We start from the raw sequence: 1,153,433 nt of genomic DNA on the forward strand, positions 1-1,153,433 counted from the left end.
ATGGAAACTGGCCCTGTTTCTCTGCTTTGTTGTACTCTCCCCTGTGCAGCCTCTCATGTACCTGCTGTGCCACCTACCATGGACACTGGCCCTGTTGCTCTACTGTGTTGGACTCTCCCCTGTGCCATGGACACTGGCCCTGTTGCTCTGCTGTGTTGGACTCTCCCCTGTGAATGGACACTGCCACTGTTGCTCTGCTGTATTGTACTCTCCCATGTGCAGCATCTCATGTACTTGCTGTGTCACCTGCCATGGATACTGGCCCTGTTGCTCTGCTGTGTTGGACTCTCCCCTGTGCCATGGAAACTGGCCCTGTTTCTCTGCTGTGTTGGACTCTCCCCAGTGCCTTGGACACTGGCCCTGTTGCTCGGCTGTGTTGGAGTCCCCCCTGTGTAGCCTCTCATGTACTTGCTGTGCCACCTGCCATGGCCACTGGCCTTGTTGCTCTGCTGTCTTGTACTCTCCCTGTGCAGCCCTCATGTACTTGCTGAGCCACCTGCCATGGGCACTGGCCCTGTTTCTCTGCTGTGTTGTACTCTCCCCTGTGCAGCCCTCATGTACTTGCTGTGCCACCTGCCATGGACCCTGGCCCTGTTGCTCTGCTGTGTTGTACTCTCCCCTGTGCAGCCTCTCATGTACTTGCTATGCCATCTGCCATCGGCACTTGCCCTGCTGCTCTTCTGTGTTGGACTCTCCCCTGTGCCATGGACACAGGCCCTGTTGCTCTGCTGTGTTGGACTCTCGCCTGTGCCATGGACACTGGCCCTGTTGCTCTGCTGTGTTGTACTCTCCCTGTGCAGCCTCTCATATACTTGCTGTGCCACCTGTCATGGACACTGGCCCTGTTGCTCTGCTGTGTTGGACTCTCCCCCGTGCCATGGACACAGGCCCTGTTGCTCTGCTGTGTTGGACTCTCGCCTGTGCCATGGACACTGGCCCTGTTGCTCTGCTGTGTTGTACTCTCGCCTGTGCAGCCTCTCATTTACTTGCTGTGCCACCTGCCATGGACACTGGCCCTGTTGCTCTTCTGTGTTGGACTCTCCCCTTTGCCATGGACACGGGCCCTATTGTTCTGCTGTGTTGGACTGTCCCCTGTGTCATGGACACTGGCCCTGTTGCTCTGCTATGTTGGAGTTCCCCCTGTGCAGCCTCTCATGTACTTGCTGTGCCACCTGCCATGGACACTGGCCCTATTTCTATGCTGCGTTGTAATTTCCCCTGTGTGGCCCTCATTTACTTGCTGTGCCACCTGACATGGACACTGGCCCTGTTTCTCTGCTGTGTTGCACTTTCTCTGTGCAGCCCTCGTGTACTTGCTGTGCCACCTGCCATGGACACTGGCCCTGTTGCTCTGCTGTGTTGTACTCTCCCCTGTGCAGCCTCTCATGTACTTGCTGTGCCACCTGCCATTGGTACTTGCCCTGTTGCTCTTCTGTGTTGGACTCTCCCCTGTGCCATGGACACAGGCCCTGTTGCTCTGCTGTTTTGGACCCTTGCCTGTGCCATGGACACTGTCCCTGTTATTCTGCTGTGTTGGACTCTCCCCTGTGCCAGGGACACTGGCCCTGTTGCTCTGTTGTGTTGGAGTCCCCCCTGTGTAGCCTCTCATGTACTTGCTGTGCCACTTGCCGTGGACACTGGCCCTGTGAGCTCTGCTCTGTTTCGTACTCTCCCCTGTGCAGCCCTCATGCACTTGCTGTGCCACCTGCCATGGACACTGGCCCTTTTGCTCTGCTGTGTTGCACTTTCCCCTGTATAGCCCTCATGCACTTGCTGTGCCACCTGCCATGGACAGTGGCCCTGTTGCTCTGCTGTGTTGTACTCTCCCCTCTGCAGCCTCTCATGTACTTGCTGTGCCACCTGCCATGGACACTGGCCCTGTTGCTCTGCTTGTTGGACTCTCCCATGTGCCATGGACACTGACCCTGTTGCTCTGCTGTGTTGGACTCTCCCCTGTGCCATGTACACTGGCCCTGTTGCTCTGTTGTGTTGGAGTCCCCCCTGTGTAGCCTCCCATGTACTTGATGTGTCACTTGCCATGGACACTGGCCCTGTGCGCTCTGCTGTGTTTCGTACTCTCCCCTGTGCAGCCCTCATGCACTTGCTGTGCCACCTGCCATGGACACTGGCCCTGTTGCTCTGCTGTGTTGCACTTTCCCCTGTATAGCCCTCATGCACTTGCTGTGCCACCTGCCATGGACAGTGGCCCTGTTGCTCTGCTGTGTTGTACTCTCCCCTCTGCAGCCTCTCATGTACTTGCTGTGCCACCTGCCATGGACACTGGCCCTGTTGCTCAGCTGTGTTGGACTCTACCATGTGCCATGGACACTGACCCTGTTGCTCTGCTGTGTTGGACTCTCCCCTGTGCCATGGACACTGACCCTGTTGCTCTGCTGTGTTGGAGTCTCCCCTGTGCAGCCTCTCATGTACTTGCTGTGCCACCTGCCATGGACACTGGCCCTGTTGCTCTACTGTGTTGTACTCTCCCCTGTGCAGCCCTCATGCACTTGCTGTGCCACCTGCCATGGACACTGGCCCTGTTGCTCTGCTGTGTTGCACTTTCCCCTGTATAGCCCTCATGCACTTGCTGTGCCACCTGCCATGGACACTGGCCCTGTTGCTCTGCTGTGTTGTACTCTCCCCTGTGCAGCCTCTCATGTACTTGATGTGCCACCTGCCATGGACACTGGCCCTGTTGCTCTGCTGTGTTGGACTCTCCCCTGTGCCATGGACACTGACCCTGTTGCTCTGCTGTGTTGGACTCTCCCCTGTGCCATGGATACTGACCCTGTTGCTCTGCTGTGTTGGAGTCCCCCCTGTGCAGCCTCTCATGTACTTGCTGTGCCACCTGCCATGGACACTGGCCCTGTTGCTCTGCTGTGTTGTACTCTCCCCTATTGCTCTGCTGTATTGGCCTCTCCCCTGTGCCATGGACACTGGCCTTCCTGTTTGAAGTTTGCCTGTGCAGATTATCTTGCAAATGATCAGCATTTTGTGCCTTGCTCTTGTCTACTGTTGTTCAAATGTCACATATGTGCAACATGTGAATAAATACAGTTACTCTTGTTGTGTGTTTTGTTAGTGTCCTTGCTGATTAAAGTTCTTTTGTGTGTGAATTTGGTTACCTGTGCCCCATGCTCTAAGTGTCACTTCAACATTTCCAGGCTCTTTGCCTGCATCACATTTTTAGACAGTTGTGACTGTGTCTTCAGTCCATTCAGACACTGATACTAGGGTTATCTGTGATTACTCTTTTACCTGTCATGCAGTTCTCTTTTTAGTGGTTTGCTATTGTTGGCTACATTGTTGCCATGTCAGGTTGGGGGACACTGCCAGCACAGGGTGTGATGCTGTGCACAGGTTTGCATGCAGGCTGGACAATGTCATGATGTATGTGTGTTATTGCCCAGCTATTTATGTGTATTGTCATTTTGTGTTGTCCCTTAGTCCTGGTCCCCTGGCCTACAACAGATGTGTGCTCTTGGGAGGTCAAGAGGTGTGCAGTGTGAAGGGTGTGACTTTGTAGTGGGTGTGGATGTGTGTGTGCCCCTGCATTGTGATAGACACACATGTGTCAGCCAGGAGTTGTGTGCCTGTTGTTTGGATTTTCCTGCCCTGTGTAAATGATTGTATGCACTTGTGTGAGTTGTCTGTTGTGCACTGTGCAGTGTGTTGGTGTGTCCATGCAGTTCTGTCTGACTCCTCCTTGTTGTTCTGGTCACCTATGGGTGTGCAAAGTGTGTGACTTGCACATCAGTGTTCTGTTTGAGTGATCATCAATGTGTCTTGAGTGTGGTTGTGTAGACTGTGTGGCCCTGCGGCTCCTTACTGGCATTGTGTTTGTGTTTGTCATGCATTGCAGGCACATGGTGCCTTTCTCCTCGTGTATGGCATGGTGTGTGTGGCATGGTGTGTGCGGTGTAATGCCATCCCCTATGTGTCCCACTTGTGCCTGGCCATTGTGGGTCTGCACTCCCTCTATTTGTGTATGGTACACCCCTACATGTCTACTACTGACATGCAAGGCAGTTAACTTTGAAGTCAGCTGTCCCCTTGGTTTACTTGAGACACATGATTCGGTTATACACATTCATAACCGACTAACTGCAAGGTTACATCTCTCTGCGTGACACACGTCATACCGATACAGAACACCGACTCGAAGCCACTACCGCATAACGATCATACACAATACCGGCACTTAAGCGTTAAATGCACTACGTTTCCCGGCATACCTTGTTGTGGAAGAGTGACGTCATTTCCAACCAATCGTGCTACGAGCACCAACAAACTAATAACGTCAACATACGCAGCCCCGGCACCTCCCCAGACAGCCCAGACGGCTGCAGAGTGTACCAACGGGCAGGTAAGCCCACGCTACCCCGTAAAATTAGGTAAATGAATGCATGTACCATGTGAATGAGTAGCGTACTAAGAGTGCGAACGATCAAATCACCCGTAGTATAGTGTGTGATAGAACAAGAGTAAACGAATAACTGTAATAACGAACTTAGAGCATGAACGATAAGAATGGTCACCCGTTGAGGGTGATACAAATTGGATACACGGAGACATAAGGCACACTGCGCTGTCTCCTGTTTTGTAAGAACCAGAGCACTAATGGATTTGGCTGCGGTAGAAGGGTCGATGGTTAAACACTTAGGCTTTGACCTTTTTACCAACATTTGAGCTGGAATAGGAGTATATTCACCCGAATCACAACACAGGGGTATGATAAAACACTAGCAAGTGAACAACAGCTAAGAGAGATATGGAGGTATATAGTGAAAAGGGATACAATTTACACAAGGTGAAAACATGGACAATGGTATCTCATACAGACGTTACGGAGCGCTTTCATGCCTGGCACTCGCGTTGTTTTTAATTGACTTTACATATCACTTTTTCTACATCATAGAGCGGTGCACTATCTTCCTGAGCTGTGGCCAGGCGAGGAGTGAGCTATAGGTGAGCGAGAGGACTTAAGTGACCTAGTGATTGATAGCTGGTCATGTAAAATTGCCATATAATTAGTTGACCCTATGAGATGACTTACACTAACCATGGTAATGTCGTTTTTATCTTTGTATGTGTCTTTTATCTATGTTGTCTGTGTCTTGATGACGTCTTTCCTGGGACATCCCCTGCACAATTAGGAGGACTACGAAGTTTGAACAGGTGATATCTGTATCAGAAATCCTTTTTATATCGCACCCTTGAGCAGTAGCAAATGTTATAGGTCCTGAAGAAGCGGGAGATACTAAGTGATCTTTAAATTACCGCAGAAACATGTCGACCATCACATTGGGCCAGTGACTATTAGGGTTAATCACTGGCAACTTTGCACTGAATTGTTTTTAATTTTGGAAATGAACGGCACCAGAATAAAGTCTCTTTGCGTTCATTATTCAATTTTATAGAGCACATTCTTCCCTTTTTGGTTTTCACAACTCATTTCTGCACTGCTCCTCAGTTACTATACAGCACTTCCCCTAGCGCCCAACCGCATAACAACAGCCGTTCCCTGATAAGGTGGCCACAACCAAGACTCTCCACTTTGGGAAGTGGTTCAAATGATGAAAGGGCGGCAACGGACGAGTAACTGATGGATATCTTTCCATATAGTGCGATATCTTGTTGGGTGCTTTTCTAACACCCCTTAAGCACACACTCAGTCATCCAGACACATCTCACTTGACACACTTTTTTGACCCACAGTTACTTTGTTTTGTATTTGTATATTTAGATACGGGGCTGTAACTGCGTGGTCGTTAAACATTCCCTGGGACCCTCCGTCTATTTTTTCGTTATAATTTTGACATGTGTATGTGCCTCCCCATCACTTCATTTGTGATACTGTGCCTTGTGGTGCAGTTCTTGGGCCAAGAGTGTTGTTCCACTCTGGACAATGCCCCAATAGTTTATGTGTGATGTTCTTGTGCTATTTATCAGTGAGGATTGTTCATGTGCACTTCAGCTGTGTGTGCTTCCCAGTGCTCTGGTGAAGATGGTTCTGCTCTTGTATCCCAGAGTGGTGCATCCTGTTGTTGTTGTGTTGGATGTATGTGTGTTGGCTGTGGTATTGTTTCACTTCCTGGATGTGTTGTTGTATTTGTGCTGTGCTGATTTGTGGTGTGTGCATTGAGGTTGTGTCAGTCATGTCTGTGTGTGGCTGTTGTGCTTGGTGTGCACACACTGCTTGTTGTGCATGCAGTGCCGTGTGTATGTGGCCTTGGCATTGCATAATGTGCATCCCCTGACCTCCTGTGGTTTTTGTTGATTTTTAATTTCATGTGCATCTGTGGTTGGTTTGATGTGGCAGTGTAGTTCTGTGCAGGTGCACTTCTTGTGTGATTTGTGGTATGTTGTGTGTGTTTTTCGTTCCTGAGTGATGATGTTGTGCACTGATGTTGTGTTTGTGCTCCCATTGCCTTTCCACATTTTGGCTGACAGGGTATATCTGTTTCTGTTGGGGTTCTGTGTGTGTTCCTATGGTGTTTGTGTGTTGTTTTTGGGAAGGCATTTGTTCAGGCTTCCCTGTGTGTGTGTTATGTTTGTAGCTACACCCAGGGTGTGTGTTTGTTTGTGTGTGTATGTGCTGGGAAGGATTGTCAGCCTTCAGTGTGTGTGGCACTGGTGTTGTGTGGTCCTTGTCAGCCACTCCTGCAGTGGCTGTCTCCCTGGTTGTTTGTTGTGTGGTGCAGGCTGTGGATTGTGATTTCTTGTTGCTGTGCTTGTTGCTTGTTGCTGTGCATGGGGGTGCACAGGATGGGCACCTGCCCTGTGACCTGATGGGGTGTGTTGATGTGTGATTGGGGGTGGTGTGTCCCTGTGGTCTTTGTGCCCTGCCCATGCCTTGGAGTACTGTCAAGGAAAACAATGGTCCAAACCAAAATTTATCATATATTCAATGAATAATATACTCACAGTTATTCTTTTTTTCTATTTGAATGAGTATCTGAATTAATCTACTCAAAAGAGTCAAGCAATAATGATTGTTTAAAAAGAAAAGCAACAACCTGAAAAGAACTGAATTAATTCCAAAAAGGGGAGTTTTCAAAATTACTCCATCGTAATACAATTAATATATACATTTGTACATCTTCAAAAAAACGAACGGTAAAGAAAGGGGGAGCAATCTGCTTCTAACAAGAGGGTGCCGGAAAAGAAGAAAGAGTGATTGAGAGATAAAGGGGTGTAAGCCTCAATTGGAAAGTGACATAGGATTTAAGATGAATAGAAAAACAAAGCTATAAAAAATCTAGCTGGTGGTGCAATTAGGCCACTGATGTTTTTTTCTATTTTTCACATTTATACAGTCTGGACTGGCATGTATAATGAAAATTTGGATGGTCCTATTTGCTTATTAAAAATGCGTCGACGTTTCGACCCGTCTTGTGGTACATGGGTGACTAGGAGCCTCGACCTGCGGGTCTTCTTCAGGACGTATATGACACAGGCCCTTTTATCGTCGATATTCAATATAAACCCAGGAGTTTCTTTGTTTATTTTATCATATGAGGGATGATCGCAGTCCTCCTGTACTTGATGGTCTAGTTGTATGACCGTGGTAACACACCAGATTAGTGGTCGTGTATGTAACCAGAATGGTTGACAGAGTTGACAATTGGGGGCAGCAGACACAGCTCACAACAGGTAACCGTCAGTCACTTGGAATTTTCCTTAAGCCGCCATCACTTGCATAATTACATAGGGGTTGCACTACCCACAACAGGACGTCGGTGCAAACTTATAGGTTCTTATGTGGCCATCCCACGCTGGGTAGATAGTTCAAAAATTAGCCGACACAGGTGGCGCTCACCAGGTTCTCCGTATTGCTCCGGGAAACAATCCGTGTAGCCATGCCTTGGAGTAGCCCTGCCTTCTGCATTGTGCGCATGTGTTGACCGCTGCGTTGACGTGACCAGGACTGGGACATTGCTGCTAGTTAGGGGTCAATGTGTGTCCAGGATGCAGTGGGGTGATTTGGTGGCAGGTGGGCCATGTGTGGGTGCCCTTGTGGATGTGTTGTTGCCCCCAGCAGGGTGTCTGTGGTGGAATTGCACCCTGTGTCAGCCTGTGTATTGTGTGTTGCATTTGTGTAGTTGTGTACCTGTGGCGTCGTCCGTGGGGGCCCATTTCATAATAGTACTGTAGCAGGTACAGCAACGGAAACACATGTAGAGCTGGATCCATGGCGGTAGTGACTGGGTGGTGTGGACCGGGTCTCTGCTATGGCGCTCTGATGGCGAGTTTCTGCCGTCTCTGCTTGGGTGGTCTCTCCGCTGCGGTGCGTCTGCCTGTTTGGGCCATCCTAATTTGTGGAGCTGGGCGGAGATCATTCCGCACGGCGGAAAGTCTCCATTGGCAATTACCTATGTTTTGCTTTCCTAATATGTTGGACGTGATTCCCGCTGCTCGCAGGGCGGAAAAATGCCTATTTCCGCCCCGCCAGCACCGCGGTGGTGCCACCGCCCGACATCCTAATGGACCCCATAGTCTTCAACTCGTACTATTTACTGTGCCAAAGGTCTCTGTAGAGATGAAGGTTAGTTTCATGTTAATATCTGGAGAAAATATTGTTACTGATATATACAAAATTATTAACCACAAAAATATGCTTGTTAAGTGGTGGCTGGGGCACTGGAATTTGCATGCTTGGACAGCCTGTCATCTGGGTCACTGTCCTTTGTTTGAGCTTAGGTGATTTTCCTAAGATTTAAGGTGATTTCTGACTTGCATTAGGCCTGTGATCTCAAGAGTCCCATTAGCTTCCAGTCTCCACAACTTTTTTGGGCCAATTGCTTGATACGCTTCCTGAAACATCTGTGGGCATGGCATTCATATACCTCCCCTTATTTTATTTGCAGAGCCATCTCTTAGGTCTGGACGAGATCCTACCTTTGAATGGAAAAGGAGCTTTTCACCTCTCAGAACACAGCAAAAGGGCAGTCTTTTCAAGTTATGCAACTCTGACTCACCCTTTCACTGTGGCAGAGCAAGACTAAAAGACCAGTAGACCCACTCTTAAAAGAACAGACTTCTCCGGGTTTTGATTAGGGGTGGGCGTAGTTCGCGAAGTAGCGTTACCCGTAGCTAGGCAAAGTGAACTTCGCAGTACGTGAGCTACGCGTAGCACTACCCGAACTGCATAGTAGCATGTTCGCACTGTGCAAAATGTCATTTTCAATGATTGCACAGTGCGGACAAGCATCCGGTACTGTGCAATCATGGAAAACAGCATCTTGCACAGTGCGAGCTGTTCTTTTCTGCCGCTCGAGTAGATTTTTACTCGAGCTGCTGCTTTCTCAACGCGGACTGGTAGTTTCTCATCGCGAACGGTCGCGAGCATGCGTGACCACTCACAATAAGAAACCTGACCTCCCCACGTTGAGAATCTTGCCGGGAGGTTTATTTTCCAAGCTCGCGATCGGCAACTTGATGTTGCTGATCGCTAACAAGGAAAAAGTCTCGCGAGGATATAATTTTGCTTGCTCGCGGTCGCCAACTTGACGTTGAGGACCGTGAGCAAGCAAAAAATGACAGCTGCACTACTCTACGCTATGCATGTTTGCACTGTGCTACGTGCAGTACACGTAGTGCAAAGTTGCGCAAACTTCGCAAACTACGAGAGCGTAGCGTAGTGCTTTGCCCAGGGTTAGTTTTGATTCAGAGAAGTTAATGTAGGCATAAAGCTGAGGAGCAAAATAATCCCAGGGTCTTTGTCATCACTGTTGCAATTTTTAATTGTTTGCATCCAGAACCAGATTTTGGAGACGTAACTGTCATTCGGATAATGGTGCTCAGAAGCTGAGTCTGGCCCTTTGCTTTATGAGATACCATTTCACAGTCCACATTAAGTGGTTTCTTTTTCCATGAGAAGGAAGCTATTGCACTGGGCATGGCACAAATTGTTTTGCAGCCAGTTGGTGTCACATGTTTGCATGTAGTTGCTGCATCTGAGCATTGGAACAGATTTAGCAGTGTCTGTAGCAGTCACGCAGCCACACATGACTACACATCCTTCAATGAGGAGGCTAAGAAATTGAATTGAAATAGTGTTCTCTCCCTGTTTGGCCACAAACCTGGTGTTAATCGACATATTGAACATTCGAAAGGACGAAAGGTTCCATAATTCCTCCACCAATAACAGTGTTTGCACAAAATATTAAATGAAAAATACTATGATACAAAAATATTGTGTCTAGAATATCAGGATTCCAAAAATATAGACGGCTGGAAAATCAAAAGTAAGAATATTGTTTTAAGTATTGTTGTAAAAAATATTGATTTAGAAAATATTGTTCTATACAATATTATTTGTAAGTGTTATTTTGTCTGTATTTCATTGTAGTATGTTTCTTTTATATTTTATAATTTATTTGTGAGTTTAGGAAGATCATTTATAAATTATGATATGTTGTATTTTTGCTGTCTTAATATGTAATAATGTATATATAATCTTTTTTAGTAGCTGGATTTGGGGTTTTTGAGGGATAAGGGTGGGAAGATTTTTAAAAAGTGAATATCTGATTAAAATGTAATGTTAAATAGTTTAATGTAATGCAAATTTATATCATAAAATGTATAAATTGATTTTGTTACATTTCTAATGTTTCAAAATAATAGTTTATAATAAGTTTGAATGTATATGAAATTCATATTTGAAGAAAAAATATTTTGTTTTAAATATCAAAATAATTATTTAAAAGATAGAAAATGTGGTAAATGTAAACTATATAAAAAAGAAATGTAATGTAAACTATTCATAAAATTATTATCTATAAAACATATTTTTTTCAAAATTTTTAAATAATTGAAACAATTAATTTAAATGTGGGTAATTCTAATGTCACAGTAAATGAACTGACATTTGAATTCTTTAAATATTTATTTTTAAAAGTGTTTGGAATGTACTCTAAACTATGAATATAGACTAAATATGTATTATTTGTGATATATAAATGTATATTGTGTTGTACATTTATATGTTATTGGTTTATGTATGACAAACCTATTAAACACAATTTGAATAATAACATATTTACTATGTTTATTATTGGAATACATTCTGTTGGGAATATATTCTAAAATGTATTGATTTTAATATAAAAAGAATCAATATAATTTGTACATTAATTTCATATTTGTTTCTTAACTTTTATGATTTTCATTTTGGACTATGTATTATGTTTCAAAGCTGAGGAATATGACTCAATATCAGTAAAATATGTTAATTATTAATAGTGATAGCATATTTCTATATGTTAACATTTAAATATAAATGTATAGAGTTTTAATTTGGGATTTTGTTTTTTTAAGCATTTATTTATTATCTAGTGTATGAGTATGGAGTATTAATTGTGTATATACATTTTTAACACCTTGCATACACATTTTTACATTTTTGTCGAAATAGTAAATGTCACCATTGTCCAACACCTTCCCCAAATTGGTAAAGTTTGTGGTGAGATAACAAAGGCAAATGATAAAAAAGCCTTAAAAGATTTTCATAAGGAGATAAAAACAGCCAGAGGACACCACATTGCGTTATGTATTCGAAATGGCGGCAGAAGTAACCTCATCCCCAGCCCTGTGCGATAAGATTGCAACCTATTTTGACAATAAAATCTCAAAGGTCTATGAGTCATTCCGGGCCACAGAGGCCACTGCGAAAGGGGATAAATCTCCACTTGCAGTGGAGATACCTAGATTTAGCGAGTTCACACCAATTCTGCCGCAGGTTGCCCTAATTGAAATTCAGAAATGCCATTCAGATGATCCATGCCCTACCAAATTATGGAAGATGTTATCCTCCTCCCTGGTGGATGGGTTATTACACATTTGGAACTGCTTTCTGGAAACAGGCATCTTCCCAGATAAATGGAAACATCCAACACTTCTCCCGTTGAAAAAAAAAACAGAATGGAGACCCGGGGTTCTCAAAAATTTGCGACCTATCTCCCTATTACCCACTCCAGGAAAAATGTTGGAAAAATTGGTTCAACGTCGACTGACCAGCTTTATTGAGCAGAATAGGGCCCTGCATGATACTCAATCAGGCTTTCGGGCAGGATTCAGTATGGAGACGGCTCTCCTTGAGGTAGCAGAGTCGATAAGGTGGTCTTTGGCTTCAGGAGCACCCACACTGCTGGTGCTCCTGGATCTTTCTGCGGCATTCAAAACTGTTGACCACACTATCTTGGTCCAGCGGCTAAAACAAGTGGTCTTTGAGGGGAAAGTACTCACATGGCTGACTTCCTATTTGAGGGGACATACTCAGAGAGTCGCCCTTACGTCATATGAATCTCAACCAAAACAGCTCTAGTGTGGTGTGCCCAGGGCTCAGTGCTGAGTCCTTTATTCTTTAACCTCTGCCTAGCTCCTTTATTTTTTCTCTGATTGCCAACTGGGGAGTGAAAGCAATCTCCTACGCCAACGACACCCAGTTGGTTTTCCCATTCAAAGAGCAGACGGTGGATGGTGCCATGAACACTTAGTTCTTCACTTGGATCTTCCCTTTATGGTCACTTTAGGTTGGTATGTATAACCAAGAAATGTTTATTGACATAGAAATCGTGTTTGCATCTAGCAATGCTTGTTGGTTTCCAGTAAATCTCACAGTTGTATGTGACAATGTTTGTTTCTTAACTTATGGCTCACGAATCATGCATATTCATTAAGCCTACACGTGGAACATGTGCGCTAACGGCAGACAGACAACACGTGGAACATTGACAGCGCATGCAAATGAGTAGCTATAAAAGCCGTTTCGTCAAACAGAGAGATGCTTCGCTTCCGCCTAACAGCGTCACTGCAAGAGTTCCAGGACTTCGTCTCCACGATCCTTCAACCCATCCTCATCTCCCGTTCCCGCTCCTCCTTACCTCTTCCAGAAGCTGAAGCTGCAGCAAGATCTTCGTGATCGGCGGTCTGGTGAGTCTTCGTTTCTCCGGCTTCCCGTCGGAATACTGACTTCCGGTTTTACGGAGCATTTATTGATCGGACTCGTCCGCCCTCAAACTGGTTCCCCGTTATCCTGCTTCCGGTCCACCTGAAAGGAAACAGTAAGACTATTTACCTAGTAAACATATCAAACCTTGGCAAAATCAACGCAATATCGGACATAGTGTGAAATATTTGTTAAAACTGTGCCTGAAACAATAATCGGACCTCGAGAGTGACATTAACAAGAGGCACATTCATAGATTGTTTAAAGGACAAGTGTTCAGGACAATTTGTTAATTGACAAGTTCCCTTTGAAATAGCAAGAAGCAGTGAATTCAACTGGTACTCTGAATGAAGCTATTGTTTAATGCAAGCCACTAAGCATTTTGGGGTTTTAGGTGCTGTCTGCCTTGTATTCTCTTGTCTCTTTTTAATTGCAGAACCCCAACTCAAAGCAAGAATCATTACGAACGTAAGGTAGGAAATACATTTAGTTGCATCACTGTTAAACAAGTTAAACTAACAAGTTCTCTGATTGGGTGTACTGTTTGGCACTGTTAATAATACATGATATTGTGTTCATATCTTACAGTGAATATCTCCTTACAACTAAGAAGTATTGGAATGGACTTTTCTTAACATTGGTATGTATTCTGATTGATCTGAGAATATGTATAAATAGAAGACAATTTAGTATTGGTATCACTCTCATGTTAAATTCATTCTGTCACAGCATTTAAGAAATACACTACGGCATTGAAGGAAAGTCCAGAATACTTCCAGAGAAACTGTGACAACAATCTCCGAAGAGCTCCTGTGTTTGTTTGTTTCTCTATCCACTTCCCCTTCCCTTTAGGAGCTAATTGGTTGAGTCAAGAGTTAAAAATCCTTGTCACGCTAGTTAGTTCTTGGAGGAATTGGGATTAGTCATCTTCAAGACGGAAAAATCTGGAACCTTGTGGTTGCACGCTTAACAGATGGTTTTAGGAATTTCAAGGGATGCCTACACGATATAGCTATCTGGATGAATTCTAATAAATTAAAGCTAAACACAGAAAAGACAGAGGTTCTGTTCGTTGGACAGGGGACTATGCCAGACTCAGCACTATGGTGGCCATCAGAAATGGGTGCCCCACCATCCCCGGCCACATCTATTCGCAACTTGGGAGTGAAATGGGAGGTGAATCTCGCCTTCTCAGCTCAAATACAACAAGTCTCTGCGACCTGCTTTAGTAAATTAAAAAATCTCCGGAAGTCTTGCATTTCTTACCGGAAGATTGCCGCAAAACAGTAATGCATGCCATAGTAACATCTAGGCTAGACTATGCCAATGCTCTGTACCTTGGCCTCCCTAAATATGCAATCCACCTCCTTCAGATGATTCAAAATGCGGCTGCGAGACTGGTTTGCCGTATACAATTCAACACCATGTCTCTCCGCATTTACATAAACTCCATTGGCTCCCAGTGGAGAAAATAATCATATTTAAGGCTATGACAATGGCCTATCGGGCTCTGAATGGAAACTGCCGAGCTATCTGAAGGAAAGATTATGCCCCTACAAGCAAAATCGGGTGTTGCGCTCAAACTCTCACAATTTGCTACATACCCCACGTTTTGAGAAATCCCGTCTAGGTGGGATAGCATTCACGGTCAGAACGGCCACTTTGTGGAATGCCCTACCAGTTTCCTTACGAATTGCCAACTCAGAATTTTGCTTTAAAAAATCCCTGAAGACGTGGCTTTCCAGGGGAGCTGCAATGATGTATCGATAAGTTTACTACCCCTTTTGTCGCATTCTCACCTGATGTTTCTAGCGCCAGGACACCCCTGTGTTGGGGTAGCTGTCACCCTTAATAAATCTCAGTATTATAGTGTGCAACACTATCCCCAAATTGGTTTCGAAGCTCATTCTTATTGGTGCGTTTTGATGCATTTCCGACTACCTGAACCAAGCTGAATTTTTGTTTTACCCCATCTTTGGATATTGTGTGTCCCAAATATTCTAGTTATCCTATACCTGGCATTTTTCTTACTTTATGGTGAGACTAGCTTTACTTTACTCTGTGTGGTATAATGTTCTCTTACATCAGCATCATACACAAGTATATCATCCTGGAAGTACAAGGTGTTTTGGGAATCTTTTAATATTCCTTGCGTAATCTTCTGAAATACACATGGTGCAAAACTCAGATCAAACGGCATTGTGCAGAATCTGTCTATACATAATGGGATATTGAATGAAGTCAAAGATCTTGAGTCTGGGTGAAGTTTCACCTGATAAGCCATAGACAAATCTATTGCGCTAAAATAAATGGCATCGCCTGTAGTGCTTACTAGGCAGTTTATTCTTGGTAGGGATGCCTTTCAACTCAATGTTTCCATTTAGGTCCCACAAATCCAGACATGCACACAAATGTCTTTCCCATCTGGCTTCTTGAGCACCACTATACGTGCCAACCACTCTGAGAAGTCACTTAGGTATATTATCCCTTGAGCCGTTAGTCTATTAAAATAATTATACTGGGGTTCTCTCCTCAAACTTGGAATGGGTGTGGTTTATTGGACCACTGGTATGGCCTTATTATTGAGTTTAAATTTATATTGAAATTCTTGACGTACCCTTAATTTTTCAGAAAATAAATCCAGACAGTCCTTACAGATTTGATCCCCACTTATTGCTTTTCCACAAGCTGGACTCGATTAATTTTATTGTGGTCTAACTTTATTCCCAAGTCATTTTGACATCTCCACCCTAGAACATTTGCGCCATGTTTAACAATGTAATCTTTATCTGCATTTGGCTTAACCTTGAATTAAATTTGCATTTGACCAAGCGTAACAATGGATTTGGATATTTGTTGTATCCCCCACCGCCCAGGTGAATATCTGCAGGTTTGAGATTATGACTCTTATGCCCAAAGACATCATTGATCACAGAATGATCCATAATAGTAAAAGAAGAACAGAAATCCACAAAAGCTTGTTCCTTATCCCAGGTATTAACACATTTAGGGTAGTTACATTCTTTTGCAACATACTTATTTTTCAATATATATTTTTAGAAATATTATGTTTTCTAATTCATGTTCTACACTTTTTATTTTATGATTTTGTTTGGTATCTTTTTAATGACATTTTCAACATCTGTAGCACTTTGGTTTAAAACTGTTGTATGAATTTGTTACAGACACATTTACTTGTTGAACATTCTGGCGTTCTGAACTTCTTGTACTCTACTACTCACTGACCCATCAAATGCTTGTTCTGCATGTAGTTTTATTTCACTTACGTATTCTTCTGTGAGTTCTATTCTTTTTGCTATGTCAACTGCATCTTTTAAACATGCTTTCCTTGATAATACCTTCTCTTGGTTTCGGGAGTTGTGCATCTGGCCAATTGATTACTTATTAGGGAGTCACATAATATACAAAAATCACATAAATTTGGGAGACTTCACAATACAATGAAGTAATTTTTCTCCAAAATGATCTTCAATCATCTTAAACATGCGCTGATATACATCAAATTGTACTGCACCATCATTATCATCATCTTACATGGTGTTTGGTATATATTTTAAAAAGCTTTCCTCCTGTGAATATCCAAATTATGCAATAAAATGTATTATTATTATTATTTACTTACAGCAGAGAACTTTTTTTCCCTCTTATTGCAATTAGATAATGTCGGTTTACCAATTTCATAAGACAAGGTGTGGTTGTGACATACTAGCTGCCACCATAATAACTGTGACCAATCTAAAGCAAGGATGAAGCCGCAGACAAGGTAAAAGGGGAGAATATGTCATAAGACTACAATTAGTTTAGTGAAGTGAGAGAAGTATAAATCATGAACATAATAAGTATCTATGAATTAAAATCGCATAAAACCTGACAAATTTAATGTAGGTATTGTTGTTTGAAGATGTGTAAAACAGAATGATGGTGGAAATTTGGTGTGCTGACATCATTGTAACATACCAATAAATACTTTATCTTTCACTTTTGAAAGCTGTGCATTTCACCCTGCTTCAAAATAAATTTGTAAAGTTATATTTTAGTGCACATGACTAAGCTAGGCAGGTTTCTCTAAACACGGTCTTGAAGTACCCATGTGGTAAGCTGTTAACTTTTAATATTCAAACGCAAGCACCCTGTGGCAGGGACTGCTAGACATCGTGGGTGCAGTCCTCTTCGGGGACGGAGCATACACGCACTCTGGTTATGCTCCTACGTGCCCTAGAAGGAACACTAGTTGTGGACGGGAAGGAGAAGACGGTGTCGGAATATGGAAAAGGAAGCGCAAGAGCAATGACAAGGCATTCTGGTTGAGAGGCATCGGAGGACGTGGGAAGTCAGACAGAGACAGATGTTGAGAAGTAAACAAGAGTGAAAAGCAGAGGACAGAACAGGAGGGTCCCGAAGGCCCGGACCTAGAGAGGGAAGGGAAGAGATACAATTTATTGATCGCACCTTGCAATCTATGGTACGTGAAGCGAAACAGTAGGGTTTGATTACTAATATACGTAAGTTCTTGTGGTGTTTTGAATATGCCATTACTGGATAAGTCCCCCATAGTATCTATGCCCACCTGTTGCAACAGACCAATGCCTACCTCTTCCCGTGTGACTGATAATTCTGGGTGGTGATGCAGTGGTAGGGCAGAGGCATACAAAGGCAGTTTATGTGACAACCTACCCATTTTGCCCCAGGCAGCATTTGTTGTGTCTATAGTGTTTATATCTTTGTTATAGAGAGGAGGCTGGCAATGTGTTACCACGGCGGACAAAGGGATTGGGAAAGCATCCCCTTCCTTTATAGCCACATGGGTAAGGTAGGGGACTTGGTGATACCAATAATGTGCATATTGCTCTTGTGCACACAAATAGTAAAGCAGGAGATCCGGGACCTTAAAGCCACCCCTGGAATAGGGTAATGTCAAAGCACGCAATTCAATGCGGGCTTGCTTGCCCGCCCATATTAGACGAGTCACTAGGGAAGTTAGTCTACGAAATACTTCAGCCGGGGGAGTAATGGTCATATTGTTAAAAAGATATAAAAATGTTGGTAATATTACCATCTTAACAATGACTATTTGGTCCGCTAGTGATAATGGTAATTGAATCCAGCGCCCTATTTTGTCTTCCATCACACTGATCACCGTGCCATAATTTGCACGAATTACAACTTCTGGGTCACGGTGATACCATACACCAAGGTATTTTACGGGGTCTGACTGCCACTCCAAGGTAAATTCCGTGGGATGAGACTGTGTGGTGTTAGTGAGCGGCATTATAAGAGATTTAGACCAGTTAATCTGGAGTCCAGACTGCCGTCCAAATTTAATATATTCTCGTAATATAGGGGCTAGGTGCTGTACTGGGTCCTGTACATACAACATCATATTGTTGGAGGATAGCGATATATGCAACGGACGTTGTGGAAATTGGAGAGCCTAGTAATTATGTCCCTGTCTAATTTTACAAGCCAGTGGTTCAAGGGCAATCCTAAAAAGTAGAGGGGACAGTGAACATCCCTGCCTTGTCCCCTGTGCAATCAACACCTTATCAGATATGTAGTTGTTGACTTTTATACGTGCAGTTGGCTCAGTGTACAGCAACTGCACCCACTGCAGAAAGACCGGAGGAAACCCCATACGCTGTAAAACTGTAGTTAGATACGGCTGTTCTATAGAGTCAAATGCTTTAGCTGCATCTAACATAACCGCGGCTGCCTTACTGCTTGGAATCAAATAGTGTGAAAGTGCAAAGAGAGTTCTAGTGTTGTGTGCAGTTGACCTTGTGGGTATAAACCCAGACTGATCAGGTAATATTAAGTTTGTCATTAAGGGCAGCAATCTGGTCGCCAGAATTTTAGCTAATATTTTTGTGTCTACGTTTAGTAGTGACGGAGGCCTATATGAGTCAAAGAATTCTGGATCTTGTCTGGTTTAAGGAGGGCAACCAACATGGCTTCCCTTAGTGTAGGGGGCAACATCATCTTGTCCTGGGCATCACCATACATCGCGACCAAATGGGGCGCTAATTGGTCTACAAAGGATTTATAAAATTTGCATGTGAACCCGTCAGGGCCTGGTGCTTTACCATTGGGGAGTGACTTAATGACTTCAGTAACCTCCTCTACCGTGATCGGTAATGATACGTATTCCCTTTGTGTGTCCAAAAGCAATGAAACGGCAATATCTTCTCGGTATTCCATAATTTCAGAGGGTGAGGCTGTGGGCTGGGATGTATACAGGGCCCCATAGGTTTCTATAAATTCTTGCATTGTCCCCTGTGCATCATTATGTGTGGCACTAGTTTCTTCCCGGATAGTTAGGACAGTCTGTGGTGCACGTCCGGCACAGATCGTAGATGCTAACAGTTTACCTGGTCTACCTCCCTCACCATAGGACCTCGCCAGAGTGCGTTTGGTTATATACTTAAGTTTGTCTTCTGCATATGACTGGTATTCCGACATCACGTTCCTAATGTCCCCCAATATTTTGGTATGTTGTGTACTTTCATATTCACGTTCTAATTGTTTCCATTTAGCCTCCCGTATACTAAGCTGTCTACGCATATCCTTTAGAATTCTAGAATTAGTGCTTATACAGATACCCCTAATTGTGGCTTTAAAAGCTTCCCACAGCAGGCTAGGGTCTTCCGCAGTGGGCTCATTTAAGTCAAAGTAGTCAGTAATAGCCTTGCTGATTGTATCAGTGTATACTGAGTCCAATAGCGCTTTCGCATTAAATCTCCAACTGAACGGGGTGGTGTGTAATACGGTATACATATGGACTGTAATACTGGATTATGGTCGGACAATGTTCTAGGTAAATGCGTTATAGCTCTGGTCCATAGCACAGTGTCTCTAGTTCCCACCAAATAGTCTAAACAAGACCAGCTGTAATGCGCGGCTGATGTGTGCGTGGCTTCCATACGTCCCGGGTTCTTGATTCTCCAGATATCAGTAAGGTGCATCTCAGACATAATATCTTTCAATTTACTCATTGCCTTACAATGTGGTTCCGTAGTTGTACCTGATCTGTCAAGGTGTTCGTCCAAAGCAAGATTAAAATCCCCTCCCCCCCAAAATAATGTCCTATCCGTTAGTTCGTACAGTTTTTGCCAGATCGTATGATAAAAATCAGGGTTATCAGTATTTGGGCCATAAGTGTTGATGATCGCTATCTTCTGTCCTCTAAGCTGCCCCGTGACAATAATGTATCTCCCTTGGTCATCTACAGTAGTAGACTCTACAGTGAAGTGCGTCTCCCTTTTGATTTGGATTAGAACCCCTCTGGAGTATGAGGAGTACATTGAGTTATGTATTGATTCCGCCCATCTACGTCCGATGTGACTGTCAGAGTGAGGGGCAATATGTGTTTACTGTAAAAGGGTAACATCCATCTGCAACCTGTGAAAATATGCAAATATTTGTCGCATTTTCTTAGGATTATTAAGTACTCTGACGTTCCAGGTAATCAAGTTAAGTGGAGCTGGTCGCAAGTTTTCAGCAGTCATCACCTAGGCCTAACAGCATAGTGCAGAGTAGTGTAACTGTCATAACTATGTACCTCCCAAGGTCATGTGACAGTGTGGACAGGTAGTGACAACAACACATTTCTGAAAGAATAATCTGGATATCCGTGATGTATCTCAAGTACCATAGTCTGCATAACAGTTTCCAACTTACCACCCCCCACCCACTTCAGCATCCCAACTATGCCAAAGACAGACCCTGGGTCCAAAACCCAACATAACAAAGTATTTTGTGGGGATCACCCGCTTGTGGGTCCACTAAGTGCACACAACTCCATCCAACATAGTGGTGTGGTCAGGTCAATATCATTAATGCAGTTTGAACATTTACTGTAACACAAAAACGATTCCACCCAATTATCATGCTAGACAGGACATCAGCCAATGCTCAGAACCGTTACATATCCTGCACGATAACCAAGTGATACACTTGAGCTGATCAGTCCGCAGGACAGACGGGGAGCACTTTTACTTACTATGCCTAAATACAATGAATTGCCATATCGCAAACGTGGTGTCGACTCTCATACCACCCCCCCAACTTTCGGATATTAACTATCATTGTGCATGAAAATCCATTTAGTTCACATACCATCTCGATGCAACAATTGGATGGCCCATCACCCAAGAGGCGCAATAGCAGTTAACAGAAATTCGCGCCTAGCCTGACTGCAACTCTAATCCCCATTGTCATAGAGAGTCATAAGGACATGTTTTACTTTACCACCATCAGCAAGTTATACATGTACTAGCTGCCCTGTGTTCGGTCCGTTCCATTGTGATCCGATACAGACCACGCCATATGCTCTCCCAGTATAACACACTTATATCCATTCCTACCTAGACCGGGTCCAGCAATCCATCGTTATGGCTCACATAAAGGCACCTTTGTATACAGATCCTATTCTGAATCTTGATTCTGTTCCTTTCGTTTCTGCTCTTTACCGTTGGTTGACAGATTTCTTAATGAAGTCCTGAGCTGCCTTTGGGGTTTGGAGAACTGTGGAGCGCCCTTCCCAGGTAACCTTCAATCGGGCAGGGTAGAGCATCACGTACTCTATCCCTGTTGTGCAGTTTCTATTTTGCGGTGGTTGAATTCTTTTCTCACTAGTTGGACTGCCATCGTGAAGTCAGGGTAAAATGCCAGATTGTCTCCCTGATAAGACACTTGCTGCTTTTCTTGGGTCATCCACAGAACCGCATCTTTATCTCTGTAGTTAAGGATACGGGCAACAATGGATCTTGAGGGGTGCACCTGGTGGTGGCCACGGAGCCAGCGATCTATGTGCCCACTCCACTATAAAGACTGGCGAGAAGTGTTCTGCACCAAACACTGAGCGAAGCCATTTCTCCACATACGTCTTCATCCGTCCTGTGTTAGTGGACTCTGGAATACCTGCAATTCGTATATTATTGCAACGAGATCTCGCTTCTAAGCCTTCTGCTTTGCTTTTTATAACTTCCAACACTTTCTCCATACCTGTGCACTTACTGGTCGAGGCGTGCGTTTCATCCTCCACCGCAGTGATACGATTTTCGGCTTCATCCAGGCGCTCGCCTTGCCTATCCAGCTTCGCTGATATATTATCGACCCACTGGGTGAGGGTATCCAGTTTTCCGTTTATGTCCTGTAGACTTTTCTGGATGTCCTGAAGGACTTTCTCCATTGCATTACTGGTGGCAGACTCAGTTTCAAGCTCAGTGTCAGAGTGAGTGATAGTTCCCTTTGTTTGCCTTTTCGCTTCAAAAGATGGTTTGGTTTGCTGTCTTTCCGGCTTACCCATGATGTTGCCAGTCGTCCGGTATGGGTGTGACAAGGGTCGTCGCAGTGTACCACTGGTCAGCGTTAGTATTGTATGATGTTGTCACCTGTCAGGGTTATGCACTTTTGGCCTGCAGTTGCTGTCCGTCCCCAACGATCATTAACACCGTCACTTAGCGCATAGCCTATTGGTAGCAGTAGCAGGATATGTGCATCAGCACAGTTGCATCCTTTATTAACCCGTTATGTGTGAACTCCAGGACTCCAGATGCATATTGCAGACAGTTTTCGCCAGCCGCTTTATTCCAGTGATCTAGACAGTGCACATAACACACAACTAAGGAATAATAGTAACAGCCAGGACATCTGTGCACTCATCTCCTTGCCTGTACAAGTGAAGCCATATAGTACTGTTCATCTCTATACATGGCACCAAATCAGGCACGTTCCAAATCTGTAGTGAGAACTGACCTTAGGATCCACAGCTAGTATCCTGACCGCCTTTGTGCTGCATTTCGCACCAACAGTAGATAGCACATAGCCGGTTGCACTCCTCTCCAGGCACAGTGTAGGTTAATTGTCAGTACAGGAAAATAATGACAGCCGGCCACAACCACCACATTTATTACCAAGTTAGGGGTTTGCATCCGTTAGAACACCATTTCCTTTCCAGCCGCCATTTTATAACGGAAGCCGTTATCGTGCCGCCATGATCTAGCGCTCTGTTACTCCCATCAGGATCACATCTGCTGAGCACTCCTCTTTGCTGAGGAGGTTAGCCAATATTCCTGCCTTTGCCTATGCAGACACTTGCATACCGCGTCCCGGACACTCCGGTGCAGGAAGAATTCAGTGCGCCGCCATTGTCCGAGTCGCTGCTTAGCCTCACCCCCAGCGCTTGCTTGCAATTGCACTGTGCAATACCTTACTTCTAAGGGCTATGGAATGTCCGCTGCACAGCGTATCAACTGAAGGCTGCCATCACAACCCTCGCGTCCGTCCGATTTCAGCTCCGCTAGCAATTCCGCACGGCTGAAACCTAGGGGGAGTGGAGTGGAGAAGTGTGGCTCACTGGTTGGAGCAGGCAGACCCTGAAGCAGAGGTCAGACCCGGGACCAGGGTTCAATTTCTGACGCGGCAGGGTCTTGAGCTCAAATGTCCATGGACTCGATAATTCTCACTTCGGTGCCTGACCTAATCATGGGTTCACACTCTGCAACTCTGGGCATTAAGCTTGCTTAATCTCCACAACGGCCCCCGCGGCGGGATGCCTGGCTTTCACCTTGGGGATGCCCTGTAGGGGCTATCTCACAGGGAAAAACCAGGACGGGTTCCCAAGGCAAGCGTGGAGATACCCCTTTGCACGACTCCGCCTCATTGCTTCTCCAGTACTCTCTCCCGATGGAGCCTCGTCCTCAGCAGTCTGCGATACTTCCTTCTCGCACAATGTGGGTCCCAAATAGTGTCCGCTGTGCCCTTTGTCTAATTGTCTCTGGAGTTGAAGCTACCACGCCGCTACAGGGGTTCATTGACCTTCCGTGTCTCGAGCCACCACCATGCTGCGCTGCCTAGTTCCTGTCTCGTCCGTAAGGCCACACACAATTTCACCGCCTTATCAATCCATTCAGGTCTCCTATGCTGCGCAGGTTAGTGGCGAGTTGTTCCGATGTCCATTTCTGCCGATTACACTCAGATTAGCAGCCGCAAACCCAAGGTTACCGTCGATATATGCGCCTGACCGGCGGAGCTGTCTCAACAGGCAGCCATTGCACAGTGTGCCCTCTAGCGCCTCTGGTGATCGTCTTTCTTGACCTGTAACAAGTGGTGTCAGAAGTGAGACAGGACAAGAAGATGACTCAAACCCAAAACCCTGAATGACATGATCAAACAGCTAGCCGAGGGACAACAACATCTACAACTAGAGGTTGAGGGACAGGCAACAACGGCACACAAAGACAGAGAAAACCTACAAGATGCACTTCAGGCCCAGGCATGGGTAATAGCCAATGAATAAGTTGTACAAGACACAGCCATTCAAAGACTAACAGACACAATAGCCAATATACCGGTTCAACCTCATGTACCAGACTCTTTGTTGCAGATGTTTCAACCCAGGGAAGATCCGGAATTCTTCTTCACCATCTTAGAACGAGTAGCTAGCACTGCCTCTTGGTTGCCTGAATGATGGGTACAGTACATTGCACCATTACTGTCTGGGAAGCAGCAGATGGCCTACCAAGCCGCAAATCCAGCAGGTGTAACCCCTTACCAGGAGATTAAAAGGATCATTTTAGAGAGTCTAGGATATTATAGCAAGTATTATCGAACTAAGTTTCGTAAAGAGAAGTGGAATACCCATGATGGGAGCTGTTCTATAGAGTCCAGGATCTAGGCAATCACTGGTTACAACCCTCCGTAGCCACCACAGAGGAGATCCTACATAAAACATAACTGGAATAGGACATAAACGCTCTTCTGAATCCTAGCAGAGTCTAGATCAAAAAACATCTGAATATAACTGCTAGCTCTGTGATTGACCTAGTGTGTGACTATCATAGGGCTACTGATTTCAGACACACACAAGTGGTAAATATCCCCACCAACTCCTCCTACTGAACTAGGAGGTTCAAGGGTGTAGAACACCGGGCTATAGTATTACACAGAACTGGCCCTTACTGCAGAATCATGGAAATAAATACAAAAGTGCACAGAGGTGTCTGGTGGAGGTCCACTAGTTTTTGTAAGGCGGCTACTAATTGCCTTGTTTTTTATGTTTCCCTGAGGGTGTCCATAAGGAGATTAAAGGACGGAGGATACAAGAAAAAGGCAGGTATCCATTTACAGCCATTGAAGAAGTGATATTAACTCTTCATTAACATTGTCTTTGATTGTATCAGTTAAAGCGGATTCACTTTATACACAGAAATAAGCCCCCACAGTGACAACATACCTGGTTCTGGTCATCGTCTTGACCTGTCACATGTGTTGTCAGAAGTGAGATCCCCATACCCAACCCATAACTCTGAATGACGTGATCAAACAGCTAGCTGAGGGACAACAACATCTACAACTGGTGGTTGAGGGACAGGCTACAATGGCACAGAAAGACCGAGAACAGTACTTAGATGCTCTTCCGAATCCTACCAGAGCTGGGATCAAACAACATCCGAATATTACTGTTAGCTACACAATTGATCTAGTGTGTGCCTATCATAGGGCTACTGATTTCAGACCAACACAAGTGGTAAATATCCCTTCCAACTGCTCCTACTGAACTAAACACACCCCATGTGATTTCACAGTTGAAATTCTCTAAGTGTAAATGTTTTCCTGTGTTTGTGTTGTGAGTTTTGTCTTTAGAATTGAAACATAAAATATTAAGGTGTGCATATCACTATTTTATACACACAGAAACAATTTTTATGTTTGGCTCGTCTTTCAAAAATAGTCTCTCATACTTTTTATATATAGTAAATGCTGCTAACACAATGTAGCCCAGATGTACAAAGCCATTTAGCATTTCGAGCCGAAACGCTATTTTGCCCTGTTAAGAAATGATAAATGTTTTACTACTTTATTAGATAGATATTTATCATAAAAGTACAAACATACATACAAAGTACATAAAAACAATCTACCCAAAAGTACTACATTTTCAGCAGGATAGCTCAGACAATTTAAAAGGAAGAGTTTTAAAAAAAAGGAAAGTTAAAACTATACAGACGTTTCAGATAAGTTTTTATACATTGCCCAACAACCTAGATCGAATTATCCATGCACCCGCAAGATATTTTGCAACCCCACAGACGATATACATTGAGGCAGTGTTGGTTAACATAATACGCAGGGCTGATCTATGATCTTTCACACCCAGAACCCTGCACACTGGTTTCAGCCATTTAATCCTAACATGTTTATAAGCTGTGCATGTGAATAAGAAGTGACCCAGGGTTTCCTCCGGGCAACTACAACCTGGGCAATTTAAGTCATGCCCCCCATGCCTTTCCATCCTTCCATGAATTTCTTAAGGGGCAAAGTACCATATCTCAATTTCAAAAACAAGGTCCTGTCTCTGGGTAGCTGGATAAAGTCCACAAAGGGTTCCAGCTTACACGTTGGTTTGTGTTCAAGGAATTTGCTCGTCAGGGATCCCAATTTGGGGTTGACATGGACCTTGGTCTCTACCCAATCCCAATATAGCTTTTTGACAAATTGTTTAGGAGGTGGACATTGCGAGACCCAAGACTCTCCCAAACCTATAGAAGTTACCAACAGCTTAAGGTTGTTGAGCCACTTTATCTTATTGTTGACATTAAGGGAGATTAATTCGTCCAACACTCGGGCATATTCAATTAATTCTTGAGTCCTTCTGAGGCGCACCCAGAATAACAACGGCCAGAGATGGACTTTATCAGCAATTGATTTCTTGCCCATGTCAAAAAATAATGGTAACAAAGGGGTTGACACTGGAAGTGATACCAAATCTCTAATAAACTTATTCTCTGCAAACGCCAGGGCCTTGATGTTTTCAGTACCCCATAGTTCAGAACCGTAGACTGCCGAGGCTACAGCCTTTGCCTCATAGACTGCCAGGGCTGGAGCAACCGGTCTGCTAATGGAGAGGCGCTGGTTTTTTAGTATCGCTCCAGACACCCTTTTAAAATTAAGTACCATTTTGGATATGTGAGAGCCCCAGGACATATTATTGGATAACCTAACCCCCAGATAATCAAATTCATTTACCACCTCCAGAGGTGACCCGAAAAGTGAGATATGTACCTTTATAACCTTTCTTTTTGCAGATAAAACCATTAACTTTGTTTTCGCGGTGTTTATTGATAGACCACGCTCTTTACAAAAGAGAGAGAAACGATCAAGCAATTTTTGCAGGCCCTTCGGGGTCTTGGACATCAGGAGGGTATCATCCGCAAAGAGGAGTGTGGAGGTCTTCTCTCCGGCAAGTACGGGCGTGTCCGCAGGGTCCTCTCTTAAATGGTCCACCACCCCATTTATAAAAAGGGAGAACAACGTTGGGGCCATCACGCATCCCTGCCGCACCCCTCTATTGACTGGTACCCTCCTTGTCAGTTGCCCCTGACTCCCCCACCGTATCCTTGCAAAATTGTCTTCATGGAGCTTGATGACAAGTTGCAGCAAATAGCTAGAAAGCCCCATGGCCAATAATACCTCCCATAGTTTAGCACGTGGATTAACATCAAATGCGGTTTTGAGATCTATGAAAGCCAGATAAAGGCTGCCCTTATTAATAGATAAATGGCCTTTTCAAATGTACAAAGGCCCCAAAACGGTTGCAATTTACGATTTCTACACTGTAGAAATCAAAAATTGCAACAGCGATTTAGGAATTGCAAATAGGAATTACCTAGTTGTATTTCCTAAAGCACATGTAAAAAAATGTAATTAAAAATGCATTTTTTCTTGTGACATGAAGCCCACATATTCCCCTAGGGCATATTTGCTCTTATGTGTGCACTAGGAAGTTCGGGTAGCCTCCACGGGTCCCTTGAGCCCAGAGGCACCCTTGGCTTTGAATTTCTTGAATTGCAATTTTCTATTAGGGAATAGCAATTTAGGAAATACAAACGATTTCCTATTTCGTCTGTAGGCGGGAAGGCAATGGCGTTTCCTATTTGGAATTCCCCAGTAGCGATTCCTAATCTGTAGAAATCGCTATAGGGAAGCGCAAATTTTGTACATATCCTTTTACATTTCTTAAATAGCGGGGAACATTAGTACATCTGGCCCTGTATTTTGCAATATTTTAAGCTGAATAGGTGTGTGTATAACGGCTGTGAAACACTGTGTTGATCAATATTTTGTTTATGCTTGGAATATCAACCCTAATTAAAAATTCGAATAGTTAGTCAAAGTGGGAACAACATCACAAAATGGTGTCTCCAGGGCCGGGCTGGTCGTAGCGGGCACCGGGCATTTTCCCGGTGGGCTGGAAGGGTTGAGACCTGTTTTTTGACCCATGGGGGCCGGTTTTGGTACTGGGGGCCGGTTTTGCAGCAGTGGTTTCTGTTCACAGTCAGGCCGTCGTTGTCTTCAGTTTTCCCGTCAGATTAATCAAGTGCATGATTGGGAGGAAAATGATGGGTACACGCCCCAACTTGAAGCAAGTCTGCATGGTAAAAATATCAGAAGTCGAATTAACAAGCATCTCTTTCAGTTGTGCCGAAGTCACCATCTGCCTGCGACAGCACTTTTAAAAACAATGTCCCTACATTAGCGCACCAAACAAAGGTATCCTCGGTTAGGGGCCCATTACAATGGTGGAGGGCCCACCACCACCAACCGGTTGGTGGCAAGCTCTCCGCCATCATGCCGCTGTTTCCCCCGCCATATTATGATGGTGGGGGAATGGTTGGTAAAGCGTGGCAGATGTAAAGAACGCCTGCGACTGTTCCTGACCGGCGGTCCTTTTCCGACTACCTGTGGAAACCAAAATGTTCGCTGACATTGCTGACGTAGGGATTATGATATCCCCTCCCTATGTTAGTTTTGTGGCGGACAGTCCGACGCAAAATGAATGGCGGAAATGGATTTGGGGGCCTGTAGCGGGCCCCCCTCAATCCCAGGTACAGGGGCATGTACCCTGGGAGCACCTATAGTGCCCCCCATCATATCCCTGCCCCATGTTGCAGGCACCACAGTGTGCCTTCCACGTATTGCAGGGATGTGTCTGCACCCTCTATTTTGCATTGTGGCCGTATCCCCACCACAATGCAAAATATAGGTGATACGACCACTGTGGTGGTGGTCACATCGTGATTAGGATTGTGGGGTGCCTCATAGGCGGCCGGTCCCAAATCCGTATCGATGGTGGATGGACTAAAATCCATCCGCCATTGTAATGAGGCCCTTAGGGGGTGATTACAATGGTGGACGGACTTATGTCCGTCTGTAATTAATGTGGGGACTGGGACCACCCGCCTGTTAGGCGGCAGTCCCACACATCCAATTACGATGCGAACGCCACAGTGGCTGCCGCATTGTGCATTTTTAACATTGCGGCGAGTGCTGCTGACTGCAGCACCCGCCGAAATGCTAAAAATGTATATTGTGCCTTTCTCTGCACTATGTAGCAAGCAATACGCGGTGCCTGCCACCTGGTGCAGGGAAATGTACCCCTCCAGTGCCCCCAACAGGCTCCCAAATGCAATCCCCGCCAGCTTTTCCATGGCAGTTTCATTGCCATGGAAAGACTGGCAGGGATCCAGCATCCGAATCTGGCGGATGGTGCTTGCTAGGCACCGCCACATTCTACAGATGCGTGGTGGGTCCGCCAGTAACAATTAGCTGTGGCGGACTCATGGTGGGCTGATTTTGCGTCTGCCAGCACATCGCCCGCCATCATAATATGGCGAGCGGAGAAGTGGTTTGCGATGGCGGTGAAACCACCACCGGCAGGCTGCCGGTGGCGGTTTCACCACCATCGTAATCAGCCCCTTAGTACTGTGTAATTGTAATGATACCCTGACAATCTTGCTTACCATCTAAGCAATGCCAAGTACATTTTTATTTTGTTTTGTTGTATAAAAACGTCTTTCTCCTCAGCGCATGTACTCTCTCATTCATGACTTTTTAACAGCCTTTTTAAATGGAGGAGTGGATTCATTTTCAGTTCAGAGATTGAAAAATATGAGGACAATATACGTTTGTTTAGCATCAGTAATGAAAATTATGCAGTTGGTGGCCAACTTCTTAGAGGCTGATTACGATTCCGGTTGGAAAGGGCTCCGAACCATGTTCGGAGCCCTTCCGACCGAATCGGTCAGTGCCGGCCGGATTCCATTCCGACTGAGCCATTCCAATGGGCTCGGTCGGAATGGAATCCGACTCGGAATTCCGGATGGCCTACGATGGGTTCGGAGAGCCCGTCTGCCATTTGGAAATCCTTCAGTATTCCCCCGGTCACCTCTTTACGCCCGAGGGAGTACGATGGCACTTTTCCACTCCCTTTTTGTGCCAGTCTGTCCAGCATGAAAAGGCAGTCAGAAACTGTCTTTGGTGGCCCCCAGCAGGGCCCCCATGGGTGTAAGGCTGCAGAATGGCAGCCTGGGGGCACCTATGGTACCTCTCTGTGGATCCCTGCACCCAGTGGCAGGTACCTTGGGGTTCCGGCCACAGGGTGCAGGGATGAACTGCACCCCTGCTTTTCTCATTGCAGGCATGCATTCCGCTCGGAATGCATGTCTGCATTGTGAAGCATACGACCTGTTTGGTCGCATCGTATTAGCAGGGCCGTAACCGACCACAGCAGGTCTGTCGGTTACTGCTCCTGACTGATGTCGGACGGACCTGAGTCTGTCCGACATCGGAATAGACCCCATAGTGATGTATCGTCACAAGTATTGAAGCTGTTTTCACTCCCCTCAAAGATTGTACAAATATGTATGCTTTTCATGTAGCACTAATACATGAGGAGAGATCTTATCCAGGGGTGAAGATATATCCAGGGCCGGACCGGCCATACCAGGCACAAGGTGTTTTCCCTGTGGGCCGGCATGATGGGGTCTGGTTTTATTACTGGGAACCGGTTTTGCAGCAGTGCTGTAATATCGTCCCCCTGTAACAAAAGCGTCAGTGGTACTTGACACTAGTACCCCCCTCACCGCCTGGACTGTAGCTTATCATTGGCACCCCACTCCGCCGCAGGGGCTGGTCAAGCGGAATTACCAGGACTGGTTTCTGTTTCTAGTCCGGGATGAGCCATTGCAGAATTTATTTACATACAGTGGTGACAGTGTGAAAAAAATAATAAAATAACAGATGGCCTGCTTTGCCTATTTTGAGTTGGAGCAATATCCGATTTACCTGTGTCCTTCCACTGCTCACTTTAAGGGAACTACTTTTTTCCTTTGTCTTAAGCATACCACAAGAGTGCATGTGCTTTAAAGCTGTCTAACTATTATGCTTGCCCCCTGCCCTCTGTATTTCTCTTCCTCTCACCCGTGTGCTAATCACTGCCCCCTCCACAATGTGCTCACTGTTGAGTGCTTCTCCTCTTGTTGCTTTCTCGACAGTGTGCTTCTCTCTAGCTCTGTGTTGCTCTCTCTCATCTGTTTGCTTTTCCCCATGCCTCACATTGCTCTCTGTCTTGTCTGTTTACATTTCTCTGTCCTAACCCCCTGTGCTGCTTCCTCTACCTTAGCCCTGTGTTGCATTCCCACAGCACCCTCTGTGTTACTTCCCCCCACCCTTGCATTCTGTGTTGCTTCCATCCCTCCATGCCTTCCATTTTGCTTCCACCCTTGTGCCCTCTGTGTTAGCCCCTACACCCGCTTATCCTGTGTGCTTCCTCCACCGATGTCCTCTGCTGCTTCTCTCCCACCAGCGCACTCACTGTTGCTTCCTCATCCGTTCCCCCATGTAGCTGCTTTGTGCCCCATGTAGCTGCTTTGCGCCCCCATGCAGCTACTTTGCTCCTCAATGCAGCTGCTTTGCGTCTACATGTAGCTGCTTCACCCACCCACGGATCTGGTTAGCGACCTGTGTTGCTGCTTTGCACCCCCATGTTGCTGCTTTGTTGCCCCCGTGAGGCTGCTATGTACACGTGTGTTATTGCTTTGAACCCCGTGTTGCTGCTTTGTGCACTCCATTCAGTTAAAAAAAACATGTTGCATGTCTGTTTTCTTTTATTTACTGATCCAACTTGAATCAGTGAATAAAAAAAACTAACATCATTTTCCAAGCGCATGCAAACATGGTGCATGCACCTACAAAATGAGCTGGGTGACTGTGCAATTGTCTTTTTCTTTTTTTCCTTGAAACAGTTTCTAACTGTGTGCAGAGAATTTACAGTCTTCCTGTAGGTAGTAACTTGTTGTTGATTGTTATTTGGCCGCCTTACTGACAGGTTGTTCAGTTCCACACAATGGAAGTGTAGATCTAATTTTGTTACTTGTAAATTGCACATATATAACTTAATTTGTAGGAATGTGGCTGACTCCTGCAAATAGTGGGTGAGTTGATGGGTATGCAACACAAATGCTTCATAAAAGAGAAGGCCCCACTGGTTAAACAACAACATGGTGCTGAAGGATGACCCATGTGGGGGTCGCTCCATGATTTCTAGAACCAGGCCCCATGACGTTCCTCGGTATATGGCTGGTCCAGCTGTAATAGGTTGTAGTATACGTTTTATATATTGGTGTTTTATGTGTAAAATGAATAAGAAGTGGTAGGCCTTTGGGACAACCCTAGTTGTCTGTCTAAGAACTTGGCTCTGTACCTGAGAAATGTAAAGAAAATAAGTGCATTTTATGGTACATGCGGCCAGTAATATAAATTAACATACAATAAGCTTTGAAGACACATATGGAGTGGTGCTAGACCATTGACTTGTCCCAAATGTGGCAGATATTTCCAATTTCACTTCAAAATTGTTATGCATCAGCTTGAGTGCATCCTCTTCTTTTTTCACAGATAGCACTGAGCACTAAGGCTGCTCCAAGAACATACAGATGTTTTTTCATCAGGGCCCATTGAATGGTGAAGCCCCATTTACTACAGAGGCTGGTGCAGCCATGCAGATGTTAGTTGTTTGGCCTGAATGGTCCGATCCACCTCCTCCGTGTCCAGATCTTAATGCAAGGGAGAATTATGTTTTGTAATGTTTAGTTTAACTGTTCCATAAAACCTTTTACTGCTCTTCTGATATATTATTACATAATAAAATTGAAAGAAGAAGAAACCCCGGCAGTAGATCTTATCATTCACAAACTAGTCTATTGCCCCAAGACTAGCAGATTTGGAGAAGAACCACAGCAACTGTGTACTCAAAGATACCTAAGAAACCAGTTTTCAGGTGCTTGCTGAGTATTACCTTAAAAGGGTATACAGTCAAAATATCGAGTTTTTATTATCGATTTGCATTAATATCGATAAAAAAATATAGAATGGACACAAAATCGACTGGACAGAATGTAGACTACAAAAATATCGAATAGGATAGCATTAATATCGAATTAAAAAATATAGAATGGACATAATATCGAATGGACAGAATATAGACTACAAAAATATAGAATGGACAGAATATAGACAAAAATATCGAATTTGAGGTAAGTTAATATCAATTTTTAAAGTAATTTTTATGTTAGTATATGTTTGAAAAGTGTATATTTATGTTATTATTTATATTAATTAATTATGTTTATGGTATTTAATTTTTGCGTAATATAATTCTGTAGCGGGTTGTGGGTTTATAGGGGAATAGGGTGGGAAGTAATTTAATTTTAATAATTGAATATGTTAATTTATTTATTGGTATTCATTTTGAATTAATTGTTAATTATTAAATGGTAATTAATTAAAATATAATTGGTAATTATTTTTAATTAATTGATTAATTGATAATTATGTTAATTTTAGTAATTTATTTTCTGTAGCGGGTTGTGGGTTTATATGGGGAATAGGGTGGGAAGTAATTTAATTATAATTAATTAAATATGTTAATTTATTTATTGGTATTTATTATTAATTATTAATAATTGGTAATTAATTAAAATATAATTGGTAATTAATTTAAATTAATAGATTAATTGATAAATATGTTAATTTTAGTAATTTATTTTCAGTAGCGGGTTGTGGGTTTATAGGGGAATAGGGTGGGAAGTTATTTAATTTTTTTTGCATTTTTAATAGATTAATTAATATTTTATATAAAAGTGTTAAGAATTTTAATATTGTGAAATAATTGTTAATTAATTATTAATTGGTAATTAATTAAAATATATTGGGTAATTAATTGTAATTATTTATTAACTGATAGTTATGTTAATTTTATTAATTTAGTTTCTGTAGAGGGTTGTGGGTTTATAGGGGAATAGGGTGGGGAGTAATTTAATTGTAAGTAATTTTATTTTTAAATTATTTTTTTATTTAATCACATTTTTAATTATTTTCTAATTGTTAATTAATGTATTGTTAATTGGTAAATATTTTGTATTAGTAGGTAATTATTTTTATTAATTAATTTTTCTTTGCATTTTTTATGATTAATTAATATATTATATAAAAGTGGTTGTAATTGGTATTATTATTTATTTTATTTTTATTTATATATAAAGTATTTACTTTCCCTACTGTTGCACTCACTGGAGTGGGAATAGTAATTTTTACCTTCCTGCTATCCAATGCTTTCTCTACTGTTGCACTCACTGGAGTGGGAATAGTAATTTTTACCCCTACGCTATCCAACGCTTTCCCTACTGTTGCACTCTCTGGAGTGGGAATAGTAATGTTTATCCCTACGCTATCCAACGCTTTCCCTACTGTTGCACTCTCTGGAGTGGGAATAGTAATTTTTACCCCTACGCTATCCAACGCTTTCCCTACTGTTGCACTCTCTGGAGTGGGAATAGTAATTTTTACCCCTACGCTATCCAACGCTTTCCCTACTGTTGCACTCTCTGGTGTGGGAATAGTAATTTTTACCCCTACGCTATACAACGCTTTCCCTACTGTTGCACTCTCTGAGTGGGATTAGAAATTTTTACCCCTACGCTATCCAACGATTTCCCTACTGTTGCACTCTGTGGAGTGGGAATATTAACTTTTTACCCCTACGCTATCCAGCGCTTTCCCTACTGTTGCACTCTCTGGAGTTGGAATAGTAATTTTTACACCTACGCTATCCAACGCTTTCCCTACCGTTGTACTCACTGGAGTGGTAATAGTACATTTTATCCTTTCCGCTATCCTACGTTAAAAATATTGTAATTTTGTAATTAATATTACGTATATATATATATATATTCACTAAAAAAAACATAGGTTTTAGGCCTTATATAGTTAGGAATTAACATATAAAAAACCATTGAAATTCCTCCTATATAGTTAGCTGGACATTTTATTGACATAAAACCCAATGAAATTCCATATATAGTTAGTTGCAATAACTATATATCGCGCACCCGCAATCCACTGCTGATGATGTCACATATTACATCATTCATGACATGGTCAGTGACATCACTGATGACATCACTGATGACATCATCCAGTGACTGTGTGTTTCTGTAAAGTTTAAATATGTTTTACATATTGAAGAATGAGTGGATGTATAAGTGTCTGGATGAGGGATTTAGTAGGTGCGTGACTGACTGAGCGAGTGAATGAATGTGTCTTACTGAATGCATGGGTTAATAACTAAACTGTCTGAAAGTGTGCATCAATATGTCTGTTGTTGTGCAAGCTGCTGCATGTGTTGATCAGTAGCTATATGAGTGGCTATATAGCTTATTGATTGGTTGCCCAAGTATTTGTATGGAAGACTGAGTGTGTGTGTAACTGGCTGGGAGGCGAGTGACTCTGTGCAGATCAATGTGTACTTGTATCAGTAATTGTATAAGATAGTAAGTATGTGTTAGTATATGTTTGAAAAAGTAAGGTGTTCTGTGTTTAACTGTATAGATGAGGAAATCGAAGTGTGATTGATTCTTTACAGGACTGACTAGGTGTGTGAGTAACTCCATGGATGAGTGGCAGTGTGTGAGTGTCTGCATAGGTGTGTGAGTGCATATGACAGTGTTGTAATAATGAGTGACTGTATGTACGAGTGATTGTATGGGTGAATGAGTGAATGTGTGCGTAGACGTAGGAATCAGTGAGTGCGTATGTAGTAACTGCTATTGGTGTGTCATGATGTCATCAGTGATGTCATTTGAGATGTCATCAGTTATGTCATCAGTGATGTCATTTGAGATGTCATCAGTGATGTCATCAGTGATGTCACTGACCATGTCATGAATGATGTAATATGTGACATCATCAGCAGTGGATTGCGGGTGCGCGATATATAGTTATTGCAACTAACTATATATGGAATTTCATTGGGTTTTATGTCAATAAAATGTCCAGCTAACTATATAGGAGGAATTTCAATGGTTTTTTATATGTTAATTCCTAACTATATAAGGCCTAAAACCTATGGCTTTTTTAGTGAATTTCATTGGTTTTTTAAAGGCTAATTCCTAACTATATATAGTGTATAACCTATGGTTTTTTCAGTGAATTTCATTGGTTTTTTAAAAGCTAATATATATATAAATACTAACATCAAGCACCATTTGGGCCTCGGCACTGGTTTTTTGATGAAAAATCGTGGTATACCAGGGAAAGGTATAATATATATATATATATAAGGCCAGAAACCTATGGTTTTTTCAGTGAATTTGCAAGGTTTTGAAAATGCTAATTCTATTAGCAGATAACGTTTAAATATGTTAATATCCTTGTGGGACCACCTGAGCAGCCCTAGGGATCCGATTTTTGATGCATGAACGATGGTTGGATGCATGATGGATGAATGATTGTTGGGTGGATGCATGGATGGATGCATGCATGATAGATGGGTGAATGGATGCATGAATGATGGATGGATGCAGGATGTATGGATGGGTGGGTGGATGGATGGGGTGCATGAATGGTGGGTGGGAGGGTAGCTGGGTGTTGGATGGATGCATGATTGTTGGCTGGAACATGGATGGATGGCTGGTGGATGCATGATGGATGAATGATTGTTGGGTGGATGCATGATGGGTGAATGCATGATGGGTGGGTGGATGAATGAATGCTGGGTGGATGCATGATGGTTGGATGCAGGGTGGATGGATGCATGGGTGGATGCATGTTGGGTGGATAGCTGGATGAATGGGTGGATGCATGCATGCATGAATGAATGAATAATGGATGGATGTATGATGGCTGGATGGGTGGCTGGATGGATGGTGGATGGATGGGTGGCTGGATGGTGGACTGTGTGAGTGGTGGGTGAGCAGTATCAGACTGCCTGCACAATGTCAGGGTGACTGTGCGTAGTAAATGGTGGGTGAGTTTGCAGGGTGAGCAGTGTTTGAGGATAGGTGAAAGGTATGCAAGTAATTTGTAGCAGAATACATTGAATAAAAATAGGTGGATCCATAGGTGAACGGTTGTGTGGATGGATGATACTACAACAGATCAATGGAGGAAGAGGGCTGACAGGCTCTTATCAGACATAGTGAGCGAGAGAGAGAGAGAGAGAGAGAGATTTTATTATAATCAAAAGGACTCGTTTAACACCAGACCTAAAGCTATAAAGTGCTTGTAGCTACATAGCATCAAGCAGGATTCAATCCGGCACCCACCACAGGTTTGTAGCAGGTACATTGATGAATCTACTCAGCTGTCACTGTGCATCACAGTCAAAGCCACTAAAAGCTGTCTTCAGGGATGGGCATAAGTATTCCAACTCAAAACGACAGCCTGCGCTTTTAATTCACTCAGCGCATCCCCAACCTGTCACCCTCGGGTTATGCACCGCAGAGATAAAGAGGCGCAGCAGAGAAAGGGAGGCGGCAGCCTGTTTGCATTCTTGCACTAATGTTATTACTGGAGAAGTATTCACGCATCACTCGCCAAGGCTCTGCTGATGGAATCATATTACCCCTGTTTATGATCTGCGACACGCGCAGTTGCCATTCTGGGCCTGGTTCCGCCTGCATCTCAGCACAGTGATCAAACATGGAATGGGCTGAAAATCACAACCTACGCTTGTATCAGCTGCCACGGGGTATCAGGAGGAACGTGTAGGCTTCTTACTTTTCTCTCAATAATTTAGATAATGAGAAGTTACAACTGCTGTGGGAGTGGTCATAAGAGCTGCACAGCGCACTAGAACAATAAAAACTAATCCCCGCAGGTCTGTTTTTTTTCTTAGCAAATTTAGACAAACCGATGTAACCACCGATATGCCAGAGCGCACTGTCACTCTATCCTAGTGGATGTTACCTCCCTCCACCAGGCTCCTCCTTTCCTCATTCCCTATATCTTGTCCTCTCCCCTGGTCCCTCTTTTCCATACCCTTCTTTGTCCCATCTTTGTACCAACCGAATTTAGACTCAATGCATCAAAGTTCAACATGTGCATTTTAAAGAAAACTAAACGTAACAGTGTAAGTGTGCAAAAAGTGAAAAAGCATATCTGTGTGCGATGGTGCATTATAGAAGCTAAAAACACAAGTCAACCCAAATGATAATTTTTAAGATTTGTAAACTCTGAACCAAGGCTCGCATGCTTTGTAATTAGATTTTAATAAAGTCTCTCTGTTGTTTCTCTTAAAGCACGTCAACAACATCACACTGACAAACCAAAGAAACGATAATTCTGTGATAAGTTTGTGATTACCGAATGCTTTTCCTGAAAAAGTTACGTTCCTTGGAATCACCGATAAGTGCAGTAAAACAGAGGTATTCATCAGTGGAAATTTGCATCTTTAGAACTTTTGCTTTTACCTTGAATTTGGGCGAGTCACGGTATATAACATGTATTACACACCTACCATTTTCAGGTCTCTGACGCTGATAACATGTGTTAATCATTACCCAATGACCATCGTTTGTATCGAAACAGGAAGGGCAAAAGGCTAGGATTTAAACCTGCAATCGACAGACAGGTCACACAGTGATCTGATGCGACAATAGGTGCATCAGTCCACTGAGCTATCCTACATGGATCAGCGCTAAAATAACGGGGCAGACTGTTGCAGTCGACCGATCCTGCCCCGGCTTATGAGACTGACAGGGTCCCTCATTCATAATCCAAGCCAGCAGCCGCCGCAAGCACCGTGATCACATCTGGCCAGCAGCAGCACATGTGGCTGGTTCTACGGTGTCCGCGCAGGGCCAAGATCACAGCGTTTCCTTTACCGTTTGCCGGGTTTCAAAATGCAGAGACGTGGCTGTGTTTTTTAAGGGACTCCTCTACGGTCCCCTTAAAAATAAACACACAGCCTCATTTTACGATAGTGTCGCGATCAAACGGCACACGCTGTTATTCATTTAACTTCCGAATAGCGCCTGGAGCGATTTATGTTTTAATCTACATGCTTTCCGTTTGGGCAGCAAAGGTGGGGGGGGGGGGCGGGGAGGGGAGGCACATGGAAATTAAATATGTTCGGGATCACACAATTTGTGTCAAATGGGGAAGCAAGGATTGAGAGCCTCGGTAGTAAACAATGTAGGCGCTAGGTCACACCTTTCCTTCTCCCCTGTCACTATAGCGTGCACTCTCCCTTCACACATATTCCCAGCAACTTTTTCCCCAGCACCAGGAACGAGGAGGGGGCATGTGTAAGGGCAGTGTGCCTCGAAGGAGCAGAGTAGCAGGATGCGTCCGTCTTTCCTGAGCAGTGGTGAAACCCGTGTAATCCAGTGTGCATCCAGCTGTGCGCGGTTCACTGCTCCCCCATGCCGCCGCTGCCTGCTCCGGACCGGCGCTCCCAGGCTGCCTCGCTTCCTCCTCTGCCGGCCGGGAGGCAGGCGGGCTCTCTCTCCCCACCGGCGGGCAGCAGCAGCCCCTTCCCTCCTGTGTGTGCAGCCGAGCCCGGTCTGTGGCGCACAGGAGCACCCCACGCTGTGGAGCACCCCACTCTGTAAAATGCAGCCCGGCTGTCTCTCACAGACCCCTCCCCTCCGAGCCGGCCCTCGGTGCATACGAGCCAGCCCGGCTCTGTGGCTCACAGATCAACTCCGTGGGTCTTTGGCGCACACACACTTCCTGCTTTGGGCAGCCAATCATGGCGAGCCTCCCAGGCCCCGCCCACAACCAGGCGGCGGCCATCTTGAGGCGGCTCGGGCCGCGGCGGTGATCTCGGGGGTAAAACGAGGGGTGGGCACCCTCGAAATTAAATGAAATACATTAAAATAAAAGAGAGAAGCCCCCCAAGCCCCCCTCCAAGCCCCCCCCCCCAAAAAAATCGCGAAAAATCGCGGGGTGCGCGCACGCGTTCGCGCTTATAGATATATAATTGATTTCTCTTCTAATTTTCTCAGGAACCACTGGAGGGATTTACACTATTTTACCAAAAGCGTGATCTGCATACCAGACACTACCATTTTGACAAGTTTGGTGTAATTCCCTTCAGCGGTTCAAGCTGTAGCTGAGTCTAAAGGTCCTATGGAAATTAACATGGGGAAAACACGTTTTGGGACCCCCCTTTTTTCTCAGCCCCCACTTGATGAATCCCCCCCAAACTTTCAGGGAAAGAGCGGAGCGGAGTGAGCCATCTTCTTTGAGAAATTTGCGAAGATTCATCAACCAGGGCCAAAGTTATTTCCAATAGAATGTTGGGGATTTCCTATGGGAAACCGTCCTAACTATATATACCTACTGGCTATCGCCAGTAGGTAATATATATATATATATATATATATATATATATATATATATATATATATATATATATATATATATATATATATATATATATATATATATATATATATATATATTAACACATCACATTGTACGTTTTTACATTCATTATTTATTAATCTTAAGGTTATTTAAGTATTTTAAGTATGTTTAAGTTAATTATATTTATTATTTAATTAATTTTTTATTGATTTATAGCATTTAAAACAATTTGATATTTTGACAAACTATATTTTTACCATCAATATTTTTGATTCAATATTTTTGTACTTACCTGTTTGGAGATAGGAGGTCGATATTTTGGCATTCTATATTTTTAATTCGATATTTTGGTAGGTCGATATTTTGGCATTCTATATTATGTCAGTGATCCCCTGAAAAGAGATGGAGATGTTCACTTTTTGGTTACATGTCCCCAGAATATCAAAGAGCAAGCTAATACATCTCATGCTTTAAGCCATTAACCTGGTCCTCACAGTAAGCCATTTTTAGCTACATTACTTTCATATGCCACTGTAAGAGGAAGATGGAGAAAGTCAAGCTTCTTCTTTCCTGGGACATATTAGTTTTTTACATATTTTCTTCTTTTAACAAGCTATACACAGTTGTTAATTGAAGTGTATTAGTGTATTGTTTTTGTCTATGTGACCTTTCTATTCTTATGATAAACTGAGGTTGTAAATGAATGGACTTGTAGAATACCAATCCAGACTATTCGAGCCCCAAAGCTAAAAGAATGGCTTGGCATTAGTGACGTATAATATATAAAGGACTAGTGTTGTGTTCATCTCGGAAGCAGACAAACAATGCCACCATGTAGCAGACTGTCAGAAGTGCCTTGTGGATATACAAGTGCTGGTATTGAGCACTGGAAGCCACCACTTAAATTAGGCACTGCCTATGGTGTGTCAGATCAATCCTTGTGATTCCTGAGCTGAAACCCAACTGCAGAGTATAATTCCACTCTCATCTGCATTGGCAGTCACGCTTAGATGTAATTTTTACATTTTCTAGAGGTGCATGTATACAATTAAAGGGATGTGCAGGCATGAAACTTATGTTATCAGTGCAGTGTCTTGCATGTTTTATGACTGAACCCTTTTGGCTCTGAACGAACTCTGTAAAACTGTGACATAAGTGTCAGAGCAGAACACAATGAAAGCTTGTTTTAGAAGGTTGAGTTTGCAGTTACATGCACCGGAATAATGATGTGTAATACTAAGCTCTGTGTGTAGAATAGTCATTGGCAGGCACCCAGGCTGGAGGGGAGCCTATAGCTGGCAATGAGAAGGGGAATAAGTAACCTGAAGAATACTGTGCTCTCCCAAAGAGTTTGCCCTGGCCCAATCAAACTACTCATGCATGCCATGTGTGTCGGTTTCAAAGTGTGGTCTCAATGTGCAACTCTAGCCGCTGTAAAGAAGTTGAAGACAGTGAAAGTATTGCAAACAATCTGCACATCGTTGGGTGAAAACCTATTGGCCAGCCATATGTAAAGGTACCGCGCTGCCATGCAAGATAAAGTTGTACACTATACGGAATGTTAACAATGATGGCGGAGGCTGATAAACATAAATTGCAATATTGCTGCAAACAGAAGACGGATATCAATCTGGTGCCAGAAAATGCAAATTTATATTTAAATGAGTTACCGAATCCATTAAAGAGAGTCATTGCACCAGAGCTCATTCAGAGAAGTGTCTCAGGCTGAAGTGCCCAGCAGTTGTGCCTATCGAGCCATACATACCTGAAGTGGCCAGCCACCAAAACTACTGAGTGGGGTTCAGAATAATTTCACGGGTCTTCGAAGAATAAAGTGGCAAGAGTGAGTATTGGAATAGGGAAATTTCAGATGGTAGCAAAGGAAGTCACGTTTCCATCTATCATTAAAGATGAGTCAGAGGCCAACACGTCGCAATGCTTCACAGAAAAGTTGCCTAAACCAAGTCACAGTGATCCACCAGCGGTGTCTTTAGTTTCCACTCTGGTCTACAACACTGCTGTGTTCCTGAAACCACCACCACCTTTCGATAAAGCCAAAAATCTAAATATTGGCAATAGACGGACTACATGAATAGAGACATTTGATGATTTCATTGAAGCTCTCGAAGATACTGATAACAAAAAGATTATCAAACATCTCAATAATCTTGCTGGTGATTGTGTGAAAGAAGGCATTAAGAAAATTATGTAAACTGATGACGTAATCACATACCGTCAAATTAGAGAAATGTTAAATCTAAATTTCAATCCAGTGCCAAACATTTATTACAAAAGATACATTTTCAGTCAAGAACACATAAAAGTTGGTGAAACCATTAATGAATTTGTGGGGAGAGTCGATACGCTCATCAAACACTGTAAGTTCAATTAATTTAATGATGAAGAAGCCATACTTCTTAGAGTTATTCATGGATACTTGTCGGATTCATACAGACGATGTATGCTAAGAGAAACTCTTAGTCTGGAGCGAGTGTTGATGGCTGCCAGAGCTGAGGAGAGTGTTCAAAGACAAGCTGCTGACATTGAGGCCAGAGGTGCCCAGAGTGAATCAGTCATGAGTATAAAAAGTAATCCAAAGCAGAAGACTAAATGACACAAAGTGAGTCTACACATAAAAAGAAGTTATGGATTTTCATTTCTATGCACAGGTAAATGCCCCACTATTGGACAGATATATAAAGGCTGTGGAAAAGAGAACCATTTTTTCACATTTGTAAAGTGAAGGAAAAAGTAAGTGTGTCATGGAATGAAGGCAAAAACATTCCAGAAGATACGTTCGAAGAACACCCACAAGACCAACTGTCAACATCAATTTAGGTAAATTGACACTGAATGAAGTTGATCGCCATCTAAATCGTCAAACAGTTCTTCTACCTCAATATGAAGAGAAAGTGAGGAAAATGGGTGTGCCATGCTGATGTTTACCTCAGAGAAATGTGCCCATGTCAGACTGGCTGCATGTGAGGAAAAATGTCAGTTAAAGAAAAGATGTAGTGCTATATATTCAAAGTCTCTGGAGGGAAATGCCAGAAGCCAAATCATATGAGTCAATAACTTTTTATATGTAAAGAACAATATCATGTTTGTATGTCTCTAACTGAGAATGACACTTCCAAAAATATAACAAAGTGGGTTCACTCAAGTAATGTGACATGCTTCATCATAGGCCACCTCGTCCCACCCTGGTAGGAAAATACCTACTAGTGTGGAAGCATGATAAAGCTCTCACACAAGCATGTTGTTTACTTAATGGTGCTGGTTTGACTTTGAATGCAGCCAAGTGTGAGTTCCACAAGGCAAAGTTAAAGCTCTTTGACGTTTCAGATGAGGGTATGACCCCTGCTCCTGAAAAAGTTCACACACTGTCTCCTGCTGATCCCACAAAAGATATTTCTTAGATATGTTCATTTATTGGCATGGTCAGTTAATGTTCAAGATACATTTGATACTTTGCTGCTATAAGTGCTCCATTACAAGAGTTAAGGAAGACAAATGGTTAGTTTATGTGGTCAGAAGAGTGTGACAAAAGTTGGAAGAAAATCAAACAAGCCATTGAAAATTCTCTGAAATGGCCAGCTTCAATCCAAAGCTTCATACAGAGGTTGTTGATGCTAGCCCAGTCGGGTTAGGTGCTGATTTTGCACAGCATAGTGCACACCCAAATGCTTGATGGCATTCTGTGGCATTTGAATTGATTGAAAGACACACTAAGCAAGGTTTACGTTGACAAACATTGGTTGAACTGTGAAGGAAATAAACTGTTTGCCAGAATGGCGTTATGCAGCTGTGCGGCCGGTTTGGAGCGAAATGTTGCCCCTTCTATTCATATTGTGATTTACTCAGGTGCCATTCGAGTATGGCACTGCACCGACGAGCACGCAAATCAGGAGTATTATGTCCAAAGAATGAAACTTTTAAGAAAAGAACGCAAAACAAAAGGTGTGCACCCCACAACCTTCATTTGATTATTATGTTAATTACCCACAGTGGGGTAGCACCCGTTATATCACAGAAGAGGAATGAAACAAAATGGCTGAAAAAAACTCCACACGAACGGAGCAACAACTGGGTTTAAACAAGAAGCAGAGATGATATGTGTAGTGACAAACTGGAAAACTCAGATTTATTAGGCAATAATTAGCAGTACAAAGGACAATTGCATTCCATGTAGAAGAGGAGTAAAATATTTAGGTTCAACAGATTAGCGAACTGCGTTATGGATAATGCAGTTTGTAATTAACCTGCAGGCAAGAAAATGTTTTAGTCTTCATCGTGGGAAAATAGCAATTAGCATTCTAATTAGGAGGGGTGGTCTGGAGACGGACGAATTTAAATAAGGGTGGTAACAAAGAGAGTACACTCAGTGATATGAACATGGTTGACGGATAGGCGTCAACATCTGAAACAGGTATGTGGACGCATTCGATTTAAACAGGGAGATGCCCGTCAGCCGAGCGTGTGGTTTGGAAAATGATCAGCAAGCATGAGGAAGAGAGCAGCGTTTTGTTTTGAGAGAAAGAGGAGCGTATGTGTTAAAGGAGGTTGAGGGTTTTTTGCTTTAAGTGCGGGTGTGGAAATATTCAGGGGGTGTGCAAGGGCGAAGTGAGTGAATGGTGAAGAGACTGGAAAAAAGTGAATGTGAGGAGGCTATTGAGGAAGTATGTAGTTGTATGATTAGTGAGGAATGAGATATCAGCAGGATGAAAGTAGAGGAGTGCAAGGATATGTGAGGGAAAAGGTGGGGTGCTGACAGGGAGTGGGATTGTATGACGCATTGGGTAGAAACCTTTGAAACACACTAGGAGATGAGCAATGACAATGGTTAAAGCGAAGACTCCATTTACAAGAAGGGTTAACGTTTATTAGTGGGCAACTCGTCAGGAATATAAATTAGCTTGCCATGAAGCCAGGATGATCACCGAACACGTTTTTTAACATGCAGATTTACCTCTGTATCCACCATGCCACAATAGTATTAGCCTGTTGAACACGCGATGTTTTCCTGTACTTATTGGGCAGGCGATAATCGCGAGACTTCGTTTATAGACGCCAGCCTTTAAACCGGCTTTACTTATGTTAACTGCCTCCTAGTACATACATATCTTTTATGCGGGACGGTAGGGGCGTGTCTGTCAGTATTTAAAATTAACTTGTTTTTGGTGTAAATGATAAGACAGGATTATTCCCAATGCAATCTAGACATCAGGAAAGTAGTCTTCATCGCCAAATGTAATATAGGCTTCATACCTTCGAGTAGGAGAGTGGAAGGTATCTAGTCATACTAATATTCTGTTTGGATTTAGCCTTTTTACCTCATATAAGTCACTTGTAACAACTTATTCAGTGCAACTCGGGTAGAGATATAGGAACAGTTAATGCAAATGATCTTTCTATGTATTCTACAGGAACTATGAATTAATTCTCATACCGGTTCCAGATGCCATAATGAATTTCGTCAGTGGTATAAGAGGAGGATATTAGGAACCATACATGAAATATTAAACAGAAGGTTAGTTTGGGTCTATATTACTCAGGACCTTATATTAGCTACAGATGTTTTAAATTACAAATGCTTACTAGCCTACATCTATTTTTTAGAACTTAACAATATAAAGCTCTACCTGCCCGCAATGATGAAACCTGTTCAAGAAACCTCAGAATAGATTCAAATAATTGAGGTAAGGATGAACCCTTGGTCTCTTTTTCTTCGATTGTAGTTTTCCTAGAGCTACCCTCTGAGAGACATTTCTTTATACCCCTAGGACAGCAGCTGAATAAAATACTTGTTTGGATGACCACATTGTTCTAAATTCAACAACTTAAGTCTACACTTGGACTTATTAAATATATCTCTTTAGCTTGTAAGTAAATAAGGATATATTTGAAGAAATAATTTTACTCAACTTCTTTTCTTTTTTCTTGGTATCAGTAGAAGCTTCACCTTCAAGTTTTCTGGTTTCCTTGACTTTTGGTGATGGTTAACTACTTTGGGACTGTATGAGTGGCTATAGGATGACTCTTTTTTAGTATGGTTTTTGTAAAACTCACTAGAGATTGTTTTTCTAGGAGCTATAAATTGAACATAAAATTAGGTTGATGTTCCCATGTTAGTGGAGTAGTATGTGTGTCCATCAGCCCCAACTAAATCAATGTTATAAATAAGAAAAAGTGTTTCAATGTACAATGTATTGCCCTTCGTTTGTAGCAATTTGGGATATGTGCAATACATTTTATTTGTAATTTCAGATGCCCTGGTTCATACAAAAGAAGAGTGTATATCTGTTAAGGTCCTGAGGAAGGTGATAACAACCCACCGAAGCGCGCGTCGACCTGGCGTGGAAACCCATTTAACATTCTGTGGTTCTCATTTAGGCAGAGGCTTTCTCTGCTTGATAGATACCTTGTTATATACAGATAGGATTGGAAGTGATTGGTGTGAAAGTGTATGTATTTGTGTGAGAGTAGTATGTTGGTGTGATTAGTGTTGTGTAACCAGGGTATTGGATTTTCCTTTCCTCTGTGGTTGTTTTGAAAAGTTGATACCATTTGTATTATATAAAAAGTGCAGTACTGTATAAAATGGTGATAATTTATATATTTAAATGATGGATTTTTTATATGTCATATTTGCTAAAAATGATAAAAAGAATAGAATGAGTTCAAAAAAGAAAAAAAATGAAAAGTATTGTCAAAAAAGAAATAAATAATCATAAATACAACCAAAAAAATCTTTATTGCTATGTTTTGGAGGTCTTAGAAAATGAAATGAACTATGTTTCAATGTATAAAGTATGTAGGCCATGAGGGAATATATCAGTATTGTGTCTACATTTTTCCTTCTTCTCCCTGGCTTTAAGTATTCTGAGAGGGGGCCCCCTTGTTCTTGTTATTGCCAGGATGATCACCTACAGTGTTTTTCTTAAAGGGTTTTATGAAGGTATTAAATATGGGGAAGGTAATTAATATAACATTGGGTATTGTTATATTATGATGATGTCAGTTGCTAAGTATAGCGATGATGGTAATGAATATGTTTTTCATTGTTGTTTCCAGCGTATCCTGATGAAGAGCACTTGATGCTCGAAATGCATTGGTTTTTACAATAAATGCTGTTTTGGATGAACCCCATCACTTGTCGTGTTTAAGCAAGAGGTTCGGATGGGCACAGCATTTACACTAGAAACTTGAAAATGGCACTATATCCCGAGTGTGGATTGAAGAAAAGGTTAAATTGGTTGAAAGACACACTAAACAAGGTTTACGTTGACAAACATTGGTTGAACTGTGAAGGAAATAAACTGTTTGCCAGAGTGGCGTTATGCAGCTGTGTGGCCGGTTTGAAGCAAAATGTTGCCCCTTCTATTCACTCTGTGGCGTGTGCCAGTTAAAGTTTGTCCCAGTCAGAACATACTTACTCACAACCTGAGAATGAAAGTTAAGCCATGGTATAGGCTTGTGAACATTTCTATGTATTGCTGTATGGAAAGACATTTACACACAAATAACTGATCATCAAGCTTTACTGTCTATCTTTGGAAATCCAAAAGCCAAGATGGCTCCTCGTATTGAACAGTGAGGACTACAATTACAAGAGTACAATTTTTTTGTTGTGCACCATCCAGGAACGGATCAAAACCATTCTGACTGCTTTTCCAGGGTGCCTACACAAGGTCAGGGTACTGCATCAAAGACAGCTGAAGCCTACATTACTTTCATTGTAAAATCAAATATGCCAGCTGCTATATCGTTAGCCCAGATCATCACTGCCACGAGCCATGATAGCGACCTGCTGAAGTTGATTGATATAATTACAGATCCATCATGGAACTGACACATTTAACATCTCCCCAGTGGTGGTTAATATCAAAAATACAAAAATGTTAAAAATGAACAGGTAGGAGTTATACTGCGAGGGTAGAAAATCCTGAATCAGGAGAGTCTGCAACAGAAAATGATTGAAGCAGTGCATAGCTCAGGTAACTATAATTGCTTAATTTCAGTGGTTTTGTATGAGTGAAATCTGAGCCTAACTATAGTGTCCATTTAAACTTTGTTTTTTTTCAGTGAATTTCAAAGGATTTCTTTTATTTATTTCCTAACTGTAACCTTTGAGTGTGTTTGAATGAGTGTGTGAGTGTCTCAGTGGGTGTGTGAGTGAGTGCATGTGTGACTGTCTGAGTGAGTGCCTGAGTGTGTCTGTGTGAGGGATCGTGAGTGTCTGGGTTTGCGAGTGCCCCAATGAGTGTGTCAATCAGTCTGTGTGTAAGTGCATGAGTAGCTGTGTAGGTCTGTGAGTCTCTGAGTGGGACTGTGAGTCAGTGGATGAGACTCTAAGTAGGCCTGTGAGTGGGTGAGAGAGAGTGTGAGTGATTCTGTAATTGGGTGCATGAGTCTCTGACTGGGTCTGTGAGTGGGTGTATATGTTTGAGTTCATCTGTGAGTGGGTGCATGAGTGTCTGAATGGGTCTGTGCTCAGATGTGAGTGTGTCTGAGTTGTTCTGTGACTGGGTGCATGAATGCCAGACTTGGTTCTGCACATTTTCTGGTCGATTGTGACTTTTTCTCTTCACTTCTGTCCTTAATTTTGCCTTTTTCTGCTAATTTCTGGCCTCTATTTTGCTTCTTCTGCATGTTTCAGACCTTTATTTTGCCTCTTTCTGATTGTTCATCTCCTTTTTATTGCTTCTTTCTGCTTGCTGCTGATCTTTATTCTGCCTCTGTCTGTTGGTTTCTGACCTCTATTTGACCTCTTTCTCCTTGTTCCCATCTGATCGCAGGGGGAGCCTCAAGACCCCCAGGTCCCAGCCAGCTGTCTGCCTCCTGCGGGAGCTGGCATTGCTGCTGCATGGAAGGCACTGCTGGAAAGGCAGCTCCCTCCATGCAGGAGCAATTGTTTCAACTCTTTCCCTGCCCGCTTGTCTGCAGGCAAGGAAAGAGATTAAACATCTGCTTCCAGCAGGCAGGAGCACTTTGACAGCTTCTGCCCACTAGACTGGAGTGTTTGCTCTCACTTCGCGGAAGTGAAAGCAAACAGCAATGTCCCTGAGGTAGCCACCCCAGGACATAGCCGGGGGGATGGAGGTCCCTAGGGCCAGGTATGGTTCCAGGGTGGGGCTGCGCTTCCCCTCCTTCTTTATTTAAAAAAAATCCCCAGGCAGGTCAACATCCCCAGGTTTTAAAGAAGTCCAGGAGGGGGGTCAACACGGCCCCCTCCATTATTTCAAAAAAGCCCCAGGGATGAGGTGGTCCTCGGGGCTCAAAGAGCCTCAGGAGGGGGACCCATGCACCCTCCTCCTTTTTCATGAAATGCCCCCAGGACCTGGCTCACCCAGGGGCTGTTTTGATAACAAGTGGGGCGCATTTTATTTTTTAAACATTTTGTTAGCCGTGCTTGAGTCCCTCTGGGACCCCAAGAGAAAGGCTTTTAGGTCAGGGTATTCCTAGCTCTACATTTTTTTAATGTCTTTTTTTGAGGGGACTGGGCTGAGGCCAAGTGCCTAGATGGCTACCAACACTTTTTTGGTTGAAGTGTTGGCAGCCAATCAGAGCTCTGCATTTCTCTGCACAAGCTCATTATTATTTGCAAAGTCATCGTGATTGCAGGTATCTGCATTTGGATTTCCTTAAATATCTCAACAATTACTGAACAGATTTACACCAGATACCAACAAACACAATCTGTGTGCCAAAAGCTGCAGTTGTGTCTGTGTCTAAAGCTCCTACGGAAATTAAAATGGGAAATGCTCTTTTTGTGACCCCCTCCATTTTTTCAGCCAACGCTTGATAGAGAAGCCTGAAACTTTCCATGCACACACAACAAGACTCACTATGACACTTTTTCGGGAAAATGGTTTGAAGATTCGTGAAACAACTGCAAAGATATAGGCAAGTCAAAAACACTTTTTATATAGAAGTATGATCCTAACTATAACTACCTACTGGCGACTGTCAGTAGGTAATATATGGTATGGATATATATATATATATATATATATGAATAGTGTGTATGTGTGTGTATATATATATATATATATATATATATATTACCTACTGGCGGTCGCCAGTAGGTAGTTATAGTTAGGATTTTTTTCAATGCAAAATCTCAAAATTCTATTTGGAATAACTTTGGCGCCGGTTGACGAATCTGCCTGAAAATTTCCTCAAATTTGCCTCGTCGAGTTCCGGTCCTTCCCTGAAAATTTGGGGGGGGGATTTGTCAAGCGGGGTCCGAGATAAAAGGGGGGTCCCAATACGTGTTTTCCCCATGTTAATTTCCATAGGGCGGTCGAACTCACTTTTAGCCCGAATGGCTGAATGGATTTCCACCAAACTTGGCAAAATTGTAGGGACTGGTAGCCCGATGTGCCTTTGCTATATCTCAAGATATGTGCTCCAGTGGATTTTGAGTAATTTAGGTTAAAAAAATATATATATCTGTAAGCGTGCCCGGTACGCGCACCGGGGCACGTACCAGCGTGCTACACGAGTTCGCGAGCGGAAAGCTGATTGGCTCTCGGGTGTCTGTAAACATTCCAAACAGTCCGGAGCGGCCGCCATCTTGTGTCTCGGTAGGATCGAGACACAAGAGGTGGCCAAAACAAAGGGGGAAATGACCATAAGGGGGCAGGGTGGACCCCCCCTGACCCCCTAGGTTTGATGTGGGGGCTATAAAAGGGCCCCGCGGGGCAAAACATTTTTTTTTCCGTTTTGCGCAGGGGGAGCACCCGGTACGCTCACCGGGGAGCGCACCAGGGAGCGTACCATGGGGAAAAAAGAATGACAGACTTTTCAAAAATTGTATGTTTATTGTTCTTTTTGTTGTTTTTTTTTATTTAAGTACCAACATGTAGGTACCAATGCAGAGCCTAAAATTTAATATACACCATCTCCTTTGTAGATATCTTGCATGTTGTTACAGAAGTTATTGTGGTATATGGAATTCATACCATAGTCTGTCAGGAAAGCAGAAACAACATGGAGGCAGGAGATGCTAAAGAGATGTTAATTACACATTGGAGATAATATAGTGGGAGAAAGGAAGTAACTATGAGCAAATTTACTATGTAACACAAAAAAGTTGCACAGTATACTATAAGTCTCACTTTATATTATAAACATTTTGGAACTACTTGATGAATTACATATAAAAATGAATAATGTCTCGAACAATTTTTGATTATTAAATATAAATGTATTCTTCTGATTCTTTTTCATAATTTAATAAAACTTCGAACAATATATTGTCTGGAATGTCCTCATTTTCATTCTGTGATTCTATTGATTCCACACACTGAACTAATTCATGGTCCAGAGACTCATCCATAAAATCAAAGCTATCATTCTCAGCAATATTTTCTTCAGGGTTGTTGTCCAAAACAATTTCAAAAGAAATATTCTGTTCTCCTTCCATTTTGTTGCTGTAAATTGCATAAAAAATAAATATATCAGTAGAGATAGGGCACTGTTGGGTTTCAGTTCAGACAGGTAGTTTTGATTTTTTAACAGTGAAGTTATCTTTGGCCAGTGTATGGTATCAGGCTGGAATTAGAAATATAAAAAAGTGTATGTGATAAAGCCTAAGTAAATTTATAATTATACAAGAGAAGTCTAACTCAATCCATAACTATAACAGAAAAGCCTATCTCAATCTATAACTATTACAGAGGGATAATATATAACTATCAGAATATTTATTCTCAAATTAACTTAAAGTGCACAACATACTTCACTTTCCAAAATAACAATTTACCTTTGAGAAAGCAGTTGAAGTTCTCAGTGTAATTCCTTTTCAAATGTACTTCAGGAAGTAGTAGTCAAAATGGCTGTGTTTCCCTCTCTTTTTTTATATATATTCATGTACATAACCAATCAAATGTCAGGAAATAATCGTAGAAAATGAAAGTAACTTTTTAATTGGTTGTAAATTTTAACACTTCATATGTGTTTTGGTCATGTAATTTACCTTCAGGATATTTAGACAGGCCTACAGCCTAAATGTCTCAATGGAATTCCACCAAATTTGGGAAAATGGTAGGGACTGCTATGTAGTAGGACCTATTCTATATTTGGTGAAAGTGTCTGCAGTGGTTTTTCTGTAAATTACTTTGCCACCTTTTTTTAGGGAGCGCTTACCGGTGCGCGCCCCGGTACGCGCACCGGTAGCGTTACGGGAGTCCTCCATTTTGTGTTTTGGTACAATCGAGACACAAGATGGAGGACAAACAACGCTGGGATTGGGTAGAAAGGGGCACGGTAGCGTACCGGGGAGCGTAATATGGTGAAAAATAGTGAAAAAAGTTAGAAAAAGAAAATCATTATGAGTGATCAGAGGTAGGGTAGCCCTGAAAAGAGCTTTTGGGTTCTGTGGCTGATTTAAGTACCTACAAGTAGGTTCCAATGCACAGTCTTAAATTCAGGAGGAATATTCTATTCCCCTCATCTGAGAAGTGCACACCATCTCCTCTGTAGATGTCTTGCATGTTGTAACGCAAGTTATTGTTGTATATTGAACCCATTCTATAGTCTCTCATGTAAGCAGAAACAGATTTATTCACATGTTTCCGTGCTTTCTCAAATTGTGGACAAAATTGGTTGGACCAGTTCCATTTCTGTCTTTGGCATATATTACAATATACCAAGGCAGTTTGTGGAAAAAGTGTCATCAATTGATCAAAGGTGTCCTTTAAAAGCATTTCCAGACCAACCCCAGTCATAGTGCCCAAGTCATTTCCACCACAGTGCAGTATTAAGAGGTCAGGGTTTGGCAGATGCAAAAAGGTTTTCACCAATGGTATCAATTGGTGACATCTCAATCCTCTCTGGCCAATCCATTTGATTTCCACATTCGATAAATCAAGGTTGTGAAAAATTGTGCTAGCTGCATACCTTTGAGCCCAGTGGATGTAGCTATGTCCAATAATCCACACAGAATACATGATGAGAGAAGGTTCTGGTGCAGTCAGATGAAGTGTGGGAATGAAATGGCAGTTGGAACAGTAGGAGTTTACAAAAAAATAATTGTGGAGTTTCTCTGCTCTTGAATCACAAGCAATGATTGGTGGATTCAGATAGTTGAAAACTGAAAGTTAGGGTGCATGGTTGTGTTGTGTGAAAGAAGCAATTTGAATGGTTAAGAAAAAGTTACTAAAAGCAATAATGCCCTGGATAAGCTGGTGTATTGAGAGGTCAAACATCCTTGCTGACTTAATTTGCAACATTGTAGAATAAACATTTGAACCTAAGAGTTCAGTTAGGAGGGAGTTGCTATGGTAACAGACAGAAAGGTCTGAGAGGGGGAAGGGTGTTGGTTTGAAAAAAGTGAGGGAAGAGTTTTGATTGGTTGAAATGAGGCATATGTGTGTAGAATTCGAGGTTTTCTCTGCCAGTCTTGGTTTCAGTGTATTGAGTGCACACCTTTTGCTCTGCTAAAGAAAAATTGGTGTGTGTGTCTGACACTGTTCTTAATCTCCCAAAGCATTTGTAAAGGTAAGTAATGATCCATTTAATTTAGATAGAGACTTATTTGCTCTTTGGAGAAGATTTGGAAGCAGATAGTGAAGTTTCAGTAGTAAAATTGAATGCTTGTACATAGGGCTTGTGCTGTGTTTGTAAAAAGTTATTTAAAAAACGATTTTGGGGTATAAGAATGGCTTTTATTTTTTTGAGAAGCAATTAATAGTGTCTGCCTCTGTAAAGAAATATATTTGAATGTTTTAGAATTATGTCACCTGCGGTACCTCAAATTAGGAAGCAGATTGAGATTTTTTCTTGTTTGTTTGTGTTATGTTTTTTGGAAATGCTTGATATTAAAATATGCAAGATAGAGGAATTGTCTTTTGTGAAACAGTGAGGTTTCAGTAGTGAAATGAAAGGCTTGTACATAGGACCTGCGCTGTGTTTGTAAAATGTTATTCAAAAAACGATTTTTGGGGCAAATCAATGGTATTTACATTTGGGTGTTATTTATGATTGCCTTGTGGCGCCGGTGCGTCACTTTTAACATGGGAAAAAAGTGACGCACCGGTGGTGCAAGGCCTTCATAAATAAGGCCCTGAGTTTCTTTGCTGTTGGTTTGTGCCTTGCTTTTTGATAATGCTTGCTATGAACATTTGTAAGATAGGGGATTTGTATTTTGTGAAACAGTGAGGTTTCAGTAGTGAAATTGAATGCTTGTACATAGGTCCTGCGCTGTGTTTTTTAAATGTTATTCCAAAAACGATTTTGGTGGCAAATCAATGGTATTTACATTTGGGCCTTATTTATGATTGCGTTGTGGCGCTGGAGCGTCACTTTTAACATGGGGAAAAAGTGATGCACCGGTGGTGGAAGGCCTTCATAAATAAGGTCCTGAGTTTCTTTGCTGTTGATTTCTATCTTGCTTTTTGATAATGCTTGCTATGAACATTTGCAAGATAGAGGATTTGTATTTTGTGAAACAGTGAGGTTTCAGTAGTGAAATTGAATGCTTGTACATAGGTCCTGCGCTGTGTTTCTAAAATGCTATTCAAAAAACGATTTTGGAGGCAAATCAGGCCTTATTTATGATTGCCTTGTGGCGCCAGTGCGTCACTTTTAACATGGGAAAAAAGTGACGCACCGGTGGTGCAAGGCCTTCATAAATAAGGCCCTGAGTTTCTTTGCTGTTGGTTTGTGTCTTGCTTTTTGATAATGCTTGCTATGAACATTTGTAAGATAGGGGATTTGTATTTTGTGAAACAGTGAGGTTTCAGTAGTGAAATTGAATGCTTGTACATAGATCCTGCGCTGTGTTTTTTAAATGTTATTCCAAAAACGATTATGGTGGCAAATCAATGGTATTTACCTTTGGGCCTTATTTATGATTGCATTGTGGCGCTGGACCGTCACTTTTAACATGGGAAAAAAGTGATGCACCGGTGGTGGAAGGCCTTCATAAATAAGGTCCTGAGTTTCTTTGCTGTTGATTTCTGTCTTGCTTTTTGATAATGCTTGCTATGAACATTTGCAAGATAGAGGATTTGTATTTTGTGAAACAGTGAGGTTTCAGTAGTGAAATTGAATGCTTGTACATAGATCCTGCGCTGTGTTTCTAAAATGTTATTCAAAAAACGATTTTGGGGGCAAATCAATGGTATTTACATTTGGGCCTTATTTATGATTGCCTTGTGGCGCCAGTGCGTCACTTTTAACATGGGAAAAAAGTGACGCACCGGTGGTGCAAGGCCTTCATAAATAAGGCCCTGGGTTTCTTTGCTGTTGGTTTCTGTCTTGCTTTTTGATAATGCTTGCTATCAAGATTTGCAAGATAGAGGATTTTTTCAAACACAGCACAGGTGTTTCAGATGTCCATAGATCTTTTTTCATAGGAAGTCGATGAAATGGAAGTTATAGAGAACAGCAGACTTTTTTTCCACCAAAAGGACCTTCACTATCTACTATTTGGCCTCAAGGAAAAGTAAGTGAATCAAAGATTAGTGTACATATATGATTTGTAAGTTTTTATGTTTTTTTTTTAAACACAATCTTTTAGATTGTGTTTTTTTCCCGCTGTTATATGATGAAGAGTTTGAACTCACTAATTTAAGTGAAATTCAATATATTCTGAGAACAGCAAAAATAAACAATGTAACCAATTGTATAAGTCATTCTATAGTTTGCATTGTGTAATTTATATTGTATTCCCATTGTCTCACACTCATTTTTGTTTTTCCACCCTTATTTAGCTCTCTTTACTCACTTACACTGCCTTTCTTTCACTTTCTTTCATCGCTGTTCCTTTACTCCACTTCTTTCACAACTCCTCAATCTAATTTCAACTGTCTGCATTTCTTCTCTCCCTTGCACCACTTTTCAGCTTTCTCACATTCTCTCAGTACCACTGCTTTAGTTCTCTTCCCCTCTCTTTCCTTCTTTTGCACCTTTACTCTTTTTCCTTTCTTCACTCATTGTACTGCAGTTCACTCAGTCCTTCCCTTTGTCTTTCTGTGTACTTACTTTCTCACTCCTTTTTCCTCTATCGTTCTATATTAACCTCATTCCTTTCATCCCTTCACTCTGTGACTCCCCTTCACTCACTCTCAGTCATCTTCCATTCCTCTTTCTTATTAATGGATCCTCATTTAGACACCTTTCCATTTCACTCATTTTCCTTTTACTTTCTTCTCTTTCTTGATTTCGTTTTGGTATCTCACATTCTTTTAGTATCTTACTTATCTTCAGTAATTTGTTCTCCTTCTATTTATTTTTCCCTCTTTTTTGTCTTTCTACATTACTTTATTTCTGTTTTTGTATCCTTCACTCTTGCTTTATTTCTTAGTACACTTTTTTGATTTTTTACCTCTTGACCTGTTTCTTCTATTTTAAAATATATATTTTACTAATTATAACTTGTTTTTTCTTTTGTCTTTCACAGATACAAAGTGTAGTTTAAACATGCAAGTACGTTTTCATTAATTATATGGTAAGTGTGACTGCAAAATGTAGTTTGTTATCACCCTTTGCTTTAACCTCACTACTTTTCTCTCACCCTACCTCACCCCTGTTTCCTTACTCTGCTTCCCTCACTTATTCTTAACCTCCATGTTTACTTCTCTTTTCCTTACTTTCCTACCACATTCAACTTCTTTCAATGCCCCTGCTCATCCACACTCCCTCACTTACCTTTTTTTCTGGTTCACTTAGTCCCTTTCTGACACTCCTTCCTTTGCTCTCTCTGTTCTTTCTCTCTGTCACTCCCCATGTCTTACCCTTATTCACTTTTATCCACCCTCTTTCACTCCTCTTTACTTACACTCACTGCTATTTTCTTTCCCTCCGTCACACTGTTTTTGTTCTCTGGTTCCGTCACTACCTGTCATTCCGGATCCTTTACTCTCCTTCCTTTTACTTTCATCACCCATTCACATTCTTCCAGAAACTCTGCTTTAGTCTTCTTCCTCTTTCTTCTCTTCTTTTGCTCCCTTATTCATTTTCCTTTTCTCAGTTACTTCCTCTTATACCTTGTCTCTGTTTTACTATTACACAGTCCTTCTGTGTTTCTCCCTCTAGCTCTCTTTCTCTTTACAGCACTCTCTTTGTCCACATTCCTCATGCTCACTCCTTCATTATTTTTTTTTCTATTTTTTTTGTGCGCTGACGGGACGCGCCCCGGTACGCGCACCGGGGCGCTCACCGGTACGCGCACCGGGAGCGCTCCAGAGTGAAATATAAAAAAAAATGAATATACTTTTTAAAAAATATATTATATTAATATACAATATAGGATTCATAAAAACATACCTTTCTAAGCTATAGATATTTGAAAAAAATAACCTTAGAAATTCACTAAAAAACACATAGGTATGAGGCCCTATAAAAAGTTAGGAATTAGCAGTTAAAAAACCTATGAAATTTGCAGAAAAAACCATAGGTTTCACACCAGTTATAGTTAGGAATTAGCATTTAAAAAACCTATGAAATTCACTGAAAAAACCATAGGTTTCACACCAGTTATAGTTAGGAATTAGCATTTAAAAAACCTATTAAATTCACTGAAAAAACCATAGGTTTCACACCAGTTATAGTTAGCTGAAAATTTTACTGACATAAAACCATTGAAATTCCCACGTTATAGTTAGTTGGACTCACTATAACTTGCGCGTGTAATGCACTGCTAATGACGTCACATATTACATCACTCATGACATGGTCAGTGACATCACTCATGACATCACTGATGACACCATCCTTGTGACAGACCTCCTTTCACTGTAACCCTTGAAACACATATTCAAAAATAGAAACTAAAATTTTCAAAAAAAAGGAGCTACCCATACCAGTTACAACAACCAATTCAGTAATTCCACCATTTATATACACATCCACTAATTCACCAACAGTTCTATGTAGTCACTCATACATATACTCACTCATCATATGTAGTGATACACCTACACATCCTGTAACACATCAACAGTCTTCCAAAAGTTGCTCACACACATACTCACACATGCAAATAAACTATTGAACATCCATTTGTTTGCATATACAGCTAAATACACACTACCACCTTACTTCTAAGGAAACTTACACATACTTACTCTCTAAAACAATCACTTATAGAAACACATACTTATTTAAACAGGAACTCTTACAATCTCTCACTCTCACATATACTCACTTATATACATCAATACTCACATATACTAAATTAAAACATATGTAGTTACTGATAAAGACACTAGTGAGACAGTCATTCACTCACTAACACACACATATACACACTCATCCATCCATACAGTCCTACACATATGCCGTCTTCCAAACACATACAAACAGTGAGTCAGTCATTGATGCATCTATGTGCTAAGTAGTACCTCCACCAAACCATACAGACACTCATACTGATACTAAAAAAACATCTAATAACCCATATACACACACATGTAGCTACTCACCAACCCATGCAGCCACTTATACACAAAGTGAAACACTGATACAAACATTTAAATATTTAAACAATATTCGCTAATAAATGTATTCACTATGATACACTTAATAAGCCAGTTAACCAATCATTTTTTTTTTTAAAACATCCATTAAGACACTTATTTAAACATTTATTCTTCCATTGACCTTTACATATACATATATAAAACATATTTATTTTTCTGAAAGGCACACATTCACTGGATGGTGTCATCAGTGATGTCATGAGTGATGTCATTGACCATGTCATAAGTGATGTAATATGTGATGTCATCAGCAGTGCATTACACGCGCAAGTTATAGTGAGTCCAACTAACTATAACGTGGGAATTTCAATGGTTTTATGCCAGTAAATTTTCCAGGTAACTATAACTGGTGTGAAACCTATGGTTTATATATATATATCGGTTCGGGTTTATCCCTGTCAGCTACAGCCATCGTGCAGAACCGACTTCATAAGCGTAACAGGAATAATCTCATACAACAGCGTGTGTTTTTGGCATATTTCTTCTTACCTGTGTCTACGACGGACGTGATGCCACCCAGGAAGATGTGCTGGCCTTCGATGTATGGAGGAGGGAAGGATCGCATCGGCGGCAGGGTAGTCAACGATGGTTGGATGCCACCTCTGAAGCGGTGCTGACCTTTGATGCGCTGTGGATGGCCTAATTGCTCTAGGAATGTCTATTGGAGAAGCCCACAATGCAGATTCTCGCAAGACCTCCCCGCAGCAGCTAAAGACGGACCCCCGATGATACTACTCAACATGGAGCAGTAAGCCCTGAGCCCCCGACTTAACGCTGTGAGTTCTCCCCACAGTCCCCCGGAGACCCTCAACTCTGTCACCAATGGACGAGACCAGAGATTGCAGGGGTCAAGGCCAGCTGCTCAGGAGACTCTCCGGGTGAGCATGGACATACCGCATTGCTTCAATACCTATGTACTTTGGAGGCTTTCTGCTGGCTCTCCGCAGGAAGCTTCAGATCGGCGAATTGTTCCTTTGCCCTGGGGACTGCCGGACGGGTTCTCGGGAAGGACACAGATTGTGGCGGCGGGATCTCAGCCCTGGCCCAGGTGGCGAGTGCCCGAGGGCCACAGAGCAAAGGGCATGATTGTGTTGCCGGCGCAGTAGCCCCTAAGCAGAGTTCGGCCAGGCTGCTGTGATGCACTGCACTGGTGGCACACAGAGCCAAGCAGAGGCTCTCCCCGACACTCCCTAGAACGAGGATTTCCTGACTCAACACTCTTTACAAAACAACGCCGATAGCGCGGTTAAGGGTTATGCTTTCCTGTTAGGCTTAATAAGAAAAGAAAACTCGCTTTCATGGCCACGACCATATGGAACTATACCCCTCTTTGAACATAAGGGGCTTGAGGTGATTAGATGAGCAATCTGAGTATGCCTAACAATTTCAACCTCAACTCAGACTGCCTGGCAAGGTCACCTGTGTGACATTTATCCTTTACTCTTACCTCATTTTATGTATTTCCATGTTATTTTAATATATACTTTTAAATGGCATCGACCAGGGGCTCTACTTGCTTAAAATGACCGAGGTCATAAATAACACTGTCAATGGGCCTACCCCTAACAACGGTCACTTCCATTGTCGTTTAAATTCATCTCTCCTTACTACACCTCGCCACAACTGAAATAGGACTAGCACCTCTCCACAGTTCCATGAACAAAGAAACATGACTACTCTGGATGCCTTACAGATCCCCCACAGTCCGAATGAATGGTGAAATAGGACTACACCGATGCTCCCACATTCCATGGAAACAGACAAGGGACTACATATTTGGTCAGTAAGCTCTCTCCCAATGAGTTGGTCATCTTAGACTGTCTCGGCCTTAGATCTTTGTGCAGTCCGACCTCTTGTTCTCACCGCATCTCAGAAGCTCTTCAATTTGATTTAATTGCCTCACACCTCATATCATAAGCTCTCTAATTTTAATTTTTAATATTACGTCATCTCGTGACATTGTCCCTGCTACTCTTTGCATTAGACTTGTCTTTTTTTTGTGCCTTCCCCTTCTCCTTCCCTTCCCCTCTTGACCTCCACATCCCACGCTTCACTTCCAAGATACTGGAGATTCCACCCCTTTCCCATTCAGCCCAGGATTACCTAACCCATCCCCTTGACTGTCTCCTCACCTCTCCTCCCCTCCCCCCCATAGCACACCTCGACACACCATGGAGCACGTAGGTACACACTCCTACAACATCACTTACCCCCAACCTCACAGAAAATCAGCTATTTCTCACCACACAACGGGATTACAACCACTGATCTAATTTTCCACATGAACTGTAGAGCCCAATGGAGAAAAGAGTTCCTAGCCTCACTCTCGACCTCCTCCACGAGGAAAACCGCACATGGTTTAGTTATGTGCATTTCCCCCTCTCAGATCTTCCATGCGACAGCTACTATCACCATATACAATGACGGAACTACCCTCAACCAAGCCACAGACCGTAACTTAAATCTCTTGGATAACATTTTCCCCACCATTAAAAATCTAGTATCTAAACCCCATTTGACTACCCAATCTTCTCTCATCGCTAACACACCACCGGCAACTTCAACCACCCCGTCGGACAGCCCCACCCTGCTACGATCTAGGCCACTTCCGGCATCAGTCTCCTACGATACCATTCAGCTTACACCTCCCCCCATCACGCCTCTCATCACCTCACCCAATCCTCCTGGCACCCCTGACGTCTTTGTCCACCCCGGCCACCTCCAGCATCGGTCCTTCACAGTACTCTCATCCAGACAATCACTCCCATCAACACACTACAATACACCTCAGCCTAACCCTTATACTCTAACCTCCCAGCAAGGCCGAGACAGCTTACACCCCTTCCACTGATTCTGAACCCCCTCAACATATGCACATAGCTTCCCTCCCCCTAATAATATACCCCCATAACCACCAGCTCTACCATTACAGCACCCTTTTCCCATAGTACCACTCCATACAGGTGCCCCCCCTTATCAACCACTCCCCCCCTCGTCAGTTGCTGGCACAGACTATGACTCCACATTACCTCTCTGAAAACACACTACCCTCAGTGCACATCCTGCTCCCAATTACCACCCCCACACAACAGCCAGCCACACTCACGACGATGCCATCTACACCCACAACTCATCCACCCACACGCACAACACTGCCCCATCAGTAGTCTCCCCTGCACCCGAGCACACACCCAACCTGACCACGGCACATATACCCACATGCATACCACAGATACCTACCTCACTCTTTACCGACCCACACACAAGACTGGATGAAATTATGACCGCACTTCACCAAATCAATATGGAACTCCACTTGCTGAAGGAGGTGATATCAAGCCAATCATGGTGCACCATTCCCTCAAGAACCTCGAATTCTATAGAGCGCCCTCACCACATAACATTCACCTCCAAACCTTCTCTGCACAGGTGGAAAACAGTTCCCTCCCACAATGCATTAACTTGCCCACTGCCCACTGCGAAGCATCAACTCGTTCCCAGAGAGCGATCTTCTCTCTCTGCTTCATTCTTATGAACCCTCCAGCACTACCCCCTTTACGCCCTTTCAGATGACCATCCCTACTATCCCCCTCAACCCATTCAGGTCCTCTACACATAACAATAGAGGAGTCATGGATAACAACCTAAGGAGAATCCCTCTCACTCAGGACCCCTCCTCCTCCCTCAGCACCCCCGTCTTAAATGCTCACTCCTAACGTGTGGATCTGCCCCTAGACATGCTGTGGATATAGTTGACATCATAAATTCACAGGAGCTGGACCTGATAATACTAACCGAAACCTGGCTAACTAAATCCTACTCCCCAAAACCAAAGATCTGGAAAAGAGACTTGAAAAAACCCAACCCCTACACATTGCCTTACTCCTGCCTCTACCTGCTTCGGCCCACAGTAGACATCTCCGACGTCCAGGATCTCACCAACCACTACCTCAACTCCATGTCCTCGATAGTTAATGAGGGTAAGTAGGCATAATATCGACTCCATAATATCGATAGGAGAAAATATCGTATCAAAAATATCGATAGTAATAAAATATCGAGAAAAAAAATATCGTTGGACAAAATATCGAAAGAAATAATGATAAAAAAATATCGTTTAAAAAAATATTGAGTCAAAAATATCGACTACACAAAATATCGTTATATAGTAAATGGACAAAATATCGAAAATATCGAGAAAAAATGGATAAATAAAAAAAAAAAAAAGAAATAATCCAAAAAAAATATATAAATGAATGTTAATTATTCGGAGCGGGATGTTGGGTTAATAGGGGATAAGGGTGGGGAGTAATTTAAAAAATAAAGTAATACATTTTAATATATGGTACAATTTATAAATAAGTCACAAAAATACTAAATAATTTAAAAAAAATATTTATTTTAATATAAAAAATAAATTGTAAATTTTTAGGAGCGGGATGTAGGGTTAATAGGGGATAAGGGTGGGGAGTAATTTAAAATAATTGTTGTAAAAAATTATGAAATTGTACAAATATTGCCAAAATATAAAAATTGTAAAAGGGATCAAAATATAAATAGCAAAAAAATAATTGTAAAATAAAAATTTGCAAATAATTGTGCAAAATAAAATATTTACCACTAGTCTGCAAATAATTTATAAATTCTAGTAGTAATTTAGTTTGGTGTAAGGAATAAAAAGAGTATTAAATATTAATTATTAAAAAAATTCTAATAATATTTATAAAATTGTAAAATTTGAGAGAACATTTAAAATAAGAATTGCATTAAAAGAAATAGATATGAAATATTATTATTAATGTGATTATAATAATATAAACATTTTACAAACTAAAATAATGATCATAAAATAAGATCTATCAAACCAAAATTAGTATTTATGTAATTTATAAATGTTATTTCATGTCAAAATAATTGTTTATAAAAACCATTATAGAGAATAAATAATTAATACATAATTATATAATATAATAGATTGTATTAAAATAGCAAAATTAGAAGAGATATCAATTATTAACATTATGTAATAACATAGGTATACTTTAATATTACATTTACTGGTGTAGGATTAGTAACTTTGGATAGGTTAGTGTACAGGACATATTTCAATCATTGGTACACTGGATTAGGAATACAAATTTGTAATTGGATAGTGTCCTGCACCTTCCCTGATATTAGCTAGACTGGAGTAGGAATAGTAAATTATACTTTGTCAGTCACCTGCACTTTCCCTGATATCAGCATGCCTGGAGTTAGAATAGTAATTAGTAATTGGTCAGTGTCCAGCACCTTCTCTGAAATTAGCTTGACTGGAGTTGGAATAGTAAATTATACTTGGTCAGTGTCCAGCATTTTCCCTGATATTAGCAAGACTGGAGTAGGAATAGTAAATTATACTTGGTCAGAGTCCAGCACTTTCCCTGATATTAGCATGACTGGAGTTAGAATAGTAATTAGTAATTGGTCAGTGTCCAGCACCTTCTCTGAAATTAGCTTGACTGGAGTTGGAATGGTAAATTATACTTGGTCAGTGTCCAGCACTTTCCCTGATATTAGCAAGACTGGAGTAGGAATAGTAAATTATACTTGGTCAGTGTCCAGCACTTTCCCTGATATTAGCATGACTGGAGTTAGAATAGTAAATTATACTTGGTCAGTGTCCAGCACTTTCCCTGATATTAGCATGACTGGAGTTAGAATAGTAATTTGTAATTGGTCAGTGTCCAGCACCTTCTCTGATATTAGCTTGACTGGAGTTGGAATAGTTATTTATTATTGGTATGTGTCCAGCACCTTCCCTGATATTAGCTAGACTGGAGTAGGAATGGTAAATTATACTTGGTCAGTGTCCAGCACTTTCCCTGATATTAGCATGACTGGAGTTAGAATAGTAAATTGTTATAGGTCAGTGTCCAGCACCTTCTCTGATATTAGCTTGACTGGAGTTGGAATAGTAAATTATACTTGGTCAGTGTCCAGCACTTTCCCTGATATTAGCAAGACTGGAGTAGGAATAGTAAATTTTACTTGGTCAGTGTCCAGCACTTTTCCTGATATTAGCATGACTGGAGTTAGAATAGTAATTTGTAATTGGTCAGTGTCCAGCACCTTCTCTGATATTAGCTTGACTGGAGTTGGAATAGAAAATTATACTTGGTCAGTGTCCAGCACTTTCCCTGATATTAGCTTGACTGGAGTTGGAATAGTAAATTATACTTGGCCAGTGTCCAGCACTTTCCCTGATATTAGCATGACTGGAGTTAGAATAGTAATTTGTAATTGGTCAGTGTCCAGCACCTTCTCTGATATTAGCTTGACTGGAGTTGGAATAGTAAATTATACTTGGTCAGTGTCCAGCACTTTCCCTGATATTAGCAAGACTGGAGTAGGAATAGTAAATTATACTTGGTCAGTGTCCAGCACTTTCACTGATATTAGCATGACTGGAGTTAGAATAGTAATTTGTAATTGGTCAGTGTCCAGCACCTTCTCTGATCTTTGTTTCACTGGAGTTGGAATAGTAAATTATAATTGCTCATTGTCCTGCACCTTCATTTATATTAGCTATACTGCAGTAGGGATAGTACATTGTAATTGGTCAGTGTCCTGCACATTTGCATACAATTTTACATTACTGTGTTATTATCTTAGAAAATAATGCAACATGGATGTTTACACAAAAGTTTATTCAGAAACTTTATTTTTATTTATGTACAGTACAATACAATGAAAATCAAAATTAGAATAAAAGTAGTTTGCAAAGTAGTATTAGCAGAATAACACTTTATCATTTATGTACATGTTGTAAATTGTCACAAAGAAATATTTCACAATATTTAATCAGAAAATATAAAAATTTTAGTTTTTAGTTTGGGAAACAAGTCATTATATTTCATAAAATTAATATACAATTCTTTTACAGCTTGGTAACTTTATATTTAATAATGTTAATATTTTATATATTAATATTATTAAATATATATTTAGAATATATACATTTTTATAAAGTAACAACAACTGTATTATATTTGTTCAATATATGAAAATACAAACTAAGACATTAATTTTGTACATATTAAATACAATGTTCATATTAAATAATACATATACATATATTATATTGTTAAGTTTGTAACAGTTTAGGGAAATAAGATACCTAATAATAATATGTGCTATTGGCAAATAATGACTTTGGTAATTAGCTTAATTTATAATACTTAGTAATTAATAAAAGAAATGTTATAATTAATAATAATAATTACTAATATATATGTATTATTATTATTAATTAATAAACATAATTATTTATAAATTATTTTCTCAAACACATACATTCTGCAAATACAATAAACTTTTTATTTAGGTCATTGTTTATATTTCAAATGTATATATAGAATTTATATTAATAAAAATAAATAATATATATTATTTATTATTATTAATAATCTGCATAAACAATCATAATGTATAGTCAATTAAATAAAGGAAAAAGTGATTGCAATAAATGTACATGATTATTAAATATTAACATATATTATTTCCCTTTTTTAATAAATTTTTAATATTAATAATATATTATATTTATTATATATTATTTAATATTAACAAATATATATATATTTAAACACATCAAATTATCATGAGTCTAGCCTAATATTTTTATATAATAAGTATGGGTATGTATTATATTTTTTATTACAACATTGTATTTAGTATGATTCGTTTTCTAATATGGTTAAAGGGGACTACTTTTTTCCCGCGTAAGGTTATTGAGCTTCATTCAGGACTGGAGAAGCTCGCGGTTGGGAGTTGCTTCGCGTACAGAGAGGTAAGGTTATTTTTCAATATAATTTTAAATACATTGGTATTGTTTGAGGGTATATTCTAACTGTGTAGTGTTTTTGTGTGTATGTAGTACTTGTTTAGGTATCTTTTAGGTGAAATGTCGTAGTTATGGATGCGTCGTGTATGTTTCAGTTCTAGTGTTCTTTTAAGGGTTAGGAAATGTCTTCTTACATGTTGAATGTTAATTGTGAGTGTATTTACAAATGTTATGGGTTATTTGTGGGTGGGTTACTTTATGTATGCTTTTTTACAGGTTCCGGTTCCTCGCATGAGAAGTACATGGAAGGAAGCGTCTTTTTGGGGGAGAAAGTACTGTATAACTTATTATAGTTATATTTTAACATCTATCTCCTATTTTTCGTGATTGCCTGGAGCGGTTTTTAAATTTTTTTCCTATTTTTCGGGTTTTTGGAGGGGCTCGTATTGGATTGAGAAAGTAATATGCGTTACCGTGTTTTTTAAAGGTGTGTGTATATCACTTTAAATACTAAAGTGTCCACACTTGTGTTTTCGGGATTTCCTGGAGCGTTTATTTTACTTTTACATAACTTTTGGGTTTTTGAGGGTTTCCGATACTGGATTACTTCTGGATTGTAATGGATTGTATGGATTATATTTGCCTGGATTACGTCTTTCTCCGCTACATAAATTGTAAGTATTTTAACGTTATTTTATTTGGGTGGGAAATGTCGATTTTTATGTAATGTGTATGTCTGATGTTATTATAAATATTGCATATTTGTTCATACAAAATGTACCAAAATGTTCTTCATATGTAAAACAAATATGTATTATTTATAATTATTAGTAAATGTTTATGTTATTTATTTTTTGCATTATTGTAAGAAGACATTTCAATTTAAGGGTTAATTATTTATAGTAGGCTTTTAGCAATTAGTGACAGGTATTCTAGTCCTCTGGTTGTAGGATATAGTGTGACTTGACTTTGAAGGAGTCTGAACATTTGTTTAGTTTGTTTAGTTAGTTTCGGACCAATTTGGGTCACAGATTGTTCGATTCTTAGTTCTTGGTAGATTTGTTCTTTTTTTAAAGCTTCTAGTAGGTTTTGGAATGTGGGTTTGGCTCGGCTAGTGGTAGCTTGGAATGCATTGTGCCACCCTTCTACACTGTTGTTAGTTTTTGCCTCTTGGTTTAATGTACTTAGATATACATTCCACCAAGGTATGTGGAATTTGGGTTGGCGTCGGTGCCCAGATCTGTGTAACCTTCCCACCCAAGTATCTTCGAAATAGTCCAGTAATGGGGCCAGTTTATCTTCATTCTTTTTGTAATATGTGCTGTCAATTAGTAATTTATAGTGTTCCGCTACATCTGTAACAGGAACATAGGCTAGTGCTATCAATTTTTTAATTTGATATGCAAAGGTGCTATCTGTTGAGTATAGAATACTTAAGGTGGATTTTTGGAGATGTCTCCATATACTCTGATTGAAATGATAATAGCAACCCTGTATTGCTGTGTGGGGAAATGTTTTCAAAATGCTATTAATCATAGCTAGCTCGAAATCAATAATTATTTTTTGTGGAAAATAATTATTTATTTCGTTTTTGATAACATTTAATATTTCTGTATATGTATTTTGCTGTTTGTTAGGTAACAAACAGTAAATGAAAGGGATGTTATAGTGATGGTATAAACCATGTATGGAATATAGTTGATAAAAAGGTTTTGGACATGGTTTAAAAGTTCCATCCATCATCCATTGGTCACATTGTTGGATTTTTCTTAAATTACTTGCAGTTGCAAACATTATTATTCGGTTTGTACTGCTTTCATTGTCAAAAAGGATAAATTTATCATGAATGTGTGTTACACTCATTTATGGGGAAATGGTAATTTCCTCAAAAGTAGTAGGGTTAGGTTGTGTTGTGGTAGTTAGTTTTTTAGTGCGTGCTATTGTGCGTTTAAGGGAGTCAATAGAGGGTAGTTGACCTAAAGCATGGGCTGGAATTTTTAACAGTTCTTCTTTAAGGATTTGTGTTGTTGGTTTATCACTTTGTGTGCTAGCAGTTTTTATACTTTCCAATGCATCTCTTATTTCTATTTCTGTGACATTGGGGGGGGTGATTGTGTTCCCTGGTATATAACACATTTGTTTCTTCAGTAGTAGCCCTCCCATAGCATTTGTTTGAGTAATATTTTGTACATTTCCAGAATACTTTTCTTCCACTTTGTCTTTCCTGATTATAAACATACCCCATATAACATAACAGTAATTTATTTTTCTGTGACATTACAAATTCTGCACCTTTTATCATTTTTTGTTCTAGGAAAGAGTAGAAAGAAAAAAATTTAAAAGAGAGATATTTATGTTTGTGGTGCATACATAATTATTGTGGCATTTATACTTACAGTTACAAAAAGTTGTTTCAGAAAATGCAGAACTGTGTTTTCTAATATAATCTTGTATGTTCTTCTTTAATTGCTGTTGGTATGAAAACATATAAATGATAAGTAAATGTTTACACATGATATACGATTTTCCTAGGATAAAGCAGTTTTATATTTAGCTTAGTAGTATATTTGATCTAAACATTAGACATACTTACTTGTTTAAACAGTAGAGTTTTTGTATTTTGTGGAGTAGATCAAGGTTGTACAGTTGAGATCTGTAGAGAAGATAGAATAAATATTGGAAAATTATTAGTAAAAATATTAATAATGGTTGACAAAATTCGAAAATAATATAAATACTTACTTGTAAAAAAGTCGTTTTGTTTGCTGTAGGTAGAGTAGATGTATGATGTATTCAGATTATCTGTAGAGGACATATAAAATATATAACATGGTGTTTAGAACATAGCTTTAGTATTTTTCTGGACTTTTAGAAGATATACAAGTATACTTACATTATTTACAAGGGTAGTCTTGTCTTTTGGTATAGTCGATGTAGGATGTTTTTACAGGATCTGTAGGGAAGATGTAATATGCAAGATATGGTGTTAAGAAAATAGTATAAGTATTTGTCGGTTTTTATTAACAAATACATATATACTTACATGTTTTATTTGTGTAGTTTTAGACATTTGTGGAGTCAATTTTGGAATTTATCAGATTATCTGTTAAGAACATAGAGAAAATACAGTATGGATCTTGTAAAATAGTGTTTATGAACTGCATTTTGTGTATAACAGAGTATTAACATATACTTACACTCATAAATTCCTGGTGAACAAATAGGAGCAGGTATATAGAAATATTTAGGAGTAGTCTCTATGAGAAATGTAGGAGGAGATGAAAAAAAAATGAGTGAAAGAGTTAGTGGATATAGGGAAAATAGTACACTACAAAATCAGATTTCTAAATAATGAAGTGTAACTTACTTGAGTATTGTAGTAATAAGCTGGATTCTTTAAGATGTTTGTTCAGGAACAAAATCCACAGAGTGTTGGCTTCTTCTTTCTATAGAGGTAGCAGCAACAAATGGTAGTATGCATGTATTCCTTTTATAGTATTTGTATTTTGTGTCCTTTGATTTGATTGGGTGTAGGAAGAAAAGAAGCATTCTATAGGTTAGTTTGAATTTTTTTCAAGTTAATTGGTGTGTTTGTTGATGTGGGAATGGTGATATGTGCTGATTTCTGCATTAAAGCAGGTGAGTAGTTTATAAAATTAGATGTATAAGTGAAAATAAATAAAAATAATCTTAGTTACATGTAATAAATATTTATTAAATAATTGCATGCATGTCATATAATGTATGGTAAATGTAGATAAATAGGGATGTGAAAAAATTAACTAGTATTATATGTAATATGAAATTACTATAGTGGCATGCATTTTTTAGATTATAAATATAGTATTTTAGACATGAAAGGGTAATAAATCAAAGTCGATATATTTCATTACACGATATATTTGTACTCTATATTTTTGTAGTCGATATTTTTGTAGAGTTAGATGTAATCTGAAGAAAAACGATATATTTGTAGTCGATATATATTAGGTCTATATTTATGTACTCGATATTTTAAAGACTCGATAAATTTTACTCGATATTTTTGTAGTTTGTTAAATAAGTATAGAAAGTCGATATTTTTGTCGTCGATAATTTTTCAACTATATTTTTGCAAGTCGATATTTTGACCGTCGATAATATTTCAGTGATCCGTTAATGAGATAGCCCCCCTTCAACTAAAGAGAATCTCCACTAAAGACTCTAAGCCTTGGTACAACGGGCTATTGAACGAGGATAGACGGTCTCTCAGAACACTTAAACGCAACTGGATATCAGTCCCATCTGCTTTTCACCTCAAGTTATTAAGGAAAAAGAGAAATGCTTATTACAAAAAGATTAAGCGCACTAAAGCAGACTTCTTCAGCCACCAACTAGACCAAACTAGAAACCGCCCCAAAAACTTTTCGAGTTAATCAAATCTCAATCTAAGGAAGCACCTCAACGGCTACAAGACATAGCCCGTCCGAAACCCAATTGCTAGGAATTTTCTACCTTTTTAACCAGAAGTCGGACAACATCAAGAAGGATCTCCTAAATGATCTATTATTGCCCACCGCTCCTCATACAAAAAACTCCACCTCACCATCATCCTCGCCAAACCAAATACCCTCAAAATTTGACCTAAAAAACTATGCTGCCTGGTCATCCTTTGATTACTACTCTGAAGAGGGTATTGGCAAGACTCTCAATGCCCTGAAGCCTGCCAAACACCTCTCTGACCCTCTCCCCGCAAATGCGGTCAAAGACTTAACCCCATGGCTTCTGCCTCTCTGGACCAAAATCATTAACAGCTCACTTCAGCAAGGCTGCATCCCGGACTCCCTCAAAGTCGGACAAGTTTCACCCATCTTAAAGAAACCAACAGCTGACCCTATTGATCTGAATAACTATCGTCCTATATCCAATATCCCCACCTTGGCCAAACTTCTTGAAACATGTTTTCACCACCAATTGACTAAGCATATTGATCACGTCGAACTTTTGAACAAACAACAATCTGGCTTCAGAGCAGGGCACAGCACAGAATCAGCCATGACACACATTATTAATTTAAGGAACAAGGGGGACCCAGCGGTTAGCTATGGACCATGGGTGCCAATTAAGTTTTTGGAGATAAAGGTCCTTAGCAATGGTAAAATAATAAGCAATTGTTATATAGACCACAATAGGCTGCTATATATTTATGTTCCTTGCCCAGCCGGACAGGGAATTTATTAATCAAAAAATATAATAGATTCTTAGTCAAAACACATTTCTACAACAACAGTTCATTGCAGTAAAGCACACTCCTGTGCCGTACCGGGAGAAATAAGAAAATAGAAATAGAAGAGAGTGAAAGGGGTGTTTCAGGCAAAGGAAAAGAGCAGGCAGGGTACTGTTTCAAGTCAGAAATTAACAGTATCGCCTGGAGCAGTACATACAAATTCAGATAAATATTGCTTTAATGTATGCCCACTCATAGGAGTCGACGTTTCGATCCCACACTCAATTAATAAAGGGGATCATCTTCAGGACTTAAATAATAGTTTTGCCTGGATTATAACGGCCTCTTGTTGGAGGTGTGGAATTTAGGTTTCCGTAGGTAATGCCAACGTCGCGGGGGCTTTCCTTGACAATGCAAGTAAGGGCTTAGTGCCTGTAGCTTGGGCTCGGTGGTGGAGAGCCTGTAAGGCCCTTGACGCGGATTCGCGTAAGAAAATTCCTTCCGGCGTAACTGGTAGCCGTGTGTGGGACCAGTGGTCGGTGTAATCGTGATCCTTTGGGTTGCGTGATTCCAGTCTGAGTTCGATATAAGACTAGGGGGGGCGGCTTGATGGCCGTCGCCAGGATGCGGTCAGATCAGTAAACGATCCGCATGTATTAGGATGATGCCGTGGATACTGCCGGTAGCCGTGATTCTTCTGTTGGCGCGCTCAAATTATTATTATTGACAATGCCCTACAAATCCTTGAACATAACAGATCATGCCTTCTCATCCTACTCGACCTATCCTCAGCTTCTGATACGGTCAAACATGAGAATCTCATTGAGCTACTGAAGCATAGAATGGGTCTATCAGGACCAGTCTTAAATTGGTTCACCTCCTTCCTTCAAAACCGAACACAAAAATTTAAGATCAACATTACTCTTTCCAAACCCCTACCTGTAACGCTGGGAGTCCCACAAGGGTCCTCACTTTCCCCGACACTGTTTAACCTGTTCATGGAACCACTCACTGAAATTCTTTAAGCATCTAAGGTGCAATATCATATGTACGCAGACAATACACAACTTTATCTTATGATCAATACCCTAGAAGACATTAAATTGCTTAACTCTACACTCAGGAACACCCAGACCTGGCTAGCAGAAAACCATCTCAAATTGAACGCCCTTAAAACTGAATTCCTCCCCATAGCTTCACCCGCCTAAGTCCACATTTTGCAAGACTGGATCAAACATCTCACTGCGCTCAACGTTCAACCAACCATTGTTTACTCTGCGAAATCTCTACGAATAACTATGGACAGTAACCTCAATATGCGCAAACATATTAGCAACGCTACAAAAGGAGCAAACTTTCAGTTAAACACACTGAGGAAGTTGAAACCCTTCCTTCCAGACAATGACTTCAAGCTGGCAGTACAGGATCTAGTCATCCCTAGGGTAGAGAACGGATGTGATTCTCTATGCGGCCTTCCAAAAGCTACAACAGCTCCCCTAAGAGCATCAATAAACGCAGCAGCAAGACGCATCACTGGCTCGAAAAGAAGCGCCCTTATATCTCCCCAGCTTTAAAATCCTTGAATTGGCTACCGTTTGAAGCCAGAATTCATCTAAAAATTGGGTGCATGACGTACAGGGCCATTCATCATAATTCACCCAGCTACCTCGCACAGAAGCTGACTATCTTGGGTGGGGTAAGAACATCAAGGAGTGCAAAAAACCTACTACTGAAACCCCAAAGGTTCAACAAGAGGAAAACCTATAAACGCTCCTTCTCAGGAATGGCGCCTAGGATTTGGAATACACTTCCCCCAGAAACCAGACTGAATGCTTGTTCCGCATCTTTTAAAAAGGAAGTCAAAGCATTTCTTTTGGAAAAATACACCTGATCACAGACTAATTCTATTATGAGATCAACAGTTTCCAAAGACCGAACTAAAGTATCCTGACTTCAATCATAGTGCTTGTCTCCTGTTATGTACCATACTGCTTTTGCACGACATGCTATGTGCTATGCTATGTATACGTGATTTTTCTGTCCTACATTTATTTGTTTAGTATATCTAATAGTGCTCCATGTAAAGCGCTCTGATATCCGCAAGGATCTGGTTCGCGCTCAATAAAAATTTCAAAATAAAATAAATAAATAAAATAAAATGTATACATATATAATGTGTATGTATGTGTGTGTTTGTGTGTGAGTGTGTATATATATGCCTTCCACATTGAGTGTTCAAGTGGCAGTCGGGAGGGCTTATAGGGCACTTTGGGGGATTGCTGTGGAGGCTCAGTATGTTCTACACCTTCTTAAAAGCTTTATCTTTTTCGCCTTCTGGCCAGATCTAACTTCTTTTATGGTATCTCCTCCTTGACTTAAGTATCCTTCAAAGCACCTATTTATACAAATATTGTTGCTAAAGATGGAATTCCCTGTGTCAATAACCTCAACAAGGTGCCTGGGGTCTTAAGGAAAAATAATGAGCTCAGAACCTTTTATATACTCCATATTGGAAGTTTTCCGCCCTGTTCGTGTCAAGAGATATCCTGCACCTTCTGGGTATGGACAAATCAGTATGCCTTTATCTAGACAGGATGCCTCCTTTTTAGATGCTCTTAGAACTAAGCATGGGCGAATTTTGCGAATTTTGCGAATTTTGCGGATTTGCGCGGGTTTCTGCCAGTTCGCGAGGGTTTTGTACACTTTCGCAAATTGCGAACTTACCTGTCGGGTCGCAAGTTTCGCGAACTTGTTGTTTCTACGTGTCCAGCCTGTTTGGGACACTCTTCTTCATCACTGCCACTCTCTGTCACCACTGCCACTCTCTGACTACTCATGCCACCCTCTGGCCCACCCATGCCACCCTCTGTTTCATGACAGCACCCTCTGGTTGTCCAGTCAGTGTACATTATTGTGGCAACGCAAGCACACCTTCCCTGCCTCAAGTGACCTGAATTAATTTGGGGCTGATTAATGTGTCACAGAATATTTTTTTAGCTGGCACCTGCTTCCTTAGTGCTTCCTGATTAGTGATCTTTTGCACTTGCTAAGTGCTTTCATTGTTGCAAAATTAGTTACAACACCTGCCCTGCCCCAACTGACAATAATGAATTAGGGGCTGATTAATGGATTTGAACTTCCAGCCTGGCTCCTGCTTGTCTCCCTTAGCTGTAATTCAGGACCTTTGTGGCATATGTGTAACTATTCTGAGGTTCAGAGCAGGGTCACATAATAGTTGCAACTGGCAACTGAACTCTGGAGGGGCCCCTCAGGAAGCACTACAGGAAATGGCTACTAATGATGAGCCTGAACTTTTGAACCTGGTAAGTAGTTTCAGTTTTGCTAAGATCGTATTTCTGCAATTTTGCACTTATTCGCGGGGCGCGAAGTTGTACTGGGAAGCCGCGAACTCACGCGAACAGTGCGAGCAAAATCCGCTGCTCGCGTATTTGCGGATTTTGCGGGAGATTCGCGAATCTCGCGGATTGCGAATTTACCGAAAATCCGCAAAATCCGCGAGCGAAACGGATTTTCCGCCCATGCTTACTTAGAACGTATTGGTTGTCTTTTGTGCTGGCCATAAGGATGTTCAACCATTTATGGTAACTCAGAAGTGTTAGAGTTTAGCAGACTATCGTTATCGCTAATGTAGTACAATATGTTCCCCTGTCATACATTATTCCATGCAAATCAACAAAAGTTAATGCTACCTCATGGGCCGAAATAGGGGTGACTCTTGCTCCGAGATCTGTAAAGCAACGACTTGGGCTGACACTCATCCTTTTCTACATTTTTTTGGTGATAAATAAGAAGTATGTCAATGACAGTTTGGATTGACTGCTTGCAACTTCATTATGTATTATTGGTTGAGACAGTGAAGAGGTGTGGTAGGGGAACTGGGAACCAGTTTAGAGTCTCAGCATCGACTCTACATCTTATGATTCTAGGCAAATCAATTTCAGGCTGATGTACTAACATTAGGAATACCCATTTCCTAATCGCGATTCTACCTGAATCGCAATTAAGGAACACCCATTTCCTAATCGCGATTCTACCTGAATCGCAATTAAGGAACACCCATTTCCTAATCGCTATTCTACCTGAATCGCAATTAAGGAACACCCATTTCCAAATCGCGATTGTACCCGAATCGCAATTAGGACATCAGTATTTCTAATGCATGAAACTCTTTTGAGTTTTATTAATGACTCCCAGAGGGTCGCAAATAGTCTCATCTCATTCATATTAATGAAGTAGTTTGGAATTAGTGACCCGTTAGGAATTGCAGTTATCACAGCACAGGGATGATGGCCTGCTGAGGTCATCAGACCACCATGTCTGTGATTGCTTTTAAAAAAGCAATCTTCCTTTTTCTTTATTTTTAAAATGCATCCCATTTCTCTTAAAGGAAAATGGGAAGAATTTAAAAAGAAAAAAGAAACCTTTACAATTTCATTTTTTTTAAAAAGTGTAAGCAGTGGCCCGTGGGAATGAGAATGGGTTACCACCAGTTTTAAACTGCTGGTAACATATTATTGTTATGTTACCGAAAAACACTAATACATACCATTCTGATTCGGTATTTGGAAAGGATGCCCTTTCCAAATACCGAATTAGTATTTGTTAGCAAACACAAATTGCGATTCGTTAACAAGTTACTCAATCACGATTTGCCTTTTGTATATTCTTAAAAGCATTTTTGAAGTTGTAAACCACCCGATTCAGGAAACCGGGCTTTTGGCAAATGTAATAAAGCTTTGTGCATCTGTCCCTTAATCTCCCCTTGCCTAAGAAACAAATGTGATCTTATATAATGTAACTGTTACTCCCATAAAGCGCTCCAATACCTTTGGGTCGAGTACACTCTATATAAAACTATAAAAAAAGGGTGTTGACTCGATTACGTAATGATCATTATCTCTTCCATACTCCAGTACCCAGCCCTGACCTTTCCCTTCTGTGATGTCTGTCCGACTATGACTGTTTTTCAACTGCTTGGGTAGACCTGACAATAAACCATGTGAGAAGGGTGTAATACCTGATACCTTTCCTCAGGGTAGAATTCAGCTAATGGAAGGTGGTTGTTACAACTGCAGTATATTTCGAGACAGTCTCTCTAACCTCACGAGTTAAGGGGCTAAAAAGATGACGTCCTCACTAGGTGTGAAGCACATTACTACAGCTAAATCGTAGAACACACATTCTTCTCTCATGGGGTTAGTTCTGGGGTCATATGTCACATGAAAATAATATAATTAGGGGAAGCAGGTGGCAGTGTAAGGTCTGGCACATATAATCGAGTGAGTTCTTTCATCTGATTTGGCATTTGAAAAGCACCCGGCGTGACAAGTACACAATGCTAGTTTACTTTTCTACTGTTTGTAGCAACCAATAGCCAGCATTCCTCTGGCGCGAGCTTTGCCCTGCTTGATAGGACTCATTGCCGGGCATTCCACCAATAGCAATTTAAGTGCATTGTACGTAATTTTCTTCCATTTAGTTTGCGGGCGGCCGCTGATCCACAATCCTGGGCCCAGTTTGTTGTAACGGGAGCTTCAAAGGCTACTATTTTGCACCCGAGACAAAAATCACTATCAAACTAGAACTTCCTGAAGACCAATATATAATGAATGCATTTAAATGTAATGGCTGACTTCAAAATAGAATAACAGTCATTAATACCCTTGGTTAAACCGATTTTCTGTGGAGTTTATAATGTAGCATGCCGAGGTTTGATTTTTAACAACTACCTTGTAGATCTATAAACAATCGTTGAGCTGTCAAAGCTAGAGCAAGACGTCATTCGCCATTGCAAGGAAACAAATGGCATTCTATTTTATTTCTATGAAAAAACAAGCCGGTCCCAACTTAGGTTTTGAAGGTCTTCAAAACAAATACATTTACATCCTTTGTCTGTTTGCCTGTCAGCCCACAGTTAGATCTACATTGTACAATGCATTTTTGACTCACAACAGGGGGGTTTTAAAAACATATATTCCTGTACTTGTCATCCTGGGCCTAGGCAAATAAGGTTGCTGCATTTTGTTGCTGATGATGGAAGTCATTCTATCAGGGAGGAAATTTGAGAAACTCCGTAAGTGGAGATCAGTGTCATTAATTGCTACCCATATGTTGCTGCTTGTGCTCCCACGTGCTGCTCTTTAAACCCTCTCCTAGAATCAAAATATCCAGTGATCTTTTCAAAGCGAATCCATCTTTGGCTTTCGACATGTTTAGTAAATGGTTGTCATTTATGATCTTGCAACAAAAAAAGTTTCTTGTATGGTGACAGACATGCACCACTGTCCTGAATGCCCCAGCTGCAACACTGTCTGGAACTGTGGTGCTGATTTTTGTTGAAATGGGTAAACACGGATCATGCATGTGTGCCATGACATACTCTTGTCGCACGGACTGCGGTCTTGTTGGACTAGGAGCGGCGCTCAAAGCGCTACCCTCATAGTGGTGAAAGGCTACTGCCTTTGTCAGGTGTTAAGTAGCACAAGCACGATCATGGCAGCATACAGTGTAGTGATCATTAGGAGTGAACAGGCCTTGTTACCTCTGTCACTATACTGAAGCCTAACAGATCACTCATTTTAAGTTCCGCTGCTGTGCGCTTAGCTCACCCTTGGCCTACATCCAAGTTAGTATGTAGTGCTGTGCAGCGAGCATGTGGGTGCATGTGTGTGCTGTGTGTATGTGTGCCTGTGAATGGAGAAATACATGGAAGACTCTGGGTTCCATTGTGAAAGTTTCAGGGATGACTGGAGGAGCATATGGAGGTAGCAGAATTCCATACCAGACACATTTGTGGATTTCTGAGGTCTTAAGAGCTGAGCGAAACACACACTGGGGGAAGAAGAGCCATATTCTTCAGTAAACTTCAAAGGGTGCTCTTTGATTCAGGAGAGGTCTTTGGAATAGAGCCTGGGCACATCCCAGGGAGGAGAGGGAGCTCATAGGGGAATCATAAATAGTGGAGCTGAGTCCTTGGTGTAGTCTTTTGATGCGCAGATCCCTGTGGCTGATATCTATGTGTGAGTCTGTGTTCTGGGGCTATCAGACTTGAAGTTGCTCCTGCTGTGACAGACTGCTTTCTGGAGAGAGGGCAGGACAGAGGAGTAGGCACTTCAAAAGGAAGTAGCCCCCAATCACAAACGTCAAAGGCTCAGACCCTAAACCCCATTTGATGTCTAGAAAGGATCTACAAGCAGGGGAACTCGAGTTCCCCAAAACTGTCAACTGCAAGCAGCCAGTCGGGTATATGTTGAAGTAAAAAAGTTCTGCAAGAATTCTTCCTGTGACAACGAGTGGGGTGGGCTAAGGCCTACTAGTCTCAAAGACCACTTGCCCTTGGACCCTGGAGCACCAGTGCCTGCCGGCTTGCCAAGACCAGTGTGCCATCTGACGAAGACAAGAGCACTTGAAGGGAGCTAGGGCATGCGGAGGTATCGTGGCTAGTGGATCCCCATAAAGAGGTGTGAGGAGATCGTTGCTCCACTGATCGGATCGTTGCCCATGTGCATATTGAAGTCGGCGACCCGGTATGCCAGAAAGGGCCAGCGTGCAAGACTGCCATGCCGATCAGGCTGTGGTCAGTGTGCAGAGTGAGGTTGGCGGCCATGTATGCCAGAGGGGGCTGCTGTGATGAAGAAGTTACTGCCTTGCCAATCGGGCCATCAACCATGTGTGGAGTGAGGTTGTGCATCGTATGCTGGGAGGAGGAGATGGGCATCACGAAGAACAAGGAACTTTGCTTGGTCCTGCCTTTGCTCCTGCAGGGCGGCAAGTGCTACTCACCGTCAGAAGCCAGTGCAGCCCTCTGCGACGTCTGAGAGTGAAATGCTTCTAGAGACTCCAGTATATCACTCCTGCAGGAGCGGATAAGACTGATCATAGGGCAAAACATGGCGACTCAGATTCCTGCGCATGCAACAAAATGCTTTTCGCTAGATTTGACTGCCATTTTTATGTTACTTATTGCTGTATTTGGGTGTTAAATTGTAACTAATAAAGTGCACCCTATTCCCAGACACTATTGCTAGGTGTACAAATATTGAAGTAAAACTATGATAAAATGTGCCGAATTATGCTGCATAATTTGCCTTTTCTTGCAGCATAATTTGTGCAACCCTGCCACATAATTTGGTCCTCTCCCTTCACACAACTGCAGTAGCCCTGGATAAGGTGTAAAGCCAATGGTAGGTGCAGTAGGCTTCATAGGTTCACCGAAAAAGTCATGCCAGGTTTCATAAGTTTAAAATACATAAATTAAATAAATAAACAAACAATGAGGGTGACTAAAAATATGTGCACTGGCTGCAGAATTGGATGAGTTGGGCAAGAACAGCCACAATCCAATGTAATGGAGCGCTTCAACAGACAATATTTAATTTTGCTGTTGAACCATACATTTTTACACTAATGTACACCAGTGAACTGTAACATAAGCAGAAGCCAGAAGGACAATGTCAGGCTCTCCATTTACGAAGTGGACCAGAGGAACCAACATATTTTTATTGTTTTTATTTATTACAACTTTTTGATATGCTGAACAGCAGCCACACTTTTCTTCAACATAACTTTAACACATTGGCATTGCCAATAGCTCTTGCTAAACACTTAAAAGGTCCCAAAGGCAAGATCTATTGGCTATGCCAATGCTTGTTCATAAGAGCTGTAATGGTTGCCAGAAGTATCTCTAATGCTAATTGGCCACTAGCCCACATCCGGTGTTGGGGCAAGCTGCACCAGCAAAGTATGGGTAGTAAGTGCTGGCTGAAATGTTTTTGTACCAGATAGTACGGTGCATCAGTGCGCCTTATGATGACTCATCAGTAATATACACCCATAGACACTCATGCTATCACATTGTTGCATTGTTTTGCATGATCTTGTTTCCCCGGGACTCAGTTTTACATCTCCTAAGCTTCAGAGGGTTGTATCTTTCCACAGGACATCAAATCCCAGCAGTCCGGGGTAGTGGCCATCTTGTGCGTGGTTTGTGCATAAAAGAGGCCCCGCCCTGCGACACTTACTCGTTATTCTGGAAACTACAGGGATCCTGGTCCTCTCTGAAACTTTTCTGGCGATCTCTTACCTTCATAGAAGACTGGTTGAATCAGAAGGCTCTTGGCAATATCATGATCGGCCCAATCTCAGTGGTCCACGGCAAGTGCGCAGTAGCGCGACTTATTGTAAAACTACAAAAGACAAGATCTTGGGACAAATTAGATCCAGTTAATGCCGCAGATTAATAGGAACCACCAAATAGAATTCTCAAGACTTTTTGTCATTTAAGGGTAAAAGAGTCAGACAAATACCTGCTTAAAGAGTTTTTGTTCAAGAAAATACTTTTGGAAATGTTTGCATATAGATGTATGAGTAAACACGAAAAGTTGTTGTGGCATATCACCATAGAGACTCAAAAGGTAACATGGTCATATTAACCTCTGTTCCGGAACTGGGCACTTGATTAAACACCTTAAGCAAGGATGATCTTTGGTATTTATTAATTTGAGAATTCACTATTTATTAGATATTAGCACTGATGGTGTGTTTGTTGATGAGAGAAATGGAATCTTGTTTTTGTCTTCATACCCTGAAGCTCAACACCACCATTCCTGAACATAAAATCAATCTGGACATTTCATCAAAATCTTCACTTTAGGAGATTCATATATACTGTTAAGATTATGGGCGGGGTTGGGGATGACAGCATCAAATAGGAATTCTTTTCTGCTTTCTTTTTCAGATCTCCTTCCCTGCTGTTGCCTTCCCCAAACCCCTTTCTCTCGCCTGGCCACTCCAATAATCTGTGCAATAACGGCAAGCAGGTTTGGTGGTGCCTGGAGGTGGACTTTTGCATCATCGTGTGAGCCCTGATGAACTCCCCAAGAAGTGTGACAAAAGGAAGTACATTGATTGCTACTATTGAACGTGTTTCGAATTGTGAGCCAGAGCCACCCCATCGCAATGTTAGAGGGTTAAGGCTTCATCAGTTCACTGTGAAAAGCATGACATCAGTGATGTCATTTGAGATGTCATGAGTGATGTCATGAGTGAGGTCACTGACCATGTCATGAGTGATGTAGTATGCGAAGTCATCAGCAGTGCATTGCGGGCGCTCAAGTTATAGTTAGCTGAACTAACTATAAAATGGGAAATTTCTATGGTTTTGTATGAGTGAAATGTCCAGCTAAATATAACATCTGTGAAACGTTTTTTTAAATGCTAATTCCTAACTATAACGTGGCTGAAACCTATGGTTTTTTCAGTGAATTTCTAAGGTTTTTTAAATGCTAATTCCTAACTATAAGGTGGCTGAAACCTATGTTTTTTTCAGTGAATTTGAAAGGTTTTGTAAATGATAATTTTAAAATGTGTTAATTATTATATTTCTTTCTTTTTATAGTAATTTCCTACATTTTTATTATAAATACTTATATTTATTTTATTTTTGAAGTTACATTTCATATTTTTTATGTAAAATAATAACAAAAGTAAATTCAAAAAGAATGCACTGCTAGTGAAACTGCCTGGGTGAATTTGTAGGTGTTTGTTAGGGGCAGATTTACAACCCCCTTGTGCCTCTTTCACACCGCCGTTGCATCACTTTTCTGATGCAGCGGTGGTGTAAAAGATGCGCCATGGTGTGTGGTCTTTAGAATGTGACGTATCTGGGAGGTGCGTCACATTGTAAATCCCTGTGCCAGAAGGAGACATTCCTACAGGGGGGGAGGGGGGTGGGGCGTTCCAGCACAGGAACAGCTCCTAAAAGTGGCTGAGTGAAATCTACAAGATTTCACTTTGTCACTTTTGGGCTCATGCTGTGTCAAAGCCCTGCACTAGCTTGAAGCAGGTGTAAGGATTGGCACAGCATTCTAGGGCCCCCAGAGCATTGCTGGAGATTTGTTGCACTTGCAACATAACTCAAACAATGCACCACCTTTACAGCACAGATAAATCACATTTCTGTGCCGTTCTTGTCCTATGCTGCACCGCATTGTAAATACGGCGCATCCATGGTGGTGGTGTCACGGTGCACAATAACAGGCATATTCCTGGGGATATGCCAGTTATTGTATATGTGCCCATTAGTGTTTTAATGTAGTGAATGGATTACTACATACCGATGAATGAGTCCCTACAAAACTAAAACAGCAGTGACAGAGTGTTTGCTGGAAGTGTAAGGATACAAACTGGGGAATTGAAGGTATAAAAGACAATTCTGCAAGTACATAGAAGACTGCATGCACAGTCTATAGGGGTTTGAAGCAGTCTATGGCCTAAGGCCTATTTTAATGCACGAGTACTTAGGTAGTGAGTGGATGATTAGAGTTCTGCAAGGAAACAGCCTGATTGAATTTATAACAGCCTCAGTTTTACCACTGTATATAGATGAACCCATACTTCTGAATGGCTCACTACAATATTGAAACAGTAGTGTGAGAGTGTTTGGTGAAAGTGTAACGATACAGACTGGGGAATTGAAGGTATAAAAGACAAGGGTGCCTGTGCATAAAACACTGCATGCATAGTCTATAGGTGTTTGAAGCAGCCCATGTCCTAAGGCACACTTTCCACCATGAGTACTTGGGTACTGGCTGAATGATTACAATTCTGCAAGGAGAGTGTGTGGCTGAATGTATAGCAGCTTTACTTTTACAACAGTATATACTGCTGTATGGTTCACTAAAATACTGAAACAATAGTGTAAGAGTGTTTGGTGAAAGTGTAATGATACACACTGGGTAATTGAAGATATAAAAGGCAAATTTGCTACTGTATACAACAGTGAATGCATAGTCTATAATGATTTGAAGTAGGGGAATGGAGGGGTGTTCCGGTGCAGGACACCTCCTAGAAGTGGCTGAGTGAAATATACAAGATTTCACTTTGTCACTTTTGAACTCATGCTGCGTCAAAACCCTGCACTTGCTAGAAGCAGGTGAAAGGATTGACTCAGCATTGTGAGCATAGAGCCCCCTAGCATTGCTAGAAGTGTGTTGCACTTGCAACGCAACTTAAGCAATGCGCGGCCTTCACGGTACAGATCTGTACCTTTTTTGCCCCATAGTGCACCACATTCTAAATACGGCACATCCATAATTATGATGTCACAGTGCACAATAACTAGCATACTCCTGGGGATATGGCAGTTATTGTACATCTACGCATTAGTGTTTTAATACTGTGAATGGATTAGTACACACTGATCTATGAGTCACTACAAAACTATAACAGGAGTGACAGAGTGTTTGCTGGAAGTGTAAGGATAGAGACTGGGGAATTGAACATATAAAAGGCAAGTTTGCAGGTGCACAGGTGCATAGAAGACTGCAAGAATAGTCTATAAGAGTTTAAAACAGTCCATGGCCTAATGCCTACTTTGCTCCTGACTACTTAGATACTGACTGGATGATTATAGTTGTCCAAGGAGAGTGTTGAGCTGAATGTATAACTGCTTCACATTTAAAACAGTGTATAGATAAACACATACTGCTGTATGGCTCTCTACAATACTAAAATAGCAGTAGCAGAATGTTTGGAGGAAGTGTAAAGATACAGACTGGGCAATTGAAAGTTTAAAAGCCAAGTTTGCAGGTGCATAGAAAAATTAATGTATTATTTATTAATCTTCCCAACGCCCAAAGCGCCAGCACACCTCTCCAAGGGTATATTTATGATTTACAAATGCTAGCATTTTTTAAATTAAGAAGCTTAATAACAACAAATATTAATCTTTTTTTTTTCTTCTAATGATAACAATATTTTTTTTATGTGTTCTATTTAGATGTTTTTAATCATGAAAATGCAAAGAACAAATTTTACCGAGTAACACTTTTTAAACTCTCCAACGTATGTAGATAATAATACCTTATACGTGTTACGATTGAAATCAAAACCTTTACAGCTTCACAGTTTGTAACTTTTCCAAACACGTGCAGAAGAAAAAAAGTTAAAACGTGAGCACGTGTAAACTGAAAAACGTGCCATCTAAATAGACAGACCCACAGCTTCCTTCAGTAGACTACTACATAACCAAAAACTATATAAACCACACCTACTGTGCAATTAGTTTCGTTTTCGCAAGTTATTACTGAGTCGCCAATCCGTGTTGCAGGTTCCGTTTTCTAACATCGGATTCTCTTTTTGCGTCAACAAACATATTCCGGAGTTGTAAGTTGTTTCAATATGGCATAGGCATAGTACTTAGTTATAATTTGTGGCTATTTATCAATATTTAAATTTATATGTAGAAAAAAATGTTATTGCATGTTTTTTGCTTTTTCTCTGTATCGTCAGCAGCTTGTTTTTAGAAACAGATAGATTATAACAAACATTGCTCCTTTTCTGGCTCCTTTCACCTTATATCTAGTGAGTTTTGATATTATAATATTGACACTGTACTTAGCTTGAGAGGTGTTGGTGACCCGTCAACGCAAACCCTAAACAATTACAATCAACGTCACCATCTTCCACTTGCTATTGTGTTTTCCCCTAGAGATCACATACTGTTAGTATGTATATTATACCATTAACAGTCTTGGTGATCTTAGTGGACTTCACGATCCATTGTCACAAAGAGTAACGATAAGTAAGCAACGATACCGGCTTGCGGTTTTCAGTCTATTTTCCCCTTGTGATCATGTGCTGTGAGAATATATACATATTATTATTCTCACCGTCATGATCTCAGAGGAGTTTATGACCCGTCACCACGAAGATGAAACTTTTTCACCTCCCGGGGAAAAGAAGTTCAGTAAATAATTACCGCTCGAAAGTATTTCATTATGGATGTTCTGTTAAATACATAACGTTATTTTCCTTTTCTTTTTACTGTAACAACGGTATCAATCGTTATCTTATAATTGATTGTCCTTTTGCTACAGCAGAGGAATGGGAGATTTTTCAGCTTATATAACTTTCAAATATTAAAAAGTACTTGATCAGATATTTTTTTCAAGAAACATATTTTATGAAACAGCAGAACAAAAAATATAGCTATCATGCATACTTTGTTACTTTAAATATTTAATAAACCCTACTTTTTGTACAGAATACAAATTTGAAAAATAATAATGCATGCATTTCTATGTAATATGAAATCATTTGTATTTAACTGTTTTTTACTTGTTCTATTGATCTGAGGTAATGTAGTGCGGGAGTGTTTTTGTTGTAGCACTTCTATTCTACTTTATCTAAAAGTAACTGATGCCCTCTTACATCATCAAGAATGTGGGGCAACACTTTTACAAACTGTAGCACAAAAAAGAAGTATATAGCCACGCTTAACTGATATTTTATGAAATTCCATTTTTAATTGTCACCCCTTTCATATATACAGTGACAGTTTCTGAAGAAAGTTTATTTGTATTCGCTTAATAAAAACTGTTTCAAACCTAGACTGATTTTTTTGCTGCACAACCACATGCTGGGATGAAGACATAATCACAGACACATGGAACACATGTCTGGTAGGGAGGTGTCATACCACTGACTTACCTTACTTTTGCACTTCTTCATTTGAACTAACCAAGGTCTTACATTTCACCTTTGGTTTTGGATTTTCTGCAGTAGCACAGTTTACTTCACTAGGTCCTGAAGAAGGCAGAGCAAACAAGCAAAACGGCCGAAACATGTTGACCCCACTTCTAGCCAACAGATAGTTACTAATCTTTCCATTACTATCAGGCGGTTTTTATTATATGACAGTAGGGCAATTCCTAATAAACATATTTTTTGCCTTTCTAGTCATTTTTATCTCACGCACAATCATCACTCGCACTGCACTTCATCAGTCCTTGCATACCCTGAACAAATTAAGTGGCTGAGATTTTCCAGAGAGTTGAGGGTTCTCTACCTTGAACATCAGCCTTGGTATCTTCTGGGCTGGAAGTCACCCCGCTCTCTTGGCTTTCCAGATGACGAAGTTCCGCCAAATGGGTGGGCTGATGGAAACCATACTTAGGCCCGGGATTGCACAGGTTATGCAATATTGATGAACTGCGTTTGTTCCCACATAGGTTGTTTCTCTGGTACATTAGATTAGACCATCTTACTCCCCATAGTTAGTCAAGTGCTCAACCACACCTCCCCATCAGGAAAGTAAACACCACATTATAAGTAAATAGTACTCCTAAGAAGTTTGTCACCTACAAACTTGATTGAAAAAAAACAGCGCAAGACGCTGTCATTTTTCCGCCATGATTTATACACCACACAGAAATTATATAAATGGCCCTTGAAACATATAAAAAAATGGTTTCCCTCATAATCCCTTCTCCACCACCTTATGGGCACTGTACAGAGTTAATAGTGTTCCTAACCTGCCCTCTACTACTTTCTTTCCCCATACTCCTTTCGAAAATGCATCACAATATCACTGACAACAGTGAACCGTTCCCACCCAATAAGGAGCAAACTTGTGCTCGGAACACTTTAGCCAATACAATGTCCATGTTGTTCCACAGACGAGCAAGGAATGACTGCCAAAACTTCTACTTTTAATACTTCAAAGCCAATGAACATTAAGCTTCGTAAAGTCCCGCTTGGAGCACGTTACCCTAATACTCCCGAACAGGAAGGAATCGCTTACAAAACTTTTCCACTGACTTCTTCTACGAGTAACGGTTCCTATGAAAAAAATAAATATAAATCTCCAGGACAGTAACTATTTCAATTAACAACATATTGTGGTGAACTTCTAACCTCTGTACTCACGCAAGTGATCCATGAACTGTTACTATGGTAACAGGCAGAAAGGTACTGGCTGTACAGAAAACTGTTATATTTACCCTGGATCCTCTACAAGACAGAAAGGAAAGCAAAATACCACATTTACAACCCCCTTGTACAGTTTTTTTTAAATAAAAAGAGGCCCGGGGGGGAGGCGGTCCCCGGAACTCCGGGGGGCCATGAGCCCCACTGCATACATATAGTTAAAGACCTGGGGGTAGCCATCCCCGCGCAGGGGGGACCCTCTGGGCCCTCCAATATGAAAAAAAATTGCCCCCAGGATTTGGCCCCCCCGGAGGCTAACTAACAATAAAGCGGGCTTTGCCTTTTTTTTTCTTTTTCGCCCAAAACGCGTACCCCGCATTTAAAATTTTTGTAAAAAAAAAATCTGCGTGATGTCATGTACGGCACCCCGTACGCGCGAAAGTCTCTAATTGTCTAAAAACATATATTTAAGTATTTAATGTACATATTAAGGGAAGACATTATCTTGGTTAATCATGAAAATTGTTTTTTAAAACTTTAAAGAAGCGTATATTACTTTTAAAAGCAATTACGAAAATCGCGACTGTACGTCGTAAGAGCAAAGATGGTTTGAAGAGTTATACATTTTATAAAACAATATAGTACTGCACGCTAAAGGAGAAAAGTCAGCACAATTATTGACCCCTATCCCAACATTTAAAAGCCCATAGGGGAGGTGGTAAATTAATCGAGACTGAATACGTTAGTACAGCCTACTGTGCTTACGCTACCAGGAAAACACAACAACAGTACAAGGCCCAGATTTCCTTTGTAGTGATTTCTTAGTTGCAGGTCTAGTTATCAAATCGACACACACACTCCCTCATGGCTGGTATACAACCACACCACACCCATCCAACGCATTTGTCACTACACACGTGACCCTCTGTATAAAAAAGATGGAGCGCAAGTGTTGTACGCCATTTTAGAGTTGTTTCCAAAGTACCGAACAAGGGGCCTACTACTACATGCGTGGCCTCTTTGGTCACTGAGTTAGTGGTGCCCAAAGCACTGAGCGGGTGAAGAACCTGCGATGATGATCATGGGAGCAGGAGTATGTCGTTAGCCATAGAGATATCAAGACTCAGCACCATATATGAGACTTCTTTGTTGGAGATCAGAACTACATCATGAAGAAGGTGTCTTTTCCACGAAAAGGTGAGCAGTGAGGCTTGAGTACGCATCGGAAGGAGTCAAAGTGTTGTAGCAGACTAGATACAAAAACGCGACTTAGTATTTCAGACGAACGTACTTCTATATAGCGCATTAATTTACATATATACATTGTTTTCCCAATAGCAGGAACGTTTTAATAATTGCTGAAATGTCCCGAATATTACAAACAGTTCGTAGAAATGTGAGAAGGAACGTGTATAAAAGCGCGATGTTATCTATCTCCAAATTAATATAGTAACAATTACCAATCATAACATCTTCCTCTTAATACCTTTTAGATGTAGACCTTCAGGATGGATTATGTTACAAGGACGACGGCAATGGCACAAGGTAAGCAAAGAAGCTTGTTTCCGAAAGAACGACAAGTTATCTGTGAAAGGAGAAAATGTGAAGTATGCAGCAGGCGCGCAAAACACACATTGGGCTAACGGGACTTCAGCTAGGATGAGATAGTTTCCTGGACCCACACACAGTCGCACCAGAGTACTTCACAGGTCTTTTAAGGACATATTGCATGTTAATGAGGCTTTGATGTCCCCCCCGCTTACAGCCCCTGCAGCTCCACTCTTCTTTTTGCTTGAAGTTAAGCCCCCCCCCCGAAATTTTGTTCTAGCCCCCCCCATATTTTTGACTGTGGTTGAGGCTCTGGCTTCAGGCAACCCCCCCCCCCCCCTGTCGTATGTGTCTCTCCCATGTTTTAATGTCCTTTTTTCTCTCTTTCTCTTTCTTACTCTCTCACATCGTTTCTCTTTCTTTTTTTAAATTTTTGATGCTGCTATCCCCAGTCTGCTGTATAAAACCTTATCTGAGTTGAAGTGGTGAACTCTCTTGGTTACACTGAAGGCTTCTTCGACATGTAGAACACCCTCTTTCAATCACGCCTATGGCACTAGGTGAGCAAAGAATTTTGTTTCCGAAACAACAACAAAAAATTTGTGAAAGGAGAGAGTGGGTAGTGTGCAGCAGCTTGACTGTGTGGAAATGTATAATTACCTCCGAGCAGTGACAACAGATAGGTTACAACAGTCTGAGAAACAGATCTACAAGCTTATTGCGCCACTTTTGTGTCACTTTCAACATGGTAAAAGTGGGGCAAGGAACTTGTAAATCTGCGTCTGACTTTCCAAGAAAAAGTCTCAAATCCAGACTCTGCAAGACAGTTTTAATGTTGTTTTCTCTCTCTTTCTCTCTCTCACTCTCTGTGACATCATTTCTCTTTCTCTTTTAAACTTATAGACACTGCTGTCTACTTTGACATGTAGAAGCAGAGTTGAATTGAAGTTGTGAACTCCGGTGGCCGCAGTGTTTATACAAGGTAAGCACAGTGGCCTAGATATACAATGCCTCCATTGCAATGCATTGGAAATAAATCGGCGTATTTACAATCCTGTTGAGTCACTTTTGTGTCAGTAACGCAGTAGGCACTTCCATATAGACACCACTTGAACGCTGGACTATAACAGAAGTGAAATGTACTAGGCACACTACACACGTAAAATCGTAGTGTTACCTTCACTTGTAATGCTTCACCTTATTTAGTCACATCTACATAACTTTAAACTCTTTTTTCTTTTTTGTTTTGCAGATTACCTACCCAACGTCTTTTGGAGTCCACATCACAATTTGTTTATAATACTGTTTTATTAAAGTTATCTTTCTTGTTGTTTATTATGTTACCTTTAAGTTACGTTATTGTTGTTTTAAAAGAAGTTAATAAAAAAACGATATATTTGTTTTTTTTGGGGGGGGAACGGTCCGCAACAAAAATAATATTTATAATTTGAAGTACTATAGTAAGATGTTTGACAGTAGAGTTGAAAAGTACTGGCTGTACAATAAATTATATTTTCTCTGGATGTACTACAATATAGAAAGGAAATCAAAGTAAAACAAAACAATGTGTACCACATTTACAAACCTCTTGTGACATTTTCGCTTACAAACCTACCCCCTACAAAATTAACTGTGTGGGCCTCAATGACGCCCCTCAAACCACTAAAACGACCAGCCCCCAGAGATTTTTATATTGTGTGAGGGAGGCTGCGTGGCCCACCGCCTGATACCCTGGAGTCCGCCAAGCCCAGACCCGGTTCCTGCAATGTCCTGGGGGAAACAGCCATTACACTGCGGTCATAACCACGCGTGACCGTCACCACAAATTCATTAGCATGCATATGGCTTTACCACACATGCTTTTAGAACTACTATACATTTACCACGCATGATAAAGAAATAAGCACGGTAATGGCTTTGTGGTGACGGTGATCCAGCGCTCCTAATGAAAAACTGCCTCACAAATGCTACCTATCTCCACAATACTCACCATTAATCATTAATCACTACCAAGGCCCATAAACTAACGAGACCATTTTTTGAGCAACTGAATCATGTGACCTAATTAATCAGGTATATTCACAATCTACTTACATTATTATATACAACTGCAGTTTATCCTCTCTTACCATGGTTTTATATCTTATGTCATTTAATTAAGTCACATAAGGTGAATGGATCTAATAATGATAACTAGACCATGAATAAACAAGACCAGCTTGTCACTTCAAAAATCCAATTTATTAGCTTTAATATTTCAAAGAAAGAGCATCTTTAATTAAAATCATTATGTTATTGGCAGGAAATCATCATTTGAGGAAAGGCTTATTTGACTGACATTTTGATAAGTAAATCAATTAGCATGAATTTTAAGCGAATAAAGTTCCCATTCCCTTAATCTATTTCCCTGTCTAACTAAGCATCACCTGTAAAGGAAAATAACAGTATAAATCAGCTATCCTTACGTGCGTCAATAGTCCAACAGCACGTCAATCTGGAATCAGGAAGCAGGAGCGAGCGAGCGAGCCCCCTCCTGCCCGTGGGGCCAGGCTTTATAACTTTCTAACTAGCTAATCTTCTCAAAATGTTCATATTCTTTTGCCATCCAGAGTTCCCATTGGCTGACAGATGTCAGACCATCCTTATGTCATTCTTTCCTGACCAAGTCCGGGGCACATCATAAGCCCTTATTGTTCTTAGATTCCATCCTTCTAGCTTCCTCAGAAAAGAAACATTTGACCGAACACAAAACTTTTACTTCCTAATCTTGGCAGGCAATTCAGGCTTTTTGTCCTTGGTGCTCTCTTCAAGAACACGTACAACTCGACCAAAAACAGTTCTGCTTATTATTCCATTGTTTAGCAAAAAGCTCTTTTTTCTGCATGTGAGTGAAGGCTTCACTCTGGTCAAGTTTCGCATTTTCCAGCACTGCCAGCCAGCCATTTTCTTAGGTCTACTCGAAAACTAGTATTTAAACAAACACAAGACAATAATTAATTAGAGAATTGAGACCCATTCTGTTACCCACCCCTTGCTAATTATTAACTCATTAATTTATGTTACCTAGTTGAAGCAACACAAAGCAACATTATATTTTACCAAACTTCACAGAACTGCAGAGTCTCCAAGAGCTTTTGTCACAGAAAAGACATGTCATACAATAGCACACAAATATAAGCACATGCCATTAAATAAACAGCCGCATTTAATACTGACAAAAACAATAGACAAGGTTAGTTTATTATTTTTCACACACTTGCAAGTGCAACATAAAAGTATATTAATCCCGTGTGTAGTGTCTGCAGTTTTAAACTAAGTTGGTTAGTTATTTCAACACATGCTATTAGTACTATTATTTTGATTATGGAAGTTTAACTTTGCGAGTATGAACAACATTTTATCCAACATCTCGCTCCATCAACTCCCTCATCTGGTGATTTCAAAATCACCAAACAACACCCAAAAATTTTCAGCAAAAATTGTAATCTTATGAATATGTTTTGAACTTTCACTGTATTCGTTTTTTCTAAAGCTTTGATTCAGCAGTTTGTCTACTACTCTCATACTGAACTCTTCGAAAGTCTTCTAATTCTATTTCCTTCTCCTGTTCTTTTCTAAGCATATAAATTCTTTACTTTCCCCTCACAAATTTCTTTCTCTTGTGTATCATGCAACTAATTTTTAACAAAAGTATCACTATGGCTATAACTATTACAGGATAAAGTATTTTCCCAATGATTGAACTACCAATCTCTTGGAACCAGCTTTTAATTGTTGCGAATCTTTTAGCCAAGCGCTCTGTAAAACTCTCATCTTCAACAGGTAGAATCTCAGCATGTAATTCTGTTAAATTCTTTATGTACATCTCTATATCTCTACTCTTATCAGATATGTAGGTGCAGCAGTGTTGGACCTGTAATATCCCACAAACTCCTCCCTCCTTTCCTAGCAGAATGTCTAATGCAAGACGGTTCTGCATTACCATGGATTTCATGGCAACAAGTTCAGTGTCAACTAATTGAAAACCACTCGCAGTGTCTGTTCACAATCTGTCAACAATTGTAGATACTTTTCTGATTTTATTTGCATTCAGGCTAATTCCCACCATAGGAATTATAGCACCAAATATATCTCCTATAATTTCTGAAAAGCTTTCTCTTCTAAATCTACTCAAGTGATTACAAAAATTCGAATGAACCTTTTGCATTTCTATCTACATGGAATATTTTTGGAAAGACTAAACCAACATAACAGGTTCCGTACCAGTGGTTGGGAAGGCTGTAATAAGCCTTATTCCCACAAATGTAATAAATTCCAGGGACAATTGGATCTTTGCCCCCTTTAAATCCCCAACCCCCTATAATACGATAGGTATCTTCACATTGACTTGCCCCCACAAAATAATTATCATAAAGTGTATTATCTCTCCTTATGCACAGTTTTGCACTAACAGGTTTATCTATGTTAATAGCAACATTTACATTTCTACCATTAAGCTTTTCATCCTCAACTTGCCAAAACTTAGACTTAGCATGTTTCGACAACGCATTTCTTTTGTAAATTGCCCTTCTCTCTTCCACCATGTCTAATAATGACTTCTCCTCTGATCTCAGCTTGCATGTTAGATTATTTTTAAAAGTGTACTCATATGTGAGTTCACTAGTCACTAAGAAAAATTCCCTCAACTGCTTAGCAGGTCTCACTTTGTTCAAGCTATTTACAACTTTTAGATTTGCAAAAATCTCATCATAGTCAGAATAATAATATTCCAACCGACCAGTCTCATAAAACAAACTAGCTAATACACTACAGGTTATGCCATAAGTAAGAGGTAACATATTGTAAGTCATCCCCTCTGACACCGAAGACGGCAATTTCATGCAAACATAACAATCTTTAGCATTCATCACCTTAACATATTCAGTTAAGAGTCTAGAAAAAGTATTATTATCTATCTTGGTGGATCTCTGGTTTGTGCTCAATGACTCTATTAGTCTTACCTACTTCATCATGATTAACTTGTTTAGATTCAACTTTACTAGTCATATTAGCTTTATACATTTCTTTGTCAATTCCAAAAGGGAAAATGACAGCTAAAATGAACCAAACCAAAATTATTAAGATCACAGAAATAGAAGACATTTTGCAACATCTTCTAAAAATAGAGCATCTCGAATTATTATTAGAACTAGGCATTTTTTACTTGAAACAAGAGCCTTAACAAAACAAAAAACAAAAATTTAAAACAAAAATTTAAAAATCACTAAATATACTACACCCCCTTAATATATATATATATTTTTAAAAGAAACCACTAACAGCTTTTCTTTGACCTTAAGTCTTACAAATGTGTTTTTCCAGCTAACACAATTTCTTCGACCTTATGTCACCTACAACTTTTAGCCTTAAATGAAAACAAAATCAGTCATTGTCATTTGTGTCATCAATATCTTCTTGGCTACTACTGCTCACTTCCACCACTGGTGGTATGATAATATAAGTCCATTCAGGTGACTTATATTTCTGATTAGGCCTTAACACTCTCTTTGCTCTACTACTAATCACTTCTATACTTTCAGGGAGGTGGGAGCGCACCAGACACGGCCCAACAAAATTACCTTTATCATGATGGTTCATGTAGTTCATTACTTCTCGCTCAGTTCAATTCAAAGTGTTCATAGCCAGTGCTGTATTATTAGTTTCAATTCGTATCCCGAGACACGTGTTTCATGATTCCTCAATCGTCAGTAGGGAAAAAAAGCAAAGTTCATAGGTTGCAGGGCATGCTGCCCTATCTCTCAGGACCAGTTCCACTCACAGCATGAAGGTGCAGGCTCCCGAGCTCGTCAGCTCACAGGAATTTGATACTTTCAGGGAGGTGGGAGCGCACCAGACACGCCCCAACGAAATTACCTTTAGCATGATGGTTCATGTAGTTCATTACTTCTCGCTCAGTTCAATTCAAAGTGTTTATAGCCAGTGCTGTATTATTAGTTTCAATTCGTATCCTTAGACACGTGTTTCATGATTCGTCAATCGTCAGTAGGGAAAAAAAGCAAAGTTCATAGGTTGCAGGGCATGCTGCCTTATCTCTCAGGACCAGTTCCACTCACAGCATGAAGGTGCAGGCTCCCGAGCTCGTCAGCTCACAGGAATTTGATACTTCCAGGGAGGTGGGTGCGCACCAGACACGCCCCAACGAAATTACCTTTAGCATGATGGTTCATGTAGTTCATTACTTCTCGCTCAGTTCAATTCAAAGTGTTCATAGCCAGTGCTGCATTATTAGTTTCAGTTCGTATCCCTAGACACGTGTTTCATGATACCTCAATCCTCAGTAGGGAAAAAAAGGCAAGTTCATAGGTTGCAGGGCATGCTGCCTTATCTCTCAGGACCAGTTCCACTCACAGCATGAAGGTGCAGGCTCCCGAGCTCGTCAGCTCACAGGAGTTTGATACTTTCAGGGAGGTGGGAGCGCACCAGACATATCAGCAATCATGCAGTTTGGCATTACTGGTCTGTCATCTTTGTAAACCAAAACCTCATCCTCTTCTCGCTGTCTGCAACCTTCTTTAAGCCATGTGTCTTTTTCCTCATCATCTGCCTCATCTTGTAAGTCTTTTACTCCTTGCCATGTCTCTACTACAGATGTTAGCATAAGTGAGTTCAAAACATGTTCATTATTTTTCTCCCGATTAATGAGCATATTGTTTTTCACGCAAAATTTCGCGATTTTATCAGCATATGCATTTCCCTTAGTCATGTAATCATTCTCCTTTTTGTGTGCTGTACATTTTAATACAGCAATTTTCTCTGGCAGCTGAATGCCATCGATCAACCTCTTGATCAATTTTGCATTTCTGATAGGAGTTCCCGCAGAAGTTAAATAACCTCTTTGAGACCAGAGCTGGCCATAGTCATGGACTACGCCATATCCATACTGACTATCAGTCACTATGGTAATTTTCAATCCTGTCGCTCTTTCACATGCACGAATCAAAGCAATCAATTCTGCTATTTGAGCTGAACGAATTCCTTTGAGACAAGAGGCTTCAACCACATCTGCAACTGTACAGACAGAGTATGCTGCACTCAGAACGCCTTCATCCGTCCTCAAGCATGATCCATCAACAAAGTAAACAAAGTCTGATTCTGACAGCGGAACATCTTTAATGTCCTGCCTAGGTTTGGTACAATATTCTAAAACATCCAGGCATTCATGATCAATGTCACTTTCATTTTTAATTTCTGTTACAGTACCATCAGGCAACAATGTAGAGGGATTTAAATTCACACATCTTGCAATCGAAACGTTATCTGATCCCAGAATAACTTTTTCATATTTTGTCAATCTATTGCTAGTCAAATGTTGAGTTTTGCTTCTGGTGAGAAGAATCTCAACCGAATGGGGCACATATACTTTTACAGGAAACCCCATAATTATCCCTTCACTTTGTTCCAGACTCACACTTGTCGCGGCCACTGCTTTTAAGCAACCTGGCAATGCTTTTGCAACCGGGTCAAGAACTGCTGAGAAATAAGCAATTGGCTTTCTCAGCTTCCCATGTCTCTGAATCAAAACAGACAATGCACATCCTTCCCTTTCACTGCAATACAGCTCAAATTCCTTCTCATAATCCGGCATTCCCAATGCTGGAGCTTCACACAAACTCTTTTTTAACTGCTCAAAAGCCTCTAATTCAGTTTCTGTTAGGGTAATCCGGTCTTTTATGTCTGCTTTTGTCAGTCTCTGCAATGGTTTTGCAATTACTGAAAATCCACTAATCCATTGACGACAATAACCAACCATGCCTAGAAACATTCTGACCCGTCTCTGTGTTTTTGGAGGTTGCATTGCTTGGATCATTTTTATTCTTTCAATTGTCACTTGTCTAATTCCTTTTGCAATCCTGTGACCAAGATATTTTACTTCTTGTTTGCAAAACTGTAATTTTGCAGGAGACACTTTATGCCCTTCATCTGCCAAATGGTTCAAAAGAGTAATGGTATCTGTCACACAGTTATCTCGTGTTTTTGCTGCCACAATGAGATCATCAATGTATTGCGCCAATGTCGATTTTCCAGGCAAATCTAGATTTTCCAAGGATTTCTTTAACAACTGATTAAAAATAGATGGAGTTTTTGTAAACCCTTGAGGGATACAACACCATGCTAAGATACACTCTTGGAATCTGAACGCAAAAATTAGTTGGCTTTCTGGATGCAATGAAGCAGTAAAAAATGCGTTACAAAGGTATATAACTGTATACCATTCTGCATCATGCGGAATCTGATATAAAATTACCGCTGGGTTTGGTACAACTGGGCAACATGGAACAACTATTTGATTAACCTTTCTCAGGTCCTGAACAATCCTGAAAGTTCCGTTTGGCTTTTTAATTCCCATAATCGGTGAATTACATGGACTGCTCTCAATTTCTTTTAAAACACCTTGTTTTATACATTTTTCAATTACAGGAATTACACCCTCAATTGTCTCTGCCTTCATTTTATACTGAGGAATGTTTGGATAATCTGCTCCTTGTTTTACCGTAATTTGTACTGGGTCTACATGCTTCATTAAACCCATTTCATCTCCAGTTAAATCCCAAATTTTAGTATTGACTTTTTCTTTTAGTTCATCAGGTAAATAATTTTTGTCAAAAGCAGGAAATAATTTACTTTCTTCTGCTTCAACCATTAACATTGTTAGTTTATAAAAGCCATCCTCTTCTAGTGTTTGCAGCTCAATACCATCCGGTGAGCAATATATTTTGCAATTCATTTTGCAAAGGATGTCCCTTCCTAAAAAGTTTACTCTACTGCTATCACAGACTACAAATCTATGTTTGTCTTTAAATTTACCAATTTCAACTTTAACTGGTTCTGTCAAATCTGTTTTAATCTGTTGATTAGCTACTCCAACTACTTGGATGGTGTCCCCAGAGAGAGGTAGGTTTTCTATTTCCACTGATCTAACAGTAGAACGGGTAGCACCTGTGTCCACTAGAAAAGTGATTTCTACATCATTCACTTTACCATTAACAAATGGACCAGACTGATCTACCTCAAGAGTGGCTCCAAGCACACACTCTTCCTCCTCTCTCAGGCACCGTCATAAGTAATCCTCAGATTTGCTTCCATCATTTTCTTTCAACCAATATTGTTGAGAAACATTCAACACATTCACTCTTGGCGATCTGTTTACCTGTTCACCTCCGCAGAATCCTGTTTCTGAATTGTATCTCTGTACATTAACACAATTTGGAAGTGGTGGCTGTGGAATCTGACTCTGCTGATTCACTACCTGTCGCTGTTGCTGCTGAATATACTCATTTAACTGTTGCTGTAGCTGTTGCTGCTGATTTATCTCATTCAGCATCTGTGGTTTTAATGATTGTTTTTTAAAATTTCTGGGCGGATTCTTACACTCGCGCTTCCAGTGTCCAATTTCGCCGCAATTAAAACAAGGCAATTTCTGTTTTAATTCTTCAATATTACCCATTAATTTTGGCTTGTTAAAATTACCCTTAAATTTTCCTTGATTCTGTTGAACATTTTTGTTTTCTAAAGTTGCAATTTGTTGTTGAGCCACCTTTACCTGTGCCCACATAGCTTTTTCTTTCAGCTTCTTTTGCTTAGCGTCTATCTCATCACTGCAGTATTTTGCCTTTCTCAGAATGTCATCAACTGTGAGTGACTGCCAACCAACTATTCCTGATCTAATCATCTCACCAATTTCAGGTCTCAAGCCATAAATAAATCTGTATATAAAATGGCTCATATCCTTCTCACTCAGCTTTTCATAACCACTGTATTGTTTAAATACCAGCAGTAATCTTTCATAGAATGAATGTACTGATTCTTTTGGCTCCTGATTTGTTCTGTCTATTTTAACCCAATCTACTTCTTTTGGAGTAATCTTGTTTTTCAGCCACACAATTACTTTATCATACAGTTTTATAACATCAGATGAAGGTGCATCTGTTACTTTATCTCGAATAGGTTCTTCTTTGGGCCAATCTATAGAGATTTTACATTCTGTCTTAAGATCTGAAGGAACAACAATGTCAAAGAATCCATCAAGATCAATCCACAGAACTTTTGAGACCTTAACACATCTGTCTACCTGACGATACCATTACACTGGTTTTTCTCTCAGACATGGAAAATCATTTGTAAACAATACAATATCCTGTCTTGTCCATGGAACATGAACATACCCTCCGCCAGCTATTTCTCTCATAGGAAACTCACTTGCTATTTCTCCTCTTTCTCTCTTGTCTTCCTCTCTTTTCTTTGTCCATTTAACTCTCCATTTGCTAAAATCACCTAATCTTTTAAGAAACACTATTAATTCTTTTATATGAATTATCCTTCCTGTGGTATTCATGCTTTCGATACCTTTTTCAGAGAAATCCACTCTGTAATGTTTCTGCAAATTTTTCTGTCTATTCAAATCTATTTCTAATTCAGCAGCCATTTCTTCTAGCTGATCATATTTGGTTTTCGTTTTCCATTGTATACTTTTACAAATAAACAATAATTCATCATCCTGATATAGCTTTAAACTGTCAGGTCCAATTGTGCCAATAATCAATTCCTCCAAATCCACTTTCAACTTTGCAACAACAAGTAATTTAAATTCTGGGGGCTGTGGTGTCTGTGCTAAGTCAGATTTATTTATACTCTTTTCTGGAGTTCCAGAATCAGATCCTGCAACAGATGGAGTCTGACCATTTGAAAAACTTTGATTAAAAGTTAAATCTGGCATATTTTTCTCTCGGGGAATTTCTGTTAAATCTGAATAAAAATTTTCAGCTACTTTCTGAATTTCTGCATTTAATGGAATAGTCAGAGCTGAATGTCTAATTTCGTTTTGATCAAAAACTGGAAGAACAGGTCCAATTGTTACTGGTACCGTTACCGCTTCCATGCCTTTAGTTAACTGCTGTATTAATTCTTCTTTTGATCGGATGTATTCTACATTTGGTATATCCCCACATCCGTCAGTTCTCATTACATTTCTTGGGATTTCATTTCTCTGAACTGGAGTTTGAGCTGGAGTTTCAGCATAATTTCTACTTTCTCCAGATGTACTAGAATTAGTTCTTGTTTCTACTCTCTCAGGAAATTTTGCAGTATTCTGAATTTGACCTAAATTAAGTTTCATCATTTTCCCTAGGAGGAGCACTAGGAGAAGTTCCTTGAGGAATTCTTGGGGTAGACCATGAACAAACTGGTTGATAGGGTGGCGGTTTTCGTTTTGTTAAATACATTTCTTCTAAAACTGAATCTTCTAATTCACTATCTTCACCAACATTAGTTTTCTTAGTAGAACTCTTTTGACCTGATTCTTCGCTAAATCTTGCTGGATACAAACCATGAAACTTATCCATACGTTTCCAACAACGCATTCTGTCCTCATGAGTTTCTCTATTAATGCCCAATCTAGTACCTCTTATTACACCTCTGTTTTCTCATTCTAATTCAATCATCTCATCTTCCCATTCAACTAAAGCCTCAAATTGGGTAGGTCTAGGTTTTGGTACAAGAGCCATCATTTATTCTCTCAAGTTTTTCAACACCTTAATGTTAAATGACCCATCTTCCGGCCATGCCAATAAACCATCATCTTTGGTATATTCCATCCAATTTTTCATCCAAAGACAAGTATGATAACCAAATTCACCCAACATATAAGCTGCAGGTGTTTTGTACTTATGAATTAATCTTCCAACTCACGTTTCAATTTTCTTGTCATTTTTAAAAATATTTTTCATTTTCTGAAACCATGAAGGCTTCTTTTCCTCTTTCCTGTGATAATAATTCATGTTTTAAATCAATTCTGCTTAGTTCAAAAAGATTGTAAATATTTTCTTGTTGTTCCGCTACTCTAGCCAATCTGTGCGCGAAATCACCAACAGGGCCAATCAGGTTAAGCCACGTCACTATTCTGCTCGACCAACAGAATGACTGTATTTCTGGATGAGCCAATCAGCTATGAGCCTGCCTAGTCACATGAACCAATTGGTGCGCGAATACTGTGACGTATGTTAGCCAATCACAGCACGAACCATGTGACGTATACTGCCGCTGCAGCTTCTGTGTGTCTCACTCCAAAAGCTGACCCCTCCTTTACAAAATATTTTCAAGGCGCCATTTTATAAAACTTTTAATTGGAATTCAGTTAGTAACTTCACAAAAACAAACCATTTGTCTGTTTCGCTAAAATAAAGTGATAGTTTTTCAATCATTCAAGTTTTCTTTCACGTGAAATAGACAACGCTATTTTCAGAAAATATTTCACGCGCAATCATGCAAAAGAATCCCTAACCATTCATACGTCAAATTTTTGGTAGGACTTTAACCCGCCAATAAAAATCCTCACTTTCCAGTAAGAATAGACGACGCTTCCTTACCCTCCCCTCAAGCTCGGATAAATTCTACTACTCTTTTCACAGTGAGTTTTAAAACAGGACAGTTGTCCCTATACTCAAAAGCTACGATTTCATAGACAATCCTCACTATCCATTTTACCTAACATATCTAAGATCCCTAAACTTGTGCTGTACGTCCACAACACTAGTGATATATGACAATACCACTATTTTGAAACAGAACAAATGAACTGTGTAACTTTACCTGTCACACTACTCTGGCCAGAACAACTAGGAATTTTCACACTGCTGGAAAAGACCTTTCGACTACATGTAACAACTAAACAAACTTAACAAGTTTTAGACATGTATCCTATGTAATTATCATGTAACATGTCAGTTACCATAGTAACTGTAACTCTGCTACCAAGTAATTGATCCAGCGCTCCTAATGAAAAACTGCCTCACAAACGCTACCAATCTCCACAATACTCACCATTAATCATGAATCACAACCAAGGCCCATAAACTAACGAGACAATTTTTTAAGCAACTGAATCCTGTGACCTAATTAATCAGAACTATTCACAATCTATTTACATTATTATATACAACTGCAGTTTATCCTCTCTTACCATGGTTTTATATCTTATGTCATTTAATTAAGTCACATAAGGTGAATGGATCTAATAATGATAACTAGACCATGAATAAACAAGACCAGCTTGTCACTTCAAAAATCCAATTTATTAGCTTTAATATTTCAAAGAAAGAGCATCTTTAATTTAAATAATTATTTTATTAGCAGGAAAGCATTATTTGAGGAAAGGCTTATTTGACTGACATTTTAATAAGTAAATTAATTAGCATGAATTTTAAGCGGATAAAGTTCCCATTCCCTTAATCTATTTCCCTGTCTAACTAAGCATCACCTGTAAAGGAAAATAACAGTATAAATCAGCTATCCTTACGTGCGTCTATAGTCCAATAGTCCGTGGGGCCAGGTTTTATACCTTTCTAACTGGCTAATCTTCTCAAAATGTTCATATTCTTTTGCCATCCAGAGTTCCCATTGGCTGACAGATGTCAGACCATCCTTATGTCATTCTTTCCTGACCAAGTCCGGGGCACATCATAAGCCCTTATTGTTCTTAGATTCCATCCTTCTAGCTTCCTCAGAAAATAAACATTTGACCGAACGCAAAACTTTTACTTCCTAATCTTGGCGGGCGATTCAGGCTTTTTGTCCTTGGTGCTCTCTCCAAGAACACGTACAACTCAAACAAAAACAGTTCCGCTTATTATTCCATTGTTTAGCAAAAAGCTCTTTTTTCTGCATGTGAGTGAAAGCTTCACTCTGGTCAAGTTTCGCATTTTCCAGCACTGCCAGCCAGCCATTTTCTTAGGTCCACTCGAAAACTAGTATTTAAACAAACACAAGACAATCATTAATTAGAGAATTGAGACCCATTCTGATAGCAACACAAAGCAGCATTATATTTTACCAAACTTCACAGAACTGCAGAGTCTCCATGAGCTTTTGTCACAGAAAAGACATGTCATACAATAGCACACAAATATAAGCACATGCCATTAAATAAACAGCCGCTTTTAATACTGACAAAAACAATAGACAAGGTTAGTTTATTATTTTTCTCACACTTGCAAGTGCAAAATAAAAGTATATTAATCCCGCGTGTAGTGTCTGCAGTGAAACTAAGTTGGTTAGTTATTTCAACACATGCTATTAGTACTATTATTTGGATTATGGAAGTTTAACTTTGCGAGTATGAACAAAATGTTATCCAACATCTCGCTCCATCAACGGTCACGCTTTGTAATGGCTGTGCCTTACGTGCTTCAAATTAGTTTTTAGGTATGCATGTGACCAAGTCTGATAAGATCGGAGGCCAAGGACAAACACTGTGGTGTCTGTGGCAGGAAATCTCATGGATCACAGAGAAGATAGGAGGGGGTAAATTGAAAGTAGCATATATAATAAAAATAACGGAGGAAAACTACTAAAATGGCAAAGGACGGAGTATGTAATTAACGTTTGGCGCCTCAGCAATACGTTTCAAATAAATGTAGATAGAATATGATTAATAATATATTACAAAAGTATAGCAGCGAATGAGGCACACGACCCGGCAGAAGAAAGCGGAAAATTTAATACCTTAAATGAGGAGAGGTTTGCTTGGCGAACTTGAAGAAAAACAAAGAAGCGTGGGCTTGGAAACGAGGCTGCACATGCGTAGAGAGTACAACTGGTACAGAAAAATAAACAAACCACTGTAAACTACACAATAATTAGCATGAATCTTGTGCACTTAGTTGATCATTTCTGCATTAAAACGCGGCCAGAGAGTGACCATTTTCCTCAAGAAACAGTATTACATCTAAACTTGCTGCAAAAAGAGAGCACAGCATCCCTGGCCGTACAGCCAGAAGTATATAATCTAAGGAAACTTAAATGGAGAGGAACAATTATTAAAGAAATAATGGACACAGTAAACAATCATGTAGAGAATACTGAGTCACTTGAGGCCCACCAATTGGTACAAGATTGGGAGAATTTGCGTACGTCTTTGTTAGATAAATTTCCAACAAAATCAGTAGGCAAAGGGACGTATGGAGTCAAAAAGGAACCATGGTACAACATACAGCTGAGAGATCAAAAAAGAAACATCTCAAAGGAGGCAAGAGCAAATGTTGTAACAGCCAGAATGGGAAAAGAAAGAGACAATATTAAGATCATAAAAATTAGAAAAGAATACAAGGAAAAGTGCAGAGATGCAAAAAGGACAAATACAGAAAATCTTTGGAAGGAACTGCTGTGGGCAAGCAAATTACCGAACAGCAGGGAATTTTGGGGTCTAATAAACAAACTAACATAGGGAACAGGAACCCAACAGAAGGTAGGAATAAGCGAATCAGCTTGGTTGCAAGATATTGACAAACTGTATAATATTCAAACAGGTATGCATATGTGGGAAGAAGTAACCACAGATAAAGCAGAAGACATAAAACTGAAATTACATGCAATCACTCTCGAAAAAGAGGAACTGGAAGGAGACCAAACAACTCCGGAATCGGACGACCTAATGTCATTGACAACAGTAAAACATAAAATTATTGATAAAAAAATTGAAATCCGAAGGCACCGGAGGGCGAAAGGGACTTCCAAATGCCCTTTTTAAGCAAGACCCTGAATTCTGGGCCAATTATCTCACACCACTTTTTAATCAATTGTTTTGTGAAAATAAGATGCCACAGTCTTGGAGAGGAAATCTTTTCCACCCAATTTACAAAAACGGTAGCCGAACAGAACCCAGGAACTACAGGCTCATTGCCCTCATTGATGTAGAGGGAAAACATTTTGCTTCTTGCATTTTACGATATCTACAGGAGTGGACGGAGGAAAATAGAATAATTCCGAAATTTCAAACAGGCTTCAGGCAATGCATGGGTACCATCAAAAACCTCTTAGCATTGACGATTTTGATTGAAAAAGCAGAAAGAAAAAAAGCAGGATTACTGGCATGTTACATTGATTTGAAATCTGCTTTCGACAGAGTGCCGCGCGATCGTCTTTGGCAGAAATTGGAAGCATGGGGATTACCCCAAAAATTAATAGACACAATAACATCTTTATATAGCTAAACTTGGGCCACAGTAAAGCTTGGAGACGGAATGGAAAGGGGCGACCACTCGGTCCCCCCGAACGTATGGCAGAGTACCACGATCCCCCCGGGAAGCCATCTTGGGCGGGAGGCGAGTCTCGGCTGGTATGCCCGAAGCGGCGTAGCCGGGGCGCGCCTTTTCCCGCCCTAGAGTGGGTTGGCCTAGACACTGACGTGGCTGGCCACGCCCAAGGGGCAGGCAGGGGCGGGTTTACGCCCGCCCTGAAGACGGATAAAAGGAGAAGCAAGATCCGAAGGCATCCTCTTGTTCCTGTGCTCTGAAGCTGCACCTCCTCGCTGCACGTGAGCTCGAGACGGAACGAAGAGCCAATTTTGAGCGTTGTAATCGTTCTTGTTTGTTTTGCAGATACTCTGTTGGAGAATGCCGAAGAAGGCGGGAAAGCGCATGACTACCGAACAGATGCTGCGTGTTCTCATGAAGGAGATGACCGAACTAAAGAAGCGAGTGGATAAGAATGAGGAAGGGGGACCAAAACGTCCTTTGGCGGGAGCAGCCCCGGGAGGGAAAAACAAGAGGCCCAGGAGGGGAGCAGCGGGAGAAGACATCCCGGGTCCCAGTGCCCCGCTCGAGGCACCAACTCCCGTGCCGCAGGAAGGGAATCCGATTCCCGTTGTGGTCACCCCCGTGTCCGAAGAAGATATGCCGCCCAAGCTGGCAGCACAATTGGCAGCGTGGTTGGGTAAAGGTAAAGAGGGCGCCACGGCTGTCGACGCGCAGGAGCTAATGAAGCAACTGCGTGAGTCACGGGAAGCAGCGAAGGTGTCCACGCCGGCTGCAGCAGTAGAGAGGCCGCAGGGGACGGGTTCAGTAGCAGAGACGATGTCCGGTGCAGGTAAGCGGCCATTGCCGATTGCGAGGGATGAGTCGGCACCCTCTCGTAGGGAAAAATTGGGTCAGCATGTTCCTTTGGCTATTAAGGAAAAGATATGGGCAGGGGAGTATGTAAACATATTCTCGTTGCTTACTGATCACTATGAGATGGAGCATGTCAAGGGCCAGAAGGAACTCATGCATCCGAGTGTTTGGCGCGCAAAAATGGCCGCCTTTAAGGTAAATGAAAACATTGGCAATTGGGGCCAAGCTTGGGGGGTTTTTACATCGATCTTGGGAGAGCGAAGGCCCGATCTGTTACCCGAATTGCCGATTTATCAATCACGAATCATGGGGTACTCGGTATCACACGAGGGTAATCATTGGTTCTGTTATGATAACCTGTTTAGAAAGGCTAAAGAACACGATAAAAACTTAACATGGGATTGTTATGATTCTGTGTCATGGTCCAAAATGAAGGAGACTGGTATGTTGAAATTGCCATTAGTGGGGAGTATCGTTGGCGAATCTTCCCGCCAGTATGCGGGGACGCCCTTTCGGTCAGGTACGGGTACAGACAATTACTCGAAGCCTGCCGGTAACACAGGAAAAAGGGGGGTTTGTTGGAACTTCAACAGGGGAAAATGTACTAGGCCCCAGGGATCATGCAAATTTAGACATGAATGTAGTGGGTGTGGGCAATCATCCCATCCTGAGTCCACGTGCAGAGCCAAAACGGGTGATAACGGGGGTAGAGGAGGCGCCAAACAGGTCTAACATAGTCCGAGGGGCGCCTTTACCTACCCCGATTGATACCTTGGCAATGATTCCTTGGCTCAGTGAATACCCGGATCGTGCTTCTGCTGGGGTGTTGCGGAACGGGTTTTCTTATGGTTTCCGCATCCCAGTGGGGGACTTTCAGGGTGCATCGAAATGTAAAAATCAGCTATCGGTCTTTCAACATACGACCGTGGTACAGAATAAGATCATGAAGGAGGTTGCTCGAGGTCGAGTCGCCGGTCCGTTTAGTGTACCACCGGTTCCTAATTTTGTTTGTTCCCCGTTAGGTGTGGTCCCAAAGAAGGACCCGGGTGAGTTTCGGCTGATACATAATTTATCAGCCCCACGTGGTCTCTCCGTCAATGAAGCGATAGACCCGGAAGTGTGTTCGGTGCGGTACGCATCATTCGATGAGGCCGTAGCCATTTTGAATCGCCTGGGGCCCGGGGCGCTGATGGCTAAATCTGATATCGAGGCAGCGTTCCGGTTGCTCCCGGTACATCCAGACGATCAGCGTCTCTTAGGTTTCATGTTTCAGGGTCATTATTACATGGATAGGTGTATGCCGATGGGGTGCTCTATATCTTGTGCCTATTTCGAAAAATTCAGTAGTTTTCTACAATGGGTCTTCACAAGGAAGACAGGTTTCCGAAATGTGATGCATTACCTGGATGATTTTTTGTTCCTGGGGGCAGCCGGGGACCCGGAATGTGGGCAGGCTTTAGCACAGTTTTGTGACTTGATGAATCAGTTTGGCGTGCCATTGGCACCAGGTAAGACTGTGGGGCCTTCCACGTGCCTCGAGTTTCTGGGGATCGAGTTAGACTCCGCAGAAGGTTGTTTTCGTTTACCAGCTGACAAAGTGTCAAAATTCAGGACATCCCTGCAGATGTGTATAAGGGGACCTAAGGTTAGGCTGCATCAATTACAGCAGTTGGTTGGCCAGTTGAATTTTGCCCTGAGGATTATACCAATGGCCCGCCCCTTTTCCCGTTCGATCGCTCAAGCCATGGTGGGCCTGAAGGAGTGCCATCATCGCACAAGGCTCTCGGCAGAGGTCCGCCAGGACATGCGCATTTGGTTGGCATTTCTGGCGGATTTCAATGGTCGAGTAGTCTGGAACAAACCAGCCGTGTCCTCTGAGGAGCTGGGGCTGTGGACAGATTCGGCGGGGAGCATAGGTTTTGGTGCCATATTCGGCACGAGATGGTCTGCACAAAAGTGGCCGACATGGTGGCATGACAGTGGATTGACAAGCAACATTGCTTTCCTGGAACTTTTCCCCATTTTAGTGGCCCTGAGAACTTGGCCCGAAGGGTTCAGAGATCACTCGGTGGTATTTTGGTCTGACAATATGACCGTGGTCGAGTGTATCAATAGTCAGGCAGCACGATGCAAGTGGATTTTGAGACTGCTCAAAGAAATTGTTTTACTTTGTATGCAATTGAATGTGCTGTTCAGAGCAAGACATGTCCCAGGGGTAATGAACCAGGCGGCTGACGCACTGTCTCGTTTTCGTATACAGGCTTTCTGGGGTTTCCTTCCCACAGCGGACCCGGAGCCGGCACCCTTTCCCGAAGCTCTCTGGTCTCTCGGTGCCCCGAACTTCGTAACCTCGTGGGAGAGAGTTTAGCACCCAGGACGAGGAAGGCATATGAAGGGGCGTTCCGGTCCTATTTGGCCTTTTTGGGTACTGATAGGGAGGAGCTTTGGGGCCAGGAAGAGTGGGTGGTGGATTTTCTGATGTCCTTACATCGGGCCGGGAAATCGGTTGCCACGGCTCAGAGACATCGGGCTGCCATTTCCTTTGTTGCCAGGGCTCACGGGATCCAGGATCCGACAGCGTCTTTCGTTGTACAGAAAGCGCTACGGGGGTGGCAACGCCTTGAGGGTCGCAGGGTAGATGAGAGGCGCCCGATAGGTTTGGATAGGCTGGCCCAGTTATTATCCAGTCTCCCTGCTACGTGTTCATCTCAGTTTGAGACGGTGTTATTCCGAGCCGCTTTTACGCTGGCATTCCATGGGGCTATGCGGGTAAGCGAGTTAGTGGCGAGGAACAAGCAGGATGTGACAGGAGGATTGTGCCAGGAGCACGTCCAGATCAGAGGGGAGACGATGACGGTCTCATTTGTCAGGTCTAAGACCGATCAAAGTGGGATGGGTGACTGCGTAATCATACGCAGGATTCCCGGGTCCTCCATGTGCCCGGTAAGGTGTCTAGAAGATTATTTAGCACGAAGGGTGGCATCATGGGGGGGACCTTGTTGAGACACGCTGACGCCACCCCACTGACAAAGTTTCAGTTTCAGCGGGTGCTTGCGATGTCGATTGCCGCTGCGGGCTTGAACCCGGGCGAGTTTGGGACCCATTCCTTTCGGATAGGGGCTGCTACAGAAGCAACAGCCAGGGGTCTGGATGTTGAACAAATTAAACGGGTGGGGCGTTGGTCCTCCAATTGTTATAAGAGGTAGGTGCGGTTGCACATGTTGTGAAGCTGTAGCAATGTACTCACGCTTCTTGTTTTTGTTTGGTTTTCAGTTGCGCAAGCCTACGAGGCGGGGCGGACTTCGCAGTCGACCCTACACCGGGCCAGCGGTCAGACATCACCGGCTGTGAAAAAGGAGGTGTGGGTTGTGGGCCACTCATACGTGAGGCGTGCCGCAGACGTATTCAAAGCAGGTGATATGATTCACGTAGCTGGGGAATACGGGTACAGTGTGTCCTTCTACGGAAGAGGCGGGCTCTGTATTGACCAGTTTCAATCATTTTTTGAGGGTTTGCTAGGGCGGACGAGGTCACCGCCGTCTGTAGTGATAGTACATCTTGGGGGTAATGATTTGGTCACCACTGGTAGACGACTTCTTCTTGAGGCGATGCTTTCCACTGTAAGTTGGTTAGCGAGGAGAGTTCCAGGGTGCACAATTGCATGGTCCCATATAATCCCACGAAAAGTGTGGCGGGGGGCTATTTCGGTTCCTGCTCTAAATCATTCTGTTAGGAAGCTTAATAACAAAGTGAGTAGGTTGTTCCGTTCCAAGACACTGCATGCCATTTCCCATGGGTGTATTAATGATGACAGTATGTATTTGGGGGATGGAGTGCATTTGTCTCGGGTGGGGAATGAGTTACTCATAGGAGACTTCTTAGCATGGCTAAAAACGTTACACCATGACCTTTAGGTAGGAGTGTTGTGGGGGGTCCGGATAGCCGGTCAACTATCCGGCCTGTGGCGGTAAGGTCATGATCGGTGAGCACTAATTGGAAGATCCCTATGAGTGGGCGTCACCCAGCACGGATGGGAGCGCTCGGGGGAGGTGGCCATTGGCCCCTCAACGGGGAGGCGGTCCCTTCTAAGGATGGGTCGCCGAAAGAAGAGGAAAGGCGGTCAAGGCCCCTTCCTGGGTAGGAGGGGTTACAGCCCCCTCCTGGGGAATTTCCCGGGGCCAGGACGTCTGCGACGGCAGATATGGTAAGTTGTGTGGGGTTTGGGGGGAGGTCTACGCTACCTTCTAGATACCTCACACGAGTCCTCGTACGACCTCTAAGTGGCGACGAGTTTTATTGGGGCCCCCGTCAAGTCAAGGGAAATTGGTAATTGCACTTGAGGTACGCCTCTGGGCCGCCCCTCACAAGTGAGGGCGATATTTCTGGGTTAGGGATCTTGACACCGGTTACGACCTTGCCGTTGGCCCTTAAACGTTAGGATGTACAATTTCAAAATTTCAAGTAAATGTTTTGCAGGATGTTAGTTCGGCTAGGAGAACCTTTGTATTAGAGACTATGTTAAGGTTAGCCAAACATCGCAATGTGGGAATGAAATTGTACATAATATGAAACTGTTTATTTAATGTTTTAATTTTGTTTCATATTTTAATAAATACGGCCGGGGGGGTTACTCCCTCCCGTCTTCCAAAGACTTCAGAACTGTTTCCGGTGTCCCATCCTTGGGGATTGTGTTGAGAGGGGGTGGCGGGTATCTCAGCCATATGGAAAGGGGCGACCACTCGGTCCCCCCGAACGTATGGCAGAGTACCACGATCCCCCCGGGAAGCCATCTTGGGCGGGAGGCGAGTCTCGGCTGGTATGCCCGAAGCGGCGTAGCCGGGGCGCGCCTTTTCCCGCCCTAGAGTGGGTCGGCCTAGACACTGACGCGGCTGGCCACGCCCAAGGGGCAGGCAGGGGCGGGTTTACGCCCGCCCTGAAGACGGATAAAAGGAGAAGCAAGATCCGAAGGCATCCTCTTGTTCCTGTGCTCTGAAGCTGCACCTCCTCGCTGCACGTGAGCTCGAGACGGAACGAAGAGCCAATTTTGACCCACCCACCAGCCCCTGATGACAGCAAGTGGTTTTGATTAAAGTTGATGGACGACTCTGATTTTCATTTACAGGTCGTGGTATTATCGTGATGATTTTGAGTATGTAATAAAGAATGTCGATTTGTGTTTTGCAAATAAAGAAATTCTGCTTTAGTGTTCATTGGTAAGCATGCTTTTAATAAAAGTATAGTTGCTACTGTATTTTAGTTTAATCATTTAGTTAGCATTGTCGTATTTATTTTGGTCGGGCGGTAAGGTCATGATCGGTGAGCACTAATTGGAAGATCCCTATGAGTGGGCGTCACCCAGCACGGATGGGAGCGCTCGGGGGAGGTGGCCATTGGCCCCTCAACGGGGAGGCGGTCCCTTCTAAGGATGGGTCGCCGAAAGAAGAGGAAAGGCGGTCAAGGCCCCTTCCTGGGTAGGAGGGGTTACAGCCCCCTCCTGGGGAATTTCCCGGGGCCAGGACGTCTGCGACGGCAGATATGGTAAGTTGTGTGGGGTTTGGGGGGAGGTCTACGCTACCTTCTAGATACCTCACACGAGTCCTCGTACGACCTCTAAGTGGCGACGAGTTTTATTGGGGCCCCCGTCAAGTCAAGGGAAATTGGTAATTGCACTTGAGGTACGCCTCTGGACCGCCCCTCACAAGTGAGGGCGATATTTCTGGGTTAGGGATCTTGACACCGGTTACGACCTTGCCGTTGGCCCTTAAACGTTAGGATGTACAATTTCAAAATTTCAAGTAAATGTTTTGCAGGATGTTAGTTCGGCTAGGAGAACCTTTGTATTAGAGACTATGTTAAGGTTAGCCAAACATCACAATGTGGGAATGAAATTGTACATAATATGAAACTGTTTATTTAATGTTTTAATTTTGTTTCATATTTTAATAAATACGGCCGGGGGGGTTACTCCCTCCCGTCTTCCAAAGACTTCAGAACTGTTTCCGGTGTCCCATCCTTGGGGATTGTGTTGAGAGGGGGTGGCGGGTATCTCAGCCATAGAAGAATATCCTCCAAGATAAACATAACCGATGGATTAAAACAAGGCTGTGTCCTCTCACCATGTTTATTTAATTTATACTTAGCAGACTTAAACAGCTACTTGCTAACAACAAATGGTCATCCGCCGAAACTGGCAAACAAGCCAATCCAGCTCCTGCAATATGCGGATGATATTGTGGTGGTGAGCCAAACACCAATAGGACTGCAAAGAGTCATAAACAAACTGACTGACTACTTCGATCTTTTAGGCCTGGAACTAAATAAAACGAAAACCAAGGTGGTGAGATTAGCAGGACCCAGGCCAGGAAAAAATAAATGGTACGCAAAGAACTCACAAATTGAGGAAACTAGCTCATATAAATATCTGGGCATTAAATTGGGCAGAAATGTGTCCTTTATGGATCAAAAAAGGGATATAAAAGCAAAAGCCCAATCATTAACTTTTGCCTACAAACAGCTTTTATAAGAAACTGGAATGTCCTTCCCATGGGCACCTTTTGAAAATAATGGCAGAACACTTTGCTCCCAACTCTGTCCTATGGCCTGGAAATATAGCATTGCCAAGAAATTACTATTTTAAATGAACTGCAGACGGAAGTGTATAAAGCAGTTTTTAACCTCTTTAAAAGATCATCTCCAGCACAGATACGCTTGGAATTCTGTCTTAAGAACCAAGAATATCAAAGAAAAGCAATGTTTGCAAAACTGTGCTGGAAATTTAGAGCATCGGAACCGGGATCGTTGAACAACTTATGTTGCATGGAAATAAAATTATACATAACAACAAGGGCACACAATCGAGTCAGCACAGGACCTTAGGGAACATATTAATGAAGACAACAGTGGTCCCATGCACAAAAGAATTTAGAGCGCAGAATGAATATAGACACATTGGAAACTATATTAAGTACTGACTTGTCCAGCCGGACAGAGGTCCAATTTTTACTTTAGACAACAAATGTTTTGAAAAGATACCTTAAACAATTCTATAGAGAAGGGCATAAGCCTGTACCCAAACATGTACAAATTGTCATAGTGAGCAAGGTGGACAGAAAATAGAGCAGAGTTTGTAGGCAAAAGCTGTTGTTTTCTGTAGATATTACAGTAACAGAAATTCCATTAACACCATTACTAGCCTTATAATAATTTGTACATTTCACAGTATATGGTGTTTAAATGTCGACGGCATTTCGATCCCATTTAAAGAATCACAGGGATAATCATCAGGACTGAATAATGCCTAAATATTGCAAGCCATGATAGCCTAAAGGGAAAGGAAAAATAGAAGGATCATACAAGGAAGGACGAGTGTTAAGAATACCTTAAAAAATACACTGTAATAGTGACTTGTTTATACCATCAAGAAATAGTGACAAGACTTGTTGCCTTAAGGGCCTATACATACAATGCTGGGCGTGGCGGATCAGATAACTTGAGCCCCTAATGAGTAGAGACAGAAGTACATATTATACAGTCAGAGGCGCTCTAGAAATGAAAGTGTGGAGACTGTGAGAATAATCACTACTTGGATGTGAGCGAGGTTGTGACTAAACCGATAATAGTGCAAAAATGACGACAAACGTCGCAATGGTCGTGAGTACGGTTGTGGTTTAACCGATTGGTGTGTCAAAAGTGTGAAAACGACGATAAACGGCGAGATTCGATTTAAGTGGGGCCAGAGTGAGCAGTGAAGGCATGCCGCAAAAGATACGTGCTTACCATGAGGAACAGCCTGAGCACATTTGGTGCCGGCCAGGTACAGAACGGCGAGTTTAGGATCTAGGGGGAAACGAGAGACGTTCGTTAGTGATGAAGATCAATTTGATTTGTGGATTTACATAATTATACAATTGATTACGCTTACCACTTTCGGAACAGCAGATGTTACATTCCGATTTGTTATGGGGAAACAATTTCCGATTTGGACGGGGATCAATCTCCTAAATAAAAAGGAGTAAGGAGTTGGCGAGGCTGTGAAGCTACATGCATTGTGTGTGGAAAATACGGAAGGATTCAGGCTTACCCCGTGTTCGGCAGATATTACCAAGGACGCGCCAGCAGTATGCTTGGTCGTGTCAGGAAGGAGCCTAAAACATAACAAAGGGATTTAGGATCGGAATTCTTTTAGAACCGGATTCTCAAGGGTAGCTGCGGTTACAATCGAGGACACAAAACATAGACAATTACAAAACTGAATTGTTATGCAAATCCAGGACTTTTTAGTCCAGAAAATGAAAATCAATGAAGTTTGTCATTCTGACATTTTAAACTGTTTGTATTCTGATCGGACCAAATCACTTATTAGTGAAAGCTATAGACACTTAATTCAGGAGAAAGAGGATGACGGTTGTAAATATGGCCGGGATGCCCGCCACCCCCTCCCAACACCAATTCCCCAAGGGGGGGAGACAGACACTGGTTTGAGCTTTTGGAAGGCGGGGGGGAGTTACCCCCCCGGCCGTATTTATTAAAATATGAAACAAAATTTAAAACATTAAATTAAAACGTTTCATGAATTATGTACAATTTTACTTTTGTTACATTTTGATGAAGACATGTTCTTTGGCTAACCTTAACAGCTCTCTAGTACAAAGGTTTCCTAGCCGAGTCTAGCATCCTGAAAATGTATACATTCTAAATTAAAATTGTACATCCTAGCATTAAGGGCCAACGGCAAGGTCTTAACCGGTGTCAGATCCCTACTACCAAACTCCTGCCCTCACGGTGTGAGTGGCGCATGCGCAGAGGACTTTACCCTCGTTGCCAACTGTAACTTCCCTTGTCGTGGGGGCCCCCTCTCACTCGACGCCATCTTAAAGGTCGTCCGAGTCCCCGTGTGAGGTATCTGTAAGAAGGACAGCGTGGACTCCCCCCCTTCCCCACACTCTCTTCCGCCGTCGCGGATATCCGGCCCCCGGGAAATTCGTAGGAGGGGCATCTAGCCGTCTCCCCCCTGGGAGGGGCCTATGGCCGTCTCCCCCTAGGCGACCCATCCGTAGTGGGTGCCGCCTACCCGTGGGAGGGGCCAATGGCCGCCTCCCCCCGGGCACTCCCATCCATTCTGGGTGGCGCCCCCCCTAGGGACCTTGAAATTACTGCTCACCGATCATGACCTTACCGCCCGACCAAAAATAAATACGACAGTTGTTTTACCTACTAAGGGAAGAAAATTCACCTAACGTGAAACAGCTTGATGATTCATCAACTTTTCATTTCTACAAAGGGAAAAAGGTCCTAAAGCACAAGACAATTACATTACTTGATACATTCCTTTACTTTTCTACAAAGGAAGAAAGGCTTATACACATTTATTCAATGCTGAAACAACTTGACTGCATCTCTTTAATACAATCTGCTATCATCAACAAATCACTTTATTCAAAAACATTGCAATAGGGGCTGGTGGGTGGGTCAAAATTGCAGCTTGTTCCGTCGAGGGCTCACGAGCAACGAGTGGTGCAGCCTTCAGAGCACTGGAACAAGAGGACGCTTCTTTGGATTCCCGCTCTTTTATCCGTCTGCGGGAGGGCGGGGACCCTCCTCAGGTACGCCCACGGGGCGCGGTCTTCCGAGTGGGTGTCTAGGACAACCCCTTCTGGGCGGGAAGGGCGTGCTCCAGCTACGCCGCTTTGGGCATACCAGACGAACCACACCCCCGCCCAAAATGGTTTCCCGGGGGGATCGGGTCACCCATCCATAAGTTCGGGGGGACCGAGTGGTCTTCCCTTTCCATATGGCCGGGATGCCCGCCACCCCCTCCCAACACCAATTCCCCAAGGGGAGGAGACAGACACTGGTTTGAGCTTTTGGAAGACGGGGGGGAGTTACCCCCCGGCCGTATTTATTAAAATATGAAACAAAATTTAAAACATTAAATTAAAACGTTTCATGAATTATGTACAATTTTACTTTCGTTACATTTTGATGAAGACATGTTCTTTGGCTAACCTTAACAGCTCTCTAGTACAAAGGTTTCCTAGCCGAGTCTAGCATCCTGAAAATGTATACATTCTAAATTAAAATTGTACATCCTAGCATCAAGGGCCAACGGCAAGGTCTGAGTGGCGCATGCGCAGAGGACTTTACCCTCGTTGCCAACTGTAACTTCCCTTGTCGTGGGGGCCCCCTCTCACTCGACGCCATCTTAAAGGTAGTCTGAGTCCCCGTGTGAGGTATCTGTAAGAAGGACAGCGTGGACTCCCCCCCTTCCCCACACTCTCTTCCGCCGCCGCGGATATCCGGCCCCCGGGAAATTCGTAGGAGGGGCATCTAGCCGTCTCCCCCCTGGGAGGGGCCTATGGCCGTCTCCCCCTAGGCGACCCATCCGTAGTGGGTGCCGCCTACCCGTGGGAGGGGCCAATGGCCGCCTCCCCCCAGGCGCTCCCATCCATTCTGGGTGGCGCCCCCCTAGGGACCTTGAAATTACTGCTCACCGATCATGACCTTACCGCCACAGGCCGGATAGTTGACCGACTATCCGGCCCCCCACACCTCCTAAAGGTCATGCCTCCTCAAACCCCTTAGCCATGCTATGAAGTCTCCTATTAGTAAATCATTCCCTGCCCTGGACAGGTGAACCCCATCATTCAGATAATAGTGATCCCCCGAATACACCCATGGGGAATGCTATGCAGATGCGCGGAGCGAAACAGTTTCCCAATTTTATTGTTGACCCTCTTAACCGAGTGGTTCAACGCTGACACAGAGAAACCCCCCCGCCAAACTTTCCTGGGAATCATGTGGGACCAGGCAATTGTACACCCCGGGAGCCTCTTAGCCAACCAGCTGACTGCCAACAAAATGTGTTCCACTAACACTCGTCTTCCCAGTCTTACCAAGTCATTGCCCCCCAAGTGCACTATGATTATAGTTGGCGGTGACCTTTTCCGCCCTAAAAGACCCTCCATAAACGATTGAAATTGGTCAAAACAGATGCCTCCCTTCCCATGGAAGGTCACTCCGAACCCGTATTCCCCAGATGCGTGAGTCGCGTCACCTGCCATGAATACTTCTCCGGTGCGCCTCACGTATGAGTGGCCCACAACCCATACCACTTGCTCTCCAGTAGGTGATCCTCGACCGCTGGTCCTCCGGTGATGGGTTGATCCCAGATTCCGCCCGCGTCACAGGCTCGCGAAACTGTAATTCAAGCAAAAGACAACAAGCGTGAGTGCATTTCATCAGTCTTTTACAACATGTGCAGCCGCACATACCTTTTGAAACAGTTCGAGGACCAACGGCCTAGCTGTTTTACCTCTTCTGCACCCAGACCCCGAGCCGTAGCCTCAGTAGCGGCCCCTATTCTGAAGGAGTGGGTCCCAAAATCGCACGGGTCCATGCCCGCCTCGGCGATTGTCAGTGCTAGCACCCTCTGAAACAGAAATCTCGTCAGAGGGGTGCCATCTTTGTGCCTAAGCAGGCTCCCTCCCCATGTCGCCGGCCTCTGTGCCAAGTATTCCTCTAAACACTTTATCGGACAAGTGGGGCACCCTCGAGCGCGCTGCACAACCACACTATCTCCCACAGCATCCTGGTCTGTCTTGGACCTAGCTATCGAGATTAGCATCGAATCACCCCGTATTTGCACGTGATCCCTGCAAAGGCCTCCCTCCCTATCCTTCTTGTTCCTCGCCACGAGTTTGCTTACCCGCATGGCCCCATGAAACGCCAAGGCGAAAGCTGCCCGGAACAGAACTGTTTCAGAAGGGGAGGAGCATGTCTCATCCAGCTTTGCTAAAAGCCGAGACAATCTCTCTAAACCAATCGGGTGCCTCGTATCTCTTTTGCGACCCTGCAGGCGTTGCCAGCCGCGAAGGGCCTTTCTGACTAAAAAGGAACCCGTTGGATCCCTTATACCGTGGAGCTGTGCCATGAAGGATATGGCCGCCCTATGCCTGTTGGCAGTTGCTGCTGATCGGCCTTCTCTGTGCAGTGCTACTAGGAACCCCAGGAAGGATTCCTCCTGCCCCCAGCTATGTCTCCCTGCCGGGCCTAAAAAGGCGCAGTAAGAACGAAACGCTCCCTCATAAGCCTTCCTCGTCCTGGGCGCTAAGCTGGCTGCCACGAGGTCTTGTAATTCAGGGCACCGATCCGCCATAGTGCTTCGGGGAATGGTGCCGCCACTAGGTCCGCTGTGGGTAGATAGCCCCTGAAAGCCTGCATGTGTGAACGAGAGAGTGCGTCAGCTGCATTATTCAGTACACCCGGCACATGTTTTGCCCTGAACTGTACATTCAATCTCATACAATGCAACACAATCTCTTTCAACAGTCTCAAGATCCACTTGCAGTGGGCCGCTTGCTGATTGATGCACTCCACCACAGACATATTGTCCGACCAAAACACTACTGATCGGTCCCTGAAATCGTCTGGCCATGCCAACAGAGCCACCCAAACGGGGAACAGCTCCAAGAACCCAATGTTACCTGTTAGGCCACTGGCGTGCCACCACGTCGGCCATACTTGTGTCGACCATCGGTTACCAAAGATGGCGCCAAATCCCACGCTCCCGGCTGAATCGGTCCACAAACCCAGTTCATTTGACGAAGCTGGGGGTTTGTTCCACACTACTCGACCGTTGAAGTCTGCCAGAAATGCCAACCAAATGCGCATATCCTGGCGAACCTCTGCCGACAGTCTCGTGCGGTGGTGTCCCTCCTTGAGGCCGACAATAGCTCGTGCAATGGAGCGGGAGAATGGGCGAGCCATCGGTATTACTCTCAAGGCAAAGTTAAGCTGACCCACTGTTTGTTGTAACTGGTGCAGGGTCACTTTCTCTTTGCCCAGGCATTGCGTCAAGGATGCCCTGAACTTGGCCACCTTCTCCGCTGGCAAACGGAAGCATCCCTCCACCGAGTCGAGCTCAATTCCCAGAAACTCGAGTGAAGTAGATGGCCCCACCGTCTTACCTGGTGCCAATAGGACGCCAAACTCCTGCATGAGAATGCAGAAATCCCGCAGTGCCTGTGCGCAGTTCGCATTGCCTGCCAGCCCCAAGAACAGGAAGTCATCTAAATAGTGCATCACTTCTCTATGTCCTGTAGCCTTAGTGAAAGCCCATTCCAAAAAACAGCCGAACGTCTCAAAATAAGCACAAGAAATTGAGCAACCCATGGGCATGCATTTATCCATGTAATACTTCCCCTGGAACGTGAATCCTAGCAAGCACTGGTCCCGTGGGTGTACCGGGAGCAACCTGAATGCCGATTCGATGTCTAATTTCGCCATCAGAGCCCCAGGGCCCAAGCGATTCAGCAGGGTCACAGCATTGTCGAACGAGGCGTACCGAACTGAACAGATATCTGGATCAATGGCTTCATTCACCGAAGCGCCCTTCGGGGCCGACAGGTTGTGAATGAGTCTATACTCCCCTGGGTCTTTCTTCGGGACCACTCCCAGAGGTGAACACACGAAATCTGCCACCGGCGGGCATGGAAAGGGTCCTGCTACCCGCCCCAGGCCGACTTCTTTGTTAATTTTTCTGGCTGCCACTGCAGGGTTGTGTTGGACCGATAGCTGATTTTTACAAAAGGGGGTCCCATGAAAATTCTCCGCCGGGATGTTGAAGCCATATAGGAAACCATTCCTCAACACCCCGGCGGATATATGATATGGGTATTTATTCAACCAGGGAGTCAAAGCCATGATGTCAACGGGTGAAGGGGATTTTTTACCCAGCATCACCTCACTCTTGCTTGGACCCCCCCTTTCCTCCCGTACCACTGTTCTTGGATCTACAGCTACTCTCCGGGTGTGAGGAGTTCCCACAGCCCGCGCAAGCATGCCGGAACCTACACGTTCCCTGGGGTCTGTTACAGTTTCCTCTGTTGAAGCCCCAACAGACCCCGCGCTTGCCCCCGTTCCCCCCGGTCTTGGGCTGTGTCTCCCCACCGGCACTTGCTCGAAAGGGCTGCGCTGGCTTTTGCTGAACTGTCCCAAGCCCGCTCCCGCCCGGCGAGGACGTACCTGCCGATCCAGGCAAGAGCTGCTTGTGCCATGATACCGTGTCGAGGCAGTCCCATGTCAAAGTTACATCAAACTCTTTAGCCTTTCGGAATTGCATGTCATATCCTTTCCACTCATTCCCCCCGTACATGGTATAAAAATCCATGATCCTATTCTGGTAACAGGATAGCTCGGTCAACACTTCAGGCTTACGCTCCCCCATTACTGCCGTAAATATCGAGAAGGCCTTCACCCAGTTCGCTACGGTCTCATCAACCCTAAATTCTGCCATCTTGGCCCGCCACACGCTGGGGTGCCATAGATCCTTCTGGGTCTTTGCATATTCCATCTCGCGATGGTCGGTCAATAAAGAAAACATGTTCACATACTTGTCCCCCCATATCATTTCCTTAGTGGCTGCTGGTATGTGCTGGGCCACCCTCTCACGCCGCGAAGGCACTGAACTTTCCCCAACCATTGGCAATGGATTCTTACCAGGTTCAACCGCCGTGTCCGTTGTCTTTTCGCGGCCAACCGTGCTTGCTCCTGGCGCTACCTGTGAGGAAATAGAAGGAACATTCGCCGTCCCGGCTTCTCTCGATTGCCGCAACTGCTCAATTATCAATCTTGCCTCCTCGGCCGGATCCCCCGCCGCCACTGCCCCCCGCTTTCTTTTTGAGCCAGGGTAATACTGCCGCTAACTGAAGAGCCAGTTCTGGGGGCATTGCGGCTTGTTCCGTCGAGGGCTCACGAGCAACGAGTGGTGCAGCCTTCAGAGCACTGGAACAAGAGGACGCTTCTTTGGATTCCCGCTCTTTTATCCGTCTGCGGGAGGGCGGGGACCCTCCTCAGGTACGCCCACGGGGCGCGGTCTTCCGAGTGGGTGTCTAGGACAACCCCTTCTGGGCGGGAAGGGCGTGCTACGGCTACGCCGCTTTGGGCATACCAGCCGAACCACGCCCCCCGCCCAAAATGGTTTCCCGGGGGGAACAGGGCACCCATCCATACGTTCGGGGGGACCGAGTGGTCTTTCCTTTCCATTAGAGGCTAAATGGACTACTAGAATAGGTTTAAATATAACATCAAACCAGATATCCGCTTCTCTCTGTCAAATCAACCAGGTGGTTCAGTCGTCTAGTTTAAGACTTCAATTATACATGAACCATTTGTCAATTATATTATACTCCTCAAAGAATCTCCAGTTGGTCACCAAATAACTTATTGAATGATCGCACTAAATGCCCTAAATGTGATCTGGTGGCTGCTGATTTGGAGCGTATGCTCTTCTCTTCTCCGGCTCTGTTTGAGTTCTGGAAAGGAATAGAAGGTGTCCTTATCAAGAAGCAAATCATATTCCCACCTTTTTCAGTTCATTTGATCTTATTAGACTGAAAGGATGTAAATAGCCCACATAAAAATTTGAATACTATCTTATTTGCCTGTGCAAGATTGACAATAGCTAGGGCTTGGATCTCTCCGAAACCTCCGCATGTTATGGAGTGGTGGACTCTAGTCAATGAAATTTATACGATGGAACTAGCATTAGTAAAGATAAGGGGGCCACACTCATTGAGAAAACGGGAGAAAATTTGGGGAATGTTCATTTGAATTTTTTACTTTAGAATGCTGTTAAGACTACTATAATATGTATTTATGATATATGATTTATTCTTCCATGAAAATTATGTTATAATGGATACCTCTGTATTAACAACTTACATTGATACTCTTAATATTATGTTTGTATCAAATTTTTTTTTCTCTCTCTCTCTTGCAATGATAATAAAAACATATAAAAAAAAAAAAAATAAAGGGAGCAACACAAAGGATGGTACCAGGCATTAATAGGGGAGAGGATGTAGCCTTACGGCTAGAGCAGTCAACGTCAGATCTGGGGAACTGGGTTTGAGTCTCAGCAACGACGCTCAATATCCTGTGATTCTGGGCAAATCACTTAATCTCCCCGTGCCTAACAAAAATAAATGTGTCCATCTGTAATGAAACTGGTGCTTATGTAAAGCTCTCTGATACCCAATAACTTCAGGTCAAGTTTGTGCTGTAAAATATATATATATATATATATTGGACCTCTTTGGAATACTCCAGAACCTGTGGACGGTACAGAAGACAGACTGGCCATTTTTGACAGGGGCTTACCTGCTGCTTGAAGCACTCCCTTTTTGTCTAATAAGGAAGGCTGGGCCTGCGTACCTTCATCCAAGACTAATCAGAGTGACTCAAAGGGTTAGTTGACTAACCGATGTGAGCTACAGACACACACCAAGCTTGAGAGGTCTCCTTGGAACTGCCCAGCTGACATGCTGCAACTACACCTGACTGAGTCCTGCAGGCCTCTCCTCAGAGTAGGTCTTTGAATTCTAAGAAGGGTCAGGTTTGTGTGCAATAAGAGATCCTTTGGAACTATGAGAGCGTATCTTTACAAATTTGAAAATGAGCCGTGGTATCAGGAACTCACGCGCCAGCCGTGATTACAGTTTTGTGCTATTTCATAATTTGAAGAAGATTGCCCGGCGGAGGCCTGGTTAAATAGTTCCGCATGACCACCTTTAGTGATTATTATTGTGCCGGTTCAGAATTGCCATCTGTTTTGAGATATGTGAACAATTTACAGCACAAAGTGATAAAAACTGAAGTTGCATTTTAAACTTACCTGTGGCTAGCATCTTCTTCCTGTTTGTGGTGTCTTTTGCAGTGTTATCTGGCATGAACAGCTCTGTGCGATATCACGTCATGCACATTGTGCTTTTGTTCAGCTGTAGGAGAGCCCATTTTGAAATATGAACACACAAGCATATCACAGCACAACAGAAATCTAATAATAGAGCTACATGTAAATTGTATATTTCTGTGGCCAGTCCATCAGTTTTGGGGCAGAGAAATTAGAGAGACTTGGGTATAACTCTAATTTCTAATACCCCAGAACCAGTTTTATCCCTGCAGCCTGAGTATGAATTTGGCCGGAGCGCATTACTACGTATTTTCAGGTAAAATTGGGAAGCACAATGGATTCTAAAATAAAATAATTCTTAAGACAGGTGCCATTTCTTGTGTTGATAAAGTAACAAGTATACTTTGGTCTTGAGAGAAGAGGTGGCTAAGGAACTTGACAAGTAATCTGCAGTGGATATTATAGAGCCTGTAGAATCATCTAAATGGATTTCACCTTTGATATTTGCATGCAAGGCTAACGGAAAACCTAGGTTAAACATTGACTTGAGGGATCTAAACAAGAATATCTTGGTGGATCGATTTCCATTGCCCAATATTAATGGAATGCTGTCATTGACTAATGGCATTAAATGGTTCACTACCCTGGAGCTTATCGCAGTGTACCTTCAAGTTCAGCTACATCCTGAGAGTATGATTCTCCCCACATTTGTCAGTCCTTTCGGGTGTCATAGCTTCAAAAGAGCACCGTTCGGTTTAGCCTCTGTGGCTGTAATGTTCCAAAAGCTAATGTATGAATTATTTAAGGGTACTGCAAATGTTCTACTTCCCCTGGATGACATTCTCATCATAGGCAGAATGAGAGCTGGACATTGGTAATGGACATCTTAGGACAAATAGTACTGACAGCAGATTAGAGTAAGTGCAAATTTGGAAGGAAAAGTGCTACTTTCCTGGGTAATGAGGTCTCTGGTACAGGTGTTAAATGCAAGAAGGAATTGGTGGAGGCTGTAAAAGGTTCCCCAGTGCCCAAAAAACAAAGACAATGTGAGATCATTCCTCAGCCTGGCAGAATTGTATTAAAAAATTGTTCAGAATATTTCATGTAAAATGTACCACAATTGTCAAATTTTAAACATCAGGAATCAGTTTAATTGGTACATAGCATGTCAGAATGCATTCGATGAAATTAAGTCTGATATATGCAATGCACTTACTTTACGAGGTTATGATCATGATTTAATGACAGTGATTACTACTGATGCAAGTGATAGAGTGATTGGTCTGTTTTTGATAGACAAGTTAGGAAAGTACTGTGTGGTTGCCTATTCTTCATGTTCATTGACCCCCACTAAAGAGAGGTATTCAGTTATTGAAAGTGAAGTGTTAGCATGTGTGTGGGGGTTGGAACACTTCAGGCAATTTGCGTGGGGTATAGGCAGTGTTCACAAACCATTAACAAAAGCGCTAACCACTAATAGTCTATACAATGTGATTAGCACACATGTCTGTTTAATTATTAGACTACAACGAGGAAGTACAGTACGCACCCAGAGTGAAAAGAGAGTAGCTAGTTTCCTAAGTCAGTTGCCCATACCACTGAATGAAACACCTGATGATGATGTGGACAAAACTATGCTTTGCTAGAGATGGTTGAGATGGAGAGTATCTCATGTGAAGAATGGACAGAATCTCATGTTACTGATTTGATTTTTGTTGAGGTTTGTAGGAAAACTGTTGATGAATTGCAAGGGTGTTTTCAGACTCTAGTTTTTTTTATTATGTCCACTAAAGCAGTCATGCTTTCCTGTAAAAATCAAAGAATGCAGTAGACTGTACTTTTTTCAAATCCCTATCAATATGTGATCAAAGATCCTCACATTTCTAGCCTTCGGCATCATCACTCAGCAAAAGTTCTGTAAACGGTTGCCACATAGATAATATAGCATTCATTGCCTCTAGGACTGAGAGCCACCAGCTAAGTGACACAGTTGTGAGGACTCTTTCTTTGATGCCACACAAAGCACAAAATGAGAAATAATTGTGTTTTAGTTTCCGTGCATTACAAAACAGTTCACCAGAGTGGGCTAAAAAGTCAATAGCATTCTTCATTAACTCTGAAGATTGTAAAGATGCTTTCAGCATACCATCTAACGAGTGGCAAGGATCTCTTACAGGGAAGCGCGTTAGCTCAGGTATCGATTGTGACAGGTTATCACACAACTTTTTCATATACTTTGCTGAATCACTGCAATTACAAACAAAATAACTCCAATCTTTGTTAAACTTGGAAAGAACTTTTTGCAGCAGCATTCTAAGAGACTTTATTTTCACATATACCTGTCACTATCTCTTGCATTGAATGTTTAAAGCCTGGGGTATTTGGCAATTCACCTACTATCAATTAAGTATGGGCTGACAATCCGTTCCGCTTGTGGAATTTGCGGATTTTCGGCAATTCCGCGATCCTTGAATCTTGCGAAATTGCTGAAAAATCCTCAAATCTGCTCGCGGGCGGATTTTTGCACATGCCCGAGTTGAAGCTCAAATTCAGTAACGTTTTAATCAGCCCAAAAGATTGGTGAGCACGGTCGAGGTTGGGCAAGTGTGCTTTATCCCCATATCTGCTGTCTAAAATTAGCTGTAATACTTAAGGGAGGTCTTTGCATCCATGAGTTTCTCGAGCGCAACCCCCGTGTAGTTCCTGTGACCAGGAGGCTGCTTTCTCCTCATCTGCTGGCCTGCTCACTCTCTGACTCTTTATGCACAAGAGGCAAGTGAACATGCATAGAAGTCCAGCCCGGTTGGCCCCGCCCACCACACACTAGTGGTTAATGAAACGTCTTCCCGCCCTTTCCCAACTATGATGGACAGCTCACTCAGTGGACCTCTGCGCCTTTTGGTGCTGTGGCAAAGTTACAGGCACACATGGTCACTGGAGACAAATCTTCTGGCCCTTTACGCAGCTGCAGTGTAGGAAAAGCACTATACATTTACCCAACGAGGTAGCACTTACTGATTAGCCAGTAGAAAGTAGAAAAAAGAATCTTATGAAACCTACATTTTTTCCATCAGTGAAAGACACAAACGTAGCAAACAAATCAAATACGATTTTGATATTTCTTGATTCTTTACTGTTTATAAAATAAATAAATAACACCTAAAACATACCTCTAACCTCTGTATCTTTAGACCAAAGACCACAAACCTGAAAAAAGGGAGAAGAAACTATATTTTAGTGACGTCCCTAAACAACAAAACTCAAGCAGAATAGTGTTAGCCCAGTCTTTCTTACTGCTACCTTATATAACAAAATTACATTGTATTGGCCCCTTCAGGAAGAAATAAAATGACTCTTTCAATCTCCTTTCCCTTTCTTTGAATGGCATGTAGTTTGAGGTTTTGCAGGTTTTTTTTCCAGTGTTTATATGTTTACACTGGTGAGGGCTATTTCCCTTCTGGTGGGGTTTTATCAGTTAATATAGGTTTAAACCTAAAACCAGACAGCCTAGTTATAGTTATGCCATGTTTCTCTGTAAAAAAGCGTTTTTAGACAAAATGGATGCCATCTCTGTCACGCCCTCTCCCTGCGTATGTCCTCTCCACACAGGCTGCACAGCATGTAATAAAACGGAGGTCATATTAACCCCTTGCATGCCTCGGACGCGCTGGAGCCGTCCGAAGCATAAGTCAGACCCTCCAGCATATCGCAATTTCGCGAGTCACAAAAAAATCACAAATTTGGCAGATTAGCACGATGGCCATGATATTTGCTGATTTGGCCGCTTAAAAGGGTCTCCCTGAAGAAAGGAAATAATAAAGGATTCTTATTGGTTGCACGTGGCCCACATGTCACTACGTGTTGCCGTGCATCTGTAAAATAGCTGCCTGCTTCCTAATTAGCTGAAGTTCATTACTAACTTTTACAAATCTTCTGTCTTCAAGGAAATGGTAAGGGTTGTGTGGCTGAAGGGGTACAGTTTCTCGGGGGAGTGTGTGCCATCTGAGCATAGTTGGACTAGCATAATCTGTATGTTATTAGTCCTTATTGACTGATTTCTCTTCTTTAACCCCGAGCTGGGGAGTTGGGGGATGTATTTATTTATTTATTTATACATCTTGTAAAGCGCTTGGTTACACTAGCAAGTGTGTCCCTGCGCTGGGTACTTTGAAGCTGCTTCATTGATGTCGAGGCATGACTCGGGGGGTTGTCTTTGACCGTGCGCTATACTTTGGGGAACAGGAGTGTTTTAAGCTCTCGCCGGAAGATGAGTTCAGATGTTTCCAGTCGCATCCTCTTTGGCAGCTTGTTCCATTGTGTGGCGATCAGGACTCTAAAAGATCTTCCACCCATTCTTACTCTTTTAAACTTTGGGACCTGAACCTGCCCAGTGCCACAAGATCTTAGCTGGCCGGTAGGCTCGTACCAATTAAGGAGGCTGTGCAGGTACCTGGGGCCTTTTCCATGGAGGATACTGTGCCCTACACATAGGGCCTTAAAAGTCACCCGCTCCCTAGTCGGGAGCCAGTGTAGGGTCCTCAATGCTTTTTTTGCTGACGCTCTTCTGGGTAGTTGTAGGATCAGATGGGCAGCTGCATTTTGTATGCGTTGTAATCTCTGGAAGCATTCTTTGCTGGCAACCTAGATATAGTACATTTCCATAGTCCAATCTGGACGTTATCAGGGCATGGACCAGGGTTTGTCGTACCAGCACGGGTATAAGGTCCAATGTTTTCCTTAGGACCCGTAACATGCCAAAACAAGTGCCCGCCACCTGTTTGGTCTGGTGATCGAAGGATATGCTATTATCTAGACATATTCCTAAATTCTTTACTGGATTGCTGGGTGTGGCAAGTACGCCCAGCTCGTCCGGCCACCAGGCCGAGGTCCACACAGATGGCGATTTGCCTACAATCAGCACCTCCGTCTTGTTTCCATTTAGTCGGAGGCAGTTGTCCGCCATCCACTTGGCGAGCTCCTGCAAACAGATCGAAAAGTTGGCAGCACATTGCTCCTCTGGTTGCGTCAAGGTCACAATCAGTTGCATGTCGTCTGCGTACGACACTATCTCAACCCCAAATCTGTCCGTGATCTCTCCAACTGGAGCCACATACAGATTGAATAAGGTGGGGCTGAGACTGGAGCCCTGTGGCACTCCCTGTTTAAGTTGTATTTCTTTGAACCTAAAATGACCCTGTGCGACCTGGAAGCTGCGGCCTGTTAGAAATGACTCCAACCACTTCCATGCTTTGCCTCTCACTCCTCCCTTTTTGAGACACTGTAGCAGTGTGTGAGTAGCTACAGTGTCGAAAGCGGTACTGAGGTCGAGAAGAATCAATGCCGCTGTCTGACCTTTGTCTGCACATCCTCGTAAGGCTTCAGTCGAGGATAGCAGGGCAGACTCTGTCGAGTGTAGCGCGCGGAACCCCGATTGTGAGGGGTGAAGCAGTCTACTGGTCTCAGCAAATGCAGAGAGTTGTTTATTGACTGCTTTCTCCGCGATCTTGGCAAAGTAAGGGAGAAGGGAGATGGGCCGTAGATTTTCTAGTTTCTCTATACTAATGTTGGACTTCTTTCTCAGAGGAAGGACTATTGCTTTCTTCCATGTTCTAGGTACCTGTCCTGATTCGAAGGAGAGTGCAAGTAGGTGTCTAATATAGAGCTCCAGAATATTTATGCTGCCATGAAGTCTTTTTGGGGGTGCCGGATCACTAGGTGAGCCTAATTTAATACTTCCTGCTATGTGGCATATTATTTCCCGTGAAGGTACCAGAAATGCCGAGAGGCAGTTGCTATCCTGTGTAGTCGTGGGGATTTCCGCTCTCCCATTGCCTACTCTAGCTGCCTCCGGAAAGGCAGAGTAGATTTTGTCTACTTTACTGGCAAAGAACTCTGCTACCTGATTGCAGGAATTGACTGTTCCATTTATAGGGGCTACTAGTGGGTCGAGATCTGACAATTCCCTATATACTAGAAACCTTTCCTTCATGGAGTTGTCCGCATCCTTGATTCTAGTACAGTAATAGGTTTTCCGAATTTTCCGGATAAGGGCGTGATACTCCTTCAAACCCTTCTTATATTCAACTCTCTCTGTCTCAGAGAAGCATCTCCTCCATTTCCTCTCTAGGCGTTTACATTCAGCTTTTTTTCTCGCAGTTCATTATTGAACCAAGGGGCAGATTTAGATTTCCTCACTGGAGCATTCTGAGTCCATGGCGCCGTGTGGTCTAGCGCCTTTTGGATTCGCAAAGCTAATGCTTCACAGGCAGATTCTATTCCCCACCCTTGGGAGGGCCTCCCAGTATTATTATTTTATTAAATGCCTCTGTGGAAAACTTCGCCCATTTCCTGCGTTTATTTAAGGTGCTAGTTCCATTCTGAGAACCATTGTCGGGAACCGCTGCCCTAAAGGAGACTAAAAAGTGGTCTGACCAAATCACAGGGGTAGGAGGCGCTACAGTCAGAGTGTCCCAATTGGCACAAATAGGATCCAGAAGATTGCCTTGGCAATGAGTAGGCATTTCTGATTTTAACATCATCTGTATGCTTGCCAGTTCCTGTCTAATTTCCTGAGCTTCAGCATTCAAAGGGTCATCAAAATAATAGTTTAAGTCCCCTAGGAGAAGGAGTCTCTCATGTTCTAGCGCAGATAGTGTGAGATTCTCCATCAGTTGGGTGGAAAAACTGACTCCAGGCCCAGGGGGACGATATATTAAAAAACCCTTGAGGCTGTAGCCATGGGAAACTGTGATAGAGAAAAACCCAGTCTCACTGCCCGCCATATCCACCTCTCCTAGGGTACAGGCCAGATCATGCTTGTGAATTATAGCAATCCCTCCCCTTTCCCCTTCTTCCTGTCTATTCTCTTTATGTCGTATCCAGGTGTACTGCATTGACTTCATCCCAGGAGGGCCTTGATTTATTCAGCCGTGTTTTGTTTCTCTACTGGAAATGTTCTGAGGTGAAATCATTAATTATATCCTTTTCTGTGCGAATTTCATCAGCAGTAGCAGATCATATCAAGGGAACTCTTTAGTACTCAGCACAGCAGGAGATTTCAGTAGCAAGCCGCCTGCCTTCAGGAGTCTGTATGTTGCACTGAAAACCTATAGAGGGCCAATTTTAGTTCTGCCACGCAAAGCGAAAAACCAATGTCGGGATACAGAAATCTGTCAATTAATGCAGGAAGGATTTTTAGTATTTTAATTCCACAGAGCTACCTGCTTTTAAAACCAAATCAATTGTGCTACTAATTTAGGCATCATCATTTTGGCATCATCATTTCAGCATCATCAGGCAAGCTAAGGCCCTCGACTGTGAAATGAAAATGTCTGCAAACTAAGATCAGACAAAGGTTCAACTTTACAGTTCCCAATGGGTCCTGAAGATAAGACTTTCAATTTAAATACAGATTTTTGAAAGCAGTAAGGAAGACTCAAATTGGAAAAAAAAAGAAAAAAATGTACATGCCAACTTGCAGCTTTTTCTTCGGGAAATTAGCTTCTGGTGTACAACCCTTGTAAAAGTCTATTCCTCCGCTCTAGATACATGTCCTCATTCTAAGTTATAAGTGTCTGTAGGAGTGTATTTTATTATGATTGTCAGGTATATTTTTGGTTGGCTACTCAGTACTTATAAAACGTGGGTCACCTAAGGTTCCTTAACTCATTTTAACCAGACTGTGAACAAGACTGTTTTATATCTCAATGCCCCCCTAAGGACCTTCAGTCAGATCTATAAATAAGTCATCAACGCAATGGGATTTTCTGTTTTGCTCTCCCATTTTAAGTATGGGTGTACATGTTTCAGCGTGCAGAGGGGTGTAGGTAATAACAAAAAACACAGGGCTTGCTAAACGTGAAACTGGTGCCAGCAGGTTGGCAACAGCTCTGTTCATCCCCTAATAAATGCACAGAAATAATTTAAAGAGACGGAGATCAAACAGAAATAGCCTTTTATGTCTAACCATGTGTTTATTGGAATGGCTTCAATAAGTCTATGCACTTCAAATTAACAGAGAAAAATAAAACACTAACTTGGCGAAATAACCAGTAAGCAGGAGGTGACCTCCCTATGCAGTCTGTCTCACTAATTTGGATCAGCCACTATGATCCTGCGCCCTAGGGTGCCTGAGGAAGAGGTGTCGTGCCTCACAGATCTGGGAGACCGGGGTGCCAAGGCAGGGTGCATACATGGGCATTAGAACATCCCAGGGAGAAATCCAGCTCCCTCCCACGAGGTTAGGACTGGAACTGTGCTTGCATAGAGCTGCAGACACTTTAAACATGCCTATAGCAAAGTTGAATATTCTGCTGAAACAGTTTCCATTGATTTCAGACTAAAAATGGTATACACCTGTTACAACGCATTTGTTACAACGCACTACCATTACAACGCAACTTTTACAACGCATACCATTACAACGCATTGCGCTGGGGGGCGCTCTAGGATAGGGAATAAGTATAATTTACTATCCAACACCTTGCCTAGGGTCCACGGGGACTGGAGTTAGAATAGTAAATTATACTTACCACTATCCAGCACCTCAAAGCGCTATGCGTTGTAATGGTATGCGTTGTAATGGTCGCGTTGTAATAGTAGGTAGTTGTAACGGTATGCGTTGTAACATGGTACATCCACTAAAAATGAATGATTATAAGTAAAATAAAGTGCTGCACAAATGGCGCTAAATTTCCATATTTGTGCCGCTAAATTTGCTAATCCATGCCGCAATAACCTATGGGGTCTGATAAGTGCTCATGTGAGTCAGATGGCTCCTGCGTGTCCGATGCCATGGCACAGGAAATCCCTCTGGTACAGACACTAGAGGGATTTCTTTTTCTCCCCCAAAGCCTCGGGAGGAGGGAAAGAGCTTCCTCAGCTTCTGAGGCCCCTGTGGCTCCTAGAAAATGGTGATCAACGCGTAGGGCACTCTGAAGTAATTTCATAGAAACCAAACCTGAAATGAGTCTTTAGGCCCCACCCAAAAATAAGTGGAAAGTATGTTTTTTTCAACTGAATTTGAGGTTTGCAGGGGATTCTCTGTAGGGAAGCGTTGGGGGATCCATGCAAGCCATACTTCATTGGACTCCCCAGGGTGTCTAGTTTTCAGAAATGTGTGGTTTTGGAAGGTTTCCCTAGATGGTGGCGAGCCCGGGTCCAAAAAACCAGGTGACCCCCCCCAAATCCAGGTCGTTTTGTTATAGTTGATTTTGAAGTCTCCAGAGTAAGATTTGGGCCATTTCCTGTTGCAGCCACTATGCCTACCCACACATGTAAGGTGCCATTTTTATTGGGAGACCTGGTGGAACGCTGGGTAGTAGGAAATGTGTGTACTCCATGTGATCCTACAACTTTCTCACACAGAAATGTGAGAGAAAATTGATTTTTTCAGCACAATTGACGTGTGCAGGGCATTCTGGGTAGGGAAATGTTGGGGGACCCACGCAAGCCATACCTTGCTGGTCCCTCCCGGATGTCTAGTTTTCTGAAATTTTTGTGTTTGGCCTGTTTCCCTAGATGGCCGCCGAGCCTGGGGCCAAAAACTCATGGGACCCCCATGCAAAACCAGGTTGTTTTGTGATAGGTAATTTTGATGTCGCCTCAATAGGTTTTGGAGCCTTGCCTGTTGCGGGTACTTTACCCACCCACGCGAGTGAGGGACCATTTTTATCGGACGTCCTGGGGGAACGCTGGGTGGTAGGAAATTTATGGATCCACATAGATTTCAGAACTTTCCCACACAGAAATTTGAGAAAAAGGTGTTTTTTCAGCTAAATTTGAGGTTTGCACGGGATTCTGGGAAGGGAAATGTTGGAGGACCCACGCAAGCCATACCTTGTTGGACTCCCACAGGTGTCTTGTTTTCAGAAATGTGTGGGTGTGGTAGGTTTTCCTAGATGGCCGCCTAGCCTGTGGCCAAAAACTCATGGGACCCCCCTTGCAAAACCAGGTTGTTTTGTGATAGGTAAATGTGATGTCGCCTCAATAGGTTTTGGGCAATTACCTGTTGCTGATACTTGACCCACCCACACAAGTGAGGTACAATTTTTCTTGGAAGACATTGGGAAATGCGGGGCGCGTGGAAATTTGTGGATCCACACACATTCCAGAACTTTCCGCCACAGAAATGTGAAGACATTTCTTTTTTTTTTTTTACACATTTTGAGGTTTTCAAGGGATTCTGGGTAACAGAACATGGTGATAGCCAGACAAGCCACCCCATCCTGGATTCCCTGGGTGTCTAGTTTTGAAAAATTTATAGGTTTGATAGGTTTCCCTATGTGCCGGCAAAGCTAGGGTTCAAAATCTACAGCTAGGTGCAAAAAAAGGGTCAGTTTTCACTGTGAAAATGTGGTGTGTCCACGTTGCATTTTGGGCCGTTTCCTGTTGCGGGCACCAGAGCTACCCACACAAGTGAGGTACAATTGTTTTGGGAACACTTTGGGAAATGTGGGGTGGGTGGAATTTTGTGGATCCACACAGATTCCAGAACTTTCCACCAAAGAAATGTGAGGAAAATGTGTTTTGTTTTACAAATTTTGAGGTTTGCAAAGGATTCTGGGTAACAGAACCTGGTTAGAGCCACACAAGTCACACCATCCTTGATTCCCCTGGGTGTCTAGTTTTCAAAAATGTATGGGTTTGCTAGATTTACCTAGGTGCCTGCAGAGCTTGGGTTCAAAATCTACAGCTAGGCTCTTTGCAAAGAAAGGGTCTGTTTCACTGTGAAAATGTGTGTGTGTCCACATTGCATTTTGAGCCGTTTTCTGTTGCGGGCACTAGACCTACCCACACAAATGAGGTTCCATTATTCTTAGAAGACTTTGGGGAATGAGGGGTGGGTGGAATTTTGTGGATTCACATAGATTCCGGAACTTTCCACCACAGAAATGTGAGGAATGTTCTTTTTTTTTTTTTACAAATTCTAAGGTTTGCAGGGGATTTTAGGTAATATAACCTGGTGAGAGCCAGACAAGTCACCCCATCCTGGATTCCCCTTGGTGTTTATTTTTCAAAAATGTATAGGTGTGCTAGGTTTCCCTAGGTGCCGGCAGAGCTAGGGTTCAAAATCTACAGCTAGGCACTTTGCAAAAAAGGGTCCGTATTCACTGTGAAAATGTGGTGTGTCCATGCTGTGTTTTGGGCCGTTTACTGTTGCGGCACTAGGCCTACCCACACAAGTGAAGTATAATTTTTGTTGGGAGACTTAGGGTAATACAGAATTGTAGAGCAACTGTTATTACCTATCAACTTTCGATGCATTTCTGCCTTCCAAATGAAACACAATGTGTAAAAAAGAAGTACATTTGAAAAATGACCTATAATTCTCATGCTAGTCTGGGTACTCACAATTTCCCAAATGTGCAAATATGTACTGTTCCCAAACAGTATATTTTGTTCCAATTTTAGAAATACATAGGTGTCTTTCATACCGATTTTTCCATGTATATCTTTCCCCAAATTAATTGCTATTTACCCGGTACATAATAAAAAACATTACAAGACACTGCTCAGTTATTGGCTCTGGGTTCGTAGGGTTCTTGGCGAACTTACAATTCCTATATGTCCCCACAACAAGAAAGGTCCAGCGGATGTAACAGTGTATTGCTTTCAAACAGCTATCATAATTAGAAGTTGTTACAGGTGAAAACGTTGACACAAATGGCTGTCTTTTTTTTGGGGGAATGGCTGCGGTGTTCCACGCCTCCGCTTAGCCTCCCGTGACCCGGGGACTGTGACCCCGCCCCTCGATGGTGGGATGCAAGATTGCTGCTTGAAACGCCGCGGCCACGATGGGGGGATGCTGCTGCTGTGGCGTCTTTTGTATTAGCTGAAAAAAAAATTACAGCTTATCGTTTGGCGATGTGAAACGTCTGCTTCAAGCCGCCGGGAGAGCTGCGGTATATTTTTTCTTTTTGCAAGTCGCCGCTCGATGCTCAACGCTCCCCTGGGTCCTGGATCCCGGCACTGCAGCCGGCATTTGCTGCCTCCCTCAGCTTGCTCCAAACTGCCTGCCTGCCTGTCTCGGACACTGCCTCCTTCCAACCGTTGCTCATCTGCTCGAGGTTGTTTGCTCGAGGCTGACGGCTCACGGCGCACGGCTCCAGGTATTTCCAGGTATTTCTAGCTTCAAGCCAGTAGAATCCAGGGGAGAGATTTCTTTAAATTTCATCGGGGGTTCTTTCTATAGACTGTTGCCTGCCGAGTAATGTATTGAAACACTGATCTGCGCTGCCCTGCTGATTGAAAGTCGGGTCTGCAGCTACAGCTATTAGGTCAATGCTGGGTCAATGCTGGCAGCATCCCTGAATCTATCGTTGTGAGCCTTTCGAGCCTTTTAAGGGAAGTAAGAAGAGAAGAAAAGACACCCCCCGGGTGAGAAAAAAAAAAAAGGGAAAAAAGGATTCTAAAGAAATACTTATCCTCTAGCTCTGGCTTGTTAGTGGCAGGTTAGAGAATCGAACCCGCAGCACCAGGAGCAGAAACGGGTCTGGTGGGGAAAGAAGTCTGCACAGGGTTTTTGTTTTTTTTGGACAAGAAAATTGACGGGAAAAAAATATATATATATATAATAAATATAATATATATATATATCCGTGAAAATGGGCAAACCTCAAAGGGAAGGCGAGGAGGTTGTGAAAACCAGCAAAGCCGAATTGGCTGCCCGTCAGAAAGCGAGAACACGCCTAGCCCAAGCTAAAAAGTCCTCTCGCAAGGCAGCTAAGGGGAATGATCGAGGCAAAGGTAAAGCTGAAGGGGAAAGCACAGCCGGGGAAACGCTACCGGAATCTTCAGAGGATGAATTGCCTACTCCTCCTAACCCCAAAGAGATCAAAAAGGCTAGGATAGACTCGCAAGAGAGCAATGACTTAGCGGTACAGTCAGATCAAGAACTTGAGCCAGAGCCAGCGCCAGAGCTAGAGCTGGAAGTGGAATTACTGGCCGGCACTGCAGAATCAGCTCCGGAAATGTCGCCTCAAGTAAGAGAGGTAAAAAACATAAATGGAAAAGGAGGAAAGGAGGTTAAAGACTATCCACTTTTTGCGAAAAAAACCACTCCAAAGTCTCTTTCTGCGCAGTCCTCCGTAGCTCCAGCCACTTCATCAACCACAATACCTTTATCAGTTTCACCAGACAACATAGCACGATCTAATGAACTATCTAATGTCTCGTCCAAAGCAATTTGTCATGACAAGATGTCTGTGCCTCTTCTTTTAAGTGCTTTACAACCTTCTAGAAATACAGTAGAGTCTCTGAATGGGGCGGGCCACACGCAAATCTGTTCCTCGTCTTCAGCTAAACAAAGCGAGGTACTGGGAGCCCCAAATACAGAGGGGAAGAAAGTACAGTTGTGTTCTGGCGAGAATAATTCAGGTGCTACAATAAATTCTATAGTAGGTGAAGATAACTTTGTGGGTTTGGAAGAGAGTTCTGAGGCAAGATATCAGCTGGGCATCCGCGAAATGATGAACTTGATTCTAGATGAAATTCGAGAAATCAAACATAACCAGCAAGTGGAGATAGCTGCCCTTCAACTAAGAATGGATAAATTTGAGGAATCCATGCTGGGAATCCCAAAAAGACTGCAGGAGGCAGAGACAAGGATCTCCACACTCGAAGATCAAATGAACCTGGCTGCGGGAGAGGCAAAGGAAGCAACGAAGACGAAGAATGCCCTTGAAAACAAGCTAGAGGAGCTCGAAAATCATTCTAGAAGGTCTAACCTAAGGATCGTAGGGGTTCCCGAAGGAACAGAGGGCTCCGATCCCGTTCAGTGGGTTGATTCTTTTATTCACCAGAAAGTCCTACCTGAATTCGAGGGAGATCTGACAATAACAAGAGCCCATCGGGTCCCGGCCCAGCGCTTCCCTAATTCTCCATTTCCAAGAACTATTCTTTTGAACTTTGCGGACTATAGGATCAAGGAGAAGATCCTATCAAAAGCTTTCCAACATCGTCAATTTGCAGTATCAGAAACTGTAAAATGCAGGATCTTCTCTGACATGACTGCAGCAGCAGCAAAAAGAAGAAAAGAATTTGTGAAAATCTTACACTTATTCAAGGCAAATGGCGCTCAAGCCTCAATCGCGCAGCAGTCAAAATTGAAGGTCCTGGTTAAAGGAAAATTCTATTTGTTTACGGACATAGATGAAGCTCACTCTTTTCTGGAAGAGATTTCTTCAGGAGCGAGGTCGGAAAAGGGGAAAAATTAACTTGGGCCTAATTTTAATGTTGCGGTTTTTTTTTCCATTTTTTTTTTCACTTGCATGAATAATGTATAATATCTGCATGGGGCGGTAACGGATCCCTGGGTTACTTAGGGTGTAACAAAAGGACACCCAGATCAGAAGGAGTGGGAGGAATGTGGCCAGCGTGGAAGGGAGGGGGTCTTCCACATTCCTGGGGAGGGTGGGGGGGGGGGGGGTAAATGCAGTAAAAAAGAATATGAGCAATGGTTACTTCTCTAATCTTAGTTTTTCTAATAGGTACGCAGCTGTGATAAAATATTCTTTCAGGTGAAAAGTAACACTTGTAATATCCTGTCAATCAATGTAAATGGTATGTTAAACAAACAGAAGTATGGGGCGTTACTGAAATGGATAATTTTTATTAGACCGCGGGTGGTCTTCTTTCAGGAGACTCATTTGAAGTCTAATAGTCCGAAGTTGTTTATTCCTAATTACTTTTCTAAAGTATTTTTTTCATCAGCAGGGGTGGCTCAGAGAGGGGTTGCTATCTACTTCTCAAGGGATCTTGCCTGGGAAATTCTCCAGGTCCATAGAGACGTTAAGGGCAGGTGGATCTGGGTGGCTGCCAAACTGCAAAATAAAATTATAAATTTTGTCAACTATTATGGCCCCATCCACGACGATATTTCCGGTCTGTCAGAAATTTATGAATCTTTGAGGGGCGTTCCAGGACAGATAATTCTAGGAGGAGATTTTAATTTTATCCAAGACCTGTCAAGAGATACTTCTAATAAGAAAAAGAAACAGCTATAACCCAAAACAAAATGTTTTTTTGAAGCACTCTTACGTGAATATCAATTAAGGGATCCGTGGCGTTATAGAAATACTGAAATTGAATCTTTCACATGCTATTCCAACCGGTTCCGCACCGCATCCAGAATAGATTTTTTTTTAATATCTAGATCTTTTTTGATCTTAAGAGCTGTGATTGGATGCAATCCATTTTCAGACCACACTAGAATTGAATTAGAATTAGAATTGGGAGGAATGGATGAGACGTGCCCCAGGTGGCAGCTGGACCGCAACCTCTTACAGAACCAGGACTGGGTTTCACAATTCAGAGATTGGATTATACAATACTTTGTAATAAATGATAATACAGCTGAACCCTTTTCTGTTTGGGGCGAATTCAAAGCTTCAGCACGCGCCTAGATTATTGCATATACTAGCGCTAAGGCAAACGAAAGAAAGTTAAAAATAGCCATGCTTCAAGCAGATGTAGAGAGGGAATATGCATTGCAGCTTCAACATCATTCAAGCAAGCTAGAACAAGCTAAAACTCTTCTTCGGGATTATTTTGTCGCGGAAGAGATTAACAGCTCGAAAGCCTTTCAACAAAAGGTCTATGAAGACAGCCAGTTGGTAGGGAAACTATTAGCTAACTCTACCAGAAAAAAGCAGGAGTCTTCACTGATAGGGAAAATTCTTGATCCCCAGAGTGGGCTGGAGGAGGAGGATAGAGACAAGATCTCAAAAATCTTCCTGGATCATTTTGAAAAAATTTACTCTACGGAATACCAGGTAGAGGATGTAATGATTCAGGACTATTTTGTAGATATACAAATCCCCAAAATCTCCGAAAGTCGGATTAATCAAATTAATCTGGAAATAAATACCACTGAAATTCAAAATTGTATAAAGGCAACCTCAGGGGGAAAATCTTCCGGCCAGGACGGATTTCCAATAGAATTTTATAAGGTTTTTTTTGGAGAGTTAGCAACTCCCTTGAAAAAGTTATATAATTATATTAGGCTAGGCGGGTACGTCCCTGCCGAGTTTAAGGAATCTACAATTATATGCTTTCTTAAAAAAGATAAAAATCAGTATGATGTTAATTCATACAGACCGATTAGCCTACTAAATTCGGATTACAAAATTCTTATGAAGATATGGGCTGAGAGATTTGTTTTTGCTGCTCAGGAGGTCATTCATCAGGACCAGTCTGGGTTTATTGCAGGTCGCTATATGGCAGCAAACACCGAGTTCCTAATACAGGCATTGGACTACTTTAATATTAATTCGACCCCAGCCTGTATATTGATGATGGACGCGGAAAAAGCGTTTGACTTAGTGAATTGGGCTGCATTATTCTATTCTCTCGGTCAATTTGGTTTTCCAGCCTCAATTATTAAGATGCTTTATAACATCTACAAGGGAGCATCGGCCCAAGCAATAATCAATATGAAACAGGCTGGTAAGATCAAGGTAAATAGGGGCACAAGGCAGGGCTGCCCGTTGTCCCCGTTGCTTTTTACTTTCTTTATCGAACCTTTAGTGATTAGGATTAGGGACAACGCGGCTATTCAGCTCCCATTAGTTGGCATGTCCAAATTAAAGTTGTTTGCTGACGATATTATTTTATATCTATCGCCCATAAAAGAAAATATTGAAAATTTGATGAGAGAGTTCAATAATTATGAAAAGATAGGGGGGTATAAAGTAAATCCAAAAAAAACAGAGGTTCTTGCATTGAATACTGATCCTCTTTTTCTCCTTGATGATCTGCAGGCCCAAGCTGTAAGAAATGACCCAATTAGATATCTGGGCATATATGTCACCACCGAATATGATATGCTCTATTCTATGAATTATATCAGGACGAAGAACAAAATTCAGAGCCTTTTAGATCACTGGCTTCTTCTCCCACTATCAATTATAGGTAGGGTCTCTTTGATTAAGATGTCGGTGTTGCCTTTACTTATCTTTTTGTTCAGTAACGTGCCCATTAAAATTAATTTAACATTTTTTAAAGAACTCAAAACAATGCTGAGAGGCTTTATATGGGGAAAGAAAACTTCAAGAGTTAAACTTCCAGTATTACAACTTCCAGCTGAACAAGGAGGCTTAGCTCTACCCCATTTAAGGACCTACTATGAAGCTGCATTTCTTGATATATTGGCAGGATTATTGAAGAATAATCAAACAAGAGATAATTTTTTTCTTACAAGAATGCTACAAGAGGTAGACTCTCAAATTCCAGTTTTTTTAAAAATCGCAAGGCTCCCAAAGAGGTCCAGATACAAAACTTTAAGAGAATATGCCTCAAGAATGTCGCTCCTTTTCAGAAAACATGGCATTAATAGCTCTCATTATCTAAGCTTGAAAGAATGTACTCAAATAGGCCTCCCACTAAGCCTGAATCGTATTAAATCTTGGGAACTTTCTGGCTTCCGAGAGCTAAGGCATTTTGTAATCCAAAATAGGGTAATTAGTTGGCAGGAGGTAACCGCGAGAATTAATGGTTCATTACATCCGACTTTTTTTTAATATATCCAGATTGTTAATTTTATTAGAAAAGAGATAAGTGGCCTGTTTAATCCCCCTAATAGCATACCAACAGCCCTGTATGATAGAATGAGTGTAGGTATCGGATACTGGTATAAGATGCTTCATTGCTCAAATCAAAATGTTTTAGTAGACAGTCATCTTGAGAAAATAAATCTAGCTACACAATGTAACTTTTCCATAAAGGATTGGGAGGTCATTTGTGAGTTGGGGAATAGATCATTGCGAGCTGCCAACTATAAAAGGATGTGCTTTCTGTCTCGCTGGTTAGCATATTATACACCCGAAGCTTTGGAAAGGATGTTTCCTGGAGCTGAGAATAAATGCTTCAGATGTATGGCTAGTAGCCAGGGAGGATGGCATCATACTTTTTTTTCTTGCCACCATTTAGAAACTTTCTGGAAGGGAATATTTGCTGATATCGAACAGGCTATTGGGAAAACTCTTTTACCAACAGCAGAGGTAGCCTTGTTCGGTATATGCAAAGATAGGAGTAGGTTTAATAAAGCAGAAGAGGTATTTATATTTATTTCCTGCGCAGTTGCTCGCTCCTTAATTCTTCAAAACTGGAAGTCCTGCGAGATTCCGTTACACTTAAAATGGTTCAACAAAATGAGGAGAACATGTTATTTTGAAAAGGCTTATGCGGGTAGAGTGGGAGCTGTTGGGAGATTTGAGAGGAACTGGAAATATTTTGAGGCTCTAGAAGCAATAAAGGGAGGTTGATTCGTGAAGAGAATTGTGAGGGGATGTTTCCTCATTTACAGCCTTCTTTCTGACTTCCAGGACATTTATATTTACTAGCACCTTTTTCCATATAAGATTGCACTTTGCACTTTTAAAGATAGTACTCTTTTGTACTTTCGGCACTTTTGCATTTGCACTTTATTGCAGCTTTGCACGTTTTTGCTGATGCACTTTATAAATTGCATATTTTGCACTTAATGTCCTGGGGGGGGGGGAATTTTTAACTCTGTAATAGGCTGACTTTTTTTTATCTCGTTGAACCCTCCTTTTATCTCCGCATATTGCTTCCAACTTTTTAACTTTTTTATCTCTTGTTTGTTATCTGAGAAATTTATTGGAAATTTGTGATTTTTGAATTCTAAAATTTGCCATGTTATGTACCTTTGGCTTACCATTTGCTCTATTCAATAAAAAGAATAAGAAAAAAAAAACAAATGGCTGTTTTTTTCAACAAATTTTCAATTTTCCTATATTCAACTGTAGGTTTCTATCAAGAAACATTGAAGTATCTACACAAATGACCCCTGCTGAATTTAGAATTTTGTCTACTGTTCTGAAATGTATAGCTTTCCAGGATCCATTATTGCTTTCACACCCATTTCTACCAATAACTGGAAGGAGGTTGAAGGCACAAAAATAGCAAAAATATGCTATGTCCCAGAAAAATGCCAGAACTGTGTAAAAAATGTTGTTTTTCTAACAAAAGTTTGCTTGTCCCAGAAAGCTGGGAAAATAGTGATTTCAGCACCACTACCCGTTTGTTGATAAGGACCATCCCAGAATGGTTTCCGTGCAGGTCATAGCACGGAGACGGCCTTGTTGGCGATGGTGGAGCATCTGCGGAGGATGATGGACTCAGGACAGACGCGGGCACTGATCCTCTTGGATCTCAGTGCCGCTTTCGACACTGTCTCCCACTCCATCCTTCTTCAACGGTTGCGAGAGGCCGGTGGGGAGAATACAGCATTTGAATGGTTTCGCTCCTTTTTATCAGGACGCACCTTCAAAGTATCCACCCCTCCTTTTGAATCTGCCCCACGCAACATTTCCCAAGGGGTCCCGCAAGGTTCGGCACTCAGCCCGACCCTTTTTAATCTGTACGTGCAGCCGCTAGCCACTGTCGCTAAGAGATGGGGTCTAACTATGGTGTCGTACGCCGATGACACCCAGCTAGCGGTTGCACTAAATGGGGACCCTGCGGTTCATGCCCCCAATTTCCAGACCGCTCTGAAGGAGGTGGGTTGTTGGATGACGGAGAACTGTCCCCAACTTAATGCAGTGAAGACAGAGGTCTTAGTCCTGGGCAAACAGGCTCATTTCTGGGGAGACCGCTGGTGGCCACCGGAGCTAGGTCAAGCCCCTATCCCTGTGACAGAAGCAAAGAACCTCGGGGTCTGGCTCGATTCCAACTTGACCTTCATCCCCCACACTAAAAAAGTGGCCGGCACCTGTTTTGGTGTCCTTCAGAGCCTTAGACCCATTTTTAAATTTTTTGATGCCCCTACAAGGCAACTCATCATCCAAGCTACAGTGCTCTCTAGATTGGACTACGCCAACTCACTTTTTTTGGGCGTTAACCAAGCTGAACTGACACGCCTCCAGCGCGTGCAAAACGCGGCTGCCAGAATGTTGGTAGGCTTGCCTAAATTCTGTTCTGCCATAACGTACCATCTATGACCTACATTGGCTGCCCGTCGGACAGAGGATTAAGTTCAAAGCCCTGTGCCTGGCTTTTAAGATCTTAAAGGCTTCTTCCCCCCCCCCATTCTCGCACAGGCAATCTCCTACTATACTCCTTCCAGAGTTCTACGTTCAACGGGTCAATTCCTGGCCTGTGTCCCCGCTTCAGGAAAACCAGAATTGGTGGACGCTCCTTCGGTGTCCTGGCAGCATGACTCGGGGGGTTGTCTTTGACCGTGCGCTATACTTTGTGGAACAGGAGTGTTTTAAGCTCTCGCCGGAAGATGAGTTCAGATGTTTCCAGTCGGATCCTCTTTGGCAGCTTGTTCCATTGTGTGGCGATCAGGACTCTAAAAGATCTTCCACCCATTCTTACTCTTTTAAACTTTGGGACCTGAACCTGCCCAGTGCCACAAGATCTTAGCTGGCCAGTAGGCTCGTACCAATTAAGGAGGCTGTGCAGGTACCTGGGGCCTTTTCCATGGAGGATACTGTGCCCTACACATAGGGCCTTAAAAGTCACCCGCTCCCTAGTCGGGAGCCAGTGTAGGGTCCTCAATGCTTTTTTTGCTGACGCTCTTCTGGGTAGTTGTAGGATCAGATGGGCAGCTGCATTTTGTATGCGTTGTAATCTCTGGAAGCATTCTTTGCTGGCAACCTAGATATAGTACATTTCCATAGTCCAATCTGGACGTTATCAGGGCATGGACCAGGGTTTGTCGTACCAGCACGGGTATAAGGTCCAATGTTTTCCTTAGGACCCGTAACATGCCAAAACAAGTGCCCGCCACCTGTTTGGTCTGGTGATCGAAGGATATGCTATTATCTAGACATATTCCTAAATTCTTTACTGGATTGCTGGGTGTGGGCAGTACGCCCAGCTCGTCCGGCCACCAGGCCGAGGTCCACACAGATGGCGATTTGCCTACAATCAGCACCTCCGTCTTGTTTCCATTTAGTCGGAGGCAGTTGTCCGCCATCCACTTGGCGAGCTCCTGCAAACAGATCGAAAAGTTGGCAGCACATTGCTCCTCTGGTTGCGTCAAGGTCACAATCAGTTGCATGTCGTCTGCGTACGACACTATCTCAACCCCAAATCTGTCCGTGATCTCTCCAACTGGAGCCACATACAGATTGAATAAGGTGGGGCTGAGACTGGAGCCCTGTGGCACTCCCTGTTTAAGTTGTATTTCTTTGAACCTAAAATGACCCTGTGCGACCTGGAAGCTGCGGCCTGTTAGAAATGACTCCAACCACTTCCATGCTTTGCCTCTCACTCCTCCCTTTTTGAGACACTGTAGCAGTGTGTGAGTAGCTACAGTGTCGAAAGCGGTACTGAGGTCGAGAAGAATCAATGCCGCTGTCTGACCTTTGTCTGCACATCCTCGTAAGGCTTCAGTCGAGGATAGCAGGGCAGACTCTGTCGAGTGTAGCGCGCGGGACCCCGATTGTGAGGGGTGAAGCAGTCTACTGGTCTCAGCAAATGCAGAGAGTTGTTTATTGACTGCTTTCTCCGCGATCTTGGCAAAGTAAGGGAGAAGGGAGATGGGCCGTAGATTTTCTAGTTTCTCTATACTAATGTTGGACTTCTTTCTCAGAGGAAGGACTATTGCTTTCTTCCATGTTCTAGGTACCTGTCCTGATTCGAAGGAGAGTGCAAGTAGGTGTCTAATATAGAGCTCCAGAATATTTATGCTGCCATGAAGTCTTTTTGGGGGTGCCGGATCACTAGGTGAGCCTAATTTAATACTTCCTGCTATGTGGCATATTATTTCCCGTGAAGGTACCAGAAATGCCGAGAGGCAGTTGCTATCCTGTGTAGTCGTGGGGATTTCCGCTCTCCCATTGCCTACTCTAGCTGCCTCCGGAAAGGCAGAGTAGATTTTGTCTACTTTACTGGCAAAGAACTCTGCTACCTGATTGCAGGAATTGACTGTTCCATTTATAGGGGCTACTAGTGGGTCGAGATCTGACAATTCCCTATATACTAGAAACCTTTCCTTCATGGAGTTGTCCGCATCCTTGATTCTAGTACAGTAATAGGTTTTCCGAATTTTCCGGATAAGGGCGTGATACTCCTTCAAACCCTTCTTATATTCAACTCTCTCTGTCTCAGAGAAGCATCTCCTCCATTTCCTCTCTAGGCGTTTACATTCAGCTTTTTTTCTCGCAGTTCATTATTGAACCAAGGGGCAGATTTAGATTTCCTCACTGGAGCATTCTGAGTCCATGGCGCCGTGTGGTCTAGCGCCTTTTGGATTCGCAAAGCTAATGCTTCACAGGCAGATTCTATTCCCCACCCTTGGGAGGGCCTCCCAGTATTATTATTTTATTAAATGCCTCTGTGGAAAACTTCGCCCATTTCCTGCGTTTATTTAAGGTGCTAGTTCTATTCTGAGAACCATTGTCGGGAACCGCTGCCCTAAAGGAGACTAAAAAGTGGTCTGACCAAATCACAGGGGTAGGAGGCGCTACAGTCAGAGTGTCCCAATTGGCACAAATAGGATCCAGAAGATTGCCTTGGCAATGAGTAGGCATTTCTGATTTTAACATCATCTGTATGCTTGCCAGTTCCTGTCTAATTTCCTGAGCTTCAGCATTCAAAGGGTCATCAAAATAATAGTTTAAGTCCCCTAGGAGAAGGAGTCTCTCATGTTCTAGCGCAGATAGTGTGAGATTCTCCATCAGTTGGGTGGAAAAACTGACTCCAGGCCCAGGGGGACGATATATTAAAAAACCCTTGAGGCTGTAGCCATGGGAAACTGTGATAGAGAAAAACCCAGTCTCACTGCCCGCCATATCCACCTCTCCTAGGGTACAGGCCAGATCATGCTTGTGAATTATAGCAATCCCTCCCCTTTATGTCGTATCCAGGTGTACTGCATTGACTTCATCCCAGGAGGGCCTTGATTTATTCAGCCGTGTTTTGTTTCTCTACTGGAAATGTTCTGAGGTGAAATCATTAATTATATCCTTTTCTGTGCGAATTTCATCAGCAGTAACAGATCATATCAAGGGAACTCTTTAGTACTCAGCACAGCAGGAGATTTCAGTAGCAAGCCGCCTGCCTTCAGGAGTCTGTATGTTGCACTGAAAACCTATAGAGGGCCAATTTTAGTTCTGCCACGCAAAGCGAAAAACCAATGTCGGGATACAGAAATCTGTCAATTAATGCAGGAAGGATTTTTAGTATTTTAATTCCACAGAGCTACCTGCTTTTAAAACCAAATCAATTGTGCTACTAATTTAGGCATCATCATTTTGGCATCATCATTTCAGCATCATCAGGCAAGCTAAGGCCCTCGACTGTGAAATGAAAATGTCTGCAAACTAAGATCAGACAAAGGTTCAACTTTACAGTTCCCAATGGGTCCTGAAGATAAGACTTTCAATTTGAATACAGATTTTTGAAAGCAGTAAGGAAGACTCAAATTGGAAAAAAAAAGAAAAAAATGTACATGCCAACTTGCAGCTTTTTCTTCGGGAAATTAGCTTCTGGTGTACAACCCTTGTAAAAGTCTATTCCTCCGCTCTAGATACATGTCCTCATTCTAAGTTATAAGTGTCTGTAGGAGTGTATTTTATTATGATTGTCAGGTATATTTTTGGTTGGCTACTCAGTACTTATAAAACGTGGGTCACCTAAGGTTCCTTAACTCATTTTAACCAGACTGTGAAGAAGACTGTTTTATATCTCAATGCCCCCCTAAGGACCTTCAGTCAGATCTATAAATAAGTCATAAACGCAATGGGATTTTCTGTTTTGCTCTCCCATTTTAAGTATGGGTGTACATGTTTCAGCGTGCAGAGGGGTGTAGGTAATAACAAAAAACACAGGGCTTGCTAAACGTGAAACTGGTGCTAGCAGGTTGGCAACAGCTCTGTTCATCCCCTAATAAATGCACAGAAATAATTTAAAGAGACGGAGATCAAACAGAAATAGCCTTTTATGTCTAACCATGTGTTTATTGGAATGGCTTCAATAAGTCTATGCACTTCAAATTAACAGAGAAAAATAAAACACTAACTTGGCGAAATAACCAGTAAGCAGGAGGTGACCTCCCTATGCAGTCTGTCTCACTAATTTGGATCAGCCACTATGATCCTGCGCCCTAGGGTGCCTGAGGAAGAGGTGTCGTGCCTCACAGATCTGGGAGACCGGGGTGCCAAGGCAGGGTGCATACATGGGCATTAGAACATCCCAGGGAGAAATCCAGCTCCCTCCCACGAGGTTAGGACTGGAACTGTGCTTGCATAGAGCTGCAGACACTTTAAACATGCCTATAGCAAAGTTGAATATTCTGCTGAAACAGTTTCCATTGATTTCAGACTAAATTGTAACATGGTACATCCAAAAATGGTATACACCTGTTACAACGCATTTGTTACAACGCACTACCATTACAACGCGACTTTTACAACGCATACCATTACAACGCATTGCGCTGGGGGGCGCTCTAGGATAGGGAATAAGTATAATTTACTATCCAACACCTTCCCTAGGGTCCACGGGGACTGGAGTTAGAATAGTAAATTATACTTACCACTATCCAGCGCCTCAAAGCGCTATGCGTTGTAATGGTATGCGTTGTAATGGTCGCGTTGTAATAGTAGGTAGTTGTAACGGTATGCGTTGTAACATGGTACATCCACTAAAAATGAATGATTATAAGTAAAATAAAGTGCTGCACAAATGGCGCTAAATTTCCATATTTGTGCCGCTAAATTTGCTAATCCATGCCGCAATAACCTATGGGGTCTGATAAGTGCTCATGTGAGTCAGATGGCTCCTGCGTGTCCGATGCCATGGCACAGGAAATCCCTCTGGTACAGACACTAGAGGGATTTCTTTTTCTCCCCCAAAGCCTCGGGAGGAGGGAAAGAGCTTCCTCAGCTTCTGAGGCCCCTGTGGCTCCTAGATAATGGTGATCAACGCGTAGGGCACTCTGAAGTAATTTCATAGAAACCAAACCTGAAATGAGTCTTTAGGCCCCACCCAAAAATAAGTGGAAAGTATGTTTTTTTCAACTGAATTTGAGGTTTGCAGGGGATTCTCTGTAGGGAAACGTTGGGGGATCCATGCAAGCCATACTTCATTGGACTCCCCAGGGTGTCTAGTTTTCAGAAATGTGTGGTTTTGGAAGGTTTCCCTAGATGGTGGCGAGCCCGGGTCCAAAAAACCAGGTGACCCCCCCCCAAATCCAGGTCGTTTTGTTATAGTTGATTTTGAAGTCTCCAGAGTAAGATTTGGGCCATTTCCTGTTACAGCCACTATGCCTACCCACACATGTAAGGTGCCATTTTTATTGGGAGACCTGGTGGAACGCTGGGTAGTAGGAAATGTGTGTACTCCATGTGATCCTACAACTTTCTCACACAGAAATGTGAGAGAAAATTGATTTTTTCAGCACAATTGACATGTGCAGGGCATTCTGGGTAGGGAAATGTTGGGGGACCCACGCAAGCCATACCTTGCTGGTCCCTCCCGGATGTCTAGTTTTCTGAAATTTTTGTGTTTGGCCTGTTTCCCTAGATGGCCGCCGAGCCTGGGGCCAAAAACTCATGGGACCCCCATGCAAAACCAGGTTGTTTTGTGATAGGTAATTTTGATGTCGCCTCAATAGGTTTTGGAGCCTTGCCTGTTGCGGGTACTTTACCCACCCACGCGAGTGAGGGACCATTTTTATCGGACGTCCTGGGGGAACGCTGGGTGGTAGGAAATTTATGGATCCACGTAGATTTCAGAACTTTCCCACACAGAAATTTGAGAAAAAGGTGTTTTTTTCAGCTAAATTTGAGGTTTGCACGGGATTCTGGGAAGGGAAATGTTGGAGGACCCACGCAAGCCATACCTTGTTGGACTCCCACAGGTGTCTTGTTTTCAGAAATGTGTGGGTGTGGTAGGTTTTCATAGATGGCCGCCTAGCCTGTGGCCAAAAACTCATGGGACCCCCCTTGCAAAACCAGGTTGTTTTGTGATAGGTAAATGTGATGTCGCCTCAATAGGTTTTGGGCCATTACCTGTTGCTGATACTTGACCCACCCACACAAGTGAGGTACAATTTTTCTTGGAAGACATTAAAATGCAGGGCGCGTGGAATTTTGTGGATCCACACACATTCCAGAACTTTCCGCCACAGAAATGTGAAGACATTTCTTTTTTTTTTTTTACACATTTTGAGGTTTTCAAGGGATTCTGGGTAACAGAACATGGTGATAGCCAGACAAGTCACCCCATCCTGGATTCCCTGGGTGTCTAGTTTTGAAAAATTTATAGGTTTGATAGGTTTCCCTATGTGCCGGCAAAGCTAGGGTTCAAAATCTACAGCTAGGTGCAAAAAAAGGGTCAGTTTTCACTGTGAAAATGTGGTGTGTCCACGTTGCATTTTGGGCCGTTTCCTGTTGCGGGCACCAGAGCTACCCACACAAGTGAGGTACAATTGTTTTGGGAACACTTTGGGAAATGTGGGGTGGGTGGAATTTTGTGGATCCACACAGATTCCAGAACTTTCCACCAAAGAAATGTGAGGAAATTGTGTTTTGTTTTACAAATTTTGAGGTTTGCAAAGGATTCTGGGTAACAGAACCTGGTTAGAGCCACACAAGTCACACCATCCTTGATTCCCCTGGGTGTCTAGTTTTCAAAAATGTATGGGTTTGCTAGATTTACCTAGGTGCCTGCAGAGCTTGGGTTCAAAATCTACAGCTAGGCTCTTTGCAAAGAAAGGGTCTGTTTCACTGTGAAAATGTGTGTGTGTCCACATTGCATTTTGAGCCGTTTTCTGTTGCGGGCACTAGACCTACCCACACAAATGAGGTTCCATTATTCTTAGAAGACTTTGGGGAATGAGGGGTGGGTGGAATTTTGTGGATTCACATAGATTCCGGAACTTTCCACCACAGAAATGTGAGGAATTTTCTTTTTTTTTTTTTTTTACAAATTCTAAGGTTTGCAGGGGATTTTAGGTAATATAACCTGGTGAGAGCCAGACAAGTCACCCCATCCTGGATTCCCCTTGGTGTTTATTTTTCAAAAATGTATAGGTGTGCTAGGTTTCCCTAGGTGCCGGCAGAGCTAGGGTTCAAAATCTACAGCTAGGCACTTTGCAAAAAAAGGGTCCGTATTCACTGTGAAAATGTGGTGTGTCCATGCTGTGTTTTGGGCCGTTTACTGTTGCGGCACTAGGCCTACCCACACAAGTGAAGTATAATTTTTGTTGGGAGACTTAGGGTAACACAGAATTGTAGAGCAACTGTTATTACTTATCAACTTTCGATGCATTTCTGCCTTCCAAATGAAACACAATGTGTAAAAAAGAAGTACATTTGAAAAATGACCTATAATTCTCATGCTAGTCTGGGTACTCACAATTTCCCAAATGTGCAAATATGTACTGTTCACAAACAGTATATTTTGTTCCAATTTTAGAAATACATAGGTGTCTTTCATACCGATTTTTCCATGTATATCTTTCCCCAAATTAATTGCTATTTACCCGGTACATAATAAAAAACATTACAAGACACTGCTCAGTTATTGGCTCTGGGTTCGTAGGGTTCTTGGCGAACTTACAATTCCTATATGTCCCCACAACAAGAAAGGTCCAGCGGATGTAACAGTGTATTGCTTTCAAACAGCTATCATAATTAGAAGTTGTTACAGGTGAAAACGTTGACACAAATGGCTGTCTTTTTTTAGGGGGAATGGCTGCGGTGTTCCACGCCTCCGCTTAGCCTCCCGTGACCCGGGGACTGTGACCCCGCCCCTCGATGGTGGGATGCAAGATTGCTGCTTGAAACGCCGCGGCCACGACGGGGGGATGCTGCTGCTGTGGCGTCTTTTGTATTAGCTGAAAAAAAAGATTACAGCTTATCGTTTGGCGATGTGAAACGTCTGCTTCAAGCCGCCGGGAGAGCTGCGGTATATTTTTTCTTTTTGCAAGTCGCCGCTCGATGCTCAACGCTCCCCTGGGTCCTGGATCCCGGCACTGCAGCCGGCATTTGCTGCCTCCCTCAGCTTGCTCCAAACTGCCTGCCTGCCTGTCTCGGACACTGCCTCCTTCCAACCGTTGCTCATCTGCTCGAGGTTGTTTGCTCGAGGCTGACGGCTCACGGCGCACGGCTCCAGGTATTTCCAGGTATTTCTAGCTTCAAGCCAGTAGAATCCAGGGGAGAGATTTCTTTAAATTTCATCGGGGGTTCTTTCTATAGACTGTTGCCTGCCGAGTAATGTATTGAAACACTGATCTGCGCTGCCCTGCTGATTGAAAGTCGGGTCTGCAGCTACAGCTATTAGGTCAATGCTGGGTCAATGCTGGCAGCATCCCTGAATCTATCGTTGTGAGCCTTTCGAGCCTTTTAAGGGAAGTAAGAAGAGAAGAAAAGACACCCCCCGGGTGAGAAAAAAAAAAAAAGGGAAAAAAGGATTCTAAAGAAATACTTTTCCTCTAGCTCTGGCTTGTTAGTGGCAGGTTAGAGAATCGAACTCGCAGCACCAGGAGCAGAAACGGGTCTGGTGGGGAAAGAAGTCTGCACAGGGTTTTTTTTTTTTTTTGGACAAGAAAATTGACGGGAAAAAAAATATATATATATAATAAATATAATATATATATATATCCGTGAAAATGGGCAAACCTCAAAGGGAAGGCGAGGAGGTTGTGAAAACCAGCAAAGCCGAATTGGCTGCCCGTCAGAAAGCGAGAACACGCCTAGCCCAAGCTAAAAAGTCCTCTCGCAAGGCAGCTAAGGGGAATGATCGAGGCAAAGGTAAAGCTGAAGGGGAAAGCACGGCCGGGGAAACGCTACCGGAATCTTCAGAGGATGAATTGCCTACTCCTCCTAACCCCAAAGAGATCAAAAAGGCTAGGATAGACTCGCAAGAGAGCAATGACTTAGCGGTACAGTCAGATCAAGAACTTGAGCCAGAGCCAGAGCCAGCGCCAGAGCTAGAGCTGGAAGTGGAATTACTGGCCGGCACTGCAGAATCAGCTCCGGAAATGTCGCCTCAAGTAAGAGAGGTAAAAAACATAAATGGAAAAGGAGGAAAGGAGGTTAAAGACTATCCACTTTTTGCGAAAAAAAACCACTCCAAAGTCTCTTTCTGCGCAGTCCTCCGTAGCTCCAGCCACTTCATCAACCACAATACCTTTATCAGTTTCACCAGACAACATAGCACGATCTAATGAACTATCTAATGTCTCGTCCAAAGCAATTTGTCATGACAAAATGTCTGTGCCTCTTCTTTTAAGTGCTTTACAACCTTCTAGAAATACAGTAGAGTCTCTGAATGGGGCGGGCCACACGCAAATCTGTTCCTCGTCTTCAGCTAAACAAAGCGAGGTACTGGGAGCCCCAAATACAGAGGGGAAGAAAGTACAGTTGTGTTCTGGCGAGAATAATTCAGGTGCTACAATAAATTCTATAGTAGGTGAAGATAACTTTGTGGGTTTGGAAGAGAGTTCTGAGGCAAGATATCAGCTGGGCATCCGCGAAATGATGAACTTGATTCTAGATGAAAGTCGAGAAATCAAACATAACCAGCAAGTGGAGATAGCTGCCCTTCAACTAAGAATGGATAAATTTGAGGAATCCATGCTGGGAATCCCAAAAAGACTGCAGGAGGCAGAGACAAGGATCTCCACACTCGAAGATCAAATGAACCTGGCTGCCGGAGAGGCAAAGGAAGCAACGAAGACGAAGAATTCCCTTGAAAACAAGCTAGAGGAGCTCGAAAATCATTCTAGAAGGTCTAACCTAAGGATCGTAGGGGTTCCGGAAGGAACAGAGGGCTCCGATCCCGTTCAGTGGGTTGATTCTTTTATTCACCAGAAAGTCCTACCTGAATTCGAGGGAGATCTGACAATAACAAGAGCCCATCGGGTCCCGGCCCAGCGCTTCCTTAATTCTCCATTTCCAAGAACTATTCTTTTGAACTTTGCGGACTATAGGATCAAGGAGAAGATCCTATCAAAAGCTTTCCAACATCGTCAATTTGCAGTATCAGAAACTGTAAAATGCAGGATCTTCTCTGACATGACTGCAGCAGCAGCAAAAAGAAGAAAAGAATTTGTGAAACACTTATTCAAGGCAAATGGCGCTCAAGCCTCAATCGCGCAGCAGTCAAAATTGAAGGTCCTGGTTAAAGGAAAATTCTATTTGTTTACGGACATAGATGAAGCTCACTCTTTTCTGGAAGAGATTTCTTCAGGAGCGAGGCCGGAAAAGGGGAAAAATTAACTTGGGCCTAATTTTAATGTTGCGTTTTTTTTTTTCATTTTTTTTTCACTTGCATGAATAATGTATAATATCTGCATGGGGTGGTAACGGATCCCTGGGTTACTTAGGGTGTAACAAAAGGACACCCAGATCAGAAGGAGTGGGAGGAATGTGGCCAGCGTGGAAGGGAGGGGGTCTTCCACATTCCTGGGGAGGGTGGGGGTGGGGGGGGGTAAATGCAGTAAAAAAGAATATGAGCAATGGTTACTTCTCTAATCTTAGTTTTTCTAATAGGTACGCAGCTGTGATAAAATATTCTTTCAGGTGAAAAGTAACACTTGTAATATCCTGTCAATCAATGTAAATGGTATGTTAAACAAACTGAAGTATGGGGCGTTACTGAAATGGATAATTTTTATTAGACCGTGGGTGGTCTTCTTTCAGGAGACTCATTTGAAGTCTAATAGTCCGAAGTTGTTTATTCCTAATTACTTTTCTAAAGTATTTTTTTCATCAGCAGGGGTGGCTCAGAGAGGGGTTGCTATCTACTTCTCAAGGGATCTTGCCTGGGAAATTCTCCAGGTCCATAGAGACGTTAAGGGCAGGTGGATCTGGGTGGCTGCCAAACTGCAAAATAAAATTATAAATTTTGTCAACTATTATGGCCCCATCCACGACGATATTTCCGGTCTGTCAGAAATTCATGAATCTTTGAGGGGCGTTCCAGGACAGATAATTCTAGGAGGAGATTTTAATTTTATCCAAGACCTGTCAAGAGATACTTCTAATAGGAAAAAGAAACAGCTAAAACCCAAAACAAAATGTTTTTTTGAAGCACTCTTACGTGAATATCAATTAAGGGATCCGTGGCGTTATAGAAATACTGAAATTGAATCTTTCACATGCTATTCCAACCGGTTCCGCACCGCATCCAGAATAGATTTTTTTTTAATATCTAGATCTTTTTTGATCTTAAGAGCTGTGATTGGATGCAATCCATTTTCAGACCACACTAGAATTGAATTAGAATTAGAATTGGGAGGAGTGGATGAGACGTGCCCCAGGTGGCAGCTGGACCGCAACCTCTTACAGAACCAGGACTGGGTTTCACAATTCAGAGATTGGATTATACAATACTTTGTAATAAATGATAATACAGCTGAACCCTTTTCTGTTTGGGGCGAATTCAAAGCTTCAGCACGCGCCTAGATTATTGCATATACTAGCGCTAAGGCAAACGAAAGAAAGTTAAAAATAGCCATGCTTCAAGCAGATGTAGAGAGGGAATATGCATTGCAGCTTCAACATCATTCAAGCAAGCTAGAACAAGCTAAAACTCTTCTTCGGGATTATTTTGTCGCGGAAGAGATTAACAGCTCGAAAGCCTTTCAACAAAAGGTCTATGAAGACAGCCAGTTGGTAGGGAAACTATTAGCTAACTCTACCAGAAAAAAGCAGGAGTCTTCACTGATAGGGAAAATTCTTGATCCCCAGAGTGGGCTGGAGGAGGAGGATAGAGACAAGATCTCAAAAATCTTCCTGGATCATTTTGAAAAAATTTACTCTACGGAATACCAGGTAGAGGATGTAATGATTCAGGACTATTTTGTAGATATACAAATCCCCAAAATCTCCGAAAGTCGGATTAATCAAATTAATCTGGAAATAAATACCACTGAAATTCAAAATTGTATAAAGGCAACCTCAGGGGGAAAATCTTCCGGCCAGGATGGATTTCCAATAGAATTTTATAAGGTTTTTTTTGGAGAGTTAGCAACTCCCTTGAAAAAGTTATATAATTATATTAGGCTAGGCGGGTACGTCCCTGCCGAGTTTAAGGAATCTACAATTATATGCTTTCTTAAAAAAGATAAAAATCAGTATGATGTTAATTCATACAGACCGATTAGCCTACTAAATTCGGATTACAAAATTCTTATGAAGATATGGGCTGAGAGATTTGTTTTTGCTGCTCAGGAGGTCATTCATCAGGACCAGTCTGGGTTTATTGCAGGTCGCTATATGGCAGCAAACACCGAGTTCCTAATACAGGCATTGGACTACTTTAATATTAATTCGACCCCAGCCTGTATATTGATGATGGACGCGGAAAGAGCGTTTGACTTAGTGAATTGGGCTGCATTATTCTATTCTCTCGGTCAATTTGGTTTTCCAGCCTCAATTATTAAGATGCTTTATAACATCTACAAGGGAGCATCGGCCCAAGTAATAATCAATATGAAACAGGCTGGTAAGATCAAGGTAAATAGGGGCACAAGGCAGGGCTGCCCGTTGTCCCCGTTGCTTTTTACTTTCTTTATCGAACCTTTAGTGATTAGGATTAGGGACAACGCGGCTATTCAGCCCCCATTAGTTGGCATGTCCAAATTAAAGTTGTTTGCTGACGATATTATTTTATATCTATCGCCCATAAAAGAAAATATTGAAAATTTGATGAGAGAGTTCAATAATTATGAAAAGATAGGGGGGTATAAAGTAAATCCAAAAAAAAAAGAGGTTCTTGCATTGAATACTGATCCTCTTTTTCTCCCTGATGATCTGCAGGCCCAAGCTGTAAGAAATGACCCAATTAGATATCTGGGCATATATGTCACCACCGAATATGATATGCTCTATTCTATGAATTATATCAGGACGAAGAACAAAATTCAGAGCCTTTTAGATCACTGGCTTCTTCTCCCACTATCAATTATAGGTAGGGTCTCTTTGATTAAGATGTCGGTGTTGCCTTTACTTATCTTTTTGTTCAGTAACGTGCCCATTAAAATTAATTTAACATTTTTTAAAGAACTCGAAACAATGCTGAGAGGCTTTATATGGGGAAAGAAAACTTCAAGAGTTAAACTTCCAGTATTACAACTTCCAGCTGAACAAGGAGGCTTAGCTCTACCCCATTTAAGGACCTACTATGAAGCTGCATTTCTTGATGTATTGGCAGGATTATTGAAGAATAATCAAACAAGAGATAATTTTTTTCTTACAAGAATGCTACAAGAGGTAGACTCTCAAATTCCAGTTTTTTTAAAAATCGCAAGGCTCCCAAAGAGGTCCAGATACAAAACTTTAAGAGAATATGCCTCAAGAATGTCGCTCCTTTTCAGAAAACATGGCATTAATAGCTCTCATTATCTAAGCTTGAAAGAATGTACTCAAATAGGCCTCCCACTAAGCCTGATTTGTATTAAATCTTGGAAACTTTCTGGCTTCCGAGAGCTAAGGCATTTTGTAATCCAAAATAGGGTAATTAGTTGGCAGGAGGTAACCGCGAGAATTAATGGTTCATTACATCCGACTTTTTTTTAATATATCCAGATTGTTAATTTTATTAGAAAAGAGATAAGTGGCCTGTTTAATCCCCCTAATAGCATACCAACAGCCCTGTATGATAGAATGAGTGTAGGTATCGGATACTGGTATAAGATGCTTCATTGCTCAAATCAAAATGTTTTAGTAGACAGTCATCTTGAGAAAATAAATCTAGCTACACAATGTAACTTTTCCATAAAGGATTGGGAGGTCATTTGTGAGTTGGGGAATAGATCATTGCGAGCTGCCAACTATAAAAGGATGTGCTTTCTGTCTCGCTGGTTAGCATATTATACACCCGAAGCTTTGGAAAGGATGTTTCCTGGAGCTGAGAATAAATGCTTCAGATGTATGGCTAGTAGCCAGGGAGGATGGCATCATACTTTTTTTTCTTGCCACCATTTAGAAACTTTCTGGAAGGGAATATTTGCTGATATCGAACAGGCTATTGGGAAAACTCTTTTACCAACAGCAGAGGTAGCCTTGTTCGGTATATGCAAAGATAGGAGTAGGTTTAATAAAGCAGAAGAGGTATTTATATTTATTTCCTGCGCAGTTGCTCGCTCCTTAATTCTTCAAAACTGGAAGTCCTGCGAGATTCCGTTACACTTAAAATGGTTCAACAAAATGAGGAGAACATGTTATTTTGAAAAGGCTTATGCGGGTAGAGTGGGAGCTGTTGGGAGATTTGAGAGGAACTGGAAATATTTTGAGGCTCTAGAAGCAATAAAGGGAGGTTGATTCGTGAAGAGAATTGTGAGGGGATGTTTCCTCATATACAGCCTTCTTTCTGACTTCCAGGACATTTATATTTACTAGCACCTTTTTCCATATAAGATTGCACTTTGCACTTTTAAAGATAGTACTCTTTTGTACTTTCGGCACTTTTGCATTTGCACTTTATTGCAGCTTTGCACGTTTTTGCTGATGCACTTTATAAATTGCATATTTTGCACTTAATGTCCTGGGGGGGGGGGGGGGGGAATTTTTAACTCTGTAATAGGCTGACTTTTTTTATCTCGTTGAACCCTCCTTTTATCTCCGCATATTGCTTCCAACTTTTTAACTTTTTTATCTCTTGTTTGTTATCTGAGAAATTTATTGGAAATTTGTGATTTTTGAATTCTAAAATTTGCCATGTTATGTACCTTTGGCTTACCATTTGCTCTATTCAATAAAAAGAATAAGAAAAAAAAAACAAATGGCTGTTTTTTTCAACAAATTTTCAATTTTCCTATATTCAACTGTAGGTTTCTATCAAGAAACATTGAAGTATCTACACAAATGACCCCTGCTGAATTTAGAATTTTGTCTACTGTTCTGAAATGTATAGCTTTCCAGGATCCATTATTGCTTTCACACCCATTTCTACCAATAACTGGAAGGAGGTTGAAGGCACAAAAATAGCAAAAATATGCTATGTCCCAGAAAAATGCCAGAACTGTGTAAAAAATGTTGTTTTTCTAACAAAAGTTTGCTTGTCCCAGAAAGCTGGGAAAATAGTGATTTCAGCACCACTACCCGTTTGTTGATAAGGACCATCCCAGAATGGTTTCCGTGCAGGTCATAGCACGGAGACGGCCTTGTTGGCGATGGTGGAGCATCTGCGGAGGATGATGGACTCAGGACAGACGGCGGCACTGATCCTCTTGGATCTCAGTGCCGCTTTCGACACTGTCTCCCACTCCATCATTCTTCAACGGTTGCGAGAGGCCGGTGGGGAGAATACAGCATTTGAATGGTTTCGCTCCTTTTTATCAGGACGCACCTTCAAAGTATCCACCCCTCCTTTTGAATCTGCCCCACGCAACATTTCCCAAGGGGTCCCGCAAGGTTCGGCACTCAGCCCGACCCTTTTTAATCTGTACGTGCAGCCGCTAGCCACTGTCGCTAAGAGATGGGGTCTAACTATGGTGTCGTACGCCGATGACACCCAGCTAGCGGTTGCACTAAATGGGGACCCTGCGGTTCATGCCCCCAATTTCCAGACCGCCCTCAAGGAGGTGGCAAGTTGGATGACGGAGAACTGTCCCCAACTTAATGCAGTGAAGACAGAGGTCTTAGTCCTGGGCAAACAGGCTCATCTCTGGGGAGACCGCTGGTGGCCACCGGAGCTAGGTCAAGCCCCTATCCCTGTGACAGAAGCAAAGAACCTCGGGGTCTGGCTCGATTCCAACTTGACCTTCATCCCCCACACTAAAAAAGTGGCCCGCACCTGTTTTGGTGTCCTTCAGAGCCTTAGACCCATTTTTAAATTTTTTGATGCCCCTACAAGGCAACTCATCATCCAAGCTACAGTGCTCTCTAGATTGGACTACGCCAGCTCACTTTTTTTGGGCGTTAACCAAGCTGAACTGACACGCCTCCAGCGCGTGCAAAACGCGGCTGCCAGAATGTTGGTAGGCTTGCCTAAATTCTGTTCTGCCATAACGTACCATCTATGACCTACATTGGCTGCCCGTCGGACAGAGGATTAAGTTCAAAGCCCTGTGCCTGGCTTTTAAGATCTTAAAGGCTTCTTCCCCCCCCCCCATTCTCGCACAGGCAATCTCCTACTACACTCCTTCCAGAGTTCTACGTTCAACGGGTCAATTCCTGGCCTGTGTCCCCGCTTCAGGAAAACCAGAATTGGTGGACGCTCCTTCGGTGTCCTGGCAGCGAGTCTCTGGAACACTCTGCCCGTTGACATTCGTGCCCTACCGGATCTATTGTCTTTTAGAAGAGCCATCAAGACCTTTTTGTTCCCATCACTCTAATTCTGTCCCCTCGCTTATCTGGTCTTTCTATCTGGTTGTGTTATTTTCCAACATAGCGCCGGGACGCCACTTTGCTGTGGCAGCTGAGCGCTCTACAAAATTTATAACATAACATAACATTTGCAGAGAAAAGAACAGATACTTTCATCTGCCGCCCTTTTTTAAAAATGTTCCCCCCAAAAACACATTTTGCTATATTTTGGCTAATTTCTGGGTCCCCTCCAGCAGAAGCCACAAACCCTGGGTACCTTTAGAATCCCCATGATGTTGGAAGAAAAAGACGCAAATTTAGCAAGGATACCTTATGTGGTCAAAAAGTTACAGGGGCCTAAGCACGAACTACCCCAAATAGCCAAAAACAAGGCTTAGCATGGGGGAGGGGGGTAATGCCTAGCAGCGAAGGGGCTAATTTATTTTCAGTGTTCTATTGTTTTGTTCAGGATCAATTTTCTATGGTGCGGATGTAAGATTGCAACAAGTATCTTGCTCCTTCATGTCTTCACTGGGTTTATTGCGCAATATAAAGGGGACCCCCTCTGAAAGAGCAAAAAAAGGTCAGGGAGAAGAGGGGCAGAACAGAAACATCAAAAAAAAATCTCCCTCACGACCTAAAGGTATATTGCACTATCATTATTTCAAATCCAAGTGTGGGACATCCAAAAACTATTCAGAGACACAAACAGTTCACAAAAATATCCTTTTAGTTAATTTCTTTTTTCAAAAATACTTTTATCATCTCATTCTCTTTTTTATATAAAATGTTTCTTTTTTTCACAATTATAAGACACTGATATACAGATTATTCAAAATCAAAATACACATATACAAAAGACAATATCAAAAAGCCTTTTATACACAGCAACTAGCAACCCTGAGAAGAGAGACACTCACCAAGTTCACACAACAACTTTCATACCACACTCTCACTAACCCGAAAACACATCAAATAAATCTTGGAAGATCTGCTACAGAATGTTATAGTAATTTTTGTAGACCATGTCCAGCAACTGCAAAAAGCAAGGTCTTCACCAGGCTATGGTCGACACGTTTCGGTGGCTAGAACAGGGATGACATGCCACCTTCTTCAGGACTAGCCAGATATAAAGAGGGGCGTCTACTCAACCAGGGGAAAGAACAACTAAAAAGTCCTCTGATATTTGGGAGGGTATCTTCAATATTCAATTAATTAGATGCAGAGTGAGTCAAAAAAAAAGGACACCTTCCCTCATGTATGTAGTGTCATTTTTAGGATCCTCTATCACTTATCCTATTATGTAGGTCTTTCTGCCACGGTGTCTCGTATTGTATCTGTAATCGTATTTCCAGCGTATTGACTCTTTCAACCAATTTTTCACTTGACATATAAATACACCTTGAAGGGCAAAAAATTGCTGATCCTGGCTAATGCCCAACTGTCTCTATGTTCACGATTTCTTCCTAGAACCACAAGTCCCAATAACCTTATGGGTAGTTCATTCCTCACGTACGTCAGGGCTGTTTTTCATATACACGCACCCAGTCGGTCACTTCTTTTCGAGCCCTTATCGTGGTTTCGAGATCTCTTCAAACTCAACGCGGCATGATTCACGGAGAGACCGAGCACCTGGGTTTATTCCCTGAGAGAAAGACTTAATTTTTCATATTTGTTCGAACATCTCCAGATGACATTGGCAGAGAGGGATTTTGAATGAATTTTTTTAGAATTGGGATTATGTGTTAAAGCAATGAAGTCTATTACTTTTGTGTTCTGATTTGCTAAAGAAATGATACTTTTGCTCACACCATGATGATTTTGCCGAATTACTAATTCCCTAAGCAAGAATTGTGTGTAAGAACCCCTTAATTTTAGGGTCAGCCAGACTACTTTACCATTCTACTAGGGACGCTGCCTAAATTATTTCTGATTTTACTGCTCATTTGGGAATATTTTCAGATTTTACATACTCTTTATAACTTTGCATCCAAGAGCCTTCATGGCATTGACTCTGTACCACTTATTTATCATTTTTGTAATAAAACCCTTTTAACTTTTCATTGAATGAACCCCGTTACTTAAGGAGCTTTAATCTGCTAATTCATGCTTGAAGAGGTGCCTTAACATGGGAACACATCAAATCATGAAATTGAGTTTTAACACCATCTCTGATCCAGTAAACTATGGGAGAATCGAATGAAGTAAGGAGGGACGCAGGTGGCTGTTTAATATGTTGCACACATAAGTGGGTTCTTCCATTTGGCACATGGAACAGCACTCTGCTTGATAAGTACTCCATAGATGTTTACTTTTCTACTGTTTGTAACAACCAACAGCCAGCATTCCTCTGGCGCGAGCTATGCTCTGCTTGATAGGAGACATTTTCACAAAGTGGCAGTATTTGTATTTATCATTTAAAGCTTTGTATGCCTTGATTCCTTCCGTACCCTGTTGAGTGGAATTAATATCAGTTGTCCTCTGTAGCGTTCGTTAGCAGAGGGTGGGACCAGGTGCCTTTTCATTGATGGTTAGACATCACGGGGGTAGCAGGTGTTGTAGCAGAGCCATTGCCAGGCATTCAACCAATAGCTATTCAAGTACATTGTGCATAGTGTTCTGCCATTTAGTTTGCGGGCGGTCTCTGATCCACAATCCTGGGCCCAGTTGTTTGTTGTTCGAGAGCTTCCAAGGCAATAGAAAGGGCTACTGTTTTTCACCCGAGGCAAAAATCATTACCAAACCACTTTCCTCAAAGACCAATATTTGATTAAGATATCCACCTGTTGAAATGTAATTTCTGACTTAAAGATTGAATAATAATCCTTATTCCCCTTGGTTCAACCGATTTTCGAAAGAGTTTATACTGTAGCATGTCGAGGTTTTATTTTTAACAACGACATCTTAGATCTATAAACAATCACTGTGCCATCAAAACCCCATCATGCCCTCACTCGCTATTGTGAAGCAACAAGACGTCTGTTTTATTGCTATGAAAAAAACAAGCCTAGGTCCCATCTTAAATTCTGCAAGTCCTTAATAACAAATACATTTACATTCTTCCTGCTTGGCTGTCTGCCTTCAGTTAGATGTGCATTGTGCAATGTATTTTGACTCACAACAGAAAGATTTCGAAAACATATTCTATCTCTTTACACTTGCCATCCTGGACTTAAACAAATAAGGTTGCTGATGATGCAAGTCATTCTGCCCAGGGACTAAATATGAGAAATTCTGTATATACTCATTGGCATCATTAACTGCTACCCATACGTTGCTGCTTGCGCCCCCATGTGCTGCTTTTAAACCCTCTAATAGAATCAAAGTGACCAATTATCTTTTAAAGTAAATACATCTTGAATTTTTGATTTAGGTTTAGTAGATGGCTGCCAGTCACGTGTTTTTAAACAGCTGCAGCCTTACATTTTCAAAAAACAACGCTTTGAAATTGTACTGTGACCCCTCCCTAAACTTATAGGTCATGTGATGTCACTTTCTGTGACGTGATTAATATGTTTAAGAATGCCAAGGGTGTGTGATGTCACTCCCGCTGTCTCTATGATTTTGGTGAAATTATGTCACTGCAAATCGCGTTTTAGATTTGGCATTAAGGCAGCGTTAATTTATTTTCCCAAAAAATATACAAAAATGCATAAATATGGTCTATGGCCAGTCAAGCTGGCCGAGTGGACCTGAGCCATGAAGGCCCCGCTAGTTACGAACGAAAAGTTAAGGCGATTCACATGTCCTGAGTCCTGACCTGTATTCTGCCCTGACGGCTGCCGAATAGTGCAGGCAGTACTGGGTATGCACCAGTAAGACCCGATGGCCTGCTAACTGAAGAGTACCGATGGATTCGACACAAGTTGCCTGGGCCAAGATGGCGACGTGGCGAGGTGACCGATAGACCTGAGGCCTTCTCTGATGTATTGACTTTGTGGTGCTACCATCACCCATATAGAATGGTGCGTTGATCTCCCACAGCACAGCTGAGCTGGTAAGGGAGCACAGGAGAGAACACTGACCCGTGCATGGGCGTAGGAAGTGTGGGGAACGCGGGGGACATATCCCCCCCCCCAGATTTTAGAGTGGGGGGACACGGGGGACATGGGTGGGGGGAACCAGGGGACAAAATAATTTCCCCTCTCAATTCTGTTATTCACAGGGCCATTAGCGCGCGGAAGCGCTACCTAATGGCCCTGCACTTGACCTGCCTGGAGTCAAAGAGGACACCTGCCCTTTGCCCTTTGTTATGGTGTAGGAAGGCTCTGTGTTCTGGGAAGGGAAGAGAAGGAAAAAAAACTGTCTCTTTTCCTTCATACCCAGAAAAGGCAAGGACAGGGTCCACTTCTCCTGATCTGCCTGCCCTCCTTCCCACCCCCTCTCTCTCTTTATTCCTCCATCTCTTCCTGTCCCTGTCTTGCTCCTCCTTAGGTGCTGATTTCAAGAGACAGCTCTTATGTACTCTCTCTTGCCTCTCCCTGTATTTATGTGTTCCCATGTGAAATGGATCCAAAAAAGAGCGGAACACTTTGGCTGGAAATGTCCTCATTTTCTGATCGTTTTCCATTCCAAGGAACAACCTCGGGACGGAGAGAAAAAAATAATTAAATTCCTAAATAAAGCAATACAGAGTAGTTAGCAGACAGGGCAGATTGTTATTGACACCCACACACATTAGCGCCACTTTACATAGTTTACCAGTGAATGTGCTACTTTCTTGATATCTTCTTTCTTTGAACAACATTGTTTTCCCCGTGTAGGGAAGTGCACCATTCCTAAAGGGACGGCAATACAGGGTTGATGGGTGGAGTGAAAACGTTTAATATAATCATTTTCAACTGCTTTAATTATTTTAGCTTCTAAAATGTGTACCATGGCTTTGTGTTTGGGATGTGGTCTTTTTTAAACCAAACTGCTTACATTTAGTAAGGATATAACCAATAGACATTGAAACAGGTCCCTTCCTGGTCCTGTAGTCATGTCCTAACTTTTCAGGCAAAAGCACTAATTGATTTCTGAATAATGAGTTTAAATGTTGTTCCTGATTACATTTCACATGCCTAGCTTATTCTTGCATTCCCTATGAGTGTTTTCTTTTTCCAGGGTGTTATTAATATTTTTCAGGCAGCATTTTACTGTTGTCTAGTGCATAATTTAAGTGTAGTTGCAGCACAATTGAGTTGTAGCTGAAGGCAGTGTCAGTTTCTCTCAGTGGAGCAGTATGGTGTTCAGTGTGGGAGAGGATGTGGCACTCTGGCCAAAGCTGCTGAATTTGGAACTGGAGAACCAGGTTCAGCCTTTATGACAAGTCCACCAGACCACAGTCCTGACAGAGCTTATTCCCATGCTTGACCTTAGAAGGCCCAATAGACCTTAGAAGCCCTAGTGTCTTAGCACCTGCAGGTGGACCCTAACAGTGGCAAGTGAAGGTTAACCATGAAGGCCTGTCAACCACAATTCATACTGAAGTTCACCTCCAGTCTTGAGCAGTGCTTAATTTGTAAACAAGTAAGTGCTGGGGACTTCATGATGGGGCCACCACAGTTTGCACCAGACATTTTCCCTGCCAGCGCTGCCAATAACAGAACTTACACAACTACTAACCATCACACTGCTACAAGTGTGAGAATTCAGACTCCCAAGCTTTAAAAATGGTTTAGGTGGCTGGTATTGTTTTCAACATGTATTGAATTAATAAATAACTGTTTTCCTGCTCATCTTTAATGAGCAGCTGTTCCAAGTTTAGCACTGGTCTTGGGGGCAGGCATACAAAGAAGCACATCCTATATCGACAGTGACTCTGTCACTAAGGACACAAGACCCTTGAGGCCAGTCCAGCTCACCCATTTTTACCTCCATTGGCCTTTTTCAGCAGTAGTAGTGCAACTTACCAGGGGTTGACAATGCAGGATTTGCATGCACACCAAACTTAGGGGGTGATTATAATGGCGGTGGGACCGCCACGTCGCCCCGTCAGTGGCAGTCCCACTGCCATCGGTAACTGCATCACCGCCCGACATATTACAATGGTAGGCGGTTCCCTGGCGGTCGGAAAGACCACCGCCACACACCTAACGTGCTCCTTGAGCTCTCCAGTGCTTCGGAAGGGCTTGTGGTTCCTACAATGCTGGTGGTGCCTACAAGCCACCGCTGTAGGAATTACGATGTCCCTTACCCGCCATGGAAAAGCTGGCAGAAAGGGACATTTAGGGGCTGTAGCAGTCCCCTTTCCCCCCAGCCCCCAGACATGGGACCTGGGGGGCATCTATGATGCCCCCTACATATCACTGCACCATGTGGCAGGCACTGCATTATGCCTGCCACGTAGTGCAGGGATATATTTATTTTACATTGCAGCAGATGATGCAGCCAGCAGCACCTGCTGCAATGTAAAAGATAGGCACTGCGAACGCCAGAGTGGCTGTTGCATTGTAATGCCTATCGTGGGGCCGCCGCCTTGAAGGCCAGCGGTCCAATTCCCCGATTCGATGGTGGACAGACTGAAATCTGCCTGCCATCGTAATCAGCCCCTAAGTTTGCAAACTTCATGATCTCTGCTTCATGCACAAACACTTTTAAAATGTGCAGCCTGCTTTCGGGCCACTGGAGTAATGAAGCAATGGTGGCCAAAATTATATTGCAGTGTTGACTAAATTATGCAACAATAAAAAGGCAGCAGCGTAATGCAGTACATTTTATGATACCTTATTATTTTGACATAGTTATACATACTAACAGCCTCTGCAAAGCTTTTGCCTCATTAGTACCTGTGTAACATACAAATGCAGCAGTGGGAAAGGTGACAGTCAACCTTTGGAATGGGGCCCTACACTTCACAGCAACATAAGTCACATTTCATTAGTAATTTTTGATTCATTTGAGCTACAAAATTGTTTTGGGTGAAATCGTTAGATTATGCAGCAGATGATTTATTCTGTGGCAAATATGATACAGGCATACTTAAGTGGAAAACATTATTCCACTTAACTTAATTTTGCCCCAACATTGTAGTTGATTGATTTGTAAGTTCACTAAACCCAAAAGTCGAGTTTGAGCACAATTTGCATTTTAAAATCAGTTCTACAATACAGGGCTACTTTTAAACTGATCACAGGCTTCAGCAGTGCACACATGCAAGTGCAGAAAGGGCTGCTGGCCTCTAAACTGCCTTGCCCTATTATATTCTAGGGACTTAAAGATAGTTCTAATCCCCCTGGCCTATTATGTACTAGGGTCTTATAGGAGAGGTCATGCCAATCATAGGGGTACCCTAAACCATAGTGCACCCTAGTGTATGTAGGTGATTTCACTGTATTTTTAAGTGTCTCTTTCAGCATAGCACTGGGCCTGGTTAGGCAGAGGCCAGGGCCAGTCAGGTACTACCAGCATCAGTCAGTAAAAAGTTGGGGAGCGCCAAGGGCACAGAATGGCTTTGCAACACAAGAGAAGCACAAACTCAAAATTTAAAACATAACCCCATGGTTGGGGGTTCTCTTTAATAATCAGATTTGATTTCTATCCTAATGAACCCATTTTACAACATTAGGATAAGGAAAGATGGGGAAAAATGATAACTTTCTAATCTATACCTTGAAGTTTTCATGCAGCTCTTTGATGACGGTTAATAGCTCACTGTTCTATGTTAGGATTTTAACTTATAAACTGCAAATACCAAAATAATCTCTCAGACAAAAGCAGTAACTCACTGACCTATTTACATGATATGCATTCTGTGATCTGCGTGGTACACGTTCTTTGCAGCAGGCATATTTCCCCACTGTGGCTACCTTACCATGAGTCAAAACTTCCATTGGACAAACCTTCGATCTCTCTCAAAAAAGAACATTAATCACCAAAGTTATCTTCACATTTTTATTGTTGCCTAAAAATAGCTGGAGACCAGGAATGCAGCAGCAGGTACTTTTCAAACCATAATGCACTTGCAAACACGACACCCCCACCCTAAGTCAGCGACCTTTGTTTGCTTGGTGCATGAAGATACAAGATTCATATACATGTGTGTTGGACCCGGAATCGTGGCGTAGTCCCACTCCTCGCGCCTGGCAGGCCCTGGACGGCGTTGACCCCTGACCTTCCCCCCGAGACTACCCCCTCCAACCTTCAACGAGAGCCGCCACCCCTGAAGATCCCCCGGCTCTCCCCCCCTCAGGAACACGGCGATCCCTACTCGCCCCTCGGCAGGTCCGGCCCCTACCCCGGGCTGCCATCTCAGGCCCCGACCCCATCGTGGGCCCTCCACGTCCGGACCACGTAGCCTCGGTCCGACCTCGGCCGCGGCCCCAGCGAAGCGCAGACAACGAGGCACCCAGCTCCGACCAGGTGGTAAAGCGGCCACTTGACGGATCAATGAGGAGGGGAGTTTCGATGGCCCTCCAGCCATCCCCCGAACGCCTGGTTTCGATCGCCTCCGGCCTTCCTGGGTGCTGGCTCCACCCCCCTGCTGGGTGTCTGGACACTCTCCCCCCGGCCCCTCTGACCCCCAGGCGCGAGGGTCCGGACATCAAAGGTCTCCAGGCCTATATCTGGGGCAGCTCTGGAATGGGTCGGGAGTTGTATCCTGGAGTCGAGAGCCCTGCTGATTGAATCGCGACTGACCCTGAGAAGAACTCTCTACTTTGAACCGGGAACCTCGGAGCCCTGCTGACGCTGTCGCACCCGACCTCGCGGAACCACCCTCGGAGCCCTGCTGACGCTGTCGCGGCCCGACCTCGCTGAACCACCCTCGGAGCCCTGCTGACGCTGTCGCGGCCCGACCTCGCTGAACCATTCTCGGAGCCCTGCTGACGCTGTCGCGGCCCGACCTCGCTGAACCATCCTCGGAGCCCTGCTGACGCTGTCGCGGCCCGACCTCGCTGAACCATCTCGGAGCTTTGCTGACACTGTCGCGGCCCGACCTCGCCGGACCATTCCCCCCAGCTCGAGGATTGTGAGCTGTGCGTAGGGAATCCCTGTGCCAGGCTGATGTTAAGACTGTCCCGCTACCCCCTTCCCACAGTTACCGAGACATTAAGGATCCCGCGATCGACTTGTACATATTGCCGATAGAACCTACTTTTATTGCTGATAAAGACTCTGAGAATCCCCCTCTTGTGTGGTGTCCCTTTGTAGTGGTGTGTTTGCTCGGCTGTTACGATTCTAGGAGGGGAGCCTCGCCAGGAGGCCTCTCGACGGTGCTCGGCCAGAAGGAGAGGTGGGTTTTGGGGTGGTCAGTCAGACAGCGTCTGCCCCCCCCCCCCCTGGGATCGCCTTTCTAACATTGGTGGCAGGCGGTGCGATCCGAGCTGATGCAAATAGTACAGAGAGTAACTCACCCACTACTGACAGAAACACACCACAACCATGAGTACCAAAGAAACCAGACCGACCGCGGAGTTCCAGAAGGAACGGTTGGAAGATTATACCCACAAAGAATTGAAACAATTCTGCAAGGACCTAGGCATCGCTACCACTGGACTAAGCACCAAGGACGATTTCCAGCAGGTCCTACAAACATGGGTGGAAACAGGAGCGACGCCACCCCAGACCGAAGGTGACACAGTCCCAGACGTACACCCGGAAACCCTCGCAACCCCAGAGGAGGAAAGAAATACCAACGTAGACACGGGCCTCTCCCACGAACACGCCCGAGAGCGACAAAGGAGCCGGCTCCACGAATTAGAGCTCGCCCGACTCCGTCTGGATGGAGAACTACAGCTGGCCGAGAAAAAGATAGCCCTTGAGCAACTACGACTACAGGGAGACCTGGAGGAGAAACGAAGACAGAGGGACTTAGAGGAGAAGAAGCTCAAGTTCCAGCACGAGCGTGGCTTAAAAGAACTTGAGATCAAAGCCAAACAAGGGGAGGCCAGCACCTCCGGAGACAGAAGCCCACCTCCTCCTGCGGACACGAAGGTCCACATCCCCAAAGATGTCATCAAAGAATACTATAAAAATGACGACATCCAACAATGGTTTAAGGCCTACGAGGTAGCCATGGCCTCTCATCGAATACCCCAAAAAGACTGGGGTGCCGGCTTGTGGGGGAAGTTCGTCAGCGAGGGGAGAGACACCCTGCTAGAGCTCCCAGACCCGAGATGACCTCTTACGAACATATGAAAGACATCCTACCTACTCGCTATGGACTCACCCCCGAGATTTTCAGGCAGCGATTCCGAGACTGTAAGAAAATCCCTGGTACTACATGGGTGGAGTGCGTAAACTTCTTTAGCAAAGCCCTAGAGGGGTGGATCAAAGGCAGCCAGGTCACCACCTATGAGCAGCTGTTCAACCTCATTGTGTGGGAGCACCTCTCCAACAACTGTTTTATCGAACTCAGACAACATCTCCTCGACAGCAAGCTGACCGAGCCACGTAAACTCGCCCTCGAGGCCGATCGATGGGCGAGCACCCGGGTCCCCCGGAACTCGATGGGAGATTATGGCCGAAACTCCCAGGGGCCCCCCCGCCAGCGAGGCAGCGGAGGAGGCCAGAACAGGAACCGAGACTCCCCCGCGGTGCTGCCCCGGAGTCCACCCCGGGGGCCGCCCCCGACCCACACTTCACCATCCCTGACCAGAAGAGGGCCCCCCCAGCACAGCCGGGGCCACGCTCTAACGCTACCTGCTACAAATGCCAGCGGCCCGGTCACTATGCCAGTGACCCCCACTGCCCGATGAACCAACGACCCTGCACCACCGGTCCCCCAAACCGCCAGATCGCCGCCGCCGCCCTGGGAGAAGAAAGGGGCGAAGAAGAGAACTATGACGAAGACCAGACTGAGTGGGAGGCCGCCGCCATGTCCCTGGTATGTCTAGGCGAAAGAGACATGATCCCCGGGCCCGATCCCGGGCAACACTCAGAAGTACCGCCAGTGGGTCACCATTAATGGGCACCGACCCGAAGCCCTTCGCGACACCAGAGCCAGCGTGACGGCCGTCCGTTGCCACTTGGTAACCCCTGACCAGATCCTGCTCAATGTGCTGTGCCCAGTGCGGTCGGCGGACAATTCCGAGAGCCTGTGCCAGATGGCCCAAATCCCCTTCGAGTGGGGGGGAGTGTCGGGCATGCTGAAAGTGACCGTCCGGGATGACGCCCCCGTGGACTGCCTCCTCGGGAACGACCTACAAAGTTCCCCCTGGGCCCACGTTGAGTGGAGAGAGCATCTGGGGATGCTAGGCCTGCCCGAGTGGGTCTGTGCGACCACCCGGTCCATGGCCGCCCGGGCCACCGCCCCGACTGAATCCACCCCGACCGAAGAGCCGGAGAGGCCCGTGCCTCCGCCGCCCTCCGTCCCCGAAGTTGCCGACCCTGAGCCCGGCCCACTGGGGCCCACCCGTGAAGAAATTGCCGAGCTCGGTGACCTCCCGGAACTAGCCCAATGGCGCCAAGAAGGTGGCCCCACTCGAGAGCAATTCGGTCAAGAACAGAAAGCGTGTCCCTCCCTTGAGGGGACCCGACAGCAAACTGCTGGAGACCCCTCGGGGTCCCACTGGGTCTATTGGGACAACAATCTCCTCTACAGTGAACAGAAAATTGCCGAACTGGGGGCCAGCCGAGTGCTAGTAGTCCCCCTCCGATTCAGAAACTTCCTCCTGAACCTGGCACACAATGTGCCCCTCGCCGGGCACCTGGGGCAGGATAAAACCTACAGCCGCCTGATGACCCATTTCTACTGGCCAAAAATGAGGAATGATGTGAACAATCATTGCCGGACTTGCCCAACCTGCCAAGCCAGTGGGAAGAGCGGAGGGAAGCACAAGGCCCCCCTTCAACCCTTCCCAGTGGTCAACACCCCATTCGAGCGGGTGGGGATAGACATTGTGGGGCCTCTGGAGCCCCGAACCTCCCAAGGGCACAGGTTTATTCTCGTTCTATTGGACCATGCCACCCGCTATCCCAAAGCCATCCCTCTCCGGACCGTGACGGCCCCCGTGGTGGGCCGGGCGCTGATGGGGATCTTCTCCCGGGTGGGCTTCCCCCGAGAGGTCGTCAGTGACCGGGGTCCGAACTTCATTTCCCGATACATGAAGTCCCTGTGGCAACAGTGCGGGGTCGAGTACAAGTTTACGACCCCCTACCACCCCCAAGGGAATGGACTGGTGGAACGTTTCAATCGAACCCTCAAGGGGATGATCATGGGCCTGGAAGAGCCCTTGCGATGCCAATGGGACGTGTTGCTGCCCTGCCTCCTCTTCGCCTATCGGGAGGTTCCTCAGAAGTCACTGGGGTTCAGCCCCTTCGAACTATTGTATGGACACCCCGTCCGGGGTCCCCTCAGCCTGGTCAAGGAAGGCTGGGAGGTTGCAGTTGGAGATGCTTCCCCCGACGTCTACCGGTACCTCCTGACCCTCCGAAACCAGACGCGGAAGTTCCGGGAACTCGCCGAGGCCAACCTCGAGGCCAGCCAAGAGGAGATGAAATGCTGGTATGACCAGAACGCCTCCTCCATTGAATTCGAGCCGGGCCAACAGGTCTGGGTCATGTCCCCGGTCGAACCCTGTGCCCTCCAGGACAAGTTGACTGGGCCCTTCAGAGTGGTGGAGCGCAAGAGCCCTGTCACCTACCTGGTGGACATGGAGTCCCCCAGGAACCCCCTCCGGGTCCTCGACACCAACAGGCTCAAGCCTCCCTTTGTCCGAACGGAACTTATCCTGCTGATGGCTACTGATGGCGGGGCCGAAGACGACTCCGAGCCCCTACCGGACCTCCTGAGCACCTCCGAGAAAGACGGCTCCGTAGATGGGGTCACCCTCTCCTCCACCCTGACCCCAGATCAGCGCCAGGACTGCCAATAGCTGTTGGGTCAATTCACAGACTTGTTTTCTCTCACCCCCGGAGTCACCCGGTGGTGCGTCCACGATGTCGACACCGGGGACAGTCCACCTGTGTGACACCGGGCCTACCGAGTACCCGACCATGTTCGGACCTGCATTCAATCGGAGGTCTCCAAGATGCTGGCCCTGGGGGTGGTCGAACCGTCTGACAGTCCATGGGCCAGTCCCGTTGTCCTGGTCCTAGAGTCGTGCCCCTGACGCCACTCCCGAACTGCGATTTTGTGTAGACTACCGGGGACTGAACGCCGTCACCCGGACCGATGCCCACCCCATCACCCAGGCCGACGAACTGATCGACCGCCTGGGGGTGGCCCGCTACCTGAGCACATTCAACCTAACCTCCGGCTACTGGCAGATCGGACTCACCCGGGTGCCCAAGAGCGCTCCGCTTTCTCAACCCCCGATGGCCACTACCACTTCAGGGTGATGCCCTTCGGGATGAAAAACACCTCCGCAACCTTCCAGAGGCTGGTGAATAAGGTACTGGCAGGGCTAGAAGAGTTCAGCGCTGCCTATCTGGACGATATCGCAGTGTACAGCCTCCACTAGGCCGAGCACCTCAAGCACCTCTGGGAGGTCCTGACGGCCCTCAGATGGGCCGGACTGACCATAAAAGCAAGCAAGTGCCAGATAGGCCAAGGGTCCGTGACCTATCTGGGACACCAAGTGGGGGGCGGCCATGTGGCTCCCCTTCAACCCAAGATCAACGCCATCATGGCCTGGGAGCCCCTGGTCACCCAGACAGCAGTCAGAGCCTTCCTAGGACTCACGGGGTATTACCGGCGCTTGGTGAAGAATTATGGGAGCATTGTGGGCCACCTCACCGAACTCACTTCCAAGAAGCAGCCCCAGAAGGTGCACTGGACCCCCGAGTGTCAGGCCGCCTTTGAGACTCTGAAGACAGCGATGTGTACCGCCCCCGTGCTCCAAGCCCCCGACTACAGCCGGGAATTTGTAGTCCAGACGATGCCTCGGAACACGGTGTCGGGGCGGTCCTTTCCCAAGTCAACCCCAAAGAAGTTGATCAACCTGTGGCCTTCATCAGCCGCCGTCTGCTGGCCCGAGAGCAACGCTGGAGCACCATTGAACGAGAGGCCTTCGCCGTGGTGTGGGCCCTCAAGAAACTCTGACCCTATCTCTTCGGCACCCACTTCCGGGTGCAAACTGGCCACCGGCCTTTACGGGGGTTGATGCAGATGAGAGGAGAGAACCCCGCCCCGGCAGCGACCACGCCAACGCTGACGGCCTGTCCCGCTTCTTCTGCCTCGGTGAGGAGAACCCCCAAGAAGATGGGTGACTCTCCCTGCCTTCAGCTGGGGGGGACGTGTGTTGGACCCGGCCTCGTGGCGTGGTCCCACTCCTCCCGCCTGGCGGGCCCTGACCTTCCCCCCGAGACTACCCCCTCCAACCTTCAACGAGAGCTGCCGCCCCTGACGACTCCCGGCTCTCCCCCCCCTCAGGAACACGGCGATCCCTACTCGCCCCTCGGCTGGTCCGGCCCCTACCCCGGGCCTCCATCTCAGGCCCCGACCCCATCGTGGGCCCTCCACGTCCGGACCACGTAGCCTTGGCCCGACCTCGGCTGCGGCCCCAGCGAAGCCCAGACATCGAGGCACCCAGGTCTGACCAGGTGGTAAAGCGGCCACTTGACGGATCAATGAGGAGGGGAGTTTCGATGGCCCTCCAGCCGTCCCCCGAACTCCTGGTTTCAATCGCCTCCGGCCTCCCTGGGCGCTGGCTCCACCCCCCTGCTGGGTGTCTGGACACTCTCCTCCCGGCCCCTCTGACCCCCAGGCGCGAGGGTAAGGACATCAAAGGACTCCAAGCCTATATCTGGGGCAGCTCTGGAATGGGTCGGGAGTTGTATCCTGGAGTCGAGCGCCCTGCTGATTGAATCGCGGCTGACCCTGAGAAGAACTCTCTACTTTGAACCGGGAACCTCGGAGCCCTGCTGACGCTGTCACGGCCCGACCTCTTGGAACCACCCTCGGAGCCCTGCTGACGCTGTCGCCGCCCGACCTCGCTGAACCATCCTCGGAGCCCTGCTGACGCTGTCGCAGCCCGATCTCGCTGAACCATCCTCAGAGCCCTGCTGACGCTGTTGCGGCCTGACCTCGCTGAACCATCCTCAGAGCCCTGCTGACGCTGTCGCGGCCCGACCTTGCTGAACCATCCTCGGAACCCTGCTGATGTTGTTGCGGCCCGACCTCGCTGAACTATCCTCGGAGCCCTGCTGACACTGTCGTGGCCCGACCTCGCCGGACCATTCCCCCCAGCTCGAGCATTGTGAGCTGTGCGTAGGGAATCCCCATGCCAGGCTGATACTAAGACTGTCCCGCTACCCCCTTCCCACAGTTACCGAGACATTAAGGATCCCGCGATCCACTTGTACATATTGCCGATAGAACCTACCTTTATTGCTGATAAAGACTCTGAGAATCCCCCTCTTGTGTGGTGTCCCTTTGTAGTGGTGTGATTGCTCGGCTGTTACGATTCTAGGAGGGGAGCCTCGCCAGGAGGCCTGTCGACGGTGCTCGGCCAATGCCAGAAGGAGAGGTGGGTTTCGGGGTGGTCAGTCAGACAGCGTCGGCCCCCCCCCCCCCCCCCCCGGGATCGCCTTTCTAACAATGTGTTTTTTAACATTTGGTCTGATTACGATGTGAATGTAAATAACAATAAAGCATACATGTAAACTGTGACTACATGCCTGCTTTTCTCAATATTTCACTTCAAAAGTATGCGATTGTATTTGTTTAACGGGCGGTGATCTGTATAGGGTCACTGGAAAGTCCACAAGGTTGTCCCTGTCAAGTCAAGTCAAGAGATTTATATAGCGCGCTACATACCGATAGGGTCTCAAGGCGCTTGAAGAAGGGTGGGGAGTTACTTGTCGAATATCCAAGTTTTAAGTTGCTTTCTGAATGCTAGGTGGTTCTGAGTAAGGCGAAGGTGAGTGGGAAGTGAGTTCCAGGTTTTAGCTGCCAGGAAGGAGAAGGATCTACCTCCCATGGTGGTTTTGTTGATGCGAGGTACAGTGGCAAGGGCTTGGTTGGAGGATCGTAGCTGGCGGGAGGGGGTGTAGAAGGACAGTCGTGTGTTGAGGCATTCAGGTCCAAGTTCGTAAAGTGCTTTGTGTGCGTGAGTTAGGAGGCGGAAAGTAATCCTCTTATTTACGGGGAGCCAGTGGAGGTTTTTCAGGTGACCGGAGATGTGTTCTTTACGCGGGATGTCTAGTATGAGCCTGGCTGAAGTGTTCTGGATGCGTTGGAGTTTTTTCTGGAGTTTTGCGGTGGTACCGGCGTATAGGGTGTTTCCGTAATCCAGGCGGCTCGTGACCAGTGCGTGGGTGACCGTTTTTCTGGTTTCGGTGGGGATCCAGCGAAATGTTTTTTTGAGCATGCGAAGAATGTTGAAGCAAGATGATGAAACGGCGTTGACTTGTCTGGTCATCGAGAGTGAGGAGTCCAGGATGACGCCCAGGTTCTGTGCGTGGTCCGTCGGGATGGGTGCTTTTCCAAGGGCCTCTGGCCACCAAGAGTCATCCCAGGCGGAGGAGGAGGTGCCTAAGATGAGGACTTCTTTGTCTGAGTTCAGTTTCAGACGGCTGTGCTTCATCCACTCGGCTACTTCTTTCATTCCTTCGTGTAAGTTGGTTTTGGCGGTGTTAGGGTCTTTGGTGAGTGAGAGGATCAGTTGAGAGTCATCAGCGTAGGAGATGATGTTGAGGTTGTGTTGGTGAGCGATGGCCGCAAGGGGGCTCATGTATACGTTGAAGAGGGTGGGGCTGAGTGACGATCCTTGTGGCACGCCGCAAATGACTTCAGTGGCCTCTGACTTGAATGGTGGGAGGCGAACTCTCTGAGTTCTTCCGGTGAGGAACGAGGTGATCCATTCCAGTGCTTTTCCTTGGATTCCGACGTTTCTGAGGCGCTGTAAAAGGGTGCTATGACAGACTGTGTCGAAGGCAGCGGAGAGGTCGAGGAGGATGAGGGCGACTGTGTCTCCATTGTCCAGTAGAGTTCGAATGTCGTCTGTTGCTGCGATGAGTGCTGTCTCAGTGCTGTGTTTGGCTCGGAAGCCGTTCTGTGATGAGTCGAGGGATTTGTTCGATTCGAGGAAGGCGGCGAGCTGGTTGTTGACAGCTTTCTCGATGACTTTGGCAATGAATGGAAGGAGAGAGATGGGGCGGTAGTTTTTGAGTTCTGTGGGGTCCGCTGTGGGTTTTTTCAGAAGGGCGCTGAGTTCGGCGTGTTTCCAGCTTTCCGGGAAGGTGGCGGAGTTGAGGGAGCAGTTGATGACGTCTCGGAGGTGTGGTGCTATGATGGAGTCTGCTTTGTTGAAAATGTGGTGAGGGCATGGGTCTGTGGAGGATCCTGAGTGGACGGAGTTCATCAGGCGGATGGTGTCCTCAGTGGAGATTGGGTTCCAGTCATTAAGGATGTTCAAGGGGGGTGAAGGTCCTGCAGAAGGTTGGGTGGGTTGGTCTCCGGGTCGGTTGTCGAAGCTGTTGTGGATGTCCGCAATTTTGTTGTGGAAGAATGAAGCTAGGGAGTCGCAGAGGGCGTGAGAGGGGGTGATGTTGTTGGAGTTGGCTGATGGGTTGGTAAATTCTTTGACGATGTTGAATAATTCCTTGCTGTTGTGGGCGTTGTTATCTAGTCGGTCTTTGAATGCGGCTTTCTTGGCAGATCGGATTAGTTGGTGGTGTATGCGGGTGGCGTTTTTGAAGGCGTCCCTGGTGCTGGTGTTTGTGAATTTTTTCCAGGCCTTTTCGAGGGAGCGACAGAGTTTCTTGGATTTCTTAAGATCATCGTTGAAGCAGGAGGCGTTTTTGCTGCCTAGTTTGATTTGGCGTTTTTTCAACGGTGCTAGGATGTCGGCGCTGTTGGATAGCCATTGGGTGAGGTTAATGGCTGCTTGGTCGGGGTTTGAGGAGTGGGCGGGGGGGTTTTGAAGAAGCGATGAGGAGATCTGGTCGATGGTGATTTTGTTCCAGTTTCTTCGCAGAGTAGGTTGAGGATGGTTGTGGGATGTGGTCTTATTGTAGATAAAGTGAACGCAGCTGTGGTCCGTCCAATGGAGAGCTGTGGTGTGACTGAAGGAGACATGTTTGCTGGAGGTGAAGATAGGGTCGAGTGTGTGACCTGAAATGTGGGTGGGGGTAGTGACAAGTTGTTTGAGTCCGAGGTTGGCGAGATTGTCCAGAAGGGTGGTGGCGTTGCTGTCATTGTTCTTTTCCAGGTGAAAGTTGAGGTCTCCCAATATAATGTATTCCTCGGAGGGAAGGGCTTGTGGGGTGATAAAGTCAGTGATCTCATCACTGAATTGAGCACGGGGTCCTGGTGGCTTGTAGAGGAGGGTGCCTCTAAGTGTGGTCTTGGGGTCGGTGTGGATCTGGAAGTGAAGGTGTTCGGCGCTAGCGAGGTTGACATCTGAGCTGGTTGAGATGCGGATGGAATTCTTATGGACGATAGCGATGCCTCCTCCTGTTTGGTCGGTGCGGTCTTTACGGATGATCTTGTGTCTTCCGGGATGGCAATGGTGATGTCTGGGGCAGAGGATGCATTCATCCATGTTTCTGTTAGGAAGGCGACGTCTGGAGAGATGGTGTCTTGTAGGTTCCAGAGGTCGATGGCGTGTCTGTGGACTGAGCGGGTGTTGAGTAGGATGCAATTAAAGTGGTTGGTGTCAGATCTCTGTTGTGTGTTCGTAGATGAGGAGTTGTTCTTTGAGCCGTCGAACTTGCAGGAGTTGCAAGAGAAGGGTCCATGGGTGTGTCCAGGAGCGGCTTGGACGCAGGTGGGGGGACGGCCGGGGTTGAGGGCTAGGAGGGTGGTGGCATCGTATGTAATGCGTGTGGGGTGGGAGGTACGGGGGCCAGGGGGTCTGGCGCTAGGCGCGGTCCAGGCGCGGACGGGCGTAGACGGGCTTACCTTTGGCGCAACTTCGGCGCGCTCGCTGCGCGTGAACGCTGCGCGTAGGGACATGTGGCATAAAAGGAGAGTGGAGGGGGCGGAGCGTGGGAGGGTCAGCTGGGAGGCGGGGAGCGGGGAGGAGACACGGGCAGAAGTAAATAAACACAAAGATGGCCGCCCGGTAGCTAAAACGAAACTGGGGCACAGCCGGAGTCGTAATGTTCCTCAAACAAAGTATACTGTGATGTCTATTGTGCAAATGCAGTAAGTCGCTCTACAACAGTATCAATGCACAAAGACAATGCCAGATAGAGACGATGCCAAGCGCGAGCAAAGTTGCTAGTACAGCAATTAAAGTGCGATATGAATATACGATACCAAGCGATGTAAAGTGATCAACAGTGCGCTAGGTCAGGGCAGGCAGGCAGGCAGCAGAACTCAGTGCAGGCAGGCAGCGGGGAGCAGAGCGTCCGATGTGCGAGCAGAGTGCTGGGTGAGCGACCACCAAGGAGGGAATCCAGATGGTCACAGAGTCGGAGAGGATGGGGCGAGAGTAATGTATTCGTGTGTGGGAGGGTCAGCTGGGAGGCGGGGAGCGGGGAGGAGACACGGGCAGAAGTAAATAAACACAAAGATGGCCGCCCGGTAGCTAAAACAAAACTGGGGCACAGCCGGAGTTGTAATGTTCCTCAAACAAAGTATACTGTGATGCCTATCGTGCAAATGCAGTAAGTCGCTCTACAATAGTATCAATGCACAAAGACAATGCCAGATAGAGACGATGCCAAGCGCGAGCAAAGTAGCTAGTACAGCAATTAAAGTGCGATATGAATATACGATACCAAGCGCTGTAAAGTGATCAACAATGCGCTATGTCAGGGCAGGCAGCAGAACTCAGTGCAGGCAGGCAGCGGGGAGCAGAGCGTCCGATGTGCGAGCAGAGTGCTGGGTGAGCGACCACCAAGGAGGGAATCCAGATGCCCCCGCCCAGAATTTTACTGTCTCCTACCTCCCTGGTCCCGTGAGTGCATCCCCCTGACCCATGAGCCAGGAGGGCAACTAGAGCCAAATTTCGGGGGTGGGCTAAAAAATATTTTGGGGGGGGCTAATTCTTCCAAGCATAGACAGAGTGACAAAGAAGGGGTGAAAACACAACAAACGTGCCCATGATCCTGCTCGGCAGCCCTCACCCCTCTCAGGAGACTCTTCTCCCATCATAACAGACCTCAGCCTGTGGGAGGGGAGGAGGCATGGAGGCTGAGTCATACCCCCTTGAGGTACCGGAAATCCTTGCTTCATCCTATCATGGAGGCGCAGGGCAAGGAATGTACAGTTAGAGGACTAAAGGGGGTCACCTGCCATTGGAGACAATACTGCCAAGCTCTAAGATGCCCCAGCCCAGCGCTGGCTCTGACCCATGGGCCACAAATCCCCACTGCTCTCCCGGACTACAGAGCTCACTGCCTGGTCCCATTATGGCGGATCCCTTGAGCCCTGAGCATTCTGCACGCTAGAAAGATCGATGTTGCCCATGGTTTCCTGTAAGGTTATGCTGTACATCCAACAGCGCGGGGGGACAAGCATGGCTACAGCTAACTCTGGCATCCACTCACGTATCACCAAGTGCACGAATACTGACAATCTTCCAAACAGAGCAAAGGCTATTGCTTATCTTTCCATGAACCCCACCCGAGCAGTCATTGCTCTACCAGTGACCAGACAAGGCCCATGGTGCAATCTTTACTGCTCGATCCATAGGTGCTTCTCCATAGATAGTGCGAATAATGATGTGGGGCTAGAGTGGTGAGGCTATGACTGGGGCAGTTACATCCCCACCATGGTGACTTTCAAGAACACTACCCACGAACCTTCAAGTGGCTAGAGATGTCCCTTTCACCGCACTAGTATCCACACTACAGGAGCGTGCACTGAACGACCCTTCAATCAGCTGACATTCCTGACAGGGACCGTACAACATAGACAACAAGGAACAGCCTGCTTCTCTATCCCACCTTTACAGAGTCTCCCCAAGCTGATCCTGCTGCATACATACCCCCAAAGAAGCAACAACTCAACAGGGTCTCTAGCTACTTTACCCTGGCAGAGTCACAGTACTCAACATTGGAGTCACCTGCTGCTGATGACATGCCCCACAAGAAGGAAGACCTACTTGTGTCCTTGCAAGACTTCAAGAAAGAGCTTGGAGGGGAATTTAAAGCAGATTTGAACTCCTTCTTGGAGGCACTGCAAACCGACCTGCATGGCAAACCCACAGTGCTCCAACAGGATGTTGACTCGCCACTCGTGTCTTGGACCTCAAAATCAAAACAGACCGCTTGGAGCACTGCTCTGGACAGCTGAAAGATTCAACCAATATGCTCCAATCACAGCTACAAACAACCCTCCTAAAGTATGAACATCTTAAAAATAGACTGCGCTGTGACAATATATGGATCAGAGACCTGGAGGAGGGGATACAGGGTCCAGACCTAGAGACCTTTGTGACAGGCCTCTTCTCGGATCTCCTGGGTGGCTTGATGCTTAAGGTGAAGATTGACATGGCCATCGGGTCGGCCGACAGACGTCAAGTGAGAGAAAATGTCCATGGGACGTCCTGGCAAAGTTACATTCCTTTAAGACCAAATAAGCCATTCTCAAGGCAGCCCAGCAGGTTGAGACTATCAGATTGCATGGGGCCACTGGCTCTCTTTTTTAAGATATTGCCCTGCCACATTACTGAGGCGCCAACATTTCTGACCAGTGACTGATTAATTGAGGATAGATCGCATCTGGTAGCGTTGGACATACCCTTTCGGACATGCCTTGTAACTCCACAACAAAACACACCATGTCACAGATCTTGCTGTGGCAGTGTCCCTTTTGGACATCTCAAACCCTGATGCTCAACCATCTGAGGAGAATCCAGGCACCTCCAATGGCTACATTCGCAGCTCCCAAAACACAGGCCAGGGAAGGACACCATGGCGGCTGCCCAACACCAGGCCAACTCCTTAAGACACTACCTTCTCATGGTGGTGGGTAGATTAGGCCGAAGGGGACCCATCAGGGATAGTTTGCACTATGGCCTCCTTATTACAGGTCGACTTATTTAGGTTTTGGTACATGCCTTAACTGAATATGCTTAGATAAGCAGCTGATAGCTGTTTCAGACTGATTCACCTGTCATGATCAACTTCAATATCCAAGATGTACATTTTGGGAGACCAAATGTTTTATTGGCTACATGTTCAATGTTTTTTCCTTATTTGTTTTCAGTAAATGAATGGTATTCAAGGGGGGGGGGGGGGGGGTGGAAATGGGAGGGGCACCGGGTCGGACTGAGGGGGGTGTGAAGGATTGGCCAAGAAAACCTAAAAAAAGGATTAGACGAAGTGCTGAAACTCTATTAAAACCATGGTGATCTTACTTGTAATGTTAAAGGCCTCAAAGCTCCAGCCAAATACCACAAATTCCGACATTAGTTTTTGTCCAATGCCATGATGTAGTGGCGCTGCAAGAGACAGTAGGTCCGTAGATTGAAGTAGAAAACCTACCCTATCTACCCTGCCACTCTCTCTATTAAAACGCGGCCAAGCGTTGGAACTCCCTCCCACCCCAACTATGTAGGGAATCTAACCATCTTTCCTTCCAGAAACATTTAAAAACCTGCCTGTTCCAAGCTCACATCCAGTAAAGTCGCCCCCCTTGTCCGCGGTCCGCAGATAGCATTGGCATGCCTTAGGGTAACAATGCGCTCTATAAATGCTTATTCTATTCTACTCTATTCTAAAAGTCCTTGGTCTCCTCTAAGCATAATGGGATAGTGACTTATTCCACTCCTGAATGCAATTTAAACCTGCATGCTATAAAACGGATAAAGAGGGTAGGATTATAATTAGGGCTCCCGGTTTTCTGTTTAAACTGATTTTTACATATAAATACAGACGGAAAACAATTTTTCCTTTGTCTGTATTTATGTGTAAAAACAGTAAAATACTAGTAAATTTGGCCAGGCAGCCGTGCTTCAGCCCAGAGTAGCCACGTACCTGTTCCTTTTTTGCTGCCCCAGCCCTTGTTTTGAATTTGGCATGTATGTCTGTGGCCTCAGGTGATAGATTAATGGCGCGCAAATCCCATGGGATCAAAGAGCTTCAGACACCCATGCCCGCCCCTGTGTGTGTCAGCTCGGCAGAGACAGCTTCACGGGCACACACACACAGCGGCACCAGAGTACTTCACAGGTCTTTAAAAGATCATTTATTTGCTAACGAGGCTTTGCTGTGTGTTCTCACCCCTTCTTAGTGTCCCTGCAGCTCCGCTCTGCTATTTGAATCTTTGGTTTAACTAGTCCAAGTCTTTTATCATGACTTGCAGACCTCGCAGTACGAAATCAAAAACCTTTTTTACTGGGAAATCAGCTTTGGAGACAGTGAATGATTTTAACTATTTAGGGCTCCTCTTCCGTTCTTCTCTTGCATGGAACTCACTTTTAACCGCCAGAGCACAACAATTTAATAGGAACATTGAGGCAATCTTCAGATTTTCCCAAAGGCTCGGACAGAAATCAATGAAAGAATTGCTTAACTTGTACAAAACCAATTGTATTTCCGCAGGGTCATATGGAGCAGGTCTATGCGGGTATGCACACACAAAAATTCTCCAGCGGGTAGAAAATCGCTTTTTACTAAAATTACCCATGGTTTGCTCAGGCCACTACTCTGGAACAAGGCAGTAACTATTTGGAGGATCAAAAGGGTCTTGCACCCCTCTTATCGTGGGTTAAAACCTGGGCAAACCTAGAGGCTGTTCTGGTCAGATCTTGCATCACTGACTGTTTATCTCTAAATGAGGTTGCGCCGATCCCGTGGGTTGCATATTTGAAAAAACCTTCAAACTGATAGGCACAAATGAGTTTGACAATACTCTCATGATCACTCCTAAATGTAAAGAGGAAGTCAGACTGCATTTCCTTAACTATTGTTCGGATCTAAGGCTTCAGAAGGCACAGCCTATGGTGTCAGTTGCAAGATATGTAATGATTTCTACCACAGCCATCTTAGAAAACATATCTTGTCTGGATTTATAAGTCCTATCTATCGCTGTTACCTCACCCGTTTAAGATTTTCCATGATACTTTTCAAGGTTACCTTCCCCCTTCAATGTGTATGGTCACAGATTTAGTCACATGCCAGAGCGACCATGAGGCAAAACTATATGCAGTACCTAGACGCTCCTTTTTAATGCCCTTTTTATGGAAATCCAAATTGAGAACCCATAGGGAAGGCCTAGTTTTTCTACAGAACATTTCTACAAAAGAAACATGCTATGGGGTGCTACATTTTATGAGAAGGGCATTAGTTATTAGAAAAAGGTATGAGGTCATCCTTCTATGATCATTGCATTAACCCTGCTCCAAACTAGCTGTTGCATAGATATTTTATAATTTTAGCTTCTTATAATTCATAAACTTTTACTTATCGAATGTTATAGGGGTCTTATTACTATGCTGTCTCTAACCCACATAAGTTCTACAATGTTCACTATAACGTTATTTTAACAATTTTACTTTTTAGCTGGAAAAGCATTATTTATTTATTTTATGCATTATATGTGCTCTTTTTATTGTCTTTCATGGTTTACTCCGAATAAAGATTTGATTCAGTCAGACTCAGGGACCACATTCCAGCTGCTGATGAGCCACTACCAGTATTTGACTTGAGTTAATTTAAACCTATGGGCTTTGAAATGTTTTTCTTAAAGTTCCTAGAAGAGTCTGTTGTGAGGGAAAAGAAGAAAGCCAAGCGGTATAGCACAGGATTTAAGACAATTTGCATTTGAATCTACTTAAATCTAGTCAGGAGGCTGCCAGCGAGGAGGACGGTAGTGGAGAGTCTGCTAGTGAGGAGGAAGGCAGCGAGGTTTGTTGTTCCCTCAGCTCTTGTGTCCGTGTACAAGCAGTTGCACATGTGTTTTTGGGGACTGAAATAAATGTGGAAAAATACTAGCTGTAGCATAGTCTTTTGCTTGTGGCAAAAATAAATGCGGATAAATACAGACAAAATGCCCCAAAAATAAATATGGATAAATACAGACGGAAATGGCAAAACAATAAATACCATAAAACCGGGAGCCCTAATTATAATTGGAGAGAGGCAGATTATGTACCTTTGCTGCCATTTATGCTCCCAATACCAATCCGGTCCCATTGCTGAACACACTGTTGACCTTGGTGGGTGGATTTGCGGAGGGAGACATCATCATGGTGGGTGACTTCAACCTTACTTGGCACTTAAGTTCAGTTAGCACCCACCTCCATAGATTGCCCAAAGGCAACTTCCCCCAAACTCATAAACAGGCATTCCAAGCACAGTGTCTCTTGGATGCTTGGAAACAATCCACTGTGACTCACAAGATTTTACATCTTTCTCCCACACACATCAAACATACTCAAGACTAGACTACACTTTCCTTAGCCAAGTACATAGACAAGATTTCCGATACACTTCAAATCTCCCCATCAAAATATTAGGCCATGCATCAGCCTCAGTGACATTTGATTCGGGTATCCCACCACCACGTTTTTGCTGTTGGTTCTTTGCCAACTCGCTGTCAAGAGATTGCCTTCTCCGTGACAAATTACAGGAAGCTACTTGAGAGTTTTTCGAACCAAATATTACTCAGTATACCACTCCCTCTAACAATTGGAAAGTAGTTAAGGTGTGTAAAAGGGGAGAATGTTTAGATCTAATCTCTGCCCTCTATAAACAATGAGCCTCTGAGCGAGTGGCACTTGAAATGGAACTACAGCAACTTAAAAATACTCATAAAACAACACCAACACTAGCCCTTCAGTGGATCACTTCTGTGATGGTGGACGCTCAATGCTATTTATAATAATGAAGCAGAATTGGCGCTTTTGCGTCTGAAACACACATCTTACACACAAGGTAAAATAGTAGGTGCACATCTAGCATGCCAACTTTGGACAAAGCGAGAAAAGGAATATATAGGTGACATCCATCATGACTCAGGTCTCCTGGTGACCTCAGACTCAGAGAAAGCTTGCATTTTTGGCAATTTTTACAGTAAGCTTTATACAGCAGACTGGGATGAAGCTCTGTTCAAACTCAATTATCTGTCAGGAATGGAACTTCCTCAGATGACAGAGGGCTAAAATAAAATATTGGGTGACCATTTAATGAAGAAGTGGTCAACAAAGCTATCTAAATCTCTAAAACTCCACAAATAACCATGGCCATATTGCCTCACTGCACAATTCTATAAGACACTTAGTTCTACCCTGGTCCCACATCTGATCTCTCTTTAACTACATGGCAAAGAAGGGCGGTTTACACTCTCTGTGTAAGGCCGTGGTATCGGTCATTCTGAACCCGGGGGAAGATCGTTGTGCCTCTTAAAGACCCATTTCTTTGCTAAACCTGGATGGCAAGCTATATTCCAAAATATTGGACTCTCGACTTGATGGCATGATGTCAGACCTGATCCATCCGGATCAATCCAACTTCATTAAGGGCAGGCAGATTCATGACAATCTGAGACGAGTCTTCCACCTAATTGGGAAAGCCATAAACCAGCTGAGACCAGCGTTGCTATTGGGCCATTATGCCAAGAAGATAATTGACAGGGTTGATTGTTCCTTCCTATTTTTGACACTCAAGCACTTTGTTTTCTGTGATTCCTTTATAGCAATGATAAGAGCAAACTATGCATCCCCTAGGTCAAGGGTCTTCATCAATGGAGTAAGCTCTGATCCAACCTAGCTTGAGAGAGGGATAAGACAGGGTTGTCCCCTAATAACTGCTTCTATCTGCTCTTAGCATTGAACCATTGGCAGCCAAAATCCATTCCTCCTCATCTATCCAGGGTCTCATGTTTGGTGCGGTAGACATAAAATATCTTCATTCGCAGACAATGTGCTTTGGACACTCGCCTCACCTACCTCCACACTAAGGGCCCTACAGGAAGAATTGAGAGTGTTTGAAGAAGTCATGGGCTTCCATATTAACTTGACTAAATCTTTTCTTCTCTATCTGACAATACTCAACACTGACATGGAGATTCTGAATCCTCAACTCCACTCCAATGGGCGAAAAAAGGCATGACTTATCAAGGTATAAAAATCACAGCCAAATTATCAAACCTTTATTGCGCTAATTATCCTCTGCTCCTTCATCTGAAGACTGATCTCAGGTGGTGGGTCCTCATGTACACCTCATGGCTGGGTCGCATTCAATGCTATTAAGATGACAGTTCGGATTTGATTTGAAGATTTATAAAGCGCGCGAATGCCCATGGGCGTCTTGGCGCTGGGTGAAGTAAGGGACCAGAAGCTGCAAAACATTTAGGCCTAGATGTAGGTAATAGCAATTTACCGAATGGTAAATACCGAATTTTACAGATTCGGTATTCCCTATTCGGTAATTGCTATGTAGGTAAAATAATCGGTAAAAATACCGAATCTGTATGATTCGGTAATTACCGATTCTGTAATTACAGAATCGGTATTTGCCATTGATTCCTATGGGCCTTGAAGCCCATAGGAATCAATGGCAAATACCGATTCTGTAATTACAGAATCGGTAAAATTACCGATTTTGCAAGGGTGACAGGGTGTCACTTTGACACCCTGTTGCACCCCTGTTTCTGGCTTGTGTGCCATTTGACACACAGACATGCCCTTAGGGCATGTCTGTGTGCCACATGGCACAGGTGTACATGCACAGATGTGCATGTACACTGGAATTCGTTATTTACCATGGAATAGTATTCCATGGTAAATAACGATTCGGTAAGGGCCTGTGCCACTGATTACAGTGCCACCTACAGCTTGATTTACAGAATCGGTAAATTTACCGATTCGGTATTTTACCGATTCTGTATATTTACCGAATCGGTAAATATACCGATTCTGTAAATAAAATGCCCCCTACATCTCAAAAGCCAAATACCGGTTGGAAACGGCCGAAATTGGCCGTTTCCGACCGGTATTAAGGCTCCTACATCTGGCCCTTAGTGTACTAACCAGAAGTAAACAGCCATGTTTTTATCTCTATCCGAAAAGAGAGCAGCGAGGGGCTATTTTTAATTGCCATTGAGAGCAGATTCCATGCCTTTGCTGCATACAACAGAAGCTTCTCCCCCCCACCTGACCTGTTTATATCTTGGGACCTGGATCAGTTTTAAAACGGCTAGATCTCAAGGTCCTGGTTGGCTCGTAACTTTTCAGGTGGGTTTTCAGGAACTGCGAACCCACCCCATGGAGGGCTTTATAGGCCAGCCACAAGGATTTAAATTGTATTCTTTTTCTGATTGGGAGCCTGTGTAGAGAGCTCAATTTGTGTGCTATTGGCTCATACCTGGGGATGTCCAGCACCAGCCGTGCAGCTGCATTTTGTAGTTCTGCCTAAAGTCCTTCATTTTTTCCAGGGCTTTCCTTCTGAACTAGTTAGAGACTTTCTTCGAACCTTGCGTATTTTAATTACTTGTTTTGGATGGCAAAATCCTAAAGCCCGGTTGCCTTTTAGAATGCTCAGGTCACTGAAAGACGCAGAGGTCTAGCTCTCTCCAACTTCCACCTCTATTATAAAATGGCCCAACTATGGGTTATAATGTAGTGGTCGCTTTGGGAATCAGACAAACACTGGTTACATATGGGCAGAGCTATAGTGGGGTAAGTTATCTCAGATATATTATGGAAACCTAGACCGGAACGACCACTCAACACTTGACTTGAGTACTCCCACAAAAAATGACATTGACCATTTGGGTAAAGGTAAATAGGAATATGAAATGGACTATTTTGACCTCACCATACACACCAATCCACTATAATCCAGATTTCCCACCTGCTTTAGAACATGGACCCTTTGAAAAATGTAGAAAGGGAGATTGCATCAAACTTTTAGATCTTTTCCATAACTGGGATATTTTGACCTTTGAACACTGCCAGCTCAACTTCCACATAGATGTTTCAGAATGTTATCGCTATACCCAACTGAAACACAGGGCCTTATGCCCTGATGTTATAGAAGTAGCCAGTAGGGAACTCACTCCAATTGAGCAATTTGTTAAGAGAGAGCTGGGTTGGTCAAGGGGACCATATCCTTTCTTTTCACCTTATTACTAGACACGCTCCACACACCACAGCCTCAACGTAATATGTTCTGATCGCACAAACAAAGAGGAAGATCTTATGGAGGGAAATCCCAAAATGTAACCACTCAGTATGCATGAGGAGAGACACACAAGAAGGTCATAAATAACTGGTATCCATACCCAACTAACCTAAAAAATATATTTCCAGATACATACAATTTATGCTGGAGAGGATGTGGTTTACTGGGCAACTTTTGCCCACGTTTGGTGGGATTGCCCGACAATTAGTCCATTTTTGGCAGAGATTCTTGCTCAAATCAAAGTCCAATTGGGCTACCTGCTCCCTAAGACCCCAAGTTTCACTGCACTGGGCCTGAGGGATGACATGGGGCCCTAAGAGAAACCAAAGGGGATTAAGCTATTATGGGGCTCTGTCTAGGCATGGCTAAATTACCAATAGCAGTAGCGTGGAAGAAAAAGGAGGCCCCAACACTGACACAATGGCATGCTCGCTTATGTTAGACCCCTATAAAGGAAAGGATGGTGGATATCTTTCGATATCACTTTAAGAATTTCAAATATATCTGGGGTTCCTTGGTCACTCCTCTCCACAGGTTTGCCAGTGGTAGCATGCCCCACTCGAACAAGGGCACTTCACCTCTTTCAGTTTTGAGACTAAGTAGTGCATGCCCCCATGGCCATGGATTGAGACAGCCCTAATTCCTACTGCTTCCCCCTTTCCACTCACATTCCACTCATATCCCGCAACAGACGCAGCATGGGCTCCTACATTCATTTAACGTCCGTAAGTTTTCCTTTTATTTTCTTTTTCCATCTGTTAGCCCTTCTTTTGTTCTTAATTGTCTCTAGCCTCATTGATAGCTCATAGGGATTCAGAGACTTGGGGTGGGAGGGGGGAGTGTTCTTTTCCTTTGCTGGGGGAGAAAGTTTATTATGTGAATAATTTCTGATGTAGTAGCTGTGTCATTCCATGGCTAACATGCCTTTGACTTGTTACTGTTTCCGTGGGACACTGTTCTCTATTATGGCTACTCGATGCCAGTGCGTAATTTGAGCCAGCGAATGCCAGTAGGGACCAATTGCACTCTTTTTTAAGACTGCACATATTTTTCCTCATCATACATTTCTCTAGTGCAAATGAGTGAAAATATATGAATAGGGAAAAGGAGGAAGAGAAAGGCGAAACAACTGCTGCAAAGTGAGAAAGCAGAGACATGCAGGAGTGAGATAATGCTGCAGAGAGTGTCTGTCATTGTGTTAAACAGGCTTGCAGTGGATTCAGGACTATGCAGCCTTGGGACCTGGTGTGCTGACATTTAATATCACCGGCCATGGCTTCTGAGCAGCACTGTGGGCAATGGTACTTGTTATTTTCCAAATTAAGCAGTGCTCTGAGCAAAAAAAAAAGACGGACCAGCCCACTTCAACTATTGGATGCTTTCCTTTGAGTGACTGCATTTTTCCCTTGCACATGTATATATACACTCAAAAAATGATTTTCCCAAAGCAATACTTTTTAAACATTCGTACTTCCCAGTGACTGCTAATCCCTCTGTAAAGTAGGGTGTACCCAACTAGTTTCATAGACACTCAAGACATTTATTGTACTTTGCAATGCTGTCTCATAGCTATAAAGCAGCATTTTAGTTTTTTCTACAGCAAATACACACAAGCCATTAGAGTAGCAAACATGTATATGCAAATGTGTAGGTTGAAGCCACATCAATCAATCAATCAGGGTTGGTAAAGGCAAATTACTCACCCGTGAGGGTCTCAAGGCACTGTGGTGGAGGAGAGTGGCTCAGTTGAGTGCTGGGGTTATCCAAAAATCCAGGTCTTGAGGTCTTTCCTGAACTGGGGTAGTGTGGGAGCTTGCTGGGGGTGGAGGGGAGGTTGTTCCAGGCCTTGGCTGTGAGGTAGGAGTAGGACATTCCTCCCATTCTGGTCTTGTAGATGCGTGGGACGGTGGCCAGCAAGAGGTCAGCTGATCAGAGGTATCTTTTGGTTGTGTGGAAGGAGAAGCTGTTCTTCAGGTAACTCATTCCGGTGTCGTGAAGGGCCTGGTGAGGAGTTTGAAGGTTATTTTTCTTTCAACTGGGATCCAGTGGAGATCGCGGAGGTGTTGGGTGATGTTACTGTGACAGGGACGTCAAGGATCAGTCTGGCTGTGGCGTTCTGGATGGTCTGGCATTTGTAAAGGAGTTTCTTGTTGATTCGGGCATAGGGAGCTTTGCTGTAGTCCAGTTTGCTGCTGATGAGAGCAAGCATGACAGTTTTCAGCAGACATTTCAAGCACTTGCATCTGACTTGAGAGTGACTTCTAGTAACAACCTGAAGAACTACAGCTTTGTGAATATGTGTGTGTAATTTTACTTTTGTGCATAAATAACAGACGTTTTCATAAAGTATCTCTATCTATTGTGTTACTTCAATGACACTGACATTTTGATTCTTTCTACCACAACATACAGCATAGGGCAATGGGTTTCAAAATAAGTGATTGGGATTATTGGCATGTGTGTGTACTGCCACTCAAAAGCTAGTTTGCTGCCAAAACCTTTCAAAGCAATTAACCTGTTTGTACCTATATATATTAGGTTGTCTTCACAAGTGATCTCTAGTAATCAAGACATTTAATGAAAATTACAGTACTGATTCATTGTCTTATATATTGGTACTTGTTCTATAAAAAAACAAGCACAATTCATTAGAGTAACGAAAGTGCATCTGCACATTTTTATGTTGAAGCCACAACCCTTTAACTTTGTGAAGGACATTTGAAGCATCCGCACATGACTAAAGAAGGACTTTTAGTAATAACTTGTTTAATTGCAGATTTGTCAGCTTTGCAGTGGGATGTCAATTAGGAATACATTGAAAAGAGGAGATTTTCTCTCATTTTAGCAAATGCTGTTTCAGTACCCCTAAAACAGCAGAATTCTATCTGATGGTCTTGAGCAGCTGGTTCAGTTTCAGTTAGTCTTGAAGATGTCTTGTCAACCTCCTCTCTGGGAGACTGCTGATAAATGAATGGGTAGTTGAAAATAGGTTAATAGTTGGCCATACATTTTAGGGTCAGAAGATGGCTTTTTCCAGACAAGGCTGATGATGGCATTTTCTCTGGGTTAGGGACTGAGTCATATAGCAGGGAGATCTTGATTAGGTAGTAATTAAATGGAGCATGCAGTTTTTCAAAGTGTGAGCAAAGGTGGCAGCCATATTGAAAGGTCCAAATAAATAATAAATAGCGACTGATAGTCTTTATAAAAGTAATGCTGGGGAGAATATAACGTATTGTTTAGGCAAATGCATTGTAAGTGTACTCCCATAAACAGTTGGTACTATTTTACTGATTAAAGATGAGGTCATATTTCAATCATGCCTGTAGCCTTATATAAAGTGGGGTGCTGGGACCCCACTAAGAAAAGTATGTTTCAAAGAAAAAACTGTACCTAATAGTCGACGTGTTGTTTCTTATGTCTGTAGTTAATTTATAGCATGCTTGGGATTAGCCACAAAAGGAAAGGAGAAAAGGTGGTTGTGTTGTTGGAAGGTTTAAAATCTAGGGCAGTGACCAATGGTGGAAAGGTATATTATTCTCAAATCTGAAATCTGTTTTTCCTGGGCAGGGGTCCCCATAAATTTGATTTATGTGGTTTAGCATAGTCACAGGTCTCTATGTTTGCATGAATATTACATTAGTTGAAAAACATTGCATATTGAGGTAACACTCCTAACCAGAGCTATGTTGTGTAACTGAACACAGAGGTAACATGTGTACGATTGTGTACTGCAAAGTTTGTAAAAAAAAAGTCAGGATGGGAAGTAGTGGGAAAGTAATCCTTCGACATTTCTCCTCTGAAGTAGAAAAAATAAAAAGGTTAGCAAAGTTGTGAAGGATTATTAAAATAGGTGAATATGTGGAGGCAGTATAGTCTAATACAAATTACCATCTGAAATCTGGAGCATTGTGAATTGACACCGAATAACACAGCCATAGTTCAAACATAAGCATAGACCTAGCGGTGGATGCATGGATTTAGGAGAACACCGTCAAACATAATTTCATTAACAAATTCTGATCATGTTGTCATGGTTACATATTTGAAGCCAGAGGTGCAATTCTTAAATCTTATTGAGATCATTCTTTAATGAGTTATGTTGTATTATTCATAAGTATTTACATTGACATAATGTGATTTCATTATTTCCTCCATGTGGGACTCTGGATATATGGTCAATCCCCAAAAACTTGAATGTCTTGACCGGTTCATGGCTGCGTATGAGGGTTTCAGCCAATGGTAGTTTGGTATCATCCTTATGATTATTACAGTAATATTACGGAATCCAATTTTAAGGGCTCTTGTAGCCGTCTGAATATAAATGTTGTTGCACGGCATATAATGAAATAAATAGCAAAATTTGTAGTGCAGGTAATCCAGTGTTGTATTTCAAAAGTTCTCATTTCTCCTGTCCCAAACATTTTTTGGGTGCATACTAGGTCTACAGATGGAGCAACATTGGCATTTTGAGCAAAACATTTATCCCGAAAGTATCATAGCCAGAAAATAGACTTGCAATTTCTTTCTTTCTTAAATTACATTTTTGGACAGTCTGTCATCCCATCCAGAAGTATTGGATTGTTAGTGACTAAGTATCAGTTCTTCTTTAAACAGTTGCATAATGGGCTTCTTGAAATGAGGTAATAATCCTAATAGGTTGTGTGAGTTGCTTGTTTTTTCTTCCAAAATAAGCCTTATTCGTTCATAGTGACTAACCTCATTGATGGCTTTATTGACAGTTCTAGAATCATATCTTCTATCTTTGAATCATTGTCTGATTTCTTGTACATTTTTTCATAAACGTCTGGTTCATTACAGTTTCTCTTGACTAGACTTCCTTTGCATACTTGACACTTCAAGGATAGAATTATTAAGCAGTCAAAGCTTACTCTTGGGGGTAGTGGTAAATTTGACACTTGGATACAGTATGACCCAACGTTCACACAATAAACTCAGTGATCAGCCGCAATCCACCAACCAAGGAGAGGCAGAATTACATCTCTGATAGAAAGATATGGCCAGAAAAAAATTGACCCATAGTTTCAGGGCACTGAGATGTCCGGTATACCAGCAATTATGGGATCTAAAGATATAAAAAGGGGCCACCTGACCATTTCTGAGGGCCAGTACAGACTTCAAACTACACTAGAGTCCGGGTCCCTAAGGGCCTCTGAAAAGTGGAGGAAACCTCAGGATAACCCTGCAAAAATATCAAAATCTCTAGTGAACTAAATGCTGGCTACTTCAGACCATGGTCATAATTGTCTGGTGATGGTCACACTCACTAATTCTGAGGCATTTAATAACGGGATGACAACCATTGGGAATAAGGTGGTACCATGATAAAGGTTTCGAAAGTCACTGATCGTGATCAGCCATGATGGCTAAAGAAGCATACATCATAGTGTAATGGCCCCAATAGTACTAAGTTTAGTGTGGCCCATTTTAGCATATAAAACACAGTTTCAGGATGAAAAAAGTAAAATTCTTATATGGCACCTGTCTTCTATATTTAGCCCCCATAAAATAAAGGGCAAATTGTATAACCTTCCATAGGCCATTTTTACTGTACCACAAATGGCTCCCTGTCCCAGATGCTCACTACTAGACTGTGGATGAGATTACAAGGGGAGAGGATGATGGGACAGCGTCGACTCATCAATGGTATGATCTTTCACTCGTGGCATTTTCACGTCTAGCTTTTCTTATTTGGTTCAGGTCATTTTAGGCTGCAGCTCATATTAGTTTCCTGTATATGCTCTCTCCTTTAGTCACTCTCCGTGGATGCCCGAATAAGCTGGTACTTATACTTGGCCTTTAGAACAGGGAAGCCTATCATCTCTCCAGGCAGTTCAGGAACTTGTCTTCAGGGTATGTGACAGCAGCACAGAGTATGTTTGCTAATGACTTTGCCTTTGCCTTAGGGATCAAGACAACAATTGATGACATTGCCTAGGTACTCCTTCTCTCCATTACTATTATAGATCTTCTTGTTGAAATAAATATCAGGTGCTGAGGTATTTGACTATTTCTGACAACTGAACCTGTTATGGGAAGCAAACGTTTAGGGTACTATAAATCTACGTGATTCATTGCTGACCTTACTTGAATGCTCATGAATCACCCATTTGCTTAGCTTACTTATGATGGTCATTATTGTACCGAGAAAGCAAGTGGAGTAAGAGAGGACCTGGCCCTCACACTCCACGAAAAGTTTGAAAATTATGTGGCCAAATGGAAAATTCTAAGGACAGTCTTTGAAGAGATTTTATAATAGCCATTGGTTTTACACAAGCCATGAAAGTGCACGTGGTAAATATTGCAATTGTTCATAACTCACAGGATGAGAGTGACTATCTCAAAATCTTCGACTTTAACATTTTTTGGGGAGAAAATAGGATAAAATGGGGCATTGCACAGCACAATGTAGATGGTAAATCTGCTCAAAGGCTAAAGATTTTACACCCTCCTTTATATCAGATGTGGGCGTAGTACGCAGATTCTGCTACCTGGAATTACACTGAGTAAAAAAAAACTGCTGTGCTACGCAGAGTTCTGCTTGCGGGCGGAGTTTGCTGGTGTGCCCGCTTGCATTGCATTGGGAATGCAGAGTGCGTCGTCAAGCTCCAACGTACACGTTAATGCCACGATGCGTCCTCAAGTGTGTTCTCACGTTCCAAATCATGAGTGAACGGCACCACGCGGTCCGCGTAGGCGCAGCCATCTTGTTTTTCTGCTCTCTGTTATGTTGCGGGCCTAAATCTTATCTCCCTTTAATCTCTCTAACCCTCCTCCTTTTTTACTTATCTACCCCTAATTTTTATTTTCTACAATAGTGTGTGTCTTTGTGTTTGTTTATTGTACTTTTTTGGGAAATCATTTTTGTGTCTTTTTGACTTTATTTCCTCTTACATCCTTATTTCTTTCTCCTTTCCATCCCCTTCAGTTTCCTTCTTTTTTCTACCCCACCCAGCGCCATTGCAGAGGGATGACTTCCTTGCACGTGGTGCCCCTGCCCAGATGTGCAGCCCTGGGCAATCTTTGGAGAGTAGAGGTGGCAGCACTAGTTTTGTTTGTGCAGCTCCACCTCCCCTTTATGCTGGCAGAGGGCATCCCCCTGCGGGAGCATCTGCGGCACAGGGGGAGGGTGTGTCAGTGCGCACAGCACACCAGCCAGGTTCAGCGCACGGCCAAGCAGCTGGCACACCACTCGGCTGACATTATGGAACTCAAACAGGACCTGCTCTACCTGCTAGGTGTTCAGATTCTGAGGCTCATGAGTAAATACATTATTTGAGGTTTTTGTGTTCTACAATGCTAAAAGTTTTTTGTCCCTTTAGCATGCTGCTCACTCTCAGAGGTAAGTTACGTTTAGTTTATGCTGGTATATTATTGTGTGATCCAGTCTCTAGTTTCTGATAGGTAGGTACTCAGTGCTACCTAATTGTTCTCTTCATTGGCGCTCGCTTTCGCTGATTAATTAAAACGCCATTTCAGACTGTTCTCCTGTCACTATAGTGAATCAGTGAGTAGCACATTCTCTGTGTGACTTTGTTTATGTAGCTCGTACAGTTTCAAGTTATTTATTTCACAACGATGTGTAGTGTGGATCTATGCACTGCAAAAAAGGGAGACTGGTCCATCAAGGGCTTTCGAGAAATGGGAATAGAATCAAAGCTTATTCACAGCAATGCATTAGTTTTAAATGTAGTTTTTGTTAAAGAAATTTGGAATAGAGATTTATGGGCAACTCAACGACAGTCGATAGACTTGGGTCAAAACTAGTAGTACTACAGGCAATCTGTTTTAAAGAAGTACAATGTGATGGCATTTGCTTGTCATAAACAAATTTGTGGGGATTAATAACGCAATCACAATTTACTTTTTTAATCTTATTAGTTTCTGTCATCAGCATCCAAGGTAGGGAAGAGGGACATATCCGAGGGTCCGGGAGGAGCTGGTCAGCCAGTGCCGACCACCAGCGCTGCTTCTGTGGGCTCTGCTGATCACAGTAAGTACTCTTATGATTGTTGTGGACTTCTGTGGGTAGAATCTTGGGGTGTGTTGGTGTGGTCTATTGTGAAGATTCGGATAGCCGGCCCAAGTAAACTAGTATTATAAATATAATTCACCATGTATGTTTGTTGAGAAGGCTTTCCTTTTCCTGCTCATGCTTATCTCTGACACAGTTGAGTTCACAAGAGAGTGGTCATGGTCAACATGGATACCCTCAACCCCCTAATGTAGTGTGCTGCTGCCTAGTTCATTTATAGCTACACTACACTAATAGTTTTCCATGACAGTGCAGCATGGCTGGATAAAAAGTATGAGTTCCTACTCCCATTGCATTTGCCAACCATGTGTGTTTCATTGACCATTATTCCAACCCTGGCTAGTCTAACATTGCGAACCAATGAATCAATTGCCCATAGTGATATTTGGAAGATACTGCAGTGCTAACTGAACTGTAGTGCTGTATTGCAGTTGTAGGGGTAGAAGTGGCATCAGGAACGGGGACTGGTAAGTCACATAATTACTTGCAATTACTATGCTCACAAGCTATTGCCATGGCGTTGTCATCTACATATGATCATGAAGTGAAATACCCCCCAGCTTTACCAGCCACAGCGGTGGTGGAGTTATTATTATGGCCTCTTCCATCTGCAACTCAGCAAATGCTAACATAATGAGTGTTGATAACTTGTGGGAAACATGAAAGAATGGAAGGTTAAAAGAAAGCAAATGGTATATGAGTGATAGGGTTGAGGTGTGAAAGAGTGTCTGGGTGGATAAAGGGATGGATGGGTGAAAGGATAGTTTGAAGAAAGGGTGGCTATTGAATGGATGGAAAATGGACTGGAAATGTTGGTGCAAGACTAAGGAGTAAAACTTAATCACGGTGGCAATAGGTGAATTCAAATAAAAGGATGAATGAATATTTGGATTGTTTGGCTAAATAAGCAAGGCAGCTCTTCTCATGAGGAGCATGCTGCTCACCTACTTTGTTTTCTTGTTTTATGTAGGATTATCATTCAACACTATAGTTCTAGAGGGCAAGATGGCGGCTGCTGCAGTGGCCGTTTGAGGGACCTGTGCGTTAGCTCCTCAGCGTCTCCTGCCAGCAGTAACTCACGCGCCAAAACGACTTGAAACCGCACCGCCTGTGATGTACTGTCGGAGTCTTCTGGACATCATCCCGGGTGGATTATTGTAAATTTCGGTGCCTATTGAAGTCGTGGCACCCGCGGTCAAGGTACGGCATGGAACCGAGGTCCGGTCTGGTTCGGGGTTAGTGTGGAGTCAGTGCGGAGTCTGGGGTTGGCGTTCTCGGCGTCCTCGGTTGCTGCCGCTGTGAGGGGGAGTGCAGCTCAGTCGGCACTCACGCTGTGAGATACATAACAGCTGCAGCAAGCAAGAGGATTTGTTACTCTCTATGGCGCTGAAGGGGAGAGGAGCCAGAACCTGAGGTGCTGCTGCCTCCACCGCAAGCTCAAACAATGTAGCAGCCACAGGAGTAACCGCGACAGACACGACAGAGGTCGACATTGACTGAGCGGCACTCGGCACAGCAGAGCCAGAATCGGACAACATCCCATTAGCTCAGCGAGGCAGAGGGAATGCGAATGGTGGTACCAAACGCCACCAAGTCGAACGGGTAGTGAACTCTCCGGTTCCAGCTTCAGGTGAGCAAGTGAATGCACTGCCTGATGTCTCTGCTAAAAATCGAACGGTGCCTGCAATCTTCTTTTAAAAACCTACCCTTGAAGCTAAAACTGTTATGGAGGCGGGAGTGGGTATACAAAACCCCTCTCTTTCAAACCTGCACGTCGTGAGCAATACAACAGCAGCCACTGTAGGGGATAAAAGTATTGTGACAAATTCTGGTGCAGATATCCTCGCTGATAACTTGATGGCAGTTAGCAGGTCCTCAGCTACCACGGCTGTGGTTACATCCGTCTGCATACATAATGAGGGGATCTGCTCTGCCGTGGATAAGATAAATGAGGACTGGTCCATCAAGGGCTTTTGAGAAATGGGAATAGAATCAAAGCTTATTCACACCAATGCATTAGTTCTAAATGTAGTTTTTGTTAAGGAAATTTGGAATAGAGATTTATGGGCAACTCAACGACAGTCGATAGACTTGGGTCAAAACTAGAAGTACTATAGGCAATCTGTTTTAAAGAAGTACAATGTGATGGCATTTGCTTGTCATAGACAAATTTGTGGGGATTATTAACGCAATCACAATTAACTTTTTTAATCTTCTTAGTTTCTGTCATCAGCACCCAAGGTAGGGAAGAGGGACATATCCGAGGGTCCGGGAGGAGCTGGTCAGCTGGCGCCGACCACCAGCGCTGCTTCTGTGGGCTCTGCTGATCACAGTAAGTACTCTTATGATTGTTGTGGACTTCTGTGGGTAGAATCTTGGGGTGTGTTGGTGTGGTCTATTGTGAAGATTCGGATAGCCGGCCCAAGTAAACTAGTATTATAATTATAATTCACCATGTATGTTTGTTGAGAAGGCTTTCCTTTTCCTGCTCATGCTTACCTCTGACACAGTTGAGTTCACAAGAGAGTGGTCATGGTCAACATGGATACCCTCAACCACCTAATGTAGTGTGCTGCTGCCTAGTTCATTTATAGTTACACTACACTAATAGTTTACCATGGCAGTGCAGCATGGCTGGAAAAAAAGTATGAGGTCCTACTCCCAATGCATTTGCCAACCAACACTATGTGTGTTTCATTGACCATTATTCCAACCCTGGCTAGTCTAACATTGCGAACCAACAAATCAATTGCCCATAGTGATATTTGGAAGATACTGCAGTGCTAACTGAACTGTAGTGCTGTATTGCAGGTGTATTTTGGTTGGCTATCTGCCATCTAAATTATGTGTGATATTTTATTCTAGCCACACAGCACATCACTGTTGCTGGCTGAAGTGTCTCTGCAGGAGCAGACAGGTCAGTTGGAGGGGTAGAAGTGGCATCAGGAACGGGGACTGGTAAGTCACATAATTACTTGCAATTACTATGCTCACAAGCTATTGCCATGGCGTCGTCATCAACATATGATTATGAAGTGAAATACCCCCCAGCTTTACCAGCCACAGCGGTGGTGGAGTTATTATAATGGCCTCTTCTATCTGCAACTCAGCAAAAGCTCAGATAATGAGTGTTGAAAGGTTGGAAGGTTAAAAGAAAGCAAATGGTAAATGAGTGATAGGGTTGAGGTGTGAAAGAGTGTCTGGGTGGATAAAGGGATGTATGGGTGAAAGGATAGTTTGAAGAAAGGGTGGCTATTGAATGGATGGAAAATGGACTGGAAATGTTGGTGCAAGACTAGATGAGAGAAAGTAAAAAATCACGGTGGCTATAGGTGAATTCAAATAAAAGGATGAATGAATATTTGGATTGTTTGGCTAAATAAGCAAGGCAGCTCTTCTCATGAGGAGCATTCTGCACACCTACTTTGTTTTTTTGGTTTATGTATGGATATCATTCAAAATTATAGTTCTAGAGGGCTAGATGGCGGCCGCTGCAGTGGCCGTTTGAGTGACCTGTGCGTTACCTCCTCAGCGGCTCCTGCCAGCAGTAACTCACCCGCCAAAACGACTTGAAACCGCACCGCCTGTGATGTACTGTCGGAGTCTTCTGGACATCATCCCGGGTGGATTATTGTACATTTCGGTGCCTATTGAAGTCGTGGCACCCGCGGTCAAGGTACGGCTTGGAACCGAGGTCTGGTCCGGTTCGGGGTCAGTGCGGAGTCAGTGCGGATTCTGGGGTTGGTGTTCTCGGCGTCCTCGGTTGCTGCCGCTGGCAGGCGGAGTGCAGCTCAGTCGTCACTCACCCTGTGAGATACATAACAGCTGCTGCAAGCAAGCAGATTTGTTACACTCTATGGCGCCGAAGGGGAGAGGAGCCAGAACCCGAGGTGCCGCTGCCTTCACCGCAAGCTCAAACGATGTAGCAGCCGCAGGAGTAACCACTACAGACATGACAGAGGTTGGCATTGACGGAGCGGCACTCGGCAGAGCAGAGCCAGAATCGGACAACGTCCCATTAGCTCCGCGAGGCAGAGCAAATGCGAATGGTGGTACCAAACGCCACCAAGCCGAACGGGTATGTAACTCTCCGGTTCCAGCTTCAGGTGAGCAAGTGAATGCACTGCCTGATGTCTCTGCTAAAAATGTAACAGTGCCTTCAATCTTCTTTAAAAAACCTACCCTTAAAGCTAAAACTGTTATGGAGGCGGGAGCGGGTATACAAAACCCCTCTCTTTCAAACCTGCACCTCATGAGCAATTCAACAGCAGCCACTGTAGGGGATAAAAGTATTGTGACAAATTCTGGTGCAGATATCCTCGCTGATAACTTGATGGCAGTTAGCAGGTCCTCAGTTACCACGGCTGTGGTTACATCCATCAGCATACATAATGAGGGGATCTGCTCTGCCGTGGATAAGATAAATGAGGAAGGAAATGATGCAGAGTCTGCCATTTCTGAGGGCAAGTTTTACTCAATGTCGGACTTATCAATTGCTTCAGGAGACGATAATGTAGTACACTTGGTGACTGGGGGGGATGAAGGTGAGATGGAGGATGATGATTTAGGGCAGTCTCTAGATCAAGACACTGTCAGAAGAGTGCAAGAACTTGACAAGACCTCCCCTCTTATGTCACTCCTTTTACAACCCAGATGGGAGGGCACATCTCCGGACGTGTGTGGTCAGGAATCGGTACACTCCTCGAGTAATACCGAGGAAGATGATGTGGTTACCCTGAACATTATCTACAAGAGCATAATGGCCCACCGCGCGGAGACTAAGGCAGAGAGTATTCGTACAGAAGGAGCAGTGCGGAAGCTGCAAAATACGGTACGCCGGATGGCGAAATCATATGCAGAGATAACCACGAGAGTAGTTGAAGCAGAAGAGCGCATTGCTGGTGCAGAGGGCTCTTGTGGGAGCTCAGGTCGGATAAACAAGCGTGGAGGCTGAAGATAGGTGCGAACAGGTTGTTTATCGATAATTGGTTTATGTTCAAGGGAAGCAAAGGTCCATTCGTCACTGTGTTCTTCTTCCGGCGTTTCTTCCTCTTGAAGTAGGGCTGTTAGGGCTGTTGTTCCAGGAGGCTCATAAAAGAGGCAAAAAGAAAGGGGCCGTCAGAACACTAGTTCCTATGTGTCTTAAGGGTTCTACACCGTCACCACACCACAGTGTCTGTTTCTGGGTATTTTCCTGGTCAAGAGAATTAATAAAGAGGAAATTATATTAAAGAACATAGAATGTCGGACACTAAAGGACTTTGGTCAACACATCCTATTTGGATGAGTAACCACATTACTAAAGGGGAATGGTATTAAAGAACATAGGATGTTGGACACGGACTTTGGTCAGCACATCGTATTTGGATGAGTAACAGAATATTATAACCCAATCATCAAACATATATCAGGCAGAAACAAATAAGGTGCATCAAAGTCAGGATGTGAATTACGGTCAAGAAGTATAAAGTAGGTTTGAGCTTTTCACCCTCCTATACCCCTTATGTTATCACCTCCCTCCGAGTCTCGTAACTCCCCACTCACCGGCCCTGCCGTAACTCTCCTGAGTTACGGCCACTCTCCAGCATCCTCCGGGGGACTCCACCAGTCCTCACACCACAGCTCGTCCGGGTCCTCTTCCCTGCCGTCTTCTTTCTGGGGATCCTTCTTGTTGGTCCGGTCATGCTGAGAGTTCTCCACTTCTCCTTCTGGCGTCCTCTCATCTGGCCTCGTTCTCATGAACAGCCCGCCCTTCTCTTCACATCCTCTGCTTTTCATTGGAGGGTCAAAGTCACTTCCTGGGTGAATCCTAACCCCTTCCTGGTCTTGACTGCAGAGACACGGAAAAACGGCATGGAGATTCAAAGTCAGGATCGGGACTCCTGATGTCGACCTGACACCCTTGATCCTTCGGTGTACAACGGGAAGAGTCTGCCCATGGGGCTACCTCAGTGAGTCCTTCCTCACAACCCTCTAATTAAGCAACAATCGGCTATAGAGACATTACAGAAGAAAAAAGCAGACGTCGAGTGGAAGCTCACAGACCTGGAAAATCGTGCAAGGCGCAATAATCTACGTGTCCTGGGTATACCTGAGGCTAAGGAAGGCCAGGATGTGTGAAAATGTATTGTTGAAATCTTCAAGGAGGCCTTTCCTGAATTAAAAGACTGGCAGTGGGAAACGGAGGTCATTAGGGCTCATAGATTCCCTTTTGTACAACGCAGGCACAATGGTGATTCCAGGGGAGGGGCGAACGTACAGCCCAGAGTAATCTTAATATGTCTCAACAATTATCTACTCCGCGAGGCAATTTATGATTTGGCGCGTCCTGACAGACGCCACTCGGGTAATGGATGTGAGTGATTTTTGTCCTGCCACTGTCACAAAGGTGGCAGCTGAGGCAGTTAATTTTGTTGTTTCAAGCGAAGGGTGGACAGGCATTTCTTTTAAAAGTGATTTATAAAGAACGAACCCGGTATTTCACATCTGAGATTCTGGCACAAGACTTCTTAAAGACACTTGGCAGCTAATAATTTATTGTATCTGCTTTTCTTTCTGCAGCAGTCAATATGATGTCTGTTGTTTTGGTCTGATTTTTTCAGTTTTTTTCTTCTATTTTCTCTTATTATCTCAACTGCGCTTTGCTTCTGGAGTGTATGGTTAATGATTTAATTAGCCTTGCTGGTTTTTGATCAAGATTGTAATAATCAGTGTGCGTAACTGATTATATATGCTATGTTTCTCTATTTATCTCCGGAAGAAGTTTTCAATGTTAAGCTGAAGCGATGACGGAAGTCGGGTGATGGTCTGGTTGGGGGCCCTGGGGGAGGGTGGCGCACATTCACTCTCATCACTGAGGACATGGTCCTTAAGCCCTGGTGTTGGTGGTGGGGAAGGTTGGGTTGGGCGGGTGGGCGGGCGATTGAGGGTAGGGGGCGGTGGGGGTGAGGGGTTAAACATAAAACTAATACTTGAGTACATTTTTTTTCATTTGAAACCTAGGTTTGTCAGGCACAGGCTTTGTATGGATGTCGTCAAGATAGAGATTGATGGCGGTCAAAGGTATCAGATTGGGTACATTGAACATTAGGGGTTTGAATTTTGTTAATAAAAGACAGCGGGTTGCAAGGGAGCTTCAGATGCTCTGCTGTGATATTATTTGTCTCCAGGAGACGCATGTAGTTTGGGCCAAGCGGAAACTCCTAACTGAGCTGGGTTATAATGTTGTAGCATGCACTAAACAAGCCTGTGTAACCCGCGGCGTTGCAATTCTGCTTAAAAAGCATATTGGGGTTACAGGCCGGACATTTGAGGACGGACTCGGTAGATGGGTAATAGCTGAATGTGCTACAGGATCGTTAAAATTTACACTGTGCTCTATATATGGCTCTAATTTGGATGAGCCCGCAATCTTACATTTTCTTAATGTGGAGCTAGCGGCTTGGCCCACTCCTGTAATCATATGTGGTGATTTAAATATAAATCTGCAACCAAATTCATTGGGCAATGTAAATTACAAGTACACGGGCTGGAAACCAAAAGTGTTTAAATCATTGCAATCACTAATAGCAGCACACGGGCTGATAGACTCATGGTCTTTTCTCAGGGGCAGTGATCCGGGATACACCTTTTTCTCTGCGCCTCACCAGAAGTTGGTGAGGTTAAACTATTTTTTTGTCCCACAACATTTTTTGACTGATGCATGTATTCAGGCCTACCCAAGGGTCACATCTGACCATGGTCCTTTTGTCCTGACTATAGCCGACATCGGTGTAGCTAGCAAGCTTAGGGGGTTTTCCTTCTATCGTAAATTGCTGTTGGACTAAAAATTCCATGACTATATGAAGGGCTGGATTACAGAATTCTTTATGAACAATAGGAAGAGCACTGAAATGGGTTATGTTTGGGACACATTCAAAGCTGCTTTCAGGGGGGAGGTTTTTTGTTTTGGTTTGTATACACAAAAACAATTGTGGTTAAAATTACAGGAACTGTATCTAGGACTGGCTGAGGAGATTTTAGTGCAGGATATACATGCAGGTAGTGACATTCAAGACTCAACAGCGGAAGTGGCCCGCTGTAAGGCAAAAATAAATCTCCAATGGAGCCAAGAGGCGGCTAAAACATATACTATCAAGCGACAGCTGAACTACGAGTATGGGGAGGCAAGTGGCAGGTGCCTGGCCCAAAAAATTAGATCGAAGGAAGTTGCCCAAATAATTAATTCTCTTGTTGACTTCAGTGGGCGATCGGTAGAGAGTGAGACTGAAATATTGGATGTATTTAAACAGTTTTATGAAACTCTATATGAAAGTGAATATTATGACAGTCAGAAAGCTGCAACACTATTACAGCAGTATTGTAAGCGAGACCTGGGGGAGGAGGCAGCAGCAAAATTAGAGGTTCCTGTTACGCTCTCTGAACTTGAGCAGGTTATTATTGGGTTACCCGCAGGTAAGCCGCAGGACCTGATAAACTCCCGCTGGAGATTTATAAAAGCTTCTTTCATGTCCTAAAGGATGACATGTTAGTTATTTTCAGGAGGGCTCAGACTGGTGCTTATCCTAAGTCATGGGATGAGGCCAGCATTGTGTCCTTTAGAAAAAAGGAAAAACCAGTGGATCGGGCAGCATCATACCGCCCTACATCTCTGTTAAACACGGATGGTAACATGTATTCAAAAATTCTGGCGACAAGGCCAGCAGCAGTGATCTCCCCATTGGTGTCCATACGGCAGCATTGTTTTATTCCCAATCGTGGAACAACAGACCATGTAAATCGGGTAATAACTTTAATTGATCATGCTATTGGCACTGGTGAGGCCCTTAGCCTCATATTATTAGATGCCGAGAAGGCTTTTGATCAAGTTTCCTTGGGTTTTTTTATGGGCTGTGATGAGAAGTCGTGGGTTTGGGCCACAGTTCATCACAGCCTTACAGACGCTATATCATCAACCAATAGCCAGGATTTTCACTATGGGTCTCCAATCAGCGGTAGTGTCTATACGGCGGGGAACTAGACAAGGTTGTCCCTGTTCCCCACTCCTATTTTCACTATACATCGACCCATTTTTAAAGATGATTGAGAATAAGTCCCTCCTACAGCCAGTAATAATACAGCAACGAGTCTTCGCATATGCTGACGACGTAGCTGTAGTCTCCCCTAAACCAGCAGCAGCAATGCTGGAAATTGAGCATTTGGCAGCTGAATACAGGGCAGTTTCAGGCTATAAATTAAATACCGCTAAAACTCAAATTTTATGTGTCAATATTGGTTCTTACACAGACCCTAGGGTTTTACAGGAGGTAGCGTTTCTGGGGGTATGGATACGGGCTTCAGCTTCTGCTTTGGTAGAATCCAATTGGGGGAAGTTGATGATGGGGATTTGAAATCAACTAGAGAAATGTGAATGTCTGCATTTATCGCTGGTAGGTAGATGCAATATTAAAAAAATTATGATCCCTCCAAAAATTCTATATTTTTTTAGATGTGTACCCTTAGAAATACCTCATGCTAATCTCACACAACTTCAGTCTCTCTGTTTGAGATTCATATGGGCACCTGGGAAAGCTCGGAGGGCAAACTGGTACATGGTTTTGCCCAGGGCCGTAGGTGGGTGGGCTGTTCCTGATTTTATTTAGTATTACTATGCTTGCATGCTCCAACACATGAATATATTGCTTACTGGGGTAGGGCCGGTACACCCAGCTGAATTACCTTCTATATATAGCATGCTGTTAGGTACTGAAGTAAAAAAACTTTTGTTTTTGAATATGGACTGAAGCTATTATTAGCGTACAAGATTTAAGGTTCTAATACCCGCATATAAAGTATGGAAAGCCATCAAAAAAATATACATGGTAGAAAAAGTATCCTGGTATACTCATACTCCACTGATAGCTCCTATCTTCTTTCCCAGTGTATTTTGGGATCAAGTTGTTCATAATTGGCGGGCTAAAGGCTTTAGTTGTGTTGGCGATTTATACACATAAGATGGGCTAAAATCGTTCGACCAGCTCAAGGAGCAATATCAGCTTCCACGATCGGATTTTTTTAAATCTCTGCAAATTCGGGACTATTTGCTGAAAGCCCGCTTGAATATACAACCTAATCCTCTTATTGAAGCAAATAAGAAAGCGGCACGGATAGGCAAACTCTATAACATCATGCTTGATGCAATGCCTAATGATTTAGAAATACACACTAATAAATGGGAGAATAGATTAGGATGCCAAGGTATTTCACTTGAGACCTCAATTGAATTAACTGGACGACTATTCATGTCAGCAAACTTAGCCACACAGCATTATAAGACTATTTTTTATCTGTACCATACGCCTGACAAAATTTCAAAATGGGGTGGGGAACAGGACAGAAAATGTTTTCATTGTGGCGCTCTAGCTGTGGATGTGGTACATATTTTTTGCACATGTGCGGAGTTGAGGAGCCTATTTGAGCAAGTGGGCAAGTTTTTAGCCGTGATTTTGGGAGTACCCGTTCAGCTGTCACCTATGCAGATTCTATTGGGGGTAGGGATGGGTGCATGTGCGGGTTCTGTGCCCAGTAATACTGTGTATTTGGTTTTTGTAGCCACAGCCGTGCTCAGGCTCTGCATAGCCTCCTGTTGGCTGTAAAAGGATGTTCCATCAATTGATGCCTGGCGGGCGAGGTTCTTTATCATGTTCAATATTGAGCAGTGTTTATATTCTTTGAAAGGCAGTCGGAAAAGAAGATTAGGGGAGCAAATTTGGGGTGCAGTGTTGTCCCATTTGGATGTGGATGTGTAAATTCCTCTGACTTCATATGTATCCATGTGCTTATTTTATGAATTGTACCCTGATAATCTACATTACATCTGGTACTGTTAATTTATGATTTATTTCTGCTTCATATTATTTTATTTGCCTTGCCGTGTGCTGTTTGTATTCTCCTTTGTACTCAAGTATTTTCAATAAAAAAAAACTAAAAAAAACTATAGTTCAACGTGGGGATATTTTCTATACTTTGTTCTTCTCCCTTGACTTGCTGTGTTTGTTAAGTGAGCCAGATGTATCGCACCCATCATCCATCATCCCCCTCCCTGCCCATTGCATTTTTGAAACTATGGCCAAAGTGCAGTACGGGTCAATTTGGGACTGCAGTGTTGGCTGTGTAATGTGCATCTGCCTCAGTTAATGTGGCATGTAAATTGTTTTCTTTGCATTGCCAACTGAACACACAAAGTGTGTTGTTTCCCTTGGCCCACTCAGGCACCTCTTAGTACTTCACTCCTTTATTTTTTCCTAAGTTCTTCCCTCCCAGCTGGCTAAATTCAAAAATCCATACTAGGGATGTGCCACATTTAATTCTATAACCATGTCAAGTGAAGTGATTCCAGATCATATTTCATGGTTTACCATAGCAGTTTTATTTTACACTTGTTCAGATTTTTCCTTTGTGAATTTCTTATATATCAAAAACTCTCTACCCTACCTGTCTAATCCCTGTACCCTAAAGCCTGCATTAGAGTAAATAAAGTTTCTCTTTCTTGCTTACTGTCCAGCAAATGAATTTGTTGGGAATATGTGGTGGTGGGCGATGCCCAAAGTAAAGTAGGAATAAGTGCTTGATTTGATACCAAATTTGGCACATGGGATACACAGAATGAATGTGCCAAAATAAATCTACATTCCTCATTCCTTTCCCTGTAGAGCAGTCCATTAGATTCATTTTCCGCAACGTCTATTTACGGCAGACAGGATAATATATTAATATCGGCATTTCATACGTGAGGTGTGTGAAGTAGTGTCATATCATTCATCTGCGTCTTTGGAGACAGGGTAGAAAGAGAAATACATTTGGCAAAGAGAAGGGCCATTGGAATTATAAATGGATAATTGTCAACCACAGCTGCAGACAGCAGCAAACTAGCCGACGCACTGGCTAGCAATGAGCATGGCTTCATTATTTTAGGGCACAATTCAACTTTTACACCATATAGTGCATAACACCATACTGTTTATAGTTACTTGAAAAGCTTTTAGAAGAAAAAAATATTCAAATCACAGTTTCTTTTAATCCAGTGTTCTTATTCTGCCTGTTAATACGTTTCTTTCACAGAGTCATTGCTTTTTATGTTTGGCATGTGTGGGTAAAACATAAAACTGGCCTTGTGACTCTCCGAATCATAGCCACATCAAATACATTCCCATGACCCTAGTTAACCAGCAATGTACTGCTACTGTGCCATCCAGTAATTTAAAACAATTCTTTGCACAGAGCATTATTTACAATTTGTCTTTTTTGATTTTCTCAATGTAGCTGCTCCTGCTGGTCCAGCCAAACTGCCCAGCAGGCAGGAGATAGTGGCCCATTTGTGGCAGCAGAGGCTGGAGTGTCTCCAGCATGCTGACCTCGGCTGGTGGTCCTGGAAGAGGAATAGGAGAAAATTAAACCCCAACAGCTGGGCCCCAGTGCAGCAGGTCCCCCTCAGCCTCCAGGCTCTTGGCTATCCCATCGCCAGTGCCAGCCAACTGCTGCCACCACCTTCCACACTGAGAACTCTGTGCTGCATCCTGCAGAGGCTGAACACCATTGAGGCCTGGCACACCACGATGGGGCAGAGCCTGGACCTGCTTTGGACCGATAACCATAATGCTCTCTTCTAGCCCTTTTTTTAACATTTTGTTTTGGTGGGAGGGAATTGCTGTTTGTTTGGACTGGGTCGAGAGGGTCGGAAAGGAGTTGGGACAAGAGATACTTTTCACTTGGACATTTTGAGTTTTGGGGCTTGGGTCAGTTTTGTTTGGGGAGAGGGATGGGCATCTTGTTTGGATGGAGAAGGTAGGCTTCTTTTTAAATAAATAAAGGGGAAAACTATTTTATAAAATCTAGATAAACAACAGTAGCAGTTAGTTACTTACTTACTAACTAAAATGTCATCCATACTAGTTGTCTTACCTGAATATAGATGCAGCAGAAATGGGGAGGCATCGGAACTGAGATCCCACTTTCATTTCCACCCAGGTGAGCACCAACTGTAGGATTAATCTTGATGATCTAGTGATTAACCTTCGCAGGCAACTAAATGGAAGTAGAAAGACTGAGTTAGTGGGTTACATATTTATCAAAGATTTACAAAGAATTGACACTACCTGTGTACTGCACGATGACACAACTAGATTGCCTGATTGTGATAAAATACAAAAAATAGCAATGCTAGTAAGTTTTGGCTAACATGGAGCTAGTGGTATTATTTGTGAAAGCCTCAAGTTATAAAAAATGGACTCAAAGTCTGGAGTGGACAAGCTTAGAATAGGCGTTTAAGGTTACGCAGCACAAAGCCTGAATGATGATGCTGATGGCTGATGTTCTTTATTGTATATCTAAATTATGGATTATTTTTAATGCACCGGTTTGTAATGGGCTGGAGTGGGCTATTGCTTAGAAACTTCTACAGTAAGTTGGTTTTGCTTTCAACACATCCGCCACACCAAGGGGTCATTAGCGACCCCTGAGTAGGAGGGAACGTCCGCATGGGCTGCGGCGTTCCCTCTGTGCAGATTAGGATGTGACCGCCAGGGTGGCGGTCACATGCTCTATTTTTAACATTGCGATGGGTGGAGCTTCAAGCTGCACCCGCAGCAATGTTAAAAATGCATGCATTGCATTTGAATGTAGAAAGTGGCAGGCACCGAGCGGTGCCTGCTGCTTACTGCATACAAATGCAGGGGGTACCTTAGGTACCCCCATGTGCACCCCCCACCCCCCTTCACCTAGGGGGCCCGCAACGGGCCTCCGCAGTGAAGTTACACATGCTTTTCCATGGCGGAAAAGCCGCAGCGGAAAAGCATGTTTCCAAGCACATCCTAATCTGGCTGACGGTGTCTGAGAGACACCGTCACCATATTATTGCTTTTCCGCCGCAGTTGTAAGCCAACCGCGGAGGAAAAGCTGCGGACGGAAACCAGGACCCACCAGCCATCCTAATGTGGCGGTGGGTCTTGGTGGGTCCGCAGAGGATTTTCCGCATCCTCCAGGCCGGCGGTGGCTTCCGCCGGCCCGGAGGATGCGGAAAATCCTCCATCCTAATCAGCCCCTAAGCGTGTGATCCATTGATGGTGTAAATTAAGCCACACATCAATAAATCACACATTCCGGGGGAAGAGGGTTAGGGGTTTAATGAATGGATGGGAAAGGGGATTTGGGAAAAGTTTCGACAAAGACAAACACTACAAAACAAGGGCAACATTAATCTGGGCAATAAGCAGCAGCACATAATTTGCCATCCATCTGTTGTTAGACGGAAACAAAGGAATTAGTAGGATAGAGTACAGATACATGCATTGCAAACAGCCCTACTGCCCCCAAGACCCAAGTTATCAGATATATAAATGCTCTGACTTCTACGTTGAAGAGTGAAACCCTACTTTTCTAAACATGATTGTTAAAAGAAAAACAAGCATTTACAATGCGATCAGGCTCTCCTTTGGGATCGTATAAGTGTTTAGACATGTATTATATTATCCTATATTACTACAATGGACTATGTGACAGTGATTATGAGTGTTGCTGTATATTTGGCACTTGTTGGCTTTAACTGCTAACAGGGTTAATTACCTTAAATCTCACAATAACAAATGTGAGAATGTTTTGTATTAAGGGTACTATCCCGTGAAACGGCTGGATGGAGAGGCCCCCGATTCGGTGAATAGCAAACTGCAAACTGCTGCATCTATTATGAATAGTCATGCTTTGTGGCGACAATGAACAATGGGCTTATTAACTGTGGTGCTGTGGGTGGGCAACGCAGGAGGCTGACAGGGTGTAAAGCACACATAAGGTAAACTGTGAGGTGGTGAACAGGATCTTTAGGACTGCAAATCTTGAACTATGCCTTGAGAAGCGCCTGTGATGGTGTGTCACGCCAATGTAAAGATGGGACGTATACACCAGCCCCTTATAGCTGAGCTCTACATGAAGCGCCAAGATAGAGACTTTCTGTCCATGAATATAATTGAAGCTATTAAATCCCACCCTGTATATATGTGAATCGTGGCACTTTTTTCCCAGGCACACCTGCTTCCCTGTGGTTTCCATGACAACAATCTTAGATGTGCCTTCGAGAGAATTTTTTATGATGGTAAACTCTGCCTTTTTTTTCCTTGTTTATGCCTTTGAAATTTCTCAGAAACTAGAAAAGCCTTCCAGAGCAGACTGTCCCCGATCAGACATACCTGATGTTTTCTATTCTTCCTTCGTTTTTGAGTTATTTGGTTATTAAGGTCAATAACAGCATTTTCCACCAATGTTCCCAGCTCGTCCTAATGTATCTATATTCTTAGACATGTAAATAGCGTGCACCCATACACAGGGGCAATTATAAGTATTCAGACTATTAAATATGGGCATATCTGCATGCGCACCCGCCTGGCGTACCCTGGTGGCATTTCACACCACGCATAAGCAAATGTACTCTATAACATATGCAGACTATCTTTAACTAGGGAGTCAATAGCTATGGAGAATTCCCTCATGTGTGCTGATGAACAATTATTTGTGTTATTTGTTGATACCGAAAAGTACTCCATTTCTAAAATAATGCAAAATATTCACACATATGTTTTAGCATTTTTTAGCACAATTCAGCCCCTGCCTGCTTCTAAAAATCCACTGTAGCCTTCCTTCTTTGGACCCTAGGGATTTGGCGTCTTATCCTACATGGCGCTTTGGAGTGTTCAAACGGTTGAGTGGGTGTTGTACAGAATCAACATTGTAACAACATACAAATAACTCACAATACAGATATTTTAATTGCTATGTGCCGTTAAGTTTGACAAATCGCAGTTTCAATCCAATTCTATACCATTTTTTAAGTCAGGCTCCCATCACATTGGGGTGGGGGTTATCGGAAAGTGTTTTCAGACGTTCGCAAGTGGGTGGTACATTGTTCACTGGCACCATAGGAACGTTTGCTTACAAGGAGTTTTGCCCATTATCAACCTGGAAATGTGGAAAATGGGATTGCTTCTAATGGGCAAGGTACACTGCGCATCATTATGAGCATTGGGATCATGTCACCATGGCGGCAGCTGAACGCCCTAGGTGCCGAAGGGACAGTGTCTTTAAGAGTAGCCGCCTCCTCACCTCTTTGCCCATCCTAGCTTTCCACTGGGTACCTGGACAACTCACTTCTTGGACTGGCACCTTTGTCTGCCCCTCCTCCCATGACTTAAATGGAAAACAACAAGCATTATAGCTCACATTATAAAAGAGCAACCAAGTGTTCTTTTCTGGTGCACCCCAGAGATGTCTGTTCCGGTAGACTACGGCTTTCTGGGGCGTGCCTGTAAATGACCGCGCACTGCTTAAAACAAGCTCACATTTACGCAAGACGTATTGCATTAAAAATGTGAGTTTGTGCATCTAAGAAGGCACGAACGGGAGCGGGGAGGTGAGGGGTTGGCAAAAAATCACTGCGTGAGGGGGAGGGGGGTGGAGTTCTGGACTTTTTGGTTCCGTCCAGAGGTGTCAGGGAACAACACCCGAAGACCCCGGAGTTCCACATGTCTTGGTGCACAAATAAACAGAAACACGGGCTTCTCGATGGTGGCGTCAAAGACCAAAGGTTTATTACTGCAGGGACACAGAAGTCACAGAAACTACGCATGGGCAGTGTCTAGGAGCCTGTTCGATTTGTACAAAGAGGGTTGCTCCTTATATACTAAAAATTGGGCTTCAGGCAAATTCTTCACATGTTAGTACATTCCCAAACCTTTGTGTCCTAAACAATAAATATTTGGCGTTGCACAGGAATCGTCGACAATATCTGATGTCAAAACATTACGAACGAGGGGTTCCCACTTTTCCATCATAATCTCATGTCAACTTTTCATTCAAGACCCGGACCGCCTCATCGTAAATTTCGTTACCTCCCCCTAATAAAGGCCCAGAAGGAAAGGAGCAGAGCCAGGTGCAGAAGATAGAAAAGCAGGATAAGGGATGTTTGTGGGTTGTAAATGGGCAAGGCTACCGGCTTCGGCCGCCTAATCATGATCAGGCCAACGACCACAAGAACCAGTATAGCAGGACTGGCCCCGGGCAGAGGAGGCAGCCTTTGTCGAGTCATGCAGCTACAGCGTGTTCTGTTCCAAGGTGCACGTGTCACTAAAGAGGTGAATCGCCGGCTAAGGCTGCGTGTCCTTAATCGAAATGAAGTGATCAGAGGTTATTGCGTATGTGAGGGCAAGAAACACAAAATGGCTGCCATGATCTAAGATGGATGCCATGGGTAGATCGGAAATGTGTTTGTTACAGGAGTACTCTTGCTCGTAGCATAGCGAAAACACCAGGATATGCTAAATGGATCATTTGCGGTTCGCTGATACCAATATTATGTATTTCCGACAATATTGAAAACACGGGTTCAAATTGTCACGGAACCTCAGACCCTCCTTTTGCCCTTACATAGGCAATTACTCAGTCTATGTCAGAGTCTAATTCTATGCTCATCAGGTCAGTGACATGTTGTTGTATCATCATCCTTTCTCGTGCCTTTTCTCCAAATGCAGGTGGTTTCCTAAAACAGGTTGCAGCACAAAGACTACACAGAGCAGGACCACACTGGATAATCAGGCAGCATGAGAATAGGAATACTAAGATGACACCAACGACCATCAGAACCTTCCATCCCCACGCTGATATCAGAGTCCAAAACCACTCCATGAAGGACCAGTTTCCCTTGTCTACGTGTATAGAGTCGGAAATCTTGTGTAGTTTAGAGATCGCCTCATAGACTGTTGGAGCATTATTGGGAATAAAGACACAGCAGCTCGATTGGATCATTCTGCATACCCCACCTCGATCTGCAAGTATTACGTCTAGAACCATACGGTTCTGCAACGTCATGAGTCTATCCGCCTGAAGCTCAGCTGTCAAATTGCTAAGGGCACCAGCAGTTTCGGTGATAGTAGATTCAACTACCCGTGTTAGCTGACGTATGTTTCTACTATTGGCCATAGGCCCCCAGAACGGAAGGAAACCTTTGAAGAAGTCTCCAGCTTCCTGACCAGCGGTGTCTTCCTTGCTGAAAACACCTCTTGCTACTCTGGTTTTGTGGTAGTCAGAAGAAGCAGTGTATGTTGGAGGCAACAGTCGAGCAATATAACATAAACCTGAAAAGTCAGCAGGCAACCATGTATACGCTCTGTCTTGACAGATGAAGTAGGTATCCCTATCAGTAAGAAAAGCAGGGGAAGAGTTAGACGGAAACACGTAAGTCTCTACGCACTCACTCCTCCCTAGCTGAGCTCTCGGATTTCTCCCATTTCCTTGCAAACAAACCTGACCTCGGTGAGGTACGACCCAGATTTGTATTTGTATTTTGTATTTGTGAGTATTTATTAAGCACAGCCTATCGCTCCGGAAGGAGCATCTTGGCGCTGAGAAATTGTGTGTGGATGGGATTGGATGATGGAAGCTCTAGATAGCGGCCATAACATAAGCATCAGATTGCTGATAGACCCAGGTCTTCAGTTGTTTCCTGAAAAGACTCTCAGTCTCAACCAGTCTGAGATTTAAAGGCAAGTTGTTCCAGGCCCTTGCTGCTAGGACTGTGAAAGTTTTTCCGCCCCTTGTTTTATATTTATACCTCGGAATCTTGGTAAGGTTACCACCGGAGGATCTCAAACTTCGTACGGGGTCATAGTGAACAAAGCGGTTGACAAGGTATTTCGGACCGATTTTTTTTAGTGCTTTGAAAACTGTTAGTAGAAGTTTGAAGAGGATCCTCTTGTGCAGGGGCAACCAGTGAAGACGATTTAATGCTGCTGAGGCTGAGGATTTCCTGGGAAGTTTTAACACTAATCTTGCAGCTGCGTGCTGTACACTTTGCAACTTCTTCAGTGTGGACAGATTGGAGTTGAGCTTTTACGCTTGCTTTCTCCCAAACTAAGACGATACTCTGAAGAATTCCAACTCAAATATACTCGCAATTAGTCTCTAGGGTAAGATGGAGTATTATTGACGTCCTTGATCATGTCAATAATTCCCTGGACTAAAGCTTTGTTGGCAGAGTTATATTTAGTGGAACGTGGTGGACGCGGAGGATAGGTTTCAAGGGCATAAGCAAAGATGGTTTGAAAGGCCTGAAATGATCCATTATAGCTAAAAGGCAAAACCAGATAGGGAATGCCTTTATCCATAGTGTGGGGTATCAAGCCACACACCCAGCAGTCTGTAGTGTTAACTACCAGTTGGTGTTGGTGCAAGAGCTGTACAAAAGTGTTATTGATAAATTCTGAGCGTCGAGCTTGCTCATGTTCAGGAAACGAGTGAAAAGAGTGTATAGAAGAAACAGTAGAAGTAGCAGGATCAAGGGGAGGTACTGTAGTTACTGGCACAAATATTAAATTTATACCAAAAACGATTCCACCCACCAACGTTATCAAAACAATTAAAAATGTAATAGCACATTGCATCAGAAAACATTTACTATGAAGTATTCTGTAAAGTCTGTTTCTGCGAACATAAATCACATTCCCTCGTTGCAGCGCAGGAAGCTCCATCTTCTACAATCCGCTCGCGACCACTGATGATGTGTACGTAGATGAAAATGCCTCTATCAGCCCTGGGAGTTCCCAGAACCAACAGAAAGATCGACCTTGTGTCTGACCCCCGCAGATTCAACTAGGCACACAGCCACGACCCTACGGCTACCCAGACGGCAAGGCAATTTTTAAAAACAATAAAACAATAGCAAACTTCCTGGCTGAAGGCAAAAGTTCAAAATTTCAAATATCACAATAGGCAGTTTCCTGCTTTATTTGTCCATATTATGAGATCGTAAGTTGTATCTTAGTTTTGCAGGAATCGTTTGATCAGGAAACAGTGTGTTGTCAGTAGAGTTTGCAATGTTCAAGTTCGCAGATGGCAAAGTTTCTTCTGATGCAGAGGGCAAGTGTTCAGGAGTCAAAGAAGTAGTTTCAGGAGGAGAGTCAGAGTTCGGAGTGTCAGTTATCAATTCGGCATCGCTGAATGGGATAAACTTGGGTGTTTGCTCGAATTCAGAGGCACCAATTCCCTTCTTCACCCAGTTGTCGTAAGGAAGTGGCAGGGGCACACGCTTGACATGAGTTGCATGTATCCAGTGCTTGCGACCAGCCACACGAACAGCAGTTCTCGTTGCTAACAACACCTGGAAGGGGCCAACAAATCTGGGCTGAAGGTTCTTCGTCCTCGTAAAATTTCGTACCACAACGTGGTCGCCGGGTTTCAGCTGATGACCTGGACTCTCCGGAGGCTTTGGCAATGCATCGAAAACCTGTTGGTGAATAAGACTCAATTTAGCAGTCAAGTCGTAAAGGTAATCGATCAACATAGGATATTCCAGAGAACAAAACTCCTTTGGCCTTGGCACTCCCCAAACATTCGCAGGACGGCCAAAAACAATTTCGTATGGACTAAGCCCTACTCTAGAATGCACAGTTGCTCTTGTGGATAACAAAGCCAAGGGTAGTGCGTCTGGCCAGGATAAACCCGTGGATGCCTGTATTTTAGCAAGTTTTAGTTTGAGGGTGCCATTGTAACCCTCAACTAAACCAGCAGACTGGGGATGGTTTGCACTGTGACATTTTTGCTTAATACCTAAACCGGCACACACACTCTGCATAACTTTCCCTATAAACTCACTTCCGTTATCTGACCATACAATCCGTGGCATTCCAAACCTAGGGAAATATTCTTTGAGAAGAATTTTGGCAGTAGATAGGGCAGTATTGTCCTTTAGTGGATATGCTTCGATCCATCTGGAGAAAGCACAAACTACCACCAGGACGTATTTCAAGTTATTGCACCGATCCATGTGAATGAAGTCTAACTGAATCACTTCAAAGGGGCAAGAAGGTGGAGCGAAGTGACCAGCAGGAGTAGGAGTTCCCTTGCCAGGATTATGCATCAGGCATACCATACAATTTTTCACCACTCTCTCTGCACATTTACTAATCCCATCATTCTTCCAGACTGGGGCCAACATTTTACAGATTCCTTTAGAACTTATGTGCGCTACTCCATGTGCCATTGTCACCACTGCAAGCACATACGCATCAGGCAACATCCAACTTTGTTGCTCCGACAAGTCAATCCAACACCCACTCGAATCCAACTTGCCCGTACTTTCTCTCCATGCACGTTTCTCCTCCTCAGTTGCCTCTTTCTGAATTTCTTTCACACTTTCCACTGTATCCTCACACATTCCAGACTCGGAAATCCATCTTGCAGATGTTGCAACATACATTCTACTCATCATATTTCTAGCTGTCTGTTTAGCAGTCTCATCAGCAAAAGCATTCCCACGACCAACATCATCCGTGATTGCTTTATGCGCACTGCATTTCACAATCGCCACTTCAGTCGGCAAGGTTAGAGATTCTAACAAGTCATTAACTAACTGACCATGTTGAATCTTAGTCCCATGGGACGTAATAAAACCTCTTTCTTTCCACAAACGGCCAAAATTATGGGCCACGCCAAACGCGTACTGACTATCTGTGAACACATTCACTCTCTTTCCCTTAGCTAAAACACACGCTCTTGTTAGGGCGATTAATTCTGCAGCTTGGCCAGAATTCTGACTCACTCTTGCAGTCTCCACAATCGTCCTCAAAGTCGTTACTGCATAGGCAGCAGTCACATCACCATTCTCCAATTTAAAACATGACCCATCAACATACAACGTGCCGTCTGGATCTGACAATGGGGTGTCTTTTAAATCAATTCGTCCTTTTGTCTCTTCCTCGGTTCTGAAACAACAATCATGAGGTTCGGAATCACTCGACTCTTGATTAGCCGGCAACAGTGTTGCTGGATTCAATATATTGCATCTTTTGATCTGAATATGACTCGCTAGCAATGTCAGCTCGTAGCCAGATAATCTCGCACTGGTAAGGTGTTGTGTCTTGGTTCGGTTCATGAGTGTATCCACAGCATGAGGAACGATGACCACTAGCATGTTGTTCATCACCAAACCAGCAGATTGTCGAATGGAAGCCGCAGCTGCTGCTGTAGCTCTCAAACAACTAGGTAACGCTCTAGCTACCGGATCTAATGTTGATGAAAAATACGCACAAGGGCGTTGTTTGTCACCGAATTTCTGTGTCAGAACACTCAACGCGCAACCTTCTCTTTCGTGAACGTAGAGCGTGAATGGCTTGCTGTAATCGGGTGTACCCAATACAGGAGCTGAACATAGTACATTTCGTAACTCAGAAAAACTCTCCTGACATTCAGCAGACCATGGCACCGGACTCGGAACATTTTTCCCAGTCAAAGCTACCAACGGTTTTGCTAAAAGAGAAAAATTTGGGATCCACTGCCTACAGTAAGAGGTAATACCTAAAAAGGCACGTACTTCTCTCTGTGTGCGAGGAACACTCATCTGCGTAATTGCTTTTATTCTCTCTGGGGTCAACTTCCTTCCCTCCTTTGACAAGAGATGACCTAGGTAGGTCACTTCTTGGCAACAGTATTGCATTTTCGAAGGTGACACCTTGTGATTCAAATTAGACAAATGATGCAATAACGAAATTGTAGCTGTTTTGCAAGTTTCCTTGTCATCGGCAGCCACTAGAAGGTCATCTACATACTGCACTAAAGCAGAACCTGGAGGAAGTACAAAGGAATCTAACTGACTTTTTAATGCCTGACTGTAAATGGATGGGCTCTCACAATAGCCTTGTGGAGCGCGTTTAAATCTGAAACTTCGACCTCCTAGATAGAAGCCGAAAATATCTCTGCTTTCCTCGGCTATCGGAATGCTGAAAAAGGCATTTTTCAAGTCGATGACTGAAAACCATGTGGCTGTAGCAGGAATTAATGTTAACAATGCAGTAATGTCTGGAACCACAGGAAACTGCGGAACCACAATCTTATTAACCTCTCTGAGATCAATAACAAACCTATATACTGGAGGCTTTGTAGGATCAGTTCGTTTCAAAATCGGTAATACAGGACTGTTACAGACATTTCCTCTAGTTTCTTCAACTACACCTTTCTTAATCAAATCTTGCACAATCAATAAAAGTGCACGTTCACCTTCAGTAGAGATCTTGTATTGAGGAATTCGTGGAAATTTCACATTTGCTTTCAAAGTGACTACATATGGTGGTATTTCTAAAAGGCCTACATCGTTAGGACCAGTTGCCCAAAGAGTATCAGGGAGTGAACGCAGCTCTGGCGGGAGTGCATCCATAGACAAGTACATCGGAGAGGTGATTCTTTTACCCAACGTAAGCTGTACTCCTTCCGGAGAACAGTACAATGCCGCATATAGGCGTTTTAACAAGTCTAAACCAAGCAGATTTTCATTACAACCTGTCGTCAAAATCAGGGGTGCTTTCAATTGACACGGTCCAACAGAAATAGACAAAGGACCAGATACGGGGTTGTAAACAGGGGCGCCTGAAAAACCTACAGAAACATTTGTTAAGCCGGACAAAGGTGCGCCAGGGAGTTTCGCATGAATGATCGAACTTTTTGCGGCACTAGTATCCAACAGAAACGGTTCGACTACACCTGATGTTGCTACTGCGACATAAGGCCCACTCTGATCCACTGGAACTGATACTACTCCCTCTCTCTGTCCATGGCTGTCCTAGTACTCATTTTGTTGAAATCCCTCATCATTTTCACAATAGTCTTCAACATGATACTGTTGAGATCTATTTTGTTGGGCAGACTGTCCATTCCGTTGATCAAAGTGATTGGAGGGGCGATCATTTGTTTGTGGAGGCATAGCACCTCGTCCTCGACCTCTAGAATTCTGCACAAAACCACCACGACCTCTCTGAGCTGCTGCTGCGTTATTTTGCGCTAAGACTGGACACTCATTTTTATAATGACCCTCTTTCTTACAATACGCACACTGATTCCACTGATATTGTGGCCTAGGTGAACTATAATCTGTCCTTTGATACGATCCTTGCTGTGTATTATTCTGATTCATGCGAGGCGGATATGCCTGTTGCAAAAGGACTTTAGTCTTTAAGTCTTTCGTCTTCTTATCTGATTTCTCTTTTTCTTCTTTATCCCTATTTTCATAATACTGTGCAGTTGCAAGTATTTGCGCAGTTGTAGAGACAGCCCACGCACTCTCGGAATCTTTTAATTTATTGCATAGCTCAGGTAACAAATTGTGTACGAATTTATCGACAAACAAACTCTGTCCTCCTTCTGTGCTCATATCCTGACCACTGTGATCTACAAAAGTCTCTTCGAACCTTGTGAAAAAGTCGGAGACACTTTCGTCTTTCTTTTGCCTGCATGCGGACAACTTGTCCCAATTAACACGCAATGCGGGCATCAGAGTCTTCATTAAGTCGATTATTCTACCTGGAAGATTAGCAATTAGAGGTTCGGGTTTGGAACCACCTATTTGCTGACCATCCGCTGCAATGATAGCTGCCCAATCACCACCTAGGGCAACTGGATGATTCTCTTTACGGATTTTAGCCCAAATTGGTTGCGGTACTACATTGCCAAATAACATGTCAATGTCCGCCAGATTCATTACACAAGCCTCAACTGTTTGCGCTAATTCCTTATAGTACCCAGCAGGATTCTTACGCGGGTCTGGCAAGGCCTGTTTCACTGCTAACACTTCGGCTCGCTTCCACGGAATGTGTATCCACACTCTCTGGAATTGCGCCGGAGCGGCTGCAATACCACGGACTGCATCAGCTTGCACATCATCGCGCCAAATCGGAGGAACCTCTCTCATTGGATATTGGCGATTCTGCTTCGTACTACTTTTCTCTAAGTCTCTCGGTGAACGAAGTGATGGATCATTCCTATAACTTAAAATCAGTTCCATCGCTTCTTTTATATTTTGACCTACTATCATTCCTGCAGCAAACTCTTTCTGAACCTTAATTAAGTCTTCTAAATTCAATTCAGAGTCATCGTCTTCTAGTTCCTCACGTAAAAGAGAGCACATTTCGTCAAAGACATATCGTTGTGTTGGTTCATTTCACTGCATAAATGTATCTAGTACATCTCTCGTACTATATCTCCTACTTTTCGAAATCCATCTGAGAGCCGTGGAATCTAATATTCCCCGTTCCTCAGTACTTGGGAGCTGACTACGTCTTTGTACAGAGTCAGAAGTAGGAGTCTTAATTAAAGAATTATAGAAAGGAGACAGAATGTTAGAGACAGAATTAGTGATTCTTCGACGAACAGAAAGCGGAGTCAACATACTGGCAGATGCAGAGAACACAGTAGCAGTTGGAACAGATAGCGGGACAGTAGGAGTATAGAGTAAGATAGCTTGTGAGACAGTAGGTGTAAGTGATACGGGTATAGGTAGAGAAGTCGGCAACCCAGGAAGAGGAGGTGCCGTAGGAACATTTACATTAACCATAGGAGGTACAGGAACTTGATTCTGAGGAGCAGGAGCAGGAATACCAGGTTGTCCAGCAACCGGTAATTGAACATTTGGTACAGGTGGAGCCGTAATACCCTGCGCATACGGTGGTGGTGACCGTAACAAGTAAGACAACAGAGGATCATTTTCAGGATCCTCGACTATCTTAGTCATACTTGATGGCAAGGCAGGATAGCACTTATATATCGCTAAGTTACGCTCTCTAGTAGCTATCTCCATTGCTTTCTCGGACTCGTTATCTTGCAGCTGTTTAGCCGCTTGTTCTAAAGTTAACTCTTGCTCTTTCTGTTCTTTTTTCAACCTTTTAATCTCTCTCTGTTTAGATTCTTTTTGCCAGTAACGGAAAGAATCAAACATTGCCGGCCGGGCTTTCTTCTTAAACAATTTCACTTCTAAATTGTCAAGGATTTCGGGTTCAAAACTACCATGCAGTGGCCAACTAAGGACACCATCCTTCTCAGTGTATCGGACCCACACCTCATTATAAGATATAGGACCCACACCATGCTTACAGTAAAGATCATATAAAGGAGTCCCAATCGGAGGAACCAGGCATGAGTCCTCCAATCGTGAATCACTGTTGCAACCAAAACCCGACAACATACAATTTCTCCGACTTACCATTTTGTAATCCGGAACACAGAACAAACAACACAAACAGGAATGTGCACTCGAACCAAGAACTTAGGCCTACCAAAAAGTGAACAAATGTATCGATACCCAAACCAAACCAAATAGATTATCGTAACCAGAACAACCAGTGATAATCTCACGAAACAAAACCAAACTAAGAACCAAAAAGGATTTTAACAACCCTCACGAAGTAACCAGCTAGCAACCACTAAATACTTAACTGAGGCACTGAAGACGTCACCAAGGAGAAACCCGTCACGTTTCGCCGTACTAAGGACTGCACCTCGGGTCCAACACAGGGCGACGGTCAAGGCAACGGCCCACTGCAGCCGTCCTGAACGGGAATCCTCGTGGAAGAGAACGTCGGGCCACTTTTGCGATATGCCGGGATCGATGAAGTGGGGCGCCTCCCTCAGGAATCTTCACACGAAGCTTCTCGAACTCTTCAGGCTTTTGGACCGGTACCGAATGACGTCGCCCACGTTGGGCGCCAATTGGAGTTCTGGACTTTTTGGTTCCGTCCAGAGGTGTCAGGGAACAACACCCGAAGACCCCGGAGTTCCACCTGTCTTGGTGCACAAATAAAAAGAAACACGGGCTTCTCGATGGTGGCGTCAAAGACCAAAGGTTTATTACTGCAGGGACACAGAAGTCACAGAAACTACGCATGGGCAGTGTCTAGGAGCCTGTTCGATTTGTACAAAGAGGGTTGCTCCTTATATACTAAAAATTGGGCTTCAGGCAAATTCTTCACATGTTAGTACATTCCCAAACCTTTGTGTCCTAAACAATAAATATTTGGCGTTGCACAGGAATCGTCGACAATATCTGATGTCAAAACATTACGAACGAGGGGTTCCCACTTTTCCATCATAATCTCATGTCAACTTTTCATTCAAGACCCGGACCACCTCATCGTAAATTTCGTTACCTCCCCCTAATAAAGGCCCAGAAGGAAAGGAGCAGAGCCAGGTGCAGAAGATAGAAAAGCAGGATAAGGGATGTTTGTGGGTTGTAAATGGGCAAGGCTACCGGCTTCGGCCGCCTAATCATGATCAGGCCAACGACCACAAGAACCAGTATAGCAGGACTGGCCCCGGGCAGAGGAGGCAGCCTTTGTCGAGTCATGCAGCTACAGCGTGTTCTGTTCCAAGGTGCACGTGTCACTAAAGAGGTGAATCGCCGGCTAAGGCTACGTGTCCTTAATCGAAATGAAGTGATCAGAGGTTATTGCGTATGTGAGGGCAAGAAACACAAAATGGCTGCCATGATCTAAGATGGATGCCATGGGTAGATCGGAAATGTGTTTGTTACAGGAGTACTCTTGCTCGTAGCATAGCGAAAACACCAGGATATGCTAAATGGATCATTTGCGGTTCGCTGATACCAATATTATGTATTTCCGACAATATTGAAAACACGGGTTCAAATTGTCACGGAACCTCAGGGGACTCATGAAAAAAATTGTGTTGAATAAAGGGGCCAATATTCTCAGAAGCGTACAAATTACGCCATGACCGTCAGGAGGAGGGACTAAACACATGAAAACCAATGAGGACGCTGCATTTTAGGATGTAAACTAAACAAAAAGATGGGGGGAGAGTGGCCGAAGCTTACTCGAAGCTTCCCCGCTATAGTATATAAATCATGCCTCGTAAAGCGAACAGCACATGTGCGATGCAACGCTAGGCGAGACCTAATGATACTGTATTGCAAAATTAGGTGGTGCATCTGAAGTTCACTCTTTGGTGCCTGTCTCGACTGGTCCGGTAGGAAAGCAGGAATGTTGTTGAGCTCAGCTAGTTTTCACCTTTCATTCATGCAGGACACTAGAAGAAGGCTTGCGGATCGTAAAAGAGCAACTGTTTTTTAGAGTCAAAGAAAAGGACTGAAGGAAGGTAAGCTTCATGAGGAGTGTATCAAGAATACTCAGAGGCATAGCAAAAAAGCAAAGAGGGGGACTCAGTGTTTGACTTTTGCCACAAGTTCAACACACTCACACAGAGCAGCATTTCACAAATGCGCCTCTCTCTATTCCACATAGCTGAGTCCTAGGCCTTAGACTCTTGGTTTACCTTTGAACTGAAGTTGATACTTAATAACCTCTTGCTTCTAGCTGTTGATGAGGTAGTCTGTCAGCTCCGGCCCTGAGTTTCCATGATCTTCCTCCTGAGTCCAAGTAACTCCATCCCAGACCTGTCATCATCATGATGTCCCTAGCTAGATGGATGTGGAGTGCACTGCTGTTGAAGAACAAGTAGAGAAACAGAGTTGCAGTATTTTGCATAGGTTTTTGTTTGTTAACTAAAGTGATTGTTCTTGTCTCTGAAGAACCAGAAAAAAGGAGAGCACCCTGCAATTAAATCTGGCTAAGTGTTAAGTACTGATCACCTCCAGGGCCCAAACATTACAAATGTATATTCATCTCAGGAAATTTCCCGTATTACAGTTCAACACACCCTCCCTCACTGTCAGCCTCCACATCAATCTTCACTCAAAGTCACTCAATAATCTGATCGCTTATTGCTGCTATGGTTAACTGTTCCACTCCAGGCCCGCCCTCCTTTTTTTGTAAGGTTCAACCGCATGCAGGATTGTTGGAGTTACCTCTTCTAATCCAAGCATGGGAAGTTTCGGTATTAGGTGTTCAATCATCTTTGATGCATGCAATACATTGGAATTTGGTATTGGCAGACAGTCTTGTAGATAATAAATGGTTTTATGGGGCAGACCTTCTAGATCTAAGTGATGCAAAAACGGATAGGCATAGGGGGGCAGGCATTGCCATCAATATCATGAAGGAATTGGGGAGACTTCCTCAATGCACAATGGTTCAACTTCAATCGAGCAATATATCTGACCAATAAAAAAGGTGGGGCAGCATAAATCTGACAAACGTTTTTGTTAAATTTTTTAGGTGCAGGCAGTGATCCCTGGGACCACTGCCTACCCGTATAAAATAATTTTGCATGCATTTGCATACAGGAAGGGGTCAAAAACGGGAAGGGGTCCCTTGGGGACGCCTTCCTGTTTGCAAATGCATTACCACCTACTTGAAGTAGGTGGTATTTGCGAGTGTTTTGGACCCGTAATTGCTGTTGCAAAACATTAGTACATTCTTTTGAGACTCCCTATTTGGAAGGGAACGCCCCTTCCATATAGCAGTCGCGAAACCTATTTAGCAAGTTGCAAAAAATGTAACTCGCTAAATAGGCTAAGCAAATTTCCCAATATGTAATACACGCACAAACGGGTTCGTAAACCCGTTTGCGCATTCAAAAATGGGTTGCACATCTGGCCCTAAGTCTTTTGAAAACTTTTCCTTCCCTTGCCTCAACTGATGTCTCCTGATCTCCAGTGGGGTCCACTCCATGTCCCTATCATCATCAGAAGTGGTGCTTGGAGAAAATGGTGCAGTAATATGCTTTTTTCCTTGCTGGAAATCTGGGAGCAAATGATTCTATAGAGGAGGTTCAACTTCTTGCTCGGAAGGAAGCTCAACCTCCTGTTTGGCTCCAACATCAGGCAAATGTACTATTGCTGCCTATGGCTGCTGACCACTTTGCTCTGTTTCGAGAAACGATTGTGTACTACTCAGCAAAAAGGAGAAATCCAATTCAATATCACTACTCATCTGCTTCAGCATGATTGCACTGGCTGCCTTACTGACAGACATGGTCCTGGGCTTAGGTTAAGTCGTAGTACAAACAAACAATATCTTTCAATGTGGTTACTGAAGTTATTTTAAATAATTAGCAATACAGCCTAACTATCTGTTCGTAAAACTACACCAATATACATTTTCAGTGTGTGCAGTACACTCAGGAAGGATCAGAAAGAGCAACAACAACATACAGATGTAACTTTTTGCTTTATGTGGGATGTGGCACTCAGGGAGGTGCATTTAACAATGGAATAATCCTTAGACAATAAATGCTGCTGTGCAGTGCACCTATAGCAGTCTTGGGGTTGATGCCAGATGTTAGAAAAATGGGGGAACAAATTAAATTAAACAAAATTAAAAAAATGAATATATATATATATATATATATATATATATATATATATATATATATATATATATATATATATATATATATATATATATATATATATATATATATATATATATATATATATATATATATATATATATATATATATTACCTACTGGCTATCGCCAGTAGGTATATATAGTTAGGATTTATTCCCTATGGGATTTTTGAAAATTCTATGTCTAATAACTTTGGCGTTTGTGGACGGAATCGGCTGAAATTTTCAGGAAAATGGCACATTTTGTTTCTTAGCAGCCCTTGAAAATTTGGGGGGGTTTTGTCGAGGGGGGCCTAGAAAAAAGGGGGGTCCCAAAATGCGTTTTTCCCATGTTAATTTCCATAGGGCGGTTGGACTCACTTTTAGCTCGAACGGCTGAATGGATTTGCACGAAACTTGGCAAAATTGTAGGGACTGTTAGCCCGATGTGCCTTTGCTAGGTCTCAATATATGTGTTCCAGTAGTTTTTGAGAAATTAACGTTTAAAACAAGATATATATCTGTAACAGCGCTCCAGGCTGCGCTCCGGTTCGCTTACTTTTCGCGAAACGGAACTTTGAGCGCAGAAAGCTGATTGGCTCTCCGGTGTCTGTCAACATTCTAAACAGTCCGGAGCGGCCGCCATCTTATCTCTCGGTAGGATCGAGAGAGAAGAAGAGGTGAAAAACGAAGGGGGAATTTAATGAAAGGGGGCAAGGTATACCCCTCTTGACCCCCTAGGAATGTTGTTGGGGTTATTAAAGGGTCCCGTGGGGAAAATAAAAAAAAATGATTTTTCACGGTAGAAGCGCTTCACGGGCCGCGAACTGGGCCGCAAACTGGTAGCGAAACGGGAATTCGCCATTTTGTGCTTCGTTTTAATTAAATTACTAGGTATAAGGGGGTGCGGGAGACGTACCCTGATCCCTTATGTTTCATGAGGGTGGCTGAGGAGGCTCATATATGTTGATACATATCTTCCAGCGGCTGTGCGTGAGCTTTTTATTTTTTTTGCTGCGTGACGTCTGTTAACGTTCGATTCGATGGAAATCAGGAAGTGTTGACCGCCAATTTGTCACTGCGATAAAATATTTTGTTATAAATGAATCCTTATTGATAAACATTGTCTGCGCCATCTTGCCTTTTTTCCAATGCCACAATTTTGTCGTGCACGGCAGCCATTTTAGATGCCAGGCTGGTCCCAGGCTATCACCTACCCCTGCGGATGTAGTTTATGGCCCCAGCTGTAGAGAATCCAGACATGCCAACCCTCCCGATTCAGGCGTGAGACTACTGATTTCAGTGCTAGTCTCCCGCCTCCCGATTTCTGCAAGCAAAAACCCGGGGGCATATTACCAACAACTAGCGATAATTTTTGTCTCTAACTTGTTTAGAGACAAAAATTATCGCCGCACATCGGCGATTTTTATCGCAGATAAACCTTGCTATTAGCAAGGTTTATCGCAAATGCGATAAAAAACGGCCGCAATGCATGAATATCGCAGAAAAGTCAGCGATATTCATGTATTATCGAGCAAATGCTCTTAGCCATGTTATCCACCTCCCATTGGATAACATGGCTAAGAACTGCTCAGGGCACTATCACTGACATGCAAAGCGGGGCCCACGATTGTCGCTATCTCCTTTTAGCTGTCACTAACTGGTGTTAGCGACAGCTTGGTAATAGGGAGATAATTTTATCTCCGCTTTCTTGGCTTTTAAAGCCAAAAAAGCGGAGATAAACCCCCTTGATAATATGCCCCATGATTCCTCGGGGGTTTCAGCTGACAGGGCTTGGTATTGTGTTACGTGGTAATTCTTCCAGGAAACGTCAGAGGGTCGATGCAGGGGTTCTAGAAGGGGTGATAAACCATTTAAGCCTCATAAACAAGCGCATGGTCTTTTAAAGATCTGTGAAGTACTCGGGGCGGCGGTGTGTGTGTGTCCTCTTTCAGGAGCGGGTGGGGGGGGGGAATGCCAGCAACTTCCAGGCTAGGCAGTGTTCAACACTTGCATCACCCTTTCTCTGCCTGCTATTGCGCTCCATGCTTCGGAAAGGTAAGAAAAAGAACGTGCATTTGAGTTTGAAATGTCCGATCCTGTAGCAGTACACTTGCAAAGCCCACACATGACAATAACCCGATTCAAGGCCCCATTCACCCGTTTAAAAAAAAATATATAACACTCCAACAAAGTAAGATTATAAAACTTTATTAACTTTTAAATATAATGAACGGAACAAAAACTGTAAAAACATTTAAACATTTTTCACCAAAAAAAGCAACAATTGTCAGAAGCTGTCTTGTGTGTGAATAGTCCCAAGGCAGCACAACGTGCTGAGTTCTGGACGGCACCCAGGTGATGTCGCCTGGGTGCCGCACTGGTTTTTGGGATCCTACAATGCTGCTCCGAAAATTGGCGTGGGGCGTCCCGGGTGGTGCGGGGGGAGGCCTCGTCAGTAGCGGTCTGTTGTGCGAATAGTCCCAAGGCAGCAGAACGCGCTGAGATGTTGATGGCACCCAGGTGATGTCCAGTAAACTGCCGCACTGGTTTTGGTATCCTACAATGCTGCTCCGAAAATTGGCGTGGGGCGGCCCGGGGGGGGGGGGCGTGGGGGAGGCGGCGTGAACGGGCCTCCCCAGGTGGCGGCCATCCAGCTGAGTTGCGCCCGCTCTTGCGGCTACAGCGTCTCGCTCACCATGTTGTTGAGTTGCTCCCACTATTGCAGTGCAGCGATAGGCGGCTGCCACATGACTCTTAAAATGGCAGACGGCTCTTCGGTTTTGGGCCTGGTCCACTAAAATGGCCCTGGGGCACCTTGGAACTCGGACGCTTGCCTGCTAGGGCTTGGGCTCCATTCTCGAAAAGCGTCCCCTCAGCCGTGAAGATTCTACAAAAGTCTTGGGGGCCCTCGACTCCCGCAGGCTTCCGGTGGGGAGCGGCTGCCATGATTGCTCGTGGAATGACCACGACGGACCTACGAGATGGTAGTGCTCTCATGCTGACGCCAGCTTTAGTCTGAAACATCCAGAAACAAGGTGGGGCTTTCATCGTTTGGGAAAAAAAAATGTTCTAAACCAATGAAAAGTGTTATTTTTAGGTCATATGACCAAGCCTTCCATCTTTAGGAAACCAAAAGTAAAATGAACCAATGAAAAGTTTTATAAACAAGTCACATGACCTGTTATGCGGCATAGGGCTACAAAAAGCGTAGAAAATCCGTTGGCACGTGAGGCGGCGTCAGTAGCGGACCGATGTGCTAATAGGCCGAAGGCAGCACAACGCGCTGAGATCCGGATGGCAACGAGGTGGTGTCCAGCAAATTGCCGCACTGGTGTGGCCATCCTACAATGCTGCGCCGAAAGTCGGCGTGGGGCGCCCCGTTGGCCTGTGAGGTCGCGTCAGTCAGTGGGGGCTGTGCGTCTCCCCCAAGATGGAGGCTCCTCGGCTGCAGTGCGGCGCCCCTTAGCGTTTCACTCGCCGTCCAACTGAGTTGCGTCCGCACTTGCGGCTACAGTAGGCCGAAGGCAGCACAACGCACCGAGATCCGGATGGCACCGAGGTGGTGTCCAGCAAATTGCCGCACTGGTGTGGCCATCCTACAATGCTGCGCCGAAAGACGGCGTGTCCAGCTGAGTTGCGGTCACTCTTGCGGTACAGTGACTCGAACGCGCCGAGATCCGGATGGCACCGAGGTGGTGTCCAGCAAGTTGCCGCACTGGTGTGGCCATCCTACAATGCTGCGCCGAAAGTCGGCGTGGGGTGCCCCGTTGTCTTATGAGGTGATGTCAGTAGTGGACCGATGTGTGAATAGGTCGGAACCAGCACAAGGCGCCAAGATCCGAATGGCAAGTCCTGGATGTTGAGTGCCATAGTTGAGAGTTCTGAGCAGTGCTTGTAAGACTGTCTGAAGCTTATTTGCACCTGCTGCAGCTTCAATATTGCCCTGGTGTGGCCAAAGGTCGCACATGACATAGGCGGCCGGCTCCCGAGGTCCGGCGGAACTTTTTTCCTTTTCTTTTCTGCTTCTTGTCCTACAATCCGTTTCACCTGAAAACACGACCAGGTCCCTGAATGTGTGCAGGGGGACGCTATTGATTGAATCAAAATGGCGGCTTGACACAAAGCTGACTCAAGCGTTGCTGTTGATGCTATACAGACAAAAATTGGTTTTCAGTTTGTACATTCTTCAGGATTTTTTTTTTCCATCCAAGGCTGATTGAGAGTTTGTAGAAAAATGGCTTCAGATTTTCCACATACTACTCTTCAACATTCTTCCTAAATGTAACAATGTGAAACTCACTAGGAGAACGGCTGTTTATGTTTCCTTTCAAAATGCTGCCAATAATATTTTCTGAACGGAAGACACCATCTTGTAGCATAAAGGGCCGAAAGGGGTTCTGGTCTGGCCGATGGTTGGTGGAGACATTTTGACTATATCTTGGACCTGCCCGGCCTCGCCCAAAATGGCGCCGGTATAAATGGGACTCGTAACTCATTGTTGTGTACTAGTTGAACAACCTTGATATCACGAGATATGAATGCAGTTTTGATGCTCATGGCGGGCGGGGACGAGAATTGATTGAATATTTCGACATCCCTATTGATATTAAGTTCTGATGTGTTATTGATTACTGTACTATTGAAAGTTCGAATTAACGTCACCCATGGTACTTGCACGCAAATGTATATCTAGATAACTTTTTTGTAAGTGGCCCTGTCGTATTTTAATTACAAAATGTACGTCCACCGATTCCGCAACTGTTAGACACCTTAGTTCTTGCAACCTAATGGCTCGTTCGTTACGTTCCTCCATAATGTAAATGTCTCCTCATCATATACGATTCCAGTTTGCTCCGTGGCCGGCCCATGTGGTTATAGGCCCGTATTTGTATACTGACATTTTCACAATAAAGGTTTTTAAAACAAAACATGGTAGTAGTATTTACATTGGTAAAGTTTTTACTTTTAGTCACTGTTTTCGAATCAGTAAAAGGCAAGTGAAATAAAGTAGTCCAATTACATGACGGATAAAAGGTATAATATGTAGGAACGCAGTAAAGATAAATGGTCAAGGGCAGTTGTGTTTTTCATTTCTGCAACATAAAGTGATCGATAAGAATCTGATAATCAGGCGCATCGGCGACTAAGACAGCAGGCCGAGTCTCTTTTACTCAACGGCTCCGTCATGGAACGAAGAAACGCCCTTTTTCTCGAAAAAGGAATATATTTTACTTGCAGGACAGTTGTAAATTTTCCGGGAAAGTACATTAGCCTGGAATATTATAACATATGTTTAAGAAAAAATAATGTTCGAAAACAATAAAAAGCGTAATTTTTAGGTCATATGACCAAGCTTTTCATCATTAAAATAACAAAAGTAAAATGAACCAATGAAAAGTTTTATTAACAAGTCACATGACCTGTTATGCTTACGTTACGCGCTGCGCGCCGCGCCTCGGATCACTTCCGGGTGCGCTAACGCGGCGTGTCATATAACGCATTACGCGACAACGTAGGTCAAGAATATAGTCAAAATGTCTCCACCAACCAGCGTTCGGAACACAACCCCTTTCAGCAGTCCAAAAAGTTCTGTTAAATGACAACAGAGGGGACAGGCAACAAGAACCATCAGTCAAAGAGGGGAGGGCAAGTTCTTCTCTTCCGGGTCATGTTGGGGCGCTACCCGAACTGATCGAATTGGTAGTCTACAGTGTTTCTGGATGTTTCAGACTAAAGCTGGCGTCAGCATGAGAGCACTACCATCTCGTAGCTCCGTCGTGGCCATTCCACGAGCAGACATGGCAGCCGCTCCCCACCAGAAGTCTGCGGGAGTCGGGGGCCCCCAAGACTTTTGTAGAATCTTCACGGCTGAGGGGACGCTTTCGAGAATGGGACCCAAGCCCTATCAGGGAAGCGTCCGAGTTCAAAGGTGTCCCAGGGCCATTTTAGTGGACCAGGCCCAAAACCGAAGAGCCGGCCGCCATTTTGAGAGTCCTGTGGCAGCCGCCTATCGCTGCACCGCAAGAGCAGGAGCAACTCAACTACATGGTGAGCGAGACGCTGTAGTCGCAAGAGCGGGCGGTAAACAGCTGAATGGCGGAAGAGGCACAGTGTAGCAAAAGCGGGCGGAATGGCAACTGAAACGGTAAAGGGGCGCTCCACTACAGCGTGTCTTCAGGTCAAACGGATTGTGGGACAAGGTCCAGAATAGAAGAGTCATCAAAAGGCAAAAAGTTCCGCCGGACCCCGGGAGCCGGCCGCCTATGTCGGGGGCGATCTCAGGCTACACCAGTGCTATAAGACTTGGGGAGGGGGTCGGAGCCAAGTGCCTTCTCCGAGTCCATGGCCATCACACCGCCCCTCGGGGGCCTCCGTCAAGCTGTTTAGGAAGGTAACATATCACATTGTTTTCAAATGCAGTCAGGTCCACAAACGACACTCACTTACTTTGAGAATAGTGAAGCTGCAGTAGGTGGAAATAAGCTTCAGACAGTGTTACAAGCGCTGCTCAGAACTCTGAACTATGGCACCCAACATCCAGAACTTATGCCATTTGAGAATGGCAGTGACATTGAAGCAACTCAGGGACCAAAACCATTAACGTACTTTCACGTATGAAAATCTTACTTGGGGATGGGGCAGGAGCGAAGCGCCCCCTCCCAGTCCGCGCCACCACACCGTATGTTGAAAATCTGAAGCCATCGTTCTACAAAGTCAACCAACCTTGGATTGAAAAATCTAGAAAAATGTACAAACTGAAAACCAGTTTTGGTCTGCATAGCATCAGTAGCAACGCTTGCTATCAGAGTGCATGAGTTTCATGCTCGATCGATTGAGCTAGCCGGATCGGGCAATAAAAAGTATAAAATAGTTATGTAAATAGTTATTTAATGAAATGTTTTACCCTGTTTCTTTGCTGGTGTGTTGTCTATATTTTTAATATTTGCATAGGGTTTGTCTTTATTTTGGGCGGGGTGGGTGACGGAGTCGAGCTGTCTTGCAGCCCTCATGGTGTGGAGCTCAGTTCATCTCACTATTTTCGTATTTCTCATGAAGGGTTGTTCCTAATATTTCTATTTTAGCGAGGTCAAAAAGAGATCCAATTAGTGGCCTACTGATTTTGCTCGATTACTTTTATTTTTTTACACGATTTTTCACTATCTGCAAAGACTAAACAGAGTATTGCGACTTTGTGCTTGTTTGTAAATAGAGAATGATCCAAAGAGAACCAATTCTAAAACAGTAAATGCTTGGATAACAATCAATCAAATGGAGAGACAAGCAGGCACGACGGATTACAACGGGGGCAAAGGCCTGCGTTAACTACCGTTCACTATCTGCAAAGAGAGAGTACTACTAAGAGAAAAGAGGGGAGGGGGGGGTGCAGCGTTCAAAGCACATCAGCGTGCATAAATACGAAAATGTTTTTATCTATCACGTACTTGACATTTTAAAGCTTTTCATATTTGCTATTAAAAAAACATTGAAATTCACTGAAAAAACCATAGGTTATAGTCGATATATAGTTAGGAATTTGCATTTACAAAACCTTGAAAATTCAATGAAAAAACCATTGGTTTTAGGCCATATATAGTTAGGGATTTGCATTTACAAAACCTTATTTTACTCGCATAAAACCATTGAAATTCCATATATAGTTAGATGCGCTAACTATATATCGCGCACACGCAATCCACTGCTGATGATGTCACATATTACATCATTCATGACATGGTCAGTGACATCACTGATGACATCACTGATGACAACTCAAATGACATCACTGATGACATTTCAAATGACATCACTGACGACATCACTGATGACAACTCAAATTACATCACTGACAACATCACAGATGACATCATTCATGTGTTAATACGATGAACCTCTACAGACTCTGATATATCCTTAGATACACTCAGTGAAAACAGACACTCACAGACTGTCACTCATCCATGGAGTTACTCATACACCTAGACAGTCATGCAAAGAATCAAACTCACCTCCAATTCCTCAACTATACAGTTATACACACCTTACTTATTGAAACATATTCTAACACATATTTACTCTCTTATACAATCCTTGATACATGTTCACAATGATCCATACAGCCACTCACACATTCACTGGCTCTTATGCACAGTTATTTATATATGTTAACTCTCACATGTACTGTGTTTTACATATGTACTTACTTTGACATGTAGCACTGAGATATCCATTCACTCACCAATACACTCATGCACACAGTCAACCGCCCATATAGCTGTTTCCACGTGCACTTTTGAACTCATACACCTAGTGAATCAACTGCTTACACATCTATGCACAGAGTCACACACCTCCCAGCCACCCACACACATACTCAGTCTCCCATACAAATACTTGAGCAACCAATCAATAACCCATATAGTTATTCATATAGCTACTGATCAACACATGCAGCAGTTTACAGAACAACAGATATAATGATGCACAAATTAATACAGTTCAATCACTAACCCATGCACTCAGTGAGACACATTTAATCACTCCCTCATACAATCAGCCATGCACCTACTAAATCCTTCATCCAGACATTTATACATCCACTCATTCTTCGATATGTAAGACATATTTTAACTTTACAGAAACATACAGTCACTGGATGTTGTCATCAGTGATGTCATCAATGATGTCACTGACCATGTCATGAATGATGTAATATGTGACATCATCAGCAGTGGATTGCGGGTGCGCAATATATAGTTAGCGCATCTAACTATATATGGAATTTCAATGGTTTTTTGCGAGTAAAATAAGGTTTTGTAAAAGCAAATCCCTAACTATATATGGCCTAAAACCAATGGTTTTTTCATTGAATTTTCAAGGTTTTGTAAATGCAAATTCCTAACTATATATCGACTATAACCTATGGTTTTTTCAGTGAATATATATATATATATATATTCACAGAAAAAACCATAGGTTTTACACACGTTATAGTTGGGAAGTAGCATTTAAAAAACCTATGAAATTCACTGAAAAAACCATAGGTTTGACACATGTTATAGTTAGCTGGAAATTTTACTGATATAAAACCAATGAAATTCCACGTTATAGTTAGTTGGACTCACTATAACTTGCGCGTGCAATGCACTGCTGATGACGTCACATATTACATCACTCATGACATGGTCAGTGACATCACTCATGACATCACTGATGACACCATCCTTGTGACATAGTGACAGACCTCCTTTCACTGTAATGTAACCCTTGAAACACATATTCAAAAATAGAAACTGAAATGTTAAAAAAAATGGAGATACCCATATCAGTTACAACAAGTAATTCAGTAATTCCACCATCTATATACACATCCACTCATTCACCAACAGTTCTATATAGTCACTCATACATATACTCACTCATCATATGAAGCGATACACCTATACATCCTGTTACACACCGACAGTCATCCAAAAGTTACTCACACACATACTCAGACGTGCAAATAAACTATTGAACATCCATTTATTTGAATGTAGAGTTATACACACACTTCCACCTTACTTCTATTGAAAATTACACATATTTATTCTCTTAAACAATCACTTATAGAAACACATACTTATTTAAACAGGAACTCTTACAATCTCTTACTCTCACATATACTCACTTATATACATCAATATTCACATATACTAGATTAAAACATATGTCGTTACTGATAAAGACACTAGTGAGACAGTCATTCACTCACTAACAAACACATATACACACTCATCCACCCATACAGTCCTGCACATATGCTGTCTTCAAAACACATACAAACAGAGAGTCAGTCACTCATGCATCTATGTGCTAAGTAATACCCCCACCAAACCATATAGACACTCATACTGATACTAAGAGAAACATCTAATAACCCAATTACATACGCATGTAGCTACTTACCAACACATGTAGCCACTTATACACAAAGTGAAACACTAATATATATATTTAAATATTTAAACATTACTCACTAATATTTATTTTTCAGAAAGACACATATTCACTGGATGGTGTCATCAGTGATGTCATGAGTGATGTCACTGACCATGTCATGAGTGATGTAATATGTGACGTCATCAGCAGTGCATTGCACGCGCAAGTTATAGTGAGTCCAACTAACTATAACGTGGAATTTCATTGGTTTTATATCAGTAAAATTTCCAGCTAACTATAACATGTGTCAAACCTATGTTTTTTTCAGTGAATTTCATAGGTTTTTTAAATGCTACTTCCTAACTATAACGTGTGTAAAACCTATGGTTTTTTCTGTGAATTTCATTGGTTTTTAAAATGCTAATTCAGAAAAATGTCGTGTATGCAACCTATACTTTTGTCAATAAAGTTCTGGCAATATTTTTTTCGAAAACAAGCCGTTTTCTTCACTGTTCAAGTTGCATAGAGACTCCTTGTAAAGCAATACAGAATTCGAAAGTCTGTACCTTGCCTTTTTTTAAACACATTAAAATTTGTCTGTAAATAAAAATAGCCTTACTAAACTTTCGTGCGCGACCCGGTGTGCGCACTCTCGGCAACAGTTGTCAATAAAATGGATATCGCATTTCCAGGCTTTCGTGCGCGACCGAGTGCGCGCACCTGCCTATATATTTCGTGAAAACTTTGCAATTTGAACTTATTGAATTTCTTCATACACCCCTCAAAGAACTTATAGTACGTCAAAGAGACTGTACCTAGACTTCTTTTTTATTCTTATGAAACTTTTCAGTAAATGGAGCCGAATGTCTTTTCAAACTTTTGTGCGTTACCGGATGTACACACCTTGGTATTTTTTTTAGAAATATAAAACGTTTCATACTTTAACAATTGTGTGCTTAAATCCAGCTCAGAAGATATACAAAATCAGGATGGTAGTTGGTTCAACCCGGACCGTTTATTAGAGGTAGATCGTCCGACTCCACCGGAGGACACCCCTAATAAAAAGGACATATATATAAAATGCGGACTAGCCGCTGTATCGTGCTAGCAAACTATAACATATAAATCGTTAGAAAAAACAAAAGGAATCGAGCAAAATCAGTAGGCCACTGATGAGATCTTTTTTTGACCTCGCTAAAATAGAAAAATTAGGAACAACCCCTCATGAGAAATATGAAACTAGTGAGAGGAACCGAGCTCGAAGCCATGATGGCTGCAAGACAGCTCGGCTCCGCCGCCCACCCCACCCAAAATAACGACAAATATTATAAAGATATACAACACACCAGCAAAGTAACAGGGTAAAACGTTTTATTAAATAACTATTTACATGGCAGCCTGCTGCAACATGAAAACAACACTTTCAATTGGTTCTTAATAGTTTCAATTCTGGAATTTACACGCAGCACTCCACCCACTTCCCTCACTATCTTTTCTACTCTCAAGAGAGAACAACGTCCTACATCTTTCGGAAGACTTTGGTGAAATGGCTACCGTATCTCATTCATCTTCCGAATCTGACCAAAATGATCGACTACCTTTAATAAGAAAAAATAAATCTTTCATCTGGCAATTTTTCACTTATCCTGAAGATCAAAAGAAAGTGAATGCACCAAAAGTAACCTGCACGATATGTGACTTGGTTCTCTCAAGAAGAAATCCAGCAAAAAAATATTCCTTTTCCATACATACCATGGTGCGGCATGTCAAACAAGTGCACCCTCTGCAATTTGCAGAGGCAACGACAAGAGCCCTGGCCACGCTATTACCATTAGAGGTGGCCAGCACATCTTCTGATCGACGACCTGTATCTCCATCGAGTGCAGAGATGGACTTCAGATATTTAACTATATATGGTCTATAACCTATAGTTTTTTCAGTGATTTTCTTTGGTTTTTTAATAGCAAATATCAAAAGCTTTTTTGTGGAAAATGACTAAAATTAGGTATACATAAGCGGCGTTCATTTATGTTCACCACAGCCATTGTTAAAAGTAAAGTGAAAGTCGCGAAACAGTGGCCACGCCATCTAGTCCCTTTTAGGCCCCATCATGCACGTAAGTAACAGCCATTTTCTGTGTCATGGCCTCTCTGCCCACTGACAATAGCCTATGATTGTTCGAAATTGGTTCTCTTTGGGTCATTCTCTGTTCACAAATAAGCACAAAGTCGCAATACTCTGTTTAGTTTTTGCAGATAGTGAAGGATAGGTAGTGCACACTTTTGTCCCCTTTGTAACCCGTCATGCCTATCTCTGCCCCGTTTGTTGGTAGTTGGTTCAACCCGGACCGTTTATTACAGGTAGATCGTCCGACTCCACCGGAGGACCCCCCTAATAAAAAGGACATATATATAAAATGCGGACTATCCGCTGTATCGTGCTAGCAAACTATAACATATAAATCGTTAGAAAAAACATGAAACTAGAGAGAGGAACCGAGCTCGACGCCATGATGGCTGCAAGACAGCTCCGCTCCGCCGCCCACCCCGCCCAAAATAACGACAAACACTATGCAAATATTATAAATATATACAACACACCAGCAAAGTAACAGGATAAAACGTTTTATTAAATAACTATTTACATGGCAGGCTGCTGCAACATGAAAACAACACTTCTAATTGCTTCTTAGTAGTTTCAATTCTGAAATTGAACACCCAGTACATCCAGAGGTGATGTCGACAAGTTGTGTGGGGGGATGCCTTGCTAATGCCGCCACCCCCACCACCTTCTGTAGGAAGGACTCTGGATATGCTTGGTCCCTGAGAGGCTTCGATGTCCCTGCCTTGCACAAATGTCATAAGTTCTGGATGTTGAGTGCCATACTTCAGGGTCCGACAAGTTGTGTGGGGGGATGCCTTGCTAATGCCGCCACCCCCACCACCTTCTGTAGGAAGGACTCTGGATATGCTTGGTCCCTGAGAGGCTTCGATGTCCCTGCCTTGCACAAATGTCATAAGTTCTGGATGTTGAGTGCCATACTTCAGGGTCCAAGAAACGCGGACTCGGAGGGGGCGCTTGGCTCCTGCCCCCTCCCCAAGTCTTGTTCCCCTGGTATGGCCTGAGATCGCCCCCGACATAGGCGGCCGGCTCCCGGGGTCAGGCGGAACTTCTTGCCTTTTGATGCCTCTTCCATTCTGGACCTTGTCCCACAATCCATTTGACCTGAAGACACGTCCTGCGGTGCCCTGGTCCGACCATCACATATACCTGCGCCAGGAGACGGCTTGGGGTGGACTGGAAGGGAGAGGCGGCGTGAACGAGCCTCTCCCACCTCACCAGGTGGAGGTTTCTTAGCTACACCCCAGCGCTTCACTCGGCCAGCTGAGTTGCGCCTGCTCCTGCGGCACAGTGCCTCGCTCGGCCAGCTGAATTTGTGCCTGCTCTTGCTATTACACCGTCTCACCCGCCATCCGGCTGAATTGCACCCACTCTTCCGATACAGCGACAGGCGGCTGCCACGGAGCTCAGGAAATGGCGGTCGGCCCCACAGACTTGGGCCTGGCCTGCAAGGATGGCTCTGGGCAACCCTGGAACTCGGACCCTTGACTGCTAGGGCATGAGCCCCATTCCCAAAAGCGTCCCCTCAGCCTTGAAGATTCTACAAGAGTCACCGAGGCCCCTGACTCCTGCAGACTTCCGGTGGGGAGCGACTGCCATGATTGCTCGCGGAATGGCCACGACGTAGCCACGGGGTGCTCTCATGCTGACGCCAGCTTCAGTCTGAAACATCCAGAAACACTGTAGACTACCAATTCGATCAGTTCCGGTGGAGCCCCAACGACGTATCGCGTTGTTGCGTAATCCGTCATATGACGCGCCGCGTTAGCGCACCCGGAAGTGCTCCGGTGCGCGAGGCGCGAAGCGCAGCTTCCCGGAAGCAATCCGGGGCGCGGCGCGGAGCGCGTAACGTAAGCATTTACATTTCAGTTGGTTCTCCCTCACAATATTTTCAATGTCACATAAAAGTCACCCATCACCCACTGCCATCTCTGGCTGTTTCCATGGTAACACCTCATTCTGCACCTGGCTGAAGGCACAGGTCAAAAGTTCATATCTCAACGTTCTACAGCAAAGTAACAACACTGTTTTCCCTCCAGAAACACCTGCCAATCCACCGCTCTGTTACATGTCTTTTTTTTTCACACCCAATAGTACTTTTCGTTTAACATAAACATTAACATGCAACGTACTGTTCAATCTCCACTTCTTACAATCAACCAATCATTTTTATTTTTTAAACCACACCCAGCCTCTTCCTTTTTCTTTATTTAGAATTTCAACTTCTAACTACCATTCCACTTCCAGAACCGATCGGAGGACGACTACAAATCCCTTGAAAATGAAGGTCTGGCTAATAGGACACAGTTATATTCACTGGAGTGAAAAATATGCAGTAAGCAGACGAATTTGCAACCTCGGCTTACCAAATGTACACATAACACGGATTGCCAAAAGAGGATTGAAATGTCACCAATTGATTCCATTGGTGAAAACTTTTATGCATCTCCCAGAACCAGACCTTATAATTGTGCACTGTGGTGGGAACGATCTAGGCACAATCACTGGGGTAGGTCTGGAAATGCTTCTAAAAGACACCTTTCGACAATTGATGACACTTTTTCCTCGATCTGCCTTGGTATATTCCAATATATGCCAAAGACAGAAATGGAATTGGTCCAATCAACATTGTGCACAATTTGAGAAAGCAAGGAGACATGTAAATAAATCTGTTTCTGCTTTCCTCAGAGATTATAGCATGGGTTCTATTTACCACAACAACTTGCGATACCACATGCAAGACGTCTATAGGAGAGACGGTGTTCATTTCACGAATGAGGGAAACAGAATCTTCCTCTGCAACATCAGGCTCTGCATCGGTACTTACTTATAAATGCAGAAAACACTCAATTAACACAATGGCACTTTTCAGAGCCACCTTATATCTAAGCGCTCAAACTTCTGATTTATCTCCATTTTCACACTCTTGTAAAAAGGTGTGCGTGACCGAGTGCGCGCACCACGCAACTTTAAAAAATATATATATATATATATTTTCGCCATTAAGGGCCTTACTGCACACCCTGAGAAAACCTACGCAGCAAAACAATCTCTACCTTCTCCCCTTTCCATGTTCCAACGCTTTGAAATCAACAATATATTTACTAGCAATGACAAATGGCGGTCAACACTTCCTGATTTCCTTCGAATCGAACGTTAACAGACGTCACGCAGCAAAATTCCGCTCGCGCGCACAGCCGCTTGAGTGCGCGCACCCGTGCGCGCGTATAGATATATAATTGACTTTAACTTTAATTTCCTCAGCAACTACTGAACGGATTTACACCATTCCAAAAAAAGCGTAATCTGCGAGCCGGACTGTACAGTTTTGCCAAATTTCTTATAAATCCATTCACCCGTTCGACCTGTAGACGAGTCTAAAGGTCCTATGGAAAATAACATGGAGAAAACACGTTTTGGGACCCCCCTTTTATCTCAGCCCCCACTTGGCCAATCCCCCCCAAACTTTTAGGGAAGGAGCGCAGCGGACCGAGCCATCTTCTTTGAGAAATTCGCTAAGATTCTTCAACCAGGGCCAAAGTTATTCCAAATAGAATGTTGAGGATTTCCTATGGAAACTAGGTCCTAACTATAACTACCTACTGGCGACCGCCAGTAGGTAATATATATTTATATATATATATATATATATATATATATATATATATATATATACATCAAACATCAAAGAGAGTTGTCCCCTCGAGGAATCCACACACAGGTAGGTTTAAACTTCGCATTTAATGGCACAGGCTACAGCAAGGTTGTCAAGGCTCCTCACCATGGAAAATAAAGGCCGACGCGTTTCGTGCTACTTCTAAGCACTTCTTCACAGGCTGAACCTCATTCTGCAAACGCCCAACTTATCAAAGCACCTGATGTCACTTCTGGAGGCCCGCCCTTTTGGGCGTGGCAGGCACACTGCCTGTTGGTCTTTGTAGTGCGTTGTTTTTAAACCTCGAGTGAGTAGTTGGTGCGCTGCATAATGTGAGTTGAATCAACACCCCAGTGGGTTGGCAAGTGTCCTGCATATTCCTTGCTGCACATATTAACCTGCGCGATGCTCCTCCTGTCCTCTTAACCTCCAGTTGGGGTCAAGTTCGGGCCACTACCTTTGCGGCGGGGATCCCTCACGGCAGGACTGGCCGTAAATATCAAACATCAAAGAGAGTTGTCCCCTCGAGGAATCCACACACAGGTAGGTTTAAACTTCGCATTTAATGGCACAGGCTACAGCAAGGTTGTCAAGGCTCCTCACCATGGAAAATAAAGGCCGACGCGTTCCGTGCTACTTCTAAGCACTTCTTCACAGGCTGAACCTCATTCTGCAAACGCCCAACTTATCAAAGAACCTGATGTCACTTCTGGAGGCCCGCCCTTTTGGGCGTGGCAGGCACACTGCCTGTTGGTCTTTGTAATGCGTTGTTTTTAAACCTCGAGTGAGTAGTTGGTGCGCTGCATAATGTGAGTTGAATCAACACCCCAGTGGGTTGGCAAGTGTCCTGCATATTCCTTGCTGCACATATTAACCTGCGCGATGCTCCTCCTGTCCACTTAACCTCCGGTTGGGGTCAAGTTCGGGCCGCTACCTTTGCGGCGGGGATCCCTCACGGCAGGACTGGCCGTGAATATCAAACATCAAAGAGAGTTGTCCCCTCGAGGAATCCACACACAGGTAGGTTAAAACTTCGCATTTAATGGCACAGGCTACAGCAAGGTTGTCAAGGCTCCTCACCATGGAAAATAAAGGCCGACGCGTTTCGTGCTACTTCTAAGCACTTCTTCACAGGCTGAACCTCATTCTGCAAACGCCCAACTTATCAAAGCACCTGATGTCACTTCTGGAGGCCCGCCCTTTTGGGCGTGGCAGGCACACTGCCTGTTGGTCTTTGTAGTGCGTTGTTATATATATATATATATTACCTACTGGCGGTCGCCAGTAGGTAGTTATAGTTAGGATTATTTTCAATGTAAAATCTCAACATTCTATTGTGAATAACGTTTGCGCTGGTTGGGGAATCTGCCTGAAAATTTCCTCAAATTTGCCTCGCGGCGCCCCGGTCCTTCCCTGAAAGTTTGGGGGGGATTTATCAAGTGGGGGCCGAGATAAAAGGGGGGTCCCAATACGTGTTTTCCCCATGTTAATTTCCATAGGGCGGTCGACCTCACTTTTAGCCTGAACGGCTGAGTGGATTTCCACCAAACTTGGCAAAATTGAAGGGATTGGTAGCCCGATGTGCCTTTGCTATGTCTCAAGATATGTGCTCCAGTGAATTTTGAGTAATTTAAGTTCAAAAAAATGTATATATCTATAAGCGCGCCCCGGTACGCGCACCGGGAGCGCTACGCGAGTTCGCGCCCGGAAAGCTGATTGGCTCTCGGGTGTTTGTAAACATTCCAAACAGTCCGGAGCGGCCGCCATCTTGTGTCTCGGTAGGATCGAGACACAAGAGGTGGCAAAAACAAAGGGGGAAAAGACCATAAGGGGGCAGAGTAGACCCCCCCTGACCCCCTAGGTTGGATGTGGGGGCTATAAAAGGGCCCCGCGGGGCAAATTTTTTTAAAAAAAAATTCGATTTGCACGGGGAAGCGCCCGGTACGCGCACCGGGGAGCGTACCGGGGAGCGTACCATGGGGAAAAAGAATGACAGATTTTTTTTTAAATGTAGCCTTTTTTTATAAATTTGAGGTAGTTCTAAAAAGAACTGTTTTTTTTCTTCTTTTTGTTGTTTTACATTTTTTTATTGTTTTTATGAACATTTTTTACTTTTTTTGTCTTTTTTGAACAGTTTTATATTTTTTTTGTATTTTCTTTGGGGAGAAACAAAAAACAGGGAATTGAAAATGGCTCAACTGGAGCACAAAAAAAATCAGGAAAAATTATGGTTTCCACGGGCATTTGTGGTTATTAATAGCAACATTAATTAGTGTGATGCTTTGTTGACCGTAACTAATTGTTTTGTTGCAATGTTTTGTTGCAATATATACAAACAATTTTGTAATCCTTTAACTTTGTTTGTATATTTGGGACTGTCTCCCTTGCCTCTGGACCCGATGGAGTGGGTTCTTTTGATGTTGAGGCTCTGGATGTTGATTGGGGTAGCTTACTGCAGAGGTCCCTTAGCTCTGCTGAAGAATAGTTATTAGGGTGCAAACGCATCATGTGCCGAATCATAGTATGATTCCCAAAGGAATATTTTTTGTTCGGGTTCCCCCTGGACAGCTCCGCTTTACAGATCAGACAAGTCACCTTCGCAGCGTTGACTTTTTTGAATCCCCTTGGGATTTTGAAAAACTCCCATATGAAGTGCTCTTTTCGTTTGTATGGAGGATTATCTTCAGGCAGGTACTCCCTTGTCTGTTGCTCCTCTTCATCATCCTCCTGCTCTTCTTCTTGACCACCAATGTGATCTTCTGGTGGTCTTTTCGATGGTGGTGGTGGTGGTGGTGGGGCAGATGCTCCAGCTGCTGATATGACTGTAGCCATCTCTGTAAGGAAAAAGCAGGTCTTCCTCACTCAAATAACAAAGTGAGAATGAGGAAAAAAGGTGGGGGCTTTGATCATTTGGAAAACAAAACTGTTCTGAACCAATGAAAAGTGTTATTTTCAAGTCACATGATCCGGGCTTTCATCATTTGGAAACCAAAACTGATCTGAACCAATAAAAAGTGTTATTTTCGGATCACATGACCCGACGTGCTTACGCTATGCGCCCCGGGGCGCGCCCGTAGTCGCGCCCCGGGGCGTGCTCGGCGGCGCTTACCTTGCGCGATCGTATGCGCTCGGGTGCTTCCGAGTGCGGTTACGCCGTGCGTCATATGACACATCACGCGGCTACGCGATACGTCACGATGTTGTTTTCGTTCGCGGCAATAGCGCTAACGGGACGCTCCCCGGTACGCGCCCCGGGTCGCGCTGTAACATTGCGCTCACCGGTGAGCGCATCGGTAAGCGCACCAGGAGCGCTCCTGGGTGAAAAAAAAAAATATATGAATATACTTTAAAAAAAAAGGATTTATTTTTTAAAAAATTACCTTTTTTAGCTATATACATTTGCTATTAAATAACCTTAGAAATACACTAAAAAATACATAGGTTTGAGGCCCTATATCTAGTTAGGAATTAGCATTTAAAAAACCTATGAAATTCACTGAAAAAACCATAGGTTTTACACCAGTTATAGTTAGGAATTAGCATTTAAAAAACCTATTAAAGTCACTGAAAAAACCATAGGTTTCACACTAGTTATAGTTAGCTGGAAATTTTTCTGACATAAAACCATTAAAATTCCCACGTTATAGTTAGTTGGACTCACTATAACTTGCGCGTGCAATGCACTGCTGATGACGTCACATATTACATCACTCATGACATGACATTTTTTCAGTGAATATATATATATATATATATATATTTTGTTATTACAAGTAAAATACATACATTTAAAAAATCAAACTAAAGAAATGTGTAAAATAAAAAATAAAAAATTCAAAAAAATAAAAATAAAATATTAAAGATAAGTGAAATTATGCGTAAACATATTCATTTATTAAACTGCTATCATTCACAACCATCAAAGCAAGCCTATGGCAAGGGGCCACACTGGCTGGACAGTTTAGACACACAAAATGGCATCAAGCTAGTGCCACATGATCATCAACTACTACTCATACCGAACAAGGAGGCATGGCCACAACCAAAGAAGATATACAGGCCTATGGTAAAGGCACACTGGCTGGCTACACAAAATGGCTGTCAGCCACTTGACCACAACAACAAGCAGGAAGCCTGAAAAACAAAGAACACCTGCAGGTCTATGGAAACTGACTATATAAAATGGCCCCAGGCCACATGGCATTGGGAACAAAGACAAATAGTGGCCTATGGTGCACACAGTCACACACTGCCCAGACAAAGGCGGCATGGTAACACAGAGAACACAGCATTAATTCTGCAATGTCAAAACGAAAGTTTTCGGGGTTTAACATGTTTACAACAACACACATCCTCCAAAGGCATTACCCAACCTTTATACTGTTTGCAGGAAAAATACATGTGAAATACAACAAGAAAAATATTTATAATTTTTATTCAATGCCATTCATGGCTTAAATGAGTTTTAAATTCAACAGACACCACAGAAACTGTTGTTCCATGAACCCATGACTAGTACAGGGCCTACTGACTGGAAGGTCCGTTGGCAGACTAGCCCACATAGTGAATTAAATCAATACTGCAGATTTATTAAAACACACAAAGAAAATGAAGTAAACTGTGCAACATTTTTACTTTACAAAAGAAGATAAATGTAATGCAAAATAATAACTAGGCCCCCTTCTGAAACTGAAGGCCACCCACCACATACATTTTAAAAATCAAATAAAACAAAGAAATCCAGATACTTGCCCCAAACAAAAAACAACACCCTTATACATCAGTTTTTCAACTTATTTGTGACATCTCAAATACAAAGTCCCTAAATCAAATGGTATATATGCTGTTTACAAAAGAAGTGATCCTTCCAGCTCCAAATCCCAATGAAAAGTGACCAGGAGAGAGACAAAACACTGGGAGGAGCCTGCTGGACAGGAACAGGAAGTTGGAGTCTCTGGGGCACTTCCTTCCTGTTTGAAAAAAAAGTTTACAAAAATGGCTTCTTGCACACAAAAAACTCCAATGGCCAATTCGAGAAGAAACCCCCTCCACATGTCTCTCTGCTGCATTCCAGCAGAAAAGCTGTCCACCACTCTGTTTATGATGGTGATTGGCACTAAGAATACTAGTTTGGCTCCGTTCCAGCTGGAATCCGTGTGAGTAAGTGCAAAGACTTGCAGGAGTTTGAAAGCAGTGCCAGAAGTCTTGCACATGCTCGCAAGTGGCCGAGACTCTTATAGCTCGCGGTTGGGAGCCAAGAGAAAACTCTAGCATGTGATTGGAAAAAAACCTCCTGTTCACACCCGAATTCTGGAATTCAGGAACTCAGCACTCCTCCACAGAGTGCAGAGTGCCTGCATTCCACAAACTCCATGAGCGGGGTGGAGTTTACCACCTAGGCCTACTTTATACTTCATGCAAAATGCAGAACCCATCTTCTTTTACTTCTACTATTCATTTCCATTCATAATATTTTTCATTCTGTCTATTCTAACTAGATTTCCCATTCACTTTCCTAGTCTGAAAAACTACTGGGGAGAAGTAAGATTCTGAAATTGAAGAAGGCACAGCTCTGACAATCTCAGACTTTAGCCAGCCCAATTAACCTTCATTCAAGACCCTTTCCCAGGCCTAGTTAACAGTGGCAGCCTTAAGTTTCTTTAGAAATTTCCATTTTTTTCTGATAGTGAACTTAATGTTCCACTAAATATGGACTTGTCATATTAATTACACAAACTAATATTGATCAATCATCCCTCACATACATGATCAGTAGTGAGTCAATTGTGCCTATTCAGAATCAATATTGTCGCCTCGCTCTGTTTTTATGGCGAGCACAGCATTAATTCTGCAATGTCAAAACGAATATTTACAGGGTTTAACATGTTTACAACAACACACAACGACAAATGCACACCTCAAAACATTGACACATACGTCAATGAATCTCTACTTAACTCTGCTTAGGATGTGCTCGGGTTCAGGGAGTACCTTGCCTGGCAGTTCAGTCTGGACTATTCCCATGAGAAGCAGGGTCAAGACTAATTTCCTTATGGCTGGGTCCAAACTGAGGAGACATGTTGGGCGAAAAATGATGAATTGGGATGATGCCTGAGCAATTGCCAGTGGCTGAGATTCATTTCAGTATTCCATTCATCACCTTGCTGTTGTTGCAGTCGACACCCCAAGTTCGATGGGCAACCCCAGACGTGGGTCCCGTGCTCAATGACCCACTGGAATCAAGCTATACCTGGCTGAAGAGCCCATAGTAAAGGCAAAACTGGTCCTAGGTTGCTTGTATTCCGGTTCAGGGAGGACATGGCTTGGCTGTTCAGGCTAGACTGTTTCCATTGGAACTGGGTCAGGACTATCGCGGGCCTCGTCTCTCCCTGGCAGCATGGCTTTATTCCTGGAAGGGGTACCACCGACCATAGTAAAAGAGCCATAACTCTGTTTGATATGCATGCTGGGGGGGGGGGGGGATCGCGATGATCCTCCTCGACGCAGAGAAGGCGTTCGACCGGGTTAGGTGGAGCTTTCTCTGGAAAGTGATGGCTGGCAAAGGATTAGGCCCCCGATTTCTGCAGGCAATCAAGGCCATGCATTACAATCCAATAGCTAGCATTCAGTTAATGGGTGAGGGCTCCAACCTGATCCATATTTCAAGAGGGACGAGACAAGGGTGCCCGTGTTCACCTATCCTATTTGCACTGTATATCGACCCCCTGATTTGCCACATTAAGAGCAATATCAACATAAAACCAATTATCACCAATGGACTTGAAACCAAAATCCTCGCATACGCGGATGACATAGCTATCACCACTGTTGGTCCCGCTAGTGCTATGAGGGAAATAATTAACATCACTTCTGATTTTGGGAGTGCTTCTGGATATAGACTTAATGTGGCAAAAACACAGGTATTATGTTCAAGTAAAACAGTCAAACTGGATGATAGATATGTGGATTCAGTAGTCTATTTGGGAATCACAATCAATGCCCAGACACAGGAAATTATTAAAGATAATTTCTCACCATTACTGATGAAAATGAAACAGGATCTAAAAAGAATTGATATTCTCCATTTATCAATTATACGCAGGGCCAATGTCATTAAAATGACAATGTTTCCAAAAATCTTATATAAGTTTAGGTCCATCCCCTTTAAAATAGATGATATTTTGATTAGGGAAATGGAGGCAATTTTTATGAACTTTGTTTGGCAATATGGTAAGGTGAGGAGATCAATTAAATTTATGTCTCTACCCCAGGAACAGGGTGGATTGGGTATACCTAATCTAAAATTATACCACTGGTCTTGTCTCCTCTCAGATATGGCTATACTTTTCTTCCCTGCTGACATGATACATTGCCAATGCGGTATTCCATCCATATACCAGTTAGTATTAGGGAATGAAGCATATGGTGTATTGCTAAGGAATTATGATAAACGTTTCTTCAAGTCCTCAGGTTATAAAATATTGGAAGATATCCGGGCGGTATGGTTGGCAATACAGAAGAACCAGAGCATTCCGAAGTTTAACAAACATACTCCACTTTGGAATTCAGGGCTATTCCCGCACTTAAGCAGAGATGGTTCCTGGAGACATTGGGAAAGACAGGGAATCACCACACTGGGCCAAGTGATGGTAAAGGATGCTTTGAGGCCCCTTGATCTTCTGAAGTCACGATATGCACTTCAAGGCTCCCAAGAGTTTAAATATATACAATTGACCAACACAATTAAATCCAAAAGACCCATCATAGATATATCAAAAGAATGCACACTCTTAGATTATATGAAGGGAGGTGGCCGTCGCATAAGGAAAATATATGCATTATTCCTGGGAACGTTGCCAGATGATATGCTTAAGACAGAGGCTACCTGGGTTGGGAAACTGAGTGACCCCGACATCGATTTAGACAGAGCCATTCTTATCGATAAAAGGTTCCTACGATCCTCAAACCTAAGAGCACAGCATTTTAAAACCCTATTTAACTTATATCACACACCAGCAAAATTGTTTGATTTGGGAAAGAGAGCGGATAACAACTGCCCTAGATGCGGTAAGGGCCCTGCTGATCTGCTTCACATGTTTTGTAGCTGTGAGAAACTAGGGCCAATTAAAAACGAAATTGTAAAGTTTTTAGAGGGGCTGCTAGCTGTCAGGATTGACCTATCCCCTACACTTTTAATAATTGGGTATGACGCCAAATTGGGTTCAAGCATAGAGTCTGAGGCACTTGTTTTTATAGCAACAGCTGTCTTTAGAATATTAATTGCTGCTGCATGGAAGGACATCGGGGCTCCAACCTTTCAGAAGTGGATCTGTAGGCTACTTGGGATCCATAACATCGAGTCGGAGCTGTATGCACTGAAGGGAGCGAAATCCAGGGGCATGGGACTAAGGATTTGGTCACCCGTGGCATCATGGAGGCGGTCAAAAACCCTGGGCCTATAGCTTTTTAACACCCATGTAGATATTCCCTCTTGTTCTTAACACATTTATTGTATCTTCTCCCACACTAATGGTTTTAATTTGTTTTAACATCCCTACTACAAGTTGAAACTCTATTATGCATATTTAACTTCCTGTATGTATATTTATATGGTATTGCTATGTTAACGTGTGTCTCCTCTTATGTATTTGATATGCTTTTGTCATGAACTTTCAATTAAAAAAAAAAAAAAAAAAGGAACTGGGTCAGGACTGATTTGCATATGGCTGTGTCCAAACTGAGGTGGCATGGTGGGAGAAAAATTATGGATTGGAATGCAGCCCATGCAATTGCCAGTGGCTAGGGTTAATTAAGCATTCCATCCATCGACTTGTTGTTGTTGTCTGTGGATATTAAACTAGGCAAGGGTTCACAACTGCGAGCCACCATGACGTCATGATTTTACAGGTATTACCCTGCAAGCAAAAGGTGCAGAAGGAGACAGGAAGTCAGCACTAAGCAATATGTTCCTGGTTGAAGTGGGCATCTGAATGGATATCAGAAAAGGAGGTTATGGTTGCACACGAAGAGCCCAGCATATCACTTGTGTGTTGGTGGGTGGTGAGTAAAGTGAGCAATACAGACTTTATCTAGGGTACTTTCAAAATAAACTTTAAATACCAACTATACTGTTTTTTGGTCTATCTGCCTACCCAAACATGGCTGTCCCTCTTGTCCAGGACTATGTCTTACTACCCCCTGAGACTGTCCTATGTACTAATAGCAATCAAAAATAGCTGACTAATTATACCTTATACAATATCGGTGAGTGGCAGAATGTGCAGTTGTGGGCGATACTCTGATGTGCTTTGTACAATATTATTGATTTCTGGTTATGTTTTATGCAGTTTCAACTTGTCTGGTGGCATCGCTATGAGGTGTACTTTGTTTTTCCGAAGTTCTGTGAATATTAAGTGAGCACACTGGGGGCCTGTCCTGTTGTACTAATTCACATACTAGTAAATGTAGTTCACATATAAATAATGAAATAAACCAAGCAATTCTGGTAAAGACATAATGGTAAATTGTCAATAATTGTAATTCAGCAATGGCCATGGGTAAATATAGCCTACTACCACAATATTTCTCAAAACACATACATGTAAATCATTCTTTAAAATTCATTTTTCTAAAATCATTTTAGCTTTATGTATTTTCAGGATGTCTAGTTTTACAACTAGAAATATTAACAGGTGTGAGTCATAGCGTCTAGAATTTGCACCACATTTTTGCCATGATGCATTAACAATGAAAGGCAATAGAAATGCTAAGTCACATTATTAGAATGCCATTATTGTATCCGTAAAGGCATTTACATCATTATCTCTCTTAAGTAATATGTTATTACACTCTGTTAATAAGCATCAAAATCATTTGCAACAATTTTTCTCTTTTTGTACGTATTTTAGGCATGGTTTTATCGTGCTGTTTCTCATTTCTGTGTCATTTTTCTCAACGTGCGCAAAGTGCACATTTAGGTTTCTGTGTCGAAATCAGTAAACATGTCATGTATTGATTCCTTTCATTTATCACTACCTTCTCCAATACTTTGGATACTTATCATATCACGTAGGCTCAACTTGTAAACTAGGAAAGAGAACTGCAAAGGGTGTTTATGGAGTCTTGCACTCAAGGAGGTGGTTGTGTCTTAGAGTTTCTTATAGCCAGGACAACATAAGCAGGGTAAAGGATCCATGCCAATCTCTAGGTTTGACAAGCATGGACTTAATTCCCGCAGACATACAAGGTTACAGGTTGATGAGCTACATCACTGCAGGTGAGCAGGACTCTGGAAGCAAGTTCAACATTAGAGTAAGAAAATATTGCTTCATTGATTGCAGGAAGGGACTCATCACACCATGAACACACTGCTGTTATCAATTTCACGAGTCAGTCCGTAATCAGTGTCAGCAAGTTGGAAAGCGCAGGGCAGGGGGGAATCTTTTGGTCATGTAAGTGCAGGTGCTTATCTGTTAATGGAATAATAGTGTGACAATTGCAAAAATAACAGTTGATGGACAGAATGCAGAACAATGTCATACATTCACCCCAGTACAGAGACCATGTCACATTCAGGCAGTATATGCACGTGTACCTACCTTTTTATTGCATTTTCTTTATTTATGATAATGAGGACAATGCCCTCCCCCACCCCAGTACAGTCAGAGGGCAGGTGGGCAAAGGTCCAGCATAAAGCAATATTTGTTCTGTTTGCATGGCTCCGAAAAGTTGAGGAGTTATATGTTGGTGATGATGGACGGCTCAGAGTAGGTGATTTGCTCAACCCTGCCACCTATTGCTTCCAGGAACAGCGCACAATAAGTCAACCACATAGGCTGAAGAGTCTGACCCCACCAGGATCACAGGCTGTAGCTGTGAACAGCAGGTGTCTTTGCATCCTTATGATGTTGCTGCAGTACAACAGCAGGATTGAGGGGAACTGTGGATTACAGAGGCAAAAAAAGATGGTTGATAGGAGCAGAGAAAGGAGTGTACCGGTTTCCAGATGATAGGTTGCTTCGGGTTTGAAGGCCACATCATGGTGAGGTTTCAATCTCTTGTTTGATGGAGAGCTTGCATTGTGATGTATGGATCCAGGCAGGGATGGTTGCTCCGCTATGGTGGAGGAGTATCACCCCGTGCTTTTAAGCAGTGGGAAGCAGAAACCTAAAATGATAATGACTTTGCGTTATTATCATTTTAGTTCTGCTTCCTGCTGCTTTTCAGGTGCGTGGGCAGGGCTGCTCTGCTCTTTGAGCAGGCCAGGGGCAGAGTTGTTTGCCCACTCAAGTGCGCAATGACTGTTTAGTCGGACCTCTTAGACCGCCCAAACCAGTCATGCGCACTTTCCCTTTCTCAATGAGAACTAGCCCAGGCCCCCATTCACTGGTTAAGTGTCAAATGCTCAAAACTAACCACAACGCTGCCGCACCGTTGTGATTGGTCAGGGGAGCCTGGGTGCTCACCAATCACAATGCTGCACTGAAGCATTGTGGTTGGTTAGTGGGGCCTGCTTCCTGTTCCTCGATGTGTTTGAGAAGAGCAGGAGCAGAGACGCAGGACCGGGCCGGCGGCAAGTGAATTTTTTTTATATAATGTATCCCCCTGTGACCTCCTCTCCCCGTTATCCCCTCACGACACCAACCAGTGCGATCCACCTGCGAGCCATGCCAGCCACCACTGTAGTCAGGCGGGCAATCAAAGACCCTTCACAGCTTTGTGTTTAGCAAGAACCAATCCTTTTCAAACAATGAACAGTATAGAACAGAGTGTCTCTAGAACGGTGATGGATTAAACCCAGATCTTTTGACTGGGTGTGAGTGTTTGATTGATTCAGATGCTCCGTCCATCACCACCCCCTTTTGTACCGCTTTTGGCCACCATAAGTGTGGCAGGGTATGCTCAGACGTGAGTCCCTTGCTCACTTTGCCACTGGATTCAAGCAAGCCGGGCTGAAGACGGCTGGAATGCCGGAAACCGGTCCTCGGAGGCTTGTTTCCGGTCCAGGGTAGACATGGCTTGGCAGTTCGGCTGGACTGTTCCCATGAGGCACAGGGTCAGACTGATTTGCATATGGCCATGTCTGAACTGGGGTGGCAGAGTGGGCTAAAGAACGGTGATGGATTAAACCCAGATCTTTTGACTGAGTGTGAGTGTTTGATTCATTCAGATGCTCCGTCCATCACCACCCCCTTTTGTACCGCTTTTGGCCGCCATAAGTGTGGCAGGGTATGCTCAGACGTGAGTCCCTTGCTCACTTTGCCACTGGATTCAAGCAAGCCGGGCTGAAGACGGCTGGAATGCCAGAAACTGGTCCTCGGAGGCTTGTTTCCGGTCCAGGGAAGACATGGCTTGGCAGTTCGGGCTGGACTGTTCCCATGAGGCACAGGGTCAGACTGATTTGCATATGGCCATGTCTGAACTGGGGTGGCAGAGTGGGCTAAAGAACGGTGATGGATTAAACCCAGATCTTTTGACTGGGTGTGAGTGTTTGATTGATTCAGATGCTCCGTCCGTCACCACCCCCTTTTGTACCACTTTTGGCCGCCATAAGTGTGGCAGGTTATGCTCAGACGTGAGTCCCTTGCTCACTTTGCCACTGGATTCAAGCAAGCCGGGCTGAAGACGGCTGGAATGCCAGAAACCGGTCCTCGGAGGCTTGTTTCCGGTCCAGGGAAGACATGGCTTGGCAGTTCGGGCTGGACTGTTCCCATGAGGCACAGGCTCAGACTGATTTGCATATGGCCATGTCTGAACTGAGGTGGCAGAGTGGGCTAAAGAACGGTGATGGATTAAACCCAGATCTTTTGACTTGGTGTGAGTGCTTGATTGATTCAGATGCTCGGTCCATCACCACCCCCTTTTGTACCGCTTTTGGCCGCCATAAGTGTGGCAGGGTATGCTCAGACGTGAGTCCCTTGCTCACTTTGCCACTGGATTCAAGCAAGCCGGGCTGAAGACAGCTGGAATGCCAGAAACTTATCCTCGGAGGCTTGTTTCCGGTCCAGGGAAGACATGGCTTGGCAGGTTGGCTGGACTGTTCACATGAGGCACAGGGTCAGACCGATTTGCATATGGCCATGTCTGAACTGGGGTGGCAGAGTGGGCTAAAGAACGGTGATGGATTAAACCCAGATCTTTTGACTGGGTGTGAGTTTTTGATTGATTCAGATGCTCCGTCCATCACCACCCCCTTTTGTACCGCACCCCTGTATGCAGGCGGGCAATCAAAGACCCTTCACAGCTTTGTGTTTAGAAAGAACCAGTCCTTTTCAAATGATGAACAGTATAGAACAGAGTGTCTCTAGCCTCCAATGTGTGAACAGGTCGGGCATCAGACACATGAACCCAGTTTTTGCACAAATCTTACACTGTTTGCTTTTCTTTTTTTTATTATTCTTTTTTTTTATTCTTTTTATTAGCAACTTAAAACAAGTGGCGGTCAACACAGGGTTTAAACACATTAATTACTTTGTACCACAGAAAACACAGAGCTCACAACACTTGGTCAATTTTAGAGTGTTCATAGCATCACTTCAGAAAGCGGGTCAAATATCAGCCGTCCCGTCAGTGGGTAAGATTTGGTGGGGTTCACATATGTTACCTCTGTATTCATTCCAGTTTGACCACACCGCCACCCATTTCTTGGCCATGTACACTGTTTTCTCCTGGAGCATGCACCAGTCCATATCCTGTTTCCAGGAATTAAGTGTCGGAGGCGCTACTGCCCCCCACAGCCTAGCAATATTGCGCTTTGCCACAGCTTGTCCCAGCGTCACCCATAGCCTCCCCTTCGCTGGCAGATCTGGGGGCTCCCAGATGTTTAGAAGGCACCTCTTAGCCTCAGCACACAGCTCCACCCCCACACTTCTTGCATACATCGGAGTACTTCTTTCCAGTAGATCTGTAACACCTGGCACTCCCATATCATGTGGATGAAGGTTCCCACCTCTCCGCACCCCCTCCTACAGAGTCCATCCTCACTACGACCCATCAGCTTCAACCTAGTGCCAGAGATATACACCCAGTGTAGCACCTTGAGCTAGATAAGCCTAAGCCTGGCGGATATGGCCACTTCCTTAGGGGAAGCAAGCGCAGTTTTACACTCTTCGTCATCTATTTCTAGACCGTCTGCCTTCCACTTCCTTTTGAGGGTTAGTAACGGGTCCGGGGAATTGTTCATTATTTTTTTGTATGTGAGGGAGATTGCGCGTTCTGAGAGGTGGTCGTCCAATAATCTGTCCTCCAAGGGGGAAGATCTCGGGGGTTGGGTCCCTGGGATGATATTGTTCAGAAGGGAGTGACTGACCTGCAGGTATCGGAAGTATTCTGTCTGTGCAAGTTTGTACGTTCGTTGGAGTTAGGCGAATGGAACAACCCCATCCTGGGCCCACAGGTCTTTAACGTGGGAAATGCCAATTAGATCCCAGTTGCAGAACCCTTCGGTGCTGCCTAACTTGTCTGAGACCCATAGTGGGGTAGCCTGTGTAAGTGTGTTAGCCCACCCCATTTTACGCTGAACGATAAGCCATAGTTGGACCGAGTGTTGTGTGGGCCCCGTGAGTGAGTATCTACCAGGTTTTGAGTAAAGTTCCCCCCCGGAACGAGCCATCAGTCCATTCCGTATCACGAGTCGGACCCGTCGCAGTAAGGGCCTTGGTTGATGGCTGAAAGGTGTGCGGCCCGGTAATACTTATGGATGTCTGGGAGCGCAATGCCCCCATCAAACCATCCCAATTTCAATTTCTGTAGGGATATTCTTGGCGTCCCAGACCACAGGAGATCTCTTTGCGCGGCCTCGACTGATGCAAAATACTACTGCGGGACCAAGTCGGGCTGTTTTGTAAGGCGTATAGAAATCTTGGCAGCGCCATCATTTTAAAAAGTGCTGCCCTGCCCAGCAGGGACAGCGGGAGCTTCTGTCAGGTCGCGGAGTCGTGCCTGAGCCGCTGTAGTGGCGGCAGGAGGTTTCTCTCGTACATAATGGCTTTATCTTTAGAAATGAAGATTCCCCAGTACTTAAATCCATTGGTGGCCACCTTAACCGGGGAGTCTTGTGGGATTACCGGGGGGATGCCACGAAGGACATATAGTAGGGATTTATTCCAGTTGATACTGTATCCTTAGTTCTTCCCAAAATTGGTGAAGATGTCTAGGGCCACCGTGAGGGATCTTCGAGGTCTTGAGAGATAGAGGAGGATGTCATCAGCATATAGCGAAATCCTGTCCTCTCATCCGTCAGCCCACCAAAGCCTTCAGAGCAACATCCTGTCTAATCCAGGCAGCGAGTGGCTCAAGCGAGAGGGCAAACAGCAGAGGTGAGAGGGGACATCCCTGTTGCGTCCCTCTTTCTACTGCGAAGGCCTCAGAGGTTTTGTTATTCACCGTAACCTGGGCCAAAGGCTCTGAATAAAGGAGACGCACCCATCCGATAAAGCTAGGGCCAAAGCCCAGTTTCTGAAGGACTGTCATCATGTAGGGCCACTCAAGCGTGTCGAATGCCATCGTGGCGTCAAGAGACACCACAACCGGATCTTCTTGGATAGTGTGATATCTCCCCATAACTCCATTAAGACGTTGGAGGTTAAGCGCGGTGTTGCAGTGTGGCATAAAGCCCGATTGGTCCGGGTGGACCAATGTTTGTAAAACTGGCTTGAGCCTGTTGTCAAGGACCTTTGCCAGTACCTTGGGCTCCACATTTAGTAGAGATATGGGCCTGTAGGAGGCATAGGAGTCTCTTGGTTTCCCTTCTTTTGGGATGGCCACAATTGCGGCTAGTGGTTATGATGGGTTTTTGGACCCACCTAATCGTGCACTGTTCAATTGGTGCTCTGCACCTTAAACTTTTTGCATACTAATGACACTCTTGATATTGTGCAAATATTGTTGCTTTTATTTTTTGTTATTGCATCTTTTTATATCAAGAAACCCTCTTGTTTGTTATTTACATTATTCATAACAAAAACATTTGTTTCATTTTCATTTGTGCGAACATTGTTACATTTTTACATTTTCAATTCTTTGGCAATTCAATAATCATGTATTTACAAGTGAGCCCAATGCATTTCGGCACTTCTATGGTGCCTTCATCAGGGGCGACTCTGTAATAAAAAACATATATTATGTGTGAGAATAATTTCTGAAGTGGTACATGGGGGTGTATTACTGGACTATGTTATTGTCATACCTGTTGTCTATGATGGACGTTGTGTATGTTCGCCTCAATCAATCTTACTCAGTATGGATCACTGAAAAAATGATGGTAAATAACCTGTATTGATACTATGCCAAAGCTTGATTGTCAACTCTAATATAGCTATACAATCTGTAGGGACATACCTGATGTGCTTAATCTGAGCTCTCTGAAACGAAAAGATGACACCTGTAAGAACTACACTGATCACGCAAAAAACGAGTGAAAACTATGTAGCTTAAACGGTAAATCTGAATGCCCTTACCTTATCTTCACCAATGTTGTTAATCTGTATGGTGAAAATAAAAAGTTTTTTACTATTTTGTTGTTTGAGTGCTTGTTAGTCAGGAAAATTGCGTACCTGGTATGCCAAAAATTCACTCCGTGTCGACAAAAACCGCAGCCCTTTGCTCGCCGTGTTTACCCGATTACCGGGTGGTCGCCATTAAGACTCCGCGAACTCCGCATGATTGTGGAGTTATGATAATTGACGACGGACTATGTGTTACAACTCTCTGCAGTTTGCCTTTCAGCATGGGCGCCATGTTGGTATAGGTATATTTCATTTAATCCCAACCTTACTCGGAACGTTTTTGCCAAGATCATATTGCTCGCGATGCAATAGAATGATTTTTACTTACATATCAACTATCGCCAAACTAGGAAGGATTTTATTATCGGTTACCGTTCACAAAATGAGCGCGAACGCCGTGTGGTTGCAAATGACATTCTTAGCTAAAGTAACCTGCAATTCTCATAATAACTCTATGATATAGAGTTGTATTGCGCTACAACCTTCTATACTAATGCGGCGATAACTTCGATTGCTCTATTTCATGCTAAGTTGAACTCAATGGTTTCCTGATGTTATTCGTGTTTATGGGTAGTTCAGTATTCATATATGTATACTAATGTGCTATTGTGTAAAACAATCATTTGACAAACATATACAAGATGATGATCAATTGTTTTGACAATAGTTAATCTTCAGTACATATATTCGTGCTACGATTTAACTTTCTGGTGTACATTAAACATGATAAACATTTAGGATTTTCATTGATAAATCATAAGAAATATATGTCCTTATACTTTTATAGCCCCTGGTGATATCCCTCGGGTCATGAACCTTGTGGCATCTATTTGCGAGCTGGTATTTCTGACTAGTAACCCCCTACTCCAATGCTGATGTTTAAAGAGTTATATGGGAGTTTATTATTGACCATGAGTTAATGTCGCTTTGTTGAAACTCAATGTTATTTACAGATAACATGTAAGATCATATTTATCATTGAGCCCTGTTGGAGCTAAGGTTTTGAGGTATTTAATCCAGAATAATTCACGTTGCATTAATCTTTGGTGGTTATCTATCCCTTCTTTTATTTGTACTTTTTCGATGATGAAGAATCTCAATTGCGAAATGGTATGTTTTTCGTCCCTCCAGTGGAGCACCAATGGTGAGGTCAGATTCTGATTACGGATTCTGCTCTTGTGTTCCGTTATACGTATTTTCACTTTTCGTTCTGTTTTGCCAATGTACATTTTGCCGCATGGGCACTTAATTGCAAATACTACATTGTTTGTATTGCAGTCGCTGGTATGTTTCAACTGTATGAGTTTTCCAGTGGTTGGATGTGTGCATGTGCTTCCTGTGATCACATTGTTACAATTGGTGCAATTTGAACATCGTGTAGTGCCCTTATATGCTGCCGGACTTATGGAAAGTTGTTTGTGTTTATGCCTTGCTCTCAAGTTTGGTCCTCTTGTATACACGTGTACTGGAAGTTCTTTAAAAATGCCTTGAAAATCTGGTTCTGCAGATAATAGTTCCCATCTTTTGTTGATTATTTCTTTGAGCATATGCGTTTTATCCTGATGAATTGGGGCATACGCAAACACCTTTATGGCTCAATATGAGGCTAACAATCTGATGTCATTGAGAGAATGGGTATGAATAATGTAAATAACAAACAAGAGGGTTTCTTGATATAAAAAGATGCAATAACAAAAAATAAAAGCAACAATATTTGCACAATATCAAGAGTGTCATTAGTATGCAAAAAGTTTAAGGTGCGGAGCACCAAGTGAACAGTGCACGATTAGGTGGGTCCAAAAACCCATCATAACCACTTCATATTTCACAGGAGTGACTATCCTGATTAATCGTAGCACCATTTGAGTAGCAGAATAATTTGATCAAAAATAACGGAGTGCTCCTCACGAACCCTATTTTCCTACACAATTGCGGCTATACATTGATCTTGCTCCCATCTCCTTACTTTCCTCAAACATACGTTTGAGGTAAGGGCCAAGGCTATCAGGTTTGTGCTTGTACAGCTTGATCGGGAGGCCATTGGACCCAAGGGCTTTACCTGAGCGAAGATCCCTAATAGCCCACCCCAGTTCCTCTATTGTGAGAGGCGCCTCCAAAGTGTGTCTCCACTGTTTGCTTTTCAAAGTCAAAGTTATATTGCTTAGACCTTCCCTGAGAACTCTGGATGGTAAGCACAATGGAAGTGTGGATTAATCCCTAAATTATTACACAGTTATTGAACTACAGAGGATGCAAGTAGAGTTCCCTTTTCTCCTTTCTGGTTTGGAGGAAGCTTCCAAACCATGTGATAATATCTGGTAGAAGTTTATTTGCTTCAGTGATAGCATCAGTCAAGACATATCGGTAGGCTGCAATGGATCCAGTGAAAATGCCCACTGGAACTAGAAATTAAATGTTAGACCTGTCAGCCTTAGGGTGGTCTTCCCCCACACATCGCCTTAGTTCTCCATTTTTGCTGATTTTTTTTGTTGGCCTTAAGACTCTGTCCACTTTTCCTCTACTAACCAGTTCTAAAGTGTGTGCTCACTCCCTCAAACACAATACCATTGGCTTACTCCCCATTGGCACATGAAATTTTCTTGTAAGTCCCTAGTAAAGTGATAATACATGGACCCAGGGCCTGTAAATTACTTTCTACTGATAGGCCTGCCACACTAATTGTGCCATTCACTCATGTAACCTTTTAAACATGTATCAGGTCTGTACTCCAACAGCGACGGTCCTTAACACCCAACAAGATCTTCATGCTACAGCAACGACATTCCATGACACTCTCTCTACCCCTCGCAAAATGGTAGCAGCGTTTGCTAGAAGAAAACTTGGCAGTACATTATTGATTACCGAATCCTTAGACAAAATTGCCCCTCTGAGGAAATCAAGAGATAGGCGTAAACCCGCCATGCCATGGTACACTAAAGAGCTCCTTCAGCTGAAGCTGAGATGCAAGCAGGCAGAAAGAGCCTGGAGGAAGCAGTATTTAGGGACGAAAAAGCTCTCTTTAAACAGGCCCTCTTGGACTATAAAATGCAAATCAAGTGGGCTAAAGTCAAGTTTCTGGAAGAGACGCTAATACATGCTGTGAACAAATCTCAGACTCTTTTTAAGATTGTTAAAGATCTTTCGCATCCTGCTTGTGCTACTAATAATATTCCGGCCTCCCAGTCCTTATGTGACTCTCTGGCGGCGGCCTTTGAGGATAAGACCGTTACCATCCTTAGCGGTTTATCTAACCGGATTACCACCGGTCAGTCTCCATCCACTTCCGTATTGCCACCTATTGCCGAGATTGAGGCGGAAGTGGCAGGGCTGGTACAGTTAGATAGTTTTCCCTCCCCTTCTTTTGATGAGTTCTGTATCCTGGCTAAAAGTGTGTCTTCAGGATCGCCCATGGACCCGCTCCCCAATAGATTTTGGAAGGTGTTTCAGGAGGAACTCTTTCCTCCTCTTCCTGCCATGTGCTGCCAATCGCTTAGCACTGCTACAGTTCCCGCGTGTTGGAAACTGGCGGTGGCCTCCCCTCTTTTGAAGAAGGCTACTCTGGATCCGACATGTGTGGCAAACTACCGGCCAATATCGCTGCTTTCATACCCCATTAAGATCCTTGAAAAACTGGTCACAAAACATCTGTCCAGGTTTTTGGAATTCAATCACTACCTGGATGTGGCTCAGTTTGGTTTCTGGCCAGCTCATGGCACCGAGTCTGCTTTGGTGGTAGTGCTGGATGACCTTTGTTCGCGTGTCGACTCTGGTCGGACAGCCTTTTTAGTGCTGCTCGACATGTCGGCCGCGTTCGATACGGTCAGCCATGGGATACTCATCAGCAGACTAGAGGAAGCCGGGTTGACAGACCTGGCCCGGGATTGGTTGGTCTCCTATTTGCGTTAGAGGCACCAGGTAGTGGCTTTGCCACCTTTTAGGTCTGCCTCCAGGATAGTGGGGCAAGGGGTGCCCCAAGGGTCGACTATAAGCCCTATTCTTTTTAATTTATATCTTCGCCCTTTGGTCAGGCTGATAAAATCATTTGGTATCTCAGTTGTGAATTATGCTGACGATACCCAGCTTATCTTTTCCTTTGAAGGCAGGGATGCTGTGTCACAGGAGACCTTTCATCGGTGTATGACAGCCACGGCGAACTGGCTGCGCCTAAATTCCCTCCAGTTTAATAGCGCTAAAACAGAGGTACTACACTGCTCCTTGGACCGCACCCCTCGTCCTCTGCCAGCGGATTTCTGGCCACTTTCTTCCCAGGGCACCGTGGCGGCGGCAGACTCCCCACGCAATTTGGGCGTCCTGTTTGGACCCAATCTCCAGCTGGATGCCTCTGTCAATAAAACTGTTGCCACCTGTATGATGCTACTGCGTTCTTTGCGTAAAATTCTTCCCCTGCTTCCAACCTTAGTCAGACCAGAGATAGTGCGCAGCATCATCCTTAGTAAATTAGACTACTGTAATGCGTTGTTGCTTGGTGCCCCTGGCTGTTTGATTGGCAAGCTGCAACGCATTTAGAATATGGCAGTTAAGCTGGCCCTTTTCCGATTGCGCTTGGCATCCTCCTCTCTAGCGCTGAAGGATCTGCACTGGTTGCCCATCCTTCAGCGTATTGATTTTAAAGCATCTTGCATTGTCTTCAAGGCCCTTCATGGTCAGGGGCCTGTACGGGTACAAGAGCTTTTTTCCTGGGACACCCCAGCCAGATCTTTACGGTCCTCATCAGCCTATCTAGTGGCTGTGCCTAGAATGCAAAGGGTGCGAATGGGTGGCCGTTCCTTTGGTCACACTGCAGCCAAACTTTGGAATTCTCTCCCGCTAACATTAAGGAGCATTGACAATCTTGCTTCATTTAAGAAAGGCTTGAAATCCCATCTTTTTTCTAGGGATGTGAAATTCCTTCTGTTGTGTGGGCTAGGTCAGTATAAGTCAAAGCGCCAGGATACCCTCTGGGTGATTGTTGCGCTATAAAAGTATGCTTGCTACTACTACTACTAATGCAACAGCATTTATGATCCTACATCTTGCAAAAAGTGATAGGAATATTTACAAGATTCTTAACTGGCAAAATAAAAGTATTACAAATGCCTATGCAAATGCTCTTGTTTCAGTGGAGCAACAATGACTGAGTGGATCGTTGCTTTTGCCATCCGCATACCAGGTACTGCGGTATGAGAGAAAGCTTTTTAATAGGAATATTGCTCATTTTAATAGGTGCAGCATTTAAAACAACAAAATGTTAAAGAAATTTGGTCAAGCACATCAGACATTGATTGAATCGAAGCCTTCACGCAATCCTCAGCTTCACATGAATTGTTATTTTTGCACAGAACCACCAAAATGTCATCCTCATTTTCAATTAAAACATTCAAATGAACGCTATTCCTTGAATAAAATGAAGCACCATTGAGTTTTCATAAATATCCCACCTCAGGTGATTAGCATGAGAGGTAGTGCTCAAGAGAAAGGTATGTTGGTACGTAATTGAACCCAAAGAGGTAGACCCAGGATCACTAAGATAGTGAGCAACATGTGTGTTACAAATGGCAACTGCATCGATGGCTTCACCTGAAAGATGTAGTGGGGGAAATTACAAGGTTTTCAGGGCAGATGCTAGTACTAGCATCAATAAGGCATAAGGTGGCCTTTCTATGGATGCCACATCATACATATATCCCTTTCTGATCTATAAGGGTGAAAACATTCATAGAGCAGTCTGCTACCCTCGAGCTGTACTTGGGGGTTAAGTATTGATTTTGTGGGAGCGTTCTGATTTCAGATTGTTGAGGCTGCTCTTTAAAGTTATGTTTATTTTGAAGGTTTTATATAGCGCTAACAAGACTCTCGCGAGTATCAGAGCACTTTACAAGCCAAGCAGAGGGTAGGAAGTACCACGAGCAATGTGGGTACGCTATACATAGTTCCAGATCGAGAGAAGACAGTGCTAAACTTGCGCAAACAAAATAAACAGAAGGATGAATATGAGCACAAGAAACAGCAAAAAATACATTACATTGAATAGACATAGAGTTCACATAAATTTAGCCATGAGGATAGCTTTCACTTCTCTTTTGAAGGAGGCAGATGAAGGGTTTATTCTTGTTTCGTTGGGCAGAGCGTTCCATATCCTTGGAGCCATACCAGAAAAGGACTGGTGATAGGTTTGTTTCTTGGCAAATCGTTGAGGTTGAAGGAGAAGCGTCTTGGCACTCCTGGAAGCTCTGTTGCTCGCTGAGAGCACCAGTTTCTGAGCTAGGTAGTGTGGGACGCTGTGGTAGAGGGCCTTGTGCGTCATACAAGCAATTTTGAAATTAATTCTGGCTTCAAACGGTAGCAGTTGAGGGTTCTCAGGTCAGGGTATATGTGAGTGTTTCTCTTAGAACCTGTGATGAGTCTTGCAGTAGAGTTGATCGTGGCTCTAAGCGGGGGTGTCGATAACCTTGGGAGGCCGAATAAGGTTACTGCTCCATATTCCACGCAGGGGATAACTAGGGTTTGAACTACTTGTTTGAAATCGTAGGCGGGCTGATAGTGTTTCTGTTTTCGCAGGGTCTTTAGGTGGAAGTTGGCTCCTTTTGTTGAGGTGCTGATGTGTCTGCATATTTAGGTTGCTATACAGCGTTACCCCAAGAGAGTTCGCTGAGTCGACTATCAGCGGTTGACCATTGAGAGCTGCTAGGTGCGTCACCCAGTCTAGGATAGTGTGAGGTTTGTTAGGGGGAGCGATTAAAATGAATTCTGTTTTGAGGGAGTTACGTTTAAGATGGTTTTCGGCTAGCCAAGTTTGGGTTTTTTGAAATGCAGTGTTGAGTGATTTGGGGCCATATGTGTCAACACATTTACCCACAGACACAGAATGGGCAAACTCCTTTGATACATCTGGCCCTTGATGTCCTCTAGTGAGTGGATCTTGATGTATATTTGGGTGTTGTCAGCATACATATGGAAGTGAATGTTGGAGAGGCTGAGAAGATCAGTAAGAGGTTCCATGAAAAGGTTGAACAGGGTGGAAGAGAGGGAGGAGCCTTGTGGAACTCCCAGTGTGACGGGCGAGGGGGTGGACAGGGATTGGTTGACCTTGAATCTTTGGGATCTATTTTGGAGGAAAGAGGCGAACCAGCTAAATACATTTCCCGACATACCCATTCTGTGTTTCAGGAGATCCAGCAGGTTGTTGTGTTTGATGGTGTCAAAGGCTGATGACAGGTCGAGTAGGATTAGCAGACTGGCTTCATTTTTGTCTAGGATTTTTAGAGCGTTGTCTAATCCATGTGTCATGACTGATTCTGTGCTGTGACCTGCTCTGAAGCCAGATTGAAATTGGTTCAGCAGGTTGAATCGATCAATGTGATTGTTCAGTTGTATGTTAGCGCAATAGTTATTTGGGTCCGAGAGGTCCGCTGTAGTTTTCTTTAGGATAGGCAAGACCTGCCCCGTTTTCAGGACGTCTGGAATGGATGCTTGAAGAAGGGATGTATTAATGATCTTGGTCCAGAGGAGTTGTAAGAGAGGAATGAAGTCTTTTATGTAGTTCGCCGGGAGCGGGTCTGTATATACCCTTAATGGCTAGTGAAAATTATGAAATATAAAAATGATATCTACTCGGAGATTTAAGTTTAAACATATATTTTAATGCAAACAATCAAATAAATATCATATGAAAATTAAAGAACAACAAGTGAAACTTAAAATATTAAATAGTAAAATAGGTTCATGTAGAGACTTTTGTTATAATGAAGGAGCGAAAAACATGGGTAAGGGAAACAATAGAATTGTACTTTAATAAATGCAAATAAAGATAAAAAAGCATTATATACTATAAATGATGTCAGACAATAAAGGGAAACAATTGTTGTATATCGAAGTATAATAACAGTTAAAGCAGAAGACAAAATATTAATATATAACTACAAATATCAATCAAACATATATCATTATAAACAGTTGATGGAGGTTTTGGAACTTCTTCCAATGAAGGGTGATGCTGGGTAGATCTTTGTGCAGAGGTGTCCAAGAAAATAGTCAGCGTAGACCATATAAGTTCTCTTTTCAAAAGTAGACACATAAGGGAAACATAGGCACAATCTTGTTGATGATTATAACATACACTGTACCACCAAGATTGGAAGGAGAGTTGTGTGGACTGTTTCCAATTTTTTGATATTTGCTGGAAAGCAATTGCAAGCAATAAGTCCATAATGTCCATGTTGTAGGAAAGGGATTGCCAATGATCCGATAGTGTGCCTAGAAATATAGTTTCAGGGGAGAAAGGGAAACAAGTATGGCAGATGATGTTAATCTGAGACCATACTTTCAACCAAAATTGATGTGTGAAGGGACAAGAGAAAAGCATGTGAAATAAATTTGTATGAGGGGCTTTGCAAGACCAGCAATCTGAAGAGAGTGTGGGTTGAAATTTATGTATGAATAGTGGAGTGAACAAAAGTTGATTGTTTATAAAGATAAGTGTTTGAGTCGGCTTGCTTATCTTGAAGTTTTGATGAGTTTCAACCATAATTTATCCCAAAGTGTAGTAGGCCATGAGGAGTGAAATTCCGACTCCCATTGGAGTTCAGTGTTGGTTTTAGGTCTATGTTCATCGGGTGCATTGAGGAATTTATAAATGGAGGGGGCACTAGATTGGGCACGTAAAATGGGAAGAATATTACATTGAGGTAATGAGGTGGGTGGTGTAGTGGACATGAGAAGTAGAGCCAGTTATGCTTTTGATCAATAAATTCAATTTGGTGGAGAAAGATTTTGGTAGTTGATAGAGTGACTGTGCATCAGAGAAAGTAAGAAAAGAGTCATTGGAATATAACTGATGAATCCAAAGTAGACCTCTGTCTCGCCAACTCTTCCAAAAAAATGGATTTGTTAATAATTTTAGGAAATTTATTGTGCCATATAGAAGAATTAAGAAAGCGATCTTTCAATGAGAGATGTGAGAGCATAAAAGAGTGAAATAACTTATAAGAAGTGTTATGTATAGGAGAGGATAGGAAGCATGATTTGTTGGTAAAAGTGAGGGATTCATCAATGGAGAAGGGGGATAAAAGGAATGTTCTAGATCTTTCCATAACGGAGGAGGATTAGGGGTAGAGCCATGTAATGATTTAGAAAGTTGTTTAAGAAGGAAGGCATTATGGTAAAGTTGAAAATCAGGAAAATTAACTCCACCTTGTGATTTACGGCACTTTAGTTTAGCTAAAGACAAGCAAGGTTTTTTCTTGTTCCTTAAAAAGATTGATAGTGTGGAATTCATTTTTTTGTTGAAAAAGTATGCAGGAAGCCTAAGAGGGATAGCCGAGATCATGTAAAATATGATGGGCGCGAGCATCATTTTAATGGTGTCAAGTCTGCCCCTCCAGGACAAGTATAAAGGGTGCTATTTAGAAGTAGAAGTAGATAAAGTAGATAAGAGACGAGTCATATTTATGGAGAGTGTTTGTTTAATGGAGGGATCAAACAGAAGACCTAGATATTTGATGTGGTGGGGTTTCCATGAAAATTAGTAGAAATAAAATCTTGTTTAAAACATAAGTAAACAGAGGTAGAATTTCACATTTATCATGGTTTAATTTGTAACCACAATGTAAAGAGAAAGCATTAACTTCTATTAAGAAGGCTGGAATGAAGAGCTCTGGTTTAGATAATAATAAAAGAATGTCATCAGCGTAGACATTCATTTTAACATGTAGCTTATCCTGTTGGAAACCATGTATTTCGGAGTTTTGTTTGATTTTAGCTAGGAATGGTTCTAGAGCTAAAGTAAAAAGAAGAGGGAAGAGGGGACAGCCTTGAAGAACGCCCCTCTGTAACATAAAGGGATCAGAAAAGGAATTATTAGTAAAAATGGTAGCTCTGGGTGAGGTGTATAGTAAAGAAATATAAGAAATGAATTTGGGACTGAAATCTAACCAGGACAAAGTATAAAAAATAAAAAAACAATCCATACAGTCAAAAGCTTTCTATACATCTAAAGAGATAGCTGCAAGATAAAGGGGATATTTGTTAACTTTATGTAATGCATTAAAAAAGTTCCAGGTATTATCTGAGGTATTCCCCCCTTTAATAAAGGCAGATAGTTCTTTACAAATAATAGACTGTAGAAAAGTTTCTACTTGGAGAGCAAGAATTTTTGCAAATATTTCATAATCAGAATTGACCAATAATATCGCCCTATAATTTTTACAAAGATGAAGATCTTTTCCTTCTTTGGGAATTAGGCTAATGAGAGCATCCTGAAAAGTACCAGAGGAAGCATTAGAAGAGAAAAAGTTGGGAAACAATGTGAGGAGATAAGGAAGAAGTGGTTTTGAGAAGTGGGAATAGAATTCCACAGGAAATCCATCTAGGCAGGGTGCTTTACCTGTGTTTAGAAGTTTTAGGGCTGAGAAATATCGCTTATGGTGATATCTTGTTCTAATGAGGAAAAGTCAACATCTGTGGGAAATTGTTTTTGTATGGACGCAAGATAATTATGTATGAGTATAGAATCAGGAGAAGATTCAGGGGTATAGAGGGAGGTATAATATTTTTTGAATTCATCTAGAATCTCAGTTTGCTTGGTGACTGGGATAGAGGCAGAATTTAGTACATAATCAATGATAGAGTGGTCCTTTTTAATTTTGAGGTAGGAAGCAAGAAGCTTGCCCACTTTATTTTGACCGCCATAATACTGAGCACTACCTCTACGAAGGTAGGCAGAAGCAAATTCTGTAGATAATTTATTGTATTAAAATTTTTCTTTGATTATATTGTCAAGATCAGCTGCAGAATTTGTTAATGTATAAAGGGATTCTAGTAAAATGGATTTGACAAGTTCATTAGCATTATGGGAATTATGACGTTTCTTTTTGGCAAGATAGGAAATGATAATGCCTCTGGCTGAGGCCTTAAATTAGTCACAAATGATAGAAAAGGACGAAACAGGAGATAAATTATGTTTAAAAAATGCTGTAATTAAATCTTCAAAAGAAGAAGTTAAAGATTGATCAGCTAATAAGGAAGTATTAAAGCACCATCTTTTACTTGAATTAGTGACGGGAAGTAGCTCTTCGTCTAATATTACAGGAGCTTGATCAGAGATTAAAATGGATTCAATGTCTGCATGTAAGATAGATTGTGTTAAAGCCTCTGATACAAATAAATAATCTCTGCATGATTGTAAGAAATGAGTGGGGGAGAAGAAAGTATATTCACGAAGTTGCAGATGACAGAGTCTCCAGGAGTCAACAATGGATCTATGGGAAATGAGATTGGTAAAATGTTGGTGCTTCGGTGAAGAAACAAGAGATGTTTTAGATGTACGGTCAATATAAGGGTCAACAATTAAATTACAGTCTCCACCGAAAATAACATATGGCGTATCAAAAGACAGCACCAGGGAGGAAATGTGATACCAAAAAGCATTGTCAGGTTTAGTAGGTGCGTAGATGTTAAACAAAGTAATAGGTATATCATTAATTTTGATGTGAATAATTAACCATCATCCATCGATATCAGAATCTTGAGAAATAAGAGAGACTTAAAGTTTTTTATGAATAAGAATTACTGTACAATTACTTGTACTAGTGCTTGGAGAAGGAAAAACATCCCTACCCATTGTCTCTTTAGCTAAAAAACATCTGTATATATTAAATGAGATTCTTGTTGAAACATAATATCTGATATAAGATTAGATAAATGGGAGAGTACCCTTTGTCTTTCGATAGGAGTACCCAAACATTTAACGTCCCAAATGATTACACGTAAAGTCATTGATCAACTATATAAGTTAAAACTCTTACAACAATACAGCAAAAGGGAAATGCAGTAAACAATCTGTAATAAAAATAGAGTAAAGAATAGAAACCAGCTCTTGAATTGGAGTAGATTAGAAGAAAAAAGAGTGATGATGAATTAAAATGATACGTATGTCCAAGGCTTCTCACTATAATAACCAGATCCTAGAAGCTGAAAACTCCCCGAAGGAGCTCTTCCAGATTTACAAGGAAATCTCAATAATTGACTCCAACTCCTTCTCCCATAATGACTCTGTGGAAACATGCAATAAAATTGCTAAGTATTTCTCAGGTAAAATCACAAACATATATGCGAACTTCTCTAGCAACATAAAACCTGGTACTGAATTTACAGAAAAGGAAGACCACATACGGAAATAATCCTGTCTATGTGCCTTCTCCGTTCCTCCTACTGAAATACTGGAAAAAATTTGCAACAGCATCAAATCTGGTTCTCCACGAGACCCTGCGCCACCTAAAATCTTAGCTGCCAGCATCTCGGTCCCAGGACCCCACTTCAGACACATGCTCCAAATATCTTTTTCCACGGCCTGTTTACCCGCAGAATGGAAAAAAGCCATAGTGCTCCCCATCAAAAAAAACCTAACATGAGTCAGGACATATTGGAGAATCTACGCCCTATCTCCTTGCTGCCCTATCTAGCAAAACTAGCAGAAAAAGTAGCCAATGTCCAACTTATGGCCCATCTTGAAGCCCAGAACGCCTTTCACACTTCGCAGTCGGGTTTCAGATCGAGCTTCTCCACGGAGACAGCTCTCTTGAGAGCGACTGAAACTCTGCGGGTAGGAGCTGACGAGGGCAAGACCATGGCTCTTGTCATGCTGGACCTCAGTGCCGCGTTTGACACTGTAGCACATTCCATCTTGCTACAGTGTCTAAACAGAGCGGGGGTCACCAAAGAGGCCCTGGGATAGCTGAAAGCCTTCCTTACCAACAGAAGTTTCCAGGTCCAAAGAGGGACCTTTCTCTCGGACAGCATGACACTAGAACAGGGGGTACCTCAGGGTTCTGCCCTGAGTCCCACCCTGTTCAACCTGTACATGGCACTGCTGGCAGAGGTGGTCCAATCGTTCGGCGTAGAGCTTGTCTCTTACGCCGACGATACTCAACTACTGATCTCCCTGTCTCATGCTCCCTCCTCCGAGGCCGATAATTTCAAATCCTGCATGTGCAAGCTTGCTACCTGGATGACCGAACACTGCCTCAAATTGAATGGCTCAAAGACTGAGGTAATCATAATAGGAGGAAAAGACACTAAGTGGACTAAAGACTGGTGGCCTACCTGCCTGGGACCCTTACCAACTCCCAGCCAGGAAGCTAAGAACTTGGGTGTCTGGATAGACAACAAGCTCTCTTTTGACAGCCATTTCATAAAAACAGTAGGTAAGTGCTTTGGAGTCATGAAAACACTTAACCGCACCCTGGACTTGCTACCGCTGAACTCCAGGCGAACCATGACCCAGGCACTTATTACCTCCCGAATAGATTATGGAAACGTGCTGCTACTGGGCACCTCCGAAAAAAACATCAGGAGACTACAAGTCTTGCAAAACTCTGCAGCTAGCCTAGTGCTAAGACTTCCCCGTAGAGCTCCTTCCAGACCCTCCCTGGCCTCCCTCCACTGGCTACCTATCAATAAGAGGGTACTATTCAAAGCACTCCTCTGGTGCCACAGGATTATTCACCAAAAAGCCCCCTCCTACCTGGCCGATTTGGCCATACTATATGAGCCCAACAGATCCCTTCGATCCCAGGGAATGGGTCTGCTTAAAACATCGCTCCCTAAAAAAGCCAGAATGGGAGGAAGGTCCTTCCGCACTCTTGCAGCTAAGAAGTGGAATACCCTCCCCATGAACATCAGACAAGACAAAAATGAGACATCTTTCAGAAAACTGCTGAAAACCTATCTATTTACTCTCTAGTTGCCTGTCTCTCTGTCTTCACCCTCCTAAGACTCTCTCTCCACAGCGCGGGGACACGCCGGGAGGTGTCACCAGGCGCTTTACAAACCCCTTTAATAATAATAATAAAGATAAGCAAAGAGAAGAAGAAAAGGGGGAAAAAGGAAAAAAGAAAAGAAGGAATTAAAGGAAGAAACACAGAAGAAAAATAGAAAACGAACATCGAAACATACCAGGGACTCAAACATGAGTGGAGGGGGTTGAGATCACAGGGCGAGAAGACGAACTAGTACAACATTCCCTGGAGAGATCACGAGGAAGTAAGACTTCTAGATGATATTAAACAATGGAGGATAGGAATGAAAGGGAGACGACCCATGAGTGAAGAAACATGGGGAGAAAAAAAATAGTTCATGTGACATGAACAAGAAAGATAAGAATTAAATACATAACTACACATTTACAACAGAAAAACATAATTTAGCTGTCAAGAAGAAGATGATCCTGTGAAATCCATAGAGTCCTCCCTACAACTTTCAAGAAAACGTTGGAGTAAAGCTAGGTCCTCATATGTGGATGTTTTATTTTTGTAAGTTACTTTGAAATGGCAAGGATGTATCAAGCCTAACCTGGCATTTAAATCTTGTAGTGCTGGTCGCATAGCAAGAAAGCTTTTCCTTTTCTCTGCAGTGGCTTTGACATAATCTTGTGAGAAAAATAGCTGTGAACCTTGCCAGGAAATGTGACGTTTGAATGTAACTGTCTGTAAGACTTTTAAAAAGCTGGTATATTCTAAAAAGTAGAGAATCACATCTCTTGGTTTAAGTTGAGAAGAAGTTGAGAAGAAGAAGCAGATGGAGGAGGACCCAATCTGTGAGCTCTTTGTATGTTCAAATGGGAGATTCAGGAATGTCAAGCAATTGTTGAGGAAAAGACTGAATAAAGGCTAATGGGTTGGATCCCTCGGGTAAACCATAAATACGTAGATGAAAGCATCTCCAGCGATTTTCCAGGTTTTCAACTTGTTCCTGAAGTTGTAAGATTTCAGCTTTCATAGGGGAGATTTGACGTGAAGAGACTTGCAAAGATTCAACTTGACTTTCCATAGAAGTAATTTTATTCTAAGTGAGTGTTATCCTCTAAACTTTGGAGATGGGTATTTGTTTCTTCTATGTATGCTTTAAGAGCCCGTATTTGGAGGGGAGGGTCTTTTTTGACATGTTTGATGGAGGAAAGCGATGATGAAGCATTTGTTTTAGGTGGGTGTTGAGGATTGAGTAGAGATGAAGGAGTACCAAAGGTGGATACAGGAGGAGACATAGGAGGAGACATGGTGGTCGAAGATTCAGCAGGGTGAAGAAGATTGGTTTGTGAGGAGATTTCCATATCGTCTTGTAAGACAGAAAAGGGGTTAGAAGTAGGCAGTATGGGAACTTTTGAACGTGAAACAGGTAAATTGGAAAAAAACTGCCTTTTCCCTCTTTGGTTCCCCCCATAGACATGAGAAAAAAAACTACAAACAAGGTATTGCAGAAAAGAATGTTGAGAATTCACAATGAATGAAAATGCAAATATTCCAACAAGGACACGGTATAAAAAGAAGCACAATAAAAGAAAAAGTATTTTCTATCACATGTAACAGTTCTTGTTGATCGCCAGGTAAGAGGAGTGAGGCAGAATCAAAGTTGGTATTGAGTGACCGACAATTTGGAGAGAAAAACTTCTTCCAGGATATTAAACAAAAAGTAATTTCATGCAGTATTTTCCTGAAGAGAAATTGCAGCATGACGTAAGCAGTAAGAAGAAAAGTGTGGGATGGGTATGTTCAGACGTGAGTCCCATGCTCTCCACACCACTGGAGTCAAGCTATCCTGGATGAAGACGTCTGATAGCCAGAAACCGGTCCTAGGATGCCTGATTCCGGTCCAGGAAAGACATGGCTTGGCAGTTCGGGCTGGACTGTTCCCATGAGGCACAGGGTAAAGGCTGATTTGCATATGGCCATGTCTGAACTGGGGTGGTGTGGAGTGCAAAAAAACCTATGGATTTAGGCCCAGATCTCTGCACTGTGGTGATTGTATGACATTTTTCTGCATTCTGTCCATCAACTGTTATTTTTGCATTTGTCACCCCGAGTGGGATGGGTATGCTCAGACGTGAGTCCAATGCTCTCTACACCACTGGAGTCAAGCTATCCTGGCTGAAGACGGCTGATAGCCAGAAAACGGTTCTAATATGCTTGATTCCGGTCCAGGAAAGACATGGCTTGGCAGTTCGTGCTGGACTGTTCCCATGAGGCACAGGGTCAAGGCTGATTTGCATATGGCCATGTCTGAACTGGGGTGGTATGGAGTGCAAAAAAACCGATGGATTTAGGCCCAGATCTCTGTACTTGGGTGAATGTATGACATTGTTCTGCATTCTGTCCATCAACTCTTATTTTTGCGTAAGCAGTAAGAAGGCCATAAGAGAAAAGATATATATCAGTCATAGAGTTTAGCGTACATTGCAAGCATATTTTAGAAGACACAGAGGATTTCTGTTTCAAAATTGAAAGGTGGCTTGCAATGTAATATACGTTCCTTGCAGGGCTGTATTCTTGTGAAGAAAAAAACCCGCTATTCAATAGAAAAATGCTGGAGATAGCACCAAATGGCGGACACAGTCCATTTAAGGAGCATGCCGCATATCAACGTCGATTTTACAATGAATGTAGGTATGCCAGTGAAAAATAAAGAGAGTTTGTCACTGCCGAACAGTTACTATGCAAAAGCGGTATATTTTATAAAATAATACTCGCTGAATGAGGCAAAACTCCGTGAGGTGCACAAAATGGCAGCAGTGGTTTAGTCAGAAAGCGCGCTGCAATTCCGAAGTGGATTCCAAGTAAATGCGGGCTTACCACAATGTAGCAGTGGTGTCCTCAGAGGCAGCACACATTCCGCTAGCAGAATCTACATTCAAATATTCAGCAAAGCCACTCCTTTGGCGGACCGCTATCGGCTTCCTCGCACTCGGTCTGGAGCGTCATCAACCGGCTGCCATACTCGCCGGCGCTCAATCCACCCTTCCTCTACTTGGAGATTTAGAGAAGTAATTATTGGAAAGCTATGGATGCAGATATTTCCTCTAACTATGAAAACTATGAATTTCAAAACTGCCTTGCCTGAGTTCTATCAGACCTTCTCTTTCAATATAAAGCACCACTTTGAAGATTGTATCCCAGCAGACCTAGTCATTGGCAGTACCATTGCTGTGCCAATGTTCACTACTTACCCAAGGATGTAAACCTCAATAACAATACCAGCTTCAACACTTTTTGCCAAAATGTAAGGCACCATGTCTGTGCCTGCATCCACAACTGTTCCACTATCTACAGCACTACAACTCCGGCAAAACCAATATGTGCCCCCCTCAATTGACCAAAGCCATTACAGTATCTGCATGGCCACCTAGAATGGAGCGTGCCATTGCTACGCCAATGACTACAATTGCCTATGGTATGTAATGCACCATACCCACTTAACTTAATTGATTGTGAAGCACCTTTGTTATGATAGTATCTGACATTGTGCTCAGCATGCAAAGCACCATAGCTATAACAGTATCTAAAATTGTCCTTTGAATATACAGCACCATAGGCTTGCTTGAACCCTCAATAGCGCCCTGGATCTGAAGAACCATAGCTAGGCCTATGTTCTTAATTTCTCCTTTTTCCTTCTCATGGAAAGTAATTGCTATGCTGTGGGTGAAATAGTTTTCACTGGTAACCCTGCATATGAAGATCCTTTACGTTCTCCCAGATGAAGCATGGTGGTTGCGGAGAGAATATGTGGAAAATCCTCAATTGATCTTGCAAACTCCCTCTAACCAGGTGAGTTAAGACATATTTTGTACTAGGGATGGGCGTAATTGCGAAAATTTGGGTAGTGTAAGTATGCAGAATTGCCGAAGAATTGTGTGAGATGCAACTCGCTTACAAAAATCACCATTCACCTAAAAATTCTGCTCAAAAGTTTAATTTTGGGTTTATTTCTGATTGCTGCCATTTGACTTTGTAGTTTTTGACTTACAAATTACTCAATGCTCCTCTCGGTTAAAAAATATTCCTGAAATATATGGAACTCCTGGTTGTGTCCAAAACACTGCTTTTTGCATTCAGAGCTGTAATTTGGTGCTAAACAATTAGCTAAATGATCGCCCAAGGTAGAAAATCTACCTGAAATACTGCTCACTTTAAAAAATTACCCAAACAGCACATCACGTGTTAAAATGTTTCCCCAAAATGACGAGATGTGGTGTCGTTTCAATCCATTTTGTTACGCGGAATTATGCTAAATACTCCGGTATAATAAAAAATTCGCCCAGGCCTAATTTTCACATGATGAGAAAGTACCAGCTAGTTACTTTATTTCTTGCTTGATAGATAGAGAGAGGAGAAGAGATCAAGCAGGTGGCAGAAATGCTGCATGTCATCATGACTGGCAGAAACAAGTGGAAGTCAGAATATACATTCTAGTGAAGCTTCATTCATAAATCACACTACGGGTGAAATATGTTATCTACAATAAAAACTCTTGGGCCATGTGTGCCAACGTGGAGATTTTGTGGCCGGCTACTGTGATCTGCTTACTTTGTACCCTTCAATGGGTGGACGGCAGTTAACAGCTATTTATCTAGTATTTTGCATATTCTAACATTACTTAGACCCCAAATGCTGAGTTCGTATGCAGCATCTTTCTCGCATGAAGGGGCGCTCTTTTGCTTATGTGGGCCCTTCACTGTGGAACTCTGTCCCCCGTCTCTTCGCATTGAAACTGCCTATGTGAAATTTCGCAAACCGGTAAAGACATGCAGGCACATGCATCAAGATACGAGTTTGCAATTCCTTATTTGCAATTTTTAAGGAATCGCAAATAAGGAATTGCAAAACGCGATGCATCATGAATTCTGCGACTAAATAAGGAATCAGTAAAAGTCACAGAATATATTGCGATTTCTTGCATTTGCGAAATCGCAAATTGCGATTTCGCAATTTGCGATTTCAAAATTTCCGGAGTCGCACATTGATGTATGTTTATGACATCAGAACCAGGAAGTCTGCACTCCAAGCCTCATTTTCAGTGCAGAGGCTCAGGGAGAGGAGGGAGCTGGCTCTGGGAGTCGAAGAGGAGTTGGAGAGAGAGATTTAGAACACCTGCAAACAACAGAAAAATGGAATCTGCACAAACAGCAGAGGACAGCCAAAGTGGCAGGAAAAGAAAAGTGGAATTTTCTGAAAAAGAAATTGAAACACTGATTGAGGGAGTAGTGCACAGCCACGATAAGCTGTTTGGCAAAGCTTCTTTGAAGGTACCAGAGCAGGAGAAAAGGAAAATATGGATCCGGATCCAGAACAGAGTTAATGCAATTGGGGTGACACACCACACCAATGAAGAGCTAAAAAAGAGATGGTACGATCTGCTCAGTCGGGCTAAGGTGCGTATTGCAGACCGGTTGAAGGAGGCACATAAAACAGGAGGGGGAACACCAACAGACAATGGAAACACTCCCATGGAGGACTTGCTGGAGTCAACAATCCAGTCTGAAGCTGTTGTTGGTGTGACGCAGCTGGAAACCTCAGGAGCTGCACACACATCTGAAGGTAAGAGGAATGCATGTTGCCATTGTCCCAATTACTTAAGTCAGAACGTGAGCTCAGCACAGCGTAAGTGCACACTGTAAAGCATTTATTACAATTTTTATTGCAAAGGGAAGTGCATCGTGGGAGATGTAAGCAGGGCAAGCAGTTACAATGACAAACACACACATATGTAAAAAACGATTACAAATAGTGTAGCAGATGTTCAAATGAAATGAAAATGTAATATTTGTCAACTGTGACATGACCTCACAAGCATACATTAATGCGGTTTTGCACTGTTTAACCTCACAGATGCAGAACGTGGTGAGGCCGGGAATAGTGAGGTCCTGGAAATGCAGCACACCAGTGCATCTGAACATGGGGACACACCAGCTCTGCCAACTACACAGTCATGTGCACCACATTCCCGTAGGTCACCTGTCCCAACCCTGGTTCCCATGGCGTCAGATGATGAGGGCAATGCAGCACCTGAGGTCAGCCTTCGGCAAAGTACTAGCACCACAACTACACCAACACAGATCCGTAGAGGCAATCGCAGAGTGCAACGGAGAAGACGCAGAGCACGCAGACCACAGCAGGTGGAGCAGACAAATCAGGTCTGGGGTGGCCTGGAGGGACAGATGCTTCGTACACATCGCCTGCAGAGCAAGAACAATCGATTAGTCAAGGTGGACTTTGCAAAGATGGCAGACAATATAGCAGTACTGTCCAGTAGTGTGCAGGAACTGACAAAGGTCATGCAGGAGGGGCATGCATAGCACAATAGACAGCATTGACAACTCATGCAGCAGCTCAAACTGCATGTAAAGTCAAACAATAGGCTGGCCACTGCAACTGGACTGCTGGCACGTAGGATGGTGACCATGCAGACCCAAATGTGTCATTGGAGTGGAGATGTTGCCAAAGCACTAGACCAAGTAAAAAATGCTGTTGAGATGATGAATGCATCCACTAGTGGAGGCAACATGTCTGGACAGGAAGATAGTAGTGAGTGTGCCTCAAGCATGGGCAGTACAACAATGCCAGTTGCCACTGCAGTGAGACGCAATACACGCAGCGGCACCCCCTCCACTCCCAACGTAAGGCAAGAAGATGCTGCCACTGACAGGCGTCAGGGTGTTCATGGGAGAAAGCGCTATGCTCCCATGTACAATGTTTTTCCGAGGTGATGACATAACCATTGTTACAATGTGATCTTATTACTGACTTTCAAGTAATTGTTCCTTTTAATCTTTACATGTTTCTTTGCAAGACTCTTGTGCCACTACTCACTTTGGAAGTGTGCTTCAAGACCCTGGTCATAATTTGTTTACATAAAGCTTACTTTTATTTTCATATACTGTGTTGGTGCCATCATTACTCACCTTAGAAGTATTTTTGTGTGATCTCCAATCTGCGCCTGCGCCCTTCTGCTGCGCCTGATCCTTGTAGGGCACGGTGGTGTTGCACTTGCTGGTTCCCATCCTCCGAGTCACTGTCAGACAGCTCAATTTCCAATCCTCCCTTTGTCGCAATGTTGTGCAGCATGGCACATGCTGCCACTATCTTGCAGCATTGTTCAGGGTTGCATTTCATTGCTCCACCGGTCTTATGAAGGCATCTAAATCAGCTCTTCAGCAGCCCAAATGTGTGCTCTATGACGTTCCTTGTTGAGATATGTGCTGCATTGTATCTCCTTTGTGTGACAGTTGTAGGAATGAGGTGTCATCAGGTAATTCCGCAAGGCGTATGCGCTGTCACCTACATGTGAGGGAGCAAAGGCTGTCAGTGGTTGTTTGACATTGACATACGTACAATGAATGTATTACTGTATTGCACATATTTACCTAGCAAATGTCCCTCTCCAAATTCTCCCCTTGCAAGACGGGTGTGAATGCCACTTTGCCTGAAGATATATGAATCATGTGCGCTGCCGGGAAATTGCACCACAATGTCCGTTATGATGTTTTTGGCATTACACACAACCTGAATATTTATAGAATGATAACATTTCCTATTCCTATACAAATATTCCTGTGCTGCAGGGGGACATATTGCGACATGGGTGCAATCAATACAACCTAGAACTTGTGGGAAGCCTGCTATTTGGTAAAACTCCTGCTTAGTCTTAGCAATGTCATGGGCTGCGGTAGGGAAACTTATATGTGAGTGTATCCGGACAATCATGGCATCAAGGAACGCTTTGAATATTATTGACAATGCGCTTTGCGACACACCTCCTGCTACTGCAATAACACCCTGAAAGCTGTCTGACGCCAGTCGATGTAGGCAACATAAAATCTGTACATGCTTTGGGATTGCATTGGTCCTATGATTCTGTCGTTGCAGGATGGGGTTCAATTCATTGATGAGATCATGTATCATTTCTGCATTCAGCCTATACTTATCATATATCTCGTCTTCCTGCTGTCCTTGCAAAGTTATGCGGACTCTGAAGATGCGCTCAATGATTCGCCTCCCTCTCTGTCGAGCAGCCTGCAGCCTCATCCTCCTCGCCATCAGGTACAGCCCTGCCATTTTGCATTGTGGTGGGTCATTGTGGGTGTGTTTAAATCAGTTTCTGTTGATTTGCAGCTGTTTCAGATTTTCACTCATGATTACCACCTGGTTGTGTCCCTTCTTAATTTGCTATAGCGATTTTGCGATTTCTATGAAAATTTCTATTTGCGATTTTTTATGCATTTCAATTGCGATTCTTTATTTGCGATTCTGTATTTGAGAATCGCAAATAAAGACTCGCAAATGTTTTCTCAGATTAAGTTTGCAATTCCATATTTTTGCGAAAAAATACAGATTCTCGCAAAAATAAGGTTACTGCATTGCAACACAGTTATTTGCGATCGCAAATACATTTTTTTTGCAATTCGCACATTTCGTGATTTCTTAATCGCTTGATGCATGTGCCTGATGGTTATTTGATCAATAATTGTATCTGCTTCCTGATCCAAAATTTGAATACTCTACATTTTTCTAGCTCTGTCCTCCTCAGGCTGGCGCTAAGAAACCCTTTGGGTAGCTGTTGCGCCTTACAAATTCAAAATAACATAACATAACACCTCAAAATCATCTACCTGAGAAGTATGGCCAGTCTTTGCTTTCGGTTGTCTTGTGAGCTCAATCTTTGTTTTGAATACTAAACGTGTCCCTCAATATGTTACTCAGTTGATATACTCGTTGACATCATTAATTTTGCATCTTGAATGATCATCGATACAATGATCCCATATCCTCTTAGCCAAGCGAGATTGAACCACCTTTGAACAGTTTGTAAAACCAAAGCTCATTTGCATCTAGGGGCATTAGCGAGGCTGCATGGAGACCTACTTCCCTTAGAAACGTTTCTAACTTCCCCTCAAAAATAATGCCAAGCTTGCCTCATGCCATGCACTTTCATGCACGTGAGACATAAAGCAAACACACTTCACATTTAACTAGGTAGGGAAAGCAGGCTCACAAACCCAGACTCCCTGGTTCTCTGGCCATGTGGAAGGGACTTTAGGAGAGCTGCAGAAAACCGCTTAAAGAGGAAGAGAGGATTGTCCCGGGCAAGGAATCCGGCAGAAGAACTAGTACTGGAGTCTGAAGGCCAGAGGCAGCAAGGGCAATGACAGAAACCGGAAGAAAAGGACAGTTTTTTTTTTAATTCAGGTAATTTCATGGATGACAGATGCCATGGAAGACAAAGGTCATGGATGACAGATATCACGGATGACAAAGGTCACGTCTTCTGCTAATGCATAGAATGAAGTGTGTAGACCATACTCTAGCCGAAGGTGTCAGTGCTATGCATGCTTCATCCACGCATGATGTAAAGCGCTTCATGTACCCCGCTGCACACAGGCTGCTTGGCTTTCCTCCAAGTGCAGACATAGGGGCATATTACCAACAACTAGCGATAATTTTTGTCTCTAACTTGTTTAGAGACAAAAATTATCGCCGCACATCGGCGATTTTTATCGCAGATAAACCTTGCTATTAACAAGGTTTATCGCAAATGCGATAAAAAACGGCCGAAATGCATGAATATCGCTGAAAAGTCAGCGATATTCATGCATTATCGAGCAAATGCTCTTAGCCATGTTATCCACCTCCCATTGGATAACATGGCTAAGAACTGCTCAGGGCAGGTGTTAGCTTTTGGAGATATTCCCGCTTAGCGCGAATATCTCCAAAAGTTGGTAATAGGAGATAGCGATGTTAGCGACTGTTTTCAGTCTCTAACATCTTGGCAGGCCCACTTTGCATGTCATTAGTGATAAATATCACTGACATGCAAAGTGGGGCCCAAGATGGTCGCTATCTCATACTAGCTGTCGCTAACTGGTGTTAGCGACAGCTTGGTAATAGGGAGATAATTTTATCTCCGCTTTCTTGGCTTTTAAAGCCAAAAAAGCAGAGATAAACCCCCTTGATAATATGCCCCATAGTTCGCTGTTCCAGTGGCTGTCCAAGGAAGCATAGGTATTATTTGAAATATAAGTTTTACTTAAGAAAGTGCTTTCTCTGGCACTAGCTCTCTCTTGACGGAATCCAAAGAAGGTCGATGTATGTATATTCTTATTTTCAGGTTGAAATATAATATTCCACTGAATGATAATAACGAATGAGAGGACATAAGGCGCACGCCTCGACTGTACTGAATAAAGCACGGCCCGGCACGCCATGAAGGCAAAACCTCTCATATCAGAATGCTGCATTGTTTGTGTTTGTGCACTGAATAACGCAACCCCAAACTGTATTTTGTAATAAAACGTCTCCGATGAATTCCGAGCAATATAAAACGATGGGCACAGAAGGGAGGGAGAGTTCTTTGTAAAGGGACACTATTTTATGAAAAGACTGTTGTCTCTGAATGTTTCGTAGTGAGGTACGACATAATATAAAATAGCTAAGGAGCAATTGTATTCTACCTTTCAATTGCTATGTGGGTGGCTTTTAGGATTCTGTTCCGTTGTTTAGGAAAAGTGACTCCTAGGGCAAGTTGGTCCCCGGCTATTTTACCTCAGGGTAGATGATGCCTTGCACGTCTTTATATTTTCTATTTATCTTATGCTATGTGGAATTTTTATTGCACATTACTATCAGTAAGTCTGCAAGGGCTCACCACAGGAGAGCAGGACACCCACCAGCAAGTATTTTTTTTTTTTTTGTAGAGCACTTATTGCACAGGTTCTGGCGTTGAATGTAATACAACTACTAAAATAGGAAAATTGTGCAAGAAATGACATAGCTAACACGGGAAACTAGGAAGAATGATAATTATAGATTTAAAGCAACAGGATTTCAGTAACTTGCTGAAGCTCCTCAATTTATTTAAGTGTGAAGAATGAACATGACAGTATTTTGCTGAAGTTATGGGATTGGATCTAATACCGAACGTCACTGATTTAGCTTTGGTGGGCCATTAAGAAAGGCTTGGTTAGATGAGGGCAACAATGAGTTTGGAGGCGTAGCCCCCCCAATTTTCAACATTTAGAAACAGACCTTTGTAATAAATATAGGAAGCCATCACATGTTCCCATTATAGGAGCGTAGATCAGCCAGCCAGTGGCAATTTATTAAAAATCTCTGCAATCTAGTCTGGAGTGAATCAGAGCTAGATGACAAGAATGTGTGGCTGTAACTCCATCAAAGAGAGTTTGCTTTTAAACTGGGTGTCCAAGGCCAGCCTGGAAAATATATATAAGTATATATGACTAGCTGGCAAACTACCTAGGCAGAATGAGATGGTTAGTCCATTACCGGTAGCCAAACAATAACTCTCCCACAGGAAACGACTGAGGTGATAAATAGAAGCTCCGGGTTATTGGAGTTGAGATGAAATGGACGAAATCTGCTACTGGGTAATAGACAAGCAAGAGGCCTGAGCCACAAGGGCCTGATTGATATTCCCTCTGGATGATCAAGTAAAGTGGTAGGTCAAATATTAGCTGAAGACTTCCGCAAGTATGTAAAACTCGGGCCCTGCCTGATGTAGTGGTTCATGTGTAATCAGGAAAGAGGAGAAGATTCACCTCGCCTTTGGAAAAACTGCACATATATTTCAGTGGTTTTGTAGTTTTGTACAAGTAAAACCGGAGCCTAACTATAATGTCCCTGTAACTTTTGTTTTTTTTCCAGTGAATATATATATATATAAATATATATATATATATATATATATATATATATATATATATATATATATATATATATATATATATATATATAATATATATATATATATATATCTCAAAAGACCACTCTTCACCCCGCTTTCCTAACGGCGCCCAAGTTTCCAAGGGTAAAGAGAGACGGACACCAATTGTTCTTTTTACCGCAGCCGCAGGTAAAATTTATTCAGCATTTTTTCTCAAATGTGCATGTTCCGAACAGGAAATCCAAACGCGTTTCGGCGTTCTCAGACGCCTTGCTCGCTGGTGATCAGTGCAGATATCCCCACCCCTTCTTTAAGTTGAGGCTAACCCCGTGATTGGTGACCAGTGCATAATAAACATGGAAAACATACTGGTATTTTGTCAACAAACAGTTGTGAGTCTAGATTGATGAAAGCATTTTTTAGATACAGTCGCTTTGCTACATTATCTAAATCCTGTGTGTTGTTCCCCGTATTTAGAATTAATCATTTTACAGTCATATTTATACGTTTTCTGACAGTTTTTGCACTCGAGAAAATGTTGATTTCATATGCCTGTTATTTAAGGTCATTATCATTTGCAGTAAACATTTCACAAATGTTGACAACTACAATTCATAACATACTATGATTTCATGCGTCGTCTGTATCATGATCAAACTTGGTAATTTTCCATTCGTTTTAAACAAAGCACCTTTCTGGTCACAACACCCCTAGTAGTGAAAGTGGATTAAAAATTAATTAAACAGTGCAATTGGTTTAATGGAGCCTCTCAGCCGAGAGTTAAGCTGCAGAAAACCGCTTGCTTGATAGTAGGTTGGGATAAGGGTATGAGGGATAGAAGCGTGCGACTAATTCTTATTCATGGTGGAACGATTTCTAACTGTACAAATACCTGGGCAGTGTTGAACTTTGGCTTATAGGATGGCATATCTGATCAAGCGCACTACTCTTTCTAGAATAGTGGGTATTATAAGTCCTGAATGGTGTATCTTTAGATTTTTATTTTATGAGGTTGACAGTTCATTGTGTAATGTGTGGTCATGTATTAAAAAGAAATGGCCTTTATTAGTGACGGCTCTTGTGATCCTCTGAAATTTCAAAATTCGTGATGGATCGCACAAATATCTTGTTATCTATAATTATTACATGAAGACTATATATATATATATATATATATATATATATATATATATATATATATATATATATATATATATATATATATATATATACAACTTCTGTTTTTTTTAGTGACTATATCTATATGAAAAAACCCAAAAGCTACAGGGACAATATAGTTAGGCTCAGGTTTTACTTGTACAAAACTATAAAACCACTGAAATTCAGCTGTTATAGTTAGCTGAGCTAATTATAGAAACGTTCTATGTGGGTGTGAGTAGGTGTGAATGATTTTGTGGATGATGTCATCAGTGATGTCATTTGAGATGTCATCAGTGATGTGATCAGTGATGTAATATGTGCGGTCATAAGCAGTACATTACGGGATCTCAGCTAACTATGCTTGCTAAATGTCACAGGTTTTGCATGAGTGAAACCTAAGCCGAACCAAAACATCACTGCAACCTTTGTTTTTTTCAGTGAATATCTACGTTTTTTAAAGTAATAATGACATTTGTAGAGTGGTGGAGAAAGGGGATGGGACCTTTCACCAGGTCTCAGGAATCCTGCTGTGTAGGACTTACAGAAAGTGCCAGGAGGGCTTCATGGCCCCCAAGGTCCCTCAGCATCCAAGAGGACTTAAGTCCCCAACCAGTAGTGCACCAGGAGATGTGTTTATAAACTGGTGGAGAAAGGAGCATGGCCTCCGAAGACCTCTTAAAAATCTCACTGTGTGGGTCATACTGGAGGTAAGAGGAGGAGATGCTCTCTCCGAAGGACCCTCAGCAGCCAAGGGCACTTCATCCCCAACTAGTACTGTGCCAGGAGGTGTGTTTGCACAGTGGTGGAGAAAGGGGGTGGGCCACAAAGACCTCTCATCAGTCCTGCAGTGTGGTACTTACTGAAGGTAAGGACATCCTTGGGGGCCATCAACTCCTCCTGTTACCTCCAGTAAGTCTCACACAGTGCGATTGCCTATAGGTCTTCAGAGGCCACACAACCTTTCTCCTCCAGTCCGCAAAAAAACATCTTGGCGCACTGATGGTTGGGGGTTGAAGTACCCTTGGCTCTAGTGGTTCCTTGAGGGCCAACAAGCCCTCCTGTTACCTCCAGTACGGCCCACACAGCGGGATTGCTGAGCGGTCTTCGGAGGCCATTCCCCCTTTCTCCACCACTTTGCAAACACGGCCCCTGATGCACTTCTGGCTGGAGGAGCAGTTGACTCTAACCAGTGTGTATCAGCTGATTCAACCTTGCTGATGGTTCGGGCTGTATGGATTACAACAGCTTCACCCGGTTACAATCCCTGTAACTGCAAGGATTGCAGTGCCTTTCGCCTAGTCACATAGCGACCCGACAAGGGGAACCGCTTCACTTTATTTGCCTGGAACATATCTTGACCTGATCCCCCTACCATTTGGAGGTTACTCCATTGAATACCTGTTGAGACTTCTGATTTGTTACCCCTTTAGGAAGTATTCAACTCAAGCCCCGTTTATGGGAGGAAGCCATTGCAACCAATTGATGATGCTTTCACAAGTTCATATAGTTTACACTCCATCCAGGATTTGAGGAGTCCACTTCATTATGACTCAGCTGTCACTATTCCTTTTGTCCTGAAGAAGACCCTATGTAATGTCCCTATAATACAGACATTTGGATCAAAACGTCGACGTGCTGTTCTCTCATGTCCACAAACAGTGTAACCATAAAAAATTGAAGTTTCGGGTTATCACTGGAAATATATACTTGGACAGAGATTTAAATATATTATTTTTCATTCTTTGTTATTTATGTAGTTTTGTTTCTTCACTTTTTCACGTCATGTAACAACAGTCACTTATTAATTACTGATACTTTTATTGTAAGACATTCCTTCCTTAGAAAGAAATCTAGTAAAAAAATATACTTGCTTTTTCTATAAAATTGTAGTGCGTGTTTGTTCTAAAAGTAATGTACCAAGATTGAATGTTTAAAGATATTAGGCTCTACCCGATGGAACCATTTTGTAGACTATAACGTCAATAATCAGGTTCTGAGGGACACTGGGTCACCCTGTTGACTTTGATTAAATGGCTGGAGGATGAAGTCCTCTTAAATGCAGATTTTAACTATTTTCTATATATTAAGTTCTCATAATTTTTTCTTTCACACATGTATATGCACCCAATGTGAGGGGTGAGTAGCCAGCCAAGCACTGCACCTAATATTGTATAGAACACCAAGGCAGGGATTTCACCCTGTTATTCAGAGTGAAAGCCCACATGGGCAGGACTTATGAAGGGTTGCACCACATGTGCAAGAGACAGTAGCCCACTTGGGCTATTTTTCTAGTATGTAAGAAGGTGGATACTGCATGTGCTTGTATTTATATTCTTCATTATTTGTATAGTGATGTAAAGTACTGGATAACACAATCTTTTCCATCTCTCTAGGGGCTGCAAATACTATATTTCAGATCATTTGCATTTAGGTTACAATACTCCTGTAGACCCTTTTCCCAGCATTACCCTCCTCAGAGATCACATTTTACTCGGTACTGCCTCCCGCCTGTGGAAATCTCTTGCTATTTTAATCTATCGTTTTTTGCCAAGTATAGCCTGTTTAGGCATAACAGGCGGGAAGCTTTCCGTGATCAGGAAATCAGTTCATGGGCTTCACATCCACGCTGGTGGTTTTCTTGCATTTATGACATAAAACTCAATTTCCCACAATCCATTAAGGGGAACTGCTTCATCTCACTCTCTATCTTTTGATACTCACTGAGACCTGGAACCATATATCTGTACAAATCGCTGTAGTTCGCTAGATTATAAAACCCTGGTTTCACAACACCATGCAAAAATGTATTTACATGTATTTCTGAAAAGGTTATATTTGGTTTCTACAGCAACTTCAGGGTACTCTTTTTTGGTGTTTTGTATAAATAACTGCACAATTTTATGATGTATTCTGGAAATGATATACACATTGGTGTCTCATTTATTTACAACCATGGTCAAGCAAGTAGTGTGTAATCATGGCTGCTACTTTGATGTTGTTTGTATTTATCACTTATATGTGTCTGTTATTTGTATCACTGATGCATTGCATGTATTGACTACGTCAGTTTTTTTTTTTTACAGAGTTTTATATAGCTCGAACTTGACCCGGTATTGGGTATCAGAGCGCTTTACATAGCACCAGTTGCATTACATGAGGACAGTTCTTCTTCTCCTATCGTGATCAAGGCTACGACTGATACATGTTGGTGAAGAATTTCTATGTGATTAAAACACATTGAAATTTCAAGAGTGTTTGCAACATCCCTCACATGTATATATATGTATATAGATATATATATGTATATATATATATATTTTTGGAAGAAAGAGTTGCCCCTAGGTCTCCAGGGCCCGAAACGCGTCATGGCGGACGAGAGGTTGCACGAAGAGTAAATAAAAATACGCGCTAAAAATACCTGGTTGGGTCCGGTTCGTTTCTTTTGCTTCCAGTTCCTGGTGTAAGCAACGAAGTTCTTGGCATATATATATATATATGTATATATATATATTTTTTTTTGGAAGAAAGAGTTGCCCCTAGGTGGGAATGCACTTACAGGTAGGAATTAATGCCAAAGCAAGGGCGCAAGCCGCGAACAAAGTCCTTTTCCTGCCACACGTGTTTCGGGCCAACGCCCTCTTCAGTGGCAGACCATGTGACATGACGCGAAGCTGGGAGAGAAGCATGCCCCCATTGCCACTCCACAAAGCTTTTGGTAAACTTCTTTGTTAAACAAGAAATAGTTGTTCATTAGACATATATATATATCTTCACTGAAAAGAAAACAAAGGTTACAGGGACATTATCCCGGAAAAAAGGTTGGGAAGACATTGCATACCACTAATGTCTATGGGGCGGGCCAAAAGGGCGGGGCTTCTAGGCAATTTTCATACTTCTAGTTTTTATAAGTTTAGAACTCTAGCTCTGGTCTCAGCAAGTTGACATGAAAGAACCCCCTCATCAGAGTCACTGTATGAGATTTTGCGCTCCTTAAAAGCAAGGATGCAAACACCTCCATCTAGGATTATGAATAAAACAGAAAACACACTTGATTTGCCTTCGCCATACCCGCGAAGTTAGGAGTATTAGTACTTTACAGAAGTGAAGCTTCAACTCCGGAACCTGCTTTGTTTATATCTGTAATGCTTCCCTTTGAGGTTTTATTTCTGTGAAATGAGCATCATGCCTGAAGGAATCCTGCCATTCGTATTTATCCAAAATGTGTCCAGTGTTTTGTGCAACACGTCTACCCAACAGGAGTACTTTCTACTGTTAATTAGTAAGTGCTACATCGTTGGGTAAATGTATAGTGCATCTCCTGCACTACAACTGCGTAAAGGACGCCAAGAAAATGTCTCCAGTGACCTTGCGTATCCGTATCTTTGCCAATGTGATTGTTCCTTTAGCGTCTTAACCAGATAATTTTACAAAGTGGTACTGCAGAGATAACACACTTGGATGATTTGTTCTTTGCAGAAGTAAGTGCTTCTTTGTTTGGTAGAGATGCAATAGCATTCCTAGGCATGAGGAGCGCATCTCTGAAATTGTCAGAAACAAGCTGGTAGTGCCTTAAATAAGCTGTCCATCCTGGGAAAAGGACGGGAAAACATTGTCTACCACTAATGTATATGGGGCTGGACCAAATGGGTAAAGGTTCTAGCCAATTTACATGCTTCTAGTTTTTAAAAGCTTACAACACAATATCTGGTCTCAGCAGGAGATGACAAAAAAGAACACCCTCAGGTAGGGTGGCCGCGCGGCCCCTCCCCCAGCCAAATTCGGCACCAGCGACCCAATCCCCTCGGCCTGGTCTTATACCAATGGGGGAGAAGGGATGCACGGCCCCACTCCCCTGGCCGATTTCGGCCCTGTGGACCCCATCCCCCGGGACTCAACTTTTAATGATTTTTTCCATATAGGAAAGGGGTGCTTCACGGGCCCCCTTCCGGGATGATTTCAGCCCAGAAGACCCCAACCCCTGGGGTCTGGTCATGTTTCTTTTGTATGGGACCACGGGAGGAGCCTGAAGGCCCCCACAATCTCTGCCGGCTCTCTACCTCCTGTGGGAGCCAGCTTTGCTTTCAGACATAGGGAGCTGCTAAACATGCAGTTCCCTGAGTCTGAAAACAATCGTTTGTTTCCCTCCTTGCTTGACAGCGGGTAGAGAAACAGACAAATCCTCCACTTCTTGCAAGCAAGAACATTTTGGTAGCTCTAGCTTGCTGGAAGCAGGGTGTTTGCTGGGACTTAGCGAGAGCGGAAAAGTATGAAGTGCAGGTGCTCAAATGTTTGTCGGAGGCCACACCTACATTTTTCCAACTCCACCCACATCCTCCACTGGCTCCACACACTTACTCTATTAGCTCCACCCACATCCTCAACTGGCACTGCTCAAAGTCAGATGTAATAATACACCATACCCAATCTGAATTTCAGCAAGGGAGCCTTCCTTTTAGTAAGGTTTTGACAGGAGGTTCCCCTGCCCTGTGAACATTTTGAAAAAGATTACACCAAAAGTACATTCAAAGCACAATTTTGGAATAAATTAGCTAGAATCACTAATGCATTGAAAATGTACTATTCCAGGGCTCTATGTGCTGATTTGGGTAAAGGACAATACTGGGGTATGCCATTTTTAATAGAGTTTATGAGTTCAAAGATAAAACGTTTACATAACTTATGTGACAAGATAAACCAAAATGCTGGAAAACACGCTAAACAGATAAACTGAATAAAATCATGCTATACAGTTGAATGAGTAACTTATCACTTCCAGTGGCCTGAGGGGTTTGGAGTTCATAAAGGTATTACTTCAAAAGCAGGGTGACATTGGTGGCAGTGTGCAGTTATTTTCACACTGTCAGTCACAAAAATTATTAATTAATCGACTGGTAACCCAAAGCAGCCCTCACAAGTTTTGTTAGACCAGCCCCCATACAGTGCGTAATGATCTGACATAAGCACCCAGGCCAGAAAGCATGGAAATGTCACAGATAAGCACCTAGGCCAAAACGCATGGAAATCTCACACTGTACTCAGACCAGGAAGCATGGAAATGTCAAACAAAGGCAGCCAGGCCAAAAAGCATGGTCCCATCACACAAAGGCACCCAGGCCGGAAAGCCTGGAAACATCAAACAAAGGCACCCAGCCAGGCCAGAAAGCATGAAAATGTCAAACAAAGGCACCCAACCCAAGCCAGTAGCGCCGGAACAATTTTCACAGTGTTGGTGTTGCACCTGCCCTAAATGTTACATCACTGAAGAAGGAAGAAGTAATAAGATTGTGAAAAATCCAAACATCACAAAAAGGACAAACAAAGCAAAGGAGCCTTGCTCATTCTGGCGGAGGTGGTGAGGGTGTGGTGGTTAGGTATGTTGCAGTGGAGCATTTTGAATCTTTTCAAAGAAATCTGCATTTCCTAAGCTTTTTATGTACGAAACACATCAATACCCTGCTATGCTAGGAATGATGCACCTCCCTCTAGCGTAGCCTAACCAAAGGCCTTGAGGCAGCACAGAATGACAGTCTTAGATTGTCTGCCTGCATGGAAGCAATGGAGTAGCAAGGATGCAATGGCTAGCTCCACTAAAACAATTTCAAGTTCCTAGAAGTTCATTGCGCTGGCAGTCACATTTTAAAACTTAATTTTGAGTTGGCCTGTGATTTCCTTGTCAGGGGACTATCACAACTTTGACAGGTTGAGACCAATGGCCCGAAAATTCTGATGGCTATAGTGTGTTTATGATTCAAAAGAATGACACATCTAGTGCACAAGTAAAAACTGCACTGAAACAAAACCATTACTGCCTAGACCCCTGCTTCACATTTACTGAACTTTGGTTATCACAGATCACACCCCACCCCACACTTTCTATGTGTCAGTGTATTCAAGTAATCTTTCGATAGGGCTAGGTCCCCTTTAAAGGGTGCTGGGTAATAAAATACAAGCCGTGGAGAATGGGGCCCACCTTTGCTCTGGCAGAATGGTTTAGGCTCAGCTGATGAGTTCACATCAGTAGACAGATGCACATTTTATTAGAACTTACTTTATTGTACATTACTAGCGCACAGTACTTTTCAGGAGCCCTCAGCCGTGCAACATAGTTGAAGTCGCACTTAACTCGCCGGTGACGGTGGGGTGACTTGGGTCAGTGGTGACGGAGATAGTGTCATTCATAGTTGTTGAAATGTCACTCATAATTACACTGAAATTCTGCAAATGTCACACTTAGCAATCTGAAACCTTGGCAGCTATGGAAGGAACTCTAGCCCAAGAACCAGTATTTCTCCGTCCAGCAAGTAGGGCCGGGAAAAAGGCACCCATAGGCAGAAGATACCCTCCCTACGGGTATTTCAGAGGCGAATGTCCAACGCATGACTGTCTGCTCCAGACCCAGCAGCCTTTCAGAGTCACAAGCCTTAAATCTCAGTAACACAACAGAAACCAAACTTTTGGGTACACTTCCTGGCAGCCAATCTGGTTACCTCTGTCCCATGCTGTCAGCACTGGCCTGAACATGTCATATTGCACGCCTGCCCACCCTTCTGTAGGGTGGCCTCTGATTGTACAATGCACCTGATTTTAGTTTCCCCAACTTTACTGATTACAAATTACTTGAGTGAGATGAGGAGGGGCTCTTGGGAGACTGACAAAATGAAAGGCGTGCAGTGAAATGTTCTCAGCTCGAGCCTAACACAAGTGCGCTGAGCAGACCCCACACCCAATTGCAGTTTAATCTACCTCATCCGCAGCAGTCCTGTGCCCACCCTAACTAATAGGCTTAAGCCTGCAGGTCATTGATAAACAAATCTCCCCCACCCTGCCTCGAGCTCGCCTTTCCTCTAGATAAGGGGGTGGTCTCAACAGCCCATTTGTCCGCTACAAGGACAGCCAGTGGGGCGCTAATGGGACAGCTAATGGCTCAAGCACTCTGCCCAGGCTGAGGCCATGCCCAAGGTGACCCCCGCAGACGCACTGCTCCTCAGTTGTGGGCAAGTTCAGAGGAGGCAGGGCAGGAAGAACAGGTCCTTGGTGCAGGCGAGGACTTGGTTCTTCACACCGTCCTGGGAACCCCAGCTCGGCCAGGTAAGGCCTGTGTGAAAATAGCTACTTTCTAGGGATCTCCTGTGAATAATGAAAGAAGATAATAAATGTAAGTTAAATGTTGGGGGAAGCAAGCACAGTAGTAGGACAGGCCGGGGGTGAACATAGTGCTCAGGCTCCGGGGGCGGTAGTGACGACTGACTTTTGATTCCTCGGTTCCTGGGGAGAGGGGTGTCATGTGAGCGGTGTTGTGACCTATCTCAGAGACCTGAACAATTACGGACACGTTCTTTAGCGATAGATTGGGCGTAGGGAGAAGGCTGAGGTGGAGCATCAATTTTTCTGGGGCTCTTTTGTCCACTAATTGTCTGAAACTCAATGCGGGCAAGGAGGTCAGGGACCGGGGACTCATGCAGAATACCGGGCAGGGTCCAGTTACAGACTAGATGCACAGGGGATGCCTGTTCACCCACCCCCTGCATCCCAAAGTCGGCTCAACTCACCTGTTAGTGCACCCTTGCTGCCTAAACCTTGCATTATGGGGCCTGTCTCGTTGCTTCAAGTCTCAGAGACTGGTTGCTCGCTCCCCTTGGAGATGCGGCCGTACAAGTATGCTGGGGTGTGGTGGCAAAGCAGCAAATGTGCGCGCATTAAAATCTCAAAAAATATCTGCGCACAGCACCGCATGCTGCCTGATGCCACGCACATCCCCAACCCCGACAGAAGGCTGTCATCCCAAAAGCCCTGCCCTACTCAGTGCCCCACCCACTGGGCCGGTAACACTGAGGTGCAGACGTTGCAATCATTCAAGAAGTCAGAAGACATTCATTATTACTGACTGAAAAATACAAAGAGTAAGTGAGAAGATGTTTAACTGGTGACACTCCTGTGGGGTGAATGAGTCGTGAAGCAGTACGTAAAGAACGTAACACTACAGTAACAGCAGCGCAGCACTTATGGCGTAGAGCAGCAGTCTGTGTCATGTAATTACTATAAAAATCAATTACGTGCACTAAACACGTGTAGACCCGGCCCTGATAATTAAGTGGCGGTGCTAAGCACCGGCAAGCCCCAGCACAAATTAAGCACTGGTTCCAGGGGTGGGCTCCCCAGGACATACCAGGAGCTGGCCATGAGGGGTGGCAGTCAGCATTGCCATCTATGGCTCTGCGAGGAGAGGTGCATGCCCCTTCTCCCTTGTTGCTAAAGGCCTGACCCGGAGAGAGGTGGTGGTCCTCAAGGCTGTGAACGGCTTATCAGGGCATGGCCTCTCTCCCATTTAAAAAAATAAAATTTTGCTCCGGGGCCTAGGGGAGTCTGTGAGGCCCTTCGTAACAAATTTAAAAAGCTCTGGGGAGGTGGCAGTCCCCTGGGCATGGAGGAGTCCACAAGGCCTCAGCGATTTAAATGATAATAGCTTCAAGGAGGTGGCTGTCCCTGGGGCATGAGGGGTCAGTGAGAGTCCACATTTGGTAAAAATTTTAATAGCTGCATGCCCCCGGGACCTGGCCCACCTGGGAGCTTAATAATAGGGAAGAGCAGGAGCCCACGCTTCTCTTTATTTTGGCAGTTGCTATGTTTACATCACGACTCCGGACTAATTTTTTTTTTTAACTTCTTTTTGCTCTAGCGGGGCCCTTCGGGGACCACCCCAAGAGGCCTAGGGGGTCAGGATATTCCTACCTGGTCCCCTTCTCTATTTCATGAAGATTTCTTGTGGGACTTGGCTCAAGCCGAGTACCAAGATGGCTGCCGACACTTCCATGTTTGAAGTGTTGGCCGCCAATCAGATTTGAGCCTGGGGAATGTTGGAGGATGCGTGTCCCTATATATACAAATTGGGATTTTTCTTAATATTTGCCATACTACTGCATGGATTTATGCCAATTTACAAAAAGATACCTTCTGGACAAGTAGGTAGCTTTCTGCTAAATTTGGTGTAATTCCGTTCAGCAGTTCGGGATGTAGTCGTGTCTAAAATTCCTCTGGGAATTAACTTGGGAAACACATGTTTTCTGACACCTCCTCCCTCGTTTATCTGGGCACTCCAAAACTTTCCATGCCCAACAAGAATAACCAGGGCACTTCTTTCAGAATTTTTTTTTAAGGTTCGTCAACTGGCACCAAAGATATAGGCAAGTCAAAAACACTTTTCATATGGACGTGAGTTATAGTTACCTTAGGGCACAAGTTATGGTTACTTGCGATAACTAAAATTATAACTGCTGAATTTCAATGGTTTTATGTGTGAAGAATCTGAACCAAACTACAACAACCTTGTAACCTTTGTGTTTTCAGTAAGTTTCTATGAGATTTTTAAAATGTTATTTCTTAACTATAACTTCCCTGTAACCTTTGTTTTTTTCAGTGAATTTCTATGGTTTTTCAATGGTATTTCCTAATTATAATGTCCCTGTAACCTGGGTGTGTGAGTGGGTGTGTGAGTGGTTGTGTGAGTGGTGTGTGAGTGTGTGTGTGAGTGTGTGTGTGACTAGCTGTATGGGTGTGTGAGTGGTTGTGTGGATGTGAGAGAGGTTGTGTCAGTGTGTGAGTAAGTGTGTTAGTAGATGTGTGAGTCTGTAATTGGGTGTATGTGCTTTCTTAATTGGGGTCTGGAAACACAGATCCACCTGAATCTGTGATGTGGTTGTGTGAGTATGAGAGTGCTGTGTGGATCTCCAGTTGGGTGTGTGAGTGGTTTTGTGGGTCTCTCAGCGGGTGTGAGAGTGCTTGTATGGATGTGTGAGAGGTTGTGTCAGTGTGTGAGTAAGTGTGTTAGTAGATGTGTGAGTCTGTGATTGGGAGTATGTGCTTTTTTGATTGGGGTCTGGATACACAGATCCACCTGAATCTGTGAGGAATCACTGTTGCTCCCGAATGTACCAGAATCCATTAGGATCCAGCAGGATCTGGGTGGCTCTGTGGATCCTCGCACACTAAAAAAATCTTTGACAATTTCTTTCCCATAAGGGGTCCCTCACAGACCACTCCACTAGTCTCATGCAGTCAGGGTACCACTACCCCGACCCCTTCTATCACTTTTAAATTTCATTGTTCCTGCTGGGAACTGAGTCCTGGTTAACAAAATAGCAAATTTCCGCTCTGGTTGCAGCCAGCCAATCACGGCATTGCTGTTGGTACCTGGTTTCACAAATCCAACAGGATCCGCACAGCATCTGAGGCAGATTCTTGTCTCTAGATATACAGAAACCTTTTTACTTTAGTAACTTCAAAACTACTGAACAGATTTACACCAAAATACAAAAAGCATTCTTTCTGAACCAAGATCTTGCTTTCTGTCAAATTTGGTGTAAATGTATTCTGTGGTTCGGGCTGTAGTTTTGTCTGAAATCCCTAGATGAAATTGTATGGGGCAAATGAGTTTTGGGGCCCCACTTTTTCTAGACCCGTGCTTGATGGATCACCTGAAACTTTCAATACAGTAGCTGAAGTGACAGGCAAATTAGTTTTGAAAATTTCATGAAGATTCATGAAAGGTCATCAAAGTTATTAGCAAAATTTAAAAAACTGTTCCTATGGAAACTAGGTTATAACTATAACTACCTATTGGGGACCACCAGTAGTTAAGATATATTTGCTGCGGAAAAAAGCAAAGGTTAAGGTGATGTTATAGCAAGGTAAAAATGTCAGTAAAATAATTGACATTTTAAACTCTAAAAACTGCAGAAATCCACTAGTTATAGTTACCTGAAATAACATAACACATGCCCGCATGATGCATCAGTGATTGAATTTCAGATGTCAGAAGTGATGTCATCAATGTCATAGAACATATTATGAGCCAAAATATAAATGGCAGGCTTATTGCCTTTATCAGGCGATAAGCACATCAACATATATAAAGCAGACTACTGGCCTTGTCAAAAATCCACACAACAATTTATCAATAACCATAATCCAATGTTTTCTTTATAAATGCACACATGGTAATGCTTAATAATAATTATTGTGATACATATATTTTTAAAAAAACATTTTTAATAAAATGCACCATAAACAAGTGTTTGATTCTTTCTTTATCACTTTTCAGGTCTCAAAATGCATCCATAGGCCCAACCACATATGGTCCCCCTACTCCAGCTGAAGAGCTTACAGCTGCAGTTCAGGGTGCTTTAAACATATGGTAATCTTTCCTGAGGTCATGTATTCAATTCCATTACTGGAAAAAAAAATGTAAATGTTCCTAAAGGAACTGCTGAGCTCACTGCAATTCCCACAAATAAAAAATAAATTGTGTTGGTGTACTTGCCCCTTTTAGGTAAACAATGAGTACCAAAAAATGGAGTAGCAGTGAATTTGAAATGGGTAGCTGCTTCACTCTTCATATTCTTGCTAGTTTATTTATTTATTCTTTTTTCTTGTTTGGGTGCCGGTCCCATCCGAGCACCTGACAACTTTATCCAACATTGAGTGGTACAGGGGAGAAGCCCAGGATCCCGCTGACCCGGCCGGCTCCACAGCCAGCACCCATCCTTGGTGCTGGCCGCCTGTAACATATTTTTAAAATGTTCCTAAAGGGACTGCTGAGCTCACTGCAATTCCCACATATAAAAAATAAATTGTGTTGGTGTACTGCCCCTTTTAGGTAAACAATGAGTACCAAAAAATGGAGTAGCAGTGAATTTGAAATGGGTAGCTGCTTCACTCTTCATATTCTTGCTAGTTTATTTATTTATTCTTTTTTCTTGTTTGGGTGCCGGTCCCATCCGAGCACCTGACAACTATATCCAACATTGAGTGGTACAGGGGAGGAGCCCAGGATCCCGCTGGCCCGGCCGGCTCCACAGCCAGCACCCATCCTTGGTGCTGGCCGCCACTGACAATCCTTTTTCCGCATAAGTACCTTGGTCCTACCAGGGGCAACTAAGAACTTTAAGACGGAACCCCAGCAAACACCCAATTTGGGTGCCAGTTGGAGCTGGCTTTTCCCTACGCCGCCCTCCCCATATCACATAAATATGCATTTGGTTCCTGGGGAATGGTGTCCATGGGGTTCTTTGTTGACATTATGATGGTCAGGAAGGGGGGCACAGGTATGCCCCTCTCCCTTTTTTAAAAACAATCAACAATGTCCTGATCCCCAGGCCCTGATCATTTCTGTGAGGATTTTTATTGGAAATGATGGGCCCTTTTTTATTGTTTACCGTCGTTCTGCAGTACCAACAATGAGTTCTTTCCATTTTGGCCCGGGTATCAGGGCTTCCACAACTGTTTCCAATTGTTCCTGAGCAATGTTGTCCGGGTCCTGCGCAGCTCCAGCCTGCTGACCCCGGGGTTTGCCTATGGCGCTAATCTACCTCCCACTGTAGGGCCACACCCAAAAGGGGAGTCAAGCAAGCAGCCAGTGCTGCAAACCCACACCACGCACCAGAGGCCAGGCACAGCCCCCACAGGGGGATTCCAACACACCCCTCTGCATCTTCAGCTTTCCGTTTCAGGACACCCACCCTGTCTGAGAGGGCTCCCACCTGCTGCTCCAGTGCCTTTTGTGCAGGGGCCATCTCCGAAATGCTGACTTCAGCTCCCTTCACCCTCTCAGAAAGCTTCTTATGCCTCTCTCGTAGGGGACCCAGCCCTACCGCTACTGTGCTGATGTCTTGGTGGAGGGTGGTTTTAGTGTCCACTCGGGCCTCCAATATCTTGCCCAACTGCTACTGTATCAGGGCTTCCACAACTGTTTACAATTGTTCCTGAGCAATGTCGTCCGGGTCCTGCGCAGCTCCAGCCTGCTGACCCCGGGGTTTGCCCATGACGCTAATCTACCTCCCACTGGTGCTGCAAACCCACACCACGCACCAGAGGCCAGGGACAGCCCCCACAGGGGGATTCCAACACTGCCACCCAATCCAATTATCCGCTGCAGGTCTTGGCAAAATGTACCACTCCGTGTTCACCAGCCAGCCATGACTCCGTTCAGGTCTAGTCCTGCACCCTCACTCTGGGCTTAGTCCAAACACCCCCAGGTGATGAGCATCCCACGCCGCTCCCTGACCAATTCAGGGCACCCATAATCATGCCAGGAAGTGGCTCCGTCACCCCCGGGCGATGACTAGCGAGCTGTGCTAGCAGTGGGGTCCACATCCCTCGGGTGAGTGCGCGAGTTGGGCAGCCCTGGATAGGCTCCACAGCTAAGGGTCATCAGCGAGGCTCCCAGGGTCCCAGGCTTTCATCCAGAGTGGATCCCCGGGCCGTACTCACTGGGAGAATCCACCTCTGATCACAGGAACCAGTGTGGGCTCCAACACAAGCCACTCGGGCGCAACCAAGTCAGGGCATCAGGTGGCACCACCACAAAGGGAGAGGCCAGAGGCAGTACCTGTACAGCAGCCCTTGAGCCAATATAGTCCCTGAATAAAAGTGCCAGGTCTCCGCTGCCTCTCCAAGTAGGCCCAGCACTCAGGGCTAGCGGTCGCTGCCCCTCCGTTACACCATCTGCAGCACTAGACCAGGCCTCGGCAAACCACGGGCTCATATGGAGGAGCCCTGGCCTCCACAGTGACTAATACTTTTGCTCCACAGGACCTAGCTAATGTCCATGCTACACTGCAGTTGCACAGTGGAGAGGTACCTCCTATGACAAGAGCACTGTGGGCGCCCTCCGTTACCAGGGCCAGTGGCGTAATAAAGCCCGCTGTCCGCTCAAGCCCCCACCGGGCCCAGGACTCAGCTCAACTCCACCAGAGTGGGTGCATCCCACCACAGCATTGCTGGTGTCTCCACTGGGGGCTGCCAACATACCACTGTCCCATGCTGCCAGAACCCCAGCTGCAGCTGCATACCTGCTCAAAGCGCAAGCCGCAAAGAGGAGCTGCTCCTCCCCCCAATCAATAGCAGGCACTCACTGGCCTTCATCTTGTCTGCCACTTCCCAGGGCTGGCAGGGAGGTGCCCAGGTGCCAAATCGAGCCCCCAATGTCTCTGCACTCTTAGGCATCGGCTGTAAGCGCCTCCCGGTCTCCAGCTGCAAAGAACTCATACCAGGTGCACGAACCCCGACCAGGCTCCGCACGCAGTGTAGCCACAGTGCACACATCCAACTTCAATTGTGCTGGTACCCATGCCGGGGCCACCGATACATCACTGGACCACACCATCAGTAGCAAAGCAGGTTTTTCAGGTGCATATGCATAGTGACGACCGCATTCAGAAGCAGACTCCGTTCTCCTCTGCCCGCCAGTCACTTGCGGGCCGCCATCTTGCCTGCCTCTCCCCAGAGCCGGCGATCAAGGTTCCAATCTTCCACCTCAAATCAGGGAATCGCAGCAGCACCAGAGCGAGCTCCGGGCGTCTCCGCACCTCTGGGCACCATTTGTAGGTGTTCCCCGGTCTCCAGCAGCAATTTGTGTGCAGATAAGTACCAGGATGACGTGGAGCTCCGAGCTCACATGTCTGCCATGTTGGCCATTCTCCCCATTTGAATTCCCACATAATAAAACAATAAGGTAAAAAAGCATGCTACAGTTTCTACATTGGTCAGCTGGGAAATTCTCATTTAAGGCAGCACAAGGTCGAATTCATTTGAGTTGAGCAAAAATCGATTTCAATCATATAAAAACAGTGTGATCAGCTAAAAAAAAAAGAAGTCATGCTAAAGTTACCACATTGGTCACCCACATGGGGATGTCGCATAGTTAATCCACATTTAAAGCAGCATAATTTATTTTTTAGATAAAGTTCAGGTGTATTAAAACAATGGGCAGAGGTTACCACATTGGTCAGCTAAATAAGAAAGAAGCAGGATATTCCTCATTTAAATCCACACAAAAAATTAAATAAAGTGCTGGTACATTCAAACAGGCATTTTTGAAGAAAAAGAAAGTGACGGATTAGGATCAACAAGCAAATTAGCTAGCTGAGAACATCTGCTAAATGTGCTATATTGGAAACAACACAAGAGTTAAATATAGTTCCAATATTTTGGATATGTCCCATCTAGTTAGCTTGCGCCAGAATAGCAACATGATGTTCCTTATTACCAAATGGAGCCAAATTCTTTTAAACTTGAAATACAAAAAAAACCAGCCTTAAAAGCGGCATGTAACCATCCTTACAGAGAGACTTCTCAGCAGAGAGACCAGTCCTTCTTCACACCCTACTACACACACCCGACATTGCGCGATTAATGGCACATCATAAAAGAATTGCCAATGACATGTCTTGATATCAGAGTTACAATAACTGAGCAACTATACAATTTCTATAGAACAATGATTTTGCAAACTGCGAATCATATCCTGTTTTGGTACAATACATTTTTTTATTATTTTACTTAAATAATGTCAGAACACAATATATAATATAAAGTCACTCTACCATAAATACACTTACAATAATTAATTAATTGTGAACATTAACATTTTGAACTAAAAATTCACCATTTAAACTTAGCAGTGCTAACTATAACTTGCGCCCCCTACATGCACTGCTAATTACTTCACTCATGACATCACTCTTGACATGTTATATGACATCATTTATGACATCACTGATGATATCTCAAATGACATCACTGATGTCATCACTGATGACATCCAAGCATCGTTTTCCTGCACATTGCTGAATAAATTGCTATGGGCAAATTGCTATGGCTTTAAACGTGAGTCCCTTGCTCACTCTGACACTGGATTCAAGCAAGCCTGGCTGAAGACGGCTGGAATGCCAGAAACCGGTCCTAGGAAGCTTGTTTCCGGTCCAGGGAAGGCATGGCTTGGCAGTTCGGGCTGGACTGTTCCCATGAGGCACAGGGTCAGACTGATTTGCATATGGCCATGTCTGAACTGGGGTGGCAGAGTGGGATAAAGAACGGTGATGGATTAAACCCAGATCTGTTGACTGGGTGTGAGTGTTTGATTGGTTCAGATGCTCCGTCCATCACCACCCCCTTTTGTATCGCTTTGTTCGCCATAAGTTGGCAGGGTATGCTCAGAAGTGAGTCCCTTGCTCACTTTGCCACTGGATTCAAGCAAGCCTGGCTGAAGATGGCTGGAATGCCAGAAACCGGTTCTGGGAAGCTTGTTTCCAGTCCAGGGAAATCATGGCTTGGCAGTTCGGGCTGGACTGTTCCCATGAGGCACAGGGTCAGACTAGTTTGCATATGGCCATGATATACCATAATTCCCTTGGAGAGAAGGAGAGAAGGAGGAGCTACGTTACGAGCCGTGAGCAGCGAGGAGTCTGGACGACGCGCTGGGAGGGTGCTGAGAGGGTACGCTGGAAGCTGAGCCGCGCCGTGCTGTGTTTGACGGTTATCGGACTTAGGCGACCGGTACCTATTGGACCCCTCGGCCCTCCTGTGCTGCCAGCTGCTGTGTCTGCCGTGTCTGCCGTTTTGGACGATTCGGACGGCGGACAGCGGAAGGCGGCGGTCCGGCTGACCGCGGATTAAACCTCCCTCCCCGCAGCGCTGCATTGCTGGTTCACCTGGGCTGTGCTGTGCGGAGCTTGGCTGGAAAGTTATGAGTAGAGTCTGAGCAGGGGGGGGAGAGAGGTGACGCCACAGAGGAGGTCGAAGAAATGACTGACGCCGTTGTTGCTGCAATGCGCTAGCGCGGTCTGCCTCAAGTGCTCCAATTAAGCTATGTGAGCCAGGACCAGGCTCACCAACGCCCACCATTCACCATTCTCCAACTCGACAGGGATTATACCATTGCAGGGCACTTTTGGATGCCGTATAGTTTAACACTGTAACGGAAGTGGTGAGGAGTTGTTTTAAAGTGCAGCTCAGGGGGGCAGAATCCGCAAGTCACCTTACACTGTGGCAGGAGGTCTAAGCTGCCACGCAGTGCCCCTCAGTTCAGTTCACTTCAGAGCTGACTCCAGCAAGCCCTGCACACCGCAGGAGCACCGCAGGAGCACCGCAGGACCATCAGTACTGGCAGAGAGGGCTGGAGAGCAGCGAGAAAGGCGAGAGCGTTAGAACACCACTCTGCCGGGACGACGATTAAAGACTATTACAGAGGCTGCATCACAGAGGGTTTACCTGCAGCCAACTCTGAAAAACATTACAAACAATCGGACTGTGACAGTCAATGTGAGGGACTTCCAGGTTGTGACTTGTGACTTGTGGTTGTGGTTGTGGCTGCAGTATTGAACAGTGTTACCGAGCACGGGCTGAGGCTTTGGCCCAGAGTTCCTAACTACCTGCCTCATGTGAATTGCCTCTGCGCCATAGCTCCACCCCTGCGAGAGTAGAGGCACAAGGAGGATAAGTACCGAGTACAGAAGCGGCGGCACCGGGCGATGAACTGGAAGGGTAAGCCCTCTAAATATATTACTACGATAAAGCTAACATTAAAACCCAACAAAAAAAAACGTAACCTGCACATTCTGGAACACTCCTGAATAGTCACAGATAAATAAAATCGCACTTACTACCAATCGCCACTCATCGCCATCGCCACGCAAACTTTGTCACGTCTTCTTCCTGATGGCAGCTGCACTAGTCTCGATGTGTGTTGTATTCCTGTAGGGAGTGGTACTACACGACAGAGAAGGAGGGAGCAGACAGGCTTGGGAGGGCGTGCGGACTGCGAGGATTGTGCCACCGGCCGACGAGGGTGAATTCTAGTGTTGACTCAGATTGAATGTGACAGTCCCAAGGATAATCACAAACTAAACAAGCATTTGCAATACAATAGGTCTCGCATTAGGAAAGTTTGAGCTATTGGTATTGTAAATGACAAATATTTTATTTATGTGTTGGTTTTAAAAATAGCTAAATTGATAGCTTTGGCACTTACAATGCCAATAGTTTTAATTTTCGCAAATGTGACACCTATAGCATTTGTAATGCAATATGTGTTGTATTAGGGCAGGCAGAGCGAACATCAAGTGATGTAAGATTATTGTACAAGGTTAGAGGTGAGTAAGTTGATTGCCAAACCATATCACTAGCTATACACAGGAAGCTCATAAAACATTTTACATGTGTAAAAGTTATTTTAATACAGAAAGCATAATTCTTTAATTCCTTTAAAAATAGAGGAAACTGACTTCACACTGCTTGCTGCTTACGAACTAAATATGGAACAAACTTGGCAGTCCCTCAAATTGAGAATCATCTTTCATATCTGAAAAATTTACAACATGTATTATCTGTCTTTCCAATCATGTACAAACAACAAAAAAGGAAAGCATTATTTTGGTCTATGTTTGCCCTAGTTCAACTCTCCACCTTACATTTGCCGAAGAAAAGGTTAAAATGAATTTGCCTTTTTGCTGCAGCAGTGCATTTTCTTTTCTAATGTGGATGTAAGAGCACTTCCGGGTACCCAACTCCATGAAGAGCTTAAGTGCCGCATCATCAAGGATAGTACATGTTTGCAGTATAATAACCCTGCTAGACAAACAATTATTTTCCTTTCAGTAACGTGATAATGTTGTTGCTTTGCTGAATTCTGGGTTTTCCAAAGAGACGAGCCGACTCTGATTATGAGGCCTCATTATCTAATTATTTACGCGACCCGTTTTTAGGTCGTTTGCGAGTGCCCACTTGCATATATAATTATATTTTAATTCGAGGGTGCCTACCCCTCTTGCCCCCGAAAGAAATCACCGCGGCAGCCCTGCTCCGTGAAAACCAGAAGTCAGGCACTTTTGGCCGAGACGGGGGCGGGGCCTGCAATCCAGCAGGAAGTCCCGCCCGCCGCCGCTGAGGAAGAAGTGAAGCCGGCCGACTGATGGCCTCTCCGCAGCCCGGGGCTCCCATGAGTTGAGGAGAGTCCCGGGGCTGCCAATAGCAAAACAGCCAGAGTGTTGCGGGGCAGAGTGTTGCGGGGCTCCCAGGTGCTGGAGGGAGCCCCGGAAGTGAAGTCCTGCCCCCTGGTGCCACGACAAGACGAGACTGCTGCAGAGAGGAGCCCAATCCCCAGCAACAGCCCGGTGAGTGCCCGACCAGCACTGCAGAGGAGACACGGAACACGCCGAAAGAGCCCGGTGAGTGGGAGGGGAGGGGGGTGTACGTGCGTGTGTCTGTGTGTGTTCGAATGTGTCTGTGTGTGTGCGCGCATGGGTCTGCGTGTGTGTATGCAGTGTGTGTTTGTGGCTGTGTATGGCTGTGTATGTGCGCATGCGTGAGTGTGGAGTGTGTTTGCGCATGGGAATGAGGCACGAGAGGGGCACGGCGCTGTGCGCGCCCACGAGGTGAAATCTGCGCTCTGTGCTCGTGCACCCTCTCGTGTCCACATTCCCAAATACGGGTAACATTAGTTGTCTTGCTGACAGCATTCAATGCTTTCGCATTGAATGCTAGGTCAGCTCGACCTAAAAACCAGTGATATAATAGTTAACAATATGAGATCAGGGAACGAAAGGACTGTAGGTACAGCAACAAAACGTACAAAAAGAATACAGCAATCTTCAGTATCAAAAAAAGTAAAAACCAATGCACCGGGGCTAACCCAGTCTCTTATATCTCCGATTACGCGGATGTTTGAGAAGGCTGGCAAAATTCCAGACAAGTTCCAATTTGCGAAGGATCCAACAGGAGCTTTTTTGTCAATGAAATTGGAAGTAATAAAAGACAACCTACAGTCACCCATGAAACCTATGTGCAATAAAACACATAACATGGTACAAGCCAGTAACCAAGTGGAACAACCAGAGCAATTTTGTAATAAAAACCACCTTGCAAAATCAGACACACTAATTGGAGACCACTTCCAATGGACAACACAGCAAGAACCCTCAACAGAGTTACAAAACTGAAATATAAAGTCAGAGCCTGAAAGAACGGAAAATGTAAATCTAAACAAAACTCAACTACAAGTGCTGGAAACTAACCAATACGGTTATGAACATGGAACAGACCAAAAGGCACAAAGTTGCCCGATTGAAGTCAATGTTAAAATCAACAAACGTTCGTGTGTGCCCTTCGAACAAGGGGAAACGCACCTAAGTCAAAATGGGGTAGACCTTGAATGTACTAACAGGCATAATGAGCAAACTGAAATATCACTAAAAGAATTCAAAACTTTGGGGGAACACTTTGAAGGACTGCTGGAAAACATTGATCTGGCCTCATTTACTACTCCAATTCATACTGATAAAAAAATAGCAGAACAAATCAAATCTGGGGATAATAAACAAACTAAATCGGAAATGGCTCACACTCCAGTAATTGGAAAAAAACATCAAGAAGCGGCAATAACCTGGGATATCTTTTACCAAACATCGTCCCTTACCCTTGAGGCACTTCAGTACCAATCAAACAAAATGGACATTCAAATTGATCTTCTAAAAATGATGGCAAATAATGTAGAGGGAATCAACAACAAACTTGCCCAACTAAATGACTTTATAATCAGAGCTCAAAAAGAAAATGAAAAAACGACCACCGATTGTATCTATGTACCTATTATGGATAAACTAGCAGTACTACCGGCAGTTTTAACCAGCATAATTGAAGATACTAAAAGAAAAATCAAAGTCAAACAGCTGGAAGTTATGACGAATATTACCCCTACGAAGCAAGAGGAATCAAACAAAACTGGGAATGGTTTTTATATCCCTAAAGGGACAGAATCAAAAGAATCATTAAAAATTCCAGATAAAAGAATTAGTTCACCGGTCCATCAAATCATGGAGCTATCGGAGAACGAAGTTACATCTGTAGTTAACCATGAGGATCTAAGCCATAAGCAAACTGATTCAGATGGATTCACAACCATGACAAAACGACAAAAGAAAAAACTTCGTAAAGCAAGGAAAAAAGATAAACTGAAACGAAATCCTACATTCAAGACAGACACCAATCAGATACCACCAACCATTGAAGATACACTGAAAGGTAGAAATAACTACTTTCCAATCTTTGAAAACAAATCAACAAAGGACCCAATACATCCAGTATGCCAGCTAGTAAATGAAACACAAATGCTTAAGAGAAACGTCAACGGAGTAACAGAAGGACAAATGGGGAAAGATTCACTAGATAAACCGTGTCAGATAATAAAACCAGATACAATTCTAAAAAAAGAAGAAAGAGTGCCAAGTAATTGTAATCCAGACAAAACTTACAGAAGCAGTCCTTCAAATACATTTCAAATAATAACTTCTCACCAAATACATGGCACTGATGTGGAAAAAAAAGAGAAGGATTGGGCCCTTACACTGTCGAAGGCAGCAAATGGTCCCACAAATACATTGGAATGGGACCATCTACAAATTAAAAGTAGGAAAGGAAAAAAGTCAATTATCTATATACCCATGCAACCTGAGAAAAAAAATGTCCCTACTGTACAAAGCCCAATAAATAGTGAAAAAATTATATTCACACCTCAATTCCAATCTAGAGGTGGGCAAGATATACTTAACAGGGGGAATTTACTTAGACTTTTCAAATCAATACCGGCACTGACCAATATCGACAGTGACGATATCATCTCTGTCAAATTTTCGGAGGGGAAACATAATAATCAAACCGCAACGCTAATAACATTAAGGTCGCCAATAACTGCTGACCAGATTATAAACGAGGAAACAACATTTAAATCCTGGGGCATATTACTCACCAAAAAACTACCAGAGGTTTACCCCACTCCATTCATTGGAGAGGAAACAACACCAAAACACAAAAAGGTAGACACACCGACTATTTCAGTTCTAAAAATGCTCTTGGTAGGTCCCAGACAAAAAATATAAGTACCATACCACAAAACACCATAAATAGAAACTTGGAAATAAATGAGAAATGGGTAACTATGGCCCTCCACAGTAACCAGAAACAATGATATGGTACCTTATCACAAATAGGAGACAAAAGTAATGACAGTGAAAAAATAAGAGTATGCTCATGGAATATAAATGGACTGAGAGCTAAGATCTTAAATGCTCAGATAGACTCCATAGCGGGAACCCCCCACATTATAGTATTACAAGAAACCTGGGAAACAATCCCATTTATGCTACATGGATATGCTGGCTATTATGAGCACGCAAAAGAAGAGAGAAGGTTCGGACGAGTCAGTGGTGGACAGGCAATATTTATTTCTAATACACTACAAGTACAGCATGAACAAGTGACAGTAGACAGCAATAATATCTTGATAGTCAAATTAATCTACAAAAAATCTACCCAAAACCCTAAAACATTATATCTGATTACAGTATATATTTTGCCTACAAATCAGAGCAGGGATGAAACTTGTAGAACCCTGAACAATGCCATTATCAATATAATGATAGAGGATCCCCTAGCAGATTTCATGATTACCGGGGACTTTAATTTAAATCTTATGTCATCCCACACAAGAGACAACATAATACAATCCCAAAACCATCAATGGCTAATTCCTGAGCAAGATCTAGGGATCCACAATAATGCAGATGACAATAGAAAGGGAAAGAAACTATTAATGGACATGAAAGCAATGGGACTTCGAATACTTAATGGTAGAATAAAAACAGACATTCCACCATTAAACAGTTACTTTGGGCATAACGGATGTTCAAGGATCGATTACACCATGACCTCGTTGCATATGTTCCACAATATTATCTCGTATCAACTAAAGAAAGTTAACGAAAGTGATCATGCTCAACAAATAATCATAATGAACATCGGACTAAATAGAAATAAGGAGTACCTATCCGTCCATGGGCATATTGGCACAACAAACTACAAAAAACTGTTTTGGAATGTGGAAAATAAAGAAATAATGAATGACGAAGTGGAAAGGATTTTGAAAGTATGCTTTAAGGATACAGGAGCAAAAACAGTGATAGAGCAATGGGAATACTTCACGGGGAAGCTGTCCACACCACAAACTAAAATAAATACTAAGAAGAACCAAAAATATAGAGAGCCACCCAGGGAAAATGAAAACCACTTAAATCTGCCTTACACAATAAGGACATTGAAGAAAGAACGAAACAGGATTGTCAGGCTATTAAAGAAACCAGGGACAAAAGCGGAAACTCTGGTAAAACTAAAGACATTGAATCAAAATCTGAAGAAACTAATATGGAGTGAGAAAAACCAAGCAAATCAAGCAACCTGGGCAAAAGTTTTCCACGCTAGCAAGCAAAAGAATTCTAGAGACTTCTGGAAGATTATCAATAACCTTGCCAGACCTAACAAGCAGGTAATCTCATCACCACTAACTGAGCAGGAATGGGAGATCTTTCTTAGGAGACACTTAAATCAGGACATTTCACAGTTAAGACCCCTAGATAGGGACATGGGTGCAAAAAAGATAAAGCTCCTTTTAAGGATACGCCAATAGTTATAGAAATTGAAGAGATAATCAAACTTATTTAAAAAACTGAAAAACGGCGCTCCTGGACCAAATGGGATACCGTTTGCTCTCTTTAAAGAAAAACCAGAACTATGGGCAACCATATTAGAGAAACTATACACAGAAGTCATTAGAACTGGAACTATACCTAAATCATGGCGAGGATCTCTAATAACTCCAATTTTTAAAAAGGGAGACTGGGCTCTTGCAGAAAACTACAGACTGATTACTCTTCAAGACACGATGCCAAGCTATTTGCAAGAATTTTGTTAACAAAACTATCGAAAAAGGGTGAGGGAAACAAAGAAATTGCCCTTAAACCAAACAGGCTTTATACAAGGCCTAGGAACAACAACAAACATAATGGTTCTTGCATTACTAATGGATAAATCAATCAGACTTAAACAACCCCTGTACCTATGTTTTATAGACTTTAAATCAGCATTTGATTGTGTCAAAAGAGACCTTCTGTGGAATAAACTGGAAAAAATGAATATCCCACGCCCCCTCCTCAAGCTGATTTGCCTTTTATATACAGAGACATGGGTAAGCGTGAGAATGGGGATGGACGAACGCTATCAAAGGAGATTCCAGCAAAGGGCGGCCTGAAACAAGGCTGTGTTTTAGCCCCCCTACTTTTTAATTTGTTTCTTGCGGACCTAACGGGAATATTGAATGACGAGAATGCGCATCCCCCGAAACTAGCTGATAATGTATGCGGATGACGTCATACTATTGAGCCACACTAAAGTGGGACTGCAGCGTCTAATCAGGAGGACTCAAACATACTCGAAAGAGAATGGGATGGTCATAAACGAGACAAAAACAAAGATTATGGTAGTGACCAAAAACAACAAGAGAAGATATAAAAGTAAATGGATTATGGATACAAAGGAGCTGGAGCAAGTAGAAGTATATAAATACCTGGGTGTGCTATTTGTTCCGAAGTGTAGCTATCAACTGCAAAAAAGTGAGACTCAAATAAAAGCAAACTCACTAATTCCAACATTTAGAATTGTGCAAAAGTACTTCCCAGCCTAACATATGGTCCTCTGCTTAATGTGATTGCCGCAAAACTCCTACCGACCGTAACATATGGCAGTGAGGTGATAATGGGCAAAGATATTGAAACCCTGAACAAGATCATAACCAGAGCCTATCGAGCCGTATTCCATTTACCAGCAAATGCGTCCCCCACCCAAGTAAGGCTGGAGTTTGGACTGACCAACCAGCAACATGCAAGGCAAGGCCACTTTATAAAAGTATGGAACCAAATAAAAAATGACCATCAAAACGAAATATCGCAACTCTTATGGAGAGAAATAAATAAGGACACAAAATCTACAGCGTGGATCTACCTAAGGGAGGCAATAAAGGAATTTGCGATCATGCCAATATGGGAAAACAATATAATCAAGTCATCATTCAAGAAAATAATTAATAAAACTGCAAACCAACTATCCATCTTAAACGATAAAGCTATCCTCAGCAAAAGAAAACACGCATGGACGATAATTAATGGATATAAAAAGAAGGAAATCCAACAATACCTGGTAACACCATGGACAGAAAAAAAAAAAGGTCCTCCTCAAAGCCAGATTTGGAACTATGCCAGGCCTCTGTCACCTTCCCCCGTGGGAGAGACCGACAACCCAAAATAAATGCAGACTGTGTAACAACGGTGAGGAAGATATGCTTCATCTTCTCTGTATCTGCCCTACGCTTTTACAGGAGAGGAAATCATTACTAAAGTTTCCCTTCAAAGTACGTGGCAGAAGGACATGTAGACAGGCCTTGATCAATTGCATGAACTCGAACAACATTATTTTAAACGCTATCTTTGTGAAGTTTTTAATGATAGTCAAAAGCAAATTAGATGTAATGCCTATTGTAGATATTTAATTACTTACAAAATGAAATTTTTAGTGTTTTTATCCGAGAACACAGTTTTTAGTCTTTGTCTGAGATGTGTAATATTGTAAGATTTTAAATAATCATCACAATAAACGATTCATATATATATTCATATGGCCATGTCTGAACTGGGGTGGCAGAGTGGGCTAAAGAATGGTGATGGATTAAACGGAGATCTGTTGACTGGGTGTGAGTGTTTGATTGGTTCAGACGCTCCGTCCATCACCACCCCCTTTTGTACTGCTATGGCTTTAAACGTAGCATAGTTCACGTTATCAATAAACCACTAATAGGAACCTTCATTGAGTACCAGTGAACGCTTTTTGGTTTCCCATTTATAACCCTTCTGTCCTCCCAGTTCAAATTTCTGTTTAGCGCCGGGAAGCCCTTTTTGGGTATCTGTCGTGCTCTATAAACTAAACAAATAAATAAAAAATAAAAAAGATGGTGTAATAGTGAATGCCAATTCCAAAACAACCCCTGGCACACGCCAAACTTACATTAAGAAACAAAGTTGATATCTGTAGAGGACTGAGTACTGTAAATAATGCAAACTCTATAGAGAGAGTTTACTTTATACCACACTGTTTGAAACCACTGAAACCCTCAGAAGACACACTGCAGACTAGCAATAAATATCTATTAAGAACAGCGCACATTGAGCAATAGCTGTCAAAAATTTCACAATTCCCTAAAAATAACCAAGATCTGAAGGTGTTAAACATTCTACTACCTGCACTGTTCATACTATGGTGAAAACGTTACAAGTAGCCCTATTCTGAAGCAAAACAGGCACGTACATCAGTTAGTACCTAGCACACGCAGTCTTCTCTGTTAAGTTGAAATTGTCATGCTGAGACGATTCTCTTGAAGAACTCAAGCCTGCTTACAACATTTATTATGTAGAATCTTTGCCCTGCTGGAACCTTTTTCTGCAGTAGCAACATACTTACTGGAACATAATGAACACAAGCCTACTGTCACCTGTACAAAAGAGTGCTCTTGAATACAAAGATGTATAACTTGTTCAATACCTCTACACAGCGATGGTGCATTATGAGGACACGTATTTTCTAAATACTTACACCCATTAGATGAACCCAAACTATACAAAATTAAATTGAAAAGTAAATTGATAGTTACTTGCCAAAATCTAAACTATAAAACAAATTAGCATACTCACTGGATGATGTCATGAGTGATTTCATTTGAGATATCATCAGTGATGTTTGAGAACATGTCATGAATGATGTCTTTTGTGAGGTCATAAACAGTGCATAGTGGGGGGTGCAAGTTATAGTTAGCACTGCTAACTATAACTGGTGAACTTCTGTGTCTTTTTTGTTCAAAACGTTGATGCTCACACTGACAAATTCACCTAAATTTAACATTACTTTAACCTTTTAAAAATAATTTTCAGTGAATATATATATACGTTAAAAGCGATGGGGGAGTGTTCATCATGGTATTGCCTCTGAAGAAGTGAATAAACGAAACGCGTCAGGCAAAAAAGTGATTTGCATTTATTTTCTGCTTGCAGGCGGATGCTGCCCGTACCAGTGATTCAAGGAACAGGTTGAGCCTTACGCAGCTGCTCGTGTGCCTTCCAAACTGCGTGTGTCAACCAGGAGCTTGATATATATATATATATATATATATATCAATCAAGCTCCTGGTTGACACACGCAGTTTGGAAGGCACACGAGCAGCTGCGTAAGGCTCAACCTGTTCCTTGAATCTTTCCACAGAAGGGGAGAAAAAACTTGTTTCATATATATATATATATATATATATATATATATATATATATATATACATATATATATATATATATATATATATATATATATATACACATATGTGTAAATTCACACTATGTTTCTCAGCCATATGAGAATGAAGTTTGACTTTCCCAGTAAAACTTGTACTTTTAACAGGAGCAGTGTGTCAGTTGATTCCCTTGTGTTCTACTGCAGGCTCCCAGAGTGTTCCAAAGAACAACTAGATAGCTAACAGTCTTACTCATGGAAAAAAGTATGGTACACCTAAAGCCATCTTGATTGCATCAAACTGATAAAATGTACACATTTAATTTAGAAGGAAATACGATGAGGGGTTTATTTATTTATCAATGAAAAAAATATGGTTAGAAAGAAATATTAGGACACGCTTTAAGTGAGATTTCCAATATCTTCCTGTTGTACTTCAACACATACTAACTATTCAGGAATGGAGTGACAAAATAAACAAATTTAAATATATGTTTTTATACACTGCCTTCCCCACTATCAGAGAGTGCCAAGTTGAAAATGCTGCCTTTTATGTTTGCTTTGTGTGAGAGTGGAGTGCTATTCTTATGCTTATGCTTAGTTTCTACAATTCCTGGCAGTATTGTATCTATCAGATAAGATCACAAAATATTATTTGATCAACAAACTCAATTTTCAGGTATGTGAATTACATTTAATTTGGAGAAAAAAATCATTGAAAAGGTATATGTGTATGTTAGAATGTTATAGAAGAGTGTCAAATATTATAAAGAAAATATTGGAACTGTATGAGGTAATGCATGAGTGGTTTTGTGAGTGGTTTTGTATGTTTATTAACAGGTGAGTAAGACACTTCATGAGTGTATGAGAATGTGACAGTCTGATTTGCAGACTAGGTGTGGGAGTAGTAAAGTTAGGACTCCTAACTTTAGGACCGCTAAATGCCTTCTGTGAATACCAAAAGTCTTAAAGTTAGGATTTTTCTCAGTTTAGGAGTCCTAAAGTTAGGAGTCCTTGTGAAGAGTTGCCCATGTGGGGTGCCAGGAGTCCCCCCTGGCCCCCGGCGAAGATCAAGTCAGGGAGCTCTGTCGCGCTCCCCATGAAGATGTGTGGGGGAGGGGCCCGGGGTCCCTACTCCGGGCCCGCGATCACGCAACCCGTGAAAATATGCCCAAGGGGCCCCATCCCTGGGCCCAAAGAGGAAGAACGGAACTTTAAGCCGGGGGCGCCATCTAGCCCCCTCGTGAAGGTGGCCTAGGGGTCTGGGACCCCATCCCGGGCCCTTGGAGAGAATGAGGAGGCCAGGGGAGTGCCGCCGCACTCCTGCGATGTCAGGACGGACCCGTCAGAAGCACTGTGACTGCCCGCCAGAGCGGGCAGACCAGAAAAGAAGTGCCAGCTCCTGCGGCAGCACGCGAGGGTGCGGGCCGGGCAATGAGCCGATGGGGGCAGGTGGGGGTGGGCTCCCCGGGCTGCCTTCCAACGTGAGGGCGTGCGGGGGTCCCGAGTTGGACTGGGACCCTGAGAGAACACTGCAGGGAGGCCAGGTAGGACCGGGCTCCAGAAGAAGAACGAGAGAGGCGAAAGGGGCCCAGGTAGGACCGGGCCCTCGAAATTGCCAAGATCGGCTGGGGATGGGCTCCCTGAGCCGTAAGACTCACCTGGGGATCCAGGTGGGACCGGGCCCTCCAACGGCAGGAAGAGTGGCGTGAGGCCCTAAAGTTGGCATTGCGGCTCTCTCTGAAGAAGCGGTGGAGCCAGTAATATAATATGCACTGTCAGAAGAGAGGAAGCGTCCCATAATGCCTTGCAGGCCCGTACCAGCCTGCAAGGCGAAAAAAGCATTTTCCTCGGTCTGTGGTGGCAGCCAAATGCCTGAACAGATGCAGGGGGATCTGCAGGAGCAACGCAGTCTCCCCCAACACCACAAGAACGAAGTACTCCAAGTCTCCTGGGGAACTGGAAGAAATAACCCCTCAAGGGCTCAGCCAGCATTTTAACTCTTCCTAGGCTGTAACTTTTGTTCTACAGCTGGAGGAGGGTTGAGAAGAGCACCACGGGATGAAGGACTGAGCTCATGATGTCTGGAGAAGGGCATCCCCTGGAGGTGAAGAGGTGTAATTGCACCAGAAATGCATTTACGAACGTTGTTTCGTTTAGAGGGACTGAAGGTCACATGTGTAATGTGAAGTCCCCGTGTAAGGTGATGTCATAAGCAAAGTGTGGTTATGTTGCCAGACATTCCTGCTAGGGTGTCTGGCTGTATATGCTTAACCCTGTGATTTCATCTGTGATGCCTTTAGGGTCTGTAATTGCAACACATTCTAATGTCCAACAAATGTGATGAGTTCTATCATTCTAAAGTGATGCTTAAGCATGTGTTCTTGCTGCTGCCCTTAGGTGAAGAACCCAGACTTGTAGCCCTTAAGATGTAGAGGTGTATACTTCATAGTCAGTAGGAAATGCTCCGTCAGGGTTGTGTGTCACCAGGCCAGGTGTACCTATTTTAAATGCTTGTTGAGGTAACAGGGTGAGTTGCAGCTGGGATGATACCAGTGCACAGGGCCCTTGCTCCAGGTTATGTTCAACTAACCACATTTGGGGACAAGATGATGTGCATACATGGGAGTGATGGTACTAGACCCCACCCCCCTGCAGGAGGGGTGGAGATGTTATGCAATGCCACAAAGTAATTCCAACAGCTTATGTATATTTGTAAATTGGTGCATAGTAGTGAGTAGTGTGTGTGTTTAATAAATGCACTCTTACTTTTATAAGGCAAAGTACAGACTGTACAATCGATGATTGCTGCACACCTGTAATAGCGGTTACTAGCCCACACCACCTCCCATGAGTAAGCCTCAGACTGCTCTACAAGGCTGCCCTCTGAGAGTCAGGCGCTACAGTTGGGTGCTTGGTTCCCAGTGAAGGACAAATGTAGTCATGTTATTTGTGCAGGTCTCACAGATACTGCCACGTTTTCCAACATTAGTGTCTAGCAGCGGGAAACACAGTATCCCATTCTGAGGTGCATTTATAGCAGTTGATAAGTCCAGTTTTGCCACACATTACTTAAGCAGTAATGAGCAAATGGAAGAGCGCAAGGCGCTGAGAAGGGTTCAAAGTTTTGGTTATGGGAACTAGAAGTATGGGAAAGGAAAGTCCCATGCACATTAATGTCATGTGAAGATATAATAGTTAAATGTAAACTGTATTGATATGACTGAGTAAGTTGATTATCATGTGCTAGCGGGATGGTGCTTTCCAGGAAATTATTGCATACAAATGTTCTAATCCATATTGTACACCTTTGAACCCTAACACTACATGCACTATACCTGCATGAGGAGGGTGTCTCCTCAAGAGATAGGGACAGCAACTGATACCTACATCACAGGTGGGGGAGTAGGGGTAGATTTACCTTTAGGGGGACAGGAGAGGTAGGGGTCCTGGGAGATTCCTGCTCTTTTTAAGGGCAGGGAAGGTGTCCAAAGAAGGGACCCCAGATATCCTTCCCCCGCTGAAAGTTTCTTGCTATTGGTGCAGGCCAAAACCACTGGAAGGGTGGGGCAGGAGGTTTCTTTACCCCAGGTAGTAACACCCCAGGACTTCCCATGGTGGGGGACCCCAAGAAATATTTCCCATGGTGGGAGGAGGGTGTGGTACAGTTATGTGTCCTGCAGGCCCCCCAGGTTAACTGGTGGGGAAGGTGAGCAACCCAGGGGTGAACAATGGTAGTGGGTGGCCCCAAAGGAGGGTAGTTCTTGAGCTAGGGTGTGAAGTGGTATCCCCTAGGTACACTAAGTGGGCTAGGTAACTGACCCAATGGAGATCTAAGTGGGAGTCTTGTGCTCCCTAGATTCCAGGTGAAGGGTTAATGGCTGACCCTGATGTGTCAGGGCCATGTAGGCAGTTACCCAAGGAAGCAACAGGATGTCATTCTGGAGCTGGTGTTGTGAACCACGGTGGCCTGGGCGATGCCTAGCCGGTGATCAGTCAGGTAGGTCCTGTGGGACTTGGACCCAAGGACCAGGAGCATGGAGGTGTTCCCGTCGCTCAATGCAGGAGATGGACTTCAGCAAGGTAGTACCACCCTGAACACAGGTGGGGCCCATCTTAAGTGAAGGGACTCTGTGTTTTTCAAAATGGGTGTTGTAGGCCTAGCGGGGATCTTTAGTGTCCCTGGCTGAGTGTGGTAGTACTACCCGGAAAGCAGGGTGGGCCTATCTATAGTGAAGGGACCCTGCTCTACAGAAGGGATGGTGCAGGCCATCCAGGGATCATATGGGTCCCTGGACGGTCTCCCAAGGCGTTGCAGGTTAACTGGGAGAAGCCATGAGGGGTGGGCCTGGGTGTAGCTAACTCGGGTCCACAGGCTCTCAAAGGGTGCTCCGGGAGGAGAGAACGCCTCTCGAAGGGAAGGGTGCATAGACCCTGTTCTAGCAGCGGAGAACAAGGAAGGGGTTTAGGTTCCCGGGGCAGTTTCTGTGTGGGGCTACTTGCGGGGGGAATGAGCTGTAGGATGTCTGATGAGGCACCCTCAGTGTTTCTCCCTTACACTGCCAGTGTGGTAGTGAGGCCGTCTAGGATACTATTAGGGAGCCAGGCCAGTGGCCAAAGGTGCTTTTCTGTGTGAGGAAAGCACGAATGGCTGTGCTTTCTTTAGGGAAGCCAGTCATCCCGAAAGGGTGGTGGCAGATGAATGACCCCAGTGGCAGGCTGAGGGTGAGGGTCCAAAGAGGTTGCATCTTTGGGGTGCAAGGACCAAACTGAGAGAGGGTACTGGTTGGAACAAACTCCGGAAGGGAGACCAGCTAGAGACCATGGGGATGGGATGTAGACCTATCCCAGAAGACTGCATCACAGCTGAGGCATTACACCCCCAGAGAAGTGGTAGGCATAGCGTTGCATGCCCAAGTGCAAAGGTGGGCCTAGTTAGGCTGAGTTCATGTAGACCATGAGTGACCTAGCGGTATCTAACCTAGAGCCCGGGGGGTTCTTAGGGTAGTCTGGAATCCATATCATGGGTGGGGATTTCATCGATGGGTGGAGTAGGTGGTCTAAGCGAATAACTGGTGAGTAAGGGGGGTCTGGTCAGAACCCCTTATAACTAGTTATCGCTGACTACGGGAAGAATACCCATGTAGAGAGGCTATTTCTTCCCTGTAGGAATCAGCTAGGAGCGGCGTGTGTTAGAAGGTGGTTATGACACTCTGGGCCACCCAGATTTTTCGCTTTTTGAGCACCTATTTTTTGAGCTTTTACTGTGGAAGAGCCTCATAAGTTGCGACTCACCCACAGTGAACTCATGATGGAAGAGACTGCATGCAACTTTTACTGGTGTCCCCCTAGCTTGACTATGCCACTGCGCAGCAGATGGAGTTTGGGGCACTGGGCTGGTTACATGCAGACACATGTGTATATGCGTGTGCACACGTGTAGGGGCTGCGCAGGGGAGATTCCTGGAGTGTGCAGCCTAGGAGCAGATACAAAGTGAATGGTGCAGCAAGACTTATGCAGAATTGGGTGGTGACATGGAATAGGCTTTATACACTGAGAAGAAACATGCCAGGGAAAATCAGTGTGTTTTACTGTTTTCACTTCATTATTCTCCTATGGGGATGTGGAGCCCAGGGGCTAGTGACACTTTCCTAGGGCCTATAAATTCCAGACACGCACCAAAGTCCACTGTAACCTATGTGAGAAGAAGTATTCTGCAGAGTCGAAAGTCATATTTGTACTGCTTTTGGGTCATCCAGAAATGTTGTATTTCTCTGAGTCAGCTCATAACCAGGGCCTGGCTGAGGGCTGACCCCAGCAGCCTGGATTGATGACCTTCCCTCCAGGGAGAGAAAATCGGTGGAGCTACAGGCTAATCCGTCAGCAGCTGTCAATGTGTGCCAGGCACCAACCTGCAAAGAGGAGAAGGCAGTTCTGGGGGAAGGGGCTCTCAGAGACCATGTGGCTGGGAGACCCTGATGCCACCATTTTGAACAAACCCAGAGGCCTGGTCAGGAAGGAGGGAGCAGGGGCAGTGAAGTGATGTGTTGCTGTTTGATAGGACAAAGAGAGACTTCCTGCCAGCCCCCTCACCAAACTTTGAAAAGTGTTTGCACAGGAAGAGACGCTCTCGCTGGGTGTGGTCTGCGGAGGCAGAGGGTGCTGGAGCCTGGCGCAATGGGCAGTTGGAAGGAGAAATCCCCTGACTGTCCCAGGTCCCTGAACAGTGCCAGGAGAGGGGTCCAGGACCAGTGCGCAGCAGCAGGGGCCTCTGGGCAGGGAAATGAGAGGCCCAGGATGAGAGCCAGACAAAAGGCTGGCGCAGGGAGACAGTTAAGACAGCTCCCTGCTGAATCCACCCTTCATGTGACCAGGAGGGCAAAGGAAAGTGCTCCCAGTGGCTGGGGTGTGTCACCAGGAGCAAGAAGAGGCCAAGATCACCAAAATCGGCTGCCTGCGGGCCGAGATACGCCTCCCAGAAGGTAGGCAACCTTTGACCTCTGGAAGTACTAACAACGAATCGCGTGGGGCTCCGCCGCCGGTCCATGATGTGCCCCCAGGGTGGGTCATGTCCAGGGGGCTGTCCCCAACAGAAGTTAAGGCGGGGAGCGCCATCACACTCCCCGTGAAGAGGGTGAAAAGGGGGCTCAGGATCCCACCTCCGCTGAAGGTAGGGGGGCTTTCGTGCTCCCCGCGAAGATGTAAGTCAGGGAGCGCCATCGTGCTCCCCGTGAAGAGTTGCCCCCGTGGGGTGCCAGGAGCCCACCATGGCCCCCGTCAAAGATCAAGTTGGGAAGCGCTGTCACGCTCCCCATGAAGATGTGTGGGGGGAGGAGCCCGGGATCCCAACTCCGGGCCCTCCCAAAGTTGCGGTGTGCCGTCGCGCACCCCGTGAAAATATGTCCAAGGGGCCCGGTACCCTATCCCCGGGCCCCAAAGAGGAAGAACGGAACTCAAGCTGGGAGGTGCCGTCACACACCCGTGAAAGTGGCCGAGGGGCCCGGGACCCCATCCACCGGAAAAATGAGGAGGCCAGGGGAGTGCAGCCGCACTCCTTTAAAGTTTGGACGGACCCGCTGGAAGCTCTGTGTCTGACCGCCGGAGCGGGCAGGTCAGAAAAGGAGTGCCGGCTCCCACGGCAGCATGCAGGGGTGCTGACCAGGCAGCGAGCCAGGGAGGGCAGCCGGGGGTAGTCTCCCCGGGCTGCCCTCCAACGTAAAGGCATGCGAGGGTCCTGAGTGGAACTGGGACTCCAGGAGGACACTGTGGGGAGTCCCGGTGGGACTGGGCTCCAGAGGAAGAGCAAGAGAGGTGAAAGGGGCCCGGGTAGAACCGGGCCACTGAAAATGCCCAGATCGGCTGGGGGTGGGCTCCCCGAGCCGTGAGACTCACCATGGGGTCCGGGTGGGACCAGACCCTCCAACAGCAGGAGGAGCAGTGTGAGGCTGCTGAAGTTGGCATTAAGGCTCTCCTCGAAGCAGCAGGGGAGCCGCCACTATAACATGCACCGGCAGAGGAGAGGAAGCACCCCATAATACCAGCCTGCAAGGCGAAAACAGCATTTTTTCTTGGTCTGTGATGGTCCAAGGAGGATGGGGTCACTGCTAAATGCCTGAACAGGTGCAGGGGGTGCTGCAGGAGCAACACAGTCTCCCCCAGCACCACAAGAACGAAGTCCCCCCTTAAGTCTCTTGGTGAACTGGAAGAAATAACCCCTCAAGGGCTCAGCCAACATTTTACCTATTCCTGAATACACAGACACATACCAGCACATTTTCCTAAATGTCTCATTGCACTGCTGCAGGTGTACTTCTTCAATGTCCCAGATATGTTGACAAGTACTAACACAACCTTCACATCCATCTAGAAATATACTCTTTCAAACATGGATGATGCTTGGTAGTACAGTTTCTGTGTGTGCACTTTCACTTGTAGCTTTCATCAAGTCTTAAATCCAAGTTTCAGTATGCATAAGTCACATGTGAGAGATGCTGTAGGTGGGCTATAAAGCATGCTGGTTTGGGTTTAAAAGAGGAAAGATGTTCTTAAGTACACTAAGTTGCTTGTGCACTTGCATGGCCCTATGCCAAGTACTACATAGAGTATGCCATCCCTCAAACAACTCACATACATGTTCAGAAAAACATAACGCCTCTGTTTCAGCTATTGAGACAGCTACAGATGCATGCATAGATTCAGTTACTCACCAGAGACTATGAATACAAGCAGCAGACTGAAAGGTATTTGCAGTCACACCTACTTAGGCCTGTATTGCCTAAAACAGGCACTGAAATATTTCTGCAGCCACTTGCATAAACATTTAGACAGCCATAGAGGTATTATATCAGGAAGTTAATACTAGCATATTTACTTAAACATCTCATGGCACTGATTGAGGTGCATTTCTACACTCTCTCAGATATGCAGGCAAGTACTCACACAATCTTCTCAACCATGCAAATACATTGTATTTCAAAATGGATGATGGCTGCTAATGCAGGCCATGTCTGAGCACTGTCAATGCAACCTTCACTTGTCATGTTATAGGTGTTTCTGAAGTGTCACACCCATGTTTTAGTGCACATAACACACTTATAAGATAATGCTGTAGGTATGCCATAAAGGATGCTATTTTGTGCATAAGACACTGGCTGATGTTATTTTGAGTTGAATAAGTTACTTAAGCACTTGTAGGTCCCTATGCAAAGTACACATAGAGTAAGCACTCCTAAAGCAACTGAAATACATGTTCACAAAAGCATAGACCCACTCTGCAACCTAATCAGACAGCTACAGAAGCAAATACACATTCAGTCGCTTACTAGAAATTACTTATACCTGCAGCAGACACAAAGGTTGTTGCAGTCACACTTTCATAGCTTTCTATTCCCTTGCAGAGGCACTGAAGTATTGGTGCAGCCACTTACATTCACATTTAGAAAACCTTGGAGCTAGTGAAACACCCAGTCACATACCAGGACATTTACTTAAACATCTTATGGCACTCACACAGGTGTACACCTTCACTCAATTACATATGTAAGAAAGTACTGACACGACCTTCTGAACCATGCTGAGAAATAGTTTTTGAATCATGGGTGAAGGCTACTAGTACAGACCCTGTCTGTGGATTCTTACTTCAAGCTTCGGTTGGCATGTTGTAGGTCTTTCTTAAATGTCAGAAGCATGTTTTAGTGTGCATAACACAATTCTGATATGCTCCAGGTATACCATAAAGGATGCTGTTTTGTTCTTAAGACATTGACAGATGTACTTTTTGAGTTGAATAAGTTGCTTGTGCGCCTGCAGGCCTCGATGCCAAGTACTACATCGAGTATGCCATCACCAAAAGACTTAACATAGATGTTCACAACAGCATAGAACCTGTCTTCCAGTTACAGGGACAGCTACAGAAGCACTTATACATTCAATCACTCACCAGTACCTATCTATGCATGCAGCAAACTCAAAGGTAGTTGCAGTGACATCTACATAGCTCTCTATTGCCTAAAACAGGCACTGAGGTGTTTGTGCAGCTACTTACATACACATTTAGGCAGCCATAGAGGCATTATAGAATATCAGCACATTTACTTAAACATCTCATGGCACTAATAGAGGTGTACTCCTACACTCTCTGAGATATGTAGGCAAGTACTGACACAACCTTCCCATTCATGTACAGATATAGTCCTTCAAACATGCGTGATGGCTACTAGTGCTCTCTCACTGGAAGCTTTTCTTGGCATGGTATAGGTCTTTCTCAAGAGTGAAATCCACTCAAAAACTCATGCACCAAGTAACTGACCAACTCAGTTACTAAATAAACAGTGTCCTGGTGTGCAGCGGACCGATCTCTCAATGATATCTGCAACAATGTTTGTGACTTCTACCCAGTAGGCAGTGAGCAATAGGCAACTCCAGAACATGTGTAGGAACTCTGATCCCACCTCCCTGCATCGCAGACATGCTATTCCCACTGTATAAAAATACCAAGTTATTCTCCTGGGGGTGAAGCATGGACTGCATAAAACATAGAAATTAAATAACTTAAAACTGGCATTTCTCAATACTTTGGGAACTTGTTCGAATAGAGTCGCCCTCTGGTATGGTGATGGCCAGATTGTCCTCCCATTCGGCCCAGAGGGTGGTTAGGGGCAGCATCATGTCCTTTCTGACTGTCCTATATAAGCAGGTGGCAAACGTGAAGGTGCCTGAGGATGTGACTATATATTCACTGCTCTGTGGTGTAATGGTTCTGATAGGCTCATATTCCAGTGTGTGTGGACCACGGCCGCCACTGCCTTGTGGAGTAGAAAGTGGCCCGGGCGTAGATTATGTTCCAAACGGAACTCTTCAAACAAGAGTTCTTCAGCCCAGAACAAATCACCTATCATTGATGCTCTGCAGTTATCCAATCCGTGAGACTCTGCCAGTCTCACACATGAGGTAGTACCTCCAGCGAGCGCATGGGTATGTCAGGTGGATAAGGAACGCTCACTCGTGTATTTTGCTGACATAGGGTCCAACAAGAGCACATTCTAGCTATATCAATACCTTAAGCAGCTGGTGGAGATCGGGCACAGAAAGACCCAGCTCCTCGTCTGGCGTCAGTCTGCCTGCCACCCACTGTGTAAGCCACTGGAGCTGTGCCACAAGGTAGTAAGACTCGAATTCAGGGACTGTAAGTTCTCTCTCTCCCATGGGTCTTTGCAAAAATCAGCACTTGTTCTAAGAGCCAGAATCACCTTCTCGACATTCACTTCTAACAAATCTGTTTGGGCATGGCATATTTTCACGCCCAAGTACTGCAAGCATCGGGGCTCCCACTTCATTCCCTCTATTCCCTCTGAGGAGCCTCAATTTGCAAGCGTTGGGAATAATCGCGACTTCTGCCAGTTGACCCTTGGTCCAGACTGCCCTTACATATTTCTCATGACATGTTAAATAACCGGCCCAGCGCTTTGGAACTGACAGTGCAGGAGAGATGTATCTAGTGTACAACTAAACATTAAATCATTCACAATCTTAAAGGCAGATTTGCACAAATTGCCTCTTGCTTTTGAAGCAATTTTGATGGGAGATTTCCACCACTGTCCATTAAATATTTTTGATGAGAGGTCGCTATTGTTTTCTGATGAAGACTCATGCGAAAGCATTTTATTGAGTTTCAAAACGTTGTCGTACATATATTTTGACTGAAATCCATGTACAATCTGCTTGCTAAACCTGAACTTAAATTTGAATCTGTGGTTTATCAATCAAATTACTACTTGAGAGAGCGCAATTTGAAGAAAAGAGGGAATGTTGTAACTAGTTCTGTGTAAAGGACTTATTCAAATTGCATTTAGTGATGACTCCCAGAAGTCATCAAAGGGGGGAACTGAGAGAGCGCAATTTGAATAAAACATATATGCGAGCCATATTTACAAGCACATTGTATAACGTAGGAATGAAATGTATATCGTAATGGGAAGTTGACACTTATAGCATAAAGCTAACCGAGATAATCAAAAGTAATGTAGGAAATGTAACTGTATTCACGTTAAAACATGTATTAGATTTAGAAGGCCCGTATACGTAGTGGGCTAATGTCGAAATGTGTAGAAATGCTTACGAAATGTAGAACGTGCAAGGTAGAATTCATGTATGTGTGTAACTTTAAATGGAGAAACGGCGTGAATTGTAACGTGGAGAAATGTGCAGAGAGCATACACGGCGATGTAACCAATGAGAATATAAAAGTTATACTCTACGTAGTTTATATTCTATGTACAATATATTCACTTATACGTAAAGGATTTGCTAAATGCGATTGTATATAAATGTGTGTTAAAGGTTATACTGTGTAGAAGGCTTCTTCTAAGAATGTTAGAAGGGTTTAGGTCATTTGTGATTTTAACCTGACTGACCAAGGGTTCGCAGGAGGGTAGTCCGCTGTTTGTAATTTAGTGGGCTCACAGGAGTCGTGAATAGCCTTGATGTGAACGTGAGAGCCAAGGAGTCTAGTTCTTGTTAGATTTAAGGTGGCAATGCCGGACGGAGTTTATGGCCTAAACGTGAGAGGAGACGCTTGGAATTTGAGTCTTGTTTTGAAATGACCATTCACAGGACCAAGAAAGGTTATATACATAGCCATAAAGATTAAAGTTCTACTAAGGTTATAAACTTTTGATCTGAAATGTCAAATGAAGTCACCAACAAGAAGACGAAGATGGCGTCTAAAGAAGAAAGGTCAACTTAACGGACGACGCGAAAGAGACGAAGCAAGGAAAAAGCTAGAAGATGACCTCACGGGGAAAGTCCGTGGTGGGCGTCGAAGGGGCGTTCCACCCACACTGTGATTGTGTATTTTAGGGACAGCACCCCGGGGAGAAGATAGCGATTAGCGAAAGGAACAGCGAAGATAGCGAATTGCTCAGAGCGAGAACAGAGCGAAGGGCGAAGGGTAGATGACTTGAGCAGATGCGCTGAGAGAGATCAGAGCGCAAGAGAGCAGTAGGCCGAGGACCCTTAGAGAGCGGATGGGTAGGCAGAAAGGGTACTGCTTCTTAAACTTAAGTTACCTTTAGAGGCAAAGAGAGTTTGAACTTCTTTGGGAGTCAAACTGCTGACACCTTTTTAGGTTAGGAACTTGCGAAGTAGGGATGTCACTTAGTATAGAGTAGGGACAGATTTAACTTGATTATTTTTCTCTTTCTGTAGATGACGCAAAGGAACCACTTCATATCGAAGCTTTTAATTTGCTGATTCTTGAATTGATATTAATTGTATTCTTTGTACATTGATTAAGATTTACCCCGAGAGGATTGTATATGCATTTTAACTCTGATTTTATATAAAATTTTTAAACTTTATCAGTTGTAAGTGGTTCTTCAGAGTGGCGTCAGTTTATGGGGTTTATCTAACCTATGCGGGGTTTGTCTTTTACTCAATGACAGATAAAAATCGATCCAAAAATTATGAATGAGATAAGTTATTAAATTGATCATAAATTTATATTAAAATCTCATTCCCCGCAGTTGGTAGCAGAGGATGGTTTTCTTCTTGAGGAAGACAACCTAGGTCAGGTTTAGTGTACCCCAAGGTCCCTAGTCATCGACGACCAGAAGAAGAATCCCTGCCGAAGACGGTGCTGACGGTGCGTCGAGAGAAAAGCAGCAGAGTCGGTCGAGAGTGAGTATAAGGGTCATGCGTTGTAAGATTGCGGTGCTTTATGTTGTTCCTGTGTTGTAATGTCAAGCGGAGTTGAATGCCTGTAGTGTGATTGAGGGAAGGTTGTGAGCGCGCGCAACCGGATGAAATCTTAAGCTCCAGGGAAGGACTTAAGTGGTTCGGGTGTATCGAACACCCAGAGTAATTTGTCTACCATTGAAAGGGGGTCATGAGGTACCATTGATCGCCCGACAGACCGATGATAGGGGGAGCGTAAGAGTGAGTGAATGAGTAACGGACGCTGGTCGTACGTTACTGTGTGTAAGTAACCTATCAGTTGAGGCGATTGTCTGACCGTAAGAGGGAAGACGTTTTTGCCAGTTGAGGTGACAATTACAGTTAGACTGTGGCCGTACAGTCAGAGAAAAGTGATCGCTTGGACGGAAGTAGTCATTTTTCGGTGTATGAATGAAAACGCATGCGAGATCGTGAGACGAGTTGAGAAAGAAGGAGAACTGCTGCAGAGGGAACGAGTGACGTCAGCATAGAACCGCGCTGAGATTGGTTAGTTTGTCATACGTCAGCGAAGAGCCGCGCTGAGATTGGTCGGTCAGCGTAGAGTCGCACTGGGATAGGCCGATTTAGCGAGAGCCGCGTAGGGATTGGTTGGTTTATCATTGGGACATAAACAAGGAAGAGAAAGAGGAAAATAGTAGAGTAGCGAAAATGAAGTGTTTTAAGAGTTTAAGAGCAATCTTTAGGAGGAATAGAAGAAACTTATATGCCGGAGAAGAAGCTCCACCAGAAGGCACACCAGCTTATCATATGGCAGTAAATGTAGGCTTACACTCGATACTATGGATCTCCGAGTGGAATAAGCTAACTGAAGGGAATAAGGAACTGACGTTTCCGAGATTCGGAACGTTTAAGCTAGACGTGTTGAACGAACTGAAAGCGGTAATGCTTGCAACGAGACCTCTACCGAGGCCAACACAGTTTGAAGCCCTTAGTGCATGGTTTAGAGCAGCACACGAAAAGAGCGTAAAGAGGCGCCAAGAAAGAGTGAGACGATCAGTAAAGGCAGTGCAGGATGCTAAATGGGATGAGGAAGCCAAAAAGTGGAGGGTACAAAAGATAGAAGCAGACAAACTGTACCCGATGCTAGAAGTTACGGGAGAAAAGAAACCTCTAGAGGAAGATGAGGAAAGCGAGACGGAGGAGGATCTGATAGAGAGGCTATTAACAGATAGACCACCTCCGTACAGCGGAGGGGCCGCAAGTCCCATATTACAACAGGAAGACGGAGCTAGATGGGGGGAATATAAATCGATCCCAGTAACAGAGTGGGATACCAAGAAAGATGAGGAAGTACCTCAATCTAGTTCCGAACAGAGAGTAGTGGGAAGACTAGTGGTCCAGAAGGTGCCAGAAACGCAACATGCAAGGTCCTACCAAATGCCAGACGCTTTACAGGTACCTGTTACCATAGGCCCTATTGTGTCAATCTACAACCCAGAAGGGGTCCAGCAGGAGGAACAGGCACGATGGGACAGGGAAAGGGCAGAGATGGAGAATAGGAATACCATGATAAATCCTCAGAGGCAGATACTAGCACCGATGAGTCGGAGTACCCCATTAGATGCCGCAACAGGTCCCTGGGTAGAACAGGGGGGTCAAAGAAGGCCAATGGACTTAAGGGGACCAAAACCGAAATCCCACAAGGAATTAAGGGAATACCTGAAAGAATGGGATACTGCCGAAGAGATTCGGAATAAAAGTTTAGAAACAGGAGCAGAGTGGAGAGACCAGGATAACAGGATCCTCTCTCATTGTGGAGCTGGCGAAAGCAGCCCGGAGTGGGAGAGAGGGAGCCAGGAAAGCAGAGGAAATAATTGTTCTACTATCAGCGGCAATAGGCAAATGTGCGATGACAGGAGTGCAGGGTGTGGCGAAGTGCCTCGCGTCACCTTTAGTGAGGGGGAACGAAGGACGCAGGAGTACCGAAATACTTTCAGATGCACTCACCATACCCCGAGTGAAACGGTGCAACATTGGAATCACGGGAACATGGAGAGTCGTGAAGGGTCTCGCCATGCATCCGGTGACCGCGAGCGAAGTCATGAGAATATAGGGAGTCGCGAAACGTCTCGCCATACTTCTGGTGATCAGGATCGAGATCGCGGGAGCATGGAGAGCCATGAAGGACCTTATCGTTTATTGAGCGACACCAGACAGCAAGCGAGTTACAGTGGTTCTGAACAGAACGGTGGATCCTATCTCGTATCTGGAGAAACCGAGCCGAAAAGGCGGAATGGAGGGATGGGGGATGGAGCATTGTTCCACCACACCCCACGGGAAGATAGAAAGGCTTGGGATCTAGAGAGGTGGGAACAAAGAGATGGAAGGAAAACTCCTCATAACTCACCCGTGTTTAGGCGTAGGGCGCATAGTGGAGGTGAGAGGGGTATGAGCGAACCACCTAGGACTGACATACTGAGAGCTGAAATAAAAGCAAGACGGATTGATGTAATGAGCTTAAAATCAGACTTGGATGAAATAATTGACGGCACAGTGGCAATAGAGAGGTTGGAACTGTACGCACCAGATGAAATATTGTTCTTATCCAAAGATGTTACTCGGAAAGCAAGGGCAGCTCATGAAAAACTATCTGAATTAGCGGAAAAGTATATGATAGACATGTCACGAACTAAAGCTTTACAGCCCAATCATAGGCTAAATTGCACAGATCAAGATCTAGATGAACGTAGAACAATTGGACTAAGAGTACACATAAGGGAACTAGTCATGTGTATTAGAATATGGAGAGATCTGGATAGATGGGAGGAAAGGTGGTCTAAGAGGGGATCTGTCAGAAGAAGTACAATTGTGAAGTCCCAGGATACAGACCTAATGCGAATGGAAGCTTTCCCTTTGCGAGAAATCGCGAACGGAAACTACGTTCATGTACCTTGGAGTAGGGGGGATTTAGCGGCATTCACTAACTCTTTCCCCAAGTTAAGAGAAAACCCTGTAGAGTGGTACAAGCAGGTAGAGAGGTTCGTGAAGATCTCTAAGGTGCTGTGGATCGATTTGAACACATTGTTCGATATCGTAGTACCCAGAGATTTGTGGATGGCATGCAAACTTAGTATTGAATGGCCCACTTGTGAGCCTCCGAGAGATACCCAGACGAATGGTCCATCAGTTAGAGTCATGGAAAAATACGAAAGAGTAATAACATGGCTAAAAGAGAAAGTGCCAGTGCAAGACATAGACTGGGTTAAGATAGATCGAACAACTCAGGAGCCTAAAGAAACGGTTCACGAGTTCTATGAGAGGCTACTGAAAGCATTTAAACAATACAGTGGGTTGGATGTAATGGATCCCAAGGACATAGGACAGTTTGTGTCGAAGTTCGTTCTAGGATTAAGACCAGACATAAGCCTGATGATACAACAGCATTTGATCTGTTGGCAGAACAAACCTTTAGATGAGATTCTGAGGTATGCAAGGTACTGTAGCGATGAAATAGATTCAAAGGCAAAGAAACTCAAGGAAAAGCTAATGCTGGTACAAATGCAAGCAGCTGGAAAGGGTGGACAGCGGCAACAGGGAACAGGAACGCAAGCAAAGAAACAGAATAATCAGAGCAGAGATGAGGAGGAAAGACCAAGACCGAGAATGGATATTGCGACACTGAAAAAGGACAACGAGGTGCCATCAGTGTAATGAGGTGGGACATTGGAGGCGCGAGTGTCCTTACAATGTTGAAACAGGGGAATTAGAACAAGAGGAGGAAGAGGTACAGAACAACGTGGTTAAGGGAGCCGCAGTCCCGAAGGGAAAGTTTATCAAAGGGGGGACTCAGACTCCTCGAGCCCCGTTTCCTCAACCACCTCGCATCACAAACGGAGGGAAAACCTATAGACAAATGCCATTGTTTGTAGGAGGAGAAGAATGCTACTACGTTGATCCTCTTACAGGGCAACGAGTGAATAGGGAGGAAGACTGTACTCTAGGAGCAGCCCTGGAAGTAGATCAGAGAGGACCATACGTAGAGGCTGAAGTAGCTGGATGTCCTACAACCTTTTTGGTGGATACGGGGGCCACTCAATCCACGCTGAGATCAGCAGTAGTCCCAGGTCTGCCAATATCGGGAGAGACGATTCAGGTGGTAGGAGTCGCAAACAAGAGGATGACGAATCCTCTGACCGAACCAGTGTCAGTAAAGATAGGGAATTACAGTGACGAACATCAGTTTGTGATCTGTGATTCTAGCCCTGTGTGTTTGCTAGGAAGAGATCTGTTGTGCAAACTGAATTGCACAATACATTGCACACCTGAAGGAGTAGAAGTGCAGACCAATGATGAGGATGCCGATTTTGAGGTTGTAAACTCGCAGGAGTGCGTGGAACTATATCCTACCTTAACAGTGGAGGAGCTTCCACAGGATTTGAGGGAGAAAGTGTCAGCTGAGGTGTGGGATTTTACTGGAGAGGAAATAGGATTGATTAAAGGAGTAGAACCAGTAAAGATCTTGGTAAGACTCAATGCCGAATATCCAAGAACACCACAATACAAGTTGACACCAGAGACGATTGCAGGAATAAAGCCTGTGATCGAATCCATGATTAAACAGGGAATACTGAAAGAGATCGTGGGTAGTCCATGTAACTCCCCGATTATGGGTTTGCAGAAGCCTAGTGGAAAATACAGAATAGTGCAGGATCTTCGAAAGATTAATAATATTGTTGTCTCATGTTGTCCAGTGGTACCGAATCCATCAGTGATATTATTTCAGATACCGTTCCAAGCTGAATGGTTTACCGTGATAGATTTGTGCCAGGCTTTCTTTTCGATTCCTTTAGATGAAGAGAGTCAGTATCTTTTCGCTTTTAAGCTGGAAGATCGCGTTTTAACATGGTGTCGTATCCCTCAGGGGTATACAGAAAGCCCATCGATCTTTAACCAGCTATTAAAAAGAAATCTTGAAAGTCTAGTACTGCCCAAGAATTCGGTTCTGGTCCAGTACATAGACGACCTCCTAGTTGCGTCAGAAACTGAGGAAGCTTGCAGAGTAGACACCATAACCTTACTGAATCACTTGGCCGAGAATGGACACAAGGTGTCTCCAAGTAAATTGCAGTATTGTAAGACTGAAGTGCAATACTTGGGCCATAGGATTGAAAAGGGAAAGCGGAAGGTGTCTCCAGACAGAATAGAGGCGATCATGAAAATGAACGCGCCTAAAACCCAAAGAGAAGTCAGGATGTTTCTAGGCATGGTCGGTTATTGTCGGCAGTGGATAGCTAACTTCTCACTGAAGGCAAAACCTTTATTACAACTGACGCACAAAGGAGTAAGTGATCCGGTACCATGGGACAAAGATTGTTTGATGGCGTTTTTGCAGCTGAGGGAGGACTTATGTCGCGCCCCGGCTTTAGGAATGCCTGATTACACAAAACCATTTTTGCTTTACTGCTGCGAAAGAGAGGGATGCGCGTTAGCAGTTTTGGCCCAGATACATGGAGATGCGCGTAGGCCAGTTGCGTATTTTTCGGCTACATTAGATCCAGTAGCCGCAGCGTTGCCCGGATGTCTCAAATCCGTAGCTGCAACGGGTGTCAGCATTGAACGTTCTGAAAGCGTGGTAATGGGACATCAGTTAGTGGTGTACGTACCACATTCTGTAGAATTGTTAATGACCAGGACTAAGACTCAGCATCTGACAAATAGCAGGCTCACACGCTACGAGCAAGTCATACTGGCTGCCGAGAATGTGACCCTAAAAAGATGCTCCGTCTTGAATCCTGCAACTTTGATGCCACTTCCAAATGAGATCGATGATGAAATTTGTACAGATCATGATTGCCTTGATGTGACTGAACTATGCACCAAACCGAGACCCGATATCGTAGATGAGCCATTGACTGACCCAGATGAAATTTTCTTTGTTGATGGTTCATGTGTAAGAGACGATATCGGTCAGCTGAGAGCAGCTTATGCAGTTTGCACAATTACGAGAGTAATAGAAGCCGCTTGCCTGGAAGGAGTACATTCCGCTCAGGTAGCTGAAATTGTTGCTTTGACGCGTGCTTGTCTAGCAGGCGACAAACTTCGAGTCACCATATACACCGATAGCCAGTATGGTTTCGGGGTAGTTCATGATTACGGGCAGTTATGGTCTCAAAGAGGTTACATGACCTCCTCGGGTTCTCCCATTAGGAATGGAGAATTCGTGAGACTATTGTTAGAGGCATTGCAAGGTCCGACAGCCATTGCAGTTGTCAAATGTGCTGCGCATACGAAAAATTTAGATTTTGTGTCACAAGGTAACCGCTATGCGGATGAAGTAGCGCGTTACTGCGCAGAGCAGGGATATTCTCACACTGATGTAAAAGTGGGGGGAATCCAAGAAAGAACTGAATTGACAATGTTGTTGGATACTGTAGATACGTGGGATGAGCTAAAGAGTGTTCAGGAAAATGCACCAGATGATGAGAAAAAGAGTTGGGAAACAGCGGGTTGTACTAGAAGTGAGATGAACTTTTGGATCTCTGCCGATGGGAGGGCAGTTTTACCAAATGAACTTGTTAGTCCAATGGCAAGGAAATTGCATGGATCAGCACACATAGGTAGAGATGCTATGGTGAGAGTATTCAGACAAACATGGTTCAACCCAAAGTTTAGAGTAGCGGCAGAAGCAGTGTGTCAGCGATGTGCGATCTGTCAGCAACTAAACGTGGGAAAGAGAACACCAGTCACATTGAGTCACATTGGGAGGTCTGGGGGGCCTTTCAATAGAATGCAGCTTGACTTCATAGAAATGCCTAAATGCAATAGACTCAGATACGTTTTAGTGATTGTTTGCATATTTTCTAGATGGGTTGAGGCTTACCCTACACGTAGGTGCGATACACTTACAGTAGCAAAATTGTTACTTAGAGAGTTAATACCGAGGTTTGGGGTGCCATCCTCTTTGGAATCGGACAGAGGAACTCATTTTAACAGCGAAATAGTGAAGATGCTATGTTCAGCTTTGGGTATCGATCAGAAACTACATTGCAGCTATCGACCAGAAGCTTCAGGGATTGTAGAGCAAATCAACAGTACAATCAAGTCCAGACTTGCCAAAGTTTGTTCATCAACATCCCTGAGTTGGCCAGACGCACTTCCAGTGGTTCTTATGAGCATACGTAGCACACCAGATAGGAAAACAGGTCTCTCTCCTCATGAAGTGCTAATGGGGAGAGCCATGAGATTGCCATCGGTTCCGACTGCAGCCCTAGTGAACATCACAGACGATTTGATCTTGGACTACTGTAAGGGACTATCTGATGCCGTTAATTCTGTGTCCCTCCAGGTCCAGGCTGCAGAGGTTCCATCAGCACAAGATTTGTGCCATGACCTGAGTCCGGGGGACTGGGTTTTGGTGAAAAAACACGTCAGGAAGAACTGCTTAGACGTGCGCTGGAGAGGACCGTTTCAAGTCATACTTGTGACGAATACTGCAGTAAAGTGTGGAGGCCTGCCAAACTGGATACATGCCTCACACACCCGAAGAGTGCCAACACCTCTAGAAGAAACAGCTCCTCTCTCGGATGAGAATCCAGCGGAAAGCGGAGAGGCCATAGAGGGGGAAAGCCAAGCTGTGGAGGTGATCGAAGAGGCTGAGATTGAGACGGAACAGGTCGACGAAGGTCAGGACACCAGTGGGACCGAAGTCGCCTCAGGAGAAGAGAGTAATTGGGAGATCGAATCAGATACTGAACAAGCAGAGAGTGACCAAGAGACAAGTCCAAGAACAAGGAGCGGGAGGACAAGGAGTGATGAAGCTAGTTGGCCGGAGAGAAGGAGAAGGCCAAGCTTAAAAGCAGATCAAGAAAGAGCTCTTGTCCCGATCGCTGAAGAATCGGATCAGGAAGAGGAAACTACAGACTCGGGAACTGAGAGTCCAAGAAGATCGAGAAGGGTACGTGTGCCCTGCAGAAGGTACGCTACCCCAGAGTGGACTTATCTAGCAGATGTCTTGGGGACAGAAATCTGGGAGAGTGAAGAAAGTGAAAGTAATCGATCACGATCCATTTGTGGCAGTGGAGATATGGATGTTGACGCCTGGACTCGAGACTGAGGGGTTACTGACTTTCACACTTCCCATACCCCCATATTTGAGTCAAATTCAAGATCTAGTGCTAAATAGATTACAGTTTCCGACTTTTGGCCATCAAATTCCAGAGGAAGAAGAAAAAGTCATTCGTTTTGAATTATTGGAAATTGTTGTGAAAGCTGCAGGTACGAGAATAATTGTTGATGCGTAAAAGACTTTTGTATATAAGCTATAAAGAAGAAGATAACCTAGCGCCGAGTGGAAAGAAGAATAAAATTAGGGATTACATTTAGAGGACGGAGAAGGGTTAGGGTTGTCTGTTGCTAAAGAGAGAAAGACATTGGTTGCGAAAAAGAGACTTTGTTGATAAAGAACACTTTACAGACTGAGAAAGCAAATAAAGCGAACAAATAAGGACTGGAAAAGAAAAACTTTTTCGCAAAAGAAGGAGCTAAGTTGTTTGATAACATGGAGAACGGCAACCCAAACCGAAAAGCTAGATGCATAGTAGGTACACTAATAGCAGTAGTAATTTTTCTCATAATTACAGTAGTGACAATATCATACATAATAGGACATGAAAGCGATAAAGAAACAGCAGATGTAAAGCCTGTAACGACTTTGAGACCTGCTCTTGTGGGGAAGAGAGAGGAGAGCAATGTAATACGTGAAAAGGCGTTACTGGCAGATGAAGCTCGTAGGTTACACATAGACGAGTCACAGGGAAACTTTAGGTCAAACGCATATGCTAAACTATTGTACGAGTATATCGATGCCATGGAGGCCAAAGATTGCTATGTTTGTATGCAATTGCCGGCTTCTGTAGATGAAGGCATTAGATATCATCATCTCCCACTGACTTATGGGATAACATGTAGTTTACTGCTTAGTATATTTTATGGTAGGGAAGGATTTGAGTACTACTTTTCAAATTATGATTCGGTACTGCCTGAAGTTCCGAATTATAAGCAAATGAATAAGTGGGACTATTACAAAAAGGAGGATAGATTAGCCAAATTCTTTCTTCCTTGGGATACATTAGATACTTCATATGCACGCAGAAATAATCTAACTTGCAAAGTGTCAGAGGTTGAGAAAAAGTTCATAGGACAAGTAGATGACCGATACAGAAGGCAGAAGATTCTAAAAATGTCAGGACAATGGAAAACAGATTGGACCGAAGAAGAGAAGGCACATAAAAAGAAAGGTAGCAATGGTCCAATAGCATTGGATAGAACGCAGAAAGGGAAGTTATGTTTAACTCGAAGCAAGACGTATTATGAGAGTGTATTTGTAGGTGAAGTAAATTGCGAACATGCTTTTAGATTAGAATACTATACGAAAGATTTCATGAAAGGGATGCAAGCTATTCCGAATGTGTATTTTGTATCGGGAAGAAATGCCTATGTAAAACTACCTGACAATTGGTATGGTTCGTGTTACTTGGCAATTGTCTTCCCCAAAATATATCATGCAAAGGATTTAGCGATCATAGAAGGAAAGGTTTCGACGAGAGCGAAAAGGGAAGTAGGAGATGCAGAAGTTGTTGGAGACATATTTGGAGCGATGTTTCCTATGTTAGGTTTGATGCTTAACGATGTTAAGATCAGGAGACTAGCTACAGTCGTAGATAGATTATCTGCAAGTACTGCAAGGTCATTAATGCTAGTAGAAGGCGAGATGCAGTCGATTAGAGCAATGGTTCTTCAGAACCGACTTGCTTTAGATGTACTGTTAGCAAAAGAGGGCGGAGTTTGTAAGGCTTTGAAGGTTCAGGAATGTTGTACTTATATTCCTGATAATTCAAAACCACTGGAGAAAGTCATAAGCAACATTACACAGATTCATCAAGAAATCGAAGATTTATCAAAAGTAAATGTTTGGGAAAAAGTAGGTCATGGAGTAGGAAAGGTTGGGAGTTGGTTTGCCAACCTTGGTAAAAGCATAGTATGGTATATATTAAAACCTGTATTGATAGTATTAATTTGTATAATAACATTATTAGGATTAGTAAAATTGTATAAATGGTATAGGTCGAACCGGTTACAAAGATCAATGAGAGAACAAGAAAGGAGATTGGCTGCGTTACAAGATCAACAGTACAAAAGCTTAAGAGCTCTCGAAACGATGAAAAGAGGGAATGTTGTAACTAGTTCTGTGTAAAGGACTTATTCAAATTGCATTTAGTGATGACTCCCAGAAGTCATCAAAGGGGGGAACTGAGAGAGCGCAAATTGAATAAAACATATATGCGAGCCATATTTACAAGCACATTGTATAACGTAGGAATGAAATGTATATCGTAATGGGAAGTTGACACTTATAGCATAAAGCTAACCGAGATAATCAAAAGTAATGTAGGAAATGTAACTGTATTCACGTTAAAACATGTATTAGATTTAGAAGGCCCGTATACGTAGTGGGCTAATGTCGAAATGTGTAGAAATGCTTACGAAATGTAGAACGTGCAAGGTAGAATTCATGTACGTGTGTAACTTTAAATGGAGAAACGGCGTGAATTGTAACGTGGAGAAATGTGCAGAGAGCATACACGGCGATGTAACCAATGAGAATATAAAAGTTATACTCTACGTAGTTTATATTCTATGTACAATATATTCACTTATACGTAAAGGATTTGCTAAATGCGATTGTATATAAATGTGTGTTAAAGGTTATACTGTGTAGAAGGCTTCTTCTAAGAATGTTAGAAGGGTTTAGGTCATTTGTGATTTTAACCTGACTGACCAAGAGTTCGCAGGAGGGTAGTCCGCTGTTTGTAATTTAGTGGGCTCACAGGAGTCGTGAATAGCCTTGATGTGAACGTGAGAGCCAAGGAGTCTAGTTCTTGTTAGATTTAAGGTGACAATGCCGGACGGAGTTTATGGCCTAAACGTGAGAGGAGACGCTTGGAATTTGAGTCTTGTTTTGAAATGACCATTCACAGGACCAAGAAAGGTTATATACATAGCCATAAAGATTAAAGTTCTACTAAGGTTATAAACTTTTGATCTGAAATGTCAAATGAAGTCACCAACAAGAAGACGAAGATGGCGTCTAAAGAAGAAAGGTCAACTTAACGGACGACGCGAAAGAGACGAAGCAAGGAAAAAGCTAGAAGATGACCTCACGGGGAAAGTCCGTGGTGGGCGTCGAAGGGGCGTTCCACCCACACTGTGATTGTGTATTTTAGGGACAGCACCCCGGGGAGAAGATAGCGATTAGCGAAAGGAACAGCGAAGATAGCGAATTGCTCAGAGCGAGAACAGAGCGAAGGGCGAAGGGTAGATGACTTGAGCAGATGCGCTGAGAGAGATCAGAGCGCAAGAGAGCAGTAGGCCGAGGACCCTTAGAGAGCGGATGGGTAGGCAGAAAGGGTACTGCTTCTTAAACTTAAGTTACCTTTAGAGGCTAAGAGAGTTTGAACTTCTTTGGGTGTCAAACTGCTGACACCTTTTTAGGTTAGGAACTTGCGAAGTAGGGATGTCACTTAGTATAGAGTAGGGACAGATTTAACTTGATTATTTTTCTCTTTCTGTAGATGACGCAAAGGAACCACTTCATATCGAAGCTTTTAATTTGCTGATTCTTGAATTGATATTAATTGTATTCTTTGTACATTGATTAAGATTTACCCCGAGAGGATTGTATATGCATTTTAACTCTGATTTTATATAAAATTTTTAAACTTTATCAGTTGTAAGTGGTTCTTCAGAGTGGCGTCAGTTTATGGGGTTTATCTAACCTATGCGGGGTTTGTCTTTTACTCAATGACAGATAAAAATCGATCCAAAAATTATGAATGAGATAAGTTATTAAATTGATCATAAATTTATATTAAAATCTCATTCCCCGCATACTCATTCAATATTGTGTTTTTTTTAAACACTAGCCCTGTTTTGTTCACTCTTGTCACAAATCACTGTCACTGCACTGTTTTGTGAAGCATCTATTTCTTAGATTTTTGGGGGATTTGTATATATGACTACCAATTCAATTGTTATTCATTCTGTTTAAAAGATTGTTCTGTTTCTTGTCAGGGGAGCATAGGCTTAAAACTTCCTTCGAGGAAACTACAGTTCTTTTGTCTTTATGAGATCCTCTACACTTTATTCATTCTACTTGTGTATGACACTGAAGGCTGCAGCAGCATCACATCGCCAAACTTTCTGGATGTAGATATTACATAAATGCAATAACAACTACACTCATTATTCAGTATTGAGGAAGCTGTTTTTTTATGGCAGATTAATTATATTACATTACAGAGAGACACCATTTCTAGCGATAGAAATGCAAAACTCACAGTTCCTCACAGCTGTCACATGTGGTGGAACAGTGGCCCACCTGCCACTCAAGCCTGCCAAGCATGCAGGCTGCACCAAGAATGATAGTCACTCACTGCCATAAGGGCACTTCAATATCCACAATCTCTCCTCTGTGATTGATGTGTTGGAAGATGAGCCTTCCTGCTCTAAAAATCTGCTAGGCCCTTGGCCAGCACTGAAAGGGTGTTGGTCCAGGGATAAGAGGTCAGCACCATGGAATCCTTTCTACCTTTTAACACAATAGAGTCAAGCAGAAAGACTTAATACATTGGATGATAGACTTGGGAAGATAGAGCATGAACTGGGAATCAAGATAGCAATTAATAAAGTATTGCCTAATCCCACTATACAAATTCCAACTTTACCTACCTCATCAGGTATTCCAGCTATAACTACTATACCTACCCCTGTCCAGACTACCATCTTGCCTCAATCCTTACATATTGTGAGTGAAAGTACATCAGGGGGTAACTCTGTTATATCTAAGAGTAAATCCACTTTGCCCCCGGCTGTAACGATTAATGGACCGACGAATAATCCAGGTCAAGTTCTAGGGAATAATAAGAGAGAAAGGGGAAACGAGCGATCTGCTCGAGGTAACTATAACAAGGGCCCCCTTCCAGAACTTCCACCAGAAGCTGTACCCTTTGTGGTAGTTCTTACTGGGGTACCTGAGTTGGAGAAGAACAAACGGGAGGGCTTTGCCCAGTTAAAAAACAAAATATCGCATTGGTTAAGCCTATATAGACCCATTGCAAATAATATCAATGGAGAAATTGTCCATGTTCGCCGTCTCCCCTGGCTGGGAGGAAGACCCAAAGATATTGAGGGAGACATAGTGGTCATAAATTTTAGAAACCAGAATGCCGTTCATTTTATACTTAACTGGTCCTCTGATCATGGAAGTAAATCTATTACCCCCCGCCCTCTTACATATTTTTATCCTCGTTCAGTGGTGTTCCCACCCAATCATCAATCTCAGCGAGCCCCTCCCCCCCATTATTGAGGCAAATGTTCTCAAATCCATACCGCCCACCCATCTACAATAACGGCCCTACATTTAATGGTAATCATTCATCTATATCAGTAGACCCGTATGGGTGGAATATTGTAGCCCCAAGGTATAATTCCCTAACACATAGGAGAATGGATCATCTTAAACCCTTTACGCCCCTAGAGACCACCAATAGGTTTGACGTGTTTAGTGGCCTGGAAGACTGTGACTGATGCCAACAAGCCACAGGGGAGGTGGGTGAGGGATTTTGTGGAGACACAGGGAGAGATATGGGTGTATGCACGGGGGTAAAAGGCCCCATTGAAGTTAACTCACCCAAAGGGTATAATGTTACTTGTAACTCTGGTTGTGATATACGTAATATTGGCCAGCTTCAATGCAACCCAGACTCTCCTACCCTGGCCAATGGAAGTATAACACCCACTCGACTATCTGAAGACCCCGTGCTTGGGGAAGTAACCTACATCCATACGCCCCCACTATCCATTGAGGCCGTTAGTTTAACAGAAAGGGGCTATAAGATGGCGAGTTGGAATATTGCAGGGTGGAATAATAAGATAGATCGTCTAGGATGGTTAGAATTTATAACCCAATTTGACATCTTGTGTCTCCAGGAGACCTGGGTGGCCGAAGATGTCTATCTTGATGGGTATGCTGCCTATAATTGTCATGCACAGCCATCCAACATGGGGAGAGCCAGTGGCGGGATGGCGATACTGCTCTCTGTGAGGTTACCGGTTCAAGTGAAAATCCACCGGACTGTTGGTCTGCACTCTCAGTTGTTATGGTTACAACATAGGAATGGGCGAAATGTCCTAGTAATAAATCACTATAACAATGTCTTTAACCACTCTAAAACAGTTATGGTTGATGAACTTGATGCGGAGGTGGAAAGGCTATGCGGTTGCAGTGGTGTGTCCTTTGATATTTTGTGGGGTGGAGATTTCAACATTCACATGTGCCCCTTCGTTGGCAAAAGGGTGTGTGGGTATGGAGGGGAGGTTGGGGAAGATCAGACCCACTTTTTACATTCGGCTTATGGGGAATCTCTAAACACTTTTATGCTTAAAATGGATTTATGCATCATGTTACCTGGCGTAGACAGTGAGGGAAATTCGGTACCGACCTTTATTGGTAGGAACTGTGCCACGGTTATCGATTACCTCATCGCCTCCTCCAGCATTATGGCTTTGTGTACCTCACCTGTAATAGTCGACCCAGCCCTTAGTGACCACATCTGTTTAACAATGTATCTTTCTTTGTGGGGGGATAAGGTAAAGGCGTTGCATGGTGTAGTGACAGATGTAGTCCCACATAGATCCAATGGCCCAAGAATTAAATGGGGTAGGCAAAATGAGGAACGTTTACTATGTACCATAGTGTCAGCCTGTATAGATGAGGTGGAATGCTGTCTTGAACCCGATAAGGATAATGTCGATATTTTAGCTAGCTTTGATATTATTAATAAAAACATTGCACAAATCTTAACTGGTATAAAACCGAAAGGCCCTAGGAACACCGGGGGATGGTTTAACAAGGAATGTACAAAATCCTTACAAAGACTTAAAGCCGCTCTTAAGTGTAAACCCAGGGATAAGGAAGCAGTTAGGGCCCTGAGAAGGGAATACACAATTCATCTGAAGGACAGGAAACAGGAACTAAGGGAAGAGGCCTGGAACAACCTGACCATGGCAGTGGATCTTAAGGATGCTAAGCTTTTTTGGTCCACTGTCAACAGTCCCTTTCTTCAAAATGATGAAGCCCCGGTAATGTCTGCTCAGGTGACTGAGGAACAATGGGTGGCTCATTTTTCTAGTATTTTTAACCCTGAAGGACTAGTTGTAGGGGGTGATAGGGAGACTGTAGCTACCACCCCCCTACCTCTTAACATCACAGTCTCCGAGGTGGTTGCTGCCATCCGGGTCAGTAAGGGGGGAAAGGCACCGGGCCCTGATGGGGTACCCGTTGATCTTTATAAAGCCGAGGTTTCCATCTGGAGCCCATTGTTAACCAAGGTTTTTAATGCAGCTGCAATGACTGCGGCCCCACAGACCTGGGGGAATCAATCATTATCCCGGTTTACAAAAAAGGGGCGAGGGGTGAGGCAAAAAACTATCGCCCGATTTCTCTCCTCACTGCTTCCCTAAAAATTATGAGTAGGGTATTACTGAGTCGTCTGGAGGAATGGGTTGAAGGTAAAGGGGTCCTTGCGGACTCCCAGTTTGGATTCCGTAAGGGGTTAGGCACTATAGAACAGTGCATAAATTTGGACCTCATTATAGGCAAATATACACGGGCTAAACAAGGCTCGCTGTTTCTTTGCTTTGCTGACTTGACCAGCGCCTTCGACCTGGTTGACCATGGTCTTCTGTGGTCAACCTTATTGGATATGGGCGCTCCAAAGGATATTATTTATTTCTTGGCCCAATTATACAGGAATTTGACGGCTAAGATACGTTATGGGCAATCGGGGGAGTGTACACCTAGTATTAAGGTAGGCTCTGGAATTAGGCAGGGATGTGTCCTTGCTCCTCTTCTTTTCTCCCTTTTTATTAATGCAATTAAGTCTGAACTACGGACCGTCAATGCAGATGCACCGACCGCTGACGGCCTTTCCATCCCAATATTGCTTTATGCGGATGACGCGGTTCTGCTCTCACAAACTGCCCTTGGACTGCAAAAACTTATGAACAAATTTGCAGATTTTATTAATGGGAGAAAATTAAAAATCAATAATTCAAAAACTTTTATAATGCCCTGCGGTAAGAAAATCAAAGATTTAAGGCCCTTTACAGTTATGGACCAAACTATACAAGTGGTTGACAAATTCTGTTATTTGGGTATCACTTTTAACAGTGGGGGGATGTGGGCGCCAGAAATGATTAATGTAAGAGCTAATATGGCCAAGTGTTCTTTTGGCGTATTTAAGTTTGCATCCAAGTTAGACTCTAGGCGGATACCTGACATGCTGTACTTATACCGCCATAAATGTGTTGCTCTGGCCCTTTATGGCTCAGGTGTGTGGGGCCATTGTAATAACAATATGCTCCAGGTGGAGGAAAACAAATTTGTCAAAAAACTCTTGTGTTTACCATCTTCTGCTTCAACAAAACTGATCCATCAGGAGGTTGGCCTGGAACATCTTTCTGACTTGATCAGATTAAGACCTCTGTTAGTATGGAGATCTATATGGACTAAGGAGCAGACGGGTTTCACAAGAAAGATTATTTTAGACTGTCTCCACATGGATAAATGTTCCCGTATCCCCTGGCTTAACTATATTATTCAAGCATTTAAAGATGTCTTTAATCTTACTGTGCGTGATAACCCTTTTTGTGCTTTAGATATCCCGAAGACTGAGATTAAACATGAATTTTTGAGGGTTAGTATGGTGAAGCGAAATGTAGCTACTGCTCAGTTTTCCACACATGTTTTTTACGATAGGTACAAAAAGGTAGAAATGGAATTCTCAGGATACCTTAAAATGGTTACTATCCGATCCCACCAATATGTATTGACAAGATTACGGATGGGGATTGTTCATTTGCTTGTCGCGTATCCTGATATGAAGACCTATACTACTGCCCCCTGTCCATGTGACGGGACCACAAAGCAAAGCACAGAGCACTTTTTATTGTTATGCCCTTTTTATCTTCACCTTCGAAAAATATATTTGAAACCGTTTTTTAAAAAATATAATGTATCCACTATTGTATCGGCCATGGGGCTTTTATTTGGACTTGATTCGCAGGACATCTGTTTTTTTACTGCTGTATTCATTTTAAAGGCGATACGCTTGAGGAATAACATGCTCCTTGATATGTGATTATTCTTAAATTTGCTGTATCCTCATGTTTTTATTACTTATGTATGTATGTACTTTTATGATTATTAACTAATGATCGAATAAAGTTTTTGAATTGAATTGAGTCAAGCAGTTCCTTTATACCTACATTACTATTCTAAGGGTTGTCTCAAAAATTTATGGACGCTCTTATAATTATTTTAAATAAAAAATGTGATGTGGTTGTGTAGGAAGGTACCTCCTGACTATGGTTGCCCCCAACTTTTTGCCCTGTGTTTTAGCTGGTTTTTGACATAGTCGACCTGGGACCCTGCCAATCAGGACCCCAGGCCTACTGCTCTCTCTGTAAAATGGATTCCATGTACCCTAGGTACATTTCCAATTGGTACTGGGCCACCTTATCAGACCCTGTAACTCAGGGCATAGGTGTACCCAGGGCCTACCAGGGGCTGAAGCATGTATTATGCCACCCCTGGCTGGCCTCCTAAATTTGACACAACTGGCTGCATGACAGCTGGGGCAAAGTCGTGTAATCACCCTTTGCTGTAGATATAGTATACCTATATCTAACCCTAAAATGGACACACAGATTCCTATCAGTCACTCCTATGGCAGGCCTTGACAATCCTGAAGGCAGAGTGCTTGGAATCGTGTGAGATGGTGCTCTGGCATGAGCTGAGCCTGTCTGCAGCTTGCGGAACCAAGTCCTAATAGCTGTTCCATGATATCGCATACCATATACTCTTAAGTGCATTATAATCCTCGTGGTTAAATGCTATCTTTGGTATTGCTTTATCAAAACATGTCGAGTAAGGTGTCATACGAATTGGAATACTAACCCCTCGCCAATTCTGGCGACGGGGTTAGCATTCCACCCTTCTAGAGGGACACGACATGTATGTAACTGTGAACCCCGGTTAAAGTTAAACGAAGCCTCAGCTCCACAAAATGGATGCTGCCACCACAGACACGAGTCTGACCCCCTGCAGCTGGGAGTCCTTCCAGCGAGGGGAGCCTGGACAAAGGGTTTCCTGTCAGGGGCGGTGCTAGCACCGTCCCAGACATGGTTTTGTGTATCCTGGGTAGGCAGGGCTTTACAGGAAGGTGACTGTTGAGTGGCACCCCGGTGCTCACTACGCATAGGCCGGTCAGAACCAGTTCCAGGGGCACACCAGCCCCTGGCCTGGGGAAAGTCCGGCATGGCAGAGGGGTGTAACCACCCCCCTCCTAGTCCCACCCATAGGCAGGACCTAGTCACCGGGTCAGCCCCCTTTTTTTTAGTATAAAGATAGGAGCGGGCCCCCTGTTCAAATTAGATCATCTTTGGAATCAAGACACGACTTTCTGCGAAAGACATCAAGATTTCCTTCTTCAAGATTCTCCCTTGTGGCTAAGGAGTAGTCACCCTGCATCAAGCGGGCACCATCCTAAGAACACTGCGGCCTGCTGCAAGTCCTTCCTCCGGAATCCGACTGCCCAGCTCGACGAGACCCGGCTTCCCTGGCACCTCTGACCTCTACTCACCTCTACAGCAAAGCTGAGAACCGTGAGTGCGACGAGACCTCGAGGGACCGACGATCGCCAAGACTGCACGACTTCCTTGCAACAAGCCCACCGTGTGCTCCACTGGTGAGTGCTTTGGGGTCCGAGAAGCCCCAACCCTGAGCAGCTCCAGCACCGAAGATCAGCCCTCCAGCATCTCCACGATCTGCGTGGGGCCCTTCTGCTTTTGCCTGCTCACCGCGCTGTGTGGCTACTAGCCGGCTGGCTTGTGGCCTTCTTCACGACGCCCGACGGCATCACTGCTGCTGGTCTGGTTGCTCCAGACTGGCCCTTGCTTCCTTGCAACAGAGAAGCACCCCGGACCCTCCTGGTCCACTCCAGACGCCATTTTGAGTCTACCGCGTGGGCTTGAATTTGCCAAGGCTTTGTTGCCCAATCCTGGGTCCAGCGACGCCGACAGCTTCATCCATCGTGGGACAGCTCGCTCCTCCATCCTGGTCGCCGACAACGCCTCCTGGTCCGTGAGATCTGCGAGCACAGCGTCACCCACTCACCTAGTCGAGGTGACTACCATCCGGTGCCCTCCTGGTGCCACCTGACTACTGGCTAGTAGTCTCGAACTTGGTCCCCTCTGCTTTCAGGTGTCATCTTCCTTCGATCCAGGCTTGGATCCATCGAACTTTCTTCACTGGTCGCCTGCCAGCAACTTCTTTCTTCCAGGCTCCTGGTCCGTCTACGAGGATTCCCGACGTCTTTTGAGACATATGCAGCTGCAGCCCCTGGGCTAGGTAACTTCGGCATTTCGGTGCCCCAGCATAGCCTCACTATCCAAGGGTCAGGATCCACTTTCGTTTTCCTCCTACCAGGTCGGGTTCGCCCGAGAACACTAACTTTGTCATTACTAGCTATCATAGACTTTGTCCCGCATCACGCGTGAGAGTGCACACTCTGCACCCGAGTCCCCTAGGCCTCCTAGAAGTAATCTGAAGATTCTATAGTCAAGTCCTAGCGATTCCTAAGCCTATTAGTACTGTACTTACCTGCTAGTAATTTCGCATTCCACTTCCAGAGTATATGGTTTTCCGTGCCCCTCGGGCATTTGTATATACTGTGCTAACTTAAGTATTTTCGTAAGAGTTTTGTTTTGTGCTTAGTACCCTGTCCTCATAAAGAGTACAGGGCTGTTGTGATTCTTAATAAATATCTTGTTTATTTTCATAACACTTGTGTGGTGTCCTTTCACTGGGTATTCAAGGGGTATATGTTCATTATTTTTATTATTATTATTATTATTATTATTAATCGGGTTTTGTAGAGCGCAAACAACCCGGAGGCCTCGTAGCGCTAAGTACCGTCATACTAAAAGGGAAAAAAAGTTAAATGAACAGGTAGGTTTTCAGATCCTTCCGAAATTTTAAAAGGCTAGGTTCACTGCGAAGGGAGGTGGGCAGAGAGTTCCATTCCTTTGCGGCATTCCAGGAGAAGGAACGTCCGCCCCATCTGGTACGTCTAATTTTGTTGACAGTAGCCAGGAAGGCAGTGCTGGATCTTAGGGATCTGTGAGGAAGATAGTATTTTGCCAGGGAGCAAATCATAGTGGGGGCATTCTTCCACATGGCTTTGTGCATGAAACAAAGACATTTAAACAACACTCTGGCCTTCACAGGAAGCCAGTGCAGTCTCCTCAGGGCCATGGTAGCTGATTCTCGTTTGTTGAGGCCTAACAAGAGGCGAGCTGCGGCGTTTTGAGTCACCTGTAGCTTTTCGATTGTAAATGCGGGAGCGCCTAAGTATAAAGAGTTCCTGTAGTCCAGGCGGGACAAAATAATGGCTTGAACCATTATTCTGCGAGCTTCAAAAGGGAGAAGAGGAAGCACCTTTCTCAGCATACGCATTAGCCCAAAGCATGTGGCAGAGAGAGCGGTAGCTTGCTGCATGAAGCTGAGGTTGGAGTCCAACCAAATGCCTAAGCTCTTTATATGGGACTTTGGTTGGGGCGTGGGGCCCATACACGGTGGCCAGTCTGACAAAGGACTGGGAATGGTTGAATTGCCCAACACCATAAGCTCAGTTTTCTCGCCATTTAATTTTAAATGCGAGGTAGCCATCCACTGAGCCACCGCTACCAGACAGTTACTAAGATTGGAAGGGGGAGAGTCTGCCTGATTCATAGATACGACTAATTGCGTATCATCGGCGTAGGTTATTATATCAAGGCCGAAAGAGTGCACTATATCAGCTAACGGCTGCATATAAATATTAAAAAGAGTAGGGCTCAATGAAGAGCCCTGGGGAACACCTTGATCCAAGGGCCTGACTTTAGAGTAGGTAGTGCCCTCAACAACCCTAAAGGAGCGATTCTCCAGGAATGACTGGAGCCAGTGCATGGCCTTCCCAGAAATTCCCATCTGGTGGAGGCGGTGAAGGAGAATGCTGGTGTTAACGGTATCGAAGGCGGCACTAAGGTCGAGCAACATGATTGCTGTAGTGCCGCCTTGATCCATTTGCTTCCTGGCCAACTCAGTTACCGCCAGTAGGGCCGCCTCCGTTCCCAATTTGGGACGAAAACCAGCTTGGGAATCGTGGAGGAGATGATGATTCTCTAAAAATTGAGTGATAGACGAGTTGACATGTTTTTCTAGGAGTTTGCTGATCCACGGAAGGAGGGAAATAGGCCGATAATTGGCCATATTTTCCGGGTCCAAAGTGGGTTTCTTCAGCAAAGCCTTAACCTGTGCACATTTCCACGCGGTGGGTACTGAGCCTGTGGTAATAGAAGTGTTTAATATGTTGAGAATAACAGGTTTAACAGTGTTCTCAATTTTTACTATCTGGCAGGGAGGAGCAGGGTCTGTAGGAGATCCTGATTTTATTTTCATCATGATAGCCCCAAGTGAGTTCTCATCCAACAGTGGAAACTCATCTAATTTTGGAGCCATGACGTTAGGTGAGATGGTTCCCATATCCTGGGATAGATTAGGTGATTTAAAAGCAGAGGCAATTTTTTGTATTTTGCTATGAAAGTACTCAGCTTGACTCTCACAGCGAGCCTGAGCTTTACTCGGATCAGAAGGAACCAGGGGGATGTCAATCAGGAATTTTGCTATCTGAAAGATTTCTCTGGAAGAGTTGGAGGCGGTTAAAAAATTTTCCTCGAAGTATAGGGTTTTGGTTCGTCTAATTTCTATTTTATATTTTTTGATGGCTTCAAGATGAGTAGTTTTATCTATCTTACTACGAGAAATCCTCCAATTTCTTTCAAGTCTTCTGCACACCCTTTTTAGTTCTTTAAGTTGGGGAGTGTACCAGGGTGAGTCCTTGGATTTAATTTTTTCTTTGAGGGCTTTAATAGGTGCAATGGAGTCCAAGGCTGTGCATAGCCATTTGATGTAATTCTCGTATTGCAGTGCTGGGTCTGTCACCTTTTGGGGGGGGCAGCAGAAAGCAAATTGGCCCATTGGTCTGGGGAGACTTTGGACCAGTCTCTCCCAAATAGGGTAGTGCGAGGGAGGGGCTGTGGTGGCATGGCTGGAGTCCACTGAATAGGTATTAAATAGTGGTCTGTCCAGGTAAGAGTCATTGGGGTCCCTGCTTCCAGTCTATTGTCATTACTGAAAACCCCATCAAGAAGATGGCCCTTTTCATGCGTAGGCTCAAAGCCTTTCTGTATGATCTGGAGAGCTGCCATACTATCCAAAAATGCCTTAGCCGTAGAGTTGTTGGGGTACTCTAAGTGGATATTTATATCTCCTAGTATTGAGAAATAGTATCTACTAACCACTAAGTCAGCTATTTTAAATTGGAGTGACTCAATGAAATCTCCTATTTGATTGGGGGGGCGGTAGATAAGTACACCAGAAAATGAGTCTGTAGGTGAGAATTCAAGAGTAAATAGCATACTCTCACAGTTAGAGATAGCAGCCGATGAGGTTCTACATAGGTAGTGATTTTTAAGAAGGATGCCTAGGCCGCCTCCTCTACCTTCTAATCTATCTAATCTCTGCAAAGTATAACCCATTTGCAGGATGGAGGTAATATCCGAGTCAGAAGCGTCTTTTAACCACGTCTCTGTCAGGAATATTACATCTGGCTCATTTTCCTCCAACAAGAGAGACATTTGCATAGCATGTTTAGTCAATGACCGACAATTTAAAAGAAACATTTTGTGGGTTTTGACAGAGTGTGACTTATCTTGATGGCTGGTCAGTGAGAAATTACAGTGATAGCAGATCCCAGAGGGAGAGTCAGGATGGATAGAATGCCGACAGGTGTGAATAGTCGGAGGCATTAGGTTTTTTAGAGTGGTGGAGTCATACCTCATTGATCTGCTACAATCTGGTCCGCCTTGCACAGGGGGTATGGCTCCTGGTCCCGTCTGGTCGCGGACGGGCGCAGACGGGCTTGCCTTTGGCGCGCCTTCGGCGCGCCGCCGGCGCGCCCGCTGCGCCCGCCCGCTGCGCGGACGGGGAATTCTAATGTTTATATCCACTGTAGGGGGCGTGAGGAGGGTGGGATCGTCGATCATCTAGACCGCGATCCTACCCCTACCCAAGATGGCGCCCAAAGTGAGTTCAGCGCCGAGCGCCCGAAACTAGCGTCGCTTGTCAGCTGAGGAGGGGGTAAGAGGCCGCCCTGGGCAACGTTGTTCTTGCACCAAGGTAGGGCCAACTGGTTATTAAAATCTGTCCGGTTAAAATATATACAGCTTTTAAAATATCAACTTATTAGAACTCGATAATCTCCAGTTAGCGTTTTAGCAAAGTCCAAAAAAGAGCAAGAGTGCTGAAGGGCCCCCGGCTTCCGCCTCAGGGGTGAAGAGGAGTATGACAAATACATCGAAAATGCTAAGAAGGACTCCTTTTGTATCCTGGGAGGGCGGGATCGTCGATCATCTAGACCGCGATCCTACCCCTACCCAAGGTGGCGCCCAAAGTGAGTTCAGCGCCGAGCGCCCGAAACTAGCGTCGCTTGTCAGCTGAGGAGGGGGTAAGAGGCCGCCCTGGGCAACGTTGTTCTTGCACCAAGGTAGGGCCAACTGGTTATTAAAATCTGTCCGGTTAAAATATATACAGCTTTTAAAATATCAACTTTTTAGAACTCGATAATCTCCAGTTAGCGTTTTAGCAAAGTCCAAAAAAGAGCAAGAGTGCTGAAGGGCCCCCGGCTTCCGCCTCAGGGGTGAAAAGGAGTATGACAAATACCTCAAAAATGCTAAGAAGGACTCCTTTTGTATCCTGGGAGGGCGGGATCGTCGATCATCTAGACCGCGATCCTACCCCTACCCAAGATGGCGCCCAAAGTGAGTTCAGCGCCGAGCGCCCGAAACTAGCGTCGCTTGTCAGCTGAGGAGGGGGTAAGAGGCCGCCCTGGGCAACGTTGTTCTTGCACCAAGGTAGGGCCAACTGGTTATTAAAATCTGTCCGGTTAAAATATATACAGCTTTTAAAATATCAACTTATTAGAACTCGATAATCTCCAGTTAGCGTTTTAGCAAAGTCCAAAAAAGAGCAAGAGTGCTGAAGGGCCCCCGGCTTCCGCCTCAGGGGTGAAGAGGAGTATGACAAATACCTCGAAAATGCTAAGAAGGACTCCTTTTGTATCCTGGGAGGGCGGGATCGTCGATCATCTAGACCGCGATCCTACCCCTACCCAAGGTGGCGCCCAAAGTGAGTTCAGCGCCGAGCGCCCGAAACTAGCGTCGCTTGTCAGCTGAGGAGGGGGTAAGAGGCCGCCCTGGGCAACGTTGTTCTTGCACCAAGGTAGGGCCAACTGGTTATTAAAATCTGTCCGGTTAAAATATATACAGCTTTTAAAATATCAACTTTTTAGAACTCGATAATCTCTAGTTAGCGTTTTAGCAAAGTCCAAAAAAGAGCAAGAGTGCTGAAGGGCCCCCGGCTTCCGCCTCAGGGGTGAAAAGGAGTATGACAAATACCTCAAAAATGCTAAGAAGGACTCCTTTTGTATCCTGGGAGGGCGGGATCGTCGATCATCTAGACCGCGATCCTACCCCTACCCAAGATGGCGCCCAAAGTGAGTTCAGCGCCGAGCGCCCGAAACTAGCGTCGCTTGTCAGCTGAGGAGGGGGTAAGAGGCCGCCCTGGGCAACGTTGTTCTTGCACCAAGGTAGGGCCAACTGGTTATTAAAATCTGTCCGGTTAAAATATATACAGCTTTTAAAATATCAACTTATTAGAACTCGATAATCTCCAGTTAGCGTTTTAGCAAAGTCCAAAAAAGAGCAAGAGTGCTGAAGGGCCCCCGGCTTCCGCCTCAGGGGTGAAGAGGAGTATGACAAATACCTCGAAAATGCTAAGAAGGACTCCTTTTGTATCCTGGGAGGGCGGGATCGTCGATCATCTAGACCGCGATCCTACCCCTACCCAAGATGGCGCCCAAAGTGAGTTCAGCGCCGAGCGCCCGAAACTAGCGTCGCTTGTCAGCTGAGGAGGGGGTAAGAGGCCGCCCTGGGCAACGTTGTTCTTGCACCAAGGTAGGGCCAACTGGTTATTAAAATCTGTCCGATTAAAATATATACAGCTTTTAAAATATCAACTTATTAGAACTCGATAATCTCCAGTTAGCGTTTTAGCAAAGTCCAAAAAAGAGCAAGAGTGCTGAAGGGCCCCCGGCTTCCGCCTCAGGGGTGAAGAGGAGTATGACAAATACCTCGAAAATGCTAAGAAGGACTCCTTTTGTATCCTGGGAGGGCGGGATCGTCGATCATCTAGACCGCGATCCTACCCCTACCCAAGATGGCGCCCAAAGTGAGTTCAGCGCCGAGCGCCCGAAACTAGCGTCGCTTGTCAGCTGAGGAGGGGGTAAGAGGCCGCCCTGGGCAACGTTGTTCTTGCACCAAGGTAGGGCCAACTGGTTATTAAAATCTGTCTGGTTAAAATATATACAGCTTTTAAAATATCAACTTATATGTGTGGTAAACAGCTGGCTTAACACGCCCTCTCGAGTCTTTAACCTTAGACTGCTCGTATCCATGCTACTAGGATAGCTGGTCTATAAGGTTGACTTACAACCAATCATCAATAAGGGTTGCTGGACTGATACATAGTGTTCACTAGAATAGTGAGCACTGCATATCAGGCCACCTTCTCACATTGGTGAGCAGCGGTTGGGATTTGAGCTTGCTGTTGTTTTACCACACGTATCCTAAGAATATCTTGTTGAAAGATCACATAAGTACTTTTAGGTACATATAACTTAGCTTAGAATACTCTGAGTTCTACTGAACCAGCTGTTGCAGCTCCTCAAGGCTTAGCACACCTTGGCTGCAACTCTTAGCAAGGGATCAGTAGGCAAACACATAGTGTAGGTAGGTGCATCACTTACACCACACTAGAATCAGCATGTCAGACAAAGGAGGAAACTCTGAGTCTCCCCTTGTGTCAGTGGACCCTCCACAGGTCACTACTTCCAGATATGCTGCTCTTAGCTTCCAGGAGATGAGACAAGTGTGTACCTCCAGGAAACTAAAACAGGGGTCTAACCCCACAATTCCCTTTCTGATTGGTCTCTTAGAGACTTATGATGCCAAGAGGGCTGGTAACCCAGATCCTTCTAATCCAGATGGGAGTATGCCCTCCTTACAGGGTACCTTTGATAACCATGACCATCCCCTCCAGGAGGCAGATGATGCTGAGGAGGAGGATGAGTTGTCAGGGGATGAGGCAGACAATGGACAGGTAGAAGTCAGCAGACTAACCAGGTCCAACTTAAGCAGGAATGAGAATGGTACTAGGGGAACCCTGGGGCCCCTCTCAGGCCAGCTTAACATTGGGAATGGACGAGTTAGGTCTCTATCAAGAGGCTCTAGCAGATCCCTTCAAACCAATGGCTCTCAGGACTCTGCTCTGAGGAGGATGACCTCCCCTCAGAGGAGAGTGTATGAAGCTAAAGAAAGGGCAGCCAATCTGAGGATTGAAAGGGAAGAACTTGCCCTGGCCAAAGAGAGGCTTGCCTTTGCTAGAGAGCAACAGTTAAGTGGGGTAGTCCCCACTGGTGGCAGCAATATACCTAGCAATAGGGAAAGGAGTTTTGATACAAAACACCTGAATAAGATAGTGCCCCCCTTTAAACAAGGGGATGACATCCACAAATGGATTACTGCTTTGGAGAGGGCCTGCACTGTGCAGGGTGTTCCCCAAAGTCAGTGGGCAGCTATCTTGTGGCTCTCCTTTGAAGGTAAAGGTAGAGATAAGCTCCTCACTACTAGAGTGGAGGATGCTAACAATTACCAAATCTTGAAAAATACACTGGTTGATGGGTTTGGTTTAACCACTGAGCAGTACAGGATGCTGTTCAGAGACACCCAGAAAACTCAGTCTCAGGATTGGACTGACTTTGTTGATTGTGCCACTAAGGCTTTTGAAGGCTGGCTACTGGGTAGTAAGGTTACTGATTTTAAAGGATTGTACAATCTAATTATGAGGGAGCAAATCTTAAGTAATTGTCAGAACCAGTTATTACACCAGCACCTGGTAGACTCTGATCTGACCTCTCCACAGGAATTGGGTAAGAGGGCAGACAAATGGGTCAGAACCAGGGTCAGGCCTAAGAACCAGGGTGGTGACCAAAAGAAGGAATCAACCAAGCCTCAAGAGAAGGGTGGGGATAAATCCACAGAGAAGACTTCCCAAGGGCCCCAAAACTCCAACAAGGGTGGTGGGTCCCAGAACACTCCTTCAGAACAGAAGAAACCTTATTGCCATACCTATAAACAGGTGGGCCATTACAAAAGTGATGCCAAGTGCCCTAAAAATAGCAATAAGGAAAACATACCCCCAAGTAACACTCCCAGACCTCCTGTCACCACTAGTGGTAATCCCCCAGGTGGTGGGAGTGTCCCCAAGAATGTGGTGGGCATTACTTTGGGAAACCAGGAGGACTATGGCCTAGCCAGGTCCCCTAACAACACTCTTGTCTGTGAGACTGGCTTGGGGTTTGCCAACTTCACTACTGGTTCCCACATTTTGGGAAAGTATAGACAAGAGCCCTTTATCAATGGTCAGAAAGTTGAGGCATACAGAGACACAGGGGCCAGTATCACCATGGTGATTGACCATCTGGTCCCCTCTGCTCAACTGACCCCTGGTTTCCTTTACCAGGTGACAGACGTTCATGGAGTGAAGAGAAGGCATCCCATGGCAGTAGTCGAGCTCAGTTGGGGTAATGTCACAGGGCCCATGAGAGTGGCAGTGACAGACACCCTACCTGTAGATTGCTTACTGGGGAATGACCTGGAAATCTCAGCATGGGCTGAGGTGGAGCAAGAAACTCACTCCAGAATGATAGGCCTACCCAGAAAGGTTAGTGGGGCAGTAATAGCTACCGCCCCAGTCCAAGCACCATTCCTCCCTGAAAAGGTTGGAAGAGCAGTGGTAGCCACTGCCCAGGCCCAGACAGACTTTCCTGAACAGGATAGGAGGGCTGTGACAGTCACAGCCCAAACACAAACTGAGTGCCCTCCTGAAAAGGTTGGCAAGGCTGTAATGGTCTCAGCCTCTACTCAAACAGATAGTGTTGTGAAGCCTGAAACAATGGATCACTCCACTCAGACAGAGAGTATTGAGGAGGAAGAGAAATCTCCCTCCCACCAGACTTTAGGAAAGGATCAGCCTCCTCAGGGAGCTGATCTGACCCCTTGTGAAGGAACTGCCCCAGAGGTAGTCAGGCCTACCCTGGCAGAGCCCCTGATGTCAGTGGACCCTTCCAAGGTGGGACCCAGGCTGGAGCAGGTAACCTGCCCCTCTCTACCCTGCCTCAGTCAGCCCAGGGCTGAAGAGGTCAGGGAGGCCAGTGGTGGACCCCAAAGGGCCCCCTGTCCAAAAGAACTCCTTAATCAGCAGATTAGGATCACTGAAGCTGGTAAACCTAGCCAAGTGAAAATAAATCAGACTCCTGAGGGATCCCCCTTAAAAGTAGTTAGGGACCTCCCACAGCTGGACACTGTTGGGCACAGCCAAACATGGGGCCTAAAAACCCCAGACCTGACCTGTCCCTCCAGTAAGCCAAACAGAGGGACTCAGCCTCCAGCTTTAGGTAGCCAGAGGCTGACCCTGAGAGCTCAGTGCATCTCAGCTAAAGAAAGAAAGGCACACATGATGAATGGTGATTGGAGGAAGTTGAGCCCAAAGGTAGAGGAGCCTCACTTCAGCACTCCATCCCAGCATCAGCCTCTTTCTTTCCCAAGACACACCAGAGACAGAGATTCCCTATGGTGGAGACCCTCAGACACCCTTAGGGTGAGGGGTTGCCTAGTGGACCATGACACAGGGGGACACCAAGCCAGAGCTGGTCCTTCTTTATATGGCCACTTAGGTAATAGAGGCTTACCTGGACAAGGATAGCCTTATCTCCTTTCGTTTGGGGGGGGGGGGTTGTGTAGGAAGGTACCTCCTGACTATGGTTGCCCCCAACTTTTTGCCCTGTGTTTTAGCTGGTTTTTGACATAGTCGACCTGGGACCCTGCCAATCAGGACCCCAGGCCTACTGCTCTCTCTGTAAAATGGATTCCATGTACCCTAGGTACATTTCCAATTGGTACTGGGCCACCTTATCAGACCCTGTAACTCAGGGCATAGGTGTACCCAGGGCCTACCAGGGGCTGAAGCATGTATTATGCCACCCCTGGCTGGCCTCCTAAATTTGACACAACTGGCTGCATGACAGCTGGGGCAAAGTCGGGTAATCACCCTTTGCTGTAGATATAGTATACCTATATCTAACCCTAAAATGGACACACAGATTCCTATCAGTCACTCCTATGGCAGGCCTTGACAATCCTGAAGGCAGAGTGCTTAGAATCATGTGAGATGGTGCTCTGGCATGAGCTGAGCCTGTCTGTAGCTTGCGGAACCAAGTCCTAATAGCTGTTCCATGATATCGCATACCAAATACTCTTAAGTGCATTATAATCCTCACGGTTAAATGCTATCTTTGGTATTGCTTTATCAAAACATGTCGAGTAAGGTGTCATACGAATTGGAATACTAACCCCTCGCCAATTCTGGCGACGGGGTTAGCATTCCACCCTTCTAGAGGGACACGACATGTATGTAACTGTGAACCCCGGTTAAAGTTAAACGAAGCCTCAGCTCCACAAAATGGATGCTGCCACCACAGACACGAGTCTGACCCCCTGCAGCTGGGAGTCCTTCCAGCGAGGGGAGCCTGGACAAAGGGTTTCCTGTCAGGGGCGGTGCTAGCACCGTCCCAGACATGGTTTTGTGTATCCTGGGTAGGCAGGGCTTTACAGGAAGGTGACTGTTGAGTGGCACCCCGGTGCTCACTACGCATAGGCCGGTCAGAACCAGTTCCAGGGGCACACCAGCCCCTGGCCTGGGGAAAGTCCGGCATGGCAGAGGGGTGTAACCACCCCCCTCCTAGTCCCACCCATAGGCAGGACCTAGTCACCGGGTCAGCCCCCTTTTTTTTAGTATAAAGATAGGAGCGGGCCCCCTGTTCAAATTAGATCATCTTTGGAATCAAGACACGACTTTCTGCGAAAGACATCAAGATTTCCTTCTTCAAGATTCTCCCTTGTGGCTAAGGAGTAGTCACCCTGCATCAAGCGGGCACCATCCTAAGAACACTGCGGCCTGCTGCAAGTCCTTCCTCCGGAATCCGACTGCCCAGCTCGACGAGACCCGGCTTCCCTGGCACCTCTGACCTCTACTCACCTCTACAGCAAAGCTGAGAACCGTGAGTGCGACGAGACCTCGAGGGACCGACGATCGCCAAGACTGCACGACTTCCTTGCAACAAGCCCACCGTGTGCTCCACTGGTGAGTGCTTTGGGGTCCGAGAAGCCCCAACCCTGAGCAGCTCCAGCACCGAAGATCAGCCCTCCAGCATCTCCACGATCTGCGTGGGGCCCTTCTGCTTTAGCCTGCTCACCGCGCTGTGTGGCTACTAGCCGGCTGGCTTGTGGCCTTCTTCACGACGCCCGACGGCATCACTGCTGCTGGTCTGGTTGCTCCAGACTGACCCTTGCTTCCTTGCAACAGAGAAGCACCCCGGACCCTCCTGGTCCACTCCAGGCGCCATTTTGAGTCTACCGCGTGGGCTTGAATTTGCCAAGGCTTTGTTGCCCAATCCTGGGTCCAGCGACGCCGACAGCTTCATCCATCGTGGGACAGCTCGCTCCTCCATCCTGGTCGCCGACAACGCCTCCTGGTCCGTGAGATCTGCGAGCACAGCGTCACCCACTCACCTAGTCGAGGTGACTACCATCCGGTGCCCTCCTGGTGCCACCTGACTACTGGCTAGTAGTCTCGAACTTGGTCCCCTCTGCTTTCAGGTGTCATCTTCCTTCGATCCAGGCTTGGATCCATCGAACTTTCTTCACTGGTCGCCTGCCAGCAACTTCTTTCTTCCAGGCTCCTGGTCCGTCTACGAGGATTCCCGACGTCTTTTGAGACATATGCAGCTGCAGCCCCTGGGCTAGGTAACTTCGGCATTTCGGTGCCCTAGCATAGCCTCACTATCCAAGGGTCAGGATCCACTTTCGTTTTCCTCCTACCAGGTCGGGTTCGCCCGAGAACACTAACTTTGTCATTACTAGCTATCATAGACTTTGTCCCGCATCACGCGTGAGAGTGCACACTCTGCACCCGAGTCCCCTAGGCCTCCTAGAAGTAATCTGAAGATTCTATAGTCAAGTCCTAGCGATTCCTAAGCCTATTAGTACTGTACTTACCTGCTAGTAATTTCGCATTCCACTTCCAGAGTATATGGTTTTCCGTGCCCCTCGGGCATTTGTATATACTGTGCTAACTTAAGTATTTTCGTAAGAGTTTTGTTTTGTGCTTAGTACCCTGTCCTCATAAAGAGTACAGGGCTGTTGTGATTCTTAATAAATATCTTGTTTATTTTCATAACACTTGTGTGGTGTCCTTTCACTGGGTATTCAAGGGGTATATGTGTGGTAAACAGCTGGCTTAACACGCCCTCTCGAGTCTTTAGCCTTAGACTGCTCGTATCCATGCTACTAGGATAGCTGGTCTATAAGGTTGACTTACAACCAATCATCAATAAGGGTTGCTGGACTGATACATAGTGTTCACTAGAATAGTGAGCACTGCATATCAGGCCACCTTCTTACAGGTTGAATTTCAACTTTCAGTTGCAAAGGGAACATAGTTTACAACTCATGGATCTGAGAAACTTGTACAGGACCTAATGGTGGTGAAAAATACCAACTTTAGTTGCCCTAGGCACTTGCATCTTTTTTGTAGATATATAAGTTCAGATATCTCTAAATGCACTGCATCTAATTTCTCCTCATAAGAGTTTCTAGAAAAAGTTGACCCACTGTTAACCGCAGAATTTATCTGAATGATAATTGTTCCAATACATGTGCCAATTCTTTCTTCTCTGTAGCAAAAAGGAATTTATAGTTGACTGGATTTATAAAGCCTTGGTAGTGGTGGTGTGGTAAGTGTGCTGGTAGTGCGCTAGCAGCAGTGGTAGTTGTGGTGATAGAAATGGTAAAAATTGTTATTTTGGTGGTAATAACAATGGTAGCGATATTGTAATGGCAATTTAGTGGTGGATGATGGTTTATGCCAGCCTAGCATAGGGATGGTGGTGAAGAACGCTGTGTTTATTCAGGAGTTGAATGATGGGGCAGAGCCAGTCAAGGAACAGGAGTGCCTAGCAGTAGAGGAGGTGCCTGACGTATGTAGGAGAAAGCTGATAAGTGTTGTGAGTTGTATATAAGTGCCTGTTTGGAGCACATTACACTGCACATACTTTCTTCATGTCCGTAGCTCCCCTATTGCTATTGTATTGTGCTCCTACTGGGCACTTTGATTTGTAAACAAGCCCCCTGTGGGAGCACAATATAGCACACGGGTACTCGCAAACATTTCACCAGGGGACGCAAATTACTGTTTGTGGCATGCACATGGCTGCACTGATGACAGCAATGCGAGGCTCAGAGTGATGAAAGGTGGGCGTAGGAGGATGCAAAGCAGGTGCATGGTATGGACAACGAACCGAGCCTTCCCGTAACTTCTGTCTGCCCCAACGCTATTCCCATGCACCAACTATTAAAGTCAAAGCATTAACTTTTAACGTTAAATGTGAGATAGAAAGATATACTCATCTGTTGGATGAATTGCAAAACGTGAAACCAGCAAACCTGGTATCAGTCCTGACTTCCACACTTGATGAAATTGTGTGATCCTCGACAATTGGTTAATTTCACTTTGCCTCCTATTTCTTAATTATCACATATGAGAGCCCCTTAAAGTATACGAGTTCAGGATCTGTGCTGTACAAAATCTTCTCTTATGTTTTTATTTAATAAACTATCATGTGGTTCCAATTATAAAACCACTAAAGACTACACACAAGGTGCGCCTAACAAATGACTTGCCTCTTTGGTTCACTAATGGTATTGTTTTCAGAATGGGGGCAGCATTAATGTTTCCATGAACATGTCTGAAAAGTATCACTGCTAATAAACTCCTCTCATTGAGTGATATAATCTGATCTACTTAGGTAAAACACTCTTGCATGTTAAAAAAAATTCACTTTTTGTAGTTTACAGAGAGTTTATAATGTTTTTGCATGTTTAGTGCAAGTTGTATTTAAAACTAAACATGTTCCTAAAGACAAATTGTCTAGGACACCTCTTCTTCTTTATAGTTATTTTAGTTAACTAAAGTATGCCCATCTATTTCACAGTTTTCTGAATGTCTCCGCTCTGTCTGTTCACCAAGGGACCGCAATTAAAGGTCAGGAGGGTCACATGGGGCCCCTGGGCCGTACTTTGAGTAACCCTGATATAGCAGCATCATGGGAGCAGGCATACATGATGAAAGTGTATGCAGTGGACTGACATCAGTAGGAGCATGATCACTGTAAGAACAAGGAGGGCACAACTGGGCAGGAGCCATTAGTGCGAGATGGGACGGCCATGTTTAAGTCAAGTTCATAATGAAGATCCAATGTGAGGATGAAAGATTAATTTGTCAGGCATGTTATAGCCAGGCTTGTGGGTAAGTTCTAACTAAAAACAATAAAAAGATTGTAGTGCAGTAAACATAGGATTGATTGTATGATATAGTATTGAATGTGTGATAACAGTGTATTTTCAAATGTAAAATAGTCCCTCATGTATTGAAATGGAAGCACTCCATAGAATGCAGAATTATCCTCCAAATAGTCAATTACATATTGTAAGAAAATAATACTTCTCTGAGTCCATTGCATTTATATGTTTAAGAATGACCAAAAATGGGTGATAGACAAAAGCTGTTCTAAAAAGGTGATTGGATCCCCATTTATATGTAGTCCAATATTCCTTTTATATACTGTTGTACTTGGCTCTTTTTGCAGGGTCATCCCAGAACGTTTTGCCTTCCTCATGTATTTTTTGTGACCTGTTGTTGGTGGTTTTTTGACTCTGGGCACTTTATCACTGCTGATCAGCGCTAAAGTGCATGTGCTCTCTCTTGTAAATTTGGAAAGATTGGTCTACACCTGTTTGGCATATTTAATTTACCTATTAGTCCCTTGTACAGTGGTATACCATATACCCAGGGCCAGTAAATAAAATGCTACTGGTGCAGTGCTGCTTGTGCCAACCACCTAACTAGCCTTTCAAACCTTTCTCAGGCCTCTGCCACTGCAGGGTCTGCACTCGCAGTTTATTGCTGCTGTGACGTGACATATAAAGTGGTTGCCATGTCTGCAACTCCCCTTTTACTACATATCAGTCACCCCTAAGTTAGGCCCTAGCTAGCTCTATGGGCAGGGTGCAATGTAGGTAAAAGGTAGGACATGTGTCCTAACTGTGTGGAATGTCCTGGTAGTGACAGACAGCTTATTTGGTTTCTCACTTCTATGTGGCTGCCCTCTCATAGGGTTGCATTTTGGCTTCCCTGACTTGTGCTTCAGTAGTAATTTCTGACATAAGAGGGTTAGCATGACCATGTTTGGTATGTTTGGAATAGTAGTGATAAATCCTGATTATTGATAAAGGCAGATTTATTATTAGTACTTTAGGAATGCCACTTTTATAAGTGGGCATTTTTGTGTGCTGATGTGTCTTTGTGCCCTGGCTGGATGTGTATTGACCGTCTGGTTCTGACTGACAGGGAAGAAGAGATGTGCATTCACTACAGCAAGTCCCTTTGGGGGATGAGGTGTGTCCTGCCCTGCCTGGGTGACACAGCGCTAACCTGAATAGGCCTGGTCTGCATTTGGAGTGGTGGGATGAGTTGCACCTGCACCTGAATAGGGCTGGGCCTGCCTTCCACAATGCTGGCTCCGCCCCCCTGTGGTGCGTCTGGGGCTAAGACTTGCACTGTGAATGGGGGGTGTTGTGCACTTGTAAATGTATTTTAAAGTGCCCCCAGAACAAAGACATTTGGCATATAAGTAAAGGGGTTGTGACCCCACGTAAAGAGGATAAGACACTGCGTAGGACTTGTAGTCAGATACAGCTGGTTCTGTATACCAAAGGGCTGCTGGATTGCATGGGGAACCACTTGGGGACTTTCTTCCTCTGGGGTGCTGACCTGCTGCCTGTTAGGCTGAAAGGAGGACTGCAGCTCTGTTCTGAGGACCCGTGTGCTGGCCTGTCAACCTGCACATTGCTGGTGTGCACAAGTGCTCCCCCAGGGGTGAGGGTATGCCCCTTCTTCTGATACTAGAGAACTCGGTGAGCACTGTATCTCTCTTCCACTGTGGCGCCAACAAGCGCACGTTTAGCACTATAACTAGTTCTCTTGTAGGAGAGGAGGTGAAGGGCTGCTCTCTGCCTTCTCTTAGACCCAGTGCTAAAAAGGAGGGGGCACATCTTGACCTGCAAGACTGGCTTCGCTTGGTCCCGCTGAGGCGCCGATTGATCTTCCCGGGCTGTAGAAGCCAGCACAGTCACACTTACCCGTTTTGCGGAGGGTTTACTCTAAAGTGCCCCGGGCCCCAGCAGGGACCTACTAGAGTGCTTCCATATTGACGTGCACAAAGTGATGTATGAAAGGTGCCACTTATATGCATTTCTTCATGTTCCTACATGTGTTATGACTATTGCCCTATGGCCAAGTAATTTATGAGTCTGTGTGATGTTGTGACAAGTGCCTAGTGGTACAGTGATATACGTCTAATGTGTTTCTATGAATAGTACAAAGGATGTTTCTTTATAACCATGTGTGGAGTTTCTTTTGTGTTGTGCCTAGAGTGTCACTGGTGTTTGTGTGTGTGTTGCACAAATGCTTTACACATTGCCTCTGGGATAAGCCTGAGTGCTCTGCCAAGCTACCAAGGGGGTGAGTAGGGTTTATCTTCGGTGTGTAACTCAGTTACCCTGACTTAAGAGGTGGATTCCGCCTGGCTTAGGTGCATACCCTAGCCAACCAGAACCCCTATTTCTAACACATACTTATGCAAAACTTTATAGGAAGCTAAGTTTATTTTGGACTAGGACTCTGAGGTGATAAATTAAAAACAAACACATATTTACTGATTTACCATATGGTTTTACAGAGCTCATGGGAACAGTTGAACAATACTGAATTTGTATTTGATTGTCAAATCACATATTTGGAAATACGTAGTTTTTTTAGCATTTATGATGGACATAAAATTGACCTGTACAGATGAAAAATCTACCTTGCTTCATTTTTAGTGTGTATTCACATGGTTTACTGTTCAACAGTCTATTATAGTGCAGAAAAAGTAGTAAAATCTCTCTTCTCCACCTGCAGTGTCAGTTAGAGCTGCATTTTGGCCCATAATAGTTTTAATATGTATATATTTATTTACTGGACTTGAGAAAATGTGCTCTGATGCCACAAAGATTGATAAATATTTGCTATTGAAATGGATATATTTATTCTAGTCAATTACTAAGTTTCTGAAATGGGGGTGGACTGACGGAAAGCAAGATGGCTACTGTGTGAGGCGGTTGTGATGCAACTCTCTGTCTAGCCTCTCGGGCTGCAAGCATGGCATAGGCACTGTTCCCGAGAGTATGCTTCCCAGTGCCGTTGTCGGCATTTGACGTGCCATCTAGTGTGAAGTGCATGGCACCAGGAAGCGTGATTGCACATTGTTAGAAGAAGCTTCTTTTTGCATGAGAGAGTCTGATTGCAGCAGCTGTGGTGATTTGCAGCTGCCGCAGTCAAGACAGAATCAGAATGGCAGGGCGAAAGGGGCCCAAGGTGGCTGGTGCAGGCAACCCAAAAGGCAGGGGAGCCTCAGCCCAATCAACTCAGTCGAGCATGGCAATGAGAGAGATTTCTGGCAGCAGCAAGACTCGCCAGAGGTGTCGATGCTCCCTTCCAGGAGAAAAAACAGATGTGGTGGAGAAAAGAGGGGAAGGAGGTCCCTCCCCCCATCTTCGGACCTTGGGAACTACGAATATTGAGCTACTGTGCAACCCAGTGGGGACCTCTCAGCATTCAGCTGGATCTGAGGCCCAGATTAGAGGACACAGCTTCAGTGTTCCAAGGGGAACCAGTGCAGCAGGCAGTGAAGGACCCAATTGGAGGAAGAAGGAAGGAGGTGGCTTGGCTGAGGCAGGCTACCCTCATGCGACCGCAGGCACAAGAATTAAAGGTAAGCCACACCACTGCTTCCCACCTCTTGAAGTGACTGGGTGTAATTCCTATGTGGCCTTCCAGATAATCGCAGACTCTTTGTCAGGCTCTAATGCTGGCGCTAAGGTGAAGGTGGAAGAGGTGCTAGTTAGTGGAGATGGTGGCCCCCGGCTGGGGGATGTGGGTCATATAAGACTAGAACATAACAAGGAAGAGCCCCCTAAATGGTTTCTCTATCATAAGCTCATCAGGCATGATAAAAGCTCACAACTCAGGGAGAGGAAAGCTGACTCTGAATGGATATTAGTGCGGGGTATTTCCTGTCGGTTGGACGGAGTGGTCTGTGAAGGACAAGATGTTGAGTGAATCCATGGATAGTGCTCCTGATGAGCTTAGTGATGGTATCACCTCCTCAAAAGAGTGGGTTGCAGGCTCCCACAAGGGGGAGCCTAAAAGGGGATTACTCACTGATGGCACCATTGGTCAGAGGCATAGCTTAGGACCTCCAAGAGGTACTCAACTCGAATTCCCCCACTTTGGCGTCTATATAACAGTGTATTGTGTCACACTGGGAGGTACCCCTTTTGGACAGCCTCAGGTACCAAGCTGCGACTCGTGAGCTATAAGGAGTTGTTCGCAAATAGGCTAAGTCATGTTCCACCACAGTAGATTGATTTTCTGATCTGGAAACCAGTCCCTCGGCCCTCGAATCAGATGTTGTCGGTGCTCAAGGGCAGATTGAGGCATTCGAGGCCTGGCTGGTCGATATTCAGTGGAAACTGGAGGATCAGGGAAAGCGCCAGAGGCAGAATAACTTTCTGGTTTTAGGAGTAGAAGAAAGTAAAGATGGATCTGATGCACAACTATTTGTGGTAGACCTATTCTGTCAGGCCCTTCCTGAACTGGGGGGCTGGAACTGGGCCCAGGAGATCCTGCGAGCTCATATAATACCGCTGGTCCAGAAGCAACTCAAGATGGGAGTTGGGAAACCAGGGGCAATCCTGGTTTATATCTGAAATTTTCTGCTGAGACAAGCAATTTATGAGAAAGTAAGGCCTGAAACCAAACGTAGTGTGGGGAATTTTCCTTCTTTGTGAAGCCTTAATTTTTTCACATAACTGTCGAGAGACACTGGAGGCTGAATCAGCATGTCAAACCCTTCTAGGAAAAGGAGGCTCAGGTATTCTTGCTAAATTCCGCACGATTTAAGGTGGTCTGGAATAATAAAACGCAGATGCTTATGTGTCAAATTAAAGCAAAGGAATTTTTGGAGGACATGAATGTTTAAAATCAGTGGGTTTGGTTGGGGCATGAGGAAGCTTAATGTAGGGTGTATACTGTTTTGTAATGCCTATGCTGTGATTATGACTATGCACTTATACAGTGGAATTTTCACATGGGGAATGTGTGCTTGCTCTGGTGGCTGCAAAGAGACGGTGCTCACATCCCAACAGACCAATGCTTGGTTTATTCGCTTCTCGTGGGTGGGGGGAAGGGGTTGGGGTTAGGGGCGGAGGGGTTGCATCCTGGGGGTTAGGGTGCAGCATAAAAATACAAAAAGTGAGCAAGAGTAAAACCAGAGAGCAAGACAAGGAAACTGTGGTGCGAAAAGTGATCCAGCTGACTTGTTCATTCTGTGTAATGTGGGGCTGGAGAGGTTTTGTATTGGTAAGTAGCTGGTCTTAATATGATGCAACCATTAATGAAAATGGGGCAACCCAAAACGGTACGGACCTGGGTATAGTGCATTAAGAAAAAACAATGGTCCAAGACCTAATTCTTTACAGCCTGATTCAATCAGTGTATATTCTTACAGTAAGAAAATTCATGGGCGTTCCAACTAGATCCACTCCAAAACAATTATTACACATAGTCAGACAATTATATATATACAACACTACAACAGCAATGCAGAGTCCAGTATTTAATTTATTGTCTCTACACAAATGAATAATAATATACAGAAATATTTTAACTCTTTGAAGTAAGAAGGTTGCCCAGAAAAAAGGGGGCGTGCACAAAGAAGTGATCAAAAGAGTGTGCGGTGAACAAAGGAAAGAAAAGAATTCAAAATAAGAAGTTTAAAAGAAATCACATTTGATTTTTTACAATCACGGTCTCGTAGTTTGCCGTGTCAGGACCTGGTCCACTAAATAATGCTAAATGCCAAATGATGTCAGAATAAGCTAAACACAGACATTCAAGTCAGATTTTAGTGCACATTTTTGGCAAGTGTGGATCCTAGGCTGGAAAATTATTGTCGACGTTTCGACTCTACTTATGGTCAACCGGTAAGTTAGACCTGGACCGTGCGAGTCTTCCTCAGGACAAAGGGTGGGGCAACCAAGGGTAAGTGATGACCCTATAAAAAATATAAAATATAAGGGTGAAGAATTTACCCTGTTGCAGTGATATAGACTAAATGATAACTCCCCTACGGGCAGTATGCTTACTCTATGGAGTAGGGCGAAGCCAGTGTATCCTCGGATCACCCTGGTAGGAGTAAATCCTGCAATACATAATAATGCACACTAAGGACTACTAATGCTCTTGACCATAATATGCAATTTAAGTCATATTGGTATGTCCATTAAGATTACCTTATTTAAGTGTGGGAATCAGTCATCCATCAACATGTCATGTAATCTTGTGTAGTAGAAATAAATTCCAATCAGATGTACTAAGGGACCTCAGTCACTACTCCCCAATAGTTGTGGAACTGTTTAAAAGACACAAAGGGGGGGCGGGGGGGATTGATTAATTTCCCACAAAACAATGTTTGGCAAGAGTTAATTACACAACATAGGTTAAATTACCTTGAGATCTTTCCTCCACTCGAGAAAAAGCTCCTGTCACGTACCGATCAGGAAGCTGTATAACAGAGAGGAGGGGGGAAGGGTTTTAGCCGATTACAAAAGAGGTTAAAAAGCGGCAGGGACGACTAATATTTCAACCCCTAACGTCAGCACACATAAAGGAATGGGTTCCTTACCCTATTTGCGCGGTTTACGATTTCTGTTGTGTGGATCCACAAACTTGTCCGCATCAAGCGGTGCCTCAATCTCTCTGGATTTAAATAGTGGAAATGGACGACAGACTACGTGTCCAAGTATCCATTTAGCGAGTAAATTCTAATTATAGATCCGGGAGGCGAGGGGCAAAAATCGGGTCTCCTATTTTTTAACTTGTTATCTGACCACCCCAAAACGGGAGCCACACAATTATAGAGACTATAGTGAGTTACATCGCTAGAAGCTTAGGCGCCATTTTGGATTGGGAAGCTCTGGCCCTGTAACAACTATGTATTGGGTCCCGATATTTTGTGGAGTACAACCATAACAAAAACAGTAGATCAATTCCATACAGTAAAAGCATTAACACAATGTGATATACAGTAAACCATTAATGCTGCATCTGGGACCAGATCAACAATGAACAGTATATACCAATCTATATAGTGGACACTTCGCATGTTTTCATGAGAACTAAACACCACAATATTGCATAGCGATTATGGGAATAATTTAACTGAAACCACTTTTACACATGGTTATCTTGGACAGTAATGATCACCTTACATATGTCTTCATAGAGACTTGACATACCAAAATTGAGCCATGGTTAATAATCCGATGACAATTGTGTGGTTGGTTATACTCAAACTACTCTGCACACATGTCTATCAGCCAACACACTATGTACACGTGTTACTCAACCAAAATATAGACTGGGCTCATAGATTGTAATGGCAATATAACTAGATGTTCAAACCCCCAGGAGTGATATTTGTCTGTTAATTTCCTCCGATTCATTTAGGCCCGTATTCACTGTATCCAAGGCATATATCCATTTACACTCCCTTCTGTTAAGGGTATTGTGGAAGTCTCCACCTCGTGGGTTAGCCGAAACTTTTTCCACAATCCACCATTTCAGGCTATTCTCAGTGTGTTCAAACCTGGTAAAATGTTCAACCAGGGGAGCACCGACGGTACCACAGCATATGCGACTCATATGCTGTAGTACCCGGCACTTAACTTTCTGAATGGTCTGTCCTATGTACAGATACCCACAGGGACACCGGATGGCATATATTGCCCCTGAGGTATTGCAGTTGCTGTGGCCCTTCAGATTGTAAGTGTGGTCATTATGGGTAAACGAAGCCCCTTCAATTGTCAGAGGACAAGCCTTACAATTGCCACATTTCGTGTGGCCCACTATAGCAGGCAGGCCCCACAGGGTGGTTTGATTTTCTGGCTGTCTCACAGTTAACAGGGATTTTACCACATGCTCCCTGATGTTCCTTGCTTTCCGGAAAGCATGTAGTGGGGGTTCAATTCCCCCTAGTTCTTTGCTGATTAGGTGCCAGTGTAATATTTGTGTATATTATTATTCATTTGTGTAGAGACAATAAATTAAATACTGGACTCTGCATTGCTGTTGTAGTGTTGTATATATATAATTGTCTGACTATGTGTAATAATTGTTTTGGAGCGGATCTAGTTGGAACGCCCAGGAATTTTCTTACTGTATGAATATACACTGATTGAATCAGGCTGTAAAGAATAAGGTCTTGGACCATTGTTTTTTCTTAATATGATGCAGGCAGGTAAACTCACCATCTGCTCAGTGAATGTAGGTGGTCTAAAGCATTGCTTTAAGCAGCAACGGGTGGCGAATATACTCAGATCCCTGGAGCCCTGATATCATTTGGTAAGAGGAAACACATTTTCCTTGGTGGAAGAGGGAGCTCCTGTCGGTGAGGGGGTACAACCTTCTTGTCTGCACTACTCAGAGCACCACAATCAGGGGTGTGGCTATATTGGCTTAAGGGCATGTCAAGCCAGATAAGCCTAAATTAGAGGATAAACTGGGTAGATGGGCAATTATTAGGAGTTAGGCCGCAGGTGCCAGATTTACCATTTGCTCCAGCTATGGCTCCAATCGGGATGAGACAACTATTTTGGAGGATTTGGAGGTGGAGCTAGCGACTTGGCCTACCCTGCAGATTGGCTGTGGGGATCTAAATTGGCATCTTGATGGGGGCAGGAAACTTGGGGTCAGGTATTGGGGGAGAATACTGCAGGTGTATAGAGCTCGGAGGCATTTAATTGGCAGCAGTGCGCTGGTGGATGTGTGGGGTGGTATAAAAGCTCCTGACCCCTGGTATACCTATTTTTAATACCCCCACAGAGAGTATTTCCGGTTGGATATTTTTTTTATATTCACCAGCCTACTCAGCAGGGTTTCAGGAGGCTTCCAATGCTCTTCTCTGACTATAATCCATTAGTCTTGGAATTATCTGGGTTGGAGTAGTCAGGACCCAGGGTAATGGACGTTTGATAAGCAGTTGTTGTTAAATATTCAGTATGTTTTCCACATGAGAAACTGGATAAGGGAATCTCTGGAAATTATTAGATTTAGCACCGCAAGAGGGGTAGCTTGGTATGCATTAAAGGCTGTTTTGAGAGGCAAGACCATCAACTGTGTTGCACATGCCTGAACAACAAGCTGAGAACATTAATGGGTTGTATGAGCAGTTAACTGCCCTGCAATTGCATCATATCGAGGGGATAGCCTCAGGTCATGATCTATAAGAGAGCCAACAGAAAATAGAAATGGTGAAAGCCATAATTAACAGCTTCTATGCCAGGAAGCCAGCAGAAAGGTTCCAGGTGTACAAAGCCGAAATCTATGAATACACAGAGGCAGTGGGCAGACTATTGGGCCTTCATACTTGGCAAAGGGAGGTTGGTAGGAACATCGAAAGTGTGGTCCCTTAGCCACACATCAGGCTGATATTGTCAAAGGGTTCAAAGACTATTACCGGACTCTATATCGGAGTAATGTACATCAACACTATCCCAGATGGAAGACTTACTAGAAGAAAAGGGGAGGGGCCTGATAGACGTGGAGGTGATTAGGATCTTGGAGGGAGATATGATATTAGAGGATGCCTATAGTGTTTTCCATTCCCTGGCCTCCGGCAAAGAAGCAGGTCCTGACAAGATATCCTTAGAGTTTTATAATAAGTTCTATACAGAGCTGGTGATGGTCTTCATGGAGGTCCAGCGGGAGGGAGGTCTGCCATCTTCTTGGCAAGGTACTGATATAGTGATCTTTAGTAGAAATAATAAGCCATAGGACAATCTGGGCTCCTGTAGTCAGATCTCCCTGATTAACTCCAGCATCAAATTATGCTCCAAAATACTTGCTGTGTGCATTGGGAGGGGCATAGTTCAGATGATTTAACCCTGGCAGCATGGGTTTATATCTGGCAGAAGGGCAACTAAACATGTCAGGCATGCCATAATGTTATTTGATGTCACTGAGGTGAAGGAAGCCCTGTGCCTATGATCTTCCATGATGCAGAAAAAGCATTTGACAGAGTGTCTTGGAGTTATATTTAGGTAGCCTTGGGGCATAATGGATTTGGTCCAGGGCTGATTAAGATGATAAGGGCTTTGTATGATTCTTAATTTGCTCAGCTTCAAATTATGGGCCTAGAGTCCGGAAGGACAGCTACCCTAATCTCTTCGCCCTGTATATTGAGCCAATATTAGAAGCAATATCAAGAAATCACATTATCCAGCTGGTGAGGGTAAATAAGTATGACACAAAAGTATTAGAATACACTGATGATATTGTGATAATCACACAAAAAATCCCATAAGTTCTGTGTCTGAGGCAAAGAAACTTGCAGAGAAATTTGGGGCAATCTCTTGATACCAATCCCAACAGGGAAAGAAACGCAGATTGTATGCACTGATCATATAGTTATGCCAGATAGCTGTAGGGTCAAGACTGATACGTAACTTGGGATCAGGATATCACCTGAGGTTGGTTCCAATTATGAGATCAATTTTAAGGTGTTACTGAGTAAGATCAGCACAGATCTAAGACATATCAATGTCCTGCATCATACCGAAGAGGAAGGTGCAATGTGTTAAAAGTGATTGTGCTGCCAAAAGTGCTTTATCTGTTTAGAACTATACAACTTGAGTTAGAAGGGTCAATGCTCAGGACATTGGATGCCATCTGTGGCTTCCAACTATTTATGAGTTAGTCCTAGGGGGTAGGGGTCAGCATGAGGATGTCTCCTGAGACAAATGGAGCACAGTTACTATGAAAAGGTGTGATTTAAGACTGTGGTGCCACAAAGGGGAGTTTTGAGTAGGGTCAAGAAGCAGCTATGCATTAAAAGATATAACTGGTATACCCCTTGTGGCAATCCCAATTGTTCCTGCCAACATTCTCTAATGGAATTTGTAAGCAGTTGGAGAAAGCTGGGTTGTTTAGGGTTGGGTGCCTTTCCTCAGCTGATCAGCTGTGCCCGTTTGCCTACCTACAGCAGGATTTTGGGCTGGGAGTTAGGGCGTTTTTAAAATACTAACAGGTCAGGAAGTTTCTGAATAAGATAAAGGAGGGAATGGTTTTGGTCAACAAAATCCCCCTTCTAGATTTAGTCTGGCTGCTGGGAAGTAAGATCGGCCAGATCTACAAAATCCTAATTGATGTGGAACTGGATGATTAAGAAACGCAAGAGGCAAGATGGGCAGCAAAACTGGGAGAGGGGGATATAGATCTTCAGGCCTCAATCAGGATTGGGAAGGTACTTCTTTCATCGCGCTTAGGAACTTAACATTATAAAACTATGTGTATCCTTTGATACACACCCACCAAGCTGTTCAGTTGGGGCAAGAGGGATGATGACAGGTGCCTGCGCTGTGGAGAGGGTCCGGCCGACATGGTTGATATGTACCTTGGCTGTGTAAGGTTACAGTCATTTAAGAAGGCTTTGATCAGGGCTTGATAAAGATCAGGGTAAGCTGTATTCTGTCTTTATCTCCATGGCAATAGCATGCCTCTTAATAGCAACAGCATGGAAAAGTGCTGAACTTCCTTCTATACATTTATGGTTTGGGCATTTGTTAAGCATGTATAATTTAGAGAAGTCGTTGTACAGCTGTAAGGGTAGGAGGGCTAGGAGGCGAGGATGAAAGATTTGGCCCCCTTTGCTGACAATTTGGTTCTTGATGTTTGGCTAGTGGACGACCCGGTCGCTGTGAGGGAGTAGAGTGTGGATATACTAGCCCGTGCTGTGTTTAGGTCGAGCAGACCTACCCTCAATGCGTGAGCATTGAAGGTGTCTGCTTCAGACCTATTGTGGCCCGTTAGTGAGAATGCTGGGAATGAGGACACCAATCTGTTACGAGCTCGCAGTTTTCACCGCGGGAGCGCGCGTCTGACCCGCGCTTGCGCAGATCAACTCACAGCCCCTGCTCGCACACTGCCAGCCCCCACCCCTCTGCATGCACGCATACACAGGCGCGCGTGCGCGCACACACACACACACACAGGCGCGCGCATGCACACGCAGGCATACGACACACATACAGGCTCAATCACACACAGTCACGCATGCGCACACACAGTCACGCACGCGCGCACACACACACTCCCCCCCTCCCCTCCCAGGCATACACACAGGCACGCACGCACTTCACTTCAGCCCTGGGCCCCACTCACCGACTGCGCTCTTCCGGCGGGCTCCTCACGGCGCGGCGCGGCTCGTCTCCTCTTCTCAATCGGGCTCGCGGACCTCGGGAGGCGGGACTTCCGGTCGGCCGCGACCTGATTCGCCGGCCGGCCAAGAGCTTCCGGGTCGCCGCGGGCAGCGCGGCGGCACTCCGATGCGCAGTCCCTTTTCTTCAGATGCAGGGGTGTCCGTGCTTACAGAATTTTATCGTGATTCACTGTCTTTCAGCACTGGTAGTTCAGTGCTCTCAGTCACGTTATACTGCTTAATAGTGTCAGATGATTCCATTTAGTTTTAGATGCTCTTGAATGAGTGAAGTTGATCAGTAAAGTTGCACTCTTGAAGGTTTAGGAACTCTGGTGCACTGGACATTAGACATAACGCAATAAAAAAGCAGTGCCCGACCAGATCTGTATTTTGTTGAAAAAAGAGATCTTTATTAACATGATCTGTAAGCCAAATAGTAAAAATAACAGATGCCAAAGAAAACCTGAACGTACTTTTATCTTCAGGGGCCAATAGACGGCCCTAAATGTAATTCGAGGGTTTGCATGTGGAGGCACAATGACAGAGTAACGTTGAATCGTCCAGCCTATGCTAAGTGTGCAGAAAGGCTGATCAATTAATAGTCTCTGCAGAGTTCTTGCAGTCCCTGGCTGTTTACAAAAAAACATTTCATAACCTCATTCGTTCTTGTGGGACTAAGGCTATAGTGTCACTGTTTTTTTTTTTTCAAGGCACATGCGTCATTGAATGTATCCCTATTACCATTGAGATTCTACATCATGTTCTGTAAGGAGCACAGATCAGAAGGGAATTGTGACATTAGATACAGACAAGTTCCTACATAGAATAGGATGTTTCCCACCCAATTAGAAAGAGTGAATGCTTAAGAGGGGATGTTGCATCCACTGGGCATTGTCTAGCACACCACAGAGACACAGACTGAGTCGTCCAAGTATCTGACCATAGGAGGCAGCTGTAGATGCAAACAGAATTTATTGGCAAAAGTGAGCTCACCAAACAGACGTTATCCTCTTGGCGTCCATTGGAGGCCTCCAGCCGGCTGCCCGTGCTTTCGAGTTAGTGTTGCACTAGAGCTAGATTAGGTAGTCTCAGAAAAAAGGATGTGCCCTTAGCACAAGTAAGCAGACCTGACAAGTAAGCAGATCTTGGTCACTAACCGATCAGAAAGTGTAGTTACTGTCTGCCTTGGGCTACTGAGGCACTTATGGTGACTACCATTTCAGGCTGGGTGGGTGGGGATGACCGAGATGTGCGTCGGAGTGTGTCAGCCAGGGGCAGTTAAGCTCCATGGTGCTGGGAACATGATAGCAGGCAGGGCGCGATGCTAGATGGAGAAAAGCTGGTGCGGTCTTCACTCTCTTCACCTGGATTTCACTTCTGTTCTTGGATTTTCGTCACGATAAAATACACTGAACATAATCTTCACAAAAGTTATTTACAAAAGTTTAAGTTATTGCCATTATAAATTACAATAACTTTTATTTAAGTATTATTTAAAAAAAACAAAAGCAATTGTTATTTGTAATATCAATACATCTAAGTCACGTAAATACAACACATATTGCATTACAAAGGCTATAGGTGTCACATTTGCGAAATGTAAACTATTGGCATTGTAAATGACAAAGCTATTAATTTCGCTATTTTCAAAACCAACACATAAATAAAAAATTTGACATTTACAATACCAATAACTCAAACTTTCCTAATGCGAGACCTATTGCATTGCAAATGCTTGTTTTTTAATGTACATGATTGTGGGTTACTGTACATGGCTGCTTTTAAGCCTGTTGGAGTAACTAGGAATCTGGGTGGTGATGATGCGTGATACCAGATTTTACCATGCATGACACATTACTTATTTAAGACATGAAAACCTGAAAGCATATTTGCACACGTTGTGCAAACATAACACGGAAACTGAAAGACAGCAGTGTGAAAGCATGCTTGAAACTGTAGTAATAGTCATCATAGCAAACAGATGAAAACTGGATATTAATAACACATGATAACAAAGATTTATTATGAGAATACTGATTTTTGAGTGCTCATATTTTTAAAAGTCCATTAATTAATAAAGTGGCGTAGCGTTTTCTAGAGCTTTTATTGTCCTGCATCAAAAAATGCGGTGCAAATACATGATATTAGTAGATATGAAGCTGAAGCTTTATAGTTAAGATTTTAAGCTTTCTAAAAATAAAAAATGATTTTAGTAAAATGATCTTTAAAAATAACTTACATGTATGGAATTTGGAAAAGTTGTAATAGTAGGCCATAGTTAACATTAGTTGTTTTGATGTGATAATATATTAATGAAGCTTAACTATTATCTCTCATTATGAATTGATCGATCTAAATGCATCGTATTCGGTTCTTAGTAGATTGACATGTTTCTTTGGAAATTTACATATGCATTTTAAGCTTTAAACGTGCTTTTTTACTGTTGCTGCATTTTTCCCTTACCTCAGTACAATAGACCTTTGCGTTTTATGACTATTTATTCATTTGTACTAAACATGCAACATATTTTAATGAAAGGACATTCATTTAGAGATTTCTGTTGAATAGTCTGGAGAGAAGTTGTGTGGTACTGAAAATTCTGGACCCGTGTTATAAACATCGTCGTATCATGACGATTTTGGTATCAGCAGACCGAGAATGATTAGAATACTATGCACAAGCATTTTCGTCATATTCGGGTGACGAAATCACCCTGAAATCAGAATTTCCGTCCTGAACCCTCGGGTTCCATTTTGTGAACGGCAGCCATTTTGTGATTGCCCTCACATAGGCCAAATGACTAAGGCCAAAAACGAGTCTGAAGGACACGTACACCTTTGCTGACTCCTCTGTGACCTGGGCAAGCTGACTCCACTGCCTGAAGCCAAACCTGTTCGGCCAGTTCGTTTCCCAGTGGCCGAATGAGATTAGTATCAAGGCACAACATATCATAAACCTTTCATTGCACACAAACCATGCCTAATCTTACACACACCTGTCCCTGTTTCTTTCTTTATGACTTGCTTTACGAGGAGAAGGTGCCCGTTTGTATTGTGGGTCCGTCGATATCTGATGAAAATACTGGGCCTTGCCGGGTAATTGATTGTGGGCTGAACAAACTGAAATATGGGCTTGTCATCATGACTCTGCTTTTTCTTTGTAGTGAAACTATGTGAATGGTCAACTGTAAAATAAGGAATGTTTGCCTAAAGCATAATATTTTGTATAAAAAGAGAAGGCTGGCTTTGTAAGATTGAGCAGTCTCCTGAGAATATACACCGTGTTGTACTTCTAGGATACCTGTTACTGGCTGCAGCCAATAAATACAATCTTTGACTTCACCAAGAAGACTCTGTGTTTCTGTAGTCTGAAACAGGAAGAACTCGAAGTCTTAGGGTGTGTTCCCTGGCACCGCTGGGTTCTTAAAAACCCAGAACTTCCTTGGCACCCAAAGTGGGGTGATTTCAGCGTTACCGGTCCAAGCCAGAGGTTCATGAGGAGCTTCGTGTGAAAATTCTGGAGGAAGGCCGCCACTTCATCGACCCCTGTATGTCGACGTGGTCCGAAAGTATTTGCTTCAAGGTTCCCCGCTTCCCGACGGCTACGAAGGACTGCTGCTCTGACTATCCCCTGTTTTAGACCCTTGATGATTGGCAGAGCGAAACGTTAGACGAGTCTTCTGGTGACGTCATCGATACCTCAGTTAAGTATGAGTGGAGCGTCTCCCAGTCCTTAGTTTGGTTCTTAGTTTTTGGGTATCCCCTTGGGATCGCTTTAATTTGGAACTTGCAAGTACCAAAGCCGAGGGACTCGTGTATTCACGAGACTATCGTATTCGATAATCCTTTGAAGTTTGAAGCTAGACTAGAGAGCAAAATCTGTTTTGTCTTGGTTGTAATAGGGATTCCCGATTGGAGGACTTGTGTCCGGTTCCTCCGATTGGAACTCCAACCTATGAACTTTATGTGAAACATGGCGTAGGCCCCATCGCATATAATGAAGTATGGATCCGATACACCAGGAAAGATGGTGTTTTAAAATGGCCCCAATATGGTAGTTTTGACACAGAGATTTTGGATAATCTGGAGGTTAAACTTTTTAAGAAGAAAGCCCGGCCGGCAATGTTTGACTCTTTTCGCATATGGCGCAAAGAAGCCAAACAGAGAGAAATGAAATTAGCAAAGAAAAATAAACGAGAACGAGGTATGTCAATGGTACATGCTGCTGTTGCGTTTAGGGATAATCAGGAAGAGCAAGAAAGCAAACAAATGCTTAGGGTGAAGAAGTTAGCGGTAGATAGATGCTACCCAGTTTTGCCGCGTAAAGAACAGGAAGAAAAGAAAGATCTTGAGAAAGATCCTTTAATGTCCTCGGTCCGACTCGGCAATCAGTGCCGTTGAGCGGAGGGCGGACAGGCAGAGCCAGGCAGGCAGCACTTCCGGTTGTGCCGGAGTTGAGGTTAGCGCTCTAGTGGCTACCTCACTCCAGGCTATTTAGCCACGCCCTTCCTGTAAGCGCGCAGCGGTTGCGCACAGGGGGCGCCTTCGAGCGCGCCTAAGAAGCGCCGAAGAAAAGCCCGTCTGCGCCCGTCCGCGACAGGACGGGGCGAGGGGCTATGGACTATGACATATCGCAAACTGCCTCTACTGGTAAGGGTTCGCGGTTAATTACGTATTCTCGCCAAACGCTACTGACCCTTAGACCACCTATGCTATGTAGCACCAAAATACCATGGCACCGTGTAGAGGGAGCCTTCTCCTGTCTACAATGTCGGCGTCTTTCAAAAAATGCCACACCTCCCTCAGACCCTAAATCCCCCTTACTGGGCCTTAGGAGCTTTCTTCTAAATGTGCGATCTTTACCCAAACACCAACATGAGGTTTGGGATCTAATTCATACTATGCAGCCAGATATCTGTTTTCTTGTTGAAACTTGGATAAAACCCGACACAGTTACTGCCATCGCTATGGGGATTCCCTCTGGGTATAAAATCAAACATTTAGATAGAGACATTAAAACTGGAGGTGGTCTTGCTATTATACATAAAGATTGCTTAAAAGTGACTATTAGTGAACAACATATGCACCCACAGCTAGAAATAATGATTTTTAAACTTACTCTTACTAACCACATTACCTGGAAAGGTGCTTTGGTCTATCGACCCCCAGGACTCAACCCTAAATTCGCACTTACTCTCCAGGAAATCCTAGCCCCTCACATTAAATCCAAAGAAGACTTCCTTCTTTTGGGTGATTTTAATATACATGTAGATCTACCTACACTCTCCGAATCCACTGCCCTGATTACTGACCTCTCTAACTTAGGTCTAGAATTACAAAATCAAGATCCCACTCATAGAGGAGGACATATGCTGGACTTACTTTTCTCTAATTGTGCCAAAGTCATCTGCTCCCCAGTAAAAGAAATGTCATGGACAGACCACTCCATGTTAGAATTCTTATTAGTAACTCCATTAAGTACTTTAAAGAGTGTCTCTTTTCCCCCCAACTGGCGACGACAATGGCACAAAGTCACTGTCAACAAAATCCAGGAATTCTGGAAAGACCCGGAAATTTTGGCAACAGACACAGCTGATACGGTTTTAGCTAAACTTAACATTTCTATTAAGCAAGCCATTGACATTGTAGCCCCTTTAAAAAAGCATAAACAGTATCCTGTGTCCAAACAAGATAGCTGGTATACTTATGAATTGAGAGCAGAAAAGCAAAACTGTAGGCGAGCTGAGAAAGCTTGGAGAAAAAGGAAAACTGAGAGTAGCAGAGCAGTTTTCTTAGATGCCCAATCAAAGTATTACAAGAATATTAAACTTGCCAGAAAACAGCACATAACGCAACAGATATCACAAGCAGGCAATTGCTCTAAGGAGCTTTTTAATATCCTGCAGAATTTTATTAAACCGACTGCATGTGAGAGCTCAGAGGACTTCTCACAAGACCTATGTGATGAAGTTTCGACATTTTTTGAGGATAAAATAAACAACATCTATGAAAAAATAGTAGCAGCCAACAGCGCTATAAATAAAACTAACAACGGTCATCCTCTGACCCCGGCAACAAACAACAATAAAATACTTCTAACATCCTTTCCTCCAATCACCAATACAGAGCTCCTCTCCCTTTGTAGTCAAATTAAATCAGGGTCGCTAAGTGACCTTATTCCCGCTAAGATGGTTGGCCCCATGATTTCCCTCCTGGGACCTCCCATATTAGATATGATCAACATCTCACTAACAAAAGGCCAGGTTCCAGCAGACTGGAAAAAGGCGGTGGTGAACTCGATTAGAAAAAAAGCATCTTCCCCATGGACAGACCTCTCCAATTTACGACCTATCTCCCTCCTACCCTACCTGGGCAAGGTTACGGAGAGGCACGTGAACACCTATCTTTCTCAACATCTTGAAGCGACGGACGGCCTGGACTATTCGCAATCTGGGTTCAGGCCAAACCACAGCACAGAATCAGCCCTTCAGACGGTGACCAATAACATCAAAATGGCACTGGATGATGGCAGCTCAATGATTCTGGTGCTGTTGGACCTTTCCGCCGCTTTTGATACGGTGTCTCACACGGTGCTCCTCAACCGCCTAGGCGAGGTGGGTGTAGAGGGAGAGGCTCTGGCATGGATGAAGAGCTTTCTGACTGGTCGTTACCAAGAAGTTAGGCTGGGCTCCCATAAATCCACTCTTAGGGAGCTCAATAAGGGAGTGCCACAAGGCTCGTGCCTGAGTCCTACACTCTTTAATGTGTATGTGGCCCCCTTAGCCAACTTAGCAAGATCTTTTGGCTTCACCCCGGTGTCGTATGCTGACGACACCCAACTCCTTTTTCCCTTCAAAAACCTTACACCTGCAATAAAAAGATCTTTTGCAGATGGCATGAGAGCCATTGCAGAATGGATGTCATCAAACTGTCTGCAGTGTAATGTGGGGAAAACGGAGGTCATGTGTTTTGGGCAAGCGGCGACACACTGGGCATCCGACTGGTGGCCTTGGAGCTGGGCCCCGTCCCTATTCCCAAGAGTACAGTCAGGAATTTGGGAGTGCTTTTTGATCAGCAACTTACTTTCAAAGGCCACGTAAATCAGGTTGCTGGAACCTGCTTTCGGGCTATTGGTATGTTAAGACGTGTCTTCCCCTACATACCGGACCATCACAGAAAGACGCTTGTACAGGCTCTTGTCATCAGCAGGGTTGATTACTGCAACGGTTTGCTCCTTTGAGCTAATGAGGAGCAACTTAGTAAACTACAGGTAATCCAAAACACAGCAGCAAGGATTATCCTGAATGCTCCTCCAAGGACACCCTCATGTCCCCTGCTGATGAGACTCCACTGGCTTCCAGTGAGGAAACGAGTCCAGTTTAAAACTCTATGTACAATCCATAAGAGTATGATAGGGGAGGGCCCAAAATACATGACCAATATCTTCCAGCCCTACACTCCAGGGCGCCTTTTGCGCTCTAGTCATCAGCAGCTACTGCAGGTTCCCAGAGTAAAAAAGACCAGACAAGCCTCCGTGCACTAGCCTATGCCGGACCAATACTCTGGAATTCTCTGCACCCAGAACTAAGATCTCTCTCTAGTCACCTGACTTTCCGGAAAATTTTTAAAACCTATCTGTATCCTATTAAATAATGCCCTGTAGCTTTTTATCTTCTGTTTGGACACACAATCAAAATCAGAACACTCTTTGTTGCAGCAATAGCGCGGAGATACCCCTTCGGGGGTCTAGTCTGGCGCTTTATAAGAATATAAAATAAATAAATAAATAAAATAAATGTCGCATCCCTTGAGTTCGCCACCCCCTTATGCACAAAATGCTACGGCACCACCGCCACCAGCTGTGGTTGCACAACCCCCAGTTGTTGTGCCACCTGTGATTCCACCACAGCCAGCTCCCTTTCCGTTGGCTACTATTCCTTTGGCGCAGCCTCCTCAGGGGCCGCCACCTTTGCCTCCTTCTTCTTCTGCTACTCCTACGCCTGTTCTTAATGCTCCCTCCATTCCGACTTTGAATTCTTCTGCTATTGTTCCATCTTCTCATATTCTGTCACCTTCTCCTTCTGCTAGACAACGAATGACTACTGCAGTTACTGGCTTCTTTTCTCCTTTGTTGGGACAATTGGGTATGTCCCCTGTTACTGAGCGTAGACAGTCACGTAGTCAGTTGCCGAATATGGATGAGCGTACGATTTTGGGCCACATGGCGCGTAAATGGATTATGTACGATACACAGTATGATCTTGAGGGTGTTATGCATGTTTTCCTTCAATGGGAAGCACCGAAGCAACGGTACGTTTTCGATACGATGTGTGCTTTTCTTGTTGAAAAATGGGATGAGGAAGTGGGGCAAGCTCCTGACAAGTTGTATAGCATACGTTCCGAATTTGCGAAAGGAACTATTGTAAGTCCATCTGATGTTGGGAAAGCGGTTGCGATGTTGTTGTCATTTAGGAGTGAGTCTCCTTCTCGACAATTGTTCGGGCCTGATTCTTCAGTTGGGAGAAGGGCACGACAATATCCAATGAGAGAGGTTCCTCCGGTGTGGAAGGAAGCAGTGGTTGCTGGTGCAGGTAATAATCCGCCAACTGTAACGGCTCATTTTCAGCGTGGCTGGGTGCATGTTCCATGGAAACGTGCTGAAGTTTTAGCTACTAAGCAGTCTTTGCCTGATCCACGCAAAAATCCAGGAGGGTACTATAAAGAGTTGACTCAGACTGTGGGTTCATGAATTATGAATTTGGCGGACATTGACATGTTGTTTGGCAATGTTGTCCCACAACCTATTTGGAGTAAGATTCGTCATACGGATCATGCGGTTGAATTGGGTGATACATGGGGTAATCTTAGAGATGCCGACAATAGGCAAGTAGGCGGTGCTAAGCCTGAGGATTTGATTACTGAACTTCCTGATAAGATTATTACGTATATGAAGACTTTAATGCCCAAATTGCGTGTCAATTGGGACAAGTTGTCTGCATGTAAGCAGAAGAAAGACGAAACGGTGTCTGATTTTTTCACGAGGTTCGAAGAGACCTTCGTCGACCATAGTGGTCAGGATATGGCTACAGAGGGCGGTAAGAGATTGTTTGTTGACAAATTTGTACATAATTTGCTTCCTGAATTGTGCAATAAGTTGAAGGATTCTGAAAGTGCTTGGGCTGTTTCCACGTCAGCACAAATTTTGGCTACTGCCCAGTACTATGAAAATAGGCACAAAGATGAGTTAGAGAAAAGCGGATAAGAAGACTAAGGAATTGAAAACTAAAGTTCTTCTACAGCAAGCTTATCCACCCCGTACTAATAATCAACGTGATTATCAGCAGAATCAGCAGTATTCGAGAAACTCACAAAGAAACAAGTCTTCTCAACAACGATTTCCGTATGGTCCTAATCAGTGTGCGTATTGCAAAGAAGAGGGTCATTACAAAAATAGTTGTCCGGTTTTGTTGCAGTGTACGAATGGTGTTTCTGGTGTAAGAGGTAGAGGTTCTCAACAAGCGCCTAGAGGTAGAGGTCGTGGACAGAATGTACTTTCTTTGCCTCCACAGAACTCAATGAATAGTTTTGATCAACAGCGAGGTTCATCTGGTAAGACCGCTCAGTACTATACGGACGATTACTATAATGAAGATGAGGAAATGAATGGTAATGATTGTTAGGACAGCCATGGACAAAGAGAGGGAGTTGTTTCAGTTGCAGTAGATCAGAGTGGACCTTATGTTGAGGTGATTACATCAGGTGTGTCAGAGCCTTTTCTGTTGGATACTGGTGCTACAAAGAGTTCTATTATGCACTCAAAACTCCCTGGCGCGGGGGGCGGAGCCAGACCGGCGGCCAAGATGGTCCCCCGGGCTCCCGGCTCCGCCGGCCTTCCTCCCCCACCGCCTGATCCCATCGACTATCCTGCACAGCTCAGGTGCTCCCGTACGTCGGAAGGGGTGATATGTAGCTGTGTCTGACTCCAAGGGATTTTCGTGTCCCGAAGACGGAGATATGGACCCTCGTGATTTATGGCCTGCACGAGACCCGAAGCCGGGACCCCGAGTGATGCCGCCGCCGCCCGGGAGTTCGACAACAACGGCCGCGCAGACCCGGAAGGTGCCGGTCGACCGCCAAGGAGGCCAGCCCGCCCCCGAGAGTTTGCCTCCAGCGCTCGTCCCATGGGAACTGGAGGACGAGCAGTATGTCATCCCTCTATGCGGATCGTGCTTCCCCCCCCCTGACTGCTGACGGATAAACGGGGCAACTTAAAAGCTGCTATTTGTTTCCCTGTTGGAACTCTGTTTGGCCCGCAATACGCTGCTTACACTCCGCACTTCAATTGATCGGAGCCGGATGCGACGTAACGCCATTGCGACACTTTTTGGATTGTGGGGGCCCGTGTGTGATCATTGGCCGGGAAATGGGGATGACACTCAGACTGCTCGCAAACGTGAAGGAATTGATGGCATCGTGCCTTTCCCCGAATCTAGGGCTGGCGGCTCTGGTACTTGACTGAGCGGCGTTCGTGCTGGGAGTCTCTCTTGGGAGTGGCGCTTTCATAAGACATATCTGACTATGGCGTTGGCAATGTGCACTGTAGATCGAGGGGAGGAGATTGGATACCCCTGTGCGCTGGAAGGGCAGAGTTTGATATGGCTTGTTACAGGGGAGACTCCGGTGCTCGTGGAAAGAGAGCACGACGGCGGTATCTTCTTTGAGAGTCTTTGTTTATGTGACCCCTGCTACACCTTGCCGTGCAGACGCTGCGGTGGGGAAATGAGATGACTATATCGATGGCGAGAGACAGAAGTTTGCATGTGGGGTACTCCCTGTTTGTTCTGAGTGGATTGCTATATGGATATCTGGCCTCATGGGTACCTGGTCTGTTTGGAGAGACCACCAGATGTGCTTTACCATTCTCCCTCTCGCGCCTCTTCCCCGGTGACGTGTCTCGCTATGTGACCCAGAAACTGCGACAAGACTATTCTTTTTGCGTTACACATTGTTCTCCGGACCGTGGAAGACCAACATGGCGGCGCATTGCTACTGAGGCACTGCAAGGTTTCCGACTTCTCTCCGGACTGGCTGCTTGTTCACTATGGTACTCTGATTGCCTGATTCCGCATCGCAGTGACTGGGACATGTTTCTGAGTAGGGCTACGTGGGTCTACGTGAATCAATGGTACTTGGTTTTCTTTGTAGCAACACGGGGGGACTTTCATCTTACCCGGGTGACCGGAGGAGCTGAGCTGTAACTGTTATCCTGATTATGTTGGTGTCTTTGATGCTTTATTGTCCACTCGGGTATCATTAAAATGACATGAGGCGGTGGGGGGGGAGGGGGGGCCTGTACTGGGGACCCTCCATGCTTTCTTTTCTCCCCTATCGTGGGGTTCTGGTTAACTTCTCTCTTTCTCCCTTTCTTCTACTTTCGTGTGGGTTAATGTCTCTTTCTCCCTCTTTATTTCTCTTCCTTCTATATTTCGGGTTTTAGACACTGGGCGACAGGCACGCTGCTAGGGGGGTAGGCCGTAGCCGTATGCAGGGGTGCAGGGTGGAGGGATGGGGGAGGGGTATTTTTGTTTTTGCCTTTTCTGTTTCTATGGCCTTTCTTTTTTCTTTGTCATATTTGGCTTCTCCTTCACTTTCTTCTTTTTCTTCTCCTCTTTGCGGGACATGATTGGAAGTAACTCTCCGTGCGTTTTACTAGCTCAATAATAAGGGTGGATGTTTTTTCAATGCTTTACGGTACAGCGGGTAGACACTGTTTCGGTGGGGAAATATAATGTTTATCGTATATCCTGATTATATGTACTGGCGCCAATATCCTGCCTACGGTGGTCCTGACTGTGAATATCCTGTTATTCGTGTCACCCTTGATTTGTTATGGTTTAATTGTGCGGCATCAGATCCTGCTCTTTCTTTAATTTAAAAAAAAAAGAAACCTTCTTTAATCCTATCGCCAAGGCGGTAATATGCTTTCCTGAGTTACAACATAGATTTTGGGAGGTGAACTCTTGCACTGTTCCTGGTTTACATTGTCTGATTCGACCACCTCTGTCCTTATGGCCGACCGTGATGGTTGGTAGACTTGTGAATGTAACTGATTTACGTACCAATAAAGGTTTACCCGGTTAGGAACCCGATTTCTAGTCCTATGTCTCTTACTGTTGGACCTTATGAATTTAAAGAACCCCTTATTCTGACGACAGGTTGTGGGGAGAACCTTTTAGGATTGGATCTGTTGAAAAGACTATATGCGACATTGTATTGTTCTCCTTCGGGAGTACAACTTACACTGGGCAAGAGAGTGGTGTCCCCGATGTATTTGTCCAAGGATACACTTCCGACAGAATTGTCTTCTCTTCCGGATGCTCTTAGGGCTACTGGTCCTAACGACGTGGGTCTTTTGGAAATACCGCCATATTTTGTAACATTGAAAGCCAATGTTAGAATGCCGCGCATTCCCCAATACAAGATCTCTAGCGAAGGTGAAAAGGCGTTGTTAGCAATCATTTATGATCTGATCGGAAAAGATGTAATTGAAGAGACAAAAGGCAACGTTTGTAATAGTCCTGTTCTGCCTGTTTTGAAGCGTACCGACCCTTCCCAGCCACTTGTTTACAGGTTTGTGATTGATCTTATGCCCAGATGCATCAACCTTTTTAGGAAGTGCAAACGGTGCGATTCGCATAAATCGGCCTTTTGCACTTCCTAAATTGGTTACTGGGATGCATCAAGCATTTTTTGGAAATCGCTTTTTTTTGCGAGTTCCAAAAAATGCGATTGCTGTTAAGGAATCGCAAATTTGCGATTCCTTAACAGCAATGCATCATCCTCAAAACATTTGCGATTTTAAAAATTGCAAATGCAAATTACCACGAAGTTGAACTTCGTGGTAATTTGCAAAAATGTTTAAAAACGCATAAAAATGCATTTTTTAAACGTGTACGTTACAGGCACACATGTCCTTAGGACATGTGTGTATGTAACTCACATGTAAAAGTGCATTTCATGGGTGCAGGGGGGGGTCCTTTAGACCCCCCTCTCCACCCTTGAAAGGCTTTGATGCATTCCGATTTGAAATTGCGAATTCGCAATTCCCATTCATTCCTATGGGCATTTCAGCCCATAGGAATGGATGGGAATATCGGATTCGCTATTTGGAACTCGCAATTTTATTGGAATTCGGTAAAAATTGCGATTTTTACCGAATTTCAATAAAATAGCGAAATTAATGATGCATTGCCATTTGCGAATCCTTAATTGCGATTCCTTATTTTTCGCAATTAAGGAATCGCAAATGACAACGTTGATGCATCTAGGGGTTAGAGAGGTAAATAAAATAGTTGTGCCACAGTTTCCCGTTGTCCCTGATATCACTGCCCTATTGACTATGATTCCAGCTTCAGCCACTTGGTTCTCGGTGGTTGACTTGAAGAATGCTTTCTTCAGCATCCCGATTGCCGAGGAGAGCAGGGATATTTTTGGCTTCAGTTTAGGAGGCCGAAGCTTCCGCTTCAAACGCGCTCCTCAAGGCTACTGTGAAAGTCCATCGATATACAGTCAGGCTTTAAAAACACAGCTTGATACGATTGTTTTTCCTGATGGCGCTACCCTTATTCAGTACGTCGACGATTTGTAGTCGCTGCAGATACTGAGGAGATTTGTAAACAAGCCACCTTGTCGTTGTTGCGTCATTTGTATGATTTGCATCACAAAGTGTCTCTTTCAAAACTGCAATATTGTCGACAAGAAGTAACCTACTTAGGTCACCTCTTATCGAAGGAGGGAAGGAAACTGACCCCAGAAAGAATTCAGGCAATTGCAAAATTGAGTGTGCCAAGGACACAGAGAGAAGTACGTGCTTTCTTGGGCATTACATCATATTGCAGACAATGGATACCAAATTTTTCTTTGTTGGCCAAACCTTTGGTGGCATTAATTTGTAAAGATACACCGAATCCCATTCCGTGGTCTGAATATTGTCAGAAAAGTTTTTCCGAATTGCGTGATGCATTGTGTTCTGCTCCTGTGTTGGGTACCCCCGACTACAGTAAGCCTTTTACACTGTATGTCCATGAGAAAGAAGGTTGTGCATTGTCAGTGTTGACACAGTCTTTCGGAGACAAACAGCGTCCATGCGCGTATTTTTCATCGATTTTGGATCCGGTAGCTAAGGCGTTGCCAAGTTGCTTGAGAGCCACAGCGGCAGCAGCTGTTTCTATTCGACAGTCTGCTGGATTAGTGATGAATAATATGTTGATTGTGATGGTTCCACATGCGGTGGACACTTTGTTAAACAGGACCAAGACACAGCACTTAACTAGTGCTCGTTTGTCAGGTTACGAGTTGACACTGTTAGCGAGTCATGTGCACATAAAGAGGTGCAATACATTGAATCCAGCCACGTTATTGCCGATTTCAGTAGAGACAGATGATGTTAAACAGCATGATTGTTTTCTCAGGACAGACGAAGAAACGAAAGGGAGAGTAGATCTAAAAGATACTCCTCTTGTGAAGTGTGACCGAACCTTATGGGTGGGTGGTTCATGCTTCAAGCTTCTGAATGGTGATACGACTGCGGCATATGCTGTCACGACCTTGCATACGATTGTTGAAAATGCGCGTATCCCACATAATTCAGCTCAAGCAGCAGAATTGATTGCACTTACAAGAGCGTGCGTGTTGTCGAAAGGAATGAGAGTGACCATATATACTGACAGCCAGTATGCCTTTGGTGTGGCTCATAGTTTTGGACGATTGTGGAAAGAACGTGGGTTCCTGACTTCGCATGGAGCTAAGATACAACATGGTCAGTTGGTGAATGAGCTTCTTGAGTCACTGACCTTGCCGTTACAAATTGCGATTGTGAAATGCAGTGCACACAAAAAGGTTACTGATGATGTTGGTCGTGGAAATGCATTTCCTATCGAAATCGCAAAAGAAACAGCAAAAGATGTAATGAATCGAATGTATGTTGCAGGCCCTGCAAGATGGGTTGGTGACGTTGGAATGTGTGAAGATACGATAGAGAGTGTGAAGTGTATTCAAGCTGAAGCTTAAGAGAAAGAGTTAAGTGTGTGGAGAGAGAGTACGGGTAAATTGGATGCAAATGGTTGTTGGGTCGAATTGTCAGAACATCAGCGATGGTTGTTACCCGATGCATATGTGCTTGCAGTGGTGACAATGGCCCATGGAATGGCTCATATCAGTGTGAAAGGGATTTGTAAGTTGTTAGCTCCAGTATGGCAGAATGCTGGAATTCCTAAATGTGCAGAGAATGTGATCAAGAATTGCATGGTGTGTCTGAAATACAATCCTGGTAGGGGAACCCCAACTACAGCTGGTCATTTTGCGCCTCCAACGTATCCGTTCGAGGTTTTGCAGCTAGATTTCATCCACATGGAAAGGTGCAACAATTTGAAATACGTACTCGTTGTTGTTTGTGCCTTTTCGAGATGGGTAGAAGCATATCCCTTAAAAGACAACACTGCCATATCCACAGCTAAAGCCCTTGTTAAAGAATTCTTCCCTAGGTTTGGAATGCCGAGAATGGTCTGGAGTGATAATGGGAGTGAATTTGTGGGTCGAGTGATGAAGAAAGTATGTGAAGGGCTAGGTATCCAACAAAACTTCCATGCTGCAAATCACCCCCAATCAGCTGGACTAGTAGAGTGCTATAATGGCACACTAAAACTGAAATTGGCCAAGATGCAAGCGAGTTCTGGTCTTAAATGGCCTGACGCTCTGCCTTTAGCACTCCTATCAACGAGAATGACTGTGCATTCACGAGTGGGACTTAGTCCCTATGAAATTGTGTTCCGCCGCCCGGCCAACATATGGGGAGTGCCAAGGCCGACAAAATTCAGTGAGATCGAACACCCTGTACTGCTTGATTATTTGTATGAATTGACGGCTAAATTGCGTGTTTTACACCAACAGGTTCACAATACTCTGCCTCAGGTCTCTGAAGCTCCAGGACATCATATCGATCCTGGATCATGGGTGCTGGTCAAGAACTTCCAGCGGACAAAGAATGACCAGCCCCGTTGGACCGGCCCTCACCGCGTCCTTTTCTCAACAAGATCAGCTGTTGGAGTGGAAGGGAAAAAGAACTGGGTCCGCGGCGTACACTGCAAGAGGGTCCCTTTTCCTCTACCGTACGACTGGAGGGTCCAGGAGGGGATCGCTGACTCTGAGACTGAGACTGTGCCTCGTTTTCTGCCTTTTAGCGATGCACGTGTAAAAGGAACAATTTCTGAACGAGAAAGTGACTATCTTTTGCAAGAAGCTGTGCCACCATCAATTCGATTGAACTCTTGTTCCAGAACCAGACAGTACCTGGAAAAAGCCGTTATAATTTGAGGCCGAGAACTATGGACAAATAAAAAATTCTTTTTTTCTATTTTTGAAAGTGCAGCTCTCTCATCTGAGAAACGTTCTTATTTTTGTTTTTTGAACCGCCATCCGGGTTCAGCTGCTAGGGTCGTGGTTGCCCAAGTCTTTGGGGTGCAGCTGAAGACCTTAGGTCAACAGTTCTGGTCGGTCTAAGGGAGTTGCCCTGGACTGACAGAAGCATTCCTTAGCATAGAACACCCTACGGGCAGCAATTAGAGAGGATGGAGTTTTTCGAGATGGAGAGACCTGCCAAACAGATGGACTTTAAAGCCAGAATGTGTATATTGATGACAAAGAAACGATTTTTTGACATTATGTATTTTCATGTTGCTTAGTGTGGTTAGTTTTGCTTAGTTTTGGGGACCTATGGTTAACAGCAGGAACATAAGGCAATTGACAAGGGTGGTTGAATCCACTGTAGTTGAAACCGCCAGTGCCCTTAGTAATCTGACGGCTGAGCTCCAGTCGGATCGCCTTATGACTCTTCAGAACAGGGTCGCATTAGACGTCATACTTGCAGACCGAGGTGGGGTATGTAAAGTGATCCAAACAAGTTGCTGTGTTTTCATCCCAGATAACGCTCCGACAGTCTACCAGACCATTTCCAAACTGCATAAGATCTCTGAATCTATTCACATGGATAAAGGAGATTGGTCATTGACTGGGGTGGTTCTGGGAACTGATATCCGCCTGGGGATGGAAGATTCTGATAGTCATTGGGATGATCTTAGCCATTCTTTTCCTGTTCTGTCTGTGTGTACGTGTGCTCCTGCAAAATGTGGCCTTTGAGCTACATCGTGTGTAAGGAAACCTGTATCAAGAAACAAGCTAAGTAATAGGATGATGCTACAGCAACATCTCAATGACTTTGTGAATATAGACCTGGACTCAGATTAGCGTGAGTATAGGTTATTGCCTATGTAAGGGCAAAACGAGGGTCTGTTGTACTGTAAATTCTGGACCCGTGTTATAAACATCGTCGTATCATGACGATTTTGGTATCAGCAGACCGAGAATGATTAGAATACTATGCACAAGCATTTTCGTCATATTCGGGTGACGAAATCACCCTGAAATCAGAAGTTCCGTCCTGAACCCTCGGGTTTCATTTTGTGAACTGCAGCCATTTTGTGATTGCCCTCACATAGGCCAAATGACTAAGGCCAAAAACGAGTCTGAAGGATACGTACACCTTTGCTGACTCCTCTGTGACCTGGGCAAGCTGACTCCACTGCCTGAAGCCAAACCTGTTCGGCCAGTTCCTTTCCCAGTGGCCGAATGAGATTAGTATCAAGGCACAACATATCTTAAATCTTTCGTCGCACACAAACCATGCCTAATATTACACACACCTGTCCCTGTTTCTTTCTTTATGACTTGCTTTACGAGGAGGAGGTGCCCGTTTTTATGGGGGTCGATATCTGATGAAAATACTGGGCCTTGCCGGGTAATTGATTGTGGGCTGAACAAACTGAAATATGGGCTTGTCATCATGACTCTGCTTTTTCTTTGTAGGGAAAATATGTGAATGGTCTACTGTAAATAAGGAATGTTTGCCTAAAGCATAATATTTTGTATAAAAAGAGAAGGCTGGCTTTGTAAGATTGAGCAGTCTCCTGAGAATATACACCGTGTTGTACTTCTAGGATACCTGTTACTGGCTGCAGGTAATAAATACGATCTTTGACTTCACCAAGAAGACTCTGTGTTTCTGTAGTCTGAAACAGGAAGGACTCGAAGTCTTAGGGTGTGTTCCCTGGCACCACTGGGTTCTTAAAAACCCAGTACTTCAGTTGCCCTACAACATGAAGACATGGACTGCTACTTTGTAATTTCTTACTGGTGGCAAACCTGTGAGGCCCGTAAAGCCAGTTCTTTCTCGTGAACAGCATGGGAAAGTACGAAGAAGTAACTAAATTTATGTTGTGAAATTCATACGTAAACTAACCATATGATGAACTGACCACCATACAGTGATATTACATCACCTACAGCATCATAAAGACTATAAAAGAAGAATCCCCTAGGTAGGGCATTGCCATACTTTTTCTTTTCTTTGCTGCTAAAGACACTAATCATCAACTGCCTCTAAATGGTAATTGAAATCTGTAACCTTTGAACCATCCTCTTCTGGATTTGAAATCCTGACTAAATATGTAGTTTTGTACTACATTTTGTAATATTACTGACTGCAATGCTTAAAAGAATGCTTATTTGTATGGATTTTGGATCAACTATATTTTATGTAGGCCTGAATGTGTTGTAGATAGAACCAGAGAATCTTTTCAAATGATCAATTTCTGCTTCTTTTATTCTGTATAGCAGTGTGCGTAATTCTGGTTAGAAATGACTTCTTTAGTAGGTTGGGTCTCCCTATTGCAATATTTTATTTCTACAGTTTCGTCCTGAGAGTGGTGTATTTGAACATTATCTCGAATTTGTGAGTTAGTCACCAATTAATGGCCCTCATTGGGTGACAAACTATGTGGCATATTACCCAGCAATAGCGATAATTATCGTTATTGCTTGGTTAGAGACAAAAATTTACCGCTGAGCTGCGGCGCTTTTTACCGCAAATAAACCTTGGTATTACCAAGGTTTATCGCAAATGCGATAAAAATCGCCGCAATGCATGAATATCGCTGAAAAGTCAGCGATATTCATGCATTACCGAGCTAATGCTCTTAGCCATGTTATCCACCTCCCATTGGATAACATGGCTAAGAACTGCTCAGGGCAGGTGTTAGCTTTTGGAGATATTCGCGCTTAGCGCAAATATCTCCAAAAGTTGGTAATAGGAGATAGCGATGTTAGCGACTGTTTTCAGTCGCTAACATCTTGGCACACCCACTTTGCATGTCATTAGTGATAAATATCACTGACATGCAAAGTGGGGCCCAAGATGGTCGCTATCTCCTACTAGCTGTCGCTAACTGGTGTTAGCCACAGCTAGGTAAAAGGGAGATAATTTTATCTCCGCTTTCTTGGCTTTTGAAGCCAAAAAATCGGAGATAAACCCTCTTGATAATATACCCCTATGTCCCCCAAATGGATGGCGAGCTAATCGCCCCCGCCATGCTGGCCTAGAGGGGGCCATTCGCCCCCCATCCTAGCAGGAATACCGCCCACCATATTAGTCTGGCTGGGGGGTCCGCAGCGGACGGAAACACCGTCCGCCGCTTTTCCGCCCCGCAAAAGGGTTTATATGGTGGCCGTGTCTATCAGACACCGTCAGCCATATCACAATGGGCTTTTTCAGATGCCTTTCTCAGGCGGCAATGCTGCCACGTAAAGGCAGGCAGAGTCTGCTTTGGGGGCCCGATGCGGGCCCCCATGGACTCCGGGGGGGTGGAGGGTGCACATGGGCGGTACCTATGGTACCCCCCAGCAGTTCCATGAACAGCATGGCAGGCATCACGCGGTGCCTGCCATGCTGTGCATGGAAGTCAGACCCTCCTAGATATTACGGCATGGATTAGCAAATTTAGCGGCACAAAAATGGAAATTTAGCGGCACAAATATGGTAAGTTAGCGGCAATTTAGCGGCATTTTATTTGGCGGTTTTTCCTACAACAAACAGAGATATCTGTCTGTGTTTGTACCTGGTGTGTCTGTGGTCTGTGTGTGTTAGTCCCTGGTGTGTTTGTGGTCTGTGTGTGTTGTTCCCAGTGTGTTGGTCTGTAGTGCGTTGACGCCTGTGCCGCCGGGCACTGATGTTTTCCTATTGTCCTTGAATTATCTGAAGCTGCTGCTGTCTGCGGACACTGAAGTCCCCCTATGGCCCTCAGGGGCCCGGGCAGTGCACGTCTCCAGACAAGGGCCCGTCCGGGAGCCAGGAGAGTGAAGGAAGCCCCCAGAAGAGCTGGGGCAGAGTCAGGCTTCCGGCAGGGACGGATCCCCTGGTCTGGGCAGCTGCATTAAATGTTCCAGTAATTACAGACACAGCTTTCTTTGAAAGACCCATCATTGTCAGAACCATTCTGGATGGCATTTCTTCAGATTCCAAATGCAGATCCAAAAACCGTAACGCTGCCTACTGTGGAAACTTCACCCTCAACAAAAATGCTTATTTTATGTCTGAAATTTGGAATATGGGGAGCTTTGTTTTCTTAGTCCAGTAGGGAAAGCAACAAAGTATGGCATTTACTGTGCCACAGATTCGCGAAGGAACCAAAGTCATGTGACATTCAGGGTTGAGCAAGAGGTGAGTGTAGATTGGCCATTGGCCATTGCTTATGAGAAGTCTTTCTTTTTTACTTGAGCGTGCCAACACCTCTACTGTACTGCACTTTCCAGGTTTCCTGCACTTTGAACCAGTATGGACATTTACTTACTGTCACCATTACATTCATTATCATTTCCTCGTGAGTTTGAATATTCAAATGGTTAACCTATCAACATTAATGTATTTGTAGATATGTTAAGGGTCATTGACTGGTTTGGTTCAGTGCACTAGCCATTGATAGTAGTAGTATAAGCATTTCGCATTGAGGTTCTGCGAATTACGAATTTGTTCGTGCTCAGCCTCCATTTTGAGATTGCCGCTTTTTTGTGTTGCCCTCACTCAGGCAACTCGGCGAATGCAATGTTTTTGTCATTTCTGCTTTGCGTGTCCGGTGGCTTCCTCGCCTATTTTTATTAAACAGTGTCAGGGTCTGGCCGAGTACACTAATTCCTGTCTGAGCTGATTAATCCCCGTCCAGACTACATGTCATTTCACACCATTGTTTCCTTTAAGCTATCTTATCTGCTGTCCTTCACTACATGTCTCATGCATTCTCCTGTTTCTCGACTGTCCTTCTACAACACGCAGCTGTGTTTTCTCTGCTTGTAAATCGAATTGTAGGGATTCACTTGTGATTTACTTAAGGGGTCCAATGACAAACAGAACCGGGAACTTGAGTTGCTTTGGTCTTAAAACATTGTCTATAACATTTGCCTATAGCTCATGCTTGTGTGTGATTGCATTTTTGCATTGCATTGTATTGTATATAAACCTGTGCGCCACAGAGTTAAGTGGCAGTCTCTTTTGAACCTCGTTGTACTGACGACTTCTAAGACCACTGTACTAGCTGCAGCTAATAAATATCATCTTCTACGCCAGACGAAGAGTCCGTGTCTCTGTTTTGACAAGGCAGGTGAATCCCGGGGATTTAGGCGTACCCTGCGCCACCGGGCCTTAAGGCTGCGGTTCTCCAACTGGGGCTAAACGTAGGGCGACTTCAGCGGTAGCGGTTGAGCCCGAGGGTCGTGAGGAGCCCCGCAAGAAAACTCCGGAGGAAGCGCACCACGTGATCGACCCCTGTATCTCGGAAGTGGACCGAAGGTCTTTGACGGCGCGGCTACTCCTCTCCAACGGCTGCTGACGACTGCTGACCTGACTGTCGCCCTGCCTTGGACCCTTCTGAAGTTTGATAGAGCGAGACGATAAATGGACCTTCTCTGGTGCAGAACGATTCTTAGTTAAGTATTTGGTAGGTCGCTCCCACAGACCTTTGTTTTGTTTTGTTTTTAGTCTCTGTTCAGATATTGCAATAGCTGAAGCCAAGGGGTAAGTATGATTGTACTGTCTCACTGATCTATACCCCTTGTTGTTTGTGATCAGTCTAGAGAAGTGACAATGCCTGGGCTGAGTAAGTTCAAAAGATTTTGTTGTTTGGGTTGTACGAGGGATTTCCAGTTGGAAGAATCATGTCCGATCCCTCCTGTTGGAACTCCCACTTATGAGCTCTATTCGAAACATGGAATTGGTCCCATTACCTTTAACGAGACATGGGTCCGATATACGAAAAATAGTGGAGTTTTTGGTGGCCTCACAATGGTAGCTTTGACCTTGCTATATTAGATAATTTGGAAACAATTCTGTTTAGAAGAAAAGCCCAGCCGGCTATGTTTGACTCCTTTCGCCTTCGGCGTAAAGAAGCCAAACAAAAAGAAATCAAACAAGCGAAAAAGGATAAGAAAGCACAAGACATGTCAGTCCTACAGGCTGCCCAGCAGTTTAAGGACAATGAAGCAGATGATGCGAAGGAGGTATCGGAGAGACAACATTGTATGCCGATAGATAGATGCTATCCGATGTTGCCTACTTCCTCTTCAGATAAAAGTAAGGAATTAGAAGAAGATTCCCTAATGTCATGTTTATTGAATTCACCTCCGCCCTACGTTCAGAATACAAATGCACCTCTGTTACCCCCTCTCGTTCCTCAACAAGTGGTTGCTCAATTACCAATTGTCCAGCAACCGGCTCTGCCCATTAATGCTCCCTTGCCTGCTTCTGCTCCGCCCTCGCAGCTCGTACTTCAGCCCCCACCTTCTCCAGCTCCCACTCTTCAGTCTGCTACGTTTCAGTCTCCGTTGCCTTCTACATCTGTAATACCTCCTATCCTTTAGAGGGTTTCTCCCATTTCACAGAGGAGGATAGCAGATGCTGTTTCAAGTTTCTTTTCTCCTTTTGTCAGGTCTATAAAAATGTCTCCAGCTTTCCCTACATGACAATCTTGTGGTCAACTTCCTCTTGCAGATGAGAAAGTAGTTCTGGGTTCTCTTGCTCGTAAATGGATTGAGCATGGACCAGAATATAGTACTGATGATATTATGAGTTGTTTTCATCAATGGGGGGAGCCTACGCAGAGATATGTTTTCAACATTATGTGTCAAACTCTTATTAGAGGTTGGGAAGATATGGAGCTAGATACAGTTCCTTCGGACCTCCTGAAATTACAAGCTGATTTTGATAAAGGTTTTATTGTAGGACACCGAGTTGAAGAGGCAGTGAATAAACTCATTGCGTTTTGAACAATGTTTTTGTCCCTGTCCTTTTCCGAGACTGATCCCGCCAATAGAACAGGTAGCAAGAATTATCTGATGTGTGAAGTTCCTCCCGTATGGAGAGAAGAGGTGATTGGTCCACCTCAAGTCCCTGCTCATTTCCAGCATATATGGGTTCACGAACCCTGGAAGAGGTCTGAAGTATTGGCGCTTAAGCAAACTCTTCCCGACCCCCGTAAAAATCCTGCTGGATATTACAAAGAATTGTCCCAAACAGTTGACACCTGTATTATGAATTTAGCCGACATTAATATGTTATTTGGAAATGCTGTTCCGCAAGGTATATGGGCACGGATTCGTAGGGAAAATCATTTGGCTGAATTGGGTGGTGATTGGGCTGCTATTAGAGCTGCGGATGGGAATCAGGTGGGTGGTGCAAAACCCGAAGATTAGATTATGGCTCTTCCAGGTAGAATAATTGAATTAATGAAGACAATGATGCCTGCAGTGCAAGTAAATTGGGATAAGCGGGCCGCATGCAGCAGAAGAAAGATGAAAGTGTTTCGGATTTCTTCACACACTTCGAAGAAACATTTATAGACCACAGTGGTCAGGATTTGAGTATAGAGGGAGGTCAGCGGTTGTTTGTGGACAAGTTTGTATATAATTTGCTTCCTGAATTATCGAATAAATTAAAGAGTTCTGAAAGTGCATGGGCTGTCTCTTCTCCTGCTAAAATATTGGCCACTGCCTAGTATTAAGAGAATAGGGATAAGGAGGAGAAAGAGAAGCAAGAGAAGAAAAATAAAGACTTGAAAACTAAAGTTCTTTTACAGCAGGCGTATCCGCCTCGCTCGAATCAGCATCAGCAAAACTCTCAGTTTCAGCAGCCTCCGCAGTTCCAGAGACTGTTACAGAAGCCTGAATATTTCAAGCCGCGACCTTCATTAGGTCCTAATCAATGTGCATATTGTAGGGAAGAAGGACATTTCAAGAATAGTTGTCCGGTCTTATTACAGCGTAATAATGGGATGTCTGCTCCCGAGGTCGTGGTAATTTTCAGACAGGATCTAGAGGTAGAGGACGAGGTGCTTCCTCTCAGGAGCAGCGCTCTTTGTCCCATCTACTTTGAATTCCTTTGACCAACAGACGGTCCCGTCTACGCAGTATTACAATGATGATTATTACGTTGAAGAGAGGGCTGACAATTTTCAGACTGAATAGGATAGCCATGGATGAAGTGAGGGAGTTGTGTCGATTCCAGTTGATCAAAATGGGCCGTATGTCACTGTCAACGCAATGGGTGTTTCAGAACCGTTTCTTTTGGATTCTGGTGCAATGAGAAGTTCTATAATTTATTCTAAACTCCCTGGGGCACCTTTGTCTGGCTTAATAAATACATCTGTGGGATTTTCTGGCGCTCCAGTCCGTAATCCGGTTTCTTGCCCTCTACCTGTTTCGATTGGTCCTTAGGATCTGGAAGCTCCACTTATCTTGATGACTGGTTGTGGTGAGAATTTATTGGGTTTGGATGTGTTAAAAAGACTGCATGCGACATTATACTGTTCCCCTTCTGGTGTGCATTTTACGTTGGGAAAAAGATTGATGTTCCCCATGTATTTATCTCAGGACCAGTTTCCACCTGACTTACTTTCTCTGAGGTTCCGTGACGATTTGAACCCGTGTTTTCAACATTGTCGTAAACTCATAATTTTGGTACCAGTGAACCGCAAATGATCCATTTAGTATATCCTGGTGTTTTCGCTATGCTACGAGCAAGAGCACTCTTGTTATAACCATATTACTGATTCACCCATGGCATCCATTTTAGATTATGGCATCCATCTTGTATTCTTGCCCTCACATAGTCAATGGACACACAGTGACCTCTGATCAATTCATTTCACTTAAGGACACGTAGGCTTTAGCCGGCGATTCACCTTGCTAGTGACACGTGCACCTTAGGACAGAAACGCTGTGGCCGCATGACTCGGCAAAAGATGCCTCCCCTGCCTGAGGCCAGTCCTGCTATACTGGTTCTCGTGTTCGTTGGCCTGATCATGATTAGGCGGCCGAAGCTGGTAGCCTTGCCCATTTACGACCCACAAACATCTCTTATCCTGTTTTTCTATCTTCTGCACCTGGCTCTGTTCCTTTCCTTCTGGGCCTTTATTAGGGGGAGGTAACGAAATTTATGATGAGGCGGTCCGGCTCGTGAATGAAAAGATGACATGGGATTATGATGGAACAGTGGGAACCTCTCGTTCGTAATGTTTTGACATCAGATATTGTTGACGATTCCTGTGTAACGCCAAATATTTATTGTTTAGAACATAAAGGTTAAGAAACGCACTAGTATGTGGAGAATGTTGCCCCCAGCTAAAAAAAACTGTATTTAAGGAGCAACCCACTTTGTGCAAATCGAACAGGCTCCTAGAATCTGTCCGTGTGTAGTTTCTGTGACTTCTGTGTCCCTGCAGTAATAAACCTTTGGTCTTTGACGCCACCATCGAGAAGCCCGTGTTTCTGTTTATTTGTGCACCAAGACAGGTAGAACTCAGGGGTCTTCGGGTGTTGTCCCTGACACCTCTGGACCTTAATAAAAGTCAAGAACTCCAATTGGCGCCCACGTGGGGCGACGTCATTCGGTACCGGTCCAAAAGCCTGAAGAGTTCGAGAAGCTTCGTGTGAAGATTCCAGAGGGAGGTGCCCCACTTCATCGATCCCGGCATATCGCAAAACTGGCCCGACGTTCTCTTCCACGAGGGTTCCCGTTCGGACGGCTGCAGTGGTCCGCTGCCTTGACTGTCGCCCTGTCTTGGACCCGAGGTGCAGACCTTAGTACGGCGAGACGAGACGGGTTTCTCCTTGGTGACGTCTTCAGTGCCTCAGTTAAGTATTAAGTGGTTGCGAGTTGTTTGGTTACTTTGTAAGGGTTTGCTCCTGTTTGGATAATCCTTTTTAGTTCCTTGGTTTGGTGTGGTTTCGTAATATTATCACTGGTTGTTCTAGTTACGATAATCTTTTGGTTTAGTTTGGGTATCGATACATTTGTTCACTTTGGTAGGCCTAAGTTCTTAGTTCGAGTGCGCACCTTTGTTTGTGTTTGTTCTGTGTTCCGGTTTATAAAATGGTAAGTCGGAAAAACTGTATGTTGTCATGTTTTGGTTGCAGCAGGGATTCCCGGTTGGAGGACTCGTGTCTGGTTCCTCCGATTGGAACTCCTCTTTATGATCTTTACTGCAAGCACGGTGTGGGTCCTATATCTTATAATGAGGTATGGATCCGTTACACGGAGAAAGATGGTGTCCTTAGTTGGCCACTACATGGTAGTTTTGAACCCGAAATTCTTGATAATTTAGAAATGAAATTGTTTAAGAAGAAAGCCCGGCCGGCAATGTTTGATTCTTTCCGTTATTGGCGAAAAGAATCCAAACAGAGAGAGACTAAAAAGTTGAAGAAAGAGCAAAAAGAGCAAGAGTTGACTTTAGAACAGTCTGCCAAGCAGCTGCAACTCAATGAATCTGAGAAAGCGATAGAGGTAGCCAATAGAGAGCGTAATTTAGCGATAGACAAGTGCTACCCTGCCTTGCCATCGAGTACAACTAAGATAGTAGAGGACCCTGAAAAGGATCCCCTGTTGTCTTACTTGTTGAGGTCACCTCCACCATATGCACAGGGTGCTACGGCTCCACCCTTGCCGAATGTTTTGTTACCGGTTGCTGGACAGCCTGGTATACCTGCCCCTGCTCCCCTGAATCAAGCTCCTGCACTTCCCGTGGTTAACAATATTCCTCCGGCACCCCCTCTTCCAGGGTTGCCAGCTCCTCTGCCTGTGCCTGTACCACTAACACCTGTTGTTTCACAAGCTACTTTGTCTGCTACCCCTACTATTGCTGTTTCCTCTGTTCCGACTACTACTCTACTTCAAACTTCTGCAAGCTATGTGACTCCGCTTTCTGTTCGTCGGAGAATCACTGATTCTGTCTCTAATATTCTATCTCCCTTTTACAAAACTCTGATTAGGAGTCCTGCCTCTGAATCTGTTCAGAGACGTAGTCAGCTTCCTAGTAGTGAAGAACGAGGAATATTAGATTCTACTGCCCTTAGGTGGATTTCGAAAGTTGGAAGGTATAATGTACGAGATGTATTAGATGCATTTATGCAATGGAATGAACCGACACAGCGCTATGTGTTTGATGTCATGTGTTCCCTTTTACGTGAAGAGTGGGAGGAGAGCGAATCTGAACAAGTACCGGATGAATTAATTCATGTTCAACAAAAATTTGCTGCAGGTATGATAGTAGATTTTAGATTTGATCCTTCCCTTCGTTCACCAAGAGATTTAGAGAAACGTAGCACGAAACAAGGTCGTCAATATCCCATGAGAGAAGTTCCGCCAATATGGGGCGAAGCTATACAAGCTGATGCGGCCCATGGTATTGCAGCCGCTCCGGCCCAATTCCAGAGAGTGTGGATACACATTCCGTGGAAACGAGCCGAAGTGTTCGCAGTAAAACAGGCCTTGCCAGATCCGCGTAAAAATCCCGCTGGATATTACAAAGAGCTGGCCCAGACGGTTGAAGCTTGCGTAATGAATTTAGCGGACATTGACATGTTATTTGGCAATGTAGTACCGCAACCAATTTGGGCTAAAATTCATAAAGAAAATCATCCAGTTGCCCTAGGTGGTGATTGGGCAGCTATAATAGCGGCAGATGGTCAACAAATTGGTGGTTCTAAACTAAGGGTGGGCGGCCAGCTACGCTCCGTGCACGGAGTTTGCGTAGTGCCGCCTACTCCGCATTTTGCGGAGCGGGCGTAGCCAGGCGGCACTACGCACGCTCCGCAGATGGAGCGTAGCTGGCCGCCACCCGCCTCCCTCCCGCCCTCCCTAAATACTTTCAATTAAAGGAGTCAAATAATGAAAACGCACTTACCTTGCCCGCCGCTGCCCGTCGCGTCCCCGGGGCTCGCTATCTTCCGTCTTCTGTCTTCTTTACTAATGCGCATGCGCGGGCGGGCGCGCATGCGCATTTTCTCGTGAGAAATGCGCATGCGCGGCCGCCCGCGCATGCGCATTAGTAAAGAAGACGGAAGACGGAAGGAAGATAGCGAGCCCCGGGGACGCGGCGGGCAGCGGCGGGCAAGGTAAGTGCGTTTTAATTATTTGACTCCTTTAATTGAAAGTATTTAGGGAGGGCGGGTGGTGGGGCTGGCGGCCAGTGGTGTTTGCGTAGTGGGGCTAAGCGGAGTGCGGAGGTGGGCGTAGTTTCTCGCCCACTTCGCGTAGCTCCGCGAAGCCCCACTCCGCCAACTCCGCCCAGGGTTATTCTAAACCTGAACCTCTAATTGCTAATTTGCCCGGTAGAATAATCGATTTAATGAAAACTCTGATGCCAGCATTGCGCGTTAACTGGGACAAGTTGTCCGCATGCAGGCAGAAGAAGGACGAAAGCGTCTCCGACTTTTTCACCAGATTTGAAGAAACTTTCGTAGATCACAGTGGTCAGGATATGAGCACAGAAGGAGGCCAGAGATTATTTGTTGATAGATTTGTGCACAATCTGTTACCAGAGCTCAGCAATAAATTAAAAGATTCTGAAAGTGCATGGGCTGTCTCTACGACTGCGCAAATACTTGCAACTGCCCAGTACTATGAAAATAGGGATAAAGAGGAGAAAGAAAAGTCAGATAAGAAAACAAAAGATTTAAAAACTAAAGTCCTTTTGCAGCAGGCATATCCGCCTCGCATGAATCAGACAAACACACAGCAAGGGCCATACCAAAGGACCGACTATGGTTCTCAGAGACCGCAATACCAATGGAATCAGTGTGCTTACTGCAAAAAGGAAGGTCATTACAAGAATGAGTGTCCAGTATTAGCACAAAATAATGCTGCTGCAGCTCAGAGAGGTTGTGGTGGTTCTACGCAAAATTCTAGAGGTCGAGGACGAGGTGCTATGCCTCCACAAACGAATGATCGCCCTTCTAATTATTTTGATCAGCGAAATGGACAATCTGTACAACCAACTAGATCTCAACAGTATCACGTTGAGGATTACTGTGAAGTTAGTGAGGAATTTCAGCAAAATGAGTACTAGGACAGCCATGGACAAAGAGAGGGAGTAGTATCAGTTCCAGTAGATCAGAGTGGGCCTTATGTCGCAGTAGCCACATCAGGTGTAGTCGAACCGTTTCTGTTGGATACTGGTGCAGCAAAAAGTTCTATCATACATGCGAAACTCCCTGGCGCACCTTTGTCTGGCTTAACAAATGTTTCAGTAGGTTTTTCAGGCGCCCCTGTTCACAACCCCGTATCTGGTCCCTTGTCTATTTCTGTTGGGCCTCGTCAATTGAAAGCACCCCTGATTTTGACGACTGGTTGTAATGAAAATGTGCTTGGTTTAGACTTGTTAAAACGCCTGTATGCGACTTTGTACTGTTCTCCGTCAGGAGTACAGCTTACAATGGGTAAGAGAATCATCTCCCCGATGTACTTATCAATGGATGCGCTCCCACTGGAGAGGTGTGGCTCAATGGTTAGAGGCGGCAGACCCGAGTGCAGAGAACGGCCCGGGACCAGGGTTCGATCCCCGACGCGGCAGGGTCTTGGACCAGGATCAGCGGACTGATAATTCTCGCATCGGTGCCTACTCCGACCAGGGAGCACACTCGGCAACTCTGGGCATTAGCTTGCCTCATCTCCACAACGGCCCCACACAAACGCCGGGGATGCCTGGTTTCACCTTGGAGACCCCCAGGAGGGACTATCTCACAGGGAAAGCCAGGACGGGTTCCCCAGCGGTCTATAGCGCTACGAGGCCTCCGGGTAGCAGTGCGCTTTACAAGACACAACAATTTACAATTTACAATTTACAATTCACTGGAGCTGCGTTCTCTCCCTGATACTCTTTGGGCGACTGGTCCTAACGACGTAGGTCTTTTGGAAATTCCACCATATGTAGTAACTTTGAAAGCAAATGTCAAATTTCCACGAATCCCACAATACAAGATCTCTAGTGAAGGTGAACGTGCGCTCTTATTGATAGTGCAAGATTTGATCAAGAAAGATGTAATAGAGGAAACTAGAGGAAATGTCTGTAACAGCCCTGTACTGCCAATTCTAAAACGCACTGATCCTTCAAAGCCTCCAGTCTATAGATTTGTAATCAACCTTAGAGAGGTTAACAAAATTGTGATCCCACAGTTTCCTGTGGTTCCAGACATTACTGCATTGTTAACGTTGATTCCTGCTACAGCCACATGGTTCTCAGTTATCGACTTGAAGAATGCCTTTTTCAGCATTTCGATAGCCGAGGAAAGCAGAGATATTTTCGGCTTCTCTCTAGGAGGCCGAAGCTTCAGGTTTAAACGTGCTCCACAAGGCTATTGTGAAAGCCCATCCATCTACAGCCAGGCATTAAAAAGTCAGTTAGATTCTTTTGTACTTCCTCCTGGTTCTGCTTTAGTGCAATATGTTGATGATCTTCTAGTGGCTGCCGATGACAAGGAAACTTGCAAAGCAGCTACAATTTCCTTATTGCATCATTTGTCTGAATTAAATCACAAGGTGTCACCTTCCAAAATGCAATATTGTTGTCAAGAAGTGACCTACCTAGGTCATCTCTTGTCAAAGGAGGGAAGAAGGTTGACCCCAGAGAGAATAAAAGCAATTACGCAGATGAATGTTCCTAGCACACAGAGAGAAGTGCGTGCCTTTTTAGGTATTACCTCATACTGCAGGCAATGGATCCCAAATTTTTCTCTTTTGGCAAAACCATTGGTGGCCTTGACTGGAAAAGGTGTTCCGAGTCCGGTGCCATGGTCTGCCGAATGTCAGCAAAGTTTCTCTGAGTTACGAAATGCACTGTGTTCAGCTCCGGTGTTGGGAACACCCGACTACAGTAAACCATTTACACTCTATGTGCACGAGAGAGAAGGTTGCGCGTTGAGTGTTTTGACGCAACGATTTGGTGATAAACAACGCCCTTGTGCGTATTTTTCATCAACATTAGACCCGGTAGCCAGAGCGTTGCCTAGTTGCTTGAGAGCTACAGCAGCAGCTGCAGCGTCCATTCTACAATCTGCTGGTTTGGTCATGAACAACATGCTAGTGGTCATGGTTCCACATGCTGTGGATACGCTCATGAACCGAACCAAGACACATCACCTTACCAGTGCTAGATTATCAGGCTATGAGCTGACACTGCTAGCAAGTCATATTCAGATTAAAAGATGCAATGTATTGAATCCAGCAACATTGTTGCCGACTAGTCAGGAGTCGAGTGATTCTGAACCACATGACTGTTGTTTCAGAACCGAGGAGGAGACAAAAGGACGGATTGATCTTAAAGACACTCCATTATCAGATCCAGATGGCACGTTGTATGTTGACGGGTCTTGTTTTAAATTGGAGAATGGTGATGTAACAGCTGCCTATGCAGTAACGACTTTGAGTACGATTGTGGAGACTGCAAGAGTGAGTCAGAATTCTGCCCAAGCTGCAGAATTAATTGCATTGACTAGAGCATGTGTTTTAGCTAAGGGAAAGAGAGTGAATGTGTTCACAGATAGTCAGTACGCGTTCGGTGTAGCGCATAGTTTTGGTCGATTGTGGAAGGAAAGAGGTTTTATTACGTCCCATGGGACTAAGATCCAGCATGGTCAGCTAGTCAATGACTTGTTGGAATCTCTAACCTTACCAATGGAAGTTGCGATTGCGAAGTGTAGTGCTCATCGAGCAATCACGGATGATGTTGGTCGTGGAAATGCTTTTGCTGATGAGACAGCTAAACAGACAGCTAGGAATACGATGAGTGGGATGTATGTTGCAACGTCTGCAAGATGGATTACTGAATCAGGAATGTGTGAGGACACAGTGGAAAGTGTGAAAGCAATTCAGGAAGAAGCGACTGAAGAGGAAAAGCTTGCATGGAAAGAGAATACGGGTAAATTGGATGCGAGTGGATGTTGGATTGATTTGTCAGAACAGCAGCGTTGGATGTTGCCTGATGCGTATGTGCTTGCGGTGGTAACGATGGCGCACGGAGCAGCGCACATCAGTTCTAAAGGGATTTGTAAGATGTTGGCTCCAGTCTGGAAGAATGATGGAATTAGTAAGTGTGCAAAAAGAGTGGTGAAAAATTGCATGATATGCCTGATGCATAATCCTGGCAAGGGAATCCCCACACCCGCTGGTCACTTCGCTCCTCCTTCTTGCCCCTTCGAAGTGAATTAGTTGGATTTCATTGATATGGATCAATGTAACAACCTTAAATACGTCCTAGTGGTAGTCTGTGCCTTTTCTAGGTGGATCGAAGCATATCCACTCAAAGATAATACTGCCTTGTCCACTGCCAAAATCCTCCTAAAAGAATACTTCCCCAGGTATGGTATGCCACGGATTGTATGGTCAGATAACGGGAGTGAATTCGTAGGGAAAGTTATGCAGAGTGTGTGTGCAGGCTTGAGTATTAAGCAAAAGTTTCACAGTGCGAATCACCCCCAGTCAGCAGGTTTAGTTGAAGGCTACAATGGCACCCTCAAGCTGAAACTGGCCAAGATACAAGCCTCCACAGGCTTGTCCTGGCCAGACGCATTACCTTTGGCCCTGTTATCCACAAGAGCGACTGTGCATTCTCGAGTAGGGCTTAGCCCCTATGAGATTGTGTTCGGTCGCCCTGCTAATGTTTGGGGGGTACCTAGACCTAGGGAGTTCAAACAACTGGAATACCCAATGCTAATTGATTACCTTTTTGACTTGACTGCTAAATTGAGTCTCATTCACCAACAGGTTTTCGATGCATTGCCAAAGCCTCCGGAAAGTCCAGGTCATCAGCTGAAACCCGGCGACTACGTTGTCATCAGGAATTTTGGACGTACCAGAAATCTTCAACCCAAGTTCGTCGGCCCGTTCCAAGTACTGTTGGCAACAAGGACTGCTGTACGTGTGGCTGGAAGAAAAAACTGGGTCCACGCGACACATACTAAGCGTGTACCCCTTCCACTCCCTTATGATAATTGGGTGAGAAAAGGAATTGGTGCCTCTGAAACCGAACCGGTTCCTAGATATGTTCCTTTCAGTGATGCAGAACTGATAACTGATTCACCGAACTCTGACTCCCCTTCTGAAGCTGCTCCTTTGATCACTGAACAGAACACTGCATCAAACGAACATTTGTCCTCTGCGAACCCGAACACTGTTACTCCTGCTGAAAATAGACTATTTCCGGATCAAACCACTCCAGGAAAACTGAGATACAACCTACGTTCTCATTCTAAGGACTAATAAAGCAGGAAACTGCCTATATTTCATATTTTGATCTGATACATTGCCTCCAGCCAGGAAGTTTGCTAATATTTTGTATTTCTCTATGTATATTTTGTTGTTCTAATTACCTTGCCGTCTGGGTAGCCGTAGGGTCGTGGCTTTGTGCCTAGTTGAATCTGCGGGGGTCAGACACAAGGTCGGTCTTTCTGTTAGTTCTGGGAACTCCCAGGGCTGATAGAGGCATTTTCAACTACGTACATATCATCAGTGGTCGCGAGAGGTTGTAGAAGATGGAGCTAGTTGGGCTGCACCAAGAGAATGTAATCTATGTTCGCAGAAATAGACTGTACAAGATTCTTCATAACAAATGTTTTCTGATGCAATGTGCAATTACGTTTTTGATTGTTTTAATAACGTTGGTGGGTGGAATCGTCTTTGGTATTCATTTAATTTTTGCACCGATAACAACTACAGTACCTCCCCTTGATCTTGTTTCTTCTACTGTTGCTTCTTTTCATTCCTTTCATCCATTCCCTGAACATGAGCAAGCTCGACGCTCAGAATTTATAAATAACACTTTTGTACAGCTCTTGCATCAACACCAACTGGTAGTTAACACAACAGACTGCTGGGTATGTGGTTTGATACCACACACTATGGATAAAGGCATTCCCTATCTGGTCTTGCCTTTTAGCTATAATCGATCATGTCGGGCCTTCCAAACTGTATTTGTCTATGCTCTCGAGACCTATCCCCCGCGTCCTCCACGTTCCGCTAAGTATAACTCCGTTAATAATGCCTTGATAAAGGGAATAACTGACATGATTAAAGACGTCAATAACTCCCCATCTGTTCCTAGAGATGAACTACGAGTTTATCTGAGTTGGAATTCTACGGAGTATAGCATTAGTTTGGGTGAAAGCAAGCGTAAGAGCTCCACTCCAGTCTGGGTCGTACCTCACCGAGGTCAATTCAGCTTGCAAGGTAATGGGAGAAATCCAAGAGCTCGGCAAGGGAACAGTGACTGTGTTGAGACTTAGGTGTATCCGTCAAACTCTTCCCCTGCCTTCCTAACTGCTAAGGGTACCTACTTCATCTGTCAGGATAGGGCATATACATGCCTGCCTGCTGACTTTTCAGGTTCATGCTATATTGCTCGACTGTTGCCTCTGACATAAACTGCTTCCCCAGATTATCACAAGACCAGGGTAGCAAGAGGTGTTTTCAGCAAAGAAGATACCGCTGGTCAGGAAGCCGGAGACTTTTTCAAAGGTTTCCTTCCGTTCTGGGGGCCTATGGCCAATAGTAGAAATCTACGTCAGCTAACACGGGTAGTTGAATCTACTATTACAGAAACTGCTGGTGCCCTTAGTAATTTAACAGCTGAGCTCCAGGCGGATCGTCTCATGACGTTACAGAACCGTATGGTTCTTGACGTAATACTTGCAGATCGAGGTGGGGTATGCAGAACGATCCAATCGAGCTGCTGTGTTTTTATCCCCAATAATGCTCCGACCGTATACGAAGCGATCTCTAAGCTACACAAGATTTCCGACTCTATTCACGTAGACAAGGGAAATTGGTCCTTAATGGAATGGCTTTGGACCCTACTATCAGCGTGGGGATGGAAGGTTCTGAGGGTCGTTGGTATTATCCTAGTATTCCTATTCTCGTGCTGCCTTATTATCCAATGTGGTCCCGCTTTGTGTAGCCTCTGTGCTGCAACCTGTTTCAGAAAACCGCCTGTGTTTGGAGACAAGGTACGAGAAAGGATGATGCTGCAACAACATATCACTGACCTAATGAACATCGAGATAGACTCTGACATAGACTGAGTAATTGCCTATGTAAGGGCAAAAGGAGGGTCTGAGGTTCCGTGATGATTTGAACCCGTGTTTTCAACATTGTCGTAAACTCATAATTTTGGTACCAGTGAACCGCAAATGATCCATTTAGTATATCCTGGTGTTTTCGCTATGCTACGAGCAAGAGCACTCTTGTTGTAACCATATTACTGATTCACCCATGGCATCCATTTTAGATTATGGCATCCATCTTGTATTCTTGCCCTCACATAGTCAATGGACACACAGTGACCTCTGATCAATTCATTTCACTTAAGGACACGTAGGCTTTAGCCGGCGATTCACCTTGCTAGTGACACGTGCACCTTAGGACAGAAACGCTGTGGCCGCATGACTCGGCAAAAGCTGCCTCCCCTGCCTGAGGCCAGTCCTGCTATACTGGTTCTCGTGTTCGTTGGCCTGATCATGATTAGGCGGCCGAAGCTGGTAGCCTTGCCCATTTACGACCCACAAACATCTCTTATCCTGTTTTTCTATCTTCTGCACCTGGCTCTGCTCCTTTCCTTCTGGGCCTTTATTAGGGGGAGGTAACGAAATTTACGATGAGGCGGTCCGGCTCGTGAATGAAAAGATGACATGGGATTATGATGGAACAGTGGGAACCTCTCGTTCGTAATGTTTTGACATCAGATATTGTTGACGATTCCTGTGTAACGCCAAATATTTATTGTTTAGAACATAAAGGTTAAGAAACGCACTAGAATGTGGAGAATGTTGCCCCCAGCTAAAAAAACTGTATTTAAGGAGCAACCCACTTTGTGCAAATCGAACAGGCTCCTAGAATCTGCCCGTGTGTAGTTTCTGTGACTTCTGTGTCCCTGCAGTAATAAACCTTTGGTCTTTGACGCCACCATCGAGAAGCCCGTGTTTCTGTTTATTTGTGCACCGAGACAGGTAGAACTCAGGGGTCTTCGGGTGTTGTCCCTGACACCTCTGGACCTTAATAAAAGTCCAGAACTCCATCTCTCCCAGAAAGTCTTTGGGCCACATGCCCGAATGACGTGGGTCGTCTTGCGATTCCACCGTATGTTGTCACAATCAAAGATAATGTTAGAATGCCATGCATTCCCCAATATCGTATCTCTAATGATCGGGAAAGAGCATTGTTGGCTATTGTTGATGATTTCATTCAGAAAGGTGTGGTCGAAGAGACCAGAGGCAATGTTTGTAACAGTCCTGTTCTTCCGATCCTTAAGAGGACGGATCCTTCACAGCCTCCCGTCTATAGATTTGTTATCGACCTAAGGGAAGTCAATAAAATACTGGTAAAAACAGTTTCCTGTTGTTCCGGACATTACAGCATTACTGACCATGATTCCTGCTTCAGCGGCTTGGTTCTCGTGATAGACCTTAAGAACGCTTTCTTTAGCATTCCCATTGCTTAAGAAAGTAGGGATATCTTTGGTTTCTCTTTGGGTGGCCGAAGTTTTCGATTTAAGAGAGCTCCTCAAGGCTATTGTGAAAGTCCCTCTATTTATAGCAAAGCTCTTAAATGTCAACTAGATACTTTCTTTTTGCCTCCAGGTGCTACGCTTGTTCGGTATGTGGATGATTTGCTGGTGGCTGCTGATATGGAAGATGTGTGTAGGAATCAGGCATGGACGAATTTTGCGAATCTGGCGTTCGCGAATTTTGCGAACTCGCAATCCGCAAAATCCGCGAATTCTCGCGAATTTGCAGATTTTTTTTTGTGTTCGCAAGGATTTTTGCCAGTTCGCGAGGGTTTTGTACCAGTTCGCAATTGCGAACTTACATGTCGGCTCGCAACAGTCGCGATGATGTTGTTTCTACGTCTGGTTCATCATCACAGGTTCCCAGCACCCTCTGTTTCACCCCTGCCACCCTCTGTTTCACCCATGCCACCCTCTGGTACATCAATGCCACCCTCTGGTTCATCATCACTGTAGATTATGGGGGGAAAAAGCAAGCACACCTGCCCTGCTTCAACTGACATGAATTAATTTGGGGTTGATTTATTAATGTGTCACTGTTTTAAAATTCCAGTCTGGCACCTGCTTCCTTATCTGTAATTTGCTTTCTGTTGCAGTGCAAATTTTTTTTCCAGGACCTTTGTGGCCTACTTGTAGCTATTCTATGAGCCTGCTGTGAGGGTCAGAGCAGGGTCATACAATTGTTGCAACTAGCAACTGAACTCTGGAGGGGCCCCAGTCAGGAAGCACTACAGGGAATGGTTACTAATGATGAGTTTGAACTTTTGCACCTGCTGAATGCTTTCACTTTTGTAAAACTCGTTTCTCTGCAGAACAGCATTACAGCAACTGTAATGCCCCAAACAAGCTTACTTGTGAAAGTTGATTTCTAATCCAAAAGTGATCCAAAGAAAGTCAAAAGGCCTCAAATCCAAAAAAGTGCAGGCAAATGTCAACCTGAGGAGTTATTCTGATAAAAATCATCATTTTCAGAAGGTCTATGCTGCTTGCTAGTGGATTTCTTGTGCAGAATTGCAATTTTTGTAATTTCGCAAGTGCGAGATTGTTGCTGCCCGCCGCACCTACATGTTCACAATTGCGAACTTACACCGCACGCCGCAAAATTGTATCACCAAGAAAAAAAAATCCGCTGCGTGCGAATTTGCGGATTTTCGGTAAATTCGCGAGCGTTCGCGGATTGCGAATTTACCGAAAATCCGCAAAATCCGCGAGCGTAACGGATTTTCCGCCCATGCTTAGTAAGAATGTGACTGTTGCGTTGTTGCATCATCTGGCTGTATTGAATCATAAAGTATCGCCCTCCAAGTTACAGTATGTTCAACAAGAAGTGACCTATTTAGGTCATCTCTTGTCGAAAGAGGGAAGGCGATTGACTCCAGAGCTTATGCATGCTATTTCACAAATATCTGTACCCACCACACAGAGAGAAGTGCGTGCCTTTTTGGGTATTACTTCCTATTGTAGACAATAGATTCCCAATTTTTCACTTTTGCCGAAACCATTGGTGGCATTAACGCTGAAAGATACACCCCATCCACTCCCTTGGACGGATGAATGTCAGAACAGTTTTGTTGATTTACGTACTGCCCTGTGTTCCGCTCCAGTGTTGGGTACCTCAGATTATAGTAAGACCGTTACATTGTACGTTCACGAGAGAGAAGGTTGCACGTTGTCAGTCTTGACACAGCAATTCGGAGATAAGCAAAGGCCATGTGCCTATTTATCCACTACATTAGATCCAGTAGGTAAAGCTTTTCCCAGTTGTCTAAGAGCTACAGCAGCTGCCTCAATTTCTATTAGACAGTCTGCTTGATTAGTGTTGGATAACACACTCATTGTTATGGTTCCACACGCATTGGATACTTTGTTAAATAGAACCAAGACGCAACATCTCACGAGGGCTCGTTTGTCTGGTTACGAGCTGACACTTTTAGCGAGTCATATACATATCAAAAGATGTAACACGTTAAATCCAGCTACACTGTTTCCACTCCCAGATGAGAAAGAAGATCAGGAAAAGCATGATTGTTTTCTTCGAACAGAAGAAGAAACGAAAGGGAGGATTGATTTAAAGGACACTCCGCTCAAGGACCCGGACGGGATCCTATGTGTGGACGGATCTTGTTTTAAGCTTCCAAATGGAGAAACCACTTCTGCCTATGCTGTTACCACCTTATGCACAATTGTTGAGACAGCACGTATCGGACATAATTCAGCCCAAGCAGCTGAATTGATAGCTTTGACTAGAGCGTGTGTGCTATCGAAGGGAAAGAGAGTGAATGTGTATACGGATAGTCAGTACGCCTTCGGTGTTGCGCATAGTTTTGGAAAGCTGTGGAAGGATAGAGGATTCTTTACCTCCCACGGGACAAAGATTCAGCATGGTCAGTTAGTGACTGATCTTCTTGAGTCCCTTACTTTACCAGCACAGATAGCAATCATAAAGAGTAGCGCGCACAAGAAAATTACAGATGATGTTGGTCGTGGAAATGTGTTTGCAGATGAGCTAGCGAAAACTACAGCTAGAAACACTACTAGTCAAATGTATGTGGCAGGTCCAGCAAAGTGGGTGAGGTAAATTGGAATGTGTGAAGATACGATTGAGAGTGTGAAAACGATTCAGGGAGAAGCAACAGAAAAAGAATTGAGTACGTGGAAAGAAAGGACTGGAATGTTAGATTTGAGGGGTTGTTGGACAGAGTTTGTCGGAACATCAGCGATGGTTGTTAGCGGACGCTTATGTGTTGCCGGTCGTGACTATGGCTCATGGCCCAGCTCACATAAGTGCAAAAGGCATATGTAAGCTCTTGGCTCCGGTATGGCAGAATGAAGGAATTCTGAAATATGCAGGAAATGTGATTAAACATTGCATTGTTTGTTTAATGCATAACCCAGGAAAGGGCACTCCAACCCCAGCAGGTCATTTTGCTCCCCCGTCATATACCTTTGAGGTGTTGCAGATCGATTACATTCACATGGATGGGTGCAACAACCTCAAGTATGTTCTGGTGGTGGTATGTGCCTTTTCTCGTTGGATAGAGGCCTACCCCTTGAAAGATAACACTGCTCTGTTGACTGCTAAAGTATTAATTAAGGAATTCTTTCCTAGATTTGGTTTGCCGCGCATTGTCTGGAGTGACAATGGAAGTGAATTTGTGAGCCAGATTATGCAGAAAGTATGTTCTGGTCTGGGAATTAAACAAAAATTCCATGCGGCAAACTATCCACAGCGATCACTGCCAGAACCCCATCCGTCCTGCCATCTAGCAAGACCTCTCACACATCCCATGTGGAAGCCCTGCAGCGCCGCGCTCCCGACCTAGGAACCTACATTACCGATTCCCGGTAGTTTTCCCGAGCTTGCCGACCCTAAATGCAATATAATTGTCTCGCGGCCCTTTGACTGAAATACTGCTATCTTGCTCAGCCCAACCAGTGGTTATGTGACAATGTAAATTATTTCAAGACAAACATGACTTAATGGTTTTGTCCTGAAGATGATGCATGTATCTCTGAATTGCATCGAAACGTCGACGACTTTAGAAGCACCATATGTTGCTATGAAATCAAAGAAATGTCTTTAACAATGGGTTGCTTAAAGTGAATCTTAGTCTGTTATACTGAATAATAGTACAGACCGCCTTGTGCGCTTTTTACATAAATTCTTGTCACGTGTTTTGTCTTGTCTCCTGTGGGTCACAGGTTGTGCCCACTTTTGTATAAATGTTGAAATACCTGAACTACTATAAAAAATGTAAACAATAAATTCCTGTCCGGCTGGACAGAGGTTATATACTATTCAGTATATGTCTATCATTTACATGATCCTAAATAACTAGGGTCTTCTGTCTTGTATAATAGATTACTGCCCAAGGACCCTAGTGCTACTCCTTTTGGGTTTTCCCTTGTCCTATAAAAATAAAACTATCACAGTCAGCGGGTTTGGTTGAGTGTTACAATGGTACTCTCAAGCTTAAGCTGGCAAAGATTCAAGCCAGTACGGGTCTTGCTTGGCCTGACGCCTTGCCCCTAGCTCTTTTGTCAACCAGAACTACTGTGCACTCTCGTATGGGACTCAGCCCATATGAAGTAGTATTTGGATGCCCAGCTAATGTTTGGGGCGTCCCCCGTCCCAAAAGATACTCAGACATACCATATCCTTTGTTGATTGACCATTTACATGATTTGACTACTAAATCAAGTGTCATTCGTCAACAGGTACAAAGTGTTCTGCCGGAGGCCTCCACAGACCCAGGTCACACCATCTTGCCCGGTGACTGGGTCTGCGTGAAAAACGTTCAACGGACTAAGAATTTGGAGCCTCGTTGGTCTACGCCTCCTCAAGTTTCGCTCGTTACTCACACGGCTGTCAAGCTGGTGGGCAAACGAAATTGGGTGCATGGAGTGCACTGTAAAAAGGTGCCACTTCCATTACCCTTTGATCAGTGAATCCGCAGTGGTGTAAAAGAGTCGGAAACTGCAGCAGTTCCTTGTTTTGTTCCATTCAGTGACGCTCAGATTTATGGGACTCAGTCTGAAAAGGCAGATGACGACATTCTTCAAGCTGCTGTGCCTGTGAATCGTCGAATAGACACTACGAATCCAGAAACATTGTTTAAAGATCAGACCATGCCGAGCAAAACACGCTACAACCTGAGACCAAGACCCAACGAACTGAACTAAATATTTTTCTTGAACATTTCTTTTATTAATTAAAGACACTCCTTTTGATCTTTTTTTTACCCTTTTTGTGATATTAGTATTAGATGTGCCATCTGTCTCCGTCGCAGGGTCACGGTAGGAGACTCAGACTGTAACCTGATTTTGCTCTTTTAGTAAGTGGCTAGTTCATCAGGATACAGAAGTAAATAGCTGAGTGATTAAGGAAGAGTGCCGTGAGCGACATTTTTTTTTAGATAAAGATGGATGGTACAATAATTGTAGGTAGGGAAAATAGGAAGCAACAAATGAGATCAAAATATTGTAAATTATTGCGCAGTCGATTTGGCGTAACTTTCTTTATTCTTATGTTTTTGTGTATTTTATTAGCCTGCACAGGATGGATTGTATATACTGTGCAATCAAGAAATGTTGCTAATTCTACGACTTCTTTGCCATCTCGTCTTTCTGTCTTTTCACACAAAATGCATACTTTACCCCCTCATGAACAGATAAGGAGAGCCGAGTATATGAATAATATGTTTATTCAGTTGTTGCACCAACATCAATTGGCCGTTAATATGACTGATTGTTGGGTGTGCAGACTCATGCCACACAATACACAAAAGGGAATGCCATATTTGGTTCTTCCTTTCTCATACGAAGGTTCAGCTTGGGCCTATTTGACAATGTTTTCAGCCGCATACCACAACAGACTTAGAAGCCCTGTGAGAACTTCTGGGAATGGACTAGATTTTAGCCACAGCTCCTTGATCAAAAGTATTGTGGTAATGGCCAAGATTGTAGAGAAGAGTAAGATTCCATTGGATGAAAAGAAAGCTTATGATGGATGGAATGTTACTCACTATGTCTCCATTCTCAGTGACAAAACTAGAAAAGGCGAGTCTTCCCCAGTGTGGACTGTGCCCCATAAAGGTAATCTTTGTCTCCAAATCAACAGCAAGAAAATTGATGACCACCAGAAATGTACATACACATATGTTTTCACATCTTTTGATTTCCCTCCATTAGTTCCGTCTCAAGGAACATATTCTGTTTGTAACTATCGAGCTTATACTTGGTTACCTTCCAACTTTTCTGGAACCTGTTACAAAGCTTTCCTCCTTCCCCCTACATATACGGCTTCGCCAGACCATCATAGAGTTAGACATAGCTGAGGCGTATTCGATGCCAAAGACACGGCAGAACAAGAGGGAGGAGATTTCCTAAAAGGATTGCTTCCCTTTTGGGGTCCGTTGGTCAACAGTAGACACATCAGGCAACTGGTTCGAGTGGTTGAGACCATTATTAATGTTACTGCAGGTGCGGTAGGTAACATTAAAGCAGAACTTCAAGCTGACCGTCTTATGACGCTGCAAAATCGAATTGTGTTAGACATGATCCTAGCAGACCGAGGGGGTGTCTGTAAATTGATCAGATCTAGTTGCTGCATTTATATTCCAGATGAGGCTACAGCAGTATACCAAGACATTTCCAAATTGCACACTGTCTCCGAGTCGATTCATCAGGATGAAGGAGATTGGTCTTTTATGGGATGGTTTTGGGGATATTGTCAACTTGGGGATGGAAGATCTTAACGTTCCTTGGAGCAATTTTAGCCGTCATATTCTCTTGTTGCTTATGTGTTCAGTGTGGTCCTGCAGTTTGTGGCCTGTTGGCTACTTTATGTGATCCACGCTCTGCCGCTCAGAAGACAGAGAATATTCGAATGATGGTGCAGCAACAGCTTGAAGATCTCATGAACATCAGTGTTGATTCTGACTCAGATTAGCATGAGTTAGTTTGTCTTTGCCTGAGTAATGGCAAAAGGAGGGTCTGAGGTTCTGTAAATTATGAATTCCTTCGTGCTCAGCCTCCATTTTGACATGGCCGCCATTTTGTGTCGCCCTCACTCAGGCAGCTCGGCGAACGCGATGTTTTTGTCGTTTCTGCTTTGCCTGTCAGGTGGCTTCCTTGCCTATGTTTACTAACGAGTGTCAGGGTCTGGCCGAGTACACTAATTCCTGTCTGAGCTGATTAATCCCCGTCCGGACTACATGTCATTTCACACCATTGTTTTCTTTAAGGTATCTTATCTGCTGTCCTTCTCTACACGTCTCATGCATTCTCCTGTTTCTCGACGGTCCTTCTACAACACGCAGCTGTGTTTTCTCTGCTTGTAAATCGAATTGTGTGGATTCACTTATGATTTACTTAAGGGGTCGAATGACAAACAGAACCGGGAACTTGAGTTGCTTTGGTCTTAAAACATTGTCTATAACATTTGCCTATAGCTCATGCTCGTGTGTGATTGCATTTTTGCATTGTATTGTATGTAAACCTGTGCGCCACGGAGTTAAGTGGCAGTCTCTTTTGAACCTCGTTGTACTGACGACTTCTAAGACCACTGTACTAGCTGCAGCTAATAAATATCATCTTCTACGCCAGATGAAGAGTCCATGACTCTGTTTTGACAAGGCAGGTGAATCCCGGGGATTTAGGCGTACCCTGCGCCACCGGGCCTTAAGGCTGCGGTTCTCCAGTATATGATTTCATATAATTTAACATTAACATACGTAACAGTACTGTTAAGAAAAACATTTTATTGCAACATTAACAAAATCAATATTTTAAAAAATCAGAGAGCGTAATTAAATACCCAAACTAAAAAATATGATAATCACAGCTTCCTAAATTCATATTCATGGTATATAACAGTGTCAAACCTGCTCTCTACAGATGATGCATATTTTTTATGCATTTGTCCCCACAGACTGGTAGCAATTCTGAAAATAGGGAAGTAATAGAAAAATGCATTGAATCAAAAGCTCGGCAAATTCAGTCAGGCACTTCATTCAAGCCGCCAGATGTGGCATTTTATGTGCTGAAAGAAAGGCACCTCTTTAGCGGTGGTATTATTGCATTAACTATATTGTCCTGACACGTATACCTGGTGCTACACTTAAGTGCTGCTCGCTATTCTGCCAGTAATTTTCGGCTTTCATCCATATGGTCCAAATGAGGCTTCGAATTCATCTGCTGTTGCCGTTTCAGTTTCGCTTTCGAACGTTTGTTTCTGTACAGAACTCAGATGACAGACAAAGAATATTTCAATATTGATCGATGTTGTACTTCCATATCCCCCCCAGCATATCCAGGCAAGAATAAACCATTGGACTGACAGGCCTATTGTTCGGAGCATGGATAAATCCCTTAAAATATACTTTTCTGATAGGTACAAATTAAATGAGGGTCGCCCTACACATCTTGGCAGGCCAGACATTATTATAAGATGCCATCTGAAGCATTCCTGTTTTCCAATTAGGCTCTCACTGCCAGTGTCTAGTAAACTTCGACTCGGACGATAATTCGGTTCGGTGTTGTCTGAGAGTAAGCTCTGCAGTCCACCCCCCCCCCCCCCCCATCGGGTACTCGTTACTTTGATATGGAGTCATACAAAGGAGACAGTATAGCAAACTATTTGAGAAGGGATGAGAGCTACCCTTTTATTTTTTTATTATGAAATAGATAGGGAAACAGTCCTAGTAGCGTTTACAAGCAATGTGGTACTGGAGAAAGGTAATGTGCCATTTCATTGTGACTGATACAGTGCCCAGTTCATTCCCGAAGGCTCTTTCCACCCCCCCCCACACACCCCCAGGCCCCCACCCCTCCGCAGCCCCCTTGAAAGGGGTCTGGATGTCTAGATATTGCGGGCACTTTTGTAAAAATCCCGCCATTTTTACAAAAGTGCCGATTTCGCTGGCACTTTTGTAAAAATCGCTGCATTTTCACAAAAGTGCCGATTTCACGGCAAACCGCGAAATCGCGATATCCAGGAGGGTCTGGGAAGTGCACAGCATGCCTTCCTGCCCTTGTGTCGGGTGGTGCTGAGTGCACCGCCCGCCACAATGGTAGGAATACAGAATGCGCCCGCCACTGTGGCGGAAGCATCCTAATGCTAGCCACGGGAACCCCGCCCTTATGGCGGGTGGTCCCTCTAACCGGTAGGATGACGGGGAGACAAAGTCCGCCCATCATCCTAATGACCCCCTTTGTGTTTTGGACATCCTATTTCCCACCCCCCCTGTCAGCGGAGAAAGATCCATCATAGGACCATTTGCCTCTGTGGTAAGTGTGATTCTGTGATTCCTTCGACAGTAAATGGCCCGGTACGGTAAGAGGCATAAATGAGTGAAATAGTGGGAAATTTTAAATTAATAAAACGCCTCTGCTGGATCAGTTGTAATCCTGAATCTCAAGGTATTAACACAAGGAAGTGTTACATAGGTATGGTTCGATTTTATTGAATTTGCTAATTAGTTGATTTTTGATCTGTCTGGATATGCAAACGTTTTTCTGTTGATTTTTCCTTGCCTTATGTATAGAATTTATTTTAATAATAATGACCTGGATTTTCTATGTATGGTTTATACTGCTCCTTTTTGGAAGATAAAACTATACATTTAAAAAAGAAAAACAGTTTCTGAAACCAAAACAGTCATCCACGTACAAAGGTGTTTGTGCTTGGGTGACTGTTCCTGTTTCAGAAACTTTGAAAGATATTCAACAGTCAGCAACTGACTAGATTGAATATATCCGTATCAATAGGAAGAGACGTAGTAGTCAACGTGGGAAAGTCTACATGCAATTCAGACTGATGACACATTTTTTAGTTTTTCATGTTCTTATAGGGATTGTTCTGAATTAATTGTGCTCAAAGGCTATGAGACCAAAACAATACATATTTCAAGATATGTATTTTTGGGGAATATTAATTATTGCCTTATGTGACCAAGGAATGCTCTAAAGCACAGAGAGGAGAAGACGAGAAGGGAACCGAGTCTAACTACCTCAAGCAGGCAGAAAAGTTAGACAAAAGAGATCTGGGGCAATTTTGTGATCAGGAGCGCTGGCTCAGTGCAGAGCCTAGAGTCTGTCTTTTTTTGCAGCTGGGTAATCTAAAGTTCATACATGTAACACAGAATTTCTCAGAGTGTATGCATAAACTTTAGACAGAACAAGTCTAAAGTTTATACAAATGGTGAGCAGAGATTGCCTCTCTCTTTTTCGGACTTGTTCTGTCTAACCTTTCACAGTTCAGGAAACCATGTTATTATGTCCCAAGAGTCTCTTCTTATTCATCTACGTGTAGTTCTATCTTCCTAGTCCAGGGATATTCTGTGACTGGATCTCGGAAAGTTGACACACACTTCAAATCTTTTAATTCTGCATGTCTTACGTTGCCTCTTCCCCATGCTGTTTTACTTTGTGGTGTGGAATCCTAAATGCAACTTCAAGATTAATATCAGAAATTATACCACAATGCAGGTCACACATGGATCATGGTCACAGATCAGACGCAGCAGTGCATTCTCTGACTCCCTTCCTATGTCTCTAAATACCTTTCTTCTCAGCCAAAGAATGATTTTTGTCTGATTGGAAAAGATCTAATCTGGCATTCAGGGAATGAGGAGCTAGGCGCATATCTAAAAATGTCTTTCTCAGGTCTGCTGTGGATTTGGAAACGTCTTTTGCAAAAAACGAATTAGATCCAGACGATGAAATGTGCCCTTTTATTTTCGCTGTTTGGATGACCTTAAGCAGATCAAGATATTCCAGGAAATAGGTGATCACTCCTCTAGGTTTCTGTGAAGATGATGCTATGCGAGAAAAACAGCCAAGTCTGTGTGCCCTTTGTATATTTAAAGGCGGTGAAGCAGGAAGGTCCACAACCTTTGGAAGAAATGACTGGAAAAAAGAAATGGCATCCGACCCTTTCACTCCCTCAACAAGACCATAAATGCATAAATTATTTCTTCTGCTATGGTTCTAAAAATCTTTCACATGCCTTTGTACATTTTTAACTTCAGATTGTAATAACTTGACAGATTGTATAGAGTCCGCAAGGATCTCTCCTCTCTGTTCCACCTGACAAGATCTGTTCTCTACATGAGACCATTTATCGTCCAATAGTTGGAGCTGTTTGTTAGTATCTTCCAGGTAAGGCTTAAGCACCCTAAATAATTCAAGAAGCAGCTCCATTGAGATTGCATTCGTTTTTTTATAGTTTAATTAATTATGGACGCATTAGATGATGAAGGTAGTTTGGAGGGTTTTTTCATGGCAGAGGAGTACGAAACCCCAGATAAGTTAGAAGAAGATGCAGAGAAATCCCTGTTAGTGCATACATATTTTCAAGTACAGTGAAAGAGTAGGAGGCACGACTCGGGTAGTGGACCTGACAGATGGTGTTGAAAAGGCATGCAATTTAAGGTTCGTGGCCCTTCCCATTAGAGAGTTCACAGCATAAATCACCAAATTAGGCACTGCAAGTACACTTTTGGGCAGTATCCAAAAATATATGAAACCTAGCAATCTATGTGGTCAATCAGTTGTTACTAACAGCCAACAAATTGACAAGAATCAGCAAAAAGAAGATGGTTGCACTATACTCATGTGAATATTCCTGTCAAAAATGACCTCATATGACCATAAAACATATTGCTGAGGACAATGCAGACTATTATATATCTTTTCCATGACAGTCATTGAAGCGGATAAATTAAATTAGGCAACGGGGCACCTGGAAAAAAGTACACGTAGTCAGAAAGTGATTTTGAAGTAAAAAGAGAAACAGAATGTCAGGCGCAATACTCCATGTAGCACGCCTGCTGCTCTTATTCAACAATAGTAATTAAAGAAACAAGGTAACGACCTTGTAGACACACCTTTAGGATCAGCAGAGGTTCCATGATGAGAGACAGCAAAAACTACAACAAAACGCAGTCATGTGCTTTTAACAGTCCTCCATTTCCCTTGAACCACGCCAAAGCCTCACACAGATGTTGCCATCCTACTATAGCGTCAAGCCACGCCCGTACGTAATACTATTGTACATGAGCCGAATTATGCTGCTTAATATGCCTTTTGTGGTGCATAACTTACTCATCCCTGCTGAGTAACCTAAATCCTCGCCTGCCCCATAATTGCAGTGACCCTGCTGATTGCTCTGCTGCTCTCTTTATGGCAAGATAGGGAGGATTCTGATTCAATGTAAAAACTGCTAGTCACTGAGATTTTTCAAAATGTACTGAATATTGCCAGAGAGAAGTGAGGCGCCCAGTCATATGTAATACTGACGTAAATGAACATGGGAAATATATAGCCTTTGAACCAAGTAGCAGTGTGCTGTAGTCCTGGTTCTACTAATTTAACAAATTGTTTGATCCTGGGCAAATAAATACTCTCCCTGAAACACGTCTGCTGATCTGACAACACAGCAGCAATTTGAATTAGGCTTATTGTGAGAAATAGACACCAAAGGCATACTCTCTGGCTCTGGTTCAGCTCGAGGTCCAGTTTGAACCATAAGTTTATAAAGAGCAGAGCTTTCATGTGGCTTCTGCCTGCCACCCTCTGTCTAACCAGGATGTTGAATACAGCTAGAGCTCCCTACTTTGTAACTGAGGAACCAGGTTCTAGTCTTGGCGATAGCTCCAGATCTTGTGATTGTGGGCAAATCATTTAATCTCCTTCTGCTTAAATAAGAATGTATCCTTGTGCAATATAGCCGGTTCTCATGTAAAGCACTCTAATACCTTTGGGTTAAGTTTGCGCTATACAAAACTGCAAAAAATGTGTTTCATTCCTTTTTCAAGGCTAGTTTGCCTCTAGGGTTGCCACCTGACAGGTTTTCTATCCCATTGTGTTCTGTGTCATGTCCCAGCCGATAAAGTAATACACAAATCACCTAAAGCCGTTATTTTTAGCCATTATCTGTACATAATCAAAATAGCAATTATTAAAAGAAAGCACATTTAAATGTGTTCTAGAGCTGCGTTTGATCACTGATTAATAATTTAGGTAAACAAAGACAGTACCTCTTGTTACAAATAAATCAATGTCATTTTCTTTAAAGCGCTATTTAGTATTGTGTTCCAGACTTTTAAAACAGCAACAATTGACCTAGATTTTTCTCTTGGAAAGGTGGTAATCCTATTTGCATCTGAACAGTTGAAGGTGATTTTAAACCTGTATGGCGTAGAACCCCTCCTGTGCGTAGCAACGCCCCCTCAGACACTGACCAGTAACTCTGTCACAGCTCATCAAGGGCTGAAAGAACGAGAATTGCTTGTTGCTCTGAAGTGAAACAGCCTTTAACACTTGGGCTGAGCCATGCGTGCGTTTACCTGCAAGCGTAATCACGCTTGCCTGAACCACGCATCTGCATTAACCACACATAGGCGTGGTCTGATGTTCAGATGGGTGGGGAGAAGAAAGGGAATCATCGAAACAAGAAGCTCCAGATGCAGACAGGTAAGTAGGGCCGGGTTTTGGGGGGGGCGGGAGTAGTTTTTAAGGGTGGGGGTTGGTTTTAGGGCTCAGGATAGGGGGTTGTGTTGTTATTGGTAGGGGCAAGGTTTTAGGGCTCAGGACGTGGTAGTTTTAATGGCTGGGGCAGGGCTTGGCGGGAGTTTTTAGGGGTGGGGGTCGGTTTTAGGGCTCAGCGCAGGGGTCAGAGATTTTTACAAGCTGGGTTTAGGAGCAGTTTTTTGAGGTGGGGGTCGGTTTTAGGGCTCAGGGCAGGGGGTGGTCGGGGTAGTTTATTTAATGAGGGAGCAGGGTTTTAGGCGTAAGGCCAGGGAAAGAGGTAAAAGTCGTTTTAAGGACAGCGCTGGGTATGTTTTAGGGCAAGGGGGCTGGGGTCAGGCTAGTTTTTGGTAGAGGATAGGGTTTTAGGCCTCAGGACAGGTGGAGAGCGAGGGATGGTTTTAACGGCAGGGTGGGGTAGGTTTTAGGTCTCAGGACGGAGGGACAAGGGAGGGGGATAGGATTGTATGGCTTGGGGAGGGAGGGGGGGCTGGGTAGTGGTAATCTTCACCACGCATATCCCTTTACCAATCATGCCTTTACCACGAAATTGTGTATAGGCATGGCGAAGGAATGCGTAGTTTAGATGCATTTGTGGTTAAGATGGCATGCCTTTGTCATACAACCCGGTCCGAGGGGCCTTTCCCTATTCCTGGCAGTGCTATTCGTGCCTGCGAGGCCCAGGAGAGACGTGCCCCTCCCTTGCGCCTTGCAGTGCTGGGACATAGATGTGAGGCCCAGGGTCAGGAGGGACACTAGTGCGAGGCTCCATGTTGGTGGGCTGAGCGTGGGCCCCGGGCATGTACCCATGCGTAGCACCGACCCTGCCAGTAAGTATGCCTGCAATAGAAGCACAACATATATGAAGTGTATGTCGTGCATGTTATGCACTTTTGAAATTATCTCAGCATGACCAACTCATGCAAAGTGAGTACTAGACACAGGGGGCCTCATTTATGAGGTTGTGCGTCACTATTACGCCACTGGTGCGTCACTTTTTGTGACGCACCAGTGGCGTAAAAAATGCGCCTTGTTGCGCCATATTTACAAAGTGACGCATCTAGGTAGATGCGTCACTTTGCAAACCCTTGCGCCACATTATACCTGCGCCAGGTATAATGTATGCAAGGGGGGCGTATTGACTCAAGGAAGGGTCGTAGAAGTGACGCAGTGAAATCTATGAGATTTCACTGCGTCACTTTTAGGAGGCCGTTGCGTCACAATCTTGCGCCTGCCTCACAGCAGGCGTAAGACTGACGCAGGCCCTTTCACATGGGGCGTGCCCCATGTGAAAGGACGCATTGCTGGAGTTGCGTCACTTTTGTGACACACTCCAGCAATGCATCACTTTTACGCTTACAGGTACGTCAGAAATACTGACGAATCTGTAACTCCTTGCGACATGATGCGTCATACATTAAATATGACGCATCAGGAATGTCGCAAGAAGTGCGCACTGAGAAGTGACGCATCGCTGCTTTCACGCAGCGATGCATCATTTCTCATAAATGAGGCCCAGGATATGGGAGACGGGTATCTACATAGCATGGTTTTCACCCTTGCACTGCGCCAATTTGGCGTGGAGAAGTGTGGCTCAATGGTTAGAGCGGCAGACCCTGATGCGGAGGTCAAGCCCGGGACCAGGGTTCAATTCCCAGCCTCGGCGGGTCTTGGGCTCAAAAATTCCACGGACCTGATAATTCTCGTCTCGGTGCCTATTCCAATCATGGAGTCCCACTCTGCAACTCTGGGCAATAGCTTGCTTAATCTCCACAACGGCCCCCACAACGCTAAGGATGCCTGGCCTCCACCTTGGGGGTGCCCAGGAGTGGACGCCTCACAGGGAAAGCCAGGATGGGTTCCACAGCGGTATTCGTACAAGCGCCTTGAGACTCTTGTGGGTGAGTAGTGCGCTATACAAGTATCAATTTACATTTACATTTACATTACCAATTTGCCATGGTGCATGACAGAGCGCATCTGCTATTTTGGAGAGGTCAGAAACACCTCAAATTACTGGACTTGGGGAAATACCATGCAAACATATGCGCTTTTACTCCAACTGCCTCATAGTTTAAGTCTCCGCTTGAAATAGATATAATCCTGATCAGGCCCGGCTCCAGGAATTTTTACTTGGGTGGGCCAAGGGTGCCTTTGGATGGGCCTCTGCGGGCTCGATTTGTGGCATATATGTCTGGGAAGGCTTGCTTCAGGGCCCTCCTTTATCTTTTCTTAGTCTTACAAGGCCCAGTAAAGTGCACTCTTTTCCAAATCTCTTTCTAAATATTATCACTCTCAAAAAGTGTTTTTTCCATGTAATGTTCCTTTGATGGGAAGAGGAGGTTTCTGAGGTGGGAGTATCAGGCAAGTGATACTTCTCGGGCTCCCTCTGCGAGCCTTCAGGGAGAATTCCTCTTCATTACTTCATCCACCTGACCCCAGACTCTGCAACACACTCACTCCCTTACAGACTTGATTATCCACTACTCCTCTCCAGTCATGACAGGCACCATCGGGCTCCACTTTCATTTTTCCCGGTAAAAATATTAGTAAAATCACCTTCAAACTTAAAACATTGAATATGTAGCAGTAAATATAATCAGCACACACTTTAAAGTATGATCCACAGTAGCTCTTATGACCGAACTGTTAATTAAATAAACAAAAAAACAGAAATTCCATGACAGGGCCGGCTTCAGCGCTGATGCAAAAGTCTTTTTTTGGTGCCGCACCAATAACCTCTTTCTCCGTAAATACCTTTACTACCACCTTCCAACAGTGCCCCTCATCCCTCAATGGCCCCCCCTATTGACCTCCTCCTCGGATTCCCTCACTGCCACACGCCACAAGTGCCCCTCATCTCCCGATAGCCCCTCCCCTTATGGCCCTTATGGCCTCTTCTTCGAATTCCCTCCCTGCCACCCTCCACCAGTGCCCTTCATCTCTCTCTAGCCCCTCCCCCTCATGACCTCCTCCTCAGCCTCCCTCACTGCCAACCTCCACCAGTGCTCCTCATCTCTCCCTAGCTCCCCCCTCCACCCATGGCCTCTTCCTCGGATTCCCTCACTTCCTCCCTCCAACAGTGCCCCTCATCTTTAAGTAGCCCCTCTCTCATATGCATTTCATGTGTTGTATAGCGCTACTCATATCAGCGTAGTGTGCGTCATCACACACACATTATACAGAGACAATGAATCATACAAGTATATAAATCAGCCTATAGGGAATGTCACATTAGCCAATGAGGATTACAAGGTGTATAAATCACATGTCATCCATACTGGTGGGCAGGATATTTTAAGAGGGTTTGGTCTGGGGAAACACAACCTTAGGATTTAAAGAGTATTCCATGGGGGTCAGCTTTACTGCTAAAAATGTATATCTACCCAAACATACTCATTTTAGCAACATTAGAATAATGAAAGACTGGGGCAGTTATAACTATATCACAAAACAAAAAAAGCGAAGTTCTAACTATACCATTCATGTTTGTATGCAGCTCTTTGATGACAGTTAATTTGTCACTGTCCTATGTTAGGATTGTAACTTCTGAACTCCAAGTAACACAAGGTTCTCTGTGACAAAGGCAGGAACCACTGAGCTATCCACATAAAACACAGTTCATCTGCATTTAAAAACGACTAACATACCAATGATTGCTCTCCAGCAGGATCATTAATCACCAGCGTTAACTGGACATTTTGTATTGTCTTATTGTTGTCCTGCATCGGCCATTGATAATGATAACAAGAATTGGCCTAGCCAATAGGTCTCGCCTTTGGGACCTTATAAGTGCTTAGTTATCCAGCACAATATCCTTGGTGCAACAACATCAACTATTGCATGGCTAAACACTTATAAGGTCCCAAAGGCAAGACCTATTGGCTATGCCAATGCTTGTTTCTTCTGCTTTGTTTTTCTAGATGAACAGTAATATGCAGAAGGATGATATTATGGCAACGTGTTTATTTTTTGTGCACTTTATGTAATTAAAGAGCGTTATTTTAAAAATGACTTATGTTAAACTGATATAAATATATTTTGCAACAAATATCTAACTGCTTTTTAGTGTGTTTAATTTTACAATACAAATTCTACTTTTATTCTCCACACCTGCACCCATCCTATCTATTTCATATGAAAAAGCAAAATACCAAGGCTATTTGAGAATAGTGGGAAGGCAAGCGTGTGACCATGTATTATAAAGTATAAAGTACCCCCTAGCATACATTAATGCGATATTGCAAGTTACCGCCACAACCTTATGAAGGAACTTTGCCTTCAGCCTCATTCTTCTATATAGTCATGGAACTTGTCTGTAACTTGCTAAATCCTTAATATGTACAGTAGGGTTATTTAAGCCATATGTAATATACCTACATGTAGGTTTGGGCGTTATGATGAGCTAAAAAGGTAGTGCCTTCCTTCTTGGGTGCTTTTACCGTTTTAGCACAATTCTGTTCATCAGACCCTGTGAAAGTGTTTTAGGCCAATCTGCTTTCGTCGCCTCTGAAAACCAGCATTTCATTTTTCTTCTATTTCTTTTGAGCAGTTGTATATAGCGCAAACTGGGCCTGAAGGTATTGGAGCTCTTTTCATGAGCACTTGTAACATTAACACAAGGCCCCAGTCATTTTTAAGCACAGAGCGTATAGGTGATTTTCCCAAAGTCACAGGACGTTAAGCGACACCGAGACTTGAACCAGGTTACCAAGGTCCAAAGTCAGCACTTCTGGTCATAACGCCTCATCCTCCCACCATATTCTGTTAAAACTTTTTTTTTTAAACGCCAAGATGGGTCTTTTAGACAGAGCTGCTAAAGGCAGTGTGTTCCTGTTGGTGTTTTTAGGGTTGCAACACAATGCTGCTTTTCATTGCTTGTGAAGACCAGCAAGCTGGCTCAACTTTAAAAATACACCAACACAGGCGCATAGTCCATCGGTAAAAGATGGCACTAGGCAATGTGTCAGTTGGTGTTGGTGTTTCTTGCCTCAAGAATGGTCTGGGCTCGGATCGTGTTAGGCTCAAGGGTCTATGAGGACCCCGAGTCAGAGCCAGGCATCGGTCTCGAACCAATCTCGAGCTTTAAGGGGTCGTCCACCAGTATGAAAATACTGGCGTGATGGGCGCCTGATAACCAAAATTCACTTTGACTTGTTTTGTTCACTAATGAACAGACACCTACGTCCGTTTATAACAATTACTGCTCCAGCACACACATCACCACCCTGATATACTCTAAATAAAAAGCTGTGCATTCATTGATTCCATGTGACCACGTGAGGAGTGAGATCGTAGCATTGAACAGACCTTGGGTTTGATGCACTTTACTGTAATGTACAGTGCATTCTGAAAGTGCTTCAGTGCAGGCACAGCGCACACATAAGGTGCTGTAATAGGCCCTTTGGTTCCCAGCTCATCTAGGAGTAACCAGATTGTTAGCATCAAAATCAGGGACGTTCCACAACAAAGCAAGAGAACACCTGTGCTTCGTTCAAGGGGCACAGAGTGCAGCTGGCAACCCCCATAACCACGGAAAGCACACACAACGAAGCACCGGGCAATGACATTTAACTTTCACACAGCAGCATCTCTTAACTGAACTGCTTTCTGATCAGGGCTTCCACCTGATCCTCCCCAGGAACTTATGAAAACTTGCCGCCCTCGCTATTGTGTCGACCTTCTCCAAAAAAAAATGACGTGTTACATTTACTGAAATTTACTGAGACAAAATGGTGAAAAACAGTGGTGAAAACGGGGAGTGTCCTTCTACACTGGAGACTCCTGGTTTACCTTTGTTCCACCTCTAAGTGGAAACGAAGCCTCATTAACATGTAAATGGTCCTTAAAGACCTGTGAATGACTCGGGTGCGGCTGCGATCATTTCTAAAACTGTCTCTGTGTGTGTGCTCCACGGAAGCTGTTTCGGCCTGGCCTGATGCACACGACGGGGGAGGGTTTAAGCACTTTGATCCCAAACGCGTTGCGCTCAGCCTGCCTTCAAGCCCTCGCTGCGAGGGCCAACGATCCTGTTTGGGTGGGCCAGGCTCATGTTTGGGTGGGCCTGGCCCACCCGGCCCACCCGCTAGAACCGGGCCTGATCCTGATGTGCTGGTCCTGCCCTTAATGGCTGCATCAGGATTACCAACGCGCTCCCTCCAAATGAAGGCCCGAGCGAGGTCTCTTGACATTTGTTGACGCTTTCATCGCTCTTCACGGTTTATGTTTTTGCTGTTTCGTTTCCGTCTCTTGTCACAATAAAAGAGGAGTGACGAGAGCCGCGACATTAACAGCAGGAGCAGAAGCGTGAAACGGAGGGCCAGGCACCCGGGAAGTGCCTGGCGTCTATTCAACAGCGAGGCGTTTCGCACTGGCAAAGCGCAACAATTCAGAAAAAAACAGACACAAGCTGCACTTTTGTTCCCTCAGGGGACGAATACATTCTTAGTGTTCTCTTTCAGAGTTTGGAATATTATATTTGGTAAATCTGAGAAGAAAGAGCTCGTTATCCCCAGGAGCCTGTGCTGTGTTTCTCTGAAAGCTGCTCCCCTTCGCGTCTCGTTGGGACCTGGGAGACAACAACAGCTCTAAGGCAAAGATAACACGCTCTAGATGCTAATGTAATTAGGGAGGCATCATAACATTCTTTTTTTCAATAAATAAACTACTGTAGGTTTCTAGTATAATCTCTTTCTGATGTGTGCTGCATAAGCGGCGCGCTTTGTTTCGTGCTAGCGGCTTTATTAAATCACCCGTGCCACTGTACGCCCCCCTGGCTGCTGCGGCTTCTGGCTGCCGGGCATACATTTCTTAAATAACGATAATTGTTTATCTGGATTGTGCCAGCCCTCGCTGCAGCAGGGAACAATACAAAATGACATCAAAACAGGGAGAATAAACAGAATGCGACATTACCAATAGAAATGGGGAGGCAAATGAAATAATGATTGAATACAGGGATAGCGTGGTGTTGATGGCGCCTGCGAGCAGAGTGAATGCTGTCCATGAGGCAGCGGCTTGCCAGGCACGTGGCAGCTTGGCACTGTTTGTAGCAGGGCGAGGCTTGCTCGGATAATAGAAGTTGTGGGAAATGAAGATTCCTGCTTCGCAGAGGTGGGCGAGCCAACAAATTAGCAGCGGGAGCTGAGCCAGGCCAAGGGTCTGGCTTAGCTCTAAGAGCTCAGTCCATGAAAATGGAAATGTTTGTCATCGAAATCGTGCGACAAGTGTACTGTAAAAGTATGACAAATTATCTTCAAAATTCAAAATACTGTATGTGTTTATCATGCGAAAGTATTCTACCTGGTTGTATCAGATTGTGCCACTAGGTTAAAATGCATTTATGAAATTGGTAGCTTTTCAGTTCTTAAGTGCACCCCATATGTGGCCTAAATTCTTATATTACGTGGAACAAACAACATTATAATCTATTAAATCGACATAAGAGATATACTTTTCAGTGATTACGCAATTTGATCAAGCAGGTCAGCTGGGTTCTCATGTCTTGTGGTTTCATTCTGTACAATCAACCCCTAAGTGGCTGGTTCTTTCTCGTGCCCGGCTCTAGGACTCTCGATCTGGAAGGCCCTTGAAGAAGCATGGGTGGGCCATGAAGAAGCATGGAGCTGCCTTGTGTGTCCCGGGTGTCTGAGAGCTGGGTCTGGGTATGCTGGATGGCGGTGCAGGGGGATAAACTTACCCATCCGCTTACTGAGGGGGCCATCCTTACTAGTTTTCACTCTATTTCTAGAGGTTTGTACCCCTGTTCTTTAGGTCTTGTGCTCTCTCTGCCTCGCTCTCCCTTCTCTCCACTTCACGCTCCTCTCTTGATGCCTTCCCCCTTTCTCTCCACTTCACTCTGCTCTTCTTACCCTCGGCATCCTCCTGCCTCATCCTCGTCTCAACTCACCTTACTCTTTCTCTGTCTCACCCCTCTTTTGATATTTCATTCTCCTCTCTCACTACCAAATCATCCTTTCGCTTTCTCCCTGCCTCACCCTACTGTCCCCCTCACTTCACTCAGTTCACTGTCCTATCTTTGTGCCTCACTTTCCTCTCTTACCCTCATATCCTCTCACTATACCTCCATTGCTACCTCAACCTTCTGTCCTTCCCTCATTGTTCTCTCTTTGCTCCTCCTTCTCTCTTTGCTATGCCTTTCTGTCACTCTCTTCCTCTTCTGCCTCCTCTTCTTTCCACCTCTGACTTCCTCACTCTCCTCCCTCTATTTGTCTCACCCTCCTATTTTTCCCTCGCACCTATCTCCTACCCTCTAGCTGATTTACCATCCCCTTGTTCTACCACCACCTCTCTCTACACCTCAATCTTGACTCTCTCCACCTCACCCTCTTCTTGCAACCTTACCTTCACTGCTGCTACTGCCTATGGGCTGATGATTTTGAGTCTGTAAATCAAAATTGAACCGCTTCTGTACAAGATGTGGTGCTTGTGTTAGTGTGTGGGTGTGCATAACTGGACCTTGCAGCTCTGCTGTCCTGTACCTGCTCTTCACTGGCAGCTCTCTACATTGTCAACTGTGGCAGCACCAAGCCTGGATTACACAGAGTGTGCTCCTCTGTATCCACAAGATCCACAAAGACTTGGGTGACGTGCGTATTTTAAAGCGATATTAAGGAGCTGTGTATATTTTAAAACGTTGTTGATTTTGCTGTTCATAAACTTCAAGTAAGTGAAATAACAACTGGAAGAGCAATCAAAACTGGCAACCAGCTGCACATCAAATTTGAATCTGTTTCTTCACTTAGCTGTCCACTGTATCAAGAGTACAGCTTCTGAAGACGACTAGACTTATAATCTAGTGTCTAGTTTTTCAACCAGTATTCGACTGCCAGCCCTTTAAGTAGAATGTATTTTAAAGGGAAAAAGTGGAAATATGTAGCTCATGTGAGTTCTTCAATGCTTACTGTCTCTTCTAAACTGTCTCTTCTTTGTCAAACACTATTGCCATGCATTCTCTACTTTAGGACACAAATCACTCTCCTACTCCTCTCTAATCAGCACCTCCGTCATACTTCTTCTTTTTACTTTTACTCACTACTTTACTCTTATTTTGTCAGTCTCTTTGTTAGATTTGTAGGTCTCTAGTTGGCAGAGGTAGGTACCTTTGACAAATAAGGACCATTGTGTCTAGTCAGGGTACGGGGGCCCCCTCCTAAAATAACCCCTACTCACCACCTTGGTAGCTTGGCACGAGCAGATAGGCTTATCTCAAAGGCAGTCTGTAAAGCATTCGTGGACACATACAGTAACCCAGTGACAACACTACAGATGGACACCACACAAGCTGTAGTATAAAAATAGGTATTTTTATATTGACTTAACACAAGACCACAAACAACAAAAATCCACAATACTGTACTTTAAAAATGGTAGAAATAGCTTATTTCTCTTTAGATGTAAAATGCGACACTTTGAGTTCAATGTACCTTAGGATGCGTAATGCTACACAACAAAAGTGTTGCATTGAAGGTGATGCGTCGGTTCCTTACGCCCAAAAATGGTGATGCGTCAGGTCCCTACTGATGCATAGGGATGCGTCGGTTCTTCACGACGAGGGAAGGTGATGCGTCGGTTTCTTACTGCGCTTCCGGGGTAATGCGGCCGCAATGCCATGATGCGATGATGAACCGGTGCAATGAAACAAAGATGGCGTCTTCTCTTGGATGCGACACAATGCGTGCATGCCTGACCGCCATGCGGCAACTCAGCGATTCTTCTGAGCCGGGACAGGCCCTGCGACACGCTTCCAGGTGATGCAGCGGCATCTGATGCTACGTCGATCCTCTTCTCCGGCGATGCAAAGCGCTTCGGCAATCATGTGACAGCTTGCAGCAGCGACATGCTTTCCCAGCGATGCGATGACAGCGGCTGTGCCGGCAAAACGCTTCTCCGATGATGCGGCGGCACCTGGTGCAATGTCGATCCTCTTCTCTGGCGAATGCGAGGCGCTTTCGCATTGTGAAGCGACTGTGGCAGTTCGGCAACATGTTTCTCCTCCGTGAGTCGTGCTTCCAGCTCCTTGCTACATGCAGTCCCTCAGAAAGCCCAAAACAACTGCAGGCACTTCCAAAGAACTCTTGGGGAGCTGGTGGGTAAAGTCTGGTATCCCTGAGACTTCAGCAGGAGGTAAGCTCTTTCTCAAGCCCTTGGAGATCCTTCACAAAATTCCTCACTCCTTTCTTTGGCAGTCAGGCAACCACTGCAGACCAATCCCCCAAGCAGCACTTCAGCTTAGGGATAGTCTCTTCTCAGTCTCTCTGGCTCCTCTCCTCAGCAAAGGTTTCTTCTTGTTTCCCAAAAGTGATCTAAAGTTCTGAGGTTGGGGTCCCCCTTTTTATACACAGTTTCCCTTTGTTCTCCGAAGGCAGAGAGGCCTTTGTCTAGTCCAAACCAGTTCTAGTCAGTCCTGGAGCACTCTGTTTACAAGACTCCTTCTTTCCTTTCACAGTGCAGGGACATCAGACGCACCGCAGGAGGTGGAGCCAGCATTGCGGAGGGAAAGCACAGCCCTATTCAGGTCCCAGGTGCAACTCCTCCCACCCATCTGCATGCTGATCTCTCTATTCAGCCCTGTGCTGACTCACCCCGTTTGCTGGAATTCCCCAGCCTGTCTCCTGCAATCCCCCAGCCCCTGTCACTCAAACTCCAGACAAGGAATACACAACTTAGCAGAGGCAGGCTTGGATGGTTAGACAAGAAATACCTACTTTTTATAAGAGGTATTTTCAAACACAGCATGTTAAAACCAACGTCACTAAAATATGTATTTTATCATTCTGAGTTCAGGCATACTAAACTCAAATTTTTTACCTAGTTCCCTGAGTCAGTTAAGATTATAAGTTGTAATAATCAAACTACCCATTCTGGCCTATGGGGAACAGGTAGCCTTGAATGGTGAAAAACTAACATGGTTGTATTTCACTATTAGGACATGCCACACACATCAGGGCCTGTCCTACCTTTTACCTACAATGCACCCTGCCCTTGGGCCTTCCATATGGGTGTCTGAGATGAAGGAAAGGGAAGGTTTAGGGACGGGCAAGTGGGTGAAGTTGCCCAGTCAGCATGGCAGTTTCAGACTGCACACAGGCTCCCCAATGGCAGACCTGAGACACACTTTACAGGCTGCTTCTGTGGTTGGCACAACCAGCGCTGCAAGCACACCAGCATAAAGGTAAAACAATATCCCAAAAGGTATGAATGAAAAGGCAATTTATATTGCATGCACAAGGCATTACATAAATCAGAAAAAGGAGACACCTATTCAAATGATTTAAAGTCAAAATTATTTTTTTTATTTTGGTATTCAAACAAGGAAGGAAAAATTCATATAGGAATAGTTATGTACAGCACACAATTAGACAATTCAAATGACAACCGAGAAGACTTGGTGCTCAATATGTACAAGTGATGTGTGGCAACGCAAGTGAGAAACTGAACAGCGATGGACGGCGCACGGTGAGCAAAGTGAGATATTTACAGTGAGTAGCTCAACATGTTACACAGAATCAGTGACTTTATATTGCACAATTCACAATTTCAATGGAGTCACAACGAGATGCGCCTATAGTTTGCGCTGTGGAGTCGACGACGTTTCGGTCCTTAACCAATGTGGACCATCTTCAGGACGAGGTTGTCTCGTTTCGGGTGCTGTGGGGTGAAAGGGGAAAGGTTAGGGTCCCAGAAAAAGGAAGGATGGCACAGGGGTGGAGGGAGGGAAGGGGTGCGGTGGAGGGAAAGGAGAGCGGGGGAGGGAAGGAAGAGAAGTGTGGCATGGGACGGGACGGGAATGAATGGGGCGGGAAGGGTATGATTGGGTGGCGGGGAGGGGAGCGTCAAGTAGGTCAACCAAAATGTGAGCCCAAATAGCCTGGATGATAAAGTCCAAAGGGGCGGAGTAAGATGGATTCCCTTCAGCTAGTGGGCTTTTGCACAAACAGATGCGAGGTCATAGCCACACTGGAAGTTAAGGTTAATTAGAAAAGGGGTACCATCATAGGTGAACGGGAGGGGGGTAGAATAACCCTCGTCTGTGGGCCCCGGCGTGGGATATCAACATCAGGGAGCAGGGGCACGGGAACGTGATGGGAGATATTCGGGGAAGACCAGAGCTTGGTCTTACCTGTGAGCGGGTAAAGTCTCAGCCCTGATCCGAAGGATCCGGCAAGGATCGTCTGACCGCCCAGGAACTGGAATGAGAAGGGAAGGAATATTTAATACGTCAAGCCCCGCTAGGGTCGAGACGAGCACAGCAGCAGCGCATGAAAAATACCTGAGTCTTCTGGAGGGCTGGGGGAGGCGTCACAAAATGATCACAGCAATTTAGAATTCCGGCAGCCAGGGACCTACAAGAGAGAGGAGCCGTAAGATCCAGTACTGTGCATCAAGTCGGGGAACCAAGTAAGGCAGGGCGGGGTCTCGGTTACCTGGAGAATTACAGGATCTGGGATCGAAGTAAATCCGAGTAGGCGTACCAGCCAAGGGTCAGGGAGCCTGCGGTTAGCATGTAGATCACTCACGGAGCCAAACGCCGAAAGCAAAGGGAAAATTACTGGGGGGTGTGGCGTGGTGACGGAGTGGGGTGGGGTCAAGAGCGGGTGGGCGTGATCGGGCAATGCAATGTATCGAAGGAAAGGTTGTATCATAACGGACCTTCAGTTAATACTGGTACCAGCTAGACAATACATTGAAGAACCGGATATTTAGGCAGAAGTATAATACTCGCATATATATCTTAAAAATACATGTACCAAAACTCGCAGTTTATACATTACGTACAGTGGTATACACAGAGTCTACAATGATGTTCGTGGGAGAACATGAGCTGGTCAGTTTTAGAGTTTTAAATGAAACAGTGGGATACCCATCGATAACCCTGGGGATAATAAGTATTCTCCGCATGAAGTGCGGTCTGTAAAGGGTCCCTAGAGGCTCAGTGGCGGGACATTATTGAAGACCAGAGGGGAGAAACCTATGTAGTGGGAATAACTAGATGATGACAGTGTTGTTCCACTCATCAAGGGTGTTCGAACCGGAGGTGATAGAATTGCATAAGGCCATCCACTTGCATTCGGCTTTATTTAAGAGGATCTTGATGTCTCCTCCCCGAGCAGGGAGAGAGGGTTTGTCGATCACTTGCCACCTGATATCCGTGTAGGTGACCCAGGTCCAGGAAGTGCGAAACCAAGGGGGCAGTAAGCACTTTACAATTGATCCTGCTTTTATGCTGGATGATCCTTTGTTTTATCATTTGGGTTGTCTGCCCTATGTAGATGAGATCACAGGGACAAGTGATGGCGTAAATGACGTTCTGCGTCCTGCAATTAGTGTGACTTTTCAGTTTGTAGGTATGATCTTTGTTAATGAAAACCTTGGTGTCTTGTGTCAGTTCACAGACACTGCAGTTTTGACATTTATAGCGTCCTATCACTGGAGCCAATCCCCAAGCAGCTGTGATAGTGTGTCTTTCACTAGTTGGTTGTGGCCATGTGATGGCATGTACCAGGTGGCTGGCGATGTTTCGGCCACGTTGATAGGAAAACAGGGGTAATTCCATGAATGGTTCATGCGCTCGGAGTATTGGCCAGTTTTTCTTAATGATTTTACTGACTTCATTGCTGTGCGGGCTGAACTTGCACACGAAAGGAATCCTGTTCATAGTCTTTTTGGGTTGTGGTGAAAGGAGCGTATCTCTATGGCAGTACCATGCCCTTTTTCTAGCTTGGAAAACCAAGCAACGTGGGTAGCCTCTGTGGATAAGCTTCCTTGTAAGGACATCAGCCTCCTTGAAATAGTCCTTACACCATTTGCAGTTACGCCGAATGCGTAAAAATTGTCCATAGGGTAATCCATCACGTAAACCTCTGGGATGGTAACTTGAATACTCCAAAAGGGTGTTTTTCTCCGTGGGTTTTCAAAACAGGGTTTTTCAAGGCACTTTAACTTCACATTTTATCCCATCTTTTCCTAAGACTTAGGGCCTGATTAGGATGGCCACATCTGTCCGGTAAGCCTCATTATGATACGACTGCCTCCAAGGCGGTCACACTGCCTACCTCCTGTATTCCGGTGGAAGCTATGTGCTGCATCACACACCACAGCACAAGCAAAAGACAGGGAACATATCCCTTCACTACCTAGCAGGCACTATGCATTGCTTGCTACATGGTGCGGGGATGTATGGGGAAACCATAGGTGCCCACTACACCCAATATCAATGGCCAGGGAGGAAGGAGGTGTCAGGGACTGTCCGGGACTATGTCAGGAACACAGTGAGGGACTTAGGCAAGGACTGGGAACTGGGTAAAAATTGAGGCAAAAAAGGAGTACAGTTCTGTCAAGGATCATACAGGAAGCCAGAGGAGAAAAGGGATCCAAAGAGAATCCTGTACAAAGGAACAAGATGGCTAAGACTCAGAAAGGACAGGCACTAATGAGGCGGTTCAGCATTCAGAATCACTACACCGAGAACGGATGTGCAATACACATATATAAAACAACATTAACAATAAGTGGAATGTAGGGTAAAGCACTCGGGAGCTCCACACGATAAGATTGAAGCTCAGTAAGTTACTCACCCACAATTGCTGTTACAGATACTGACTGAAAATACCCACATATAGGATATACATGCAAAGGCATGGGCTGTGGAGCTGATACCATCTGTTTAACATTGTTTGGAAGGGTAAAGGTGGGATTCGGTGGAAAGAATTGCTTAGCGCAAATATCTCCAAAAGTTGGTAATAGGAGATAGCGATGTTAGCGACTGTTTCCAGTCGCTAACATCTTGGCACGCCCACTTTGCATGTCATTAGTGATAAATATCACTGACATGCAAAGCGGGCCCAAGATGGTCGCTATCTCCTACTAGCTGTTGCTAACTGGTGTTAGCGACAGCTAGGTAATAGGGAGATCATTTTATCTCCGCTTTCTTGGCTTTTAAAGCCAAAAAAGCGGAGATAAACCCCCTTGATAATATGCCCCTTGGTGCCGCGCTGTGGAGGGGTGCTTTGAGTCCAACAGGGCTCGGAGGAAGGTGAATTCTGAAATTGCCGGCATCTTGGTTTCGGAAGAGGTACACATAAGGAGCAAGGTTTGAAGCAGTTAAGTTTTTCAGAGATGACAGGTTACGTCTATCTCGGCTTGGCATGGACCTCTATTTATTGGAGATTAGGGAGGTGTTGGCAAGATGTTTGAAAGTTCAGGCGCATTCTGAGTAGAAGGACAGCAGCTAGCCTTGTTGGTGGGGCAGAAAGGGGGGTAGTTTCACTCCCCCCCCGCTTTCTGGGTGGCGGGGGTAATTTGAAGTTGCCAGGGTTGACAGAAGTTTTGGTTATTGTTGGAGTTGAGTTATTGACATGGAAAGGGTAGGCAAGTTAAGTTATAGTTAGGTTACGCATGTTCTGGGTTTGACGGTGGTAAAGAAGCAGGCGGGGGAAGTTGTTTAACGGATGGGTTGAAGTTAAGGGGTTATATTGTGTTGCATTGTTGTGTATTTTTGTAATGTTGTAATGTATGGGTGGGAGTGAGGTTTAGTTTTGTAGGGCGTTTGCCGAGGATTCTTTTATGTTATGCGCACCTGTTTCAATAAAGCAGCCTTTTACACACAGTACTGAATTTGTGGTCTGCTCCCTCCCCCCACTCCTCCCTCCCTAAGGCAAGTCACTCCACTGCATCAAGTTCAAGTTATATAGCCCACTGACATAACACGATCAACATTGTGACTACTGGAATAAGACAGAAAATAAAACCCATTCTGTAAACGTTCGCTCGCCTGACAAACTCATTACATTGGCATGTTTTATAGGTTTAATTTATATAGAAGGATATGGAACACCACCTTCTTAAGAGCTGGCTACAATAGATATAAATACCTCTACAGACATTCAGCATCCCATGCGCTTGCTGATGAGGAAAATGTCTCTACCGTCACGACCTAGAAGAGGAAACCCTGTGTCCGACTATCACCAGCTTTGAAAATAAGTTCATAAAATTAGTAATATCGTGGTGTAATAAATGTACAGCAGTGATAGGAAAATGAGTCCCAAACAATTAAAGGAGTGCCTGTGCTGTTGCTGCTAGAGAGGCACCAATCCACAAGTGCCACGAAATCAAGGGTAACATTAAGGCATGCCGCCCATGCTTCCATAGAAGCACACAAAAATGAGAAGCAAGCTGATTCCCTTGAGTGCAGTCCCATTTTTAAACACATCTGGCCTCCTACCTGACTGTACAGAGTGAAAGTTCAGTTGGAAAGGAAAGTTTGGTATTTTTGGGAAAATATATTTACATGGTCTGTCACCATCATGAACATAAATAATAATTGCAAATATGTAAATTATTGAACATTTATCAAACTACTAGCAACAGAATGCAAGGCATGACATTATTCTAAGAGAGAATGTGGTTCGATCACACACAAAGGAAAAGCAAGCTGGTTTGACTGACTGCTGCCTCTCACCATTTATAAACATATATGATCGTTGTCTATGGCTGTGCTTGTCAGCACAGGTACTTCTTTTTAAAGATAACTCTGGTGCCTGCCTTTGAAATGATGAGACTGGAAACAAGTCAGCTATTTTACCGCAATATTGCTTTCTAGCAGGGGTCTTCAAACTGGAGAGCAGGTACTCCTAGGGGTGCTTCAAGTGGTCCTGTGGGCCTCACCAGGCTCTGGCCAAAAGAAGCATTATCCTGATAACAGTGCTTTGTTTTTAGTGGAAACTAATGAGTGGCAGTAAGTCGCTCTTTATTGAGACATCGCTAACATCTTTTGTCATTTATATACTGGCCGGGAGAAGGTGTCAAAAGGGAAGGGACTCCAACTTTTCTTCAAAACCCGCACCCCCATTTCTAATTATCACACTGTGGATACTTCTACATGTTAGTAAGGTCTGCCTGACCAGAATAGTATGACAATCATGTATTTGGTTGTGTTTGAAAGACTGTATTTATAACCACTGAATGCAACAAATTAGTTAGACAATGAGAATAAAAAACAAGTGCTATGAATTCCATGTTTAACTAGCTTTAGTCTTTAATATTTAAGGGAAAGGTGGAAAAAAAGGGGGGAGAGAAAATCACATTTTGATTCAACTATACATATAATATAATAATATCAAAAAACAAGAAATATCCTCAGCAATTAGTTATAAAAAGTAGTAACAATTAGACTTAATAATAATTGAAGTAGATAAATGTAGGATAAGAGTAACAGAGAGAAAATGTATTCAAGGAGCTGGAACATTTTCAGAATTTATGCAACTAGTAGATGAAACACAATGATCAACCTGATTTAAAATCGTAGTCAAAGGTAACCATAACAATTTAACATTGTGAGTAGGTAAATATTGAGCAGTATAGATAGTATGTAACTTATGATGCAAGCAAACACAATCCCACCAAATCTCATATGCTAGTTTAGATGACGTTTTCCAATTAAATGCAATTTGCTGAAAAGCTATTGCTAATATTATATCTAGTAATTTAGGGGCAGATTACGATAGCTGTGAGACCGCCACTGAGAGGCAATCGGTAGCGGTCTCACTGCCATTTGAACCATTTTTACCACCCACCACATTAGGATGGCAGTCCGTGTGTGATGGATGTCGGAAATACTGACTGTGACGCATCCGACGGGCTCCTTCAGTGTGCCAGAGTGGCCAAGTGCCGGGCAATCCCTGCAATGGTGGCGGTGCTTACCAGAGATTGCCGTAGGGATTACGATGTCCCTCCCCGCCAGCTGTTTCATGGCTGTTCCCCCGCCACGTAAAGGCTGGCTGAAAGAGACATTGGGGGACCGTAGCAGGCCCCGTCATGATTTGCTCCCTGCCACCAGGGGGGCGCTTAGTAGGACTTCCCAGTGTTATATTAAGCTCCCAACCCTCCCCTGCATGCATATCCTGACTTCAAGCCATTTCAACACTATTTGGGAAATAACATCCATTCCCAATCCATGTCAGGTTTTGTGAAAGCCAGCCTGCTCATACTTGAAGCCAGCCTGCTCATGTTTGGAACTCCACTGCCTAGAATTTCCTGCTCACTGCTCCATCTCCACCCCTGCAGGCCAAGGATGGGTGGAGGAATACAGTTCACCTGCGGCTGGCTGGTGCTAGTCTGCTCACACCTGATGCATGTGATTACTGTGAGCTCTTTTAAGCCCCAGCTACCTTCAGGCCAAGTTTGGTCATTGCAGCTGTATACCGGTGAGACCGATCCCTGTTCCAGTGTTTCCTGAGCTTTTGATATACTTGTTTCCAGTGATTCCTGATCTTTAGTTATTCCTAGTTCCTGAGCTGCTTCTGTATTCCTTGTTCCTGAATTAGCACTTCCTGCAGTGCTACCTTGACTCCTGAGCTTTTGCTCAATTCTATTCCTGCTCCAGCACTGCCTTCCATGCTACTTTGGTTTCCTGATTCCTGAACTAGCACTATTCTTGTATACCCTTGTAGCCTCCCCTTCTGTATATCCTTTTCCAATCCCTGCCTTTCTTTCCATTGACTTGGTTCCAGATCCTAGTTTGCTGTCTTTCTATTCTGCCAGAGCCCAATGACCCCACATCTCGTGAAAGAAACAGACCCGGCCCGCACGCTTCACATACTGCTTTCCCATCACATATAAATGGCAATGAGGGAAAACGCTGCTTGCCGCCCGCCCTCCCCCAGCTTTCCCCTCACCGCGGGGGTACACCCGCGCACTACCCGGCCTGCCTCTCCAGACATTTCCCCCTTCCCCCGACTACAAAACTGAACACGGGGCTGCCTTTTTAGCTCGCAGGCGGCCCCTCTCACTTACCGGTGAAGTCGGGGGCATTTTGGCGACTTGCAGCCACTTCCGCCGCCACGCTGGCCGAGGCCTGTCGCGCGGACTTGCCAGTCCTGCTACCTTGCCTATAAGAAGGTCCATCTGGCCCGCCTCACTTAGGAGCCGGAGGGCCTCCAGGACGCTGTAGTCCTACTGCGACATGACTGCTGCAACACCGACTACAACCGCCTACAGCACGAAAGGAAAACCTCTGACCTACCACAACCAAAAAAAAACAAAACCCCTAAGCTCCCAGCCACTAGTCACCAAACGCAAAATGGTGGCTGGGAGCAGGAGCCCAACCAATTTATTGTTGGGCTTCCTTTGGGCTACAAAATTATAGAGCCCAAAAAGAAAATGGCCGTTTTGATGCCTGCCTCCCCCCTCTCCCCCTGCCCCTCCAAAACCACCCGCGGGGGGGGGAGTGACCTCCCTGCGGTCGGCCACTCCCCCCAAGCCCTTCTTGTAAGCTGGTGCCCATGATGAAAGCCTGGCTGCTTTCTGCATGCATTTCCTTCTGGTGTTCTGGTGTCTGGTGTCTGGTGTCAGCTTCATCATCTTGCTGAGCATGTGAGGGCTCATGATTCCACTCCGCACCAGTAGTAGTCTGAAAGAGTGATAACCTACCCCTTCTTGGGGCAATATGAAGATGCATCAGTGGGATGAATTGTCCTTTTCCCTTTTTACATGAAGGATTGTGGTGCTTTGGCAGATCTTTACTGGAGTAGAATGGCATGCTGCGGGTAAGGATTGGGGTATTGTGGCAGACATAGTAGGTCTCCATAATGGAATATCATGTTTAATGGCAGAATTGAGATGTATTGTGAGACTCACACTCAGTACTTGTGTATTAGTGGTGCTGCAGGTCAGAATTGGTATGTGCTAAAGTACACCCAATTGAAATTGTGTTTTAATTTCTTTCAATTGGCTGTGTCCTGGTATTGGGCAGAAAGTTTGTTTCCCTATGCTTGTTTCGGGGCTTTTGGAATTATCTTTCTGTAGGTGAGTCATTTACCTCTGATGGCAATCATTTTGGGCTAAGCATCACCCTTACCTGCTACTCCTGAAAGTTTTCATTGGACCAGAGGGAGGGTTATACAGTGTGTTTATGCTGTGCTAAGTGTCCTTGATAAAGAATAGTCCTCTGTGTTGGTGGCTGTACAGACTGTTCAAACCAACCTGTTTTCTTTCTGGTGTGTTTACTTTTAAACAGGCATCTAAAATGAAAGAGCAGTTGGCCTAGAGTTCGAGTCAGCATCCAGCAAGTGGATGATAGTGGGGTACATTCCTGTGTGTCTTCTGTTTGGCCATAGTTTTGCTTGCTCTAGGGCTGCAGCGTTTAACACTTCCGGACACTTTTCACTGGTCATTCCAGACACAAGTGCTAGGGCATGTGCTACCCACATTCACACCACCACTGCCCACAGTTTTGAGAACCCTCCTGCTTTTATTTGTATGTGCCTAAAACACTTCATTCCCCATTGGTCTTGCCCTAAGACAGCAAGAGTGTGTGATCCTCACCCAACACAATACGAACACACTAAAGTCAACAGCTGGAATAAAGAGAGGAGACAGAAATACAGAAGCATAGGCACCCTAGAACATACTTAAAAAGAGGAGGTGCTATAGTCCCCTATTCTGTTTGTGGTGTGGTGATGGCGGAGTCTTGAATAATGGAACAGTACCAGGTTATATCCTCGCGTTCCTAATCATGTAATTTTACTCCCTTACTCCTATTTTTTTTTTTTATTTCAAGAAAATTTTATTGATAAAAATAATTATAAGAATAGTAAGAACAAAATACAATACAAGTGATACAATTGAATCAAGAGAAATATACAAATAAGGGCTAAAATTGAGAAGTAAACAAAGTAATTGTATATAAAAGTAAAATTAGCCTATTATAGGTAGAGAATCCGATCAAGTAAAGGCCTCTATCAAAGCAATAAACAAACGTATCACTATCAAATTCGGAGATGGGGACAGGGGAGGAAACAGAATACAAGAAGAGAGGAAAGAAGAGAGAGAGCAATAGAAAAGATGAACAGGAATAGAGGACAGGAAAGAGAAAAGAGAAAAAGAAAAAAGAAGAAAAATAATAAGAAGAAGGATTCTCACAGGACTAACCCAACCTAGAAAAATAGCAGACAACAATTAGACAGACAGATCAAAAGGAAACTGAGGAACCAACCCTTTTGAAGACAACTCCATATAATCATCCAAAGCTTTCCAAACCCCAATAGAAATAGATGGAGAGAGGTGAGCTTGATCAACCGAAGTGTGAGCACTGCGTAAAAAGGAGACCCAAGCCCACCACGTATGATAGGAAACCGACGAAAAGGATTTCCACTCCATAAGAATGATTTTCACCGCAACAGTCAGGAGAAGATCCAGCAACTGTAATTCCAATGGATCTAAAGGGAGAGGAGTAGGGGCAGCCAGAGGGCCTAATAAAATTAAAGGGAAGGAAAGTTGGAGCTCAATACCAAAGATAAGAGAGAGATGCTTCTGGATGAGGTTCCAAAAAGGTTGAAGCAAGGAGCAATGAAAAAACATATGAGGAAAATCGCCTGCCACCAAACCACAGCTCCAGCATAAGCTGTCACCTTTAAGGTTTAGCGAATGAAGACGCACAGGCGTCCAATGGAGGAGATTGATAGAGAAAAACTTAGACTGCATTAAAGAAGGTGCGATTTTATTACGAAGAGAGAGTTTACCAATTGATTGCCAAGTATCAGAGGAAATATGATCTGTAATGGCATGATCAAAATGGTGTAACCATTTTTGTTGAGCAACCGTCTGTGCGGGTAGTGAAGCAGAGGACAAAAATTTATACATTTTGGAGGCGACATGACCAGATTTAATCCATATATGAAAAAGTGAGATGGTAGAAGAAGTAGGATGAAGACGAACTTTAGCAATGGCCACTTTAATTTTAAGAAAAGTATAAAAATCAAGATTTGTTAAAGAATGCTTTTGAGCCAAGGTAGAAAAAGGTAATGGTTCGTCAGAAACACCATAGAGATGTTTAACAAGAGAGATCCCTTTATCTGCCCAATAGGACATGAGGGTGGGAGTAATGGTAAGCTTGATTTTGGAATTCCGCTAGATAGATGACCACCTAGTTTTATGTAAAGGAATTGCCACCTTCTTGTCTATTTTCCTGACCGCAGCAATTGTATCCAGAATGATAGAACGGGAAAACAGGATATGCAAAGTAGATGCAGTGCAAAAAGAGGCAGTAGGCAAAGGGGATGCTAATTAGGCATGGGCGGAAAATCCGTTCCGCTCGCGGATTTTGCGGATTTTCGGGAAATCCGCAATCCGCGAGATTTGCGAATCTCCCGCAAAATCCGCAAATCCGCGAGCAGCGGATTTTGCTCGCACTGTTCGCGTGAGTTCGCGCCCCGCGAATAAGTGCAAAATTGCAGAAATACGATTTTAGCAAAACTGAAAGTAACTACTTACCAGGTTCAAAAGTTCAGGCTCATCATTAGTAGCCATTTCCTGTAGTGCTTCCTGAGGGGCCCCTCCAGAGTTCAGTTGCCAGTTGAAACTATTATGTGACCCTGCTCTGAACCTCAGAATAGTTACACATATGCCACAAAGGTCCTGAATTACAGCTAAGGGAGACAAGCAGGAGCCAGGCTGGAAGTTAAAATCCATTAATCAGCCCCTAATTCATTATTGTCAGTTGGGGCAGGGCAGGTGTTGTAACTAATTTTGCAACAATGAAAGCACTTAGCAAGTGCAAAAGATCACTAATCAGGGCGCACTAAGGAAGCAGGTGCCAGCTAAAAAAATATTCTGTGACACATTAATCAGCCCCAAATTAATTCAGGTCACTTGAGGCAGGGAAGGTGTGCTTTGCTTTGCCGAAAATAATGTACACTGGACAACCAGAGGGTGTGGTGATGAAACAGAGGGTGGCATGGGTGGGCCAGAGGGTGGCATGAGTAGTCAGAGAGTGGCAGTGGTGACAGAGAGTGGCAGTGATGAAGAAGAGTGTCCCAAACAGGCTGGACACGTAGAAACAACAAGTTCGCGAAACTTGCGACCCGACAGGTAAGTTCGCAATTTGCGAAAGTGTACAAAACCCTCGCGAACTGGCAGAAACACGGGCGAACACAAAAAAAAAAATCCGCAAATTCGCGGGAATTCGCGGATTTTGCGGATTGCGAATCCGCAAATCCGCAAAATTCGCGAACGCGAGATCCGCAAAATTCGCTCATGCTTAATGCTAATTCCTGTTCTATGAGCAACCAAGAGGGAACATGAAGAGATGGCGGAGAGAACCATAAAGCACCTTGAGAGGCCAAAAAGGCAGTTTGGTATTTTTCCCTATCAGGAAAATTACAACCTCCCATATCACAAGGACGACGCAAAAATTTGTATGCAAGTCGAGCACGTTTGTCATTCCATAAAAATTTAGAAGTCAGAACATCGATTTCGCGAAAAAAGGAATCTGATATTTTAATCAAAAGCATGGATGAGACAAAATTAATAATCGGCGTGATCATCATTTTGAGAGTCTGGAGGCGACCCCACCATGAAATATGTTTCGGAGACCATGTATCCAAAAGACGACGCACTTTAAGGAGAGTCTGGGATTCATTATAGGCAGCGGTGGCATAAAGAGTAGAACAAAAATAAATTCCTAAGTATTTCAGGTGTGTAGACTGCCACTTAAAGCCCGCTGAGCCCATATGAGAAGGGAAACAATAAGCATTTAAAGGGAACATTTCCGTCTTATCTTTATTTAGGGTATAACCTGAAACCGATGAGAATAGGGAAATGGTGTTAGAAATAGCAGGGATTGCCAAAGCGATATCATCTGAAAAAATAAGAACATCATCTGCGTATGCAGCAGTTTTAATACAGTGAGGCCCAAAAGAAAAACCTTTAATATCAGGGTGTAACTCAATCAAACGAAGAAAAGGATCAATAGATAATAAAAATAAAAGTGGGGATAAAGGACATCCCTGTCTAGTGCCCTGACTAAGATTGAAAAACGACGACGTAGCGCCATTAACTCTAATGTGATCTTTAGGTTGAGAATATAAGGACATTACCATATTAATGAAAGAGTCGCCAAGGTTATGCGCGCACAAAACAGCACGAAGAAATGGCCAAGAGACCTTGTCGAAGGGCTTTTCCGCATCAAGGGCCAAGGCCGCGGCAGGAAGTTGAGACCGTTTAGCAGCACCGAGAATATGACAGAAAGTGCGTATATTGTCTCGCGCAAGACGGCCTTTCACAAAACCAGTTTGGGAAGGATGAACAAGATGAGGGATAAAGGATTCTAATCTTTTGGCCAGGATTTTAGCAAAAATCTTTGCTTCCATGTTAAGGAGAGAAATAGGTCGGAAGTTTTTGGGATCCGAATGGTCTTTCCCCTCTTTCGGGATCACTACTATAGTAGCTTCAGCAGCCGTACCAGAAACAGACCCATCCTTAACAAAAGAATCAAAGACAGATTTTAATTTGGGGACAAGCGTAGGGAGAAAAGTTTTATAAAATAAAATTGGATAACCATCAGGGCCTGGAGCCTTGCCAGAACGAGTAGCTTTAATCGCAGACACGATTTCGTCGGGGGAAATAGGTTTATTTAAAAAAGAGCGATCATCATCAGAGACCGACTGAATCGGAACCGATTTAAAAAAATCTTGACATTGGTCATAAGAGGATTGATTAGAAGGAGTATACAATTTATTATAAAAGTCACGAAAAACTTCAAGTATTTCCCCTGTTTGGAATTTTTTAGAGCTGGTGTGGTCAGTAATAGAAGAGATTTGCGATGATTTAAAAGAGAAATCCTGAAATTTTAATGTTGCAGCCAAAATTTTCCCAGCCCGATTCTTTAACAGCAACTTCTTGGATTTTTGTGCTTGTACACCAATATGGGCTCTTTTAGTAACAATGGTATTATATATGTATTTTAGTAGTTTTATTTGCTGTAAACAAATTGGATCCTTAGATTGCCTAAAGGAAGCTTCCAGAGTGTTTATTTCAGATGACAAATCTGTAAGTTCCTTTTTAATATCAGAATTTCGTTTGGACATACATTTAATGACTTGACCACGGAAAGTGCATTTGAAGGAGTCCCATAGAACAATTGGGGAGGAAATAGAGCCTTCGTTCTCATGGAAAAAGGTATCTATAGTTTTAGAAAATTCATCAACCTGAGAAGGATCATGCAAAACTTCGGTATTCAATCTCCACGAACGAGCGCGTGATTTAGGGGCAAAGGATGACAGCGTAAAAGTGACCGCAGCGTGATCAGAAATCAAAATAGGATGTATAAGCGGAGAAGAAGAAGATGAAACAAGAGAAGAATGAACCAGGAGATAGTCAATACGAGAGAAGGAAAAGTGAGGCGAAGAGAAGAAAGAAAAATCACTACCAGTGGGATTATGAAGACGCCAAATATCTTGAAGATGAGTAATGGAACACATGTTAAGCATTTGTTTGTGGGATTTAGGAGGGCGAAACTGAAATGCAGAATTCCTGTCTAAAAGAGGGTCCATCGGTAAGTTAAAATCTCCACCAACAATAAGATTGCCAGAGTGCGGGGTGTCATTTAATTTTTTGGTAACCGATTTCCAAAAGGACGGATCATCAACGTTAGGAGCATATATATTCATCACATACAGATCATGCTGTCCATCCGACAATTTAGACAACAGCCAACGACCCTCAGAATCCTGATCAGAAGAAAGTATCGATAAACCAGAATTCTTTGAAACCAGTGTAATAACTCCATTTTGTTTACCAAAGGCATCAGAGCAGCAAACATCCGAAATCCATTCCTTCTTCAAAAACAACGCTTCTCTGTTAGTGACCTTGGTCTCTTGAAAAAGAACCAGGTCAGAAGACAGAGATTTACAGTAATCTAAGATCTTCGACCTCTTCACCGGATGATTCAAACCCTTAACATTAAGGGATAATACATTTAAACCCGGCATGGGAAAACATAAAAATAGAAAAAAGACGACATGGATGACAGAGAAAGAACCAACGTCACAAATACTAAGAACCAACCATCAAACAAAAGAAACACTGAGGGAGCGTCCATGTGGTGAATCCAAGAAAAAGAGAAAGAAAGAAGAGAAGAAAAGAGAAAAGAAAGGAGGGAGAGAAGAAGCAGGAGGGGAGGCCTAAAAAAGACCAGCATCATACTAGGGAGAACGTGGAAAGGCGAGTAAGGGACCCGTACTAGGCGAAAAAGTAATCGATAACAATAGCCCCAAAAAATATAATAACCTGATACCAGGAAAAGAGGAACTGGTAACAATCAAAAATAGCACCGCAAAGCAGCTTAATAATGTAAATAGTCATACTATAACTAAGAAATTTGTACAAGTACATTTAGTTAGCAGTCTAATGGCGAGAGACATAACTATAGTACTGAATAGTATTAGAACAAGTGATAAGAAAAATAAAAGCATGAGGCAAATCATGAACAGTAGATTAATGCATGACGATCAATATGTATATCCTAAAAAATAACTACATAGTTAATGAACAAACTATAACTGTATATAATAACACTATGAATCTGAAGTGGAAAAAGCAGGAATATACGAACATGTGAGAAAAGAAAGGTAGGAAAATATCAGAATAGGAAGAAAAAAGAAAGATAGAAAATGACTCATAACAGAAAAAGCAATGTAACTATTTAAGAGATAAGCAGCAAGAAAAGAGAAAAGTAACTTGAAGGAAAAAATGACAGAAAATAAAGACAAGAAGAGCTGAAGACAAGTTAAAGAATCAAAATAAAAGGCATGATTAAAAGAGGAAGAATAAAGAAAGGAGAAAAGACAAGAAGCGGAGTAAAATAGAAGAACAAGAAAACAATAGAGAGATAATAAGAAGTACTATTAGGAAGAGAACTATAGAAAGAACGAACAAGTATAAATCCCAGAAAGAAGGATAGAACAGAAATGAGTGTGGACACAAGAAGAACAGAAAAATACCATTAACAGCCTTGGAAGTTAAGACCGACATATAAGCTCAACAGGAGAGAGGAGAGAACCAGGCATACAGAAAAATACATCCAGAAAAAAGAAGGAGACAGTTCAAGTGCCCGAGGCACCAGGAGTCTGCGAAGTCGCTTTTTGAATCTCCATCTCTATCTCCAGCTGGTTGTCCAGGAAGGTAGTTAGATCGGCCGGCTCATCGAAAATTCTAGAGCGTCCTTTATAAGTAATGCAGAACTTCGATGGACCAGAAAACGAAAAGGGAATACCCATCTCAGAAAGACGTTTCCGAAGATTCAGGAAGCCCTTTCTCCTTATAACCGTATCTCTGGCAAAGTCCTGAGAAATTGAGATTCAATGACCGTCCCAGATGACTTGTTTAGCTTTCCGCATATGAGAGAGAATCAGTTCAGTATGCTGATGCCGCAATTCTTAAAAATTATTGCTCTTGGCTGGGTTGCCGCTTTAGACCGAAACGTTGGAACACGGTGTGCTCTTTCTATCTCAAACTCTCTGTGGAATGAGATTTGTAAGGTGTCCGGAATCCAATGAGATAAGAACTCTATCATAGATGAAGATGATTTCTCTGAATCTTCCGGCAGACCAAAAATGCGTAGGTTAGATCTATGATTACGGTCCTCCTGCTCAGTGAGGTCTCTGCGCAATGCCGCCATTGAGCGCTCCAAGTGGTTGAGGGATCTGGATTGTTTTTGCATACCATCCTCTGCACAATTGATTTGTGATTCTGTAGCAGATACACGAAGAGAGAGGGCTTTAAAGTCATTTCTGATAGCAGACACCTCCACTTGCAATAAATCCATCTTAGTTTTCGTTGACTGCGCAATATCATGCACTTCATTGAGGCGCGTTAATATTGTGTCCAGCGTGGAAGTGGTGTCTGACTGAGGAGACTCAGGCGTAGGAAACACTGACTTAAGTCTTTTCAGCGACGTGCCAACATCTTTTGAGTCCTTGTTGGTCGAGGAACGACCCATATTTGCAGCCATGAAGGAACAGCCTCCAAGAGAAAATATACAACCACTTGAGGGAAAGAGGAGAGGAAAAACTGCGCAGTCTGTATAAAAAAAAAAAGTTATAGTACACTGAGCTCAATGGGCGCTAAGTTAATAATAGCGATGGACTTATAGGCAGGGCAGGCAGGTAGCAAAATAATAATATAGCTACAATAGAGCAGGGGAGCATAGTAATGAGGTCGTAGGAAAAAGATCTACACCTATATGAGATAACTGCACTGAAAGAAACAGCGCGTGGGCAACTTAATTTCCAGCCAAGCAGCAAGAAAATAACAGAAAAGAGGAAATTTTTTTACCAATTGTAGGCATCATAGAAGAAACGACCTGGACAGCCATACAAACTGTAATATTGTATCCAAAGCGGGGCTTCTGAGGAGAAAATGCAGCAGCGCCAAGAGCGGGAAAATGGCGGCCGCCCGTGAGGAAAACGAGCGCCTCTGGAGTGTGAGACAGAAGTCATGCAGCCGGTGACCAAAACATCAGGAAAACACCGTCAAACAGCTCCCTGCATGTTCCGCTGCTGAAGGTTGCCTTTTCCGCCTATAGGGGCAGCAAGAAACAGAGAAATTAGTACGACGGGACAAACTCGCCTCGGAGCTCAAGCGCAACACGCCATGCTGAAGCGGCGCGCAAGCCACGCCCCCCTTACTCCTAATTTTTGAAGTGTTGTGACTTTGTTTGACTATTTTTTTTTCTCCTGCGTTAACTTTCCACAATTTATTTTACAGACCATTGTCTAAGGAATTTTATGGGACTTGATATTCCTGATGAGGTGAGTGCAGCTGCACCATCCCCTTTATAGGGTTCATGGGGCACATTTTTGGACCAAACTTCTCATCGGCTTCAGCCTGTCTTGGTAACTAACACTTTCATTTACCAACGTGGAATCCTGCCGATTGGGCTAAAATTTGATTGGAGAGTGATCTGTTTGTAGGTAGTTTTTGCCTCAAAGCATTCTGACAAAGATAATTTAAAATACTGAGAAAAAGCGACGCACACTCTATTCCACACCTCTTTAGGCCTGTGGCAGAGTTTTCCAATCAGGGCTCAAAGAGTTGTTGAATTTGGGTGCTAATTAGGAGCTGATTTAACGCAGCAGGAGACTTATCTCATGTGCACAATGTTTGCTTCTAAAGACCCACTAGTTTGCAAGATACCCACTCTAGGAGGATGTTAAGCCACTATGCTCGTTCTGCCACTAGTCTCTTGAGTGACACTTTTTGAAGATGATATTAAATGGTATGGTGGTTGTTAAAATGTTGGTGTCCTCACTGTAAATTGACATATTGGTTTCAGAGCTTTCTTTTACTGTTTCGGTTGCTCATCTGATTTCCTGTCTACCTTCACAGGAACATGGCACTGGATGGCGGATTGCTACTACTCCTAGCAGAATCTAAGTTGGAAGGGAAGTGAGTTTTTCTGGCTTCCCCACCACGAATGATATCTCACCCCGAAAGTATATGCAGTGCCTTTACTGTAAGTGCCCTGCTTCCCTAGCATGCTTTCCTGCCTCCTGGGGGTTGGGTTTGGGGTGCAAGGACAGTGTGGGTAACTTGATGTCTGCGTGTTAACCGCAGACTTCTCTGTTTGGTGGTTTTAAAACAATATAACGGTTATTTGTAAAGAGCACGTACACCCAGAAGGGCATCTTAGCGCTGAATAACAGATGATTATTGTTACCTAACTCAATGGTACTCATTATATCGACCTTAGAAGGATGAAAGGCTGAATGGACCCCCACGTATTTGAACCTGTAACCATGAGATCGATCACAGCCCCCTACAGTGGATGCATTAGTCCACTAAGCAACCAGACCTGGTTTTAGAAATTTGCAGTGCGAAGAGATTGGCTCTGAGTGGAGGACAGCAAGAAATGGCGTTCTAGCATGTGCAATTCTAGGTCAGGTTGATAAATACAAAAGTGTAGCAGTGCAAACAGTTCAGGTGAACAACCCCAAACAAAACAGCCCCTGTATAGGTAAGGGTACAGGTCCCCTACCCCAACAATAGAAACATCCTTAGAACCTATCACTCTAAACGTGTGCACTGGACCTATGTTTCCCGGGTTTTAGAAATTTCACTGTGGGAATCCTCTATCTATGGGGGGTGACAAACGTGTCAGTGCTTGATAGAAGTCAATGAAAATGTTTTCCTGAGTGGCAAGCAACAATCAAATGTTTTTAATTGGGGCTGGACTATGGTTCAGCTTCCTATTATAATAGTGGTCTTGCAGCTGTCCAGCCTGAATCTAAAGTCACCCTGGGGAGGGCTAAGCTCCCAACGTTCATCAGAAATCTCCTCTGCATGCCTTAGAATTGGCCTGTTTCTAATGGACGACCCTAACAAAGCACCTCAGCCTTGCCATCTCCATTCACCAGACTACACGCTTCCAGCGTTTTCAGCACCGGAGGCGGCTCTGCAACTATCCATGGTACAGAATTAGTCATTGATAGTTAAAGCAGGGGTCTCCAACCTTTTATGTAATAAGAGCTACTCATATATTCAATGAAAATCCTTCTGATCTGTTAATATTATTCGGAATGTAGTAGTAACCACGTCAGACAACATTACATTAGTGGGCACCATATGCAGGATTACTATAAGCGACCAAGTCCCTCCTCAGGCTTAGTTGCCAGCAGTAATGTAATAAATGCTTGCCAATTTTTAATGTTTCTTCATGGGTGGTATATAACAGCCATAGCTGTAGTGTCCCACCATCAAGTTAGTAATATTATTAATAATTTCCTCAACGCCTATTGATATTTATCACTCAAGTATCAGCTTTAAATATATTTTGGAAGTTCAGGTTTTTCTGCAAACATCAGCTTATAAAATCTGAAAATGCACACATTTTGGTGGCAAATACACAATTTTTAATTTTGGTATTCACCTATTAATTCACCCAAGCAAAGGCTTTTCATTTAGTTCACTGGGTTGCACACAGGAGAGCTACTTACAGGTAGCTAGAGAGCTACCACTAGCTCATGAGGAAAAACCTGAGTTAAAGTCTGTAGATCCCGAAGCAGAAAAGGACCTTATGAACTATCTCATGTAACTCTCTCAGGCTTTGCAAAGAAGCACACCAGAAGTGAGACGAGTTCTAGGTTTCCAAATTCTAATATTAGTTTCAAGAACGTTTTTGATTTGTTTGGCTGAATTGTTTTTGTTAAAGAATTCTGCTTTTGTGAGTGCTTCATCGTAATTAACTGTTTTATTAGTCTTAAATGTGTATTGAAATGTATTCTTTTCAAAGCAATATGTCTGACTGTCCATGCATCTTCAACTGTGTGAACCCCGGGTTCTATTGTATCCCTGTACCAACCTTCACCCATCTCCTAGGCCTGGACTGCTAGGCCAGAGCTACTACTGGAAAGCCAAGACCGCTACAGTGAGCCATGTGATGGTTGCAGTTTTGTCAGGCATTCTTGGTCAGTATCGAGAGCAAGGAGTCTTGCCTATGAAGCTGCCCGGTATTTTTATAACCAGCAGCATTTAGAGAAGAAGTCCATGTATTGTATGAAAATAGTGAACCAACTCTTTCCAGGAGAACTCTTAAATTCTGAGTTCAGGCTGAAGCTTTTACATCCACAAGTCCACTTTGCATACTTTTGTATAAAGAAGACATCTGTGTTGGTTGTGTGGCAGTGGCACAAAACACCTTATTATCCCCTTATTGATCTAATGAAGTTACCCTTTCTGTTTGTTGTGGTCCCCCTGCTGCCATTCCAACTGATCTTTCTTTTCTTCATGGCCCACCTCTCTCAGGATTTCTCAACAGGCCTTTTCGCACCTTACCAGATGCCTCACTAGCCATTTTTCCTTTATTAGTGCCAAAGGTGTGGGAAACAATTTTTAGTACTGTAATTGCTTTTCCATCCATTGGCATGCTATCAGAGCATGTTACTTGCTTATCCCTTCCCTCTGCCTCTCCTGCTTTTTAAAGGGGTCTGCACCATTTTGTTTGTGTTGTTTCTGTCAAAAATCTTTTTAACCCCTTCCACGTGGGGCTAGTTCCCCTGCGGTGCGTGGGGGAAGAGGTGCGCACGCTGCGCCGTGGTGCTTGTGACGAGCTCAACTCGTCACGCTGCACAGTGGTGCTGTGCTCATGATGAGCTGAGCTCGTCACGACTCTGCCCACTCAATGGAACGCCCCGCACAGGAGGGAAATTATCCTCGCGTGGGCGTTCCGCGGCTTGTATGACGAGCTCAGCTCGTCCTGAGCGCAGCTCCACTGTGCCTCATGACGAGCTGAGGTCGTCATGAGCGAAAACAGGTTAAAAAGTCCAAGTTCATTTGTGATCAACTATAGCAGCTCACAGCCTAGACCATATCCTGAAAACCGCTCTTACCTCAAATGCATCTCAATCTTGGTGCCCAAGTGTGTGTCTGGTTTAAATGTCTGAATACCAATTCAAATCACTACCCGGTAAAAGATGTGCAATAATTATCAATAAGGGCAGGATCCTAGCTAGATTTTCATGATAACCCCTAGCCACGTAAATGCATTCAATCTAGATTATTTTTTTATAGTAAATGTATCCTTAAAACCTAGCATGGATCCTCCTCTACAGGACAACAGACTCATTATCTTAAAGATAGCAATCAAGTTCATTGTCATGTATAAATATTTCATTCGCTGGGCGTATTTACTACACACTTGTTTGTGAAGTATACTAAACCCATTTTTAGGTCTCACCTAGGCAGCGCTTGCGCTTTCTCTTCAACACATTTTGTATTCTGAATATGGGCTTTAAGCTCTGCCCATTTTAAAGGACTCCCCGTAACATGTGTTGTAACTCAGTTTGTGAACAATATTTCTTTCTTTAAGCTGGAGCATTCGAAACCAGTGCTCGTGGTTTACAGAGCTCTGTTGTAGACAGGGCTGTGAATCTTGATCTTATCTTGCCACATTTGCTGTGCACTCAAAGAGAGAGGCCTGTTTTTTTCCCCATGTTTTGTGTTGGCAGGAATGCTATGAACTATATCAACCACATACAGAAACAGACTTTACCAAACTCATTTTCATGAGTAATTCAAATGGAATTTTTATTGTCCTTAGATATGTCCCTGTCTTGCACCTTTCACATTTTTTTAAAAATTGCAAAGAAAAGCAAAATATCATACAAAAAGTGCCCACAGTACTTGCCAGGAGCCACACCTGTGCAATGGCGTTTAAGTGCATCCCCCAAATCTAAAATACATACTCTATTAAAAGCAGCATGCACTCTTCGTTGCAGCCCTTTTCCCTTGTTTATTTACTTTGGGTACCGTGTTAATAAGGGTTTGTGTTTTGTTTATGTGACACTTACAATAACCAGCAGGACAACTTTGGTAGGAGGAATAAAGATAGTATTTATTTTCACAAGTAGAGTAGAAGCAAAGCAACCCCAGCCACAGCTGCCTCCTGCGCTCCTCAAGCTGTTCTCTCCCTGGGCGCTCACCTTGGAACCTTCACTGCTGCGACATTCTAAGTGATGGCGGTGCGTTCCAAGGTGAATGAGGGGGGGAGGGTGAACCGGTGTGGCAGGGCTTCCACCTGGGGCAGAAGGTACCACACATCCCCCTTCTCTACACAATGCAAGAACATAACAGGTATAATAAACAGATGAAGGGTTACTGCAAAACTACTTGGTAAAATACTGCTCTAGGTATTTTGGGTGATTAACCACCCTGTGGCTACCCCTGCGAAGAGAGTAGGATTCCCTAGAATGCTCTCTCTCAGGCAGGTCGCCCCTCATCTGGGTATCGCCAACTCTCTCCATCCCATTGTCCTTGTCCTCTGGAGGGGTATGATAACTTATAACTCTTCCCAAGTTCCAGATCTTCCCCTCCTGTGTTTTAACAGCATTTTTAAACAATTTCACAATTTTGGTGAGCCTAGTGAATTTGGACCAGTTCTCCCTGCCTGTAGGCGCTTTGATTTTAACCACATCTCTTACCTTGAACCCTGACTCTTTCACGGAGTGTAACTTGTCAAACCTGATCTTCCTGTCCAACATAGATTTGCGTTCCCTGTCCTGCCTTAGTGTCTCTCTAGAGTGTCCCGTCCACCCTTTGTGCCACCCCATCCATCCCGGTGCTAACTAGGGGCCGATTATGATGGCGGACGGACCTGAGTCCGTCCACCACCATAGAGTAGGAGGGAACCTCCGCATGGCCTGCGGAGTTCCCTCCTGTGCAATTAGGATGTGACCGCCACCCTGGCGGTCACATCCTCTATTTTTACCATTGCAGCGGGTGCAGCTTCAAGCTGCATCCGCCGCAATGGTAAAAATGCATACATTGCATTTGTATGCAGAAAGTGGCAGGCACCGTGCGGTGCCTGCCAATTTCTGCATACAAATGCAGGGGGGTACCCCCCATTTGCACCCCCCACACCCCCTTCACCCAGGGGGCCCACAACGGGCCCCCGCAGTGAAGTTACACATGCTTTTCCACGGCAGAAAAGCCGCTGCGGAAAAGCATGTTTCACAGCCCATCCTAATCTGGCTGACGGTGTTTGAGAGACACCGTCACCATATTAGAGCTTTTCCGCTGCGGTTGTAAGCCAACCGCGGCGGAAAAGCTGCGGACGGAAACCAGGACTCACCAGCCATCCTAATGTGGCGGTGGGTCTTTGGTGGGTCCGCAGAGAATTTTCCGCATCCTCCGGGCCAGCGGTGGCTTCCGCCGGCCCGGAGCATGCGGAAAATCCTCCATCGTAATAGGCCCCTTAGTGTTGGGTCTTCTCGCCCGAAGTAGTTCAAAGGGCATGACACCTGTTGTCTGATGGGGGGTCAGCCGGTAGGCCTCCAAGCGTTTCCCTACCTCTTCCTTCCAGTTTAACCCACTGGCCTTTGCTAACTGTATGCCCTCCTTGAGGGCTTTGTTGAACCGCTCAACCATCCCATTGGTCTCAGGGTGGTACAGTATGCAGCGATTGTGTTTGATCCCGTTTTCCTCAAGGAATTCTTTCATCTCTTTTGAGCAGAGCTGCACTCCATTGTCAGTCAACAGTCTGGTAGGTAGTCCCTCCCTGAGAAATAGTTCTTGCAGAAATTCAATGACCACCTTAGTAGTGATCTCAGACACCATCTTCACTTCCGGCCACCTCCAATAGAGATCCATGAGCACTGGGGTGAGGCCACAATTGTTCTTATCCCCAAACCAGGGAAGGATGTTTCGGACTATGGGTCCTACAGGCCAATATCGTTGCTGAACAGCGACTATAAGATCTTTGCCGCCATAATGTCAGCAAGATTGGGAAGAGTAATAGGCACCATTGTCCACCAAGACCAAAAAGGTTTTATCAAAGGGCGCCATCTCTCGGACCTTAAACACGACTTGGCAGGGGCAATAGATATTGCCTCGGCTTTTTCCCTTCCACTGGCTACCCTCACTCTTGATGCGGCAAAGGCCTTTGATAGGGTCAATTGGCCCTATCTGAACAACGTACTAAAAAATTTTAACTTTGGGAAGGGCTTTTGCAGAACCATTGCCTTGCTTTATGGGGCCCCTTCGGCTAGGTTGCTGATTAATGGGGTCTTGAACCCTTTAAGATCACTAGAGGTACGAGGCAGGGCTGTCCGCTCTCTCCTCTCCTTTTCAATTTATATATTGAGCCGTTTGCCCAGGTTTTGCGGGCAGACGAAAATATTCCATGGTTCAAATTTAAGGAGTGGGAAAGGCGGACAGCTCTATATGCTGATGATATTTTAATCTTTACCTTGGACCCGGTACTGTCCTTCCCTGCTGTGATCCAAAGGGCAGAAGAGTTTGGTAATGTCTCCGGCTACAGTATCAACTCAAACAAGACCGAGGTTATGGTGAGGAATATTCCAGATCTACGGTTAGGTATAAATACCACCACATCTATGCCCTATCTCGGGACCCGAATTACCCAAGACATCAGTACCATTGCACAAGCTAACTTAGCCCGAATCTCCAGGGAATATAAGGGCCTACTGAAATCTTGGACTCACCTGCCACTCTCTATAATGGGTAGGGTGAACCTAATGAAAATGTATACTCTTCCTAAGTTCACATTCATTTTTGGTGCCATTCCTTTGGGGTTTGATGTCAAGATAATTGATAAGTGTCAGCGAGAGATTAATTCCTTTATCTGGAATTACAAATCTACTAGAATTGCATGGAAGAAGTTGAGGAGGAGGAGGGAAAAGGGAGGTCTTGCCCTACTGTACTTAGTATACTACGCATGGGCCTTTCAGTTATCTTATTCTAGGATGCTTTTAAAAACACCATCTAATCTTCCTGGGGGGATGATGTATAAAGCCATGTTAACCGGATCAAATCTACCAGCTGATGGATTTCTGTTTAAGTTTGGGAGCCAGAAATTCTTTAAGAAAATAAGGCTAAAAATGTTATCGTCATGGGCTAAGGTAGGGTTAGCAATTAGAAAAAGACTGGGGCTGTCCTACTATTCTAATTTCGCTCCCATATGGGACTCCCGGGTCTACCGGAGTGCCTAAGGGACAGCTTATCCTCTTCATTAGAGGAGGCCGGGATCACTAGATAAGGAGAGCTAATGGTGGAAGGATCAGTAATAGCTTGGCATGAATTATACGATCGTATAGGTCCAGCGCTTTCCAGATTTAAATTCATTCAGCTGGAAAGCTGGGGGAGGGCTCAGGGGTGTAAAGACGTACACTTTGGGAAGTCAAGCTACCTAGAGCAGTTGCTAGTGGAAATACCTAGGGGAGGCATGGAGGTGGCCTTTTGGTATTGGCAGCTGCAGGAGGAAATCGATGGGGATTTTACCCTCCCAGATGAGCTGTGGGGAGAGGTAACTGGCTTTCAGTGTGAGGAGGTATGGTTAAGATCTTTTGCGCTCCTTTATAAAGTTGTGAAGCCATCATGGTTAAGACGCAACCACCTGTTCACAGCCCATCGGGCATTTATAACACCGTTGAGACTTTCCAAATTTCTCCCAGACAAGAAATGAAATAAATGCAATTTATTGGAAGCATCGGACATTCATATGTTCATGGAGTACCCTGACATCGGCCGGTTCTGGGAGGAAGTGATGTCTACTCTGAGCTCTGTCCTGAGTACATCATTAGTAATCGCATTGCCACTTATCATGATTGGCTTGGAGGATAGCATCACCGGCAAGGCTAGATCTTTTTTGTTCTATGCCATTTTGTTGGCCTGAAGGCAGATTTGTATACAGTGGGTTGAGAAAATTGCTCCATCAAATTCAGGTTGGCTCACGTCCCTATATGAAATATCAAAGGTGGACATGGCTAGATCTTGCAATAAACATAACCTGGCCTTTTGGGATCTGTTGACACAATGGAGATAGTATTCAGTTTTTTTGTTGTTTTTTTTGTTTTTTTTCCCCGGGTCCTATGATTATGCCATCATTACTCCTTGGACCGGGTCTGGCCTCGTTACGTTTTTTGGTCCTATATGTTGAAATATACCTAGATGGAGTCAGCCCAAGATCTTAAAACGCCTCTTTTTCCTGGGACCTCTCTGCCACTAGGAAAATATTCTCGGGTTCTGGCGCCAGAGATGGGCAAGATTATCTTTGCTCCTACCTTGAACCCTGACTGTTTGACGGAGTGTAACTTGTCAAACCTGATCTTCCTGTCCAACATAGCTTTGCGTTCCCTGTCCTGCCTTAGGGTCTCTCTAGAGTGTCACGTTCACCCTTTGTGCCACCCCATCCACCCCAGTGCTAACTTAGTGTTGGGTCTTCTCGCCCGAAGTAGTTCAAAGGGCATGACACCTGTTATCTGATGGGAGGTCAGCCGGTAGGCCTCCAAGCGTTTCCCTACCTCTTCCTTCCAGTTTAACCCACTGGCCTTTGCTAACTGGATGCCCTCCTTGAGGGCTTTGTTGAACCGCTCGACCATCCCATTGGTCTCAGGGTGGTACAGTACGCAGCGATTGTGTTTGATCCCGTTTTCCTCAAGCAATTCATCCATCTCTTTTGAGCAGAGTTGCACTCCATTGTCAGTCAACAGGCTGGTAGGTAGACCCTCCCTGAGAAATAGTTCTTGCAGAAATTCAATGACCACCTTAGTAGTGATCTCAGACACCATCTTCACTTCCGCCACCTCGAATAGAGATCCATGAGCACTAAGATGTACGGGGTGCGAAGCTCACCCGACAGGGGGCCTACAATGTCCAGTGCCACCTCTACCCAAGGACCCACTGGGGGTAGCCTACACTGCATGGGGGGCGTGTGGTGCTTCAGTACTTTATCGCTGGTTGAACATGGTATGAAGTCCCTCATTTTCCTCTCGATTTCTTTGCCCATGTTGGGCCACCAGTAGTCTGCCCTCATCCTCTGTTTAGTCTTGGTGATCCCCAGGTGTCCTTCGTGGGCTAAATCGACCAGACACTCCCTCAGTGACTCTGGTGGAATTAATCTTGTGCCCCAGAACAGACACTCGTCTGTGATAGACATTTTGTTCCTGACCATCCAGAATGGACGTAGCATTTCACTCTTTTTGTCTTTGTCTATCGAAGTTTCTTTGACACTTTCACACACCTCTTTCAAAAGCTCATCAGCTCTTAGGGCCTCCTTCCAGCTTTCCTCTCCAATGGCTCCCTAGGTGATTACACATACCTTCTCCGCTTGCATTTCGTCGTTGTCCTCATCATTCTCCTTGCCTACATCCATTTGCTCTATCGTTTCTCCTACGAGGCTTGAGAGACAATCTGCCACAAGATTTCTAGTTCCTGGCACATATTCTACGTCAAAGGTGTACTCCTGCAGGTTTACGATCCAACGCCTGATTCTACTTGAAATCGCGTCGAGCGCTTTCCTGTTGAACACTTCGACCAACGGCTTGTGGTCTGTTCTCAGATTGAATTTTGTTCCCCAGACAAAGTCTCGGAATTTGTTCATTGCCCAGTGTACAGCTAGGGCTTCCTTCTCTATCACCGAGTAGTTGACCTCAGCCTTTCGAAGGGATCTTGATGTGAAGGCTATAGTTTCTTCTCCACTCTCTCCAACCTGTCTGAGAACTGCTCCCAGGCCTTTTGAACTCGCGTCCGTGGTCAACACCGTCTTCCTCTTGGGTATGAATGATTTGAGGCTCGGAGCTTCAAGTAGCGCTCTTTTCACGTCTTCAAATTCTTCCTGGCATTCTTCGCTCCAACTGAACGCCACACCTTTTTTAATCAAAAGACATATTGCATAAGTTCTGCCAGCAAAATTCTGTACAAACTTGCTGTAGATCAAGCAAGCCGGGCCGAAGAAGGCTGAAATGCCAGAAACCGGTCCCCGGTAGCTTGTCTCCTTTCTGGTGAAGAATTGGCTTGGTAGTTTAGTCTGCCCTGTTCCCATGATGCACTGGGCCAGGGACAGACTGATTTGCATATAGCCAGGTTCTGAGCTGGGATGGGGCAGTGAGATAAATAACGGTGATGGATCAAGCCCTGATCTTTGGACTGGGTAAGAGTGGTCTGTTTAACTCAGACACTCTGTTCATCACCACCCCCTTTTTGTAAATCGTTTTTTGCCACTATAGGTGTGGCAGGGTATACTCAGACATGAGTCCCTTTCTCACTGCTCCATCAGGATTCAAGCAAGCCGGGCCGAAGAAGGCTGAAATGCCAGAAACCGGTCCCCGGTAGCTTGTCTCCTTTCTGGTGAAGAATTGGCTTGGTAGTTTAGTCTGCCCTGTTCCCATGATGCACTGGGCCAGGGACAGACTGATTTGCATATAGCCAGGTTCTGAGCTGGGATGGGGCAGTGAGATAAATAACGGTGATGGATCAAGCCCTGATCTTTGGACTGGGTAAGAGTGGTCTGTTTAACTCAGACACTCTGTTCATCACCACCCCCTTTTTGTAAATCGTTTTTGGCCACTATAGGTGTGGCAGGGTATACTCAGACATGAGTCCCTTTCTCACTGCTCCATCAGGATTCAAGCAAGCCGGGCCGAAGAAGGCTGAAATGCCAGAAACCGGTCCCCGGTAGCTTGTCTCCTTTCTGGTGAAGAATTGGCTTGGTAGTTTAGTCTGCCCTGTTCCCATGATGCACTGGGCCAGGGACAGACTGATTTGCATATAGCCAGGTTCTGAGCTGGGATGGGGCAGTGAGATAAATAACGGTGATGGATCAAGCCCTGATCTTTGGACTGGGTAAGAGTGGTCTGTTTAACTCAGACACTCTGTTCATCACCACCCCCTTTTTGTAAATCGTTTTTGGCCACTATAGGTGTGGCAGGGTATACTCAGACATGAGTCCCTTTCTCACTGCTCCATCAGGATTCAAGCAAGCCGGGCCGAAGAAGGCTGAAATGCCAGAAACCGGTCCCCGGTAGCTTGTCTCCTTTCTGGTGAAGAATTGGCTTGGTAGTTTAGTCTGCCCTGTTCCCATGATGCACTGGGCCAGGGACAGACTGATTTGCATATAGCCAGGTTCTGAGCTGGGATGGGGCAGTGAGATAAATAACGGTGATGGATCAAGCCCTGATCTTTGGACTGGGTAAGAGTGGTCTGTTTAACTCAGACACTCTGTTCATCACCACCCCCTTTTTGTAAATCGTTTTTGGCCACTATAGGTGTGGCAGGGTATACTCAGACATGAGTCCCTTTCTCACTGCTCCATCAGGATTCAAGCAAGCCGGGCCGAAGAAGGCTGAAATGCCAGAAACCGGTCCCCGGTAGCTTGTCTCCTTTCTGGTGAAGAATTGGCTTGGTAGTTTAGTCTGCCCTGTTCCCATGATGCACTGGGCCAGGGACAGACTGATTTGCATATAGCCAGGTTCTGAGCTGGGATGGGGCAGTGAGATAAATAACGGTGATGGATCAAGCCCTGATCTTTGGACTGGGTAAGAGTGGTCTGTTTAACTCAGACACTCTGTTCATCACCACCCCCTTTTTGTAAATCGTTTTTGGCCACTATAGGTGTGGCAGGGTATACTCAGACATGAGTCCCTTTCTCACTGCTCCATCAGGATTCAAGCAAGCCGGGCCGAAGAAGGCTGAAATGCCAGAAACCGGTCCCCGGTAGCTTGTCTCCTTTCTGGTGAAGAATTGGCTTGGTAGTTTAGTCTGCCCTGTTCCCATGATGCACTGGGCCAGGGACATACTGATTTGCATATAGCCAGGTTCTGAGCTGGGATGGGGCAGTGAGATAAATAACGGTGATGGATCAAGCCCTGATCTTTGGACTGGGTAAGAGTGGTCTGTTTAACTCAGACACTCTGTTCATCACCACCCCCTTTTTGTAAATCGTTTTTGGCCACTATAGGTGTGGCAGGGTATACTCAGACATGAGTCCCTTTCTCACTGCTCCATCAGGATTCAAGCAAGCCGGGCCGAAGAAGGCTGAAATGCCAGAAACCGGTCCCCGGTAGCTTGTCTCCTTTCTGGTGAAGAATTGGCTTGGTAGTTTATTCTGCCCTGTTCCCATGATGCACTGGGCCAGGGACAGACTGATTTGCATATAGCCAGGTTCTGAGCTGGGATGGGGCAGTGAGATAAATAACGGTGATGGATCAAGCCCTGATCTTTGGACTGGGTAAGAGTGGTCTGTTTAACTCAGACACTCTGTTCATCACCACCCCCTTTTTGTAAATCGTTTTTGGCCACTATAGGTGTGGCAGGGTATACTCAGACATGAGTCCCTTTCTCACTGCTCCATCAGGATTCAAGCAAGCCGGGCCGAAGAAGGCTGAAATGCCAGAAACCGGTCCCCGGTAGCTTGTCTCCTTTCTGGTGAAGAATTGGCTTGGTAGTTTAGTCTGCCCTGTTCCCATGATGCACTGGGCCAGGGACAGACTGATTTGCATATAGCCAGGTTCTGAGCTGGGATGGGGCAGTGAGATAAATAACGGTGATGGATCAAGCCCTGATCTTTGGACTGGGTAAGAGTGGTCTGTTTAACTCAGACACTCTGTTCATCACCACCCCCTTTTTGTAAATCGTTTTTGGCCACTATAGGTGTGGCAGGGTATACTCAGACATGAGTCCCTTTCTCACTGCTCCATCAGGATTCAAGCAAGCCGGGCCGAAGAAGGCTGAAATGCCAGAAACCGGTCCCCGGTAGCTTGTCTCCTTTCTGGTGAAGAATTGGCTTGGTAGTTTAGTCTGCCCTGTTCCCATGATGCACTGGGCCAGGGACAGACTGATTTGCATATAGCCAGGTTCTGAGCTGGGATGGGGCAGTGAGATAAATAACGGTGATGGATCAAGCCCTGATCTTTGGACTGGGTAAGAGTGGTCTGTTTAACTCAGACACTCTGTTCATCACCACCCCCTTTTTGTAAATCGTTTTTGGCCACTATAGGTGTGGCAGGGTATACTCAGACATGAGTCCCTTTCTCACTGCTCCATCAGGATTCAAGCAAGCCGGGCCGAAGAAGGCTGAAATGCCAGAAACCGGTCCCCGGTAGCTTGTCTCCTTTCTGGTGAAGAATTGGCTTGGTAGTTTAGTCTGCCCTGTTCCCATGATGCACTGGGCCAGGGACAGACTGATTTGCATATAGCCAGGTTCTGAGCTGGGATGGGGCAGTGAGATAAATAACGGTGATGGATCAAGCCCTGATCTTTGGACTGGGTAAGAGTGGTCTGTTTAACTCAGACACTCTGTTCATCACCACCCCCTTTTTGTAAATCGTTTTTGGCCACTATAGGTGCGGCAGGGTATACTCAGACATGAGTCCCTTTCTCACTGCTCCATCAGGATTCAAGCAAGCCGGGCCGAAGAAGGCTGAAATGCCAGAAACCGGTCCCCGGTAGCTTGTCTCCTTTCTGGTGAAGAATTGGCTTGGTAGTTTAGTCTGCCCTGTTCCCATGATGCACTGGGCCAGGGACAGACTGATTTGCATATAGCCAGGTTCTGAGCTGGGATGGGGCAGTGAGATAAATAACGGTGATGGATCAAGCCCTGATCTTTGGACTGGGTAAGAGTGGTCTGTTTAACTCAGACACTCTGTTCATCACCACCCCCTTTTTGTAAATCGTTTTTGGCCACTATAGGTGTGGCAGGGTATACTCAGACATGAGTCCCTTTCTCACTGCTCCATCAGGATTCAAGCAAGCCGGGCCGAAGAAGGCTGAAATGCCAGAAACCGGTCCCCGGTAGCTTGTCTCCTTTCTGGTGAAGAATTGGCTTGGTAGTTTAGTCTGCCCTGTTCCCATGATGCACTGGGCCAGGGACAGACTGATTTGCATATAGCCAGGTTCTGAGCTGGGATGGGGCAGTGAGATAAATAACGGTGATGGATCAAGCCCTGATCTTTGGACTGGGTAAGAGTGGTCTGTTTAACTCAGACACTCTGTTCATCACCACCCCCTTTTTGTAAATCGTTTTTGGCCACTATAGGTGTGGCAGGGTATACTCAGACATGAGTCCCTTTCTCACTGCTCCATCAGGATTCAAGCAAGCCGGGCCGAAGAAGGCTGAAATGCCAGAAACCGGTCCCCGGTAGCTTGTCTCCTTTCTGGTGAAGAATTGGCTTGGTAGTTTAGTCTGCCCTGTTCCCATGATGCACTGGGCCAGGGACAGACTGATTTGCATATAGCCAGGTTCTGAGCTGGGATGGGGCAGTGAGATAAATAACGGTGATGGATCAAGCCCTGATCTTTGGACTGGGTAAGAGTGGTCTGTTTAACTCAGACACTCTGTTCATCACCACCCCCTTTTTGTAAATCGTTTTTGGCCACTATAGGTGTGGCAGGGTATACTCAGACATGAGTCCCTTTCTCACTGCTCCATCAGGATTCAAGCAAGCCGGGCCGAAGAAGGCTGAAATGCCAGAAACCGGTCCCCGGTAGCTTGTCTCCTTTCTGGTGAAGAATTGGCTTGGTAGTTTAGTCTGCCCTGTTCCCATGATGCACTGGGCCAGGGACAGACTGATTTGCATATAGCCAGGTTCTGAGCTGGGATGGGGCAGTGAGATAAATAACGGTGATGGATCAAGCCCTGATCTTTGGACTGGGTAAGAGTGGTCTGTTTAACTCAGACACTCTGTTCATCACCACCCCCTTTTTGTAAATCGTTTTTGGCCACTATAGGTGTGGCAGGGTATACTCAGACATGAGTCCCTTTCTCACTGCTCCATCAGGATTCAAGCAAGCCGGGCCGAAGAAGGCTGAAATGCCAGAAACCGGTCCCCGGTAGCTTGTCTCCTTTCTGGTGAAGAATTGGCTTGGTAGTTTAGTCTGCCCTGTTCCCATGATGCACTGGGCCAGGGACATACTGATTTGCATATAGCCAGGTTCTGAGCTGGGATGGGGCAGTGAGATAAATAACGGTGATGGATCAAGCCCTGATCTTTGGACTGGGTAAGAGTGGTCTGTTTAACTCAGACACTCTGTTCATCACCACCCCCTTTTTGTAAATCGTTTTTGGCCACTATAGGTGTGGCAGGGTATACTCAGACATGAGTCCCTTTCTCACTGCTCCATCAGGATTCAAGCAAGCCGGGCCGAAGAAGGCTGAAATGCCAGAAACCGGTCCCCGGTAGCTTGTCTCCTTTCTGGTGAAGAATTGGCTTGGTAGTTTATTCTGCCCTGTTCCCATGATGCACTGGGCCAGGGACAGACTGATTTGCATATAGCCAGGTTCTGAGCTGGGATGGGGCAGTGAGATAAATAACGGTGATGGATCAAGCCCTGATCTTTGGACTGGGTAAGAGTGGTCTGTTTAACTCAGACACTCTGTTCATCACCACCCCCTTTTTGTAAATCGTTTTTGGCCACTATAGGTGTGGCAGGGTATACTCAGACATGAGTCCCTTTCTCACTGCTCCATCAGGATTCAAGCAAGCCGGGCCGAAGAAGGCTGAAATGCCAGAAACCGGTCCCCGGTAGCTTGTCTCCTTTCTGGTGAAGAATTGGCTTGGTAGTTTAGTCTGCCCTGTTCCCATGATGCACTGGGCCAGGGACAGACTGATTTGCATATAGCCAGGTTCTGAGCTGGGATGGGGCAGTGAGATAAATAACGGTGATGGATCAAGCCCTGATCTTTGGACTGGGTAAGAGTGGTCTGTTTAACTCAGACACTCTGTTCATCACCACCCCCTTTTTGTAAATCGTTTTTGGCCACTATAGGTGTGGCAGGGTATACTCAGACATGAGTCCCTTTCTCACTGCTCCATCAGGATTCAAGCAAGCCGGGCCGAAGAAGGCTGAAATGCCAGAAACCGGTCCCCGGTAGCTTGTCTCCTTTCTGGTGAAGAATTGGCTTGGTAGTTTAGTCTGCCCTGTTCCCATGATGCACTGGGCCAGGGACAGACTGATTTGCATATAGCCAGGTTCTGAGCTGGGATGGGGCAGTGAGATAAATAACGGTGATGGATCAAGCCCTGATCTTTGGACTGGGTAAGAGTGGTCTGTTTAACTCAGACACTCTGTTCATCACCACCCCCTTTTTGTAAATCGTTTTTGGCCACTATAGGTGTGGCAGGGTATACTCAGACATGAGTCCCTTTCTCACTGCTCCATCAGGATTCAAGCAAGCCGGGCCGAAGAAGGCTGAAATGCCAGAAACCGGTCCCCGGTAGCTTGTCTCCTTTCTGGTGAAGAATTGGCTTGGTAGTTTAGTCTGCCCTGTTCCCATGATGCACTGGGCCAGGGACAGACTGATTTGCATATAGCCAGGTTCTGAGCTGGGATGGGGCAGTGAGATAAATAACGGTGATGGATCAAGCCCTGATCTTTGGACTGGGTAAGAGTGGTCTGTTTAACTCAGACACTCTGTTCATCACCACCCCCTTTTTGTAAATCGTTTTTGGCCACTATAGGTGTGGCAGGGTATACTCAGACATGAGTCCCTTTCTCACTGCTCCATCAGGATTCAAGCAAGCCGGGCCGAAGAAGGCTGAAATGCCAGAAACCGGTCCCCGGTAGCTTGTCTCCTTTCTGGTGAAGAATTGGCTTGGTAGTTTAGTCTGCCCTGTTCCCATGATGCACTGGGCCAGGGACAGACTGATTTGCATATAGCCAGGTTCTGAGCTGGGATGGGGCAGTGAGATAAATAACGGTGATGGATCAAGCCCTGATCTTTGGACTGGGTAAGAGTGGTCTGTTTAACTCCGACACTCTGTTCATCACCACCCCCTTTTTGTAAATCGTTTTTGGCCACTATAGGTGTGGCAGGGTATACTCAGACATGAGTCCCTTTCTCACTGCTCCATCAGGATTCAAGCAAGCCGGGCCGAAGAAGGCTGAAATGCCAGAAACCGGTCCCCGGTAGCTTGTCTCCTTTCTGGTGAAGAATTGGCTTGGTAGTTTAGTCTGCCCTGTTCCCATGATGCACTGGGCCAGGGACAGACTGATTTGCATATAGCCAGGTTCTGAGCTGGGATGGGGCAGTGAGATAAATAACGGTGATGGATCAAGCCCTGATCTTTGGACTGGGTAAGAGTGGTCTGTTTAACTCAGACACTCTGTTCATCACCACCCCCTTTTTGTAAATCGTTTTTGGCCACTATAGGTGTGGCAGGGTATACTCAGACATGAGTCCCTTTCTCACTGCTCCATCAGGATTCAAGCAAGGCGGGCCGAAGAAGGCTGAAATGCCAGAAACCGGTCCCCGGTAGCTTGTCTCCTTTCTGGTGAAGAATTGGCTTGGTAGTTTAGTCTGCCCTGTTCCCATGATGCACTGGGCCAGGGACAGACTGATTTGCATATAGCCAGGTTCTGAGCTGGGATGGGGCAGTGAGATAAATAACGGTGATGGATCAAGCCCTGATCTTTGGACTGGGTAAGAGTGGTCTGTTTAACTCAGACACTCTGTTCATCACCACCCCCTTTTTGTAAATCGTTTTTGGCCACTATAGGTGTGGCAGGGTATACTCAGACATGAGTCCCTTTCTCACTGCTCCATCAGGATTCAAGCAAGCCGGGCCGAAGAAGGCTGAAATGCCAGAAACCGGTCCCCGGTAGCTTGTCTCCTTTCTGGTGAAGAATTGGCTTGGTAGTTTAGTCTGCCCTGTTCCCATGATGCACTGGGCCAGGGACAGACTGATTTGCATATAGCCAGGTTCTGAGCTGGGATGGGGCAGTGAGATAAATAACGGTGATGGATCAAGCCCTGATCTTTGGACTGGGTAAGAGTGGTCTGTTTAACTCAGACACTCTGTTCATCACCACCCCCTTTTTGTAAATCGTTTTTGGCCACTATAGGTGTGGCAGGGTATACTCAGACATGAGTCCCTTTCTCACTGCTCCATCAGGATTCAAGCAAGCCGGGCCGAAGAAGGCTGAAATGCCAGAAACCGGTCCCCGGTAGCTTGTCTCCTTTCTGGTGAAGAATTGGCTTGGTAGTTTAGTCTGCCCTGTTCCCATGATGCACTGGGCCAGGGACAGACTGATTTGCATATAGCCAGGTTCTGAGCTGGGATGGGGCAGTGAGATAAATAACGGTGATGGTTCAAGCCCTGATCTTTGGACTGGGTAAGAGTGGTCTGTTTAACTCAGACACTCTGTTCATCACCACCCCCTTTTTGTAAATCGTTTTTGGCCACTATAGGTGTGGCAGGGTATACTCAGACATGAGTCCCTTTCTCACTGCTCCATCAGGATTCAAGCAAGCCGGGCCGAAGAAGGCTGAAATGCCAGAAACCGGTCCCCGGTAGCTTGTCTCCTTTCTGGTGAAGAATTGGCTTGGTAGTTTAGTCTGCCCTGTTCCCATGATGCACTGGGCCAGGGACAGACTGATTTGCATATAGCCAGGTTCTGAGCTGGGATGGGGCAGTGAGATAAATAACGGTGATGGATCAAGCCCTGATCTTTGGACTGGGTAAGAGTGGTCTGTTTAACTCAGACACTCTGTTCATCACCACCCCCTTTTTGTAAATCGTTTTTGGCCACTATAGGTGTGGCAGGGTATACTCAGACATGAGTCCCTTTCTCACTGCTCCATCAGGATTCAAGCAAGCCGGGCCGAAGAAGGCTGAAATGCCAGAAACCGGTCCCCGGTAGCTTGTCTCCTTTCTGGTGAAGAATTGGCTTGGTAGTTTAGTCTGCCCTGTTCCCATGATGCACTGGGCCAGGGACAGACTGATTTGCATATAGCCAGGTTCTGAGCTGGGATGGGGCAGTGAGATAAATAACGGTGATGGATCAAGCCCTGATCTTTGGACTGGGTAAGAGTGGTCTGTTTAACTCAGACACTCTGTTCATCACCACCCCCTTTTTGTAAATCGTTTTTGGCCACTATAGGTGTGGCAGGGTATACTCAGACATGAGTCCCTTTCTCACTGCTCCATCAGGATTCAAGCAAGCCGGGCCGAAGAAGGCTGAAATGCCAGAAACCGGTCCCCGGTAGCTTGTCTCCTTTCTGGTGAAGAATTGGCTTGGTAGTTTAGTCTGCCCTGTTCCCATGATGCACTGGGCCAGGGACAGACTGATTTGCATATAGCCAGGTTCTGAGCTGGGATGGGGCAGTGAGATAAATAACGGTGATGGATCAAGCCCTGATCTTTGGACTGGGTAAGAGTGGTCTGTTTAACTCAGACACTCTGTTCATCACCACCCCCTTTTTGTAAATCGTTTTTGGCCACTATAGGTGTGGCAGGGTATACTCAGACATGAGTCCCTTTCTCACTGCTCCATCAGGATTCAAGCAAGCCGGGCCGAAGAAGGCTGAAATGCCAGAAACTGGTCCCCGGTAGCTTGTCTCCTTTCTGGTGAAGAATTGGCTTGGTAGTTTAGTCTGCCCTGTTCCCATGATGCACTGGGCCAGGGACAGACTGATTTGCATATAGCCAGGTTCTGAGCTGGGATGGGGCAGTGAGATAAATAACGGTGATGGATCAAGCCCTGATCTTTGGACTGGGTAAGAGTGGTCTGTTTAACTCAGACACTCTGTTCATCACCACCCCCTTTTTGTAAATCGTTTTTGGCCACTATAGGTGTGGCAGGGTATACTCAGACATGAGTCCCTTTCTGACTGCTCCATCAGGATTCAAGCAAGCCGGGCCGAAGAAGGCTGAAATGCCAGAAACCGGTCCCCGGTAGCTTGTCTCCTTTCTGGTGAAGAATTGGCTTGGTAGTTTAGTCTGCCCTGTTCCCATGATGCACTGGGCCAGGGACAGACTGATTTGCATATAGCCAGGTTCTGAGCTGGGATGGGGCAGTGAGATAAATAACGGTGATGGATCAAGCCCTGATCTTTGGACTGGGTAAGAGTGGTCTGTTTAACTCAGACACTCTGTTCATCACCACCCCCTTTTTGTAAATCGTTTTTGGCCACTATAGGTGTGGCAGGGTATACTCAGACATGAGTCCCTTTCTCACTGCTCCATCAGGATTCAAGCAAGCCGGGCCGAAGAAGGCTGAAATGCCAGAAACCGGTCCCCGGTAGCTTGTCTCCTTTCTGGTGAAGAATTGGCTTGGTAGTTTAGTCTGCCCTGTTCCCATGATGCACTGGGCCAGGAACAGACTGATTTGCATATAGCCAGGTTCTGAGCTGGGATGGGGCAGTGAGATAAATAACGGTGATGGATCAAGCCCTGATCTTTGGACTGGGTAAGAGTGGTCTGTTTAACTCAGACACTCTGTTCATCACCACCCCCTTTTTGTAAATCGTTTTTGGCCACTATAGGTGTGGCAGGGTATACTCAGACATGAGTCCCTTTCTCACTGCTCCATCAGGATTCAAGCAAGCCGGGCCGAAGAAGGCTGAGATGCCTGAAACCGGTCCCCGGTAGCTTGTCTCCTTTCTGGTGAAGAATTGGCTTGGTAGTTTAGTCTGCCCTGTTCCCATGATGCACTGGGCCAGGGACAGACTGATTTGCATATAGCCAGGTTCTGAGCTGGGATGGGGCAGTGAGATAAATAACGGTGATGGATCAAGCCCTGATCTTTGGACTGGGTAAGAGTGGTCTGTTTAACTCAGACACTCTGTTCATCACCACCCCCTTTTTGTAAATCGTTTTTGGCCACTATAGGTGTGGCAGGGTATACTCAGACATGAGTCCCTTTCTCACTGCTCCATCAGGATTCAAGCAAGCCGGGCCGAAGAAGGCTGAAATGCCAGAAACCGGTCCCCGGTAGCTTGTCTCCTTTCTGGTGAAGAATTGGCTTGGTAGTTTAGTCTGCCCTGTTCCCATGATGCACTGGGCCAGGGACAGACTGATTTGCATATAGCCAGGTTCTGAGCTGGGATGGGGCAGTGAGATAAATAACGGTGATGGATCAAGCCCTGATCTTTGGACTGGGTAAGAGTGGTCTGTTTAACTCAGACACTCTGTTCATCACCACCCCCTTTTTGTAAATCGTTTTTGGCCACTATAGGTGTGGCAGGGTATACTCAGACATGAGTCCCTTTCTCACTGCTCCATCAGGATTCAAGCAAGCCGGGCCGAAGAAGGCTGAAATGCCAGAAACCGGTCCCCGGTAGCTTGTCTCCTTTCTGGTGAAGAATTGGCTTGGTAGTTTAGTCTGCCCTGTTCCCATGATGCACTGGGCCAGGGACAGACTGATTTGCATATAGCCAGGTTCTGAGCTGGGATGGGGCAGTGAGATAAATAACGGTGATGGATCAAGCCCTGATCTTTGGACTGGGTAAGAGTGGTCTGTTTAACTCAGACACTCTGTTCATCACCACCCCCTTTTTGTAAATCGTTTTTGGCCACTATAGGTGTGGCAGGGTATACTCAGACATGAGTCCCTTTCTCACTGCTCCATCAGGATTCAAGCAAGCCGGGCCGAAGAAGGCTGAAATGCCAGAAACCGGTCCCCGGTAGCTTGTCTCCTTTCTGGTGAAGAATTGGCTTGGTAGTTTAGTCTGCCCTGTTCCCATGATGCACTGGGCCAGGGACAGACTGATTTGCATATAGCCAGGTTCTGAGCTGGGATGGGGCAGTGAGATAAATAACGGTGATGGATCAAGCCCTGATCTTTGGACTGGGTAAGAGTGGTCTGTTTAACTCAGACACTCTGTTCATCACCACCCCCTTTTTGTAAATCGTTTTTGGCCACTATAGGTGTGGCAGGGTATACTCAGACATGAGTCCCTTTCTCACTGCTCCATCAGGATTCAAGCAAGCCGGGCCGAAGAAGGCTGAAATGCCAGAAACCGGTCCCCGGTAGCTTGTCTCCTTTCTGGTGAAGAATTGGCTTGGTAGTTTAGTCTGCCCTGTTCCCATGATGCACTGGGCCAGGGACAGACTGATTTGCATATAGCCAGGTTCTGAGCTGGGATGGGGCAGTGAGATAAATAACGGTGATGGATCAAGCCCTGATCTTTGGACTGGGTAAGAGTGGTCTGTTTAACTCAGACACTCTGTTCATCATCACCCCCTTTTTGTAAATCGTTTTTGGCCACTATAGGTGTGGCAGGGTATACTCAGACATGAGTCCCTTTCTCACTGCTCCATCAGGATTCAAGCAAGCCGGGCCGAAGAAGGCTGAAATGCCAGAAACCGGTCCCCGGTAGCTTGTCTCCTTTCTGGTGAAGAATTGGCTTGGTAGTTTAGTCTGCCCTGTTCCCATGATGCACTGGGCCAGGGACAGACTGATTTGCATATAGCCAGGTTCTGAGCTGGGATGGGGCAGTGAGATAAATAACGGTGATGGATCAAGCCCTGATCTTTGGACTGGGTAAGAGTGGTCTGTTTAACTCAGACACTCTGTTCATCACCACCCCCTTTTTGTAAATCGTAGATCTCCAGCATTCCCATAAATGACTTTATCTCTTCTTTGTTCTTGGGAGGAACCAAGCTAGTTATCGTGTTCTGGAGTTCAGCCTTGGGGCGAATTCCCTCTGCTGGTACCTTGTGCCCTCAGAAGTCTATCTCTTCACAGCCAATCCTGCACTTCTCTCTCTTGATTATGAGACCCTGCTCTCTGAATCTCTCCAACACTTGCCTCAGTCTGGTTTCATGTTGTCTGTTGTTTTCGCCAAAGATCAGCACGTCGTCCTGATAGCACAAGACCCCTGGAATGCCTCTAAGGATGCTGCTCATTATTCTCTGGAATACCGCTGCAACCGAGACTAGGCCGAACGGCATTCGTTTGAACTTGTAGGCTCCCATCTGTGTGACAAACCCCGTTAGTTCTTGCGAGTCCTCATGAAGCTTGACCTGAAAGTAGGCTGAGGTCAAGTTCAACGTTGAAAATACTTTAGCTCCCTCCAACATACTCATCATTTGTGAGATATTAGGGAGTGGGAATTTGTCAACAATGACCTCTTTGTTTAGAGCCCTGAGATCAATGCATAGTCGGACTGATCCATCTTTCTTTCTTGCTGCGACGATCGGCGCCAACCACTCTGTAGCCTCCACCGGTTCGATGACACCTAGATTGCATAGTTTCACCAATTCTTCGCTCACGGCCTCTTGAATAGCTATAGGAAGGTTTATGACTCTTGCTACCACTGGCACTGCATTTTCCTTCAACTTTATCCTATGGGAATAATTTTTCAGGCATCCTATTTCTCCGCTGAACACTTCCTTGAAGTCGTCTTCTTTCTTCTCCAACGTTTCACCCACTTCCTGCACTAAAATCTGCGGAGTTTTGTTAGGGTCGAGATATATTCAAAATTCCCAGTATGTTGTCCCCCTCTTTGGATACGTAAACTTTTGCGACCATCAGTCTGTCCTTGTAACCTATAGTGCTCCAAAAGTATCCTTTCATGTTAATAGGTTGTCCCCCATAGCCTCCCGGCCTTACACCCATTTTCTTTAATGTCATCTTCCCTTTCGCCACCTTCTCAAATTCTTTTGCGTTATTTATCGTTATCTTGGAACATGAGTCAAACATTGCCTCTATTCCTGTTTCTTCCACCTTTATTGTGTCTAATCCTGCAGTATTGCCTGAAATGTCCTTTCTTGCTGCACTTGTTACATGTAAATTTCAAAGCAGGACAATCTTTGTCGCTCGCCATATGCCCCTGCTTACCACACCTGTAGCTGTTGCCTTTGAAACTCCATCCCCTTTCGACTCCATCTGTTCTTTCTTCTGATCCTTTACTGCCAACACACAGTCATTTACCGCTGTCACTTCACTCACTTTGACCTTACTTTCGCTTGATTTCACTAATACATTGCATCATGTGCTCTATTTGTTTAGCCACAATAAGTACCTCTCCCAGTGGCGGGTCATCTTTTAGCCACAACTCTTCTCGCACCCGCTCAATTCTGCACGTCAAAACAAATTGGTCCCTGATCCTCTCTTCACATGCACTTCCACTGTTCTCTCCCTGGGCGCTCACCTTGGAACCTTCACTGCTGTGACTTTCTAAGTGATGTCACTGGTGGTGCGTTCCAAGGAGAATGAGGGGGCGAGGATGAACTGGGGTGGCAGGGCTTCCCCCCCGGGACGGAAGATACCACAGTTTACTGAGCCTTCCATTACAGCCATGTGGTCACACTGCTTTTCCTACAAATAATATAAATTATAATTAAGGCTCCTTGTTTTCCATTTTTAAAGCTTTTTACAGACGAATACATACAGAAAACCATTTATTTTCTTGTCTACATTTATTTTTAAATGTGGATAAAAATTGAAATTGGGTAGTTTTTTGAGTGATTGTAAATACTCTCTGCCACCACAGCAAGGCCAATAGCTGTGTGGATTCATAGGTAAGGGAGCAAAAAAAATGAATTTTAGTACAGAAGGTTAAACAGCAGTAGATATGCAATAGATTGATACAAAAATGTTTGTAATTTCATATAAGTGCAAAGATTGATCTTCCCTGGGTGTTCATATCACTGCAACCTGGCAGGCATTGAAGCATGAGTGCATATTTATTGGTTAAATAAGTGGAAATATACTAGTTTCAGCTTAATTTTTCTTACAAAACCCAAAATAAATATGGATACATACAGATAAAATAAGGCAAAAATAAATATCGATAAATAGAAACAAAAATGTCAAAAAAATAAATACCTTAAAAACTGGAGTCCAGGAGCATAGTCAGACATGTTGGGGGCGGGTTGAAACAGCACTAAACATATTTACTGGTACTGCATGGGCCTCAGGATGGCACAAGAAAACAACATAAATGCTTCCATCCCCCAACACAACATCACACTCCAAGTTACAGTGTGTGCATGGGACAAACGCCACATTGTGTGTTTTAGCGACATAATAAGTTTATTGTAAAATCAAAACTGGTTTTAAGTCTCTGCTTGTTTTTTTAAATTTTGGCCAATCACTTTCCAAACGAGCATTTTGGCAGTCAGTCCTCTACTGCCCTCTCTCTCTCCTTCCTTGTCTTGACCCCCACTGTCTGCTGTTGCTGCAAACCCCCTCTTGTGTTGAATACCTTTGAACCTTCATGTAATCAAATGACGACATGGGCCGTTTAAATACCAGGGAACGCTAACAAATTACTTTGCTTCCACTGTGTCGCAGATGATCAGGTCCTCAGTGCTGTTTTATTGCCAATAACTTACACATAAGTACAAGACAATGCCATTTACAATGCCAATATCTCTAACTCAAGCTAATGCAAGACCTATTGCATTTCCAATGCTTGTTTTTTAGCTGTCTTCAACCTGCTGGCATTTGCCATGTTAAATTAATGTAATGCAGCGTATCTCTAAGTAGATTCAACACATCAGAACAGATTTGTCGGGAAGTAGTGCAGGACTACGAAAATGCTCAAATGCTCAAAGTAAAAGTCTCACCTAACCTACTACACTGGCATAGGTGCATGGTAATGGTGGCTCTGCCAACAAATAATACAAACATTGGCAGAGCAAGTAGGTATCACCTATGAAGGAGTTTTTGGCTTGGCCAATGCATTTTAGTCATTTTGTACAACAGAGTGGCTGCCGTTCAGCATGGATTAAAAGTTAGTGGTGTAGAAGAGTGTGGAGTGTCTTAGAGTGGAGGGGAAAGAAGAGTGGAGTGTCATGGAGTAAAATGTCATGGAGTGGAGTAGAGCGTTGTAGAGTTGAGGGGTGTGGAGTGGAGTGGCGAAGAGTGGAGTGGCTTAGAGTGAAGTGTTGTAGAGTGGTACGAAGTGGAGTATAGTCATAGAGTGGAGTAGCATAGAGTGGAGTAGAGTGGCCTAGAGTGAAGTGGTATTAAAGTGTCATAGAGTAGAGTGTCATAGAACGGAGTAGGGTTGAGTGGCATAGATAGAGTAGAGTATTGTAGAGTTGAGCAAAGTTGTATGAATGGTGTAGACTGGAGAAAAGAGGCATGGAGTGGCGTAGAGTTTCATAAAGTAGAGCTGAATGGCATGGAGTGTTGTAGAATGGCCTAGAGTGAAGTGGGGTAGACTGGAGTCGAATAGAGTGTCATGGAGTGGAGTGTTGTTGAGTAAAGTACTGTGTCGTACAGTGGAGTTTCGTAGAGTGGAATGGCATAGAGTGAAATGACTTAGAGTGAAGTATGCATGGTGCGTTAGTGGACTGGTATTACAGACAAAACATTTTCAATTGAAATGATCATTACATTTGCACGTACAATTTTACTGACACAACAATACAGTGCACACATGTTAATATGTGGAAATGGCATCACCTAGTGTATGGAGTTGTTTTGATCATATTAAAAAAATTCCACCACACTGCAGTATTACAAAAATGTGCTTCATTTTTTTTCTCCAAAATCTGATATATTCAGAAATATTTATACAGTTAATTTCCAGACATTTAAATTTTGCTGTATGCTAGGAAAACAACTTTTCTTTCACAGTAACTAGGAAGATTGTCACATAAAGAAAAGTAAACAACAAACTCCCTTGGAAGATAGAGCCTATTTTTAAACACGTCTTTCACTTCTTGATTTGGTCATTTTTAATTTATATGTTGGACTTGTGTAGTGCTCACACCACCAATGATGGGTGCAGTACAAAATAAATAAGTTGTTTATGTATGAGTGAGAGGGCTGGGGCAGTGCAGTCTTTCCTTGTGATTTGAACTAGATATCAGGCCCTTCTCTAAGAGGAAGATGGCATTCCTTAGTAAAGAACAGTAGGCCTCAGTTAGAAGTCGTACAAATGTATCAAATTCTAGTGTATCCACAGGATATCACACTTAAAAATTAACTGGAATAAATCAGAGGAAGGAAAGAGAACACACAGATGAAATTAATTATATTCAAAGGACGTTTGTATTTAGTGAGAAACAGCATCAAATGCTAGTCTGGGGAGATATATACACAACAATAAATTCAAGCAAAAACGATCATGTGTTGGTGACAACGCTTCTGGAGATGATGGTCTTTGTTAATATCTATGATATGTCAATGTGATCTATATCTCAAGTGGTGGATTGGCTTTCCATTATTTGACATTTAAAATAAGAATTACAAAGCAAAGATCATAATTAATTTTTGTAATGAATGTCTTTACTAAGCACTACCAGGAAGGGGCTATGTGCTTAGTGAAAAATTAGCGCCCGACACACGGTTTTTTAACCTTTTTAGGAATATTCATTCTATGTTGGTTTAGTGATTTTTAATAATATGTACTTATAGTAATATGGATTTATTGTTTTGACATAGGGGGGTTTTCTCCAGCAACAAATTGTTCTGTCCTGATGATGGTCTACATGACGACTGCACACGAGACCGAAACGTCGACACTTCCATCATCTCCAGAAGCGTTGCGTTGTCACCAACACACGACCATTGTTGATTGATTAATTTGGTTGTTTGTTAAAAATTTAGGAGTTGAGGTTCAGTTGTGAACTGATGAGTAGATTTTACATATACCTTCGTTCATGACCGTTTTTGCTTGAATTTATTGTTGTGTATATATCTCCCCAGACTAGCATTTGATGCTGTTTCTCACTAAATACAAACGTCCTTTGAATACAATTAATTTCTTCTGTGTGTTCTCTTTCCTTCCTCTGATTTATTCCAGTTAATTTTTAAGTGTGATATCCTGTGCATACACTAGAATTTGATACATTTGTACGACTTCTAACTGAGGCCTACTGTTTTTTTAATCAAATCCCTTGTAACTTACATTGACTTTAAATACCCAGTGCCCAAGCCTACAAGGGTTTATTGGGTTTCCCCTGCCTTTATCACATTTCTTAGTAAAGGCACTGGAAGCGGGGGTTTGGGAAGTCAGGAAGCACTGCCAAAATAATCATGCTGGAGTTCAGATGGTGAATAAGCAATAAATATGCCTTTAATTTTATCTTGTGGTAGAGGTAAAATGTCATGCTCTGTCTTCTGACAAATTGCTGCTTATGGAGATTGGTGTTAACTTTCCTTTCTATGACTATAACGTGAGATAATTTTGTAATGTGAACTATGTGACAATTTTGCTGAGAACGAAAGGAAAGCCTGCAGGATGTAAATTTGTTTTCTAACACATAACAAAACTTAAACTTTAAAAATATTTCAAAATATATCAGAAGTTACTAAAACACAAATGTAATACGTTATTTTGTAATTCTTTAGTATGATGGAAACCAATATTTTAATAGACACTTTACGTGGTGATGCACATATGATAAGTATTCACTGAAACCCGATTTCCACACATTATCATTTATGCACTGCATAGTGATATCAATAAAACCATACGTCTCCACAAATTTAGTGCCCATTTCACTGGAAAATGTACTGTCTGTAAATGGAAGTACACCATCATTTAGTATTATATTTGTGATAGTGTGCTCCAAAATTCATGTGGCTTATTTGCTGCACTTGTTCTTTCTGTGATGCTTGGATCTTTCACAATCAATATGACTTAAGCAACACTGATGGCAGCACCCACAGTGAAAACTGTGCAGCACCCATGTCCCTTAGAGGGCATTCCCAGAACCCTACTCTGTTCTGTGTCTTCCTGCAGCACTTGGACACTGTGTGACACTAGACAATGTTTGTGCCAGAAGATGAGCTCAGTGCGCTGCAGGGACTTTCAGTCAATTGAGTTACAGGGCAGCAGCATATTGACTGCCGGGATCTCATTACATTAGAGAAAGTCTTGGAACCCTCTCCTCCTTATCAGACATAGACGCTGTTGACATTGGAAGACTGGAATCAAAAGATCAAGTGATAAGGAGTCAGTTACACAGCGCGTGTAGCCATCAATGTCAATGCCAGATTTCTTTTTTGTGAACAAGAGGGAACAAGGGAGCAATGAAATACTTTACAGAGAAAACCTGCTTTGCAGCAGTAGCATCTCAAATGTCAGGCTAGTAAATAGAGTGGTGTAGTATGTGGGATCAGGTTCAAGCCACATTACAGTCACCATGTGCCATTTTGCCAAGTGCCACAGGGGCAAAGAAGCCACCAGGAGCCGCACTAATGGTGCATCACATAGAAGATGTTGCAGACTAGTCCTTGCTTACCGTGACAGTGCAACTGAACAGGTGAAACAGCCTTTAAAATGAAGGCTGAACAACAAGATGCCTTTACAACAAAGGCATTACAACACCGTCTTAACAATTTTTGCCTTTACAATGAATGTTTTTACAATGAGCATGCCTTTGCAACAGTTGCCTTTACTACACATTTTGTTGTTAAAGCATGAATTGTAAAAGCATAGTAAAAAAATAAGGTAGGGTAAGAATTAAATGTAAGTATTAAGTGAAAATAACAAAGGTTACAGGTATGTTATAGTTAGGTTCACATTTCACTCATACAAAACCAGAGAAATTCGGCAGTTATAGTTACCTGAGGTAAGTATAACATATGCCCCTTCAATCCACTGCTTATGACACCACATATTTCATCACTCATGACATTGTCAGTGACATTACTGATGACATCTTACATATCATAATTGTTGACATCACTAATTATATCATCAACACAACTACTCACACATCCATTCACACCCCTATACAACCTCTCATATCATGCACACACTCACACAACCACTCACATACCTATTTATAGGCCAATACAAGCACTCACACAACAATTCTCTCAACCATGGAGCCACTCACACACCCACTCACTCACTTATACAGGCACTCACACACCCACTCACAAAGCTACTCACAGAACCCCTCACTCAACCACAGTGTCGAAAGGGTCGATATAGAAACACGATAAAATAAAGGTGGTAGATATACATTCCACCCAATCTTATATATCCTTATCATGGAGACCGAACTGGCTTTCGATGAGAGCACATATGAAGACATTTTGAGAACCCCTTCCATCCTGGCAGAAACAGTTGTTTCACAGATCATAAAAAACTCAGATGAGTGGGAAGAAATATCGGCCAAAAAGAAGGAACAGATTTGCACTGCCCTTCACGGGGCATTTATGACAGAGTACCTGAGGAAGAATACGGCACCACAAGGACTTGTGGTCACAAATGAACCCAGGCTGTTCTTGAACAATAAAAAGTTCAGGATAAATTGGTCCAGAATAGCCTGGAAATGCACCAAGGACTGGTTGGTGCTCATCATCAGCACAGCCAGACAGCTAGTGGATGCTCTGCTTATCGAGGTACAACAAAGCGAGAGTAAACTCAAGACATCAGTCCATGTGACTGTCTACAAGAAAAAAACTGGAGGAGATAAACAATGATCAATCGGCATATAGGAAATACCTTACACAATCAAAGATAACAAAATTACAAAAAGATGTGCAAAAATTTAAACGTGAAACAGTGTACCCCTACATGACCAATTAGTACTATGACAAACCTCAACCACAACCAGCACCCAGATGCCAACCACGCTTCAGACCCACAACCCAGAACTGGACCCACAGTTTAGTAGAAGAAAGAAATGACAGCAGCAGCGATAAGAGTACAGGTGGACAACAGACGAGACGATACCCAAACCCCAATCCACCTATGTTTGTACCACCAATGCACCCGTTTGGATTTTGGCCACAACAATTCTACCAACCTGGCTTTGGGCCCCAACAAGGACAGAAGCCTTTTTTATTCTGAGGCCAAGGCAGAGGAGGAGGCAGGCAGAAACCAAAAAGAACAACCAGGGTCCAGTGGGACAACGAGCCATCGACCAGCGGGGCAGTAACACGGAGCAGGGGCAGAGGCACCCAGCTACCAATGAACAAGAAATGACGAACGTCGTTAACCTGAGTAATCATACTCTCATCGAGATGGAGGGAGCAGTTCTGGCCAAGGGCTTGGGTTTTGTCCCTACCCCTAACAATGATCCTTTTCTCCTGAACATGGAGTTAACTCAATTATTTAGAAAGATTAAACTAAAAGACTTCTTTGGAGAGGCCGATGATTCCAACCACAATCCGACCAACACTGGTCTACGAAAAATATCCACATTCTCCCCGCAACCCAGAACATCTCTTGCAACGTTCTGGCCTTTGAACAAGCAGTCCTCACTGAAATGGAAAAAATCGACTTCAACAACACCAGGAGTTTTCAGAATATGACCCGAGAGGACAGGACAGCCCTTGAACAATTGAAGAACAACCGCGAGTGGGACAAGGGGGGAGCCAATGTCCTGATGGACTACACCATGTACAAAGAGGAATGCTTACACCTCTTGGCAGATGCCACGAGCTACGAGATACACCGAGTGGAACCGACTCCACAGATCATGAACAAGATTAAAACAATGGTCACCGAAACAGAGACCCATGACTGGATAACCAAACATGAGGCTGATTTCCTGGTAAATACAGACCCAAGGGCACCCGGAATCTACACACTCCCCAAAATTCACAAAAACAGAATACCACCACCAGGGAAAATGATATTTTCGGTGATAGGATCGGCATTGGAACCCCTCTTTCAGTTTTGCGACTGGTTCTTGAAACCAATTGTACAAAGATCACAGTCATACCTGAGAGATACTAAAGACGTGCTGTGTCACCTCAGAGACATGGAAACAAACATCAATACAGACATGTTCATAACCATGGACATGGAAGCGCTCTACACGAACATCCCTCTAAGACGCACCCTGGAGGTAGTGGAACATATTCTACAAGAACCGGATTGGGCATATATTACACCCATCCGCTTCATTATGGAGTGCGCTGAAATAGTCCTTACAGAGAACTTCTTTGAGTTTGAGGACACTTTATACCATCAAGTGAGGGGTACATCCATGGGCAGCACTTTTGCACCGATCATGGCATGCCTTTATGTTCATCAATTTGAGGAAGATTACATCTTCAACCCCTCTAACCCCTTCATGCCTCAGATGAAGACCTGGAAAAAATACATAGATGACATTCTCGTGGTCTGGGAGGGGAGTGAGGAGGATGCAACACGATTTGTGGAATGGGTCAACAGCAAAGACCCCCACCTATCAAGATCACCTATTAACAGAACGGCCCTCCACCAAAGTCCATGTTAAACCAACAGACAGGAACAGCCTCCTCCTGTTCGAGAGCTACCATCCGAGGTCTATTCCAGAAAACCTACCTGTGGGACAATTACTTAGAATTTGAAGGAATTGTTCTGAGCTCGCCACCTTCCAAGTACAGGCGGAACAAATGGAGAATAAACTCCTTGAGAGACATTACCCCAAGAAGATGGTCAGAAGAGTGAAAAAGAGGGCAAGAAACAACAACAGGGTTGCGCTCCTTGAAACAACACCGAAAGAATAGAGTGACCGCATTGTGTGTGTGACAAAATACACACCCGAGTCTAACAAAATCCAAAACATCATCCAGAAAAAATGGTCAATCCTTAATAGCGGAAGCCAGAAGTGGGAACCCTCCCTTTTCGCATACAAACGTAGCAGGAATCTTAGGGACAACTTGGTTCGCTCTAAAGTTAATCAAAAACCTACTGAAAGTCAAATGACCCTGTGGAGCAAACCTAAACCAGTGGGTCACTTCCCATGTGGGAATTGTGTGTGCGTCCCACTTACCACTACCACAAAGGAAGTCAATATTGGCACGGGCAACCCCTGGAAATTAAAAAACTTCAGCAACTGCAACACAGAGTGCGTGGTGTATCTACTGACATGCCCGTGCAACTTACAATATGTCAGCATGACCACCAGGAAAGTGAAGGTGCGCGTGAGTGAACAAGGCAGAACAATACGGTGCAGGAAGACAAACACAAGGCTCACAACACATTTTACTGACAAAGGTCAGAATGACAAGAACCTTAAATGGGTTGTACTGGAGGTGATGAACAGACAGAGGACCGACACCGCCAGACAGTTACACCTCCGAGAACAACGGTCGGTGTACAGACTTCGCAGCTGGGAGAAGGGCCTGAACGACGAGATCCCTTGGCTGCAAATGGCTACCTGAACAGCATAACATCATACCAAGGAGTGCTAATTTGCCCATATACCCCTAATACCTGACCAATTTTGAAAGGAAGACACATACTTGCACAACCCCCCCCAAACCGAGCTGGGCCCCTAAGAATGACATGAATTAATGGGACATTTTGACCTGTCCACACTTAACTCCTCATCGCGTAATACCACAATGTACAACATGGTATTATATTCCATCAAACCTAGCTAATTACTTGGGTGTTCAAACATATATGATACTTTGTCATAACATCTCTAATACCTAGAGGTTTTTCTCCATCTGAAAAAAATTAAATTAATTTGTTGAATCAGAGTGCTTCCTCGCTCAGTTTTACAGTGTGATAGGCCAAGTCTGCCAGTTTTCACACAGTGCGCCTGCACAAACATCCTGCCACGCTACCGAACCCCGCACACATCAGCGCGCATGCACAAAGCTACCACACTTCTTGCTCGCTCATGAGCTGATGTCCCATATAGTTCAGAGCGATTGCGAGCACAATAACTGCACTGAATGTACTTTGGCCCGCACCAGAAGATAAGGACAGTGTGTTTCCCATACTTCTGAACTCTTTTAAAAGACGGAGAAGTTTCGGTCGATCATAAAACAGACTGCGCATGCACGGAACAGAGCCTGTACCCCTCTTTTGCACACAAACCAATGAAAACGCAGCCATCAGGATAGGCCCTCCCCCAGGAGGCCAGGCACCTTCTAGGAGGACACAGGAAACACACCTGTGCTCTCCAATTACCTGAGCCAATTAACCAATTGGGCTCAGTATATATAACCCAAGCCTTCCCATCAGTTTCCATTGACGGAGAGTCTGAGAGGACGCCTAAGGGAAAGCTGCTGGAAGCACTAAAGATAGACAGTAAGAGTATGCATGATGATGTATGTGCCATATGGGTGTAAGAGTCCTTTACTCTGCTGGGAGGCCACAATATTTGTAGTTCTACTTTGTGAGTCCTTTTTTGACATACCAACAGGTTTTAAATCAGGATGTTGGAATCTTTACCACACATGATTGTGTTTTAACATCCTGTTTTCAGAAAGTCTCAGTAGGTCCTTCCACCTCTGCCCTCCCATGGTGCAAGTAGGCTAGATTATAGGGTAAGTTATTTTCTTTGGTTTGCAAGGATACACGTGTACATGTCACTTGTCTCATATAGACCGAACCACGTGCGCAATAGGTATGGCGCTGCATGGATGGTACAGTGTACTTGTTGTATTCATACTCACACTTTGGTGTGTATGCTTCTTTTCTTTTTTGTTTCCTTTTTCTACAGAGTCACTCATTAGGTTATTACACCAAGAGGGGTACTTGTTATTCACAGCCCCTTCACACATTAGTAGAAAGTTCATTTTTCTGACACTAGGTGTGGGGAAGTGGACCTCTAAGTAATAACCTCCCCTTTGGTGCTGAAGGTCCTGAAGAATGCTGCGTTCCTTTTCGGGACACTTCAGCAGAAACATGTCGACCATTTATAATACGGGGTTGGGAGATTAATGTCCCATATCACTTACCACTTTTTTTAACTACCATACCTTTGATACCTGAATAAACATAGGATATGGACAAGGGTATGGTTTTTAATACACACTTTCACTCCCCCTACAGCCTTCACTTAGATTTAGAAGTGCATCCCTGTCTCCAGGTGTATGCCCGCCCTCTAACAAACCAAGTTTTTAGAGGGCGAGGACAGCCGATGATGAAGCATGACACCAGGCGGTGTGTGAGGCCAGTCCATAACTTTTTATGAGTTGCCCCTATTGGCACTGCATCTCCCCCTAACTCTGTAGATACCCTTAGGAACACAATCTAGGGGAAGTCTTCTTTTGTGGATTCTTAACCAGGACATAGCCACAACTGCTTGGCCAAAGCAAAGATTGACTGTTCAGAGCCGTCCACTTGGAGAAACCTACTTAACCCAAGCAGAATATTTTTTTTTCAAAATACACAAGGGCTCATAAAAAAAACCTGGACGACACAATTCAATAAAAAACTTCTTAACACATAGAATCTGGTCTACTTTGTCTAATGACAGGCAATATTGTAAAAATGTGTCGGTTTTAATTTAGATCCTCCTTATACTAGACAGAGCACCACAAAAAGAGTGGACGAAGATGAATAAAATCAGAAATAAAAAGACATACCCAGTGCATTATGAAGTATTTATGCAGTCATACCTTGTCCCATAGCCGGAACATTTCTCATGGACATATTTTCAAACATCTGAAGGAAATCAATGTATGTATACCCCCAACTCTCGCAGCCAAAGGTAGTCATTGGTATACACTTGGCTTTATATATCTATTTATCTAACATAGGCTTAGCAGGCTTATGCCCATACGTCTAGCAAAATCATATTACCCAGCAAAGGCCATTTTCAATGTTCCTTTTATAAAAAGAACAATTGATGGACAGCATGTGGATCAATGTCAAACATTCTCAGTACAGCGATCTGGACATAAATCTATCTTTTTTTGCAATTTAAACCTAGCCATTTGCAAATCAGTCTTGACCCTGTTCCCCATGGGAACAGTGCAGCCCCAACTGCCAGACCAGATCCTCCCTGAACCAGAAAAAAAGCATCCTGGGATTGGTTTTGGTGCGTCACCCCTCATCAGCCAGGCTAGCTTGCCTCCAGTGGCATGGAGAGCACAGGACCCAAGTCTGGGCATGCCCCCCCAATCTAAGTGCAAGTACAAAAAGAACAATTGATGGACAGAGTGCTGATCAATGAGATCTGGGCCTATATCCATAGTTTTTTTTGCTACCCATGCCATTCCATTTTAACCTAGCCATATGCAAATCAGTCTTGACCCTGTTCCCCATGGGAACAGTCCAGTTTGAACTGCTAAGACAGGTCCTTCCTGGACCGGAAATAGGTATCCTGGGATCTGTTTCGGGGCATCACCCATCATCATCCAGGCTATCATAACTCCAGTGGCATGGAGAGCACTGGACCCTGATCTGGGCATACCCGTCTTACTTGGGTTGACAATTGCAAAAAGAAAAATTGATGGATAGAATACTGATCAATGTCAAACATTCACCCCAGTACAGAGATCTGGGCCTAAATCCATTGTTTTTAGGCTTCCCGTGCCATTCCATTTTAAACCTAGCCATATGCAAACCATTCTTGACCCTGTTCCCTATGGGAACAGTCCAGTCCGACCTGCCAGGACAGGTCCTCCCTGGAACGATAACAAGCATCCTGGGACTGGTTGTGGGGCATCACCCCTCACCAGCCAGGCTATCATGACTGCAGTGGCATGGAGAGCACTGGGCCCTGATCTGGGCATACCCTTCCGACTTGGGGTGACAATTGCAAAAAAAACAATCGATGGACAGAATTCTGATCAATGTCAAACATTCACTCCAGGACAGAGATCTGTGCCTAAATCGATTATTGTTATGCTCCCCATTCCATTTCAGTTTAAATCCAGCCATATGCAAATCAGTCTTGACCCTGTTCCTCAAGGGAACAGTCCATCCCACACTGCCAGGCCAGGTCCTCCCTGGACCATGAACAAGCATCCTGTAACCTGTTTTGGGGTATCACCCCTCATCAGCCAGGTTAGCGTGACTTAAGTGGCATGGAGAGCAGTAGACTCATGTGTGGGCATGCCAGTACCAATCGGGCTAACAATTGCAGAAGAACAACTGATGGACTGAATGCTGATCAATGTCAGGCATTCACCCCAGTACAGAGATCTGGGCCCAAACTCATAGGTTTTTTTTCCCCATGCCAATTCAAGGTAAACCCAGTCATGTGCAAAACAGTCTTGACCCTGTTCCCCATGGGAACAATCCAGCCTGAAATGCCAGGCCAGGTCCTCCCTGGACCAAAAGCAAGCATCCTTTTACTTTTCCACTGTAACTCCATTCATCTTCATTAATATTTCCCAACTAAGACCAGCATTCAGTAATAGTCCCAAGAATAGAACGTTCTCCATCTTTATTAAAGCTTCACCCTGTGCAGAAACACTGCAAGATTTTGCTTTCTTAGGACCTGCCACCATAAAAACAACTTTTTAAAATTAGTAGAAAGATTCAAACTATCATAAAATTGATAAAAGAATTTAAAAGACATTGCAAACTCCTTGTTGAGTAGGCAAATAAAAAGGCGTTGTCGGCATAAAGAAGGGCTTGTACCGTTCTTCTGCCAAGCGTAGGAAAATCAGTGCCAGAATCTATTCAAATGACCTCTAGCACTTTATATACATAATAGGAAGAGACAGGACCAGTATGCACCCTTTTCCAAATCCCATTTTCCAATCAAGTGGCACAGAGCACTGTCCCTATGCCCGTATCTGACTACCCCCGTAAGGCCATTATGAAGGTCTCTCATGAATCCTACCTGGACTCCTGCTCAGCCCAAAGCTTACCTTTGTTAACATTATCAAAGGCTGAGCTGAGGCCCTTGTGCACCTTGAGATCAAAAGTTGAAGATTTAAAATGTTCTCCACCCTGGCCTAAACCTGTACTGCACTTCAGAAATAATTTTTCTTTCATCTACTCATGTGGTGAGCTTTTCCAAGATTACCTTCTCTGTGATCTGTACCTCCACATCTACCAATCAGATAGACCTGTAACAGCCAGGATCCGCTCTATCTCCTTTTTTGAAAACAGGGACTATGACAAAATGCATCCAAGTATCGGGGAGCGAGCCTCTAATGGCTACATCAATATGTGAAGTAATAACAGGAGTCCACAAGTCTACCAGAGACTTCAAAAGGTCACTTTGGATCTTGTTTGCCCCTGGGGCATTAGCAGGAGGCAGAGAGAGGATAACATCTCTTACCTACTCCTACAGTACAGAAAACATATCAGCTTATGGGATACAACTAGTGCTGGTTTCAAACTGCTGACACTCACACAAAGCTGAAAAATAGCTCACCCAGGCCTCGACAGGGACAGTAATTGCTTGATCTGCCATCTGGTTATCTTTAAAAAAGGGTGGTTTATTACCCCCGAACTTGGTACTGTCCTTCAGTTCACTGGTCATTTCTAAATCGCTCCACTGGTTATTCTTGAATTGGAGCTTATGGTTAGGCTGCTTTAAAAGCCAGTCTTGTCCAGGTAATCACGTACCTATCACGTGGTACACTTTTTAACATTCACACCAGATCCTTCTAGGTCCTAACACAGTGTGTATCAAACAATCTGCATGGTTTAGAGGATCCAACTGCACCTTGTTTGGTCAGGGCATGGTTCATATATTCGCAAATGTGACCAAAAGCACTGAGAATCTGGATATCTTTGGACTCCAAATGAAGACATGTCCTAAAATCATCCTAGCAAATCTGAACCGTGCGGGAATTTAAATCCTCTGGAATAATCTTCCCCATTTAGTCCTACAACCCTAATCCATGGACACAGTTAGTGCTTTATAAAGATGAGTAGTGCCCAATTGCTTTTTCTCCCAAGAGAATGTGGCAACCAAGGGGTTATGGTCACTGTAGGAATTCTACACTGGCAAAAAACTCAAGAGGAAAAAAAAGAAACCGTTAGAATCTAAAACGTAACCAATAATGAAGCCTAGGCCAGGTCCTTGAATGTAGTTGTTAGAAATGGGGATCTCTAATTGGCAATGGTATGCACACTATCCATGTAGGGACCCCTCCTTCTAATCAGGATAAGGGAGTTACACATCTAGATAACCCCTGCTCACCCCCTTAGCAGCTTGGCACGAGAAGACAGGGTTAACTCAGAGGCAATGTGTAAATTATTTGTACAAAACACACACAGTAACACAGTGAAAACCCTACAAAAGCACCACATCAGTTTACATAAATAATCTTTATCTAAATCAAACAAGACCAAAATGACAAAACTCCAACATCCACAACTCAAAATATGACCTTTAAAATATTTTAAGCAATTCTGTTCATAGGAAACTAATGATCAATGTTTTAACGCATAGTACCAGGGCCAAGGGGAGCACCATTTATATGACCTCTATGGACCTCAGCTCAGCCTTTAATAATGTTTATAAAGATAAGCTTTGGGCTGAGCAGCGGTCCATTGGGGTGGACCAGCTACTGGTTTGATTCATGATAGACCTTCATAATGGCACTACAGGGGTGGTCAGATACATTTGATTCAGTTGCATTGATCGGTGTACCACCACTTACCTTTTGTGCCTAGGCGTGTTCTACTACTCCACCACCAAAAGTTTGGCTGTGTGGAGGGAACGAGCGCCATAACCGGAAGGTTCCCCCCTCCACTTCCGGTGTGCCACCACCAGCAAGGTCAGCTCTCTAGCTTTCCGCATTCCCCACCGCTACATAAGAGCTGGATGGCGCCGATTACAGGTAGATTGAATCTTGCACACACGAGCGCAGCAGCGTGCTCATATCCACGACCCTGAGATTACTTCAGGCTACGTGGCTTTTAAATTAGCAGTCCCGCTCCTGTTCATCCACGACCCTGAGATCAATTCAGCCTGGGTGGCTTTTAAATCAGCAGTCCCGCTCCTGTTCGCTTGTTCGCCGATGGTAGCAGATCATTTAGCCTGCTCCTAGCCTGCTCCTAGCGACAGCAGTGTAGCGCACTGTAACTTTTATGACATTGTTTATTTGTTTTATTTACTGCACTATGTAAATCGTTATTATGCTGTTGCATTGATCGGTGTACCACCACCTACCTTTTGTGCCTAGGCGTGTTCTACTACTCCACCACCAAAAGTTTGGCTGTGTGGAGGGAAAGAGCGCCATAACCGGAAGGTTCCCCCCTCCACTTCCGGTGTGCCACCACCAGCAAGGTCAGCTCTCTAGCTTTCTGCATTCCCCACCGCTACATAAGACGATGCACTAAGTCAAGCGCAGCGGACGTGCGCAGCGGGCGCGCCGTCAGCGCGCCGGAGTCGCGCCAGAGTCATGCCCGTCTGCGCCCATCCGCGCCGAGACCGGGCCGCAGGCCAGTCCCCTTGAGCAACCTGTTCAATTCTTGACATATAGCGGTACGCAACTACTGGCCCTCAGACCTTCCATGCACTATTCACACATCCCACCCCATTTCATTCTTTCAGAGTCATTTTGTGGCCCTTTAATTTGTAAATTTTGTACACGTCTCCCACCTAATAAAGATCGGCATAGCTCACTGCAGGCGGCACTTATAAATGCTCGCTCTCTTCCAAAACACAAATTAGATATCCTTGAACTTATTACTGCACACTCCATTGATCTACTTTTTATCACAGAAACATGGGGAGACGCAGCAGCAGATCCGGATTTTACAGCTGCCCTGCCACCTGGTTTCTGTGTAAATCGACTAGACAGACCGATAAAAAGAGGAGGTGATCTGGCTATTATCTATAGAGATCATCTCAGCATTAATACAATCCCTCTTCTTAATATGAGTTGTGAGGCACTCTCTTTTACGATTACTCTTACTGCCAATCAATCATTCTCAGGGAATCTAGTATATCGTCCCCCAGGACCACGCACCAAATTCCTTGCTTACATTAATAGCCTTCTAGAAAGTGTAGCAGGAACTCCTCATTTTACCATTCTTGGGGATTTTAATTTTCATTTAGAGGCTGATACTGATAACGACACTGTATCACTCCTCGAAGATATGACATCAGCAGGACTTAACCAACTTGTCTCGGCACCCACTCATATCGCAGGGCACACCCTGGATGGGATATTTACAAACAATCTAGATATTTCCTATTCCTCACAATTGCCTCTCACCTGGACAGATCATTCAGCGGTATTTTTTGCCATTAGGCTCAACAATCCCACAGCTCCTCCAACGAAATCTGCGTTTCCAGTTACGTCCAGGAACTGGAAAAACATCAATATCCCTCATTTATCAGCCATTCTGGCCTCATCATTAGATACAACCGAAACAGACCCAGTTATAGCTTCTAATAACTATCTTTCACAACTTAATAATGCTCTAGATGTCTTTGCCAAAAGTTATGTTTCTAAATCGTACTTTGCCCTCAGCCCCGTGGTTTTCTGAAAACCTGCGTTTACAGACACAATTTTGTAGGAACTTAGAGAGAAACTGGCGGAGACATTATAACCTCACAGATAAACTCATATATAAAAGTGCCCTCTATAAATATAAGCAGCAGCTAGTCACAGAAAAAAGTAGCTATTATGTCACCCAGATTGAGTCAGCACTCAGCAGATAATTCCACCAAAAAGCTCTTTTATGTAGTCAACCACTTGACTAATCCTCCTATTCCACCAGAGAAAACTTCCCAACGGCTGTGCAATTCACTGGCGGACTACTTTACTGACAAAGTAACCTCCATATTCTCTGCTTTCTCTCCTCAAGCTATGTCTGCAGCTAAATCCCCAGTCCCCAATTCTTTTCCTAATACTCCATCTTTTTCTTTTTTTCATTCAGTCACACCTGAACAAATTTCACATCTTGTCATCACCATTAAATCAGGCTCACCATTAGACCCTTGTCTTCCTTCTATTCTCAACCTCATTCTTGAGGCTATCTCACCTGCAATAGCCACCATTTGCAATAATATGTTCCAGGAAGGTACATACCCGTTGGTATGGAAAAAAGCGATCATCAGACCCCTTTTAAAAAAAACCTCCTTTGATCCTACAGACCCTGCTAGTTTCAGACCAATTGCATGTTTACCCTTTCCATCCAAAATTTTTGCAAGCCTTGTGAATCAACAACTTTCTGATTTTATTGATACTCACAACCTATTGGATGACACCCAATTCGGCTTCAGGAGTGCACATGGAACCGAAACAGCGCTTATCAAAGCAGCAGATGAAATTAGGTACACACTAGACAAGGGAGGAGTGGCAGTCCTGATATTGCTGGACTTGTAAGCGGCTTTCACAACATCTTGATCGACCGTGTCGCAACCATAGGGGTGAAAGACAAAGCCAAGGCCTTGATTGCATCCTTTCTACATAACCGGTCTCAAACTGTTAAACTGGGTTCTTTTTATTCATCTCCTCTTTCCCTTCCCTGCGGTGTTCCACAGGGCTCCTCGCTAAGTCTGACTCTTTTTAACATCTATGTGTCGGGCTTGGCGAGGGTGATAAAGGAACATGACATCAGCCTTACCACCTATGCTGATGATACCCAGTTAGTCCTTTCAATACACCGGGATGGAGACAGGGTGGCCGCCAATTTCCGGGCAGCAATGTTGTCCATCAGCTCATGGATGGCGGCCAACTGTTTCAAACTGAATTCCAGCAAGACCGAGATTATGTTGTTTGGCAAGTTAGAACCCTGCTGGTCCCCTCAGTGGTGGCCAAGTGAACTAGGCCCCCTGCCTATACCTGTCAAAAAACCTTGGAGTCATCTTCGATGATCGGCTTCTTTTTAACCACCATGTAAATAATGTTGTTTCCTCATCCTTTTTCACTTTGAGGAAAATTTAAAAAATTCTACCCTACATACCCATTTCGGCGGCAAAAACCCTTATCACCTCCCTGGTATTTTGACAAACTGATTACTGTAATGCCCTTCTCCTTAATGCTCAGTCTAAAGTGCTTAATAAGCTGCAGTTGGTGCAGAACGCTGCGGCCAGGGTACTGCTCAATATTCCACCTCAGTTCCTCAAATCAGCATTTAAAGCTCCAGAGGCACCAAGAACTCTCCGTTCATCTTCAGCCCATCTTTTGAACGTCCCACCCACAAGAAAGGTCAGCTGGGGTGACAGACGCTTCATAGTGGCTACTGCCAGACTGTGGAACTCACTCCCTCTGTGTATTAAGATCTGCCCCACACTATTTAGCTTTAGGAAACAACTTAAGACCTGGTTGTTCACACAATAGATGCTTTAGTTTGAGCAGTTTCTGATCGTTACAGCGCTGAGACACCTCCGGGTATTTGCGCGCTAAACAAATTGCAAAAATAAATAAAATAAATAAATACGGGCCGAGGGTGAGTGCTCTGGGCCATTTGATTTGAAGAATGGGATTTGGAAAATAGGTGCATCCTGACCTCATTTCTATTTATTATGTATCCAACAGCTCTGTCCTCCCTGGTCCAGTTTCACTAGAGAAAGTGGAGACAGCATTGTACTAAGCAACCATAGACTTTTCTGGTGTCAGTGACAACTCCTCCCACCACTCCAGCCCAGGATGGCCCACCAGCATATGCAGGGCATAGCTCAGCTCCTTGTTTGTGAGTGTCTGGAGTGAATGCACAAACAACCCCTGTCAGTCTAAAACCAGATGCTTAATCTGCAAGCCGACAGCAGAGGCACACTGGATGGTTAAGCAAGAAAATTCCCACTTTTTAAAAAGTGGCATTTTCAAACACACAATTTAAAAAACACCGTTACTAAAAGGTGTGTAATTAAATTCTCTGTTCAGAGAGCAGAAACTCCAAATCTCTAGCTGTTCCAAATTGAAATTACACTTGTAAAATGTTACAAGGCAGCTCCAATGATAGCCTATGGGAGAGCTAATATATGCAATAGTGACAAACACCAGTACATGTCCATGGAGGTACGTTGAGCCTACCTTAGGGGTGACTTACTTCTAACTAAAGGGAAGGTTAGGATCCTGGCAAGTGGGTGCACTTTTCAGGTCTACATGGCAGTTAAAAACTGCACACTTCGACACTGCAGTGGCAGGTCTGATAAACATTTGAAAGGCTACTTGTATGGGTGGCACAATGGGTGCAGCAGGCTCTCTAGTAGCATTTGATTTACTGGTCTTTGGCACACACAATGCATTTTACTAGGGACTTACCAGTAATCCAGATATGCCAATCATGGATATCCAATCATAATCACAATTTACACAGAGAGAATATGCACTTTAGTACTGATCAGCAATGGTAAAGTGCTCCTAGTCCTAAAGCCAACAAAAACAGGTCAGAAAAAATAGGAGAAAGGAACCAAAATGTTTGGGGATAACCCTGCAAAAAGGGCCAATTCCAACACTAGGTGTACCAGCAACCTGGTTCAGAACATTTTATGGAGCAAATTCAATAGATTAAATCTATCAACTAAATAATTTAGTAGATCCCCCTGAGCAGTGTGCTTCACTTGAGCCTGATCCTCAAAAAGGTCATCTGAGTCACTAGACTGATAAAGATAACACTCCTTGCAAGGATATAAGTTGAAATCCCCCATTAAAATCAACACCACATACTGAGCAGAATGGGAATGATAGAACAGATCAAGAAACTTTCCTACTTCAGAAAAAACATCCACGTTTTCTTTCCCAAGAATGTATGTTAATGGAGAGGATGGATAAGTGTTGATCAAGGGGCGGAATGACAGCAGGGAAAAAGGGGGGAAGTCTTGGGGATCCCTTTGTGGTTAGAGACCAAATCTAATTTAACGAAGGTGACTAAACCTCCTTTACCTCGTCCGCTTTGAGAGAAAGTAGCCTTTATACTGAATGATAGATAGCCCTCTAGATGTAATTACCCTTTGTATCCCATATTTCCTGCAAATTAATAATATCCTAACATTTAAGAAAGGAAATTAAATCAATCTCCCTCAATTAGCCCTGTACACCCGCAATAGTCTAACTCAGGAATTATAGTGTCCCCAGGGTCATAGTTTCATGACCTGAGAAGACATTGGCACTTCCAGAGGTGAGTCAATCTTGCACATTTAACTGACTCACTGCCTCAAAATGATTACACAGAGAAATAGGGTGGTACTGCAGTCAAGTTGGACTAGTTATGGTCAACATGCTTTGAACAGAAGGAGTCGCTCTCTAGGTAATGCCACCCCTTCACAGATTTATAGGAAAATCCAAGAGGAAGTACAGAAATAGCAGAGGGAGTTGGAAGAAAAAACCTTGATTCCGTCAGGATATCACCCACCCTGTGGGGGTTAGCAAAGTTAACAACCATACAATCCCTTCAAAAGACTTCGGTGAGTTCCCAATCCAGCCAGATCTTCTGATCATAATAATTTTGTCATATAAACTCTGAGTCATCATATCAGGGCACTTTCTTGCTATGCAGTGAACCACCATATTTTTTGCTAGAATAAATATTTCTTACTCCTCTTGTTTTAGACGGGGTACATTAGTAATAACTACCACATATGGTGTGTAAGCTGGTGGAAGCTGAATAATAACATTATTTAGCTTAAAATTCAAGACAGACCCAGCCAATGAATAGGCCTTTTTGTTCTGATTATCTGATGTTGATGTGATACCTATTCACGATACAGTGGCCCTCAGCTCCTTCCTTATTGTTCTTGAAGCTGGAGCAGGAATCAGGGGGAAAGATAGATGCGGGAGGGAATTCGCCCCAATACTGCTATTCTTCTGGCCACTGACCTCCACCCCAGTGTCAGTAGAGGATGAAGGAAAACCTGTAGGTCTAAGTTCAGATATGGTGGCAGCACTAACAGTAGTTACCCATGGTGAACCCTCCTGATAAGAAGTGTTGCAAGGATCCTGCTCCTACACAGAACTGTGCACAGAGACCCAGGACATCAGTGAATTGTGGTGTACCAGAAACTTACCTCAGTACCTAGAAAACCCAACCAGCTTGCATCAGTGTCACATTAGCTCTTCGTCCTATAGCAAAGTAACCAATGATTAGACAACCTAGAACATGCGACTTAGGACCAAACCAGGAATGGTGGGGAGATGGAAGAACACTCTTTCGTCATACTCTCATACCAGTCCACAACATGAGAAAATAAGAGACACGGGTACGGTTAAAATATTCATTTTAACGACGTGCTCTCAGGTGCAGTATCTTTGCCAACATAAGCAGACATATGATTTGAAATATTATGATCAGCATTGTTACAATTCCATAAAATACAAAGGGAGAAATCATATTACAATGATGGTGAAAACAGGTCTTATAGTGCCTAGTTATAACACCCTCCCTATCTAGGAACTATGTATTTTTAACTAAAGAAGTTCTCTTAGGCATGTACGGGGACCCCAGTACTTCTCTGCTCAGCAAGAGTGAATCACATCAGGATCAGCAAAAGCTCTCTGCATCCCTGGAAACTAAAAATCTTCCAAATGTGTGAAATCCTGGCAACTGTGTAATAATAAAGGTGCCAGAATCTCAGTTGGCTCGAAGCTGCCATTTGTTGTGTCTAAAAAAGTGTTAGCCGATCAATCCGAACAGTAGCTACTATGTTATGATAACCCTGATGGCTTCAGCACTCACTGTGCAGACTAGGGTCACAATGTAAGTCTAGGGATGTCGAAAACAAGCCTTTCTCATGTCAAGACATTTGCGCAGCCTAACTTACAAAAACAGCTATATGCAGTGTTGTGTGCAAAAGCGGCAAAAGGTAAAACTGTGTTTAAACTTCTAATAAGCCATGCTAACATAACATGTGTGCAAACCAGGCCTAAGCCATACTACAGAAGGAGCCACCTTTGCAGATAATGCCCAAATCTCTTCACCTAGGGAACTAGCCCTGACTTCTCAATCAACAATTCTCAAGGTAAGGACATCCAGTGTTCCCATGATCTTACTTTCCATTAGATTGAATGCGTCTATTAAGTTTACACCATTAATAGATAAGTTCCCCCCTTTTCTGCCACCTATTCTTTGGTGCAAATGTCTTTGTTCTTAAGTGTATGTGACCCTTATGCTCTTGGACTTTACTCATTTCACCTTTATCCCCTCCCCTGTGGGTATGGCTGTACTAACAATAGTACTAACAGACTGCACATTTTCAGGAGGAGGGTTGGACTGGTTCCTTAGATCAGAACCAGAAACATGATTGACCTTCAACTGAGATTGTGCCAGCAGGGGAACTATTACCTCATTGGGGACGTGTACGCTCAAAAAGTGGAGGAGCGCAAGGCCTGTTGAGATTGCTCCTCCACGTTGGGGATTGCCTCCGTTAAGTTGATCACGGTATTGGATACAAATGATAGATTTGTAGTATTTGTCCTGGGATGCTTGTTCTTAGTGTTAGTTGACTCTCCCTTCCTCATTCCCATGTTTACTGGCCCTGGGATCTAAGAGGTAAAGCCAGGCAATACGAGGAACGCACAGGAAATATAAATAGAAGCAATCTCCACAAAAGGGCAGGTAACAGAAAAAGAAAACAGCCAAGTAGTATTCACAGCAACTGGGAGAATTATCTTCGAAAAAAGGGTGGACTGGACCAATTAAATAACGTTGACCCATTGTTTCAATAATTTCCACATTCCCCGATTTAAAAAATACAACACAACCAAAATTAAAAACGACAGTTAAAAACAAGAATTGAATGGCGCAGGCCTCTATGAATATGTAGCACACAGTCCTGATCATCCAGTTCTCAAGGATTCCACCAGATGATGTTGCTCCAGCAAAAAGTCATAAACAGGCTCAAGAGAGCCCAGTCCCACTCACCAACTTCTTACTGAAAAGCCCAGAGGGATAGCCCAGGCTTCTCCAGTCGCTGATGGGCACGCCCTGTTCTTGTTCCGCCTGGCACGGTATGGAAGTGTGCTACATTGTGCCCAGGGCACCAATCCGGTGCAGGTGTAGGAAAGGTAGTGGACGCCGCCTGGGGCCAATTGTTCCTTAGTCATTGTAAAAGCACACTCTTCTAAAAGTATTGTGTGCCATGTTTTTTTATACATTAGTCACTCAGCTCAGCATAGATGTACAACAAGAGAGACCAAAATGTCGACATCTTAATGCAATTTTCCTTTTAGTTTTTGTTTTGACTCAACTGGGGAGATCTTGAACCTAAGTATAGGACAGACTTCATACTTGTCATTTTGTGAAATAGGTTATGTTTCATTGATGACCAGTGAAATCTAACTTAGAAGGATTTTATGTTCTGTTTCAATGTGTTTAAGTACTTTCTGGTTTTCAACCCTGAATGAAATAGGCATTTTTCTTGAAATATAATGAATAAGAGATACACACATTCTTGCAAATTGATTTCTTATCTTGAATAACAAAGTAGAGCGCAAAATATATCCCTTGTAGGCACTATTACCTGATATTTACTACCCAAGCCAACAAGAGTTTATTGTGTTGCCCCCTTTTTTAGACAAACTTACTAAAAGTGTCATTTTCAAAATTGCATAAAATAATTCGACTTCACCTTAAGACAGGATTTCAAATGGGTACTGGTTACCTGTTCACATTTGGAAGTTACATCTTGTTAAATATAATATCGTAACTCCAATGCTTTTCTATTGGAGAGGTAGGCCTTACAGTAGTGAAAAACAAATGTAACAGTTTCACTATCAGAGTATGTAAACCTTAAAAGTACATGTCCAATTGTTTCAAAATACACTGCACCCTACACTCAGGGCTGCTCAGGGCCTACACTAGGGGTGACTTATATGCATTAAAATGAAAGGATTGAGCCTGGCAAATGGTTTAATATGCAGTGGCAGACATGAGTCATGTTTAAAGTGTTACTTAAGTGGGTGGCAGAATCAGGGCTGCAGGCCCACTAGTAGCATTTAAATTGCAGGACCTGCACACAGGTAGTGCCACTGTACTAGGGAATTAAAATTAAATTAAATATGACAATTATGTATAGGTAAATTCTACCATATTTTATGGAGAGAGCATTAGCACTTTATCGCTGGTTAGCAGTGGTAAAATGTACAGAGTCCTAAGCCCAACAAAAATAGCTGCATCAAGATGTATTGTTGAAGAAATCTACACTTGTTACATAGACTGTATCATATGGATTCCTGGCTGTACTAAAAATGTGGACTGAATCCTGATCCTGAATTGGTGTCTATGGATTAAAAGTGGACTAAGATAACACTTCTGATCGTGAGATCATTACTGACATTTCAATACTCTCTGTGTGCTCGGAAAGGATTTCTGCCCAGCAAAAGAGTCGTCAGGAAAAAAGGATGGCTGACGACCAAAGCTTTCTAAACTACACCAAGGATATCAGGTCTAACAATCGCTTACTCTCTGCAGATGGATTTTGAACAACAGTGTATAAAAGTGAATTATCCTAATATATAAAAAGGATGATAAGGGTAATCTCAAAATCTACAGACCGATATCCTTAATTGACAGCACTGTTAAACTGATGGGTCGCCGTTTGTTAAACAGGATAGAGCATAGGCTTGAGGATAGAAGAGGATTGACTAGTGTACAGTATGGAGTCAGGAAAGACAGAGGGACAATAGATTAATGCCTCAATTTGAGCCTGGTTTTGGCCAAATATGAGAAAGCAAAACAGGGTCACTTATTCATGGTGTTTTTGAGCCTATCAGCCACTTTTGATTGTGTGGTCCATAGTAAATTGTGGGACATCATGACGGCCATGGGCGTAGGATTGCTGGTAATAATTCTATAAGACTGCTCTGTGCAGCACAGCCTCTGTTAGATATGGTAAGGAGGGGTAATATACAAAACCTTTTGCTATAGAGTGAGGAGTAGGGAAGGTTGTGTTCTTGCACTATTCCTGTTCTCCCTCTATACCAATGAGGTGGAAGAGGCTCTAAAGGAGTGCACAAGAGAGGTCCCATATATTGAGGCATCACCTCTCAAGTCAAGTCAAGTCAAGAGATTTATATAGCTCGCTACATACCCATAGGGTCTCAAGGCGCTTGAGGCAGGGTGGGGAATTACTTGTCGAATATCCAAGTTTTAAGTTGCTTTCTGAATGCTAGGTGGTTCTGAGTAAGGCGAAGGTGAGTGGGAAGTGAGTTCCAGGTTTTAGCTGCCAGGTAGGAGAAGGATCTACCTCCCATGGTGGTTTTGTTGATGCGAGGTACAGTGGCAAGGGCTTGGTTGGAGGATCGTAGCTGACGGGAGGGGGTGTAGAAGGACAGTCGTGTGTTGAGGCATTCGGGTCCAAGTTCGTAAAGTGCTTTGTGTGCGTGGGTTAGGAGGCGGAAAGTGATCCTCTTATTTACGGGGAGCCAGTGGAGGTTTTTCAGGTGACCAGAGATGTGGTCTTTACGCGGGATGTCTAGTATGAGCCTGGCTGAAGCGTTCTGGATGCGTTGGAGTTTTTTCTGGAGTTTTGCGGTGGTACCGGCGTATAGGGTGTTTCCGTAGTCCAGGCGGCTCGTGACCAGTGCGTGGGTGACAGTTTTTCTAGTTTCGGTGGGGATCCAGCGAAATGTTTTTTTGAGCATGCGAAGGATAGTGTAGCAAGACGATGAAACGGCGTTGACCTGTCTGGTCATCGAGAGTGAGGAGTCCAGGATGACGCCCAGGTTCCGTGCGTGGTCCGTTGGGATGGGTACTTTTCCAAGGGCCTCTGGCCACCAAGAGTCATCCCAGGCGGAGGGATAGGTGCCTAAGATGAGGACTTCTGTTTTGTCTGAGTTCAGTTTCAGACGGCTGTGCTTCATCCACTCGGCTACTTCTTTCATTCCTTCGTGTAAGTTGGTTTTGGCGGTGTTGGGGTCTTTAGTGAGTGAGAGGATCAGTTGAGTGTCGTCAGCGTAGGAGATGATGTTGAGATTGTGTTGGCGAGCGATGGCCGCAAGGGGGCTCATATATACGTTGAAGAGGGTGGGGCTGAGTGACGATCCTTGTGGCACGCCGCAGATGACTTCAGAGGCCTCTGACTTGAATGGTGGGAGGCGGACTCTCTGGGTTCTTCCGGTGAGGAACGAGGTGATCCATTCCAGTGCTTTTCCTTGAATTCCGACGTTTCTGAGGCGTTGTAGAAGGGTGCTATGACAGACTGTGTCGAACGCAGCGGAGAGGTCAAGGAGGATGAGGGCGACTGTGTCTCCATTGTCCAGTAGAGTTCGAATGTCGTCTGTTGCTGCGATAAGTGCGGTCTCGGTGCTGTGTTTGGCTCGGAAGCCGGACTGTGAGGAGTCGAGGGATTTGTTGGCTTCGAGGAAGGTGGCGAGCTGGTTGTTGACAGCTTTCTCGATGACTTTGGCAGGGAATGGAAGGAGCGAGATGGGGCGGTAGTTTTTGAGTTCGGTGGGGTCAGCTGTGGGTTTTTTCAGAAGGGCGCTGAGTTCTGCGTGTTTTCAGCTTTCCGGGAAGGTGGCGGAGTTGAGGGAGTAGTTGATGACATCTCGGAGGTGTGGTGCTATGATGGAGTCTGCTTTGTTGAAGATGTGGTGAGGGCATGGGTCAGTTGGGGATCCTGAGTGGATGGAGTTCATCAGGCGGATGGTGTCCTCAGTGGAGATTGGGTTCCAGTCATTGAGGATGTTCAAGGGGGGTGAAGGTCCTGCAGAAGGTTGGGTGGGTTGGTCTCCGGGTCGGTTGTCGAAGCTGTTGTGGATGTCTGCGATTTTGTTGTGGGAGAAGGAAGCTAGGGAGTCGCAGAGGGCTTGGGAGGGGGTGATGTCGTTGGAGTTGGCTGATGGGTTGGTAAATTCTTTGACGATGTTGAATAATTCCTTACTGTTGTGGGCGTTGTTATCTAGTCGGTCTTTGAATGCGGCTTTCTTGGCAGACCGGATTAGTTGGTGGTGTATGCGGGTGGCGTTTTTGAAGGCGTCCCTGGTGCTGGTGTTTGGGTCTTTTTTCCAGGCTTTCTCAAGGGAGCGACAGAGTTTCTTCGATTTCTTAAGATCATCGTTGAACCAGGAGGCGTTTTTGCTGCCTAGTTTGATTTGACGTTTTTTCAACGGTGATAGGATGTCGGCGCTGTTAGATAGCCATTGGGTGAGGTCAATGGCTGCTTGGTCAGGGTTTTGGGAGTGGGCAGGGTGGTTTTGAAGAAGCGATGAGGAGATCTGGTCGATGGTGATTTTGTTCCAGTTTCTTCGCATAGTAGGTTGAGGATGGTTGTGGGTTGTGGTTTTCTTGTAGATAAAGTGAACGCAGCTGTGGTCCGTCCAATGGAGAGCTGTGGTGTGGCTGAAGGAGACATGTTTGCTGGAGGTGAAGATAGGGTCGAGTGTGTGACCTGCAGTGTGGGTGGGGGTAGTGACAAGTTGTTTGAGTCCGAGGTTGGCGAGATTGTCCAGAAGGGTGGTGGTGCTGCAGTCATTGCTCTTTTCCAGGTGAAAATTGAGGTCTCCCAATAGAATGTAGTCCTCAGAGGGGAGGGCGTGTGGGGTGATAAAGTCAGTGATGTCGTCCCTGAATTGTGCACGGGGTCCTGGAGGCCGGTAGAGGAGGGTGCCTCTGATTGTGGTCTTGGGGTCGGTGTGGATCTGGAAGTGGAGGTGTTCAGCGCTGGCAAGGTTGGCGTCAGAGCTGGTTGAGATGCGGATGGAATTCTTATGGACGATAGCGATGCCTCCTCCTGTATGCTTGATGCGGTCCTTACGGATGATCTTGTATCCTTCCGGGATGGCAATGGTGATGTCTGGGGCTGAAGAGGCATTCATCCATGTTTCTGTTAGGAAGGCGACGTCTGGTGAGATGGTGTCTAGTAGATTCCAGAGGTCGATGGCGTGTCTGTGGACCGAGCGGGTGTTGAGCAGGATGCATTTCAGGTGGTTGGTGTCAGGTCTCTGTATGGTGGTGGTGGATGTGGAGTTGGTTTTGGTGCCGTCGAACTTGCAGGAGTTGCAAGAGAAGGGTCCATGGGTGTGTCCAGGAGCGGCTAGGGCGCAGGTGGGGGATCGGCCGGGGTTAAGGGCTAGGAGGGTGGTGGCATCGTAGGTGATGCGAGTGGGCTGGGCATTGCGGGAACCAGGGGGTCTGGCGCTGGGCGCGGTCCAGGCGCGGACGGGCGTAGACAGGCTTACCTTTGGCGCACCTTAGGCACGCGATCGCTGCGCGTGAACGCTGCGCGCAAATGCATCTGTCATATGTGGATGGGAAGGGGGGAGGGGCACGGGAGGGTCAGCAGGGAGGCGGGAGCGGGGAGGAGCCACGGGCTGGGAGTGGAGGCAACAACAACAACAAAAATGGCCTCTTAATGAAGAAACGAAACGGGGCACAGCCGAGATCGGCAAGCACAGTTAAATACTTAAACAGTTCAAAAGAGCAGTCTCATGCACAGAGCAGCGCTAACGGCACCAAAAACGAGCAGCTTCTACACCAATTAAGCAATTTCTAAGTGTCTGGCAAAGAGAAGTGAAAGTTAATTTATCGTAGGTAGGGCACTGAAAAGCGCTAGCTCAAACGATACCAGGCGCAGAGGGGGAGCACTCGCAACACGGGTCCAGCAGGGTATCAGGCAGCACTGAGGTAGGCAAGCTGGCAGCAGGCGTGGGAGCGTGTGTGAGCGGCCGCTTCGGGACAAGCCCAGGTGGTCACAGCGCTAGGAAGGGAGGAGGGACGCTCTTAGTCTGTCTGTGGACGGGAGGGTCAGCAGGGAGGCGGGAGCGGAGAGGAGCCACGGGCTGGGAGTGGAGGCAACAACAACAACAAAAATGGCCTCTTAATGAAGAAACGAAACGGGGCACAGCCGAGATCGGCAAGCACAGTTAAATACTTAAACAGTTCAAAAGAGCAGTCTCATGCACAGAGCAGCGCTAACGGCACCAAAAACGAGCAGCTTCTACACCAATTAAGCAATTTCTAAGTGTCTGGCAAAGAGAAGTGAAAGTTAATTTATCATAGGTAGGGCACTGAAAAGCGCTAGCTCAAACGATACCAGGCGCAGAGGGGGAGCACTCGCAACACGGGTCCAGCAGGGTATCAGGCAGCACTGAGGTAGGGAAGCTGGCAGCAGGCGTGGGAGCGTGTGTGAGCGACCGCTTCGGGACAAGCCCAGGTGGTCACAGCGCTAGGAAGGGAGGAGGGACGCTCTTAGTCTGTCTGTGGACGGGAGGGTCAGCAGGGAGGCGGGAGCGGGGAGGAGCCACGGGCTGGGAGTGGAGGCAACAACAACAACAAAAATGGCCTCTTAATGAAGAAACGAAACGGGGCACAGCCGAGATCGGCAAGCACAGTTAAATACTTAAACAGTTCAAAAGAGCAGTCTCATGCACAGAGCAGCGCTAACGGCACCAAAAACGAGCAGCTTCTACACCAATTAAGCAATTTCTAAGTGTCTGGCAAAGAGAAGTGAAAGTTAATTTATCGTAGGTAGGGCACTGAAAAGCGCTAGCTCAAACGATACCAGGCGCAGAGGGGGAGGACTCGCAACACGGGTGCAGCAGGGTATCAGGCAGCACTGAGGTAGGCAAGCTGGCAGCAGGCGTGGGAGCGTGTGTGAGCGACCGCTTCGGGACAAGCCCAGGTGGTCATGATTCTATACGATGCAGTGCTCTTGGCGAGAACTCCAAGAGTGCTGCAGAGACTCATAGAGGAGTATACTAGTTAAATGGCCTAGTTGGGTCTACACATTAACAAGTCCAAATCAAATGTTGTGATTGCTGGTCCATTGCTGAAGAAATGACTGGGTTTTTATTATTCACAGTGGCGGGCTGAGGTGGTGGATTCGTTTTTAAATCTGGGCTTTTTATTTGATGGTAAACACCTCTGGAAATATATTGTCCAAAATAGAGAACTTCATGTGGAAAGAAGTATTGCAGCCTTATTTAACCTTCCCAAGAAAGTGGGGAATATACCCATACCAGAAATTATACGTATCTCTAAGTCAAAGGCAAAAGCCTTAGCCACATATGGGGCAGCAGTATGGGGCATGGCAGCTGTAGAGCCATTGCAACGTATTGAGGACGCATTTCTTAAGCAACTATTTTCCCTCCCTGAAAAGATGTTGTATGATATATGTCATGCTAAAACAGGATTCCGTAGATTGGCAATGAGTTATGGTTGGTGCCACTGTTATTGTGGCATTCCAAATGGAGAAGGCAGTCACTGTCATTGAATCAAGGTATATAACAGGACTGCCTTAGATTGGATCGAGTGAGAGTGATTTCATGGAAAAAATATGTGTGACATATGCTGGACAAACTGGGTCTAAGTGTTTTATTTGAGCTCCATAAAATTTCACAACTTTTTCCAATGCAAAGTTAAAACAGTCATTCATGGATGAAAAAAAAGAGAGAAAAGAAGTGTCATTTTATATTACTCTATCCCCCCAGCGGTACAAGGTATACAATCTTATATACAGCATCGTTTTATTTTGACTATAAAAATTTACCTTCGTGAGTTTGTGATGGAGTATCTGGTCAGTCCACTAAGCACGTTGGGCCCGATTCACAAAGGTAAAGTTAGACAAATTCTAACTTTATGACGTTTGGTATTCACAAAGGGTATTTACTAGTCGTAAATGTCCTTTGAGAATAACTAAATTCTAACTAACTATACAACTTTCAGTGTTTACATAGATATTTACGAGTAGTAAATACCCTTTGAGAATACCTAAAGTCTTAAAGTTAGACTTTCGTCCAACTTTACCTTTGTGAATAGGGCCCATAGGGTTTTTCTGCCCAATGTATAGCCAACAAAGGCAAAAAATATTAGCTCCCTATTTGCGCAGTGTGAAGGTAATGGATCGCCAGGAATAGTTTCAATGTCTTCAAAGCCTTGAAAAGCCCCTAGTATGTTGTGTTATAGCCATTTTTTGGGGAAACATCCTTTACAACGCAACTTTTACCACGCAGTGCTGTTACAACACAGGTTTTACTACGCATACCATTACAACGCATTACACTGGGGGGCGCTCTAGGATAGGGAATAAGTTTAATTTACTAACCAACACCTTCCCTAGTGTCCACGGGGACTGGAGTTGGAATAGCAAATTAAACTATTTACTATCCAGCACCCCCAAGTGTAATGCGTTGTAATGGTATACGTAGTAAAACCTGCGTTGTAACAGCATGCGTGGTAAAAGCATGCGTTGTAACATCATACATCCCATTTTTTTATGGGCAGTTTGGAAACAAAGGAAATAACTTAATTATATGGAAGAGGATAGGGGTTCACAACACAAAGCTCTTTTTCTATATTTATCCCTAGGTCACCAGATAGTCAGATGGTTTCAAACAACATAATATAGAATTATCCATTGCCCTCTCTGGACCCTGAGTGTTTTAGGAGTTGCAATATTTGAATGGATGTTATATCAAATTTGAATGGAATGTAAAAGAGAATTGTGGGTATTTAAAATTTCTAGTATGTTTTTAACTAGTGCGTTTTCAAATGTTTTAAAAATGTGGGGATCGTATTTCTTTGCACTGTGGTTATATAAGCTTTTCCTAAATGAAGATGACATATGTACTTTTATGCTACGGATATGTTGAGAATATATTTTAGTTTAATTGATTGACATTGAAAGGTCCCTAGTCCCAAAGAATAATACATAAACTTGTAACCACTAACTTGAAGAGGGGAAAAAAGATGTAAAAAGCGATTAATTTTAAATAAACCCTTGCACAATAACTGAGCGGTCTCAGCATTATGCCTGAGAGTTCAAAAACTCTCTGTCTATAAAAACATACAGAAAGAAAGATGGCAGCCATTGTGTTGGATGGTGATGGCTTCCATGAAGTCACTGAGAATCACAGATGCGGCTTTGCTTAGTCTGGAAATCATGGCAAGTGATTGACCATCAGTCTAAAAACGACTACGAATGTGCAGATACCAATATATACATAGAACAAACTAGAGATGTTGAACTTATCCTTTTTTTGAGAGTGCATTGCAGTGTGCCAAACGCTAGAATATTTCTAATTGAAAGTGGTAAAGAATATCAAGGCTCCAAGCTAGCAAAGTGCTAGGAAGATGATTGTTGAAAATGAGACTTTTCAACACCAGAAATCACAGTTTGTTGTGAATATATTTCTCATGAGCAGATGTATTTACAAGATTGTAATTTGTCATGAGTTTTCTTTCTTATTGTTCCCCCTTTAGGCAGTCTGGGCCATCTGCTTTCTGCACTCGAGATGGTAAGTGAAAGAAGAAAAAGCAATTTAGAATTCATTGCACATTCTGCTTCTAAGAGGGCCAAGGAGGCTCCCCGATCAGGTTATTTCTACCTGCCTCAAGATGTTATCTAAATTGTTTCTCTTGCGATCTACTTGTTTTATGGACCATTGAATTAATAATTTAACAATGTGTGCCAAGGAATACGTTTCATTCTGTGATAAGGTGCCAAAACTACACTAAACTGCCTCCTGACTTTAAACATATTTCACTTTTAAGAACATGCCATATCGTGTATCTTTACTGCCACTATGAAGCCATTATATTTTATGTTGTACATGTGTAGATGGTTTCCATTCTGTCACTGATGTTTATAAGTTGCAGTAAGTAGAAAGCAATGTGGGGATATATAAGGTGTTCATGTTAACAATTAGCTGTGACAAACGTTTGTTGGGTGTGACTGGAGGTCTAGTCTAGGACTTGGGAACAGGGCATTCCCAAACGTGGGGAAAGTGTGCTGGAAGTGGTTTCTCCAAGAGGAAACATGATTTCCCTGTGGAGGAAAAAACAAAAAGAAAGAAATAGCATTTGTATATTTGACTGCCTTTCCCAAATGAGTTCGTCCCTGGGCAGAACTCCATATTGTGGATATAGCAGATGTCAAATGACACTGATAGAGTGCAAAATGCATTTTTCTTGTAGGGTGCATTATAATCATGCTTCAAATGCATAGACCGCACCAGCATATAATCCTTTGTTGTATTAATGTAAGGTGTTAGAATTGTGAATCGTGCTAACATGAAAACGTGATGTATTTTTGGCCATTGAAAAGTAGAACGGGGAACCAATGTAAAAAAGTGAATGTAACTAGCAGTAAACATTAACGTGAAGAACTCGTAGAGTGCAACTGACAATAATTCATAAACTAAATGTGTTTATTAGTTGTGTTGTTTCACATGTAGGTAAAAATTTATTGAGGAAATAACACAGTTGTCCCGTGGAAAACACCCTCTGGAACATACTCAGAGCTACTTGCGTGACTCACTCTGGATTCTGGGAATTTTACCTACAAATAATTTGTTGTTGGGTGTAGGGAAAGTTCCCTAATAAAAATTATTGTTTGAAAAGAAAAAAATTAAATTACCCAGTTATAGTTTACTGAGCTAACTATAATTTACACTCTTGCCATGCACAGTTTTTTACATCACACAAGCCATCTTAACTTATATCACTTATGACATCACTGATTACATCTCAAATGACATAATTGATAATATCAGTGATACCTCCATAGTCCTATACAGCGAGATACACACATATATAGCTATATATATATATATATATATATATATATATATATATATATATATATATATATATATATATATATATATATATATATATATATATATATATATATATATATATATATATATATATATATATATATATATATATATATATATATATATATACGCACAAGTAGTCAAACTGTAGCCCCGCTTCCAGGAACCAGAACAGATGACCAAACGAATCCAAGATAAGTCAAATTAGAATTTTATTGAGGCAAACTGAGCAGAAAAAACTGACGCGTTTCGGGCGGATGCCCTTGTTCACAGTCAAAGGTTTACCCACAATGCCTGTATTTTTAAAATGCTAGTGCACACCATGTGATACAATTAGCCATAGAAGAAATACTACTATTGCGTATGTATGGCATTAAAGAGCAGAGAGGAGGTCAAATGACCAATAATCATATTCAGTCCATATGAAATCACAAATATAACGGAATAAATTCATTTTGTAAATCAGGAAAGTTTCTGCATAAATGCACAAACACTGTCAAAACAGTATAATAATGTCAAAGCATGTAGTGTTCAAATTATCGCAATATGTAAACATTACTCTATTTATAAATAAGACAGTTCTAGTTTAAAAGCATATTTTAAATACTTAAAAACATTTTAAATACAAAAATGAATTGTTATTCTAAAAACTGTTCCATTAGTAATGTGCAATTTCGCGCAATGTAAACACACACTCTGTGCAAAAATTGTTAATAAATATTATGCTGTTGAGACCTTGTGTCTAATTTACAATCCTGCGGGACATCTGGAATGGATGGCAACCCTTCTTTTACTGATCATAATATATTGGGGACATCGACTGATGATGGCAGCCCCTCTATTCTCAAATGTAATGCCCATGTCCAGTTAGTATCTACTTCTATCTATTAGTGCCCCTAACACCTCAAATAGTGAATACCAAACTAATATTGTAGAGAGGTTCAAATACATTTATATCTACATTTTCAACAGGTCAAAGAAAAATAAGGGTGAAATGACAAAACAACATATATTTGTTTCTATTATTTTCTTTTTCCAAAATATATTTGATATATGTTAGAAGGAACAGCAAAAGGGAATAACTTAAAGTAAATTAATCTGTGTGAGGCAGCTAACTCAGTTGAATGAAATATAACTTTTGAAATAGGGGTGTAAATCATCATTGATACGATGGATTGGGTCTGCCCTATAGAAAATGGTACAAATCCTCTGTGGTGTTAAGTCCATTGGGCACCTTGGTATCCAGTTCTAGTATCATTTTTAATTCTAGTTGGCGTAACATCTTGTCTCTGTCCCCTCCCCTACGAGGTTGGGGCACAGACGTTAGAACAAAATAACTGAGACACTCCAAATTGTTGTTGTGCATACTTTTGAAGTGCCTCGCCACTGGATACGCGTTATCATTATTAACAATCGCCCGAAGATGCTGCAATATCCTGGTGTGTACCTCCAGCCGAGTACTCCCAACGTACCTCAGGCCGCATGTACAAGTCAGGACATAAACAGCATATTCTGTCCTACAACTGTAATTGCCTTTGATCTTTAAAGGTGTACGGCTGAATGGGGTCATGTAGGTGCTGGTGTTGACACCAAATTTGCACGCCCGACAACTTGAGCAGGGGAAGCCAAGATTTAATCTTCAGTAATTCAGGAAAAGAGTTGAAAACGTGACTACGCAAGGAGGGTCCCCTCCTAAACGTGATTTTAGGATTATCAGGTAGGTCTGGAGCCAGGACACCATCAGTTTGGACGATAGGCCAACTTTTAGTCAAGATGGACTTCATCTTCTTGTTCTGGCAGCTGAAAGATGTAATAAACCTGATAGCAGAGTTTTCAGGATCATCACTAGTGGCCGGGGTCTCGGTATTTTGATTTAAAAGTGATTCCCTGCTTTGTGATTTTATCTTATTGACAGCCCTAGTGAGAGTTTGATCATTATACCCTTTCGCTTTGAATCTTGTAAGGGCCTCTGCTATGCATTTTTCCAACTCTTCTGCAGAGCTGCAGATTCTTTTTAAACGGAGCAGTTCCCCATAGGGGATATTCTCAATTGTGTACCGTGGGTGGGCACTGCTCGCGTGCAGAGTGGAATTGCCCGCGGTGTCCTTTCTATGGAGGGTAGTTGCCAACTTGTCAGATTTTACACATACTTTAACATCAAGAAAGTCTACTACATTTTTGCTTATATGGTGTGTATGGTGTGTAAACTTAAGATTGTAATCATTGATGTTAAGTCTTTCAATAAATTTTAAGGCACTAGCTTCATCTCCTCTCCAAATTAAAAAAACAACATCTATAAAACGAACCCACATGTACACATGTTCTGAGAAAGTTTCTTGGTGTTCACCCATGAGGACCTGCCTCTCCCAATAGCCTACGTGCAAGCACACATAGCTAGGGGAGAAACAGGCCCCCATGGCCACACCCCTCTTTTGTAGATAGACATCTCTACCAAACATAAAGTAGTTGTTGTGTAGGCTCCATGACACTAGCTCCACCAGCATCTTATTGTGATTGTAACAATCTGCTGATTTTGTACTTAAGAAATATTCAAGAGCCTTGAGACCAGTATGATGTTCTATACTTGTGTAACAAAGAGTCCTCAGTCCATGTTACATCTTGAATTTTGTCCAAGAAATGCCTTTCCTTACAGTCGGGTCATTCTAAGACCGAGCCCTTCTCCAGGTGGTGCATGATGCTGATTATTCCAAAAACCAGCAGTTTCAAAAAATCCAATTCCTTCAAAGCAAATGCACACTCGGAATCACAGGTCTGCACAGTAGCTGTTTATTATTTGCTCGAGCAAATAATAAACAGCTACTGGGCAGACGGCTGTGCATAGCCGTAATTTATCCCAACTCAGCCGTCGAGGAAAGCCCACTGCTGTGTTTTGCAGGTCCTTTCTGACTCCATCTCGAGCTAGAATTACTGGGAGGAAGAGGTGCAGAGCTCCAGTACAGGGCTGCAGCCTGCACACTTCGTGTCAACTTCTGTAAAGCACAGCAGCCACAGCGCCAAGACATTTGCATCAACCCACATGGGTTGTATTTTAATATGAAAAGGAAAGGAACGGAAACGCATCCACTGGGGATAATTTAGACGGACTACAAACACCATGTGGCAGTGGGAGCGCCACGCCGACAAGGGCAGGTGTTTGGAATGTATAACTGTGCGTCTGCAGCGCAACCCTTCATCTTTCTATTCTGCCACTGAAGAAAGGATTTCAACTCCTGAAACTTGTCTGGCTAAAGATATTGGATGCCTGCTCCTGGTGAGGTGAATGTTGGCAAGTTGTTGACATTAAAGATTACGAATTTCAAATGTGTTTCCTGAGGCTTTTCTCTTTTGGTGCAACCTGAAGTTGGGATAAATTACGGCTATGCACAGCCGTCGAGGAAATCCCACTGCCGTGTTTTGCAGGTCCTTTCTGACTCCATTTGCAGCTAGAATCACTGGGAGGAGGAGGTGCAGAGCTCCAGTACAGGGCTGCAGCCTGCACAGTTCGTGTCAACTTCTGTAAAGCAAGGCAGACACAACGCCAAGACATTTGCATCAACCCACATGGGATGTATTTTAATTTGAAAATGAAAGGAATCGAAACGCACCCACTAGGGATAATTTAGATGGACTACAAACACCATGAGGCAGTGGGAGCGCTGTAGTAAATGAATCCACACAGGAACAAGTAAGATAGCAGATGTGTAGAGTTTAATGGAGCAAGGAACAGCAGTCTCCCTAACGCTTGCTGGCCAGGCATCCAACTGACTCATACAGAACCCTAAGAGTCAGAGCCATCTGAAATGACTTGGAGTACAGTGGTTCAAGTAGAAAAAGTAGTTTATTCAGTACAACAACCCCATAGGTATTCAAGGACCAACCTCCTCAGTAACCGTGCATCTCTGGACTGCTCCCTGGATTCCACACTCTGGAATCCAGTGAGCACAGTGACCAAAGAACATGACATCATTACTAAGATACAACATATCTCCCTTTCTATAAAAACAAAACAAACTACAAAATATTAAACTAAAGAAAAACTAAAAGAGCAACAAGTATAGAATGTTACAACCCAAATCATGGACAGATATAATCCTTCATCCACACTGGTTTACACTTAGGCCTTGTAGAAAAAGGTACATCATCTCTTTTCTCAATAGATGTTTTTGGAGAATTGTCAGAAATGGGTACATTATCTCCCTTCTCAACAGATGTTTTTGGAGAATTGTCAACCAAACCACTCATTTGTTTGCATTCCAGATCATTACATCTTGTAATGCTTCTTACATTCCATTGTTTACCATCATCTAATTTCACAATATTACCAGACACTTGAATAATTTGTTTTGGTTTGGACCATTTAGAGGAACCAGGTTTCCGATTTCCCATTAAATGTGAGCGTACCCAATCACCAACCTTAAATGCTTTGCTACTGCGATTGATCTTAGAATTGTGATTTTGAACATATTTATTTTGATATTGTCGAACTTTAATAGCTAGGTTTTTACCGTCAGTTACTTTTGGAATTTTACTAGACATCCATGTAGGTTTGACTTTGGATCCAGCCACACGTCCCTTTAACAAGAAGAACGGAGATATTCCCGTAGCTGTATGGGGAGTATTTCTATAACACCATAACATCTCCTTAACAGCATCTTTACAGTCATCATTATTATTGCTGGCAAGTTGAATGCATTCCTTCAACACTCGGTTGAATCTTTCTATCAAACCATTTTCTCTTGGATTATATACAGAAGTAGTAATGTGTTTTACACCAACTTTGTAAAGGTAAGCGGAAAAATCCTCTGCTATAAATTGTGGACCATTGTCTGATAGAATGGCACTTGGATATCCCTCTCTACGAAAAATTCCTTCGCAAAATTCAATAATATTGGAGGCTTTGATATCTCTTACAAAAGCCACTTCAGGCCATTTAGAATGAAAATCCATCAAGACAATTGCAAACTTATTTTCAATACCCTTAACATGAAATGGACCACAAATATCAATGGCAACTTTGTCCCAAGGCTTCTCAGGAAAAGGAGTTGCAGAAATAGTAGTTTCTTGGGATTTATGAGATTTATCACTAGACATACATGCTAGGCAATTTCTAACACACCTGTCTATGTCTTTGTCCATACCAACCCACCAGAAATCATTCCTAGCTCTCCTTTTCATGCTAGTCATTCCACTGTGTCCTTCATGTAACAAATTCAATATTTTGTCACGCAAAACTGCAGGTACAACTAATCTGTCACCCCTCCTAAGAATGCCATCATAAAAAGATAATTCCGGCCAAACCATCTTATAATCGGCCAAAATAGATTTGTCCAGATATGACAGATCTACACCAACATGTAAGTTACTGATAATCTGTTGTAGCAAGGTGTCATCGGTTACAGCTTGAACCCATTCTTGTTCACTAAATGCATTATTACAGGATTCTTCGATACTGGCAATTAACCACTCATCATTATCCTCAGTTGTATCATCCTTGACATAAGGCAAAGGAAGACGAGATAAACAGTCTGTATTTATATTTTTATGACCAGGAACATAGTTTATTTGAAAATTATAACCCTGCAGTCTATATAACCACTTTGCTATTCTAGGTGTGGCTCTTGAAGCACCTTTAGTGGTAAAAATATCAATGAGAGGTCGATGATCAGTTCTTAATTCAAATGAAGTTCCCCAATAAAAGTCTTGAAATGGTCTACACCCCACCAACATGCTAACGCTTCCTTTTCAATTACGGAATATGAAGGTTCAGCACCCTTAAGTGTGCGAGACGCAAATGCTATAATTCGTTCGGCCCCATTGTGCCTTTGCATAAGAACAGCACCTAAACCATAAGCACTAGAGTCCACGACAATTATAGAAGGATGATCAGGATCATACGGTTTTAGAGCTACAGCTTTTGTGATATCATTTTTGATGTTCTCAAAAGCTTGTTGACACAAGGTTGACCATACAAAAGAAGTACCCTTTTTCATTAGTAATCTTAAATTATACACTTTGTCAGCAAAGTTTGGGACAAATTTAGAGTAGTATTCTGCAAGTCCCAAAAATGATCGTAACTGATCTTTATTAATGGGATGAGGTGCTTTTTCAATGGCTTCCAATAATTTCATCTTAGGTTTAACACCTTCATTGGAAATGGTATGACCAAGATAGTCAATTTCTTTCACCCCAAACATGCATTTTTCACCACATACAGTCAAACCAGCATCTTGTAATTTCTGTAACACACTATGTACTGCATGGTCATGAGAAAGTAGATCTTTTCCCCAAATAAGAACATCATCTTGAAATATTCTCACATTCAACTTGTTCTTCAAAATGCTGCACATGACTCTCTGAAAAACTGAGGATGCAGATGCCAATCCAAATGGCATTCTGAGATACTGAAAAGCACCCTCAGGTGTAATGAAAGATGTTAGATGCCTAGAGTCAGAATGTAATTTGATTTGGTGGTATGCATTTGACAAATCAATAGATGAGAAATACATGGCATCTTTAATACTTGAAATCATTTCATTGATATGTGGCAGAGGATATCTATCAACCCAAATATTTTTATTTAGATCCCTCAGGTCCACACACATCCTAATTTTTCCATTGGGTTTGCGTGCCAAAACGATGGGACTAAGCCAATCTGAAGCTTCAATAGGTTCTATTACCTTGGCATCACACAATCTATTTAATTCTTCCTTTAAAGGATTTCGTAGGGCAAATGGTACATTCCTCACCCTATGAACAGATGGAATATTATCTGCTTTTAAAATGATTTTATGTTCAAATTTGATTAAACATCCTAGATCTTTGCTAAATAATTTGGGAAAAACAGATTCCCATCTTGAAGATGAATCTTCATTAGTTAATAATACGTGTTCAAGATAATCCTTAGCCAAAACCACTTGATCAGGATGATTAGGATTTAATACTAACCCCATCTTTTTAAGATCTTTCCAACTTAATAAAGCACGTCCTTGTTCTACAACATAAACTTTAGTTGAACAAGACCTACCCTTGAAAGTTACCTTAGCATCAAAATAACCCAAAACAGGTAACTTAACGCCACAATAACCTTTAGGTCGTGCATCTGAAGTTATTAAGGTGTAGTTGTTTTATCAATGATAGTGTATGTCGAACATGAATCCGCCCAAAGCATCATGTACACTTCATTTATTAGCACTTCACATTTAGGCGGACAATAATCTTCAGAAATATCATTAACAAAATCATCCTGCAGCATCATTACTTCAATATCATTATCATTGCCATCAACTTCCTCATCATCACTGTCAACATGAGATTCCACAAGATTTACAGAGCGTTTCCAATTACTGTAATCACCAGTTCTACACCATTTGGCAAGATGACCAATTTTTTTGCATTTAATGCACGTAACTTTGCTAGCAGGACATTTATTAAAGTCCGCAGTGCGTTTTTGAATACCACACCTATAACATACTCTTTTGGTAAAACTAGACTTATTTTTAGAAAAATTAGGTTTAACCTCCTTGCTGTCACTTTTATATTCAAATTTTTTATAACCTGTAGTTAAAGCATTAACATTACTAGATTCATCTTTAGAACCTAACTCTTTAACATAATGGGAAGTATTCTCCATTTTTCTAGCAGTATCAAGTGTTTTCTGTAAAGATGGATTCTTGAGCTCAAGTAAACGTTCTTGAATTTTGATGTTTTTAATTCTATTTATAAATTGATCTCTTATTATTTCTTCGTGTAAATCTTTGAACTTACATGTGATGGCCAAGGTTCTTAAACATGCTACATATTGTTGCACATTTTCACCAGCCAATTGTGCTCTAGAGAAAAATGTGTGCCTTTCAACTACAATGCTCGTTTTCTTCCCATAATTTTCTTCTAAAGCTTTTAAAGCATGAGAATACACATCAATAGATGTATCATTTGAGCTGGTTTCACTGGTTTCACTAGTTTCATCATTATCAACAACTGTTGAAACAACACGATTTACTATAGGTAGAGTTTTTAAAACTTTTCTACCTTCTACACCCAAATTGTGCTAAGTAATGCTAGTTTTCTTGAAGGTAAGAATACATCACCGCCTATCGCCTCTAAATAGGTCTCAAAAGATTCTGACCAATCCTCCCAATTCATAGAAGGAGGACCTGGAGATTGTAAAAACTTGTGTGGAGCAACTACTGAAGATGAAACATCCATATTAATTAAATAGATATGTAAATATTAGAACACCACCTTGTGAATGAAATAATAAAATAATTAACTAAAACAAATAATGTAGTCACCGTTGTCGATATAGATTATAAATAAATGAACTAAAATAAATAATATAGTCACCGTCGTCAATAGCTGGTGTTTGCTTGTAAAATTGTTGCCAGAAGTTTATTTCATAAAGTATACACCTGTTGTTGAAAGTTTATCTCATGCTCAAAGTTCATCTCATGGTAATAATGTGTATACATAGAATGAATGAATAATCTTGTTTACTGATGCACGTTAAATTTTACCATGTGAAAATTCCAGTAATAACCAATTGTAAACTTGCTGAAATGTAAACTTGCCGAGTTAATGAAGAAATCACATCCGACGAGTGAAACAGCGTTGTTTGCTCTCTTCCGACGAGTGAAATAGCATTGGTTGCTATGGATATTTAAGTTTGCTCTCTTCCGACGAGTGAAATAGCATTGGTTGCTATGGATATTTAAGATGGCCGCTTCAGTACGTGTTTAACGTGGGAGCGTCAAACGTGATGATGCAGGTAATCAACGTTAGAGCGTTAGACGTGCTGATGCAGAACGCAGTGATGCAGTAACCAGGAAGGAAACTGAAGTGCACGCAAAGGCGGCAGCGATCAACACAGGAGCATTTTTCAAAAGCAACAATGATGTAAGTCCACTGTAATCTTTAACATGGTGGCATTTTTCAAAAATAAATAACGCTGTAAGTCTGTTATAATCCGCAAAATGACTCAGGGGAAAACGAATTTTCGCTAATGAGTTAGCATTGAAATCACGATGTAACACGCTAAATTGAAATGCCAGGGTAGTTTTAAAATTAGATTAAGACGATTTTCTCAAGAAAATTCAATTTAAGCACAAAAATAAGAGTTTTTTGGCTTTAAAAAGAAAAACGTTTAGAATAAATATTCATTAGGTACCTTGAAACTTCATGAAACATCCATATTAATTAAATAGATATGTAAATATTATAGAAAGTCTTCAGATTGTAGAAAATCTTCAGTCCAAGTCAATTTTTCTTCAATGATTTCTTTAAATGGATCCCATCCTCGTGGCCACTGAAATGACTTGGAGTACAGTGGTTCAAGTAGAAAAAGTAGTTTATTCAGTACAACAACCCCATAGGTATTCAAGGACCAACCTCCTCAGTAACCGTGCATCTCTGGACTGCTCCCTGGATTCCACACTCTGGAATCCAGTGAGCACAGTGACCAAAGAACATGACATCATTACTAAGATACAACACCATCTAAATCTAAAACATAGAACAGGAGCATAGAAGATCAACCATAGAGAACAAGCAAGTAATATAAATAAACCATAGAGAACAAGTAAATAATATACAACACATTTCCCTTCTTTACAATGCAAAACAAAGCAAATGAATTTGAGGAAAACAGGAAACAAAAGATAATTAATCACAATAAAAGTCATCAAGGTACAAAGGTGGTCTACGGTACCTTGAACACCTGACATTTGTAGAGTTGGACGCAATGCTAGGGATAGTGCAAAAAGTGGTGTCACTGCTAGGCACTGATTTCGTAGCATCACCACCACCATCAACCTGTCTGGGATGAGGCAAAGGAGAAGGATTGGAAAAAACAGAAGAATCATCAGAAGAAGAGAACATGTACCCACTATTCCCTTCATTATTTACATTTTCATGAAAACTGCAGTCCTTACCCTTCTGATAAAGAGCTACTCTTCGTAAGTTCAATCTTTCCCCATTAGAAAGAGAAACATATTGGGGAAAAACATTCTTAACCACAAAAGGACCCCGGAACTTAGACAAGCCACCAGTGACCCGCCCAGGCTTTACCTTAACACGATCTCCTTTGCTAATTTTCGAAGAAATAGGAGGACTATCAACAGTAGATTGAACATGAACATCACAAATCAACTTTTTGAGCCATGATGGTGTTAATTTAGTACTAGGAACCCTTCCGCGCATGATTTCAAAAGGTGATTTAATACTCAAACCATGACAAGTGGTACGATAAGCATAAACCATGTCTTGGATTAGATCATTAACATTCACCCTCTGAGTGAGAGCCATTTGGATAGTGCCTTTAACCAGTCTGTTTAGGCGCTCACACAAGCCATTGCCCTGCGGATTGTAAAAGGAAGTCCTATGATGTGTGATCCCAGAGGCTTTCAAAAATGAACACATAGCATGAGATACAAACTGTGTACCATTGTCTGTAATTAAAATGTTAGGAAACCCTTCCTGTTGAAATACAGACTTCAAATGCTGAATAGTAGTTTCAGTAGTAATGTCCTTTAGAAACTCTACAGAAAGCCACTTGCTAAAAAGATCAATAAACACGATGGCAAACCTCTGTGAAGGAGGTAGCTCGCCCATCGGACCTATAAAATCAATACATAGAGTGTGCCAAGGAAGATTAGGATTAGATATCTTTCCAAGCTTAAAACCATCAGTAATTTTGAGTCTTTTCTCACTTTCTTTACAGAAAGAGCAAGACTCAATCCAAGAAGAGACTTGAGAGTCTAATCCTGTCCACCAGAAATTTGTTTTTAACCGTTGTTGAGTTAATGTTTGACCCAGGTGACCCTCGTGGGCAAGACCAATCAATTTAGATCTCAAGGCAGAAGGGGGAACAAATCTTTCCCCACGCAGCAAGATAAAATCGCCACACAAGAGATAATTCATCAATAATCTTTAGAAACGGTCTGGCATTAACACCCACACAACTTTCTCTTCTTGAACCAACTTTCATTAATTGGATAACTTCTCTTAGAGTGGAATAACTAGACATGGCACTAATCCACTCTTCTTTTGAGAATGATCCCTCGCCCAAATGAATAATGTCATCAATCCAAGCAACATTAGAATCAGTGTTGTCAAGACTAAAACCCACACGAGTGGAAGTAACAGGAACGAATATGTCTTTAAATTCCGCATAAAAAAATCCCGCATACCATCACTCCGCATTTTTAAGTCCGCAAAAACCATTACTCCTCAAGCCATGATTCCGCAAATTTTCACAACGCATATGACTTCACTCCGCATGCAATTATAACGCAAATGCATGTGTGGTGAAGTCATATACTTTGTAAAAGTACATTATCTTTAAAGATATATATATATATATATATATATATATATATATATATATATATATATATATATATATAAAAAAAACTATAAAAACTAATTTCACCCTAGTCCCTTTAAATACCCCAGCATCCTTAAACACTAACCCATCCTGACCCTAAAAATACCCCTGTACCCCAAAACCCAAACATACCCCTGAACCCTAAAAATACCCCTGTACCCCAAAACACAAAACAACCCCTGAACCCTAAAAATACCCCTGTACCCCAAAACAACCCCTTAACCCCAAAAATACCCCTGTACCCCAAAACCCAAAACAATCCCTGAACCCTAAAAATACCCCTGTACCCCAAAACCAAAACCTACCCCTGAACCCTAAAAATACCCCTGTACCCCAAAACCCAAATCAACCCCTGAACCCTAAAAATACCCCTGTACCCCAAAACCCAAAACAACCCCTAAACCCTAAAAATACCCCTGTACCCCAAAACCCAAAACAACCCCTGAACTCTAAAAATACCCCTGTACCCCAAAACCCAAACCTACCCCTGAACCCTAAAAATACCCCTGTACCCCAAAACCCAAAACAACCCCTGAACCCTAAAAATACCCCTGTACCCCAAAACCCAAAACAACCTCTGAACCCTAAAAATACCCCTGTACCCCAAAACCCAAAACAACCCCTGAACTCTAAAAATACCCCTGTACCCCAAAACCCAAAACAACCCCTGAACCCTAAAAATACCCCTGTACCCCAAAACCCAAAACAACCTCTGAACCCTAAAAATACCCCTGTACTCCAAAACGTAAAAACAACCCCTGAACCCTAAAAATACACCTGTACCCCAAAACCCAAAACAACCCCATAACCCTAAAAATACCCCTGTACCCCAAAACCCAAAACAACCCCTGAACCCTAAAAATACCCCTGTACCCCAAAACCCAAAACAACCCCTGAACCCTAAAAATACCCCTGTACCCCAAAACGCAAACCTACCCCTGAACCCTAAAAATACCCCTGTACCCCAAAACACAAAACAACCCCTGAACCCTAAAAATACCCCTGTACCCCAAAACGGAAACCTACCCCTGAACCCTAAAAATACCCCTGTACCCCAAAACGCAAACCTACCCCTGAACCCTAAAAATACCCCTGTACCCCAAAACGCAAACCTACCCCTGAACCCTAAAAATACCCCTGTACCCCTTAACCCTTAAATACCCCTGCACCCCATAACCCAAACCCACCCTTAAAATACCCCTGAACCCAAAAAACCCCATATACTTACCTTACAACTTACCTTAAAACATATACTTTTACCAATCATGCTTTTAAAATGATTTTCGTCATAAAAGCATGCGAGATAAAAGCATATAATATATGAAGGCATGCGGTATGAAAAAATGCGGAGTAAAGGTACCTGCGTACTAATGGTATGAGGAGTGAAAGTATGCGGAGTAAAAAATGCGCAGTGATGGTACTTTACCAACAGGAACAGAAAGTCTTGACAAGCAATCTGCTTGAAAGTTTCTCCATCCCTGCAAATGAGAAATTTCAAATTGATATTCCTGTAACTTGGCAGCAAGTCTAGCAAGTCTAGGAGACCCAGAACTGCATCCACCAGGTGAAAAGATGCGAACTAGAGGCTTATGATCAGTTTTTAAACAAAACTTGGTACCCCACAAGTAATTGCGAAAATAATGTGTGCCCCAAGCCGCAGCCAAAGCTTCCTTCTCGATAACAGAATAGTTTTTTTCTGAAATAGAGAGAGAACGTGAAGCAAACGCTATGGGCCGAACACCACCCTTGTGCTTTTGCAACAAGACAGCCCCAATACCAGATGCACTAGCATCAACCATGAGGATAGATGTTTTCTTAGTATCAAAGGATGCAAGAATACCAGCATTGCAAATCTCTTCCCTAATACTCTGAAAACAAATTTCTTTTTCATCACACCATGCAAATTTACACCCTTTTTTTAGTAATTCTCTTAAAGCTATGGTTTTCTCAGAGAAATTTTCCACAAACTTTGAATAATATTCGATCAACCCCATGAAGGAGCGCAACTGATCTTTGTCCACAGGACTGGGAGCAAGACGTATTGCTTCTAGGAGATCTTTTTTTGGTCTTACACGCTCAGCCGATATCTCATGCCCTAGGTACTCAATATTTTGAACAAGAAAAGAACATTTTTCCTTACGTAAAGTGAGACCAGTGTCACATACCCTACGCAAGACATCTTTGAGTACTCTATTATGGTTCGTTTCAGTATCTCCAAAAAGCAATATGTCATCTTGGAAAAAGACAACATTGCGTAAGCCCCTAAAAATTTCACTCACCATCCTTTGGAATACACTGGCTGCTGAAATTAAGCCGAAAGGAAGCCGTGTAAACTGAAAAATTCCCTCAGACGTTATAAAAGCAGTGAGTGGTCTTGAAGAAGTATGCAAGTTAACGTGATGGTATGCACTCTTCAGGTCAAGCTTAGAGAAAAACTTAGCACCCTGAAGAGTGGACACCATTTCATTTATATTAGGTAAGGGAAAGGTGTCAGAAATTACACACTTATTCAAAGACCTGAGGTCGACACAGAACCTCAATTTTCCATCAGGTTTTCGCGAAACGACCACTGGAGAAACCCATGGAGAGGCTTCCACAGGTTCAATCACACCACTTTGTAACATATCATTAATTAAAGACTTGACTTCTTCTCTAATGGACAGAGGTACTCTCCTTAGCTTATGCTGTACAGGAACACTGTTCTTCTTTAATTTAATGAAGTGAGAATACCCTTTCAATTCTCCTAAATCTTCATTAAATACAGCTTTACATTCTTGTAAAATGGTTTCAATATTCTCATCTTCAACCACCATTACTTGGTCTTTGGCCCTTGGATTTATGACGATATATAAATCGTATTGATGTACCCAACCCAAAATGGGTGGGCCATCAATCGAAACATAAACTTTACCAAATATAGATCTATTTTTGAAAACAATAACAGCATCAAAATAACCCAAAATGTCAATCTTTTGTCCTTGAAAGCTAGTAGGAGATATATCACCAGGCAAAAGATGTTTCTCTTTCCATATACTCTTGAATAAACTTTGGGGTATGATGGTGTACCTAGAACCAGTGTCTACCATCAAGGACACTTCTTGGTCACCTATGTAGAATAGAGCCCTCAGTCTGTTGAGTCTCCTCTCATCACCAACAACATCCACATCATTGACTACTAGTAGTTTGTCTCTTTCTCTTATGTCTTCACATAAGTAGTCATCCACAACAGCAACTCTTTGCTTGTTTTTTAGTTTACACATTTTTGAGAAGTGACCCATCCGACCACAATTCAGACATTCTTTGTTTGCTGCAAAGCAATATCTAGCTTCAGAAGAGTGACTGAAGCTCCCACATCTTGAGCATTGTCTATTGTTGGGTGTACTCCTTTTAAAAACAAATTTGTTTTTGTTTTTTACCACTGCAACAGCCCCATCATCACAATGCTCACATGGTGGATTTGTTTTTTTCTCAGAGACTTCTGAAATATCTTGTTGCAAATTACTCTTTTTATGAGAATCAATGACTTTCATACAATCTTCAGATTGTTCAATTACTTTAGCAAGATCAATAGCTGCTTTCAACGTGGGATTTTTTGCAGCCCAAAGTCGTTCCTGGATCTTTTTATTTTTACATTGTACCATTAATTGATCCCTTATGAGTTCATCATTCATGGCTCCGAATTTGCATTTGATGGAAAGTTCTCTTAGGCGTGCTACAAATTCGTCAATGGATTCAGATTCTTTCTGATGTTGGGTGTAGAATTTATATCGGCTCATTACTAGATTTTCTTCTTTTGCGAACCTTACTTCTAATCTAGTAATGGCTTCTTTATACTCATCAGGTAAAGGTTGTCCATTGGCTTGCAAAGCTATGGGTAAAAATCTAAAGACTCTTTGGCCTTCTTTTCCCAGAGTGCTGAGCAGTATAGCTTTTTTCCTTTTTGCAGAGAATTCTTGTCCATCTAAAGCTTCTAGGTAATTGTCAAAAATTATAAACCAATCCTCCCATGGAATTTGAGGATTTCCTACTTCACTGAGAAAGGGAGGTGGTAATGTTATATTGACTGAAACACTAGCTTGTTGAGCCATTATGACAAACACTATAAATGTGCTTTGAATTAGTTTGAAACAAAACGCTTTCAGTTACCAACCAAGAGTTGTTTCATAATATTCAGAACGCTTTCAGTTATGTTATCTATATCAAATACACACAGCGTGATCCACTTATAATACGATTAATTATAATTGCTAAAGAAACATACCCTTCGGCCGGTGAATTGCACACACGGTGAGAGAAAGCGTTAAACAAACGACTTAAGAGTCAATTAAATATGGCCGCTATCCAAAACGAGGCTTGAAGCGCAGCTTGACACGCAACTTGAGGTCGAGTGTGTACACGTCATAGACTGTAGACGTGATGTATAAACATAGAGCTGCGCGCGCATTGAGAATGTTGATCCAATTCAAATAGCGCGAGCTACTCACTGTTCGTTGCGACCAATTTGCTGAATATACCAAGACTCTTTTAAAGTAGATTTCTCAAATTTCCCTGAAATAGGAAACTTCTGCCGAAGGTGCTCTGCACAACGCAGATCCGATTATGAGCGCAGGAACTGCTGCTGATCCACAGGACCTCCTGGAAAGGGCATCCGACTCCACACTTCTACATGCATCGGCAATCTTCTGGCCAGCAACAGGTAAACGATCGTCGCCAAAAATTGTAGTAAATGAATCCACACAGGAACAAGTAAGATAGCAGATGTGTAGAGTTTAATGGAGCAAGGAACAGCAGTCTCCCTAACGCTTGCTGGCCAGGCATCCAACTGACTCATACAGAACCCTAAGAGTCAGAGCCATCTAAATCTAGAACATAGAACAGGAGCATAGAAGATAAACCATAGAGAACAAGCAAGTAATATAAATAAACCATAGAGAACAAGTAAATATTATACAACAAGCGCCACGCCCACAAGAGCAGGTGTTTGGAATTTATAACTGTGTGTCTGCAGCGCGACTCTTCATCTTTCTATTCTGCCACTGAAGATAGGATTTCAACTCCTGAAACGCGTCTGGCTAATGATATTGGATGCCTGCTCCTGGTGAGGTGAATGTTGGCAAGTTGTTGACATTAAAGATTACGAACTTCAAATGTGCTTCCTGAGGCTTTTCTCTTTTGGTGCAACCTGAAGTTGGGATAAATTACGGCTATGCACAGCCGTCAAGGAAAGCCCACTGCTGTGTTTTGCAGGTCTGTTCTGACTCCATCTGGAGCTAGAATCACTGGGAGGAAGAGGTGCAGAGCTCCAGTACAGGGCTGCAGCCTGCACAGTTTGTGTCAACGTCTGTAAAGCACGGCAGCCACAGCGCCAAGACATTTGCATCAACCCACATGGGATGTATTTTAATTTGAAAATGAAAGAAATGGAAACGCACCGACTAGGGATAATTTAGACGGACTACAAACACCATGATGCAGTGGGAGCGCCACGCCCACAAGGGCAGGTGTTTGGAATTTATAACTGTGTGTCTGCAGTGCGACTCTTCATCTTTCTATTCTGCCACTGAAGAAAGGATTTCAACTCCTGAAACGCGTCTGGCTAAAGATATTGGATGCCTGCTCCTAGCGAGGTGAATGTTGGAAAGTTGTTGACATTAAAGATTACGAACTTCAAATGTGCTTCCTGAGGCTTTTCTCTTTTGGTGCAACCTGAAGTTTGGATAAATTACGGCTATGCACAGCCGTCAAGGAAAGCCCACTGCTGTGTTTTGCAGGTCTGTTCTGACTCCATCTGGAGCTAGAATCACTGGGAGGAAGAGGTGCAGAGCTCCAGTACAGGGCTGCAGCCTGCACAGTTTGTGTCAACGTCTGTAAAGCACGGCAGCCACAGCGCCAAGACATTTGCATCAACCCACATGGGATGTATTTTAATTTGAAAATGAAAGGAATGGAAACGCACCCACTAGGGATAATTTAGACGGACTACAAACACCATGATGCAGTGGGAGCGCAACGCCCACAAGGGCAGGTGTTTAGAATGTATAACTGTGCGTCTGCAGAGCAACCCTTCATCTTTCTATTCTGCCACTGAAGAAAGGATTTCAACTCCTGAAACGTGTCTGGCTAAAGATATATATATATATATTACCTACTGGCGGTCGCCAGTAGGTATATATAGTTAGGATTTTTTCTCTATGGAACTTTTGAAAATTCTATGTCTAATAACTTTGGCGTTTGTGGACGGAATCGGCTGAAATTTTCAGGAAAATAGCACATTTTGTTTCTGAGCAGCCCCCGAAAATTTGGGGGGGGGTTCCGTCAAGGGGGGGCCGAGAAAAAAGGGGGGTCCCAAAACGCGTTTTTCCCATTCATTTTTCCATAGGGCGTTTGGCCTCACTTTTAGCTCGAACGGCTGAATGGATTTGCACGAAACTTGTCAAAATTGTAGGGACTGTTAGCCCGATGTGCCTTTGCTGGGTCTCAATATATGTGCTCCAGTGGATTTTGAGAAATTAACGTTTAAAAAAACAGATATATCTGTGACAGCGTACCCGATAGCGCACCAGTTTGCGTACTTTTCGCGTAACGGAGCTTTGCGAAGCGAAGCTGATTGGCTCTCCGGTGTCTGTCAACATTCTAAACAGTCCCGACCAGCCGCCATCTTGTCTCTCGGTAGGATCGAGAGACAAGAGGAGGCCAAAACGAAGGGGGAAATGAAGGAAAGGGGGCAAGGTAGACCTCTTCTGACCCCCTAGGATTGATGAGGGGGATATTAAAGTGGCCCGCGGGGCAAAAAAAAAAAAACATTGCGATTTTTCGCCGTAGAGGCGCGTCCAGGTACGCGAACCGGGCAGCTAACTGGGCAGCTAACCGGCAGCGTAACGGGAGTCTGAGGAGAAGCTGATTGGCTGTCAACATTGTAAACAGTCCGGAGCGGCCGCCATCTTGTCTCTCGGTAGGATCGAGAGACAAGAGGTGGTGAAAAACGAAGGGGGAAATGAAGAAAAGGGGGCAAGGTAGACCCCTCCTGATCCCCTAGAATTGATGAGGGGGATATTAAAGTGCCCCGCGGGGCAAAAGAAAAAAAAAGAAAATTGCTATTTTTCGCGGTAGAGGCGCTTCCCGGTACGCCAACCGGGCAGCTAACCGGCAGCGTAACGGGAGTCCAACATCTTGTGTTTTTGGAGCGTCCGGTTTGCGTACCGGGTAGCGTTATGGTAAGCGTAACAAGGGGAAAACCAAGAGAAACAGTAAAAAAAAATTGAAAGGAATAGATTTTCACCAAACTTGGCAAAATTGTAGGGACTGTTTGTTTGTTGTGCCTTTGCAAGGCCTCAAGATATGTGCACATGTGGATTTTGTCTAATTAAGGTTAAAAAAATAGATATATATCTGTAAGCATGCTCTGGCGTGCTTACGTTACGGGTTTTGTTTGCGCTGCAGAGACGATACGTCACGTTTATGCGACGCGTCATGAGGCGTCTCACGTGGCTACGTGATACGTCACGTAATAAAGAATATATGTTACAGCTATAGATATTAGCTTTTAAAAAACCAATGAAATTTACTGAAAAAACCATAGGTTATAGACCATATATAGTTAGGAATTTGCATTTACAAAACCATGAAAATTCACTGAAAAAACCATTGGTTTGAGACCATATATAGTTAGGGATTAGCATTTACAAAACCTTAATTTACTCGCACAAAACCATAGAAATTCGCATATATAGTTAGTTGCAATAACTATATATCACGCACCCGCAATCCACTGCTGATGATGTCACATATTACATCATTCATGACATGGTCAGTGACATCACTGATGACATCTCAAATGACATCACTGATGACATCTCAAATGACATCACTGATGACATCACTGATGACATCTCAAATGACATCACTGATGAAATCACTGATAACATCTCATTTGACATTACTGATCACATCACTGATGATATCATTCATGTGATAATACGATGAACCTCTTCAGACTCTAATATAACCTTAGATACAATCAGTGTAAACAGACACTCACAGACTGTCACTCATCCATGGAGTTACTCAAACACCTAGTCAGTCATGCAAAGAATCAATCACACCTCCATTTCCTCAACTATACAGTTATACACACCTTACTTAATCAAACATATACTAACACATATTTACTCTCTTATACAATCACTGATACAAGTTCACAATGATCCATAGAGCCACTCACACATTCACTGGCTCTTATGCACAGTTATTTATATATGTCAACTCTTACATGTACTGTGTTTTACATATGTACTTACTTTGACATGTAGCACTGAGAAATCCAATCACTCACCAATACACTCATGCAGATAGTCAACCGCCCATACAGCTGTTTCCACATGCACTTTTGAACCCATACATCTACTGAATCAACTGCTCACACATCTATGCACAGAGTCACATACCTCCCAGCCACCCCCACACACACACTCACTCTCCCATACAAATATTTGGGCAACCAATCAATAACCCATATAGTTACTCATATAGCTACTGATCAACACATGCAGCAGTTTACAGAACTACAGAAATAATGATGCACAAATTAAGACAGTTTAGTCACTAACCCATGCACTCAGTGAGACACATTTAATCATTCTCTCATACAGTCAGTCATGCACCTACTAAATCCTTCATCCAAACACTTATACATCCACTCATTCTTCAATATGTAAGACATATTTTAACTTTACAGAAACATACAGTCACTGGATGTTGTCATCAGTGATGTCATCAGTGATGTCACTGACCATGTCATGAATGATGTAATATGTGACATCATCAGCAGTGGATTGCGGGTGTGCGATATATAGTTATTGCAACTAACTATATATGCGAATTTCTATGGTTTTGTGCGAGTAAATTAAGGTTTTGTAAATGCTAATCCCTAACTATATATGGTCTATAACCAATGATTTTTTCAGTGAATATATATGTGTGTATATATATATATATATATATATATGTGTATATATATATACATATATATATATATATATATATATATCCATACTCCTCTTCTTTCAAAAAGGCAGAGACCCACAAGAGGATTTGTTTGGAAGGCTTTACTGCTGGCATTACAGGAGAATATAACACAAATGTTTTTCCGGCGTATGCATTTCGGCTCCTGGCTCTTCAGCGCCTTTTGTGTTCATAGGGGAGGGCTGTCTATGACGGATTTTAATATCCCGCCTCCTCCTCTGCATCTCGAGCTGCTCCGCCCCAGGTGGTGATGATGGCCACCTGTATTCCTCCTGGCGCGCCTTTTACCAATGGCGCCTCCAAGTCCCAGGATGCATTGTTCTTACTGCATCCCGGGTGCATGGTCGGAGTCGCGTGCTCAAAGTGCATCTTCCTGCTTTAAGCCCTCATTCAGCCTTCCAAATCCTCAGCACACCAACCTTCAGAACATATGGGGATTCTGTCCGCGGGGGCCCAAGCGCAGTGCTTTACCCATCAGGCAGATTAATCTGCCATATCGCCTCCGCGGTAGATTTGGGGGTCTCTAGTTGGCACAGGTAGGTACTTGTGACAAATAGGGACCCTTGCCTCTAGTCAGGATAAGGGGATTACACTCCTAAAATAACCCCTGCTCACTCCCTTGGTAGCTTGGCACGATCAGAGGTAGAGTGTTAACCATTTGTGACCACATACAGTAACCAAGTGACAACACTACAAATGGACACCACACAGGTTTTATATCAAAAATAAGTATACTTTATATAGAGTTACCACAGGACCATAAACAACAAAAATACACAATTCTGTTACTTTAAGATGGTAGATTTTGCTTAGTTCAGTTCAGTTCTTAAGATGCAACACTTTGCGTCAATGTACCTTACACTGCGTTGCGCTTCCACAACAAGCAATGTTGCAGCGATGTAAATGTGGTGAAGTTCAGGTGCAAAGAAATAAAGATGACGCTCATTCCTTGGTGCGACACCCTTCCCGGTGAAACAGCGGCGTCTGCGGTGGCATCGGTCCTCTTCTCCGGCGATGCAAGATACTTTACAAGATGCGATCTGTGACTGGCCCTGTGACAAGCTTCCCAGCAATGCGGCGGCATCTCTGGTGACGTCAATCCTCTCTACTGGCGATGTGAGTTGCTTCCACAACGATGCGAGCTGCGACAGGCCCAGCGACACTGTTCCCGCTGATGCAGCGGCGTCTGTGATGACGTCGATCCTCTTCTTCGGCGATGAGCCGCGACAGGCCCTGCAACACGCTTCTCAGAGATGCGGCGGCATCTGCGGCAACGTCGGTCTTTCTCTCTTGCGACACGCTGCCAGGCGATGCATCGGCATCTGCGGCGACGTCGATTCTCTTCTCTGGTGATGCAGGGCGCTTCGGGTTGTAAAGCGGCGGTTCTGCGACACGCTTCTCGATCTTTAGACACGCATATCGCCCACAAAGTCTGGCACAGCTGCAGGCACTACAGGATGACTTTTTAGGAGCTGGTGGTGGGTGAAGTTTGTTGTCCCCGAGACTTCAGCAGGAGGCAAGCCCTTTTCAAACCCTTGGAGATTGTTCACAAGTTGAAAGTAAAGCACACAAAGTTCCTTCTCCTTTCTTTGGCAGTCAGGCAACCACTGCAGGCCAATCCCCCAATCAGTACTTCAGCTTAGGGATAGTCTCTCCTCAGTTTCTCCAGGTTCCTCTCCTCAGCAAAGGTTTCTGCTTGTAGTCCAAAGTGATCTAATTTCATGGTATCAGGGTCCCAATATTTATAACCTAAAATCCTTGTTCTCTGAGGGGAGAGACGCCTTTGCCCAGTCCAAACCAATTCTGAAACACTCTGTTTACCAGACTTCTCCTTTCCTTTCGCAGTGCAGGGCAGGCACATCAGATGGAGCCAGCATTGTGGAAGGCTAGTACAGTTCTGGAGCACTTTGTTTACAGGACTCCTTCTCTTCTTTCAGTGTGCAGGGCAGAGACATCAGCCGCTCCCCAGGGGGTGGAGCCAGCATTTTTGGAAGGCAGGCACAGCCCTATTCAAGGTCAGCTCCTCCCACCCAGTTAGATGCAGATCTCTCTATTCGCCACTGGGCTGACTAATTTTGTCTCTTGGAATCCCCCAGCCCTGTCGCTCACAAAACCAGACAAAGGAATACACAACCTAGCAGAGGCAGGCGTGAAAGGTTGGGTAAGCAAATACCTACTTTCTAAAAGTGGTATTTGCAAACACAGAATGTTAAAACCAACTTCACTAAAATATGTATTTCATTCTTCTGAGTTCAGGCATACTAAAGTCAAATTTGTACTATGTTCTCTGAGACAGTTAGGATTATAAACATGTAATAATCTAACAGCCCATTCTGGACGATGGAGAACAGGTAGCCTTGCAATAGTGAAAAATGAAAAGAAATTGGCTATAAATCACTATTAGGTCATGCCACAAACACCAGGGCTTGTCCTACCTTATACTTACAATGCACCCTTCCCTTGGGCCTACCATAGGGGTGACAGATATGAAGAAAAGGGAAGGTTTAGGGACTGGCAAGTGGTGCACTTGCCCAGTTAGCATGACAGTACCAGACTGCACGCAGGCTCTGCAATGGCAGACCTTGGACACATTTTACAAGGCTGCTTCTGTGGATGGCACAACCAGTGCTGCAGGCCCCCTAGCAGCATTTGAATTTACACGCCCTGGGCACACTCAGTGCACTAGACTAGGGTCTGACAAGTAAACTAAATAGCCAAACATGGAACCACTGATTAATACATCAATTTACAATAGGGAACACTTGCACTGTGGCACTGAATAGCAGTTGTACAGTGCCCAAAGCATCTAACACTAGCAAAAACACATGAGGCAACAGCAAAAAAATGGATGAGAGACCCACACCAATGGTGCCAGGTCTAACAATATATATATTCTTTGAAAAACCATAGGTTTCATACATGTTATAGTTAGCTGGACATTTCACTCATACAAAACCATTGAAATTCCCCCGTTATAGTTAGTTCAGCTAACTATAACTAGCGCGCCCGCAATGCACTGCTGATGACGTCACATATTACATCACTCAAGACATGGTCAGGACATCACTCATGACATCACTGATGACATCTCAAATGACATCACTGATGACATCACTGATGACACCATCCAGTGAATGTGTGCCTTTCTGAAAAATAAATATGTTTTATATATGTATATCTAAATGTCGATGGAAGAATAAATGGGTAAATAAGTGTCTAAATGGATGGGTTTTTTTGAAAAATTGATTGGTTAACTGACTTATTAAGTGTATCTTAGTGAATACATATATTAGCGAGTAATGTTTAAATATATAAATATATGTATCAGTGTCTCACTTTGTGTATAAGTGGCTGCATGGGTTGGTGAGTAGCTACATGAGTGTGTATATGGTTTATTATTTGTTTTTTTGAGTATCAGTATGAGTGTCTGTATGGTTTGGTGGGGGTATTACTTAGCGCATAGATGCATGAATAACTGACTCACTGTTTGTATGTGTTTTGAAGACAGCATGTGTGCAGGACTGTATGGGTGGATGAGTGTGTGTATGGGTGTGTTACTGAGTAAATGACTGTCTCAATAGTATCTTTATGAGTAACTACATATGTTTTAATCTAGTATATGTGAGTATTGATGTATATAAGTGAGTATATGTGAGAGTGAGAAATTGGGAGAGTTCCTGTTTAAATAAGTATGTGTTTCTATAAGTGATTGTTTAAGAGAGTAAGTATGTGTAAGTTTCCGTAGAATGTAATGTCGATGTAGGTGTATAAGTATATTTAATAGTGTTCTATTGATCATTGACAGCATGTATGAGTGAATCTATAAGTAAGTGTTTAGATGTGTGTGTGTAGATGTAGGAATCACTTAGTGGGTTTTTAGAAACTGGTATTGGTGTGTCAATAGTTTCAAATATGGTACTCTGTATTTTACAGTGAGTGATCGAAGGTTATACTTCTGTATGATGAGGTGTATCAGATTTTCACGTGGATGATATCATCAGTGATGTCATTTGAAATGTCATCAGCGATGTCACTGACCATGTCATGAATGACGCAATATGTGACATCATCAGCAGTGCATTGCGGGGGCACAAGTTATAGTTAGTAGAACTAACTATAACAGAGGAATTTCTATGGTTTTGTATGAGTGAAATGGCCAACTAACTATAACACCCGTGAAACCTATGTTTTTTTCTGTGACTTTTTAAGGTTTTTTAAATGCTAATTTCTAACTATAACGTCTCTGAAACACATGGTTTTTTCAGCGAATTTCAAAGGTTTTTTAAATGCTTATTTTTAAGTGTGATAGTAGTTATACCTATTTTTTTGTACTGATTTTCTACAGTTTTTTAGCTGTTTATTTATAAATATTTTATTCATTAAATACCATTATGTATTTTTCTGAAAATTGCTAAAAAATATTTAAAAAAATTCAAACTGAAATATTGATGAATTTTTTTGTTTTCATTTTTTATATTAATATATTTATATTATTTTCGTAAAAAAAAAGTTCGCGCACTCAAAGCATACACATCACGGTGGGTGTGTGGATTCTAGATGCCATTTTAGAAAAGTCATGAAGGATCCACGTACGGTGTGCGAAGGCTGCATGTTTTTCAGTTACATCATATACATTTAATATTACGTGATGTGCGCGATTGGTATGCGACCAGCCGCGACTCCTGCTCCCGCGCATTCGCGACACATGCGCATTATGGTACGAGACGCTTGCACGGTGGCGGGTCCGCATGACGTCATATACGTACTGGGGCACGCTGGGTGCGCAACTCCTGCAAAAAAAAATTATGTTCCAAAATTATATGTATGTGTCTTTAATATACATATTAGGGCAAGAGATTATCTAAGATATTCATAAAAAATAATATATTTGTACTTAAAATAAAATATTATTTTTAAATATATTTTCGAGAAGTCGGGTGCGTGCATCGTGAACGCAGAGAACCAGATCAGCAGAGCTGCTGTAGAGCCAGACCAGGTCAGCAGAGCCGCTGTAGAGCCAGAGAACCAGGTCAGCAGAGCTGCTCTAGAGCCTAAGAAGCAGGTCAGCAGAGCTGCTCTAGAATCAGAGACCCAGGTCATCAGAGCTGCTCTAGAGCCAGAGACCCAGGTCAGCAGAGCTGCTCTAGAGGCCGACAACCAGGTCAGAAGAGCTGCTGTAGAGCCAGAGAAACCAGCTCAGCAGAGTTGCTTAAGAGGGAAAGAACCAGGTCAGCAGAACTGCTTTAGAGCCAGAGAACCAGGTCAGCAGAGCTTCTCTAGAGCCAGAGAACCAGGTCAGCAGAGCTGCTTTAGAGCCATAGAACCAGGTCAGCAGAGCTTCTCTAGAGGCAGAGAACTAGGTCAGCAGAACTGCTTTAGAGCCAGAGAACCAGGTCAGCAGAGCTATTTAGAGGGCGAGAACCAGGTCAGCAGAGCTGCTTTAGACCCAGAGAACCAGGTCAGCAGAGCTGCTCTGGAGCCAGAGAACCAGGTCAGCAGAGCTGATTTAGAGCCATAAAACCAGGTCAGAAGAGATGCTTTAGAGCCAGAGAGCAGGGTCAGCAGAGCTGCTCTAGAGGCAGAGAACCAGGTCAATAGAGCTGCTTTAGGGGGAGGGAACCAGCTCAGTAGAGCTGCTTTAGATCCAGAGAAACCAGGTCAGCAGAGCTGCTTTAGAGGGAGAGAAAAGGTCAGCAGAGCTGCTTTAGAGCCTGAAAACCAGATCAGCAGAGCTGCTCTAGAGCCAGATTACCGGGTCAGCAGAGCTACTTAGAGGCATAGACCAAGGTCAGCAGAGTTTCTCTAGAGCCAGAGAATCAGATCAGCAGAGCTGCTCTAGAGCCATAGAACCAGGTCAGCAGAGCTGCTTTTGAGCCAGAGAACCAGATCAGCAGAGCTGCTCTAGAGACTAAGAACTAGGTCAGCAGAGCTGCTCTAGAGCCAGAGAACACGGTCAGCAGAGCTGCTGTATAGCCAGAGAAACCAGATCAGCAGAGCTGATTTCGAAGGAGAGAACCAGATCAGCAGAGCTGCTTTAGAGCCAATGAACCTGGCCAGCAGAGCTGCTTTAAAGCCAGAGAACCTGGTCAGCAGAGCTGCTATAGAGCCAGAGAACCAAGTCAGCAGAGCTGCTTTAGAGACAGAGAATCAGGTCAGCAGAGCTGATTTAGAGCCAGAGAACCAGGTCAGCAGAGCTGCTTTAGTACCAGAGAACCAGGTCAGCAGAGCTGCTCTAGAGCCTAAGAACCAGGCCAGCAGTGCTGCTCTAGAACCAGAGAACTAGGTCAGCAGAGCTGCTGTAGAGCCAGAGAAACCAGGTCAGTAGAGCTGCTTCAGAGGGAGAGAACCAGGTCAGCAGAGCTGCTCTAGAGGGCGAGAACCAGGCCAGCAGAGTTGCTCTAGAGCCAGAGAACCATGTCAGCAGAACTGCTTTAGAGCCATAGAACCGGGTCAGCAGCGCTGCTTTAGAGCCAGAGAACCAGATCAGCAGATCTGCTCTGTAGCCTAAGAACTGGATCTGCTGAGCTGCTCTAGAGCCAGAGAACCAGGTCAGCAGACCTGCTGTAGAGCCAGGGAAACTAGGTCAGCAGAGCTGCTTTAGAGGGAAAGAACCAGGTCAGCAGAGCTGCTTTAGAGCCAGAGAACCAGGTCAGCAGAGCTGCTTTAGAGCCAGAGAACCAGGTCAGCAGAGCTGCTCTAGCTGACACTGACTGACTGACTGACAATGACTGATTGACCCTGACTGACACTGAATGACTGACACTGACACCGACTGACACTGACTGACACTGATTGACTGACACTGACTGACTGACACTGATTTACTGACACTGACTGACTGACACTGACTGACTGACACTGATTGACTGACACTGACTGAATGACACTTACTGACTGACTAACACTGACACTGACTGACTACTCTATACTACTCTACTACTCACTCTCTACTACTCTCTACTACTCACATTCTACTACTTACTCTCTACCACTAACTCTCTACTACTCTACTAATCTCTACTACTCACTCTCTACTACTCACTCTTTACTACTTTATCCTACTCACTCTCTACTACTCACTCTCTACTACTCACTCTCTACTACTCTCTCTATTACTCTCTACTATTCACTCTCTACTACTCACTCTCTACTACTCTCTTGTACTCTCTCTCTCTACTACTCACTCTCTACTACTCTACTACTCACTCTCTACTACTCTATCACTCTCTACTACTCACTCTCTATTACTCTCTACTACTCACTCTCTACTACTCACTCTCTACTATTCACTCTACTACTCACTCTTTACTACTCTCTCCTACTCACTCGCTACTACTCTCTACTACTCACTCTCTACTACTCTCTACTACTACTCTCTACTTCTCACTCTATACTACTCACTACTACTCTCTAATACTCTCTACTACTCTCTACAACACCCCCTCTACTACTGTACTACTCACTCTCTACTACTCTCTCTCTACTACTCACTCTCTACTACTCTCTTTACCACTCTCTACTACTCACTCTCTACTATTCACTCTTTACTACTCACTCTCTACTACTCTCTATTACTCACTCTCCACTACTCAATCTCTACTATTCGCTATCTACAGCTCATTCTTAACTACTCTACTGCTCTCTACTACTCTCTCTACTACTCGCTCTCTACTACTAGCTCTCTACTATTCACTCTCTACTACTCTCTCTCTACTACTCACTCTACTACTCTCTACTACTCATTTTCTACTACTCTCTCTCTCTGCTACTCACTCTCTACTACTCACTCTCTACTACTCACTCTCTACTACTCTCTACTACTCACTCTCCACTACTTACTCTCTACTACTCACTCTCTACTACTCTCTACTACTCAGTCTCTACCACTCTCTCTACTTCTCTCTCTCTCTACTACTCTCTACTACTCAATTTCTCTACACACTCTACTTGCTCTGTACTACTCACTCAACTACTCACTCTCTACTACTCACTCTCAACTACTCAGCTACTCATTCTCTAATACTCTACTACTCTCTCTACTACTCACTCTCTACTACTCTCTACTACTCACTCGCTACTACTCTCTCTCTCTACTACTCTCTACTACTCACTCTCTACTACTCACTCTACTATTCATTCTACTACTCACTCTCTACTACTCACTCTCTACTACTCTCTTCTACTACTCTCTACTACTCACTCTAATACTCACTCTCTACTACTTTACTACTCACTCTCTCCTACTCACTCTATTATTCTCTACTACTCACTCTCTACTTGTTGTGTTTCTATCTAGGACACTAATTCGATATTCCTGATTCATGCCCTTATGTGGTTATAATCAATAATATCCTGATAAAGGCATAGGAATCATATCCATATTCAGTAATAGCCCAAGCAGTCCAAAGCACAGCACGGCTACTCCCATCGACTCCTAGAAAGCACAACGCATTCTTTCAACAAACCAAGCCTCCAGCAGCCCGGAAAATCCCCTCTGCTTTTGTTTTGATTTGAACAAGAACTCCAGGAGTCCAGAAAGAACTGTTAGCTCTTAGTGACGTCTTATGTCCAACCTTACGTCAAACTCGGCACCTTTCAGGTATAAATATACCAACAGTTGCCTTAAGCAAACACACAGTGGTTTGGAGCAGAGCGGCCATCTGCTTGCCTGAGAGCCCAGCTGATGCGAGAGCCCACGGAAGCCGCCCCTCCCATTTGATGCACTGAGAGAGACGCTGTCTTTTTCTCCAGCCGAGAAAATCCAGCTCCGGTGTTTCCAGCCTACCCTTGCGGGTTGCTGGGAGATCGAGTCCTGAGGAAAGAGATACCAGACCTCCCACATTCTATTACCAAGGTACGGAGCTGACTAAACCCTTAAGAGAATTCTTGATGCAGATTCTTTGCAAAACAATCTTAACCAACTTAACTTAAACAGCTACTTACTTACTCCTTCCCAAGTATTAGGCTTAGGTCAGGTACACCAGGGTAGGCGTAGTTAGAAGCACCAGTTGAGTACGTTAGTCAAATTGTTTTTATGTATGTATATATTTTATCCATTTTATAGTATCATATGGCTAAGAAACCATATCAATGCTTTTACAGTAATATTTCATAATACTACTTTTACTGTACAAACTTTACTTTATGATAAGTATTGCAATTGTGGCAATTCATTTCTCTTGCATGAGAAAGAAGACTGCTCAATAAATAACACCTTTTATTGAACACGCCTGTCTTTCTATTTCTCTGCACTCTGATGAAACTAAGTATGCACGGTTGACTGAGTGAAATAGCTGCCTATTGTTTTCACACGACTCTAGAGATACACTCTTATTCTGAGGGAGCAAAGTTGTCATGTTTATGCGGTTGTCAGAAACTGAATCCCTTCTTGTCTGAGTCAGGGAAGTTCATCCCACCCTATTCATTCAAGAAAGTTTCTAGTGACCTCCGAGCTAGCTGGTGCAAACCTAAATTAAGTTTAACATAGTCAGTAGAGACCTAGATGACCTCAGTCCTACGTCTACACTGCTGTTTATGTTATTCCAATGCGCAGAGCCTACTGGGAAAATAGGAACTACACTACATGGCACCCAACGTTTGGTAAGGCGATAATCTAATGCAAGACACTAGAGTAACTCAGTCGTGCTTTTTCACACAGATCCCTTTTCCCATAAAAACTCCAAAAGACGTCTGGAGTGGGTGAAAGGTTAATATCCGCCGGAACTTAGTAGGATGAGAATCCTATGTATTAGTTTTTGGCTTGATCAACGTTGAAGGATACATTGTCCCAAAATATTGTGCATCTAATCTTTATTTTCCAGAAAACTTTCAGTCAGTAAAATGTCGGAAAGTGACGAAGAGAGAGAAAGAGAAGCCTTAGCAGCTCGACTCTTAGAGGAAGACACAACCCCCTAAGAAAATGACCCGGTGTTATAATCATTCCGGTCAATATAAGAAGAACTATAACTCTTAAACTTATAGAAAACGGACTGACACCACGAGGTGGTACAGTCATATTCGTGGTAGGGGCACATGAATATCGGCAGACAGAGGTATTCTATTCATGGATAAATTTTCCAGCAGGACACGCTGTGACAAAATACTTTCACTATTACAAAATAGATGAACCTCCGGGAGAATACACTCCTTTCGAGGAGATCGAAATCCCACTAAATTTACCAAGAGCACCTGCTCTGGTTTAATGGCACCCTAAAACATAATAATCACATCACCAGGCTCGGTCCACTAGGTAGACAAGGAGCAACGTGGCCGGTCCTCTGCAACTAAGCAACACACCCAGACATCGAAACAATGTCAAGCGAAGAACTCCTAGTTAAACTAAAAGAATTAACAAAGGCATATAGAGAATTAGTTCAATTGGCAAGGAATGATATAAAGTACCTCCAGAAATTGAAGGAAACAGATATAGCAGACCAACCATTTGAACTCGCCAGAATCATAGAAAAATCCTATGAAGAACTAAGAAGAGATAGTTTGGGTGGGAAACCGGTAAAACCCCAACTAACTGAAAATCCTGAAAAATCATGTATTAAAAATAATTTAAAAACTCCAAAAAAGAGTTGGGATGGTAATAAACAATCCACTCCGAGGGAAAAACATTTCCAGTCCAGAGGAAGGTCTCCTCAGCGGAGAGAGAGATCTCCAGGCCGAGAAGACAAGTCTCCCCAGCCCTCTGAAAGAAGATATAACCTTAGAGATAGGGATAAAACAAGAAAACCTGACAGATATCAAGATATTGATACACGTTCCTCTCGATCCTTCTCACTCAATCTTTCTCGCTCTTCCTCACAGAAATCGGAAAGAAGAGGACGGTCAGAACACAGAGAAGAGCACGTCAAGTCCAAAGACAAGAAACCTGCTCATCAAAGTAAAAAATTATAATTTCCCAGAAAGAAGGCAGCAAGTATTAAAATTAAACATGCCGAGAATTCTGAGGACACAACTGAAAAACGGAAAGTGGGCACAGACAATGCTAGACAGCGCAGCAGAAGTGACAATAGCTCGCAAGATCCTGATGAATCTTGTGGAGACAGTGGACACGAATTAATACATTCAGGTGGAAACTGCAAACACACGAGTTAGTGTGCCCCATAAACTATATGAAATAACATTACGTATAGAGGGAGATAAAACTAGGAAAAGAAAAGGTCTCTTTTAGGAAAAACTTTCTAAAGGCTATGACATCCTGTTAGCTGAGAAAGACTGGCCACCAGTTTGTCAGGGAGTGCCCTCATGGCGAAGAAATGATTATGCCTGTCTTCTCAAATCATATTCCGATTTATAAAAAATACACATTGGCAAGAAAATGGGCAGTGGCCCAAAGCTCCTGCTTTATGCAAAAATCATGTAGGATGGGATGAGGATTCTCCTCACCACAAAATCCAGTTAAAAATCAGCCCACTGCACAAAGGCAGTACCCAGTTAAACAAGAAGCTAAAAAAAACAAGTCAGGGAGATCTTAGATCAACTTGAATATCAAGGGGTGATCGAAACATGCACGTCTCAAATGAACAATCCTTTGTTTCCTGTCTTCAAGGCAGACAATTCATATCGTCTAGTTTTTGGACTACAGACACCTTAACTCCTGTAGTAAAACATTTGCAGTACAAAACTCACATAGTGCAGCACTAAGAAATAACATTGTGCGCAAAAAATATAAAACGACATTAGATATCTCTAATGGATTCTTCTGTCAAAACATTGCACCTGAAAGCCGGTATTTGACCGCTTTCTCAATAATGGGATCGCATAAACAATTTTGCCGACTCCCACAGGGATTCAAGAATAGCCCAGGACTATTCTCAGCAAGGGTAACAGAGTTACTACAAATATATGATGATGAGGCATTATCCTATGTCGATGACATCTATCTCACAGATGATGCCCTTGAGACTCAGTTAAAAGAGTGAACACCATAATACTTGGGTTCGCATCAGAGGGTTACAAATTCAACTTTAAAAAGACACGAATTGCCCATCTAACTGTCCTATTTTTAGGATATGAATTATCAAGTGAAGGCAAAAGCCTGGCCGACAATTTCTTGGAGAAATGTGCTGAACTCCAAGCACCAAAAACGCTGAAGAATTTACAATCAATACTAGGTTTCCTGAATTTTGGAAGAACATACATTCTAAATTATGCAGAGAGGGTTAAACCTCTCTATGAATTGATAAGACCAGATTTCAAACAAAACAATTGGACTCAGAAACACACAGAGATTTTGAGATCATTGCAAACAGACATGTTAGCTAAAACAAAATTACAAACTCGCGAAAACATACGCAATCTTGTAATCCGAGTCATCCCAGGAAGATGCGGATTCACATACCTGATCTCTAATGAGGGAGAAACAGTACCTATAGCTTACAAATCTCATTTGTACACTCAAGCTGAAATGAAATTCAGCTCTACAGAAAGAATTCTGACAGCGGTTCAAACTGCTGTAGCAAAAGAAAGAACCCTACCACAAGGGAAACAAATAATAATCGTTACACAGGTACCTGCCTTAGAAGCAGTAACAAAAGCAAGCATTCCAAATGCTAAAGCATTACATCCGAGATGGATACAATGGGTTAATTCTCTTGCTGCAACAAACGTAATATACAAATTTGATCCTAATTTAAAAACAATTTCTCCAATATGAATATGAATGTCCTCTGCCGACTGAAATCCTGCCTCTGGAACATTACGGTTGTATAATATATACAGACGGATCAGCACAACCCGCAGTTGGGGGTAAAAAAGCATATAGTGCTGCATGCGCGATCGTTAAAGGACGTTGGCATGAAGGGAAATTTAGACCAATGGTCACTAAAACTCAATCTCTAGGAGATTGTACAGCTCAGCGAGCTGAACTATTAGGATTTAAGATGGCACTTGAAAATACCGATCGCGAGTTCCTCACACTAATAGTGTGTGATTCATATTACTGCGTTCAGTCTTATAATGAATTCTTGCAGAACTGGGTTCAAAATGGCTTTAAAGATGCAAAAGGTGGCACAATCAAGCATAAAACGCTTTGGGAACAAGTAGTTCTTTTACAGAAAGAACTACAAAAGACTCATGTGATACATACACTGAGTCATCAACGTGATGGCGTTCACGTTGCAGGGAATTCATTGGCTGATGAAGCTGCGAAGGCAGCTGTGCAAACGGCTTCCGTAGCTGCTATCACCCGGTCAAAAACAAAAATAGAGAGCGATATACTACAAGCTGTCAGTGCTTCAGTAAAAGATGACAGAAAAACACTCCCGAAAGGTTCTCCAGTAAAGTACTCATACATAACTGATGCGAACAATTTTCCATTTGCTCGAATCCCTGGAGTGGGGGATAGAGCAATTCCAAACATGGAACACAGATTAGGACTCATTTCAGTGGCACACGAAGGGCTAGCTTCTGCATATGCTGGTATTTCCGCCACAACATCATTATTAAAACAGAGATATTGGTGGCCGGGCATGAGAAAGCAAACTAAGAACTATGTTCTAGAATGCGAAATATGCCAAAGAATGAAAGTATCAACAATAAAACGACCAGCACAGACGCCCCTTCTAATCTCAGATAAACCATTAGCATGTGTTTACCTGGACCACTGTGGTCCCTTACAAAGGGATGGCAACTATAAATATATCATGGTCGCCGTGGATTCCTGTACAAGAATCATTTGGATGTGGCCCCAGCACTCGGCTGACGCCAGAACTGTTATAAAAGATTTGCGAGTCTTTATCGGCACATACGCTCTTGGCATGCTACATTCTGATCAGGGTCCTGCGTTTAGCTCTCGAGCTTACAAAGAGGCCATGAATAGCATGGGCATTGCATTGTGGTACTCTTCTCCCTTCCATCCTGAGGGAAATGCGGTAGTGGAAAGAAAAAACCGGGACATAAAGCAATCTATAACAGTGAGGGTATTAGGTTCAGGTGATGGGTGGGTCAAACATTTAACAAGTGTCCAAAGAAGTCTTAATAATCTGCCAAGAAATTCTCTAACAGGTCTCACTCCATACGAACTATTGTTTGGCACTAGAATGCTCATTTAGGATCTTGATTGTCACACTTCAGTGGTAGAAGAAAAATCCTTTGATATCAAAGACCGTTTGGTTGTTTTACAGGATTTAAATGAAACAAAAAAAAAACCTAACATAAAGTTGAAACAACAGCCGACAGCCACTGAAGAAAAACCACCTGTCCCAGCAAGACCTGTCTGGATTCCAAAGATTGGGGATCTGGTCAGAGAGAAGATTGCGGGGAAGAAGGAATTTGGGCCTTCTTACAGAAAAGCAGTACCTGTCTTAGCTATCATTGGAACAAGATCAGTTGTGCTACCGCCCCTTGCTGGTAAAATGGAGAACAGAGTTGTATCCATCGACCTGGTAAAACCACAGTCATGTGGCCAATAACAAGTAGTAGGCCAAGTGGACTCCCAAGAAATAGCAGAATACCGAAATTTGCTACAATCCAAGAGGCTCATACTGAGAGACTAATCACATTTGATAAACCTGCAGTGAATAACAAAGGACTATGCAATAATGCAATGGAACTAGTGCCTCTTGAAACCCAAATTACAACAGTTCGTCAAGAAACACCAGTCAACAATGATGTAGCCTCTGACTATGCTAATGAAACAAAGAAAAATGCAAAAGCAAATGAAAATCCGGAAGAAATTCCAACAATTGACAGAACTACATCTGGCTACTTCATCAACTTCGATGGCTTCTCTGAAGATCCAAGCGAGCATGAAGAGACGCCTCCAACAAAAACTTTCAAAGACAAAGTTATTTAACTTTTTCACCAACTAAAAGAAACATATCTGATTTCACCATGGATTGAATTTTGGATTGTGTTAGGTGTACTTACTCTCCTGCTTTGGCTCATCATGGTTCTATGTTTGGGAAAATTCATTGATGGAAAATATAGTACAATGGACACAGCAAGTCAGAACATCAACTTGGTCCTAAAGCCTCACCATCCTCCCACATCGAGAAAAGAGAACTGTCATCAGTAAACATCTCAGCCAATCTAATACCCGGTGGGGTAGCATGGGACAGAACTGATTATGACATTTTTGGCCCGGTTGAGGTCTTGAAATATCCACACCAGTTTAAGGTTTCATTAAGTGACTTTGTGACACTAAGTATCTTCTCTGATGATTGGGACTTTGAAAACATTAATAATATGATGTCAGATTTAGTAATGTCAGCCAAATTTACAGAACATGATTACTTACAGGGTTCAACGAATTATGAAGAGTTATACTGTTACAATCATTATGGTGATCACTATTTGCATAAAACTGCTCAGCCTAGAAATGTTTTATCTTATAACCAATGGGAACTCTGTCCAACTCCACCAAAAGGCAGTTCAAAAACATTTTATGAGAAATTCCAATACTTCTCAGGGTTTAATAACAGTGACCCAGAAACGTTTTATTTTAAAATGTTATTTAAGACAGGAATGAAAACAATGTTGACAAATACTAAATTGATTTATTCTGAAAAGTTTTATGACAAAATGTCCACATTTGGTTTCGAATTTTGGAAAAACACCATTGAAACAAAAACGATCTGGGGTACCAAAGATTGGCAAGTACAAGGCTTAGAAGCATTATTTAGGGCTTGCATGATCCCAGAACAAAGGATATTCTTGAATGAAACAATTCAACAAACTACTTGTCTTGGCCTAGCTAAGATAAAAGACTTAAATACACCGTCTATTCCATAACCCATAACTGATAGTGAAAGCACTACAGATGTGGAGATAGACGTATCCCATATTTTACACCAAAAAAGAACACATCCTGATTGGAAAAAATGGCTGATTTGGCCAACAGACACGAACGAATAACTGTCAAGATAGATTCCTGAACAAAACACAGAGGTCCAGACAAAACACAGGCCAGACCCAAGATACTCCCAGAGACAACATCCAGGGATAGTTACAACATACAGTGTAGGGAAACTATGCCTTGAGTGGATAGAAAAATCCACACTGGCTGAAATTAAGCAACACTTGACTTTACTTAAAGACGGTGCTGACTTGCGTGATTTCATAATGGGACCACGCAAACAGCGTCAAAAATGTTTCATAGCGGCCGGTATATACGCTGCGTATAACGAAGCTTGGAAAGTAATGCAAATTGAGACAGCAGAAAAAATACGAGAAATTGATTGTATAAATTTGGAAAAATCACTTTCTGTAGTGGACAATGGGTTAACGACTCTGTCCTCCAGAATATATTCACTGGACAGCATTGTATCATCTGCTTTTGATATAATAGAGCAGGACTTACTAATGTTACAACATGGTCAGTCTCAATTACGTTCTATTGTACAGCTGGGTTGGACGCTGCAAAATCTGCGTTCAGGCTACGTACCATGGCGTTTAATCAACACAACATCATTATTCGGTATCTTTAACCTTACTGATAAACAAATCAGTTTGGCACAAAAAGGAGCAGACCATACGATTCTGAGCATTGAAAAACTTGAGAGATTACCATTGACAATGTCAGAGAGACCTGTCATTGAATGAATAATACACGGAACAATTACAATTCCGATCACAACTTTCTAGTTTAAATACTGCCAAAAGTATATACCTATGGGCCAGTATGAAAGGTTGGGTAAGGAATACATCAAATCAACCTGGGATTTACCTTATGCACACAAATGTTATAGAGAAGGGAACAAGGAGGTATTCCTTAGTGGCAAAAATTGTAAATAAACTCTAAGTGGTACACTCTGTGTCAAGGTATTAACTTGCATGGAGCCTGCGAAGGGCCTACGAATAACCTTTCATGTCATCTGTATGGCACGCCTGCAAACAGATAGAGCCATTTTTTAGACCACTTTCTAACGGCAGTTACGTTTTAATAATTGACCACAGCTGTTGTGGCATGCTGCCAGGAAATCCATAACTTCCAGGGCCGTTTGCTGTATGCAAGTATTGTATCCACACAGCAATCCAGATATGGGGGCTGAGTTATGGCCTTTGTTGAATATCTCTTCTATTCGAATCTATACTTTAAGCAGAATGAAGTCTATTCTTTTACAGACAACTATGCCTTTAACGTCATCCAAAGAAATGTATGATCTGCAAGTGGCAAGGACATCGGCAGAGATACATTCCCTTTTATCGACAAATTGCCCGAGAGTTTAGTAAAAATGTTAAGCCAAATCTTAAACATGTCTGATACCAGGGGCATCGCACATGTATTTAAGACAGTTTTTTCGGGACTGTTAGCACCCTTTGAAACAGTTCTGGGCATCTTCCCGAACTTTGTCAATTCTGTCTTTGGCGGCCTACCCTTAATCTTGGGACTCGTGGCAGGAATTTTATTTTTGCTCCTTCTGCACCGATATGGCAAGCCAATCCACAGACAAGACTCTAGCAACGATGGAAGAAACTATCCTAGCAATACGATACCGAGACCGTATCACGAAGGTCCTCGGATTGGCTAAGAGATCTGAGTACAACCTGGTTTCTTTCATTCAGACCGATCTGGCGAGATTGCATCTTACCTGTGCTTCGATGTCTGCTATGCAGAGAAGAATGCGTGTTGGATGTCTGTCTTACACTACGATCAGCAGTACCAATGGATATCGATACTTCGATACTTTGCTAGGTCCTGTAACGACTCATGCATTGTGTTGTCCCCAGCGGCTACCGATTCTGATGATGGCATTCGTTGAGACTTCACCACTACGAGTAGGTGGCGGTGAGGTACGAGAGGAAAGCAGCACCAAACAGGTACAAGCTTCTGTGAGCATTGCTGATCCAAACATCGATGATAGCAATCACGCAGAGATCTGCACAGTTGCAGTATTTCGAACATGGTCGAACTTTCACCTGATGTTGTAGACCAATTTTTTGCTGGTCTGTCTGAAATAATATTCTCTCCAGTCAACGAGAATAACTCTTAAAAAAAGAACAATGAGCACACAGCATTCCCTGATCTCTGAATTCGGCCTTCAGTTTTGATAAACAAAGCTACAGAAAATATTTGGAACTATTTTTCCCCCTTAAAGCGAAATTATTTTTGTCAATGTTCCATAATATTTACATTTTTTGGCACATGGTACTCTGCTTAAAGTAGAACTATTCTTAGAGAACAGAGCTTCTATTTTTGGGATACTAGAGACAATATTTTACCTCAGTCTCTACCACATATACAGCATTTTGTATTAACATGTGATGGAATGGTCTCGACCTTCTTTTCTGTATTCAGAGCCATTTCATGTGTAATTTTCGCAATTCATTCAGCTGATATATATATGCATTTATTTGAATGATGACACTACTTGAAAAACGTACAGTACCAATACTCATTTTCGTGTGTTTCCCATATACCATTTCAAATGCGAAATATGTATTTTGGGGTGGGTTGGAAAAAACACATGCATTGTTAAATATTTACTATTGCTTAGTTTTTTAGAAATGATAGACATTAATCCGTGGAGTGGGTGTTGTGTTTCTATCTAGGACCGTAATTCGATATTCCCGATTCATGCCCTTATGTAGTTATAATCAATAATATCCTGATAAAAGCATAAGAATCATATCCATATTCAGTAATAGCCCATGCAGTCCAAAGCACAGCACGGCTACTCCCATTGACTCCTAGAAAGCACAACGCGTTCTTTAAACAAACCAAGCCTCCAGCAGCCTGGGAAATCCCCCGTGCTTTTGTTTTGATTTGAAAAGGAACTCCTGGAGTCCAGAAAGAACTGTTAGTTCTTAGTGACGTCTTATGTCCAACCTTACGCCAAACTCTGCACCTTTCAGGTATAAATATACCAACAGTTGCCTTAAGCAAACACACAGTGGTTTGGAGCAGAGCGGCCATCTACTTGCCCGAGAGCCCAGCTGATGCGAGAGCCACGGAAGCCGCCCCTCCCGTTGGACGCACTGAGAGAGACGCTGTCTTTTTCTCCAGCCGAGAAAATCCAGCTCCGGTGTTTCCAGCCTACCCTTGCGGGTTGCTGGGAGAACGAGTCCTGAGGAAAGAGATACCAGACCTCCCACATTCTATTACCAAGGTACGGAGCTGACTAAACCCTTAAGAGAATTCTTGATGCAGATTCTTGGCAAAACAATCTTAACCAACTTAACTTAAACTGCTACTTACTTACTCCTTCCCAAGTATTAGGCTTAGGTCAGGTACACCGGGGTAGGCGTAGTTAGAAGCACCAGTTGAGTACGTTAGTCAAATTTTGTTATGTATGTATATATTTTATCCATTTTAAAGTATCATATGGCTAAGAAACCATATCAATGCTTTTACAGTATTGTTTCATAATACTACTTTTACTGTACGCACTTTACTTTATGATAAGTATTGTAATTGTGGCAATTCATTTCTATTGCATGAGAAAGAAGACTGCTCAATAAATAACACCTTTTATTGAAAACGCCCGTCTCTCTATTTCTCTGCACTCTGGTGAAACTAAGTATGCACGGTTAACTGAGTGAAATAGCTGCCTATTGTTTTCACACGACTCTAGAGATACACTCTTATTCTGAGGGAGCAAAGTTGTCATGTTTATGCAGTTGTCAGAAACTGAATCCCTTCTTGTCTGAGTCAGGGAAGTTCATCCCTCCCTATTCATTCAAGAAAGTTTCTAGTGACCTCTGAGCTAGCTGGCGCAAACCTAAATTAAGTTTAACATAGTCAGTAGAGACCTAGATGACCTCAGTCCTACATCTACGCTGCTGTTAATGTTATTCCAATGCGCAGAGCCTATTGGGAAAATAGGAACTACACTACATACTCTCTAATACTCACTCTCTACTCTCTACCTCTCTCTACCTCTACCTCTCTACCTCTACACCTCTACCTCTACACCTCTACCTCTACCTCTCTACCTCTCTCTACACGCACACATATGCACATATATATATGCATATGCATTTATATATCTATATGTGTGTATATATATATACCTACATATATAAGCATATATATAAAACGTATATCTATATAAATACAAATATAAATGCAAGCATACATATACATATACGCATAAAATTGCATGTTATGTACATGAAAGTTTGAAAATCACTAATACAAGCAAAGCTAAAAAGCCACCTAATTACAAACAGAATTGCTTTAACTTAAATGAGGGCGAAACCTATTACATTTTCAATGCTTGCTTACTTTGGTACCATCAAGAAGGCATTCAGATGTGTCACACATTTGCCATAAATTCAGAATGTTAGCACTCTAGTTGCTCAATAGATCACTGTAGTAAAGATACTGCTCACCAGGGAAGTCAGCTGCTGGTATTCAAAGTGCATGTTTCAGTCTGCATGTCAGAATTTTTTAATGAAAGAGGATTTGAGAAGTCAAAATGTGCCCTAATTTTTCTTTCTGCAGCACTAATCCTAATTTCTGTGGCAAAATGAACCCCCTCATTTTGTTCCTTTGCAAATTAAATGTTTTATGTGTTACCACTTTATTCCAATCAAGATGGCTTCAGGTGTGCCATACTTTTGTCATAAGTAAGACTGTTAGTGTTCTAGTTGTTCTTTAGAACACTCTGGGATATTCTGTTATTGGGCTATATTTGGGCTACATCTGGGTGATATTTGTGCTACATTTGGGCTCTTTTGTCTCTGGTGGCCATCTTGGGAGACGTATTTGTTATAAAGTTTCCTAATTTCCTCATTTACTACAGTCTCCTCAGTAGGAAATACTTTCAGTTTTTTACTTTGATTCCATCAAGGAGACATTCAGATGTGTCACACATTTGCCATACATGCAGAATGTTAGCACTCTAGTTGCTTATTAGATCACTGTAGTAAAGCTACTGCTCACCAGGGAAGTCTGCTGCTGGTATTGAAAGTGCATGTTTCAGTCTGCATGCCAGAATTTCTTCATGAAATAGAAGAGGATTTGAGAAGTCACTCAAAATGTGCCCTCATTTTTCTTTCTGCAGCACTAATCATACTTTCCATGGCAAAATGAACCCCCTCATGGTGTTCCTTTTTAAATTAAATGTTTTAAGAGTTACCACTTTATTCCAATCAAGATGGCTTCAGGTGTGCCATACGTTTGTCATAAGTAGGACTGTTAGCGCTCTAGTTATTCATTAGAACACTCTGGGAAGCTGCAGTAGAACAGAAAGGGATCAACTGACAGTCTCTGCTCTTGTTGGCTGTACATGTTTTACTGAGAACAGGGCCGGACTGGGAGCTGAAAGCAGCCCTGGCAAATTTTTTCAGAGCAGCCCCCATCTGGCATGTAGCGAGCGAGCCTGACCACTCTTAATTCCAAGAAAATTTGGGAAAAAGACAGACCAAAATGGTGCATTTTACAGCACATTTTCCATTACATATTTAAATGTATTAACTTTTAAAGCACAGTAAATAGTAGATGATGACCTTAAAAAGCACCAGGTTATCCAGTCATATGTACGTATAGACATTCTTACAGAGAGCACCAAAAATAGAGGTTTCAGGTTGCCATGTGTAGTATTTTCATAATTTCAACATAACTGTGAGTGACATTTTAAATAAGTGACTCAGCAGAGTACAGAAAATGGAGGTCTTCGGTTGATGGAAAATCCTCAGCTTACTGACCAGCGAGTCTTGGGCTTCAGATTCTTAAGGAAGCCCTGACATCTCAGGTGGCCTGTCAGAGACAGGTGATCAGTCTGTAGCATATAAAGGGGCCGTAAGTCTGCCTTTAAAAGCTGATCCTTGCAGGCACCTCGCTGGATTGCGCTGTTCTGAGCAGTCAAGGAAACTGGCAACAGGCTGAGGCAATGATAAAACGCTGAAATTATAAAAATGCCACACATCATGGCAACCAGAAACTTTGGGTGCAGGTAGTGCTCTCCAATTACAGTGGGGTAGGAGGAAGCTCTTTTGAATTACTCTGATGAAGTACTGCTGTGAAAAAAACAAAATAATTCCTACGGAGCTTCAGACCATGATAGGACTCAAGATACGTCGTAACCTCAAACACAAGACACTGCTGGCTGAAATGGAGGGATATATAACCAATAGTATTTAGATGATTGGTGGAATACACAGGGCTTTCATTGGTTCTTTTTTCTCTTTACCCAGTGGTGAAGGTAGTTTATAGTGACTGGCTGCTTGTTAATTAAAGCAAGAAAATAAACATAATATGGGCCATGACGTATGATAATTTCAAAACGTTCTTTTAATAATGCTAGGAAATTTATTATTTCTAGCTTCTTGAGCACTAAATCCAGTTGTCTTTTACTAAATTACTTACTTACCTTATGTAAAGTTGCCAGTTTCGTGTCACGCATAGCTGCCAAGGTTTTAGATTGTTGTGTGTGACATTTTCATAATTTTGGAGTAATTATGTGTGACATTTCAACGGCTATGAGTAACACTTCCTTGCGAGCAAAATCAAGCAATGAAGACGAGGAAGACATAAAAATATTAGAAATTACACCCATTTGAGCAACGAGAAACTCTAAGATCTTACAACTGCAGAAAAGCACCAGAAAATAAAGGGCTCTAAATTAGTGCTCTTGTAAACTGATCTTACTGTTAAACACATGTATAATCATGATACAGACTGGCAGACAGTGACTGCAATTAATGCAGACAAGCTGTAACTTTACTTATAGTAGAGGCTAATTGATGACACGCTTCCAAAACAAAACATAAAAGCAATGAAAACAAAGTTATTCATTCATAAAAGGATTACACACACAATTGTATATCATATCATAACCCTTACTCGGATGTGTGCCTTTTATTTTGCAATCCAATAAATGTACAATAAGTGGAGAATGCTTGCCTGATATATTTCGCTGAAGGTGACTATTATAAAAAAGTATACATGATAATGTGTCCAAATAAAAACCGATTACTGCTAAATAAATTGGTGCTATTCTCATCTTTGTTGCTCTGCTCTCTGGCTGTTTCCTGGCCCTTTTCATCTTGCACAGTGTGTCTTTTTTCAGTTGTCAGCGTTTTGCTTACCATGTGTCTACTTCTCCTCATTTGTCCCATATATTTAACTGCCTGTTTCTCCCCTGCCCCATGTCTCATCCTCATTGCTGCACAGCACCTCCTTTCCCTTGCTCTATCTTCTCTCTCAAGTCTCACCATTTTCCCTCTCATCTTCCCCCTTTTTATCTCCGATACCTCTGCAACCGTCCTTGCACTCCCTTGCCTTATCATTCAATGTTCCTATTCCTTTCTTGACTAGTCTCTCTTTGTCTTAGTGCCAGTGTCACAACCTCATGAAAAATGAGGTAGGGGCATTCATTACCTCACCCATCTGGCTGTGCTTTGTGACATGAAACTCTCTGGTTGCAATGCTTTTGCATTCAGGCATTGAAACTCTCAGCATTGGAATATTAGGGTGTGATGTCCCCAGAGACCTATGACTCCCTAGCATGTCATGGCCGTTTACACGCATCGAGAAGGGTCAGAGCAGACAGCATGTGAGTATGTGTCTGTCATGTCTAGGGCCCTTCTCAGGAGGCCACTGCAGATTGCACCACACACTGCACCTTCCAGCGCTCCCAATGATAATAATACACAACTACTTACCATACCACTCCGACAAGTGTGACAATTTGCACTATTACAGGCCCCCAAAGCTATAGGAATGGCTTGGTAATAGTAATTAAAATAAATATTGATGGAATAACTAATTGTTGTTGTGGTTATCTCTAAATTAGCCAGAAAGCACCAGCTTGTGGCAGACTGTCCCAAGCAGCATCGACTGACAATTAAGTTCCAGTGCCGAGTACTGGAAACCACTGGCTCAAATGAAGCAAGCACTGCGCCTAACCATTAAATGTATATGTGAAGGACTTGGTGTGTTTGCTTTTCTGGCAGCGCATAAATTAACTCTGATTATCTCTGTATTGGTGAATGAGTTGTATAATACATAAAGTGGAGAGAGTCACGTGCATCTCAGAAACCATGACAGGCTGTGCTGGTTTAGTGCAGTGCTGAGCACCAGTTTATTTGCGTCTGAGGTGTGTAAAGTTTCTAAATGTAACTCAGAATTTCTCTGAGTTAGTACGTGAACTGTATGCAGCATTACATGGAAAAGAATCTGCAGCTCGGCCCGGCCCACAGTGCCATGATAATTGCAATTTGCAAAAATGCAAACGACTGGACTGAAAAGTCTTGTGGGTAATAATATAAAGGAGAAATGCATCTCCAAGGTCGATGACCTTACGTTTTTACCAATAAATTAGATACTACTATCACCGAAAGAAATTGGGAGGGTGATTTAGGCTTCTTCTCTCGACAGAAGAGAGAGGGAAGGCAGTTTTTAAAAATAAGTGGGAAACCTCTCCATAACCCAATTAAATAGAAATTACACTCTATATATAATTCACAAGCTGTACACTGCAGGCAGCTGTTTAAAGCAAAGTACATTGAGCAGGGACACCCCCGCGCCATCATGTTCACTGCCTATAGTATGCTGAGTTAATACAATCCAATCTCGCTTAGAATAATAAAGAATATCTTGCATACTCATTGCTGCTATTTGAATGAACACTCGGATTTCTAATGGTTCTGTTCGGTGACTCAGGGTGACATGTACAGTCACCATTTTTTTTAATCACAAGCCTGCGAATAAGTGGGGCTTCATGCTCTGAAAAAAATTAGAAACCTCATTGGTTCTTGGGGACCGGCAAGTTCAAGTTGGCATCAACTGGTGAAACAGTGGGACGCTTCACATTGTAATATAAAATTGAGAACCCAGGGGTAAGAGTTGATACATTACATACATGTAACACATTACATTTCATATAGACCAAGCCCACAACATAGAGTTTACAAAAACTGTCTCCAGCCAATCACAATCAGACACAGGCACACGCAGGCCGCCCTGGGCTGTACACACTCTGACTCAGTGACTCACCTGCAGGCGGCCGCAGACTGCAGCAGGGGCGGACAGAAATAAGTAAATTATGGGGTGCCTCTCTCTCACTCTGTCGTGACGTCTCAGTCTCTCTGGCTTCTGGAATGCTCCTCGGCCTGGCCTCAACGGTCACCCACACTTCCGAGGCCCCAATGCGCATGATCACCACCACCACTCCCAGCCCCCACCCTAAGGTGATTGAATTAAAGAGACTGTGCGTGGAGGCGGAGACATCTGCACGCTACGCGTGACCCTTTTAAATGGTACCACTGCTCCAAAACAAAAACAAAACAATGCATTTAATAATGCAGACTGAGAGAGATTAGACAGTTGTGCTTCCCTCCCCCCCCCCCCCTCATGGAGAGCAGACACGTCGCAGCGCAGAGTAGTGAGTGACTAGAGCTGTGAGTAAACTGAAGTTAATTATTTACTGACTAACGACGGTCACAGACAGTCCGGACCAAAAAACGGCCCCCTGTCAAAAAAACGGCCCCTACCCCCTTCAGCCTACCGGGGGATTGCCCGGTGCCCGGCATTACCAGTCCGGGCCTGACTGAGAATGTCAAACTTCATTCTCACATGACTGAGACAGATAATGAGAATTTACAGAAAATATGCTCTCAGTTTAGCTTATAGATCACCTTCCAAACCTCTGTGGGAAAAGCAGGAGAAAATAGTTTTCTCTACAACATAATTCATGATATCCCAGCAGAAGGCTTTTTCACATGGTAAAATCACCTTAGAACACACCACAATTACTAAAATTAGTATGGTACTATCAACAAATGATTTATAATGTAACTAAAGTCTTAAAACCTTCTATTAACTGCAATGCTTTTTAATGAGGTGGTATCATGTATATTGGTCCCAAGATGGCTGCCAACAATTTCTGGTGTGGAGTGTTGACAGACAGTTGACAGCCAATCAGCATGCAGCTCATGCTCCGAATGCTAGATATATATATTTTTGTACTTTTGATTTTCTCAGGAACTACTGGAGGGATTTACACAATTTAAGCAAAAGTCTGCTAATCAGACTCTACCATTTTGCCAAATTTCTTGTAATTCCGTTCAGCAGTTCGGCTGTAGCCGTGTCTAATCATCCTATGGAAAATAACATGGGGAAAATACGTTTTGGGACCCCCCTTTTTTCAAAGCCACCGCTTGACAAATCCCCTAAAAATTTCAAAGAAGGAGCGGAGGGGAGCGGAGCGGAGCGGAGCGGGCCATCTTCTTTGAGAAATTCATGAAGATTCAACAACCGGTGTAAAAGTTTTATCCAATAGAATGTTGCGGATATCCTATGGAAAGTAGGTCCTAACTATAACTACCTACTGGCGACCAGTAAAAAAAAAAAAATAATAATATATATATATATATATATATATATATATATATATATATATATATATATATATATATATATATATATATATATATATATATATATATATATATATATAGAGAGAGAGAGAGAGAGAGAGAATTGATGCGTGTACATGTTTAGGCCCATGGAACGGAAACAGTGTAAGCCCTGGTAACAATCATGATTGTGCATGTTCAAAGTTAAGTGGTGCCCCAATTTATATGTCACTACATTTTGAGGTTCAAGTATTACTCCCTCTTAAACTAACTAAAGACTGAGCCCATCTAATGTCAGTGACAGAGATATGTCTGAAACTAGATTGAGGTGTAAAGCTGAAGGCTACAAAGAACTTATGAGCAATAGATTGTCCATCAGTGGATATCTGGTTTCTTTACAGTAGCAAATGTATTCCTGTCAATCCCTTGACTTACATTGTGGGTCTTGCGAAGTATTTAAGTCGGTATTCTTAATAGGATTAATAGAAAATTAGCCAAATCTTTAGCATGTTAAATTAGTTCAAGGCCACAATCCCTGTAGGACAGTGTCCCACCCATTGAGTTTATAACTTCGTCAGTAATATCATTAATGATGTCATTTTAGATGTCATCAGTGATGTCATCAATGATGTAATTTAACATGTTGTGCGTAATATAATATTTGAGATCATAAGCAGTGCATGATGGGGGTACAAGTTATAGTGTGCTCCGTAAACTATAACTGGTGAATATTGTGTTCATTTTTCTTTTAAGTCAATAGTTTTATATTATTATAAGGCCTAACTATAATTTTATCTTTTGTTTTTTACAGGGGTTTGTTTTTAGTGAATTTCTGAGTTTTCATATCATATTCACCCAACTCCTTCACTAAGCATTGCTTTCGCCATGCACAGCAGAGGGTTGGATACTGTGGATACTGTGGCCAAACCGTCCAGACCTTTCTGTATTTTGAAGCTTAATTTTTTTAAAATAGCTGAACAGATTTACACTGAATAAATGAATACTTTCTGCTAAAAGTGTTCTAGTTTTTTACAGCTGTTTTTCTGTATAGCTTTCTATGATATCTATGGGAAAGTGCATGAAAAAAAAGTTGGGGACCCCTGCTCCTAATCCCTCACTTGACAGATCACCCAAATACGTTCAGGGAAGAAGCTGAGGTTTATTAACATTTTTTTAGGAAGGATCAAAACGAAAAATGCCCTGACCTGATTATAACTACTAACCTGAGGTAAAGGTACCCAGTTAATTTTTTATTATGTGGGGTTGTTAAAGCCCAAAATATATATTTATATTTGCTGCAGGATCAGATTTGGCATCATGTTTAGGCAGAACCATGTGCTCAGTGGTGTGCTGCATCCAAACACAAGACCCTGGTTGTAAAAGCAGGTTTATTTCTCCAAATGCAGTAGCAATATGCTTCCACTTTTACAGTTCCTAACTCCACTTAAAAACGAGGCCTACAACAACATTCTATTCTGTTCGCATCATTACATGCTCATGGAACAATCCACTCACCAACTTCACAGACTACAATAACATACTAACTATATGTGAAGATAGATGGGGTTATAACACCCCAATTTTGTTTTCATGTTTGAAGATGGGGATACTATTAAAATATGCATACATCCATCACTACTCAATTTTATTCTCATCTGCTTTTCATAATTAAAAATCAAGCAGGACAGTACCTCTCAAGAGATAGCTCATCTAGGAATGGAACAGAGGAATATGTCCTATGTTGGAATTGTGTGTGTCCAAGATGAGGAGAAACCATGTAATGAAGCATATCCTTGAGTGAGTGAAGGTTAATATCCTTTGTTAATTACATAGCAACTAGATATCTTTTCTAAGCAGCTTACAATGGATATCGTCCTTTTATTCCCTATGTCAAAAGAATCTTTAAGTTTACATTAACATTAATAAAACAAAAACTTTTGCGCTTCATGATTATTGCTGAAATTACCAGTTTCTAACTTGATCGATGATAGTTATTATAGAATTTTTTTACTGCATTTTAATCAACAAATCTACAACATTTATTAAATTAAAGGTGCCAATCTCAAGCTGTGTGCTATTGCCAGGACAAAAGCATCTACAGCTAAATGAGAACTTGTGAAGAAGATATTCAGTTCCAGAATCAGAGATAAAAATTCATATTGGTTTACAATGGTGGACAGTTTTTCACTTATTTATTTTTTAAGTGTTTTAGGGTGTTAAACAAGTACATTGTTTAATAACACAGTGCAAGGATTCAGGAGGTAATGTGAAGTGAAAACTTAAAGCAACAACCAAAAGCCAACTCCCTATTAATTTGAATGGGTACAAAGAACTTATGAGCAATAGATTGTCCATCAGTGGATATCTGGTACCTTTACAGTAGCAAATGTTTTCCTGCCAATCCCTTGACTTACATTGCGGGTCTTATTATGATATTGGCAGTCGGTGAACTGCCGTACCAGCGGTAACAGTCCAACCATAGTGACCATGGTGTATGAGATGGGCGGATTGCTATTGAAAAAACTGCGGCTGAACCACTGACACGGACCACACACTGCAGACCTCCGGGGTCATGGTAAAGCAGCTGACATCAGCTCCACCACCGTCTGTATTACGAGTTGGCTTTCCGAAGAGCCGACCATGGTGGTCGGACTGCCAGCTATAAGTCAGCCGAATTGACGTTTTTTTGGTGTGCACTTACCCCTTTCCTGTTCTTTTCATCAGAGTTTGAAGTGGATCCTTTTCTTCATGTATCCGCTATGCAGCAGTATCTTCCACCTGAGGATTATGACCGTGTTAGTGGCAATATACAGGTGAGTCCTTTTTGTACCACATACCCATTGCCTGGACGGCCCACATACGGGCCAGACTCCGGCAATGAGTAGGTGGTGTTTTTCCACATGTATCATGTATATGTGTGCATCTGACATCTATACAGTCGAAATGTTCACACAGGCATCGATACATATGTTAAACTAATCACCACCATCATAAGATCTCCACAGTCACACCGCCAGTACCGTGGCAAACTCGTAATTTGGTGGTCCGAAGACAGCCAGTGCTGTGGTCTTCTGGCAGCTGCAGAGGCGGCGTTCAGGCGGTCGGATCACCAAACTCGTAATCAGGGCCTTAATTTAAAAAAAAATCAGTTCTTAGGTCAGGCTTATCCTCTGGGCATGAGTGTAAAGTACTGGCACATCACCCCCTCGCAATACATTGCATACACTACAAAATGACTCTACACACTATGTATAAAACACTTGTCTTTGTAGTACACACACACACACACACAGAAATCAAAATGAGATGCACATTGTATATACACTCTACAGTTATACACTATGGTCACACTTCTCTATTGAAAACAAAATGAAACACACATTGTATCTACACTTTACAGTTATATGTAATTGCTGACTTTCCTATTCCATGAAGGTCAAACAGCATCCAGTCTCTGACGATGCCTCGTGACCCAGCTCCTCAGTCCCTCAACTCCATACAAGATACACGTTGCCCAATCTGGCGCCCTGTGGTAAATAATTGATTACCCTGTCATAATTTCTATACATTAATAAGGAACATGCATATAATGAGAGGCTGAGTCCGTGGTGTCCGATTCAGAAGGGCTTTAATACAATGACTCGAGTCACTGGAGAATCGGGTTCCATCACCACTAAGGTTCAGGAAGGATCGTCATCTGGATCTTTATTCACACAGTACATTATATATAGTTAAAACATACATTGAATTAAGTAGAGAAGGCGGAGCGCTCCAGGCGGAGCAAGTGAAAGAGAGAGATAAGAGCACATGGGCGTGAAAGAGGGCGTACACATGGGTGTGCACTCGATGAGTCATAGGTGTGTCATAGGTGGGTGGATGCATAGAGGGGGTCTGCATGGTCAGCAGGAACCTTTACCCTACTTGTGCACGCAAAACTGGTCATGACGTGGAATTGACGTGTAACTGGGGAGAGCTGGGGGGAGCTGACTTTTGTGCTAGTAGAAGAGTCTGGGATGTCAGAGCGACCTGCACCTTTGGCATTATCTGATATCTAGTGTTTGGAGGATGTATTGTCTGAAGTAAAGGTCGCTCGAGCAAAGGCTGCTCATCACTAAATGCTAGTGTGTGCATATATTTCTTCGAGCATTGCGTGGGGCCATGGGCCTTCTATGGAACGGGTTCAGTAAATCACTTGGATGGAGACAGAAAGGCTAGGCCCTATCTTCTGCAGGCGGAATATGTTTACCCCTTTCACTAGACTGGAATGTGTTTCTGTGGAGCTGAGCAGATAACTGTAGGCAAAATACTGTCTTGGCAGACCAGGCTGGACACCTCTCGGCTGAGCAGGAAGTAAGTGAGAGGTCAGGGATACATAACTAAACTACAGCTTTTCAGAATATCAGGAGGCTCGGAGCCTGAATTCGGGTCCTGGCTCGGCTGTGCCACAAAAACGTGTTCATCTCGACTTTTAAACGCGTACCATGTAAATGCATTGGCAACATAGGCCTCAGTGCAGAATTAACGTTCCATTCATGGAGGGCCTAATAACTGACATGCTAACATTGGACGGAAATGCAGAGGCATTATTATTACAAGCATGAGAAGGGAATTACATGAGGACATGGACATACATGGGGCATAGGTACATAGATAGGGTGCGTGTAGGGGACACACTGGCAACGTAAAATTTCTATTTCCTCATTCCCTCCTTGTCCCCTACTGTGCCCTTCAGGACACATCTATATTCATGATACCATCTATCTGTTCATACAGCATCATTTGCTTGTCTTTTTTCATTTGTGCACGTGAACGTGGACGGGGAATACAGGCAGTGGCACACAAGCCGCAAATCGCTGGGCCACATTGCAGACTGAGACAGCAACTAAATACAACTAGTAGTATTATTCCTAGGAACGACAGTACTTTCCATCCCCAAGCTGATATCACACTCCAGAGCCAACCGGACCAAGTCCAGGTGCCTGGGTTTTGGTGTATCTCGTGAGCTATCTTATGGAGCCTTGTTATTGCTGCATACACGGATGGAGCGTTATTTGGAATAAACACGCAACAACTGGAGCCGATCACTCTACAAGCCCCGCCCCTATCTGCCAGGATGACGTCAAGAACAAGGCGGTTCTGAAGAACAACAAGTCTCATAGCAGACTGCTCCTCAGTCAAGTTTCCTAAAGCAGAAGTAGTCTCATTCACTACTGCTTCCAAAGTTCTTGTTAATCTGCGTATTAATTTACTGTTTTGGACGGGACCTATGAAGAAAAAGAATCCTTTATTGAAATCTGTATATTGCTCCAAAGTTGTCTCAGTCTGATCGAGAAGTGTGGCTCACTGGTTAGAGCAGGCAGACCCTGAAGCAGAGGTCAGACCCGGGACCAGGGTTCAATTCCCGACGCGGCAGGGTCTTAAGCTCAAATGTCCATGGACTCGATAATTCTCGCTTCGGTGCCTGACCTAATCATGGGTTCACACTCTGCAACTCTGGGCATTAAGCTTGCTTGGCTCCATACTGACGAGACGCTCTTTAATTCCACTTCGCCGTAATATTAGGCGGTGCAGGACTGATGACTGCTCGTGGCTTTACCTAATCCAACCAGAACTGATCTTAATTGTTCCATATTGTTACCGGTGATTGACAAGATCCTACTCTATTCACACCGGATGTTCTCTGCCTTGCAAAGTACCTGAGCTCTATAAGTGAAAATTCAACTTCACGTCCAGCTTTGATTATCATATGAAGTCAGTTGTCTTACAACTAATAGGTTTTAAAGACACTGCGATCCACAAACGAATCCTCTATGTGATGCAGTAACAGTACTTTGCAAACAGATTACAATATCTCTATACAGATCTCAATTGATAACAGTCCTGAGGATGGTTTCAGCAATTAACTCCTAAGAAACCGAAACGTCGACAGCACATCTTATCCCCTTCTTTGTTTTATTCAATGTATTTTGGGATAGGTGTTTTTTAGGTTCTGTTGAGTCACTTAGTAATTTACTTATGTGTGTACCCACAGTCCTAATCCTTATTTGTTTACTTATCTGTATATGAAGTTGTTTTCTTTTAATGAACTACTTGATAAAAACATTCTTTCATATACACCTTGTGTCTTTGTTTATATGTTATATGTTGACAATATGTTTTTTGGTTAAGATATTAGATTTTTGATTAATTCACTTCGAGGACGACCGATTGGTCCTTTTTTGTAATAACTTGAATTAACAAAACATAGACTAAATAAAGTCCCTTGAAGGCAACTTTACCCTTTTAATCTCCACAATGGCCCCCCTGCGGCGGGATGCCTGGCTTTCACCTTGGGGATGCCCTGTAGGGGCTATCTCACAGGGAAAAGCCAGGACGGGTACCCAAGGCAAGCGCGGAGATACCCCTTTGGGGGTCGATTCAGGCGCTATATAAGAAACATAATAATAATAACTGGGGAATCGGTCTCACTCTTGTGTCTAACATGTACTAGTCGTGAATCTCGATGATAATGGGATGGGGCTAGAAAAACAGGTGGCAGTAGGAACGCTATATAACACGTCCCACCACAGTCTAAGGGCAGACGTACATAGGCTGTCTGACCACAAATAAAATAAGAATGGCGGGAGGCTTTGAAAGTAGACTTTCCTTTATCATTGAATTCGACCACAGTATTACAATCACTGTGTCCTAAATGTACTGAACCTTTCTTTCTAACGCATAATTCACCTTTTACTGGTAAGACTGTTATGAATGGTGAACCTATATTTGTCTCGGACTGGACATTCAGAATCATAAGGTTAAGGGAAACATTTCCCAGTTCATACACTTCATTTTCTAGATCTGTTCCTTTCCTTTGGGGAAAACCATCCTTGTCTGGGAAACATGCTTATTCATTACTATATTCAAATCTCCCCAAATCCATTCACTCTGGGAATCTGTGAACTGTCTGTCTTGTGATGATGACATTAAAGCAAACCATGCTCCGCACGAACCATTGTGCGAGAACAGGTAGGGAAAGAGGGGCAGAACTCCCTTCGTTTTCTGATAAGGTGGGAGTCGGCCACATACCCAACAATTCGTTACATTGCTGGTCTGGTGAGAATGGTGTAACATGCGAATAAAAGTATTGTTGCGCAGTGCTAGTCGATATGACAATTCATGGGGTGGCAGATCACTGAATGTGTGCTCTACAGTGTCATTGAAGGAAAAATGTATATGAGAACCAAGAGGAGGAAAGAAAACATATAGTGTCAAGCTTATACATATAATCGATATACTTAGGAAAAACATAATGATCAGAGTTACTATGCATCTACTGCGTAAGGTCTTGCAGTATTTCTCTTTCTTATCTCTCTGCCTATCTCTCTGTCTATTCGGGTCTACGATCGTATACATGTCAGGAACCTGTCTAACCGATTCACCACAGGGTGGACTTAAACTATGTGTGGCTGGAATAATGTCAGTTCATATCCTGAACTGACTTGTCTTGGGCTGTGGAAGATTTGCAATTAACTGAATGCGGTCTGGTGTCAGCTGTCTACCCCTCTTGGACAGCAAGTGTCCAAGGTAGCTGCAACCTGTGAACGACATCAAGGAAGCCAAGTAATCTGTCAGCATATTACTGTCAACATCGGTAATTCTAAAACTGGTGCTTGACATAGAGCTTTTTTCAATTCATCAAATGCAAGTGTATGTTCTTGTGTCCAAGGGAGGACAGTCGAAGACGCTGCCTCCTGTGTTGTCAGCTGTATGAGTGGTTTGGCTAGATATGCGTACTGGGGAATCCATTGTCTGCAGTAAGAAGTGAGGCCAATGAAGGCCCGTACCTCCTTTTGTGTCTTGGGCTGTGGAAGATTTGCAATTAACTGAATGCGGTCTGGTGTCAGCTGTCTACCCCTCTTGGACAGCAAGTGTCCAAGGTACACCACTTGCTGTGCACAGAATTGCAACTTTGAAGGGGACACTTTGTGCCCCTTGTCTGCCAAAAAGTATAAGACTGTCAGTGATGCACGTTTGCAGTCTCGTTCTGTTTGTGCTGTAATCAAGAGATCGTCCACGTATTGGAGCAGTGCGGTGTCGGTAGGCATGTGAATGCTGTCTAGTTGTCTTTTCAATGCTTGACTGTAAATACTAGGACTTTCTGTGAGTCCTTGAGGAGCCCTCGTAAATTTAAAACTGCGTCCATTTAAACAGAATCCGAAAAGGTACTGGCTCTCTGGATGTATTGGGACACTGAAGAAGGCGTTCTTGAGATCGATTACAGTAAAGAACGTCGCTTCGGAATCAATTGCAGTCAGCAATGAAGAAATGTCTGGGACCACTGGGTACTGGGGTATTATGCACTTGTTCAGTTCTCGGAGGTCAATCACTAGTCTGTAAACTGGTGGTGCATTAGGGTCAGTTCGTTTAAGAATGGGGATGACAGGAGAATTACATATATTGGAGTCAGTTTCTACAACCACTCCCTGTGCAATGAGTTCATCAACAATTTTCAGTAATGCTACTACGGCATCAGGTGGTAACTTGTATTGTCGGATTTGTGGTAGTACAACTCCTGGTTTGAGAGTGACACGGTGTGGCGTAATGTGCATGTAACCTACATCAGTCGGACCTCGCGCCCATAAATGCTGTGGTACATTCTGGAGTCTGGGATCAAAATCTCTCAATACATAATGTCCTTTAACCCCTTCCATGCTGGTGACGAACCCCAGTCGTCATGCACTACGGTGCTCGTGTGCTGATGACGGCTGGGGTTCGTCATGGCCCGCCCGTGTTCTGCCGGCGGCCGCACACGGGAAAAAAAGCGGCCGCATCGAAGGGGTTAAAATCACGTAAAAACAATCTCACTCCTTCCGGAGAACAACAAATCACTGCTCCTAGTTCTTTCAATGTCTTTATACCAAGCACATTTTCTGGACATGACTTAGTAAGTAACAAGTCTGTAGTACGGGACAACGGACCGACTCCTAGGGAAACTGGCTTTGACACATCGTTAACAATAGGCTTTCCTGAAAATCCCAGGGAAACATTCTGTGAGCCTGAGAGGGGTGCCCCTGGAACCTCGTCATGACTGATGGTAGTTCTGCTCGCCCCTGTGTCAATCAGAAATTTTCTGTCTTTCCCCAATGCACGACTATGTACATAGGGACCCTCTTGATCTACAGGAACCTCAATAAGGGGCAATCCAACCTCCCTCTCTAGGCTATGTCATGAGTACTGTTGATATTCTGGATAGTCTGACTGTGCGTACTGATACATTTGTTGCGTGACATGTTGTTTGGCAGCTATGGGTTGCGGTACAGCTACTGTCTGTTGCGAGTTCTGTGGCGTTTGCGTGTTCTGTGGGGTGTTATCCTGTCTAGGAGGATGCGGTCTTTCTTTTGTCTTGCCTGTAGCTATATTGTGTTTCAGGACAGCACATTCATTCACATAGTGACCTGGTTGCTTGCAATAATTACAGTTCCCCTTAACAGGTGCCGTGCCCTTTTTATGTCCATCGGCTGGTACTGATTGTGCGACTAGTACTTTCATTTTCGTATCTTTCATGCGTCTCTTTTCATGTTCCTGTTCCTCTCTAATTCGGTTCTGGTGGTATTGTAACATTTGCAACATTTGGGACGGGCTATTTGCTTGCCAGGTACTCTCAACCTTCAGTACTCTATTTTTGATCGGGGGTAAGGAATTCTCTACTAATTTGCTCACAAAAAGATGTGGGTACGATTCACTATTTGTCTTAAGGCCACTATTAATAGTAAAACATTTTTCGAATCTAGAATAAAAGTCACTGGTGTCTTCATCTGGTTTCTGTTTACAGGCCGAAATAGCATCCCAATCTTCCTTTTTAGTAACTAATAATCTCGGCAGGACCTGTATTAAAAGTTCCGGTAGTGCTTTGGCTTTATCCCCGAGGCCAACACCAGGGCCCCGCGTTTTATCCTCATCTTCCAATTCTGTCCAACTTATCTTTTTCTCTCCCACTTCCAAATCTTTTTCTTTTAACTTTTCATAAATGCCTGCAGGTAACAGTACTTTTAACAATTTAATGATGTCAGCGTATGTAAAATCCCCTATGCGGAGAATGTCTTTTAATTCACAGTGGAACCCCCCCCCGGGTCTTTATCATGACAGGGCAGTAGTTTTGTCATTTCCAGTATTTCTATTTTCGTCAAGGGTGTGTAAACGTATACTCGTTGAAGCTCATTCGCTGCATTTATAACGGGATGTACCTCTCGTAGGGGGTTCTGTCTGTCTATGTGGAAAATCTTTCTGTCGTGGTGTGGGGCAGGAATCAAGCGCGTGGTCAGAAAAGTCAAGTACTTATGTCGTTGGTCTAGAAGGACATTAATTAATTCGGTACCTAGGCCTCTCCATCTCTCTAGTAGTAGATCGTCCAATAATTTATACAAGGGACCTGGATCAGAATGTTGGCTCTCGTACAATGTGATCAGATGTTGAACCATGTAAATACCAGCTAAACGCTGTTCTTCCAGAGGAAGACTTAAAAATGTTTGTGCCACTACGTCATCATTATATACATTAGAATTACAAGCCCATTGAACTGCTGACCGGGCTAGTTCCTGTTATGCATAGTGTGAAGTTCATCGCCCCCTACTCGTCTTTTCAGTGCATTCTCAGTAGCTTGGAACAGGTGTTCGAGAGAATATCTTTCTGGTATGGGAGGACCATGTTTACTGTAATCTAGGCCTTTTGGTCTGTCAAACTGTCTTGCTCTACCTACGTAATTCGTTTTATTCACTTCCTCTGTTTCGGGCTCACTCTCATCTGATGGTAAGTCGTCCTCCTTCTCGTCTGACTCTTTCCTGTGTGTGTCTGACTCATTCCTGTGTAAGTTCAGAATTTCTTTACTAATTTTCCTGTACATGCATTCTATCTTTGACATTGTATCATGTTTACAAGCACCTATATTATCGCTCCACTCCATCATACCTCTAGTTACTCCTTTATTTGGCTGGTCTTGTTCCCTAATCAGACAATTAATCAAAAAACGTAAAATCATGCATTGGACCTCCACCTTTCTTTGTTCCATGGCCTCATGGATACTCTCGGGTCCCTCCCCTGTCCTAATAAAATGGTATATTCTGTCTAAATAGTCCTTCATTCCTGGTAATGTGATCAAATAGTCTGCAACGCGTCTTAATCGTACTGAGAATATGAGCATTTGGCCCACACCTGGCACGGGATCATATATACAATGTGAAATCATTACATTTTGTTTAAGTGGTGAAGCTGTCGTTTTTGGCGTTCGTTGTAATGCTAATTCATGCAGTGCTCGTAATGGAGGTGGTGTTCGCGGTATGTCTGTAGTGGGCCCCCCTCCCACTGCCCCTTGACTTGAGTCGACTTTTACTGTCATTGTCACTGCTGGTGTGAGTTGATCCTGTGATGCGGGCGGAGGGAGAAAAGGATTGTTAGGATTGTTGCCAGGAGGAGGAGGAGGTGGAGGAAAGCTTGCATTAACATACTCCGGAGCGGCTTCTTCTAGATAGGAGGAAAGAAAAATGTCCGCTGCTGTCTGTTTATGACTACGGACTTTGGTCGGAGTCAGTGGTGGCGGCAAAGGACTAGGCACTTCCGGGGTCATTTTAACTAGTCCTTCAGCGAGGACGGGATACATGCCTTTAATAAGAGCATTTCTTTGTCTATCTGCTTGTTCTGCCTTAACCCGTTCACCTTCTTCCTTTAGCTCTTTTTCTCTTGCTTTTTCTGCTGCTTCTTTACTTCTCTCTGCTTTATGGAATTCTTTCTCTGTTCTCCTATGCGCTTCTTTACGCCATAACTCAATGGCATCTTTCTGGGACTGTCTAGCTTTCTTTTTCCATAGTGCTACCTCTACTCTCATAATGCAATCAGCATCCCATGTCCCTGAGACAGGCCATCTATATTTCTCGTCCAGATCCTTCGTGTAATCTACCCATAAGTCTAAAAACAGTATGGCATCTAACCCGTGCTTTTGGTACATGAAATGGCCAGGAGTGTCCCTAGGTGGGACGGGGACTGCTTCCTCGAGTATCCCTTTCCTGGTCCCTATCTGACGTAATTTCGAAAACAGTGGCATGTTGGAACTAACTCGAACGAAAACACAATATACACAAGAATAGACTGAAAACAACCATTCATACTACGACATTAAAACATTAAAAACAGATACATCCTAACTAGTGCGTAGAAAAAACACAATCCTGGAAAACTGTTCCCTTTATGCACTGCAAAACAGTACAACCATACCGGTCTCGTAAAGAGACACGTCTTTACCGCATCCACCTAAATGGACACGTCTTTACCGTACCTGTGTACCCAGATACGTCTTTACCGGGCTCAAATAAATGAACCCGTCTCTATGCGTTCCCAATAACGGTACTCACCGGGAAGCAAAACTGAAGGCCTCGGAAACTCGATACTGGACTGGACTGCTGCTACTGCTTCTGCTGCGCATGCGCCTCGGAACAGGTGGGCCTCGGGATACCTCGGACCTTGCTCTCTCAGCTTGGGCTCTGGTCGGGATGGTCCGCGATCCTCACTGCCTCGTGTGGATGCCTGGTCGCAGTCTCCGTCTCCTCCGTGGGCCTGAGGGAGTAGGCAGGAAGTCCCGCTGTCGTATACACTTGAAGTCCGTCACAGCTGTAGAAGGGGTAGGGGGCTGGACCTACATCACCGGCGCGTGGGGAAGGGGACTTGTTCCTGTTCGGGCGCCAGATTAATGTGGTAAATAATTGATTACCCTGTCATAATTTCTATACATTAATAAGGAACATGCATATAATGAGAGGCAGAGTCCGTGGTGTCCGATTCAGAAGGGCTTTAATACAATGACTCGAGTCACTGGAGAATCGGGTTCCATCACCACTAAGGTTCAGGAAGGATCGTCATCTGGATCTTTATTCACACAGTACATTATATATAGTTAAAACATACATTGAATTAGGTAGAGAAGGCGGAGCGCTCCAGGCGGATCAAGTGAAAGAGAGAGATAAGAGCACATGGGTGTGAAAGAGGGCGTACACATGGGTGTGCACTCGATGAGTCATAGGTGTGTCATAGGTGGGTGGATGCATAGAGGGGGTCTGCATGGTCAGCAGGAACCTTTACCCTACTTGTGCGCGCAAAACTGGTCATGACGTGGAATTGACGTGTAACTGGGGAGAGCTGGGGGGAGCTGACTTTAGTGCTAGTAGAAGAGTCTGGGATGTCAGAGCGACCTGCACCTTTGGCATTATCTGATATCTAGTGTTTGGAGGATGTATTGTCTGAAGTAAAGGTCGCTCGAGCAAAGGCTGCTCATCACTAAATGCTAGTGTGTGCATATATTTCTTCGTGCATTTCGTGGGGCCATGGGCCTTCTATGGAACGGGTTCAGTAAATCACTTGGATGGAGACAGAAAGGCTAGGCCCTATCTTCTGCAGGCGGAATATGTTTACCCCTTTCACTAGACTGGAATGTGTTTCTGTGGAGATGAGCAGATAACTGTAAGCAAAATACTGTCTTGGCAGACCAGGCTGGGCACCTCTCGGCTGAGCAGGAAGTAAGTGAGAGGTCAGGGATACATAACTAAACTACAGCTTTTCAGAATATCAGGAGGCTCGGAGCCTGAATTCGGGTCCTGGCTCGGCTGTGCCACAAAAACGTGTTCATCTCGACTTTTAAACTCGTAACATGTAAATGCGTTGGCAACATAGGCCTCAGTGCAGAATTAACGTTCCATTCATGGAGGGCCTAATAACTGACATGCTAACATTGGACGGAAATGCAGAGGCATTATTATTACAAGCATGAGAAGGGAATTACATGAGGACATGGACATACATGGGGCATAGGTACATAGATAGGGTGCGTGTAGGGGACACACTGGCCACGTAAAATTTCTATTTCCTCAGCCCTGTAATCTAGGCAGTTGGAACCACCTAACATGGAAAGAAACAGTTACTTTATTTTATCCATCCAGATTAGACCTATGACACAGCATGAATGTGGGATCACTATGCCCTATTGGCAAGGGGTTGTGACCCAGGAAGCTGGCATGCGTCCAAGTCTGTAGAAATGTTTTCCCCTCAAGCGGTGAGGTGTGACCTGCAATAGAACCCGACAGTCAGTTGTAGATGCCCAAAAGGCACACAAAACCCCTCAGGTCTCGTCAGAGTGTTTTCCACAACAAAGCACCCTGTGTTGCGGGTTCAGGGAGAGAGAACCAAAGACCTCAGACATAGGCTGCGATGTCAGGCACTGTAGGCCTCCTGCTCGGGAGGCCAAAGACCGTCTCAGCTCCTAGCTCAGGTTCCCCCAACACCCTTTGGACACCACACGTTCTGGAGCACAAGGTAACACAGGTCCCCTGGTTGTAAACAGTGTGTAAAATTATGCATTAAAAAGACAATAAATGAATTTCACGGGCCTCCTTCTGTCTAGTTTGGTAAGGTTAAGTGAAACATTATTAGAAACATTCTTATCTAAGTTAAAACTGGAAAAGTTTAATTCATGAGATAACAGTAAAAGCAAATGCAATTTTACCCCTACCCTCTGGTAAATCCGCCGCAGTACTACATAATCAGGTGATGCACAGGGGACACAACTTACAAGGCCACTTGTAATGAGTACCATAATATCAGACAGCAAGAATTAGCATTATATCTACGTCAATCAGTTATCTTTTTGAAATACCTCATCCAGATTGTATTATTTGCTATTTCTCTTCACCTCAAATGTTTACCACAATGGTTAAAATCCCAGTTTTCTACTGTGTTTCAGTGTACATTTTTTAATTTCGTCAATGCCTCTTGATGGCATGATATTTAGAAAAGAGGGAGATCTTCTTTAGGAACTTGGAAGAAGACTCGTAAGAGGCAGCTACGTAGTGCCATATGTCTAAAGAAAGGAAGTCAGTGTGTCTTTGGTCCTCATGGTTAGCACACAATAGGTATGTTGTTCTGCTCAGTCAGCAACAGCCTATCTCCAGACGTCTGGAAGATTCTGTGCAAAGGGCAGTGCACAGGGATGCATAATCAGCTGGCGAAGTACAGGAGCATGTAGTTAAAGAAGGATGTCAAACAGAAAGATCTGCTTTCTACACCTGTTGTATTGTGGAAATACCACTTTCCTCAAGAAATAAGCATTACTTGCCTTAAGTCCATTCCTAACCAAGATTGTCATTTCCCATCATTTGCTGTCAGAGTTACCCGGTCCCAAATTGTGCCAACCACTTTTCTTGTGACTTTTTTTGTCTGAACCATTTATTAGGAGGATTTTAAATGACAAGAATTTGTCAAAACATTTAGTTTAATATTTTTTGTCACATTCTTCACCCCTTTTTATATGCTTTGTGTCCAATAATGTTGGTTCTTTTTTCTGCTGCACTTCTCTTTATTTGATCCCTTCACCTGAAAGACTATGCTGGGCTCTTTCTCAAACCCTGACTAAGGGTAGTCATGGTACTCATCCATTCCTGTATCATTCGTCACCTGCAATCAAGAATTCCAATATTGCCAGTAGGTTTTCTCCCTCCATTTATTTTGTGCTCTTAACTGGGGGTCCACTTGACATACTACCATGAGGAGTTTCCCTTTCCATGGGCAATTAAGAAGGAGACTATATAGACCTTCACAGCATCCAGTTCTTGTCAGTCGGTGGTACCCATGACTCTATAGATCTGCCATGGAGACTTCTAAGGACCTGTCTCAAGAATTTCAACAACAATTTCTCCCTTCTGGTGCTCCATGTTCTTCTAGGGATCCATTAAAACGTACGGAATTTTTTGAATCCCTAATAGGAAATTTTAAGAACAATTGAGCGATGAATGAATATCTAATCAGCCGTTTTATGGGATCTGCCTTGACTTGGCTCTGGCCATCCTCCCCTTCTAGTTCCTTGCCTGGATAATTTTGCTACCTTCCACATTGTTTTCAGCAGATGTTTGAATGCCCTGGTTTGGAGTGCTTCGCTTTCAAAGTTCTTTGTGACATCCAGCAAGGCAGTATGGATGATTCAACATATGTGACTCATTCTTGACATTTAGCAATCCAAGGATCCTCGAGTTTCAGAGGAAAGAACTTACATTATTTCACTGTGGATGAAAAGAAGAGTTAAAGAATGCATTGTTGATTTTTCATCATCCTATTTTATATTTGAACTCATTGATATAGCTTTGCTAATTGAATACACTTATAGAGAGGCATAATAAAAGAAGGAATTTCTTTTTGGGGTTTTCTAGTTTTACCAGAATGTACCCAATTGCAGATCAGAATAAAACATGGAGTCTGTGTCTAAAGAGAAACCCATGTAAATGGGGGCAGCCAGAGATCCTTTGACAGAAGTTGGATGAGAATGCCAGTAAAGGTCTGTACTATGCTTTAGTGTGGTGAATTTGGCCATATGATTCATATCTGCTCTACAAGTCCTCCTTTAAATAAACACCTGCCATCTGAGAAAGTGAAGAATTTGGGTGTTTTATTGCTCTCGAATGCCAGATCTTCCATGAGTTGTTATGACAGCTAATTGTTCCTGCTACCAATTGCCTTGGGTACTAAAAAAGACTATCCCTAAAAAAGCTAAAAGGATGCTGTGGTAGTCCAAACTATTGATGGTACACTATTGGGCTCAGGACCAGTAATTGAGTTTTCACTACTATTACTATTCTTCACACAAAAGTGGTATATTTTCATCTAGCAGCCTCTCCTAATTATACTATGATTTTTGGAATTCCTTGGATAGGGCGGCACAATCTGTATGTCAATTAGGCTGATCAAATCTTATCATTATCCTCACAATTTTGTCATGACCATTGTTGGAATATGGGTTTCTGTTTGGCTATGGTATGCACCTAAGCCAGGCAGAACCCACCACTCCAGTCAGGGCAAGTATGTTACACACCAAAGATATTCTGTGCTCACCCACTTGGTACCTTGGCAAGAGCAGTCAGGCTTATCCCAGAGGCATTGTGTAAAGTGTTTGCGCAACACACTCACACTAGTAATGAATGAATACACCACAAAAGAGACTCCACACAATATTATATAATAGACTGTATTGTATATAAAACATAGACCAGCCCAATATAAATCAATAATTACTTTGTCAAACAGGCAATAGTCAAGACTCACATTGAGTGCAATATGTGAACAAAAAGCTGATACTTTGCAAGCATCAAGAAATACATTACTTTGTATACTATGCAGACACATGATCTAGTACCTGTTATCCTGCCCAGTACAAGGCATAAATAACATCCTTAGATCAGTACATACTGTGGTCACAATATGCATCCAGTTGTAGAGACAAGGTACATAAAGCATCACCTTAGTGTAAGCACAATATCTTAGTGTTAAACACACATCATACCAGGCAAGCACAGACCCCCTTGGGCCAGTAGGAAAAAGAATAGTACCCAGTATCTCAAAATACATGCACTTGAGGTTGTGCGATGCTTTGACTTTCAAATCTGACCACAAATGCACCAAACAAAGTGCCTTTAAAGGCATTGGCGTGCACGTAGCACTTCGTGGCAACTTGGAACCATTATCTCGATCACCCAACAATGGAGCTGCTTGGACAAAACTCTTGGTAAGGCCAACAGAGCTGCCCACAAGAGAGTGGGAATGCTTCATCCCACTTCTAGACCCAACCTGCTCCACAGAACGTCTTTGGGCGCCAGATCCGTGTACTCGGGCAATACATTGTTGGGCAGTGTCATTGGGCCTCTCACTCAGGCACGCTTTGATGGGACATGGCCGGCAGAAAAAGGTGAGGGCTGCCATGAATGAGGATGGCCGCTCTAGTCTTCAAGGTATGTCTCCCCTTCTACATGCCAGCTTCCCTGTTGGAGGGTCAAATAGGGAGATTTCAAATGGCCAGCAATGAGATCCCCAGGCAGGGAGACAATGCCACTAGAAGGGACTTCTCCCTCAGACAGTGTACGTTGCAGCTGTCCCCTTTCCAAAGGGTGACAGTGTTCAAAATAATGCTCCAGCTGCTCTGGGGATTATGGACCAGAGTGGACGGTTCGGTCTGACAATAAGCGCTCACTACGTGTTTCACATTTGGGTCCCACAAAGCGTTTCCTATGTATTGGTCTGACAAAGCTCTCAACACACACTGGTCATCAGTAGGGGATTACACTTGCTGATTTCTGTCCCAATGCATCATTGTCCTGAACTCCTTAGAGATCCCAACTGAAAAGGAGAGCACTGGGGGTACAAGGACAGAGAGACAGGCCAGCAAGTTAGGGTCCTTGTAGCAAAGTTGTATTCCTTCTCGCAGTCCGGCAGACCACAGGTCAGGACAACAAGCAAGTACGTCAAATGGTGGTTGTTTCTGGCAGTACAGCAATTCCTTCTGGCAATGTGCAGTCTGTAGAGTCAGCAGCCTCGGGCTACAGGTCCACACAGTGTCTAAAACATGGGGTCAGAGCCCCTGTACATATACCTGAAATGCCTTTGATCTAGGGGGAGCTTCAAAAGAACCTTTAGAATTACACAACACCCGCTTTCAACTCAGCCCTGGCTACAGACGTACAGCAGGGGGCAAATCAGCCCTTTCTGTAAGGGCAAGACACAGCCAATACAAATGAAAGTGTGCCCCACCTCCCTCCCTCCCAACCCATTAATACCATCAGTATGTAGGTGAATGCAGATTCAACTCTGTAACACCCAACCCTGCCTGTGTCATAGCTATCTGGCTAGTATGCACTAAGTGTAGCTGTTAACCAGGCCAGAAGTGAATTGGAGTCAGGCTGTAAAGCACAAAGATTCATAATTACAGAGAAATGCCCACCTTCTAAAAATGCAGTTTCTAAAATAGTAATGTAAAATCCACCTACACCAGTAACCAGGATTTGTCACCACTATACCAAACATACCAAACATGGCAAAGCTACTCCTTTCAGGTCAGGAATTACCACTTAAGTACCTATGAAGGAATTCCCAATGTTAGCCTGCAGGAGGAGTAGGCCTAGCAGCAGTGAAAAACCAAATAGACTTTTACCTACACAGCATCCTGCCCATAGGAATACCTAGGGCTTACCTTTGGGTGACCAATATGCAGTAAAAGGGGAGTTAAAGGCTTGGCAAGTACGTTTGAATGGCAAGTCAATGTGGGAGTAAACTACACATGCAGGGCCTGCAGTGGGAGCACTGAGACAGGTTTGAAAGGCTACTTATGTGTGTAGGGAAACAGCGCTGCGGACCCACCAGTAGCATTTCATTTACAAGCCCTGGGTATGTGGGATACCACTGTACAAGGGACTTAAAGTAAATTAAATATGCTAAACCATACCATGCTTAATGACAAAGCACATGCACTTTAGCACTCATTAGAAGTGGTAAAGTGCCCAGAGTCCTATAGCTGACAAAAAGAAGGCAATCATAATAGGAGGAAGATGGCAAAACGTTTTGGGCTAACCCTGCAAGAAGGGCTAGGTTCAACAACTATTGCAATGCTTCGGGAAGTTTTTGGTCACCTATTAAGTGAACAAAGGGTTCCACTACTTCCTCAAACCTAGTCCTGGCTAATCTTGCTTGATTTACACCTCGGTCCAGTGCATATTCCACACTGTTTACTAAGCTAGAGGTCTGCTTGCTTCCCCTTCGCAGACAATATGATTGTGCCATACCATCTTAATCTGGGCTGTTGTACTATTTGGGCACATTTACTCCCTGTCAGAGATTTAGAAAAAGGTTCCTAAGGCCTATTTATACATGAATGTCCAAAATAAATTGGCTGTATGTTCTTTATCTCTAGTTTAGTAACATTTGTTTTTTTCTGAAGACTGATTGAGATTCCAGACCCTGAACTGACTACAGAGGGATAAATCAAATTATAAAATCAAGGATCGACCTTTGAGCTTATTAAAGACATTCTGAAATTAATACATGGAGCACAAATATTTACCAATATGGATTTGGAAGGTGCTCAACATCTCCTACATATAAAGGAGAATGAAACTTGAATACTGTTTTCCAAACCCCATTTGGGCACTGTAATGCAATTTGAGTTGTGCAGTTCCCCTGCCATCTTTCTACATTTCATCAATTATGTTTTTTGTCATGTCTTGAATTATTTTTATTGAATTATCAGAACAATTATTATAATAATTTTTTTATACTAAACCCCTTGCTGAACATTGAGAGCATGTGATCTGAGTATTGTCTAAGCTCCTGCAACATCAATAGACCTGCACGCTGACATATGTGGATTTGAAGGAAAGTTTATGGAGTGTCTTGGGTTCAGGTTCATTGCAGGTAGATTGCCTATGAACCAAAAGAAAGTTTCATCCGTTGTTTAATTGTCTCCCATTAATCTCAAAGGAACTTAAAGGGGCATATTACCAACAAAGTGGTGAAAAGAGGTGTTAGCCGCCTCGGCTTAACGCCTCTCTTCGCCACTTCGGAAACGCTAGGCTGCACCATATTACCAAGGATATGGTGCAGCCTAGCGTTTTCCCCTGCAATGGTGATAAGTTTTACAACGTAACGCCAGCGCAGGCAGAGAAGGTTTGTTTATGTACAGGAAGGTGCTCCTTCCTGCACATAAACAAAGCTAAATGCCATTTTGTAACTTACATGTGTGCTGCTTCATGCAGCACACATGTAAGTTACAAACTGGCATTTTTAAAAAGAGGTTTGTTCATGTACAGGAAGGGACACCTTCCTATACATAAACAAACCTTGGCATTTTGCTTTTTCCATCAATCAATCATGACATTTGTATAGCGCGCTACTCACCCGGATGGGTCTCAAGGCGCTGGGGGAAGAGGGGTCTGTTACTGCTCGAAAAGCCCGGTCTTGAGTTGCTTCCTGAAGGAGAGATGGTCTGGGTTAGACGAAGGTGGATGGGGAGGGAGTTCCACATCGTGGCTGCTAGGTAGGAGAAGGATCTTCCTCCAGCGGTGGCTCTGCGGATGCGTGGAACGGCGGCGAGGGCGAGGCTGATCGACCGTTGCTGGCGGGTGGGCGTGTAGAGGGACAGGCGGTTGTTGAGGTACTTGGGGCCCAGGTCGGGGAGAGCCTTGTGTGCGTGGGTGAGGAGTCTGAACGTGATCCTCTTGCTGACGGGGAGCCAGTGCAGGTCTCTCAGGTGGCCGGAGATGTGGCTTTGTCGGGGGATGTCCAGGACGAGTCGTGCGGAGGCGTTCGGGATGCGTTGGAGTCTTTTCTGAAATTTGGCTGTGGTTCCGGCGTAGAGGGTGTTTCCGTAGTTCAGTTGTCTGGTGACGAGTACCTGGGTGACCGTCTTCCTGGTTTCGGTGGGGATCCATCGGAAGTTCTTTCGGAGCATAGGGAGGGTATTGAAGCATGATGATGAGACGGCGGTGACTCGTCTGGTCATCGAGAGGGAGGAGTCCATGATGAAGCCCAGGTTTCGTGCGTGGTCCGTTGGCTTGGGAGTGGTGCCCAGGGCAGGGGGCCACCGGGAGTCGTCCCAGGCAGAGGGTTATGACCCCAGGATGAGGACTTCTGTCTTGTCTGAGTTCAGTTTCAGGCGGCTGTTCTTCCTCCACTCGGCGACGTCTTTCATCTTTTCGTGTAGGCTGGTTCTGGCGGTGGCTGGGTCGTTGGTGAGAGAGAGGATCAGCTGGGTGTCGTCAGCGTAGGAGATGATGTTGAGGTTGTGTTGGCGTGCGATGGCTGCGAGGGGGCTCATGTAGACGTTGGAGAGGGTGGGGCTGAGAGATGATCCCTGTGGTACGCCGCAGATGACTTCGGTGGCCTCGGATCTGAACGGGGGGAGGCGGACTCTCTGGGTTCTTCCGGCGAGGAACGAGATGATCCTCTCCAGTGCCTTCTCTTGGATTCCGATGTTGCTGAGGCGCTGCACTAGGGTGCGGTGGCAGACAGTGTTGAACGCTGCGGAGAGGTCCAGGAGGATAAGGGCCGCTTTTTCCCCGTTTTCGAGCAGGGGTCTTGAAGGACTGGGCTATTTAAGGCCCAGCGGTGCCAGGGGACAACACCTGAAACCTTTGTGGGTTACCTGTTCTGGCATACAAATCACAGAGACACGGGACACTTCCTTCAACGTCAAAGATCAGCGTTTATTTACTGCAGGGATACAGAAATCGCTAGAAGTACAACCGAGTGTATGTTCAGAGAGTCTGCTTCGAATTGCAAAAGTGGATTGCTCCTTTTATACACATATTCGCCATTGCACAACATACGAATAAAAGGTTACAACTCAGTTCCCACAGTAAACTTCAAAAGGGTCGCATTCATGTTTTCAGAAGCCCGGAACATAATTACAGTAGCATTGCCGGTTCCCAACTGTAAAAGCACGCTATCCCACCATTAGGCACATTCCATTCTGCTGTAAACGAGCAAAGAGAAGGGACAGAAACAGGTACAAGGAAAACAAAGACAGACAACAGATTGAAAAGAGTGTGGGGGCAATATCAGAAGCATGATCACAGGATCAAAGGATTCAAGCCTAGCGCATGCAAGGCTGAAACAATAGACTGGCACGGCAAGATGAGCCTCGAGCGGAGCCATCTGCCTTTGCCGTGTCATTCCCCTAGTCATAAAGACACACTGAAAGGGATATGCATCTTCCGCAAGAGCTTGGGAGTCCCAGGGTCATCAGGCGGGCATTGTTCGTTCGCCTGCTACGTGAGGGCAAGATACAAAATCGATGCCGTATCTAAAATGGAACCCGAGGGTTCGGATGAAGAAACCCGTAAATAAGACGAACCCTTCTGAGTAGTGTAGCGAAAACACGTACACCTACTAAACTCGTCATTTGCGGTTCGTCGATACCAAACTCATCCATATTCAATCAAGCCCAAAACGTCATTACGATTCTCACGGAACCTCAGATGGTCCTTTTGCCCTCATGTAGGCAAGCACTAGTCGATATCAGAATCAAGATCGATATTCATCAGATCGTTTAGATGTTGCTGGAACATTATCTTATCCATCAATGTCTCTCTGGTAACAGATGGCCTTCTTATACACGTTGTAGCACAGAGGCCACATAAGGCAGGACCACACTGTACGCAAAGACAACACGTGAACAGAAACGTCACAACAACCCCTACAATCATCAGAATCTTCCAACCCCAAGTCGACATCAGACCCCAAAACCATCCTAGAAGCGTCCAATCACCTTCGTCCACGTGTATGGACTCGGAGATATTATGCAACTTTGAGATGGCTTGATAAACAGTTGGAGCGTTATCAGGTATGAAAATACAGCAGCTCGAATGGATCACCTTGCACACACCACCTCTATCTGCAAGTACAACATCTAGAACCATACGGTTCTGTAACGTCATAAGTCTATCCGCTTGAAGCTCTGCTGTCAGGTTACCAAGAGCACTTGCAGTTATGTTAGCAGTCGATTCTACCACTTGAGTCAAAAGTCTCAGGTTCCTACTATTAACCATAGGTCCCCAAAATGGCAGGAAACCCTTAAAGAAGTCTCCTGCTTCTTGACCGGAAGTATCCTCTTTGCTAATAACGCCTCTCACAACTCTGGTCTTGTGATAGTCTGAGGCAACTGTAAAAGTCGGTGGTAAAAGATTCGCGATATAACAGGTGCCCGAGAAGTCACGAGGCAACCACATATAAGCGCGATCATAACACACAAAATAGGTACCCTTGGCAGTCAGGAAGACAGGGGAAGAGAGCATCGGTAAAACGTATGTCTCAGTACAAGCACTCTTCCCAAGCTGAGCTCTCGGATTTCGACCAAGACCTTGCAGAAGATCGGAGACGAGCTCTTAAGCTGTCTATCACCCACTGACATACTATACTCAGCCTCACTCAGATCCTTGTATGCTCGCACCTCTTCCTCTGGAATAAGCGATGCATCGAAAATATCTCTATCTAGATCAGCAATCGCTATCGCCAAAGACTTGTGGTACGGGCCGGAACCAAGGTCTGTGGAGCGTGGATCTCGACGGGGGTAGAAATCTAGTGCACTACGGAACATGGTTTGGAATGCCCGAGCTGACCCCTGGGAGCTGTAGGGAAGAACCAAATACGGAATACCCTTATCCATGGTATGTGGCATTAACCCACACACCCAACAGTTAGTAGTGTTCATCACCAACTGATGCTGATGCAGAAGTTGGACAAAGGAATTGTTCATAAATTCCGCACGTCTAACCTGTTCATGTTGGGGCAGAAGATGAAAGGAATGTTGAGAAATAGTGGGAACAGAATTCAGATCATGAGAAGGAGGGGTAGGTGAAGTGGAAGGCAATAACGACTGAATCCTAAAATACACTCCACCCACCAGTAGCATAGAAACAGTTAGGAACAACATGAAAACCTGAAACAAAAAACATTTTGTTCGCAAAATCTTATGCAGTTTGGATCTTTGCGCCAACATCCTCTCCATTTCCGACAGCTTAGAGAACTCCATCCTCTAAATACCGTCCGTAACGTTCTTGACGCACCTCGTTCTGAGTAGCGATTATCAATTCCCAGGAGTTCCCAGAAACCGACAAAAGTAACCGACCTAGTGTCAGAAACCTGCTAAACAGAAGTAGGTACCCGCACGGCCCTACGGCCAACCCAGATGGTAGGTTTTAATCAATTGAACATTCAATTTAATATAAGTCTCCTAGCTGCACGGAAGAGAAACACACGTGATATATAAAAAGAACTCAAAAATCAGGAAAAAATGCAAATGTCCACAATGTTCATAGCAACAGTGAGGGGGTAATGTACATTCAAAAAATAGAAGGGAAATTTTATTTGTCCATATCACGTGATCGAAGGAAATATCGACATTTTCCAGGTCGAGTTTGCTCTTCAAACAACGGTTCAGATGGCAAAACAGTGTTCGATTGTTCAGATGACAGTTCAGAACTTGAATTCTCCAATGCTGGGGACAAAGGCACAGTTTCAGATGATTCAACAGGTGTATCTGATTGAGCTGAATCGTTCTCTACAAGTTGAGCATCACTAAATGGCACGTAGATTGGAATAACGTCAGTCTCAGTCGGGGCAACTCCTTTCTTTATCCAGTTATCTGCTGGCAAAGGAAGCGGGACTTTCTTTGTATGGGTGGCATGCACCCAATGCTTCCAGCCGTCCAGCCGAACTGCAGTCCTTGTTGCCAACAGAACTTGGTAGGGTCCCACAAACCTTGGCTCGAGATTACGTTTTCTCCCAAAGTTGCGGGTTACCACCCAGTCGCCAGGTTGGAGCCGATGACCAGGTCCTTCTGTTTGTGCCGGTAGAGCCTCAAAAACCTGTTGATGAATCAAACTCAATTTAGCAGTCAGATCATAAAGATAGTCAATCAACATTGGATATTCAAGACTGTCAAACTCCTTAGGCCTTGGAACTCCCCAAATGTTCGCAGGACGGCCGAACACAATCTCATATGGGCTAAGCCCTACTCGAGAGTGCACAGTCACCCTGGTCGATAAGAGAGCTAAAGGCAATGCATCAGGCCATGATAAACCAGTCGTTGCTTGAATTTTAGCAAGAGCACCATTGTACCCTTCCACTAAACCCGCCGACTGGGGATGATTAGCACTATGACATTTTTGGCGAATTCCCAGGGCCTTACACACACTCTTCATCACACTTCCCACAAACTCACTTCCATTATCCGACCATACGATCCGTGGCATGCCGTACCTGGGGAAATATTCCTTGAGCAGAACTTTTGTTGTGGACAGGGCAGTATTATCCTTAAGAGGGTAGGCCTCAATCCATCTGGAGAATGCGCAAACCACAAACAACACATATTTTAGATTATTGCATCTCTCCATGAAGTCCAATTGGATAACTTCAAAGGGGCATGTAGGAGGAGCAAAATGACCAGGTGGAGTGGGGGTGCCCTTGCCAGGATTATGCATCAAACATACCATACAGTTCTTAACCACTCTCTCAGCACACTTAGCAATCCCATCATTCTTCCATACAGGAAACAACAAGTTACATATACCTTTCGCGCTAATATGTGACATGCCGTGGGCCATAGTAACAACAGCAAGCACATACGCATCCGGTAACATCCATCTCTGATATTCTGACAAATCAACCCAACATCCATTCGTGTCTAACTTCCCCGTGCTTTCTTTCCACTTAGTCTTTTTAGTTTCGGTAGCCTCATTCTGAATCGCTTTCACACTCTCAACTGTGTCCTCACACATACCAGTCTCCGCCGGCCATCTCACTGAACTCGTAACATACATTCGACTCATCAAATTCTTGGCCGTTTCCTTAGCAATCTCATCCGCAAACGCGTTACCATGACCCACATCATCTGTAACTTTTTGATGCGCGCTGCATTTAATGATTGCCACCTGCTTAGGCAATGTAAGTGCATCCAAAAGATCGTTCACGAGCTGTCCGTGTTAGATCTTTGTGCCATGCGACGTCATAAATCCTCTTTCTCTCCACAATCGACCAAAGCTATGCGCTACGCCAAATGCATACTGACTGTCGGTAAACACATTCACTCGCTTCCCTTTAGACAAAACACACACTCTCGTTAACGCAATCAACTCTGCCGCTTGCGCCGAATTCTGACTCAATCTCGCAGTTTCCACAACCGTACTCAACGTCACTACAGCATACGCAGTCGTCACATCACCATTTGACAACTTGAAGCATGAACCATCAACATACAAAGTACCATCGGGATCTACTAATGGAGTGTTTTTCAGGTCAATACGACCCTTCGTCTCTTCTTCAGTTCTTAAGTAACAATCATGTGGCGCTACATCACCTGATTCCATATTGATCGGCAACAATGTTGCTGGGTTCAACACATTACAACGTTTTATCTGTATATGACTTGCCAAAAGTGTCAACTCATAACCGGACAACCTTGCGCTCGTCAGATGTTGAGTCTTTGTTTGATTCAAGAGAGTGTCAACTGCATGCGGAACCATCACTGTAAGCATATTATCCATGACCAGACCTGCGGACTGTCGAATGGACACCGCAGCTGCCGCTGTCGCTCTTAGAAAACTCGGCAACGCTCTAGCTACTGGGTCTAAGGTCGAAGAAAAATATGCACATGGACGCTGTTTGCCACCAAATTGTTGTGTCAAGACACTCAACGCACAACCTTCTCTCTCGTGAACGTATAGTGTAAACGGCTTACTGTAATCAGGAGTACCTAAAACAGGAGCCGAACACAACGCGTCACGCAATTCAGAAAAACTTTTCTGACAATCTTCAGTCCATGGCAAAGGAGTCGGAACATCCTTGCACGTGAGAGCTAACAATGGCTTCGCTAACAATGAAAAGTTTGGAATCCATTGCCTGCAGTATGACGTGATACCTAGAAAGGCACGTACATCTCTCTGAGTTGTTGGCACAGTCATTCGAGCAATCGCTGCAATTCTTTCTGGGGTCAACCTTCTTCCCTCCTTTGACAATAAGTGACCTAAATAGGTTACTTCTTGACAACAATACTGTAGCTTAGAAGGTGACACCTTGTGATGTAAGTCACATAAATGCCGTAACAACGATACTGTAGCAGTTTTGCAAATTTGCTCAGTGTCGGCAGCAACTAACAGGTCATCAACGTATTGAATCAAGGCCGCACCAGTCGGTAACACAAATGAATCAAGTTGACTCTTAAGGGCCTGACTGTAGATCGATGGACTCTCACAGTAGCCCTGTGGTGCGCGTTTAAACCGAAAACTGCGACCACCTAATGAGAAGCCGAATAAATCTCTGCTTTCCTCAGCAATCGGAATGCTAAAGAAAGCATTCTTTAGGTCGATCACCGAGAACCAGGAGGCAGAAGCTGGAATCAGGGTCAGCAAAGCTGTAATGTCAGGCACCACTGGAAACTGTGGGATCACAATTTTATTCACTTCTCTCAAATCAATTACAAAACGGTACACAGGAGGCTTGGATGGATCAGTACGTTTCAAAATGGGTAACACAGGACTATTACACACATTTCCCCGAGTTTCTTCCATAACATCCTTTTCGATCAAGTCATAAAAGATCGCTAATAGCGCTCACTCGCCATCAAGAGAGATACGATACTGGGGAATACGTGGTAATCTCACATGTGATTTCAATTGGACTACATAAGGTGGTATGTCCAGTAGGCCCACATCATTGGGACCTGCTGCCCATAAAGACTCAGGGAGGGAACTCAATTCTGGCGGGAACTTATCAGTTGACAAGTACATAGGAGAGATCACTCTCTTACCTAATGTAAGCTCCACTCCCGTAGGAGAGCAATACAAAGTCGCATATAACCGCTTTAAAAAATCCAGACCCAATAGATTCTCACCACAACCAGTAGTTAAAATCAAAGGAGCCTCTAACTCACGTGGGCCGATCGTAAGGGACAAAGGGCTAGAAACTGGATTGCTAACCGGGGCCCCAGAGAATCCAACGGAAACATTCGTTAAGCCAGACAAAGGTGCGCCAGGGAGTTTCGTATGCATGATGGAACTTTTTGCTGCACCAGTGTCCAACAGAGAAGGCTCAACTACGCCTGATGTAGCAACTGCGACGTAAGGCCCTCTCTGATCAACCGGAACTGATACTACTCCCTCTCTTTGTCTATGGCTGGCCTAGTAATTGTCGTCTGCACCAATCTCATGCTCAACATAATAGTCATCCACATGATACTGGGCAGATCTACCAGACGATGTATTTTGCTGATCAAAACAATTGTTCGCGTCCGATGAAGGAGTAGAACGCTCATTTTGATTTTGAGAGGTGCCACGACCTCTACCTCGAGATGCCTGCTGAGGACCACTACGACCTCCTCGGGCCGAAACACCATTATTTCGGTCACGTAAAACGGAACAATTAAACTTTAAATGGCCCTCACCCCTACAATATGCACACTGATTATACCCAAGCATAGATCTGGATGCAGAGGAGTCAGAGCGCGACTGCATCCTAGAAGACTGCGCTTGTGGTCGATATTGCTGTTGCGAGTCATTTTGATTTGAGCGTGGAGGATACGCTTGCTGCAACAAGACCTTAGTTTAAAGCTCCTTCGTTTTCTTGTCTGCACGATCATTCTCTTCTTTTTCCCTATTCTCATAATACTGAGCCGTCGCTAATATTTGAGCAGTGGTTGAAACAGCCCATGCACTTTGTGAATTTTTCAATTTGTTGCATAGCTCAGGTAACAGATTTAACACAACCTTATCAACGAACAACCGCTGACCTCCCTCAGTGCTCATATCCTGACCACTATGATCGATAAATGCCTCCTCAAATCTAGTAAAGAAATCGGATACCCTCTCGTCTTTCTTTTGCTTGCAAGCCGACAATTTATCCCAGTTCACCCTCATCGCTGGCATGAGTGTTTTCATGAGCGTAATGATTCTTTGGGGCAGATCCGTAATTAACTGTTCAGGCTTAGCCCCACCAACCTGTCATCCATCAGCCGCCATAAGAGCAACCCAGTCACCACCTAACTCAGCTACATGATTCTCTTGACGAATTTTCGCCCAAACCGGTTGCGGTACGACATAACCAAATAACATGTCGATGTCAGCAAGGTTCATAATAGAAGCATCCACTAATTGGGATAACTCCTTGTAATAACCTGCGGGATTCTTTCGTGGATCAGGCAAAGATTGCTTCACCTGCAAAACCTCTGATCGCTTCCATGGGAGGTGTATCCAAACTCTCTGGAAGTGTGGCAAAATTGGAGGAACGGCAGCAGCATTACCTGGCATCCACACTGGGGGAACCTCTCGCATAGGATACTGACCAGATTTTGCTTTCGGGTCATCGGAGTCGTCATCAAACGACATTCGAGAAGGCACTGCGGACCTAAAATCTAACAATCGCTCTAATGCACGCCGTACATCTCCACCTACGATCATACCGTTCGAAAACTGACCCTGAAGTTCAGTCAAGTCGGGCGGTACGATATCTAACTCATCATTATCCCACTCTTCTCTCAATGATTTGCACATTTCCTCGAACACGAATCTCTGTGTGGGCTCATTAAACTGAGAGAATGTATCGAAAACTATGCGCGAAGTGTACTTAGCAGGGTGTCTAATCCACCTACGTGCCATAGTTACTAATGTCGCACTCTCCCTTCCACCAGGGATTTGACTACGTCTCTGGGGAGTTTCAGAGACATCCGATTCATCCGAGAAGCGGAGAATAGAGAGTAGCAACAGAAGTAGAAATACGATTACGAACAGAAGGAGAAGAAGAAAGAAGAACAGGGGCAACAAGATTAAGAGTAAACGTAGGAGCAGTAGGAAGAGGAGGTGGTAAAGGAGCAGGGCCCACTTGAGGAACAAGGGGATTCGGAGGAACAAGACCACCTACGGGCTGACCAGCAGCCGCCGGAACAACAGGCAGAAGAACAGGAGGAACTATAGGAACTATAGTACCCTGTACATAAGGGGGTGGTGATTTTAGTAAATAAGATAACAAAGGATCCTCTTTCGATGCTTCTTCCTTCTTTTCAGAATTTGACGGTAAAACCGGATAACATTTATCCACCGCCATGTTATGCAGTCTGGTAGAAACTTCCTTTTCCTTCTCTGCTTTATCTCGCTGATACTGTTCTGCACCTTGCATCATCGTAATGATACCCTCTCTCTTATTTTTCTTATTCTGCTTGATTTCTTTCTGTTTGGCCTCTTTGCGCCATAACCGAAAGGAATTAAACATTGCTGGCCTAGCTTTCCTTTTAAACAATTTTGCTTCGAGATTATCTAAAATCTCAGTTTCAAAACTACCATGGGGTGGCCAACTAAGGACACCATAGTTTTTCGTATAACGGATCCATCATTCATTATATACAATAGGGCCCACTCCGTGCCGACTATAGAGCTCATAAATCGGAGTTCCAACTGGAGGTATCAGACACGAGTCCTCCAACCGGGAATCCGTGTTGCAACACTTAAGGAAACCAAACAAAATACTACGGCCAGGCATCGTGCACACTAACCGAGTTTCAAACTTCAAGGGTTATCGAATTATGATATCCTCGCAAAAATACGAGACCCTCGGTTTTTGGCAATTGCAATCGTCAAAGAAAAAAAAACCCCAACAACTAAGAATCAACAACTAAGAACCACAAATGCAATTGAACCATGCAACCAACCAAGTTTCAACAACAACAACCAAGTTTCAAAGTACAAAGCAAATGTTCCAAAAAGGAACCAAAGAATTAACCTAAGGACTGGGAGCGACCCACAAATACTTAACTGAAAGAACAATGGCGTCACCAGGAAGGCCCGTCTATCGTCTCGCCGTACAAAGGACTACGCCAGGCGCCAAAACAGGTCGACAGTCAGGGCATCAGTCCATCGCAGCCGTCTGGAAGCGGGAATCTTCACGGGAAAAATCTTCGGACCACTTATTTCGACAACAGGATCGATGAAGCGGGGTGCCCCTTCCCTCGGAGATTTCACACGAAGTTCCTCACGATTGTCAGGCTTTGGACCTGTACCACATGATGTCGCCCCACATTGGGCGCGAACTGAAGGACTGGGCTATTTAAGGCCCAGCGGTACCAGGGGACAACACCTGAAACCTTCGTGGGTTACCTGTTCTGGCGTACAAATCACAGAGACACAGGACACTTCCTTCGACGTCAAAGATCAGCGTTTATTTACTGCAGGGATACAGAAATCGCTAGAAGTACAACCGAGTGTATGTTCAGAGAGTCTGCTTCCAATTGCAAAAGTGGATCGCTCCTTTTATACACATATCGCCATTGCACAACATACGAACAAAAGGTTACAACTCAGTTCCCACAGTAAACTTCAAAAGGGTCGCATTCATGTTTTCAGAAGCCCGGAACATAATTACAGTAGCATTGCCGGTTCCCAACTGTAAAAGCACGCTATCCCACCATTAGGCACATTCCATTCTGCTGTAAACGAGCGAAGAGAAGGGACAGAAACAGGTGCAAGGAAAACAAAGACAGACAACAGATTGAAAAGAGTGTGGGGGCAATATCGGAAGCATGATCACAGGATCAAAGGATTCAAGCCTAGCGCATGCAAGGCTGAAACACGGCAAGATGAGCCTCGAGCGGAGCCATCTGCCTTTGCCGTGTCATTCCCCTAGTCATAAAGACACACTCAAAGGGATATGCATCTTCCGCAAGAGCTTGGGAGTCCCAGGGTCATCAGGCGGGCATTGTTCGTTCGCCGGCTACGTGAGGGCAAGAAACAAAATGGATGCCGTATCTAAAATGGAACCCGAGGGTTCAGATGAAGAAGCCCGTAAATAAGACGAACCCTTCTGAGTAGTGTAGCGAAAACACGTACACCTACTAAACTTGTCATTTGCGGTTCGTCGATACCAAACTCATCCATATTCAATCAAGCCCAAAACGTCATTACGATTCTCATGGAACCTCAGTCTGATGTCGTCAGTGGCTGCGATGAGGGCGGTCTCGATGCCGTGGTTGGCTCGGAAGCTGGACTGCGAGTGGTCGAGGGATTCGTTCGTCTCGAGGAAGGCGGCAAGCTGTCTGTTGACAGTCTTCTCGATGACTTTGGCAGGAAAAGGATTGGAGCGAGATGGGGCGGAAGTTCTTGAGGTCGCTGGGGTCCGCTGTTGGCTTCTTCAGGAGGGCGCTGAGCCCGGCGTGCTTCCAGCTTTCCGGGAAGGTGGCAAAGTTGATGGAGGCGTTGATGATGTCCCAGAGTTGGGGTGCGATGTTGGAGTCGGCCTTGTTGAAGACGTGGTGGGGGCAGGGGTCGGTTGGGGATCCGGAGTGGATGGTGTTCATCGTGCGGGTGGTGTCTTCGGTGCTGACCGGGGTCCAGGCACAGAGGGTGGTGGTAGGGGGTGTTTGTTCGGTGGTTGGGTGCGTGGTTGGTGCGCCGAAGCTGAAAACGAGGCGAGTGAGTCGCAGAGGTCTTGCAAGTGAGTGATGTTGTTGTTTCCAGCGCTGGAGTTGGAGAGCTCTTTGACGATGCCGAAGAGTTCCTTGCTGTTGTAGGCGTTGTTGTCCAGACGTTCTTTGAATGCTGTCTTCTTGGTGGTGCGGATCAGCTGGTGGTGTTTGCGAGTGGCGTGCTTGAGGGCGGTCATGTTGTCTGTGGTCTGGTCGTTGCGCCAGGCAGCACACATGGAAAAAGCAAAAACGAGGTGAAATGAAGCATTTCTCCTCGTTTCGCCTCCTTAAGAACAGGTCTTTCCTGTTCCTAAATTTGGGGCTGCCACCTATTATCGTCTCTCTTGATAATAGGTGGCGGCGTCGAAGTGAATGGGTGTTGCTGTGGAACGCCCACCGCAAAACACCCTCTGCACGCCCCCTTTCACGATGAGTTGATCGTCAAAGGGGTCCTATTACCAAGGCAGTTTTAATTCAATTAACGTTGCTTTAAGCTTTGATAGATAATAGGGCAATGCAAATATCGCTGTGTTAACTGCAGAGAAGTGCCAATGACGCGGCGATAAGCGGCTTGATAATATGCCCCTTTAAGTTTCCTTGGATTTTCGTATATTTAGCTCCAATTTAGTATGCATTTTGCTATCTTTTCTGGTAACATTGTCCTTGTCTTAAAAAGGTTTTCTCTTGTATTTTTAAACTGAAAGAGCGTTTACTATGCTATGTCGTCCTGACACCTTTAAAAAGTTTAGAATCGAAGCTAATGATTCTAAAAGAGCTCTGAGGGCTGTCTTATTACAACTGCAAGGAAGTGATTATTAAGAATACCCTATTTTCTTTCTGTCTCATGTTCTGTCACAAACTGAATGAAACTATTCAGTCCTAATGAGTTACTAGTCATAAAAATGACATGTACAGAATGGAGATATCCTTTGATGGGCATAAAGAAACCCTTGGAAATTTGGATGGATCATAGGATCTTACAATGCCTAAAGCCTTCAATGTAAGAACAGTTGTGAGGCCAGAAGGGACATCTTCTTTGCACAGTATGATTTTACTATAACAATATTTTCGTTGTTGGATAATTATCACCGTCTATACTGCGTTTTTTGTCTGTATTCACGTGGTTTAAGACGGACCGGCTATGGTGGAGTCCCGGCGGTATCTTAAACATAAGATACCGCCGGGACTCCACCATAGCCGGTCCGTGAAACAGACAAAAAACGCCGTATAGACGCTGAGAATTATCGCAGCAGGTCGCCTACACCGAAAGGCATAATAGATGTGTGACCACGTTTTCTGTAACTCCTATCGGACTCATATCTAGATGGCACCAAAAAATAACTAAAACAGAGGACATTTTTAAACGCGCGATCTAAATATTTTGGCTTGATTATCACACCCTCGTGCCTCCAGTCAAGCGGCCCATGGATGTTAGCGATTCTAGGTGATCATCAATTCTACATATAACGAAGTCTGAACACAAAGTCATTCTGAACTTTTTTAAAAGTTGGCACGATGGTACAGTCCTGAGGAAGGCACACATGAGTGTCGAAACGCGTAGACAGGAAACCATCCAACAGTTTTTATAGTTATTAATTATTTGTATGAATGAAACTATGCATATGCTATAATGCTACAATCTTTTTATCATTTGTGTATAACTGAGTATCGATTTTACCAAATATCATGTTTTTGTAAGAAGAATTAAAATTGTATTCCAATGTGTAAAAACAGTAGTGGATTATCATTTCTTTATGTGGCCTAAGCCACTCTTCATGTGCTAGTTGGTATTAGAAATTTGCCTGGGTATTTTACTCACATATGTTATTTGCCCTGACCCAGGAAGTTGATCCGTATCAGGGGGTCCTTGTTGTCTCGCATATTCTTATCTAGAATGCTTACATGGCTATTTAAATTATGCCTGAATAATTTGATTAATTACAAGAATTTTGAGTTGCACTTCTTTTACAAATTTCCAGAAATTTTGCCACTGAGAGATTTCACACAATTATGCACCATTCACAGTAAAAATGTACTGTGAAGACACTAGAACAACAGAACACGAGTTGCTGTTGTTCTTGGTGCTTTCATATTTTTGCACCTATATATGCCCTTGCGTCAATAATTAGTGCAATGATGTATTTCACGTAAAAATATCATATTAGCATTTTGCGTAATTTTGCCAAAGTTTCATGCAATCATGCGAAAGCAAATTACGTGAATTTTGAACAACCCTAGCTCTGACCTACCGGTTATCCTTTCTCAAAATACAGTTGGAATTGTTAAGTCCTTCTTAAAGTGTCAAAGAGGCTCAAGAGCAATTGAATAGTAATGTGCTAGAGGCTTTTCATCTTAAAGCTCCATAAAACATGTCATAACTTTTTAGATTTTATTCAACGTGCTATTTGTATTTAGACCCAAGAACTAAAGCTTGATGTGAAACATAGGAGCATTCATTCTACCATTTCAGGCCTTATAGGAGTTACAAAAACTTTCGATGTTGTCCTACATTTATTTTGGTGCCTACAATACATTCTGAATTAGTCCCGTCTGGTCTTTAGATGAATCACTATATTTCTAGGCTTTTGGATGTTTTCAGTCTTCACCCATGGCACCTGAACCTCGGACATACAACCTCTACTGACTTCATTACAGGTATTCCACCTTTGCATGTTTATGTTTTTGCGATATGAAATATCACTTAGTGATGGCATGTGAGAAAAATACAGATTCAATGCATTGTTTTTTTCAATGAATAAGACATTTGTGATTTGCAAGGGCAATCACGATTCTCAACCAATAGTATCTACCAATGTCAACATCCTAAGAGTGTTGCTGATTTTATTTTTTCAGTACATGCTAACACAATATCCATGATGCAGTAGAACAGTTGGTAACTCTAAGAAATTGGGTTATGGGTTGTGGGGGGGCGTGTTTGGGGTGAAACTCTACTCTTGCAGCAACCACAATTGTCAGGGTGAAGAAAAAAGCAAACCCTAAATCAACCTGTGATCATCCCTCTGATAGCCTGTACAGAGCAATTAGGTTTAACTTAGAGGCAATGTGTAAAGAGTTTATGCAGTACTTCAAACAGCAATAAAGTGAAATTTGACATTAGGAAAATTCCACTCCAATGTAGAAAAAGAGAGTAATTTTTAATAAATCATTTAAAACAAAAATTACAAAAACCCAATCAGTAGAAACAGAGATATTTAATTTTACAGATTTGAATGTGAACATAGTGTCAAAAAGCACCAAGCTCCAATTGTGGGCATCTGCTTGTGTGGACCAGGACAAAGTCACAAGTTCAAGCTGACCATGATGGAGCACGGGCGGCCCACAGGGATCGAGTTAGGCCCGCTGAAGAAAGTAACTTAAATTCTGGTTGTGGAGAAATGTGGAGTCCTGCGTAGAGGAGACGTAGAAGGTGGTGCAAGGTCATGGTGGAGAGTTGGGTCATCATTTTGAAGATGTCTTAAATGACGGGGCTTGCAATACAAAGGCTTGCATCAAGTATGAGCCGCGCAGCTGTGATTCCAATGAGTTGGGTAGCTGCAGTGTGAATTCTGGCATCAAGGATGTGTTGCCCAGCTGTTCCGATGCAAAGTTTTACGAGACGATGCTAAATGCTGTCCCAGCTTTGCTGGGACCACAACTGGGCTGACAGAACACTTTCAAGGCCATTTTCAAGGGTCCAGCATTAGGGTGCCACCACCTAGGATGTCAGGACACACTACTGACAGAGTCCACGTACCAGGTGTAAGGTTGTTGGAGCCTGCTCTGTCCCTCAGGCTCTGATCAGGAGGCCAGCCAGAGAGCCCTTGGAGTCCCTCTGGTGGCCCTGGTTCAAGATGGAGGTCCAGTTCTTCTCACTCAGGAAGAAGGGGAGCAGGGCAGCCCAAGAAGGCAGCAGAATGTCAGTCCTCCTTGCAGCAAAGCAGCACAACAGTCCTTCTTCTGAGTCTTCCACTGGTTCCAATGTGTACTGAAGAGTTGGGTCCGAGGGTCCATTATTTATACCTGGTGCCCACTTTGAAGTAGGTGAATGTTCTGGAGGTTTTTTCCCTACCCCATGAGATGTCAGGTATCCCCTTCCTCCCTGCCCTGGCCCCAGCAGCTTGTCTAGGGCTGCAAAAGACAAACTCTCTGTAAATGTGTTCAGGCAGGGCCTTTGTGATGTGCAAGTGTGGTAGGTAACAGACCTGTCCCCTCATTAAATCAAAATGTCCCATCCTACCAAAACCTATCTTCCCTTAGTCTAACTGTCCGGGAGAAATACACACAGACCAACTTCCAGTTATACCTAATCATGTTACACAGGGACAGGCTGCAGGCACCAAATGGTTAGGAAAAGAAAATGCCAACTTTATAACGGTGCCATTTTCACAATCGTGACTTAAATGTCGACATAACAATTAAAGATGGCTCTTGATTATAATTCTTTAGACACCAAACTCTAACTATCAACCTGCTCCTAATTGACAAATATCATTCATTAAATAGAAAAAGGAAACCCAATGCGATACATTGGGACAGGCACGCATTGCAGTAGTGAAAAATGAATTGAAGAGTTTTTCACTACTATGATTTTAAAGAAAATATTCACATTTTTAACTAAACTGCACCCTGCCCACTGGACTCTTCAATGCCAACTCCTAGCTTGATTTATTTGTGTTAAATGGAAGGTTTCGGCCTGGCAAACTGATTATTTTGCCACGTCGAAAGGACAGATTAAAACCGCACACACAGGCTGCAATGGCAGGACTGGGACATGTTTTACAGGGCTACTTAAATGGGTGTCAGATCAGTGCTGTAGGCCCAGTAGTAGGATTTAATATACAGGTCCAGGGTACATAGGGTACCACTTTACTAGTGACTTACAAATAATGTAAATGTGCCAATGAGTACAAGCCAATTCTACAATGTTTAGCGGAGAGAGCACTAGCATTTTAGCACAGGTTTGTAGTGATAAAGTGCGCAGAGTCCTAAGGCCAATACACACGATATCAGCAAAGATAGGAGAGGTTTAGGCAAAAGATTTTGGGAAGACCACCCTAAGGCTGTCAGGTCGACCAGTAACACTTTTTTCTTTTTCCGCTTTGATTTCTTTAGGTGACAAAGTTGTCATTGGCCCAACTGTCCTGAAGAATGCTTAGTGACCAGTCAAATTTTGCAGAAACATGTTGATTATCTTTGGTGAGAAAAATGGTCAAACCCTCTTACTTGTTTTAAATGTTGCAAAATAGGCTGTTTGTTAGAAATGTTTAATCCCACCATCACACCATTGTATTCTCCATGGCCCATCATAATCAGCACCTGAAAGAACAGTATCACTCCAGACACAGCTCATCTAGGTTGGGTATTGAAGAGCCTGAAGAAGGTCCATCTTTAACTTGCATCCAAAATTTTAACCATCTTACCTGGACATCTGGAGTCTTTACCTTACAATATTTGGTGACGATCCTGTGCTTCGACCACCCCGTCTTGAAAAGAGTCCTGGTCCGACTTCCTGAATCTTCAGTTGCTCCCGGCAGATCCTTCCGGCACTTCGCAAATCCTCCACAGTTCCTTTATTTGGCATATTCTTCTACTCGCTGTGGCAACAGATACCGTTTGGGTATTTTTGGATGTTTTGACAAGATTTACTTCTCTGAAGATGTTACCTCCACGCGCTGCCCCACGAGACACACTGCTTCCACGCGCTGCCCCGCGAGACACTCTGCATCCTCTACGCGCAGGCAGCAATGCGTTGTTCATCGCATCATCATGTTTTGACGCTCAGCGGCTATTTTGACATTTTGCCAACCACAGTTTGCCAACCACGCAGCGTTTCACACGGATCTATTGTGTTTTATGCACTGCGTGTGATTTTATACTGGTTTACTTCTGCCAATTAACTTTTTGCCAATCATACTTTTGGAAACATGGAACTAACGTGTTTTGTTTAATTCATTCCTACTTATTTCGCCAACCTTGCAATTTTAAGTGCCTGTTTCTTGCATTGTGCTTTTTTTTTCATTTTACCTTCGGCCATTATAAGCATTTATATTTATTCTTTCATCTCCTGCCTCAGCTTAATTCCGCATACAATAATTTCTCATTTTTATTATAATGGCTACTACAGCTAATTCTACAATTGCACTGCCACCTCCATTTTTAATTGATGGTGATACGCCTGCCATTGAATGGGAAGAATGGCTAGGTATTTTTGAAATTACTTGGAAGCCATCGAGGAGCTTAGATTCCCTCTGTCACGGAAAAATTCAATTTTAATAAATTCTCTTGGTAAAGAGACCAACATGCTTTTAAATTTCTACCGGAATTACTTGGTGCGGATGGACAACCTGTGGATAATCCGTATAATGAAGCTAAAATGAGACTTGAAAAATACTTTGGCAAACAAGTAAACATTGTCATGCAAAGACACAAATTTTATACTGTGCTGCAAAAAGAAAAAGAGACTGTTGATCAAATGGTCACTCGCTCAAGGGAACTTTCGTTGAAATGAGACTTTGGTGCCATGACTGACCAGATGATTAGAGATCAGTTGATCGTTTAATGCGAGAACAAGAGAATGCAACAAAAACTTTGGGCGGCCAATAATCCAAGTTTGATGGAAGCTATTGCTTTTGCCAAAGTGGTGGAAGAGTCCGATAAGTGTATGGAAGAAATGCACATTCTGGAATTAAAAAAAGAAGATTCAATTAATGTTGTGAACACAGTGGATAAAAACTTTGATTCTACTGATGTTAGGCCTAAAGGTTTTGTTCCTGCAGGGAAAAATAAATTTGTGGGTTGCTTTCACTGTGGGAGCATGTCTCATGCAGCAGATTTTGTAGGTTGTTTTGCTCAAGATAAAACGTGCATGAAATGTGGGAAAAGTGGTCACATCAGTAAGGCCTGTAGAAACCCTTCAGTTAACAGCGTTGCGTATGTTGAAGATGACATTATTCCGAATGAAATGTCTTTGTGCATAGAAGAATGTTCTTGTATACAGAATTCTTCTTGTGTTGGTCTTCAAAGACCTAAAGCTGTCTTTATTGTGAATGGAGTTGCTGTAACACTCTTAGTTGACCCTGGATCTATGTTCAGTATTATCCCTTCTCGTTTATTTAATGAACGCTGGCCCCATTTATCCCTATACAAAAGTGATATCACTCAAAAAAGGCTATGGAGGCCAAATTATCAATATTAAGGGCTTTATGGATGCTTAGTTTGAATTCAAGGGCAGATTTTTGTCTGGGAAAGTATACATTTCTGATGATGGTCCGGCCATTCTGGGCTGGATACAGCAATATGACTTGTACATCATTTTAGATCCGAGGTCTGTGGACAAGGTTCTGGTTATTGATGATTTTCCAAATGTTGATGCCCTTCTTGCTAAGTACATTGATGTTTTTCGTTCAAGTTTAGGCAAAATAGAAGGTTATATGCATGAGATTAAACTTAAGAAAAATTCTTCTCCTGTGAGACACACTCTTAGGAGAATTCTTATAGCTATTCGGAATGAAGTCAAAGAAATGCTGGATTACATGCAGAAACAAGATATAATAGAGCCTGCTGAAGCCTCAGAATGGCTTTCCCCTATCGTGGTGACCCAAAAAAAAGATGGCAAACTTCGTTTTTGTGTGGACCTTAGGTCCCTCAACCAGAATATTATCATAGATAAGTTTCCTCTCCCAAACATTTCCGAAATGGTACTTTTGATGGACAAGGCAAAGTTCTTTAGTAAGCTCGACCTTAGATCTGCCTACCATCAAGTTGTTTTACATCCTAATTCCAGGGAGCTTACTGCTTTTGTAACTGTTGAGGGAGTCTTTCAATTTAAAAGGTTACCGTTTGGGCTGGCCTCAGCGGCCAGCGTGTTCCAACGCATGATGCATTCTTTGCTAAAAGACATAAAGCATGTTCATTTTTTCAAGATGATGTATTAATTACTGGTATTGATTAATCAGAGCATAATGCCAACTTAGCTAAAGTATTACATGTTTTTCCAATGTAGGCATTACTCTTAGAAAGGATAAGTGTCAATTTCTGTTAACTGAGATAGATTATTTGGGGTACACCATTTCCCAATCTGATGTGAAGCCAAAAGAAGATCTGTTGAAAGCCATTACGTGTGCTCCTGTTCCCTCAAATAAGGATCATTTGAAATCCTTTTTAGGGTTAGTAGAGTATTACTCTAAGTTCGTTTCAAATGTTGCTCATAAGACCGAGGCTTTGAGATTATTACTTAGAAAAGGGGTACAATTTGATTGGGGTTCTCAGCAATCTGATGCCTTTGAAAAAATTAAATTTGAAATTGTTTGTGCTGGTATTCTTACCACTTTTGAACCGGGTAAAGACACTTTTGTGACTTTTGATGCCAGTGCCCATGGTATGGTGCTATTTTGTCACAAAAGAAAAATGGATTAGAGAAAACAGTTGCCTTCGCTTCACGAACTCTTAGTGCTTCCGAACGCAATTATGCAGTGATTGAGCGTGAAGCGTTGGCTGCTGTTTGGGGAGTTTCTGATTTTCGCACATATCTTTGGGGATTTTGTCACCTGGAGGAGTCAATAACGTTCTCCTCGTCTAATGAGATTTGCTGCCAAATTGCAGGAATATACTTATACTATCTCCGGCTGGAAAAATGTACAAGCGGATTGTGTGTCCTGTCTACCTATTCAATCTGAAAAGTGTGTTGATTTCAATGATGAGAATGTGTGTTTGGTTGCTGACTTTGATGATGTTTGTTCTGGTGGTTTCAGTTAAATTTCTAAAGATGAGTGGCATCAAGCTGTTGTTGAAGACCTTGATTTTGGTGAAATAATTAGTGCCATACGCCTTGGTTGGAAACGGGAGGGTGATGTGAAGCCTTCCCTACGTAATATTGTAAAGGTACAAGAAGAACTTAGTTTGGGTAGTTCTGATGACTTGGTGATGAGAGTTGAAGGATTCATACATCCTAATTCTCTCAAAAAAAACTTTTTATTCTGGCACATGAAGGTCATCTTAGTCAGAGTATGACTATCAAACGGTTAATTTCTGGTGGCCTGGAATGGATGAGGACGTTATAAGATGGGTTGAGGAATGTTCTTTATGCAGAGAGAGTGAGAAGAGGTTAAAAATTGATTCACGTGTTCAAGGTTCCATTGCATGTGATAAAGAGTTGCCTTGGAGCAAGGTCTGGTTGGATTATATTGGACCAATGGACTATTTATCTGGAGATTGTTGTTTTGCCATGGTTTTGGTGGATGTGTGTTTTCGTTGGGTGTGTGTTAAGTTCATGAAAAATATTACTACCGAAAGTGTTATTAGGCAACTAAAATCAATTTTCTTAAAAGAAAGTTTTCCTTGTATTTTACTAACAGATAATGGTACTCAATTGACCTCATCTTCTATGCGTTTGTTTTTGTCTAATCATGGAATCAAACATATGTGTACTTCTTTGTACAACCGCAAGGCAACGGTATTTTTGAAAAGGATGGTCAAGGGTACCATTCAATTGGCTGTGCAAGGTCAACGCGATGTTCGCAGTGCTGTAGAGGAGGTAGTTTGGTCATATAATACCACTGTTCATAGTGTCACCAATACCATTCTTTTTTGAGTGTATGCGTGGTAGGGTTCCAAAGATCAAGATGGTTCCACAGTGGTTATTTGAGGAGAAATTTTGTGATGGTAGCAATTTTAGTGGTAAGTCTTCCAGTTGTTCCAGGGGTAAGGTAGGAAGAGTTGATGTTGGCGATTTTGTCAAAATTAAGTTGGGTAGGAAGGAATTTGGTGTAAACAAGTTTTCAGAACCTTTTAAGGTCAAAGAAGTGCCTAAGTGGCATGTTGTATTGGAAAATGGGCAAAGTTGGAACTTTAGAAGAATTGCTATGTATTCGAAAGGAGGTAGTGGTAGTGATTCTGGTTCTGTTGCTCTTAAGGAAGACATTCCTAATAAAACTGTTTCAAGTTCTGTTGGTTCTAAGGATGATCTTCGTAGTAAAACTGTCCAGGAGAGCATACGTTCTGCACGGCAGCGCTGTGTACCCAGGAAATATGATGATTTTATGATGTATTAGTTTTCATTTCAAGAAAATTTATATTCTAGGATATATTTCTAGGTGTTTAGTATGCACAACATTTCTCGCATAGAAAGCATGTTTATTTAGAATGAACTATTGTTTTTGATTGTAGAATGGTGATTATATTTTTGCATATTCTACTTGTTATATTATCATATGCTTTAACTGATATTTCTTTGTTATGCTGTAATGAGCTTTTCTTGTTTTTTCTTTTTTGTTTCTTTTCTGTAAGAAAAGAAGATATGTTATTTTTCCTTTTGCTTCTGTCATTTGCGGGGATGTATTGGAACCTGGAATCACGTGTTAGAATCAATGTGGTTCCAGATTCTAGGCATTCCAGCGAGGGCGGTTGCTGAGGCAGAAACATCAGTACTTGCTCTTAATCTAATAAACCTAATTTAAACCATCTTACCTGGACATCTGGAGTCTTTACCTTACAATACAAACCTATGATGAAGCATGTCACATTGCGAGAGAGAGAGGGTGCATGGGCGTTTTTTAAGTAGTAAAAGAAAAACAGAAGTATAACCCATAGACCAGGTTGAGATCTGGGTAAGTAAGCAACTCTCTCACTTGACAATTGCGCTGTCACCTTTGTGTGTCATGAGCACATTAGTGCGCCAAGTTCATTTTGGCTTGCTCTGCAATTTTTGCACACCGTGCTGATATAACTGTTCTATATAATTTGTTACTTCAAATATATGATGCCAAGAGCACTTTCTAAAACATACCAGGAGTCTCCCTTTTTCCTTCTTGTAATGTCTTGTACATGCATATATAATTTCCTTCCGCAATGATATCGGTTGAAACATTGTTCTTAATTTTTGGGTGTTTTTTTTAAGACACATAAAAGTAAGAGGGTGTATACAGTTACATATAAGATCACTAACTAGTAAAGGGAGGATAACCTTTCACACTCTCATAAACATACTTTCCTCTCTGCCATTCCCTATGATTGTTGTATTACTAGTGTATTGTGTGCACCAATAATTTCCTAGAAGTTGTATTATAGCCAAAGTTTGACTGTTTACAATTCATTAAGTAGTTACGTATCAGCACAAAAATGATTATTTTCATAGTAAAGTGTGTTGTGACTTGTCTTGGTTACTATGCATCATCGCCAGAGTCCTAAGTCCTTGCTGCTCATCCAGTGAGTGAGGTCATTGGATGGTTGGAATGTTGAGAGTCTTAGTGTTTGGATGAGTGGACAGTTGGAGTGAAAGTGGCTGAGCAGCAGGATGCTGCTCCTGGTTGGACTTTACCTTATTTACTTGTAAACTTATCTGAACCTAATAAACCTACATCTTTTATAACCCACAAGACTCATTTTTGATTGTAATACAGCTGACAGTTGGAGATAAGAGCGCATCTGTCGAAGCATATTGAAGAGAAATTAAAAGTAAAAGAAACACTTAAAACTAAAAGTAAAAAAAGTGGAAGCCTGAAGTGGAGAGGAGCGTCCTGGTAGCCCCACTAGTGTTTGTTACATAAGACAGTCTGCAGTCACTCTGGGTGAAGGGTGTCTGCCCTACTTAAAATCCGATGTATGCTTTTTTATAGTTTTTGAGGATTGTGTAACTTGTACAGCTACAGCATGCAGAGATTAGTGCTCTGGTGTATGCTGATGGAATACAACCGGCCACATGTGAAAGCATTCGTCATTGACTAGCTATAAAGTTTGGAATAGAATTACACCATAAGGAACACCTTTGAACTCTTGGGAATGAACGAAGCAGTATCTGAGTGTGTTTGCACTGTTGCGTTTGTATTGTTGACATACAAATTAACTCAACGCAATGGCTCAACTTGAGCGACGGGACTATATGGTAACCGTGTATCTAAGAGTCAGAGCTTGTTATGGAGCGTTGAGTCCTGACATCGGCTTGAGCTAAGGCTTACAGAGGTGGTCAAGTGATCAGGCTGGTTTCCAGGCAACACTGTGTAGAGTGCGGCGGTGACAGCCAGAGCATCGGCTCGAGGAGTGATTTCCAGGCCCGGGCGAGTGAGCAAGCTATACATCATGCATGCGCTGACCTTTATGCAACCCCATTGTCATTGCGCCAAACATAAGGGGGCCACTTTGGAATAGGGAACAGAACTTTGACAGCGCGTATTACTACATATAAGAGAAACAGGACTCTGGTAGTCAAGCTTGAGGTTAAGTCAGAGTCAGCAGAGGTTTTGAACTAGTGTATTTGGTTTCTGGCTGAATACGATCCCCGAGTTTAGTGTATCTGTTGAGGGGGTATCCAGTAATAATGATATTAGTGGTTAGAAAGCAATCAAACTGTCTGTGTTGGGAGAAGCACTGGTGTGGAGCAAACCGGTGGTAAGGAGCATCTGACTTGCTCAATGTTCATCGTGTAGCAAGTACCTGCTGTAAACCTTTGAGTTAAGACACTCAAAATGGAAATTTTAAGTATATGCCTGTTGCTACTGGGTTTAATGTCGTATTAAATTGAGAAATACTATGCTTATGCTGACAAGTTTAATGTTGGATTGGATTGAGAAATGCTATTCTAATGCTAACAAGTTTAATGCTGTTTTTTGTATTGATGTTTGGAAAATCAATACAACCACAGCAATATACCTTGTGGGTGGGAATATGTAAGTACCCATTGTAAAGATGCCCCGTATGTGGCAATGTGGGATGAGACACCACTGTGAGGTTTTCCTGTGGGTGGGACTGTGCAAGTGTTAGAAGATACCTATTGCGAAGATGCCTGAGTGTGTGGCAGTATGGGTTGATAGACACCCATTTTTTTCAGAGTAACTGTGTTTTGAGTAATTACTCCTGGTTCTGTTTGGACGCAGAAGGGTAGTAAAGTGAGATATTACCACTGGTTGTTTGGATGCAGAAGGATAATGAAGTGAGATGTTACCATATTCCTATTTGGATGCAGTGTGGGAGGGGTGTTTGGTCCTGATGTGAGACTTTGAGTGGAAGGGAAACTATGTTGAATATACCTAGTCTTGAGTTGAGACATGTTTCAGACGGGTCCTTATGTGAGACTGTGTTTTGAGTATCAAACTGTGTGTGTTCTGATGAAGAATGTCAGCTTAGGGAAATGTGTAATAGGTTTTTCTGATGTATGAGCAGTAGAGGGGTTGGAATCCCTGGTCCTGTCACGAGTTGAGTTGATGCAGTAGAGGGTATGAATATCCTGGCCCTGCTGGGTGTTGTGTAAGTGCAGTAGAGGGTATGAAGTCCCTGGTCCTGTCATGATATGTATAAGTGCAATAGAGGTTTGTAGTCCCTGGTCTTGCAGTGAGAGTGGATGCATTAGAGTGTGCTGTAAATGTTTAGAGACACTGATTGTTACAGGAGCATGTGTGCTGCACCTTGATGTTGTGAGGTGAATGACTTAGGAGTGTTATTAGTTTCCGAAGTTCTGATGAAGATTGCATGATGTGATTATCTATGTATTTTAATGTTCATAGTACTGTTTCATTATATTGTATCATCTTGTGTCCTTTGATTTGATGTTCATCTAGTAGGGATATTATTGGGACTCTTGATTGTTTTATTTGAATTTTATATTTATTTATTTAACAGAAGGAGATGTGTTGTGACTTGCCTTAGATACTACACATCCTCCCCAGAGTTCCATATCCCTGCTGCTCACCTGGTAAGTGAGGTCATTGGATGGTTGGAATGTTGAGAGTGTTTGTGAGTGAACAGTTAGAACGAGAAGGGCTGAGCAGCAGGATGCTTCTACTGGTGGGGCTTTCCCTGATTTACTTGTAACCTGTTCTGAACCTAATAAACCTACACCTTTTAGAACCCACAAGACTACATCTTTGATTGTAACAAAGTGCAACTACTTTTAAGAATTTAACAGCAAAGTTGTTGGGTTTGGAACTGTTAGAAGCTGAACTGGCTTAGAGACAGCCATTTTGATGGTGGCTCTCACATGACTGCTATCAGCATAGATTGAAATCAACTGCTTACTCCTAGACGTCTGGGTGACAGTGTAGACATCACTTGGTCTAGGTAGAGAGGACAAGCACCATTCCATGTTTCCCACACATCTGCCTGGGTTAAGCAAAGGAGCATCAAGCCTACATTCTACTGCCACATTTGTACATCAGGTGACCCATGGAAAAGTCAGCATCAGTGTCCACTGAGTACCACCTCCGTAATGTATTTCATTTTAAGCGTTTGTGTTACTCCAGTGAATAACTGAGACTTAAATCTAGTATTGCTACTACTACAGCATCTTTCTTCCTTTCTGAAATCATTAGCATATTTGCTGGAATGTTGCAAAGAAAGACTCCATTGATGATCCAGTTCAAATCCTACAGGGCGCTGTTGATTATATTCTAAATGGGTTCAATCCAGGATTCAGTGTGTATGCTTATAACCCCTCAAACCTAATTAGGTTTCAGTGGAGAAGTGGGGCTTGCCAGGCATTTGTGACCTACCTGACACCTATGACGTAAAAGGTAACATGGCTTAACTAGTTTTCCAGAAATGACAGTGGAACTGGTCAAGAAATGCAGCGTATCTTCCAAATACTGCAGCTTTGAGTACATATCCTTCTAAATGTGTATCAGTTGTATAGCCATTATTTAACTCCCTGAAGACTAGTGCTACACAATCCAGTACATAGGCACCTTAAAGCCTCTATGACCTGACATTTCCTTCCCTGAACCTAAAATTCAGATTATCCCGGAAATGAAGTGATATAAATTCATAACAAAGTAACTGATCATTCACTATTTCTCTGATTCACATGGTTGCTAATCAAGCTAAGGCATCTATGATGAATATCTCCTTGATTTTAATGGAAATATAATCTTCCCATGCTTTAGAATGGGAAACTTTCCCCCACATGCATCAAACTCCCGTTTTGCGTTTCCAAATTTGCGATTTTTACCGAATCGCAAATATGGATTCGCAAAACGGGATGCATCACAGAAAGTGCATAATTTTTGCGATGCGGTAAAAATCGCAATTTTTACCGAATCGCAAAAATTATGCGAATTCAAAATTGCGAATTCGCAATTTTGAATTCGCATAATGTTGATGCATTCCATGGGTGCAGGGGGGGGTCCAAAGGACCCCCCCTGCACCCCTGAAATGTTTTTTTAAATGGATGTTTCACACACACATGTCCCAAAGACATGTGTGTCTGTAACATGACATTGTTTAAAATGTGAATTTGACAATTTTAAACATTTTTCGCAATTTACCGCGAGGTTCAACCTCGTGGTAAATTGCACTTGCAATCTTCAAGATCGCAATTTTTTAAAGAATGATGCATTGCATTTAAGGAATCGCAAAATTGCGATTCCTTAAATGCAATCGCATTTCAGAAAATCACAAAATTAGCGATTTTAAAGAAAAAGCAATGATGCATCCCAAAAAGCATTTTTGGAATCGCAAACGGCCGATTTTAAGGAATCGCACCGTTTGCGATTCCAAAAATGCTTGATGCATGTGGGCACTAGGTGCATATTACCAACAACTAGCGATAATTATCGCTATGTTGGCTTAGCGGCAATATTTTTATCGCCGTGCTGCGGCAATTTTTATCGCTTAGGAACCTTGCTATTATCAAGGTTTATCTCCTAAGCAATAAAAATCGGCCGAAATGCATGAATATCGCTGAAAAGTCAGCGATATTCATGCATTACCGAGCTAATGCTCTTAGACATGTTATCCACCTACCATTGGATAACATGGCTAAGAACTCCTATGGGGCAGGTGTTATCTTTTGGAGATATTCGCGCTTAGCACGAATATCTCCAAAAGTTGGTAATAGGAGATAGCGATGTTAGCGACTGTTTCAAGTCACTAACATCTTGGCACGCCCACTTTGCATGTCATTAGTGATAAATTTCACTGACATGCCCAAGATGGTCGCTATCTCCTACTAGCTGTCGCTAACTGGTGTTAGCGACAGCTAGGTAATAGGGAGATAATTTTATCTCCGCTTTCTTGGCTTTTAAAGCCAAAAAAGCGGAGATAAACCCCCTTGATAATATGCCCCTATATGTTGACGCTTTCAGCACTTTCCACTAAACATCAATCAATTTCATCATAATATGTGTATACTGAATTGGTTAAAAGCAGGGATGTTATCAAAATGTGTTCATCTGACTGTTCAGTATTTTAATCTCATTTTCTAAACTGATCTACATGCATTCAATCTTTTTTCAAAGTGCTGAATATTATCATTTTCAGTACAAGGAGAATTGCAGATACACATTATGAAAATTACCTTTTTATGAAACAATTGCCATTTTTATTTGTAAATATGTAAACCACATTAAATAACCTCAAATGTCACAACAGAGAGCAACGTATGCCTCTCGGAGTGCTCGATCGGTTTCCTTTTAAATTAAGCAGTAGCAATACTATAGCTCTCAAACCTAGGGACAGATGCTCGGTTCTCTCAACCTTCTGACAATGGAAGAAGATGCACAGTTTGTGATGAAGGCAGTGCAGAAGCATTTGGACATATATCGGGGGTCAAACAGTTCAGAATTCAATTGCATCATATATGGCTCATGTTAGCATATATGACTTTTAATTCTTCATACAGCAACTACATTAATTTATTTGTAAAGCATTTTGGTGCGTGCTACATCGTTTCAGACAAGTTATATTGTTTGAATGCACTATGGGGCATATTACCAAGGGCCATTATCGCCGCATTAGCAGGACTTTTTCCCTCTAATGCAGCGATAATTTTAACGCCCTATTACCAAGCTGTCGCTAACACCAGTTAGCGACGGCTTGTAGGTGATAGCGGGCATTTAGGGGCCCACTTTGCATGCCAGCGATAATTATCGCTAATGACATGCAAAGTGGGCGTGCAAAGATGTTAGCGACTGGAAACAGTCGCTAACATCGCTATCTCCGATTACCAACTTTCGGAAATATTCGCGCTAAGCGCGAATATCTCCAAAAGCTAACACCTGCCCTGAGCAGTTCTTAGCCATGTTATCCAATGGTAGGTGGATAACTTGGCTAAGAGCATTAGCTCGGTAATGCATGAATATCGCTGACTTTTCAGCGATATTCATGCATTTCGGCCGATTTTTATCACTTAGGAGATAAACCTTGATAATAGCAAGGCTCCTAAGCAATAAAAATAGGCGAAGCACGGCGATAAAATTATTGCCGCTAACCAAGCATAGCGATAATTATCGCTTATGCTTGGTAATATGCCCCTATATTCCTTTGCCTAATGTAATCTTGATTTGAGTACCAATATGTTAATTATAGCATAGGTAAGCGGAAAGCTATAAGTAATTCTATGAAGCACATTGTGTTAAAAGGAAAGAATATGGTTTAAGGTATGGTTTTAAACACAACATATCAGGAGATGCAGAGTTTAGTATCACTATCCAGCAGCCACTTTCTGTTAGAGCTCCTTCAGTCCCGCCATTAACCTACCTTATTGTTGTCCATGGAGGGAGCCATGGGCTGCTGATGGTCGAGGGTAGCCCTTGCACCAATGACGGGAAGGCATGGAAAATGTGTGGCTGCATACTCTGGCATGCCTCAAGCTGCTTGTGCAGTGCCTTTACAGAGGCCAAGAGAAGTAGATCGGCCATGTGTTGGGTTCCCAATGACTAATCCTTGACTGCAGGGGCCACTATCTGTGCCTTGGTCAAACTCATGCCCCATGATTCAGTCACTCAGTAAATAACTCAGTCTAAAATATCAATTGCGCTGATTTGTGTGAAGGAGTAGTGGGGTGTCTGCCTCTCTACTGTTGTCTGCCACTGTTAATTCTTGATAGGACCAGTGAGGAGGGTCACACATTTCGGATCTTGGTCACTGGGAATAGGTTCGATTCTGCAAAGTATACAACTCTGGTGGTTGGCATTGCTGGCTAAGTAGGAAATTGGTTTCTGAAGGTTCAATCATAAGGCAATGAAGAAGCACAGAGATTTGACACTGTAAGTAGTTGACAATATACAGCTAAATATGTTGGCCACTTCTTGAGAAGGATGGGACAAGGTACAGTAGAGTTGAGGAGGAGTTCTATCTTGTTGGGATTAAGTTTGAGATGAGGGTGACTCATCGAAGTACGAAGGTTCCTAAGTGTATTTGGGAACAGGGTGATGTGCTTGAGATTGGTGACTTTCAGGTACAGCTGTGTATCATCTATGTGCTGGTGGAATGATACGAAAACCCTTCTGCGTCTCTGATAATGTTGTCCAGTGGTTCAATATCAATGGTGAATTGGGCAGGAAATAAGGCTGATCCTTGAGATGCAACCTGGAGCACAGTGGCAGGAATTGAAAAGGAACAGCTTTTTTTGATAACTGGGGATATTTGATTAGGTATGAGATAAAACAGTTGAGAATGTTGTGGTCAAAATCCTTATGAAACTTTGATGACTAAATAAGAATTTCCTAATTCACAATGTCAAAGGCAACAGAGAGGCCCAGTGGAATCGACAGGCAACAGTCTCTTTTATGTAAAGTGCATAGGCCTTCATTATTAAGTCGGAGATGGCACTTTCTGTAACATGCCTAACCAAAAGTCAGATTGCTATTCATCTAGGAAGTTACTGTCCTTAAAAAACTCTTTTAGTTGGTTATCTACATAGATTTCGAGTATGTTTGCCAGGAACTGCAAGCCTGAGATGAGAGAGAAGGTGTTAAGGTTGTCAAAGATAGTAGAAGTTTTTTGTAGAAACAAGAATTGGTCAAGTTTGAGAAAGTCATGGAAAACTCTTTTGGTGTGAGGTAAAGATGGTCAGTTCAGTTCGGCTCAATGCGTACAAAGGCGCTGTGCATTTGTTTGGTTAAATTGGCCAGAGATGCGAATAGATGGTTTGATAAAGCCGTGCTAATTGGTTTTGAAATAATTTCAAAGCAGGATGACATTTTCATCGATTTTTCTGTTCATGGCTTAGCTGTGATGTGATGAAAATAATGCTTCAATAGCTCTGACTCTAACATTGCAGAAATAAATTTGTCACATATCTTTGCACATTCAGCAAAGTGTTTTTGAAAGGTGAGGTGTTAATTAACACCCCGAAGATCTTTTTCTGTTTGTTCTTGGCAGAATTATTTGGGATCGGATTAATGAGAGTTTCAATTCAAGGATATGTTTTTATGTCTTATTCTGGCTACCTATAAATAACTGTATTGTCCGTGGAGGGTGTGAGGCATCATAATCATTCAGACAGACTGATAAGTTGTTTCTCATTGTTGAGTTGTTTTGGCTTACCTAGGTGCTGCACACTTGTTCTTAATTGTCTCTTTTCTGAGCAGACCAACATTGTAAATGACCCCAGATAAGACATCACTGAATAAGTTGTTGGTGGCATTAACATAAATTTCATCAGGTATGATAGGAAGATTTTGGGCACCTTTGAGGTTTTTAACTCAGTAGGCTTAACATCTCCTTAAATCTTGGGCCCAACGTTTACGATTCTTACTTTCTCCAACAGTGGTAGTTTTGGTGGAGGTCATATAGAAAGGAATGTGGTAGTTTACTGGCCAGTCATCAATGGTCAGGTCTCTGACTGAGATGGAATCATCCGTGGCAAATAATGACATATAACATGGCCCCTCTATGTGGTTGGGTTTTAGAGAGTAAAACAGTTTTTCTTCAAGGGTGCAAGGAAGGAGGATACACTATCATTCAACTTTCCAATTGTAACTGGAATTCTCTGTTGAAGGTATGATTGTAGCTGTAAAGATGAGTTGGAAGGTGATGTGTTGCATGCTTTGATCAAATAGTGCATACTTGTCTCCAGGGAGGGGAGTGGTGTTGGACTATTCTAGCTGGTTTAGGGGCAAAGAACGTAAATTCGACTGAGTGACAAAGAAAGGTGAGCAGAGAGTAAGAGGATATAAAGCAGCAAGGGTGGCGTTTCCATAAACAATTGCAACTCCACAGCCAATTTGTAGCACTTTGACTTGGTATAAAATGAAGTAGTTGGGTGGCAGGATTAGATCTGCGATATGCTGTGGTACTTCAGGGAGCTAAATCTCTGTTAGGCTGTGATCCAAAATAGATTCAGCAATCTTGATGGAGTATTTGGCTGAGGAGTGGCAATTGTGTAGTATACAGCAAAGCATCAGGGATGAAGTAAGTTCATCTGGAGATTAATCCAGAGCGATTTTGTTGTTAGTGGAGTTGGTCCTTCTCTGGTGCTGATGAATATGGTGGAGGATCGTGTCAGTAGAGGGATGTTGTGGATGTTATCTAATGATTGAACTTTGGGGGCTCAGTGGGTATGGGTTGGGACAGTACTTGTGGTGTTAGTTTGCTTTCCCTGCAGTTGTAGTCCTCCAGTAAGGCCATGATGTCCCCATGGATGATTGGGTGAACAGTTCTGCATGGAATTGTAACTGATAAGGTCTTTGGGTATTGAGAATGTTGCCATCTAGGCCGTCTTTCCCATGTATAGCCTTGAAACTTGGTAAGTATATAGATACAATGTGGTGCAATTCCTCAAGGTGGTGCACAGTGTACTTTATGGTAGGAAAGACATTTCTGACTTACTAAGAAACTTCTGTACAATATGACTTGCTGTTTTGCAGTCACAAAGCATGTGCATTTGCAAGTTCTATCACTAGGACTGACACTAGGGGTAGGAAAACTGCCTAATAGCAGAGGGAATTGCTCATGGATGAGGCCTCATGCCTCTGAGCTGCCTTCTTCTACAGCAAAGCTTCAGGCCATAGACATGATGCTATTTATTTGAATTATTTCTAAATCGTAACAGTCATTTCCAAAGAGATATCACATCACTAGATCACTTTAAACCCTGTCGCCAGTTTGCAAGCATTTTATAAGGAAAATAGCCAGGATTTTAACTTCTTCCTGAACCACGCATGGCCCGAAGTCAGACAGAAATCAGCAGGTAGCAAGTTCCAATGAGCGGATGCCAGATATGTGAAAGAGCGACCACACATTGTGGGTTTGAATAATATATTTGGCCTTGACAAGCACTAAAATGGCTGAGCGCAGATCTCGTGCGGGCCTGTAGAATTGTGAACGGCCACTACAACGTGGCCGTTTCAACGCATAACATTAACCACGCATACATTACAACGCATGCGTGGTTAACACAATTAGCCTTTACCACGCATACCTTTACTACGAGATACGTAGTAAAGGCATGTGTGGTAAAGGCTATTCGTGAAAAAGGGGGCATGGGGGTCTCCCCTCGAAAAAAAAAGCAGGCAAAAAGAAAAATGCACCTGATAAAGTCAAACAATGTTGTTAGAGGAAACAGAAAGTCTCACTTTCGTTTCCTCTTAACGACGTGCAACGTGAAAAAAAAAAGAACATGAAGAACAGATGACAGACGAGACAAAGTGGAGAGGTAAGGGAAATTTTAGAATAAAAAAAGAAGGGGTCCGAATTTAGGGTAAAGGGCAGGGGAGGGGTATCTGTAAGAAGGGTTTAGGGGTAGGGGAATAACATTGAACAAGAGTATGCCCTTACCATGCATACAATTACATGAAAAAGGTTGTAAAAATATGCGTGGTAAATGAATATTCGTGCTAAAGGTTATGCGTGGGTAAGGCATTCGTGTTGTAACACATGCGTGGTAAAGGCAGGCATTACAACGGAATGCATTGTAAGATCATACAACCATAGAATTCTACTCTGCTACATAAGGTGGCTGGGAATGTGCTAGGCAGAGGAGCAGCACACCGTGGACCATATCCCATCTCAAAGCATTTCACTCATTGAACACAGGGCTCAGAATGTGGCACGCAGGGTGAATGTAGGGTCAATCACAATGCACTTCACATAGGTGATCATATTGATGGAGCAAGGATTCGCACGAAAAGCGACTTGCTTGTATCATGAACCTCGAATAATCCTAACTATATAATCAACATGTTTGTCTTACTAATTCTCCTTCTTTTCCCTTTGACATTGGGTATCCGAGTGAAGCTTGCTTATGTGTTTTCTAAAGCTAATACGCTTGCATCTAAAATGGCTGCTGCTACGCGGGAATTTCTACTGCGCATGCGTCTTTCATATTCACGTGACATGACGTACTCGCAGTTTTGGAGGGAAGTCTGTTGCATCTGCGCACTCGCGTTAATATGGCTGCTTTGTGTTCTCACATGCGAGAGGCTTGCACTGCTGCTTTTGCCAAACTGTTTGTTCCGCCTAATCCTAATGCTATAGTTTATTATAAATAGGGCTCCCAGTTTTATGGTATTTATTTTTTTAACATTTCCGTCTGTATTTATCCATATCTATTTTTTTGTCATTTTATCTATATATATCCGCATATTTTTTTGTCGCAAGCCAAAAAAGATGCTGCAACTAGTATTTTTCCACATTTATTTAAATACGCAGAGCACACAGTTGTTATAGGTTTAGCTATATGTATATATGCTCCAAATTAAGTAAACACAATACAACATGTGAGAATCTATTGTAGACATTTGGAAGACCAATGTTGTGTATGTTTCATACAACTTCCACAAAAAAACTTTACTGTTAGAACAAAACAGCACCTCGCATATTTAAAATGGGAGGGTGTCACAGAGATTACTTGCAGTAATATTAGTGTCAGCTGCTGCTGTGTTACAATATTGAAAACACTCTCACCGGCCATAATAAACACATTTAGAATTTAGATGAGTTCACATGTGCACTTTCAGTGACCTGGCCAAAGATTGCATGAAATTGCTGTCTATGTTCTTCATATATTACAGATATTGAATGCATCATTCTCCTTATTGTCAGTTCCATGTTTCTCTCTGTGGTGCACGCTGACTATCCACAGCTGAGAGAGTAAACTACCTCCTCTAGTATGAAGCAGGGAGCTCTCATTACAGAAATAAATTTCAATTGAAGGCCTGAAAGTATCCCAAAGCGAATGCGGCTTAATTTCCCTAATGTGTTTATGCCACCGGAGTTTCTGACCTTTTTGTGTCACACTCATTTCTGCCAGTCCAACATTTGCGCAAAGTACTCGCACCATCCCCTGCCTTCTCAAAGTTAAACTGCCTTAGAGGTGCAAACCGTGAAATACATATTCACCTCCACCCCCACCTTTTCACTTCACAGTGACTGAAAACAGACTGCTGTGCTGGCGCAGCCCTCACTACAAAGCCAGAGCTCCGGCGATGATGAATGATCTACTGATTAGCTAAAAAGATGTAACAGCCACGTCATCTGGGCTATAGTGGGCAGGTCAGAGGCAAGAGCTGCTAGGAAATGTTTTCCCGCGCCTACCAAAGATTAATGGCCAAGCAGGTGTTAAAGTGGGCAGGCATACAGGGCAATGAGGGCAGGCATACAGGGCAATCAGGATGAGGGGCGTGGGGAGGCAACCCTGGGCTGGAGCGCGATCGAGCAATTCTCAGACTCCAATTTGGTCTTATTATTCAGTTTCTATATATGAATAAAGACGGAAGAAAAATATTTTTCCGTCTGTATTTATATGTAAAAATCCGTTTAAACAGAAAACCGGGAGCCCTAATTATAAAGCAATGGGTATAGTGTAGACATTCATGGTATACAGTGTAATCATTTATTCTGTGTTCTAAAACTGTTTCTTTTCCATTTCATGTTACACTTTGAAAACTGGCCTGTCTTGTACCGATTTACTCCATCTTGGTTGAAACTGAGGCTGCTCGAGATTCTCCAGTCTCAAGAGCAAGTGACCTTTGGACCATTGCCAAGGAGCTGACTGACTTGGAGATGCTCCTGGGAAGCTGACCTAACAAACTCTAAATTAAATACAATTTAATCGTCAATAGAACATCCTTTGTTAGGAATAAGAAATCGGCATGAGAACCTGAATTTGATGGGCGTGAACATAAATTTGAATAAGGAGGCGGAGAAAGTCTAAAACTTAGGTCCAACTTGACCGAATAGCTGACCTGTTACTGACCCAACGTACTCAATAGGTGACCAAGAGCAAAGGGCTGCGGAGCACTCTGTTGGGAGGTTTGAGGACCCAATCGGGGTTTTGGGAAGTTGAAGTGCTGGCGAAGCACTTTGCTGGTGAAAGCTGTAACCCAATCGGGGTTTTGGCTGATTCCTTGCAGAGAGGGAGTAGTGCAGGCGTTGCAACCGAAACTGCGGGTGCTGGTCTTAACCTTTGGTGGTCCGGTCCTGATCCAAATTCTGGGGTTATCCTGTCTTGATTTTCCTGATCTGCACCTGCTCGCCTACTGGCACTGAAGTCTTTGGGGTTTTCTCCTGTCCTTTTCTACTGACCCGTGGCCAGGGTTGGTCTTCAAGCCATTCTAGGTAAATATAAGTCTGTGTGGGTAATTGTCAATATAATTTGCGTCCTTTTCTTCACCTTCCCTGAAATTTGCAAAGTTTTTGATTGCATAGGTTCTATTTCTTTCCCTTCCCTTGGTAAATGACAAATTCATATTTGTACTGTTTATTAGTGTGTTCCACTTTTCGACCCACTTTTAGTAAATGCTAAATGTTTTCATGATAGTATATGTTCCTTTTCTTTACCCTCCCTTTAAGGAGTTAAGCTTGGTTATCTGAATCTAAAGTGCTTTCCAACTCTTACGTTTGCTATGGTTATGTGCTGAATGTGAGTCTCGATTTTGCGTATTTTCTAAACTGTCAATAATTGCGAAATTTCGTGGGTTTAGTATGTTCCCTTTCTTTACCATCCTTTAGTTAAGTTGTGAAAGTCTGTTTCTCGAAATAGCATGTTCCTTGTTCTTACCTTCCCTTTATTTCGAGTTTGCTAAATGGTTGGCATAATCTATCTTTTACATAGCTATACACTGTTTCTGATCTTTTTGTCTGGAATCCCCGGGGGCAGAATAGCGGGTGGTAAATAGAAGCCACATCCCGGCGAGGTAATTTACCTGCAGGAAGTTAGTGCATGGTTGGGCAGAACTGGAAGCACTATTTAGGGTTTCTGTATAAATGTATGAATAAGTGATAGCAAAGAGTTCGCTGGCAAAACTTCTATTGTGATATTTTATTTATTTTATTTATTTATTTATTTATTTGATTTGTATAGCGCGTTATAGCCACCGGGGCCTCTAAGCGCTGGTTGTCCAAATTAACTAGTAGGGCTGAGCATCTTACTTGATCTTAGAGTGCGCTTAGTGACTGCTCCATGCTTGTTTGAATAACACAGTTTTTAGCTTTTTCCTAAAAGTCAACAAATTGCGTTCCTTCCTAAGATCTGGGGTCAATTTATTCCACAGAGCCGGGAGTGTTTTAGAGAAAGCACGTCCCCCTACCGTGGCCAGTTTAAATCGGGGTTGGGATAGGAGAGTAGCATCCGAAGAGCGTAAAGTCCTGCTCGGCGTATAGAGAGAAATTCTGGACTTAAGGTATGTTGGTGCATTCCCGTACAGCGTCTTATGCACTATACACAGTCCCTTGAAAACTACTCGCTGCCGAATTGGGAGCCAATGAAGCTCCTGCATCAGCGGGGATGAGTGGGTCATCCTAGGTTTCTTGTAGATCAACCTGGCCGCATCGTTCATAACCCCCTGTAGCTTATCCAGCAGCCGCTGGGGTAACCCTATGTACAGGGAGTTTCCATAATCCAGTCTGGCCAAGATTGTAGCTGAGACCACCTGTTTCAGGGTGGAGAACGATAGCAGTGCCGATATTTTTCTCAGTTGCCGCATTAAACCAATGCAGGTTCCTACTACAGTCGTGACCTGTTTTTCCATGGATAGTTTCCCATCCAGGTACAGACCCAAACTTTTGACTGCTACCGCTGGTTTCGGTGGTGCACCCAGCTCTACCGGCCAGAAACTCTCGTTCCAGGGGTTGCCCGTGATGGAAATGGGCAACACTTCCGTCTTATCCGGGTTAATTTTTAGGGAGTTTTTAGACATCCAATTAACCGTGGCTTTAAGTATGTCCTGTAGCCTGGTAGACGCTCCTGGACCTTCCTCTAGCCGGATGATAATCTGGGTGTCATCAGCGTAGTTATAGACTAGGCAGTCCATCCTGTTCAGGAGTGCAATCAAAGGCTGCAAATAGATGTTAAAGAGTAGGGGCGACAAAGCAGAACCCTGTGGGACCCCGCAGGTAATGGGCGCGGAGGTGGAAAGCAGGTCCCCCAGTTGGACTCTTTGTGTCCTGCCCTGCAGGAATGATGCAAGCCATGCCAGGGCTGTACCTCTGATACCAAAGGACCTCAACCGGGACAAAAGTTGTTCATGACACACGGTGTCAAACGCCGCGGAGAGATCTAATAGTACCAGGGCACTAGGTGTTTTAGTATCTGCCCGGCTCCTCAATTCATCCAGAATTGATAGCATGACTAGTTCCGTGCTATGGTTAGCACGGAACCCTGCCTGATTGGCCTCTAACAGGTTGTTACTGTCAAGATGTTTTGAGAGCGATACCAGCACATGCTGCTCAATTACCTTAGCCAGGAAAGGCAACTGGGAGATGGGACGAAAGTTCTTTAGACACTTAGTGTCCGAGCCAGGTTTTTTCAACAAAGGGATCAATCGAGCCTCCTTAAATGCTAAAGGGACCTGTCCTGTGTGGAGAGAAGTATTCAGTAAGTGCAAGACTTCTTCTTCCAAGGCCGGAAGGGCTAGCTTGAATACTTCCGGCGGACATGGATCCACCAATGAACCGGATTTAACTCGGTCCGTGATCTTGGTCAGTTCCTGCTGTACAATGAAAGGGAACTCAGCTAACGGAGTGAGAACTGGCGGAACAATATAACCAGGTGGGCAAGGACAGTCGAGGGTTATAGTTGCAGCGATTTCTCCCCGAATGTCGGAGATCTTACTCACAAAGAAGTCCTGGAACTTCTGGCTATCTTGTTGGGTGAACTCAGTGCTTTGCTCCTTGTTTGTCCTGAGTTCTGACAGAACCCGAAAGATTTCCTTCTGTGGATTCCTAGCTGCCACTATTCTCTCCTCGAAAAAGGCCGCCTTTCTGGTTTGAATGGCTGATTTGTAGGACGCCAGGGAAGACGTGTAGTCTTTCCTAGCAATGGCGTCATATTTCTTCCGCCACGCACGTTCTTTCCTCCTCACCCCACGTTTCATGTCACGTAGGGAGTCATTATACCAAGGGGCCCCAACTCCTCTGTCCACCTTCTTCACCCTACGAAGGGGTGCCACCAGCTCAATGGCTCTCCCCAATTTGTGGTGGAGGTGTCCGCAAAGGGCATCGACATTAGCGCCCTGCTCCTTTAGCGGCGGAGACTGTTGTAGGAAAGTCTTCATTCTCTCTCCATCAAGATTTCTCCATTTTCGGGCCATTTTCCAACCTTCACCCAGCTTGGGCGGATGGCCGTTCAGAGGGATTTTACATTTTATTAACGAGTGATCAGACCAAACGCATGGCAGAATCTCTGTGGCGTCCTGGGCTGGCATAGTAGTCCAGATTAAGTCTAGCATGTGTCCCTTCTCATGGGTCGGTCCATTCACCTGCTGAATAAAATCTAAGGAGGAGGTTGCCTCCTCAATTAATAGTGCTTGACCTTCTTTAGGGGATTTCTCCCAGTGGTAGTTAAAATCTCAGACGACAATCAGTTTATCGTATCTCGACCGCAAATCCTGCAGCAGTCTAATAAACAGCACAGGGAAGTCCGGCGAAGCCCCAGGCGGGCGGTAGACCACCAGAAACACCACACACGCCGCCCCCTGTCTAAGTTTGACTCCTAGGATCTCTGCGCCCCCCATGGTTTCTGATAGAAATCTTTCAGCGCGGAGACGAGCTTGATGGAGGAGAGCTACTCCCCCTCCTTTTTTGGCTCCCTCCCTATTGAAGTGGAGTGCCAAATAGTTGTCTGGTAGCGCCGCCACTAAATCCGGCACAGAGCAATCTTCCAGCCACGTTTCCGTAAGTGCAAGGGCATCCAGCTCTCCGTCTTCCAGTAATGAGAAGACCTCCAGCTTATGTCCCTGCAACGAACGCGTGTTCAGAAGGCCGAACTTTAACGCCTGGGCTTTTGCGTGGCGCGCCCGCGCTGTGGTAGTCCTAGGAGAACGCAGCAAGCCCTCTCGAGCCAACGCATGCATATAGCCCTGGGCAGGTTGGAACTTACCGCAGTTAAGCTCCATTAGATCGCCTCTGGTGTACGACAGAATTGGACCAGGGGTTCCTAGTAACCTAGTAAGGGTCACACGGAAGGAGCAGCAGGTTTGTCTGAGTGTGATTGATAGCAAAGGGGTTCGCTGGTGAAACTTTGGTCTTAGTATATATCTCAGAGTGGATAAAGTCTGAAGGAGTAGCAGGTTCTCTAATGCTTGTGTGAAGGGTAGGCGGAAGGGTTCTACTCGTAATGTGTATGAAAAGTAAACAGAAGGGATTTACTTGCAGTGAAATATTTCTTTCCTATCTAGTCACTCGGGTACAGTGGGGAATGTGTTTCCGTTGAAAAATAATAAAATCTGCCCTTTAAAATCGAAGGAATTTAGTTTTCGCAGTACCTTGTAAAGGAGGGAGTCAGTTGCGGAGCTGAGCTGATGTCACTCTGAACCGCGCTGGTATTGGTCAAGACAGCGGGCGTGTAGTTGAGATAGCATTGTGAAGGAGGGGTGAGCGCAGGAGCGTGGGAACTCATCTCACGAAAACGGCAGCGCACTCATTGGTTAAAATTATTTGAAACCATAGTGTTGATTGGGTGAAGAAAAACAAAAGACGCGCTAGTATTAGAAACATTTAGTAAACATAAATAAGCATTTTTTGCACTATTTGAATTTTTGCAAAGTATATGTGGTATCCAATCATCCAGAAAATCGACCTTATCCAAGATACTTAGGGTTTTCTAAGGATCAGATGTTAAGAGGCAGACCTAACAAAATGTTTGGAAGTAAGAGAAAATTGTCACTTGTAGACAAAGCTAAGATTTACTTAAAAAAGACAAGCCCATAAAACTCGAGAAGGAGTTGTTATTCCACCACCGAATACTCCTGCATCATTCATGATATTTGACATTTCCACAGCGGATCCCACCATTCGAAGGACTGCTACCCTTAATCTGGGACTAACTTGCATTGTGCAACCCTACAGAATCGACCCTGGTATACATTGGCAACACCCTCCGCCCTGCTCACCTTCACTTCCGTGTACAATCCTTGACACCATGGTTTTTCCCACAGCTAAACCGCAACAATCACGGAAGTTGGTTTTCATACCAATACGCTGAGCACAAAACGAGCCTTGACCTACACTGGACTCACAAAATCCAATTAATTGAGGTAAATGATCCACCCTTCACCTTATCACGGTCCGTCCATTCCTTTTGCACACTCCCTCACTCACTTTCTTCTTGACGCAAAGTTTTTTTCCCACAGAAAAAACTGAGCCATTCACGTTAGTTGGTTACCACACCAACAATTCGAGCCCGAAACGAGCCTTGACCTACAACAGACTCAACAACCCGCACCATTGAGGTAAATGTTCAACTCCTCACCTTATCACGATCCGATTCACAGCGTTCTCTCACTCCTTCATTCATCCGCTAAACCCCCACCTGATAATTATCACAACCACTCGTCTATGGCGCTCACTGCCCACAATCTCGTCACCGACTTCCCGGTTATTCCCTCCGTCACGCCGTTCATCTCAGTTTTCGGCTGTCATCCACTGCAATTCCGAGGAAAATGACAAGTACTAGTGAAATGTGCGCACGCTGATGTCTATTGCTTTTTTTCAAATACTAAAAAACCTGAAAACTTTTTCTTTCTCCCTGTTCCTCTTTCATACAGGCCCATCATTGTTTTAACCAGGCATAGCAATTTTGTACAGTCCTGATGATGATCCCAATGTGATTCTGAGCGCGGGATCGAAACGTCGACCTTTTTAAGTAGCCATACAGTGAAACCAATTTGTATTAAGTTTTGTATGTACTACTCTGACAAACACATGTAACACTGATTTAAAAAGTGTCCAGCTTGCTCACTTCTCCTTTGCCTGCGAAATCTCCTCCTTTCTCTTACAAAACTATCCTCTATCTTTTCACTGTGTTCTCTGTTCTGAGTAAAGCACAGGATTGTGCCCTTTATTTCTGAAATGTTGCTCATGCACTGAGATCTTACATATTCATTGATCATCATAAAAATAAACTCCTTGTCCGGCTGGACTTGGACAAATATATAGCAGCCTATTATGGTCTGTTTTTCATCGCCTCATATCTTTGAAACTGCTTTGGACCGTTGTTTTTCTTAATTTTTCTTAAATTATAGGAGCAAAGCACAACAGAGTGTAGACACCTCGAATTGGGAAGGAAGGGAAAAGAGAGATGCATCAACATCACAATTTCTTTTGAATGACACATTCTTTTGTGAAGAACCTTACTGATGGTGCCTGAGGGGGGAGGACGAGGAGTGCGTGCTTGGCGCCTCCTTGCCGGTAGACAAGTCACGTCCATACATAGAAGGAAAGGTTAATGGAAATGATGTCACCTTTCTGTTGGACACTGGTGCTACCCGTTCTACTGTGAGAACAGCAGACGTTCCAAACCTACCCCTCGCGGGAGAAGCGATCCAAGTAGTGGGCGTTTCTTATAAACAAATTAGTACCCCAGTTACAGAACCAATGGAAGTGAGAATAGGGAACTTTAAAGAAATGGATCTATGACGTTACAACGCGTTATTTTACAGCGCAGACCGTTACAACACAGTTTTTACAACGCAGGTACCATTACAATGCATGCCATTACAACACATGTCATTACATAGCAGATACTTTTACAACGCATGCCATTACATCATAAGTATAGGTAAGTATATCTTTTTTTTAAAAATGTAATAAAGTTAATTTAATTAATTTAAATTAATAAATATAATTTAAACATTTTAAATACATTAATTAATTTAATTTAATTTAATTATAGTAATTTAATTAATATTAAAATTGTAATTAATTTAATATATGTAATATAATATAATTAATGAAATATAATAAATTTATAAATAGTAAATAATATAATGTAATTTATTAGAATTAAAATAATTTAAATAAAATTAAAATAATACTTAATATAATTTAATTTAATATAATTAAAGAAATTTAATTAATTTAAAAATTGTAAATAATATTATTTATTTATAATAAATAAAATAAATTAAAAAAGTAATTAATTTAATTTAAGTAATGTAATTCAATTAATTTTTTTATTGTAAATATTGTAATTAATTTAATTAAATTTAATTACATTAATTTAATTAACTTAATTTATTTTAAGTCGTAATACCCCTGTACCCCAAAAACCAAACCTAGCCCTAAAACCTAAAAATACCCCTGTACCCCAAAAACCAAACCCAGCCCTAAAACCTAAAAATACCCCTGTACCCCAAAATCCAAACCCAGCCCTAAAACCTAAAAATACCCCTGTACCCCAAAAGCCAAACCCAGCCCTAAAACCTAAAAGTACCCCTGTACCCCAAAAACCAAACCGAGCCCTAAAACCTAAAAATACCCCTGTACCCCAAAAACCAAACCTAGTCCTAAAACCTAATAATACCCCTGTACCCCAAAAACCAAACCCAGCCCTAAAACTTAAAAATACCCCTGTACCCCAAAAACCAAACCCAGCCTTAAAACCTAAAAATACCCCTGTACCCCAAAATCCAAACCCAGCCCTAAAACCTAAAAATACCCCTGTACCCCAAAAACCAAACCCAGCCCTAAAACCTAAAAATACCCCTGTACCCCAAAAACCAAACCTAGCCCTAAAACCTAAAAATACCCCTGTACCCCAAAAACCAAACCCAGCCCTAAAACCTAAAAATACCCCTGTACCCCAAAAACCAAACCCAGCCCTAAAACCTAAAAATACCCCTGTACCCCAAAAACCAAACCCAGCCCTAAAACCTAAAAATACCCCTGTACCCCAAAAACCAAACCCAGCCCTAAAACCTAAAAATACCCCTGTACCCCAAAAACCAAACCCAGCCCTAAAACCTAAAAATACCCCAAAATTACTTAAATTAATATATTAATATATATATATATTTTTTAATATTAATTAAATTATTAAAATAATGTAAAATAAAATTAGATAAAAATAATATACTTACCTATACTTACGATGTAATGGCATGCGTTGTAATAGTATCTGCTATGTAATGACATGCGTTGTAATGGCATGCATTGTAATGGTATTTGCGTTGTAAAAGTTGCGATGTAATGGTAGTGCGTTGTAAAAGTTGCGTTGTAACGGTGCAATACCTAAAGAAATGCATAGATTTGTTGTCTGTGCTTCCGCAGGCTCCTAAAAACGTGGTTATTTAACCAGTAAAAGGATGACTGACCCCAGTAGCTCCACAGCGCTGAGACACCCCAGGATATTTGTTGCGCTATAAAAATTACGTAAATAAATAAATAAATAAATAAATAAGCCCTGTAAATCTGCTAGGACGAGATTTGTTGAGCAAAATGAATTGCACCATCTTTTGCACTCCAAATGGTGTTGAAATTCAGACTCCATATGAAGATGGAATTTACAAACTAATGTTAGCGAGACCAGAGACAGAAATTACACGAATGACAATAAAGGACTTACCAGAAGAACTGCAACAGACGGTAAAGCCGAAGGTATGGGACTTTACTGGAAAAGATGTATGGCTAATGGCAAATTTTGACCCAATAAAAGTGACCATAAAAGAAGATGCAGTTTACCCAAATACTCGACAGTACAAGATGAGTGCAGAAATAAAGGCAGGTGTTGCAGTAGAAATAAAGTGGTTGGTGGAAGCAGGCATTTTGCAAGAAGTAATGAGCAGTCCATGTAATTCTCCCATAATTGGTATAAAGAAACCGAGTGGTAAGTACAGGGTTGTACAAGACCTTAGAAAGATTAATAAGATTGTTGTTCCTTGCTGTCCAGTTGTGCCAAATCCTGCAGTGATTCTGTATCAGATACCGTCGGAAGCTGGATGGCTTACTGTCATCGACCTATGTCATGCATTTTTCTTGATTCCATTGCATCCAGATAGCAAATTTCTTTTCTCATTGGAATTCGACAGTCATGGCTATGTTTGGAATCGTGTTCCTCACGGGTACACAGAAAACCCCTCGATTTTTAATCAAATCCTGAAAAAGTGCCTTGAGTCACTAGTACTACCTGGACAATCAGTCTTTGTTCACTATATAGACGACCTTTTGGTGGCATCTAAAACACGAAAAGACTGTGTTGTTGATACCATTGCTTTATTGAATCATCTGGGTGAAGAGGACATAAAGTGTCCCCAGAGAAATTGCAATTCTGTTCTACCTCAGTGAAATATCTGGGGCATCAGATAGAGAGTGGTGTCAGGAAAGTTACCTCGGAAAGAATCAGGATAATTAGAAATATGAATTTGCCACAAACACAAAAAGAGATCAGAATGTTCCTTGGAGTTGTAGGATATTGCAGGCAATGGATTGTGGGATTCGCAGTCCTTGCAAAGCCTCTGATACAAATGACGAAGAAAAGAGCAAAGGATACAGTAGAGTGGGATGATGAAAGCATGAATGCTTTTGTAAATTTACGAGACTGCCTGTGTACAGCTCCAGCTTTAGGAATGCCTGACAATTCAAAAGATTGTGCACTTTTTTGTGATACACAAGATAATTGTGCACTTTCAGTCTTGACTCAGATTCATGGACTAGTGAGACGTCCTGTGGCATATTTTTCTTCCACATTAGACCCAGTGGCAGCTGCATTGCCCGGATGTCTGAAAGCAGTAGCTGCAACTGGCATGAGCCTTGAGCAGAGTGAAACCATTGTTATGGGACATCCTGTAACTTGTATGTTCCACATGCAGTTGTAATTTTGCTGACCAGGACTAAGACTCAGTATCTCACACCTAGTCGACTGACTAAGTACAAGAGAATTCTTGTAGGTGCAGGAAATGTAACCATTGCTAGATGTAATATTTTGAACCCAGCAACCCTGTTACCAAATTCACAAATTGCAGAATTAAAAGAAGAAGTTGAGCATGTCTGCATTGATCTGACTAAATACAGCACAAAACCTCGCCCAGATATAAGAGAAGAGCCTCTAATTGATTCAGATTTTGAACTGTTTGTAGACGGCTCATGCATGAGACATGAGGAATGAGGTCTAAGCGCTGCTTATGCAGTGTGTACCTTGGGAGGTCCAGTGGAAGCATCCCATTTACCTGGAGTCAAGTCTGCACAAGTAAACAAATTGGTTGCCCAGGCAAAGGCCTGTAAATTTGGGAAAAATTGGAAAGTAACCATATACACTGACAGCCAATATGGTTATGGAGTTGTGCATGACTATGGCCAATTATGGATGCAAAGGGAGTTTCTGACTTCTTCAGGTACTCTCATCAGAAATGGCCATTATGTGAAAGATTTACTGGAAGCAATCCAGTTGCCAAAAGAAGGGACTGTGGTCAAGTGTGCTGCTCACAAATCTGGCAATGACAAAGTGACAGCTGGTAATCGATATGCTGACCAGTTAGCCCAACATTGTGCAAAATACAAAATGGCTGTTAATAAAAAGGTTGAGGTGGGCGGAAACAGCTGCCAGCTTATGTTACTGGCTGGTTTGGATGCATGGGAAGAAGTGAAAGATTTGCAGAATGCAGCAGAGCCTAAAGAAAAGGAACAATGGATGAAATTAGGGAGTCAAAGAAGGGCTGCAGATGGTGTCATTGTTTAACTTGATGAAACAGCAGTGTTACCAGACTGTCTGCTTGCTCCTATGGCTAGGTTGATTCATGGAAACTCACATTTGGGAAGAGATGCTATGATACGTCTGTTCAGACGAACATGGTTTAATGCGAAATTCAGGGACATAGCAGAGGCACTCTGCCAGAGGTGTTTAATTTGTCTGAAAATGAACCCAGGGAAGAAAAAAGTGGTATTACCAGGAAAGAATGGAAAGGCAGAAGGTCCTTTTATTCGATTACAGATTGATTTCATTCAGTTGCCCCCTTGTTGAGGACTAAAATATTTACTTGTCATTGTCTGCCTGTTTTCAAAAATGGGGGAAAGCTTACCCTACATGCAGAAACGACAGCATCACTGTAGCTAAGCTGTTACTCAGAGAGCTTATACCTTGTTTTGGTTTTCCAGTAACAATTGAATCAGATAGAGGAAAACATTTTAATAGTGAAATAATGGGCCTAATTTTTGAAGCTTTCCAGATTAAACAAAAACTGCACTGTGCATATCGCCCGAGGCTTCTGGAGTGGTAGAACTATTGAATGGCACTATCAAGTCAAGATTGGGAAAGGTATATGAGTCAAATCGATTAGAGTGGCCAGATGCTCTGCCACTTGGGGGAAACCACGACAAGTGATTCTGGTCACCACCACAGCGGTAAAGTGTGCAGGAGTTCCACACTGGATCCATGCCAGTCACACGGAAAAGGTGACGGAACCTGAGGAAAATGAGGCTGAAGGTTGCGCAGCTGAAGGGTCCCAAGATATCGATCCTGAAGTAGCTGAAGAAGAACGGAGCACCAGTCAAGATGATTGGATTCCAGTAATCAACATACCTAAAGAATATGTGCGAACAAGAAGCCAAACCTATCTAGACAGACAGAGTGATAGCGAGGATAAGACAGGTGTAGAAAAAGATACCCAGATCATAGAAATCCATGTCAACAGTGATTCTGAGGAGGACCAGATAGGGAAAGATCAAGAAATTGACACTCCACCAATAACTCCTGAACCTGAAAAAGGACAGATAGAAATTAGGGTGAAAGCTCAAGCAGAAGAAAATCAAGGGTTCGAAGAGCTTGAGCAGGACCAGACAGGACTAGACAATTGTGTTCAGGACGACGAAAGTGAAAAAACAAAAGTCAAATCCAGCAGAATCCTGAACCAGGTCAGCTTAGTAACCAGGCAGAAGAAACCGAAATAAGACCTGGACCTAGTCAGATAGAGGAGGAAAAGGAGACAGTACTGAAATTGATGTGCCACAACAGAGCGAAAATAAAAGAGCATTCGAAGAAAACCCGAGCACAGTGCCAGTTAAAAGACTCAGAAAAGGAAACAATTGGCCTAGATATGTCAAAAGACCTAGACTACGTTTAACCCCTTCGCTGCTCATGACAAGCTCAGCTCGTCATGAGACACACTGGAGCTGGGCTTATGATGAGCTGAGCTCGTCATGAACAATGGGGTTCGATGAGGATCAGCACAGGAGGGGAAAAGTCATAGCAGCCAAGGTGTTAAATAAAATTTATGAAAAACATGAACAAGTGGATGAAGTAACAAATCCAAATGATCCACCTGTGATACAACCCAGAAGAAGAAGTCCACGACTAAAGAGATTGAACAACAAATACCAAGGCCTTGAGAGGACCTACATAGTTTTGGAAGATTTTGAAAATCTAGACATAAGTGATGAAAATGATGAAGAATTGATTACTGATCAAACTGACGAAGAAGTGAGACCCACCTGAGAGTCACACAGGGTAAAGACTGTGTAAAAGTTACAAAGAGGGTTTGAGACTCCTTTAGTCAGAAAATGGCTGATCATACTGTTAATGGAAGACTGAAAAGAAACTGTTTAAAAACATGCTGCAAAGTATGTTTATGTAGTGTAGCACTAGTTCTTGTACTTTGGATAGGACTATCAATAGCTATTCCTTACATGATGAGTAAAAATACAGATCTGTACCCTACTAAACAACTGCCAATGGACACAGAAGAAAAGCAAACGAGAGATACACCACAAAGAGTAGATAGACAAGAAAGAGCACTTAGCCTTAGACAAACTAAATTAGACTCAGAAGCACCAGATGAGGAAGGACTGCATTATAATAGAATCAGAAACAGAACTCATTTAAATGTATTTGCAAACCTGTTAGTACATTATGTAGAAGCAATGGAAATAGAAGACTGCTATGTCTATATGAAGCTGCCTACCTCGGTAGCTGAGGGTGTGACGTACCACCACTTGCCGCTAACATATGGAATTTCCTGTAGTGTTTTAGCTAGCTTATTTTACAAGAAAGGACCTTTACAGTATTATTATTCTAACTTAGATGTGATATTCTCTGAACTTCCTGGACGTAGAAACCTAAACCCTGTCCATACCACTAGGGATGTAGCACGCTATATGAATGAATATTTTCTAACTGTAGGAAAAATAGATATAGATGACGCACACGAGAATAACTTAACATGTTTATTACAAGAAAAGGAGAAAATATTTCTGAATATGGTAGAGAAAAGAAGAGAGAGTTTCCAAAGAAAAGCAAATGACAAGAACCAGAAAACTCCTAAATGGGCTGAAAGTATAGGGAACACCTCAAATGGTGGAGCTAATGCTGCTATGTTGCTGGATATCGAAAAGAAGGGGAAACTCTGTCTTCACAGAGAAAAGACTAGTTAATGTAACAATGTCTTTATTGGCTCCAGTGAATGTGAACACAATTAGAAGGTAATTGGGGTTTGGGGTTTCAAAGATGGGTCAGAAGCTGTGTTTACCGGAATTTTTTATATATGTGGGAACAAGGCTTATTTCAAATTATCAGATCATTGGTATGGGAGCTGTTATTTTGGTATTGTCTTCCTCAAGATATACCATGTGGGTAAAATCCCTGGAAACAATAAAGAAACTAATGGGTTAGTACGTAGCAAAAGAGAAAGTGTTGAAGAAATAGTAGGTGATATATTTAGTGCATTGATACCTACAGTGGGCGTGGCTCTGAATACACACAGAATCTGCAAATTGTCAACAGTAGTAGATCGGTTGTCAACTGACACTGCCGGAGGTTTCTTAATGGTCAATACCAAATTGGTTGCGATCAGATCTATGGTTTTACAAAATCGACTTGCTCTTGACGCATTATTGGCAAAAGAGGGCAGAGTCTGTAGAATGTTGAAAGCGCAACATTGTTGCACTTACATACCAGACAAAAGTGTTGAAATTAAGAGGTATGTGAGAAATATTACTAATTTGGAAAAGGAGGTTAAACCACTGGAGGTTGATAGTGCATGGAAGAGACTTACTGATGGTCTCTCCTCTGTAGGTAGTTGGTTTTCTAACTTAGGTAAAAGTCTTGGGAGTAAAACACTGATGCCAATGGCAGGAATAGGTTTATTAGTTTTAGGAATAATGATTTGTTGTAAATATCAAAAACATAAAAAGAAATATACCATGAATAAGCAAGGAGTAAAAAGAAACATTGAAGAACTTGAATCAGAAGAATTGAATAGCCAGATCTATAAAAAGATGAAGAATTCTCACCCCAATAATAATGAGAAAAAGCAGAATAGAAAGTTTGAAGAGATTGAAATGGGTGAAATGTGAGAAGTTGGCATCCGTTTCATTATTTTGTGATGATATAAAATATCATCAAAGAGGGGATTGATGGAGTGAGCATTCGCACGAAAAGCGACTTGCTTGTATCATGAACCTTTAATAACCCTAACTATATAATCAATATGTTCGTCTTACTAATTCTCCTTCTTTTCCCTTTGACATTTGGTATCCGATTGAAGCTTGCTTATGTGTTTTCTAAAACGAATACGCTTGCATCTAAAACGGCTGCTGCTACTCAGGAATTTCTTCTGCGCATGCATCTGTCATACTCACGTGACATGACGTACTCGCAGTTTTGGAGGGACGTCTGTTCCATCTGCGCACTAGCGTTAATATTGCTGCTTTGTGTTCTCACATGAGAGAGGCTTGCACTGCTGCTTTTGCCAAACTGTTCGTTCCGCCTAATCCTAATGCTATAGTTTATTATAAAGTAATGGGTATAGTGTAAAAATTCATGGTATACAGTGTAATAATGTATTCTGTGTTCTAAAACTATTTCTTTTCCATTTCATGTTACACTTTGAAAACTGGCCTGTCTTGTACCGCTGTACTCCATCGTGGTTGAAACTGAGGCTGCGCGAGATTCTCCAGTTTCAAGAGCAATTGACCTTTGGACCATTGCCAAGGAACTGACTGACTAGAAGATGCTCCTGGGAAGCTGACCTAATGAACTCTAAATTAAATACAATGTAATCGTCAATAGAACATCCTTTGTTAGGAAGAAGAAATGGGCATGAGAACCTGAATTTGATGGGCGTGAACATAAATTTGAATAGGGAGACGGAGAAAGTCTTAAATTTATGTGGTGTGATGACCTGTCCTCCTCCTTTGTCCAATCGAAATTGGGGATCCTTACACTTGCAACATTGGGGAGTGGTACACTGACCTGGAAAACAGTATAACTAGCGTAGGTTTATCTAGAGAAATTATCCGACTTGTCGGAAAAGCTGACATGTCTTAACAGATTGTATTCTTCCTGAGGCGGAAGCCAGGAACTTAGCAGCCACTTTTAATCTTGTATTTAAAAAATATTACTTTGCTCTGCACATTTGCACATTTACCTGTAGCACGGCACTTTCCCCCCCGCAGCCGACTTATCGCTGCCGCCGGGAACATCCTAATTCAAGCCGCTTCTTAGGGAGAGCTCCTGGTTACAGGTCCAGTTGTTTGGCCCCTCCCGCCCTCGTCAGTACATACGTCTCGCTGAGACTGACTCGTGCTGTCTTAACAGATTGTATTCTTCCTGAGGCGGAAGCCGGGAACTTAGCAGCCACTTTTAATCTTGTTTTTAAAAAATATTGCATTGCTTTGCACATTTGTACATTTACCTGTAGCACGGCACTTTCCCCCCTCGCAGCCGACGTATCGCTGCCGCAGGGAACATCCTAATTCAAGCCGCCATCTTAGGGGTAGCTCCTGGTTACAGGTCCAGTTGTTTGGCCCCTCCCGCTCTCGCGAGCATAAAATGACCACCCCCATCCGGACGCGCGCAGCGGGCACACCACAGGCACGCCGAAGCCACGCCAAAGGCAAGCCCGTCTGCGCCCGTCTGCGCCCGTCCAAGCCAGGCCGGCGCAAGGGGCAAGGAACTATGGCCAAAATCTGACCTATTCAGCTATGGACTTAAAATCACTTAGTCCCCCCTTAAAACTCTGCCCCTCCTTGGCCCCCAATACACTTTGCCGTATTTCTATCAACGGCATTGCTCGGCCTTTACCATCTTATCGGGGTGCAGAATCTAGGAACGTTTCTCCCACTGTCACCTACCCTATCTCTAAATCCCAACTGGAGCTTCGCTGCGTCTACCTCAATACTCGCTCCCTGGTAAAACATCAACTTGATATTTTTTTATTATTGGCCACTGAAAAACCTGATATTTTACAGAAACCTGGCTAATTCAGGATTCGTTACCTGATATTTTAGTAGCGCTTCCCTCAGACTATTATATCTTAGCAGCAAACCGTCATCAAATTGGGTGGTGGGGTGGCAGCCATCATTCATAAAAATCACAAGTTCCTGGCCCTTACCCCTCTTGCTCTTACAGAGACTGAGAATCTGGTCATCAAACTTGAAGCAGACAGCGGCGCCCTGGTACTGGTATTGATTTATCGTCCCCCGAGCAATGACCACATTTCCAATGTCTCTAGGAGAACAGCTGGCCTCCCTTGTGGTGAACTTCCCGAAAGCTCTCCTAGTCGGGGATCTGAACTATTGGTTCAACAACGACGCAGGTGGACCTCAGGCAGTCGAACTCCAGGAAGTGCTTCTGAATCTTAACCTGGTCCAGCACATACACGCTCCCACTCATAAAATGGGTCACATTTTGGACCAAATTTGGTCTCATAATCTGTCACTCTCAACCCCATTCATCTCGCCTTGTATTTGGTCGGACCATCATTTAATTCAGTTTACAATTACCATCGATGGCTACATCAAACCACTACCTCAGGCGGGAGTTATAACCAGAAAATGGAAATCTGTAAATACATTGTCTTTCATAGAAACCCTGAAATCTACGCAACCTACATTTGGTAAGGAGGTAGACATCATGGAAGCAAAGATTATGAACTGGTTATCAGAGGCCGCTGATACCCATGCTCCTATGGTTAAGTTCTCCCGCACACGTTGCATGGAGGCCCATAAATGGTTAATTTCTGAACTAAGGAAACTAAAACTGAAACTGTGCCAGAAAAAAAAGGACTTGGAGAATGAAATACTGCCCACAAGAAAAGGAGGAGCATATTACAGCCCGCAGAGAATACCTAAAAACCATTCTAAAAAGTAAAGCTGACTATTTCTCAAAGAAAATATTAAATTCCCAAAACAAATCTAAGGAAATTTTTAAAATAGTAAACAACCTCTGCAACAGCGATAGAACAGCTCCTACTCAGGCCCCCACCCAGAGCTCTGCAACTCACTTAATGAGTTCATTATAAATAAAATTGCTACTATAAAAAGGAGCATCCCTGACTCGCTTAGTTCAGAACCTATGGACGACATCTGTAATAATCCACATACTCTTGATGCCCTCCCCCTCATCAACCCAAAAACACTCTTGGAGCTCTTATCTCGGGTTAATTCCGGGTCACCTAATGACAGTTGCCCCCCACACATCTGGAAAGAGGTCTGCTCAGCTCTGCCCCTGAGCATCCTTACATTCTTGAACGAATTTCTCTCACAGGGCAAGGTCCCCGGCTAGTTTAAAAAGGCCACGGTTGTCCAACTCCAAAAAAAAAATGGGTGTAGACCCGCTGGACCCGGCTAATTATAGGCCCATCTCTATCCTCCCTTTCTTGTCTAAACTTCTTGAGGCTCAGGTGTCTAGATGTCTCTCAAACTTTTTATCGAGCAATCTGACTATCTAGAACAGAATCAAGCCGGATTCCGTCCGTCACACTTTACGGAAACTGTGAGTCTTGCAGTTCAGGACACCTTAAGAGCTAATGCAGACAAGAACATCCATCAAGCCCTGGTGCTCTTTGACTTGTTGGCCGCGTTCGACACGGTCGACTATAACATCTTGTGGAACCGTTTCGAGCAGGCTGGCCTCAGGGGATCCGCGCTTGGATGGATAGCCTCCTTTATCACTAATCGGACGCAGTCAGTGAGACTCGGAACATTTACAGCCCAGAAACTGCCTTCTTCCTGTGGGGTGCTGCAGGGCTCGTCACTCTCGCCACTCCTATTTAACTTATATCTCAGACCTTTGTTACACTCTCTAAAAAACCGTAAAGTCACCATCTTTAACTATGCTGATGACTTGCAGCTAATAATCCCCCTGAACTCTCCAGATTCCGTCGATGAGTTCCAGGCTACAATGTCTCACATACAGAGGTGGATGGACCTAAACCATCTTAAACTCAACCCGGGCAAAACAGAATTAGTTCTGCCCGGGAAGAGGGAGCTTAGCTGGGGTTCTCATTTCTGGCCTTTAGACATGGGCTCTCCGCCCACGGCTTCTCATTCGGTCAAAAGCCTAAGGTTATCCTAAGCACCGACCTGTCACTTAAAGGACAGGTGGGAGCTATTGTCTCCTCCAGCTTTTTCCAACTTTGGAAAATCAGGAAAATCGCACACTTGCTGACCCATTCGGCACTCGTACAGGTAATAATAGCCCTAGTACTTTCCCGCCTGGACTTCTCGAATGTCCTGTACCTTGGTCTTCCAGCTGGATTTCTGAAACGACTCCAAATGGTCCAAAATCAGGCGGCAACACTCATCTGGAAACAACCCAAATGGCAGTCAGCCAGACCTGGTATGGAAAAACGTCACTGGTTACCGATGGCCCAAAGGATTGCCTTTAAGACCGGTTGCACTGCCTTTAAAGCACTGCATGGCAACGACTCCAAATTTGTTAGACAGATGATAACTGATTACAAACCCCAGCGCAACTTACGCTCCGCCCATCTCAGTCTGGTCACCAATCCCTCTAGGCAAGGAGGATGCTGCTTCTCCTTTCTGGTGGCTACCTTCTGGAATTCCTTTCTTCTTTCACTCAGGAATTGTGACAATCTTCTGGTCTTTAGGAAGTCCCTGAAAAAGTGGTTATTCAAGCAGACCTACGCTTAGGGATTGTATCTGGCCCTCTGATACTAGCGCCATGAAACCTACGGGTGTACGTGCGCTCTATAAATAAATATTAACATAACATAACATAACATGTCACTGACCCAACGTACTCGATAGGTGACTAAGAGCAGAGGGCTGCGGAGTACTCTGTTGGGAGGTTTGAGGACCCAATCGGGGTTTTGGGAAGTTGAAGTGCTGGCGAAGCACTTTGCTGGTGAAAGCTGTAACCCAATCAGGGTTTTGGCTGATTCCTTGCAGAGAGGGAGTAGCGCAGGCGTTGCAACCGAAACTGCGGGTGCTGGTCTTAACCTTTGGTGATCCGGTCCTGATCCAAATTCTGGGGTTATCCTGTCCAGATTTTCCTGATCTGCACCTGCTCGCCTAATGGCACTGAAGTCTTTGGGGTTTTCTCCTGTCCCTTTCTACTGACCCGTGGCCAGGTTTGGTCTTCACACCATTCTAGGTAAATATAAGTCTGTGTGGGTCATTGTCAATATAATTTGCGTCCTTTTCTTCACCTTCCCTGAAATTTGCAAAGTTTTTGATTGCATATGTTCTATTTCTTTCCCTCCCCATTGGTAAATGTCTATTAGTGTGTTCCACTTTTCAACCCATTTTTAGTAAATGCTAAATGTTTTCATGATAGTATATGTTCCTTTTCTTTACCCTCCCTTTAAGGAGTTAAGCTTGGTTATCTGAATCTCTAGTGTGTTCCAATTCTTACCTTCCCTATAGTTATGTGCTAAATTTGAGTCTCGATTTTGCGTACTATGTTCTCTTTTTCTAAACTGTCATTAATTGCGAAATTTCTTGGGTTTAGTATGCTTACTTTCTTGACCCTCCTTTAGTTAAGTTGCGAAAGTCTATTTCTCGAAATAGCATGTTCCTTGTTCTTACTCTCCCTTTATTTCAAGTTTGCTAAATGGTTGGCATAATCTATCTTTTACATAGCTATACACTGTTTCTGATCTTGGTTATTGATAGTTTAATCGCTTTCAATCTGTGGCTCATGAATTTTAATGATGATTAGATAAAGAGTTTGAACTTACCCCGAGTCTGTGGTTATTTTATAAGTGCAAATATTATGGTATTTTTTTTAATGCCTTTCTTTATATAACTCCCTGATTCATCGTGGTCTTAGGTACCAGTGACAAGGAGTGGTAAATAAATGGTATAGGAATAAAGTGGAATAAAATAAACTGGTAGTAGAGTGTGGGTTATCTGATTGAACACATGTATGTTTTGAATCATGGGCCCAGGTGAGTATTGGTAAAATTATAGTCGGGTGACCTGCGCGCTCTATCAGTAAATTTCTTTGGTAGCAGTAGTATGGTTAGGGATTAGTCAAAGATAGGTAGTTAGTTCATTGGTTATAGTTCATGTTTTATTGATCGATCAAATGTGGTATTATTGAAATGTTTGTATTATTTGATGCTGCTATATTGAATTTTATGTATTAACCAAAATTGTTCATACCTGTTATATGTTTGTCTGTAATCCCTGGGGGCAGAATAGCGGGTGGTAAATAGAAGCCACATCGCAGCGAGGTCATTTAACTGCAGGAAGTTAGTGCATGGTTGGGCAGAACTGGAAGCACTATTTAGGGTTTCTGTATAAATGTATGAATAAGTGATAGCAAAGAGTTCGCTGGCAAACCTTCTATTGTGATATAACCTAGTAAGGGTCACATGGAAGGAGTAGCAGGTTCGCCTGAGCTTGATTGATAGTAAGCATGGGCGAAATTTGCGAATTCACGTTCCGCGAATTGTTTTGCGATTTGCCCTGGAGTACTTTCTACTGGCTAATCCAGTAAGTGCTCCCTCATTGGGTAAATGTATAGTGCTTTTACTACACTGCAGCTGCGTAAAAGGCCAGAAGATGTGTCTCCAGTGACCATGTGTGCCTGTAACACAGGCACAGGCACACATGGTCACTGAAGACACATCTTCTGGCCCTTTACGCAGCTACAGTGTAGTAAAAGTACTATGGGGCAGATTTGCAAGCCGCTTGCGCCTCTTTTGTGCCGCAGTTGCGTCACTTTTGTGACGCAGCGGCAGCACAAAAGATGCGCCATGGTGCTGGGTATTAACAATGTGACGCATCTGAGAGATGCATCACGTTGTAAAGCCTTGTGCTATCAGGAGGCATTCTGGCGCACGGGAGGGCGTTCCTGCATAGGAACGCCTCCTAAAAGTGGCTGAGTGAAATCTACAAGATTTCGCTCAGTCACTTTTAGGCCAATGCTGCATCAAAACCCTGCGCCTGCTTGAAGCAGGCGCAAGGCTTGACACAGCATTGGGGAGATAGGGCCCCCCAGAGCATTGCTGGAGCTGCGTCGCGCTTGCGACTCAGCTCCAGCAATGGGCTGCTTTTACGGCACAGATGCATGACGCATCTGTGCCATTTTTGCCACATGGTGCGCCGCATTGTAAATGTGGCGGACCATGGGTGGAGGAGCTACGGCGCACAATAACTGGCGCATCCCTGGGGATGCGCCAGTTATTGTAAATCTGCCCCTATACATTTAGCCAACGAGGGAGCACTTACTGATTAGACAGTAGAAAGTACTCCAGTTGAGTGGAGGTATTGCACAAAACGGTGGCATCTTCGTGGACAAACACGCAGGGCGGGATTCATTCTGCCCCCTGTTAGACTCGGTTTTTGTGCCCTTCTCCCCTCTGTTAGACTCGTTTTCCCCTTGTTTTCTGCCCTTCTGCCCTCTGTTACATTTGTTTTCCCTTGTTTTTCTGCCCTTCTGCCCCCTGTTAGACTCGTTTTTTGTGCTCTTCTGCCCTCTGTTAGACTAATTTTCCCTTGTTTTTCAGCCCTTCTGCCCTCTGTTAGACTCGATTTTTGTGCCCTTCTGCCCTCTGTTATTCCCTTGTTTTTCTGCCCTTCTGCCCTCTGTTAGACTCGTTTTTTGTGCCCTTCTGCCCTCTGTTAGACTCGTTTTTCCCTTGTTTTTGTGCCCTTCTGTCCCATGTCAGACTGTTTTTTTGTGCCCTTCTGCCCTCTGTAAGACTCGTTTTTCCCTTGTTTTTCTGCCCTTCTGCCGTTTGTTAGACTGCTTTTTGTGCCTTTCTGCCCTCTGCATCACCACAGCATCACTCAGCGCTACCCCAGCATCACTCAGCGCCACCACATTATCACTCAGCACCACCACATTATCACTCAACACCACCAAAGCACCACTCAGCACTACCACAGCATCACTCAGCACCACCACATTATCACTCATCACCACCACAGCACCACTCAGCACCACCACAGCATCACTCAGCACAACCACAGCATCGCTCAGCACCACCCCAGCACCACTCAGCACCACCACAGGATCACTCAGCACCACCACAGCACCACTCAGCACCACCACAGCACCACTCAGCGCCACCACAGCATCAATATGCGCAACCATTCAACAACAACTGGTTCAAATATGTTCTCTCAATGTTTCAAGTTTTATTACAAATGTCACAAAAAGATGTTAATATTTCACTTCTGTTCTTGGATCTTCGTCACAATAAAATACACTGAACATAATCTTCACAAAAGTTATTTACAAAAGTTTAAGCTATTGCCAATATAAATTAAAATCACTTTTATTTAAGTATTAATTATTTAAAAAAATTAAAAGCCATTGTAATTTGTAATATCAATACTTCTAAGTCACGTAAATACAAAACATGTTGCATTACAAATGCTATAGGTGTCACATTTACAAAGTTATAACTATTGGCATTGTAAATGACAAAGCTATTAATTTACCTATTTTCAAAACCAACACATAAATAAAAAAAATTGTCATTTACAAGACCAATAGCTCAAACTTGCCTAATGCGAGACCTATTGCATTGCAAATGCTTGTTTTTATATCTGTCAGTGCTTCCTGTTGAGGTTTAATTTTCGTGACAGGTGCCTCATTGCCTACTTGTAACTATTCTCTGACCCTGCTTCAAGGGTCAGAGCAGGGTCAGAGCATAGTTGCAAGGAGGCAACGAGGCGCCAGGGAGCACTAACAGGCTTACAGCAGCAGGTGCCCATGTTGAAGTTAATTTCTTTGTAACCCTTTTGTAAAAGGTTACAAAAAATTAGCTTCATCTTTTGCACCTGCTGCTGTAACCCTGTAAGTGCTTGGCTGAAAATCCGTCCCTGCTGATTCGCAGATTTTACCGTGATTTCGCGAGATTCGCGGATCGCGAAATCTTGGAAAATCCGCAAATTCCGCGAGCGGAACGAATTTTCAGCCCATGCTTAATTGATAGCAAAGGGGTTCGCTAGTGAAACTTTGGTCTTAGTATATATCTCGGAGTGGATAAAGTCTGAAGGAGTAGCAGGTTCTCTAAGGCTTGTGTGAAGGGTAGGCGGAAGGGTTCTACTCGTAGTGTATGAAAAGTAAACGGAAGGGATTTACTTGCAGTGAAATATTTCTTTCCTATCTAGTCACTCGGGTACAGTGGCGAATGTGTTTCCGTTGTTAAATAATAAAATCTGCACTTTAAAATTGAAGGAATTTAGTTTTCGCAGTACCTTGTGAAGGAAGGAATCAGTTGCGGAGCTGCGCTGACGTCACTCTGAGCCGCGCTGGTATTGGTCAAGACAGCGGGCGTGTAGTTGAGATAGCATTGTGAAGGAGGGGTGAGCGCAGGAGCGTAGGAACTCGGCTTACGAAAAAGGCCATGCACTCAATGGTTAAAATTATTTGAAACCATAGTGTTGATTGGGTGAAGAAAAATAAAAGATGCACTAGTATTAGAAACATTTAGTAACCAGAAATAAGCATTTTTCGCATGATTTGAATTTTTGCAAAGTATATGTGGTATCAAAGTCATCCAGAAAATCGACCTGATCCAAGATACTTAGGGTTTGCTAAGGATCAGATGTTAAGAGTCAGACCTAACATAATGTACGGAAGGAAGAGAAAATTGTCACTTGCAGACAAAGTTAAGAATGACTTTAAAAAGACAAGCCAATCAAAACTAGAGAAGGAGTTATTATTCCACCACTGAATACTCCTGCATCATTCATGATATTCCTCCAGTTTTTTTTTAGTTACAAAAAATTCGAAAGATTGCTCATTTCCTGACCACTGAGGCTCTTACCTTGGTCTTGCTGGCTCTAGTCATCTCCAGGATAGACTACGCCAATTCTCTCTATGTTGGCATCCCGGCCTACCAACTAAAGAGGCTGCAACTTGTCCAGAATCAGGCCGCACGTCTTATCTACCACCAACCCAAGCACCAACACGTCCGTCCTTTGCTAAAATGCCTCCACTGGCTTCCTGTCTCTGAGCGCTGTAAATTCAAATTAGGCTACATCATTTTTAAGTCCCTGGCCGGTATGGGCCCGTTTTTTATCTCTTCACTACTGCACTCATTCCTTGCTCCTTCCCTCTGGAATACACTCCCTTTAGGCATAAGACTTGCTTCCCCCTACACCCGTTTCAGGTCCCTCCTTAAAACTCACTTGTTTTGTGATGCTTACAATTAACACTCTTCGCCCTGCGGACTGTCTGTCTCCCCATGCTCGAGCGCCAAGAAACCGCCAGGTGTTAGTTGCGCTTTACAAATATTTTTTACATTACATTACATTACCAATGTTATCCTATGGGAGAGGTAGGCCTTGCTGTAGTGAAAACTGAATGTAAGAGTTTTACACTACCAGGATATGTAAAACTTAAAAGTACATGTCCAATTATTTAAATACACTTCACCCTGACTTCTGGGCTGTCCAGGGTCTACCCTTGGGACTGACTTATATTTATTAAAAAGAAAGCTTTGCGCCTGGCAAAAGGTTTATTTTTCCAATTCAAAATGGCAGTTTAAAACTGCACACACAGGCTGCAATGGCAGACCTGAGATAAGTTTAAAGGGCTACTTAAGTGGGTGGCATAGTAAGAGCTGCAGGCCCACTTGTAGCATTTAATGTACAGGATCTGACCTGGGTACATACAGCACCACTTTACTAGGAACATATGAGTTAATGAAATATGCAAGTTGGGAAAAAGCCAGTGTTACCATGTTTTAAGGATTGAGCAAATGCACTTTAGCACTGGCGACCAGTGGTAAATTGCACAGTTCTAAGGTCAGCAAAAAATGGGGGAAGGCAAAATGTTTGGCGGCAGACCACCCTAAGGTTGACAGGTAAAACAGAGTAGACTTCAGAGAAGAGTATCTACCCTTCTTAGGTGTTGATAGTGTAGTCTGTTTTGTTCTATGTGGTGGTGCTGCTTTTATAATCAAATCTTAGATTTCTGTTACTAGAGGGTACAAAAAACGGTTTGTTACAAAACCATTTTATCATCTCCATATCACTGTCCAACACTTTTCAGTGTCTCAGGATGACTCTTTTAATTCTAAAACATTTTTGTAAATATCTGTTAACAAATACCAGTCCATCCACTTGTTCTTTTTTGTTTCTCTTTTTAATAAATCACTATGCATTACAGGGCAAATATCAACAGACAGTAATGATTGGTCAGTTTAAGTGCAATGTTAGAACACATCAATAGTGCACAGACATCCATGTATATAAGAATTTTGAACCTGAAAATTAAACATAAGTAAACAATATCTCGTAAAGGAGTGCTACCGGCAAATTCCAGCCTCTCCAAAAAATGATAGCACTGTCGAGAGGGACTGCTCTGGGGGACTTGCTTAGTGGCTGGGTAAGTGATTTTGAGGGGACCTGTCCCGAGGGTTGCCCTGGATGGCATGGATAGGGGTAAATTAAAAAAGAAATATGAACTGAAGCTGTCCTAGTGGGAGATCTATCTTTACGTGGAACATCAGGAAGTCAACTAGTGCACTGTTCCAGGGAGGCGCAAGGTATCCTAGGGAATCAAGGAAGGTGGCAGAATTGAGCTTGTGAGCCCCGTCCTGAACTAGATGTGTGTTGGAGTAGAATGAGGATGTGAGCTTGCATCTCCTCTTGATGAGGCAGATAAGGGCTGTCCTTGAGGGCACTGTGCTGAGAGAGTTTTGTTGTATTGCTGTCCTATGGGAGATGGGTAACCCTGAGAGGAGGTGCATAGGGTGTGCTCTGTCTAATAGAGACTTCTTGGGCAATGTTTGTGAATGTAGTCAGGGAAAATGGAAGTTGAAATTGAGTGAATCAGGTGTACTTGAGACTTGGTAAAGTCCTAGTTGTGGTAATGTTGGGACCGGTGGCCCTCTCCTGGACTGATTGTTGCCGGCATGGATCAGTGAAGAAGAGTAACATTATAAGATCACAATCAGTCTGATTTCAGTATCTCTCATAGGCAGGACAAGGGCTGAGTCAGATTCTAACACACAGACAAGCTGCACACCAGGGCCTCGCAACGAGCCTGATCAAAGCCATTGGGGCAGCAGCAGTATGGTTACACAAGAATTTGGCTTTGTATGAATGGCTGGGTCAGGTTCCGGGAGTAAGTAAGGTGTTGGACGACAGAAGTTGGAGGATCACATGGGCAGGGTACATCGGCTTTGCAGCAAAACCTAAAGTCAGACTTCAAGCAGGATGGTCTAATGGAGGAATACAGCATTGTGTTCAGTGGGAGGCATCAAACAGGTATGCAGAAAAAAATCAAACACCCCCCAGTCTCAGAATCAAAACAGGCAGGAGTGACCCAGGGAAGGAGGGAGAAAAGTAGATCCTCTTTAATGCCGAATCGTGACAGGGGAGGTACTCGATGGCCATCCTTTGGTATCCTACCCCATTCTCAGTTGAGCAAGCTTTGTTCGTATTTGCCATGCTTTCCCCAGAAATTTTGCAACTCCGCAGATTACCATCATGGATGTGGTGTCTGTTGTTAGAATGCGGAGAGCCACTGAATATTGCCTTGTTCCCAGTTCTCTACAAACTGGTCTTAGCCATCTTCTTTTGGGCCCCCTGTACATCCTACAGGCAAACAAGAAGTGTGCTAGAGACTCAGTGGGATTAGCACACCCCGGGCAGGTAGCTTGATGGCGAGAGAAATCTCTCCAGCTTCTAGTAAAGACATTCAGGGTTAGGGTTCCATACCTCAATTTCAAAGTTCTGTCTCTTGGGTTTCTAATGAAATCCAGAAAGGGTTCTAGCTTCCTCTCTGGCTTATGGAGCAAAAACTGGTCGGTTAAAAAGCCCCCCCTTAGATTTTTCAAGTCTCTTGCTTGAATCCACTCCCAATAGAGTTTCTTGATGATTTCTTTCGGGGTGCTGACTGAGAGATCCACTCTTCACTTAGCCCCAAATTGAACGCCAGATCCCTCAATTTTTTTCAGCCAGCCAATCTTCATTGGAGAGTTCAAAGTAATAAGATCATCAAGGACAGCCGCATAGTTGACAAGCTCCGGTGTCCTTCTAAGACGTACCCAATAAAGTAGAGGCCGAAGGCCAACAATGTCTTTAAAAGAACGGCGACCCATGTTGAGGAGTAATGGTTTTAAGGGAGTGGAAGCAGGGAGACACACTAGCTCTCTCAGAAACGTATTCTCTGGTTTAACTAAATCTGGGACTCTGTCAAAGCCCCACAGTTCTGACCAGTAGGTTGCAGCTGCCAGGGCCTTACCATCGTAGACTGCTAAAGCAGGGCTAATGGGTCTACTGGAGGTCGCACGATGGTCTCTAGAGATAGCTCCCGCCACTCGTTTAAGGCTTAAAAGCATTTTAGCTACGTGGGAGTCCCACTTCATTTTATGGTTTATCCTGACTCCCAAGTAATCAAAAGCTTCCACTTCCTCAAGTAAAATAACATTAAGGGAAACATTAATCCTCCTAACTTTCTTTCTGCTAGACAGCACCATTAGTTTAGTTTTAGTGGTGTTAATTGTGAGCCCATGTTCCTCACAGACCAGAGGGGGTTTTGGACATTAGGAGGGTGTCGTCTGCAAAGAGGAGGGTCGGTATCTTTTCACCTGCCAGGGTGGGAGCATCCACTGGGTCCTCCCTCAAATGTTCTGGCACCCCATTTATAAAGAGGGAGAACAAGGTGGGAGCCATCACACAGCCCTGGCGGACCCCCCTCTGTACTGGTATTCTCTCAGTCAGTTCTCCTGCGCTCCCCCATCTGATTCTCGCATAGGTACCATCGTGCAATCTTTTGAGTAACTCTAGGAGATATCGCGGTAGGCCCATGTCATGCAGCACCTGCCACAATTTAACTCGCGGTACAAGGTCAAAAGCAGTTTTAAGACCAATAAAGGCCAAATACAACGACCCCTTGCCAATGGACACAGTTTTCCAATATGTAGCTGTAAATCTGAATACTTGGGCCATTGTACCTATTTTCTGCCTAAATCCTGCTTGTAGGTGCGTTAACATGTCTCCCTCCTCTAGCCAATCCACCATTCTGGAGATCAGAACCCTGCCTACCACCTTTGGATTACATCAATTAAGCTTATTGGTCTGTAGTTGGCAGGGTCCTCTCTCGCCCCCTTCTTGTGTATTGCGACCACTTCCGCTCCTTTCCAGGAATCTCGGACTGAATGGCCCTGTAACAGGAGATTCATCAGATGTAAAATGAGGTTGGCCCAAACAATGGGGTCATGGAGAATTAGATCACCAGATAAACCATCCGGGCCAGCAACCTTTCCAGGGGCTATGCTGTAAATGGCTGCCTGAACCTCAGAGAGTGTAATGGGATCAACTAATTTAGGATCCATAGTCTCTGGCCTGGGATCTGGTTGGATAGCCGGTATTTGCTCTGCACCATCCTCACAACTATAAAGATTTAAAAAGTGTGAAAACCATTGTTGTTCAGTTATATTGTTTGGGACAGAGTCAGTTCCCCTTCTAGTTAGTTTATTTCCCAGAAAAGAGTTGAGTCTTTTAAAAAGGCCGCCTTCCTGAGTTCCTGCCAATGATCCTCCTCCCATACCCGTTTTGCAGATACCGTGATATTTCTATATTCCCGTCTCGCTAACCTTACGGCCACAGGATCTTTTTTCTGTAGGGCTATAGAGATGGCTTTTCTCCTTTCCCTGCATTCTGCAGTAAACCAGGGATGCCACTTTTGTATGCAAGATTTTTCCTACCTCTGGTCCCCTCAATTTTAAAATGGGAGCCTATGATATCTATAAAGGCCTTGTAAGATTCACTGAGATCAAACCCTGGCGTGGGATTGAGCATGGGATTAAAAAGGGAGAGTTCCACTGTTTTAGATGCCACCTGAAGAGATATACTAGACAGTGTTTCCTCCTGACATGCCACCTTATCCCATTTTAGCCTACGATTGCAATTAGATGGAGCTACTGCTTTTGTGGAAAGGTGAGGATTTATGGGCTTCCCTTTAGCTTCCCATCTGATGCCAGCGCAAAGTGGATTGTGGTCACTATCGGGCATCTGTTTGACCTCCATATCTACTACATTCCCCCATAATCTTAAATCTAAGATGATATAATCAATGCGTGAGGGGCCATTTAGCCTGTTGAATGTCATAGCCCCATGGGGGTCCGAAGTTGTTCTCCCATTAAGGGCCAGCAGATTGTGTTCCAGTGTCAGGGCATTTATCTGTAGGGCCCTGACCGTCCATCTCTTAATGGGACTCAGGTTTAGTATAGGGATAGAATATTTCATATCTTGCTCGCTAGTCCCCAGCAGATCTTCCTTACTTAGGGGTTCATACGTACAATTTAACTCACCTCCTAAGATGATATTGGATCGTGGAGGGATACCTGCTAAAGCCGTTTCCAGGGATAGAACTGTAGTCGAGTTTTGATTGCTTGGGCTCCCTCTGGCGTATACATTGAAAAGGTCAACTCTATTGCCATTCAGGGGTCCTTTAAAGGATAAGTGTAGGATGTCCTCTGAATTTACATTATGGACAGAAATATCCAAATTAGTTGTTATCTTAACCCATATATGTAGGCCCCCGATGGGCGACCCAAGCCTTGAGATATGGCAGGGACACAGAAGGTTGTGTAACCTGACTTATACAAGGGTACCAAGCTCCACGTCTCCTGGAACATGCAAATCTCATATTTATCAATAAATTCGTGCCAATCTGGAATATCCAGTTTCTTTTTGAGGCCTGAAATGTTCCAGGAGAGGGTATGAATTATGCCTGGTTTACCCTCCCCAACCCCATTTGGTTCAGTGTCAATTGGGGAGGGCTGGACAATAATTTCCTCTTCTGGAATGCCCTACCACGCTGTAGGAGTCCTACTGCTAGTTAGCTATGAACTAGGTGATAATGAGCTCATAGGAACGTTCAGTGCATTCGCTACTCCTATTCCACTTAGAACCATAGGTGATACGTTGGTAAGTCAATCAACCTCATCCAAGCCTACAAAGGGGGTAAATCTGTTTTAACTTGGATGTCTCAACGGAGTAGTGCCACGCTGTCTGTATTTGGGATGGGTTTTATTTTCTCAACTGGTGGAGAACTGCTAAAGTGTGACATTGTTGGAAAATTGCAAAACGTGAATCACTAGATGACATGGAAAATGAGTAAAATACAGCTGCATAAAAAACACCATCACTGTTTGCATATGATAAGCACACAGAGGAACCTATGAATAAATACGGCAATTTTATTTCAAGAGTATTTGAATAAAAAAAGATCACCGTTAGCAAAGTGTGCAGCTACTATTTTACATATATTTCAGAACAACGCAGACTCCATAGGCAGGTCTAGGCATACACACCTGCTCAGTTCCAGGATACCCTTGCTGTTGACAGTACGCTTTGCAAATACACATAACATAACACTACCCATAACTTTCTAGTGCTTTTCAGATAGTACAGAATGTAAACAGTTCTTTCGAAGTGACTATTCAAAGCATGGTAAAATGTGTTAAAGGCTGCTGAACCATTCTGTGCATATACATCTTGACACATTCAATTTACATTTAAGAACGTACACTTGCTGACTTTTTCATTGGTATAACTACTTTTTTGAACGTTTGGTTCTTGTGCACGTGACTTTAGCTAAAAACAAAGCTCCAAATGTCACAGAGTGATGTGCATATCTGAATAATGTTTTCACCACTGCATGAAATTTAAAAATTGCATTTTTTTTCACTCGAGTGTGACTCACAACCCTGCCTCTACCCATGGCCCAACACATACAAAGGATGGTCTGCATTTGATCCTATCTTATCTCAGAACTTGTTGCATATTATGTAGCTTTGTATGGCCAAGCTTATCACCATAAGGGCATTCAGGCACTGGAGCAGAAGCGTAGGTCTGGCAGTGCTCCAAGCTGAATAGCCATACTTCAGCTTCTTTTGGAAGTTGAGGAGTGGAGTGGCAGTCCTGATATTTAGAGGGAATTCATCCAGTTTTTGGTGGTGATGTAGGAGAATGCACGTCCTTCTGTCTTGCTTCTGTGGGTGTGTGGAATTCGTGCGAGACAGAGAGAGAGAGAGATGTGGAGCATAGCTTTCTGGAGGGTTATAGAGTTGGAGTCGGTAGTTGAGGTAGGCTGGTCCTGTATTGTGTAGGGCTTTATTGGTGTGGATGACTAGCTGGAATTTGCAGCATGTCTTCATGGATAACCAGTGCAGTTCCATGAGGCAGATAGTGATGTGTGTACTTCTGAGGATGTCTAGTATGAGTTTGGCAGCAGTGCTCTGGATGGTTTGGAGTCTTTGCATGAGCGGGTTAGATATGCCGACATAGAGTGCTTTGTCATAGTCGAGTCTGCTGGTGATGAGGGCTGGGATGACCGTGTGTCTTATGCGTGGGGAGCCATTCCTCTTTCCATCGGCGGCAGAAGCCTGGCAATAACTCTACCACATTGCCTCTGACTACTGTGCATTAATATTCCTTGCACCTGAGGCGGAAGCCGGGTGATAGCCTGTTCGTGTTTTTTAAAATCACTGTGTTACTGATAGTTTTGTTTGCAGCGTAATTTGTGTTTTAATATTGCTTATTTGTTAAAATCACATGCCGCATTGACAGCGCGTGTTCCTCCGTGCTCACAGACAATCAGGTTCTGTGGCCGGAGACGCGTGATCAGCCCCCTCACGTTTGCAGGTCAAAAACTACAAGTCCCAGCGCCTTTGCATTATCGAAGGGATTACAAAGGGTGGAGTCGCACCTTAGTTGCGAGATTCCTCTTTCCATCGGCGGCAGAAGCCTGGCAATAACTCTACCACATTGCCTCTGACTACTGCGCATTAATATTCCTTGCACCTGAGGCGGAAGCCGGGTGATAGCCTGTTCGTGTTTTTAAAAATCACTGTGTTTACTGATAGTTTTGTTTGCGGCGTAATTTGTCTTTTAATATTGCTTATTTGTTAAAATCACATAATGCATTGACAGCGCGTGTTCCTCCATGCTCACAGACGATTAGGTTCTGTGGCTGGACACGCGTGATCAGCCCCCTCACATTTGGAGGTCAAAAACTACAAGTCCCAGCGCCCTTGCGCTATCGAAGGGACTACAAAGGAAGATGGCTACCGCTTTGCGCAGCGAACGCGAGCAGCGACCGCGCCATAGCCGCGCCGGAGTCGAGCCGGAGTTGCGCCCATCTGCGCTCGTCAGCATCGGGGATGGGCCAAGGGCCACCCAATATACACAGGTGACTCCTTTATCTAGAGATACTATTTTAGCCTTAAACAATTCTCATACCAACTGCGATCATGCCCTCAACGTAGACAAGTGGGCAGGTCCCATTTGTTGTTCTGCTTGTAGACACACACTAAAACCCTACCACCCTATTGTTAATCAATTGACACCCAACTATCTGAAAGGTGGTCTGATAAATGCTCGTTCTATGTGTAAAAACTCTCTTCACATATCTGATTTAGTCACCGAAAATGAGTTAGATTGCCTATTCATCACAGAAACTTGGCTTCGTGAATGGTCAAACCAAGACATAGTTCATGCTGTACCCCCTGGCTAGTCTATTTGTAGACAAGATCGCATAGAACAGCGTGGAGGTGGTTTGGCCATCATATATAGAGACACCTTTAAATGTTCAATTAGGGAGCTTCCAGACATTGAAGAAGCAGAGAGCCTGTATTTTTGCATTCAAGTGCATGACACTTTCACCTTTTCGGGAGCATTGCTCTACCGTCCTCTTCGCCATCCCACACAGTTTCTCGCCAGTGTGGGTGAAGTGCTGAGTGACTTGATCCTCAGATACGCCAACTTTACTATTGTTGGCGATCTGAACCTCCATTTAGACGACCCCAATGACAACTACGCCTCTAGTTTTAAAGAAACTTTACAGGTCCTGGGACTAACACTCAGGACTTTTGAAGCTACTCACAAGGCTGGTCACTCCCTTGATTGTATCAGTTCTAACCTAGACAAAATGACGGTAAATGATCCCATACCACAGACTTGGACAAACCATTACTTCATTGAATTCAATATTGAACTCACAGGGAGCCAAATGATATCTACCGAGGTAGCAAATAAAGGGAACATCTTACCTAGTTGGGGAAAAATTATGAAACATCCTGATCTTAGTAGCTGGGCCAAGGAAAGTAAACCTGCCCTATCAGGTAATACGACCACTATCACTCATGTTTGCAACACAATACTGAGTTCAGGGACATATCCAGATTCCTTAAAAAACACACTGGTGAAACCCCTGCTGAAGAAACTCAGTTTAGATAAGGAAGAACTAAACAACTATAGGCCCATAGCAAGCCTCCCCTTCCTAGCCAAAGTGGCGGTAAAAACCATGAACCAGCAGCTATCAGAGTATATAGAGAAACACCATCTACTGGATGACACACAGTTTGGTTTCCGTAAGTATCATGGTACGGAAACCGCCCTTATCAAAGCAGCAGATGACATCAGAACTATCCGTGACCAGGGAGGGACAGCAGTACTTGTACTGCTAGATCTTTCGGCAGCTTTCGACACGGTCGACCACAAGATCTTGGTGGACCTTGTCGGAAGGATGGGCATTCACCACACCGCGAGAAACTTGCTCTCCTCCTTCCTGGCCGATAGAACGCAGGCGGTCATACTGGGGCCATACCAATCGGCCAAGCTGTCATTACCATGTGGAGTTCCTCAAGGCTCATCCCTTAGTCCGACACTATTTAACATCTATGTGTCGGACCTTGCTTGTGTGATCAAAGCATATGGGATGAGCCTAACCTCCTATGCGGATGACACGCAACTGGTGTTGGCGATTAAAGGTGACGGGCTGGAGGTGGCAGAGCGCTTCCAAAATGGAATGATGGCCATTGGAGAGTGTTTGGCAGGCAACTGCCTGAAGCTCAACTCCGATAAAACTGAGGTGGTCATCTTTGGAACCCTCTCCCCTATTTGGTCTGCATCCTGGTGGCCTCCAGCCTTCGGCACCCCTCCTAGCCCGACCCCTAAGGTCAGGAATTTGGGAGTAACCTTTGATGATCATCTCAACTTCATGGCACATGCGAACAAAGTAGCGGCCATAGCCCGTCATAAACTTAGAATGATAAGGAAAATCATCCCTTTTCTACCTGATGCAGCGGCTAAAACATTGGTTAGTTCCTTAGTTGTATCATCCCTAGACTACTGCAATGCACTTTTTCTAAATGCTCAAGCCAGGGTAACTAAAAAGTTGCAGACAATACAGAATGCAGCAGCACGTCTGCTGGCTAGAACACCTACGTTTGCACCCATTTCCGATACTATAAGGACATACCACTGGCTGATGATCCAAAATAGGATCAAGTTTAAACCACTCTGCATAGTCTACAAGGCACTCCACGATCAAGGACCAGGCCCCCTTAAGGACCAGCTTATACCCTATAAACCGGACAGACAGCGCTTATCCACAACCCTCAACCAATCAGTGTTCCCACGTTCCAAAACGGTCTCTTGGGGTGACCGCCGCTTCTCAGTTGCGGCTCCTAAGGTATGGAATACTCTGCCTCAATATATCAGAACCAGCCCCTCACTTCTGCAGTTCCAGAAGAGATTAAAAACCTGGCTCTTTAACCAGTGACATTGCCCAACAATCCTCCGTAGTCATCTATACCTTGGGGCAAGATAGCTGAATAGTCTAGCACCGAGACGCCCACGGGTATTCGTTCGCGCTCAATAAATGTCAGAAATAAATAAATAGACTACCAAAAGTTTGAGAGATGGATGACCGAGATCGGAAATAAAATTAGAAATCCAGAAAGAACCAGAGATTCCATAGGAAAAAGGAAACTTTCTGCTCCCTGGTTCCTAGACACACTAAAAGAACAACTGGTGGAAGTCAAACTTATAGAGCGTAAATGGCGACGGAACTATGAAAATGACGCTAAGGAGAAATATAAGAAAGCTAGGAGATCATATCACTCCTCCATCAAAGCTGCAAAAATTAATTATTTCAGCTCCTGTATTGATGCAGCTAACAACAAACAAAAAGAAATCTTTAAAATAGTCAACAGCTTCACTAAGCCTAAAATTGCAACCCAAGAGATCCCTCCGTCTCAGACTCTGTGTAATGACATAGTCAATTACTTCTCCCAAAAAATAGATACGCTCACAAAAGACTTTCCCCAATTCGTAATAACAGAGCCTGCGAGCGAAACTGTTTTTAATCCCCATCAACCCAGATGGGAAAAATTTAGCCATATCAGTCTTGATGACTCTTTTCAGGGATTCTCTGCCCTGAAATCAGGATCCCCCTTCGACCCGTGCCCCCCTACGTTCCTCAAATCCATAATACAGGAGGTCAACCCTTGTATCAACGCCATCATCAACTCGTCTCTCCAGTCAGGGGAGATTCCCCCTCAGTGGAAGGTAGCGGCAGTGAAACCATTACAGAAAAAGGTGCTACAAGACCCCACTACCTTGTCCAGCCTACGACCCATCTCTCTTCTCCCTGCCATTTGCAAGATTACAGAATCTTTTGCCAACAAACAACTGATGGCATTTCTAGAAGAAAATGACATTCTGCATCCCTGTCAAGCAGGTTTCAGGACTCACCATTCCACAGAATCTGCACTTTTATCATCCACTGAAACCATCCGTGCTGCATTGGATGAGGGCAAACTGGCTGTCCTGATCCTTATTGATGTCTCTGCAGCATTCGACACGATATCCCACGCTATCCTTTTACATCGCCTCGCCAATGCAGGCATAGCAGGAACCGTGCTCGAATGGTTTAAAAACTATCTGGCACATAGGCGCCAGATTGTTAGGTTGGGCGATTTCTCTTCAGAAGAAACAATTACTAAAACAGGGATACCACAGGGCTCCAGTCTAAGCCCCACCTTATTCAACCTATATATGGTCCCCCTACTTAATCTAATTTCTTCCTATAATATCAGTACTATCGCCTACGCTGATGACACCCGGCTTGTCCTGACCCTTGATAAAAATCAACCCAACGCATAACAAACACTGAAAGAATGCCTTCAAGTGGATGTCACACAACCATTTAAAATGTAACTCGGCAAAAACTGAGATTATTCCTTTTGGTCCCAATAACTCCTTCTCTCCACAAGATTGGTGGCCTGAAAAAGCAGAAGCCCCCCCAAAGACTATCAATGCTGCCCGAAATCTAGGCATTAAGTTTGACAATACCCTGTCATTCAACCAACAAGCCAAAGAAGTAGCAGGAGTATGCTTTGGCATCATCAGGAGCCTTAGAACATTTTTTGATCTTCTCCCTCTGAGTGCCAGACGTACGGTAGCTGTAGCTTTAATAACATCCAGGCTGGACTATTGTAACAGCCTGTACGCAGGACTAAACAAATCAGCCCTGCACAGACTACAAATGGTCCAGCATGCAGCCGCCAGACTGGTCCTCAGACTGCCTAGGAAATCGTCGGCCTCCACAGCCTTGGATGCCTTACACTGGCTCCCAATACATAAGCGCATCCTGTTCAAGGTTCTTACCATCACCTACAGAGCCTTTCACCATCATGGACCACTGTGTCTGCGCAAATACTTCAGACAATATCAACCGTCACAATCACTCAGGTCCTCTACAGCTAACCTGCTCCATGTTCCTAGGTTCAAAAGGAGGAAAATCCATTGCAGTCATTGGTGCGAAAGCATGGAATAAGTTACCCCCATTCCTGCGTCAATCTGCAACTGAACAAAAATTTAGAAAGCTTTTAAAAACATGGATCTATTCACTGCCAAACGCTGAATGCATGGGGCTTCTATGATCTGCTGCGTAGCCAGGTAGTCTTTCATTACTCTTTACTGCCTGCTGCTTTTCAGGAATCTAAGTGCCAAGATACTCCGTGGAGTGGTAGCGAGCTATATAAGTGTCATCTCACATCACATCACATCACATCACATTTGAAGATTTAGGAAAGCATTCTGAGGATGTGGCATCAGGTTGCGATCTTGGCATTGGACTGTTTATTCATTGAGAGCTGAACCTTGAGTGAATGATCTGCATGACTTTGGCGGTGTCATCTGTAGTGGAGGAGATCCAGTTTATTAGTAGGTGGGTGCTATTGATGGTGGTGAGGGGTTGCATGATGATGTCCTCTATGGTCAGTTGGGGTACAAAGTTGGAGTAGATCTTGAGAATTTTGGTGTGGAAAAATTCCAAAAGTTCATCGCAGAGTATCTGTGAGAGGATGATGGTGTTGGCAACGACGGTCAGGTTCAGGCCCGGACTGGCAAGTCCGGGCACCGGGCAATCCCCCGGTTTTCTGTCAGGGGGGCCGGTTTTGTGACAGGGGGCCGCCGGGCCGGTTTGGAATTAATTTGGACCTGTCCCTGGCCCTGGTGACACCGCGACAGTCCGCGAGTAGCAGCTAATTCTATCTGCTGCATAATTAATGCTAAATGTGCTGCTGTGCCTGTGTGTGCATTACGCTGGCAGTATTCCATGTAAAATTAATTAAATAAATGCGCCACCTGCTGCTGTTCACGCAGATCCATGGCGCAGGAAGCGCTCAGATGTCTCCTCCTCCGCCTGGCCCCTGAGTCTGCGCGTTGCCTAGTTCACCCCTTACTAGGGTGGGGTCTGGATTTGAAGGCCGGGCTCGCGCTAAATGCGCGCGCGAGGAGTCAATGAGGCAGACACGAGTCACGAGTCAAGGACCGAAAAAGAGCGAGGCACAACATTTAATTGTTTCTAATTAGCCCCCCCCGGCCCCCTGTCTGCAGGTGAGTGTAGTCATGCTAAATTGTAGAACTGTTTACCCATTTTTATTAATAAAAGCACTTCGCTTTCAGTTTCCACATTTCCAAAATAATGGGAGGTGTGAAGCGGGCGGGCCTGCGATGGGAGAACTAAACAAATGAAATCCAATTAATTAATCGTCCATCCGACTCTGAACCCTGACTGGACACTGCCTGGCCTTCCATAGCAGAGCATAGTTGAACGTAGTGAAGGTGCCCCGGTCCAACTGCAACACTTGATCAAATCTGCCGGAAGGGGCCTCAGCCCCTGTAACCGAAGCTCTTCCTACCCCCTAAGGCCTCTACGACTATGAACGTTAGCGGGTATGGAGGCCCATAGTCACACACACCAAGGGGAACACAGACTGGGTTTAAAAAGCAGGCCCGCAGCCCCTCCCTTCCCGCCCATGTTAATTCCACCCAACTACATCAGTGGCGCCTCTGCCCCCAGCTATCTCACCAGTGGCCCCACCACATTTTTTGCTAAATATATTGATATGTGGTAATCCTGCACACTTATTTCACTATGGCCACTATCATCACAATGTGCTACCAGCCAGTGATGTTGCAGTCTCAGCGAAGAGGTCATGAATTGACTGGGCACGGGTTCTGTAGTCCCCTTCCTGAGAACCTGTGATGCTAAATGGTGTGAGCATAGTACAATGTTAGCGCTTCATGGGCAGGATGAGGACACTGGTGTAAAACGTCAGGAACATCCACAGCAAGGCAGTGGCACAGAGGGGCAACCTATGGGCCACGTCAGAAGCAAGTGACTCCTGAAGCTGTTACTGTTGGGCGAGCTAATGTGTTTGCGTCGGATGCAGTATCACACACAAGCGTGGAAATGTGAGCTGCACAATACGCTTGCACTGGTGCACAGCATGATAAACTGGAATGGGGCAGCAGCAGAGGACACACTGGTGAGCGCTCATGCACGTCGACCACACTTTTGGGCAGTGCAAGGAGCTAGCTAGCACTGTGAACATTGCAAGACCACAGCAGACAGTATTTGAAGCAAGTGGGCCGTAAGAAATGCTGGTGCCAGCAAGCAGGTCACAAAACTGACACTGGTGAGCACGACGAGATGCTGCAAAAACATGCGACAGAATGCAATTACAAGTGGGACGCAGTGTCTCTAAAACTGGAGCCAGGGAAATAATAAGCAGGGATAACACAGCAAGGTTTTTGCTAAAGTTCTGGAAACCCTTACTCCGAATATAGGAAGAATGGTTTCATCATGACTCTGCACTGCTGAGATTTCTAAATTAGAGCCGGACCAAAAGGATGATTTATTTATTTTAAAACGGGTTTGATTGGAGCTGTGACTGTGTGCGCACAAATCTATTTGTGTCTCGTTTAGTTTTCAAATTAAGTGCTCAATTGCTATCCCGTTTAGACAGATGCAGCATGGCCTGTCCCACGTGTCTGGTGCAGCTCCACTATGGCTTTTTATTGTATTTTTGTATGTGCCAAACAGTGTAACATTCATCTTCACCCGAGCATCTGTCTGTAATGCGAGCAAATAGCTATGTCAAAATCTGAATGTAATGGTATGTGTTATGGCAAAAGTGAATCATTTTGAGATATGTTTATTTACACACAAGAGTTGTGTTTATCCTGCTTCCAATCTTTTAATTGTGACTGCTAGGAGCGTTGAGCGACATGGAGATAAAACTAGTTGCAGAGAATAGCATATCTTGATCAAGCAAGGGAGCCATGATTAGCATAGAGGTCTCCTTGTTCGTCTGTGGTAACTTTCACCAGAACTAGGCCACATATCTCCCTTATGTGCCTTGCATGTAATATGTGAGGTGTGCACGGCCTCTCTCTGTAGCTGGCACCAATGCAGTCCTGGTACCTGGTAATTATTGTCATGTACATTGCACACCGTTCACAGGCAGGAGGGCGTGCAGCCAGGGTGCTTCTCAAAGAAAAAGAGGATTTTACACACAGCTGTCAAGGGAATTTCTAAAGGTAATTTACAGGGTTATTTTGTACATGCTTTTTATGCATTGGTATAATGAAAGAGTAATGTACATTCGATTTTTTGTAAGAGCAGTGGTCAGCAGCAGCATCATCCAGGAGTGTTTTTGCATTGGTCATAGTGAAAGAGCACCCAGTACTTAACAGAATACAGCGCCAATGTGTTGGTATCTTACAATGGAAGCATGTTGCAGGAGCATCATGAAAGTTTATTTTCATGGCTGTTCAATGTGCAACATGATTGAAGGGCAATATGTACATAGAAGATGGAATTGTTCACAAGAAAAGTTTTCGACTTAGACATCTACCTCTATGGATTCCACAAATGTAAAAAGTAGTTTACAGCCCATGTCCATCCTGAGCCTAGTGTTTATGGCCTGACAAATGGATTTAAGGAAAGCAGCCTTTTCAGCCCCTCCCAAATGCAAGCAATACATTGAAGTAACTTCTGAGGGCATGAACGCAGGGCCTGGAATCAAGCACAGTAGAGCAGATTGACAATTCAAAGAAGCATGTATGGCCTCTGGCTGTAGTGTATGTAGTGTAAACTTTCAGAAAGGAAAATCCACGAGGCTCCCGCCTTGCCTTTGATGCTAGTTTTCTGACCATCTCAGGGAGTTTGCAGTTGTTATCTGTTCCTTATACTATAATTTATACATTACCAATATAAGATGCAGAACTGAAGTGGCTTTTACTTGCAAGAAGTTATAGAATATCTTCTAAAAAATATTTTTAAATGTTATTTTTGTTGGACAGGAATGAATGGCAGCGAATGTGTTGCATGTTATGTGTTAATAACTTTATCCACAATATATCTGAAGACGTATGCTTTACATATTCCAAGTTTTATATAGCTCTTTATTAAACGTGTTGCTTTCTGAAATTTTCTTGAAAATGCACCATTTGCCCACTCTTGTTTTCAAAACTTTCTCCAGGGGAGACTCGAACTGCCCTCCCCCACCCCGCAGCCCCCCTTATGACAGTTGGTCTTGCCACCAGCCACTCATCGTGAACATTTACGCCTCACCACTTTCATATGTCACCAGCCACCACTGGAATCCAGCACAACTCGCTACTACTTGGCCTATCGACCCTTTCACCACCTGTGGGGAAACTGGAGTTGGTAAACTGGAAGTGTCGTTTGATAGTGAACATTTATTTGGCCGCTGTAAATTAGCACTTTGTCACATATGTCTGTTTATCGTTTTTCTACCATTTCACCACTGGCAGAAAACAGTTCCAATTGGTGTATTAATATAAGTGCTCTGATTTAATGCATTTAACTTTTCTGCTAGCTTCTATATATCTCTAACATCAATGTGGGTTAATGAACAAGCTGCAATGCAGTTGTGTTCGCAACCTCACTGTCATTTTTTAATAATATTTTTATAAGAGCAAGTAATTACCTTTTTAAATCCTATTATTGTCATTCCTTAATCCAGCTAAGTGCAGTGCATACAATCTCAGCAGCTTGTTTGAGCTGGTGCAACAGGTCAGTAAGTTAATTAACTTATTTTATGAAATGTAAAATGTACTACCTTAAAGTCTAAAAAGTACATTTTTATTTTTTCTCTCTTAAAACTTTTAAATGTATACATCCTATTAAGTACTTCAACCACAATTAGCCATTGTGCTACTCAGGAGGGTTATAGCTTTCAGATCTGTAGGATGATGCTTATATTAACACTAGGTTACCATAATAATATACAGAAAGCAATTATGAACCAACCTTAACACAAAACCTCACTGTCTCTGTTCTTTCACAAAACACAGTGTTAGGATTTTTCCAAAAAACAGGTGACGCAGAAATTACTTAATTCCATTTGGGCTGCTGGTTCAGGCATCTGCTGAAAACTGGCAGTCTATTAGGCATTGCTCATGTTAACTCCTGTTTTTCACATATATATATATGCCTTGACAAGTAAACTAGGAATATATCTCACTGTGTAATGCAATTTCTGAATAGTTTATACGACACCTACAAATAACAGGATCTAATCTGCATTGTTCGACTCCAGCCGTTTAGTCTTCATGAGTCAATTAAACAAGTACCACTGTAATAAACTCAATTTTTCTACTTAGTAAGAAATGTGACTGAGTGCCTAGAGCTGCTGACTTTAGAACCTGGTGATCCAGGTTTGAATCGTGTCTTTGGTACAGTGCAGCCAGCCTTGCAGACCAGAGTCTGAAATTATGGAGTGTTATATTCCATATAGGTGCTATAATATAGGCCTCGGTAAACTTGTTACCCTTCACCTATATTCTCTCCCTCCATTACACTTAAAATATTGCAGCACATGAACCTACAAGCAGTGTTTTTTTATTGTGACACACGGTTACATGAAACGCTTTGACAGCCACTGTCCCCAAATGTGAAGTGTATGTGTGCGGGTCTTCCTGGGAGGTCATGCCACTAGACAATGCACACACTGCAGGAGTGAAAGCAAACAGAGAATGTTTACTAACATGGTGCACTCCATGAGACTGCATGCAGTGTTCACCATTTTGATATGAAAACCTTTAGCAGCCAGACATGCCCCAAACATGCAGTCATGCCCTGTCACTTCAAAGCAGCTGAACATATGTACTTATCCTTGCTTCTAGAACAACTATGCCATAACAGAGTGGCCATGCATGTGATTGCCCATGTATATAGTCTTTGTGACTGGGGGTACCCATTTCTATCAGAGAAACCAGAAAATTTTACTCTCACTTTACTTTGTTCTCTCTGATTCACTGCTTGTGTCTATTTTTGGTGCTCTCTGAAAGAATGTCTATGGGTACATAGGACTGGGTGGCTAACCTGATGTTCTTTAAGGTCGTCATCTACTATTTACTGTGCTTTGAAAGTTGATACAATTTGAATATGTAATGAAAAATGTGCTGTAAAATTCACCATTTTGGTCTGTCGTTTTCCAAAATTTTCTTGGGGGGAAAACCCCCCCAAACCCCCTGAGTGGCGGTCAGGCTCGCGCGCTGCGCGCGCTCGCTACGCACGCTCGCTATGCACCGGATGGGGGCTGGTCTGGCAAAATTTGCCAGGGCTGCTTTCAGTTCCCAGTCCGGCCCTGGTCAGGTTGGTTAATTCTATAATGATGTTAAATAGTTCTGTGCTGGAGTTGGTGCAGGATTCAAATCTGCTCACAAGGGCTGCTTTTCTCTCTTCTTTGATTTGTGTATGGTACCTTCTAGGTGCAGATTTGTAGTTGTCTCTGGAGGTGTTGTGTTAGCTGGTCCTTCATCTTCTTTTCAGCTGCTTGCAATAGCGCTTGCAGTCTTTTAGATCCTCCTTGTACCAGCATTCTTAAGCGTGAGTTCTTGCATGTCTGATCTTTTTTGCATGGGGGCCAAGTTGTTGGTGCAGTCTGAGATTGAATTGTGGATGGTGGATAGGCCACTCACCTGTGACGGTTGGTTGGTTAGCTCTGATGGCATGGGTCCTGCACTTTGGCATGGAAAAACCTGTGTGGGATAGGAACGAGTCATGCACACTGATAGGTGCCCATGAAATCCTCCCATCCACTCATTTTCACAGGTTTGCACTTGTCCCCTGTGCAAACCTCGTAGACAATACTGAATTTGCACAGGGAATAAAGCTGTGCACTCTTTATACTTAAACAGTGCATATATTCGTAGTTGATAATAAGAAGTACACACTGAGGTTCATGGCAGCCAAAAGCTTATAGCCTTCAGACCTTCATGATTTTTAATCGATGGTGGTAAACATTTAAAGGAGGCTTGTTTATTAGGAGGTGCAGACTTTTAGATCCTTGACTGACAGATTCACTCAGATCTTGAACACCCGAAGGTGCTTTCTTTCAAGGTCTGCAAGAAGAGTGAATTCTAAAAAAAAAAACTATCCTGTCTTTAAGGTCCATTGAGAACGCCCCCAGAGCTAGATCAAAAGTCATTGCAAGAGGCCAGTGTAGGTCTCATTACAAGGCAGCGATGCACTCAAAGGGGCAGATTTATGTTAACTGGCGCATCCCCAGGGATGCGCCAGATAACGTGCGCCACAGCTCCGCCACCCATGGTGCGCCGCATTTATAATGCGGCGCACCATGGTGCAAAAACGGCACAGATGCGTGACGCATCTGTGCCGGAAATGTGGCACATTGCTGGAGTTGCGTCGCAAGCGCGACGCAGCTCCAGCAAGGCTCGAGGGTACACCATCTGCACAATGCTGCGTCAAGACCTACGCCTGCTTCAAGCAGGCGCAGGGTTTTGACGCAGCATTGCCCTGAAAGTGACTGAGTGAAATCTCATAGATTTTACTCAGCCTCTTTCAGTAGGCGTTCCTGCGCAGGAACGCCCCCCCCTGCGCAGGAACGCCTCCTTATGGCGCAGTGCTTTACAACGTGATGCATCTCCTAGATGCGTCACGTTGTAAATAGGGCGCATTGTTTGCGCCACAGTTGCGTCAAATAAAGTGACGCAATTGCGGCGCAAAGAGGCGCAACGGCCTCATAAATCTGCCCCAAAATGTTTGCTTAGCCTTAAAATCGGGAACAAACAAGTGTTAAAGCAAAAGCATAGTGGATGAAAGAAAAGATTGGAAAAAATTAGAAAAAGGAACGCGAGTGAATTCAAAACTCTATATTATCATCAGCATTGGCTTAGGTTTGAATTGTCCTTTTCTAATTCGCCGACGCGTTTCGAATCCGGAAATTAACTGTCGGGATTCTCATCAGGGCATAGTATATCTATCTGTGAATTTAAGCAAAGGGGGAGATTTCAGTGTCATGTTTTGACGTGAGGACAACTCTCCTTATATTGTGACATTCGCAGTGACCTACCGCATTTTAGAGGAAGCTGATTCCAGCCTGGGATTACGAGTGCAGACTCGAGAGGGGGTCCAAAGTTAAGGCGCCTACAATTAAAATGAGCGTGTGTTTTAGCGCGAGTGGTACATTAAATTGTTACACTTAATAAGCAAATCCCCACAAAGCGTACCGTTGTTGGGTTTGAAGTTGATCAAAACGGCTGCTTGATGCGGGACGAGGGCTCCGCAACGTGTTCGCTGCCTGTGGCTGGGCAGAAGCGCTGTGTACAAAAAAGGGTTTGTATATTGGTACTGGGTAAGTTACAAACCGGGTTTAAAAACAATTCTAGACCGGCTAGCGGTGAATGGTACCTTTAGCGTTTGCCGCTGCTGTGGTCCGAAAAGGGATCCTATTTTCTGAAGGGCGCAGTCACCGTTTTAGCATTTAATTGGTGTGCTCCGACTCCACTGGGGAAGAAGGAAGTTGTTGTTAGTCAACAGTCAGGAAAAATCCTGGCGAGCGCGCTGAAGCGCGTTGCTTTGCCTACAGGAGCGTTGCTTACCTCGAAGTGGTTCAGTTGGCGGCTCATAGCATACTGTTTGGTTTCCCAAGATGGATGCTGCTGCAGTTACTATGGTGATGAATCATTGGGGTGCCGCTTTGCATTATGGGATTTGTAGTTTGTGTGGTTGTGAATTATTAAGTAGGAAAGGAATCGCAATGTATTGAAAAAACGTACCGAGACGCGACCAAGTCGACCAGTTAGAACACCAAGGCGCCATTGTCCTCACGTCAAAACATGACACTGAAATCTCCCCCTTTGCTTAAATTCACAGATAGATATACTATGCCCTGATGAGAATCCCGACAGTTAATTTCCGGATTCGAAACGCGTCGGCGAATTAGAAAAGGACAATTCAAACCTAAGCCAATGCTGATGATAATATAGAGTTTTGAATTCACTCGCGTTCCTTTTTCTAATTTTTTCCAATCTTTTCTTTCATCCACTATGCTTTTGCTTTAACCAAATTTTGCACTAATACAAATATTATGTGTTGCACTATGTACTTTGTCATATATGTTTAATGTCTCTATCTGTTGACCGTATTTGGGTCTATGTTTAAGTTTGACAATGTGTTGCAATGATTGATTCAAATTTTGTGTAAAAACTGTTGTGTTATACAGGTCTTTTCTGCTGATCATATGTTGTTTGCGACAATTCTTTGACAAACTATATAAGTTAATGGTAAAAATAAAAATACCGTGTTGAATACGACAAACAGCGTCTTCAAACGCCCTGATTTTTGGCTTTCATCTAATAGTGAGAGGCACACTTGTTTGTTCCCTAAATTCAGGCCCAGCCTTCTCACTTGTCCCCCAAGGGCCAAGCTCCCCTTGTTCCACTAGCCTTAAAATCTGAGCAACCATTTTGCACACGAGACCTTTTGCTCATCAGGCCTGTGCGTAGTTTGCGGAGTTTCACTACGCGGAACTCCACGAAATGACAAAAAACCTCAGCGGAGTTTCACAAGTGGCGGCGTGCAATGTAACTGCAGTTCGCGCTGATCATCCTGCCGCTCGGATAGAAATTCTACCCGAGCTGTAGCTCGCGAACTTACCACTGCACTACATGGGGCAGAGTTGTCTGCACTCCGTGAGCTCCGCCGAGAGCAGAGTACAGGATCGCGAAGTGTAAAAAACTCTGCAACGGAGCATAGTTCACCACTCAGGCCTAGTGCTCACACCACTCACATGGAAAGCTGCATAGGGGCACTACCTTTTCCAGGGTATGTTGATGTAAAGGTGCCTAAAAGTCATCCAAGACCTATAGCAGGCTGGAGTGAACGCAACCAGGGTGCATTCAGTGTAGTATTAATCTCTTCTCGCCTACACAAACTTGCTGGGAGTAGTAGAATTATTGCTCGCTAATCTGGGCTCCTCGCATTAGACTCAGGCTCCGCATCGCTTAAGCGGGATCTAATCACCGCTTGACTTTCCCTTAGTTTTCCATTCAAAACAAACAATGAATACACGCCAATGGTTGCGCACCTCTTGTGTACATATTGAACCGTTTTCTAAGGGACCCAATATGAGGCCAGCACATCATGTGAGGTATGGGAACGCTTGACACCCTGCCACATCTTATCCTCATCACAAAACGACCTTTAGCAATTATGCATACCATATTTATTCATAGTAAATTCATGAAAGGACAAACAATGCTGACTGACACAAGATCCCATGGAGCATATTCTTTCCATGCGAACCTAATTCACAGATTGATCTTTTTTTCCCTCATGCATTAACCTACCTCAGTCACAGAGTGATTAAGTCCATATTTTCTGAACGGCTATCCACCATCATTTGAGAAATTAGCAAAAAGGAGTGTTGGGAAATATACACAATTTGGACAAATAAATATTCACATTTCAGTTAGTACTAACATGTATGCAGAATGCACGTTCCTAATTGCTTAGAGACAAAACATTACACGTTCTGTGAAGCCTTTTGAAAGCCTTTTAAATCAGATTCGTGCAGTTCACGGGGCATTTATTTTCTTTCTATATTAGGCTGTCATTTTTTCATCTTTTGGATTATCTGTTTTATATTCTCGGAAGAACCCCTATACAATAGCCGAATGAGAGTCCCAAACATTACATTAACAGTACACATTTAATTATTTATTATTGTGCATTGCCTTGTTTATTTTTAGTTTGGCATGTAGCTATATTCCTTATGACTTTAAGCATGCTTGTTGTATGGAACGAGTCATGCATGTTGGTAGAATACGTTCTTACTCATCCTTTGTGTGCATAATGTCTGCACGGAATGCATTAAACAATGGTGGAATTCTCCTTTTCTAGTTTTTCGTGTACAGTTTGATTTATGTAGCAATTTTTGTGTGTTTCTTGAGACTGCAAACACACTTTCTGCACCTAATCTCTGAGCGTATTTAAGGGATCCAGAACAGTTCACGCCTCAGGCTTTTGAGTACCTGGGGCCTCATTTATGAAAAGTGACGCATCGCTGCTTGAAAACAGCGATGCGTCACTTTTCACTGCGCCCTCCTTGCGACACCAATGATGAGTCATATTAACAGTATGACGCATCATGGCGCAAGGAGTTACAGATACGTCAGTATTTCTGATGTATCCGTATGGCGCAAAAGTGACGCATTGCTGAAGTGTGTCACAAAAGTGACGCAACTCCAGCAATGTGTCCTTTCACATGGGACAAGCCCACTCACACACCAGGTACACACCCACACAACCACTCACGCACCTATTCACACACCCTTACAGTCACTCACACATCTACTCTCAGACCCACAAAACCACTCAGATACCCACTCACAGACTCATACAGCCACTCACACACCGAGTCACACACTTACACACCTGCTTATACAATCCACTTTTTGAAGTAGTCCTTACCCTGGAATGACGATGACTCACCTCTCTGAACAGATTTTAATGTACATAATATTGCACAATGCTTGTGTAATTTTATATGTGAGAAAATACATTTACGAGTGCAAATGTGTTCACTCTATTCTGTTTTCCGCATGCAGCAAAAAAGTTGCAAATTGATTTTCTTTTCAGGCCAGGGGATGCTTCAAATGCTTTTTTGAGGTGGTGGGCACAAGGGCCTTCCACAACACAGTATTGTTTCTGAAAATGTTATCAGGTAACATTTGTTAGAAATAAATGAGAAACAATATTCAAGAATTCATCATTTATGGGAATGAAATTAAATGAAAAAGATATGATAAAGCACACTGTACCCGAAGGTATCAAAGCGCTAAGAGAAGGCATTCTGTTGAATTCCAAAATGTGAGCAAGCAGGGTGTTTCACAGTTTGGCAGCGGCCATCGAAATGGAATGGACTCCCCATCTGGCCTTCCGAAATCTGAAAATTATCACCTTACAGAAGGAGGATCTGCGAAGCCTGCTAGGAGTATGCAAGCGGAAGACTGTATTAAGTTGGATGGGGCCTTTCAGATGCAGGCTAAGAAGACCATGCAGAGCACTTTGAAGGTGGTTCTATTTTGACTGTAAGCCAGTGAAAGGAACAAATCCTGCTTCCGACTGAGAGGTATCTGTGGATTTTAAGGACAATGCTGGCAGCCACATTTTGAGCAACCTGAAGTATTTTGAGACTGGAAGTCTTGATTTACTTTTTTTGTTTCAAATTTTTTAAGAGATTTTTGTATTTTGTTAAATTAATCACAATACCGTAAAAGAACATTTAATCGTGAATTACATTAACACATGTCAATTATCAGTGCAGTGTGTCTGCTATCTGTATGCCCCATGCATCACCTCCCTGTTGTAATCTGATGGCTAGGGGTTCTACTGCTAGGGCAAACAAGAGGGGGGACAAGGGTCACCCTTGCCTGGTTCCTCTTTCAATCGCGAAAGGGGCAGAGATGTATTTACCTATCCGCACTTGTTACGTTAGGCCCTTGTATAGAAGTTTTGTTTACTTCATCAGGATTGGTCGCACGTTGAACCTGCGAAGAGCAGCAAATAAGTACGGCCACAGCAGAGTATTGAAGGCTTTTTCAAGATCCAGTATTAGACATGTCGCATTAGTAAAATTTATTTTTGCCCTGTCTTGGACATGGAACAGTCTACGTATGTTCTGCGAGGTGTTCCTCCTCGGAACGAATCCGCTTTGGTAGGGGTGAACCACAGCACTAGAATCTTGGTGTTTCTGTCCACCAGGGTTGAAGTCGTCCCATGTAGCACCCAGATATGATAACCTTGTGGTTGAATGAGATCGAGTGTCTGTCGTTTGCGGAGTAACTATTGGAGGTGTGACTGATCCATCATGGAAGGAGTGTGCATCGTTTACTTCTTCTTCTGAGGTGAACAGGTGGGGAGCTTTGTCTGTGTACTGGTTGCCCTCCGCTGATCTGACTACTGCCGACGCTCACAGTGCTCTTCTGCATTCTGATATAATTTGCTCCAGGTCGGGGGAGTGATGTGCAATAGAATCTGAGTGTGAGCTCATCTGCTTGAGGGTGATTTTCTTATGCTGATGTCGTGAACGGCCAGTCGGCCGGTAGCTGCGTATGTTTCTGCTGTCGCCTGGCCCGGTAATTGCTGCTCCATCCAATCTCGTGCCTCCGCTGGGTCGGTGAAAAAATGCACGGTTTTACATGTAAGATTTTCAAGTGGGCCAGGAAAAGTAGAGCATGCTACACGTTCCTTTGTCGTAGAGTCCCTTTGACTTCTAGAAAGGTGGCCCTTTGCTGCTGGACGGCCGGGAATTATCTGAGAACAGCATTACTTGTTTGTCTTCCACTTGTAGTGGTCCTTTCTGTCTGGCCACTCTAAGAATAGTGTCTCCGTCCTGGTAGTGGAGTAATTTTAGAAGAAATAGTCGGGGCGGTGAGCCAGGTGGTGGTCTTCGGGCCGGTACTCGATGTGAACTCTCAATGGAGAAATATGGGATCAGGTCCGCCGCTTGGGTGAATGTCTTAATCCATGTTTCCATGTATCGGATGGGGTTGGACCCTTTTGATCCTTCTGGCAGATTTATAATGTGGATATTACTTCTTCTAGAGCGGCCTTCCAAATCGTCCGTTTTGCTTTCTAGGGATTTTACTCTCAGTTGGAGATCTTTTATGGCGTCTTGGTGTATCTGTAGTTTCAGTTCTATAGTTTGGAGTACTGTCTCACCCTGTTTGACTCTTCTGCTAGCTTCCGATGGTCATCCCGAAGAAGGGGTTGAGGTCAGTGGCCGGTTCTCTGAATTTGTTTTCCATGGTCGTCCTGGAATGTTCAATTGCTGCTAGGACCTTGTCCAGTTTGTCAGACATGATGTCTGCGTGGGAGGGTTCTCGTTCTGTTTGGGCGATCGTGGGATCCGGGGAGTTCTGTCTCCGATTCGGCGCTTGCGTCCTTCCTATAATGCATTGGCGCCCCATTTTGCTAAGAAATATCTAGATTCAGTCCAGCCTCAGGTGGTGGATGGGGGGCGCAGGTATCCTACTTGCAGTTAGCTTCCGATGTTAACCTTTGGTCTGTGTGGGCGGACGGCAGGCCCATATCGAGGAGCAATCTGCCTGGGTGTTGCCTGCTGCTTTCTACCCCCAGAAGTTTCGGTCGTGTTACTGTTTAGGAGAGTTCTGTCGTGGACCACGGGGCCTAGTGCCGCACTTGCCATGTTCTGCTAGGGTGGTAGGTCGTTGCTGCAGAGCCCTTCCTTGCAATCTGTTTAATGCGGGCTGCCGCTTCCACAAGGCCCTCTGTTTCTTTCAAAGCCTCTTGCTGCACATCTCCAGAACACAGGGGGTTTCCCTGCTCTGCTATGTAGATTAGTGGTGAGTTGGGCACTGTGTGGCGAGGGGAGGTGAGCACTGTCAGCCGTGTTTCTCACTGCAGATTGAGGCTTTGGCTTTATCGTGATTGAGCACTCTCTCGTGGGCGCGAAGCTTTTGCACTGACCTTCACATCACGATTGCCATTGATACTATGGAGCCCCTTATCACAGGTCCTGCGATGCAGCACCCAGCAGTGATAGCGGGGTCGGATTGGTGGCTAGCGTCTATACACCAGTGCGGAGCTGCAGTGTAGGTGGCCTTGTCCGTTGATACTCCCTGTGCAGACCCCCCATCACGCGCCTTGAGTTCCGGTGCCAGTGTGGGGGGAGGCCACTGCACTGGAATGGGTGGCTAATCATCCCCAGGTTTTGTTTTGGGAGGGGGGAGGGATCACCATCGGCTGGAAGTTGTGGTTTGTGGCTGCTGCTGGTGCGGAGGTCTTTGGTCGCTTTGGTGGGGTGCGCCTGGGTACGCACGTGGGCCCTGTAGTTTTACCTCACACCTCGAGTCCCGGCACCGAGTGGATGGGGCGGGTGGCGTGCAGAGGTGATGGTGAGCGGCGAGGTTGATGCTTTATTGTGGCGGTCATTGCTGCCGCTGGTGCAGGGTCTTTGGTTGTTTTGGTGGGGTGCACCTGGGTACACACGCGGGCCCTGTGGTTTCACCTCCCGCCTCGCACCTCGAGTCCCGGCACCGAGTGGAGAAGGAGGGCTGCGTGCTGAGGTGCTGATGAGCGGCGAGGATGGCGCTTTATTGTGGAGGTTCGAGGGTCGCTACTGCCGCTGGTGCAGGGGTCTTTGGTCGCTTTGGTGGGGTGAGCCTGGGTACACACGTGGGCACTGTGGTTTCACCTACTGCCTCGAGTCCCGGCTGCTGACCAGACCTTGCGTTTGGGGGTGTTTTCCACCTTATGGCGTCGTGCACTATTACGGGGTCGTGCTCTCACCTCCAGTCCTCGTCGTTCCGTGGGTGTCTAGTTGAGTGCCCACGATCGCTCCTTCTGCTGCCTGATTAGGGATACCCGGGAGAGTCCCGGGGCCCCACCGTGGGTCTCAGGGTCACTCTCGTCTCTACCTCTCGTCCTCATCTCAGGGCACCCGGTGCTTGGTAGGCGCCGCCATCTTGTCCTCACCGCGGGATCACTGAGAGGCTGAACTCATGATGGGAAGCACCGTTCAGTCTCCCGTTTCAGGGCCAGCAGTGGGTTTGGGAGGTATGGTCCATATGGGTATTGGGGTAGGCGTGGTTAGGGAGGGTTATGGCAAGGATTAGCGTGGATTGCTCAGGCAGCTGGACTGAGCTCTAGAGAGGCATGTCCGCCATCTAACATGACCAGGCCCCACCCCCCAGACTGGAAGCCTTGACATTGAGATACAGTGATTTACAATAGTCCAGTCACCACGATGTGACAAGTGCTATTATGACTGACTGGTGCATTCCTCAGTCCTGGGACCGACCGACACCCGGTCAGCGGCCCGACCGGCCCATTATAATTCGACCGAACACTGTTTGTGTTGCATTCTCACTTTTCTCAATGAGAGCTTGTGTTACAAACATAAACCATACGGAACACAAGCTCCCATTGAGAAAAAGGGAGGCGCAGTTCAAAGTGCTTGCCACGATGTGCAGAGATCAACAGCGGGCACCATAGGTGCCTCCTTGGCCTCCAATCAGAGTCCGTGCACCTAAGGGAACACTGCTGGGGGCCCCTAAACACCCTTTCCGACATGGTTTCCATGTCGGACAGGCTGGCTTGGTAACCATGTCGGAAACTGTGCTTCGTAATCTCAAGGGCGCAAAGGCCCGCCCTTGAGGTTACTAGCCAAGTTCCGACTGGCCCACAGGCTCTCCGAGCCCATCAGAAGTCAGTTGGAATGACCGGCTGGTTTATTTTTTGTCCCCCTCCATCAAAATGAGGCGGTCAGAAAGTAAACCACGAAGCCCATTACTATACAGGTCAGAGCCTTTACGGCCCTCATCGTAACCAGCCCCTTAGTGTTTGCTCTGGGATTGAACAGGAATTATAGCTTTATAGTATGATTGGAATGTATAAAAAGAAACAAGGCCCTTTACAAAAGTTTTCAGAGTTAGGGAAAAGTAGTTTTGATATTTTATGTGTTGTTAAAAATTTTTACAGAGTATTATGGTACTTCCTCGAAACTATCTAGGAAGTACTGAGGTGCCTATGACATGCCACTCCACTAAACACCTCATGCCACTCCACTCTACTCCTCTCCACCCCAAGACACTCCACAACATGCTACTCTATGACACTGCACAGCACTCTACTTTGTGACACACCACTCTACTCTACGCCACTTCACTCTACGCCACTTCACTCTATGCCACTTCACTTTATGCACTCCACTCTACACCATGGCACCTATGCACCAACACTCTACACCACGGCACACTATGCCATGACACTTTATGACACAAGACTTTATGCCACTCCCCTGTATGTCACTCTACTTTATGCCCTTAACCTTTACTCCCTTATACGGCATGCCACTCCACTCTGCATAATGCCGCTCCACTCTATCACACGCCTTTAACTGTACGACACTACATGCCAGTCCACTGTATTACATGCCACTCTACTGTATAATACACCACTCCACTACACAACCGGCCACTATACTCAATGACATGCCATTCCACTCTACGGCACTCCACTTTACACCCCTCCACTCTAAGACACTCTATGACCCACCACTCTACTCTAAGACCCACCACTTCATTCTACTCTATGACACAGCACTCCACTGTACAACAAGCCACTCCACCCTACTCTACGACATGCCTCTCCACTCTACACCACTGCGCTCTTCACAACTCCATTCTGCGCCACTTAACTCAATGCCAGCTCACTCTAAGCCTTTCCACTATAAGGCTTGAAACTCTACGCTTCGTCATGCTACACCACAACATTCTGCACCACAACAGTCTGTGCCATTCCACTCTACTCTACTACACTACACTCTATGACGCTACGCTCTATGCCACAACACTCTACCAAACTCTTCTTCACTGTACTCTACAGCACTCCACTCAACAACACTCAACCCTATGATTTGAAACACATTTTTATTTTTTTTTAACTTTGAAATTCAATGAGAAAAGCAAGGGTTAAGTATAAGTTATAGTTAGGGGAATGGTTTTTTTTTTAAAGCCAACTTAAACTACCCAAACATTAGAAATCCTAAAGTTATGGTTCTAACTTACAGCTAAGAATGTGTGCCCCGCCGAAACGTACTGTAACTTGCGCACCTCCGTACACAGTGTTGTGAGATCGCTAGCCAAACTACATTAACTATAGCTCACGCCTTCCCCATGCACCGCTTATACCTTTTTATATTACATTACTTATAGCATGTTAAATAATAGCGAGCATGGTAGTCGGATGAGTTATAGTTAATGTAGTGTGGCATAGGGGGTTCAGGTTGCGTTTAGGCTGTAGTATAATTAGCCCATCCAGTCAGAGGTAATCCCTCATAGTGTATATGCATAATAGCCTAAGACTTTTGTCACCCAGGCCAGGATTCAGGGCCTGTGGGTCTTTGTACCTTGAACATCATTATTCAGATGCTCATTAGTGATGGGGACATTTGGTGGACTGGGGGCACCTTGAAGAAGCGAGAGTTCAGAAAGTATGAACCTGAAAAATTGAGTTTTATGAATGTGGTTTACATTAGCATCTTAAAACTGCAATACGTTTAAGAAGGTAGCCAGAAGTAAATTAATTATGAATCATAAGGCTCGCACAGTAGATCATGTTGTCACACATTTGTTCATCCGCACAGCCGCAGGAATACCAAGCAGCACGCGCAGACTGAAGAGGCATCACCCAGCACAGCTCCAGCAGCAAATCTAGCGAGTGAAATTGCAAATGCAATCTTTTCAGGGGATGAATGTCCACTGATGGCAGACTGCTCACCTGAAACAAAAGAAGGAAAATGATGGGGAATTATTATTTTCCCTTTGTGAAATAGTGTTTTCAGCATCACTGCTGAACCCCTCCATTAGCGGCTGTCGATCTGAAGATAGAAGGGCTGGCATAAACACAAGGCAGGCTTGCAATATGCTAGAATTACTGAGCCTATACAAATCTCTGCCCCTTCATGGACACACGCAAGCTGTCTCGAGCACACTGAATGAAAATGTGTGGTAATGTGCTTAGCGATAGCGGCGTTTATGTCTCTATTTGCTATGGGCAAGTTGTTTAGTTCACATGAAAATCATACTTAGAAAAATTAATAACCTGGCCCTTCCAAGAGAATCTGCGGAACACGTTCATAAAAAAATCGGTGCTTTCTAATTTTTACTTTTTATTCCATGCAGTTCAGTCAAGGATGAAATGATAGACTGGCCCGAAAAGTTGAAAACTCCACAGTCTGCTACAGTATAAACTCTTAAACAAATGTATTTTAAACTTGACATGAAGATGGTAGTTTATTGACTAACGGAATCCATGTTGTCAGGTATTTGAACTGGCTCTCAAATTCTAATCCTTTTATTAAAAACGAAATTCAAATTGTTTGGAAAAGACTGAGTTTTAGCTCGTAAATGCGATGTAAGTAATTCTTGAACAGCAGGCAACGGTTCAAGCTCCTGTCACATGATAGAACAAGCATTGGCAAAGACAGTAGGTCCGGTGTTGTCCTTCAGCCTTCCGGCAATTCTTGTTTTGTTTTTGTCATCATAGCTGCCAAGATTTAAGATTCATATGAGTGACTGAGTGACATTGTCATAATTTCAGTGCAATTATGAGTGACATTTCAACGACTATGAGAGACACTTTCTGGCGAGCAAAACCTAGGAACAAAGCTGAGGGAAACATATAAATATCTGACATTACACCATTTGTGCAATATGGTTGTCTGAATCATACCGTTTGTGCAGCACAGGACGATTCATTAAAGTGGCCATCTAGAGAATGATGTCACAAAGGTATCAACATCCAAGCAGACGTCATCAAAGAAAGAACATTCTGGGATGCTTACTGGTGATGCCTGTAAGTGGTGCAGGAGAGGCCTATAGCTTTCTAGTCAGAGGAAGCCCCTTTAAGACAGAACAATCTCAGCCAGGCAGCAGCTCAATGAAAGCGATTTATGATAATATGATAAAATAAATAAAAGAGAATCTCACTATGATAAAATTAATAAAGATAATTTCACAATGGAAGGAAGGCGGTTCCATCCTCTGCTCATTTATTACTGGTAGTTAGAGCAGAGCTGGCATCATAAATTGAAAACTGGAATGAAACACTGGCTTCCATCAAGCCTCTCTCCTTCCTCTCCCTCGCTTTTGACTTTTTCATCTTCTTCATATTAATTTTTACGTCTGGTCTTTTCAGATTACATGTCCGCTTTCTCTTCTTTCGTTTTCTTTCCTCAGCCTATTTCCTTTCACCATCTTCTCTCCTTTCTTCCTCCCTCTCACTTCCCCTTCCTTCCTCTTTCCATACCTTTCTTTCCTTCCACTCTCTTTACTATCCCAGTGTCTCCCTTCCCCCATCTCTCTGCAACGTATGGAGCAGAATTTGAACTTCAGCTGCCACAAAACTCGAGTGTCTGTCTGGCTCGCTTTTGACTCGTTTTTCAAAAATGTATTACATTTTCCTTCCCTGAAACTCCCAGCCAAGTGCATTCCAGTGGCAATGTCACCCCAGCCCCGCATTTTAATGGCGGAAGATGCTAGTCACAAACATGACCCCTAAAGTACACCGAGGCAAGAGCCATTCTTCACCACAGCTTTTATGTGCCAGTGAAAAAATGTTTCCTTATTGCTGAACTGCAAAGAGGTGAGGCATCAGCAGGCACATTCAAATCTACTTTTCAGGCAGCTAACTCTTGTTACAGTGGCCTTAAGGGGCACGAGACTGAAGAGTTGCCTGCTGGCCTTCACGGTGATCAGGTCAGTGCAAGGAGTATTCAGCGGGTCCTGGAGAACCGAGTCCGACGCTTTCTTTCCAGCCAGTGAGTCCCTCTCAACAGTTTAATTCGCAGCGGCCACATGGTGAGGAAGGAGGCGGCGGCCGGTGTACTATCGAGCTCTGTACCCCATCGAGCTCTGTACCCCCCCCTCTTTTTGCGCATGCGCAGTAATTGTGCACATGCGCATATTATGCCCCTATGACGTTTTATGACGTTTCGTGACATGCACCATAATTTGCTGTACCCCTTTTGCCTCTGACCAATCACAAGTCTCACTCTTTTTCTCATCCAATCACAAATCTCACTCTTTTTTCTCACCCAATAGATCGCTTCCTGACTGTTTGCTTCAACCAATCATCGCATTTCGATGTATTTATTAATCGCCAACCTTCTGGACTTTTTCCCACAACCAACGTTCTGGAGCTTTTCCCATAGCCCTGCTGAACTTTTACCACCCTTGCAGACATTGGTGTTTTTTTCTGCTCGAGTTCAGTAGTGCAACCCTTGCATCACTTCCAGTTGTGTGTGTCGCAGTGTGTACTACATCCCTTGCATCGCTTCCAGTTGCATCAAATTCAGTGCCTACTGCAATCCTTGCATCGATTTGGCTTGAGTCTGTAGCATCCAGTTGGTGAGTAGTCTGCCAATGTATGTCCATCTCTCTTGCCAAGTCACCGTCTTTGGCAATGTTATGTTGAAAATGTTATGTTGAGTGTAACTTAATTTCTGTGAAAGCCAGCTATGTGCGTTTTTTTAATTTTAAGCCAGCTTTGTGCGTTTTTTGTTATACTTATTTGGCAATGTTATGTCAAATGTAATGTAACTTCTGTGAAAGCCAGCAATGGTCCATTTTTTGTTATACGCCTTTGGCAATGTTATGTCGAATGATATTTTTTTTCAGTAAAAGCCTGCTGGTATGTGCGAATCGAATGAAATGTAAATTCTGTTCACTTTACGCCCATGTGCTACGCACTCGGCCCTTTTGCCAAATGCGTTGCTCCTTTAGCTACGTACTTTGATATAACCTCTATTGGGCAAATTGCGTCGACGTTGAAAGCCAGACATGTGCGTTTGGGCCCATGTGCTATGCACTCGGGCCTCCCATGTGCTACGCACTTGGGCCTTCTGCCAAATGCGTAGCTCCATTAGCTACGCACTTTGATATAACCCTTGTTGGGCTTTATACGCCTTTGGCAGTGTTATTTCGAATGATATGTTTTTTGCACTAATGTGCGTTTTTGGTCATAGCATAATGGCGTTAACGTAGAAAGCCACCCATGTGCGCGTTTTACAATGGGGCCCTTTGACAAATGCTTCTAAAGTTATGTCTGATTTTAATGTAATCGAACTGAATTTCAGCCATGTGCCTTTGATATATGCTCTCTGCTGTCTTTGGCGTACAAATCACTCATGCCCAATTCACTGAAGCGAATGGTCTGTGCGAATCGAATTTAATTTAAATTCTGTTCACTCATGCCTATGCTACGTGCCATTTCCAACGTCATGTCTTTGAAACCCAGCCATGTGCGTTGGCAAATTGCGTCGACATTGAAAGCCAGCCATGTGCGTTTACGCCCATGTGCTAAGAACTCGGCCCTTTTCCCAAATGCGTTGCTCCTTTAGCTACGCACTTTGATATAGCCTCTGTTGGGCAAATTGTGTCGACGTTGAAAGCCATACATGTGCGTTTAGGCCCATGTGCTACTCACTCGGACCTCCCATGTGCTACCCACTCGGGACTTCTGCCAAATGAGTAGCTCCATAAGCTACGCACTTTGATATAACCTCTGTTGGGCTTTATACGCCTTTGGCAGTGTTATGTCGAATTATATGTTTTTTGCACTAATGTGTGTTTTTGGTCATAGCATAATGGTGTTAACGTAGAAAGCCACCCATGTGTGCGTTTTGCAATGGTGTCCTTTGACAAATGCTGCTAAAGTTATGTCTGATATAAATGTTCTCAAATTGAATTTCAGCCATGTGCCTTTGATATATGTTCTCCTCCGTCTTTGGCGTACAAGTCACTCATGCCCAATTCACTGAAGCCACTGGTATGTGCGAATCGAATGAATTTTAAATTCTGTTCACTTATGCCTATGCTGCCTGCCAATTCCAACGTAATGTCTTTGAAACCCAGGCATGTTCAAGTTCAAGTTCAGGAATTTGTATAGAGCACTACTCACCCAGAGGGTCTCAAGGCGCTTGGGGGAGGGGGTGCATTATTTATCGAATAGCCAGGTTTTAAGTTCCTTTATGAAGGAAATGTGGTTCTGTGTAAGGCGGAGGTGAGTGGGGAGAGAATTCCTGGTCTTGACCGCCAAGTAGGAGAAGGATCTTCCTCCCATGGTGGATCTGTGGATGCACGGAACTGTGGTGAGGGCTTGATTGGAGGATCTTAGTTGGCGGGTGGGTGTGTAGAAGGACAGTCGTGTGTTGAGGCATTCGGGTCCTAGTTTGTAGAGGGCCTTGTGTGCTTGGGTGAGGAGACGGAATGTTATTCTCTTGTTGACGGGAAGCCAGTGGAGGTCTTTCAGGTGACCAGTAATGTGAGCTTGGCGAGGGATGTCCAATATGAGTCTGGCTGATGCGTTTTGGATGCGTTGGAGTTTTTTCTGTAATTTGGCTGTGATTCCGGCGTAGAGGGTGTTTCCATAGTCCAGTCGGCTAGTGACCAGTGCGTGGGTGACAGTCTTTCTTGTTTCAGTGGGGATCCAATGGAAGATTTTTTTGAGCATACGAAGTACGTTGAAGCAAGAAGATGAGACGGCGTTGACTTGTCTGGTCATCGAGAGGGAGGAGTCTAGGATGAAGCCTAGGTTACGTGCATGGTCTGTGGGTATGGGTGCTGTGCCCAGGGCCGATGGCCACCATGAGTCGTCCCAGGCAGAGGGGAATTATCCTAGGATGAGGACTTCCGTTTTGTCTGAGTTAAGTTTTAGGCGGCTGTTTTTCATCCATTCGGCTACTTCTTTCATGCCTTCGTGAAGATTGGTTTTGGCGGTGTTAGGGTCTTTGGTGAGGGAAAGGATCAGCTGGGTGTTGTCAGCATAAGAGATGATGTTAAGGTTGTTTTGTCGCGCGATGGATGTGAGGGGAGTCATGTAAACGTTGAAGAGGGTGTGACTGAGTGATGATCCTTGAGGTACTCCGCAGATGACTTTGGTGGCCTCTGATTTGAATGGGGGGAGTCGGACTCTCTGGGTTCTCCCGGCGAGGAACGAGATGATCCAGTCCAAGGCTTTTCCTTGCAAGCCGATGTTGCTGAGGCGTTGTATGAGGGTGCTATGACAGACTGTGTCGAAGGCGGCGGAGAGGTCGAGTTGGATGAGGGCAACTGTTTCTCCATTGTCCAGTAGTGTTCGGATGTCGTCTGTCGCTGCAATGAGGGTGGTTTCGGTGCTGTGTTTGGCTCGAAAGCCGGACTGTGAGGTATCGAGGGAGTTGTTGGATTCAAGGAAGGCGGCGAGCTGGCTATTGACGGCTTTCTCAATGACTTTGGCAGGGAATGGGAGGAGGGAGATGGGGCGGTAGTTCTTAAGTTCAGATGGGTCTGCTGTGGGTTTCTTCAGGAGGGCGCTGAGTTCGGCGTGTTTCCAGCTTTCTAGGAAGGTAGCGGAGTTGAAGGAGCAGTTGATGACATCACGGAGATGGGGTGCAATGATGGAGTCTGCTTTGTTGAAGATGTGGTGGGGACAGGGGTCAGTTGGCGAACCTGAATGGATGGAGTTCATTAGGCGGATGGTGTCTTCAGTGGTGATTGGGTTCCAGGCGCAAAGGTTGTTGGAGGGGGGTTTAGGTTCGGAGGTGGGTGGAGTGGACTGTTCTTTGGAAATGTTCTCAAAGCTGTTAAGTATGTCGGCGATTTTGTTGTAGAAGAAAGAGGATAACGAATTGCAGAGGTCTTGGGAGGGAATAAGGTTGTTTGAGGCTGCAGTGGGGTTGGTAAATTCTTTGACGATGTTGAATAGTTCCTTGCTGTTATGGGCGTTGTTGTCGAGTCGATCCTTGAATGCTGATTTCTTGGTTGATCGGATCAATTGGTGGTGTTTGCGGGTGGCTGTCTTGAAGGTGGTCAGGTTGTTAGTGGTTGGATTTTTTCTCCATGTTTACTCAAGAGTACGGCATAGTTTTTGGGATTTCTTAAGGTCATCGTTGAACCAGGGGGCCTTTTTGCTACCCTGTTTGGTTTGGTGGTTTTTCAAGGGTGCTAATTCGTCTAATTGTGCGTTGGCAAATTGCGTCGACGTTGAAAGCCAGCCATGTGCGTCTACGCCCATGTGCTACGCACTCGGCCCTTTTCCCAAATGTGTTGCTCTTTTAGCTGCGCACTTTGATATAGCCTCAGTTGGGCAAATTGCGTCGACATTGAAAGCCAGACATGTGCGTTTAGGCACATGTGCCACGCACTCGGGCCTCCCATGTGCTACGCACTCGGGCCTTCTGCCAAATGCGTAGCTCCATTAGCTACGCACTTTGATATAACCTCTGTTGGGCTTTATACGCCTTTGGCAGTGTAATGTCGAATGATATGTTTTTTGCACTAATGTGCGTTTTTGGTCATAGCATAATGGTGTTAAAGTAGAACGCCACCCATGTGTGCGTTTTGCAATGGGGCCCTTTGGCAAATGCTGCTAAAGTTATGTCTGATTTTAATGTAATCGAACTGAATTTCAGCCATGTGCCTTTGATATATGCTCTCTGACGTCTTTGGCGTTCAAATCACTCATGCCCAATTCACTGAAGCCACTGGTATGTGTGAATCGAATTTAATTTAAATTCTGTTCACTTATGCCTATGCTATGTGCCAATTCCAACGTAATGTCTTTGAAACCCAGCCATGTGCGTTGGCAAATTGCGTCGACGTTGAAAGCCAGCCATGTGCATTTACGCCCATGTGTTACGCACTCGACCCTTTTCCCAAATGCGTTGCTCCTTTAGCTACGCACTTTGATATAGCCTCTGTTGGGCAAATTGCGTCGACGTTGAAAGCCAGACATGTGCGTTTAGGCCCATGTGCTACGCACTCGGGCCTTCTGCCAAATGCGTAGCTCCATTAGCTACGCTTTTTGATATAACCTCTGTTGGGCTTTATACGCCTTTGGCAGTGTTATGTCGAATGATATGTTTTTTGCACTAACGTGTGCTTTTGATCATAGCATAATGGCGTTAACGTAGAAAGCCACCCATGTGTGCATTTTGCAATGGGGCCCTTTGACAAATGCTTCTAAAGGTATGTCTGATTTTAATGTAATCAAACTGAATTTCACCATTTGCCTTTGATATATGCTCTCTGCTGTCTTTGGCGTACAAATCACTCATGCCCAATTCACTGAAGCCACTGGTATGTGCGAATCGAATGAGTTTTAAATTCTGTTCACTTATGCATATGCTACGTGCATTTTCCAACGTAATGTCTTTGAAACCCAGCCATGTGCGTTGGCAAATTGCGTCGACTTTGAAAGCCAGCGATGTGCGTTTACGCCCATGTGCTCCGCACTAGGCCCTTTTCCCAAATGCGTTGCTCCTTTAGCTACGCACTTTTATGTAGCCTCTGTTGGGCAAATTGCGTCGACGTTGAACGCCAGACATGTGCGTTTAGGCCCATGTGCTACGCACTCGTGCCTCCCATGTGCTACGCACTCGGGCCTTCTGCCAACTGCGTAGCTCCGTTAGCTACGCACTTTGATATAATCTCTTTTGGGCTTTATACGCCTTTGGCAGTGTAATGTCGAATGATATGTTTTTTGCACTAATGTGCGTTTTTGGTCATAGCATAATGGTGTTAAAGTAGAACGCCACCCATGTGTGCGTTTTGCAATGGGGCCCTTTGGCAAATGCTGCTAAAGTTATGTCTGATTTTAATGTAATCGAACTGAATTTCAGCCATGTGCCTTTGATATATGCTCTCTGACGTCTTTGGCGTTCAAATCACTCATGCCCAATTCACTGAAGCCACTGGTATGTGTGAATCGAATTTAATTTAAATTCTGTTCACTTATGCCTATGCTATGTGCCAATTCCAACGTAATGTCTTTGAAACCCAGCCATGTGCGTTGGCAAATTGCGTCGACGTTGAAAGCCAGCCATGTGCATTTACGCCCATGTGTTACGCACTCGACCCTTTTCCCAAATGCGTTGCTCCTTTAGCTACGCACTTTGATATAGCCTCTGTTGGGCAAATTGCGTCGATGTTGAAAGCCAGACATGTGCGTTTAGGCCCATGTGCTACGCACTCGGGCCTTCTGCCAAATGCGTAGCTCCATTAGCTACGCTTTTTGATATAACCTCTGTTGGGCTTTATACGCCTTTGGCAGTGTTATGTCGAATGATATGTTTTTTGCACTAACGTGTGCTTTTGATCATAGCATAATGGCGTTAACGTAGAAAGCCACCCATGTGTGCATTTTGCAATGGGGCCCTTTGACAAATGCTTCTAAAGGTATGTCTGATTTTAATGTAATCAAACTGAATTTCACCATTTGCCTTTGATATATGCTCTCTGCTGTCTTTGGCGTACAAATCACTCATGCCCAATTCACTGAAGCCACTGGTATGTGCGAATCGAATGAGTTTTAAATTCTGTTCACTTATGCATATGCTACGTGCATTTTCCAACGTAATGTCTTTGAAACCCAGCCATGTGCGTTGGCAAATTGCGTCGACTTTGAAAGCCAGCGATGTGCGTTTACGCCCATGTGCTCCGCACTAGGCCCTTTTCCCAAATGCGTTGCTCCTTTAGCTACGCACTTTTATGTAGCCTCTGTTGGGCAAATTGCGTCGACGTTGAACGCCAGACATGTGCGTTTAGGCCCATGTGCTACGCACTCGTGCCTCCCATGTGCTACGCACTCGGGCCTTCTGCCAACTGCGTAGCTCCGTTAGCTACGCACTTTGATATAACCTCTTTTGGGCTTTATACGCCTTTGGCAGTGTAATGTCGAATGATATGTTTTTTGCACTAATGTGCGTTTTTGGTCATAGCATAATGGCGTTAACGTAGAAAGCCACCCATGTGTGCGTATTGCAATGGGGCCCTTTGACAAATGCTGCTAAAGTTATGTCTGATTTTTAATGTAATCGAACTGAATTTCAGCCATGTGCCTTTGATATATGCTCTCTGCCGTCTTTGGTGTACAAATCACTCATGCCCAATTCACTGAAGCCACTGGTATGTGCGAATCGAATTTAATTTAAATTCTGTTCACTTATGCCTATGCTACGTGCCAATTCCAACATAATGTCTTTGAAACCCAGCCATGTGCGTTGCTCCATTAGCTACGCACTTTGATATAACCTCATTTGGCCAAATTGCGTCGACGTTGAAAGCCAGACATGCGCTTTTAGTCCCATGTGCTACGCACTCGGGCCTTCTGCCAAATGGCGTCCATTTGACTGTAGCCAATGGTATGTGCGAATCAAATGTGCTTTTTGTACAATGGTCTACACGCGAAAATCCTGCCATGTGCGTTTAGTTCAATGGCCTATACGTGAAAACACTGCCATATCTATTTTGTAATGTGATACGCGATGCATGCTATGCATGTCGACTTTTCACCAATCAACCATCTTTGGCATCCAAATAGCTGATGCCCAATTCACTTATGTCAATGTTATATGCAAATGCTATGTTATTTCAGTGGAAGACGGCCATCTTCTTTTTTTTTCCCATGCTACGCACTTTTCAACAACCTCTCTCTGCCAAATGGCGTCCACGTGAAAACTCAGCCATGTGCGTTTTGTAAAATGGCGTCCACGTGAAAACCCAGCCGTGTGTGTTTTGTAAAATGGCGTCCTAGTGAAAACCCAGCCATGTGTGGTTTGTAATCTGCTACGCAATACATGTCGCTCATTCACCAATCGACCGTCTTTGGCATACAAAGCACTTATTCCAATGTAATGAGTTTGAAAGCCAGCCATGTGTGTTTCTTCATCTGCTACGCACTTTGATATTACCTCGTGCGTTTTGGAATGTGCTACGCACTCGGGCCTTCTGCCAATTGGCGTCCATTTGATTGTATCCGATGGTATGGGCGAATCGAATGTAATATAATTGGATGTCATCCATGTGTGTTTTTTCACATGATACATTGCCTACCTAAAAGTAGAACCTGGCCATTTGACCCTGTGGTGCTAAGCTGCGCTCGTTGTGAATTCATGGCACATCCCGCTCAATGTGCAACTCTACCATGTGCCTCAGTGGTGACCGGTCAGTGCTGCACAACAGTGTGCAGCCCCTTCCCTGTTGCAGGACTGCCTATCCTCGTCCATGCCCCTCTGCTGTCTCGCTGTGTGACACGACTGAAACCATGGCATATTACTTTTTAACATTTGTTTGTGTTTTTTTTCCTTTGGAGTAAACAGTGGCTCAACGCCACTTGCCCTATTTGTGGAGACTGCTTTGTTTGTAACTTTATCTTGTGTCAAGGTGTTCCTTTAGAAATGTATTTCTTCTCTTTTTTGCATCCATTATCCTTACTATTTATTTTTGTAATAGTTCAGTGTGTTTCTGTTTTCCTGACCTTCGAAATTTTCACAATTCCGCCATTTGTCCGTCCTCACCTTTTTCTTTAATGTTTATTTGACACCCCTCTTTTGAGTAAAAGGTACCTTCTCTCCTTTGGTTGTTCCCTTGGTGTTATGGTTGGTTTGAGTGTTCTTGACGGGGGCGATATGTATAGTAATAGTGTATAATTACACCTTCGTTAACTTTTGGTCTTAATTCTTTGAATGACACCACGTAAAATGGGTTAATGGTATATATGACGGTCTAATTTTTTTTAAACTTTTTCTTTTTATAGTAATAGATGCCATTAAATACTATGAGTTTGTGGATTATGTGAGCCGTAATGTTTATCCAGATGGTTTTACAAAAGTCCAGAAGCATGGATTACGTCGAATGTCGAAAAGTTACACCGTTGATGGTAGTAGATCTCATTATTTATTTGCAAGTGGTATGTGTTAAAGGTTTATGTGGTATTGCATGTTTTTTGTTAATGTTTTTCATTTTTGCCCTGCTTAGTTTGTGTAACTGTTCCTCATTTTTTCTATAACATGAGATCGGACACGCTGGAACGTTCATTTTACGAATCAGACCATCAAAACATTTGGAAAATACGCCGTCTGTGAGTGTCGGCGGGATCACCGTCAACAGGATCAGCATTCAAAGCCAGTTTCTGGGACTTTAGGTAGTTCCTGTAGGTTGTGTGATTGAAGTTGGTCTCCAGTTGGTGTACTGGAAATTCATCAACTTCATGTGTGCTCTGGATTAAGGGTATTCTCAGCTTCGCTCTGGGCTGCTTTGTTTGTGTACACCTCAATGTAAGCGAGATAAAGTGAAGACTGCTTTTATGCAAGTCCAAGGAGTTCTATCCTTGAAATTTAGTGTGCAATTTGGAGGAAACATCCATGGATGTCCAGCGTGCCCATAAGCATAGCCAGGAGTGCATATCAATGTAGCCTTCTAACCAACACTCATCTGAGGCACTCGTTCATACCAATTCTAGGAACGCAAAACCTGCTACTGCAGCGGCCACTGCTCCGCACATCCCCGGCACGCCCAATACAATCCGAAACCATTCACTCCTGCCACGTCCAAATACATCATCCAGTTCCATTTCCAGCGATCTGGGCACACCGTTGAAACGGTCCAAGAACGCCCGCCACTGTGTTCTTGGCCGCCTTCTTGGCCTCGGTCTTTGTTGTTGACCTTGAAGGATCCGGTGCCCTTCAGCTGCAATACGGTGCCTTTGCTAACCAGGCTCTTGTCCCCATCATAGCCGCCGATCACCCGCGGCTTCTTCTTGAGCCCCGCGGGAGCCTTTTTGGGTGTGTGTCGATGGGATTGGCGTCGACATTCACTGTAGACTGTGATCGGCGTCGACTGCATCTTTGTACATTTGCCTTCCTCTCGGCCGAGACAGTCACCACCTTAAAGATTAGATCGGATATGCTTGGACCGGTCGACCTTATAAGTTGTGCTCGAAAGGTAAATTATCAAGGCCTAGCACATGAAAAACTGCCCATGCATGGGTTTTTGAATGGACGCAAGTTGTCAGAGCAGGGTAAAAGCGAGACACAACAACACATTTGGAGTGCATGGAAAGAAAAATGGTGTGGGTGGGCACTAATGTTGTGACGGAGTCACGTAGAGGTGGGTTGTTGGCCCTCTGTTTTTTTGTCCTGATTGGGGTACTAACAGACAATGAAAACAGCGAAAGCTAATTAGAGGGTGCGTTTGCTTTTCAAAGTTGTTTACTTTTAATGTTATTGAGTATCGGTTGGAAAAGCAGGTGCAAAAACGGGTACAAAGGATTTGCAAACACAGCACAAAACCAGAAAAAAGTAACCCAAGATAGTGCCCAAGGGTGGGAGCTTCTGCAGGTGTCGTCGACACCCACATATGGTATAAGGAAAAAGAAAATATAGGTTACGATTCCACACCCACCATTAGACTGCGTAATGAGGCACTGCATAGGTAATCCAGTAAGACTTATGCAGCAAGATTTTAGTTGGTGCTATAGTAAAGACGATTTTGGCATTGTAGTCCAGACGTGTACCATCCATGCCAGGTATAGTGGTTACCAGCAGAGAGGTGATGCTGCAACATCTGACGCACTTGGGTGACGACAAAATGAGTCTTTGATTGCCCAATAAAGCATGCAGGTGAGGTGTATGCATAAACTTTCATGATGTCCTGCCATAAGTCCACCTCAACCTTTAAGACCTTTTAATTTATCTGCCACATATATAATGTCATCTGTCAGTACTAGGTCAGGCCTGCAATGTATAGTTAACAAGTATTCCTGTTAAATTTTCTAAGTAGCATACATAGAAGTATATTATAGGCTTAATAAGTCCATGATCACCATCTGAAGACAAATATGGTAACAAGAAAGTCGATGCCCAGGCACAATATCAGAAGGAAACAGCCTTTCCACAAAACAATTTCTAAACATCTAAAAAGTCATTAAAACGGCAGGATTATGGCAACCATGTGAATCTACAGCTTTACATGCCAAACAAATACCTACTGTGTAAGTGACATTTACCATATCTAAGATGTGTCAGTAGTAATCAAACATGTTGTCATTAAAGTGAAATGAGTTGTTCTGAAACAGTCAAAATATTTTCACAAGTTCTAACACTGTTTGTGGTCCTCTTTTTTTTAATTTAGAGGTACAGTGAAACAGTACAGAATTTTTAAAAATAGTAATACTTGCATTTGTGGGCCCACAAATTCTTTTGGGTGATACATTGAAAGGTGTTTCAAAAGTTACTGTTTGAAGAGCAGAGATGTAAACAATTGAGAGTTTGGGTACATTCTTAACATTTCTTTACTGTAATATCGGCATTTGTGAGGTATAATGTAAAATGTAGTTAATATTTATTATGCAAATAAAGGAGCAAAGTTTGTATTTGTGCAAAATCATGTTGAAAAAATAAATACTTACAAATAATAAATACAGTGTCACTGGATTGTGTCAAGTGCTTGATTATGAAATATGCATGAAGATGGTGATTTCAATTGTTGTGACGCACACATACAGACATTAATAGACTGTGCAACAGAAGCACATTACGGAAAAGTACGTAGCATTTCTTTGAATAATTTGCCTTTAAGATGGCATGCAGACCTTGCATACAAAGTTATTTCACAGCCATCTTACATTTTATATTAAAGGGTTGCAAAGTTCTTTCCCCAAAAATTTGAACAGAGAAGGTTGGAGGTTACATTTGACACTGGACAAATGCATGAGAAGGGTGTGCCAAATTCTGCATGTACAATGCCCGGTGGAGGCATTTTCAGGGTTGGTGCACACAAGGATGGTGTGTAGAGGTCAATATGTGGTACTGGATCTAACATGCACTACGAGGGCAACAGCAGATTATTTGTACATGCTTGGACTATAAGGATTAAACACTGGAGGAGTAACAGGTTAAGTCAAGACTTTTGATAGAGTACTTTCTTACAAATCAGTACAGTTCTGTACTCTGGGTATCTGTGAAGAACAAAGTTAAACGACTTTGTATGTACATCCTGGGATACCAAGGATCTCTAGAGAGTTGCTAAAAGGAATGGTATGAATATCCAAGACACATGACAGCTATATAGGGAACTTCTCTGTCCAACCCTTCGTCTTCATCAATTCAATGATTTTGGTGAAGGGAAGTTTGTCTATGGGTGAAAATAAATGTAAATTACATTTTAATTAGCCTATCCTTTTCACTTGAAGAGGAAGTACTGGGCCAGTGTAGACTTGTATTTGTACACTACATTGTTTGTCTTTATAATTATCTGAACTCTATGCAGGACTGGAATGATAACCGCTTAACAAAGTAATTTTGATTACTACACGCACATGGGCAGGAATATTCACAACATTAAGACTATAACAAAGATACCCCTAGTACAAAACTGAAATTATAGATAAGAAACAACTGCATAAGGCATTGCAAAAAAGGAGTAAAGAACGGGCTGGAAGGTACATAGGTGGTGGAGGCTGGGATTGGTAATCTGTGTCCTACCTACTTAAGACACTATAACAACCAAAGCACCTTATTTTATGTCCCCAATATAATTGAAAAATAAGGTTGGAGGAAGTGAATGTAAAGGTGTAAAGTAAAAGTCACAAAATTAACTAGTATGGGCAGAACACTGGATAGTGCACCGAAGACCCATTGCAATGTATAGCAAAGAAGATACAAAGCAAGGCGCCATAAAAAGGAAAGTAGATCGTCTACATACAGTGCACAATCAGCTAAAGAACAAGGCTATAAAACTACAAGGAACACACAATGTGGAACAGATTGAGATGAAAGGTGCAAAGGAAGTATGAAAAAGCGGGGTCCCAAAAAAATGCAAGGTAAGATATCATACATGACCAACACAGTGGGGTAACACTCGGTTGTACAACACAGAAAATGAAGTTAAAAAATTATATTTCCGAATGTTTCTGGAGCTGGAAAGGAGGTGCACAAAGATTATCACCCAAATAAACACACACTGGCAAAGTAGACAAGGCCTGTATGAGCTCCCTTTATGACTTAGGGGGTACACAAAACCAAGGTGAGCATAAAAACTACCTGCTCCCCATGAACGCCAGCCAAACCATAGTCCAAGCACACTGGCAAAGTAGAATAGGCCTGTATAAGCTCCCTTTATGACTTAAAGGGTACACAAAACCATGGTGAGTATAAAAACTACCTGCTCCCCATGAACGCCAGCCAAACCCCTGTCATAGCACACTGGCAAACTAGAAAAGGCCTGTATAAGCGCCCTTTATGACTTAGGGGGAACACAAAACCACGTTGAGCATAAATACTACCCGCTCCCCATGAACGCCAGCCAAACCCTAGTCCACGCACACTGGCAAACTAGAAAAGGCCTGTATAAGCTCCCTTTATGGCTTAGGGGGTACACAAAACGAAGGTGAGCATAAATACTACCCGCCCCCCATCAAAATCTGCCAAACCCTAGTCCACGCACACTGGCAAACTAGAAAAGGCCTGTATAAGCTCCCTTTATGACTTACGGGGGTACACAAAACCACGGTGAGCATAAATACTACCCACTCCCCCTCAACACCAGCCACACCCTAGTCAACGCACACTGGCAAAACTAGAAAAGGCCTGTATAAGCTCCCTTTATGACTTAGGGGGTACACAAAACCACGGTGAGCATTATAACTACCTGCTCCCCATGAACGCCAGCCAAACCCTAGTCCACGCACACTGGTAAACTAGAAAAGCCCTGTATAAGCTCCCTTTATGACTTACGGGGGTACACAAAACCATGGTGAACATAAATACTACCTACTCCGCATCAACACCAGCTAAACCCTAGTAAACGCACACTGGCAAAACTAGAAAAGGCCTGTATAAGCTCCCTTTATGACTTAGGGGGTACACAAAACCACGGTGAGCATAAATACTACCCGCTCCCCATCAACACCAGCCAAACCGTAGTCAACAAACAGTGGCAAACTAGAAAAGGCCTGTATAAGCTCCCTTTATGACTTAGGGGGTACACAAAACCACAGTGAGTATAAAAACAACCTGCTCCCCATGAACGCCAGCCAAACCCTAGTCCAAGCACACTGGCAAAGTAGAATAGACCTGTATAAGCTCCCTTTATGACTTAGGGGATACAGAAAACCACGGTGAGTATAATACCTACCTGCTCCCCATGAACGCCAGCCAAACCCTAGTCCACTCCATGCACACTGGCAAACTAGAAAAGGCCTGTATAAGCTTCCTTTATGGCTTAGGGGGTACACAAAACCACAGTGAGCATAAATATTACCCGCTCCCCATCAACACCAGCCAAACCCTAGTAAAGGCACACTGGCAAAACTAGAAAAGGCCTGTATAAGCTCCCTTTATGACTTAGGGGGTGCACAAAACCACGGTGAGCATAAAAAGTACCTGCTCCCCATGAACGCCAGCCAAACCCTAGTCCACGCACACTGGCAAACTAGAAAAGGCCTGTATAAGCTCCCTTTATGACTTACGGGGGTACACAAAACCACGGTGAACATAAATACTAACCGCTCCCCATCAACACCAGCCAAACCCTAGTAAACGCACACTGGCAAAACTAAAAAAGGCTTGTATAAGCTCCCCTTATGACTTAGGGGGGGACACAAAACCACGGTGAGCATAAATACTACCTGCTCGCTATGAACGCCAGCCAAACCCTAGTGAACACACAGTGGCAAACTAGAAAAGGCCTGTATAAGCTCCCTTTATGACTTAGGGGGGTACATAAAACCACAGTGAGCATAAAAACTACCTGCTCCCCATGAACGCCAGCCAAACCCTGGTCCAGGCACACTGGCAAAGTAGAATAGGCCTGTATAAGCTCCCTTTCTGACTTAGGGGGTACACAAAACCACGGTGAGCATAAAAACTACCTGCTCCCCATGAACACCAACCAAACCCTAGTCAACACACAGTGGCAAACTAGAAAAGGCCTGTATAAGCTCCCTTTATGACTTAGGAGGTACACAAAACCACGGTGAGCATAAATACTACCCGCTCCCCATGAACGCCAGCCAAACCCTAGTCCACGCACATTGGCAAACTGGAAAAGGCCTGTATAAGCTCCCTTTATGACTTACGGGGTTACACAAAACCACGGTGAGCATAAATACTACCCGCTCCCCATCAACACCAGCCAAACCCTAGTCAACGCACACTGGCAAAACTAGAAAAGGCCTGTATAAGCTCCCTTTATGACTTAGGGGGTACACAAAACCACGGTGAGCATTAAAACTACCTGCTCCCCGTGACCGCCAGCCAAACCCTAGTCCACGCACACTGGCAAAGTAGAAAAGGCCTGTATAAGCTCCCTTTATGACTTAGGGGGTACACAAAACCACGGTGAGCATTAAATACTACCTGCTCCCCATGAACGCCAGCCAAACCCTAGTCCACACACACTGGCATACTAGAAAAGGCCTGTATAAGCTCCCTTTATGACTTACCGGTGTACACAAAACCACGGTGAACATAAATACTACCCGCTCCCCATCAACACCAGCCAAACCCTAGTCAATGCACACTGGCAAAACTAGAAAAGGCCTGTATAAGCTCCCTTTATGACTTAGGGGGTACACAAAACAAAGGTGAGCATAAATACTACCCGCTCCCCATCAACACCAGCCAAATCCTAGTCAACGCACACTGACAAAACTAGAAAAGGCCTGTATAAGCTCCCTTTATGACTTAGGGGGTACACAAAACCACGGTGAGCATAAATACTACCTGCTCCCCATGAACACCAGCCAAACCCTAGTCCAAGCACACTGACAAACTAGAAAAGGCCTGTATAAGCTCCCTTTATGACTTAGGGGATACACACAAAAAAATATGTAGATGATAACAAAGACACTAGGATAACATTTTGTTGTCCAACACAGAACAGTCGTACCAGAAAGTATGTAAAAATGTTTCCGGAGCTGCAAAGGGGGGGGGGGGGGGGGGGTGCACAAACAATATCACCCTAATCAAGGCACACTGGCAAGCTCGCATGGGCCTGTATAAGCCTCCATTTGACATAGGGGGTACAGAAAACCACAGGGTGCGGAAACAGTATCAGGTCCCCATCAGCGTCAGCCAAATGCTAGTCAACAAACACTACGAACCTAGAAGAAGCCGGTATAAGCCCCCTTTGGACAAAAGGGGGTACACAAATCAACAGCGTGCAGAAATACTACCTGCTCCCCATCAGCCTGCGGCAAACCCTAGTCCACGCACACTGACAAGCTAGCATGGGCCAGTATAAGATCCCTTTTGACTTATGGGGTACAGAAAACCACCAGGAGCATAAATACTATCTGCTCAACATCAGCGCCAGCCAAACCATAGTCAAGGCACACTGGCATGCTAGCATGGGCCTGTATAAGCTCCCATTTGACACAGGGGGCACAGAAAACCACAGGGAGCGGAAACAGTATCTGATCCCCATCAGCGCCAGCCAAACCCTAGTAAACGCACACTGACAAGCTAGCATGGGCCTGTTTAAGCTCTCTTTTGACTTAGGGGGTACACAAAACTACCAGGAGCAGAAATACTATCTGATCCCCATCCGCGACAGCCAAACCCTAGTCAACACATACAGGCAAGCTAGCATCAGCCTCTATAAAGTCCCATTTGACATAGAGGGGGCAGGGGACACAAAACCGCGGACAGAAAAAATACTACCTGCTTCCCATCAACACCAGCCCAAAAATTAAATGTCATAAATATTACATTATATGAATGTGTATATTATATAAATTTATATTATAACATTAATTATATATTGCATAATATATTACATAATTGTATATATCACAATATAAATTATATATTATAAATAAATATTAGGTTACAAATTTTATTAAAAAAATATTGTAAAAAAAAAACCAATGTTTGACAACCTTTAAATACTTAAAAAACAACGATTAGAACGAATGTGAAAAATAACATCAATTTGAACATGAATATGCCATGTTACCAAAATGAATTTAATTATTTGAAAATAATTGGTGGCGCAAATCAATGTATTGAAAATAAAAGAAGGCGGGTGTAAGCACAGCGACTGTCTCCCACAAGCTTCAGAAAGTGACTGAATATCTCCTCCCCTGTTTCGAACGGGGTTTACAAAGCTCGATTACAAAAAAAATTGAAAATTAACTTCATTTCAAACATGTTTATGCCACGTTACCAAAATTAATGAAAATAATTGTAAATAATTGGTGGCGCAAATCAATCTATTGAAAATAAAAGAAGGCGTGTGTAAGCACAGCGACTGTCTTTCACAAGCTTCAGTTAGTGACTGAATAGCTCCTCCGTAACCCACAAACCCATTGGTACCATAACCACATTATTATTGAACCACATCAATAGACCACACTAATCCCAACATTTTTTTTAATTTGTTTTTTGGTTAAATTGTTTTTTAAATTGTTTGTTGATTAGTTTGTTCTATTGATGTGGTTCAATAATAATGTGGTTATGGTACCAATGGGTTTGTGAGTTTACAAAGAGTTGTGTTGCAATTTCTTTTCCAGGTTTGGAAAAATAGGGACTTTTCTTTCAATATTGATCACTGCTCCTTGTCCCTGATTGGAGTTTTACTTGAATAGCTCCTCCCCCGTGACGTACGGGGGTACAAAGCTATATAGGAAAGCGTCGGCAGATAGACCGAAGCTGTGAAAATCTGTACCCCGATGACGTAGTAGGGGACAGAGCTCGATGGGGGCACAGGGCTCGATAGAACACCGGCGGTGCGAGCAGGCAGCACTGCAAGGCCCTGCCATGATGATTTGCTGCAGCACCTGTGCAGCCTCCCACAAATGTATTCCGGCCGCAGGACGTGACGTCATGTCGGTCCCCGTGCGCTTCCGCTTCATGCTACATTGTAGCATTAAGCTCTAAAGCCTCTCAGCAGAAGGATCCCCAAGCCTGCCAGCAGGGTGCGCAAGCCCCGTGTGCAATGCTGCTCAGCATTTTTATTTAGGCAGCACTATAAACTGTCTTGACAACTGAAGCACTATGTATAATGCGAGACTTCGCATTTCAGTGCGGTGATGCAGATCACCCCACTGAAATGCGTTAGTATCACGCCTGATGCGCGATACGTGACAGGACTGTGTCATTGTTTTTTTGCAATATGTTATTGTTTGGGAAGCTTCTGGACATTTGTAAATCTAAAAAAAAGGAAGATAAACTTAAGGGAAAAATGATTTTTATCTCAAATAAGCACACATTACCATATGACTCCTGGCAGTGAAGAGAGCATCTTTTAGTGTGAATGTGTTCCTTCTGAAAGGGCAACAAGCTGTAACTCATAGTGAAGTCAGCCAATAGCTCAAGTGGTGCTGACACATTTTCCCTTTGATGCATGCTGGAGTGGGTTGGAGAAAAATGTGAATTGCACAACCACAGACAAATAGATGAAGTGTGGCCAAAAACGCACTATAAGTAACTTTTCATACACACAATTATAGTAAAAATAAAAGCTCTTGTCTAACAGAGACCTAAAAGGGGCAGTTCTGCCATTGGCTGCCAGTCTCTTGCCTTTAAAAAAAAAAAAGAAAAGGAGGCAAGAAAGAAAGGAAAAAAAGGAAGAAAATAAGGGCAGAAAGGAAGAAAGAGAGGTAATAAAGAAGGAAGAAAAGAAGGCAAGAAAGAAGGTGAGGCAAGAAAGGAAGAAAAGGAGGCAAGAAAGGAAGGAGGTAAGAAAGGTGGGACAAGAAAGAAGAAATAAAAAGGAAAAGAATGAAGGAATGAAGAAAAAAGAAAAGAAATAAGAAAGTGGGCAAGGAAGATAGAAAGTAAGGAGGCAAGAAAGAAAGATAAAGATAACCAAGCTCCTCGTGACAATAGCTTTCCATGATGTATATGATGACTCTGCACTTCGTGTCATGTTTTATTAAACCAAAATACTCAATGAAGTTGATAATCAAATAAATAAATTATAGTGTAGCATTTATTATATAATTACAAAACGGGTTTGTGGGAATTTTCTCTAAGATGTATTCTTTTCTACTTTTGATCAAGTAATTTACTTTCATTTGAAATCCTTTAAAATAGTTTATGAGTAGTGTTTGCATGGAGTAATCATTAAAAATGCTTATTAGCAGTAAAGAAAATAATAATTAAATAATTGTAAACCCCCTTAATCATTATTTAAGGGTAAAGGTTAGTATTAGGTGTAGTTCTTGAATGAGCATTAGGTGTAGTTTTAGAATGAATAAATCGAACCAAAATAAAAAAAATATAATTAGCTTATAGTTATTGTTAGCATTAGGTTTATGATAAAGTCAATTTTCAATTAAAAAACAAATAGAAAAAACATTATGAGTTATGGTTGATGTTAGTGTTAGGTTATGATTGAACAATAGTTAACTAATTAAAATTAAGGGTGACAGGTGAACTTCGCTCCAACAGTGGAGTTTGCAGAGTTTTGCCAACTCTACGCTCTGCTAGAAGCACGAAGTTTGCAAAAATCTTTGATTCTGCCACATGGTGGAGTTTGACCCTACCACTCACATCTAAAAGCCATACCCCTGCCTGAGTCCTCCTTTTTTGGATCTCGCTAGGTATTCTCCATGTCCGGGCTGCCTTCTTGGTGCAGGAACATTCTTCTTCTCTGCATGTACGCAGAGTGGAGACCGGGTTAAGATCTCCACTCTCCATGCGCACGCATGGACAGTTCTCGCGAGTCCTGCAGGAAGGGGTTTCTCTTTCGCAGCCCAGGACTGGAAGAATAATCCTGCACTGAGGAGGCAGCCTGGAGTCCGGAAGGAGTTGAGGAAACCGAAACACCAGGAGAACTGTCACAGGATTAAAGTTGGAGAAAACAATTGAGTTAATAAATTACACACAATTAAAATGAATGTAATTAAATATTAGAGCTATGCAAAGGATGAAAAACTGACGAAACCTGTAACACACATCAATAGGCGTAGTGTTACAATTACAGTTAAGAAAAAATAATCACTAATGTTCAATAACTAATTACACATTTTTTGATAATGATTAAGAAGAAAAGAAAGTTGAAATAGGTATTAGGTTGTTGCACTGGGGTCGAGGCAGAGTCTAAAAATGTATTTTAAACTTGTCTTTCAAGGCCCTGAATGTAGTGCCCCAGATGTAGTGAGAAGCTGATGCAGTGGTGGCAGATGTGGTAACATACAGCCACAGAAGCAGAACCAGTTATATCCCATGCTAGTATTTGCTGTATTGTAAGTCTCACTCATGGTGGTATGCATGTATTATATTTTCCGAAAGCAGCTAATTTCAGTGCTAAATATCACTCAGCCGGTTCTGTGCTTCGAGTGAACACCTATACATCATCCAGTGAGTGTATTTCATAAATGTTTTTGAGTCTTAAAGATATATACTAAGATACTGCAGAAGTTAAATTACTATTTTTCTGTACTACTAATGAGTGATACTATTTCTAACATATGTTATCTGAGTGGCTGTGTGACTGTATGTATCAGTGTGTAACCGGGTGTTTGAGTGGCTGTATGTGTGTGTGAGTGGGTGTGTGCATGGATGTATTGATCTGTCAGTGGGTATGTGAGTGGCTGAATGGGTCCATGAGTGGTTTTCTGAGTGTGTGAGTGGCTGTTTGAGTGGTTGTACGGGTAAGCATGTTTTAGTATATTTCTACCGGTTTTTAAATTGTGTTGCCTAACTGCAACCTTTAACATTTGACAGTGAGTGTGTGTGGCTCTTTAGGTTGGTAAATAGGTGTGTGAGTGACTGTCTTTGTGGTTTTGTAGGTATGTGAGGTGGTGTATGGGTCTGTGAGTGGGTGTGTGAGTCACTGTATGGGTTGGTCAGTGGGTGTGTGAGTGGCTATGTGGATCTGCGAGTAGATATGTGAGTGGCTATATGGGTCATTGAGTGGGTGTGTGAGTGCCTGCGTGGGCCTGTGAGTGGGTGTCTCAGTGGATGAGTGGGTCTGTGACTGGCTGTATGTGTCTGTAAATGTGTCTGTAAATGTGTGTGTGAGCAGTTTTGTGGGTATGTGAGTGGCTGTATGGATCTGTGAGTGGGTGTGAGTGGTTAAGTGGGTGTTTGAATGGGTATGTGAGACAGTGTGTGAGTGGTTTTATGGGTTTGAGTGGATGTATGAGTGCCTGTGTAGGTGTGTGTGTGTGGCTGTATGGGTCTGTGAAAGGATGGGAGAGTGGCAGAATGGGTGCCTAAGTATCTGTGTGGGTCTGTCTGTAGCTGTGTGAATGACTGTGCCAGAACAAAACCTCACCTGCCCCTTTATCCAATAAGCGTCCACAGTTTTGCACAAAATATCTACCCAACTGGAGTAATTTCTGCTGGTTAATTACTAAGTGCAACCTCGTTGGGTGAATCTCCAGTGCGTATTCTACACTACATCTGCGTAACAGACCGCATGGAAATATCTCCAGTGACCTTGTGTGCATTTTGGCAATGTGATTGTTCCTTGTGCATCTTTATCCAGAAATCTGTGATAACATGAATCCTTCAATGGAGAAGACAGCAAGACTGCAAATAGGTAAATCTCCACCAAACAAGGGTATTTCCTGTTAACTATATGAAGTAAGTGTTTCTTTGTTTGGTGGAGATATTCTTATATTCTTTAGAATCCAGCACACATCATCAAAATGAGCAGGAAACATGCAGAGGGGCCATTTGGTAGGCTGTCGATCATCCTGGCCTAAGGCAAGAACAACTTTGCAATACTACTAAGGTGGATAAGCAGGGACCAAACGGACGAATCTTTCAAGTGATTTTGCACATTTACATACTTGTAGTAATTTAAAGGGAGAACCATGGACTCTGCTCTCACCAGTACAAGATAGAACCCACTCAGCACAGTCACTATAGACTGTGCTCCAATAGATCAATGATGCATTCACCTCCATGAAGCATTTCAGGTTGTCTTTGAATGTGTAATTACTGCAGAAAAATACTCGCTATGCCTTCTGCAAGGCCAGGTTTTTTTTTTACAGCAGTGGAAGGAGCTCACACGGCCCCTCTCCCCGGTCCTATTTTGGCACTGGAAACCCCGTCTTCTGGTGCCTGGCCTCCTCCTCCTGGATGCCCTGGTACCCACCCAAGGAACCCAGTGTGCTATGTTGGGTACTGCGGGGAGACTCATTGCCCCTGTCGTCCCTGCTGGCTCCCCGCCTCCAGTGGGAGCCAGCATTGCTCCCACATGTAGGTTGCAGCAAAAACTGCTGCACCCTGTGTGTGGGACACCTTTTTTTCTATTTACCTTCCCACTTGACAGCAGACAGAAAAAAAGATGAAAACTCAGCTCCCAAAGTAACATTTTCCGTTCATAGCATGTGTGGCTGTAGATACACATGCTCTACATACAGCAGTAACCTTTATATGTGGTGGTTAGCTCGTGGATGGTACGGATGTTGGAAAAAAAACTTAATTGCATTGTTTGTCCAAGTTTTCCTGCGCCTGCCCGCTGGCAGCAGAGTTACTGTTTACTCCCACCAAGTGAGAGCAAAGATCTATGTCCCTGGGGTGGACACATTGAGACATAGGCAGCCAGGCCTGGGGGGTGGCGGTCCTCAATACCATTAGGAAAAGCATGGGGGATATGCGCGAATTCATAATCTCGATTCGCAAAAATCCGCCAAATTCTGCGAGCTTTCGAATTATTTTGTTTTGCAAGTTCGCGAGATTTTTTACCAGTTCTGGAATGAGAACTTGCGCATGCGGTCGCAACGGTCGCAAGCAAGTTGTTTCTGCTTAACCAGCCAGCTCGCGATGCCTTTTTCCTGTTTCGGGTCGCAATGACGTGTTCGCGTTCGCAATTTCATGTTTCGGGTCGGAATGAAGTGTTCGCGATCTCGGCGTTACTCGGCCAGCTACCAAAATCTCGCAGCACACGAGAACAGGGAGGAAAACTCATCAGCGAACCCAGAATCATGGTAAGTCAATGCCGCATGCGCAAGATTGTATTTTTGGAGCGCGAACAAGAAAAAAAAATCTGCCAACTCGCGAATTGCGGATTTTTGGGCAATGTTGCGCGATTTGCGAAATTTCCAAAAATTCACAAATTCCGCGAGCGGAACACATTTTCCGTCCATACTTACATTAGGGACTCCAGGAGGGGGCTACACAGTGCCAGCCATGGGGAGGTGGTGGTCCCCTGCGCCTAGGTACAGTACATTGCTCTACTCCAGGCAAGAAATAAGCAATCAAATGTAGTGTGAAGAAATAGTCATTCGAAGGAGAGAGAGAATAGAATATAGAAAGTACCCATCAGCCCACCCATTGGACCCTCCTTCACATTGTTGTTTTTTATTAGTCTAGTGCAGCTACGGCTGCGGGTCTTTTTTGTAGGCTACCTAAAATAGCGTTGCCTTTCTTTTTTTCTTCTGGCAACACCTAGTAGGTGTTCATGATGGCAGATTTTGCAGGTTTAGCATTCGATGATGAAACACTATCATCTATTCTTAGTGAGAATCCTAGTATGTTGGATTCTATACCCAATACTGGACCCAATCCCCCAGGAGAGTGGGATACATCCTCAACTTAAAGAATGGTCACACACGGACCATTATTCACAGACAGATTATGGCTGAATATCTACATGGCAAGTGCGCACCCACAGGCCTTTTAGTGACCAATGTTCCCAGACTATTCCCCACGGACAAAGCATTTGTCAAGGATTGGTCATTAATCACGTGGCAATGTACTCGCGATTGGTTGATCCTCATAATTACGGCTGCGAAACGGGTGGCTGACGCCATCCTTATCGAAATACAAATCTTGGAGGGTCAAATAAAAACCACACTCACAACCAAACAATTCCAGAAACAACTGGACGTAACAAACAAAGCGAATAAAGAATATAGGGATCCTACCTTTTTCGCTAAAATTGAGAAATTTAAAAAAGATCTGGCGAAGTTCTCTCATGACAAAGTTTATCCATACACTGGTGAAAACTACACGCCTGCAGATGCTACCAAAAGAGGAAAGAGCTATTGGTCAAACTACTCAACTTCCTCCTCCTCCGATCCAGACTCTAGTGACTCAGATACGGGCACCAGTGGTACACCACAATGGAGAGGAAGAGGCCAATACAATCGCCCCATCGCAGGCGCACTGGGCAAGGTAATATGTACCAACAGCCGCCAGCACCGTGGGGATATCCACAATTCCTACCACCCATGCCTCAGTACCATCTGCAGCCCCAATTTTATGATAGCCAGGCTTTTTTAGGGAAGGGCCGTGGCTGGAACAGGGGCAGACGGAGGGGCAAATCACAAATACAAGTACAGTGGGCAGACGAACAAGACCCTCCAAACACCCGCAGCAGATGGGGTCAATAACAATTACCCCAGGAAGCAACGAGGACCTTGTAGTTAACCTGAGTTCACGCACTCTTACTCCAATCGAACACCAGGTGCTAAACAAAGGACTTGGGTTTGTGCCGACTAACAGCGGGGATGCCTTTCAGCTCCGCAGTGAAGTCGAAAAATTATTTTGCAAGGTTCAGCTTCACTTTTTCTTTGCTGATGGTAGAAAGGAACAAGACCAATCTGACACTGAAATGAATACAGGCCTCAAGAAAAAATCGACATTTATTCCCCTTCTCCAACAGGTACCACCCAAGGTGGGAGCATTCGAGAAAGCGGTGGTTCATGAGATCAATTCTTTGAATCTGTCTAAAACCGACAATTTACTAAATGTGTCTAAAGCCGAGAGACTGGTGTTGGACAAATTATCTAAAGACACTAACATTACCATCAAACCGGCCAATAAGGGTGGTGCGATAGTCATCCTGGACACCACCACTTATCGTGCCGAATGCCTCAGGCAACTAGGAGATACTAACTCTTATACTTTGCTGACCACAGATCCCACTACCAGGCTAATGACTGAAATCAAAAACCTAGTGGAAGAGGCGAGTGCAGAAGGCTGGATAACATCTCAAGAAGCCAAATTTCTGGTTACCCTTCATCCAGTTACTCCATACTTTTATGCACTGCCCAAAATCCACAAAATAGCAAGGCCACCCCCTGGACGACCTATTATCTCAGGCATTGGGTCACTCCTTGAACCTCTTTCATCTTTTGTGGATTTCTTTCTAAGACCCTTGGTGCGGACTATGCCCACTTACCTTCAGGATACTAAAGACATCCTTCGCCTTCTACCTGAAGTGGAGTTTAACACCGAAACTGACATTCTTGTCAGTTTCGATGTAGAGTCTTTGTACACCTGCATACCGCAAGAGGAAACCTTGCAGCTATGAGAGGGCTTCTGGAAACATCTACCCATGAAAGCATCACACCTATCCATTTCATTATAGAGTTGGCTAGGCTCGCAATGACCGAGGACTTCTTTCAATTTGAAGACTAGTTGTATCTCCAGACATCGGGTACTTCGATGGGGAGTATTTTTGCCCCGAGCTTGGCCAATTTATACGTCCATCTTTTCGAAGCACAGTATGTACTCAACCACAACAACCCGTTTTACCATCAAACAGTTTTGTGGAAGAGATACATTGATGACGTTCTGGTGGTGTGGCGTGGTGACGCTGCCTCCGTACTTGCTTTCCAAAATTGGTTAAACACCCAGAACCAATACCTGAGATTTACGGTGGAATACAGTGATACACAACTCCCCTTCTTGGATTTACTCATCATTCCCAAGGATGACCACCTAGGAAGTAATTTATACCGTAAGCCGATGTCTAGAAATTCCTTGCTACGGTTCGACAGCCACCATCCACGTTCTCTTAGAGAGAACTTGCCTTTCGGACAATTTCTTAGGGTCCGAAGAAACTGTTCCAAAAAAACTGATTTCGAGGCACAGTCCCTGGATCTATCTACCAAGTTAAAACAACGACTATATCCAGGTTCTTTGGTGAGTAAATCACGCAAAAGGGCTTCCAACAACCATCGAGAGGCTTTATTAGCCCCTCCTGCGGTAAAACCTCCATTGGAGAAGCTGACTTGTGTTACCACCTTTAGTACAGCTTCATCCTCAATACAGAAAATCATCCGACAAAATTAGCGGATATTGAATACCGTTGGTGACAAAATCCCATTACCACTCTTTTCCTTTAAAAGAAGCTCAAATCTGAGGTCCATTTCACAGGAACCCTCAGCGACATTGTGGAACCTTCCTCCTGTTCAAGGCCACCATCCTTGTGGCAACTGTTCAGTATGCCCTCAAACCAGAAAAACGCTAACAGTAGACATTGGCACACCACGCCCTTGGGTGTTAAAATGGCATACCAACTGCAACAGTGAAAGTGTTATTTATCTTATCACCTGCCCCTGTGCCCTTCGCTATGTGGTCATGACGACCAGAAGGGTTAAACTTAGAATACAAGAACACAAGAGTACCATCAGGCGCAACAAACAGGCCACTCACCTCCCTAAACACTTTCTAACAATGAAACATTCTGTTGATGACATGGAATGGCTAGTGCTTGAACAGCCATTCATCCCTCTACATGTCAGTGATATTGCTCATTATCTGTTCGTCAAGGAACAGAAATGGATATTTAAATTGAAGTGCGACACTGTTGGCCTGAACGATAAAATACCATGGATCCAGCTCTGATGACATCCTAGCCATGTGACTTGGCTATCTGTGGAATACAAGTGTTTATACCAATGTTCATATACATATTACATTCCATACACTTGTCAGACATTCGGCATTCTGATGTTTCGAGCCTTCCTGACACGCATCTAACATCGGAACAGATGGAACGTGGTTTTATATAAACTAGTACACGTATATGATACGGTCCTGTGTTAGGACAACAGATACATTCCAATACTAGCTGCGATATGGCGGGTCACAATGGGCTTCCATTTATGCCTTCTACCAGGGTTTTTAAATGCCATTCTCAGCGAGGTACAGATCTATGGCTCCTCTTTCTTGAGGGCTTGCCCCCTCTGACCAATCACAGTGTAGCTATCTGTAGGCCCTGCATGTCTGTCACTTCCAGCTTCCGGGCCATGGCTCTGTTTTCAGGTTTCCCGAAAACGAATCAATCGCCTCATAGAATACGAGGCTCCGTGTGACTCAGGCGTTCCGTCCTGTTTCGCATGTTTTCAAGTGAACATGACCAGACGGATGTCGACTGCATTTCTAGAGTCCGGACAACTGATCGTTATTTGGGATGTATAATTCAGCTTCTGGTCCCCCCCGTCTTTACAACTAATTGCCATACAGTAAAAGCGGCAAAGTTTCTTAGTGCGGCTCCATTCTGGTCCGCAAGTCTTCCACTTTTTTCTAACAACACTTCCGGTATCTAAAGTGTAAATTCATCTTCCGGTTTCCGTCTTTCTGATGAACGAATCGCCACACAGTATGAGCGGTTAAATTTCATGAAGCTGTTCCATTCTGGCCCGCAAGTTTTTTATTTAATCTGACGAGGCTCCTTTACCCGTCACCTTCCCCTCGGCTCAGACGCAAGACCGAGGCAACGACGGACAGGTTGGTGACCGCATCTGCGCACTCTATTGCATCACTTCTCGCCTGGAGGTGTGCTTTACACTGCTCTCCGTGCAGCCTTTCAGACTGGAGCTTTATAGCGAGGCTCCTTTCACGCTTGATTACTGGAGCCTATTACGCGGAATTCACTGCTATCTACCTAAAAACTAAGAGAGCTGCACATTAAAGATTCATGAAGGGACGTTGTTGTCACACTCTCTTTTTCATGATTATAGCTCTATGTCAAGACATCACTCTAGAGAGACTTAAAGATACAACGTTACCAACAAATGTACTATTTATTGGTGGAGCTTGCTGAATTACCAACCCCGCCGCCGAATACTATTGGTTTGGGTGACCTGGGTAACTCCGCACATGTCACCCTGCCCACATCTAGTGAAGCAGGTCCACAATCCCAAGATCCAGGCTTGACTATTCTTTCTTGGAATGTAGCTGGCATTTCAAGTAAGGTGGGAACCCCGGAGTGGGAAACCCTGGTTAGCAAAGGTGATATCCTCCTCTTTCAGGAGACTTGGGCAAGGGCACCACAGTTTAGGAGGGGATATGACATTTTTGAAATCCCGGCAAAGTCGAATGGGAGGGGGAGACCCTCGGGCGGTTTAGCAATCTGGGTGGGGAGCCACATTGGGTGCCAAGTGGAAAGGATGGACACACTTTCACAGGACATTCAGTGTGTCCTCCTCAGATGGCCTGGTAAAAGTACATGGGCTATTGTTAACGCCTACTCACGTCCAGTCGCAGTGGGCAAGGAATCCCCAACCCTAGTTGATCTTTCATCTTTTCTAGGGCAACTGCCATGTGACCTGAAAATAGTGATGGGAGGGGATTTCAACTGTCATTTTGAACCCCTGGAAGGCTTAATGGAGGGCGCCTTTACTGCTGAGGATGACCATTGGGGAGTTCCACCTTCTACCTCACCTCATCCCAAAGCTTGGTCCCCGCTGGTAGTACAACTTACCTCCCTTACTCTGAACTTTGCACTGAGGGCGTGTAACGGACGCACCCCTTCTGACACTCCTTCGGTGTGCACTTTCAACAAAAAGGGCCAGGAGTCAAGGTTGGACTACATATTTATAGATATTTCCCTGTGGCCCAAAGTTCAAGATTTTAGAGTGATCCCGAGGACAGACAGTGACCACAATTCCCTTCTGTTGGAGATCCTTCACCCTGCCCCTGCTGTAGGGCTGCCAACCATTGATTCTGGAGTGGACCAGGGAGACTTACTACTCACTACAAGTAGGCGCCGGGTGAAATGGGGGAAGCTAGTCGACAAAGAAGAAGCTATAAATAACCTCTATGGCATAGCACTCCCCAGGTTCCAGGAGGTGGATGCTCTCATCAATCAACCAAGACCTTCTGATTACAATGAGAGACTATATGGCATTCACCAGGCTTTAGTGAGGGACCTCGCAGATGTCTTCAATCCGGCGCTGCCCATCAGAAGGAAAAAGACTCGCGCCCCGACTTGGTACACCTCTACCTGTAGGAAAACCAAGTCTGAGCTACTTGCCGCAATTAAAGAGGGCAGCGATAAGGGGAAGGTTGCAGCCCTCAGGAGGGGATATAAGTTAGCATTGGCCAACGCAAGGGCAGAGTGGGATTGGAACCACTGGCATGAACTGACTGAAGCCCTCGAAGCCAAAGACTCCAGAAAATTTTGGGCTCTGGTAAACAATGGGACAGGGGATTTGTTACCCGCAGTAGAACCCAACATTGCCCCTTCTATCTGGGAGGCCCACTTTGGGACATTATATGAAGAAACCACTCTGTGGCCTGAAGGGATGGTGCTGGAGTTCCCCTGCCCCCCGGATGTGTCCCTGGAATTCTCCTTGGGGGAGGTGAAGTTAGCTCTGGAACGCTTAGCGCTGGGGAAGGCACCAGGGCTGGATAAGTTGCCCGGCGATTTGTTCAGATACCACCCTGACATCTGGGGCCCGTACTTTCTTGTTCTTTTCAATGCTATATTGGGAGGTATGGCGGTCCCCTCCTCTTGGCTTGGGGCTGAAATAGTTCCGATTTACAAGAAGGGGTCCCCTTTGAGCCCGGCAAACTATAGGACTATTAGCCTGATAGATGTTCCCCAAAAGCTTTTTGCGCGCCTCATTTTGAACCATCTGTTAGACTGGGTGGAGGAAAATGACATCATGAGTCCCCTGCAGGCTGGCTTCAGGAAAAACACGTCGACCATGGACCAGATCTTCCGCCTCGTTCTCCTCTACTGGAAGACGGTGAGGATCGAGGGGGGGAGATTGTACATGGTCTTCGTGGATCTGAGGTCAGGCTTTGACCTAGTCCCGCGCAGGAAACTGTGGGAGGTGCTGGAAAAGCTAGGAATTCCCCCCCAGTTACTTAACATCCTAGCCAGGCTGCATGAAAACAACTATGCACAAGTCAGGTGTGGGAGAGATGGCAAACTTTCATCCAGGTTTCCAGTCCGTCGAGGCGTGAGGCAGGGTTGTGTCCTGGCTCCGACCCTGTTTTGTTTATTCATCAACAACGTTATCTCACACCTGGAAAACGTTAAGGATAACGACGCCCCCTGTCTGGCAGGTAGGAGGTTACCGGCAATTATGTTTGCCGATGACACCCTCCTCCTTTCAAAATCCCCCATGGGGATCTAGAGGATTTTGGATGGATTTGGTCTTTTCTGTCATCAGCATGGGCTGGAGGTGAACACAGAAAAGACCAAGTTCATGATCTTCAACCCTCCAACCAAAACCAGGCCCAATCCCACCCTGGGGACCGCCAGCCTTGAGAGGGTGTCTACCTTCGTATATCTGGGGGTAACATTGCAGGAAAATCTATCTTGGGACCGCCAGATAGTACGGTCCAGGGCCAAACTGTCCCAACTGACGGGTGCAATCTTGAAAGTGGCTAACTCTTCTTCCTTCAAGCCTATAAGTCCGGCCCTTGAAACTTACAAGACCCAGGCCAAAGCTGCGGCAATGTATGGCAGTGAACTATGGGGGTACAAAGCGGTGAAGGACTTATCAATAGTTGAAAACAGTTTTTTAAGGCGCCTTCTAGCCCTTCCAAGTTCCACGCCACTCCAGCCTCTGAGAATGGACATGGGTCTCCCCCCTATTGCAGAGGAGCTTGTGTCAAAACCAGTGAAGTTCTGGCACAGGCTCTGGTCTACGGACGAACTTCATCATTATAGGGAGGATCTTACCCATGTTATGAGTCTAAACCGTAGTGGCAAAATCCCCTGGCTCACCTTTGTGGAAAATGAACTGTCTGCCATCAATCTCCGTGACCTGTGGGAGGACCCCGCGCGAGGCTGCCAATCAATCTCGCGCAAAGCCCTGGCACAAATCTATAAAGCCAGGTCCCTTGCTCACCTGATGGACGCTCAAAATAGCGGCACCTTAACCTTGCGATTTTTAGAATCCAAAAATTCATGTTTTTGAACCTTTTATGGATTTTATCTTTCCCCTCCTGGCAAGGAAACTGTACGTTCAATGGAGGCTTGGCACGCTCCCGATTAACTCATACACGTGCAAGTGGACAAATGGGGGCGACAAATTATGTCCCTGCTGTAATAACCATGTGGAAGATGACCCCCACATCTTGTTTGTGTGCCCTGCATACCAAAGGCCCAGAAAATACTGGATAGCGCCGCTATGTAAGAACTTGGGGTTCAGAGAGTATGCACAGGCATACAGGATTTTGAAAACCAGCACCCTGGGTCACATTGTGTTCGCTGTTTCAAAATGTCTCATGGCCATATGGTTGATCAGAAAGAAAAGATCCACTGAAGCCCCCTGAACTTTTCTATGTAACTTTAAATTGCCCCTTGCTGGGAGAGCGGACTTTATTTAAATGTATTTTATAAATAATGTATTTTAATGTCTGTAATGTTGCATTGCATCTTTTATGGTCTATATGGCCGAAATAAAGAATTTTTGGAATTGGAACTATTTATTATATTCATATACAAGTTTGAGGTGCCTTTTTACTCACTATGAAACAATCGATGCTTGGCATGTCGTCTTGCCATGTGTTACTGCCTACTTAACCCAATAGGTTCTCAATTTTAGAAACACCAACAAACTTTAAACACATGTTTGTTAGCCAGATTTACAATTATAATCTATTCTTCCCATTTTTCAGAGTGGGGCCTCTTTTGACCTGAGTGAGTGCCAGGCGAGGTGAGGCCTTCTCCATAGTAATTATGGGTGAGTTGCTTTAACCAGAATGTTATATGCTGATTTACACATGCACTGATGTTTTCATATGGTTACATCTGTTTTGCTGTGTTTGTTTGTTTTTTCTTCTGTAGGAGAGTTCTTGTCACATTGATATGAGACTACCACATAGTATTTCTTTACCGGTAGGTCTACATTATTTCGTTTTTCACTGTTGCAGTAGTGTACGTTCATAGGTCCTGAAGAAAGCCATGCCAGGCTGAAACATGTCAACCGTTATCATCTTTAACTGATAGTAGTACATTGATTTGACACACTATCATCACTCTGCTTTTAATGTTGCCGTTATGTTGACCGCCCCCCAATAAAGTTATATCTTGGCATCATAACAGGCAATTTTAAACATCACATCCTTTTTTCTCACATTACACACTTTCTTGAGCACTGCAACTCTTTTTCTCCTTCAGCCTACCAATACATCCTGTTGGCTGTCTCCTACTGGTGGATCGAATACTAGCATTTCTCGACATAAGTCCAGTGACGTGCTTAGTAGATACCAGTTTCCAACTAAAACCCATTTGATGAGACTCCGCCAATGGGTGGGCTGATGGGTACTTTCTATATCCTATTCTCTCTCTCCTTAGAATGACTATTTCTTCACACTACATTTGAGTGTTTAGTATTTTGTAGTTTCTTTCTAGACCCTTAGCATCCCCTTTGTGTTGTTACTTGTAAGTTTGGGGGACAGGATGCAAGCTGGTCTCTAAAAATCTCTTTCCCCTTAGACCCTCCTTCACATTGTTGTTTTTTATTAGGAAATAAGCAATGCCTGGATAATGGTCCACTGTGTTGCTAGAGGGATGAGACACAGAAACTTTTTCAATCACCTAAGGAGCACAAAACAGGAGGCTGTCACCTTGGATATTTGCGGTTTCATGGAGAGCTTGTCATCCATAAGAAAGCCCAGATAGATAACCTTATATACTGGAATGGGGGTGGGGTTCCCAAGTGGGTCTGGTCAATGTTTTGCACCCCAAAGGGAGGGGTAGCTATCTAAAAGTAGGACCTTGGTATTTTCACTATTTTGCTTTAGTTAGGGCTTAGTTTCCATAGGAAAAGCATTTTTTGTTTTACCAATAACTTTGGCACTGTTTGACAAATCTTCACAAAATGTTCAAAATTGGTGCAACACTCAGTTTATCTGCTGGCTTGAAACTGTCCGGGTGGTTCAAAATATGTTTTCCCAAGGTTAATTCTCATAGTGATTTATATTAGTTCCTATATCCCTAATAGGCTCTGCGCATTGGAATAATATACACTATAGTTTTGACATAGGACTGAGGGCAGTATAGCTCTATTGAGTACATTAAACTTAATTACTCGTGTGTGTCAGCTAACTCAGAGGTCACTAGAAAGTTTCTCGAATGAACAAGAAGGGAATAGTTTCTGACAACCGCATAAACATGCCAACTTTGTTTTCCTTAGAGGTGGAAAAATATCTTCAGAGTTGTGGAAACAATAGATAACCGTTCCACTCAGTCAATTGTGCATGCTTTGTTTCAACAGAGTTGCAAAGAAATAGAGAGACTGGCGTTTCAATAAAAAAGGTTTATTGAACAGTCTTATTAGTCATACAAGAGATATGAACTGCTACAATTGTAAGACAGAATGCAAAGTATAATGCATACAGTATAAACAGTAATATAAAATAGTACTGTAATAGCATGGCCTGTAGCTATGACATATAGAAAAATACATACATAAATAACACAAGCTAAAATACTCAACTGGTGGTTCTAAAATAATCCTACCCCAGTGTACCTAACTTAAGTCTAGTACGAGGGAAGAAATAGGTGCTGTTTTAGCTATAGTTTAGTTTAGTTTAGTTGTGCCAAGCATTGCCAAAGTTTTCTTTAGGTTCTAATCAGCTCCATACCTTAGAATGAGAGGGGTTGGTATCTCTTTCCCGGGACTTGATCTCTAACACCCCGCATGGGGAGTCACAAACACTGGAGCTGGATTGTCGGCGAGAAGGATGACAGCCTCTGGTCAGTGCGTCAGTTGGGGGGTTGACTTCCTTCAGGACTTGCTGTGGCAAGCCGCGTCGTGCAAGTAGGTAGCTGAACTGGACCGTGCTGTGCCATAGCAAGTGGAGGTATATTTATACCTTGAAGGTGTTTAGGAATGCCAGTATTGACGTAAAAGTCAAAATGAACCCCTAAGGAATAGATGTTCATGCATAATAAATGAGTTCTGGGAGATATCAATATCCAAGCAAGGGGAAGTCCTAAAGGCTTAAAAGTCTGGTTTTCCAGGAACTCGTTGCGACGTAGATGAACGGATGTAAGTAGCCATGCCTGTATTTGGTTAGCATGGACTATGCCTAAATAAGGGCTGAATTTCTATGCCTAAATAAGGGCAATGCGAATTGTACCTATGTAAGGGTATGAATCGGGAAATTCATACGGAATCTAAATCGATACACAACAGTAGGGAAAGCATGCTTTTGCTTATTTGGTGTAAATCCATTCAGTAGCTTTAGAGATATTACACCAAAATCAAAATTTGCATAGCTCAGAAAGCAGACCCTCTATGGGTCTACACACAGAGAATCTGTGGACCCAAGAACCAAAGTAAGAATCTGATTGGTTGGCCGCACCTCACAGAAAAGTTGCAGTCATTATTTTATTTCTCAGGAAACAGTCCCTGGGGCTGAAAAGTTTCTTGTATGGTGAATGAAGGGGTCAGGTGAGAGCTTTCTGACTCCTTGTTTATATGAAAAATGAGGTACAAGATTTGTACTGGATAGTAAAATGCCGGAAAATAGTTTTTTGGGGCCATGCACGAGATCTGTGGAATCCATCATGGGGCTCAGCATGACCCTCTGTGTAAATCAGCGAACCTCACTGTGAAGTTACACGGGAGGCCTGCACTGAGCATCACAATGGGTTCAAAGATTCATTAAAAACCCAACCAATTTGGGCTTCTTCATAGGAAACATGGAAAGTGTTAGAGAAATACTGACAATTTAGAAGGAGAATAACAAAAAAGAAAGAGGAATGGAAGCATGTGATTTGTTAACTAGATCAGCATAAGTAAGAGCAGGTGGTGAGGGGTAGCTATTTTACTTGCTTTTCTACTGATAGAGGAGGTGGTTTACAGGAGTTCTCACTGGAGATTTCAAATGAAAACAGATGTTGCCAGACATAGCAATACAACTTAGCAAACATCAAAGAGCATTCATAGGTATATAAATTAGGTTGTAGTACATAAAAGTATTTTTAGAAAAAAATAATGAGTGTATGTTAAAGGTCAAAGAAAAGGAGTAGCTTCTAGACAGTATACTAGCAGAAAGAGAAAGAAAAAATTGCTACACTGTATGTATATACATTTTATTCCGCTAAAATGAATGAATGTGTTTGAAATTAGAGGTTGGTGTTTGTTTATAGTTTGACATTTAATAGTATTTAATTTGCACAAGCTCTTACAGTTAGGGAGGCACTTACAGACTCAGATACACTCTCACAAAAGCACTTATGTATCTATCACTCATATAGCAACATCACAAAATAAAATGACAGACGGGTTGTTGAAACTTTTCAAACACTCACCCCCAGTCACAGATCTGAGTTCCTATCAGTCAGACAGCCAGACAGTGAATGCCACACTCACTCACTCACCCATAAGAACATCCACACACCAATCTTTTCATGTGTACATCGTGGTTGGCTTTGATTCTTTGACTTCTACTTTGAAGGAATGAGAGAAACCAATTTAAGAATGGACTTGATAACCCCATCCTTGTTTCCAGGAGGTCAATTATTTTGTTGTGTTTGAATGTGTCAAAGGCTGAGGAGAAATCCAGTGGTATAAGTAGGCAAGGTTTGTTCTGGTCAAGTAGTCTTAGGGCATCGTCCACAATGCATGCACTCTTGCACACACTGACACACTCACTCTCACTCCGATATAGTCACTGATATATTAAAAACACAGAGTAGGCTCTTTGTTTGAGCATATGGTGGTTCTAACAAGATCAGTTTTTTCCTAAAAAGGGATTTTTTACAGATTGTATATTGTTTTTTAAAAAAAATTTAACAAAATTGAACAGGGTGGTAAAAAGGGTAAGGATGGGGAAATGCAAGGAAGCAACTAGCTTCACTCTTCAACAAACATTATGTAGTCACTGGAAGAAAAAACAAAAAAAAATAACTGAGAGGCTTCTTCACTATCTCGAAGAATGCACCCATAGAAGACATTTTTACAGCAACAAGCATGCAGCATTTCCAGCAGCAAATAACTATGTCACTGTATTCCTCACAGGCAGCTGTTATTGTAATCACTGCAGCTGAAGATGTTCCTCCCAAGGCTGTTGTAGAGGTTGATTGTCCTGTTACACCTCCTTTCTCTCATATCATATGGTTGTAGACCCTCTCATGAATTGTTTTAGATGCTTCCATAAAGAACTTGTTACATGTGAATACTTCACTGCAGTACCTCTGGATAACTGCTTGTCACAAATTATGCACTTGACATATTTTGCTGTTACCTTCTTTTCCCCAGAAGGTATTGTAAAGTGCTTCCACACATCATTTTTTTTCTGTGAGGTGGTGTGTCTTTCTCCTCATCGTCAACAGGTTATGAATGCTCATCTTTGACCAATGATGTAACTTCAGCCACTGTGTAATAAATAGCACAGCACTTCTGGTTCTCAATCCTCCTTGCAGAGACTTCACTGGAGAAGTAACTGCTTTTGGGTGTGGTTTTCCATGTGGAAGGGTGGTGTCTTAATATAACCGATCAGAAAGCAAGTTTTAAGCGTGTGTGTTCGAGTAAATTCACGAATCCGGCCTGTAAATTCATGGTTCTGTGAAACTGATAAAATGGGTAAATTTTTTGAAAAACTAATATGAGGTAGTTTATATATACTTGTGAATATTGTCACACTGATGTTATTGATGATGATGGAGGGCTAAACATATGCACAGTAATTTTTTTGATTTCAATGTAATTCATGATTTTGGACTCACAAATTTGTTCTAATGACGAGATCAGGAGTAAAAACCATAGAGTAGTAATCCGTCTATAGTTCTGGACCCGCAAAGGTACAGCGGTACCCCAAAAATATTTTTGAAAAAATTAAAAACTAATATTTACATTAAAAAGCTTCATTTAATTTACATTAACTACATATGTGATTTTTGGTTTTTAAAAAGTATAAAAAGTGTATTTATAAAAGAAATTATGTCTACAGTATAAAAAAACTTAATTAGTAATAAAATTAAATAGTAATACTCTTAGGGCCAGATGTACGACCCTATCAATTTGCGAGTCGTGGCAATAGGAATTTACAGCAGTGTCTCGGACACTGTTTGCGAATCCTAATGGGATCAAAATTGCCTGCCTCATTAATATTCATGAGCAGGTGCAATTTGCGACCCCATAAGGAATGGCTAGCCCTCCCAGGGATGGTGGCCTAGTGGGGTCAGCAGACCACCATGTCTGTGACTGCTTTTTAAATGAAGCCGTTTTTTTTATGCATTCCCTTTTCCTCAAAAGAAAACAGGATGCATTTAAAAAAGAAAAATGAAATGTTTCTGTTTCATTTTCTAAAAGTAGGCAGTAGCCCGTGGGACCACTGCCTGTTCTTAAAAAATATTTTTGCACACAGTCACAAATGGGAAGGGGGTCCCATGCAGACCCCTTACCATTCATGAATGGCTTACCACCTACTTGAAGTAGGTGGTAAATTGCAAGCATTTTGCGACTGCAATTGCGGTTGCACAACAATCATACATTTAAGTGAGACTTGCAATTAGGAAGGGACGCCCTTGGCACACCCCGTCCTAATAGTGAGTCGCAAACCCTATTTTGCAAGCCGATAGTAGGCTACAGACTCGTAAAATAGGGGTTGTACATGGGGCAGACCAATTTTTGCGGTCTCAAACAGGCTAATTTCCTGTTTGTGACTGCAAAATATGGTTGTAAATCTGTCCCTTAGTATTAAAAAGAAACCCTACAAATTAACTAAGAAAACTAAACATTAGAGGTACATAATATTTTTTAAATGGAATTCATAAGAACTTTGGGATTTGCGGGAAAAAAACAAAGATTATAGGGACTTTATAGTTAGGAAATAGAATTTAAACCTCGGAAATTCACTGAAAAAAATGTATGGTTATTGACTATACGGCTGTGTTCAGAGTTCGTAGGAGTGAGTGAATTGCTGTGTTAATGGTTATATAGTTGAGGAGTGGCTGTGTGGGTGAGTTTCTGGCTGTGTGAGTGACTGAATATACTAGTAGAACCGCTTTCCTATACAAGCACTATACAAACACTAACACAGACTCTCATTTTCCAATACAGGCACTCACACACCAACTTGTTTAACCAAACACCCTCTCAAACAGCCAAACACTCACCTATACAGCCACTCATAGTGCCTCTCACCCACCAATATGGGTCCTCAAATACTCACTCACTCACCCATGGAGTAATCACACAGCCAGTCACTCACTGATTCCGCTATTCGCACACCAATTCATCCACCCATAGAACTCCTTCTACTGCCACTCACCCACCCCTATAGACTCTGACACACCCACTCACTCACCCATACAGCTACTTACACAGCCACTCACCCACCCATACAGCTACAAACACACACACACACTCACTCACCAATACAGTCACACACACCCACTAACTCACCCATACAGCAACTCTCACACACTATTACAACAGACATATTCACAGACCCATACAGCTACTCAAACAGCCACTCATACATAGTATCAGGCAATGTCACAGCCGCTCTGATGTTATATTTTAGAAATAGTATCACTCATTAGTAGTACAGAAAGAATAGTGATTTAGCCTAAACTGTAGGTTACTGTGTGTTTTAGTGTCATAAATGTATACAAAACACTTACACGCACTGGATGATTCCATCAGTGATGCCATTTGAGATGTCATCATTGATGTTGTTAGTGATGTCACTGACCCTATCATGAGTGATGTAATATGTGAGGTTATAAGCAGTGCATTGCGGGGATGTAAGTTATAGTTAAATGAGTAACCAATAACCTTTGTTTTTTTCAGTGAAGATGTATAAATATATATATACACTTTAAGATCTACTTCTATATTTGGCCTGCCCTAGTTTTTGATTTTCAAACTCTGCTCACCCTAGTTCCACTCCTTTTTGGGTCCCCGTACCGAAACAACGGTTTGCAACTGCAGTTGTGTGCAAGTAATTGCTATTTTGTCAAGTTGCAAAGGATAGTAGGTATCCAGTAGCACAGCTTGTACTGTGTTTTGTACAGATGAAATACTGTTTTCAGTTTGATTTTACAAATCGCCGGCTCTCTGGCTGCAAATTAGTTCCCGCACTACACCTCTGCCCTAGATGCATATTTCTGAACTGTGCTTCATCTAAACAATTCTTCTTTGACATCACAAAGCGGTTGCAACTTATATTTGCCATTGTAATACACTGGCCAGAAGGAATTATTTGAGGCGGTCCACACACAGAAAGTCTAATATTTGAAGGGCACATGAGTGGTAGATGTTGGGCCTGTGAAAACGGAAATGCAAGCAGAGCATTTCAGCCAAGTAATCAAGCTGCAGCCAAAATATGATTACCTTTCTGCGGTTCACCACTTGCTCCAATTAAAGAGCATTGAACCAGGCAAAATCTCCATTCAAATTCGTGCAAACCGAGCTGGAAATGTACTGAAAATTATATCATGTGAACCACATTTGCACATGCAATATGCAGTACCATCCAGCATTATGCATTTGGCTTCACAGGGGAGTGTCTTTAGAAGGGCCCAATGTGCTGAAATGTTCAGGGGGATATTAGTCTGGCACCAGGAAGGAAGAAGCTCAGAAACATAAATATGTACGGGGCCCGCTCAATGCCACGGAGCTGTCTGTTGAAATTTGCAAAAAGAACACCTCATCCAGCAGCCAGCAAGATAACTAAAAACCGTGATCAATACTGTCTGCTGTTTCAAAGGAAAACGTGACAGTTGAATAACTTATGGAAATATGTACCGGTATCTGACTGATCAGAATGAGGGGCATATTTATCACAGCAGTACTGTGGCGCAAGAACAATTTGGAAGCATTTTGAAAGGAACACTTTAATCCAGCTTCCTACGTGGGCAGGAGGAAACCCCAAAACAGAGGGAATTTTAACATAGTGCACGCACAACGTGACACTCTCTCCTCCCCACCACTTCCAATATCCATCTCCACCCACTCCCTGCCATTCCTATGAATTCTCATGATCGGGTTATATTGTCCAAGCTGTAGATTTTATTCACATCATATCGGGTAATTCACCATAAACCACTATGAGAGTACAAGTATCCTACTTGGATATATATATATCATTATACATGGCATCACACTCTAGCCACATTTGCATGCCAAAGGCACTAAGAACTCAAAATTGTCATTACATTCAAGGATAGCATTAAGTTGTCCATACTCTTGAACTCTCTGCTGTGCACATTGTGCCGGCAGGCCACAACACGCTACAGTAAACAGTTGCATTACTTGAAATCCAGGGCACCACATAGCGCACCGGCCCTCTGTGGTACCTGAACACAGGAAGCCTCCACAAAATTCATCTCAGTCCATAAGTGGCAGGTTAGGGCAGTAGAGTTGAGTACCACCGGCAGGCTGGTTCCCCTCCCCACCAACCCACTGCACACTTGAATCCTATCCCCTCCTAGGGTCCATCCAGTCGCTGAACTTCCCTTGTTGTGCATGCCCCCTTTGTTGTTAACTCTCAACGTTCCGCCTTACTTTGTTGCGGGGTGGGCAGGTGGTTTTCCGACGCTCCAGCAGCTATCTCAGGGTCCAGGAAGACAAAGAGGACAAGACCATTAAAGCACTGGCTTAAATAACCAACATTTGGGATTCGGTTTTGTTTTCTTCCTTAGCACATCGCAAAACCGTAATGTCACTAGTCAGTCTCCCTCCTCAGACCAGCCCCCCCATGGGATGCTCGGTCCCGTGTCGCTACGAAGGGCACTCCTCCTCTAGGCACGGGAGGTGCCTGCCCAGTACTTGCACTTTCTCCTTCCAGCTGAGCGCCCAGTGGCCTTCAGGTGCTTATGAGCAGCCAACTAGCGCACGCCCAAGTGGAGCCTTTACGATATTCTTTGATGTCTTCCATTAGAGACACAGAGAGACCAGGTATGTATGTATAAACTGAATGCCATGAAAACATGAGCTTTTAGTAGTTCCTATTTCCCAAAATGTACAGAATTTCAATTAAGAGAATGGCTGCTAGACAATATTCACATAAATGTCGGGAGAGTTTGAGTGTCAGGGTAATAATGTAATGGTGATACTTGTAAAGCGCACTGTTACCCCATCTCGGGGTGTCCTGGCGCTGAAGACCGCTGGGGAACCCGTCCTGGCTTTCCCTGTGAGATGGTCCCTCCTGGGTATCTCCAAGGCGAAACCAGGCATCCCCAGCGTCTGTGAGGGGCCGTTGTAGAGATGAGGCAAGCTTAATGCCCAGAGTTGCCGAGTGTGATCCCTGGTTAGAGTAGGCACCGAGGCGAGAATTATCGAGTCCGTTGCCCCTGGTCCAGGACCCTGCCGCGTCAGGAATTGAACTCTGGTCCCGGGCTGTTCTCTGCTTTCGGGTCTGCCGCCTCTAATCAGTGAGCCACACCACTCCACATAGGGTGCCGGTAAGCATGGGCGAATTTTGCGAATCTCGCGTTCGCGAATTTTGCGGATTTGCGAACTCGCAATCCGCAAAATCCGCGAATTCTCGCGAATTTGCGGATTTTTTTTTTGTGTTTGCGCGGGTTTCTGCGAGTTCGCGAGGGTTTTGTACAATGTCGCAAATTGCGAACTTACCTGTCGGGTCGCAAGTTTCGCGAACTTGTTGTTTCTACGTGTCCAGCCTGTTTGGGACACTCTTCTTCATCACTGCCACTCTCTGTCACCACTGCCACTCTCTGACTACTCATGCCACCCTCTGGCCCACCCATGCCACCCTCTGTTTCATCACAGCACCCTCTGGTTGTCCAGTCAGTGTACATTATTGTGGCAACGCAAGCACACCTTCCCTGCCTCAAGTGACCTGAATTAATTTGGGGCTGATTAATGTGTCACAGAATATTTTTTTAGCTGGCACCTGCTTCCTTAGTGCTTCCTGATTAGTGATCTTTTGAACTTGCTAAGTGCTTTCATTGTTGCAAAATTAGTTACAACACCTGCCCTGCCCCAACTGACAATAATGAATTAGGGGCTGATTAATGGATTTAAACCTCCAGCCTGGCTCCTGCTTGTCTCCCTTAGCTGTAATTCAGGACCTTTGTGGCATATGTGTAACTATTCTGAGGTTCAGAGCAGGGTCACATAATAGTTGCAACTGGCAACTGAACTCTGGAGGGGCCCCTCAGGAAGCACTACAGGAAATGGCTACTAATGATGAGCCTGAACTTTTGAACCTGGTAAGTAGTTTCAGTTTTGCTAAAATCGTATTTCTGCAATTTTGCACTTATTCGCGGGGCGCGAAGTTGTACTGGGAAGCCGCGAACTCACGCGAACAGTGCGAGCAGTGCGAGCAAAATCCGCTGCTCGCGGATTTGCGGATTTTGCGGGAGATTCGCGAATCTCGCGGATTGCGAATTTACCGAAAATCCGCAAAATCCGCGAGCGAAACGGATTTTCCGCCCATGCTTAGGTGCCGGTGTTACATGAGTATTTGGGTCACTGCGTGCATTAGTCAGATTTCAATGTGTGCACACACGTTGGTATTCAGTGTATAGGAAGAATATGAGTGCATAATCAGTTTGTCAAAACCGTATTTCAGAATCGGAAACCCTTGGGTCCACTGGGGCCAACCTGCAGCCACCAGCTGGTTGTCCATGGCAGTAATTTGTCCCTATGTATAGTAATGCTTGCAACGAGTCCACCTAATAGCTTGAGGTCAACTGTTCTCTATTTATGTAGTTCTTGAGCGGGCTGAAAGCAACTTTCATCTCATGGTTGACTTCATCATCGCTTTATTAAAAATGTGTACATTACACAAAGTCATATCTATAGCTTTAGACCATTGTTCACAATGTTAATACTCCTATTTTGAGGAGTATTGTTGGTCCTCCACTTTAAATACTACAGTAGAAGCATTAAATATATACAATGTATAAATAACGAGGGGCTTTAGTCACAAAAACCATTAATGAGTATGTGAAGTAATATTTCTACAGTACTACTTCACATACTCATAAATGCTATTCACAAATCTCCAGCTCGAGATCTCCACCTCCACCTCTCTTATCTTTTCTGTGCAGACATCTCCCCACACAAAGAAGTCTCTGTTTTACTAGCAAGTGTACGACTGACAAGGGGGAGTGGTTGGGAAATGTGCTACAAAATTGGCCAGGTTAACAACATTTACGGATTGCTTTAAGAGATATGCCAATCATATAAACACACCCACCAATGAATAATACAAATGCAATTCACAAATGCACATCAAAATGTACTAACGTACTACTGCAGACAAATAGGTTCACGTATATCCCACCAAAGCCTTGGAGTAAGCCCTGCGACAGATTACATACTGCATGATTCTGCTACTTCGCTCCGTTTCCGTTTGAGGTCGTTATTAATGCTTTCTAGGAGCAAAAAGCAATGCTTGTATTTTATCTACATCGATAAAATGGTGCACAGTACAATACCTACATTTTGGCTACATAGTACCATATTGACATAAGGTGAATAGGCCCAAAAACTATAAGGGCCTGATTACGAGTTTGATGGTCCTACAGCAGCAGTGGTCCTCCACCGCCCGCTGTATGACAGCAAAACCTGTGGTATGACCGCCCGCCAGACCAGGAGTTAAATCCTGGTCTGGCAGGAAGTGTTACGCTGGTCTGACCACAGTAGTCTGCAAGGCTCATAGAAGAGCCTGTAATGCAGACCACTGCATTCAGACCACCGACTGCACCATCCTGCATGGTGTGGCATTATGCCACACCATACAGGAAGTGGGGGTGCAAATTCAGGGTGCACCCACGGCCATATTGGCAGGGGGTCCTGTTAGGGTCCCCTTTCTTACCCTTCTGCCACCCTTTTTATGGCAGGATCACTGCCATGAAAAGTGCAACGAAAACGCAAATCATAATATGCTTGGCGGTGCCGGCAGCGACACTGCCAGCATATTACAGATGGTTGTAGACCGTCTGGACCAGGGGATCCTTGATCCCAGTGGTGCCCGTTGTCTTGTGGCGTTCTGATTGCCACAGTCCTAGTACTACAGGTGGTCCCGCAGTGTGACGGTGGTCGTACCACCACCATGGGTTCCACAGTCCTATGGACCGCCACACGTAATAAGGCCATAAATCTTTCAGGATGGACATGCCAAGGCCCTTAGTTTCCAAGCCTTAATATCATATCATCTCCATTGTGTCTGTGCAACACACAGGTATGCACCTATTTTTATACAGTGATATTTAGAATAATGTGTTAATTTAATCCAGTATTTCCCCAAATGAATGCATGTGCTGCAGACTGCACAGTTTTGAACCAGTGAGCAGTGCTTGTGTGTCTGTTTCCAAGTTGTGCTATGTACATCATATACATTTGAGTACTGCATACTGTCACAAGGCATCCCTACCCTTAGCTGCTGTTTACTTGGCGACAGCTTTAGGAATTTCCAATGCCATTGAATACATCATTACTTTGTTTTTAGCTTTCAAATGCTGCACAGCATGCTGAGGCCAAGCGGTTTTGAGCAGTGTGCTTCCTGGGCGAGTTAGTTTCCTGTTGGCAGCGTTTCAGTTAAACTGCACACCATAAAGTTGTTGTTGTTTACAACATCACTGTAACGTCACAGGCATCGAAGTTAGGAGCTTTAGAATTTAGTAGTTCTTGCCAGATTTTCTTCCTTTGGTTTACGTTTTATTTTACAAGTATTTGGTCTTCGAATTACTCAAGGTTAGAAGGCGGCTTATTGTTTCCTGTTTCTTGCCACAGGTTTAATTTCTGTTTTGGGGTACGAAAAGGGGACCAAACCAGTTCCAGCTTATGTTGCAACCATGCTTGTTTGTCTGTTGGTGGCTCGTTGGACTCGCTGGTTTTCCTCCTTCTTTCTTCACGCTTCATTCCTCTGCTCATCCTGTTGATTGGACTTGCATGGTGGAAGGCTTATTACGGCATCTAGTTTTTTCCTTCTATCGTGATTCACTTCTAGTTATATTTTTTGACTACATGTGACAATTTTGGGGCCCAACATTGCTTCAGAAAGAGGCTTGCCCGTCTTTGCCTCAAGAAGAGGCTTTAGCTGTCACCGATTCTGCTCATACATAATAAATCCCTTTCTTCCAAAGCAATCTATTCCTACCCAGCTAGACTTCAAGGTTGGTGCTCTTAGTCCTGCTAAAATTGCCAAGTGGCGGCTGTTTTGATTATTTATTGTTGCCTCATTTATAAAGGCATATTTCGAAAATGTTTCATGATCAAAGTTTTTGTGGTAGTCTATTCAGTGATGTACTCTTGTCTTCCGAGGGTCTATTTGCAAACAATACAATACCCTCCTGAGATCACTGACATCACCATTGCAATGAGAATGGCTGAAGGCTCGATTGTGTGCTCTTTGAGTGACTTTCTAACGGATAAATACCTGAAGTCTATTTCCTCGTTCAAATAAGAGAGAGATTAGAGCAGCTGGAATAAAATGAGCTTTAATTGAGCAAGCTTTGAGGTGCCTCAGCCCTATTTGAACCAAATCATTAAGCTTGTCAAATGGTTGCATAGGGTCCCTACATAGCCAATAAGATATCCAATCAACATGCAGTCTTCTCGTCATTAACCCTAACAGCTGTGAATACTGAAGGAAGTGACCCAATTCGGGTCACTCGGGTCACTCACGACCACCTCTCTGTATTCTACAAAACGAAGACTCGGTCAGACAGTAGAGAATGCAAACCAATACCAGTTTATTTAAAGTTTGCTCAGAGCAGAGCCCTGTCTACCCAGTCACCAAGAGTGCTGCAGAGAGAGTCTGACTTCAACAAGCATAACGATACATTATGTACATTTCAGAATCAATGAAAACACACCCACCATGGAATTTTCCTTAAAAACGCAGCTGGACAGTAAATTAAAAAGAAGTAAGATTCAGTTCTGAAGCCAGGCACACCCTATCTATCAGTCAAGGTCAGCCCATCCTGTGACCGCCACTAGACAAGTGGGAGAGGGCTTACATCTAATGGAAAGGTATGGGCTAATAAGAATATCGCATTCATTAGCGTGGCCGAACTCAGCTCCGAAGAAACATAATGTAGAGAAGGCCGTTTCTCGGAAATGGTGGAGTATCAGTTTAGTTCATGATACAAAATGGCGCCGGTACACAAAATGGCGCGGCGAATGCTAACTTACGTGAAAACAATATGAAAGCGTATTTTTTATACCTAAATTTGTTTTCTTTACTAAGAGATGTGTTCTGTTGCTCCCCTCCTGATCATGGGCTTGTATTATTTGATAAATATTTCCTTGCAGACAGCATCACTAAATATTGACCACACAACTACAAAAATATAATATCTTTAAAATAACTCTAGACTTAAAAATATCACTATTAAAATAGAGTTGCAAGAATATAAACAAGAAATTATTTTTAATTAATACAAATTAAGATTTATTTTCTCCTATGTTTATTTGATTTATGACACAAATAACACTGAAGAGTTTAAAAAATAAAGAATTGCAAAATTAAATAATAAAAGTTATCACCATTTAATATTCCTTCAACTATTGGAAATAATTGTTACACATCAACATTTTTTAAAACAGTTTCATATATAACTTATTGTATGTAAAATAATCATAAAAGTGAAGCAAGAAAAAGGTACCCAAGCATGAAGAAAAAAAACTAAATATACTTTATCAATAACAACCATAAAAACATTAAAATACAGAATTTGATAGAGTTCCTATTCTGACACCAGTCTATATGAAGTAGATAAAAAGTGCAGAAATAAAAGAGATATGATTTATTATTCTAACTGCAATCCAACTGAAAATTAGCGAAAAGCATAAACTAAAGGGGAAAGGTTAACTGTTCTAACTGCAACCTCACAAAATTGGAGACAGTGAGTTAATTTGAAGAGAGTGGTTTACTATTTAAAAGACAAATGGTGGGTAGGACGAGTCAAACGTTTGAGATATTCTGGGGGGAGATGTGAGAGGAAAATATGTGGAGGAGCCTGAACACATGACACCCTCCAGACATTGCAGATGCAGTCAAGGATAGAGTCTAGGAAGAGGAGCAACAGGACTGAGCGACGTCAGCAAGGCAAGAGACACCCGCTCACCATTCACCATCTACCACTCCTGTTCTCGTGTTAGTCAGGGGAGTCAACATCAGTCTCAGGTGGCAGTGGCAGTGGTAGAGGTAGTAGCAGTGGTAATGGCTGGGAGCAACAGGAGGTGCTGGAGAAGCAAGTTGAGTGGGAGGCAAGTGGTGCAGGATAGGCGTCTCCACCCCCTCGGGTCACTAGGCACAGAGGCCATGACCCGAGGGGACGGAGGCAGCCAGCTTAGTGGCTGGTGCTGTTTGCACCTGGGTCGGGGGCAACCAGCGGGCTTGTGCACATGCCTATGCTAACGCTTGAATTTTCATGTTGCACCCTTCTTTGTGCTTATCACCTCACCGCAAGCTTTCATCTGTTTAGCCCGTGTCTATATTTTCAATGGCTTCAGTCAGCTACAGTCGGCTACCATCGGCTACTGTCATCAATATGTTCATGCTGTGCTCATACCCGCCATCTACTCAAGAATAACCAAGGGCCATATGTATGAAGGTATCCATTTGCGAATCTCAAATAGCGATTTTTAAGAAATCACTATTTGAGATTCGCAAATTGGTATGTATGTAGAAAATCTCATTTCTTAAAATTCCATAATTGCGATTAGCAAATTGCAAATCGCAATTATGGAATACTTTCCCATTCATTTCTATGGGCCAGGAGGCCCATAGGAATGAATGGGAAGTTATTCTTAATTTGCAAATCGCAATTTGCTAATCGCAAATTGAGAATAATTTCAAGGGTGCAGGGGTGTCCAAAGGACACCCTGTTGAACCCCTGAAATTAGCATGGGTGCACATGTGGTGCACATACATGCCCTAAGGGCATGTATGAGCTTCACGGTGCACTTTGAAAAATGCAAAAAACGTGCATTTTTCAAGGAATTCGCAAATTACCACCAACTTGAAGTTGGTGGTAATTTGCGATTCCTTAAGGTCAATTTTCAAAAATGTTTTGCTTCATACATTGCATTTAAGGAATCGCAAAATTTGCGATTCCTTAAATGCAATCGCAAAATAAGGAATCGCAAATTTTGCGATTCGTTATTTTGCACCCACATTTTTTCATACATACAATTTAGCGAAAATGAGTTCGCAAACGCCGAAATTCTGCGAATTTCGGCATTTGCAAACCTATTTTAGCTTCATACATATGGCCCTAAGACTATAGAGCACAGAGAGCTCTCATAAGCTTTGGAAGTTGGAAGGCTGTAGACTCGGAGGTCTGTGGAAAGGTAGCAGCAACTCCAGAACAGAGCTTCGGGTACATCAGTTAAGCGCCTTACATTTTTTCGATGCACAATCCCTGAGTTACTCCCTATTCTTTTAGACAACGTCAAACTCGACCATCCCGCTAAGGGAGAGCCTAAAAGCATCAGAATAAGCCAGTGGATTATCCTCAGAAGGGAAGGGCAAAACCCCAGAAGGCCCTAAGTATCAATTGGATCCTGCTGCTTGTAATAACACAGTAAGGCTGCAGGAGGAGGCCATGAACAGCAGCATGAATAAACAAGCAAATGGCCCTGTTACTATTTCGAGTTCCCTGGAGGCAGCCGAATCATCCAACGTCCCTATAACTGAACTTCGAGGTGGGTCATGAGTTGCTTGTTGATGGCCTTGTCAATCACTTTGGCTGGATAGGGAAGCAGGGAGATGGGTGGATGTTGCACAAATGATTCGGGTCAGCTTTCGGCTTTTTGAGGAGGGCGTTGATTTCTGGAAGTTTCCATTAATCTGGGAAAGTAGTGGACTTGATGGAGGTGCTAAGAATGTGGGTCAAAGTGGTGATTATTGATGATGTACCCAGGTTGTAGATGTTGTGATGTGGGACCCTGAGTGGATGGTCTCTATGATTGCTGCTGTGTTGTTTCTGGTGAAAGTTGTCCATTCGGTAAGGTGACCCTCTTGGTTGGTGGTGAGTAGGTTAGGAACAAGTTCTCTGGGGTTGGGTTGGTGTGCAAACTTGCTGTAGATCTTTGTCTTGTCTTATTTAGCCTATAGCACTTCTCTTCCTTCTCGGCCACCTTTGTTAGTGTGTGTGTCTTGTGGACTATTCTGCCACTTTAGACAGAAATCACATCAGTAAACTCTGGGCCAAGCTGGCAGAATGTGGCATACCTGCCATCCTATTTAGAACACTCATCTCATTGTAGTCAGACAAATGGGTTTGTGTGATTACTGGCACAGACAACTCAGTGACCAATTAACTCTTGACCACATGGGGCCTGAAACAAGTGTGTTCTAGCCCCTTTGTTGTTTAACCTTTATACCGCAGACACAGGTCACTCACTAGCAAAGGCAAACATATTTCCAACAAAGAGCGCCTCCATTAGGCCTCCAACGATACAATATGCTGATGACCTGCTCATTTTGGATCACAGAAGAGTTGACCTGGAGAGCACCCTTAATGAGCCCGTCACTGACAATTGTGCAAATATACTGGTGGTTAATCCAGATAAAACAAAGGTGATTACTTTGGGCAGCAGCAAAAACAAGAGAAACCTAGGATATGGGCTGGGCAACCATCCGATCTCTCCAAGTATAATTATCTTGGCATCTTGTTTATGGACACAGGCAAACCTAGTGTGCTTCCTAAATATATCAGCGAAAGTGAGGCCGTCATGAGCGTCATGTTGCTGAAGTTGCTACCCAACCTTTCCTATAGTCAACACACGTATCCGGGGGCATTCTCTCCAGTACTGGATATATCTCAATGCAATGCCTTCAGATGGATATTCCTCTGTACTAAAATACAGTTGATGTTCACCACTCCACCTGGAGTCTGGCCTGCATATCCAAGATCTTGAATTTAAGATTGCCTTCCTCAGGTACTCAAATGCTTTACAACAAGTGAAACCAGATACCGTAAAAAACACTCAAAGTAATTTTCTCAGCTTCACTCAATCCATGGTCGTTTTATCTTAAAAAGTCAACTACGGATCTAGATTTTGATTTGGTCATGCTGACAGGCCTCACTATTCCTTATTCTAGCACAAAATCAGTTTTGAACTAGAAGGTTGTACATGTTTGGAGGAAAGTAGAGTTAGCAACTGTATATTCCATCACATATGCTTCCCCCAATCATGAAATAATATGGGAAAACAAGAATACAACTGTACCTAAAGTCAGCACTAACCAAGGAAACTGAGACACAATATTCTTGGAGCACGACTCATGGTCCTTCCAACTAACAAATTTTGACCAGAGTGGGCAGCAACATCAGACAGTCCTTGTACATTCTGTGAGTATAGAAGAGCATCCTTGAGTCTCATGCAATGCTGTTGCAGAGAGTTTTTAACTGCACGCTGCACTTTATTAAAATCAATGTTCAGATTGAATTGGGTCTCCTCCAGTAATGTTGCAATGAAATTTTGCATTAATACCACTGTTCCCTTGTTCTTGGCACGTTTTCGGAAATATTTTGGCAGGATTGTCACCCCCATCAGGCAGCAAAGGACTTGAATACTTTGACTACAACCATTATCGCAGGATTCATATTTGTAAACTATAATTTTTTCAATTTACTTTTTTGCTATAGAGTTGTATTTTATAGTTTTGTTATATTTTGGGATTGCTACTCACATGTTCTTAACTGATAGTATTTTTTAAATGATTTATTGTGATTAATTGTATCAATTTTAATTAATTGGCACAAATATACACATTCATATGATGGGTAGCGAATAAAAATCATGGACCATAGGCTGATCCTTTAAGTGTGTGTGTATGTCTGATGATGCTTCAGCAGTTTCAGGTCATTGCCAGGTGTCCAGTGGTCATGGACTGGGTGTAGGATGAGGTTCAAATACCAAAACATACCCATCCATGCACCTTCATGGGTCTTGTAAGAAATCTACCCTATTGTCTCCTACCCAAAACTATCTTCTTTCAGAGGTCTGTAGTCAGCCTTGTAATAATATACATTTTCTCTTTAATTGACTGCCAGCCTCATTCACTATGAATATGACAAGAGGTCGAATGATTAAGTGGGGATCCACCATGACCAATGACACCTCCCACATAACCTTGATCGCAGTGATATCATATATAGTTAGCGCTAACTAAGAATACACTTTGATTGCTTTATAATTATATCATTGCTCTTTCACTATTATTTAGAGTAAAACCATTTAAGGATCAGTTCCAGAACATGTGATCTCTTTCATCCAAATCACCTGGAAAGGCAATGCATATTGAATGTCTGCTCAGTATGCAGGCTGAAGGTTTGTGCAGCCAAGATGAAATACTGTAATTCTGTCCATCCTGGTAAATGTGTCATCTTTCACATAAATACTAACTTGAATGGCTACTTGAATCTAGGTTCTATTCAGCAACAAGCATCCGCAAGTAACCCTTTCGGTCTATTGGAGCAGGTAAACTCTGTATTCAAAATCAGGTCTCAAGTAGCCATGACAACCCAGAGACAAAACAGCATCTGCTATTGTTTACTGTTAAAATACTCTGTTCTACACTTGGAGAGAGAAATGTGCATGGGGGCATTGCAACTTACTACTTCCAAAGGTGAGAGGTAGCCACTTAAGAGACTCACTTGATCAAATGACCAATAAGTACTCCTTTTTGGAAAAGCCATTACATTCTTCTGCATCAACAGTCCATTCCAAGGTGATTTCTGATACACTTGATTATGCTTTTGACATGTCCCTCAATTGAAAGTGGCTTATATGAATCGTGTGGTACCATTAAACTATGGAAGTACCACTCTCATCAGACACAGATCGAATGGCTTAGGAATCTTGCTTTTATTCTTCTAATAAGAGATTACAAAACTTCTTACCAGGCTTAAACACATATAGGATAACACCAGCTTGGTTTCATACTGGATCTGAGACATGTGGGAAAGAGTTAGGTGGTTCCACAATTGATATAAGGCAATAGACCGTCTAAACGGTCTTGTTTTCTTAATTAAATTCTTTTTGACAAAGTAATGTATGCAGTTCAAATGGGCAATAATTGTTTTAAGCTTTAGCGTACAATCTTTCTCTTGAAAATATGTTATTTTTTAATGTCATTTTTTACTTTTCCTCTGTTTCTTTTCCAGATATACTTGGCTGCAGCGGGATCCGGTGCTCTTAGACCCTCGAGAGAACAAAATGGTAGGTATCAGTATGAGTGACAAGTAAAATAAATGAATGAATAAACACAAGCTCAGTTCTCATTGCTTGTTCTCATGTTGTTTTTCAGATTTTCTTGCCCTTCTTTTTTTTTCACTGTGATAATTATTGACTTTTCTTCTTAATGTTTCTTTTCAAATTGTTTCTTCCACTTCTTTCTTCTAAGATTTCTTACAGGGAGTTTTGATAGTGGTCCAAAGAGGTAGGCACCACTTTGATTTCATAGTTTCAACCCGGCTGACCTTCATGATGTTTCATTTGTGAACCTTTCCCCACTTCTCTCCTGTGCATTCCTTTCCCCTCTCGAGAAGTAATTTTGCAGCGAATTGGTAAGAGAAAGTGAAATTATATTTCCTCAGCCCACTACCTCGTCACCATGTGTACAGACACAACCCTCCCCAGATCTGTGGCAGGTCTTGCACTCATAGAGGTGGGAACCTCTGCACCTGGTTCTTCATCTTAGGAGAGCGTGTCTGGGCCTTTGTTATGTCACAGCGGTGACGTAACCGCAGCGACTGTGAGGGTGCCCACATTAGCATATTGCCATGGGAGAGTGCAACCCCACCGTGACTGGACTGTATGGTATGGTCCAGGTCACATGATTGTTAATTAATAAAAACGCCTACCGTGCAACTGATGTCACTGGACGCGTGTGCGCAGTAGCCATTATACGTACAATCACTGGCTCCGTGTATTCAATATTTTAGGCCCCAGTACGTACTCCAGAGTGCCATTCAGCTGTTGGCAAGGTCCAGCGGCACTACATTACACTGGTGACGAGGGTGGGATTGTTCCCATCGTGCTCCTGTACGGGGGTGGCCGCGTGAGGTTGGAGGAGGCCCCCACGGTGCTTGTGCCCCTGGATCCAGCTGCTGCAGACTGACGTGGGAGGAATCTGCACCGCACATCAGGTGTGACACGTCTCTGCTGCTGGGGCGTGCGCTGTGCTCCATGCGCTGCGGGGGATACATCCATCTCTGCGTCCCCGCCAGTGCTGTTGCTGAGCTCCGGGCCCACGCAGAAGCCACGAGGAGAGAACAGAGGCTTAGACGGCCACGCAACAGCATTTCAACACGTAACGCTACCTCAGTGGCCCCAGTGGTGCCTGCAAATACTGCAGGGAGGCAGCCGGTGGCAATAAAATAATTGGCTTTTGGACATTGGTGCCTGAAAGTGCTGCAGGGTGGCAGCCAGCTCCAAATTGTCACAGGCACAAGCATTAGTGGCACATGTTGTATGCAGCCAGCCTGATCTGCTTGCAGGTGCTGCGGGGGAGTACTTGGCCTGTGAACAGTGGCAGAATCTGTGCTGGTGGTGACATTCTAGGCCTCATACACCCCTCATTCAGCGAAAGACAGTGTTATAAGGCACAGCATCGCACCACCACGTCATACTGCCCTAAGAAAGAGTAACAAGTCTACTATTCCCCCAATTGAGCCGTTTGTAGTGGAGGGATCCCCCTCTGCCAAGGCATCCAGGTGGAATGAATGGGTAGAACGCATCATCATATTCTTTGAAGCAACAAAGGTACACAAAGACCAGAAGAGGGCCATGTTACTTCACCTAGGAGGGAAGGATATTCACTGCATCACAAAGACTCTCGTAGAGGCGACGCCCAAGACTCCCATTACCCTCATCAACACACTCATAGGTCATTTTCAGCCTATAGCGAATCAGAACTACAAGCGCTTCATCTTTCATCAAGCTAGGCAGCTACCGGAAGAATCACTCGACACATTCCACGGCAGAATCAAGCTCCTGGAATCCACGTGTGTATTTAGAGATGAGACAAAGGAGATCAGGGGGCAAATTACCAAAGGGTGGGTGAATAAACTTTGCATAAAATTCCACAAGCCCCAAAAAGGCTACCAACTGTTCCTTGTTTTGAGGAATGGGCGCTTTGCTAATATTCTCCAAATGCGAGGCTTTAGGTTTAATTCCATTACCACTAATACAATGTCCAAGGTACTCCACTTCTTCTCTTCTGAACTTACACTTATTAGCACGAAGTGTTAGCCCTTTATCTGACAATACATTTAACAATTTAAACAAATTTTTATTATGTTTATTTCCATCTTTTCCAAAAACCAGAATGTCGTCCTGAAATGCAACTGCCCCTGTTAAGCCAGCCAAGGTTTCTTTCATCAACCTTTGGAATACCGCAGCAGCACTGGCTAATCCAAAAGGCATCCTGCAAAATCTAAATAAACCCTCAGGCGTAATAAAAGTGGTTAAATCCCTTGAGTCTTCATGTAGAACTACCTGATGATATGCGCTCGCTAGATCCAAACAGGAAAAAACTTTGGCATTGTCTAGAGTGAAGACCATTTCGTGTAGATTAGGTAAAGGATGTGAATCTACACAAATGGCATTATTTAAGCTGCGCAAATCTATGCACACGCGAAGATCTCCTCCAGATTTAATTGAAATCACAATTGGCGAAACCCAGGGAGATGACTCAATGGGTTCTATTATTTTCTTTTCACACATATCATTGAGCATTTCCTTCAACTTTAGTCTATATGAAGGAGGAACATTCCTAACTCTGTGACGGATGGGTAAAGCATTGGCATGTACTTTTATACGATGTTCAAATCCTTTATACCTTCCTAAATCATTACAGAATGATTTAGGAAATTTCTCTTTAATTTTTGAAATTAATGTATCCTCATTTCCTTTGCTTAACGTAAAAGTACTGGAATCAGAGTCAATAGAATAAACAGGAGGATCAGCATTTGGATCAAGCTTAATGCCATGTTGTTCTTGGTGTGGCCAACCTAAAAGTGAATCACCAGACTTTGTAATATATATTTTACCACCTGTTGAGCAACTCTTGAAATTAAGTTCAGCTATAAAATAACAATAAGTTGCAATTTATGACCAGTATAGCCACTTGGTGTAATGTCCGGTTGTATTAAATCAACATTAGGCCAATTGGATCTGAATAAGATGTCAGGTAGAATAGTGTACCATGAACAAGAGTCTACAAAAACCTTAGTAGGTACACTATCAATAATGATCTCACAAGAAGGACATTTTTAGTTTTTTGGTTCTTTGGTTATGCACATTATAGTATTGACATCAAATTCACAGTCACTTGAACCCTCTTGCTCCTGATCTTGAACTAAGTTAACTTTTCTTGGACCTGATCTGCAGACTTTTGAAAAATGCCCCTTTTTTTCACATCTTGAACATACTTTGTCCAAAGCCGGACATGACATTGAATTACCTAAATGGTAACCACTTCCACATCTAAAACAATACATATTGTACACTCTTGGGTCTGGTCTTTGCCAACTGTTCATTCTTTGATCAGGTTTTTGTCATCTGTTTTTATTTTCAACCTGATATTGGTTGTCATTCCTTGTATTAATAGACTTTTTATACTTATTTGAATCCTTAAATTTGTCATTTTCCTTATTAACGATCAACACATCTGATTTACTGTTGTTTTGCGATCTAATTTCATCCACAAATTTTTCAGAGTGTTCAATAGACTTTGCTATCTTCATCGCTGCATTAAGAGACTTTTCAGAAGTTGTCCATAACCTTTGTTGTATCTTTTTATTGTTGGTATGCATAAGAATTTGATCCCTTAGCACTTGGTCATAATTAATATATTCAAAGTCACAAGTAACTGCTAATGCTCTCAATGCAGACACATAGTTGTCAATGGACTCATCACTTTGTTGTTTCCTGGAATAAAATGTAAACCTTTCCATGACCATATTAATCTTCTTCCCATGTCTAATGGAGAGTTGTTTAGATGCAATTTGATATACATCAAGATTAGAAGTATCACTTAATGGAGGTAAACTTTTAAATTCTTTGAGTGCTATTCCTCCCAGACAATGTTTTAGCAAGGCTAATTTCCTCTCTGCTCCGCAATCTTCTTCCTCTAGAACTTCCACATATGCCAAATATCCCATTCAATTGGAGGATCACCTTTTATGGCTAAGAAAGATGGAGGAGGTTGAATTCCAGCCATTATTGTGCACAAATATTTATATTAATACAAGTTTTATTCTCAAATTGTTGTTGTACATCAAACAAAATTTTGTTTATTTTAAATACTTTTTGCCTCCTTATATAATAAAATATGACACGCAGGATTTATGTGTGCGTATCACAGAAGCTTACTTACTGTTCATCAGTTCATAACAGTGAAGATATCTGCGTTTTCCTTCAGATGCACTGCTCCGACGATAAAAGTAACTGAATTTGTCAAGAATATTTTGAAGAATAAACACTAATGCAGCGATAGCGAATGAGCAGTCTCAAATTGTAGAGCAATACAATACAAATCCGGAATTCTCACAAATTAAATGTCACAAAAAACATCCAATAAGAGAACGCTTAAGATTCATACTTGCTATTATCCAATGCGAAGCAAAAAACAACGTCCAATGAAAGAGACCAACAGAAAATCTTGCGTATCAATGGCCAATGAAGAGACAGTTTGACAAAAATCCATAAAAAACTGGTCAAAAATCAGCAATACATTCACGCAGGAGTGCGTTTCCAATCGTCGCCAGTGTTATAGAAGTCGTAATCCATCCAGGGAAAAAAGATAACAGAATCCAGTAGATAAGGTAAAACAAGACTTTATTTAGCAAGTCTTTTTTTTTTTTTTTTACTTTTTATTGTTAACAGGCTGACAAGGAAGAAATACATTCAATCATTAATACATATGTTAACGGACATGAAAATATGATACGATAAAGCAAACAGGACATGAGAAAAAAAAGGAAAAATACAAAAGAAAAGAGAATCATAAATTAATTTGCTAATACAAATTTAAAAGAATTATAACGGTTTCTTTCGATAATCGTACAAAATATGTTGTCCTAGAGACACTGATTATCAATTCATTAAAGCATGATATTTGCCTATACCCAATAAAGAAATAGACCGTCATCGTTCCACAAAAGTTCCCCAATTTTTTTCATGTTTGCTCAATGAGCGTGTTCCCCTAATATTGGCTAAGGCTAGTTCCATTGAGTGAATCTCAGTCACATGTGCCCACCAGTCCCAGACCGTAAGTTGTTCGGAGCCGGTCCAAGCTCTGGCCAAAGTTAACTTGGCACAAGACATAAGTATTGTAACCAAGGCTGCGTGTGGGAGAAAGACTGGATGAGTGTCTAACAAAACAGAAGCAGCCGTGAGTATAGGCAGCTGGATCTGCTTCCTTTTCAAAACCTTCTGAATATCGCCCCAGAAGGCCTTAAGATTGGGACAAGAAAACAACATATGTGCCAAATCTGCTGCAACGGCAAAACATTTGGAGCATTTTGTACGGTCGCTGTAGGAATTATTAGAAGACCATTTGGAAATTCTTTCAGGGGTATAGTATAACATGCAGGTTGTTCTAAATTGTTGGAGCCTTAGACTAGATGACCGTACTCGCTTAATGATATTTATCAGGGAGCACTCTATTTGTTTTGATGTAATATTTGAACCCAACAATCTACTCCATTTGTCAGCTAATTTAGTACAATCGTTTGGTTTGAGATCGATTAGAAGTCTGTATGCTTCGCTTATTACTGACTTATTTTTTTAAGAATAAAAGCAGGTCCAAATATCACAGTCAAAAACGTCCAGAACTTGTTTTTTGTTAATCAGGTAATCATTTAACTGTAAGTGTTTGTACCTCATGTTTTCAGGTAGGTCATATAGCAATTTAAGAGTGTTGAAGTCTAAGAATCCTTGTGTGCCATATAGATCCCCTAAAATGCTAATTCCTGACCTGAGCCAGCCATGTGCGATGTTATCATTAAAGATACTTGGAAGACCCGGATTGCCCCACAATGGTAGCTTTGAGTGGAAAAAGCTGGTTTTACAAAAGGTTAGTATGTTGCCCCAGATCTTTATTATGTCCCTTGCGGTCTTGAATCTAACCCTTTTGTAGTAGTTGGGGTCGTTTGTTCTAAACAAAAACATATTTGAATCGAATTTTAACATAAAAGAGTGGAAGAATAAAGCCCCTCCTCTATTGAGTAGAGAGCGGAGACGAATGACAAAGGTAGACCAAAAATACAGTTTGAAATCAGGAAAGTTAAGCCCTCCCTTATTCGTGTTATTTTTCATAAGATTCAGCGACCTTCTCGCTTTTTTATAGCCCCAGATAAAGCTACTGAGTGCGCCGTCGAGTTTCTTGAAGAAATGATTGTTTAGCGCCAATGGGATGGATCGGAATAAATACACATATTTAGGCAATACCTTCATCTTAATTAGGTTGATTCTGCCGATTAAATTCAGGGGTAGTCTGTGCCACTTTTTTAATAATAGAATGGTGGATTTAGTTAGTTCATTGTAATCTATATTGTTAATTTCCTGTAGTTTAGCCGTTATTTTAACCCCTAAGTAGGTAGCAATTTTGCAGATCCCAGGTACCATCACGGCTGGGGTGTAGTTAGCTATAACTTGTGTCTTTTGTAGGTTAAGTTTGTAACCAGACACCTTCCCAAATTTTCCAGCCTCTAGGGCCATTCCCTTTAGTGCCTCAACAATATATTCTGAATAGACTGCGATGTCATCGGCGTATGCTGTTATTTTTAGCTCCTGTGAGCCTGATCTAAAGGGTACAATCTGGATTTGGGACTGAAGAGCAAACAAAAAAGGTTCCAATGAGAGGGCAAATAAAAGAGGTGATAGGGGACATCCCTGGCGAGTTCCACGTTGGATTGAGAAGTCTGGAGAGGTCAGCCCCCCATAGCTAGTGCAGGCCGTTGGATTGTCATACAGTGCCTGTATGCCCCGCAGGAATTGTCCCCCAAACCCCATTTTGGACAGTACGCACCAAAGATAGTCCCACCCCACTCGGTCGAAAGCCTTCTCGGCATCTAATAGAATCATGCCGAGTGGGGTGGATTCGGTCTCTGCTACGTCGAATGCTGTGATGGCCATATTGACGTGTATTGTAGTATCTCTCCCAGTTATAAACCCATGTTGCTGTGGGTTAATAATTTGAGGCATGATAGGGGCTAATCTTAATGCTCAAATTTTTGCAAATATTTTTGCGTCCGTATTTATCAAAGAGATTGTCAAAGCAAACCACGTCGTCCCTTACCTTGCCTCGGCTGAAGCCTTCTTGGATGACGTGGATGATTTCGCAGAGACGCAAGGGACCAACTTCCCTAATCACTAACTAAAACTTACTGATTCAGAAGTTTACAGCAAGGTTTAAACTAGGAATTAGGGAGGAGGGCCGGTACTGGACGTTGAAGTGAAGACTTTAGTTCTTGCTGTCGACCTGCGAAGCAACAAGCACCAAAGACTTTAGTATTCAGGTCAGAAAGTTATGACTCCTAACTAATCTATGGCCTTTTTACTAACACTCTACCTAGTTAGGATACCTAAAACTGCGTGGCGAGCTTTCGAAGTTCCCCTACCTGCGATCAGTAAGTTGTTGGCCTTCGTCCAGTATGTCTTTGTTAGATAGAGATGATGAAGTCATCAGACGTCCTCTAGGATTAGTGGTCAGCTGGTGGGATGTCAGTTTGTTTGTCTAGAAATTGACGCAAAAGAAAAGAAGGATTACTTTACATTCTTTAAAGGACCCTTTGCAAGTCTTCCTAGCTACTCCTATAACTTACTTGACATTATATTCTTGCTTCTTGGTCTTGGGATTCGTGTCTTTTCAACTAGAGCAACAAAAGATAAACACAGACCAAGAGAACACCAAATCCTATATGTCTTTCTTCAATCTCCTTGTTTTAAAACAATAATCTAAAACCACATAGTTAAATAATTTCACAGCTTAACACAAATGAACTGTGAACAAATGTTCTTCCAATAAGATGCATATAATTGTCTCAAGTCTCTTTCTTTGCATATACTTCTGCAAATAAAAGTTCCCAAAATTCTGTTGACCTTTCTTGCGAAGGGCGCCTTAAATCAAGTAAAGTACTTAGCTTTCCAATCTAGTCTTTCAGGGTTCTTGTTCCAGGAAATGAGAAGATCCGCCTTGGATTCCTGCCAGGATCGAGTTCACCTTCAGGTAAGTTCCTCCATAAGACGCGACCTCCCCCAGAAGAAATCAGAAGGCAAAGCGCCTTCTAGAAGGCTGGGTGCGGTTTAAATACAGGACCGCACCCAGCCGCTCCCAGTTACGCACTCAGAACGTGCGCGAAGACGTTGCCTGCAATCCCCTTCGGACGCGCACCAAAAAGGAGCGTGCAGGGATGCGGGGACAGAAACCAAGAGACCTTCACTGAGGCATTGTCTTTACAGAGTCATACGCGAAGGTCTAAACTCAGATATTCTGCGCTTTCAAACCCTAAAACCCACGCAAGGCACTACAAAAGATAAATAAAAAGATGTAAATCAGAGTAAAAGCAAGCAAGTTGACTATAAGCCTATATGGTGAAAGGCATGTATTACAAAGGCATAAACACCCCCAATCACACTGACTTTGATGCGTGCGGGGAGCACGGGACAGGGGTGGGTTTTATTAAGGGAAAACTCTGCACATGTCTTCTGGATATGTGTATTACGTTATGGGTATGCAGAATCATGACAGAGATATGGCGATATGACCCTCTCTCTTCCTTCGGCTTGTCTTTCTTCAGGAAGAATATTATTTTTGCCCTATTCCAAGATTTGGGAGCTTTTCCATTTGAACCTACAGATTGGATTACCTTCAGCAGTAGATGTTCTAACTCCTCTGAGCATGCTTTGTATATCTCCAAAGGTATTGTGTCTTCCCCTGCCGCTTTTCCTATAGGTAATAGAGCAATGGCCTGATGTAATTCTGCCATAGTTATATCATCAGACAGTGAATCCATCTCTGGAATATTATGAGTGTTTATTGAATGCTCTTCAACATATTCCTGTATATCGTCTAAATTAGACTCAGTTTCTGGCGTATATAATATTCTATAAAATTCAGCAAATTGTTCTAATATATCTAGTGGCTGATTATAGATCTTGTTACCAGCCCCCCGACTATTTGTAATCGTGGAATTTGCTCTATCCTCAGCAACTTTATAGGCCAAGATTTTCCCAATTTTGTCCCCCCCCCTCGTATTGTGCTATTTTAAACTTATGTATATTGACACTGCTTTTCTGTATAAACCTAGTCTTAGCTTCGCTTTTTAATAAACCAAGTTTGAGGCCAATTTCTGTGGTCGTTGATAGATTTAATCGGAGTGCTGAGGCCAGTAGCTCTTCTTTGGTGGTTATTTTTTAGATCAGCATGCCGTTGTGTTTTTTGCGTTCTAAGTTTTGTCTAATCACATAAGCCTGAGTGAAACCCCTAATGCTTGCTTTGCAGGCATCCCATACCATACAAAGTGTAGCTGAGTTTATGTTGATATCTATAAATTCTGTAAGATGTGATTTTAGCTGCGTCATATACAGTATATCTGAGACTAAATGTCTGGGAAAGGAGAATGGTCTGGGAGAAGCCCTGGTATATGCTGTTGTAAATATCAGCATTATTGCATTATGATCGGAAGAGATTCGGGGGAATAGAACCATGGAGCTAACCTTCAATAGATTGTCACTTATTAATGCCATATCCAATCTTGAGCATAGTTTATGCGGGGCGGAGTAGTAAGTATACCCCGGTGTTTTTGGGTATAGATACCGCCAAGCATCTTTAATGTTGTGGATATGGCATAGGTCAAGAATGGACGACCTGGTTTTTTGCATCCTTTGATAGATACCAGACCTAGTTGTATCTATTCTGTAGTCCATGAAACAATTAAAATCCCCCATGATGATAAGTTCTCCCTCCCAATCCAAAAGTTTAATGTTCAGTTGATCAAAAAGAATAGGCTCATATGTATTGGAGCCGTAAATCACGCATAGAACATATTTGTGGTTCTCAAAACTGATGCCACAGGAGATTTGTATTACTTCAGCCCTAATGCGCCTGTCCTTAAGAATAGCAACCCCTCTTGTGGAGTACCCAAAGGTGGAGCAAACTACAATGTCGTATCCCAATTGCTTAAGTAGCTTTTTATCCTTCCCCGCAATATGAGTTTCGGATAAGAAAGCAACATGAGGGTTGTGTAGTTTTAATTCTTCTTTTATCAAACACCTATTGTTTTTACTATTTAGCCCCGCTACATTCCAGGCTCAGCACTTGATTTCATACATTTGAAAATAAGAAAAAACCTTAAACCTATCTCTGAGTGTCCAAAATGTCCAAAGTGTCCAAGTGTCCTAATAAGTTCCTTATTTCTCATGCCATTAGTATACAGAACAAAGAAAAATAAAATGTCCTCGCCACAATCTACCCCATCAGCCTGAAAGCAAATTTTTCTAATTTTTCCCCAACCCCCGACCCCCCATCTTTATTTATTTATTTATTTATTTATTTATGAAACTTATAGAGCGCGTGGCTACCCCCGAGGGGGTGTCCCGGCGCTGAGACTGTGAGCTAGAAAGGGAGATGATCCTATAACAGTGAGAATAGCCAGGTTTTTAGTCGGCTACGAAAAAAAGTTTCAGAAGATGCAAATCTGAGATCTAAGGGGAGGCTATTCCATAGTTTAGCCGTCATGACTGCAAAGGCTCTGCCGCCCATTCTGGAGCGACGGAACCGAGGGACAACAATGAGGCGCAAGTTGTTAGACCGCAAAGAGCGGGCAGAGTGGGATAGTACTAATCTTTTGCGTAAGTAGTCTGGTCCTGTCCCGTTAAGGGCCCGAAAAGCAAGAGTTAGCATCTTGAACTTGATGCGACTGCCGATTGGAAGCCAGTGTAGTTCTTTGCGGTAGGCTGCAACTGACTGCCGAACAGGGATATTGCCAATCAGCCTCGCCGCCGCGTTCTGAACGATCTGTAAGCGTTCAATTTGATATTGGGGGGCCCCGGCGTAGAGGCTGTTGGCATAGTCCAAATGTGATGTAATTAAGGCCTGCGTGACCGTTCTGCGAGCATCTAATGGCAGAAAAGGGAAGATCTTTCGCATCATCCGCAGTTTCGCGAAGCAGGCAGCAGTAACCTTATTAATTTGGGGACTACATGACAGAGCATCGTCAAACTGAAAACCCAGGTTGCGAGCAGTGTGAACGGGTATGGGCGGAGGGTTCAGAACCGTCGGCCACCACAGGGTGGAGGGAATTGTAATTCTTTGATTAAAAAACAGAACCTCCGTCTTGTCAGTATTGAGTCGAAGGTGATTAGACGCCATCCAGGAACATACTTCTCCCAGACAGTGCCGGAAACTGGCGAGGCTGGAGTCAGAGTGATCTCTAAAGGAAAACATAAGCTGTGTATCATCAGCATAGGAGATCACTCTGACCCCACAAGACTCAACCACCTTAGCCAAAGGAGCCAAGTAGACATTAAAAAACAATGGGCTCAAGGCGGAGCCCTGAGGTACTCCGCAGACAAGGGGTTTACATTCAGATTGAAAAGGTCTAAGGAGGACCCTCTGCGTTCGGCCCTGAAGAAAGGAGCTAATCCACGACAGGGCAGAACCGCCCAGTCCGATCTGCTCTAATCGATCTAAGAGTATCTTGTGGGACACCGTATCGAAAGCGGCGGATAGGTCGAGGAGGACCAGCATGGCCTCCTCTCCCCTATCCACACACTCTCGAATGGTTTCCGATACTTCCAGAAGTGCTGTTTCTGTACTAAAACCAGTGCGGAAACCTGATTGGGAGTCATGAAGTATAGCATTGGACTCTAGATATTCCGCGAGCTGTAGCTGAACAGCTTTCTCCAACACCTTCGCTGGTTTGGGGAGGAGGGAGATGGGGCGGTAATTGCAGAATTGCGTGGGGTCTGCATTAGTCTTTTTCAAGATAGGGACTAGCATAGCTTCCTTCCAGGCTGTAGGAAATTGGCCAAGCTGTAGAGAGGTGTTCCAGATACAAAAAAGTGGCTCTATCAGGAGGGGAGCAAGGTCGCTCATGACTTTGGGGGGAGCAGGGTCTAAAGGAGAACCCGATTTACACTGAGTAAGAAGTTTAAGTGGAGCTTCTGAGGTAAGATCCTTAAAAGATGTCAGGGCTGGTACAGTGTCATTCCTGTTATCAAAAAAAGGGGATTGTACAGGTATAAGGACTGATGGGAAAGAGGAGGAGATTTTCTCAATTTTGTCTTGAAAGTAATCTGAAAGGCCATTGCATAGAGTCTGACTGGAGAAATTGTTAGGTGTCATAGCGGGAGGCTTGACAAAATCTTTAACTATGTTAAACAGGGTTTTTGCCGAATTGTCAGAGTTTTTAATTTGTAAGGCAAAAAATTCTCTCATTGTAGACTTTTTTAGTTGAATAAATTTCTTTAAAGCCCTTCTATAGATACTTTTTGCTTCTGGATCATAAGATGATCGCCAGCTGCGCTCTAGTTTTTTGCAGCGGCTTTTCTCCTCACGCAAGGCAGCAGAAAACCACGGGGCTGATGGGCGGGATCTTGCGGACGAGACCGGCACCAACGGGGCCGTGACATTGACAGCAGATAATAAGTCAGCGTTAAATCTTTCCATCCTGCGGAGAAAAGCACCCCCCCTCCCCCCTAGCTCTTACCTTAACCGGGGAAGAAACACCCTTCTGCGTCTGCTGCCGCTGGAGAGGCAGCCTGCATAGCAAGTCACCTTAAGAGGCCCCCACCCTCCCTCTATCTTTAACAGTTTGTCAACTAAAGCAAAAAAGCAAACTAAGTGTTTTTCAGATTCACAGTGATATATAAAACTAAAAGAAACCCCTGTGCAACCAATGTTTTCTAAATACTGAAGCTTCCAATGAAAATTAGCACTTTACGCATACAAATAGAGCTAATTCTTTGGACAAAATTTAAGTCTTACTCTTTATTTAGCAAGTCTTCATAAGCACAGCCAGTAACTGAATGCCGTGAAACGGTAAAATCCTCACACATAACTTCCCCGCTCTCCATTCAAATCACAACACCCACGTGGAGCTCTCAGTTTACATTCACACAGCACGCGAGAAACAACATGCGATACCCACACTTTCAAAACACAACATAATAGAGTATTGTTTGTAGATGACGCACGTGTGGCCACGCGCATCATTACATACAATAACATACAACAGTGGGCCTCAGTGAAGTTTCGCGAATGAATATTGGAAGAGTCAGGCAAGCCATTAGCGGACATTCTAACCTTGGGACGCACGAAAGAGCTGTCCAAAGCCAGGGCAGCGCACATGGAGGTGGCACTGCAGTCACCCGTCAAAGCGGAACCGGTAAATGAGGTCACAACAAAGCCGGCGGACAGGCGCAACAAGAAGCCGTTCACCAGTGGCCCACAAAGGGGGTCATCAATACTGCGGGTACTATGGTGGCCCACCTCACAAAGCAGTTGAATGTCCAGCGAAGGGCAAGAAATGCCCAGGCTGTGGCCTATTCAACCATTCTGAAAAGGTATGTTGTTCCAAGCAGTACCGAAAGCCCAAGCAAGAAGTAAATAGGGTACCCGAGGGAGGTGGTGAGTCGAGTGACATGGACGACGATGAAGAGGAAGCAAAGGTGGTTCACAAGGTGCACATGATTGGATCTGCGTCGAGTAGGAGCAGGCGTCTTCCCCAATGCCGTATTCAGGTGGGAGCACAGGATGTCACGGCCATCGTGGACACCGGAGCCACCATTAACGTAATGGCAGCCGCTCTCTACAGATCTGTGCATCCGGCACCCACTCTACAGCCCACCAAAATCACGTCTTCGCGTACAGACAGGACAAGTCGCTGGAAACCAAAGGAAAATTCAAGACCACTGTCACCCATGAAGACAAATCAGTCAGCACCATGGTGTATGTCACCAAGGTTGGACAAGGCATGCTCCTGGGATGCCGAGCAGCAGAAGATCTTGGCATTGTGTCATTTGCATGTGGAATCCATCAAGAGTCAATCCAGCACATACTCACAGAGTTCGCATCAGTCTTTGAGGGCATCAGAAAATACAAAGGCAAGGAGATACATCTTCATATTGACAAGACCGTGCAACCTGTAGCCCTACGACACCGATGAGTAGCTTTTCATCTGCAGCCATTGGTGGAGCAAGAGCTGCTCAAGCTGGAGCAGGTAGGCATAATTGAGAAGGTGTCTGGTCCCACCTCGTGGGTTTCTCCAATTGTCGTAGCCCGAAAACTGAAGAATCCAGGAACCGTGAGGATACGTGTCGACATGAGATTGCTGAATGCAGCCATCAAAAGAGAGCGACACATCACCCTGACCATTGATGACTTGAAAGGAGAAATGGTTGGGCGTGCTGGTTCTCGAAGCTCGACCTGCGATTGGTGTACCACCAACTAGTCCCTGACCAGACGTCAAGAAACATTATGACCTTCTCCACTCATGTAGGTCTTCACAGGTATACCTGTCTGAGCTTCGGGATATCAAGCGCGGCCAAAGTATCCCAGAAGGTAATCCACAAACTGATCATGACATTCCTGGAGTCATCAATGTGAGTGATGACATTATGGTACATGCCAAGTCAATCCCCGAGCCCATTGCGAATTTCTCAAGAATAAACTGCAGTTCTTCGGTTATACTTTCTCAGCTGAGGGGGTAAAGCCGGACCCTGACAACATCAGAGACATCAAGAATGCACCGGCTCCAGTTAACGTCACAGAAGTCCGCAGCTTCTTGGGCATGGTGAATTACTGCGGGCACTTCATTAGAGACCTCACAACCCTCACTCAGCCCCTGAGGGATCTCACCAAGGACCCGGTCCCCTGGGCATGGGAGAACCACAAGCGAAGGCATTCCGAGACATCAACGATGCCCTCAGTACTCATGCAGCGCCGCACGGTGGCCTTCACTAGCCGCTCCCTCAATGACACAGAGTAGCGCTATTCCCAGATTGAGAAGGAGGCCATTGCGATCCACTGGGGATGTCGCCACTTCCATCTTTATGTCTACGTCAAACCCTTTGTGGTAGCCACCAACCACAAACCCCTTCTGCCTCTGTTCTCTTGAAACTTCCTCAAAACCGCCACGAGGATAGAAAAATGGATTCTGCAGCTGCAGAACTACAACTGTCGAATTGAATATTAACCAGGGAGCCTCAATCCCGCGGATTACTTGTCACGCCATCCGAGGAGTGCAACAGGCTCAAGAGGAAGATGATGCTATAGACACGGAGGAATATGTCCGGTGCTTAATGGAGAGATCCTGTCCCATTCCTCTCTCCATAAATGATCTAAAGCTTGAAGCTGACAAGGATGAGTGCCTGAAAGAGTAAAACAGGTGGTGAAACATGGCAACTGCCACAAGTAGGGACCAACCCCAAAACGTGTCAGGGCCACAAAGAGGAAATTCCAGGCCAGCGAATCGAAGGCCTTCTCTAGGTCTAATACCATGCAACCGGAGCGCTGCCAGACGGTTGGGGCATATACCGCCACCTGAAAGTAGCTAAACAACAGGGGGTGAAAGTAGCGGCGTAGGTTCAGGACCGTGCTTCGCTGCAGGACCAATCCATTCTGGTCAGAATGTACCAGATCGGGGACTAGCAGGGCTAACCGGTTGGCCAAGACCTTCGCCAGGATCTTATAGTCCGAGTTGAAGATAGCAATTGTCCGGTAGGAGCCAGGAGATGCGGGGTTCTTACCAGGTTTCAACAAAGACACCACATTATCCGTTCGCATGGATTGGGGCAGAATCCATTCTGAGATTCTCATCCAGGAACACTTGCAGTTGCGGCACCAAATGTTCTGCGTAAGTTTTGAAAAATTCTGTTGGGAGTCCGTCTGGTCCTGGAGTCTTACCCGAGGACAAGGCATGTAGTGCGTCCCGTACTTCGACTTCTGCTATAGGAGTGTCCAGCTCCAGGGTCTGATCCAATGACAGAGTAGGCAACTCCACTGTGTCCAGGAAGGATCTCACATTGTGAGCGTTACCTGTCAGGGAGGTGTCATAGAGGTAGGTATAATGGTCAGTCATCAGTGCGTGAATCTCTCCCTGAGTGTTGGGTTCTTGACCGCGGTCATCAAGGAGGAAATGTATGGGCTGCTGGGGATGTTCCTGTTTAATCAAGTAGGCCAGTAGTCTCCCAGCTTTGTCGGCAGTCGAATGGGAGCGGATTGAGTGCGCCAAATAGTTATGGCAGCGTAGGCGGTCTAGAAGTGTCTCCCATTCGGTATGGGCAGCATTGAGGCGCTGCTGCCGTGTCGGGTTGGTGATGACCTGCGACTCGAGTTGGAGTAACCAGTCCTCAATGCAGGTCAGTGAGGTGTCTAACTGCCTGAAAATGCTCCAAGTCTGACTCAGACAATGGCCCCTAATCACCACCTTAAATGCCTCCCATTCAGTGAGGATCGAGTCTGTGGAACCAGTTTTAAGTGCAAAATAGGTAGCTATTGCAGACTCCAGTGAGCCTCGGAAGGGGGGTCCTCTAAAGCTGCAGTCTGTAGGCGCCAGGTCGAACCGGAGGAGGTGGCGCTCCCCAGGCCAGGTGCATCAACAATGGATTATGATCGGAGTGTGTCCGACCAAGATAATCTGTTGCTTCTAACAAAGGGAGGAGGGCTACGGATGCAAGTACATGGTCAAGGCCCACATGTAGCTTATGGAACGGGGAATAGAAGGAGTATACTCTGGAGTGAGGATGTTGCTCTAGCCAAACATCCCAGAGGGCCCAGTTACCTAACCATGTGTTTAAAAGGCAAGCATTGGAGGAGGCTATAGTATTAGTGAGGGGGGAAAGGATCGATCAAGAGAGACATCGAGTACCGAATTAAAATCCCCCCCTCCCCAGGAGCTAAAGGATGTCTCTCCATGGGAGCAAAATCTCTGAGAGATCACTCAGGAAGGTGCCCTGGGCAACATTGGGGGTGTATAGGGAACCCAATAAAATCGGTTGGCCGTTCAGTCTGCCACTTATCAGGATGTACCGCCCCATTGGGTCTGTCAGAACTTCCTTTTCTTCCCATGGGACCCCTGCCTTAACACATACCATCACCCCTCTAGCCATGGACGAGAAATTGGTGCTGTATATTTGGGCACGCCAATATTGGAGCAGGCGGGTGGCTTCCAATGTGTCAGATGTGTCTCCTGTCAAAATGCAATACTCGTCTTATGATGCTGCAAATAGGTACAAATGGCGTATCGCTTGGAAGGTGTCTGGATGCCCTTGACATTCCAATTAAGGACGCTAAGGTCAGTCATCAAGGCAATTAAAGTTAGTGTGCCCAGTCTGGATGCTGGGGGGCCCAATGTGTGGGGGGATCCCTTGGACGGGCGGCAGGTCTGTAGGGTTGCCAACTCATACAGGGGGAGAAAAATAATACGGTGAGGACATAAGCAACCTTGTAACTGGAAAAGAGGGGTACCCCAACATGAGGAACTACCCAAACAATCGCGCCAAGTCATGGCTACGGAACTGTCGTTGTTGTTTGACTTAGGGGGGGAAGAAGAGTGTGACCAACGAATGGGAGGAGACAGTGTAAGACCCGTCCCCTTCGAAGTACTGCAGTAAAGCAGCATTTGGGGCATCACAGCAATACTATGGTGTTTTAACATGCATACAAGTCACAAGTCAATGGAATATCAGGACTTCGGGGGAGAGAAGAGAACCTGTAGAGGGAAGCAATCAATGCATAATCTGTCCCTTTCAAATACCTCCAAGAAAGCATGTGAGAAAAAGGGGGGCATCGCACAAAAGGCAGATAACAAACAAGCTTGTCTTGGATCCGTGCAGCAGTCCGTCCTTGAGGCAGATTAAAAATCAAATAATGCCATCCGCAGTTTGTGGGGTGACACCCTGAAGTGGGGGAAAATCAGCATATAAGGACCATTCCAGTGTGGATCCGGGGGCTACGGATCTGAGTGGAGAGGTAGCAGAGCTGACCGGAGATGGAGATCTGGAGGGCCGCTATCGCCTGCAGGGCCCCCTGATGTTCCAATCTGATTTGGTCGGGACTGGGGATGGTAACTGCATGTCCCACGGTCTTGGCTTTGCCCCCTCCGCGTCACCTTCAACGGGGACGTTCGCGAGGCCGGGACTAGTCAGATGATTTGTGTGCCGATGCCACACCCTGTTCCTCAAGCCAGTCCCATGTCTCAGCAGGGGAGTCAAAGTATTTTGAAGAGCCATCCTTGATAACTCGCAGGCGGGCCGGGAAGAGCAAAGAGAAGCGAAGGTCCAGGTTACGGAGCCGTTTTTTGAAGGCAGTGAAGGTGGCTCGTCTCCTTTGCACCTGAGCCGTATAATCAGGAAAGAGAGAAACTGAGACGTTTTGCACCTTCGTTCCGCGGTGTTTGCCTAGCTCCCGTAGTATAGTGTCTCTGTCCCTGAAGTTCATGACTCGGAATAGGAAGGGGAGTAGGCACGCCCCAGGAGGGGGCCTGCGAGCAGGTATGCGGTGGACTCGCTCCACCACAAATAGCAGGGAGAGTGATCCGGGAGGCATGAGCTCCTTCATCCATGCTGCTATTAAGGTCTCTGGGTCTTAAACCTCCACCTCTTTGGGAAGATTGACTACGCGCACATTATATCGGCAGATGTTGGATTGCAGAGGAGCAGTTCTGAGACCGGGGTCGGGGTCTGAAGGTTTGTGGTGGTCGGCCCGAAGAAGCGTGAAATCTGAGGTGATAATGCCCTTGTGGCCTTCCATGGATGTGTGGGTCTGATCCAGGAGGTTGCCGATGCGTTCCACTGCTGCCAATACAGAGTCCAGTGCGATATCAGGCGGATTAATCACAGTTGTCGATCCGGGGGTCGTGAGTAATGTCCCAGCCTGGCCCCCAAGAGGCACATCACGAGAGGGTTTTTTGCGTAAGCAGCCAATGACAATCTGCGGCGCGCTCTTCATAGGAAATGAGACTGGGCCGCTAGGTCTCCGCGATGTCCCCAACTCAGAAGCCTCGTTTGCGATTGAGTAGTGACCTCTCCAGAATGCAGCCTCCCGCTAGCTCACGATGCGCCCCACCGTGCGGTCAGTGACCACAGGGGCCTCTCCAGAAGGCAAGACTCTCCCCACAGTAGGTCCGGTAGAAGAGCAGCCCTGCGAAGAGCACAGGTGTCTGCATCCACCAGGCGATGCCCGTCCGATGGGTAGCAAAAATGGCGGTCAGGATATCCCCAGTCTCAGCCCCGTCACCACGGTCTCCACACACGATATGGGGCCCTCCGGCGGCATTACACAGATGGGACAGCAGGAGAATGCAGAGCTCCAATGGGGTGACTAGTATTGGACTCTGCCACTCCCCAGCTCGCCCTCAGTTGTACCTCTCAAAGGCTGGACATTTCGTGATGCGGTCTCTTCCCCACATTGGGTGTTCAGGCGTCAAGTATACCAGAGGGGGTCTCTGCGGACAGCACAACGAGTGAACCAACTCACGGCAGTGAGAAGTCTGCAATTCCAGGATGTTGAGTGGGCCTGTGCACGACCGACCCAGTGGCATCCCCCAGCAAGATCAACCCCTCAGCAAATCCCACGCAGATACCCGGCGTGTCACAGGGCCACGTCCTCCCCAAGATCACCTTTGGCGGGATGTCTCACTGCCGGGCCGAGTAAGGGGCCACCACCGGTAACCCAGTAGGCCGCGATCACTCCCGGGGGGAGGGCAATGACGGACGGCAATGACAATTCCGGGCATAGCAGGCACGAGCGTGGCCACCTCTCTAGTCCCGCAGAGAGCACTGCATTACAGTCCCAGCCCCTGTGCAGGTGAGGGCCGCTAGGTCCGAATGACCCACGTGGACCCCGACCCCACTCGGGTGCTGCTACTCCAGGACAATCGTTGGGCCCGCCGCTTGCTCCCAGGCAGAAGCCCTCGCAGGGGCCCCAGGCCCGATCAGCCTCAGTGACTCAGCCTAGCAGGGGGCTCTAGGCCTGACCAACCCCTGTGGCCCCCAACCCCCACCGGAAAGCACCTCGTTGCACCCCTCGTGGGCCTACCTCTACCGGTAGGCCTCGCAAGTCAGCTTCAACGTTAGGCCAGTGGTCCCCACAGCAGCAGCACAAGCCGCCGGATCTGGGCTCCTCCCACAGCCAGCTCCCAGGCAGCTACCGCCGACTTGAAGGAGTCACAGGGCGCCCCCGCCTCCCGCTGTATCACAAGGACAGGATGCAGCAGCTTCAGGCAGGAACGGGAGCGCGGCAAAGTCACCCCTCACACGGAGGCATCAGGATCGTCCAGCGGGGGTGAGCCCGCGGCCACGCGGTCAGGCCCAAGTATCTGTAACGCAGCGGGCCGCAGCTCTCAAGTCTGCTGCCGGACGAGTTCAGGACTTGGGAAACCCTCCTCTGGTAGTGCGACTCCAGGTATGCATTGCATGGCAGGTAAGCACTGGGGCTGGATAGAGCCTCGTGTCAGCAGAATGCCCAGTATAATCAGGGGATGAGGCACGGAGCACTAGCAGAACGCGTCCACCATCTTCGGCCCCTGGCCACGCCCCCGAGATTGTGAACACCTTAAGCACCTCTGAGATAATCCCGAAGTTGGAGAAGGACATATCAATGCATGGCATCTTTAAAGAACTCAAGACTGACAATGGGCCGCCGTTATAAATGCCAGGAGATTGCAACATATCTAGCCTTGCTGGGCATCAAACATCGGAGGATTACCCCTCGCTGGCCGCAAGACAACGAGGAGGTAGAGAGGTTTATACGGACCTTAAACAAGATCATCCGCGAAGCACATGAATTTCACCAGCCCTTGGAGCTTGCCTTCTTTACATTTCTGAGAAATTACCGCCAAACTCCTCACACCACAACGGGTCTGGCTCCCGGACATCTGTCAATGGGCCGAGTGGTCACAGACTCAATTCCTCATCATCCCCAATGGTGCCCGGAAAACCCTGCTGATCACTGGATTGATGAGCAAAGGCGCCAGGTGCACAAGCAGGTCAGCCAGTGCCGTGCCGCTCAACAGGTGCATCTGCAGCAGGGAGATAAGGTGTTGCTCAAGAACCGTTCGACGAAGAGCAAGTTCCATCTTCCATTTGAAAGGCACCCCTGGACTGTCATTAGAGTACGAGGTACGCAAATAATGGCTCGGAGGGATGAGGAACTTGTAACCCGGAATGTCTCCCACTTCAAGAAATGCCATCTTGCAGAGACCCCTGCGTCAGAGCAGGGAATGGAGTGCCAAACCCCGGTCCCGATCCACCATCCAATTCTCCCTGGAACAGTGGAGGGTGTGGAAGGAGCGTTGCCCCAAACACCGGGAATGGACACCCGCCTATCAACGGACTATGACCCCGGGGTCGCAGGGCATGATGAAGTGCCTGGAAGCTCGGAAGAATCCTAGCCCCCACCATCAAACGAGGATGCTGGAGTCGAGTCCTGTAGGCGGGGAAGTTCCCAGTATCAGCTCCGACGCAATCCTGAGCCGAACAAGAAGCTGAGAGACTATTTCACGTAAGACTGTTCTTTTTTTTTCTTCTGTTCTGTTTGTTAAGCTTATCTGGCATCCGGAAGGAAAAGATTGTGGTAGAGCTTCTCGGACTGCCATTGGACTGATGTTTCTGTTTTTGGGAGGAATGTTATGCGCAGCGGTGATGTAACCGCAGCGACTGTGAGGGTGCCCACATTAGCATATTCCCATGGAGGAATCTCCTGGTGCAACTACCGTGCCTGGATCGTATGGTATGTTCCAGGTCACGTGATTGTTAATTAATAAAAATGCCTACCGCGCAACTGACGTCACGGGAAGCATGTGTGTGGTAGCCATTACACATACGATCACTGGCTCTGTGTATTCATTAATATAGGCCCCGGTACATACCCCAGAGTGCCCTTCCAGCTAGTGCCCAGGTCCAGCGGCACTATATTACAGCCTTCTCCCTTAAGTGCTCTCATTTGAATTTGTGTTCACTCAGTATGCATTCCGCCAACTGTCCAGGAGGCCTCTGGAGCTTGGTTTCCTTCATATTTCTGGTTTCTGTTTTTTAAAGAAAACGCATGTTTGATTAATGTGCCTTTTCCCTCTTTGCACCCTTTCCTGCTTCTGTGCTGTGTCTTTCTGTCCTAATCCTTCTTTACTTTCTATCGATTTTAATGTTTTTCTTTTAATTGTTGGGGTGGTGCAAACACTTCTGTGGCAGTCTGCTAATACTACAGGTAATTTTTTCTACACTGCCTAAATTAATCACTTCAATCCACGTTATCTTTTGAAGATTTCTGTATTCAATTTATGGCATTGCTTTGCTCAAGAAATCAATAATGCTGCATTAGAATGACAGTGGCTTTAGTGTAGGGAAGCTGAGAATACTTGCAGCACCTATCAGCAAGGGTCTACTGAGAAACTCAGGGGGATATGTACAAGGAAGTGGAGGAGAGACGTGTTAGCCTTCCTGGCTTACCGCCTCTCTCCTCCACTTCTGAAACGCAAGCCTGCACCATATTTACAAGAATGTGGTGCAGATCTGCGTTTCCCCTTGCGATGGAGCTAAGTTTAGCAACTTAGCGCCAATGCAGGCACCCTTGCGCTAGAGTGCAAGGGTGTCTGCGTGTAGGGGAGGATTGTTTATGTGTAAGAAACTGTCCCTTCCTGCACATAAACAATCTTAGAAATGCAAGCCTGTCACTTTCATGCATGCTTCTTCATGCAGCACACATGAAAGTGACAAAACGGAATTTTTTTTAAAAGTTTGTTTATGTGCAGTAAGGGACCCCTTCCTACACATAAACAAACAATGGCAATTTGCTTTTTCCATGTGTGCTGCACAAGGCAGCATACATGGAAAAAGCAAAAACTAGGAGAAATAATGCATTTCTCCTAGTATTGCCATCTTAAGACCACTTTTTATCTGGTTTTAATTTTGGTGCTGCCTCCTATGTACACCACCCTTGTACAAAGGGGGCAGCGCTAAATGAATGCGTGTTGGGGTGGAACACCCACTGCCCACCCCTTTCACGCATAGCCACCAGCCTTCAGTTACGTTTGCACTCTTTGCAAAAGCAAATGAAGTTTTAAAACCACTCTGGCTACGGGGTCATACGTAGTGAGGTCAGAGAAATATTGTTCAACATTGATGAAACTGTATTGATCCTTAATAATGAAATTAAGATTTTTCTGGTGAGAATGTACAATGATAGAATGTGTGTTTGTCAGTCTAACAAAAAGAATGAGCCACTTCTCAGCTGTTTTGACTCCTGAAGTTCTTGCTGCCAAAATAAGATCACAGGATGCAGTAAAATCAGCAGGAACTATTTTAGGAAATGTTCTGAAAAATGTAGATTTTGGACTTAATGACATTTTTATGATGCCCCAAAGCTACGCAAATCATGGGAGTCAAAAAGAATGCCTGATATTGTCTTAACATTATTTATGACATTGTTTAATATCGGCAAAGCAAAACTGTTGCAAACTAAAGTTCTTGAAGTCGGAACAGAAGCAACATTGATGATTGCTTTGATGATATATAAGTGAGAAGTGGAAGACAATGATATGACCTGACAGGCTTATGTTGTACAGATGTACTGTCTTTTCCAAATCATATTTTATGAATTAGATCACGGCAAAAAGGACACTCTGCAACACATGATGACTGCTAACTCCTAAGAGTGCCACAGGCCCTTAAGAATTGGTATTTTACCACCCAATCCTATTGGGTGGTAAAATACCGAATTCAGGTGTGCATGCACATCTGTGCATGCACACCTGTGCAATGTGACACACAAGTCCGGATTTGGGGTGCTAGAGGGTGTCAAAGTGACACCCCCTGCACCCTTGCTGAAATCGGTATTTACCGAATCGGTAAATACCGGTTCGGTAATGCCCATTGATTCCTATGGGCTTCAATGCCCATAGGAATCAATGGGCATTACCAAATCGGTGTTTACAGAATCGGTAAATAGCGAATCTTAACGATTCGGTATTTACCGATTCTGTATTACCTACATCCCCCCCCCCTCTATTTTACCACTTCTTAAATACCGATTCGGTATCATTCGGTATTTAAGAAGTGGTAAAATTAAATTACCTACATCGGGCCCATAGTAGGGAGCAGGAACTTGTTAGCAGCTCATGCTGTAAAATCTTGTGAATCCGACAGCATACCACTTACAAGTCACTTTACCAGGAAAGGATTTATAATTGATGTTCTTGATATTTTTGATTTTGAACTCAGCTCTTCTTTGTCTGGAACATCCAGCACACATGCTACTAGTATGGTAGTTTTCAAGACTTTACCAATAAAGTAGCTGCTGGAGGACAAGCTGTAACAGTTGTAGGCATAAACAAATAAAGCTGCAAACTTATAACCCAACAACCTTGTGAATGTGTGCAAAATTACTACAAGCCGTCACCACTTTCCAGTCTACCAGAAAGTTTCAAAGTGGCTGAGGACGTGGATCTTCTTCTACTTGATGCTGCAATCTGGAAAGCGGAATTTAACTGAATTTATTATATCGCTTATTCGGTGCGGACTGAAGGATGAAGAAAAGCCATTTACTCCATGGGCTGGAATTCATGTTCTGTTCTCCCAGAAAACCGTCCCACTGAAGAAGGTTGGGTTTTTATCAGTAATACCATCTCCAGTCACAAACCAAGCATCAGTATGCATAGCTCTAAAAAGTTTCCAAAATGTGCATGCTCAGCTTGAAGATGAGCCTATCTTGCCAATTTTGTGTGATGAAGTTGCTCTCCATATTGTAGCTGACATTTTTATGAGCAATCCAGTAGAATTTGATGATCTTTATCCAATGATGGGCATTTACCACAAGACAAAAGATGTGTTGTGGTGTGCAAGAAGTTATATCAGTGGATGTGGCATAGATGATGCACTTATTGAGGCTGAAATCTTTGGAAGCAAAACTGTTCAGTCAGTATTGAGCAGAACTCATTATGTTAGTTTGTTACAAGGAATGCTCCTCATATATGAAGCTATAGAAAAATCATGTTTGAATGCTTTCTGGAACAAGAATGACAAATTAGGGGGAGAACATGGCGACAGCTGGTGGCTGCCCGCACGTCCATCGGGAGTCGGTGAGGTTTCAGGACGAAATGTTGGAAATGTTGATATGAAGGAATAAGAAAACTGAACGGGCGTCGACGTTCAACAAATAATAAATATGCTAAAAGTGACTATTAAAGGCCAAAAGCAGGTAACTCCTCTTACCTTGGTTGTGCCGGCTGCCTGGCTGGTCGAGTGGGCCCTTGTGTTGACAAGCCAGGCGTGGCCAATGGGGTCATTGTGCCACTAGGAGACTTGGCGGATTGCAAGCTCCGGAGCCAGGCTGCCCAGGAGATGAAGACAGTGCGTGGGCTCACTCCCAGGGTCATCCAGAGAGAGTGGAGTTGCGGTGCACTGATCCATGTGAGCTTAGGCATGGCAGAGCTTGCTGGGAGTTTATCTGGTCAGTTGGAGTACAGGTTAAGCCTGTAAGAGACAGCAGAATGGCAGAGGTCACAAAGAGGAGAAAAGGAAATCCCCAGGCTGACTTCTTTCCAGGTAGGGATGCGACTGGGGTCTGTCCAATGAGGAGGAAGGGTCAGAATACTCAGGAGCTGAACAGATATACATTAAGGAGTGCGGGGGGTTTGTAGGGTTGGTTCTTCACCTCAGGAAAGAGATAATTCCTCCTGAGAAGGAGATGGAAGTGTCCTCAACAAAAATCAACATTAGTGGACTAAAACAAAAGAAGGATATCCCTGCTGCACCCCAGGATGAGGCTGTGGGAGCGTCTAAATCAGAGGTACAAGGTCCATCCAGGTCTTCTCGTACTCAAAGGGAGAATAGAACAATCCCACCCCCAAAACCTAAGTCCTTGCAAATTACCCCCTCTCATAGATCCTACTTCAAGTTGCAGGAAAAAGGCTCTGAGATAACCCATCAAGTGGTGGATATCACCTCTGCTCCTCCCTTAGGCCCTCCTCAAGCCAAGTTGATATCAATGATGGTTGGGGCAGCGGATATGGAAACCAGCAATATAAAAACACAACTAGATCAGAATGGGGAGGCGTGAGAGTTGTCTTGGATTCCTGTGAGCCCAAACATATATCACAACTTAGCCAGAGATTATATCAACGAGGGTAGAGACTGGGAATTAAGTCTGGTTGAGGAGTAGACCAGGGGGGAATTAATTGAATCAACTGGAGCAGGTCATAACCACAGCTTTACGCCCCATATGGATGGGATATCTCAATCAGGGATACTGGTGTATGTTCCCACTGTATCTGACCCACAGATAAACTCTTTGCAGCAAATAATTAAATCTCTGGCAGAGATTCTCAGAAGCCAGTGTATCATGTCTCAAAGAATCCGAAGGAGCTCCAGGGGGTTTGCGAGGGGTTAGAAGAAAAGCTTTAGCCTGTATCTCAAAGTACGCAGGCATTAGAATCCTGAGTAGTGGAATTGTAAGAAAGCATAACAAACAATCTGAACAAATTAAAGTTTAAACTAAGGGGGAGAACCAGGATGAAACCGGAATCCCTAGAAAACAATGCAAGACGTAGCAACATCCGAATTCTAAATGTGCCTGAAGGAAGTGAGAGGGAGGACATTAAAACATTCATAGCTAACCTGCTAAAATCCAGTGGGGAACGGGAAGGGGACTGTCGAGACCTTGATGTAGGATATCCAAGTGATACACCGTGACGCATTTAGGAATGACACAGGCAAAACAAAGCTACGCAGAATTATAGTGAACATCCTTATGTATTTCATCAGGGATAAACTCCTGAATACAGCTGTGAAAGCAGGGGCTGTGACTGGAGATGTGTTTTCTTTAAATATCAGATCAGACGTCTCTCAAGCAACTCTGAATAGGCAGTGGGAGCTTGGGAAAAGAATGGACCATCTTAGGAAGATGGGAGGAACTGCCCAGCTGAAATTCCCGGCCACACTGAGAGTGATGTTAAACAATAAAATATATAATTTGAGAGACCATGATGCATTACTGGTAAAGCTTAAGAAGAGATTAGATTCCCAGGAATAAGACTTAGGGGCAAGCTATGTCTCTTCCCTTGAATCAGAACCTAGGCCTTTTTGGTCTTAATTATACAATAGGTGTTATCATATAAACCTCCCACCTGATAGGGCCAAAATGCCAAGGTTAGCCAAGGGAGCTAGGGGTAGAGTTCTCAAGGGCTGGGGAGTGGTGAAGGGAGCATTGGCTGGGGAGCATAGAGGGGAAAATAAAAATAACGTCCCATTGCCATAATTGATATGAAAGAAAGTATTATGAAGGCCGAATAGTAAAATAGAATAGGTAATAATTGCATACAGATCCTGTCCTGGAATATTCATAGGTTAAGGGTTAGAAGTAGGAGAGGAAAAAACGTTCAATATCTCAGGGATGTCCCAACTCAAATAATAATACTATAGGAGTAACACTTATCTAAAGCAGAATGCCTCGTTATTTGTAAAAAGAAGAGTGGATTGGGCAATTGCTTTGTACTGAACAAAATAGTCATACTAAAGGAGTTATCATATTAACCAAAAAAGTAATAGAGGTATTGATCTTGGAGTGGAAAGTAGATGAGAGGGGGAGGTGGGTTATCGCTATTTTAGGAAAATTTGCTAAGCACTATATGCTGGTAAGAAATGATGGCTCAAACACAGATGATACAGAGCCCTTGCAAGCTTTGCCCTCATAGCTGATTCAGTTTTAACTTCGGATTATCCCCAAACAATGGGTCCGATTCACAGAACTAACTTAAGACAAAATCCTAAACTTACTACTTTTGGTATTCACAGAGCGCATCCTAAGTTTGTCTTAAGTTTGTCTTAAGTCTGTCTTAAGTCTGTCCTACGTTTTTCATAAGTCTGTCATAAGACAAACTTAGGACAGACTTAAGACAGACTTAAGACAGATTTAAGAAAAAATCCTAACTTTACTACTACTAAATGCCTTCTGTGAATACCAAAAGTAGTAAGTTTAGTATTTTGTCTTAAGTTAGTTCTGTGAATCAGGCCCACAATGCGGATAACAATATAAAGACATGTCTACAAGATGTCCTGGAACATGGAACCAACATATACACAGAACTGAAGCAGAAGTGATTTATATTCAAAGAGGAAAAGCTGATTGACATAATTTCTTAAGCTAAACTGCCATGCTTTAATTGCCATAGCAAAAGGTTTGGCCAACCAGCCACTACAAAAAACAATTTTTGCAAGCACATAGAGGGATGGATGTAGCAAAAGAAAGGGGGGAATTTATCAAGGACATTCCGGGGCATGAACTTCTTCCGACAAATGTATTATTTGATGGAGATAGTGCAACTAAACCAGTGAAGCACAAACTTGTACAAGAGCTCACGAAAAGCTTTCACCTGAAGAATTTCGGTACAAAAAGGTGTCCTCATTCAAAACTGCTGTTGTTGTGGACTATATGTCACAATTGTGAATGGTCAAGATTTCATCAATGCAAAACTTCGGTGAGGTCATTCAGACTGTTTTACAGTTATCAAAATCAGTGTGCACCTTGCAAATACTGCACATTGTCTTTGACAGTTATCTTGAACTATCTGTCAAAGAATGTGAGAGAATCAGACAAAGTTCTACAAGCCGAACAATTGGCTTTGCCTGCATACCAAATTCAACACCTATTCTTGTGCAAGTGGATACATTTGGGTCATCAACATTGAAAAAGATGAATTTGGAGATGTTAACTCGCCAAACATTGCTGATACTTCAGTGTACACTGAATTTCCAATTAAGTGGAATGATTTTCAATGAGGAGTTGGTGCCTACAGAGATTAATTCAAAAGGTATGAGTCATACTGTTCACAAACTTAACGGCACATTGGAAGAAACTGACCTTTGTGTTGTGCCACATTAGTGGGCTGTTTGAGATGGTTCGAATTGTGTCATTCTACTGTCAAATGAAACAGATGTTATTACTCTGCTACTTAGATTTGTTTCAATGTCCATAAGTCAAAGATTGTCAGAGTTATGGATAGGTTATGGGACAGGTGAGAAAAGACACATAATCCTTCTTCATATTCTGTACAAGAAACATGACCCAGAGATGCCCAGTGTTCTCATCAAGGCACATATTCTTACTGGTGATGACACTATGCCCAAAATTGGAACAAAGCTTAGAGTTTTAACTGCTGAACCTGTAAAGTTTCTAAAAGGATTTGCTTAGACAGAAGAAGAATGTGACTTTAAAGAATTACATTAACATGCCTTGTGCTGTGTGGAAAATGAGTTCTGCCAGTCACACATTTGACAATCTTCAGTACAGTGACTTCAATGTTTTGGTTCATGCTTATGTAGTGAAAGATCCATTTAAATTTGGTTGGGAAGATATTGATGTAGTGCTAAAACCTACAAAAGCCTCTACCCACAGACCATACATGTACGTGTACTTGCAAAACCTGTGCTACAAAAGATGTCTCTGTCGATATACTCTTCTTAAATGTTCACCATTTTGCTAATGTATAGGCCTGGGCGGTGAACTTTGCTTCGTATGCGTAGTTTGCAAAGTTTTTTGCTCTCCACAGAGCTCGCGGAATGCAGAAAACTCTGCTGCGCGATGTGCAGCTGAGTTTTTCCCCGCTCACAAACCGTAAGTTCACGAACCCGAACGGTAAGTTTGCGAGCACGAGCTGCCGCTCGGGTAGAATTTCTACCCAAGCTGCGGGAATCCCAGCACAAACTGCAGTTTGCACTGCACTCCGCTACTCGTGGAACTTTGCCGATTTCTTTTGCATTTTCGCGAAGTTCCTTGTAGCAAAACTCCGTGAACTACGCCCAGGCCTACTAATGTACCATGAGGTATTGTTAAAAGAAATAAAGAAAGTGAACTCTGAAAATGTGTCTAAAACAGGAGTGATAAACATTCTTTTTTTTCGTATTTAGTTCATAAATATTGTTTGGAGTATACATAAAAGGATTAAAAGCCATTAATATTTATCTTGTTTCTTAATATGTCTCTTCTTTCTCTTTTATAGACGTCATTTTGGAAAATGGAAGAAGGATTACTCTGAGGAGTTATTTTCTGTCTCTATGAGACTACTTGACCCTCAAAACACATGTTTAGACATCAAAATGAAGCATACACGGCTCATGGTACCTGAAATATTACATCATCAATGCAACACATCTGCTACATTTAAAAATGTTGTCCAGAAACATTAGGCCTGGACCAGCAATGTCTACCCAAATGACATCTCTAATGTTCCAAAAACAAACCAAAAAGAAAATCTATGGACAACAATCTTTTTATGGATGTATATCAGGAGCCCGGGATAAGTGATGAAGAGAAAGGAATGTGAAGCTGCAGTGATACTGCATCAGAATATGCACATAACTTTGTGGATAAATCTGTTAAAATGTTCCTCTCCAATCAAAGTGGGCAAGCGGCGTGTGATCTTCATGATGACGGGGAGTAACAAACATGCTGCTCCTGGCTAAATACAAAAGTAGATTAGCCATCAAAGATAAGAAGATGAATGGAAATTGCCAAGGAAAAAGGACCCATGAATGAGGAGAATAGTGGAATTATATGGATTGAAAAAAGTCGCACAAGAATGCACTTCTTCACTCTAAAATTACACAGGACCTTCTTCATGATTCTCACTATTCTAGAGGACAAAGGTATCACCAAAGTATCCCTTCACAGGTCTGTGTCTACTAACCTAAGTAGAGAAAATAGCCAAAGTCTGCAAATTTGTCCAGGTCTATTGCTCATGTGAAATGTGGCATACAAATCTGGAAATGTACAATGAAAAGCCTCCACTCCCTTTACTAAGACGTTCTTGGGCAACAGCAATTACCCAGTCACAATGTGTATTAAGGATGTGATCTTCCTTGAACTAGTCAGAGTTTAAGGAGTCTGTTACTGCTAAATTCCTTCTCTATAAAATAAAGGTGACACTTCCTTAAGACTCTTTCAACTGGACATAGCAGGACAATCGGTCAGAATGTAGCAGAGACCTATTTAGGATATATTTATGGGCGAGATTCAAAGTTGATCCCTTCTAATTAGTCATACAAGTTGCAATTTGGGTCATTTTAATATAAGGAGCAGCACAATATCAGTCCACCATCTGAGATAACAAGCAGAGGTTTAGATTAGACAACCCTTTTAAGCCTGATGTGATATAGGATTTCTAAATACCAAGTGTAAAGAAAGAAATAATACCTAGTTGCTTCTTCACCTCCTCAAACCTAGACACCAGTGACAACCAAACCTATTATATTTTAGGACCACCAAACCTTTGATACAAGAATTAAATGCGTGGTTCGTATTTCTTTCAGAATATATATTTATTAGATTGATGTGGAAGTCACAGTAGGAACCTCTGACTAGTTCAATACCTACTTGATGAACAATTCAAAGCTGTTGGTTGATATGCAGTCTCAAAAAGAAGCAATACACTCTTAAAAAATAAAATACTCCTTCAATTCAAAGGTATGATCCTTCTCAGGTTGTTATCTGGCTAACACTTAAATGTCTCTTGACAGATAAACTTCCCTAAAGCTAGGGTGGACACAGTTCATTAGTTCATGGCAGAGGAGGATTATGAGATTCTGTATGAGTCTGTTGAATTTCACTTTGTCATTAACAAAAAGAGGTGGCTGTTCCTATGTGGAAAGCAAAATGTTGCAGTATGTAAAGTGAGCGGGGTCTACCTTATTAGGGAGGGTTGCCCTCACACACCCATGTGGGTGTCATGCTTCATCATCAGGCTTTTGCTCCTCGTGGGACCGGCCCTGCAATGCCCCACGGGCCCCGTGATAGGCATCTTTGACAGCAGGGATGATACATGAGGGTGTGTAGGGATTTTAGTGGTAGATATAGTGATAAAAGGTGGTCTTAAAACTAGCTAAGAGATACCTAGAGGTATATTTATTCAGGTTTCCCCTTGACAGTATTAAAATCAGATAGGTGTGGATTGTCAGGGCAATGTTATGAAGCATGACAATCTAGTGTACACTGTTTAGAAATTTAGATCAACATGTTTCATGATATTCTGGTTCAAGAGGGATCCATGGCGTTTCTTCAGTACCAATGAGATTAGATTACCCTACTGTTATTCGGTATGGGGCGAGTGAGTTAAAAACTGGGTTACATCTAATGATCTCTAGTGGTGAAACAAAGGTCAATGGTACCTAAGGGTTGCTCACCCTATTTCAAGCTCATTTTACAACCTAGAATAAAAGAAAAGAAATAAGAGAAAGTATTTCTGCAAGTATTAAGCTGTCTTTGATTGGGAATACCTTTAAGGACCATAGGACAATTAGTCTCAGGTTGTTTTACTGTATCATGCTGTGTTAGGAGCGTAAAGCCACCCATGCAGGTAAGTGACACACCTGTGATTAAAATAAAATCATTGCTGAACAAAGAAAAAACACATTGCGAAAACATTTATAAAATCAGACACTCATGCACCCCAATAGTTTTGCCCTGTTAAGGGTAGGGCTATCTCTTAACCACAACAGCAGGACTTAGAGTGCCCTAGTTCAAGGCAGAGGACTGCATAAGTACTGCGGTGTACACTGAAATATATCATTAGCAGTAGTCAGTTAATTTTATGAGGAAGGGTCCAACCTGCATACCTTTGGTGTTAGGAACATGCCTTTGTAACTGTTTTTTTAATATTCTCACTGAGTACTACGCAGAAGTTAATGTTCAACCTACCCTTCTCCTGCCTTCCTGGAGGCAGCCTGCATGGCCAAGGGGTAGCAATTTTATGCAGCAATTCACCCCCAGATGAAGCACATTGTCTCCGCTCCATGACGGGAGGTCGGTTACGTTGTGCTGGTCAGAGGGCGTGTCAGTACAACTCCTGAGTGGTATGTCTGTGGGGGGGCAGCCAGCTTAGTCAAGTATTTGACTTCTATTTAGAAATGTGTGTTATTCATGCTGTTTTTCAGTAATACCAGTAGACGCTGGTGGTCAACACAGGTGCCTACCCAGGAAAGTGTGTGTACGTTGGTCAGACTTCAAATTTCGCCTGTTTGGAGATGTTAGAAATTGGCCATTTTAGTCTAGTATTTGACTTCTATTCAAAAGAGTATTGTTCGTTTTGTTGTGATACCTGGAGGTGCTAGTTGTTGATATAAGTGTCTGACAAGTAAAGGGTGTGTGGTTTGATCAGATGTTGTAACTGCCTGTTTGGAGAAGTTAGAAATCTGCAGAGGGTGTGAGAATCATCCATGATGATGTAACTGAGCCAGGGCGGCCATCTTGTGGCCTGGTATGTCCCTTATGTTTAGAAATGCATATTCTTTCTATTTTGAAGCGATGTTCTGAAACAAAGATTTCTAATGCATATTTTGCATATGTAAAGTGTATGTGTGTATTCCCGATGCACCACTCATACTTAAAACAGGTCTTTGAAGAGAATTAGTGCAGATAGGCAATGTGGCTGGTGTACTAATCAAATGGTGTGGATTATTGAGAGAGGAAGCACAGATGTCAAAGGTGTCCTGTCCTGTCTTCTACAGTTTATGGGACAGGAATTTACATGGTCATCTTAGAGTGAAAAAACATGGAGATTAGACACTGCTAATTTTACACTAAAAAATCTGGGTCTACATAGAAAAAAAGGAAGTGTATCTAGTGATAACTTGGGACCTCCTTCCTTATGTAGCATTCATGATTCTGTAGGTTATAAAGAGAGGGGCTGATTTAGGGCAGAGCACAAGAAAGTACAGTATGTAACTTTCTGACGTAGATGAGTGAGACTTACATGGAGTATTTTCTTTTTTATCAGACAGTGGCATTCATTCAGTCAGGAGTACTAGTGTTAAAATCACGAGCAAATTGATACTTTGCCAGGAGCAGGGAATGGGACAGGGGAGCTGTTCGTTCAAGTGTCTGGGTCAAGCTCTCCAAGGAAAGCTTAGACCAAGCCCTCTCTAGGGTACGTGATAGCGTGACACGTGGTGGATCTGTGCAGGTTTTCCATGCGAACAGGACTAAAAAATGGTCGGACCATGAAAGAGGGAGAGGGTGGCTAGAGTCCAACTGAGAAATATTAGAGAATATTGGGTCGAGTAGATGTCCTTTAGAGTGAGTGGCCTCCTTATTTATAAGATTCAGCTCGAAAGATTCAAACTCGAGCCTGAGGTCTGCTGCCACCTTGTCATCGGGGTCGTCAAAATGTAAATTAAGATCTCCTAATATAATAAAATTAGATGAAGACGCAGCTGCGGCTATAGTGGTATCTACGAGAGATCCTATGAACTGTTTTATACCACCTGGAGGACGATAGATGAGGAGACCTTTCAAGGAGTTGTTGGGGGTGATTTGAATGGTGAAATGACTACTTTCAGAGTCGGCTATGCAACTGTCTTCAATCCTACATGTGAACCTGTTTTTATAGACTATGGCTAGCCCACCTCCCTTACCATGCGACCTATATTGGCATTGAATAAGGAAGCCATCCGGAAGAGTGCAGGCAATGTCGAATTCCGCGTTGGGCGATAGCCATGTCTCTGTTAAAAACAGTATATCAAGATTCTCATCTTGTATCAAAAGGCTAAGTTCTACGGCGTGCTTAGGTAGTGACCTGCAGTTAAGAAGTGCCATGTTAAGGTGATTCAAAGCCTGTTCGTCAGTTTTATTTACCCGGGTAATTTTAGCACACAGCTTACATTGCCTAAATTGGCTATCCGACCTCTCAAGCTGAATACACAGCGGGCCTACCTTTTGTCTTAACTGAATAAGCTCGTCCCTGGAGTATATTTTGGAGTGTTTAGAGGGGACGGGCAGGGTTTTGGGCCCTAGGCCCGGTCTGGCGCGGCCTCCGGCGCGCCATCGGCACGCCCGCTGTGCCCGTCTGCTGCGCATACAGGAAGTGACTTTCATTTTATAGTGTCTGGGCAATCAATCGCCCGAGCACTAGTGCGCTACCCGTCTGCCTCTTCTAAGATGGCGCCCGAAGTCTGCGCCCGTGGAGTAGCTGCCTGAGACCGAGCAGAGCCCCAAATTGGCCCCCGGTGCCCAGGTATGCAAATAGGAGGTAGCCACAAATTCGGGGGATAACTAGTCTAAACACACTACCTGATTTTAAAATTAAAGGATCTGGAGCAAGGTATATGCGTGTGTGTGTGCCCTGACTCCCGGCTTTTCGCCTCAGGAGTCCTCTGTTCTAAAGTAAGTAGAGAGGTTTCCTAGTCCAATTTATAGTGTCTGGGCCGTCAATCGCCCGAGCACTAGTGCGCTAACCGTCTGCCTCTTCTAAGATGGCGCCCGAAGTCTGCGCCCGTGGAGTTGCTGCCTGAGACCGAGCAGAGCCCCAAATCGGCCCCGGTGCCTTATTTGGTGGAAGTGTTGGAAGCACATGTGGAAAAATGCCTGTCCAACTTCATGGAACTGTCTGGTTATTTACACTCCCACCAGGCGGGTTTCTGCCCTGCACATTCAACGGAATCCGTGATACTGGCAGTACTGGATGACCTACATAAGAAGGCGGATGAAGATATACCCCAGGCCCTGGTATTATTAGATAGCCTGCCACACTTATGGCGGCCAAAAGCGGTACAAAAAGGGGGGTGGTTTCCGGTCCAGGGAAGGCATGGCTTGGCAGTTCGGGCTGGACTGGTCCCATGAGGCACAGGATCAGACTGATTTGCATATAGCCATGTCGGAACTGGGGTGGCAGAGTGGGCTAAAGAACGGTGATGGATTAAACCCAGATCTTTTGACTGGGTGTGAGTGTTTGATTGGTTCAGAAGCTCCGTCCATTACCACCCCCTTTTGTACCGGGTTAACATAAAATGGCCGGCTAAACTGTCCGCCAACTGTCATGCCGATGTGCGTGCAAACGGGCTGCACAAGACCAAAGCCTCAGGCGCCCACGCGCAGGAAGCGCGAGGCTGGCGAGACCACTACATATATCTCCTTTCCCTAAAGAGAAGAGTGAAAAGAAGAAGAAACCTAAGGAAAAAAGAACAAGAAACAGAAGAGTACAAAGGAGAAGTCATGAGGCACTAACGCCAGTATCTAAATGGAATCCTGATCGCTCTTGTGCTCCTCGTCAACACGGAGGGTGAATGACAAGAATCCTGATCACTGCGACCTCTAGGAGGATTGTCATGTGACACATCTGTTACATCATTGGACTTTGGCATATCATCCTTTACATTTTTCACTTTACAACTTTGTTAACATTCCACCAGTTTTGTCCGTTGACCCGAACAGCACTACCACACACTTTGTCTACAACTAGAATTTTACTGAACTTAGATTCACCCTTTTTAACAAAACCTTGTTTCTTTATTCTGACACAGTCACCTACAGCAAACTCTCTACTTTTGACCCGCTTCCTCTCGTCAAAGTATTCTTTCTGCTTGGACTGGACCTTTTCAATCTTGTTTCTGACTCTTATGTCAAGTTCTTGGGGAGTAGAGTGGGATATAAACCATTTAGACATCCATGCGGGTCTAAATTCAGTACATGGTTTTCTGCCTCTCGAAAGTTCAAATGGAGATACTCCCGTTAATGAATGAGGAGTGGTCCTGTAGAACCACAGCATTGTCCTTATGCTCTGGAACAGCCTTGTTGTGTTCTATGGCCCATTTGACGCAGTCACCTATTACTCTATTGAGCCTCTCCACTAAACCATTGGTTTGAGGGTGGTAAAGAGAGCTTCTGAGGTGAGTAATAGCTGACTCTTTTAGAAACTCTTCCACATCTGCAGACACAAACTGTACCCCATTGTCGGAAATGATAGATAATGGGAACACTTCTCTCATGAAAACTTCTTTCATGAAGTCAAGAACCTGTTTTGAGTGTACTTTGGACACAAACTTAACCTCAGGCCACTTTGTGTAGTAATCCATCATCACAATGGCAAACTTGCATTGGTTGGATAGACAATGAAAGGGCCCTAAAACATCTATGCCAAGTTTCTCCCATGGAGCTCCAGGAAGAGGTATAGGAGTGAGAGGGGAACTGGCTGTGCGAAGACATTTGTCACTGGAAGAACAAACTGTGCACTCCTGCACAGTAGCATCTATGTCCTTGTCATCTGTGGCCACCAAAAATATTCTATAACCCTATGTTTGGTGAGAATGGCTCCAAGGTGTCCCTCATGGGCTTTTACTAGTAATGTGGGTCTAATGCTCTCAGGAGGTATAATATAATCTAGCCTGAATACAAGACCATCCTCAATAGAAAGCTCTTCGCATACTTTCACAAAAGGTTGTAAAGTCACACTCACATTCCTTTCTCTTGGCCACCCTTGGGTAGTATTCTTCTTCACCTCTTTTAACACTTCATCTCTTTCCATGGCCGCCCTCCAACTTTCTTGCACCACGAACATACATTCATCAATTCAACACTGGCTATAATACAATCTTCTTTTTCATCAAAATCACAGTCGTGATTACATTGCACGGCCTGACTTGTGGTGGCAGGCAACCGTGACAGAGCATCTGCCCTCACGTTTTTGCCCCCTGCAATGTGAACTACTTCAAAGTTGAATTGTAATAGTTTCGATGCAAGACGGGCTATTCGAGGTGTAGCATTGTGATTGTTTGTATTTCCTAAAATTGCCACCAAAGGTTTATGGTCTGTTTGAAGTGTGAACTTACGTCCCCATAGTTAATTTTAAAAAATTTCAATGCCCCACCAACATGCAAGGAGTTCTTTTTCTATTACAGAGAAATGCGTTTCTGCCTCTCTCAGTACCCTGGACTCAAAACCTATGGTGTTTTCCTGATGACCGACCTCTTGTGTAAACACAGCCCCCAAACCAAAGCTACTAGCATCCACAGTCAATGTGCATGGTACATCATGCACAAATGGTTTCAAGGCTTTGACAGTGCTCAGTTGTTCTTTGAGCGAATCAAACTTGCACTCATCATCCCACACAAATTCACTTTTGTCTTGTAACAACCTAGAAATAGGGCGTATTTTTGTAGCATAGTCTTGAATAAAGCGCGCATAAAATTCTAAATGGCTTGAACCAGACTAGGCATAGGCGTGACCCCTTCGCTTGAGATGGTGTGACCCAGATATTCCACCTTGTCTTTAGAAAACACACACTTGTCCCTTTTTAGCACCACGCCATGCTCCTGAAATATTGACAGAATCTTATTCAGGACCAGGTCATGTTCATGCTGATCCTTAGCAAATAAAAGGACGTCATCTTGGAATATCGCTATGTTTTTTATGCCTTTAAGCAAATTGACCATCACTCTTTGGAAGACAGAAGCTGCCGAAGCCAGGCCAAATGGCATACCACAGAATTGAAACAACCCAGAGGGAGAGTTGAATGCAGTGTAGTGGCGTGAATCTTTGTCAAGTTCAATTTGATGATACGCAGAGGCAAAGTCCAGTTTTGAGAAAACTTTGGCTCCTGCAACCACCCCCAACATTTCTGATATATTGGGTAATTGGAGCTGGCTTACTGAAACTCAAACTCACCAGCGGGCACAGAGGGAGCATCGGGAGACCCCCGGAGCAGCACATCGCCATCGCCATCGGGCAGCCGTGAGGGAAACGGCGGGACTTCAACCCCCAGCAGCCCCGGGGACACCGGCGCACACCTGACTTGCAGGCAGCGCCAGGAGGCGTTTCAAAGCTCCTCGCGGCAGCGAGCACTGCGGGGAGCTGGCTTACTGAAACTTAAACTCACCAGCGGGCACAGAGGGAGCATCGGGAGACCCCCGGAGCAGCACATCGCCATCGCCATCGGGCAGCCGTGAGGGAAACGGCGGGACTTCAACCCCCAGCAGCCCCGGGGACACCGGCGCACACCTGACGTGCAGGCAGCGCCAGGAGGCATTTCAAAGCTCCTCGCGGCAGCGAGCACTGCGGGGAGCTGGCTTACTGAAACTCAAACTCACCAGCGGGCACAGAGGGAGCATCGGGAGACCCCCAGAGCAGCACATCGTCATCGGGCAGCCGTGAGGGAAACGGCGGGACTTCAACCCCCAGCAGCCCCGGGGACACCGGCGCACACCTGACGTGCAGGCAGCGCCAGGAGGCGTTTCAAAGCTCCTCGTGGCAGCGAGCACTGCGGGGAGCTGGCTTACTGAAACTCAAACTCACCAGCGGGCACAGAGGGAGCATCGGGAGACCCCCGGAGCAGCACATCGCCATCGCCATCGGGAAGCCGTGAGGGAAACGGCGGGACTTCAACCCCCAGCAGCCCCGGGGACACCGGCGCACACCTGACGTGCAGGCAGCGCCAGGAGGCGTTTCAAAGCTACTCGCGCCCTCTCGCCCCGCGAGTCGCGCGGGAGAAGCCCGGGACAAGGGCGGGGCCGTCTGTGGCCGTCCGGGGTCGACGAGGGACGGGCCCCCTCCCTTACGCCCAGGATTCAGGACACTGCAACATAATGGGTAAGCAAAAATTACCCTACCCTACTGTTGGCGGGACACCTAAGGATAAAGTACCCAGGAATTCTAACAGTATTCTATCCTTTCTTACTACGGAGGTGGGGAAACTGACCACAGAAATTGCCAGGACTGAGCGTAAATTGGGTCTAGAACCATCACAGATAGACAAGGGCGGTGTTACCCAAGCTCGACTTGTTACTACGCCTATCCCCCTTGAACCTAAGATTGTCATTGTACCACCTAAGGAGACAGTCATATCTATCATTAATAACACCAATAACACCATTGAGACTTTCGGCGTTATCCAAACCCCTTCTGGTGCTGACGGGGTATGTACTGTTGTACGATCAAAGCAAGCCAAAAGACAGTATAATAAAAAGAACACGACCAAACCAAAGGGAGGCAAGGGAGGCAAGGGCAAGGGCACCCTGGGTTCATTTGAATGTGCAATTAGAGACATGGTGGAAAAAGCTATCACTGAAAAAGTAGAGAACACGCTAACAAAAATTGCTTCAGATATTATTGATGTTTTACACCAATGCGTCGATGGTATCTTTAAGAAATGTGAGCGCTTGAATGTGTGTTTAAAATCTGTCGAACCCGCCGCATTTATATTTAAAGGGAACACGACGGGGACGGGGACACCAAGACTCCCATGCACACAGCCACCTAGTGGATGCAAAAGACCTAGAGAAGAGTCCCCTGTTGATGAGAGCGTGGCTGTCATTTCTTTAAGTGATTCAGCCATTACCCAGGTAGGCGCTCCCAAAATAGCAGGAGGGAATACTTTGCCCCCCAAACGCGTGTCGTTGGTACAACACAAGACATCGAACCTACCAAACCTGGCACACCAACCTATAATTAATTTACCTCCCGAGGCTGCTCCTTTTGTAGCCATTTTGGTTAATGTTCCCCCACTTAAGCAAGGTGAGAATGAACATTCGTCTCAACTCTTATCTAGAGCAAAGTCATGGTCAAATATGAATTGTTCGGGTGACAACGACATTTCCAGCATGATTCTTTCAGCACGACGGGTGGGCTGGCTTGGGCACACAAACAAGACCACAGAGGGTGATTGTGTGATAATTAATTTTAGTAATCCAGGTGAGGCTCGCAGGTTACTATGGGATGCCTCTCCCCTGGAGGGACTAGTCGTAGGCCCCCGAGCTGTACCTCTAGGTTTCTTTTACCCTATTACTAGACCCCAATCAACACTAAATAAGGGTTACCCCCAAGGAAGGGATCATGGCAGGAAGATTCACCTGCCCACTCAACCAGCTCACATTCCTCAAGAACCTGATCATAGCTGGGCCACGAGCAATAGGTCGAACCTCTCTAATTCTGGTATGCATCCACTGTCGATCTCTAATAGTCCTTTGCCTTTGCACAATAGATTCACGCCTTTGACACGGGTTGTCGATCATAACTGACTCCCAGCTATCAATGACCCTCCGCCCACCCCTTCCCCAGTGGCCATTCCACTGTCAGGAAACCCTAGTAGAAGGCTCAAAATTGTTAGCTGGAACATAGCTGGGCTTCTCTCCAAAAGGGAGGACAGTGCATGGCTTAATTTTTTAAATCAATACGACGTTATAGCCCTGCAAGAAACCTGGGACTGTAACAACAACTTTTGGGTCCCTGGGTACACATCTTTCTTTGTCCCAGCTGTTACATCTTCTAGTGGTAGGGATAAAGGGGGTCTCTTGATTCTGGTCACTGTACACTTGGCGGGAACCATCAAACAAATAGCCACTCGCTCCTCTAATTTTTTGTGCTTAGAGATCAGTCTAGCAAATGATCTTAAATTTATTTTTATTAACTTTTACAACTCCGTTTTAGACGGAGATCCAACTGAGCATCTTCGCTCTTTAGAGCATTTTTTGGCTAATTATATGGAATCTCAAACCACTTTTACGCACACCATAGTTATGGGGGATTTCAATACTCATCTTTGCGGGTCTTCTTGCTATATAGAAGACGTAGATTGCCCCATTTCAGCCCGTCACCAACACTTTGAACACAGCCAAAAAGGTCAAGCACTTGAAAACCTTTTATCCACCATTGATCTTTACGAACCTGGGTTTAATGACATTAATGATCGTGTCATGACATACTGTGCTAGAAACTCTGAATCTATCATAGATTATATCTTTGTCTCCCCAGGTTTACTAAGTCTGTTTTTTTTCTACAATGCAGCTGTGACTGCTTTTAGCGACCACAACCCAGTCATCCTTGAGCTCGCTAACTCTGTTGGCCTGCTCAAGGAGGGAACTAATAAAACGGTAGAGTTGGCTGTGTGGTCTAAGGACCAAGGTAGAAGGGTGAAGTGGTGCAAAGTAATCCCTGTAGACTTCCTCAACAATATAACCTGTAAAGCCCGCAAAGAAATTGATATTTGTCTGGATAGCTCAAAACAGGGGGAGGAAGTGATCCCCGCTTATACTACTTTGTGTTCACTAATTTCCGAAGAATTAACTGCCAAACCTAGAAAGAACGCACAGCCACACAAGGGTTGGTTTGACAGAGCATGTTCAAAAGCACATAGTAGCCTTTTGGCAGAACTTAAAAAATCACCAAGGGATAAGGGGGAAGTGTCCAGATTAAGAAAAGAATATAAAAATACCATTTGTGCTCGTAAAGACGCACTAAAAAAGGAAGCCTGGTCTGCCCTGATGGAGAAGGCAACGCTAAGAGATAGTGCTGGCTTCTGGCCCATAATAAATAACCCCCTTTTTACCGGTGAGGCCAACGATAACTTGGAGGCCAATATTAGTGAGGAAGATTGGCTTGCACACTTTAAAACTATTTATGGGAGTGATCAAGTATGTGAACCTTCCACCTTTTTCACAACCAATTCTCCCACGCCGGCCCTTTCCTTCTCCGTGGAAGAAGTCGAAAAGGCCATAATCAACACCGAAGGGAAAAAAGCCCCAGGCCCGGATGGTGTTCCAGCTGACATGTACAAGGCCAATACTCCCTTCTGGGCTAAAATCCTGACTAATATTTTTAACACTGCTACCAACCATAGTTTACCTGCTTCCTGGTCACGTGCAACCATTATACCCATTTTTAAAAAAGGTCAACGGGGTGACCCGAGGTGTTATCGCCCCATCTCACTCATTCATTCTTCCTTCAAAATTCTTGGGAAGGTGATACTGGCACGAATCGAAGAGTGGGCTGCTAGCAATAACATTCTATCAAATGCCCAATATGGGTTTAGAAGGGGAAGGGGGACAGAGGACCAGTGCCTTAACCTTCACCTAATCCTGGGAAAGTACACAGTAGCATCCAGTGGATCAATCTACCTAGGGTTCATGGATTTGTCCACGGCTTTCGACCTGGTAAACAGGTCTAGGCTGTGGGAAATCCTTATGGACCTGGGGATGGACCATCCCCTGGTATACTTTCTGGCAGAAGTACATCGGGACCTGGAAGCCAGAATTAGGATGACACAGGAGGGAGCTTGCACCGCTGGTTTTAAGTCTACCAGTGGGGTGCGCCAGGGTTGCATCCTCGCCCCTTTGTTATTCACTTTGTACATAAACCATCTCGAATCCTCCCTGGGCCTGGCAACGTTAGACGTAGCGCGTTTTGGAGGGTTGTCCACCCCGGTCCTCCTCTACGCGGATGACGCCGTGCTCATTGCACGAACACCCCTTGGATTACAGAGACTATTGGCGGCTTTTGACGCCTTTATGATTTCTCTTGACTTAAAGATAAATACTGACAAGTCACATGTCATGTCAGTCGGTGGGGGGAAGAATAAAATCTTGAAACCTTTTTTTTGCGCCAACACACCAATCTGTAGTGTAAAAACTTTTACCTACTTAGGGGTGGTCTATGACGAAAAGGGCCCCTGGGCACCCCAAATATCAGTAAAGGTTAATGCTATGAAAAGATCTGCGGCAGCAATCTCAGGTTTTGCTAATCGATTGGGTGGTAAACCTATAGAAGCAATGCTAGCAATATATAGAGCTAAATCAATTGCAATAGCAAGGTATGGGGCTTAAATTTGGGGCTACACTAACAACGCAGAAGCAATTCAAGTTGAGGAGAATAAATTCTTACGCAAGGTCCTGGGTCTACCACAATCCACGGCCACTTTTTCTGTCCATACGGAATTAGGCCAGGGGTACATAAGTGACATCATCAAACAGTCGCCAATTTTGATGTGGCTAAGAACCTGGCTGAACCCTAACTTAACATTAAATCATGCAATCTTAAGGGACTGCTTACGCCTGGACAACATGAAAAACATTCGGTGGATTGCATACATTAAAGATACCCTTAGCAGCCTGGGCCACCCTGATTTATTTTTCAAACCAGAAAGTATTGTAAAAGCTGACTTGGAATGGTTTAAATTGACTTTCATCAAACACAGAGATTTAGAGCGGGAGAGCGGAGAACTTGTGAAACCTACAGTGAGGGAGCATTATATCTCCAAGTCAACCATAGCTATCGAACCGTATTTAACAGTTGTGTCAATCCCGTTTCACCGCTGGTTATTAACTAAATTAAGATTTAACCAGATTCATTCTTTGTTAAATGATTCCAAGGTGTGGGCTAAGCCTGAGGATTTGCCACTTTGTAATTGTGATAGCTATTCATTGCAGGACACTTTACATTTTATGTTTTTCTGTAAATTTTATTCTCTGCCCAGGAAAAAATATATCACCCCGTTGCTCAAAAACAAGGGGTTTGTCCAAGTCAAACCAGCCCTCCTTTACTTAAAACAGTTAGACTCCCCACTAATAATGTTTGGTGTTGCGAATTTTTTGGTGGCTGCTTCCCGCCTCAAAAAATGTACCAGGTCTAGACAAACTAATAGCATCTTTGTTAACTTATGAAATCTTTAAAATACTCTTCTATTTTTAAAAAAAAATGTAAATATTTTAATTGTTCTTTTTTAAACAATTCTATCAATTGAATGTATTTGTATCCCTCTGAACATGTATTTGTGCCTATTGTGTGCTTTTTATGATTTTTTACTAATCGAAATAAAGTGTTTTTTTTTTTTTTGAATTTTTTTTTAATGGGTGCGAATCCACCCAAATCACTTTGTTTAAACTGTGCAGGTCAATACAAATTCTTAGTTCATTGTTTTTTTTTCCAAGCGACAACCTATCCGAAGACTCAATGGGTTCAATTACTCCTCTTTTTGCATGGACATAAGTTCTTTTTCTAAATCTTCTCTTATGCTGAAGGGTATGCTTCTGATTTTATGTTTGACAGGTACTGCATCCTCCCTTATCTTTATTTTATGTCTAAACCCTTTAATCTTTCCTAATTCTCCTGAAAATACTTTAGGGTATTTATTGAGCAACTCTACAACATGTGACTGGTCACAAATCGCCAAAATCTGTTCACTAGCTCCTGGGCATTACATCATGCTAAACAAGCCTTAATGAAACCACCCTAATATATCGAGACCATGTACAGCCACATATATTTTTCTATATATATGCCTGTTCTTGAAAATCAAAATGTCCTCAAAATACCCTAGGAGGTCTATTTTCCTTCCTTCATAGGATACTGGCTCCTGATCTGGAGGTTGTAGGGGTCTATTCCCCCATTTTTCTCTGAAAAGTGAGTCTGTGATCATTGTGATCCTTGCACCAGAGTCCACCAGAAGTCTCAATTTTTTATCACCAACATCAATGACCACATACGGATACACACAGTCATTGGGATCTCCACATTTTATACCTCCTTCATTGACCACTAAAATCATGTCTTTCAATTCATTGAGAGTATCATCACTTTCGCTGGAGTCCTTTACACATCCAACTTGGTTATTGTTTTTTTTATGAGTTTGACAGACTTTGTCAAAGTTCCCCATTTTCCCACATTTGCGACATGTTGCATTCCTAGCAGGGCATTGTCTACCACTTTTTGTGTTGTAGCGATACCCATACCTGAAACAAATGTCTGTTCTTTTGAAAAAATGATTTTGCTGATAATCTTTTTTCTTCATGTAATTTTTGAGGCGCACAGGGGTAACTACTTCTGCGTTTTTACTTTCCTTTTCTTTGATAGAGGATTGCGAAGTTTCCCTACTCTTAGCTATACGGATGAATTAATCAAGAGGTGGATTTTCCAACGACAGCAACTTTTGTCTGATGGTTTTGTCAAGACATTTACTTATGAATTGGTCACGCACCAACTGTTCACTGAAATTTTCAAATTCACATTCTGCCACCATCATCCTCAATGCAGTAATATACGTGTCAACATCTACCTCTATCTTCTGTGCCCTTTTGAAGAATTTGTGTCTTAACACTACAACACTAGGTTGCTTGTCATATCTTTTAATCAACTTCCTCACTGTGTCTTTGTATTCATCAGTTTCCTCACCAGCTTCTTCCACAACATCTGGTAAATGTTTGAGGGTTTCACTGCCTTCGAACCCCGAGTGAAGCAGTAAAAACCTTTTTCTTTCAGGTCTGAACCTGTGCGCTCCTATTGTCCCTATATAATTTTCAAAGGCGTCAAACCATTTTCTCCAAGGCACTGGTGGTTCTCCAGGAGTATCAAGAAAAGGAGGTGGTGGGTGGACAGACTGCATATTTTATTTTCTTGAACAGTGAAAGGAGATAGGTGAAACAAAACTTTATAGCTTCCAAAAAAAAGGTTAATAGCCAAAAGCAAATAGATGATGATTTTTCAAAAATCTTCTATAATTTTACCAATATAAGGCAGAGAGTACTGTCTTTCTTACCTCCAGAGTTCATACATATCATTTAATCCTCACTAATATGTTTTATTTTTCCAAAACACCACAGTTATAATCACTAGTGTGCTTTCTTCTGTTAGAAGGGACTCCTGACGTGCTATATCATTTCCAGCAAGTTTTTGATATATATAATTTCCAGTTTTAGCTATCAATAGCGAGTCCTTCACTTTTTATCATGGAGGATGTGTACTGACACGGGCTGAGATGGTGACTCTAAATACGGTTCTTTCCCCTTTAAGAAATGTGGGAGTTACTACGTGCTGGCCAAGGTAGAGAAATTGACAAGAATAGGCAGAGTCTAGACACACTGGTACTCCTTCCCTGATCAGGTCAGCCGGCCTCCTCACCTCAGCTTTCTCTACATTCGCACCAAAGCGCAGCTCCAGTCCGGACGTTTCTGCTCGAGAGTACAGTTCATCACGGCACCCGCTCCAATGAGGATGACACCGGACAATTCTATGCCATCAGGTCCGCTCGACTTCCACCGCTTCACTTTTCCACAGCGTTGTACCGTCACAAGTTCTTCACCGCTCGTGCTTTGTCAGTAAAATTTTCTTTTAGTCTTTGTCCTAGATCGTGGGTTCTTAGTGGGAACTGAAGTGCCTCGTCGCCAAAATCGAGTGTAATAACTCGAAGGCACAATAAATACATTTGTGTAAAGTCTTTACTTAGTTCCCACAAGCATTTCTGTCCAGAAGCCGGGTTAACATAAATTGGCCAGCTAAACTGTCCGCCAACTGTCAAGCCGACGTGCGTGCCAACGGGCAGCGCAAGACCAAAACCTCAGGCGCCCACGCGCAAGAAGCGCGAGGCAGGCGAGACCACTACACAGTGTCTAAAGCATTTGTGAATACATACAGTAACCCAGTGACAACACTACAGATAGATACCACACAAGTGAAGTATAAAAATAAGTATTTTGATATAGACTTAACACATGACCACAAACAACAAAAATCCACAATACTGTACTTTAAAAATGGTAGAAATAGCTTAGTTCTCTCTAGATGTAAAAATGCGACACTTTGAGTTCAATGTCTCTTTGGATGCGCAGCACTATAGAACATGGGTGTTGCAGGGAAGGTTCCATACATGCAAGAATGGTGATGCGTCGGGTCCCTACTGCTGCGTAGGGGATGCGTCAGTTCTTCTCCAGGTGGGGAGGTGATGCGTCATTTTCTTACTGCGCTTTTGTGGTGATGCGACCAGCAGCGCTGTGATGCGATGAAGATCCGGTGCAATGAAACTAAATGGTGTCTTCATCTTGATGCAGGAGGCAAGGTCTATCTTAAGCCCTTGGAGATCCTTTACACGTTAATTTGAAAGTAGCAGAAAGTCCTTTCTCCTTTCTTTGGCAGTCAGGCAACCACTGCTGGCCAATCCCCCAAACATAGGGATAGTCTCCTCCTCAGTTTCTCTGGTACCTCTCTTCAGCAAAGGTTCTTCTTGTTTCCCAAAAGTGATCTAAAGTTATTGGGTCTAGCAAACCCTTTGTACTCTGAAGGCAGAGGGTCCTGTACCCAGTCCAAAACGGTTCTGTGCAGTCCTGGAGTACTTTGTTGACAAGACTCCTTCTTTACTTTGACAGTCTGGGTCAGGGACATCAGACGCATCACAGGAGGTGGAGCTAGCATTTTGGAAGGCAGGCACAGCCCTATTCATGTCCCAGGCAAGAAAATACCTACTTCTAAAAGTGGTATTCTCAAACACAGAATGTTAAAACCAACTCCACTAAAATATGTATTTTACCATTCTGAGTTCAGGCATGCTAAACTCGAATTTCTACCTAGTTCCCTGAGGCAGTTAGGATTATAAGATGTTATAATCAAACTGCCCATTCTGGCCTATGGGGAACAGGTAGCCTTGCAATAGTGAAAAACGAAAATGGCTGTAATTCACTATCAGGGCATGTCACACACATCAGGGCATGCCCTACCTTTTACCTACAATGCACCCTGCCCATGAGCCTACCATAGGGGTGACTAATATGCTGAAAAGAGAAGGTTTAGGGACTGGCAAGTGGGTGCACTTGCCCAGTCAACATGGCAGTACCAGACTGCACACAGGCTCCTCAATGGCAGGCCTGAGACACATTTTATAGGCTGCTTCTGTGGGTTGCACAACCAGTGCTGCAAGCCCACCAGCAGCATTTGATTTACAAGCCCGGGGCACACGCAGTGCACTGTACTAGGGTCTGACAAGTAAACCAAACTAGCCAATCATGGAGTCACTATCCATACATCAATTTACAATAGGGAGAGCATATACACCTTAGCACTGATCAGCAGTGGTAAAATGCCCAGAGTCGTAAAACAGCCAACAACAGGCCAGAAAAAATAGGTTCAGGGATGGCCCTGCAAAAAGGGCCAAGTCCAACATTCATAATAAAAGAAAAGGAAACAAACGTTACACATGAAGCATGGCTGAGGAAAGCAAGTGGAATAAGGTAGCTAGCAGTCCCAAGTAACAACATCTTACTCGTTCCTCTTTGCTTTTCAACTGCTATTTTATTTACAGACCACTGAGTGTCATATTCCTAAGATCAAGGACTGCCCCACATGAACAGAACCAAATTGCATTCCCTGCAGAAAATATATAGCAAGCTTAGAGGCTATCAACAAACTCTACTGTAGTACTGAAGTAGTGTGGCTCACTGGTTAGAGGCGGCAGACCCGAGAGCAGAGGACGGCCCGGGACCAGGGTTCGATTCCCGGCGCGGCAGGTTTCTGGACCAGGGTCAGCGGACTCGATAATTCTCTCGCCTCGGTGCCCACTCTGATCAGTGATCACACTCGGCAACTCTGGGCATTAGCTTGCCTCATCTTCACTAACGGCCCCACCAGACCGCTGGGGATGCCTGGTCTCACCCTGGAGATACCCATTAAGGGACCATCTCTCAGGGAAGCCAGGAAGGGTTTCGCAGCGGTCGAAGCGCCTTGGGACCCTACGGGTAAGTAGTGCGCTATATAAATGCCTATACATTTACATTTACATTTACTGTAGAAATTGAAGTATCTGTTTGAACTTGTACTGCACAAAAGAGGATCTGAAGGGGGAGTCCAATAATCAGAAAAGGAGAAAACATTCACCTACCAAAGTAACCTCTTGGTAGGATGCAGATTGCTCCATGCTCTGCTTTTTACATTTGGCGCCCACCGTGTCACACAGTAATGCCCAAAACTGTTGTTGATTGTTTGATTTGGGAGTAGACATCTGTGTTAAATGAATGCAAGGACGACTTGTTTCGATAGTAAACCACTACCATAAACTCAATAGTACAGTTTGGATATTATCACATAATGATTGACTCGCATCTGTTATTCTAAAGATTAAATTTGACAACCAAAGCGGCTATAGTAGAAGCTACTTCCAAACAGGGAAATGGTTTCAGTGCCTAAAAAGATTATGCTGAGCTCCGTGTCGTGTTGGGGCCTTATTTCAGTGGACCCACGTCGTAAGCAGACTTCTACAAACTTACCAGATCAGAAAATTGTCAAGAGGCATCAGTGAGTTGCCCAATGTGTTTGTACAATCAGTTTGCAAGCTCTTTGCAAACTATTCTGGCTTCAATGGATCACCTCATAATTGCACGAAAATGGCGCCCGCCATTTTGAATGTCGTTTGAAGTGCCCACATTAATTACTATGGCTGTGGTCGCTCTTACTTTAGTGCGTCTTGCTTTTATTCATAATAACCAACAAGCTTTCACCTTTGTTGTTAACTGTGCCTCAACAAAAACCAGAAAGCAAATTCTCAATAATGTCATAAATAATGTTATTCTAATGCAACATTTTCAGCAAAAACTTTGCCTGCCTACAGCTTCATGAATGATTTTGAATGTATTCTCCCAGCATAGTGTTAACATATAGTGAATGATCCTGCTGAGATGTTTTCTCACTAATATCTACAGTGTTTTCTTTCATTAGGTCAGCTGCAGATACCATCACAATGTCAAAACTTACTTTGTCAGTTGATTAATATTGCTTACAAAAAAGCATTTCTCCTCAACTAAAAACAAGAGTCTTTCTGCCACCACTACTCACTGCTCATGCCTTGGCCCATTTTGCACTCCTCTAGAATTCTACATTTAGGAAGTTTTAATAGTGGCTCAGTGGAAATACTCCAACTAAAAGCTGCAATCTGCTTGTTATTAAATAAACCCCATTTTTAAGAATGCTTTGATTGGTAGTGACCCTTCTTGGTGCACTTTAGGAACATTTTGTTCTTTACCTACCATCTTACTCTTTTCTTCACCTTATCTTTGTTGGCTGTTGTTGACTCTTATTATCCTCTTTGCTTAGGGGGGAAAAAAGAAATCTAAAAGTCACTGAATCACAAATAAAGTTTCCTATCTCAGATCGTGAGTCTTTACTTGAGACGGAAGACCAGACATCTCAGAAAATGGACAATGCTTCCACACTTGACTCAAAACCTTCTACATCTGCTAAAATGCCACCTGGATCTAATAAATAATCTCAAAAAGATCCCCACTTCCCAGTCAAACCATCATCCATCTCAATGGAGGTCCTACTGGAGGAAATCTGCACTCTGAAAGCTTTTATGGAACAAGCTAATGCCACCTTACAACCTCTTGATGACAAGTGGTACTCTAGATTCTCACATCGCCACAGTGGAACAAAGGGTTGATGATTTGCAGGATACCTCTTTCCACATAAACAAATTAGAATCATAAATGTCTTTACTTAACAAATATACAGAAGATCTAGAGAACCATAATAGATGGAACTGTCTCTATATTTATGGCTTCCCAGAAGGAACAGAAGGCTCTAATCGAATCACACATTGCCAATATTTGTTCCAAAATTTCTAGACTTACAATCTACTGCAACACTCAACATACAAAGAGCTCACAGACTTGGTCCAAAAGCTTGCAACAAACCCAGAAGAGTTATTTTGCTCTTGCTACAAAATACTGACCTCATGACTGTATTAGCAGTTAAATCGAGAGAAAAAATCATTTGGTCAGGTTGTCAAATTTATTTTTCCTAAGATGTGGCCAAAGTTACTGCAGACAGATGAAAACAATTTTTGGACATGCGACCCGCCTTGAGAGCCATGAATGCAAGATTTGGTTTCCTCTATCCCTGAATATTCAACGTCTTTTAGAAGACAAAACAACTACCTATGATGATCCTGATGCACTTAGAAGGTTTCTTCAACAACATGAAGGAGAAGTTATGGAGACTTCAAAATCATCCTCAAAAACCTATGATAATATATAACTTGCTTTACTAAGACAATAGTTGTTTTAATATTTTCCATAACATATATTAACTGTTTATTACCAATTCATTCTTGTTTTATTTTTCTCTTGTAGTACTCCATTATTTGTGTATAATCCCACTCATGATGTCTCCTCATTGTTGATAGTTACTTGTCTTCCCCACCCGTCTCTGGAGTGAAGTAGTCGTCGCAAACATTTTGTGGTGTTGCCACTTTTCCTTCATGTCATCTGTATTCATAGGTACCCACGTTAGTCGTCATTTATTTGAATTTTACTGTCTCTGTGGTCTCTTTTATATTCTTTCTTTTTACCCTTTCTCCTTCTTTTTCTTTGTGTTCCATGTTACTATCCCTTGGCTATTGTCTTTCATTTGTGTCCATTCATCTTCCCTTTTTAATTTTGTTAAATTATATCTAATTTGCTGGTATACGTCCATTCCACTACACTATTTTGAACTCATTTTGATGTTTTTAGATACAGTCATGTATACTGTTCATACTATTATTTAATATGTATGTTCTGGGTTACTTCATGGACTTTGAAGGGCTTGAGTAATCCTATTAAATGGCAGAGGATAATTTCTTATCTCGCTAAACTTAAGACTGACATCATCCTAATTGGAGAATCACATTTATCAGAACTGGAAGCCAATAAACTGAATAAATGCTGAAAAGGTAATATTTACATCTCTCCAACCACGGGAAAAAAGAATGGTGTAATGAACCTCTGTCTTAAAAGATTACATGTCTCTGGTGCTGCAAGCAGGATCCGAACCATCGCTTGGCATATAGGGATAAATTAGATAAAAAACTGAGGGCCCAATGGGAAGTTCATAAAATGGAAAATTATGAATATGGCGAAAAGGCAGGAGCCACCCTTGCACAGAAGATCAAAGCCGATAGAGTGAGGAATAACATCAATAAGTTATATATAGATGAGAGCAGTACGTCATCTTGCCTTCAGGAAGATATGCAGAGGTGCCTTCTGTCCTTATTTTCAAAGCTATATAAGGAAGATAAGGCCCGTCCCACAGATTCGATTCATGATTGGCTCAAAACCAAGGCGCTATCTAGTTTGTCAAGGGAAGGCTGGGACCTGTTAGAAGGCCCAATTTCTGATGAAGAAATAAAAAGCTGTCTTAAGAAGATTAAAAATAATAAGGCGGCAGGGACAGATGCACTTCCGGGGGAGGTGTATAAGATTTTGGAAGATGCGATAGTGCCTAGACTCAGAGAGCTGTTTAATTTCATCTATAGCCCTGAAGGTAGGATCCCCCCGTCAAGGAAGGAAGCAATAATAGTGTTAATTTTGAAGCCGGGTAAAGACCCCCTCCGAGCAGACTCGTATAGACCCATATCCCTGCTGAATGCAGATTATAAGATCTTCACTAGCATTCTGGCAGGGAGGCTGGTGAGGGTAGCGCCCCAAATGATTAATGTAAACCAAAAGGGCTTCCTGCCGGGAAGGTACATTCAGGAGCAAACCTTACAGTTAATTGGGTGTATCGATCTGGCGGTGGCACGGTCGACACCCTTGGCGGTGGCTGCCTATGACGCTGCCAAGGCATTTGATCGTGTTAATTGGTTATTTCTCTGGGAGACCTTAAAAGTAATGGGCTTTGGTCCTCTGTTTATCAATACTCTTACTATATGTTATGTGGGGGCCTCCGCTGTTATTCTTCTTAATGGTTTATTGACACCAAGTTTTAGTATCGAAATGGGAACGCGGCAGGGGTGCCCTATTTCACCCCTGCTGTTTGACATCTACATTGAGCCCTTGGCTCAAGCTTTGAGACTCGATGAACAGATCACCCCATTTCAGATATCTAACTATAATTGTAAGCTGGCCCTTTACGCTGATGACCTGCTGGTTTATACCAACAACCAAGCAGAGGTATTTCCCAAGGTGGAGGACACTTTGGTTGAGTTTGGCCTTTACTCTGGATACTCGGTCAATCCATCTAAGACCGAAATTATGTGTTGGGGCGTTGAGGGCTATTCTGGGAGACACTACGGTGAGTTTAAGTATTTGGGGGATCACTATAACACACAATATCGATGATATCCCCATGACTAACTTGAAGAAAGTGTCTAAGGAAATCGATCATCTCCTCTTGAAATGGCAGAATCTCCCCCTCAAAATCTTCGGCAGAGTCAACCTGGTTAAAATGGTTCTACTGCCAGAGTTGACGTATCTGTTTGGGGCTGTCCCACTAGACTTTCCCGGAAAATTATTGGGTAAAATCCAAAGTAAGATTGGGAGCTTTATATGGGCCAATAAAAATTCCAGGTTACCTTGGAAGAAGTTAAAACGGAGGCTAGTTAAGGGAGGCCTTGTGCTCCCGGATGTCCCTCTTTATTCTCTGGCTTTTCAGTTTAAAAGCATTTGCTGCCTTCTCTCTAGTCCCCCCGGCTCTAATTGGGGGAAAATCTTGAATACCATGGTCCAACTCGAGGGAGGCAATACGGGGCTTTTATAAAAATTTGGCGCTGCCAGATTCTTCAAAAAGGTACGATTAAAAGTATTAAAGTCAGCTCTTATGTTATGGCAAAACTTGAAGAAGAAGTGGGCAATTAGATATTACTCTGATTTAGCCCCTATTTGGGACTCCCCAGGGCTGCCCGCCTGCCTGAATGACATCTTGGCTATCCCTTTTAGGATGGGCGGGAATTGTTACCCGGTCCGAGTTGAAATCCGCAGATGGAGTTCATCCATGGGAGGTGTTAAAGGGGAGAATAGGGGAGAACTTTTCCCACTTCAAATATTTGCAAATATGCTCCTGGTTTGCTGCTGAAAGTGACCTTATAGGTGGGAACTGGGAGATTGAAAATAAACTCCAAAATGTAAACCCCATAAAAAAGGAGGTAGGGTTATGGTATAGGGCCTTAATCGATGCAGAGGTTTTAGATCTTCCCCCTCCTTACACAGTATGGAATTCATCAATCCTGGAAAATGCCTCTGTTGATTTGTTTTTCTCTTCCCTTCACAATTTATATAAATACGTTAAGTCAGCCTCTTTAAAGAAAAATCACTTTTTTGTGGTAAACAGATTATACTTTACACCACAGAAGATAGCTAGGTTTGCTCCAAATTCAGTTCCGAAGTGCCCGAGGTGAGGTCTGAGGGAGGCCGACGACTTACATATGTTTTTTGAATGTGTACATCTAAAGGTCTTCTGGGAGAATGTTGAGAGGGCATTGGAGGGAATCTTTAAAGTTAAAATCATTCTTACCTTGTCTTTAGTTGTATTTGGTATTGAAAATAATCCTACAAATCAACTCTCTAATAAATCAATTGGGTTACTCCATTGCTTGATATGATCGGCCCATAGAGAGATTTGCAGGTTGTAGAAAGACCCTGAGCCTCAGCTCTATGAGATATGGCTAGGAGCAGCATTGAGTATGGCAAGACTGGACCAAGGGGAGGGGAACATCTGGGTACCTTTAACTAGCTGGGGTACAGAAATGAGGCTACTTTAACTTACCAATGGTCCAATGATTACGCCAAGCCTCGTATGAAGAAGCTGGCCTGGTCGGCCTAACAGCGTATGCAAGAGCATGGATCCAGGGTGCCTAGCTTGGAAGTTGATCCTTATGCGAAAACTGCAGATGCTTAAGGTGAAATGAGGACTAATAAATAAATAAATAAATTAATTAATTAAAGATTACATATCTCAGAGGTTCATCAGGAGCATGATTTGGAGGGCAGGTGGATTGCTGTTAAGTTACATGTTAATATTATTTTGGTAAAGATTGTCAACGTATATAGTCTGGTATCAGTTGACAAAACATTTTAACTCACTGGTTCTAGTAAATTACATCAATTTGATGATGATTATTTAATTCTTGAAGGTGACTGCAGTCAAGGTATGGTTCCTATTCTAGACAGAAATTCAAAAGTTAAAATCTACCCCAACAAAATGAGTACACAGTTTAAGTCAGCTATACATAACAGATCTCGTATTGATATTTCGAGACTATATTACCCTGACCTCCACAAAGTGTCTTATTATTCACCACCACAACACTCTCAATCTTGCATTGATTGATTATTTTTGAGTAAACCCCTTACACAAGTTGTCTCAAATTCAGAAATCAGAACTATTCTAATTTCTGATCATGCTCCGATATTTACAGACCTTGATGTCATTTTTTTCACCACACTCGAGTAGGTGGCATTTCAACAATTCTTTCCTTCTAGCGCAGATTTCACCTCACAATTCCAGAAATCCACTCAAGACTGTTTCACCACTTATGACACCAATCAAACTTAATTTCCAATAGATTGGGATACTGTTGGACTTCGCCCTTTTTGCAGGTTCACCCCTAAACGTTTTGCATTTCTCCCAGCCTTTTTCTCCGTGTAGTGTTAGTGGTTTTAGCCCGCTGGGCATTTTAGCCCTGTGGTAGAGTGTAAAGTGCGTGTGCCTTGTGTTACATTTAGTGGAAGCGAGAGTTGTCTGCCCTCCCATAGGAATGCATGGTGGATTCCCTGCTCAGTGTGTCAGTGGTAATTCCTGTTATGAGGGTAGCAGTATGGTCAAGTCTGGTACGTAAATGCTGTGCAATTGTGTGCACAGATTTATTATGACCATGTGAGAAATGCCACTTTTAGAAGTTGGCATTTGTGTGTGCTATGTCTCTGCCGGCCTGATGTGAATTGCATGTCTAGCTTTGGAGGGACAGGGCAGGCTGAGCCAGACGTGGGGTGAATAGAGAGATCTGCAGTTGGAGTATGGGGAGGGGTGACCCTTTTATCTGAGCAGGGCTGTGCCTGACAAGCTCCACCTCCCACTGTGCATCTGATGGCAGACCCCCTCTTCCTCAAAGGCAGGATGCAGCCTTGAAAAAAAGTGCTACAGGACAACACCAAACTGGTTCTGGCTGGGTTCAGTGACTTGTGACTTTGGAGAACAAAGTCTTTTGGTGGTATAATTAAAGGGGCTGTGACCCCATGAAATGGTTCAGTTCCATCATGCCATAATGCTGTGCTGATCCTGCTGGGACGTGCTGGTGCTGGGGCCTGGGGGGGCTGCCAGGAGGGCTTGCCTCCCTGGGCCATGTATTGCCCCACTAAGGACTTATTATTTTCTTGCTACAGGACTTTTGTCTGGTTCTGGGCACCTGGTGAGCCCTTAATTTTTGGAGGAGAGGAGCATGAGGGCTCCGCAGCGCTGAGCTGAAAGCGTCTCAGGACGAATCCCAGCGTAGGAATTCCTCCCGCATTCCTGTCATACCGAGCTGGAGCACACCCCTCTTTATGACGATTTGAAGGTCGCGGGTGTTCACCCCATGCTGTGAGGCCTTTGCGGGTGCCCACCCTGCTTATGTACTTTGTTTTGGGCAGGTGCCCACCCCGCCATTGTACCTGGGTAACGGGAGCCTACCCCTTACAGCTGCCGAAGGAATCGCTGGGCTGCTGCCGAGTGCAACCCGGAAGTAGAGCGGTGGGTGGGGCCGGTGCCCCAAGCACGTCTGGAGCCTCGCGGCACCAGTCAAAGTCCCGGTCAGAGAGAGAGGGGACCGGGCGAAGGAAGAAGTTCTGAGCCCGAGTAGAGGGCCCAAGCAGAAGAGCAGTGCGGCCGAAGCCTTGCGGGCTCCACAATGATATCCCTGGTCCCAGGAGGGGGCCCGGGTGAAGAAAGGCAACGCGGCTCCAGCTTGAGGGAGCGGAGCCTGCCCCCACAGCATGTGACAAGAGGAGGACGGGACCCTACCCCGCCTTCACAAGACCGGAGCCGTTCAGGCTCCACAACTAAGTCCTGGGTCCCTGGAGGGGGCCCCGGTGAAGCCAAGAGAGCCCGGTAAGAGAGGGCTCATTGTTATCCACTTTTGCTTACTTGCTCAGCTGACCTGCTGTTGCGGGTCACTCCAATGATGGGGGCCAATTTAATTTACAAGCTCAGTGGGGCCCCGAGGGCTCATATGGGCCAGGGCCCCTCCAGTTTATTTATCCCAGCTGCACCGCTTGCAGAGGGCAGCTGCACCGAGGGGGTGATTTTATTTAGAGAGCTCCCCTTACTTTTCTCACAGCTGTGCTGCACCAGCGGGGGCAGCTGCAACAGTTGGCAGCCTTTCTTTGTGATAGGAGTCCCGGTGAGGACCCACGTCTACAGTGAGAGTCACAGCTGCGCAGCACTTAGTGCCAGCTGCTCAGTTTAGGCCCACAGTACTTTGGGGGCATGTTAGTGATATAGGAGTGAGATGCACTCCTCTGTTTCAGTTCTTTCACAGTTGCGCAGCACAGAGTGCCAGCTGCAACATTTAGGTCTGCGCAATTGTGCACATGGATTGCGCTGCATTAGCAGCTGCCCTGACACTTTGGACATGGGGCATTTGAGCCCCTTTGAGAAGGCCAGTTGGCCAAGGGGACTGTTAGGTTTATAGGGTGCCAAGCCCTAGTGTGATGTATGTAATGCTAGGAAATGTGATGCATGTATTATGATTTACACACCCTGATTTATGCCTCTAATGTGGTTTTATGATTATGAGGTTGAGCATACTGTGTTTATGTCTGAGTTTTTCTATACTGTGATATATGCCTCTAAATATGGTGTAGGTAGGAGGATATTTGCATACTGTGGTTTATGCTAGTGAGAATATTCACTACTGTGAGGTATGTTTAGGAGGCTAAGGTCTAATGCGTTTAGACTTATGAGAAAGATTGCATACTGTGTTTATGCTGGTGAGGTTGGTGTAGAATGTATTTCACACATAAATCTGATACTGAGCATAATATGGTTTGTTTTACAGGATGATGCGGAGTACAGTGTTTGCCAGTAATTACTGGTTGTGTTCTACGTCTATTATATATTCTACATTTACTATCTTTACTAAGGCATTGTTCTGACAGTGTCCCCAGTGGCCCTGTCAGGTGTATATAATCCCTGTAAATATTGCCCAGTGCCAGTTGGCACAGTGTATATTGTGTGATTACTATTCTAATGTGTTTTATGATAATACAAAGGCTATTTTTGATATAACCTTGTGTGGTGTTCCTTTTGTGGTGTGCCTAGTATGTTGTTCCTGTGTGGGTTGCGCAAATGCTTTACACATGGCTCCAGGATAAGCCTGACTGCTCGTGCCAAGCTACCAAGTGGGTGAGCAGGGGTTATTTATGGCGTGTAACTTCCTTGCACAGACTAGAGTGGTGGTTTCTGCCTCGCTTAGGCGCAAGTCCTAGCCAACCAGAAATCCCATTTCTAACAGATACTATCAAAGCAGCTGCTTGCGGCTTCCTCATAAATTTGGTATCACGTAAAAAGAAACCTATGGAAACTCAATCAAATAATCTTTTGAAAACTTTAAAAAAACTTCCATACAAATTCTATCACTTTGGAAATGAGATTTCATTAATAGAAAATAATGGATGATAAAATGAAAGTTAATCACATCACTTCTAATGCTGCTTTTAAATATCTATAAAAAAGAAGTGCTCGCTATAATGGAGCCAAAATAAGATGGATAAATTACTTGCTAATTACCTAAAAATCCCAAATAAATCATAAAAAAATTAATTCACTCATTAACACCAAAAGAGGGGGTACTTGTTAAAGACAAAGATATTCTGAACTAGTGTGTTCAATTTGATAAAAATGGTATACCCCAGACTCAAATCCCTATCATTCAGACATATTAAATATTTTCCAAAATATATATTCTCCAAGCACACCCAATGTTGAACTTGCATCATTAGACAATGATATTACCATAACTGATATATTCAATCCAGTAACTCTTCTTAAAAAAGATAAAGCACCTGGCCCTGATGGTTTTACCATTGAATTCTATGTCCACTTTTTGAAATCTCTTGTCCCTTTTCTCCTACATCTTTTTAATTCCTTCGTTATGGAAAATGCCTCTCAAGTTTCCTTCCAATAAGCTATTATTATCTTTGATTCCAAAAGACAATAAAGATCAAAGTCATTGTAAAACTTATTGTCCCATTTCCTTGGTTAAAACAGATTACATGTGAATTGATGCCATTCGTCCAGATTTTATCGGCCCAGAACAATCAGGTTTTGTTAAGTGCAGACTTCTCTCTAACAACTCGCATGTTCTATTCAATATACTTGGCCAGGCTTCTTTATTGGATTATTCTTTAGCTGCTATCAGACTGGATGCTGAAAAAGCGTTTGACAGAATTGGATGGGATTTCATGTTTGCAGTACTAAAATGGATTAGTTTCCCCTCTAATTCTGTCACCTTATTTCTTTATTGTAAACTGGACTCAAAGCAATCACCTTCGTTAATGGAATTTTATCTGCCTACTTCTCTTTTTATAGAGGAGTGCGCCAAGATTGCCCCCTATCCCCTCTCACATTTATTATTGAGCTGTAACCTTTCCTGACTATAATCTGACTTGACCCCAATATTTCAGGTTTTCAGTTTGGAACAACACTTATTAAACTCTGCGTATATGCAGTCAACATTCTTTATTTATTGCTCCAATACATCTTCATCCTCCTTTAAGAAGCAGTTCTCAATTTTTTCCCTTCTATCAGGTTATAAAATAAACACAGACATATCAGAAATTCTACCACTAAATATTCACTGTACTAAGCAACAATTTGCTTCCGTTGACTATAAATAGCAATGCTCCAAATAAAAATATCTTGGAATATGGTTTAACATAACATCAAAGATACTATAAAACTAAACTTTGAACGGATCAACTCCACATTATATTACATATTTAATATATGGAACCTATCATTCCTATCCTGGTGGGGTAGATTATTCTCAATAAAGCTCATGCTATCCCCTAATATTCGATTTATCATTTCTATGATTTCAGCTCACATCCCATATTTATAAAAAAATGTTTACGGAAAGGAAAAAAATGTAGAATAGCGCACTTTCAACTTTAAAGAAACCTTAATCTCAGGGAGGTCTGAAAATTTTCACTCTGCTTGTTCAGTACAGCAAGCTACTTTTTGGATTCATTCTCGGTACCCCTCCTATACTCCACTTTGACTATCATTAGAAAAATCCATCATTGACCCTTTCTCTTTTCAAAAAATATTATCTTTTACCACTCACCTTTCTCAATTACACTCACATAATATCACACATTCTCACCGTATTTTAGCATCCCTCTACTGCTTTAATCAACTGTCCCTCTCTAATCTTCCTCAGCAATCACTCTGGCACAATCATAACATCCAAATTAATAATCATTCGATCTATTGGAAATCCTGGTAAACAAAGGTATATTTTAAGTACACCAATTACACGACAATTAGCAAGTGTTACCCTTTTCAATACTCTAATCCATATTCCATAATCTCTCTACCTTCATCATCTAAGAAACAGTATGAGGCATTACACAAATCACCAGCACATTTACTATCTACTACCTCCCACATAAGGTATTAATAATTTACAAATGACTAACACCTAATATAGATAGACTAATATCAAAAGTTGAACATGTATGGGAAACAGATTTACTAGCTTGCTGGGCCAGTGATTTATGGAATGAAATCTGGTCTAAACTTCATAAATCCTCAAGAGCAGTCAACACTCTACAATCTCTATTTTTCATTTATCAATACTTGCTACTTACTCCTATCACCATACATCACTTTTCTCCTGATTCAAACACATCCTGCTGGTCATGCAACTTCCCAAATGTGAACACAAAGCATATGACCTTTAAATATCCTTTTTTCCTTCTATGGAAATGTTTGCAATCAAGTTAATATAATTTTTTATGTTAATATCCCTTTCTCATTCTCATATATGTTCTTGGGAAGCCTTGCCCTAGTATGGATCAAACAATCCCATGGCCACAAAGTTACAGATCTTCTACTCACTGTTGCATTTCATCCAATCACATCTAACTGGAAACATATGCAAGCTGTATCATTTCAAGCTTAGTGACAAGCCATCTGTTTGAACCACTGACTTGACACCAACTATGTTTTATCTGTCTCTCTAGCAATACAAAGAGATTTGTTGTGGTATCCAGTCACCACCTTTTTTGTCTAAATCTAGTTTACTAACTAATACATTGTTCTAACTTCGGACGAAACTCTTAACCCTCCTTAAGGTGTAAATATTGTTCTATTGTTATTTTCATACGGTGAATATACATTTTCTTATTTTATGGATAGGCAGCTAACATATACGCAATATTTTCCCTCTCTTCCTCCCCTACCTTCCTCTTCCTCAAATTACTTATAGCAATATTGCTGTTTTTAGTACATTTTTCTTCTCATGTTACTCTGCTTGTAACAAATGTTATTATTGTGCAAATGTTTATCACTATGCTTCCTATCCTTATTGGTTTGTTTATTTTAGATAAACTTTAAATGGAAAAATCAGCTGCTTCCAAACATATAAACATGTTATTTACTTCAAGTATGTTTAGAACAATAACTTCAGGGCTGTACACTTCATGTTTATATTCATTTCATTGCATGGATTTTAATACCTAACAAGTAAGATGTGTAGAAACTCTTGTAATAGGAAGAAAAGAACAGAACTTGCTGTTCCTTTGCAATATTAAAAAGCAGACGGACAAACATGGATATAGCTTCAGGAAAAGTCACTTGCAGATGTGTGATTACGATTACAAACAGCTATGTTTACCTTGAAGGGTTTGTAGGAACATTATGGTTATACTCCATTCTGCAAATGGCAAATGGTGCAGGAGTTGTAACAGCATTTAAACAAATGTTCTTCTTTCCCTGTTGGCGATCAAAGTACAAAGGTCCGGGAACAAAACACTGCTACACAAGCCCATAATGTGGACCCATTAACTTGCATTGGGTAGTGTTCTGTTCCCATATGTGGAGTAAGTCTATGCAGGAAAAAGTGTCCAGATGTTCAATAGTGTGTGGAATTTCATTAAATAATCTGCACCCAGGCATTGCTGTGCATTTTCAAATCATGTTGGTGTGAGAAGGCATGTTAGATTTCTTGGCACACTTGCCAAGTGTGGGTAAGGATCCACTAGTGAGCTCACCCATTCTTGGAAGGTACAGAAGATGGGCCAGGAGGAGAGAGGGCGCAGTATTCTGCTACATCACTCTTGTCTTGAAAAGCACAAATTAGCCGATTTTACTCTACCCAACCTTTTGCCTTTCTTGCACAATTCTTGTTGTCGATGAGCTGGAATGTTGCTTTGATAGCTTTAACTTTTGCATTCTATTACTTTAATGTCACTACCTCCTTTACTGTAGGTAGACTAGTGGGATGAACTCTTAAATGTTATTGTGTTATGCTTGCTACTAATTTGCTGTGTTTGTACTAGCCTTTAGTCCCTTTTATGTGGTTTGACCGAATTTCATATAAATGGAAGCTTAGGGGAGCTTAATGAAATCGAGCATAAAAAGCACCAGCAAATAAACTTCAATATCTTATACACAAATTGTAGACAGATACAGAAATCCCAATTACCCACTAAAATATTTTCAAACTGACCACCATTGGTCTATAGAGAAAAGTAGCATCAATACAAGTTAATATCAGTGCACAGTTCTTTTACTGTCCATGTTACTTGAAACTTTTAAACTTCTCGTGCCTGATGCACAATAGTCTTTTCATTTGCAAAGCCAGTGGAACTGACTTGCAAATACAAAGTGCCAATTTGCTAAGTATAAAGCAATCTAAAAGGGCCTGCAGCACAACACTAGCGACCAGCATATTTGATGTACTGGTAAGTACCTTGTAAAGTAGTACACCATATACTCAGGGTCTAACCCTCTAATCTTCTAGTGGACTACATCCCTGATTTTGCCACCCACAGAATTAGCCTTTCAAACCTGTCTCAGGCCTGTCACTGCAGTGCATTTGTGTGCAGTTTACTATCACTTCGACTTGGCACTTAAAACTACTTGCCTGGCCTTAAAATCCCCTTTTATTACATTTAAGTCACCCATAAGGAAGACCCTAAGTAACTGAAAGGGCAGGGTGCCATGTAAGTAAAAGGTAGGATATGTAGTTTTATGTTCGGCATGTCCTGGTAGAAACAGCCTATTTTGTTGTTAGGTCAACGAGCCTAGTATTGCAGCGCGCATGTGCTGTCGCTTTGCGAGGCATGCAGTAATCCAGTATGGAGTGGAAGCTCTGTGGAAGCTCCGCCCACTCTCCATCCATGTTTTTAATTGGCTCATGTCATTGTCTTTCATAAATGTTGCCATCTGATTGATTATGAGGCTTGTTAGTCCCTCCGTATTTTGGCCATGTCGTCATTTGTACCCTCTCATGGCCACTGGCCCCTTTACTTCGAGTGTTACACAGTACATAGACTGAGAGCACTACTTTTACTTTCCTTCTCGCTTCCTTGTCCCCGCCCACTCTCCCGTTGTCTGTGCTGCCCCCCTACACCGTTGACTGTGATGCAATGCAATAGGTCTCGTGTACATGCGAGTCCTATTGCATTGCAAATGCTTGTTTGATAAATACAAAAGGCACGCAGATACCTCTCTCAGTCCGGGCCAGCAACCACTTCTGGAATTCCATCTCCAGCAGAGATAAACCTCAGTGACGGCCTCCCACGCCGCCCCTTCCCCAAGCTCGCTCAGCTGGCATGTGTCGGGTCTCTCCTGGCCTTGCGCAGCGCCACAGTCGCTGCGCATGAATGAAGGACCCGGGACACGTTCTTTGCTCTCCGCGTGGTCCGGACTTGTTCCGTGACCACGCCTCCCTTTATTTATTCCTTGCGCGGCCGTGACGTATCACGGTCGCGCTAGCGCACTGCTACGTGCGCAGCAACTAGACCGCACGCAGGCGGTCTTCAAACATTACAGCATGGAGTCACAGGGCTGGGTCCCTGACTGGATGCACGGCTGATGGCAAATAAAAATTGGATTTTCAAGTGTGTTTCCCCCCCATTTGCTCTCACCCACTCATTGTCAGCCTCAAGACCTGGGGGTAATTCAATCTTTCAGGGGGGCCTGGTGGGGCTCCGAAGACAATCCGATCGGCTTATGGTCCGCGATTCTAGTTAGATGTTAGATCAAAGGACAGTAATGGAAAGGCCCGGCCCTCTGCATTTATTGATGATCTGTTTGGCGGGTGGGGAGAGGGCTGTCCCCGCCACCATCGATACATTGCATATTTGTTGACACCACCGACGAACTGGAGAAAGACATTCTACTAATGGCTTTCTTCTCCTATAGCGCTTACTGTGAAGCTTTGCCTTTACAGCTTTGTAGTGCTTCAACCATACATTTGTGTGAAATACCCAGCAGCGCTAGTTATGTGGGCCCGGAGGTCTCAGTTCTCCCTCAGACCCTCCGAGGTGTCCTTGATATGCGGGGAGAGGGGGAGATTTGCAGAATTTCTGAAGGAGCCAAATCCATTCTGAGAGCTGTAGTGTTTGTTTTTTTTGCAACATTAGCCGAGGTGCAAGATTTTACTTTTTCGGGGGGAAGAAAAACCTGGACTGGCGCACCCGCTGTCACCGTAGGTAGCGGAATACTGTGTACTTCCGAAGGAGTTTAGAGCACATTCTGCCAGTTCTGTAAAATCTGTTTGCCTAATGAAACTGGTGGCCAATACAGTAAAAAATCATTTAAATGCATGAACTACTTTAAACCATCATGTAGGGTCGGCTACCAAAGAGAGAAGTGTTTGTTTCCCTTCCATATTATGATGCAGTGACAACGGAAAGGACGGGCTTCACAACCAATGTCTCCACCTGGACGTCCTTTAAGAGTAGTCAGGATTTGGAGCTGTGACCTCTAGCTCGCTCTGAGGCTAGGGGGCCACAAAGGAAGTACCAGCAGTAGCAGAGAGCGAGCTAGAGGTCACAGCTGCAACCCCTGACTGCTCCCAAAAGACATCTGTGATCTTCACCCATCTCCTTCGCTTCCACAACGAGTCTGTCGAGCTCCCCAGAACCTCAGGGGTCACTGTACGAGGAGCCCAGGTCCCAGATGACCAGAGCTCTTCGGCATGACACTGCCCGCACATCAGCCAGACTGACCCTTGCCATCAGAACGATCCCATGCATACTAGTAAACATGGCCAAAGATGGCAGGCCACCCTGAAACCTCTGTCCGCAAAAAGTCGAGAGGTGCATTAAATCAAAGGCAACACGTCATACATGTAAATGTCGATGAAGTTTCCATAATATCTATGGCGAAAACGCAAAATACTGCGGGACCCTTGCGGCCTACACTCTGTTATGCGGCACAACCCCTCCTAGATACTCTTGACCTGGCAGCCAAGGGTGAGCAGGGTAGACCTCCTGTGACAGGTCCCTTGCCTTTTCACCTTGCACCCCACAAGCCCTAGTACAGATCTGGAAAAAGCATACAAAAATCTGGGTATACTAGCACCAGTGAGTCTCGGCTCCTAGTGGCTGTGCAGGGGAGGAAATGTTCCAGGGAACCCCATATACAACCCTAAACAAGCTTATGAAGCTCAGGCCTATCTGGGTTTTCGGCTTGGTCAGCTCTGCGGCGTCACGTTTGGGGGAGCCCCAGAATTCCATGGGAGCTTGGGGTGTGGGATATTGTGGTGGTGGATAAGGGCGTCATGGGTAAACACGTGGCTTTGGTCTAGTAAAGGAAATGCCTGACGCAGGGGAAAGGGAGCTTTCTTTGGAGGATGGGGGTGGGGCGCAGGGGTCCAGCTGTGTTATTTCACGTGTGGGTCAGAAGCCCGGGGAAGGGGGGAGTGTAGCTCAACATGCCAGGTTAAGGTTGGGAGGGGTGTCGCCCTAAACTGCAGACCACTTTCGACGCGAGAACGAAACCTGCTTAGATTGCCCTGTTTTCCCACCCTGAACTAGTGTATCTGGCACCCACTAGAATGTATCTTTTCTGAGATGCATCATTTAGAAGTTGCTGTAGGAACCAGACTGTCTGCAGGCATCCAGTCGACCCTGTAGAGATAGGGGGTTGGACAGGGATCACCTGGGGCTTCTTACATTCCTTCCTAGTGAGCCTACACTGGAAGCCCTGAGAAGAGACAGCCGGGTACCATGTGCCCTTCATACCTGAGGCCAAGCTGTCCCTTCCACGAGAGCAGAATCAACCATCAACAACTGTGTGCAATGTAGCACCTGAACCGGTCGATGTACTGGTAGGTACCTTTGAAAAGTGGTACACCATATACTCGGGGTCTATCCCTCGAATCTTCTAGTGGACTACATCCCTGATTGTGCCACCCACAGAATTAGCCTTTCAAACCTGCCTCAGGCCCGTCACTGCAGTGTCTTTGTGTGCAGTTTACTATCACTTCGACTTGCAGAGGGTCAGACAGTGCGATGTGCACATCCTCGCTCCACAGGGACATCGTACCTGCCTCTAGCACTGGGTTGTCTCATCCTTGGGGAAGCACACAGACGATGGGCAGGCCCCCCTCCCTGGAGCCTAGTTCAGACAGTTGGTAAACACCAACCTGTGGAGAGTCAAGGGGTTCAAGAACAGCACACACAGCCCCGGGGCAGCACAAGCTGCAGCCACCACACGTTCTCTCTGAAGCCCCAAAACAACCCGACTGCCAGCTCAGACCAAACAGACACCACGAGGCCCCCGAACACTTTTCTCCACATCCATGGGGCAAACCCTAGTTGCCTTCTCAGTAAATTTGAGGAGAATAAGTTGGGGGGATAAGTAGGGGGAAGGAGAGGGTTGACAGCCACAGGGCGCTTCTTTTTAGTGAAAGCCCCCTTGTGTGGCAGAAGTCTATGCTCCCACGAGTATTGCTTCACTGAAGAGACAGGTGTACCACTGGGGTACGGCTCACTGTGAATACAACCAGACGGAGCTCTTAAGACCCAGCAGATAGACACCTCGTTTCCAGGCACTGACATGGTCACAGCCCCGCAGCTCTCGGAAATGACGGAATGGGTGTCCCGCTGTATGTGGGCAGAAGCAAAATGAAACTGTGGGCGGCCTGACCAATAGGCAGGCCCACTGGAATTGTTATTTTCACCTTCTGCAGGTTCGCGCAAAAATGGATGCCGCATGTTTGCCACATAATCCATCATCTTTATCTCTGTTGGGAGCCAATTTGTGGAATATTCTTCCTCTCTCAATCTCTAATTTGGGACTACATTCTGCCTTTAGGAAATCTTTGAAGACCTGGCTTTTCTCTTGCTCCAGTCCTCATCTCCCTTAAACCTTGAGCTTTAGTATTCTGTGAACTTTGATATATTGACCCTGTCTGCAGCGCCTTGATGCCTTCGGGCTAAGTTCGCGCTTTAAAAATTTTATATTCATGCATTCATTCATTCATCTCTGAATAATCTGTGATTCTAACAACAAAAATAATGTTGTTTCTAGCTCAAACGGATTAAAAGTGACTTAAAACGTGGCAACACGTGTTGCTGTGCAGTGGAAGGCCCTTCGCAATGTCTGACTGGTCACCTTTCTGTTATTATTAGGGAGTCATACTTGCACTAACGAGGTGAAACCTTTGCCCACATAGTCTTAACATGTAAAAATTACAAAATAATTAGTTAATACTATCATCGCACAATGTGCAGCATAATTTGGCTTTTCTTGCAGCATCATTTAGTCAACTCTGCTGCATTCTTCCAGTGACTCTGCTTAGAAGACAATCTGATCGTGCCAGATGGGCTGGTCTGACAGGTCAGTATGTGAGCCGTTTATTTTGTTTTGTTTTTGTTTTTAGTGTTTTTGGACTTTAGTTGAGGTATAGTAGGCCCGTTTATAGAGTTGATTTCTATTATATTACCACAAACATTGCCTGCAGCAAGCACAAATGCCTGTTGTCTCCCATAACTTCCAAAACACCGATGTGGTATGTCTTCACTAGTTCAGCACTGCCTCAATCTGCAAATTTGGCACCTCAGCAGGGGTAGTAAACACTAGATAAATGCCAATCAATTAAAAATGTGGGTCATTAGGTCGAGCCTGGGCAGGGCATTCACTACACTCTGAGGCATGCTCTTCAGGTATGGGCTTGAAGCTCCACCCAGTCTCCGCCCATCTTTTCAATTGGCTGCTGTGACTGTCCTTTGTAAACAGTCGCGGCTGCTGCCAATGTACAGTGGCAGACAGCAGGGTCTGGGGGGAGAAGAGATTAACAATACAAAAAAATTAACTTACTTTATACTGACCAGCCAGCCCTTGGTGCTCCTCTACTCTTCCTGCTCTCAGTAGTCACTGTGACACCATTCATGGGCACCCCATCCAATCCAGACGCTGCTCTCATCTTATGACAGCATTGTGGTTTTGGCTTGAGCAGACTGGTTTGACGCTTTCTCAGGCACAGGGAGTCTGTGCTGCTTCTCCACCTGGTTGTGGAACACAGCTAGGTTGGAGAAATATAAATGTGCATGTCTGTTTGGCCGGCGTAAAACTGCTGGCCAAACTGACAACAGAGGATTGACTGGCCCCACCCCAGCCTAATCTCTGCAGCATCGGCTGACAGGGAAAAATAAAGCGATAATATTTTTTTTTTATTATCGTTTTATTTTTCATTCGACATTAAGTGGGGCGACGTTTCTCCATCATTACAGAGGAGCCGCCACTGTTTGTAAATGTTGGCTATTAATTTGTTATTAGGCTTGTTAGTCCCTCCTTAGTACCCCCCTGTCTTCTTATGTAACCTCCCATCAGGACTGGACATTTCAACGTGTCCTTACTGTATAGCCTGCATTAGCCCTTGGGGAGATCTCTTTGCTTAATTAATCTAAAAAGCACTGGTGAGACGCCAGCTTTAGCAATGGCGACTGTAACTGTTAATCTAAATGCTGTCTTCTGATTCGTTAATAGGCTTGTTAGTCCCTCCATAGTACCGCCTTGTCTGGATTTGTAACCTCCCATGAGGACTGGACATTTTACTTGTGCGGTTAAATGGTCTGTTTTATCTACAGTCTACAGTCTGTGAGCACTATTTTCTGCAATGATTTTCCCCTATTGCAGGCACGAAGTGCCTTCCTGCATGGGTGCCCGCTTTGCCTCTGGGTGCCACACTACAGTTTCAGCATGGTGCTAGCTTTTACATTTTTGTTGGGCCAACTTGACAAATAAATGTTTTTTTTCTGTAAAAGAGCCCCTTATCACGCTTTCACTTTAATGGCGACCAAGCACCTTTCTTTAGACACGCCTCGTCTAAACAAATGGGTGCAGCCACCATTATAGTGAAAGTGCGGCATGGGGTGCTTTTACACGCATTTGCAATGCAATGGGTCTCACATTTACGAGATCTTAAGCTATTGGCATTGTAAATGACAATGCCTTTTTTTCATTTGTATTGTTTTTTAAAACATAAATGCAAGGCATTGTCATTTACAATGCCAAGAGCTTAAACTCTCACAAATGCGAGACCTATTGCATTGCAAATGCTTGTTCACTAATGTAAGGCCTACCCCTCTCAGAGGCCAGAATTGGGAATTCCTTCAAACACGTTTAAGCTGTAAATCCTCATCAGAGAGGAGGATCTTTGGAATAGTAATGATAAACCCTGCTTACTGGTGAAGTTGAATTCAACATTACTGTTTTAGAAATGACACTTTTAGAAAATAGACATTTCTCAGCACTTACTACCCTATGTGCCTGACAGCCTGTCTCCAACACACATCTGGGGTGGGTGACAGATAGACTTTGTATATTCCCACTAGACAGCCACAAGCACAAGAAGGTGAAGCTCATCTACATTCTGAGCACTCATCTGCATTCTGATGGGTCTTCCTGGGCAGGGAGGAATGGGAAGGGCTGACACTTACACTTCAATAGGTAGTAACCTGTCCATACATAAAAGCACTGATTTACCCCTAGCCTGGAAGACAGGACTGGTTTTGGAAGGATCCTTGTGCACTTCAGAGAACTGATTTGAAGTCTCTCCCGATATCACATGTACTTTGGAGTTTTAGTACTGGGTCTCTGACCCCCTAAAATCATACACTTCTGGATCTTGAACTGAACCTCTGTCAGAAGGACTGCTGTGCCACTTAAAGGACTCAACTGGACTGCTTTTCTGGAAGTACTGCTTTTCTGCTTGCTGCCCTACTGTTCTCTGACTCTGCTGAAGGGGAGCTGGATTCTGCCTTCCCTCCAAGTGATCTCCCAGGGCTTGTAGGCTTGCCCCCTGGTCTCTGATATCTCAGAGATACAAAAGATTTCATACAATTTTGCCAGTGCTGCTGGGCTCTGCCTTCTGGGAGTCCTACACATGCCTGAGGTGCCATCTCCAAGTTCAGGGCCTCAGAAGTGGGCTCTGCAGCTGATTTGCTACAAAACCGAGACATCATTAACTTTGTGGCAATCGGAACTGACATATCGCTCTTTAATGCCGATGCGATGCAAATCGATGACAGAGGCTTTACAGCCTGTGCAACCCAACGACAAGGCTCTGCGTGGCTCAACGATGACGCATTGCCTTCACCTCATGTTCACGCAAAGCAACCTGACTGCATTGAAAAGATTGACTCTTCGAGCCCTCAGCGTCAATGCTTTGCTACATCCAATGTACTTTCTCAGCGGGCCCTGTGTGACTCCTATAGCCGGCCTGCCTTCCATTGTGGTTGGGCTGAACTTTGGAGTTGCACTGGTCTCTCGCGACCTGAAGTAATCTTTTGACTGCTAGTGACTTCTAAGCACTGCTTTTGCATTCAATCATTAAAAAATCATAACTCTACCTTTAGTGAATGGATTTTTGACGTTTTTGTCTGATTTTCATCAGATAAATATTCCTTTTATTTAAACCTGTGTGGAGACTTTTTGTGGTGTATTCATTTTGCTACTGTGTGTGTTGCACAAATACTTTACACATTGCTTCTTTAGATAATCCTGACTGTTCTGTGCCCAGTTACCAGAGAGTGAGCACAGGTTATCCTTTAGTGAGTATCTAGCTTACCCTGATTAGAGTGATGGTTGTTGCCTGGCCTGGGTGTAAACCTTAAACAACCAGGAATCCCATTTCTATCTGTGGTGATCAGTGGCGAGGATAGGACTTGTGTTTGTGCAATAGCATGTCATAACTCATTTTTCACCTCAACTCTATACTTGGACCAAATGAAGCCTTTTTTAATTCTTCCTATTCTGACATGCTTGATTTTTCCAAAGTCCTATTGTCCAAGTTCCTCTTTCTCTGCAATGTCTGTGGTCCTATATAGTAATACAGAATTTGTGCTGGCCAACCTAGAGGCATACACAGTGACCCAGCTCAAGTGTTTCTGCCAGGAGACAGGAGTGTTCCATAAGGGAAGTGCCAAGAAGGCAGAGCTCAGAACGCCTTAAGAGCATGGGCAGAGGCACACCCAGAAGGAGAAGTAAATGAAGAGGAGGGATCTGTAACTGAGGAAGTATAAGAGTGAGATGTGGCAGAGGGTCTTGTCATGCATGTTAAAGAGGGGGAGCAACTTCCTCTCAGGACTGGAATTCCACTCTAGAGCAGACAGAAGCATGTCCTCAAAGAGCCTGTCCCCAGAGGGGCTAGTGGACAGAAGGGAGGAATCAAAGCTGTGACTAGAGCCTGCAAAGATTGACAGGGAGCAGGTCTTTGCAAAGACTGAAAAGGAACAGGCCCTTACCAAACTGGAGAAGGAGCAAGCAGTTTCTAGATTGGAGAAACAGAAAGTCTGGAAGAGAAGAGGCTGGCCATGGAGGAAAGGAAGATGGGCCCGGAGCTTAATCGCAGAGAGCATGGTATGAGATCCCTACAAGTGGGGTCCAGCAACAACAATATTGGCAGCAGCATACCTGCAGTATCTTCACATGAGTCCAGATTTCATATCCCAGAAGATATGGTGCCCAGTTATAATGTGGGGATGACTTATATAAACAGTTGGCAGTCTGGGAAGTTGCTTTGAAAGTGCACAGGGTCCCAGAGGAGCTCTGGGGGGGTCGCTTATGGTGGTACATGCCCACAATGGGGAGGGACACACTCCTTACATTAGAGGTGAGGTGCCAAACTGAATGGCACATCAATAAGTCACATTTTTCAACTTCATGGTATTGCTGGCGCCCTAACTCGATAACTATAATTGCTATTGTTGGCACAGAAAAATTGGCTTTAATACATGCAGTTCATCCTAGATAATTACTATTGCTGACACAGAAAAATCGGCTTGAATACATGCATTTCAGTTTCGATTTCAACCTATATAATACATTTAGTTTTGAGCCTAACTTCCAATCAATCTGCATGAATATAATACATGAGGTTGCAGTGTACTATTCACCACGTTAGACACTACAAAATGGCCCCCATTGTGGTGCACCAATCAGATCCACAACACATACCCCTTAAAACCGGAACTTACCCCTCCCTCTGCCTCCACCCGGTTCCAGCGGCGAAGGGTAGGTGCTTACAGAGAAGCTCAGGCATTACCAAGTAAGTGGAATATAGTTAGGCAAATGAAAACTGTTTCACCCTCTTAAACGGGGTTACACTTATTGCGCTGTTTTGCAATCATTTTAGCGGCATTAGACCACTTTTAAACATACTCCCAAACCCTAACACAAGGGCTTTCCATGGTAATACAGTGAGCGAGCGTAACGTTGGTAAACACGGAGTATCGTGACTTTGTTAACCCCCCTGCATACTCCAAAAACCATTCGACGATGTTTGACCGGGTTATAACGACATGCACTAGCAGCGTCTGATCCTATCGGAAGACGCGATTGAACGCGGACACACTCTTATGCACGCAATATACCGGAGGCTGACTAGTAAATAATATGGGGCATACAGGTCAACTTATACAGCGGCAGGGAAACAATAGTCTACCGCAAACAATTAAATTGTTTCCAAAAACCGATTCTTACTTGTTAAGGGAAAATAAGCGATTGCAAACATGAAAATTCTACAACAGCCAATACGATCTCCCAGTTTTCAGTAATTATGGATAACAAACAATCCAACTTGACAATAAGCATACTTACATATCGGGGCCCCAGTTTGGTTCTTAGACATCTTAACAGTCCAACACAAGACTATTAGACGCGAGTTTAACAACAAGCATAACGTCATTACAAGACTACAGTTTGGGCATTTGTCATCCAGTAACCCTATAGTATATTGAAACGGTCTATACCATAGGTGACTCCAGTCCTACTTTGCAGTACCATAACACCACATTTCTGGACATTTGTAAAATAAAGGGAACAGTATTTGAATTTGGAGCCTAGTTCTAGTCTTAAAGTTCTAGTCTTCATGTTCTCTAACACTTGAGTATATGGACACACTAGACTTCAGTAATGCTCGAAAGTATAACACTGTCACTATACATAGCGTTGACATTAGATTGTAATTACCACCAAGTCAATTTATATTAATGCAGATCACAAGGCACTAAGATTTGTTCCCTGTACTTAGCCTTGTGGTGGAAGATCTCCCTGAAGCTTTACCCGCTGGACACTGTTGTTGTCTGATTGTTTTTAACTTTAGGTGAGGTCTGAATAATTGCGAGTTATGAATACAGAATCAGCATTCCAATTTTAGACTAATGTTTTTATTCATTCTCACATGCCACTCTCACCAAATTTTCACATATGAGAGTGCTTTGAAACACTTGTGCAATGGTGTTGTGTCACGCCTGACTCTCACTGGAATGCGAAAAGCACAAGTATTACAGTCACTGATGCACCTGTTGTTGAACTGCTTGTGATACGCTTTCCTTCTTCCTTCAACAGGTACTGACAATCACAACTAGAAGAAGGGTAATATAGTATTGCTTTTCCCCTTCACCCAGTAGTGTGGTAGCCATATGAGCATACAGACACCACACTTTAGGGTATAAGCGTAGACAGTTGCTTGCACCATTAGATACTTGCTAATAGTCATCTAGGTCCAGAAGAATCGCTAGTCAAACGTCACAGTAGCGAGAAACATGTTGACCGGACTGTTTCAACAATTCTAGATGATAGCTGGAAACATTATTTTCCATTACTCTCCTCTAGAAAAATCGTTTTTAACTAGAGCAGTGGCCCTTCTGAATAAAGTATTCCCGGTACCACTAGCTTTATTTTAATCCACTACACCACGTCTACCCTTTAGTTCTGGCCCCACACCCGCACTTCATCTATAGGGCTGTTGGAAAAAGATCTCCGCCAAAGAGCACCTCTATGAGGTGTTGCCCGTTGGGTATTGCACCGCCGACCCAACAAGGAGCAGGCCCAAATGATGAAGCATGACACCTGAAAGGGTGTGTGAGGGCATTAAATCCAACAAATTGGATTCCCAGGGCAACCATCTGGTTACCCTGCCTTAAATCACCTGCATCATAGACTGTATCATTTTCTTCTCTTCCCTTAGGAACAACACAACAATTTTTGTATTGACATATTAGTTGGGCACGTCGTGACTGGACCTTCTACTATGTCTAGAGTAGTAATAGCCCATCACTCCTCTCTTTGATACCAAAAAAAAACAAATACACTCCCATGAAGCCCATTTTAGTCAGCAAGTTTGGGTTGACCCATGAGAATGTGCAGGTATCTAGAACAAGGGAACCCGTGAAGGTTGCAAAGGACCCCGGGTAGTACTAGTTTTATAGTTAACAATGGTCAAAATATTGCTCGCACAACTGCATGATGTTGCACCTTTCCAAATATGAGCACACCATCAGCAGTGCCTTTTGAAAACAACCATCTAAGGCTCACTGCACAACTCTGCATGTGCATTTGTTTTGCATCCTGATGTATAGAACTGCAACTGACTTGCTTTTTTGTAATTAACAATTTTAAGACATTTGTTTTTCTTTTTTCCTTGTTCCTCCTGTTTAACCACACAGGCCTTTGTAAATATAATTAATCAGGCAAAGCTCTCTTATTGTAGTCCTGAAGATGATCCCAACATAATTCTTGGAGATAGGGATCGAAACATTCGTCGACTGTTTACACAGTACTGCTCCTTTTTCAATTTGTGATTTGTGTCGCAGTTACTGTGGGATAGAGCTTACTTAAGAATGTATTGTATTGTAAGCCGCCGTTTCTCCTGCTTGTTTGCCTGTTACTTTCTCCCCTATGTATTGTCTTTTCCTGACTTGGTACAGGCTTGTGCCTGGTTATTATTGTGTGACTTGTTTCACCTCAAATGTATGAATTCTTCAAATCCTCTAAATAAATACTTCTATGTCCGGCTGGACACTGAAGAAAAACACACAGTCTTTATTTTTAGCCTGTGTTCATCCTTTTTCTACTTTAAAGCTAAGGACCATTGTTAAGTATAAAACCATGAGAATGTGCAGGCAATGGTTCAGGGCTAGTCAAACAATCTTTACACAAACATGGGTGTATTTCTTGGACTATGCTGTCAAGGCACTGAAGGGCTTGATGAGGGACAGCAAAGTTAATGATTATAGAGGGTTCTATAATTTGTATTTAATGGAGGAAATCTTTAAGACTTGTTTTTCAGCACTATGCCAAAGTATTGTTGATAGCAAGCTTACTGACTCCAGGAAGCTTGCTGAAGAGGGGGACCTGTAGGTCAGCACAAGAGTGCCCAGAAAGGTATCTGGGGGTACTCCCAAAAGGGTGGGCAGGGTTACCAACCGAAGAAGGAGAGGGGAGATAAAAGATTCTCTAAAGGCCCCAAAAACACCTCACATGGGAAAGGGTCTTGCTCACATTCTCAAAATGGCTACCGGAAGAAAACTTACCCTGACAAAAGTCAGCAGCCAAAGCCCATCAGGTGCTATGAGTGCTACGAGTATGGGCACTACAAGGGGGATCCCAAGTGCACAAAAGGAGCACCACCCCCCACTGGAGGAAGGATTCTAGGGGTGGTTAGCATAGTGCTGGGGGAAGATTGTCCCAGATAATGGGGGAAGTTTACAGAGGTTACCGTAGTGCTCCTGGTGACAATGTTTGCTAAGATCTATATGCCCTCAAATACTACTAAGTATAGCAATGGGTAATCATCAATGGGAAGGTGCAGACTCTCTCAGGGATACAGCAGCAAGCATGAATATGGTAAGGATGCAGCTGGTTTCCCCAGGACAGGTAGTTCCTAATGCATTCCAACAGGTTGTGGTGACTGACAACATAGAGGGTCACTATCCTATGTCTCTTGTTCCTTATGAGTTTGATGGAGGTTTCAGGTCTTCAGGAAGTTGCAATGAGCCCTGTCATGTTTGTGGATGGTTTCTTGGGTAATGACCTGGGGCACACTCCCTGGAAGAAGGTAGTACCCAAGGCTCATGTGGAGATTTTAGCTTTACCTGAGTAGATCTGTGCCACAACAAGGTTCATTGCTGCCCGGAAAGGGACTCAAGAAGGGCTGGGGCCTGGAACATTCGCCCAGCCAGCTGCTAAAATAGAGAGAGGCAGAGGGTGTTGTAATCCAGCCCCCGAATGTACCTCCAGTCAGATTGATGGTCCACCAGTGGTGGCCTCCCCAGAGAACACTGAGGAGGACATTGTTTCTCTTGGCGACCCGCCTGAGGTCCTAGATGGCATGTGAAAAGAGGACCCACCAGGGAGGAGTTCCGCAGGGCTCAAAGGGAGTGCCAAACCCCTGTGGGCATAAGGCAACAGGCTGAAGCCGAAGTAGCAGGTGAGGTCTCTGATTGTCACCACATTTACTGGGAGGAAAACCTTCTGTACAGGCTCCTGGGCATGGGAGATCAGTTCCCCTGGCAGGGCACCTAGGCCAAGACAAGACCTTTGCAAGGCTTGTCCCCCACTTGTAATGAACCAGGGTCAATAATTCCTCAGATGCATTCTGTAGGACTTGTATGACCTGATAGACCAGCGGGAAGTCTGAAAGCCCCCTTAATCCTTTGCCTATTGGTAGCACCCCATTTGAAATGGTGGACATCGACAGTGTAGGGCTTACAGATCCCCAGACTGCATCACGCAACAGATTCATTCGGGATCTGGTAGATGTCTTGTGACCCTAAGTAACCTTTTGTACGCTAATGACTTCTAATCACTGCTTTTGCATTTAATCTGTAAAAATACATGTCTCCACTTCTACTGATTGGATTTTTATCATGTTGGTCTCATTTTACTCAGATAAATATTTTCTATATTTCTAAATCGGTGTGGAGCCTTTTTGTGGTATATGTATTGCGTTACTGTGTGTATGTTGCACAAATATTTAACACATTGCCTCTTTAGATAAGACTCGACTTTTCTGTGCCAAGCTACCAGGGTGAGCACAGGTTGTCTTTTAGTGTCTATCTAGCTTACCTTGACTACAGTTGTGGCCTCTGCCTGGGTGCATATCTCAGTCAACCTGAAATCCAATTTCTAGCAATAGCCTTTTTCTCATGCCATGTCTGGTAACATTGCAATGGCATATGCAAAAGGAGCAAAGATTATTATTATTATTATTATTTTATTTTATAGAGCGCGATAGTCACCCGGGGGTATCCCAGCGCTAACGAAACCCTAACTTAACCAGATCTGAGGAGCACGCGGGTCAAAAACAAGAGAGAAAACAGGAGCGGAGATCGGAGAGACAAAGTTTATGGGAAGAGGTGTGTTTTTAGCCGCTTCCTGAAACGCAGGTATTGTGGCTCAAGTCGCAGGTCATGAGGGAGAGAATTCCAAAGACGAGCGGCTTGTACCGAGAACTGTCTTCCTCCTGATCGGGTTTTCCTAAATCTGGGAGTATTAACAAGGTTTTCCACGTTAGACCGAAGGGATCTGGAGGGTGTGTAGGGGGTAATGAGTTTACTGAGGACTGGGGGGCCCTGGTTATGCAGTGTTTTGTGAACAAGACACAGGGCTTTGAATTTGACTCTCTCTCTAATGGGGAGCCAATGAAGGAGTTTGAGGGCTGGTTTAGCGGACGATCTGGCCGGGGTGTTTGTGATGATCCGGGCAGCGGTGTTCTGGATTCTCTGTAATGTGGTAAGAGTTGACTCGGGAGCACCCAGATACATCACATTACTATAATCCAGTCTCGATATTAGGAGACCTTGAATTAATAGTTTCTGGGATTTGGGGGGAAGAAGGGGCAGGACTTTCCTCAGAGATTTTAAGAGACCGAAGCAGGTCCCTGCCACCATTTTGCCTGCGAAGCGAAAGTAAGATCAGAGTCAATCCAGACACCCAGACTTTTCACTTCTGGTTTAGGGTCAGGGGGAGGACCCAGACAGTTTGGCCAGCTGTCCATGGGGAGTGAGGTTCCTTTGGGGCCAAGTATAAGGACCTCGGTTTTAGTCCCATTAAGTTTTAGGGCCGATTTATTCATCCAACCATGGACCTGCGTAAGGCAGTTAAAAAGATCGGCTTTCTGTTGGTTAGGGTGGGACAGGGATACCACTAACTGGGTGTCGTCAGCATAGCTGACGACGCTCACTCCGAATGGGGTGATGACCTCCTCCAATGTGGACATGTAGATATTAAATAATGTAGGGCTCAAGGAAGAGCCCTGTGGCACGCCGCATTGGAGGGGTATTTCGGAGGAGCGAGCGTTCTTCTCCCAGATCTGGTAAGAGCGTTGGGCCAGGAAGGATGAAAGCCATGCTAAGGCTGTACCTTCCACTCCAACTTTAGCCAGTCTGTTGATGAGCCACCAAAGCCCGCAAGCATGTGTGTGGACTCACTAACACATTGCTTTTGTTTCCTTGAACGTCCTCTGAGTGCATTCCAGCTGTGAAAAACATCCAGTTGTGATGCTGCTACTAACGTCACTCAGTAATGTTGTACCATGTCTGTGAGCATGTTGGTGTTTACTCCTCCCTTTGAGCATGCTGGCATTGGAGCACTCTTGGTTCTGAACAGAGAATCCACTGCCAGAAGTCGTGATGCACAGCAGGAAACAGCACAGAGCTGCAAAACGTTTTCGAAAGTGACTTCATCAGGTTGCAAGTCGATGGCAGCAAACACCTTGAGTCCTTGTGGTGCTCCACTTGGCACATAAATGTCCTTAAATTGTCAATATGCATCAGTAGACTCAGGGTTCTCTGGAGATTGTCAACATGTGCTGGAATGAAAATGAGGCCCAGAGTCAAGAATATTTAAAAATCTTTAATGTAATGTAATGGCGCCCATGACCAAACAGGACCGTCTGCCTTGGATGCAGACAGACCGATCTCCTGAGGCGGAAGCTGGGAGTTGCGCTCACGCATTTCTTGCTTTTTAATCTTGATTGTCACAAAATAACTTGTCTATTTTAAAAACTCACCAGTCTGTGAGAGCACTTTACAGAGCACCACTCGAACCAGGTCAGGCACGCACAGCGGATCCTAGCGCTGCCGCGCAGCCTACCACAAGACTCCCCCTGACGCCATTCCCGGCCACGAGAGAGGCCACGCCCCTTTTTAGGCCACGCCCATCGTCACCGCATATATAAATTGCTGAATACAAGCGACTCATCAGACAGAACGATCTCCTGAGGCAGAAGCCGGGAGTTGCGCTCACGCATTTCTTGCTTTTTAATCTTGATTGTCACAAAAAACCTTGTCTATTTTAAAAACTCACCAGTCTGTGAGAGGACTTTACAGAGCACCGCTCGAACCAGGTCAGGCACGCACAGCGGATACTAGCGCTGCCGCGCAGCCTACCACAAGACTCCCCCTGACGCCATTCCCGGCCACGAGAGAGGCCACGCCCCTTTTTAGGCCACGCCCATCGTCGCCGCATATATAAATCGCTGAATACAAGCGACTCATCAGACAGACCGATCTCCTGAGGCGGAAGCCGGGAGTTGCACTCACGCATTTCTTGCATTTTAATCTTGATTGTCACAAAATAACTTGTCTATTTTAAAAACTCACCAGTCTGTGAGAGCACTTTACAGAGCACCGCTCGAACCAGGTCAGGCACGCACAGCGGATCCTAGCGCTGCCGCGCAGCCCACCACAAGGCTCCCCCTGATGCCATTCCCGGCCACGAGAGAGGCCACGCCCCTTTTTAGGCCACGCCCACCCACTCCCCTCCTCCCGGCATAAAACATGTGCATCTACCGGAAGCGCAGCGGACGAGCGCAGCGGGAGCGCCGTTTGCGCGCCGAAGGCCGCCTAAGGCAACCCCGTCTGCGCCCGTCCGCGCCAGGACGGGCCTTAGGGCATGCCACGCTGACCATCTTATCACATACTCAGCTCAATCCCTTAGAGATCTACAATACTTTGCCACTACGCCTTCCCCAATGGCCTTTCGATGCATATTTGCTGCTGGCATCATGCGCCCTGACCAACTTCATCCGGGCGGACGCTCACCCGAAGGCTACGCCAATTAGGAACTCTACGTCTATCAGGGTATTATACCTGAACACCCGTTCGCTGGTGAAACACTCTGAGGACATTTTTATCTTGCTGTCTACCTCCAACCCTGACATGCTCCTACTCACAGAAACTTGGCTAACATCAGAGTCCCTTCCAGACATCCTGGCAGCCCTCCCCCTGACTATTATATTCTTCACGCTGATCGCCCTGACGACCGGCCTGGGGGTGGGGTGGCAGCCATTATATCTAAACGCCTGACCTCCATCTCTTTATTTATTTTATTTATTTTATTTGCGTGCTTATATAGCGCTATGAATAAACCCCCGAAGGAGTATCTCCGCGCTTTTGACACCTGGGATAAGAGACTTAAAAGAAGCCACATGGAAGATGATTTATAATCGAGGGCCTTATATGAACCAGCAGATAATTGTTTAGCATGAACTGAACAAAAAAGTTTTCAGGCATTTTCTGAACTTAAGGTGATTCCTACACTGTTTTAAGGAAAGCGGGAGGGAGTTCCATAAACTGGGGCCTACCACAGACAACGCCCTACCTCCTTGCCTGGATTTGGTAATTCTGGGAATTTTTAGCATAAGTTGTTCGCCAGACCTAAGGGTGCGGGTAGGAGCGTATGGAGCAAATTTTGTAGCTAAATACTCTGGTCCCAATTCATTAAGGCCTTTATGAATAATACAGCAGGTTTTAAACTTTACTCGTTGCCGTATGGGCAACCAGTGTAGTTTATGCAATAAAGGTCTAGAGGGAGACCTCGGAGGTGCATTAAGCACCAACCTCGCTGCTGTATTTTGTACCACCTGTAGGCGGTTAAGAACCTCTTCATTAGCTCCTGCCAGGAGACCATTGCAGTAATCAAGACGGCTGATAATCAGAGCCTGAACCAGGGTTCTCCTATAAGAATCAGGGAGGAAAGGAAAAATCCTCCGAAGGAGACCTATTACGTGAAAGCATGTTCCTACAGTAATGGTGACGTGATGTTTCATAGTCAACTCTGGTTCCAATCTGACTCCTAGATTCTTGATCACTGTTTTGGGCTCAGGAACCGGGCCTAGATCGGGAGGCCACCAGTCAGGAGACCATTGGACCTTTACATCGCCGAAAAGCATCACCTCCGTTTTTCCAACGTTGCATTGAAGGAAATTGGAGGACATCCACCTTGCAACTGCCTTCATTCCATCGGAGAAAGATTGTATTATCTCCGGTGTAAGATGTTTAAAAGGGAAGAGCAGCTGCGTATCATCAGCATATGATACTGGGTGGAATCCATAAGCTCTGGTTACAGCTGCCAAGGGGGCCACATAGGTGTTAAACAAAGTCGGGCTCAAACATGAGCCCTGTGGAACCCCCTTGGTGATGTTAACCTCCTCCGACCTAAAGTCACCCATGGTGACAGATTGGGTGCGGTTGGAGAGAAAGCTTCTGATCCATTCCAGTGCAGTACCACCGATTCCACTCTCAGACAAGCGTTCGATAAGGATGTTATGGGAAATAGTATCGAACGCTGCCGATAAATCTAGCAGTACCAGGATTACAGAATAACCTTTATCCTGGTACAGCCGGAGATCGTCTGTTATCGACAGCAAGGCCGTTTCCGTGCTGAATTTTGGCCTAAAGCCTGACTGGGATGGATCGAGGCAGCCTGATTGTTCCAGATAGGTGGAAAGATGTTTATTAGAATGTTTTTCGGTGATTTTCCCCAAGAAAGGTAAAAGTGAGATAGGTCTAAGATTAGACAAATTGGTCCAAAGAATAGATGAATTCTTCCTGATCGGTCTGACAAGAGCTTTTTTCCAACACTGTGGAACTACTCCAGATGTTAATGAGAGGTTTACTAGCCTCTGAACGTCAGGGCCCAGAGTGCTCCCTAGTGGACCCATGAGTCTGGCTGGAAGCCGGTCTGCCGGACTTCCACTTTTAATATCCGTAAGTAGTCTTTGGACCTCACTCAGTGAGATTTCCGGAAAGTCATTAAATGAATGAGATTTTGTAGCTTTAATAGATGGCATGTACACCAGAGCAGAAAGATCCTGGTTACTGCCATCCGTATTTGTCATCTCTATTCTCCTATATATAGCGTCAATTTTGTCAGAGAAGAAGCTCGATATACTGTCACAAAGATGTTGTGAGGCCATGTCTGCGCTCTCGCACGCTGCAGGTTTCAGAAAAGTGTTGACAATCTGGTACAAGGTCTTTGAATCATTACCAGCTGCCTCTAACTGGACGGTAATATGATGCTTGCGAGCAGATCGTATGGCTTTATGATAAGTATTAAGAGCCATCTTATAATTAACTTTATCACCTTCCAAGTGAGAAGTTCTCCATGTCTTTTCAAATTTCCTAGCTATACGTTTAAGACTACGCAAATCCTCTGAATACCAAACTTCATGTTTCTTAGTAAGGCTCGTTTTGAAGGTCTTTATTGGGGCAAGTTGTTCTACTGTATCACCAACAGCTAAATCCCACTTTAGAAGAGCACTATCAATGTCGTCTGTACATACGACTAGGGGGGGAAGATATTTTTGTTCGAAGGTGATGTTGGTGATTTTGTGCCACTGCCTTCGTTTAGATGGAATGTGGGCATGTACAGTGGATCGCGGAACATTTATTGGCATGAAAAATTCAAGCATAAAATGATCTGTCCAGGGATATTGTTTGGGTACATTACATTCAATACCGGAAAAGTTGGTTATAATCATGTCCAAAGTATGTCCCGCTTGATGTGTAGGTCCACTATTAAGTTGTTTTAGTCCCAGAAGAGAGATATCGGTCCTGAAAGATTGTACCTCATTGTTATTTTCCTCCTCACTATGAATATTAAAATCCCCAAGTAATAAAAAGTCTTTATCAGGGCTTATATGTGGTGCTATAGTTTCTACTAGCAATTTTGACATATTTTTCAAAGGGCCAGGCGGGCGGTAAACCAGGGCTCCTTTCCTACTACATTTAGTGGAAGAATCAATCCTAAATATAATCATCTCAAAATCAGATGTGAAACATTGATCTAAGACTGCGACCGAAATCTCGTCCTTAAATACAATTGCTATCCCTCCACCAGTCTTTTTCGGTCTGTCCTGTCTAACAATCTTATAGCCCACCGGTATGCCAAGGGTAATGGCAGGGGTGGTATGAGGCTTAAGCCAAGTTTCGGTTAAGAAGCACATATCTGGCTTGTAGGTAGAGATAAGGTCCCAAACCTCGGTTGAATGCTTCACTAAAGATCTCACGTTACACAATAGGTTGCTACCCCCAAAAGGCTGAGTAATCGTAATGTTATCAGAGCATCGGTGATAGCAAACACTATGCAACAAAAATTGTGTATGGCAGGACCTACACGAAAAAGGCCCTTCAGGGCAGAAATGCAATGAAGGGGAACACTTTGGCGAAAACAGAGTGGGGCGTAGCTGACGTAAAGAATATGAGGAATAAACCAGCCTAGTACCTGTAGAATCACCAGGCGGGAGTGCCATAGCCCCTAGCCACGTCCTGTCGCGGACGGGCGCAGGCGGGCTTCTCTCTGGCGCGTCTCCGGCGCTTCACTGCGCGCGACCGCTGCGCGCTTTCTGTGACGAGGGGGCTAAATACCCTCAGGTATCTCCTCTTACTCTCTTCCCCTCCCTGAGGTGGAGAACTTACTCATCAGTGTGCAAACCGACATCGGCCCCCTCACCCTCCTCCTCCTATACCGGCCCCCCCATTCTATGCCTTCTTTCTCTTCCATCATGAGTGAACAACTGTCCACCCTGTTAACAATGCACTCCTGCTTCGCTATTTTTGGCGATCTAAACCATTGGTTTAACGACACTACCGCCGGCTCCCACGCCACTGAGCTCTTTGAGACCCTTAAAAATCTGAACCTCACTCAACATGTCTCTCAACCCACCCATATCAAGGGACATATTCTGGACCAGATTTGGTCCTGCAACCAGGCCCTGTCCCTACCAGACATTCTCCCCTGTGACTGGTCAGACCACCACTTGGTGGACACCACCATCACAGTCGCTGGCCAGATTTCCGCCCCCCTAATGGCCGGGGGCCTGTCACGGAAATGGAACACATATGATGCCCAGGGCTTCCTCACTGCCCTCGCCGACTCTCGCCCAGGCTCTCACCCCTCCAGTGACATCGACAAACTAGAACAAGACATAGGCTCCTGGTTAGAGTCGGCCAGCGACCAGTTTGCCCCCTTAGTTAAATTCCCTCGCACTAGGCATCGGAATTCCCACAGGTGGTTCTCGGACGACCTCAAGGCTCATAAATTAAAAACGCGCCAGTCAGAACGCACCTGGAGACGTGACTACTCTGATTCAGCCAGGCAGTCCTATCTGGCCGCACGTAAAGACTATAAATCAGCCATCAGGTCAGCCAAAATGGAACACTTCTCTAATAGGATCTCATCGGCAGCAGACAAATCCAAGAAGGTGTTCAGAGTCCTGAACGAGCTAACCACAGATGACAGAACCCTCCAGCCCAGACCCCTACTCAGGATGCCTGCGACACTCTGAACTCTTTCTTTCTGGAAAAAATCATAAAAATCAAACAGTCTATCCCCCCCTTCCCCAGTCATCCCCCCCGGATTTTTCCTCCAATAATACCCTGACCATCACTACCTTTCACGCTCTGGATCCTACCTCCCTAGCGGAACTTACCACCCGTGTGAAATCTGGCTCCCCCAATGACTGTTGTCCACACTCTGTCCTGCGGAGCATATTTCTCAATCTGCCAGACTGTATTCTACACTTGCTCAACAGATCTCTTAGCAGTGGCATCTTCCCCACTTCTTTCAAGGAGGCCATCTTAGTACCCCTCCTTAAAAAACCTGGCGCCGACCCGGCAGAGCCGTCGAATTATTGCACCATTTCCCTCCTTCCCTACTTTTCCAAAATCATTGAGGCCCATGTCACCCGGTGCCTGTCAAACTTTATTGAATCCTCCTGTCCTCTTGAGCCTAATCAGGCTGGCTTCCGACCTACCCACTCTACAGAGGCCGTCATCCTGGCAGTCCTTGACACACTCAGGAGCAACGCGGTTGTGGTGCGTTTTCAAGCCCTCGTCCTCCTGGACTTGTTGGCCGCATTCGACACGGTGGACCATAACATCCTCCTCCACCGTGTCGAGCAGGCAGGCATCCAGGGCTCTGCTGTTGAGTGGGTCAAGTCCTTCCTCACTGGAAGAACACAGGCGGTCCGCCTGGGCCCTTATACGTCCAAAAAATCCCCCACGTTCTGTGGAGTCCCCCAGGGCTCCTCCCTTTCCCCGCTTCTATTTAATTTATATCTCCGGCCATTGATTCAATCTCTTCTCAAATGGGACATCATAGTCTATAATTACGCCGACGACTTACAGCTCATCCTCTGACTTAACTCACCACAGGCCATCAATACGTTCCACGCAGTAATGATCCATATCCAACTCTGGATGAACCAGAATCAATTAAAACTGAACCCTGGTAAAACCGAGCTCCTTCTCCCTGGACTCAGCCACGCCCACTGGGGCCCTCAGTTCTGGCCGTCGGAGCTCGGCTCTCCCCCTACCCCAGCAAAAATGGTAAAGAGTCTGGGCGTAATCATCGATGCCGAACTCTCCCTCAAAGCCCAAGTTGGAGCGGTAATCTCATCATGCATGTACCAGCTTCGGAGGATTCGCAAAGTCCGTCACCTTGTCCCTCCCGCGGCACTACCTCAAACTGTCATTTCACTTGTGCTCTCCCGTTTGGACTTTTCCAACTCCATTTATCACGGTCTCCCACAATTTCTGTTACACCGCCTCCAAGTCGTCCAGAATCAAGCGGCCCGATTGATCCATGGAACCCCCAGATGGCAATCAGCCAAGCCTCTGCTCCACAGCCTCAATTGGCTCCCAATAGACAAAAGGGCTGCCTTCAAGGTGGCATGTCTCACCTTCAAAGCCCTTCACTGCTCCAGCCCTGGGTTTCTCAAATCCCTCATCTGCCCCCATTGTCCTACACGCAACCTCCGATCAGCCCACCGTGACCTGCTAGTCACCCCCAAGAACAAAACTAAGAAATTCGGCGGCCGCCGTTTCTCCTAACTAGCTCCCGTGCTATGGAACCTCATTCCTCTGTCTATCAAATCTTCTTCCTCTCTTCTTAAATTCAGAAAACTGTTAAAAACCTATCTTTCCCCCCCCCCTTAGCTAGGTTTCTTGCCTCCTGCGTTTCCTCCTCACTCACTCTGTCTATCAGCGCCAGGAAGCTTCGGCGTCAGTGCGCTTTACAAATGGCACCCAAGATAAGAAGATAAGGTGCTCTGGATCAACTGACCAACAGGTGCAGTTGATCAGAGCTACTAGAAAAAAGATTCTTTAAGCCAGAATGTGGAACACACAGCATAAGAAAACAAGGCAAGTTTTAATGAGCACAGTAAGCAACTAAATAATTATATGTGCATACACTAAATAATACACTACAAATTGAAACCTATTTAAATAATGAGAGTACAAAGAGTTGGGTATTTAACATCATGAGTTAATGGTGTTCAGCCTGAGTTACTGAAAGAGACGTTATGTGACAGATTAGGTTTCCATTAACAAATACATCGAAGCAAAAAGGTATATTTCATTTAAGGTTTCAATGATTGGGAATAGTATATTGGTCTCCTAATTCACCTATAGTTTGATATGAATCCCCTATGCCGCTTTATAGTGACTGCTGAAGTGTCCATGCCTAGGTCTTTTCATTACAGACAAGGTGGAGGCGTAGAAAAGTATGAGCAATGGTAATGAGAGGTCACAAAAGAAATAATGGGGCATATTATCAACAACTAGCGATATTTATCGCTAAATGAGCTTAGCAAATTTTTTTTATCGCCACGCATCGCTGATGCTATTAGCAACGTTTATCTCCAATGCGATAAAATATCCAGCAATAGCGGCGAAATGCGTGAATATCCCTAGAAATACCGCGATATTCACGCATCATCGCTAATAGAGACTTAACCTGAATATCCACCTCCCATTGGATATACAGGCTAAGAAGTGGTCTGAGCAGGCGTTAGGTTTTGGCGATATTCGCGTGTAGCACAAATCTTTTCATCGCTACGCCTGCATTGATAATAGGCGATAGCGATGTTAGCCACTGCTTTCAGTCGCTAACAGGTTAGGTACGCCCACTTTGCATGTCATTAGTGATAAATATCGCTGACATACAAAGCGGGCCCCAAACCGCTCGCTATCGCCTACAAACTGTCACTTCGGAAGAGCAGAGCAGGTCACAGTTGGCAATACATATAGGCAAGGTTTTGAACAGAAGACAACTGAAACCCCTCATGTAAAAAACCAAAGCGTAGGGAGCTAGGGGAAGGATAATGGTACATCTACAAATCTATTTAAATATTTGGTATCTGAATTTTAGCTACCGTCATACAATCTGATTCAATCCAGTTGTTTTGCTGCATTGGTCCAAAGAGATGTTTCTTTACCCCAGTCGTGGCTGGTGGGAAAAGATTGAGATTCCCTGGTAGGATAATGGGTGATATGCCGCTTTGTGGGTCCGATGGGCATCTGGCTATGAAAGTAGACACAATGCTTCCCCAGGCCATGCACCAGAGGCCACACCAGTCAGACTACTAGAAAGTTAACCCAGCAATGTGGGACCTGGTCCTCGAGGGTGCAGCACTCGTGATACTTTTTTCGATTTTTCAAAGATTTTCCCCAAAACTGGTGCATGCATATTGTTGTTTTAGTCTTGAAACTGTGACAGGAAACGACACAGTATGACTGGTAACATCATATGCTATCCATAAAACTGATCTGCTTCCACTACCAAGTGTGCACCATCACAATATGCTGACATAGTTTCTGAATGCGCTAAGATAGCACCGGTTAAAGGTGAAAGTGGCCAGATTGAAAGTCCACCAAAACAGAGGCCTCATTTATGAAAAGTGACGCATCACTGCGTGAAAACAGCAATGCTTCATTTTTCATTGCGCCCTCCTTGTGACATGCTGGATGCATCATATTTACAGTATGACACATCATGTCACAAGGAGTTACAGATACGTCAGTATTTCTGACGTATCTGTAGGCGCAAAAATGACGCATTGCTGGAGTGTGTCACAAAAGTGACGCAACCACAGCAATGTGTCCTTTCACATGGGGCAAGCCCCATGTGAAAGGACCTGCATCAGTCTTATACCTGCAGGGACACAGGCCTAAAATATTGACGCAATGGCGTCCTAGAAGTGATGCCGTGAAATCTCAAAGATTTCACTGCGACACTTCTACAAGGCTTACCTGCGTGGGAACGCCCCGCATACATTATACTTGACGCAGGTATAATGTAGCGCAGGGGTTTACAAAGTGACGCATCTGCTTAGATACGTCCCTTTGTAAATAGAACGTAACAGGAGGCATGTTTTACGCTTCCGTTGCGTCAAAAAGTGACGCAACAGCAGCGCAAAAGTGCCGCATGGCCTCATAAATAAGGCCCAGAGTGTTCTGCCTCCATTGGCGGAGTGATAAGGTGTATGGGTCTGAAATATAAGTCTATATTGCTTGAACTACACTACATGACTGCAGCAGCACTAAGAAAAGATTAGTAGCCAAGCAAAACACTGATAGGGTGGGTGCGCATAGCAATAGTAGTGGCATTTCTGACTACCTCTTTGCTCTGCTGCCTTTTTGCTAAGTTTGCTAGGTTTAAACTAAAATACCACATACATATATACATATCTACAGGAATATGAATGACTACTTTCATGGCAATGTTGGGAGCAATGATCATTTTAGGCATTGCACTATTGCTTTCCATGAAAGATGTAAGGATTGCACAAACTGTAATAGTACTTTACATTTTTGGCTCTGCGGCTGTCAGTGTTACTATCTTGTCAAAGGTCCTTTATATACAGTGGTCAATTGAAGGTGTTTGCATGGCAATGTGTGCTTTACACAATGGGCATTATAAACACCAGCTTCCTATAATTATCTGCAACAACATTGATAAATCTACGGTTTGAGGTTTGAGATGAGCAACCTGGTTTTTTTCAGTAACATATGCTAGGCCTAGATTCCTGGTCAACAGCAATGGTACCTTCAGATGTCTCTTGGCACAGTGACACATCATTTGGCGCAATGACTGGCCCTTTGCTATTGATACGTTTTGATCATCCCTGATTGCTGGGCATATTAAGCAGAGCTCTTGCATATTTGAGCAAGCTGTAGAAAGCTAGCTCTTGGACATCATCTTATGAAGAGCAGTTATAATACTTGAGCAGAATCATAATATCATTTGTTTAACAAACTCCACTCTAGATTGGCACCTCGCCTCAAAAACCCACCATACAAGAAAAAAAACACAGGTGGCACATCCTTCTTTGTTCAAGCAGCCACAATATGGAACTCCTTACTCCCAAATGGATGTATGTCAGTACAACGCGATCTTTTAGATCGCGGTACTTGACATCGCGGGCATTACAACGCAAGTCGTTACAACGACTTGCGTTGGAGGGCGCGGATTTTGGAATATTATAATTTTATATTCCAACACCAGTCCAGGTAACAGTAGTGAAGGTGTTGGAATATAAAATTACAACATTCCTTGTCCAACAGCGCCATCCAGCGCAAGTCATAGTAACGACTTGCGTTGTAATGGCATCGTTGTAAAGGCACTGAGGTGTAACCACTGCGTTGTAAATGATGCTCCCCCTCCCAAACCTAAGTTCCACGGATAACTACCTTATCTTCAGAAGACTACTCAAGAGTTGGCTCTTATGCACATTACCACCATACTCAAACATAAATACACAGCATATCCCTCTGTATATAAACATTTATTTGGAGTAAACATGCGTACCTACGTATGTGTATTGCTTTGTATAAACATGTACAGTAAATATGTTTTTAAATATATAGATATTTGCTACTTATTCTTAACAAATGTACATATTACTCATGGTTATATTATTCTTTGTTTAACATGTATATAGGTGACTGAATAAATAAATACATAAATAAATAAATACATATTTTATTATATCATAACTATTTATCTACAATTGCTTCACTACTGAATTACAAAAAAAAGAAGTTTTTTACTTAAATACAGGAACGCTTTAAAGTCTGAGTTCATTAAATGCAACCTAAATCTACATTTATCCAGAATCCAGGAGAACCTGCCTGTTTCACTGAGTAATTCTAGGTGTTATGACTATTGCCCACTTCAGGGACTGAGACTCGTTAATGTAGTAAACCAATACCATTGATAACGCTAATTTTGGACGTGGTATCTTCGCATAGTAAATTCGAATTGGTCACTTAGGGCCCCATTAGGATGCCAAGCCGATCTCCCCCGCCAGGCCGGTGGTAGCCACCGCCGGCCAGGCGGTGGCGATCTGCTCGCCATCCATGCAGGAATGACCCCCGCGATTTTATAATGGCTGGGGGGTCCGCTGTGGACGGAAAGCCCGTCTGCCACTTTTCTGCCCGGTCGACATGCCAACCGGGTGGAAAAGGGTTCTATAAGGTGGCGGTGTCACACAGCCAGCCATATTAGAATGTGCTATTGTGAATGCCTTTCCATGGCGGCATATGGTATCCCCCTGCCTTTCAAAGAACAACATGGCAGGCACCGCGTGGTGCCTGTCACGTTGTGCTTTGAAAAGCACAACATGTATTTTTAGCATTGCGGCGGGCGGGGCTTTCAGCACCGCCCGTCGCAATGTTAAAAATACGGGATTGCCCGCCACTGTGGCGGGCGCATACTAATTGTCCCCACAGGACCCCCGCCCTTATGGTGGGCGGTCCCTTTCACCGTGAGGATGGGGCTAATGGCGCCCTTAGTGTGACACTGTCACTGGGTTGCACCTAAGGACATTGGGGCATATTATCAAGAAACGGCGTTATTAATATTGCCTCTTTAGCGGCAGAAAACTACTGCTAATGCAGCGATAATGGGATTGATAATATGCCCTTTTGAATTCCCATAAAAGCCCATGTTCTGGTGTGAACATGGGCTTCTATGGGAATTCTCTAAGGCGTATTATCAAGTCCAATATCACCGCTTTAGCAGTAGTTTTCTGCCGCCAAAGCGGCGATAATGTTAACGCTGTGCTTGATAATATGCCTCACTGTCTTCTACAGAATCCTTCCTTGTTCACATTCATGTATGAAGTATAGTAAAGTCAACATAGTCAGGATATGGTTAGTTACATTGCTTTTCATTTCACTGAGGGTTGATGAAGCATCAGACACTCATAACAATCTGGCTGATATGCCATTAGTGGCACTGCTCATTACTATAAGCACACTTGTTCTTCAACACAAACTTTCATGTGTAGTCTGGTCTTAATTAGGGGTGGGCGTAAGTCGTGGAGTTTCACTTTGTGGAATTTCGCAGAGTTACATAAAAACTCAGCAAGATTGCATGGGGTTCCATCTAGGGACAGCAATACAATTTAGAGGCAGTAGCGTGACCATTGCTGAAGAATCATTGGAAAGGCACCATGAGTTGATTTTGCTGCCTCTCGAATAGAATATCTACTTGACCAGCAGCAATTACTCTCCAAGACTGCTCGTCAATCACCCATAGTAGAAAATTACACTAGTGGACACCAGATGTTGCCAGCATTTCTGGAGCCTCGCAGGATTTTTTTTTGCCATGCTGCGATTGGCGGAATTTGACTAGAGCTCCACGTTTCGCCGCTTCCCACCCTTCATCATAATAAGGTTGTTATGGTTCCATCTGTATGAATGGATCTTTATGCATGTCGTTGAGCTCCCATACTTGCAAGGGCATTGCTAAGTGCAAGTGTTTTAGATGTTTTATCCGCAGAAATGACTGACTATAGAAATTGAGATAAACATAGGGGGAGATTTACAAGCCCCTTGCGCCCCTTTTACGCACCGTTGCATCACTTTTGTGGTGCAGCGGCAGCACAAAAGAAGCACCATGGTGCGGGGTACTTACAACGTGACGCATCTGGGAGATGCGTCACGTTGTAAAGCCCTGCGCCAGGAGGAGGCGTTCCTGCGCGGGGGGGGTGGCGTTCTGGCACAGGAACGCCTCCTAAAAGTGGCTGAGTGAAATCTACAAAATTTCACTCAGTCACTCTGGGGCCCATGCTGCGTCAAAACCATGCGCCTGCTTGAAGCCGGCGTAAGGATTGATGCAGCATTAACAAAGATAGGGCCCCCCAGAGCCTTGCTGGAGCTGCGTCGCGCTTGCAACACAACTCCAGCAATGCGCCACTTTTACGGCACAGATGCGTCACGCATCTGTGCCATTTTTGCCATTGGTGCGCCGCATTGTAAATGCGGCGCATCAATGGTGGCGGAGGCATGGCGCACAATAAGTAGCACATCTCTGCTGATATGCAGGGATGCGCCACTTATTGTAAATCTGCCCCATAATGTTTGCCTCGGTTTTAGACTTTTTTCGTATATTGCTTAGCAGTCTGTAAGAATTTCCTAAGAGTACACAGGCTCAAACCATGCCTACTTCTGAGCAGAAATAAAACATTTGTTATTATTTATTCATTTGTGTTGCAGGCACCCGCGGACTTTTAAGAACACTCCAACAGTATTTCAAAGTGTCTCTGCCAGTGTGTTCAATAGTGAAAAGAAAATAAGATACTGAGGTAAGTCATAGTAAATAATCAAAGCAAAGACGACTGCACATATTAAAAAGAGAAGAAAGTCGAGAGAACAGACAGGGTGAGGCTGATAAAACCAAACAGAGAGAACATGATGGGGAGGGAAAGAGCGAGCCAGAGTGAAGGGTCAGGGAATGATGGCGATAGATGGCTTGAGAGGAAACATAGCAGTGAGCAGAGAGGGTGGAGATAGAGAAAGAGACAGAGACAGAGAGAGAGAGAGAAAGAGAGTGACCGTTAGATAGCAAGAGTGTGGGGGCAGCGAGGGACCTCTAGAGAAAGACAGAAGGAAGAGAGTGAGACGGGGAGCTAGTATATGAGAAAGAAGCTGGCATGGAGGAACATTGAGAGAGAGTACAAGAAAGTGAGCGAGATAGAGAGACAAAGGGAGGAAAAGAACAGAGTGGAGAGCAGGGAGGTCAACAGCAATAGAGAGATAAGAAAGGCAGAGAGTAAAAGAGGGCAATGGGGAAAATGGAAAGCGAAGAGAAAGAGAGAAGAGGCATGAATAATAAGAAGACTGAGGGACAGGGAAAGAGAGAGGGCTGGTCTGGAGATAAATTGAGCGAGAAATATAGTGATAGGACATAGTGAAAGATGAGATAAGGGACCAAGCTGGAGGAGCTGTTGTTGAGATGTTATGTACACCTCATGTCGTAATACACCATAAGTCATCATTCTCTAAAAGACGTCTTAGAACCATTATACGTCTCTGGGTTGTAATGTGTGTGAGGGTTCCTGTTCAGATAACAACAAGTTGCTGGAAGTAATGAATAAAGGAGCTATTCGAACATGTTCTTTGTGCTTTCTTTTTTTGCCATAGTCATGAGCAAATGCAGACAAGGGTATAGAGAGAGAGTGTGCCTTTCTCTGTAATGTGAAAGAGGGGAAAAAAAGAAAGTGAGAGAAAAAGCAAGAGAGCAAAAGGAAATCAAGTATAGAAAGGCAGTCAGATAGATAGATAGATAGATAGATAGATAGATAGATAGATAGATAGATAGATAGATAGATAGATAGATAGATAGATAGATAGATAGATAGATAGATAGATAGATAGATAGATAGATAGATAGATAGATAGATAGATAGATAGATAGATAGATAGATAGATAGATAGATAGATAGACAGATAAATAGATAGGGCCCGATTCACAGAATTAACTTAAGACTCAATCCTAAACTTACTACTCTTTTGGTATTCACAGAATGCACTTACTACTTTTGGCATTCACAGAATGAACTTACTACTTTTGGTATTCACAGAAGTTAGGATTTTGTCTTAAATTTGTCTTAAGACAAACTTAAGACAGACTTAAGACAGTCATGCCATGCAGCCTGTCTCTAAAAATAAATTCTCACAATTGATATTTGCAGACCCTATAAGTCCCTAGTATATTAATAGAACTAAGGGGTTCAAACTACCTATACGTCTCTAGTATATAATAGGGCATTGAAGTTTAGAGGCCAAGCAGATTTCCTGCACTGCCACGTGTGCACTACTGAGTACCTGTTATCATATTAAAGTCTGCTTTGCTCACAGACTGTCTTTAAAAGCAAATTGTGTGCAAACTCGATTTTGGTGGAATGGGCATTGTCTCCCATAGGTGTCCCATGGGTGGGGAGGCATGTAACTATAAGCAGTGACCTAATAATAGATGTTTCATATGCCCTGGTGAGGGAGAACCTGCCCATTTCATTATTCCCCATTGTAGATACTTAGCTCTATAGGCGAACATTGAAATATTTTATTTAGGTAAAACTATTGCTAGGAAGGAGTAAAAATATAATTCAAGGACTTAAAAGATTGGCATTGATAAATGTGACAGCTTGCCACTGTCGAATTGATCATGACTGGTACACAAAAGAAGTTATAGAACTTTCTTTTCTGTACGCCAAAATCCAGCCTTTTAGTGATCTCTGCTTATTAGTCAGTCTTAACAGTCTGCTTTGAATAGGCCTTGTCACAGCTGAGGTTATGATGGAGAGAGGTCTAAAGATGAGGAGGATGGGCCCTGCAGAAGGGGGTAAATCAAACTGACCTTAAAGAGAGAACAGATCAGTAAGGAATGTCAGGTGTTCTTACCCCCACATGCTGTGCCACAGCTAGATGGCAGGCTTTTGAAAGGGATCTGCAGAGGTCCGGGTAGGGTAGCTAATGGAAATGAGCCACTCTGTGGGATGGTTTAGCACGCTGTTACTCCTCTGGAGAGAAATCATCCATGTTGGATTTACTAGCCACAGTAGAGACAGTATAGGACTTTGGCGGGCCTAAATTTACTATTTCCACTTAAACTTAAGCAAAGGCAGGGAAAGTTATCGACTTTGGAGGTGTTAGATTTGCTGTTCGACTCCAATCTTAGCAACAGTAGAAAGAAATGCTGGACTTCGGAGGGGGTCAAATTTAATAATACCACTCTGACGTATACAAAAACAATGAAGTGGTTAGACTTTGGAGGGATTACATAACTATTCCCACACTAATCTAAAAAAGAGTTGGGGGAACTGTAGGGTTTTGGAGGGGGTAGATTTATTCTTACAACTCATAAAGTTGTTAAAATGAACAAGTAAATATAAAACTTAATTTAATATTTTACCATACATAAAATAAAATATAGAGATACATTAAATTACATTGAATAAAATTATATTTCAAAGAAATAAATAATAAAGAATTAAAGTATTTAACCAATACACTTCCATACACAATAGCCCAAATAAACCGAACAAACAATTAAAATAATATATCTATAAATGACACATTATTAATATTAAATACCTTACCTCATAAAACGAATGCCTTATTATTATACTAATATATACATATATTCAAACTCTTGCTTTTTTCTTTGTTTATTTTTGCCTGCTTAGCTGCCGGGGCTCCACTCTCTTCAAAGTACTGAACCCAATTTTTGATGTTTGAGGCACTTTGCACTTACGCCTTCAAAACATTTTTCCACTAAATGTATCCACCACATTTGTGTCCTATTTTTTCTACATTCTGGGGCTTCTGAAGATTCCCATTGTATGTGGACTCCCATAGAGGGAACCAACAAAATTGTCAATATGTGGCAACATTTCTATTTTGATAAATGTGGAAAAAGTACTATGCAAGAATACATATGTTTGTTTTTTCATAATACAAATATTATCACCAAAAGGTTTATTCTGTTAAAATCACCCTGTTCTAAACTTTCAGGAACAATCCGCGTTGTCATAAAAGAGCTGCTACATTTGTTTCCTATAGTCTTTAAAATTCTATGGACATTTCAGAAGTTATGCCTTACATATCAGAGCTTTCTGTGTGGTTGAACCTGTGCCACATGTGTTTTGCATCTTCAGGGGCAGCTCCTCCGTTAAGGCAAAGGAGCATTGCCCCACTGCTTCAGAGCAGAGAAGCAAAAATAAAATGATATTTTCATTATTATCATTTTTTTTTTTTTTAGCTGCGGGCTGGGTGAGGGCATGGCTGATGGCACAGGGTGAGGAGTGGTTTGCACACTCCCTAAGTGTACATGACTGATTGGCCAGCTCTTTTGGGCCGACCAAACAATTATGCGCATTTTGCATGTTCACCCCTAGATTGCATTACACAGCCTGGTGAGGAACTTGCAAAGCATCCCTGTCCGCATCTGAGCACCGAACCATGGTGCTCAGACAACTCACAAACAGTGGCGGCTGGTGAAGTTTAAGATTAGTGCGGTGTTAAATGAAACCATGAATTTGCATGAGCGAGTTAGTATTAGTGAGTGCCCGTCCTGAGAGTTAAAGAACACTAGGGTAATATTGGGCATTTTCAAAAAACAATAGTTTTCACTGGGATTTCTAAAGGAACACTCATAAAATACTCCAGAAAATTCGTGGTTTGCAAAGGAAACCTGAACCTTCCACAGGTGTGGGTAGCTAGGTAAGAGGTCTTGGGTTTGGAATGAATTAAAAAAAATAGTTCCCTTACCTCCATGTGCATGTTCGTCAGGCGGATACATCCTTTTGCTTAGGCTAACAATCAGTCGAGGAGAAAACCGGATACAATACAAGCCTCTTCTTTAACTGGGATAGGATGTTGAAACCGACCTGAAAATGCAACAAATAAAACAGTCAATAAAATGTTTCTTTAATAGAATCCCCTAATGTAGTAATGCCTACTCTTCAGAGATTACACCCAGTTTTAGGTATAAGGCTGTTATCAGTGCAGCCGGTGCAGTGATAGTAACTGTCATGTCCCTGTTAGTGGGCCCCTGACCCCGAAGAAAACAGGGAAGCAGGCAGTCGCGGCCGGCATTACGGGCGGGTGGGGGGGTGGTAATGGGGTCGCGGAGGGGATGGGAGGGAGGCGGCAGGGGTTTAAGGGAACAATTTAACAAATATATAAAAGAAAAACTTACCGTTCCGCCGAGACTCCTGCCGTCCTGCGTTGAAGCTGCAGCGCATGTCATCAGGAAGGCAGCCTCCCTCCCATCCACCAATCACAACGCTGCAATGGCAGAGTTGTGATTGGTGAGGCCGCTGTCCCACACGTGTCATTTTCTCTCTGTATGCTGCAGGATACAGAGAGAACAGGGAGCTTGGGCGGTGTTACTCGAGGGAAGAGGGGAACGGCTTGTCCACTGTTCTTCATACTGACTGTTTAGGCAGCCTCAGGCTGCCCAAACAGTCAGTATTAACAACAGTGGGCAAGCCACTCCCCCCTGTCCTCGAGCAACACCGCCCACCCCCAACCAGGAACTACTGCTTTCTCGCCGTGCGAGAAGGCAGAAACATATATGGTAGTTATTACTATTTATGTTTCTGCCTTCTCGCACGGCGAGAAAGCAGGTGGCGGCACCCAAACACTCCTAAAGAGGAGCCGCCACTGCTCACAAAGCTGAATTGCAGAATTGTGACTGGCTCAGGGGAGCCCGGGAGCTGGGTGTTTCCTGCTGCCGGGACTGCAGGAAGAAGGAAGCTGAACAAGACAGAGGAGAGGCAGCGTCCAGAAAAAAAGTGATATTTTTTAAATTATTATTTTTATTTTCTCTCCGCCTGCCAACACCGCCCCTCCTCCGCCATTCCCTGTCATCTACTACAGTGTGTCATACCAATTAAAATGCAACGGCTGATGAAGTGGTTGCAATGGCATTTTTAGTTTCTTGCCAGTAAAAAACATCCGTTTAGTGAACATGTTATGAAATGCAATAATTGTGGAGGACCACAGGAATTGTCTACTCGAAAGTAGCATGATAGTATTTTTTTTGCTAATTCTGCTAACATTTCCATTTTCTAATATGAACTTTTAGATCAATTGTTTCCTTCATACTTTTTATTTTAAAGTATGACCAGCAGTGAAAATAAATTACGTCTAACCAATTGGTGAAAGACATGAATAATTTTCCCTTGTATCTCCTGTTGGAGTGGCAATTAAAAACACCCATTTAACACAGTCAGATGGTCCCAATCTGGGAACATTGATAACATTTTATCCGTTTATCGCAATGTGTTTATTTAATTGATGTGCCCCATCTCTGGTATTGTCTAGGGCTGTGAATTTAGCATTAAAGTTGTCTGTCCTTAAATTGTATTTACTTTAGGCTGCAGTATATACACAGTTTTTGCTTTAAATTCCTTATCTATTTAAGTCAGGGCGGAAATATTTGGAGAAAAATGAGTTTATAAAAACAAGGCTCTAATTATCACCTCACTTTTTTGTGTCCATGTCTATTTTATCCCAAAGAGTGATGAGTTGATAATATTACTTTAGAGGTCGTATTAGCTTGGTTATTTATACAAATGGCTAATTCACAATTTAGCCACTGTAGTGGCCTTGGTTCACAGCACTTATAAATACCCGATAATCACAACTTTTAATCAGCCATGATTACATCAGCTTTATTGACAAGTTTTACAAACTCTGGGGCATATTACCAAGAAAAACCGATAATTGTCGCTAAGCAGGGTTAGCGGCAATAACTTTATCGCCGGGCTTCGGCGATTTTTATCGCTGAGATACCTTGCTATTATCAAGGTTCATCTCAAAAGCGATAAAAATCATGCGAAATGCCTGAATATCGCAGAAAAATCTGCGATATTCATGCATTAGCGACCAAATGCTCTTAGCCATGTTATCCACCTCCCATTGGATAACATGGCTAAGAACTGGTCAGAGCAGGTGTTAGTTTTTGGCGATAGCAGGAATATTTCCATCCCTGCGCCTGTGTTGGTAATAGGAGATAGCGAGGTTAGCGACTGTTTCAGTCACTAACAGGTTGGGAACGCCCACTTTGCATGTCATTAGCGATAAATATCGCTGACATGCAAAGCGGGCCCCAAACCGCTCACTATCGCCTAAAACTGTTGCTAACATCAGTTAGCGACAGCTTGGTAATAAGGCGATAGAATTATCGCCGCTTAGCGGCCAAAAACGTCCGCTAAACCGGCGATAACTCAATATCGCCACCCTTGGTAATATGCCCCTCTGTACTGTAGAGGTGTGTGTAAGCTTTTGTTAGTCCAAACAATCCATTGGTTTAAGATCAATACTAGTCTGTCCCAGTTTATATATAGTGTAGACAGTTTTTTTCATGTCATTCACTCACAATCTACAGCTTTCGTTTATCGTGTATGAGTAGGATATACATTAGGTACGTTTTGATTTGTAATGTTTTCATTGGGGAAATCAAGTTAGTTGCTGGGCACAAAGAAAACACCACAGACTACGGTTACTGAACTATTCATCTACAAAGCCTTAGATTTTGAGAACTGAATTATTTTTTTATATTTCTTTTCCAACAATTTTGTTCTGCTCTTATAGTGTTGAACTAATAGCCATGTCTTAAAATGACTGAGTCTGTGAAAGTGAAAGCCTGCTAGAAAGTAAACATGGAATTGTTTGGTCTGCTTAAGGAACTTCTGTTCCACTGTTGCATCCACATTGGTAGCTGTTCTGTGAGTGCCCTTAGGTGGTTCTGCACGAGAGGGACACAATCTGTCCTGGCCAGTGACACATTTACACTTAAATGGCTACTTCTGATTGGTAGATTTCACTGATCAGAATGATATGAAGTCAAAGTTAGGAAAGTGAGTTCATCAAGATAAAATGCAGAAGAGAAGGAGGGTGCAGTAGTAATGAGGAAGATAACTTTGACTAGCTGATCATTCCCGTCCAGGGACCTAATGATGCCTCCTTCTAAGGCAGTTCCAGAACCCTCACAAGTTAGCCCAATATTCTGGTGAACATCTGTAATGTTTATTATGAATGCAATATGTGTATTGCTATTTGCTTTTATCAATGAGTGTTTCTTATATCCTCAGTGAGGTGCATGGAATGTGGTGGGGATCCAGTATGTTGGTTCCTAGGGTTGGCAGTTTCTGCTAATCTCTTGGCTTAGATAGATGTTGGACTTGTGTTTTTTTTTCTTGAAGAATAAACATCACACTTTGTGAGTTTCACTTGCTCCTGCCTGGCATGATTCTTCCTGCCTGCCTGCCTGCCTGCACAGAGGAGCCCTCTACATCTTCCTTCTCACCTAACCTCCTTGAGGACTAAGCATATTTCACCCTGTGTTGATACGAATCCTAAAAACATGCAGTATATGTCCACCAGCTTGGCTAAATTGAGTATTGATTCCTTTCTAACCTACTCTACTATAATCTTTGTACCTAGATTGGATGGCCACAAGGATGAAATTTGATATTTCTTCTCTCTTCCTGTACTGTTTGCGTCAAAGTCTGAACCCGTTGCACTGACTCAAGAGCATTGTGATGTGGCCCACATTCTTACAGCCTATGAGATATTGGCAGTTGGAAACTTCACAACCTTGATCACTACCAATGAAACACCAAGTCAGTATTTTTCAGTAGCACTGTTGGGCTAAAAGCAGAAAACAACATTGAAGCTACTAAACTGACAATAGAAATCATCATGAGGGACATCTCACTCATCGCATTGCTGATGGGGAAAATGGAGCTAAAGTTATTAGTAATGTCCATGGAGCTGAAGTCAATACAGTCAAACCTGTCATCTTCAATTATTGCACAATATTTATTGAATCAAAAAAGTAGACGCACAACTGGACAATGATCCTGATTGGGGCAAGAGATTTGGAACCTGAAACATAAAATCAAACATTTGGAAGATTGCTCCCTAAGAGATGATGTTTGATTTTATAAATATAGGAGATAAAACTGAAAAAGAAGATATGGTGGGATTTTTTACTATCTTCATACAGTGGCTCCTTAACATCTACTATACAGGGGCCCTGAAACTGCAAAGAGAACACAAGACTAGTTCCATAAATGAAAATCCATTTAATCAACCTCATCCCATAATAGCATGTTTTTTTACATCAGCCTTCCAGGAAATCGCTGCAAGCAGTCAGAAAGAACAATGGTCAAATAGTGGGCATGCCTATCTCAGTATCTGCAGAGTTTTCTCCTTCGAAACCAACTTCAACTAGAAATAGTTTCTTGCACTCTGACTATGTCTAAGACAGGGGGATATCAAGTATGGCTTCCTAGGACCTGCCATTATGATCATCACTGTGAATGGTAGCACTACACAATACACTGAATTGGGGGGCATATTACCAACAACTAGCGATAATTATCGCTATGTTGGTTTAGCGGCGATATTTTTATCGCCGAGCTGCGGCGATTTTTATCGCTTAGGAACCTTGCTATTATCAAGGTATATCTCCTAAGCGATAAAAATCGGCCGAAATGCATGAATATCGCTGAAAAGTCAGCGATATTCATGCATTACTGAGCTAATGCTCTTAGCCATGTTATCCACCTACCATTGGATAACATGGATAAGAACTGCAATGGGGCAGGTGTTAGCTTTTGGAGATATTTGCGCTTAGCGCGAACATCTCCAAAAGTTGGTAATAGAAGATAGCGATGTTAGCGACTGTTTCCAGTCGCTAACATCTTGGCACGCCCACTTTGCATGTCATTAGTGATAAATATCACTGACATGCAAAGCGGGGCCCAAGATGGTCGCTATCTCCTACTAGCTGTCGCTAACTGGTGTTAGCGACAGCTAGGTAATAGGGAGATCATTTTATCTCGGCTTTCTTGGCTTTTAAAGCCAAAAAAGCGGAGATAAACCCCCTTGATAATATGCCCCTGGATTCCCAGGAAAATGTCTTAGACCAGTGATTTTCGAACTTTTAAATGTTGCACCTTCCCTCATGTAAAATATTTCAGTGGACTCTGCAGAAAGACAAACATGCTTTTTTCACAATTATACTCTAAAATTGGCAGCTCTAAGCATAATAATCAATTTAAACATAGTAGGTATGTTTCTTTCACCAATTCTATCATGTTATGGGAATCCTGGTCTCCCTAAAATGTAAAAAAAGTATCCTGCAATTGTTTATCAGAAATGGGGGCAGGGAATTTGGGGGTTATGTTCACCTCTTCCCCTTTGAACAGCCGCTCCCGATGAGGGCATGAGTGACACAAGTTGTTACTGATGGCCCACTACAGATTGGCTCACAGCAATTTAGTTTTTTCACCAAAACACAGCACTGTTTTCAATATTGTGCTCTATGTCAGTGTCTGGTGCCCCTCCACTTAGATCCGTTCAGTCGTCTCCAACAGTGGAGTCCAGCTCCCTAGTTTGGAGACATGTGTCCTAGACTCACTCAATGCTACTACTTGGAAGTGTCTATGGACACACAGCAATCATCCTCAAGACACTATAAGATTGGGACATGAACAATCCAACAAAGATGACCTACTCCATTAAACAGCATTTGCACCTAAGGACAAAGACAAATAAAGATCTCCTTTCATAAGCATGGAGTCATGCTTGATGCAGCCCTATCATGAATAAAGGAGATTTTCTGGCATGTCACCTTTTCCTATACAATCACATGGCTTGATAAGCTATCTATTGAACCAAAAGATAGACTCTTTTGATCCTGAACTTGTAACAATAAACTCTATTGACCTCATTTATGAGGCCTGCCGGCACTTTTGCAGCGCCTGAGCATCACTTTTTTGATGTTCTGGTGGCACAATGTGCCACTGGCATATTTATAAGGCCAGGTAAAGCCACGTTAGGTGGCTTTTCATGGCCTTATACATATATGTGCCTGTTTCACACAGAAAAATTTACATTTGCAGTACATATAGTCCCTGGGCTGCACAGAGAGAATGAAAAAGTATCTCACTTAGACATTTATGAGGTGATGTGTGTAATTTTAATATTCAATTCATATGCAAGCAAACTGCAATTCTGTTTCATATTTGTGCTAGATATCTATCAGCCATTCTGTTTATTTTTTAATTATGTTGCATTGAATTGTCCATTCAGAAACGAAAAATCATCCAGTCATCAAGACATTTCACATGAGCCCCAAGGCCAGTTGTGATTGTTTTAAGATTATTTTTTTCTGAAGTACACAAGTTTAAAGTTCTGTTCAAGTGTGCTGATGTTTGGGGTAGGTACAGTTGTATTATTAATAGTGTGGCTGTTTTATGGAGTTGGTTAAGCTGAGTTTCAGAGCTATGCCTATTATACACACACATAAATATGACAAGTGGATACAAAGGGCTTCCTAAACGTTCAATCCTCAGAACAAAATATTGGTAAAGATATCATTCTGACAATGCCACATTCTACCTTGGGACCTCTCTTGGAGACCTGCTCATGGGCAAACTGTGTGTAAGACCATCCACAGAGTTTCTTTTATTCGATAATATTTGTGAAATTTACATTGTGATAACAAATGTAATGTAACCAGTCTTAAATGGTGGATCTCCTTCTAAGCATATAGGGCCAGATGTAGGTAATCCCAATTTGCCTATTCTTAAATACCGAATTTTACCGATTCAGTATTTAAGAATAGGTAAACGGGATGTAGATACATTTTTGGTTAATAATTACCGAATCGGTAAGATTCTGTATTTACCGAATCGGTATTTATCGATTCTGTAATTGCCATTCATTCCTATGGGCCTGGAGGCCCAAAGGAATGAATGGCAATTACCTAATCGGTAAATACCGATTCGGTAAAATGGGGGAAACATTCAAGGGTGCCAGGGTGTCACTTTGACACATTGTTGCACCCCTGAATCGTGCTTGTGTGCAAATGTGGCACACATACATGCCCTAAGGGGATGTATGACGGTACCACGCATACTTTTACAACGCGTACCGTTACCACGCTACTTTTACCACGCAAGTCGTTACAACGACTTGCGTGGAGGGGCGCTGGATAGTAAATTATTTAATTTACTATTCCAACTCCAGTCCCCGTGGACTCTAGGGAAAGGAGTTGGATAGTAAATTAAAGTATTTACTATGCTGGAGCGCCCCCCAGCGCATTTCGTTGTAAAGACCTGCGTGGTAAAAGTAGCGTGGTAATGGTACCGCGTTGTAAAAAATGTGTGGTAACCGCTGTATACCGCCCTAAGGGCATGTATGTCTGCCACATGGCACATTTGAAAATGCACAGATTTGCATTTTCAAAGGTATTCCTTATTTACCACCAACTTATAGTTGGTGGTAAATAACGAATCCTAAAATGGGAAAAGCACTCATTTGAGTGCTCCCTACATTGCAAATTCAGTAATTTACCGATTCGGTATTTTAAGGAATTGGTAATTTACTGATTCCTTAAAATACCGAATCGGTATACATCCCCATTACTGCTCAGCCTCATATCTCATGCAGGTTTTTCATTCAAACTTTGGTGAACATATGCCATTCCCAGCTCTTGTCATATTGTACCTTTTTGTCTCCTACATTCCATAACTGGTGACCTCTGCGTCTAACCAATACTGAAAACAATAAAGACCTGTAAGCATCCTGCTAAAATGTCCCTTCTGTTGCCTGAGTAAGACCAAGTGTGAATGATCAGGTGGCATTTGAAGTATGGCATTGTAATGGTCAACACTTAGGCGTCGATTCCGATCCGGTAAAATGCGCTCCGAATCGTCGTACGGAGCAATTTTCCCCGTACGAGTCGTACCCGTAAACGTCCCTGTACGTACGACGAAGTACGATCCGTACCAGGAGCCAAAGACCGTACGAGTCGTACAGGACTCCGTACGACTAAAATATCCGTACGAGTCTCACACGGAACCCGCTGTACGTGACATCGCTACGGTTCGCGGCTGGTTTTTACGACCCAGCAAGTACGATTCGTGTCGGGTTCGCACCGTACGACCCTTTTTTTACGGGAGCTGGAAACAGCCGTAATTGCATAGTTCGCGCCAAAACAAGTACAGAACGCCCCCCCCCGGGGGACGCCGCGTACCCCCCATGATCGCCGGGGTACGCGCCGTACCCCTGCGATCATGTGGGGTACGTGCCGTACACCCAGCGTACATGGGGTACGCACCATACCCCATGTACGGTGGGTGTACGGTGCGCACCCCATGTACGCTGGGTGTACGGCGCGTACTCCACATGATCGCAGGGGTACGGCGCGTACCCCGGCGATCATGGGGGGTACGCGGCGTACGGTGTGTATGTGATGGAGCACTTTTCCGTACGAATCGCCCTTACCTGACGCGGACCGTACGAATAGCGTCCTGATCACCTGGTCCGGATCGTACTCGCCGGGTCGTACGGTGTGTTTACGAGTCGTACGGATTCGGCTACGAATACGAATCGTACGGGGGATTTTTTTTACCGGATCGGAATCGAGCCCAAAATCTTTTAGGGAGCAAAATTCCTCTCCCTTCAGCAGACTCCAGGTGATGAGGATACTTACAACAATTTCGCAGGGAGAAACGTGAATTGCAAAGTAATGTTTCTTTTGTAATTGTGATTGGATTTATATAGTGCTTACTACACCTGACGAAGGCACTGAAGTGCTTTACAGCGAGTATCACGATACTCCGGAACTCAAGGTTAGTGATTAATCTTGTGATTATTGTTCGTTATTGCAATTAGCCATGTGATCTCAAGAAAAAAATGTCATGCAGTTACTCCAGTTACTTTGCAATATACTAATACCAGGTAGATGTAATCATTAGTGGGGGCTATGTGGTTTCATGTGAATGCTTGGTGAGGCATGTTGGTGGAGATCAGGTAAAGGGTTTTAAAGCGGAGATATTCTGATGTATTAAAACAAGTGTCAGTAAATTACAGAATTACATTAAGAAGGAGTGAAGCAGGCATGAGACAGAAGAGGTTGACGCTGCCAAAAGAAAGTACATCAAGGTAATTTTTCATGCCGGGCTTCAGGAATATAGTGGAAGAAGGCTTTCTGAGGTAGCAAGCAATCGGAGAATGTAAGCTGTAGAAAGTGCTCCTTATCTGGACCAGACAGTTTAAACATATGATTCCGAGTGTATATTTCATCTAAACATTAGGCGCCCCAGCTGATTGTGTGCCAAGCCTAGAACAGTTCTTTTAAACATAGTCTGGAGTATTCCAACCTTGGTACAGGCTCTGTACACTGTACAAGGGGAGTTGGCACAGAAAAGTTCTAATTTAAAGATCATCCCTCACTATTCTGTAAGTTACAGATTTTTTTCTCTCACTCAATAACAATAAGTTATTAAGCACTGGTTGAGAGTGTTTTGCCAATGCACATTAAGATGTATACTCTGTTCTGTCATGTAATCTCATTAAAGTGTATGTTGTGTGTGTTTGTTTATGTGACGTTTATAGTATATACATTGCAGGAAGGAGCGAATAAGAGTGATGAAGGCCTGTAGGTTCCATTTTGAATGTTCCCTGCCTAGTACTGGACACACGTTGGGGGTGATGTAGTTCTCCTGTTCAGTGGAAATGTATCAGGATGCAGGATTGAGACCTAAACAGTGAAGTGAGGACAAAGGATATATGTCTTCTATAGCTATTCGATTGGGTGCTCCCTGTAGCACTTCCACTTGGTAGATGTGGGGTTTGAATGGGGCTCAAGCTTGTTGAGCCTTAGAAAGGTCTTTTAGGTAAAACCACCCTTGTGTCTCTCCTGGTCGCTGTGTTTGTGACTGTTCATAGCCAGGTGCAGAACATTCACACCTCTTTGTACCTCACTTGTGAGTGATCCAGGCTGGAGACTACCCTGCTGTGAGGAGCATCACACTACACATAGGACTGCATATAGAGGTACTTGATAAGAAAGACCCAGCAAACCAGTTATTCAACCTGCAGAACTCTGGGAAACAAAAGAAAGCACTTCACAGATCTACAGATTTCAGAGGTTTGATGGAAAGCAGAGGGAGGCATGCTTTTATTTGCTTCAAAGCAGGACTAGCTCGCAGCTCATAGCGAAAGCAATTTCTGTATGGCTTAGAGCTGCACTGACATGGGAGATTTATAACACTATGATTGCACAATACTTCATTGAACACCTGTGTCTTTGCCTCATGTACCAGACTTGCTGCACCTCAAAGTTGAATATTCACAGCCAGAATCGAAAACCTCTGGGAGCACCTGTCCATCACATAAAAGTCTTCACCACGTGCAAATAAATGTGCAGCACAGCTTTGGAAATCAACATTATATTCTATCCCGATAAAGTAAAATAGTGTGAAAGCAGGGCGTTTTTGAGTAAAGACACAATTTCCAATGTACTCCAGTGGCAACGGAGATGTGCTATTTTAATGGGGAGCAGAGCAGTATGTGCTGTAACTTTAGGAAAGTTGTGTGTTAAAAATACCTGTTTGCACTACTGTGTGCCTGTTTTTCTGTTTGCCTGTTCAAAGGTAACACTATGAAACACAGCAAAGAGTAAAATAGGGCATATACCTGCTGCAGTGGAAGACAAGTATTCACCCGACACTGCAGAACCCCATAGCTTATTCCCGGGAGGTGCATGCCAGCTTCAGGGCTCCCAGCTCACCTTCCAGGTGCTAAGTTCAACCCTTTGGTCGGCTGCAGGAACTCTGGGGCGCTGTGCTACTCTGCACCAGGAAGGCGCTACATGGTTGGAGAGTGGGTGTTCCCATGCTTCCACCCATGCTTTTGGGGTAAACCTGGCAATCCATCAGAATTGTTTGCTTTCCCAATAGAGGTGCAGCGAGGAGAAATATCTTTATTTCTTTTCATGTTTTCCTCTTTCAAAGTGTGCTGCAATCTGAAGCCCACATAGAAAGAGGAAAAAGCTTCTAAGGATTGTTTTTCTGCAGAAATCAGGGCCGTTTCTAGGTGTTTTGCCACCCTAGGCGAGAATTGAAAAATGCCGCCCCCTCCCATTTAATTACTACCATCACTCTCTCCCTGTCATCCAGGCTAGAAGAATTAATGCATTAGATATAAAAGTACTTGTATTCAACATAATACAATAAAACACATCAAACATTAAATAACTTTGGAGGATGTAGAAACTTTTCAAAAGACCCGCTCAGTTTGGATAGTTCTATTTCTCTATCCGCTTTTCTTTTTCTGTACTGAGCACCTGAGAGTTTTTTCCTGCCGCCCATTTTTGATCCTTTCTACCTGAAAAAATATAGGGCAATAATCATTCTGAATATTGTATATAATAACTTTGTATATTGCATGCGCAGCTGTGGTTTTGTGCTTTCAGTGTTGCCAGATTTTGAAAACCATCCCTTTATGCAAGTGCATCAACTGTAAGAAAGTCAGATGTGTTGGTCTGTCCCAGTATTTACACACAATTTAAACAGCACTAGTTTATTTCTTTTATAGCACTACTCAATCCAATGCAGGGTGTCAGAGTGCTTTACATAACATACACATTGACAATAAATTGTGCAAGTGTGTAAATCAATGTACAAGATGTGTTGCATGACTCTGTGAGGGTTAAATGATGTAGCAGTCACATATCCTACATAGCTCACTGTGGTATATTAATAGGCTTACTAATTATGAACTGCAAGTAAGGAAAGGATCTGTGTTCAAAGCAGTAGCCCACTTACCTAGCTACATTAAAAAAATGTTCTGTCATCTGCATATTACATGATGTGCTTTGAAGGAGACACATTAACCTTTGATACTAGTTTGATTCAGGGGTTGGACTACACAAAACAGAGATCTCTCCCACAAATACGTTAATCTCCAGAGTTCTCACCAATTATTATTCCCTGATATTTACTGGGCACCTCTGCAGAAGATATCTTAACCCCATAAAATATTAGAAAACGCAGACTTTGCAACCAATTAAGCATAGCAGATGTACTACCATGCTTTTCCTTGTTCCCAATTTCTTTGTGGCAGGGTTTTAAAAAAATTAGCAAAATTAGTTGAGGCCCACATTTTGCTTCAGGAGTGTGCCACTTTTTCAGCAAAACCCTAAAGCAAAATGTGTTGAATCAAATAATGCGCTTAATGCGCTCCTGATATACCTAATAAAAACCAGTGCGTGGGATCTAATCTGATGTTGCGTCTTGTGATGTCACTTACTGTAATGCCACACATTGTGACATCATGGGCTATGATGGCACACACCATGATGCCACTCCCATACTGTCTAACTAGGTTATTCCCCCCCCATGTGCTGAGGCTGCAAGAAACTCCATAGCGTCAAGGCATTCCATTTTAAGAAGGAATAATTTTACCCAAACACGAAACCTGCTTTGACAACTTTTTCCAAAAACTACCAACCATTAATTTCAAGAGTAAAGAAATACAATTTACATATTTTTCCTTTAATGCAGCTGAAAAAGGAACACACCGTCCCACCATGGAAAAAGGCAGGGAAGGCAGTTCCATGTTTTCTCATCCACATGCATTGCACAGGCATGCCCCTCGCCTTCGGGTAACTTCAATCACATGTGGTGTCCTACCAACTTTAACCCATATCGAAAAACGGGACCAGAGATACCTTAAACAGCCACACTGAAGTTAATTTAACAAATATTAGTTTGGCTGCACCCGGCCAGGAACGCATTGGTCAGTGCACATACCTTGGCATACATTTCACCAGTTCCTACTGCCGCAGTATACGGAGAGGTAAACATGTAATTTCACATACTTAAATTAAGGCAGGGGGCCTGCTTCTCACCAGCAGTGGTAGGTATCTCTCGATCAGATTCACAACCTATTCCAGAATCAAGGGAAGGATGGGGCCCGGGCCGCACCCGCAGGGCCACAACAGCACACACGCCAGGTCCAGTGCAGGCAGGCCGGTCTCCAAGTCCAACAGACACTGCGTGAGCATGCGTCACTAGTATTACTCCATTCCATCGGTCCGTCCAGAGATTGAGGCTCCGGACGGTCTGGGGTCTCAAAGCGGTAGGACTCTGAGTAAATGACGGGACAGGTCTGTGTGGCACTGGCAGCAGTAATCAATTCACCAAGGCACCAGAGTACTGAAGGCATCTCAGTGTGCAGGGCCCAGAAATATTCAGTGCTGATGGATAACCAACTGTCATGTGATCAGATATAATCTCAGTGTCCTGTGTTAAGTACTCTTTGTGTCTAGTGTTGTTGAACTTCCCCAAGTGTCTAGTACTTAGGAAAACATGTGTCTAGGAGTCCCGCAATGCGTCTAGCACTAGTACCCTGCACCATTTCAATGTGCCCAGCATGCAGGAATAACCCTCTCCTAGTGTGCGCTGCTCAGAAATACCCCTCTCCCTCAGACGTACAATCTCCCTGTGCCCAGTGCACTTAAATAATTCCACTGTGCAGTGATCAGGGGTACAGTCAGTGCTGATGAACAAAAAGTGTTCAGTGATAAGAAATACCTGAGTGTTCATTTTACTGTAACACTTAGGACAAGAAGGGTCTTGAAAGCTTCAATGTCCAGTGCTCAGGAATATCCAGTGTTCACTGCATAGTAATACTAAAGACAGACAAGCAGTGTCTAGAATGTCTCAATCTCCAATGCTAATGAATGCCCAGTACTCACTGCATTGCAGTTCTAAAGATAAGCAGTGTCTTGAAGACCCGAAAGCAGAGTGTACAAGATAACCCCGAGAGTCCAGTGCTCAGGCACATATCTGATGCCCAATGCTGAGCAAAATACTAGTGTCCAGTGCTCAGGAACTGTCCACTCCTAGGATATCCCTGCGCTGGCCGAGCTGTCTCAGCAGTTTTGTACCCTGCCTCACCTACACTCACTGCGCTGACTCACCTGCGCTCACTTCCTGTCTTACCTGACCATACTAGCTCCGTGCTCTCACTGTCCTGCCTCACCTGTACTCACTGTCCTGACTCACCTGCTCTCACTTCCCGTCTTACCTGACCCTACTAGCTCCGTGCTCTCACTGTCCTACCACACCTGCACTCACTGTCCTAACTCACCTGCACTCACTTCCTGTGTCACTGACCCCACTATAACCCTGCTCTCACGTCCCTGCCTCACCAGCAATCACTGTCCTGACTAACCTGCGCTCACTTTCTGTCTCACCTGACCCTACTATATCCATGCTCTCACTGTCGTTTCTCACCTGCACTCACTGTCCTGCCTCATCTTCACTCTTTTCCTGTCTCACCTCACCTCACTATCCCCCTGCTTTCACTGACCTGTCTCACTTACACTACCCCATCCTACCGCAACTATGTTTTTCTGCCTCTCACTGTCCTGCTTCACTCGCTGTGCTTTCTCATCTGTTTTTACAGCCCTGTCTCACCACCTCTTACTGTCCTGTCACAAATGTTCTCCAGATTCGACTTTCTGTCTCACCTTATCACATTGCCTTTTCCCACCTGCCTTTACCCCTCTCACCTTCATTCACTTCTTCTCACTTACATGCATTCACTCACTGTCATGACTCACCTGCCCTCACCATTTGTCTCCTCTCCACTTCCTGACTTGTCTCGTCTGCTCTCACTGCTCCATTTTACCCGCACCTACCCCCAGTCTACCTTCTCTGCACTCGCCATACTGCCCACCTGTACTTACTGTAATGTACCATCAGCTCTCACTGCCCTGCATTGCTTGCTCTCACAGTGTTCCACCTACCCTCACTGGCCTACTTCATCTGCTGCTCTTCTTCACCGTGCCCTAACCCAGCTACCGTCACCTCGCTGATTTGCCTGCGCACACTGTCCTACTTGCGTGCCCACTGCCCTCACAACTCTGCCTCAGGTGTCATCACATCCAGGCCTGCTCACATCCCTGCCTCGTTTGCTCTCACCGCAACATGCTGAACAGACATGGCACACGCCTGGAGGTGTCACTCACCCAACATGAGAACGTTCTGCCTCCTGATACTGCACAGCCCGACACACACAGCCATCCCCTGCACGCTGAGAGATGGGGTGGTACGACGTGCACGTCCGTGAGTCACCGTCACTTTTTAAGCACCTCTCGGGGACTGGCAAAATTGATGCCCAGGGCCGTCAATGGTAGCGCTTTCATGCGCTACAAGATTGACGGCCCTGGGGACAAGTCACCCACATACATTGTTACATACTGCCGGCCCACTCCAGCAAAGTGGCACTACGCTAGGGTGCGCTGCGCACGCAGCATGTAGTGCAAGCAGGTGCGCTTGCACTCACAATCACATACAGGTGCTGCTGCCTCCTTCGAATTAAAAAAATGTTTCCCCCTTCTGCCGCCCTAGCCCTTTTGCCGCCCTAGGCAGCCGCCTAGTGCTGCCTAATTGTAGAAACGGCCCCTTTCTGCACAAAAACTATTTTGACTGCAATACAGACAACCTTGCACCATGTTGCAAGGGGCCCTGCGCTGGTGCAAGGCAGCACTCAGTGTACCAGCACAGAAAGAGGGAGCAGGTAGGTACTAGTAATTATGGCGCATTCCTGCTCTCTCCCTTTCACCAGTGCAGCCAGTAGTCTTACTGCGTTGCATTGCATGAGAGATTTGCAAATCTACTCCCAAGTGTCCACATGCTGAATATTGACATAGGCCAGTACAGTAAGGTCCCGTCTATGCACGTTCAAAAGTTATCCTGCTTGCTCAATCAACCAGAATAAAATAGATATTTTCTTTAAGTCTCTCAATATATCAGGAAGGGGACGGACTGGTCAGAAACCATGGTCTGGCTAAAAACAAGAAAGTAAGTAAGCACACAGGTAATTTTTATTAACTCTACACTGTGTGGGGAATGTCCTGAAAGTTGAACAAGGGAGCCACTTCGAAGATGGGGCCCTGGGCCAGAGTCCACTTAGTCCTGTCTCTGAATCTAGACAGAGTACTGCCATATGAAGCTCAGTCTTGGTCTAGTTCTAATAGGAAGAGTCCAGCTGAACTGGCAGGCCAAGGCACCTGTTCCTAGAACCACAATCAACTCCTGTCCAGTTTTGGCCTACGTAGGTCTCATTAGTTAGGCAAAGCTTCAATCCTTATAGCACATTGAGCACAGGGCACTATTCTGAGTATACCTGTTGCTCCTCAGTCATCAAACGTAATAATTACCAGTGTGTTGAATTGAATGCTTCAATTAATCTCAGCCCCTTGCGATTGCTTAGGGCTGTATTCCAATATATCATATTTTGACTATATGCTTCTATAGACAGAGACCTGCCACATGGACTTCAGTCTTAGTCCTGCTCCAGGAGGAACAGTCCAGCTCGAACTACCATGCAAGAGCCCCTCCAGATTAGAATATAAATAACCCTGACCATTTTCTGTTTATGTATGTCTCATCTGTGTGGTACAGCTTGAGTTCTGTAGCAGAGAGCAGACAAACCATGTTTGGGCATACCTATATCACTTAGGGCTTCAACTACAATAAAGAAGATTGTGATGGATAGAATACTTCAATTAATCTCAGCAATCACTCTTGGATATACAGACTTGTAATTTATTTTTCCTACTAAGCCACTCTAGACAGAGACGTGCTATGGGCAAACCAGTCTATGTCCTGCTCCAGCAGAAACAGTTTACTCTCAAGTGCCTGACCAGGGTCCCTCCAGACTGTAACACAATTAACCCCAGGCTTGTTTTGTCTACTTAGGGCTCTTCAGTGAGGCACAGCGTGTGTTTGGTGGCATAGTGAGCATGGGATCCACACCCAAACATATCTGTTGCACTTAGGTAGTCAATTGCAACAAAGAGCAATGTGATGGAATAGTTTGCTGAAGAGTTCTTTTGCCCTTCTTTTATCGCGTTGAGATGCACATTTATAAATTATGCAATTTTCAGAATAAATGCTTATCGATTCAGTATATGGAGCGATTATCAGTGGCGATTCTCAGGCAATGGGCAACTAGGCATTCAGGGCCTCATTTATGAAGGCCTTGTGACACTGGTACGTCACTTTTTCCCATTTTAAAAGTGATGCACCGGCGGCGCAAGACCTTCATAAATAAGGCCTTAGTTTGAATCGCCAGGAGCTGGACAGTGTCAGATTATCACCTCATGCATGAAATAATCCCCCATACTGAGGGATGAGGGAAAGCAGCATTTATGTTTCTTTAGGGTGATGGCCACCCTTGGTGATGGAGAGTACGTGGTAGGTCTGCAGGTAGGAGGATATTCTGACTGTTGAAAATGTCAAATTACAAAGAAATATGCCCCCCCCTTTCAGCGTGCCACCAGTGCAACACAAAGAGCATAATGAGCATCAACATCATTGTGTTTTTTATGTAGAAGTAAATACAACCAGGTGTGGCCACTCCAATGCTAAAATATGGAATTTCAGAGACAAAAATGACAATGTTTTGCTCAGTTTCCTGAAAAGGAGAGTGTATTGTCTTCCCAAAAGGCCACCACAATCAGTTGTTAGCATTAGAAAGGCATACCCCGAGAAAGATTCCGCAGAATTATGTTGCACGATGTCTGAAGACAGGTTATCCCTCACCTACTACTCAAGTAAGAGAAACAAACAAAATGAGAAATAACAGAGCTAAAATGTACAGTTTTTGGTAGAACAAATAGCAACAGCCAAGCATTAGAGGGGGTGGGGCAAGATGGCGAAATTTGTTGCCGGGCTTTTCCGGGGTTTTAATTAACCTCAACTGCTAATGCTGATTTGTTCCACCCTAAACTGCAATGGATGCGTCTTGCCTCAGTTGGCACCTTTGCTAACTTCCTTAGTCTCTTGTTTGCCACTAAGGCTGACAAGACTGCATTTATTCTTGCATGCCGAAGGAAGATTACGGATACAGATTCAGACATAGCCAACTCCCCTGATACTGTCTCTAGCACCAGTGACTGGAGACCTCATGATGTCTTCAATCCCAGTTCACTTTCCTCACCCGGCAAAGTCTGCTGGACTCCGGATGCTGATATAAATCACCATGTGGGGAGGAGCACAATGATAGTATAGTGGAATGTTTACCTATAACAGGTGATTTTTCTGTACTGCATCTCAGTAAACAAAGGACAATGTTCTGAGAGCTGGCAAAGAGAAATGGATAGAACAGGAGAGGCTGAATCTGGTGCTGAAGTGCCTGAATGCCCGTGGACTTAAAACACATGGACTACCATGCTCCATTTTGAAGCCTTTGATGCTTCAGCCCCAGAGTCTGCTTTTACTTCTGTTACCTCTTTATGTATGATGTGGGTGGAGTAATACAGAGCTGTGCACAAACACCTGGATTAGATCCTGAGGGTTTCATGCAGATGGTTATGGTCCTGAGACAAGCAAGAGCCCTGTGTCACCAGTGGTGATGGTACATGTATCTGGTGGCGCTGAGGTGCCTGCACCTGTCTCAGTGTAGAGCAACGCTGTGCAGCTCTCTCTTGTGGTCTGGCTCAAAGTGCCAGTTTGACCATTTAGAGGTTTTAGGAACAGTATTGGTAATGCAGATGAAATCTTGAATTATGGACATCATTCATCTGTCATGAGATAGGTGAGGTCATAACTTTGTTATTTAATTTTGCAGACGACATGAGTGGCAAAAGAGAACTCAATCAAAATATCATCTGCTGATACGGAGCAGTAGGGGCTACGTGTTCAGAAAATTGAACCTGCAGGCTGGGGTAATTCATGTGAAATCACTTTCAGTAGTTGCCATGGGTCAGCTGCTCATTGCTTAGTTCCTAATTTATAGGAGACATGCATTATGAGCTATCTAATAAGTTACTTCCTGAGAAGGTAAGGTTTTGTTCTATGCCTGATATTCTTTCCACCATTAACATTTTAATGAGGCCCCTGTGCTTTGAAGAGACCTTCAAGCAAACATAAATTCATATATGAAGCATACAAAAAAGTGATGGGTGAAATACTTCAGCAGGACCTCGTACCAGCTCCCTCTCTCTGCTGCAGTCTCAAGCGTTCTCCAGCTATTTTATCTTTCTACTAACCGCTGACGTTACTTTTATTGTCTCTCTTGCATAGCCATTGTTACCACTGTATTCCTTGTATTCTTTTTTCCTTTCCAAAGACTGTTACCGTTATTATTTAACCCCTCATAGCCTGTTTTTTATACTGTCTATGCTGGTAATTTTGTTGTTTTACTTCTATAGTAATTTTGTTGTATAATTTTTGTAACTGTAACAGTTTTTCTGTTGTTCCTGTGTTTTCCTCCACTCCTCCCACCGCAAGATCGCTTTTTTCCAGCTGTATGGCCCCGCTCCTTCCCTCTCACTTTCCGACTCTAGTCAGCCCTGCCCACCACCTCCCAGCGCCCATTCCTCGTGATATGACCTACTAATGGAGGTCACCATCAATTGTTCCCCCGACACAACCACCAAACCTCCCAGCACCTGTCACCGCAGCTGGTACAAAGGTTTGTGAGAACCAATGGACAGACACCCTCAACACCATCCACCCGGACTCCCCAACATACTTGGAGCAGGGTATCAAGAACTTCTCCACATGGATCACATATTGTGCCAACAGTCAATGAAAAAAATAAAATAAAAAAAATACCCCCCTCCCCAGGAACTCTGTGACTCTGTAAATCCAGTAGACATTGCACTAGAAAGAAATCTAAACATGCAAGCTCCCATATAAGCTGCATCCAGAAGCACCAACCTACATCTGCACATTCTAAGAAAACTAAAACTCTTCATATCACTAGGACACCTCAAAACAGCGGTTCAATCTCTAGTGCTCTCCAGACTGGACTATGGGAAGGCGACACTCAAAAGTCTAATGAAAGCCAGCCTAGCCTCTATGAAAGCGACAATAAATGCAGCAGCAAGACTTTTAACAGGCACAGGTTAGCATTTCCTCATCATTTCCCCAAGTCATTATTATTGCATTTCCCCTCATCACCCTCAGCTGGTTCCCAGTCAAAGCTAGGGTTCAACTGAAAGTTGTATGCATAATACACAAAGCTCGACACAATTCTAGTCCAAAATACATGGCAGAGAGAATCAAGGTATTAGGAGGTGGTAGATACTCTAGAGGTGCTAAATCCCTTATACGGGAACCAGCCAGATTTAAAAAAAGGAAAACCCAAGGCCCGCTTTCACCAGATATGCTCCAAAGTTACTGAACTCTTTTCAACCCTCAATGTCAACAATTACCTCGTTCAGGCTAGGAAGTTAAAACCTTGCTACATAAAAACATGTGACAGAAGAGAGCTCCTCTAAAACCTGCATTCACCTGATTTTGATGTTGTATACTATTGTTTTATGCCTTGATCTCTGAACTCTATACAAAAGAACTCTTTTGAAACTGGAATTCACCCTATTTGATATTGTATACAATTGTTTTATACCTTACTCTTTGAACTCTATGTACAGCTTATCTTAAGGAACTAGGGTCTTTACTGTACTGCAACCCTAATCAGCTCTATATGTACAGCTCTCTGATGCCTTGATGTTCATGTTAGCGCTATACAAAACACTATAAATAAATATATAGGACTCACCCTCATCAAGACCACAAAGCCCAAGAGATCCTCTGAACAGGCCAGCTGGTACACCATGGAACTGAGAACAACAAAACACAACTGCAAGCAACTTTAAAGAAAGTGGTGCATCAGCAAAGAGACCACAGACCGAACCTCTTTCAAACCATCCCTCTACCAATACCACCAACTCCTGAAAAGGATGAAATGGAGCACCTTTGCCTATCACATTGAAGCCAATTTGAACCGCAGTAAAGAATAATCAACATCATCAACAAGATATCCAACCCCTCAGTCACAGAAAACACCATCAACCCCTTCCAGCTTCTCTGTGACACCCGGGTGAACTTCTTCCATGACAAGATCTCCTCTATCTACAAACACTTTGAACCTCAACCCACCACCACTGACATTCTCAGCCTCATCACTCCGACAGACAATAATCTTGAATGCCTGCTGACCACCTGGGGCAACCCAATGCACAAAACAGCAATGACATCATGAACTTCATCCACCCATGAGCACCCCTGCCAGGGCCGGCTCTAGGCATGTGCAAGCTGTGCACCTGCACAGGGCCACCAAACCCCAGGGGCCACCACGCCAATACATATCCTTAATATATTAATCCTCTGAGGATGGATACATATTTGCGCAGTGGCCCCTGGCAGGGATTTGGCGGCCTCCGGCTCTGTTCCACTTCTAGACTCCCTGACCCCATCCCCTCTTTACTGGCCTGCGCGCTCCGCCCCGCCCGGACCCCCTCTTCCGGGCCCCCTACCTACGCTCCCTGCCCAGGGCCACCATGAGCCTAGAGCCGGCCCTGCCCCTGCCCCCATCACCTTTTCAACCAAAGAAGCAAGTCAATCAGTAACCAACTCACCACTGTCTTCAATGCATCCATCACCACAGCCATCTTCATCGAAGAATGGAAAGATGCAGAAATCAAACCTCTTCTGAGCAAACTCAGGAACTACTGTCCTATGTCTCTGCTCCGCTTCCCCTGCCAAAGTCCTTGAAAAAGCGATCAACCACCAACTCTCGGAATGCCTAAAGAATAACAATCTTCTAGACTTCTCCCATCAAGGATTCTGCATACGCCAAATTAATAAAACCACCTTGATCACTGCAACCAAAGACATCAGAGCCCTCTTTGACTGAGGAGAAACGGCAGCCCTTATCCTCCTCGACCTCTCGGCAGCATTTAAAACCATATTCCATCACACCCTTATCAAGAGGCTTCACCACTTCGGAAATCAAGAAAACACCTTCAAATGGATTGCCTCCTTCCTCACCACAAAAACATAGAGAATCAGCCTTCCCCCTTGACCCCCGAACAGAAGAGCATCATCTGTGGCGTCCCTCAAGGCTCATCCCTCAGCACCACTCTGTTCAACACCTACATGACCCACATGGACAATATTGTCAGAACCCACAAACTAAAAATCATACCATGACACCCAGCTCATCCTCTCACTATCAGGAAGACCCCCCTTCACCACAGCGGCCAATTTCCACAGATGCAAGAGGATCGTCGCTGACTGAGTGAAAGACAACTGTGTGAAACTCAACACAGTCAAAACGGAAATTCTGATCTTCGGGAACAATATTTCTTTGTGGAATGACTCCTTGTGGCCTTCCAAACTAGGACCCCCACCCGCCACAACAGACCACGCCGGCAACCTCGGCATCGTCCAAGACTACCAAGCTTCCACAAAAACTAGATCAACCCGTCTCCTCTGCTTTTTTCCTTACTCTTCACATGCTCCGCAAGATATTCAAATTGCTCCCTGTCAGCACCAGTTGATCCGTTACTCAAGCCCTAGTCACCAGCCTGCTGGACTACGGCAACGCACTTTACGCAGGAAACACCTTGCACCTCTTGAAGACACTACAGACAATGGCCAAACTCATCCTCGGCCTCCCCAAGTTGACCCACATCACCCCCTACATCAGAGAGATCCACTGTCTCTCCATTCAGAAGAGATGTCACTTCAAGATGCTGATCCACATCTACAAAGCCTTGCACAACCAAGGACCATCATACACAAACGACCCCCTGAACTTCCACCAACCTGCCATACACATGCTTTCTGCCTAACTTTCCCTCACCAACAACCTTCGCATCTGTCAAAGCAACAGCGGAGGACGTTCTGCGTAACTGTGTACTGGAGAATTGACAACAACTAAATGTGTAGGAGGAGCATCCACTTTGGACAGGATAGCTGTTAGGCCTTAATTGAAGCCTAGTTAACCAAAGTACAGAAAACACATTTCTGTATGTCAGAGGAAACTCAGCACCATATCAGATTGTACATATTGTACATATATGCCGTGTGGGAGGGATTACATGATCTTTTTCAGGCTCAGTCCTTCAAATCCTTTTAACAGATTCATGTGAATTTAGGTTATTAAAGTATTTTTAAATGTGTTCAGCTCAGACACCCCTTTGGAGGTTAAAACCTTTGAAATGGCGATGTAGGTTTCTAAATGGTCTCAATTGGTTTCAAAGACAGCTGATATTGGTCAAGTTGTTGTTCCTCTGCTGAACACTTCCTCTACTATTACGTACCCTTGTCTAAAACTATGGTGTACTAGATTTCAATACATTTCTACTTCACACCTTTGAATGTAGCCAAGAGGTGTAAACAAAGGAAGAGTGGCCCAGCATAGTTAGATGATCGATAAAACAGGCAACTTATGTTTGAAACATGCTCGGTTCGGATTTCTTAAACAACATTGCCTAAAACATCAGTGTTTGTCCAGAGCCAAGTGTTATTTTTACTTGGGAAAAATGGGATGGCGTTGTCTTTATTCAATGTCAATAACTCACATTTTGGGGAATATTATCCAGACCGGCGTTAAAATTATCGCCGGTTTAGCGGCAGAAAACTGCTGCTAAAGCTGCGATAATGGGCTTGATAATATGCCTCGGAGAATTCCAATAGAAGCCCATGTTCACACCAGAACATGGACCTCTATTGGATTTCTCAAGGGCGTATTATCAAGCCCATTTTCGTGCCTTAGCAGCAGTTTTCTGCCACTAAACCGGCGATAATTTTTAATGCCATTCTTGATAATATTACTCTTTGAGGCTAACAATTAGAGAAGTAATTTGGCACTACTTTCCAAGGGTGGTAAAGAGATTGTAATAAAAAGTGTATTAGTTGGAACATCAGATAGGTCTTTCAATAGCCACTTTAACTAAATTTGGCCGCTGATGTGGGCAACTGATTAACAATAATAATTTCTAAATCTGATTGGTATGTATAGTTTTCTTCTATTTTTTTCTCACTCTTCATTCTGAGAAAAAACAAAGTTCAACAATTAATTACATATATCATTTAGGAAATTATTAGGCAGTATTGACTACCTGGCACTCCGCAACACTGAGGAACATGCAGTCATTTCAAAACATCCAATTACCAAGAAGGAACCAGAAAAGATTTAAATATCTATTTTTGAATGGTCAAAGCACACTTATCACATAGGGGCATATTATCAAGAAACGGGGTTAAAATTATCGCTGCTTTAGTGGCAGGAAACTGCCGCAAAGGTGGCGATAATGGGCTTGATAATAAGCCCTTGTGAATTCCCATAGAAGCCCATGTTCTGGTGTGGACCTGGGCTTCTATGGGAATTCTCAACGGCATAATAACAAGCCAATTATCGCCGCTTTAGCAGCAGTTTCGTACCGCTAAAGCGGCAAAAATATTAACGCCCTTCTTGATAATATGCCCCATAGTTTCCTGACGATAACGCTAACAGGATCAACTTTCTATCGACGTTACTCTGAGCGGCTCAAATCTGCACCACCTTTGCTCCAGATACAGACCATCAAGGACACATGATTACAGTGGTGTGAGGATGAATCGAGTGCATTTTAAGCAGCCCCCATCCTTCCCTTTCTCATACAACACTGTGATTAGTAAAACTGTACAGGTGCTACGGGAGTTGACAATTTAATAAGCTGCAGAAGAGAGATGACTTGCATTTTGGACTCAGTTGACAGGTCAAGCAATATTTCACAAGCTTATTTTTGGTACCGGTCGAATCCCTAGTTTGATTGTGAATATTTGAAACAGAAAAGGATATATCAAAATGAACTCATACAGTTGAAAGCAAGTAAGGTAAGTTGTTCACAATGTAAAAAGAAAATGGTCAAGTGCAAAATAACACAGAATATGAAACGTTGGAACTCTGCACCATCATCATCATAGATCTAATGTGAATTATCAAATGCACATAACAATTAGATATAAATATGAACCTTCCACGTGTAATTGATACCAGCCATTGAATATGTAAAAAAACGAAGCGGTTTCAGTCTTCTATTTCAGCAAGAGGAACATGTTAGTATTGTGGAAAATTAATACGGTTTGGTAAACATTATCTGCGCCATCTTGCCTTCTCTCCCGATGCCACACTTTTTTCGTGCACACCCGCCATTTTAGGTACCTTGGTCAGAACCACCCTCTGCACGCCACTGACCCCCAGCACGGCTCTTCGCCCTCACAAGCACCCCCCCCGCACTGGTCACCCCCCGCTCTCTCATGCATGGGCCATAAACCCTCCCCATCTGCGCGGCTCTGCCTCGGAATCCTATCCTGTTCCCGGCGCGACACCTCCCTTCATTCCTTTCATGGTCCCAGGTCCTTTGATACAAACCCCCTTTTTCTGTGTGCCCGTTTGTCTTCCTCGTTCCCAGGCCACCACCTGGCCCTGCGGATACTGTTTATTGCCCCCGCGTACAGTAGGAAGCTTCCCCCATTTAAGGACCCTCGAATTGATCATAGCCCCCACCCTATGAGATCCGATCAACCCCACACATTCCGTGAATCGGCGGAATGTCCAGCTGCGCGATAATCATCACCTGTTGTGACCGGGGTGGGGACTTCAACTGTAAATGTGTGTGGGAACGGGCCTGAAGGGGAGATTCCGAGGATGTCCTTTCATACTTCAAAGCATTGCAAGAATGTGTTACATGCAATAAAGATCATAAACTTGTGTATAAGAGGCCAGGCCTCAGAGATGCGGTTAGAGCACCTCATGACGATACTTGCTGTCCGAACTGATGTGTTTCTCCTCCGGAGAGAATAAAACTTCTGTTTCCTGCCTCCCAGTCTCCAGCGCCTGCCTCTTTGTTTGGTAAACTTGAGTGGGTATAGAGGCGGCTAACGCCGGGCAACTTCGAAAAAGGTCTTCTGCCTGTACCTTTTTCAACAATTGGCGTCCCAAACGTGGGGCCCATCAGCGACACGTGGATCCAGTGGGAGAGGTCCTGACGACAGAGTGAACGACTGCAACGATCGGGAGAGCTCCTGCCCAATAGACCCTCGTCTGGCAGCCGATCATCCGAACTTCACTGGTTCCGAACAGACCTCTCTCGAGTGATCTACGGTCCTGACTGGGAACCATCAGGAGTGCCGCGAGGAATACGAAGAAAAGAGGACGATCGGGCGCTGGATTTGGAAGACAAGAAACTGACCATGCGGTCCGGGTAAGGTCGTGTAAACACGATGAATTGCGAAATGATTGTTTGATTGTTTGGAAAATACTAGTATTACTCTTTGTTGATTTGTTTGGAGATTCGCTGTCTGCAAACGGAGAAACAACCGGCTCTCTCTTTGCAAGCAGTGAAGGATAGGTAACGCAGCCGTCGTGCCTATCTTCCTCCCCCACTGATTGATTGTTTGAACCCGAACTACGGTTCGTGGATTGTTTTCGGGAGATTTCCCTCTCCCACACTGATTAATTGATTGAACCCGAACTACTGTTCGCGGATTGTTTTCTGGAGATTCTCTGTCTGCAAACAGGAAAGAACAGATTCCCTCTTTGCAGATAGTGAAAGGGTAGGTGACGCAGACCTTTGCGGGCCTACTTATTCTCCCCACTGATTGTTTGATTGACCGAACATTGACTGTTTGATATTGGCTCATGAGGTATTCGCTGCCTGCAAACAACGTAGAATAGAAATATTCTGTCTAGTCTTTGCACGCAGTGATAGGATAGGCAGTGCTGACTTTTGTCCCCATTGTGATCCGTCATGTCTATCTTCTCCTCACTGATTGGTAGCTGGTTCAACCCGGACCGTTTATTAGAGGTGGACCATCTAGCACCGCTGGAAGGCACCCCTAATAAAGACATGTTCACAAAGTATGGATTAGTTACCATAGCTTATAGTAAGCTATGGCGCAAGTATACCAAAGAAAATCAAGAGAAACAGTGGCCACTGATAGGATCCTTCGACCTTGATAAAATAGAAACGTTAGAAATAGCCCTTTGTAGTAGTAAGACAACGCCTATTATGCTCGACAGTCTCGGTATGTGGCGCAAAGAAGCAATGCAACGAAAAGAAAGAGACGAAGTCAGAGTAGGTAAAGAAACGCGACAGACAACCTTCCAAGCATCTGATAGACCAAAGGAAGGGATAGCGGCGACACGGTTCCAAGGAGTAAACACAGGAAGGGAACGGTGTAAAGGGATGTACCGACAGGACAACCCCAAGACACGACGACCTGAACGTAATCCCCCGACATTACGCGCAGGACGAACAGACTTAGGACAAAATCAATGTGCTTTTTGTAAATATTCCGGGCACTGGAAAGCCCAATGCCCGACTTTACTGAACACGAGTAAGAGCAGAGGGCCGACAGAAATAACAGGCCGGCAGAAAGGGAAAAGGCGTGAGACAAAGATGAATCAGACTGACACGGACAGGCCAGATAGAACCACCACGTTTGATTACGCCCGATGGCACAGATTTCGCCAGACAGATTTCAGCGACATGTTTGAGTTCTCATAGGTCGAACAACGCTAAGACGGGAAACCCAGGCAAGCTCTAGGTCACCCGGTGACGATCCCCGTACTACCGCTACTGTTCCCGAACACAAAAGCCACCCATTCGGATAACATACAGGAACAACACACAGAGTAATTTCGGACAGACTAGTATACATTCCATTAATAAACTCAAACTTCGAGTGCAATGGGACTGATTACTCTCTGTTGCCTCCCCCACTCTGTGAACAAAAAAACAAAAAAAAAACAACAAAAATACCTACCCCCACTCCGGAAATTCCCGAAATGCAGCAGGTCACCGGTCACGCCCATCCGGAAGGTGAAACACACAGCACGTGTGGGGCGGGGTCCTGCTGACAGCCGTCGATCGAAGAGGTCGCCGGTGGGATGTCCAGGAGGCACCGCGGGCCCGGTATGAAATGGCCTTCCCCATCCTCTTTTTCCTGGGGCGGCGTCCCCGGGCCACGAGTGGGGAGGGAGCAAATGCAGATGACCCCCTCCCTCGTATCTCCTGGTCCGGCCATCACAAATACCTCCGCTGAAAAATTGGTGCAGGGTGGGCTGGGAGAGGGAGGTGGCGCGAACGAGCCTCCCTCGCCTCCCCAGGTGGAGGTTTCCCAGCCCCGGCCCGGCGCCGACATCCTCCAGCCGGGCGACGGACATACTTGCGCAGCACAGGACATAACATGGCCAGCAACCCTACTTGCGCAGCACGAGACATATGATGGCCATCATGTATACCCACGCAAAGGGACGGCGTGGGGTGCACTGGGAGAGGGAGGCGGCGCGAACGAGCCTCCCTCGCCTCCCCAGGTGGAGGCACCACAGCTACACCCTAGCGCCCCGAGCCGAATGTCCTGCTCCTACGGCACGGTGTTCCATTTTTCGCCCCAAGAAGTCTCATCCACTCTTGCAGACACGACGAAGGGCGACTGCTGCGGAGTCTCAAAATGGCGTCTGGGCCCCCTGGAAGTCGAGTCTAGGCCGCTAGAATAACTTTGACCAGTAACGTAACTTGGACGCTTGCCCACCTGGGCACGAGCCCCCACCTCCGACAACATCCCCACAGCTTTGAAGATTCTACAAGAGTCCCAGGAGCCCTCGACCCCTACAGGCTTCCGGTGGGGAACAACTGCCTTGATCACTCGAACAAGTTCTGGCTGAAACTCAACGTGACCCGGTAGGGGAGATTTTGCCTCCCTCCCCTTTTTGATTGACGGTCCACATTGCCTGCCCCTTCTGTTAGCACAAGTTTGAACTGCCGAAAAGGACTCTGGTCCAACCGCCGGTTGTTGGAAACATTTTGTCCCTGATGCTACTTCCGGACTAACCCGGCCTCGCCCAAAAATTACGCCGGTGGCAATAGGAACTAAACGAACACCTCGTGGTGTTTTTTTTTTTTTTTTGCTAATAAGACTTGATGTTCTGAGATATGTATATGATCCTTTGTACACTTGACGAAAAAGGGGGAGGGTTCACTTGTCGAACATGTAAAAGGATCCCGTTAAAATGTTGGTTTCAATGTACGATTTATTATGATATTATTGTAACTGATACATAACGTCGCTTATGACACACGCCCACGGTATGCAACTAGGAAATTTAATTGCAACTAGTCTAACTATGCTTCCAATTATGAAACGAATGCCCCCTGATCCCTCAACTATTGATAGACGTTTTTAGTTTCCTGCAAATAACAAAACAAACCCTTTTTTAAATGTTTTTTAATGCTGCAAAATAGCCCCCTACTGTACGTGCTTCAACCAACGCCGTGTCCGGCCAAATACGATTGCACTCTCATATTTACATGCTGATCAAATCGTGTAAATAAAGGTTTTTCAAACTATGAACAGGTATCGCATACTTTTGTAAATGTGGGATCAGCGGGAGGGTTTTTTTTTTTCTGTGCGATCTGTTTTGTTCTCTTTTCAAGGTTATTAGAAAATGGTTGCTCAGCCCCGGATTAATGATCGAATCTAAGGCACGATACGTTGCCTCCAAATGTGCGACTGACCCAGGAACGAGCGCATGAAGAAGGACCTCAACTTCTGAGAACGGGTAAAGTGAAGCGGTGTAAATGATAAAATGTTATAAAGGTATGGTACTCAAAGGTACTAGGGAACAGGGTTGGCCGAAGAGCCGATAGGCCTTAGGACATCCCAGCTTTGGGAATGATTTAAGGATCTCGATAGCTAGATACATCTACAAACTAGATACCTCGCACTAAGCGCCCCTGATTTTTTAACGTTTCCCTACACACGACCTATAATGCCACACTCGGACCGTCTCCCTCATGAACAACCTATCGCTCGCCATCCTTACCACACTGCCCGCCCCCTGGCTTCGGAAACCAAGACCTCAGGGATTATATCCCGAGGAGGTAAGACGAGTAGGTGGTAAGTAAAGGACTTTCGTGCCCGTACATGTGATATGCTCGAATGTTGTCCCCCTCCCTTCCCCTCTTTTCCTCCCTCTACAGGTTACATTGGAATCCCGACTGAGGTATAGTGAAGATCTGCAGCCACGCCATGTCTGATACATGAAGTGGACTCACGTCGCAAGGTGGCACCTAAAGACGCCCACAAACTACTCTTGTAACGAAAGAGCCAATAGTTGTATGATATGATGAGACGCGATCACCCCTAACCCGTGTTGCGTGAATGAGCACATGTCACTTATGTCTGAAACTATGAGAAAATGTTTTCTGTGCGACTGAAACATTGACTTAACCAGGCAAAGGACCGAGAGTGCGAGAAGTGCGGCACAATGGTGCTCCTTACTCAATGCATGTCCCTCTGTACCCGGCCTAATGCTCGTCCGTCCCAAACTGCATGCTTTCTAAATTCTAACACAGACCTGTAATGTCTCATGTTGTGTAATGCGCTGAATGGCCTATCTTAGAACTCAGCCACTCTCCATGTTGCAAGTGTACTGTTTAGCCTATTGTTGCACATCTCTCTCTCTCTCTCTCTCTCTCTCTCTCTCTCTCTCTCTCTCTCTCTCTCTCTCTCTCTCTCTCTCTCTTCCACACTCCCACTCTTCCTAACGACTGGCACCTAATTGGCAAACCCCCATCCCTGGTGCACCACCCAATTGGTTCCAAATACCGCAAGTATTTGAACAAATTTGTCCTGAATAAAATCACATTGATACCATGTTACTACCTCTCCTTTCTGCTAAATATTGATGTAACCTAAATTGGCCAAAAAGGAAAGGACAGGTAAGACGACTGAGGTTCCCTAATCTGACCCGTAATCAGGGAACTACATGTCAGTGGCTTCTATGATAAAATGCCTCAGGTAACGCGACCTTCCCCGTCCCGAATTGTCTCAATGTCCAAACAGTAAAAGTGATCGAAGCATCCCCGTCTTCCCAGAACGCCCCCAGTTTTGTATCAGCTGCCCCGGACGACAGTTTGAAAAATGTGGCTCACCCCTGGTTGTAAGAGATGGGTCGACTTACGGCTGACCCAGGCCAGCCGTTGTTCCTAGAAATGATTTATTGATGAACAAGCTACAAAATTTAGAATTTGAGAAATGTCCCTGAACGCTTACCAACTGAACTGTAGCCTTCTGCTAGATAACGCCCTTGCGACTCAAAGCAAGACGATAGTCCCTCACCCCAGTTTGCTATGTTCCTAGTTGTTTTTCATCAGGCCCCGGTCACCCCAAGGATGAGTCGAATAGTTATCGCAAGCCCCCCCCCCGTTTTTTTATGAAGTAGCCAGGTTGTAAGAGACTATGTAGAAATTAGAATGATGTTTGCGAAGTTAAGATTAGATTGAAATGAAGAAATTGTTGCAGTAAACCCTGTTGAGAGTAAAATGTTTAGCTGAAAGATAGGATGCATTGATATAATGGAAAATTGTTTAGCCTATGTTCATTCTCAGAAAGATACCTATCAGACCATGGTGATAGCACGTTGCACTTTTTCGTAAAAATGCAAAGCCCTGAAGAACGGTATAACTTTGTAAGACTCATACTAGAAAAGTGGGTCTCTGCCAGAAGAACTGACGTGACTGTAATAAACAAATGCAATGAATAGGTATCAGACCTCGTACCACGACAATGAATGTAAAACCAACAAACGCCAAAGAAATAGGTACAAAGGAAAGTTGTAGGGAATCCAGCAAACCTATCATCAATTATCTATACGTTGGTTGTAATCCCCAATGTAACGAATGTTTCCCCAGTTGCTTGGAGTTGGGAGAGAAATAGACTTATGTGATTACCTTCCTATGCCCATTCTCTAAAGACTGTCTTTCCAAACTCATTTAAGGGTACCACTGTCGGAGGAGAGAGAGACCGGATGTGGGAGCACGCGGCCTGACTGCAGATCGTGGATCACCTGCGACATTGGCCAGGGCGGGACCGCAACAGTAAGGAGTCGCAGGACGAGGCACTGTTTCCGACGAAATGAAAGGAAAGGGCTGACCTGATGCCCCTACTCGATGATCAACATGTGCCGGAAAGTCCCCACCCTCTGAGCCCGGTCATGGGCCCGCCTACCTGAAATTTTCCGTCCCCCTGGTCTGTCCCCGATCTGGCCCTGCTCCATCCCCTCTTCCTCCGACCTACCATAAGGACCGCTCACACACCCCCTTCTTCCACCTGAACTCTTTGACAATCGACGCGAAAAAGAAAAACTGCAATCAGATAGAATAGGGTTTTGTTGCGAACTAAAATGAAATTTGGGTGCCCTGTCTAAGGTACCCGTGAAAGAATAGTTAGGACACAGGGCGAAAAAGGACCTTTTTGACCGGAAAAACGAAGAAAAGGTCATGCCCTGCAACGCAGGACCTGGAATAGAGCTGGACGCATAGCTCCACCGCCGGTGCTCAACAGTGCCAACAGAAGACGACAAAGAATGCTGAGAACTCACTAATAATGGTCCACGACAATAAGACACTGGAAAAAGCAACACCCCTCCTCTTCGAACAATGACACCCCTGATTATCGTTTTTACTACGTCTCATTTCTCTCCCAGCCACCATTGTATTGATTATGCTCCAACCGAGTACAAAATGAACTTACATATGTAATAACCTATCAGTTCATATTCCGAATGACTATAAGCATCTATGAAATGTACCCAACGCTCTCACTACAGAACCCTTTTTGTCCGATATTGCATTACTATGACTTTCCTGCAACGAGCTCAACGATGGGCCCGCCTCCTAAGATGAAAGATTTTAAATGTAATGTTTATGCACAGCTCCTTCACCTGGGTTCCTACTTCTTTACTTATGACTGCCACAATAGATATAGATAGGAAATAGGCCAGCAAGATGTCTTAGGAATGTTAAAGGGAGGACTGTGGAAAATTAATACGGTTTGGTAAACATTATCTGCGCCATCTTGCCTTCTCTCCCGATGCCACACTTTTTTCGTGCACACCCGCCATTTTAGGTACCTTGGTCAGAACCACCCTCTGCACGCCACTGACCCCCAGCACAGCTCTTCGCCCTCACAAGCACCCCCCCCCGCACTGGTCACCCCCCGCTCTCTCATGCATGGGCCATAAACCCTCCCCATCTGCGCGGCTCTGCCTCGGAATCCTATCCTGTTCCCAGCGCGACACCTCCCTTCATTCCTTTCATGGTCCCAGGTCCTTTGATACAAACCCCCTTTTCCTGTGTGCCCGTTTGTCTTCCTCGTTCCCAGGCCACCACCTAGCCCTGCGGATACTGTTTATTGCCCCCCCGTACAGTAGGAAGCTTCCCCCATTTAAGGACCCTCGAATTGATCAAAGCCCCCACCCTATGAGATCCGATCAACCCCACACATTCCGTGAATCGGCGGAATGTCCAGCTGCGCGATAATCATCACCTGTTGTGACCGGGGTGGGGACTTCAACTGTAAATGTGTGTGGGAACGGGCCTGAAGGGGAGATTCCGAGGATGTCCTTTCATACTTCAAAGCATTGCAAGAATGTGTTTTATGCAATAAAGATCATAAACTTGTGTATAAGAGGCCAGGCCTCAGAGATGCGGTTAGAGCACCTCGTGACGATACTTGCTGTCCGAACTGATGTGTTTCTCCTCCGGAGAGAATAAAACTTCTGTTTCCTGCCTTCCAGTCTCCAGCGCCTGCCTCTTTGTTTGGTAAACTTGAGTCGGTATAGAGGCGGCTAACGCCGGGCAACTTCGAAAAAGGTCTTCTGCCTGTACCTTTTTCAACAGTATAACCTCTGTAATGGGAATCAGTGCAAAACATGCAGATATAAACACAATTACAGCTCTCCTAGTTCATCAGAAATAATTAACACATGGGGGCATATTATCAAGAACTGCGTTAAAATTATCGCCGCTTTAGCGGTAGGATACTGCTGCTAAAGCGGAAATAATGGGCTTGATAATATGTTCTTGTGAATTCCCATAGAAACCCATGTTCTGGTGTGAACCTAGGCTTCTATGGGAATTCACAAGGACATATTATCAAGCCCATTATCGCCGCTTCAGCAGCAGTTTCCTGCCGCTAAAGCGGCAATATTTTAACGCTGTTCTTGATAATATGCCCATTTGTATTAGAAATTGGGTTTCTGGTTAGCAAAGGTATGCGCCCTGTCCAAGCAGAAGCCACAATCCTTGTCAGGGTTAGCTAGATAAACACAAACAAATTACCTGTGCTCACCCTCTAGTAGCTTGGCACAGAGCAGTCAGGCTTATTTAAAGAGGCAATGTGTAAAGTATTTGTGCAACCCACCCACACAATGAATACACCACAAAAAGACCCCCCAGAGGTTTATGAAAATAGGTTATCAAATTATAAACAAAACAAGATTAAATTGACAAAAATCCAATGTATAGAAGTACATAAACTGAATTTTATGGAGGTTATTGAATATATTGAATTTTAAAAGAATTGAAATAGGAAATTGAATTTTAAAAGAATAAATGGAATATAGCACTTAGAAGCAAGCAGCGATAAAAGGTTACTTTTGGTTGCACCGGACTGGGGCAAATTCCAAATTTGGGCCAAATACGATGGAACGCTGGCCGGCTACAGGACCCACACAGGCCCCGGTAAACAAAGTACCTTTCTTAGTCCTAGACAATGAGATGCGTTGATCTTCTCCACACAGTGAAGGCGATGCACCAGTTGCAAAACCACGTGCTAGAGTCAAACGGCATTGAGCGATGCACCCATTTCCATTACGCAGTCCAGGGGCTGTGTCAAACTCACCGAGCTGCTGCAGCGATAAGCTGTCCAATGCTTCGATCTCTGGAGGCAAAGCACTGGCTCCAATATGATGCGCCAACTTTACTCCTACAACTGGTTCGATGTGCCAGTTCGGTTACACATAGACTTGAGATGCATTGAAATCCATGTTGCAAGTATCTGGACCACTGCCAAGGAAACTAGGCACAGGAGCAGGGGTAGAGACTGAGTATCAAGCAACAGGAGGCAATTCAACAATCCCTTGGAGATAACTTGGAGTGAAGGCAGAATCCATCTCTCTTTCAGCAGTGTCAGAGAGCAGCAGGCGGAAGGGTAACACAAGAGAAAAGTAGGCCTTCCTAGTCTGTAGTCAAAAGATGAGTCCTTTAAACAGCACAGCAGTCCATCTGACAGAGGCTCAGTTCAAGATTCAGAAGTATCTGATTTTAGGGGGTCAGAGACCCAGTACTTATACCCAGAAATGCCATTGATGTGTGGGGGGGTGACTTCAAATCAATCCATTTCAGCTCAGTTCAGTTTGCCACGCTATCTATGGGGGGTAAATAAGACTTCTGTTTGGGCACAGGATACTACCTATTCAAATGAATTTTTAGCCCCTTCCTTCCACCCTGCCCAGGCAAAGCCATCAGAATGCAGATGTATGTAGATGAGTAACTCAGACACGCCTATCCTTTCTGTGTTGTGGCTGTCTAGAGAGAATGCACAAAGTGGAGCTCTCACCTACCCCAGACATGTGTTGAGGACTGGCTGTCAGGCACACAGAGCAGTAAGTGAAGAGAAATGTCCACTTTCTAAAAAAGTATTGTTAAATCCAACTTCACCAGTAAGGAGGATTTGTCATTACCATTCCAAACATATGAAATACGAAAAAAGCTACTCTTCTCTGATCAGCAGTTAAAGCTTCAACGTGTATTAAGGCATTCCCAATGCTAACCTATGAGAGGAATAGGCCTCTCAGTACTAAACAATGAAATAGGCTGTTTGCCACTGCAAGAACATGCAAAACGTACCAGTACATGTCCTACCATTTAATTACACAGCACCCTGCCCTTAGGGTTACCTAGGGCCTACCTTAGGGCAGACGTATATGTAATAGATAGAACGTTTCAAGCTTGGCAAGTAGTTTTAAATGCCAAGTCGAGAGAGTAAACTGCACACACAGGCAATGCAGTGACAGGCTTGAAACAGGTTTGAAAAACTACTTCTGTTGGTGGAACAATCAGTTCTGCAGGCCCACTAGTAGCCTTTAATTTACAGGCCCTGGGCATACGGTATACCACTTTACAAGTGACTTAGAAGTAAATCAAATACACCAAACAGGTGCAGATCAATGATACCATGAATAGGGAACAGATCACATGCACTTTAGCACTGTCAGCAATAGTAAAGTGCCCAGAGTCCTAAAGCTAACAAAAAGTCCATCAGAAAAAGAGGAGGAGGAAGGCAAAAAGTTTGGGGTGTCACTTCAGAGAGGGCCTCTTTCCAACATGACCCCCCAGCTTATAGCCACGGTAGACTAATCAGTACATTGATGGACTTCTGTGCTTAGGGCGATAGAACATGGACAATGGCCCATTACTGCAGGGGTACTTTCCAGTTCTTTGCCTCTCTGAACTCAGTTGGATCACTCTGTCTATACTCTTGTGGTCTACAGTGCTGATCCATGGGGGCCCTTCTCCTCATCTGTGGACCCTTTCTGTGCAGTGGCGGCTCCTCCGCTAAGGAGGAGGAGCATTGCCCCACTGCCAGGAGCAGCAAAGAAAGGGAAAAATGAAATGATAATAACAAAAGCTTCTTATCATTTTCTTTTTTCCTCCTGCTGTGGCAGTGCATGAGTCGGTGGGGCGGAGCTGGACACTCCTGTGCACAATGACTGTAGGGTCGACGCTCTGGTCCGCTCAAAACAGTCAGGTGACACTCCACTGTTCTCCATGCAGGCTGCATTACAGCCAGCATGGAGAATATGCCCACTCCTTCAGCCCCAGGCTGAGCACCGTGTCATGGCACTCAGACCAATCACAATGCTCCATTGGAGCATTGTGATTGGCTTAGGAGTGGGAGCCTGGCTGCCTGCTTCCAGTTCCAACCTGGAGTCCGGCACAGGCGAACAGGAGAGAAGACGCGGGTTCCGGAGGCGGTAAAGTAATTTTTTTAAAGCATCCCACGCCTGCCCCCCATCCATGAGCCGTGCTGGCCGCCCCTGTATCTGTGAAGCACCTAACATTAAATTCCTCACAGATGCATCCCAGAAGGTAAACAGTAACAACAAGGCCAACAAAGTGGTGTGGCCCATTCCACACTTTTGGCCGGACATCTGTTCCCAACCCAAGGAAAAGTCTGTCCACAAGGACAGCAACCGCCTGCCGCAGTCAGGTGCCAGTGCACATGCAATTCAGGCCTTTCTGATCTCTGAAGTTTCTTAGAGTGGGGGCAGTGGCTCCAGGTGGCTTGCATTCTTTCTCCACTCTCCCTCCCACCAGGTATGGGGTGATATCATGAACCTGGTCCCCAACCCAGGGTCAATACTGTTAGGCAGAACATGTGCCTGGTAAGCCAGGAATTAAAAGGGAGTGCAACCACCCCCCCAAGAGAAACACATTCTACATGTGTTGTACAAGAGTCTGCCGGGTGCAGGTCTCTAGCCCTCTGTCCCTGTGACAGCGCATGGATCCTGCCAGGCTAGAAGTGGCTTCAACAGATATAGTCTTGGGGTGCTCTGATATAAGAGATGGCAACTCCTGACCTACTGGCCTTCCCACTGTGAACTCCTTCCACCTCCTACCCCTATCTTTGGGCCTTCAAGCCCTTGGCTGTGGAGTAGTACCCCCCCCCCCCGAAAACAGAACTGGTAGAGCACTTGTGGCAGCCGCTTTCCCAGCTCTCCTGACATTCTGGGGATCCCATCAGTGGATGATCTTAGTATTAGCCATGTACCCCTGATTGGGCTCCCTCTGAGAACATTCCAAGCCCTGGGGCTGGAAATAGGGCATCCTGGGCTTCTGCCCATTCCCAACTGTCCTCCTACTCTTAAACTGGACATGGGATCCTCTTCCATCTACTATACTGGGGCCTGTCTGGGTTGCTGTAAATCCTCCCCCACCCTCAGTTGAGGGAACCTGAGCCAATCCTCTTATGATCACTCCCAAATGCCTTTTCAAACACTCTGGTACTCACCCAGAGGTCTGCCTCCTTTGTAAGATCACTCGGGTTACAGAACTTACACTCAACCAGGTGTTGGTGTATCTCTGGAAAACAATAACTTAGAATATGCTCTCTGGCAACCTAATTGTACAGCCCTCCAAAAGTGATTATAATGTTATACTTCACCCAACCATCCAGTGTTCTGCAAGAGTACCCCATAAAAATCCTCCCAGAACTGGTAAGACACTTTCTGACTGCCCCTGAATCTCTACCTACAGTCATCTGGGGTGAATTCATACTTCTTAATCAGGGTCTCCTTCGTGGAGGTATGCCTCAAACGGTCTCCCTCTTCTAGGGCCAGTAGGTTGTCTGTCCCACCACCTGGAATATTACTCCATATCCATATGCCAGCTCCCAAATCCTCCTCAGGGATCCTGTGCACCTCTAGAGCTACTTCATATGTCTGAAACCACTGGTGTATGTCATCTCCCTCTTTGAAGTTAGGCACCATGTATCAGGGAATATGGACTGTATCTTAGCACTTGACACAGTCGTTTTGATGAACCAATATTGTTGTTGCTGGGCCCTACTTGCAGGGCTTTGATTTCTAGCTCCTTGAGACTCAGTTCATGGGCCAACAAGACCTTTTTCTCCTCTAAGGCTCTTTCAGCCTCAACTTTTCTCTCCTCTGTGGCCAGCTGCAGCCTCAGGTCCCTCTCAGCCTGCATGTCATTGAGCTCCTCAGATGACAGTGTTTAGGAGAAGATACTGCTCCCTACACAGGATCCAGTAGGGGACCCCCTATCTGTGGGGTCCCCTGTCTCTTTGCCTTTGACCAGTTATTTTCCCCTCCTCTTTCTCAGGGCCACTGCCCTCTTGGGCCTCTGATTTGGGATTCTCCAGGGCTTTTTCTCCTTTAGAATTCAAAGGGGGTCTTCCTCAGAGTCCTCCCCAGAATTCTCTGTTGATCTGCATCCCTGTGTTTGAGCTCAAATGCATATAGGGCAAACTTTTGGTCCAATCTATTTGAACCTTTCTTCACAGGCAGGCCCCTTTCCTTGCAGAACCTCCTCAGCTCTTTCATAATGCAAGATGACAGGTAGCTGAGATCCACTTCCATTCTGACAAGGTGAGTGCAACAACCAACCAGAGGCCCACGTTGTTGAAGATAAGCAGGAGTTCATTTTAGAAAAATTACAAATTTGAGAGAAACAGGAGAATTTGAAACTCGTAATCATCTTTGTATAGAGTTGCAGTGAACAATGAATTACTATAGCATTGCACAGACACAAGTCCTATCCTCAACGCTGATCACCAATGTTATATTATTCCAACTTGGTATAGCGCAACAAATCATACCTGACCCCAAACGCTCCTCTTCGACACCTGTCAGACACCACCAGGCACCACTCCCTCAGTGCCCCCACCCCACATCCACGCTCCCATTACCAGGCTCCACCACAACATAGCCCCTGCTCAGCCACCCACTTCTAAGGGTTCTTTAGTTAACTTTACCAACTCCCGCTTCCTCTATCGCTTGGTCACCAGCCCACACTCTAACGCTTCCCCCAACCTAGGAACCCTCATAAACCTGTCCCATGACATAATGCTTGACTCTGTACACTCGGACCTATATCAAATCTGTGCAGACATTCTGCAGCTATTCGAACACAAGTGGTCCCAACACTTTGCTCTAAACTTATCTAACAACTCCCCCAGAATTCCCAGCCAGTACTCAGACATACGGTCCGAGAACTGACTGGGAATTCTGGCTACATGACGTCACCCGCCCATAATCACTCCACCTTACCCAATAGACTAGTCAGACAGCTATTTAACAAGGGCCTACTTCATGTCTTAGACTCCTATAACCCTAACCTTCCTGCTCTCACCCAACCCACCACCAAAATTTAGAATTTTATCTCCCACTCCTTCAGGTATTTCCATCCCAATACTAGGCCTGTGAATGAATTGAAACTCACTCAAGTTTCCCTCTCTTGTACGCCCTCTGATAGGACCACCTCTAATACATCTCTGAAACGTGCACTACTAAACTGAAACATGCGGCTGACCTAGCTGCTCTTATTCTTCACCTGGACCTGGACATTCTCATACTCACAGAATCCTGGCTAAACGATTCCCCTGGGCCCACCTTGAACACACTGGTCCCACCTAGTTATGGAATCATTAGACTAGACCACCCAGGATGTGCGATGGTGGCCTAGCCTGTTTATAAGGAGCCTTACTCTCTGTGAAACAGGCACACACCATATTTATGCACACCGTGAATACCCCTTGATCAACATCTCCACTACTAGCAACTCAAAGTGCTCCTGCCACAAGTTCTATCAGCCCCCCTGGCGGTAATCGCACATTCACTGAATGGGTCATGAAGATTATCTCCTCCAACATTTACGATCAATCCAACCAGGTGTTCATATGTGACTTGAACATTCATGGAAAAATACCTCTGACCTGCTCGTGAACTGCTTCAATTCCTACCTCCATTACCTCAACCTCGTACCAGCTAGCAATAGAACGACACATAAAAAAGGAGCCACCCGTGACCAAATTATTGTTAAAGAGAACACTGTACAAGTTGATTCTATTTTCCAATGCAACTGGACCGGCTGCCACGTTGTCACTGTCTACCTCAATATAAAGGCAATCACCTCCAACGGCCAACCAAAGAAGGCCAAACACTGGCTCGGTGACACCCTAAATATTAACTCACACACTCTGTTAACTTTCAGTAACACAACCCTGCTACCGCTTCCCACTGTGACTAATGCCCAGGACCTCATGGATCACTATATCAATCCCATGGACAAATTCATGGACAACATAGCCCCATAGCAATTAAAAAGTATTCCGTCCAAACAATCCAACCCATGGTTCAACAGTACCCTTATTGAAGAAAGGTGACACCTCAGATTTGCTGAAAGGGCGTGGATACACACCCCTACCATGGTCAACCTCATACTCCTGCGTCAAAAGTATAGCGACACATTAGGAACTCCAAAGCAGCCTCCTTTCAATCCCAACTAGTCAAGTTCAAGTTCAAGTACTTTATTCGGTTAATTTGTTAATAACCATAAAAGCAAACAACATGAAATTTCATTACAAAGAAGTAATACACATTATTTCCTATTAAAAAACAAGTTTCCACACAGGAAAAACGATTAAAATACATCCATACAAATTGATTTCCGCAATATAAATACTTGTTTTAAAAATTCTGAGACTATTGCAACAATTAATACTGTATCTAGTCTCTGCAATTCTGAAAACGCTGGGCGACATCGGTTCAAGTTCATTTCCTTAAGGATGGGGATGATAAGTTTCCTGCGGGGCAATATGTAAAATTTCAAAAGAATAATACATGAATATCAGATTGGGGTGAACAATCGTCACATGAGCACGTAATTAAATCATGGGACCAAGAATTAATATCAGGGAAAGTTAAAAGTCTAAAAACAATGTTTAACCTAAAACGGGTCAGGACAAACCTCTCATAATTAGTCATATGTAGGGATAAATAAGGCTGTAGTTTGCCCTCAGTTGATACCAGTTGTTGTGAAGAAACCGTTTTTTTCTTTATTTCTTCTTTAACTCTTTTCTCTTGAAGATGTTCCAGACAGAGTTTTTTCAATGATTTTCTGGGTATGTTAACCATTGAGATTGGATCATCATAATATTGTTGGCGTTCAATATCAACAAGGAAACTTTTAACATAAGCAAGCCACTTAATCCTAGTCATGTTTTCTAGGGTTAGGACGTCCCGAAGAATAGCATGATTCAGGACAGACTCGTTTGTTGTCCATACCCTGTGCCACAAAAGAATCGGCTGAATTCTAATTGTGTCTGTGATATATGGCTGACCAAGTTCTGCATGACAAATATAGGTCGCAGCACTCTCTGATAATGTTAAAATGTGCCTCAAGAACATATTTTCGGCCATTTGAATTATTTTTATGTTAGCATATCCCCAAAGACCTGATCCATAAAGAACAACTGATATGCAGGTAGCATTATAAATAGTTAAAATTTCCCTGATCGATTTTTTCCCATTATTTTATAACATTTTTTAGAGCCATTATTGTTTTTGAGAACAAAAGAGTTCTCGCTTTTACTGCACTTGCCCATGTGCCCGCCTCATGGAACAGGTTACCTAGGTAAGGGAAAGTAGGGGTGGATTCCAAGGGAGTATTATTTATATACATCGTTTTTCTTTGTTGCTTACTTCCTGTGCCACAGTTCATGGAAAATGTTTTTGTACAATTAATTTTTAAATCCAGGTTTGACATAAAGTTGTTAAAAGATGTTGTCAAATTCTGTAGGGCCAGGGGTGTCTGTGTCATTAATACCGCATCGTCTGCATACAAGAGTGCAGGGATAGATCTTTTACCAACCATAGGCATATCCCTGCACTCTTGAAGCAGACAACTCTCCAGACCATTTATATACACTAAAAACAAAAAAGGGGCGAGGACGCACCCTTGGCGTACCCCACGGCCTATACCAAGAATCTGGTACATTCTCTGCCCTTCCCATAGTGGACAGACGCTGTGGCCCCTGACTATAATTCCCTCAGAAAGCAGATAATATTTTCTTCCACTCCTAGTATTTCTAGTAATCCCCAGAGTTTATTATGGGATACGCAAACAAATGCCAATGTAAGATCGACAAACGTAAAATATAAGCATTCCCCCTTTACCGTAGTGTATTTTTGATGCAGAATAAATAAATTTAGGCCCTGTTCAACTGTTCCTATCCCCTTCTGGAAGCCATATTGCAGGTCACTTATTATCCCATAATCCTCTGCCCAGTTTTGGAGTCTTGCTAAAATAACCCTGCCAAGGATTTTTATGGATGAATCTAAAAGGGAAATGGGTCGATAACATGCACAATTTTACCTATCACCCTTCTTGAATATTGGGACAATTACTGAGGTGAACCAGGAGGCATTTAGGGCCCGATGTAGGTAAATCCCATTTACCGAATTTGAAATACCGAATTTTACCGATTCGGTATTTCAAAATCGGTAAATGGGATGTAGGTCCCAACATCTGGATTCGTTACCGAATCGTTAACAATTCTTTAATTACCGATTCGGTAAATACCGAATCGGTAATAGCCATTCATTCCTATGGGCTTTGAAGCCCATAGGAATGATTAGGCATTACCGATTCGGTATTTACCGAATCAGTAATTAAAGAATTCACAAGGGTGCAGGGGGTGTCACTTTGACACCCTCTAGCACCCCCAAAACGGGCATGTGTGCAATGTGGCACACCGACATGCCCTAAGGGCACGTCTGTCTGTCACATGGCACATGTGTACATGCACAGATGTGCATGTACACAGGAATCTGTATTTTACCATGGATTTGTATTCCATGGTAAAATACCGATTCTGTAAGCCATGTGCTGATGGGACATTGCCTACCTACATTGCATTTTCGGTAATTTTACGGAATCGGTATCATTACCGAATCGGTAAATATTACCGATTCGGTAAATTTACCGATTCGGTAATGATAACGATTCGGTAATGATAACGATTCGGTAAAATTACCGAAAATGTGCCCCTACATCTCGATAGCCCTTTACCGATCGGAAACGGCCAAAAATCGGTATTTTCGGCCGATTCCGATCGGTAAAGGGCTGCCTACATCGGTCCCCTAGTCCCCTCGCCAAGGCAGCATTTAAAAACTGTACCAACATTGGCCCCCATAAATCGCTATTATCTTTAAACATGTCTGCAGGGATCCCGTCTGGGCCAGCAGCTTTTCCACCCTTAGTTGTTTTCAAGCTCATCATAACTTTGCCCAGAGTTACAACCAGTTTCAATTCTGGTGCACTTTTTTCACTGGGTATATCAGGCACTGATTGGTTTGTTCCAGTTGGCAACTATAGAGATTTGAGAAATGGTCCACCAAATCGTCCTCAGCAATCGCTATTTCCATACGTGCTTTTGTGTTTTCATAAAGAAAGGGGGCATTTACCGCCTTCCAAAACGCAGATGGATCTTTAGATAGCGACGCCTCACAAAGTCAATCCCAGGCCTCCCTTTTTAAAGTCTTTTTCCTATTTTTCAGTGCTTCGTTATATGCTTTCCTTAAACCTCTCACCAATAACAGATCTCGTGGGATCCCATGTAGGGCATTTTTAAGTTTGGAGAGTGCCTTTGTGCATGAAGTGTCAAACCACCTCCTATTAGATTTCCCCAGGTTTTTTATTTCAACCCACAAACTATCCCTGGTAGTAGATGCTATTAAGTTAAAATGTTCAATTATACATTCGCTGTCTGTGTGCTCATCCAGACAGATCTTAGTACTTTCGAGGCATTTCTTCACCAATTTGTGTAGAAATTTCTCGGGGGCCATTTTGCTCCATTTAAGAGTATAGCCATTTTGCCTCCCGAGTGCCACGTCAGGGACTCTCTGCCTAGGTGAGCCATCCCGATCTAACTCCTGGAATGGGTTTTCGATCTCTAATATTATTGGCCGGTGATCGCTCAACGGGCAGTCAAGGGTCCTAAATCTTTTCATCTGGCGAGCATACCTATTCACAGATAAAATAAAGTTAATAGTGGTCAATGCTCCCCTACCAATATATGTCGGGACAAAAGGGGATGATGTTTGAGCAATTTCATTTGCATATCCCAAATCATATGTAAACAATATTTCATTTAAAAGGTCCCCACACACGGAATGCTCAAAATGGGTAAGGCTAATGTCTTGTTCTAGCAAAAGACCGCAAATGCCTTTTTGATCCCTCTTACAAAGAGCACAGTTAAAATCCCCCCCCAATAAATTATTACTTCTTTCTTACTGATATCTATTTCATGTTTTAAATCATCACTCAACGTTTTTATAGTGATGACAATATCACTATTCGGGGTGTTATTATAAAAATTTATGATAATGAAACTAACCGCCTTCTTGACATCAATCTTTACCATCTGGTAGAGAGTACTTTTTGATAATAGTTGTACTTTCTCATACTTAAGCCGGTTAGAAAGATACATAGTCAGTACACCCTTTGCTCTTCCGTGCGTTCCCGCCACTGCCGGTGTAAACAGTGTTTTATAGCCATTAATATGGAGTGGCTCTATTAGCCAAGTTTCCTGTAAAGCCAGGATATCATGTCTGTTTATTACATTTTCCCAGATAGGGTTTTTAATTTTCGATTTCAACCCGCCACGTTCCAGAACATAAAACTACAAAATTCCTTTTTTTCAGTAGTACTCAAGGAAATCATAGACAAATTAGCCCCATCTATTTGCTCAGTCATAAGCACATTACCTAATTCACTCCCATCAGCCAAGCATCCAGATTTTCCACAATCTTCCTGTGACATTACTTCAATATTACTATATTTCATAGAACAATCCCCTTCATTAATGTTAGGGTCTCTAGGGGCATAGAGTCTACACAGTCTGAAGCTGCCTTCCGTACACATCTCATGGCTTCTACTATATTTGGTTTGTTTATCTCACTGACCTGATGGGTAGATTGCAAACTAATAACATAATTCTCCCCATCAAGTCAGTCCACCAGATCTAGACCTGAGAATAAATCAAACCGATTGTATGTTGATATATTATAGCTACTTGGTACACAGCCTGCATTGCCCCTAAGTAGGTTATTTTCTAATTGTGGTCTTACCGAAGGGAGATGTGATACTCTGGGATAAAAGTCACATAATTCCCAAGTTCCTATAGGGCCATCTCCTATTTGAGGTTGCCAGCTACGGAATAACATATTTCTCCCTAAAATTTACTATAAAATAGTCTCCTGGTATATCCTTTGGCATATGGCCTAGCCACGGATGTATGACGTTACAACGCATACTTTTACAACGCCTACCTTAACAACCCAATTTTTACACCGCAGCATACATTACAACGCATACCATTATAACGCATGCCATTACAACAAATTCTTTGAAACTACCTTTACAACGCATTCCACTACAACGCATACTACCATTACAATGCATAACATTACATTGCATGTAAGGTAAGTGTTGGATAGTGTAGGGGTTAAAATTACTATTCTAACTCCAGAGGGTGCAACAGTAGGGTAAGTGTTGGATAGTGTAGGGGTAAAAATTACTATTCTAACTCCAGGGGGTGCAACAGTAGGGTAAGTGTTGGATAGTGTAGGGGTAAACATTACTATTCTAACTCCAGGGGGTGCAACAGTAGGGTAAGTGTTGGATAGTGTAAGGGTACTATGTGTTGTAATGCTACGCGTTGTAATGGTATGCGTTGTAATGACTGCGTTGTAATGGCATGATTTATAGTGGTGTGCGTTGTAGTGTCATGCGTTGTAATGGTTGCGTTGTAAATGCATGCGTTGTAATAGATGTTGCGTTGTAAAAGTTTTGTTGTAATGGTAGTGCGGTGTAAAAGTTGCGTTGTAAAGGTTGTTTCCCCCTAGCCACCCCACCCATCTTACATTCAAAATGTTCCCATCAATATTAGGTGAAAGAGGTGGTTTGTAGTTAGCCAGAAGGCTACCTTATTTTTTAATTCTTGATGTCCTTCAGTTTTTTCTTTGATGAGCTCAGGGACCCCCGAGAGGACACCCACAAAGGGGACAGCCTCCGGGGGTAAGTCTATACGGTTAATACTTCTGTTTAACCCACCCTGATAAGGACCTGGCGCTGTGGTTCCCGAGTTTACCTTGCCAAAAGGTTTGTGTTCTCTCTTTATAATAGTAGTATAGATGTGTCAGTGTATTATACTCAACCTTATTATGTACTGCATGTAGTTAGTTCAACCTCTTTTCAGAACGTATCCTACCAGAGAAATAATATTAAAACTAGACTAGGACTATTAACATCATTATCAATGAGATCAGATTAACAATTTTACAGAATTTGCTGTATGCCATGTCTATTGAGATTAAAAAACAAAATGTAAATAATGTGCAACTTCAAAAATCAGTCTTCAAGCAAACACTTTTGTAAAAAAGCAATAATAGATCATTTTTTTCTAATTTTTTTCTAAACAACATTGAAAAATCAAGATCTGACCTGTAAGTCAAACATGTTTTTTTCTCAGTTCATAATCTCATAACTGTTTCCTCATCTGGATTCTTTAACTAATTTGAAACTTGTTTCACCGCTGTCATGATTTACAAAAGTTCTAGGTGACTTCTTCTAACTCGTTTTCAAAGATGAATTGGCAACAGTTTAGTTGGCTGTAGGTCTCTGTATTAGGCTCTTCAGATACAGACTCAAGATACACCCATTGAGGTGAAGCGTACTTTTTATGATGGAATCCTCTTCCTTGCTGGTCTTTTGGCTATTCTTTGAATCAATTTCATCTACCTATGGTTCTTCCTTGACAGATTCTAACCTTTCATGCTCCTAATGTTTTGTCTTACAAGTTCTTTACACTGTCTTGGGTGTTATGATTTCGGCTTCTTCACTTGCAACTACTGCTGAATCTTCTCCACTCACTGACAAACTTGTGCTTTGATTAACATCAGCATCTTGACTCATGTTAAACTGCTTTCTTTATCTAGGTGTTCTTGTGACTCGAATTTTCAACTTAAGCTTTTCATTAGCTGAATCAGAGAATATTTCTTCTTGTTGCTTGCGACTTTGCAAAAGCTTTTCATTCTGATCCTAGGAATGAAATTGGCCACTGGTATCTTCATCAGGATCTTCACCTAAATCGGCAGCTTCATCAGTTTCAAATTTGTCTTCGGCCCTCTGGATCCACGCTGCAAACCTGAGCTTTACACTGTGAATCTGCATGTTGCTGTCACCACTTCTTCATCCACTAACTTCACTCTTCATATGTGGGCAGTTTGGACCCACTGTGGGACTCTGGCACACTTCACTGCAGTGTTAGTCATAAGCAAAGCTTTGTATGGACCCTTCCAATTCTCTTCAAGACAGCTCTTGAGGACATGCTTTTTCAGTGGGAGCCACTCACCTGGTTGTAGGGGATTGCATTAAGTTTCTTTTGACAGTGCTGTTGCCAAGTTCACCTGTTGAGAGACAGAGTTCACCACATCAGCCAGACCTTTGCAGTAATCTAATGCAATGCCATCAGCTATTGATGCAAGTGTTGCTGAGGGTAAGTAAGCTATTCTCATGGCTCTTCTCATTAACTTCATTAGGTGAGATTCCAGTTTTTTGTCTGGGCTACTTCTAGTGAAAACAAGAGGAAGAGACCCAGGGCATTTCAAACTGGTGAGTGCACACACTTTAGCCAATTTGTTTTTGATGGTCCCATTAATCTTCTCTACAATGCCAGATGATTGAGGATGATAACTGCAATGGAATTTATGATAAATCTGGAGAGTTGTACAAACCAATTTCAGAATGCTATTTTTTGAAATGTGTTCCACTGTCTGCCTCAATTGAGGTTGGCAAGCTAAACCATGGAATCAATGCCCTTAACATATATTTGGCATCTGTTATGCTGTCAGATCTCTAGGTAGGGTAGGCCTCAACCCATTTACAGGACAAGCAGACAAGTATAAGAATATATTTAAGGTCATTGTAAACTGGCATTTCAATGAAGTCTTTATGGTGTCTTGTAAACGGGCCCTCTAATTTGACAATGTGACTCAAAATAGTCCTTTTTCCCTGATTGATTGTTTCTTTGACAAATAACACACCTTTGACACAGATCTTCTGCAACAGTTCTGAAACTAGCATTAAACCAGTACCTATTAAAAGTCCTGGTCATGGCATCCCTTAGGAAGTGTAATTGGCCATGTAGATATAGGGTCATGCAATATAGCAGCAACATAGGGAGAATATATATGTATTTAGGATTGATCCACATATCACTGTAACTCTTTTTTATATCAAACATTGTCCACCTTCATTTCTCATCCTTTGGTACTTCCGACTGGATATCCCTCAATTCACATAAAAAAGCCGGTATTTGGTTCAACAAGAATTTAGATTTTCAGTACTTTCAACAGAACTTTCACTTGATACATTTTGTTCTGTTTCTTGCATTACAATCTGCTCATTACAGTTCCATCTTCAAGTGCGCAGTATTTCGCCACATGGTCAGAATTGTTTTTTCATAATGTGTCCATATCATCACCAACTTATGGGAACACACTTGACTACTGCAATTTCTCTTGGTTGTTCTAGTGCTTTCAATGAATCAAGAATATAGGAATCACTACTAATGGGAGTACCAGGGGATGTCATAAAACCACTTTATGACCTCAGTTGCTACTCCAAATTCATACTGACTGTCTGAGTAAATCATCATATTTAAATTATCTGCAAGGCAACAAGCTCCTGTCATCGTAGTCCTCTCTGCCACTTGTACTGAAGTTATGTTAGGCAGGTATGATGCTTCAACAATTTCAGAAACGAAACAACTGCATACGCAGCTTTTAATATACCACAATGGTGTCTCAGACAAGAACCATCAACAAAATAAATTAGATCAGCCATTTCAAGATGAATATCTATGATGTTTTGTCTTGTATTGGTATATAATTCAGTGACGATCTGACAATTATGTTCTAGTGCATAATCATCATCACTATTACTGTCTCATTCTTCATTGCTGTATGAAACAGGAAGCAATGTTGCAGGATTTAAAAAATTGCACCTTCCGACAGAGATGTTTTCAGCTGCCAGTATGATTAGCCCATAATTTATAAAGTGGCTGTTTGTCATGTGCTGAGTTCTGGTATTAGTCAGCAAACACTCAACTGAATAAGTAACAAAGGCAATCAGCGTATGTCCCATTACAATCAGTTCACGAGCGTTCAATTGCAATGGAAACAGCTGCAGCCACTTTCAGATAACCCGGAAGAGCTTCAACTATTAGATCTAACACAGCAAAAATATATGCCACAGGCCTCATAATTCCGCCATGTTTCAGGTGAAAATTGACAAAGCACACCCACTCTTCTCATGGCAAAAAAGGGAGAACTCCTTATCATAATCAGGCATTCCAAGGACAGGTGCATTACACAGATGTTTTCTTATTCCCTAGAAGGCTTTCATATATTCATCATCAAATGGCACCAGATCCGTAATATCACTGTGAGTTAGCCTTATTAAAGGAATCGCAGTCAGGGAAAAGTTTAGAATCCACTCATGACAGTATCCACTAATTCCCAAGAACATCCTAACTTCCCTCTGAGTGGTGGTGGACTCATCTTCAGAATTTTGCAGAAATGTTTTATGTTTACACTTTCCTTGCTCCTTTTTAGGTCCCGCCTGCTAATGCGCTTGCGCATTGCTGGCGAGAGATATAGGGGCTTAACTAGAGCTGAACCAAACGGGCGATTTCATGCAGTGCCCGTGAAAAGCCATCTGCTTCCCTCCCACAGCTTCCCCCAGCATGCGTTCTGCCCTCAGACATTTTTCCTCCCCTAATTATTCACGGCTGCCGGCCGTACTTTCACTTTAACGGCCGCCAGGCCGTCTCTTGCGTTTCTCCTGCACCCTCCCAGTTTTTTAACCACAGCAATGCCAAGAGTTTGTTCTGTTTTTGACATCCCTTGTCTTTTCTGTTCCTATACTGTTTACTTATACTGACATTCACAGTTCATCTCCCTCCAGATTTCTGTTCAGATACATGTTTTACACGAGTGAAATCTCTTTTCTTGCCTATATTCATTGACTAGACTCTGTGGACATACAGGGACATTTAGCAATCTAGCAATAGCGCTTCCAAGTCGGTCATCTTTCAAGAAGAAACGGAAAACTTGCATCTACTAGAAAGCGTTCCCGCTTTCATCAAAATGCCTCGAACTGCGCCCTCTCTACAAATGCACTCGAATAACCGCTTTTTTTACGTTGGCACATAAAGCTTACTGCTATCAGACGTGGTATGCTCATCCCCTGTCCTAAACCCCTACTCTGTGACTTCTTTGCTGCTCGTGTTGGTGCCCCATCCCCCCCCAGTAGCTTCTCACTCCCCTTGGCGACATTTTCTCTGTCTCCCCTGCATACCCGCATACGAGGGGAGGGGGATTGTCGAGATGAAAGACCCGACCACAGCATAGTGTGCTGAAGTTCGGCACACGTCCTACCTAGCTGCCGCATGCCCCGCGTGGTCCCCATGACCACCCCACACGCAGCGGGCTCCCACTCTGTACCCAGGGCATACCCACGCCCCTAACCAAGGACTCTGTTGGCCCTCTGTGCGAAGTGGTGCTTACACGTGACCATCGGCCGCATTTCCCGTGATTCGGAATCCAAATGCTCTCATCCGACAGCCTCCAACAGCATCCCACATCTCCTGCATTACGAGCCTCGCTTTCCCCGCAGTATATCTTTTACGCCGCCAATGATGCCCCGTACACCCCCAAGAACACAACCCGTCCCCATCCACCAGACCGGCAACGTCACACTTACAATCTTTCTAACACCTGCACTCTTTCCATAGACACTATTAATCTCCACTCTCGGTGACACTCTCTTCAATTTCAATTTCAAAATGCTTTATTCGGTATGTATGAATACAACCATATAGCAACAACATAAAATAAAATAAAAACATATTTATATCAATTTTGGTTTCCCAAATGCCATGATTACCTAAATACGGTATACATTTAACACCACATATCCGACAGTCTTTAAAGTGTTTTTAGTGCATTTGTATACTAATGTATGTGCAAATTTAGCAATATTAAAGTGCAAAATTAAATGAATCATCCTTACATATGTACAAATTACATTGGAGCGTACTTCTACTAGTACATGTGCAAAGTGGCAAGATAAAGTGCAAAATGGCAATACCGTTCTTTCTGAACACAGTATACAATAGCAGCGCATGTCTGGCATTTAAAGTGCCTATTTAGTGCAAACGTCTGGAAGTAGATGTGCAAACTAGCATAATAAAGTGCAAAGTAACTGTGCCATCCTTTCTAAAGTGCAGTATACATTTAGCAGCACAAAACCGGATGCTCTAGAAATGTTTCTCACTACATTCCAGTAACAAGACATGTGCAAATTCGCAGTATAAAGTGCTATAAGTGATATAAGTATTGGAAATATTCAATTTCTACATATAAAAAGGGGATGCAAAGCTGTCATAAAAATGCATCATTGGTTGAGTTCATACAATAGTTGATTTCCGTGCAAAAATACATTTTAAAATATAAGTGGGCACATAAAAATATACATCTGGGGTCTCTAAATTAAACATCAATTGCATCGCTGTTTTTGTACTACGCATATTGTATTTTAAAAAGATGGGTTTTAGATAAAATTTCCTAAGAGGAGTATAAAAGTTACAAAATAGCAAAAAGTGACAAGTACTCTGTTTGGATTTACCATCACAGGGACATAAACATGTACTGGGTTTCTTAATTGTAGGAAATGCCACAAGATGGTGCACAATTCCCAACCGCAAACGTGTTAATACAAAACGGTGGGAACTGGTACTAACAATAGTTAGGTAAATTTGGAAGCCTTCATTGTTGTTATATTCCAGATATAGATTAAACGTACTTTGTGTTACATATCTTTCCGTTCTAATCCTATCTGTATGTTTAAGGAATGAAACTTTGAGCTCCCACTTTGACAACACGGACCCCGTTGTTAAATCTTCAAAGATGTTGTAGCCGTACTGTGTCTTATACCAGTGTTGTATGTGGCATAACCAGGGGATATTTGAGCGGCGATCGAGCTTTAAACAATCAGAAATTACATCCTGAGTAAATTTTGTCTCTTCCTTTGCCCAGATTGAGCGCCATAGGGAGAGGGGTCGTAAAGTAATTAGATCATTAACATAATTTCTTGCCAAGTTCCCTATGTACTATCTCAGTTGAGGCCGTAGCCAGGGCACAAATTAATCGTTTTAAAAACACGTTTTCCTCACGCTGAATCAAGTTAGCGCTCTTGGCACTATAGCCCCATATCCCGGTCCCGTATATGGCTGATGTTATACATCTTGAATTATATATTGACAACATTTCATGTATTCTACGACCCCCTAATTTGGCAGCAAATCTAAAAATGCAGCTTGTGTTCCTAGCCATTTTAAAAAGGACACTTTCTTGTTCACTAGTCCATTTCCCATCTCCTGAGAAAGTGATGCCTAGGTAACAAAAACTCCTAACGGATTCCAGTCTCTCCCCATCTAAAAAAAAGGACCTACATTTTCTTGGTTTCTTGCCACATGTCATTGTGACAGTCTTTCCTTTATTTATTTTCAACTTTCTACTTTCGGTAAAAATGTGGAACCTATTGATCAGATGTTGCAATCCGTTTTGGGTCCTGAAAAGAAGGACCGCGTCATCCGCATATAAGAGGATTGGGATTGGGTTACCGTTAATGATAGGTGCATCTACGTTAGTTTGCCTTAAAATTTGATATACTTGATTTCGGACCTACCATATCCCACCTGGCCACTAACCTAATCAATACCTCGCTGGGCCAAGGAGTGCTCCCCCCCAGCTGGAAGCATGCCATGGTCAAGGCACTACAGAAAAAACCAGGACATGACCCATCAGACCTATCCAACCTTCGACCGATCTCTCTCCTGCCTGGCTTGAGCAAAATAGCAGAGAAGGCAGTCAACCAGCAATTATCAGCCTTCCTCGAATCCAATAATCTTCTTCGACCCTCACAAACAGGCTTCCGGCCAGGCCAGGGGACCGAGACAGCCCTCCTGAAAGTGGTAGAGGAGGCTAGATGCATTTTGGATTCAGGGGGATCGGTTTTACTGATCCTCCTGGATCTAAGCGCTGCATTTGATACGGTGGACCACAAGATCCTAATTCAGCGACTATCTGAACTAGGAGTGAGAAGCACGGCACTATGTTGGCTCTCCTCCTTCTTAGAAAACCGTACCTTCCAGGTTTGTGAAGGGAACGTCCGTTCAGATATCCTTTCCCTCCAGTGTGGGGTCCCCCAGGGCTCTTCACTGAGCCCTACACTGTTTAACACATATATGGCCCCCCTGGAGGATGTGGTCACCCCATTTGGGATAAAAGCCGTCACCTACGCTGACGACACCCAAATGATCGTATCATTATCACTCGAGGAAGAAAAAATCAAAAACCTCCATGACTGCCTAGAAGGTATACATGCCTGGATGTCCAACTCAAGGCTTACGCTCAATGGCTCAAAGACCGAGCTTATGCTCTTGGGACACCAACCACCATCCCTCCCCATTGCTATGTGGCCTTCATGCCTAGGACCCATCCCCCAGCCTAAAACTGAAATTAAAAGTCTAGGCTTCTGGCTGGAACAGAATCTTTCCATGACAACACAAGCCAAAAAAACAGCCGGCACCTGTGTTGGTCTACTCCGATCAACTAGGAAGGTTCTCCCACTACTCCCCGCAACCTCCCAAAAAATGCTCATGCAAGGTCTAATACTATCAAGATTAGACTATTGCAATGCCCTTTTTTTGGGTGCTCCTGAAGCTACGCTCAATGTCCTGCAGCGAACACAAAATGCCGCTGCACGGATACTCACTGGCACCCCCCGTAGAGTTTCAGCCAAATCTGCCCTTAAGACACTGCACTGGTTGCCGATCCGCGAAAGGGTCAAATTCAAGTCCCTATGTACCACTCATAGAGCCATGCAAAACCAAGGACCCCCAATGCTGAAATCTATGCTCTACCCATACACACCGAATAGACCCTTACGATCAGCGCAAGGCAACCTGGCCAAGGTCCACCGAACTAAAAGAGCTCGTACTGGTGGACGCCGTTTCTCGGTGGTCGCCGCAACCCTCTGGAACTCTCTCCCAATCCAACTCCGGTCTGAACCTAATCATATGAAATTCCGAAAGCTTCTCAAAACTCACCTCTTTCCACAATAACCTTTTCCCTTCCCCCCAGCCTCTATCCTCAGTTGTTTGTCCGCAATCACAGCGCTGGGACGCTTCCGGGCAGCCATGCGCTATACAAATCCCAAATTCATTCATTCATTCATTCATTCATTCATTCATTCATTCATTCATTCATTCATTCATTTATAAAAAGGAGAATAGAAGTGGGACAAGTATGCATCCTTGTCGGATTCCTCTCTTGATTTTAAAAAAGGGGGTGCACTCTCCATCTGTTCCAAATCTAACTTTGCTGGACAGGTTGTCATACAGCCTGGCATGGAGATGGACAATTTCAACAGGGGCACCCATTGCCAGCAAGATAGGCCAGAGCAGTGCGTGTTCCACCAGATCGAATGCTGAACTCAAGTCAGCAAAGCACAAGAATAGATTACCGTCTTTAGCTTTAGTGTACTTGCTGACTATTAGTTCCAGGTTCACGCACTGCTCCATTGTTCCCATCCCCTTGCGGAACCCATACTGCACTGGGGATAAGATTTCATTTTCCTCGACCCAGGCTTCCAATCTCACTAATAGGACACGTCTAAGGATTTTAACTGTCGAGTCCAAGAGTGAAATGGGGCGATAGTTTCGTGCTTCAGATCTGGATCCTTTTTTATAAAGCGGCACAATGATGGACTGCCCCCATGTTATAGGTAAACTATCTTCAACGGCCGCGTTAAAATAACGTGTTAATATTGGTGCCCATTGAGTCATTTCGTGTTTATAAAAGTCCATGGGCACCCCATCAGGCACAGGTGCTTTGCCACCCTTACTATTTTTAATTGCCTCTGTAACTTCATTTAAAGTTAAAAATAACTGCATTTTCTGCCATTTGGGGCATGGTACTGTATCAACACTTAAAATGGACCCATCTGGATTAAAATCAGAATTAAAAATCCCAGTAAAGTGGGCCATCCATGTGTGGCAACTAACATGCGAACTAGTTTCAGGGATATTATCGTTCTTTAAAAAAAGGACCATTTACAGTTTCCCAGAATAGTTTGTGGTCTTTTGATTCTGCAGCCATGTCCAATTTCAGCCATGCTTCATTTTGCAACTCTTTTTTTCTGGATGCTAAGGCAGTTTTATAGTTAAGTCGCTCTTCTCGGATTTTATCTTTATCTCTCGGCTGAACATCAAGCGCTGTTTTTAGCTTTTTTAGTGACTGGGCACAGTGCTTATCAAACCATGCAGTTTTATTTCTCTTAGGATTTCTATTTCTTACTACCAGGGAATTCTCAATAGTATTAGTAATTTGCAAAAAATTAGAAAGTAAAGTGGACGCGATCACATTAGGTGCTAAGCAATAGCCTACCTCTCTATTACATTTGCGGATAATATCTACCATTAATTTATTGGGGTCTAATTTGATCCACTTAATCCTCATGCCATTTGGTCTCTCAGCCACAATCCCTTGGACGGGTCTACCATACACATTTGTTTTTGGGCCCCAGCCCATTAATTCCATTGATATACTGTTGTGATCACTCACTGGCTGTTCTATTACCCAGACATTGGAATAGACAGAACCATTAGACACCAAGATATGGTCAATGTTTGAGTGGGCATTTCTCCCTCTAAATGTTGGGCACTTCTCGTTATTTTTATTCTTAGTACAATCTAGTAGTTCCAGGTCTAATTTAGCTACCAAATTGTTCAGTGCACTACCATAGTTATTGTGGGGGAAATGATTAAAGATAATACTATCATCACCAGGGTACTCCTCTCGGTGTCCACAGATCCCCTTCTGGGCGTGTTTGCATGCTTGGGTATTGAAATCTCCTGCCCAGAGTATTACAGAGCATTTGCTTGATAATGCAAGTGTTTCTTCTATTGCCCGCTCGATATCCGATACGATCATACCCCGGTTGGGCCCCACAATATTATTATAAAAATTCACAATAAGTAAGTCCCTACATTCGTTATGTGTCAGTCGTAAAAAACTGATGCATGCTGACCCACCTCCACATATCCACCAGTACTGAATTCCGTTAATTTAGTGGATACCAGAGTCAATAAACCACCCTTTGCTCTACCTGCCTTGGATGCTACTGCTGTCACACTGTAGGTGGTATATCCTTCGACTTGTATTTGATCTCTATGCCACGTTTCTTGCAGACATATTATGTTGTAACCCTGTGTGATGAAGTTATCCCAGAACAGAGTAGTTAATTTAGCAGCAATTCCCGCTATATTCCAAGTGGTGACCTTTAAACAGTCGGCAGGGTTGCCTTGTGTAACATCAGGATAGTCAATCAGTGACGGTGTTTCTAGGCTCACGTTCGAGTTTATCTTTGTAGGGGTTGTTACTAAGGGTGGGCGTAAAATCCGTTTCGCGGCCGAATTTGCGGATTTTCCGCGAGTTCGCGATCCGCGAATCTCGCGAAATCGCGGTAAAATCCGCGAATCAGCGGGGACGAATTTTCAGCCAAGCAAGGGTTACAGCAGCAGGTGCAAAAGTTGAACCTAATTTCTTTGTTACCTTTTACAAAAGGGTTACAAACAAATTAACTTCAACTTGGACACCTGCTTACAATTGCCTCCTGGCGCCTCGTTGCCTACTTGCAACTATTCTCTGACCCTGCTCTGACCCTTGAAGCAGGGTCAGAGAATAGTTACAAGTAGGCAACGAGGCACCTGTCCAAGGAATTAAACCTCATCAGGAAGCACTTACAGATATAAAAAACAGGAAGAAGGGAGAGGATGGCAAATACACCCATTTTGAGTTGTCAGGAGGGGTTAAACTAAAAGAGACCTTTACAGCACAATTTTCATATGCATTTTGCTAAAAATAAAAAGCTGTATGTTCTGTAGGGGCAAGTCAGGAATCTGGCCCTTCAGAGATCCGGCCTCTCTTTCTTTCTCTCGTTCTCTCTCTCCCTCTCTCTTTCCCTCTCTTTCTCTATCTATCTATCTATCTATCTATCTATCTATCTATCTATCTATCTATCTATCTATCTATCTATCTATCTATCTATCTATCTATCTATCTATCTATCTATCTCTCTCTCCCTCTCCCATAAACGACTGCATGGGTAACTTCGCTATGCAAGCGGCTCGCGAACATGCAAAAAACACCGCGAGCACGCAAAAAACCAAAAATCGGCCAATTATCACAAATTCGCGAATTTTGCGGATCGCGAATTCACAAATCCACAAATTCGCGGATCGCGAATTCGCTAAAATTCGCCCATGCTTAGTTGTTACGGTTGGCATAATTGCATCAATATTTGTACATTGTTTGATGCTAGTCGTGTTTAACACAGTTACATCTTCTAACCCTATTTGACCTCCTAACCCTTGTTCAGTTGTAGCTATTTCACCAGATACGATAGATTCACAGAGTGGGATCATAGATGGTACATTCAGTCAGTCGTTCTCCTCTAGGGAGTTAAACACCTGAAATCTGTTGCAGATTGGAATTGTGAAATTATCATATACATTATACAGTGGTGCTGGTACGGGGGTACAATGGGGTAATTGAGGTGTACGGCTCTAGGGTGCTTAAAAGTCTGCGTAGTGGTTTGTCTTCCTAACTGGTTCCTATAGAAGTAGTCAAGTGGGAACAACGTGGTGTTATATTCATGATTAGATGGCATTGGTGCATTTAAGATTGAGTCTCTTGCCCATTCAGTAGCCCTATAGTTTATAACTATACAGTCCCCATTTATCTCCTTTTTACTTGGTCCTACCCAACCTACTCTTTGTGTGGAAATAATCTGATTTGCACCTTGTGTTGGGAATCCACAGTTTTTCGCGAGCCAGTGCAAGGTTTTGTTTTTCAGTGTTTCCTGATTTTTGAATTGGGTAGGCTTCAGTTTAGGGACATTAGCAAGGATAGCTACATATGGTCTACATTCCGGTGGAAGGTTAATCGTAGCAGGGATGGTATTGTTAATGTGGCGCCTAGGTGCTGGTAGGATTGTGTTGTTGTAACTGGGCCCGCCTGTCTCCTTTTGTCCTGCAGCAACTTTCTGGCCCGTTGTAACATTTGGGGCGATGGTAGGTAACGTTTTCACACCACTTGTGGTTGCTATCGGGGTCGCTGCCATAGCGGGTATACTAGGTACTCTAGTTGCCCTGCTTGGCGTGTTTTTGCTCGGTCTCCCTGATGGTACATTAGTAGTAGGGGACTTGACCTGCGTGCCCAGATGTTCTAGAATGTCTAAGTTGGCTATGCCTAGTTTTTCCAAGTTCTCCACTTTTTTACTAAGGGATTCTAAAATTTCGGTCACTGGTGTAATGTAGGATTTTATCATATTCTCTATATGTTGCACCAGTCCCGCTATGTTAATTGTGGTTAGTTTCTCCTTTGAGCTATGTTGCAATACCTCTCCCTCCCTTCCATGATCTGTTGAAGTTTGGGTTACTTTCTTTCTTTTGAGTCTGTATCTCTTGCCCAGTTTATTAACTAACAACATCTTCCTACTGTGAGTGGGTTTGCCTTTGGGCCAAGTAGACCCGTGGTCAGTCACACTGCTTAACAGACTAGTGTTAGTTGAATCAGCAATAAGGATAATGTAATTGATATCACAACCATCCATCTCCCCTGTATCATTAAGCACGTCATTCAATACTGGGGGTTGGGGTATGTCACTTGTTATCAAATTGGGTGTTAATGATAATCTACTCTCCCTAGTAGAAAACACAGTAGGTTCTAAAGGTTGCGGTGCAACAACCTGGTTTAAATCATTCCCTGGCAGACCTGAGAAAGATTGTAATAACATCGAGTCATGTGATAGTGTTGTTACATTAGTTGTATTTGCAGGGGAGTTCACAACTTGTGGCGATTGAGTAATTAAACACATGCTGGGTGGCAAAGATAGTCTTCTTTCAGTGTTTTCAATCGCATTCACAACAACCCCAATTGTTTGCTGCAACATTCTATCAATTGCGGTTAGGGTAGGTAGTGGGCTTTGCGCCAGTGTTATTTTCCTGGTTGCAGATCGTGTATGCATTGGTTTCTTTTTGGCCGCAGCCTTACGTTTAGCCTCCATCAGAGCTATCGATTACCTTAGTTGGTGTGTTCACAAAGCCAAGGGGGGTGGCCCAGTCCAGTCTCTTTCGGTCTCAGAGGGCCCGCCTTTTGCCCGGGCTTCGCCCGGCGCGTCCCGCGGGACGAGGGACTGGCGTTGCCTTTATGCGCCTCCTGGCGCTGTTGTGGGAGTCACTGGTGGTCGGAGGGGCCCGGCGGAGCCAAGCCCGGCCGAGAAACAGGCGGAGCAAGGCCCGGCCCTTTGCTGCTGGTGCGGCGCTGCGGCGGAGCAATGCCCAGCCCTGAAGTATGCAGAGACAAGGACCCCCACTGGACTCAGCCCTGGCGCTGCCTTTATGCGCCTCCTGGCGCTGTTGTGGGCGTCACTGGTGGTGGGAGGGGCCCGGCGGAGCCAAGCCCAGCCGGGAAAAAGGCAGAGCAAGGCCCGGCCCTTTGCTGCTGGTGCGGCGCTGCGGCGGAGCAACGCCCGGCCATAAAGTGTGCAGAGACAAGGACCCCCACTGGACTCAGCCCTGGCGCTGCCTTTATGCGCCTCCTGGCGATGTTGTGGGGGTCACTGGTGGTAGGAGGGGCCCGGCGGAGCCAAGCCCGGCCGGGAAACAGGCGGAGCAAGGCCCGGCCCTTTGCTGCTGGTGCAGCGCTGCGGCGGAGCAATGCCCGGCCGTGAAGTATGCAGAGACAAGGGTTCAAAGCGCAGAAAGTTTTCACCAATTTCACCAATTTCAACAGTTTGGATACTTTCACTTTCTATAGCGCTGTTCAGCTTTCCACTGAGTAGAGCAAGTAGCATATGGCATATACAAACGATGAATTATCCAAAAGAAGCTAACTTTCCTTTCCTTCCTTTAAAAAGAAACTCGTGACAGCGTTTTAACTCACACTGCACGCTTTAAACATAGTTTAATTACATCAGGGCTCGGTCACCTCCAGCCTCTAAAAGTCTCAGAGTTTTCAGAGTCTCTAAATACTGCACAGCTGCTACAATATCCGCGTTCCCCAGCTCACCTCATTCTCGCTGAGATGAAAAAATGAAACGTAGTGGTGTGCTCCTCAAGAACATTAATCAGCGGGATTACAAAAGCTGGCACTGCTGCATCCCTCTGCGTTTTTTTTTTCCTGTGTTAGAGTCGAAGATCGGAAAAGTAGCGAGGCCGTAGAGGAAATCAAAGCAGGAGCCTCAGAACGCCTCAGACGCCAGCAAAACGCTGACCACCGCCATCGTCGACCTCGAGGGAGGAGGGAGGAGCTGCAACACCCAGGTGCTACGTGGAGGCATCAGTCATCGAAATTAGTAAGGACCTGTCCTAAACCCCTACTCTGTGACTTCTTTGCTGCTCATGTTGGTGCCCCATCCCCCCCCAGTAGCTTCCCACTCCCCTTGGCGCCATTTTCTCTCTCTCCCCCTTGCTCTCCTCGCACTGTGCCATCCCCAGGGCCACTTTACCACCACAAATTAATGGCGCTACCTGTGTGGTCCGCACCCCCCACTCGTGACATCAGTACGAGCTATTAATATTAACATGTAGAGCAGATGTTTGCCTCTGGTTGGCTAGGGGAGAGGTGACCAAGCCCTTCACCATAGGAACCGCAACCATACATACAGAGCAAAATACGTCCTCGGCGCGGTCCGCCCCTGTTTTTTGAGGGTCGTCCTTTAAAGGTCTGTCAGGTGGCAGCCATGCACCGCTTGGGGTTTCTAGCATTGTGTCCCGCAAACCCCTTCACCCCTGTCACCTTCCCCCACCATGCCCACCCACACGTCCTGCCGGGAAGGTACTCTACGTTAAACTCCCTCCACCCATCGCACAAACTGCATACCCGCATACGAGGGGAGGGGGATTGTCGAGATGAAAGACCCGACCACAGCATAGTGTGCTGGAGTGTGGCCCACATCCTACCTAGCTGCCGCATGCCCCGCGTGGTCCACATGACCACCCCACACGCAGCGGGCTCCCACTCTGTACCCAGGGCATACCCACGCCCCTAACCAAGGACTCTTTTGGCCCTCTGTGCAAAGTGGTGCTTACACGTGACCATCGGCCGCATTTCCCGTGATTCGGAATCCAAATGCTCTCATCCGATAGCCTCCAACAGCATCCCACATCTCCTGCATTACTAGCTGTCTCGGAGCCTCGCTTTCCCCGCAGTATATCTTTTACGCCGCCAATGATGCCCCGTACACCCCCAAGAACACAACCCGTCCCCATCCACCAGACCGGCAACGTCACGCTTACAATCTTTCTAACACCTGCACTCTTTCCATAGACACTATCAATCTCCACTCTCGGTGACACTCTCTTAATCTCACAGTCTTACTATCTCACACTCTCTTTCCCTATCTCACACTACTTTTCACTTACACTCTCTCACACTCTCTCTGTCTCACACTCTCTTTCAGTTACACTTTCTCTCTCTTACAATATCTCTTAATGCACTCTCTTTATGACACGCTCTCTGTCATACTATCTCTCACACTCTCTCTTTTACAATATCTCTCTCACACTATCTGCCACAACACTTTCATAGTCTATGTAATACTTGCTCTCTCACAATCTCTATCTCAAACTATCTCTTGCACATACTGTCATTTTCACTCTTCAACAGTCTCCCTCTTTCACATAAAGCTGTTCGAAAAATATCACTATTTGCAATATTTTCCCTTTCAACAACTCCAAATTTAAGCATCTATAATAATTTATACACGATTGGCAATACATACTATTCGCAATCACAACATTAAACATTGTTTTCGTAATTGATCTTCTATTTCTCCCTTACGTATTAAAACATGTATCTATACCAATTAGTGTGCAATGCATTAGACATAGCCAATACATTTATAATGATCTACTCTTATCAATAACCTGCAACTATGGCTTATTTCCTACAGTAGTAATAACGCTACCAATTAGCGCACTGGTGACCCTGCCACAAGTAATTGCTCTTGCATTCAAGAAACAGAAAGGAAATCCAGAAATAAAAAAAGTCTTTCAAGAACGGGTTTGACGCAGTTATTATTCACACAACTCTAGCACTTATTCCCAGACTGGAGTAACAGCAAATTGCTGTCACTTCAGTCCAGGAAAAAAGGAACACTTACGCCAGGGCTCAAAACAGAGCTTCATAAAAACCCACTTCAAGGCCCCCATTAAAGAAATGCCAGTGCTCCAACCCTTTGAGACACGGGCCACTTAAAGACCTGCAAAACAAATTTGCAATATTAATGACTGCACAGCATATCCATCCATAGACAAATGTCTCTTAACCTACTCACATTGCCAAATATCTTACACATTTACAATCACTACCACAATGTTACATACGATAAACACCTCAAAAACATAACCCTTTCACAGCTGCCTAATAATCCACATACAGCAACGTAATGTGATTCTTAAAAGAATACCATTACAATACACCTTATTAAGTAAAAAGAGCAAATAAAAAATATATACATTCTTTGCATACTTATTTACAAACAACAAATTAACAACTTTCAAATCATCTTCATGCGCCAATCTAGACTTTGCAAAAATATTTATGCAACACATTGTCATATACAATGACAATTTCTTCTTATCAGTCATTTAGGAAAGCTCTCAAGACGTGGCTGTTTTCTCAAGCATTTGATTAAGATCCTCCCGTTTTGCAGTTAGCCCTTTCCTGTCCCGAAGCGCCAAGGAGCCGCTGGTGTACGTGCGCTCTACAAATGTCTTCATCATTCATTCATTCAATGACAATAACTCCAACTTTAATGCTGCGAGACCTATTGCATTGCAAATGCTTGTTCAATAAGTTGTCCAACGTAAATCACATCTTTTTTTTACAATGCTGCATCTTTGTCTTGTGAATCCGTGTGACCATTGTCAGTAAAATGATTCAGGGGTGCAATTATATCTAGTTTACAATCTTCTTTTGTCTTTGATGACTCAGCAGGCCATCAGAGCAAGACCTAGGGCCAGATGTAGGTGGCCGAAAATAGCCATTTACCGATCGGTAACGGCCAAATTCGGCCGTTACCAACTGGTAAATGGCCATTGACATGTAGGGGCCCTTAAATGTTGCATTTTCGGTAATTTTACCGATTCGGTAATTTTACCGAAAATGCAAGATTGAAATGTGGGTTGCCAATTTTCCATTGGCACATGGCTTTCAGAATCGGTATTTTACCATGGAATACAAATCCATGGTAAAATACCGATTCCTGTGTACATGCACATCTGTCCATGTACACATGTGCCATGTGACAGACAGACGTGCCCTTAGGGCATGTATGTGTTGCACATTGCACACATGCCCGTTTTGGGGGTGCTAGAGGGTGTCAAAGTGACACCCCCTGCACCCTTGACAAATTCGGTATTTACCGATTCGGTAAATACCGAATCGGTATTTGAATTGAATCCTATGGGCTTCAAGGCCCATAGGATTCAATAGCAAATACCGATTCGGTATTTACCGAATCGGTAAATACCGAATTTTTAAGGAATCGGTAAAAAATCCAGATGTTGGTACCTACATCCCATTTACCGATTTTGAAATACCGAATCGGTAAAATTCAGTAATATTCGGTATTTCAAAATCGGTAAATGTGATTTACCTACATCTGGCCCTAAGTTACAGAGCAACTGTAGATTCCCCAAAGTTTTATTTATAATCTGAGTAAAAACTGAGAGACTGTCAGTAATCTCCTGAGGCCCTGCTAGCATAAGCCAGAAAACGTAATGTTAACAAATCATAACAAATATGTTTCAATTACAATATTACCAGGTCAGTGTGTAGATGTAAATTCAAAAGTAAGTCATATTCTGCACTATGTTACTAATACAATCAAATATAAAATGTACAAAAACTCAACAGCCCCATGTAAGACCAGCTTGAGAATTGTAGCTGATGTGATCGCATTTCCTCTGTTGTCCATTTCCTGTCTTTTTCCACTCTTGCATTCCATATTACTCTCTAGCGCTGGGTCCTTTTTTGAGTTTCCAGTCTGATGTGACAGAGTACTATGTTTAGAGTTAAATGTAGAAGGCTGATTTTGAGTTTGTGTTTTGACTAGAAGTTCTTCTTGTATGCTGATCCTACGTACACATTTTAGGTCAAGGCTACAGCGCATGCACCACAGGATGATCTGTTGTATGTACTTTGTGGGGTTTAACTCCCCCATCGCTTTGGATTGACTTTTGTCTGTGTCACTGAAAAATTGCAGCACCAGCTGCTGCTGCAGGACACAAGCTTTGTTCGGACAGCTCTTCTCTCCCTACGTAAGTGTTTGGTGTTTGTCTGGCCAGTACACCAGCGCTCGTGTTTTGAGTCGCTGTTGGTTTCTAGCCATAACATCATTTTTACATCTCTCCGCAACCCATTCACACAGAGGGAGATGCTGCAGAGTACTACAGGGGCGCGCACTTTGCTCCAACAGCTCTTCTCTCCATGTGAAAGTATTTGTCTGGCTGTAACATCATCGCTCGTATTTTGAGTCGCTGTTGGTTTCTGGCCGTAAAATAATTATTACATCTTTCCGCAACACGTCCACACAACGGAAGATGCTGCAGTTTCCTTAACTGAGCGCAGTTTGTTTAACCTGCGGAATGGTTGCAGGAAGCATGTCTGTGTGTGTTGGGGAGGGGCAGGGTGCTGGAAGAGCACAGAAGCACCTCGTGAGCTTTCAGAGCATCTTATCTACTGGTGCGAGCTTGAAGGAGGCAGGCTAAGCAATTTTCCCTGACCAGAGTTCCAATTTTGCAACCTTGAAAGGAGACAATCAGTCTCCTTTCAGGTCTGTTACCTGAGTATATATATGAACTCCTGTACTGATTCTGCCTAACATGTGGACTTGCATAGCGCACCATGATGTAGGTTCCCTCAGACTTCTACAACTACGGCAACATATAAAATATTATTTTGTCTAAAAAAATATTGTTGTAAAAGTTACAAGATTCTGAAGCTGCCTTCAACAAAAAATGGCAGATAGGGTGTAGTAAATATTGTTTTCTTGGTTAGTGCTCTAGTTCTTTATTAGAACGGGGTGGCAAACCCACAACTGAATAGTCTGTGTCTGTCTTGTTGCAGTCCTTTATCTGTTTTGGAGAAGCTCAAAAGAGTATTAAGGAAAATGTAGGCCAAAGCGAGGCATGACCAGCAACCTTGTGACAACTCACCTGTGCTCTGTCTGGACTGTGCTCAAGGCTGTCCCTTCGGGCCCCACAGAATCCCTCCTGCTCTTGAGTATACTTCTGAGCGTCTGTGCTTCTCTCTATGTATTGGATGATCGTGAAGGGTAGGGTCGGGAGTTCGACACTAATGGGGGCCTGAGTGGTGGAGGATTGAGTGCACTACACAACATTCAGAAACTTCCTCCTTGGAGCAATATTTATGTAAACAGACACCTCCTCTAGGAAACTGCAAATGTTGTAATGACTGAGAAATGAACTACCTAAATGAGTCCCATACCTTCAAACATGATTTTTATGTCCTCCCACACAAAGGACTGGAAGGATGCTGTTGACTTTGTAGTGCACAGTTTTGTGTTGATATAGCGCTTACTACCACTAATAAGGCTTTAAAGCGGTTTGTTAACGAGTAGTATGTTACTCAGTGGGACCCACTATTATGGTTTAGTTTGACACTCAGTTCAACTGAATCCATTTACTGTCATGCAACTTGTGATGTTTTTCATGCAGATTATTCACGGCAGTACCAGTTTCCATTTTTCGCTCGTTATTTGTTGAAGTATTTCTAGGGAAGGAACATAAGAACCTTCTTGTTTAAAGTGAGTGGACTATATTGTTTTCATCGGGGTGGAGTATTGAGAACTGAGTGGATACACAATGATATATATTGGTGCTCAGCAAGATTGTGAAGATTAGGGTTTAGGTAAATTAATGGGCCCAATTTCAATGTTTTATCTCTTAAAAGGAGTAAGTGGAATGCACTGTGGGTGATTACCTTTATGTGTGGCTTTCATCTACACCTTCATCAATGACTTTTGATCAGGATCTGCATCCAATCTTCCCTCTGGCACGCTGAGTTCTACCAGTACTATTCTGTTTCAGCTCACCCACACTTTCTAGACTCTTCCCTCTTCTATTCCTCCATTATCTCTTTCAATCCAGCTAACAGACTCATATGTCCACTGCCCAAATGAACTTATACTTCCCTATACTAATTAACCACTATTACTTTTTGGGTTCCCTAGTTATGTGCTACTCATCGAAAAGTGATTTGATGCCTCATCAGGGGTATAAGCGCTATATATATATATTTATAATATAATTAAGCTTATGTTTCAAATTATTTACGGATGCCGAGCAACATCTGTTTGAGGCTATATTGATCGTCAGGGAAGGCAAGGTACGTAATGTTATTTTTTATTAGAACAAGCCATAGATATTAATGGGGACTTATTTATTTAGCGTCCTTCTCCTACCAAGAACAATTCCTCTTGCATCATCATCATCTCACAACAAACGGTATTGTAATACATGGGGTACCAGTCACTCTTGGCGCCTTTTCTCCCCAATTTTACACTGCTCAGTGTTGGCCTACAGAAGTGTGTGTCACTCTACGGTTGACCATGCCATACATGTATGTGCTGCATGGCTAACACTTATAAGGTCCCAAAGGCGAGACCTATTGGCTATGCCAATGATTGTTTGCTTTTGGGGTGGGTTCCTTTTGTTTCGGCCTTAGAGAGCCTCCTGGTTCGTATTAGACAATAGCAGCAAATGGTGATAAATAAGATATCCAGTGACTGCAGGCAGGAAAGGTAACATTTAAAAAGGAAAACAACGTTATTTTTGTTCATTCTTTTTGAGTAGTTTGATGTGTAAAAAAACGATTGATATTAAAAATAAAGGGTACTGTCAACTATTCCTGCCTGCTTAATGGACGTAATAGAAGAAGACGGTCATAGAAAACATGCATTTTAAAGAAAGAAAAAATGGAGAACAAATATGGTTAACTCAAAATGTTGGCCAACAGTGAATCTGGACAGATAACTTTGTTATGTGCGCATAAATTATCATGTTTGCTAAGAAACAGTATAAACGTAAAGGTTAAACACTATATAATAGAATGCCCTGGCGTTTCATGTATCGTGGTGACATTGCCCACCCACAGTTGCACATTCTTGTTCACATTAGCCTCCTCTTCTGCCATGCAGAGTAAATATACACAGACTTTCAGGAAGTGTTCCCCTTAGCAGTGGCAGATTTACTTTCCTACACACAGCTGTCTGTCTGGCTTTTATCCAAACTAGCTCACCTTGGACAAGACATTCTTCGTGCTCAAATTAAATATTTACCTGACTCCTGGTCACGCTTTGGCTATTCACGAGCGAAAACAATACACCCAGAACACGATGAACAGGAGAGGCCTTCGAATGCGGAAAGACGCCCAGTACACTGTGGTTATTTGCACTGCAGCCGCCCAATCGAGCTAAAGGCTTCATCTCAACAACTTCTTCTGAAAGTCTGATCCCGAAACCCCTGCTGACACCTGGCAAGCAACCATTATTAGCGCGATATCATTGTGTCTCGCACCTGCCACCGGGTGGAGGCAAGGAGTCAAGAGAGGGTCCAATCGCTTTAAATGAGTATAAAACTTTATTAGGCTGAGGAAGGCTCGTTGTCTGCAAGAATGTATGCTAAGATGCCGCATTATTGAGAAGCAAATGCTCGGAGCATCATTTTCACTATGTCTGCATTAAGTTGGCATGGTAAACTCCCAGGGCCTCATTTATGAAAAGTGGCGCATCGCTGCGTGAAAACAGCGATGCGTCACTTTTCACTGCGCACTCCTTGCGACACCAATGATGTGTCATATTTAATGTATGACGCATCATGTCGCAAGGACTTACAGATACGTCAGTATTTCTGACGCATCTGTAAACGCAAAAGTGACGCATTGCTGGAGTGTGTCACAAAAGTGACGCAACTCCAGCAATGCGTCCTTTCACATGGGGAAAGCCCCATGTGAAAGGGCTTGCGTCAGTCTTACGCCTGCTGTGAGGCAGGCGCAAGATTTTGACGCAACAGCGTCCTAAAAGTGACCCAGTGAAATCTCATAGATTTCACTGCGTCACTATTACGAGGCTTTTTGCTGGGGAACGCCCCCTCTGCATACATTATACCTGACGCAGGTATAATGTGGCGCAGGGGTTTAAAAAGTGACGCATCTACCTAGATGCGTCACTTTTTAAATATGGCGCAGCGAGGCGCATTTTTTACACCGCTGGTGCGTCACAAAAAGTGACGCACCGGCGGCGCAACACTGACGCAAGGCCTCATAAATAAGGGCCCCAGTATTTTCAAAGGAGTGTACATTCATCCCTGGGTATGCGTAGCTCGCGTAATGTTCTGTAGCGTAAATGTGCGTAAGTACCGCAAAATTACGCAAGATCAACCAAAATTACTCAAGGAATGTGACCCAGCATTCAGCACTATTTTCTTAGCACAAAATGCACACGTGTCCAAAATAGACACCACGATGCATTTCGCCCTAAGAAAGTACCACTAAATGCAAAAGAACATGGGGGCATATTATTAAGTACGGCGTTAAAATTATCGCCGGTTTGGCGGCAGAAATCCACCGCTAAACTAGCGATAATTTTTAACGCAGCTCTTGATAATATGACCCTGTTGTTCCTGTGCTCCTGCAGAATGATTTTCTGCCACATTACTCACAATTATGCACACGGGCACAGTTTCATAATATTCGGTAATTTTGCATCAAAAGATTAATGAGAAATTAACAAAACTACTCTAGTTACTCCGGTGTAAAAAAAAAACATATAGCTCAGGCCTGAATAAGCAAATGGGTGCATGAACCTGGCTTGCAATGCTGCACAACATCATTAAGTGTGCCTGGAACAGAATTGGCAAAGTGCCCAGTCTACAAAAAATGCTGGAGCGAATATAGCTGGAAACAAGATTCAGAGGTCTGAACCATGACCCTGGATTTCTCGGCTGGAAGCCCTCTAACCATTATGTGGGGCATGAGGGTGAGTGCCAATGTAGATGAAATATACCTACCCCAGGTTCCTTCAGAACCCCAGAGCACCCCAGAGCCTACAGAGGCACAGACATTTTTCAAAGCTTGAGATATTTGAATGATTTTGTCAAGCGAGCAGGAGATAGATTGCATACGGTTTTATAAATTAAGCTCAAAATTAGATTTTGAGCTCAGCATGAACTGGCAACAAATTGATATTCCCCAACAATTCTCAAACAGATTCACATTTTATTTTATTTCAATCAGTCTGCCGTCGAGGCTGACATGCATAGTATGAGCTGACGTACCATAAAAATAACATAAGGAGCTATACCTACCAATAGCCCCAATACCGTTACAAAATAACCAGTCAGTTGGCAGTGAAGAAAGTTAAATTGTTTATTATGCAAAATACTCTATGGAGGAGCCTCTCCAAGCCTCACCCATCAGGTGTGCGTAGAAGACTGCTGGCTTACATTCAAAACTACACATATATACTTTCAGTTCAACACATGAAATCACAGTAAATGGAAAAACAGCACTTGGCTCTTGGGCCCAGAGGAAGGACGATATATGGCACACATGATTAGTTCAAAGCCTTGCTAAGTTATCCCTGGGGAGGTCAGGAGGGGTGACTCCCTTCCGTCCTGATCCCCGGGAAAGTAGGCACAGCGCCTCCAGGAATGCGCTTATCGCACCGAAAGCCAGATGAGACCTTAAGTCCCAGGGCAGAGGGAGAACAGTTTACTTTCAGCTGCTCTCAGTAACTCAAATGAACTGGTACCGGACAACTACTGGAGAGTAACACGTGATCACAGCTCGTGTCTGACACAGGCAGAGAAAAGATGGCGTCTGTATGATTCTTGGCCTACTCTATTAGTATAGAACAAACGGACAGAATAAACCTTTTCCTACTAGCTAAAGCAGATAGAGGTTATACAATGTGCATATTAAGAATACGAGGATATATAGATACATCATACTAACACAATATATATGTCTGATACTCCTCGTGTAGGGGAAATCTAACTTTTATCCCTCAGATCATGATCATTTAAATCTTAGCCACGTAGTCACCCCCAACACCGCATTGTCGGTATCTTTGGGCGATGGGTGGTCACGGAGGTGCCTTGTTAACTGGCGTCTCTATGTTTAGCAGGATCCCTTTGTCCTGATGAAGACTCGCACGGCCGAGGTGTAAATTACCCATTGAGCCTAAAGACGAGTCGAAACGTCGACGCTAACTCTTTGATTTTACACTGGACCTTGTTCCTCACTTGACGTGCCTAGTTTGGAATTTATATCCAATCAAAAAACTATATACATGAACTATACCTAGGCCGGGTGAATATATACACTGTTGGATGGTGATTTGTAACCACCTGCCTACTTGTCCTCAAAATATTGCATTTATTTTTGTCACCAATTTCAGATTCTTCCTTTTTTCTCCATACATTTACATCAATCTCTATCACTTCTATCTATGCAAGTTCCCTAGTTGGGGGAACATCTATTTATGAATATATTGATTATAGTGTTGTGATCCTTTGGTAAGAATCGAGTTGGCCTCTTTACAGCTCTCAAAAAAGAAAAAAACCATTTGGATGTAGCAATGAATTAAAATTGCTTGATAATATTTCAGTCGGTTGCTTTATTGTTCATTTTGTATTTATTACTATGCGCTGGTGATTGATTGTATGCTCTGAATTCATTTGATTAATCGACTGAGGATTGATTTATACATTGTTTAAATTGAGGTCTAGGACCATTGTCTTTTTCATATAGTATAATACCCAGGTCCTTGACCAAATTGGGTTAACCCCATTTTTCTAAATGGTTACTTTCTAAAAGTGGCATTTTCAAACACACAATTTAAAAAACATATTTACTAAAAGACGGGTCATTAAATTCTTAGTTCAGAGAGCCTAAACTGTATTCCTCCATCTTGTCCCATTGGGAAGTTATATTTATAAGTTGTGGTAAATAAACTCCCATTCTATCCTACGGGGCAAGATAGCCTTTCAATTGTGAAAAAACGAAATTGGCAGTATTTCACTATCAGGACATGTTAGACACACCAGTAAATGTCCTACCTTTCCCATACACTGCACCCTGCCAAGAGGGCTACCTTGGGCCTACCATCGGAGTGCCTTACATGTAGATATAGGGAAGGTTAGGGCCTGGCAAGTGGATGCACTTGCCAAGTCAACATGGCAGTTAACAACTGCGTGCAGACACTGCAGGGGCAGGTCTGAGATACCTTTTCAGGGCTACTCATGTGGGTAGCACAATCAGTGCTGCAGGCCCCCTAGTAGCATTTGAATTACAGGTCCCGGCACATTCAGTGCACTTTAGTAGGGACTTACCAGTAAATCAAATATTCCAATCATGGACACACCAATCCATAATAACAATTCACACAGAGAGCATTTGCACTTTAGCACTGATCAGCAGTAGTAAAGTGCCCAGAGCCCTATAGCCAACAAACACAGGCCAGGAAAAAATATGAGGAAGAAGCAACAAGTTTGGGATAACCATGCAAAAAGGGCCAAGTCCAACACAACCCCCTTCCAGCCTAACGCCACAATAGACCAATCCATACCTCAATGGGCTTCGCTGCTTGTGGCGATAGAACATGGAACTTGACTCGCAACAGCAGGGGTCTACTCCCATTCTACGCCTTCCTGAACCCAGTTGGATCCCTCTGTCCATACTCTCAGGGAACACTAAGCTGACCCATGTGGAAACCTTCTCCTCACCTGTGGACTCCATCTGTACAGCCCCTAAACTTACTTTTCTCACAGATGTGTCCCAATATTAGCAATGTACACAGAGGGCATATGCACTTTAGCACTGATCAGCAGTGGTAAAGTACCCAGAGCCCTATAGCCAACAAACACAGTTCAGGGAAAAAAAAGAAGGAAGAAGCTAAACTTTTGGGGATAACCCTGCAAAAAAGACCAAGTCCAACATATGTTAGGTTTACCATATTGATCATTGACACCTAATATGTTAAAGTCATGCAAATTTAGGCCACATGAGCAGGTTGCTGATAGTCAAGTTTTAGCTTGTGATGCTAATTAGGTAGTGTTGTGCTTCACTCACTCTTACGCCACTAAAGGGCACCAGTGGTAAAGGGAGACAGAAAGGAAGGCAGACCAGAGCGAGAGAGTGACAAAGGATGACATTGTGATAGGAAGGTAGTCACGGGGGAGTCAGGGACATGAAAACAATAACAGGAAATGGAGTCAAGAAGCATTTATAAAGGGAGGGATGTCTTCATATGGACACAGGAAATTAGAGGAGAAAGAGAGCTGCAGGAGAGGTGAGATAAGGACACGAATATATTGATACAGGGGTAGGAATCTATGGTAATGATGTGGTGACAAGGACAGGGATACAAGGTTCTGTATGCTATTCTAGCATCATAAAGGTGAGAGTAGGAGAAAAATAACTTTGTATGGTTTAGGAGGGTCAGCTTCTTCATTTACTGCTAATAAAAAACAAGAAACTCTTAAACCCTAAGTAGAAAAAAGTACAAATGCTGAGATGTGTTTCATTCAGTGTGTTTTACTTAAAAAGGCACAGTGCCTTCATACGCCAAAGGTGGCATGCTTCACCATAGGGCTGCTACTTGTTTTGATGGCAAGTCCTGAATGGGGCTCGTTTCCACCTGCTTCTATTAACCTAAAAAGTAATATCCAACTGAACCCCTACACTTCCACCTAGAATGCTCACTATTACATCATCAACTCACTGCTTTTTACTACAGTTATTTCCATGCTGAATCCAAATGCAATTTTGTATGATTTTACTACAGCATGTAGTAATTATTCTACTTGGCGTAATAGTGTCTAAATGGTTCCAACTTTCCATCATTCCAGGATGGACCCATTAGTTACAATGTACTAGCGATTTAGCAGTGCCTTCAGGGGTCGAATTCATATTTCACTAGGATGGTCTTCAAGCAGAGTTCATTGTGAATAATCATCTCTTGTCCAGCCATATAAACCCTTTGATCACACTCCATTACAGAATAATAATTATCAAATGTGCGAAAGCTGCCAGTAGTTACTATTTTCAAAGCTGCCACTGTACAAAACTTTGTCTGTCCTAAAATGTGACAAAGAGGACCTCAAATGAACCTGGTTAGTATTCTCTGCCTGCAAAGCTATGTCTTGTATTCCTTTTTCAAACTGATACATATGTAGAGCACTGCTACATGTTGCTGCATCAAGTTTGACGCATACTCTGTGCATCGTGCACAACATGAAAACTGAACATTAATAGACGACCATGCTGCGGAACTGTTCTTCGTCACGGAAGCATGGCTGAACCCAACCTTTGCACTGGAGATCATCACCGCCGGCTACAAGATCACCAGGCAAAACCATTAGCAGACACCCATAGACACCCCCAATAGCTGCATGTAACACCTTATGTACAAGCTATGCATCAGAGGCAATATGTTCCTGCATTGAACCTCCATGTACAGACCTTCTGGGCCCTCACCAACTTTGCCAGAGACATCACAGACTTTTTCACACTGCACATGAAACACACAAAAGGTCATGGGAGGAATGCTTGCAATTTGTTTAACCACTGGCAATTGCTTGGGGTAGCATCCTAACTTATTGTTCTTATGCTCGCCATGCCACCTCAGTTTGGGTTGCTTGCGTTTGGGTTACGAGATGACCTGACTTAGCAGTTCAGGCTGGACTGTTCTCATGTGGAGCACGGTCAAGGCGGATTTGCATATGTCTGGGTTCCAACTGAGATGGCATTGTGAACAAAAGAACGATGTGTTGAGATGCTACCACAATCTACTGCCAGTGATCAGACAAATTGCATGCATTCCTCCCAACACCTTTTGTGTTCACACAGCACATCATCAACTCAAACACGTTCTTCCTCTGCAAAGAACGGAACTTCAACCTGGATGACCACACTGACCCAAACCCAACAGCCCTTCTGGAGAGACCTCAGACACCTCAGCCTCACCCACCATGTGACTGGATCCACCCATGCTGTTGGACACATATTGTGCAGAGTTTTCTCCTCAATCAACAAAATCACAGTTTATAAGTCAATAGTCATGACCTAGACAGACCACCCCCGTGTGAGTTTCAGCATACCCATCCCGCACTACCACAGACCTACCACCACTGGACCCACCTACCACCCCTGGAAAAATGCCACAGAAATGGACTGGGCCTTTGCCCTCTCCACGCACAGGCCCAAGCAAACAAGCAGCCTGCGAAAGCCAGCAAGAACTTCAACAGCTGGATCACTGCATGCACCGACTCACTAGATCCCCTCAAGCACAGCCCAATGGCAAGAGCACGACCAAAGGCCAGCCGGAATATGGAGGAACTCAGGCTGACCAAATGTCACTGCAAGCAACTGGAGCAAAAGTGGAGAATGAGTCAAGACACCACAGACAAATACATCTTAAAATCCGTCATATGACGCTATAGCCAGACAAATCGAGAACACCAAGTGCACATCTCTTGCAAACCGCATCAATGCCAGCAGAAACACCAGCAAGGAAATATTTGCCATCCTCAAAGATTTCCCAGGAACCTCCTGCCACCTCAGCAACATCACACCACACAAGAACTCTCTGAATACTTCTGGAGCGAAATCACCTCCATATATGGCAACTTCCACCCTCAACTGGACCTCTGCATCCTCGCAACTCAACTTCTCATCACCTCTGAAGAACAAACATGCACCTTGCGCACCCCATCGCCTCCAACGAAGCCACTACTACAATTAAGAGAATCCACTCTTGGGGCCCTTCCAACCCCTGACCCACAAAGAATTTACTAAAGACTCCTACCAATCAGCAAAGCACTAACACCCATACTCAATGCCTCTATTGACTCAGCCACAGTCCTGATACCTAGAAACATGCCACCACCATACCTTAGCCCAAGAAACCATCTGCGACCCAGCCACGCTTGCCAACTACAGAACTATCTCCTCCTACCATACCCAGCCAAGGTATTAGAGCTATAATGAGCCAACACCTAACTGACCAACTCAGCAACTACCAACTTCTCAACACCACACTGTCTCTATTCAGGTCTAACAATTGCAAGGAAACAGTACTCGTTGCCACCACAGATGACATTCTCATGATCCTTAGTAGAGGAGACACAGTAACCCTCACCCTCCTGGACCTCTCTGCAGCATTTGACACGGTCTCACACGCAATCCTCATCAGACACATGCACAAGATTGGCAGCCAAGCAAACTCTCCCCTGAATCTTCTCATTCCTAATGGATAGAACACAGATTTTAGGCTGGTATCTTACTTCTAAGAAGCCCGCCAACTCATTGGTGGAGTACCTCAAGTACTCCATCCCATATCCAAACCCTAGCCTATGAATTGTCCCATACTTACTTTTCTTACTGGCTTCTCGTTGTTCATCTCTCATGAGTCATTCCCCAAATGTATGTTCATCCTGCCTGCACTAGGTCTAGAACTTTCTCTGGTTAGTCTTAGCTCTTGCTTTTTCGTTCTGCTTCTGCATTCAGCAATACCTATGAATGCAAAAATATCCCCTGCCCAATCTGGTATCAAAGCTCCTAAACTGGCAGGAGGTAGGCCTGGGCGGAACTCATGGAGTTTAAAAAAAACTCTGTGAGATTCCATGGAGTCATACCAATGGACAGAAAATGCTTGACCTGCTGTTCCTGCTGCTTCGTTTCATGCCAGTAGCGCGGACCTTGAGGAAAATCAGCGTGAACAGCACCATACAGTGTGCAAAGATACAGTCATTTTGTTTTACCTGCTCCTGCCTTGCTTCTCCTGCCTGCTCTTTCCAAACTTTTCAATCCTATATAATCCACCCCATCTGATCACCCACTTTGCAAACCCACCTTTTATTTACTAATTCTATTACTATCTTTCTTTCTCTGTGATCTTGATTTCCTTTCCAGGCCTGCTCCTTGTCCTCTTCCTTTCCTTATACGTTCCTAAGGTTCTTATCCCAGCCTGCACTCCCACACGTCCCCTGCAATGGAAGAAGCAGTCAGCACCAGTACCACCTCAACACCCTGTGGATGACGCAGATGTAAAGGAGCACTGTCTTTCCCAGTTTTGGGCTAGACGGAGGTAGAGCAGTAATATGTTAGTGCAGCGCGACCTCACCCACATTTTGGTAGTAGGTGGCAGGCCCAGTAAGGGTTACTCCTGCAGGAGCATCGCCTGCTCTGGGGGTGAGTGCAGCACAGAGGCCCAGGTCACACAGCAGCAGCTAAAACAAAGCTGGAACAGCCTTTTAGACCGGCAGAAGGACTGGCTCCACATACAATGTGGTGGTGTTGCGGGCTCATGAGTAATATAATTTTTTGCTTTTTAGGAATTCTAATATTGGTTTCATTATGTTTACGTGATATATATATATATATATATATATATATATATATATATATATATATATATATATATATATATATATATATATATATGTGTATATATATATTACCTACTGGCGGTCGCCAGTAGGTATATATAGTTAGGATTTTTTCTCTATGGGACTTTTGAAAATTCTATGTCTAATAACTTTTGCGTTTGTGGACGGAATTGGCTGAAATTTTCAGGAAAATGGCACATGTTGTTTCTGAGCAGCCCCTGAAAATTTGGGGGGGTTCGTCAAGGGGGGGCCGAGAAAAAAGGGGGGTCCCAAAACACGTTTTTCCCATTCATTTTTCCATAGGGCGTTTGGCCTCACTTTTAGCTCGAACGGCTGAATGGATTTGCACGAAACTTGGCAAAATTGTAGGGACTGTTAGCCCGATGTGCCTTTGCTGGGTCTCAATATATGTGCTCCAGTGGATTTTGAGAAATTAACGTTTTAAAAAACAGATATATCTGTGACAGCGGCCCGGGTAGCGCTCAGGTTCGCGTACTTTTCGCGTTACGGAACTTTGCGAAGCGAAGCTGATTGGCTCTCCGGTGTCTGTCAACATTCTAAACAGTCCGGAACGGCTGCCATCTTGTCTCTCGGTAGGATCGAGAGACAAGAGGAGGAGAAAAACGAAGGGGGAATTTAATGAAAGGGGGCAAGGTAGACCCCTCTTGACCCCCTAGGAATGATGTTGGGGTTATTAAAGGGTCCCGTGGGGCAAATAAAAAAAATTTGATTTTTCGCGGTAGAAGCGCTTCCCGGTTCGCAAAACGGGAATTCGCCATTTTGTGTTTCGTTTTAATTAAATTACAAGATGGAGGAAAAACAATGTGAGAAATGGGTATAAGGGGGTACGGGAGACGTATCCTGACCCCCTATGTTTTCTGAGGGTGGCTGAGGATGCTCATATATGTTGATACATGTCTTCCAGCGGCTGCGCGTGAGCGTTTTTTTTTTTTGAGCTGCGTGACGTCTGTTAACGTTCGATTCGAAGGAAATCAGGAAGTGTTGACCGCCATTTTGTCACTGCGAGTAAATATATTGTTAAAAATAATTGTTATAAATTAATCCGTATTGATAAACATTGTCTGCGCCATCTTGCCTTTTTTCCAATGCCACACTTTTGTCGTGCACGGCAGCCATTTTAGATGCCTTGACCAGACCCACTCTCTGCACGCCGCCGATCCTCAGCATGGCTCCCCACCCTCGCAAGCATCTCCCCCACGCACTGGTCACCCCCGCTCTCTCTCTCATGCATGGGCCATAAACCTCCCCCCATCTGCGCTGCTCTTCCCTGAGAATCACACCCTGTGCCCGCCCGACACCTCCCTTTCACCCTATTCACTACCGCACCCTCTGACACTCCTCTTTCTCTGTGTCTGATTGTCCAGGCCGGTCCCAGGCTATCACCTAGCCGTGCGGATGTAGTTTATGGCCCCAACTGTAAAGAATCACCCCTCTTCAAAGGAGTTACAGTAGATCAAGGCCCCCACCCCATGAGATCCGTCACACCACACGCGTTCCTACTATCTGATAACGATCCTGTATTGTGATTGGGGAAGGGATTCTCACTGTAAGGGTGTGTGGGACCAAGCCTGAAGCGGAAGATTCCAGGGATGCCTTTTTGCACATCAAAGTCTTCACAATTATGTGTCACATTAAAAATATATAGCACTCCAACAAAGTAGTAGGATTATAACACTTTAATAACTTATAAATATATACAGCGCTCCAACAAAGTAAACACGTTAAAAAAAACATTTTAAACAACTATTTACATGGCAGCCTGCTGCAACATACATCTCAAAGCAACAATGGGCTGCTATGGTCTGTCTTTTAGTCGGCAAAATACGTCGGCCTGTGAGTTGGCGTCAGTAGCGGTCCGTTGTGCGAATAGGCCAAAGGCAGCACAACGCGCCGAGATCCGGACGGCACCCAGGTGGTGTCCAGTAAGTTGCCGCACTGGTCTGGCCATCCTACAATGCTGCGCCGAAAAACGGCGTGGGGCGCCCCGGGGGGGGGAGGCGGAACAAACGGGCCTCCCCCGCCTCCCCAGGTGGAGGCTCCTCTGCTGCAGTGGGGCGCCCCTTGGCGTTTCACTCGCCATCCAGCTGTTTAGCGCCCGCTTTTGCGGCACTGTGCCTCATCCGCCATTCAGCTGAGTTGCGCCCACTCTTGCGGTGCAGCGATAGGCGGCTGCCACAGGACTCTTAAAATGGCGGCCGGCTCTTCGGATTTGGGCCTGGTGCACTAAAATGGCCCTGGGACACATTTGAACTCGGACATTTGCCTGCTAGGGCTTGGTCCCCATTCTCGAAAGCGTCCCCTCAGCCTTGAAGATTCTACAAAAGTCATCGGGGCCCCCGACTCCCGCAGGCTTCCGGTGGGGAGCGGCTGCCATGATTGCTCGCGGAATGGCCACGACGGAGCCACGAGATGGTAGTGCTCTCATGCTGACGCCAGCTTCAGTCTGAAACACCCAGAAACACTGTAGACTACCAATTCGATGACTTTCGGTGGAGCCCCAACGTGACCCGGTAGGGAAGAACTTGCCCTCCTCTCTTTTGACTGATGGTTCTTGTTGCCTGTCCCCTCTGTTGTCATTTAACGGAACCTTTTTGGATTGCCGAGTGAGAAAAAAAAAGGTGGGGCTTTCATCATTTGGGAAAAAAAATGTTTCAATCCAATGAAAAGTATTATTTTTAGGTCATATGATCAAGCCTTCCATCATTAGGAAACCAAAAGTAAAATGAACCAATGAAAAGTTTTATAAACAAGTCACATGACCTGTTATGCGGCTTTGGGCTAGAAAAAGCCTACAAAATCCGCTGGCCTGTGAGGCGGCGTCAGTAGCGGACCGATGTGCGAATAGGCCGAAGGCAGCACAACGCGCCGAGATCCGGATGGAACCGAGGTGGTGTCCAGCAAGTTGTTGTACTGGTGTGGAGTAGCGGACCGATGTGCGAATAGGCCGAAGGCAGCACAACGCGCCGAGATCCGGATGGCACCGAGGTAGTGTCCAGCAAGTTGTTGTACTGGTGTGGCCATCCTACAATGCTGCGCCGAAAGTCGGCGTGGGGTGCCCGGGGGGGGGGGGGAGGAGGCGGCGCGAACGGGCCTCTCCCGCCTCCCCAGGTGGAGGCACCTCATCTGCAGTGGGGCGCCCCTTAGCGTTTCACTCGCCGTCCAGCTGAGTTGCGCCCGCACTTGCTGCTACAGTAGGCCCAAGGCAGCACAACGCGCCTAGATCCGGATGGCACCGAGGTGGTGTCCAGCAAGTTGCCGCACTGGTGTGGCCATCCTACATTGCTGCGCCGAAAGACGGCGTGGGGTGCCCGGGGGGGGGGAGGCGGCGCAAACGGGCCTCTCCCGCCTCCCCAGGTGGAGGCACCTCATCTGCAGTGGGGCGCCTCTTAGCGTTTCACTCGCCGTCCAGCTGAGTTCCGCCCGCTCTTGCAGGACAGTGCCTCACCCGCCATCCAGCTGAGTTCCGCCTGCTCTTGCGGCAACAGCGATAGGCGGCTGCAACAGAACTCTCAAAATGGCGGCCGGCTCTTTGGATTTGGGCCTGGTCCACTAAAATGGCCATGGGACACCTTGGAACTCGGACGCTTGCCTGCTAGGGCATGGGCCACATTCCCGAAAGCGTCCCCTCTTTTGACTGATTGTTCTTGTTGCCTATCTCTTCTGTTGTCATTTAACGGGACCTTTTTGGACTGCCGAAAGGGGTTCTGGTCCGACCGCTGGTTGGTGGAGACATTTTGACTATATCCTGGACCTGCCGGGCCTCGCCCAAAATGGCGCCGGTATAAATGGGACTCGTAACTCCTTGTTGTGTACTGGTTGCCCAACCTTGATATCACGAGATACGTATGCAGTTTTGATGTGTTATTGATTACTGTACTATTGAAAGTTCGAATTAACGTCACCCATGGTACTTGCCCGCAAATGTATATCTAGATAATTTTATTGTAACTGGCCCTTTCGTACTTTAATTATAAAATGTACGTCCACCGATTCCGCAACTGTTAGACACCTTAGTTCTTGCAACCTAATGGCCCACCCGTTACGTTCTTTTACAGTGTAAATGTCCCCTCGTCATATTCGATTCCAGTTTGCTCCGTGGCCGGCCCACGTGGTTATAGGCCCGTATTTGTATACTGACATTTTCACAATAAAGGTTTTTAAAACAAAAAATGGTAGTAGTACCTAGATTGGTAAAGTTTTGAATAATAACCACTGTTTTCGAATTAGTAAAAGGCAAGTGAAATAAAGCAGCCCGATTACATGACCGTTAAAAGGTATAATACGCAGGAACGCAGTAAAGATAAATGGTCAAGGGCCGTTGTGTTTTCCACTCCTGCAACATAAAGTGATCGATAAGAATCCGATATTCATGCCTATCAGCAACTAAGACAGCAGGCCGAGCCTCTTTTGTTCAACGGCTCCCTCATGGGACGAAGAAACGCCCTTTTTCTCGAAATAGGAATATTTACTTGCAGGACAGTTGTAAATTTCCCGGGAAAATACATTAGCCTGGAACATTGTTAGTGATAAACTGTAAATGCATCTGGGTCCTTTGCTTTACAAGTCAGAGTGAAAAAAAAAAGGTGGGGCTTTCATCATTTGGGAAAAAAAAATGTTCGAAAGCAATGAAGTGTGTTATTTTTAGGTCATATGACCAAGCCTTCCATCATTAGAAAAACAAAAGTAAAATGAACCAATGAAAAGTTTTATTAACAAGTCACATGACCTGTTATGCTTACATTACGCGCTGTGCGCCGCGCTCTGGATCGCTTCCGGGAAGCTGCGCCTCGCGCACCAGAGCACTTCCGGGTGCGCTAACGCGGCGCGTCATATGACGCATTACGCGACAACGCAGGTCCAGAATATAGTCAAAATGTCTCCACCAACCAGCGGTCGGAACACAACCCCTTTCAGTAGTCCAAAAAGTTCTGTTAAATGACAACAGAAGGGACAGGCAACAAGAACCATCAGTCAAAGAGGGGAGGGCAAGTTTTTCTCTACCGGGTCACGTTGGGGCTCCACCGGAAGTGAACGAATTGGTAGTCTACAGTGTTTCTGGATGTTTCAGACTGACGCTGGCGTCAGCATGAGAGCACCACCATCTCGTGGCTACGTCGTGGCCATTCCGCGAGCAATCATGGCAGTCGCTCCCCACCGGAAGTCTACGGGAGTCGGGGGTCCCGGTGACTGTTGTAGAATCTTCAAGGCTGAGGGGACTCTTTTGGGAATGGGGCCCATGCCCTAGCAGTCAAGCGTCCGAGTTCCACGGTTGCCCAGAGCCATCTTTAAAACACGAAAATGTTTTTACCTACCACGTACTCGACATTTTAAAGCTTTTGATATTTGCTATTAAAAAAACGTTGAAATTCACTGAAAAAACCATAGGTTATAGACCATATTTAGGAATTAGCATTTACAAAACCTTGAAAATTCACTGAAAAAACCATGGGTTATAGACCATATATAGTTAGGAATTAGCATTTACAAAACCTTATTTTACTCACACAAAACCATTGAAATTCGCATATATAGTTAGTTGCACTAACTATATATCGCGCACCCGCAATCCACTGCTGATGATGTAACATATTACATCATTCATGACATGGTCAGTGACATCACTGATGACATCACTGATGACATCTCAAATGACATCACTGATGACATCACTGATGACACCTCAAATGACATCACTGATGACATCACTGATGACATCTCAAATGACATCACTGATGACATCACTGATAACATCTCATTTGACATTACTGATCACATCACTGATGATATCATTCATGTGATAATACGATGAACCTCTTCAGACTCTAATATAACCTTAGATACAATCAGTGTAAACAGACACTCACAGACTGTCACTCATCCATGGAGTTACTCACACACCTAGTCAGTCGTGCAAAGAATCAATCACACCTCCATTTCCTCAACTATACAGTTATACACACCTTACTTATTCAAACATATACTAACACATATTTACTCTCTTTTACAATCCCTGATACAAGTTCACAATGATCCATACAGCCACTCACACATTCACTGGTTCTTATGCAAAGTTATTTATATATGTCAACTCTCACATGTACTGTGTTTTACATATGTACTTACTTTGACATGTAGCACTGAGATATCCATTCACTCACCAATACACTCATGCACACAGTCAACCGCCCATACAGCTGTTTCCACATGCACTTTTGAACCCATACATCTAGTGAATCAACTGCTCACACATCTATGCAAAGAGTCATACACCTCCCAGCCACCCACACACACACTCAGTCTCCCATACAAATACTTGGGCAACCAATCAATAACCCATATAGTTACTCATATAGCTACTGATCAACACATGCAGCAGTTTACAGAACAACAGACATAATGATGCACAAATTAAGACAGTTTAGTCACTAACCCATGCACTCAGTGAGACACATTTAATCACTCACTCATTCAGTCAGTCATGCACCTACTAAATCCTTCATCCAGACCCTTATACATCCACTCATTCTTCAATATGTAAGACATATTTAAACTTTACAGAAACATACAGTCACTGGATGTTGTCATCAGTGATGTCATCAGTGATGTCATTTGAGATGTCATCAGTGATGTCATCAGTGATGTCACTGACCATGTCATGAATGATGTAATATGTGACATCATCAGCAGTGGATTGCGGGTGCGCGATATATAGTTAGTGCAACTAACTATATATGCGAATTTCAATGGTTTTGTGTGAGTAAAATAAGGTTTTGTAAATGCTAATTCCTAACTATATATGGTCTATAACCCATGGTTTTTTCAGTGAATATATATATATATATATATACAAAAACCCTGCTCCCACAGAAACTCCATGGAAGAAGGCACAGACGTGTTTCGGAATCCTTTGTCAATCTAATTTGGTGCCACAATGCATGCACAATAAATAGCCCTTCCCCTTAGATCAAAAGTAGACATAGAAAACATACTTTTGTGTATGTGATCAGCGTGTGACCCAGAATGTTACATCACATTGTTTACTATTGCTAAAAAACCAGCCTGGTTGCAGGTAAAATATTAACTGATCTAATACATTGTATAATACAGTACATGGTTTAGCTGACAGTATCGTGTAGCAAACAGTTTTTAGGTAACAACATAGACATGTATATTTTGAAAGCATCTGTCATAATGAGAAATTAAAAACCAGCTAAAACCCAGCCGGAACTTCATTTTAGACTGAGAGCAGGACCGGCTTTACCTACTAAGCGGTGAGGTTGCGGGTTCATGAGTAATATAATTTTTTATTTTTTAGAAATTCTAATATTGTTTTAATTATGTTTACGTGATGGTTAATATATATATATATATATATATATATATATATATATTTCAAATCCACAATTTGCTCATAAGCACGACGCGCACTCAGAAGTATAAATGCTTCAGTTTATTCTTAGATAACGCTATGCATTTCGACACAGAGTGTGTCTTGATCACACGATAACCACAAAGACAGCTATGGCATGTTTAAATAAAGTAAAGTAACGTAAACAGTGATGAGGTACATTGGTTAGGTCACATGTTATTCCAGGTAAATGAGTCAGTCATTTTACAGTGGTAAAAACAAAGTGTAAACAATATGTAAGCATATGGAACTTCCACATTTACTTTCCTTGTACTATTTCTAACCCATGATTTAACGAAATTACTTTCTTTCTGTCAAATCTAAGTGTACAAACAGTTAACGTTTACAAATTCAGGTTTTTTTGGGGTTCGGAAGCCTCCACACCAACAATCACATCATGGATTATCACTCGTATTGTGATTTTGACTGTAAATACGAACATTTGTGTGCAAAACGCAACAATGTCCTTGGTCTAGTGCCCGATATCTTGTTAATGAAAACCAAATTATGAGGTATCTGTAACCCGGTTTAAACCTTAACAGAATCAATACGGCTCGAAAGCTATGCAGTCGGTCTAGTGCCCGTTTCAAAGCAAGATAGTATTTAATATGTATGTAGTCCTACTAATTGTATAGAACATATCTTCTAATAACATATAGATCAGTCTCTCTATACTATCGGAATAGGCCCATAAGAACAACATCTGTGGCAGCTGGTTGTTGCATTTACCAAAGTAATTCATTACAAAACTTGATGAAACCAAATCCTCATAATAACAAAAAATACCCAAACAGTGATTTACTGCCAGAAACTGTCAAAAAAGTGCAAAAAGTGAATTTCTTATCTTGATACAGTGAAGTGATATCTTCATTCCGGTGAAGAAAAGGGTAGGGAAGATGTGAAGTGCATAAAAAAGTGAAGTCTCCCTTCCTTTCCTCCTGAAAGAAACATATAAACAGACTGCTAAAATCATCATTGAATAAAATAGATAAAGATAAAATAATGTAAATCACATTTTTTGCAGTACTATATAGTAGAACGGATAATCAGCACACCACTACTACTTAATGATCACACTTATTTGATACTACTATTCAGACATTTCGCTAGACATCTCTCTATTCGAGTTTTTACATAAGCTACTCTTCATGAAAGTGAGTTGCTAATTCCTCATCCAAATTGTGGCCTCCCGGGAATCTGGTTTCTAATACCATGATCCGCCTAGATTCTCTTTTCCTCAGTGCTAATTCTCAGTTGCCACCTCGTCTCCCTACATTGACCTGTTCTACTGCAAAGAATCTTAACACAGAGGTGTTTGATTGATGGAATTCCTGGAAATGTCTAGCAATTGGGTAATGAACATCCACGGGTGTTATTGCTCTCAGATGTTCTTTTATATGTTTTTTGACCATGCAGATTGTGCTACCCACATACCTGCATTTACAAGGACACTCAAGCACATAGATGACATACTTCGTGTTACATGTAAGGAATTGTTTGATTTTCCGCCTTTCCGTGTGCCCAGGAATTTCCACTTCCTTAACCATGTACCTAGCCTTACATGCCCTACAGTGACCACTGGGATAGAAACCTTTGAGACCCTGTATATGCTGCCTTTTGTTGTCTGATATATCTCCTTTAACCAGGATGTCCCTTAAGTTTCTTCCTCTTCTGTATGTTATTTGTGGTCTTTCTTTCAGTTGGGGGCCTACTATGTTATCTGCCTGTAAGATTTTCCAGTTATCCGCAACGATCTTTCGAACCTTGTTAGATCTTTGGTGAAAAGTGGTGATGATACTGGTTGTAATATTCTCAGGTTCGATATGAGGTTTAGGTTTAAGTGTATCTGATCTTGGTACTTTTGATGCTTTTTTGGCCGCTTTAGTCAAGACCCACTCAGGATAACGTCTCTCTCTGAATCTCGAAAGCATAGTTTCTTGCTCTAGAACAAACCCTTCCTCACTGCTGCAATTTCTTCTCGCCCTCAGTAGCTCCCCATAAGGTATATTCCACTTGAGTGGATATGGGTGAGCACTGAGGGCATGTAAGAGGCTGTTGCCAGCCTTCTTTTTCCTGTGGAGTTTAGAGACAAGGGTTCCATTAACCACCTCAATCTCAGTATCTAGGAATTCGATGCAATCTTTGCTGATGTTGTGCATGAGATGTAAATTGTATCTATTGTTGTTAAGTTTGTCAATGAAGCTAACTGCTTCCTCCTTTGTTCCCACATCACACAATAAAAAGATCATCGATATATCTAATCCAAGTTGTTACTTTGGCGAAATCCTCTACTAGACTCTCCTCACTCCTGATCTCCTTTTCCCATTTACTGAAGAAGAGGTTAGCGAAGCTCGGTGCAAATGCTGAACCCATGGCCGCGCCACGTACTTGTCTGTAAATTGCCCCATCGAACATAAAAATGTTGTTCCTAAGGCACAGTTTCATCATCTCCACAAGCATGCAGGTGTTGTCTAGGAAGCCTATCTCCCTCCTCTTAAGGAAGTGGTAACTCGCTTCCATGCCTTGAACATGGTCAATAATCGTATACAATTCGCTCACGTCCATAGTAATGAGCAGAGATCCCTCTGTTCATTGTATATTGTCTATTTTATTTAAGAAGTCCGTGGTATCTTTTGTGTAGGAAGGTAAAAGGCAGACATACTCTCTCAAAAAATGATCAATGTATTTCGATAGATTTTCATTGATACTCCCAATAGATGAGACAATGGGCCTACCAAGCGGTTCCCTTGGGTTTTTATGAACCTTCAGTAGTAGGTAAAAAATGGGTAATTTAGGATAGTCCCTTTTGAGGAAATGGTATTCCTGCCAAGAAAGCAGGTCTTCAGTATGCCATTCATTCAATTTATCCCATGTCTCTGTAATACTCTCATTGTAATCACTAATGTTACATTTACAGTAGAAATTGATAACCTCCAATTGATTCACACATACATATCCCTCAACCACAAGACGATATTGCCTCCTTTATCAGAGAGTCTAAGAATGATGTTTCTATCTTCAGCTAGTGAAAAAATGAATTCCCTCTGTTCTTTGTAGAGGTTGATGTCCCCCTTCTTAAAGTTGGGACGTCTGTGTTTGAGTTTAGTCAGTTCCCTGGTCAGAACTTTGTGAAAGGTATCTATGGAGTCATGTGGCAAGGTGGGGTAGAAGACTGATTTGGGTCTGAATGAGGTACATGTGGCCCTATCTGTTCTTGTCTCCTACATATTGTTGGTCTTGCTCACTTTCAGGTGAGATACCTCCTAGAGAATAAACAGTATGAAGCATGTCCACATCCCCCACTGGCCCGTTTACACTCAACGGGCTTGGTTGCGGGGAGGCTCCGACGTCGCAGCGGCTCTGCTCTGCCCGGCTCTTCATCCGCCTCCTGACAGCACTCCGGGGCTCTCCCTCAGTCCCGGGAGCCCCGTGAAGGCTGGCGCTGCTCTCCTCCTGTCCCGAGGCCCCACCTACAACCAGGCAACACGCGGGCACTTCCGGGTCGCGCTGCTTAGGGCAGCCAGTAGCAGCGCGGCCCTGGGGACGTGGAGGCGGCACTTCCGGGTCGTACTAGGCAGCGGCCCGGCAACAATTTCAATACCCCTTGGCTGCGGCGGTGATTTTCGAGGGGCAATGCCGGGTGGGCACCGGCTGGTTTAAAATGACAATAAATCGAGGTGGGCACTCGATATTAGGGCGGCAATGTCCCTGGCAGGGTGGGCACCTGCCAGGGGACTTTAAAATCGGCAATAAACCGCAAATGGGCAAAAAGGGGGATCCCCACGCTGGGGAATCCGTCGAGGGTGGCAATTAAGCGGCCAAATGCTGGGTGGGCACCGGCAGAGAGATACAGCGCTCCCAAGCACTACAATAGCAAATAAAACGCTTCCAGGAGCTTAGAGGCCCACAAGTACAGCAAAAGTCTTCCAAGAATTACAGCAGGCAGGGGGGGGAGCAAGGCTGGGCCCAGAGCCAGCTCACTGGGTCTCCAGGCAGGGAGACAATCCAAGTGGCGGTCCTCCTAGCCCCAGCAACAGCAGCAGCCCTCTCAGGCAGGATCCTGGCAGAGAACAACATGTAAGGGGACACAGCCCCTTCTTATACTAGTAATTCCTTTGTCTGTAGGTGCAGGGTGAGGGGAGAAACCAGTCGCAGCTGGTTTTGGAGCACCCTTGATGGCTCAACCACCCTTTTCATTCACTAGGGAGGCTAGGGTCGTTAGATGCACCACAGGGGATGGAGCCAGCATTGTGTGGGGAAAGCCCAGCCCCATTCAGGACACAGATGCACTCCTCCTCAGCCATCAGCATGCTAATCTCCACACTCACCACCGGGCAGACCCATCATGACTCATGGAGCCTGGCATCCCAGCCAGCTCCAGCCAATCACACGCCAGCACCTTCACTGCACACACGCATCAATGTCTAGAAGTGGCACTTCCCCACTAGACACACACACGCCGCACATACCATTGCGAAATATTCAATCACACGAGTTCGCACATACCAAACTCGAGCATGCACACCTCACGCCTCAGGAACTACCAGGGACACAGACATTCCCCATGCATTCCTATGGGAGGGCAGGCCAACCTTACTCCACGCACTCAGAGTGCGCACACACTTTCCACTGGGACACAGTGAAAGTGCACACAACCCAAAAAATCACAATCACCAGGTCACCATTAAAAGCAAAAAGTTTAGGGGTGAGCCAGCCAGAAGGGCCAAGTCCAACAGCGACCAAAAAAGCAGCAAAAGTACAAAGATCAGATACACTTAAACCTAAACCTCACATTGAACCTGAGAATATTACAACCAGAATCATCACCACTTTTCACCAGAGATCTAACAAGGTTCGAAAGATCCTTGCGGATAACTGGAAAATCTTACAGGCAGATAACATAGTAGGCCCCCAACTGAAAGAAAGACCACAAATTACATACAGAAGAGGAAGAAAGTTAAGGGACATCCTGGTTAAAGGAGATATATCAGACAACAAAAGGCAGCATATACAGGGTCTCAAAGGTTTCTATCCCTGTGGTCACTGTAGGACATGTAAAGCTAGCTACATGGTTAAGGAAGTGGAAATTCCTGGTCACATGGAAAGGCGGAAACTCAAACAATTGCTTACATGTAACACGAACTATGTCATCTACGTGCTTGAGTGTCCGTGTAAATGCAGGTATGTGGGTAGCACAATCTGCATGGTCAAAAACGTATACAAGAACATCTGAGAGCAATAACACACGTGGATGTTGATTACCCGATTGCTAGACATTTCAATTGACTCTTAGCATTTTCATACAATGTTTATGCTCGTACACCACATACCCAATAAAAGGCAAGGGCCTATTACTGCCCACTAATATCCGAACCTATGTTCATTAGGGGTCTAAAATTTTGTACGGGTAAGTGCCCATTTAGTCACCTAGTGTTTTAAACTATTCCTATATATAATGCCAGCGCTGTTTTTAAAATAAAGCCGTTCCTGATTTACCCCCGGAGCAGTGTCACACTCTTTTCGTAGAAGCGGAGAGAGCCTTGTTGGTATATATATATATATATATATATATATATATATATATATATATATAATATGTATATATAATATGTATATATATATATATTCACTGAAAAAACCATAGGTTTCACACCAGTTATAGTTAAACACTAGTGATGTCATGAGTGATGTCACTGACCATGTCATGAGTGATGTAATATGTGACGTCATCAGCAGTGCATTGCAGGCGCGCAAGTTATAGTGATTCCAACTAACTATAACGTGGGAATTTCAATGGTTTTATGTCAGTAAAATTTCCAGCTAACTATAACTGGTGTGAAACCTATGGTTTTTCAGTGAATTTAATAGGTTTTTTAAATGCTAATTCCTAACTATAACTGGTGTGAAACCTATGGTTTTTTCAGTGAATTTCAAAGGTTTTTTAAATGCTAATTCCTAACTATAACTGGTGTGAAACCTATGGTTTTTTCAGTGAATTTCATAGGTTTTTTAAATGCTAATTCCTAACTATATATAGGGCCTCAAACCTATGTTTTTTTCAGTGAATTTCAAAGGTTTTTTAATAGCAAATTTCTATAGCTATGAAATGTAATATTTTTAAAAATGAATCCTATATTGTATATTTATGTAATACTATTTGCTTTATGTATATTGTTCATGGTTTTTTTGGTGTTTTTTTTGTTGCCCTGGAGCGCTCCCGGTGCGCGTACCGGGGAGCGCACCGGTAAGCGCAGTCTTGCGGCGGGCCCCGGTGCGCGTACCGGTGAGCGTCCCGTTAGCACTAATGCCGCGAACGAAAACATCATCATGACGTATTGCATAGCCGCGTCCGCGTGATACGCACAGTGTAAGCGCACCCGGAAGCACTCGAGCGCATACGATCGCGCTACGTAAGCTACGTAGCGTAAGCGCGTCGGGTCATGTGACCTGAAATTAACACTTTTCATTGGTTCAGGACAGTTTTGGTTTCCAAATGATAAAGCCAGTGTCATGTGACGTGAAAATAACACTTTTAATTGGTTCAGGACAGTTTTGTTTTCCAAAAGATGAAAGGCCCCACCTTTTTTCCTCATTCTCACTTTTTACTTTGACTGAGGAAGATCTGTTTGCAGACCTACTTGCACCTATTTGTACTGAGAAATGGCTACAGTAGCAGCAGCAGCAGGAGCATCTCAACCACCACCACCACCACCACCACAAGGACCACCACAACACCACAGTGGTGGAGAAGAAGAGGAGGAGGAGGAGGAGGAGGAGGAGAGGCAGTACCTGCCTGAGGATACTACCACCTATATGCCAAAGGAGCACATAGTCTGGGAGTTTTTTAAAATCCCAAGGGGCCTCAAAAAAGTTAATGCGGCAAAGGTGACTTGTATGATCTGTGGCACGGTACTTTCCAGGGGGAACCCTGTCAAAAAGTATTCTTTTGGCAACAACACCATGATTCGCCACATGCAACGCCGGCACCCAAACAACTATGCTGCGGCAGAGGTGAGAGAACTGACCAGAAACCCTCCCCAATCTTCTCCCAGCACCTCCCAAAGTAAGCAACCCACTCCATCGGGTCCAGAGACAAGGGAGATGGTCCCAAACATCCAAACCCAGTTTGGACAATTCAAAATAGTATGCATATTTTGTGGAAGGACAAATAGCTATGGTGAGCAAAGCATTAAACTCATCAACCGTGCTGGTGACAACCACAAGTGCCCAAAAAAACCTTAATTTTTTCCTTTGCTCCAGTTGAGCAGTTTACAATTCCCTGTTTTTTGTTTGTCCCCATAAAAATAACAAAAAAAATATTAAATTGTTCATAAAAGCCAAAAAAAGTAAAAAATGTTCAAATAAACAATAAAAAAAATATAAAACAACAAAAAGAATAAAAAAAACAGTTCTTTTTTGAACTACCTCCAATTTATAAAAAAATGCTACTTTTTGGAAAAAATCTGTCATTCTTTTTTCCCCATGGTACGCTCCCCGGTACGCTCCCCGGTGTGCGTACCGGGCGCTACCTCAGCGAAAATCGAAAAAAAAAATATTTTTTGGCCCCGCGGGGCCCTTTTATGGCCCCCACATCAAACCTAGGGGGTCGGGGGGGTCTACCCTGCCCCCTTTTAGTCATTTCCTCCTTTGTTTTTGCCACCTCTTGTGTCTCGATCCTACCGAGACACAAGATGGCGGCCGCTCCGGACTGTTTGGAATGTTGACAGACACCCGAGAGCCAATCAGCTTTCCGCTCGCGAACTCGCGTACCGCGCTGGTGCGCGCCCTGGTGCGCGTACCGGGGCGCGCTTATAGATATATATATTTTTTTAACCTAAATTACTCAAAATCCACTGGAGCACATATCTTGAGACATAGCAAAGGCACATCGGGCTACCAGTCCCTACAATTTTGCCAAGTTTGGTGGAAATCCATTCAGCCGTTCGGGCTAAAAGTGAGTCCAACCGCCCTATGGAAGGAGCAGAGCGCAGCTGTGGTACTGAAAATTCTGGACCCGTGTTATAAACATCGTCGTATAATGATGATTTTGGTATCAGCAGACCGAGAATGATTAGGATACTATGTACGAGCATTTTTGTCATATTCGGGTGACGAAATCACCCTGAAATCAGAGTTTCCGTCCTGAACCCTCGGGTTCCATTTTGTGAACGGCAGCCATTTTGTGATTGCCCTCACCTAGGCCAAATGACTAAAGCCAAAATCGAGTCTGAAGGACACGTATACCTTTGCTGACTCCTCTGTGACCTGGGCGAGCTGAGTCCACTGCCTGAAGCCAAACCTGTTCGGCCAGTTCCTTTCCCAGTGGCCGAATGAGATTAGCATCACAGCACAACATATCATAAACCTTTCATCGCACACAAACCTTGCCTAATCTCACACACACCTGTCCCTGTTTCTTTCTTTATGACTTGCTTTACGAGGAGGAGGTGCCCGTTTTTATTGGGGGTCCGTCGATATCTGATGAAAATACTGGGCCTTGACGGATAATTCATTGTGGGCTGAACAAACTGAAATATGGGCTTGTAATTATGACTCTGCTTTTTCTTTGTAGTGAAAATATGTGAATGGTCAACTGTAAAATAAGGAATGTTTGCCTAAAGCATAATATTTTGTATAAAAAGAGAAGGCTGGCTTTGTAAGATTGAGCAGTCTCCTGAGAACATACACCGTGTTGTACTTCTAGGATACCTGTTACTGGCTGCAGCCAATAAATACGATCTTTGACCTAGAAGACTCTGTGTTTCTGTAGTCTGAAACAGGAAGGACTCGAAGTCTTTGGGTGTGTTCCCTGGCCCCGCTGGGTTCTTAAAAACCCAGTACTTCAGTTGGCGCCCAAGGTGGGGCGATTTCAGCAGTACCGGTCCAAGCCAGAGGTTCGTGAGGAGCTTTGTGTGAAAATTCTTGAGGAAGGCCGCCACTTCATCGACCCCTGTATGTCGACGTGGTCCGGAAGTCTTTGCTGCGAGGTTCCCCGCTTCCCGGCGACTACGAAGGACTGCTGCCCTGACTATTGCCCTGTTTTGGACCCTTGATGATTGGTAGAGCGAAACGTTAGACGAGTCTTCTGGTGACGTCATCGATACCTCAGTTAAGTATAAGTGGAGCGTCTCCGAGTCCTTAGTTTGGTTCTTAGTTTGGGTATCCCCTTGGGATCGCTTTGATTTGGAACTTGCAAGTACCAACGCTGAGGGACTCGTGTATTCACAAGACTATCGTATTCGATAATCCTTTGAAGTTTGAAGCTAGACTAGAGAGCGAAGATGCCTGGTCTTAGCAGACTTGGAAACCTGTTTTGTCTTGGTTGTAATAGGGATTCCCGATTGGAGGACTCGTGTCCGGTTCCTCCGATTGGAACTCCAACCTACGAACTTTATGTGAAACATGGTGTAGGCCCCATCGCATATAATGAAGTATGGATCCGATACACCAGGAAAGATGGTGTTTTAAAATGGCCCCAATATGGTAGTTTTGACACTGAGATTTTGGATAATCTGGAGGTTAAACTTTTTAAGAAGAAAGCCCGGCCGGCAATGTTTGACTCTTTTCGCATATGGCGCAAAGAAGCCAAACAGAGAGAAATGAAATTAGCGAAGAAAAATAAACGAGAACGAGGTATGTCAATGATACAAGCTGCGGTTACGTTTAGGGATAATGAGGAAGAGCAAGAAAGTGAACAGATGCTTAGGGTGAAGAAGTTAGCGGTAGATATATGCTACCCAGTTTTGCCGCGTAAAGAACAGGAAGAAAAGAAAGATCTTGAGAAAGATCCTTTAATGTCGCATCTCTTGAGTTCGCCACCCCCTTATGCACAAAATGCTACGGCACCACCGCCACCAGTTGTGGTTGTACAACGCCCAGTTGTTGTGCCACCTGTGATTCCACCACAGCCAGCTCCTTTTCCGTTGGCTACTATTCCTTTGGCGCAGCCTCCTCAGGGGCCGCCATCTTTGCCTCCTTCTTCGTCTGCTACTCCTACGCCTGTTCTTAATGTTCCCTCCATTCCGACTTTGATTTCTTCTGCTATTGTTCCGTCTTCCCTTATTCTTTCACCTTCTCCTTCTGCTAGACAACGAATGACTACTGCAGTTACTGGTTTCTTTTCTCCTTTGTTGGGACAATTGGGTATGTCCCCTGTTATTGAGCGTAGACAGTCACGTAGTCAGTTACCGAATATTGATGAGCGTACGATTTTTGACCATATGGCGCGTAAATGGATTATGTACGATACGCAGTATGATCTTGAGGGTGTTATGCATGTTTTCCTTCAATGGGAAGCACCAAAGCAACGGTACGTTTTTGATACGATGTGTGCTTTTCTTGTTGAAAAATGGGATGAGGAAGTAGGGCAAGCTCCTGACAAGTTGTATAGCATACGTTCCGAATTTGTGAAGGGAACTATTGTGAGTCCATCTGATGTTGGGAAAGCGGTTGCGATGTTGTTGTCATTTAGATGTGAGTCTCCTTCTCGACAATTGTTTGGGCCTGATTCTTCAGTTGGGAGAAAGGCACGACAATATCCGATGAGAAAGGTTCCTCCGGTGTCGAAGGAAGAAGTAGCTGCTGGTCCAGGCAATAATCCGCCAGCTGTACCGGCTCATTTTCAGCGTGTCTGGGTGCATGTTCCATGGAAACGTGCTGAAGTTTTAGCTATTAAGCAGTCTTTGCCTGATCCACGCAAAAATCCAGCAGGGTACTATAAAGAGTTGACTCAAACTGTAGGTTCATGTATTATGAATTTGGCGGACATCGACATGTTGTTTGGCAATGTTGTTCCACAACCTATTTGGAGTAAGATTCGTCATACGGATCATGCGGTTGAATTGGGTGATACATGGGTTAATCTTAGAGATGCCGACAATAGACAAGTAGGCGGTGCTAAGCCTGAGGATTTGATTACTGAACTTCCTGATAAGATTATTACGTATATGATAACTTTAATGCCCGAATTGCGTGTCAATTGGGACAAGTTGTCTGCATGTAAGCAGAAGAAAGACGAAACGGTGTCTGACTTTTTCACGAGGTTCGAAGAGACCTTCGTAGATCATAGTGGTTAGGATATGGCTACAGAGGGCGGTCAGAGATTGTTTGTTGACAAATTTGTACATAATTTGCTTCCTGAATTGTGCAATAAATTGAAGGATTCTGAAAGTGCTTGGGCTGTTTCCACGTCAGCACAAATTTTGGCTACTGCCCAGTACTATTAAAATAGGCGCAAAGATGAGTATGAGAAAGTGGATAAGAAGACTAAGGAATTGAAGACTAGAGTTCTTCTACAGCAAGCTTATCCACCCCGTATTACTAGTCAGCGCGATTATCAGCAACCTCAGCAGTATTCGAGAAACTCGCAAGGAAACGAGTGTTCTCAAGAGCGTTTTCCGTATGGGCCTAATCAGTGTGCGTATTGCAAAGAAGAGGGCCATTACAAGAATAGTTGTCCGGTTCTGTTACAACGTACGAATGGTGTTTCTGGTGTGCGAGGTAGAGGTGCTCAACAAGCGCGTAGAGGTCGCGGACATAATGTATGTCCTTTGCCTCCGCAGAACTCGATGAATAGTTTTGATCAACAGCAGAGTTCGTCTGGTAGGACAGCACAGTATTACATGGATGATTACTATGTTGAAGGTGACGAAGCAAATGGTAATGATTGTTAGGACAGCCATGGACAAAGAGAGGGAGTTGTTTCAGTTCCAGTAGATCAGAGTGGACCTTATGTTGAAGTGATTGCATCAGGTGTGTGAGAACCTTTTCTGTTGGATACTGGTGCTACAAAGAGTTCTATTATGCATTCTAAACTCCCTGGCGCACCTTTGTCTGGCTTTGATAATGTTTCTGTAGGTTTTTCTGGCGCCCCCGTTACGAATCCGATTTCTGCTCCATTGTCTCTTTCTGTTGGTCCTCGTAAGTTCGAAGCACCCCTTCTTTTGACTACAGGTTGTAATGAGAATTTGTTGGGATTGGATTTGTTGAAGAGATTGTATGCGACAATGTATTGTTCTCCATCAGGAGTACATCTTACTTTGGGTAAGAGAGTGATCTATCCGATGTACGTGTCGAAAGATAGTCTTCCATCTGAATTGTCTCTCTTACCAGATTCATTGTGGGCTACTGGTCCAAATGATGTGGGCCTATTGGACATTCCCCCATATGTCGTGACACTGAAGGCGAATGCTAAGTTACCGCGCATTCCACAATATCGTATCTCGAGTGATGGTGAGCGTGCACTTTTAGCGATTATTTATGATTTGATCGAAAAGGGTGTCATTGGGGAAACGAGAGGTAATGTGTGCAATAGTCCTGTTTTGCCTGTTCTGAAGAGAACTGATCCTTCACAGCCTCCTGTATATAGTAAGTAAATCTTTATTCGGTTTCAATTTACATGAAAAACCATAAAAGCGTTTGCACAGTACATTTCATCATATAAAATTCATTTTAGCAAAACTAGAACAGATTTAATATATTTTCATTTAAAAAAGGGTACCCTTAATCTTTGGCCCAAGTGGTCAAACATTATCATATCAAAGATTTACTCTATGTTTAAAAATACATTTTAAAAAAGTGCTCACAGTTTTACATGTCAGTTCAGAGCTTAAAAATTGCAGCCACAACATGGCGGGACGACATTTTCTGAGGCCTAAAGTTCTCAAGAGGGGAATTAACCATAGCTTACGATGTGCAGAATAGTATTTGCAAAACAATACGGTGTGAATCGTTGACTGTTCAGATGTTTCGTCACACGGGCATACCGTTAAGCTTTCGTCCCAGCTGTTTCTGTTAGGAAAGGCTACGACCCTGTGGAAAATATTCAGCCTAAATCTTGCCAGTAAAAACCACTCAAAATGGGACTCAACATATGTTAAATAGGGTTCCATTTCTAATGTAGTCATAACTGTCAAGGAATGTTGCACTGATGGTTTCTTAATCTCTAGGCTGGTGCGTAACTCTTCTATGTGACTCAACGCCCTTATTTTTAGCTCTTTCTTTGGGATTTCAACAATTGTTTCAGGGTTGGAATAGTACTCAGCCATCCCCAAATCAGTGAGAAGATTTTTTACGTATCTCAGCCATTCTATTTTTTCCACATGGTCCAATGACATACAGTCTGCCACAATCTCTTTAGTAAAAGTATTTTTTTTTTACGTCCAAATACGGCGCCAGAGAAGTATGGGTTCGATCTTTGCCAAATTCTCAATGTAGGGCATTCCCAGCTCTGCATGACAAGCAAAAGTAGATACTCGTTTTGGGACCGCTAAAAGGAATCTCATAAAAGTATTCTCCACTACCTGTAAGGCTTTTGTATTTTTGTGTCCCCACAGGCCCGCCCCGTAAAGTGCGATGGAATGGCATTTTGCTTTATAAATGGGAGTAGTTCAACTGGTGGCCTTTTTCCTAATTTCTGAGCAAATTTTATAAGTGCCGCAATTGCTCGCAAAAGTTGATGTTTGCGGGCTTCTATAGCCGCTTTCCAGTTAAACTTCTCATCCATCATAATCCCCAGATAAGGGTATTGGGTGGTTGGTTCTAATTTTTCATTATCAAGAAAAATACTCTTCCCATGTTTCTTTACTTGGCCTGCTACCATAACATATGTCTTTTTTATATTTATGTGGAGATCTAAGTTGCCCATGAATTTTGCATACCTGTTCAGTGCTTTTTGTAACTCTCGTGGGGTGCGTGCTAATATCACTGCATCGTCTGCGTATAGGAGCGCGGGCACCAGGCGGTCTTTCACTCGGGGCAAATCCAGGCCCCCCTTCAACATCTCTACCTCAAGACCATTAGTATAAAGGGAGAAGAGAAAGGGGGCCAGCACACATCCCTGCCTGACGCCGCGCTCAACTGTGAAAGACTCTGACAATTCACCCCGCACTCCAAAACGTACCCTGGAGGAGGCATTGGAATATAGTTCTCTAAGAAAGGTTACAAGAACTGGATCTATTCCCATATCGGTCAGAACTGACCACAGTTTTGCGTGAGAGACGCAGTCGAAAGCTGCGGAAAGGTCGACATAGACCATGTACAGCCTTTCCCGCTTGGCCGACACGTACTTTCCCATCATCAGGCCAAGTTCAGGGCTTGCTCTGTTGTCCTGAAGCCCTCTCGGAAACCAAACTGGATGTCCGAGAGGGTCCCGGTATCGTCCGCCCACTCCTGTAAACGCTGGAGAACCACTCTGCCCAGTACTTTCCCCAGCGAATCCAGGAGCGAGATCGGGCGATAGCAGGACACCTCCTCTCTGTTTCCCTTCTTAAATATGGGTACCAAAATTGATTGGGTCCAAGATGTAAGCAGCCCACACTTCATTGTTGCGTCGAACACCCTTTTTATAATTGGGGCCCACAGATCTAATTTGAATTTAAAGAAGTCAACTGGTACCCCGTCCGGGCCAGGGGCTTTTCCGCCTTTACTCGCTTTGACTGCGTTTATTACCTCGTAGAGTTCTACTTCCAGTGCAATTGGAAATGGATTGCCCTTATTTTCCCTGTTGTTTCCCTCTATTAAAACTGCTTCTGGAGGTTTACCGAAAATGTTTGAAAAATGGTTTACCCAGGTTGGTCCCTCAATAGCGACTTCTACTTTTGGGTGGCCCTTTGTGTCTGTCAGAAAGGGTGCTTTCACCACCTTCCAGAATAGTTCGCTATTTCTACTTAGTGAGCTCTCATGAAGTTGGTTCCATAAGGCTTTCTTTAATTCCTCTTTTCTAACTTTACATGCCAACCTGTATGCCTTTCTCAGGGTCCTAACCTCCTCTTGGTCTCTGATAGTTTTTGTTAATGCTCTTTTTAAAGTTTTATGGGCCACTGTGCAGTCGTGGCTAAACCATCCTTTTTTTCACCGCCATATTCCCTTTTTGCTTCATTGTCAGGCATTCATTTACCTTTTCCAGAATCGCCTTAAAGTGAACTAGGACTCCCTCTTCTTTTACGTCAGTGTCTAAACACTTCAGTATTGCCCGGTATGCCGCAGTTACTACCTTATTTGTTAATTCAACAGGGTCTATCTTCCCCCATCCTAGAGTATAACCATTAGTTTTTTTAGGTGTATGTTATTCTGGGCAAGGGTGGTCATTAAGGTTTGTGCTGATAAGTGACCCTGATCTATAAATAGGTCAAAGGCTAGAGCAGCATGATCACTCAATGTATTTATTATCACTCTAAAGCTCTTGGTCTTATTTGCAAGGGTCGCTGTGGTCAAAATGTAATCAATTGTTGATTCACTACCCCTTCCGAGATAGGTTGGGTCCAATTTCCCACAGGGGGGTTTTATTTCGTTTAGTATTACCAAGTCCAGATTAGATAAGGTTTAATTTAGGAAGTCTCCCACCACTGAGTAGCTAAAGTGGGTTATTTGCTCATCTGTTTCGTACCCCATACCGCAGATGTTACTGTTATTCCTTTCACAGGGGTGGTGATTGAAATCGCCACCCCACAGAATACTTGGGGGTTCTAGACCTTGTGTTTGTTTTGTCCAGGTAAGGAGTTTCTTACGGAGAGCCCCGAGTGATTTTACTCTCTCGCTTTCCACTAAATTATCATACATGTTTACGAGAAGAAAAACCCGCTTTATCTGGAAAGACAATCTCAAAATCTGATAATTGGGTTCTAAACAGAGCATGGTAATTTCTAGCCCTGGTATAGTATTCGCTATATAAGTTATCAGCCCACCCTTTGCCCTACCATGGGTGCCTGCAATAGCTGGGGAAAAATAAGTTTTATACCCTGTCAGATGCATTTCTGTAGTAAGCCAGGTCTCCTGGAGGGCTAACACTTGATAATCTTTAGCAAACTCTAAGACACTGCCATCCATAATTTTTGCACGGAGGCCATCAATATTCCAGAACATAATTTGTATTTTTAATGCTTTCCTGCCAGGGTCTAGTCTTTCATTCATACTACTATCCTTATTTAAAACAGGTGTCCCTAAGACCAAGTGTCGTTCCTCACTTATTAAATCCTGTATATAGGTTTGTCATCGATCTTCGCGAAGTGAACAAGATTGTTGTTCCACAATTTCCTGTTGTGCCTGACATTACAGCCTTGTTGAATCTGATTCCGGCTACTGCCACCTGGTTTTCGGTGATTGACTTGAAGAATGCTTTCTTCAGCATCCCGATTGCCATGGAGAGTAGGGACATTTTTGTATTCTCTTTAGGAGGTCGCAGTTTTCGCTTTAAACGCGCTCCTCAAGGCTATTGTGAGAGTCCATCAATCTATAGCCAAGCTTTGAAGACACAACTTGATCTGTTGATTTTACCTGATGGCGGAGCCCTTATTCAATACGTCAATGATTTGCTAGTTGCGGCTGATACTGAGGAGATTTGTAGGGAAGCCACTTTGTCGTTACTACGCCACTTGTCTGATTGTCATCACAAAGTTTCTCTCTCCAAGTTGCAATTTTGTCGACAAGAAGTAACCTACTTAGGTCACCTCTTATCGAAGGAGGGAAGGAAACTGACCCCAGAAAGAATTCAAGCTATTGCGAAAATGAGTGTGCCTACCACACAGAGAGAAGTACGCGCGTTTTGGGGTATTACGTCGTACTGTAGACAGTGGATTCCTAATTTTTCTTTGTTAGCGAAGCCTTTGATAGCTCTTACTGTTAAGGATACTCCAAATCCTATTCCTTGGACTGACGAATGTCAAACGAGCTTTTCTGAATTACGCAATGCGTTGTGTTCGGCTCCTGTGTTGGGTACTCCCGACTACAGTAAGCCTTTCACATTGTATGTCCACCAGAGAGAGGGATGTGCATTGTCAGTTTTGACTCAGCAGTTTGGCGATAAGCAATGTCCATGTGCATACTTTTTGTCGACTTTTGATCCGGTAGCTAGAGCGTTGCCGAGTTGCTTGAGAGCTACAGCGGCAGCGGCTGTTTCAATTCGACAATCTGCTGGTTTGGTTATGGATAACACGTTAGTGGTAATGGTTCAACATGCAGTGGATACCTTGTTGAACCGTACGAAGACACAGCACCTAACTAGTGCTTGGTTGCCGGGTTACGAGTTGACGTTGTTAACGAGTCATGTGCACATTAAACGATGCAACACGTTGAATCCAGCCACGTTGTTGCCGATTTCAGTTGAGACAGATGATGATAGTGAAGAACAGCATGACTGTTTTCCGAGAACTGAAGAAGAGACGAAAGGGAGAATAGACCTTAGGGACACTCCTCTTCCTGAATGTGATGGTACTTTGTGGGTGGATGGTTCGTGCTTTAAGTTGCCGAATGGTGATACGACTGCGGCATATGCTGTTATGACTTTGCATACGATTGTTGAAACTGCACGTATCCCACATAATTCAGCTCAAGCAGCAGAATTAATTGCACGTACGAGAGCGTGCGTGTTGTCGAAAGGAATGAGAGTGACCATATATACTGACAGCCAATATGCCTTTGGCGTGGCTCATAGCTTTGGACGTTTGTGGCGTGAACGTGGATTTTTAACTTTGCATGGGACGAAGATCCAGCATGGACAGTTGGTGAATGAACTTCTTGAATCTCTTACTTTGCCGTTACAAGTTGCGATTGTGAAATGCAGTGCACACAAAAAGGTTACTGATGATGTTGGTCGTGGAAATGCATTTGCTGATGAAATCGCAAAAGAAACAGCAAAAGATGTAATGAATTGAATGTATGTTGCAGGCCCTGCAAGATGGGTTGGTGACGTTGGAATGTGTGAAGATACGATTGAGAGTGTGAAATCCATTCAAGCTGAAGTTGAATGAATGGAGAGAAAGTAAGGGTAGATTGGATTTGAATGGTTGTTGGACTGATTTGTCAGAGCATCAGAGATGGTTGTTACCCGATGCGTATGCGCTTGCAGTGGTGACAATGGCTCATGGAATGGCACATATTAGAGTGAAAGTTGTTAGCTCCGGTTTGGCAGAATGCAGGAATTCCAAAATGTGCAGAGAATTTGGTGAAGAACTGTATGGTGTGTCTGAAATACAATCCTGGTAGGGGAACTCCAACTCAAGCAGGTCATTTTGCGCCTCCAACGTATCCGTTCGAGGTTTTGCAGCTGGATTTCATCCACATGGAAAGGTGCAACAATTTGAAATACGTACTCGTTGTTGTTTGTGCCTTTTCGAGATGGGTAGAAGCATATCCCTTAAAAGACAACATTGCCATATCCACAGCTAAAGCCCTTGTCAAAGAATTCTTCCCTAGGTTTGGAATGCCGAGGATGGTCTGGAGTGATAATGGGAGTGAATTTGTGGGTCGAGTTATGAAGAAAGTATGTGAGGGGCTAGGTATCCAACACAAATTTCATGCTGCAAATCACCCCCAATCAGCTGGACTAGTAGAGTGCTATAATGGCACACTAGAACTGAAATTGGCTAAGATCCAAGCAAGTTCTGGTCTTAAATGGCCTGACGCTCTGCCTTTAGCACTCCTATCAACGAGAATGACTGTGCATTCGCGAGTGGGACTTAGTCCCTATAAAATTGTGTTTGGCCGTCCGGCCAACATATGGGGAGTGCCAAGGCCGACAAAATTCAGTGAGATTGAACACCCTGTTCTGCTTGATTATTTGTATGAATTGACGGCTAAATTGTGTGTTTTACACCAACAGGTTCACGATACCCTGCCTCAGGTCTTTGAAGCTCCAGGACATCCTATCGATCCTGGATCATGGGTGCTGGTCAAGAACTTCCAGCGGACAAAGAATGACCAGCCCCGTTGGACCGGACCCCACCTCGTCCTTCTCTCAACAAGATCAGCTGTTCGAGTGGAAGGGAAAAGAATTGGATCCACGGCGTACACTGCAAGAGGGTCCCTTTCCCTCTACCGTATGACCGGTGGGTCCAGGAGGGGATCGCTGACTCTGAAACTGAGACTGTGCCTCGTTTTCTGCTTTTTAGTGATGCACGTGTAAAAGGAACAATTTCTGAACAAGAAAGCGACAATATCTTGCAAGAAGCTGTGCCACTGTCAATTCGATTGAACACTACAGAGCCTGAACTCTTGTTTCAGAACCAGACAGTACCTGGAAAAAGCCGTTATAATTTGAGGCCGAGAACTATGGACAAATAAAAAATTCTTTTTTTCTATTTTTGAAAGTGCAGCTCTCTCATCTGAGAAACTTTCTCATTTTTGTTTTTCGAACCGCCATCCGGGTTCAGCTGCTAGGGTCGCGGTTGCCCAAGTCTTTGGAGTGCAGCTGAAGACGTTAGGTAGACAGTTCTGGTTGGTCTAAGGGAGTTGCCCTGGACTGACAGAAGCATTCCTTAGCATAGAACACCCTACCGCCGCGGACAGCAATTTAGAGAGGATGGAGTTTTTCGAGATGGAGAGACCTGCCAAACAGATGAACTTTAAAGCCAGAATGTGTATATTGATGACAAAGAAACGATTTTTGATATTATGTATTTTCATGTTGCTTAGTGTAATGACGTTTTTAATAGGATATGTTTTATTCTTTTTTCAAGTGACCTTTGCACCCACTACACAGCCCATACCTCCTTCTACTGCTTCCTCGCATTCTTTTCACCCTCTGCCAGAGCATGAGTCCACTAGAAGATTAGAGTTTATCAATAACTCCTTCATCCAGCTTTTGCACCAACACCAATTAGTAGTGAACACAACTAATTGTTGGGTGTGTGGTCTTATGCCACATACAACAGATAAGGGTATCCCATACTTGGTCTTACCATTTAGCTACAATGGTTCTTTGTGGGCGTTTCAGACGATGTTCATATATGCCATCGAACCATATCCCCCGCGTTCCACGAGAAGTAACTCGAGCAACAAGGCATTGGTAGTGGGAATCACAAATATGAGCAGAAACATTGACTCGTATAGAACGATTCCCAGAGATGATTTGCAAGCTTATGATAGATGGAATGTATCAAGATATGGAGTTACTCTGAGTGAGAACCAGCGAGCAAAGAGATCCTCCTCGATTTGGATTGTATCCCATCAGGGTCACCTATGTCTGCAAGGTAATGGCAAGAATCCCAGAGCTCAGCTAGGGAAAAGTGTCTGCACTGAAACATACGTTTTTTCGTCTCAGACTTCCCCTTCGTTTCTAGCAGCTAAGGGTACCTATTTCATTTGCCATGATAGAGCCTATACATGGTTGCCCCCTGACTTCTCGGGCACATGTTTTCTTTCGTTCCTGTTGCCTCCCACCTACACGGCCGTGGCAGATTACCATAAGACAAGGATAGTTAGAGGTTTCATCAGTAAAGAAGACACTGCAGGACAAGAATTTGGAGATTTCGTAAAGGGTTTTCTGCCGTTTTGGGGACCTATGGTTAACAGCAGGAACATAAGGCAATTGACAAGGGTGGTTGAATCCACTGTGGTTGAAACCGCCGGTGCCCTTAGTAATTTGACGGCTGAGCTCCAGTCGGATCGCCTTATGACTCTTCAGAATAGGGTCGCATTAGATGTCATACTTGCAGACCGAGGTGGGGTATGTAAAGTGATCCAGTCAAGTTGCTGTATTTTCATCCCAGATAACGCTCCGACAGTTTACCAGGCCATTTCCAAACTGCATAAGATCTCTGAATCTATTCACGTGGATAAAGGAGATTGGTCATTGATGGGGTGGTTCTGGGAACTGATATCTGCCTGGGGATGTAAGATTCTGATAGTCATTGGGATGATCTTAGCCATTCTTTTCCTGTTCAGTCTGTGTGTACAGTGTGCTCCTGCAATATGTGGCCTCTGTGCTACATCGAGTATAAGGAAACCTGTATCAAGAAACGAGCTAAGTAATAGGATGATGCTACAGCAACATCTCGATGACTTTATGAATATAGACGTGGTTATAGGTTATTGCCTATGTAAGGGCAAAAGGAGGGTCTGTGGTACTGAAAATGCTGGACCCGTGTTATAAACATCGTCGTATAATGATGATTTTGGTATCAGCAGACCGAGAATGATTAGGATACTATGTACGAGCATTTTTGTCATATTCGGGTGACGAAATCACCCTGAAATCAGAGTTTCCGTCCTGAACCCTCGGGTTCCATTTTGTGAACGGCAGCCATTTTGTGATTGCCCTCACCTAGGCCAAATGACTAAAGCCAAAATCGAGTCTGAAGGACACGTATACCTTTGCTGACTCCTCTGTGACCTGGGCGAGCTGAGTCCACTGCCTGAAGCCAAACCTGTTCGGCCAGTTCCTTTCCCAGTGGCCGAATGAGATTAGCATCAAAGCACAACATATCATAAACCTTTCATCGCACACAAAACTTGCCTAATCTCACACACACCTGTCCCTGTTTCTTTCTTTATGACTTGCTATACGAGGAGGAGGTGCCCGTTTTTATTGGGGGTCCGTCGATATCTGATGAAAATACTGGGCGTTGCCGGATAATTGATTGTGGGCTGAACAAACTGAAATATGGGCTTGTCATTATGACTCTGCTTTTTCTTTGTAGTGAAAATATGTGAATGGTCAACTGTAAAATAAGGAATGTTTGCCTAAAGCATAATATTTTGTATAAAAAGAGAAGGCTGGCTTTGTAAGATTGAGCAGTCTCCTGAGAACATACAACGTGTTGTACTTCTAGGATACCTGTTACTGGCTGCAGCCAATAAATACGATCTTTGACTTCACCTAGAAGACTCTGTGTTTCTGTAGTCTGAAACAGGAAGGACTCGAAGTCTTTGGGTGTGTTCCCTGGCACTGCTGGGTTCTTAAAAACCCAGTACTTCACAGCGAGGCAAATTTCAGGAAAATTTCAGGCAGATTCCTCAACCGGCGCCAAAGTTATTCCCAATAGAATGTTGCGGATTCCCTATGGAAGACAATCCTAACTATAACTACCTACTGGCGACCGCCAGTAGGTAATATATATATATATTTATATATATATATATATATATATATACATATATATATATATATATATATATATATATATATATATATATATATATATTACCTACTGGCGGTCGCCAGTAGGTATATATAGTTAGGATTTTTTCTCTATGGGATTTTTGAAAATTCTATGTCTAATAACTTTGGCGTTTGTGTACGGAATTGGCTGAAATTGTCAGGAAAATGGAACATTTTGTTTCTGAGCAGCCCCTGACAATTTGGGGGGGTTTCATCAAGGGGGGGCCGAGAAAAAAGGGGGGTCCCAAAACGCGTTTTTCCCATGTTAATTTCCATAGGGCGGTTGGCCTCACTTTTAGCTCGAACGGCTGAATGGATTTGCACGAAACTTGGCAAAATTGTAGGGACTGTTAGCCCGATGTGCCTTTGCTATGTCTCAAGATATGTGCTCCAGTGGATTTTGAGTAATTTAGGTTCAAAAAAAGATATATATCTGGGCGGAGCCTAACCACACATCTGATCTGATTGGCTGTCAGCACTTCATCCAAGAAGTGTTGGCAGCCATCTTGGGACCAATATACATGATAGCACCTCATTAAAAAGCATTGTAGTTAATAGAGGGTTTTAGGACTTTAGTTACATTATAAATCATTTGTTGATGGTACCATACTCGTTTTAGGAATTGTGGTGGGTTCTAAGGTGATTTTACCATGTGAAAAAACCTTCTGCTGTGATATCATGAATATTGTTTGAAAGAAAACTAATATCTCATGATTTTCCCACAGTGGTTTGGAAGGGGATCTATAAGCTAAACTGAAAGCATATTTTCTGTAAATTCACATTATCTTTCTCAGTCATGTGAAAATGAAGTCTGACATTCTCAGTAAAACATGTACATCCAACAAGGACAGAGACTGTCAGTTGATTCCTTTGTGTTCTATTGCAGCCTCCTAGAGTGTTCTAAAGAACAACTAGAGCGCTAACAGTCCTACGTATTACAAAGGTATAGCACACCTGGAGCCATCGTGATGGGAATAAAGTGGTAACTCTTAAAACATTTAATTTAAAAAGGAACAAAATGAGGGGGTATATTATGCAATAGAAGGTATTATTAGTGCTGCAGAAATAAAAATGAGGGCACATTTTGAGTGACTTTTCAAATCCTCTTCTATTTCATTAAAAAAATCTGACATGCAGTCTCCCAAAATGGCCACCAGAGACAAAAGAGCCCAAATGTAGCCCAAATATCACCCAGATGTAGCCCAAGTATAGCCCAATGACAGAATGTCCCAGAGTGTTCTAAAGAACAACTAGAGCGCTAACAGTCCTACTTAATACAAAGGTATGGCACACCGGAAGCCATCTTGATTGGAATAAAGTGGTAACTCTTAAAACATTTAATTTAAAAAGGAACAAAATGAGGGGGTATATTTTGCCATATGAATTATGATTAGTGCTGCAGAAAGAAAAATTAGGGCACATTTTGAGTGACTTCTCAAACCCTCTTCAATTTCATTAAAAAATTCTGACATACAGTCTCCCAAGATGGCCACCAGAGACAAAAGAGCCTAAATGTAGCCCAAATATCACCCAGATGTACCCCAAGTATAGCCCAATGACAGAATGTCCCAGAGTGTTCTAAAGAACAACTAGAGCGCTAACAGTCTTACTTATGACAAAAGTATGGCACACCAGAAGCCATCTTGATTGGAATGAAGTGGTAAGTCTGAAAACACTCAATTTAAAAAGGAACAACATGAGGGGGTTAATTTTGCCATAGAAAGTATGATTAGTGCTTCAGAAAGAAAAATTAGGGATCATTTTGAGTGACTTCTCAAATCCTCTTCTATTTCATTAAAAAAATTCTGACATGCAGACTGAAACATGCACTTTGAATACCAGCAGCAGACGTCCCTGGTGAGCAGTAGCTTTACTACAGTGATCTAATGTGCAACTAGAGTGCTAACATTCAGAATTTATGGCAAATGTGTGACACATCTGAATGCCTTCTTGATGGAACCAAAGTAAACAAGCATTGAAAATGCAATAGATCTCGCCCTCGTTTAAGTTAAAGCCATTCTGTTTGTAAAGAGGTGGCTTTTTAGCTTTGCTTTTATTAGTGTTTTTTCAACTTTCATGTAAATAACATGCATCTGTATGCATATAAGTATATGTATGCATGCATTTATGTTTGTATTTATATAGATATACAGATGATATATGTTTATATATGTATGTATATATATATATTCACTGAAAAAACCATAGGTTATAGACCATATATAGTTAGGAATTAGCATTTACAAAACCTTGAAAATTCACTGAAAAAACCATAGGTTATAGACCATATATAGTTAGGAATTAGCATTTACAAAACCTTGAAAATTCACTGAAAAAACCATAGGTTATAGACCATATATAGTTAGGAATTCGCATTTACAAAACCTTATTTTACTCACACAAAACCATTGAAATTCCATATATAGTTAGTTGCACTAACTATATATCGCGCACCCGCAATCCACTGCTGATGATGTCACATATTACATCATTCATGACATGGTCAGTGACATCACTGATGACATCACTGATGACATCTCAAATGACATCACTGATGACATCACTGATGACAACATCCAGTGACTGTATGTTTCTGTAAAGTTAAAATATGTCTTACATATTGAAGAATGAGTGGATGTATAAGTGTCTGGATGAAGGATTTAGTAGGTGCATGACTGACTGTATGAGTGAGTGATTAAATGTGTCTCACTGAGTGCATGGGTTAGTGACTAAACTGTCTTAATTTGTGCATCATTATGTCTGTTGTTCTGTAAACTGTTGCATGTGTTGATAAGTAGCTATATGAGTAACTATATGGGTTATTGATTGGTTGCCCAAGTATTTGTATGGGAGACTGAGTGTGTGTGTGGGTGGCTGGGAGGTGTATGACTCTGTGCATAGATGTGTGAGCAGTTGATTCACTAGATGTATGGTTTCAAAAGTGCATGTGGAAACAGCTGTATGGGCGGTTGACTGTGTGCATGAGTGTATTGGTGAGTGAATGGATATCTCAGTGCTACATGTCAAAGTAAGTACATATGTAAAACACAGTACATGTGAGAGTTGACATATATAAATAACTGTGCATAAGAGCCAGTGAATGTGTGAGTGGCTGTATGGATCATTGTGAACTTGTATCAGGGATTGTATAAGAGAGTAAATATGTGTTAGTATATGTTTGAATAAGTAAAGTTTGTATAACTGTATAGTTGAGGAAATGGAGGTGTGATTGATTCTTTGCATGACTGACTAGGTGTGTGAGTAACTCCATGGATGAGTGACAGTCTGTGAGTGTCTGTTTACACTGATTGTATCTAAGGTTATATTAGAGTCTGAAGAGGTTCATCGTATTATCACATGAATGATATCATCAGTGATGTGATCAATAATGTCAAATGAGATGTCATCAGTGATGTCATCAGTGATGTCATTTGAGATGTCATCAGTGATGTCATCAGTGATGTCACTGACCATGTCATGAATGATGTAATATGTGACATCATCAGCAGTGGATTGCGGGTGCGCGATATATAGTTAGTGCAACTGACTATATATGGAATTTCAATGGTTTTGTGTGAGTAAAATAAGGTTTTGTAAATGTGAATTCCTAACTATATATGGTCTATAACCTATGGCTTTTTCAGTGAATATATATATATATAATACCTACTGGTGGTCGCCAGTAGGTAGTTATAGTTACGACCTTATTTCCGTAGGAAATCCGCAACATTCTATTCTGAATAACTCTGGCGCCGGTCGACGAATCTTCGCGAAATTCTCAAAGAAGATGGCCTGCTCCTCTCTTTCTCTAAAAGTTTTGGGGTGATTTGTCAAGTGGGTGCCGAGAAAAAAGGGTGGTCCCAAAACGTGTTTTCCCCATGCAATTTTCCATAGGGTCCTTTAAGTGAGGCTACAGCCCGAACTGCTCAACGGAATTACACCAAATTTGTCAAAAAGGTAGAGTTTGGTTTGCAGATTACACTTTTTGCTAAATGGTGTAAATCTGTTCAGTAGTTCCTTAGAAAATCAAAAGTAAAATCATAGATATATTTGCGAAGTTGTACCATATGCATACCGTCCGAGGACAGTACGCGAACCATTACGAGCACGAGCTGCATGCTAATTGGCTGTAAACTGTCTGTCAACACTCCAAACCAGGAAGTGCTGGCAGCCATCTTGTGCTTCGGTAGAACCGAGGCACAAGAAAATAGAAAAAGAAACGCGAAAAATGCGAAAAGGAGGCATGGTAGGACCACCTTGACCCCCTAGGCATGCGTAGGTACGCGTACCCTGCCGATAAAAAAACCAAATTGCATATATTTACTTTTTTTTAGCCCCCGGGAGGGCCAAATCCCGGGGGCAATCGACTCTTTCTTTGTAATAATGGGGGCCCAGAGGGACCCCCCAGCCCCAGGGACTGCCAACCCCGGCACTTCCATCAAAACTTTGCGGTGGGCTCACGGCCTCCCGCAGCCCCGGGGACCATCACCCCGGGGCTTCTTTTTAAAACCAAAAACCTGTGTGGGGGGGCTCAAGAGTCCCCACATGCCCCGGGGACCACCACCCCCGGGGCTTTTAACTGTTGGTAGGGGGCGGCCTGGCCCCCCTCCTAGAGCTCTTGATGGCCCTGGGGACCGCCACCCCCCCAGAGCCGGCTCCTGCAGTGTCCCGGGGTGCCAACCCGCAGGACACTGCTGTTTGCTATGGTTTTTGAAAGAGAGAGCAGGAAACCTGCTCTCTCTTTAAAAAATCCAAGCAGATTGCTTTTCTGCATGGGCAGCCGCATGTTAGCTGCTCCCCATGCAGAAAAGCAATGCCGGCTCCCGCAGGATGCGGGGAGCCGGCAAGGACTGTGGGGGGCTTGGGGACCCCCCACGGCCCCCAATGAGGAGGGCCAGGCCCCGGGGGAAGGGGGGCCACTCAGCCCCCTCCCAAAAAAATAAAAAAATAAACCGGCCTGGGGGGATGGGGTCCCTGGGGCCAAAAGTGGCCACTGGAGGGGGGCAAAGCAGCCCCACTCCTAATAAAAAAATTAAATTAAAAAAAGGCCCATGCCCCAAGGGATGGGGTGCCCGGGGCATAGTATGGCCTTGGGAGGGGGGCCAAGTGGCCCCCTTCCCGATTTTTTTTAAAATTAAAATGGGGGGACAGGTCCTAAGGGATAGGGTCCCCAGGCCCAAAAAAAAGAAAAAAAAGGGGGGCTACACAGCTCCCCTTCTTAAAAGTAAATTTTAAAAAACGGGATCGGGAGGAGACAACGCCCCCTCCCTGCACCTAGAAATTCACTAAAAAAACCATAGGTTTCAAACATTTTATAGTTAGCTGGACATTTCACTCATACAAAAGCATTGAAATTCCCCCGTTATAGTTAGTTGAGATAACTATAACTCGCGCCCCTGCAATGCACTGCTGATGACGTCACATATTACATCACTCATGACATGGTCAGTGACATCACTCATGACATCACTGATGACATCACTGATGACATCACTCATGACATCACTGATGACATCATCCTTGTGAAAGAGTGGCAGACCTCCTCTCAGCGTAATATAACCTTTGATACACACATTTAAAAATAGAAACTAAAATGTTAAAAACAATGGAGATTCCAATACCAGTTACAACAGCCAATTCACTAATTCCAAAATCTACATACAAATCCACTCATTCACCAACAGTTCTATATAGTCACTCATACATGTACTCACTCATAATATGTACTCATTCACCTATACATCCTGTTACACACCGATACTCATCCATAGAGTGACTCACACACATACTCACACATGCAAATAAACTATCAAACATCCATTTACTTGCATAAACAGCTATACACACACCACTACACTTACTTCTACAGAAACATACACATGCTTACTCTCTTAAACAATCACTTATAGAAAAGAAACACATACTTATTTATACAGGAACTCTTACAATCTCTCACTCTCTCATATACTCACTTATATACATCAATACTCACATATACTAGTTGAAAACATATGTACTTACTCATAAAGACACTATTGAGACAGTCATTCACTCACTAACACACCCATACACACACTCATCCACCCATACAGTCCTGCACAAATGCTGTCTTCAGAAAACATACAAACAGTGAGTCACTCTTTCATGCATCTATATGCTAAGTAATATCCCCCATCGAACCATACAGACACCCATACTGATGCTCAAAAAACAAACTAATAACCCATACACACACTCATGTAGCTACTCACCAACCCATGCAGCCACTTATACACAAAGTGAAACACTGATACAGATATTTAAATATTTAAACATTACTCGTTAATACATTTATTCACTAAGATACACTTAATACGTCAGTTATACAATCAATTTTACAAAATAAACATCCATTTAGACACTTATTTACCCATTTATTCTTCCTTCGAACTTCAGATATACATATATAAAAAATATTTATTTTTCAGAAAGAGACACATTCACTGGATGATGTCATCAGTGATGTCATTTGAGATGACATCAGTGATGTCATGAATGATGTCACTGACCATGTCATGAGTGATGTAATATGTGACGTCATCAGCAGTGAATTGCGGGCGCGTGAGTTATAGTTAGCTGAACTAACTAAAACGGGGGAATTTCAATGGTTTTGTATGAGTGAAATGTCCAGCTAACTATAACATGTGTGAAACCGATTGTTTATTCAGTGAGTATATATATATATATATATATGTTGGATATATATATATATATATATATATATATATATGTATATATATATATATATATATATATATATATATATATATATATATATATATATATATATATATATATATATATATATATATATATATATATATATATATATATCACCAACAACCTCCAAAAGAAGGCAGAGGCCACAACGGGGATTAATTTTGAAGGCTTCTTTATTTCCAGGTCAGCATCTAAACGGGCGTATGCATTTCGGCTGCGTGTAGCCTCCTCAGCGCCCAGCGTGTTATGTGAGGAAAAGTCCAGCGCCTCTCTTTACTCTGAAAGTTCAGCTGTTGTTAATGTTCATAGAGCGCTCCGCCCCTCATGATGACTCATTGCCTCCATGTGCAGCGTCCTGATGATGAGGCGCACTACAAGTCCCAGCATACAACAGGTTGCCGGGAGTGGGCTGCGAATGGATTTCTGCTCCATGAACATGACTTTGGACCCAGTCTCTCGTTGTCATCGTGCCTCCAGGAACAAGAGCCTTCTCCAGCCCCCAACTGCACAACCTCGACGTTCCGGACTCTTCATCCCGGGGGTGAGTACGCGCTGCGTCTCTCCCAAGGCGGAGTTAATAACTCCGACACCGTTACATGTTGTCCTAATTGTCAAGGTGGGTCTGATCATTTTTCAATAACTTGAAAGAAGGGAAGGGCTTCTCGCCGAGACAAGAAGCAGGTTGCCAGTACTGATCAGACCAAAGCTGTCGTGCAGGAGCCTCTGAAACATGTCAGTGGCAGGCATGAACAATATCACCAACAACCTCCGAAAGAAGGCAGAGGCCACAACGGGGATTAATTTTGAAGGCTTCTTTGTTTCCAGGTCAGCATCTAAATGGGCGTATGCATTTCGGCTGCGTGTAGCCTCCTCAGCGCCCAGCGTGTTATGTGAGGAAAAGTCCAGCGCCTCTCTTCACTCTGAAAGTTCAGCTGTTGTTATATATATATATATATCCAACAAAATCCAGTTCAACGAAAAAGAATTCACACTGGTGCCGCGGCCTCAGTTCTTGAATGCTTTAATTAAATCATGCAACGGGTGCCCTCTAACTAAAAAGAATTCACACTGGTGCCGCGGCCTCAGTTCTTGAACGCTTTAATTAAATCATGCAACGGCCCGCCGCCATTGAGGCTCCTCGTTTGCCAAAGACTTCGCGTTGGGACATATATATATATATGGAGACCAAGTGCCGTATGAGCACGAAACGCGTCGGCGGGACACTTTGTTAGCCTCCTGGGCTGTCTCTTCTGCTGCTGCTTGAAATAAAGAACTCTGGCATACACCTACCTGGTCTGTGGGTTCCTTCCATGACGGGCAAAACCTGTGTGAAGTTATGTTAGCGGCCAGCCTGAGCCGCGGAAGGAGTTCCCTGGGGTTGTGATCAGCCCACCACCGGAGGAGTCGAATGGCACCCCGGACATGGAGACCAAGTGCCGTTTATTTCTAAGGTGAATCACAGCGGCGATCGAGGCGCCGGGAGGCGCAAACCCACTGGGGTAAAACTTTGACTGTGTCATCAATTGGGCAGCTCACTGGAGCAAAACCGGCACTACAGCTACCAGCAGGCCGCGGTTCGGCCACGCCCACAAGGGTGGGACAGCTTTTCAAATTTACGTGGTGTAAGAACATGCCCACTTCGTGTCACAGAAGCCTAAAGCCTTTGATAAAGTGCGTTGAGCACGAAACGCGTCGGCGGGACACTTTGTTTGCCTCCTGGGCTGTCTCTTCTGCTGCTGCTTGAAATAAAGAACTCTGGCATACACCTACCTGGTCTGTGGGTTCCTTCCATGACGGGCAAAACCTGTGTGAAGTTATATATATATATATAGATAGATATATTTTAATCCATTTTTTAGGTAACATTTTCTGAGATGTATAATTTATATTTTCTCTGAAAATTCACGGTGAGCACATAGTTGTAAGAATATAGTAGTGCATCGAGGTCAGTAATTTTTGGGATAAAAAATGGCAAAATGTTGGTAGATTTACAGATTTCGTATTTGCATTTGCGCTGTTAGAAAATAGAAACCTTCATTTGCCCAGTTTGCATACCAAGAAATGTATTTACACAGGTATTGGTATTTCTTAAGATGTATCCTGATTCTAATTGCCTCAAGTACTTCTTCCTGTTGCCACCCCTCAGTCTGGCTAGCACTTGATCCCCCCAAAAATATTCTAGATTATTAATATCATTGTTATGGATCTGTTCAAAGTGTCTGGTGACAGGATATGATTGATCCTTATGTTTAATGGACCGGAAATGTTCTAGGATCCGTTGATGTGCTTTTAAAATAGTACTCCCTGTATTTAGTTTATGACAACTACACCGCAGGGCATAGACAACATACATGCTTTTGCAGGTTAACAGTTTTAGAAACTGCCATACGGTCTCAGAAAATGGCAACTGTACCTTAGTAGTATTTAACCCATAATGACAGGCTTTGCATTTATGGCAGCGTTGAAAACTTTTACTGCTACTAAGCCAACTCTGTTGTGTTTTCAATCCGGGAGTGTTGTTCACTAGATCATTTCTCATTGATCTGGCTTCCCAAAATGTTAGCAGAGGTATTTTATGGATTCCAGGAACTAAAATTAAGTCACTGCTGATCAAGTGGTAGTGCTTTTGGAAAATGGTACTTATCTCTTGATGTTGGTTGCTAAAACACGTGATGAATCTTATGGGTTGCTTGTGATCGGTCTGAATGTGTTTTTGCCTGTTTTCTGTAAAGATAAGCTTGTCTCTGGGACTCTGGTTAAGCCTTAATCCTAGCTGACTCTAACGTAACCTCTCCTAATGAACCTCCGTGTTAGTTCTTTTTGTGCTAATTGGAGCTGGTCAGGTTCACTGCAGTTTCTCCTCATGCGGAGATTCTCTGCAAAGGGTATGCTATTTTTGAGCTTTGTCGGATGGAAGCTCCAGGCATGCAGCACTGTGTTTCCTGCTGTGCTCTTTCTGAATGTTTTAGTTTACAGAGTGCCATCTGCCACATACATGGTTAAGCCAAGAAACTCCACCTCTTTGCCACTGATATATGAGGTGAAATGTAGATTAACATCATTATCACTTAGTTTCTCTACATATTCTATGGATGAGAACCTTTCGCCATGCCATATGACATAAGATTTGTCTATATAACATGACCACAAGATCACATTATTAGACATTTCAGTAGCAAATTCCGTTGCCAGCACCTGCTCCTCCCACCAGCCCATATGCAAATTTGCATAGCTGGGGGCGAAACAGGTGCCCATGGCTGTGCCCATCATCTGCTGGTACAGATCAGATCCAAACCTAAAGATGTTATTACCTAAACACCATTTAAGCATGTTTAACAGCATCTCTGTGTGCTTGTATAGTGTTATTAGTTGTGAGCTTAAGAAATGTGCTGCCTTTAACCTGTCTTGGTACAAAATATTTGCATATAGGGTTGTCACATCAAGAGTGATCATGATGTAATCTCACTGCCATCCTATATCGTCGATTGTTTCAAGCGCTCTCCAGTATCCCTGGTATAGTATTGTAGCTTTTTAACTGGGACCTGTGGAAAAGAATCCAAATACTTGGAGGTATTCTCGAAGAGACTACCTAAGGCCGAAATAATGGGTCAGCCAGGAGGTGCCTTGATGTTCTTATGCACTTTCGGTATCAGGTAGAAAACTGGTGTAATTGAATTCTCTACTTTGAGAAATTTTAATTTGGCTTGTGAAATGAGGCCCACTGCTTTCCAATGATTCAGGTCAGAATGGTAACTAGTGGTTACCCTCTGTGAGGTGTTCTTATCAACTTTTGCATAGCATAGGTGGCCATTGAGCTGGCTTAGTGCCTCTTCCTGATACATGGCTAGTGTCCTTAGGACAACGTTGCCTCCCTTGTCCGCCTGTCTTACCACTATGTCAGGACGGGAGTGTAACTTTTTCACCAAACTTTTTCAAAAGTAATTTACTTTGGATAGATCAGGTCTTTCTCCTACCTCAAAATGTGTGTAGAGTTTCTTAAGGTCCTGAACTATCAGATCAGTAAATGTATCAATAGAATCTTTTGGTACCATGGGCAGGAAAATTGCCTTGGGAGTAAATGGGGTAACAGGTCTACCATACACATACAAATCTTGCTCCCTGGCCAAAGCATCATCTTTTAGTTCAGTTACATAATCTCTAGATAAACTATCCAGGTCACGTAATAAAACCAAATCTGAAGCCTCCAAGCTTCCACCACCTGTTGGAGCCTCTTGCTGCACCACTCCAGTTCTTTTTTTGTTTGCATAAAACTTAGCTAATCTTAATTTTCATATGAATTTAAAACAATTAATCCTTGTTTGGACATAGTCTACATTCTCCGAAACACAAAATGATAATCCACATGAGAGAATATTAATTTCTCCTGTATTTAATGCCAGATCTGTTAGATGCATTACATTGCAATCAGGAGTGTCCAAAATCTTGTTGTCTTCTTCTGAACTCCCTTGCTGGCCTTTTGTCCTTCCTGACCACCTTTTCTTCCTCTGCCTCTTCCACCTCCTTGATAGGTTATTTCCTGGCTTGCCAATGGTCTGAGATTTATATTTCTGTCCCACCATAAAATATGGAGCTCATCCTCCACGGTGGGTATTTTGTCGATCAATTGCCTCCCATCCTCATTGTCTGAGTCCACCTCCGAACTGAGCTTTGAGCCAGTTTCTTCATTGCTAGGCAATTGCTTTGATTGTAAGCTCTGGACCAACATATGTTGCCTGATTCCTTAAAATCTTTTAGAGAATGTGAAGATTTGACTGCACTGATAAAGTAGCTTATCGTACCTGAATGTATTGGTCTTTCGGTCTTTAATGACCTGTTCATACTTCTTCACTCTCTCTCACATTTCAGAATGCATTTTCCTGATTGCCTCCTGCTCCAGTAGTTTTTTCAGTTCCTTATTGTTGAGATCAATTTCTTTCAAAAGCGCCTGCCGGTCAATATCCGCATATTTCACTAAAATATTTAGCCATGTGGCCCTCTCCCATAAAATAAAATACAATTTTAAGAAAAGAGGCAAAGCCCCAGGGAATGGGGTCCCCCAGGCCAAAAATGGCCTCATGAGGGTGGCTGCACGACCCCTCCTTTAAATATAGGCAATCAAAAAAATTCAAAAAAAGAAGTGGCCTTGCCCAGGGGAATGGGGTCGCCGGGGTGAAAATGGGTCTCAGAATGGAGGCCGTGTGGCCCCTTCCTGTTTTTTCCATAAAGGCTCAGGCCCTGGGTGATGTGGTCCCCAGGGCCCACAAAGTATTAAGGGAAGGGTGACATACTGCCCTCCTTCTAAAAATAAGACAGAAAAGAGAATCCAGCATCTCTTTGGAGGCCCCTCCCCCTCCCTGCACCACTTTTCAAACGCACCTCCTGGCATGTTCTGGGTTGGGGAAATAAGTCCCCTTGAAATCTAAGGACACTTAGGGGCCAACTAGGCCACCAGGTACCTTCAGTAAGCCCCACTCAGTGGGATTGCTGAGAGGTGGACTGAGGCCATGCCCCTTTTTACACTACTCTGCAAAAGCGCCACTTGGCACACTGCTAGTGGGGAGATGAGGTCCTCTTGTGTTCTGAGGACCTCAGGACTAAAGTGAACTTCATCCCCAAGCAGCAGTACGCCAGGAGGCACACTTGTAGAGTAGGATCAAAAGGGGGTGTGGCCTCTGACCACTCTCAGCAATCCAGCTGTGTGGGGCTTGCTAGAGGAAATAGGAGGGCTAGTTGCCCCCAAGGGACCCTCAGTAGGCAAGGAGACTTCATCCCACAACCAGAAGCATGCCAGGAGGTGCATTTGCAGAGTGGTGGAGAAAAGGGGAAGGGCTTGTGTCCACCTCTCAGTAATCCCACTGTGTGGGGCTTACTAGAGGTAACAGGTAGGCTAGTTGGCCCCTAAGAACCCCAGCAGCGAAGGGATCTTCAATCCCCATCCAAGAGCGCGCCCAGGAATGTGTATGCAGAGTTGTGGGCAAAGGGGGGGGGGTGGTCTGCATTGAGAACTTAGCAATCCTTCTGTGTGGGACTTACTGGAGGTAATAGGAGGGATAGTTGGTCCCCAAGGATGTCCTTGGGGACCAACTACCCCTCCTGTTCAGCCGCGGTCCATGGAGGGAGTTCTGGTGGGGCAGAAATGCGAGGCGGGGGAGGGGCAGGGCGGGGGTGCTAAAACTCGGAATATTGATAATTGGAGGTAAGTAAACAATTTAATTAATATAACTAATTTCATAGCGTGCGCTGCATCGCATTTTGCGATGGCGAACGCACGCTGCTGTGCGTGCTAGACACAGGTGGGAATGGGCGGCGCAAAGGCGGGACATGTGCCCGCCTTTGGCCAATTGAGTACTGTATTTTCTTTTTTTAAAAGCAAGTTACAACCAATTGCAGTCTGCGAAAGCAAAACCACATTATCTTTTCTCTCTCTTCTTCCCCCGGGTCAATTTCTAATTTTCAGTCTATCATGACTTTTATCCAGGACTGGATGAACTTCAACCACCTGAAACTCAATCCCGACAAAACGGAATTGGTGCTGACGGGTGGTTGTTCCAGTCCTTGGTCTTCTTCCTTCTGGCCCCTTTCTTTAGGTCCCCCACCTACTCCTGTTCCCTCTGTTAAGACCCTCGGGTTCAAACTCAATAATCAACTTTCCCTCCACTCTCAAGTTAGTGCTGTCGTCTCCTCTGCCTTCCTGTCCCTCCGGACAATCCGCAAAGTCTCCCGGTTTTTTTCTCCATCCGCCCTAAAATTAATACTTTTGGCCATGGTGACGTCCCGCTTGGACTACGGCAATGCCCTCTACCATGGCATGCCAGCGTACCTCGTGAGGCGCCTCCAATTGGTCCAAAACCAGGCGGCTCGTCTGGTATTCAATCTTCCCAAATCACAACATGTCACGCCCCTTCTCAAATCTTTACACTGGCTTCCTGTCCAGCAACGTGCCCTATTCAAGCTTGGCTGCATCATTTTCAAAGCCCGGTCCGGCTTTGCCCCGTCTTTCATCAGTACGGCTATCCACGACTACTCCCCGTCTAGAGAATTGCGCTCTGCTACTCGTCAACTTCTCACTGTCCCTCGCTTCAAACGGAAAAAATGGGGAGGCTCCAAATTTTCTACCACGTCCCCGGCCTTTTGGAACTCTCTCCCTTTTCATTTGAGATCCTGTTCCCAGTACCCCCTTTTTCGCAAAAATCTTAAAACCTTCCTCTTTTCCCAAGCCTTCCCTTCTTAACCTCCCCTTGTCCCTCAGTTTCTCTGTCCCTTGAGTAGTAGTATCACATAGCGCCAAGAAACCGCCTGGTGTACGCGCGCTCTAGAAATATTTTTAAACTCAAACTCAAACTCACATGCACGAGTGTGTGGTCAGCTTTCTGAAGCCCATACAAGAGGTCTCGTGCTGTGCCACAGTGCTGCGCACTGCAACGCTAGGCGCGAGACCTAAAAAGTAGTCCCTAATTAAAAAGATAACAGCTAGCAGCGCAAGTTAACTGTAGTTGGTCCAGCTGCTTCCTCCAGAAAGGGAAAAAAGGAAGTGATGTATCAGACCACAAGCCAACGATGAGCGAGATAAGAACAGCAATGCCAGATTCCACCAACGGCAAGCGACAAAACAAAGACAAATGCAATGGGTGGAGTTTCAGTAGTTATACTGATTACTTGATGCCTCGTAGAGGCAGCATGCGCTGCTCTATGCGAGACCTAAAAAGCGAGGATGAAAATGAACCGGCAAAAGTGAGATAAAGGAGTAGGGATGCCTGGTGGTCGGAGAAAGGGGCATGAGGTGGAATCAGGACTGCACAGTCTTAGAATTCAGCACCCCAATATTCGCGGTGACGGCTGCAGGTTTCTGAGCGAAGCCTTGGCCCCTGGCTCTTTTGTTTTCCAAATTAAGCCCTTGAACTATAAATAAATATGCCTGTCTGCTAAGTCTATGCAGGAAATAGTGTGATATGGTGAAAGACAAATTATATTCGTCACAGAACTTTCAATAATATGAAGAAACTAAAAAACACAATTTTCCTAATCATATATTTCTGTGCTGCACATATTTGCATACATTATGTATATGTAGAGTTAGAAAAATTGTACTTACTTATAAATGTATGTTAATAGCAAACATGCACAAAATATCAGGTGTATTCTATATTCATGACTTTCAAAGAAATGCGTTAGAGAATCACAAAATACTATGTAATGCAGGCAAGTTAGCCTAAACTATGCCTAGCATGATCTACAAATATAAATTATAAATTTTGTTAAGTTAGCCTCTCTGAGTTTTTCCTTGCTTCATATCTAGTTTGTCACTTGATGTATACTTAAGCTGTTTTTAAGTTACTGTAGATCACAGGCATATTTGATTAGTTGTTATTGTTTCACTTTTCACACCTTTCTGCATTATGAACTGCGAAGAGGAAAATTCCTCTGCACCGGGCAATCTCCATGCAAAGCCAAAGCAATATGCGATTGACTATTTGAAAACAAGGTTTTCTTTGCACCTCTGTTAAAGAGTTCATCAAGATAACTAGTACTGCTTTTATGTGTTGCGGACATAGAGGGCCTGATTCATAAGCTGCACGTTTTAGTAAATTTACACTGCTGAGTAAGTTTACTACTTTTCAGTATTTACATATGTAGTAGCTTACACTTTTGTAGTAAGTCCAGCACTGCACCAGGTCCACTACTGGTACTACAGTAGGTGTAGTTGACCATGTGTGGTGATAGACTTAGTTTGTAAAGTGTTTGCAATATGGTATCTTTTAAGTTGTAAGCTGTAATTTATGATGTTATTGAGGTTTTACTATGGAAATAGTGTAAGGCTTGAACTTTACTCAATAGTAATACATTTTTATTAGGATCCTTGTTCCCAATAACACATTTTATTGGTCCACATTTATTTTCAACAACATAACATAAATAATCTTGACCGCAGATTTCTCTGTTGATCCAGCATTATGTCGCTTTCTATATTATAAATAGAATTGCGATTTCGAGTTATGAAGACAGAACTCTCTGGTGAGATAGATATTGCAATCAGAAGAAAGAAACCACAGGATAATATGGGCAAGAGAGCATGATGGTGTAGAGTGTTATGCATGTGAAAGAGAATATTTAGCACAAATGATGTGAGTAATAGAAGGGATTTAATAAAGACATGTTAATGTTGAGAGAAATTAATAAAAGAAGTGAAGCAGGAATGTTACAGAATTAATAGAGATAAAAGGACCAATTAAAAGGGAGCGAGAGAAGGACAGTGTGTCTGGAAATAGTTAATGGAGACAATAATTACTACAGAGAGATTAAGATTGGTGACTAATACAAATGTGGAGAATTATGGAATTGTTCTTTTGGAAGAGGAAAATAAAGATATCAAAAAAGTGAAATGCAAGGGTGAGGTGGGAGAAGCGAGAGTGTGGGAAAGAGTGATCATTTCTGTGTTAATGATCAGATAACAAATGGTAGGTATTCTCAGTGACGTACCACTATTTTAGACTCCCCTTCAGGAAATACACTTGTTTCAGCATTTAAAAATGCATGGGCCACTTCAGACTTTTAAACGCTAATTTCAAATCAGTATTCAAAACCAACCCTGATATTATTGTGCATCATCTAATGTACCTCTCAATTCACTAGAATGTCCAACTTTAGAACACAAAAAGTATTGAGTTAAAGAAGCAGATAACAATCCTCATGATTTCTATCAATCTGGGTTTAAATACAGGTGGCTGCAGCACTGACCCTTCTCAAATACTTGACATCTACTCAAAGCTTTAAAAGGGCAATGCCTGTCTGGTTACCCTTAGGATTTATGGGCAGATTATGAAACATCTGATCATATCAGGTGTTTGCCGACTGACCCTGAAGTACCGCATGAGCATTAGGATGTGGTCTTCAGACATGTTCCCTCTTTTTTGGTAAAATCAATAATTGGGTAGGCTTGGGAGACACACATCAAATACTGCCTCTGTGACATGCTGTATCGCGCACCTAGTGAAATGTGTCAAAAAATCAATCAATAAATCAAATGTTTATAAAGTGCTGCTCTTCACCACTGAGAGTATCTGAGCACTGAGGTTTCTCTGGTTTCAGTCAAAAAGCCATTTGTTGAGTCCCATTCTGAATTCCACCAGGGAGGGGGATGTTCATAAGTGGAGGGGTAGGCCATTCCAGGCCTTGGTGGCGACCTAGGAGAATGAATGACCTTTGCTGTGGCTTCAGCAAATGAGCAGGTGGTGCGAGGGCCAGGGAGGTGGAGCGCAGTTGACTGAAGAGTTGGTGGAAGTTCAGGCGGTGGTTGATTTATGCTGGTCCCTAGTCATGCGTCAGGGTTTTGAACTGGCATCTCTTTTGGATGGGGTACCAGTAGACATTCCTGAAGTGGGGGGTATGCTTGCAGGTTAATTTGGGATGGTTGCGCATGAGATGGGCTGCTGTGTTCTGCATGGTCTGGAGTCTCTTGAGGAGTTGGGTTGGAATGACTGTGCAGAGTGTGTTTCCGTAGTCTAGCTGTCGGGTGACAAGGGCCTGGGTGACAGTCTTACTCAATCAATCAATCAATCAAAGCATTTATATAGCGCACTACTCACCCGGAGGGTCTCAAGGCGCTAGGGGAGGGGGGGTCCGCTACTGCTCGAACAGCCAGGTCTTGAGCTGCTTCCTGAAGGCAAGGTGGTCCTGGGTCAGGCGGAGGTAGGTCGGGAGGGAGTTCCAAGTCTTGGCGGCCAGGTAGGAGAAGGACCTTCCTCCTGTGGTGGCTCTTCGGATGCAGGGGACGGCGGCGAGGGCGTGGCCGGTTGATTGAAGCTGGCGTGTGGGAGCGTAAAAGTTGAGGCGGCTGTTGAGGTATCCAGGGCCTTGCTTGTGTAGGGCTTTGTGTGCGTGGGTGAGGAGACGGAAGGTGATTCTCTTGTTGACCGGGAGCCAGTGCAGATCTCTCAGGTGTCCGGAGATGTGGCTGCGACAGGGGATGTCCAGGATGAGTCGTGCTGAGGTGTTCTGAATCCGCTGGAGTCTCTTCTGGAGTTTGGCTGTGGTTCCGGCGTAGAGGGAGTTGCCGTAGTCCAGACGGCTGGTGACGAGGGCCTGGGTGACCGTCTTCCTGGTCTCGGTGGGGATCCACCAGAAGATCTTGCGTAGCATGCGCAGGATGTTGAAGCACGACGAGGAGACGGCGTTGACTTGTCTGGTCATGGAGAGGGAGGAGTCCAGGATGAAGCCCAGGTTGCGTGCGTGGTCTGTTGGTTTGGATGTGCTGCCCAGGGCGGGGGGCCACCAGGAGTCATCCCAGGCGGAGGGTGAAGATCCCAGGATGAGGACTTATGGTGTTGATAGGGATCCATTTGAACATTTTTCAGAGCAGGCGGAGGGTGTGGTAGCTGGATGAGGCAACTGCGTTGATTTGGTACTTCATGGTGAGTTCTCTGTCAAGTATGATGCTGAGATTGTGGGCATGGTCAGTGAGTTGTAAGTTGTGGTCCGACCTCGGGGGACCAGCAGGTGTTATCCCACAGGGAGATGTTCTTACCAAAGACCAGCACTTCTGTATTGTCTGTGTTGAGCTTCAGGCAGTTGGTTCTCATCCAGCCGACGACACTGGTCATGGTATTGCAAATGTTTGTTCTAGTAGTGGAGGGGTCTTCGGTGAGCGAGAGGAGGAGTTGGGTGTCCTCTGCATAGAATATGATTGTGAGTTTCTAGGTTCTTACAATGTTGGGGAGGGGTGTCATGTAGGTGGTTGAACAGGGTGGGGCTTAGCGATTATCTTTGGAGATGATGCTCTTGGATTCAGAGTTGAAGGGCAAATTCTCTGAGTGATAGAGGCATTGAGGATGTTGGTGAGTACTGCGTTGATTTCTTTGGTTCTGAAATTGAAGAAATGGTGGGGCGGGTTTCTGTGGGTGCTCTGGAGTGGATGGGGGACATGATGGCTGCGGTGCTCTGTGTGGTGTGTAGATTCCAGCGGTGATCGAGTGGCTAGTGTATGTAGCTGAGCTGAGGTTTTGAGGTTGGTTGGTTGGGGTTGAAGTTGTTGCAGATGGTGGCTATCTTGCTGTGGAAGTAGTCCGACAGGGTGTCATAGAGTTCTTGGGAAGGGTGAATCATTCTCAGTAGCTGACAGGCAGGAGAACTCTCTGACAATGTTGAAGAGTTCCTTAGCATAGTTGGCGCTTGTTTCAATGCAGTCTGTGAGGAAGTCTCATTTTTAAGCATGGGCGGAAAATCCATTCCGCTCGCGGATTTTGCGGATTTTCGGTAAATTCGCAATCCGCGAATTTCCCGCAAAATCCGCGAATTCGCATGCAGCGGATTTTTTTTTCTTGGTGATACAATTTTGCGGCGTGCGGAGTTCACTTACCGTCATTCTGCGTTTGCCGAGTTGTTTTTCTCGATATTTTTGCGAGTGCTGCACCATTTTGGATCTTGCTGCGGAATCCCGCGGGAGTTTGGCGACGCATCGCTAGGGTTCGCAATTGCGAACATGTAGGTGCGGCGGGCAACAACAATCTCGCGCTCGCGAAATTACAAAATTTGCAATTCTGCACAAGAAATCCACTAGCAAGCAGCATAGACCTTCTGAAAATGATGATTTTTATCAGAATAACTCCTCAGGTTGACATTTGCCTGCACTATTTTGGATTTGAGGCCTTTTGACTCTCTTTGGATCACTTTTGGATTAGAAATCAACTTTCATAAGTAAGTTTGTTTGGGGCATTACAGTTGTTGTTCTGCAGAAAGCACTCAGCAGGTGCAAAAGTTCACTCATCATTAGTAACCATTCCCTGTAGCACTTCCTGTGTTCCCCCTCCAGAGTTCAGTTGCCTATGTTTGTTTGGGGCATTACAGTTGCTGTTCTGCAGAAAAACGAATTTTCAAAAATGAAAGCACTCAGCAGGTGCAAAAGTTCAAACTCATCATTAGTAATAGTAACCTTTCCCTGTAGTGCTTCCTGACTGGGGCCCCTCCAGAGTTCAGTTGCTAGTTGCAACAATTGTATGACCCTGCTCTGACCCTCACAGCAGGCTCATAGAATAGCTACAAGTAGCACACATAGGTCCTGGAAAAAAAAAGTTGCACTGCAACAGAAAGCAAATTACAGATAAGGAAGCAGGTGCCAGATTGGAATTTTAAAACAGGGACACAATAATAAACCAACCCCAAATTAATTCATGTCAGTTGAAGCAGGGCAGGTGTGCTTGCTTTTCCCCCCCATAATCTACAGTGATGATGAACCAGAGGGTGGCATTGATGTCCCAGAGGGTGGCATGGGTGAAACAGAGGGTGGCAGTGGTTAAAAAGAGGGTGCTGGGAACCTGTGATGACGAACCACACGTAGAAACAACATAGTCGCGACCGTTGCGAGCCGACAAGTAAGTTCGCAATTGCGAACTGGTACCAAACCCTCGCGAACTGGCAGAAACACAAAAAAAAAATCCGCAAATTCGCGAGAATTCGCGGATTTTGCGGATTGCGAGTTCGCAAATACGCAAATTCGCGAACGCCAGATTCGCAAAATTCGCCCATGCTTACTCATTTTATCTCCTCGATGCGTTGGTGGTACTTGTTGGAGGCTGATTTGAAGGCGGTTTGGTCGATGGGGTCTTTGGTAGTGCCCCATTGTTTTTCCATTCATTTGCAGTTGCAATTGATGGTTCTGAGTTCATGTGTATACCAGCTAGCTTGGCTAGAAGATCTGTGGTTTTGGCTTGCTTCATAGGGGCAACTTTGTTGGCGTATTTTGGGATCCAAATGGAAGGCCTGTTCGAGGTTTGATGTAATGTCGGGCTGGCTGATGTTGAGGGTCCCCGTCCACTGTGTCTCAGTCACTTTGTTCCAGTTGTGGTGGGAGGAGCTCGGGTGCTTGGTGCTGGTGTATGGGGAACCTGAGGTTGTGAAGTGCATGATGACGTGGTCGGTCCAGGTGAGTTTAGTGACATGGTTGAACTTAACTCTGTTGCTAGATGTGCAGATCGGGTCCAGAATGTATCCTGCAATGTATGTGGGGTTGGTGACAAGTTGAGTGAGGCCGATGTTGTTCATGCTTTCCAGAGTTGCCACCATTGAGGTTGTCAAAGTGGAATATGAGGTCTCTGAGTAGTATGTAGTGCTTGTGTTGATAGCTACAGAGGTGGTGAATTCGGAGATGGGGGCGCAGAATACAGGTCGTAGTTTCGGGGGTCTGCAGACTAGGGTGCCTCTGTTGGTCATTCTGGCATCGGTTTGGAGTTAGAAGTTTGGACCACACAACAATTATAGCTATAAATGACAACACCAGAAAGCAGACGTTAATTAAATACTAGCATATAATCAAGCCAACAAATTATACAACATTCATAGTCAATACAGTGAAACAATGTAAAATATAACATAACAAAACAATAACATTATATCAAAACACAACACAAACATCCTACCACAACAATACAAAACATCAATACAAACTACACCAGCATAATAGAGCAAAAAGTGCACCACAAAAACAGCAACCCAAGACTACAAAAGAGCACAACAAAACAAAGACAAAAAAAATCATTATCCACTTTCACCTCACGTTGACTTTCACGGGTGGGCATTTACTATCCTTTGCACAGAGCAAGCATTTTAACATAAAAAATGTGTATTTTGGAATTTCATAAATTACATTTTGAAAGCAATAATTGGGCACATAGAGTATATGATTAATTAATTGATTTTACTACCCTTTAGAAATATTTGGAATATAGGACGGCCATTCGTTTAAAATTCATTGTTTGCCTGAGGCCGCAAATGTGAGTTTTTATGATGTGTTATATGCAACAATGCGAATTAGTAATAAGTGTAATTGTAAATGCAAAACACGTTGTAAGGAAATTAAAACTATGTATTCTAAAATGTACTTTTCTTTTGTAGGACATTGACACCATAGAGTAGGTTTATAAAGACATATAGTTAAAAAAATTAAAAAGTGCAGTGTGGAATACTGTTACTTTTAGATGTCATGGCTGAGTTTAACCTGTTTATTTGAAGTGTCAAGTTAACTCTTCACTCTGCAACCAATGTACCAAGGCAATCATCAGAGAGTGAAGAGCTTGTCAGTGAGTTCACCAAAGAAGGAGTTGTCAAGGTCTAGAGTTTTGTAGTCCAGCCATGCCAGGGGAAGTTTGTATGGCTGATGAGTGATGGTGTAAATCTGTCCAAAGTGACAGTCAATCTGCATGCTGCCACAGTGTTATGCATTCAGGGGCATTTTCACAGAGTGTAGCCTTTAGGTGTGAACCTGATAAAGGCACCACTGGTAGGCTTTTCCCTAAAGTGGTAGAACTAGTATAGCTTGAGGTAGAAGGATATACAGCTATTAGAAATGTCCACCCACTGTAGGTAGAAAATTCTACAATAAAAAGTAACAAACAGAAAGACAAACATTGGAATGTTGGCGCTGTAGGACTAGAGCAGTTATTGTTGGCTATGAAGCTATGATGAACAGAAATGGTGAGTATGGTAGTTTGTGAATAATGAAAGTACAACCTTGTGGGCATCAACACTCAAGTATTCTTTTAGGGCTAAATAGTGGGATTAGAATGCTATAGTGGAAAAGAAAGGAAAGAAAAGAAAGACATGAAATTGGAAAGAAAAGGCTGTGAATTAATGAAAAGGCAGGGAAAGTGAAAGGATGGTAAAGGAAGAGTGATGGGATTAGAAGAGGCCATAGCATAGGTTAGGAAAGACATGACAGTGCAGCATAGCATAGAACAGGATAGGTGTCTACTGCAGGTACAGGTTTATGGTCACAGATGCTCCAATGTATTCCATAATACACAGTAATACTACCCCTTAAATCCCAATAACACAGTGTAACCTTCGAACTATACTCTTCCCTGAACCTCAACAACTCTGTTCAAATTTTTATCACTACAAACCTCTAAAAAGCAATTTATGCCACCCTTCTTAGATCTCTTAAAATGAATCACCAGTTCACTCCCATCCCTATCATTCTCTTCCCTTCACTTCACTTTACTTCACTTCGATTCTCTTTGCATTTCTTTTCTACCCTTCCCTTCATTTTTCCTTGCCTAACTCCTTTTTGATTTGCCTTCAGTGGTCTGAACTTTGCCATCCTCCTCTATTCTAGTTTCCTCACGTCCCTTATGTCCTATTCTTAGTTCGTATTTATTCTTTTCAGCTTTCATTCGTATGGCTTCCTAGCCTATGGTGCTCGGTCCTGTTCTAGCCTATCTGTTGCCCTTCTCTAATGCCCTCCTATTCCCATTACCTTCCATTATTATCCATTCCCATTACTTCAGAGTCACATTTTCCCTCCTTTCTCCTGCCATATCTTTCCTTCCATTCTATTCGTTATTTATCCTTCCCTTTTGTTGCTTTCAGCTAGATGCATGGTAAAACACTGGGGCATACTAGTGTGTAGGTGAGTGGGACAGGTATGGTTGTTAAAAAAGGGCATTTGCAAAACAGAATGGCCTTATTTAAAAAAAGTATGTTTTATTTTCTTTTCTGGCAAGGGGGCTACCCAAGAAATAATGTGGCCTTGTAACATTCATAAAAACAAATTAACATTGAGAAGAGCCATTGTTGAAGAAACAAGTGGATAGCACACGTTTACTTTCCAAACAATATACAGTAAGCATTAACTGTTCATTCTACTGAAAAAGGGAAATAAAAGTTCATAATGTCACAACAGTTTGGTGATATATTTTGAAGGGTTAAATTTAAGTTTTAAGTCTACTGCACAATGCTTTTTCCATGGTATGCACTTGCAGTAACAGCACACTGGGAATTGCCTTTGCAATGGTGTCCATTGCAACTCAACTCTAACCAATTGTTGCCATTCCTTGCAACTTTTCAAAATGCCTTAATGTAATTGAGTGGTTAAACTCAAACAAGGAGACTCATATAAGCTTGATATGACTCTTGGAACCCATGTTCATCTGTGCCAGGTGAGGAGGTGTTTGAGTTCTGCTCTTTCACTTCTGCTGAACTGAGCTGTCATTGTATTTTGCTGAGTCACTTATTGCTCGATTTAACTTACTTCTATCCGCAGAAAAGATTAATTGATAGTGAAAGTTAAATGTGTGGTGCAAAGTGAGAATGAATATTGTATTTTTCCTATGTCCTCTACAGTGAATTGTATTTATAAAACATGCATTTATCTATATGCAACACCATTGTGTATATTTGTAATTGAAAATGTGTATTGCGTTTTTTTTAAATTACTATCTGTGTCTAAAAAAGGATGGTGCATATTCACAAACTAGCATTTTGTAGTATATTCAGTAGTTCCACTAAAGTACTCAAAATTATATTCACAAACTATGAGCGTGAATCTCTACCTTCAACTCTCCTATGTTTTCTATGGGGAGATCCTCACACATGTAAGTTTCCTACTTAGGGTCTTATTACGAAGTCAACACCGTTTCGGTGTTGGAACCGATGGACCATATGACGGTGGGTTCGACCACCAAATTTTAATGCAACCCCACATGGGGCGGTCGCAAACTCCCATTTCTCTATTGGCACTTGTGCTGTGGGAGGTTTCAGCTTGTAGCACAAGCTCCCATAGAGAAATGGAAGCTTGTGTAAATCCCTGCACCGTGTGGCAGGCACCTCATGGTGCCTGCCACACGGTGCAGGGATTTACAGGGGTCATCATAGGTGGCCCATTGGCCTCAAGTGTAGAGCACAGGGTGAAGGGGGCCCTGCTAGGGGCCCCAAAGTAGTTTTCTGACAGGCTTTTCATGTCGGAAAGCCAGACATGAAAAGCTTGTGGGAATCTTATATAGTAATCCCGATGGTGGAAACTTCTTCTCATTTCCTTTCCTTTCCTTTCCTTTCCTTTCCTTTCCTTTCCTTTCCTTTCCTTTCCTTTCCTTTCCTTTCCTTTCCTTTCCTTTCCTTTCCTTTCCTTTCCTTTCCTTTCCTTTCCTTTCCTTTTCCTTTCCCTTTTCCTTTCCCTTTTACTTTCCCTTTTCCTTTTCCTTTCCTTTCCTCTTCTCTCCTCTCCTTTCCTATGCTTTCCTTTCCTTTCCAGTCCAGTCCAGTCCTGTCCTATTTCTTTTACTTCCCAGGCCCTGTTCCATCTCTCTATCTTCTGCTAATCTAACTTCTCCAATCTGCCCCTCCAAAAGGTGATGGCTCACTAGGTTGCAGGATTTACAATGTAGATGTAGTTTATGGAGCACTACTAGTCACACAGACATAGAGTTTTTTAAACATCAGCCTAGTACACGTATACTCCAATCCATGAAAAGTGAAAAAAAGGGTGTACATTGTGGGTATAAAATAATTTATGAACATCAGCAATAGGTTAGGCAGTATATGTTACTCTACAAGAAAAGCCTTGTAGCTCACTGCCTTGAACTCTACTGGTTGTTAAGGGCTCTGAAACAAAGTTATAGGCTTGGGCCAGAGACATCAGTCAATAATGATAGGGAGGGCCTTCAACAATTGGGATCATTTCAAGAGCTTTAGGAATAATAGAACATTCAACCTACTGTAAAGAATATTACACCAGTGCACATCAAAAATAGTCCCTTTTATCCTTTGTGCAATTTAGCACTTCTTTGTCCATCAATGTTCTTTATCGGAATTGAATTCCAGTAGCCATATTAGGTAGGTAATTCAAAATGTATTTCTTAAATAACAATGATCCACAGCGGACGTGCGTTTCGCCCCATTCGGGCTTCCTCAAGGCTGTACGTCATACATAAAACAGAAAACAAAAACATAAACTATAACCTGTACATTCTAATCACTTATATATATAGATACATGTGATTAATTGCTTTCTAAGATTTATCATGCAATATTTGCATGCATAAAATGCATGAAATAGTGACCACCATCACTGCTCAAGCCTGAACCACATTTTTCTTTGACCTCATTATTAAAATCCATAACATCTTCTCGATTGTGTTACACACCAAGGAAAAATAGATGCTCGCCACGCAATTTGAGAGATCAAACAATTATATATAGTTGGAAAAAGAAAAGACCCATTTGTGAAAAGAGGGAAACACAAAGGGGATAAGAGTCTTGAACTCCAAGAAAAAACCCAGGCGTGTATATGAAAGGCAATGACCAAAGTGATACATTTCCATTCCATGTGTATCACTATAGATCTAAAACTTCCCATCCATGCATGAGCAATATATAAATCATGTATTGCTCACCTTTTGTATTTTGCATTCAACCCACTGTAGACAGAATAGTGTAAATTAAAATACATGAAAGATAAAAAATAAATATTTACGTGGTAAATTCACAGGCTCTAGTATACATTATTTGATCTGAGCATTTAAATAGTTTTTAGTGCCTGTGTCAATCAACAAATGTACTAATAATAAGCATAATTTTTTAGTCTGTAAATATGCAAAATATGCACTTTGTGGTTAAGATAAAGTGAGGTAATGTATGTTTTAATACTAGATCATTATTGTTTCGTAATATTACATTTTTACATATTACTTATATATTCATCAAAAATATGTTTTGTTTATTGTGCCACTGTGCGACTCCTTGTTTAGGATGGTATTGCCCGATCTCCTGTAGCTACATGAATGTCCCACACAGTCCTGTACAAATGTAGAGAGCTACCAACTCTGAAAAAGTCCTGAACAGTGCAAAGGTATTTTTAATAAACTCACCCTCAGGAATGAATAACCCTTCACCGAGAATGACAATAGTGTAGCCCTACCAGCCTCATCCGGTCTAGAATGGGCTCGTCTTGACCCGGACCGGGCACTCCCCATGCGTGTCCCGTTCTGTGGGAAGCCTGGGACTGTTTTATGGCGTTCCTGCGCCATGAAGACTCATGGTCCCTCCTCCGAACAGGCACAAATAGGGAGTGGCAGTAAAGTGCCTCAGTGTGTGCAAAACTAAAGCCTCACACGCTGCGGGAAGCCTTGGACCATTTTATGGCGTTCCTGCGCCGTGAAGATTCCTAGTACCTTCTCCCAAACGGCACAATCGTGGAGTGGCAGTAAAGTACCTCAGTGTGTGCAAAACAAAAGCCACTGAGTTTGCTGCAGGTATACAAGCCCTGGATATAAGTGGGGCGTGTTTTCCAACCCCTGTGTAAACCCTTGTTTGCACAGAGGTAGGGATTAAGAGTTGGGTGATATTTAACAGATCTGTCAATTATCAGATGAATAAACTATTTCACCCTTCATTACATTTCAGCAAGTTAAACCCCATTCACCAGAAATTTGTACTAGTAGTTATTTATCACATTTGATACATAATCTACCCCAAGGTTTTGTTATTATTGGGTATAAAAATCAGATGAATTCTGATAAACTCTGAATCAGGGTCCAAAAAGCTTCGAATAAAAGAGAAAAAACCTGTCATAAAAAAATACTGTGCATGCAACAGAGAAACATTCAGCTAAGAGTTTAGATTGAAAAAGAAATCTTGTTTCTATAAGATGAATACAGATAAATCTAGAACACATTCAGCATGGATTAGGAAAATCAAAGAATATTCCTAAAGATGGAAATAAGGACAGGACTTTAAGTGGAAAAAATAGAGAAAGGTTAGGGAAAAATGTTTTCGGAAAAGACAAATAATGACCATTATGAAATAAGAATAACAGATGAAGAGGAGTTTTGGCAGACATGGACACTACAGTTTGTTGAAAATCTTGGAGAAAAGTAGTTTGCTCTTAAAAGGAAATCACTCATTCTCATTCTGAATAGAATGAAAGTATTAAGGGGTCAAATTGATTTATATAATTTACTCCTGCTAACAAGAGCTTACAGCTGTAACTGTCATAACAACTGTCAGTTCAGAGCAAGGACAGTAGGAACATTCCAAGAGGGTAATAGGAACAGGGCTGGCAGGGGAAGGAAATAGGAACAATGCAGTGGGTAGGGAGAGCTAAAGAAAAGTGCAGATTTTAACACTTCTCCCTTCCATAACAACAACAGGAAAAAAGGTGAGGAAAGGAAACTAGGATGGAAGAGCGATACAATAATGTAAATGTAAACAATAACGCAGGTTACATTTTGGAAAACATAGATGTTCTAAAACAAGATAAAATTATCAATGAATATCATAATCCTTGTGCCACAAAGGAGCTCTACGTGAACGCGAGAAGTAAGGTTCCCCATTAGTCATAAGGTCCCTGTGAGAAGCCTCAGGATTTGCATCATAGCACCTTTTGCGGGATGAGTCTGTAAAATGACTACTCTTACTGTGGCTAGCATTATCTTGTGAAATTCTATCCAACTCCAGGTCCTACCATCATCCAGTGTGACCAAATTATTTTTGATTTCAACTATTCTCATGGTTTGGAGAACTTGCTGTCACAGGGGCAATGGACAACTGGAGGTTTTACTACTACACTGTCCCCAACTTCCCAATCAGGAACTTTCACTGCATGTTTCAAATCATTCCTTTCAGTATACTCTTCTTGATTTTGTTTAACATGACCTTCCACCTCCTCTCTGTTCACCCATCTGGATTCTTCTCCTCCCAACCAGTTAGAGATCATTTTGGTTCCTGGTAACCTACCCTTGAGTGCCAGAAATGGAGAAATATTCGTCGCAGAATTAGGTGTTGTATGATAGGACCAGAGCATATTTTTAAGTGCTTTATCTACAGGTTTACCTGAGACTTGGGCCTTTTAAATGCATTTTTTAATCATACAATTTACACGTTCCACAAGACCATTTGCCCTTGGACAGTACAAACCAGTTTTCAAATGGCAAATAGACAATTTCTTCGAACAATTGTGCATTTCATCTGAAGTAAATTGGACTCCATTGTCTGTTATGATGTTAATGGGAACTCCTTCAGTCTTAAAGGTATCAGAAAGGAATTCAATCAAAGACAACGTGTTGATTTTAGTAGAGGATTTTGTTGCGAATGATAATCTACCAATACTAACATGAATTTGCCTTCCCACACAGAGTTTTTAAGAGGAACAATAATATCTAGACCAAGTTTATCCCATGGTTTTAAGGGTACATTTACAGGAGTCATAGGGACAGCTCTTGTAACCTTGGTTTTGTCGCTCAATGCGCAAATCATGGACTCTTTTACCTGGTTCTCTACAATTCTATTCATACCTGGGAACCAGTAGGATGCTCTGACTTTAGACTTAGTCAGGTTTCTGCCCAGGTGGCCTTTATGGCTAGACCTGCAATTCTATCCCAAAGATCCTTAGGCGGTACCAGCTTATCTTTCCTCATAACTCTCTCATTTACAATGCTTAATTCATGGTAAATTCCCCCAAAATCATTCAAATCGTCATCTAAGCACCCTTGTTTCAAAGGCCAGCCATGAACAATTTTTTCCTTTACCTTGTTGAGAGACTCATCTGTGCTCATGCTCACTTCCCATTCTTCTTTAGAAATACCTGGAATCTCCACTAGCATGACTTGTTCTATTACGCTGTCTGCTTCTGTTCCCTCATCACTCACAGTAAACTAAATAAGCAGTCAGCTACTGAATGCCTAGCACCGAGAACATATTCGACTTTGAAGTTGTATCCTTCTAAGCCCATGAGCCGTCTGCTTATGCGAGGAATGGTATTTCCTCTGCCTTTAGTTGAAAAGTGTACGTAAGTGGTTTGTGGTCTGTGCACACAGTGAAAGTTTAAGTGAAGCATAGCCCATGCCACGGCTAGCGCCTCTCGCTCCACAGTGGAGTAGTTAATGCCCTCGAGGCAAATGCAATAATTTTCTCTTCGCCGTCTATGGATTGACTGAGGATCTCACTAATGCCTTTGCTGCTGGCATCTGTTGTTAGTAAAGTTTTACATCTAGGGTCAAAGTTGTCCGAAAATGGTGCCTTCACAATAGCTTTCTTTGTAATTTGAAAAGACTCTTGACAATCTGGACTCCAGAAAAAGTGTTCTCCTTTTTTAAGTAACTCTCTTAAAGGAGCTGTGATGTCGGAAACGTTTTTTACAAACTTTGTCATGTACTCGACTAACTCAAGGAAGGACTTATCTTCTTCTTTGATTACAACAGAAAGCTTGATATAAATTGGTGAGATAATTTTTAAAAGTGCAGACAAAAACAGAATATCAACAAGTCAAACTTTTGCACCATGTTTGAGGGAGATTGGAAACACACATCCAGCATAGAAGTTATGTTTTTAATGAGGAAAGCTATTATCAGAAACACTGTTCTGTCTTTCCTCTGATAGAGATGAACAATTAGTGCCAAGAAAGAAAGGAGATATAATTATGGATGAGATTTTGCAAGTGTAGCCTATACCACATGCCAATGAGTGGCAGTGCAGTAACCTTTATAGTATAACAATTGATAAACTAACATTTTGCAATGCATTGCAAAGTAAAATACAATAAAGGAACAGTTAAGCTGAAATATAGACAAACACCTAATCCATGTGGAATTAGGAAACTTTCAAATTTACAGGGTCATTCCTTGGCGTGTTTGTCTAAAAAGTGTTTAACAGTACTTTCCATCATATTTAAATGTCAGTTTGCCACAGTAAGATGTGCAAACTTGTTTGAAAGTTGTACTAAGTGAACATTTCTGTTCTTAATCAGGAGGAAATGAGAAAAAGTCAATTATTACATGAGACAGTTTCTGGTGTAAGAAGAAATCCAGAGGAAATCAAAATCAGATATTTTGGACCAGAAAAAGTAAATGAAGAAAAAGTATGAATGCCCCTGAAGCTATCACTTCTTTAACTGTCTTAGATGATTTTAGGGAAAAACGTACTTAATTCCCAGCTACCTCTAGAGAATTTCCCATCATGGTATGGGTTTGTTGCCAACATACAGATTACAAAGCACAGACTAGAAAGGTACACATCAACCTCATTATTGAGGTTAAAGATCAGTCCCAATAGTGTAATCTAGCTCTATACTTATTAACTTTGGAGTGTTTTATTTATGTGAAAGCCAAGTTGTTTGTAAATATAGCATTAGTAAATTGAATAATAATACAATGTGAGAGGCATTCATAATATTTTTGAAATGTATGATTCCTGCTGAACTCTAGCAGTTTTATGTTTAGATGAGTATTACCATCTAAACTGTACATCCTCTTCAAGCTATTATTCGTTTGTAGCCGAAAAGTGCTAGATTTCCTCTGTGTGGATTATTGAAAGTCCTGAAAGCAAAAGTACTTTATCTACCTCTGGATAAAAGAATATTGAAATACTTGGTGTGGACCAACAAAATGACTAGTCATTTCAGTGAATGGGGTAACCACGAGAGGGTCGAAACGTCGTCGACAACTACAAATTGAGAGCCTCAGTAAACTAGAAATGTTTTCTAGATACAAATGATCAAATCAGATTTCCTAATGGCTTCCCTTGAACTCCAATGACCAATTGCGTACGTCATAATTGTCACTACAAATATTGCACTGTTTTGGTTATGGTCACCTCACTGGGGTCACAAAGTCACGTCCAAATATGAATCTGTATATAGTGTGAACACACAGCAGAAGTTTATATTTTTTTACCTTTACAATACTGTTAATGTAGAATAAATAACACTCCCTTCGGCTGAAGTGTGTACAGCAAAAACATGTGGGCTGTTTTCTCTTGTTTTCTCTTGAGGCATATGCTTTTTCGGTTATCAAAAATGACATTATCTAAATGATAAATCGATTGAATTTTATTGCATGCTGCTTTCAAATGGGACTCCTAAATAGGTAAATGTGGCTACACATTTGAGGGCAGTAACATAGATATGAAACTGAGTTATCCTACTCCAAGGGAGTCCGCAAATAATGGCAAAGAATTTGGTTTTATGTGTGGAAAGGCCTAAATTGGACATAAAATACACAAAAGTGTGTTAAAGCTTCTGAAGACCCCTCCCCGTTCTTGCCATAAGCACGCATTAATCTGCGCTCATAAGGACAGGTAACTGCTGAGACTCTATTATAGGAGGATCAGTTGCTGCATCCATCAGGACATCATCTAAATTATTACCATAAAGACTAAAACAAAATCGGGCCAGCACACATCCTTGTCTGACCCCCTTCCTAATCTTTATATAAGAGGTGCACTCTCCATTTGAGCCATACTTGATGCTACCTTCTACATCGATGCAGCTGGGAAAGGAGGTGAATAATCTTAGAATTGGCACCTACAGGTATTAGTATGTTCCATAGCTTTCCCCTAAAGACATTGTCAAAGGCTGCACTTAGACAATAAATGCCAATAACAAACAACCCTTTTGGTAACACTGTACATTTTCTTGGAAAGTCCATGAATACAGAAATTGACTAGCTAGAGATATATGTGATATGCCCTTCTTGATGTGAAGAGTAAACATAATCTGTTTGAGCATGCAGAATGTGCTGGACCTTGTCAATAGGAAATCGTTTGTCTCAATCTCGGATCATACTGATGTGAAAAATACAGGGGGTGGTATAAATGTGACTTTAGCACCTCAAAATGTGATGCAAAGGAGCAAAAATAAAGTTGAAGCTCCACCACGAAGGAATTTCTGAAACATGGCCCCCAAACTTCCAAACGTAGGCCTGAGACTTCAGAGGAGAGGGACCCTATTCAGCTGAAACAGCAATCCATCTGAATCCAAAGGTTTATGGATGAGCCTAAGAAGATACAATTTGCCCCAGACATGGATTATAAGCTGCAGGCATATTTTCTTCCCTTAGGCCATGCCATCTGTGATCATTTTGAAGGGTGTGTCCCACTGTAAGTCTTTCTGGCCAGACACTGGGTGAGAATTGAGAAATAAAGTGTTGCAATAAAGTGGTGCACTTATTCCCACAAATGCTCGGAAATGCCAGGTTTTATTCAAGGAAATCCTGATGGTAAAGAGATTGAAATTGGTTGCTTATTCAAAAAAAAAACTCTGCTGACGATTGTTTTGTTCATTTTCTTTCACCGGGTTTGGTGAATCATTTATTATCGAGGCTGTCAACTCCTTGCTTATGTATGTGTGGAAGAATTGAAGTTTCGCCCCTCGGTTTATTTTACCAACCAGAACAACGCTGTATGTTAATATTGAACTTATCATAATAAAAGAGGGGCGCAGCATATAAAGCCTATTGAAGTTGTTCAGACAATCAACAAATTTGCTCCCATGGATTCTTTGGGCAATATTGGTGGACTCTCGCTTACTCAAATAAAGAACATTTACCCTTTAGGGCTGTTGATAATAGTATTTCTAGGGAACAACATTACCCCGCCCTACCTTGAGTGGCTTCCTGAGTGAATGCTTCAAAGACCAATGTAAATATAGGTTCGCTCAATTTAGACAGTGTTCAAGATAGACCGAAGTCATTTGATTGGCAGACATATATTGCATCTTGGACCACAATATGGAAATAGTTTTTTAATTGTGACCTGAGCAGGGCCACTCTGAGAGCACCCAACAACGCCTTGAAGGTTATAGTCTCCCTACTCTCCACCCTAAACTTCTTTTTAACTATTTTATTCAGAACAAGTGCTCAAGTCCTAAAATGGCTGCCCACATGTTGATGTTAAAGGAAACCAATAGGATCTCATATTTTGATCGGCCAGTCAAGAGAGAGTATGAAGGCACCAGATATCAATACATTTTGAAACTCAATTTCTCTAAACAGATTTACATCAAATTACAAAAAAAAGCTTTATATGTAACTATGTAGTTTTCTGACAAATTTGTTGTCATTCTGTTCAGCTGTTTTTGCTGTATCGTTTTCTAAAATTCTTATGAGGAATTGCAGGCCGAAAACGTGTTTTGAGTATGGATGGGTGTAACTCACATATTTCAGTGTCGAGTAAGTATGCAGAATTAATCTAAAATTACATGAAATTACTTGTAATTGTTTGAGTTGCGTCTCACGTGCATCACAATGGAAAAATGACTGCAAAAGTGCACCCTCCTTTTGTTTTCTCCAGCCTGCTCCTGCCTATCAATCCCAATGTGTTTCCCACACACCAGGCCCCATCCAACCCTATTCACGCCATTCTGCTCCTTCTGTCACACCTTGTCAGCTAAATGTTCACGTTTGTATTAGTTTCATACTCCACATTGTCAGGGCCTGGGAATAGTTACGTGGGAGCATATTGCAATCACTCGTTGTATGTACCTTGCTGCAGCCTCCTTGGATACAATCACATGGTGAACATGCTCAAAGTATGGGGGAGGGGGTTATTAAGAGGAACATCTGGGAGTTAAAGCCTTTTTAGAGTGTGGCCTTTGGAACAGGTTCTCAAATTGGTCAGTATAATACAATTAAAGATCTCTCCTACCTGACGGATGGACCTCAAAACCAACAGTGTAGGATGAACACTCTGCCCTCTTCCCAGTGTGGTGATTGAAGGAGGTATGAGTCTTAGCTAGACTGTTTAAATGACGATCTGTAAAAACATAGCAACCTGGTTACAAAGGCATAATCACAAACACATTGACCTTAATTAGACCAATCAGAATACCTGCTTAGACTTTGCCAAACTTTCAGAAATACATCTTTTCCTGAGGGTTCTTTCAAGACCTGAGTTTCACAAATGTGGCAATGAGTCCATGAGTACCTCTCTTTAGACATAAAAATATTACGCTTGTGATCAGCCTTTTAATCCTTGATTTGCATAACTTGTTTTACAGGCTTAACTTCTGATGGTTTAAGAATGTCTCTATCTCAAACTGTTTTCACCCTGCCAAAAAACCCTGCTTTAAAAATAAGTATTTGTCTTCATAAGAATTCACCAACAAAATATCAGATGCAATCTCCCATATGAAATCTCACTAAAATGGCCCGGGGCCCAGCCATAAACAAATGTTGGATGGGGGCCATACAGCCCCCCTCCCCTGGTGGGTTTCAGACCTGTGGACCCTATTCTTTCACCCCTGGCCATGTCTTGTGGGTGCCCTAGGCACCCAGTATACAGCCTTAAGGTTCCCCTGTGGTCCCAGCTGGCTCCCTGCTTCTTGTGGAAGCCTGCATTGCTGCGGCATGGAGGGAGCTGCTGGAAAGGCAGCTCCCTCCATGCTGGAACAAAAGCTTCATCTCTTTCCCTACCTGCATGTCTGCAGGCAGAGAATGAGATTAAACCTCTGCTTCTAGCGGATGGGAGCACTTTGACAACCTCTGCCTGCTGGAACTGGAGGGTGTGCTTTTGCATCTCCTGCCAGGCAAAATCAAACAGATATGTCCCGGGGGTGGGTACCCCGGGGAATAACAGGAGCCGGCCCTGGGGAGGGGAGGGTGGTACCCAGGGCCATATAGGGCTCCAGGAGTGGGCACCCCTCATTTGTTGTTCATGGCCATCCCCTGGGAAGTGGTGGGCCCCAGGGCCCCCTCCCACTTCAAAATCTGTTTTTGCCTCATGGAGGTGGTGGTCCCTGGGGTTCGGTGGATCCATGTGCCCCCCTGTATTATGGTTACATTTGCCCTGGGGGTTAATGGACTCCAGTGCAGAGGGTGGTCGGGGTGGCACTCCCCTTTATTATTTCATGTGCTGGGGTCTGTGCGGCCCCCCACACTATTATTCTATGAGCCCTGAGAAGGTGGTGTTCCTGGGTCTTCCAACAGCCTAGGAGGGGGGGGGTCCATGCAGCCCCCTCCTTTAATTAAATAAAGCACTGTGGAGTTGGTTGTCCCCCCCCACCATATATCAATAAAAAGCCCACGGGAGGTGGTGGTGATACGGGCTCAAAGAGACTCAGGAGGGGGCCTGTGCGCCCCCCTTTTTTTAGAAAATGACCCCAGGACCTGGCCCAACCGGGATCCCTTTTCAGAACAAGTGCTGGAGACCACGTGTGTTTTTTTTTTTACTCTTTTCTGCAAATTCATGAATTTTATAAATTTATGGCAATTAAAAAAAATAATGTTTTTGCCCTGTCAGGGTCGGATCAGGGGATTCCTACCCTGCTCCATTTTCTTTTTTTTCTCTTTTCTATCTGTTTTGGTAATTGGCTCAAGATGAGACCCAAGATGGCTGCACACACTTTCTAGTTCAAGTGTTGGTAGCCAATAAGAACTCTGCAGATTTCGCCACAAGCTCGTCATTATTCACTCAGATGGCGCGATTTCAGATAAACAAATTTGGATTTCCTTAAATTTCTCACCAACTACTGAATGGGTTTACACCAAATAATTGAAAGCGTGATCTACAACCTAAAATCTTCCTTTCTGCCAAATTTGGTGTAATTCTGACCAGGAGTTCAGGTTTTAGTCATGTCTAAAGCTCTTATGGGCATTAAAATGGGAAATGCACTTTTTTTTAACCCCCTCCACCCGTTTTCATGGTCCCCGCTTGATGGAATTTCCCTAAACTTTTCCTGCGCAACAAGATTCACCGGCACACTTTTTAAAAACATTTTTCAGAAGATTTGTCAACAGCGCCAAAGATATTGGCAAGTCAATATACGCTTTTCCTATGGAAGCATAGTCCTAACTATAACTATCTTCTGCCGACCGCCAGTCGGTAATATATATTATATTATATTATATTATATCATATTATATTATATTATATATATATATATATATATCTCTTTGATATATGTGTGTGTGTTTTATATATCACCACTTTTCAATCTATATCTATTTCTAATATCAAACCATTGTTATATATTATGCCAATATATTGGTAGACAATATATTGCCATTCTATGTAGTGAACAAGTTGATAGACTGGGGGTATACCCAAGGGTCACTTATACCAGGTCAAATGCATACATTTCACTTAGGTCAAAAGAAAGAAATACAGAGTTGATGAGTTTGTAGCTGTATAGTGTACTGGTAGGTGTGTAAAGATAAAATATACAGTGCATTTTCATATAAAGTGACATGCAATGTGCTTAACTAACATCAGTGTTAACAGCATGTCAATACATGATGTGCAGTGTTCTTGCTATAGTGCATTATTTGTTGTTTTTTGTTTCCATGCCTCTGATTTCTGTTGAATTAACACTATCTCTGATCCATAAGTCAGTTAATTGAGGATAATAAAACTCCTTGTGTAGGATGAACAGACCGATTGCCACCTAGTCCAGTTGTTCAGATTAATTGTATATGAGAATCATGGCAAGAATTATGATGAGAATACTTCTTTAACTACAATTCTATACCTTTAGAAATTCACAGATCTTAGAGGCTGTTGAATAGATATAAGAGATCTGTGTAGAATGCATGCTTTGAAGTTATTTACGAAACATTATTTGAAATTGCTTCAGTGTATTAATGGTTATATTCCACTTTCTAAGAAGTGGACTGTAGTTCTTTCTTTCTTAGGTTTCCCTTATCATACTTACCATACTTTCTGAATGGAGAGTGTAAAAGCTTCATGATACTAAGCAGATGTCAAAACATGTTTGGGGGACCACAAGTCAGAGAGGGGCTACTTGGGCCTAACCATAGTGGTTGAGGGGATTTGTGACTGATAGATTTTGGGCTGTCCTACCATGGCTCTGCAAACTAGACCAAGTACAACCCTTTCTGCATAGTGACTCTTTGGGTAGCATAGATGAGTTGTTACAGGCTCCTCTTGGATATGGATGGCGGGCAAGACCTCAAAACCAGTCAACCAACAAACAGACGCCATACAGTATCTTCCAGCCCAGTGCTCACTTTTTAAGTAAAAGGAAGCATTTTAATCTCAGTGTCACTAAATACTCCACATTCCAAAGGTGATTCAGTTACAGGGTTTTATACCCCTATGGTATTTAATGAAAGGTAGATATCCACATGGTGTCCATTTCCTACCCCATTTTCTCGTGTTACTCAGGCAAAATTATGGATACAGGCATAGGTTAGTCACAACTGCATGTCACTAGTGAGTACACTGATCCATTTGGCAGTCCATTTGCCTTTTAGCCTAATAAGTGTATACCAACAAAGCTTAGCACTACCAGCAACAACAGATTCCCTTTGCTCGTGTTCAGGCTCTCACTCACACTCTCAGCGTGTGCAGACACAGGACAGTGTTACTGGTTCAGTGATCCTGGTGAGTCCCACGAACAGGCTGATGCGATCAGCAATTTCGCACTCTGAAGCTTCAGCATTGGCATGGAAGAGCAAGGACAGCAGTCTCGCACCCTTTCCCATTACGGCACTGAGCTGCATGATTGGAGGGTTTGTTGGCTGTTGTGGTTCTCTTGCAAACACATGCAGGCGTTCATTTTCAGAGGCTGCAGCACTTGTGGTCGATGAAGGCCAACACTTGTCTTCAACATTTGGGACCCTGGAGTTTGATTCCGGCAGATGCTAGACTTTGACAGCTGCTGCCCTGGGAAACAATGCAGAAGCTTCTCTCAGGTGCGCGAAACATCTCCCACACCCAAACCCATCCCTTATACTTCCCACTCCACCCTTGATAAACAGCCTCCACATTCCCTGACCCCAGGCAAAGAAGGCAAAAAAGAGAAAAAAAACTCCTAAACCCAGCCCCAAAGACCACAAACCCAAAAAGCCCCCTTCCTTCCTATACCAATGCCCCCCCTTCCAAGTGCCATCGAGGTGTCTGATATGCCCAATAGATGCCCCTTTGTGAAGAAGTTCCAGTGTCAGTAAGGGCAGGTTTGGTGTCACAGCCTTGTGCTGGCTGTGGCGCGAATAACACATTGGACCCTGGCCTGCGTTTTTTTATTCATGGAATAAAACATTTCATAGTTTTGAAGACATTGGCCCTGCCATTACTTTTCTAACTATTTGATGTTATTGTATAGTTACTGATACATGAGTACAGTTGTGTTTGTTTTATCCCTGATTGTGAGTCCAGTTGTAGAGGTAACTATGATGAACCCTTGAAGCCAATGCTAGAATTAGACAGCACAAGGGGAAATGTTGGATGAAGGTGCGCAACGTTTACAACGCGCACGTTACCACGACCTACTATTACCACGCGGTTGTAACAACGAAAGTTGTTACAACGCATTGCGCTGGGGGGCGCTCGAGGATAGTAAATCATTTAATTTACTATCCCAACACCTTCCCTACTATCCACGGGGACTGGTGTTGGAATAGTAAATTAAATGTTTTAAATTTGCGCCCCCCCAACGCAAGTCGTTGTAACGACTTGCGTTGTTACAACCACGTTGTAATGGTAGGTCGTTGTAACGTGCGCGTTGTAACGACATATATCCGTTGGATGAATGTCTATGTGGTATGACATCCAAATGTGGCAGCCATTGCACTGGGTGACATCTTATGTGGTAAGTATTTGAGCTTGGCCTGGCCACTGCCATCAACATTTAGGTTGTAATTCTCCCTATGATGTTGGTTGGATATGTGTTTGTTAGGCTAAAGTTAGATATTTGTGTATCCACACATGAAAGGTGTCAACTTGACATACCTTTGTGAGTTCTGCATGAACATGTGTCCATTTTGCTGTGTGTACCTTCCATCTACTTAATCTAAATGTGTGCCACATGCTGTTAGTGCTGTGTTCATAAATTGCACTTACCCATTGCCTACACATGCATGGCATTTGGTTCTGCTATTGGTTATCCCTGATATGCTTCAGCCCCCATGCCCCGGGCACATGGAGGTTGTCGGACATGTACAGAATGTACTGTGCCCCAGTTCCCCAGTCTTTCGGGGTTCCCCCTCAGATAGAGAACTATTGTGCAGAGAAAGGTTCCATTGTAACCTTAGAATGATGCCACACTAATTCTGTCATCCCATTGACTGATATTGCCTTTTCATTTGGATGATGTGTCAGAGTCCAATACACAGTTGTAGCACAGAAGCTGTGTTTCAGTTTAATGACACATCCATACAGATGATTCTTTGACATCAAAACAGGACTGGGGTTGTGTGTAATGTGAGTGTGTCACATTCACTATAGCATATTGGTTAGAGTTGAAGTGACAAGGCCTCATGGAAGTTGTAGTCACTTCAATCTCACTTCAGCAGCACTTGACAAATGGTAACCTACATGATAAGTGAACATCAGCTGTAACATGGCAGACCAGTCAGAAGGGGCAAAAGGAGTCTAGCATCTTGGTTAGAATTGCACAATACTACTGGTGGGGTTTTTAGAAATCAGAAAGAGCAGGCGCACTACCTAGTGTCAACGTGAAGGTATGGAGAAACTAGTGGTAGGGATGTGATGCGGAAAGGCGAGCGGATAAGACCGCTAAACAGTTCAATTGTGGGTTAGAATTCTAACCTGGACCGTATTTGGAAAACGGCGACCGGGAAACATAGGAGGAGGGATCATACATTCACGACTGTCCGGAAACAGGTAGCAATCACCAGACCCGGAGTCTGACACAGCTTCCCCTCCCGGTCCACGGCTTGAGACACACATATCAAGCACTATTTAAATAATACCAACTTTCGAGTGACTGCTCGACAGCAATTTAAGACGAGACACGCCTGTGAATTAACTCGAATCGCTCACAACCACAGAGGGAGCCACCACACCTGGGACCCCTTTTGACAACATGAGTCTTCCGTTCTTTATTTCTTCACCATACCAGCGGTTCGATATAATTGAACAAAATCACCAACAATAACACGCAACCAGTCTGTATATAGGCACCTACCGAGACAGACTTGTCTCTGGGTCGTGTCTTAAGCCCTGAGGAGTCGCAGTGATCTGTTCCCACGCGACGAAACACGTGTCGGCTGGCTTATAGAACCAATAAACCCACATCTTGTTCCCTAATATACAGTTTTGGATTACAGTTGTCGTGATTTAGCTCTACATTGTGAATATTGTTGTAATTTGACTACGTTATCTCTATACTTGAATTTGTGTGTGCGAGGGCATTGTAGTTTTGGTTAGAATTGCGGTGACAGGGCTTCCTGGTAGCTGTAGTCACTTCAATGTCACTTTTGCAACACTTGTCAAATGGTAACCTGCATGATGAGTGAAGATCAGTAGCAACATGAGAGGCAAGTGAGAAAAGGCAAACGATGTGTGACAGACATTTATAGGTGTGATATTGTTGTGGTGATGCTGTTGTGGAGCACAAACTATTGCACACATCATTATCACTGTATATAATTTGCAAACACATGTCCATTTGTGTACAGTGTGCTTATGCAATACCGATGTTTTGGCCTAGGAGGGCTTATTTTGATGATTTTTATGAAGCAATCCCAGACAGGGTCCCTGTATACGTGCAAATTACTTGGGGACCCCAACTTCCTTGCCTGGTCCATGGTGGGGCATCTTTTTACAGACAAGTCTATGGCAACAGGTAGTTTTATGAATTACTGCAGATTTCATCCATTACGGATTGGATTTTGAATGTGGCGGAGCAAGTGGAGCACTAACAGGACCAGTTTGATGAGAATCATGACGGTAGAGGACTAGCAGATGTCCTTATATCCCTCCTTTTCCACCATATCAGATGGGGTGGTTGGACTGCCACGGTCATGCCCGCTGTAAACAACTTGTTATTGGGCAGGCAGTTTCACCGGTGGTCTGAGCCTCTGTCATGCCTCATAGGCGCGCTCCGCGACCGCCGTGGTCAGAGTTGGCTGGCAGTGACAGTGGTTCGGCAGAGGTCTTCACAAAGCCAATCCTCACAACTCGTAGTATGGCGGTCGACTGCCAGGCTCGCCGTAGTCGGACTGCCACTGCTGGTAGCGCAGTTCAATGACAGACAAACTTGTAACAAGGCCCATAGTCCTTAAAGCCTCCTTTTTGTTCCTACTTAATATTGACTAGAGATCAGGAAGGAAAAGAGTGAAAGCAATGTAACACACAAAAAGTAAGTAGGAGTTTTTGAGTGCTGTTTACTTTTTTTCTGCTTTTATAACCCTAGAGAAAAGGGGTAGCAACGGCAGCGCCTAGGATACTAAAATGTTGAGTAGGTGTGAAAACTGCTACCAATTGTTACCTCTGATTCCCAACAATATATCTGCCATGTCGAATATATGTCCTATTAACATGATCTACCTCTTTTGACTATTGCCAAGAAGCCATTCGGTGAACATGCGCTTTATCAGCTATAATTAAAATACCTAACAACAAAACCAAAGATTGTCCCTATGCAGTCCGTAAGCCCAGTGTTTAAAAAAAAATCAGTGTATTTCCCAAAAAATTACAAAAAAAACCCCACAAAGCTGCATAGTTCCACTTACGGTGTATACGAAATGAGAAATATTATGGAAAGGGATGCTGGGCAATATAAGTATGGTAAGGATTGATGTAACTTTTCCAAAGAGTAGTTGTAAAATCAACATCTTCTCTATGAAGGACCCTCTGTAACTTCTCTCTAGCGATTCAGACCCTGGGAATTTGTAGCTGCAGGTACTCACAGGGCCGAAGACTGTTACAAATGTACTTAATGCCGATCCGTCATAAATTATTTAGCCTCACATGAAATAGAAATGCGCTTCCCTGACATGAAAAGGAATGAAGAATTACATCAACCGGGCAACATATTCAAAGACCTCAGCAGGAGCATTTATCTGATACTGAGGAGCTTCTTTAAATGTGTATTCGTTTTTTTTTCTTTTTTTTATATCGCTTAGATGGAATTTCAAACAGTACATTTTGGCAGAGTTCATTTTCTCAGTACAAATGAGCAAGTGCTCGGAATCTAGATTGTGGAATAAAGTCAATGAAATGTATAAATTATTCTGGGTCTCAGATCTCCACGGGAAGGGAGCGATTTATTATGATATGATGGTGGGCCTTGGGATGGGAGGCAAGCCTTGGCATTTTCTCATACAGAAGAACAGTGGGTAGGCAACAATGCACTGAGTTCACTGGTGATGTGACAGCTGCGGATTGATAACTGGCCTTCTGATTATGTTATGCACTTTTAGATACAAAAGCGCAACGTGCAGCCAACAATTCGCAAAGAAAACGTGAAATTCGTGTTAAGACAACTGCATAGCAGATGCGCTGAAATAAAGGATCCTAGAAAAGGTGACTAATTGAAAATCACAGGGAAAAAACCTTGTATTGACCGTGCAGTAAACCTGTGATGCATAGTTACTTTTGATTTTAGCGCACTTGCTTTGTCTTGTTAGAGGGAACCTGTCTTTGCATCCAAATAGAAAATATAGTTGCATCAGTATATGTGTGTTTTTCTGAAGATGTTTCAAATGTTCGTAGATGAAGAAAGAAGTTGTGTCATCTCGCTAAAATCATTGTGGGAGCATAAGTGACATAACATGCCCTTGACCTACTAGGCCCTCACTGACATGGCGGGAAGGGTTACGTTATGTGCATTTGTGATATGCATTATCACTCCCGCGAGGCTACCTTATTGATGAGCAGGTGTGTGTTTAGATCTGCCTATAGTTGATCGGTCAATTGAAAATCCAGGTCTTTAGCTTTTTTTGGAATCTAAGAAGAGGGGAGGAGGCTCAGATGTGGAGCAGGAGGCTGTTCAACGCCTATTACAACCTTTAGCCCCTTCTCTGTAAAGACATTTGCACAACCCTATGACAGAGTTGAATTTGGTATTTTCTTTATCTTTACACTTTTATAATATAACACATTAGCAATCGTAATTTACAGTCAAGACAGAAACCACCAATTCCTTTTGTGTAAGACAATTTATTTATTAAGCATTTTATAAAGTACAACATGAATCCTTTCGGTTACTTCACAATACTCCAGGGGGCTTATTTACAAGCCCATTGAGACGCTTGTTCATCACCTTTTTTTAACGCACTGGCGGAATAACAGCCTTGCCCATATTTACAAGACCATGTAAAGCCACCCTGCATGTCTTTTCATGGCCTTGTAAATATTGGTCCCTTTCACGCATTATTCTGTGTGAAAGCAGAATTCAATGGGTGTTGCTAAGCAACATCCATGGAAGTTGACGCATTCCAACATTTTGTAAAACTGGGACTGCATCGGAATCCTACTCCTCACCAGGGGAGGCGTAGAAATGGCGAAATGAGGAGAAATACTTTTATTTCTGCTAGTTTTTTCCCCTTTCGTTGTGTTCTTCATTCTGCAGCACACATCGAAAGAGGAAAATGTCATTAATTATTGTTTTTGGGCAGGAAGGTGTCCCTACCTGCACTAAAACAATCATCTCTGCAGTGCAGGTACCCTTGTAAAATGACACAATGGTGCCTATGCTGGCGCATGGCAGCCAACTATGCTCCAGCGCAGTGGAAAGCACTGGAATGTGTCATATTGTTGTTAACACAACGCATCCCTGTGCTTTGAAAATGACGCAGCACGGCGCAGCGAAAGGGCTTGCGGCGCAGCGCTGCATAATTTCCTTGTAGATGAGGCTCCAGAGGTGTGAGTTAACTGCTGATTAACCATGTCTGAAATTCTATAGTTGTCAGGTGAGTTCAGTAAACTGAAAGTCTGAAATGTCTGGTTTTCTAAAGGTTCCTGAATTATTTGCACTTAGGTTTGGATCTTGGATTCATGCTAAAGGAATTTTCAAATTTAGGGCCTCATTGACTATATTTTGATGCATGGCAGCACAGCAAACCTTCATTCTCTGCTGTCGGTTGTCAAAGAAAAAAGGGCAGGAATGCGCCGTATCTACAAGATATGGTGCATTCCATTCCTTCTCCCCTACACGGGTGCACAAACAGCAGCCGTGTGCCTATGTAGACACCCTTGTACCATGGTGCAAAAGTGCCTGCGTTGCAGGGATAATTGTTGTTGTGCAGTAAGGAACACTTTCCTGCGTAAAAAACAATACTTATTGGCACTTTGTCCTTCTATGTGTGCTGCAGAATAGAAAAAGCATAAAACTAGGGAAATAAAGTATTTCTCCACCTTGCACCACTCCTACACCTCCCCTGGGGAGGCGTAGAATTCTGACTCATTCCCAGGTTTACAAAACTTTATAAATCTAGAAATGTGTCAGGTTCTATTGATGTTGTGTGGGAAGACCCACAGCAACACCCGTGGAAGACCCCTTTCATGCAGAGTAATGTGTGACAGGGGCCCATATTTACAAGGCCATGAAAGGTAACGCAGGGTGACTTTACAAGGACTTGTAAATATGGCTGGCACACTGCGCCATCGGTGCATCTCTAAAGTAACGCACCAGCGGCGCAATATTTTTGTAAATGAGGCCCTCATTTCTTTGTATGCCTGGTGATCTTCCACTATTTTTAATTCTCTTAAAGGATTATTCATTTATCAGATGGCAGACATTGTGCAAAGGACTATGGTTGTGGTGTCATTGAATGCTAGGTTCTGGAGGAATAGTGAACTTCCCCCAGTATTGGAATTGTAAATGTTTATTTCAGAAAAAGAATGACATAAAACATACTCTCAAATAGAGCATTTCATTTCATAACATAATCCATTACTTTAAATAATACCTGTAGCACTTTAAATATAACTTATAGCACCCAAAGCATGATGAAGAAAATACAATGTGGAAAATAGCAGTCGGTAGAATTTCATCTCCAAGCTGCATCTTTCCTCCAGGTGCTGCTATGCTAAATAAAATGCAAGTGCAGTCACTGTATTTTGGTTTTAAATATTTCTTAAAATCAACTAAACGTAAAATATCATACAGAAGCTATTAATCAAATAAACTATAATTTTATATTTAAAATGTTTACCAATGCAATTTATCAACCGCATCCTAATAAAAAATCCTATTAAAAAGAACAGTCTTACTTTAAAATAAGAACAAAGTGTGCCTGGAGCAGCACGTATTTTCTGTGAGGCTAGGCAATCCATTCATTCCCTGGTTGGTCTTATAAAAGGAAGCATCTATACTTAATATATCCCAGTGTGCTCGCCAATGGACAAGCTCGTCCAGACTTAACATTTTTGACCTTTTTCTTTCCTTATCAGTCCTACTGAAAATAGGTATTTACTGACGCTAATCACAGTAGTAGATGTATCAACCTTCAACACCATTAAATCCTCGATAGGCCTCCTGATGCCCAAGTGGTTACACAGTGGGCGAATCCATTTGCTTCTGAGTTTGTTATATTCGGGGCTTAAACTTTCTTTAGCTGACAGACAGTACATTGTGCAGACGTCAATAGATTGAAGGCTCCTGCCTGCGTTCCACCTAGACATGAAGGATTCTATTTCAAGCATGCCATATCAAAACTTCAGATACAAGGTTTTTGCCAATAGCTATTGGGGAATATCTAGAAATGCTTCATATAGAGGACTATATTTAGTGAGCAAGAATTGATTTGTCAGTCTCCAATGGATAGAGTTTTGATGGAGACTAGCTTGGGTGTACTCCAAACAGCGAGATGTCAACTGTTTGTTTGAGGCTACTATCAAGGATCTAGAGTCTGACTAAAGGATCCAAGGCCCAGCTTTTCTAGCCATAATTGGACGTGTCTATACAACAGGAAAGAAGGGCCTTTATCAACTGACAGCAGATTCTCTATCGCGTTCCGATCAGGCTTAAGTTCCTCCGAAGTCCAAATCCTCAACCAGTATACGAATGGCCTTAGCCGGGCAATTGCTCCCACCTGTTTGAGTGCCACATCAAGAAACATGGGGTTTAAGGAAGTGCTTTTAGGAAGCTGAAGAAGCGAGTGAATACACTTATTTTCACTTAAGGTAAGTGTTCATGTGGCCCCAAATTTCAGTGCCAACTAAGGCAGCTGATTGAGCCTTTGATTTATATAGCTCTGTGGACGGAAATAGGACTCTCTTGAAACATCTATATGTTGGATTGGTCTATGCATTCCCTCCATTCAGGTGCATGCACTTTGGATTTATTGCTGGCAATGTTCCATGAGGGTATTTTAGTTGCTTCAATGGGATTGTGTCTTTGGCCAATATGGGGGAGTTCAGCAACCAGTCTAGCCTGTCTTTAAGGAGGGTTTACTGGAGGCAGCAAATCTGGAAGATCAATATCTGTCCCCTTTGTTAAAGTCAAGTTTGGGGTAGCCTTTGCTGCAATATTGAAGAACCGGGTTTTAGAACCCAGTGGCGCCAGGGAAAACGCCCGATGTCTTCGAGTTCCCCTGCCTCGGCAAACAGAGACACAGGACACTTCTTGATGACATCAAAGACCAAATTTATTGGCTGCAACCAGGAACAGAGATCTACGAAGCACAACACGGGTGGTTCGCTAGAGACTGCACAAATTCAATGAGCGAAGCATGGTCTTTTATGCCAAAAATCACATTCCAGGCTAGCATCAATTACATACAAACTAGCCAATCACAGTGTGACATCTCAAAAGTAGCGCATGACGACAATCCCATTTTCTGTTGTCCAGCCCACCAGAAATGACCAAGCACATTCCAATATCCTGTTTGATCAGGCCGGACAAACCCATCATAAAACCTCAACCCAAGTCTGTGATTAAGCCATAAAGGAAGGAGCAGAAACAGATGAGAAGCAAGATAGAAGGGTGGGTGCAGTGTACTGTACACTTCAGCATGTCCTGTTCTTTGATCTTTATCTGACCAGCTGCTTAACAAGGAACTGGCTCAGCGAGGTCGGCCTCGGGCAAGGGAGTCAGTTCGGCCAGGTCATTCAGGAGTCAGCTAAGGTGTACGTGTCCCAAGGACTCACTCGGCCGCAGTCATCGGCCTATGTGAGGGCAACCACACAAAATGGCTGCCGTACACAAAATGGAACCCAAGGGTTCAAATGAAATCCCTGAATGCGTAGTGTTCTCATTGATCGATTAAGACAAATAACACTCGTACACACCGCACTCGTCATTTGCGGTCCGCTGATATCAAAGTCGTCTATATCCGACTACCTTCATTGAACGGGTTCGGAACCACCGAACCACTTGCCCTCAAACTACGGAACTACAGACCCTCCTTTTGCCCTTACATAGACAATAAACCCAAACCCATGTTAGTCTGAATCTAGGTCTATATTCATCAGATCATCAACATGTTGCTGTAGCATCATCCTACTACTTAGTACCTCTCTCTGGACAGGTCTCCTTGCACACGAAGTAGCACAAAGGCCACAAATCGCAGGAGCACACTGTACACAGAGACAGAACAGGAAAAGGATAGCTAAGACCATCCCAATGACCATCAGAATCTTCCATCCCCAAGTGGATATCAATCCCCAAAACCATCCCATCAACGACCAATCTCCTTTGTCTATATGTACAGAATCGGAGATCTTATATAGCCTGGAAATGGCCTGGTAGACTGACGGAGCGTTGTCTGGAATGAAAACGCAGCAACTTGATTGAATCAGTTTACACACTCTACCTCAGTCTGCAAGTATGACGTCAAGAGCAACTCTATTCTGAAGTGTCATAAGTCGATCCGACGGGAGCTCAGCAGTCAAGTTACTAAGGGCACCGGCAGTTTCAACTATGGTGGACTCAACCACTCTCATCAACTGGCGAATGTTCCTGCTATTAGCCATCGGTCCCCAGAACGGCAGAAAACCCGTAAAGAAATCTCCCAATTCTTGCCCTGCAGTATCTTCCTGACTGAAGACACCTCTAGCAACTCTCATCTTATGGTAATCTGCCGCAGCTGTAAAAGTGGGAGGTAACAGGAAGGAAACAAAACATGTGCCTGAAAAGTCAGGGGGCAACCATGTATACGCTTTGTCGTAGCAAACAAAATAGGTACCCTTAGCTGCTAGAAACGCTGCGGAAGTCTGAGATGTAAATACTTAAGTCTCAGTGCAGACACTCTTCCCTAACTGAGCTTTCGGATTCTCGCCATTACCCTGCAGACAATAGCGACCCTGATGGGGCACTATCCAAATAGGTGGAGAACTTTTCGCTTGCTGGTTAACACTCAGACTAACTCCATATCCAGTAACGTCCCAACCACTATATGGTTCTTTCTCATCTTTCGGAATAGTCTCAACCGCATTAGTCCCTTTAACCATGTCGACTATACCTCTAGCCAAAGCACTATTCTTCAGATTGTCTTTCGGTGAACGTAGGGGATAGACACTGTGGGCATAAATGAACATCGTTCAATATGCCCAAATAGAACCATTGAGGCTGAAAGGCAAAACCAAGTACGGAATACCTTTATCGGTCGTATGGGGCATTAGGCCACAAATCCAATAATTTGTCGTGTTCATAACTAGCTGGTGTTGGTGCAAAAGTTGAATAAAGGAATTGTTAGCAAATTCCAATCTTCTAACTATTTCATGTTTGGGCAGAGGGTAAAAAGAATGAGAAGAAATAGTAGGAGGAGGTGTAGGTTGCACAGTGGGCATGAACCTCACTTTAAAAGAGAATGTCACATAACCAATTAAAAATATCATTAGACTCAGCAACATAAATAAACACAGTATTAAAAATCGTTTTCTGGTCATTAGTTTGTATATCTTGCTTTTAAAGCCCATTGTTACTACAGGTCTCTCCAACTCGAAGAACTCCATCCTCACCAGGGGCCCGATGTAGGTAAATCTTTTTTACCACTTCATAAATACCGATTCATACCGAATCGGTATTTAAGAAGTGGTAAAAAAGAGAAGGGCAGATGTAGGTAATTTTATTTTAAAAATTACCGAATCGGAAGGAATCGGTATTTACCGATTCGGTAAATACCGAATCGGTAATGCCCATTTATTCCTATGGGCATTGAAGCCCATAGGAATCAATGGGCATTACCGAATCGGTATTTACCGATTCAGTAATTACCGATTTCTGCAAGGGTGCAGGGGGTGTCACTTTGACACCCTCTAGCACCCCCAATACTGGCTTGTGTGCCATGTGGCAGACAGACATGCCCTAAGGGCATGTCTGTCTGTCACATGGCATAGGTGTGCATGCACACATGTGCATGCACACCTGGATTCGGTATTTTAACACCCAATTGGATTGGGTGTTAAAATACCGAATCTGAAGGGCCTGTGGCACTAAAAGTAGTCCCACCTACATCCCGAATTTTTAAAATCGGTAAACTTAGCGATTCTGTATTTTTCCGATTCAGTAATTTTACCGAATTAATAAAATACCGAATCGGACAAAAAAAGGTCCCCCACATCTCAAAAGGCCAAATACTGGTCGGAAACGGCCGAATTCGGCCGTTTCCGACCGGTATTGGCCACCTACATTGGGCCCTAAATATGCTGCTCGCGGTGGTAGGGTGTTCTATGCTAAGGAATGCCTCTGTCAGCCCAGGGCAACTCCCTTAGGCCAACCAGAACCTTCGACCTAGTGTCTCCGGCTTGCACTCCAAAGACTTGTCGACCGCGACCCTACAGCTGAACCCGGATGGCGGTTCGAAAAACAAAAATCAGTAGTTCCTCGGAGGAGAGTTAACCTGCAAACAGAAAAATCATAAAAAAGCTTCATTTACTTTTTATTTGTCCATGACTCTCGGTCGCAAATTATAACGATCTTTGCCAGGCAATGTCTGTTCCTTAAACAAAAGTTCTGGCTCGGTAGTGTTCAATCGATTCAAAGGAGGCACAGCTTCTTGCAGAAGATCGTTACTTTCTTTCTCAGTGTTCGTTCCAATCAAACGGGCATCGCTGAATGGCAGAAAACGAGGCACAGTTTCAGTCTCAGAGTCTGGAAGTCCTGTCTGGACCCACCGGTCGTACGGTAAGGGCAACGGAGCCCGTTTGCAATGTACGCCGTGGATCCAGTTTTTCTTGCCTTGTACTCGAACTGCAGAACACGTAGATAGTAAAACTAGGTGCGGTCCTGTCCAGCGGGGCTGCTCGTTCTTGCTCTGCTGAAAATTCTTCACGAAAACCCAGGCACCGGGTTCAATGGCGTGGCCTGGATCTTCAGAAGCCTGTGGCAGACTATCGTGAACCTGTTGATGTAAGACACGCAGTTTAGCCGTCAGTTCGTACAAGTAATCAAGTAACACAGGGTATTCAAGCTCACTGAACCTTGTCGGTCTTGGCACGCCCCAAATATTCGCCGGGCGGCCAAACACGACCTCATACGGACTCAAACCCATTCGCGAATGCACAGTCATTCTTGTGGACAGAAGAGCTAAGGGCAAAGCATCTGGCCATTGTAAACCAGAGCTCACTTGAATTTTGGCCAATTTTAATTTCAAAGTGCCATTATAGCACTCGACTAAACCAGCTGATTGGGGGTGATTTGCAGCATGGAACTTCTGCCTTATTCCTAATCCCTCACATACTCTCTTCATCACTTGACCCACAAATTCACTCCCATTGTCACTCCAGATAATTCTCGGCAATCCAAACCTAGGGAAGAACTCTTTGATAAGGGCTTTCGCTGTGGACAAGGCAGTATTGTCCTTCAAAGGGTAAGCTTCCACCCATCTAGAAAAGGAGCAAACAACCACCAACACATATTTCAGGTTGTTGCACCTCTCCATGTGGAAGAAATCTAACTGCAAAGCCTCAAACGGATACGTAGGAGGAGCAAAATGACCAGCTGGAGTTGGAGTTCCCTTACCAGGATTGTACATCAGACACACCATACAGTTCTTAACCAAATTCTCTGCACATTTGGGAATTCCAACATTCTGCCAAACCGGAGTAAACAGCTTGCAAATCCCTTTCACGCTGATATGTGCCATCCCATGAGCCATTGTAACAACTGGAAGCACATATGCATCGGGTAACAACCATCTTTGATGCTCAGACAAATCAGTCCAACAACCATTCGAATCCAGTTTACCCTTACTTTCTCTCCATTCATTCAACTCTTTCTCTGTAGCTTCAGCTTGGATGGATTTCACACTCTCAATCGTATCTTCACACATACTTCTATCTGGAACCCATCTCACCGGACCTGCAACATACATTCGGCTCATCACATTTCTCACAGTTTCTTTCGCGACTTCATCTGCAAACGCATTTCCGCGACCAACATCATCCGTAACTTTCTTATGCGCACTACATTTCACAATCGCTACTTGCAATGGCAAAGTAAGTGATTCAAGAAGTTCATTCACCAACTGACCATGTTGGATTTTCATCCCATGCGAAGTCAAGAACCCACGCTCTCGCCACAAACGTCCAAAACTATGAGCAACACCAAACGCATACTGACTGTCAGTGTACACATTCACTCGTTTACCTTTCGCCAACACACATGCTCTCGTTAATGCAATCAACTCTGCTGCTTGCGCTGAATTATGTGGGATACGTGCAGCTGCAACAATCGTATGCAAAGTCATACCAGCATACGCCGCAGTCGTATCACCATTCGGAAGCTTGAAGCACGAACCATCAACCCACAAAGTACCATCACACTCTGGAAGAGGAGTATCCCTAAGGTCTATCCTCCCTTTCGTTTCTTCCTCAGTTCTAAGGAAACAATCATGCTGTTCTGTGTTATCTAACTTAGCTGAAATTGGCAACAATGTGGCTGGATTCAACGTGTTGCATCTCTTTATATGCACATGACTCGCTAACAAGGTCAATTCGTAACCCGACAACCGAGCACTAGTTAAATGCTGTGTCTTTTTATGATTCAACAAGGTATCCACTGCATGTGGAACCATCACAATCAGTGTATTGTCCATAACCAAGCCAGAGGACTGTCGAATAGAAACAGCCGCTGCTGCTGTAGCTCTCAAACAACTCGGCAACGCTCTAGCTACCGGATCTAAGGTCGACGAAAAATAAGCACATGGACGTAGCTTATCGCAAAACTGTTGAGTCAAGACTGACAATGCACATCCCTCTCTCTCGTGGACATACAATGTGAAAGGCTTACTGTAGTCGGGGGTACCCAACACAGGAGCCGAACACAACGCATTGCGTAATTCGGAAAAACTCTTCTGACATTCGTCAGTCCAAGGAAAAGGATTTGGAGTATCCTTAACAGTAAGAGCTATCAAAGGCTTCGCTAACAACGAGAAATTAGGGATCCACTGTCTACAGTACAACGTAATACCCCAAAACGCACGTACTTCTCTGTGTGTCGTAGGGACACTCATTTTCGCAATAGCTTGAATTCTTTCTGGAGTCAATTTCCTTCCATCCTTCGATAAGAGGTGACCTAAATAGGTAACTTCTTGTCGACAATATTGCAACTTAGAGAGAAAAACTTTGTGATGGAAATCAGACAAATGGCGTAACAGCGACAAAGTAGCCTCTCTACAAATCTCTTCATTGTCAGCAGCAACTAACAAGTCGTCAACATACTGAATAAGAGCGGCACCATCAGGTAAAACCAACAAATCAAGTTGCGTTTTCAAAGCCTGACTATAGATCGATGGACTCTCGCAGTAGCCTTGAGGAGCGCCCTTTGAAGCGGAAGCTTCGTCCTCCTAAAGAGAATCCAAAGATATCTCTACTCTCCACTGCAATCGGGATGCTGAAGAAAGCGTTCTTCAAGTCAATCACCGAAAACCACGTGGCTGTAGCCGGGATCAAAGTCAACAAAGCGGTGATATCAGGTACAACAGGAAATTGTGGAACAACTATCTTATTCACCTCGCGAAGATCGATCACAAACCTATATACAGGAGGCTGTGAAGAATCAGTTCTCTTCAGAACAGGCAAAACCGGACTATTGCACACATTACCTCTCGTTTCCTCAATCACACCCTTTTCAATGAGGTCGTAAATGATCGCCAAAAGTGCTCGCTCACCATCACTCAAGATACGATACTGCGGAATACGCGGTAACCTAGCATTCGCCTTGAGTGTCACAACATATGGCGGAATCTCCAAGAGGCCTACATCGTTCGGACCAGAAGCCCAAAGCGAATCAGGGAGGGAAAACAATTCAGGTGGAAGTCCATCTTTAGATATATACATCAGAGAGATCACTCTCTCGCCCAATGTAAGATGTACTCCTGACGGTGAACAATACAGCGTTGCATACAATCTCTTCAGCAAGTCCAATCCCAACAAGTTCTCACCACAACCGGTCGTCAAAATGAGGGGTGCTTCAAATGTACACGGTCCAACAGAAAGAGGCAACGGAGTAGAAATTGGATTCGTAACTGGGGCGCCAGAAAAACCTACTGAAACATTCTTTAAGCCAGACAAAGGTGCGCTAGGGAGTTTAGAGTGCATAATAGAACTCTTCGCAGCACCAGTATCCAACAGAAAAGGCTCTGACACACCTAATGCAATCACTTCAACATATTGTCCACTCTGATCTACTGGAACTAAAACAACTCCCTCTCTTTGTCTATGGCTGTCCTAGCAATCATTACCATCCTTATCCTCACCTTCGACATAGTAATCGTCCGTATATTACTGTGGCGTCCTACCAGACGCATCATTCTGCTGATCAAAGCTATTCATAGAATTCTGTGGAGGCAATGAACGTACGTTCTGACCACGACCTCTACCTCTAGGCACTTGTTGAGCACCTCGACCTCTAGCACCAGAAATACCATTTGTGCGCTGTAACAAAACCGGACAATTACTCTTAAAATGGCCCTCTTCTCTGCAATACGCACACTGATTTGGCCAATACGGAAAACGTGGTTGAGAAGACTCGCACCTTTGCGAGTTTCTCGAAAATTGCTGATTCTGCTGATAATCACGTTGATTATTACGAGGCGGATAAGCTTGCTGTAGAAGAACTTTAGTCTTCAATTCCTTAGTCTTCTTATATGCTTTCTCTACCTCATCTTTGTGCCTATTTTCATAGTACTGGGCCGTCGCTAAAATCTGCGCTGACGTGGAAACAGCCCAAGCACTCTCAGAATCCTTCAACTTATTGCATAATTCAGGAAGCAAATTATGTACGAATTTGTCAACAAACAATCTCTGACCACCTTCGGTACTCATGTCCTGACCACTATGATCTACAAAGGTCTCTTCGAACCGCGTGAAAAAATCAGACACAGTTTAATCTTTCTTCTGTTTACACGCAGACAACTTGTCCCAATTAACACACACTTCAGGCATCAGAGTCTTCATATAAGTAATATTCTTACCAGGAAGTTCAGTAATCAAATCCTCAGGCTTAGCGCCACCTACTTGTCTATTATCGGCATCTCTAAGATTAACCCATGTCTCACCTAATTCTTGCGCATGATCCGTATGACGAATCTTACTCCAAATAGGCTGTGGAACAACATTCCCAAACAACATATCTATATCTGCCAAATTCATGACACACGAATCCACAGTCTGAGTTAGCTCTTTATAGTATCCTGCTGGATTTTTGCGCGGATCAGGCAAAGTCTGCTTAAGCGCTAAGACTTCAAGATGCTTCCAAGGAACATGTACCCAAACACGCTGAAAGTGTGCAGCAACATTTCCATCAGTAGGTCTCCAAACTGGAGGAACCTCACGCATCGGATACTGACGTGCTTGTGTCCCTAGTGACGAATCAGGCTCAAACAGTTGCTCAGAAGGAATGTCACTTCGGAATGACAACAACGTCGCAGCAGCCTTCTGAACCTGAAGAGGACCCACAATGGTCCCTTTCGCAAACTCGGAACGTATTCGGTACAACTCAGAAGGAGCTTGTCCCACTTCTTCAGTCCACTGTTCATGAAGGAACACACACATCATCTCAAAGACGTACCGTTGCTTTGGTGCTTCCCATTGATGGAAAACATCCATAATACCCTCAAGGTCATACTGTGTAGTATACGTAACCCATTTACATGCCATATGATCCAACACTGTTCGTTCGTTAGCATCAGGCAATTGACTACCCGATTGTCTACGCTCAACAACAGGGGACATACCCAATGAACCCAACAGAGGAGAAAAGATACTAGAAACTGCAGCAGTCATTCTTTGTCTAGCAGAAGGAGAAGGTGAAAGAATAAGAGAAGACGGAACAATACTAGAAGAATCCAAAGTCGGAACAGAAGGAGTATTATAGATAGGCGTAGGAGTAGCAGACGAAGGAGAAGGCAAAGTTGGTGGCCCTGAAGAAGGCAACACCAAAGGAATAGTAGCCAACGGAAGAGGAGCTGGCTGTGGAGGAATCGCAGGTGGCAGAGCAACCGGAGGTTGCGCAGCTATAACTGGTGGCGGTGGTGCCGTAGCATCCTGTGCATAAGGGGGTGGCGAACTCAATAGATGCAACATTAATAGATCTTTCGCAAGATCTTTCTTTTCTTCCTGCTCTTTAGGTGGCAAAGCTGGGTAGCACTTATTTACCGCTAATTTCCTGATCCTAAGCATCTGTTCACTCTCTTGCTCTTCCTCATTATCCCTAAACTGTATAGCAGCTTGCACCATTGACATACCTCGTTCACGTTTATGTTTCTTCGCTAACTTAATTTCTTTCTGTTTGGCTTCTTTGCGCCATATGCGGAAAGAGTCAAACAGTTTAACTTCGAGATTGTCTAAAATCTCTGTTTCAAAGCTACCATAACCGAGCCACTGTAGGACACTGTCTTTTCTCGTATATTTAACCCAGATGTCATTATATCCAATGGGGCCCACTCCATGTTTTACGTAAAGCTCATATGTCGGTGTTCCAATCGGAGGAACCGGACATGAATCCTCCAACCGGGAATCCCTAGAACAACCAAAACCAAATATCTTTCCAAGTCTGCTAAGACCAGGCATCTTCGCTCACTAGTCTAGCTTCAAACTTCAAGGGAAATCTCAAAAACGATAGCCTCGTGAAAACACGAGTCCCTCGGCTTAGGGGCCTGCAGGTACCAAATCAAAGCGATCCCGAAGGATACCCAAACAAACTAAGGACTGGGAGACGCTCCACTCATACTTAACTGAAATGTCTATGGCGTCACCAGAAGACCCGTCTATTGTCTCGCTCTACAAATCGTCTATGGCTCCAAGACAGGGCGACAGTCAGGGCAGCAGCCCTTCATAGCCGTCGGAAGGCGGGGAACCTCGCAGCAAAGACTTTCGGACCACCACGACATACAGGGGTCGATGAAGTGGCAGGCCTTGCTCCAGAATTTCCACACGAAGCTCCTCATGATCTTCAGGCTTGGACCGGTACCAATGAAGTCGCCCCACGTTGGGCGCCAACTGAAGAACCGGGTTTTAGAACCCAGCGGCGCCAGGGAAAACGCCCGATGTCTTTGAGTTCCCCTGCCTCGGCAAACAGAGACACAGGACACTTCTTGATGATGTCAAAGACCAAATTTATTGGCTGCAACCAGGAACAGAGGTCTACGAAGCACAACACGAGTGGTTCGCTAGAGACTGCACAAATTCAATGAGCAAAGCATGGTCTTTTATGCCAAAAATCACATTCCAGACTAGCATCAATTACATACAAACTAGCCAATCACAGTGTGACATTTCAAAAGTAGCGCATGACGACACTCCCATTTTCCGTTGTCCAGCCCACCAGAAATGACCAAGCACATTCCAATATCCTGTTCGATCAGGCCGGACAAACCCATCATAAAACCTCAGCCCAAGTCAGTGATTAAGCCATAAAGGAAGGAGCAGAAACAGATGAGAAGCAAGATAGAAGGGTGGGTGCAGTGTACTGTAAACTTCGGCATGTCCTGCTCTTTGATCTTTATCTGACCAGCTGCTTAACAAGGAACTGGCTCAGCGAGGTCGGCCTCGGGCAAGGGAGTCAGTTCGGCCAGGTCATTCAGGAGTCAGCTAAGGTGTACGTGTCCCAAGGACCCAAGTCATCCTTCCTATGTGAGGGCGACCACACAAAATGGCTGCCGTACACAAAATGGAACCCAAGGGTTCAAATGAAATCCCTGAATGCGTAGTGTTCTCATTGATCGATTAAGACAAAAACACTCGTACACACCGCACTCGTCATTTGCGGTCCGCTGATACCAAAGTCGTCTGTATCCGACTACCTTCATTGAACGGGTTCGGAACCACGAACCACTTGCCCTCGAACTACGGAACTACAATATCAGGATCACTCTGTTGGCTTCCTGTTTCAGTTGTGCCAGTTATAGAGTTCATGGGGTAAGAGAGATCCAGTAAATAGCTGTGCACCGCCTTAGTTAATACCAAGTTCGAAATAACTGTTACAGCAATATCAAGGTCATCTTGTTGGAATCCTGTTTTTAATGGCATTTTAGTCCCGCTGGGAGCCAGATTCGAAGACAGTCAGTCTTGGGCATCCAAATGTAATAAGTGTTCAACTGAGACTTTTGTGGCTATATTAAAAATTGTTTGGCCAAGGTTATTAGAAGTAACATCAATCTGTGGTGCTTCCCTATTAAGAGTGGAAGGGGCAAAATGGTCATTAAAAATACCTCAGAGCGCCTTAATTCTACCTGGAAGTTAAGTCATCATACTTAATCCCTGAAGAAGTAGTTCTAGAAGTGAGGGGTTCGTGAAATTCACTAACATATTCCCTTGAGCAGGCTTTGGGGTGGATACCTAACCATGGGAATCTTCCTACTGATATATCTTCTAGGGCTAAATCCTGAGGCCATTTCGCATTGACTTTTAGTCAATGAAGGGTTTTGTTTTTCAAAGTCTTCTCTTGTGCCGAAAGATATTTCAGGGACATTCTTGAGGCCAATCAAATATGACGTGCACACTGGGGGCAGTTGGGTATATTTTGTAAGGACTCTGCCTGAGTGGATAGTTGAATTGGGTCTACCACCTCCTTCTATCTGCTGCACCTCGGTGACACCTGGGGCTTGCCCACTCTGGTTGCCCACCAGGCTCTGGGCAGTTGTACTTTCAGGCATGCAAGGCATTTGTAATAAATGGGATGGATTGGCCTGGTCTGTGTCTGCTGTGCAGTTACATTTATCGGCTCTGTGATGGACAGAGATCTAATTACTGGGTTTAGAAGAGCCTTTAGGGCTTCTAATTTTGTATCCAACATGTCAAGGCAAGGCATGTCAAGGCAAGCCACTAGGGGGCGAGTTCTATCTTTAATATATCCTTGAATTTGTCTATGCCGATGTCCGTTACATTGGTCATAAACTGTGCAGTAAGCACATCGGTACCCTAATTTGTCACATGGGGCAGTTGCTAAGCGCGCAAGTCATTGCACTGAGAGGATTTATCTAATAGTGGGCTTCGTTAAATGAAGGGTGCAGGTGCAGGGGCCTTTGTTCTCTTGTTGGTTTGTTTTGCACACGTTAACCTAGTAGATTTAATGTTAGAAAGTGAGGGAGTAGTACTGCTAAAACAGTGGTTATCACACGCTGTGTTAAGGATTCTTGGCTGGGTCTGGAGTAGTGTTTCTGAGGGAGGGCTAGGTACATGCAACATGCCCTGGAGAGGAGCAGCAGCTGTGCCTGGATCTGGGAAAACCTCTACGGTGGGATGAGGGGCCTAAGAGGGAGAACCTGAGTGTTGGGATAATCTCCTCCCTGAAAGGGCGAGCTCAGTACTCACTACTCCAATAACCGTCTCCAGTATGTATCTACGGAGGTAAATTTCGTTGTGGGCGTGAGTCGGGCACCCCCGTAGGCATTTTTTTCCCCATCCTCGAGAACTGTACACTACGGTCTGCAAGAATTATTACTTGCTACTTATTAAGCGCTGGCCAGATCTATATCGGAAATTGGGTGCCTCTTAGTGGCAGAGCCAAGGGAGGTGGCCCAGTCCAGCCTCTTCTAGTCTATGACAGGCTGCAGGCTGCTACCTGCACTTGAGAGTGCTTAAGAGTGTGTTTTCATAAGTCCCACCCTTCCTGGGCTTGATGATTGCAGGGGGAAGTCCCACCCCAGCCAGCCAACGTTAACAGTAAAGGCAGATGTGGGCAGGAAACCTCCTTCAGAAATGCACCAAACAACAAAGGAACAATATAAGAGTAAGGAAGGAGTTAGCGGTATGTCATTCACGTCAGTCAAGGCACCCCAGCCCAGCCTGGGCTTATTGAGCACAACTATAAAAGGTGCAATTGAATAAAAACCAGCACACAAAGAGAGGGGAATCATTGGTATTCCACTTACATCCTTCCCATGGTCAGTAATGGTGACTGGCTACTGGTACCCACTGCAGCCTCCATCAACAGGCTCACAGAAGGGAATACTTGCCACACTCTGCAACAATCTTTAAATCCCTAGGTGCCTTCCACTGACATTCTTGACTTTTCATTGTCTTTTCTCTTCAAATCTTCTCAACGTTTTCACAATGAAATCGCAAACCTCTCTCACCCATGCTTTTTTTTTTTAAAACCCTGAGTCCAGTAAGCGAGGGAGGGGGGAAGGTGGTCGGAGGACGGTCCGGAGACCTCAGGACACTCGCTTCACCATGCTTAGGTGATTCCGTTGTAGGCACTGAAAGCTCGACTCAGCCCGCCAACATCAGACCACCCGCCTTCCTGCCACACACCCAACTTACTTGGCTCCACCGGTGAGACAAATACAGTAGCAGCACCGAAACCTGCATAGTGGTTGCTTCCGGAGCTCGAATTGGGACTCTTTCAGGTGGGAAAGTCAGTGGCTCACTGCCACCAAACAGCTCAAGAAGCAGCCAAAGAGTCAGCCTCATAGACAGCCTTGGTGTTATACAGCAAGGAGATTTTTACATTTACCAGGGAGATTGGGCGCACACCTGTATATCCGCAAAGTGGAGAGTACTGTGAAATGACTGGTACAGGCAAAAGGGCGAGCGGTAATCTCACACAACCGCTCAAAGTTGGACCAAGGAGATCCACACAATTAACAATAGAACAACAATGCCCTTGCACTATACAAATTAGAACATTTTAGTAATGATAGTGTAGAAAAGAGATGATCAGTTTGTATACATCCACACTTTCGGAGTGACTTTAAGAGAATCAATCATCCAAGTTGAGGTATAAGAGTTCAAGAAAGATGTTCTGTTCTTGGTGTTAAGTAATTGTTTATTGTTTCTTTAGTTATGCCAACACGTGTTTCATCGCAGGGAACACACTGCGAATCTTCAGGGCCTCATGAAGAAAGTATGACACTAGTGCTGGAAATGTCCGTATCCGGGCACTGCTTTGGTTAAGTTTCTCGGTGGTTCGAAAACAGTGAACACGCTGACTGCGTGGTTGAGGGATCTTGATCAGTAGTGGTGTGTGTAGTTACCGGGAGGAGTCGACAAGTAATTTGAAGAAAGAAAATTATGGCGTTCTATTTTCTCAAAGGCGGGTACACCTTATTCGCGCTAAACTCCCTCTTGAGGTTCCCGGTGCCGTTTTCCAATGACGGTCACTACACACACCACTACTGATCAAGATCCCTCAACCACGCAGTCAGCGTGTTCACTGTTTTCGAACCACCGAGAAACTTAACCAAAGCAGTGCCCGGATACGGATATTTCCAGCACTAGTGTCATACTTTCTTCATGAGGCCCTGAAGATTCGCAGTGTGTTCCCTGCGATGAAACACGTGTTGGCATAACTAAAGGAACAATAAACAATTACTTAACACCAAGAACAGAACATCTTTCTTGAACTCTTATACCTCAACTTGGATGATTGATTCTCTTAAAGTCACTCCGAAAGTGTGGATGTATACAAACTGATCATCTCTTTTCTACACTATCATTACTAAAATGTTCTAATTTGTATAGTGCAAGGGCATTGTTGTTCTATCATAGACAGCCTTGATGCAGCCCCCAATATAGGTGGTAAATGAACAATGGAAGAGGAGCAGTGTGGCACTTTTCCTACCCCTGCATTGCCTCTCAAATGGCTTCCAGCAAGCTTCACGGCAGCTCATGAAATAGGAAACGACGCGCTGAACAGAGCAGAGCATCCTAGCCTGTGTGCGGGCATGGTAACTGGGGGAGGAGCATTGGTTCATCAGCAATGTACCCAATTATACTTCCCCCAGTAAGCTACACAGATAGTGCACAGTGCCTTGAATTTGATAATGGCATTAAGAGGGAATCAATGGAGCACCTTAAGGGTGAATTTGATGGGGCCTTCCTAAGGGTAAAGCACAGTCTGGTAGCCTGGTTCGGAACTCTTAATAATCTAGCCATAAGAAATGTTTTGAGAGGCCAGAGTAGATGATGATAGAGTAATGAGGCATGCCTGACTGCAGCTTTTGTCTGCTTGACATGTTGATGTGGATGATTCAGAGGATTTGCACTCTTTGCCACACTGTTGACCTTGGTAGAGAAAGAGATATCAGCATTCATAAGGATCCCAAGGTTCCTTATGTTTGGCGACATTGATTACATCAGCCCGGGGCTTGAAGGGGAGAAGAATGGAAGTAAACCAAAACATTGCCACTAGTTTCTAGGCTCCCGGTCTTGTCACCATTCATGCACAGGAAGGTATTGTTCTTTCAGTAAAACATGTGGTCCAGGAATCAAGCGATACAGATTGAATGCCCTGGCCCATTTTCAAATGACAGTGAATGTTTCTGTCATCAATATACATCTGTAAGGTCACCTGTGTTGTTCAAGGAACTAAGGGTTATATTGATATGTTGGTGTGAAGGGTACTGCATCACAACGTTTACCTTTCAGCCAACCTAAAGTTTCGTTCACCTTTTATAGAGCTGGGCTGGCCTTGTGTAGATAGTGGAGACTACTACATCTCCACTGCCTACACACCTCAGATGGCCCTTACTCCTTTGGTCTGACAGAGATTTGGCAATGTGTCTACCCACTGTATTTAAAGTGGCAGATACATGGCCAGTTTTCACTGTCTGCCACCGAAATGAAAAAAGCGGGGGTAAAGTGCAGTGAAAACTGTTAAAATGAGGCAGATTTTTTTTCTCAAAGCCCTGCTGTGGGATTTTCTTTTTTAAAAGAAGGAAACTAAGTTTGACGTGCAGCTCCATCATGACGTCAGAGCTATCCATCAAACTTACAATGCATTTCCAGGAACCGCTGCAATGGTAGTTCCTGTAAATGCAAGAAATGTCCACAGGTGCAGCGGACATCTCTAAATATGGTGGGTCGAGTAGCCTTGCAAGAGTAAAGTACTTTTTCATGGCAACATCAATTACTCCTTCTACCAATATATAAATAAGTCCCTAAGCCAGTGTGCTTAGAGATGGAACTAGAGGGATGACCTTTCGCAAAAGACTGCATGATATTTGGCATGTGGAAATTACAATTGATCCAATTATGAGGTATTTGAGAAATTAATGGATCTATTGCAGTGCATGGCCTATAATGCCTGCCCAGTGTAATGATACGTGGTTTGAACTTACCCTTCTGTGCTCACGCAACCCCTGAGTGTTATAGCCCAATGAGCGTGGTGCCTGGGTATCCCAAAAACCAAGGCACAGCAACGTCCCTGCAGACAAGTGGCTTACCACATGCAGAGGGGAAATCCGTAGCGCTTCCTGGAGTTGACCAGTAGCCACTGGGGCAAGGGAGAATTAAAGCACTCACCAGGCACTATATTTACACAAAGGTCAGCAAGCACTTTACATGTGCTGAATCAAGAGTAAAGTACTCCTCACAGGCGGTTCAATCACATTATTTAAAAACCACAGTTACCAGAAGGTATGTTCATAAATTCTGAGTCCAGAGAGTGTAAACTTCATTTTTCTATCTTGTCCCAATTGAAAGTTATACTTGTAAAATGTTACAGTGAAGCCCAAATGAAAGCCAATGGGACACACAGTCTTTCAACAGTGAAAAACGAAATTGGCTATATTTCACTATCTGGACATATAACACACACCAGTACGTCCTACGTTTCACATACAATGCAGCCTACCCAGGGGGTACCATGGGCCTACCTGAGCGGCGCCTTACATGTAAGAAAAGGGAAGGTTTGAGCCTAGCAAGTAGGTGTACTTGCCAGGTCAACACAGCAATTTTTAAAAAATAGCATTTTCAATGCAATAGGTCTCGCATTTGCAAGAGCTTGAGCTATTGGCATTGTAAATGCCAATGCCTTTTATTTGTGTGTTTTGAAAACCTGCAAGCAGTGCGTAAATACGCATTTCTTACTTATAATACTTGCTTTCGAGAAGCAAGGCTGGCAGTAAAAGAGGCGCAGTTATGACTAGAAGTACAAAGTGCGTGTTTACACACCAATTGCAGGTTTTTAAAACACATAAATAATAGGCATTGTTATTTATAATGCCAATAGCTCAAACTTCTGCAAATGCAAGACCTATTGCATTGCAAATGTGTATTGAGCTCTGAGACTTATACAGCAACAGCCATAGGAAGGCGGGACCGTGACGCCAGACCCTGTATTTAAAAGCAGGAGTGAGGAGGAGGCAGCAGCAGCCATCTTGATCTTTGAATGCTCAGCAAATGGGGCAAGATAGGAGCCAGATTTACCGCTTTGTTTACAACAGAACTCTGTAAACCATCAGCATTGCTCTTGACTGCTCCAGCTTAAAGAAAGAGATAGTGCTCACAAGCTCAGAGTAACAACACATGTAACAGGGGCAGTCCTTGAAAATGGACCGAGCTTTAAAACCCATATTCTGAATACTGTGTGTCTTGCAGAAACAGCACAAGCACTGCCTAGGCAAACCTTAAAATCATGAATATGTCTCTGTGGGACTGGTGGTCATGGCAAGTTTGCTCTATATAAAAAAAACCTTGCCCATGTTCTCAATAGGTATCAACAACGCTGACTCCACTAGGCTGTGCCACACCCCAAGTTCAGTAAAGTTTTAACCCTGGAGGGCCACTCTTTCTTGTGACTTGATCCAACCCCAGACCCTCTTCACCCGACTGGTGTAGCACCCAAGGCTTTTTGAAACAATCCAGCTTTGGCACCAGGCATTCACCATATCAACAGGTCTCTGTGCAATGCAGGGGCATAACAAACACCCCTGCAGCCCCCGTGGTACGGGGGGGCCCCACTCTCTTCAGTAAATGAAGGGGCCCCCTCGGCTCTTCAGTGAGAGCTGTGAGAGAGGCTTGCACTAAAGCAAGCCTCTCCCCCTCTAAAGCAGGTGCAGGCTGTCTGCAGCCTGCTCTGAGACCCTCCCACTGACTGAAGAGAAACAAAGTAACAACTTACATTGTTTCTCTTCAGTCAGAGCCACAAGCCAGGCTGGAAAGAGGATGGGGGTGGGGGTAAGCATGAGCGAATTTTGCGGATCTCGCGTTCGCGAATTTTGCGGATTTGCGGATTCGCAATCCGCAAAATCCGCGAATTTCCGCGAATTTGCGGATTTTTTTTTTTTTGTGTTTGCGCGGGTTTCTGCCAGTTCGCGAGGGTTTTGTACAATGTCGCAAATTGCGAACTTACCTGTCGGGTCGCAAGTTTCGCGAACTTGTTGTTTCTACGTGTCCAGCCTGTTTGGGACACTCTTCTTCATCACTGCCACTCTCTGTCACCACTGCCACTCTCTGACTACTCATGCCACCCTCTGGCCCACCCATGCCACCCTCTGTTTCATCACAGCACCCTCTGGTTGTCCAGTCAGTGTACATTATTGTGGCAACAAGCACACCTTCCCTGCCTCAAGTGACCTGAATTAATTTGGGGCTGATTAATGTGTCACAGAATATTTTTTTAGCTGGCACCTGCTTCCTTAGTGCTTCCTGATTAGTGATCTTTTGAACTTGCTAAGTGCTTTCATTGTTGCAAAATTAGTTACAACACCTGCCCTGCCCCAACTGACAATAATGAATTAGGGGCTGAATAATGGATTTGAACCTCCAGCCTGGCTCCTGCTTGTCTCCCTTAGCTGTAATTCAGGACCTTTGTGGCATATATGTAACTATTCTGAGGTTCAGAGCAGGGTCACATAATAGTTGCAACCTGCAACTGAACTCTGGAGGGGCCCCTCAGGAAGCACTACAGAAAATGGCTACTAATGATGAGCCTGAACTTTTGAACCTGGTAAGTAGTTACTTTCAGTTTTGCTAAGAGCGTATTTCTGCAATTTTGCACTTATTCGCACTTATTCGCGGGGCGCGAACTCACGCGAACAGTGCGAGCAGTGCGAGCCAAATCCGCTGCTCGCGGATTTGCGGATTTTGCGGGAGATTCGCGAATCTCGCGGATTGCGGATTTCCCGAAAATCCGCAAAATCCGCGAGCGTAACGGATTTTCCGCCCACCCCTAGGTGGGGGCCAGGGACAGCAGTCACCCCTGCTCCTCTGAGGCAGCACAGAGCCCGGCCCCCACTCTCTCCTCTCCATAAGCAAAGTCCACCACACAAGAGAAGAGAAGAGACAGGGACAAGGATGGGGTGGGGCCCCAGAGACTGCATTCTCCGGGGCAATGCTCATATGAGAAGGGACGAGGCAGCAAAATGGTGCCCTCAGTTAAGCACTCTTGTTAGAACGCACTGCAGGAGGGGGGCAAGGGGGGGGATCACCAGTGCATCTGATGTGGACCCAGTCAGGGCCGCCCTAGTCCATCATGCTTTTGAAATGGTGCCATTGTTCCAGGTGGCAGCCCCCTCCATTGGGTGGGAAGGGTGCAAGGGGGTGGCTGAGAATTGTGCAAGGCAGAGGGGAGAAGGGTGCAAGGCAGAGAGGAGAAGGGTGCAAGGCGGAGGGGAGAAGGGTGCAAGGCGGAGGGGAGAAGGGTGCGAGGCAGAGAGGAGAAGGGTGCAAGGCAGAGGGGAGAATGGTGCAAGGCAGAGGGGAGAATTGTGCAAGGCAGAGGGGATGATTGTGCAAGGTAGAGGGGATAAGGGTGTTATGTTATGTTATGTTAAAATTTGGTACAGCGCAAACAGCTGCCCCAGCAAAGGGGCGTCCCGGCACTAGAGAACCACAGAAACTCCATAGGGGACAGAAAGCAAGAGGCAGGGGACCTAAAGGGGAGGAAATAGGTGGGTTTTAACGGCTCTCCGGAAGGCAGACAGGTTTTCCAGGGAGCGAATGCTCACAGGCAGGTTGTTCCAAAGTTTGGCTCCTAGCACTCTAAAGGAGCGTCCGCCAGTGCGAGCCAACTTTGTGAGAGGGACCGTCAGTAGCTGTTGGCCTAGTGAGCGCAGATTGCGCTGTGGTACATAAGGAGTAAGGAGTGGCTGGAGAAGTTCTGGGCATCCAGTCTTAAGAATTTTAAAGGTCATGACGAGAGCTTTAAACTGGATTCGATACTCGATAGGTAGCCAATGCAGTTTTCGGATTGTGGCTTTGGCCGAGCACCTGCGGGGAAGTCCGACCAAGGTTCTTGCAGCGGTGTTCTGCACGCGTTGCAGACCCGCTATCTCTGCTTTGTTGGCGCCCAAGAGTAAGACGTTAGCATAGTCTAGATGGTACAGAATTGTGGCTTGAATGATCGTTTGACGCACCTTGGGATCAAAGAAGCCAAGTATGGGATTGAGACTCCGCACCAGGCCCACACAAGTGGCCGCTACTCTTTTTGTGTGGGTCTGGAAGTTGAGTGATGAGTCCATCCAAATGCCCAGATTCTTGACCAAGGATTTGGGGGGTGGGACGGTGCCCAGCGATGATGGCCACCAGTGTTGGTTCCAGTGACTGGTGTTCTTTCCAAGGAGCAGCACCTCCATCTTGCCTGCTTTAAGCTGCAGGCAGTTATCTGTCATCCATTGGGCTACAGCAGCCAGCCCATCCCTGAACCTTGCTGCAGAGATAGAGGTACCCTCGGTAAGAGTGATAGCCAGCTGTGTGTCATCAGCGTATGACACCAGCGAGAGGTCCCATTCTCTGGCTACAGCCGCGAGCGGTTGTACATATAGGTTAAAGAGGGATGGGCTGAGTGCAGAGCCCTGAGGGACTCCCTGTCCGATGGAGTGGGACTGGGAGAGGAATGGGGGGGCTGACACCCGGAAAGACCTGTCCTCCAGAAAGGAACGGAACCATTCTAAAGCACGGTCCGCGATACCTGCAGTAGCCAGACGATTCAGCAGAATGTTATGGGATACCGTGTCAAAGGCCGCGCTGATATCCAATAGGATCAGCGCAGCACTTTGGCTGGCATCAAGTATCGTCTGGAGATGTTCTGACGTGGCTAGGAGGGCAGACTCAGTGCTGTGGCCTGGCCTAAAACCGTTTTGAGATGGATCTAAGGTGTTTTTTAGATCCATGTGTTTGGACAGGGTGATGTTTACGTGGGCCTCTGCGAGTATGGATATCCATGGAAGCAATGAAATGGGTCAGAAGTTCTCCGGTTTGGAGGGATCGAGAGAAGGTTTTTTAATGACGGGAGAGACCCAAGCTTGCTTCCAGGCAGTCGGAACCGTGGCCGAGGAAAAGGATAGGTTCAGTATATATGCTAGGGAGGGAAGTAAAAAAATCCAGAGATTACATGAAGTGGGCCGGTCTCATAGGGTCTGCAGGTCTGATGAAATGCCTTGAGGACGTCAAGGAGTGGATGACATGCTCCTCCTTAAAACTTAACGGAGACAAGACTGAGCTCATTCTCCTGGGCTCAATATCCCCAGTATCTCTCACCCCCCTTTGGCCTCCGTGCCTAGGTACCCCTCCAACTCCCAAGGACAGCTTAAAAAGTCTAGGAGTCTGGCTTGACAAAAACCTCTCCTTCTCCACCCAGGCTACCAAACTTTCCGCCACATGTTTTGGCCTACTAAGAACACTAAGGAAAGTTCTCCCCCTCCTACCTATGGAAGCCAAACAAGTGGCAATACAGGGCCTGATTCAGTCTCGGTTAGACTCGAACAACGCCCTGTATGTTGGAGCTCCAGAGATGACCCTGCGAAAGCTACAGGTGGTGCAGAACTGTGCAGCCCGCACCCTGTTACAGATCCCACGGACTCAGTCGGCTAAACCCGCATTGAACAGCCTACACTGGCTTCCAGTGAGACAGAGAGTGGCATTTAAGACACTATGTATTGCCCACCGGGCCTTCTGGAAATCGGGCCCAGTTATCATTAACAAACTAGTCACACAATACCACCCTAAGAGAAACCTCAGATCTACGGAGGCCTTCCTGGCCGTAGTACCCAGAGTAAGGAGAGCTAGGTCCGGAGGTAGGATGTTCTCCTTAAACGCATCTAAGATGTGGAACTCACTCCCCTCACAGCTCCGGACTAACTCAAACCTACTCTCCTTCCGCAAACAATTGAAAACCTACCTGTTTGCGAGGTCCACCGTACTCTAAATTCCTTCCGTTATACTCAGCTCTGTCTTATGCTTCAGCGCTTGGACGCCCATCGGGCAGCAACCGCGCTATATAAATGACAATACAATACAATACAAGGGCAACCAGACTTGACTTTCCTGCAAAGTACAGTCAGGTCTTCGTGAGAGATTTCAGGTATGTGCACCCGCTTGGTGCCTTCATTGATGGGTAGGGGAGAGCTGAAAGATGTAGCAGAGTGGTGTGGGAAGGATTTGTAGATGTTTTGTACTTTGTCAACAAAAAAAGAAGCACGATCTTCACATTGCTGTGCTGACATGGTATGTGAGGCAGAAGGTCTGCTACTCTGCAGCTCTTCTACAAGTTTGAACACAACTTTAGAGGGGTTGAAACTAGAATTAATTTCTTCAGCATAGAAGGCGGCCCTAGCGGAGCAAATAGCTTTGTGATAAAGCTTTTGTTTGAGACGATAGACAGATTTGTCTTTGTTACTGTATTCTCGTCTCCATGCCCTTTCGGCTATCTTGCAGTCCCTTCGTATGGCTTTCAGAGTGTTATTATACCAAGGGTTGGAGGGGGAGCCGCGTCCCTTGGTCCATTTGAGAGGTATAAGGATGTCTAATCCTTGAGTGATCCAGTTATGAAAAGCAACATATGTGGTGTTTATGTTTGTATGTGCTTCTTGATGGAATTCTCCTAAAGTGGCGTGCAGGTCACTAATAGAGAGTTTGTGCCATGCTCTTTTGAGGTGACGGGAAGGTTCAACCCTGTTGAACGCCTCCTTAATCAATATAGTGAATTTGATTAAGTGATGGTCCGTCCAATCCATGGGTTTGGGCACCTCTGTTATAGTCTCCGGGAGGTTAGTAAAAACAGGGTCTAGGATATGACCAGCCGAGTGGGTGGCGTCCTGAATCAGGGGGCAGAGTTGTAGGGCTGACAGGTCGGCCAGAAGATTTTTAATAGTGGGATCTTGAATCCGGTCGAAATGAAGGTTTAGGTCTCCTAGTATAGAGAAGTTAGCCGAGCTCACTACCAGGGAGTTTGCTACTTCAAGGAGAGCTTCTGTGAACTTAGATGAAGGACCGGGGGGCCGATAAATATAGAGGCCAGATAGAGAGAAATGAGGGCCCGCTGTGATCTTAAAGCGAGCACTTTCACAGTTCGGGATAGGTTCTTTAATGAATGAGCACAGAAATTGCTTTCTGTATATGACAGCGATGCCGCCACTTCGAGTGTCTCTATTTATCGATTTCATGTGATAGCTCTCTGGTAGAGCGAGGTTGGTAATACTGGTCATGTCGTCATGTAGCCAAGTTTCGCGGATGAAGAGGATGTCAGGGTTTTCTTCAGATAGGAGGGTGTTAACCTCTTGGTGGTGCTTACAGAGTGACCTCACATTAAGTTGTAGGATAGTGAGGGGGATAGGTTTGTAAGCAGCTGAAAGACGCTTAGGAAGACAAGGGTTGGGTGTGGAGAAATGACATGACTTACAGTGAAGGTATGTCTGTCCGAGATATCCTGATATTATCTCGCAGTTCCTCCTAGGGTTCAGAGTGATAAGGAAGTCTCTATCATAGCGATGGACTTCCCGGGTAGTTTGACCAGGGGGACAGGCGAGAGGCGATGTCTTGGCGATGACGGCACAGACGGGCTTGCCTTAGGCGTGCCTTTGGCGCGCAAACGGCGCGCCCGCTGCGCCCGTCCGCTGCGCGTACGGTGAATGCACATGTTATCAAGGAGGTGAGAAGGGCGGTGGGTGTGGCCTCCGAGTGGGCGTGGCCTCGGGGCTCGCCGTCAGTGGCGGCGGGAAATGTTTGTAGCTAGGGTCCGCGACCAGCGTTCACTCGGCTGTGCGGTGCGCTCAGAAGACAGAGTCCTGAGGTCCCAGAACAAAGTGAGTGCTTTTAAAATCAGCAATTTAACGTGACATATAAATTTTAAAATACAACCAAGACCTCCCGGCTTCCGCCTCAGGAGGATACGTGCTTCTATCTGCAGGCGCTTGTGATCAGCGTTTTTAAGCAGGGCAGGGCAGGGGGCGCAGCCTCCGAGTGGGCGTGGCCTCGCGGCTCGCCGTAAATGGCAGCGGGAAATGTTTGTAGCTAGGGTCCCCGACCAGCGTTCACTCGGCTGTGAGGTGCGCTCAGAAGACAGAGTCCTGAGGTCCCAGAACAAAGTGAGTGCTTTTAAAATCAGCAATTTAACGTTACATATACATTTTAAAATACAACCAAGAACTCACGGCTTCCGCCTCAGGAGGGGAGAATGGCAGAGGGGAGAATGGTGCAAGGTAGAAAAGGGTGCAAGGCAGAGGTGGAGTAGGGTGCAAGGCAGAGGGGAGAAGGGTGCAAGGCAGAGGGGAGAAGGGTGCAAGGCAGAGAGGAGAAGGGTGCAAGTCAGAGGGGAGAAGGGTGCAGGATAGGGAGGAGAAGGGTGCAAGGCAGAGAGGAGAAGGGTACAAGGTAGAGATGGGTGCAAGGCAGAGGGGTAGAAGGGTGCAAGGCAGAGGGGACAAGGGTGCAAGGCTTAGGTAAGAAGGGTGCAAGGCAGAGAGGAGAAGGGTGTAAGGCAGAGGGGAGAAGGGTGCAAGGTAGAGAAGGGTGCAAGGCAGAGGGGAGAAGGGTGCAAGGCAGAGAGAAGAAGGGTGCAAGGCAGAGGGGAGAAGGGTGCAAGGCAGAGGGGAGAAGGGTGCAAGGTAGAGAGGAGAAGGGTGCAAGGCAGAGGGGAGAAGGGTGCAAGGCATAGAAGAGAAGGGTGCAAGGCAGAGAGGAGAAGGGTGCAAGGTAGAGAAGCGTGCAAGGCAGAGGGGAGAAGGGTGCAAGGCAAAGGGGAGAAGGGTGCAAGGCAGAGGGGAGAAGGGTACAAGGTATAGAAGGGTGCAAGGCAGAGGGGGAGAAGGGTGCAAGGCAGAGGGGAGAAGGGTGCAAGGCAGAGGGGAGAAGGGTGCAAGGCAGAGAGGAGAAGGGTGCAAGTCAGAGGGGAGAAGGGTGCAGGATAGGGAGTAGAAGGGTGCAAGGCAGAGAGGAGAAGGGTACAAGGTAGAGATGGGTGCAAGGCAGAGGGGTAGAAGGGTGCAAGGCAGAGGGGACAAGGGTGCAAGGCTTAGGTAAGAAGGGTGCAAGGCAGAGGGGAGAAGGGTGCAAGGCAGAGGGGAGAAGGGTGCAAGGTAGAGAAGGGTGCAAGGCAGAGGGGAGAAGGGTGCAAGGCAGAGAGAAGAAGGGTGCAAGGCAGAGGGGAGAAGGGTGCAAGGCAGAGGGGAGAAGGGTGCAAGGTAGAGAGGAGAAGGGTGCAAGGCAGAGGGGAGAAGGGTGCAAGGCATAGAAGAGAAGGGTGCACGGCAGAGAGGAGAAGGGTGCAAGGTAGAGAAGCGTGCAAGGCAGAGGGGAGAAGGGTGCAAGGCAAAGGGGAGAAGGGTGCAAGGCAGAGGGGAGAAGGGTACAAGGTATAGAAGGGTGCAAGGCAGAGGGGGAGAAGGGTGCAAGGCAGAGGGGAGAAGGGTGCAAGGCAGAGCGGAGAAGGGCGCAATGGAGAGGGGAGAAGGGTGCAAGGCAGAGGGGAGAATGGTGCAAGGCAGAGGGGAGAATGGTGCAAGGTAGAAAAGGGAGCTGTGTTACCGCGCCTGCCTCAGTATCGAATCTCACAGGAGGGAGAAGAGGCGCTCATACAGATAGTGCAGGATCTGATTAAAGTTGGGGTGGTTGAAGAAGTTACAATGTGTATAACAGTCCTATACTACCGATTTTGAAGAAAGACACTGACACTAGGATTTATCGATTTATTATCGATTTGAGGGAGGTCAACAAGATAGTGATACCTCAAAACCCAGTGGTTTCTGATATTACGACACTTCTTACTCTGGTCCCGCCAACAGCAACAACGTTCTCAGTTATAGACTTGAAGAATGCTATCTTTTCGATCCCTATTCATCCTGACAGCCGCTATCTTTTCAGATTCACATTGAATAATAGATCATACAGATTTTGTAGAGTTCCCCAAGGCTATACTGAGAGTCCTAGCATTTATAGTCAGGCATTGAAACAGCAGTTGGATTCTTTCATACTGCCTGAAGGTGTGGCGCTTATACAATATGTCGATGACATCTTGTTGGCAGCCGACACCCCTGAGCAATGTGAGGAGTGTACATTGTCTTTACTTACCTTCCTGGCATCACACAACCACAAAGTATCGAAAAATAAACTGCAATATTGTAGACCAAAGGTAACCTACTTAGGTCACCTTTTGTCTAAGGAGGGGCGTGCACTTACACCAGATCGTATTCAAGCTATTTTAGACACACCAGCACCCTCCACGCAGAAAGATGTTCGAGCTTTTCTGGGTCTCACCTCCTTTTGTAGACAGTGGATATTAGGGTTTTCATACATAGTTAAACCACTGTTAGCCCTTTTGGCAAAATATACTCCAGTTCCCCTTCCCTGGACAGATGAATGTGAGAATGCTTTTCAACAATTACGTCAGGCCCTTTGTTCAGCACCAGTGTTAGGCACCCCTGATTACACGAAGCCCTTTATATTGTATGTGCATGAGAGAGATGGATGCGCATTATCAGTGTTAGTACAGATGCACGGCGATAAGCAGCACCCTTGTGCATACTTCTCGGCAATGCTTGACCCTGTTGCTCGAGCGTTGCCTGGTTGTCTTCGCTCAGTTGCAGCAACAGCTGTGTCAATACGCCAGAGTCAAGGGATTGTGTTATCTCATACGTTGTTAGTGTTGGCCCCCCATGCTGTTGATGCCCTTTTGAATCAGACAAAGACGCAGCATTTAACTAGTGCTCGTCTGACAGGATATGAGCTAACGCGGTTGGCTCCTCATATTACTTTGAAGAGATGTGCAACACTGAATCCAGCCACATTGTTGCCCTTCCCAGCGACTCAGCCTGAGGCGCAAGAGACACATGATTGTGTCTTTGTGACTGAGGAACAGACAAAGGGTCGTATTGATTTGCAAGATACGCCCTTTACAGATGTGGATGGACTGCTGTGGGTGGATGGGTCTTGTTTAAAGTTACCAGATGGGACTACCTCCGCAGCATATGCAATTACTACGCTACACACATTAGTGGAGACAGCACGCATACCGCAGAAATCAGCTCAAGCAGCAGAACTGATAGCGTTGACACGAGCATGTGAGCTTAGTGCAGGATTATGTGTGAACGTCTATACGGACAGCCGCTATGCTTTCGGAGTAGCGCACGATTTTGGCCTGCTCTGGAAGGAAAGGGGCTTTTTGACATCACATGGAACGCAGATAATGTATGGAGAATTAGTACAAAATCTCTTGACTGCACTGACCAATCCAAAAAGGATAGCTATAGTGAAATGTAGTGCGCACAAGAAGGTGACAGACAAAGTGGGACAAGGAAACGCTTTTGTAGATCGAGTTGCACGTAAAACTGCAATGCAGCCTGGCTCCACTCCAATGTATGTTGTGAAGTCACAAGCTGAGCGGTGGCACGATGCTCGAGAGAAGGTACTAGAGATACAGAAGACTGCTACTGATAAGGAACGAGAGCAATGGTCAAAAGATGGAGAAATGGATGATGAAGGCTGCTGGAGGAATAAGCAGATGGATAGGTGGAAGTTACCTACAGCCTTCGTACAACCTATGGTTCAGATGGCACATGGGCTAGCACATGTTGGAGCTTCAGCATTTGTGAAATTGCTTACGCAAGTTTGGGAGCATCCAGAAATTGCTAGCACGGCTAAGAGAGTAGTACAGACCTGCATGATTTGCCTTAAATACAATCCAGGAAAAGGGACACAAACTCCAGCAGGAGGATTTGCAACACCCACTGCACCTTTTGAAGTATTGCAAATGGATTATATTCAGCTGGAATGCTGCAATAATCTGAAGTATGTCCTGATTGTGGTTTGTGCATTCAGCAAATGGATTGAAGCATACCCTACGAAGGACAATACTGCAATGACTACTGCTAAGGTGCTGTTGAAGGAATTCTTTCCTCGTTTCGGTGTTTGCCGATTGTTGTGGAGTGATAACGGGCCCCATTTTGTGGCGGACGTTATTAAGTATGTCCTGAAGGGACTAGGCATTGTACAAAAATTTCATGCAGTGTTCCACCCTCAATCAGCAGGATTGGTGGAAAAGTATAATGGTACGCTTAAGTTAAAAATAGCGAAAATACAGGCTTCTACCTCTCTGACTTGGCCGGACGCTTTGCTTTTGGCATTATTGTCTATTAGATCAGTACCGCATTCTCGGACGGGCCTAACGCCCTATGAGATTGTCTTCGGGCGCCCCATGAACACATGGGGGGTGCCCAAACCAAACTCAGTGTACGATGTACCTTGTGTTTTAATGAATAACTATTTGGCACAATTAACTGACAGTCTGGTTTCTATTCATCAACAGGTTCGAGAAGCACTCCCTGACCGGTCCACAGGAGAAGGCCATCACCTCCGACCTGGCGATTTCGTTCTGGTGAAGTCTTTTGAGAGGTCGAGTAGTCTGGAGCCGAGATGGTGCGGTCCTGAACAGGTCCTTCTGGTGACAAGAACGGCAGTGCGGGTAACCAATCGAAGAAACTGGATTCATTCCATTCATTGCCGAAAAGTACAACCTGACCTGGTGGAACCTGCGGTATTGACCGACCATCGAGATATCCTGACTACGGAAAGAGGCCGTGCTGTGGTACCAAACGAATCTGAAGAGTTCTTCCCGGACCAGACGATCCCTGGATCAAGAAGATACAATCTACGACCAAGAAAATAATCTGCAATTGTGTGAGAAGTTGTCAGAACGGTCCCTAGGTCAGTGAAACGGAGAGCCAATGAGGCAAGGGGGGGATCAGCCATGCATTAGAGTAGTGACACCCGTCTTGGCCCGCTGGTGAAGAAAACAGCAGCTACCTACGGGGTAAGAGTTCTGACAACACTTTCGTTTCAGGAAGATACTGTGTACATTTGTTCGAATGGATAAGAAGAAGATTTTTGGTTCTTTAGGGTTCATTAGCATTATAGCAGTTATCGCTGCAGTCATGTGGTTTGTCGAGGATAAGGCTCCTGCCCGTGAGCTATATGTTGTTTCCACTCCAGTCCCTGATGAGCACTTTTTCTATACACTTCCATATCGAGTTGAAACATCAACAGTCGTATTTGAATAACACTTTCATTCAGATGTTGCATCATACCCACGTTGCTACAAATGCTACAGATTGTTGGATATGTGGGATGATAACAGCGCACCAAAAGAAAGGAGGAACACCGTTCATACCTCTTCCTTTCTCTCATAATGGCTCTTGTAGAGCATGGTACACTTTGCTTTTTGCTACGAGAAAGCCTACAGTTGGAAGATTGCTTTTCAGACTGAATAAAGAATGTCATCAAAATAAAGCAGGTTATCCACAAGCCAACTGAACTATATGGGAGTTGGGAAGAGTATCGACCGGACAATGAATCGACACCTTATATCTTCACGAACACTAGAGACACTGTTGGACAAGAGAAGTTTGTGATTTCAGTGGCCCAAGCACAAGCAGATTTATGTGTACAGAGTGTAGGCCATATTCCTGTAGGTGTTAGTGATTGTATTGTTGTATTGAACATTGTTGGCCTTAATAATAGTACTTTCCTTGCCTCACATAACACCTATTTTGCATGCGGGAACAAAAGGTTATTATCGATTACCAGCCGGATTGTCTGGAGTATGTTATGTATCGTTTTTATTGCCACCTGTATTCCTGGCACCTGCATCATTTCACAAAGATTTGAAATTATTGAATAATGTGACTGTGAATAGATTCAAATGAACGTTATCTGTAGATGATATTGATCAGACGGACACTAGTCTGCAACAGTATATAGATTTCAATTTAGGATTATTTTTCTTTGTGGGAGCTGCTCTGAACAGCAGAAAGATACGACGATTAACAAGAGTAGTTGAAGCTGTTACTAATCAAACTGCTGCAGCCCTAGGGAATCTTCCTGAGGAGTTGCAAATTACCAGGATTGTTGCATTGCAGATCCGAATGGTCCTTGATGTGATGTTAGCAGATAGAGGTGGAGCTTGTAGAATTATCGGAAGCAGCTGCTGTGTCTTCATCCCCGATCATACTCCTTCTGTGTATAAAGCCATTAACAAATTACATAAGATTGCAGCTGATATACATGTTGAAAATGGATCTTGGACCTTTTCTGGGTCGTTTTGGAACTTGATTTCGACATGGGGTTGGAAGGTTCTCACTGGACTATGTATAACTGTTGCCATATTATTCACGTGCTGTGTATGTATTCAATGTAGTCCAATGATATGTTCTTTATGCGTTTCCTTTTGTGTGCCTGATAAACAATCTGTCGCAGAAGCTACCCATAAGAAAACTATAACTAGAGAGATAGCTGATATGATGAGCATCGATATAAACGATGAGTATTTAGACTATCCAAGGAAACCGAATGTCTTTAGCAAATGCTGAAAGGGTCGTCTGTTGTAAATAAAACAGCGATAGTATTAAGCATTCACTGAAGACATGCTATCATGTCTTCATTCTAGTTTTCCCTCCCGTACTTGAAATACGGCCGGACTCCATTTTGTTTTCCGGCATCCATCTTGTGTGCCATACATTGCCATGTGCTCCCCACGAGGCGAGTCCTACTTCACTGATTGTCACCCCTGAAGTTTGCCCAGCAACAGGCTATAAATAGTTCCTTGTGTGTCCAGTGCATGTCCAGTAGGAGTCACATCTGTTTCTGATTAGCGTAGATTGGAATGTGCATTTGGCGGGTCTCAAGAACCGTTAACTCCACCCATGTATCGATCATGTTCAAGAAATGTCCATATATGGTTATAAATCATGCTTTGAGCTGTAACCGCCCACTTATGAGCTCCTTCTTTGTGTATAAAAGGGGACCACATGTCCGAGTTCTTTGTGCTACCTTGTACAATACTGTAGAGTGTTGTGTAGGCTGTAGTACCACCTTTAAAGGTTTAATAAACTATGTTTTTGTATTTCCAGTTTCCGTGCCAATTTCTTGTGTAAGTCTGAGGACTCTGTGTACAGAAGGGCGAACCCTTTCGCATTTGCAGGCTTTGCTAAGGCCTGTACTCATCAGCGGAGGGGAGAAGGGTACAAGGCAGAGGGGAGAAGAGTGCAAGGTAAAGGGGAGAAGGGTGCAAGGTAGAGAAGGGTGCAAGGTGGAGGGGAGAAGGGTGTAAGGCAGAGGGGAGAATGGTGCAAGGTAGAAAAGGTTGCAAGGCGGAGGTGGAGTAGGGTGCAAGGCAGAAAGGAGAAGGGTGCAAGGCAGAGGGGAGAAGGGTGCAAGGCAGAGGGGAGGAGGGTGCAAGGCAGAGGGCAGAAGGATGCAAGGCAGAGGGGAGAATGGGTCAAGGCAGAGAGGAGAATGGTGCAAGGTAGAAAAGGGTGCAAGGCGGAGTTGGAGTAGGCTACAAGGGGGAGGGGAGAAGGATGCAACGGGGAGAGGAGAATGGTGCAAGGCAGAGGGGATTATGGTGCAAGGTAGAAAAGGGTGCAAGGCAGAGGGGAGAAGGGTGCAAGGCAGAGGGGAGAAGGGTGCAAGGCAGAGGGGAGAATAGTACAAGGCAGAGGAGAGAATGGTGCAAGGTAGAAAATGGTGCAAGGCGGAGGTGGAGCAAGGTACAAGGGGGAGGGGGAGAAGGGTGCAAGGGGGAGGGGGAGAAGGGTGCAAGGGGGAGGGCGAGAAGGGGGCAAGGCAGAGGGGAGAAAGGTGCAAGTGGGATGGAAATGAAGTTAAAAATGTGCCCCCCCTGGAAACATTTCTGTGGATGCCCATGGAACGCACACTACCTTGTGAGAGAGTGTAGGAGAGAGTGGAGAGAGAGTGGTGAGAGAGTGGAGAGAGAAAGAGAGTGCAGATAGAGAGAGAGAGTGGATAGAGACAGTGGAGAGAGAGAGAGAGAGCAGAGAGAGAGGGTGGAGAGAGAGAGTGGAGAGACGGACAGTGGAGAGAGAGAGGAGAGAAAGAGTGGAGGGAGACAGTGGAGAGAGAGTGGAGAGAGTGGAGAGAGAGAGTGGAGACAGAGAGTAGAGAGACAGCGGAGAGAGAGTGGAGAGAGAGTAGAGAGAGTGGAGGGAGATAGTGGAGAGAGAGTGGAGAGAGAGTGAAAAGAGAGACAGTGGAGAGAGAGTAGAGAGAGAGAGAGTAGAGAGAGAGTGGAGAGTGAAGAGAGAGTGGAGAGAGAGAGAGAGTGGAGAGAGACAATGGAGAGAGAGTGGAGTAGGAGTAGAGAGAGAGAAAGTGGAGAGAGAGTGGAGATAGGCAGTGGAGAGATAGAGAGAGTGGAGAGAGCGTGGAGAGAGAGTGGAGAGAGTGGGCAAGAGAGAGAGTGGAGAGAGAGAGTGGAGAGAGAGAGAAAGTGGAGAGAGAAAATGGACGTCTCTATGTCCTATTTTCCTCCTACCCCTTTACCCTATCCCCTTACCCTTCCTTGCGACATTCACCTTGTCCCCTATGTTCTTTAAATACTTTTCTTGATACGTATGTAACTTTTAACTGATGTAAATTGCAACATTATTGTTCCTCATGTAAAGCGCTCTGTTTCCTTCGGATCTAGCCAGCGCTATACAATAACTCATTAATTAAATATGTTTCTCTCTTTATCTACTTCCCTAGCTCCTATCCCCTCTCCCCTGAATCTCTCACTGTGCCTAGCCCCCTGTCCTTTGTGCCCTTTTGACTAAGCACTCCTTCTCCCCTTGTCGGGGAAAGATCCAAAATTTATACTCTGGAGTCTCAGCAAACCCGCTGAGAGAGTCCACTATGCCAAGGGAGCCACTCACAGGTGAGGTATGGTATGGCACCCCTTGCCAAAGCACTCCCTCTCCCCTTTTTGGGGAAGGATCTAGTATGTAGGCCTTGGAGTCTCAGAGACCCCTCTGAGAGAGTCCACTGCGTAAGGGAAGCCTCACGCAACAGAGATAGAGAAGCGATACCACTTCCCCTGGGATCACAGCTTACTGGACTTTGGACGTTGCTTTGACTCGTCTAACGGTTGGTGTCCCCGTCGCCCTTCCCCTCCTTTTTCCATGCTGTGTCATTCATCCTCCCCTTCTCTTTCCCGCCTTCATTACCTGTCTACTTCCCCAGCTCCTACCCCCTCCCCTGAATCTTTCCCCTTGCCTGCTTTTTCCCTTAAGTATTTGTGCTTGTTTTATCTCGAACTTACAAGTAACTATGTTGCCATGCTCTAATAACTGTGTAACCTTTGTACCGATGTAACCTGTAACTATGATCTGATGCTCATGTAAAGTGCTCTGATACCTTCGGGTCTAGCCAGCGCTATATAAAACCTTTAAAATAAAAAAATAAATAAATAAATAAAAGAGAGAGAGAGAGTGGAGAGAATGGAGAAAGAGTGGAGAGAGAGAGAGTGGAGAGAGTGGAGAGATTGGGGAGAGAGAGACTGGAGAGAGTGGAAAGATTGGAGAGAGAGAGTGGAGAGATTGGAGAGAGAGAGAGTGGAGAGAGAGTGGAGAGAGACAGTGGAGAGAGACAGTGGAGAGAGAGAGAGAGAGAGTGGAGAGAGAGTAGAGAGAGAGAGAAGGGAGAGAGGATGGAGTGAGTGAGAGTGGAGAGAGAGTGGAGAGAGAGAGTGGAGGGAGATACTAGAGGGAGACAGTTGAGAGAGAGTGGAGAGAGGGTGGAGAGAGAGAGAGTGTGAGAGTGGAGAGAGAGTGGAGAGAGTTGAGAGGGAGAATGGAGAGAGAGAATGGAGAAAGTGGAGAGAGAGTAGAGACTGACTGACTAACTCAGAGACTGAAAACTGACTAACCGAGTGACTGACTGGCTGAGAAACTGACTGAGAGAGAGAGAGACTGGCTGACTGAGAGAGTGGCTGACTGACTGACTGACAGAGAGAGAGACTGATTGAGAGTGAGACTGACTGACAGAGAGAGAAGACTGACTGAGGTAGCGAGATACTGACTGACAGAGAGAGAGACTGAGAGAGATGGGCAGAAACTGACTGACTGAGAGAGTTAGACTGATTGACTGCGAGAGAGACTGACTGACTAAGAGAGACTGACTGAGCGAGAGACTGACAGAGAGAGAGAGACTGACTGACTGAGAGAGGCTGACTGACTGACAGAGACTGACTGACAGAGAGGGAGACTGACTGACTAAGGTAGAGAGAGAATGACTGACTGAGAAAGACTGACTGACTGGGAGAGAGACTGACTGGGAGAGAGAGAGACTGACTGACAGAGAGAGAGACTAAGAGAGAGAGAGATTGAGAGACAGCCTAGCTGAGAGAGAGACTGACAGAGAGAGAGACTGACAGAGAGAGAGAGAGAGAGACTGACTGAGAGAGAGGCTGACTGACAGAGACTGACAGAGAGAGAGAGACTGACCAACAGAGAGAGAGACTGACTGACAGAGAGAGACTGACTGAGAGAGAGAGACTCACATAGAGAGACTGACTGACAGAGAGAGAGACTGACTGACAGAGAGAGTCACTGACAGGGAGCGAGAGACTGACTAAGAGAGGCTGGCTGACTGCGAGAGAGAGAGAATGACTGACTGAGAGAGACTGACAGAGGGAGAGAGAGACCGTCTGGAAGTCTGACTGACTGAGAGAGAGAGACAGAGAGAGACTGACAGAGAGACGGACTGATAGAGAGAGACTGACTAAGAGAGAGACTGACTGACTGAGAGAGACTGATTGAGCGAGAGACTGACTGAGAGAGAGACTGACTGACAGAGAGAGAATGACAGAGAGACTGAGACTCTGACAGAGAGAGAAACTGTCTGACAGAGAGAGAGATTGACTGAGAGAGAGAGAGAATAAGAGAGAGAGAGAGACTGACAGAGAGAGACTGACTGACTGAGATAGAGACTGACTGACTGAGAGAAACTGACAGAGAGAGACTGTGAGAGACTGACTGACAGAAAGGGGGAGACTGACTGACAGAAAGAGAGAGACTGACTGACTGAGAGAGACTGACAGAAAGAGAGAGATAGATAGACTGACAGAGAGAGAAAGACTGAGAGAGAGACTGATAGAGAGAGGGACTGACAGGGAGAGAGACTGACTGAGAAAGAGAGACAGAGAGAGGGACTGACTCGAGGAGACTGACAGAGAGAGAGACCGACTGACAGACTGACTAAGAGAGGCTGACTGACTGAGAGAGACTGAATGACAGAGAGAGAGACCGACTGACTGACAGAGAGAGAGAGAGAGACTGACTGACTGACTGACAGATTGACTGACTAAGAGAGACTGGCTGACTGAGAAAGACTGAATGACAGAGAGAGATAGACTCACTGACTGAGAGAGAGAGACTGGCTGAAAGAGAGAGACTGACTGACTGACAGAGAGAGAGAGACTGGGTTGGAATTGGGGTAAAAGTGTGTATAAAGCTATGCAATGCCTCTTAAGATTGCTATTGTCTACTAATAAAAATGTATTATCAAAATGTGCTCTTTGTAGTTACATCTGCTTTGGAAATACTGCATTGTCACATTGTCTAATGTTTTAAAACGGAAACGAGAAGGAGCAGTGGATGCACTTTTGTTAAAACTGAAAGATGAGTGGGCCCGATGTTGTATATCATGACAGGAGTCTGCATCAGGAAACCCACCTAAAATTGGGAAAACTTCCCCGGCCTACTGATGGCAGGGACCCTGTAAGGAATGGACCACCACCTATGATAGCCTGCTGGCAGACTAAGCCCAACCTTTAACTCCACCATCCAGTGTTACTTATAACGGCTGTATTGGTGACCGTGGCGTAACAATAGCCCTGCATCCCCTGCAGTATGGCGGGTCACTGGCCTGAGAGCTCTAGACTGGCACGGAGAATAGGGGGTGCCCTCCATGTAGTTTGCAGGGGGGGGCCCTCAAGTTTCGTTACGCCACTGGTGCAATGCTTTCTGTTGTGGCATCTTCCAGCAATGCTGTATATTTATTTATGCTTGTGAAAGCGTATAAGGGAAAGAGAACATGCTCTTCGTAATTGAATCTATATCCCAGACACAGCTTCAGGAAATACTTTAAAAAAGCCCAAGAACCAAAAATATCCAACTTCACACTCAACTTAGAAAGTATAGGTTACTGTCGACAAAAAAAAATTCTACACAAAGGCCATAGTGCATATTTATTTGCTTTTTCAACGTATAAATGCGATTCAAGTTTTTTAATAGAAATAGTTGAAAGTGTAAATTCAATGTTGTTATTCATAAAATGTGAAAATAAGTGCAGTGTAAATTTGAGTGAGTTATTAGGATATGCTTACGGACATAAAAGAGTTGGGTCACCTGAAAAGGTCGGTCAAGGCCTACAGACTTGCACGTTTAGGCCTAGTCAGAAGATGTTTGCATATTTATTTTTCCCTTTAAAGGCAGGAGTACTGTTGGAATGATTGGAATCATCTCTTTTCCATTCCATGCTCATTGTTGGTTGGCATAGCGCTTGGTGCAATCTCTGTTGTGGTGACAGTTAGGCATGAGCAGGTGAGGGAGGTTCCTGCTTAAGGCTGAAGGCAAAAAACAGTACTTATAATTGCAGTATGAGCAAGCGAATTACTACCATTTGGCGAAGAGCGCCTGTAAAGCAGTATTTCATACATAGTGAGTTCGTTTCCAGTGTGGCAGACTCTGGGGTTCAAGATCTTCCCGTTTAACGCTCACACAGACGTGGTGTGAGGGCACTACGACGTTCGAGGAGGTGTCGGTAAAAGGGGCGGGTGATGGAATCAGCAGCAGCAAGCCTTTTTTGGCCTCGGCATCATTATGTCATTTTGTGGTGTTTGTATGCAGCAATAGGGAATTATGTGGTGCTAACTGCGGCATGAGATATTGCCCATGGGTGGCGCTCATATACATTCTTTAATAGCAATATCATGTACGTACTTATATCGGAGGGGGCGAGGACAGGTCAGGAGCTATCCTGCGAGTGTAAAAAAGGATTGGTATATAAGTGTAAAAAAGGAGCCATTGAAACAAAAGAAACCTTGCGTGTTTTAAGTTTTTGGTTGGCAGCTTTCAGCACATGATGAAGTACACTTTTATAGTTCGAGATTAACCTCAGCTCTTTTTTTTCCTATTTGTGACGGACTACACAGCAGGGCCTGGCCGTCTGCGCATAAATTGTCTGACAGCAGGCTGGGAGGAAAAAAATGTTATGAATCCCTAGCAGAATTTTATAGTGGTTATAGTTCTGAATATTGCAATCCCAAACCGGACAGCCTGCTTCGCAGAGGCCTGCAGGGGTCTGTCTGTCTGTTAGAAAGTGTCCGGCCATAGCATGGACTCCATTCTCACAGATGAGCTAATACTGCAGGTTGTGGACATCAGTCGGGAAGGGGTTAAACAGACAGTTCACAATATTTCCTTGTGCAAGCATGTCAGTCCACATCATTAAACTACAAAAATGATTGCAAAAATAACAGTGACATGTTTATAAAGTGGCATGTCTGTATAATATGAAGTAAAATTAACGTAAGTAAGGATGTAGCTTTATTTTAAATATTGCACTGACACTTAAAATAAAAATATGCAGTCTTTTGCTAAACTACATAGGAATATTTCAAACAGGATGACTCAGAATGCAAACGAAATTACCACCAACAAACTTCATACGTGTTCAGTCACTAATATAAGGCTTCCAAGAAGTAGCGTACAACCTGCAGGGCATGCACTTCAGTGCCTCGAAATGTGTAGTAGACACTAGGCAATTAGTTCAGCCTGTCTACAATCAAAACAAGCATTTACAATGCAACGGTTTCGCCTTTGTTCGAGTATTCTCCTTGCTGAGAGCTATCTGAAGCCTAACATCAAGATGCCAAAACAAAGGAGGAAAACAAAGGCCCACAGCTTTGTTCATCCCATGTATGAGAGAGTTAAGAACACACTGTATAAACGTAAGATGTATCTATCTGCATGAGTAATTGCACTAAAGACGATTTAAATGGCACTTTTTTTCTACTCAATTTCTTTTACAGTGCTAATCCTCCTAAATTTAGGTTGTTACAGCACTTTACATCGAACACAATATGCAGAGGCAATAACTCACAAAAGTGAGTAAAACAATGCACTGAAAATGTTCCATGAGACAATGAGGGTTATCCAATTCCAAAAAATCTTTATTTCGATCTATGCGATCATAAAAGATATACAAACAACAGCATCACAGTATTTAAGAGGTGGTTTAAAACCATAACATGTTAAAAAAAACCTTTTTAAAACACATTCAATCCCAATATTACAGATTAGTTCATAAATGTATTGAGAAAAATTTTTTCACGACACAGTGCAGTCTCTTAAAAGTCTTGCGCGTACTCTCCACATAGCTGCTAAAAATTTAGCCATTACAAATACTGTCAGAGGTGAGAGATCAGTTTTGAGGACTCTATAGGCTGGGACATAATTTCGAAAGCCCATGTTCCTTAGATGCGGTTTTAGCCAAAGTTTCCTGATGTTGGAATAGGCTTTGCAGAATAGAACTACATGAACGTCGTTTTCCACTTTATAATTACAAGCTGGACATTTGGGTGAAGCATCCTTTTCGTCCCAATTTTTTGTGAGCGCCCTCAGGGGTAGAGAACCATATCTCCACTGCAAATAAATTTTCCTAACATGTACAGGGGACATTGCATCGAGGACATATTCAAAACTGTAGATGTCCTTTATTTTGATGAATGTATCAGTTAGCGAACCCTCTCGAGTTGAGGTGATAGTTCTCTGAAGCATAAAACCATAAAAAAGTTTGGAGAGTGCTTTCCTGGGAAGCCTTAGCGATGTTGCGTGTGGATCATTCCATAGCTCTGGGACTCCAAGAGTCAAGCACATATCTCTAATGTACTTGAGCCATTGAATTTTGGATGCAGGAATTGATCTAAGAAGCTCTTGCAGCTCAGTTCTATAGTGGCTCAAATCTTGGCTGCTCCACAGACGTCTCCAGTAGGTCAGTGGTTTGAGGCTCACTTCTTCGCTGATTGGGCGTATGGCCAGGTCCATTCTCAGGGGGAGTAGAGGTGTACTTAGTGGAAGAGCCGTCAGCTGCCTAATAAAGTTATTCTCCGCAACTTGAATGGAATGGAGGGGTGTGTGGCCCCAGAGTTCAGCCCCGTATATAATGCCACCCCGCGCTTGGGCCCTATAAATTTGTATTGCAGGGGCCAGTGGCCGAAAGGGGGATTTGTTAGCGATTCTAGTGATAGCACCCGCCCTCTGGATTAGTTTAGTGGTTGCTTTTGTTTTATGCGGCAACCAAGTTAAATTGTGGTTAAGTGTTATGCCCAAATACTCAATCACATTAACTCGCTCCAGAGGTGTGTGCCCTAAACGTGGGTTTGGGCAGTTTTTATGCTTGCGGCTTAGAATCATGAATTTCGTTTTTGTTGGGTTTATTTCTAAGCCCCTTTTATTACAGAAATCCAAAAACCCATCCAAGATCCTTTGCAGACCCATTGGCGTTTTGGACAACAGCAGGGTGTCATCTGCAAACATAATCGCAGGCACCCTGCTGTTGTTCAATAGTGGCGCGTCGATATTGGCGATTTTGCAGAGATGCTCTATCACCCCATTTGTAAACAGGCAGAACAGGGTCGGCGCCAACACACACCCCTGTCTTACGCCACGTTGAACAGGAAACCTATCTGTAAGCCTCCCTCCCTTACCGTACCTTACCCGCGCATAGTTGTTGGAGTGGAGCCTAACGAGAATCTGCAAGATATCCTCAGGGACGCCCATATCCTCCAACACCGCCCACAACCTGGTCCGAGGAACCAGGTCGAAGGCGGCGCGGAGATCCACGAAGACTGCATACAGTGACCCTCCTTCAATGTAAGCAGTCTTCCAGAATATAATGTTTAGTCTCAATATTTGGTCTACTGTAGAGACACCCTTCCTAAAGCCTGCCTGGAGAGGGCTCAAGATCTCATTCTGTTCCATCCAGCATTGGAGTCTATCCAGAATCAGCCTTCCGAATAGTTTTTGACTGACATCAATGAGGCTGATTGGCCGATAGTTGGCGGGCAGCAGAGGCGAGCCCTTTTTATATATCGGGACCACCTCTGCTCCCAGCCAAGTATCCGGTAGCCTCATGCCCTCCAAAACTGCATTAAACAAGACCATCAAATATGGGGCCCAGATCCCAGGTTCCTGCCTAAAGAGATCGCCAGGGATCCCATCTAATCCCGGGGCTTTTCCTGGTGACAGACCCGCTATGGCCATCTCGACGTCTTTCAGGGTGAAGGGGAGTGAATTACATATGTTGGAAGAGCTAGCTTCGGGTTGTTGTGGCTCCTCTGCCTCGGGGGCGTATAGCCCCTGATAGTGATCTTGCCAGACATTGGCTGCAATGTTTGGTTCTCTTGCAGACGGAAGGTCTGCGCAGCCATGATTGATGATTCTCCAGAATCTACGAGAATCCCTGCTAGCTAGAGACTCAGCCAAGTTCTCCCAGTGGTGTATGTCCCACTCCAATCTTGCATTAACTAAGAGTAGCTTGTAGGCACGTCTTTTAGATTGGATCTGCGCTAAACTACCTCCCTCTTTTATGGTCTTAATGAGGTCTCGTTTTGCTAGACGGCATGAACGATTGTACCAGGAATTATTAAACTGCCTTTGTGTTTTCGGGCGTACCTTGGTAAAGAAAGCTGATTCAAGCTTCTGGGTCAGGCGGAGATGATTCTGGACTAAGACCTCGTTTCTTTCCCTATTAGGTGGTAGACCCCCTAGTTCAAAAGCCTCCTCAAGAAAAGGGATGATCCCAGCGTAAAGGGAGGTAAGCCTATCTTCACTGGAGGCGATAATGTCCCATTTTATCCGCCTCCTGTTATTCTCTAGAAGGAGTCCCCCTATCGATTTCTCCTCACCAAGTGCTTTCTCGCAAGGGATCATATACTCTAGCTCCAAGGTGTTATGGTCGCTATCCTGTCTTGTTGCTATTTTGAAATCAACCACCCATTTCCATGATTTTAGCTGTACAAGGAAGTAGTCGGTCCTAGATTCCCTCCCTTGTCTATTAAAAGTACATTGAGAGGGGATGTCGGACCGAGTGCGACCGTTGCAAGCCCTCAGCCCATATGTCAGATTGAGGGTGTTAATCTGCACGGCCAATGTTGTCCATGCTCTGGGTGGAGGTGCTTCAGTCCGAGGAACCTGCCAACTCGAATCCTCCTCAAGGGAGGGTCCATCGAGAAGACCAGGTAGAGGCTCGAAATGGGAATTGAAATCGCCCCCAATTAAATAGGGCAATTTCTCTGGGATACTTTCCAAAGTACCAGAAAGGAGCTCTATAGTTTTAGAGGTGGACCCATTTTTGACAGGCCTTGAATAGATATTGATGACCATCAGCTTCAATTTGCCTGGCCATTCAAGGACCACAGCCAGTATATCTGGAGAGTCTACTGGGTACCTTGAGGCTCGGCATCCTATATCCGAAGCCACCCAGGTTTCTAATCCTCCAGATGGTCTACCTTTTCCGCCCCATACTGCCGGAATTGAGAATATGTGGAAGCCCCGACAATGGGACTCCTCCCTTAGCCAAGTTTCTTGTAAGAGGCAGACACTTTTTGATTGGATTAATTCCACCCATTCATCTGTGTCAACTTTATTTGCCAAACCTGCAACATTCCATGAAAGAATGTTCATGGAATGCGACAGTTTTTGGGTAGGTAGATTCGTTGACGTAGAGATTGTATTTCCAGGGGAGAGGGGTCTAGCTGTTTCCCTCTCATCTGCCCGCAGGGAATCTCTAGTGATGTCCAATTGGTGTTGGGCTTCACAGTTTTCTATTGCTATTGCTCTTGAAGTGCCCATCTTCCGTTTGCCACCTGAGCTGGGCTGCCTCTTAGGGTTGATTCCTTCATCATATTTTCGGGGTGTGTTGGCCAGCTGTCAATCAACAAAATCGAGGGAATCGTAATGATTGTACAGCGGCAAAGGTGGTGGGTGATAGACTCCTTGGGACCATGGGACATCTCTCACAAATCCACCCCCTCCCATCCTCCTTCTTGGGACAGTTTCCCATCCATAGGAGTCACTAAATATGTTTGGGCGGAAAGGGGGTATCTGTGGTTGAATAAAGGGGGTCCTCCTTCTTTCTTGGTTGCCCTGCCAATTCCCCCTAAAGTTCTGGTGGTTTCCTCTACTAGGCGGTTTGGCCATACGATCATTGGACGGATAGAAGAAGGATAGGGGAACAGGCTGGATGTTGCTGCCTTCGTCTTCCAATGATGGGTTACAGACAAAGGCAGCTGTTCCCGGGTCACCAAAGCTGACCAGTAGGCAATCTCCGCTGATTGTTTTTGGACTCTTGCCTACCCAAGAGACCCGTCTGACCATGCGAATATCGGTGGTCATGCCTCGAGGGAGTGGTCTATGCGTAGACAGCCAATTGATGACCTTGTTTTTCAAAGATTCTTCCGTTTCGTACGAATCTGCTTTTAATTCTGGTGCCCCAACTAGGATAACTGTATAGGGGGCAACCTCAGGTGGTAGATTTACAGTGACCGTTCTAGATACCTTTGACTTTTTGTAATTGTCTTTATTCGGTATAACATTAGAGGAGGGCGTTAGGGAGATCATTGTTTGAGGGGTTGGAAGCGATTTGGTCTTGTCTGCATTTTGTGGTTGGCTTGTTGTGTGCAACTGCTTAGGTAAGCTAATAGTAGGATTTTTAGCTGATTTGAGGTTGACTGGTGGCTGTTGGTTGGCGCCTGTATTTGTGTTATTTCCGCCGGTTGTGAGTGTGGCCGCTGATGCATTATGTGTTGCAAGATTGTGAGTGACAGGGGTATTATTATGTTGAATGTCAGTGATAGTAGGAGTAGGGCCTAGGGCCCCAGGTTTCCAGGAATCCATAATCTGGATGGCAGTTTTTTCGATTTTTATTAGTCTTGCCTCCATTTTTATTAGACGTGCTTCTAGGGGGCCTATAATTGTCTTAAGGAGATGGCCAATGTCTGCTAGAGTTATATCCTCTTCTGGTAGCTCCAGATTATGATCTACTATGGATGTTGTATGATCAGTTAGGATATTAGGCTGTAACAGCCGCGGGGAATGATCAGTTACTAACACTGGTGAGAGGTTCTTCTGGTTATTAGCATTTATTTATGAGGGTTATAAGATGCAGTAGTCGCAAATCGTCCATGCAGGTGGGCATGACAGGTTAAGAACGAATAGCCTGGAGAAACACAAACTCGGGATTTTAAAAGTAACTCTGTGGTTTGGGTTTACATTTACTAATAAGACTTTATTAGAACCCAAAGGAATCATTTTTAGCAAAGCATAGACTAATAAAACAAGAACTACAACACCACAGCTTTCCAAGGTCCATATATAGTTCACCTTTCTCAAGCAGAACAATCTACATGAAACCCTGACGCTCTCATGCTCACAACACTGCACCATAGGCATACATTTGGAAAACACAGCCTACTTAACAGCACGTCCATCACCATACCAACATTCATCTTAGAACTTTTCAGGAAAAGTTGCTTTAAACATTCTAGCCCTTTACAAGAGCAACTAAGCACAACAGCTATATGCTTGGCTAGCAATGTATATTTACCAACTAAACTGCACATGCAGATCGACCACAACAGTCCATGAAAAATAACTGTAGATCTACAAATATACTAATATTTCATTCATATTTTCAACATGAACTATTAGTAAACAAGGCGTATAACAATGAAACTATATAAATACTGATCACATTACTTTTATCGCTGCAATGTATTTTTTATAATACTTGTATATTGTTTGCTGCGTATTCCTTATGTTCAGCACCCTAAGGTAGCTGTTGTACTTCTGGTCAAGAAAGAAGAAAACAATTGGGACAACCCTGCCCACACCATGCCCCAGAATAGTTTCCTTATTTAATGGCCTGTTATGCTCCTTACAGACACTGTCAATCTTGTTCCTTGTATGGGAAGGTATAAGGGGCCTTTCTAAGAAACTGATGCGATAACGCTGCCTGCACTGAAATTAATCAGTACCCTTTGTGGATGTGCAGCCTCACACCCTCTGGGGTCTTGCTCCTTCTCCTGTCTTAGGATGACTAAGTAAACCCTAACCAGGTCACTGGGGTACGAGTGGTGAGTAATACCGAATGCATAGCTGCCAAAGTTTCAGATTCCTCTGTGTGAAAGTTTCATAATTTAAGTGTAATTATGAGTGGCATTCAACGACAATGAGTGGCATTCAACGACTATGAGTGACACTTTCTTGCAAGCAAATATCGAGCAATGAAGACGAAGGAAATATATAAATATCAGAAATAACACCCATTTGAGCAACGAGAAACTCCAAGAAAATCTTTAAATTTCTGCAAAGCAACAGAAATGAAAGGGTGCTAACCTAGTGCCCTTGTAAGCTGATAGTACTGTTAAATAAATGTGTAGGCAATAACAACTAAACAGATCTGGAGATGAACAGGGCAGTGGCAGGATCCCTCAAGGGAAAGGGGGGCGGTGCAGATGTAGTCTGGTGGGGGCTCCTTCTCGAAGGTAAACAGAATGCGATATTGAGGGGTGCAGCCACCCCCTAGGTAGGATGAATGTATGGATCGCCTTTTCTACGGGCTCACCAGGAAACAACAGCTCAAGAAAGCCCTCTGCCCAGGGGCACAACCGCCATAGCTGCCCGTTACCCCAGTGACAACACTGACCCCTAAACCAGGGGGTGCCTCCCACAAGGGCCCTCTGGCACTACACCCTGCGGCAGAAGCCGCGCACCCCCAGGCAGTACCCCGCAGCCGTTACCTGCTCCGCCGCCCGCCGGTGACACCTCCCTCCTCCCGCCGCTGCCCCCTGACAGCCGCTCTGCCTAGACGTGGCTCTTGGTTGGCGAGCGCTGTGTCCTTTCTCCTCCCCTGGAAACAACACCCCGGAACTAACCTTCACAGTCCGTGCATGGGGCAGTGTAGGGAAGTAATACTTACTTTCGTTCTAGAGCGTACACGTCTCTCTTCCTCATGCCTTCACGGTCAGGGAGTGCCGAGCCCGGCACTTCCGGGTGTATTGACCTTTCTCTTACACCACGTGACCAGCGTTTTTCGAAACGTTACTAATCTCGTTGTTACTGCGTGCCAACCTTGGTATATCTACACTACTCAGCAACCAAATACCACAGAGTAATAAAAGTTAAAAGCTATCGCGTACTGGTAACTTTAACCGAGGAAGTTGTGAATGTGGCGGCCATGATGGAACGGGAACCAGAGGTTCTCTATCGTAATGATAGTCTATGTTATAGCAATGTAAGCACTTACTAAGTGTATGAAGCCTCATTCACTCTATAATTCATGGCCATATTTTATCATGCGTAAGAGGTCTAACTCAAGGACCTGCTACCACACTTTAAAGTTTAATGCACAGAAGTATGTCCAAGTAGTGGTCTCATAGCCACCATATTATAATAGCTTTTTAAAGAGCACAAAACCCTTAACCTCCTAAAATGGGAAAGGTAGCTTGCCCTACCTCGGTCGTATTCAGACGCAATCAACCTAAATCAATATGCAAGTCAGGTCCCGGGCCGCGCTGTGATTGGCTGACGTCACGGGGGTGTCCCGGGCCGGCAGCCAATCACAGCGCGGCCCGGGAATGACGTCACGGGGGTGTCCCGGGCCGGCAGCCAATCGCAGCGCGGCCCGGGACAAAGGGGCGGGGCTTAAAAAAAGCACCAGGAACGCCCCCGAATCGCGTTTTCGAGAGAAAGCGCGATTGACAGCCTCTGTCTCCCAATGGCTAGTCTCCATTTATGGAGCTAACCAATTGGAAACAGAGGCTGTCCTAACCTCACTATTAAAAACAACAGATTTCGATCTGGGAGGGGCTTCGCCCCTCGCCAGGTTACGAAACCTAAAAAAAGAGGGGGCATGCATATTTCTGTAACACCAGTCTGGGTTTTAATGATGCCCACCAAATTATTTTACTATCAAGCATAAAAGAGTAACTCCTGTCCCTGAACATAAAATCATCTCTAATCTTACAACTCAATGGGGCATCGATGCTTTAGTCTCAGCCATTTCATCAAAGCCAAAACAGAGACAAACAAGCATTTGCAATGCAATCGGTCTCGCCTTTGGGACCTTATATGTATTTAGCTATGCAGCACATTAGCCTGGGTGCTGACACATCTACTTAACATGGGGGAAAGTAAGCACCAAACTGGTGACACGCCAGGTATGGGATCACATGGAGAGAAATGTTGCCTTTCAGCGGAAAATGGTATAGTCCAAAGCTCTGATTTTAATATAAAAATGAGGGCCTTCGGTGGTCATATCACTGAAAATACAAGATTTGAAAACAATATTATTGTCTACGGTTCTCGTGGAAGACAATTTCTATGGACTGGAATCTAGAAAATGCTAAAGTGAATCTGGTATTTTACTGACCTCTGCTGGTCATTTTTTATCAAGAAAGTTAAATAGAGGGAGTTGAACAAGCAGAAAGCAATTCTGGTATTTTACTGACCTCTACTCATAAAGTACATACACATATAAGTATATACAAAAAGTATATACAAGGGGTCTCGAATGCTCGACCTAAAAAAATCGGACTAGGTCACATTGTGGTTCTTCTTGTGTCTAAACTCATCATACCCCAAGGGACATCCCTACAAATCAGTTACCATAGTCAAGAAACACCTCACCTCTTGAAAGCAAGGCTCACATGCAAGTATGTCAGTGCTTAATTTGAGCTAGTAGTTGTAGGTGGGGCCCAATCGCAGTCATTTTGGGGACTTGCAATATTTTTCATAATCAGAATCTGGCCCAGTGAAAGAAAGGCAGAAAGAAAACACAAAACTAGCACGACAGTGACAGAGGGAAAAAGCAGGGATGAAAATGAACTGGCAAGAGTGAGAGAAGAGACATGTAGTGAGGGTGGCGAGTTATAAGGTGGTACGAAAACTAGGCAGCCTTGGCATTCAACAATTCCCATATTCAACAGTAGAGGCAGCAGGCTCCTAAAAAATAGCTGTGGCCACTCCCCTAGGGCATTTTTGTTTGTTACAAATTATGCACTGACTACATCCAAAACACACACAAAAAAAAATAGTTAATACTGCTTACTCCCAGGAAGACATTCTCTGCCAATGAGAAGTATTGTTAATTTTCCTCCAAGAACAAGGGAAACTTGAAGAAGCGTCCAAAGTTCTGTTGGGATGGCTGCTTCTTCAAAAGAAGGAGAAAGAAAAGAGATGTTTCTTAAAGGTGCAGTGTACCACCTCTGCTATGGCCACTCCAACAGCACGTGAAGAATTTACCCAGCCTCTGTGGAGGCAGTAGCGTATCGAGAATGCCATTGGCCCTGACGCAAGCAAGGACAATGGTCCCTTTGACTGCTGATGGGGTAGTAAGATACAGCAATTTTCTGTGTTCAGTGAGTCCGTCAGGGCTCTGAACCCTGGTGCCACTGCACCTTCTACAGCAATGGTAGTTACGCCCCTGCGTGTAGGGTGTCCCAAAATGTGGTTGAGGTTGTTAAGGGTGGTGCTTGATTAAATGCATCACCAGTGTGAAAAAAAGGTGTTATAATAAAATCTAATAGGGGAACTAGTAAAGGGAAGAGTGGAGAGACACCAGATGAAGAGATGTTGATATTATTGTAAACAGGGCGCTGAGGGTGTGCATGTCTCAATGCTGAGGTTGTTGTGCTCCAAAGCATTCATTGGGACAGACTGGCTGCAGTCTCGGTTAGCGTCCATTGGCTTAATTAGACCAACATACAGGAGAGTAGTTCTCTGCAGGTGAAAGAAAAACCTTGGACTGGAAACAGTGACTTCAGTGACCTGGAGTGTGGTGGGCACTAATCGTTCCCACAAACGTATTATGAGCATGGCATTTGGACCCAACGATAACTACATATCACTCATATGCAGTCCCCTCCCTAAATTCAGGAATAAAACGGAACATAATAAGGTCTGCGCGGCAATGTCGATAACTATGCAATACTTATGAGAGTAAACACAAACTGCATTGTTGCAAGATAAATAATTTAATAATCGGCCGTGGACTATATGAGCTACTACAGAAGCGGTGCCCCTCGGTGGAGTTACTGCTGGTTACAGCCTGCTGGGGCACGGCCCTCCCCTCACTCGCCCGTCAAAGGCATAGACTGGTGAAGGCACTCGTCTGTGTGTGAAAGCGATGAGGTGAGTGCGAGACTGAATGAGAGAGAAAAACGAGCGAGAGAGAGAGAGAGAGAAACGAGCGAGAGAGAGAGAGAACAGCAAGAATGAAAAAGAGAAAAGCGAGAATAAAAGAGAGAGAGAAGAGTGAGAATGAAAGAGGGAAAAGAGTGAGAATGAAAGAGAGGAGAGCAAGAGAGAGAGAGAACGGCAAGAGAGAGAGAACAGCAAGACTGGAAAAGAGACATAAATAAGCGAGAAAGAGAGGAGGGAGCAAGACCTAAATAGGCGAATAGTAAACAGAACCACAAGAGAGAGAAAGAGAGCGCGAAAGAGAGAGTGAAAAGCAGCATGGGAAACATCGAATGACAAATAACGACGTGAGAGAGAAAACAAGAGTGAGACATGGAAATACCTAGAGAATGCAACGAGAAAGAGGGGATGGCGCTACAGTTGTGATTAAAGAGAAAGGCATAGTGCCCACACCGTCATCCGCTCCCCCCATCACATATTACATTTGCCCATATAATGATTACACCAGACACATTGTTTATGGGTAAAGAACTGCTGCAGGTTTATTTTCATACAACAAAAGTATGACGTTTAGTGGGTTATCTTAGGGCCATCCAGGGCAGGCAGCCCCTCGCTGCCCCGCCCGCCTTCCAATCAGCCCGGCACGGTGGGTCGATGCCCGGACCGCGCAGGACCTTTGCAGATCCCCCTACGGATCATCCGATCATGTCTTATACTCCCACCCCTTTCGGGGCACACCCCCGGTTGGTCAGGCCCCCCAACCACCCGAAGGACTAACGGGGCGCTGTCGCGGTTTTCCTGGAACCTCCCTGCGGCTCCAGGTCTTTGGCTCAGGCACCGTTACTGTGCCAGGCAGAGGTACCCTTACTGTACCGGTGTGCCGCAGAGGTACCTTTACTGTACCTGTCTGCCTCCAGATCGCCTTGTAACTCCGCCACAGCTCTGGAGGAGGCTACCGTCGATGACAGAGCCCCCACCTCTGAGCTCCCTACTTACATCCGGCAGCTTCCAGTGCATACTGTATATCAAGGAGAAACATATCCATTCCAACTTTAGACTGGTGCACGCCATCCTTTTAATAATATTAGCCTTCCACCCTTGCCTGTATTAGTGCCTGCTTGATAAACTCCAAGCCTCTCCATTCCGTGAACTTCTGCGTGGCCTCGTTGAGCCCTTTGCATGAATGCTCTACCACAGCTATGGACCTGGCACCCCGCCATTCCCTACGTGGAACAATCTCTGATCACACTAGCACGCATGGCCCCAATTATTGCTGATAGTCCCTATATCTGTTTGCAGGCGTGTATGAATGCCCTCCTCCCCATGGTTACCAAGTCATTGCCACCTAACTGGATAATCAGGACATGGGAGGGGGTCCCCTAATGCGAGCTGTTGTTCGCCTGATCCTCCATCTTATCCCGGGGGCGCCCCCATACAAACTGCGTCCGTGCGAAACCCTGGGTCCAATCCCCGAGCGTAGCCCACTGTGCCAACCTGGCAACGTGTGAAAGGGACCCTTCTTGTCACAGCTTGTGTATTGTTTGCAAACACTGCACACATTAATTATTGCACCATTACTAATACTTCACGAAATGAGCTGCTCATTCTACCCAAGGGGGACTTCATTTCTTACAGCAGTGCCGCCCTACCCAGGAAAGTGAAGTCATGCCTCCCCAGTGTATGACCAAATTGATGGGGAGGAGTGAACACTCCCCCCCCAAAGATTGTCGCAGTTTCTCTAGCAAGCTATTCCAGCGCATGCTGAGGATCCCAACCAAACTATCTCAGTAGTGAGCGGCAGCTTCCACCCTAAGCTGTGTTCGCGCGCGCCTCCCTTTCTAGCCCGGACCTAACTCCTGGCATCCTAACGGGCACTGCACACCATCTTATACAACCACCAAATCTAACACCCACTCAAATGACCGTTGGTCCTGGCAACTTTAAAAATGCTAGGTTGCTAAACTCCCTATTGTGCTACCTGCATCATGACAAAGTGCTTTTGGCTGGTGGGATACTTGGAAAATTAAGTATACACAATGGTAATAATTTGCACTCCTTTTTTTTTAAATCACTTTAAACTTAATGTTTTGCAATTATATCTGGTGCAGGCCCATATCTTGACTAGCCCCAGTCAAGTTAGTATAAATGAATAAACCACAGAAACCTGTGTTATGGGGTGCACTATCCACTGGCTCACTATTACGTGATGCAATTTTCATGTATATTTTCAATCCAAACATATCAAAAGATTTTTCAAATTAATTATTCACCAAAAATTAAACACATGATTGTTATTCATCACATTGCACAATCATTGTTATCAGACCAAAAGCTAAACAAAAACAGAAATGCCATAAAACGATGTTTGAGTTTTCCTTCTTCAAAAACGCTTTTATTCTTATTTTTCCATCATCAAATGTGTCTGTTTGAAATCTTCAAACAACTCTTCACAAATCAACATATGAAGACATATCCCAATGCATTTCGGTATACACCTTCGTCAGGGGAATACTCTACAAATAACATAAAATTCTATCACATATAAGGCAGATTCATGAGTTTTTTACAATTTCTGATCAAAAAATGCATTATGGGTTGTTAGGTCTGTTTTAACAGAATACACAACAAAAGACCCTGTCGAGTGGAAGTCCACATATGTCAGTTACTCGGAGATAGACCAGTCTGAGTGTACTGATAACTATTCCAGTCCCTTATAATTTGTAAGGGAATATTTCACTGCACTGCGTCCCAATTTTAATGTTAAAACAGCCCAACTTCCTTGACAGCGACACAGAACAAAAATTGCAGATTGTCTGACCCTCCACTGTCAATAACAATTATCCACACCAGCAACGTTGGATCAATATCTATATAGAAAAAATGTGTGAGAAAACAAATGACACCTCACAGAAACACCACCAACGGGGTAACTCGTATGTAATTTCCAGACAAGCCCCTGTCTCATCATGGGTAGTCACTTGTTTCTCAAAGCAAGTAGAAAAAAGAGTGTCCAAAGCAAACAACCAAGGAAGTGTGACAAACAGTGGGAAGCAGAAACATCTGCTAGTGTAGTGACAAACACAAAACATAAAGTAGTGCACACAACACAGCAACCAAATCCCATTAACCAATTTTATTCATAGAGAAAAAGGTGTGCTGTACCAATAAAAAGGCTGGTAGCTATTCCTGCATACCATTACCTATTTAAAATGCCGACATGTTTCACTGCCACCACAGTTTTAGCAGTTTCATCAGGGCTGCACTATATGCTGCCACTCCACTCTTGGACACTTGTTCTGTGTTAACCAGAGTCAGCCTAGGTTGATCATACCGGCAGCCCAGGGGTAGAAAACGGATGCTGGGGTACTCCTAATGTGAGTCCTCACCTTCACCTGGCTTTAAAGCTCGTGGTGTATCCAGCACAACTCCTCTCCTCGTCTTGTCCGTTTGTGGACGAGACGAGGAGTTGTATGTCACTTTGCTTCATGTAGCTTAGCGTCTGCTTGCGTAATGTGTTCCTTATCGTGCTCTCCTGTGTCAGTTCTGTGAAGCGCTTTGACACCTTCGGGTACAATCCGCGCTAATCAAGGCAAAAAGAAGAGTGAGTACATGATTGTGAACTGCAGCGGGCAGGTCTCTGTAAATTCGCTAAACACCAATCAGCGCCAAGAATGTAGGCCACGTTAAATTTATGACAGGCTCGCGAGGCGGATAATCCGTGCAACGACTGGGGAAGGGCGGCCTGCAACATCCCCATGCCACGGGGGTGAAATACATGAGCTTTATCGTAATTGAAAGGATGTGAAGAATGAGGTGCTGCAGAGAAGGCTGACTCGGAGACCTAATCTGGGTGAACACCCTCCTCCAGATCATTATAGACACTGGCTCCAGTCCAGGTCTTTTTTTTGATAGCCTAAGCCATTCTGGGTGTTGTATTCTTCCTTTTCTCCCTGTAAGTATTTAGACTAAAAGTTCCAGGCTGGAGACACTGTAATGGCTTTGAGTGAAGTGGTCATGATAGCACTGACGCAAGCAAGGGCAATTGGCACCACTTTCTGCTTTTGCTTAAAAACCATGTATAATTGAGGTGCAATTGGGCACTCAGGCCCCTGGACTTCAGTGCCACTGCACCTGCTGCACTATTGATAACTACACCCTTGAAGATGTGACCCAGTGCCTGCGTACCAGGATATGGACTCCCCGGAAATGTCAAGTCTTCTTGGTTGCAACCAAGTATGATGCTTTAAAGACTGCTCCTTCAAAGACACTTCCAAAGCTAATTCCTGCCCTCTCTGTTATCTGAAGGAAGATCTTTTAGTATAGAAGATTTCTACTCTCCATGACTATGGAAGTGCATTCCCAGCGTGTTCTTGTGGTTTGAGAGTCTGCCGTTTATTGCAGCATTATCCTTCCACCTGTGTTTGGTACTCTTTTGTAACATGCACACGTCACTTTTCTCTTCTAACACACAGTTTGCTACCTCTTACATTTTGTTTGATTTGATACTTGCACAAGTGCCACCATTGGGGTGCTGCCGTGAACTTGATGCTCGAATCATGCTCTCTTTGGTCATTACAAAATGTAATCTGCTTAATATGGTGACCCTAACACCGCTTCCCCCGGGGCGTTGGTGGAGCGCGAAAGCCGAGGTGCCCTCACCCTTGGCGACCGCATCCACTGGAGCTGTGTGCCACCCAGCCAGGCATGCCCGGGTCCAACCTCATTGCCCGGCTCCCAACTGCAGGGCAAAGAGAAATATCATGGGTGGAGCTTGACTACTAATACTCTTTACTTAATGCCTCGTAGAGGCAGCGCATGGGCTGCCTATGTGAGACCTAATGAGCGTGCAGACACTACAGTGGTAGGTCTGAGACACATTTACAGGGCTACTCATGCAGGTGCCACAACCAGTGCTGCAGGCCCACTAGTAGCATTTGATTTACAGGCCACGGCACCCTCAGTGCTCTTTACTAGAGACTTACCAGTAAATCAACTATGACAATCATGGATAAACAATAATATTAACAGTTAACCAAGACAGTATATACACTTTAGCACTGATCAGCAGTAGTAAAGTGCCCAAAATCCTATAGCCAACAAAAACAGGGTCAGAAAAATAGGAGGGTGACGCTCGTAGTCGTTTTCACTCGGCGTGCTCTGAGGAATCCCTGCTTATCCTCACATTGCCCTGTTTGAAGGAACTTTTGTGGAGCCTTTGAGCCTGTGTGCTCTATCCCTGGGTTTGCTGTGCTGCTGAGGGAGTGACGCTGAATCGACCAGCGGGAGCGGGACTGCGAGGCCCAGAGGTGCTTGCGCCAGGGCATCGCGCGCACCTGGTGCCTCTTCCCGCCCCCTCCTCCCTGAAGGACTTTTAACGACTCGCGGCCCCCGCTTCGCGGGTGACGCTCGTAGTCGTTTTCACTCGCCGTGCTCTGAGGAATCCCTGCTTATCCTGACATTGCCCTGTTTGAAGGAACTTTTGTGGAGCCTTTGAGCCTGTGTGCTCCATCCCTGGGTTTGCTGTGCTGCTGAGGGAGTGACGCTGAATCGACCAGCGGGAGCGGGACTGCGAGGCCCAGAGGTGCTTGCGCCAGGACATCGCGCGCACCTGGTGCCTCTTCCCGCCCCCTCCTCCCTGAAGGACTTTTAACGAATGTCTGACATAATATCGACAGACAGAATATCGAACTACAAAAATATCGGCACAAAAATATCGACATCAAAAATATCGGAATCATATCTTCATAAAGGTAAGTACAAAAATATCGAAAAAATAATATCGTAGTACAAAAATATCGGAATTAAAAATATCGTTTTTTTAAATGTATTAATAATAATGTAAAAATAATTTTAAAATACATATAATTTTACAAATATTAAATAAAAATAATAAAACAAAATTAAAACTAATACATATACATTTAAAATAAATAAAACACTTAATAATTTAATGTAATTTTATTTTTTTTAATGCTATTTAATTGATTTAATGTAATTTTTTTTGTTTTTACCCTGTACGCCTGTACCCCAAAAACACAAAACTGACCCTGAACCCTAAAAATATCCCTATACCCCAAAAACCCAAAACTGACCCAGAACCCTAAAAATACCCCTTTACCCAAAAACTGAAAACTGACCCTCAACCCTAAAAATACCCCTTTACCCAAAAACTGAAAACTGACCCTGAACCCTAAAAATACCCCTTTACCCAAGAACTGAAAACTGACCCTTATCCCTAAAAATACCCCTTTACCCAAAAACTGAAAACTGACCCTGAACCCTAAAAATACCCCTTTACCCAAAAACTGAAAACTGACCCTGAACCCTAAAAATACCCCTTTACCCAAGAACTGAAAACTGACCCTGAACCCTAAACATACCCCTTTACCCAAAAACTGAAAACTGACCCTGAACCCTAAAAATACCCCTTTACCCAAAAACTGAAAACTGACCCAGAACCCTAAAAATACCCCTTTACCCAAGAACTGAAAACTGACCCTGAACCCTAAAAATACCCCTTTACCCAAAAACTGAAAACTGACCCTGAACCCTAAAAATACTCCTTTACCCAAAATTAATTAATATTATTTAATTACCAATTAATTATTAATTAACAATAACAATAAAGTAAATATATTAGCACATTAGCTGTAATTAATTTAATTTAATAATTAATATTATTTTTCCCAATTAATGAATTAAGAATAACAAAAAATTATATATTAAAAAAATTACTATAATTAATGTCATTAACTAATTAATATTAATTAATGACCAACTACTTAATAATCAAAAATATGTACAAAATTATATTAATTAATTAACTAATTAATATAAATTAATTACCATTTAATTATTAATTAAAATATGTACAAACTTATAATAATTAATTAATTATTATTAAATTACTTCCCACCCTATTCCCCTATAAACCCATAACCCGCTACAGAACATATTTATCAATTAATCAATTAATTAAAATTAATTAAAAATTAATTCTCAATTAATTAATTAATAATTCCTACTAATGAATAATTAATGTAACATAATTAAATTACTTCCCACCCTATTCCCCTATAAACCCACAACCCACTACAGTAGTAAAAGACAATATTTAATTAAATTACATTAAAAATAAATAATAAAACATAATAAATACAATATAATATACACTAAATTTATTTAAAAATTGATATTAGTAACATCGAAGTTATTTATTTCGATATTATTGACATCGATATTTAAAACTTCGATATTACTGATATCATACTAATATCGATATTAAGACTGTCGATATTACTTACCTTCGATATTTTGTCCCATCGATATTTAAACTTCGATATTATTGTATATCGATATTTAAAACTCAATATTTTGTCTATGTACCCTTTAAACGACTCGCGGCCCCCGCTTCGCGGGAGCCGCTCGTAGTCGTTTTCACTCGGCGTGCTCTGAGGAATCCCTGCTTATCCTGACATTGCCCTGTTTGAAGGAACTTTTGTGGAGCCTTTGAGCCTGTGTGCTCCATCCCTGGGTTTGCTGTGCTGCTGAGGGAGTGATGCTGAATCGACCAGCGGGAGTGGGACTGCGAGGCCCAGAGGTGCTTGCGCCAGGACATTGCGCGCACCTGGTGCCTCTTCCCGTCCCCTCCTCCCTGAAGGACTTTTAACGACTCGCGGCCCCCGCTTCGCGGAAGCCGCTCGTAGTCGTTTTCACTCGGCTTGCTCTGAGGAATCCCTGCTTATCCTGACATTGCCCTGTTTGAAGGAACTTTTGTGGAGCCTTTGAGCCAGTGTGCTCCATCCCTGGGTTTGCTGTGCTGCTGAGGGAGTGACGCTGAATCGCCAGCGGGAGCGGGACTGCAAGGCCCAGAGGTGCTTGCGCCAGGACATCGCGCGCACCTGGTGCCTCTTCCCGCCCCCTCCTCCCTGAAGGACTTTTAACGAATGTCTGACATAATATCGACAGACAGAATATCGAACTACAAAAATATTGGCACAAAAATATCGACATCAAAAATATCGGAATCATATCTTCATAAAGGTAAGTACAAAAATATCGAAAAAATAATATCGTAGTACAAAAATATCGGAATTAAAAATATCGTTTTTTTAATGTATTAATAATAATGTAAAAATAATTTTAAAATACATATAATTTTACAAATATTAAATAAAAATAATAAAACAAAATTAAAACTTATAATATTTTGAGGAATCCCTGCTTATCCTGACATTGCCCTGTTTGAAGGAACTTTTGTGGAGCCTTTGAGCCTGTGTGCTCCATCCCTGGGTTTGCTGTGCTGCTGAGGGAGTGACACTGAATCGACCAGCGGGAGCGGGACTGCGAGGCCCAGAGGTGCTTGCGCCCGGACATCGCGCGCACCTGGTGCCTCTTCCCGCCCCCCTCCTCCTCCTATTTAGTCCAGCCCCCCTGCGCGTACGCGGGACGAGCGCGGACCGAAGCGCAGGCGAAGCCCGGGCAAAGGGCGGGCCCTCTGAGGCCCTTGTAGGCCGGAGTAGGCTGGGCTGGGCCCACCCTCTTTTGCCTGCCGTATGTGTACTGGTTCATTTCTGCTTTAGTCCTTGACACAGGTATTAGATATGCCATCACCGGCTTTGGAGGGAACTTCTGTGAAGGCGGGGGGAGTTAGAAACAGGACCCTCGACAATTATTTTTCCCGGGCATCGGGTGATGGGGATAAGGAAACCTCTCTGGCGGAGCGCAGGGTGGAGCGTCGTCGCTCTATTGAGAACCTGAAAAACAAGCCCCTTGCCGATATTTCTATTCCCCAAGAGGGAGGCACCTCTAACATTAGCGAGGAGCTATTATCCCAGGACGGCGTCCCGCTTTTGTGGGATTGCATTCCTAGCCTCTGTCTATCTATCGAGCAGGTCCCTAAGGTCACCCCCCCCCACCAGTCCCAGCTGTACGGCTGTTGATTTAACTACTCAGCCCCTCCCAGCAGCTAAAGCTAGGAAAGTTAAGCCGAAGCAAGTAGTTGTGGTAGAGATGCATGGCCCTCCTCCAAATAAGCGAATAAGGAAGATGAGGGGAGGGCAGGGTAAAACTAAAATCCCCCACTCTGATTTCGGGAAAGCCTCTAAGCCCCCCCCCCAATCTCCGATAGGATAATGGTGGATGCGCGTAATTCTCCCCCGCTAAGGGTATTAATATTACTGATCTTGTTGATGCCCCTGGGAATAACCCATCTAATGTATCACCCCCCATTGCTCCTTTAGGGAACCTGGAATTTTTACTTAGGTCACTGCTCCTGCCCATCAGTGAGAGCATAAAGAAAGTAGAGATTAGACTCACTATCCTGGAGGCAACAATAAGTAGTATGAAATCCTCGGTTATCACCCAAGGTAGATCTTCTGAGTCTAATCCCCCTTCTATTATCCACCCTATCCCCCAAACCCTTCCAGCTAACCCGGGACCCCTCTTGGTGACTACTGCTGTTCCCCTTCTGCAACCTCCTATGGCTAATTTAGCCTCGACTCAACATAGCAAATCTAGTATCCCATCTTCACAACCAGTAGGCCCAGTCCCCCCTGTGACAACCTCCGATGGGGCTACATTCACTGACAGTATTGCTCCCCCACCCCCTGAGAAGCCTGCTCCCAGACCCCGGAGACCCGACCTTCCCCCTGAGGCTAATGGCGTTATGGTAGTTATGGCTGGTGTTCCCCCTCTTGAAGTGGGTGAAGGCGAGAACTTTCGCTCACTTAAAAGTAAAGTTATTAAATGGTTGAACTGGAACAGACCCCTCCCAGCGCATCTTAACAATGAAATTATCATGGTGAGAAGGGTACCCTGGCTGGGTAAAACTAGAAAATCAATAACAGGGGATTGTATCATGGTGAGCTTTCGAGAACCAAGGACTGTTCGTCATGTATGTGCCGGGTCAAATAGATCTCTTGAATCCACCATTCGGACTCTGTCAGTGTCTTTTTTCTTCCCCCCTACCCATATGTACCATGATCAAGTCCAAGGTAAATGGACGAGGGTTGATCGGAGGGGTAGATATCGTGGGTATACAGCACGACCGGTTTTCCAACCCCCGGCGACACCTTTCTATGATTACAATCGATTTAGCTGTCTTAACGGACTGGACGGTGTTGACTGACTGCCCCCAGCCTTAGATTCCACCCTACCCTCTTCTGACAATGGGTTTGTTGTAACATCTGGCAGTAGTCCCTCCCTTATTCCCAACCCTGTAACGCCTTTTTTTATTGTCCCGGTGCACTTACCCCCTCAGGGAATAGGAACCTTAAATATCAATCCAGTTGCTGATTTGGGCCAAAGCTCGGTAGTTGTATCACCCCCCACTTCCTCACAGGCGTAAATAATTTTGCAGGGAGCTATAACAAGTGTCCCTGCTGTTTTTCCTGCTCCAATGGTTCCCCTAGTTGCCAACAAATCCTTAATTACCCTTGTACCAGCGTCCATTAAACCTTCCCCCTGTCTTCCTGGTTTTAAGTTTGCTAGTTGGAATGTTGCAGGGTGGAGTCGGCAAACGTCGTCCCTAGGCTGGAGTGAAACCCTTTCTGACTTTGACATTTTATGTTTACAAGAGACCTGGGTAACCACTGATATTAACCTTGATGGATGTGTGTCATATAACAACTCGGCACAAAGGTCTGGTATGGGTAGGGCTGAAGGGGGGCTAGTAATCTTACTTTCCGTGAACTTCCCAGTTTGTATGAAATCACACCAGCCTGTGGGTCACCACTCCCAAATCTTAATATTAGAACATGTAAAGGGCCATGTAATAATGGTGATTAACCACTATAATAACTTGTTTGATGCATCTAATACTTCAGTGGTGGAGGAGTTGGGTTCTACCGTGAGCAACATCCGAAAGGGCATTCATAAATCAATTGATATCATCTGGGGAGGGGATTTCAACATACGTACCTGTCCCCATTCATTCACTAGAATTTGTGGATATGACGGGGATAATGGGAAAAATCGGGCACATTTTGTTCACTCACCTTATGGTGACTCCCTTAATTCCCTTATGTTAAGCATGGATCTTATGATTCACCCCCCGGCTGCAGATGCTGATAGCAAACCTGTCCCAACCTTTGTAGGATTGAATTCGGCTTCTGTTATTGACCACTTATTGGCCTTTACGCATCTTGTTCCCTTTTGTACGGTTCCCATTGTTGCCGACCTTGGAAGTAGCGACCACAATGCTATTACCATGTTGATTTCTGCTTGGGGGTTACCAGCTAACAGTCACCAATCGATAATTGAAGATGTCACCCCCTGTAGATAGAATGGTATCCGTATAAAGTGGTGCCTGGACAACTCCGAGAAGTTGCAGGTTAAAATCATAAAAGCTGGGTTTGCCGCAATATACAAATGTTTAGATCCAGAGGCCCTCTGTGAGTGCATTATAGCCAATTTTGTGGAGCTCGGCACTGTTATAAAAAGATGTCTTACTATCACCAAAGCCCGAATTAAGAAGGAAAATGTGGGCTGGTTTGATAGCATGTGTACCAAATCTCTGCGGGAACTTAAGCAGGCCCTAACTAAACATCCCAGAGACAGGGAGGCTATTAAATCCCTTAGACTTACCTACAAAAACAATCTCATACGTAGGAAGCAAGAGCTAAGGGAACAAGCTTGGGATGCTCTCAATCAAGCATCTGTATTGCGTGATAGTAGGCTTTTTTGGTCTACGGTCAATAGTCCCTTTCTTGCAAAAGAAGATTTCCCCATATTGTCAGCCCAGGTTAGCGAAGCAAACTGGGTTGCCCACTTTTCTGGAATTTTTAATCCGCCCAGGGAGGACTGTGTCAGTTTTCCTACCCCGATGCCTGAAACGAGGTTACCCCTGGATATCACACTACCAGAGGTTGTCACTGCTATTAGTCGGAGTAAAGGGGGAAAGGCACCGGGACCCGACGGGGTCCCGGTTGACCTGTATAAATCCAACCCGACACTTTGGAGCCCACTCCTAACGCAGGTGTTTAACGCTTCAGTCCTGGAGAGTACACCACCTACCTGGAGTGAATCTATAATTTTACCCATCTACAAGAAGGGAGATAGAGGAGAGGCCAAGAACTACCGCCCTATCTCCCTTCTTGATTCCTCCCTTAAGATCATGAGTAGGGTTCTTCTGATGAGGTTGGAGGAGGAAAACAAAGTTTTGGCTGAATCCCAATACGGCTTTCGCAAATGACTGGGGACAACTGAGCAGTGCATTAATCTTGACCTCCTCATTGGAAAGTACACAAAACCGAAACAGGGCTCTTTATTTCTCTGTTTCGCTGATCTTTTGAGTGCCTTTGACCTAGTGGACCATAATCTGTTATGGTCCACTTTATTGGGTATGGGTGCTCCCCCAGCAATTATACACTTCCTGGCCAGACTCTACAATAAGTTATCAGCCCAGATCCGTTTTGGCCAGGCAGGTGAATGCACAGAGAAAATTAAGGTTAAGTCAGGCATAAGACAAGGCTGTGTGCTGGCCCCCCTGCTATTTTCCCTCTTTATAAATTCTATAGAGTCTGAATTGAAGATGGTACAGGCAGATTCCCCGCAGGTTGGTGGCCACTCTGTGCCAGTCCTGCTATATGCCGACGACACGGTATTACTTTTGTGCACTCCAAATGGGCTTCAAAAATTAATGAATTACTTTTACGACTTTATTAACGAGAGAAAATTGAAAGTTAATAACTCCAAGACTTATATTATGGCCTGTGGTAAACGGATGAAACTTTTAAAGCCGTTCCATTTTAATAATCATAAAATTGAGGTGGTGGACAGATTCTGCTACCTTGGAGTAACTTTTAATAATAAAGGGACTTGGGCACATGAGATTCTAAATGTAAACGCTAGGATGGCTAAAAGCTCCTCTGGAGTTTTTCGCTTTGCATCTAAGCTAGGGAGTCGCCGCATACCAGACATGTTAGATATCTATATGCATAGGTGTGTATCTATTGCTCTATATGGTTCTGGTATATGGGGCTACTGTCAGCACAGGGAACTACAAGTCACCGAGAATGGGTTCCTTAAAAAACTCCTTTGTTTACCCCCCTCGGCTTCGAATGAATTGTGTCATAGCGAGGTGAGCATGTATCATCTAACAGACTTGATGGGAATGAGACCTTTAATGGTATGGAGGTCAATTTGGGCTAAAGACGAGACTGATTTTACCAGGCAGATTATTTTAGATTGCCTTAAAATGGACAAAGCCTGCAAGATTCCCTGGTTAAACTATGTCTCTTCTTCCTTTAGTGATGTTTTTAACCTAGACATTGTTAATGACCCCCATAGTGCTGTTACTGTATCTAAAAAGGAACTCAAAAATGTCTTTATTGGGACTAAATATGACTTACGCAGGGCGAAATGCAGCTCCATGTCAACTCATGTATTTTATTATTCTAATATGTTGGAAGACAAGGGCATGCCTATGTACCTTAAATTTATAACCAAGCAATCGCATCAGTTTGTTCTTACGAGGTTAAGACTTGGTATTGTACATAACCTAGTGGCCTTCCCAGTGATGAAAATACATAGCCAATCCCCCTGCCCCTGTGATGGCCTATCTAGGCAAAGCACCTTGCACTTTATGCTTATCTGCCCTCTTTATATGCACCTTCACCGTTATTACCTTAGACCTGTGTTTATAAAATACTCAGTGTATGCTACAGCCCAAGCTCTGAAATTGTTATTTGCACTTGATTCCGTAGATATCTGTTTTTTTACCGCTACCTTTTTACTCAAAGCTGTTTCGTATAGGAAAAGTCTGGTGTTTTAATACCTTTTAAATCCTAATACCGATGAGTTATTGTCTTCACTGTAATGTTTGCACCCTGTGTTTTTTATACTGTATGCTTTTGTGATTGTTTTTAATAATCGAATCAAGCTTTGAAATCTGAATCTGAATAGGAGGGAAAAGGCAAACAGTTTGGGGATAAACCTACAAAAAGGGCCAGGTTTAACACCTAACAAGAGAGAGAAATGTATGAAAGAGCAGGAGAGAGACAGAAATAGGGAGAGAATCAATCAATGCCAGTTGACCACTAAGAGGGGGATCACTGAGTGCACAACCAAATGTGTGGGAAATCCTTCATGAACAGAAGGCCATGTTATTATATAGCCCTACAAAGATGTGCTTCTAAGATATGACCCAATACTATTGCCAGTGAAGTTCTGTCTGACAAACCAACCTATTTGACAATTCAATTTTTAAGGATGCAACAATGATTTTATCGAGTGAAAATTCCCCCAAACTAAAACATTCACCTGCTGTTCTGCAAACAGGTTTTGAGACTCCCTGTGAATGTTTCCAATAATTACTGCCAAGCACAGCAACATGCGTACCCTTTACTGCTCATCATCCAAAATCAAAGATGAATTGCTGAACGCATAATAAGAGCAGTAAAAATAAATACTTCCTGTACAATGCCCTGCAACCTTTAGAATGGACAACAAATGTGATAGATGACTGCAAACCCCACAACACACATAAGAAGAGGTGGTGTATACCTTAAAAGAAAACCGAAACACATCCGAAACACTAAATTTTAATTTGTTAGGGAGAGAAACAAAGATATGCTGCCCACTGGAAAACCAAAACACAAAAGAAAATTAAATTCCATTAACCCCTGAAAAGGAGATGCACCCAAGCAAATTACTTGCACATAGGCAAGAATCCCAAAAACAGACAACCAATGACAACATGTAGGGCCAGTGACTACCTGACAGAAATTGAACAACAGCAACACCAAGGCAAGACAGAATATGTAAACAATGGACCATGTTCTTCATAGAAAATAAGACACTAGCTCTCATTCACTGCCTCACAAATGAGGATACAATGAGCTAAAACCATGGGAAATCGTTGTACTGATCAACAGCCACGGCTGGTTTTAATGGGCGAAGTAGGAGTTGCCCTACCAGCATCCGGGAGAAGACAGAGAGAGAATGCAAACCATATGGAGCAGCTTTAAATTAAGCTCTCACTGCTTCGTTCTAACTCCAAAACAAATTCTAGTCTTTTCTTTTTAAACAAAGGGGGGTGAGGTTAGAGACGAGTCCTCCTGCGCATGTGCTGGCTGCGGGGCGAGGGTTGTCGCCCTCCAGGTACACACGAGGAGAGTGATGTCAGCATGACGGGAGTGGCCGGAGGAAGCGGGAATGATTTGCTTTTTCTGCAGTAGCCCAGGCATTTTCAGCAGAAGTAAATGATAAGGGGCAGGGCTGGCCTTCATGGACAAAGTGAAGCGGGTGGCAACAACCGAATCACGCAATTCATGTTTGCCCTACCACTTAAGCCTCCTGATTGGACAATAGCAGATGGGGGAGTGGGCTATGGAAGAGTTTGTGTAAGTTCCTCCGATTTCATTTTCGTGATAATCAGTACGCAGCAGGCTGTTATCTTTCAGGAGGGAAACCGGCACTGGCGCGCAAAGAATGTATTGCAGTAGTCTTAGCGGAAGGCTCGGGTGAGAGGTGAGAAGGGGGATTTGGGGGCAGCCGAGCCATGAGGTCTGCCCCCCGGGCAGGTGTGGGAGGGGGAAGGGGTTTCATGGGCGCGGCCATTTTGCCGCCGATTGGGCTGCCTGGGATAGCCCAAAGGCAGCCCAAAGTATACCAACAAGCCCAAAAAGGGCTATATATGGGGGCTTCACTTCCGCCCAGCCACCATTTTAGGTATTGTAACCTGGTGGCTGGGTGTGAAGTTTGCAGCTTGTCGGTTTGTGTAGTTTTCGCTATGTCAGGCGCGGAAGATGTGCGTGTTCTTGAGGCCATCCGCCTGCTGAGTGAAGCAGGGCGGATGGACCTTTTAGTGGGGCCGCGGGCGGCGCGGCCGGTGAGGCAGGCGTCTTTCGGCGTGGCGGCGGCCGTCCTGGCCGGCTCGCCGCCGAGGAAGACACAAAAATTGCAGGTGAGTCTCCAGGGCCGCCCCGGATGACAGAGGTTTGCGGACGAGGCGCGTTGCCAGGGGCGCCTCGCCGTGTTTACATGGAGCGGTTGGGGGCGGGCGGGGAGGCGGGGCGGCGGGAGGCAGGCAGGAGATGGAAGCCGAGCGGGCGCGCGTGGAGTCGCGCGGCCGCCCGGGTTTTGTGGAGCTTGGCTGGGGGGCCGGGAGGGGTTGCGGGGCCCTGGGGGAGAGCGAGAATCAGGGCGAGCGGGAGGGAGGAAGGGGAGGAGTGGGAGGCAAGAAAACAGGAGCGTGGTCTGGGCGGGGGGGGGAAAGGGGGAGGGAAGGGAAAAGGAGGAAGCGTTGAGGAGGGCCAGGCCATGAGGAGGCATTATGAGAGCCCCTCACCGGCCCGGCAGGGGGCAGGGGAGAGGGGCAGGAGTGCTGGGAAGAAGGGTGTGCAAGGGGAGGTGGGGGGAGGGGCGGGGGAAGCAGGCAGGGGGCGGGGCAAGGTGGGGATGGCTGGGGGGGAGATGGGGGACGACCAGGGGCAGAAGGGGGGAGGGTCACCGCTTCTGTTTGACTCAGAGGACAGCGAGCGGGAGTGGGAGGGGCTAGATGTGTTTCCGTCGTGGGAGGAAGGGATCAGAGAGGCACGTATGGCGGCGGCGGGGGAGGCGAAGCAGGGGGGGGAGGAGGCTGGCCGTCTGGGCGGGCAGAGGTGGTTACGGGGCGGGGATGGCGGCGGGGAGAGGATGGGGTGGGCCGGGGAAGGGGAGGAACCCGCGGCCGACGGGGGGGCAGGGGTAGGGGGGCTCAGTTGGAGCGAGGATGAGGAGGAGGGGGGAGGGGGGTTGGCTGGGGGGAGTGGTGCCGGGCGGGCGGGATGGCGCAGAGGCAGGGAACCAGCACACCAGCAATACCTTTTTTATTGCAGGGAGATAGCCGGCTAGGGGGAGCAGACTTGGTACGGATTGGGGCGGCCCAGCGACACCAAGGAGAAGGGAGGGCGGAGCTTCCGGTGGCGAGCCTGGAGACCACGTGGGATCACGGCGCGGCTGGCTCAAGAAGGCCCCTGGCGAGCTCGCTGGTCCCAGCACCCACAGGGCCCAAGCGGCTTGGGGATCAGCAGCAGACATGGAGCGGCAACAAGGAGGACTATTTTAGATTGAGCGGGGGCAGAGGCGAAAGGAGGGCCTCTGGCAGGTTTCAGTCGGCGCCGCCAACGGCGCGCCAAAAGTATAGGTGGGGAGGTGTGGAGTTGGCAGAGGGAGAAGACAGTGCAGAGGAGGGAGAAGTGAGAGATGGGCCGGGCGGACGGGGGTCCGGTTATGTTGTTAGTTCTTTGTTACAGGTGTCACGGGGCCTGGGTGCTGCGGCGGCCCGGACACAGTCGGGAGGCAGATCAGCGTCGGACAGGAGAGTCGAGGAGCGGCGAGGGGATGCTTTGGTGGCAGGTAAAAACAGGGAGGCGCTGCGGATGGTGTCGGTGGGGGTGGGGGGAGGAGGGGAGGTGGGGAGGGAAGATCGGCTATGCAAGGGGAGGTATGTGGTGGACCGGGGTGTGGGGACGGATGTGGCTGCGCTTGGGGGAAAGGGCGGGGGCACAGCGGGGTTGACGGCGGAGGAGAAGGGGGCAAAGCCGGAAGCAGAGGGTGATGCGGGCAGCGCAGCAGCGGGCAGCGCGGCAGCGGGCAGCGCAGCAGCGGAGGAAGAGGGCGCAAAAAAGCTTGAGAGTAAAGAATTGAAGTTTAAACGACTTCCTTATATGGGAGTCAGGAAGCCGCTAGGGGCGCATTTGATGGCGACCACTAAAGAAAAGATATGGAAGGGAGAATATGTGGAATTGTTGAAGTTGTTGCACAGGGAGGTGCAGTCGAAGGAAGGGTCGAAAGAGGAAGAGTACGAGCTGCAGAAGCGCCCGAGGGTGCCGCTCACAATTGAGAACTGGACGGCTGCGTTTTTGATTTTCGCAAGTGTGTATTGCGAAAAATTCCCGGAGAGGTCGGTGTCAATGTTTAAGTACATGGACGTCATTCGGAAGGCGCAGATTACTGGGGGGGGGTTTGCGTGGGCGCAGTACGACGAGGAGTTCAGGGCAAGAATGGCGTGGGACCCGGAGGCTAAGTGGGGCGAGCTGGATTGCGCGTGTCGGCGGGGGTGCCGGAGGATTTGCGGATGTGGCGTTTTTTCCTGCACCAGTTCAACGGAGTGCCCTTACAGCGGGACGTGGACTTGGTGTGGGATGTGCAGATCTTCTCGGACGCTGCGGGTAGCGAAGGCTTCGGGCTCTACTGGAACGGGAAGTGGTGCGCCGAGAGATGGCCCCCGGAGTGGTCAGGGGGCGGGAGGAGCATTGCATTTTTGGAACTCTTCCCTTTGGTAGTGGCAATCTGGCTGTGGGGAGAGATGCTGGCGCATTGTCGAGTGACTTTCAATGTGGACAATATGGCGGTGGTGCATGTGGTCAATCGCCAGTCCGCCAGAGATGAACAAGTGCTGAAACTGTTGAGAGTGTTTGTGCTAGGCTGTTTGCACCATGATATTGCTTTTCACGCGGTACATGTCCCAGGAATTGACAATGACATTGCAGACGCTCTGTCTCGTTCGCAGTGGGGGAGATTCCGTGGGTTAGCCAAGGACGCGGAACGGGACCTGACTCCACTGCCGGCGCGGATGTGGGACATAGGCAACACCGGATGTTGCAGCTGGTTCTAGGATCCTTGGCAGAGTCAACCAGAACAGCGTATGTGGCAGCCTGGGGGGAGTTTGTGGCGAATGGGGCGCGCTGGCGGCCGCCGGGCAGGGACAGGCAGGAAGAGGTGATACAATACCTACTGGAATTGATTGGAAGGGGATTGCCGAGAGTGACGATAGCGGGTAAGCTGGCAGGGATCAGTTTCATGGGTAAGCTACTGTGGGGATACGTCCCGACCGCAGGTGAATTGGGGTCTAGGATGTTGGAGGGTTGGGCGCGGGAATGCGGGCGGGAGGGGACGATGCAGCAGCCGGTGTCGGTTGCAATGTTGGGCAGAGTGGTGGCGATGCTGCTGCGCGTGTGCAGGGATGGCAGGGAAGCATGCTTGTTCGGGACGCTGATGGTGTGGATGTTTGCGGGGGCCTTCCGGGTGTCTGAGCTGTTGGGTTCTAAGGCAGAACGGGGCGTGGATTGGGCCGAGGTGCAAGTGACGCAGTCGGAGGTGCGCTTGTGGCTGCGTAAGTCCAAGATGGACCAGAGGAGTGTGGGGGCCTGGGTGACCATGGAAAGGGGGGGAGAAGGAAGTGAGTGCCCGGTGCTTTGGGGCAGGAGATGGAGGGCCGCAGGGGCTGCGAATGGTCTGGTGTTTCAGCACGCGAATGGGAAGGGGGCGACGGGGCGTCAGTTGTTGGGAGTGTTGCGGAAGTCATTGGCCGGATTGGGAGTGGATGGGCGGCAGTTTGGCATGCACTCCTTTCGAATAGGGGCGGTGTCCGAGGCGCACCGTCGGGGGCAGGGGAGGGGGGCCATCATGCGGTTGGGTAGGTGGACATCAGATTGTTATCGACGCTATGTGCGCGCCGCAGAACCAGCGGGAGCGCGCGTGTTGGAATTGGGGGGACAGTGTTGATTGACATATGTTTCTAATTTCAGGTTTGGTGGCGGGCCCCTCGTCCAAGGATATGTTGATCTGGATTGTGGGACACTCGTTTGTGAAGAGGGTGAAGCTGCAAGCACAAGATAGCTATTTTGGGGATGGTTTGGGGTTCAATCCGGATCTGTTCAGGGTGGTTTGGTCGGGGAGTGGGGGCATGAGATGGAAAGAGCTGGTCACAACCTTGAATGGTTTAGTGTGCGGGGGGCGTTGCCCCGACGTGTTGGTCCTCCATTTGGGGGAGAACGACCTGGTGCAGAAGACGGGTTTGGTGCTGATGAGGGCGATGCGGCGGGATCTGGCGGAGCTGCGCAGGTGTTGGGCAGGGTGTGCGGTGGTCTGGACCGAGTTGGTGCCACGCAGAGTGTGGCGGGGATCGGTGAAGCCGCAGGCGGTGGATAAGGCGAGACGGAAGATAAACGTGGAAATGGTGCGGTTCTGTCGTCATTTGGGTTTTACGCGCATATGGCACAGGGACATCAAGTATGATGCGCCGGAGATGTTCAGAGGACACAGAGTGCTTTTGTCCCGCATTAGAATGGATCTGTATCTGTTGGAGCTTCGGGAGGTGTTGGCGAAGTTGTTGGGGGTGCGTCGGGAGTAATGGTGTTGTGAGGTGCGTGGAGCTGACGGGGTGGAGGAGGGCAGGGAAAGGGGGGAGGAGGTGTAATCACCTACCCCACTTTCCCTGGGTGGCGGAGTTTGGGTTGATGTTGGCAAAGTTTGGCTGGAGTTCGGGTCTTTATCATGATGTTTGGGGATTTGGGGATTTGGGGAGCGGGAGCGGGGAAAGGGAAAACAGTTTTGGAGTTACATTAGAGGGGCTTAGTTACAGTTGCAATAAGGCAGATAGGTCTGTAGGTATTGACAGGTTTTGGAGTTAAGATGTAGGGGAGGAAAATGGATACATGAGGATGTTATGGAATTGTATATTTGTATATGCAGGGTGGGGGGATTGTATCATGTGGGGATCGTAGGGGTGGAGGGAGACAAAAACCTAAGGGGTCAGGTAACTCGATGTTTAGCGAGGTGTTAGTTTTGTGAGGCGGTTGCCAGTTTTAGTACATGTGATGTGCACCTGTTTCAAATAAAGCGGCCTTTTACACACAAATGGTAGTCGGTCTTGATTGCCCCCTTCATCCCTCCCAAAACGCTTCTGTTTTGTTCTACAACTACGTGCACCTGTGCTATCTTCGTCACTTTCTTACAAGTGTCTCGTAGTTTACTTTACAAGGTAGATGGGGATCTACCCTTTTGGAAATGTCTACAAATAGTGAGCAATTGTGCAACACAAAGCACAATTACAGAATGACTCCATTTCTGGCTACTGGTATAAGGGCATGTAGTGTCGCAGGCTGGTGGAGCGTTCCACTGCCGCACACGCCCCCTCCCACTGTTTCTAACGGTTTTACCCCTGGAGCGTAAGGAGGTTTGGTTTGGTCTTAGCGTGTACGTACGTACGCGAGTTATGCAATAAAAAGCCCGGGGCTCCGGGCGTGGTCAGGTAGTTTGCCGCCACCAACCATACAACACGTGTCCTGTGTATTCTGTGTCTATGCCTAAACCCAGGACACTACACTGGCGACGAGAGTGGGATATCCTCGTGCACGCCCCAACCCTCGAAGAGCACATCCGAAGAGTCCAAGCGGTGTTCAGCCGGCTACAAGAAAAGGGGCTAACGCTCCACAAAGACAAGTGCGAGTTCCTGCGCAGAGATATCAGTTTTTTTGGATATAGATTCTCCGACCAAGGAGTGGGCCCCGACCCCGAGAAAGTTAAAGACATACACAATGCTCCAGCACCCTCGTCGGTAACTGCCATCCGCAGCTTCCTAGGTATGGTAACCTACTGCGGACGCTTCATCAAAAACCTCTCCGACCTCACAGGGCCCCTCCGCGACCTCACCAAGTCTAATACCACCTGGAGGTGGGGCCCGGAGCAGCAAGAGTCGTTCGTCAATACCAAAGCGGCCCTGTCGGCTGACACGACGTTGGCCTACTTCGATCCACAACACGAGTCCCAGCTGATAGTGGATGCCAGCCCCACCGGTCTTGGAGCAGTACTGTCGCAGCGTCAGCCGTGCGGGGAGTGGGCCCCAGTAGCATACGCCAGCCGCACGCTGACCCCCACCGAACAGCGCTACTCACAAATTGAACGAGAGGCAATCTACCTCTACGGACACCCTTTTTCCGTGATCACTGATCACAAGCCCCTGGTACCCCTTTTTCAAGGATCATCATCTCGACCACCACCAAGAATCGAGAAGTGGGTACTTCAGCTGCAGGAGTTCCGGTTCACAGTGGAGTACCGGCCGGGCACCCGAAACCCAGCGGACTATCTTTCGAGGCACGCCCGCCCGGTCACCGACGCAGAAGCAGCAGAAGCGGCCGCCACCGAAGAGTACGTCAGGCTCATTGTCGAGCGATCAAAACCATGCCCCATGTCTCTGGAGGAGGTGGCGAGGGCCACCGAAGAAGACGACTGCCTCCAGATCGCGATCCAAGCCCTGAAGTCCGGCGACTGGAAGGCCCTGCAAAGCCCGGCGTCTTTCCGAACCCAAGCCGCCCAAGCGGTCCTTAAAGCCCTATATCAAGTCAAGGACGAACTGTCCGTGTCCACCGAAGGGTGCCTCCTGAGAGGCCCACGCCTCGTGTTGCCCAGCAGCCTCACCCAGCAAGCCGCCCGGCTAGCACACGGATCACACCAAGGGATCGTTAAATCAAAAAGCAGACTCCGAAGCAAACTATGGTTCCCAGGACTCGACAGGGCCGTCGAGGAGGTTGTACACAGCTGTCCGGTGTGCCTGGCCACCAGCCTGCCGAATCCCCCGGCACCAGTCATCACCGAAGAGGGACCAACCTCCCCGTGGACCCAAGTAAGCGCAGACTTTGGGAGCCTCCCTGGGGGCAAGCACATGCTTGTCGTGGTGGACAACTTCTCCCGCTACCCCGAAGTGGAAATTGTGACATCAACTGCAGCCGTGGAGGTGATCCCGAAATTCGAAAAGATCATCGCGACACACAGGATCATGAAAGAAGTCCGCACAGACAATGGGCCCCCGTTCAATGGCAATGAGTTCACAGAGTACCTGCAGAGCCACAGTGTTAGACACAAACGGATCACACCAAGATGGCCACAGGCGAACGGGGAAGTCAAAAGGTTGATGAGAACTTTAAACAAAGTCATTCAAATCGCTGTCGCCGACGGCCACTGCATAGAGCTAGCCATCTACCAGTTCCTACGGGAGTATTGCCAGACTCCACACTGCACCACCGGAGTTGCTCCTAACCGCCTGTCTTTCAACCGGGCCGTGGTGGATACCCTCCCGCACCATCCCAAGTGGGAGACGGCTCCGACTCCCAGCAACCGATCCATGGAACAACGCTCGAAAAACAACCAAGAAGCATCCCGGAGGCGGAGGGCCGCAGACAGTCCCATTCAAGTGGGTGACACAGTGTTGGTGAAAGACCGCCATCCCGGCGGGAAATTCCGCCTGCCGTTCTAACTGGACCCCTGGAGGGTCACCGAAGTGCAAGGAACGATGGTCACCGCCGTAAGGAGTGGAGAGGTAGTCACAAGAAACGTCTCGTTCTTCAAACGTGTACGTGAAGGAGGAGAAGACCTAGAACCGGACGACTGGCACACAAACCACCCGAATCCAGAGGCTGGACACCAAAGCCCACCACACAGGCCGATGGAACCGCCCGACACAAGCACCCCAGCACAGCAGCCCGAGGGCACCACCCCGAGAAACGGGGACCCGGCGAGACCAGCGGAAAATCCCAGCAGCGCTGACGCTACCAAAGTGGAAGAGCCTTCCCAAGTCACAGCGGAAGGCCGCAGCCAATCGAGGTACAGTCTACGTCCCTGCCCCAGGCCTTCCCAGAGATACTGAGACTTTGTGGCCCAGTGCTGGCGCTGAACTGATCGAGACGACGAACCCCGCCGAGACCGAAGTAAGACTGTTAAATTTTACGCTTGATATTCTGTGTTTTGTCAAATGGATGTTCAGAGACTGCACTTGAGACTGTCGAGTTACTTGGGGTGAATTTTCTAACCAGCGGAGATCATTGCTCCACCTTTCAAAGACATGTGTGCATTTTTATTTCTGCCATTTTGGGTCATCCCTAGGTAAAGGAGGAATGTAGTGTCGCAGGCTGGTGGAGCGTTCCACTGCCGCACACTCCCCCTCCCACTGTTTCTAACGGTTTTACCCCTGGAGCGTAAAGAGGTTTGGTTTGGTCTTAGCGTGTACGTACGTACGCGAGTTATGCAATAAAAAGCCCGGGGCTCTGGGCGTGGTCAGGTAGTTTGCCGCCACCAACCATACAACACGTGTCCTGTGTATTCTGTGTCTAGGCCTAAACCCAGGACACTACAGGGCACTCTGAAACAGCTTCAGCATTTGCGAGCAATCCGCAATGCCACAGACTGACTGAAGAATGAGGCCATTGCCAGAGCACTAGGCGAGATAGTCACAGTATTCTAACTGTTTTTTATGTTTGAAATGTGCCGGCTTTGTATGAGATGCCACTGGCTTCAGTAATGTGCCCCGCACGTGACTTTCCATAGGAAGCTTTTCGCTGCTGCTGATGACATGCTTGTCAGCTAGAGTGGCAACCCTGGTAGTTTGCTGTGCATCACACATCCTGACTTGAGGGCCACGTGAGGTTAGCAACCCACGTACTAAATCTGATACTAATCTGGTGATATCTGTCACTTTCATAGTGTCATAGTCAGAGACTGTCACTACAATTACCAGAATGCATCGGGTTTTATTCAGCTGCTGCCGTTTTTTAAAAACAAAAGGAGTTGAAGCTATAGTAAAGGAAAGCATGGCAGAAAAGTACCTGAAAAATGTTAATAATGGAAAACCTTAATAGTTCTAGTTAAAATCGTTTTTTATTCTTTCCAAACTGAAGTTTAGAATTTTATTAGGATGAATAGAGGGAGGAGGCGTCTTATACTTCATCTCGTTTGACTGTGTCTATGTGCTTGTGCCCAATCTGTACATGTTGTTGTGATGATGAGCTATGGGCCAAAATGCAGTGGCCGTTCCAGGTACTGGCACTAGGAAAGAAATCCACTAGTATAGGTTTGGCTATTGGGGCTCTTTTTCCCACAGACTCTGTGCACTCTCAGGGGCCGCTTGTAAGAAACACATTTTCATTTTGATTTTGTTGTGAATATGAATTTCTGCACTGCATGATAATTGTTTTTGATTGAGCACTTACTATGGCCTGTAAGGAAATGCAGTGTAAGGTGAAATGACTAGTCAACTGGCCGGTGTGTCTATGCTCCCCCCTCCGCAAAAAACATTTACAAGGTAGATTTATCAAAAAATACCTGACAATTGACGAGCTATTTAATCATTACGAGGGCATTTGTGTGGTTGCTGTGTCTTTCTGACCTGACAAGTGGCCTACAAGCAGGCGTGCTTTGGAATGCATAACAACATAATAACAATAATAATAATAATAATAACATTCTTCAAGCCATTTGTCGGGCCTTAAAAACACCCATGCCCTGGTGTGTGGAAGTTACAGTCTGTGCAGTTTAAATAAAGGCTGAAGGTGGTGTTCTTGTTTGTTTATTAGTAGCCGGGTGCATGTTCTTGAGTGGCAGGATGTGCAGATATGGCAAGTAGGAAAGCTGAAATGTAGGCGCTAATACACGAACAGCACCCCTACTTAAATACTTTAAAACAATAACACATTATAGAGGATGATTACAGGACTCATGATGAGTGGAAAATGCAGTCATTTGATATTTGAATCTTTCAGAACATTTCACAGCCTTGCTTTAAGTGTTAACCATTTGGATTAATTTGCTATTTTAAAAGAATATAAACACCTCGAGATGGGACATAGACTTACTGCAGTTAAGGACTTGTACCCACTACATGATAACCTTGAAACTGAAGGGGAAGGGGAAAAAATATACCCCGCAATGTGAAAGGTTTAAACTACAAAATTCGCTTCTTCAATTTGTCAGGATATTTTAGGCAATGTTACTGCTTGGTTCTAAACCCCTGAAATCCTTAGTTCTGCGAGTGCAATAAGCATCTACCTACATCATTATCTTATAAAATCTCTTTATTGATGTCATAAATACACTGTACAATCGCTTTATTAAACTTCTTGCTTTCTCAAATATGCTCAAAAAATGAAAATGCACCATTTGCCCTCTCGTTTAAAAAGACGGTCAGCTTCACTCGCTCTGCTCAGCACCGCCTACTCACCACAAGCTTTTAGGCGCCACTACTTTTAAATGTCACCAACCGCCACTGCTGATCAATAACATCTCAAAGCTGAAGTATGAATAGCTCTTCGTCATCTTTTCTAACCCTCAGTCTATATTTGAGGAGTAGTGTGGGATGCAACAGTTGTGGGGCCTTAGGATTTAGTCTTAGCATACAGGAGTATTTAAAGAGCTCTCACAGGCGGAAGGCTGTGACAGCAGAGTGGACTATTCAGGCTGGATAGAATCAGATCCCTGACAGGAGAGGCAGGGCAGGTTGAGTTTCGAGCAGGATGAACAAGGGAAGTAGGAAAACCTTCAAAAATTAGCGCTGAGCAAAGTGCTTGCTTAAACGTTGGGTTTCTCTCATGATAGACAAGGGAGTTTACCCAGACTTCTGGAGTCAAGTATTAACCTGCTAAATTTCTACTTAGGTTAGGAAATTGCCATAGGTGAGAGAGGGATATCAGAATCAGAGACTTTTGGTTGCTCCTTCAGGGTCCTTCAAGGTGCCACTGCCTCACTGGGCTCTCTGTTGCTGACCTGGTACTGACTTCAGGCTGGAAAGAAAAAAGAGCCCGTTAGCTGAGTGCAACCAGGAAGACCGTGATGCCTAGGTTCCAAGCTTGTTGTTGGATGCATAGGGAGGCCCATCGATCCCACTGTTGGGAAATAAGGTTTTCCCACCAGAAAGTGAGATGCACCTTGATGCAAACAGACAGTGAAAAGACTGACACCTACCCATCCTACAGATTTGCATGCCTGAAGGGGGACTGGAGGAAAGAAAGCTGGCGACCACCACAGGAGCCAACAGCTCCACAGATCTTTGAAGTGAGTCTATGAAAGTGATTTGAGAAAGACCCACAGTGTTTGGGAAAGATAGACATATATAACTTTTTCTGACAAAGGGGAGGTTTTTATCTAATTGAAGGAATACTGCTTGAACCAGCTAATGAAAAGGGGGAAAACCATTTAATTGTGGTATCAATGTGACTGTCAACTTTGTAGTAGACAATTAGGCTCTGCAGTGAGGTAATAAGAGTCTTTATTTCGAGCTAAAATTTTGGTTTGATCAAAAACTATACATTCTCACTCCCGGTACAAGCCAGAGGATGTAAAAATGCAAATAATGGTTTGGCATGAAAATGTATACCACGAAGAAGACTGGGGCATTATTCCCCACAGAATTCACACCAGGTATGGAATGGCAGCTAGTTTACTTCTGGTCATCTGAAGAATGAGATGGCACTTGACATTTATGTGAAATAGGTTAAGGACTTGTGACAAAGTAGAGAGGCAGTAGCCTTTTGTATATGATTTACCTTTCTCTATGATATACCTGGATTGGTGTGCCACTCCTGCAACATGTAGGCATTGATTTTTGAAAGACTGATATTGTCCTCAAATAAGACCAGGAGAATAGATTACACCCAATTGTTCGATTTGGTCCTATGCCTTAGTCAGTCTTTCTACTGAATCTCCAGACTCTCTTCTCAGTCACACCAACACCACCTATGATTTGTATCCTGACAATACTCAGTTATATCTGAAAGTCTCCTTTATAACATATCATTCCTGGCTTTGATTTTTGGTGATATTTAATGCTGGTTTACATTTAACCACCTTAAAACTGAGGGGCCTATTTATGGGTAAGACACACAGTGCAGCAAATCACCTTGCTGCGCTGCACTCCGTGACAGGTAGTGGGCAAGAATGCACTGTATTTTGGGTAATACGGTGCATCCCTGTTCCTTCTCCTGCACTGGCATCCTTTTGGCTGTCAAGCGCCAATGCTGACATCCTTGCATCATGGTGCAAGGGTGCCTGCGCTTGCATGCAGGATTATTTTTGTGCAGGAAGAAGCACCTTCCTGCACAAAAACAATCATTGGAGGCTTTCCTCTTTCTATGTGTGCTGTGGAATGCAGCACACATAGAAAGAGGAGTAAATGAGGATAAATAGATATATTTCTCCTCGCAATGCCTCCCTTGGAAAGGTTTGAGATTTTAGTGCCTTCCCAGGTTCACAAGTTCTTATAAATCTGAGAATGAATCAAAAAACATGGGAGTTGCATGGGAACACCCATGCAATGCCCATGGAATGCCTTCCCAGGGCAGAGTAAGGCAATGCAGCGGTTTGCGCTGCGTTGCGTTACTCCAGATATTTGGAACCAATCAGAGCCATGCAAAGTGGCTTTGCAAGGCTCCAAAAATCTGTCTTTGGTTTGCATCACTCTTGCATATGATGGAGCAAGGTTTCATACGTAAAGAGTCTTGCTCGGATTCAATCCTCTCGAAATAACATGTAATGTATTAATCAACATGTTTGTTTAACTAATAAATGCATTACACAACATTTCTAGTATCTAAGGGAAGCTTGCCTATGTGCTTTTACTAACAGTAACTCGAATGCATTAAAATGGTCGCCGAAAACACAGGAAACTTTCTGCGCATGCATCTGTCACACTCACCTGGTGTGATGTACCTTTGCTTGGTCGGAATTACTTGCAGATGAACACTAGAATTAAGATGGCCACTTCATGTATCAGATACTAAAGCACCTGCTGCTGCTTTAACTAAACCGTGTTCGTTCTGCTTAACTACTAATGCTATAGTTAAAATAAATTAATGGGAATAGTGTAGAGATAAGTGGTATACAGTGCATTAATTTATTCTTTGTTCTAAAAACTGTTTCTCTTTGACATTGTTACTAGTTCGTATTTAGGCCTGGAGAGTGAATGTAACTCCATATTGAAACCCTCAATGCGCATGTGCCAGAAGTTCAAGAGTTCTCAAGCAGTGGCATTGAATCCATGCCAGTGACGGTCTTGCCTGTGATGCACCTGGGAATATCACCCCATGAACTCTCCAGAGGAAGAGAAAAATATAAAATGTTAAAAATTGTATATCTTTTGCTACAGTAATGCTGGGTGGAATAAAATCATGGGAAAATAAATTATGGGCGGGAACGTGATCATTATTAGTGAATTAAATAATCTCATACTGGTATGGTGTGATGACCTCTCTTCGTCTTTCGACCAATCAAACCAAGGGAATATACAAATTTGCATCATTGGGGTGTGGGACATTGCCCTGGAAAATGGTATAACCAAGGTAGGCTTAGCTAATTTGATTGTCCGACTTACTTGTCCGAATAGCTGACCTGTCACTGACCCAATGCACTCAATAGAAGATCGAGAGCAGAGGTGCTGGTGGAGCACTCTGTCAGAAGAATCAGGAGCAGAGGTGCTGGTGAAGAACTCTGTCAGAAGAATCAGGAGCAGAGGCGCTGGCAGAGCACTCTGTCAGAAGAATCGATAACCCAATCCGGGTCTGAGGGAGAAGAATCGATAACCCAATCGGGGTCCGACTGTTAGCCGCAGAGAGGGGTGTGATGCTGGTGTTGCACTTAGCTGAGGGTACCTGTCCTGATCTGCATCTGTCCTGTCCTGATCCGCATTGATCTGCACCTGTTTATCCTGTTGGCACCTGAACTTTCGGGAGTCCTGTTTCTTGTCCCAACCTGTGGCCAGGGTTGATATTCACACCATTCTAGGTGGCCGCTGGGGTAGGGGGCTGCAAAATCGAGCTCCCGGCATGGACAACTAACATCTAAGCAGTGCCCCCCACCCGCGATGCCCCCAGCACAACTCCGGCCTCCTACCGGACAACTAAGTAAGGAAGTGCGACCTGACTCACCCTATCAGAAAGCAGGGACTGTCCGCCGGATCACACGTAAACGTGATCGATGCTCCCCTGCCTTCCCGTGACCCCAGGACACCTCCAGAGCGAAACATACCGGTACCAGAGCCGCCTACAGCTGCCTACATTGACCTCTCCGCAATCCTTTCAGCTGCTGCTGGGTCGTCTGCCATTTGGGGGGGGGGATCGGCCACAGTCTCCCTCTTGATTCTCGACGATCGCCGCGTCTGACTCCAAAATGGTGGTTCGCGAGGACTCCTCTTGACCCGGAGCCTCACAGGAGCCGCCCTCCACCTTCCAGAGGTATGGGCTGTTGCTAGGCCTTTTGTCTTGCGGCGATGAGATGTTTGCCACCACTTAGGCGGAGTCACATGGGCTGCTTGACTCTCGCCTCCGCGCCTGACTCCAAAATGGTGGCCCACGAGGACTCCTCTTGACCGGAGCCTCACCGGAGCCCCACCGGAGCCGCCTACCACCTTCCCAAGTAAAATGGAGAAAATGGCACTAAAAAATCTATCAGAAAACGCGAGTTTAATTATAAAACCCGCGGACAAGGGAGGTGGAATTGTGTTGTGGGACGTGAAGAAATATGACCAAGAAGTAAATAGACAGCTGTCCAATAGGATACATTACAGAAAATTAGAGATCAATCCTTCAGTAGGGCTAAAAGAAAAAATCTTTGATATCACTAAAGAGGGCTTAGACCTTGGATGGCTGTGTAAAAAAGAATTTGACTTTTTAAACACAGAAGACAGTAAAATACCAAACATTTATGTACTGCCCAAGGTGCACAAGTCAATAATAGATCCCCCGGGAAGACCTATTGTGTCGGCTTGTGGGTCTCTATTAGAACCCTTGGCTAAATATACAGACTTTTTCCTGATTCCAATTGTCAAACAAACCAAATCATACATAAGAGACACTATGGATTTTATATCCAAAATTGAAAAATTACCATTCAATGAAGAAACCCAATTGCTAGTGTTGTTTGACATAGAATCGCTGTATACAAATATACCGCAAGACGAGGCAATAGCGGTAATGGCAAGTGTATTAAATGCTAGAGAGAGACCACATCAAGTCCCTTCAGAATTTATTGTATCTTTGGCCACTATCTGTTTAAAAAATAACTTTTTTAACTTTAAAGGTCAACTCTATTTACAAACATCAGGAGTAGCAATGGGGTGTAGCTTCTCACCAGAAATAGCAAACCTTGTGATGGCCGAATTTGAAAACAAATTAATTTATAGTGACACCAACCCCTTCAGAAATTGTATAAAAATATGGTGTCGTTTTATAGACGACATTTTTTTAATTTGGGAGGGAGATACCACCAGGCTACAGGATTTTCACAATTGGCTCAATTCCCGTACAGTGGAATTTAACTTCACTATGGCATACCATCAAAATAAGTTGAATTTTCTAGATGTCTATGTACAATGTAACGAAGGAGAACTAGAAGTTAGCCTGTACACAAAAACGACAGACCGTAATACATTATTACACTTTTCCAGCTGCCATCCCAGAACCCTAAAAGAAAACTTGCCATACGGCCAATTCTTGAGAATAAAAAGAAACTCAAGTAAAAAAGAAGATTATTTTTTGAGTGCGGAAATCCTCAAAGAAAAATTGGTTAACAGAGGTTACCCAAAGAGGTTAGTAAAAAACGCTCTCAAAAGAGCGTGGTTTACTCCAAGAGAAAATCTATTAACACCTAAAACAACAGAAAAAGAGTCTCCATTAACATGCGTCTTGACCTTCGACCCAAAAGCTCACAAAATCAAAAAGATTATCCAAAAACATTGGAAAATCATAGAACATATAGGAATCCAGAAACCTCTATTTGCTTTTAAAAAAGGCAAAAATATAAGACAAATGCTTGTGAGAGCTGAGAGAAAAGAGGACAAAAAAACAACAGATCTGAGAGGAATGTTAAAATTACCCCCTGTAATTGGCCATTATAGGTGCTTGAATTGTGTGGCCTGTAATTTAACATCTGACTCAAAAGAAATAGAGATTAATGGATCAATGCACCAACAAAGAAGTTTTTCCAATTGTAACACAAAGAACGCAATTTATTGTATTACCTGTCCGTGCAAAAAGACATACATTGGGCAAACCACCCAGCTGGTCAAGAAACGCATCCTGCAACACAAGTCACGTATCAAATGTAAAACTTCAGGGGCTCCTTTAGTACAACATTTTGAAACGCATCAACATTCAGAGGAGGATATAATCTGGTCAGTATTATGTGTACTAGATAAAACAAAACCAGAAGAACTTGAATCTAAACTAAGTAGATTAGAAGCGAGACTAATTGAAAAATACAAAACAGCAACCACAGGGTTGAATGAAAAAGATGAAATCTGGTCTTTATTGTAAAGCTGTGTTGAATTGGAATGTAATAAACTGTATATTTGTTCCTTGATATGACATGTAACGGATACTGTGGAAATATATTAATGAAAACATTGTTTAGATTGTGAGGAGCGACTGACTATTTATTTAATTAAGTAAATATACCATTATTTCAGACTTTATAATTAAATAAGTTTCAAGGTATAACATGGTCTATAAGTAAACATGGAACCTATAACCCGGTTTTTACATAAGCCTGTTGTATCCCAGTGAGGGTAGTCATCAGAGACACCTTTCGTAATAGAGAACCGAAATAGTCCCTCATTTGTGTTAATGCCGGTAACCAGGAAGCACTACAGTTCCCCTTTTCAGTTTCCATATAAACTACTCCGGAAATGGTAGTCCGTTCTTAATGTCGCCTAATTATAGAGGCGGTCGCGTTCAAACATTACAGAGAGACGACCAATTTGAAAACGAAGAGAGACATTACAAAACGTAAGTGTTGTGTGTTTGTTAGAGATTGGACAAACGTGGTATGTCTACAACGCGGTGCTTACGAAAGCGGGTCATTTTTATATATTTTTCAGACCCCGGGAAGAGAGGAACGCGCAAGGCCAACGTTTGTGAGCACTCGTGATTGAGTAAAAGAAATATTTAAGAAGCGCTTGAAGCGCTAGCTAAGTAAGTTTGTTCCCCCGTTTACTTAGAAAACGTGTTTGGAACCGTGAGCCACATGGATGTTACATTGACAGTGGTCTCTTTTCCCCAGATGCTGTAGTCGGGAGATAGACATCATCTAGTTACCGACCAAGCAATAGTTCCATTATTTGGATTGACAGCGAGCACAGAGTGTTTATACATATAAAAAGGAGCCCATGAAAGTATTTGAGAAGCACTTCCGACTCTATTACCCGGTAAATACCATTCCATTTCGATAACGCTAACTGGATTAGACATACTTTTGTAAAATAAATGTGACTATTAACAAAAGAGAGAAAAAATATATATATATATAAAAAACGGAATCCAGGGGAGTCTAGCTTTGCAACGAAGAGGTCTCTCTATATATAAAAATCAGCTATATTAAGATACCATGCTCTGACGTGTTCAATGAATTTAATGGAATTGAACTAACAAATGGTATGTCACAATGGTCAGTCTGCTCACAGAAGGAATATCTTATAAACTATGTTCGATTTAATGTCCACATGTGAATATGTAGATAGATATTTTTGTTATTAATCTATGGAATTTAAAAATGATGTCTGTTCCCCTTCTTTTTATTATTTATTATTTATTTTTAATTGTTGTCTGTACAGATGGATTGTGAATAGCCCTAGTCCTGAAGAGGCCTGAATTGATTGGCCGAAACGCGTCGACTATAAAGAGACAGCAGATACATATAAATATTTTGGATTAACTTTAATAATGTGTTGAGGGATCTTTAAGACATTGGGTATAAATAAGTTCGACCTAATTGTTTTCCTCATATGAGTCTGCGTGATCTCAATAGGAATGTCTGTTTTATGTTTTGGTGAGACATCCTAACTCGAAACGAAGGGCTTCTATTCTATTGTATATATGTAAAAATTACTTGTATATACAAACGTGTTTTGAAATCTGAAATGAGAGATATATAAACTTTCTTATTTGAAAAAAGAAAAAATAAAAATCATTCAGTAATAACCTTTGACGTGTCTGTGGGTCATGACGAGACAGGAGACTATAAAAGATACAAATAAACTTAGTGTGGTCATAGTGATATAAACACTAAATAGGGAGTACTTTATCTTTATTCCTTATTATTTCAAATCAAAACACATACCGTATAACCAAGGTACCAATTTCTTATTTGAGTCTATATTACCCAGGTACCGTTTGGTCTAATGGGTTTCCCCTGTCATACATAGAGTACCACCTTCCCAAGGTCCTGGCTTTTGCTGGGCCGTCTGTTATGTGGTGTTGGGAAGTTTGCCACCACATAGCCGAAGCCCTTTGGGCTGCTAGACTCTCGCCGATCACCACCTCCACGCCTGACTTCAAAATTGCGGATCGCGAGGACTACTCCTGATGGGAGCCTCACCGGAGTGCCTACCACCTCCCCGTGGTATTGGCTGTTGTTGGGTCGTCTGCTATGTAGAACTGAGATGTTCGCCACCACATAGGCGGATCCACCTGGACTGCCTGTCTCTCGATGTTCACCTCCTCCGCACCTGACTTCAAAATGGCGGAGAGCGAGGACTCCCCCTGACCGAATCCTCACCAGAGCCACCTGGCCCGACTTCCCCGCAGTCTCGGATGTTGCTGATCCATCTATCACATGGAGAGGGGATGTCCACCACCACACAGGTGGAGTCGCTTCTGCTGATTGACTCTCGTTGGTCGCCACCTCCGTGACTGACCTCAAAATAGAGGATCCCACGGACTCCTCCTGGCCGGAGCCTTTCCGGGGCCACCTGGACCGACCTCTCCTCGATTTCAGTTATTACGAGGATGTCCAACACACGGGAGATCCACCAACGCAAAGACTGATTCCTGTTGCAGAGCCACTGGATTCCCACAGTTCGTCAACCCCGCGCCTGTCCTTGGAATGGCAGACAACAAGGACTCTCCGGCCCTAGAACATCAGCTATAACAACCCACAGGACCTACTGGACTCAGCGGTACAGAATTAGCCCTGCTCCTGTGAAGTAAAGCTCCAAACCTCCACACCCACCCAAAAATAGGCTATTGTCAAGGACTCTACGGCCCGTGGACACCATATACAATGACCTACAGGACTCCGGGACACAGGCTTAGGTGAGTCGCGCCGGCGTGAAGCCCTGACGGCCTGACTCCTGCCCTCCCCGCATCACCTAAGCGTAACACCATAGCTAAACCAGGTACCCTCACGCTCACACTACCTTCAGGATGGCTCGAGACCGGCCTTCCACTCCCCCACAAGTACTACCTACCCACCTGAAACCCCATAGCCGAAACTCTTTCACCATCATCTTCCCTCCCCTCCTCTCTACAAAATTGAGACGCACTTTCAAACAGAAATTTATCCGCCAACATAGGGAAACCCTAATCACAGACATCTACCACTCGGCCTCCAATGGTCTGATTAAGATGGACCTTATATTCCACACTGAGAGACTGGACTACTGGATCTCCATGATCAGAACGCAACTGTTTATCGCCAAAACCACATCCACTTCCCATAGTTGCAAACTTACCACTATACTCCCTTTCAGATCGGTCGGTAGAGGCTACACAACCGTGACCATCTACACCAACGGCACTTCCTCATTCAGGCTAATAACGAGAACCTTGAAGCCTTCGACTCCCTATTCCCCGCATTAAGATCAGCCCCCCCTAACATAGAAGACTATGATCCTCTCTTTCGCGATACCATTCCTGCCCACTACGCTCCTCTTCGCACCGCCGCATCACAACGCACACTTACTGCCAACCAGCCACAACAGGAAACTCTAACCCCACCCTCAATCCCTCCTTCAAACCGCCACACCTCCCCCAGCTACCGCCTCCCACATCCCCTTACATAAAATACTACCTCGCCTTCAGGAACCCCCCTCCCCACGAGCCTCATCCCAGCTCTCAGTCACTCAAAGCTTTCCCCTGTCCCCTCCCCTCCCCTTCCTCCGTCCTCTCCCCGATCCTTCAACCCCTCAACCTGAACCACAACACGCTTGGCGTTACCCTAGATGCCTCCAACCCCTGCCTCAATTCCATGTCACAACGTCTTGCGGCTCCTGAAAACCAGATTGACGCAATCTCCCAGGGCTTAATGGAAATCCTCTCTAACCTAGGTATAGCCCGCTGACCCTCTAAATGCCCTCCGCTGACTGCCCACATCGTCAACGCTAACAGCACCCCTAGGCCCACAGAAACCCCTAGTACCCAGCTTCACGGTCCCCCCTACAAGGTCTTAGGATCCTGTCCACAGCAGACCGCAAAAACCAGAGTCCCCTTCCCTAGGACCAAGACTCATACTCTATCACATACTCCATCAGACACTCTATCAGGCACAAAACACCTGACCTCAAGACCTTTCAGAACAGAAGCACCAATGTCAGACAGTGAAGCAGCCCTACTAGCCGCTGCATACGACACTCCCGCCTTAGATTCTCCCAAATCCAAAATCCAAGTAATCCCAGGTCACCGGAAAGACCTTCCCAGCACCAAACTACAGAGACACCCGGTCCTCACCGTCATACCTAGGGAGACAAAAGATAAATCTGCCAGTAATCAGGAGCAATTCTCCAATTGCTTACTAATCAACTGCAGATCGGCCTCATTTTACGCAACGGAACTAGCTGAAGCTATCCTCACTCATGATATTGACATCGCGTTCCTAACGGAGACCAGGCTAAATAACATATCTCCTCCCTGCCTAGATTTGCTGGGTTCTCCCTCATTACCAAAGACAGGTTAGAGCAACGTGAAGGAGGCGTGGCTATCATCCACAAGGAAAGCTTGGACATTTCGGAAACCACCTCCTTTGATTACGATTCATTTGAATGCTTATCCACCATCAAGACCAAAGATTAGTATTCTTTACTGTGTCACCTGCTCTATCACCCCCCTGGCAGAAACAACGCTTTTGGAGAACAACTATCCGACCTGATAGCACAAGGCGCACTCGGCGACTCCAATAACCTAATTCTTGGTGATCTGAATCTTCGCTGTAACGAGACACACAATCCTCTAATCCAATCGCTATCCAGCCTCCTCTATGATAACAACCTTAAACAACACTGCACTGAGGAGACTCATTACAAAGGAGCCACATTGGATGCCATCATTTCGCAAAAGAAATCAATCACGGTCAACCACATCCTTCCCATCGACTGGTCAGACCACCACATGATCTTATTTCATATCAATCACCCCATTATCTCCCATAAACCTCCTCAAGACCCTCCAAATGGATGAGAAACCTCTCCCAAGTACCCCTGGATATACTGGAAGGTCAGTTAAGCTCTCTTCTACCGGTCAACAAAGCGCACCTTTCCACCAATGATCTCACCAACTGCTATAATTCTGAGCTAGTGTCCATACTCGACAAACTAGCGCCGCTAAACCTCAAAAGAAGCAGAGCCATCCCATTCAGAACATGGTTTAACGCTGACCTCAACGCAGAAAGGAGAATCCTAAGAGCCAAAGGATGAAAGTGGAGAAACAACCCAACCGCCTTCCTTCGCGACCAACTGAAATCAGCCCGCAGGAAATACAACAACCACATCAAAAACAAGAAATCCAGCTTCTTCTTCGAGGCACTGGACAAAGCCAAAAACAGACCGAAGGAGCTTTACAGCATCATCAGACAACAAACCTCCAAGCCACTGTCCTCATCTGTGCAGGCTTCCAAAGAACTATGCTACAATTTCGTCCCCTTCTTCAACGATAAGATCACAAGAATTGAACTATCACTTGACATCAACAAATCACACCCCAAGAAGACCAGCACAGCTGTACCTCAGGCCCTCTCTCCCGGGTCTTCGATCACCCCCTGGCTTAGAAGAAGAGATAATCTTGCTGATCTCATCCTCCAAACCATCAGCACATATCTCAGACCCCATTCCTCCCTTACTAATCAAGAAAATGAAGCACGCCTTTGCACCTATATGGAGCAAAATCATAAACAGCTCCTTAAACAATGGAGTGGTCCCTGACTGCCTAAAAATGGGGCAAGTCACCCCCTGCTGAAAAAACCCTGTCTTGATTCAACAGACTTGAACAATTTCAGACCAATATCTAACCACCCTTTGCTCTCTAAAACACTTGAACGCTGCGTACTTCTGCAACTGACTCAGCATCTGGACAACATCAATCTCCTAGACCCCCTCCAGTCTGGCTTTAGACAAGGCTGCAGCACAGAAACAGCGATGCTGAACATCATAGATGATATCCACCGATCTCTTGATTCAGACAAATGTTGCCTCCTCATTCTCCTTGACCTCTCTGCAGCATTTGATATGGTGGACCATAAACTCCTCATCAAGGCTCTTTAAGAAAGAGCTGGCCTCGGCAAGGTAGTTCTCAAATGGTTCTCCTCATTTATACACAATCGAACGCAAATAATAAAAATTAAGAACTTCACCTCCGAAACCCAGCAGGTCAACAAGGGCGACCCCCCAAGGATCGGTGTTCTCTCCTCAGCTTTTTAACATCTATATGGAACCACTATCCAAGCTACTCAGGAAAGCCAACATCCCCTTCCACCTCTACGCGGATGATACACAAATCTATCTGGAAACTTCCTCTCTCAACGACATCCATAGACTAAATGAAGTCCTGAAAGATGTTCAAGAATGGTTGACAAACAATCACTTGAAACTAAATCCAGACAAAACCGAGACACTCCTCATCTCGAACAAGGAAGACAACCCGCAAATCACCGAATGGCTAAAAGCAATCGATGCGCTCAAAGGGAATCTTACTCTAGCAGACTCTGTTAAATCTCTTGGCATCACCTTAGACTCCAAACTAAACATGGTAAAACACATCAAGAACTCGGCCAAAAGTGCATTCTTTAACCTCAGACTGCTGAACAAAATCAAACCCTACATTCCTAACAAGGATCTCAAACTGACCACTCAATCTCTGGTACTGTCAAGACTGGACTATGGGAACGCAATCCTACAGGTTTTCCTAAATCGAACTTGGCACCGATCAAAACAACATTACATGCGGCAGCCAGAATCATCACCGGCATCAAAAGATCTGACCACATCTCCCCAGCACTCAAAGAACTCAAATGGCTCCCAGGAGAAATGCGAAGTAACTTCAGAACGGCCTGCCTAACCCACAAATCTCTCCATATCAGCAAACCCGAATACTTGGCAAAATAACTCAAAAAAGCAGGCCAAGCCAGGAATCTGAGAAGCTCTAACTCCTTCCTGCTCATCCTACCTAAAACCAGAAAGAAAAGAACAGAGAACTGCTCTTTCACGGGAAACGCCCCCAAAATCTGGAACTCCATCCCCCCGCACATCAGAACTATACCGTCTTTTCTGGAATTCAAAAGCCAACTCAAATCCTTGTTCCTTATCCGCTCCCTTGGTTGTGGATAACTCGGGCCAGAAAGCAACCCCTGAACTATCTGACTACACTGAAACCTGTAACTAAAGAAGTTCTGCAGTACAATTATGTTCCGCTCACTATGACACTCGTTGACTGTTAATACCTTTCATATGCCATGTCTCTGCTGATTTGATGTCATTCTCTTACTGTAAAGCGCTCTGTTACCTCCGGTTCTTGACAGCACTATAGAAAACTTCCTAAATAAATAAAAAATAAATATAAATGTGTGTGGGTATGTCATTGTATTGTCTCCCTTTCTTACCCTTCCAAGGTATTAATGTCTAATGAAAGTCACGCAATATTTCTACAGGTCTTTATTTTGATTATGATATTCTTGCCTGAAAACTCTCTTATTAAGCTTGTATGGACATGTGCAAATAAGAATTTACATAGATAAAGCGTTTAAAAGGTTCCCGAGTCTGTGGTTATTTTATTTTATGAAGGTGAATGTTATTTTTTCTACCTATTATTCTAACACTCTTGATCCCTTAGGACTTAAATACAGATGACAAGGATTGGTAAGTCAAATGTGTATAGGTATAAGTCCTAAAGTAAATCAAACCTGATTGGCTAGTGGTAAAAGCCGGATTACCTGTTCAAAGTGTGTATGTTTATGGGCCCAGGTGAGTATGGTAATTGGGCAGGTAACTCTGAGAGCCATCACATCCCTGTTGCGTTGTGCCTCATGAATGGGCTCCTAAATCCTTAAGAGCAAAGTTTTTACCAAGTCCTTCCCCACTTCCCTCAATGTACCACTCTGGTCCAATTCTGGCTTAATGTGCTCAAAATTCTAGATTGCACACAATTAAGTATTAACACGACTAATCCATGGGCTTCAGACTAGAGAAGATACTACCTTTGAAGTCTGCATCAGTGCAAAAGTCAAAACTATCCAGTATGAGCTAACACTCTTTGGTGCCATTAAATCCTACATCACATCATCACATTTTAAAATAGGAGTTCAATCTGTAGGCTTCTCTTGTCTTGAGTACAAAATCTCATTCCTAGTTGGGATTGCAAAATTCTGCTAGCATTCCGGAAAGTGGCCTTGCACGCTGCAGCTAGGCTCGAGTCAAGAATTAAATTATCCACACATCACACAGTTGAGTGGCTTTTCATTGGAACTAAAACATTGGGCAGTATTTTACAATATACTATGATATCCACTTTGCAACCGGAAAAAGTAACTATATCAGTTGATATGCTACCTTTAGAGCTCTGACATGCAACACTTGGCCTATCTGATGCCCATATGGCAGTGGTGTAATGACTGGCACACTTGAAACCCATCTGATCCTCCTGACAAATCCCTTGCCTGCAGGAGTCTGCCTCGTCGAAAGTATTCAAAACTTGTGCTAAATCCACCTTTCAAACATTTCCATGGTTTCCCCTGCCCCCGCTCATTACTTTTGTGACTTGCTGAATAAGGCACTTTAACCCCTTGCATGCGTGGCGAATTTTCGCGCTGTGCGGCCGTTTTAAAGAGTGGGCGGGATCATGACGGCCCCCAGCCGTCATCAGCACATGCCCACCGTGATGCATGACGGCCAAGGGCCATCACCAGCATGGAAGGGGTTTATCTATCTGGTAGAAGTGATCAAGTGATCTGGAGGACTATGCAATATGCACCACATGAACTTCACCAGACAGAATCCATTAAATGAACTAAGGAAAAGACCAGATGCCAAGTCTTTTGCTGCTATACTCCAAGGTTGTTCAATACCAATCTAGCCTATATCTTTCATGTATCATTTCTCACCCACAGAAAAGTGAACAATTACCTACTCTTGAAGCACCACCTTGTTAGAGTTTAATCTCTCGGCCACCTTAAGGATGCTGCCCCGGAGTATCCTGCAGCACAATTAGCAGCTTATCCTTGCCCAGTCTGTACAAGTCAGAATCAACGTGCACTCCCCTCCCCCACTGCAGATTGACGTGCTGCTCATCCACCCTTGTAACATGACACCCTCACTCTTTCCCATGCTATAGTCTATAACCCACCTTCCCAAATCGATCTGAAGAAATTTAGAGGGCACAGCTTGTATAAGGAATCATACCACCGATCTGCATGGTATCATTCAACATAATACTGGAGCGGTAAATCTCCAGATTAAACTACTAACAGAGTGACCACAAGCAGAGTGATCCATTAGCAGCCGTATATGATTTTCTTGACGTGTGGCTCTACGGATATTCTTGTTAATGAACAGACGTCCAAGGTCATTCAGGCTATTTTCAATCCTGAAGAAAGTGAGCAACCCAAGAGCTATTTAAAAGTGCTGAAATATGTTGACATTACCATGACATGAATGGACATACTTAATAAAGGTATCATTTACTATTGTGAAGTCCAAGCTACTCAAGAGCAGACCCAATAATGAACCCCAGGAACTGAAGTGAGTGAGGATTTGATGTCCTTTTCTATGATATTCCAGGATAGCTTTTGGGTCCAGTGGACTGCACATGAATCAACAGGTACTTTTAGGTCCAGTTGTTTAGTCATCAAGTGCTGATATTACGAATTTCGTATGACTGCTTAATGATTCCTCCTATGTGGCCTGTAGGGTTTTATGGTTGTAGTGTAATCCACGAAGTGTATCTTTCAGCATGTTCTGTCAAGGGGCAAGCAAAGACCTAACTCCACTCCAGGGCACTTGAAGTTATTTTTACGCATAATGAATCAACGTGTACACATAACCACACCTTTTATCCATGAGTTTCATTCAAGGTTGCTTTTCACAATATAAAATCAATGGTACACCCTCTTTATGTCTGAGTACAGACATCTTTAGCTCTTTGGCAGGCCTCCTATTATCAACACATTAGTAGGTAGTATAGAGAGCCCACTTCAAACACCACCAGGCAAGCCCTCACCTGGAACCCTTAAGGGAATAAGGAAAAGAGGAAGGCCAAGAAAGATCTGATGTCAAGGCCGCGAGACGGACTGCAGATGCGTTCTGTCTGGAGTCAGACAGAACGAAAAGCCAAGGAAAGAGATGGCTGGAGAGTCCTAGTTAATGGCCTATTCTCCAGGAGGGGTAGTAGGCATAAATAATTAACCCCTTCTGTGCTGCGCGAATTTTCCCCCGGTGCTGAACGTTCCATTGGGCCTATGGAACCATGACGGAACGGTTCCGTCATAAGCACAGGCCACCTTATGCTCATGACGGAACCGTTCCGTCATGAGCATGGAAGGGGTTAAATCATAGAGAGTTTGTTTTCCCATTAGCTACTGGTTTTTATATAGTTTTCAAGAGTCTCTGTTTCTCGCATAGGCTATCCTACAAGCCCATGGCATTTTGTGGTTTCATGGTTCCATTAGTATACTAATTAAATTTTGTGATGGGACATCAAGCTGTCCATTTGTAAGACTGCAGAATGAGCAAGTGAAATCCTGTTCAATTTGCTTCTCAATAGCCCAATCAGCCCTACTGCTGCTGCCAACAGCCCACCCATCACACATTCCGCATGCTCACTGCTGCTGCCGTTGTCGAAGGACACATAGTACCATCATGGTGACACTCCCCACCCCCAAGCAGCTAGCATGCATGCAAATAAATACATACCACACAATTTTGTTATTGGGAAAAAATGGTGCAGGTTTATTAGATACAACGTTATGTAATCTGGTGGGTTATCTTACGGGCGATCCAAGGGCAGGCAGCGTTCTCACCACCTGCCCGCCTGATGATCCAAGCAGCACTGCGGCGAACCCCAGCTGTGCTGCCCCGTCTGGTGATCCTCCTTCGAGATCACTTGACACTTATACTCCTGCCCCTTTCAGGGGGGAGCGTAGCAAGGCAAGCCCCCGGTTGTTCAGGCCCACAACCGCCCGAAGGATAACGGGGCGCCGACACGGTTTCCAGGAACCTCCCATGAGGCTCCTGGGCTCTGGCTCTGACACCCCTATGTGCCGTGCAGAGGTACCCTTCTGTACCCATTTGCTACTACAGACCACGCCGGGTAAGCGGTAGGGTGGGAGACTGCGTGTCCCGCGAGGCAGCTGGCGCGCGTCCGGTGCGATGACAATGAGGTCGTCAGCGTGGCGAGGGGGACATATATACCCCTCGCCCGCCTCCCGCACCGGACATGACGCGGCACTGTCCGCGCCCAGGAGGGGACTCCGTAGAACCCCTGCCCCTTTGGGAGGAAAGAGGGGTGTTGGCTGCCGATGGAACTACAGGGCCGCCCTCTTGAGTGGCCTCGGGCAGCCGCAGAGTGCACAGCCTTGAAGAAGCTTCCCCCAGGCACATGTATTATGCACATATTGCAAGTGGCAAGATCTGAGCTTCTCGCCAACCACCAATGCATGGCTGCCATTTTGATAATGAAAAGATGCATGAGCCTCGCGGTCCAGTATTGGTTGCTGGAGTGCATGTGCCCCCTGGTGAGCTCAAATAAGAGTTAAATAAGTTACATAAATAAGTTGCAGGAGGTTGCCCTCTGCTGGTTTTGCAAGGGTGCATACTAATATTAAATACACATATATATCTGGTACTTTTGCTGAGGAGCTGCTATGGGATTGCAACGTGCCCAGCAGCTTGCTTCCATCTGCTGCTGGGTCATTGCTGGAGCCGAGAACTCGTGGACACTTTCTGTCTCCGGTAGGAAGGCTGCTGCTTGCATCGACTAAGCTCATGTATCTGAAATTAGGTCTGAAAGATGTGTCAATGCTTGTCTTGTTTCCAGGTTAACCGGTGTAAAGAAAAGAAATGCCTTTAATGATTTACCAAGGCGACACTTGACAGCAATCACTCGCATATATGGCTTGAATAATAGCTCTTGCCTATAAATGTTGCCTACATTAAACGGTAGCCGCGATGAAACGTGGGGTGCTAATTGCACCCCATTATTAATGCGGGGTATTCAGAAAATTCACAGGAATCAAGGTCCTACTATTTCCAAAATATACTGTGAAGTATTTCAAGTTCTTTAAGGCGTTGCATATTGTCCTGCCTATGAGGGAGCGGCCTGTGAGGTTCTAGGGGTTCCTCGTGAAATGCCTGGCTGATGTCATTGGAATAAGGAAATTGCAGGAGAAAATTATACAATTTACTACTCGTGAGGGCAGGAAGTAAAGAAATGGCCACAACGTAGGGCCTTAATCAGTAGAATTCGACGGGTATTTTTTTGCAATAGTCACAGTCAGATGGCACCCCAAAAAAAGTTTTAGTTCCGCCACATGAGTACAGGATCACGACGATCATTAATGTAATTTGTTCATGAGGCCATTTTCTCAGTGTAGGTGCCACTTTTGTACACTTGAAAACAATCACGAGGTGTAAAATATTCTACATTAATCAACACTCCGCAGCGGGGGGGGGGGGGGGGGGGGGGAGAAGGGGTGTATACTAGGACTTTGTGAAATTGCAAAGTGTTTGCAACCTTTCCATACAATATAGAATTCTTCGCAACTTGGCAATATTTGTTTCACCACATCCTTTTGAAACTTGTGACTAGTTCGATAATACATACATCCTTAATTAACTGCGATGTTTTGTGAGTAGAAAAGATCTGCAAAAGGTAAACTTGCACAGAAAAATCCTACACACATTTGCCATTCTGAATAGAAAAGTTCAGAAAAAAGCAAACTAGCAGAGAGAAGAAAAAGATCTTCATTATGTTTAGAAAAGTTCGTCATAAGGACAACTTTCAGGGAAAAACGTTACATGCAGTGTGGTTCAGTTCAGACAGACTGAAAAGGATTTTCAGAGTGGTAGACATGACCTCGCTATAGAGTGAAAAACGTCATGTGAATGAAGGCAAAGTTAAATCGGAACGCTTTAAAAACAATTTGGAACATTTTAAAGTCTTTCTTGGTGAGAAAATAATTTTGCAGGATACTAAGGCATACTTTAGCATATGCCTTGAATTTTCGCTAGTCCTGTGACGCATTTCTAGTGCAGAATTATACATCTTGTAGAGGGAATTTAGGCAGATGTGCGAATGCTCATTTTTCTTTTTTTCTTTTCTCTTTCCCATGTGGATTCCCCAGTGGGGAATTCCCTTCCCTTATTTCCCCACCAAGTTTGAGGGCGAGCTGTTCCGCTTCCCACCCTGGAAGAAAAGTATTTACAGTTGCTGGTGAGAGTGAGAATTGGTCAGATCAAAGTTTGTGGCTCAATCAGTCAATCAGTCAATCAAACAGGATTTGTAGAGCACTGCTTGTCACCCGAGTGTAGCCAGGCGCCGAGAGCCAAGCTGCTAAGGTGGAAACAATTGAACAACCAGGTCTTGAGTTCCCTTCTGAACTACCGAGGTCTGGAGGTGGAGGGAGAGGCTGCTGCAGGACTTCGCACCGAGTTGGGAGAAGGAGCATTTTCCACTGTTGCTTAGATGGATGCAAGGTGTGTGAGCAAGGGAGGCAGCGCACAGGAGTAGGCATGGGCGGAAAATCCGTTACGCTCGCGGATTTTGCGGATTTTCGGTAAATTCGCAATCTGCGAGATTCGCGAATTTCCCGCAAAATCCGCAAATCCGCAAGCTGCGGATTTTTTGCTTGTGTTCGCACTGCTCGTGGCCCGCGCAGCAACAATCTCGCACTCGCGAAATTACAAAAATTACAATTGGGGAGGGGTGAAGGAAGTGGCCCAGTCTCCAACTTCCTGTTCCTGTCCAGCAAGCTCCTCCCATTGGGGTGGGGTGAAGGAAGTGCCCCAGTCTCCAACTTCCAGTTCCTGTCCAGCAAGCTCCTCCCATTGCTTAGTCCATTTCCTGGCCACTTTGAATTCGATCTTGACTGGGAAGGATTACTTTTTGTGGATGCTGCTGGATATTTGGATTTGAGGCCTTTTGGATTACTTTTGGATTCTTTCACAAGTAAGTTGATAAGTTGATGTTGTTTGTTTGTGGTGATTTATTTTTGTGTGTGTTTTTCGACTTTTTGGGGTGGGTTTGGGGGCTGGCTATGTTGGTGGGGGGCCATTTTGAGGCATGGTCCTGCAGGTCCTGGCCATGTGGATGGGGTCAAGCGGCCATTTTGAAGTCAGGCAGTGTGCTTTGTGCCCTAGGCCCACCCAGTCTGCTCTGATTTCTTTCATGATGCCCAGGGGGCCTAGAACTCCCGCGGATTTACAGAAAATCTGATTTTTTTGCTTGTGTTCGCGCTGCTCGCGTCCCGCGCAGCAACAATTCTGCACATGAATTGAAAACCACCAGGCTTAGTTATGGGTGCATGCATGATACAACTGTTTTGTTGAATTTTAACATGATTCTGGCCAGGGCATGGATGGCATTGGATTGTGGTGATTTTTGTGTGTTTTACGACTTTTTGGGGTGGTGTTGGGGGCTTGCTATGTGGGTGGGGGCCATTTTATTGCCTGGTCCCGTGTGGGTGGGGGTCTAGGGGCCATTTTTAAGCCAGTTTGTGTGCTTTGTGCCATAGGCCTGCACCCAGTGTGCTCTGATTTCATCCATTATGCCCAGGGGGCCCAGAATCGGTCTGTTCGCGGATTTTGCGGGTTTTTCGCCACGTTCGCGTCGTGAAGCAACAATCTCGCACTCGCGAAATTGCAAAAATTGCAATTCTGCACCAGAAAACCACCAGCAGGCAGCATAAACCTTCTGAAACTTGATGGATGGCATTGGATATTGGATTGTGGTGATTTGTGTTGTGTTTTTTGACTTTTTGGAGTAGGGGTTGGGGGCTGGCTATGTTGGTGGGGGCCATTTTGAGGCATGGTCCTGGCCATGTGGATGGGGGTCAAGCGGCCATTTTGAAGGCAGGCAGTGAGCTTTGTGACATAGGCCTGCACCCATTTTGCCTTGCTTTCACCCATTGTGCCCAGGGGGCCCAGAATCGGTCTGTTCGCGGATTTTGCAGGTTTTTCGCCACGTTCGCGTCATGAAGCAACAATCTCGCACTCGCGAAATTGCAAAAATTGCAATTCTGCACCAGAAAACCACCAGCAGGCAGCATAAACCTTCTGAAACTTGATGGATGGCATTGGATATTGGATTGTGGTGATTTGTGTTGTGTTTTTTGACTTTTTGGAGTAGGGGTTGGGGGCTGGCTATGTTGGTGGGGGCCATTTTGAGGCATGGTCCTGGCCATGTGGATGGGGGTCAAGCGGCCATTTTGAAGGCAGGCAATGAGCTTTGTGACATAGGCCTGCACCCATTTTGCCTTGCTTTCACCCATTGTGCCCAGGGGGAGTCAGTGGTACATGAAACTACAACCCTCTCTGTGGGCTCTCTTGGATCAATGTTAAATTCCTGTTTCCCAAAAATTTAGCAATTCTTATTTTTGATATTTCCATATTGTGGTGTGCACGTGTGTATTCATAAATGCCTACTTGCGAACTATTAATTGAAGCGCTACATATGCAACATATATTTAACTGATGTTCCTCTGTCTTCGTTTGCTTTTAGGTGCACAAAGTCAAGAACTCCGCATCATCGTTGAGCATCAGTGCCAGGAAGAAGTCCTGCTGCGGCCTGCTGTTCCGACATCTGAAGAAGATGGGCCCAAAAAGAGGTGGCCGTAGCTCCTCTTGCAAGAAAGATGTCTCTACTAAGGAGAAGAAGAAGCAAGTGGCACCACTTACCAAGGAGACTGGTGCCTCGACCACTAAATTTTTGTTGAAAAAAGAAAAGTCCACCATGAGTGCTGCACAGGTAGCCTGTTTAGTGGTTGAATCACCAACGACCAGTGATGTTGGCTCATCGCAAGAAAGTAGCAGCACACAATCAACACAGGTTGTAACTCATCTCACAAGTACTATTCAACAACCAAAGCCGCAACAACAACTGCATGGGCTACTGGTACAAGCACAAGTACATGCGCAAGGAGCTGTCCGAGAAGGAGCTGGCCGAGAAGGAGCTGGCCGAGAAGGAGCTGGCCGAGAAGGAGAAGGCCGAGAAGGAGCTGGCCGAGAAGGAGCTGGCCGAGAAGGAGCTGGCCGAGAAGGAGCTGGCCAAGAAGGAGAAGGCCGAGAAGGAGCTGTCCGAGAAGGAGCTGTCCGAGAAGGAGAAGGCCGAGAAGGAGAAGGCCGAGAAGGAGAGGTCCATGGAGAGTTGCAAGTAGAGGTCAGTGAAGAGGCCCATGTAGCGGCGCATGGAGCGGTGCAAGTGGCCACAATGGTTGTTCTTCCAGAAGTAGGGGCACAGGAGGAAATTGACTTTGGAGCCGGAGTATCATGTCAGGAAGACGAAGCCACTCCTCCTGATGATTCATTTTCTCCCAGCTCCCTAGCAAGGAAAAGATCAAGGAGGGTGTGTAGAAGTTCCTCTTCAAGCGCCGCTCCATCAGAGGATCTGGATCTAGAATGGCAACCATCTCTGACGTCTGAGAGGGAGGCACACCATGAGCTGAGAAAGGTATCAAATGTTAAAAGGAAGGGCCCCGGAAAGCTCATACTTATGGATCCGAACGTCGGACTTGATGAAGTGGTGTATTCTGATGTTGATGAACAGGATGACAGCAATGACCTAGTCATCACACACGTCATTCCAGCCACACCGGCCATGCAGCAGACAGACATTTATACCCTATCCCGACATCATGCTGAGCGTGACCCTGGCGATGTGGCACTGGTAGCACCACCAACGCAGTCAAGTAGTACAACAAGTTCAACAAAACCTACAGCTCCCATATTTTCTACCCAGAGGGGAACTCCATCCAGCTTGACTCCCTCAAGTAGGGTTGCTGCAATAATTGCACAACCCAGTAGATGTCTGCAAGGCTCATCCACCACTGCTTCATCTGGCATTGGCAGTATCATCTCGTGCGGCAAAACCAGAAGTTTCCAGTCCCCAGTTTGGAACTTTTTTAGTGTCCATGCACAGCATGATTATTTAGCCGTTTGTTCCATTTGTAAGACTAGAGTTAGCCGTGGTAAGACTGGTACCAACTATGGTACCGGAGGCCAGATAGGTCATCTTCAAAGAAGGCACGCTGTCGAATGGTTTGCGCACCTAGCAAATATCAAGGGAAAGCAATCCCAAAGGGCAAGTGGCCAAAATATACCCGTACTAGGTGTTTCATCTGAAGATGACGGGGAGGTAGAAGAAGCTTCAGACATTTGTCCGGTTGCACCCAGTACCCCTGGCAGCACCACACCCTCCGGAACACATAGGAGGCACACTGAGAGTCTGGTGTAGTGTAGTTCCTAGTTTCCCACTAGGCCCTGCGCATTGGAATAACATAAACAGTAGTATCGACGTGGAACTGCGGATATTCCAGGCCTCCACTGACTATGCTAAACTTAATTGGGTGTGTTACCAACTAGCTCAGAGGTCACTGGAAACTTTCTTCTCTGCATAGGAAGTGATCAGCTTCCTTGGCACAGACAAGAAGGGATTCAGCTTTCCAACAACCGTGCAACATGACAACTTTGCTCCTCAGATCAAGAGTCAATCTCTAGGGTCGTGTGAAACAATAGACATGTATTTCACTCAGTCAGTTTAGTGCAGTTTACTTTCACGAGATGTAGAGAATAGAGAGACGGGCGTTTGTCAATAAAGGGTTAACATTTATTGAACAGTCTTTCTTCTCGTACAAGAGAAATATATTGCCACAATTGCAAGACTTGTTATTATAAAAAGTACGTACAGTAAGATAAGGATTGCGAAATAGAACTGTAAAAGCATTGATATGGTTTCTTAGCCATACAATGGTTTAAAAGTAATAAAACATATATATACAGTCATATATACATTAGGCTAAAATGCTCAACTGGTGCTTCTAACTATGCCTACCCCAGTGTGCCTGACCTAAGCCTAACACGTGGAAGGGGAGTAAGTAAGTAGCTTTAAGTTAAGTTGGTTTTGCCAAGGTTTGCTTCAAGAATTCTCATCTAAGGGTTTAGTCAACACCATACCTCTGAATAGAATGATGGAAGTCTGGTATTTCCTTCAGGGGGCACTCAATATCCCAGTCACCCGCGAGGGCAGACCGGAAACGCTGGAGCTGGATTTCTCTGCAGGAGAAAGGCAGCGGCTCTTCTTCAGCGCGTCGGGAGGAGGAGGCGGGGGACAGCGTCCGCGGCAGCTGGAATCTGCTGGGCTCTTCGCAGAGGGACGGCTGTTCAGCTCCTAAGCGTACTGCACCATCGTTCGCGCTTTAGCAGCGATAATGGTATCAGTAGCTTCACCACCAAGGGACAACAGCAGCAGCGTACTGCCTGCAGCAGCAATGGGATGCAGAACAAAGTGCACGGCAGCTTACAGCAGCACGATAGCTTTCAGCTCACAGCTCACATTGCTTAAGGCAACGTTGGTAATATTTATACCTGACAGGTGCCGGGTTTGACGCAAGTTTGCTGGACATAAGACGTCAATTAAAGATGTCACTAGGAAGTGATAGCTATCAGTTGCTCATTAGAGTTCCATTACTAATCAAAACACAGCAAGCGGGGATTTCCAGGTTTGCTGAGTTTTAATCTTGTTGAAGAACTCGGAGTGTTAATCTAGGAATATCAGATAGTGACTTCTGCTCTGTCATTGCACTAATTGGTTGCAAAGGAAGTGGCAGAGAACTATGCTGGAATGTGGCTCTGTTCGTGTGAGGCCAGAGATGACTTTCTGAAAATCGCACTTGAACGGTTATGCCAATATAGGGAATAAATGGATTTATAGCCGAATAGGGGCATAAGGTCACAGTATCGATCAGGAACCTAGATAAACACGCAACACCCACTCCACGTATTCATGTCCATCAAATTACTAAAACTAGAGCAATTGGATGCATGTGTAACATGGCCCACCCCAAAATACATAAATGCATTCAAAATAGGCGTATTTGTAATACATGAAATTTAGGTACTGTACGTTTTTTGAAGCATAGAAATCATTCAAAAATTATTGCATATGAAATCAATGAACGATTATGCAAAAAGAATTACACATGAAGTATCTCTGACAGAAGAAGGGCGAGATAAATCATCACATAAAAATGCATTTGTAATAACATGTGCTAGAGGCTGATGTAATGTTGTTATGTCTCTAGATGTGTTTTTAGAAATAGAAGTTTGAAGCTTCTGTTCTCTAAGAATAGTTTTTACGTTAAGCAAAGAATTATTTGTGCCAAAAAAGGGTGAATATTAGAAAAATTGTCCAAATCAAAAGAATTAATGCTTGAACGGAGAAATAGAGTTACAAAGCTTTTTGGAGTTTTTGTTGATCAAAACTGAAGGCCGAATTCAGAGTTCATGGGAACGCTGTGTGTCGGAAAGCTTCTCCAAAGTTATTGTTTCTGTATGGGTGAGAACATCGTATCAGACAGGCTCTCAAAGAATTGGTCTACAAATTCAGGTGATAGTTCAACCAAATTAGATAGCGCTGTAACTTGGCAGGTGTGAGAATGATTGCTGTCATCATAGTCGGGACCAGCAATGCTCACAGAACGTTGTACCTGGATGATGTTGCTTTTGTCACTCGCTCCACTGTTACCACTTGGTTGTAGCACAGGAGTCTCCACGAATGCCGTCATCAGGATTGGTAGCCGCTGGGGACAACACAATGCGTGAGCCGTTATTGGACTGAGCAAAGTATCGACGTCCATTGGTACTGCTGATGGAAGTGAAAGACAGATGTCCAACACGCATTCATCGCCGCAAAGCATACACCGTAGCACAGGTAAAATGCAATTTTGCCATATAGGTCTGAATGAAAGGAACGAGGTCATGTTTAGATCTCTCAGCCTGGCCAATCCGAGGACGTTAGTTATCCTGTCCCGGTAGCGCATTGCTAGGATTGTCTCTTCCATTCCCATGGGAGCTATGTCTGAGCCGAGGCTTGCCATAACGAAGCAGAAGGGACAAAAATAAAATCCCTGCGACGAGTCCCAAAAATAATGGTATGCCGCCAAAAACAGAGTGTACAAAATTAGGAACGATTCCCAAAATTGCCTGGAAGGGTGTTAGAAGTCCCGTAAAGACTGTCTTAAATATGCCTGGGATGCTTGTTGCACTAGACATGTTAAGGAGTTGGCTGAACATTTCTACGAAATGCACGGGCAATTTGTTGATAAAAGGTCATGAACTTCAGTAGCTGTCCTTGCAACTAGAAGATCATACGTCTCTTTTGATGACGTTATAGGCACTGTTGTCTGTAAAAGTACAGATTTCATTTTGCTTAATGTATCAATTCGTATAGAATAGAGATTCAGACGAGGCCAGATGGGAGTCACTGTGTCTGCAGGCCCACTCGGGAACAATGCTTGCATACAGCATTTGACCATGGACGTTACTCTTACTAGATAACTTTTCCCTGGCATAAGGCCACAACATCTGTGATCCGTTCTAAGAATGTAACTCCCGTTTGAAAGTTGCATAAAGAAGGGCTCTATCTGAGTTGCAGGTGTGACTAGCTGGTGGCATGAAAGGTTGTTAGAATTTCCATCACATGCTCCGTGTAAATTAATACCCTGACACAAAAGTATACCGCTTAGTGAATGTTTACAGTTATCACCACTAAGAAATAAATTTTTGTCGCTGTCACTGTAGCAAGAATGTGTGTATGGTAATTTCCATTCAGATTTTACATATCCTTTACCCAATTGTTCATACTGGCCAGCAGGTATGTACTCAAGGCACTTTTTAAATCGGAAAGTTGTTATCGGAATTGTGATAATTCCGTGTATTATCCATTCAATGACAGGACTCTCTGACATTGTCAATGGTAATCTCTCGAGTTTTTCGATGCTCAGGATTGTATAGTCTGCTCCTTTCTGTGCCAAACTGATCTGTTTATCAGTAAGGTTAAAACTGGAAAATAATGACGTTGTGTTGATTAAACGCCAAGGCACATAGCCTGAACGAAGATTTTGCAGCGTCCAGCCTAGTTCTATAATAGAGCGTAATTGAGACTGGCCATGTTGTAACATTAGCAAGTCTCTGTCTATCACATCAAAGGCAGATGATACAATATTGTCCAGCGAATATATTCTGGAAGACAGAGTCATTAACCCATTGTCTACTACAGAAAGTGATTTCTCCAAATTAATACGATCAATTTCTCGTATTTTTTCAGCAGTTTCAATTTGCTTTACTTTCCAAGCCTCGTTGTAAGCAGCATAGATACTGGTCGCTATGAAACGCTTTTGACGCTGTTTGCGTGGTCCAAGAATGAAATCGCGCAAATCAGCACCATCTTTTAGTAAAGACAAGTGTTGCTTAATTTCAGCCAAGGTGGATGTTGTTAGCCATTCAAGGCAGAGTTTCCCTACACTGTATGTTGTTATAATCCCTGGATGTTGTCTCTGGGAATATCTCGGGTCTAGTCTGGTCATTTTTAACCCCTGTGTTTTATTCAGGAATCTATCTTGACAGCTGTTTGTGTCAGTAGGCCAGATTAGCCACTTTTTCCAATCAGGATGTGTTCTTGTTGAAATGTAAAATTTGTGACACGTCTAACTCAATATCTGTGGTTGTATTTTCAGGTATTGGCTTTGGTAAAGACGGTGTTTTAAGGTCTTTGATCTTAGCTAGGCCAAGACAGGATGTTTGGTGTATTGTGTCATTTAAAAACAACATTTGTTCTGGTATCATGCAGGTTCTAAATAGTGCTTCAATGCCTTGTACCTGCCAATCTTTTGTACCCCAAATAGTTTTCGTTTCAATATTATTTTTCAATAATCAAAACCAAATGTCATCATTTTGTCATAAAATGCTTCTGAATATATCAATTTAGAATTTGTCAGCATTGTTTTCATTCCTGTTTTATCTAACAGTTTGTAATAAAACGTTTCTGCATCACTGGTGTTAAACCCTGAGAAGTATTTGAATTTCTCAAAAAAATACTTTAGAACTGCTTTTAGGTGGTGTAGAACAATGTTCCCATTGATTATACATAAAAACATTTCTAGGCTGTGCAGATTTATTCAAGTAATGATCCCCATAGTGGGTGTAACAGAATAGCTGCTCATAACTAGATGAACCTTGTAAATAATCATGATCTGTGAATCTAGCTCACATTACTAAATCAGACATCATGTCATTAATACTGTTAAAGTCCCAATCATCAGAGAATGTACTAGGTGTCACAAAGTCACTTAAGGAAACCTTTAGTTGATGAGGATACTTCAGGATTTCGACCGGACCATAGATCTCATAGTCTGTTTTCTCCCATACTACCCCACCAGGTATTGGAATTGCTGTGACATTTACTGTTGACAGTTCTCTTTTCTTCACGTGGGATGATCTGTGTGGTTTCAGGACTAGGTTGATGTTCTGACTTGCTGTGTCCATTGTAATATATTTTCCTTCAATGAATTTTCCCAAGCAAAGTACCATGATGAGCCAAAGCAGGAGGAAAAATACACCTAGACCGAACCAGAACTCTAGCCAAGGGGAAATAAGGTAGATTTCCTTTAGTTGATGAAAGAGTTCTGTTACTTTTTCTTTAAAATTCTTTTTTCTTTCTGGCATCACTTCGGGGTCATTAAAATCTTCAGAGAAGTTGTCGAAGTTGATGAAATAACCAGAGGCAGTTCTGTCAATTGATGGGATTGTTCTTTCAATCTGTCTCTCGGTAGCACTTTCTGATGCCACATTAGTGTAGACTGGTGTTGTTTCTTGACGAACTGTTTCAATCTGTGTTTCAAGAGGCACGAGTTCCATGGCTTTATTGCATAGTCCTTCATTGTGCACTGCAGGCTGATCAAATGTGATGAGTCTTTCAGTTTGAACCTCTTGGATTGTTGCAAGTTTGGGTATTCTGTTGTTTCTTGGGAGTCCACTGGGCCTACTGTTGATTATAGGCCACATGCTTGTGGTTTTACCAGATCGATGGACACGACTCTGTTCTCCTTTTTACCAGCAAGGGGCGGTAGCACAACTGATCTTGTTCCGGTGACTGCCAAGACAGGTACTGCTTTTCTGTAAGAGGGCCCAAATTCCTTCTTAACCGCGATCTTTTCTCTGACTAGATCCCCAATCTTTGGAATCCAGACAGGCCTTGCTGGGGCTGTTGCTGGTGGTGCCTCGTCAGTGGTAGTTGGCTGTTGCTTTAACTTTATGTTGCTTAATGATTTTCTTGTTTCATTCAGTTCCTGTAAAACAGCCAAACGATCCTTTACATCAAAGTGCGTTGTTTCTTCTTGTACCACTGACATCTGACTATCGAGGTCCTGAATACGCATTCTAATTCCGAACAATAGTTCGTATGGGCTGAAACCTTTTAGAGAATTTCTTGGCATGTTATTAAGACTAGTCTGGACACTTATTAAATGTTTGACCCACCCAGCGCCTGAACCTAATACCTTCGCTGTTATAGATTGCTTTATGTCAGGGTTTTTTCTTTCTACCACACTGTTCCCTTCGGGGTGCGACGGACAAGAATACCGCAACCCAATTCCCATGCTGGCCATGGCCTCCTTATAAGCTCGAGAGCTAAAAGCAGGACCCTGATCAGAATGGAACGTGGTAATTGCGTATGTGCCGATAAAGACTCGCAAATCTTTTATAACCGTTCTAGCGTCAGCCGAGCTCTGGAGGCCTCATTTTTTAAGTGCTTTTCGTCTTAATGGTGTACACTGGGACGCGCTTCTCTTCTTTGATTGCGCAGATAGACCGCCTTATGCTGTCTAGCAGGGATCCTGAAACTACACTTGCCTGTTCATTACTGCGATCTCTGTTGCAGTTTTCACAATTTTGAGCAAAACATTTAATATCTATGCTCATTCCTGGCCACCAGTACTCTGATTGTAATTCTTTCAGAGAAACCTTAATTGTTTGGTGTCTCAGACCCAACCCCATGTGTGCTTCCAGTAAGAGGAAGCCCCTCCTGCTCCTGTTTGGAATTACTCTGTCCCCCACTCCAGGGATTTGAGCAAAAGGAACGGAGTTTGCATCGATTAAGTATGCATAATTGAGTGGATAGTTTACGGGTAGTGCTGCACAGTCGCCTTTTACGGTCGTTTTTACTGCCAGCATGGTTTCCCCGTCTATGTATTTATCTGTACGCTTTTTTGTGGCTACGGAAGCCGGGTTAGTTGCTTCCGCTGTGGCTGTATTAGCCAATGAATTCCCTGCAACGTGAACGCCATCACGTTGAAGACTCTGTGCGTGAATCACGTGAGTCTTTTGTAGTTCTTTGTGTAAAAGAGCTACCTGTTTCCAGAGCAATTTATGCTTTATTGTGGCACCTGTGTCATCTTTGTAGTCGTTTTCGATCCAACTCTGCAGCTTATTGTTGTAAGAGTTGACGCAAAAATGAGAATCGCACACTATAAGTGTCGGGAATTCACGTTCTGCATTTTCGAGCGCCATCTTTAAAGATCTGATTTCAGTTCTCTGAACCGAACAGTTTCTTACAGATTCAGTTTTTGTTACTTTCGGTCTGAATTTACCGCACAGCCAACAACCTTTAATAATCGCGCATGCTGCATTGTAGGATTTTCTCTCTACGTTGAAATGCTGTACAAAACTATCTGTATAGATTATACAGGCGTATTGTGGGAGAGGCAGAAGTTCGATTGGCAGAGGATACTCTTCTTCATATACTAAATCATTCAGTTCTTCGAATTGCGGGGCGAAATAGTATTTCACGTCTTCCGCTCCTAGAGAATCTACGCACTGTATCCATTTCGGATCCAGTGACACTGTAGGCAGGTTTACTGGGCTGAATATCGCCTCGAAGGCGGATTCCGCTGTGAGGATATTAATCCGTTTGCCGTGTGCTAGTTCTCTTTCATTTGCTAATGCAATTTGCACTGCTTTCACAGTTCTTTCTGTGTGACTGAATGTTTCTTCTGCTTGTGTGTACAAGTGAGATTTAATTGAAATTGGTACCTTTTCTCCCTCATTAGAGGTCAGGTATGTGAATCCGCATCTTCCTGGGATGACTCGGATTACAAGATCACGTGTGTTGTCACGTGTATCTAATTTAGTTTTTGCTAACATGTCTGTTTGCAGTGATCTCAAAATTTCTGTGTGTTTTTGAGTCCAATTGATTTGTTTAAAATCAGGTTTAATTAGTTCGTAGAGAGGTTTAACCCTCTCTGCGTAATTTAGAATGTAAGTTCTTCCGAAATTCAGAAAACCTAGAATGGATTGTAAATTCTTCAGCGTTTTTGGAGCTTGGAGTACAGCGCACTTCTCTAAGAAGTTGTCCGCTAGGCTTTTCCCTTCACTTGATAATTCGTACCCTAAGAACAGTACTGTCAGATGGGCAATTCGGGACTTTTTAAAGTTGAATTTGTAACCCTCTGCTGCGAACCCAAGTATAATGGTGTTCACTCTTTTCAAGTGAGTATCCAAGTCGTCGTCTGTGAGATAAATATCATCTACGTAAGACAATGCCTCATCATCATAGATTTGTAGTAACTCTGTCACCCTAGCTGAGAATAGTCCTGGGCTGTTCTTGAACCCCTGTGGGAGTCGACAGAATTTTTTCTACGACCCAAATGCAGAGAAAGCGGTCAAATATCTGCTTTCTGGTGCAATGTTTTGACAAAAGAAACCATTAGATATGTCTAATGTCGTTTTATATTTTTTCCTAACTATGTTATTCATTAGGGCTGCACTATGCGAGTTTTGTACTGCAAAAGTTTTGCAACATGTATTAAGGTGTCTGTAGTCCAAAACTAGACGATATGAATTGTCTGGCTTGGAGACAGGAAACAAAGGATTGTTCATTTGAGAGGTGCATGTTTCAATCACCCCCTGGTATTCAAGTTGATCTAAGATCTCCCTGACTTGTTTTTTAGCTTCTTGCTTTATGGGATACTGCCGTTGGGCAGTCGGTTCACTTTTTAATTGGATTTTGTGAGGAGGTGAGTCCTCATCCCATCCTACATGATTTTTATATAATGCAGGTGCCTGGGCCACTGCCCATTTCCTTGCATATGTATATTTTTTGTGAATCGGAATGTGATTCGAGAAGGCAGGCATAATCACTTCTTCGCCACAAGGGCACTCCCTGACAAACTCTGGGGGCCAATCTTTTTCAGCTAACAGAATATCATAGCCTTTTGAGAGCTTATCCCAAAATAGACCCTTAATTTTCCTAGTCTTATCACCCTCTATACGCAATGTTATTTCGTATATTTTATGGGGCTCGCTAAGTCTGGTGTCGGCAGTTTCAACTTGAATGTATTCATTCGTGTCCACTGTCTCCAGATGACTCATCAAGATCTTGCGCGCTATACTGATTTCTGCTGCACTGTCCAACATTGTCAATGCCCACTCCCCGTTTTTCAACTGTGTCCTCAGTATTCTCGGCATGTTCGATTACTCTAATACTGGCTACCTTCTTTTTCTGAAATTGAGATTTTTTATTTTGAGCAGGTTCCTTGTCTTTGGACTTGGTGTGCTCTCCTGGGTCTGACCGTCCTCTTCTTTCCGAATTCTGTGGAAAAGATCGAGAGGGACGTGTATCAATACTTTGATATCTATCAGGTTTTTTCAGATTATCCCTATTTCTAAGGTTATATCTTTTCTCAGAGGGCTCCCTCTGGGGAGACTGGCGTTCTCGAGTCGGAGTTCTTTCCTTCCGTCGAGGAGACCTTCCTCTGGACTGGAAAACTTTTTCCTTGGGAGTGGATTGTTTATTTCCATCCCAGCTCTTTTTAGGAGTGTTTAAATTATTTTTAATAAATAATTTTTCAGGATTTTCGAGCAGTTGGGGCTTTACCGGTTTCCCACCCAAGCTGTCTCTACCTAATTCTTCATAGCATTTTTCTATGATTTTTGCAAGCTCAACAGGATCTTTTATATCTGTTTCCTTCAACTTCTGGCGGATCGCCACAGATGCTGCTTCTCCTTTAATGTTGGCTAATAATATAGCCGAGACCTGCTTGAAGTCTTTCAGTAATTTCATACCTAGATTTAAAGCGGGCTCTGGACCGAATTCAGTTTGAATCTGTTTTAGCACCTTTGGTATTACCGCCATAGATGGAACACCGTGTGTTTTTGTGTAAATGGAAGCAAAGACTGTACCCCAAGTGTCACAGTCCTCCACGTGTGGTGCGATTCCCATAGGAAGGCAGATGGTCAATATTCTGTGTTTCTCAATAGTGGTAGTATCCGGAAATACTGCCTCTATTTGAGTGATTTTCTGTGCTAACCAGAAAGGAATTTGTTCCCGTTTTACGGGTGTTTTACCAAGACATGATTGTATGTTCTGTGGTGTAATTTTATTAGTGTTCCCCTGATGAGGGGTCAGCTGCGGTGTATTAACAGCTGGCTGGACTGTTGCAGTCCGCATTACATATTGGACTAATTGCCTATGTATTTTAATTAGTGTTTTTAGCTGTACTAACAGCTCTTCCTTAGACATTTTTACAATGTCAGGATGTGGTGTGTAGCTGGCTAGAACCGGCCACGTGGCTCCTGGTCTACCTAGTGGACCGAGCCTGGTAATGTGATCATTATGTTTTAGGGCGCCATTAAACCAGAGCAGGTGCTCTTGAAATTTAAGTGGAATTTCAATCTCCTCGAAAGGAGCGTACTCTTCCGGAGGTTTCTCTATTTTGTAATAGTGAAACTCTTTTGTTCTAGCGTTTACCGCTGGAAAGTTTATCCATGAATAGAATACCTCTGTCTGCCGATACTCGTGAGCCGCTATCACGAAAATTACTGTACCACCTTGAGGTGTCAGTCCGTTTTCTATAAGTTTTAAAGTTATAGATTTTCTTAAGTGGACCTGGATGATAATTGCACCCGGGTCTGTGTATTCGGGACCCTGCTAAGTCGCATCTGCTGCGGCCCCAGTGGTTCCGTTTTCTCCTGGCATTGTTAAAATGCAAGGTTTGCAGAGTTGGTCTCCAAGGAGACAAAGATTAAGTGCACAATATTGTTGAACAACGTTGAATAAACCAGAGCTTTACATAGGAATCTCTTCCTACTAAGGTCGGGCGGATTTTAACCTTTCACCCACTCCAGACGTCTATTGGAGTATTTACGGGAGAAAGGGGTCTGTGTGAAATATGCACGACTGAGTTACTCTAACGTCTTGCGTTAGTTTATCGCCTTACCAAACGTTGGGCGCCATGTAGTGTAGTTCCTAGTTTCCCACTAGGCCCTGCGCATTGGAATAACATAAACAGTAGTATCGACGTGGAACTGCGGATATTCCAGGCCTCCACTGACTATGCTAAACTTAATTGGGTGTGTTACCAACTAGCTCAGAGGTCACTGGAAACTTTCTTCTCTGCATAGGAAGTGATCAGCTTCCTTGGCACAGACAAGAAGGGATTCAGCTTTCCAACAACCGTGCAACATGACAACTTTGCTCCTCAGATCAAGAGTCAATCTCTAGGGTCGTGTGAAACAATAGACATGTATTTCACTCAGTCAGTTTAGTGCAGTTTACTTTCACGAGAGGTAGAGAATAGAGAGACGGGCGTTTGTCAATAAAGGGTTAACATTTATTGAACAGTCTTTCTTCTCGTACAAGAGAAATGTATTGCCACAATTGCAAGACTTGTTATTATAAAAAGTACGTACAGTAAGATAAGGATTGCGAAATAGAACTGTAAAAGCATTGATATGGTTTCTTAGCCATACAATGGTTTAAAAGTAATAAAACATATATATACAGTCATATATACATTAGGCTAAAATACTCAACTGGTGCTTCTAACTATGCCTACCCCAGTGTGCCTGACCTAAGCCTAACACGTGGAAGGGGAGTAAGTAAGTAGCTTTAAGTTAAGTTGGTTTTGCCAAGGTTTGCTTCAAGAATTCTCATCTAAGGGTTTAGTCAACACCATACCTCTGAATAGAATGATGGAAGTCTGGTATTTCCTTCAGGGGGCACTCAATATCCCAGTCACCCGCGAGGGCAGACCGGAAACGCTGGAGCTGGATTTCTCTGCAGGAGAAAGGCAGCGGCTCTTCTTCAGCGCGTCGGGAGGAGGAGGCGGGGGACAGCGTCCGCGGCAGCTGGAATCTGCTGGGCTCTTCGTAGAGGGACGGCTGTTCAGCTCCTAAGCGTACTGCACCATCGTTCGCGCTTTAGCAGCGATAATGGTATCAGTAGCTTCACCACCAAGGGACAACAGCAGCAGCGTACTGCCTGCAGCAGCAATGGGATGCACAACAAAGTGCACAGCAGCTTACAGCAGAACACTAGCTTTCAGCTCACAGCTCACATTGCTTAAGGCAACGTTGGTAATATTTATACCTGACAGGTGCCGGGTTTGACGCAAGTTTGCTGGACATAAGACGTCAATTAAAGATGTCACTAGGAAGTGATAGCTATCAGTTGCTCATTAAAGTTCCATTACTAATCAAAACACAGCAAGCACGGATTTCCAGGTTTGCTGAGTTTTTATCTTGTTGAAGAACTCGGAGTGTTAATCTAGGAATATCAGATAGTGACTTCTGCTCTGTCATTGCACTAATTGGTTGCAAAGGAAGTGGCAGAGAACTATGCTGGAATGTGGCTCTGTTCGTGTGAGGCCAGAGATGACTTTCTGAAAATCGCACTTGAACGGTTTTGCCAATATAGGGAATAAATGGATTTATAGCCGAATAGGGGCATAAGGTCACAGTATCGATCAGGAACCTAGATAAACACGCAACTAGCTCAGAGGTCACTGGAAACTTTCTTCTCTGCATGGGAAGTGATCAGCTTCCTTGGCACAGACAAGAAGGGATTCAGCTTTCCAACAACCGTGCAACATGACAACTTTGCTCCTCAGATCAAGAGTCAATCTCTAGGGTCGTGTGAAACAATAGACATGTATTTCACTCAGTCAGTTTAGTGCAGTTTACTTTCACGAGATGTAGAGAATAGAGAGACGGGCGTTTGTCAATAAAGGGTTAACATTTATTGAACAGTCTTTCTTCTAATACAAGAGAAATGTATTGCCACAATTGCAAGACTTGTTATGATAAAAAGTACGTACAGTAAGATAAGGATTGCGAAATAGAACTGTAAAAGCATTGATATGGTTTCTTAGCCATACAATGGTTTAAAAGTAATAAAACATATATATACAGTCATATATACATTAGGCTAAAATACTCAACTGGTGCTTCTAACTATGCCTACCCCAGTGTGCCTGACCTAAGCCTGACACGTGGAAGGGGAGTAAGTAAGTAGCTTTAAGTTAAGTTGGTTTTGCCAAGGTTTGCTTCAAGAATTCTCATCTAAGGGTTTAGTCAACACCATACCTCTGAATAGAATGATGGAAGTCTGGTATTTCCTTCAGGGGGCACTCAATATCCCAGTCACCCGCGAGGGCAGACCGGAAACGCTGGAGCTGGATTTCTCTGCAGGAGAAAGGCAGCGGCTCTTCTTCAGCGCGTCGGGAGGAGGAGGCGGGGGACAGCGTCCGCGGCAGCTGGAATCTGCTGGGCTCTTCGTAGAGGGACGGCTGTTCAGCTCCTAAGCGTACTGCACCATCGTTCGCACTTTAGCAGCGATAATGGTATCAGTAGCTTCACCACCAAGGGACAACAACAGCAGCGTACTGCCTGCAGCAGCAATAGGATGCACAACAAAGTGCACCGCAGCTTACAGTAGCACGATAGCTTTCAGCTCACAGCTCACATTGCTTAAGGCAACGTTGGTAATATTTATACCTGACAGGTGCCGGGTTTGACGCAAGTTTGCTGGACATAAGACGTCAATTAAAGATGTCACTAGGAAGTGATAGCTATCACTTGCTCATTAGAGTTCCATTACTAATCAAAACACAGCAAGCGGGGATTTCCAGGTTTGCTGAGTTTTTATCTTGTTGAAGAACTCGGAGTGTTAATCTAGGAATATCAGATAGTGACTTCTGCTCTGTCATTGCACTAATTGGTTGCAAAGGAAGTGGCAGAGAACTATGCTGGAATGTGGCTCTGTTCGTGTGAGGCCAGAGATGACTTTCTGAAAATCGCACTTGAACGGTTATGCCAATATAGGGAATAAATGGATTTATAGCCGAATAGGGGCATAAGGTCACAGTATCGATCAGGAACCTAGATAAACACGCAACACCCACTCCACGTATTCATGTCCATCAAATTACTAAAACTAGAGCAATTGGATGCATGTGTAACATTGCCCACCCCAAAAAACATAAATGCATTCAAAATAGGCGTATTTGTAATACATGAAATTTAGGTACTGTACGTTTTTTGAAGCATAGAAATCATTCAAAAATTATTGCATATGAAATCAATGAACGATTATGCAAAAAGAATTACACATGAAGTATCTCTGACAGAAGAAGGGCGAGATAAATCATCACATAAAAATGCATTTGTAATAACATGTGCTAGAGGCTGATGTAATGTTGTTATGTCTCTAGATGTGTTTTTAGAAATAGAAGTTTGAAGCTTCTGTTCTCTAAGAATAGTTTTTACGTTAAGCAAAGAATTGTTTGTGCCAAAAAAGGGTGAATATTAGAAAAATTGTCCAAATCAAAAGAATTAATGCTTGAACAGAGAAATAGAGTTACAAAGCTTTTTGCAGTTTTTGTTGATCAAAGCTGAAGGCCGAATTCAGAGTTCATGGGACTGCTGTGTGTCGGAAAGCTTCTCCAAAGTTATTGTTTCTGTATGGGTGAGAACATCGTATCAGACAGGCTCTCAAAGAATTGGTCTACAAATTCAGGTGATAGTTCAACCAAATTAGATAGCGCTGTAACTTGGCATGTGTGAGAATGATTGCTGTCATCATAGTCGGGACCAGCAATGCTCACAGAACGTTGTACCTGGATGATGTTGCTTTTGTCACTCGCTCCACTGTTACTACTTGGTTGTAGCACAGGAGTCTCCACGAATGCCGTCATCAGGATTGGTAGCCGCTGGGGACAACACAATGCGTGAGCCGTTATTGGACTGAGCAAAGTATCGACGTCCATTGGTACTGCTGATGGAAGTGAAAGACAGATGTCCAACACGCATTCATCGCCGCAAAGCATACACCGTAGCACAGGTAAAATGCAATTTTGCCATATAGGTCTGAATGAAAGGAACCAGGTCATGTTTAGATCTCTCAGCCTGGCCAATCCGAGGACGTTAGTTATCCTGTCCCGGTAGCGCATTGCTAGGATTGTCTCTTCCATTCCCATGGGAGCTATGTCTGAGCCGAGGCTTGCCATAACGAAGCAGAAGGGTCAAAAATAAAATCCCTGCGACGAGTCCCAAAAATAATGGTATGCCGCCAAAAACAGAGTGTACAAAATTAGGAACGATTCCCAAAATTGCCTGGAAGGGTGTTAGAAGTCCCGTAAAGACTGTCTTAAATATGCCTGGGATGCTTGTTGCACTAGACATGTTAAGGAGTTGGCTGAACATTTCTACGAAATGCACGGGGCAATTTGTTGATAAAAGGTCATGAACTTCAGTAGCTGTCCTTGCAACTAGAAGATCATACGTCTCTTTTGATGACGTTATAGGCACTGTTGTCTGTAAAAGTACAGATTTCATTTTGCTTAATGTATCAATTCGTATAGAATAGAGATTCAGACGAGGCCAGATGGGAGTCACTGTGTCTGCAGGCCCACTCGGGAACAATGCTTGCATACAGCATTTGACCATGGACGTTACTCTTACTAGATAACTTTTCCCTGGCATAAGGCCACAATATCTGTGATCCGTTCTAAGAATGTAACTCCCGTTTGAAAGTTGCATAAAGAAGGGCTCTATCTGAGTTGCAGGTGTGACCAGCTGGTGGCATGAAAGGTTGTTTGAATTTCCATCACATGCTCCGTGTAAATTAATACCCTGACACAAAAGTATACCGCTTAGTGAATGTTTACAGTTGTCACCACTAAGAAATACATTTTTGTCGCTGTCACTGTAGCAAGAATGTGTGTATGGTAATTTCCATTCAGATTTTACATATCCTTTACCCAATTGTTCATACTGGCCAGCAGGTATGTACTCAAGGCACTTTTTAAATCGAAAAGTTGTTATCGGAATTGTGATAATTCCGTGTATTATCCATTCAATGACAGGACTCTCTGACATTGTCAATGGTAATCTCTCGAGTTTTTCGATGCTCAGGATTGTATAGTCTGCTACTTTCTGTGCCAAACTGATCTGTTTATCAGTAAGGTTAAAAATGGAAAATAATGACGTTGTGTTGATTAAACGCCAAGGCACATAGCCTGAACGAAGATTTTGCAGCGTCCAGCCTAATTCTATAATCGAACGTAATTGAGATTGGCCATGTTGTAACATTAGCAAGTCTCTATCTATCACTTCAAAGGCAGATGATACAATATTGTCCAACGAATATATTCTGGAAGACTGAGTCATTAACCCATTGTCTACTACAGAAAGTGATTTCTCCAAATGAATACGATCAATTTCTCGTATTTTTTCAGCAGTTTCAATTTGCTTTACTTTCCAAGCCTCGTTGTAAGCAGCATAGATACTGGTCGCTATGAAACGCTTTTGACGCTGTTTGCGTGGTCCAAGAATGAAATCGCGCAAATCAGCACCATCTTTTAGTAAAGACAAGTGTTGCTTAATTTCCGCCAGTGTGGATGTTGTTAGCCATTCAAGGCAGAGTTTCCCTACACTGTATGTTGTTATTATCCCTGGATGTTGTCTCTGGGAATATCTCGGGTCTAGTCTGGTCATTTTTAACCCCTGTGTTTTATTCAGGAATCTATCTTGACAGCTGTTTGTGTCAGTAGGCCAGATTAGCCACTTTTTCCAATCAGGATGTGTTCTTGTTGAAATGTAAAATTTGTGACACGTCTAACTCAATATCTGTGGTTGCATTCTCATGTATTGGCTTTGGTATAGACGGTGTTTTAAGGTCTTTGATCTTAGCTAGGCCAAGACAAGATGTTTGGTGTATTGTGTCATTTAAAAACAACATTTGTTCTGGTATCATGCAGGTTCTAAATAGTGCTTCAATTCCTTGTACCTGCCAATCTTTTGTACCCCAAATAGTTTTTGTTTCAATATTAGTTTTCCAATAATCAAAACCAAATGTCATCATTTTGTCATAAAATGCTTCTGAATATATCAATTTAGAATTTGTCAGCATTGTTTTCATTCCTGTTTTATCTAACAGTTTGTAATAAAACGTTTCTGCATCACTGGTGTTAAACCCTGAGAAGTATTTGAATTTCTCAAAAAATACTTTAGAACTGCTTTTAGGTGGTGTAGAACAATGTTCCCATTGATTATACATAAAAACATTTCTAGGCTGTGCAGATTTATTCAAGTAATGATCCCCATAGTGGGTGTAACACAATAGCTGCTCATAACTAGATGAACCTTGTAAATAATCATGATCTGTGAATCTAGCTGACATTACTAAATCAGACATCATGTCATTAATACTGTTAAAGTCCCAATCATCAGAGAATGTACTAGGTGTCACAAAGTCACTTAAGGAAACCTTTAGTTGATGAGGATACTTCAGGATTTCGATCAGACCATAGATCTCATAGTCTGTTTTCTCCCATACTACCCCACCAGGTATTGGAATTGCTGTGACATTCACTGTTGACAGTTCTCTTTTCTTCACGTGGGATGATCTGTGTGGTTTCAGGACTAGGTTGATGTTCTGACTTGCTGTGTCCATTGTAATATATTTTCCTTCAATGAATTTTCCCAAGCAAAGTACCATGATGAGCCAAAGCAGGAGGAAAAATACACCTAGACCGAACCAGAACTCTAGCCAAGGGGAAATAGGGTAGATTTCCTTTAGTTGATGAAAGAGTTCTGTTACTTTTTCTTTAAAATTCTTTTTTCTTTCTGGCATCACTTCGGGGTCATTAAAATCTTCAGAGAAGTTGTCGAAGTTGATGAAATAACCAGAGGCAGTTCTGTCAATTGATGGGATTGTTCTTTCAATCTGTCTCTCGGTAGCACTTTCTGATGTCACATTAGTGTAGACTGGTGCTGTTTCTTGACGAACTGTTTCAATCTGTGTTTCAAGAGGCACGAGTTCCATGGCTTTATTGCATAGTCCTTCATTGTGCACTGCAGGCTGATCGAATGTGATGAGTCTTTCAGTTTGAACCTCTTGGATTGTTGCAAGTTTGGGTATTCTGTTGTTTCTTGGGAGTCCACTGGGCCTACTGTTGATTATAGGCCACATGCTTGTGGTTTTACCAGATCGATAGACACGACTCTGTTCTCCTTTTTACCAGCAAGGGGCGGTAGCACAACTGATCTTGTTCCGGTGACTGCCAAGACAGGTACTGCTTTTCTGTAAGAAGGCCCAAATTCCTTCTTAACCGCGATCTTTTCTCTGACTAGATCCCCAATCTTTGGAATCCAGACAGGCCTTGCTGGGGCTGTTGCTGGTGGTGCCTCGTCAGTGGTAGTTGGCTGTTGCTTTAACTTTATGTTGCTTAATGATTTTCTTGTTTCATTCAGTTCCTGTAAAACAGCCAAACGATCCTTTACATCAAAGTGCGTTGTTTCTTCTTGTACCACTGACATCTGACTATCGAGGTCCTGAATACGCATTCTAATACCGAACAATAGTTCGTATGGGCTGAAACCTTTTAGAGAATTTCTTGGCATGTTGTTAAGACTACTGTATAGAGAAAAATAGAAGGTACCCTGCCAATTATTTATAGAGGTCCCAGCTAGAGGATCCTACTGTGATAAAAAGAGGGGGTGGTTAACCCAGAGGCTGAGGCTGCACAGGACAAAGCTAAGTCATTCCAAACAAATTCAACAACATGTTTTGAAAAAATACATATTTTTTTATTTTTCTCTTCTTAAATATATTCAAAAGACATACATGTATAAATTTATATATTCACTGATATTTCGCAAAACACATAGACAAAATTTCTTTTCAGGATTAAGATCTGCCCACACTTCAAACAAACTACCACACTCATTCACACAGGGATTTTTCTAACTACGAAAGAAACATTCAACTCTCATTCATCCATTTTTTTTAAAACCTGGCGTAGACAACAGTAGATCTTAATTTAGTTGTCTTAAAACGGGGGGTTCAACCAGGAAGATGGTGTTAATACGGGTCCTGATGTACTTGGAGAGGGTTGCCGTATTCCTGGGACAACGTGCCGACGCGCGTTTCGGTGGAAAGCCAATAAGGCCACACCTTCGTCAGGGCCAGGGTAGTATGCTGGGCAGGGGTAAGGAGTAAAAATCTAGAAGTAAAAATGTCATGCCTTAGTATTGCATCTTTGATAGGCTCACACAAAAAGGACATATTTCAACATTTCATTTTACTTGTATTATTATCACTCTACTGAACACTTTATGAGACGAGTTGATTCAATACATTCCAGGATGACATTTTTGGCACTGTGCAGTAACAGACCACTTGAAGACACTCCCCAAGCAAGAATTCCCAGTTTAGTGGAATCCAAAGAAGGCATACAGATAGCCTTAGCCAAATGAATAGTAGAGTTTCTATCACAACATCGTACAACACCGTACATCCTTTTTCTATAATCTCACAAACTCAGTTTTATCCACCTAAGACCTCTTGTTTCAACAAGACAGTTTTCATTTATATTTTTAATTGAAGAGGGCTACTGTTATGAAAAAGATGGGAATTTTCTCGTCAGAAGGGTAACCAGATTGTATTATCTACCTAAGACAAATTATAGCCATTTAGAACATGATATTTATACCAGATAGTGTACTTTCATGAATGTTACCTGTTTAGTTTATTAGGGACGCCTATAGAGTAAGGACCACCTTCACCTTTTTAGGAGGGAGTAACTGCCGTTTATTACCTTAATTAAAAAGTACATAGGGTTACTATTTCCAATCAGAGATTAATAGAACGTTATCACATCCTTTTTAAGGAAAATATTCATTTACCAAGGTTTAAGGAATCCACTCGTGATCCCTCCTGTTGGATTAACAGAGTCCTATCACTTGACCAAACAGCGATATCCAATCCTCGGTAATTTTACTGATTAATTACTGAGGGAAAGCCGCACCATGCAAATTACAAAACGAGTCATTTAAAATCCGACTCTGGAGGAAACTGACACCTTGCAAGTTAAAAAACGAGTCATTTAAAATCCGACTCTGGCAGTAAAGGGGATCGCCATTGTTTTAAAACGGAAAAAACCTACAAACATGGAAAGGGATGTTTAATTATATCCTTCTTTTCAATCTGTTTCTCTGTGTGTATTAGTTACAGAAATACCCGACGCATTATCTTGAACCGATCTGTGGCACCAAAAGTAAAGGATTAGAAAGTGCAGGTAACGAAGCATAGATGAATCTCTTGCTTTAAGTTATGGGAACATAGACATGCCTTGAAAGTAACAAGAAAACATTATTGTGCTATGTTATTAATAGGATTACCTACCAACCTACCTCCCTCCTGATGCCCGGCGGTCTTTTCTGAAGAAGTGACAAAATAACTAACAGTCCAACACAACGGAAGGTATAATTTTATGCTAATCTGTTTATTGGATAGTGGACAGGATTGTTCCGTCAAAGATAAAAGAATGGCAGATTTAATCTCCTTGTCTCCTCTATATGTAGAAAGTACGATAAAATTACCGAGGATTGGATATCGCTGTTTGGTCAAGTGATAGGACTCTGTTAATCCAACAGGAGGGATCACGAGTGGATTCCTTAAACCTTGGTAAATGAATATTTTCCTTAAAAAGGATGTGATAACGTTCTATTAATCTCTGATTGGAAATAGTAACCCTATGTACTTTTTAATTAAGGTAATAAACGGCAGTTACTCCCTCCTAAAAAGGTGAAGGTGGTCCTTACTCTATAGGCGTCCCTAATAAACTAAACAGGTAACATTCATGAAAGTACACTATCTGGTATAAATATCATGTTCTAAATGGCTATAATTTGTCTTAGGTAGATAATACAATCTGGTTACCCTTCTGACGAGAAAATTCCCATCTTTTTCATAACAGTAGCCCTCTTCAATTAAAAATATAAATGAAAACTGTCTTGTTGAAACAAGAGGTCTTAGGTGGATAAAACTGAGTTTGTGAGATTATAGAAAAAGGATGTACGGTGTTGTACGATGTTGTGATAGAAACTCTACTATTCATTTGGCTAAGGCTATCTGTATGCCTTCTTTGGATTCCACTAAACTGGGAATTCTTGCTTGGGGAGTGTCTTCAAGTGGTCTGTTACTGCACAGTGCCAAAAATGTCATCCTGGAATGTATTGAATCAACTCGTCTCATAAAGTGTTCAGTAGAGTGATAATAATACAAGTAAAATGAAATGTTGAAATATGTCCTTTTTGTGTGAGCCTATCAAAGATGCAATACTAAGGCATGACATTTTTACTTCTAGATTTTTACTCCTTACCCCTGCCGAGCATACTACCCTGGCCCTGACGAAGGTGTGGCCTTATTGGCTTTCCACCGAAACGCGCGTCGGCACGTTGTCCCAGGAATACGGCAACCCTCTCCAAGTACATCAGGACCCGTATTAACACCATCTTCCTGGTTGAACCCCCCGTTTTAAGACAACTAAATTAAGATCTACTGTTGTCTACGCCAGGTTTTAAAAAAAATGGATGAATGAGAGTTGAATGTTTCTTTCGTAGTTAGAAAAATCCCTGTGTGAATGAGTGTGGTAGTTTGTTTGAAGTGTGGGCAGATCTTAATCCTGAAAAGAAATTTTGTCTATGTGTTTTGCGAAATATCAGTGAATATATAAATTTATACATGTATGTCTTTTGAATATATTTAAGAAGAGAAAAATAAAAAAATATGTATTTTTTCAAAACATGTTGTTGAATTTGTTTGGAATGACTTAGCTTTGTCCTGTGCAGCCTCAGCCTCTGGGTTAACCACCCCCTCTTTTTATCACAGTAGGATCCTCTAGCTGGGACCTCTATAAATAATTGGCAGGGTACCTTCTATTTTTCTCTATACAGTTGTTTTTCCCCCTTGGCCTGCCTATATCTCTAAGAAACCCTACGGGGAGCCCCCTTCTATTGATGTTGTTAAGACTAGTCTGGACACTTATTAAATGTTTGACCCACCCAGCGCCTGAACCTAATACCTTCACTGTTATAGATTGCTTTATGTCACGGTTTTTTCTTTCTACCACACTGTTCCCTTCGGGGTGCGACGGACAAGAATACCGCAACCCAATTCCCATGCTGGCCATGGCCTCCTTATAAGCTCGAGAGCTAAAAGCAGGACCCTGATCAGAATGGAACGTGGTAATTGCGTATGTGCCGATAAAGACTCGCAAATCTTTTATAACCGTTCTAGCGTCAGCCGAGCGCTGGAGGCCTCATTTTTTAAGTGCTTTTCGTCTTAATGGTGTACACTGGGACGCGCTTCTCTTCTTTGATTGCGCAGATAGACCGCCTTATGCTGTCTAGCAGGGATCCTGAAACTACACTTGCCTGTTCATTACTGCGATCTCTGTTGCAGTTTTCACAATTTTGAGCAAAACATTTAATATCTATGCTCATTCCTGGCCACCAGTACTCTGATTGTAATTCTTTCAGAGAAACCTTAATTGTTTGGTGTCTCAGACCCAACCCCATGTGTGCTTCCAGTAAGAGGAAGCCCCTCCTGCTCCTGTTTGGAATTACTCTGTCCCCCACTCCAGGGATTCGAGCAAAAGGAACGGAGTTTGCATCGATTACGTATGCATAATTGAGTGGATAGTTTACGGGTAGTGCTGCACAGTCGCCTTTTACGGTCGTTTTTACTGCCAGCATGGTTTCCCCGTCTATGTATTTATCTGTACGCTTTTTTGTGGCTACGGAAGCCGGGTTAGTTGCTTCCGCTGTGGCTGTATTAGCCAATGAATTCCCTGCAACGTGAACGCCATCACGTTGAAGACTCTGTGCGTGAATCACGTGAGTCTTTTGTAGTTCTTTGTGTAAAAGAGCTACCTGTTTCCAGAGCAATTTATGCTTTATTGTGGCACCTGTGTCATCTTTGTAGTCGTTTTCGATCCAACACTGCAGCTTATTGTTGTAAGAGTTGACGCAAAAATGAGAATCGCACACTATAAGTGTCGGGAATTCACGTTCTGCATTTTCGAGCGCCATCTTTAAAGATCTGATTTCAGTTCTCTGAACCGAACAGTTTCTTACAGATTCAGTTTTTGTTACTTCCGGTCTGAATTTACCGCACAGCCAACGACCTTTAATAATCGCACATGCTGCATTGTAGGATTTTCTCTCTACGTTGAAATGCTGTACAAAACTATCTGTATAGATTATACAGGCGTATTGTGGGAGAGGCAGAAGTTCGATTGGCAGAGGATACTCTTCTTCATATACTAAATCATTCAGTTCTTCGAATTGCGGGGCGAAATAGTATTTCACGTCTTCCGCTCCTAGAGAATCTACGCACTGTATCCATTTCGGATCCAGTGACACTGTAGGCAGGTTTACTGGGCTGAATATCGCCTCGAAGGCGGATTCCGCTGTGAGGATATTAATCCGTTTGCCGTGTGCTAGTTCTCTTTCATTTGCTAATGCAATTTGCACTGCTTTCACAGTTCTTTCTGTGTGACTGAATGTTTCTTCTGCTTGTGTGTACAAGTGAGATTTAATTGAAATTGGTACCTTTTCTCCCTCATTAGAGGTCAGGTATGTGAATCCGCATCTTCCTGGGATGACTCGGATTACAAGATCACGTGTGTTGTCACGTGTATCTAATTTAGTTTTTGCTAACATGTCTGTTTGCAGTGATCTCAAAATTTCTGTGTGTTTTTGAGTCCAATTGATTTGTTTAAAATCAGGTTTAATTAGTTCGTAGAGAGGTTTAACCCTCTCTGCGTAATTTAGAATGTAAGTTCTTCCGAAATTCAGAAAACCTAGAATGGATTGTAAATTCTTCAGCGTTTTTGGAGCTTGGAGTACAGCGCACTTCTCTAAGAAGTTGTCCGCTAGGCTTTTCCCTTCACTTGATAATTCGTACCCTAAGAACAGTACTGTCAGATGGGCAATTCGGGACTTTTTAAAGTTGAATTTGTAACCCTCTGCTGCGAACCCAAGTATAATGGTGTTCACTCTTTTCAAGTGAGTATCCAAGTCGTCGTCTGTGAGATAAATATCATCTACGTAAGACAATGCCTCATCATCATAGATTTGTAGTAACTCTGTTACCCTAGCTGAGAATAGTCCTGGGCTGTTCTTGAACCCCTGTGGGAGTCGACAGAATTTTTTCTGCGACCCAAATGCAGAGAAAGCGGTCAAATATCTGCTTTCTGGTGCAATGTTTTGACAAAAGAAACCATTAGATATGTCTAATGTCGTTTTATATTTTTTCCTAACTATGTTATTCATTAGGGCTGCACTATGCGAGTTTTGTACTGCAAAAGTTTTGCAACATGTATTAAGGTGTCTGTAGTCCAAAACTAGACGATATGAATTGTCTGGCTTGGAGACAGGAAACAAAGGATTGTTCATTTGAGAGGTGCATGTTTCAATCACCCCCTGGTATTCAAGTTGATCTAAGATCTCCCTGACTTGTTTTTTAGCTTCTTGCTTTATGGGATACTGCCGTTGGGCAGTTGGTTCACTTTTTAATTGGATTTTGTGAGGAGGTGAGTCCTCATCCCATCCTACATGATTTTTATATAATGCAGGTGCCTGGGCCACTGCCCATTTCCTTGCATATGTATATTTTTTGTGAATCGGAATGTGATTCGAGAAGGCAGGCATAATCACTTCTTCGCCACGAGGGCACTCCCTGACAAACTCTGGGGGCCAATCTTTTTCAGCTAACAGAATATCATAGCCTTTTGAGAGCTTATCCCAAAATAGACCCTTAATTTTCCTAGTCTTATCACCCTCTATACGCAATGTTATTTCGTATATTTTATGGGGCTCGCTAAGTCTGGTGTCGGCAGTTTCAACTTGAATGTATTCATTCGTGTCCACTGTCTCCAGATGACTCATCAAGATCTTGCGCGCTACACTGATTTCTGCTGCACTGTCCAACATTGTCAATGCCCACTCCCCGTTTTTCAACTGTGTCCTCAGTATTCTCGGCATGTTCGATTACTCTAATACTGGCTACCTTCTTTTTCTGAAATTGAGATTTTTTATTTTGAGCAGGTTCCTTGTCTTTGGACTTGGTGTGCTCTCCTGGGTCTGACCGTCCTCTTCTTTCCGAATTCTGTGGAAAAGATCGAGAGGGACGTGTATCAATACTTTGATATCTATCAGGTTTTTTCAGATTATCCCTATTTCTAAGGTTATATCTTTTCTCAGAGGGCTCCCTCTGGGGAGACTGGCGTTCTCGAGTCGGAGTTCTTTCCCTCCGTCGAGGAGACCTTCCTCTGGACTGGAAAACTTTTTCCTTGGGAGTGGATTGTTTATTTCCATCCCAGCTCTTTTTAGGAGTGTTTAAATTATTTTTAATAAATCATTTTTCAGGATTTTCGAGCAGTTGGGGCTTTACCGGTTTCCCACCCAAGCTGTCTCTACCTAATTCTTCATAGCATTTTTCTATGATTTTTGCAAGCTCAACAGGATCTTTTATATCTGTTTCCTTCAACTTCTGGCGGATCGCCACAGATGCTGCTTCTCCTTTTATGTTGGCTAATAATATAGCCGAGACCTGCTTGAAGTCTTTCAGTAATTTCATACCTAGATTTAAAGCGGGCTCTGGACCGAATTCAGTTTGAATCTGTTTTAGCACCTCTGGTATTACCGCCATAGACGGAACACCGTGTGTTTTTGTGTAAATGGAAGCAAAGACTGTACCCCAAGTGTCACAGTCCTCCACGTGTGGTGCGATTCCCATAGGAAGGCAGATGGTCAAGATTCTGTGTTTCTCAATAGGGGTAGTATCAGGAAATACTGCCTCTATTTGAGTGATTTTCTGTGCTAACCAGAAAGGAATTTGTTCCCATTTTACGGGTGTTTTACCAAGACATGATTGTATGTTCTGTGGTGTAATTTTATTAGTGTTCCCCTGATGAGGGGTCAGCTGCGGTGTATTAACAGCTGGCTGGACTGTTGCAGTCCGCATTACATATTGGACTAATTGCCTATGTATTTTAATTAGTGTTTTTAGCTGTACTAACAGCTCTTCCTTAGACATTTTTACAATGTCAGGATGTGGTGTGTAGCTGGCTAGAACCGGCCACGTGGCTCCTGGTCTACCTAGTGGACCGAGCCTGGTAATGTGATCATTATGTTTTAGGGCGCCATTAAACCAGAGCAGGTGCTCTTGAAATTTAAGTGGAATTTCAATCTCCTCGAAAGGAGCGTACTCTTCCGGAGGTTTCTCTATTTTGTAATAGTGAAACTCTTTTGTTCTAGCGTTTACCGCTGGAAAGTTTATCCATGAATAGAATACCTCTGTCTGCCGATACTCGTGAGCCTCTATCACGAAAATTACTGTACCACCTTGAGGTGTCAGTCCGTTTTCTATAAGTTTTAACGTTATAGATTTTCTTAAGTGGACCTGGATGGTAATTGCACCCGGGTCTGTGTATTCGGGACCCTGCTGAGTTGCATCTGCTGCGGCCCCAGTGGTTCCGTTTTCTCCTGGCATTGTTAAAATGCAAGGTTTGCAGAGTTGGTCTCCAAGGAGACAAACATTAGGTGCACAATATTTTGGAACACTGTATCCTTCAACGTTGAATAAACCAGAGCTTTACATAGGAATCTCTTCCTACTAAGGTCGGGCGGATTTTAACCTTTCACCCACTCCAGACGTCTATTGGAGTATTTACGGGAGAAAGGGGTCTGTGTGAAATATGCACGACTGAGTTACTCTAACGTCTTGCGTTAGTTTATCGCCTTACCAAACGTTGGGCGCCATGCAGAGAAGAAAGTTTCCAGTGACCTCTGAGCTAGTTGGTAACACACCCAATTAAGTTTAGCATAGTCAGTGGAGGCCTGGAATATCCGCAGTTCCACGTCGATACTACTGTTTATGTTATTCCAATGCGCAGGGCCTAGTGGGAAACTAGGAAGTACACTACATGCGGAAAATGTCAACACTGAGCACAACTGGGTCGAAGAAGGCATCAGCATCATCCAGTAAATTTGTCCAGCGCACCATTACAGACATGTTCTCCGCAGATGCGCCATTTCAACGCAACCACCCAATTGTGCGCCTGTATAACACTAAGCTGGCTAAAATGCTAGCGGTGGACCTTCTCCCTTTTTCGTTTGTCGAAGGTGTGGGTTTTCTTGAACTCGTGGCAACACTGGCCCCTAAATGGAAGGTTCCTAGCCGGTTCTATTTTGCCAGGGTTGCTGTTCCATCACTACATAAAGAGGTGCTTGAGTTGGTTGGGGCAGCTTTGCAGAAGAGTGCTGTTCACACTATACACCTGACAACAGACATGTGGAGCAGTTGCCAAGCCCTTGATTACATGTGCATCACTGCACACTGGGTCTCTTTTTCAGGGGTTGTAAAACAGATAAATGCAGGTGGTGACTTGGTCGAGATTTTTAAGGGTGCTCATAAACATGCAACATTAGCCATGTTTGGCATGGAGAAAACTCATACTGCAGACAAGATTTTGGATGACTTTAACAAAAAGGTCTCGCAATGGCTGCCCCCAAGAAATTGCAAGGTTGGTTATGTTTCTACTGATAATGGCAGCAATGTAGTTAAGGCCATGGAGGACGGTGACTATTTCAGAGTGCCGTGTTTGGCGCACTGTATGAACCTGGTCGTGCAAAAGTTCTTGAAAAAAGAACCTGCAGTCGAGAAAATACTGACCATCTGCAGAAGAATATGCACACATTTCAACCATTCTTTTAAGGCCCGGAAGGAGCTGAGGCGCCAGCAAAATGTACGTAGAATGCCAGTGAAAGCACTTATCCAGGAGGTGGCAACACGTTGGAACTCAACCTTCTACATGCTTGAGCATCTGCATGAGCTGTTTCCAGTAGTCAATGAGTATTTCTACAACCTGGGTGGTGATACGACAGAAATGATGCTAGCGGTGGAGCAATGGCAGCTAGTTAAAAGCCTGACAGACATGCTTCGTCCTTTTGAGGTCTTCACTCGTGAAGTCAGCAGGGAGGACTGTTCTTTGAGCAAAGCTATCCCATTGTTGCTGAAGCTCGAGCACCAAGTCAAGGTGGTGTCTTCAAAATTAAAGGATGCTGGAAAGAATGAAGCATATGAGTTGGCGCAGAGATTATTACAACGCCTAGTTAGCAATGAACGGCTTGTAAATATCAAGAAACAACAGCACTACATTTGTGCTACTATTCTGGATCCACGTTACAAAAAGCCATTGTTTGGCAAAGTATTAATTCCTTTTGAAACTTCAGATGTTACAGAGTACAAAGGTTGGCTAGCTCAGTCAGCCATTCGTTTTGAAAGAGAGCGGAAGGAAACTGTAGGAGAAGACAGTACTAGTGAATCAGCAGGCCATCAGGCGTCCCAAAAAAGCACTTCTGCATCTGTGCCTGTGGCAGAAGTGAGTGTCTTTTCCTCTGAGCCGTTAACCACACCAGCAACCGTATCATCTGCACCAGGCCCAGGCGATATGTCTGAAGAGGATTGGCTAAGTCAGCTAGGGTTTCCTTGTCCCAGAAAGGACACAGAAGTGCAAAGTACAGGAATCCGGGAGAACATTGTTTCAATGGTGCAGGCCTACCTGGATGACTCAACAGCGGGCAATATTACTGAGGACCCATTGGCGTATTGGCATGGGAAAAGAAACATATGGCGAGAGCTCACCAACCTGGCTATCAATTACTTGTCTTGCCCACTCGCAAGCGTGTCTTCAGAACGTGTTTTTAGTTCTGCTGGTGGCATTGTGACTTCCAAAAGGTCCCGCCTTTTGCCCGCAAATGTGGAGCGGCTCACCATGATAAAGATGAACCAGCACTTCATACCACCAAATTACAAAGTACGAGAATGCACGCAGGAAGAAGAGGACACCGACCTGCCTGAGGAAAGTTCTCCTCAGTTACCAGAAGTACTACCGACTGAATTTGCAGAGTATGAGGACGAGTTCTGCTTCCCTGACAGCGAGTTCTGAAAATGAGTCAATGATTCATTAACTTTATTTTTCATCCTTATTCACTTTTATTCCTGTGTGTCTGTCTTTCTTTGTTTAGCAAGTGCTTGATCCCATTCACAACAAAACTGTAATCACCCAATCAAACAACAAGCCCATCAGCAGAACTGTCTTGATTTTGATGCCGCAGCATTCCTCAGGTTCACAAGTTAGTTGCCAAGAACTCAGTCCTGGTCGTCTATCCTCCTCCTCCAGACTCACCCTATCCATTTCCCGTAATACTGATGCCTGGATTCCGCACAATGAAGAAACTTACGTTGACGAGTCCCCTAAAGAGGTACTGGAAGTAGTGAGTCCTCATTTAAATACATTTTGCTAAGTGTGGCTTTTTTCCCGGATTTGCTTTTTGGCTGTTTGGGGGGTGTCAAACTTGTTTGCGCTTGGGTTAATGGGTCTTGGCTGGACCATTGCTGGCAAGGTCTATTAAGGGATGAAATTGGTTAGGAGGAAATGGGAGGTGAAAACGTTTAGGCGTTATTGCTCGCTTGCCTGTCATAGGGTTGCTGTCTGTGGGGCTTCTAGGGTTTTGGGGTCTGTGAGCACGGCTGCCACATTTCTAAGGTTGATTGCTTTTGTTTTGCAGAAAATCCATGCCGGGAAACTCCAGTTGGGGCCCTGCTGCAGAACGCTTTAGGACACTGTGAATTCCAGGTGGAGCCAGCCCTCAAACACAAATTACAGGTAAGATAAGCGTTTGGATGGGAGGTAGTATAATGGAGTATTAGGAGAGGCGAGAGAGTGACAGTGGTACTAGTAAAGTCCTAGGACTCTTGAATTAACAAACTCTGTGACAGGCATTTACTTTGGAAAACATTTGGCCAATTACACGTGAACCAACACGATGACAGTGTTCAGTAAAACGAACTTACTGCAAAACCACCACCCACCAGGCTCAAAAGGAGTAAAAAACAGGTATGCTCAGATAAAGTTTGAAAAAGTATATTTTTATATCCCTAACAAAATAATCTCCCGCAAGACCCTCCCTAACCCCAACAAATAAATAGTCCTTCAAAAGTCCCCAAAAACCCCAACTCCCAATTCCCACCCCCCAAAAGTCTCTAAAAAAGGGGCAAGGGACACTCTAGGGATGCATGGTGTGGACTTTGGCCTCCAGGGCATCATGCCTTAGGGCCAGGGCATCATACTGCTCCCGGAGGGTGGCGTGGTCTAAGCGGAGGCCCTCCAACAAATTTTGATATTCTTTCAACTTCCGGACCTCCGCCTCCAGGTCGGACACTCTGTGGATTGCACGGCGCAAGCGAGCCTTTAGAGTACTGTGAGGGGCAGCCTTTGCTGCTCGGCGGTGGTGTCTGCCAGCCCGGCTCTGTATCGCCGGAGCACTGCGCTGACCGGCAGAACGTGGGGTCACGGAGGAGGATGCAGGTGTCCCATTCGATGTACTGGACTGCGTGTCCTCCCCCTCCAGTTCCACCAGCCGCCGATATTGGGCAACAGTAGCATCCAGCCTCCGTTGCCGGGCCAGTAGAGCCTGCATACTCCTTGATGGTTTTGATGTTTTAGTATTACCAACTATATGAAGAAAGAAAGACATAATCTGTAACCAATGCTCTTTAAGAATATGATTAACACAAAATGATTCAGCAGAAAGTTGTGTCACAGTTAAGCATGGGCGAATTTTGCGAATCTCGCGTTCGCGAATTTTGCGGATTTGCGAACTCGCAATCCGCAAAATCCGCGAATTCTCGCGAATTTGCGGATTTTTTTTTTGTGTTCGCGCGGGTTTCTGCCAGTTCGCGAGGGTTTTGTACAATTTCGCAAACGCGAACTTACCTGTCGGGTCGCAAGTTTTGCGAACTTGTTGTTTCTACGTGTCCAGCCTGTTTGGGACACTCTTCTTCATCACTGCCACTCTCTGTCACCACTGCCACTCTCTGACTACTCATGCCACCCTCTGGCCCACCCATGCCACCCTCTGTTTCATCACAGCACCCTCTGGCAAAGCAAAGCACACCTTCCCTGCCTCAAGTGACCTGAATTAATTTGGGGCTGATTAATGTGTCACAGAATATTTTTTTAGCTGGCACCTGCTTCCTTAGTGCTTCCTGATTAGTGATCTTTTGCACTTGCTAAGTGCTTTCATTGTTGCAAAATTAGTTACAACACCAGCCCTGCCCCAACTGACAATAATGAATTAGGGGCTGATTAATGGATTTGAACTTCCAGCCTGGCTCCTGCTTGTCTCCCTTAGCTGTAATTCAGGACCTTTGTGGCATATGTGTAACTATTCTGAGGTTCAGAGCAGGGTCACATAATAGTTGCAACTGGCAACTGAACTCTGGAGGGGCCCCTCAGGAAGCACTACAGGAAATGGCTACTAATGATGAGCCTGAACTTTTGAACCTGGTAAGTAGTTTCAGTTTTGCTAAGATCGTATTTCTGCAATTTAGCGCTTATTCGCGGGGCGCGAAGTTGTACTGGGAAGCCGCGAACTCACGCGAACAGTGCGAGCAAGCCATAAAATCCGCTGCTCGCGGATTTGCGGATTTTGCGGGAGATTCGCGAATCTCGCGGATTGCGAATTTACCGAAAATCCGCAAAATCCGCGAGCGAAACGGATTTTCCGCCCATGCTTAGTCACAGTACAACTAGCAACTAGCCAGCGCAGTACAAAACTATTGAGGCCAGTATCATGGGCGTCCGCAGGGAGGGGCAAGGGGGGCGCTTGCCTCCCCCCGGATCACAGGTCCATCCAGTGCTGGCCCAGTGACAAATTACAATATGGTAATTACAGCAGGCTGGGACCGACAGACAGAGGCAGAGACAGGGACAGAGAGATAGAGAGGGAGATGGCGAGGGAGAGAGAGAGAGGGATTGAGACTGAGGGTGACGGAGGGAGGGAGACAGAGAGGGAGACAGAGAGACGGAGACAGAGGGAGACAGAGAGACGGAGACAGAGGGAGACAGATAGACGGAGACGGAGGGAGACAGAGAGAGAGGGAGACGGACAGAGTGAGTGAGACAGAGGGAGAGAGAGAGAGGGGGAGAGAGAGCAAGAGAGGGAGACAGGCAGAGAGGGAGGGAGACAGAGAGAGAGAGGGAGGGAGACAGAGACAGAGACAGACAGAGAGACACAGACAGAGACAGATGGAGGCAGAGACAGGAAAAGGGGCAGACAGGCAGAGACAGACAGAGAGACAGAGAGGGAGACAGAGGGAGGGAAACAGGGACAGATAGCGACAGGGACAGACTGACAGATAGGGGCAGAGACAGGGACAGACAGAGAGGAAGACAGAAGGAGAGAGAGAGAGGGGGAGGGATCCAGAGGGTGACAGAGGGAGGGTGAGGGAGGGAGACAGAGAGAGAGAGAGACAGCGAGGTAGAGGGAGACACAGGGAGACAGAAAGAGGGAGACAGAGAGAGAGAGAGAGAGGGAAACAGAGAGAGGGAGGGAGACAGAGAGAGAGGGAGGGAGACAGAGAGAGAGGGAGGGAGAGAGACAGAGAGAGAGACAGAGAGAGAGAGAAAGAAAGATGTGTGTAATGTGTATGCCAGGTCTGGTGGCTCAGTGGACGAAGGCATCCGCTGCAGGGGCATGAGTTCAACCTCATAGTCATAGTTTTATTTGTTGCTCTAGATCCACCCCCCTCCCCCACTGACCCTGCCCCCTTCGGTGCGGCCCTTGGCCACAAACCACACTGTCAATTTGGCCCCGAGAGAAAGTTTGTGAGGACCCATGCTCTATAACCACATCCTCCTGATTTAGATTGAATTGTTTTTTTCTGGCATTTTTTGTTTTTCCCTCTGTTTTAATGTAGTTGCCAGGTCGTCTGCTCTGGTGCCGCACAAGATTTTTCTCTTCCCCTATGGGGTTCTTTGTTTATTTAAGCTCTATGTTGTGTTAGATTTAAAAAAAATGTATTTAATACTTGTGCTCAATCATGTCAGGACTCAGGAGATGGTGATGATGTTGCCCCCCCACCCCCCGGAAACATTTCATAGTTTTTTCGTAGTTCATCCTGTGACCGTCTACTCTCTGCAGATACACATCATATGCTATCTAAGAGTCAGATAGTACCATGATCCAGCTTACCTCTACCCGCCACCACCACTGTCTGTTTCCTCACAGTCTCTTCTTTGGCCACTTGCTCCGCCTCCTCCCCAGAGTTGTCCTCGGACTCGGAGTCGACCACCACCACCACATCCGAGCTGGCCCCGCCACCAGATGTTCCACCTACAAAGTAGATTTAAGAATGTTAGATTACACCACTCACTAGTATTTGGTCTAGGAATGAAGAAATGTGAAAACAACAGAAAAAGTAATTGACTGTCTACTCTAGTCTAAAGTAAAAATGTCCCTCCTTCCACGGAAGGCTGTTGTCTTGCTGCACTTTTTTGTCTCAATTGATGAATGCTTGCTTAATTTTAACACACACCATTTTTCTCTGAACAGACAGAAGCTGGACTTCTAAGGACAAGAGCAACATCAACTTCAAACCAGGTGAAAGCTCGGCTCGACCACAAGAAATGTGTTCCATTACTCATCAACTCAGCACCAAGCACTTTTCCATTTCCAGCTAACTTAATTTTAATATATGTGTTTACTTTTACTTTTAATAAAGCTTTTAAACTTGAATAGACTCTGTGGTTTTTGGTCCTCCAGACTAGAGTGACTGAGCGAAAGGTTTTGCAAATTTTGGCAAGGAGGAGTCCGTGCCGCTGACACTACCAGGTTTATACAGTGTGCCAAACACGCCACTCTGAAATATTATTACTCTGGTGTTGAGTGTCCATAGTTCGGTTTGTGGAGAATTGTCCCTGCAACAGTAGTATTATGGATTGTGCTCCTATCTAAACACTATTTCGAAAAAATTAAATTAGGAACGCTTGGACAACAATAGGTCCTCTATATTTAAATGAAAACTTACTGGGGCCAGCAAAGGAGCACTCGCCGCCCTGGCCTGCATCCTCCTCCTCTGGAGCCACAGCATCCTCCTGTTCAACTTCCGTCCTCTTGCCCCTGGGGGGACCTGACGTACAACATGAAAGAAAGAACAGAAAACATTGATCATTGCTGCTTGTCGATATCCTTGTCAACCAAATCAAACATTTAGAAAGAACAAGAACCAACTATTTCAGCCAAAAAGAGGGCTCCAAAGGAAGGACTGCACCTGAGCCTCTACTCTAGGGGCAGATTTACAAGCCCCTTGCAGCTCTTTTGCTCCGTTCTTGCGTCACTTTTGTGACGCAGCGCCACAACAAGAGAGGCGCCATGGTGTGGCGTATATTAACAACGTGACGCATATGGGAGATGCATCCCATTTCAAAGCCCCGCGCCATAAGGGAGCTTTCCAGCGCAAGGGAGGGCGTTCCTGCGCAGGAACGCATGCTAAAAGTGGCTATGGGGAATATATAAAATTTCAATCAGTCATTTAGGACAATGATGCGTCACTCAAACCCTGCGCCTGCATGAAGCAGACGTACGGCTTGACGCAGCATTGCTGGAGCTGCGCCATCGTTGCGACGCAACTCCATCAATGAGCCGCCTTTACGGCACTGATGCGTAACGCTTCGGTGACGTTTTGGGACCATGGTGTGCCGCATTGTAAATACGGCGCACCATGGGTGGTGCTGGAATGCCGCACACTTTGCAGGGATGCGCAGGTAATTGCAAATCTGACACTTAGGGCATACTTACGAGTTCTGGGCTGCACACCTCCAGAGGTGCACCAGAACAAATGCGTAACGCAAAACTAACCTTGCGTCACGGCAGATGCGCTGCAATTACAATGCGGCACACCCTGGCGCAAGGGTAGGCAGATGCGTGACGCATCTCGTGACGAAAGAGGGGCGCATCTCTAGAGTCGCGTCGCAGGCGCGATGCAACTCTAGCAATGCTCAGGGCTGCCCAATACTCAACATACCGCATCAGTCCTTCGCCTGCTTCAAGCAAGCAGGCATAAAGAATTGACGTAGCAGCGTCGCGGAAGTGCCTGCGTTAAATCTTGTAGATTTCACGCAGGCACTTTTGCGAGGCGCAAAGCTGCCTGACCGCCCCCCCCCCCCCCCCTGCGTGGGAACGCACCCATTGTGGCGCAGGCCCAGGCCTTAACGTGGCGCATCTCCCTAGATGCATCACGTTGTACATGACTCGCAGGGATGCGCCACGTTTACGTCGCTGTTGCGTCAGGTAAGGCAGCGTAAACGTGGCGTAAGGGGCTTGTAAATCTGCCCCTTTGTGTCTAGCATTACGCAGTTCTGTAAAGTACACTCATACATTACTCAGCCCAATTAAATGAACACAAAATAGAAAACAAATAAGCAGTGGCACCGCCACAGAGAAGGAGAGTAGTGCACCTGAAATGCACAGAAGATTTTGAAATATTAATTTACCTCTACTATCAATGTAATCGGCAGCATTATTGCTCTTTGTAAAAAAGTTAAAACAAACATTTGCAATATAACACACAGAGCAGGGGAAAAAACAGAGTAGTGAGTGATGAAAAAATTGCTACTACTACTCACCAAGCCCGGGGACCTCCACTCCCAGCAGGTCGAGCAGGTCGCGCTCCCTGTCCAGGATATCCGTCCAGCGGTGGATCACCTGGTTGTAGGTGCGCTGGACCCCCGAGATGTCAAACAGGGCCCGGCACACCTGCTCCCACCGCTTCCGTCGCTCCTGGGAGTTGGTGTAGCCAGCAGCGATCCTGCCGCCTGCCGCGATGGTCCTGGGGAGGCGGCGCTGTACATAGAAAACCAGTGCGCCCACCTCCTCAGGGCTGAAGATCTCCCTGGGCACCACCATTTCCGCCCTTAAACGGCCACACGGGAGCCGGGCACGGGCTGCGGGGCCCGTCTTGGGCAGCTTCAATGCTGGCTTCACCATGGTCTGGGCAGGTGTTAGCAACAAGGAGAAAAAATGAAAAAGAATAAGACTAGGGAAGAAGAAAATAAAAGTTTAAAAAAGTAGTTGAAAAGTAAACAAAAGTAGCCTAAAACACAAAAATATAAAGCTAGAAAACTAGAGGGATAGATAATAATTTAAATAGATTCAAAAAATATTAAAACAAGCAAAGGATGGCAGAGATATAGAGAGGATTAGAAACACCATGCCCAGACACATAGGAATGAATGAAAAACAAGATGGCGGCCCGATCACGTGCGCGTAAGTAAGTTCGCACGCGATTTCTCTCGCGAACTCGTGCGAACTTGTATTTGCAAGGCGCTCATTCAGCGAGATTACACATAGCGGGCGGAAACGGAAATACGTCACTCAAACAAAATGGCGGCGCCCATACTCGACCTTGGGGTAATTCGCACGAGTTCGCGGCTTCCACGGTCGATTTCGCACGACGCCGCGCCTCGCGAATAGCGCGAAATTACAGAAAAACGATTTTTGCAAAAGCAATGAGCAGGTGCAAAAGTTCAACCTCATCATTTGTAACCATTCCCTGTAGTGCTTCCTGAAGGGGCCCTCCAGAATTCGGTTAGGTTCCTGTTAAACAAAAATTTACATTGCAACAAAAAGGAAAAGGAAAGGAAAGGGAGCAGACAAGCAGGTGCCAGCCTTCATTAATGTCAGTTGGGGCAGGGCAGGTGTTGTTGTAATTTAATTTTGCAAAACTTAAAGCACTTAGCAGGTGTGCTTTGCTTTGCCACAATAATGTACACTCACTGGTTAACCAGATGGTGCTGTGATGACACCGAGGGTGGCATGGGTGTGCCAGCCAGAGGGTGGCATGGGTGAACCAGAGTGCCAGTGTTGACAGAGGATGGCAGTGCTTTGCTTTGCCCCAATAATGTACACTGGTGAACCAGAGGGTGCTGTGATGACACAGAGGGTGACATGGGTGAGCCAGAGGGTGGCATGGGTGAACAAAGAGAGTGCCAGTGGTGACAGAGGGTGGCAGTGATGAAGAAAGGCTTGCAAACAGGCTGGGCACGTAGAAACAACAAGTTCGCAAAACTGGCGACCTGACAAGTAAGTTCGCAATTTGCGAAATTGTACAAAACCCTCGCGAACTTGCAGAAACCCGTGCGAACACAAAAAAAAAAAATCCGCAAATTCGCGGATTGCGAATCCGCAAAATCCGCCCATGCCTACACAGGAGTCTGGAGGGTTGGTGGCAGCTCACGTAATAGGTGATGTATGCTGGTCCTTGCTTTTGTAGGGCTCTGTGGGCATGGGTTAGAATCTTGAATTGGAAACTCTTGTGCATGTGGAGCCAGCGCAGTTTCCTAGGGTGATGTGGATCCATTTGAATAAGCTGAGGATGAGCCTGGCCGCTGAGTTCTGTATGGTCTTCAGCCTCTTCAGGATGTGTGTGGTAATTACTATGTAGAGTGCTTTGCCATAGCCCAAGCCGCTTCTGATGAGGGCTTGAGTGATGGTGGGTCTGGTGGTGATTGGGAATCATTTGAAAAAGTTTTTGGAGCATGGATAAGTGAGGAAGCAGGTACAGGAGACTGTATTGAGCTGATTTTTCATGGTGAGTTTGCTGTCCAGGATTATGCAGAGGCTACGTGCATGGTCTTTAGGAGTGGGTGAGGGTCCCACTTCAGCAGGCCACCAGGAGTCATTCCACAGGGAGGTGTTGTTCGAAAATATCAGTACTCCTGTTCTGTCTGTGTTGAGTTTGAGGCACTTGTTTTGTATCCAATAGGCAACGCTGGTCATGCACAAGTGGAATTTGGCCTTCATGGTCAATGGACCTTCACATGAAGAGAGGATGAGATGGGTGTCATTTGCGTAGGAGATGATGTTCAGTCCATGGGTTCTGGCAATTTTGGCCAGGGGGGCATGTAGGCGTTGAACAGAGTGGGGTTGAGTGATGAACCTTGATGGACACTAAAGATGATGTTCTTGGGTTCCTTGTTGTGATCATTTGAGGGCGTTCTCTTGGATTCCCATCTGATGTAGCTTCTTCATTAGGGTGTGGTAGGATATGATGGTGGGGTACGGTGTCAAAGGCTGCTGAGAGATCGAGAAGGATGAGGGAGGCCATTTCTCCCCTTCTTGAATGGTTCCAATAACATCGGTGGATTCAAACAGGGTTATTTTGCTACTGTGGTTCATGCGGAATCCGATTTGGGATGAGTCCAGAAGATCGCTGTTCTCCAAGTATTCCGTGAGTTGTCAGTTAAAGGCTGTTTTAAGGGCTTTAGCAGGAAAGGGGAGCAGGAAGATTGTCTGGTAGTTCTTGAGCTCCTTGGGGTCGGAGGACGGTTTCTTGAGGAGGGGTTTGACTTCAGCATGTTTCCACTGTTCGGGTAAGTTGGCCAAGGTGATGGATGTGTTGAACATGACTGTGAGCTTGCTGCTGATAGTCTTGTTTCCAAGTCTGAACATGTGGTGGGGATAGGGGTCTGTTGATGCGGCTGACTGGATGGAGGACCCTGATGGTGTGGAGCTCTATGTGGTGAGCTGGTCCCAAGAAGTGGTCCAGTGGTGAGAGTTAATGTTTTGGGAGCGAGGAGGTTGAGAATGTCAGCGGTGGTGGGTTGGGGTTAGAAGTGTTTGTAGATAGTAGAGATCATGTTATGGAAGAAGTCCGCCAGTGTGTTGCAGAGTTCTTGGGAAGGGGTGATGATGTTTTTGGTTGCTGAAGGGTTGGAAAACTCCTTGATGATGCTGAAGAGTTCTTTGCTGTGTTTGGTCCTTGCTTTTATGCAGTTGGCTAGGGTATACTTGTTTGTCTCTTTAAAGTGTTGGTGTTAGTGGTTGAGTCAAGTCTTGAAGGTGGTGCGGTCTGTGGGCTCCTTTTTGTTGTGCCATTTCCTTCCTTGTTGTTTGCAGTTGCATTTCATGGTTCTTGGTTACAAGGTGTACCAGCTGGCATGCAAAGACATTTTAAGGCATGGGCAAACTGGGGTCTGGCCCAGGGACCCAACCTTTCAGGGGCCCCCTGATAGAGCCTGCTACGTTCTGCAGAGAGTCTTGCACTGATGGCCTTAAATATTTTGTTTTAATGTGTCAGAGTCCATTACATACATTTTGCAGACAAAATGTTGTTATGTTACCTGCAACATCCATATAAAAAGTTTCTTTTGGATCAATACAGGCCCTCACATATGAGAAACAGAAGGGTGTAACAGAGATCATTTGCAGTAAAATTAGGGAGTTGCTGCTGGGTTACAATACTGAAACCACACATCACTATCCCTGAATATCAGATGAAAACACATTTAGAATTTGACCAAAGAGGGCATGAAAGAGCTGAAACTGGATCATTAAACCAAAGCCGTCCTGAACAGGGGCCTCAAAATACATCTGGCCCAGGACCCCCAAAATTCTAAAAATATTCCTACTGGCATTCTTGGTGAATCTCTTGAGCTAGGTGAATTTGATGGGGTGACCTTGGCAGCACAGTTAGTGATCCAGGTGGTTAAGTTCTTAACAGCCTATGCAAGGTTGGTTGTGATGTGAGGGTGGGAGGTGTTGAAGGTGTTGATCCATAGACTTTTGGATACTTTGCTCCAGCTGCAGTTTGAGGTACTGGGAGGCTTGGTGTTGGTGCTGGGGGCTGTGGTGTTGGTGAAGTGGACGATAGAGTGTTCAGTCCAGGAGAACTTGTTGACATGAATGTACTTGATTCTGTTGCTGGCTGTGAAAATTGTGTCAAGTGGATGTACTGCATTGTGTGTGGGGATGGTCACTAATTGAGTGAGACCGATGTTCTTCATACTTTCGAGGACGTTGGCTGTGTTGGCTTTGTTGCGGTCATTGAGGTGAAAATTGAGGTCTTTGAGGAAAATGCAGTGTTCGCTGATCATGGCTTTAAGTGCAATGGATTCGGGTATGGCGTTTCAAAAGTCTAGTAGTGGTCCTGGAGGTCCGTGGGCAAAGGTGCCTCTATAGGGTGGTATTGACATCTGTTTTGAGTTGGAAGTTGAAGTGTTCCATGAACAGGGTCGTCTTCAGCGGTGGTGCAGTTCATGGTTTCCTTCTGACTAATGGTGATTCCAACATCCGTGTTTTTTATGTGGTCCCGGCGTGCTAGCTTTTAGCCATTGGGTGTGGCAAGAAGAACAAATGTCAGACCTCTAGTATTATAAGGTATTACAGTCGAGTTCTGATGTCACAATGCCGGTTGCCACAGCCAGCAGCCACTTTAAAGGCAGGTCAGGTCGCAGAGGATAATTGAAGCAGCTGTTTAAAAAAAAGAAAAAGAAAGTTGCTTTTCTCTCATCTGCTCCATTTGAATAGTTTGCATTGATAAGCATAGAGGATATGTGTATTTTTTGCACTCCTTGTAGAAGAGCTAGAATATTTCTGCACATTCTGAGCTACTGCAATTGTTTTCTATTGACTTGAACTGAACTGTTTATAATATCTGTTTACAACAAATATCTAACAGGTTTTTGATGTGTTTAATTCTGCACTACAGTTTTTATTTTTAATTGTTCATTTTTGCAAACATGCTTCCTCTTTCATATATATCAAGGTTTTTAGTGGTTTGTGGGAAAGGTGATGGTGTGACCATTTATTATATGGGATAAAGTACCCCCTGGGACACATGATAACGATATTGCAAGAAACCTGGAGTTCCATGACCTTATAAAGGAACTAAGTCTTCTGCCTCGTTCCTCAATATGGTTATGGAACTCCTTCGTGATTTGCAATATCCTCATTATGTACGGCAGGGGGTGCTTTATCCCTTAAGTTCTATTCCCTGGATTTCTTAAAATATGGGAGATTAAATACTGGCTGCTAGTTGGAAAGGATCATTTGCCAGGTGGTGATGGTCGCTTTTACAGGTGTTCAGGTTCTTTTTCTTTGCCATGTTGCAGACAAGAGGTGGTAACACTCCTTTATACAGGATGTTGGTGTGAAAATGTAGGTATTGCCTGTATCATGCTCATACATTGTTATGTAATATAGTGTTAATAATTACGTACATAACCCAGAATGTATCAACATTTGTAACCACATATAGGATCTTGTTTCATATTAGTTTGACACATCCTGTAACAATGAATATGCTTGGTGAATTTCATGGCTCTAGAAGGCTCATAAACAATAGGGCCCATGGTTGCAGATTTGCACATTTCCTAAAAGAGTAACCTTGCTTTCCAACTTGGCAAGTGAAAGCTGGATTCTGTGAGAATAATGAGACTAGTATTGTAGATAATGGATCATATCTTTCCCTCGAGGATTTTTTGTGTTTCCGTAAGGAAACTTGTTATATCCTATCTTATGTTATCTTATCCTATGTTTCCCTATTGTTCATGCTGTTCATGTATTTGCATCCTAGCACCTGGTTGCTAGGTTATTGTAGAATGTTCTTCTCCTGATCTTCAGTTGAAGACTGGAGCTTCTTGGATGTGCACTCTGATAGATCTTATGCTGTACTTGGATTTCCTGATTAAACTTATTCATTAAGTTTATCTCCTTCTCCTGTCATACTTTGGATACAACATAAATTGGCGACGAGGTGGTCAAGTCAGCATTCCCTACGAACCTACGCTCAAATTTCAATTTTAAACAGATCTCATCAGGCTTCAGATGTTCATCATTGACTTTTGAATTTTTACTCCTTCACATCAATTCAAGTCTTCTACCAACCGGCTTCAAATTGAATTTTCTTCAAAATTCAACAACTGTGACTTAATTTAAAGTAAGATACTTCTTATATTCTGTGATTTGATAGCACCAGCGCCTGTGTTTTTCCTGTGTTTTGATTGCACCAGCGGCTGCTCATTTATTTTACTTACCATTCTTGCTGTCACTTTATTCTGGATTTATCTCTTACTACAACTTCTAGAAAATAACAGTGACTTTCGTTAAATTGCAAGAAATAGACTTCTTATTTATTCTTTGTGATTTGATTGCACCTGCGCCTGCTCATATTTTCTCACTGTGCCTTGATTGCACCAGCGCCAGTTTTTTATCATTAATCACCTCAACCCTTTCCTTCACTAAAGATCAGCAGCTGTCAGTTTACTGCCTTTGAATTGCACCTGCGGGAGATTCTTTCACCTTTTCTCCCTGAACCCATACGGTCTCTCGAGAGGCACCAAACATATATTTTCCCCGTTTTTTATTTTTATTGTATTTTCAATTTTACATATTTAATTAATATATTCGTTGTCTTCTACCTACTTAGAACTCTCCTCGTTCCCAAAAAAATCGCCATGGCGGTTTAAACTCCACAAGAACGACGCGCGCTGCAATTCTCCTTCTTCGGCGTCCATCGGCAGTCTTCTCAACAATGCACGTCATCACGATTTGACGTTTTCACGCACGTTCTACAACGTAGCGGCCATTTTGCGGTTGCCTAGCTACCGCTAACACAACGCTACCGCCAATGCAACGTCTCTTCACGGATTTCAGTGCGTTATGACATTCATCTTTATTTTCTTCGACAAGGTATTTGATACTTCTTTGGTTTCTTTCTCTAAGACTGGTTGCTTACAAATCCTTACAAGTGTGTTTCTTCGCTGATACACACAGCTGATTTTGCCTGATTACCATAACGTGTATCGTCTACGCTGATACACACAGCTAATACTACATTACTACCACAACGTGTATCATTTACGCTGATACACACAGCTTATACTTCATATTTATTCATTTTAAGCCTGGTTATTTACAAATTTACTTGTGTATTTTCATCGCTAATACACACATAATTACCTATGTGTATCATTTACGCTGATACACACAGCTTGTATTACTTTTCTTCCACAACGTGTATCATTTTACGCTGATACACACAGCTTACTCTACATATTTACTACTTGTATATTTACTACAGCTTACTCTACATATTTACTACTTGTATTAATTATATTCATTTACTTTATATTGCATATTTACTACAATGTGTATTATTTACCATAAATTTTGATTACTTATTGTAGTTATACATATATATATTCATTTATTTTTAATTCTTAATTCAGGATGGCCCAACAAACTGCAGTTCTTCCATCTTCCTTTCTTCCAGAACCAGGTACTCCAAAAATAAAATGGTCACATTGGTTTAAAGCTTTTAATAGTTACATAATTGCCATTGATGCTGTGAAATGTTCTGCTGGTAGAAAAAATGCAATGTTATATAGTGCCTTGGGTGCTGAGGGTCAAAGAATCTTTGATCATCAACCCCCTGTCATTAGACCTCCCTCAGATGATTGGAATGAGTACACTGAGGCTATTGCTCGTCTAGAAAAATATTTTAAGGACGAACCAAGTGTAATTGTTGAAAGACATAGATTTTATACACGCAAACAAAGGGAGTATGAAAAAATTGATATATTTTTGGCTGAGTTGAGAATTTTGGCTGCAACTTGTGAATTTGAAGGCCCTATTGATCAGTATCTCAGGGATCAACTTGTTGTAAATTGCTTTAATAACAAAGTTCAGGAAAGAATTTTATGTTGTCGTAACCCTTCTTTGCAAGAAACTTTGGAATTAGCTAGAGGTATAGAAAGATCTGCTTTTGCTTCCAAAGAGTTAGGCAATAATAAACCTACACATGTAGATTTAGTAAAATCTACTTCCTCAAAGAATTCTCAACGTAGTCAACCTCCAAAACTTGAATGGAAAAAGTCTGATAAACCTCCCATTTGTTATAGATGTGGATCAAAATTACACCTTGCCAATTCAACTTCTTGTCCTGCCTTAAAAAAACAATGTACTAACTGTAAAAAGATTGGTCATTTTGCTACAGTGTGCAAGTTTAAATCCAAGACAATGTACCTTGAAGTCTCGGATCCTGATAATTCTAATCCATGTGAAGAACAGATTGTAAAAAAAAATTTGTTGTCTGTGGACATGATAGATGATCATGAAGATCCTTCTATCTATGATCCAGTATGTGATCTAAAAATTGGTGAGATTCTTGTCAAGGTCACTGTAGATTCGGGATCCCCTATTACCATTATTGCAGATTTGTTATTTCTCAAACATTGGGATGAGAATTTACTTCTTCCTCCTGATATACGTACTGTTGCATTTAACGGCAAGGTCATTGATTTAATGGGTTTCTTTAACGACAGTTTAACATTTGAAGATCGTTCTATTCAGGCCAAAATTTATGTATCTAAAAAAGGTTATAATGTTTTGGGTTGGAAAGATCAAGGTAAATTTCCATTAGTATTAAGACCTGGTACCAGAAACCCCATTTCTTTAGACCGTTCTACCACAATTAATGCTCTGACTACTGAGGAACTTTCTCTAGAAAGTATTATAAACAAGTACAACAATGTTTTTTCTGACAATCTTGGTTCAGTTAAAGGCTTCGAACACAAAATCATTTTGAAGCCTGATGCTGTCCCAGTGATTCATAAAGTAAGACATGTTCCACTGAGCATTATGGAAAGACTGAAGACTCATCTTCAACAACTGAGTAAAGAGGGAGTCATTGAAAACATCAACTCTTCGTTGTGGGTTTCTCCAATTGTAGTCGCACTTAAGAAGAACTGTGATGAGCTCAGGCTATGTGTGGACCTAAGAGCCCTAAACAAAAATATTCAAGTGGATTGTTTTCCTCTCCCACGTATTCAAGATATGTTGGCTTAATTAAGGGGTACAAAGGTTTTCTCTACCATAGACCTACGAGCAGCTTATCACCAGATAGAGTTATGTGAAGAGTCTAAAGACTTAACTGCTTTCAACACTCCTTTTGGTCTTTTTAGATATCTAAGGTTACCTTTTGGTCTTGCCTCAGCGGCTTCAGTTTTTCAGAAACTAATGTTTCAGTTATTTGGGGAAGTTCGTGACGTCTTAGCCTACCAAGATGACATTTTGATCTCTACTAACACTGTGGAAGAACATCTTGTCAAACTTGATCAAGTTATTGGTATTTTAAGTGACCATGGCATGACTGTTAAAAAACAGAAATGCAAATTTCTCCTTAGTGAGGTTGAATATCTTGGTCATACCATCTCTCACAAAGGCATTGCTCCAAAACATGATCTTTTACAAGGCATTCGTGATTGCGCTCAACCCATTAACAAAGATCAATTAAGATCATTTTTGGGTTTGAGTGAATTTTATTCCAGATTTGTACAGAATTTTGCACATGTTAGTGAGCCTTTGAGGTCACTTACTAGGAATAATGGTAAATTTGTGTGGGATGAAGTACATAAAGTGGCTTTTGATTCCTTAAAGGAATTGATTATACATGCCCCAGCTCTCAAACCTTTTGATGGGAACTCTCTCTCATTTATTACAGTGGATGCTAGTAATACCGGTTTAGGTGCTGTACTGAGTCAAGCTGATGGTGGGATTGAAAATGTTGTTGCCTTTGCTTCCCGTCAACTTTCCTCTTCTGAAAGAAATTATAGTACCATCGAAAAAGAAGCTTTAGCTTGCGTTTGGGGAGTTAGACATTTTTCTACATATGTTTGGGGTCGTGAGTTTGTATTGGTTTCAGATCATAAGCCATTGATTTTTATTTGGAATGACAAGGGTTTAAGGAATGCTAGCCCTAGATTAAGTCGTCTTCTTTCAAAGCTTTATGACTTTAATTTCATTATGAGGCATATCCCTGGTGGGAAGAACTTCACGGCAGATTTTTTGTCAAGATGTCCTTCAAGTTCTTTGAAGTTTTCTCCTATTCTTGATGACAAGGAAGTAGTTGTCAACCTTCTAGATGGACTAGTTATAGCAAAGGATGTGGTTTCTGAGTCTGTATGGATTAGTGACTCTTTGCGGGATTTTTCTTTTCAAACTTTAAAAAAGTATATTGCTGAAGGTTGGCCAAGAGAGAATCTCATTGATAGGGATCTTCTTCCTTTCTCTAAAATCAGAGATGAATTAAGTTTGGAGGGTGATTTTCTTTTGAGAGGCGTTTCCCTCATTCCTCCTCTTTCTATTCGAGATAAGATTATTGAAATTGCTCACAAAGGTCATGGTGGGATCACAAGCACTAAAAAGAGATTGAGGCTTCACTATTGGTGGCCAGGGATGGATATCTGTGTAGATACCTTTTTAAGTAGCTGTAGTGAGTGTTCTCACGCTGAGAAATCTTTGCGGACTGTTAATAAACCCTTGTGTCCTGTTCCTTTCCCTGACAGTCCATGGGAGAAATTGGGTTTGGATTTTCTAGGGCCTATAGGTGGTTTAAACCAGGGTTTCAGGTTTATACTTACTATTGAAGACTATCACTCCAAGTGGCTTGCCTGTGAATTTTTAAAAGAACCCAACACCTATAATGTCATAAAATGTCTTAAGAAACTTTTCCAGTCCGAAGGAATTCCCAAGTTCTTAGTATCGGACAATGGGGTACAATTTGTATCTCATGAGATGAACAGTTTTTTGGATAATTTTGCCATTAAACATCTTACCACTGCCTTATATTCCCCACAGGGCAACGGTTTAGTGGAAAGAGCGAATCGTGTCCTGAAGGATGCAGTTCAATTAGCTATTTCATCTGGTCTTTGTGTTCAGGATGTTGTCTGCGACAGGGTTTGGTCATACAACAACACACCACACTCAACCACTGGGGTGACACCGTTCCTCTTGTTAAGAGGGAGACAGTCCTTTAATGAATTATCACCTGGTTGGGTTATTGACAAAACTTCTCAAGGTAAAGGTCTTGTTGATCTTGATCTTGTCAAGCACAAGGTTGCATCTTCCCAACTCAAGTCCAAGATCAGGTATGACTTGGATAAACATGTAAAAGAAATTTCTTTTAACATTGGTGATAAAGTTAGAATTCGTAGACCATGTAAGACCAAGGGTTCAAAATGTTATCCGGAGACAACTATTGTTCAAATCGGCAAACATGCTGTTAAAGTTACTGGTGGTAAGTGGTGGAGTAAAAGAGCTGTCTCAAAAGTAAAGGGCTCGGATGTTGCTCCTGTTGATGTTTCAGGGTCCAATGTCACTCCAAATGCAGTTGCCTCTAATAATTTGTCTCCCTACAACTTTCCTTCAGGTAGTTCAAATGTACTTGATGGAGATATATCTTTGCTTGACGATTCTAATGTTCATGAGGAAGAGTTTCTTCAATCTACTCCTCCTTTGGTGATTTCTGATGATATTAACACTACTTCTGTAGATGTACCTCAATCTCCCTCAGATCCTTCTGAGGTCTCTGCTTCCTGTTTAAAGTCTTCTAGAATTAAGTTTACACCCTAATATTTGAATGATTACATTACTTGATATGTTGTTCAGTTCTAAAATTATTGTTTCTTTTGTTTTTCACTTTGTTTGTTTTATTTTGCTTTGTTTTATAATTATGGGGAAGGAGGTGTGTTATATCCTATCTTATGTTATCTTATCCTATGTTTCCCTATTGTTCATGCTGTTCATGTATTTGCATCCTAGCACCTGGTTGCTAGGTTATTGTAGAATGTTCTTCTCCTGATCTTCAGTTGAAGACTGGAGCTTCTTGGATGTGCACTCTGATAGATCTTATGCTGTACTTGGATTTCCTGATTAAACTTATTCATTAAGTTTATCTCCTTCTCCTGTCATACTTTGGATACAACAAAACTCCTTTACACCTGCACACTAGATAGGTTTTCACTACAAATAAATAGTTTCTATCACTTGATCAAGCTTCATTTACTTTTATCGGGTTCTAATGTATTCATTCAAGGTTAATTTCATATGTATTTTAGCTGAAGGCTGCAAATGATAATTATCTTTGATATTTGGCTGTGCTACTTGCTATTGTTGCATTAAATGCTAGTTGGACTTTAGGCCTAATGACATGTTGTGTTTTATTGTTAACATCGGGCAAGAATAAATTGGTAATCATATCTCTAGACACAAGTGTTTCAGGATTCCTCCCTCATCAGTAGAGAATATTTTTTGTAAACCCACCAAGCTGCTATGGGGTAATGGCGCTCTTAGATGCAAGCAGTGCACTCCTACCCACTTTCAAGAATAAATTGGTAAACCCGGACCTAAATTCTTTACCTGTCTTTATTAGCCTCTTTCTGCTCAGTGGATATTAGATGCCAGGGCCTGGTCTTTATGTCAAGTGAGGACTCTGACTATTAATGTCAAGTTTCAGGGTTAATTAATATTCATTCTCATATTTGTTTGATAATTATTGACTCAAGGAAAAGGAGTATGACCTCAAAGTGTCTTTTATTTGCTCAAATAGTGTCTTTTGACGCCTCCTTTATGCCCACAAGGCTTTAGGCTATTCTTCGATCTGGCCTGGAGACAGGCTTAGCTGACAAGCCTCTCATCTCTCTGCACCTATTGGCCTGTTCAAGTGCTGTTAGCATTTTACTTCTCCCCCCCCCCATTAAATAGCATTGAGCAATGGGTCAGCCAATTTCATGCCCTGCCTCAAATGTACTGTGAGATCAGGCTTTCTGCCTGTGGAAAGGAGTGATGTTCAAGCCAGGGCTGGTGTCCCTGGGTTTAGGAACTATAATAGAACCGTGCTTGGATAGTTCTGTTGCCTTTGCCAATGCTTGTTGGCCTTTAAAGCATATTGGCTTATCCCTATCTGTGTAATTTGGATAGGTTCTCATTTGTCACTGCACTGGGACAACTGGGGGGCATATTCTCAAGGACTTGACGTCGAATTATTCACAAGCTGGTGCAAACAGCCGATACCACCAGTTTACCTGTGATAGCATCCGGTAAAACATGCCACAGATGACACCGGCAACTATTGCTAATGAGATGCAGAGGAGGCGTCCACCAGCAAAAGCCGCAACAACACCACACCTCAACATTCTCAACGACCAGCCAGATTGGCGATAAGACCACAAAACATGCAATAAGGTGCGTTAGCAGCAGGAAATTAACACCTGCTCTGACCTGGTGCAAAGTGGACGACAACCGGCACCAGAAAAGGGAGCCCAGCCCACAGCCACACCTGAAGAACAACAGATGCTATGAAGCCACTGATCATGCAGCTGGGAGCCCCAACAGGGCCACAACACCCACCGCCACCACCCCAGGACTGCCAACCCCCACCGCCCCCCACCCCGGACCACCACAGAGGCAGCCCGGTCTAAGACAGCGGACCTTAAGGAATTGCACCAGCCTCACAGACCTAACACCAGACAATGGCATTGCCCACTACAGGCCCAAAAGGACAATCATTCTACGCATCCTGACCATCATTGCCCACAGGATGACGGTACCAACACAGCTGACAACCAACATCCCACCTCAGACAAAGCTGCTGGCTGTGCTGCACCTGTTGGCCTCTGGTACCTCCCAGCCAACAACCGCCAGACTTGAAAGAATCTCAGAGCCAGCCCCATTCAAATCCTTCACACCTGTCCTGGATGCCATCATCAGCCTGGTACCCCAGTACCTATACATCCCTCACAATGCTCAGGAACAGCTGGACACCAAGTAAGGACTATACGCCATAGCTGGATATCCGGAAGGTGTTGGGGGCAATCAACAGCACACATGCCCTACTTGTGCCCCCTCTCGACACTGCACACAACCACTGCAACAGAAAGCACACCCATTCCATCAATGTGCAGGCAATAGTGGACCACCAGGGACTCTTCACCCCTATTGTCACCAACTAGCCAGGCAATGTGCATGATTCCTTCATCTTACAACAGTCCATCATCAACCAGCGCTTCCAGGATGGCACCTAAGGGATGCACTGCTCGTTGGGAAGAACAACATTAACACTCCACACACCTCAACTCCACAATCATGCAACTCACAACTCTGGGAATGCACACATTACAAAATCACATACAACACGCCCACCCACCAGACACGACAGCACAACTTACTGTGGCAACCTGGGCTAGCCAAGTAAATGAGCCTTCAATGGCATGGCACCTCAGCCACACAATAGCAGAATGTGGGGAGAGGTGGGAACCAGGCATGTGCGACAGAGGCAAGTGAATGAGAATGTACAAATGCCAAGTGTGGCAGAGATGTCCTGGATAGACTGCAGTGTGCATACCACAGACATATCGATGTGCACATGCACTGCTGGTGTTTGGAGTGTGGTGGACAGTGGACGTAACCATGTCACCCCAGCCAGTGGGGAAGATCGTGGAAATGTAGCTTGTGACGTACCCCCTTGGAAGTGTGTGCGTAGTGGGCCGCACCGCAAGTCATTGTCCCATGGCGGTGTGCCTGTGCCGGCCGCAGTTCATCCGGGCCACTAACTCTGTGCAGCTCAAGTCATGGCCCCTGTCTGATAGAATATTGAATGGCCTCTGGCTCGATGGACTGGTGGTCCTCAACGCCATATGTCTGTGGCCCTGCGATGTCCGCTGCCTCCGGCCTAAACTGCGGTCCACCTGGGCTCACACATCAAATCGAGTCCTGACCTACCAGGACGTCGCATCACTGCAGGATGCACTTGCCACCACCACCAGGGCCAACTCTAAGCAACAGGTGCCAAAGTCAGAGGTGACTTACTGCCAGAATATCAGAGTTGCTCACACCTGTCGTGGGTGCCATCATCAGCTTGATACCCTGCTCAGCTCTTCAGGTGCCACTAACTCAGTTCACCACAACTCATGGACCATTCTGGTTGCATATTGGGGGAACACTGTACTTTCTCCGGCTAACACCATGATGCTTCACAGTTGTTTATGTTTTGATGGTGCTTTCTGTTTCCCCTTTAATTGTGATCACTTTTCAAGTTGTTGCCAGCACCAACGAATCCATGAGGGCTGGCTTACACTCACCCCACACACATCCAGCACAGGTGTCACTGTACTTTCTTCGGCTAACACCATGATGCTTCACAGTTGTTTATGTTTTGATGGTGCTTTCTGTTTCCCCTTTAATTGTGATCACTTTTCAAGTTGTTGCCAGCACCAACGAATCCATGAGGGCTGGCTTACACTCACCCCACACACAACCAGCACAGGTGTCACTGTATATGTGACCCTGGAAATAAAGGTAACGAGTACACGTGCCCGTAGCCAGTTCAACTAACTATCTGAATGTGTCTGTGTGCTCATGATGTATGCATTGGGGCCCGGGCCCTACAACATTACCTTGTGCCATGTACAGATGACAAAGCCATGTCACCGCAGGCATCGGGTGAGCCCCTGTACATGTAGCTTTGTCATCCCCACTCAATACGTAAGAGGAGTGTTCTGGTCCAGCATGGGGGGTGGATGATTATCCTGTGGCTCTGGGTGTGGTTCAGTACTGGAAATGTGCAAAGACATGTATCACTGTCACAGTCTAGCCTCCGTTGGCGAGTGTAGGTGGTCCCTGATGGGACTTTGACACCCAAGTATGAGATCTAGTTCAGCTTCCATGAGGTCGAACCCCACCCGCACCTGTTCAGCCACCCCCTTCTGGCAGTCTGACACCTGGCCTTGGAATGCGATGTGTTCTTTGGTGGGCTGCTGGTAGCCAGCCTTGGTGGTGGGTGCGTCCAGCTGTGTGGTCTGTGCAGGGGTTGGGGTATCCTCCATGCAGCAGGGCTGCCCTGCTCCTGGAGGTCGATTGCCTAAGATGTCCATGTACTGTTGTAGGGCGTCGGTGTTGTAAGTGTGGAGGTCCGCTTCAACATCACTGATGAGTTGTCTGGTCTGCTCTGCCGAAGGTGTTATTTGTCCCTTTGCAATGTGAAGGGGAGATGCTTGTTGACATTGTGTTGCATGTTTGTTGATGCATTGTTCAAGTTTACATACAGACTGCATGGCAATGTATATTGTGATGTTTGGCAGTAGTTGACAATTTGATGCGGGACAGTGGACATTTGGACTACATAACGTAGGTGAGGTAGTACACGTACATTTTCATCTCACAGTTTCCTTCTATGTCAGATGTGATTGGCCATTTCCTACGCACATGCAGACCCAGTTGTGTCCTCTGTTCTGCAGTGTAAGGGTTGAACTGTGTACCACATTGTCGTCCATGTGGATGTGCTGTTGTTACTATGCGTGTGTGCTGCATTGTGGGAGGCTCGCCCGTGCAGCTGTCATTTTCCGGCCCCTTATCCCTTGAAGGTGGTGTGCCTTTGACTTTTGTGCTTTTTAGGTGTTGTGATGTTGGCAACTGTGGTCATTTTTGGTCTTGGACGGTTTTTGTACTCTTGTGCATTGTTTGTCTGCAGATATATCGTTGACGTCAGTGGTTGTTTGTGCACGTGGATGTGTCAGAGTGTGACCTGCTCCTTTACAGAGGTGGTCCACGCTCAGCCACCTCAGTGTTGTGGCATGCACAATGAATGAATGAATGAATGAATGTGGGTTTTATAGAGCGCGTAGTAACACGGAAGCATCCCAGCGCTAAAACCAAGACAGCCGATTCAGAGGTGGTAACCCAGAGAAAAGAGGTTTAGGGGAAAAGGTGGGTTTTCAGGAGTTTTCGGAATCAGAGATGACAGGGTTCGCTCCTGAGTTTGAGAGGTAGGGCGTTCCACAGTCTAGCTGTGTTCACTGAATCGCCGACCTCCTGTGCGTGTCTTTTTTACTCTGTGCACTGTGATTAGATGTTCATGATCAGAGCGGAGGGGCCTGTTGGCTTTGTAGGGCACGACTAAGTTTTTAAGGATGGGGGGGCCCTTGTCCTGTATAAGTTTATGTGCCAAACAAAGGGACTTAAACTTTATCCTTTCTCTTATTGGAAGCCAGTGCAGCAGTTTCAGCTCTGGTTTGGCAGATGTTCTCGGCGGAGTTGTCCGTGAGAAGCCGTGCTGCGGTGTTCTGAATTTGTTGTAGTTTGTTGAGGGTGGATTCGGGTGCTCCAAGGAAGATAGCGTTGCTATGATCCAGTCTAGACAGGATCAGTCCTTGGATGAGCAACTTGCGGGAGGCTTGCGGGAGAAGGGGCAGGATTTTTCGGACCGATCTGAGAAGGTCGAAGCAGATTCCCGCAGTTTTTTTGGCTTGGGTTTTAAAGGACAGGTCCTTTTCCATCCAGACCCCTAGACTCTTGATCTCCTCTTTGGGAGAAGGGGGCTCTCCCAGACATGTGGGCCAGATGTTCGGGGGAAGGGTGGATCCTTTATGTAACATCCCAAGTAACATGATCTCAGTCTTGGACACATTGAGTTTTAGGGCTGATTCACCCATCCAGGTGAAGATTTCAGATAGGCAGGTGTGGAGATTAGACGGTCCTTGGTCAGGTTGGGATAGGGAGACGACCAATTGGGTGTCGTCGGCGTAGCTAACGATTTTAACTCCAAACGGGGAGACCACCTCCTCCAGTGAAGACATGTAAACATCAAATAGAGTTGGGCTAAGGGAGGAGCCCTGTGGTACTCCGCACTGGAGGGGAATCGCCGTGGAGCGGGTGTTACTCTCCCAGACCTGGAAGGTGCGATTGCTTAGAAATGACGTGAGCCAAGACAGAGCAGTTCCCACCAGCGACTAATGTTCATGAGGAAGAGTTTCTTCAATCTACTCCTCCTTTGGTGATTTCTGATGATATTAACACTACTTCTGTAGATGTACCTCAATCTCCCTCAGATCCTTCTGAGGTCTCTGCTTCCTGTTTAAAGTCTTCTAGAATTAAGTTTACACCCTAATATTTGAATGATTACATTACTTGATATGTTGTTCAGTTCTAAAATTATTGTTTCTTTTGTTTTTCACTTTGTTTGTTTTATTTTGCTTTGTTTTATAATTATGGGGAAGGAGGTGTGTTATATCCTATCTTATGTTATTTTATCCTATGTTTCCCTATTGTTCATGCTGTTCATGTATTTGCATCCTAGCACCTGGTTGCTAGGTTATTGTAGAATGTTCTTCTCCTGATCTTCAGTTGAAGACTGGAGCTTCTTGGATGTGCACTCTGATAGATCTTATGCTGTACTTGGATTTCCTGATTAAACTTATTCATTAAGTTTATCTCCTTCTCCTGTCATACTTTGGATACAACAAAACTCCTTTACACCTGCACACTAGATAGGTTTTCACTACAAATAAATAGTTTCTATCACTTGATCAAGCTTCATTTACTTTTATCGGGTTCTAATGTATTCATTCAAGGTTAATTTCATATGTATTTTAGCTGAAGGCTGCAAATGATAATTATCTTTGATATTTGGCTGTGCTACTTGCTATTGTTGCATTAAATGCTAGTTGGACTTTAGGCCTAATGACATGTTGTGTTTTATTGTTAACATCGGGCAAGAATAAATTGGTAATCATATCTCTAGACACAAGTGTTTCAGGATTCCTCCCTCATCAGTAGAGAATATTTTTTGTAAACCCACCAAGCTGCTATGGGGTAATGGCGCTCTTAGATGCAAGCAGTGCACTCCTACCCACTTTCTTTTTTTTTGATTTAATGATTTTTATTGAAAAATAAAGTGGCATATACATTGGCAGTTTTACAACAGAATAAATTGGTAAAACCGGACCTAAATTCTTTACCTGTCTTTATTAGCCTCTTTCTGCTCAGTGGATATTAGATGCCAGGGCCTGGTCTTTATGTCAAGTGAGGACTCTGACTATTAATGTCAAGTTTCAGGGTTAATTAATATTCATTCTCATATTTGTTTGATAATTATTGACTCAAGGAAAAGGAGTATGACCTCAAAGTGTCTTTTATTTGCTCAAATAGTGTCTTTTGACGCCTCCTTTATGCCCACAAGGCTTTAGGCTATTCTTCGATCTGGCCTAGAGACAGGCTTAGCTGACAAGCCTCTCATCTCTCTGCACCTATTGGCCTGTTCAAGTGCTGTTAGCATTTTACTTCTCCCCCCCCCCATTAAATAGCATTGAGCAATGGGTCAGCCAATTTCATGCCCTGCCTCAAATGTACTGTGAGATCAGGCTTTCTGCCTGTGGAAAGGAGTGATGTTCAAGCCAGGGCTGGTGTCCCTGGGTTTAGGAACTATAATAGAACCGTGCTTGGATAGTTCTGTTGCCTTTGCCAATGCTTGTTGGCCTTTAAAGCATATTGGCTTATCCCTATCTGTGTAATTTGGATAGGTTCTCATTTGTCACTGCACTGGGACAACTGGGGGGCATATTCTCAAGGACTTGACGTCGAATTATTCACAAGCTGGTGCAAACAGCCGATACCACCAGTTTACCTGTGATAGCATCCGGTAAAACATGCCACAGATGACACCGGCAACTATTGCTAATGAGATGCAGAGGAGGCGTCCACCAGCAAAAGCCGCAACAACACCACACCTCAACATTCTCAACGACCAGCCAGATTGGCGATAAGACCACAAAACATGCAATAAGGTGCGTTAGCAGCAGGAAATTAACACCTGCTCTGACCTGGTGCAAAGTGGACGACAACCGGCACCAGAAAAGGGAGCCCAGCCCACAGCCACACCTGAAGAACAACAGATGCTATGAAGCCACTGATCATGCAGCTGGGAGCCCCAACAGTGCCACAACACCCACCGCCACCACCCCAGGACTGCCAACCCCCACCGCCCCCCACCCCGGACCACCACAGAGGCAGCCCGGTCTAAGACAGCGGACCTTAAGGAATTGCACCAGCCTCACAGACCTAACACCAGACAATGGCATTGCCCACTACAGGCCCAAAAGGACAATCATTCTACGCATCCTGACCATCATTGCCCACAGGATGACGGTACCAACACAGCTGACAACCAACATCCCACCTCAGACAAAGCTGCTGGCTGTGCTGCACCTGTTGGCCTCTGGTACCTCCCAGCCAACAACCGCCAGACTTGAAAGAATCTCAGAGCCAGCCCCATTCAAATCCTTCACACCTGTCCTGGATGCCATCATCAGCCTGGTACCCCAGTACCTATACATCCCTCACAATGCTCAGGAACAGCTGGACACCAAGTAAGGACTATACGCCATAGCTGGATATCCGGAAGGTGTTGGGGGCAATCAACAGCACACATGCCCTACTTGTGCCCCCTCTCGACACTGCACACAACCACTGCAACAGAAAGCACACCCATTCCATCAATGTGCAGGCAATAGTGGACCACCAGGGACTCTTCACCCCTATTGTCACCAACTAGCCAGGCAATGTGCATGATTCCTTCATCTTACAACAGTCCATCATCAACCAGCGCTTCCAGGATGGCACCTAAGGGATGCACTGCTCGTTGGGAAGAACAACATTAACACTCCACACACCTCAACTCCACAATCATGCAACTCACAACTCTGGGAATGCACACATTACAAAATCACATACAACACGCCCACCCACCAGACACGACAGCACAACTTACTGTGGCAACCTGGGCTAGCCAAGTAAATGAGCCTTCAATGGCATGGCACCTCAGCCACACAATAGCAGAATGTGGGGAGAGGTGGGAACCAGGCATGTGCGACAGAGGCAAGTGAATGAGAATGTACAAATGCCAAGTGTGGCAGAGATGTCCTGGATAGACTGCAGTGTGCATACCACAGACATATCGATGTGCACATGCACTGCTGGTGTTTGGAGTGTGGTGGACAGTGGACGTAACCATGTCACCCCAGCCAGTGGGGAAGATCGTGGAAATGTAGCTTGTGACGTACCCCCTTGGAAGTGTGTGCGTAGTGGGCCGCACCGCAAGTCATTGTCCCATGGCGGTGTGCCTGTGCCGGCCGCAGTTCATCCGGGCCACTAACTCTGTGCAGCTCAAGTCATGGCCCCTGTCTGATAGAATATTGAATGGCCTCTGGCTCGATGGACTGGTGGTCCTCAACGCCATATGTCTGTGGCCCTGCGATGTCCGCTGCCTCCGGCCTAAACTGCGGTCCACCTGGGCTCACACATCAAATCGAGTCCTGACCTACCAGGACGTCGCATCACTGCAGGATGCACTTGCCACCACCACCAGGGCCAACTCTAAGCAACAGGTGCCAAAGTCAGAGGTGACTTACTGCCAGAATATCAGAGTTGCTCACACCTGTCGTGGGTGCCATCATCAGCTTGATACCCTGCTCAGCTCTTCAGGTGCCACTAACTCAGTTCACCACAACTCATGGACCATTCTGGTTGCATATTGGGGGAACACTGTACTTTCTCCGGCTAACACCATGATGCTTCACAGTTGTTTATGTTTTGATGGTGCTTTCTGTTTCCCCTTTAATTGTGATCACTTTTCAAGTTGTTGCCAGCACCAACGAATCCATGAGGGCTGGCTTACACTCACCCCACACACATCCAGCACAGGTGTCACTGTACTTTCTTCGGCTAACACCATGATGCTTCACAGTTGTTTATGTTTTGATGGTGCTTTCTGTTTCCCCTTTAATTGTGATCACTTTTCAAGTTGTTGCCAGCACCAACGAATCCATGAGGGCTGGCTTACACTCACCCCACACACAACCAGCACAGGTGTCACTGTATATGTGACCCTGGAAATAAAGGTAACGAGTACACGTGCCCGTAGCCAGTTCAACTAACTATCTGAATGTGTCTGTGTGCTCATGATGTATGCATTGGGGCCCGGGCCCTACAACATTACCTTGTGCCATGTACAGATGACAAAGCCATGTCACCGCAGGCATCGGGTGAGCCCCTGTACATGTAGCTTTGTCATCCCCACTCAATACGTAAGAGGAGTGTTCTGGTCCAGCATGGGGGGTGGATGATTATCCTGTGGCTCTGGGTGTGGTTCAGTACTGGAAATGTGCAAAGACATGTATCACTGTCACAGTCTAGCCTCCGTTGGCGAGTGTAGGTGGTCCCTGATGGGACTTTGACACCCAAGTATGAGATCTAGTTCAGCTTCCATGAGGTCGAACCCCACCCGCACCTGTTCAGCCACCCCCTTCTGGCAGTCTGACACCTGGCCTTGGAATGCGATGTGTTCTTTGGTGGGCTGCTGGTAGCCAGCCTTGGTGGTGGGTGCGTCCAGCTGTGTGGTCTGTGCAGGGGTTGGGGTATCCTCCATGCAGCAGGGCTGCCCTGCTCCTGGAGGTCGATTGCCTAAGATGTCCATGTACTGTTGTAGGGCGTCGGTGTTGTAAGTGTGGAGGTCCGCTTCAACATCACTGATGAGTTGTCTGGTCTGCTCTGCCGAAGGTGTTATTTGTCCCTTTGCAATGTGAAGGGGAGATGCTTGTTGACATTGTGTTGCATGTTTGTTGATGCATTGTTCAAGTTTACATACAGACTGCATGGCAATGTATATTGTGATGTTTGGCAGGAGTTGACAATTTGATGCGGGACAGTGGACATTTGGACTACATAACGTAGGTGAGGTAGTACACGTACATTTTCATCTCACAGTTTCCTTCTATGTCAGATGTGATTGGCCATTTCCTACGCACATGCAGACCCAGTTGTGTCCTCTGTTCTGCAGTGTAAGGGTTGAACTGTGTACCACATTGTCGTCCATGTGGATGTGCTGTTGTTACTATGCGTGTGTGCTGCATTGTGGGAGGCTCGCCCGTGCAGCTGTCATTTTCCTGCCCCTTATCCCTTGAAGGTGGTGTGCCTTTGACTTTTGTGCTTTTTAGGTGTTGTGATGTTGGCAACTGTGGTCATTTTTGGTCTTGGACGGTTTTTGTACTCTTGTGCATTGTTTGTCTGCAGATATATCGTTGACGTCAGTGGTTGTTTGTGCACGTGGATGTGTCAGAGTGTGACCTGCTCCTTTACAGAGGTGGTCCACGCTCAGCCACCTCAGTGTTGTGGCATGCACAATGAATGAATGAATGAATGAATGTGGGTTTTATAGAGCGCGTAGTAACACGGAAGCATCCCAGCGCTAAAACCAAGACAGCCGATTCAGAGGTGGTAACCCAGAGAAAAGAGGTTTAGGGGAAAAGGTGGGTTTTCAGGAGTTTTCGGAATCAGAGATGACAGGGTTCGCTCCTGAGTTTGAGAGGTAGGGCGTTCCACAGTCTAGCTGTGTTCACTGAATCGCCGACCTCCTGTGCGTGTCTTTTTTACTCTGTGCACTGTGATTAGATGTTCATGATCAGAGCGGAGGGGCCTGTTGGCTTTGTAGGGCACGACTACGTTTTTAAGGATGGGGGGACCCTTGTCCTGTAGAAGTTTATGTGCCAAACAAAGGGACTTAAACTTTATCCTTTCTCTTATTGGAAGCCAGTGCAGCAGTTTCAGCTCTGGTTTGGCAGATGTTCTCGGCGGAGTTGTCCGTGAGAAGCCGTGCTGCGGTGTTCTGAATTTGTTGTAGTTTGTTGAGGGTGGATTCGGGTGCTCCAAGGAAGATAGCGTTGCTATGATCCAGTCTAGACAGGATCAGTCCTTGGATGAGCAACTTGCGGGAGGCTTGCGGGAGAAGGGGCAGGATTTTTCGGACCGATCTGAGAAGGTCGAAGCAGATTCCCGCAGTTTTTTTGGCTTGGGTTTTAAAGGACAGGTCCTTTTCCATCCAGACCCCTAGACTCTTGATCTCCTCTTTGGGAGAAGGGGGCTCTCCCAGACATGTGGGCCAGATGTTCGGGGGAAGGGTGGATCCTTTATGTAACATCCCAAGTAACATGATCTCAGTCTTGGACACATTGAGTTTTAGGGCTGATTCACCCATCCAGGTGAAGATTTCAGATAGGCAGGTGTGGAGATTAGACGGTCCTTGGTCAGGTTGGGATAGGGAGACGACCAATTGGGTGTCGTCGGCGTAGCTAACGATTTTAACTCCAAACGGGGAGACCACCTCCACCAGTGAAGACATGTAAACATCAAATAGAGTTGGGCTAAGGGAGGAGCCCTGTGGTACTCCGCACTGGAGGGGAATCGCCGTGGAGCGGGTGTTACTCTCCCAGACCTGGAAGGTGCGATTGCTTAGAAATGACGTGAGCCAAGACAGAGCAGTTCCCACCACCCCTATGTCATTGAGTCGCTGGATGATGACCTGGTGGATAACAGTGTCGAAGGCCGCACTGAGGTCCAGGAGGACCACTGCCACTGATCCTCCTGAGTCCAGAATGCATCTGGCCTCCTCAACCACTGCCAGGAGGGCAGTGTCCGTGCCCTGTCCAGGGCGAAATCCAGTCTGTGATTTCCGGAGAAGGTTGTTAGTCTCCAAGAAATGGGGAGTTTTTTGTTAACTAGTTTTTCCATAATCTTGCTAATTCCGGGGAGAAGGGAGATTGGCCTGTAGTTGGCCAAATACGAAGGGTCTAGGAGCGGTTTTTTGAGAAGGGCTTTAACGACGGCAGCCTTCCAGCCGGGAGGGACCGTTCCCTGACGCAGCGAGGAATTAATGAGGTCAGTTAAAGGAGTGGCGATTGTGGATGCAACCGTTTTTAGGATGCGAATGGGTACCGGGTCGCTGGAAGAACCACTTTTTATCATGGCCAGCGTTTTGAGAACTTCTTCTACTGTTACCGGACCAAAGGTGTCCAGGTGGATGGCTAGTTTGGCCGGCTGAGGATTTGAGTCTGTTCTTGGATTGGGTTGACCGTTAGTGTCTGCTCTCGGGTTAACTTGAGGCAAGGTGGCGAGGATGTTGTGAATTTTTTCGGCAAAATATTTTGCCAGTTTATGGCATTTGTCCTCAGAGGTGTCAAGAACTGGAGGAGGGTCAGGCACTTTGAGCAGTTCTTTCATAATGAGGAAGGTTTCTCTAGCAGAGCTGGAGGACTTTATGATTCTCTCATCTAAGAATTGGCTCTTGGTGTCACGAAGGGCCATTTTGTAAGCTCTCATGGAGGAGCGAAATGCATCTTTTCTGGATTTGGTGCCATCTTTCCTCCAGTAGCGCTCCAGTTTTTTGCATTCTTTCCGTAGTAGTTTTAACTCTGGTGTGTACCAGGGGGCAGGGTTAGCTCTTTTAACTTTTTTCAGGGTGCTTTTTTTTGGAAGAATAGAGTCGAGTGAGTGGATGAGCCAGGTTTTGAATTGCATATCTGCAGTTACTGGATCTAGAGCCGGGGGGGATAGGACTGTGTAAGCATGGAGGACCAGTCTTCAATCGAGAGTTTGGACCAGGTTCTATCCGTGACCCGCGTTTGAGGGGTTGAGGTGGCGGGGCGCTGATTTGCCAGGATATAGGGACCAGGAAGTGGTCTGTCCACGGGAGTGGGAGGGGGGTGTAGTTCTTAGGTCGTTGATGTTGGTGAAAATAGGGTCAAGAAGGTGCCCTTTGTCATGCGTGGCCTCTAAGTTCACTAGTCTTAGATCGTATGAAGTGAGGTCGAGTAGGAGATCGGACGCTGTCAAGTCCTGGGGGTCGCAAAAGTAGAGATTGAGATCTCCCAAGATCATGAAGTTGGAGGATGAGTTGCCAGTGAAGTAACAGTTTCTATAAGGGCGCTGGAGAACTTGGTCGGGACTCCAGGTGGGCGGTATATGAGTATGCCGGAGAGAGAGACTGTGGGTGAGATTTGTAAAGCGAAATGGCAGCTCTCGCAGTCTTCGATGGCCCCGTTTTTTGCCCTGCAAACAAACTGTTCCCTATATATTATGGCAAGGCCACCTCCTCTGCCGAGGGGTCTGTTGTGAGAGTAGATTAGGTATCCTTGGGGAAGGGCACTGACGATGTCGGATTCTGAGTTGGGGGTTAGCCATGTTTCCGTGAGGAACTGAATGTCAATCTTATGATCCTGTATAAGGAGGTTTATCTCTAGGGAATGTTTCAGGAGGGACCTACTGTTCAGGAGGCCCAGTTGCAGGGCGTGGTGTCCAACCGTGGTGTGGACTGGGCTGAATAGATCGCAGTTAATAAAGGTTTTCTCCCCTTTATAGATGTAGTTGCAGTTAGCGTTTTTCGTGGGATTGAGTGACAGGAGGTTTCCTTGAGTGTAGCAATAGCGATCACTGGTGGGATTGGGCATGGGATCTGGGCCTAGGGCCGGCTGGGCCCGGACGGGCACAGACAATGTCATGGTGATTGTACTCCAGCCATGCTGCTCATCATGTAGTAAATTACAAAAAACAATTTGATGGACAGAATGTAGATCAATGTCTTACATTCACCCCAGTACAAGGATCTGGGCCTAAATCCATCGTTTTTTGCACTCCACACCACCCGGACTGGACTGTTCCCATGGGGCACAGGGTCAGAGCTGATTTGCATATCGCCATTGTCTAACCCAGGGTGGTGTGGAGTGCAAAAAAACGATGGATTTGGGCCCAGATCTTTGAACTGGGGTGAGTGTGTGACATTGATCCACATTCGGTCCATCACCTGTTGTTTTTGCATATTCCGCCCTAAGTGCGCTGGGGATGCCCAGACGTGGGTCCCAGGCACTCCACACCACTGGAGTCAAGCTAGCCGGGCTGATGAGAGGTGTTACCTCGAAACCGGTCCGGTCCTCGGATGCTTGATTCCGTTCTGGGAAGGACATGGCTTTTGTAGTTCGGACTGGACTGTTCCCATGGGGCACAGGGTCAGAGCTGATTTGCATATCGCCATTGTCTAACCCAGGGTGGTGTGGAGTGCAAAAAAACGATGGATTTGGGCCCAGATCTTTGAACTGGGGTGAGTGTGTGACATTGATCCACATTCGGTCCATCACCTGTTGTTTTTTCATATTCCGCCCTAAGTGCGCTGGGGATGCCCAGACGTGGGTCCCAGGCACTCCAAACCACTGGAGTCAAGCTAGCCGGGCTGATGAGAGGTGTTACCTCGAAACCGGTCCGGTCCTCGGATGCTTGATTCCGTTCTGGGAAGGACATGGCTTTTGTAGTTCGGACTGGACTGTTCCCATGGGGAAACAGGGTCAGAGCTGATTTGCATATCGCCATTGTCTAACCCAGGGTGGTGTGGAGTGCAAAAAAACGATGGATTTGGGCCCAGATCTTTGAACTGGGGTGAGTGTGTGACATTGATCCACATTCGGTCCATCACCTGTTGTTTTTGCATATTCCGCTCTAAGTGCGCTGGGGATGCCCAGACGTGGGTCCCAGGCACTCCACACCACTGGAGTCAAGCTAGCCGGGCTGATGAGAGGTGTTACCTCGAAACCGGTCCGGTCCTCGGATGCTTGATTCCGTTCTGGGAAGGACATGGCTTTTGTAGTTCGATCTGGACTGTTCCCATGGGGCACTGGGTCAGAGCTGATTTGCATATCGCCATTGTCTAACCCTGGGTGGTGTGGAGTGCAAAAAAACGATGGATTTGGGCCCAGATCTTTGAACTGGGGTGAGTGTGTGACATTGATCCACATTCGGTCCATCACCTGTTGTTTTTGCTCATCATGTAGTGTCACTTGCATTGTCAGTGTGGCTGAAAATACGCATTGTTGATGTGTTTTGCATGGGCGCATGTGTGTTTTGTGGAATTGGTTATGTGTGTGCTGTGACCCCTTTGGGCACTTTGTGGACGGGGGCCTACTTGATGTTTGTAGGTTTGCTGCAGTGTGCCACCTGTATCATGAGCGACCACTGAGCCTTGCTGAGGCCTGGTCGCCCCCACGCTCCTCCTGCCTGCTCTACCTGCCGCTGCTACATTGCTGATTCCTCGCCTCGTGCAGGCGACCCAGCCGCCGCTGAGCCGCCCGCCCGCTTGGACTCAACTTTCCCGCCGCTGCCTCCCTGCGGCCCCGCCCCCGCCAGCCGATTGGACCCCCGCTCCCGCCACCCAGCGGACCCTCCCTCCCGGCTCCAGTCTTATGAGGCCCACTCCCACACGCAGCGTTGACGCGCAGCGGGCGCGCCGATTGTGCGCCGAAGGTGCGCCAAAGGCAAGCCCGTCTGCGCCTGGACCGCGCCCAGCGCCAGGACCCCTGGTCCCAACTGCCGATGCAAGACCACATGACGGATCTACGACGCCGCCACCCTCAACGCACTCAATGACGGGCAGAACCCTGCCTGCTACCGAGCCACCCCGAGACGCACCCACGGACCCTTCGCCTGCCAAGCCTGGCGTTTCTCCTGCTACCGGACCTACACGGCGCCGTCAAGCCCAGCACCAGCAGCAACCACCTGAAGTGCATCCTGCTCAACACCCGCTCCGTCCACAGGCACGCCGTGGAACTCTGGAACCTGCTCGACACGACAGCACCGGACGTCGCCTTCCTCACCGAAACTTGGACGAACGCCTCCTCAGCGCCCGACATCGCCATAGCCATCCCGGACGGATACAAGATCACCCAGAAGGACCGCGTCAACCAGACGGAAGGAGGCATCGCCATCGTACACAAGCACACCATCCGCATCTCTAATAACTCTGACAAAACCTTCACCGCCGCCGAACACCTGCACTTCCAGATATACACAGATCCCAAGACCACCCTCCGCGGCACCCTCATCTACAGACCACCGGGACCACGCACACAATTCAGCGAAGACATCGCAGACTTCATCAGCCCGCACGCCCTTCCCTCCGCCGACTACATCCTCCTAGGAGACCTCAACTTTCACCTGGAGAACAACAACGACAGAAACACCACCACCCTGCTGGACAACCTCGCCAACCTCGGACTCAAGCAACTGGTGAACACCCCCACCCACTACGCCGGCCACACGCTTGACCCCGTCTTCTCATCCAGCAAGCACATCTCCTTCAGCCACGCCACCGGACTCCACTGGACCGACCACAGCTGCGTCCACTTCAGCTTCAAAAAAACTACGACCCACCACCACCCGCAACAGGTCCCCCACCGAAGCTGGAGCAAGATCACCGTCGAGCAGCTCACCGCCTCCCTCAGCCAGAACACTCCCACCAGCACAACGGACCCCAACGAAGCAGCCAGCAACCTCACCAAGTGGCTGACCGCCTGCGCCGATGACCTCGCACCACTAAAGAACCCTCCCAGCAGACACGGCAGCAAGAAAACCCCCTGGTTCACCGACGAACTCAAGGAATCCAAGAAGAACTGCCGCACCCTCGAGAAAGCCTGGCGGCTCGACCACACCACAGACAACAGGACCGCCCTCAAGCACGCCATCCGCAAACACCATCAGCTGATCCGCACCACCAAGAAGACAGCACTCAAAGAACGACTGGACAACAACACCCACGACAGCAAGGAACTCTTCCGCATCGTCAAAGAATTCTCCAACCCCAGCGCGGGAAACAACGACATCACTCCCTCGCAAGACCTCTGCAACTCACTCGCCTCGTTCTTCCACCGCAAGATCGCCGACATACACAACAGCTTCAACGCACAGACCACGCACCCTACCACCGAACCAACGCCCGCCACACCACCCTCTGCAACTGGACCCCGATCAGCACCGAAGACACCACCCGCACGATGAACTCCATCCACTCCGGATCACCAACCGACCCGTGCCCACACCACGTCTTCAACAAAGCCGACGCCACCATCGCACCCCATCTCCAAGACACCATCAACTCCTCCTTCCACACCGCCACCTTCCAGGAGAGCTGGAAGCACGCCGAGCTGACCGCCCTTCTGAAGAAACCAACGGCAGACCCCACCGACCTCAAGAACTACCATCCCATCTCGCTCCTTCCTTTTCCGGCCAAAGTCATTGAGAAGACCATCAACAAACAGCTTGCCGCCTTCCTCGAGACGAACGGATCCCTCGACCCATCGCAGTCCGGGTTTGGGGCCAATCACAGCACCAAGACCGCCCTGATCGCAGCCACCGACGACATCAGAACCCTGATCGACAATGGGGAAACAGCGGCCCTCATCCTCTTGGACCTCTCTGCGACATTCGACACCGTCTGCCACCGCACCCTAGTGAAGCGCCTCAGCAACATCGGAATCCAAGAGAAAGTGCTGGAGTGGATCATCTCGTTCCTCACCGGAAGAACCCAGAGAGTCCGCCTCCCTCCGTTCAGATCCGAGGTCACCGAAGTCATCTGCGGCATACCACAAGGATCTTCACTCAGCCCAACCCTCTTCAACGTCTACATGAGCCCTCTCACAGCCATCGCACGCCAGCACAACCTCAACATCATCTCCTACGCCGACGACACCCAGCTCATCCTCTCCCTCACCAGCGACCCCACCACCGCCAGAACCAACCTACACAAAGGGATGCAAGACGTCGCCGACTGGATGAGGAACAGCCGCCTTAAACTGAACTCAGACAAGACGGAAGTCCTCATCCTGGGATCATCACCCTCCACCTGGGACGACTCCTGGTGGCCCCCGGCCCTGGGCACCGCTCCCAAACCAACGGACCACACACTCAACCTGGGCTTCTTCCTGGACTCCTTCCTGTCAATGACCAGACAAGTCAACGCCGTCTCATCCTCGTGCTTCAACACCCTGCGCATGCTCCGCAAGATCTTCAGATGGATCCCCACGGAAACCAGGAAGACCGTCACCCAGGCACTCTTCACCAGCCGACTGGCCTACAGGAACACCCTCTACGCCGGAACCACAGCAAAACTTCAAAAACAACTCCAACGCTTCCAGAACGCCTCCGCACGACTCATCCTCGACATCCCCCGACACAGCCACATCACCGGACACCTGAGAGACCTGCACTGGCTCCCCGTCAGCAAGCGAATCACGTTCAGACTCCTCACCCACGCACACAAGGCTCTCCACGACCTGGGCCCCAAGTACCTCAACGACTGCATGGCCTTCTACACGCCCACGCGCCAGCTACGATCGACCAGCCACTCACTCGCCACCGTACCACGCATCCGCAGAGCCACCGCCGTAGGAAGATCCTTCTACTACCTGGCAGCCAAGACGTGGAACTCCCTCCCCACCCACCTTCGGCGAACCCAAGACCATCTCTCCTTCAGGAAGCAGCTCAAGACCTGACTGTTCGAGCAGTAACTTTCCCCTCCCCCAGCATCTTGAGACCCTCCCGGGTGAGTAGTGCGCTATACAAATGCCGTGATTGATTGATTGATTGATTGATCATGGACATGGTCCAGAGTCATTGTGGGCGTGCACTGTGCTATACTTAATTATGCATGTGTGCCATTGTGCCAATCTTTCCCTGTGCCTCAGTCTCCGGTCGTTACTCACCCTGTTGCTGTTGTGTCAGGTCATGTAGTGCAGTGTCTGGTCCCCCAACTCCTGTCACCATCGCCACACTGATGACTGTGGCCACCATTTGCTCCAGCTCCTCCTTTGGTGGAGGACACCCACCTACATTTGCCGTTGCTGCCTTCCTGTTGGCAGCGGGTTTCATCTTGGTTTGGCTTTTCACATCATGCAAGCGTATCTTGGCCTCCTCGACACTCTGACTGCATTCACCATGGAATGCCATTTTTAGGTCTCGCCTGTCGATGCGCATGCGCATCGAGCAAGCGAGACTATGGGGGCTTATCCACTCTTTGTCCAACTTGCAAGGAATCGTGGCGATTCCTTGCAGTGCCCGTGACTTTTAAGCTCAATGCGCATGCGCATTGAGCTTAAAAGCGCGTGCACATGCCCCCAGCCGCCTGCCTTGCCTACTCTCCCGCCCCCTCACTTCTTGATTGCACGGCCGCTAGGCCGTGCCTCCCCTACTCTCCTCCTCCTACTCTCCTCCCCTCGCCGTCTGTTCCCGCACTCCTCCCACACCCCCGCTCCGCCCCTCCCCTGCCTGCCATGTCGCGTCGCATTTCTCCTCCCCCCAGCCGCCTGCCTTGCCTACTCTCCCGCCCCCTCACTTCTTGATTGCACGGCCGCTAGGCCGTGCCTCCCCTACTCTCCTCCTCCTACTCTCCTCCCCCCTCCCCTTATCTGGCCTTCCCTCCGTCTGTTCCCTCTCCCCGCTCCGCCCCCTCCCCTGCCCGCCGTCTGTTCGAGAGAATCATGAAACCAGATGCTTTGATGCAGACTTCACTGCTTTTAGTGGAGCTACTGACGGATAAACGGCTTCAGGGCGCACTGTCACTCAACAGTTGTGGCAACTTATGCAATTGTGCATGAAAAGCTGCTTGTTTACTTAGTGTGCGGAATTGTAGTGCCTAGAAGCACAAGGCCAAGACCTGAGTGGATGTGCTGAGCCGCTCCTTCTGCACAGAGAAGGAGTTCCCTGCGGCTCACACCAGTGTTTATCCGTACGGGCAGCAGCTTCCTGGCGCTGTGGATCAAGGAACAGACCATTATTTCTTTGAAGTCGTGGAATGTGCTGTGACATCACCGTCTGTCGCAGACCTGTGTTTGGTTGTCTCTCGCTTCAAGGCCAAGGCTGTGCTTGGACTTGCCTTCTTTACCTCCAGACTCATGAATCAGGGATTCACCCAGACCAAGCCCCGTTCTTTCCACAAGGCATTCGTGGATTACACCTCCTCCGACGTGCTTCAAGAGTTATACTTAACTTTTCAGCCACACACACTCGCCCAAATACAGGTCGGTACCCACAGATTGAATATGTGGGTCAATGAGGCAATGCCACCTCAGTCTGTTTTTACATGGGCTGGTTTGGGGTTTCGGAGCATATCCTTGGTTCACTTTGCATTGACCAGTATCCAGCTGGTGTTGGGGGTTTGTATTTAGCACGGCAATGGCAGCGCCCATCAGTTGTGTGATCCCCTTTCAGGGCTGCCCCTTTAACAAGATCTTTTAACTAAATGGACTGAAGATCTGAACTTGGATACACAGCACATTCACTGTGCCCAGTATTCCCTTTTGGGTAAGCCGGGGCCTGGGTTCGACCTCGGGGTCACAGGTTCAAATCCCAGCAGGGCCACTCAGCCTTTCATCCTTCTGATGTCGATAAAGTGAGTACCATTGGACTGGGTATCAATAAACATATGTTATTCAGTGCCAGAATACACGCCTGCGTGAACGTGCGCTTTACACTTTAAGTTAAGTGCTTGGATTTGACCAGACTCTTTGCATAACAACACCTCTCACACCCTCACTCACCCTCACACACACTCACACTCACGCAACGTCACACACCCGAAGCCTCACACCCCCTCACTCACACTCACCCTCACACCCCCTAACCCGCACACCGCCTAACGCTCACACCCCCTAACGCTCACACCCCCTAACAATCACCCCCTAACCCTCACCCCCTCACTCTCACCCCACACCCTCACCCCTCACCCTCACCCCTCACCCCCTCACCCTCACCCCCTCACCCTCACCCCCTCACCCCCCCACCCTCACCCCCTCACCCTCCACCCTCACTCACCCTCAACCCCTCACCCTCACACCCTCAACCCTTCACCCTCAACCTCTCACTCACCCTCACTCACCCTCACTCACCCTCAACACCTCAGCCTCACCCTCACTCACCCCCACCCTCACTCACCCTCAACCCCTCACACTCACTCACCCTCACCCTCACTCACCCTCAACTCCTCACCCTCACTCACCCTCACTCACCCTCACCCTCACCCTCACTCACCCTCACCCACACTCACCCTCCCTCAACCCCTCACCCTCACTCACCCTCAACCCCTCACCCTCACCCTCAAACCTTCACCCTCAACCCCTCACTCACCCTCACTCTCACTCACCCTCATCCAGCCTCAACTACTCTCACTCACCCTCAACCCCTCACCCTAACTCACCCTCACCCTCACTCACCCTCAACACCTCACTCACCCTCACCCTCACTCACCCTCAACACCTCACCCTCAACCTCAACCCCTCACCCTCACTCACCCTCACCCTCACTCACCCTCACCCTCACTCACCCTCACTCTCACTCACCCTCAACCCCTCACCCTCACTCACCCTCACTCACCCTCAACCCCTCACCCTCACTCACCCACCCTCACCCTCACCCTCACTCACCCTCAACCCCTCACCCTCACACAGTGCAATAGGTCTCAGACCATTTCAGTTAGAGCTTTAAGAAATGTTTATGGCTTTTTTTATTTGTAATTCTTTAGCATTGGCTACAGGAAACAAAAATGCTAAACATTTACAAAAAAAAACCCATAAACAATTCTAAAAGCACTAACTCTAATGGTGCGAGACCTATTGCATTTCCAATGCTTGTTCCATCTTTGTTGCCGATGACACGGTGGAGGTGACGGGCAGTTGTTGCTGGTGTTCTGTCACTTCCGTGACGATGATCCGGTTGTCATGCGTACTGAACTGTGTCTTCCTCTTCCGCTTCTCCTTGGCCTTCCCTGACCCAGAGGTTCCTTGCTGGTGGCCTGTGGGGCTTGTGGGGTTCGCGTTGACCTGGGCACTCGGTCCGGGTGCATCCATGTTGCTATGCAGTTTATTTTGTTCTGCTTTTATAGTGCATTTTCCCGCATGACGCATGGGAATTGCAGGCCTGTCACTGGTTATCGCTGATTTTTGTATCTCGATTGGCCTCATCGCAACTTTTTTCACATTGGTGTTTCTCATTTTTGCTGCTTCACATTGATTTTAGCGTCGTCATTTGACTTGTTATCGTGAGACTATTGCATGGTGCCGCCGAGTTGAGAATACAGCGTTAACACAGTGTTATTTTCCCACGATAGACTGCGATATGCAAAGTTGTGTTAAGCTAATTTTGCAATGTTTATCACACTTCCTTGAGAATATTCCCCGGAGTATTCTGCTTTCATGTTTTCGCTTTTAAAATTGGCATCCTCATACATACAAATGACACAGAATAAAACATTTATTGAGTTAAAAAAAAGGTAAATAAGAAATTAATACTACAAAATCAGTTCATAGCAACCCATTTTACGACTGGTGGTAAGCGATCAGTAAAACCATCAGAAATGTAAAATATATTAAAGTAATTACTCAATGTACACAGCAGTGGGGAACAGTCAATCTCCATGATCGATTTCATGACATAAATGCTTTATTATACATGGTCATTAAAGTCCCACTTGCAAAGACACTGTAGTTGGCTCATAGAGTCCTTTCTAAATGATGGCGACGTGCTTCCTTCCATATGCTCTCGCAATAAATCATGCAGATGCATAAATCACTGGACGGAGTCGGTACTCGGTCGATGTACATAGATAAAGTACAGCGTGCAGTCTCTAACACCGCAGTTATTCATGATCGGTTTCAGCCAGTACTTCCCAAGTGAAGGAAGCAGAGGGAAGAGAAACAGAATCTGCAGGACGCATTCATTAACCGTTTTACAACGCTATCTAAATCAGCCCTGCGAAATAATGTTCAAACCAGAGCCACAAGCGCTATATAAATATACACAGGTATCTTTGCCAGAATGTGTATATTTACTGTTACATCTAGTAGTAGCTCTACACCTTTTGATATTCGCCATTTCTGTGTGATGTTTAAATCTAGGTGTAGACGTACAAGTCTCAATACCTTCAAATTAGAGGGTATCCTTCCTACAACAGGTATCAAACGAGGTTGAGGTAGGGGGGAGGGAGGACAGGCAGTAGCCCCCTGCCCCAACTGTGGGGTTATAGGATCTTTGCTTCTGCTGTGCTGAGGATTGTCCTTTTATAACTCTGCATCGGGGACAATTTTGAATGCTTCTGCACCTGAATCTAAGTGATGACGATGCAGTGCATTCACAGGCTTCTCTCACGGAGGTACTGTGGGGGTGCTCGAGCTCAACAATCATGCAACATTGCAACAACTCAATAAAAGAATGTCCAGACCAATGGCAATTTACTTTTTAATCCGTAGTTCAAGCACTCAATAGGAAATATATCAAAAGTATTAGCAATTCATTGAATAACGTGCATTACAATTTAAGCGGTTCATTAACTAAAGTGCATTCCACAATGATGAATCAAAAGTAGATCTGTAAAGCACTTGACCTAGAAAGTTTATATAAGAAGGTTAAGAAAAAACAAGGCTAGAAAAAACAGAAAAGAAATTATGAGCTTAGCCTTTCATAGTTTATCAAATTTAGCAATTGAAAGATTCCTTGATGCATTTAAAAATTCACACATTCTGACCTGCTGCAGTTTAGAACGCCAATGATGGTAATTTTGGGGGATTTCCAAATTTGTAAAACAAGAGACAGAGGAATGGCAATGGCCACAAAAATAAATTGCTGGCCTGAATAAGTAAGGTTAAGAGAATTACTGTCATAGCCGAATAAGAATATTTAGGCATAATCTCTCTCCTTAATGTGCTGCTAATCTATGCAAAGCTTTCCTTCCAAAAATTGTACAATGCTGGTAGGTAAAGAAAACATGAAGTTATCACATATAGAGTCTGAATCACGTCTGAAAAATTGCAAAGACTCTGTTGGAAAGATCTTATGTTAAAACAATAGTATAGTAAAGCATCCTTTTGCAAAAGGAAGCCATTCTCTCAAAGTTGGCTTCTCGCAATAATTTGTATCTCATCAAACACACCGATACCCACTACAAAGGAAATATACTACAATTTGCGGCTTTTTGGATTTTATCTAAGAATTTAGGAATGACAGATTTTTATGCAAACCCCTATACCAACAACCTACTCTCAATAGCTTCTTTTAAATAGGGATTTGATTATTAAATAAGCCATTCTGCTTCTACTAATCTGAGCAAAGCTAAACCATAGAAGACAGTAGAACCGAAACAAACTAGTTCCCAAGTTTTCCAAGAACGATTCAATAAAAATATCACTCCAGAAAGCAATATTACATGCTACTCAAAAATTATGCAATTTAGTTTTTACTGGGTACTATTCAGACAGGGCCCGATTCACAGAACTAACTTAAGACAAAATCCTAAACTTACTACTTTTGGTATTCACAGAAGGCATTTAGTAGTAGTAAAAGTAGGATTTTGTCTTAATTCTGTCTTAAGTCTGTCCTAAGTTTGTCTTACGTTTGTCTTAAGTCTGTCTTGTCTGTCTTAAGTTTGTCTTAAGTCTGTCTTAAGTCTGTCCTACAATGTTTGGTATTCACAGAAGGCATTTAGTAGTAGTAAAGTTAGGATTTTGTCTTAAATTCGACTTAAGACAGACTTAAGACAAACTTAAGACAAACTTAGGACAGACTTAAGACAGACTTAAGACAGACTTAAGACAGACTTAAGACAGACTTAAGACAAACTTAGGACAGACTTAAGACAAAATCCTAACTTTACTACTATAAATGCCTTCTGTGAATACCAAAAGTAGTAAGTTTAGGATTTTGTCTTCAGTTAGTTCTGTGAATCGGGCCCACAGTGTTTTGCATGTCCCTGCTCTCCTCCTATCTGTTTCCTGATCCAGGTGCCCCCCACGGGGTGCAAGGCAGTAGCTTGATTAAGTGTTAGGTCCAGTCTCTATCACTCCCACACATGTGTGCTCAGTTTTCTTTGTCAAAGTATTACCACTCAGTAGTGTAACAGTCCAGTTGGATCAGGTCCATCACCCGACTCTTGGGCATACTGTTGTGGGAGAGGTTGTGTACCAGCTTGCAGCTCCCCTGGGTTTCCAGTTTCATTTGCTGAATTCACACTCAATAGTGTACCAGGTAGAAGGAGAGGGGGCACTCCTAGCTTGAAATGATCCCATAGACATCAATGAGTGTCTCTGAATTTGAGTTTCCACAACAAGCCCACGCTTGAGCTTGCAGCTCTTCTGCTGGGGCTGATTAGGCCAGATGACACCAAGCAGATACAGCCTCTTCTGTCTCGTCACAGCAGATACAGCCCTTCGTGGTTCAGCTAGAACAGGCACTTGAAGCTGCAAGGATTCGGTACTCCAGGAATTCATGGCCATGCACAGGTTGAACACTAGAGAGTTTAAGCCACATCGTCCAAACACCACATTAGGCAGTTGCAGCTACGCACATGCCAATTAAGCATTTTTGGCAGTAGCGACCATGCAAAGGATAATCAAATCTTGAGCAAGCATCAATCAATCAATCAGTATTTGTATAGCGCGGCAATTCACCCACAAGGGTATTCAGGCACTAGGTTCTTGCTGAGATCAGTTGAAAAGTCAGGTCTTGAGTCACTTTCTTAATTCCAGGAGAGAGGGAGATGTTCAGAGGTAGAGGGGGAGGTCATTCCAGTACTTGGCAGCGAGATAGGAGAAGAAGCGTCCTTCACAGTTGCTTCGGCAGATGCAGGGAGTACCTTCGAAAGGAGGTAGGGTAGAGGTGTTTGGAGGGTTTGTGAAAGTTAAGGCAGTGGATGAGGTATACTGGTCCATGTTCATAGAGAACCTTGTAGGTGTGTATCAGCATCCTGAATTGTCATCTTGTCTGCATGGGGAGCCAGTGGAGGTTCCTGAGGTGGGGAGTTATGTGGACCCATTTGGAGAGGTCAAGGATGAGTCTGGGAACTGAGTTCTGTATCGTCTGGTGTCTCTTCAGGAGTTGGGTGGTGATTCCTGTGTAGAGTGCGTTGTCATACTCCAGCTGGCTGGTGACTAGGGCTTGAGTGATGGTTTTCCTGGTGCTGATGGGAATCCATCTGAAGATCTTTCGGAGCCTGTGGTGGATGTGAAAGCAGGCGGAGGAGACTGTGTTGATCTGGCACTTCATTGCAAGTTTGCTGTCCAGGATGTTGTTTAGGTTGTGGGCGTGGTCTGTCAGTGTGGGTATGAGTCTGAATCCGGTGGTCCACCAGGTGTCATTCCATGGGGAGGTGTTGTTCCCAAAAATCAGCACTTCTGTCTCATCCACGTTGAGTTTTCAGCAATTGGTGTTCATCCAGTAGCTGACGTTCGTCATGCAGTTGTGGAAGTTTGTCCTGGTGGTGGATGTTCTTTTAATGAGCTAGGTCTCGTTTGCGTACGATATGATGTTGAGGCCATGGGTTCTTACAATGTTAGCCAGGGGCATCATGTAAGTGTTGAACAGGGTGGGGCTGAGGGATGAACCTTGAAGGAAACTGCAGATGACTTTCTTGTTTTCCAAGGTGAAGGGTTGTACGCAGATTCTCTGGGTTAGTCCTGTGAAGAAGGAGGCGATCCATTTGAGGGCGTCTTCCTGGATACGGATGTGTGGAGACTGTTGGTGAGGGTGTGGTGGGGTATGGTGTCAAACGCTGCTGAGAGAGCATAGAGGATCACAGTCGTTTGTTCTCCCCAAAGGGTTCTGATGTCATCAGTGGCAGTGATCATGGTGGTCTCAGTGCTGAGGGTGGCACAGAACCCGGATTGGGAAATGTCCATCAGGTTGTTTCTCTCCAAGTGTTCGTGAGTTGGCACTTGATGGCCTTCTCGAGGACTCTGGTGAGGATTTTTTTTTCTTTTAATGTATACCCCTCATACAATCTAGAAGTGGCATGCATCATCATCGGGTTCATCCTGGCTCCTAAGAGCCAGGATGGGCTTGACCGTGTTCCAGTTCCAGGCAGCTCTTTAAATATTATGGTGACTGAGAGAAGTTAAATAAAATAAAAGTGGCTCTTACACACCCAGGTATACCTTTATTAGTGGGGTGATGGGCACAGTTTAAAATCAGTACAGAGGAACAATGAAGGAAATAATGATCCTATGACACTCGTTGTGTCAACATGTTTCTGCCCTACTCTTTGGCCCAAAATGATCCTGGGTAATCGTCAGGACAGGTTCCATATGATGTCACTACCCGATTACGACCTGTGAATCTCTTTTCAGTGCAGCAAGCAATTCTAATTAGCATGCAAGGGGAATATTGTACTACCCTGATCGATGTATGGTATCTGATCGACTGATTAGTGGCACCTGTAAATGGAAAAACATTGATACATATGTTATCAAGGTACATTACTGGAGATCACGTGGCACACATGCGAAGAAACATCTATGTGTGTTTCACTTCATTTTCTTAATTTATGGTAGAAATTGGCCATGTCTCTTATTTAAGCAAAGACTATGCTTTGTGAAATTTAGTGCAATACAACACGACCTGTGTGAGAACACTAACACATTCATTCATTTCATTCATTTCATTTCATTTTCAATCTTTATTTCGGCATGAATACCATAAAAGAACAATACATTGCAACAAATAAAACATTTCTTTTAAAATGCACCACATACTATAAAATTCATTCAATTTTCATGTCGATTCTAGAATCAAAAGTCAAAATGTTTAAAACATTCGTAATAGCTATTCAAACTCAATGGGAACAGTTATGGGCGACAGGAATAACATTTCATCAGGAATACGGGCGACAGGAATAGAATTTCATCAGTTATCCCTCAATTATTACTAAGCAGCAATTTTGGCATATCAACAACACTTTTGGCATATCTACATTTTACAATTTATAACCCAATTTTCATCTTTGGAAAAAGATACTATGCAAGAATCTGCTAACGCTAAATACAAGAGGTTGGCTACTATTAGACAAGAAAATCCTTAAGGCCTGAGAACATGATCTTACACCTAATGTTAAACATATGGGTTTAATCCATCTTTTTCTAGCCTGGACATACATTGGGCAGAAGAAGAGGATATGTGACTCATTTTCTTTTTGATTACATCCACACATGGTACATAATTCATCCTCTGTCTGATTCTCCGAGTTTACACCACCAGACCAACGAGCCAGTGTTGAACCAATTTGGAGATTACCATATCTGAATTTCAGAAATAAGGTCTTTGCTAACGGTGGTTCTATTTCATCCAAAAAGGTCTCGAAGAATGGATCATCTTTAAAAGTAAGAAATCTTGTTACAAGTGACCCACTAGATGAAGCGTTTTTGATCATATCCGTAATATACGACCAAAAGCACTTTTTTACCATGGTTTTTGAGTGTGGTGGAAGTAGATCTGGTTGTTCCCAGTAGTGCGACAGACCTAGTAAAGTAAGCCAGAATTTAACATGTTTAAACCAGGGTATCACCTTGAAGCCGTCAAGCTCCATGATTTCTGTTAACCCATTTTTGTATACTTGCAACTCGGGTACACGCCACAGCCTGATCCATAACAGTAAGGGGCGTAGAATGATATGATGGTCCGTTCTACGAAAGTTTAGATCAAGCTGAAGTGGGACCAGAGGAGTACTTCTAGGGACTCTAACCAGACTTCTCAAGAAGTTATTGTCCAAGACCCTGAAAGCATCTTTGGACCCTGGGCCCCAGATTTCTGAACCGTATAATACTGCAGATTGAACCTTAAATTTAAAAAGTTCAACTGCAGGAGACACGGCCTTACTAGTACTTTGGCCTTGCTCTCTAAGAATGGGTTTTGTGTTCTGGCTAAACAGCATCTTACATTTTTCCAATTGGGCTTTCCATGTAAAATTGGAGTCTAATGTTACCCCCAGATATCCAAAGTGCGGGACTGATTCCAGTTTTGATCCATTTAAAGTTAGACAGCCCTTGTCACTTTTAGTCGGATTTAGGACCATACACTTGGTCTTTTTCCCATTTATCTCCAATCCTTTCTTATTACAGTAATCATTAAAGGAATTTAAGAGAGACTGGAGACCTTTTTTTGTCTGGGAAATTAGAATGGTATCGTCCGCAAACAATAAGGAAGTAACTTTTTCACCATTCAACTTGGGAGAGTCGTTTTTACATCCTTCCAAGTGTGAAGGAATGTCATTCACAAATAGCGAAAACAGTGTGGGGGCCAGTACACACCCCTGGCGCACACCGCGTTCGATTGGGATTTTGGGGGTTAATTCACCTTTTGGGCCCCACCGTACTCTGGCAAAGTTACCTCTATGGAGCTCTTTTATTTGCGCTATCAGGGTGGGTGGCATCCCTACTAAGCTTAGTGTTTCCCACAATAGATTACGTGGAACTAAATCGAACGCCGCCCTTAAGTCGACGAACGCAACATGTAGTTGTCCCTTTTTAATCTTGATGTATTTCCAATAAAGGCAACAAAAGCGGAAAATTTGATCGATTGTACTGACTTTGGATCTGAATCCCGCTTGGTATCTAGACAAAATTGCCTTTTCATCCAGCCAATCATTTACACGAAATAGGATATGTCTTGTATAAATTTTTTGTAGTATATCCATTAGGCTTATTGGACGATAATTTGAGGGGTCCATCCTGTCACCTTTCTTATAAATTAAAACAATTTGAGCCCCCTTCCAGCTCTCTGGAAAGTCTAGATTCCGGGATAACTCGTTACACAGATGATTAATGTATGGAGCCCAAATTTTTAATTCGTGTTTGTACAAGTCTCCCGGGATCTTGTCTAACCCAGGGGCTTTACCAGACTTAATCTGGGTTATCGCCAATTCTGTCTCACCTAGAGTGAAATCCAGGGTGTCTCCCGGAATCACATGGCTTGGTGTCCTATCTGTAATGGGTTCCTCATATTCCTTGTAGAGGTCAGAAAAATGGTTTACCCATGTCTGTTCATCTAAATAAACATCCTTGACCACTCTGCCTTGGTGATTCCCATTCGCTATCAGCCTCCAGAAGGCTATGTTATCTCGTGTTTTTGCTGCATGCAACAGGTCAGCCCATTTTGCTTCTTCCCATGCCATTTTACAAGCCTTTTGGACCAATTTATAATTGTTCCTGGCTGATATAATGTCCGGTTGTGCCTTCAATTTAATCGTGGTTAAAAGTACCCTCTTGGACTCCCTGCAGTCCTTGTTGTACCAGGGTTTGCTATGGGGCAAATTGTGTATCTTCTGCTGCCCTTTCTTCGGCATCTTGGTGACTAAGGGCTTTAAAGTATCAAAGAATTTTTGATGAAGTTTCATAAAGTGACTACCATTCCCCTCCTTTGGGGTGTCATTTGAATATGCTCCAAAGATGCTAGCAAAGAGCTTATAGATTTCTGCTATGATTTCACCATTGCCCAATATTAGTGGCCATTTGAGGGAACGTCTATTGTTACTGATATGTATCTCATTTTGGTCACCGTTGATTGCCTCTCCAATCAATGGGGAAACTGTATCTCCAAATAGGGAATCCTCAATCTGAAGGGCTAGGGGGAAATGGTCACTCTCTAATCTTTCTATTACCTCCATGTCAAGAAGGAATTCCCATGATGACACTGAGGCAATAATAAAATCTATATTGCTTTTATAGTTCCCTCTATAGAAAGTAGGCTTCTTCATGATATCTGATGGTAGCCGTCCATTGCACGCTCTAGTGCAGTATTCTGCACATAGTCTCGTCAATTGGAGGGCCAGGGGCGAGCATTTAACTGGTTTTATGTTATCTAAAACAGGGATCCCATTTGCCTCATCTTCTTCTAAGAAGATGTCACTAAGCCCCACAATAGGCTCATAGTTGCAATTAAAGTCACCTGATATAATGACATAATTCACTCTAGTATCCAGGTTACCCAATAGGAGATCAAGTTGGGTTAATAAGGAAGATTCTCTAGTAATGGGAGTTGGTCTGTTGTAAACGTTGACTAAATAAAGTTTTTTCCCTTTGCAAACATTGATTTTCAAGATCAGATTATCGGGGGAGTTGGTATCCATCACTTCTATGTTCACTTTTAGGTCTACCTTTACCCCGATCAACAACCCACCCGAGGGTCTTCCACTCCTAGAGGGAGTCGCACTGACACCATAAGATTTGTATCCTAGCCTGTGTGTAATTTCAACTGACCAGGTCTCTTGCAACATACAAAAATCAAAGGTGTCAATGAAACTTGCCCATTCCGGGTCCCTTAAATTTTTTGATACCCCGGCTATATTCCAGGAAACCAGTTTTATGGGCTGCCGTACTTCCGAAATTTTTTGCATCAATACATTTCCCCCCTCCACAAGCACTGTAATATGGCATTCTGGGCTAGTTACATCAGGTTCTAAAGACATCAACTCATTTTGAGGTACATCACTTCCCATTGGTATTGGGCTATCCCCAATTATTGGTACCAACACAGGCAATAAACTTGCATTCCCCTCAAGTTTGGTTTCATTAATGTTAACACCAACTCCTTGTAAACAGAATTCGCTCCCTACTCCCCCCAACAAATTGGCATTCAACAATTCGTTTCCATCAAACCCCTTAGGCATTTGGCATCAATCACAGTCATCTAGACCGCTAAAAATGTCAAATCTATTAGTGGTTTCTAAAGGGGTGAATGGTTTTAGGTGATCCATTCTTCTGTTGTTAGGTTTGGTTTGCCTATATGGGACACAATTCCAACCAAAGACGTCAGGTACAGGTGCATGGTTTAGGGGATAAAAAGGCTCCATGGGATTAGGTCTAATAAGTGGTTGCATCATTTGATGTGTGTTACCAGCCCTCTGCATAACTGGTGGATAGGAGCAGGACATAGTTTGAGATGTTATATGAGAGGCTGATTGTTGCTGAGAGGGAAAAACCACAGACCTTGGATAAAAAAAAGTCAACGGTCTGGGTATTATGCAGTTACTTGTAGTGCCCGGAGGCCAATTTAATACAAATTGGACTGCATTGGGATCCCTAAAGTTTACAACCACCACGTCACCCTCAGTATTTTTTGGTCTGCTTCCCAACCATTGAAGGCGTCGGACGTGGACAATTTCACCATTTATGTGGGGTGCTATTGGTCTGTATAGACTTAACCAATGCATGATCTTGTTTTTTAATTGTGCAAAACCCTCCCTCTTGCTAGTTGGTAACACCGGAACCCCTGTTAAGACTACCACAAAGGGCACTGCCTCTGGTGGTAATTCTGGGTTTGGGACCGGTTTGGGCCTTCCCCATCTTGGTTTTTGTCCCCTCACCTCAGTTGATTGGCTTTCATTTGGGATGCTAACTATGTCATTAGATGGTTTAGTTATAACAGTAGCTGGCTTGGAAGCCGATTTGTTTTGTGAGTTTGTTGGGGGTGGAATTAGTTGAACAGTTGTTGTAGTATTCCCTTTAGGCCCCGAGGTAGAAGGATTCGCCAACAGAGTGGAATTAGCTGTTGGAGCTAGAGCGGTTGGGCAAGGCTTAGTTACGCTAGAAGCTTTATGCGTTACTAAGTTCAATGTTTTAGGATTCGCTTCACCCTTATTGCCCAGTGCACGCTCAAGTGAGCTTAATCTTGACTCTACTTCAATCAGCCTCTCCAAGATCGATGCAGAGTAAGTGTTGATTAAGTTTTCTATGGAATCTAAAGTGGCAGAATCACGAACTGTAGGGGGCGCTTTAGACAGCACAGAAACTTCCATAATATCCTCCATGTCTATGGGCATAACAGGGGGTGGCGGAGATGCAGTGATGATAGGCCCTTCGGTAGCAGCAAGAGTAGTAACAGTGCTAGCTACAGAAGCCTTTGCCTTTTTTCCGAAATCAGAATGGCTTAATTTTGATTGCGATGGGACCCCCCCTTTCCGTCGTTTTTACATGGTGGTGGTCCATGTACCCTTGGGGCTAGAGTAGATTTCTTTGCTCTACTGCGCACTATTTTTGATGGTATAGGAGTAGGAGGTCTTAAAACATTAGGGGTGCTCGTATGCGTAGTAACATCAGGACCAATAGTGTCCAAGTGGGGAGAGTTAGTTATAAAAGGAGTGGTAACATCTGATTCCACAGGTTGACTATCAGTTGTGTGGACAACGCCATCAGCTAGCTGGGAGCTTACACTAGTGTTCACGGGAGGTATGGATAAAGGCGACAAGCGCCGATTTTTTAAACTTTCCACAGAGCGGCGGCGCTCAGCACGACGCTCTGCCAGAACAATTTCCAATGGCATGTCTGGAGAAGCTTTGGTAAAATAGTCATCAAGAGTTTTATTTAGTAATACACCCTGTTTTTCGGACATGATAGCTAAATGTAAAAATCCACAACAATGGTTTGCAGGGGCTCGGAAGAACAGAGGGTTGATAACAATGAATCACGAAATAAATACCAGGGTTTTATGTCCAGTCCGGTCACCTCGGTTCTCTGAGGGTCTCAGAGGGTCCGCCCTTAGTCCGGGTGTTGTCCCGCACACGCGTCCCGCTGACGCGTAATGACTCCAGGTCTTATGCTGACTGCGGATAAAGGGGGCGGAGTCACGGGAAGAGGCGGCAGGTGTGCTCGATGGGACACGCACAGCCTGCTGGGCCTCGCAGTCCCGTCCTCCTGTACAGCAGCTCCCCCGCGCTCACTCCAATGCCCAACGGGGCTCCAGGCACACTGGCTCCAATGCCCTACGGGGCTCCAGGCAGCAAAAGGCAACACAGGATCAAAGTCTCCTCAGCGAGCGGCTCCCGCGAAGCGGGGGCCGCGAGGAGTTATCAGCGGTCAAGCAGGGGGCGGAGACACGGGAAGAGGCTGCAGGTGTGCTCGATGGGACACGCACAGCCTGCTGGGCCTCGCAGTCCCGTCCTCCTGTACAGCAGCTCCCCCGCGCTCACTCCAATGCCCAACGGGGCTCCAGGCACACAGGCTCCAATGCCCTACGGGGCTCCAGGCAGCAAAAGGCAACACAGGATCAAAGTCTCCTCAGCGAGCGGCTCCCGCGAAGCGGGGGCCACGAGGAGTTATCAGCGGTCAAGCCGGGGGCGGAGACACGGGAAGAGGTGGCAGGTGTGCTCGATGGGACACGCACAGCCTGCTGGGCCTCGCAGTCCCGTCCTCCTGTACAGCAGCTCCCCCGCACTCACTCCAATGCCCAACGGGGCTCCAGGCACACAGGCTCCAATGCCCTACGGGGCCCCAGGCAGCAAAAGGCAACACAGGATCAAAGTCTCCTCAGCGAGCGGCTCCCGCGAAGCGGGGGCCGCGAGGAGTTATCAGCGGTCAAGCAGGGGGCGGAGACACGGGAAGAGGCGGCAGGTGTGCTCGATGGGACACGCACAGCCTGCTGGGCCTCGCAGTCCCGTCCTCCTGTACAGCAGCTCCCCCGCGCTCACTCCAATGCCCAACGGGGCTCCAGGCACACAGGCTCCAATGCCCTACGGGGCTCCAGGCAGCAAAAGGCAACACAGGATCAAAGTCTCCTCAGCGAGCGGCTCCCGCGAAGCGGGGGCCGCGAGGAGTTATCAGCGGTCAAGCAGGGGGCGGAGACACGGGAAGAGGCGGCAGGTGTGCTCGATGGGACACGCACAGCCTGCTGGGCCTCGCAGTCCCGTCCTCCTGTACAGCAGCTCCCCAGCGCTCACTCCAATGCCCAACGGGGCTCCAGGCACACAGGCTCCAATGCCCTACGGGGCTCCAGGCAGCAAAAGGCAACACAGGATCAAAGTCTCCTCAGTGAGCGGCACCCCATTCTGTGATGGTAATGTTCTGAGTTGTCACTGCCAAACATGTGTTTTAAAAACAATCAAAGTGAGCTGTGGTAGTGCGGTTGGCATATTTGATAAGATAAGCATGCACTCATAATAAGTAGCCATTGTAACTTAATCGTACAGGTATATTTTCAGACGCCACAGGGGCAGAGGTCGGTTTGGCCCTGTAGTCAGACACTGTTGCCAATACGATATCGGTAAATGGAGGATATTACAACAAACAAACACAGACCATTAGTAATAATAAGACCATTGCTCAGAAACACAGTGTCATGGACCCAAAAACCACTACAATTTATTTGAGTGTGCATGAGGGAGAGGTGTGGTGCAGAAGCCAGGGCAGCTGACTTCGGAGCACAGGGCTCACGGTTTGATCCCCGGGTCCAGCGGCTGCTTAGCTCAGCACCTTGTGACTCTGGGCAATAGCTCACTTAATTTCCACAATGGCCCACAGCGCCTTGAGACCCCTAAGGGTGAGTAGTTCGAGCTTTACAAATACAGATTTACATTTCCATTTTATGGTTAACACTGTCAAAGACAGCTGAGAGGTCCAACAGAATCAGAAGACAGGGGACATCTTAATATGTGTTCAAAAGGGTGTAATCTGTGATTTATGCGCTATTTCTGTGCTGCAGTTTCAGCTGAAGCCAGATTTGTAGTTATAGAGGAGATGGTTGCCGCTGATGAGATCTTGAGGTATTGCACATACTGATTTTTCGATGATCTTGCTAATGAAGTGTAGGTGAGTGATGAGCCAGTAGTTGAAGTTGTCATCAGGGTCAAGAGTGGGTTTCTTACAGGTGGAAGGATCTGGCTTGTATTGATAACTTGACAGATGGTGCCAAGGCTAAGGGAAGCATTGACAATGGTGAGTTGCACCGAGAGAATTTCTCTGGAGAGGGCTTCGAAGAAGGACCAGTGTAAGAGATGTGCTTCGTAGCTGGTGGCTTTGAGGGAGCTGAGGATATCAGTTAAGTCTTTGGAAGAATTATATTTTATGTAGCCATTGATTAGCTTTTGAAGTGCATTGAGCAAATAAATTGTGGTGGGATTTGCTCAATACATTGGTGCCAGGCTTCCCCTGGATCTTGAGTTTTGAAACATGCTTGGAAGCTAATTAGATGCCTGTAATGCTGGTAGACCTTGGGTTGAAATATTGCACTCTTCTCCCATATATAGTCCATGCTAGCATGACATTTTTTCTAATCTTAGTAAAAGAAAAGCATTAAACATGGATGCAGGTTTTGTGTATCCATTATGCTATGGTTGCCCTCACAATTTGACAGCGTGAATTGTGGAATAGCTGGTTGGAGGGCTAGACACTACATCAAAGTGCACAGGGTCAGTACATTTCCCACAGGTAGACAATAATGTTTCCTTTGTAGATAGCAGTTTGCATATCTTCTATAGTGCAAATAAGGGAAAAAAAGACTGCTGAATGTTAGATTGCAGGTAGAGGCCACAGAAAAGCAACTCTCATGCCACAGATTCAGGCTTTCCATTCCATTTCTATTGTTTTCAAAGAATTTTCCCTGGTGTCCTGTTGGCATTTAAGATCATGTGAAAGAGGCAGATCAGGTGTAAGACCCTCAATCTGTTCCCCCAAAACAGCTAAAATGAACCCTTCTGTTTGTGGGGAATTTCAAGCCCCTTGAAAAGCCCAGCTGTCTACTTCACTTACATTTTTTTGCATGACTAAAAGTTAACCCTACAGGTACATTTCAGTTCATTTGAGAGGAGTAGATCATGGGGATAACACCCTCAAACCGCTCCTTTGGAGGTGCTAAAATCCAAGTGGTTGATAAAGGTCAGTGAAAGGCATATAAATGTTTGCCAGAAAGCATGCCTCCTCTCTCTGTTTCCATTGTTATGCTTTATGAAAAAGAAATGGTAGTGTCTGTTAGAACTGGCTATTTCTGGTAGGCTAAGGCTGATGCCAAAGCCAGGCAGAAACCACCAATCTAGTCAGGGCAAGGAAGTCACACGCCAAGATAACCCCTGCTCACCCCCTTGGTAGCTTGGCACGAGCAGTCTAGGCTAAACTCGAAGGCAATGTGTAAAGCATTTGCGTCAGCGCACAATAGCAACAACATACTAGATACACCACAAAAGAGACTCCACACAAGGTTATTATAAAAATACCTTTTGTATTGTAAAAGCACATCAGATAAAATCACACATATACATGGTGCCAATTGGCACGGGCAATATTCACATGGGACTATTCACAAGACAGGGCCACATGGGCCACTGTCATATTCAACACTTTCCGAAATAGAAATACTTGTCAGAAATTAGAATAAGCATATAAAATCACTGTAGCACAAAGTAACAGTTATGAATCACATCCAGTAACTACTGGGAACAGGTAAGTACACACTACGCAACCCTAAACACCTTAGGAGCATGTCACGCAGGTACCCAGGACCTCACTAGGACCCCCTGTATTAGAAAGAACAACCACCTAAGGATAAAATCCACTTAGAGGTATCAATCAGAACACATTACCCATGATGCATGAATATACATTCAGAGGAGTAGTAAAGAAAGAAAACACATGATGTATAGACCTACACATTCAGCGGTGTTAAGGACAGAGCACATGATGTAATCACAATACATTCAGGGGTGCAGCGCAAGAAGACACATGATGACTAAACATTCAGAGGTGCAGCGCATGAAAAGAAAGACACATAATGCATCAAACATTCAGAGGTGTCAAGAGTAAAGCAATAGCGCAAAAATCACATGAGGCCTAAAAACCTTCAGAGGTGCAGGAATAACACATGATGCAAAAGATCACATTCAGAGGTGCAATAACCATACCATTGCGCAAACTCACATAAGCCACCACCTGTGGCAGTCCCTAGGCCAATGGCCTTGTTGGGGCTCAGACGCCCTGAGTCTCAGTGTCAGGGTTGCGCTGCCATGCAGCGCCAGTCTCAATGTTCAAAAAGCCTAAACGTGGCAGGTGCCCACTAAGTGCTGGGCACCTGGAGAACAATAAAACTGCGACAGGGTCCTCACTGACCCTTGGGCGCAAACTGCGCCTTGCTGGAGCCACACAGGCTCTAAAACAGACACTGTGGCCAAACGTTGGAGCCCTCAGGCTCTGCAGACAATGCCCCCTCGAGCCTTCTCATGGCTCTGGACAACGTTGGGGCGACCCACTGCCAGCCGGGGCCGCCCTTGAAGCCCTCGTGGCTTCGGACACAACTGGGCCACTTTAGGGACGGGCAACGACAATATGCCCCGATATGCCCCCTGCGTTGGAGTCTCACTCGGGGAACTCAAAGACCTAAAATGCCCCCTGCCCCTCTTGGGCTCTCAACCGTTGGGGCGACCCGCTGCCAATCGGGGCCGCCCTTCCTCGGTGCCTCGACCGGCACCAACAGGACTCATCTGCTCCCTCGCGGAGCGGCAACATCACGGAGCCCCCCCGCAGCCCTCTGGACTCACCGGGCTGCTCTCGCGCTCCTCCTCCTCGGCCGGTACATTCTCAGGCCTCAGACGCTCCCCGCCCTCCAGCGCTCACTCGCGCTCTGGCCCGGCGGGTCTCAGGCAGCTCTCCGCCCGCTCTCCGTCCTTCAGTGAGCAGCGGGGAGCAGAGACGGCAGGCCGGGGCTGAGAGCATTCGCGGGATTCCCTCGGCGAGGTCGGCAGTCTTTTCCGGTCCCGGCGAGGATGAGGCGGCTCTCCAAGGGGTCCCGATGGCAGGGACCAATCCTGTCGCGGCACAGGGGGCGAGCCTCCAGCAGCACCCGGGAGTCAGCCAATGGCCGTGCGGCTCCCGGGCCGGTGAGCAATGACGCTCTGCTATTTCGGCCAATCACGGCCCACCCCGCGGATGACGCTGCGCCG

Source organism: Lissotriton vulgaris, chromosome 5, assembly GCF_964263255.1.
Source record: "Lissotriton vulgaris chromosome 5, aLisVul1.2, whole genome shotgun sequence".
NCBI lineage: Eukaryota > Metazoa > Chordata > Amphibia > Caudata > Salamandridae > Lissotriton > Lissotriton vulgaris.